The sequence below is a fragment of the Hyperolius riggenbachi genome, chromosome 2, assembly GCF_040937935.1.
Source record: "Hyperolius riggenbachi isolate aHypRig1 chromosome 2, aHypRig1.pri, whole genome shotgun sequence".
Lineage (NCBI taxonomy): Eukaryota > Metazoa > Chordata > Amphibia > Anura > Hyperoliidae > Hyperolius > Hyperolius riggenbachi.
This window is the reverse complement of record NC_090647.1, coordinates 261074661-262228093: the sequence shown is the minus strand read 5'-3', so window position 1 is coordinate 262228093 and position 1153433 is coordinate 261074661. Positions and strand designations below refer to the sequence as shown.

General features: G+C 43.3%; 1 protein-coding gene and 1 pseudogene across 1 annotated transcript; one reads left to right on the top strand and one right to left on the bottom strand.

Moving 5' to 3' along the window:
• The first annotated feature begins 344435 nt into the window (after positions 1 to 344435).
• On the top strand, positions 344436 to 994011 carry TMEM132E (transmembrane protein 132E). The gene is made up of 9 exons (XM_068268597.1): positions 344436 to 345782; positions 822899 to 823790; positions 887267 to 887407; positions 943283 to 943475; positions 943675 to 943818; positions 957397 to 957602; positions 970471 to 970750; positions 987713 to 987904; positions 991366 to 994011. Exons 1-9 carry the CDS (start codon positions 345671 to 345673, stop codon positions 992434 to 992436), a joined length of 3231 nt encoding a protein of 1076 aa, XP_068124698.1. The 5' UTR covers positions 344436 to 345670; the 3' UTR covers positions 992437 to 994011.
• LOC137546304 (uncharacterized) lies at positions 826864 to 827448 on the bottom strand (annotated as a pseudogene).
• Positions 994012 to 1153433: the final 159422 nt, after the last annotated feature.

The following is a 1153433-nucleotide window of genomic DNA, read 5'->3' as shown; positions in this document are numbered from 1 at the left end:
AGTAAACAATGGTATATAGTCTGGCTGAGCGGTGTACACAGAGTTTCAGTAAACAATGGTATATAGTCTGGCTGAGCGGTGTACACAGAGTGTCAGTAAACAATGGTATATAGTCTGGCTGAGCGGTGTACACAGAGTGGCAGTAAACACAATGCTATATAGTCTGGCTGAGCGAGCGGTGTACTACTGTTCCCAGCAGAATCAGAGTGGCAGTAAACAATGGTATATAGTCTGGCTGAGCGGTGTACACAGAGTGTCAGTAAACAATGGTATATAGTCTGGCTGAGCGGTGTACACAGAGTGTCAGTAAACAATGGTATATAGTCTGGCTGAGCGGTGTACACAGAGTGGCAGTAAACACAATGCTATATACTCTGGCTGAGCGAGCGGTGTACTACTGTTCCCAGCAGACACAGAACAGTGAACAGAATGCTATATAGTGTGGCTGAGCGAGCGGTGTACCACTATTCCCAGCAGACACAGAACAGTGAACAGAATGCTATATAGTGTGGCTGAGCGGGCGGTGTACCACTATTCCCAGCAGACACAGAACAGTGAACAGAATGCTATATAGTGTGGATGAGCGAGCGGTGTACCACTATTCCCAGCAGACACAGAACAGTAAACAGAATGCTATATAGTGTGGCTGAGCGAGCGGTGTACCACTATTCCCAGCAGACACAGAACAGTGAACAGAATGCTATATAGTGTGGCTGAGCGAGCGGTGTACCACTATTCCCAGCAGACACAGAACAGTGCACAGAATGCTATATAGTGTGGCTGAGCGAGCGGTGTACCACTATTCCCAGCAGACACAGAACAGTAAACAGAATGCTATATAGTGTGGCTGAGCGAGCGGTGTACCACTATTCCCAGCAGACACAGAACAGTAAACAGAATGCTATATAGTGTGGCTGAGCGAGCGGTGTACCACTATTCCAAGCAGACACAGAACAGTGAACAGAATGCTATATAGTGTGGCTGAGCGAGCGGTGTACCACTATTCCCAGCAGACACAGAGTGGCAGTAAACAGAATGCTATATAGTGTGGCTGAGCGAGGTACACAGAGTGGCAGTAAACAGAATGCTATATAGTGTGGCTGAGCAAGCGGTGTACTACTATTCCCAGCAGACACAGAGTGGCAGTAAACAGAATGCTATATAGTGTGGCTGAGCGAGGTACACAGAGTGGCAGTAAACAGAATGCTATATAGTGTGGCTGAGCAAGCGGTGTACTACTGTTCCCAGCAGTGACACAATGACAGGGGGGACCCTGGCTAGCGTGGCTGGAGCGCGAACTACCCTGCCTGCCTACCCAAAGCTAAACCCACAGACAAATGGCGGAGATATGACGTGGTTCGGGTATTTATTTACCCGAACCACGTGACCGTTCGGCCAATCAGAGCGCGTTCGGGTCCGAACCACGTGACCCGTTCGGCCAATCACAGCGCTAGCCGAACGTTCGGGGAACGTTCGGCCATGCGCTCTTAGTTCGGCCATATGGCCGAACGGTTTGGCCGAGCACCGTCAGGTGTTCGGCCGAACTCGAACATCACCCGAACAGGGTGATGTTCTGCAGAACCCGAACAGTGGCGAACACTGTTCGCCCAACACTACTATTAATATGCATTTTCATTATAGTTTTCCTTACATTTATATTAATGATGAAAGTAAATAGACTGCATTGTAATATGTAAGCAAACTGGACTCATTAAATAGCAATATCTACATGATTTTGTGCATTCTCTGAAATGTATTTGCCCTTTCAGCCCACGTTGCTTTCTGGCCTTAAAGCAAAAAAGTTCATTTAATTATAGGCATAAATTACATTTCTCTTCTGAAAGCTCCCCCAGCACTGTCAAATGTAAACCTATGTTACCATTATTCACTTCCCTTATCAACAGAGGGTGGTATTCCAGCTGTTGTGGTGGCAACCTTATCAAGTGCACTAAATGAGTAAACTGTTTATTGAATAACTTCCAGATGGGGGTTGAAATATTTTAATAATTCATTGAAATGCCTACGTGCAAGGGTAATATTAATTTAAAATGAAAATTAATTTGCCTATATAAAAATTACAGAATTTCATGATTCATATGGGATGCATAGAATAATTTTGCAGTGCATTTACAGTTTTGCTGAAATCCCAGGAAACAAGAAAACGCTTATGTTTCTCTGTGTTCCAACAACACACGTATTTATAATTTCTTCTATAAAACATGCACAATCTGCTCTTTAGAAACTGGCAAGACATTGTTCATATTCTTTTTGAAGTAAATAAACTAGTTGTCTACTAATAGTTAATAATAAAAACAGTGGACAGACTTCTGTTACTAGCACCCACCTACCCAGAGGCAGCACAGTAGTGAAGTTCTACTGACTCATCCACGCATGGGCAACAGATACTATTTCAGCATGAAACCAATATTAGTGGGTGTGTTCATTTAAAGGGTGGCTCCTGTTAAAATGGGGGCAAGAGGTTGCTGATGTTACCAATGCCTAACACTAAGCTCACCCCTATCCACACCTAATCCTAGCTGGTAGCCCCCACGGTGCTTGGCTATATATTAGCCAAGTATCCACTGCTATAAAATAAGCTTCTCTGGCATCCAAACTACCCCCCTCCCCTTGCACTATATCCAAGTGCTCATTCTTGATAATGAAACAAAGGTGCCAACAATTTAACTGCTGGGTCCAAACAACTCTAGGCTATACTATAGTTGATTGCCTATTACAGATGCACCACCACTAGAGCTAAACAGCACTCAGCTGTGCTATAGCCAGGCACACATTACAGAAAAAAATGCGTTTCCAAGCTGTACTGTCCCTAGCTGGGATTCCTGTGCTACTAGTCTAGAGATTGTCTATACTATAACCAAACTCCAGTACTTCTATTGCCCAATTTACACATTTGGCACTGCCATAGCCGCAAATTGCATTGTGGCCTATAGCAACACCCAAGTAATCCGGCGCACCTTGCATCCATTTTACCAATTTTGTCAGTGTTCCCTCTCTCACACAGCACTAATGCCCAGCAATTCATGCAGCTATATTTTACTAGGTTGGGGAACAAAAGGCAGATACACAGAGTGTATTCTGCAGCCAAGATAGCATAAAGTATAATGTGGGCTGAAGCTTAGCAGAAGGAAGAGAGTGATTGAGTCATTAAGCATAACGACAGCAATACGTTGAGCCTGTAACTAAGCTATCCCACATTCCTATAAACCAGGGGTAGGGAACCTATGGCTCGGGAGCCAGATGTGGCTCTTTTGATGACTACATCTGGCTCACTGACAAATTAGTTAGGGGTTGGTTCACTAAGCTACACTGCTCAAGCAGCGCAGATTAGTGTGGCAGTGCAAATAAAATTTTCAAAGTAGGCACGCTACTGCTGTAGCATGCACTACTAACTTACTTGAGCTCCCCCAAAACTAATGGCCGCTCCATTTGTCCCACCCTGGACCCGGTCAGGTTCAGTGACTTTGTAGGACGAGATCCCTGCACTTTGATTGGCCCAATAGGCTGTCTGTCGCTTAACAGGCAGCCTATTGGGCCAAAGTGCGAGGATCTTATCCTACAAAGTGAATCAATCCCCAAGTCAGCTAGCTAATTGTACAATCTGTTAGTCCGTATTTCTCCTGTCTTGCTCTCGGGGGAAATTGCTGATGTTGCTGAAACCCAAGAGAAGCTGAAGACGTGTCTGACACTTCCATTGCCTGGAGGATCAACTGTATACACATCACCATGGCAACAATGTGAGCCCTTTGCTGCGCATGCGCACTGTCCCAGTTTGAAACATATTGTATGGCTCTCATAGAATTACATTTTAAAATATGTGGCGTTTATGGCTCTCTCAGCCCAAAAGGTCCCTGACCCCTGCTATAAACTATAAAGTAATGGTAAAAGGGGTGAATACCCTGATCCTTGTTCTCAAACCCTCAATACAAATATCAATGATCAAGGCCTTAGCAGCCATTAAAGTGAACGTCCAGACTAAAAATTGACTCAGCAGCACTGGAAAGGCCTGGTGTTTCTTTAACTGTTTCACAGCATCAGAACTTTTTTCTCTTATACAAGTCTTCTTTTTTAGCTGCATAGAAAAAAACTGCCAGGGCATTTTCCCCTAATGCTGTGCAAAGCATGATGGGATTTCTGATGTTGTTGTTCTCGTTCTGCTGTTTTGGTGCAATTTTTTTACATTTTGAATTTGACATTTGAAGCCTAGCACGTACAGCTGGGAGGGGTATTCAGGACACAGGATAGTTGGAACTGTGTTAGTGTTGGGCGAACACCTAGATGTTCGGGTTCGCGAACGTTCGCCGAACATCGCCGCGATGTTCGGGTGTTCGCGCCGAACTCCAAACATAATGGAAGTCAATGGGGACCCGAACTTTCGTGCTTTGTAAAGCTTCCTTACATGCTACACACCCCAAATTTGCAGGGTATGTGCACCTTGGGAGTGGGTACAAGAGGAAAAAAATATTTGAAAAAGAGCTTATAGTTTTTGAGAAAATTGATTGTAAAGTTTCAAAGGAAAAACTGTCTTTTAAATGCGGAAAATGTCATGTTTCTTTGCACAGGTAACATGCTTTTTGTCGCCATGCAGTCATAAATGTAATACAGAGAATAGGTTCCAGGAAAAGGGAACGGTAACGCTAACCCAGCAGCAGCACACGTGATGGAACAGGAGGAGGGCGGCGCAGGAGGAGAAGGCCACGCTTTGAGACACAACCCAGGCCTTGCATGAGGACAAGAAGCGTGCGGATAGCAATGCTTTTTGCCGCCATGCAGTCATAAATGTAATAAAGATGAGAGGTTCAATAAACAGGGACCGGAAACGCTAACCCAGCAGCAGCAGCAGCAGCACACGTGAGGGAACAGGAGGAGCCGCAGGAGGAGAAGGCCACGCTTTTTGAGACACAACATCCCAGGCCTTGCATGAGGACAAATAGCGTGCGGATATAGCAATGCTTTTTGCCGCCATGCAGTCATAAATATAATAAAGATGAGAGGTTCAATAAACAGGGACCGGAAACGCTAACCCAGCAGCAGCAGCAGCAGCACACGTGATGGAACAGGAGGAGGCGCAGGAGGAGAATGCCACGCTTTTTGAGACACAGCGTCCCAGGCCTTGCATGAGGACAAATAGCGTGCGGATATAGCAATGCTTTTTGCCGCCATGCAGTCATAAATGTAATAAAGATGAAAAGATGAGAGGTTCAATAAACAGGGACCGGAAACGCTAACCCAGCAGCAGCAGCAGCACACGTGAGGGAACAGGAGGAGCCGCAGGAGGAGAAGGTCACGCTTTTTGAGACACAACATCCCAGGCCTTGCATGAGGACAGATAGCGTGCGGATATAGCAATGCTTTTTGCCGCCATGCAGTCATAAATGTAATAAAGATGAGAGGTTCAATAAACAGGGACCGGAAACGCTAACCCATCACAGATGGTCATTGTTCATGTTACTTGGTTGGGGTCCAGGAGTGTTGCGTAGTCGTTTCCAATCCAGGATTGATTCATTTTAATTTGAGTCAGACGGTCTGCATTTTCTGTGGAGAGGCGGATACGCCGATCTGTGACGATGCCTCCGGCAGCACTGAAACAGCGTTCCGACATAACGCTGGCTGCCGGGCAAGCCAGCACCTCTATTGTGTACATTGCCAGTTCGTGCCAGGTGTCTAGCTTCGATACCCAATAGTTGAAGGGTGCAGATGGATTGTTCAACACAGCTACGCCATCTGACATGTAGTCCTTGACCATCTTCTCCAGGCGATCGGTGTTGGAGGTGGATCTGCACGCTTGCTGTTCTGTGGGCTGCTGCTGCATGGGTGTCATAAAATTTTCCCACTCCAAGGACACTGCCGATACCATTCCCTTTTGGGCACTAGCTGCGGCTTGTGTTGTTTGCTGCCCTCCTGGTCGTCCTGGGTTTGCGGAAGTCAGTCTGTCGGCGTACAACTGGCTAGAGGAGGGGGAGGATGTCAATCTCCTCTCTAAAGTCTCCACAAGGGCCTGCTGGTATTCTTCCATTTTGACCTGTCTGACTCTTTCTTCAAGCAGTTTTGGAACATTGTGTTTGTACCGTGGATCCAGAAGGGTATAAACCCAGTAATTGGTGTTGTCCAGAATGCGCACAATGCGTGGGTCACGTTCAATGCAGTCTAGCATGAATTGAGCCATGTGTGCCAGAGTCCTGCCAGAATCCTCATCATCCTCTTGTGAGCGTTGTGATAGTTGTTGTGATGCATCATAGTCGTCACCTTCTTCCTGGTCTGCTTCTGCTGACCATTCGCGCTGAATTGTGGAAGTCCAACGTGCACCCCTCTGGCCCTCGTCAGTGGTGGCAGGAAATTCCTGCTCCAACTCCAGCTGTTCCTCCTCCACTTCTTCATCATAGCTGCTGGGGCCAGCGTTTCCTGATGCGGATGGCCTGATGTTGGTACCATCACGCTGATCGTTTTCTCCTTCAGATTCCCCCAGTTGCATCATGACAGCTGTTTCCTTGATTTTCAACATTGACCTCTTCAGTAAACACAGCAGTGGTATGGTAATGCTGACTGAAGAGTTGTCACTGCTCACAAGCAACGTGGATTGCTCAAAATTTTGGAGGACTTGGCAGAGGTCCAACATGTTGGCCCAATCGGATCCACAGAAGCTTGGCAGCTGTCCGGATGCGCCTCGGTACTGCGCCGTCATGTACTGGACCACTGCACTCTTCTGCTCGCAAAAGCGGGCTAGCATGTGCAGCGTAGAATTCCAGCGCGTAGGGACATCACACAGCAAGCGATGGTGGGGGAGATTGAAGCGCTCCTGCATCTTGGCGAGTGCCCCCGAAGCAGTACTGGAATTTTTGCAATGTTTGGCCACTCGTCGCACCTTCAACAGAAGATCGGCCACGCCTGGGCATGTCCTCAGGAACCGCTGAACTACTAGGTTCATCACGTGCGCCAGGCAAGGGATGTGTGTCAGCTTAGCCAACCTTAAAGCGCGAATGAGATTACTCCCATTATCACACACAACCATGCCCGGTTTCAGGTCCAGCGGTGCCAGCCACAAATCCGTCTGTTCCTTTATTCCCCTCCAAATTTCCTCCCCTGTGTGCTGCTTATCCCCAAGGCAGATCAGCTTCAGCAACGCTTGCTGACGCATGCCAACAGCTGTGCTGCACTGCTTCCACGATCCTACTGCTGCTGGGTTAGCGTTTCCGGATGAGGTACAGCTTTGAGATGCGTTGGAGGAGAAGGAGTCAGAGAGGTAGGTGCTGCTGTTGTTATCCAGTGGGAGGGACGGCGGTGCAGCTGTTTGCGGCGTGGGCAACACCCGCGCCGTAGCAGGTGAGGAATCGCTGCCAGGCTCCACAAGGTTCACCCAGTGCGCGGTAAGGGAGATGTATCGACCCTGGCCGAACGCACTCGTCCAGGTGTCAGTGGTGAGGTGAACCTTGCAGGCAACGGCATTCTTCAAGCTTCGGGTTATTTTGCTGACCACGTGCTCATGCAACTCAGGCACTGCAGAGCGCGCAAAGTGGTAGCGCCTGGGAACCACGTAACGTGGGATGGCCACTGACATCATGCCCTTGAAGCTGTTTGTCTCCACCACTCGATATGGCAGCATTTCGCAGGCCAGAAGCTTGGCTATGCTGGCTGTTACTGCCACGGCCCGGGGGTCATTTGCTGGCAATTTCCTCTTGCGATCAAACATCTCTGAGACAGACAACTGAATCGTAGGGCTGCACACTGAAGGGCTGTTGGTTGTTGTGTTTGATGAACACTGGGAGACCTCAAGAGCACTACTCCAGAAAGTGACAGTGTCAGCGTCTGATGTTTGTGAATGTTGTGAACCACGCAATGGCTGGGCTACTGCTGCTGCTGAGGCGGGTCTGGTGGTGAGTCTGGTGACCCCAAGGGAGGCAGTGTTGCTGGTACCCTGTCCTGCCGCGTTTGCCCACAGAGTGGGATGTTTGGATAGCATGTGGAGGCTCATGCTGGTGGTGGAGAGGTTGTTAATACTTTTCCCCCTGCTCAGGCGGGTCTTGCACACCTTGCAAATCGCCATAGTACCAGTCTTCAAAGAAAGCCCAGACTTTGGAGCACCTGCCTTGCTGGCGATTTCTGTTTGCGCCTCTTTTGCCTCTCACTTGAACTTCCACGCTTGTGGTGCCTGAAATTGCGCGCCGCCTACCTGGTGGCACAAGGCGAACTCATGCAGCAGTGGGTTCTTCAACAGACTCATCTGTGCTGCTGCTACGACGGCGATGTTCTCGTTCACAAACAAAATCTGGGTCTCTGTCCACATTGTCCATACCCTCCTCTTCCATCTCCTGAAACTCGTCATATGTCATTGTGGGGGGCCGCCGCCGTGGAGTAGAGCTCCCCAGAACAACCTCTGCGCAGCTCACTCCAACGTCGTCTTCCAGATCTTGTCGGCCGACCTCCTGCAATTGCAACCCCTCCTGCCCAACTTGCTCTGGGATTTGGGTTTCCGAGTCCTCCTCGGACTCGCCTTGTATTTCAGTGCGCGGTGCATTTCCCACAGTTAATGGTTGTGAATCCGGGCACAACATTTCTGGCTGTTCCTCCATTGACCTTTGAAAGGTGGAAGTTTGTTGGGCTGGGAATAGCTCCTGCCAATACCCCATTGTGTCCTGAGGTAATTCATCGGACTGGTTATCTGGCAGTTGTGTGCGTGGTGTCGCTGCCGGTTGTGTCAGCTTTGTGCCCACTGGCTCCTTGTAACTGGCTGAGGACTCGGACCTCGTGCGTGATGTGCTGGTGCTGCTTAACCCACTGCTGGACGCTTGAGAGGTCATCCAAGTAATTATCTGGTCCTGTTCTTTTGGATTTGTGAGGGTTGTTGTCCTGGACAACATGGGCGGTATTGAGTGGGTTTTCTTGGGTGCTCCCCTGTGGCCTGTACGTGAACTGTCAGGGGAAACACCTCTTCCCTTGCCCCTCCCTCTTTCACCGGATTTCTTCCTCATTTTACTTATCCTTAAAGTACACGCTGACTGGCAGCAGTACAGTGGCAGTACAGAAATGCTATACAGTGGTGGGTGAGCGGTGTACCACTATTGCCAGCAGCGACACAGAGCACAATGCTATACAGTGGCGGGTGAGCGGTGTACCACTATTCCCAGCAGCGACACAGAGCACAATGCTATACAGTGGCGGGTGAGCGGTGTACTACTGTTCCCAGCAGACGCAGAGTGGCAGTAAACACAATGCTATATAGTTTGGCTGAGCAAGGTACACAGAGTGGCAGTAAACACAATGCTATATAGTGTGGCTGAGCGAGCGGTGTACTACTATTCCCAGCAGACACAGAGTGGCAGTAAACACAATGCTATATACTGTGGCTGAGCGAGGTACACAGAGTGGCAGTAAACAGAATGCTATATAGTGTGGCTGAGCGAGCGGTGTACTACTGTTCCCAGCAGACACAGAGTGGCAGTAAACAGAATGCTATATAGTGTGGCTGAGCGAGGTACACAGAGTGGCAGTAAACAGAATGCTATATAGTGTGGCTGAGCGAGGTACACAGAGTGGCAGTAAACACAATGCTATATAGTGTGGCTGAGCGAGGTACACAGAGTGGCAGTAAACAGAATGCTATATAGTGTGGCTGAGCGAGCGGTGTACTACTATTCCCAGCAGACACAGAGTGGCAGTAAACACAATGCTATATACTGTGGCTGAGCGAGGTACACAGAGTGGCAGTAAACAGAATGCTATATAGTGTGGCTGAGCGAGCGGTGTACTACTATTCCCAGCAGCAACACAATGACTGGGGGGACCCTGGCTAGCGTGGCTGGAGCGCGAACTACCCTGCCTGCCTACCCAAAGCTAAACCCACAGACAAATGGCGGAGATATGACGTGGTTCGGGTATTTATTTACCCGAACCACGTGACAGTTCGGCCAATCAGAGCGCGTTCGGGTCCAAACCACGTGACCCGTTCGGCCAATCACATCGCTAGCCGAACGTTCGGGGAACGTTTGGCCATGCGCTCTTAGTTCGGCCATGCGGCCGAACGGTTTGGCCGAACACCATCAGGTGTTCGGCCGAACTCGAACATCACCCGAACAGGGTGATGTTCTGCAGAACGTGACAGTTCGGCCAATCAGAGCGCGTTCGGGTCCAAACCACGTGACCCGTTCGGCCAATCACATCGCTAGCCGAACGTTCGGGGAACGTTTGGCCATGCGCTCTTAGTTCGGCCATGCGGCCGAACGGTTTGGCCGAACACCATCAGGTGTTCGGCCGAACTCGAACATCACCCGAACAGGGTGATGTTCTGCAGAACCCGAACAGTGGCGAACACTGTTCGCCCAACACTAAACTGTGTCTCCTGCTCCTTGTCACCTCCTTTCAACCAAAAAGATGGCTGCCCCCATGACAAAGATGGCAGCCCCCATGAATCACAAACATTTGCCTGTTCTTTTAAAACGGGGTGGGTAAGAGATTATATTACCTATCTATTCTAATTAACATAACTAATGTAACTTAATGACAGTATGTTTGTTTAGGCTCAAGTTCCCCTTTAAACATGACATGCAGTAGAACAGGGAGTGCTTGGATAAAGCTTAGAAGAAGTGTATAGTGGAGGAAGAATTAACATGGTCCACAGCACAAACTGAGCTACTGGAAAAACAAAACCAAAGGAATTACAGTAACTTGAAAACAAAGCTCTAAAAGAGCTAGCTATGATGAAGTCAGAGTCTTGCAAGCCTGCTCATTTAAGAGATACATGAAGTGATATGTGGCATAATGAGATCAACATCATATAATCCAGTACCAATTCTACTTAGAACTTGACTGTGTTCCCTTTTAAAAAAATGTTTTCTAATTACAAGAGTCAATAAACCAATGTTTTACTCATGCAGTCGGAGTAGCTCTTCTGAGGACCATTCAGAAGGCTTAAAACTTTTATTGTGACTGTGTAAACACTCCTGATAGCAGCATCGTGATTAAATAGTCAGTAGGTCATCATTTCTCTGTGTGGGAGCTGAAAGAACAGTACGAATGTGCGGTAAGTATAATGTTAAACACAGCTAGAATTAAAACTGAGGTTTTCAACTCTTAACCACAGAAGCCATGTTCCTATTACATTTTTGCTGTTAATTTCCACTACTACTTCCCCCATCTTTTGAGTTTTACTAAAATTGACATGAGGCATATATCTCAATGTGAGGACATTACAGCCAAAAGTCAGTGAAAAAAATGCATCTAATTGTAATTTGTGTTTTATTAAAGAGACACTGAAGTGAGATTTTTTACCTTTTTTCTTATATGGGCATGTTCTTAATTAAATTCCATTTGCCGCATTCCCGCCGCAAAGCGAGTTATTTTTACCCCTAAATCACCCTTGTAAAATCCACGACTTTGCAGGTCGTAGATTGTGCTGCCATGAAGAGGCAGGAAGAGGCAGAGATGTGCACAGTAGTTCTGCCTCTTACTTAAAGAGAAACTCTGACCAAGAATTGAACTTTATCCCAATTAGTAGCTGATACACCCTTTTACATGAGAAATCTATTCCTTTTCACAAACAGACCATCAGGGTGTGCTGTATGGATGATATTGTGGTGAAACCCCAACGACAAAGAAATTCTGAATATTTACTCTTGGCAGTTTCCTGTCTGTGAACCCTGTTGCATTATGGGAAATAGCTGTTTACAGCTGTTTCCAACTGCAGTGCCAAAACAGCAAGCAGCAGCTACATCACTTGCCAGCAGTATAAATGTCCCCATGTGATAAATGTCAGAATTAAAATCAGGGTTTTAAAATATTTTACAATGGGCAAACACTGACTAAATAATTTATAAATAATTATTGTAAAAATGAAGCACGTTTTTATTCCACTATTTTCACTGAAGTTCCTCTTTAAGTAAGTCTCTCCGATCTCCGCCTCTCCCTGCCCCTCTCAGCCCTCTGACCACATTCATTCCACCCCCTCAGCATGTGGCAGGTGGGGGCAGGGACACTTGCGCAATTGGATGCGCGCGCAGCCAGACCACCCTGCTCCGTGCCCAGTACAATAAAGGAGCAGGATGGAGCGCTCAAGTGGGCAGCGTGCGCAGCCATGCACATAAAATTAGCATGTGTAACGAATGTGGAACTTTCTCCGTGATCAGCGCACAACGCGTGCGATGACACGGCGGAAATCCTCCACAAGCGTATATTTGCAGGCACCCAGCAAAAGGTGCTACGCACCTGTAGAGGGAAATTCCTGTCGGCAGATGGCACTGAGGAGTGCAGAGGAACCAATCCTCTGTACCTCCACAAATGCCAGACAGGAATTGTACGAAGCGCAGAACACAATCGCAAGAGAGGCGATTGCGAATGAGATTGAGCAAAGGGACAGGTTGTATGTGTGTGCGCCAATCCAGTCGCCACCCCGCCACCGCGCACACACAACAGCAGATATGAAATAGGAACGCGATCGCGAGAGATGCGATCGCCAGACGTGACACAAGGCAGATCAGAATAGAATACGAGGGTAGCAAAGGCACAGCAAATAATACAATAAGGAGATACGGAAAATAACAAACGCTAGCTAACCGCGAACACCGCACTCATTCGCAACAGTGCACGCGGTTATGCGCGATCTCCACGTGATAAGCACAATAGAGACAAGCACACCTAACTAACCATTAACAGACAAACATGAAACAGAGGACGCGAGCGCTTGCTTAAGGGTTACCTTACCGAGCCTCCAGCAAGCGTAGCGGACAAGACAGACACACGAAAACAGGGACAAGCGAGAGATAGGATCCACAGCACTAGCGAAAAGTAGCTAGCGCGATCCCAGAAGACAGAACAGAAGGATCCCCAGCGCTAGCGAAAAGTAGCTAGCGCGATCCCAGGAGACAGAACAGAAGGATCCCCAGCGCTAGCGAAAAGTAGCTAGCGCGATCCCAGGAGACAGAACAGAAGAGATAGCTGGTAGCAACCGCTGCACCAGCTATACTCCAAGAACAGAGATCAGAACCATTTCCTGTCGACCACCTTTGGGACAGGACAATGGCAACAGGCAAGACAAGACAGAACAGGCAATACAGATAATACAACCTGACTGGGCTAGAAGGGGAGCCTAAAGCAACCCCCAGGAATTAACTATACTAGATAGCAATGGCTGACACTCCAGCAGTGTCCATCAGGAACAGACCATGAAAGGGAAATGACCAGCAAAGCCTTCTGGGAAACATAAAGCTCTTATAGTGCCAGTCATCAAAGAAGGCAGGTAGGGGATTTGCATAACGAATGTATGCAAATTCCCCAGCAAGAGAACAGACCAGAAACTTGCAATAGAAAGACAGGTCTCTGTTCCAGAGACCTGCAGCCCACAGACTAGAGGAATGGACAAACAGCTGTCTGCCTGTGCAGCCAACTGAGCGGATCATCACAGTACCCCCCCCCCCCCTCTAGGGATGGATTCCAGACATCCCTCAAAACTGGTATCATCACAAAACTCTAACTGAAGACTCATGAAGATCGGGACAGCCCGACAAGGCCCAATTCCAGAGTCAGTCCATCCGAAACCGACCTCATCGGAAGCAGAAGCCACCGAAACATGCCCATCAGCACTACAAGTCTCAGCGTAACACCCATCAGGACTGTGGACACCAGAGAAGAAGCCATCGACACCCTCCAGACAATACCCACCACCTTCCAAGGAGCGTCCAAGAATACCAAACCTGCCGCAATACCTGTTCGAAGTGTCCCTTACAACACCAAAGCCATTGCTGATCGTATTCAGGGCACCAAGCAAAACCTTTCCCGGAATCTCCCAGAACGCCTTGAAGCTCCACAGAGATCCCAAGAAGCCAGAACGCTCACCAGGCTCACATGGAGAACCACCAAGAACCCCTATGGAACCTATGATCATTCCAGACTCAAAATTAGCAGGACACCCATCAAGATCAGGACTTTCAGGGACCACTTCTGGGCATGCAAGCAGGCAGGCTATATCAGAACATGTCTCCACTGAGGAAGCATCTGAGTACGCTGGTAACCGAGGCACACTTGGGCTTTCTGGGTCACAGAGCACATCGGGGTACACTAGTACAGGAGAAACCTCAGGACATGTCGGGGAACTGCCAACCTCAGAGTCCGACACGACAAGACCAAAACCAGTACCGGGCAGAAAATCATCACGAGTAAAGGTCACAGGTACTGGTCTTTCAAAAGAAGACTCGGACTCAAATTCAGAATTTTCTGTAACTGTAATATCATCATTGACTACACATGAATGAAGCTCCACAAGAGCTGCAAAAGTAGTCAGCAAGGCAGCAATGCCTACTGAAGTGGGCAACACCTCAGAAGGACCTGGGGGCAGGAGACATCTCCTACAAGTCTCCTACAAGTTCTGCACCCTTTGGGAGGAACTCGGAGACCTTCAGATCATCAAACAAGACCTCAGGAACATCATTTTTCAAGTTGTCTAAGAAGGATTCTGTACTATCCATGTTACAGGGCAAAACTGGAACTTTATTTTGAGAACAGGGCAGATGTCCCAGGGAAGGTTCCACCATAAACTGAGACTGAATTTCATCATCATGAGTGAAACGTACAGGAATATTCACTGGACCACACACTGACTCCCTAACTTTAATCTCGCTGCACCCAGAATTCTGCGTAGTAGTCAAACTAGCTTGCAACTCCAAAACTGCAGAAAGACAGGTAAAAATAGCAGCAATACCTAGACGAGCCTCTAGGGGCAGGGCAGGAGATATTGTACAAGGCAATATTGACTCATCCAGAGTACAGGGTGGAGAGTCAGAACTTTCTTCAAAGCAAGAAAGGGACTCCCAAATGTCAGTGTGATTGGACATCGTTTTGTTATTCATGGTACAGGGCAGGCTCAGAGAAAGCGTCTCTGAATAAGGCAAAGAAGGCCCAGCATCAGATTCGCAAAACCGAAGCGCTGTCTCACTCTTAGATTCGGCTAACAATGTTGAATCCGAGGAATCAGAACGCAAAACCTGCGAATCAAAATTCACTTTAGGTTGTGAAACTGATGCTTCCATAGCGCAAACCTCCACGATCTGCGGAGCAGACTGCAAGGCATCTAGGACCGAAACACTGGAGCAACTGTCTCCAGGCAACGGGCCCTTACAGGTGAGAACAGGGTGAGACAGGGAATCATTTGCAGAAGAAATAGCGACATCAACAGGATAAACTTTATTAGGCATATTAATTTTACTTTTGACGCTGCACAGTCGAGAAACTTTCCCCATAGCAGGGTCACAGATGGAAGATCTCAAAGATCTGTTTCTAAATGACAAAGGATCCCACACATCCTTGAGGAAACCGGCAGACTCATGCCGATCACAATCTGCAGGAACATCCGAGAAACAGGCATCAGATCGCACAGATTCAAACTGCACACTGTCAGGAGAGAATCCTTCAGGATTCGCACAGGAATCAACCACAGCGGCATACTCATTCATTTCAGATTGCACAAAGTCAAGACTCTCATGCTTTACCCCAGAAAGGCAGGAACAATCATCCGACAACGATGTCTCTTTATTGGAATCAATTGGTTGGTGTGTGTGCAACTCATTCAAAATCGTTTGCCATACATAGATCACCAGATCCACATCATCCTTGTCACATTCATCGGAATCAATCAGAAGGTACATAGAATCAAGACAAGCATTCAAGACATCTTCGCTTTTTGCGATGTAAAAATCGCAAAAGGCTTTCCAATCAAAATCGAATTCCTCCAGCAAGGCCCTAACATCCCAGGAAGCAAATGGGGGTTCAAACAGGCCAGTATCCAGATAATCTCCATAGGGGTGGAGTTCAGGAACAAGAACAGATTTTTTAACTGCTTTAATGTAGTGTGCGATCCTACCTATAGCAGGATCCACATAAGCTTTGGATTGGGGCAAAAAACCTGGAAACTGATCAGCAGATGCATTATAAACATCATTATCATACTGCATGGTTTTGCCCATTTCAGACTTGACAGAAATAACCTCTCTATCTGTGTTTGCCCTGGGCAACGGATCTTTCCGCTGGGAAGCCTTCCTAGATCTTTTACGTTTAGACTTAGAGGCTTTGGATGGCTGCTTTATGGATGAAAGAGTAGATGGAACAGCTGATTGAGCTGCTGACAACAATTCATTAAGGGGGTATGGTAATTGAGGTAATCTCAGCCAATTGTGAATTAAAAAGGCCAAGAATTCCAGGGGTCTTTGACTCAGGGTGGTATGATCTAACACATCATAACCCCACATTGACATTTCGCCCCCCAACAGAATGTAGACCATTTGGGGGGCCCAGGTAGACACTGGGGTGCATTGGAATTCACGGTTCGCTAACAGTTTCGTACACTCAGACAAAAATTCGTCTGCTGATTCAGGTTCAAGTTTTTTAAATCTCTTAAAGGTACAAGAGCCATATTCGACAAAATCGTACAAATCGGAAATTCCGTCTACACTGGGGTTTTGGGTTTGGCTGGTCATTCTGTAACGAATGTGGAACTTTCTCCGTGATCAGCGCACAACACGTGCGCTGACACGGTGGAAATCCTCCACAAGCGTATATTTGCAGGCACCCAGCAAAAGGTGCTACGCACCTGTACAGGGAAATTCCTGTCGGCAGATGGCGCTGAGGAGTGCAGAGGAACCAATCCTCTGTACCTCCACAAATGCCAGACAGGAATTGTACGAAGCGCAGAACGCAATCGCAAGAGAGGCGATTGCGAATGAGATTGAGCAAAGGGACAGGTTGTATGTGTGTGCGCCAATCCAGTCGCCACCCTGCGACCGCGCACACACAACAGCAGATATGAAATAGGAACGCGATCGCGAGAGATGCGATCGCCAGACGTGACACAAGGCAGATCAGAATAGAATACGAGGGTAGCAAAGGCACAGCAAATAATACAATAAGGAGATACGAAAAATAACAAACGCTAGCTAACCGCGAACACCGCACTCATTCGCAACAGTGCACGCGGTTATGCGCGATCTCCACGTGATAAGCACAATAGAGACAAGCACGCCTAACTAACCATTAACAGACAAACATGAAACAGAGGACGCGAGCGCTTGCTTAACGGTTACCTCACCGAGCCTCCAGCAAGCGTAGCGGACAAGACAGACACACGAAAACAGGGACAAGCGAGAGATAGGATCCACAGCACTAGCGAAAAGTAGCTAGCGCGATCCCAGAAGACAGAACAGAAGGATCCCCAGCGCTAGCGAAAAGTAGCTAGCGCGATCCCAGGAGACAGAACAGAAGGATCCCCAGCGCTAGCGAAAAGTAGCTAGCGCGATCCCAGGAGACAGAACAGAAGAGATAGCTGGTAGCAACCACTGCACCAGCTATACTCCAAGAACAGAGATCAGAACCATTTCTTGTCGACCACCTTTGGGACAGGACAATGGCAACAGGCAAGACAAGACAGAACAGGCAATACAGATAATACAACCTGACTGGGCTAGAAGGGGAGCCTAAAGCAACCCCCAGGAATTAACTATACTAGATAGCAATGGCTGACACTCCAGCAGTGTCCATCAGGAACAGACCATGGAAGGGAAATGACCAGCAAAGCCTTCTGGGAAACATAAAGCTCTTATAGTGCCAGTCATCAAAGAAGGCAGGTAGGGGATTTGCATAACGAATGTATGCAAATTCCCCAGCAAGAGAACAGACCAGAAACTTGCAATAGAAAGACAGGTCTCTGTTCCAGAGACCTGCAGCCCACAGACTAGAGGAATGGACAAACAGCTGTCTGCCTGTGCAGCCAACTGAGCGGATCATCACAGCATGTTATTAGCTAAGCTGGAGCCACGACCCGGAAACAGGAACAGAGGTTGAGGCCATTTTATTCAGGAAGTAGTGGATTTTTAAAACTTCATAAAACGAAAAATACAGGGCTCTGAGTGGTGGTAATAGGGGAAACAGCATCCCTACAGTAAGTGCCTCACAGAAATTTCATTTGTTTTTTAAAAAAAAAATTCACTTCAGATTCTCTTTAACTAGGCTACACTTAATCCCTCTCTTACTAAGATAATTTAACTCTTTGTTAGCAGCACTGCAGCTACAGTCATGCAAAGTTACACTAAAATACAATATTTAACCCAGCCAACATATACACCATCCAGCACCTTCTCTGTCAAACACAGTGACATCCTGTCACAATATGAATATACAAATACAAAACTGATTGAGAATGCCCTAGCTTTTTATGAGATTTGATGTGTTCATGGAATATTATTATTATTATTATTATTATTATTATTATTAAATTCTGATGCACTAAAGGCTGGTAAAATTGCCATGATCAGACAGACAGCACACAGCAATTTTACCACTATCTACACAAGTACTGACACTTTCTTTCCATGAATAGAAGGGATCAGTCATTTCCTGGTAATGCTTAGGTTATGCATGTAATTACTCCTCAGTAGCAACAGAGAGTGATGCTAGGTAGGTTTTTCAGTAGAACAGCACATAGAGCCTGATGCACTACACTTATTCTACACATACACAATGTAACCGTTACTAAAGCAAAAGCAGGAGGCACCGCAAATTACCCCTTTAGTGCCATGGGTGTTGCTGATTTAGCGCACATGATGCTATGGTAACACGTGGGAAAATGTGTGTTACCATATCATTGCATGCCTTATCGCGGTAACGGCCACTGCACTAAGGGGTTAGTGTGTGGTGCTGTGTGCTCCCTGCACATGGTAACTTTATCGCAGTGTAGTGTATCAAAAGGGCAATCATCGGTGCATCACTCTAATTTTCCCTCTTAAAGTGTACCAGAGATCTCAATATCTAAAGAAGCGATACTTACTTGGGACTTCCTCCAGCTCCATAAACACATGTTAGTCCCACACTGTCATCCCGCAGTCTGCTGTTTATCGGCAATCAGCCCTGGCAACTGGCTCAGTCGAGTCTGGGTTTACTGTGCATGCGCGGACCTTCCACGCATGCACGGTAAACCCAGACTGACGCAACTGAGCAAGTTACCGGTCGCTGATTGCAGTTGAAAGGCAGGCCGCGGGAGGACGGCGTGGGACTCACACGTGTTAATGGGGCTGGAGGAAGCCCCGGGTATGTATCGCTTCTTTAGATATTGGGATCTCTGGTTTACTTTAAAACTTTACAGAGTACCTAACAAGCTCATGGTGAACCTGAACTCCTCCGGAGTGTGTAAGGGGCTACAATGGGCTAAAAGGCCCTGGAAAACAAAAGATTGCTTTTCTAAAACAGAAAGAATTTGTGATATTTCAGGTTGGAGTGAGTCCGAGATGTCTCCCAGTGCATTACTGCTGAAATATGCAAATTATCCATTGTTATCCCTGTCAGCTAGCCACACCTCCAGATCCGCTGGAATGCAATGATGTGTCAGCATTTTAATATTACAGGGCCACAATAATCCAGCATGCATACAGACTGTTTTGGATTGATTCATCCTCCTCAGTGTTGTATGGCATGGATTCATGTAGCTCTATGGTGTAGGACTTGAAACACCTAGAGTACCTAGCAAGCTCATGGGGAACCAGAACTCGTTGGAGTGTGTAAGGGGCTTCAATGGACTAAAAACTCCTCTTACTAAAATGCTATGGAAATTCCATAGTGATCATCATGAGCTGTCTGGGTATTCTTTCTGTAGGTATTTCATTGTAATAGTTTGTTACAGTAATTGAAAACTATTACAAGATTGTATAAAAATGTTTTTTTTTTTTTTTAAACTTAGGAAATTTCAGAGATACATCTTAAAAAGATGAGATGCAAACAGACTTTGAATCCGAGAGCTGTCTTCCTCTTTCCAAGTAAAAGAGCAACTTTCTGTGCCAAATGGATGTTGTACGGGACAATCTGCTCAATGCTATGCTAGCCCTGGATATATCTATGTATCTGTAATGACTACTTATCAGTTTATTAAATCTGCTTTTCTTTTTGCAAGATTATGTTGTTATTTTCAAGTACCGTATGCATTCAGGATAGTAAGCAAGGCCGTGCCTGTAAAGAGGCCAAGTGTTATTTCATTAATGTGTAAATTAATTCACTGACAAATTTCTCATTGTTTCACAAACCTGTTGTCCCTGAGAACATTCCAGCAAAGGAACATAAAAGAAAGAATTACATTCAAGAAGCTGTCAGAAGAGCTGAACCAAATGAGAACATGCGCTGTGCTTCTGGTTTTATTTTGAAGTTTTATTTAGAATCTTCACCACTGAGATTCACCTTCTGACACATATACATACAGAGACAAAATGAGAGCTATAACCCACGCATAAAATTACTGTCAAACCCCCACACGAGTAAAAGCCTGTGGTTCAATTTACCAATTCTGTGATCTGTGACAACATCATCTGCAGAAAGCAAAAGTAAGATAATACAAAAACCTCCTGTGAGCAATATAAATATAAAGATTCAGTTTAGACTTTCAGTCTTGGAGCGTTTTATTAAAGGCGACAACTCACAAACAGGGGTTAGTGGGAGGATTGTGAGAAGGTGATTCTGCAATGGTACCTGTTTTACTGAAAATGTTTCTATTTCCGCCATGTTTAGGATTCCTCAGTGGAACTGCAGGCGAATGTACTGTCACTTTAATTTGTGTGAGTTCTGTCAGCCAATGGCGTGTTCATAATCTCGCAAATCACTGCTAACTCTACAGAAAGCCACATCAGCAAATCATGAAGTGGGGACCTTTTCCACTAGCTGTGATCCGCTTCAAAAATCAGATCGCAGATATTGCCAGTGCCAATAGCACCGCTATTTACATGCAAATCGCAGTACTCATTTTCCACTAGTGCAATTTTTTTTCCCCATAAAATTCCAATCGCCAGCCTGCGCAAATCTCACAATGCAGCATGATTGCGGGTTTGCTTCCCTGTGGAAAAGGGCCATAAGCTATTATCCTCCCTATATAAAAGGAGTTGCGAGGTGAAATAAGCATATACTTTTTACTTACCCAAGGCTTCTTGCAGCTGCATGAAACATGTCGAGGCTGTAAGTGGCATCACCGCTTGTTTACTTGGCTGCCCGGCCACCCCATTACACTGGACTCGGTGCTACCCAGCATGTCTCCGCCTCCATCTATGGAAGGAACCACCGGGATTACACGGCAGTTCGCCTGAGGACATTAAGCAGCAATTTGTGGTGAGCAGTTTTCATCAATACATGCCAGCAAATACTGGAACTGGTTATACTGAGCTCATGTTGTTGAGCTGCTCTACTTGCTTGTGCCTTAGACCAACGGACAGTGCTTTGACTCCTGAACTTACTGCGTGCTAACTACAGGCTTGCATGCGGCAGTATTGCTTTGCTGACTGCTACTTTGCTTTACATCACTCGTGGCTGTGTTATCTGATGTGATAAGGAGCCTGCTATTTGCCTTACGGAGCTTTAATGAACAGACTGCTTGCACAGCAACTATCACGCTATACTGCTCGGCGGTGTTATTTGATGAGAAAAGGAGACTGTTACTTGTCATATGGAGTGTTAATGAACAGACTGTTTGCACAGCAATTATTATGCTACACCGCTTTTGCTGCTTTTTGGTTCTAGCCACCATTCTGCTACAATGCTATGGACCAGTGTCCGGACTTACATATTGAGATCAATAGGTTGCAACCTGTATAGGCACATTTGGTGCCTTTTTGTTATTTGGAGCTCCATTAACATTCTATCCAAAATCATTACGCTCTGTGTTGCCCGGTATATCTGGTTTGGGTATGTGTGGTTGAATGTTGAGTCTGCTGTATGGGCTGTGGGGGTCAGTGGGGGTGGCATTTGGGATATGTGGCCAAGCTTTTTTAGATATGTTTTTGATACAATAAAGAATTATACAATTTTTACAAATATGTGTATGATTTTGTTCATTGGTATGTACCATTCACCGTTTATTGTCCTTCCTATTTGTTTTTTTTCTTGCAGCTGCTAGAAGCGTCTGTGTCCCTCGCTGCAACTGCGCTTTTCTCCACCTTCCTTGTAAGCTTGTAATGGATCGCCCCCTGAAATCTTGCTTACATCACCAGGAGTGTTGTGCACATGTGCAGTAGTACTGCACATGCACACAACACTCCCGACGATGTGAGTGCGATCATGGGCCACGTGTGTACGCTGGAGAAAACTGCAGGATACAGACACTTCTAGGGGCTGGGAGAGACCCCAGGTAAGTAAAAAAGCATATGTTTATTTCTGCTTGCAACTCCTTTAAGTTGTAAGTAAGAAGATAGTTTAGAGATGAGACCTACAACTGCCTGTGTTGTGCTAAGAATGCTCGAGACATACAAAGAAGACTGTAGTTAGTGATATTATTTTGGGTTGCAGTGGAACAGTGACACATAGGGCAATGCATTCATTTTCTTATTTACTTACTTTATGTGAGCCTTTTTTCTTTTTCATCTTCATTTTTATAATTGTAATCAACATTGTGCGTTGTCAAGGCGGACTTGATTTAAACTTGTCTGGATTCAATCCAGAAATAACATTGTTTAAATGTTTATTCACTTTATTTATTAGTGCAGCAGTACCTAAACCCTCTGTGGTCTCCCAGTGTAAAGCACGCAACATGCAAATAAATGATAGACCTACGGTCATCATTAAATCCCAATTACAAACGTAAACAGTCAGAAATTGATTTTTGGATGCTTTGCGAGATTAACTGATAATCTGCATTGAGAGATCAATAATATAGTGAGTAAAGGATTACCAGGCTGTTTACATCCGAAATGCTCCTTGTCTAGGTAGACTGAACAGCACATGAGGTCATCCTTCCAGCACTGCATTTTCTGGGAGATTATGAAAACTGCCAGCCTTATGCTGGGCATACACGGCATTCTGGCAAGGCTTATCAATTGAGCCTGATGGCTCGATTGATAATATCCGACAGGTCCTATGACCTGCCGGATAGATTCCCCACTCGATCGAGCACGCGTGGACGAGCGGGGACGCGGCGTGGGTCGATCCAGCGGCTAATCGGCCGCCCGGATCGACCCATGTATGCCCAGCATTAGTCTAAACAGATGTCTAGTTACCTGGTTGTTATGGTGATCAGAGATGTTGTGAACATAGAATTTTCCGTTCGCTAACGCAAACTTCCGCAAATGTTTGCGGATCTGGCGAATCTGGTGAATCTCTATAGACTTCAATGGGCAGGCAAATTTTAAAGCATGCAAATACAGTTTCTGGCCACAAAAGTGATGGAAAAGTTGTTTCAAGGGGTCTAACACCTTTGAGGGGGATTCATGCCAAAAGTCCCACCAAAAATTACAAAGTTAACGCAAAGTCGGGTTTTAATCCCTAAAGGGCAGAAATTACATTATGCAAAGCTCTATGCAAATTGGGCTGTGCAGTGTCACACCCAGAGGAATGCAATAGTACTATCAGAATACAGGAAAATAATAATGCACTGGAGTGGTACTGTGCCCTAAAAAGGGCTGTTTGAGGTGCTTAATGGAACTGCAGTTTCGAAAGTGGATCTAATGACCAATAATGCTGTGGCATTGCTGGGACTTGCCTTATAAAATACAAGCGAAATAGGAGTTGGACTGTGTCTGCCAATGGGTAAGGATTTGCTGTGAGGACGGGGAAACTGACTAAGAGAGTGCAGGAAATGTGTCGATGGGCGGAGACTACGCGTCACTGTTACACTGACCGCACACCACTTGCTGATTGCACGCACCTGATATGTAGCAATGGTAGTGTTTGCCGGCGTCCCTGTGTGCTGATGAGGTGGTGAGACGACGCGGCTTTTGAGGGCTGGAAGTGAGTGAGCTGTGGCCACACCAACAATTTCTAAGTAACACATGTGCAACATGAATGCATAATTCATGGGGCTTGATTCACAATGCCGTGATAACTCTCATCACGGTCGCGCTAGCGTTATAGCGCGCATAATGTTTTTCACGCACAAACACGAATTTGCACGTAAATTGCGGCCGTTTTTGCACAAAAAACAGTACGCACGTTATAGTGTGTGCAAAAGGCTAGCGCATTGATAAGAGTTAGCACAGCTTTGTGAATCAAGGTCTTGGTTTTCCTTTATTTAGAAAAAGAAGTCCTGTTTACCAAATCCCACTGCCCTTTATTCTCCACAGTCTTCAGAGTTTGTTATTTCACTTTCAGATGCATGTAAACTTTCTGTCTAACCTCTAAATTGCAGGCACACAATATTTTTAAAGCCCAACTAACCAACTATGGCACCTTTGCCACCCCTAAATCTAGATATAGTGAAGGAAGTGTACTAAAGTGCATATGCTGTTTTAGCATTTTAAGGTAAGCACTGGAAAATGTGTATTCAATAGACAATGGCCACAATTCACTAAGCTCATCTTCTGTCTTTCCTTAAGGACCAGCTAACGCCCATAGGCGTCAGCAGGTCTTAAGTGGGTTACCATGGAAACGGCCGCTCGATCGAGCGGCCTTTCCATGTCAGTTCATGGAGGGTGTCTCCGTGAACAGCCGGAGAGCTGCCGATCGCGGCTTCCCGGCAAAATGTAAACATGCTGGGAAGAAATGCCCGCTGTTTACATCATACGGCGCTGTGTGGATGCAAGTGTGAAGTGTGTGAGAATTTATCACCTGGCATGAGCTGTCATTAAAGGAAGTGTTACTACAGACTGCAATGTAAAGTGAAACATTCTGAGCTGTCCACTTTATTTTATATATATATATATGTATACACACACACACACACACACACGCACGCACGCACACACACAGAAATTCACACACAGAGTGACAGAAACACACACAGACCCAGCCACACACACAGCCACAGCCTCTCTCTCTCCTTTCCTGGCTGTCCTGAACAGGCTAGCTGTAATCATCCTGGCAGCAGGAGGGGTGGAGCTACATCCTGCCTGTGTGTGCTCCTCCCCTCCCTATCTACTACATTGAGAATACCTAGAGAGGTGATAATTTAAGAACTGAAGTGATAAGACAACACTCTCACTGTGCAAACTGATCACTACATGTTAATAAAGCAGGCTTCTTTAGTGAATTAACACTTAAAGTGGATCCGAGATGAACTTTTACACATTGCATACTTGTGTTCCTTACATATAGTTTATAGGGCATTCTTTAAGCCAAATACTTTTTTCTTTTTGTTTTAATACTCTAATACCCTATAAACTAAACAAGCCTCACCCACAGCTTCTCCAAAACGCCAAGGCACTCAGACCCATGTAGCAAGGGCTTATGGGAGCTCAGTCTGGGCAGGAGGAGAAGGAGGCTACTAGCCAGAGATTTCAGAGGCAGAGGGGAGGAGGAGGAGGGAGGGAGTGAGCTGAGGGCTGGAGATGCAGTTGCAGATTACCTGTGTAATGATGACAAACACAACATGGCCGCTCTCATTGTATCACAGGATTAATTAATCATATTCTATTGAAGCTATGTGCAGCTAGATTTGCTGTGTAAACTATCTCAACTTTAGATAAGATATATAGACAAGTTACTTGTTATAGTTAGTTTTTCATCTCGGATCCGCTTTAACTACTTCAGGACTGCCGTAATTGAAATCTACGCCCTGTTTTAATGGCTATCTGGCTGCCAAGGTGTAGATTTCTACTCACTGCTGCTGCGCACATCTGCCGTTTTCATCGCTCTCATCCAATCTCACCACTGAATCCCCATTGTCTCCCGCCACAGCTCACTCCCTCTGTCTGTCTCTATGATGGCAGAGCCCTGTGAGAGGGTCAGGAGCCGATTGCATTGGCTCCTGGCCCTGTCTTTCAATGTAAGCAACTCCCATTGAAAGACAGGGTCAGGAGCCAATGAAAGCGGCTCCTGACCGGCTCACAGATCCAGGCCCAGATTCCCGACGTGTGTCGGTGATGGCGGTTGAGGCGGGTATGTGCAGCGAATCGACGGGATTCCACCGTTTCTGTACCAGCGGTCTCTGGTCCTTAAAGAGGAACTGAACTCAGAATTTAAAAAAAGAGCATTGAAATCCATGTTAAAAATTGTAGGCAAAAACAACACAATATCTGTACAAAAATATGTGAATACACACTATAATATACAATAAATTAATAAGCCACACCCCTGTTACGTTTGCTGCCGCGGCAAGTCACGTGGGAACTGCTGACAGGCTCGCAGAGATCAGTGGGGACTTTCTCCTGCTTATACAAAATCCGCCTCCCTCCCTGCTATTGACATTGTACGTCATCAGGAGGCGCCGGCTGAATCCTGACAGCGTGCAGACAGCTGAAGGAGGTAGAGTTGCCGCTGAGAGTGCTTTGACTGGCTGGCCCTGCCCCCTCCCTTGTGTACACAGGCTTTTATCGTGGGCTGAGGAGAAGGAAGTAGTTTACCAGGCTTCTCTGTGAATGTCTCTGCCTATGTAACCTCCTGGCGGTGGAAGCCCTGCAGAGCGTCACACGGAGTAGGTTCTGCATCAAGTTACACAAGCTATGCCATCCTCTCCTCAGTGAGCGTCTAGTTCTTATTAGCTGTGCTGTGCACTGTTCACCATCCATGTGTTGTCACAGGAGTGCTACTGTCTTTCTCTGATCATTCCAGCAACACGGAGGCGTACGTACAAAAAGGGCGCCTGGACAAAAAGGGCGCGGGGTGTAAACTCTAAATAATAATTAATCATTAATAGGGTTTATAAATATAGTGTGCTATATTTCGTTTACAAATAATGTTTAACAAAATTATAAATCATTAAATAATGTTTATGAAATCGGAAATTGTGAAAACGTTAATCTTCCCTGTTTCAAAAGTTAAACTTATAATTACGTTTATAAAAAAACCAATAATATATGTTTAATTGTTATAATTGTATATTATTGTGAATAACCGTCATTTATGGTTTGTTCTTATAATAAAATCTGAAAATATTGTTTATAAAGATGATATAAATATAACTACGTTCGTAATAAGTGTTGTAATACATTAGTAATTATTACTAAAATTTTACTAAAACTATACCTAAGCCTACTCTTACATAGAACCCTACCTGTACCTATCCCTAACCCCTAGACTCCCCTGTTGGTGCCTAAACCTAAGACCCCCCTATTGGTGCCTAAACCTAAGACCCCCCTGTTGGTGCCTAAACCTAAGACCCCCCTGTTGGTGCCTAAACCTAAGACCCCCCTGTTGGTGCCTAAACCTAAGACCCCCCCCTGTTGGTGCCTAAGTAACCCTCCCTGTACCTACCCCTAACCCCTAGACCCCCCTCTTGGTGCCTAAACCTAAGACCCCCCTGTTGGTGCCTAAACCTAAGACCCCCCTGTTAATGCCTAAACCTAAGACCCCCCTGTTGGTGCCTAAACCTAAGACCCCCCTGTTGGTGCCTAAGTAACCCTCCCTGTACCTACCCCTAACCCCTAGACCCCCCTCTTGGTGCCTAAACCTAAGACCCCCCTGTTGGTGCCTAAACCTAAGACCCCCCCCCTGTTGGTGCCTAAGTAACCCTCCCTGTACCTACCCCTAACCCCTAGACCCCCCTCTTGGTGCCTAAACCTAAGACCCCCCTGTTGGTGCCTAAACCTAAGACCCCCCTGTTAATGCCTAAACCTAAGACCCCCCTGTTGGTGCCTAAACCTAAGACCCCCCTGTTGGTGCCTAAACCTAAGACCCCCCCTGTTGTTGCCTAAGTACCCCTCCCTGTACCTACCCCTAACCCCTAGACCCCCCTATTGGTGCCTAAACCTAAGACCCCCCTGTTGGTGCCTAAACCTAAGACCCCCCTTTATTATGTGGATAATAATGTTTTACTAATTGTGGATTCAAAAAATATTTTGCAATTTATGTTACGTACTGATCGCTTTATTTTGTGAATAATAATGTTTTACAAACAGTAAGGGATAAAACTTTAAATAATGTTTTAATTATTTAAATAAGATAAATATGTTTAGTATTTTCATAAACGTTATTCGGCACGGGTGCATTTTATAAACGTAAATCACCACAAGTTCAGTTATAAATCATTAAACATCGCCGGGCGCCGTTTGTAAACTTTATTTAGCTCCTGGCGCCGTTTATAAACTTTATTTAGCTCCGGCGCCCTTTTTTCCTACTCGGCGCCCATTAAACTCTATTTATTATGGGAGTGAATGGCGGCGCCCTTTTTGTCCACTAGCGGCATGCGCCCTTTTTTCCCAGCTCCACACGGAGAGTGTTCTGTGTTGTATCAGGACAATGGATAGTTGTAAAAATTCCTGACAGACTCTGAGGTGATCTAATGGTAGCTGTCACAGCATCAATAATGATGTGCAAATTAACACTGTACTGTACATTCAAACAGGGTTTGGAGCTTGTGGTGTATGAGGCTCTTCTGCCCCTGGAGCTAGCTCCTAAAATGCTCCATTTTTTTCTTACTGAATGGCAGCAACAGATGCTCATCCAGACATTCACATTATTATTATTATTTATATAGCGTCGACATCTTCCGCAGCGCTGTACAGAGTATATATAGTCTTGTAACTAACTGTCCCTTAAAGGAGCTCACAATCTAGTCCCTACCATAGTCATATGTCTATGTATGTATTATGTAGTGCATGTATATTAATCTAGGGCCAATTTGGGGGGGGGGGGGGAGGAAGCCAATTAACTTATCTGTATGTTTTGGGATGTGGGAGGAAACCGAAATGTCCGAGGGAAACCCACGCAAGGACATGGAGAACATACAAACTCCGTGCAGATGTTAACCTGGCTGGGAATCAAAATAGGAACCCAGCGATACAAGGCGAAAGCGCTACACACTACGCCAATCAGAGATGAAAAAACACAAACAATTGATACTCACCCGCAGCTTCCTCCAGCCCCATAAACACATGTGAGTTCCATGCCATTATCCCGCAGTCTGCCGATCAGCCCTGGTAACAGGCACAGTCGCGTCAGTCCGGGTCTACTGTGCATGCACGGACCTCCCATGCAGTAGACCCAGACTGGACGCGACTAAGCAAGTTATCAGGGCTGATCGCGGCTGAATGGCAGACTGCGGGATAATGGCGTGGGACTCGCACGTGTTTATGGGGCTCGAGGAATAATTAATTAAGTAATAATTCTTTGTGTTTTTTCATCTCTTCATTCCTATCCTAATAGATTAGGTGAAAAATTTAGATACTTACTTCAGGAAAGGATCTTTTAGAAGCTTTCCCCGTCACTTTCTGTCCTTTTCTAGCACAGTGTCCCCCTCAAATTCCACGGAGCTCGCCTGGGGTGTGCAGGCGGCTCAAGCCTGGGTAGGCTCGGGCTAATGGAGAAAGCAGGGCCCACTCTGCTCCATACTAGTACGCAGGTGCAAGCTGTCTTCACCTGCGCAGTCCAGGCAAGTGCCTCCAAGCTCTTGTCAGTGGGCTTGCAGGGGTCTCAGCTACAATGGGGAAAGTCTGGAGGATCCAGAGGCTGGTAATGGGTGCAGCAGGGGTGCAGAGCTGGGAACTCAGGTGCACAGAGATCTCACCCCCAGATCCCCTGAGAGATAGAAGAATCCAGCAGGGGGAGGAGCCTCTGGTAATGGGTGCAGCAGGTGTGCAGAGCTGGGAACTCAAGTGCACAGAGATCTCACCACCAGAGCCCTGAGAGATAGAAGAATCCAGCAGGAAGAGGGGAGCCACTGGTAATGGGTGCAGAGCTGGGAACTCAGGTGGACAGAGATCTCACCACCAGAGCCCCTGAGAGATAGAAGAATCCAGCAGGGGGAGGAGCCTCTGGTAATGGGTGCAGCAGGTGTGCAGAGCTGGGAACTCAGGTGCACAGAGATCTCACCACCAGATCCCCTGAGAGATAGGATAATCCAGCAGGGGGAGGAGCCTCTGGTAATGGGTGCAGCAGGTGTGCAGAGCTGGGAACTCAGGTGCACAGAGATCCCACCACGAGAGCCCTGAGAGATAGAGGAATCCAGCAGGAGGAGGGGAGCCACTGGTAATGGGTGCAGCAGGTTTGCAGAGCCGGGAACCCGGGCACACAGAGGTCCCACCACTAGAGACCCTGAGAGATAAAATAATCGGGGGGGGGGGGGGGTGTGCCTCTGATAATGGGTGCCTCTGGTAATGGGTGCAGCAGATGGGCAGAGCTGGGATGATCCTCATACACACTAAGGCCTGGTGCACACCAAAAACCGCTAGCAGATCTGCAAAATGCTAGCAGATTTTGAAACGCTTTTTCTTCTTTTTCTGCAGCGTTTCAGCTAGCGTTTTGCAGTTTTGTGTAGCGGTTTTGGTGTAGTAGATTTCATGTATTGTTACAGTAAAGCTGTTACTGAACGGCTACTGTAACAAAAACGCCTGGCAAACCGCTCTGAAGTGCTGTTTTTCAGAGCTGTTTGCGGTTTTCCTATACTTAACATTGAGGCAGAAACGCCTCCGCAATCCAAAATCTGCAGCAACCCGGGAGTATGCGTTTATGCAAAACGCCTCCCGCTCTGGTGTGCACCAGCCCATTGAAATACATTACACTAGCAGATCGCAAACCGCAGCCGAAACGCTCTGGTGTGCACTAGGCCTCAGAGAGGTTTGGCACTTCACAGTGTAAAAAAGACTGAACAGGTTTTTTCTAAAAAAAAAAAAAAATCATAAATATATGTTTCACTGGTAATCCTTCACTCTTTATAAAACTGACCAAATGTCCACTAAAAAAATATGACAAGCACGCATATGCTTCACTGATATTACTTCACTCTTGCTAATTTCAGGAAAAACATTTTTTTGCCAAAAAGCAACCATTTTAGATACACAATCGCCCCCTCTCGTTATCAGTTCACATACACACTAAGGCTCCCTGCACACTGCAAATCCGCTTTCCGATTCCATTTCAGATTCCGATTTTCAATTCCGATTTTCCCTGAATACATTCAACAGAATAAACGGATCAAAAACGCAGCATGCAGTACAGATTAAAATTCGGAATCGGATGTAAAAACTGATTAAAAATCGGAATCGCATGCAGTGTGCAGGGAGCCTAAGAGAGGTTTGGCGCTTCACAGTGTAAAAAGGACTGAACAAGTTTCCCCCCCCCAAAAAAAAATGAATATATATATGCTTCACTGTTAATGCTTCACTCTATATAAAACTAAACAAATGTCCACTAAAAACATATAATAGTCCTTTTTACACTGTGAAGCGCCAAACCTCTCTTAGCGTGTATGTGAACTGATAACTAAAGGGGGCATTTGTGTATCTAAAAGGGTTGCTTTTCGGCAAAAAACGATTTTCCTGAAATTAGTAATTGAAGTAATATCAGTGAAGCATATGCATGCCGGTCATATTTTTTTAGTGGACATTTGGTCAGTTTTATAAAGAGTGAAGCATTGACAGTGAAGCATATATATTTATGATTTTTTGGGGGGAAAAACCTGTTCAGTCTTTTTTATACTGTGAAGTGCCAAACCTCTCTAAAGGCTCATACACACATCAGACTATAGTCTTTGGAAAATGAAAGATCACAGACCAATCTAACAACCCTTATGTAGTATGAGAGCCATACTCTACACAGTCTTTTCTATGGAGCTGAACTCCACATCAGAAAAAAATCTTTGCAAGATGCTGCACACACAGATGCTGTACAGACACAAAAGATCAGTATCTGCAAAAGATCTGTTCCTGCCAAAAATCCATTCCTGCAAATTGCAATGATAGTCTATGAGATCTACAGATCATCATACACACATGATTTAACTGACATTCATCTGCAGATCAAGCAATCATCCGCAGATCTGAAAATCCATCCTGGTGGATCTGATCTGCAGATGAATGTCAGTTAAATCATGTGTGTATGATGATCTGCAGATCTCATAAACTATCATTGCAATTTGCAGGAATGGATTTTTAGCAGGAACAGATCTTTTGCAGATACTGATCTTTTGTGTCTGTACAGCATCTGTGTGTGCAGCATCTTGCAAAGATTTTTTTCTGATGTGGAGTTCAGCTCCATAGAAAAGACTGTGTAGAGTATGGCTCCCATACTACATGAAGGGTGGTAAGATTGGTCTGTGATCTTTCATTTTCGAAAGACTATGGTCTGATGTGTGTATGTGGCCTTAGTGTGTATGAGAGCTTGGATGATCCCCAACCTGAATCACGAGTGATTCAAATGAGGCTTAATTAGTCCATGCGCTATGTACTGGTAGGAGAGGGGGGGCTTGCAGGGGGTGGTGAAATAAGAGGGGATTCCATCTGTCAAGCTCCCTACAGGGGACGACAAGGGCGGCTGGATGATGTAAGAGGGGATTCCCCCTGTGTGACACCTATGAGGAGGAGAAGGAGGGTTGGGGGTGTTTGACATAGGAGCGGATTCCCTCTGCAGCGTGACCCCCCTACCTCTGCCGGACAGGATACGAAAGGGGAGAGCTTCATGACTACAGGACATGATATGGGATCTGGCACACAACAAATGGGAAGAGCTGCAGGACTACAGGATGACAACACAAGATCTCACACTGCAGGAGGCATAGTTAGAGAAAAAATAATACTTTATCAAGGCGTGTGCCAGTACAGTACAGTGCAGGGCAGCAGCAGAAGCCACAGCTGTCAGATTCCTGTAACAGGGCGACTGATGATGACCTCATGACACTGGGCTGTAAATCTCATTCTGTGGGCGTGAATGGGCATGTCTAACTCCAACTGTAACACCGCCCACAGAATCAGATACTGCACCTCCCATGGAGTGAGAGCTGCAAAATGGAGGGATAGAGCTCTAAGATGGAGCCTGCCATTCTCTTTTATTCATAGTTGTATTGCACAAATATATCTACTTTTATATTGCCCTTCACAAGTGTTTTGTGCCTAATCATTAATTTCAAAGGGATAAGGAGGCTCAATTTAGTGACTTTTTTTCAGTTCAGTTCCTCTTTAAGGGGGCAGAGATCGCTGGTACTTAAGTGGTTAAAATACAGATCGATGTGTGGTGATGATAAGGTCAGCCCTCAAAAGGGCTTTTGGGGTCCCTAGTTAGTGAACTGCAAGGAGCAGAGCAGCTACACAGTAGCGGATAACACAGAACAGCAATCTATCTGTCCATCAATTAGACGTTCAGATCTCCCTAATCTGACTCCAGGCAGACTGTATTAGGGCTGCAAGGTTTGTTTCTTTTATAAGGGGGATGTGGTCCGTATGGTAAAAATACTTAAATGGCTGTCCTGTCCAACCTGATTTACGGTTGTAATGTCTTATTATGGCTCTATGTTAAAGTATGGGGCAAACGCAAACTGCATGTAAAGTTTGCTATAAATGCGAATGGTGAGTGTTTGCCACAAACTATTTACCACAGTGACTCGTAGGCCATCACTATTAACCACTCACCAGATAGTTGTGTGCAGCAATATACAATGGTACAGACTGCTTTGCAATTGCTGCCCTCCACCGCACTCTGCATGTCTGCAGTAGATTCAATTTTTCTCTTACTATCTAATAAATCATTTTAATTATAAAATTATTAAATCTGTCCTCATCTTATCTATCTGTTCTGCACCAGATGCATTCATTCTATCTGAATGAATGTGAATGGTCAAATGAAAACACAGAAAATTGTTTTTTTCCCCCATATCTGTTATTGCACTACCCTTGGTACACTACATTGAAAAATGCTGTAATGATGTGTACGTCAATGGAAAATGAATGTGATCAGAAGTGCCCTCTAGTGACCAGTGGCTGAACCTACCGTCCCATTGAAATTACTGATGAATTTGTTAATATTAATTTACTCTACAAAGCACCAGATGTCATCCACTATTTCTAAAATGGGTAAACTATGACAAGTAAATCATGTACACAGGCAATAAATAAAAATAATTCCAAGTGTATTTACTCAATGCAACTTATAACACACAAGTGAAAATATAAGAGCAACAGTTCACTAAAAAAAAAATCAAATACCAGAATCAATGAGATCAATAAAGTGACCCCCCCCCCCCTCAATACCATAACAAAAATAAATCAATGAAATTAACATACAAATACTTTTGATATCAGTTAAATGTAACTATGTAAATGATCACCTCCTTGGCATTTTTATCAGTTCAGCATTAAAACTACTCATTGAGCATTCTTTTGCATTTGAAAGCAATCGGTTATGGGAGGCAAATGACTGCCAAAGGTTTTCAGGGATCACATTTTCAACAGTCAAAAGATGGAGGATATGGAAAGAAACACATATGCAAACAACATAGAAATTCTATAATTAGGAAGTAGAAAACTACCATTCCAAGGTTAGGCTGTCCTTTCTAACTGAATGGACAAGCACAGAATTAAGTGGTCTGCGAGACTACAAGAGGTCAATGTAAACTCTGGATCAGTTACAGGAATTTATTGCAAAGCGTGATCATTGTGTGCATGTGACAACAATTTCACAAGTGAGCTACACAAGTGGCTTGTAGCGCCCCTACAAGCAGAATGCCACTTCCCAGCAAAAAGACACTAAAGTCTTCTTACTAAAAAAGCAATGGTTAATATAATTTTGCCTTCTTATTGAAGGTATTTGCAATAATTCAGCTTTAGCTGAGAAAGTGTGGTTTTCCATAATGCACAACTCCCAAATATGCAAATCATCTCTTTATGCTCACCGCAATAGTTTTTCTTACCATGTCCAACCTTCATCTAGGCATGCAGGCTGTGTGGCCAGGAAAAGGATGGTTGGGAGCATACGTCCACCCCCCCCCACACCTTCATCCTCTACCAACCAAAAGCCACATGAAGCAGCATTAGATAACTATATTGCAAGCAGGGGAGCAGAAACTCACTTTTCTAGTTATAATGAACAGGGATGCTCGCACTATATGTATCCAAAATAATATTAATAACAATCTTGAAGCACTGGGGCCCCCAGATATCTTCTCCTTTTGAGAGGTTTGAGAACAGAGGTACATTAGTACCCTTTAACTAGTGCTACTAAAAGTTAAAAATACACAAGTGTGTCTAGAGTGAAGGGGGTGCAGATACTAGATTTACTGATGAGGGAGCTAGTGGATAAGTCAGTGAGTCTTTTGACTAATGGTGTAGCAGGGGATATGTGTTGGACGTGTGTCTGAAGAGGGACTATGACAGACCATTTTAATGCTTCAAGAGGTGCATTTTAAGGGTGTACTAGAAGGTTTCAAGTCTCAGAGCATCCTGTGTAAGAAGAGAGATTGCCAAAGGAGGGGAGTCATTTAGCAGTGGGTGCTTGACATGCACAGACTAGAAGCTGACAGATCATTGTATATGATGCTGGATTACCTATGCAAGAATGAGTAAGAGTAATGTAGGAATCAGGTAAAGTTGTTGAGTTGCCTGGGAGCTACTGTAGCTACTGCAGGTCCTGCCATAGGCTGCAATGTATACTTGTCACTATGGCCTGATAGGTGCTTATCTTGTGTGTTGACTAATGACTATCAGCTAATTTGCAGCTGGATGCTATGGCTTGGCTATTCAATACCCAGTTCTTGGCTGCAATGTAGCTGAATGTTGACCATTAGTACAATATGGTTAGTTCGGGCACCAGAGTTTGGCTGTGATTGGGTGTTGAGTGTATGGCTTCTAATATTGGGTGTCTATTTTATATATATTTTAAACACTGATGATCAACTATTTTATACTAAGAGCTCAGTTATTGTGTAGCCAAATGCTGCCTGTTGGGGATTGCATAGCCAGTACTGTACTTGGCTGTTATATAGCTGAGTGTCAGCTATAATTACCACACAGCACTAGGTGAAGAGGTTCGAGTTAGGCATAGGTGTAAGAGGGTTAGTTTTAGTGGACAGGGTAAAGGGAGGTCAGACTTAATAGTTAGGGTTAGGCATAGCCGTAGGAGGGTTAGAGAAAGAGAGAGGATAGGTTTATTGGTTACTAGTACCTCGTACTATCAGGTACATATTTTGGTAACTATATACTACTGATATTTTCACTATTTAGCATCACATAGTGCCTCAAATAAACAGTGAGCACACAATAAACACTGACAAATGTACCCCTTGGAGGGAATGGATATCGGTGAGCTCTCTTATTTTTAAAGTGCACTACCATATTAACCATATTTTTCGGCATATAAGATGCACTTTTTCTAACCCAAAATGGGGAGAAAAAGTCCCTGCAGCTTATATGTCAAATCGAGGGAGTCCCTGACTTATGATACGTATCACCAACCCACCGCAATTTAGCTGACTCCCTGTATAGTTCTCCCGTGTTTATCTGGTTTCTTCTGTTTCTCCTGCCCTCCCTTCCTCCTCGCCCATATGTAATTCACTTTTTCTCCTGTTTTTTCTCCTAGGATATAACATTTCATCTTCAATTTAAAATAACATTTTAGCACTTTGTCATTGAAAAATTACCAAAAAATAGGTGAAAATCTACTTTGAAAATTATTTTGAGTTTTTGTTTGCTGGTGATTTAACCACTTTACCCCCAGCGGTATGGATTTCTCCGTCCCTTTTTCCACCCTGTTAACACCAAGGGACGGAGAAATCCGTACCTGACGCCGCTCCCGCCGTTCCCGCCGCTGTCCGCGCTCCCGCTTGTTTGTCCGCGCGTCCCCGCGCTTGTGCACGCCACCGCCCGCTCGCCCAGAGATCAATGAACGGGAAAAACCTTTCCCGTTTGTTGATCTCTGCCCCTCGCAATGATCAGCTACTTCTATGAGAAGCACCGATCATTGTGAGAAAAAAAACAGTTTCCCAGCCTCCTAACCCTTCCTGCAAGCGTACTTCCTGCACGCTTGCAGGTCACATAAACAAAAAGTTACTGTGGCCATCTTGTGGCCAAATAGTAAAACTACACCCTAAAGCATTTTTCATATACAAATACATTACTTTTACACTAAAAATTAACTCATTACCTCCTACACTCCCCCCAAAAAAATTACAATTAAAAAAAATACATAAATAGCTACCTTAGGGACAGAACTTTTAAAATATTTATGTCAAGAGGGTATAACACTGTTACTTTATAAACTATGGGCTTGTAATTAGGGATGGATGCAAAACTGAAAAAAATGCACCTTTATTTCCAAATAAAATATTGGTGCCAAACATTGTGATAGGGACATAATTTAAACGGTTTTATAACCGGGACAAAAGGGCAAGTAAATTTCATGGGTTTTAATTACAGTAGCATGCATTATTTAAAAACTATAAAGGCCAAAAACTGAAAAATAATACATTTTTTCCCACATTTTTTCCTATTTTCCCATTAAAACACATTTAGAATAAAATAATTCTTGGCATAATATCCCACCTAAAGAAAGCCTAATTGGTGGCAAAAAGAACAAGATATAGTTCATTTCATTGTGATAAGTAATGATAAAGTTATAGACGTATGAATGGAAGGAGCGCTGAAAGGTAAAAATTGCTCTGGTGCTCAAGGGGTAAAACCCCTCAGTTGGGAAGTGGTTAAAGGGCATTTTATTTAGAAGTTGTGAAAATATCACCTGGGAGAAAACTCAGGTGAAAAAGTCAATTGCATATGGCCCCCTGTGTCTCCGCTCCTCCCGGTGTGTCTCCGCCCCCTCCATGTGTCTCCGCTCCCCCGCATGTGTCTCCCACTTCCCTATGCGTAATTAGCAGTGTCGGCAGGAGGGGGGACAGCAGGGGAGACACAGGGGACAGAAGAGGACACACTAGGGAAAGAAGGGGGCACATGGGGACAGAAGGGGATACATGGGGACAGAAGGGGACACATAAGGGACAGAGGAGGACACATAGGGAACACAGGAGGACACAATAATTGGGGGAGAGCATCTACAAGACATTCCCAGAACATGGAAGCACTAGATTTAGTAAATATTTTTCTCCTGGATTTTGCCCTCTAAACCTAGGTAGATCTTATATGCCAGAGCGTCTTATATGCCGAATAATACCATACATTTTTGGCAATTACCTTTTTCCAAAACATAGGAACAAAAGTAGTTTTCTTGAGGGAGATGAGTATTTTCAACATTTCACCACCATAGTGGTAATATCATTTTTTTAATGTGTAGCCCTACTTTATATTTTTTACAGTTTCACTACGTAGCTTGAAAAGAAGAAATATTATAAACTGGAGCATGAGTTTTAATCTACTTTTTTTCTGGCAAAATTTTGTTTATTTAAGTTAGAATTCAATCTCAACAGGAATTTTCTGGACTACGTCCAACCAAACGCAGTCAGACTTGGAAAGGAAAAATCTGAGTTTAATTTTGCTCTCTTGAATTCTGCCACTCATTTCTAGTGACAACTTACAATTGCTAGCTGTTTTCAGAAAGCAGCACTTTACCCTGCATTTAGAAAGTTCTTCACTATACAGAAAGACATCCTGCAGCATTCAGGTGAAGAAAGGCCATGATTTACTGAATAAATACTCTGACCTATTGGGATTAAAAGGAAATTCAGCCAAATGTCTTAAAGCGGGATTGACACCATAAAAATCTAATTTCAACAGCAACTGGTCTGAGTGTATTAAGTTATAAATATGCTAATCCTGCATTCAAGACTTTCAAACCTTTTTTCTGCTGTTATGGTTTGGAGTTATCACATACTCTAGGAGCACTGGCCCTTAACCACTTGAGGACCTAGGGCTTTCTACCCCTTAAGGACCGGCCACTTTTTTTCTATTCAGACCACTGCAGCTTTCACGGTTTATTGCTCGCTCATACAACCTACCACCTAAATGAATTTTGGCTCCTTTTCTTGTCACTAATAAAGCTTTCTTGTGGTGCTATTTGATTGCTCCTGCGATTTTTACTTTTTATTATATTCATTAAAAAAGACATGAATTTTGGCAAAAAAATGATTTTTTTTACTTTCTGTGCTGACATTTTTCAAATAAAGTAAAATTTCTGTATACATGCAGCGCGAAAAATGTGGACAAACATGTTTTTGATAAAAAAAACCCATTCAGTGTACATTTATTGGTTTGGGTAAAAGTTATAGCGTTTACAAACTATGGTGCAAAAAGTGAATTTTCTCATTTTCAAGCATCTATGACTTTTCTGACCCCCTGTCATGTTTCATGAGGGGCTAGAATTCCAGGATAGTATAAATACCCCCCAAATGACCCCATTTTGGAAAGAAGACATCCCAAAGTATTCACTGAGAGGCATAGTGAGTTCATAGAAGATATTATTTTTTGTCACAAGTAAGCGGAAAATGACACTTTGTGAGAAAAAAAAAAAAAAAAAGTTTCCATTTCTTCTAACTTGCGACAAAAAAAAAATGAAATCTGCCACGGACTCACCATGCCCCTCTCTGAATACCTTGAAGGGTCTACTTTCCAAAATGGGGTCATTTGTGGGGTGTGTTTACTGTCCTGACATTTTGGGGGGTGCTAAATTGTAAGCACCCCTGTAAAGCCTAAAGGTGCTCATTGGACTTTGGACCCCTTAGCGCAGTTAGGCTGCAAAAAAGTGCCACACATGTGGTATTGCCGTACTCAGAAGAAGTAGTATAATGTGTTTTGGGGTGTATTTTTACACATACCCATGCTGGGTGGGAGAAATATCTCTGTAAATGACAATTTGTTAATTTTTTTTACACACAATTGTCCATTTACAGAGATCTTTCGCCCACTCAGCATGGGTATGTGTAAAAATACACCACAAAACGCATTATACTACTTCTCCTGAGTACGGCGATACCACATGTGTGGCACTTTTTTGCACCCTAACTGCGCTAAAGGGCCCAAAGTCCAATGAGTACCTTTAGGATTTCACAGGTCATTTTGAGAAATTTCGTTTCAAGACTACTCCTCACGGTTTAGGGCCCCTAAAATGCCAGGGCAGTATAGGAACCCCACAAATGACCCCATTTTAAAAAGAAGACACCCCAAGGTATTCCGTTAGGAGTATGGTGAGTTCATAGAAGATTTTATTTTTTGTCAAAAGTTAGCGGAAAATGACACTTTGTGAAAAAAACACAATTAAAATCAATTTCCGCTAACTTGTGACAAAAAATAAAATCTTCTATGAACTCGCCATACTACTAACGGAATACCTTGGGGTGTCTTCTTTCTAAAATGGGGTCATTTGTGGGGTTCCTATACTGCCCTGGCATTTTAGGGGCCCTAAACCGTGAGGAGTAGTCTTGAAACGAAATTTCTCAAGATGACCTGTGAAATCCTAAAGGTACTCATTGGACTTTGGGCCCTTTAGCGCAGTTAGGGTGCAAAAAAGTGCCACACATGTGGTATCGCCATACTCAGGAGAAGTAGTACAATGTGTTTTGGGGTGTATTTTTACACATACCCATGCTGGGTGGGAGAAATACCTCTGTAAATGGACAATTGTGTGTAAAAAAAATCAAAAGATTGTCATTTACAGAAGTATTTCTCCCACCCAGCATGGGTATGTGTAAAAATACACCCCAAAACACATTATACTACTTCTCCTGAGTACGGCAATACCACATGTGTGGCACTTTTTTTCACCCTAACTGCACTAAGGGGCCCAAAGTCCAATGAGTACCTTTAAGATTTCACAGGTCATTTTTGTTTCAAGACTACTCCTCACGGTTTAGGGCCCCTAAAATGCCAGGGCAGTATAGGAACCCCACTAATGACCCCATTTTAGAAAGAAGACACCCCAAGGTATTCCGTTAGGAGTATGGTGAGTTCATAGAAGTTTTTATTTTTTTGTCACAAGTTAGCGGAAATTGATTTTAATTGTTTTTTTTCACAAAGTGTCATTTTCCGCTAACTTGTGACAAAAAATAAAATCTTCTATGAACTCACCATACTCCGTACGGAATACCTTTGGGTGTCTTCTTTCTAGAATGGGGTCATTTGTGGGGTTCCTATACTGCCCTGGCATTTTAGGGGCCCTAAACCGTGAGGAGTAGTCTTGAAACCAAATGTCGCAAAATGACCTGCGAAATCCTAAAGGTACTCATTGGACTTTGGGCCCCTTAGCGTACTTAGGGTGTAAAAAAAAGTGCCACACATGTGGTACCGCCGTACTCAGGAGAAGTAGTATAATGCGTTTTGGGGTGTATTTTTACACATACCCATGCTAAGTGGGAGAAATATCTCTGTAAATGACAATTGTTTGATTTTTTTACACACAATTGTCCATTTACATAGAAATTTCTCCCACCCAGCATGGGTATGTGTAAAAATACACCCCAAAACACATTATACTACTTTTCCTGAGTACGGCGGTACCACATGTGTGACACTTTTTTGCAGCCTAGGTGCGCTAAGGGGCCCAACGTCCTATTCACAGGTCATTTTGAGGCATTTGTTTTCTAGACTACTCCTCACGGTTTAGGGCCCCTAAAATGCAAGGGCAGTATAGGAACCCCACAAGTGACCCCATTTTAGAAAGAAGACACCCCAAGGTATTCCGTTAGGTGTATGGTGAGTTCATAGAAGATTTTATTTTTTGTCACAAGTTAGTGAAAAATGACACTTTGTGAAAAAAACCCAATAAAAATAATTTCCGCTAACTTTTGACAAAACATAAAATCTTCTATGAACTCGTCATACACCTAACAGAATACCTTGGGGTGTCTTTTTTTCTAAAATGGGGTCACTTGTGGGGTTCCTATACCGCCCTGGCATTTTACAGGCCCAAAACCGTGAGTAGTCTGGAAACCAAATGTCTCAAAATGACTGTTCAGGGGTATAAGCATCTGCAAATTTTGATGACAGGTGGTCTATGAGGGGGCGAATTTTGTGGAACCGGTCATAAGCAGGGTGGCCTTTTAGATGACAGGTTGTATTGGGCCTGATCTGATGGATAGGAGTGCTAGGGGGGTGACAGGAGGTGATTGATGGGTGTCTCAGGGGGTGGTTAGAGGGGAAAATAGATGCAATCAATGCACTTGGGAGGTGATCGGAAGGGGGTCTGAGGGGGATCTGAGGGTTTGGCCGAGTGATCAGGAGCCCACACGGGGCAAATTGGGGCCTGATCTGATGGGTAGGTGTGCTAGGGGGTGACATGAGGTGATTGATGGGTGTCTCAAGGTGTGATTAGAGGGGGGAATAGATGCAAGCAATGCACTGGCGAGGTGATCAGGGCTGGGGTCTGAGGGCATTCTGAGGGTGTGGGCGGGTGATTGAGTGCCCTAGGGGCAGATAGGGGTCTAATCTGATAGGTAGCAGTGACAGGGGGTGATTGATGGGTAATTAGTGGGTGTTTAGGGTAGAGAACAGATGTAAACACTGCACTTGGGAGGTGATCGGACGTCGGATCTGCGGGCGATCTATTGGTGTGGGTGGGTGATCAGATTGCCCGCAAGGGGCAGGTTAGGGGCTGATTGATGGGTGGCAGTGACAGCGGGTGATTGATGGGCGGCAGTGACAGGGGGTGATTGATGGGTGGCAGTGACAGGGGGTGATTGATGGGTGATTGATAGGTGATTGACAGGTAATCAGTGGGTTATTACAGGGGAGAACAGATGTAAATATTTCACTGGCGAATTGATAAGGGGGGGTCTGAGGGCAATCTGAGCGTGTAGGCGGGCGATTGGGTGCCCGCAAGGGGCAGATTAGGGTCTGATCTGATGGGTAACAGTGACAGGTGGTGATAGGTGGTGATTGATGGGTGATTGATGGGTAATTAGTGGGTGTTTAGAGGAGAGAATAGATGGAAACACTGCACTTGGGTGGTGATCTGATGTCGGATCTGCGGGCGATCTATTGGTGTGGGTGGGTGATCAGTTTGCCCGCAAGGGGCAGGTTAGGGGCTGATTGTTGGGTGGCAGTGACAGGGGGTGATTGATGGGTGATAGGTGATTGGCAGGTGATTGACAGGTGATCAGTGGGTTATTACAGGGAAGGCCAGATGTAATTAATGCACTGGCGAATTTATAAGGGGGGGTCTGAGGGCAATCTGAGCGTGTGGGCGGGTGATTGGGTGCCCGCAAGGGGCAGATTAGGGTCTGATCTGATAGGTAACAGTGACGGTTGGTGATAGGGGGTGATTGATGGGTGATTGATGGGTAATTAGTGGGTGTTTAGAGAAGATAACAGATGTAAACAATACATTTGGGAGGTAATCTGACGGCGGGTTTGCGGGCGATCTAATGGTGTGGGTGGGTGATCAGATTGCCCGCAAGGGGCAGGTTAGGGGCTGATTGATGGGTGGCAGTGACAGGGGGTGACAGGGGGTGATTGATGGGTGATAGGTGATTGGCAGGTGATTGACAGGTGATCAGTGGGTTATTACAGGGAAGAACAGATGTAATTAATGCACTGGTGAATTGATAAGGGGGGGTCAGAGGGCAATCTGAGCGTGTGGGCGGGTGATTGGGTGCCCGCAAGGGGCTGATTAGGGTCTGATCTGATAGGTAAAAGTGACAGGTGGTGATAGGGGGTGATTAATGGGTGATTGATGGGTAATTAGTGGGTGTTTAGAGGAGAGAATAGATGTAAACAATGGATTTGGGAGGTGATCTGCTGTCGGATCTGCGGGCGATCTATTGGTGTGGGGGGGTGATCAGATTGCCCGCAAGGGGCAGGTTAGGGGCTGATTGATGGGTGGCAGTGACAGGGGGTGATTGACGGGTGATTGACGGGTGATTGACAGGTGATGGACAGGTGATTGACAGGTGATCAGGGGGGATAGATGCATACAGTACATGGGGGGGGGTCTGGGGGGGGGGTCTGGGGAGAATCTGAGGGGTGGGGGGGTGATCAGGAGGGAGCGGGGGGCAGGGGGGGGATAAAAAAAAAATAGCGTTGACAGATAGTGACAGGGAGTGATTGATGGGTGATTAGGGGGGTGATTGGGTGCAAACAGGGGTCTGGGGGGTGGGCAGGGGGGGTCTGATGGGTGCTGTGGGCGATCTGGGGCAGGGGGGGGGAAATCAGTGTGCTTGGTGCAGACTAGGGTGGCTGCAGCCTGCCCTGGTGGTCCCTCGGACATTGGGACCACCAGGGCAGGAGGCAGCCTGTATAATACACTTTGTAAACATTACAAAGTGTATTATACACTTTGTATGCGGCGATCGTCGGGTTAACATCCCGCCGGCGCTTCCGTATGGCCGGCGGGATGTTGCGGCGGGTGAGCGGCGCCAGGCGGAGGCGGAGGATCGCGTCACGGATGACGCGATCTTTCCGCCCATGCCCATACAAGGACCGCCGCCAATTGTCAATACGGCGGTCCTTGCGGCATCCACTTCCCGGCCGCCAATTGTATATACGGCGGTCGGGAAGTGGTTAAATTGCCAATTTGGCATATATGGGCTACACCGGGCACCCTGTGTAGCCAAATTTAGAATATGGGCTACACCAGGCGCCCTTTTTGTAGCCAAATTTGGCATACATGGGCTACACCAGGCGCCCTTTTTTCCAGGCGCCATTTTCAAATAGAAGCTCATGACATACATATTAAAAAATTCCCTAAGGTAACTATTTATGTCATTTTTTTCAAGTGTTTTATTTTGGTAACTATGGGGTAAGGGTGGAAGGGGTTAAAAATAATAAATATTTGTTAATTTTTTTTAATGAAAAAGTTTATAATGGTGTATTTGGGTGCATTTTTTCTTTTTGGCCACAAGATGGCACAACACTTAGTTCCGTCTGCTTTTAACAGTAGGCAGGAACTAGTGTGAGTGTGTAACAGGTTGCTTTCGGTTTTGAAAGAGAGTTACATCTCACTGCCACACGCTCTCATTCATCACAGGCACAGTGATCAGGGTTGGGAATAGTTATTTTCCATAACCCCATCATGGAAGGACGGGGATGCGACAAAGGTGAATGGAAACAGCGCTGGTTTCGAGATTGGCGGCGGTAAGTTAACAGTGCGTATATATACGCCCCTGATCTGCAAGTGAAGTACACAGGGGTGTATATATGTATCAAGGATCCTGAACTGTTTAAATGAAGACCTACATCTGCTACAGTTAGACCTACAGTTCAGTAAAAGGGAACCTAAATATTAAGTTCTGTTTAAACAATACCAATTACCTGGCAGTCCTGCTGATTTCGTTGGCTGTAGCAGTTTCTGAATTACACTCCCGAAACTCATACAGCTAATCTAGTGAGACTTCAGCCAAAGCACCGGAACTGCATGTTTGTTTGGGTTTTTTTTTGTCTATGGCTAAAATTATTAGAGTGAAATGATCAACAGGACAGCCATTTAATTTGCTTTATTTAAAAGGAAATAAATTTGTCTGCCTCCATATTCCTCTCACTTAACGTGTGCTTTAACAGATTTGAATCATAACGTACTTCGCTTGTCAAACTTATGTCATAACAATAGTACACGCATTTAGGGAATAATTAATTCAATGATTATTCTATTAAATACTCATTTACCGTATATCCTCGAGTATAAGCCGAGTTTTTGAGGCCAAAAAAGTTGCCCAAAAGTGGGGGTCTCGGCTTATACTCGAGTGCCCACCTCCCCGAGTGCACCTTCCTTCCGCAGAGTGTAAAAAAAAAAAAAGCTGAGCAGCGCTAATGGTTGATTAACTTCCCCCTCCCGCTCGCCGCAATGTGTACAGTAACCCGCATGTCCTCCTCCCCGCTATGTGTAAAGTGCTGTAATCCATGTGACAGTCTCTCCCTGGCAGACTGGAGTGTGTTGCCAACCTTGGAATTGTCCTCCGTGTCCCCCGAGTGTCACCATATGCAGTGCAGCTTTGAGTAACTTTGATCCGCGCTGTGTTCGGATGCCTCTTCCTGCCTGTCGCAGGCTCGTTGCTATGACTCAATCACGTGCACCACGTGCGGCGTCATAGCAACGAGCCTGCGACAGGCAGGAAGAGGCATCCGAACACAGCGCGGATCACTGTGAGTTACTCAAAGCTGCGCTGCATATGGTGACACTTGGGGGACACGGAGGACAATTCCAAGGTTGGCAACACACTCCAGTCTGCCAGGGAGAGACTGTCACATGGATTACAGCACTTTACACATAGCGGGGAGGAGGACATGCGGGTTACTGTATACATTGCGGCGAGCGGGAGGGGGAAGTTAATCAACCATTAGCGCTGCTCAGCTTTTTTTTTTTTTTTTTTTTACACTCTGCGGAAGGAAGGTGCACTCGGGGAGGTGGGCACTCAAGTTACACATAGCGGGGGAGAGGGGCATGTGGGTTACTGTACTCATTGCGGCAAACGGGAAGGGGGCACAGATTACTGTACACATAGCCACGAGCAGGAGGGGAGGGGGGAGTTATGTGATCATTAGTGCTGCTCAGCTTTTTTTCCCTTTTTTTACACATTGCGGTGGGGGAGTGCAGGGGGGCACGCTGCCATTAGTGATAGCTTTTAACGCAGAACTCAGTACTTTCTCTCTGCTCTATAAGATACGCACCTTAAGATAGTAAAGAAAAACAATTCTTTGTTACAGCTGATACAAAATCCTGCAATACATCTGCAGTGCGTCTACTTCCTGCTTTCATGGAAGCAGACATATTAACATCCTGTGCTTTCAAATGAGCTTATTTACCTTGACAGGTGACACAGGAGAGTTCAAATTACAATTTGTGATTAGACAGATGAGGAGGAGGAATTATTTTTATTATTAATGCTGCTGCATTTCCTACCCTCGGCCTATACTCGGATCAATCATTTTTTCCAGGATTTTTTGGTAAAAGTTGGGGGGTCGGCCTATACTCGAGTCGGCTTATACTCGAGTATATACGGTAAGCTTTTTTTTAAAAAAGTATTTGAAGCAAAGGGAAAATATACCTTCCATTTTCTTAACTCAAGTAAACCAATGTTTACACTACGTCTAGTTTCATTGCTACATACAGCTAATACACTTTGGCCCATATGCAATTAACTTTTATCCTGGGTTTTCTCACAGGAGATATTTTCATATCTTAAGAATAAAATATATTTTATGCCTCATGGAGGAAGAAAATGATCTTTGAGGGCAGGGTTCTCTCATACTTTTGTGTCTTGGAATTTGTTATACATTTTAATAATTATGTTACCATTCTTTTATAACTGTAAGTACCAATTCTGTATTTTGTGCCAATTCTGTATTTTGTACCAGTTCTGTATTTTGTATATTGGTGTACACCATTGTCTGTATTGTTTTGTACCATGTTTGTTTCTTACTTTGTAAAGCACCGCAAAATATGTTGGTGCTTTATAAATCAATAATAATAATTCTGGAAGAAAACTCACAACAAAAGTAAATTGACTAAGGGGCCTTGTATCTAAACATCATCAGGCAGTGTCCATATGCTTATAGATGAGTAAATTGACCATTATGTAATTTGTAAACATTTTTAGCCAATCCTGAAGTCCCATCATGAAAATTACTAGCCAATCAGCATCCATTTCCTGAAGTTCCATTGTGTGATGTCTGAAAATGAAGTGTCAATCAGTTTCTGATTTCTGAAGTCCAATGTAGTGGCAGTACTATAGACCATTGTGTGCTGAGTGCAAAGCTTGGTCCTGTGCCCTCCTAAACCCTCATTGTCATTGTGTTATTCAGTAGGGATGGCCAATAATGTGTTAAAGGGACTCCGAGCTCATAAAAAAATGAAAGTTGTACTCACCTGGGGCTTTCTCCAGCCCAGTGCTGGTCGGGAGGTCCCACGACGGCGTCCTGGCTCTTCTCCTTCTCCCCGCTCCGGAATGGCTGACAGGCCGCAGCCCGGGCGACACTCAGCAGAGTGTCGGGCTGCTCCTTCCGCATATGACGCGGATTACGTCACACGCCGGCCGCCTCGCGTCATCACGGCGGCCGGCGTGGCAGTACGGCGCATGCGTGCTTTAATCGCGCATGCGCAGTACTTTCACGCCGGCCGCCGTGATGATGAGGCGAGGCGGCCAGCGTGTGACATCACCAGCGTCATATGCGGAAGGAGCAGCCCGACACTCGGCTGAGTGTCGCCCGGGCTGCGGCCTGTCAGCCATTCCGGAGCGGGGAGAAGGAGAAGAGCCAGGACGCTGTCGTGGGACCTCCCGACCAGCACTGGGCTGGAGAAAGCCCCAGGTGAGTACAACTTTCATTTTTTTTATGAGCTCGGAGTCACTTTAAGAATTGAAATTAATTTGCTGTACATTTATTCAGCTTGGCAATTAACCTCTTATGCAAGAGCTGCTGCATTTCATTGGTCCATTTCCAAACTGCAGAAATGTGCATGAAAGCAGTATCATCTTGTCATTATTAGCATCTTATTGAACATCTCTCTTTCAGTAATTATTTAGCTCTTTTCCCCCTGTGTAAAATGTTACACTTCTCAGATCTATAATATCTAACTTCTGCTTTTTGAGTTGTATTTGGATCTTTGTCTTGAAGTATGTGCATATGTTGTATTGCCATCCTTCAAGTGTCTCAGTGATTCTTCAAGCTACAGAAAGAATAACTGATTTATCTGGCACTGATAAACGGCTGTCGTTGACCTCAGACGGGAATGAATCCTGCTTGCTTCTTGATGTACTACACAGAATAGTGTAGCGTTAATGGCACGTTAAACGAGGCAATAAAAGTTCAAGAATCCGCCAATTCTAGATGTAAAGGGTCAGGAAAGCTTGAAGGAGAGAGAAAGCAATAGCAGATTCTGAGTAACAACTCACACAGTGAATGCAGCACATCTTATTATGCTTCTCCCAGCTTTATACTCTTTTCCTGATTACAGTTCACCCCTCCACTTGGCTTATGTTTTTCTACAGAGTACATAGATTTAGCAAAACCAGTGCAAGGAAAATTGGAGGCAAGACTGGTGTAAATGTAGAGCAGAAGATGTCTATATCAAGGATTTTGATTGGTCTGTACTAGCAACTCCACCACTCCTTGCACTGGACTGCCTCTGCTCTTTCCTAGTGGTTTTGAAAAAGCTATCTCTAATAGTTGCTGGCAGTTCGAACTTTTCTGCAGACAGACCAGTTCTCAGCTAGAGAGATAGGGCATGCCTGTTTAAGAGGAGGACTCTTCTATAGTTCTCTTCAGAGAGGCCGTCATGTTATGCTGGGAATACACGTTTCGTTTTTGCCTTCGTTTTAGCCTTCGTTTCGATTGTGCCTTTTGTCCTTTTCGATCCCGAAATAATCGATCGTACGGTTAATATCACCACCCACTGTTTCGTTTTTTTTTCCGATTCTGATGGTTTCGTTTTTCCAATGATCGAAGGTTGCAAAGAAACGAAACGTAGTACAGGGACGGACGGCATAAACGAATATATAATCGATCTGAACAGCCATCAAGCCTACCAATGGTTCGATTAGATGGATAAAGAGAGATAATATCAAACATGTTCGATCACTAGTCGTTCGTTTTTGGGGTCTATTAATCGAAACTATAATGAGATTATGACTATTTTCACATACGTTTTCAACACTCGATTCGTTTACCAAACGAATCGAAGGCTAAAACGAAGGCAAAAACGAAACGTGTATTCCCAGCATTAGACGGCGAAACATGTCAGAGGTATAGCGTCTGACGCCATCTCCTACACCCTCCGCAAGGTTATCCGGAACCAACTTCCATCTTCAAACCGCATCTCAGCGGTGCGGTAATTATATTATGATACTCATCATGAACTAAGAACTATGCACTAACAATACCAGTGCTATTGGCTACAAATAACCTCCCCTGCATCTGGATACTAACTGGCTACTGTGTATGAATTTCGTACTAATACTACAAAATGCTACAAGTGATTTGTTTCGCATGTGGATATTGATTGACAATTTATCACTACATCTGCATGGCTTCACGTCTCTGCTTTGCAAGCTTGAGTTGCTATCTGGAGATCCGCTTATGTGTCATTGGGGACTGCGACTGAGTCCAACTTTTATACCTGCTAATGTTTATAGGTGCTACATGTGACTGCGATTGAGTCCAATCTGACTGACATCTATGGGCACTTACTTAAAACCACAGGCATTGTATGGATAGCTATTGAGATCGATTGGAACGTGAGAGGCCGGATGCATATACTATTTGGCTAGTGATTTATTTCAACATCAACATCACCTGTAGCCATACAGTGATAAATTCAATTCCATTTGTTCTTTCAGTTGGGGAGTTTACAGAACTGAGTCCTAAATATGAAAGATGGTTTGGTGCATTTCAGAATAGAGGACTGCAGCCTCTAAGAGATCTAGCGGTGGGTGTTAGTGAGATAGCTACCATATAGGGTTTTAGTGTCCCTATTTTTAGTACAGTCCATGTTAATTGTATGTTATATATGTTATGTGTTTTTTGTATAGCAATTTCTACATTAAAAGTATTCTGGCATGCACCCAAGAGTCAGTTGCTCTTTGTATCTTTGGAATTAATTAAATATTTCCTTCAGAGAAGAATCAATCATTTCGCAAGATCGGGTGGAAATCTATAAGTGCATGGTCAGATTTATAATTACTGAAAGAAACAAAACGTTTTTGAATGTGAGTCTCCACCCATGGCACTTTGTGATCCACTCCAGTGTTTCTCATTACACGCATGCACCACATGGGTTTTACTTGCTATATAATTAGGACGCAATTACTTGTTAGGTTGTATCATTTTATTTCCACTAGAAAAGAAACCGTAATCTGAGAAGAAATGCTGCCATGCTCACATGCTGCTATTTTATCTCCTGCTAAAAAGGATTGTTTTGCAAAGATCAGTATGAAGTCCTGTTTTGCGATAATAATAAGATAATTACAAGGGCACTTTAATACCAGTGAAGACTCTTTCATCTATATGTATATATAAGAATATTATCATGCAACACCTTTTGGACAGCTATAAAATGGGCATGGGTCAAGTGGAAATGCAATAAAGAAAACCTGGAGCGACTGCAATAAAAAGGATCTTTTTATTATGTTATTTCTCCGGTTATTGTTCTAATCCTTTCTCTGTATTTGATACATCTGGAGTCACTGACCCACAGCAAGTATGCAGGTAAGATGTTCTGACTTCAAGATTGTTTCATGTATATAATCCAAACATTGCTTAAGGCAAAAGATTGGCATGGTATCCAGGCAATTGTAACTTTGTAAGAAGGGAAGAAAGATTGCAACCACCATATTCCTAACAATTTCCTTTTACTAGTCATAACAGTCAACCAAATTCCAAGTTCCTTTATTCAGATCAGGATCATTATTATTGTGAATGCAGTATAGTGTTGACATCTTCTACAGCAATTTACATTGTATGTAGTCATATCGCTTATTGACCTTAAGAGGGGGTTCTGTAAATACATATATGTACTAAAGGCGCCTTAGTAAAAGGGTGCCGTATATTACCGCTAGCATTCGAATGTCGGCAGAATTAATTAAAATGAATGGTGTTCAAAATTGCCATTGAATGGCTAGCAGAGTTATATTTGACTAGTGGTCACTATATAAATCAATAATAATAAAGTTGCTTGCTGAGATATTTTGAATCAGTGAGTTATGTTGTTTTGGGAAAACTGGAGCTGCACTTTAAAAATGGCACAATTTCTATGCATTTCCTAAATCTAGGGATTGAAATAAACAGATCTGGGAACCTGTCTGTTTAGTCTTAACTCGGCTGTGAAGAAAAATGGTCAAATCGTACTGTACAGTTTGTACCTATCACCCAGGACAGGTCCACACTGGTAAAACTATCAAAGTGACAAGTGGAAGGTGACAAGTGACAACAAACCTCCAACATTAACTTACATTGTGCCATCTATAATGAAACACAATACAAACTGATTTTGACAGTGGCACGACATACCTCATTTTATCCATTTGTTTCAGCGAGAGATCTGTTTGGAAAGCACATTTTGTTATAGGGATAGTAAAGTACATTTCAGGTAAAGAAATACATTTGTACTTTTTTCATTTGTTTGATAAAAATGTTGAGCATTGAAATGTACAAATCAGTGGCATACAATCAGAGAGCAGCCTCTAGCAGTTTGTATTGTTAAAATAAGTAAGCATTGATAGTTGCCCCGCCCAATAAAAAAGAGGCAGTGGAGAGAAGACACATGCCAGCAGATAGGTAAGTGTAAGCACCACTGGCTACACTCTGCACAGCCTAGGAGAAGGGGTAACATAGATGAGGTGTCCCAGGAGGCACTGCACAAATATTTTCAATTTATTTCATACTGAAATGTATTGAAAGTCTGTGCACAGTATGTGGAGGGATTGCATCACATAGATCCCTCTCTAATCAGATAATGATCTAAAAGGAATCTATCTGTTAGCCACATGGACCAGTGTATGGCCAGCTTACATTCATTTCAGGGATGGGAGGCATGCTTCTAGTAAATTCCCTTGATTTTACTATGATTTACAGTATGTTATATGTTTGCAGCTGGGAAATGTTATGGATTATAAAATGAGCAAGAAAAGTGCCACATAACCATTATTCTCTGCCCATTACCCTAATTTGGGGTTGAAAAAAAATGATAAAACTTAAGAAGAAACCTAACTGTTTTTTAAAACAATTTCCTGGCAATTTTGCATCTTCTAAACACAAAATTAGGTCAAGTGGCCTTCAGCAAACACATTTACATTCCCCATCTTTAGCAGAGACTTCATTAATTTTCAGTGATTAGGTCAGGATTGGTGCCAGAATTCTAGAGAATTTCTGCGTATTGTGACACAGAGGTACCTTTATATGTCTCGACTAACCTTTCTTGTTTATTCTCTAATTGTGCAGAGTAAACATAGATGTTCACTTTATATACACTTTACCTAATCCTGACTTTATTTATTCATTGCATAGTTTTTCCCTTTGCATTCTGTTCTAGGTTATCTTCGCAACACATTAATTTTTTTGTATGATGTGACCAGATGGAAAACAGTCAGTGATTAAGCAATAAAGAAAATGTTTTCATCCTCGTGCCTTTTAAATGCATTAAGTATGGCACAGATGTGTTGTCTACATTAGAAAGCAGATGTAAATGTGTATTCTTTAAGGCAATAATTTTAAAGCGCCAGAGAAAAAACAATCTACATGAATTCAAGAAGAAAAAGTTAACCAAGCAGTCATTTGCAGACTGCATTACCTGAGTGGAAAGAATGGGTTTAAAGGAAACCTGTAATTTAAAAAAAAGCAAAAGTCTGATATTTACCTCAGTAGGGGAAAGCTTCTGTATCCTCCAGAGACGTACCACGTCCTCCACAAGGCCTCCAAACCAATGCTGGACCCTATGCAAGTTTGTAGCCACGCATCCGTGAACAAGCGGGGCTACACTGCACAGACACTGGACGCCTCACACCTGCGCATTACTATATAGGCGCAAGGCGGACTTTGTCGAAGAGGTTTGGAGGAGGAAGCGGTTTCCAGTGCTGGATAGGTGGAGGCAAGTGGGATGGGGGAAGCCTCTGGACTAATCTGAGGCTTCCCTATACTAAGGTAAGTGCGATCGCTGCTAGGAGACTGTTAGGTGGCGAAACCGCCATCTATTTACATTGTACAGTGCTGCGATCTACTGCAGCGCTGTATTGGGGACAGCCGTGTCACTCTGCTGTTCCCTAGAGAGGCTCAGGAGCGATCACACTCATAGGCTGATGCCTATGATAGCCGATCGCTGTCATTGGCTGGCAGGGGGAGGAAGGGAGGGCAAAGGGGGGGGGGGAAGGTAATTTTAGTAAAAAACAAACAAATAAATAAAAACATAATAATAAATATCGCAGGAGCGATCAGAGCCCACCAACAGAAAGCTCTGTTGGTGAGAAGAAAAGGGGGAGATTACTTGTGTGCTGAGTTGTACTGCCTTGTAGCGAGCCCTTACAGCTGCAGTGGCCTGAATTGTAAAACAATAGCCTGGTCACTAGGGGGTGTAAGCCTATGGTCCTGAAGTAGTTAATTTCTTTGGCACTTTTAAAAAAAAAAATTGTGCAGCATTGCATTTCATGTGCAAGCAACTCTGCTCTTTCAATTCGCAACTTCCTCTTCCCTCTACAACAGGAACCCTCTCATCCATGTAAAGCCAACATAGGCAGCTGCTCCTCTCTTCCATGTTCCACCTTCCATTTATTGTCTTGTCTTTCTTGTGTGGTAGTCTTCTCTATCGAATGTTCATCCTCCTATGTTGAGCTGATGACGCGAGGTGGCCGGTGTGTGACGTCAGCAAATGACATATACGGAAGAAGGAGCCCGACACTCGGCCCAGTGTCGCGGGGGAGCCGCCGGCCAGCCATATATGGACAGGCATTGGGAGAAGAGCCAGGAGGCCGCCGTGGGACGTCCCGACCTACACTGGGCTACAGAAAGCCCCAGGTGAGTACTATTTTATTATTTAATTTGAGCTCGGAGTCCCTTTAACCACTTGAGGACCCACCCTTTACCAGTGGTGCTCAGCAGAGCTCGAATATTCGAGTAGCTCGAATATTCGAGCTCTTTTTCAGCTATCCGAGCTCGGTATTCGAGCTCCGAATAGCTGTAGCTATTCGAATGGGCTATCCGAGTACACTCGAATAGCCCATTCACTATTCGAGCTATTCGAGCAAACGGCGCTATTCGAGCTCGGTACCGAGCTCGAATAGCGTCATAGCCCAGATTGATGTCCTTAGAGCCAATCAGAGGGCTCCCAGGCCCTCTGACGGCAGCCAATCACAGAGGGGGACCCTGGCCAGCCCCTACCCTATAAATAGCGGCCGCCATGTTCCGTTTCTCCATGCTTGCCTGAGACTTGTACAGAGAGAGAGTTGCTCCTTTGTGCTTTGGCTTAGCAAGTGCTCTATTGTGATCATTTACCTAGCGTTTTTGCTCACCTACACCTGCCATATACACCTATATTGTTGTTAGTTAGATAGACATTGTATTTTAGTTAGTAGCTTGTGTGTTACATTAGAGACAGGCAGCTGCTGCAAGCTTACAGGTTTAGGCCTCAGGGGGGCCTTGCCTCTGTGGGCAGCTGTCCTCTGTTTATTTCTCTCATCTATACCAGTATTTCTGCTGTCCTTTACTAATAGTATTGTAGTTATACTGTACTAGGAGTAGGACACTCACTGACTGTCACTGTTTATAGGCTACTAGCTAGCTCCTGCGTGTGTGCACTCACTCACTGTCTGTGTGTACACACACTCTATTTCCTTCTGATTACTGATAGATTATTGTTAGTTAGTTGTACTTACTGTTACTACTTACTCTTACTGTACTAGGAGTCTAGGACACTCAGTCAGACAGTCACTGTGTTCATAGGCTACTAGCTCCTGCGTGCGGTCACTCACTGTCTGAGTGTACACACACCACCCACACTCCATTTCCTTCTGATCGCTGATTGATTATTGTAATTAGTTAGTTCTACTTACTGTTACTACTTACTCTTACTGTACTAGGAGTCTAGGACACTCAGTCACTGTGTTCATAGGCTACTAGCTCCTGCGTGCGGTCACTCACTGTCTGAGTGTACACACACCACCCACACTCCATTTCCTTCTGATCGCTGATTGATTATTGTAATTAGTTAGTTCTACTTACTGTTACTACTTACTCTTACTGTACTAGGAGTCTAGGACACTCAGTCACTGTGTTCATAGGCTACTAGCTCCTGCGTGCGGTCACTCACTGTCTGAGTGTACACACACCACCCACACTCCATTTCCTTCTGATCGCTGATTGATTATTGTAATTAGTTAGTTCTACTTACTGTTACTACTTACTCTTACTGTACTAGGAGTCTAGGACACTCAGTCACTGTGTGTTCATAGGCTACTAGCTCCTGCGTGCGGTCACTCACTGTCTGAGTGTACACACACCACCCACACTCCATTTCCTTCTGATCGCTGATTGATTATTGTAATTAGTTAGTTCTACTTACTGTTACTACTTACTCTTACTGTACTAGGAGTCTAGGACACTCAGTCACTGTGTTCATAGGCTACTAGCTCCTGCGTGCGTGCACTCACTGTCTGAGTGTACACACACCCACACTCCATTTCCTTCTGATCGCTGATTGATTATCGTAATTAGTTAGTTCTACTTACTGTTACTACTTACTCTTACTGTACTAGGAGTCTAGGACACTCAGTCACTGTGTTCATAGGCTACTAGCTCCTGCGTGCGTGCACTCACTGTCTGAGTGTACACACACCCACACTCCATTTCATTCTGATCGCTGATTGATTATTGTAATTAGTTAGTTCTACTTACTGTTACTACTTACTCTTACTGTACTAGGAGTCTAGGACACTCAGTCACTGTGTTCATAGGCTACTAGCTCCTGCGTGCGTGCACTCACTGTCTGAGTGTACACACACCCACACTCCATTTCCTTCTGATCGCTGATTGATTATTGTAATTAGTTAGTTCTACTTACTGTTACTACTTACTCTTACTGTACTAGGAGTCTAGGACACTCAGTCACTGTGTTCATAGGCTACTAGCTCCTGCGTGCGTGCACTCACTGTCTGAGTGTACACACACCCACACTCCATTTCCTTCTGATCGCTGATTGATTATCGTAATTAGTTAGTTCTACTTACTGTTACTACTTACTCTTACTGTACTAGGAGTCTAGGACACTCAGTCACTGTGTTCATAGGCTACTAGCTCCTGCGTGCGTGCACTCACTGTCTGAGTGTACACACACCCACACTCCATTTCCTTCTGATCGCTGATTGATTATTGTAATTAGTTAGTTCTACTTACTGTTACTACTTACTCTTACTGTACTAGGAGTCTAGGACACTCAGTCACTGTGTTCATAGGCTACTAGCTCCTGCGTGCGTGCACTCACTGTCTGAGTGTACACACACCCACACTCCATTTCCTTCTGATCGCTGATTGATTATTGTAATTAGTTAGTTCTACTTACTGTTACTACTTACTCTTACTGTACTAGGAGTCTAGGACACTCAGTCACTGTGTTCATAGGCTACTAGCTCCTGCGTGCGTGCACTCACTGTCTGAGTGTACACACACCCACACTCCATTTCCTTCTGATCGCTGATTGATTATCGTAATTAGTTAGTTGTACTTACTGTTACTACTTACTCTTACTGTACTAGGAGTCTAGGACACTCAGTCACTGTGTTCATAGGCTACTAGCTCCTGCGTGCGTGCACTCACTGTCTGAGTGTACACACACCCACACTCCATTTCCTTCTGATCGCTGATTGATTATTGTAATTAGTTAGTTCTACTTACTGTTACTACTTACTCTTACTGTACTAGGAGTCTAGGACACTCAGTCACTGTGTTCATAGGCTACTAGCTCCTGCGTGCGTGCACTCACTGTCTGAGTGTACACACACCCACACTCCATTTCCTTCTGATCGCTGATTGATTATTGTAATTAGTTAGTTCTACTTACTGTTACTACTTACTCTTACTGTACTAGGAGTCTAGGACACTCAGTCACTGTGTTCATAGGCTACTAGCTCCTGCGTGCGTGCACTCACTGTCTGAGTGTACACACACCCACACTCCATTTCCTTCTGATCGCTGATTGATTATCGTAATTAGTTAGTTCTACTTACTGTTACTACTTACTCTTACTGTACTAGGAGTCTAGGACACTCAGTCACTGTGTTCATAGGCTACTAGCTCCTGCGTGCGTGCACTCACTGTCTGAGTGTACACACACCCACACTCCATTTCCTTCTGATCGCTGATTGATTATTGTAATTAGTTAGTTCTACTTACTGTTACTACTTACTCTTACTGTACTAGGAGTCTAGGACACTCAGTCACTGTGTTCATAGGCTACTAGCTCCTGCGTGCGTGCACTCACTGTCTGAGTGTACACACACCCACACTCCATTTCCTTCTGATCGCTGATTGATTATCGTAATTAGTTAGTTGTACTTACTGTTACTACTTACTCTTACTGTACTAGGAGTCTAGGACACTCAGTCACTGTGTTCATAGGCTACTAGCTCCTGCGTGCGTGCACTCACTGTCTGAGTGTACACACACCCACACTCCATTTCCTTCTGATCGCTGATTGATTATCGTAATTAGTTAGTTGTACTTACTGTTACTACTTACTCTTACTGTACTAGGAGTCTAGGACACTCAGTCACTGTGTTCATAGGCTACTAGCTCCTGCGTGCGTGCACTCACTGTCTGAGTGTACACACACCCACACTCCATTTCCTTCTGATCGCTGATTGATTATTGTAATTAGTTAGTTCTACTTACTGTTACTACTTACTCTTACTGTACTAGGAGTCTAGGACACTCAGTCACTGTGTTCATAGGCTACTAGCTCCTGCGTGCGTGCACTCACTGTCTGAGTGTACACACACCCACACTCCATTTCCTTCTGATCGCTGATTGATTATTGTAATTAGTTAGTTCTACTTACTGTTACTACTTACTCTTACTGTACTAGGAGTCTAGGACACTCAGTCACTGTGTTCATAGGCTACTAGCTCCTGCGTGTGTGCACTCACTGTCTGAGTGTACACACACTAAATTTACTTGTGATTACTACTGATTATTGTAACTGCTAGTTGTACTTCCTGACTGTTACTACTTACTTACTGTACTAGGGGACACTCACTCAGTCACCTCACCAACCAACCCACTCCATTAAAGTACCCCACTTTTCACCCGCCCTTTTACAAAACTTTTGTCTATACGCCCAAAACATTTAAGATGTCTGGAAGTGGCAGCCAGCGCGGTTTGGGCAAGGGGAAGGGCAGCAAGGGAATCAGGAGGAGAGGGAGCAGCATTGTGGCAAGCCGCGGCCGCGGGCGCGCCACCATGCACAGTTCCGCAGCAGCAGCAGCAGCGTCAGTGGCTAACATTCCTCCCATAGCCACTGGCCGTGGACGCCTTGGGCGCCGCCCAGCAGGAGCATCTGCAACTCACGCTGCAGAGACACAGCAGCAGCAGCGTGTAGCACCTGCTCCCATTTTCCTCCAGCCGGGTCGGAAACGTCCCATTGAGGAAAAGGATGCAGACACTGTGGTGCAACTCATGACGGAGGATGAGCAGCCCGCCATCAGCTCTGCATCCGAGGCCTCCACCCTCACCACCACCACCACCCCTGTTCGCAGCAGCCGCCCAGCAGGGTCTGGGGAGGAGGCCAGTTCACCGTCACTCGCCGACCTGTCATTCAGCAGTCTTTTGACCCCAGGCATCATGAGTAAATTGTCTGCTGTTGTTGGCGATCTTGAGGAGGAGATGCTGATGGGCACTTTGGGGGATGAGGGATTGGACAGCAAGACTGTGGCGACAGTCAAGCAGCCCATCCATGCATCAGGAGAGGAGTTTGGGGGGTCCTCATCCCAGCAGGACATGTTTCAGGAGGGGGAGGATGATGATGACCCGGTGACAGACAGAGACTGGGTGCCACCACCTCCAGGGGATGTCGTCCTCAGCAGCTCTGAGGAGGAGGAGGAGGATGCTCTTGTGGGCCTTGCAAGGAGGCGCATCATTGCAAGCATTGGCAGCAGCAGTAGGCAGGTCCCACAGCCTGCTGGTGTCTCAGGCTCAGCAGCAGCAGCAGCAGCATCTGCCAGTACCACCACCAGCCGCACCCAAGCCCCCCAAGCCCCCCCCCCCCAACCACCACAGGGAGACAGGCAGCAGCGCTTCCATGCCGTAGGGGGATGTTTAAGTCACCAATCTGGCGATATTTCACCATGCCCACTGTGTACAGCAAGTACGCCACTTGCAACCACTGTCAGCGGAAGTTGAGCAGAGGTGCAGACCCCTTAAAGTTCTGCACCAGCTCGCTCATCAACCACCTTGCAGCTAAACATTTCCACCAGCATGAGGAGTTCCAGAGGCTGAAGGCATCTGGTGCTGGCAGTGGCACCACACCCATCACTGCACAGCCTTCAGCAGCAGCAGCAGCAACAGCAGCCACCCGCCCTCCTGCTCCTCCAGCAGCACCAGCAGGAGTGCGGAAACGCACTGCTCCTCCCCCCTCTGCAACTCCTGCCGCCGACACTGAGGCCTGTTCTGGCAGCCAGTCCTCAGTGGCCTCCTCTGCTGTGTCTGCTGATTCCCGTGTCAGCAAAAGGCCACGCCAGAGCCTTTTGAGCGAGTCCTTCCAGGGGGTGGTTAGGGCTCTGCCTCCCAGCAGCCGTCGCGTGCGGCAGCTGAACGGCTTGCTGGCACGGGCCATGTGCTCCCAACTCCTGCCGTACACGCTCGTGCAGGAGGGGAGCGACATTCGTGCGCTGCTTGCTTGCGCAGCCCCAGACTGGCAGCTCCCCAGCAGACACTTCTTTGCCCGCAAGGCCATTCCTGCACTGCACCGCTTTGTGATGGCCAATGTGGAGCGAGGGCTGGAGCACGCGGTTGGTGAAAGGGTCCACGTCACCATGGACTCCTGGAGCAGCCGCTTCGGGACAGGCCGCTACCTGTCCTTCACTGTCCACTGGGTCAGCTTGGTGGAAGGGGGTGAGGATGGGAGAGCAGCAGCGGGCACAGCAGCAGCAGCAACACAGTGGGTGGTGCCACCCCGCAGGGTCAGGGGAACTGCAGCAGGTTCCTCCGATCCTCTGCCATCCTCCGGCACACCTGGCCAAACCCCCCGCCTCAGCAGCAGCGTGAAGGCCCGCCACTGCCAAGCGCTGCTGCACTTGGTCAGCCTTGGGAAGACCAAGCTGACGGCAACCCATGTGTTGGCCAAACTCCAGGAGCAGGAGAGGATTTGGCTGACCCCCAGAGGCCTCAGAGTCGGAGAGGTGGTGGCCGACAATGGGGCCAATCTGGTTGCCGCAATAGACAGGGGAAACCTGACCCACATCCCCTGTCTTGCCCACGTGCTGAACCTGGTGGTGCAGAAGTTCCTGCGCACCTACCAGGGGATGGGCGAACTGCTGGAAACGGCAAGGAATGTTGTGCGTCACTTCCGGCGCTCGGCTGCAGCCTGTGCGAGCCTGGAAGACGTGCAAAAGGAGCTGGATCTGCCACGCCATCGGCTGATCCTTGACGTTCCGACTCGCTGGAACTCCACCCTGGCGATGTTGGAGCGTCTGGTTGAACAGAGGCGCGCTGTCAAACAGTACCTTGCCCTGGCCACTGTTTCCGCAGCTCAGAGAAGGGACAAGACCAGCAACTTCCCGTCCATCGTCCCCGATGATGACTGGAGGCACATGCAGCAGGTGTGCTTAGTGCTGGCTCCCTTCCTGCAGGCCACAAACATGGTGAGCAGGGACCATGCTATGGTCTGCGAGTGGGTGCCCCTGGTTTCTCTGCTGAACAGGGCCCTCGATGCTTTGCTGGAACAGGGAGCGGCAGCCTTGGACCAGCAGGAGCGGCAACCAGCTGCGCAGTCCACCTCTGAGGGGGAGGAGGAGGAGGACTTGGTGGAGGTCCCTGACCTGGCTGCTGATGAGGGGGATCAGCACAGCGCAGCTGAGTTGGTGCGGGGGTGGAGAGAGGATGAGGCGGCAGAGGAGGAGGATGAGGACAGCACTGACGTCGATGTGCCAGCAGACGTGGCCCGCCTCTTCCCAATGGCAGCGCACATGCTGACGTGCCTGCGCAGGGACCCCAGGGTGATCCAGATGAAGCAGAGGGAGGACATCTGGATCAGCATGATGTTGGACCCACGCCTCAAGGGGAAGTTGAGCCAGTTCCTGCCGCCTGCAGGAGGAGACCCAGCGCAACAAATAAGGAGCTTGCAGCAGGCCCTTGTTGAGCGCTTGGAGGAAGCCTTCCCCCAGCCTTCCACCCCCACTGTCCAGCAGCCAGCACAGAGGCAGCAGCAGGTGCCTGCATCCAGCAGCAGCAAGCGCCCCACAGACCTGCTGTCTCTCAGCCACGAGCTCTACAGGACTGTAGAGGCTCCGGCAGCAGTGACTAGAGAGGAGATGCATGCAGCAGCATCCTCCTCCGGTCACAGCCAGCGCCTGACCCGCATGGTGGCTGACTACATGGGGTCGTACAGCGGGCTTGACAGCGATGCCCCTGTTGATCCCGTGGAGTATTGGGTCAAGCGCATGGAGATCTGGAGCGAGCTGGCGCAGTACGCCCTGGAAGTGCTGTCCTGCCCCCCTTCCAGCGTGCTGTCCGAGCGCTGCTTCAGTGCAGTTGGTGGCGTGGTCACCGAGAAACGCTCACGTCTGTCTCACAAGTCTGTGGACAGACTGACGTTTCTCAAGATGAACCAGGCGTGGGTGGAAGGCGAGTTCCTGGCCCCTGTTGTCGGCGAGAGGGGGACATGAACTGGCTGCCGGAACCATCGTTAATGTGCCTTACCACCCTTTACCACCTCCTGGCTCCTGCTCACTAAGCCAGCCTGGTTCACTTTGACTATTACGTCGCCTGCAGCCACACATTTTACACCTACAGTGGGCTGCTGTGTACTGCCCTTCTGCTGTCTGTCTGTGTTTCCCACTGCCAGGGTACACAGATGATTTACCTTCTGCTGCCACTCTGCCACCAGCTATTACGTCAAACAATAGCTGCTCGCCTACTCCTCCATTCCTCCTCCTGCTGCTGCTGTCTGTCTGTGTTTCCCACTGCCAGGGTACACAGATGATTTACCTTCTGCTGCCACTCTGCCACCAGCTATTACGTCAAACAATAGCTATATTGGTTGCAAAACCAAAAAACAAAAAACCATAAAAAAAAAAAAAAGGTTTAATTTTTCTGAGGTGCCCGGGTTGAAAACTGTGTTGTCCCAGTTGTGTATTGGACACAATGTGGGCTGCACGACCGCTGTCTGGGACCTCCTGTTGTGTTTATTTACAGCCCTGGTATCACCGCTAGGTACCAGGGCTATTATGTCACGCTGCCTACCTGCTGCCACACTCACACTGCTCCTCCATACCTCCTCCTGCTGCTGCTGCTGCTGTCTGTCTGTGTTTCCCACTGCCAGGGTACACAGATGATTTACCTTCTGCTGCCACTCTGCCACCAGCTATTACGTCAAACAATAGCTGCTCGCCTACTCCTCCATTCCTCCTCCTGCTGCTGCTGTCTGTCTGTGTTTCCCACTGCCAGGGTACACAGATGATTTACCTTCTGCTGCCACTCTGCCACCAGCTATTACGTCAAACAATAGCTATATTGGTTGCAAAACCAAAAACCAAAAAACCATAAAAAAAAAAAAAAAGGTTTAATTTTTCTGAGGTGCCCGGGTTGAAAACTGTGTTGTCCCAGTTGTGTATTGGACACAATGTGGGCTGCACGACCGCTGTCTGGGACCTCCTGTTGTGTTTATTTACAGCCCTGGTATCACCGCTAGGTACCAGGGCTATTATGTCACGCTGCCTACCTGCTGCCACACTCACACTGCTCCTCCATACCTCCTCCTGCTGCTGCTGCTGCTGCTGTCTGTCTGTGTTTCCCACTGCCAGGGTACACAGATGATTTACCTTCTGCTGCCACTCTGCCACCAGCTATTACGTCAAACAATAGCTGCTCGCCTACTCCTCCATTCCTCCTCCTGCTGCTGCTGTCTGTCTGTGTTTCCCACTGCCAGGGTACACAGATGATTTACCTTCTGCTGCCACTCTGCCACCAGCTATTACGTCAAACAATAGCTATATTGGTTGCAAAACCAAAAACCAAAAAACCATAAAAAAAAAAAAAAAGGTTTAATTTTTCTGAGGTGCCCGGGTTGAAAACTGTGTTGTCCCAGTTGTGTATTGGACACAATGTGGGCTGCACGACCGCTGTCTGGGACCTCCTGTTGTGTTTATTTACAGCCCTGGTATCACCGCTAGGTACCAGGGCTATTATGTCACGCTGCCTACCTGCTGCCACACTCACACTGCTCCTCCATACCTCCTCCTGCTGCTGCTGCTGTCTGTCTGTGTTTCCCACTGCCAGGGTACACAGATGATTTACCTTCTGCTGCCACTCTGCCACCAGCTATTACGTCAAACAATAGCTGCTCGCCTACTCCTCCATTCCTCCTCCTGCTGCTGCTGTCTGTCTGTGTTTCCCACTGCCAGGGTACACAGATGATTTACCTTCTGCTGCCACTCTGCCACCAGCTATTACGTCAAACAATAGCTATATTGGTTGCAAAACCAAAAACCAAAAAACCATAAAAAAAAAAAAAAGGTTTAATTTTTCTGAGGTGCCCGGGTTGAAAACTGTGTTGTCCCAGTTGTGTATTGGACACAATGTGGGCTGCACGACCGCTGTCTGGGACCTCCTGTTGTGTTTATTTACAGCCCTGGTATCACCGCTAGGTACCAGGGCTATTATGTCACGCTGCCTACCTGCTGCCACACTCACACTGCTCCTCCATACCTCCTCCTGCTGCTGCTGCTGCTGTCTGTCTGTGTTTCCCACTGCCAGGGTACACAGATGATTTACCTTCTGCTGCCACTCTGCCACCAGCTATTACGTCAAACAATAGCTGCTTGCCTACTCCTCCATTCCTCCTCCTGCTGCTGCTGTCTGTCTGTGTTTCCCACTGCCAGGGTACACAGATGATTTACCTTCTGCTGCCACTCTGCCACCAGCTATTACGTCAAACAATAGCTATATTGGTTGCAAAACCAAAAACCAAAAAACCATAAAAAAAAAAAAAAGGTTTAATTTTTCTGAGGTGCCCGGGTTGAAAACTGTGTTGTCCCAGTTGTGTATTGGACACAATGTGGGCTGCACGACCGCTGTCTGGGACCTCCTGTTGTGTTTATTTACAGCCCTGGTATCACCGCTAGGTACCAGGGCTATTATGTCACGGCGAGTTGCCTGCCTCATTGACTGCCTGCTGCCACACACTCATCCTCCTCCTCCTGCTGCTGAATTTACCTCCTGCTGTCTTTGTGTTTCCACTGCCAGGGAGCACATACAATGGCGCTTCCAACATGCGTGCGCCCACCAGCTATTTGTTACGCTCAAAAATAGCTGCATTTCTTTAAAAAAAAATTGAAAAGAGAAATACGTGAAGAAGAATAAGACTATATTGAAAAGGAAGGAGAAGATGAAGAAGAAGAAGAAGAAGAAGAAGAAGAAGAAGAAGAAGAAGAAGAAGAAGAAGAAGAAGAAGAAGAAGAAGAAGAAGAAGAAGAAGAAGAAGAAGAAGAAGATATAGAAGAAGACGATATAGAAGAAGACGATATAGAAGAAGACGATATAGAAGAAGACGATATAGAAGAAGACGAACAAGTATATACAGTAACACTACTGAACAAAATTAAGGACACAACTTAAACAAAAAAAGAGGTTTCTTGCATCATTCACCCTCAAAACAAGTGTTGGAAGCTATTTAAGGCCAATTCGAATAGTCAGCTCGAATAGTCAGCTCGAATACCGACTCGAATAGTGAGCTCGAAGTCCGAGGTCGAATCGAATAGTAAAAATTATTCGACTCGAATATTCGAATGACCTCGAATAATTTACTATTCGAATTCGACCAAACTCGAATTTTAAAAAGTGGTATTTGAGCACCACTACCCTTTACCCCCCCTTAAGGACCAGCGCTGTTTGTTTGGATCTGTGCTGGGTGGGCTCTGCAGCCCCCAGCACAGATCCGCGGCCACACAGAGCGATCAGATCGCCCCCCTTTTTTTCCCCCTATGGGGATGATGTGCAGGGGGGGTCTGATCGCTCCTACCTGCAGGCATGTTGCGGGGGGGGCACCTCAAAGCCCCCCTCCGCGGCGACATTCTCCCCCCTCCCTCTCCTACCTGCTCCCCCGGGAGATCTGGGCTGCACAGGACGCTATCCGTCCTGTGCAGCCAGTGACAGGACGTCCCCTGTCACATGGCGGCGATCCCCGGCCGCTGATTGGCCGGGGATCGCCGATCTGCCTTACGGCGCTGCTGCGTAGCAGCGCCGTACAAATGTAAACAAAGCGGATTATTTCCGCTTGTGTTAACATTTAGCCTGCGAGCCGCCATCGGCAGCCCGCAGGCTATTCACGGAGCCCCCCGCCGTGAATTGACAGGAAGCAGCCGCTCGCACGAGCGGCTGCTTCCTGATTAATCAGCCTGCAGCTGGCGACGCAGTACTGCGTCGCTGGTCCTGCAGCTGCCACTTTGCCGACGCACGGTATAAGCGTGCGGTCGGCAAGTGGTTAAAGCATAACAGAGGACTAGTATAATCTTGCCATTTGTGCCAGCAGCACAATAAGAAGTAAACTCCCAAACCGGCATAAAAGACTTAATTTCAAAATTAGCAGTTGCATGCTAGACTGTTTTCTTTCCTAGTTACTGGAGATAATTTATTTTCACTAATGACTGGTTTTCTTCTGAAGACAATTAACAAAATGTGGAAAGCTTCACAATTCAAACAAAAGAAATGATTGCATTGCTGATTCTGTTCAGGCAAGGAAATCTAAAAGAAAAATGATTATTTTTCACCTTTCCACAAGTTTTGTGTAGCAAGTGTCAGCCTTCTCAAATGATTATTTTTTATCTTTCCATGAGTTTTGTGTAGCAAGTGTCAGCCTACTCAATTCATAAACATCATCATTTCCAATCTTTTTGTATAAAAAGATCCCAATATCTCACTACCGAAATGATTGTACAGGTAACTGCTATTTCTCACACGTTGCCAGACCAGGCTTGACCTTAACGTACATAATAAAGTTAATTAAAACCTCTCCCTGTGTAGCAGTTTTATTTAATTCAGGTAATCTGCTTTCAGGGATTTCCTGGAAGGATAAATTGTATCATAGACACTATTCTGATTTGTCTTGCTGTAGCATATTTTCCCAATTGGTCAGATAGGTAAGTATTACTGCAGGGGTCTTTGCTGATCCAACCCAAGAACAATATACACATGTATCATGGGGTGTAGCTATCCCACAGGACTCTCACTATCATTAGTGCTGAGCCAATTGCATATGCCAGGTATACAGCAATATACTAGTGTCTAATCGACAACCTGTCAGTGTAACAGGATGGCCTATTCATATACAGCCAAACTGATATGTAACATGCATCACTTACATGATCCCCATAGGGGACATAAATGCCTTCATAGAAGGTAGCTGGGTAAGAATATTATCACCATTAGGGTGTATGAGCAGTGCAATACAGATGCCTGGCACCTAGGTGAAAACTAGTTAAAGAGAAAAAGTGAATTGCATATGGCCCGTTTAGCGATGCCTTAGTTAATCAGGCCAATAGTACTAGCTGCCTTGATTTGCTCCATAATCCTGTATAGATTACTCTGATTGCATTTCTTGCATATTTCCACTATTATTTACAAACAGCAAAAGTCATAACAATGGAAATGTTGTTATTATTATTATTATTATTATTATTATTATTATTATTATTATTATTATTATTATTATTATTATTACTAGTATTAATAGTGTAGTTGTTAAATCTTTAAATTCTTGGTTCTGATCCTGTTCTGTATAATGCCTGAAGAAGAAACTTAATGTTTTGAAAGCTTGCAATAAACTATGGACAGTTTGGTATCACCGGAATCGACATATGTTGGTTTGCTTTCTGCATTCATTCTTGGATTAATTAAAATGTGTCAGAATTGTTTTAAATATTGTAATATTTTATGCATGAAAAAAATATCCTATTTCAATGAAAAACAACAACATGCAGGGTTTGTGTAGTGTGGCTGTGGATGTTGGTAGAACCCAGATGAATCATTGACTCCTTGACCTTCTCTCATTATGTTTCATTAAGTAATAATGTAATGTTTATTTAAACAAATAATGTTTCAGTATTTATTTTAATATTGTGTTCCTTAAACTCGAGGCAGTTTTTTTTTTAATCTAAAAAAGGGACACAGAGGCATGTTCCCATCTGCAGGACATGCCTCTGTGTGCCCTGCTTGCTGCTCTCCGTGCCCCCTGCTAGCCCCCCCAGAATTTGCCGACATACAGATGTCCGCAAACTAACAGGAAAGGGGCTTCCCACCGCAGGATAGGAACCCCTTCTCCATCTATCAGGGCCCTCTAACAGGCCCTCCGCTGCCTGCTCCCTGCCCCTCCACGTCAATCAGCACTGTGCTCTCAGAGGACAGCACAGATGCTGCTTCTCCAGCGTCGTGATCTCAAAGGTCACAAAACTGAAAGTGATGTATTGCTGCAGATAGGAGCGCGGGTAGAGTATGTAATAAATGCTACCCTCCCCTGGATCAGGCAGCATTTTTTTTGTTTTTTTTTTTACTCTTGCACTCAGCTCAGGTTAGCTTTAACAGGCAAGCCGCAAACTACTCCATTAGCTCTTGGAGGTGTCCTTAAAACAACTTGTTATAGAAGTAGAGCTCAAGGTCCTTTGCAGGTGCTTAGCAATAGCCATAGCAGCCATAGCAGGTGCTATGGGGCCCTGGAGCATAGGGGGTCCAGGTGGTACTTAATGTATTCACCATTAACTCACTGGAGTTTCTCTACCCTCTGACTTTGAACTATGTGCAGTGTCGATTGCATGAGAATGTAAATTGCCCAATTAACCCATATCAATGGGGTGGGGCAGGTGGCATTGCTCTAGAGTGCCTACATCCGAGGGCCCCATAAAATGTTTGCTATGGAGCCCCATGATGTCTAGCTGCGCCACTGGTCCTTTATTAAGTTTTTCCTTTTTTTTGAGAGGGGGTACTTAAATATCTGTATAGGCTCAGATTAAAAGAGAAAAAAACAGTTTTTTCCCCTTGCTGGTTCTGCTGATGTTGAGTATAACTGAAAGAAAATTCACTTCTAATTACAGAATCGCTGTTGGGGTTCTCAACAATGAATAATAGAACGTCTACAACTGCGTGTGCAACGTTAAGGAGACCCCCATAGAGCTGTACATTGGAGGATTTGCTTGTTTCCCAGGTAGTCCTCCAACATGTAGACAATGACTCATCCACACCACTCTATGTACCTCTTCCTTTTTTAATTAAAGTAACACAATGTTTCTCAGGCATTAGGTCATATTTCCATGCAATGTTTATGCATTTGGTTGCACTTGTTGCTCCCCAGGTACAGAAACTAACTAATGGAATTTTTCCTCAGGAACTTTTATGGGGTTGGGATTCAGAATCAATCAAAACAAGAATTTCTGTTCATTCACGTGGCCCTTAAACTAAACAAATGGATAATTCAAGTAATACTTGACACACCACTAAATGAACTGCAACTGAAATGGTACTACCTATAAGCATATTTTTACAGAAATCATCTAAATATCTGACCTCCATTCTTATTAAAAATTGTTTCATTGATACAGTATCTCAGCAATACAATATGCCATCACGTAAAGCATGGCATATAAAATAAAAACAAATTAATCACTTCAGATCCTGCTTAGCCATATCTGAGCAAGCTATATTAAAAAATGTGCATAAATATTAGTGGGTGTACAGATCAAAAGAGTTACAAGAAATGGTAATTGCAAACTGAGAGAAATCAGAAAGTGGTTTATGTCAGTAACCCAGACCGACTTGCTTGCAAATGCACCATTTTTTTCCAATTGTGTGTGTATTTTTTTTTCTTTTGAAGATAATGAGATCTGTTTGCTGAATTGCAATGTGAGGTTTTCAAAAGCGATATGTCAGCTAATGGAATGTTTGTGTCTTGGAAAATAAAACCAAACTTGCAAAGAAGAACATAGTAAATTACACATCCCTTGTGCTGCATTTACTTATTTTTTGTAATTATGGCTTCACAGTTAGAGAAGACTTCGGCCACAGTAAAATTACATATGCAATTAATAAATGAGTAGAAGAATGTATCAAAGTTTAAGCATTTGCACAAATCAAGCTTTCTTATTTATTAGCACATTTGGGATTTATTTATTTTTTTCATCTCTTTTGCAACTCCTATGCCTGCAGTCTTTTACACCTGACAGCCACATTTATACAAACACAAGGAAAGCAATTGCAAAAAAAGTTAGTACTTTGATTCCTTTTGAATGAAGAACTGGGAGAAGTAGTATGCTAAACATCTGTTATTTTAAAAGGTTTACCACAGCTGTCATGAGCTGGAAAATCCTTATGACTCCACAAAAATGACAGGTTTCCGTTGTGTATAATTAATTGAGCTTCTGTATGTAAAATTGTTACATATTCCTGTATCATTATCATGCCATAGCCCTGTGCAGTTATGTGTCGGCTAAGGCCCGGTTCACATTAGCGTTCGCTATCCGGATTTTCCGGATCTGATCCCGACCGCATACTGTACAAACGGAACGTACGTTCCGCATAGCAATGTAAAGTCTATGCGGACGTTCACACGCGTCCGTTCCGTACGTATCGGAGCCGGATCGGATCCGGACTCCGGACTCTTTTCCAACATGCGCTATTTTTTGGGTCCGGATCTCCGGCCCACGCACCCAGACCGGAGCCGGACCTGAGCCTGACAGCACCATCCAGAACACAGAAACCAATGGGAAACGGAAGGCACAGAACACACTGCCTACAAAAACCTGACGTTCTACCCCACTTCCTATGCGTATCCAAGCGGCCATTTCGGATGGGGACACATGGGCCAAGCATGTCTGGAGTGGAGCAGCAGTGACAGACGTGCTGGAGCTGTTTGGCAGAATGTTGGAGGTGGAGGTGAGGCCTACAGCGGAGGAACCTGATTCTACAGCACCTTCTGCTGATCCCAACATTTTTTTATTTAAATTTAACTATTTTTTGCCCACGGATCCGGATGGCAGCCTGATGCATGCCTGATACAAACGGACCGGATCCGGATTGGAACCGTACGGTTCTGATCAGGATCAGGTCCTGATCAGGTCAGGATCCGATCAGGATCCGGTCCGTTTACTTGCCAAAACGCAAGTGTGAACAGGGCCTAAATGTATCTAGTAGACACAAATAGAGAAAGCACCCACTCTTAAAAAAATAAATAAAACTAAAATACATCTTTATGTTGGTGACAGGAGCCAAAGTGAGGACTAGCCATGTCTCTATTACATAAAGAATTGATCGGAGAGTTTTTGCTAAATCATTATAATGAAACTCCATGTATGTGTAATACTTGTTCACATGATCCTTATTCATGCATTACATGCATCATCAATATTTACTACAGGATATTTCCACCTTCAGAATAAAAGCAGTATTGACATCTTAGCTATTTTTGTACTGATAATATATATATATATATATATATATATATATATATATATATATATATATATATATATATAAAATGTTTTTTTCAGACAATCTAGACTTATTCTCTATGCATTTTAAAGGGAGAATAATAGAAAAAAAAACACTATTTTTCTGTTTATGCCCATTATAGTTTTTTAAAAAATGGTGCTATTGCAGACAAAATACAGAAATTAAGTCTGGCTATCTAGCCCAAATTATCACAAAACGTAGTATATATTGTTAACAATATATTGCGGTGTGATTTTTGCTCAATGAACTATAGCAATAACAAAATCATGTTTTGATGGCAAAAAGGGAGGAGAATTGATTATTTTTTTTTAAATGGGGAGGTTGTTGCAAAAGTAGTGGTGGTTATAGGTGGCTAAACAGTAATTGGCCAACTCCCACTATATTCCATCCCGTATACTACACTTGTATACAATGCCACCCTGTATAATGTCCCGCTATATTTCCCCCTTATACCGCACTGCCTTGAAAAGTGGCCCCCGGCCCTTACAATGTTTCCAGTTCATTGTGCCTCTGCATGGAATAAACTGTGCCCCTTCCATACTAGCCTCTAATAGTGGTCCCTACGTACCCTCTTATATTGCCACCTATGTTGTGCCGCCTTATAGTGCTACTCATATATCATAAATGCCCATTTCATATTCCCTTATACTTTCCTAGGTGGTCTAGTCACACTTACCTCCTCTTAGTTAATCAAACTTGTTTTGTATTACAACTTGTCTGGAGTGGTGTAGCTAAGAAGCTATGGGCCCCCTGTGCAAGTTTTACATTGGGGCCCCCCAAGCACTCTACACATAGCAATTGATACGGCGCACCAAAACCTGCCAAGGGCAATCAGAGTTTCAGAGATGCAAAACAGGGATGGAAAAAGTTTGTTAGTGATTACTACTATTCCAAGCATCTATAGAAGTGATTATTCACAGCACAGGACCAATAGAGAGCTAATACTGCGTTTGAGGGAGGGCCTCTCGCGGCCCCGATGCGGTTGCAACCTCTGCACCCCCCATTGCTATGCCACTGTTTGTCTGTTAAATTATTTTTTACTGGTTTTATTTTTCACTGGTTACCACTTTTGAACCATTGCTAGATTTTACAGGAAAAGGGTGGCTAAGTGTTATATCTTCTCATCTGTGTCACGTTTCCACACCCAATTGGAAATATTCACATTTCTCTAGAGTGGTGTATTACATAATTAGGGCATGGAAAAAATAGCATTGCTAGAGCTGTTTTATTTAATCAAGTAAAATACAATTTTTCAGTAATGTTCTGCCGCAATCGCCCAGCTCCCTTGATGCACACCTGTTATGGAACAATCACATTTACCTTAATAATAGCAATGGATTCTGCTCGAGCAAGCAGAATGCTGCACTGTGGAAAAGCATGGAGTGTTTGTTTCATATAATGTTCACAAGACATGCTAATCTAAAGCCCACAGTCAAATCAACATTGCTGATTTAGGCTAATATTGTAAAATAATATTGTATCTATCAATAAGTAATAAAAAAAGCTCAGCATTAAAAATGGCTTTCTGCTCAAGCACTGAAGCTAGACAATTATTGATTGTATCTGTTTAAAGCCATATAAACTCATTAATAATCCTATGTGTTTGTAGCCTCTGTGTTGCTGCACTATATACATTTTTACTATGGCTCAGCTATGCTGATACAAGTTACTCATAAACACAGTTCTTAGAGTGGATGAAAAATTGTAAGTTCTTGACTCAGCAGCCATGGGGTTTATGGCACATGCAGTGTTGACAGATAAAATGATTGGGTGCACTAATGAATTTACAAGGTGTAAAACAATAGAATTATCAGCAGTTAACACTTTAAGACTTATAAATGGAAATGCCAATTTAACAGTAGGACACCTCTGCTCAATCTGGGAATTCCAGTGTTCACACTGGCAGATCTCACTCCCCTGTGATGATTCCCCAAGTAGCTATACAAGTGTACAAATGAGTTATTATTTATGCAGGGAGGAGGGGGGAACAGTTAAGTGACAAGACTATATACTCTACAGCGATGCAGAAGATGTCAGCTCTATATATGTACTAAATAATAATAATTATGATCCCAAGCTCTGCACAAAGAGGTTAGAGGGAGGTGCCGACGGTGGTTACCAGGGGTAACCACCATCCGCACCAGCAGCCAGAATGACTGCACTTAGATATCTCGAGGTGGACCACAGACACCTCAAGCAGTTCAGGAAATGTATCTGACTTCAATCAGGAATACAAGTGCATATATAGTCAGCGATCTTTGTTACATAAGCAAAGCAAGAATATGAATATATCATCTTGGCGTTACATTGGAATCACAAGTCAGTCCTATTACCTCCCCTAGGTTTGGCCTTTAGGAAAAATCTCTAGACTTTGTGAATCAAAGAAAGCTAAGATGGAGAGAAAGTCAGCTAGACGGAGGAGACAATAATGCAGTGAAAAAAGGTCTCACCCTGTGACACTAATGACAGCAGTGGGTAAGACATCTACCGCAGTGCTGCACTATAGAGCATTTGCCCATAGGCATGTTTATAATGAAAAGGTATCAGAATCAGAAAATATAACCACATGCATTCTTCAAGCCATACTGTATAACATGATTCCATCTTGTTGTCAACAAACATGGAACAATTTGTTGCTGTGAATGGTCACTACAACCAGGTCTGAATGATAAGTCATTTATAGTGTTCATATCAAAGTAATTTTTTCCTGGCAACTAGAGATACGTAGTGTTCATCTTTCCCAGGCAGTCAGTGATTCCCATGGCACAAATAAAATAGCATATTGTACAAGTACATTCCCTGATTGCCATCACTTTAAAAATACTCCATTAGTACTACGGTTGGTAATACAGTTGATAGAGGTCACTTATTTTTTACCTGATAGCCTGATAGCCATTAGCCACTAAAATGCAAAGGCCACACTATGATTTGTAGCAGTATTTGCCTTTTTTCCATCTCTGCTTTAGTGCCTCGCCTTTCTGGCCCCAAATCCAGTAATGGGGGGAGTGTGTAACAAAGCTGTAAAGTTGTATGCTAGCTCTCAAAACTCAGAGTAAACTGGCAGTATTTAATGCTATTCTGCACTAATTTGTTGTCACTGAAATATACAACTCTCAATTTTCTGAGAATAGAGAAAGGGGTAACTTTTAATGAATGTTTACTAGCAAAAGATAAGCCCCTGCAACTCCTTCACACTTTAAACTCTTGAGCCTCAGAGGTTTATACCCTTCTAGTGAACAGGCCAATTTTTTATAATTCGGCACTTCACCTTTAAGGCCTTGTTCACTTCTAAAATCGCAATCGCTAACGCCAGCGTTTTGTGATTTTGTATGTGATTTTTTAGCTTACCTGCGCCTTGCAATCTTTTCTAAAATGCTTTTCTAAGTGTTTTTGCAGAGCAATTCTGTTGTTTCACTTCCTAATGTCAGCGTTTTGCGATTTTGTGTGTGTTTTTTTTTTTAGCGCCTTCCGGTGCTTACCTGGATGCGCGTTGCAATTTTTTATAAAGCACATTTCTAAGCGCTTTTGTAGAGCAATTCTTTTGTTTCACTTCCTGATGTCAGTCAGGAAGTGAACTCTTTCACCCGGAAAGGAATAAATACAATGTATTTATTCTTAAAAGGGAAAAGGAAATCGCTATACCAAGCGCTTTTTCAAGCGTTTTGCGATTTCTCTATACCTGCCATTATAGGCAAATCACCCCAAAAATGGTACAGGCAGCGTTTTGATGAGCGGATTAAAATCGAACCACTCAGATGTGAACAATCTCATAAGGAATCATTGCACAAGCGCTTTTAGGGCGATTTTCAAAATCGCCAGCACTTAAAAAATCCTGAGAACATCCATAGTGTGAACAAGCCCTAAGGGCTGGAACCCACTAGATAGATTTTTTGAGCATTTAGGGAGCATGATAAATTGCTAGCAATTTCCCTAAACGCTCTGCCAATGTAAATGGATGGTGCAAATTCCAGAGAAGCGATTGCAATTAGCAAAATCACAAACGCAGGACAAGCAGCATTTTGTTAGCATTTGTGCTTCAATGTAAAGTATATAATCGCTGGCGTAATCGCTCATCAAAACCTGCACGGAGCGATCTTGCAAGCGTTTTGAAGTTACTGCACACTGTAATAAAATTACAATTAATTGATAGGACCAATCAGACTTTAAAACGCTAATCGCTACACAGCCACTGGCAAATTGATACACTTTTTAAAAATCACTCCCTAAAACGCTAATGAAATCGGTTACAAACTGCTCATACAAAACGCTAACGATTGCGAAAGAGTTTTTTTTATATGGGGGTCCCTCAACAGGCTGGAAAGCATGAAAGATGCCATCTGCACAAAGTTGGATGCAGACGTACTATCCATCTCCTCTTGCTCTTCCTCAGTGACGTCAGGTAAGTCCTCCTCCTCTCCCCAGCCACGAACAATACCACGGGAACGTTGAGCAGTACAAGCCCCCTGCGACGCCTGCTGCGGTTGTTCTTCTGCTGCCGCCTCCTCCTCCTCCAAAGAAACACCATCCTCATCATCTGAGTCTGACTCCTCTTCCCCACACGACTCTTCCTACTCCTCACCCCTCTCGCAGCCACAGGTGTTGAGGAAACATCTGGTTTTGATGAAAATTGTTCCCACAACTGTTCCTCCCATAACTGTTCCTCTTCACGCTCCTCTACAGCTTGATCCACCACTCCACGCACGGCACGCTACAGGAAGTAAGCGCACGGGATCAAGTCGCTGATGGTGCCTTCACTGCGACTCACCAGGCAGTGATGAGCGGAAAAATTCATTTTGCTGCGCATTATTGTGTACATTTTTCCGCATAAGGGCATAAGCGCCGCTTACAGAGAATTTCCATGCGGATTATTGCAGACATTTTTCCGCATAAAGTCATAAGCGTCCGCATACAATGAATTCCCATGCGGATTATTGCGGACATTTTTCCGCATAAGGGCATAAGCGTCCGCATACAATTAATTTCCATGCGGATTATTGAGGACATTTTTCTGCATAAGCGTCCGCATACAATTTTCGATGCTGGTCGAAAATGCAAATATTTCTGAAGATTTTCGCGAAAATTCACCGAATTTGAAAACAGGACTTTCGATGCAAAAATGACTTAGGCGAAAATTCGCAAGCAACACTGTCACCAGGTTGATCACCTCCTCAAACGGCTGCATGAGCCTGCATGCATTTCGCATGAGTGTCTAGTTGTTGGGCCAGAACATCCCCATCTCCCCAGATTGCGTCCTTCTACTGAAATTGTAGAGGTACTGGGTGACAGCTTTCTCCTGTTCTAGCAGGGGAGAGAACATAAGGAGGGTCGAATTCCAGCGAGTCAGGCTATCGCAAACGAGGCGTCTCACCAGCAACTTGTTTCTACGCTGAATCTCGGCAAAGTGTGCCATGGCCATGTAATACCGCCTGAAATGCCCACACAACTTCCTGACCTGCTTCAGGACGTCCTCTAAGCCTGGGTACTTTGACACAAATCAAATGACTAGATTCAGCACATGTTCCATAAAGGGTACATGTGTCAGCTTTCCCAAATTCAAAGCGGAAATGAGATTGCTGCCATTGTCACACAACACGTTGCCAATCTCCAGCTGGTGCAGGGTCAGCCACTGATCCACCTGTTTGTTAAGAGCAGCCAGGAGAGCTGGTCCAGTGTGACTCTCCACTTTGAGGCAAGACATGTCTAAGATGGCGTGACACCGTCGTACCTGGCATGCAGCATAGGCCCTGCGGATCTGGGGCTGTGCAGCTGGAGAGGAGATCGCAGCACCAGTAGAGTTGTACTGCCACTCAGCCAAGGAGGAGGAGGATGACGACAGCGAAGAGGATGTAGCAGGAGGAGAGGAGGTAGCAGGAGGCTTGCCTGCAAGACGTGGAGGTGTCACAAGTTGGTCCGCTGCACAGCCATGTACTCCCTGCTTGCCATCGGTCACCAGGTTGACCCAATGGGCTGTGTAAGTTATGTACCTGCCCTGACCGTGCTTGGCAGACCAGGCATCTGTGGTCAGGTGGACCCTTGACCCAACGCTGTGTGCCAGAGATGACACCACTTGCCTCTCAACTTTACGGTACAGTTTGGGTATCACCTTTTTAGAGAAATAATTGCGGCCTGGCATCTTCCACTGTGGTGTCCCAATGGCCACAAATTTATGGAAGGCCTCAGAGTCTACCAGCTGGTATGGTAACAGCTGGCGAGCTAACAGTTCCGCCAAGCCAGCTGTCAGATGCTGTGCAAGAGGGTGACTGGCAGGAATTGGCTTCTTCCGCTCAAAGATTTCCTTCACAGACTCCTGGCTGCTGTGGGCAGAGGAGCAGGAACCGCTCAAAGTCAGAGGTGGAGTGAAGGAGCGTGGCTGTGAAGGTGCAAGGGAAAAAGCGGCTGAAGATGATGCACCTGAAGGAGGAAGAGTAGAAGGAGGGTGGCTTTTCTTTTGTGTGCTTCTTTTGCTCAGGTGCTCTTCCCATTGCAGTTTGTGCCTTTTCTCCATGTGCCTTCGTAAGGCACTTGTCCCTACATGGGTGTTATCTGTATCCAAACTGCTTCTGATCTATCCCGTCGATCGGGAGCAGATCGGACATTTAGGAAATAATTGTCAGATCCTGTCAGTCGGATGGGAAATTGCACTATGTTTACCCAGCATGATGTCCTACCATATTATTATACTGTATTGTGCGTGGCTGAGGGAGACCTTTCAGGAATCCCCCCTTTAAAATCCTGGGTTTGTCCCTGGGGGGGGTGGGGCTCCAGGAGGGAATGTAGCCTGAAGTGTAGCCTGATTGGCTACAATGTGCCTGCTGACTGTGATGCAGAAGGTCAAAGTTGACCCTCGTGATGCACTATGAGAGCGAACCGAACTTCCGGAAAAGTTTGCGGTTCTCCGCGATTGCGAACTCCGGACGTTCGCCGGGAACCATTCGCTGGCGAACAATTCAGCCGTCTCTGGTAGACAAGTATGTTTAACGATGACTTATTATAGACAATGTCAAGTACTCTTTTGCAAAATAAAGCTTCTAAAAAAATTATTTAAAAAAAAAAAAGATTTGTTTCCAAAGAATGTTCTGGAAGTAGCTAAGGTAATTATTATTGGACTGAATTGCTCATTTTTTTCTTGGTATTTCATCAGAGTACATTAGGCTCTGATAAGAATTTGGGGTAACTATTATGAATCCCACCTCTACGGGCATAACCTAGAAAAGAAGATAACAGTTACTTTTGTTAATAACATTTCTTTTCATGAAGGCATGATTTCCACAATTATCTTTTCAGGGCTATGCTCTCCTAGCATTAGGTGCAGGGGCGGACTGGCCTGGGGGGATGGGAGGCATTTTCCCCCCGGGCCGCCTCCTGCCTCTGTATTTTGGGCCGCTGCATGCTCCGCAAAAGAGGAAGGGGGCCGACTTCTTTCTTTCCTCCTGTGTCTCCCCTAAGCACAGTGAGGCTGCGCTGGTCGGTCTCACTAGTACCCGGCGGCAGATGATCAGCCTGAGAAGCTTCCTTGACCAATACTGTATGTGCAGGCAATGCTCTGCTTCCTGCACGGAGGTTGGGCTCCGCCCCCTGTGAGTAGACCGTGGCAATTTCAAAGTCTGTCAAGAGACAGTCTGCGCTGCACCAGCATGACTGAGTGTGGACTCTCATGTCATCCAGCCAGCGTGAGCAGAGAAAGAACTGCTGCACAGCCTGTGAGCTTACCCTGGGACACAGACAAGGGTGAGGAAGGACATGCACACTGCTTTCACTGTGATATAATGAGTGTGAGATACGGAGATTAGCCTGATTGCTCTCATCCAGCCAGCGTGTGCATTTCTTCCCAGGCCCCCCTCCTCCCCCACTCTCTCCTCTCCCAAATGCAATGGCTTCTTTCATCCCTGCTAAATGGGACAGACTAGCCAGCAGTCCTGGTGGGATCTCTCTGCTGTTTCTCCTCTCCCCCATGTCTTGTGCTTCTACCTTAATCCCCTCTCCCCCCCCCCCCCCCCATTTTTTTTATGTTCTCAGTTTCTCCTTCTCACATCCCTCATCTCCTTTTTATGCATCTGTCTCTCCCACAAAGTTCCTACTATTTGGTCATGCTCTCTCTGACGTCTGGCATCTTCTGCAGCATGTATGTTGCAGAGATTAGTACACAGTCGTGTCACTGATTGTCATCAGATGAGCTCACAATCAAATCCTACCATAGCCATACTCTAATGTCCTACAATATTATTATTACTAGTCTACCTAAGCCCGTTTAAAAACAGGCTCTAGGTAGTCAAATTACCGCTGCCAGTCAGTGACCGCACGCACCGCCCTGCTCCCTGGCCCAACCTACCGTCCCAACAGCTGTCTGTACTGCGCACATGCGCAGTACAAAAAAGCCACTAACGGACAGGCAGGGAAAGTGGATGACGCAGGGACAGTTAGCTTTTATTGTATAGGATTATTATGTATTTATATAACACTGGCATCTTCTACAACACTTTACACAGTACATAATCATGTCAATGACTGTCCTCAGATGAGCTCACAGTCTAATCCTGCCATAGTCTAATGTCCTACCATATTATCATGTATTTATATAGCACTGGCATCTCCTGCAGCACATTACAGAGTACATAGTCGTGTCACTGATTGTCCTCAGAGGAGCTCACACTCTAATCCTACCATAGTCATAGTGTAATGTCCTACCATATTATTATTATGTATTTATATAGCACTGACCTCTCCTGCAGCACATTACAGAGTACAGAGTCATGTCACTGACTGTCCTCAGAGGAGCTCACACTCTAATCCTACCATAGTCATAGTCTAATGCCCTCCCATATTATTATGTATTTGTATAGCACTGACATCTCCTGCAGCACATTACAGAGCACGTAGTCATACACTGACTGTCCTCAGAGGAGCTCACAATCTAATCCTACCATAGTCATAGTGTAATGTCCTACCATATTATTATTATGTATTTATATAGCACTGACATCTCCTGCAGCACATTACAGAGTACATAGTCATGTCACTGACTGTCCTCAGAGGAGCTCACACTCTAATCCTACTATAGTCATAGTGTAATGTCCTACCATATTATTATTATGTATTTATATAGCACTGACATCTCCTGCAGCACATTACAGAGTACATAGTCATGTCACTGACTGTCCTCAGAGGAGCTCACACTCTAATCCTACCATAGTAATAGTCTAATGTCCTACCATATTATTATTATGTATTTATATAGCACTGACCTCTTCTGCAGCACATTACAGAGTACATAGTCATGTCACTGACTGTCCTCAGAGGAGCTCACACTCTAATCCTACCATAGTCATAGTCTAATGCCCTACCATATTATTATGTATTTATATAGCACTGACATCTTCTGCAGCACATTACAGAGTACATAGTCATGTCACTGACTGTCCTCAGAGGAGCTCACACTCTAATCCTACCATAGTCATATGTCTAATGTCCTACCACATTATTATTATGTATTTATATAGAAGTGACATCTTCTGCAGCACTGTACAGAGTACATAGTCATGTCACTGACTGTCCTCAGAGGAGCTCACAATCTAATCCTACCATAGTCATAGTCTAATGTCCTACCATATTATTATTATGTATTTATATAGCACTGACATCTCCTGCAGCACTTTACAGCAATTTTTTTTTTTTTTTTACCCCAAGCTTTGGTTGCTAGTAGGGGTAATCTATGTAATTGCATGTATTGCTGCGTTACACTATATACATTTGTTAACAAAAAAGATATGGATTTGGGCTGGGGCTGCCGTGAAAGGGCCTCTAGGTTGTGTTTTCCCCCCAGGCCAAAAGGTCCCAGTCCTCCCCTGATTAGGTGATATAGGTAAATGAAGTAAATGTTTACAGTATGATACCAAAGTGGAGATTGCTCAATATACTGCAAGCCACAATGCAGCTGCCAACTCAGCATGAAGACAAACAGAGTCACAAGGAACATCTGTTTTTGTTATAATCTGAGTTTTTCGCAACAGGTAATGTCATAAATATTTTTTCTTTTATTTCTTGAATAGTCGGAAAGTTTTACTCCTGTTGTGTGTATTATCTGTCCCAAGTTAATCCTTTTCCACTGTAACATTTATCAAAAATCTGTTTTTTCTTAGTGGAACAGTATAAGAAAATAGTTGCGGTCAACTTGTGACATTTCCATAAAGAGGCTTAATCTGGCAGCTGTGTATGTAATCTATTAGCGTTCATTTAAATAAAATAGCAATTAAATCACTGAGGACCAAGAAGTTAATATACCACATAAGTGCTGCACACTTTAATTTATACCATTTTTTTTTCAATTGACATATGTATAGTGTAATCATGAGGTCAGCGCTCACAGCAAGAGTTAAAACAAGTCAGCCAGTTCGCCCTCTCTTCACAATAAACATAAATAAAAGACAAGAGAGATGGTGCTCTGGCAAAATCACAATGCATAAAAACGTCCGTGTACTGAGGACCTAAAATTATAAAATGTCCATAAACATCTGAAATTTTTAAGATATCTTCTTCTGTATGTGAGACACGATCTGCTGCATATCCTATTTCAATTGCATGTGAGTGGACCACCACCAACACCCTTTGTGTGCCACTCACCGCTGTAGTAGACCAACCAATGGTCTATATGCACCTTGGGACCGTTCCCGGGTCGTCCCCCACCTCTCGATCAATGCTCTTTACAATCCAGATGCAGTTTGTCATATACCTCAATAAAAAATGCTCAACATAGCGTAATACTGCTAAAAAACTTTTTAATGATAAAAAACTATTGCACTTACAATCTCCATGTACGTTTAAAAGTATGGGTAATTTTGGCACGGGCTCTCCCCGGCATAGGTGGCCGGGCTGGCTGGCTTTGGCTGACCCTGTCGTTTCTCCGCTGCGCATACGGTAGACGCCGGGGTGCCTGTTCGCCTCCTCACCACGCTGCTCCGTGCACAGTCCACTTCCGCATTAGACTCCGCCCTATCGATTTCGTCACTTCGTGACTCATCAGGGGCTCTGAGTCCAATGCGTAGAGCGGATCAAAATGTAGCTGCCTCCTCCTCCCTCAGCCCGCCCCCTCCATGCGTGACCTGTCAGTGTACAATACGTCACTCGCTTGTGAGATTAGCAAAACCTCCTACCCTCCTTATTTTTGCCATAGCCTTCCAGCTGAACCATCCAGCAGGCGTGCCCACACAGTTACAATCCCACAAAATACATTTAAATCCCTCTTAATGCCTCAACCCCTATCCAGCGCTATATGCATTAACAAGACACACCACCTTTCACCACTCTCTCCATATTATGCACCATCATTAACTCTATCCCTATACTATGCCAGTGCTTAATATACTATGCACACTGTGTTCCTGCATTATGTATACATAATGCAGGAACACAGTGTGCATAGTAGTTATGGTAGATCACAAGGGGGGAGACCCTGAAAGTAGTGTCTTGGGGGGAGGGGACAGGGGATAGAAATAAAGGGGGTGCCCTTTAAGCACTGGCATAGTATAGGGATAGAGTTAATGATGGTGCATAATATGGAGAGAGTGGTGAAAGGTGGTGTGTCTTGTTAATGCATATAGCGCTGGATAGGGGTTGAGGCATTAAGAGGGATTTAAATGTGTTTTGTGGGAGTGTAACTGTGTGGGCACGCCTGCTGGATGGTTCAGCTGGAAGGCTATGGCAAAAATACTGAGGGTAGGAGGTTTTGCTAATCTCACAAGCGAGTAACGTATTGTACACTGACAGGTCACGCATGGAGGGGGCGGGCTGAGGGAGGAGGAGGCAGCTACATTTTGATCCGCTCTACGCATTGGACTCCGAGCCCCTGATGAGTCACGAAGTGACGAAATCGATAGGGCGGAGTCTAATGCGGAAGTGGACTGTGCACGGAACAGCGTGGTGAGGAGGCGAACAGGCACCCCGGCGTCTACCGTATGTGCAGCGGAGAAACGACAGGGTCAGCCAAAGCCAGCCAGCCCGGCCACCTATGCGGGGGAGAGCCCGTGCCAAAATTACTCATACTTTTAAACGTACATGGAGAGTGTAAGTGCAATAGTTTTTTATCATTAAAAAGTTTTTTAGCAGTATTACGCTATGTTGAGCATTTTTTATTGAGGTATATGACAAACTGCATCTGGATTGTAAAGAGCATTGATCGAGAGGTGGGGGACGACCCGGGAACGGTCCCAAGGTGCATATAGACCATTGGTTGGTCTACTACAGCGGTGAATGGCACACAAAGGGTGTTGGTGGTGGTCCACTGACATGCAATTGAAATAGGATATGCAGCAGATCGTGTCTCACATACAGAAGAAGATATCTTAAAAATTTCAGATGTTTATGGACATTTTATAATTTTAGGTCCTCAGTACACGGACGTTTTTATGCATTGTGATTTTTCCAGAGCGCCATCTCTCTTGTCTTTTATTTATGACATATGTTTAGGATTGCCTGTCCGCAACCGACTCAGGTTTGTAATAGCAAAATAATCTCTAATGATGGATTTAAAGGACAAATGAAGTGAGCAGACTATGAAGGCTGCCATATTTATTTCCTTTTAAACAATACCAGTTACCTGGCATCCCTGCAGATTTGTTTGGCTGCAGTAGTGTCTGAATAACTACCAGTTCTGTGGAGGAGGTAATTGAACTCTACTACTTTTTTAAATATTTTTGGTAGTTTACTGTTCTGTTTTGTTTTTGTTTTTGTTTTTTTTAACGTGGGTTTTTGGATTAGCAACTCCAGGCTCTGTCTAGGATTGCCATCAGCACTGAACCACAGTCATAGGAGCAGGTGGTGGGTACACCCATTGCTTCATCAAACAGCATAGAGGTGAAATATAGCATTGTATACTGTACTGAAGGGACACCCTAACAAGCTTTACAAGTACTGCAGTACTGCAGTATGACTGTTGGTCCCTTAACAAGCTTTACAAGTACTGCAGGGCAGGGGCGGACTGACCATTAGGGCACTCGGGCACGGACCGAGGGCCCGTGGTCAGGGGGGGCCCGTCACCCGCCAGAGAACCCTGAGCAGGAGTGGAGACAGCCAGTGAAGGAGGATGATGGGCATAGCAGCGGAGAAGGGGGGAAGTTTCCCCCCCCCCTCTCTCACCTTGGGGCCCCCCTTCCTGGCTCTCCCCTCCGTAATCTGCAAAGTGTCGCACAGCTGGAAGCGGCTGACAGCGGGCGGAGACTTACCGCTGTTCAGCCACCGGAGGGAGCGCTGATCTGTGTGACGCTAGTGTGGGCTTGAGAAGCCCAGACTAGCAGCACACAGATCAGCGCTCCCTCCGGTGGCTGAACAGCGGTAAGTCTCCGCCCGCTGTCAGCCGTTTCCAGCTGTGTGACACTTTGCAGTAGTGTTGTCCGGATCATGAACGATTCGGATCTTTGATCCGAATCTATTTTGTGAGTCGAATCATGTGAATCATCAAAATGAGTGAAAGGGGGTGCAAAGGGGGCGGGGCCAGGAGCGACAAGCCCCCCTCTCAGCGGGCAGCGGGGTCCTGGAAGCAGAGCAGAGATGGATCGCTCTGTTGGAGGGGAGGCAGCCTTGCACAGCCACAGGTAGATGAGAGAGAGGGGACATCGGTGCCACTGCCAGATATGTGTAGAGCACACATACTGGCTGAAATGTGCTGCTCATTATAGGCTGTCTGTTCCAGTTGTGCATAGTGAACACATTGAAAACTTTTGGCACAGCTCAGTAACGTTACAGGCAGCATGCTGGGCTAGGACAGGGGCACTGTGATTGCTGTGCAATATGATCCTCCGACACTGCTCTAAACAGCTGCACTTTACTTCTGGGAATGCTTTGGGGAATGGGAGTTGGGAGTACACAGATGAACATATAGGTGAAATATATGTAAAGCATAATGATTGCAGCATGTGGGTATTGTGTGCAAACAAACATTTCTGCTCTCTGCTCGCCCCTCCTCCCTTCTCTGTCCACTCCCTGCCCTCTGTCCATCTTCTCCTCTTCTCTGTGTGTCCACCACCCCCCCCCCCCCCCCCAATCCCCTTCGCCTGTCCTGCTAGTCATTTCACCCCCGAATGCTTCCCTTGTAAAATGATCCGAGATTCGGATTAAAGATCCGGATCTTTTCAATGATCCGATTCGAATCATCCAGATCATTGAAAAGATCCGAACTTCGCATCTCTACTTTGCAGATTACGGAGGGGAGAGCCAGGAAGGGGGGCCCCAAGGTGAGAGAAGGGGGGGGGAAACTTCCCCCCTTCTCCGCTGTTATGCCCATTGCCCTCCTTCACTGGCTGTCTCCCCTCCTGGAGACACCTACAAGCTTGGCTGCATATACTGGGGGCACTTACAGACCTGGCTATACTGGGGAGACCTATACACCTGGCTGCATATACTGGGGAGACCTATACACCTGGCTGCATATACTGGGGGCACCTATACACCTGGCTGCATATACTGGGGGCACATATACACCTGGATGTATATACTGGGGGCACCTATACACCTGGCTGCATATACTGGGGGCACCTATACACCTGGCTACATATACTGGAGAGACCTATACACCTGGCTGCATATACTGGGGGCACCTATACACCTGGCTGCATATAGGGAGACCTATACATCTGGCTGCATATACTGGGGGCACCTATACACCTGGCTGCATATACTGGGGAGACCTATACACCTGGCTACATATACTGGGGAGACCTATACACCTGGCTGCATATACTGGGGAGACCTATACACCTGGCTGCATATACTGGGGGCACCTATACACCTGGCTGCATATAGGGAGACCTATACATCTGGCTGCATAGACCTGGCTGTATATACTGGGGACACCTATAGACCTGGCTATACTGGGGACACCTATACCCTGGCTACATATACTGGGGACACCTAAATACCTGGCTATCTATACAGGAGACACCTATAGACCTGGCTATCTGTACTGGGGACACCTATAGGCCTGGCTACCTATTCTGGAGACACCTGTAGACCTGGCTACCTATACTGGGGACACCTATTGTTACGATTCATACTGTATCATCTCCTGCCTGCTGGTGGTGGTATTGAGTTGGACTGCCCTGGACTTCCACTATCCACCAGCAGGTGGCTTATCATTACATTTAAGGACTTGCAGTTCTTTGTATGGCCTGCAGAGGCCTCTAATGTGTCTCTGAGCAATTACCACCAGATGCTTCCTATTACATGGACTATATAAGTCTGCCTCTTCCTGCAAGTCATTGCCAGAACTTCCTTGTTACAGGTCTGAGTCTCTGGTCACCCCTGTTCCTGATACCTGGTTTCTTGTACCCTGCCCTGTGATCTGTTTATCTGCTACTGAACCTCTGCTTGTCCTGACTCTGCTTATGCTTACCCCTCTGTACCTTGTATGTATCTGATTACCTGTTGCTGACTTTATTCCGTTTTGACCTGTCTTTGCCTGCTCCTTTTGATACCGCGTTGTTGTATATAATTGCTTGTACATATATATCTCGTGCACACCGTTTGTAAATAGATAGTTAGATAGTTAGGGGTTATATATTTTGTCACTGCTTCCCGGGTTATTTGTGTATATATTGTGTGCTGTGCATATATGGTATGGTATTTACATTCACGCTTGTATGTATGCTTGCATTATTGCATTTGCAATAAAACATTATTTTTGCACCTTAATTCCTGGTTCCAGTGTCTGTATACTGCAAACTGTGGTCAAACCCTGTTTCTCCGTTCAGGCCCCTGACACCTATAGACCTGGCTATCTTAAATGGGGACATCTATAGACCTGGTTATCTATTCTGGGGACACCTGTAGATTAGGCTACTTATACTGGGGACACCTATAGACCTGGATACCTGCACTGGGAAAACCTATAGACCTGGATACTTCCACTGGGGATACCTTTTGACCTGGTTACCTATACTGGGGCACCTATTTTGGGGGAACTGCTGCCAGATTAACTATTTTTGGGGAACTGCTGCTGCCAGATTAAGTGTATTTTGAGAAACAGCTGCCAGATTATGTGTATTTTTGGGGAACCGCTGCCAGATTGTGTATAATGGGGGAACTGCTGCTTCCAGATTCTGTGTATTTTGGGGTAACCACTGCTGCTACATGTATTTTTGGTGATCGGCTGCCAAATTATGTGTATTTGGGGGAACCGCTGCTGCCAGATAACGTCTATTTTGGGGGAACGATTGCCATATTCTCTGTATTTTGGAGGAACCTCTGCCAAATTGCATGGATTTTTGGTGAAATGCTGTCAGATTACATGTATTTTGGGGGGAAACACTATGGCAGAGTTCAAACTTCCCTTTTACACCACTGCTAAGGTCATGTATATTTTGCCCCACCCGTGACCACGCCCACATTCTGTTGCGTGACCACACCCATTTTTGGCTGGGTTTTTTGTCAGTGTACAATATCACAATATAACATATGTACTGTTGTCAATAAATTATTATATCTTAGTCTGTAAAAACATAACGTGAAAGGTGGGAAACACTGGTATGGGGGCCCCATAATCTCCTATATATATATATATACAATACAAAGTGGTGTACAAGTGAGAAGTGGAACGAAAATCATACATGATTCCAAACATTTTTAAAAATAAAAAACTTCAAAGTGGGGTGTGCGTAATTATTCAGCCCCCTGAGTCAATACTTTGTAGAACCACCTTTTGCTGCATTTACAGCTGCCAGTCTTTTAGGGTATGTCTCTACCAGCTTTGTACATCTAGAGACTGAAATCCTTGCCCATTCTTCTTTGCAAAACAGCTCCAACTCAGTCAGATTAGATAGACAGCGTTTGTGAACTGCAGTTTTCAGATCTTGCCACAGATTCTCGATTGGATTTAGATCTGGACTTTGACTGGGCCATTCTAACACATGGATATGTTTTGTTTTAAACCATTCCATTGTTGCCCTGGCTTTATGTTTAGGGTCATTGTCCTGCTGGAAGGTGAACCTCCGCCCCAGTCTCAAGTCTTTTGCAGTCTCCAAGAGGTTTTCTTCCAAGTTTGCCCTGTATTTGGCTCCATCCATCTTCCCATCAACTCTGACCAGCTTCCCTGTCCCTGCTGAAGAGATTCACCCCCCCCCCCCCCCCCCCGAGCATGATGCAGGGATGGTGTGTTCAGAGTGATGTGCAGTGTTAGTTTTCCGCCACACATAGCGTTTTGCATTTTGGCCAAAAAGTTCTATTTTGGTCTCATCTGACCATAGCACCTTCTTCCACATGTTTGCTGTGTCCCCCACATGGCTTCTGGCAAACTGCAACCGGGACTTCTTATGCTTTTCTGTTAACAAAGGCTTTCTTCTTTCTTGCCTCTCTTCCATAAAGGCCAACTTTGTGCAGTGCATGACTAATAGTTGTCCTATGGATAGATTCCCCCACCTGAGCTGTAGATGTCTGCAGCTCGTCCAGAGTCACCATGGGCCTCTTGACTGCATTTCTAATCAGCGCTCTCCTTGTTCGGCCTGTAAGTTTAGGTGGACGGCCTTGTCTTGGTAGGTTTACAGTTGTGCCATACTCCTTCCATTTCTGAATGGTCGCTTGAACAGTGCTCTGTGGGATGTTCAAGGCTTTGGAAATCTTTTTGTAGTCCAAGCTTGCTTTAAATTTCTCAATAACTTATCCCTGACATGTCTGGTGTGTTCTTTGGACTTCATGGTGTTGTTGCTCCCAATATTCTCTTAGACAACCTTTGAGGCCGTCACAGAGCAGCTGTATTTGTACTGACAATAGATTACACACAGGTGCACTCTATTTAGTCATTAGCACTTATCAAGCAATGTCTATGGGCAACTGACTGCACTCAGACCAAAGGGGGTTGAATAATTACGCACATCCCACTTTGCAGTTATTTATTTTTAAAACATGTTTGGAATCATGTATGATTTTCATTCCACTTCTCACATGTACACCACTTTGTATTGGTCTTTCACGTGGAATTCCAATAAAATTGATTCATGTTTGTGGCAGTAATGTGACAAAATGTGGAAAACTTCAAGGGGGCCGAATACTTTTGCAAGCCACTGTATATATATATATATTGGAGGGGGTGATACTTTTCCTTAACCTCTTGACGACCAGCTAACGCCGATTGGCGTAAACTGGTTGTCTGCAAGTTTCCATGGAAACGGCCGCTCGTTCGAGCGGCCTTTCCATGTCCGTTCACAGAGGCTGTCTCCGTGAACAGCCGGAGAGCCGCCGATCGCGGCTCGCCGGCAAAATGTAACCACGTGGGGAAGAAATCCCCGCTGTTTACATCAGGCAGATCGTCGATCCCCGGCCTCTGATTGGCCGGGGATCGCCGTCATTTGATAGGCTGAAGCCTATCCTACAATGCGCAGGACGGATATCCGTCCTGCGCAGCTCAGAGGGGAAGGGAGAGGGAGGGAGAGGGACGGAGCGCTGAAACCGCTGCGGATGGGGGCTGTGAAGAGCCCCCCCGCAAAGCGCAGAGAGCCGGCGGCGATCAGACCCCCCAGCAGGACATCCCCTAGTGGGGAAAAAAGGGGGTAAGTCTGATCGGCCTGGCTAAAACCTGATCTGTGCTGCGGGCTGGAGAGCCTACGCAGCACAGATCATTCAGAAAAGCCCTGGTCGGCAAGTGGTTAATATTCAGTAGAGGTGTAGCGAACGGTTCGCCGGCGAACGGTTCCAGGCGAACTTCGGGGGTTCGCGTTCGCCTGCACCAGGCGAACTTTTGCGGAAGTTCGATTCGCCCCATAATGCACTATGAGGGTCAACTTTGACCCTCTGCATCACAGCCAGCAGGCACATTGTAGCCATTCAGGCTACACTAAGCCCTGGAGCCCCACCCCCCTTTTATAAGGCAGCCTCCGGCGGCCATTACAGTCACTCGTCTGCCTGCTATTAGACAGACTAGGGAGAGCTGCTGCAGACTTGTTCTTCTAGGGACAGATTAGTTAAGGTTCTTGGCTGCTTAGCTTGCTCCTGGCTGATTGTTATTGCTTTTATAGCACCCAGCAACAGCTCTTGTCAGAGCTCATCCTGTACTTTTTTTTTTTTCTGTGTGTCAAACTGACACTTTTGTTGCATGCACAGCATTGCTAATTGATAGTGTTTGTGCCACTGCCAGCAGCCCAGTACATTCAGTGACTACCTGTGTGTGTGACAGGGAGCTGCACATTGTACTACCCAGTACTGCATATACCCCAGTACCTGTTGTGTATACTTAACCCACCTCATCACTGCATATACCTAGCTTTGTGTTGAGTGAACCCAGCTCACTGCATCTAAATACCTGTTGTGTTGAGTGAGAACCCACCTGGCCTCCTCACTGCATCTAACTACCGGTTGTGTTGAGTGAGAACCCACCTCACTGCATCTTAAGTACCTTCACTGTTCAGTGAACCCAGCTCACTGCATTTAACTACCCAGTACCTGTTGTGTATACTTAACCCACCTCATCACTGCATATACCTAGCGTTGTGTTGAGTGAACCCAGCTCACTGCATCTAAATACCTGTTGTGTTGGGTGAGAACCCACCTGGCCACCTCACTGCATCTAACTACCGGTTGTGTTGAGTGAGAACCCACCTCACTGCATCTTAAGTACCTTCACTGTTCAGTGAACCCAGCTCACTGCATCTAACTACCCAGTACCTGTTGTGTATACTTAACCCACCTCATCACTGCATATACCTAGCGTTGTGTTGAGTGAACCCAGCTCACTGCATCTAAATACCTGTTGTGTTGAGTGAGAACCCACCTGGCCACCTCACTGCATCTAACTACCGGTTGTGTTGAGTGAGAACCCACCTCACTGCATCTTAAGTACCTTCACTGTTCAGTGAACCCAGCTCACTGCATCTAACTACCCAGTACCTGTTGTGTATACTTAACCCACCTCATCACTGCATATACCTAGCGTTGTGTTGAGTGAACCCAGCTCACTGCATCTAAATACCTGTTGTGTTGGGTGAGAACCCACCTGGCCACCTCACTGCATCTAACTACCGGTTGTGTTGAGTGAGAACCCACCTCACTGCATCTTAAGTACCTTCACTGTTCAGTGAACCCAGCTCACTGCATCTAACTACCCAGTACCTGTTGTGTATACTTAACCCACCTCATCACTGCATATACCTAGCGTTGTGTTGAGTGAACCCAGCTCACTGCATCTAAATACCTGTTGTGTTGAGTGAGAACCCACCTGGCCACCTCACTGCATCTAACTACCGGTTGTGTTGAGTGAGAACCCACCTCACTGCATATAGCTAGCATCCCCCCGAGATGGACAAAATGGACAAACCAGGTAGAGGAAGAGGTAGAGGCAGGCCCAGATGAAGGCCACCAGGCACCGGCAGGTCTGTGCGAGGTGGTGTTTCTCTGATTTCGTGCGGACCTGCCCCAAAATACAGTGCTCAGAAGAAGGCACGTGCCATCACTTCCCAAAATCGTGAGGAGGTGATTGAGTTTTTAACACAGAACACCTCATCTCCCGCAGCCACCAGCACTACAACAAGCACCACATCCGCTGCATTTGACACTTCGCAGGAGTTATTTGGTGGTGGTGGTGAAATCACTGATTCCCAGCCACTACTGCCACAACAACAAGAAGGCGCAGGTACACCACCTCATACGTCTGAGTTAGGTGGCGATAATATGGACGTAACGTGTGTGGATGGGGATGATGGTGGACCACCTGAAGTTGGTGCACTTGAGGAGGTGTCTGAAGAAAGCACAGCTGGCCAGGAGGATTATGATGACGATTATACGGATACCACATATGTTCCTGGTAGAGGAGATGACCAGGGGGACAGTTCAGAGGAGGAGTCAGAGAGGAGTAGGAGGAGACGACTCCATGATAGAAGCAGAGGGAGCTCGTCCTCAGAAACAGCTGGGGGCAGTGTCCGGCGCCATGTATCGCCAGCTATGGCCAGCCAGCACACATGCCCTTCAACGTCAGCTGCTGATGCCACCGTAGCGCCATCAGCCCAGGGGGGCTCAGCGGTTTGGAAATTTTTTCACGTGTGTGTCTCAGATCGGAGCAAAGCCATCTGTTGTCTCTGCCAGCAAAAATTGAACCGTGGAAAGGCCAACTCTCACGTAGGGACAAGTGCCTTACGAAGGCACCTGGAGAGAAGGCACAAACAGCTATGGCAAGAACACCTGAGGAAAAGCAGCACCCCTCAAAAGACAAGCCACCCTCCTTCTCCTCTTCCTCCTTCAGGTGCATCGTCTTCATCCACTTTCTCCCTTGCACCTTCACAGCCACCCTCCTCCACACCGCCTCTTCCCTTGAGCGGTTCCTTCTCCTCTGCCCACAGCAGTACCCAGCTGTCCGTGAAGGAAGTATTTGAGCGGAAGAAGCAAATGTCTGCCAGTCACCCTCTTGCCCGGCGTCTGACAGCTGGCGTGGCGGAACTATTAGCTCGCCAGCTATTACCATACAAGCTGGTGGAGTCGGAGGCTTTCCGTAAGTTTGTGGCCATTGGTACACCGCAGTGGAAGATACCAGGCCGCAATTATTTTTCACAAAAGGCCATACCCAAACTCTACCGTGCATTTGAGAGGCAAGTGGTGTCATCTCTGGCACATAGCGTTGGGTCAAGGGTCCACCTGACCACGGATGCCTGGTCTGCCAAGCACGGGCAGGGCCACTACATTACATACACAGCCCATTGGGTCAACCTGGTGACCGATGGCAGCAAGCAGGGAGTACGTGGCTGCGCAGCAGACCGACTTGTCACACCTCCACAGCTTGCAGGCAGGCCTCTAGCCACCTGCTCTCCACCTGCTACCACCGCTTCGCTGTCGTCATCCTCCTCCTCCTCCTTGGCTGGTGCCACGATCTCCTCTCCAGCTACACAGCCCCAGCACCCCTGGACCTATGCTGCATGCCAGGTACGACGGTGTCACGCAGTGTTAGACATGTCTTGCCTGAAAGCAAAGAGTCACACTGGAGCAGCTCTCCTGGCTGCTCTTAACAAACAGGTGGAGCAATGGCTGACCCCGCACAAGCTTGAGATCGGCAACGTGGTGTGTGACAACGGCAGCAATCTGATTGCTGCGTTGAATTTGGGAAAGCTGACACACATACCCTGCATGGCACATGTGCTGAATCTGGTCGTGCAAAGATTTGTGTCAAAGTACCCAGGCTTAGAAGACATCCTGAAGCAGGCCAGGAAGTTGTGTGGGCATTTCAGGCGCTCTTACAAGGCCATGGCACGCTTTGCGGAGATTCAGCGTAGAAACAACTTGCCGGTGAGACGCCTGATTTGCGATAGCCCGACTCGCTGGAATTCCACCCTGCTGATGTTCTCTCGCCTGCTAGACCAGGAGAAAGCCGTCACCCACTACCTGTATCATTACAGTACAAGGACACAATCTGGGAGGATGGGGATGTTGTGGCCCAACAACTGGACACTGATGCGAAATGCATGCAGGGTCGTAGAGCCCTTTGAGGAGGTGACCAAACTGGTGAGTCGCGATAAGGGCACCATCAGCGACTTGAACCCCTACGCCTACTTCCTGGAGCGTGCTGTGCGTAGAGTGGTGGATACAGCTGTGGAGGAGCGTGAACGAGAAGAGTTACAGCAGCAGGAGTCGTGGGAGCCATTTACACACGAACCCGATGTTCCCACAACACCTGCGGCAGCACAGAGGGGGGAGGAGGAGGAGGAGGAGGAAGAAGAGGAGTCGTGTGGGGAAGGAGAGGAGTCAGACTCTGATGATGGTGATGATGAGGAAGGTGTTTCTGTGGAGGAGGAAGAGGCGGCGGAAGAAGAACAACCGCGGCAGCCATCACAGGGGGCTTCTGCTGCTCCACGTTCCCGTGGTATTGTTCGTGGCTGGGGGGAGGAAGAGGAGTTGCGTCCCGTCACTGAGGAAGAGCAAGAGGAGATGGAGAGTACGTCTGCATCCAGCTTTGTGCAGATGTCCTCTTTCATGTTGTCCAGCCTGTTGAGGGACCCCTGTATCAAAAAACTCAAGATGAATGACCTGTACTGGGTGGCCACGCTACTAGACCCTCGGTACAGGCACAAAGTGGCGGACCTCTTAGCAACTCAACAAAAGGCGGAAAGGATGTAGCACTTGCAGAACAAGCTGTCGATGATGCTTTACAATGCATTTAAGGGTGATGTGGCTGCAAAACGCAATCAAGGTACCACTGGCAGTAACCCTCCTCCTCCCAAGTCCACGCAGGCAAGGACAGGACGCTCCAGCGATCTCAGGGTGATGTCGGACATGCGGACGTTCTTTAGTCCAACTCCTCGCCATAATCCTTCCGGATCCACCCTCCAACAACGCCTGGAGCGGCAGGTAGCCGACTACCTGGCCTTGAGTGTGGATGTAGACTCTGCGAAAAGCAACGATGAACCCTTGGACTACTGGTTGCGCAGGCTTGACCTGTGGCCAGAGCTGTCCCAATTTGCCATACAACTTCTCTCTTGCCCTGCCGCAAGCGTCCTGTCAGAAAGGACCTTCAGTGCAGCTGGAGGCATAGTTACTGAGAAGAGAAGTCGCCTAAGTCACGACAGTGTTCAGTACCTGACCTTTATCAAGATGAATGAGGAATGGATCCCAGAGGGCTACTGCACGACCGAAGACTAAGTCAGTCCCCACACACATCAGCTCTGCCTGCAGGCGGCTTGACTGCCTTCTCCGCCACCACCAACAGGGTCCAGGACTCTAGGCGGATTCCTGAATTTTTAAGGCCGCTGCTAGCAGCGGCCGCTACACTAATTTTTCTGGTGCGTGTACATGCCTGCCTAATTTTTCTGGCTGCACTGCGGGCGGCTGCAACAACAAAACAAAAGGCATGTACATGTGCCCATCCCCCTTCATGATCATTACCTTGCCGCGGTGAAGGGGCTTGCGCATCACAATGAAGCATTGACCGCTGGCTATTTGAGTGTCTCGGGTGGGGGTGGCACACAAAAGATAATAAGGTCGTTGCTTCATTGTGGTCAGACCAAATTTGATCAGCTGGACAGTCACTGTTGTTCTATCATTGAGCTACCACAGCCCGGCGACCATATGGGCTTGAAAAACGCCACGGCCTACACTCTGGCCACGGTGCACACCAGTCCAGTACGGCCGTCACTACGCAAACAGCTGTTTGCGCTGCGTTACACAGTGAGTTTGGTGTGTCAGTGTGTAGCAGAACTCTAATTACACTCCCTGATTGATGTATACCCATGCAAGACGTTTTAAAGCACTTTAGGCCTGCAATTTAGCAATCAATGTGATTTCTGCTCTTAAAATGCTGCTTTGCGTCAAATCCAGATTTTTCCCCGGGACTTTGGGCATGTATCCCACTCCGCCATGCCCCCCTCCAGGTGTTAGACCCCTTGAAACATCTTTTCCATCACTTTTGTGGCCAACATAATTTTTTCTATTTTTCAATGTTCGCATCCCCATTGAAGTCTATTGCGGTTTGCGAACTTTTCCGCAAACCGAACCTTCCGCGGACGTTTGCGAACCCGGTTCGCGAACCGAAAATCGGAGGTTCGCGACATCTCTAATATTCAGGTTGTGGAGCCTTTAAGACAGGTGAGTGCTGGGGAAAGAGCTCAGGGTAGTATAACAACAGAGCCCTGAGCTGTGGAATACTGTATGTAGAAAGGTTGGGCAGGCCTCTTATTCCGACTCGAGAAAATATCTGTGGAAAAGGGCTGTCAGAAAGAGTATGGCAGGGGTGGGGTTAATCTGCTGCAGAAAGACTTATTAGAGCAATGCCTGCTGAGAGTCAGGAAGGAAAAGCCAGCCAGAGCACTCATGAATTAAAGGGGAACTGAAGAGAGAGGTATATGAAGGCTGCCATGTTTATTTCCTTTTAAGCAATACCAGTTGCCTGGCAGCCCTGCTGATCCTCTGCCTCTAATACTATTAGCCATAGACCCTGAACAAGCAAGCAGCAGATCAGGTGTTTCAGACCTTTAAAGTCAGATCTTACAAGACTAGCTGCATGCTGGTTTCTGGTGTTATTCAGATACTACTGCAGAGAAATAGACCAGCAGGGCTGCCAGGCAACTGGTATTGATTAAAAGGAAATAAATATGGCAGCCTCCGTATACCTCTTACTTCAGTTCCCCTTTAAGGTGTGCTGCACAGAGCATAGGAGCCTGGAGATTACTTGCTGAATTCCCAGAGTTTGGGGAAGCTGTGAAACCACTACTTCCTTCCACCTTGCACTGGTAATGTTTTGCAGTTTATTACTTAGACTAGGATGGCTTTATTACCCATGGGGAGTTTTTTTTCTGTGTTGCTGTGTTATTTTTTTTAACTTAAGGGGAACCTTAACTGAATGGGGGGTAAAGAGTTTCAATTACCTGGGGCTATTACCAGCCCCCTGCAGCAGTCCTGTGCCCTCGGAGCCACTCTGGAATCCTCCGGTCCCCCGCTGTCACTTAGTTTAGTCTTTGATGACTCACCAGTTGGCCGGCCGCCATGCGTATTATTGGGCGCATTTCCTACTGCAATTAGCGCTGTTGCGGACCGCAACGCGTACAAAAATACACGTTGCCACATATCTACGCGTGCGGAATGCGGCAACGTGCTAATTGCAGTAGGGAATGCGTCCAAAAATACACATGGCGGCCTGCCGACTAGTAAGTCGTCAAAAACGAAACTAAGTGACAGTGGGGGACCGGAGGATTCCAGAGCGGCTCAGAGGGCACAGGACTGCTGCAGGGGGCTGGTAATAGCCCCAGGTAATTGAAACTCTTTACCCCCCATTCAGTTAAGGTTCCCTTCAAAGGGACTCCGAGCTCTAAATAAAAACTGAATTGGTACTCACCTGGGGCTTTCTGCAGCCTACCGTAGGTTGGGAGGTCCCACGGCATCCATCTGGCTCTTCTCCCAGGCCCTGGCCAGAAATGGCTCCCCTGCGGCTCCCGGCGACACTGGGCCCAAGTGTCATGCTCCTTCTTCCTGAAACGTCACGTCTGTCGTCAACACGCCGGTCACCTAGCGTCATCAAGCCGACCGGCGTGACAGTACTGCGCATGCATGGTTTAATTCGTGCAAGCACAGTACTGTCATGCCGGCCGCCGTGATGACGCAAGGCAGCCGACGTGGTGACGACAGACGTGATGTTTCAGGAAGAAGTTGCCCGACACTTCGGCCCAGTGTTGCCAGGAGTCGCCGGGGAGCCATTTCTGGCCAGGCCCTGGGAGAAGAACCAGATGGACGCCATGGGACCTCCCAACCTATGGTGGGCTGCAGAAAGCCCCAGGTGAGTACTAATTTAGTTTTTATTTAGAGCTCGGAATCCCTTTAAGAGACTGCACAGGTTTGAACAAATGGCTGTAGTCTGAGTGTTGACTGCTACCCCAAGATCTCCCTGAATATGATATATACATATATATATATATGTGTGTGTATATATATATATATATATATATCACCAGATTGGGGACACTTTGGCGCAGTTGGTGAGCTTAAGCGCGTTAAAGCGTAACCAAGAGCCTCTGTCACTGTTTTCCTGTTGTGTGCTGCAACCCCTCTGTATTTATATATTTATTGGAGTCTGGGGACCTCCTGTGCTGTGTGCATGCTTTGCATAGAATTGCATAAAATATGGTTTGTGCTGCTCACCCCTTGGTATTTATTTATAATTTTCCCCTGTGAGCCTGCATAACCACGCCCACCTCTAGCACAGTTAAGTATATAAATGAGTGCATTGCACATGTTCAGACTGTTCATTCGGTAGCTAGTGAAAGGTGAGGTGTTTTTAATTTCCTTTTTTCCCATTTAGTTGACTCTTGGGTTTTTGGATTAGTTCCCACTAGACTGCTTATAAAAACTGGCATTTTGCATGGTAGAGTAGGACTCACCAGATTGGGGACACTTTGGCGCAGTTGGTGAGCTTAAGCACGTTAAAGCGTAACCAAGAGCCCCTGTCACTGTTTTCCTGTTGTGTGCTGCAGCCCCTCTGTATTTATATATATATAGTTAATATGGTTGAAAAAAGACATATGTCCATCAAGTTCAACCAGTACAAAGTACAACTCCAGCCTGCTCCCTCACATATCCCTGTTGATCCAGAGGAAGGCGAAAAAACTCTTACAAGGCATGGATTTAAATGCAGGTACAGAGTTTGCCATAATGACTTCCTGTGGCTATGCATTCCACATCTTAATCACTCTTACTGTAAAGAACCCTTTCCTAAATAAATGGCTAAAACGTTTTTCCTCCATGCGCAGATCATGTCCTCTAGTCCTTTGAGAAGGCCTAGGGACAAAAAGCTCATCAGCCAAGCTATTATATTGCCCTCTGATGTATTTATACATGTTAATTAGATCTCCTCTAAGGCATCTTTTCTCTAGACTAAATAAACCCAGTTTATCTAACCTTTCTTGGTAAGTGAGACCTTCCATCCCACGTATCAATTTTGTTGCTCGTCTCTGCACCTGTCTCTGCAATATCTTTTTTGTAATGTGGTGCCCAGAACTGAATTCCATATTCCAGATGTGGCCTTACTAGAGAGTTAAACAGGGGCAATATTATGCTAGCATCTCGAGTTTTTATTTCCCTTTTAATGCATTCAAAATTGTGTTAACCTTAGCTGCAGCGGCTTGGCATTGAGTACGATTATTTAACTTGTTGTCGATGAGTACTCCTAAGTCCTTCTCCAAGTTTGATGTCCCCAACTGTATCCTATATATGTATATATATATATATATATATATATATATATATATATATATATATATATATATATATATATATATATATACAGTGGGGAGCGTAAGTTTGGGCAACCTCGTTCACACACAGTGATATTTGAGAAGTGAAATGAGGTTTATTGGATTCACAGAAAGTGTGCAATCATTGTTTAAACAAAATTAGGCAGGTGCATACATTTGGGCACCACAGAAAATAAATGAAATCAATATTTAGCAGAACCTCCTTTTGCAAAAATTACAGCCTCTAAACGCTTCCTGTAGGTTCTAATGAGAGTCTGGTTGAAGGTATTTTGGACCATTGCTCTTTACAAAACATCTCTAGTTCATTCAGGCTTGATGGCTTCTGAGCATGAACAGCTGTCTTTAACTCACACCACAGATTTTCAATTAAATTCAGGTCTGGGGACTGAGATGACCATTCCAGAACATTATACTTGTTCCTCTGCATGAATGCCTTAGTGAATTTTGAGCAGTGTTTGGGGTCATTTTCTTCTTGAAAGATCCAGCCCTGGTGCAGCTTCAGCTTTGTCACTGATTCCTGAACATTGGTCTCCAGAATATGCTGATACTGACAAGGTTCCTAGTCCCTGCACTGGCCACACAGCCCCACAGCATGATGGAACCCCCACCATATTTTACTGTAGGTAGCAGGTGTTTCTCTTGGAATGCTGTGTTCTTTTTCCTCCCAGCATAACACCCCTTGTTATGCCCAAATAACTCGATTTTAGTTTCATCAGTCAACAGCACCTTATTCCAAAATAAAGCTGGCTTGTCCAAATACTTTAGCATACCTCAAGTGGCTCTGTTTTTGCTGTGGGCAGAGAAAAGGCTTCCTCTGCATCTCTCTTGCATACAGAATCTCCTTGTGTAAAGTGTGCCGAATGGTTGCACAATGCAAAGTGACTCCATCTGCAGCAAAATGATGTTGTAGGTCTTTGGTGCTGGTCTGGGGGTTGACTCTGACTGTTCTCACCATTCGTTGTTTCTGTCTATCTGAGATTTTTCTTGGTCTGCCACTTCGAGCCTTAACTTGAACTGAGCCTGTGGTCTTCCATTTCCTCAATATGTTCCTAACTGTGGAAACAGACAGATGAAATCTCTGAGACAGCTTTCTGTATCCTTCCCCTAAACCATGATGGTGAACAATCTTTGTCTTCAAGTCATTTGAGAGTTGTTTTGAGACCCCTATGTTGTTACTCTTCAGAGAAGAGGAGGGAAACTTACAAATGACCCTCTTAAATACTCTTTCTCATAATTGGATTCACCTGTGTTTGTAGGTCAGGGGTCACTGAGCTTACCAAGCCAATTTGAGTTCCAATAATTAGTTCTAAAGGTTTTGGACTCAATAAAATGACAGAGGCTGTATTTTTTTTGCAAAAGTAGGTTCTGCTAAATATTGATTTCATTTATTTTCTGTGGTGCCCAAATTTATGCACCTGCCTAATTTTGTTTAAACAATTATTGCGCACTTTCTGTAAATCCAATAAACTTCATTTCACTTCTCAAATATCACTGAGTGTGTCTCCTATATGATATGTTTAACTGACATTTTTTTATCATAACAACCAATGATTTATACAGGAAAATCATGATGATTAACAAGGGAGCCCTAAACTTTCGCATCCCACTGTGTGTGTATGTATATATATATATATATATATAGATAGATAGATAGATAGATAGATAGATAGATAGATAGATAGATAGATAGATACATAGAAGGGCTGCAGCACACAACAGGAAAACAGTGGTGGGGCTTCAGCTCGGGGCTTCAGCTCACCAACTGCGCCAAAATGTCCCCAATCTGGTGAGTCCTACCCTAACCATGCAAAAATGCTAGTTTTTATTAGCGTTCTAGTGGGAACAATTCCAAAAGCCCAAGAGTCAAAATTAAAAACACCTCACCTTCTTACTAGCTACTGACTGAACTCTGAGCTCTGCTCATTTATATGCTTAACTGTGCTTGATTGGGGACTCTTTGGCCTATTTGGCGAGCTTAAGCATGGTAAAGTGCAACCAAGAGCCCCTGTCACTGTTTTCCTGTTGTGTGCTGCAGCCCCTCTGTATTTAAATGTTTCTATGCTGCGTGCATGCTTTGCATAGATTTGCATATAATTTGGTTTGTGCTGCTCATCCCTCGGCTTATATTATTTTCCCCTGTGAGCGTGCATAACCATGCCACCTCTAGCACAGTTAAGCATATAAATGAGCGGAGCTCAGAGTTCAGTCAGTAGCTAGTAGAATGTGAGGTGTTTTTAATTTCCCTTTTTTCCATTTAGTTGACTCTTGGGCTTTTGGAATGGTTCCCATTAGAACGCTGATACAAACTAGCATTTTTGCATGCTTAGAGTAGGACTTGCCATATTGGGGACACTTTGGTGCAGTTGGTGAGCTTAAGTGTGTTAAAGCTTAACCAAGAGCCCCTGTCAGTATTTTCCTGTTGTGTGCTGCAGCCGCTCTGTATTTATATACTTCTTATGGAGACTGGGGATCTCCAGTGCATAGAATTATTTACATCTCATTGACCATCGTGATGGGAGGAGATTGCAGACCTGTACCTGAAACACTGCAGCTTTCCCAGAAGTGTGTGTGTGTCATTGATGGCCACCTGGAACTAAAACCAGGGTAAAAATATATACGTAAATATATATATACACTAAACCTAGTGTGTCCATGGTCCAGGGTCATCTTGTAGATGTTCTCCCCCCAATTATTGTGTCCCCCTCACATCATCTGTGTCTCCCATGTGCCCTCCTTGTGTCCTCCTGTGACCCCCATGTGTCCTCCTTTGACCCCCATGTGGCCCCCCTGTGGCCCCCTGTGTCCATCATGTCATCTTGTGTCCCCATGTGTCCTCCAGTGTTCCAGGGTTTCCTCCTGTGCCCCCCTTTTGTCCTCTTGTGCCCCCTTGTGTCCTCCTGGCCCCCCCACCCCCCGTGTCCTCTGCCAACTTGTGTCTTCCGCTCCCCCATGTCCTGCTCTGCTCCCCATGTACAGATAAAAGCAGAGTCTCTCACCTCATCCCTCACTGCTTCCCTTGTGTGAGCTTCTGCTGATTGCATCATTGCATGTGACCAGCGCTAACGGAGCAGTGAGGGAGAGGAGTGGCTTCTGATCGCCACAGGAGCCAATGGATCAGGTGAGATGCACTGCCGAGCTGAGGAGGACATGGGGCAGTGGAGGAGGAGACGGGAACAATACAGAGAGTCCCTGACATTGTGGCAGGTTGGCGGTTCGTATGGGCGGGCCTTGGTAAGTCAGGGAATCCCTGTACTTTGATAATATAAGACACAGTGACTTTTTCTCCCCATTTTGGGGGGAATGAAAATGTGTCTTATATCCCCCAAAATATGGTACACAGTATTCATTTTCTCTTATTATTAGAAGAATAAACTACATTCAGCCTCAGTGCTCTACTCAATAAAAAGGAAAGCTATCATTCAGAAAAGAATAAAACACTGATCAAAACTCTTGACTGTTAAGAACAGCAGCACAATATACCATTTTAATATGATTGAATAAACTTAATATTGAATTGATTGTATTTTAGTTTTTTTTCTTGTGAGCAAACTTCAAGAGAAAGTACATTTTACCTAAAACTGTGTATTTAATAGTAATTTTGACATTTTCAAACTGTGTTAATTATCTGTTATAAGACAAGCTCTCTTTGTAGTTAAGAGCTATATAAAACATTATAATTGCCATTAGAGAAGAGGCTGCAGAGGATGTAGTGACAAGGAAAGTCTAGCTTTTTTTTAATGAAACAGAAGAGCACATCCCATTTAGTCCTTAAAAGCCACCAAGAGTGCCTGTCTGCAGGTAGTCTGACTTATGTATAGCTAGAGTAATTAGCAGTATTCCTTTCCCAAGTAGTAATGAGAAAACTTCTTGTAGTGTGATTTGCCAGCTGAACTCCCAAGTACCAATACAGTGGGTTGCAAAAGTATTCGGCCCCCTTGAAGTTTTCCACATTTTGTCACATTACTGCCACAAACATGCATCAATGTTATTGGAATTCCACGTGAAAGACCAATACAAAGTGCTGTACATGTGAGAAGTGGATCGAAAATCATACATCATTCCAAACATTTTTTACAAATAAATAACTGCAAAGTGGGGTGTGCGTAATTATTCGGCCCCTTGAGTCAATACTTTGTAGAACCACCTTTTGCTGCAATTACAGCTGCCAGTCTTTTAGGGTATGTCTCTACCAGCTTTGCACATCTAGAGACTGAAATCCTTGCCCATTCTTCTTTGCAAAACAGCTCCAGCTCAGTCAGATTAGATGGACAGCGTTTGTGAACAGCAGTTTGCAGATCTTGCCACAGATTCTCGATTGGATTTAGATCTGGACTTTGACTGGGCCATTCTAACACATGGATATGTTTTGTTTTAAACCATTCCATTGTTGCCCTGGCTTTATGTTTAGGGTCATTGTCCTGCTGGAAGGTGAACCTCCGCCCCAGTCTCAAGTCTTTTGCAGTCTCCAAGAGGTTTTCTTCCAAGTTTGCCCTGTATTTGGCTCCATCCATCTTCCCATCAACTCGGACCAGTCTCCCTGTCCCTGCTGAGGAGAGGCACACCCTAAGCATGATGCTGCCACCACCATATTTGACAGTGGGGATGGTGTGTTTAGAGTGATGTGCAGTGTTAGTTTTCTGCCACACATAGCGTTTTGCATTTTGGCCAAAAAGTTCCATTTTGGTCTCATCTGACCAGAGCACCTTCTTACACATGGTTGCTGTGTCCCTCACATGGCTTGTGGCAAACTGCAAACGGGACTTCTTATGCTCTCTGTTAACAATGCCTTTCTTCTTGCCTCTCTTCCATAAAGGTCAACTTTGTACAGTGCATGACTAATAGTTGTCCTATGGACAGAGCCACCTGAGCTGTAGATCTCTGCAGCTTGTCCAGAGTCACCATGGGCCTCTTGACTGCATTTCTGATCAGCGATCTCCTTGTTCGGCCTATGAGTTTAGGTGGATGGCCTTGTCTTGGTAGGTTTACAGTTGTGCCATACTCCTTCCATTTCTGAATGATCGCTTGAACAGTGCTCCTTGGGATGTTCAAGGCTTTGGACATCTTTTTGTAGCCTAAGCCTGCTTTAAATTTCTCAATAACTTGATCCCTGACCTGTCTTGGACCTGTCTTGTGTGTTCTTTGGACTTCACGGTGTTGTTGCTCCCAATATTCTCTTAGACAACCTCTGAGGCCCTCACAGAGCAGCTGTATTTGTACTGACATTAGATTACACACAGGTGCACTCTATTTAGTCATTAGCACTCATCAGGCAATGTCTATAGGCATCTGACTGCACTCAGATCAAAAGGGGCCGAATAATTATGCACACACTACTTTGCAGTTATTTATTTGTAAAAAAAATGTTTGGAATCATGTATGATTTTCGTTCCACTTCTCATGTGTACACCACTTTGTGTTGGTCTTTCATGTGGAATTCCAATAAAATTGATTCATGTTTGTGGCAGTAATATGACAAAATGTGGAAAACTTCAAGGGGGCCGAATACTTTTGCAACCCACTGTATAACCTGGGCTTCTCCATGTGCCTACCGAACTACACTGCAAGTTCATCCATCAAACAGACTCCCAATCCCTGGCTGGCACCTGTTTGCCTCTTCCTCTGCCCATTCACTTACCCACTCAAGTGATGGGTTGATGTCATGGCAGTGCAGAGAGAACATAGGGAGTTGGATAGGTGGGCTGGATGAGTGATATGTAGGAGAATAGCCCTCTGCTTGGCTGTAACTTAGCTTAGGACTTAGGAAATACCTAGAGTTAGAATTTAGCTAAATGTGAAGAAAGGGGAAAGGGATGGGATTAAAAAAAATAAAAAAAAACCGTGCTGGCTAGTGGACCCCCAGTTCATATTTAAACCTTCTGTTTGACTAAATTATTCAAATCCTAGGCAAAGTGTTGAGTATTTCTTGAGTCCTAACAACAAGGAGATCAGCTATTCAGTTACCATACCGTTGCCAGAATAATTTCAGAAGATAGGTTTAGGAATGAGCAGTGTACACTAAACAGACATGCTGCCTGACTATAACTGAGCAGCATGTTTTAGTCCATATAGAGGGGAGGGGAGACAATGAGTCATGGATGAAATATAGATGAGTGGCAGGCACAGGAGAATAGCATTCATTTATCATTTGTTGTTAATTCATCTGTTGGTACTGATCAATAACGGATGTCATGGGATACCTGTAGTCATGCTAAATTTCCTCCTGAGAAAAAAGCCAAGGAAAACTGTAACGATTGGTGTCAGCACACAGAGAGAATATGATTTTTGATGATCTGCAGAATCATCAACAATACAGATGTATACTTGATTATGGATGATCTGCAGAATCACCAGTAATACAAGTATGACTAACCTCTGGACACCTAATGAGTAAAAGTGTTTGATGAACTGTAGACTATCTCCCGAGAAGCGGGAGATATAAGCAGCTCGGCCAAGAGCCGCCTGAGGGGCAGGTGGCCCTGGGCAGTTCAGAAACTATCTCCTTGATAGTGAGGACCTGGTAACCAGGGATAATAATATCAGATGGTAAACTGTACTGCAGCCAGGGGACTCCAGAGGAAGAGACCCCTGGCTGCTAACAGGCCGAATTCTCTGAGGAGCGGGAGTCCTGGTTGCAGCTGACACCTGGTGGAATGGTGTCACTGCTAGTACAGATAGACTGAGCACTCAGGGAGAGTGACAGCTTGGGTGGTCGGGCAGGCCAGGTCGGCAACACACGAGCAGATGAGGTACAGAGACAGAAGACTGATTCGGTAACCGGGTACAGGCAGGGTCTGGCAACAGGTAGGCAGATATACAGAGGTACCGAATCAGAAAGCAAGAGAAAGGTCGACAGAGCAAATAGTCATAACATATAAATATAACAAAGTCCTAGACTGGGGCATGAGCTTCTTGGTCTCGACACCCGGGAACTAGTCTAAAGTATAACACAGCAATGACACAGTATCCCTAAGCTTGAGTGTGAGGTCCTTGGTCACAACACCCTGGAACTGGTCTAACATATAACACAAACGTAATCTGGCTAAGTGTGAATTCCCAGGTTCTCCTGGTTCTAACACACTGTGGGATCTGACTGGTCTGAGTGCTCACACATTAGTATTCGCAACGGCAGACAACCAGCAACTGACAGGCAAGATGTATATATAGTGCAGCGCTCCTCAGCGCCGCCCAGCCCCACTCAGCCAATCACCCACTGCGCTGGGATCAGCTGATCGTCCTGATCAGCTGATCCCTCTCCTATTGGCATAAAGGTCCTGCCTCCTAGCGCGCGCGCGCGTAGCTCTCCATCTGTGTGCACTACTAGGCTCAGACAAATCAGACGCATGCTGCTGTGCGGAAACCGCCGGTCTGAACGTGGAGACAGCCGCCCCGCTGCCAGACCGCGCGGCGGTGTCTCCGCAATCCATTACAAAAACCCAACATCTATACAGAGCTTAAGTGTCAGTATTTCAACAAATGAATTATAGAGTGATGGGCTTTACAGTGTTCATCAGTTAGCCAGGATTGTGTTTTTGGCCTTATTAAAAATGTTTATTTGCGTCTTGAGTCTTTTTATAAGCAAAGGAGTTTTTCAACATGCTTTTTTACAAGATGAAAACCTCGAAGTAGGATGGCATGGTCAACCAGTTTGGTGGGATTAACTAGACTAGAAATGTTAGTTAGGGTGGAGAAGTAATTCAAGATGGGGAGAGGACAGCCAGGCTGGAGGGGTCAGATTGATTGGAGATGTCAACCAGGGAGGAGTGATTAGCGAGGAGTGATTAGCAAGGATTAAGGGGGTACTCAATTTGGAAGGGTCAGGGCATGGCTTTGATGGAGGGTCAACCAGGGTGGATAGGTCCCTAAGGTGAAAAGGACAGTCAGGGTTGAGGGATCAGCTGGAATAAAGGAATCAGTCAGTATAGAGTATAGAGTGGTGAACTATTCTGAAGAGGTTGTTCAGGGTAGAGAGGAAATTAGAGCCCTATCAGAATGGGGGGAAAGCCATGGTGGAGGTGTCAGCCAGCATGAAACGCATTGCAAAGGTGGGGTCAGACAGCATTTAAATCACAGCCAGGGTGGAATGAACAATTAAGCAAATAAAAAAGCAGAAGGTATTAATGACCATACTATCAAAATAAATTCACAAAATACTTCATACAATACATTTCAGATCATTCACAAATGGTTACAAAATTATTTATGCCATGGAGTACAACACACTGTATACATTTGGATTATTATGTTATTTATTAACACCCTTGTGATATATGTCAATCGTAGATGGTAGTGATAAACAAGACCTGTATGCAAAAAGAGAAATAATTTCCTCTTGTTACACTGAAACATGACTTTCCAAATACAAAACGCATGGCTATTAATCAAAATGTATTACAGTGATGATGTATAGTCATCATAAATCCATTAGAAAACTATACTGTACATCAACCAATTCATAGATAATAAAGGAAGGTGGCAAAGAAATGAGATGGGGAAAAATAGAAAAAAAAATAAGTATCAAATATATATAATAGATGCAGCATTTAAAGGGTTACATCACAGGGCTGACTTTTTCTCCTGTAGGGGCTGCCCCATCCGAACTGGTGATTAGCTTATCTTCTGTATACATTCTTTACTTGATACAATTAAGTAAACATTCTCTGGCTGTGCAGAAATGTATGCTAATGAGTCCTAGGCCCATATGCAATTAACTTTTTCTCCTGAGTATTCTCCTAAGTGATATTTTCAAAATTGTCAATAAAATGCCTTTTAAACCACCTGCAAGCAAGAAAATGCTAAAAATAAATTTGATAGTACTTTTTCATCTACGTTTTGGTACTTTTTTAGTAGCAAAGTGCTGAAAGTTACTTTAAATAGAAGGTGAAGAATTATCTCCTAAGAGAAAAATTAGGAGAAAAGATGAATTGAATAAGGGCCCTGGGCTCATATGCAATTCACTTTTTCACCTGAGTTTTCTCCAGGGTGATATTTTCACAACTAGCAAATAAAATGCCCTTTAAACCACCAGCAAGCAAACAAATACTCAAAATAATTTTGATAGTACTATTTCACATACTTTTTGGTACTTTTTCCATTGGAAAGTGCTAAAAAGTTATCTAAAATCGAAGATGAAAAATTATCTCCTGGGAGAAAACGCAGGTGAAAAAGTGAATTGCATATGGGCCCTGGAGTGAAACACAGGTCAGAAATCACTGATGGCTGTATTTAAAACAGAATTACAACAGTTATGAATAAAATGCACCAGCAGCTTTCAAAGTAAATAAACTGAACTTTGGGAAGTTATAATTTATAAATGAATTATAATACTTGAGCACAAAAGCAAATATGATAATTGTATGGGTTATAAAAAGTAGGAAAACACATTTTTGTTGAATATTTTGTCAGAGTTTTAAACCGCTTTAATATTGCATTTATATAATAATAATAATATTAATAATATAATTCTAGCTGTAATCATCCATATCTGAAAAGGAGAGCAAATACATTAGTGGCCTGAAGTGGGAACTAACAGTGTGCAGTTCCTGAGTAAACAAACCAGTGTATCCTTAACCACTTCTCTACCACAGGTTTTTTCCCCTTCAAAAGCTCATCCCATTAATTTGGTAATAACTTTATCGCTACTTATCACACTGAAAGGACCTTTATATTATTTTTTTTGCGGGACAAACTAGGCTTTCTTTGGGCAGTACTTTATGCTAAAAATTATATTATTTTATTCGCATTTGACAGGGAAGAAGAAGAAAAAAGTAAAAAAATTCACCATTTCTCAGCTTTCAGCCATTGTAGTTTAAAAATTACATGTGCTATTGTAGATAAAATAAACACATTTTATGTGCCCATTTGTCCTGTTTATTACAATGTTTAAATTGTGTCCCTAGTACAATGTATGGTGATAATATTTTATTTTAGGTTAGAGGTGAAGAGGTTAAAAAAATAATGAAAATGGATTTAATTTTTCTATGGTAAGTGTATAATGGTGTATTTGGAAGTAGTTTTACTTTTTGGCCACAAGATGGTGCTATACTAACTCTATTAAGTCAAAAAGTTTAGGAAAAAAAGTCAATTATCCAAAAAGCAGTCCAGGACCATACAAATTCCCAGAGGTAATAGCAGAATATGACTTGCAGTCAGGACCACATTCCTTGTTCAGTCCCACCTTTCATACATGTAAAAAGATAGAGAACAGTACATAACGTAATCTAATTTTAACACTATGGCCACCACCGATCCACCGTGACACACGACCACCTCCACAAACACCTCCAAGCGTGGACACCCCCCGTCTGACCACACTCACCCTCAATGGCCTCCACAATTCCAGAGGTCGGGTTTAAAGGTATGCGGGGGTGAAAACAGCTGTACAGATGGATCGCTCTTGGATGACCAATAAGCAGTTTTCAAGAAGGCACTTAAACTAAAAAGCTCCAAATAGTGTAATATTGTTTAATATCAAAAGTTAAAAATTCAAGGGTGCACTCACAATGATAGAAGATCACAGCGCATTGCACAGGCGGTATGGCGTCCCAGGTACCGCTTACAAGCATGTCACTTCAGATCCCAAGCACCCAATGCGTCTTTAGCGTTAGTTCCTGTTTGCCGGTCATGTTGAAGACGCTGAAGACGCTCGGGATCTAATGTGATATTCTTGTGAGCGGTACCTGGGACGCCATATCGCCTGTACAATACACTGTGATCTGCTATCATTGTGAGTCTGGGCAGACTTTTCAGTTGGCTACAGGCTCTACTGTAGGGATGGCCTGTATCTAAATGGGGAAGGTGCTGTTGTGCTGGGAGAAGATGATTAAAAGATTGGAGAATTTTTTAAAATAGGACTTGGTGGGAGGGGGTTGGGAGCAGAGACTACAACTAGTAGTAAATAAAATGTCTTTTAAACCACCAGTAACAGCAAGCAAACAAATACTCAAAATAATTTTTACAGTACTTTTTCACCTACTTTTTGGTACTTTTTTCCATTGCAAAGTGCTAAAAACTTCATTTTAAATTGAAGATGAGGAGAAAAAGTGAATTCCATATGGCCCATTATCTCATAAGTTTATTTTTGCTTCAGATTTGCCTACTGTAGAATGTACATACCTTATGGAAATAAATATCCAGTATGGATAAATAATATTGTTTTGGACCTGATAACTAGTGTTGGGCGAACACCTGGATGTTCGGGTTCGGGCCGAACAGGCCGAACATGGGCCAGATGTTCGGCATGTTCGGCCCGAACCCCGAACTCAATGGAAGTCAATGGGACCCCCGAACATGCCCATTTTGGGGGCCCTATGGGGTCGCAGGCATAAGGGGGGAGCATGCCCCGATCACGGGGGGGGGGGGGTCGGAAATTCCCCACACCCCCTCCGCTAGCGCTCCCCCCTCTGCCCGCTTCCCCATACAAAAAGTTTAATGGAAGTTAAATAGTACCGGTGGCTGGCAGTGGAGTGAGGAGGAGGAGTCCGAGTAGGAGAGTGACGCGTTGAGGCCGGGCAGCGGGCGGTTCAGCGGTAGTACCCTTGTGGTATTTCCGCCCTTTCTCTGACCTCACGTCCTCTGCATACGAGGGTACGCGTCACGCGTACCCTCGTATGCGTCATCACGTAGAGGACGTGAGGTCAGAGAAAGGGCGGAAGTACCACAAGGGTACTACCGCTGAACCGCCCGCTGCCCGGCCTCAACGCGTCACTCTCCTACTCGGACTCCTCCTCCTCACTCCACTGCCAGCCACCGGTACTATTTAACTTGCATTAAACTTTTTTTATGGGGAAGCGGGCAGAGGGGGGAGCGCTAGCGGAGGGGGTGGGGGGAATTTCCGACAACCCCCCCCCCCGCGATCGGGGCATGCTCCACCCTTATGCCTGCGACCCCATAGGGGGGCCGTATTCGGCCAAACAGGGGCCCTGTTCGGCCGGCCATTGAGCAGTTCGGGCGAACCCGAACAGTTTGGCCGAACACCATTAGGTGTTCGCCCGAACTCGAACATCACCCGAACAAGGTGATGTTCTGCAGAACCCGAACAGTGGCGAACACTGTTCGCCCAACACTACTGATAACGTGTAAAGGGAATGTAAAAGGAATGCCTTTAGTGTCCTAAAGAATGAGGGGACTGCATCTGCACTAAAGAATTATAGGAAATGTAACAAAAACTGCAGAAAAGTAGTCAGACTTGCGAGACGAAGTGAGAAAAAGTGGCTAGTGATATAAAATTAAATCCCAAAAAGTTTTAAAACTCAAAAATAAAGAAGGTAGTGAACATATGACTTTTAAAAGATCTTGCAGGAAACTTGATTGCGGAGGACCGAGCTAAATCAGAAATGTTAAATGCTTGCTGGATAAGATGCTGTATCTTATTATCTGTGATTCTCTTTCAAGTGGGTCAGCTCCTTATGACTGGTGTACAGTTGATGTGATGTGTTCTCCTTATGCAAGAAGGGGGGCGGATGATAACAAGAAACTATTGAACTGTAAGCTTAAAGGGACACTGAAAAGACAATAAGAATGGAATTTTAACTTAACTGGGGCTTCCTGCAGCCCCCCATAGCCCAAGAGGTCCCAAGAGGTTTTCGCGCCTAAAGTTTTGCACGCACCGCTTCACATGCAAAATCAGCACTTCGCATGCAAAGTATGCTTATCACTCTACTTAGCACGCGAAGTGGCTGATTTTGCATGCAAAGTGGTGCGCACAAAACTTTGCACGCGAATCGTGAAACTTTACGTTTGCAAACCTTTGCGCACATATTAGCACGTGCAAAGCCACTTTGCATGTGCTAAGTGGCTTTTCACTGGCGTGCTAACACTTGGTACGCTTTAGTGAATCAAGCCCTAAATCTGCATTTAAAAAGGGCTTCAGTGATTTCCCTGCATTGAAGGGCATCCATGGGTATAATTACTAAGTAATTCTAGGTAATTCCTGGAGAGTTGATCTAGGGATTTATCTGGAATTGGAAAGATTTTTTTCCCTTGATATGTATGGGTTCAGGGCAGTGTTTTTCTTTTGTCTTTTTTTTCTTTCTGGTTGAACTTGATGGATGGATGGATGTCTTTTTTTCAGGCAAACTAGTTATGTTACTATATAAGAGAAACATATGATTATGGTAAGGATTAGATTGTTCCCTCTTTCAGACATTATTTGATCTTTAACAACAAGTAATAAACCCACAAAGTAAAACTTACTCTGGCTGAGGGCTCTTAAACATAAACCGCTGACAGCAGGACAACTGTACTCCCCATTTTGCCATCCATCTAGAAGAGTCCTTATATAAGTCCTTAAAGAGACACTGAAGCGAAAAAAAAATGATATGATTTGTATGTGTAGCACAGCTAAGAAATAAAACATTAAGATCAGATACATCAGTGTAATTGTTTCCAGTACAGGAAGAGTTGAGAAACTCCAGTTGTTATCTCTATGCAAACAAGCCATTAAGCTCTCCGACTAACTAAAGCTGGCCATACACTGGCCCGATTTGCGCCCGTTTCGACAGCAGATTCGATCACTGGGATCGAATCTGCTGCCAATCGTTCACGCTACACGCCGAATTTCGATCCATTTCGTCCGATCCCGTCGATCGTGCCGTGCGGAAAATAACCTTCGATCGCCCGCGGGTAAAGAGCGCATCGCTAGCGGCGTTCGAGTGCCCGACGACCGACGCAATAGAGCCGCATACATTACCTGCTCCGCCGGCGCGACTCCAGTCTCCTGGTCACCGCTGCTCTGTCTGCGCTCTGGTCTCCAGGTCCGGCATGCCTCACTTCTTTTAGCCCGGCAGGAAGTTTAAACAGTAGAGCGCCCTCTACTGTTTAAACTTCCTGCCGGGCTAGAAGAAGTGAGTTATGCCGGACCTGGAGACCAGAGCGCAGACAGAGCAGCGGTGACCGGGGGACTGGAGTCGCGCCGGCGGAGCAGGTAATGTATGCGGGCGGGCGGGGGCAGCAGCAGCAGCATCACCACAACAGATTGTGAACGGTTTCAGGCTGAAATCGGTTCACAATCTGTTTGCTGTAAAGGTAGCCATACGATCCCTCTCTGATCAGATTCGATCAGAGAGGGATCTATCTGTTGGTCGAATCTGATGGCAAATCGACCAGTGTATGGCCACCTTTAGTCGTGGAGAGGGCTGTTATCTGACTTTTATTATCTCAACTGTTCCTGGACTATTTACTTTTCCTCTGCTAGAGGAGAGGTCATTACTTCACAGACTGCTCTGAAAGACTCATTTTGAATGCTGAGTGTTGTGTAATGTGCACATATTATAGAATGATGCAATGTTAGGAAAAACACTATATACCTGAAAATAAAAGTATGAGAATATTTTCTTTGCTGCTAATCTTCTAGTAATTATTTATAGTACACAACCTATTCACTATATCATATTTTTTTTTTCGCTTCAGTGTCTCTTTAAGATAATTATTGAACAGTTGCTGGTGTAACTGGCTTATAGAGAAAAGACGCCTTAGGGGGGATCTAATTAACATGTATAAATACATCAGAGGGCAATCTAATAGCTTGGCGGATGAGCTTTTTGTCCCTAGGCCTTCTTAAAGGACTAGAGGACATGATCTGCGCATGGAGGAAAAATGTTTTAGCCATTTATTTAGGAAAGGGTTCTTTACAGTAAGAGTGATTAAGATGTGGAATGCATTGCCACAGGAAGTCGTTATGGCAAACTCTATACCTGCATTTTAAGGAGGCTTAGATGCTTTTCTTGCGTTGAAAGACACCCATGGCTACAATTACTAGGTAATGCCTAATGATGTTGATCCAGGGATTTTATCTGATTGCCATCTGGAGTCGGGAAGGAATTTTTTTTCCCTTTTGCTGCTAATTGGACTATGCCTTGTAAGGGTTTTTTTGCCTTCTTCTGGATCAACAGGGATATGTGAGGGAGCAGGCTGGAGTTGTACTTTGTTCTCTGGTTGAACTCGATGGGCGTATGTCTTTTTTTAACCAAAATAACTATGTATAACTATGTATAATCAGACCTCACAGTAGTATATTAGCAAGCATGTCATTAGAGGGAGCATTAAAGGGTCACTTAAGGCTAAAAGAAAAAAAGTTTTACTCACCTGGGGCTTCTACCAGCCCCCTGCAGCTGTCCCGTGCCCATGCAGTCTCCCTCGGATACTTCTGTTCCCGCCGGCAGCTACTTCACTTTTCCGCGACAGGCCCTGAAAGGCCTGGGAATGCGAGTGATTCTTCGCGTTCCTGGCCTGCAATAGCACCCTTTATACTGCTATTGTGGCGAGGAACGCAAAGAATCACTCGCATTCCCAGGCCTTTTGGGCCTGACGCCGAAAATGGAAGTAGCTGCCGGCGGGGACAGGAGGATCCGAGGGAGACTGCGTGGGCACGGTACAGCTGCAGAGGGCTGGTAGAAGCCCCAGGTGAGTAAAACTACTTTAATGGTTTTGCTGTGTTTTGAGAAGATTCACTCCATTATGTTCACATTGAAGTATAAAACCAACTGAGCCATATGTCTGTGTCTCTCCTGTGTTTTAGATTATTTTTCTAACCTTAGACAAAACATTAGATGTAGAGCCGACATGTTATGATTCTTTATGCTAATATCATGTGATCAGCGTTCATATTACATTCCTCTTAAGGTGGCCACACACCATACAATTTTTTAAATATCTGTTCAATTCAAGAATTGCAATCAATTTCTCTCACTGATTGTAACATTTAAAAAATCTGACCACCTATGTTCAATTTTTTCTCAATTATGATAAAAATTATTGGAAACTCTGAGAAAATTGCTTGGGTCTATATATTAATAAACTGACAATCTACCACACACCATTCAATCTTTAGAAAAATTGATCAGAAGAATCCAGCACTCCCGATCAACTTTTATCGAGTAAAAACAGGAAATCTGGTCGGATTTCTTGCTCGAATGAAAAAAAAAGCTTTCGATTTTTTCGGAAATCCGATCTTATTTATCGAATTGCTGTAAAATCGGATCATTTTATGATATCGTGTATATCTTGTTCTACCATTTGGATTATGTGGCATTAAAGTTGGAAGCCAACTGAGTCACATCTCTGTGTTTGGGGCACTAATCTGCATCTCTACCACCTAACATGTGTAACACAGAGGCAAGCCCTGTGTACTCACATAGCCTGCAAAGTCCCCTGGAATGCATACATTGGTTTAAATTCACAAAAAGAGGGTCAAGGTGAAGTTATAGTATGTTTTTGTGAAAACACTTATCTCTGCAAAGCTGACATTGTGAATTTCACCCACTCCTTCCTATTTTTCCTCTTCAAATGCAAAGCTGAGTTACATTATACATAACAGGCCATTGGCTCATTATTCCTATTAGTGGACTGAGCCCTTCATAAGTCAAAAAGGGTGTTATTGGGCATGCATGAAAAAGGGGCACAAAATTTGGGTAACCAATTCCGGCTAGTAGAATATCAGTAAAATGTACCAATATTCTACATTTTTAACGTGTAAATTGCTGCAATAAAATATCAGAATATAATGCAGATATTTTACTACAATTTAAACTAACATTTTTCTTACACAGAACCTTCTCTTACTGATGCCTGATTTTAACCCCCCCATGCCTAATCTTTTAAAACACCTCCCACGCCTAATCCTAACCACCTCCCTCATGCCTAACCCTTACAATCTGCCCCTTCCACACCTAACCTTAACTGTCCCCCCATGCACCTAGCTGTACGTGCGGCTAGCAAAGTGCTAGCTGCGCGTACAGCACTTTGAATGGGGCGAATCGCCCCACTAGAGGCTGAGATATCCTCCTGCGTGGCATAGCCCGAGCTTAGCTCGGGCTTACCGCCAGGAAGGTTAAAGAGGAGCTCCAGTGAAAATAATGTAGTTAAAAAAGTGCTTAATTTTTTACCATAATTATGTATAAATGATTTACTTAGTGTTTGCTCATTGTAAAATCTTTCCTCTCCCCGATTTACATTCTGACATGTATTACATGGTGACATTTTTACTGTGGGCAGGTTATGTAGCTGCTCCTAGCTGTTTTGGCTGTTAGAGACAGCTGTAAACAGCTATTTCCTGTCTGTGAACCTTATTACATTGTAACAAACTGCCAAAAGTACCGCGGTCCCAGAGCTTCTTGTGGGAGGGGTTTCAGCACAAAATTAGTCATACAGCGCCCCCTGATGGTCTGTTTGTGAAAAGCATTATATTTCTCATGTAAAAGGGGGTATCAGCTACTGATTGGGATAAAGTTCAATTCTAGGTTGGAGTTTCTCTTTAACAAACCCTGCAGCCAATCCACCACAATTATGATAATGTTGTGGCACAGGCATAAGCCACATTATAACTATAGCTGCAATTTTTAATAACGCCTATGGCGGCGCCAAGGTTCTTCCAATAGCGGGCGCCCAAATTTCCTACTTCGTTTATTGGAATTTGGAAAGGCCTATTTTGAGAAAAGTCATGGGAACTAGGAAATAAAAACAATATATAATACAGTATATGAATATGAATAATATAAATTGAATGTACTAATGGAAGCAAGTATATGACTGCTTGTTAGACTTCATTTGAACAGCTCGGATGCATTTTGTGTAAACAGCTTACTATTTCAGCTTTCTCAGAGATCAGTGCTTCTGAGGATCTGTCACTGGCATCACCAGCCCCCTACGGTTTCCTAACACAATCATAGTAAGAGACTCAGCTCAACCTCACAGCACTGTGCTGGGCCCCCCAGTCCATAGTGCAGACACAATGCACCTCCCGTAGCATGCACATCACCGGATAATCAAGAAAAGAAAACAGCAGCTTGGCGTAGAACTTCATATTTAATTAACAATACCCTGATTACACGTAATGCATTTTGAACTATATAAGGCGCTCCTTATATTGTGATTACATTTTTTTCAGATTCAAAATACATTAACATCTGCTTTGGTATTTTATTCCCTTCTCTTTGTTTTGCTGGTTATATATAGCAGTGTTGCCAAACAAGCACCCCTTTAATTACCAACATATACAGTATGAATTAAACAGGTGTAGTAGCTAGTTAGATGCAGTTTAACCAGAATGCATTAAGATGAAATTTGGCCTTAAAGGGATACTGTAGGGGGGTCAGGGGAAAATGAGCTGAACTTACCCGGGGCTTCTAATGGTCCCCCCGCAGACATCCTGTGTTGGCGCAGCCACTCACCGATGCTCCGGCCCCGCCTCCAGTTCACTTCTGGAATTTCTGACTTTAAAGTCAGAAAACCACTGCGCCTGCACGCCTGTGTCCTCGCTCCCGCTGATGTCACCAGGAGTGTACTGTGCAGACACAGACCATACTGGGCCTGTGCTGTGCGCTCTTGATGACATCAGCGGGATCGAGGACACGGCAACGCAGGCGCAGTGGTTTTCAGACTTTAAAGTCTGAAATTCCAGAAGTGAACTGGAGGCGGGGCCGGAGCATTGGGGAGTGGCTGCGCCAACACAGGATGTCTGCGGGGGACCGTTAGAAGCCCCGGGTAAGTTCAACTCATTTTCCCATAACCCCCCTACAGTATCCCTTTAAGCCAGATAGCAGTTTTTGACCATCGCTGATGGTTCCCTGATTTTTTGTTTTTTTTTATAGTAACATTTGCTGGAGACTAGCATCCAACAGGCCCCTATACTCTCTCCAGGCCCTGGGCAACTGCCTAGGTTTGCCTTGTGCTTGCTCGGAGTTTATACTGATTATATGTAAATATCCCCAGAACTGACTTATCAGTGATTAAAGGGATGAGTTGCCAACCCAGATCTTTAGAAGCACAACACCAACCATGAAGCTGCTGATGTCCTTTCCTTTCCTTATGCAGCTTTTGTCAGAAAGTTTCAGTATTAAATCCTTTAGTTTTGTGTTCAGCAACTACATCTCACTTGATTAGATTGTAGAGTATATGGGTACCTAAACGGTTCCTGAGAGAAAATGACTGTATCCTGTTTGTAAATGTAACTGAATAAAAATATGTGACTTCTTTAAATGTCTATAACATACACAGATCATTCATTTAGCCATACCGTATGTGCTATACTGAATGGTCACCTTACTCCACGGAGTTGATGTTAAAGTCATACTACTAACATTTAAAGGATCACTATCAAGAAATGTCTAAAAAATAAAACTGAAAAAGATTTATTCTGGAAATAATACTAGTAGAAGGGATAATGAAGGGTTAATAATTAGTAAAAAAAATAAATCACCCTGCTGTTTACACATTCACAGCAGCATGAATGGGACAGCTCTTCCGACGGACAGCTCCTATCTGCCTGGCTAACATCACAGAAGGAGACAATTTTACTGCTTGAAAAGCCGTTAGCAGTCCGCAGTACAGTCTAATAATCTTAGCCAGCAGATTGGAGCTGTCCGTCAGAAGAGCTGTCACATTCACGCTGCCGTGAATGTGTAAACAGTAGGGTGATGTAAGGCTTGACAGGTTATGTCCTCACTCAGTCACTATGCCCCAATCTATTACCGTGGCCCATGTCTTCACCTATAGACAAGCCCCTGCGTGAACAGGACACATATTTTGTCTCCTGGCTACGGTTACCCCCAGGTCTTAACGTGCAAGGCATATAGACAGAAGTAGAGAGGAATAACCTGTTAGAACCTTAATGAGGCTAGTAACACAGTTCAATAGCTTATCAGTATCACACAGGGTTATTACCTTGGTTCAGAAGGATGAGGCTGTCAGCGTCATTTGTCAGTAATGGCAGAGATGGCAAGTGTTAATGCAAGGTTATTCAACAGGTAATGCATGATCCAGGTTATGAGGTAGTCCATGCAAGTCTATATGCAGTGTTATTCAACAGGTAATAGATGATGCAAGTTATGACACAGTTCCTACTAGTCTGCATGCAAAGTTATTCAACAGGTAATAGATGCTCTGGGCAGTTTGTGATATAGTTCATATAAGACGGCATGCAAATTTGTTCAAATGACAGATAGGGATAGTTGGAGTATACTTATTGTCCAGTTCAGGTAGCATGCAAGAAGTATCCAGTAATAGGCAATGGTTAGTCGAGGCAGCAGACAAGAGTATCCAATAAACTAGCAAAGGTCAGTCCAGGCGGCAGGCAAGAGTATCCAGTAACTAGCAAAGGTCGGCCCAGGCGGCAGGTAAGAGTATCCAGGAATCAAGCAGAGGTTAATCACAACAGACAGGGATAGTCAAATACAAGCCAAGGTCAATATCCAGTGAATCTTAAACAGGTGAGTGCGCACCCAGCAACTAGCCAAAGCTATGCTTATCATGGGCGATGACTGGGAGCACTCTGCAGATTTAAATACAACTCATCATCCAATCAGTGGCCGGCCACACTCCACACATCCAATCACACAGCAAGGCCCTGCCTAGGTGTCAGTTGTAATGTCAGCTGAAACCGCTCTATCAGCTGACCAGAGTCAGCTGACTATTGTTTACCTCTGCGGAGGGCGTACTGGGAACACGCCCTCCACCTATCATAATGTGCGGCCTGTAACCCAGTAACAGCATCATCAACGGTGAACAAGCGCAGAGACCAGGACGCGGTGGTTTCCGTTCGGGTCCCTGCGGAATTCTCAACAGACAAAGGCAGATTCCTTATAGGTGATTTTTTTTAAACTAATTCTTAACCCTTCACTATCCATTCTACTAGCATTCTTTCCAGAATAAATCTTTTTTAGTTTTATTTTTTAGACATTTTGCAATAGAGGTCCTTTAATTTCTTTTCCTCTGCTTAGCAATAAGAAGGGTTCTCCAACAAACCAGCACCTCCCCACTTTGTATTATTATTATTATTATCAATTAGATTTATATAGTGTCGACACATTATGCAGGGCCGCCACATCCCGTGTAGGAAGGCTGCCATGAAACGGCACTCCTACAGTCTCTTTTTAGAGGGCATGCCACAAACCCCTTTTTCCCCTCTTATTCATGTGGATATGGGAAGTGACCAGAGACATCCCCCAAATGTCACCAGATTATTATTTTTTTTACTCAAAAGCTGTAAAATGCTAACACAAAAATTGTCCAATGTTCAGGCTTTAATTTGTACTAACTCCATTTTATAAGATCAGACAAATCCTGTGTGCATTTTTTTAAGAATGTCCAGTGCTCCAGCTCACTTTGTGCTATCTCTGTCCTTGAAACTGAAAACCAGACCAGGGTGAGATAATTCATGAGATAAACAGATAAGAAGAGATGTTATGGGGATGAAAGTAGCTGTACCAGCTATTTACCCACTCCACCAACTGTTTGGTGGGAGCGCTGAAAGCACTACAGTACCTTTCCTAATAGTCCATGTAAGGGCTATTGTATTGTTTTTCTTGCTATTTATATTGCTGTGCTGTGTCCACTGTCCAGACAGATCACTTCAGCTGTTGTAGGAGAGGAGACAGGTGTACAGCACTGCAAGTGTTACATTATCTTCCCAATAGCCATTTTTTTTTTGCGATCTGTCTATCACCTGGGTAAAGTGAAGTATCACTCCTGTTGTGTACCCTCCTCAATATTATTTGGAGACAAAGAGAAAGCGCACCAATAATGTCAGGAACCGGCCCAGCAGCACGCCTGCGGAAACGGTTCCCGACTGAAGTTTTGACCACATCGCGAGGGGAAGCAGCCTTATTCAAGCTAGCACAAGGCTGTCATCCCTCAGAAACACTTCTCGCTGCCACCACTAACTGCTGCTAGACACTCGAACAATTCCCACTCTGCTGTTGAGTGGCCTGCACTCAGTCCAGCGTTTCCATATTTGAGTCAGCTTTGCACTTTAGGTCAACTATGGGAACGCCACACACACAATACAATCACACAGTAGCAGTGGCGTCCCTACCATAGTGCGCAGGGGGCGTGGCGCACCGGGTGACAGACACCCAGGGGGTGTCACCACGACCCCCCATAGTGGAAGCACAGTGGGCGGCGTTGAAGACAGACCTGTGACGACATGACGCTGCGCTCCGGCTCCACGCTTGGAATGCGGAAATAAGGTGAGTAACTCTTAGCACGCCTCCGGCCGCCCCTGCACTGCCCGACATTTAGCTATGGAGGGGGACAGAGGCAGAAGGAGGGGTCCCAGGTGAGGGAGGGGGGGGATATTTCCCCCCTCCCCATTGCTGCCTCCACAGCCCCTCCTTCTAGTGCTGCTTTTACCCTCCTGGGGGCAACTATACTAGCTATACTGGGGGCAACTATACTAGCTATACTGGCGGGGGGGGCAACTATACTAGCTATACTTACGGGGGGCAACTATACTAGCTATACTTACTGGGGGCAACTATACTAGCTATACTGGCTGGGGGCAACTATACTGGCTGGGGGCAACTACTAGCTATACTGGCTGGGGGAAACTATACTTACTGGGGGCAACTATACTAGCTATACTGGCTGGGGGCAACTATACTGGCTGGGGGCAACTACTAGCTATACTGGCTGGGGGAAACTATACTTACTGGGGGCAACTATACTGGCTGGGGGCAACTATACTAGCTATACTGGCTGGGGGCAACTATACTAGCTATACTGGCTGGGGGCAACTATACTAGCTATACTTACTGGGGGCAACTATACTAGCTATACTGGCTGATGGCAACTACTAGCTATACTGGCTGGGGGCAACTATACTTACTGGGGGCAACTATACTGGCTGGGGGCAACTATACTAGCTATACTGGCTGGGGGCAACTATACTAGCTATACTGGCTGGGGGCAACTATACTAGCTATACTTAGTGGGGGCAACTATACTAGCTATACTGGCTGGGGGCAACTATACTGGCTGGGGGCAACTACTAGCTATACTGGCTGGGGGCAACTATACTTACTGGGGGCAACTATACTGGCTGGGGGCAACTATACTAGCTATACTGGCTGGGGGAAACTATACTAGCTATACTGGCTGGGGGAAACTATACTAGCTATACTGGGGGCCACTATGCTAGCTATACTGGGGACCATTATACTACCTATACTGGGGCCCACTATACTGGGGACCACTATACTACCTATACTGGGGGCCACTATACTAGCTGTACTGGGGACTACTATACTACCTACACTGGTTCCTGGCACTACCTAAACTAGGGGGCACCTCTCACAATCCTAAACTATCTAGGCCAGCCAGCCCAACATCACCACCAGCCAACCAGCCCAGAATCACTGGCAAAAAGGCCACAGCATCACCCCCAGCCAGGCCAGCATTTACTTCAACCAGCCAGGCACAGCCACAGCATCACCGCCAGCCAGGCACAGCCACAGCATCACCGCCAGCCAGCCCAGCCACAGCATCACCGCCAGCCAGCCCAGCCACAGCATCACTGCCAGCCAGCCCAGCAACAGCATCACTGCCAGTCAGGCCACAGCATCACCGCCAGCGAGGCCACAGCATCACTGCCAGGCCTTTCAGTCCACACATCATCCCCAATCCAGCCAAAAACAGTATTGCCAGCCAGGCACAGCAGCCAGTAGAGGAGAATTCAGAAGCCAGGTGAGAGGTGTCTACCATATTAAGGGGGCATTCTGCCAATTTTTGTGAAATGCTGTCTATTTATGTGCCTTATGACTGCTGAATTTGTCTTGTTAGTGGCCTCATGATTTCTGAATTTGTCTTGTTGGTGGCCTCATGATTGCTGAATTTGTCTTGTTGGTGGCCTCCTGATTGCTGAATTTGTCTTGTTGGGGGCCTCATGATTTGTTGGGTGCCTCAAGATTTCTGAATTTGACTTGTTGGGGGCCTCATGATTGCTGAATTTGTCTTGTTGGGGGCCTCATGATTGCTAACTGGGATACTATGGGAAAAGCTGAATCATAATCATATGAGACAATAGCCTTAAACCTACTTTTTTATCTTTTTAAAACAGAAAATTAAAACAATACATTTTTCAGGAATAGGATGGATGAAATTGTTTATCTTCACAGTTTATTTTCAACTTGGATTTTCCATAATGTTCACGTATGAGTTAAAATGTTTGTATTTAGTTTAAATTGCTGTTGGCGCTTTGCGATAGATAAGTGACTTTTAGGTTGTAGTTTGTGCACTCAGCCTCCAAAAGGTTCGCCACCACTGTCCTATTCTAATGTCTCACCATTGCTAAGTTCATGTTAATTTGTCTCCACCTGTGACCACACCCACATTTTGGTCCATGACCACACCCATTTTTCAGCGCAGCTGCACAATGTAGCCCCATTTTTCGGCTAAGCGCGCCGCACGTTGTCTTCCTGATTGGGGGGGTGGGGGGTGTCTGTGGATAATGAGCACCGGGTGCCAAATACCCTAGGTATGCCACTGCACAGTAGCAAGGCACAATCAGGCACTGAACTTGTAACGCAAATTACACTGCAGTCTCTTCCCAGACTATGAGTGTTGGCTAGTACAGCAGAAGTCAAACTTATTAAATAAATATATAATATTCCAAAAAGTGTAACAGTGCAGAAAGGAATATATACAAAAGATTTACAAAAACAAAGTAAAAATTAGAAAGACACACAAGACAGTTTGCAAAAATAAAAACAGGAATCAAACGTTACCAGTACGAGGTCTAACTTGGTCATGGGAGGACACGAATTTCTGATTCATTTAGGATCATCTCTAGCTATGCGCTACCTCCTGGAGAAGATGATTTGTGACTGTCCTAGGCCGGCTTATATAGTCCAATTTGTAGCCCGGGGGTACAAGTCCAGATATAATTTAATTTCCCAGATTGTGACAGAACGCTTGTCATATCCTTGCTGGCTGTGATATGCAAACTTCAGGGGTTTCCTGTCCCACTTTTGAACTTTGCAGACTTCAGTCAGTCCGATTGTATATTGGCTGTTTACATGTATGGACTTCAAAGCAATTCAACACTTCCAGCCCAACTGGTCGGGTAATTGTCTAATTAAGCATTACCTTAATATTAACTAGGTCAGTGGTCTGCAAACTTGGCTCTCCAGCTGTTAAGGAACTATAAGTCCCACAATGCATTTGCCTTTATGAATCATGATTGTGGCTGTCAGACTCCTGCTATGCATTGTGGGACTTGTAGTTCCTTAACAGCAGGAGAGCCAAGTTTGCAGATCACTGAGCTAGGTAGATATTTCCTAATGAAATGTCCAGGTTTCTTTGGCTATTCAACGTAACTGGTCTTTTCAATGCAGACAATGGTAGCTTCCTTGCTGGACACTGAATGCAAATGTAATTTACATTGACATACAGAAACTCAAAATAACAGCTTCCTTCAGCCAGGTGCCCAATTATACCCCAAAGTCAGCTGCCAGACTGGCCTCTTAACATACACACACATCTGAAATAGTACACAGCAGAGAGAAAAACATCTGAAATAGTACACAGCAGAGAGAAAATGAACAAAATAGTGGTGTGAGATACTTCCCTGTCCTCTTGGGAAACGATTATATGTGGGTCTTCCTCCTCCACTTCAAACGGTTCTAAGGGAATAACTTTCCAGAGCCCTCTCAGCCTGTTCCCCCAGCTGGTGACCTGCTGATCAGACTCCTGAGCTCTTCCAGGCCGCTGTCAAATCGAGCTGCCCCAGAGAGCTCAGCACTGTCTGTCACACGCGCCAGGGAGGCTGCAAACTGAGAGGCCCCTGGGCCCTCAGTGACACGTTCCAAAGCGGAAGCTGCTGACCCGGCAACATCTGCCACTTCAGTGAACAGACCATCTGCTGTAGACCCACTAGCGCTGCTGGTTACCACTGCAGCTGAGGGAGTGTCTGCATTACACATACCATTGCTGATCACATTATAGTTGATCTCAGAATCATCGGAAGGGGAAGGATCTGGCCTGATGCCATCTGCCCCTTCAGTGGGAAGTTCATCTGCTGCAGACCAGCGGACACTGCTGGTTATTCCTGCAGGTGACAGAGTGTCCACATGACACATAGCATTGTGTATTAAATAACATATGACATCAGTATTATCTGCCTTACACATATTGTCATCTGGTACATCACATAAAACATCAACATTATCTGTATTACACACTTCGCTATTCAGCACTGCACAAGTGACATCAACAGTTCCCACATCGATTGTATCGATAGTCCGTGCGTCATAAATGACATCATCAGAGTCTGCCTTCTCTGTTTCAGCATGTCCCACTCCAGGCCTAGGCACTGGAGACTTACTAGGGCTGGCTCCTAGTACACAGTCCTTATCCCCGGGAGACTCACCAGCACCCCCCATTTGCAAAGAGTTATCACATAGTACCTTACATGTGTCCGGGACTTCTGGTGAGGATGCAGGCTCCACGGGGGTTAGATTAGGCTCATAACGGGCTACTAACCGTCCCAGGTCAGTACCTGGCAAAACGTGGGTGGGGGATTTGATCAGTTACCCCAACTTCTTTCAATCCGCTGCTGGCCCCCCAATCCAGGTGGACCAATGCGGTGGGTATGGCTGGGGTGACACCCCCAACTTCTTTGACAGCAATCATTTTCCCAGGTATGTGCTGCTCTGGTTTCACAAGCTGAAAAGTGGCGATCCGACCGTAGAATGATCTCTCCTCAGTGTAGTGCTGGTTAGCCCGTATGGGTGTAGCAGCTCACAGGCTTTGTCCCTTTGAGCCAGGGACCAGGTTCGTGGCAGTGGGGATTCCTTTGTTCCTCTCCTCTCGCAGCTGTGGATGACACCGCTCGCCTTGCAGTCACCAGCGTTCTGTACTATGCAGGTGCTCAGTGGCCATGGCGGGTGCCAATTGTATGAGTATCTTCCCTTTTGTGGAGGGATCGGTGTGCAAGCTGTCTTCCACCTTCCAGCACAAGCGGTACCTGCACTTTGCGGGCGCTTGTTAGCTGGTGGTGTATAAAGGAGTTGGCAGGGGTGAGGTGGAAGTCTGTGCAAACAATACACAGGGACAGATTGTAATGTAAGGTGAGTCATGCTATCCACAGCTGCGAAAGGAGAGGAACGAATGAATCCCGGCTGCCACGAGCTTGGCCCCTGGCTCAAAGGGACAAAGCCTGCGAGCTGGTACACCTATACGGGCCATGCAGCACTACACTGAGCTGAGATCATTCTACGGTAGGCCGCACTGTCAGGGCCCCCCTATATTGTGTGTTGATTGTGGCATAGAGCAGAAAACTATCTGTCAGCTGAGTGAAGTGTCACTCATTTAGATCATAAGCACCACTACTGTACTGTACTCTCATCTATATTATTCACTTCATTTATTCCACAAATTTAGGAATGTAATGTGAGTTCTGACCTTTAGACATTAAAACACGACTTGCACAAGCTATGCAATTTTTTGTGGAACTTTTGCCATGGATCCCCCTCCGGCATGTCACTGTCCAGGTGTTATAGCGTTTTAAACAACTTTTTCATCCATTTTGTGGTCATAAACCGCCGCTCTAGGTTTTTGAATTTGCCTGGCTATTGAAGTCTATTGCAGTTTGCCCATTCGCAAACGTTTGCAGAAGATTTGCGTTTATGTTCGTGAGCCAAAAATTTTATGTTTGTGGCATCACTTATTATTATAGGACATTTAGCATAACAATATAACTAACATCAGTATTTATTACTATATACCTAGATTTCAAAATAAATAAAATGAAATCTCCATAGATACCAAGATATCAAAATAAAGATATGGATATCTCCATAGATATATGTTATAGGGGACATAAGCAGAGAAAAAGAGGAAACTATATTATTAATTTGTAGACAGTAGAGGCACCTATGACCTATGGCCTCTTAATTACACAATAGAAGAAAAAGTGTGTGCTAATAGGATGCTATTAATTAAATTGCAGTGGTGACAGTCATGGCACTATCACATGGGAAGGTTCATTAGCAGAAGCGGAAGGTTCTGTGTGATAGTACTGTATTCAAAATGCTAGCAGTTTAATTAATACCACTATAATGGTGAGATTAATTTAAGTTCTAATTTACTGGAGAGAAGCTGCATACTACCCTTCAGTGTTAAGTATTTATTTCTAATTGTGCAGTTCTACCAAGCCTTGATAAAAATCTCATTTGCATGAAGCTAATAGAACAATATAATATATAATATGGTTATTTTATATACTGTATATTTCATTTTAAATTTAAAGTTGTACTCCAGACTTACAAAACCTATGCCTAAAATAATATTCTCCTCTACCAGAGCTGTTATAAATAAATAAATAAATAAATCATCAGATAAGTAAACCACAGTGAGGCCCAGTGCACACCAAAACCGCTAGCAGATCTGCAAAACGCTAGAGGTTTTTGAAGCAGATTTTCAGAGAGATTCTAGTCATGTTTAGAGAGGTTTTCTACACATGCCTAGCGTTTTTTTGGAGAGTTTTTGTGTAGCAGATTACAAATATTGTTACAGTGAAGCTGTTACTGAACAGCTAATGTAACAAAAACGCCTGGAAAACTGCTCTGATCTAGCGTTTTTCAGAGCGGTTTGAGCTTTTCCTATACTTTACATTGAGGCAGAAACGCTTCTGCAAACTGCAAAAGTGCTGCAGGACCCATGTTTGCGGTTTGCCAAAAACCTCAAACCACTGGTGTGCACCATCCCATTGAAATACATTAGCCAAGCGTTTTCACAGGCGGAAGCAGTTTGCGGAACGCTTCAAAAAACGCTTGATGTGCACTTGGCCTCAAAATGTATCTCTGGTATACAGATTTGAGGTTGCATAGATTTCAGTAATATTGGGCTGATGTAGAATAGCCTATTATTCCATGTAATTGTTTAAATTAGGGCCTGCAATTGCAGGTCTGCTGACATCTCCTTTGCTGTTCTTTCTAAAGGCCCACTTTGAAAACTAGAAACATTTATGCTGGCCACAAAAGTGATGGAAAAGATGTTTCAAGGGGTCTAACACCTGGAGGGGGGCATGGCAGAGTGGGATAGATGCCAAAAGTGCCGGGAAAAAATCTGGATTTGATGCAAAGCAGCGTTTTAAGGGCAGAAATCACATTGAATGCTAAATTGCAGGCCTAAAGTGCTTTAAAACATCGTGCATGTGTATACATCAATCAGGGTGTAACGATTGTGGAACTTTCTCCGTGATCAGCGCAAACGCGTGCGCTGACACGGCGGAAATCCTCCCCAAGCGTATATTTGCAGGCACCCAGCAAAAGGTGCTACGCACCTGTAGAGGGAAATTCCTGTCGGCAGATGGCGCTGGGGAGTGCAGAGGAACCAATCCTCTGTACCTCCACAAGTGCCAGACAGGAATTGTACGAAGCGCAGAACGCAATCGCAAGAGAGGCGATTGCGAATGAGAACGAGCAAAGGGACAGGTTGTATGTGTGTGCGCCAATCTAGTCGCCACCCCGCGACCACGCACACACAACAGCAGATATGAAATAGGAACGCGATCGCGAGAGATGCGATCGCCAGACGTGACACAAGGCAGATCAGAACAGAATACGAGGTTAGCAAAGGCACAGCAAATAATACAATGAGAATAACAAGGAAAATAACAAACGCTAGCTAACCGCGGACACCGCACTCATTTGCAACAGTGCACGCGGTTATGCGCGGTCCCCACGTGATAAGCACAATAGAGACAAGCACGCCTAACTAACCATTGACAGACAAACATGAAACAGAGGACGCGTACTCTTGCTTAAAGGTCACCGAGCCTCCAGCAAGCGTAGCAGACAAGACAGACACACGAAAACAGGGACAAGCGAGAGATAGGATCCACAGCACTAGCGAAAAGTGGCTAGCGCGATCCAAGTACAGAGTAGCAGAACAGAAGGATCCCCAGCGCTAGCGAAAAGTGGCTAGCGCGATCCCAGAAGACAGAACAGAAGGATCCCCAGCGCTAGCGAAAAGTAGCTAGCGCGATCCCAGGAGACAGAACAGAAGGATCCCCAGCGCTAGCGAAAAGTGGCTAGCGCGATCCCAGGAGACAGAACAGAAGAGATAGCTGGTAGCAACCGCTGCCCTAGCTATACTCCAAGAACAGAGATCAGAACCATTTCCTGTCGACCACCTTTGGGGCAGGACAATGGCAACAGGCAAGACAAGACAGAACAGGCAATACAGATAATACAACCTGACTGGGCTAGAAGGGGAGCCTAAAGCAACCCCCAGGAATTAACTATACTAGATAGCAATGGCTGACACTCCAGCAGTGTCCATCAGGAACAGACCATGGAAAGGAAATGACCAGCCAAGCATTCTGGGAAACATAAAGCTCTTATAGTGCCAGTCATCAAAGAAGGCAGGTAGGGGATTTGCATAACGAATGTATGCAAATTCCCCAGCAAGAGAACAGACCAGAAACTTGCAATGGAAAGACAGGTCTCTGTTCCAGAGACCTGCAGCCCACAGACTAGAGGAATGGACAAACAGCTGTCTGCCTGTGCAGCCAGCTGAGCGGATCATCACACAGGGAGTGTAATTATTGTACTGCTTCACACTGACACACCAAACTCACTGTGTAACGCACCACAAACAGCTGTTTGTGTACTGACGGCCGTGCTGGACTGGTGCGCACCATGGCCAGAGTTCAGGCTGTGGCAGTTTTCAAGCCCATATGGTTGCCGGGCTATGGTAGCTCAATGATAGCACAACAGTGACTGTCGAGCTGATTAAATTTGGTCTGTCCACAATGATGCAACAACCTTATTATCTTGGGTGTGCCCTCCCCCCCCCCCCCCCCGAGACACAGACACTCATATAGCCGTTGGTCATTGCTTCATTGTGATACGCAAGCCCCTTCAGGTAATGATCATGAAAGGAAATTGGCACATGTACATGCCTTTTGTTTTATTGTTGCAGCTGCAGTGCAGCCAGAAAAATTAGGCAGGTGCTGCTAGCAAGCGGCCTGCGGGCAGAGGTGCTGTGTGGGGAGTGACTTAGTTTTCAGGCAGGCAGTCACACAGCGTGCAGGCAGAGATGCTGTGTGTGGGGACTGACTTATTCTTCGGGCGGGCAATAGCCCTCCGGGATCCATGCCTCATTCATTTTGATAAAGGTGAGGTACTGAACACTTTTGTGACTTAGACGACTTCTCTTCTCAGTGACAATCCCTCCAGCTGCGCTGAAGGTCCTTTCTGACAGGACGCTTGAGGCAGGGCAAGACAGAAGTTGGATGGCAAATTGGGAGGGACAGCTCTGGCCACAGGACAAGGCTGCGCACCCAGTAGTCCAAGGGTTCATCGCTGCTCATAGTGTCTACATCCACACTTAAGGCCAGGTAGTCGGCTACCTGCCGGTCGAGATGTTGGTGGAGTGTGGATCCGGAAGGGCTAAGGCAAGGCTTTGGACTAAAGAATGTCCGCATGTCCGACATCACCATGAGATCGCTGGAGCATCCTGTCCTTGCCTGCGTGGACATGGGAGGAGGATTACTGACAGTTGTACCTTTATTCTGTTGTGCTGTGACATCACCCTTAAACACATTGTAAAGCATAGTTGCCAGCTTGTTCTGCATGTGCTGCATCCTTTCTGCCTTCTAGTGAGTTGGTAACACTTTGTGCCTATACCAAGGGTCTAGTAGCGTGGCCACCCAATACAGCTCATTCCCCTTGGGTTTTTTTATACGGGGGTCCCTCAACAGGCTGGACAGCATGAAAGATGCCATCTGCACAAAGTTGGATCCAGACGTACTATCCATCTCCTCTTGCTCTTCCTCAGTGACATCAGGTAAGTTCTCCTCCTCCCCCAAGCCATGAACAATACCACGGGAACGTCAAGCAGCACAAGCCCCCTGCGACACCTGCTGCAGTTGTTCTTCTACCGCCGCCTCCTCCTCCTCCAAAGAAACACCTTCCTCATCATCCGAGTCTGACTCCTCTTCCCCACATGACTCTTCCTCCTCCTCCCCCCTCTGTGCTGCCACAGGTGTTGAGGAAACATCTGGTTCTGATGAAAATTGCTCCCACAACTGTTCATCCCCTATATGTTCCTATTCACGCTCCTCCACAGCTTGATCCACCACTCTATGCACGGCACGCTCCAGGAAGTAAGCGTACGGGATCAAGTTGCTAATGGTGCCTTCACTGCGACTCACCAGGTTGGTCACCTCCTCAAACGGCCGCATGAGCTTGCATGCATTTCGCATCAGTGTCTAGTTGTTGGGCCAGAACATCCCCATCTCCCCAGATTGTGTGCTTTTACTGTAATTGTACAGGTACTGGGTTGACGGCTTTCTCCTGTTATAGCAGGAGAACATGACCAGGGTCGAATTCCAGCGAGTCGGGCTATCACATATCAAGCCTCTCACCAGCAAGTGGTTTCTCCACTGAATGTCCGCAAAGAGCACCATGGCCGTGTAAGACTGCCTGAAATGCCCACACAACTTCCTGGCCTGCTTGAGGACATCGTCTAAGCCTGGGTACTTTGACACAAATCTTTGAATGACTAGATTCAGCACATGTGCCATGCAGGGTACATGTGTCAGCTTTCCCAAATTCAAAGCGAAAATGAGATTGCTGCCGTTGTCACACACCATGTTGCCGAGCTCCAGCTGGTGCAAGGTCAGCCACTGATCCACATGTTAAGAGCAGCCAGAAGAGCTGGTCCATTTTGACTCTCCGCTTTGAGGCAAGACATGTCTAAGATGGCATGACACCGTCGTACCTGGCATGCAGCATAGGCCCTGGGGAGATGGGGCTGTGTAGCGTGAGAGGAGATTGCAGCACCAGTAGAGTTGAACTGCCACTCAGCCAAGGAGGAGGACGATAGCAAAGAGGGTGTAGCAGGAGGAGTAGGAGGAGAAGGAGAGGAGGTGGCAGGAGGCCTGCCTGCAAGCCTTGGAGGTGTCACAAGTTAGTCTGCTGCACAGCCATGTACTCCCTGCTTGCCATCGGTCACCAGGTTGACCCAATGGGCTGTGTAAGTAATGTACCTGCCCTGACCGTGCTTGGCAGACCAGGCATCCGTGGTCAGGTGGACCCTTGACCCAACGCTGTGTGCCAGAGATGACACCACTTGCCTCTCAACTTCATGGTACAGTTTGGGTATCACCTTTTATAGAAATAATTGCGGCCTGGTATCTTCCACTGCGGTGTCCCAATGGCCACAAATTTACGGAAGGCTTCAGAGCCCACCAGCTGGTATGGTAACAGCTGGCGAGCTAACAGTTCCACCAAGCCAGCTGTCAGACGCCGGGGTGACTGGCAGAAATTGGCTTCTTCCGCTCAAAGATTTCCTTCACGGACACCTGGCTGATGTGGGCAGAGGAGCAGGACCGCTCAAGGGCAGAGGCGGAGTGGAGGAGGGTGGCTGTGAAGGTGCAAGAGAGAAAGCGGCTAAAGATGCTGCACCTGAAGGAGGAAGAGGAGAAGGAGGGTGGCTTTGCTTTTGTGTGCTGCTTTTTGCTCAGGTGCTTTTCCCATTGCAGTTTGTGCCTTTTCTGCAGGTGCCTTTGTAATTCAGTTGTCCCTACGTGGGTGTTGGCCTTTCCACGGCTCAATTTTTGGAGGCAGAGAGAACAGATGACATTGCTCTGATCTAGGGATGACACACTAAAAAATTGCCAAACCGCTGAGCCCCCTGGGGTGATGGCACTATAGCGGCATCAGCAGCTGACATTAAAGGGCATGTTGGCTGGCACCAGACACTTCCACCAGCTGTTTCTGATGACTAGCTCCCCCTGCTTCTTTCAGCAACTCGTCTCCTCCTACTCCTCTCTGGCTCCCCCTCTGAACTGTCCCTTTGGTCATCTTGTCTCTTAGGATCCCTTGTGGTATCTGTATCATCTTCATCATCATAATCATCCTGCCCAGCTTCACTTGCCTCAGACACCTCCAAAACTGCACCAACAGCGGGTACTTCATCATCCTCATCCTCACACATTACGTCCATAGTGTCGCCACCTAACTCAGACATATGAGGTGGTGTAACTCGCTTAGCACCTTCATCTGGTTGTAACAATAATGGCTGTGAATCAGTTAATTCCCCACCAATTAACTCCTTCGAAGAGTCAAATGCAGCAGCTGTGGTGCTTGTAGTAGCGCTGGTGGCTGCGGAAGATGAGGGGCTTGATTCACAAAGCGGTGCTAACCTACTTATCACGTCTAAAGTTTTTAGACGTGCTAACCAGGGTGCTAAGTAGGTTAGCACCAGATTTCTCAATCAGATCGCGCACAAAGTTTTGTGCGCAAAGTTTTGCGCGCACAAAGTCCTATGCGCGTGCTAAGTCCCATAGGCTTTAATGGGCACTTTGCGTGAAGCGCCCTGCGCTCTGTGCAGTGCGCGCATAAGGTTTTACGCGCATAAAGTTTTACGCGCAAAAAGCTCGTTTACACGTGCTAAGGGGGTTTTCAGAGGCGTGCTAACAGTTAGCACCGCTTTGTGAATCAAGCCCGAGGTGTTTTGTGTTAAATAGTCAACCATGTCCTGGCAATCTTGGGAGTTAATGGGACGTGCCTTCTTCTGAGCACTGTACTTTGGGCCAGGGCTGCACAAAATGACATCAACACAACCTCGCACAGACCTGCCGGGTGGCCTTCCTCTGGGTCTGCCTCTACCTCTGCCTCTACAGGGTCTGCCTGTAAGCTTGCAAAGGCAGGGCTCTTTCCCCTTTTGTGTTTTGGATTTTGTTACACATTTAGTCATATTCTGTCACTGTTATTACCAATTCTGTACTTTGTACTGATTCCATATTTTGTACCAACTCTGTATTTTGTATATTAGTGTACATCATTGTCTGTATTATTATGTATCCCATTTTTGTTTCTTACTTTTTACAGCACCACGGAATATGTTGGCGCTTTATAAATTAATATTAATAATAATTTCCTACAACCAGATCAAACAAAGAGGACCCCCTATTTTACTCAGTGGAGCTGCAGCATAGGATCAGCCAAGATATGTTGCTATGGACAAATCTTAGCGTTAATCATTCTTGTATGGATATATACTCAGGGCCATATTGGTACAGTTTACCGCCCAAAGCCACTGTCACCACCCACCCCCTTCAGTATAGGTAGTCAGATGACCCTTCCCTCTAGTATAGGTAACCTGATGACCCCCTCCAGTATATGTAGCCAGGTGAACCCTCTCCCTTTACCTCCAGTATAGGTAGCCAGATGACTCCCTTAATCCCTCCTTTTCCCACCCCCCTCCCCCCTTTCAGTATAGGTAGCCAGCTTGCCTTCACACCAAAGCAGCCATCAGTGTAACTCATTTCTCAATTCCTCTCCAGTGCAGAAGCTTCCTCTTCCCCTCTGTCTCCAATGCTGCCCAAGTCCATAGCCGCTGGCCACAATGCAAACATGCACAGAGAGCAAGGTGACCACTGCACAGGTGACTGGTCGCAGAGTACCGTGGTCAGGTGCTCGTCTGATTTCCCTGCATTTCAGCATTTGCAAGCTTGCACATGCTGCACCAGTTTAGCCTGCTGCTTTGGTGCCCTTGCTTATGTGGTGCCCTAGACCATGGCCTAGGTGTCCTTGGCCTAAATCCGGCCTTTTATATACTATATGTGTGAGTTACTAGTGTCATTCTGTAATAGTAAAAGTTGCATATGAAAATCATCAGCCAAGCTGCATGCAAAGCCTTTGGAGGCCCTTATGAAGGTGACAGTCTTCAATTCTACAATTCTACAAAGTGTACATGATGCACTCGTGTGTACTTTTTTTTCAGATGTGCTCACAGAAGGATATCTTACAAGATTATTTTGCCAACTGAATTATTCAGGAACAAAGACCTGGAAGCACATTTAATAGACAAATATATTCCGTTTTCAAACCTGCCCCTTGCTGCAGTCAGACTTTTGAAGAAGTTGGCTCCTGGAGCTGAATTCACTTTGCTGTAGTAGGAATTGTTTTTCTCTTTATGGAAATCTATAGCTAACCAAGTCTTCATAGTATAAAGACAGCTGTTTCCTCCTGCAGAGAAGCTCTGCTGATCCTGCCCAAAGAAACGAGCCAATCTCATATCTAATGCCTGCCTATAGCAGGTGATCAATAACTCACTTCTTCTTCATACTAGTCCATGTAAACAGAAGCACTTGCTGCGGCCCTTGCTAGATCAATAGATTAAATAGGCTCAACATCTCTTAACCCCTTTTTTCCAGCATTAGGTAGCTGTCTGAAAATTTGACATCCATTATAATCAGAAAAAAATATCTGGTAATTAATTATTGTTCTCAGTAAATCTCCAGGGACTGCATTCATTTACAAGAAAACTGTCATTCAATACACAAAGGTAAATATCAGCATGCTGGTGCTGTTTGTTTTGTGCTTGGGGTGGATTGGGGGCCATGTGCGCATTCAATATTACATTACACAAGTATATCAATGATATATGCCATGCCTGCAATATTTAACAGCATGTTTTATATTCTGCCAAGAGACATTTTTACATTCTTGACCGTGTTCATTTACAGTGAATTTTTTTTTCTTCCTGTGAAGCAAAGCTCCATGTGTGGGTGTACTATGCATACTCTTCAGGATGACTGAAAAGCTCTGTCTGTGGATTCTTGGGGCTATAGAAACAGCAGGGTAAATGGGTCTATTTCCAGAGGTATCTGAAAATGAAGGCTAAAAACATTTTCTCATAGATGTGTTTGGGGTATGTTTGGTCAGGCATGAGGTTCTTGAACTTATTGGAATCTCTTGGGCTGATTTGAATTTTCTGGTGTAATCCAGCCACTTGACCCTGTCATGTCATCTCCTCAAGTCTGTAAATATAAGAGGATCAGCAGGATTACATTAGCTGGGCTCTGGAGTTTGAAGTTGATGGATGCTGCTGACAGCATCTCTTCAATAACCATAGAGGCCCATCACCCATAAAAATGATCGCCGAATTGCAGGAGTGGATACATTTTCCACTGCACATAGATTTCCCTGGCAAATGTTTGGTTCAAGATTTCCAGCCTCAAAATTATGATGTTCTGACAGATCTGACATTAACCCAAAGACAGCCATGCCAGCCGAGAAGAAATAAAAAGTGGGTGCTCCCTGGGCATATAAGTAGTTTGAAGCGGAAGTCTAAGCATATAAATTAGCACCTCACCTTGAGCACAGGCTGATAGACATTAGATAATGTTCAGCAAGTGTGCTTGCTTCTAGTTCCAGAACTTCCAGTTCCAATGGGGCTCTTCATTTTGTCTCCATATTTGTCCTCAGTCCTCCTCCTTTTAAATACTGTCTAATGATTCTGTCAGCCTTCTGAACATTGTCTAATGATTCTGTTAGCCTGTGGTCAAGGTGAGGTGCTGCCATTTATGCCTATACTTCCACCCCAACTTCTTAGGGATATTTAATATTTTCCTGATTTAAAGTAAACCTGAAGTTTTTTTTCTTGTATATAAAAGTATCTGTTTTTTAGCATGCCACTTACCGGTTGATCCACGGTATTTCTGCGGCTGTACAAGGCCCCCCTGAACCCTGGCACCCCTCCTTCTCTCTCTGACCCCCTAGGTCGAAGAAGCCTGCCTCAAAGACATCATAGATGTCAATCCCGGCCCTCTCCCCCAACTCCATTACAATATAGCTGCCCACCCTGTGGGTGCTCCCAAGGCTGTAAGATCACAGCACCACAGCAGTCTGGAATACAGCACAGAGAAGCTGCCGACTGGACTAGAGCCATGACCCTGAAGTAGTTAGAGAGGTCACGGCTATTTTAATCAGGAAGTTTTTCAAGTAAAAAAAAAGATGTGAAGGAGAGGTGGCGGAGCGAAGTTAAAGAGACTAATATGTTGGATGCAATTTGCGCTATCCAGTTATGTTTTTTTTTTATTTAAATAAAATTTGTCTTCAAGTTTGCTTTAAGAATTTATTTAATATCTACCTTATATATGTATAAAAAAAACAACATAGAGTACATTATTTTTTAAGTGGATGTACACATTGAGATCATAAAAGTACAGGGTGGGCTATTCATATGGATACACCTTAATAAAATGAGAATGGTTGGTGATATTAACTTCCTGTTTGTGGCACATTAGTATATGTGAGAGGAGACATCTTTCAAGATGGGTGGCCATTTTGAAGTTGGCCATTTTGAATCCAACTTTTGTTTTTTTAATAGGAAGAAGGTCATATGACACATCAAACGTATTGGGAATTTAACAAGAAAAACAATGGTGTGCTTGGTTGTAAATTTATTCTTTCATGAGTTATTTACAAGTTTCTGAACACTTATAAAATGTGTTCAATGTTCTGCCCATTGTGTTGGATTGTCAATGCAACCCTCTTCTCCTACTCGTCACACACTGATAGGAACACTGCAGGATAAATGCTAGCACAGGCTTCCAGTATCCGTAGTTTCAGGTGCTGCACATCTCGTATCTTCACAGCATAGACAATAGCCTTCAGATGACCTCAAAGATAAAAGTCTAAGGGGGTCAGATTGGGAGACTGTGATGAAACGCGGAAAAGCCGCTGCCTCTCAAGGTGAGGCGGCTGTTTCCGCGTCCAGCATGGCGTCACAACGCGGAAAAAACGCCGCATGCCGCATAGGCAGAGTGGCAGAATCCGCATTGGGAACGACGGAATCCGCATTGGAGGCGGCTCCCGCACTCGGTTCACTGGATACATTGCAAAACAGTACTGGTGTGGCTGGGACTGATAGTCCACCTAGATTCAGAGTGACACGCGCGCGCGCACAGAGGCAGAGCTTAAATAACAGCCAGAAGGGAGTCGGCTGACCAGGCGGGTCAGCTGACATTTTCCACTACTCTCATTGGTCCAGCAATTAGGGAGGTCCTGGAGAGGTCCTTGTGTATATATACTACTGGCTGTTCACTTGCTCTTTGTCTGGCATTGCGAACACATACATGGAAGCACTCAGACCCGTAGTCAGATCCTTAAGTGTGCCGGGACCAGCTGGAGCTGTAATCCTACACTTAGCCTGATTCTGTTGATAGCTTAAAGTACTAGTTTGATTGTGATTATCTGTTATGACCTTCTGCCTGCCTGACCATCCTCTTGTATTCTGATCTTGTACCTTGCTATTCTGATACTCTGTTGCCGAACCCCGGCTCGTCCTTAGACTCTGCTTCTGCCTCTTGATCTTGTACCTCGATATTTCTGATACCCTGTTGCCGAACTCTGCCTGTACCTAGACTCCGCCTCTGCCTTCTGAATCTGTACTTTATCTGTCCGTGTGTTACGATCTGGCTTGTCTGACCTCGAGAACCAACCTCACCATTGGAGGCGGTTCCCCGTCCTGTTGGTTACACTTTCTCCTGAGTGTCACTCTCAGACTTACCATCCTACTCGCAGCCTGACTCCTCCCACCTTGGAGAGTTCAGGTCTTCGGAAGGAAGCCGTGCAGTACTCACCACTGCACTGAGGCTCAGTCCTCTTAGTGTTACCGTTACACCAAACACTACACTCTACTCAAGTACAGAGGTTAGCTGGTATATCAGATTATCGGTGATACTGCAGATCACTTATAATCTGGTATATATCTGTATTCCCAGTGATACTGCAGATCACCGGTAATCAGATCCTCTCTGTGCTCCACCGTTCGTTACAGAGACCTTGGGGGCCATTCAACTGGCCCACAACAACCAACCCACTTTCCAGGAAACTGTTCAGCTAGGAATGCTCGGACCTGACACCCATGATGAGGTGGTTCACCATCTTGCTGGAAAAACTCAGGGAACGTGTCAGCTTCAGTGCATAAAGAGGGAAACACATCATCATGTAGCAATTTCGCATATCCATTGGCCTTGAGCTTTCCATTGATGAAGCCTCACTATCTTTGTACCCCATATACCTCACCATACCATAATCTTTTTTGTTCCAACAGTCTTGGAGGGATCTATCTAATGTGGGTTAGTGTCAGGCCTATAGCAGTGGTTTTGTTTGTTAACTTCACCATTCACATAAAAGTTTGCCTCATCACTGAAAAAAATCTTCTGCGTAAACTGAGGGTGTTGTTCCAATTTTTGTTTTGCCTATTCTGCAAATTCAGTGCGCCAATCTGGGTTATCCTCGTTGAGATGCTGCAGTAGCTAGAGTTTGTAAGGGTGCCATTTGTGAGTAGCTAATATCCGCCGAAGGGATGGTCAGCTAATGCCACTCTCTAGTGACATGCGGTGAGTGCTACGCTGTGGGCTCTTGCTGAATGAAGCTAAGCCTAGGATAGCCACTGATGTTTCTTCATTAATTACAGATTTCATTTGTCCACATTTTGGCAAATCCAACACTGAACCAGTTTTACGAAACTTAGCAAGCAGTTTGCTAACTGTAGCATGGGAGATGGGTGGTCTCGTAGGGTGTCTTACATTGTAATCTGCTGCAATGACCCGGTTACTGTGTTCACCAGACATCAACACAATTTCTATCCATTCCTCACATGTTAATCTCGGTGACATGTCAATGGCTGTAAGCAAAGAGAAACTTGTAAATAACTCATGAAAGAATAAAGTTACGTTAAAACCAAGCACACCATTGTTTTTCTTGTGAAAGTCCCAATGGATTTGATGTGTCACATGACCCTCTTCCTATTGAAAAAAGTTAGATTCAAAGGGCTTGATTCACTAACCGGCGCTAAGCCGGTTAGTGAGCCCTATCACTTAGTGGACGCAAACCACAGCACTAAGTAGTTTGCGCCCACACATCACTGTCAGTCCCGCTCGGTGCACGCGCAGTGCGGCTGGCCGGCATTAGTGCATGGTGCGACGATAACGTCGCACCTGCTGCCTCTTAAACGTCGCACCTGGTGCGTCGAAAACTGCGCATCGAGTGCCCGTTGAAGCAGCGCATCAATGCGCTGTTTTAGGGGCACCTGATGTGCCGTTTTTAGGGGCAGCGGGTGCGACGTTATCGTTGCACATACACTAATACCGTCCAGCTGTGCTGCCAGTAGCTCTGCGCGGCCGTTAGTTCGCGCAGAGCTACTTATGGGGCACTAAGAGACTTTTAACAGCGACAGCGGCGCTAACACTTAGCACCACTTTGTGAATTAAGCCCTTAATGGCCGACTTCAAAATGGCACCATGGTCACCACCCATCTTGAAAAGTTCCCCCCCTCACATATACTAATGTGCCACAAACATGAAGTTAATATCACCAACCATTCCCATTTTATTTAGATGTATCCATATAAATGGCCCACCCTGTAGTAATTGTTGACCTCATTTAAAATAGGTACACACAGTATGTGTTTAAAATCATTTAATGGCATTTATTGTTTAAATAAAATGATCCCACTTATGGGACTAAAATTTAATTGACAACGGAAAGGGAACCTGTGCCGCTCTGGCCTCCAATGCTGGCCACATATATATATATATATATATATAGAGAGAGAGAGAGAGAGAGAGAGAGAGAGAGAGAGAGAGAGAGAGAGAGAGAGAGAGAGAGAGAGAGAGAGAGAGAGAGAGAGAGAGAGAGAGAGAGATTTTAATGCAATCTTCTTTAATTATTAATTTGAAAATGATTTAATATTTTAAAACAATATGTTATGCGGTATTCTCAGTATTCTATTCAATTAATTGAAATCAAATTACATTTTCCAGCTTGGAAAATGAATAAAACATTTACTTTTGATAAAAATTATTGCACTTCATTATTTGTACTTAAAGAGAACCGGTGTCCCTCCGTATGTGTGGTAAGACTAAAGCAGCCCATACACTCAGCCGATTTTCTGGCCGACCGATCGATCCCGATCGATCGATTGCAAATCGGTTGGCCAATCGACCGATCGACGGCCGATTTCGATCGATTTCGATGGATTTCCATCGAACTTGCAGGGTGGAAAATTTAGGTCGATCTGATGAGATTGCTTATCAGTTTGCATTGACCTTAATGGAAATCTGATGGCAGAAAAATGCCATCAGATCGAATTTCAATAGATTTCAAACTGAAATCTATTGGAATTCTATCCTGGTAAAAAATGTTCTAAAAACGCATCAGATAGATCATCAGATGCATTTCTTATCTATCTGCTGCCAATCTGACGAGTGTATGGGCACCTTAAGGCCCAATTTGTACATTTTGCTCACTCCTAATTCCATCACTATGCTGCTCCCACTAAGCAACCTTTATCATCGCTAGTCATGTGATACTGCTGGAAAGATTTACTGATCTACTATTTACTGATCTAGTGACATTTGGCCAATGAGAGCAGCATAGTGAAGGAGGAAGGGGTGAGAATAATTTACAACTCAGGCCTGAGTATCACTCCAAAAACAGATGGCCACAGGTCCTTTTTTAGTACAATTAAGTAATTGCAATTTTTTTATCAAAATTAAATGTTTTATTCATTTGCAGAGCTGGAACTTTTAATTTAATTTTAATTAACTGAATAGAATAGATATTGTTTTAAAACATTCAATGATTTTGAAAACTAATAATTAAAGAAGACTGCATTAAAATCTATATATGTGTGGCCAGCGCTGGAGTCCATTCACACAGGAAATTAAAAGAGTGAGCATTTCAACAACTCACAAAGAACCCCTGTCTTTCCAGCATAAAATAATTGATTGATACCAATGTGTCAGCTCACAAAGCAGTGGCAGGCCCATGGTCTTGTAATGTTTGCATCTGCATACCTCTCCAAACAGATGTTTGCATCATGGCTGCCAATCCCTTCTACAGTGGGTCTTCCCTGTCTTCATTAGCAGCATACCAGCTGCCTTCATCTCTTTCTCGAATGTTGTCCACAGGACACTTAAAACAGGGTGGAGGCGTCCAATGCATAAAAGATAGGCTAATAAGCTGTTAACCTTATAAACAGAGAAGTAATCTTACTTCTCTTGAAGAATTCGGACCAGGTTATTGAAAAAGGTCTTTTACTGAAGCACATAAAATTGACAACGTGTTTCGCAGGTGCTTGCCCGATTCCTCGGGTCAGTGAAAAAAACGGTGCCTTAACTGCTATGGCTGTGTAGCAAGTGTGAGTGCCTCTCATGCTTGCTACATAGCACACTGTGGTTAAGCCTTGGAAACTAATGAAGTTGAAAAGTCAGCAAAAGAACTAGGTAGTTGGCATTTTTTACCCAATGAGTTCAGAGATGGTGGGTTTCATTATCCCTCTAAAGGTCTACTTGAAAGTGTTCTATCAATTAAATACATAAATTGTGTCCCCATATTGTCCACTGATTATAGCAAACTCATAGCCAGGTCAAAAAAGCTCTAACAACGTGCAAAACACTGTAAACTATAATATTAGGCAAGCTAGTTAAAATATTCCTGTGTGATTGGTATAGATTGTTGTGTTTTCATGTCATTGGTGTGATTTGCTTTATCTGAATGAATACACCAACATATGCCTTTAGAGGTAAAAGTAGATTATTGACTAAGTTCTTCGTCCATGGGGTGAAATGCAGTGGTTATCTAGGGACACAGACATAATTATTTAGTAATACTTGACTTGTTTCCCAGACAGTAAAATATTTTTTTCATTGCATGCTCTGAAAACGTACATTTTAAATCATCCGTGAGAAGTATTTGATTCTGTATTCTTGATGTGCATCATATACCCAGTGAACAATAACAAAATATTCTCTGCGTGTAACAAACTGATTGCAATGGTTTTGTCACATATGTTTATGCCAATTCTAACAACTGAAATGAATATAAATCTTAAAATATACACAGTAACCAGGGGAGTGCCAGGGGACACCAAACCTTATTCTCATAAAAGTAAATTATATCCTAAAGAAATGTTACCATAACATAAGACACTTTTCTCCAAGATTTGTTGCATTTTTTTCTTTTATATGGATAGGACTGAGGTACAATCTGACTATTATCTTCAGCCTGCTCAGCTATGATTGTACAGACTTGCATTCTCAGCTCAGTTGGGTGGCTTGTGCTGTACAGTACTATGAAGATAGGAAGAGACGCAGGGGGCCTCTAGCTGCAGGAAAATACATAAACAATCAATGAAAAATGCAGTGAGACCAACTACTGTTCTGTGGCACAGGGTCATCTCATCTGCACAAGGCACTTGTACATACATCTAACAGTCACTCAATTCAATCAGAGAAAAGCAGATTAAGCAACAGTGATGCAATGCCTGTGCAAGTGTTCAAATGTTAGTCTATTTATGTTTACATTAGTGTATTTATTGGACATTTCCAGTTTTGTTATAAAATTTGCTGTGAATCTAAATTGGTGCTGGGCAAGTGTTTTTTCTCCAGTTAAATATTTTTAAAATTGTATCTTCCAACAGCTAAAAACTCTCTAAACTGCAGTAACCTCGGATTGCTCTTTTTTGCCTATAGGAGGGACATGACTTGGATTGCCGTGTTCTCAGACTGTATTGCATACTACTCGCCAGTATCCGTTCACTGGGAGGCTGAAAACTGTAGTGACTTGTAGTGGTGCTCAAATACCCCTTTTTAAAATTCGAGTTTGGTCGAATTCGAATAGTAAATTATTCGAGGTCAGTCGAATATTCGAGTCGAATAAATTTTACTATTCGATTCGACCTCGGACTTCGAGCTCACTATTCGAGTCGGTATTCGAGCTCATTATTCGAGCTGACTATTCGAATTGGCCTTAAATAGCTTCCCAACACTTGTTTTGAGGGTTAATGATGCAAGAAACATATTTTTTTCCAAGTGACAACAGCAAGTGATTATGTGGGGATGTTCCTTTAAAAAAAAAAAAGGTGAAAAGAGAAGTTGTGTCCAGAATTTTGTTCAGTACTGTATATACTTCTTCTTCTTCTTCTTCTTCTTTATCTTCTATATCTTCTTCTTCTTCTTCTATATCTTCTTCTTCTTCTTCATCTTCTTCTTCTTCTTCTTCATCTTCTTCATCTTCATCTTCTTCATCTTCTTCTTCATCTTCTTCATCTTCTTCATCTTCATCTTCTTCATCTTCTTCTTCATCTTCTTCATCTTCTTCATCTTCATCTTCTTCATCTTCTTCTTCATCTTCTTCATCTTCATCTTCTTCATCTTCTTCTTCTTCTTCTTCTTCTTCTTCTTCTTCTTCATCTTCTTCTTCATCTTCTTCTTCATCTTCTTCATCTTCATCTTCTTCATCTTCTTCTTCATCTTCTTCATCTTCTTCTTCTTCTTCTTATTCATCTTCTTCATCTTCTTCTTCTTCTTCTTCATCTTCTTCATCTTCATCTTCTTCTATATCGTCTTCTTCTTCACTTATTTCTCTTTTCATTTTTTTTTTTTTAAAGAAATGCAGCTATTTTTGAGCGTAACAACAAATAGCTGGTGGCGCACGCATGTTGGAAGCGCCATTGTATGTGCTCCCTGGCAGTGGAAACACACAGACAGCAGGAGGTAAATTTAGCAGCAGGAGGAGGAGGATGAGTGTGTGGCAGCATGCAGTCAATGAGGCAGGCAGCGTGACATAATAGCCCTGGTACCTAGCGGTGATACCATGGCTGTAAATAAACACAACAGGAGGTCCCAGACAGCGGTCGTGCAGCCCACATTGTGTCCAATACACAACTGGGACAACACAGTTTTCAACCCGGGCACCTCAGAAAAATTAAACCTTTTTTTGTAATGGTTTTGTAGTTTTGGTTTTACAACCAATTACACAGATATATAGCTATTTTTTGACGTAATAGCTGGTGGCAGAGTGGCAGCAGAAGGTAAATCTGTGTACCCTGGCGGTGGGAAACACAGACAGACAGCAGCAGCAGCAGGAGGAGGAATGGAGGAGAGTAATTATGTGAGCAGCTATTGTTTGACGTAATAGCTGGTGGCAGTGTGGCAGCAGAAGGTAATTCTGTGTACCCTGGCAGTGGGAAACACAGACAGACAGCAGCAGCAGGAGGAATGGAGGAGTAGTGTGAGTGTGGCAGCAGGTAGGCAGCGTGACATAATAGCCCTGGTACCTAGCGGTGATACCAGGGCCGTAAATAAACACAACAGGAGGTCCCAGACAGCGGTCGTGCAGCCCACATTGTGTCCAATACACAACTGGGACAACACAGTTTTCAACCCGGGCACCTCAGAAAAATTAAACCTTTTTTTTTTTTTAATGGTTTTTTGGTTTTTGGTTTTACAACCAATTTAGCTATTTTTGGACGTAATAGCTGGTGGCAGAGTGGCAGCAGAAGAAGGTAATTCTGTGTACCCTGGCAGTGGGAAACACAGACAGACAGCAGCAGCAGGAGGAGGAATGGAGGAGTAGGCGAGCAGCTATTGTTTGACGTAATAGCTGGTGGCAGAGTGGCAGCAGAAGGTAAATCATCTGTGTACCCTGGCAGTGGGAAACACAGACAGACAGCAGCAGCAGCAGCAGGAGGAGGTATGGAGGAGCAGTGTGAGTGTGGCAGCAGGTAGGCAGCGTGACATAATAGCCCTGGTACCTAGCGGTGATACCAGGGCCGTAAATAAACACAACAGGAGGTCCCAGACAGCGGTCGTGCAGCCCACATTGTGTCCAATACACAACTGGGACAACACAGTTTTCAACCCGGGCACCTCAGAAAAATTAAACCTTTTTTTGTAATGGTTTTGTAGTTTTGGTTTTACAACCAATTACACAGATATATAGCTATTTTTTGACGTAATAGCTGGTGGCAGAGTGGCAGCAGAAGGTAAATCTGTGTACCCTGGCGGTGGGAAACACAGACAGACAGCAGCAGCAGCAGGAGGAGGAATGGAGGAGAGTAATTATGTGAGCAGCTATTGTTTGACGTAATAGCTGGTGGCAGTGTGGCAGCAGAAGGTAATTCTGTGTACCCTGGCAGTGGGAAACACAGACAGACAGCAGCAGCAGGAGGAATGGAGGAGTAGTGTGAGTGTGGCAGCAGGTAGGCAGCGTGACATAATAGCCCTGGTACCTAGCGGTGATACCAGGGCCGTAAATAAACACAACAGGAGGTCCCAGACAGCGGTCGTGCAGCCCACATTGTGTCCAATACACAACTGGGACAACACAGTTTTCAACCCGGGCACCTCAGAAAAATTAAACCTTTTTTTGTAATGGTTTTGTAGTTTTGGTTTTACAACCAATTACACAGATATATAGCTATTTTTTGACGTAATAGCTGGTGGCAGAGTGGCAGCAGAAGGTAAATCTGTGTACCCTGGCGGTGGGAAACACAGACAGACAGCAGCAGCAGCAGGAGGAGGAATGGAGGAGAGTAATTATGTGAGCAGCTATTGTTTGACGTAATAGCTGGTGGCAGTGTGGCAGCAGAAGGTAATTCTGTGTACCCTGGCAGTGGGAAACACAGACAGACAGCAGCAGCAGGAGGAATGGAGGAGTAGTGTGAGTGTGGCAGCAGGTAGGCAGCGTGACATAATAGCCCTGGTACCTAGCGGTGATACCAGGGCCGTAAATAAACACAACAGGAGGTCCCAGACAGCGGTCGTGCAGCCCACATTGTGTCCAATACACAACTGGGACAACACAGTTTTCAACCCGGGCACCTCAGAAAAATTAAACCTTTTTTTTTTTTAATGTTTTTTTGGTTTTTGGTTTTACAACCAATTTAGCTATTTTTGGACGTAATAGCTGGTGGCAGAGTGGCAGCAGAAGAAGGTAATTCTGTGTACCCTGGCAGTGGGAAACACAGACAGACAGCAGCAGCAGGAGGAGGAATGGAGGAGTAGGCGAGCAGCTATTGTTTGACGTAATAGCTGGTGGCAGAGTGGCAGCAGAAGGTAAATCATCTGTGTACCCTGGCAGTGGGAAACACAGACAGACAGCAGCAGCAGCAGCAGGAGGAGGTATGGAGGAGCAGTGTGAGTGTGGCAGCAGGTAGGCAGCGTGACATAATAGCCCTGGTACCTAGCGGTGATACCAGGGCCGTAAATAAACACAACAGGAGGTCCCAGACAGCGGTCGTGCAGCCCACATTGTGTCCAATACACAACTGGAACAACACAGTTTTCAACCCGGGCACCTCAGAAAAATTAAACCTTTTTTTTTTTTTTAATGGTTTGTTTGGTTTCGGTTTTGCAACCAATATAGCTATTGTTTGACGTAATAGCTGGTGGCAGAGTGGCAGCAGAAGAAGGTCATTCTGTGTACCCTGGTAGTGGGAAACACAGACAGACAGCAGAAGGGCAGTACACAGCAGCCCACTGTAGGTGTAAAATGTGTGGCTGCAGGCGACGTAATAGTCAAAGTGAACCAGGCTGGCTTAGTGAGCAGGAGCCAGGAGGTGGTAAAGGGTGGTAAGGCACATTAACGATGGTTCCGGCAGCCAGTTCATGTCCCCCTCTCGCCGACAACAGGGGCCAGGAACTCGCCTTCCACCCACGCCTGGTTCATCTTGAGAAACGTCAGTCTGTCCACAGACTTGTGAGACAGACGTGAGCGTTTCTCGGTGACCACGCCACCAGCTGCACTGAAGCAGCGCTCGGACAGCACGCTGGAAGGGGGGCAGGACAGCACTTCCAGGGCGTACTGCGCTAGCTCGCTCCAGATCTCCATGCGCTTGACCCAATACTCCATGGGATCAACAGGGGCATCGCTGTCAAGCCCGCTGTACGACCCCATGTAGTCAGCCACCATGCGGGTCAGGCGCTGGCTGTGACCGGAGGAGGATGCTGCTGCATGCATCTCCTCTCTAGTCACTGCTGCCGGAGCCTCTACAGTCCTGTAGAGCTCGTGGCTGAGAGACAGCAGGTCTGTGGGGCGCTTGCTGCTGCTGGATGCAGGCACCTGCTGCTGCCTCTGTGCTGGCTGCTGGACAGTGGGGGTGGAAGGCTGGGGGAAGGCTTCCTCCAAGCGCTCAACAAGGGCCTGCTGCAAGCTCCTTATTTGTTGCGCTGGGTCTCCTCCTGCAGGCGGCAGGAACTGGCTCAACTTCCCCTTGAGGCGTGGGTCCAACATCATGCTGATCCAGATGTCCTCCCTCTGCTTCATCTGGATCACCCTGGGGTCCCTGCGCAGGCACGCCAGCATGTGCGCTGCCATTGGGAAGAGGCGGGCCACGTCTGCTGGCACATCGACGTCAGTGCTGTCCTCATCCTCCTCCTCTGCCGCCTCATCCTCTCTCCACCCCCGCACCAACTCAGCTGCGCTGTGCTGATCCCCCTCATCAGCAGCCAGGTCAGGGACCTCCACCAAGTCCTCCTCCTCCTCCCCCTCAGAGGTGGACTGCGCAGCTGGTTGCCGCTCCTGCTGGTCCAAGGCTGCCGCTCCCTGTTCCAGCAAACCATCGAGGGCCCTGTTCAGCAGAGAAACCAGGGGCACCCACTCGCAGACCATAGCATGGTCCCTGCTCACCATGTTTGTGGCCTGCAGGAAGGGAGCCAGCACAAAGCACACCTGCTGCATGTGCCTCCAGTCATCATCGGGGACGATGGACGGGATGTTGCTGGTCTTGTCCCTTCTCCGAGCTGCGGAAACAGTGGCCAGGGCAAGGTACTGGTTGACAGCGTGCCTCTGTTCAACCAGACGCTCCAACATCGCCAGGGTGGAGTTCCAGCGAGTCGGAACGTCAATGATCAGCCGATGGCGTGGCAGATCCAGCTCCTTTTGCACGTCTTCCAGGCTCGCACAGGCTGCAGCCGAGCGCCGGAAGTGACGCACAACATTCCTTGCCGTTTCCAGCAGTTCGCCCATCCCCTGGTAGGTGCGCAGGAACTTCTGCACCACCAGGTTCAGCACGTGGGCAAGACAGGGGATGTGGGTCAGGTTTCCCCTGTCTATGGCAGCAACCAGATTGGCCCCATTGTCGGACACCACCTCTCCGACTCTGAGGCCTCTGGGGGTCAACCAAATCCTCTCCTGCTCCTGGAGTTTGGCCAACACGTGGGCTGCCGTCAGCTTGGTCTTGCCAAGGCTGACCAAGTGCAGCAGCGCTTGGCAGTGGCGGGCCTTCACGCTGCTGCTGAGGCGGGGGGTTTGGCCAGGTGTGGCGGAGGATGGCAGAGGATCGGAGGAACCCGCTGCAGTTCCCCTGACCCTGCGGGGTGGCACCACCCACTGTGTTGCTGCTGCTGCTGCTGCTGTGCCCGCTGCTGCTCTCCCATCCTCACCCCCTTCCACCAAGCTGACCCAGTGGACAGTGAAGGACAGGTAGCGGCCTGTCCCGAAGCGGCTGCTCCAGGAGTCCATGGTGACGTGGACCCTTTCACCAACCGCGTGCTCCAGCCCTCGCTCCACATTGGCCATCACAAAGCGGTGCAGTGCTGGAATGGCCTTGCGGGAGAAAAAGTGTCTGCTGGGGAGCTGCCAGTCTGGGGCTGCACAAGCAAGCAGCGCCCGCATGTCGCTCCCCTCCTGCACGAGCGTGTACGGCAGGAGTTGGGAGCACATGGCCCGTGCCAGCAAGCCGTTCAGCTGCCGCACGCGACGGCTGCTGGGAGGCAGAGCCCTAACCACCCCCTGGAAGGACTCGCTCAAAAGGCTCTGGCGTGGCCTTTTGCTGACACGGGAATCACCAGACACAGCGGAGGAGGCCACTGAGGACTGGCTGCCAGAACAGGCCTCAGTGTCAGCGGCAGGAGTTGCAGAGGGGGGAGGAGCAGTGCGTTTCCGCACTCCTGCTGGTGCTGCTGGAGGAGCAGGAGGGCGGGTGGCTGCTGTTGCTGCTGCTGAAGGCTGTGCAGTGATGGGTGTGGTGCCACTGCCAGCACCAGATGCCTTCAGCCTCTGGAACTCCTCATGCTGGTGGAAATGTTTAGCCGCAAGGTGGTTGATCAGCGAGCTGGTGCTGAACTTTAAGGGGTCTGCACCTCTGCTCAACTTCCGCTGACAGTGGTTGCAAGTGGCGTACTTGCTGTACACAGTGGGCATGGTGAAAAAGCGCCAGATTGGTGACAGAAACATCCCCCTACGGCATGGAAGCGCTGCTGCCTGTCTCCCTGTGGTGGTTGGGGGGGGGGCTTGGGTGCGGCTGGTGGTGGTACTGGCTGATGCTGCTGCTGCTGAGCCTGAGACACCAGCAGGCTGTGGGTCGCTGCCAATGCTTGCAATGATGCGCCTCCTTGCAAGGCCCACAAGCGCATCCTCCTCCTCCTCCGAGCTGCTGAGGACGACATCCCCTGGAGGTGGTGGCACCCAGTCTCTGTCTGTCACCGGGTCATCAACATCATCCTCCCCCTCCTCAAACATGTCCTGCTGGGATGATGACCCCCCAAACTCCTCTCCTGATGCATGGATGGGCTGCTTGACTGTCGCCACAGTCTTGCTGTCCAATCCCTCATCCCCCAAAGTGCCCATCAGCATCTCCTCCTCAAAATCGCCAACAACAGCAGACAATTGACTCATCATGCCTGGGGTCAAAAGAGTGCTGAATGAGAGGTCGGCGACTGACGGTGAACTGGCCTCCTCCCCAGACCCTGCTGGGCGGCTGCTGCGAACAGGGGTGGTGGTGGTGGTGGTGGTGAGGGTGGAGGCCTCGGATGCAGAGCTGATGGCGGGCTGCTCATCCTCCGTCATGAGTTGCACCACAGTGTCTGCATCCTTTTCCTCAATGGGACGTTTCCGACCCGGCTGGAGGAAAATCGGAGCAGGTGCTACACGCTGCTGCTGCTGTGTCTCTGCAGCGTGAGTTGCAGATGCTCCTGCTGGGCGGCGCCCAAGGCGTCCACGGCCAGTGGCTATGGGAGGAATGTTAGCCACTGACGCTGCTGCTGCTGCTGCGGAACTGTGCATGGTGGCGCGCCCGCGGCCGCGGCTTGCCACAATGCTGCTCCCTCTCCTCCTGATTCCCTTGCTGCCCTTCCCCTTGCCCAAACCGCGCTGGCTGCCACTTCCAGACATCTTCAATGTTTTGGGCGTATAGACAAAAGTTTTTTAAAAGGGCGGGTGAAAAGTGGGGTACTTTAATGGAGTGGGTTGGTTGGTGAGGTGACTGAGTGAGTGTCCCCTAGTACAGTAAGTAAGTAGTAACAGTCAGGAAGTACAACTAGCAGTTACAATAATCAGTAGTAATCACAAGTAAATTTAGTGTGTGTACACTCAGACAGTGAGTGCACGCAGGCAGGAGCTAGTAGCCTATGAACACAGTGACTGAGTGTCCTAGACTCCTAGTACAGTAAGAGTAAGTAGTAGCAGTAAGAAGAACTAACTAATTACAATAATCAATCAGCGATCAGAAGGAAATGGAGTGTGGGTGTGTGTACACTCAGACAGTGAGTGCACGCACGCAGGAGCTAGTAGCCTATGAACACAGTGACTGAGTGTCCTAGACTCCTAGTACAGTAAGAGTAAGTAATAACAGTAAGTAGAACTAAATAATTACAATAATCAATCAGCGATCAGAAGGAAATGGAGTGTGGGTGTGTGTACACTCAGACAGTGAGTGCACGCACGCAGGAGCTAGTAGCCTATGAACACAGTGACTGAGTGTCCTAGACTCCTAGTACAGTAAGAGTAAGTAATAACAGTAAGTAGAACTAACTAATTACAATAATCAATCAGCGATCAGAAGGAAATGGAGTGTGGGTGTGTGTACACTCAGACAGTGAGTGCACGCACGCAGGAGCTAGTAGCCTATGAACACAGTGACTGAGTGTCCTAGACTCCTAGTACAGTAAGAGTAAGTAATAACAGTAAGTAGAACTAAATAATTACAATAATCAATCAGCGATCAGAAGGAAATGGAGTGTGGGTGTGTGTACACTCAGACACTGAGTGCACGCACGCAGGAGCTAGTAGCCTATGAACACAGTGACTGAGTGTCCTAGACTCCTAGTACAGTAAGAGTAAGTAATAACAGTAAGTAGAACTAACTAATTACAATAATCAATCAGCGATCAGAAGGAAATGGAGTGTGGGTGTGTGTACACTCAGACACTGAGTGCACGCACGCAGGAGCTAGTAGCCTATGAACACAGTGACTGAGTGTCCTAGACTCCTAGTACAGTAAGAGTAAGTAATAACAGTAAGTAGAACTAACTAATTACAATAATCAATCAGCGATCAGAAGGAAATGGAGTGTGGGTGTGTGTACACTCAGACAGTGAGTGCACGCACGCAGCAGCTAGTAGCCTATGAACACAGTGACTGAGTGTCCTAGACTCCTAGTACAGTAAGAGTAAGTAGTAACAGTAAGAAGAACTAACTAATTACAATAATCAATCAGCGATCAGAAGGAAATGGAGTGTGGGTGTGTGTACACTCAGACACTGAGTGCACGCACGCAGGAGCTAGTAGCCTATGAACACAGTGACTGAGTGTCCTAGACTCCTAGTACAGTAAGAGTAAGTAGTAACAGTAAGTAGAACTAAATAATTACAATAATCAATCAGCGATCAGAAGGAAATGGAGTGTGGGTGTGTGTACACTCAGACACTGAGTGCACGCACGCAGGAGCTAGTAGCCTATGAACACAGTGACTGAGTGTCCTAGACTCCTAGTACAGTAAGAGTAAGTAATAACAGTAAGTAGAACTAACTAATTACAATAATCAATCAGCGATCAGAAGGAAATGGAGTGTGGGTGTGTGTACACTCAGACACTGAGTGCACGCACGCAGGAGCTAGTAGCCTATGAACACAGTGACTGAGTGTCCTAGACTCCTAGTACAGTAAGAGTAAGTAATAACAGTAAGTAGAACTAACTAATTACAATAATCAATCAGCGATCAGAAGGAAATGGAGTGTGGGTGTGTGTACACTCAGACAGTGAGTGCACGCACGCAGCAGCTAGTAGCCTATGAACACAGTGACTGAGTGTCCTAGACTCCTAGTACAGTAAGAGTAAGTAGTAACAGTAAGAAGAACTAACTAATTACAATAATCAATCAGCGATCAGAAGGAAATGGAGTGTGGGTGTGTGTACACTCAGACACTGAGTGCACGCACGCAGGAGCTAGTAGCCTATGAACACAGTGACTGAGTGTCCTAGACTCCTAGTACAGTAAGAGTAAGTAATAACAGTAAGTAGAACTAACTAATTACAATAATCAATCAGCGATCAGAAGGAAATGGAGTGTGGGTGTGTGTACACTCAGACAGTGAGTGCACGCACGCAGGAGCTAGTAGCCTATGAACACAGTGACTGAGTGTCCTAGACTCCTAGTACAGTAAGAGTAAGTAATAACAGTAAGTAGAACTAAATAATTACAATAATCAATCAGCGATCAGAAGGAAATGGAGTGTGGGTGTGTGTACACTCAGACAGTGAGTGCACGCACGCAGGAGCTAGTAGCCTATGAACACAGTGACTGAGTGTCCTAGACTCCTAGTACAGTAAGAGTAAGTAGTAACAGTAAGAAGAACTAACTAATTACAATAATCAATTAGCGATCAGAAGGAAATGGAGTGTGGGTGTGTGTACACTCAGACAGTGAGTGCACGCACGCAGGAGCTAGTAGCCTATGAACACAGTGACTGAGTGTCCTAGACTCCTAGTACAGTAAGAGTAAGTAATAACAGTAAGAAGAACTAACTAATTACAATAATCAATTAGCGATCAGAAGGAAATGGAGTGTGGGTGTGTGTACACTCAGACAGTGAGTGCACGCACGCAGCAGCTAGTAGCCTATGAACACAGTGACTGAGTGTCCTAGACTCCTAGTACAGTAAGAGTAAGTAATAACAGTAAGTAGAACTAACTAATTACAATAATCAATCAGCAATCAGAAGGAAATGGAGTGTGGGTGTGTGTACACTCAGACAGTGAGTGCACGCACGCAGGAGCTAGTAGCCTATGAACACAGTGACTGAGTGTCCTAGACTCCTAGTACAGTAAGAGTAAGTAGTAACAGTAAGAAGAACTAACTAATTACAATAATCAATCAGCGATCAGAAGGAAATGGAGTGTGGGTGTGTGAACACTCAGACAGTGAGTGCACGCAGGCAGGAGCTAGTAGCCTATGAACACAGTGACTGAGTGTCCTAGGCTCCTAGTACAGTAAGAGTAAGTAGTAACACCAGTAAGTAGAACTAACTAATTACAATAATCAATCAGCGATCAGAAGGAAATGGAGTGTGGGTGTGTGTACACTCAGACAGTGAGTGCACGCAGGCAGGAGCTAGTAGCCTATGAACACAGTGACTCAGTGTCCTAGACTCCTAGTACAGTAAGAGTGAGTAAGTACAAGTAGTAACAGTAAGTAGAACTAACTAATTACAATAATCAATCAGCGATCAGAAGGAAATAGAGTGTGTGTTGTGTGTGTACACTCAGACAGTGAGTGCGCACACGCAGGAGGTAGTAGTAGCCTATATGAACAGTGACAGTGAGTGTCCCTACGGGTACAGTAAGAGTAAGTAGTAAGTAAGTACAACTAACAATAATCAAACAGTAATGAGAAGGAAATAGAGTGTGTGTACACACAGACAGTGAGTGAGTGCACACACGCAGGAGCTAGCTAGTAGCCTATAAACAGTGACAGTCAGTGAGTGTCCTACTCCTAGTACAGTATAACTACAATACTATTAGTAAAGGACAGCAGAAATACTGGTATAGAATATGAGAGAAATAAACAGAGGACAGCTGCCCACAGAGGCAAGGCCCCCCTGAGGCCTAAACCTGTAAGCTTGCAGCAGCTGCCTGCAGTTCTCTAATGTAACACACAAGCTACTAACTAAAATACAATGTCTATCTAACTAACAACAATATAGGTGTATATGGCAGGTGTAGGTGAGCAAAAACGCTAGGTAAATGACCACAATAGAGCACTTGCTAAGCCAAAGCACAAAGGAGCAACTCTCTCTCTGTACAAGTCTCAGGCAAGCATGGAAAAACCTAACATGGCGGCCGCTATTTATAGGGTAGGGGCTGGCCAGGGTCCCCCTCTGTGATTGGCTGCCGTCAGAGGGCCTGGGAGCCCTCTGATTGGCTCTAAGGACATCAATCTGGGCTATGACGCTATTCGAGCTCGGTACCGAGCTCGAATAGCGCCGGGTGGCTCGAATAGCTCGAATAGTGAATGGGCTATTCGAGTGTACTCGGATAGCCCATTCGAATAGCTCCAGCTATTCGGAGCTCGAATACCGAGCTCGAATAGCTGAAAAAGAGCTCGAATATTCGAACTACTCGAATATTCGAGCTCTGCTGAGCACCACTGGTGACTTGATCACTTCTTAAAATACTCAATTTACGTATTCAGACTTGTTTTTCCTTTTATGAAGCAATTTTATGTTTTAGGACAGGGGTCAGGAATCTTTTCGGCTGAGCGAGCCATAAACACCACATATTTTAAAATGTAATTCTGTGAGAGCCATACAATATGTTTCAGTTGTATATACAGTTGATCCTCAGTTGATCCTCTGGGCAGCGGAAGTGTCAGACACGTCTTCAGCTTCTCCTGGGTTTCAGCAGCATCAGCAATTTCCCTAGAGCCAGACAGGAGAAATACTGACTAACAGCTTGTACAATTAGCTAGCTGACTTGGGGTTAATTCACTTTGTAGGGTGAGATCCCCACACTTTGACCCAATCGGCTGTTTGTCAAGTGACAGACAGCCTATTGGGCCAATCAAAGTATGGGGATCTTGTCCTACAAAGTCACTGGACCTGACAGGGTTCAGAGTGGGACAATTGGAGTGGCGTTTTTTTTTTGGGGGGGGGGGGGTGCAAGTAAGTTAGTAGTGTATGCTACAGCAGTAGCGTGCCTACTTTTAAAATTTTACTTGCACTGTCACACTAAGCTATGCTGCTTGAGCAGTGTAGCTTAGTGAATCAACACCTAACTGCGAGCCAGCTGTAGCCATCAAAAGAGCCACAACTGGCTCCCGAGCCATAGGTTCCCTACCACTATTCTAGAAGTTCTGGAAGTGATGGACTTCCAAGTTGAATTCCAATATTTGTGAATGTATACAGACAAAAAAAAACTGTAAATAAGTATACAGGTCACAAGAATTGAATACAAATATAAACTGATACAAATAAATACAGATTAATTTTCAAAAAATTTCATTTTAAAAAAAATTATAAAATACTTTGTTTTCTTCAAAGATATTTTTACTTTGTGGTTGTTTTTTCTTTTTTTTTTATTATCTCTTTATGGTAAATAAGAACAAGGACATCTAGTTATGACATAAAGGGAGGTCTCCGTATAACCCTTAGACTGCCGGGGATGTCTATTGGTGTTTCTGCATCCATGTGCCATGGACGCCTAAAGGTGTTTTAGTACAAAACTAATCCTGCCTGCCGTGGATGTCTAAATGCGTTTTCATTTCCCCATATTCTTGTGCCATGGATGTCTACAAGACATTTAGAACAAAATCTTGGTTCAGTGCCAACTTTCTATTTGACTTGACATATGCAATTAATTCCAAGTTGATGCAGAATTATGCAAACAGTACTGAAATCTATGCACCTTAAGACCTGTACCCACGCTCAACCACATGCTTTACATAACAGGTAAAACATGAACTGAAATGTGACATGTAGAGATAAACATGGGTGCATACAGCACTTATCCTGCTAATACATTTTCTGGGGTTTCTTTCTATTTTCGGACAGCAAGTGCTGAGCTTTTATCTTTGCAAACAACAGTTCAAATTTAGCTGGACTTTCCTGAAAAGTAAACAGAAACAAAACACTTTTATCGAGCTGAGCCAACAATCCTGACAACTAAAGAGTTCTCTCAGGCTCAAAGCTAATTATTTATTTTTGTTAGGAGCCCAATGAACCAGGTTTTACATAATATTGACATAGCTGCTGTGCAAATATCATGCTTGAAAATGTTTTTGCCTATAATAAGAATAATTATATGAGATACCAGGACAATTGTAAATACCTAAGCTACTACACATACAATTAATTAACTCTTGAGTTCATTTTCAGTTAAGGTTTGCTTGAATTTTGTGATTTGCTTTGACAGTATTTCTGCTGAAGTGAGAAAGACCTAACATTCTGGCTTCAAATCCTACCAGGGACACTGCAAGGAGCCTATGTGTACTCCTGCTATTTCCATTCTTTTCCTCTTAAAATCCCGGTGCTGGAAAATGAATTGGCATTGGCCAAATTGGTCCAGATATTTATATGTGCTTGCGGGAGAGAGACAGTGGTGAAAGGTGTCACTGCTGCCTCAGTGCGTGGAATAAACAAGAAGAATGTTGCATGGTGAATCCTACTTTGAAACTGTATAGAGTAAACTGTAGTTTATGGCTACTGAATTCTCTTAAAATGAAAATAAATCTCAGCTGAGATAGAAAAGCTATATAGAGTATGGTCTAAATGAAGCATCACATTTAATACATTAAAACCTTAGGCGGAATAACTTGAAAGCTAAGCTCTAATATCTCTGTTTGTAAATCATGAAAACATCAGAGGTAAATATCAGCAGGTGACAAATCATTGAGCAACACACATTTTTCCATGAAGTTTTCCAGTATGCAGAGCCAGACACTCTAGACTACTCTTACTCAACACTACAGAATTAACTAAGAGTGACTTCAAGAAGCTGACACTAAAATATGAAAAGCCACATCTGTGAATAGAGAACTAAAAAAATAAAATAACAGTTAAGGTACATTAAAGGACACTTTTCACAGACAAAGACAACAGACAAAATACACAGATTTCCAGCTTCTATTCCTCCTTCGCATTCGATCAGCTGACTCCAACTCCTTGTGACCATATGTACTTCTGCACACCAAGGGCTCGATTCACAAAGCGGTGCTAACCCAGTTAGAGACTTTAGGTGTGATAACTATCGCACCACGCTGGTGAAAAGCCAGTTAAGGGCCCGTTTCCACTATAGCGTTGCGGAATCGCCGGTGAATCACCGCAGGCAAATCGCATGCGGGTGCGATTCCGCATGCGTTTTTTGCCGCGATTTCGCATGCGATTTTGTATAGGTTAGGGTGATGCGATTTTAACCATGTCACTGCCTGTGTGAATTAACATGGGTACCTATGCGAAATCGCATGCGAATTCGCGGAAAAAAAACGCATGGGGAAAACGCATGCGATTTCCCTATTAAATACATTGCGTGCGATTCGCCTGCATTCCACACGCAGGCGAATTCTGAGGGCTGTGCCATGCAGAAAAATCCTACACAGAAAAACGCACAGCAAAACTGACAAGTGGAAACAGGTCCATCCACTTGTATTGGCTGTGCGAATCCGCATGCGGGCAACGCATGCGGATTCGCGATAGTGGAAACGGGCCCTTAGGCGTGATAAGTTTAGGCGTGATAAGTTTAGGCATGATAAGTTTAGGCATGCTAAGTTTAGATACGTTTAGATCGCACGCAAAGTCCCGCATGCAAAGCAGTGCCATTAAACTCTATGCGAAGTGCACCAGACTTTGCTAGCGCAAAACTTTTGATTAGCTGTGCACTGTGGTGCTAACCTAGTTGGTGCTTAAACTTATCACGCCTAAACTTATCACACCTAAACTTATCATGCCTAAACTTATCACACCTAAACTTATCACACCTAAACTTATCATGTCTAAACTGAGTTTAGGCATGATAAAGGGCTTTTCACCAGCATGCTAACTGTGTGCACCGCTTTGTGAATCAGGCCCCAGATGTCTCTGTCAATTACGGCTTCTTTCAGTTGTGAATGTGGGATTTGCTATTTAACCACTAAACTCATCGGCCATTGACATCTCTTTAAAAAATGTTTAAAAATTGTTTGCGCCAAATACAGTACATATTTTTGGGCAAATATTTCACCATTGATCCCCCTCTGCCATGCCACTGTCTGAGTTTTTGGACACTTTTTACACTTTTTTTAAATGGTGGCTGTAGAGATGCTCTGAAGGTTTTAAAAGTTCGTCTGCCATTTAAGTAAATAGAGCTTTCCGCGAATGATCGTTTCCCAAATATTCACAGTCAAATTCTTGAACGTGTTCACAAATGTAAAATTGTGATATTCATCCATCCCTACGTATCAATAACATAGTATGCATTCACTGATCATTGGTGTATTTTCCTACATTTCAGAAAATGAAGCGTGAACATGTGGTAGGGATGATGTAATTAAAGTGTTCCCAAGGCGACATGCGACATGATGAGATAAACGTGTATGTACATTGTAAAATATATTAATAGCCAGGCTGTTTTTCCATTTTGCTGCCTGAAATGCAAGTGACTTCTTTGTTGTGGTACTATGTCGGGAAAATAGTACACCTCACTGATAAGCAAATTACAGCCACAAAAGTTTTACTGGCAGAATTCTGCTTCTGAGGGCAGGGAAGTGATAGAAAAAGGACAATCGTTCTTGTATTTTAACTCTGGGACTCTTCATAGGCAGCCATTAAGTAGAGACAATAAAACATTCAATCTGCTTTGTAAATGTTTAAAAAATAATACTATGGGATTTTTTTTTCTAAAAAAAGGTCATTTTTTAGGAGTAGGAGGATAAATACAATTGTTAATCTCATCAGTTTATTTTCACCTCAGGTTCTCTTTAAAGTGCACTGGATGTGATTTCATTTGGGTAAACAAATGAGAAATAACATACAAAATAGATACAAAAATGCATAGGGAATAGGCGTACGAAGTCTAAACCAAATAACCTACAACTAAATTATATTATAAAGTAAAGTAATTTACCCAGAGCAAATAACATTGAATCACTGATGTAATGAATAAGGTATTCAATAAATAAAACAGGAAGGAACTCCTCAGGTGTAATAAAGAAACTGAAGCAACTAAATAGTGAACTTGCAATGTGCTGACAGCAAAGCTCAGTACTGAAGGCAAAAGAAAATTGTTCCTTAACAGTTATTTAGAGCAGTGACACTATAAATTTCACATATTAGCCCAATAAAATGAAACCAGTCTGTAGATGGAACATGTACAGGACTATCTGTTTGTAAATAATGAATACAACAACATAGTAATACTAATGAATGAACAATAAGTGTAAAGAACATACGTGATGTCCTGAGTAATCATTAAAAGAACTAAATGGAATTCCTCCTCTCTGTACCTCCATGGAGCAATGCAATAACGATGCAACATGACTGACAGTATAGTACACACATTTATGCTACAGATACTATATATTGTATTTTTTACCAAGCCAATAGTGGATCATCACATGATTAATAATAGAACGGGTTCACAGCTTTTGCTCAACTGCAAGTGCTGGGCACAGAGACGCACTGCTTTGCCAAAAGCGAAGGAAGAGCAGAACTTGTCAACAGACCTAGCTCTAGGCTATAGCTGTTCCTGCATACCTCTGTTGACAGGTGAGGGTGGTGAGGACACAGCTGTTAACTGATTGCCTCTGCATTGGATCTTGGGCCATGTCATTTTGGGCACCATGCTTCCTGTATCAGTATTCTCCTGTTGTGTTACTTTCTCTTTATTCTCCCCCTCCTAACAATGCCTTCACTTCATGTTGGGTTACACATCTTAACATCTACCTTCCTCCTGAATGTACACTAGGGCCCATATGCAATTAACGTTTTAGTCTTAGTTTTCTCTTAGGTGATCTTTTCAAAATTGTCCATAAAATGCTTTCTAAACCAGCAGCAAGCAATAAAATACTCAAAATAATTTTGATAGTACTTTTTTACCTACTTTGTATTACTTTTTTAGTTGCAAAGTGCTCAAAAGTTGAAAATTATCTGAGTCCTAGGAGAAAACTCAGGAGAAAAAGTTTATTGCATATGGGCCTGGATAACAATATATTGAAAGACAAGGGCCCATATGCAATTCACTTTTGTTCCTGAGTTTTCTCCTATTTGATATTTTCACAACTTGCCAGCAATAACATGCTTTTTAAAGGGAACCAGAGATGAACGTTCCACACAAAATAAACATACCAGTCCATAGCTTGTAAAGAATAAATGCTCTACCTGATAATTTTGCCGCTCTGGTGTGCCTTTTTTAGTGTTTTTTATTCATTATTGCTCCAGGAAAAATCCAATATGGCTGCCGGCTCATATCCCTTCTGCTTCCGGGTTATGAGTTGTTCTGGATGTGCTGTCTAGGCTATATGAGACCAGGCTGCTGTCTAGGCTATACGAGAAAGGCTGCTGCAGCCTTTCATCTGTGTGCTTTCATTTTGGTATAATGTGCAGCTGCCTGTAGGACGTGTCTCTCATAGGAATGAAACTGCAGTCATCATCATTATCTATGCAGAGTGCACACATAGCACACAGATCATATCACAGCCACACTTGTCTGTATCAGAGCTTCTCTCTCAGCAGCAGCAGCCCCTCCCATGTCATCAGAGCTCTCAGTATGCAAAGCAGCAAAGCTGAGCCAGGAGTGGGCAGGCTTTGGCTTGAAAAGACTCCACAGAAGAGTGACTCAGCTATAGTGATTCCAGGTCAAACCTAGACTGAATGCTCAGTCGGGGATTCTTATCACAGCTGATAACAGAAAAATTAAGCAGATAAGAATGAAACTAAAAGCATGTAAGGTGTTTACTGTCATGTTCCCACTGATAAATGTAGTAAAATACATGAGGGTGCTTCGTCTCTGGTTCTCTTTAAGCCACCAGCAAGCAAGAAAATATTCTGAATAATTTTTCCAGTACTTTATCACCTATTGTTTTGGTACTTTTTCAATTGCAAAGTGCTAAAAAGTTGTTTTAAAGAACAACAACAACAAATAACATTTGTAAAGCGCTTTTCTCCCGTAGGACTCAAAGCGCATAAGCATGGCTCCGACCATCGTGGTACAGAGGAAGAATTTTATAAATCTGGAAATGCCAGGCTAAACAGGTGGCTTTTCAGTCTGGATTTGAATAGCTCCAGGGATGGTGCTGTCTTTACTGGGTGTGGCAGGGAGTTCCAAAGAGTAGGGGCAGCATGACAGAAGGCTCTATCTCCAGATTTTTTGAGGTGCACTCTGGGAGTGACCAAGTTTATAGAACTTGCTGATCTGAGGTTGTGATAGGTGTGGTGCAGCTTCAGCAAGTCCTTCATGTATCCAGGGCCCAGATTGTGCAGGGATTTGAATGTCAGCAGTCCAATCTTGAAGAGTATTCTCCATTCTACTGGTAGCCAGTGCAGTGAGCGAAGGATCGGTGTAATGTGACAGTGGCAAGGCTGGTTTGTTAGCAATCTGGCAGCAGCATTCTGCACTAATTGCAGGCGACGCAGGTCCTTTTTGGGGAGGCCAGCATAAAGGGCATTGCAGTAGTCCAGCCGTGATGTGATGAAGGCGTGGACTAGGATTGGAAGATCCTCTGGGGGAATCAGATGTTTAATCTTTGCAATGTTCTTCAGGTGAAAGTAGGAAGATTTAACTACAGATGAAATTTGGTTTCTGAAACTCAATTCCCCATCGATTAGTACGCCAAGGCTGCGCACAAGGTTGGAGCTGTTTATGTCTGAATTCCCAATCCTGATTGGTGTTGCTTTAGGATAGAGCTGTTTTGATGGCGAGTGCTGGCTTTGGACAAACAGGACCTCAGTTTTGTCAGCATTCAGTTTCAACCAGTTATCATTCATCCATGCCTGTAGCTCAGCTAAGCAAGAGTTTATTTTTGGAGTAGGGTCTGTTCCCCCAGGTTTGAAGGACAGGAATAGCTGTGTGTCATCGGCGTAGCAGTGGTACGTCAGGCCATGACGTTGGATAAGTGTACCGAGTGGCAGCATGTAGATTGCAAACAGCACAGGGGATAAGATTGATCCTTGTGGCACTCCGAATTGTAGAGGTGCAGGTTTGGACATTATAGGACCTAGGGATACTCTCTGTGTTCTGTCAGTCAGGAATGATCTGAACCACTGGAGGACTGATCCACTGATGCCACAGTACTCCTGCAGTCTGTTAAGCAGGATTTCGTGGTCAACTGTATCAAAAGCAGCTGAGAGATCCAACAGGATTAGGATGGAGCATTCCCCTCTGTCCCTTGCCATGAGCAGATCATTGCAAACTTGGATGAGGGCTGTTTCACAGCTGTGGTGTTTCTTAAAGAGAGACTGAAGCGAGAATAAATCTCGCTTCAGACCTCAGAGTTAGCAGGGGCATGTGTGCCCCTGCTAAAACGCCGCTATAGTGCGGCTTAACGGGGGTCCCTTCACCCCCAAATCCCCCTCTGTAATGCGGGGGAGCGCTTCCTGGTTGGGGCAGGGCTAACCGCTGCAGCCCTGCCCCACGCGCGTCTGTCAGCGCGTATCTCCGCCTCTCCCCCGTCCCTCTCAGTCTTCCTTCACTGAGAGGGGCGGGGGAGAGGCGGCGATGCGCCGCTGACAGACGCGACTGGAGGCAGGGCTGCAGCCATTAGCCCTGCCTCCAGGAGCGACCAAATGCACGACCAAGTCGTGCTGGGGTGGGTTTGGGGGTGAAGGGACCCCCTTTGTGCTGCGCGATAGTGGCGGTTTAGCAGGGGCACACGTGCCCCTGCTAACTTCGAGCTCTGAAGCGAGATTTATTCTCGCTTCAGAGTCTCTTTAAAGCCAGATTGTAGAGGGTCCAGGATGTTGTTTACTGACAGCCTGGTTTCAAGTTGCAGATAGACAGCCTTTTCAATAACTTTACCTAAGAAGGGGAGGTTGGAGACAGGTCTGTAGCTGCTCATAGCATCTGGATCCATGGAAGTTTTTTAAGAAGGGGCTTGATGATTCCTTCTTTTAGAGAGGTAGGAAACCTCCCTGCTTGCAGAGAGCAATTTACTATTTTGTGAAATGCTGGACCAAGCAGGTCAGGGCATTTCAGCATATGTTTAGTTGGTCCAGGGTCCAGGTCGCAGGTTGTCTGGCGGAGATGACGGAGGATGTCTGAGATCTCTTCCTCACTGATACTTTTGAAGTCAGTCCAGGGTGTTAGGTTGTTTTTGCAACTATTTACAGGAGTTGAATAAGTCTTAGGTGCTGTGGACTGAATGAGAGACCGAATAGAGGATACTTTGTCAGCAAAGTAGCAAGCAAATTTCTCGCATAGCTCCTTTGAGGGTAGGTTTTAGACAGGATGGGTTGCATAGTCTATCAACTGTGCGAAATAGTTGGGCTGGCCTGTTGGTGGCCTTTGCGATCTCCTGTGATAGGTAGGAGGATTTTTTCTTGGTGATCGCATTTTGGTAGCTTTCCAGGTGAGAGACAAGGGTGTGTTTATCTTTTGAATTTTGAGATTTTCGCCACTTCCTTTCTAGTCTGCGCACTTCTTTCTTTAGGTCCTTTAGTGAGCTGTCAAACCACCGTGCATGGTGAAGTGGTGTAGACCGTTTAATGCGAACTGGAGCAAGGGCGTCATAGGCAGATGACACTACATGGTTGTACATCAGAACCATGGAGTCTGGGTCTGCGCAATGATTGGTTAATGCATCGAAGTTGAGGGTATTCTGAACATGCTGGGGTGAGACATCTTTCAGAGAACGGTATTTTATGAGTTCTTTCCCTCTGTGTTTTATCGCTGGTGCTGTCAGAGAGAAGTGGATGGTGTGGTGGTCTGACCATACCACTGGGTTTATATCCATGTGTGATATTAAAAGTCCGGAATGAAATATAAGATCCAGGGTGTGCCCTTTCTTGTGGGTGGGGAGGTTGACAGCCTGAGAGAAACCCAGTTCCCTCATTATGAGAAGTAGTTCACGTCCTAGGCGGGAGTTGTGATCTTCCACCCATGCATTAAAATCTCCCAGGATGATCCATCTGGGGTGTTCCACTGTTAGGCAGGATAAGAGTTCAGATATTTCCTTAAGAAAGGCTGGACCATTTTCTGGGGGGCGGTATATGATCAATATGTTGATGTTTGTCTCTGCTGACAGTTGGGCTGCAAGACATTCAAAGGTTTCAGTGGGGCCTATGGGCAGGGGCCTTATGTTCAACGAGGATCTGAAGCATATGGCAACCCCCCCACCCTTGCGGACTTGTCTCTCACAGTGCAAGACTGAATAATTGGTCGGCACGGTTGCTTCAAGAGTTGGGCCTGCATGTTTGCCAAGCCAGGTCTCTGTCAAAAAGGTCAAATCAGAGAGCTCTATTAGGTCATGTATAGTTGCAGTCTTATTATTTATCGATCTGGCATTGCAGAGTGTGGCTGTGATTGAGCTTTCCTTCGGACAGCTATGTTTTTTAGACTTGGATCCACTACCTCTCCGCCCCCTTCTGCATTTCCTGAGTACCCCAAAGGATTTTAAGAGGAGAGCTAGGGAGGTGTTAATTTGTAATTGTTTCTTGGAAGGGCAGGCAGAGAGAAGATCCTTTGATGAGTATTTGTATGTTGACATTAGAGACAATAGACTTGTTTAGATAGCTTTTACTTCTTGAATCCTGCTGAGATCAAAGGGGATCTGTGCAAAGTGCAAACTCCTTTCATTCCTACACAGAGTTGGATCATAGATTTATTTTAATTAAAGTTCCTTGTTTTAGAGTTAGATGATAAATGATAAAATAAATGTGGAAAATAGTCACTTGGTGCATATGCCTTGGATAATGGATAAAGGATTACTCACAAGGTGGAGTGAGGGCAATCACAGGCAATCAGGTCTTCAGAGAGGTTGAAGGTCTTGTTTCAGGTCAGCTGTTAGAAGGCTTGGTGTGTTCAGCAGTGGTAAGCTTCATGGAGGATTTCAATCCAGTTTAAATCTCTGCCATCCAAAGTAATCCGTTTGTTCTGTTTGGTTGTAGTTGTAGCCTTAGTCGTGGTGGGTGGAATTCCTCTGTAATTTGGGTCCAGTTTCAGCACAAATAGGTTTAAAGGTGTAGAAATCTGAGACAAGGTCTGGAGCAGCTTAAGAGAGCTGCAGCCCAGCTGGGCACGCTCAGTTCAGCCTCAAAGAGAAGATTAAAATGTTATCCTAGGAGATAAATCAGGAAAAAATGAATTACATATGGGCCAGGGTTCTTTTTCTCTTATTAGTTTCCAGTCCTCCATTAACAGGCCCAAAACTCAAAGCTGAAAAAGTTCTCTGTTTCCTTTGAAGAAAAGGAGGCAGCAGATTTAGTTGCCTTTTGCAGGATGATATATTCTTCCATATTTTTAGCCCACTCCAGCTGTAAGGGACAACCAACAGCATGGCAGGCATACTTCACCTTTTTGCAGTCTGTGCAACTCATTTACAGTTTGGTTGAGCTGAACCTGACTAAGATGATAATATTCACAGTGTCACAAACTGTGCCCCAGAGGAGCTCACAGTCGAATCCCTACCATAATCAGTCATTGTCTTATGTGCCTATTGTAGTCTAAGGTCAATTTTTGGGGCACCAATTAACCAACTTGGATGTTGATAATATTTTTTTTAATGTTGGATATACATTTTTTTAAGATTAGTCACTACATTGGTTTCAGACAGTAACATGGAAATAAATGAGGCATATTAAGTCCTTCAATCAAACACTCCCTAGTATAAAAGCATGGGGTAATCTGTAACCTAAAAATAGCAACAATACGTGGAGTACATTTTTTTTAAAGGTTTTTTTCTATAGATATCAGTAAGCCTGAAGTGAGGCACTAGCTGATCATGCACCACCTAGTATAAAGTATGTATGCAATAAACCAGGGGTCCCCAAACATTTTGGTTCGAGGGCCGGGTCAACGTACTTCAGACTGCTGGGGGGCCGGAGTATACATAAAATGATGTAGAAGTCTTTGCGGACCAGACAGTGAAGCATACCCAGGTAACAACCTGCAGTGGACAGCAGTGTCACCTGATGTGGAATCTGATTGGAAACCAGCGACTGACCATATCTATAAGTATTACAATTTGTGTGTGGGGGGGCGGTGAAAATGCCTCAGGGGGCCACATTTGGCCCGCGGGCCTTAGTTTGAGGACCACTGCAATAAACGGTAACATGGAAAAACAGATGCAATTGGGCTCAGTTTTAAGGGCCGTCACTATATTGATCTGAGTCATTTGTAAATGAGATGCTTTAAATTTAACAAACAACCAAGTAAAACAATATGGGTTAAACTGTAACTTGAAATGCAGCAGAAAGTGGGGTAAAATAACTTGCTCACTGAGTTGGAAGTGAGACAATTTAAAGTGTACCTGAGGTGAAATGTGACATGATGAGATAAACATGTGTATGTACAGCGCAAACATATTACTACCCAGGCTGTTTTACTTGTTTTATTTAGCTATCTGAAAGTTAATTTTGTAGCCATGGAAGTGACTGCTTCAATAAACATCACTGATAACAGATTGCAGCCATAAAAGTTTTCCTTGCAGAACACAACTTCTGAGAGCATAGGAAAGATACAAATAGGTCAATAATTCATGTATTTTCATTTAGGGACACTTAATAGGCTGCCACTAAGCAGAGACAATAAAACATCCGATCTGCTTTGATAATGTTTAAATATAAAATAAAACCATGGGATATCTAATCTAAAAAAAAGTCATTTTCAGGAGTAGGAGGATAAATACAATTGTTTATCTCATTAGTTTATTTTTACCCCGGGTTCGCTTTAAAACTTGATCATACACAGCCAAGAATAATGAAGTGGTATGAAATAGACTGTGATTTTAAATATGTATCTTTATAAAGTACACTTGCTATCTTGTCTAGTGAGTTGGGGTTAGTCACTTCAAGAGTAAGGCCTTTTGCACGCTACATGCAATTACAATTTTTTCTATGATTCTATTTTTGACTCCGATTTAAAAAAAAAAAAAAGTACTGCATGCTGCTACGTTTTTTAAGAACCAAAAATCGGATCGTATAAAAAAATCAGAATCGCATGTAGTGTTGCAAGAGGCCTCAGTCACACCAAATCCTGAAATAATAATATGGGATAAATATGGCTATGAATACAGAAACATTTATGACAGGAGAAGATATTAATACTTATGATGATGATTGCTAAGATAGGACTCCATGCCCTACTGGCACTATGGACTCCCTCTGCCTGTTTTTCTGGAAGACACACACCAAGTGATATCCTGTCAATGTTGTATTAAAGACCCACACTACAGCAGAAACCAGCAGAATTACTTCTCTCCTCTCAAACATTTCTTGGCTAATGATGCTCCCCATCCCCACTCTTTTACAAATATTGGAAATATTCTGGTCAGGCCAAATCAAAACAAATTGCAGATACTGACCCAAATGATACTACCTCCCAGAACAGAACCAGACTGTAACAGTAGCATTGGTAGTAAACAGTTGTATGTCTCCCACGTTATGACACTTGCTTTCATCCATCTGCATTGCCTGTTTTTCTGTATGGTTTACTGTCAGCAAACCAATCATTAATACAATTGGAAAAACAACTGCTGAGAGTCAAAACACAACCTTAATCATCTCTTCTTCTTGAAAAGACGACTGTAAAGATGAAAGGCAATTATTATACATCAGTTATCTTTCTTATGTCTCTATAATGGATGGATCAAGCTAATTCAAGCATCACAAATACAACCAAGTATGTTTGAATGAGTTGGATGCGTTGTCTAGTATGTTTGTGTATTCTATCTTTATTGTGCAGTGCGTTGCTTAGAATATCTTTCAAATGTCTATATATAATCTTCAGACGTGTCCCTCCAGTATTATTCTGTCCAATTAATGAGCAGTTTTGCTGAATATGTTATAATGATCAGGTTGGCTGATGGTGTAATGGTCAAGGGCTCTGCCTCTGACACAGGAGACCAGGGTTCGAATCTCGGCTCTGCCTGTTCAGTAAGCCAGCACTAATTCAGTAGGAGACCTTTGGCAAGTCTCCCTTACACTGCTACTGCCAATAGAGCGCGCCCTAGTGGCTGCTGCTCTGCTCTGGCGCTTTGAGTCCGCAAGGAGAAAAGCGCAATATAAATGTTATTTGTCTTGTCTTGTCTTGTTGTGGAAGACACAATCTATAATCTAAAACCCATTGAATTCAATGGGGAATAATTTTTCTGATGTGTCCAGACCTCAGGATGTCATCCTCAGCTGCCACATGCACCAAAATTGCATGTTTAAAAAGGTAGCCATGTGTACTGCATGCAAAGGTACCATTTTATGCAGCTTGGGTAGTGACTTGGGAAAGGTGAAAGCCATTCAGTTTACAGCTTTGTGTGGTGCCTTAATTTTGCACATACTGTTATATAATTCCAAGGGTGATTTTTGGGACCTCCAACTATGCCATTGTATTTTGGTAATGCGTATGTTGATATGTGCTTCAAATATGTGTGGTTGTACAGATCAGCAGCACTTTAATTTAACAAGTAAACGCAGTGGTGAATGCAAATTTGTATCTTGGGAAACTTGTATCTTCCACAATAATAGCCTGGTACAGTAGCTGAAGATGCAAGAGTTAGGGAAATATGTGAGTAGATGGATAAAGAAGGAAAAGAGTGGGTTAGACAGGTAAAACTCCATTTTTTTAGATCGTTTTTTTTACCTGGCACATATTTTGCAAGTAATTCCCCCAGTTGGCTTGTAATGCCCTTTGCTATTTCACTAGATATTCTGAAACTGAAATAGTCCAAAAGAAACATAATTAATAATAGTGTTGTTGGTTTCAGTCCTTGCTACTTCTGGTACTGCAGATGCAGTTGCATATTCTATGCCTTTACATTTTGCAGAGAGTCTTTCCCTGTAGCCATTTATAAACCAGGTGCTGCTTGGTCTCAGCATCTGCCATTTCTGTTACTCTCAAGCCATGGTTAACAGAAAGTGTTATTACTGTACATGGTATGGGTTTCTTGCATTGTTTTCTTGTTTGAATTTGCATATGTGATATGTGCTTAAAGTATACAATGGGTATAGATTGGGGACAGATAAGAATCTGATGGGGATAAGTCTAGGACATTAATTTTTTTTTAATAACGATCAAGAAGGGACAGCAAAGAATTGTAAGAGGGGAATGGGCATTAGGGTAGCATAGGGAAAAATTGTCAGGGATGTGGTGAGGATGGATCTAAAATAAAAGTGGACAGGTAGGTACAGGAACAGGATTATGTTCTAGTGCACAGCTCTAGTGGCCATCTTATTTTATTACCAATAGCATGCCTTTCATGCAGATAATAGGAAGGTGCAGCAGGGTGACCTGTAAGATTGTCTCCTCAATGAGCTGCAGCACAACCAAGCTGTAACAGGACTTCAAAGATTGCCACAAGTCATGCATGCATGACTATCCCTACAAATGATATTGGCCTTTCCCTACAACTTCAGCACATTGAAGATGCAGCAGCGTTAGTGTCCTTCAAACCATCTTTTTCTTTTCCTTCTAGGCACAAACTAGCTATTTGGTGGTGAGCATTGAACAAGCTCAATCTACCTTGTAATATTTGTATATATTTCTATATTGTATTGTATTTTTTATTTTCTTAAATCTACATTTCTACCTTCCTGCGCAAGGCTAGATATCTTGTGAGGATTATGGCTCCCTCCCCATCCACATGTATAGCACCCACAGACATTCCCTCTTTTATGAACACTGCAGAAGCTCCTCTCCCATTCTATATGCAGCCTCCTCCTTAAGTATCAGCTCCTGTTATCTATCAGGGATGGTCGTAGGCAGCCAACTTCGCTACGCTGGAACTACGCGTATTTTTACGCAAATACGCTTCGCAATCTACGGCTCCGAAATCAGCCACTTCGCTACGTTAGCATACCGTAGACTACGCATTAAAATACGCAAGCTTCACATATTGCGTAGCGTAGTTGATGCGACCGCTTATGCCCTTATGCGGAAAAATTTCCGCAATAATCTGCTAACTATGCGCATACACAAACTAATATAAGCATACATTCCAACATCCTATGCGGAATTGTATGCGTATAAAGGGCAATAAAATTTCTGCGCATGCGCAATGACCCATATAAATGCAGTTACCGCACGCGTAGTTGACTTCGCAATACATACGTCAACTACGCGTAGCGGGCGAAGCTACGCATAGCGGAACTACGACTACGCGGAAATGCATAAGTGTAGTTCTTAAACTTCGCCTACGAACTACGATGCGTAGATTCGCGCTGGCGTAGTTTACGAGCAACCCTGTTATATATATTTAGCCTCTCTATTTGCAGAATTAATTTTCATTTGCAACCTATGTGTGTGTAACTTCAACCCTGTACAGCAAATAAACTATGATCACTAAGGTCAGTGTCTCCTTCTTTATTCATTCATTCTTTATTTCTCCTTTAGGTACATTGTTGTGTTTCTGCTCTGTCCACATGGCATTCAATAGAGCATGGCAGGGAGCAGTTGGCTATGTGTGTGTCCCATGTTGATGTACCTAGTCATCTTCCTTCCCGCACCTGATTAAAAGGCTTTGGGAATAAAGAGGCGGAAGGTGCGATCTATTATCCTTCACCAAAATTAATGACTGTATGCCAGCTATATACTTCACAAAATTGCAAGATATACTGTAATTGATTTTAGTCCATGGTTAATTAAAAACCATCTTTAGTCAACATGTTTTAGATTCTTAGTTCTTGCCCTCGAGGCCTGACTTCATTTGGCTTTCTTAGCTCCCACCATGATGCTCCAATTGCATTTGTTATGCATTCTGTCCATCTTGCCATCAATCTACCTTATATCATCTGTTCCTATACTTTCCTAAGTATCCAGGAGTTCTTTTCATCTTTGTTTTCACTTTCTGAAATGAAGCATAACTGACTTCTCAAAACAAGCATGATGTCTTATAATGGGCCCATATGCCCGACGTAAGAGAAAGTGTGGCTTGATCTGGCCCATAATGCACTTATTTACTTTATAGCATGTCCAATGTACCTTTTTCAGCACTGCATTTTCTATGTTTCTTTTCTAACATCCAGCCTTAATGGCTATAGAATGTCACTAAAGAGACCAAAGTCTTCATGAGTCTACTCTCACCCTAGTTTGATCATCATTAGTTTTTAACAACTTCATAAGTTTTTATTGCAATCCTGCCAATGTTTAGCCTCCAATGGATTTTTCTGACTGCTTCCTCCTATATTATTAATGAATGCCTGCGAATGCCTGCGAAGGGCAGAAACTTTCTACTACTTCAATGTCCTCATCTCCAACACTGACAGCTGATGTATCTGTTGTCATGATCTTAATTTTCTTTATATTCAGTTTCAGATAGAGTACTGCAATATGTTCTTTAACTTTAAGGATCACAGCTTTCAAGACCTCTTCCTCTTCAGCTATAAACTCAGTATTTTCTGCAAAGCAAACATTATTATTTTTTCTCCTTTCAAACTAAACCAAATTCATCATCTTCCAGTCTTGTATTACTACATATTCTGCATATGATTTTAACAAATCAACTTATACTTAGATAAATTAGAAAGAGGTTGTTAGCAGAGTTGTCTGCTATAGCTTCTATTGATGAGTTGTTTTAGCTTTGTAAAAATGCTTTAGTGCACTGTGAGAAGCAATGACTCCACCTTCCTCTAGTCATAGTGTAGAGAATGCAGTGAGATATCCCTTGAGACATGCAACATCACCAAAATAATGGGGAAATTGGATACTTAAACCTCTGGCTCAATTATCTAACTCACAGCACCTATTACCCATATGAGCATACATTGATTGGGGTATTAAGACAAGACTGAGTGTCTGATTTGATTATGCATAATAGGATGTTTCTTGACAGCTGTATATTGCATGAATTGTACAACATGGAAGGCTTAGCAGATATAATCAATAAACTCAACTGACATTTTTTGTGTACTTACACTTTGCTTCTCCTGTTCTGAAAAACACAAATCTTTCAGCCACCAAGGGGCATGGGTAACCTTCTGGCGGTACAATAAATTCGCCAGGGGGGCAGTGCAGCACTCTTTTTCAAAAAATTGTATCCCTCCCCCCCCCCTCTGATCGCCACCGGCGCTTTTACCCTACAGGGAATCCCGTTCTGAACGGGATTCTCTGTATGGGCTTCCCCGTCGCCATGGCGACGATCGCGATGACGTCACCGACGTCATGGATGTCGTGACGTCAGCGGGTGTTCTGATCCACCCCTCAGCGCTGCCTGGCACTGATTGGCCAGGCAGTGCAAGGGGTCTGGGGGGGGCGGCATGGCGTGGCGGATAGAGGCGAATCGGCGGGTATCGGCGGCGATCGTTATGCACACACAGCTAGCAAAGTGCTAGCTGCATGTGGCAAAAAAAATTATGTAAATCGGCCCAGCAGGGCCTGAGCGGCACCCTCCGGCAGCTTACCCCGTGTCACACACGGGGTTACCACCAAGGTGTTAAAAAAAAAAACCTTGATAACAATTCATGACATTCTGGCTCTCTGGTGTGTACATAATATTTGGTTGCCTGGTCAGTTAGGTGCAGGGTGACCGAGTGATTGCTCAAAGCTCCTGCTGTTGCTGCTGAAATTCCAGGCGGTGCTAAGCACTTTTCCCCCTCCGAGTTGTATCAACTCAAAGGGAGAAGTAATTTGGGGGGGCAGCAATTGCTGGGCCCTGAATTACACTTTAAAAGCTGCTGTGCTGCTTTAGACATTACGCCTATGATGGTGCCCAGGTCAGGCGCAGTACAGCAGCAAGCATGCACCAAAATGACCTACTTCACCCTCTGGTGGCTCAAATATTTAAACCATTTTTCTAGATTTAGGTTTAAATTGGATTTTTTAATTGGACTTCTGGGTAAAGAAGGCTAAGCGGAATACGGAAAAAATGCCTGAATAGCACAAGCACAAAGCCCTGTTACAAAGGAATTAGTGCATTTTAAATGCATGTATGACTTAATTCTCTCATATATCAAGCCATCACATCATCCTTGTTAATATGCCACAAAACAAATGGCCTAAGGCATACTTGCCTCTGAAACACTGTTAGATAAGGAGTGTACAACAGTCTTTACAAAATTACCCCGATATTACAGAAATGAATTGTACACTTGGTTCTTTAGAGTATAACAGTTATGTAATTCAGTACGTCAGTAATGCTATTTTTGGAATTACAACCCAATTTGTAGTCACAGAAGGTGAGCAGCTGGTCTGAAATTGTGAAGCCATAGTTCAACAAAATAAGCTAATACAACAAAGACTGCAGGAATAGGATGAATCTGGTCCTTTGCAGGTAGGATGAACTGATACACAAGCAGCATAAATTTTAGCATGTATACTAGACTGTAACACAAAACACAATTACAATGCCAGAAAAAAATAAATCTGAATATAGATGTATAACAAGGCATGCCCTGAAGATATCAGGACATGCTAATGTTGACATTAAACAAGCAAGGTTGACAAGAAAGGTACGAAATGTCAAAAGTATGTAGCCTGAACTTATCAGATGTCAGCAATAATCAGCAATTCAGCATAATGTCATGTCATCACCTAAACTACAGAAGACATCCAAGTAGAGATGGGACGACGAATCCGGCGAATCCACGAATCCCTCGAATATTGGGAAATATTCGAGATTCGTGGATTCGAATCCCGACGCCATTTTCCACTTTACGAATCCGCCGAATCCCGACGCTGCATCGCCGCGCATCCGCCGCTCGCACTCGTCCTCCTCCGACCCGCGCCTCCTCCGACCGCCCCGCGCCTCCTCCGCCCGGCCGCCCGCATACTTTGTATCAACTCACCCGTCCAGTGGAGCGCAGACAGAGCGGCAGACCTCTCGCTGACTTCCTGGTTCCCTCTAGTGACGGCTTTTACAATGACGTCATCAGTAAAAGCCGGTCCGGCCACTAGAGGGAACCGAGAAGTAAGGACGAGGTCTGCCGCTCTGTCTGCGCTCCACTGGACATGTGAGTTGACTTGACACTTATGCAGGGGTGAGCGAGGAGGCACGGGGGACGGAGGAGGCCATGGGGGTGAGCGGAGGAGGCACGGGGGGGGAGCGACACCTACCTACCTACCTACCTACCTACCTACCTACCTACCACTATACCTACCTAAAGGCCCCCTATACGTACCTACCTACCTACCGGGCACTATACCTACCTACCTACAGGCCCCTATACCTATCTAAAGGCCCCCTATACTACCTACCTACCACTATACCTACCTACCTACAGTCCCCTATACCTACCTTAAGGCCCCCTATATGTACCTACCTACCTAAAGGCACCTATACCTACCTAAAGGCCTCTATACCTACCTACCTAAAGGCCCCCTATACGTGCCTACCTACCTAAAGGCCCCTATACCTACCTACCTAAAGGCCCCTATACCTACCTACCTACATACCTACCTATACTTAAGGCCTTATACCCTGCTACCTATACTGAAGGTCCCTTTAACTACCTACCTACCTACCGGCCACTATACCTACCTACCTACCGGCCACTATACCTACCTACCTACCTACAGGCCACTATACCTACCTAAAGGCCCCCTATACGTACCTACCTACCTACCTACCTAAAGGCCCCTATACCTACCTACCTACCTACCTACCTAAAGGCCCCTATACCTACCTACAGGCCTCTATACCTACCTACCTACTTAAAAGCCCCCTATACGTGCCTACCTACCTAAAGGCCCCTATACCTACCTACCTAAAGGCCCCTATACCTACCTACCTACATACCTACCTATACTTAAGGCCCTATACCCTGCTACATATACTGAAGGTTCCTTTAACTACCTACCTACCTACAGGACACTATACCTACCTACCGGCCACTATACTTACCTACCTACCTACAGGCCACTATACCTACCTAAAGGCCCCCTATACATACGTACCTACCTACCTACCTAAAGGCCCCTATACCTACCTACCTAAAGGCCCCTATACCTACCTACCTACATACCTACCTATACTTAAGGCCCTATACCCTGCTACCTATACTGAAGGTCCCTTTACCTACCTAAAGGCCCCTATACCTACCTACCTACATACCTACCTATACTTAAGGCCTCTATATACCCTGTTACCTATACTGAAGGCCCTATACCCTGCTACCTATACTGAAGGTCCCTTTACCTACCTAAAGGCCCCTATACCTACCTACATACCTACCTATACTTAAGGCCTCTATATACCCTGCTACCTATACTGAAGGCCCATATACCCTGCTACCTATACTGAAGGCCCCTATACCCTGCTACCTATACTGAAGGCCTATATACCCTGCTACCTATACTGAAGGCCCATATACCCTGCTACCTATACTGAAGGCCAATATACCCTGCTACCTATACTGAAGGCCCATATACCCTGCTACCTATACTGAAGGCACATATACCTTGCTACCTATACTGAAGGCCTATATACCCTGCTACCTATACTGAAGGCACATATACCCTGCTATCTATACTGAAGGCCCCTATACCCTGCTACCTATACTGAAGGCCCATATACCCTGCTACCTATACTGAAGGCCCATATACCCTGCTACCTATACTGAAGGCCCATATACCCTGCTACCTATACTGAAGGCACATATACCCTGCTACCTATACTGAAGGCCTATATACCCTGCTACCTATACTGAAGGCCCATATACCTTTCTACCTATACTGAAGGCACATATACCCTGCTACCTATACTGAAGGCACATATACCCTGCTACCTATACTGAAGGCCTATATACCCTGCTACCTATACTGAAGGCCCATATACCTTTCTACCGATACTGCAGGCCCCTATACCTTGCTACCTATACTGAAAGCTACCAATATTGATGGCACCCATACCTAGCTAGCTATACTGAAGGCACCTTTACCTCGCTACCTATACTGCGGGCAACTATACCACGGATCGCACAATTCTTATGTGCAGGATTCGTTAGATTCGGGATTCGAAAGGTTCGAGATATTCGAGAACCTTTTTAGATTCGGATCCGGATTCGGATTCGAAGAAATTGTGGATTCGTCCCATCCCTACATCCAAGGTACAACCAGTGCATTGACACTAAATAGGTCATTCTAAAGGTGTTTCAAGCAAAGCGGGATTTAAATAGCCAAACAAGAGCACATTAATTACCCTTCATTTGCGACAAATCTGTCATAAATGTGCATAAGTAATAATGTGAATCTCTAGTCTGACTTGAGATAGAGAATAGTCCTCTACTGCATTGGTATACTGGAAACATCAGGTTGTCAACTGTGATAAAGCTCACCCTCCCTGCTCTGATATTATAATTGATGAGCCTCTCCACTCACTCTTCTAAGTGTAAATCCACAGCAATCCTACCTGCTAACAAGTGTCTTCTGGGCAAACAGTCACTGACCCCAAAGTTGGTCATATGAGGGCAGGAGGGGCTTTGCAAATCTTCAAACCTTAAAGTCATTGGGAATCATTTTTTTGAAAGCCAGATACTTACTTATGGACAGGGAAGGCTCTGGGTCCTATAGAGCCTTCCCTCTCCTCTCCTGGTGCCCTCATTGCAGTGGCAGCTCCGCCGTTTGAATTCCCCACCACGGGGGACTATGGAAGTCTTGGGAGCCAAATTCTCCTGAAGACAGGCAGATCCATACTGCACACGTGTGAGTGTGCAAAAGAGGACGTTCGCATGTGCACAGTATGGTGCGGCCTGTCTTTCGGGAGCACTCGGACTCCCAAAGACTTCCAAAGCCTCCCTTCGGTGGTGGAGACAGCAGTATTTGACCAAATTGGTTGAATACTGCTACAGGGGGGGCCAGCGCTGCAACAGGGACCGAAAGAGGAGCGGGAGGGTTCTATGGGACCCAGAGCCTTCCTTCTCCTTAAGTAAGTATCTGGCTTTTTTTTAAACAAATCCCATTCACTTTAAGATTGTAAGATTTGCACATGACAGGAGAGTTAAAAATTGCCAGAATGGGATTCCAGAATTTGAAGAGTATGTATAAGTCATAGAAGCCACCTGATGGTCTGAGCTGTGTACCAGGTGAGTTAGGGCTTTTATAAGGATCCATCTGAAAATGGCGCCTGCGAATAATGGCGCATGGTGTTGCCGCTAATCCGTTTGCCGCTTATCGCCATTTAACGTTATAGCCTTATTGTTATTTAACGTTAAAGCCTTATTGTTATTTAACGTTAAAGCCTTATTGTTATTTAGCGTTAAACACACAGAACCCTCTCTGTACCTATCCCTAACCCCTAAACCCCCCCTGGTGGAGCCTAACCACCCCCCTGGTGGTGCCTAACCCTAAGACCCCCCTGGTGGTGCCTAACCCTAAGACCCCCTTGGTGGTGCCTAACCCTAAGACCCCCCTGGTGGTGACTAACCCTAAGACCCCCCCGGTTGGTGCCTAACCCTAAGACCCCCCTGGTGGTGCCTAACCACCCCCCTGGTGGTGCCTAATCCTAACCACCCCCCTGGTGATGCCTCACCCTAAGACCCCCGCTAATGGTGCCTAACCCTAAGACCCCCCAGTGGTGCCTAACCCTAACCTTGACAGTGTTACATTAAATCCATTCACCGTTTTGCAGTTAAATAACGTCTGCAGTTTGGCTTATGCAGGGCGCTATTGATAAATAACGTTACTGTGCACAATAACGTCTGCTGTTTGGCAAATGAACGGCACTATTGATAAATAACGTTAGTGTGTGCCACTATTGATAAATAACGTTAGTGTGTGCCGTTTTTCTTCTTTTTTCCCTGCGTGCCATTATTATGCAGTACTAACGATAAATAGCGATAAGCGTATCTTTTTAATGCGGCGCCATTTTTATGCATAGGCGCTGTGCGCCATTATTCACTGATCCGTTTTATAAACATACATTTCCAGAACATTAGTGAGCCTATCAGACAGGGCTGTTTACACACTTTCTGAAATATCTGCGTATTGCATGCTGAGATTTGTTCCTAAAATTTGATCAGCATTGCAGTGGTGTGCTCAGGCCCTTCAGCCACATACAATGACTGTTCGATGCAGAAATCTGGATAATTGTAATTTAGTAATTGGTTCAACATCACTATAATCTTTCACAGCTGTCCTTGGTGGAAATATTCCTGAAGAAATTGCACAGACCCTTCTTCTCTGCCACCTTCTCTGTAGCATTTTAAAAATGTACACAATATGCTCAAAAGGCTTTATTTCCCCATAACTGTGATATCCTTTCACAGGTGAGCTAAAATAAGAACAGGTTGAGAGTGGTGATTAGAGATGGCTTGAACCTCCGATTTTCGGTTCGCGAACCTCTGACACGAACTTTCGCAAACTGCAATAGACTTCAATGGGGAGGCAAACTTTGAAAACTAGAAACATTTATGCTGGCCACAAAAGTAATGGAATAGATGTTTCAAGGGGTCTAACACCTGGAGGGGGGCATGGCGGAGCTGATCGAATTTGGTCTGTCCACAATGATCTTATTATCTTGGGTGTGCCCCCCCCCCCCGAGACACTCAAATAGCCGTCGGTCATAGCTTCATTGTGATACGCAAGCCCCTTCAACGCGGCAAGGTAATGATCACAAAGGGGAATTGACACATGCCTTTTGTTTTGTTGTTGCAGCTGCAGTGCAGCCAGAAAAATTAGGCAGGCATGTACACGCACCAGAAAAATTATTATAGCGGCCGCTGCTAGCAGCAGCCTTAAAAATTCAGGAATCCACCTGGAGTCGTGGACCCTGTTGGTGGTGGCGGAGAAGACAGTCAAGTGGCCTGCAGGCAGAGATGCTGTGTGGGGAGCGACTTAGTCTTGGAAAAGGCAGTCACACGGCGTGCAGGCAGAGATGCTCGTGTGGGGACTAGTCTTCCCAACAGGTACAGTGACACTGCATGTGCTCACGTAGGTAGATGGGTGCACTGAACAACAGGTAGGTATATGCAGTGATGGGTATTACAAATGTGCACTTGTCACACACACACAGGTACCGAACAGGTACAGTGACACTGCGTGCGCTTAAGTAGGTTGGTGGATGCACTGTGAACAACAGGTAAGTATATGCAGTGATGGGTATTACAAATGTACAGCTGTCCCACACACACACAGGTAGTCACTGAATGTGCTGGGCCTAGCAGTGGCACAGTACCAAGGGGCCAAGGTCCAGCAGCTAAGACTGACTGACAGGGCTGTATATGCAACACAAGTGTCTGTGGGACAAACAATAAAAAGAAATAGATCACAAGAACCACATTAGCTCTCAAAAGAGCTGTTGAGGATGAGGAGTGCTTTTTAGCAATAAGGATCAGCAAGAAAGAGCAACCTAACAAGCCTAACTAAGCTTTCCCTAATGTCTCTGCAGCACCTCTCCCTTCTCTAATTACTGCAGCCACACGAGTGTGAAATGGGTGACGCTGCCTGCTTTTTAGAAGGCGGGGTGGGGCTCCAGGAGGGAGTGTAGCCTGATTGGCTACCTTGTGCCTACTGACTGTGATGTATAGGGTCAAAGTTAACCCTAATGATGTAGTATAGGAAGCCGGTCGAACCGCCATTAAAAGTTCACGTTCGATCGCGAACCACCAAAGTTTGCGCGAATAAGTTTGCAGTCAAACCATTCGGGCCATCTCTAGTGGTGATAGATAAGAACAGGCTTAGACAGGGCATAAGTAGAACTCACTGGGCCCTCCTGCAAAAATTTCTTTCTGCACAGGTTAATTCAGAACCAATATTATTCAATTGGCTAGCACTCACCTGAATGTGTTTTCCCCATGCAGCTAAAAGCAGACAGCAGTGAAGCACTGAGAGAATTTTCTCTATTAATTACATTAGCTTCTGTGGTAAAACGTGCATGTTTTTACACATACAGACACACAGGGTGTGCAGAAAACACATACCGAAAAACACACACAGACAACCGACAGGCGAATGTGCTCCCAGCCTCAGCTTCACTCACAGCTAGCTCTGCAGACCTCTCCAGCATCACTACAGCACACAGCACTTGGGGAAGGGGTGGAAAGACCCGGGCAGACCCTACTGAACACTGAAGAGGGACTGTCTACAAACAAATCTTTGTTTTCAAAACGTTGTAGGATTCCTTATCAGTGGCTGAGCAGGTGCAGTCATTAGAACAATTGAAACAGAAAGTTTCTTTTCTCTCTGTGCTCTTGGTTGTCAGTCTCTCAGAATAGGGAAAAGAAACTTCTCCCCCCACGGGGCACCCTACGGCTTCTGGGTCCCCTTGTGGCTGCATCCCTTGCAGTGTCTATTGTTACGCCCCGGCTTAGACTTTATTACCACCTTAAAGGAACATTAGTGAATCGACACACATGCTTTATTTTATAAATTTCATCTGTAGTTTATTAATTTTGTCTGTATTTTAAGAATGGTCTTTATTTTAGCGCCACAGATGGTAAAATAAGAACAAACAGCTTAGTGAAATCACCTTGGTGATAAATCATATGCAAATGAGCAAATACCTCCAGAAATGATTATATCATCACTGAAAATGCTTAGTGAAATGAGCCCAGTGTCCTAATGAGCACAGCGATTCGGGCTTGCTCACACTACAAGAGCTTTTTTTAGTGCTTTGTGATTTTAAGGCTACTTTCCCACCAAGACGTTGCGTTTTAGGGGACGTAATGGTCGCATAACATGCCCCTAACGCAACGCATGGTGGTGTTGAAGTTGGACGTCAGATTGAGCTGTGTTATGCAGCTCTCAAAGCAGCCGCTCCAGGTTAGTGATAGGAAGTCCGGATCTTTTTAAGGATTCGGATCATTTTGAATCGGATCATTGAAAAGATCCGGATCTTTGAACCAAATCATTTGAATCATTTTACTAGGGAAGCAGACTGGGTGAAATGACTAGCAGGACAGACAGGCATCCACTGTCTTCCAGACAGACATCCACTGTGAACCGAATCTTTCATTGTGATGATCCAGATGATTCGACTCACAAAAAAGATCCGGATCAAATGAACGATTCGTTCATGATCTGGACAACACTACAGTCCCACCACAAGTCTCCACAATGCAGTGAATATTAATTAGCCATGTGGCTAGCCGCGGAGGAGAAGGGGAGACCTCCTCCTCCAACATTACTGAGCATGTGCAGTCTAACGTGGCTTAGCCCAGTAGAACGTACAGCATGCAGCACTTTGTTTAAACGTGCTGCGTTACAATGTAACGCAACTTGTGCACTATGAACAGCATATTGATTTTACAGTGCTGTGAGTTAGGCTGCGTTACTGGCTGCTGTAACGTGGGACTTTAACGTCCCACTGTGAAACCAGCCTAAAAGCTCTTGCTAATGTTATCATATGTGAGTTCTCACTGGAGTGATGTGCTTTTGTAAAAATCCCCCATAGCATTGCATTTGCAAGAGCTTTTCAAACCTCTAGCATTTCAAAAGCTTAGATATGTAAGTTAATATGTCACAGAGAAGTATTGAACAGAGGCGGGACAAGGTCCTCCAGCACCCAAGGCTGAGACACCAAAGTGCGCCCCCCATCCCTCCCACCCCAGCCGTCACACACTGATTGCTATTAGACTAATAGGTGCCCCAAGGCCCCCAACCTCCCCAACACCTTAATCTCTAGTTATCTGGCTTGCAGTCACTGTCATATATCCCCTCTTCTTATTTCTTTCTGCTTCAAACACAATTGGGAATGACAGCTGAATGAATTGTGCGCCCCCTCCTACACTGCGCCCTGAGGCTGGAGCCTCTCCAGCCTATGCCTCGGCCCAGCCCTGGTATTGAATGCAGGTAATGTCATTTTCAGGATTTGCAGAAAGAAGCATGGCAGCCTGTGAAACAAAGACAACACATTCTACAACTCTAATCAGTAAGGTGAGGTGATACTGACCATACACAAACATGGGATCAAGTGAAAAGAGTTCTGATCCAGGATTGTTTTATGGACCAGTGAAGTGATGAGTAAAAAAATGCCAATATTGTTTTTGCATTAATTTCTGCAAACTAATGTTAAATTCAACTTTTAAGCTAAAATGCCATTGAAAATCATTTTTTAATAAGTTTGTGATTTTTTGCTTTTTTCAAGAATTTGCACTCTAAAAATAAAAATAAAAGATTTGTTTACTTTTTTTTTGCACAGAAACAAACCATTTTTCCATTTTCACTGAAAAATAATGATTTTTTTGGTTTGTTTGCTTGTTTTTGTTTTTTTTTTTTGTTTTTGTTTTTTAGAATTTTCACCATGTTGCAACAATACAATGTATTTTCATGAAAACTTTCTAGAAATCGAAATATGTAATTTTCATTGTTAGAATGACTTTGGAAAACATTTGCAAGCAACACTGGTGAAGTGCTAGATGAGCCAAGAGATTGACTGTATGAACTAAAACCACATTCTGCTTAGTTGAACACTAGATGTCAGGGCTCTTGAAGAGCATGGTAAAAAAAAATATAAGTACAAACATTCCTAGGTATCTTTACTGCATCCAGTAAGATTGTTTTCACTTTTATTTTAACCACTTCACCACTGAGGGGTTTTACCCCCTGAGCACCAGAGCAATTTTCACCTTTCAGCGCTCCTTCCATTCATTCGTCTATAACTTTATCATTACTTATTGCAATGAAATGAACTATATCTTGTTTTTTCCGCCACCAATTAGGCTTTCTTTAGGTGGGACATTATGCCAAGAATTATTTTTTTCTAAATGTGTTTTAATGGGAAAATAGGAAAAATGTGGGGAAAAAAATAATTATTTTTCAGTTTTCGGCCAGTTTTTAAATAATGCATGCTACTGTAATTAAAACCCATGAAACGTATTTGCCCTTTTGTCCCGGTTATAAAACCATTTAAATTATGTCCCTATCACAATGTTTGGCGCCAATATTTTATTTGGAAATAAAGGTGCATTTTTTTCATTTTTGCGTCCATCCCTAATTACAAGCCCATAGTTTATAAAGTAACAGTGTTATACCCTCTTGACATAAATATTTAAAAAGTTCAGTCCCTAAGGTAACTATTTATGTATTTTTTTTTATTGTAAATTTTTTAATTTTTTTTTAATTACAAAAAAAAAAAAAATGGGGAGTGTGGGAGGTAATGAGTTAATTTTATGTGTAAAAGTCATTTATTTGTATGTGAAAAATGTGTAGGGTGTAGTTTACTATTTGGCCACAAGATGGCCACAGTAACTTTTTGTTTTAATGTGACCTCCAAGCTTCCTTCCGGAAGCTTGGAGGAAGTATAAGGAGGCTGGACACGTGAGTTTTTTCTCACAATGATCGCGCTGCCCATAGGAGAGCAGCTGATCATTGCGGGGCTTAGATCAACGAACGGGAATGGATTTTCCCGTTCATTGATCTCTGGGCGAGCGGGCGGCGGCGTGTTTACTAGCGGCGGGCGGCGTGTTTACGAGCGGGAGCGCGGGCAGCGTCGGGAACGCGGAAAGTACGTGTTTCTCCGTCCCTGGTTGTTAAAGGATGGAAAAAGGGGCAGAGAAATACGTAGTGGGGGTAAAGTGGTTAAAGATATATTGAATATAATCTTTGCTATAAACATACTTGAAAAACAAAACTGCACAAATAGCTGCCACAAACAAGGTACTTCACATAATGTTTTGTTACCATTTATAGAAGATATGCCACAACAAATTTACTAAAAAAACAAGTACATGCAGCAGTTTGTGTCATAGCTAGTCCGTCTTCAGCTGCAAGCCATTAAGCTTCATCAGTATGTTTTTTACCAGCAATTAAAGCTGTGCAAAGAATGGCATTAAGTTAAAAAAAAACAAAAAAACAAAAAAAAACTTCCATTCCCACGCCTTTTTTTTTAAAATGAAGAGGATGTCAGCTCTTCATTCAAACATAGCTTCCCAAATTTTAGGAAACAGTTATGTACTTATATGGCAAGAGTGATTGGCTTCACAACTGTAGAATGCATATTTTTTTAACAGCATATTTTTGACTGTAGGGTCACTTTAAAAAGCTGTATGACTTTGACATACTGAACTGATGAATAGGGATGAGAGCATCTCTCCAAAACTTGGGATTTTTTTTTTTTGCCCACGAATCTACTGACTAGTTAAATTCTGCCTGGAAGTTTATTGCACCAGGTTGCAGGGTTAATTGCTAGGGGTGATCAACGAGATGCAAATAGTTCAGAGTTCATGCAGGATTATGTAAATTTTTATGCATATACAGTACATGCAGCTTGAAATGGACCAATCAAGTCCCACAACAATAGTTTAAATTGATTGGTCCCTTTTTCAAGCTGCATATATGAGCATACAAATGTACATAATCCTGCATGAAATTAGAAATATTTGCATCTCATTGATCATCCCTATTAATTGCAAAGCCCCCATACATGCTATGTTCACCAAATGTTGGTATGTACTGTATGTTACATTTTGGCAGGAGCAGTATCCCAACATTTTTTTTTTGACTAAAAAGAAGTGCTTTTTATGCATTGTGCAGCACTGGTTTATGTTAGTTAGGGGCTCATTATCTTTCACATTCTATACTTTCTTTTCTGAGTCACTTTTAGATCTTATTGTGACAGTACATATTTTCTTTAAAGCTGAACTTTAACCAAGACTTGATCTTCATCCCAATAAGTAGCTAATACCCCCTTTGCCACAAGAAATCTTCACTTTTTCATAAATAAATTATCAGGGATGTCTGTGTGGCTAATATTGTGGTAAAACCCCTCCCACAGTATGATGTCAGAGCCATGACCCTGATAGTTTCCTGTCTGTGAACTTTGTTGCATTGTGGGGAATAACGGCTTTTTCCAGCTGCCAAGCAAGAAGTATCTCCCTCTGCCCTCTGTTCATATATATTTAAAAAGAAGTGTCCATGAGCAGGTGAGGGCAAATACCACACTGTATTTGGTGAGAGGACCAGTGGACTATCCTTACTATCAAGAATGCTCTTAGATGTCTGCCACTCCCATGTGAAATGGGTATAAGGGTACATTAACACCAGCAACCAATTCCCACAAACAGTTGAAAGTAGCAAAGCATACCAACATGGATTTAAGAACATTTTTATTATTCTTAATAACAATAACCATAACAATAACATTTCTATAGCGCTTATCTCCAATAGGACTCAAAGAGCTTAGACTCTCTTAGATTCAGTAATTGGTAGAAGGATGAAGTATTAACAAAATATTTCTCTTTAATGATTCCATGTCAGTATCCTCTAGACCAGGGGTCTCAAACTCGCGTCCTGCGGGCCATTTGCGGCCCTTGATACAATATTTTGTGGCCCTCGCCGGCAAAAACTTCCTTATAGTTCGCTTCAGTGCTCCCAAGTAATCCGCTGCATCCCCGCCGCTAAACGAGGGCTGCAGAGCCCCCAAATCGCCCGGGGGGCAATCCGACGGCATTTCCTGGAAGGGGCAGAGCTTTCAGCTTCAGCTCTGCCCGTGCTGATGTCAATCGCCGCACGGATCGCCGCCTCTCCCCGCCCCTCCCTGCGATTGTGAAATTCCTTATGCGGCCCAGCCTCATCCTGACTTTGCCTCCTGCGGCCCCCCAGGTAAATTGAGTTTGAGACCCCTGCTCTAGACCTTGATTGAAGAGCTTCTTGATGACTGTCCCCACATGCCACTAGCCTACCATACTAGGCTGATAAACTCCCAGTATTTCCCGAAGCTTATAAGCTAGTGGATACACTCCCAGAGCAGGGAGTTTCCCAGCCATATCAAGCCCTGCACTAACTATAGCCAAAACACTTCCTGCTTCAGGAGCTCAATGCAAAATGCAACTCATGGCCAATTTTGGCCTCTGATTTGTGATAAAATGTATCTTAAATGAATCAGCCATATTGCCTGGGAACCTGACTTCTTGTATTTCAATTGCTCAGGTGCTCATCCCTACTAAAGTCAAAAATCCATTTTACAATGTTTTGTCCCTTTATTTAAGAATTTTACAAAGTTTTTAGGCTGCAGCTCTGGCGCTTTGAGTCCGCCAGGAGAAAAGCGCGATATAAATGTTCTGTGTTTGTTGTTTGTTTGTTTGTTTGTATACTTAGTGAAAAATAATTGCATACAAACAGTAAACAAAAATAAAACAGATAACTGCCAATAGCAGCAAAATTAAAGAATCTGCCTGTGACAATGCACAAATCAAAACATAGAAACACAAACACACTGCAAAAAATAAATCTTTATGTTTTACATGAGGGGGATACATAATTAATACTATTATTATTTATTGCTTTTATAAAGCACTGACATAGTACGCAGTGCTGGACAATAAACAGGGATACATACAATGTAAACAAAGGGTGACAGACAGAGAGGTAGCAAAACGGCTATAAAACATAGCACAAGGTTATACATGCAAATAGGGTATAAGATGCATGATCATGTGATTTTACAGAGACCAAGACAATCAAGTTTGAGTTTGTACATGAGAAGGGTGACATAGCTGGGACTGCAAGATCAAGAAGGACACACTAAGGTGGGCAAGACCCTGTCAAAGACTTACAATGTAAAGGATAACAACTAACCAATGAGGCTGTTTGTATACGATGTTAGTCTTTACAATGACACCTGGGAGCACTCAACTGGCTTATGGAAACGATAGGAAGTGAAAGTAATGGTTGTGCTGGATGAATTTCCCAGGAAACAGACATGTGGTTGCATTAAAGAAGACTCACATAAATAAAGCATTGTGGATGCAAATATTTGCAAATAAGTGTTAAACAGGGATACCTGATATAAGATTCAAGTGCCCATTACACATCTATAATATTCTCTTTTAATGCAGGTATTATGCCTAGTGTAACTATAAAAGTCAGCTGGACTTCTCCGAAGACATTTCACCACTAACCCACTGTCTTATTCAGATTAAATGAGTTGAAACACATCCACGATTTATTGGACTCCAGGCTCCATTAAGAATAATATATCCAAAAGGCAGCTATAATAGCCCTAAATAAAGTGGCCAGCATAAACAATGCAAAGGTCAAGTACACAAAGTCCAATACAGTAAGAAATAAGCTCTACATGTAAGTGAATGCAGCAATTAGCTCTCTTCTTTATTGGAAACATCAGAAATAAGAGTTGATGCATTCCTGTCTTTACTTAGCCTTACTAGGCCATTCCAGCTGAAATGCATTAACTATTAGATAGAGTGCTGACTTTTACATCCGCATGTTTGCAGATCTTAATTTTCACCATATGTAAACTGAAACTGAAGTCGGCACAATGTTCTTGTTTATAACTGGACATGTAAAAGGTAGTCTTAAGTTCTCCACTGAATTTTCTCTTCTTGGATTGATCATCTTTGCTGGAAAGGTTCTCCCTAAGCATTTATTATTTATTTATTTATTAGATTTATATAGCGCCAACATATTACGCAGCGCTGTACAATAAATAAGGTTACAGACAATGATAACAGGGGTGACAGAACAATACAGGTAATAGACAATAGATACAGGTAATCAGTGGTGCTCAGCAGAGCTCGAATATTCGAGTAGCTCGAATATTCGAGCTCTTTTTCAGCTATTCGAGCTCGGTATTCGAGCTCCGAATAGCTGCAGCTATTCGAATGGGCTATTCGCGTACACTCGAATAGCCCATTCACTATTCGAGCTATTCGAGCAAACGGCGCTATTCGAGCTTGGTACCGAGCTCGAATAGCGTCATAGCCCAGATTGATGTCCTTAGAGCCAATCAGAGGGCTCCCAGGCCCTCTGACGGCAGCCAATCACAGAGGGGGACCCTGGCCAGCCCCTACCCTATAAATAGCGGCCGCCATGTTACGTTTCTCCGTCCTTGCCTGAGACTTGCATAGAGAGAGAGTTGCTCCTTTGTGCTTTGGCTTAGCAAGAGCTTTATTGTGGTCATTTACCTAGCGTTTTTGCTCACATACACCTCCTATACACACCTATATTGTTGTTAGTTAGTTAGACATTGTATTTTAGTTAGTAGCTTTTGTGTTACATAGAGACAGGCCAGCTGCTGCAGGCTTACAGCTTTAGGCCTCAGGGCCTGCCTGTGTGGGCAGCTGTCCTCCTGTCCTCTGTTTATTTCTCTCTATTCTATACCAGTATTTCTGCTGTCCTTTACTACTAATTGCATTAGTATTGTAGTTATATACTGTAACTGTACTAGGACACTCACTGTCACTGTTCATAGGCTACTAGCTGCTCCTGCGTGTGTGCACTCACTGTCTGTGTACACACTACACACACTCTATTTCCAAGTTCTGATAACTGATTGATTATTGTAATTGAATATTGTAATTAGTTAGTTGTACTCACTGTTACTACTTACTGTACTAGGAGTCTCGGACACTCAGTCACTGTTCATAGGCTACTAGCTCCTGCGTGTGTGCACTCACTGTCTGTGTACACACTACACACACTCTATTTCCTTCTGATAACTGATTGATTATTGTAATTAGTTAGTTGTACTTACTGTTACTACTTACTGTACTAGGAGTCTAGGACACTCAGTCACTGTTCATAGGCTACTAGCTCCTGCGTGTGTGTGCACTCACTGTCTGTGTACACACTACACACACTCTATTTCCTTCTGATAACTGATTGATTATTGTAATTAGTTAGTTGTACTTACTGTTACTACTTACTGTACTAGGAGTCTAGGACACTCAGTCACTGTTCATAGGCTACTAGCTCCTGCGTGTGTGCACTCACTGTCTGTGTACACACTACACACACTCTATTTCCTTCTGATAACTGATTGATTATTGTAATTAGTTAGTTGTACTTACTGTTACTACTTACTGTACTAGGAGTCTAGGACATTCAGTCACTGTTCATAGGCTACTAGCTCCTGCGTGTGTGCACTCACTGTCTGTGTACACACTACACACACTCTATTTCCTTCTGATAACTGATTGATTATTGTAATTAGTTAGTTGTACTTACTGTTACTACTTACTGTACTAGGAGTCTAGGACACTCAGTCACTGTTCATAGGCTACTAGCTCCTGCGTGTGTGCACTCACTGTCTGTGTACACACTACACACACTCTATTTCCTTCTGATAACTGATTGATTATTGTAATTAGTTAGTTGTACTTACTGTTACTACTTACTGTACTAGGAGTCTAGGACACTCAGTCACTGTTCATAGGCTACTAGCTCCTGCGTGTGTGCACTCACTGTCTGTGTACACACTACACACACTCTATTTCCTTCTGATAACTGATTGATTATTGTAATTAGTTAGTTGTACTTACTGTTACTACTTACTGTACTAGGAGTCTAGGACACTCAGTCACTGTTCATAGGCTACTAGCTCCTGCGTGTGTGCACTCACTGTCTGTGTACACACTACACACACTCTATTTCCTTCTGATAACTGATTGATTATTGTAATTAGTTAGTTGTACTTACTGACTGTTACTACTTACTTACTTACTGTACTAGGGACACTCACTCAGTCACTGTTCATAGGCTAGCTCCTGCGCGTGTTTGCGCGTGCATGCACTCACTGTCTGTAGTGTACACACACTAAATTTACTTGTGATTACTACTGATTATTGTAAGTTGTAACTGCTAGTTGTACTTCCTGACTGTTACTACTTACTTACTGTACTAGGGACACTCACTTAGTCACCTCACCCACCAACCCACTCCATTAAAGTACCCCACTTTTCACCCGCCCTTTTAAAAAACTTTTGTCTATACGCCCAAAACATCGAAGATGTCTGGAAGTGGCAGCCAGCGCGGTTTGGGCAAGGGGAAGGGCAGCAAGGGAATCAGGAGGAGAGGGAGCAGCATTGTGGCAAGCCGCGGGCGCGGGCGCGCCACCATGCACAGTTCCGCAGCAGCAGCGTCAGTGGCTAACATTCCTCCCATAGCCACTGGCCGTGGACGCCTTGGGCGCCGCCCAGCAGGAGCATCTGCAACTCACGCTGCAGAGACACAGCAGCAGCAACGTGTAGCACCTGCTCCGATTTTCCTCCAGCCGGGTCGGAAACGTCCCATTGAGGAAAAGCATGCAGACACTGTGGTGCAACTCATGACGGAGGATGAGCAGCCCGCCATCAGCTCTGCATCTGAGACCTCCACCCTCACCACCACCACCACCACCCCCCCTGTTTGCAGCAGTCGCCCAGCAGGGTCTGGGGAGGAGGCCAGTTCACCGTCAGTCGCCGACCTGTCATTCAGCAGTCTTTTGACCACAGGCATCATGAGTAAATTGTCTGCTGTTGTTGGCGGTCTTCAGGAGGAGATGCTGATGGGCACTTTGGGGGATGAGGGATTGGACAGCAAGACTGTGGCGACAGTCAAGCAGCCCATCCATGCATCAGGAGAGGAGTTTGGGGGGTCCTCATCCCAGCAGGACATGTTTCAGGAGGGGGAGGATGTTGATGACCCGGTGACAGACAGAGACTGGGTGCCACCACCTCCAGGGGATGTCGTCCTCAGCAGCTCTGAGGAGGAGGAGGAGGATGCTCTTGTGGGCCTTGCAAGGAGGCGCATCATTGCAAGCATTGGCAGCAGCAGTAGGCAGGTCCCACAGCCTGCTGGTGTCTCAGGCTCAGCAGCAGCAGCAGCAGCATCTGCCAGTACCACCACCAGCCGCACCCAAGCCCCCCAAGCCCCCCCCCCAAACCACCACAGGGAGACAGGCAGCAGCGCTTCCATGCTGTAGGGGGATGTTTCTGTCACCAATCTGGCGCTTTTTCACCATGCCCACAGTGTACAGCAAGTACGCCACTTGCAACCACTGTCAGCGGAAGTTGAGCAGAGGTGCAGACCCCTTAAAGTTCTGCACCAGCTCGCTCATCAACCACCTTGCTGCGAAACATTTCCACCAGCATCAGGAGTTCCAGAGGCTGAAGGCATCTGGTGCTGGCAGTGGCACCACACCCATCACTGCACAGCCTTCAGCAGCAGCAGCAACAGCAGCCACCCGCCCTCCTGCTCCTCCAGCAGCACCAGCAGGAGTGCGGAAACGCACTGCTCCTCCCCCCTCTGCAACTCCTGCCGCCGACACTGAGGCCTGTTCTGGCAGCCAGTCCACAGTGGCCTCCTCCGCTGTGTCTGCTGATTCCCGTGCCAGCAAAAGGCCACGCCAGAGCCTTTTGAGCGAGTCCTTCCAGGGGGTGGTTAGGGCTCTGCCTCCCAGCAGCCGTCGCGTGCGGCAGCTGAACGGCTTGCTGGCACGGGCCATGTGCTCCCAACTCCTGCCGTACACGCTCGTGCAGGAGGGGAGCGACATTCGTGCGCTGCTTGCTTGCGCAGCCCCAGACTGGCAGCTCCCCAGCAGACACTTTTTCTCCCGCAAGGCCATTCCTGCACTGCACCGCTTTGTGATGGCCAATGTGGAGCGAGGGCTGGAGCACGCGGTTGGTGAAAGGGTCCACGTCACCATGGACTCCTGGAGCAGCCGCTTCGGGACAGGCCGCTACCTGTCCTTCACTGTCCACTGGGTCAGCTTGGTGGAAGGGGGTGAGGATGGGAGAGCAGCAGCGGGCACAGCAGCAGCAGCAACACAGTGGGTGGTGCCACCCCGCAGGGTCAGGGGAACTGCAGCAGGTTCCTCCGATCCTCTGCCATCCTCCGGCACACCTGGCCAAACCCCCCGCCTCAGCAGCAGCGTGAAGGCCCGCCACTGCCAAGCGCTGCTGCACTTGGTCAGCCTTGGGAAGACCAAGCTGACGGCAACCCATGTGTTGGCCAAACTCCAGGAGCAGGAGAGGATTTGGCTGACCCCCAGAGGCCTCAGAGTCGGAGAGGTGGTGGCCGATAATGGGGCCAATCTGGTTGCCGCAATAGACAGGGGAAACCTGACCCACATCCCCTGTCTTGCCCACGTGCTGAACCTGGTGGTGCAGAAGTTCTTGCGCACCTACCAGGGGATGGGCGAACTGCTGGAAACGGCAAGGAACGTTGTGCGTCACTTCCGGCGCTCGGCTGCAGCCTGTGCGAGCCTGGAAGACGTGCAAAAGGAGCTGGATCTGCCACGCCATCGGCTGATCCTTGACGTTCCGACTCGCTGGAACTCCACCCTGGCGATGTTGGAGCGTCTGGTTGAACAGAAGCGCGCTGTCAAACAGTACCTTGCCCTGGCCACTGTTTCCGCCGCTCAGAGAAGGGACAAGACCAGCAACATCCCGTCCATCGTCCCCGATGATGACTGGAGGCACATGCAGCAGGTGTGCTTAGTGCTGGCTCCCTTTCTGCAGGCCACTAACATGGTGAGCAGGGACCATGCTATGGTCTGCGAGTGGGTGCCCCTGGTTTGTCTGCTGAACAGGGCCCTCGATGCTTTGCTGGAACAGGGAGCGGCAGCCTTGGACCAGCAGGAGCGGCAAGCAGCTGCACAGTCCACCTCTGAGGGGGAGGAGGAGGAGGACTTGGTGGAGGTCCCTGACCTTGCTGCTGATGAGGGGGATCAGCACAGTGCAGCTGAGTTGGTGCGGGGGTGGAGAGAGGATGAGGCTGACGAGGCAGAGGAGGAGGATGAGGACAGCAGCACTGCCGTCGATGTGCCAGCAGAAGTGGCTCGCCTCTTCCCAATGGCAGCGCACATGCTGACGTGCCTGCGCAGAGACCCCAGGGTGATCCAGATGAAGCAGAGGGAGGACATCTGGATCAGCATGATGTTGGACCCACGCCTCAAGGGGAAGTTGAGCCAGTTCCTGCCGCCTGCAGGAGGAGACCCAGTGCAACAAATAAGGAGCTTGCAGCAGGCCCTTGTTGAGCGCTTGGAGGAAGCCTTCCCCCAGCCTTCCACCCCCACTGTCCAGCAGCCAGCACAGAGGCAGCAGCAGGTGCCTGCATCCAGCAGCAAGCGCCCCACAGACCTGCTGTCTCTCAGCCACGAGCTCTACAGGACTGTAGAGGCTCCGGCAGCAGTGACTAGAGAGGAGGTGCATGCAGCAGCATCCTCCACCGGTCACAGCCAGCGCCTGACCCGCATGGTGGCTGACTACATGGGGTCCTACAGCGGGCTTGACAGCGATGCCCCTGTTGATCCCATGGAGTATTGGGTCAAGCGCCTGGAGATCTGGAGCGAGCTGGCGCAGTACGCCCTGGAAGTGCTGTCCTGCCCCCCTTCCAGCGTGCTGTCCGAGCGCTGCTTCAGTGCAGCTGGTGGTGTGGTCACCGAGAAACGCTCACGTCTGTCTCACAAGTCTGTGGACAGACTGACGTTTCTCAAGATGAACCAGGCGTGGGTGGAAGGCCCCTGTTGTCGGCGAGAGGGGGACATGAACTGGCTAAGAACCATCGTTAATGTGCCTTACCACCCTTTACCACCTCCTGGCTCCTGCTCACTAAGCCAGCCTGGTTCACTTTGACTATTACGTCGCCTGCAGCCACACATTTTACACCTACAGTGGGCTGCTGTGTACTGCCCTTCTGCTGTCTGTCTGTGTTTCCCACTGCCAGGGTACACAGATTTACCTTCTGCTGCCACTCTGCCACCAGCTATTACGTCAAACAATAGCTATATATCTGTGTAATTTGTTTTACAAACAAAACCAAAAAACCATTAAAAAAAAAAAAGGTTTAATTTTTCTGAGGTGCCCGGGTTGAAAACTGTGTTGTCCCAGTTGTGTATTGGACACGATGTGGGCTGCACGACCGCTGTCTGGGACCTCCTGTTGTGTTCATTTACGGCCTGGTATCACCGCTAGGTACCAGGGCTATTATGTCACGCTGCCTGCCTGCTGCCACACTCACACTACTCCTCCATTCCTCCTGCTGCTGCTGTCTGTCTGTGTTTCCCACTGCCAGGGTACACACAGAGCCGGGACAAGGTCCTCCAGCACCCAAGGCTGAGACACCAAAGTTCGCCCCCCATCCCCCCCACCCCAGCCGTCACACACTGATTGCTATTAGACTAAGAGGCGCCACAGGGCCCACAACCTCCCCAACACCTTAATCTCTAGTTATCTGGCTTGCAGTCACTGCCATGTATCCCCTTTTCTTATTTCTCTCTGCTTCAAACACAATTAGGAATGACAGCTGAATGAATTCTGCGCCCCCTCCTACACTGCACCCTGAGGCTGGAGCCTCTCCAGCCTATGCCTCGGCCCGGCCCTGGGTACACAGAATTACCTTCTGCTGCCACACTGCCACCAGCTATTACGTCAAACAATAGCTGCTCACATTACTCCTCCATTCCTCCTGCTGCTGCTGCTGTCGGTCTGTGTTTCCCACTGCCAGGGTACACAGAATTACATTCTGCTGCCACTCTGCCACCAGCTATTACGTCAAACAATAGCTATATATCTGTGTAATTTGTTTTACAAACAAAACCAAAAAACCATAAAAAAAAGGTTTAATTTTTCTGAGGTGCCCGGGTTGAAAACTGTGTTGTCCCAGTTGTGTATTGGACACAATGTGGGCTGCACGACCGCTGTCTGGGACCTCCTGCCTGCTGTGTTTATTTACAGCCCTGGTATCACCGCTAGGTACCAGGGCTATTATGTCACGCTGCCTGCCTGCTGCCACACTCACACTACTCCTCCATTCCTCCTGCTGATGCTGCTGTCTGTCTGTGTTTCCCAACGCCAGGGTACACAGATTTACCTTCTGCTGCCACTCTGCCACCAGCTATTACGTCAAACAATAGCTGCTCACATTACTCCTCCATTCCTCCTGCTGCTGCTGCTGCTGTCTGTCTGTCTGTGTTTCCCAACGCCAGGGTACACAGATTTACCTTCTGCTGCCACTCTGCCACCAGCTATTACGTCAAAAAATAGCTATATCTGTGTAATTGGTTGTAAAACCAAAACTACAAAACCATAAAAAAAAAAAAAGGTTTAATTTTTCTGAGGTGCCCGGGTTGAAAACTGTGTTGTCCCAGTTGTGTATTGGACACAATGTGGGCTGCACGACCGCTGTCTGGGACCTCCTGCCTGCTGTGTTTATTTACAGCCCTGGTATCACCGCTAGGTACCAGGGCTATTATGTCACGCTGCCTGCCTGCTGCCACACTCACACTACTCCTCCATTCCTCCTGCTGATGCTGCTGTCTGTCTGTGTTTCCCAACGCCAGGGTACACAGATTTACCTTCTGCTGCCACTCTGCCACCAGCTATTACGTCAAACAATAGCTGCTCACATTACTCCTCCATTCCTCCTGCTGCTGCTGCTGCTGCTGTCTGTCTGTCTGTGTTTCCCAACGCCAGGGTACACAGATTTACCTTCTGCTGCCACTCTGCCACCAGCTATTACGTCAAAAAATAGCTATATCTGTTTAATTGGTTGTAAAACCAAAACTACAAAACCATAAAAAAAAAAAAAAGGTTTAATTTTTCTGAGGTGCCCGGGTTGAAAACTGTGTTGTCCCAGTTGTGTATTGGACACAATGTGGGCTGCACGACCGCTGTCTGGGACCTCCTGCCTGCTGTGTTTATTTACAGCCCTGGTATCACCGCTAGGTACCAGGGCTATTATGTCACGCTGCCTGCCTCATTGACTGCCTGCTGCCACACACTCATCCTCCTCCTCCTGCTGCTGAATTTACCTCCTGCTGTCTGTGTGTTTCCACTGCCAGGGAGCACATACAATGGCGCTTCCAACATGCGTGCGCCACCAGCTATTTGTTACGCTCAAAAATAGCTGCATTTCTTTAAAAAAAAAATTTTTAAAAGAGAAATAAGTGAAGAAGAAGACGATATAGAAGAAGATGAAGAAGATGAAGAAGAAGAAGATGAAGAAGAAGAAGAAGAAGATGATGAAGAAGAAGAAGAAGAAGAAGAAGGAGAAGAAGATGAAGATGAAGAAGAAGAAGATGAAGAAGAAGAAGATGAAGAAGATGAAGAAGATGAAGATGAAGAAGATGAAGAAGAAGAAGATGAAGAAGAAGAAGATGAAGAAGAAGAAGATGAAGATGATGAAGAAGAAGAAGAAGATGAAGAAGAAGATGAAGATGATGAAGAAGAAGAAGATGAAGAAGATGAAGAAGATGAAGATGAAGAAGATGAAGAAGATGAAGAAGAAGAAGATGATGAAGAAGAAGAAGAAGATGAAGAAGAAGATGAAGAAGATGAAGAAGAAGAAGAAGAAGATGAAGAAGATGAAGAAGATGAAGATGAAGATGATGAAGAAGAAGAAGATGAAGAAGAAGATGAAGATGATGAAGAAGAAGAAGATGAAGAAGATGAAGAAGATGAAGATGATGAAGAAGATGAAGAAGAAGAAGAAGATGAAGAAGTTGAAGATGAAGTAGATGTAGAAGAAGAAGAAGATGAAGAAGATGAAGAAGATGAAGAAGAAGATGAAGAAGATGAAGAAGAAGATGAAGAAGAAGATGAAGAAGATGAAGAAAAAGAAGATGAAGAAGAAGAAGATGATGATGAAGAAGATGAAGAAGAAGAAGAAGAAGACAATATAAAAGAAGAAGAAGATATAGAAGAAGATATAGAAGAAGAAGATATAGAAGAAGAAGATATAGAAGAAGAAGAAGAAGATATAGAAGATAAAGAAGAAGAAGAAGAAGTATATACAGTACTGAACAAATTTCTGGACACAACTTCTCTTTTCAACTTTTTTTTTTTAAAGGAACATCCCCACATAATCACTTGCTGTTGTTACTTGGAAAAAAAGAGGTTTCTTGCATCATTCACCCTCAAAACAAGTGTTGGAAGCTATTTAAGGCCATTTCGAATAGTCAGCTCGAATAATGAGCTCGAATACCGACTCGAATAGTGAGCTCGAATTCCGAGGTTGAATCGAATAGTAAAAATTATTCGACTCGAATATTCGACTGATCTCGAATAATTTACTATTCGAATTCGACCTAACTCGAATTTTGAAAAGGGGTATTTGAGCACCACTACAGGTAATAGCAAAAAGATACACAACACAATGCAGACAGTAGTACAACGCCAGATCATAAACTGGAGTGGTAGTGGTAACAAGTTCCAAATTCTGGGTAAAGTGCACACAGTTATGTATGATACACAAGGGGAGAGGGCCCTGCCAAAGGCTTACAATCTAGAGGGAGGCATGTACTTACATGTAAGTTATTATTATAATTTGCACTTAATAGTTATTTATAACACACCTGAACTGTAAAAAAAAGTAGATGTTTACTAGCTCGGGGCTTCGTCAGGTCCCTTGATGTCCTCCGGGACCCCTTTGTTGTGCCACTGTAACTGTTTAGTTGTAACTATTTTAGCAATTTTTGTTCACTAGTCTAGTCTAGTTTTAGGCATAGACACACTGTGCAGGTTCATCTGTATTGCTTAAGGGACAGCCTTCGTACACTTCTAATAACAGTATTTCATTCATTGTACAATATTTGCACGGCATATACACACATAGCATGTATACTCTACACAAGAATAGTAATTGTATCAGTGACTGACTGAGAATTAGTACCTACATAACCTTGTCATTCATCTGTGTGTGACAAAGCTGTCACAAAGTGCTGGGTCCACTCATCACCAGCATAGTACTAGTATGTTGGAATCCTCTATAACAAAACCCTACTGTCTCTGCGTCCCATGTCCCTGTGTGTGCCCCACATGCGCTCTGCACATGTGCAGGGACGCAGAGACATTAGGGAGAGCGACGCGCGGCGAGCGATGCCGAGCAAAGGGGTGGACTAGCCGGCAAGTGGCCATGCTCGGGTGGGCGGTCGCGCCGTGCACGCATGCAGCGGGTGCGTGGCAGGCGCACGTGCGGCGGAAATGTGCGTGCGCGGCGGGCGCATATGAAGTGACAGACCTAGCCCATTTTTAAACGGGTTTAGGTCCACTAGTTTGTTAAATAAAGAGAAAACCATATCTAATATAAATAAAAATTTACCATGTTCTTATTTTTTCAGACACCGAGATATTTGCCCTTGTTGCTGGCTTATCATTCCTCATCACAATACTGGCTAGTGTACCTACCTACACCTACCCACAGTTGCCTGTTATATTGTGAGGGCATGTTTCCAGCTTGTTTAGGCCTGAGGTATATGTCCCATTTATAGTAACCTGAGTTTGGTAGTAATCAGGCTGCAGGAGATCTTATGGTTGTCAGGACAAATCTGATTATCTAGGTTTGTTTATTGTTGGTAGTGATAATGATGAGGATGATAACACATTTCTGGGCAACGGCGACTCCATAGAGTTTTGGGGGAGCTGACTCGACATCTGCCCACAATTGGCACAGCACGTCATTGACATCCTCTCTTACCCAGCATGCAGTGTTCTATCTGAAAGAACCTTCAGTGCTGCTGGTGGTGTGGTCACAGACTATTGGCAAATAATGTCACTCGTTTTACTCTTTGAAAAAAAAAATTAAGGATAAATGGGTTACTAATAAATAGAAGCTAATCTCCGCATATTGACTCCAGCAAACTGCCAATTCATGTTTCTTCTGTTAACCCAGACATTTGCTAACAATAAAACCACCACACCTGTAGTTGCGGCTTAGACCTGATTTTTCCCCTAGCTAGTGACAGAATATTTGGTGGCATTACTGTTATCATGGGGCAAATTAGCAATCATGTTTATGTTTTTGTAACTAGTGTTAATGTGTTATCTAAATCAGAACTTTAATCTTTACTTAACCGGTTCAGCACCACAGTGTCGAAAACTGCTTGCATTCGAGCAACGTTCACCTCCCATTCATTTGCCAATAACTTTATTGCTACTTATCACAATTAATTGATCTATATCTTGTTTTTTCTACCACTAATTAGGCTTTCTTTGGGTAGTACATTTTGCTAAGAATAATTTTTTTCTAAATCCATTTTAACAGGATGATTAAGAAAAATGAAAAAAAATCATTATTTCTCAGTTTTTGGCCATTATAGTTTGAAATTAATATACGCTACCGTAATTAAAACTCATGTTTTTTATTTGCCCATCTGTTATTACACCGTTTAAATGATGTCCCTATCACAATTTATGGCGCTGATATTTTATTTAGAAATAAAGGTGCATTTTTTCAATTTGCATCCATCACTATTTATAAGCTTATAATTTAAAATAATATAATAACATACTCTCTTGACATGCATATTTAAAAAGTTCAGACCCTTGGGTAACTATTTATGTTGTTTTTGTTTGTTTTTTATTGTATTTTTTTATTTATTTTTTAAATAAAAAATGTATTTGGGTAATTTTTGGTGTGGGAGGGAAACAGCTAATTTTACATGTAAAATAATATAATTGTCTAATATAAAATGTATGTGGGTGCAGTTTACTATTTGGCCACAAGATGGCCACAGTCAAAAAAGTCCTGGATGCAAACAATCTCGCATCTAGGAACTACAAAGAGGCTGGGAAACCTTTTTCCGGGCAGAAATACTGCGCTCTCTGAATAGAAAGCGTCGGTATTTATCCGGGGGACTTAGATCAGTGAATAGGAACTATATTCCCATTCACGGATCGGGGGGCTAGCGGCGGGCGGCGAGAGCATGCGCACCATGCAGCGGCAGCAGCAGAGCCTATCTGGATGAGTAATTTCGTCCAGAAAGGCTGAACTGGATAATAAGCACAATTACTTCCCATTTTAGGCAGCAGACTTATATTTCTTACAATTACAGTTAGACCAGGTTTATTTAATACTATTCCCAATTAAACATCACTAAAGAAACACAGCTGAGCTGACCAATGTGAGCAGCTTAGTTAGGGAGGAATGACCAAGATATGGGTCTCCCCCCATGTACAAAAAGGCAATTTCACAGCAAACAAACATTACATTGTTAGATTTGGAAGAATTATTTATGGCAACGTGTATATAAACTAATTAGACATGAAGCTATCATAAGTTAGCAACATGTATAATGGTTGTACAGGTTTGCTTTACTTCACAGGTTTTAGGCACAGCTTCACTTTAACCTCTTGAGGACCATGGTGTTAAACCCCCCTAGTGACCAGGCTATGTTCTGCTTAATTGGCCACTGCAGCTTTAAGGCCAAGCTGCAGGGCCGTACAACTCTGCACACAAGTAATTCCCATCCCCTTTTCTCCCCACCAACAGAGCTCTCTGTTGGTGGGGTCTGATCGCCCCCCCCCCTTTTTTGTAATATTTATTACTATTTTTTTTCCAAATCGCCTCCCTCCCACCAGCCGGCCAATCACAGCGATCGGCTGTCATAGGCTTCTGCCTATGACAGCCGATCGCTCTCTTGTCCTCCAGGGGGACAGCCGTGTCACACGGCTGTCCCCAGTACAACACTGCTGCTGATCGCAGTGCTGTACATGTAAATACATGGCAGTTTCACTGTGTAACAGTCTTCCGAGTGGCGATAGCTCCGCTCCACCCACCAAGCAGGAGATGCGCGCGCAGCCTGCGCGCGATCTCCTGCAAACTGCTGCCCCAGGACTTTACGCCGATTGGCATTAGGCGGTCCTGGGGCTGACGCCGTGGCCACGCCCACCAGTGTGACGCGGTCGGCAAGCAGTTAAAGGCTCGTACCCACCTCGCTATTCTTCCGATGACCGGTGATTTTCTAAGTGGTGAGGGATTGTTTCTGCAATGTGGCAATGGGGGTACACTCATGCAATAAAACACTTTGTGGTGCGCAACGATAATAACTGTTATGGCGGATCGGGTCTTTAAGATCCCCGACTATTGTTTTAACTCTTGTTCATGCCTGTGGTGTGCTGTTGTGTGTTCCTGCGGGAAGGAAGATGGTTTGGGGAACCTCATTCATCGGGACGCATTGCTGTGAGGTTCCACAATCCATTGTTAGGTGAGTATTCAACTTAACATGCCGTACCCCTACTGCTTTCACTAAAGGTTTGTGTTAAGCCCTAATGGCACATCATCTGTTCTAACTACTTTCTTTATGTTAGAAGATCCTGAACATACCAGATGTCCACAATGTCACAATATTTACCAATGTTACTGATGGGGGAACTGCAAGATGTTGTGTGTGTATAGTCACCAGAAAATGAGTGCAGTAAACGAGGCCATTAAGAAGTGCTGAATGTTTCCAGGGAGCAATTATCACATTGTGCAAAATGTGCAAAATGAAGATATATTAAGAGATCAATAATTAGACAATTTAATACACTAGTCAAATGCTAAGCATAGTTAACAAATAAATAACACAAATTAGCATTTTAAGAGTCCTTACAACCAGTTAGTATCAGAAATGCATAATTAGAACTGTACTGCTTAAACAGTCATCATTATAAATTAGTAAAAATAATCACACTGCTTTCAAATATTTCCCAGTAATCATATTAATTTATATTTTAAATATGAAATTCAAGTGCCTTATAAGGCAATTATTATGCTATAGAGAGTTTTTGTATCTTGAGAAAAGAACACAGAATATATAATTTTCATAGTTTTTTTATGGCGAGATAAAAGTAAGCAGATGTTTACTTAACCAATGTAAACTTATTTTGCATACAGAGCGGTTCACATGAAATCCATTTTTCATAAACAGGAGAGGACTGTGTGGACATAGTCGGATTCCTATTATAGCCTTGTTATATGAATTAATTGGTCTGCCCTTAGATACTGAGAGACACCACTGTTATTAACAACAAGCTTTGCATATGCAGTGTTTAAACTGATGACCATGCTAACAGCATGATAATCATTATACTTCTGCATACTAACAAGTTTCAAGGACTCTTCTAAGGCTAATTTACACTGCTTATGCATTGTACTTATCTTTGATACTTGGACATTATTATGGAGAACCCATTCATGTGTGTTAACATGAGTTTATGTTTCCTAATTTTATAAGGATGTTCTCTTAGGAAAATGTATTTGGTTCAGCAACTCAGTTTTAATGTAATAGCTTGAATTCAGTATGCACACGTATTTTGTTGTTGTTGTTGTTTGTCCAGTGCAGACAAAGGCATACATAATAATATAAGATGCTTATGTTGTTCCCAATTACTTTGGCAGAAACCTATAAATGTTAATTAGTTCTGTTTTGCACACACAGGGCTTGATCACTAAACCGTGATATGACAAGGAGCACACCTTTTCAAAGATATCACACCTTATCAAAGATAGCATACCTTATCAAGGTAACATGCCTTATCAAAGTTAACACGCCTTATCAGAGTAGCATTGCAAATGCTACGACCTTTTGCCTGCTAATTGGCAATGGCACTCGCCCTGCCCTGAGCCCCTGCTTATTCATAGCGCTCGCTGTGCTACTCTGATAAGGCATGTTAACTTTGATAAGGTGTGCTATCTTTTCATAAGGTGTGCTATCTTTTTATAAGGTGTGATATCTTTGATAAGGTGTGATATCTTCAATAAGGTGTGCTATTTGTCATAGCACAGTTTTGTGAATCAAGCCCACTGTATACACTGCACAAGTCTTGAGCTTTTCCAGACAGATATTTTGAATCAGAATCAGCTATATTCGCCAAATTCACACCCAGAATTATTTATGGTACTCATGGCATTGGATAACAGTGAAGTTAACAGACATTAAGAACAGGCATTTAGACATTTCAGATATACAGAAAAGGGTGTGGGGGGGGGGGGGGGGGTCAAGTCACAAATGGCTATGCAGAGGACACTTGAGGGCTAGGTATTGCAGACTAGGCGATTTTGCAGGGGAGTGGGCTTGAAATCAGGATAAGGACAGCCTGAGGGAAGAAAGAGTTCCAGTGACTGGTGGTTTTGGTGGGGATAGTTCTGAAGCAGGAGCCAGAGGGGAGACAGTTGAAATAACGCCTGCCGTGCTGGGTCGAGTCGTTCAATATCCTGTTTGCCCTGGACCTCTGGTGATGTGTAGGAGGTGTGCAGGGGTGACCCAATGATCCTCTCCACAGCAATAATGGCTCTTTGAAGTTTGAGCCTTTTACTTGCCGTTGCACCTGCGTACCAGATGACAATGGAGGAGCAATGGATAGACTCAATGGTGGCAGTGTAGAAGCAAGTTAATAGTTTGTGCGGCATTCCAAATTTTCTCAGTTGTCTCAGGAAGAACAACTCTTGCTGAGCTGCTTTCTGGATTTTGCTGGAGTTCTCCCCCACCTCAAATTATTTGTGATGGTGGTGCCTAATAATTTAACCCTTGACACCAGGTTGGGTGTAGGAGGGCGCTTTCTGAAGTCAATGACCAATTCAACTGTTGTTACTGCATTTAGAATGAGCGTGTTCTCCTTGTACCAATCTTATTTTGGCATGCTCTGTCCCAATGAAGCAAAGGATAGTGGTGCCATTTGCAAATGTGATGACCTTACCAGAATTGGAACATGAGGTACAGTGGTTTGTGTACTGGGAGAAAAGGATCATGTAACGATCGGTGTCAGCAACCAGAGAGAGAATCTGATCCTTGGCAATCCGCAGTATCCCCAAGAATACAGATATACCCGATTATTGACGATCTGCGGAATCGTCAATAATCAGATATGTCTAACCTCTAGACACCAGGGAGAGTGTAAGTGTTTGGTGCAACAGTAACAACTCTGAGTAAAGACCACCAGAGGAGCTGGCGGCCTATACTCCCAAGGAATTCACCCCTGAGCGGTGGGTGATATTCCTGTAGCCTGTGGACCCCTGAGCGAGGGACCAAGGCTGAGACGCAGGAAGCCCTGCTGCTAATATGTAAGGCTTTGCCCTGAACTGGGCTAACGTAACACAGTAATAACACAACCTAGTCTGGGTGTGAGGTCCGTATTCACAACACCCTGGAACTAGTCTGGAGTATAACATAAATGATAATACAGTTCCCTAGTCTTGGGTGTGAGGTCCGTATTCACAACACCCTGGAACTAGTCTGGAGCATAACATAAATGATAATACAGTTCCCTAGTCTTGGGTGTGAGGTCCGTATTCACAACACCCTGGAACTAGTCTAGAGAATACACAGAAGATACACAGTATTCCTAGTCTGGGGTGTGAGGGCCTTGATCTCAACACCCTGGAACTGGTCTAACAAATAATACCATACAATTAGTACTTTAAGCTATCAAGAATCTGACTCAGTGTGGATTCCCAGCTCCAGCCGGTTCTGGCACACTGTCGGGTCTAGCTAAGGTCTGAGTGCCTTCACGCAAGTGTTAGCAATGGCAGACAACCAGCAACTGACAAGCAGCAGAATATATAGTTGCTGGACTCTGCTGCCCCGCCCGAACCATTCAGCCAATCATGAGTCCTACAGGAGTCAGCTGACCTTCCTGATCAGCTGACACTTCCCCTGCCGGCACAAAAGTCCTGCATTCAGGCCCGCGCGTGCATAGCTCTCCATCTGTCTAGGTGCACTAACAGACCCAGCCACACCAAGCACACGCCGCCGCATGCAAGCAGCCGCTTTGCTGTCAGGACATGCTGCGGCTTTTCCGCATTCCACCATACTACCAGACGCGTGTCCATGCGTGCAAACCGCCGCTTTGGACGCGGAATCAGCCGCCTCGTTCTTGGCATATGCGGCGGCTTTTCCGCGTTTTCTCACAGTACCCCCCCCCCCTGAGGAGTGGACTCCGGACATCTCCTTCCTAGCTTTCCAGGACATAAGTTAGAGAATTTTCTTTTTATCTCATACTCAGGCCGGCCATCAATCCACCCAGGGAGGGAGGGAGTGGAATCCACCTGCAGCGCTGACCCGGGTGGGGACACAGGAAATGATTTTTTGTCAGCCTGTTTTTTCGGTGGTAGAATGGTTTTGGGCCAAAAACCCCTGTCTAAAGTGTCTGCTTTGGGGCTTTTGCTATCAGATTTATGCATGAGAGGAAACCGTGAGGAACAGGAACCATTAGAAATAACTGTACACTGTCCTGCCTTTCCTGCGACCTGTATCCTGGTTTTATCCACCTCACCCTTCTTTAAACAGTGCTCATGACAATGAGCTGACCAGTTCAGTAACTGTCCTGAAGCCCAGTCAATCAGTGGAGAGTGGAGTTGCAACCAGGGCATACCGAGAACAACAGCAGACCCTTTCATCGGCAGGACCAGGAACTGTAAACTCTCTTCATGCACTGCCCCTAAACAACATGACAGTAGGGGGGTTTGGGAAAGAAACTGGGCACTGCGCAATGGAGAGTCGTCCACTGCAGTGACCGAAATCTGCCGGTCGGGTGCAGATAACGGTATCCCCAGACTTTTGGCAAAATCGTAATCGATGAGGTTCGCTGACGAACCCGAGTCCACCATGGCTTCTGCGGACTTGGTCCGACCTTCCCACTTAACCGAACAAGGAAGGATCAGCCGACCATCGTTCAGGGATGAACCCTGCTCACCTATGATTTTGACTAATCCTAGGCGATAGCTTTTGTCTGGCCTAGTGGAACCATGTAAAGTGTTCTTCTTTGGGCTCCTGTGACTCTTTTCCCCCAGATTCAACCTTGTGTACCCAATTTGCATAGGTTCGCCTGGAGGTGAGGGAGACCGAGAAGAGTCGTGTAAGATAGACCTTCTGGCCACTCTACCACGAATCTGTCTCTGGTGGCGCAAACGGCGATCTATCTGTATGGCCAAAGAGATTGCCTCATCCAATGATTCGGGCTCAGGATAGCCTATCATTACCTCATGAATATTATCTGACAATCCGGCCAAAAAACAGTCTTGGAAGGCGAATGCATCCCATCTAGCCGAGACTGCCCACCTCCTAAACTCCGCAGCATAATTTTCCACCGGACCTTTGCCCTGACGCAGAAGCTTGAGCTTCCGTTCAGAAGTCGAGGCGATGTCTGGGTCATCGTAAATCATAGCCATAGCCTCAAAAAATTCATCGACCGAGGTCAGGGCCTGATGCCCAATAGGAAGACCATATGCCCAGGTCTGGGAATCCCCTGACAACAGAGTTTTAATGAACGTAATTCTCTGTGCCTCGGTTCCAGACGAATTAGGCCTTAACTCAAAGTATGATAATACTCTATTTTTAAAGTTCCGAAAATCAGATCTGTCGCCAGAAAATTTTTCAGGTACAGGCATACGTATGTCTGTGCTAAGAGGAGATCGCACTGATTGAAGTCCTGAAATAGCCCCAAATATCTGACATATCTGGGTCTGTTGGTTCAAAACTGCCGCGGAAAGTTGGTTTACCGCGGTGGTCAGGACTTCAACATGGCTATACAGTGCGTCCATTTGGGTTCGGTCTGCCATTCTGTAACGATCGGTGTCAGCAACCAGAGAGAGAATCTGATCCTTGGCAATCCGCAGTATCCCCAAGAATACAGATATACCCGATTATTGACGATCTGCGGAATCGTCAATAATCAGATATGTCTAACCTCTAGACACCAGGGAGAGTGTAAGTGTTTGGTGCAACAGTAACAACTCTGAGTAAAGACCATTAGAGGAGCTGGCGGCCTATACTCCCAAGGAATTCACCCCTGAGCGGTGGGTGATATTCCTGTAGCCTGTGGACCCCTGAGCGAGGGACCAAGGCTGAAAGCAGGAAGCCCTGCTGCTAATATGTAAGGCTTTGCCCTGAACTGGGCTAACGTAACACAGTAATAACACAACCTAGTCTGGGTGTGAGATCCGTATTCACAACACCCTGGAACTAGTCTGGAGTATAACATAAATGATAATACAGTTCCCTAGTCTTGGGTGTGAGGTCCGTATTCACAACACCCTGAAACTAGTCTGGAGCATAACATAAATGATAATACAGTTCCCTAGTCTTGGGTGTGAGGTCCGTATTCACAACACCCTGGAACTAGTCTAGAGAATACACAGAAGATACACAGTATTCCTAGTCTGGGGTGTGAGGGCCTTGATCTCAACACCCTGGAACTGGTCTAACAAATAATACCATACAATTAGTACTTTAAGCTATCAAGAATCTGACTCAGTGTGGATTCCCAGCTCCAGCCGGTTCTGGCACACTGTCGGGTCTAGCTAAGGTCTGAGTGCCTTCACGCAAGTGTTAGCAATGGCAGACAACCAGCAACTGACAAGCAGCAGAATATATAGTTGCTGGACTCTGCTGCCCCGCCCGAACCATTCAGCCAATCATGAGTCCTACAGGAGTCAGCTGACCTTCCTGATCAGCTGACACTTCCCCTGCCGGCACAAAGGTCCTGCATTCAGGCCCGCGCGTGCATAGCTCTCCATCTGTCTAGGTGCACTAACAGACCCAGCCACACCAAGCACACGTCGCCGCATGCAAGCAGCCGCTTTGCTGTCAGCACATGCTGCGGCTTTTCCGCATTCCACCATACTACCAGACGCGTGTCCATGCGTGCAAACCGCCGCTTTGGACGCGGAATCAGCCGCCTCGTTCTTGGCATATGCGGCGGCTTTTCCGCGTTTTCTCACAGATCAGAGACAGAGCACACCATTGTGGGCTGGATGTTCTGACCCTATACTGTATGTCCCCATGTGTCCTCTGTCCCACTTGTGTCCTCCTCTGTGCCATAGTTGGCCGCCTGTGCCCTTGTCTGTCCTCCTGTGTCTTCATCTGTCCCCCTTTGTGGCTATTTGTCCCCCTCTCTGCCCTCTTGTGTCTTGCTGTGTCCCCCTTTGTGGCCATTTGTCCCCTTCTCTGCCCTCTTGTGTCCCTCTTTATAGCTATTTGTCCCCCTCACTGTCCTCCTGTGCCCCCTTTGTGGCTTTTTGTCCCCCTGTCTGTCCTCCTGTGTCTCCCTTTGTCCTCCTCTCTGCCCTCCTGTTTCTCCCTTTGTACCCAATTTTGCCCCTCTGCCCTCCTGTGTCTTCTCTGCTGCCCGTGTATAGTGTGAAGCAGCAGCACCGGCTCACCTGATCCATCGATTCTGTACGGGAGATGAGAGGTCTGCGATCGCCGCTGGAATTTATGGAATTTAGGTCAACCTGTACTTCCGCATCACACTACACACGCGGAGCGGTGGGGAGGCAAGGGTAAGGGGAGGAGGACACAGAGGGACAAGGCAGGGAGTCCCCGACATTGCGGCAGGTCAGTTGTTTGTATCAGTGGGTGTTCATAAGTCGGGGACTCCCTGTCTTTGGAATATAAGACACAGTGTGAGAGATCGCGGAAAAGCTGCCACAGTTGCTACTGAGCAGGCGGCTGATTCCGCATCCAGTGCGGCGGTTTGCACGCGGAAGCGTGTGTTTGGTAGCAGGGCAGAACGCGGAAAAGCCGCCGCATGCAACAACAGTAAGGCGGCTGGTTCCGCGTCCAGCGCAGCGGTTTGCACAAGGCAGCGTGTGTCTGGTGTGGCTGAGTCTGTTAGTGCACATAGACTTAGGAATACACACGCGCGCGCTGAGAGGCAGAATTCTTATACTAAGCAGGAAGAGTCAGCTGACCACGTCGATCAGCTGACTCCTGAGCGGGATACTATTGGTTGAGCAATTAGGGGTGGTGCTGGAGAGCACTACTCCATATATAGTTCCTGCTGGTCACTTGCAAGTTGTCTGCCGTCACGATCACTACATGGAAGCACTCAGACCTAGTCAGATCCTCAGTGTGTTTGAACCAGGTGGACCTGGGGATACACATTTAGCCAGATTATTTGAATTGTATTCTGTTTATGCTTAAGCTAGTTCCAGGGTGTAGAGACCAAGGACCTCAGACCCAGCTTAGGGAACTGCATTATCATCTGTGTTATACTTCAGACTAGTTCCAGGGTGCTGAGACTACGGACCTCGCACCCAGTCTAGGGAATACTGTATTATCATCTGTGTATTCTTCAGACTAGTTCCGGGGTGCTGAGTCCAAGGACCTCGCACCCAGAATAGGCATTGTTTGATATATGTTATGACTTATGGCTTTTCTGACTACTCCTCTGTCTTCTGATTCAGTACCTTGTATATCTGATATTCCGTTGCCAGACCCTGCTTGACTTGGATACCGAATCAGCTTTCTGTCTTTGTACTTTATCTGTCAGTGTGTTGCCGACCCGGCGTGCTCGACCTCGAGAGCTATCTCTCCCCTTAAAAGAGATAGTCTCCAGATCAGATAGTGACATCCATCTTAGGTGTCATTCACTCCTAGGTCCTTCCCATCTCCAGCCTGACTACTCCCCCCGGAGAGCCTCAGGCTGCTGGAAGGTTCCTGTTCTCCCAGAGCTGTGTCTCTATATTGTATACCACCTGCTCAGCAGGTACATTACTCAAAGTATGACTGTTACACCAAACACTCACTTATCCTTAGGTGTCCAGAGGTTAGCAATATATCTGATTATCGGTGATACTGCAGATCATCAATAATCGGGTATATATCTGCATTCTTGGTGATACTGCAGATCACCAATAATCAGATTCTCTCTGCGTGCTGACACCAATTGTTACACACAGGCACTTTTTCTCCCCATTTTTTGGGGGGAAAAGTTTGTCTTATATTCCAAAAAATATGGTAAATCAAAAATATAGATCAAAAATATAAATGCGATTTACAGTAGTCTCAGTCTGCTCAGCAGTAAGCAAATCATTAAATTAATTTGCCCACCTTGTTGAGGCTTCAGTGCTCTTAGATCAATGCACTTGCATTTATTAGTCTTATTTCAGTAAAAAAAAAATAAAGAAAGAAAATATGAAAAGCTTGTCTATGCCCAGTTTCTAATCTACTGGTAATTCACAGATGCTCCGGTGGTTATCACTTTTCCGAATAAAAAAATAGATCAAACGGGCAGTGGCGTACCTACCGTCAAGCGGCAGGGGCGGCCAGCACCGGGTGTCTTGATGCTTAGGGGGTGACACCCGGAGTCCTGTGTTGCCGCCCCTGCCGCTGCAGTCAGTGCACATGTTGTGCAAATTTGGGATTTTACACCCCCCGTGGCCGTCCCCGCTGACAACCTATGCCCCCCCCCCCCCCCCCCGGGCCTTCCCCGGTGACAGGCAGGACTCAGGAGCAGCCCAGCTTCAGACCTCCGACCAGCCGGCGACCAGTATGCGGGCGCTAGGACCCAGCGGACACCGCACTGATATGCGGAAGTGACATCACTTCCGCATACACAGTGTGGTGTTCACTGAGTTCGGTGCGCCCGCATACTGGTCGCCGGCTGATACTGAGGTCTGAAGCTGGGCTGCTCCTGCCTGTCACCGGGGAAGGCCTGTGAGGTGAGGGGGGGTAGGTTGTCAGCGGGGACGGCCACGGGGGGTGTAAAATCCCAAATTTGCACAACGTGTGAAGGGCACCTGTCACTATCTAACCTGGGGGGGTCCCTATTACTATCTAACCTGGGGGTCCCTGTCACTAACCGGGGGTCGCTGTCACTATCTAACCTGGGGGGTCCCTGTCACTATCTAACCTGGGGGGTCCCTGTCACTATCTAGCCTGGGGGGTCCCTGTCACTATCTAACCGGGGGTCGCAGTCACGAACTAACCTGGGGGGTCCCTGTCACTATCTAACCGGGGGTCGCTGTCACTATCTAACCTGGGGGGTCCCTGTCACTATCTAACCTGGGGGGTCCCTGTCACTATCTAACCGGGGGTCGCTGTCACTAACTAACCTGGGGGTCGCTGTCACTAACTAACCTGGGGGGTCCCTGTCACTATCTAACTGGGGGTCGCTGTCACTTTCTAACCTGGGGGGTCGCTGTCACTATCTAACCTGGGGGGTCGCTGTCACTATCTAACCTGGGGGGTCCCTGTCACTATCTAACCTGGGGGGTTGCTGTCACTATCTAACCTGGGGGGTCCCTGTCACTATTTAAACGGGGGTCGCTGTCACTAACCTGGGGGTCGCTGTCACTATCTAACCTGGGGGTCGCTGTCACTAACTAACCTGGGGGGTCCCTGTCACTGCCTAACCTGGGGGGTCCCTGTCACTATCTAACCGGGGGTTGCTGTCACTAACTAACCTGGGGGTCGCTGTCACTATCTAACCTGGGGGGTCCCTGTCACTATCTAACCTGGGGTCGCTGTCACTAACCTGGGGGTCCCTGTCACTATCTAACCTGGGGGTCACTGTCACTATCTAACCTGGGGGTCACTGTCACTATCTAACCTGGGGGGTCCCTGTCACTATCTAACCTGGGGGGTCCCTGTCACTATCTAACCTGGGGGGTTCCTGTCACTATCTAACCGCACCGGGTGTCTTGATGCTTAGGGGGTGACACCCGGAGTCCTGTGTTGCCGCCCCTGCCGCTGCAGTCAGTGCACATGTTGTGCAAATTTGGGATTTTACACCCCCCGTGGCCGTCCCCGCTGACAACCTATGCCCCCCCCCCCCGGGCCTTCCCCGGTGACAGGCAGGACTCAGGAGCAGCCCAGCTTCAGACCTCCGACCAGCCGGCGACCAGTATGCGGGCGCTAGGACCCAGCGGACACCGCACTGATATGCGGAAGTGACATCACTTCCGCATACACAGTGTGGTGTTCACTGAGTTCGGTGCGCCCGCATACTGGTCGCCGGCTGATACTGAGGTCTGAAGCTGGGCTGCTCCTGCCTGTCACCGGGGAAGGCCTGTGAGGTGAGGGGGGGTAGGTTGTCAGCGGGGACGGCCACGGGGGGTGTAAAATCCCAAATTTGCACAACGTGTGAAGGGCACCTGTCACTATCTAACCTGGGGGGGTCCCTATTACTATCTAACCTGGGGGTCCCTGTCACTAACCGGGGGTCGCTGTCACTATCTAACCTGGGGGGTCCCTGTCACTATCTAACCTGGGGGGTCCCTGTCACTATCTAGCCTGGGGGGTCCCTGTCACTATCTAACCGGGGGTCACAGTCACGAACTAACCTGGGGGGTCCCTGTCACTATCTAACCGGGGGTCGCTGTCACTATCTAACCTGGGGGGTCCCTGTCACTATCTAACCTGGGGGGTCCCTGTCACTATCTAACCGGGGGTCGCTGTCACTAACTAACCTGGGGGTCGCTGTCACTAACTAACCTGGGGGGGTCCCTGTCACTATCTAACTGGGGGTCGCTGTCACTATCTAACCTGGGGGGTCGCTGTCACTATCTAACCTGGGGGGTCGCTGTCACTATCTAACCTGGGGGGTCCCTGTCACTATCTAACCTGGGGGGTTGCTGTCACTATCTAACCTGGGGGGTCCCTGTCACTATTTAAACGGGGGTCGCTGTCACTAACCTGGGGGTCGCTGTCACTATCTAACCTGGGGGTCGCTGTCACTAACTAACCTGGGGGGTCCCTGTCACTGCCTAACCTGGGGGGTCCCTGTCACTATCTAACTGGGGGTTGCTGTCACTAACTAACCTGGGGGTCGCTGTCACTATCTAACCTGGGGGGTCCCTGTCACTATCTAACCTGGGGTCGCTGTCACTAACCTGGGGGTCCCTGTCACTATCTAACCTGGGGGTCACTGTCACTATCTAACCTGGGGGTCACTGTCACTATCTAACCTGGGGGGTCCCTGTCACTATCTAACCTGGGGGGTCCCTGTCACTATCTAACCTGGGGGGTCCCTGTCACTATCTAACCGGGGTTCGCTGTCGCTATCTAACCTGTGGGTCGCTGTCGCTGTCTAACCTGGGGGGTCGCTGTCGCTGTCTAACCTGGGGGGTCGCTGTCTAACCTGGGGGGTCGCTGTCGCTGTCTAACCTGGGGGGTCGCTGTCTAACCTGGGGGGGTCGCTGTCTAACCTGGGGGGTCGCTGTCTAACCTGGGGGGGTCGCTGTCGCTGTCTAACCTGGGGGGTCGCTGTCACTATCTAAACTGGGGGTCCCTGTCACTATCTAAACTGGGGGTCCCTGTCACTATCTAAACTGGGGGTTCATGTCACTACACACACTGGGGGTCGCCAGTCACTACCTGAACTGGGGGGCACCAGTCACTAGCTGAACTGGGGGGCACCTGTCACTACCTAAACTGGGGGCTCCTGTCACTACCTAAACTGGGGGGTACCTGTCACTAACTGAACTGGGGGCTCCAGTCACTAATTGAGCTGGGGGGCTCCTGTAACTACCTAAACTGGGGCGCTCCTGTCACTACCTAAACTGGGGGGCTCCTGGCACTACCTAAACTGTGGGGCACCTCTCACTACCTAAACTATCTAGGCCAGCCAGCCCAACATAACCACCAGCCAACCAGCCCAGAATCACTGGCAAAAAGGCCACAGCATCACCACCAGTCAGGCCAGCATTTACTTCAACCAGCCAGTCCAGCCACAGCATCACCGCCAGCCAGCCCAGCCACAGCATCACCGCCAGTCAGGCCACAGCATCACTACCAGGCCTTTCAGCTCACACATCATCGCCAATCCAGACAAAAATAGTATTGCCAGCCAGGCACAGCAGCCAGTAGAGGAGAATTCAGAAGCCAGGTAAAGAGGTGTATACCATATTAATGGGGCATTCTGCCTATTTATTTGAAATGCTGTCTATTTATGTGCCTCATGACTGCTGAATTTGTCTTGTTGGGGGGGACTCATGGTTCCTGGATTTGTCTTGTTGGTGGCCTCATGATTGCTGAATTTGTCTTGTTGGGGGCCTCATGATTTGTTGTGGGCCTCAAGATTGCTGAATTTGTCTTGCTGGGGGCCTCATGATTGCTGAATTTGTCTTGTTGGGGGACTCATGATTTATTGGGGGCCTCATGATTGCTGAATTTGTCTTGTTGGGGGACTCATGATTTATTGGGGGCCTCAAGATTGCTGAATTTGTCTTGTTGGGGGCCTCAAGATTGCTGAATTTGTCTTGTTGGGGGCCTCATGATTTGTTGGGGGCATCAAGATTGCTGAATTTGTCTTGTTGGGGGCCTCATGATTGCTAACTGCGAGACTATGGGAAAAGCGGAATCAACCTCATATGAGACAATAGCATTAAAGGAGTTATCCGGGTAGTTTTAATAAAATGAACCGGGGGCTTCCTCCAGCCCCAAGCTCCCAGGACCTCCCTCGCCACATCTCTGCTCTCAGCCGTTCGCCGGAGCTCCGACCCGGTCCCCGGCGATGACGTCAGAGCGACCTGGAGGTCGCTTTGTACTGCGCCTGCGCGATCGGCGCTGTCAATCACCGCCACATGGGCCGGAGCGGAGTGCGCAGGCTCAGAACTACTACCACCTGCGCAGTCCACTCCGGCCCACGTGGCGGTGATTGAGAGCGCCAATCGCGCAGGCGCAGTACAGAGCGACCTCCAGGTCGCTCTGATGTCATCGCCGGGGACCGGGTCGGAGCTCCGGCGAACGGCTGAGAGCAGAGATGCGGTGAGGGATGTCCTGGGAGCTTGGGGGCGTTCATTTTATTAAAACTGCCCGGATAACTCCTTTTAAACCTACTTTTTTTTTTTTTTTAGCTTTTTAAAACAGAAAATAAAACTGGGGGGGGGGTTCTAAAAAAAAAAATACATTTTTCAGGAGTAGGATGGATGAAATTGTTTATCTTCACAGTTTATTTTCAACTTGGACTGTGGATAACCAGCACCGGGTGCCAAATACCCTAGGTACACCACTGCAAACGGGTTATCCAGAAGACTGTGTGTTGTCCGCATTGTGTCTGCATTGTGGCAAAGTGAGAGATTACAGTATAATTACTGTATTCCTCACAAACCAGACAAGTATTTTATTATGTCCTCACATCTCTCATATTTCAGACAGTCTTTATAACTTGTTAGGAGACAGTAAAAATCTTTTGTTCTGAAGATCAGTAGTAAAAGCACCAAAGACCTGATTTTTCACTTTTGTGGTAAGCAGTGTTTAGTCTTTTCAGGACAAAATGTCTCTGGCCCCTTAACCACTTCAGGTTCCGGGGTTTTTACCCCTTAAAGAGGAACCGTAACCAAGAATTGAGCTTCATCCCAATCAGTAGCTGATACCCCCTTTTCCCATGAGAAATCTTTTCCTTTTATCAAACGGATCATTAGGGGGCCCTGCATGGCTGATATTGTGGTGAAACCCCTCCCACAGTGTGATATCAGCACCAGGGTGCTGACATCACATTGTGGGAGCATTGTTGCATTGTGGGAAAAATAACAGCTGTTTCCAACTGCCAAAAAATGCATCATCTCTTTCCACAGACATCACCTGCCAGCAAGCAGAAAAGATGTCTCCTGTGATAAATGTCAGAATGTAAATCAGGGAGAGGAAAGATTTTACAATGGGCAAACATTGACTAAATCATTTATAAATAATGATTGTAAAAATTAAGCACAGTTTTTCATTACGTTATTTTCACTGCAGTTCCTCTTTAAAGTTCCTGACAATTTTGGCATATCAGCTGTGTCACTATTGATACAGCAATAAGTTTTTATTACCTATGCCATCAAAGTGATGCACAGATTGTTTTTTTTAGGACAAACTAGGTATTCTTTCGGTAATATTTTTCCCAAGTATTTTTTTTTTATTTCACAGGCACTTAATCAAAGAACATTAGGTGTAAACACAAACATTATGCATTTTTCATGTTTCCCCCTTCCAAAATTTTACATGACAATTGCAACAATTGTAAAACACCTCAAAATACAATACTTGGCTTGCCCCGGTTAAAACGATACCATACATGCCATATTTCATCACTTGTTGAGCATGAAGCATACCATTATCTCTAGCCTGTGTGGCTGTAGTGATTGCATGCGATCGCTAGGGCACACAGTTTTGAGACTCCGACTCCAGTACTGCAGAGATGCATTGCTGGCAACTACTTTTCAATGTATCTATATAGCGTTGGGTCCCAAGCTGTTGCCCTAGTGATCGCACCGATCGCTATGGGCAGCAGCCATTACAGGTGTCCATGAATCTTAATGCCAAGTATAGGTGGCATAAGGGGTTTATTAGTCTATATATATATATATATATTTTACTGTCACTTTCAAAGAAAAAACAACTTTTTTACGAGCATGCACGAGCGGCAGGCTGCGTGCATGCACACGTGGGGTGGGCAAACGGCAGCATTCTGCACTGGATGTACCTTGTACGTTCAGGAACACAGAGAGGCACAGATCTGGACAATAGACAACCAAGGTACATCCAAAAATGGGGAGAGGTTAAGGACCAGAGATGCTTTTTTTCACAGAATACATTCTGTGATCGCTGCAATTGGTGTACAGAGCTCAGCTGTCTGTTAAACAACTGAGTGAGCAGGCTGCAGTGGTGCTGCGTCTGTTAGACAGCATCGTGAACGGCAGGACCAAGCAGTGAGACTTAAAATCTATGGGTTTAGAAAGGGATAGCGGACAGTGATTAACTCAAACTTCTTGGAGAACAATACCCTGAGTTGAACATTCATAATTCATTCATGTTCAGAGAAGCCATTCAGCAGACCAACCATTGCCAGAATATGTTTAAGCCACTAGCACATTTTTAGATGACTTGTGCCAGCATATCGTATGGGAATTGTATACATAGCTACATCATTTGGATACATTAGCAATTGTTGTCCTAGGTAAATACCATCATATTTTTGAAGGTAGTTATTCCATATAATACAAGGGGATAGATTGGAGTTAAGTGTAAACTCTCCCTATGCTAATTTTCTACATGGGATTGTATGAGGAAGTCTTTGCATATACAATTCTATAAAAGGCTGCTTGGTGATGGTACTTCCCCACAAGCAAGGTCACATGCATGGCAGAATGCAGATGCAATGCAATCTCTGTGAGCTTCATTCCCAGGCTGGGCCAATCTACCTAAAAATGCCCGATCCACTCTGTAAATTTGGAAACCCCAACAGAGTGACACTCAAAGCATCACTCGGCGGCCAGACTTCCTAGCTCCTACCCACCGGCTTCTGGCCTTTCACTATGCCTTCGGAGTGACACCCGAGAGCTGGACCTTCACCAGAATTTCCCTGCCAGCCCGCCTGTATACCTGGGCAGCTTTCCATAAAAAGAAGTGGTGCTCCATGTTGACAGCATCACCTCACCTACCTTCTGATGTGTCCGTATCAGTCGTCGGCCAGATTCCCCAGCCCCTCCACACCAGCCTGAGAGCTGCAACCTCCTCCAGAATCTCCCCACTAGGCTGTCTGTATCCCTCAGACACCAGGGGAGCTTTTCATAAAATGGTGCTGTGCTCTAGCTAGTTGGCCTGTCAGAGCACACAAGGCCCCACCTTCAATACCGGAACAAGGCCTGTATACCCTGAACGAGCCCACAAGGCTTCTACAGCTTTTAAAAGCGCCCAATACCGCTTACAGTAAGTAATCTGCTACTATTTAGTCTGTTTAATCTCTGGCTGTCCCTAAACTATTATAGACTGCATCAGTCTAGTTTAACTGCTGGGTCTTTAAGGTGAACACAAGCCACACTGCTGCCTGTCCTTGAAAATCTTCAGCTCATACTGTGGATGTGAATCGCTCCTTGTTGTATTTCTGGTGTGAGGTAAATTCCTTTCTCTCCCTGTTTCCCCATCCTCCTCCTATCTATAACCTTATTTTCTAAAGGCTCCCATTGACTCCAAATGTTTTTAAAGCAAATTGATGAGCTAAATAAAGCTGGCTCTATACAAAACCCAAGGTTAGTGATCAGAGAGGCCTAAGAGGACTCCAGTAGGTGCTGCATTTATAACTCCCAAAGTATACGCAATCAATCATCAATCAGTCATTTTTAATCATGTTTCCCTGTTTTTTTTAAAGGAACACTATTGATTAACATGTTTTTTTCAATTGAGATAGGAAATGTTTGGGAAGTGCTGCTAAGTACTGGTGTATGCATTTGAATGTGTATATCTTTGTTACTGTTATCTAATTCCTTTCACACTTTTCTGACAGCAGTCTGCTGTAATCTGATGGCAAACTGAGCCATGAGGGAAGGGGGAATTCCCTCACATTGCATCTGTTAACCCTGTGTGTGCGGAGAGCTCAGTCAGAGACAGGCAGAGCTTTCTCTCACAGAGAGCAGAGGACATGTATGTTATGTGCAACATAAACATTTGTAATTGTGTGTGTGAAACCTGATACCAACCTGACAGGATTTTGTTTTCATATAACTCTGCTCCTATATTACAATGTTCTTAGCATGTCAGACTGCAGAGATTCATACCTCTGCAAATGGGACATGCCAAATGTAGCTAAAATATACACACAGTGAATTACAGCTTTTGTGTGAAGGTTAGCAGAGTTACCGCCACCGCAAGCGGTAGCAGGGCGGCGGTTTCTGCATCTCAGCCGTCGGCTTCCACCGCACAGTCAGTTTGTGACATCTTGCCTCAGGGCAGCAGGGACACCGCCGCCGCGGCCGTCGGCATGGCAGCGGTTCCCGCTACTCAGCCAGCATCTACTAAGCTTCTTGCCAACACGGATAATGCACACAGCCTCTCTGTCACTCAGAGGCTGAGGCTTACGCGCGCGCGGGCCAAGCGACAGGACCTTTATGCTTGTAGAAGAGCTGTCAGCTGACTAAGCCGGTCAGCTGACTCCTTCCGCTCTTCTGATTGGATGAATGACTGGGGCGGAGCTGAGGAGCTCTTCCAGTACATATACTGTAGGACCTGTATGCCAGTCATTCCCTGTCTGCTGTTGTGAATACTATATGTGCTAGCTCTCAGACCTTAGCTAGATCCAACAGTGTGCCAGAACCGGCACTGAGTCAGTTTCTTGATAGCTTAAAGTACTAATTGCATTGTTTATCTGTTATGACCTCTTGCTTGCCTGACTACGCTCTAGTCTTCTGATTCTGTACCTTGCCTTTCTGATCTCGTTGCCGAACTATTGCCGATTTCACTACACTCTGATCCTGTCTCTCGATTCTGTACTGTCTCTGTCTGTGAGTTGCTGAACCTGCCTGTCTGACTACGCTACCCTCAGTTCTAGGTATCTAGCCTGAAGAGTTCCAGTATTTCCGCTCCTCGGAAATACTGCGCTGCATTAAGGTCTGAATCACCCATTCCCATCTTGGTGTGTTCAGCCTTAAACCGAGGTCTCTTAGCCTTGGGAACTCTCAATAGCAGCATTGTTGATCACCTCATTCCACCTGGTGATCTCACTACTTTGCAGATTAGGATCTTATTGTCTATTGATCCTTGCCTGCAGTAGTGTCTGTGGCTCATTTGTGTTCCTGGGATTCCTGCTCCTCAGGAATTCCGAATTTGTTCTACGTGTATTCATCATTACTGTTGCACCAAGCACTCACACTTTAGGTGTCCAGAGGTTAGTTCATACTCGCATTATTGATGATTCTGCAGATCATCCATAATCGGGTATATCTGCATTCTTGGCGATTCTGCAGATCGCCAACAATCAGATTCTCTCTGTGAGCTGACACCAATCGTTACATTTTCCCTCTGATATTTAACATGAAAAGTAGGAAAATGTTTACACAGCTACTTAGACATTATTTGTACATTGTCATTTTAGAACACTTGGTTTGATAGTATTCCTTTAAGATACAATTTTGGAGATTGGCTTGTACTCGGGACAGCTTATATATTCGAGTGTATACGGTAAGTCATCCCTCCATTCTGTGAGAATTCCCTTTAATTACTCCCCCCTGTAAACTAGTTGATGCTTCTCAGACTTTTCAATATGCTAGGCATCCTTCCAATATGATTGTTTTATTTTTCTTTCTTTCTTTTTTGGCATAACAGTGTACATTTGAAAGGCAGCAGTAGTAAGTTTTCATGCTGATAGATCATTTTCTCCTTCTGTTTCTTTCTTCCCTCAATATATTTGATTTCATAAACTGCATAAGTAGATAAGCGTGTTTATACATCCGCATCCCTTTGTCCTGTTTTCTTGCGTTCATGCTTTGTGCAGTTAATTGCCAAAGTTTCGTTATGAAACTGACATGATGAGCGCAATTACGCTAGAAGCAGAACAATTTTTTCTAGCACAATGGATTCATACTATCATATGTCTTTTCATACCCCTGTTCTACTCACCCATGATTCACACAAGCGACAATAAAAAAGAAGGGACTTTCTTAAGCTTTGTTTATCATATGTTTTTAAACGGTCAGTCAGTTGAGGATAAATGTTTTCATAATTCAACTCCATAAATACACACATTAGGCCAAAGGAAACCAAGAGATGCTATATATATATATATATATATATATATATATATATATATATATATATATATATATATATATATATATATATATATACAGTATATATAATTTACCAACCACATAACCATGTGTCCAGTGTCTCAGCATTATACTGTTCACAGTTTACGCAATACTTACAAATGCTATTGGCATTTAAAAAGGGAAATTATTATAAAGCACACCTGAAGTGAGAGGGATATGGAGGCTGCCATATTTATTTCCTTTTAAACAATACTACTTGCCTAGATCTGCTAGTGATCCTCTGCCTCTAATACATTTAACCATAGACCCCAAACAAGTATGCAGATCAGGTGTTTCTGACTGGTGTCTGACTGGATTTGCTGCATGCTTGTTTCAGGTGTGTGATTCAGACACTACTGCGGCCAAAGAAACCAGCAGGACTGCCAGGCAACTGGTATTGTTAAAAATAAATAAATATGGCATTCTTAATATCCCTCTCACTTCAGGTGTCCTTTAAGTCTAAAGAGTTTTGGTTAACCTTATAGAGGCAGTGAAAATGGAATACTCAAGCAAAGATCAGAACGTACTTTGGCTTGTTTGCTATGTTTGAGTATAAACACAACATAGCAGCATATACTATACATACTGTGGTTAGCATGCCTGTAAAAGTAAAAAGTAAACAATGCAAGTATAATACATTCGTGATCAGAGCCTCATTTACCCCCTCCTGACTGCCTAACACCAATCAGTGGTGGAAGGGTGGCAGCCACAGGACTGCCTAACGCCGGTTGGTGTCAAGTCCTGGGGCAGAGCTTAGCAGGGAATGCTCACGTGCATGTGCGATCGTTCCCTACTAAGACGCGGAGCTGACAGGTTGTAAAAAAGAAAAAAGAGACCTTATTTACATTGTACAGTGATGCGATCTCCTGCAGTGCTGTACGGGGGACAGCTTTGTCACTTAGCTGTCCCCTCCAGTGGCTCAAAAAGTGATCGCTCTCATAGGCTGATGCCTGTGAGAGCTGATCATACTGATTAGGTCTCGGGGGAAGGGAGGGAGGGTGGGAAAAAATGACATTTTTATTAAAAAAATAACATTTATAGTAATTAAAAAAAAAAAAAAAATTGCAGCAGCAATCAGAAAAGGGGGCAAGATTCATGTGTGTGCTAAAATGTATGACCGTGCAGCACACTGTTAAAGCTGAAGCATGCTGAATTGTAAAAAGATTGCCTGGTCCCTAAGGGGGGGGGGGGGGGGGTAGTCAGCTACTGCTACTGGTTAAGCGGTGAAGCACGCTACTAGTTTAATAATTTTATACTGAGCAGTGTACAATAAGAATCTGGATTTTTCTCTATAATTGTCATGATTGAATAAAAAATAAAAAGTTATTTCTGGCTGAACACTCAAATTAAAAGATAATATTAAACATTACACTATTTCAACATTTCAAATACATTTTTAACAAAAATGGAATTGCAAAAAAACTAAACAAAAAACAAATACAAACTTTTTATTTAATATGCGTATACTGAATATATTCATGTTTCTTGTTTCCATCTAATAATTTTCTGCTTTATGAATACTACAATAACAAAGCTGCTCACCTGATTTGTGCATTCTACTTATTGTCCTTTACGCTTAGAAAAAGTCCACAAATCTTTTTACTATTCATAGAACAGTAAACAAATGAGAAAAAAAACTATTACTACCTTGAACTCATCACTTATGCTATTGTTAATGTGATTTCCACCGAGTACATGCAATCCCCAGGACATTCATCATCCTTAGACATTTAAGATCTTAGCTTTGTTCTGTGCTGAGCTTATTTCGGATGTAATAGTCAATTCAGGATAAAGCAGAACAATCATTGTGCATCTATAATATTTCACAGAAAAATGCTGAAAACTTCAATAGAAAGTAAAAGGAATATAAGAACATACTTTTATATACCAGGTCACTGCAACTGTAATGTGTAATCTGAGCTACTGCTAACAGTCCCTATGTATGCATTTTCAGAAGTGCATTTTCCAAGCAATTTCACAGAGCAGTTGAGTAATATTGTACAAATGAAAGTCCCGGGAGCCCTCATGTACAGATTGGTAAATGCCCCTATATTTATCAAGATTACAATTTACAATTCTCTTTACAGACTTTTCAAAAAGGCTAAGATGCTGTATCAAATCTAAATTAAACAAACTGCAATGGTTTGGCAAATCATGTACACTCTATATTTAATTAAAACTAGTGCAAAGACAACACATTAAATGTTGAAACTGAGAAAATGAATTTTTTGTTACATTTGTATGGCAGAACTAAGTTTCCAAAAAGTTTTGACAGGGGCAACAAAAAACTAGAATGTTTGTGTAATGCTTAGAAAAATAAAAAAATAAATAAAAAATTAGTTAACTGGCAGCGTGACTGTATGCAAAAAGAGCATGACTGTATGCAAAAAGAGCACTCCAGAAAAAAAAGGACTCTCAAAACCAAAGTTGCAGGGTACCAACTCATTACAAATAGACATTTTTCTTTTGTGGAAATAACTGCATGGGTTCAGGCACACCAGTGCTGCTCATCCAGATTCCGGATATCTGGGTAATCTGGATATCCTTCCTTTTTTCAGCTATCCGATTCGGATTCAGATTCCGGATTTCTGTGAAATCCGGATATCTATCTGCAGATAGTTGGCTGGAAATGTGGATATCCACGGATATCCACAGAAATCCGACTATTGAGATACTGTAACTAAGTAGATGAAGTCCAGGACGTCATTGAGCCAATCAGAGGGCTCCCAGCCTAAGCCCTGGCACCCAATCACAGAAAGGAACCCTGGCCAGCCCCCCCCCCCCCCTCCCTGTATAATAAGGAGGGCTGCCATGAGAAATATCGTCCTTGCTTATGAATGCGCACTTAGAGACATGCTCCAGTGCTGCTGGCATAGCAAGTGTTGTACACAGTGATAAACCTAAAGCTGTTCAGTGATTAACCCCTTCACTATCACTACACTATTGTTGTATTGTTAATTAGCTTGATTTCATTGTGTGACAGTCATTGTGTGTGCTGCAGGGCTGCTGCAGCTGCTATGTGTCTGTGTGTGTGTGCTGTGCACAGACCACCAGGCCAGCTGCTGCCTGCTGGCCAGCTATAAGCCTTAGCTAGCTACAGTACAGGTAGTCCTTGGTTAACGAACGAGATAGGGACTGTCCACTCCTTCTTAACCTGAATCTGTCCTTAAGTCGGGACAGCCACCTTTGCCCCTGTTTTAAATACAGAGTAAGCGCAGCGGAAGGTAAATAGAGGACATCTCACCTGATCCTCGGCGGTAGAAGGTCCCATCGTGCTGCCCGGAAGCTGCGCGGCCCGTCCTCTCTCTCTGTCCACTGTTCCCCAGCGGCTTCACATGCGTCGCATAATAACGCATAAGCAGGCGCCTCCACTAAGGGGCTTCTCCTGATTATGTCATTATGCGCCGCATAACAAGCCGCCAGGGAACAGTGGACAGAGCGAGAGGACGGATCGCGCAGCTTCCAGGCACCACGATGGGACCTTCTACCGCCGAGGATCAGGTGAGCTGTCCTCTATTTACCTTCCGCTGTGCTTACTCTGCATTTAAAATGGCACAGAAGAGGTAGTCCCCGGCGGCATGACGTCATTGCAACGGGGCGGAGCTATGGTCGTGGCGTTCGTATCGGCAGGTCATTCTTAAGTCGGGCATTCGTAAACCGGGGACTACCTGTATAGGTTAGGTTAGGGATTTGCAAAGTGCCATGTGCAAAGTGCCACGTGCCAAGTGCAAAGTGGCAATTGCCAAGTGCAGTGCAAAGTGCAAAGTGCCACATGCAAAGTGCAAAGTGCCATGTGCCAAGTGCCATGTGCCACGTGCCATGTGCCACTGCCAAGTGCCACATCCGGCATGCTCCTGGCAAACGCTACACCTGCTGCTGCTGCATTGCCCTGCTCCTGCTGTCTTTGCTGCTCCCACCGCCAGGGTGCCACAGGCCACTGCTGCTGTGCTGATACCACCTAAATTTAACCCAAAACACAATTGCTGCGTACATTTTTGGAGGTGTCTGGGCTGAAAACTGCCATGTCCCAGTTGTGCGGTTGGACTTTGGACACAATGTAGGCTGCACGACCGCTGTCTGGAACCTAGTCCTGATGTTAATTGACAGACATTTTTTTGGGGAGGAGAGGATTTTAACTCCCCACATCATCAATTAATGTTTCCCTTTAAAAAATAATGATGTTACATGCCTCATTTACCGTAAAAAAAAGTTTTTAAAGCAATTGAAAGGCCACTTCCATTTTTTCTATCTCGATATATCCGAATTTGCCCGGATACTGGGTTCGGATAGCCAATTCGCATTCGCAACAGAAAATGTTGAACTCGGAAATCCGACCCGAATCGGATATCTGGGTATCCGGATCCGGACCCAATCTGGATTTTGAAAAGGGGTATCCGAGCAGCACTGAGGAACACTTCTGAAAACTATGTTGGTGAACACGAAAGCAGAAACTCTACTAAGAAAAGAAGAAACCACATATAAACATAATCCAAACACACTACACCTTTCTTTGATCCTGAACTCAGTTAAGATTTTCCAAGGCAAATTAAAAAACTGTCATGAGGTCTGATGAATCAAAATGTGAAATTCTTTTGGAATGTTATTCACAATATTCATCTAGAGAAAACACCAGTGTACGTCAAAATCAATGGTGTGCCTGGTCTGGGGTCAAATTAATTTATAATAGGGCCAACATCATCTAAAAAATCCAATGTGTATTATTTTTCTTTAAAATCTTTTCAAGCATTCATCAAAAGTAGCAGCATATCAAATATAGCACATCACAGCTATTTTCAAGAAAAGTGATCATGTTTTCTATGAGCGATGCATGGTGTTTCAGAGTATTCCCCTTTTATTAAGCTACTATGATTACTATAAACTATTCTTCTTCAAATATACATAAATACACAAGCTAAAAAGTTGTATGATAAAGTTCAACCAATCGGAGCCATTGGCTCATGGAGGACTCGAGGACCGGATGGGGAACTTAAACAGAGAAACCAATCAACAAAATAGATCAAGGAGCAGCAATATTATTTCTGAATAGATGTAACAGAGCTACATAATCTTTGGTGGTGCCCTGTATGAAGATGCCAGCCTAGCATCTATTAGAAGTAGAACAAACTTAAGCTTGTAGATTTCATAAAGGAGCTTCCTACTTCTCAGCCCGTAGACATTCTTGTACTTTCCGACAGCCCTTGGTACATGTAGAACTGCATTGGCCTACGCAAATGCCAGCAATGTGTTTTCTACTCACAAAATTGTAATTACAATAAGAATGGTAATGACTAAAATCACATGAAATTTCACAAACCCAAATTTCTCATTACGATCAATACTATTTGGCAGCTATCTGCAACTGTAAATTTTCAGCCAATAGACTATTATATTATTCTCATGACACTAAAGTCTCATATGCTCCATACCCAAAATTATCATTTTAGGCTGCCTTATTCAATAATCTAGAGTGTGTAAAGCTACCCTAAAGTACTATTGTAATCCACTGTGGCAGATCACTAAATGGCAAGTGCATTGTGCTCTTTTGACCACATATCACAGTATCATTTGCTGACTAATGTACCTTCTCCCCTCTACATAGAATAACACATGTTGCTTGGCTAAAGACAAAACTGCATGTTGGTACAGTGCCCATTCTCAGAAATGTCACCCAAATGAGCGAAAAATAATCATTATGGTTCCAAAATCCTCAGCGCTAGTAGTCTTAATGCTCTTCTCTTTAACCATCTTAGCGGTATGGACGAGCTCAGCTCGTCCATCACCGCCGATGGCTGCCGCTCAGGCCCTGCTGGGCCGATTTTGTTCAAATAAAGAGCAGCACACGCAGCCGGCACTTTGCCAGCCGCGTGTGCTGCCCGATCGCCGCCGCTCTGCGGCGATTCGCCGCGAGCAGCGGCAAAAGAGGGTCCCCCCAGCCGCCTGAGCCCAGCGTAGCCGGAACAAAAAGTTCCGGCCAGCGCTAAGGGCTGGATCGGAGGCGGCTGACGTCAGGACGTCGGCTGACGTCCATGACGTCACTCCGCTCGTCGCTATGGCGACGATCTAAACAAAACAAGGAAGGCCGCTCATTGCGGCCTTCCTTGTTTATTCTGGGCACCGGAGGCGATCGGAAGAACGCCTCCGGAGCGCCCTCTAGTGGGCTTTCATGCAGCCAACTTTCAGTTTGCTGCATGAAATAGTTTTTTTTTAATTTAAAAAAAACCCTCCCGCAGCCGCCCTGGCGATCTTAATAGAACGCCAGGGTGGTTAAAGAGGAACTTCAGCCTAAACAAGCATACTGTCATTAAGTTACATTAGCCCTGGTTTTTTTGTTTCTTTAATGGGTGGAGCTTAGATAAAAATGCAGCTAAAAATTCTGATGCTGTGAAACTGTTAAAGAAACACCAAGCCTTTTCAGTTCTACTGAGAAGATTTTTAGTCCGGAGGTTCACTTTAAGGAGAATTATTTGAGTCATAAATCATCCTCCTGAAGACACCTAGATCAACAAGGTGAACATCAGCAAATGCAAATATGAGGCACTGAATAGTTTCCAGGGGTAAACAACAAATGCTAAAAACAAGCACTCACATCATGGGTTCTGTATAACAATCAAAGTAAAATCCATTTAATGCACCATTAGCACCATTTAGTGCTAAAACATCAAATGAGTAAAACCTTGAGGTGTCCACTCTCTAGTTCCAACCGGTTTTGGCTCTCTGTTGTCATCAGGGGTTACTTTACATCTTTGTAATAATCATCAAGGGCAAGTTCACAATGTTCAGTTGTGTTGTAGAATAATTGCGTGTCAGCTCACTCCCCATACAATGCTATGAGCCTGTTCACAGTACTGCATTATAACAAATCATGTTATTCTAACTTGCTACATGCTGAGTTTGTATTATAGTCTATGTTCCCCACTGCAATTCAAACACTCATTATAACATGTGCTTTATGCAACTGACCACTGTGAACCTTGACTAAGGGTTACAGTAAATGACCATTTGTGTATGAGGCTTAAGAAGCAGCAAAAGTGCTTGCCTGTACCTTAAAGAGACTCCGTAACAAAAATTGCATCCTGTTTTTTATCATCCTACAAGTTCCAAAAGCTATTCTAATGTGCTATAGCTTACTGCAACACGTTCTACTATCACCATCTCTGTAATAAATCAACTTATCTCTCTCTTGTCAGACTTGTCAGCCTGTGTCTGGAAGGCTGCCAAGTTCTTCAGTGTTGTGGTTCTGTGATGCATCTCTCCCCTCCAGGCCCCTCTCTGCACACTGCCTGTGTGTTATTTAGATTATGGCAGGTTCTCTCTGCTCTATTATCTTTTACAAGCTGGATAAATCCTCCTCTGAGCTGGCTGGGCTTTCACATACTGAGGAATTACATACAGGAAGAGCTGTCTGCACTCTGCAGGTAAAAAAACCCTGACACTTCAGTGGAAGATAGCTGCAGGGGGAAAGAAACACACAAATAATCTCTTGAGATTAAAAAGGAAGGCTGTATACAGCCTGCTTGTGTATGGATGTATTTTCTATGTGTGGACATACTGTACATCAACCTACTTCCTGTTTTGGTGGCCATTTTGTTTGTTTATAAACAAACTTTTTAAAACTGTTTTTAACCACTTTTAATGCGGCGAGGAGCGGCGAAATTGTGACAGAGGGGAATAGGAGATGTCCCCTAACGCACTGGTATGTTTACTTTTGTGCGATTTTAACAATACAGATTCTCTTTAATTATATTCAAATTGGAGATGTCTAGTGGTCTATGGCTCTATGCAAACAGCATAAACCACATTATGCAAACAATGTATGCATTGATTGTATTATATATGCTACTGGCTGACTAACACTGACCAAGTCAGCAGTAATGCATATTATACAAACAATGTAAATGTTGTGTGCATAAAACACGTGAAGGATTACTGGCCACATGGATCAGCACCCTCAGCTGTTTTCAGCATGGACACTTCTTATTTATTATGACCAATTTTGTTATCATCCATTGTAAAAAGATATTTGGTTTAGCCAAGCATTTATGTATGAGAAATTTACAAATTATACTATAGAAAAAATATCTACCATTGGCTTCTTACCAATGTTTTTGCAGAGTTTGCTGTAATCACAACAATCACAGCAAGCTCTGCCTCCTGGATGTCTTTTGCATAGCACAGATTACGTCATCAATGTTTTTTATGCACAAATTTGGCCATTGAGAGGTGAACAAAGCTACTTATTTGATATTCGATGTAAACAAATGAGCTAATTCTCAGAAGTTTACTTGCCTTGCCAATCAGAGCGTGACTTGAGCATGTTTACTCACCTGGAGCTTCTTCCTGCCCCTAAAAGCTGTTTCAGTCTTTTGCTACACCCTCGGCCCTACTCGGTGTCCCATAATGATCGGCAACATGCCAGGGAGTCACCTCTTCTGTACAACTACTGCGCACGTGCAGTATGCGCCAGATGACGTGGACGCTCGGGGACAGGAGAGGCGACCTGCCGGCGGGTTGACGGTCATTACGGGTAGTCAGCGGGAAACCGAGGAGGATCGGGGATGCGGTGAGGGACTGAAACGGCTGCTAGGGGCAGGAAGAAGCCCTAGGTGAGTAAACCTAGATTGTTGTCCTTGCCTCGGAAGTCCTTTAAGCTAGTTAAGGCTAGGTTCAGGAAAAAGATTGGTGTTAGCATTTCATTCGTGAAATGGTCAAAAAGAAGTGCAATGTTTGCACTAGGGCTATTCTGAAGGAATACAGTAATTGAATGATTATAATGCTTTGCACTGATCTGGGAGAAACTTAATATCAGATTAGGTTAAGGATAAATGTTGTTGCTGATGATCAGAAAAGGTGTATTGGGGTTCATTTTTGATATTATGAATTAAAGATGGTCAGACAGTGAGGAACCAGTAATTCCAGTTTTTGTGCAAATTTAATACAAATTGTATGCAAGTTGGAATTGGTCTGGTAAAAATCACCAGGAATTGCATTTGATTAGACCAACCCAACTTGCATACAATTTGCATTAAATGTACATGTTCTAAGGAGTTCTAAGATGGGGAAGGAGTTCTAAGATGGCGCCGGCTGCGGTCGCCACGGCCACAGGGCTCTGGTCTTTTTTTCTTTTTTTTCTTTTAATTTTTCCCACCTGCTCTCAGTAACATCCGCCGTCCGCCTGAGGGAGATGCAGAGGCTCCAGGCGTGCACCGCAGGCTGGCATCGTCTGCTCTGCCGCCGAGGAGCTGACCCCAGTGCATGCTCTCTGGCACATGGCCCGTTCCTCCGTCCGCCGGGACCTGGGAGTGAGGAGGACGCGCTTTGACTCCACCAGCCCGATTTCCGCATTCCGGCAGGCTGATGAGTCGGGCCAGCCACTGCACTAGTTGCCAGGAGACCAGGACGCCGCATGAGGGGTGCACCGGAGATCGAGAGGACAGCCGGATGTCGGTGCCCTCCATTGACCCATCCGCTCACTGTGAGCACATCTGCTGCTGCAGCCCCGCAGCCATACCATCCGCATCTCACCAGCGCCGCACCTTCGTCGGGGAGCTGCTCCCTCTGGGCACAGTCAGAACACCACAGAGCCGATCGGCTGAGGCGGCCGCCGCCACCCACGTGGAGCTACCAGGGGACCAGGCAGGCACTGAGTCCTTCACCACCGCTGCCTGGAAGCCACCTCGGGCACATTCAGGATGCCTCCCCATCTGACCACAACAATCCAGGAGGCACATAGCTGCTGCCCTGACCAGCCTGGGCCTGATCAGCGGAGCTGAGCAGCTGCCGCAATCCACGTGGAACAACCACCACCACTGGGCCCCCTCTGCCCGCAACCACCAGCATAAGGACTCTGGACCACCTCGGATCAAGCACATGGTGACTGTTTATCGGACTGTACCAGGGGCTTTTAATCTGTTCAACCAAAAGGTCCCTGCCTCTGCCTCTCTCCTCTTGCTTTGGTTCGCTTTGGTTCTCTCTCTTTCCTCATTCTCTCTTTAGCTATCCCTTCTCTCTTTATCTCTGCTTTCCACCTCCATTTTTTCCCCCTCAGTTTCCTCTCTACTTTTCGTGGACAATCGGAGTACCTGTCTCGTTGGAGCGTGTCGCTGTGTAGCGTCCAGTGCCGAAAATGGCAGCGCTCAGATCAGCTCTCAGGCTGCTCCTCCAGTCCCACTCTTTTCTGTTCCTGCTATCAGTGTATGTTTTGCTCTGTTTGTATTACGTTAACTGTACGTTTATGCTGTAATGCTCTCTGTCTTTGCTTTTATTTTGCTTTTACTGTTTATACGTATGTACCATGCTTAACTGTATACGACCTTGCTCTGCTTAATTGTACGCACAAGCTGTAATGCTGTCCTATGTGTGCTTGTCCCATGTCTATGTATGTACCATGCTTAACCGTGCTCTTTTCTGTTTTTCATCAACGACCCTGTATGCGCCAAAACCAATTCCGGGTACAATCCACCGTTGTACTTGGCGAAATAAATTCTGATTCTGATTCTGATTCTGACATGTAAGCCAAGCGTATTACACTGACCATGTCTACTAATATGGTTGCAATAAAATCACACAGCGCTTAAATATAAGTGCTAAACACCATTGTAAGTAGATCATAGCCAGATGTTCTCTGAATATCAACAGCTGTAAATATTTCCAAGTAAAAAAAAAGCATACAAAACTCAAAAAGAATTAACTGTGAATGTTGTTTCTGGCTTATTCTGGTTTTCTTAACTCTTCTTCCAGAAGTTGCACAGTGGTCATTTTTACTCATATCTCATGCTGTCTCATTTTCACCATGGTGTCTGTAATTGGGTCACCAATTTAAGACACATTAATACTATTTCTAGAATAAACATAATGAAAAATGCAAAAGCCTCTGGCGGCACTCTAAAACTATCAAGCTATCGATTGTGTGAGTTAATGGTATAAAAATTCTTTTAACACCATCTGCTAAAAAGGGAGGTGTGGAAGTAAATGGACTTGAAGCTGTTACTCAATCTATTATAATTGTGTTGTTGTTTATTTGAGAAAATAAAAACACTCACAGCTTTAGCACTAGAAAATACTCTAAATATTAAGTAACAATTGCAATGGAATAAACTTACATAATAAAGATAAGAACTGAGAATTCTATTTCCATGTAACAATGTTAAAGATAATCTATTGTTAACAAATTATTTTATTCTATTGTCTGTATGTAAAACTCTTTGGCCTAAAGTGTTATACAAATTTTGAAGAGTATGGAAAGAGGCTAGAAACTCCTTAGGATTTTTATTGATGCCCATTGTATGTACCTCTTGAATTTCTTTCATTTGATGTTCTAAAAAGTGGTGTAAATCTCTTCAACAGAAACATAAACAGTACTGTATAAAGCTTTCTGTTACATTGGCGGGAAGTTAAAACCTTGTCAAGTTTGTAATCACTGTACTATACTTTCTGTGATCTTAAACCTCCAGGTATCCCATTAAAGCTCTGGATTATCCCAGGGACATACAGTTATGATCAGTGGCCACCAGTAGGGACAGGATGAGTGAGGAGAGTCCATCACACGGATCAAAAGGATGAAGCCAAAGGTTGCTCAGTATAAAGACCTCAAAGAGAATGAGAAACTCCTTAGTTCTTAATGCAGCTCGAAGATAGTATTAGTAAGAGGAAGATTAACAAAATGAATAAAGATCGTTTCCAATTCAAGGAAGATGAAGGCTGCAGGCCTCAACATAATGTGAAGACATGCACATATACATAATAACAGAACAATGTGATCATCCTCAACTTAAGATATCATATCTGTTCCCTCTACAAATTGTTATGAATGTCTGTTTTTGGATTCCAGAGGAAAAACAAAATACAACTTGTATAATAAAATAAAGTTATTAAATATCAGGTTTCGAAAGATTTGTTTATCAAACAAGGTCCCTATGAAAAAAATCAGTATTTAATACGTTTGAGATACTTAACCTTTTGAAAAAATATTATGTATAATTTGTGCCTCAAGAATTTTATGAATAATCTACCTGCACAAACTAAGAAGGATGACGTGATTAACATGTCTAAATGCATCCAATATAAATGCCTGGTCAAAGTTTCGCAGTTATGTACGAGGTAAGGTTAACCACTTGAGGACCCACCCTTTACCCCCTCTTAAGGACCAGCGTTGAATTCTGTGATCTGTGCTGGGTGGGCTCTACAGCCCCCAGCACAGATCAAACACCAGGCAGAAAGATCAGATCACCCCCCTTTTTTCCCCACTAGGGGGATGATGTGCTGGGGGGGTCCGATCTCTCCTGCCTGCGTGTGGCAGGCGGGGGGCACCTCAAAGCCCCCCTCCACGGCGAAATTCGGCTTCCGCCTCTCCTACCTGGCCCCATGGTGATCGGGGCTGCACAGGACGCTATCCGTCCTGTGCAGCCTGTGACAGGACGTCCCCTGTCACATGGCGGCGATCCCCGGCCGCTGATTGGCCGGGGATCGCCGATCTGCCTTACGGCGCTGCTGCGTAGCAGCGCCGTACAATGTAAACAAAGCGGATTATTTCCGCTTGTGTTTACATTTAGCCTGCGAGCCGCGATCGGCGGCCCGCATGCTATTCACGGAGCCCCCCGCCGTGAATTGACAGGAAGCAGCCGCTCGCACGAGCGGCTGCTTCCTGATTAATTAGCCTGCAGCCGGCGACGCAGAACTGCGTCGCTGGTCCTGCAGCTGCCACTTTGCCGACGCGCGGTATGAGTGCGCGGTCGGCAAGTGGTTAAAGAAGGTTAAAGAAGACCGCACATGGTGGAAAAAAGATTTTACACCAAATTTAGAAAGGGGTTCTTCACAGTAAGGATTGTTAAAGGAAACCAGAGAAGATGACTAGTGAAAGTTTTATACATACCTGGGGCTTCCTCCAGCCCCATCCACATGGATTGCTCCCACGCTGCCATCCTCAGCCTTCTCTACAGCCAGTACTGGGCCCGTAACTTCGGCTAGTCGCGGCCAGTTTTACGCATGCACAGTGCACTCCCTCTGTCTCTCTGGTAGAGAATAGTACTGCACCTGCTCAGTACTATTCTCCGCTGGAGGGAGTGCAATGCACTTGCTCAGACTGTCTGCAACTGGCCAAAGTTACGGGACCCGGTACCGGTGATAGAGAAAACTGAGGACGGCAGCGTGGGAGCGATCAATGCGGATGGGGCTGGAGGAAGCCCCAGGTATGTATAAGAATTTCACTAGTCTTTGTCTCTGGTACACTTTAAGATATGGAATATATTCTGTATGTAGCATATGAAGCTTCGCTTTAGTTTATATTAACCAATGTACCATTTTTCTGTTCAGGTCCAAACATATTTCTCAGCACTTTACATTCCCAACGGATTAGGCCCCCTTATCTTACCTTGTGAGAACCCAGACTTCCCTTGCATGGGTGACTGAGGGACAGTGGAATAATTCATTTTGTTCTCCATTTTCTTCTTCTTGACAAGACACATAACAATAGAAGATGATGTAGGCTACACTATTTTACATAGCTTCTGTTACCGAAGCTTATACTGTAGCTGATATCTCTATGATAATCTCATTTTGTTTGGTGTTCCATTCAGTAGTTCTCCAAAATAATGTGTCCATCTTCCCCACTTTTACATATTTTTTTTCAGCAAGCTAAGGTACTACTAGATGGGTATCCATTTCATTCCCTCAGTTTTTAAAGTTCATTTTCTCATTTCCTCTTTTTCTTTGCATGTATTCTAGAATTCTATATGCCTCTCATCTAATGTTTTTCCCATGCTGCTTTTTCCTTCTGTATTTTGGTTGTATGTTCTTTTAAAATCTGCAGAATTCTCTCTTATTTCATGTTGTTTTTCTCTGCAGCATGCCCTTTCTCTCATTTTGCTAGAACATATTTACATTTAAGACAATGTTTCCCATCTTCCTAGTTATTTGAAGCCACAAACCCTCTTGGCAGCAACATTCTTTCCTTTTTAACACATTTCCATCCTATTATATTATAGTAATATCCCCTGATATTTCCGATTTTTCAGCTGCTACTCCCTGAGGTAAGATCCTTTCTAATATTTTCATCCTTGATCAGTTTGTTTGAATTGCATTTCCTACGCCTTGCTTTTTATGGTTCACTACTAAAGGGGATTTGATGACTATGTTTGGCCCTAACCAAAAACTGTCCACAGCAGCTTGTGACATCTACGTGTCTTGCGTGTGAGAATTTTCCATAAATATACACTCCATCTGGAGAACACCAGGTATTGTCATGGTCAGTTACCTGTCCAGACTAGGTGGCTGGTTGTACAGAGGTCTGCAGGCAAGCAGTGCATTCTGTAAGGCTCCCAGACATGGGGGTTTGACAGCTTGTGCACACTCGTGTTATGTGTTTGCACCAGTAGGCAACTGTCTGTGTTAGCACCATGCACATGCGTGCGTGAAAGGGTTTCTGTGGGTAGAAGTCTTAGTGATTGTGTGCATGCTTACATACATTGGGCTTGATTCACTAAACCTTGATAACTCAAATATCACACCTTATCAAAGATATCACACCTTATGAAAAGATATCACACCTTATGAAAAGATATTACACCTTATCAAAGTTAACATGCCTTATCAGAGTAGCATAGCAAGCACTATGAACCCGCAGGGGCTCAGGGCAGGACGAGGGTCATTGCCAATTAGCAGGCATACATTTGTAGTGCTAGCTATGTTACTCTGATAAGGCGTGTTAACTTTGATAAGGTGTGATATCTTTGATAAGATGTGATATCTTTTCATAAGTTGTGATCTTTGATAAGGTGTGATGTTTGAGTTATCACGGTTTAGTGAATCAAGCCCATTGAGTGTATGCGGGTGAGCGTGACACTTTATGCATTTTGCGCCCACTAACCTATTTCAGTCTGGAGATTGCCACATTACTATTTAAGTGCAGTTTGTGTGTAAGTGTTACTACCGTGATCTGGCCTAGTGTCTACCTGTTCCTGGTTCTCTGATACTGAAGTTGGCCAAACTGATTACCAACTTTGTTGTTAACTCCTGCTATGTACGACTGCCCACTCGGTTGCCGACAACCACTTGTTTGAGAACCTGCTCCATTGCTGACCCCTGTCTGAAAGCCTCATCCACTATCCATCCAACAACCTGCTTGGCAGTTGGGTCAATGAAGCACCAGATTCAACCTGTGGGAGCGCTTTGGAACTTCTTTGGTCACATGCCTGCTCATCGCACCACTGATCCTGTGAGCACTCCTGACCCTTGTTCACTGGATATCCCTGTTATAACCTCAGGGTTTCCAGTTGATAATCTGCAAGAGTTGCTGTCCTCACCACTACAGTCTCCTTCACCTAAGGTATGTGATAGGTATCTTTGTAAGTGTCCTTGTGCAGAAATCTGTGGCTAAAAATCAGAATACCATCGTAAATTTAAAAAAAAAAAAAAAACACACCTTTTACTAATTTATTGGTTAAAGAGAATAAAGGGCTCCCATTCTGCCCAGTGAACCAATATTAAAGCCAACAAATAATATAGGCACTACTATTAAGAACATAATTAGAATGATTTACAAATGCCAGTAAAGATGGGCACAAAGCCAAAGATAATGTATGGGAATTTATATACAGGGTGGGCCATTTATATGGATACACCTTAATAAAATGGGAATTGTTGGTGATATTAACTTCCTGTTTGTGGCACATTAGTATATGTGAGGGGAAAAACTTTTCAAGATGGGTGGTGACCATGGCTGCCATTTTGAAGTTGGCCATTTTGAATCCAACTTTTGATTTTAAATAGGAAGAGGGTCATGTGACACATTAAATTTATTGGGAATCTCAAAAGAACAACAATGGTGTGTTTGGTTTTAACATAACTTTATTCTTTCATGAGTTATTTACAAGTTTCTGACCACTTATAAAATGTGTTCAATGTGCTGCCCATTGTGTTGGATTGTCAATGCAACCCTCTTCTCCCACTCTTCCCACACTGATAGCAACACCGCAGGAGAAATGCTAGCGCAGGCTTCTAGTATCCATAGTTTCAGGTGCTACTAGTTGTGTTTGTTATTAAATGAGCAGACACAACACCTGTTCTCTCAGAGTCCTTTAAGACAGAATGCTGTGACATCATTGTGACATCATGGTCTAAGCTAATACTTCACTGGGAGGGTGGGGTTACATACAAATATACAGCAATATAGACATAATGGAAATGTCTCTAATGCTGAAACCCGGATATTTAATATAAAATTGGTTATCCAGAATATATTACATTTTACTATGATTTGTTGCGGTGCCTCTTTAAGCTAAATCATGGCCATCTACATGTCTACACTTAGCTGCTCAGTAGAAGATGAATCTACTGCTCTTTTGCATTTACAGTATGTAGGATGTGTTATAAACATGTTTGCCAGTAAAAAGGTTTATTATAAAACATCCTCACAAAGCGTGACTCCCATTTTCTAAAATATTTTAAAACCATTTCTCCTTAGCAGGCTGGTATAATTCATACCTTACAGACAAAGGGTTTAAGAGTGGGTAGGATAGACCACAACCTATTTTTACCTTACAGCATATTCAGAAGAAGAGGTAGTAAGACAAAATTTGGTAGAGAGGTTATGAAAGATTAATGCTCCATTATGGGAAGCAGAGCGGGGATGTGCATACGTGTCGGGCACCCGCTGGTCCGTGATTGGCTGATGCGAACATGTGTTCACAAAGCCAATGACGGTGCTCATTCATGGAGGAATGTGTGTAAACATTGCATCAGTCTCTATGCTGTACAGTTACTGAGATCACTCGTGAGAGGATCTCAGATAACTAACACAGCATTAGTGACTGATCAGCATCAGTGAGGTTTGTTTTAAATAAATTATACCCCCATTAAGCCCGTTAACCCTTGCCTCCCTTAACCTATTTTGGTTCCTGGACGTAGAAACTACGTCCAGGAACCATGCGCGCTACCGCACGCTCCCGCGGGCGATCGTGCGCGTGCACGCGCACTCCTGGCCGCGCATTCGGTAGCCAGGGAATCAATGTATCGGGCTATGGTGCCCGATCACTTATTCCTCTCCCCCGCTAAAAAAGCGACAGCTTCTCTCGGAAGCTGCGCCTTTTCTGGCTGTTCCCTCCCCGATGCGTCACTCTAAGCGTGTGTTACGCTTAGAGTGACGTCATGTAAACAAACTCATGGCCGCCATCTTGTGGCCAAAAAGTAATACTACAACTGAAATTAAAAATAAATTAAAATGAACACACATTTACATTATAAATCTATTGTTTACCTCCCACCCTCCCAAAACAACCCAAATAAAATGTTTACTATAAAAAAAAAATTACAATAAAAAAACAAACAAACATGTAAATATTTACCTAAGGGTCTAAACTTTTTAAATATCAATGTAAAGATGAAATATTTCTATATTTTTTTTATTTTAAACTTGTTAATAGTGATAGATGCAAAATAGAAAAAATGCACCTTTATTTCCAAATAAAATATTGTCGTCATACATTGTGATAGGGACATAATTTTAACGGTGTAATAACCGGGACATATGGGCAAATACAATACGTGAGTTTTAATTATGGAGGCATGTATTATTTTAAAACTATAATGGCTGAAAACTGAGAAATAATGAATTTTTCCATTTTTTTCTTATTCTTCCTGTTAAAATGCGTTTACAGTAAAGTGGCTCTTAGCAAAATGTACCCCCTAAAGAAAGCCTAATTGGTGGCGGAAAAAACAAGATATAGATCAGTTAATTGTGATAAGTAGTGATAAAGTTATAGGCTAATGAATGGGAGGTGAACATTTCTCACGTGAAAACCACGGAACCTGAATGGGTTAAATGTGAAAATTGCTGTGGTTTTTAGGTGAAAAACCCTGTGATAGAGAAGTGGTTAAACAATGATGCATACAAGACCTAGTGACACAGGAGCATAACAATGAAGTCCATGCGATTCCAGACAGGACTTTGAAATTGACTGATGTTTGCAAAAGTAAGTGTGAGCATCTCTGGTAGACATTTACTACGAACTCTGTAAACTGCCGCAGAAGATGTTAGCACTATATAAATACACAATAATATTTAGTAGAGGAAGGAAGTGAGTTGAGGAACATCTGCCTGATTCTAGAAATGACTGATGTGCATGGGATGCAGGAAGAGGAACCTCAACATTTATGGAGACAGGGTTTTGTCTAGAACACAGGAGGATGGAACAGAGGCATTGTAGGTGAGGCTTGTACTTGCCCACAGTTCAACCAAATTGTTACCCAAAAACTCATGTTCCTACGTGTGTCAAAACTTTCTTATTGAACTGAACTGATGCTAAAAAATGTGGTTGACCATATAAGTATTTGCTTTGAGTATTACTACATATGTGGCAGAACAATTGCAATTAATCTTTCTTATCCTGGATTAGTATTGATTATGTGCCATATCTGTTTCCTGTATAGATTTGAGACGGAAGGGATCACAGCAAATCAGATTACAGATTGCTATGATGTTTCAGTTTGTATGATGCATACACATTGAAACTACTCAAAAGCAGCTTTATTCAATATTCCTGGTTACTAATGTATTGCACTGTAGCCCTCCACTGTAACCTTTTTCAACTGTTTTGAAAATGATGAACTCCTTTGCAATCCTCAGGGAATCAGTGGCGTAACAATAGGCTCTGCAGCCCCTGCTCCCGCAGGGGGGGGGGGGGGGGGGGGGGTTGTGGGGGCTGGAGGGGTGGCATCATGAGGGGAAAGCCTTGGCCACAGTCGGCAGGTTAGGGGACGTTCCCCCCCCTCTCCCTCACCTCGGGGCTCTCCCCTCTGCGCTCCCCTCCAGCTAGTTACAGTTTGGGCAGCGGGCAGCGGTGGCAAGATACATACCTTCCGTGCGTTCCACCGCATACTCCTCGCTCTAGCGGCTGACATCACTTCCACGGAAGAAGGTATGTATCTTGCCGCCGCTGCCCGCTGCCCAAACTGTAACTAGCTGGAGGGGAGAGCCCCGAGGTGAGGGAGAGGGGGGGAACTTCCATTCTCCCCGCCGACTGTGGCCAAGGCTTTCCCCTCATGCTGCCACCCCTCCAGCCCCCACAAAACGGCCCCGAGTGGGCCCCAGGGAGGGAGGGGGCTGCAATGAAATTCTGCAGGGGGGCCCGGTGGGGCCTAGTTACGCCCCTGCAGGGAATCCTTCCATATTCTAACCACTTCCTGCAAAATGGACATTTATAAATGTGTAAACCCTTAGAGCCGTGGGAGAGTGTGGGGACATGTGCACACATTTACACCCTTCAGCCTATGGCATGAAGTGGTTCATTGATAAGTTGTAGATATATAATACAACTAGTAAAAATTGTCATAGCTTTGCAAATTGAATTTTTCTCATAAATCGGTTTATCTTGGTCATTACATAAATCTCATTTATTTTTTTGCAATTACCTTTTTACTGCAAGAGTTTTTAAGCAGATTCTGTTTTCAAACTTCAATTTTCATATACATGTCTAAAAATACCTTAGGATAAAAATATTCTTACATTTCTAGTGTGAAATCCATGCTTGCTTTTTTGTTGCACAAATACTCTTGGCTAAACCTGAGTTATGCAGACACATCTTTTTCAGTTGAAATGAATCAATTTCAGCCCTTGCTCTTGATGCTTGTTAGACAAGGAAAAGTTTGCTCACACATGTAAGAAACTGAAAACTCCAGCAAAATGTTCACTGCTTTTCTATGAATTAAAGGAGACTCTTCTTTCAAAGGAATCCACAACTTAACTAGGGGCAGCACGGTGAATCTTATCCTAACGGTAGAATAATAGTGGTGCTCACAAAAATCTCTCAAAGTGAAGTATGAGCAGAGACTTCAAGAAAAGGGTCTCTCATCCAGTAGGGGAAAATTATGTTTCTTTTATGCTGAACTGCTTTTAGGTGTTTTAGCAGAAGTTGAAACTTGCATATATCCTACCTCACTTTCAATCCCAAATGGTGATAGATCGTTTCAAGATTTATTTTTGCAACACCATTTGCACTTGTCAGAATTTTTTCCCCTGCTCCTTACAGAGACTTGGGCTCATGTGCTGAAAAAATGTCTGCTAAGTAGTCATCCTGTATCTTCCAGGCACTCAGAAAAATGGGGCCTACTAATTTGCTGGAAGTACTTTTTCAAGTCACTTTTAGCTCAAATACCCTGCTGAGAACCTCAAATGCAAAAAATCAATGAAATTGCAACACCTGCTAAATGTATACATCTTAAGCTGGCCATACCCTGGCCCGATTTTCCGCCGATCGACAGCAGATTCGATCACTGGGATCGAATCTGCTGTCAAATCGTTCACGCAACATGCTAATTTTCGATCTATTTCGGCCCAAAATAGATCGATCCCGTCGATCGCGCCATGCGGAGAATTACCGTCGATCGCTGCGGGTAAGGAGCGCATCGCTAGTGGCGTACGACCGACGCAAGTATACATTACCTGAAGCTGGCTCCCGGCATCTTCTCTGCATCACCTCCCGGCTCCCGGCTGGCATCTTCTCGCATCAGCTTCCGCATCCCGGCATCAGCATAACTTCCTGTGTCACTGCAGGGACAGCAGAAGTACAAATAGAGGGTGCTCTATTTTAATTTCCGCTGTCACTGGAGTGACAGAAAGTTATGCCGGAAGCCGGGATTCGGAAGCTGATGCGGAGAAGATGTCCGCCGGGAGCCGATGCGGAGAAGATGCCCGTGACCAGGCTTCAGTTAATGTATATGGGGGGGGGGGGGGCGACAGCGGCAGCTCAGCAGATTGTGATCTGTTTCAGGCTGAAATCGATTCACAATCTGTTTGCAGTAAAGTCAGCCATACGATCCCTCTCTGATCAGATCCGATCAGAGAGGGATCTATCTGTTGGTTGAATCTGATGGCAAATCGACCGGTGTATGGCTACCTTTACAGAAAGACAATAAAGCATGCAGTACAATAAAACAAAGAGTAAATGTATAAGGAAAAATAACACACAATTCCAGTTTTAATTTTAAGCACACCTAAGTGAGGGGAATGTGGAAGCGGACAGATTTCATTCCCTTTAAACAATGCAACTTGCTTAGGTGTCCTGCTGATTCTCTGCCTTTTATAGGGAACCAGAAGTAAGAGGAATACGGAGGCTGTCATTCCCTTATGAACAATGCCAGTTGCCTGACCTCTGCACTGTTGCTCTTCCTCTAATACTTGATGTCACTTGCACAGAATGAGTATGCAGATTAGATGCTTTGACTCTGGCCTGATTGCACTGGCTGCCTGCTTGTTGTAGGTGTGTGATTCAAAAAACCTAAAGCCAAATGCTCAGCATGACAGGGATTGAAGATGGCAGCCACCATATTCCTTTCACTTCAGGAAGTTCCCTTTAATACTTTTAGACCCTGAACAAGTATACAGATCAGGGGCTTGATTCACAAAGCGGTGCAAACGGGTGTGCTAAACAGTTAGCACGTGAAGTGCCGTTCGCGGACTTGTCCGCAATCGCGCGAATCGCGGCGTTTTGCGTGCGGCAAAAGTCCGCAAACGGCACTTCACGTGCTAACTGTTTGCACCGCTTTGTGAATCAAGCCCCAGGTGTTTTGACTAAATTCTGACTAGATTAGCTTCATGCTTGTGTCAGGTGTGTGATTCAGACACTAATGCAGGTAAAGCAAGTGAAGTATGGTCCAGTGTTAGTCGTGGAGTTAATATGCAGACATAAAATAAACGTTGATTCAGGTAATACCTTCAATGACCAACTGTGCATCGTTTATTGCAAGCTTTCCAAATGTTAAGCTTTTGAAATGTTAAACCAGCATTTGTTGGTTTTATGTCTGCATATTGCAGGTAAAAAGATCAGGAGGACTACTAGGCAACTGGTGTTGTTTAAAAGGAAATAGAAATGGCGGCCATCATATGCTATTCACTTCAGGTTCCATTTAAAATTGAAAAATATATTGAAAGAGCCAACGAAAAAAAAATCACATTCAAAAAACTGTAAAATGATAAAAAAAATTGTAAAAGTTTACTTGCCAAAAATAGATCAAGAAATTGATGGTAATCACATTCAAAATGAAAGAAAAATGTCTTTGTACCATAACCACAAGAATGTAGACTGTATCAGTGCCACTAAATATATTGAATTCCCCTCAATATTGCAAATTCCATAACACTTTTTTTTCAGATAATATTCAAGCAACTATACTATGGAACTTTTTGCATGCTTTCGGAACGACATTGCCCTTAATTGTGTGAGTTTTTTTGTATTGTGTTTTTGTCCATGAACCTGTGTGTTTATCAGTTGAGAATATTTGCAGACGTTTAGTTATTTTTATATGTTTTGCTCTTTTTGTGTCTCTGCTTCTTCCAATATATTTTATTAATTTTAATTACAATTTTTATTGCGTGTGATTTCTGTATATACTTTTACCCTATGTTATGGTATTTCTGTGATTATGGATAATAAATGTATTACATTATAGCACAGAATTTTAAATTTTTTTGAAAAAAAAAAATCTGGATCTAGCAGGAGATTTACGTATTTTTTTTTCATGCAGTTTTTTTTATTCTTTTTTTTTTTTTTTTTTACATTCTTGAATAACTGGTCTTTGTTAGATAAAACTAATTATTGTTTTAACACTATCTGGGACTCTCTGAATTGTATTTCCTTTTAACCAAAGAAGCAAAACCTCTCATTGAAAAAATCAATGACGGAGCACCGTCAGTACAGGTGCCAATACTTTTTCTTCAAGACAGGCCTTATGTTTTTATATGAAATGCTAGAAAAAATAAATATATCTTGGACTTTGCTTCTTTTGGGCTGCTCAATGCAGCAGGAAAGTTTCCTTGAATGTCTCCACTCAAGAGAACACTTATTAGTAATATCTGGAGACTCCTCAATCATTAAACAAGACCTGTTCAGCATCATGTGACATATCATCAGCATCCTGTGACATATCATCTATCTGAGTTATCAGGCCGTTTTAAAGTACAACCTTTTCATTTTTTGCACTTGTATCTCTCAATGGCTTTTACTAACTATAATTTTACATGCTGGTATTATTAGGTTCTTTCTAACTAAGAGGATTTTTCTGATTCCTTTTGTGAACAATACGTTCCCCTAAAAAGACTAGCCTTCGGGACCTATTCACTCATTGTGGCATTTTTTCCAAAAGGCATTACTTAAATCCCATTATACATTTTAAATACTCAACAGCAGCACCTCTGATTGTCAAATGTCTGTAATGTGTGGTTAAGAGTCTTTTCAATTTTGCTGAACATTTTGTAGCATTTGCAAGTGTTTGTTGCCACAGACTATGCACTATAGAACTGGGGAAATTGGATTAAGAATACAAGTAAATCCTAATGAACAGCAGCGTTCATTATAAAGATGGTTTAGTTTGTACTGTTGCTAGTATTGCAGTGATGTGTCTGAGATTATATTATTTCTTTAAAGGAGGCCATATCAGAGCTGTCTGTACAACTAGGCCTGCAGTCCTCTTCAGTGCAAAGTACCGATAGTCAACTTAATCAAGCTGATAACAAGTGAGAAGCTGAAGAGGCTGGACAGCGACATACAGAACTCAAGTTCACAAGCAGATACACAAAACACTTTGAAATAACAGAGATTGTTGGTACCACATATTCACATATATGAGGGCATGCCTCTGAGCAGCAACAAGACCAATATCATTCGGGTAATTTTATGCTAACTGCAATTGAGTCCTACACATACAATGAATTTATCCATTATTGGACATATGTCTTACTGGATAGAAAAGCTTGTGGGCAGACTTACTGGAGGTTGCCTGCAGGGCTCTAGGTCCCAAACAGTGGTATAACAATAGGGGCTGCAGCACCTGCACCCGCAGGGGGGGGCGCTCTTGGGCCCGCTCAGGGCCGTTTTGGGGGCAGGAGGGGTCGCAGCATGAGGGGAGAGCATCGGTCCCCACATCGGCGGAGGGCCACTCCCCCCTCCCTCACCTTGGGCTCCCCCCTCAGCGCACTCCCCTCCTGCATTAAATAAGTGTCAGCAACGGCGGCAGGAACACAGGCATACCTCTGTGTTCCACCGCTGAGGTCCAATCTCTAAGTGCTACACGCTACCTCTTGTGCCAATGCTCTCCCCTCATGCTGTAACCCCTCCTGCCCCCCAAAACAGCCCTGAATGGGCCCTGCAGGGGGGGGGGGATTCAACATTTTCGCAGTGATTTCTAGTTACACCCCTGGTCCCAAACCTCATGGGGTGCAGTTAAGCATCTGGAGGGACCACCAGAAGAATAAAGAATTACTTTATTTCAATCTTGCCACTGTGATTTTGTTGGGGGGGAGAGGACTTACTGGAGGTTTTTAGCAATGTGAAATAATCTGGAGGTTTTTGTCAATGTAAAATAATTTTTTTCCTTATGTGACAATAGCACCTGTCTTTCATTTGAAGGCCACCCATCATTCTATGTGACAGGTACATTGCTATTACCCCTGTAAAATAACTTCAGTACTCAGCTGCATGCTTGGTGGGCAGTTCAGCATCAAATCAACTGGGCACGGGCACCATTAAAGGATACCACAACTGACATGTGGCATAATGAGATAGACATGGGTATGTACAGTGCCTAGCACACAAATAACTATGCTGTGTTCCTTTTTTTTTTTTTCTCTGCCTGAAAGAGGTAAATATCAGGTATGTAAGTGGCTGACTCAGTCCTGACTCAGACAGGAAGTGACTACAGTGTGACCCTCACTGATAAGAATTTCCCCCTTTTTTTATCTCTTTCTTGCTCTCAGAAGCCATTTTCTTCTAGGAAAGTGTTTTATAGTTGGAATTTCTTATCAGTGAAGCTCACACTGTAGTCACTTCCTGTCTGAGTCAGGACTGAGTCAGCCACTTACATACCTGATATTCACCTCTTTCAGGCAGAGAAAGAAAAAAAGGAACACAGCATAGTTATTTGTGTGCTAGGCACTGTACATACCCATGTCTATCTCATTATGCCACATGTCAGTTGTGGTATCCTTTAAGGTCCAATAAAAATGCAACAATATCCCCACCACTATAAAACAATTAGATCCGCCAGCACATCCCCATTCCAAACATAACATATCACTGTCACAGCCTATTCATCTACCACATACCAAGTGATATCCACCTCCCCAGAATCCCATAAGTACCATTAGCAATGAGCACACTCTATAACAAGTGGAAGCAGGAGTTTCCTCCCCCTCTTTCCTCACAACCACAGACACATCCATATAACACATGGAAACCATTAGCTACTCCTCCCTATAACATTCATATAAAATGGCAGTCATCTCCCAATCCTCAATTTCCAAAGAACCTGTGGCTGTCATAACCCCCCATATTACTGTGGACCCATTATGTCTCCTGCACAACTCATCCTGTTTGTCTCCAAATCATTGGTGATCAGTGTGGATAAAAAAAAAAACAAAGCACCAGCTCATCAAGAAGTTCTCGAACGAGGCAATCCATCTTCGCTCTGCTTCCAGGACCCCATGACGTCGAGGGGCGGAGCCAGGGAACAGCAGACATATACCGCTCCAGGAAGAGGAAAAAAAACTGCGCTGCGAGGACAGTAATTCCCACTGACAACTCTGCAGTAACCACAACTTTGTAATAACAGGGAGAGGTGACAGGGGTGCTGAGCAGCGGTAACTCCCCCTGCCTGCTGAGAGGGGGCGCAGCTCTTCTGGTGTCAGAGCCAGTCCTGAAGAAGGCAGCGGCAGAGAGAGGAGATAAAAAAAAAAAACGTGCAGCTGGGTGCCCTTAGCAAGTCAGCGCCCGGGGGTACTACCCCGCCCACCCCAAGCTACGCCCCTGCACGTCCATCAGGTAGTATAAGGGTTAGGCCGGTTCAAACACACAGATGAAACGAAAAATTTACTGCACCACAAACAACCACAAAGAGCTTTAGTGATAACTACATATGGACCCTCTGGAAACTCCATGGAAGTGGAAGCTTTGGCCAGGGATCGCTATACAACCACAATATAGCTGTTTAAAGATCCCTGGCAATGCTGGAGGTTTTAAAGCACTTTATTCCACAAATTTAGGAATATAATGTGATTTCTGCCCTTTAGAGATTAAAACACGACTTTGGGTCAATTATGTAATTTTTGGTGAGTCTTTTGCCATGGATCCCCCTCCAGCATGCAACGGTCCAGGTGTTAGGCCCCTTTAAAAAACTTGTGCCCGCAAAAGTCCCACGATTCGCGAACATTTGTTGCAAATTTGCATTCGTGAACCGAACATTTCAAGTTCGCAACATCAATAGTACAGACCCCCTGGAAACCCCATCATGAAATTCATTGCTCTTTCTTTTGATATACGTAAATTTACACTACCGTTACGTTGATACATAATCTGTCATTTACCGCATTTAAATGTATACTTTTCCTTTCATATTTTAAAGTCGATTTTCACCAAAACTAAAAGGTAGTTTTGAAAAATCTTTTTTTCCTCTAATACCCACTGTTCACCTTAACATACCCTGCAAATTGGTGATTCTAGCTGTTAAGGGGGCTTTGCCATTAACCACGAAAGTCGGCAGTCATAATGCGAAATGTGAAAATGTAAGCGTATTTTCGTGAAACAAATCTGGAAAACGAAAATGGCAATTTCGATGCAAAAAATGCCTTTGGCCAAAATTTGCAAGCAACACTGATAATGTGTGACATGATGATCTACTGGCCACATCACTAGAGGAAACTGGATTATTTTGCCCCACAAAAATGAGGTTGATGTTTGATGTGTGGATTTGTCAGACACAGGACACAGGATCCCTAAAGCAGGGTCTTCTCTCCTGTGTGTCCTGTGTGATAAACCCTAGTATTATCATCATTGTTCAAATATAGGTCTTCAGCATCCTATACTTCAGAAAATGCTTCCTCCTTGCTGCTGTTTTATACTGACTTAATTGTTGAATTATGATTACTTCATCTTCAACGTCTGATGAAGTGAAGCTATACGGTAGTTAAGCATATTAGTACAGGGAAAAAAAATCACATCTGAGAACAAACAATTAAATGTTGCAGTAATGCCTCTATACCGGTAATTTCTGGAATAGGATAGAACATACACAAACATTTTAGATTATTGCAGCTCAATCAGCTCCATAAAGACTGCCTGTAAAAATAATTACAAGCATACAGATTCCTGAATAATAAGCTCAGTAATTTATCAAAGGCAATATAGTTCTGCATTTTTCATACACTGTGAATTTATATTTCACTGAACTAGCTAAAAGCATAAAGTACTACCTTCATTTACATGCAACCAAATGTCTTAAAATAGGACCCTGTACATTGATGCAATATACAGAACATGCATTTTTATAGCAGATCACTGTCAGCACTTTACTATACTGTACTGAGTATGAAGTAAGGGCTGGTCATGAGAAATTTCCGACCATTCACCATGGGGATGGCTTGCCAGTGTTTTAAACAGGGCTAATATAAGTCATAAAAAAATCACAAAAGAACCCCAGCTCAGCTTGCATAAAGCCAGGAGGTACATATAACAAGTCCAATATAAACAGATATTTTTGGTTTCACATATCCATCATTTTAAGGGTGAGCCTCATACTTGACTTCAAGGTCAATCTTACCATTGAATCTCTACATATTCTTTGCTTTTTGCTGGTAATTTCAGCAAATTGTTGGTAATTTCTTCATGTCGCCTGCCTATCATTTGTGTTACCTACCTATTGTTTGTATTCTATGCTTGTGATTGGCAACATCCAGAGACATAATTACAGGGGAGTAGCTCCTGTGATCGCAAGAGACTGCAGGCCCAGGTGTAGTGTTTAGTGTCAATTGTAGGTTCCTGCAAGCTCCTCTCTTGAGTGGCAAATCTAAGTAATGGTTGGCTCTTCGGTTATGTACTGGGTTTTTTTTTGCAACTACTACTTTACTCCCTCCAAATAAGGGGTCCATCCTTCAGATCTAGTTTTTTTTGTGGTTAAACTTGTTATAGACATGACGATTATTATGTCCAGGCTATGTCATTATGGGTAGGCAACGGAAAGGGTTTGAACATTGGGGGGGCCCTATCAAAGTTTTGCTGAGGGGCCACAAGATTTGTAGTTACGACCCTGCTTGTATTTGTAGGTTATTGATACTTGGTTGTTATTGGCAATATTTGTACATGGATTATGCCTCCCATACTAGCTTAGCAAATCATCGTATATTGTTTTTTTTTTTTCTTTTGAGGTTTTACACATCTCTTTTCCATACGAGCATGTGTTAGGCCCAGTGCACACCGAGCGGATTTGGATGCGATCCGCCGGCCACATCCGCCTGTAAATCCGCTTGGCTAATGTATTTCAATGGGCTGGTGCACACTGGCGGTTTGAGGCTTGTAGCAAACCGCAAACTTGCCTCTGGCTGCACGTTTGCAGTTTGCTAAAAACCTCAAACCGCCGGTGTGCACCAGCCCATTGAAATACAATAGCCAAGCGGATTTACAGGCGGATGCGGCGGGCGGATCGCATGCAAATCCGCTCTGTGTGCACTGGGCCAAATCTCTGAAATCTGCACCAAAAACCACTAGCGTTTTGTGGATCTGCTAGCGGTTTTGGTGTGCACTGGGCCTTAGACTGTGGTATGGGGCAGTGATGCTTGCTTAAGGTGCCCCAATAATATATGAACCTATGATATAGCTAAAAGAGGCGTGCAATATTAATACAGTGCCTATGGGTAACCTAGGCTCAATTACTTTAACATTTGTCTATATCTTATTCATACCATATGTATTGTTCTCCTTTGGTGTCCAGGGCTTCCCTGGGTTTTCTGGGACAATGGCAATAACCCTGATTCATTGAATAAAGCTGACAATCTCAAACTACATGAAGCTAACAGATACACATGTGAAAATAACAGGCTGGATTTGTAGAACCGACAATCTCTTTTTATATTGGAAGTGTTATCCATGTAAGTTGAGACAAAATTTATTAACAGTTTGCTGTATGATTGATTGCCTTGCCCTGAGTTAATCACTTTTTCTTTTACTCTAAATAACAAGCAGGGATGCTCATCTAATATTCGGGCACCCGAACTACCCAGATAATCCAAACTTTTTCCATTATCCGAACTCGGATTCAGATTCCGGATATCTGTGCAAATCCGAATAGCGCTATCCGAGTTAATGCGAATATCTATCTGAAATCTGGAATCCGGTCGTATATCCGAATCCGGATACTGTAACTAAGGAGATGACGTCCATGATGTCATTGAGCCAATCAGAGGGCTCCCAGCCTAAGCCCTAGCAACCAATCACAGAAGGGAACCCTTGCCAGCTCCTTCTGACCTCATTGAGCCAATCAGAGGGCTCCCAGCCTGAGCCCTAGCACCCATTCACTGAAGGGAACCCTGGCCAGCTTCCCCTGTATATTAAGGAGGGGTGCCATGATGAGAAATCTCGTCCTTGCTTGTGACTGCTCACTGAGAGACATGCTCCAGTGCTGCTGGCCTAGCAAGTGCTGCATACAGTGATAAACCTAAAGCTTTTCAGAGATTAACACCTTCACTACACTATTGTTCTATTGTTTATTAGTTAGCTAGCTTGATTTCATTCAGTGACAGTCAGAGTCTATGCTGCAGCAGCTGCTAGTTAGGTCCGGTGTCTGTGTGTGCTGTGCATAGACCAGGCCTGCTGCTGGCCTGCTATTAGCCACAGTATAGATTAGGGAATAGGATTACTGTTTTATTGTGTAGTTAGTACTGCAGTGCTAGTTAGATGTTAGAGTAGTACTACTGTGTTAGCTTACTACAGATTACTGCAGGGCTGCTGTGCTGAGCAGTGTCAGTGTGACAGTTAGACAGTTAGTGTGCACTAGTGTCTTCTACTCTGCTGTCTGTCACTCCGTGCTGATTTGCTTTAAAATCCAACCCCGATTTTAATAAAGTACAAGTACCCCACATCATTTGGCTTAAGCAAGCTGGCGCTGGCAGTGGTCAGACTCAGAGCACCAAAACCCCCTCTGCCACCCCTTCTGACACTGAGACCTGTTCAGGCAGCCAGTCCTCAGTGGCCCCTCTGCTCCCTCCACCGCTTCCTTTGCAAGGAAAAAGCCTTGCCAGACCCTGTTGGGCAAGTCTTTCCCTGTTGTTGGCAAGAGGGGGACATGAAGTGGCTGGGAATCACTGTGCCTGCCTTACCACCCTTTACCACCACCACCACAACCTCCTGGCTCCTGATTGTTAACTATTACTAACTAAGCCACCTGGTTCACAATTCTTTTACAGCCGTGGTACCAATGCTATGTGCCACGTACACATGCCACGTACACGTGCCATGTGAAATGTCCGGCATGCTCCTGGCACACGTTACACCTTCTGCTGCTGCATTGCCCTGCTCCTGCTGCCTGTGCTGCTCCCACCACCAGGGTGCCACAGGCCACTGCTGCTGTGCTGATACCACCTATATTTAACCAAAAACATAATTGCTGCATAATTTTTGGAGGTGTCTGGGCTGTCATGTCCCAGTTGTGCGGTGGGACTTTGTACACAATGTGGGCTGCACGACCGCTGTCTGGAACCTAGTCCTGATGTTAATTTACATCCATTTTTTTTGTACTTTAACTCCCCACATAATCAATTAGTGTCTCTCTTTAAAAAAACATGATGCTACCTACATGCATCATTTACCCTAAAAAACGTTTTGGAAGCAATTTAAAGGCCACTTCCGGTTTTCTATCCAGATATCCGAATCCGATCGGATATCCCGGATACTGGTTTCAGATAACCAATTCTATTCGGGTACCAGAACGTTTGGATTATGATATCCGATTCTGATTCGGATATCTGGGTATCCGGATCTGAATTAAATTTGGATTTTAAAAAGGGGTAACCAAGCAAGCACCCCTAATAACAAGTGTATTGTATTGTAGGTCAGAACACAATTTTAACCACTTCACCCACTAGGGGTTTTACCCTAATGGACAAGAGTAATTTTTACCTGCCGGTGCTCATCCCTTTTATTCGCCAATAACTTTAAGGGCTTGATTCACTAAGACAAATAGCATGCCTTATCCAAGTTAACACTCCTTATCAAAGTTAACGCGCCTTATCAGAGTAACATAGCGAGCGCTACGAAGTTCTGCCTGCTAATTGGTGAGAGCTCCACTCGTCCTGCCTTGAGCCCCTGTGGGTTTGTAGTGCTAGCTATGCTACTCTGACAAGGCATGTTAACTTTGATAAGGTGTATAGCCTCTGATAAGGCATTCTATTTGTCTTAGTGAATCAAGCCCTATTATTGCTTATCACAACAAAATGATCTATACCTTGTTTTTTTTTGCCACCAATTAGGCTTTCTGTTGGTAGAACATTTTGCTAAGAATTTTTTCATTCAAAATGCATTTTAATGTGAAAAATAAAAAAAAGGAAAAAAATCATTATTTCTCAGTTTTGACCATTACAGTTTAAAAATAAAACGTTCTTCTATGGATAAAACCCACAGATCTTATTTGCCCATTCGTCCCGGTCTTAAACCATTCAAATGATGTCCCTTTCACAATCTATGGCAACAATATATTATTTGGAAATTATAGGTGTACTTTTTCTGTTTTTTTGTTTTGTTATTACAAGCCCCTATGTAGTAAAATAATAGTAATATACCATCACAAAATGCAGAATAAAACAGCTGAGTCCCTAAGGCAACTATTGATGTATTTTTAAAGTGTTTTTTTGGGGGGGAGGGGGGTTTGAAAGTGGAAGGGATTAATTTTATACATTTTAAATTATAAGTGTAAGTGTATGTATGTTTGTGTGTGTGTAATTTTACTTTTTGGCCACTAGATGGCACTGTGAACTACCCCTTATCGGGGTCACGTCCATTCATTCCAGGCATTGCAACTGGGTAGAGGAATGCTTATTCTCCTTCCCCAATCACAGATTGTGGTGTCCCGGCGGATAAAAGCGGCAGAGGGGGCGTGTGCTCGTGCACAATGGGAGCGAGCAATGCATTAAAACATCCTGGAGCCATTAACAGGCACCAACAAGACATTTTAATGTGGTGGTTCGCCCGCAAGTGGTTAGGACAGATTTAGTCACACTTAAGTGCATTAACACTTGTAATATTGCTTTCATGCCCAATAAATGGAGCAGGTCAGCTTTACCTAGGATATTATTTAAATGTTTTTACATAATCCTCTTATAAATATGGCTAAGTACCACTGTAGTACTCAAGGCGTTTTGGCATTACAAGACAATACTTGCACTGTGTTATTTCTCTGATACTTATATATATATATATATTGCATGGGTGAGTAAAATAGAGAAACTCCATGAGAAACATTAAATACTGTACACACTAAAGCAGACCTGTCAGCTGTTGTGAGGAAAACATGCTGGCTAAGCTTTGAGGAGAGTCACATCATTAGCTAAACATTCTCTAGAAACATTATTCCCTCAGAAACTACAAAGTAGTTGGTAAATTATTATTTTTTAATTACATAATGGACAGGATACATAATCACTGGCACTGATTTCTAATATTAAAAAAAGGAACTTTATCTCCTGCATGTCATAAAAATACACTAAACCTAATTTACTAATGCCTTGATAAGCAGTAAATAAGAACAAATATAAACACTATGATAAAATATTTTATCAAATGAAACACACATGCACATTTTTTCAATTAATTTTATTAAAATTTGGTATAGTAATTTCACATATATTTTCCCAAAACATACTTTTCTTTTTTCACTTCACCTGTGCCCTACTATTCTTCATTCATATTATTCTTACTTGATCCAAGACTCTATCTACTGTTGATACCTTAGCAAAAACTGGCTGGGAACTCAGGATCCGGCATATATCAATTTCCCACTTAAGTTCCCCGTTAGTCTAGACCAATGAACACATGAGACATTAAGGCCCATACTTTTTAACTGTGCATGCGCAGTGTAAAATAATTGTGTGGCATTACACTGCAGTGCTGCAGCTCTTTCTTGAGTTAAATTCACTTTAAAACATATTAAATATAAAACTTGCAGAACAATTAAAATACTTTTTAATACTATGATGGCATCACTATTCTAGTCCATTCATTCTATTCTAGTAGCAACAGTACTGAGAGGAGTTGATCTTGCCTACTTTATAAACTGCTTGTTGGACCCAAGAATATACTCTTCATGACTAATAACTGCTAGATAACTATTACATGGCTGATCACTTTGATATTGTGTCATTTTAATTTGACTCATGGATGTCTGCTGTGTTTCATAGCCCCATGTAAAAATGTCACATATGCTAAAGGCAGTTCTCGTATCCATTAGGAGAGCAGCCATTCACTGCACCACAAGTCATGTGAGCACTATAATTACTTGATCAAAGCAATCACTGTTGAAGAAGAGACACAGATGCTGTTTCATGCCTTTTTTTCTCTTCCAATTTCTGCAGTATTATGAGAGAATAGGATACAGGCAATATTGTTTGTGTCACGGTGTAGTATGTTAACATTTACTTTGTTTAAGCTAAATCAATAAAAATAAATAACCTATGAATTCATTATAAATCCTAGTAACAATAATAACAATAATAGTGTTTATTTAACAAAAATGTATAAACTAGTCACTTGTTTTATCATCTGTAATTTTTTTCCTGATTTAGAATGTAATCTTTAATTCTTTTTAAATTGTCTTTGTCATGATTTGGCACAACCCCCCCCCCCCCCCAAACAAACAAAAACCAAACAAATGATGCTAAGGTTGTGCATGTTGGATAAAGCATTTAAGAGATGTGATCAGAGAAAGTGTCATACCACTAAAGGCTAAGAAAAAAAAAAAAAAAGAAGGGGTTGTTTAGGCAGTAGTGAAGTGTTTTTAATATATTATTTCTAGCAAATAGTGTTTGGTTTAAATTCATTTTACTAAATGCAGAATTAAATGGAGAAACATAGGCCCTTATCCAATTTACCTTTTCTCCTGAGTTTTCTCCCAGGAGATAATTTTACTTCCTAGCTAAAAATAACTTTTTCGGAGTTTGCAATTGAAAAAGCACCAAAACGTAGATGTTCATTATTGTGAGTATTTTTTTGCATGGTGGTAGCTTTACAGGTATTTTATTAAGGTTTGAAAATATCTCCTTGGAGAAATGTTAGTAGGATAGTCTCAATTCATACATCTTTTTTTTAATGTTTTATTCCACAATGATTACATTCTCTACTACTGAGAGCCCTTGTTCATCAATCATTTCGTTTACATCTAATGTGTTTTTATTGATTGCTTTTTCCCAGACACTATCAGTATTTTTGTATCTAGAATATTTTATCCTGAGGTGTGAATTTTATTCATACAAATGTATATGCTATACCTCAGAAAATGTGTTCATGAACATAGCCTATGGGCCCATTTCCACTAGACACAAATTTGTATTGTGATTCTCCACAATGGATCTGCAACCAATGCATATCAATGGAGTAATTTCTATTGAATGTGGTTGTGCCATTGCAGAGTGATATGGTGCACTGCAGGGGAAAATATCAATTGCATCTTGCAGATTTCTGCATCATGCATCCAATTCCCCCAGCAGTGTAGTGACTGCCACATTCATACTTCCATGTTGTCATGGAAGGCAACTGTGGGGAAATGCGACGCGGAAATCCGGATGCTTTCTGCAGTGAAAATGCGCCCTACATGGTTTGTATGGCCTGAAGGCCATATCATCCCATACTTCTGTATACTACTCATTTATACTCCTAATATTTAATGATCATCAAATACCTTTTTGTGTTCTATCTTAAGACATTGTTTTATCTATTTATTTGTTATGTTTTGTTATGCTTTTTATACTTTTATATTTTGGTTATGTTTTCAAAACAGTTACAAATGCTTTCTGTGTGTTACTGGTTTGTAGGCACTATTTACTTGATAAAATTGGACTTCTGCCAACATATGATGTACATTTTGATGCTTTTTTTCTTGTCTATTTTTTCCACATATCTCGGACCAAAACCACTGGGGTTGTGCATGGTTTTTTAACTCTTACATTTTAATGATTCTCAACACCCCTTTGGATGGCAACCATCAGATAAAAAATAAAAAAATCACATGCAATCTGGCAACACTTGCTTGTTTGGATATATTAAAAAAAAGTTTGCAACTATGAGTATGCAAACACGGACACTTTTTTTTTTTTTATTAAGCACTAAGTGCCCTGGAATTGTATACCATGTGTTAGTGCTGCTGAAGAGCTTTTTATCAGCAATGTAACCTGCCTTCTTCTGCACCTCACTGCCTGCTGTGCTGTTTGGAGCTCAAACACCATTTGGATCATTAACATTATCAGACTGCTGTTGAATTGGCAATAAACTATACAATGTGGCTATACTCAGCAGATTTGACCACAGTTATAAAAGGTGCATGCCTAAACAATCCATTAACCCTCCTGGCGGTTTGCTTAAAATCCGCCAGGGGGCAGCAGATCCGTTTTTTTTTTCTTTTTCATGTAGCGAGACAAGGTCTCTCTAGATGATAGTCGCTGCTCAGCGGCGTCCCCCCAGCCCCTCTTAGAACGGGATCTCCTGGAGGGCTTCCCCCATCGCCATGGCGATGGGTGGGATGATGTCACCGACGTCGTGACGTCATAGGGGACTCCGATCCACCCCACAGCGCTGCCTGGCACTGATTGGCCAGGCAGCGCACGGGGTCTGGGGGGGGGGGGGGCGGCCGCGGCGTGACGAATAGTTGCGGATCGGCGGGTAGCGGCGGCGATCGCATTGCATACGCAGCTAGCAAAGTGCTAGCTGCGTGTAGCAAAAAAAAATTATGCAAATCGGCCCAGCGGGGCCTGAGCGGTACCTTCCGGCGGCATAGCCCGTGCTCAGCACGGGCTTACCGCCAGGGAGGTTAAGTTATATCTAATCTGTTCACCATCATACTGCATAGATGTTGTTAAAATTGGACAAAGATTGAAAGCGCAAGCGTTTTGTGTTTTTGTGAGCTTTTTTCCCCCCTCCCAGTGCTCCACTGCGTGCTGCGTTTCTGGTAAAAGCGCTTTTCTAAGCGCTTTTCCAAAGTGGTTTTGTATTTCACTTCCTGACGCAAGTCTTTGACCCGGAAAAGAATAAATACAATGTGTTTATTTTAAAAAACGCAAATGCAATCGCAGCATAAAGCGGTTTTGTGAACGTTTAGCACTCTTCCTATACCTTTCATTATAGCAAAAAGGCCCCAAAAATGGTACAGGCACCACTTTGCTGAACGCACAGCACACAAGCCATGCTGATATCACCTGTGCTTGAAAAAAGGCAGAAAACACCCCTAGTGTGAACAAGCCCTCAAGGGTTTTTGTAAAATGAGTATAAAGAGGTAAATAAGAGTGCTTTCCTATTGGACATGAGCTAAAAACATACTAAAATATGAAAAAAAAGTCTTAAAAGCACACACCCAGAAGCCTCCTGCTTTTCAACTCAAGCTCTGGCCAGTGACATGGTGCAGATATTGTATAATCACAAGCACCAGTGCACATGGCAGGGGCCTCAAGCTCTGGCACCACCCAGGACCCCAAAATCCCCATGAAGCACCAACAGGGGGAGTGCTGGTGAGCCCCGGTGCTGCCATCGCTCTATATAATGTTGAATGCAACACATAAGAGAAGCAAATGCTCACTCCCAGCCAGCAATCCGCCATTTTAATATAGTCAGCACTCAGCAGACAGCCCATCACCCAAGTCAAGTGTGATGGTATACACCAATGTCTGCAGTACCAAATCCAGCAGGAATTGCATAAATTCAGCAACCCTTCAGGTGAGAGGGTTCGGTCGGACATAATCAAGGTTGATGTCACTAGCAGAGTGCACCACATGCAGGTAGCCTCTCCCTTCGCACCCCTCCCTAACCACTTACCCGATACTGCATACTGGAAGCTGTAAAAAAGAAATTTAAAAACACAAACACTGGTGCACATGACAAGGGCCCCGAGCTCTGCCACTGCTCAGGACCCCCCGACCGAAAAAAACATTGCGTCTGGTTTCCATTATAATGGGATGACATTGTGACTAGCAAAACATATGCACTACAAAAAGCAGATCAGAACGCATGCAGTGTGAACACACCATGAAAGCTTCAGCTAATCTACATGCTTTTATACAATTGTGAAATAAAAAGCAAAAGAAATATGAGGAGGAGGACATATGAACAATCCCCTTGCAATGACGCCCATGTAGTAATAAAGCATGTAACACAATGTCCTCTGAGACACAGTGTCCCAGCGGTTAGCAGATTACACTGATGGACTGTGTGATATGAAGGTAGAGCTGAAACCAGACGCTTTGTCAAATTTAGCTTCCAGTTTGGCAGCATCTTTGACAGTTTCATCAGCCGTTTGGAGGAGAAAGCAGGAGCTGGGTTTATCACACGCTTTTTTCTCATGTCTACATCCATCAGCCAAGTTGGCTAATGGAAGCCATGTTGACTCACTTTATAAAAGCGTATGTAATTTAGTGCTGTTGTATGGTGGCACTGAAAAACTGCCTACTTTATAATCGTACCCTTTCCTTGCAGAAGGCTTTATTTGTAAATGATATGCTGTGTTGCATATTTTTGACATTTAAATCGCTCACTACAAAAAAAGTAAAAACTACAAGCAGTACTCCAGGCAAGAATCGTATTTTGCATTTTAAATGTGAAGCTGCCTGTATTCCAGAACTGCAATCTTACCCACATTATAAGAGTTGTCCCATTAAACAGAGCAGAAAATAGTGCTGGAAATACTTGTCAGCTTCATCAGTCTAGGGATTGCTATTTTTGAATTCCTCATTTGTATCTCAAGTTATCAGTTTCCAGCCCTGAATAGGTTTTCTTATGCTTGCCATACACTATACAATCTTGGCTGTACAAGCTTGTCCAGTTTTACCAAATCTATGTAGCAGGGAGTATACTGACTGAACATATTATGAATAGATACTTCAGGAAGTCCCTCACAGTGCTCCAAAGTGCTCCAAAGATAATTTTACATCAGGGTTGTAACAATAGCCCATGTGACCCCGGTGATTGTGGAGGGCCTGTGGCTATAGGGCCCACTACTCCTCCCTCCAACCTTGTGAAGTATTAATGCAGTAATGCAGTATTAATGCAGCTGAGCTTTGTGACTATATCTACTTGATCCAACTTTCTTATATCTCCTCCACACAGTGAGTGGTTGTCTATGTACTGATCAGATTATTACTCATTTTTGATCCCAAATAAAAGAAAGGAAGTTGGGGAAAATTACTACAAAAAGTTCACAGACAGCTGGAAAAACAGGCATTGACCATTCTCCATCTCCACTTTATGAAAACCTAAAATAAGGTGTAATTCTAGCCACAGAAGCAGGACCATAAAGCTTTTAGGGTGAAATGCTGAAATGCAATACCATTTAATCATTTTAAGGTGTGTCCAAAGGTTGTTGTCTGCAAGTCATGTCTGCCTTAATCTTCAACACCTTTTGAAGGTATAAGTTGAAGGAGCTTCATTCTAGCTACATCACTATACTCACTGATAAAGAAAGGTGAACTTGCTCTCACCTGCCCTTACCTGCCCTTACTGGTAGAGGTATGGCCACATGAGAAGGCCAACTCAATTGCTTAGAAAGGAAGTTATCATACCAAAAAGGAGAAGTCAGGAGGTATAACTTAGTTGTCCCACTGCTTGCTGTCTGCAGAGTCTTAACTTGGCCAGGAAGGGGATCAATTAATTCTGTAATCTTGACCTGAGGAATGTTGGTATTCACTGGTAATGGTGACTGAGTTGCTCTTGAAAGCTTTTGAATGTTTATATGACAAGAAGCTTCATCCTCCAAGAACAGATGTCATTTTTTGCTTAGCTGCCCACATGAGACTATTCTTTAGAAAGACTAAAGACTATTCTTTAGAAAATTTCTTATGCGCTTAGGATCAAAAAGGCGGAGCTAAGGCACATGTGACCATCAAGGGAATCCTGAGAGCACACGGCGGTGTGCGGAGCAGCGTGCGGCGAGATTCCGAGGAGGCGTCAGTTGGGACAGTCACCCGAGGACTGCATCTGTAAACTGACATGCTGGCTTAAAAGTCTCTGCTTGTGAGTGTATTACCCTTTTTTATTCATTAAATCATACGTTTTTACACTATCAGCCCGTATTAGTCCTAGTGTTTGCTGAGGAGGAAAAGTGCTTTGGAGTGGATCATATGATCGTGGAAGGTGTTAACCACCAAAGGCTTTCATTCTAACCTCCGGATATTTTGGAGGGCATTTGGGTAAGTGCGGGCATTTAGGGGGGGGGGGGGGGGTGTCCCAGCACTGTCGGTGTAACGTAAGGTGACGGACCAGACACTGTGGAGAGGTGTTGGGATGTTTTACAGTAAGTCTCGCAGTTACACACTATATGTGTGTTTTCTTTTGCATGTAACGTAAAACTTGGCTTGTACGGATTGGAGCAACTGACACAGCTTAACCTTTGCTTTGGACTCTATGTGGAGGACCTGAATAAGGGACGTGAGAGCTTTCTGTACTAATAGCCTATGTTTGTGAGCGCTGACTTTTTCAATCACATGAGACTATTGGCAGAAGACCCTTATCTAATATGGCTGTGTATTATTCAACATTAGCTCTGCCCACTCATTCCCCCTGCTCTTATTTCTCCGTACCCCCAATGGCATCCCAAAACATCATGGAAATACATTATACTGGACATGGCTGGAGTCAGTACATGCTAAATCCGTGGATGGACTTTCTCCAGATCCAAATGTACCTACTACAGAAAACTTGGAGAAGAATGATTAACTGGAGAAGATGACACAATGCCAAATGCTCAGTGGGGATCCCATTATGTCAGTTGCTTAAATTTTTATTTTTGTAAGAATGGCTGTGGTGAGAAGTAGCTTTCATTTGGTTGTTCTCCCATGATAACCTACCTGTAGAATATACCTGAAAGCTGTGGTATAGGTCCAGTTTCTTTGCTTACATTTAATAAATTCCAAACATGCTGTAATATATGATAATGCAAGATGATGTCTGTCTACATGAGCAGTTGTCAGGCCACCTGCATACCTTCTGCCTAACACAAACAGCAATTGTACTCCCAAGACGTATCTCCTGCACAGCAAAGCAGTAAGTGGCAGTGATTAACACTGCACTCCAACAGAAACTTTTAGAGTCCAATTTTTATAGATAGGAAACTAAAAATGGAAAGTCATTTTCTGTAGCGGTAGGGCATGTGTCAGGAGGTGGGTATCTAACACAGCGAAGTAATTGTATGCTAAGAAAAAAAAAAACACTTTAGTTTTCCTACTAAAGCAGCTGTATAAAAATAACCTGCGTTTTCACAAATAAACAGAGGTTATTATTACTGCATGATTTTTTTATGTATGTATTTATACTGTCATTTCTATTCTTTTTTTTTTAATATGGTAGTTCCAGGTTTAAAATTATGCTTTTGGTACCTGTGTAAAATGTAAATTATTAACTATGTATAAATAATTAACTATCTCTTTGTGAAAAGTTTATTGTCCTACAGATTTCCTCTTGGTTTTCTAATTATGCATGTTTATTTGCCTGTAGTACACGAAAGTGCTGGGGAAACGTACTAGATAAAATAACCAGGTCCAATTACATTACAGTCAATAAATCAGAGTTACTTGGGTGTATTGAGTTCACTGTGTCCCAAGCATAATAATATATATTGAGCTGGAATTTTCTTGGGACCTGGAAGTTTTACCTGGCTGTGTGAAAAATTACACACTTTCTAAAACAGATCGTGTTAACAAGAGCAACCCATTTTGTATTTTATTGTCTCTGCTGTAATTCATAAATTAATAAATAATGAATACATTTTAATATCAAATAATGAATGTATTTATTAATTGTGAAGTGAGAGGTATAATGTGAATGTGTAAGATTGCATCAGAGTTCTAAGTTGCATTACTTTTACAGGTAAGACGGACAATAATTGGAGTTATAAATGTTTAGAACACCCAAGGTTAAATCTGGAGTATTTCACCTCAGCAATAGGCAGTGTCCCCAGAAGAACACTGATCCTACGAAGAAACAAACTTGTGTTGGGTTTCCTGGAATTGAAGGGGATATATGGTATTGGTGCCTGGATAGTGTAATGGTTAAGGGCTCTGCCTCTGCCACGCAAGACCTGGGTTTGAATCTCGGCTCTGCCAGTTTAGTAAGAAAGCACCTTTTCAGTAGGAGACCTTGGGCAAGTCTCCATAACATTGCTTCTGCCTATAGAGCATGTGCTAGTGGCTGCAGCTCTGGTGCTTTGAGTCCGCCAGGAGAAAAGCGCAATATAGAGGAAAGCCTCTAGGAGCTGCAGGAATGCTACAAGTATTTGTAGCTGCTGGAGGCTCTGTAAGTATTTGAATGCCACAGAACCTGCCTCAAACTCCCCACAACAATAGTCCTTGTTATCCTGCAGGCATACCATTTAGCTAGGACATCCGGTTGCCTGAATTCCAGATAACGGGGACTTTGCTTTAATGGACTAGAGCATGGTCACACATTACTGGAGGGCAGAAAAAGAGGGCAGCAGCCATGTCCAAATCAAATCATAGTTTGAGAACTATGGAAAAAAATGATAGTTTTCAAACCTCTTCTACTCAATAAGCATGGGATATGTTTATAATAAGCACCAGCTTTGCCATTAGTATCATACTGCACAACCTCTTCTTCTCAATAAACATGGGATATGTTTATAAAAAGCACCGGCTATGCCAGTAGTATCATACTGCACAACCTCTTCTTCTCAATAAACATGGGATATGTTTATAAAAAGCACCGGCTATGCCAGTAGTATCATACTGCGCAACCTCTTCTTCTCAATAAGCATGGGATATGTATATAAAAAGCACCGGCTATGCCAGTAGTATCATACTGCACAACCTCTTCTTCTCAATAAACATGGGATATGTTTATAAAAAGCACCGGCTATGCCAGTAGTATCATACTGCGCAACCTCTTCTTCTCAATAAACATGGGATATGTTTATAAAAAGCACCGGCTATGCCAGTAGTATCATACTGCGCAACCTCTTCTTCTCAATAAGCATGGGATATGTTTATAAAAAGCACCGGCTATGCCAGTAGTATCATACTGCACAACCTCTTCTTCTCAATAAACATGGGATATGTTTATAAAAAGCACCGGCTATGCCAGTAGTATCATACTGCACAAACCTCTTCTTCTCAATAAGCATGGGATATGTTTATAAAAAGCACCGGCTATGCCAGTAGTATCATACTGCACAACCTCTTCTTCTCAATAAACATGGGATATGTTTATAAAAAGCACCGGCTGTGCCAGTAGTATCATACTGCACAACCTCTTCTTCTCTTTTTTTTTAAAGATTTTTATTTTTGAAAAAAGTTTTTGTTTAACAATAATAACAAAAAGACACAAAGCGCTTCACATCGCGCCCGAAATTCACATGTTTTACAATGACCAGGTGACCAACCAGTGTCACCATGCCAATAATAACAGGGCACAGTGAATATATCTAAAACATTTCAGCTAAAACAGGTATTCTATTTTAAATGACAATGAGAAATTAGCAATAACATCGCTTCTCTATAACACATGGCTGCCCCCATGTGTATGATTTAGTGAACCGGAGAGGGTTCCACTTAGGTTTAAATATTTCTGGTGCACCTGAGGCCCAGAGGGAACATACACTCAGGATACACCCTCCTAAGATATCTCGGTTCAAGCTGTCCAGGTACGTTTATTTCCCTGTTAGAGCTGGTTCAGAACAAAAGACAATACAAGACAGGACAGAAGTCAACACAAACACAGTAAGAAGAAAAGAAGAGAAAGAGAGAGAAGGTCCGGCCGGCCCCAGATGTACAGGGAACCACAGATGCCTGTATAAAATTTTTGGTTTCAAAGAGTCTCCATCATATCTTATATAAAACAAGACGCTCACACTACGCCAGGGTAGTGGGATGGGGGGGGTGTTAATTCCCCATTCTATTTTTATATTCATCAGATTCAGTAAATTCAAACCAAGGTCTCCATGTTTTCAAGAACTGTTCGTTTTTTGAATAGATTGTGTGTGATAGGTCCTCCATGCGTTCAGTTGCTTTAATCTCGAGCAGCCATTCAGCTATTGAAGGGGCCTGGGGTGACTTCCAATGTCTGGCGATAATTATGCGGGCCGCATTAATCAAATGTTTGGAAAGGGATTTCTTATATTTCCCAAGTGTTCTCGGTGTGTTATGCAGCAGATAATAGGCAGGATCTTCGGAGGCCTCGAACCCCAGTTACCTGCGTGATAATGGTCTTTATGGCATCCCAGAATGGGCCAAGGGCTGGGCAGCTCCAAAATATGTGTATCAGGGTTCCCGTATGTGTCCCGCATCTCCAGCATAAGGAACTGGACTCAGGGAAGATTTGATGTAACCTTTCTGGTGTGCGGTACCACTGCGTTAAAATTTTGTAGCCTGATTCCTGGATTCTAGCTGAAGTAGAGCATTTGTGAGCCAGAATAAGAATCTTACGCCATTGAGTGTCTGAAAAAGTTTGATCTAGGGAGGTCTCCCACTTGGATCTTAAAGAAATGGTTAATGAGGGATTTGTGATAAGCATAGCATATATTTGAGAGATCCCCTTAGTGACACAGCCCTCCCCATCGCAAAGTAGCTCAAATGGCGTAAGATTTCGAGTGAAGCATTGTCTATTTCCCAGACTGAGTAAGTAATGTTTAAATTGAATCAGAGACCAGGGATCCAGTGAGGATAATTGTAGTTTGGTCTCTAACTCGGCTATGCCCAGCCAAGAGCTCCCCTCTAGTAAGTGATATGCCCGCAAGGGGCGGGCACCTCTCCATTGTTGATATGCTGAACGGTTCATGCCAGGTGGGAACCCAGGATTATCTAAGAGTGGCATCATTGGGGATGGCCAAGGTGAAAGCTGAGAAGACCTATTAATCCTAATGAACGATCTTATAGTGTCCATAACCAAGGGATACGTTGACCCAGGTGCAGCAGCGCCCCTCCTCACCCAGGGGAGGCCGGGCAGGGAATGGCAAACAAGGTCCCCCTCCATTCCAACCCATTGTTTTACTTGGTCATGGCGATGCCAGTCCACCACTCGCATCATTAGTGCTGCTGAATGATACAGCTGTAGATTTGGCACCGCCATGCCACCTTGTTCTTTAGGGAGAGTGGTTAAGGCGTATTTTATTCTAGGTGGCTTACCTCTCCAGATAAATTTCTGGAAGCATTTGCGGATCTCTCGAAAGAAGGAGATAGGTACAGAGATCGGTAGGGCTTGAAAGATATACAAGAATCGGGGCAAGACATTCATTTTAATTATATTGACCCGTCCGAACCAGGAGAACTTCGCCACGTCCCATCTTTGTAGGTCTGAGCGAATTGTGGCAAGTAATGGGGCATAGTTAAGTTTGAAAATCTCAGGTAAGGAGCACGGGATTTTGGTTCCTAGATAGGTGATTGCTTTGGGTGCCCACTTAAACGCAAAATTGGCTTGCAGATTTGATTTTACACCCGCTTTTAAACCCACATCCAGGGCCTCACATTTATTGTAGTTGATTTTTAAATTAGCTAGATGGCCATAATCAGCGAATTCTTTTAGGAGATTAGGGATAGTAATATGGGGGCTCGTGATATAAAAGAGCATATCATCCGCGTAGGCAGCTATTTTGTGCTCTGCTGACGGGAACCTAATTCCCTTGATATCTGGGTTGGCTCTAATTTTACGGAGCAATGGCTCTAATGACAGGGCGAATATAAATGGTGAAAGGGGGCACCCCTGCCTCGTCCCATTTGAAATATCGAACGGGTCCGAGAGTTCTCCATTAACCTTCACTCTGGCCGAAGGGGCAGAGTAAAGTGCCATGATACGAGAGAGCATATTTTGGGACAACCCCACATGACTTAAAGTATTTTTGATGAATTCCCAGTGGACACGGTCGAAGGCCTTCTCCGCGTCCGTAGACAATAGCATCATTGGGGAGGCCTCCGACCGTGCCCGGTGAATCACTGCCAAGGTTCTAATTGTATTGTCTCGGGCCTCTCTTGAAGGAATGAAGCCCACCTGGTCAAACACAACCATTTGGGACATCATAGGGGACAGTCTGTTAGCTAACATTTTTGCGAACAGTTTCAAGTCTAAATTGAGTAGGGATATAGGGCGGTAGCTAGGACAGAGGTTAGGGTCTTTTCCCTGTTTGTGAAGTACTGTTATGTGGGACATGAGCATGTCTTTCGGGAAGGAAGTGGGGGACTCTAGGTCCGCTAGAGAGTTTAATGCTTTTAGTAAAGACGGGTGGAGGATTCCCAAGAATTTCTTATAGTAATCCAAGCTAAAGCCATCTGGCCCTGGTGCTTTTCCTGAGGGAGACTGAGTGATAGCCAGACTCAGCTCATCCAGAGTGAGCGGCTCCTCAAGATCTTTTATATCTGATTCAGATAATGTGGGCATGCCCGACTCCCTTATATAGTTCTTAATCCTACAGGATAGTGTGTCCCTGGTCCCCCCAGACGCATCCCCAGGCAGTTTGTAGAGGGATTTATAGTAGTCGCGGAATATACGAGCTATTGAAAGAGACCTGTGATGTATTGCTGTATTGGCACCCTGTATGCTAGGTATATAATTTGATGTCTGCTGCGTTTTGAGGGCTCGAGCTAGTAAGCGCCTACATTTGTTGCCATATTCATAGTAATGACGCTTACAGCGCTCAGCTGAGAATCGTGCTTTATAAAATAATAAGGATTTCAGTTTCTCTCGTTCTGCTGTAAGGGGCTCGAGGTCAGCTCTCGCTAAGGTACCTTTATGTATGAGTTCTAGTCTGTGTATTGTTTGAAGTGATTTGTCAATTGCCTCATTTCTCTCCCGTTTAATTCTGCTGCCCTCTTGCATGAGCACTCCTCTGATTACGCACTTGTGTGCTGCCCAAACCGACATTGGGGAGATCCCGTCAGTAGTGTTGGTTTCGAAGTAGGATCTCAGGGCTCTTTCAATTTTAGGAGCCACTGTTTGGTCACTCAAGAGGGAAGTATTTAACCGCCAGGAAGATGGACCCTGTCTACCCTCCAAAATATGTAGTGAAGCTTCTACTGGTGAGTGATCTGAAATGGGACACGTGGTTATACGGACATTTGAGGCAACTGATAATAGGTTATGTGAGACAAAGATATAGTCAATACGGGAGTATACCCCATGTGGGCCAGAGTAGAAGGTGTAGTCTCGATCAGATGGATTACAGATCCTCCACAGATCAACTAATTGCCTAGAACGAAGGGCCATCTTGCATTTATTAGCTATCCTGTAGGGAAGTGCAGCTCTGCCTGAAGATGTATCCAGCGCGGGATCCAGCGCCACGTTAAGATCCCCTCCCACGACCAAGTCCCCCTCAGCGAAGGAGTCTAATTCCTGGAGAAACCGCTCCAAAAAAGTCTGCTGACCAGTGTTTGGAGCGTAAAACGAGCCAAACGTTATCATGCGGTTATTCAGTAAACTCTTCACCAAGATATACCTGCCCTCTAAGTCTGAGCTCTGCTGCACCCGGGCCAAACCCACCCTGCTGGAAAGTAAAATGGACACGCCCTTAGTTTTTGTATCTCTTGATGTACTATGGAAAACCTGGGAGTATCGTCTATCCCCCAATCGCGGATGATCCTCTCCCCTAAAATGCGTCTCCTGTAGGAGAGCGACATGTACCCTGTTTCAGTGCAATTCTGAAAGAAGGGAGGAGCGTTTCTCAGGAATATTAAGTCCCTTGACGTTGAGCGTCTGTACCTTAAGTGTAGCCATATTGATGGATGGAGAAGGTGTGCCATAATGAGTCCGTGGATCCTGACAAAAGGACCGGCCTTAGAGAAAAGACAGACAATTCACTAAACAAAACAAGACACAAGAACAACAGTAAGTGGAGCACCAGCTCCATGGTGTGGCACCTGAGGAAGGAGGCCTCCCCAGGGGCCACCACCCACACCGGGCTAGTCCTCTCCATCAGTAAGAGAGAGAGGGTGTCACGTGTGACAGCCCAAAGAGGGGAAGGGGAAGGAAACGAACCTCCTCGGAGAGCGATTCCTGCCCCTCCCAGCCACATTATTATCAACAATATTAACCTTTAGTGAATGAAACCCCAAATTTGAACTCCCAACATATATGAAAACCAATTAAGAAAGAAGCGAGAGTCCCCCGAGCGGCAAGCCCCAGACACAACCAGCGCCCTAAATAATGTAAGGCGGGAGCACCGGGACAGACACGAGTTCTCGCAAATGTGGATTTTTAGTAAATCTAATGGTAACCTCCGCATCCCTCACCGGCGGTCCCTCAGGGCATAAGATTATGTATCCGGCCCTTGCAACACGGGGGCCTCCCTGGACCCAGAATAAGCACCCCAAGAATATGTTAAACCACAGTAAGTTAGCCCTCAACCCTCCCCCCGCCCGCGCACGCAGGGAACCGCCTCCCCCACATCCCCTAGAAATACACATAAGATTGTAATGGCAGAGTGCGCACTACCCCAGACCCCCCCTCACCTGCCCAGTTAAATGGAAATATTAATTCTCCCCTGTGTGATCCCATAGTGGACCCAAAATAAGGTAGTATTAACCCAGCACTAGAGGATTATCATATTTCGCCCAATATGGGATAAGATTATATGCAATTACACTGTAATCATATTGGAAATATTATAGTGCTTCGCTACGCTCTAAGGCTTTCTAAAATCGGTATCAGGATAGTTAGACATTTGCAATTTAGCAGTAGATAAGGTTCCGAGGTTCCAATTACAGAAAGTAATATCCCATGTTAGGTGAGCTGGCTGTGTGTGCGATCATGTTCAAACCTGGTGCGCATCAATATAGTGCGATATCCATTAAGGTCCAAGCACGAGTGTCTGGAAAAGTTCTCCACGTGTGGCGAGGGGAGAGAGCCCAGAGTTGCACCTGGCTCTGGGGACATGTGAAGTCAGCACCGGGTGGTATAGTGCGTGGGGAGGGCCTGCCAGGTCATTCAACCGAATGTTATACGGGATGGGTGTGGATGTACCGAGAGAGGACGGGGCCATATGCCCGCACGGGACAGCGAGAGGGGGCCAGTAATATAGTACTCACTCAGGTGCATTCTGGTCAGGGTGGGAAGAAATGTTTTGGTCAGCTTGCGTGTTTCGTGGTCGGCGTACCCGCTGGGGGAGAGCAAACTCCCGATCATCAGGCTTCCACTCGGGGGCCGCCACCGATTGAATTCCCAGGGTGTTGAAAAATTCCGGCAGCTCTCTGGGGTGTCTCAATGCTGCTGATTTAGATCCCAGACGAGCATGAAGTTGAAAGGGGAAGCCCCAGTTATAAGTCGCTCCAGCGCGTTGTAGAGCTGACAGGACAGGCTTCAAAGCGCGCCTCTGCGCCAGGGTGAAGGGTGCCAGATCTTGATAGATTGTCAGGGTAGCCCCATCAAAATCCACCGAGCCCGAGGATCACGCCGCAGCCATAATGCGATCCTTCAGGGCGTAATCATGTATTCTGCAGATCACATCCCTCGGAGGCTCTGAGTTCCGTGGAAGCGGGCGCAACGCCCGATGAGCCCGATCCATCTTAATGGCAGAGCCTACCAGCCTGTTGAGAAGGCCATTGAATATGGCCTGTAGAGAGGGCTGGAGATCCTCCGTCCTGGTGGCCTCCGGCAGGCCCCGCACCCGTATGTTGTTACGACGGCTGCGGTTTTGGAGATCTTCAATTTGTGCTCTCATGTCGCTCTGAAGCAGCGCCTGGCGGTCTCTGTCCGCGCTGAGTCTCGAGACCTCCACTTTCAAGGTGTTTAGTTCAGCCTCTAGGCCTGAGACTCTCTGCGTAGTGGAAGCGATGTCCGCGCGCAGCACTGCTATTTCGGCCTTTGTAGAGCAGACTATGCGCTCCGTCTGCTGCTGCATATCGTCTTTGGTCGGCATCCCTTTTAGGCACGATTGCTCACCGAGGAACCCGGCGAGCTAGTTGGAGAAGGGCCCGCCACGGAAGTGTCGGCCATCTTTGAAGAAGAGCTTCTCGTTGCTCGTGGGGTAAGGAAGCGGTCTAGAGTGTCCTTAGACGACTTGGAGGCTGCCGAGGGATCCTTTTTTGCTGTTCTATGCCTTCTCTTGCTTGCCATACCACATCTGGGTATCAAGGGTGATCGAACGGGGCTTGAAATTCAGGCTTTTCTAGCATGTGGCCGGGAGCTCAGGAAAAACACAACCTCACGCGGCCATGTTGCGCTCCGCCCCCCTACAACAACCTCTTCTTCTCAATAAGCATGGGATATGTTTATAAAAAGCACCGGCTGTGCCAGTAGTATCATACTGCGCAACCTCTTCTTCTCAATAAGCATGGGATATGTTTATAAAAAGCACCGGCTATGCCAGTAGTATCATACTGCACAACCTCTTCTTCTCAATACGCATGGGATATGTTTATAAAAAGCACTGGCTATGCCAGTAGTATCATACTGCACAACCTCTTCTTCTCAATAAGCATTGGATATGTTTATAAAAAGCACCGGCTGTGCCAGTAGTATCATACTGCACAACCTCTTCTTCTCAATAAGCATGGGATATGTTTATAAAAAGCACCGGCTATGCCAGTAGTATCATACTGCGCAACCTCTTCTTCTCAATAAGCATGGGATATGTTTATAAAAAGCACCGGCTATGCCAGTAGAATCATACTGCGCAACCTCTTCTTCTCAATAAGCATGGGATATGTTTATAAAAAGCACCGGCTATGCCAGTAGTATCATACTGCGCAACCTCTTCTTCTCAATACGCATGGGATATGTTTATAAAAAGCACCGGCTATGCCAGTAGAATCATACTGCGCAACCTCTTCTCAATACGCATGGGATATGTTTATAAAAAGCACCGGCTATGCCAGTAGAATCATACTGCGCAACCTCTTCTTCTCAATACGCATGGGATATGTTTATAAAAAGCACCGGCTATGCCAGTAGTATCATACTGCACAACCTTTTCTTCTCAATAAGCATGGGATATGTTTATAAAATGCACTGGCTATGCCAGTAGTATTATACTGCACAACCTCTTCTTCTCAATAAGCATGGGATATGTTTATAAAAAGCACCGGCTATGCCAGTAGTATCATACTGCACAACCTCTTCTTCTCAATACGCATTGGATATGTTTATAAAAAGCACCGGCTATGCCAGTAGTATCATACTGCACAACCTCTTCTTCTCAATAAGCATGGGATATGTTTATAAAAAGCACCGGCTATGCCAGTAGTATCATACTGCACAACCTCTTCTTCTCAATACGCATTGGATATGTTTATAAAAAGCACCGGCTATGCCAGTAGTATCATACTGCACAATAAGAATATGAAAAATGCAAAATAAAAAAATGAAATGGTGTAAAGTGCTGATAATTCATACATGAAAACTTTATCAATATAAATAGCCTCACTTAAGTGCATTTAAACAACCAACACAGAGGCATGACTCTTATTAAAACCAAATGTAGTAAAAAATATTTTGGGAACTGCCAATGTTAATGTATTTTACGGGGGGGGGGGGGGGGGGGGGAAGTGTGGCAGGAATTTGTCTAATAGCACAGGGGATGCCAACTTTACCCTCCCATTTTAGAGTTATGTAAACTTTGGAATCCGTTTGTTTTATATCTGTATTAGTTTCCATTATGTTTTAACCCTTGCCAATCCTATGTCAGACTATGTCTAGCCCTGGCCTTTTCCTCCATAGATCCAATGTTGGACATGGTCTGGCATAAGAAAACTACCACTAGATGGTACTATAGCTGGATAAACTCTGGCCCAGCATCAGGCACTTCTGATAAAAGTGTCAGACTAAAGCTGGCCATACATCTATTGAATTTATGGCCGATCGACCATCCGATTTAAAATTGATGTATTGATTAGCATACTGGGAAATCTCTGGGCATGTGCAGTGGTATCGGCGTGCAAAGTCACAACAGCCAAAGAACATGACAGAACCACCACCCCCCCCCCCCCCCCCGGTGCCTGTGCATTCAAATCTCACCTATTGCCACAGCTGCCAAGAGTGTCCAGCTGATCCTGCTTCCCCATTTGCACCCCACTTGGCTGTTGTGTATAGCATGTGGCTGGCAGGAGGTATCATGAGGCCAATTCCCAAGAGATTTCATGCTAAAAATTGATGGGGAATAAGCCTGCAGTGTATGGGCAGACAACAGATCTCTCTCTGATAAGATTCGATCAGAGAGAGATCTGTCCCTTGGTCAATCTGCCCATACATCACTAGATGTTAAGTCCGACACTTTGATCGCCACCAGTCCAGTCCTCTCCGCTACTGTGCCACATAATATAAATATTACATGGGTGCATTTTGGGCTGCCACTAGGGGAGCAATTGCTGGAACTAGTTCAGCATGGCGTCCCTCTATGTGACTACACTGACACTGTAATCATTTTCAGCACCATGCTGCACCGCACAATAACAAATGTATGCTGGTGCATGTGCAAGGGGCAGAGCTACAACACATGAGCTGGCACTGGACCCACCACTGATGCTGGGTCGCCCCCTTGCAACAGGAACGCCATGACTACACACCATGATCACCCCCGCCCAGCAAACCAGAAAAAAAAAATGGACATGAGTGATGGGGAAATAGCATTGGAAAGGGTTAAAACACCAACTGACAATATGTCGATCACTCAATGGATCAAGTTACTGTTTTATGGCATATTTGTATTCTCAATAAGTCCTGCATTTATTAATGATAGTTTGCTACTTTAACAAACACAACGGGGGTTGTCCACAGACCTCAGGAATCACTCTGTTAATCTCGGGGAGTCACAGATCATCGTAGGAGGACCATCAAGCCTCCAATCATAATCCAGTCCATACACAATCAATCGATTCCGGACTCAACCCTTGCACGAATAATCTTCAGAATTTATTGTAATAATGTAAACATTATTACAATAAATTCTGAAGATTATTCGTGCAAGGGTTGAGTCCGGAATCAATTGATTGTGTATAGTTTGCTACTTTAACCACTTCACCACTGAGGGGTTTTACCCCCTGACCACCAGAGCAATTTTCACCTTTCAGCGCTCCTTCCATTCATTCGTCTATAACTTTATTATTACTTATCACAATGAAATGAACTATATCTTGTTTTTTTCGCCACCAATTAGGCTTTCTTTAGGTGGGACATTATGCCAAGAATTATTTTATTCTAAATGTGTTTTAATGGGGAAATAGGAAAAAATGTGGGAAAAAATTATTATTTTTCAGTTTTCGGCCATTATAGTTTTTAAATAAAGCATGCTACTGTAATTAAAACCCATGAAATGTATTAACCCATGTGTCCCGGTTATAAAACCATTTAAATTATGTCCCTATCACAATGTTTGGCGCCAATATTTTATTTGGAAATAAAGGTGCATTTTTTTCAGTTTTGCATCCATCCCTAATTACAAGCCCGCAGTTTATAAAGTAACAGTGTTATACCCTCTTGACATAAATATTTAAAAAGTTCAGTCCCTAAGGTAACTATTTATGTTTTTTTTTTATTGTATTTTTTTTTTTTTAATTACAAAAAAAAAAAAAAAAATTGGGGAGTGTGGGAGGTAATGAGTTAATTTATTGTGTAAATGTAATGTTTGTGTATGTAAAATGCTTTTAGGGTGTAGTTTACTATTTGGCCACAAGATGGCCACAGAGTGTTTGTTTACATGCGACCTGTAAGCGTCCGGAAGGACGCTTACAGGAAGCAGGAGGAGGCTGGGAGATTCACAATGATCTCGCTGTTTCTGAAAGAAGCAGCAGATCATTGCGGGGGCTAGATCAACGAACGGGAATGGATTTTCCCGTTCATTGATCCTCGGGCGAGCGGGCGGCTGCGTGCACGAGCGGCGGGAGCGCGGACAGCGGCGGTAGCGCGGAAGGTACGGATTTCTCCGTCCCTGGTTTTTTAGGGGGGGAAAAAGGGACGGAGAAATTCGTACCGCCGGGGGTAAAGTGGTTAAACATGTGTATGTAACTACAATTGGTATATTGCCAAGCTGCATACATTTGCATAAAATTAAAGTAATATTTCCATTAACTACAATTTATTTGAATCAGACTAACCATTCCCATTTACAACATACCAATAGTGATTTTTAAAAGAGATCTGTGCTGACTTCTAAAACTGAAAAAAAGTAATAATATGTAGGCGTTTTACATGCAGATATTGCTTCCTTACACTTGTAGGCTGAAATAAGGTTTGTCATTAATCCCTGTAATGTATAGAGCTAAACTGAAGGGATTGCTTTTTTCTCAACAAACATACAGTTTTGCTTTAATTTTCTTATTGACTAAAACTAATTTTGCTGCTCTTGGCAGGAAGAGATTGTAATTTACAGGCTAAATATAAGTGTAGTCTACATGAATGTTTATATTTAGTTGTGAGAAACAGGTTCGCCTTGACAGCTAGTCAGCTACAGCATTTTATACTATCTCTGTCTTTGCAAAATCACACTAAGTAGAATAAGAGTCCCTTTGAGTTCTGTAGAAGAGACATCTATCAAATCTCTATCTGCTGGTTTAAGTGGAATAACAACATTTTATATTTTAATTTTTCTCCTGTTGTAAATATTTCCTCTTTATCTATTGGCAAACTATTAAAAAAAACATGCCTCTTTTCCTTCTGATTAGTGCCGTTAGCGAACTTAATAGTGCCCCCAGCTATACAGATGTAGAATATAAAGAACACTGCAGTGAATACAGAATTCTATTATTATTTTTTTTTAAGTAAGGCAAGCAGATGATAGAAGAAGCATCCACTTTTCTAAATGCATACATAGTATGAAGCAGGACAAGAGGCAAATAACAGTAGAACAAAATGTTCATGTAAATGAAATATGAGGCACCAGCAGCATACAGAAAAACTGGCGGCGGAAATTGTATATCCTTGTCTGCCAATGTGTATAATTGGGTCAGATGGCTAACTCTGAAATATCATTCAGCCTCAACCATTTGTTTGTCAGAGTTACATACGTCCCCCATCCCCACACCAGCTAGATGTTGGACTATTTTGAATTATACAGCAGTGTGAGATTTCATGTGATTCCAGAATGTTTACTTTATACAATGTCACAAAGTTAAATAGATATTTCCCTGGTGATACAATAGACTTATGCATGTTGTACCAGTCTGTGAATATGTTTGTTTCTTTTCATGCTCAGTGATACTAGCTGCTTCTGCCTACACAACAATACTTTTAGAGCTGCATGACTGAATCTAAATATAATGCACCTTGTCAAACAAATGCCAGCCCACTCATCATAACAATGTGTGCTATTCATGTTGCATTTGTATCTAACAGGTATTACATTTTAGTTAACTACATTTAAAAGTATCATGTTATTATTGTTGCTCCCCATTGGTGCTTTTATTACCAAACCCAACTGTGACTTCATGAGCAGCAGCTAATGGCAGTATATATTGAAAGTTAAGAGTCAGGAACTTAAAGAGGAACTCCAGTAAAAACAATGTAATAAAAAAGTGCTTCAATTTTACAATAATTATGTATAAATGATTTAGTCGGTGTTTGGCCATTGTAAAAGCTTTCCTCTCCCTGATTTACATTCTGACATTTATCACATGGTGACATTTTTACTGCTGGCAGGTAATGTCACTGGAAGTAGCTGCTGCTTGCTTTTTTTGGCAGTTGGAAACAGCTGTAAACAGCTATTTCCCACAATGCAACGAGGTTCACAGACAGGAAACCGCCAGGACCATGGCCCTCACAGTTTCCTGTGGAAGGAGTTTCACCACAATATCAGCCATACAGAGCTCCCTGATGATCAGTTTGTGAAAAGGAATAGATTTCTCATGTAAAAGGGGGTATCAGCTACTGATTGGGATGAAGTTCAATTCTTGCTCACGGTTTCTCTTTAACAAGGAAATACCACCTTAAAGTGAAATAGAAGATCCAGAAGTCTAGGGCTGTAAAGCTGGCCACTAACGGTCCAATTTCTAGTGAAAAATCATTCGAGCGATCAGAAATTCTGATCGGAAGTGAAATATTGTAATACATCGTTCACTACACCATCATCAAACCAATCTTTGCTTCCTTTCTATCACAACCAACAAGAAAATCCAAATTTTGGTTCGACGAAAATTCATTCGGACAACATTTTTTTCACTCGTTCATAATCGATTGTGTCCACCAATGGAGATTATTTACAACCAATCCAATCAGAATTTCTGATCGCTCGAACGATTTTTAGCTAAAAATTGGACCGTTAGTGGCCACCTTTAGATTGATGATGATGATGATAATGATGATTATCATGTATTTATATAATGCTGATAGGATCCTCAGCAATTTACAGTAGATAGACTAACTGTCCTTTAGTGGAGCTAACACGCTAATACCTACCACAGTCATATGTCCCATTCACAGATCAAATTGTACAAAAAAAAAAACCAGAGCCGTCTATGAAAAAAGTATGAAACCATAAACTTCAATGTTCTTTGTCAGGATTAGCAGATATAGGTGGTGAAAGGCGGCCTGTTATTTTATATCAGCCATATCATGTTCATGTAGGCTATATCATGGAAATGTTTGCGCTTACAATAAAGGACCTGATTTCAATTACGCTTACACCATATGCCCTTAATTTAATAATGGCTATATTTTTACAACTACATTTTGGCCTCATTATTTGTTTCATTTTGTTTGTGGCTACTACAATCCACAAAAAGTCCGGTTATTTTAACCACTTCTCTACCAGAGGCTGTTTCCCCTTCAAAAGCTGTTCCCATTTATACGGTAATAACTTTATCGCTAATTATCACACTGAAATGATCTATATATTATTTTTTGCAGGACAAACTAGGCTTTCTTTGGGCAGTACTTTATGCTAAGAATTATATTATTTTATATGCATTTGACAAGGAAGAAGAAGAAAAAAAATCAACATTTTCTCAGGTTTCAGCCATTGTAGCCCCCGGGGAAGCCTCCTCGTGGTGCTCCTGGATAGTGCTATTGTAGCATGAACTAATTCCCGCAGGGCAACTGCTTTGCAGCATTGGCTTTGGACCCTGCATTAGTTGGCATGCAAAAGCGAATGCATATTTGCATGAGCATTGCCTCATGAATAGCCAATTAGGCCAAGTTTTCTTAGCCAGTTATGTCAGGTGTTCACTTGGTGTTTAATGCACACATTCAACTCTCTCTGTAGTGATTAATGTCTATGCCCCTTTGGAGGCAGGTGCTGGATGGATCATTCCAGGTGGTGTGAGTCCTGGAGTGGGCTGTCTGCGCCTGTCCATCCCCCCCCTTGGAGTGCTATGTGTGAGCCAGCCCTGAGCTCCAAAGCTCAGTGCGACCCATGCTTCATTCCTTTCCTTTTCAAATGTGTTGCACCCAAGCTATGCTCAGTAGCAGAACGCAATGGATGTTAAGGTAAGTGCCTGTTTTTAAATATTGGGAGGTGGGTGCGGACGGGTCTCCCCGGCGCTGGCCATGCTTGGGGGGGTCGCCTGCGCCACCCAGCCTCCCCCTCCAGGGTGCTGCTGTGGTTCCCAGGCAGTGAGAGCGCCTGGGACCCTGCGGCCCCCCGGTTGTATGGGGGCATTGGGAAGCCTCCTCGTGGCGCTCCTGGATAGTGCTATTGTAGCCTGAACTAATTCCCGCAGGGCAACCGCTTTGCGGCATTGGTTTTGGACCCTGCATAAGTTGGCATTCAAAAGCGAATGCATATTTGCATGAGCATTGCCTCATGAATAGCCAATTAGGCCAAATTTGCTTGGTCAGTTCTGTCAGGTGTTCACTTGGTGTTTAATGCACACATTCAATTCTCTCTGTAGTGATTAATGTCTATGCCCCTTTGGAGGCGGGTGCTGGATGGATCATTCCAGGTGGTGTGAGTCCTAGAGTGGGCTGTCTGCACCTGTCCTCCCCCCCCCCCCCCCCTTGGAGTGCTGTGTGTGAGCCTGCCCTGAGCTCCAAAGTTCAGTGCGACCCATGCTTCATTCCTTTCCTTTGCTTTGCGGCATTGGTTTTGGACCCTGCATTAGTTGGCATGCGAAAGCGAATTGCATGAGCATTGCCTCATGAATAGCCAATTAGGCCAAATTTGCTTAGCCAATTTTGTCAGGTGTTCACTTGGTGTTTAATGCACACATTCAATTCTCTCTGTAGTAGTTTAAAGGAATACTGTAGGGGGGATTGGGGAAAATGAGTTGAACTTACCCAGGGCTTCTAATGGACCCCCGCAGACATCTTGTGCCATCGCAGCCACTCACAGATGCTCCAGCCCTGCCTATGGTTCACTTCCTGAATTTCAGACTTTAAAGTCTGAAAACCACTGCGCCTGCGTTGCCGTGTCCTCGCTCCCACTGACGTCACCAGGAGTTTATAGCACAAGCCCAGTATGGCCTGTGCCTGCGCAGTACGCTCCTGACATCACCGGGAGCGAGTACACGGCAATGCAGGTGCAGTGGTTTTCAGACTTTAAAGTCTGAAATTCCAGAAGTGAACTGGAGGTGGGGCCGGAGCATTGGTGAGTGGCTGCGCGGGCACAGGATGTCTGCGGGGGACCATTAGAAGCCCCGGGTAAGTTCAGCTCATTTTCCCCGACCCCTACAGTAGTCCTTTAAAAATAAAATGTGCTATTGTAGATAAAACAGACACATTTTATTTGCCTATTTGTCCCGGTTATTACAATGCTTAAATTGTGTCCCTAGTACAATGTATGGCGATAATATTTTATTTTGGGTTAGGGGTGAAGGAGTTAAAAATAATGAAAATGTATTTAATTTTTCTACGGTAATTGTATAATGGTGTTTTTTGAAGTAGTTTTACTTTTTGGTCACAAGATGGTGCTATACTAACTCAGTTTTCTAAAAATAAAAAACAGAACCAAGTGTTTGTGTGTGTTTGCATGTGTTTATAAACAGGGATGTAGAAAAGCATGGCGGAAGTTGCAAAGTGGTTAAGCAAGCCAAATACCAGTTATATCTTTTTCAATATTGCACCTACAAACATCATTGGGAATACTATTTAAATCTTTCTCATTAAATGCAGCTGCCTACAATAACATCAGTTACTGATTTTACCCTTCAAAAATTGCAGCCCAACAACCTCACTGAATACCAATTGTAATGAAGACTTATTTTCCCCTAAAGGTGATCATGCTGTGCCTAATTTTTAGAGCAGAGAGGAAGTTTTGAGTTAAGATCCACTTTAAGACGCTTTCTCTGTTTTCACTCCTGCCTAATTCAATTTAACCTCTTGACGACCAGCTAACGCCGATCGGCGTAAACTGGTCGTCTGCGGGTTACCATGGAAACGGCCGCTCAATCGAGCGGCCTTTCCATGTCAGTTCACGGAGGGTGTCTCCGTGAACAGCCGGAGAGCCGCCGATCACGGCTCTCCGGCAAAATGTAAACACGCGGGGAAGAAATCCCTGCTGTTTACATCATACGGCGCTGCTGCGCAGCAGCGCCGTAAGGCAGATCGGCGATCCCCGGCCTCTGATTGGCCGGGGATCGCCGGCATCTGATAGGCGGAAGCCTATCCTTCAATGCGCAGGACGGAACTCCGTCCTGCGCATTACGGAGAGAGGGAGGGAGGGAGGTAAGGAGGCAAAGGGCGGAAATGGCTGCGGAGGGGGGCTTTGAGGAGCCCCCCCCCCGCAAAACGCAGATGGCCGGCGGCGATCAGACCCCCCCGGCAGGACATCCCCCTAGTGGGGAAAAAAGGGGGGAAGTCTGATCGCCCTGGCATAATACTGATCTGTGCTGCGGGCTGGAGAGCCCGCACAGCACAGATCAGCCAATACAGCCCTGGTAGGCAAGTGGTTAAAAAAAGGCAATCTGCTTTGAGACCATGTTAACTTTTTTATTAAATGGAACCTAAACTGAGAGGGATATGGATTTTTCCTTTTAAATTAATACCAATTGCCGGACTCTCCTGCTGATCCTGTGTCTCTAATACTTTTAGCCACAGCCCCTTAAAGCAGTAGGATCAACCATACTATGCCAGGGAAAAAACCACATATATAAGTAGATAAATACTTGATCTACTTACATAACACAGTACGCCCACGTTTTGATTTCAGTGAATGTTATATAGTAAATTACGAGAATTCTGTTCCTGGTGGGGGCCATGTCTTTTGCCCACAGTTAAGGCTAACTCGTGATGTCATTTCTGCCCTTTACTTTTTTCTTGTCTCCTCTAATCGCTGAGTCACCTCAGCCTTGCCTGTAAACACAAGTGAGTAGGGGATTAGGTTTCAGATAAGAAGCTGGCAGAGAAATAAAGGGAAGAGGAGGAATAGATTATAGATAAAAAGAACCCCCAGCATGCAATTCTTTGGCACGACTGCTAAAGGGCCAGTGTTCCTTAAGTATGTGATAACTCCAAATCATAACAGCAAAAAAAGTTTTGAAAGTTTTGAATGCAGGATTAGCATCTTTATCACTTAATACACTCAGACCAGTTGATGTTGAAATTTAATTTTTATGGTGACGATACCGCTTTAACAAGCATGCAGATCAGGTGCTCTGACTGAAGTCAGACTGGATTAGTGCATGCTTGTTTCAGGTGTGTGATTAAGCCACTATAGCAGCCATAGAGATCAGCAAGACTGACAAGCAACTGGTATTGTTTAAAAGGAAACATCCAATTCCCCCTCAGTTAAGGTTCCCTTTAAAAGGACTCCTCCAAGGAACTTCTGGCCTATCTAATTTACAAGAGGGCAGTCACATCACAAAGCTGCATTTATTCACTGCTACTTATTCACAGATACTCACCACTTCCACATCTTAGTACAGTTTTGACCATTATGAATGGTCCATGAAATTAATTCAAAAACAGCGACTCAATAGTCATACATTCCCTACTGCAACTGTGTGAGATCCATACTTTTTTACAGGTTCTCAAGAGGAAAGCTGGTCCTTTCTGGCCAGCATAGTCTCGTAGAGGTGGAGTGGTGCCTGGAAGTGATAGAGAAGATGCAATATTATTATTTATTTAAAGCATAAATATTATTATTCATTAAATATTATTATTTATTTAAATATTATTATTATTTAACCACTTTACCCCCGCGCGTACGTATTTCTCCGCCCCTTTTTCCATCCTTTAAAAACCAGGGACGGAGAAACACGTACTTTCCGCGTTCCCGACGCTGCCCGCGCTCCCGCTCGTAAACACGCCGCCCGCCGCTAGTAAACACGCCGCCGCCCGCTCGCCCAGAGATCAATGAACGGGAAAATCCATTCCCGTTCGTTGATCTAAGCCCCGCAATGATCAGCTGCTCTCCTATGGGCAGCGCGATCATTGTGAGAAAAAACTCACGTGTCCAGCCTCCTTATTCTTCCTCCAAGCTTCCGGAAGGAAGCTTGGAGGTCGCATTAAAACAAAAAGTTACTGTGGCCATCTTGTGGCCAAATAGTAAATTACACCCTACACATTTTTCACATACAAATAAATGACTTTTACACATAAAATTAACTCATTACCTCCCACACTCCCCATTTTTTTTTTTTGTAATTAAAAAAAAATTAAAAAATTTACAATTAAAAAAAATACATAAATAGTTACCTTAGGGACTGAACTTTTTAAATATTTATGTCAAGAGGGTATAACACTGTTACTTTATAAACTATGGGCTTGTAATTAGGGATGGACGCAAAACTGAAAAAAATGCACCTTTATTTCCAAATAAAATATTGGCGCCAAACATTGTGATAGGGACATAATTTAAATGGTTTTATAACCGGGACAAAAGGGCAAATACGTTTCATGGGTTTTAATTACAGTAGCATGCATTATTTAAAAACTATAATGGCCGAAAACTGAAAAATAATTATTTTTTTCCCCACATTTTTCCTATTTTCCCATTAAAACACATTTAGAAAAAAATAATTCTTGGCATAATGTCCCACCTAAAGAAAGCCTAATTGGTGGCGAAAAAAACAAGATATAGTTCATTTCATTGCGATAAGTAATAATAAAGTTATAGACGAATGAATGGAAGGAGCGCTGAAAGGTGAAAATTGCTCTGGTGGTCAGGGGGTAAAACCCCTCAGTGGTGAAGTGGTTAAAGCAGAATTGTCAGCCACAAAATCAAATTCCATTTACCCACTGCTCTGTGTTTATTATGTGGTCTATGCCCTGACCCTGCATTGCAAGCTTTCAAATATACTGTAATCATAAATGTTCCTGTTGTCATAAATTTTATCTCAGTCAGACTGGCTCCTTTCTGGTACATTACCGGGGAGAGGTAAGCTTGTTATCTCCCCTCCTACATTAGTGCTCCTCACTTATTGGCTCAGGGCAGTTCAGTGTGACATGAGACTGAGAGTGGAAAGACACCGCTCCACTCTGCAGAAGCTGCTGAAATATGATCTAAGCTGTGCTCACATGTGATTACAAAGCAAGCTAGATATGACGGGGCAGTTTCTAGGAGAGAAAAAAAGAAGGGAGGAAATTACATCAGGATTGGATTTAGTCAGAGGCAGTAACGATGGAAATGTCTCAAACCGTTTTCTCTTTATTTAAAACGTGGACAGTACAATACATAAGTTATGTAAATAGAACAAGTATTTATCTACTTATATATGTGTTTATTTTTCCTGGGTTAGTATAACTGTCCCTGCTGCTTTAAGATAATCTAAGCTGTTTTAGGATATCAGCAAGATAGAAAGCTTAGGCAGTATGACTGAAAAGGCGGAGTAGAGGCTCTTTCTCTCTAATGAGGATACTTTGAAGCAGCTCGTTCAACCCGGTCACATGATTTATCATGTAATACAGAAAGGAGGAGAGAAGGAGAGAAGACACAACTCTTTGAGCTTATAACACCAAAGTATACCGGTGTCACTGTGACTTTCAGCAATCAAAGTATAGCAGGATGGAAAGGAAGCAGCTGCTGTAAAAAAGGCACTGGTATTTTGGCAATGCTTTTATACACAATTTCAAAACTTTGATAAAGTTTCCTCCAAAAGTTGAGCTATACATCTATTTTTTTTTGTTTTTTGCTACTAATCTTTCTACAAAGTATGTTAGTGAATTTTTTGAAGAGCAAGAAAGATGCTTACATTGAACAGGCTTGAGACTAAAGCAGCTTTCCAGAGTTCTCTGCGCGACTCACTTATCTGTATAGATTGCAGTTTCTGCAGCCTCCTAATGAATCACAGTATCCAGTTACACATTAGCTTTAATGTTTTTGTTTCTACTAAACTTAACAGCTGTTGTGCATATCTGGTCATTATTCATTTCCTCCCTTTCCGTCTTAATGTGAGTATGTATTGTAAATATAAGGACACATACTAATGTAGTGTATATACGATGCTGCATCTAGAGGGTAAACCACTTTAATTTATACAAAATGATATGTCCTAGATAAATGCTTCAGAAACCATGTTTTAATGTAACATTATACCATCTACCACATTTTACTGCCACCTGTTTAAAAGTTATTTACTCCCCCTTTTGAAATCTACATACAGTGGTGTGAAAAACTATTTGCCCCCGTCCTGATTTCTTATTCTTTTGCATGTTTGTCACACTTAAATGTTTATTCTCATCAAAACTCGTTAACTATTAGTCAAAGATAACATAATTGAACACAAAATGCAGTGTTAAATGATGGTTTTTATTATTTAGTGAGAAAAAAAACTCCAAATCTACATGGCCCTGTGTGAAAAAGTGATTGCCCCCCTTGTTAAAAAATAACTTAACTGTGGTTTATTACACCTGAGTTCAATTTCTGTAGTCACCCCCAGGCCTGATTACTGCCACACCTGTTTCAATCAAGAAATCACTTAAATAGGAGCTATCTGACACAGAGAAGTAGACCAAAAGCACCTCAAAAGCTAGACATCATGCCAAGATCCAAAGAAATTCAGGAACAAATGAGAACAAAAGTACTGTAATTGAGATCTATCAGTCTGGTAAAGGTTATAAAGCCATTTCTATAGCTTTGGGACTCCAGCGAACCACAGTGAGAGCCATTATCCACCAATGGCAAAAACATGGAACAGTGATGAACCTTCCCAGGAGTGGACGGCTGACCAAAATTACCCCAAGAGCGCAGAGAAAACTCATCCAAGAGGCCACAAAAGACCCCAGGACAACATCTAAAGAACTGCAGGCCCCACTTGCCTCAATTAAGGTCAGTGTTCACGACTCCACTATAAGAAAGAGACTGGGCAAAAACAGCCTGCATGGCAGATATCCAAGGCGCAAACCACTTTTAAGCAAAAAGAACATTAAGGCTTGTCTCAATTTTGCTAAAAAAACATCTCAATGATTGCCAAGACTTTTGAGAAAATACCTTGTGGACCGACGAGACAAAAAGTTGAACTTTTTGGAAGGTGCGTGTCCCGTTACATCTGGGGTAGAAGTAACACAGCATTTCAGCAAAAGAACATCATACCAACAGTAAAATATGGTGGTGGTAGTGTGATGGTCTGGGGTTGTTTTGCTGCTTCAGGACCTGGAAGGCTTGCTGTGATAGATGGAACCATGAATTCTACTGTCTACCAAAAAATGCTGAAGGAGAATGTCCGGCCATCTGTTCGTCAACTCAAGCTGAAGCGATCTTGGGTGCTGCAGCAGGACAATGACCCAAAACACACCAGCAAATCCACCTCTGAATGGCTGAAAAAAAAACAAAATGAAGACTTTGGAGTGGCCTAGTCAAAGTCCTGACCTGAATCCTATTGAGATGTTGTGGCATGACCTTAAAAAGGCAGTTCATGCTGGAAAACCCTCAAATAAAGCTGAATGACAACAATTCTGCAAAGATGAGTGGGCCAAAATTCCTCCAGAGCGCTGTAAAAGACTCGTTGCAAGTTATCGCAAACGCTTGATTGCAGTTATTGCTGCTAAGGGTGGCTCAACCAGTTATTAGGTTCAGGGGGCAATTTCTTTTTCACACAGGGCCATGTAGGTTTTGAGTTTTGTTTCTCACTAAATAATAAAAAACCATCATTTAACACTGCATTTTGTGTTCAATTATGTTATCTTTGACTAATAGTTAACGGTTTTTGATGAGCAGAAACATTTAAGTGTGACAAACATGCAAAAGAATAGGAAATCAGGAAGGGGCAAATAGTTTTTCACACCACTGTATTGCTGGAAAGTGAGAACTTGGCTTTCGTTTGCACTACTACGGCAACACACACGCCTAACCAGCATTATCGTTAGCAACGGTCGCGCTACTCTAGTACTGCAAGTTGCACTACTGGCGCAACTTGCTGTGCTGCATGCGGAAGTGAAGGTAATATTGCCGTACGCTATGTGTGCACTGGAGTATTACCAATGTATGGTGAATCAACACTCATGGGGTTCTACCTTTGGCATGTCAAATCTTCATTACATTACATTTATCTACATTCAATTTTATCTGTCTAACGATATGGCCATGCTATCGAGATCCTGTTGTAAAATGTCACTATCCTGCTTAGTATTGAATTTGATGGACAGATTTATTTTTTATTTATTTATTGTTTTTAAAAAGCGCCAACACATTACGCAGCACTGGACATTAGTTAAAGGAATACTATCGATTCACATATTTTTTTCAATTGACACAGGAATTGTTTGGGAAGTGCTGCTAAGTACTGGTGTGTACATTTTAGTAGCAACTTCTTTGTTTACTGTTAGCAAAATACATTCAAAGTTTACTGACGCCAAAACTGACGGCTGACTGAGCCATGAGGAGAGGGGAAATTCCCCTCACACTTGATCAGTTAACTCTATGTGTAGCTCTGTGTGTGACATAGAGATAGAGTTCCCAACAGCTGCAGATCCTGTGTCCTGTGTGTCTGACTGGCCTGTCTGAAGAGAGCAGAGGAAATGTAATGTAACTAATTGTTACAGCTTCTTCATACTGTTTTTGCTTTCAGAGTTTGATATGTTTGATATTAGCTTTCTGTAGTCTGATATGCAACTCTGGCTGTGCATTGAAGCAGACACCCCTTCTGCAATTAATTTGTCCCAATATAGCTAAATCCTACCCTCAATAAATTACAGCTTTTGCCTCTGATATTTAACATGAAAATTAGGAAAATGTTTACACAGCTACTTAGACATTATTTGTACATTGTCATTTTAGAACACGTGGGTATCGATAGTATTCCTTTAAGGTTACAGACAATTAGAGTTGGGCCGAACCTCCGATTTTAGGTTCGCGAACCGGGTTCGCGAACTTCCGCGGAAGGTTCAGTTCGCGTTAACGTTCGCGAACCGCAATAGACTTCAATGGGGATGCGAACTTTGAAAAAAAAAATTTATGCTGGCCACAAAAGTGATGGAAAAGATGTTTCAAGGGGTCTAACACCTGGAGGGGGGCATGGCGGAGTGGGATACACGCCAAAAGTCCCCGGGAAAAATCTGGATTTGACGCAAAGCAGCGTTTTAAGGGCAGAAATCATATTGAATGCTAAATGACAGGCCTAAAGTGCTTTAAAACATCTTGCATGTGTATACATCAATCAGGTAGTGTAATTAAGGTACTGCTTCACACTGACACACCAAACTGTTCACTGAACAGAACAGGTATGCAGTGGCGGGTTTACTGAACAGAACAGGTATGCAGTGGCGGGTTCACTGAACAGAACAGGTATACAGTGGCGGGTTCACTGAACAGAACAGGTATGCAGTGGCGGGTTCACTGAACAGAACAGGTATACAGTGGCGGGTTCACTGAACAGAACAGGTATGCAGTGGCGGGTTCACTGAACAGAACAGGTATACAGTGGCAGGTTCACTGAACAGTACAGGTATGCAGTGGCGGGTTCACTGAACAGAACAGGTATACAGTGGCGGGTTCACTGAACAGTACAGGTATGCAGTGGCAGGTTCACTGAACAGGTATGCAGTGGTGGGTTCACAGTACAGGTATGCAGTGGTGGGTTCACAGAACAGGTATGCAGTGGTGGGTTCACAGTACAGGTATGCAGTGGTGGGTTCACAGAACAGGTATGCAGTGGTGGGTTCACAGTACAGGTATGCAGTGGTGGGTTCACAGTACAGGTATGCAGTGGTGGGTTCACAGAACAGGTATGCAGTGGTGGGTTCACAGAACAGGTATGCAGTGGTGGGTTCACTGAACAGGTATGCAGTGGTGGGTTCACAGAACAGGTATGCAGCCAGGGACAAGCTAAGCCTAACTAATCTTTCCCTATGAGAGACAGTCTGCTGCAGCTCGCCCTACTCTCACTAATGCAGGCACACGAGTGACCGTAATGGCCGCCGCTGCCTGCCTTTTAGTAGGGGGGAGTGGCTCCAGGGGCTAGTGTAGCCTAATTGGCTACACTGTGCCTGCTGACTGTGATGTAGAGGGTCAAAGTTGACCCTCCATGGTGCATTATGGGGCGAACCGAACTTCCGCAAAGGTTCGCCTGCGGGACGCAAACGCGAACCACGGAAGTTCGCATGGAACCGTTCGCAGGCGAACCGTTCGGCCCAACTCTACAGACAATATTTAGGGGTTACATACAGCAATATGACAATACAAGAATACAAGAAAAACCAGATCACGCAGCACAGTATGAGTACAAGGTAATGCTTAGTCAGTCACTGGATGGGAGCATAGAGATTAGGCAAGTTGAGTTCACTCAAATGCATAGCATGAGTGCACAATTATGGAGGTGCATGATCAGGTAGGACACAAAAGGAGGAGGACCCTGCCCGAAGGCTTACAATCTAGAGGGAGAGGTAGGGACACGAAAGGTAGGGGACCAGAGTTCAGCTGCGGGTTTAAAGCACTTTGAGGGCCTTCTTGAAGATGTTGAAGGATGTTTAGTTGTATTTTTTCAACCAAACTATGTGAAATGAATTATGGAATTACTCTGTATTCTATCTACCAAATCATTAATAAATACATTGAAAAGGACTGGACCTAGCAGTGACCCTTGTTGGACCCCACTGCTAAGTTTCCCATTTTGAATATTACCCGTTTACCACCATTCTTTGCCTTCTGCCCAGAGCAGGGACAAGGTCCTCCAGCACCCAAGGCTGAGACACCAAAGTGCGCCCCTCCATCCCTCCCACCCCAGCCATAACACACTGATTGTTATTAGACTAAGAGGGCCACAGGGCCCCCAACACCTTAATCTCTAGTTATCTGGCTTGCAGTCACTGCCATGTATCCCCTTTTCCTATTTCTTTCTGCTTCATACACAATTAGGAATGACAACTGAATGAATTCTGTGCCCCCTCCTACACTGCGCCCTGAGGCTGGATCCTCTTCAGCCTATGCCTCGGCCCGGCTCTGCTTCTGCCCCTTAACCAGTTCTCTATTCACATGCACACAATTTCTCCTAGTCCAAGTATCCTCGGCTTCTGCACCAAGCTATTATGGGGAACAGTGTCAAAAGCTTTTGCAACGTCAAAGCAAACTACATCTATGGCTTTCCCAAGATCTAAATTTGCATTCACTACCTCATAAAAGCTGAGCATTTACCAATGGTCTGCTGTATCATCTTTGCAACTCTACTATCTTCATTAACTTAAATGATTTCCCCCCAATTGACTGGCTAGCCCAAACCTTTCCCCTTATCTACTTTAAAATCTAACACTAACCTTGCTCTTATCATTAACACCTTCCTACTGCCTAACCCTAATTACTACCTTTGACACTAACCCCTACCTGGTGCCTAATCCTAATTTTCCCAAATTATAGCTCCTTCCTGATGCTACTTAACCCTGGATTTTTTTTAGACATTCTCAATTACCATTTCCATTCAGACACAGAGACAGATGGACAGTGGTACACTTGCTGCAATGATATTTGGTAAACTCTGTAAAATGTATATATAGTTTCCTGGGAAGGCAATAAAATGCAAAAGCATGGAGAAGCTAGTATTAGTAACAGATCAGTCACATTAAATAAGGTGCCATACAACAAACAAGAAGACAACCTTGATATTATTGAAAATGTATGGTTTTTAACAGTCTTTATAATGCCACAGATCTATGGTAGAATGTTGTTGCTAATACACCACAATGCCGCCCTAACGAGAGGTTTTGTCCGCTAAAGGTCCAGTGCTACATGTTCACTAAATGTATGTAATGCACATTGCTTACTTCCTAACAAGGCATTATATGAGCTTAAGGTTTACACACTCATTACTTAATCTTGGTTCAGTCAGTTAAATATGCTCATTATTTTTGTACATGAAACAAGGCATAGCAGATCGGTGTTCTATTTTTACACATGGTTGCAGATCTTGAAAAATCTAAACTGGCTGTACATTTAGCAAGAGTTTTTTCAGGTTCACTGAAATAACTAAATTTTTTAGAAGCAAAGTTCCACCTCATTCTCACATTAAAAGGAGTTATGAAATGCGTAAAAAAAATCAAAACAAAAAAACACATTATGCTATAGTAGAACAGTTGCTTACAGCTGGTAAGTAATTATAGCTAGCTGATTTTGGAAAATGACCCAATTTTACTCCAGTTTTTTTGGACTGGTCATGATAAATCAGACCCACTTAATTAGTTTACTCCTCCTCACACAGGGTTTTAGTTATGACCACTGCCACACAGGCAGGGGCACCATTTCAAGAGAATTACTGCCAGCTACGCGAGGCAGGAATAGTCTTCGACAATACATAAATAGATGCACTCACTATGTTTGCTACATTGGACCATGTACAGATTTAAGACAGTAATTGGTGTTCTGAAGGGAGGAGGAGAGGAGGAAGCCGGAACCATATTCAAGATTTTTTTTTTATTAGTCAAAATCCACTGTTTCAGAAGTATGAAAACAGAGCCGAGGACTGAAAGACTAGCCCAGGTCACTGTTTCACAATCTCACCCTTTCTCATGCCATGGCCTACAAAGTTGAAGTCTGTGCCATGAGCAGGTGTGAGGGTGTGAAACAGCCACATTGGCTAGTTTTTAAGCCACCAGTGCCCACATACTTGCTTTGCTTTCATGATTTGGAACTGGGCCCACGGGTTTTGATTGATCTGCTATTAAATGCATCATGGACATTGTGCCATATTCCTCCTTCTTGTTACATTATACTTTTTGCTGCCGATGTGGCCAAGCAAGGTGACAATATGTTACCAGTCTGGTTAGCAGGGCCGGCCCTAGACTTTTTGCCGCCTGAGGGGGGCCGCCTGAGGGGGGCCGCCGAGCCGGAGGGGTAGTGGGCAGGACGGGGGTATTGGGCCTAGTGGCCTGGGTCCCCCGATCTGCGCTCCCCTCCAGCTGTAATAGGAAGCTGCCGATGCCCAATAGTAAGAGGCACGGGCGGGGGGGACTCACCTTATCCGTGTTCCAGTGTGCTCTCCACTGACGTCACTTCCTGCATCGCCGGCCACTGTATTGTAAGTGGACGGCGATGCAGGAAGTGACGTCAGTGGAGCACACGCTGGAACGCGGATAAGGTGAGTCCTCCCCGCCCGTGCCTCTTACGATTGGGCATTGGCTGCTTCCTATTACAGCTGTAGGGGAGCGCAGATCGGGGGACCCAGGCGAGGGAGGGGGGGTCCGACCCCTCTCCCCACCGCTAGGCCCAATACCCCCGTCCTGCACGCTACCCCTCCGGCTCGGCGGCCGCCCCCCCCCCCCTAGAAGTTTGCCGCCTGAGGCAAACGTTTCACCCCGCCTCATGAGCGGGCCGGCCCTGCTGGTTAGCTAGAAGTTATAGGATAGCCGTTGTCAGGTGTAGCGTAGTGCAGTTATCTGTTCACCCACCAAGGTGCATCAACATTTTTTACTGTGGCCCAGAGTCCCCTTTTGTCACTTGTATATCCACTGAAATTAGAATGTAGATGAGGAGGCACATTTCTGATAGTGGTAGGATGAATGCAGGTTTCTGGTAGTGGTGGAGTTACAACAGTCTGTGCCATTGACTGTCTCATATTTACCATATATTTTTGCTCAGCAGACAGAAAACAATATCACTGTTTTTTTTTTTTTTATATACAGTGGCTTGCAAAAGTATTCAGCCTCCTTGAAGTTTTCCACATTTTGTCATATTACTGCATAAACATGAATCAATTTTATTAGAATTCCATGTGAAAGACCAATACAAAGTGGTGCACACGTGAGAAGTGGTACGAAAATCATACATGATTCCAAACATTTTTTACAAATCAATAACTGCAAAGTGGGGTGTGCACAATTATTCAGCCCCCTTTGGTCTGAGTGCAGTCAGTTGCCCATAGACATTGCCTGATGAGTGCTATTGACTAAATAGAGTGCACCTGTGTGTAATCTAATGTCAGTACAAATACAGCTGCTCTGTGACGGCCTCAGAGGTTGTCTAAGAGAATATTGGGAGCAACAACACCATGAAGTCCAAAGAACACACCAGACAGGTCAGGGATAAATTTGCTGAGAAATTTAAAGCAAGCTTAGGCTACAAAAAGATTTCCAAAGCCTTGAACAGCCCACGGAGCACTGTTCAAGTGATCATTGAGAAATGGAAGGAGTATGGCACAACTGTAAACCTACCAAGACAAGGCCGTCCACCTAAACTCACAGGCCAAACAAGGAGAGCGCTGATCAGAAATGCAGTCAAGAGGCCCATGTTGACTCTGGACGAGCTGCAGAGATCTACAGCTCAGGTGGGGGAATCTGTCCATAGGACAAATATTAGTCATGCACTGCACAAAGTTGGCCTTTATGGAAGAGTGGCAAGAAGAAAGCCATTGCTAACAGAAAAGCATAAGAAGTCCCGTTTGCAGTTTGCCACAAGCCATGTGGGGGACACAGCAAACATGTGGAAGAAGGTGCTCTGGTCAGATGAGACCAAAATGAAACTTTTTGGCCAAAATGCAAAACTCTATGTGTGGCGGAAAACTAAAACTGCACATCACTCAAAATGCACTATCTCCACTGTCAAATATGGTGGTGGCAGCATCATGCTCTGGGGGTGCTTCTCTTCAGCAAAGACAGGGAAGCTGGTCAGAGTTGATGGGAAGATGGATGGAGCCAAATACAGGGCAATCTTGGAAGAAAACCTCTCTGAGTCTGCAAAAGACTAGAGACTGGGGCGGAGGTTCACCTTCTGGCAGGACAATGACCCTAAACCTAAAGCAAGGGCAACAATGGAATGGTTTAAAACAAAACATATCCATGTGTTAGAATGGCCCAGTCAAAGTCCAGATCTAAATCCAATCGAGAATCTGTGGCAAGATCTGAAAACTGCTGTTCACAAACTCTGTCCATCTAATCTGACTGAGCTGGAGCTCTTTTGCAAAGAAGAATGGGCAAAGATTTCAGTCTCTAGATGTGCAAAGCTGGTAGTGACATACCCTAAAATACTGGCAGCTGTAATTGCAGCAAAAGGTGGTTCTACAAAGTATTGACTCAGGGGGCTGAATAATTACGCACACCCCACTTTGCAGTCATTGATTTGTAAAAAAAATGTTTGGAATCATGTATGATTTTCATTCCACTTCTCACGTGTACACCACTTAGTATTGATCTTTCGCATGGAATTCCAATAAAATTGATGCATGTTTGTGGCAGTAATGTGACAAAATGTGGAAAACTTCAAGGGGGCTGAATACTTTTGCAAGCCACTGTATATCTACCAGGATAGAATGGAAGACTAAAGAGCTACAGTGGCCAGAACTCTTTATCCAGATCTCCTAGGTAGGAGATCCAGTTTATGTTTTAATCTACTTTTGCGTCACAAAGATAACTGCACTTAGGTGCAAAATCTAACCTTAATAATAAAAAAAGGTTAATATAAAATAGCAGAGGTTACTGTTAGGTACCTTTTTTCCAATAGCCCTTACGTTCACTACAAAGCAGCAATAAAACACTGGTCTACACTAAGGAGAAAAACTGGATTTTATAAGACCTTAAAATGGACATAAAGGACAATTGCTCCTGCTTTGCCACTTCAGAACCATTCAAGGATCCTGATAAAAAATAAAGTAGCTTCAAACAGGCACCATTTTGTGCTGAGCTACACCCAACCTATTGCACAGTGCCTCTAAAGGGGCCCATACACTGGTCGATTCCAGCCATCTATCGACGGCTGGTTCGACTGCTCTGATCGGATCGGCTAGAAATCGATGCAACAGGAAGCACGATTGAGCGATTTCCGACAGATTTCGATTGATTTTCTCGATCGCACCAGATGGAAAATCTAGGTCGATTGGCTGCTGCAACAGATCAATGGTCCATAGGGTTGCATTGGGTTGAATGGTGCAACATTGCATTTCAATTGATTTTCAATAGATTTCATTCTGAAATCTATTGGAAATCTGTTCCTTGTGTGTTGACACATCAGATAGATTCCTGTCGGATTCGACCTGATAGGCATCTGACAGGAATCTATCTAATGGTTGAATCTGCTGCAAAGTCCGCTGTGTATAGCGATCTACTCACTGCAGGCTGTTGGAGTGAGGCAGAGAGTCCCTACTGCTGCCACCGGTTGTCCATATTTTGTAAAGCTGCATGCTTTCTGTCAACCGTCAGGGGCTGCACTACTCTGCACTGTACAGACACCAGGTGAAAGCAATGACGATGACTCTGGGAAGCTCTGCTCTATAGCTGGACATAGATTTGTATCTCTGAATGGAAAGTGACCAGGAGAGGCTGGAGCTTAGTGTAGGGACTAGGAGGGAGGAGAAACTGGGGTTTTGTGTTGGTAAAGAAGGGATGCTGGAGGCGAGTGTGAAATGAGGGGATGCTGCAGTTAAGTGTGGATTGGAGGGGAGGCTGGAGGTAAGCAGGAAGAGGGGAGGTTGTAGGTGAGGCTGCAGCGGTGGGCGCAGTAAGTAGATGGCCAGAGGAAGAGAAGCTGGACATACTGGAGAGTGCCAGAGATAAGTGTGGGAGAGAGACTGGAAGTGGATAAGTGAGAAAGGCTGGAGGTGAGTGAGGGCCCATTCACACCTGAGCAATTAGTGGGTGATTCCTGCTAATAGCTAAAACGTTAGCTTTACGGCGATTAGCATCCATCGCAAAAGATGTTCCCTGCAGCATTTTGCCGCAATTCTGGAGCGATCACGGTACAGTGCATAATAAAACGCTGACCGCGATCGCTCTGAATCGCAGAAGTGTCCAGTGATTTTACCATTGCTAATCGCGGTAAAACCGCTCTCACAAAACGCTAGCAATAAGCGCTAGAGTTTTGCTCTTTTTAGATGTGAACGGGGCCTTATGCCTACACACCATACAATTTTCTGTTAGATTTTTCTGTTAGATTTTCTAATAGATTATTTTCTGAAAAGTACTGGTAGAGACTGGCCATTATCTCTGGTGCATTGCTTTCTGGTTATCTCCTGCTGAGCAGAACAATGCCTAATTGCTAGGCAGATGGATGGTTAGATAGGTAATTTCTAACATGCTGGAAATTATCTATCTGCCAGATAAATCTAACAGGAAATGTAACAGAAAATTGTATAGTGTGTACCTAGCATTACCTAGAGTACCTAGCAGAGAGAGGGTGAAAGTGACTGAGGGAGAATGAAATGTCTGTACAAATGGTGGAGAACTGAAAAGGAACAGCCCCATTCACTTGTGCTGCTGATTAGGGTGCACTGCTCCATACTGCAGCAACAAACCATGGTGTATTATGGACTAATGTTGCCCCCTCCAGTAAATCAACTACTGGCTAACACAATTCAAGCGAGATCCTGGTGATCCTCCTTTACTAATTCCTCTGAACAATGTTGTGCCTCCATGCTGTAAAACCAAAAAGCGATTCTGTGTCTATGGAAATCATGTGAACGTTAGCCGAATCATTTACGATCAAACAATATTTTCTATCCTGCTCGATCAAGACATTTTGTTGATTTGGCCAGATATCGACAAGCATAATGGAATTCACTCGATTTTGCTCTGCTTAAAAAAAATGATCAAATCGACTGGTCGATTGACTGTAAAAAGTAATATATTGACACCTTTAGTTAAGCACATCCAAACTTACTTTTTGTGTTAAAAGGGAACCTAAACTGAGAAGGATATGGATTTTTCCTTTGAAAATAATACCAGTTGCCTGACTCTCCTGCTGATCCTGTGTCTCTAATACTTTTAGCCACAGCCCCTGAACAAGCATGCAGATCAGGTGCTCTGACTGAAGTCAGACTGGATTAGCTGCATACTTGTTTCAGGTGTGTTATTCAGCCACTACTTCAGCCAAAGAGATCAGCAGGACTGCCAGGCAACTGGCGTTGTTTAAAAGGAAACATCCATATCCCTCTCAGTTTAGGTTCCCATTAATATTAAGCTTCACTGTTACAACAATATATATAATGCCTTGTCCTAAAATCACAAATTAAGCCCACTGAGAGTTAAATAGGAAAAAAAAAATCAGTCATTTTCATGTTTTACCTAAAGTGGGACAAAAATGAACTCTTTTGTTCTTCCGTTTATATATCCTACAATAAAAAAGTTTACATGCTGTCACTATGATGGCCTGCTATTCTAGTCTGCTTTGCACACAAATCACACTGACACAAGCAGTAATAACTAAACACTTTCAGTGTACATCCCACATCAAATAAGTTAAAAACTCATCTCAGAGGAAAAAGTTATAAAGATTCTATAATGTCATCTTTTCAAAGTCATCATCGCTCCAGTGACATTGAAAGCCTCATATTTTTTACAGCACCGGCATAATTATCAAGGAATATGCAGCAATCAATAGAACAGTACTGTTATGATCACAAAAATAGCACTAGCTTGGCTGGCAGTGCTGCAGGTTAGAATAATATTTAGTTGTGGCATCACCAGGCCTGGGCAAGGTGCATGTTCCCTGAGCTCCAAAAGTAACTTTAAACTTAGAAAACAAATTCCACACATCTGACCTTAAAATAGTCCTCTCATTGGTTTTGTTGTTAGGCCTTCCCTATAACAAACCACAGCTCCCTACTATGGAGGCTACGCCTACTACCAGTATTAAATCTTGGAAACAGTTCACCTAACCCCAGCATACACAATCAGATTGCGTACAACCAAAACCCCCGATCCAGCAAATAATTTCCATTTTCTCAGCAAATACACCTGTATTAAGAAGTATAACGCATGTGGTATAACATGCATAGAGATGGCTGGAGCCTCCGATTTTTTTGTTCGTGAACCTCGAATGCGGACTTCCCGAAAAGTTCGGGTTCGCGCGAACTTGCGAACCGCTAATAGACTTCAATGGGGTAACGAACTTTGAAAACTAGAAACATTTATGCTGGCCACAAAAGTGATGGAAAATATGTTTCAAGGGGTCTAACACCTGGAGGGGGGCATGGTGAAGTGGGATACATGCCAAAAGTCCCGGGGAAAAATCCAGATTTGATGCACAGAAGCGTTTTAAGGGCAGAAATCACATTTTATTGCTAAATTGGAGGCCTAAAGTGCTTTAAAGCATCTTACATGTGTATACATCAATCAGATAGTGTAATTAGTGTACTGCTTCACACTGACAGACCAAACTCACTGTGTAATGCACCGCAAACAGCTGTTTGTGTAGTGATGGCCATGCTGGACTGGTGCACACCATGGCGAGAGTGCAGGTGATGTCGGTTTTCAAGCCCATATGGTCGGGTTGAGGTAGCTCAATGACAGAACAACAGTGACTGTCCAGCTGATCAAATTTGGTCTGGTGGAGGGTGGATCCGGAAGGGCTAAGGCGAGGCATTGGACTAAAGAATGTCCGCATGTTCGACATCAACATGAGATTGCTAGAGCATCATGTCCTTGCCTGCGTGGACATGGGAGAAGGATTACTGGCAGAGGTACCTTTATTCCATTGTGCGGGGACATCACCCTTAAATGCTTTGTAAAGCATAGTTGCCAGCTTGTTCTGCAAGTGCTGTATCCTTTCTGCCTTCAGGTGAGTAGAGATGGCCCGAGCGGTTCGACCACGAGCGTATTCGCGCGAACTTTGGTGTTTCACGTTCGTTGGACTTTATAGCGGTTCAACCCGCCTCCTATACTACATCATTAGGGTCAACTTTGACCCTATACATCACAGTCAGCAGGCACAGGGTAGCCAATCAAGCTACACTCCCTCCTGGAGCCCCACCGCTCTTATAAATAGCATGCAGCGTCAGCCATTTCACTCACTCGTGTGGCTGCAGCAATTAGAGAAGGAGGAGGTGCTGCAGAGACATTAGGGAAAGCTTAGTTAGGCTTGTTAGGTTGCTCTTTCTTGCTGATCCTTATTGCTAAAAAGCACTCCTCATCCTCAACAGCTCTTTTGAGAACTAATGTTGTTCTTGTGATCTATTTTTTTTTCATGTGTGTGTGTCCCACAGACACTTGTGTTGCATATACAGCTCTGTCAGTCAGTCATAGCTGATGGACCTTGGCCCCTTGGTAATTCCTACTGTTTCCTACTGTGCCACTGCCAGGCCCAGCACATTCAGTGACTACCTGTGTGTTTGACAGGCAGCTGCACATTTGTAATACCCATCACTGCACTTTCTCCTGTTGTAGCAGGCGGTTAAACATCAGGAGTGTTGAATTCCAGTGCTAGCAGCGGCCGCTATATTAATTTTTGTGGTGCGTGCATGTACATGCCTGCCTAATTTTCCTGGCTGCACTGCAGCTGCAACAACAAAACAAAAGGCATGTACATATGTCAATTCTTTGCCTTGCCACGGTGAAGGGGCTTGCATATCACAATGAAGCAATGACCGCCGGCTATATGAGTGTCTCGGGGGGGGGGGAGGCACACCCAGATAATAAGGTCGTTGCTTCATTGTGGACAGACCAAATTTGATCAGCTGGACAGTCACTGTTGTTCTGTCATTGAGCTACCTCAGCCCAGCGACCATATGGGCTTGAAAACCGCCATCACCTGCACTCTCGCCGTGGTGCACACCAGTCCAGCACGGCTGTCACTACATAAACAGCTGTGTGCGGTGCGTTACACAGTGAGTTTGGTCTGTCAGTGTGAAGCAGTACTCTAATTACACTCCCTGATTGATGTATACACATGCAAGACGTTTTAAAGCACTTTAGGCCTTTCTGCCTTTCTGCCTTTAAAATGCTGATTTCTGCCTTTAAAATGCTGCTTTGCATCAAATCCAGATTTTTGTTAGACCCCTTGAAACATATTTTCCATCACTTTTGTGGCCAGCATAAATTATTCTAGTTTTCCAAGTTCGCATCCCCATTGAAGTCTATTGCGGTTCGCGAAAGTTTGCGCGAACCAAACTTTTGCGGAAATTCGCGTTCGAGGTTCGCGCACCAAAAATCGGAGGTTCGAGACATCTTTACAGGTGTGTTGGTTACATCTCCACCACTTTGTGCTTATACCGAGGGTCTAGTAGCGTGGCCACCCAGTACAGGTTATTCCCCTTGAGTTTTTTTATATGGGGGTCCCTCAACAGGCTGGACAGCATGAAAGCTGCCATCTGCACAAATTTGGATGCAGACGTACTATCCATCTCCTCTTGCTCTTCCTCAGTGATATCAGGTAAGTTCTCCTCCTCCCCCCAGCCACGAAGACTACCACGGGAATGTTGAGCAGCACAAGCCCCCTGCAACACCTGCTGCGGTTGTTCTTCCGCCTCCTCCTCAAAAGAAAACACCATTCTCATCATTTGACTCCTCTTCCCCACATGACTATTCCTCCTCCTCCTCCCCCCCCCCTCCTCTGTGCTGCTGCAGGTGTTGAGGAAACATCTGGTTCTGCTGAGAATTGACCGAACAACTCATCCTCCTGTTCCTGTTCACACTCCTCCACAGCTTGATCCACCACTCTACACACGGCACGCTCCAGGAAGAAAGCATATGGAATCAAGTCACTGATGGCGCCTTCACTGCGACTCACCATGTTTGTTACCTCCTCAAATAGCCGCATGAGCCTGCAAGCATTTTGCATGAGTGTCCAGTACTTCGGCCAGAACATCCCCATCTCCCCAGAGCATGTCCCTTCACTGTAGTTGTAGATATACTGGTGGACGGCTTTCTCCTGTTGTAGCAGGTGGTTAAACATCAGGAGTGTTGAATTCCAGTGAGTCGGGCTATCGCAAATCAAGCGCCTCACCGGCAAGTTCTTTCTCCACTGAATATCGGCCAAGCGTGCCATGGCCATGTAAGACCGCCTGAAATGCCCACACACCTTCCTGGACTGCTTCAGGATGTCCTGTAAGCCTTGGTACTTACACACAAATCTCTGAATTATTAGATTCAGCACATGTGCCATGCAGGGTACATGTTTCAACTTTCCCAAATTCAAAGCCGAAATGAGATTGCTGCCGTTGTCACACACCACATTGCCGATTTCCAGTTGTTGCTGGGTCAGCCAGCCACTGATCCACCTGTTTGTTAAGAGCAGCCAGGAGAGTTGCTCCAGTGTGACTCTCCGCTTTGAGGCAAGACATGTCTAAGATGGCGTGACACCATTGTACCTGGCATGCAGCATAGGCCCTGGAGAGCTGGGGCTGTGTAGCTGGAGAGGAGATCGCAGCACCAGTAGAGTAGCACTGCCACTTAGCCAAGGAGGAGGAGGACGACGACAGTGAAGAAAAAGTAGCAGGAGGAGAAGGAGAGGAGGTGGCAGCAGGCCTGCCTGCAAGCCGTGGAGGTGTCACAACTTGGTCCGCTGCACAGCCACGTACTCCCTGCTTGCCAGCGGTCACCAGGTTGATCCAATGGGCTGTGTAAGTATGTACCTGCCCTGACCATGCTTGGCAGACCAGCCATCCATGGTCAGATGGACCCTTGACCTAACGCTGTGTGCCAGAGATGACACCACTTGTCTTTCAACTTCATGGTACATTTTGGGTATCGCCTTTTTTGAGAAATAATTGCGGCCTGGTATCTTCCACTGCAGTGTCCCAATGGCCACAAATTTTCGGAAGGCCTCAGAGTCCACCAGCTGGTACGGTAACAGCTGGCGAGCTAACAGTTCTGCCAAGCCAGCTGTCAGATGCCGGGCAAGGGGGTGACGGGCAGACATTGTCTTCTTCCGCTCAAAGATTTCCCTCACAGACACCTGGCTGCTGCTGTGGGCAGAGGAGCAGGAACCGCTCAAGGTGAGAGGCGGAGTGGAGGAGGGTGACTGTGAAGGTGCAAGGGAGAAAGCGGCTGAAGATGCTGCACCTTGAAGGAGGAAGAGGAGAAGGAGGGTGGCTTTTTTTGTGTGCTGCTTTTCCTCAGGTGATCTTCCCATTGCCGTTTATGCTTTTTCTCCATGTGGCTTCGTAAGGCAGTTGTCCCTACGCGGGTGTTGGCCTTTCCGCGGCTCAATTTTTGGTGGCAGAGAGTACAGATGGCATTGCTCTCATCTAAAGCAGACACACTAAAAAAAATTTCACACCGCTGAGCCCTGGGGTGATGTCACTATGGTGGCGTCAGCAGCTGACATTAAAGGGCATGTTGGCTGGCTGTCAAGAGGTGGCGATACATGGCGCCGAACACTGCCACCAGCTGTTTCTGATGATGAGCTACCCTACTTCTTTCAGAAACTCGTCTCCTCCTACTCCTCTCTGACTCCCCCGCTGAACTGTCCCCCTGTTCATCTCCTCTATTGGGAACCCACGTGACATCCATATCATCATAATAATCATCATCATAATCATCCTCCCCAGCTTCGCTTGTATCAGACACCTTCAAAACTGCATCAACAGCAGGTACTTCATCATCCTACTCCTCACACCTTATGTCCATAGTGCCGCCTAACTCAGACATTTGAGGTGGTGTAACTTGCGCCTTCATCTTGTTGTAACAATAATGGCTGTAAATCAGTGAATTCCACACCAAATAACTCCTGCAAAGTGTCAAAAGTAGCGGATGTGGTGCTTGGAGTAGTGCTAGTGGCTGCGGAAGATGAGGTGTTCTGTGTTAAATAGTCAACCACGTCCTGACAATCTAAAACAAACAAACACAGAACATTTATATCGTGCTTTTCTCCTGGTGGACTCAAAGCGCCAGAGCTGCAGCCACTAGGACGCGCTCTATAGGCAGTAGCAGTGTTAGGGAGTCTTGCCCAAGGTCTCCTACTGAATAGGTGCTGGCTTACTGAACAGGCAGAGCCGAGATTCAAACCCAGGTCTCCTGTGTCAGAGGCAGAGCCCTTAACCATTACACTATCCAGCTACCGCAATCTAGGGAGTTGATGGCACGTGCCTTCTTCTGAGCACTGTACTTTGATCCAGGGCCACACAAAATCACATCAGCACGACCTCAAACAGACCTGCCAGGTGGCCTGCCTCTGGGTCTGCCTCTACCTCTCTACCTGTTTTGTCCATATTGGGGGGGGGGGGGATGAAATGAAAGGTATGCACTGACTTGACTAATACAATGTGCAGTCACACAGGTGCAGTGAAAGGTATGCAGTGACTGGTATTACAATACAATGTGCAGCTGTCACACAGGTGCAGTGAACAGGTATGCACGGAGTGGTATATAAAACAGCGTGCAGTCACACAGGTGCAGTGAACAGTTATGCAGTGACTGGTATTACAAATATGCAGCCGTTACACACACATATACCCTGAACAGGTATGCAGTGACTAATATTACAAATGTGCAGTTGTCACACACACAGGTATCCTGAACAGGTATGCAATGACTAGTATTACAAATGTGCAGCTGTCACACACACAGGTACTGTGAACAGGTATGCAGTGACTGGTATATAACACAGCATGCTTCTGTCACTCAGGTGCAGTAAACATGAACAGGTATGCAGTGCCTGGTATTACAAATGTGCAGCTGTCACACACACAGGTACTGTGAACAGGTGCAGTGACTGGTATATAACACTGCGTGCTTCTGTCATGCAGGTGCAGTAAACATTAACAGGTATGCAGTAATTGGTATTACAGATGTGCAGCTGTCACACACACAGGTACCGTGAACAGTTGCAGTGACTGGTATATAACACTGCGTGCTTCTGTCTCGCAGATGCAGTAAACATGAACAGGTATGCAGTGATTGGTATTACAAATGTACAGCTGTCACACACACAGGTAACGTGAACAGGAGCAGTGACTGGTATATAACAGTGCGTGCTTCTGTCACGCAGGTGCAGTAAACATGAACAGGTATGCAGTGATTGGTATTACAAATGTGCGGCTGTCACACACACAGGTACCATGAACAGGTGCAGTGACTGGTATATAACACTGCATGCTTCTGTCACGCAGGTGTAGTAAACATGAACAGGTATGCAGAGATTGGCATTACAAATGTGCAGCTGTCACACACACAGGTAATGTGAACAGGAGCAGTGACTGGTATATAACACTGCGTGCTTCTGTCACGCAGGTGCAGTAAACATGAACAGGTATGCAGTGATTGGTATTACAAATGTGTAGCTGCCTGTCACACATGTGCAGTGAAAAGGTAGGCACTGAATGTGCTGGGCCTGGCAGTGGCACAGTAGGAATTAGCAAGGGGCCAAGGGCCAGCTGCGACTGACTGACAGGGCTGTATATGCAAGCAGGGCCGCCATCAGAAATTTGGGGCCCCTCACACAACATCAAGCCTGGGCCCCCCCACAGACTGCTGTGCATGCCCTCTAGCCACCCCAGTAGTATAGCCAGTATAGTGCCCCAGTATAGCCAGTATAGTGCCCCAGTATAGCCAGTATAGTGCCCCAGTATAGTGCCCCAGTATAGCCAGTATAGTGCCCCAGTATAGCCAGTATAGTGCCCCAGTATAGCCAGTACAGTGCCCCAGTATAGCCAGTATAGTGCCCCAGTATAGTGCCCCAGTATAGCCAGTATAGTGCCCCAGTATAGCCAGTATAGTGCCCCAGTATAGCCAGTACAGTGCCCCAGTATAGCCAGTATAGTGCCCCAGTATAGTGCCCCAGTATAGCCAGTATAGTGCCCCAGTATAGCCAGTACAGTGCCCCAGTATAGCCAGTAAAGTGCCCCAGTATAGCCAGTATAGTGCGCCAGTATAGTGCCCCAGTATAGCTAGTATAGTGCCCCAGTATAGCCAGTATAGTGCCCCAGTATAGCCAGTATAGTGCCTCAGTATAGTGCCCCAGTATAGCCAGTATAGTGCCCCAGTATAGCCAGTACAGTGCCCCAGTATAGCTAGTATAGTGCCCCAGTATAGCCAGTATAGTGCCCCAGTATAGCCAGTATAGTGCCCCAGTATAGCCAGTACAATGTCCCAGGATAGCCCGTACAGTGCCCCAGTATAGCCAGTATAGCGCGCCAGTATAGTGCCCCAGTATAGCTAGTATAGTGCCCCAGTATAGCCAGTATAGTGCCCCAGTATAGCCAGTATAGTGCCCCAGTATAGCCAGTATAGTGCCCCAGTATAGTGCCCCAGTATAGCCAGTATAGTGCCCCAGTATAGCCAGTACAGTGCCCCAGTATAGCCAGTACAGTGCCCCAGTATAGCCAGTACAGTGCCCTAGTATAGCCAGTACAGTGCCCCAGTATAGCCAGTATAGCGCGCCAGTATAGTGCCCCAGTATAGCTAGTATAGTGCCCAAGTATAGCCAGTATAGTGCCCCAGTATAGGCAGTACAGTGCCCCAGTATAGCGCGCCAGTATAGTGCCCCAGTATAGCCAGTACAGTGCCCCAGTATAGCCAGTACAGTGCCCAGTATAGCGCGCCAGTATAGTGCCCCAGTATAGCTAGTATAGTGCCCCAGTATGGGTAGGTGGTGCCCCCCGCTCGTCCCTGCCGTTGTTGTTACCAGCGGCCGCTCTTCCCTCTCGGGCGCGTGTACTTATTCCAGCAGCATCTACTGGCTGCTGTGTGTGATGCGGCAGGAAGTAGGGCAGCGGCTTCCTGTAGTGTATCACCGTTACTATGGGAACCAAGCCCTGCTTCCTGCCGCATCACACACAGCAGCCGGGAGATGCTGCTGGAATAAGTACTCGCGCTGGAGAGGGGAGAGTGGCCGCTGCTAAGGTATTAACAGCGGGGGCTGCTGGGGGAGGGGGGACGGGAAGAGGACAGTCCCGCGGGACACAGTCAGGAGGTTAATGCCTGGCGGGGCCCAAGGCTGCGGGCCCGAAGTCACAGTTGTACCCCCCTGATGGCGGGCCTGTATGCAAGTGTCAGAGGGACACACGAAAAACAAAAATAGATCATAAGAACAACATTAGCTCTCAAAAGAGCTGTTGAGGGGTGCTTTTTTAGCAATACGTATCAGCAAGGAGCAAGCTAACAAGCCCAACAAGAGCCTAACTAAGCTTTCCCTAATGTCTCTGCAGAAACCTCTCCCTTCTCTAAATACTGCAGCCACACTAGTGAGGGAAATGGCCAACGCTGCCTGCCTTTTATAAGGGGGGGGGGGGGGGGGGGGGCTCCAGGAGGGAGTGTAGCCTGATTGGCTACCATGTGTCTGCTGACTGTGATGTAGAGGGTCAAAGTTGAGCCTAATGATGTAGTATAGGGGGCGGGTCGAACTCGCATATAGTTCGCGGTTCACTGCGAATGCGAACCACCGAAGTTCGGGGTCGAACCGTTCGGGCCATCTCTAAACATGCATACATTTGTAAATGATAAACTTTATTAGTATCAAAAAAGCGGGATATAAAACCAAGGGTTTTTTATGCAGAGCCCATTGTGCTGCATTGCTGGCAATACCATTCAAGCTATTCAAACAATCCATGCATCCAACCTATCCTGACTCAATACATATATGTAATGTTGGTGGTACCACTTTAACTGTATATAGCTGCTTGATGGAAGTTTGCTACGGCGAAAACTCAAATATTATAGTCACCCTGAAGAAACGCCCACGGCGTGAAACACGAGTGGAGCCTAAGAGCACCTGGATGAGCGCGCCTCTCACCAGTCCAAGTGCACCGCCGGAGCAATTCTATTCCACCTGGCCCACCTGGCCTACTACATATAAATGATCTGCTGCAAAATGATACCATAAAATAATTTCCTCTTCTACAGGCCCAATTTCATCCAATTTCAAAAGGAGAGTTACTTCAGATGCGCTCAACTACATCTCTTCCCTAACAGAACAATAAAAATCCCACATCTACCTAAGTCACAACACGCCTTCCTTAACACCACTATCCCCCTCAGAAAAGGCATTTCCTTGTGGTATGACTTTCTAACACAAGATAACTCCGTGGACCTCCAAAAATACGCTTCAGCTTGGTCTGAAATTGTTGGATCAGAGATCAGTTGCACTCAGATAGCTAAAGCATCACTCAATGGCCCCTATTCAATTCACTTTTTCTCTTGAGGTTCTCCAAGGTGATCATTTCACAGCTTCTAAATAAAATGCCTTTTAAGTCACCAGCAAGCAGTAAAATACACAGAATAATTCTGATAGTAACACCAAAGTAATGTATGTTGAATAAATTGCAACAGACAAGGTACAGTGTCCATATTCTATGGAACTGCCCTCCAATCCAACCCTTTTGGATGGATATTAAAAACCTGCCAGCAGGGCCGGGCCGAGGCAGAGGCTGGAGAGGCTCCAGCCTCAGGGCGCAGTGTAGGATGGGGCGCACAACTCATTCAGCTGTCTTTCCCAATTGTGTTTGAAGCAGAAAGAAATAAGAAAAGGGGATACATGACAGTAACTGCAAGCCAAATTACTAGAGATTAAGGTGTTGGGGGCCCTGGGGTGCTTCTTAGTGTAATAGCAATCAGTGTGACGACTGGGGTGGGAGGGATGGAGGGGCGCACTTTGCTGTCTCAGCCTTGGGTGCTGAAGGACCTTGTCCCGGCTCTGCCTGCCAGTAGTAAAGATGATTACTTGCACACTCACAGAGGATCCAAGAACATGAACAAATTACACTGTATCAATCATTTTCGAATGTGCCTTCTATTTCTTTAGCTTAGGGATGCTCATTCGGATACCGTAGAAATAACATTTTCCCATTCACGAAATGAAATCTCCATTTCCGAACGGAACTCAGAAAATATATATATATATATATATATATATATATACATATATATATATATATATATATACTGTATATATATATATATATATATATATATATATATATATATATATATATATATATATATATATATATATATATAGCATTCTACATTTTTATAATGAAATAAATGCAGATTAAAATACGTTAAAAATGTACAAAGTTTAATGAGGAACTTTACCAAGGATTGAACTTCATTCCAGTCAGTAGCTGATACCCCCTTTCTAACAGTAATACATTACCTTTTCTTGAATAGATCATCGGGGGGGGGGGGGGTGTCTGTGTGGCTGATATTATGGTCTAACCCCTTCCACAGTGTGATATCATGACCATGGTCCTGACGGTTTGCTGTCTGTGACCCTCATTGCATTGTGGGAAATAATGGCTTTTTCCAACTGCCAAGCAAGCAGTATCTCCCTCTGTGCATAGAACACTCAGTAACGAACATTCCACGCAGATCACCTGGCAGAACTAAAGATGTTACCATCAGGGATACATTTCAGAATGTAAATCAGGGAAAGGAAGGATTTTGCAACTGGCAAACACTGATTAAATAATTTACAAGTGAATATTGTAAAAAAAAAAAAAAAAAAAGAATAAGCCATTTTATTCATTATGATATTTTAACTATAATTCCTCATTAAGTCAAACATAAAACCCATAAAAATGCTGAAAATTCACAATTCACAAGTTGTGGTATGCATTATATAGCAGAACAGCTGCAAAACACACTTAGGAGATAAGGCCTTCAACACAATTCCTTCATTGGAATTGGAAATAATGAAGTAAGCAAAGTTCAGAGCTCTAAAAAAAAGTGAAGCAAAAAGCAATAAGAAACAGAGACCACAAGGGGACATGGCTATAAGAGCAGAGAGATGGGGAATGTCATTGTAGCTACAGAGTGATAGATTTGTGCTGGGTTTCTTATTTCTTGAAAAAAAAAATGTCAAAAATCTTTACTTTTTTTTTTTTTTTTTTTTTACATTTGACAAAATATATTTGTGGGTAAAATGGTCAGAAATGTATTTGCTTATCTATCTATCTATATATATAATAGAGTAAGTGCCTCAACCTTCAAGCAAGAAAAAGAAGTAGCGCCTTACCCCCAGGGCCGGTCCAAGCAAGAAGAAGAAGTAGCGCCCTGCCCCCAGGGCCGGTCCAAGCAAAAAGAAGGGGCTGGTCCAAGCAAGAAGAAGAAGTAGTGTCATATCAAACCAAGGGCAAAGAGGGGTAATTTGCATATTCAGTAGCAGTGCATTGTGGGTAACCACAAATGTTCACTCATAGCTGAATTATTGCAGATTTGCTTCTGTTTTAAGAAGGAAAATTACACCAAGCTTTGCTTTTTTTTAGTAGGAGGGCTTTTTGGTCTCTTTTATCCTCCTATACATTCTTAGTAGTTTGGGTCACCCTGAGCTGCTTGGTTACTCTGTTGTACTGGTCCAAGCCCTATCTCATACAGCCTTATCAATCCTTGCTATGTACTGATGAGGACCAAATGTCTGAAATAGGCTGTCACATGTGGGTTTGATATGACTGTGTAAAACTTGAAGCTATAGGCTTACTTGACTTACCAAGGGTGAAAAGGAATAATTTGCATATTTAGTAGTGGTGCATCGTGGGTAATCACAAATGTTCACTTACAGCTGAATTATTGCAGATTTTCTTCTGTTTTAAGAAGCCAAATTATACCGAGCTTTGATCGACCTTTTATCCACCTATACATTCAGAGTGGTTTGGATCACCCTGAGCTGCTTGGTTACTCTGTTGTACTGGTCCAAGCCCTATCTCATACAGGCGTATCAATCCCTGCCATGTACTGATGAGGACCAAAAGTCTGAAACAGGCTGTCTACATGTGGGTTTGATATGACTGTGTAAAATGTAAAGCTATATGCTTGCTATACACCAGTGGCTCTGGATGCTTGCTTGGCTTATCAAGGGGGAAAAGGGGTAAGTTGCATATTTAGTAGCAGTGCATTGTGGGTAACCACAAATGTTCACTTATAGCTGAATTATTGCAGATTTCCTTCTGTTTTAAAAAGGCAAATTACACCAATACAGTGTGCGGCATTGCAGGAAGTGATGACAGTGGAACGCACGATGGAACACGGAAGAGGTGAGTCATCCCCGCCCGCTGCCTCTTACTAATAGTGGTGGCTGCTACTGTGCTTAAGCTGGAGGGGGAGCACACATGGGGGACCCAGGTGAGGGGGTTCCTGCTGAGCTTAAGCTGGAGGGGGAGTGCACATGGGGGACCCAGGTGAGGGGGGGGGGTTCCTGCTGAGCTTAAGCTGGAGGTAGAGCACACATGGGGGACCCAGTTAAGGGGGGGCAAACCCCCCTCCCCGCCGCTGTGCCCAATACCCCCTTCCTGCTCTCTAACCTCTTATGCGGCGTATGCTACGCGGCCGGTCGGCTAGTATTATATATATAATAGAGTGAGTGCCTCAACCTTCAAGCAAGAAGAAGAAGTAGCGCCCTGCCCCCAGGGCCGTTCCAAGCAAGGAGAAGCAACGCTCTGCACCTAGGGGTGGTCCAAGCAAGAAGAAGGGGCTGCTCCAAGCAAGAAGAAGAAGTAGTGTCATATCAAACCAAGGGCAAAGAGGGATAATTTGCATATTCAGTAGCAGTGCATTGTGGGTAACCACAAATGTTCACTCATAGCTGAATTATTGCAGATTTGCTTCTGTTTTAAGAAGGAAAATTACACCAAGCTTTGCTTTTTTTTAGTAGGAGGGCTTTTTTGTCTCTTTTATCCTCCTATACATTCTTAGTAGTTTGGGTCACCCTGAGCTGCTTGGTTACTCTGTTGTACTGGTCCAAGCCCTATCTCATACAGGCGTATCAATCCCTGCCATGTACTGATGAGGACCAAAAGTCTGAAACAGGCTGTCTACATGTGGGTTTGATATGACTGTGTAAAATGTAAAGCTATATGCTTGCTATACACCAGTGGCTCTGGATGCTTGCTTGGCTTATCAAGGGGGAAAAGGGGTAATTTGCATATTTAGTAGCAGTGCATTGTGGCTAACCACAAATGTTCACTTATAGCTGAATTATTGCAGATTTCCTTCTGTTTTAAAAAGGCAAATTACACCAATACAGTGTGCAGCATTGCAGGAAGTGACGACAGTGGAACACGCGAAGAAACACGGAAGAGGTGAGTCATCCCCGTCCACTGCCTCTTACTAATAGTGGCGGCTGCTACTGTGCTTAAGCAGGAGGGGGAGTGCACATGGGGGACCCAGGTGAGGGGGTTCCTGCTGAGCTTCAGCTGGAGGGGGAGTGCACATAGGGGACCCAGGTGAGGGGGGGGGTTCCTGCTGAGCGTAAGCTGGAGGTAGAGCACACAAGGGGGACCCAGTTGAGGGGGGGTCCAACACCCCCCCCCCCCCCGCTGTGCCCAATACCCCCTTCCTGCCCTCTACCCTCTTATGCGGGGCATGCTACGCCGCGGGTCGGCCAGTTTTCTATATTTTCATATGCGTTAGATCATTTTTGATAATTATAGTAAGTTTGTATTAAGCAATGGACAAAGGTATGTATGCTGCACATCTATACTTTTTGTTAACAATATATTACATAATTATATTATATCTCACAAGTGGGGCTTGCACTCTTTTGCAGGTAGGCACTTGCCTGTTTTTAAGTAGCGCTGTTCATTTCCTTGCTATGTACTAATATATTACTTAAACCTGGCTTGTTTGGTCCTGTAGCTCCTTGCAGCCAGGAAAGTAGAAATTTCTTCCCCAGCACACAACATCACCTGACCAAGACCAACTCCTTGCATTGCTAAGAGAGACTTAACCCTCCTGGCGGTATGAAAAATTCCACCAGGAGGCAGCGCGGCAGTTTTTTTTTTCTTTTAAAATCATGTAGCGAGCCCAGGGCTCGCTACATGATAGCCGCTGCTCAGCGGCATCCCTCCGCCCGCTTTGATAGCCTTCGGCGATCTCCGATCAGGAAATCCCGTTCAAAGAACGGGATTTCCTGGAGGGCTTCCCCCGTCGCCATGGCGACAGGGCGGGATGACGTCACCGTCGTCAGCGACCTCATGACGTCATTGGGAGTCCCGATCCACCCCTCGGCGCTGCCTGCCACTGATTGGCCAGGCAGCGCACAGGGTCTGGGGGGGCCCGCGCGCCGCAACGTATAGCGGCGATCGGGCGCGGGGCGGCGGCGATCAGTGTGATGGCGCAGCTAGCAAAGTGCTAGCTGCGTCCAGCAAAAAAAAAATTAAGAAAATCGGCCCAGCAGGGCCGGAGAAAACCTCCTGCGCGGCTTACCCTGAAATACGTTCGGGGTTACCGCCAGGAAGGTTAAAGAGAACCTAAACTGAGAAGGATATGGATTTTTCCTTTTAAAATAATACCAGTTGCCTGACACTCCTGCTGATCCAGTGATGCTTGAAACACAGATAAAGGAAGGCTGTGTACATCACATCAATAAATACCAGTAAGCTTCCAATTTTTATTGTGTGGAACTATTGGAAGTCTTCCTGACAGTGGTGCCACTAGGTTAATTGATTCAGGACCAGTGGTGCTTGAATGTACCCAAATTTGATTTGAGTACATTCGAATTCGGGTCCGGGTCGAATTCGGATTTGGCCGTGATCACGCCCATCAAATTAGATTCGAATTTGACTTGTGATAGGTGTGATGAATAGCGTAAAAGCCGCCGCGTGTTCTGACAGTAAGGCGGCTGATTCCGCGTCTGATGCGGCGGTTTGTCCGCATCAGCATGCGTCTGGGTTATCTGGAACTAATGGTGCACATGGGAAGGATGGCGTGGGGGCCGCCGCATGTTCCGACGGTAAGGCGACGGATTCCGCGTCCAGTGCGGCGGTTTCCCCGCAGCAACATGTGTCTGGGCTGTCTGGACCCAGTAGTGCACACAGATGGAGAGCTACGTGCGCGCGCGCTGCAAGACAAGCTCTTTATACCAGTAGGAGGAAGATCAGCTGATCAGGGCGGTCAGCTGATTTCTGCTCAGTCAGTGATTGGTTGATGGGAGCTGGGCGGCGCTGTGGGGCGCTTTACTATATATATCTCCTGCTGTTCAGTTGCTGGTTGTCTGGCGATGCGAATGCCTATGTGTTAGCACTCAGACCTTAGTCAGAGCCTTCAGTGTGGTGGAACCAGGAGGACCTGGGAATCCACACTTAGCCAGTTACTATATATCATCTGTGTTATTCTCTAGCATAGTTCCAGGGTGTTGAGATCACGGCCCTCACACCCCAGACTAGGAATACTGTATATCATCTGTGTTATTCTCTAGCATAGTTCCAGGGTGTTGAGATCACGGCCCTCACACCCCAGACTAGGAATACTGTATATCATCTGTGTTATTCTCTAGCATAGTTCCAGGGTGTTGAGATCACGGTCCTCACACCCCAGACTAGGAATACTGTATATCATCTGTGTTATTCTCTAACATAGTTCCAGGGTGTTGAGATCACGCACCTCACACCTCAGACTAGGCCTTGTTCTGATATCTGTTATGACCTGTAGCTTTCTTGACTATTCTTCTGATCTCTGATTTGGTACCTTGCTTATCTGATACACGGTTGCCGACCCGGCCTGTCTGACCTTCTGGCTGTCACCCCCCCTCAGGGTGGCCAGCCTTCCCGCAGGGGTTCCCTGCTCTACAGAGGGGACACTGCTCCTTATCAGTCAGGGACTCCCTCTCCAGGTGTCCTTGACTGCAGTAGAGTCTTCTCTACTTGTTGGACCACCTGCTTCCCCGGTGGTCCAAAGGTTACTGTTGCACCAAAACACTTACACACTCAGGTGTCTAGAGGTTAGACATATCTGATTGTTGACGATTCTGCAGATCCCCAATAATCAGGTATATCTGTATTCTTGGGGATACTGCAGATCGCCAAGAATCAGATTCTCTCTCTGGTTGCTGACACCTATCGTTACAATAGGTACTTGAATTCGGGTAATAGTCGTGATTACGAATTCGGATGGCCTTCAAGCCAATTTTTTTTTGTAAGGGAAATCACAATGAAAGAGGTGTAATGTAAAAAAAAAAAATGTGATGGAAAACTTTTTTTCTGCATTTATTCTTCTTCACCGTCTTCACCTTCTTCTTTTTCTTCTCTCCCTCTTTTTCTTCACGGTCTTCTTTTTCTGTTTTACCATCTTCTTTCTCATCACCATCATCTTTATTATCTTCTTCTTCACTGGCACCTGGTTCTTCTTCTTCTTCACCATGCTTGGGATGCCCACTCCTTGCTCGCCAGTGTCGTGACAGGCCCTCGTGCTGCTGCATGTCAGCCAGGTTTGCTGTGGCAGCTGCTGAGCGGCGAAAAGTGCGCACAATTTTCCGAGCCGCTTCCAAAAGATTGTCCATCCCCTGGTAGGTGCGCAGGAACTTCTGCACCACCAGGTTCAAGACGTGGGCCAAGCAGGGGACATGGGTCAAGTGTCCCCTGTTGATGGCAGACAGCAGGTTGGCCGCATTGTCGGACACCACCAATCCGACTCTGAGGCCTCTGGGAGTCAGCCACGTCTTCTCCTGCTCCCTCAGGTAGTGGAGCATGTTGGCTGTTGTCAGTTGGGTCTTCCCAAGGCTGACCATCTCCAGCAGCGCTTGGCAGTGGCGGGTCTTCATGCTGCTGCTAAGGTGGGTCAGCTTGGTGGCGGGAGCTGCTGCTTCTCCCCTGACCCCGCGTGGTGGCACCACTTAGTGGGCGACTGGTGCTGCTGCTGCTGATGCGCCCGAGGATGGACCTGCTGCTTCCTCACTGGCGCATTCCACCAGGCTGACCCAGTGAGCCGTGAAGGACAGGTAGCATTCTGTCCCAAAACAGCTGCTCCATGCATCCATGGTTATGTGGATCTGCTCACTCACGGCGTGATCGAGCACGTGGCCCACATTCGTGATAGCGAAACGATGGAGTGCTGGGATCGCCGTGCAGGAGAAGTAGTGGCGGCTGGGGACTTGCCACTCTGGGATCCCAAACTGCAGCAGCACTCTCATGTCACTCCCCTCCTGCACAAAACAGTACGGCAGGAGCTGGGAGCACATGGCCCGGGCAAGCAACCCATTCAGCACCTGCTCCTGTTGGTGGGAGGCAGCACCTTGGTCACACCAGGAAATGACTCGCTGAGAAGGGTCTGGCGGCGTTTGCCATCACAGGAGGAAGAGGAGGTGACTGTGGAGGGAGCAGATGATGAGGCCACTGAGGACTGGCTGCCCAGGGGGGGGGGGGAGCAGTGTGTTTCTGTGCTCCTGCTGCTGATGCCGGATGAGCAGGAGGGTGGGATGCTGCTGCTGCTGCTGCTGAAGTCTGTGCAGTGGCTGTCTGGCTCTGACCACTGCCTACACCACTGTCCTTCAGCTTCAGAAACTCACTGTAGTCCTGAAAATGTTTGGTCTCCAAGTGGGTCTGAAGGCACGAGGTATCCATCTTGTTGAGATCGTGACCTCACCGCAACTGTGGCAAATGGCACGGGTCTTGTCGTCTTCGCACACAGTGAAGTAATGCCAGACTGCGGATTTCAACTTGCCCTTCAAGCTTGAGGGCTGAGGAGCTTTTTTGCCTTTGGAGGCCTGTTTTTTTTTGGGAGGAGCTTTGGTGCGGGTGGTGGTGGTAGCGGCTGAAGCAGCAGGCTGTGCCTCCTGCCTTCCATGCCCTGGGCTGGCCGCCATGCTGCTCCGATGATGAGCTGCCTTCAACCAACTGTGCTGGTGGTGGCACATAGGGACGATCCAGCGCATCATCATCATCATCCCCAAACATTTCCTCTGACCTGCCTCAACCAACTCCTCTGCCCCAACATCCCCTGCATCACGCCCCTCGTCCTCCTCAGCAAAATCAGGTTGTTGTTCTGCGCCAACAAGAAACTCCTCCACCTCAAACTCCTCCTCCTCCTCCTTGCATGCCCCCGTCATCTCCTCCTCAAACTGGGCAACCACATCCCTGAAAACGCTCGCGGTCCCTGGGGTGAAGAGCGAGCTCAGTGAGGGCAGGCTGGTCGCTGGGGTCGATGTGACCTCAAGCGGTGGTGGAGGCCTGCTGCGGACCGGAGTGCTGGTGGTGGTGGCACTGGTCTCGCTGGCACTGGAGGTCTGGCTGGAAACGGTGGCTTGCTGCTCTGCCATCATTTCCACCACAGCCTCTGTTTGGCTCTCCGCAATGGGCCAGGGCGACAACCCGTCTCAAAGATGGGCGCAGCACGCTGCTGTTGAGCCTCTGCTCCCTCCTCCACAACTCTTCGGTCAGTGGCTGGTGGCGGACAAGTCACAGACCTGCTGCTGCTGGCAGTGGCTGCTGCAATGGCGCTGCCTTTCCTGGTGGTGCCTCGCCCTCTACCTCTGCCAGTCATTGTGAAATATACAAATACAATGAGAAAAACAATATATATATATATATATATATATATATATATATATATATATATATATATATATATATAGGGCGGGAAAGGATGTACACTTTAATAAAGAGTCTGGGTTGGTGGTGACTGGTGGTAAATGGTGAGTGACCAAAAAAAATGAAAGTTTTTTTTTCTTTTTTTAAATAGTTGTAGTACTAACAGACAGTAGTGTAGTCTACACTCAGTACTCGATAACTGACTCGTGCGACCAACGGTGACATTCAAAGTCTGTCACACATGGACGCAATCAATAGGGTCAGGCAGAGATGTAACAGGCAGTCACTCACAGATGACAACAGATGCTGGTATCTGTAAAGTAACTAACACAGTACTGAAGCTAATAAACTCACAGGCCTCGATTCACAAAGCGGTGATAACCCAGTTATCACGCCTAAAAGACTTTAGGCGTGATGACCTTTTCACCACTGAGTTATCACCGATTTTTCCTGCTCTTCGCGCGAAGCGGCGGGTGTTGCGCGCGCACTTACGCGCGTACGCGCGTACGCGCGTACGCGCGGCAACTTCGCGCGAGTTTCTTCTTATCATGCCTAAAGTGACTTTAGGCGTGATAAGGGCCTTTTCACCATGGTGCTAACACTTTGCACCGCTTTGTGAATCGAGCCCACAGACTAACAACAGTACAAATTAGGTAAAGTAGTACGTGGGTAAATAACAACTAACTATAATCCCTAGTAGTAGTAGTGTAGTATGGAATAGTAGTCAATAACTAACTCGTGTGACCGACGGTGACAATCAAAGGACCTGATTCACAAAGCGGTGCTAACAGTTAGCACGCTGGTGAAAAGCCCTTTATCACGCCTAAACTCAGTTTAGGCATGATAAGTTTAGGGGCCTGATTCACAAAGCGGTGCTAACCCAGTTAGCACGCCTAAAAGACTTTAGGCATGATAACCATTGCATCATGCTGGTGAAAAGCCAGTTTAGGCGTGATAAGTTTAGGCGTGATAAGTTTAGGCATGATAAGTTTAGGCATGCTAAGTTTTGATAAGTTTAGATTGCACGCAAAGTCCCGCATGCAAAGCAGCACCATTAAACTCTATGCGAAGTGCACCAGACTTTGCTAGCGCAAAACTTTTGATCAGCTGTGCACTGCGTTGCTAACCCAGTTGGTGCTTAAACTTATCATGCCTAAACTTATCACACCTAAACTTAACATGCCTAAACTTATCACACCTTAACTTATCACACCTAAACTTATCATGCCTAAACTGAGTTTAGGCATGATAAAGGGCTTTTCACCAGCATGCTAACTGTTAGCACCGCTTTGTGAATCAGGCCCTAGGGGCCTGATTCACAAAGCGGTGCTAACAGTTAGCACCCTGGTGAAAAGTCCTTTATCATGCCTAAACTCAGTTTAGGCATGATAAGTTTAGGTGTGATAAGTTTAGGTGTGATAAGTTTAGGCATGATAAGTTTAGGTGTGATAAGTTTAGGCATGATAAGTTTAAGCGCCAACTGCGTTAGCACCGCAGTGCACAGCTGATCAAAAGTTTTGCGCTAGCAAAGACTGGTGCACTTCGTATAAAGTTTAATGGCGCTGCTTTGCATGCGGGACTTTGCAAGCGATCTAAACTTATCTAAACTTAGCATGCCTAAACTTATCACACCTAAACTTATCATGCCTAAACTTATCACACCTAAACTGGCTTTTTACCAGAGTGGTGCAATGGTTATCATGCCTAAAGTCTCTAACTGGGTTATCACCGCTTGGTGAATCGAGCCCTAGGGGCTCGATTCACAAAGCGGTGCTAACCCAGTTAGCATGCCTAAAAGACTTTAGGCATGATAACCATTGCACCATGCTGGTGAAAAGCCAGTTTAGGCGTGATAAGTTTAGGTGTGATAAGTTTAGGCATGCTAAGTTTAGATAAGTTTAGATCGCTTGCAAAGTCCCGCACGCAAAGCAGCGCCATTAAACTTTATACAAAGTGCACCAGTCTTTGCTAGCGTAAAACTTTTGATCAGCTGTGCACTGCGGTGCTAACGCAGTTGGCGCTTAAACTTAGCATGCCTAAACTTATCACACCTAAACTTATCATGCCTAAACTTATCACACCTAAACTTATCACACCTAAACTTATCATGCCTAAACTGAGTTTAGGCATGATAAAGGGCTTTTCACCAGGGTGCTAACTGTTAGCACCGCTTTGTGAATCAAGCCCTTAGCACGCTGGTGAAAAGCCCTTTATCATGCCTAAACTCAGTTTAGGCATGATAAGTTTAGGTGTGATAAGTTTAGGTGTGATAAGTTTAGGCATGATAAGTTTAGGTGTGATAAGTTTAGGCATGATAAGTTTAAGCACCAACTGCGTTAGCACCGCAGTGCACAGCTGATCAAAAGTTTTGCGCTAGCAAAGTTTGGTGCACATCGCATAGAGTTTAATGGCGCTACTTTGCGTGCAGGACTTTGCACGCTATCTACACTTATCTAAACTTAGCATGCCTAAACTTATCACACCTAAACTTATCACACCTAAACTTATCACGCCTAAACTGGCTTTTCACCAGCATGGTGCAATGGTTATCATGCCTAAAGTCTTTTAGGCATGCTAACTGGGTTAGCACCGCTTTGTGAATCGAGCCCTTGGTGCTTAAACTTATCATGCCTAAACTTATCACACCTAAACTTATCATGCCTAAACTTATCACACCTAAACTTATCACACCTAAACTTATCATGCCTAAACTGAGTTTAGGCATGATAAAGGGCTTTTCACCAGGGTGCTAACTGTTAGCACCGCTTTGTGATTCAGGCCCTAGGGGCTCGATTCACAAAGCAGTGCTAACCCAGTTAGCATGCCTAAAAGACTTTAGGCATGATAACCATTGCACCATGCTGGTGAAAAGCCAGTTTAGGCGTGATAAGTTTAGGTGTGATAAGTTTAGGTGTGATAAGTTTAGGCATGCTAAGTTTAGATAAGTTTAGATCGCTTGCAAAGTCCCGCACGCAAAGCAGCGCCATTAAACTTTATACGAAGTGCACCAGTCTTTGCTAGCGTAAAACTTTTGATCAGCTGTGCACTGCGGTGCTAACACAGTTGGCGCTTAAACTTATCGGGCTCGATTCACCAAGCGGTGCAAAGTGTTAGCACCGTGGTGAAAAGGCCCTTATCACGCCTAAAGTCACTTTAGGCATGATAAGAAGAAACTCGCGCGAAGTAAGTGCGCGCGCAACACCCGACGCTTCGCGCGAAGCTCCCATTAAGCCCTATGGGACTTTGCGCGCGCTCTCACGCGCGTACGCGCGGTAACTTCGCGCGAAGAGCAGGAAAAATCGGTGATAACTCAGTGGTGAAAAGGTCATCACGCCTAAAGTCTTTTAGGCGTGATAACTGGGTTATCACCGCTTTGTGAATCGAGGCCATCATGCCTAAACTTATCACACCTAAACTTATCATGCCTAAACTGAGTTTAGGCATGATAAAGGGCTTTTCACCAGCGTGCTAACTGTTAGCACCGCTTTGTGAATCAGGCCCCTAAAGTCTCTAACTGGGTTAGCACCGCTTTGTGAATCGAGCCCCATCTGAGTTAGCACCGCAGTGCACAGCTGATCAAAAGTTTTGCTCTAGCAAAGTCTGGTGCACTTCGCATAGAGTTTAATGGCGCTGCTTTGCGTGCGGGACTTTGCGCGCGATCTAAACCTATCATGCCTAAACTTATCATGCCTAAGCTTATCACGCCTAAACTGGCTTTTCACCAGCGTGGTGCAATGGTTATCATGCCTAAAGTCTCTAACTGGGTTAGCACCGCTTTGTGAATCGAGCCCAATGTGTTAAGAATGTGTATAAGAGGTAAATCACTTGGTTTAACAGGTGAAAAGCTCTTGCTAGACATGCAGCAGCACTGGAGATGCTCTCAGTACGCTCAGTCACAAGCAAGGACAGGCTCCGCAACATGGCCGCCGCCTTATATAGAGGAGAGGAGGGCCAGGCTCCCCTCCTCTGATTGGTTGCTAGGGCCTCGGCTGGGGGCCTTTTGATTGGCCCAATGACGTCATCCCCTGAATACCGTAGCCAAATTCGTTATCACGTGTGATCACGGCCGAATTAGAGAGCGCTATTCGGGTACATTCGAATTTGGCAGCAGCATAGCTCTTCGAATTCGGCTTCGACTTCGGCAACCGTGAAAATCTACCCTTGATCACGGGTAAATTCAAACTCGCAATGCCTGGCGAGCACCACTGTTCAAGACTCGTGACACGAACCAAAGCTTGAGTGCCCTAAACCTCTGTTTCTAGCCTTTTTGTTATTCCAGGCAAGCAAACCTGACACACACACACATTCAGCCTGTTACCCTCACACACATCGGGCTCGATTCACAAAGCGGTGCTAACCCAGTTAGCATGCCTAAAAGACTTTAGGCATGATAACCATTGCACCATGCTGGTGAAAAGCCAGTTTAGGCGTGATAAGTTTAGGCATGATAAGTTTAGGTGTGATAAGTTTAGGCATGCTAAGTTTAGATAAGTTTAGATCGCTTGCAAAGTCCCGCACGCAAAGCAGCGCCATTAAACTTTATACGAAGTGCACCAGTCTTTGCTAGCGTAAAACTTTTGATCAGCTGTGCACTGCGGTGCTAACGCAGTTGGTGCTTAAACTTATCATGCCTAAACTTATCACACCTAAACTTATCATGCCTAAACTTATCACACCTAAACTTATCACACCTAAACTTATCATGCCTAAAGTGAGTTTAGGCATGATAAAGGGCTTTTCACCAGGGTGCTAACTGTTAGCACCGCTTTGTGAATCAGGCCCATCCTGTTACTCTCAGTCCATCACACTCATGCTCAGCCTGTCACTTTTACTGTCACAGCCAAACTGTCAAACTCACTCTCAGCATGTTACCCTCACACGCAGTCTCCCACCCTGTCATCCTCACAGCATGACAATCACACTCATCCTTTCACTCTGTGGGCTCGATTCACAAAGCGGTGATAACCCAGTTAAAGACTTTAGGGCCTCGATTCACCAAGCGGTGATAACTCAGTTATCACGCCTAAAGGACTTTAGGCGTGATGACCTTTTCACCACTGAGTTATCACCGCTTTTTCCTGCTCTTCGCGCGAAGTTACCGCGCGAACGCGCGTTCGCGCGTACGCGCGTGAGAGCGCGCGCAAAGTCCCATAGGGTTTAATGGGAGCTTCGCGCGAAGCGTCGGGTGCTGCGCGCGCACTTACGCGCGTACGCGCGAACGCGCGTTCGCGCGGTAACTTCGCGCGAAGCCCTTCTTATCATGCCTAAACTGAGTTTAGGCGTGATAAGGGCCTTTTCACCACGGTGCTAACACTTTGCACCGCTTGGTGAATCGAGCCCTAGGCGTGATAACCATTTTTATCATGCCTAAACTCAGTTTAGGCATGATAAGTTTAGGCATGATAAGTTTAGGCATGATAAGTTTAGGTGTGATAAGTTTAGGCATGCAAAGTTTAGATAAGTTTATTACGCGCGCAAAGTCCAGCACGCAAAGCAGCGCCATTAAACTCTATGCAAAGTGCACCAGACTTTGCTAGCGCAAAACTTTTGATCAGCTGTGCTGTGCGGTGCTAACCCAGTTGGTGCTTAAACTTATCACGCCTAAAAACTTATCACACCTAAACTTATCATGCCTAAACTTATCACACCTAAACTTATCATGCCTAAACAGAGTTTAGGGCCTCGATTCACAAAGCGGTGATAACCCAGTTATCACGCCTAAAAGACTTTAGGCATGATGACCTTTTCACCACTGAGTTATCACCGATTTTTCCTGCTCTTCGCGCGAAGTTACCGCGCGTAAGCGCGTTTGCGCGTACGCGCGTAAGAGCGCGCGCAAAGTCCCATAGGGCTTAATGGGAGCTTCGCGCGAAGCGGCGGGTGTTGCGCGCGCACTTACGCGCGTACGCGCGTACGCGCGGCAACTTCGCGCGAGTTTCTTCTTATCATGCCTAAAGTGACTTTAGGCGTGATAAGGGCCTTTTCACCATGGTGCTAACACTTTGCACCGCTTTGTGAATCGAGCCCACAGACTAACAACAGTACAAATTAGGTAAAGTAGTACGTGGGTAAATAACAACTAACTATAATCCCTAGTAGTAGTAGTGTAGTATGGAATAGTAGTCAATAACTAACTCGTGTGACCGACGGTGACAATCAAAGGACCTGATTCACAAAGCGGTGCTAACAGTTAGCACGCTGGTGAAAAGCCCTTTATCACGCCTAAACTCAGTTTAGGCATGATAAGTTTAGGGGCCTGATTCACAAAGCGGTGCTAACCCAGTTAGCACGCCTAAAAGACTTTAGGCATGATAACCATTGCATCATGCTGGTGAAAAGCCAGTTTAGGCGTGATAAGTTTAGGCGTGATAAGTTTAGGCATGATAAGTTTAGGCATGCTAAGTTTTGATAAGTTTAGATTGCACGCAAAGTCCCGCATGCAAAGCAGCACCATTAAACTCTATGCGAAGTGCACCAGACTTTGCTAGCGCAAAACTTTTGATCAGCTGTGCACTGCGTTGCTAACCCAGTTGGTGCTTAAACTTATCATGCCTAAACTTATCACACCTAAACTTAACATGCCTAAACTTATCACACCTTAACTTATCACACCTAAACTTATCATGCCTAAACTGAGTTTAGGCATGATAAAGGGCTTTTCACCAGCATGCTAACTGTTAGCACCGCTTTGTGAATCAGGCCCTAGGGGCCTGATTCACAAAGCGGTGCTAACAGTTAGCACCCTGGTGAAAAGTCCTTTATCATGCCTAAACTCAGTTTAGGCATGATAAGTTTAGGTGTGATAAGTTTAGGTGTGATAAGTTTAGGCATGATAAGTTTAGGTGTGATAAGTTTAGGCATGATAAGTTTAAGCGCCAACTGCGTTAGCACCGCAGTGCACAGCTGATCAAAAGTTTTGCGCTAGCAAAGACTGGTGCACTTCGTATAAAGTTTAATGGCGCTGCTTTGCATGCGGGACTTTGCAAGCGATCTAAACTTATCTAAACTTAGCATGCCTAAACTTATCACACCTAAACTTATCATGCCTAAACTTATCACACCTAAACTGGCTTTTTACCAGAGTGGTGCAATGGTTATCATGCCTAAAGTCTCTAACTGGGTTATCACCGCTTGGTGAATCGAGCCCTAGGGGCTCGATTCACAAAGCGGTGCTAACCCAGTTAGCATGCCTAAAAGACTTTAGGCATGATAACCATTGCACCATGCTGGTGAAAAGCCAGTTTAGGCGTGATAAGTTTAGGTGTGATAAGTTTAGGCATGCTAAGTTTAGATAAGTTTAGATCGCTTGCAAAGTCCCGCACGCAAAGCAGCGCCATTAAACTTTATACAAAGTGCACCAGTCTTTGCTAGCGTAAAACTTTTGATCAGCTGTGCACTGCGGTGCTAACGCAGTTGGCGCTTAAACTTAGCATGCCTAAACTTATCACACCTAAACTTATCATGCCTAAACTTATCACACCTAAACTTATCACACCTAAACTTATCATGCCTAAACTGAGTTTAGGCATGATAAAGGGCTTTTCACCAGGGTGCTAACTGTTAGCACCGCTTTGTGAATCAAGCCCTTAGCACGCTGGTGAAAAGCCCTTTATCATGCCTAAACTCAGTTTAGGCATGATAAGTTTAGGTGTGATAAGTTTAGGTGTGATAAGTTTAGGCATGATAAGTTTAGGTGTGATAAGTTTAGGCATGATAAGTTTAAGCACCAACTGCGTTAGCACCGCAGTGCACAGCTGATCAAAAGTTTTGCGCTAGCAAAGTTTGGTGCACATCGCATAGAGTTTAATGGCGCTACTTTGCGTGCAGGACTTTGCACGCTATCTACACTTATCTAAACTTAGCATGCCTAAACTTATCACACCTAAACTTATCACACCTAAACTTATCACGCCTAAACTGGCTTTTCACCAGCATGGTGCAATGGTTATCATGCCTAAAGTCTTTTAGGCATGCTAACTGGGTTAGCACCGCTTTGTGAATCGAGCCCTTGGTGCTTAAACTTATCATGCCTAAACTTATCACACCTAAACTTATCATGCCTAAACTTATCACACCTAAACTTATCACACCTAAACTTATCATGCCTAAACTGAGTTTAGGCATGATAAAGGGCTTTTCACCAGGGTGCTAACTGTTAGCACCGCTTTGTGATTCAGGCCCTAGGGGCTCGATTCACAAAGCAGTGCTAACCCAGTTAGCATGCCTAAAAGACTTTAGGCATGATAACCATTGCACCATGCTGGTGAAAAGCCAGTTTAGGCGTGATAAGTTTAGGTGTGATAAGTTTAGGTGTGATAAGTTTAGGCATGCTAAGTTTAGATAAGTTTAGATCGCTTGCAAAGTCCCGCACGCAAAGCAGCGCCATTAAACTTTATACGAAGTGCACCAGTCTTTGCTAGCGTAAAACTTTTGATCAGCTGTGCACTGCGGTGCTAACACAGTTGGCGCTTAAACTTATCGGGCTCGATTCACCAAGCGGTGCAAAGTGTTAGCACCGTGGTGAAAAGGCCCTTATCACGCCTAAAGTCACTTTAGGCATGATAAGAAGAAACTCGCGCGAAGTAAGTGCGCGCGCAACACCCGACGCTTCGCGCGAAGCTCCCATTAAGCCCTATGGGACTTTGCGCGCGCTCTCACGCGCGTACGCGCGGTAACTTCGCGCGAAGAGCAGGAAAAATCGGTGATAACTCAGTGGTGAAAAGGTCATCACGCCTAAAGTCTTTTAGGCGTGATAACTGGGTTATCACCGCTTTGTGAATCGAGGCCATCATGCCTAAACTTATCACACCTAAACTTATCATGCCTAAACTGAGTTTAGGCATGATAAAGGGCTTTTCACCAGCGTGCTAACTGTTAGCACCGCTTTGTGAATCAGGCCCCTAAAGTCTCTAACTGGGTTAGCACCGCTTTGTGAATCGAGCCCCATCTGAGTTAGCACCGCAGTGCACAGCTGATCAAAAGTTTTGCTCTAGCAAAGTCTGGTGCACTTCGCATAGAGTTTAATGGCGCTGCTTTGCGTGCGGGACTTTGCGCGCGATCTAAACCTATCATGCCTAAACTTATCATGCCTAAGCTTATCACGCCTAAACTGGCTTTTCACCAGCGTGGTGCAATGGTTATCATGCCTAAAGTCTCTAACTGGGTTAGCACCGCTTTGTGAATCGAGCCCAATGTGTTAAGAATGTGTATAAGAGGTAAATCACTTGGTTTAACAGGTGAAAAGCTCTTGCTAGACATGCAGCAGCACTGGAGATGCTCTCAGTACGCTCAGTCACAAGCAAGGACAGGCTCCGCAACATGGCCGCCGCCTTATATAGAGGAGAGGAGGGCCAGGCTCCCCTCCTCTGATTGGTTGCTAGGGCCTCGGCTGGGGGCCTTTTGATTGGCCCAATGACGTCATCCCCTGAATACCGTAGCCAAATTCGTTATCACGTGTGATCACGGCCGAATTAGAGAGCGCTATTCGGGTACATTCGAATTTGGCAGCAGCATAGCTCTTCGAATTCGGCTTCGACTTCGGCAACCGTGAAAATCTACCCTTGATCACGGGTAAATTCAAACTCGCAATGCCTGGCGAGCACCACTGTTCAAGACTCGTGACACGAACCAAAGCTTGAGTGCCCTAAACCTCTGTTTCTAGCCTTTTTGTTATTCCAGGCAAGCAAACCTGACACACACACACATTCAGCCTGTTACCCTCACACACATCGGGCTCGATTCACAAAGCGGTGCTAACCCAGTTAGCATGCCTAAAAGACTTTAGGCATGATAACCATTGCACCATGCTGGTGAAAAGCCAGTTTAGGCGTGATAAGTTTAGGCATGATAAGTTTAGGTGTGATAAGTTTAGGCATGCTAAGTTTAGATAAGTTTAGATCGCTTGCAAAGTCCCGCACGCAAAGCAGCGCCATTAAACTTTATACGAAGTGCACCAGTCTTTGCTAGCGTAAAACTTTTGATCAGCTGTGCACTGCGGTGCTAACGCAGTTGGTGCTTAAACTTATCATGCCTAAACTTATCACACCTAAACTTATCATGCCTAAACTTATCACACCTAAACTTATCACACCTAAACTTATCATGCCTAAAGTGAGTTTAGGCATGATAAAGGGCTTTTCACCAGGGTGCTAACTGTTAGCACCGCTTTGTGAATCAGGCCCATCCTGTTACTCTCAGTCCATCACACTCATGCTCAGCCTGTCACTTTTACTGTCACAGCCAAACTGTCAAACTCACTCTCAGCATGTTACCCTCACACGCAGTCTCCCACCCTGTCATCCTCACAGCATGACAATCACACTCATCCTTTCACTCTGTGGGCTCGATTCACAAAGCGGTGATAACCCAGTTAAAGACTTTAGGGCCTCGATTCACCAAGCGGTGATAACTCAGTTATCACGCCTAAAGGACTTTAGGCGTGATGACCTTTTCACCACTGAGTTATCACCGCTTTTTCCTGCTCTTCGCGCGAAGTTACCGCGCGAACGCGCGTTCGCGCGTACGCGCGTGAGAGCGCGCGCAAAGTCCCATAGGGTTTAATGGGAGCTTCGCGCGAAGCGTCGGGTGCTGCGCGCGCACTTACGCGCGTACGCGCGAACGCGCGTTCGCGCGGTAACTTCGCGCGAAGCCCTTCTTATCATGCCTAAACTGAGTTTAGGCGTGATAAGGGCCTTTTCACCACGGTGCTAACACTTTGCACCGCTTGGTGAATCGAGCCCTAGGCGTGATAACCATTTTTATCATGCCTAAACTCAGTTTAGGCATGATAAGTTTAGGCATGATAAGTTTAGGCATGATAAGTTTAGGTGTGATAAGTTTAGGCATGCAAAGTTTAGATAAGTTTATTACGCGCGCAAAGTCCAGCACGCAAAGCAGCGCCATTAAACTCTATGCAAAGTGCACCAGACTTTGCTAGCGCAAAACTTTTGATCAGCTGTGCTGTGCGGTGCTAACCCAGTTGGTGCTTAAACTTATCACGCCTAAAAACTTATCACACCTAAACTTATCATGCCTAAACTTATCACACCTAAACTTATCATGCCTAAACAGAGTTTAGGGCCTCGATTCACAAAGCGGTGATAACCCAGTTATCACGCCTAAAAGACTTTAGGCATGATGACCTTTTCACCACTGAGTTATCACCGATTTTTCCTGCTCTTCGCGCGAAGTTACCGCGCGTAAGCGCGTTTGCGCGTACGCGCGTAAGAGCGCGCGCAAAGTCCCATAGGGCTTAATGGGAGCTTCGCGCGAAGCGGCGGGTGTTGCGCGCGCACTTACGCGCGTACGCGCGTACGCGCGGCAACTTCGCGCGAGTTTCTTCTTATCATGCCTAAAGTGACTTTAGGCGTGATAAGGGCCTTTTCACCATGGTGCTAACACTTTGCACCGCTTTGTGAATCGAGCCCTAGGTGTGATAAAGGGCTTTTCACCACGGTGCTAACTGTTAGCACCGCTTTGTGAATCAGGCCCTGTCTCTATCACATTCACTCTCAGCCTGTCACACTCACATTTAGCCACCCCCATTCCACAATGACCTGCACTCCACAACACACACCAGTTCAACCCCAGCCCAACTTTCTGCAGGGAGGAGCCCAAAGCATGAAGAATGGAGCTACACTAAACTGATTCCCTGTGGAGGCATAATATAATAATTGTCAGAGATAGGGTGAAACAATTAACCCTCCACTGCTGCCCAGGGGTGCCCCGGTTCTAAGATCCTAGTGTGAGAGAACGCAGAAAAGCCGCAGCGTGTGCTGCTAAGGAGGTGGCTGATTCCGCGTCTAATGCGGCGGTTTGCACGCAGAAGCGTGCGTCTGGTAACAGGGCAGAATGCGGAAAAGACTCCGCATGTAACAACAGTAAGGCGGCTGGTTCCGCGTCCAGCGCGGCGGTTTGCACGCGACAGCGTGTGTCTGGTGTGGCTGAGTCTGTTAGTGCACACAGGTTTAGGAATACACACGCGCGCGCTGAGAGGCAGAACTCTTATACTGGGCAAGGAGAGATCAGCTGATCACGCCGATCAGCTGACTCCAGAGCAGCTTACTATTGGTTGATCAATTAGGGGTGGTGCTGGAGAGCACTACTCCATATATAGTTACTGCTGGCCAGTCTCAAGTTGTCTGCCGTTGCGAACACTACGCGGAAGCACTCAGACCTCAGTCAGATCCTACAGTGTGTTTGAACCAGGTGGACCTGGGAATTCACACTGAGCCAGATTACTTGTACTGTTATTCTGTTTATGCTTAGACTAGTTCCAGGTTGTAGAGACCACGGACCTCACACCCAGACTAGGGAACTTGTGTTATCCATCTGTTATACTTCAGACTAGTTCCAGGGTGTAGAGACCACGGACCTCACACCCAGACTAGGCATTGTTGATAAGTTAACTCATAAGGATTTGGACCAGCACCATGCATAAATTAGTGATAAATATTTATTTGACAATTAGAATGTGCTATAAAGGGGACCAACAAAGTATACAAAGAAAAAAGGAGAAAAGGGGTCCCCCCATATACAAGCAGCACCAGACTAATGATATTCAAAATATTATAAATCTTTATTATTTTCAAATCCTATCCATGATTCATTAAAAGCAATTAAAAAGGGTCACACAATATGACCACCAGAGTCGCTCGTCCATATAATGTAACATATAATACAAAAAATTGAAGGTTTAACAACTGGCGTATGGGAATAAACTATAGAAATTTGTAAACAGCATAAAGAATCACCTTTTGTAAAAAAAGAATTAAATATATATATATATATATATATATTGGTGATGAAATTCATCTCCACATAATTGGTGTAAACCACATAGAAAAATGAAGAATACAAACACATACAAATGTACCCTATATCGTGCAAATAGACACAGCAGGGAGTAAAAACATTTAGGGGTAACAATATAAAGTGCAGGTTGCAAAAAGTTAGAAAAATTAGATAAAGCAATAAGGTGCTATGTGCAAGACCAAGGAAGGTCTGTAGATATGAAGGTGAAACTTACGCAACTGAATAGAGACCGGATAGCCAGAGGTAGGAGGAGAGACCCCGGGAAGCAGCTTCGGCCTACCTCTGGCTATCCGGTCTCTCGGCTCTATATTCAGTTGCGTAAGTTTCACCTTCATATCTACAGACCTTCCTTGGTCTTGCAACCTGCACTTTATATTGTTACCCCTAAATGTTTTTACTTCCTGCTGTGTCTATTTGCACGATATAGGGTACATTTGTATGTGTTTGTATTCATCATTTTTCTATGTGGTTTACACCAATTATGTGGAGATGAATTTCATCACCAATATATATATATATATATTTAATTCTTTTTTACAATAGGTGATTCTTTATGCTGTTTACAAATTTCTATAGTTTATTCCCATACGCCAGTTGTTAAACCTTCAATTTTTTTGTATTATATGTTACATTATATGGACGAGCGACTCTGGTGGTCACATAGTGTGACCCTTTTTAATTGCTTTTAATGAATCATGGATAGGATTCGAAAATAATAAAGATTTATAATATTTTGAATATCATTAGTCTGGTGCTGCTTGTATATGGGGGGACCCCTTTTCTCCTTTTTTCTAGGCATTGTTGATATCTGTTATGACTTACTACTTTCCTGACTATCCCTTTGATCTCTGATTCGGTACCTCGCACATCTGATATTCCGTTGCCAGACCCTGCTTGCCTTGGATACCGAATCAGCCTTCTGTCTTTGTACTTAATCTGTCCGAGTGTTGCCGACCAGGCGTGCCCGACCTCGAGAACTGTCTCTCCTCTTAAGAGATAGTCTCCAGATCAGATAGTGACATCCACCTTCAGGTGTCACTCACTCTCTGGTCCTTCCTATCTCCAGCCTGACTCCACCCCTTGGAGAGTCTCAGGCTGCTGGAAGGTACCTGTGCCCTCAAGAGCAGTATTCCTTTACTGCCTATGATCACATGCTCAGCAGGTGCATTACTCAAAGTACTACTGTTACACCAAACACTCCCATACCTATAGGTGTCCAGAGGTTAGCAATATACCTGTATTATCGGTGATTCTGCAGATCATCAATAATCAGGTATATATCGGCATTCTTGGTGATACTGCAGATCACCAATAATCAGATTCTCTCTGCGTGCTGACACCAATCGTTACACCTAGCACTGCCTCTGCTTCCTGATACAGATATCACAACTGAGGAATGATGATATGGCAAACCCCAGTGGTAAGCTTGAACAATCACATCTTATTCTTTTCTACAGTCATAAGCATGGCTCAAAGCTGCAATTACAACTTTCCTACATTTGACTTAATTAAAAATACTGCCAGTCCCAGATGTATAAAGTGGTTACAGAAGGTTAAAAACTACCTCTGCAATGAATGCTATGTTATTTAATGGGGAAAAAAAGCTCTGTTAAAGTGTTGCCAGGAAAAAATGTTTACAAAATATAGAATTCCTTAGAAGGACCCACTGATACATACAATGATGTGAAAGATACACTTATCAAGTATTCAATCCCCAAAAGATTCAGCAGTATAAAATGTACATATTCAGACAGGGTAAGCAATCACCTACTGTAAATTAAGGTTGTTATTCAGGTTGGAGTGAGCATAATAGGTCTCCCACAGTGCATCACTGCTGAATATGCAAACCATCCCTTTGTTGTCCCTGAAAGCTAAACACACCTCCAGTACCGCTGCAATGAAACAATGTGTCAGCTTGTTGATTCAGGACAGCTCCATCCCTGAACGTGTTTAACCACCTTAGCGGTATGGACGAGCTCAGCTCGTCCATTACCGCCAGAGGGTGCCGCTCAGGCCCTGCTGGGCCGATTTACATGAAATAAAGAGCAGCACACGCAGCCGGCACTTTGCCAGCCGCGTGTGCTGCCCGATCGCCGCCGCTCTGCGGCGATCCGCCGCGAGCAGCGGCGAAAGAGGGTCCCCCCAGCCGCCTGAGCCCTGCGCAGCCGGAACAAATAGTTCCGGCCAGCGCTAAGGGCTGGATCGGAGGCGGCAGACGTCAGGACGTCGGCTGACGTCCATGACGTCACTCCGCTCGTCGCTATGGCGACGATCTAAGCAAAACAAGGAAGGCCGCTCATTGCGGCCTTCCTTGTTTATTCCGGGCGCCGGAGGCGATCAGAAGAACGCCTCCGGAGCGCCATCTAGTGGGCTTTCATGCAGCCAACTTTCAGTTGGCTGCATGAAATATTTTTTTTTTTATTTAAAAAAAACCCTCATGCAGCTGCCCTGGCGATCTTAATAGAACGCCAGGGTGGTTAAATCCAGACTGACAACCCACCTTTTCAATTTGGCATTTGCAGAATTATAATTTTGTTGTGTTAATACTTCATCCTACTACCAGCTACTGAACCTGAGAGAGCCTTAAAGAGACACTGAAGCGAAAAAAAATATATGATATAGTGAATTGGTTGTGTACTATGAATAATTACTAGAAGATTAGCAGCAAAGAAAATATTCTCATACTTTTATTTTCAGGTATATAGTGTTTTTTCTAACATTGCATCATTCTATAATATGTGCAGATTACACTACACTCAGCATTCAAAATGATTCTTTCAGAGCAGTCTGTGAAGTAATGACCTCTCCTCTGGCAGAGAAAAAGTAAACAGTTCACTTACAGTTGAGATAATAAAAGTCAGATAACAGCCCTCTCCACAACTAAGACTTAGTCGGAGAGTTAATGGCTTGTTTGCATAGAGATAACAACTGGAGTTTCTTAACTCTTCCTGTACTGGAAACAATTAGACTGATGTATCTGATCTTAATGTTTTATTTCTTAGCTGTACTACACATACAAATCATAATATCATAATTTTTTTTTCTCTTCAGTGTCTCTTTAAGGCCCTTTACACTTAATCCATTGTTATGCGTTAGTACGCATTTTTTCCATAGCAGTGTATTGTGAAAAAGATTTCAGTTAAAACGCATATAGGGCTTGATTCACAAAGCCGTGCAAACTGTTTAGCACGGGTGTGCTAAACAGTTAGCACGTGAAGTGCCTTTCGCGGACTTTTGCGCACGCAAAGTGCCGCGATTCGCGCGATCGCAGCACTTTGCGCACAAAAGTCCACGAACGGCACTTCACGTGCTAACTGTTTAGCACACCCGTGCTAACAGTTTGCACGGCTTTGTGAATCAAGCCCGTAGTGTGAACTGTGCCATAGGAAAACATGGGGATTACTTTGAAAATCAGTTTTCTTTCAGTTTTAACTGAAAGCAACTGATTAAATATGTAAGGGGCATAAGTGCAGAGGCATATCTGGGTAATACAAAACCTATGAAAAACACCAAGGGCGCGTTTCCACTTGTGGGGTGCGAATCGCCGCGGTAAAAATTCACATGCGGATGCGAATTTTCGTGCGAATTCACATGGATGATGCTGTATGCGAATTTAACCATGGCAGTGCCGGTGTGCTTTTCCATTGATTTCCATGCAAATTCGCATGAAAATTCGCATGTCAAAGCTGCAGGCGATTTCCCTATTAAATACATTAGCGGTGATTCGCATGCATTCCACACGCAGGCGAATTCTAAAGGGCTCTGCCGTGCAGAAAAATCCTGCACAGAAAAACGCTCAGGAAAACTGACAAGTAGAAACAGGCCCATCCACTTGTATTGGCTGTGCGAATCTGCATGCAGGAAACGCATGCAGATTCGCAATAGTGGAAACGGGCCCTAAAATGCCCTCCCCACCCCCCTCCCGTGCACAAAAACAGCTGGTTGAATTGTGGATGCAGGGAGCTAGCTGGTGGCTGAGTGCTGGCTTGGGGCAGGGTGCAAGGTGCAGGGTGGGGCAGATGATGCTGCTTGCTGGGGCAGAGAGGGTGCTGCTTGCTTGCTTGCTGGGGCAGAGGGTGCAGCTGACTGGGGCAGAGGATGCTGCTGGCTGGTGCAGAGGATGCTGCTGGCTGGGACAGAGAGTGTTGGTGGCTGGGGCAGAGGGTGCAGCTGGGTGCGGCAGAGGGTGTTGCTTGCTTGGGCAGAGGATACTACTAGCTGGGGCAGAGGATGGTGCTGGCTGGGGCAGAGGATGCTGCTGTCTAGGGCAGAGGATGCTGCTGTCTGGGGCAGAGGATGCTGCTGTCTGGGGCAGAGGGTGCTGCTGGCTGGGGCAGAGGGTGCAGCTGGCTGCGGTAGAGGATGCTGCTTGCTGAAGCAGAGGATGCTGCTCGCTGGGGAAGAGGATGCTGCTGGCTGGGGCAGAGAGTATTGCTGGCTGGAGCAGAGGATGCTGCTGGCTGGGGCAGAGGATGCTGCTTGCTGGTGAGCTCGTGCAAATTGTAGCCTCTTTTTCCTATTTGTAGTGGAGATGAGTGGTACCCAGGGGGGTCTTCGGCTGTTGTAGCCGGTCCGCCCCAAGGCTGTGCATGTTATGGCTTCACAAATGCTTTGCTGCATACCTCCGTTGTAACGAGTGGTTATTTCAGTCAACGTTGCTCTTCTTTCAGCTTGAATCAGTCGGTCCATTCTCCTCTGACCTCTAGCATCAACAAGGTATTTTCACCCACAGGACTGCCGCATACTGGATGTTTTTCACACCATTCTTTGTAAACACTAGAAATGGTTGTGTGTGAAAATCCCAGTAACTGAGCAGATTGTGAAATACTCAGACCGGCCCGTCTGGCACCAACAACCATGCCACGCTAAAAATTGCTTAAATCACCTTTCTTTCCCATTCTGACATTCAGTTTGGAGTTCAGGAGATTGTCTTGACCAGGACCAAACCCCTAAATGCATTGAAACAACTGCCATGTTATTGGTTGAAATAGATAACTGCATTAATGAGAAATTGAACAGGTGTTCCTAATAATCCTTTAGGTGAGTGTATACATATATTATTTGTAATTTTACCACATTTAAATATGGACTTTTCCCCTCTAAATTTAACATCAGTTTTTTCAAAAACTACAAGGCATTTTTGGGAGAAAAAAAAAACATTTGCTCTTATTCCCACTGTCATCTTTAACATACCCTGGAAATGTAGTGTTTTTTGCACGTACGGGGGCTTTGATATTAACCACTAAAGTCGGAGGCCATCAAACTTTAAAAATAACCATTTAAAAAATAGGTATTTTTGATGACTATTTTGCAGTTAATCCTCCTCTGCCATGCCACTGTCCAGGCTTTGGTACACTTTTTCACATTTTGAAATTGTGGCTGCAGAGATGCACCTGAAAGTTTTAGACGTTCAGCTGCCATTAAAGTCTATGGAGCCCGCCACGAATGGCAAATTTTCTGTTTGTAAATGCACATTCCTGCAAATGTTCACAAAATGAAAATTTGTTCACTACATCATTAGCATTCACTTTGTTCATCTTTAAGCAGAATGACTTGTGTGTTTAGTATCATTATTTTGGTGCTTGACTCACTGTCTATTGAGATTCAGTTCATGGATGGATGTCTTGGCATTTTTATTTAGAGTTCTCCGGTATAATTCAGGATTCATTGCTTCATCACTGATGGAACACCTTCAGGACCAGATACAGACTCAAACCAGACACTGACATTCCTGTTATTGATAAAGATTTCTCTCTGGGGATAGTAAAAACAGACAATGGTCTGCCATTTAATGAGCAATAGTTGAAACACTTTGCTATGCACAGACTTATTACCCCCTGCTGGCCCCGAGTTAATGACCAAGCTAAAAGATTCATGCACTCATTGATTCATGCAATCTGTTATTTACAGTCCATGAAGTTGATCTACAGAAGTGACTTGCTCTGTTTGCTTTATGCAAACAGTCTAATGCTAGGTACACACAATGCAATTTACTGTCAGATCGATTATTTCCAACATGTCCCAGCTGATTACCGATCTATTTTTCAAACAATTTTTCATAGAAAATAACGAAAAATCGTTCGAAAATACAATAGCAAATCAGATCAGACGTTGGAAATAATACATCTGACACTAAATCTGTCAGAAAATTGCATCGTGTTGAATTCTGCTTTTGGAGATTAAAGAAGAACATCTTCCTGGAAGTCGGAGAGCACCTTGTGGTGAAACTGCCATATATTTATCCACTGACCTCCACTGGCAGAAAATAGTTATTGACCTGCACACCGACAACCATAATGATATAAACTTGCATTCCTTTGTGGTGACCCTTGTGGATCTTGTGAATACATTCAATTACCATTGCTTGAATAGTTTGCCATATATAACTTATAATGTCTGTGTCCCAGCATGCAACAGTACCATCAACAGGCATCTAATGGCATCTAATGCATACATGTCTTGTAAGATGTGTTATTGGATGCAGTTTTTTTTACTTTGATAAGGGGCAGAAATGGCTGACTGTGCTAGTTCCTGAGTGTGGTCTTGCATGTGTGCCCATGTGATGGAACATTCTTTGAAAATTCACTCTCACCCTCCTCCTACTTTCTACCCCACATCAAACCTCAAACCAGTGCTGAAAATACAGTCACGTTCCATCTGTGCCCACACTTGTTGTCTCATCTTTCCTTTTGGCTTTTCTTACTGACCCAAGTTGTCTGACCAAGCTCCAGTTTCTTGCATCAGCCAGCAGCAACCAGAGTAATTTGATCTTAGTCCAGTCTTCTGTTCTTTCTACTAGTTTGTATGCTGCTCTCCCTTTCTCTCTCCCCTCATTCATTCAGTGTCTTCATGATCATATGTACTTTTGCACGTCAAATGTCTCTGTAAATCACTGCTTCTTTCAGCTGTTGCATAGGCTTATTCATAGCTTTACATGGGCTGTCTATCCATCTTAGCCTCTATCTCTTCCTCTCCTTCTTTTGTCCTCAATTTTTCCAAGCATCAAGTTTTTCTTCATAGAATTCTGTCTTCTCACTAAGGCCCATATGCAATTAACTTTTTCACCTGAGTTATCTCCTAGGAGATAATTTTCATCTTCTCTTTAAACGAACTTTTTAGCATTTCAATATTGAAAAGGTACCCAAAAGTTGGTGAAAAAGTGCTATCAAATTTATTCTTAGTATTTTCTTGCTGGCTGGGGGCTTAAAATGCATTTTATGACAAGTTCTGAAAATATCACCTAGGAGAAAACTCAGGTGAAAAAGTGAATTGCATATGGGCCTTAAGTGACCAAAGTATTTGATTTTTAGTAGTATCAGCTCTTCTAGTGAACACTCTGGTAGTAGTAGTATTGATTGGTTAGATCTTCTAGCAGTCCAGGGAACTCTTAGTAGCTGTCTCCACACTAGTGTTGGGCGAACATCTAGATGTTCGGGTTCGGGCCGAACAGGCCGAACATGGCCGCGATGATCGGGTATTCGAGCCGAACTCCGAACATAATGGAAGTCAATGGGGACCCGAACGTTCGTGCTTTGTAAAGCCTCCTTACATGCTACATACCCCAAATTTACAGGGTATGTGCACCTTGGGAGTGGGTACAAGAGGAAATTTTTTTTTAGCAAAAAGAGCTTATAGTTTTTGAGAAAATCGATTTTAAAGTTTCAAAGGGAAAACTGTCTTTTAAATGCGGGAAATGTATGTTTTCTTTGCACAGGTAACATGCTTTTTGTCGGCATGCAGTCATAAATGTAATACAGATAAGAGGTTCCAGGAAAAGGGACCAGTAACGCTAACCCAGCAGCAGCACACGTGATGGAACAGGAGGAGGGCGGCGCAGGAGGAGAAGGCCACGCTTTGAGACACAACAACCCAGGCCTTGCATGAGGACAAGACGCGTGCAGATAGCATGCATTTTGCCGCCATGCAGTCATAAATGTAATACAGATAAGAGGTTCCAGGAAAAGGGACCGGTAATGCTAACCCAGCAGCAGCACACGTGATGGAACAGGAGGAGGGCGGCGCAGGAGGAGAAGGCCACGCTTTGAGACACAACAACCGAGGCCTTGCATGAGGACAAGAAGCGTGCGGATAGCATGCATTTTGCCGCCATGCAGTCATAAAGAGTGAAAAAGTGAGCGGTGTACTACTGTTCCCTGCAGCGACACAGAGCACAATGCTATACAGTGGTGGGTGAGCGGTGTATTACTGTTCCCAGCCGTGACACAGAGCACAATTCTATACAGTGGTGGGTGAGCGGTGTACTACTGTTCCCAGCAGCGACACAGAGCACAATGCTATACAGTGGTTGGTGAGCGGTGTACTACTGTTCCCAGCAGTGACACAGAGCACAATGCTATACAGTGGTTGTTGAGCGGTGTACTACTGTTCCCAGCAGCGACACAGAGCACAATGCTATACAGTGGTGGGTGAGCGGTGTACTACTGTTCCCAGCAGCGACACAGAGCACAATGCTATACAGTGGTGGTTGAGCGGTGTACTACTGTTCCCAGCAGCGACACAGAGCACAATGCTATACAGTGATTGGTGAGCGGTGTACTACTGTTCCCAGCAGAGACACAGAGCACAATGCTATACAGTGGTGGTTGAGCGGTGTACTACTGTTCCCAGCAGAGACACAGAGTGGCAGTAAACACAATGCTATACAGTGGTGGGTGCGCGGTGTACACAGAGTGGCAGTAAACACAATGCTATATAGTGTGGGTGAGCGGTGTACTACTGTTCCCAGCAGCGACACAATGACTGGGGGGAACCTGGCTAGCCTGGCTGGAGAGAGAACTACCCTGCCTGCCTACCCAAAGCTAAACCCACAGACAAATGGCGGAGAAATGACGTGGATCGGGTATTTATTTACCCGAACCACGTGACCCGTTCGGCCAATTAGAGCGCATTCGGGTCCGAACCACGTGACCCGTTTGGCCAATCACAGCGCTAGCCGAATGTTCGGGGAACGTTCGGCCATGTGCTCTTAGTTCGGCCATATGGCCGAACGGTTTGGCCGAACACCATCGGGTGTTCGGCCGAACTCGAACATCACCCGAACAGAGTGATGTTCTGCAGAACCGGAACAGTGGCGAACACTGTTCGCCCAACACTACTCCACACCCACAGTTCAAAAGTATCCATTTTTCTAAGTACAACCTAATTTATACTCCATATTTCACAGTCATGTTATTACTGGAAAGACCATGGCTCTAACTGTTCTGATTTTTTGTAATTTTGTCCAAACCTACTATAGTTTACCTTTCAAGCAACAAGTGTCTCTTAATCTCATAGCTGCAGTCACCATCTGCAGAGAGCATGCCGTGAAAAGTGCTTCGCACAAAATTTCGCGTGATAATGGTTATCGCGCACAATTTTTTGCGCGTTAAAGGTCGCGTTCGTGCGATAAATTTGCGTTATCGCACAAATGCGAATGTTAACGCGCAAAAAAATTGCGTTAACGTGCAAACTCGCAATAACCGGGTTTTCATGTGAAACCCATTTTTCACGTGAAAGCGTGCTAAAGCGTGCCAAAAGCCGTGCTAACTGCCGTGCTAACAGTTGGCACCATTTTGTGAATCAAGCCCGATATCTGTTACAACTTCTACTTTTTCTACAGCTATTTGCAGATTGTTCATTGGAACAGATGTCATGACTTTCGTTTTCTTAATATTAAGCGGTAGACCAGCTTTGACACTTTCTTGTTTGACATTCAGGACTAGGCTCTTTAATTCTTCCTTAAGGGGCCCATGCACTGGTCAATTTCAGCCATCAATCGATTCTATAGAATCGATCTTTCAGAAATCGATTCTTTCAAACCTATTGACCGATTTGCGGGCGATTTTGATCGATTTGATGTATCTGACAGGATGGAAAATCTAGGTTGATCTGCTGCTGGCATCAGATCGATGGCCCATAGAGTTGCATTGGATCTAATGGTCCAATAATGCATTTAGAAAGATTTCCAATAGATTTCATTCTGAAATCTATTGGAAATCTGTTCCTAGTGTGTGGCACACATCAGATAGATTGCTGTCAGATTCGACTTGACAGGCATCTGAAAGAAATCTATCTTATGGTTAAATCTGCTGCAAAACTATAAGTGTATAGCCACCTTTAGTTTCAGCCATTAGAGTGGTATCATTGGCATATCATCCAAACCAGCTTTCTACATTACATATTCAGCATACAAGTTAAATAAATGAGACAATATGCAACTTTGTTGTATTCCATTTACCAATTGTGAACCAGAATGTTATTCCATACTCCGTTCTAAAGGTCCGTACACACGCCGGACTGGAGGCAACGACAGGTCTGTCGTCACCTCCCGCTGGGTGGGCGTTCCAGCGACAGTCCGGCGTGTGTACAGTCTGTCGGCGGACTGATACGGCTGTTTCTGAGCGATCCGCCTATGCTGCTTCCAATAGTACTAAAGCCAAAAGACTGGTACACACAATACAATTTTTCCAATTAGATTGACAGGTTGAGCAATAATTTCTGGTATGTCCGATCTGCTCTTGATCAAGAATGGGATTCATTTTCAGATCAGTATGGCACAAGATTGATCCCATTCTTGATTAGAAGCAAATCTTAAATGTTGGAAATTACTGAATGAGGAAAAATTTCAGCCACCCGAACTAGACAGTATTTTGAATAATTATGATTGTACTTTTCACCTACTTTGTGGTACTTTTTCAATTGCACAGTAATGAAAAGTTAAACATAAGAGAAACAATTATTTCCCAGGAGAAAAAAGAAAAAGTAAACTGAATAAGGGCCCTAATGATTTATGACATGCATTATAATCCTCCTCATTGTCAGAAAATAGAACCAAAATACTTGTTTTGAGGTTGCCCAATAAGGAGTTATAGGTTTTATAAAATAATCATTCTGTGGGCTTGATTCACAAAAGAGTGCTAACTGATAGCACGGGCTTTTTCGCGCGAATTTTCATGTTTCGCGCGATCATGAATTTTCGTGGGAAACGATAACCGTTTTGCGCGCAAACGCGAATTTTCACGTGAAAACTATAACGGTTTCATGCGCACAAAAACGTTATCGTTTCACGTGAAAATTTGCAATCGTGCAAAACACGAAAATTTGTGCGTAAACGCACGTGCTATCAGTTAGCACTCTTTTGTGAACTAAGCCCTGTGAGTTTAGAATTTTTCCTATGGCGAGTCTTTGCATTTGTATTGCTTGGACAGCCCAGGAAACCTTCTATGTACTTACTAGTAGAGCAGTTGTCCCTCTGGGGGATAACAACAATTATCTGCTAGTATAGATTGTGCATTGTACTAAATCTAGTAGTGATGAGATTACAACTAAAAGCAGGGATTGAATCTTAAATAACACTTCTTTGCTCTTTCTGACAATGCACTCGACCATCTGCCAAAAGCATGTGTGCTCATCTTAGTCTTATTGAATCTGACACCTCTGGGTGACAGTGATACAGCATTGGCCAAGTAACGTTCTGAAGAGCACTGATCTGACAGACATTTAATGTTTCCAGAAAAATGTTGATTTGCATGCGCCACTAAGAAAACAGCTTCATATAAACAATTTGAAAAGAAGTATATACAAGTTATCCTAGCATGGTATTTGATTTTATGTTCAGGTTCTACTCTCAGTGCAGGTATTATTCTACAGCATTTATACATATACTGTACATACTGATTTGTGGCACTTTACACAGGAAAAGGAATAATATACATTACTAACATCCCCTCAGTCAAGCACTTTTAAAGGGAACCTAAACTGAGAGGGATATGGAGGTTTCCTTTTAAACAATACCAGTTGCCTGACTCTCCTACTGATCTCTTTAGCTGCAGTAGTGGCTCAATCACACACCTGAAACAAGCATGCAGCTAATCCAGTCTGACTTCAGTCAGAGCACCTGATCTGCATGCTTGTTCAGGGGCTGCGGCTAAAAGTATTAGAGGCAGAGGATCAGCAAGACTGCCAGGCAACTGGTATTATTTTAAAATGAAAAATCTATATCCTCCTTGGTTTAGGTTCCCTTTAAGACTCTTTGGGCCCAATCCAATGTACTTTTTCTCCTACGTTTTCTCCTATCTTAAAAAAAAAAATCTATGTATCCCCTTTTGATGTTGCATGTACGGTATATAGCTGTCTATTGCATCAGTTTGTAAGCTAACAGGACTGAAGCCCGACAAAGGCTGTAGAGCCGAAAGCTTGCTTATGCGCGTACGTCAAAAAAGGGCGTCGGGAAAAAAAGGGCGCAGGGTTTAAACGATAAGCATGAATAACGTTTAAAAAAAATATTGTGCTATATTTTGTTAAAAAATAATGTTTTATAAAGTTTTAAATCATTAAATAATGTATATGAAATAGGCAATTGTGAAAATGTTAATCTTCCCTGTTTCAAAAGTTAAACGTATAATAACGTTTTGTAAAAAAATTAGTAAGTATTACTAAAATTTTACTAAAACTATACCTAACCCTACTCTCACACAGAACCCTCCCTGTACCTACCCCTAACCCCTAGACCCTCCTGGTGGTGCCTAAACCTAAGACCCCCCCTGGTGGTGCCTAAACCTAAGACCCCCCTGGTGGTGCCTAAACCTAACACCCCCCTGGTGGTGCCTAATCCTAAGACCCCCTTGCTGGTGCCTAAACCTAAGACCCTCGTGGTGGTGCCTAAACCTAACACCCCCCTGGTGGTGCCTAAACCTAAGACCCCCCTGGTGGTGCCTAAACCTAAGACCCCCCTGGTGGTGCCTAAACCTAAGACCCCCCTGGTGGTGCCTAAACCTAAGACCCCCCTGGTGGTGCCTAAACCTAAGACCCCCCTGGTGGTGCCTAAACCTAAGATCCCCCTAGTGGTGCCTAAACATAAGACCCCCCTGGTGGTGCCTAAACCTAAGACCCCCCTGGTGGTGCCTAAACCTAAGACCCCCCTGGTGGTGCCTAAACCTAAGACCCCCCTGGTGGTGCCTAAACCTAAGATCCCCCTGGTGGTGCCTAAACCTAAGACCCCCCTTGCTGGTGCCTAAACCTAAGACCCCCCTTTGTGATCGCTTTATTGTGTGGAGAATAATGTTTTAAAAACAGTAAAGGATAAAATATATTACAATTTACGTTACATACTGATCGCTTTATTTTGTGAATAATAATGTTTTACAAACAGTAAGGGATAACATTTTAATATGTTAACGACAATGATCATGGGGTAATGTGGAAAACATAAATGAGCAAAAATGTAATGATAAAACGTTATTTTACGCAGGCGCCCTTTTTTCCCGGTGGGCGCCCGTCAAACGATAATTAGTATGGCAGTGTATGGCGGCGCCCTTTTTGTCCACTTGCCTAATGCGCCCGAATTTACTGTTTCCTGCTTATGCTTATTCTTTTAAGTTAGCCAATAAATGGTATCATCCTGATCCAACACTTCTTCCCAGGAGATAATTTTTTCATCTTCTGTATAAAATAATTTTTAAGCACTTTGCAATTGAAAAAATACCAAAAAGAAGGTGAAAAAGTACCATGGAAATTATTCTGAGTATGTTCTTGCTTACTGTTGGTTTAAAATGCATTTTATTGATAAGGTATGAAAATAACACTTAGGAGAAAACTTACGATGACCCTACATCTAGCAATTTGGCTGAAGCATCGACCACTCGATGCAATCATTTTATTGAATCAAGACAGAATGGAGTGTAGTAGCATATTTAGAGGGGTACAGGCAAGGCTTATGCCATAAGTGCCATAGCACCATGCCTGCACTCAATCTGCACCGCTGCCTGCTTCCCCATTTCCGCTGCCTCCCTGTCAGATCCTGAGTTCCCTGTCAGACCTCAGATCAGCGACAACCAAAGAGGAGAGGACGCACGTTACTAGGGGTGGACTGGGCTGGGTGCCCGGCCACCTCCTCATCTTTCTCACAGGCTGCAACTGTCCCACTATGAAAGTACCGATTCTGCAGCCCCATCACAGCCACAACAACTTCAAACAGTGACAGTCTGCAGAATACCGCACTTATCACTGACAGCGGGATGTTACTGGTAGGCAGGATGTCACTGGTAGCCAATAGTATCAGCAGTGGGTTTGACGGGCCAGTAGAAGAATAGTTCTGGGGGAGAGCTAGAGTCGCAGGCAGCAGCTGTTTTCCCTTCCTCCTCTCCCTGTAGTCGCCGGTTGTAAATAGGGGAGGGTGAGGTCTCCGATTACTGGCTGTGACAGAGTTCACACTCGGGTGGTAGCAGCTGGCTCTCTCTGCAGCTTCACCCCCTCCCCCCAATGGAGTTTCCCTTTGCGGTGACATCAGCTCGTGGTGAATACAATGGGCTTGATTCACAAAGCAGTGATAACGGTTATCACGCTGCGAAAAATGCTTTGCACAAAATTTAGCGTGAAAACGGTTATCGCATGCAAAAATTCACGTTACCATTCTGCATTCGCGCAATAAATTCACATTATCGCACGCACACAAATTTTTGAGCGCGATAATAGTTTTTCGCATGAAAACGAGCTAAAACGGGCGCAAAGCACTTTTTCACAGCCATGTTATCACGGCTTTGTGAATCAAGCCCAATGTCTGGGCATGAGAATACCTTCATTCTGCATGTTTTATGAGTGTCTGACCTGGGTATTGTGCTGTACTGATAACCTCCCCCCACTGCAGCTGACACTTTCCCTGAATTTGTCTTGCCACCCTATCTCGACTTCTCCACCCACCCGCTCCCCATTGTGACTGACCCTCTCTGCTTTGGCTAGCCCTTTAATTCTAACTGCCCCCCTACATTCTCATGTCCCTCCCACCAACCCTGACTGTCTTCTCCACCTGACCACTCCTTCAGTTATAAATTGTCCCTCTCCATCCTTACAGTCTCCTATGCAGAAAATGATTAAGGTGAAATGGAGCCCTAGGCAAGATAGCAGTTTATCTCTACCCTGACTACCCCCTCAGACCTAACTGCTCCAATTGGTTCTAACATCCCTATCTACTCCTAGCTGACCCCTCGACTGTGTGAAACCTCTTCTCGTGTACTCCTCCCCCCTGCCCCTTGTAGTGTAACTCACATGCCTCAGTCCAGTGCAAACTCTCATGGGGGGGGGGGGGTCATGACATGATGTGGGTGGAGCCAACTGCATGAAGCTATCATGTCAATATGGACCAAAAACCTCTGAAGAATGCCATGAAGAATTAAGGAGTTTCTGATGGCAAAAACAAAAAAGGTCATACTCAGTATTAGCAAGATGTACCTAATAAAGTGGCTAGCGAAATACAGGTAATCCCCAGTTAACAAATGATTTAGGGACTGTACGTCCATCCTTAACCTGAATCCATTCTCTTTTTTCCCCCACTGTTCCCCCGTGCCTCTTTTGTCCCCCTCTGTGTCACCTCAATTCCCCCATGCCATTGTTGTCCCCCTCTGTGTCACCTCATGTTCCCATGTCATCTCTGTTCACAAGAGGCACAGGGAGCCTCTTTTGTTCCTCTTTGTGTCACCTCTGTTCCTCCATGCCTCTATTGCTCCCTCTGTGTCACCTCTTGCCCCCTCTGTGTCACCTCTTATCTCCCTGTGTCAGTGCTATCGCTGCTCCCCTGCTGTATGTCAACTCTTGTCCCCCTTTGTGTTATCTCTGATCCCCCTTTCCTGTGGTCACCACAGGCCCCCCTGCTCTGCCCCCTGCCCTTTCTGTTGCAGCCGTAACTCACATGCCTCAATCCAGCGCGGACTCTCACTGCTCTCCTGCCTCCAGCTTAACGTCCTACTACCATGGTTACTTTCAGCCGGCGCCTCTGACGTGGGGAGTGGGCATAAATTATGAGTTGCTTGGGGCCACAAAAAACATAGCTGCGCCCCTGATAGAGGAGAACACAGTGCACCCATCCACAAAAAATATAACTAAAATTACAGGATATAATGAAAATGTTTGCATTTTAGTATAATAGATTGCTGCACTTTTTTTATACAGCATTTCTGGGCAGAGTGTATCATGCAAAATAGTCTGGAAATACACCCTATTAAAAACACTTTTTGAAAACATTTTGATAATGTTTCCCATCCAAAGTAATGTTTTAATGCCTGTTGCTTTGCCAACAAAGCTCCTGTCTAGCTCATAATCTGTAAGCAATTTTCTTTAAAGAAAAATCTACAAACATGGTGTGCTGCCAAATGCTCTGGCAAAACAAAAACATCTTTTATAAAAAGATGTTTCCTGTCCAAAGCCATATTTTAGCGTGCACTCCTCAGCCAGATCAGGCACACTGCTGCTTCAAAGGGAACCTGAAGTGAAAGGAATGTGGAGGCTGCTATCTTCATTATCTTATAAACCCAGCTACTGATAAGCTGATCCCCTTTGTTTCTTTTCTATTTTCTTTTATGCTGGGAATACACGGTTCGTTTTTGCCTTCGTTTAAACCTTCGATTCGTTCGGTAAACGAATCGAGTGTTGAAAACGTATGTGAAAATAGTCATAATCTCATTATAGTTTCGATTAATAGACCCCAAAAACGAACGACTAGTGATCGAACATGTTTGATATTATCTCTCTTTATCCATCTAATCGAGCCATTGGTAGGCTTGATGGCTGTTCAGATCGATTATATATTCGTTTATGCTAGTCCGTCCCTGTAAAAAGGGATTTTCGTTTCGTTTCTTTGCAGCCTTCGATCATTGGAAAAACGAAACCATCAGAATCGAAAAAAAAAAACGAAACCGTGGGTGGTGATATTAACCGTATGACCGATTATTTCGGGATCGAAAAGGACAAAAGGCACAATCGAAACGAAGGTTTAAACGAAGGCAAAAACGAACCGTGTATTCCCAGCATTAGGGTCCTTTTGCACTGTGCATGTTGCTTTGTGATACTATTGTAATGCAACGGTGCCATAAAGTCGACGTCCAGTGTGAGTATGCTGTGAGGCAAACAGTACATTGAAAGTATGCTTCACAGCCGATGTAATCAAGTGCATTGCCCGGTAGGGCTCGTTTACATTATGCAGCGCAGAGCCATGCGCTTATCGCAGCTCTGCGTTGCATGTGACTCCCCGGGGGCGGCGCTTGTGATCCCATTCATTATACTGAATGGGATGTTGGGCACAATCACCCTGAAATGCAGGAAACCATGCATTGGGGTTCAACTGTGACCTGCAGCGCATGAATGGAAATGGCAGACAGTGCAGTCTATGCACTCTCTGATGTCCCTGCCTGAAAGCACACTATATGGAAATGAGCCTTTACTCTATCGGAACCCGCTACACCACACTGCAGTGTGAAAGCTCCATAGGAATATCATGGCATGTGTGAAAGGTCACTTAGGCCACATTCATGGTGCACTGCGATGCAACACCTATGTGATGAGGTTGCATTGTAATGCGTTACCGATAAATGCGCACATTAACAGTAACAGAGAAGCATACTTTTCATTGACTGTATGCTTCACTGTACCATAACTTGCGGCACTGCTGTCCTGATCTGTTGTGTTCTTGCTGTCACAGGGAACACAGTGCAATAGCCACTGGGAATGTAGCCTAGTTGGAAAAAAAATGCATCACCAGCTCAGAAATGTCCTTGGGTCTCCCATGACAATCATTCCCTAGGCCTCCTCAGACATTATTCAGTGTGCAATTCAGCAATGTAAAGCCTTGTACACGCGTACGTGGCATATCACTTGGCAGGGATTGGCTACCAATCAGGTGGCATTGCAGGGCCAAGGCTGTACAGATGCATCGCTAGCCTGCAGGCTAGCAATCTGTTATGTTGCTATGCAAGAGGGCTGACGGAGTGGCACAGAAGTGACATCACATGGCGGATGGGGTAAATGGGTAGGACTATGGCCTATGGCCTCTTTCACCCGGGTAGCTGACAGGCAGTGAATTAACTCTGTGCGTTCCAGCACTGGCCAGTTGATTGTTTGCGCTCGGTATACAGTCAGAGACTCAACATGCTGTGGTTCGCGTAGTAACACTTCAGCACTTGACCTACGTGGTGTTAAGGCAGCTGCAATTTGACTGCATTAAAATTGCACCTGAATTGCACTGGTGAAAGACTGAACTGCTCTGCAAGTGCACAGTTCAGTCGTTTGTCTGGAAGAGGTCTAAAGGTGACCACTAACGGTCCAATTTCTAGCGAAAAATCATTTTAGCGATCAGATAATTCTGATCAGATGTGACCGGATTGGCAGTAAATAATCTCCATTGATGGGCACAATCGATTACGAATGATTATAAAAACAGTCGGATTTTTGTTGAACCAAAAATTTGGATTTTCTTGTTGGTTGTGATAGATAGGGAGCAAAGATTGGATTGTTGATAGTGTAGTAAACAATGTATTACAATATTTCACTTCCGATCAGAATTATCTGATCTCTTGATTGGATCGTTAGTGGCCACCTTAAAGCCCCAGACACACGCTCAACAGCAGTATTTTATACAGCACAATTATCAAACAACTTTTGCTGTGAAACAAGTTGAACAACTAAAAAAAACGTTGCTTGTTATTATTCACACAACTGATAAGACTGATATGACGTCAATCCAACAGTTGGATTGACGTCTTATCAGTTGTGTGAATAATAACAAGCAACTTTTTTGGGTTGTTCAACTTGTTTCACAGCAAAAGTTGTTTGATAATTGTGCTGCATAAAAGACAGCAAGACAGCTGTTGAGCGTGTGTATGGGGCTTAACTCTTGTTGTGGGCAGTGGCAAGTTTTTATCAATAGGGTGGGGCAAATGGCATCTGCATACTTTTGTACTACTTCCAGCAATTAAAAAAACTAGGAAGGTAGCACTGCGATCATATTTGTATCAGATTCTTCCTAAAACATATTTTTTATTGAAATTTGCTACATGGCCCAGTGATCGCCACTATCTCCCCCCCCCTCCCCACCCCCACCCGCACCCCCATTTAATTGGAGAGTAATCGATTTCCTGTATAATTTGTCCACTATCTCCCCCCCCCCCTCCCCACCCCCACCCGCACCCCCATTTAATTGGAGAGTAATCGATTTCCTGTATAATTTGTCCACTATCGAACTGTGTATGGCCACCTGCAGATATTTAACAATGCAAACCTACTCAGGGAACATTATTAAAGCCATCCCTGAATAATCAATCTGTAGTACAGAACAGCATTAGAATTATGCTAAAAGTGAAATTCCTAGTTTCTCTGCCCACAGTAACCAATAAGAAATGTATTTTCGAGATGGGCTGAGGAAATTACATTTGCAAGCTGATTAATGTATGTGGGTAATATATATATTTCTCATTACACTTGTTATCCTGAGAGCAGCGGCAAGCAAAGACCATCTGCATCTAGAGGGATGCTAAGGATGCCTTCTTTGCTATATGAGAGGAGCTCCTGTCTCCTCCAAGTCATTGAGCAGCTAGCTGTACTGGAGATAGGAGGAGGTAGCAGGGATCAGCAGTGAAGCTGTGCTCCTCTCCCTCTCCATCACGTCTTGTCCTCTCCCTCACCCTATGCACACTGGCTTCAGGCTTCTCTGATAAAATCACGGGAACTACAAACTATTATCATTCACTAATCAGCTTCTTTAGCAGCTCTTCAGCTGAGTCCCCGTCTATAGCAGCAGATCACAGGGAGATCAGCCTGTCAGCGGGGTATGGACCACTGGCCACTAGGATGATCGCATCCTAATCCAGAGTGGGAAGACAGCGCTACCAGGAGCGTGCCTGGCTGGAGAGATGCTGCCTTTCATTCCAAACGCCAGCAGGTTGCTTCTAGCATTCTGAGCAAAACTTGGGCAGCAGCCTTGCAACTCAAGCAGAGGAAGAGTGTAGAGTCTTTGCGTAAAGAGGAGTGTGGATGCAATCTGGACCTTTTGTGTTGCCTGACATTTGGATTACAGTTATTCCCCTTGAACACTGCAAAGTGCCCAAGCGACCTGCCTTGGGAAATAAGCCCCTGGCTGGGAGGATTTGTCAGCAGCCTACAGGGCTCATGTCGCTTCTAGTCGAACTCTGGCTGCACCGAGGAATGGGACAGGGAGGAATCCATAACCTATGAGTTTTCCTAGCCAAACTTTCTACACCTGCCTTTTACAGTATTAATCTGCATCTGCACTACAGCTTCTCAGCAGGATTTGGGAAATTATAGATACTACATTCTGGTTTTTGTGGTTATGTATTGCATTTAAGGAATATCAGCACGTCACCTATTACCATGCTCTAACCGTGCACATGTATGTTTATGCAAAGCTTACCTGCGTACTGGCCCAGCGTTCACAGGTCTGGCCCCCGCGTAGTGCCCAGTTTGGTCATGTGACTGCGTAAATTGCGCTAGGTGAAGCTCCAAGCCTCTGTTATGGTATTATTACCTCTGCGTTTCTTTTTGAACTAAAGCAAAATGATTTTTGGCAGGATATAAACGATTGCACAAGAAGGAGGCTGAGCAGTCAGATGCAGTACTAAGCCTGATTTGTTATTGTGTATAGGTATTTCACATATTGAGCAATATGAGTAGAGGAGTGTGCGACTCAAACTACTGGCGATTGTATTAAATTGCAAAGGAGTGTACAGCTAGTACTGTTGCAGCTGAACTACCAGGGAGCCTGCCAGGAGAGCTGGACACTGCTTTTGTGGCTCCCGAGACCAAGGTGCCAGATACTCACTCACTATGACTGCCAGGAGAAGATGCCCAGGGCTGTTGTGGAGCTTCAAACACTACCATGTCCTCTATGACAACTGCTACATCTACTGCTGCCTTCTGATCGTCTTCACTGCCAGGGGTGAGTGACAACTAACAGCCAGCAGACACTGCAAGCACTATTCACACTCATGGGACTGTAGCAAAGGGTTGGGAATCACATGTTGACTGATTCTTCTAGAACCCACCGTTTTATTCCTTTGGTTCAGTGTTTTAATTCCCTGCACTCACTGAATGATACAGGGTACCGTGAGAGCTGCGGTTACCTCTCAGTGATGCTTTATGATTCTGGTAAATGGTGCTGATGATGCTGCTGTAGTAAGATCTGCTTACTGGCTAATGGTTATGAACATATTGTATTTATCTACACACATTTTTGGATGTGGCCGCTGTTATCATTGTTCCAACTTGCAACTGGTTGTCCTCAGACGTTTTATTGAAACTGCAACATTCTGGTGTGGCTGAATACAGGATGTTATGGTTGTTGTTTGCTTTAGTAGGAAGCTCAGTTCTGTTTAACTACTTAGATGGCATACAGGGATTCTGTACTGCATGTGTTATATGCTTGGTCCTCAGAAGATGCGGGGCACTCTGCTCTGATACTGAGGGATGTCACATACACGCTGTTCTTTATGTAATCGTTGTCCCCCTGTGGATCTTACTTAACCCTTCTGTACCTTTTGGATCCAAAGGCTGAATAAAAGCATGGCTCCATCAGGGGTCATACTGTGGAGACAGGAATGCTAATTAAATAAAAATGCAGTTGCTGTGCCTCAGCATTGGGATTTGAGCCCTGATGAGCATTGTCTCTTTGCATTCCCAAAAGCTTGCTAATGTTATTTAAAGAAAGGAGGCATGTGTGCAGCTCTGCATACTAATATAAAAAGTGAAGAGTTAATGTGATTACAAGGTCCATTTGTTGCATGATTGAAATTCAAAATGCCATACAGCTAGCAGGGCAAGAGAACACAGTTTGACAGATCCTCAAATCTAAAATGTGTCTATTTCCCTGATACAGATCCACTTGTAACTGAGCCACTCTAGCTTATGTTGCTCGGGGTCTGAGCATTTCATTCTGTGGAAATCAGTTTACAATGTAATATGCTGTATGCTAACATAGACTTCTGTACTACACATAGGCGCTTAGTAACCCCCTGAGTAATTTAAGGAGAAAAGTTCTGAAATATCTGTGCATGGACAAAATTGTGAGAGCTGATTTCTGATTGATTGTCCCATGTGAAGGCCAATTACTGATTATTAAAGGGAACCTAAAGTGAGAGGTATATGGAGGTTGACATTTATTTCCTAAACAGTACCAGATGCCTGGCAATCCTGCTTTGTACAGCACCACAGAATATGTTGGCGCTTTATAAATCAATACTTATAATTATTCTGGCATCAGTGGTATCTGGATCACACACCTGAAACAAGCATGCAGCTAACTGTGTCAGGTTTTGGCCGACAAATACGATCTTCAGGGTGTATGGGTAAAAGTATAAGAGGCAGAGGATCATCAGGATAGCCAGGCAACTAGTATTGTTTGAAATTAAATAAATATGTCAGCCTCCATATCCTTCTGACTTCATTTTCTGCCTAAATGTTCTTAATTTTCTCTTAGGAGAATGCTAAAAAGATGACTGGGCATCAAATAGCTCATTTACCACGATGGAACAGCAAACTGCAGCCGTTTCTCATAGCAACCAGGCAGGTTTCAGATGCTGAATGACAGACTGTTTCTAGTTTTGGTTGCTTTTAGTAAAGCCTCCACCCAGTGATTGGTACTGCATGGAGCAAATTTGGAAGTTGAGGGCTGTCGCTTACACTGACGTGACACAAGAATAGTCACATCCATTCATGTCTAGGCTATTTAAATAACTGCTACTCACCCATATTGTACACTACTATGGAGACTTTCATTAAATAAGTCAAATAAGGTAAAATAGTTTTGGTTTGTATTGCTTTGATTTTATGCTCCCCAGATGAAGCCCTGATCAGGCTGAATTTTTTACTGGAAGATCATTTTATTACAGCATCGCCTTATGCGCCTTTGGTTGTTTGTAGAGCAATCTTTGTGCTGTCTTCTGCGTGTTTATTTCACCGAGAATATGGAAAAGGCTATAACAAAAATGACAAGGCATTTGCCATGTAGTGCTAAATCCTGCGTGACATGTGTGTGTAGGGAGGGCACTGGCTCTCTGGGGAGAACTGTGAGTATTATACACGGCAGGAGGTGATAAAAAGCATAGATAGGAACAGTTGTCACTTTAGCTGATAAAACAAAAAATGCAGTCAGAAGGCCAACATGTAGCAGGCTGGATATGTCCTCTGGCTTTTTAGATACAATATGCATTTCTATGCGGGTGTCTGCTACATACATATGCTTTATTACATTTTTCATCATAGTTGTCCTCTAGCTCACTGCTGTTTTATCAGAGGAGTGTGCTTATTTTATATTCATATTCAGTGTTTCTTTTTTAAAGGGGAACTGAAGAGAGAGGTATATGGAGGCTGTCATGTTTATTTCCTTTTAGACAATACCAGTTGCCTGGCAGCCCTGCTGATCCTATGCCTCTAATACTATTAGCCATAGCCCCTGAACAAGCATGCAGCAGATCAGGTGTTTCAGTGGTTCAGACTTATACGTCTGATCTGACAAGATTAGCTGCATGCTTGTTTCTGGTTTTAATCAGATACTACTGCAGAGAAATAGACCAGCAGGGCTGCCAGGCAACTGGTATTGATTAAAAGGAAATAAACATGACAGCCTCCATATACCTCTCTCTTCAGTTCCCCTTTAAAGTCATGCTTCAATACACCAAAATGTTTTCAATACTTAAAGGAAAACTGTAGCAAGAGGGAGATGGAGGCTGCCATATTTATTTCCTTTTAAGCTATACCAGTTGCCTGCCTATCCTGCTGATCCTCTGCCTCGGATACTTTTACTCATAGCCCCTGAACAAGCATAGGCAGACCAGGTGTTTCTGACATTATTGTCAGATCTGACAAGGTTAGCTGCATGCTTGTTTTTGGTGTTATCAGACACTACCGCAGCCAAATAGACCATCAGGACGGCCAGGCAACTAGTATTGTTTAAAAGAAAATAAATATGGCTGCCTTCATATTCTTCCCAATTAAGTTGTCTTTTAAGCCAGAATACTGAGCCGTTCCTACTGTCCCTGTTTCCACAAGAGCTTGCAATTTGTGATACTGTCTTGACAAGTCCAGGGCATTGAATACTGTCCAGTGTAACCAGTCAAAATCATTGCTTCATTTATCACCTGATATATGATTGGCTGTTCTGAGCACCTGCTTCAGTTGTCATTGATTGGTGTCTTGATAAATCAGCCCTGGATTCCTTACCATAGATTGAGTCTTGTGTGGACTCTAAGGCTTCTTGCACACCAAGACGTTGTGTTAGGTGCCACGTTAAGGTCGCATAACGTGCACCTAACAAAATACGTATGGTGCTGCAAAAGCCGACGGTAGAGTGAGCCGCGTTAGGCGGCTCGATTCCTATAATGTCTCCCAGAGTGGCGCTGATTGGCCAGCGGGACCACGTGATGCGGAGCGAGACACTCCGCATCACGTGGTCCCGCCGGCCAATCAGCTGCCGCCAGTGCAGTGAATATTAAGTAGCCATGTGCGCGGCTACTGTAGCTGGCTCTCCCCGCCTCCTCTCCGCCCCCCACTGCGCATGTGCAAACAGTCTAACGTGGCCATAGCCGCTCCAACGCCGTAGCATGCTGCACTTTGCACCGAACGTGCAGCATTACATGTAACGCAACGTGGGCTGTGTAAACAGCCCACTTGTGTTACATTGCTGTGCGTTGGGGGAGTGTTACAGGCGCACTAACGTGCGCCTGTAACGTCTTGGTGTGTAAGCAGCCTAAATGTATATTTGCATGGGTAGGAATTTTATATACGTTCACCATACAGACAGACAAAGGGCCTGGGGGGACTGAATCTACAACTAGAAATGTCATGTGAATTTGGGCTTCTCAGCTCTTCTTGATCTACACTTAGCAGAACTGCCTTGAGCTGAATTGGAACTTTGTACAGGTCTAATCACATTTGGTTGGCTAATGATTGACTACCTGACATCTTGATTGATTAGGTGTCAGTTAATTTAATCATTAGTTTGATAATTGGATTAGTACTGTTTGCAGAGCAGTTTCAGCCAACAATATCTGGTTCTTGTGATGCTGGGAATACTCGGTACGTTTCTGTACCGTGTATCGAGCCGCTGATGCTCCCAGCTGATAATTTCCGACAGGTCAGATGACCCGCCGGATCGATACCCGCTCGATCCCCGTGGGCGGACAATAGCGGGGAGTCGGGCGGAAGATAAGGAAGCGCCCGCGGGGATTAGCGGGAATTGATCCGGACACGCGCGGGGACGCGGCGGGAGTCGATCCGGTGGCTAAACGAGCCGCCAGGTCAACCCAAGTATGCCCAGCATAAGAGTCCTTTCACACTGTGTATGTTGTATTGTGATGGCATTGAAATGCAATGCTAGTGAAAAGTCATGTGCTGTGACTATGCAGTAAAGCATACAGTACAATGAAGCTATGCTTCACTGCCACTGTAAACATGCACACTGTCCGGTAAAATGCACAGCATACTCTGTGGTACTCCATCAGAAACCCTTTGCAACTGTACTCAATGGGATATCCCCATAGGAATATCATTGTGTTGGGTTGTGATGCAATGATATTGTCTGTTGTGTCAGAACGCAATCGATTCAGTGTGAATGGACCCCAAATCAGGAGGGGGGGAGTGGCTTTAGACACTGAAGGTTGGAATTCACGTTTATCTTTCTTTATCCATGACTGCTGTCCCTGACTGAAAGATCACTATTAGAGTGCAATACTTTTATTCTAGTTTTGGAAAAGTTAAACAGTTTTCTTTTTTTAGTTGCTGCCCTTGTTCCCATGGGAAAGATTTGTACTCACTTTTTATTTGCAGAAACTGAGAAAAATCTTCTCATTGGGCCCACAGAAAGCAAACTAAAAGTCCCAGACTATCTACTTCCTTTCTATACTACTAAACTAAGGGAAAGTTCATGCTATGGGTGTTGCATTATTTCAGGTTATAGCATGGCCTTTAGGCCTCTTTCACAATGAATGCTGAAAAACGGATGCGGTTTAACTGATCAGTTATCAGTTATTCCACAGGAGTTCATTGTGAAAAAGCTTCAGTTATAACATATCTACTGGGAACTGAGCCATAGGGACACATGAGCATTACTTTGCTAATCAGTTGTGTGTTCAGTTATAAATGACAGCAGCTGATTCAGTGTGAATGGACACTGATTGGCAACCCCCGGGGGTCGGCTCTTCTGCACTCGTGCCTGCGTGTCTATGTCATCTGGTGTGTACTGCGCCTGCGCACAACTATTGCACAAGCACAATGCAAGCCAGATGATATGGATGCGCAGGCATGAGTGCAGAAGAGCCAATCATTACAGGCAGCCAGCGTGACACCGAGGAGGATCGGGGCTGTGCCGAGGGACTGAAACAGCTGTTAGGGGCTGGAAGAAAGCCCCAGGTGAGTAAACATAGATTTTTTTTTGTCGGAAGTCCTTTAAGCTGTGCTCAAATCAAGGTCTTTGTGGTTATGAACTTATGAGGTTATGTTAAGCTTACATTTTGATTCCCACTCAGGCCTTGTTCACATCATAAATTGCAATCGCCGACGCCAGCGTTTTGCATTTTTGTGGGGGGGGGGGGGGGGGGTGAACACCTCTCGGCGCTTACCATGCTGGCGTTTTCCTAAGCGCTTTTTGCAGAGCGATTTTTTTTTCACTTCCTCAGGAAGTGAACTCTTTGTCCCGGGAATTAATAAATACAATGTATTTATTCATGAAAGCACTGGGGAAATCACTATACAAAGCGCTTTTTCAAGCACTTTGCGATTTCCCTATACCTTCCATTGAGGCAAATCGCACCGAAAATGGTACAGGCAGCGCTTTGAGAAACAAATCATAATCAAACCGCTCATATGTGAACACTCTCATAGGGAATGATTGCACAAGCGCTGTTAGGGTGATTTTAAAACGGAAATGCTTTAGGTGTGAACATGCCCTTAGGGTAGGATTGGGACCATTGGAATTGTGGGGCAAATACAAGGTGGGAGGTGGGGAAGGAGGAGTGCTACAAATGTCCAAAATAGCATGACAACATTTTTTCTGACATTGCAAGCTACATTATATTAAAAAAAAAAGAATCTTTTGTAATATGACTACTACTGAGTGTGCAATGAAATTAATATATAGTTTATATGGAGCTTATGAAGACCATTATATGTGTACTTCGTAATATTTATAGTTTTGCAAAAATCACATCCCGTACCTCCAACTTTTTAAGATAAGACAGAAGCCACCCTTAAGCCACTCTAATCACACACCTGAAACACCCCTAGTCACGCATACCATAACGATTTCATAAGAAAAATATGGTATTTTGTAATTCAAACCACACTGGTCCTTTCTATCCTTTTTCATTTTCTTTCATATTATTATGAGGAAGAAAGAGGGACAGAGGGATTGGATTCCCAAAGAGGGGCTGTTCCTCCAAAAGAGGGACGGTTGGGAGGGATGACATCCCCATCTTCACGTAAGGTGCATCAGTCCAAAGAAGACATTGTGGGGTCATTGTCAAAGAAGTGAATTACTGAACAGTGCAGGTTTAATATATTTCATCTTATGGATCTGTTGCTATAATTTCAGTACTGTAAAAACATGAGTTCCAGAAGTCTGCATTCCTTCATTTTTGATAGATACTGAATGTATCTGTTCAGTAAGCCAGCACCAGTGAAGAGACAGTGAAGAGACCTTGAGCAAGACTCCCTAACACTGCTACTGCCTATAGAGCGTGTCCTAGTGGCTGCAGTTCTGGCACTTTGAGTCCACCAGGAGAAAAATGCGATATCAATATTCTGTGTCTTGTCTTGACTGTTGGCTCTTTGAGTTTGTGCAAAGTTGACAGAACTTCGTCTGTGCAGTACAGGTAATGTTGGCGGCTACAGCAGCTTGGAAACTTTGCATAGACTACAATACTTATTGCGGTTATAGTGGTGCCCAGTAGAAAAGTTTGGGGTCAGAGGCACCAGATGTAGCTGAAGCCCCCGGTCTGGTGGAGATATTGGAGATGGGTAAGTTACCATAGGTGCATGTGTAGTTGTAGATTAGTGTTAAGAGTAGGTGGATGTAGGATACATTTAGGCTTAGACAGTGATGGGTTAGCGTATTTAGGCTTGGATAGCGTTATGAGTAGGTAAACGTGAGTTAATGTTAGGCTTAGATAATGGTAGGATAGTGTTGGGAGCAGGGCCGGATTTAGGCCAAGGCCAGCTAGGCCATGGCCTAGGACACCACAGGAGCAAGGACACCAAAGCAGCAGGCTAAACTGGTGCAGCATTTGCAAGCATGCAAATACTGCACTGCAGGGAGATCAGGCGAGCGCCTGACTATTGGTACTTTGCCGCTAGCTGCCTGTGCAGCAGCCACCTTGCTCTCTGTGCACATTTGTATTGTGCCCGGCGGCTACGGACATGGGCAGCATTGGACACGGAAAAGGAAGCTTCTCCACTGGAGACGAGTGGAGAAATGAGTGACACTGCTGCGGTGTGAAGGCGAGCTGGTTACTTATACTGAAAAGGGGAGGGATTAAGGGAGCCATCTGGCTACCTATACTGGAGGGTTTGGAGTAATTGCCTTCTTAAAACAGAAGGAAATTTGCAATAATTCAGTTATAAATGAACATTTGTGGTTACCCACAATGCACTACTACTAAATATGCAAACCCTGGTCACCTTGAGCTGCTTGGTTACTCTGTTGTACTCGTCCAAGCCCTATTTCATACAGCCTTATCAATCCCTGCCATGTACTGATGAGGACCAAAAGTCCGAAACAACATGATATGGCTGTGTAAAACTTAAAGCTATAGGCTTGCTATAAACCAGCGGTTCTGGATGCTTGCTTGGCTTAACAAGTGAAAAGGGATAATTTGCATATTTAGTAGTAGTGCATTGTGGGTAACCACAAATGTTCATTTATAACTGAATTATTGCAAATTTCCTTCTGTTTTAGGAAGGCAATTACACCAAGCTTTGCTTTTTTAGTAGGAGGTATACTGGAGGGAAAGGGGGAGGGGTCATCTGGCTACCTATACTAGAGGGAAGGGGGAGGGGTCATCTCCCTACCTAAATTGAAGGGGGGCGGCTGGTGACAGTGGCCTTGGGCGGTACAGAGTACAAATCCAGCCATGGTTGGGAGAAGGTAAGTGGGGTTAGTGTTAGGCATAGATAGCATAGGTTAGTGTTAGGAGTAAATAGAGGAACAGTTAGTGTGAGAGAAAGGTTAGGTAAAGCAATAATAGAATTTTGGTACAATTATTGATATTCTATTATCGTATTTATACGGTGCCCAACAGTAGAATATTGGCAGCACTGCTGATATTATACCAGCGGCTTTTCCCTGCACCCAAACCCAGTGCCCTTTTCTGATGTACGCTCCTGTGTTTGCCTGGTAATGGAACTTATAGACAGGGGCGCCGCGAGGCATAAAGCGAACCAAGCGGTCGCTTGGGGCCTCACAATCTTAGGGGCCTCGGCGGCTCCGTGACGTCGGCGTGACGTCACTTTTTCCCCGCAGCCCCGCCGGGCTGGCAGAGCAGAGCAGGGCTACAGGAAGATGGCCGCCGCCGAAGCCCTGCTCTGGAGACTATGTCTCCAGTACAGAGCTTCGGGTGGCCATCTTCCCGACCCGTAGCCCTGCATGAATCAGCGCGGGAGATTGGAGGAGGAAGCCAGGGAGGGAGCTCCGTGGGAACTGCGCGCCTGAGAAGCCGGCCGGGAGAGGAGACCAGGGAGAGAAGACTTCTGCCAGTGCCAGCCTGCCAGGTGAGTAAATTCTTTTCTTTTTGCAGCCGCAGCCCTAATTGCGAATTTGCGATTGATTTCTGCTGAACTGTGCCCTAAATGCGTTTGATATCTGCTGAAAATGTGGCCCTAATTGCGATTGATTTCTGCTGAACTGTGCCCTAAATGCGTTTGATATCTGCTGAAAATGTGGCCCTAATTGCGATTGATTTCTGCTGAACTGTGCCCTAAATGCGTTTGATATCTGCTGAAAATGTGGCCCTAATTGCGATTGATTTCTGCTGAACTGTGCCCTAAATGCGTTTGATATCTGCTGAAAATGTGGCCCTAATTGCGATTGATTTCTGCTGAACTGTGCCCTAAATGCGTTTGATATCTGCTGAAAATGTGGCCCTAATTGCGATTGATTTCTGCTGAACTGTGCCCTAAATGCGTTTGATATCTGCTGAAAATGTGGCCCTAATTGCGATTGATTTCTGCTGAACTGTGCCCTAAATGCGTTTGATATCTGCTGAAAATGTGGCCCTAATTGCGATTGATTTCTGCTGAACTGTGCCCTAAATGCGTTTGATATCTGCTGAAAATGTGGCCCTAATTGCGATTGATTTCTGCTGAACTGTGCCCTAAATGCGTTTGATATCTGCTGAAAATGTGGCCCTAATTGCGATTGATTTCTGCTGAACTGTGCCCTAATTGCGTTTGATATCTGCTGAAAATGTGGCCCTAATTGCGATTGATTTCTGCTGAACTGTGCCCTAAATGCGTTTGATATCTGCTGAAAATGTGGCCCTAATTGCGATTGATTTCTGCTGAACTGTGCCCTAATTGCGTTTGATATCTGCTGAAAATGTGGCCCTAATTGCGATTGATTTCTGCTGAACTGTGCCCTAAATGCGTTTGATATCTGCTGAAAATGTGCCCTAATTGCGTTTGATTTCGGCTGAAAATGTGCCCTAATTGCGTTTGATTTCTGCTGAAAATGTGCCCTAATTGCGTTTGATTTCTGCTGAAATGTGGCCCAAATTGCGTTTTTATTTTCTGGTGTCTGGGGTAACTGTTGCTGCATTTATTATTTAATGGTCATAGTTGGCTATATTTGCTGTGCTACGGTTAAGCTTCGCCCATACAATGTCATGGCCGCGCCAATCTTTCGGCGCGCTACGCGCGCCTCAATCACCCCAACATCCATTTTTTCCCCGCAAACAGCCCCGCCCCAATCCGCCCTCCTGCTCCACCCACATGTCATGGCCACGCCCACTTATGCGGGATAGCCACACCCATTTTTCGCCGCGGCGCAGGATAGGGCCTCTTGCTACAGTCCGCTTGGGGCCACAAAAACCTTAGCTGCACCCCTGCTTATAGAGGCAGATTTCATCTGTCAGTCAGTAGAAAGAAGCAGGAGGCGGCACTAGTTGCTGAATGGCACCTTTGCGGGGGTCAGTGGTCAAGGCTAGTATGTGCCTCCGGCAAATAGAGCATAAATCCAAGACAGTAGAAAAGTAGATCCGGGCACCAATACAATGCGAATTCCACTTTTATTTCATCCCACACACCGACAGATACAAGAGCATGGGGCTGAGACCAGCCCCATGCTCTTGTATCTGTCGGTGTGTGGGATGAAATAAAAGTGGAATTCGCATTGTATTGGTGCCCGGATCTACTTTTCTACTGTCTTAGAGGCAGATTTCAGCTTAATGTGCCTGCAGGAGTTGTCAGGCGTTGCTCAGACACATCCGCTCTGCAGGTAACAATACAGAGGAGGATGGGCATCCCTCTGAAACACACATAGCGAGAACATGAAAAGACAGAATGCCATTATAAAATCAATAGTTTGACATGTACAACATGTCAGAAACAGGATTAAAGAAACTTTTAGACCAGGCATGCTTTTAAAAAGCGAAGGTATCCTTGCTGTCATTTTTTTTTTTTCTGTCATTTTTTTTTCTTTTAGTGTAGGGAAAGAGTGACAGGCATTCAGCAATACAGCGTATGGATAACGTCTTCAATTTACTCTTCTGGGTAGTGCTACAGCTCTTTCTGTATTGTATATAAAATGATGTAGGCAGAATTGTCATGGCTCAGATATACAAATGCATGGTTACTTAGGACACACATCTGTTTTCTTGTTGTCATTATTTATTCATTTGAAAATGGAACTTTAACTGTGTGAAGTAAAATGACTCTGCTTGCTGCAGTAACACCACTGGCCAATAGGGAGCAGACCTGAGCTGTGAGTGTGCAGGCCAGTGCTGGAGCCCAGATGACAGATGTTACGCTGTCTTATATCACCACAGCTGGGGAAAGATCAGTGCAGCTGGCATTAAAAGGTAGAACTTGTTTCTTAAACTGACTAAAACAATAATGCAGCAAGATATAAGTTGTGTTCATTTACTTGCTCAAATCAGATTATTAAAAAACACAGTAATGCAGTTACTTGGAGGCATGTTCCACAAATATTCTAATATCCCAGCATGAATTTCATTTTTTCAGTAAAGCAACTATCTGGTTAGAGCACTTTGGGTGTGTTAAAGGACAACTGAAGTGAGAGGGATATGGAGGCTGCATATGTATTTCCTTTTAAACAATAGAGTTGGGCCGAACGGTTCGCCGGCGAACGGGGTTCGCGCGAACTTAGGTGGTTCGCGTGCGGGTACCGCACGCGAACCTTTTGCGGAAGAAGTTCGGTTCGCCCCATAATGCACCTGAGGGTCAACTTTGACCCTCTACATCACAGTCAGCAGGCCCAGTGTAGCCAATTAGGCTACACTAGCCCCTGGAGCCCCACCCCCCCTTATATAAGGCAGGCAGCGGCGGCCATTACGGCCACTCGTGTGCCTGCATTAGTCAGAGTAGGGCGAGCTGCTGCAGACTGTCTCTCAGGGAAAGATTAGTTAGGCTTAACTTCTTCCTGGCTGCATACCTGTTCTGTTCAGTGAGCCCTCAGCCCACTGCATACCTGTACTGTGATCCTGCCACTGCATAGCTGATCAGTGATCCTGCCACAGCATACCTGTTCTGTTCAGTGAGCCCTCAGCCCACTGCATACCTGTACTGTGATCCTGCCACTGCATAGCTGTTCAGTGATCCTGCCACAGCATACCTGTTCTGTTCAGTGAGCCCTCAGCCCACTGCATACCTGTACTGTGATCCTGCCACTGCATACCTGTTCAGTGATCCTGCCACAGCATACCTGTTCTGTTCAGTGAGCCCTCAGCCCACTGCATACCTGTACTGTGATCCTGCCACTGCATACCTGTTCAGTGATCCTGCCACTGTATACCTGTTCTGTGAACCCGCCACTGTATACCTGTTCTGTTCAGTGGACCCGCCACTGTATACCTGTTTAGTGAACACGCCACTGCATACCTGTTGTGTTCAGTGAACCTGCCACTGCATACCTGTTCTGTGAACCCGCCACTGTATACCTGTTCTGTTCAGTGGACCCGCCACTGTATACCTGTTCTGTTCAGTGGACCTGCCACTGTATACCTGTTCTGTTCAGTGGACCTGCCACTGTATACCTGTTTAGTGAACACGCCACTGCATACCTGTTGTGTTCAGTGAACCCGCCACTGTATACCTGTACTGTTCAGTGAACCCACCGCATCAGTGCGCATACCTGTGCAGTTAAGTGAACCCACCTACCTACGTGAGTGCACGCAGTGTGATATACCACTCCGTGCATACCCGATATGGACAAAACAGGTAGAGGAAGAGGAAGAGGTAGTGGCAGAGGCAGAGGAAGGCCACCCGGCAGGTCTGCGCGAGGTCGTGTAAATGTAATTTCGTGTGGACCTGGCCCACAGTACAGTGCTCGGAAGAAGGCACGTCCCATCACCTCCCAAGATTGTCAGGACGTGGTTGAGTATTTAGCGACACAGAACACCTCATCTTGCTCAGCCACCAGCGCTACTACTAGCACCACTTCCGCTGCATTTGACACTTCGCAAGAATTATTTAGTGGTGGTGAAATCACTGATGCACAGCCATTGTTACAGCCAGATGAATTTTCACCAGCTCATATGTCTGCGTTACGCGACAACACTATGGATGTAACGTGTAAGGAGGATGAAGGACCTACACATTTGGATTTTTCTGAGGCAAGCGAAGCTGGGCAGGATGATTACGATGATGACGATGATAGGGATCCTCTGTATGTTCCCAATAGAGGAGATGAAGAGGGGGACAGTTCAGAGGGGGAGTCAGAGAGTAGTAGGAGGATAGAAGTTGCTGAAAGAAGCTGGGGCAGCTCTTCGTCAGAAACAGCTGGTGGCAGAGTCCGGCACCATGTATCGCCAGATTCGCCACCTATGTACAGCCAGCCAACTTGCCCTTCAGCATCAGCTGCTGAGGTGCCCACATCCCAGGGTGGCTCAGCGGTGTGGAAATTTTGTAATGTGTGTGCCTCAGATCGGACCAAAGCCATCTGTTCGCTCTGCCAACAAAAATTGAGCCGTGGAAAGGCCAACACTCACGTAGGGACAAGTGCCTTACGAAGGCACCTGCAGAAAAGGCACAAACAGCAATGGGATGGCCACCTGAGCAAAAGCAGCAGCAGCACACAAAAGCAAAGTCACCCTCCTTCTCCTCTTCCTCCTTCAGGTGCATCATCTGCTTATGCCGCTCTCTCCCTTGCACCTTCACAGGCACCCTCCTCCACTCCGCCTCTGCCCTTGAGCGGTTCCTGCTCCTCTGCCCACAGCAGCAGTCAGGTGTCCGTGAAGGAAATGTTTGAGCGGAAGAAGCCACTTTTGGCCAGTCACCCCCTTGCCCGGCGTCTGACAGCTGGCGTGGCGGAACTGTTAGCTCGCCAGCTGTTACCATACCGGCTGGTGGACTCTGAGGCCTTCCGTAAATTTGTGGCCATCGGAACACCGCAGTGGAAGATGCCAGGCCGCACTTATTTTTCCAGAAAGGCCATACCCCAACTGCACCGTGAAGTTGAGAGGCAAGTGGTGTCATCTCTTGCGAAGAGCGTTGGGTCAAGGGTACACCTGACCACGGATGCCTGGTCTGCCAAGCACGGGCAGGGCCGCTACATTACCTACACAGCCCATTGGGTGAACCTGGTGGTGAACGATGGCAAGCAGAAAGCGGCGGACCAAATTGTGACACCTCCACGGCTTGCAGGCAGGCCTCCTGCCACCTCCTCTCCTCCTGCTACATGCTCTTCGCTGTCCTCCTCCTCCTCCTTGGCTGAGTGGCAGTTCTCCTCTCCAGCTACACAGCCCCAGCTCCGCAGGGCCTATGCTGCATGCCAGGTACGACGGTGTCACGCCATCTTAGACATGGCTTGTCTCAAAGCGGAGAGTCACACTGGAGCAGCTCTCCTGGCTGCTCTTAAGAAACAGGTGGATGAGTGGCTGACCCCGCACCACCTGGAGATAGGCAACGTGGTGTGCGACAACGGCAGCAATCTGCTTGCCGCTTTGCATATGGGGAAGCTGACACACATACCCTGCATGGCACATGTCATGAATCTGGTGGTTCAAAGATTTGTGGCAAAGTACCCTGGCTTAGCGGATGTCCTGAAGCAGGCCAGGAAGTTCTGTGGGCATTTGAGGCGCTCTTACACAGCCATGGCACGATTTGCAGAAATTCAGCGTAAAAACAACATGCCGGTGAGACGCCTCATTTGCGATAGCCCCACTCGCTGGAACTCGACCCTCCTCATGTTCTCCCGCCTGCTAGAACAGAAGAAAGCCGTCACCCAGTACCTCTACAACTGGAGTAGAACGAAACAGTCTGGGAAGATGGGGATGTTCTGGCCCGACAACTGGACAATGATGAAAAATGCATGCAGGCTCATGCGGCCGTTTGAGGAGGTGACCAACCTGGTGAGCGCAGTGAGGGCACCATCAGCGACTTAATTCCCTACGCGTACTTCTTGGAGCGTGCTGTGCGTAGAGTGGCGGATGAAGCTGCGAATGAGCGTGACCAGGAACCGTTACGGCAGGAACAGGCATGGGACCAATTTTCATCAGACCCAGCTGTTTCCTCAACACCTGCGGCAGCACAGAGGGGGGAGGAGGAGGAAGAAGAGAGGTCATGTGCAGAAGATGAGTCAGACTCAGAGGATGATGAGCAAGGTGTTTCTTTGGGGGAGGAGGAGGAGGAGGAGGGGACAGCGGCAGGAGAACAACCGCAGCAGGCGTCGCAGGGGGCTTGTGCTGCGCAACCTTCCCGTGGTATTGTTCGCGGCTGGGGGGAGGAGGTTGACTTACCTGACGTCACTGAGGAAGAGCAAGAGGAGATGGAGGGTACTGGATCCGACTTTGTGCAGATGTCGTCTTTTATGCTGTCCTGCCTGTTGAGGGACCCCCGTATAAAAAACCTCAAGGGGAATGAGCTGTACTGGGTGGCCACACTACTAGACCCTCGGTACAGGCACAAAGTGGCGGACCTGTTACCAACTCACCGGAAGGTGGAAAGGATGCAGCACATGCAGAACCAGCTGTCAACTATGCTTTACAATGCCTTTAAGGGTGATGTGACGGCACAACGCCAGCAAGGTACCACTGCCACTAATCCTCCTCCCGTGTCCACGCAGTCAAAGACAGGACGCTCCAGCGATCTCATGGTGATGTCGGACATGCGGACGTTCTTTATTCCAACGCCTCGCCGTAGCCCTTCCGGATCCACCCTCCACCAACGCCTGGAACGGCAGGTAGCCGACTACCTGGCCTTAAGTGTGGATGTAGACACTGCTGTGAACAGCGATGAGGAACCCTTGAACTACTGGGTGCGCAGGCTTGACCTGTGGCCAGAGCTGTCCCAATTTGCCATCCAACTTCTCTCCTGCCCTGCCGCAAGCGTCCTCTCAGAAAGGACCTTCAGCGCAGCTGGAGGCATTGTCACAGAGAAGAGAAGTCGCCTAAGTCACAAAAGTGTTAAGTACCTCACCTTTATAAAAATGAATGAGGCATGGATCCCGGAGGGCTGCTGCCCGCCCCAAGACTAAGTCAGTCCCCGCACATACAGCATCTCTGCCTGCACGCCGTGTGACTGGCTGCCTGGCCTGCCCCAAGAAGACTAAGTCGCTCCCAGTCCCTCCACACAGCATGTCTGCCTGCAGGCCGCTTCACTACCTTCTCCGCCACCACCAACAGGGTCCGGGACTCCAGACGGATTGCTGAATTTTTTAGGCCGCTGCTAGCAGCGGCCGCTGTAATAATTTTTCGGGTGCGTGTACATGACTGCCTAATTTTTCTGGCTGCACTGCGGGCAGCTGCAACAACAAAAGAAAAGGCATGAACATGCGCCCATTCCCCTTCGTGATCATTACCTTGCCGTGGTGAAGGGGCTTGCGTATCACAATGGAGCAATGACCGGCGCCTAGATGAGTGTCTCGGGGGGCACACCCACGATAATAAGGTCGTTGCCTCATTGTGGTCAGACCAAATTTGATCAGCTGGACAGTCACTGTTCTGTCATTCAGCTACATCAGCCAGGTGACTGACCATATGGGCTGTAAAGCCACCAAAACCTGCACTCTCGCCATGGTGCGCACCAGTCCAGCACGGCCGTCACTACACAAACAGCTGTTTGCGGTGCGTTACACGATGAGTTTGGTGCGTCAGTGTGAAGCAGTACCTTAATTACACTACCTGATTGATGTATACACATGCAAGATGTTTGAAAGCACTTTAGGCCTGTCATTTAACATTCAATGTGATTTCTGCCCTTAAAACGCTGCTTTGCGTCAAATCCAGATTTTTCCCGGGGACTTTTGGCATGTATCCCACTCCGCCATCCCCCCCTCCAGGTGTTAGACCCCTTGAAACATCTTTTCCATCACTTTTGTGGCCAGCATAATTAATTTTTTTTTTCAAAGTTCGCATCCCCATTGAAGTCTATTGCGGTTCGCGAACTTTAACGCGAACCGAACCTTTCGCGAAAGTTCGCGAACCCGGTTCGCGAACCGAAAATCGGAGGTTCGGCCCAACTCTATTAAACAATACCAGTTGTCTGGCTGCCCTGCTGATCCTCTGCCTCTAATACTATTAGCCATAGACCCTGACAAGCATGCAGCAGATCAGGTGTTCCTGACATTATTGTCAGATCTGACAAGATTAGCTGCATGCTTGTTACTGGTGTTATTCAGTCACTACTGCAGTCAAGTAGATCAACAGGAGTGCCGTGCAGCTGGCATTGTTTAAAAGGAAATTAATATGTCAGCCTCCGTATTCTTCTCACTTCAGTTGTCCTGAAAGTCAGAATTATATCTTGTATCAGCTTCCATGCATCTATATACCACTTAATGTAATGAATAGTATATGTGCAGTACAGACTGCTCTGGTAAAATAAGAATCCACGTTATCTTTCTAATAGAGGCCATACACCATAAAATCAATTTCATTGATTCATTGCATTGTTTAAAAATAAAACCAATCCATTTTTCAATTAATTTCTAACCATCGATTAGAATTGACAAAAAGTTATATTCCATTTCTATACAATTGATCATTTTTAGAATAAAAAAATAGAGAGAGATAGAGAAAATGGAATAATGTCTAGCTCGATTAATCGGAATGTGCCGTGTCTTTCAGCTGTGCGTTCAGTCGGTGAATATCTGTTCTAATGTCATGTCTAGGAGTGTCTGTATGTGTCTGTTGCACTTATTCAAATCACTTTTTCTGCTAAGTTTTCTACCAGAGGTTAATTTTTCATCTTCTGTTTAAAGGACACTTGAAATGAGAGGTATGTGGATACTGCCATATTTATTTCCTTTTAGGCTGCTTTCACAGTGGGACGTTACAGGCGTTAGAGCAGCCTGTAACACAGCCAACCGCACAGTAATGAAAAATCAATGGGTTGTTCACAGTGCCCACATTGCGTTACAGTGTAACGCTGCACGTTCTGGGAAAGTGCAGCATGCTGTGCGTTATACTGGGCTTTAGCTGCGTTAGACTGCTTGCACATGCTCAGTGACTAGCCACATGGCTAATTAATATTCACTGCACTGTGGTGACGTAATCTGGACTCATAGGGCTTGATTTACTAAGCGGTGCTAACCTACTTAGCACGTCTAAAGTCTTTAGGCGTGCTAACCAGGGTGCTAAGTAGGTTAGCACTGGTTTTCTCAATCAGATCTCACATTTCAACTGAGTTTAGACGTGCTAAGGGCCAGTGCTAAAGTTAGCACCGCTTAGTAAATCAAGCCCATAGTGTTGTCCGGATCATGAATGAATCATTCATTTGATCCAGATCTTTTTTGTGAGTCGAATCATCCGGATCATCACAATGAGTGATTTGGTTCACAGTGGATGTCTGTCTGGAAGAAACAGGAACATACAGAATGTACAGTGCAGGGAAAGTCCTGTCCTGCTAGTCATTTCACCCCCAGTCTGCTTCCCTAGTAAAATGATTCAAATGATTCGGTTCAAAGATCCGGATCTTTTCAATGATCCAATTCGAATCATCCGAATCCTTGAAAAGATCCGGACTTCCCATCACTATCCTGGAGCGGCTGTTCTATCAGTATAGATAGAAGGAAAACAGCGCACCAAAAGCAGCATAACGCAGCTCAATCTGACGTCCAACTTCAACACCACCATGCGTTGCGTTAGGGGCACGTTATGCGATCTTAACGTCTAAAACGCAACGTCTTGGTGTGAAAGAGGCCTTAAGCAATACCAGTTGCCTGGCTATCCTGCTGTAACTAAATGGATGAGCAGGGCTGCCAGGCAACTGGTGTTGTTTAAAAGGAAATACATATGGCAGCCTCCATATACCTCTTACTTCGGGTTCCCTTTAAAATAACTCAATAACTCTCTGCAGTTGAATAACTACCAAAAAGTATGTAAAAAGCGCTGTTAAAATAATTAATAGTATTTTCTTGCTGGTGACTTAAAATAAATTTTATTGATAAGGTAAGAACATCACCTAGAAGAAAGCCGGAGAAAAAGTGATTTGAATAAAGGCCAGTATGTGCTGTTGTCAGTTTCATAAGTATATGAAAACATTTTTTTTTTTTAACTTCAGCATTTTATTTAATGCATCAGCTATAGAATCAACTTTATTTGCCAAGTACATAAGGAGTCATATGTGGAATTGCATTTGTTACATTTGACAGGGATTGGTAGGGGGTCCTGAAAATGTGGGTCTTAAAGGACTGTTTAGATGTTTACATATTGCAACTTCGGGACAAGGTCCTCCAGCACCCAAGGCTGAGACGACAAAGAGCGCCCCTCCAGCCCTCCCACTTCAGCTGTCACACACTGATTGCTATTAGACTAAGATGCGCCCCAGGGCCCCCAACCCCCCTAACACCTTAATTTCTAGTTATCTGGCTTGCAGTCACTGCCATGTAGCCCCTTTTCTTATTTCTCTCTGCTTCAAACACAATAGGGGAATGATAGCTGAGGGAGTTGTGCGCCCCCTCCTACACTGCACCCTGAGGCTGGAGCCTCTCTCGCCTCTGCCTCGGCCCGGCCCCTGTTGCAAGGAACAACGTTCCAGACAGGGACGGATCGGGGGGGGGGGGGGGGGGCAGGCGGGTATCTTGCCCCAGGCGCAGTTTGTTGAATTCTTAAAAAGCCGGCAAAATTAATGGCAGTTTAGGCGCCAAAACCTGACCTTTAGGCGCCAAAACCTGACCTTGCCCCAGGCGCAACTTGGTCTTGATCCGTCCCTGGTTCCAGAAAATTGGAGCTGCCCTGGAAAGAGGGTTGTTTGCTGTGTGTTTATGTATGAGATAAGAAACTTTGAGGCTGGGTTCACATATGAGATAGCGTGAAAGGCTGCGTTTTATGTCATGTGTTATGTTAATGTTGTGTGCAATTTTTTTGTGCGTTTTTACAGTGTTTTTGGTGCATTTTTGCAAATGTGTTTTTCATGCATTTTGTTTGCGTTTTAATGCGTTTGTGGTTCGCATATAGAAAACGTATATGCGTTTGGTATGCGTTTTCATATTTCCATTTATGCAAATCACTTGGAAGACAACAGGAAGCGGAAATACAGCAAAAATTATTTGTGGGGAAAACCGCATAGAAAAAATGCATAGAAAACGCATGAAAAACGCATACCATTGAGTTCCCATTGACTTTGCAGGTTCGAAAGGTTTGGCAGGTTTTAAAATGCATAGAAAACGCATATGCATTTTTATATGCATTTTTTCCTGTGGCCCATAGACTTACATTAGTAGCAAAAAAGCTAGCGTTTCTGCTCTGTGTGCACCCAGCCACACAGGCACACAAATTGGGAGGAAACATAGGTGAGCTATACGTTGTGATTACACTGAGCTATTGTAGAGTTTCCCTAGACTGAAACCTTTATCTCCTAAACCATGGGCATTTGTTATATTGGTAAAGTTAGTATTTTGGAAAAATAGGGCTTAAGGCTGCAACGCAACAATACAACGCAAAGCAACACAATATAAAAGTGGTAATGCACATTAACGCTGCCTTACCATTCAACCACTTGAGGACCACAGTGGTAAACCCCCCTTAAGACCAGGCACATTTTTAATAAAATGGCCACTGCAGCTTTAAGGCCAAGCTGCAGGGCCACATAACACAGCACACGAGTTATCCCCCCCCCCTTTTCCACCCACCAACAGAGCTCTTTGTTGGTGGGGTCTGACCCCCCCCCCCTTGTGTATATTTATTTTAAATAAATATTTATGTTATTATTTTTGTATTAAATATATATATATATATATATATATATATATATATATATATATATATATATATATATATATATATATATATATATTTTTTTTTTTAAATCCCTCCCTCCCCCCAGCCAGCCAATCCTGGTGATCGGCTGTCATAGGCTTCTGCCTGTGAAAGCCGATCGCTCTCTTGTCCCCCAGGGGGACATCGTGTCACACGGCTGTTTCCAGTACAGCGCTGCTGCTGATCGCAGCGCTGTACATGTAAATAGACGGCGATTACGCCATCTAACAGTCTCGCCACTCGGAGACTGAAGGCAGGGCAGAGCTCCTTCCCCGAGCAGGAGATGCGCGCACAGCCTGCGCGCGATCTCCGGTACACTGCAGCCCCAGGACTTGACGCCGCGTTAGGCGGTCCTGGAGCTGCCGCCATGGCCACACCCATCAGCGTTAGGCAGTCCCCAGGAGGTTAATAAAGTAGGTATAGTAAAGCATACAGTCAATAAAAAGTATGCTTTCCTGTACCTGGTAACATGTGCATTTAGAGGTAATGCACTGTAGAACATTACCATAATACTAAACGTTACAATGGGATGCTAACATAACACTGTGACCGCCCCATAGGCTTATAATAGTGGCTGTCCCATAGTGGCTGGATAGTGTAATGGTTAAGGGCTCTGTCTCTGACACAGGAGACCTAGGTTCGAATCTTGGCTCTGCCTGTTCAGTAAGCCAGCACCTATTCAGTAGGAGGCCTTGGGCAAGTCTCCCTAACACTGCTACTGCCTATAGAGCGTGGCCTAGTGGCTGCAGCTCTGGTGCTTTGAGTCCGCCAGGAGAAAAGCGCAATATAATTTTTTTTTCTCTTTTTTTATCATTGCATTGTGGTAAGCTGTGTTATAAGAGTTTATAACGCAGCACTTCAACATCCTACTGTGAACCCAGCCTGATTGACTAAGTGCATGGCAAAGACTTGCACCTAAACCTCTGATCACTGGTCTGCCAGGACATTTTAGCACACAAAGCTTTTTGTGATTTGTGAGGAATCGGATTGAAATAGTCACGCATGGTTACAGTACTCTGAAAACATCTCCGCATATTATAGGTTTCTATGATCTTTGTTGCAAGGTAGAGTTGAAGCTCTTTTTTTTTTTTCAAAGGACATGGCCAGTCACAAGAGAGTAGAGGTGACTTCCAATCAGAAAGTATTGGAATTGGAGAAGTGACAGACGTAAGATGGGAGAATAGGCAGGCATCCAAGCATTACATTATCCCAAACGAGAACCAGTCCAGCAAATTGATTCTTGCCGAGTTGCCGTAAGATATGTTGCCTATGGTGTGCCTGGAGAGTAAGCTATGTACACGTACTAGATTTTCCTCACCTCATTCATGATCATTTCAGGTGAACGTTTTGTTTGAATTTGGTGCGCACTGAGGTAGTCAGTGTCCTCGCCAATTACCAGCCAAGTTTAAAAATCCTTAGCTGAAAGCAATATTGCATTTTCCTCTGCAAACTAATGCAGGACATCTGTTTGCTCTCCTCCATCCCTCTCCATAAAACAGAATGTTCTATTGGTCAAAAAGATGAACCGACCACCTGTACATGGATTAGGTAAAAAGTCACCTGACGCAATCAGGAAAGATTGTTCTGTAGATATGGATCATTGCTCGATCTAACAGCAAGCGGTCAGAGTAGCAATCCTGCATCTATCCAGTCCTAAAATATACAAGTACACTATATAATATTGTTAATAGATTAGATATTAGATTAAAAAAAAGTATTAAATGATTGATGATGTTGATCATTTTATCAGTCAAACAATGATTGTGAAAGGTCTATTTTTTCTTTTAGTGCTCATCAGCTTTATAGTTCTGCAGGCTTCATAGCTGTGCTCTTGTATCCAGTGCAGAATTTACATGCTAATGCTATACGTACGTGCTATATTTATTAATCTGCTAATACCACACAGTAGAGGAACAGAAGCAAAACGTTTAAAGGAAATCTTAAGTCAAATATATAAAAAAAATGAGTTTTACTTTCCTAGGGCTTCTTGTAGCCCCCTGGAGCCATCCTGTGCCCACAACATCGAGCCATGTCATTATGGCAAGCAGCGCGGACACCCCACAGTTGGCCATCCATGCACCTCCTCACCGCGCTGCTACAGCCTGGAATGCTCTAATCGGTATTGTGCACGCGCAGAACGCTCCTGGCCGCAGGAGCGCAAACGGGGTGCGTGCAGCTTGGGACTGCGCCTGCACGATAACCACGGCGACCATCCAGCTTTGCTAGGGCTGCCGCTGCTTGCCGGAGGGACTTGGACCAAAGTCGTGCACACAGAATAACTCCTGGGGGCTGCAAGAAGCCTCAGGTAAGTTAAACTCATTTTTTTATTTGACTTAAATAACCCTTTTAAAGAGGTAGCAGGAAAATGCACTGATAATAGGCTACATTCTCTTGTGTTATTCAGCAAGAATTTTAAAACAGAAGTGAGAAACGTTTTGTATAGAAATTGTGTTATTATTTTTGTCTTTCTGTGTCATCATGTCCTAAATAATTTTGACTTATTGTTTTTTTCATGTCTTAATCCAACTTTTAACAAAGCTACGGTTCTTGTTTCTCATTTATCCATAATTTGTTTCCCAACTGTTAGGGATAGGCTATACTAAAGTTTACTATTATCTTTTGATATGTTTTTTTATATTGACCGAAAACTGCAGTATGTGGTTCTAATCCTATTTCGATATCTATATATAGTAGATCTTTATATAGTTTTCAGTTGCTTTCCAAAACCCTTACACTGTTATTAATCCTGACAGATTTTTTGGGGGATGAAGTACCATCGCAATACAATCTTATTTGGGTTTATTTGATATCTTGTATTCTCTTTGAGATCAAGTGGGTGGGACTGTTGTGGTCTGTGGGTGGGAGTGGTTTTGGATTGACAGCTTCATGTTGTGGGCTGTGGGTGGGAGTGGTTTTGGATTGACAGCTGCATAGCTTTGTACTGTATCAAACAGGACAGAACTAGTGGCGGCAGCAGTGTGATTGGTAATTATTTGTTTTGTTTCTGGAATGTCATCTAATATTGAGTTGAGTGGCACAAGGTGGTAAGGGAGAAAATTGTCAGTGTCAGGGAGATATTGATAGTTTTCCTCATCTACTTATACATAGAGATGGCCCGAACTGTTCGCTGGCGAACGGTTCCCAGCAAACTTCCGTGGTTCGCGATTGCAGAGAACCACAAACTTTTCCGGAAGTTTGGATCGCCCCCATAGTGCATCATTAGGGTCAACTTTGACCCTCTACATCACAGTCAGCAGGCACATTGTAGCCAATCAGGCTACACTCCCTCCTGGAGCCCCCCCCCCCCATTATAAAAGGCAGGCAGCATCAGGCATTGGACTCACTCGTGTGCCTGCAGTAATTAGAGAAGGGAGAGCTGCTGCAGACTCACATAGGGAAAGCTTAGTTAGGCTCTTGTAGGCTTGTTAGCTTGCTCCTTGCTGATTCTTATTGCTAAAAAAAAATGCCCCTCAACAGCTCTTTTGAGAGCTAATGTTGTTCTTGTGATCTATTTTTTTTTTTGTGTGGCCCACTTGCATTATATACAGCCCTGTCAGTTAGTCGCAGCTGGCCTTTGGCACCTTAATTCCTACTGTGCCACTGCCTTCCCCAGCACATTCAGTGACTACCTGTGTGTGTGACAGGCAGCTGCACATTTGTAATCCCAATCACTGCACCTGTTCACTGTTCAGTGCACCTACCTACCTATACCTACGTGAGCACACGCATTGTTAATACCGCCAGTCATTCCACCTGTTCAGGGTACCTGTGTGTGTGTGTGACAGGCAGCTGCACATTTGTAATACCTGTCACTGCAACCTGATCACTGCACCTGGGTAACCGTACATTGTATTAGTCAAGTCAGTGCATACCTTTCACTTCATACCCCCAATATGGACAAAACAAAAGGCAGAGCCAGAGGCAGGCCACCTGGCAGGTCTGTTTGAGGTCGCGCTGTCGGGATTTTGTGCAGCCCTCGACCAAAGTACAGTGTTCAGAAGATGGCACGTGCCATCAACCCCCAATATTGTCAGGACCTAGTTGACTATTTAACACAGAACACCTCATCTTTCTCAGCTTCTGCACGGAAGCGTGACATATCTTCCTCCTCCTGCTCTGATTCTGGCACCCCACTTAATACTCAGTCGGCCGCCACCACCAAAGTGCCATCACCCCAGGGCTCAGCGGTGTGGAATTTTTTGTGTGTGTCTGCCTCAGATGAAAGCAATGCCATCTGTACTCTCTGCCACCGAAAATTGAGCCGTGGAAAGACCAAGACCCACGTAGGGACAATTACCTTACAAAGGCACATGATTATGAAGCACAAACTGCAATCGGATGACAACCTGAGAAAAAGCAGCACATAAAAAGCAAAGCCACACACCACAGTGGAAGATACCAGGCCACAATTTTTTCTCAAAAAAAGGCGATACCTAAACTGTACCGTGATGTTGAAAGGCAAGTGGTGACATCTCTGGCACACAGCATTCAGTCAAAGGTCCATCTGACCATGGATGCCTCGTCTGCAAAGCACGCTCAGTCAGGCCTGCCCGAAGACAGTCGCACTGTCCACACACACAGCATCTCTGCCTGCACGCCGTGTGACTGCCTGCCCCAAGACTAAGTCGGTCCCCACACAGCATCTCTGCCTGCAGGCCGCTTGACTGCCTTCTCTGCCACCACAAACAGGGTTCACCAGGACTCCAGGCAGATTCCTGAATTTTTAAGGCCGCTGCTAGCAGTGTCTGCTATACAAATTTTTCTGGTGCGTGTACATGCCTGCCTAATTTTTCTGCGGGCGGCTGCAACAACAAAACAAAAGGCATGTACATGTGTCAATCCCCCTTCGTGATCGTTACCTTGCCGCGGTGAAGGGGCTTGTGTATCACAATGAAGCAATGACTGCCGGCTATATGAGTGTCTCGGGGGGTGGCACACAAAAGATAATAAGGTCGTTGCTTCATTGTGGACAGAACAAAATCGATCAGCTGGACAATCACTTTTGTTCTGTCATTGAGCTACCTCAGCCTGGCAACCATATGGGCTTGAAAACCGATATCGCCTGCACTCTCGCCATGGTGCGCACCAGTCCAGCACGGCTTCACTACACAAAAAGCTGTTTGCGGTGGGTCGCACAGTGAGTTTGGTCTGTCAGTGTGAAGCAGTACTCTAATTACACTCCCTGATTGATATATATGTTACGGCCAGAACCCGAAGTTTGGCCACTTCTAGTTCTGGCCGGCCACTTCGGGTTCTGGCCGGCCAATGTGCAAAGTGGCCGCTGCGCTGCAGCCAATGTTAGAAATGAATTTATTCCTGTGACATTAATGTATCTTCTGGCCGCAGCGCAGTGGCCAAACGTATAACCACTTAGTTAATTTATTGCAATTAAGCCGGCGGCAATGTAACAATTCAAGCCGCCGACTTTTTATCTGCCTCTCTCTCTCTCTCTCCTCTTATGGGCAGCCGGCGGGGGACACGCCGAGAGTCGTTTGTCGCACCAGGAAAGCAGAGCGGGGAGGCTGCAGACATTGCTTCTGCCAGCACCCGCTCTGCAAGAACGGCAGGATTCCCTGCCGCGACAAACGACTCCGGGGGGGGGACACTCGTGTCCCCGCCGGCTGCCCATAGGAGAGCGAGAGAGGCGGGGGGAAGGAGGAGAGAGAGGCGGGGGGAGAAGGAGAGAGAGGCGGGGGGAGAAGGAGAGAGAGGCAGAGAAAAAGCCGGCGGCTTGAATTGTTACATTGCCGCCGGCTTAATTGCATTAAATTAACTAAGTGGTTATACGTTTGGCCGCTGCGCTGCGGCCAGAAGATACATTAATGTCACAGGAATAAATCCATTTCTAACATTGGCCGCAGCGCAGCGGCCACTTTGCACATTGGCCGGCCAGAACCCGAAGTGGCCGGCCAGAACTAGAAGTGGCCAAACTTCGGGTTCTGGCCGTAACATATACACATGCAAGATATTGTTTTAAAGCACTTTAGGCCTCCAATTTAGCATGCAATGTGATTTCTGCCCTTAAAACGCTGCTTTGCATCAAATCCAGATTTTTCCCTGGGACTTTTGGCATACATCCCACTCATCCATGCAAAAACTCAGATGTTAGACCCCTTGAAACATATTTTCCAACACTTTTGTGGCCAGCATAAATGTTTCTAGTTTTCAAAATTCGCCTCCCCATCGCAGTCTATTGTGGTTCGCAAAAGTTCGCAAGTTTGCGAACGTTTGCGGAGGTTTGCGAACCTAAAATCGGTGGTTCGGGCCATCTCTACTTATATACAGCCAGCTTTAGTCTGATTTCTGAAGGAGCAATATGACTATGGATTTGACTTTGTTGTCTACATATTGTACTTTGATTAAGCTTTGCATTTATTTAGACTGCAATTTCTGACTTGTTTAGATTATGGAGTATATAGTGTAGCTCATATAAAAAATGGAAATCTGGTTTATGTTGAAGGCTTGAAGTGCAAGAGTTAATTTTCTGAAAACAAACAAGCCACCCCTTTTATATTGATTGATATACAGATAGGAATAAAAACATGAGCCATAAATCAGAAGCTACAAAATGCCCTCCTACCACGTCGCCCTAGTAGACTGCTTAATAATTATTTACAGTTTGCAGATGTCAGAGGGAAACCAATGTTCTTATTTTGGTCTCATTTGTTAGCTCGCCTTGCATAGCGTATCTCATTGGAAAATGAGATTATGCTGTGTAAGGCTCTGCTTCGTTTATAAACAATTTTTCAATGTCGAAGCTCAATTTCATGCCCCAATCCCCTATTTTTATTTTGTGCCCATAAACAGAAATGTGCAGTGGGTACGTAAGAATCTGTTCATCATAACAGTGATCCAAAAGTGTTACTCTTCAATCCCTCCCCCCCCCCCCCCCTTTGTTTGCTACACTACATTGTGCTTTATAAACATGGCTAAGTAATTATCTTCCAGAAATATAAAATATATAGTACCATAGAGCAGTTAAATATTAATCTTTGTTTGTAATCACATTGAAGAGCCATTATAAATAATGCAGACTTTGATTGAAGTTTAACCATTCTTGCTATATTGTTATTCTTTGCTTTTGTACATATTGTTTACTGCATTTGTTATTTACTGTTAATTGTTATGAGAGTCTAATAGCAATCCTAACTGAAATATGAAGATTCCTTTTTTTTATTTTCTGTCTTTTGATTATACATTTTTCTATTATGATCTAATTGGAAGCTATCAATGCATGGTAACTTTAATTTCAGCTAAAATAACAATGATTACATAGACACACAAATTCTATAACACGTACTACATTTAAAGTGAACCTGAACTAAAAATAAACTTGAGCTAATGAATTGTATGTGCAGTACAGATGATAAATAGAACATTAGTAGCATAGAAAAGGGGTCTTCTATTTTTATTTTCAGTTTCATAGCTTTATTTTTAAGATTGCATCAGACTGCCTCAGCTACTGTTTAGAATCCACACACTGCTGTTTATGCTGAAAAAGAAGCAGAAGTATAATGACCCTTTGAATTTTCTTGCACTCAAACCTTATTATTTTATCTTCTCCATGACAGACATCAGGCTTTTAGCTTCTATTTACTTTTCAGGAAGCGGAATAAATTCAACAGGCTGTTGACAATCTCATTTCCATAGAAAACTATTTTTAACTCTTGCTTTACTGGAAAACAGAAAGTGGTTTTAGATAATTTCATAGTAGGGCTATATGTGTATATGTTTCTCATTATTTCACATCACTTTAGGTATAAGTTTAACAGGACAGGATGGGCATTTTGTTTATTGAGTTCATTAAAAATTGGACATACTGTTGTATTGCTGTTTGTGTCTCTGGGAGAATGTTTCTCATTTCCTGTCTCTGTGATACCAAGGGCTCTCTTATTCAGAAGGAAGTGATTGAGGGCAAAAAAACCCTTAAGTTTTACCTCTTTCTCACTCTGTTCTTCTTTGTTGTTGTTGTTTCTGTGCCCATTGAGGAGATTTAATCACTTCTTACCTGACAGCAAATAAGGAAATGAAGGATCAGAGCAATAAAAAAAACATGGTTTTGTTTAATGACTGCTTATACAAAAATGCCAGCTATTTTTATCAAGGTCCTTTTCCAGCTAGTGCTCACAATGATAAGGATCAAACGGCTGATATGCTACATGGCAGGGAGAGAAAAGACTAGATCTTCTATCTGATTCAGTTAAGTTATTCAGTTTATGGTACTGCTTGTAGGGAAGATCCGGATTGCATGCACAGATGTACAAGCGACGGCGTTTTAGCAGTCATTGAGCGCATTTCACTTGTGTCATGTTTTACCATCACCTTTGACAGCTTACTGCTTACTTAGTAAATATGCTGAAAATAAAGTCAAACACGACCGTGAGCTGGGTATAATCTTGTTTGTTCTTCTTTACCGCCACACTTTTCCCGTTTGGTTTAAAGTTGATCTTTTATTATTTGATGTCACCTCGGGGGTATTAGATGTCACAGGCAACGCTGTGACACAAACATATCGGGAAGGTTATTTATGACCATTTTAGAATTTATTTAGCAACAATGCTGACACTGTGTACGGGACGGTTTACAATTTACATAGTAAAGGCAATAAATTGCTGGCATGGATGAATAACTCAGGTCAGGTGGGCAGACTGGCTGTGTAAGAGAAAGCCTGCAGTGTGGGGAATAGTTTACAGCTCCTGTTAAAAGCGCGCACTTGGTGCTATTTAGGGTAAATCCATCCCTAGTGATGGAACAGAACAGCATCTCAGTGTACTTTTAACTCCAGCGGCAGTACCATAACTCACAGCAGCCTCAGCCTGGACAACTCAGTTAATGAAATGTCTTGTGTATTTTGTATTTATTTATTTACTTGTATATTTTCTGCAGCACCCTGTGGGCCATTTTGGCTAATAACAATGTCTTCTAGCTGAGAGTTCCCAAATGCTGAAGGTGTGCAATTCTCAGACACACTATAAGCACTTTTCTAAGAGCTTTTTGGCCATCAGAGTTTTCTGAGAGCTTTTGTAAAAACGTTCCCATTTACTTACATTAAAAACGCGGTAAAATCATGGTAAAATTGTGATCTCGATTTTACAGCAATCGCGATTTTACCACGATTTTTTAATGTAAGTCAGTGAGTCAGTAAGTCAAGCTCTCAGAAGCCTCTGATGGCCAAAAATGCTTATAGTGTGTCTTAGCCCTTTAGTGGTCTGAAATTCAGCATTTCTTCTTTGTTCTAAAAACTTTCTTATAGCCTTAAACCTACTAGCACAATTCTCTCTCTATTTTTTAAGCAGAACAGCATTCAAACAGTTGAACACAGCACTTTGCTCTGCATTGGAAAACCCCTTCAGCTTATGATTTGCGTCCCAACAGGAGATAACATTATCTTTTGTTTACATTCCTATGTTGTTACATTCTTAGCTGCTCTCAGAAGGAGCTCTCTGTGCTTCTGTGTTCAGAAGAGCTCAATTGAAGATTTTTAATATATAATAAAAAGCAGCTTGAATAAAATGCTACGGCAGCTTTCAGAGTAGATAAACTGTGCTTCGGGAACTTGTAATTTGTAAAATGAACAATATTGCTTGTGCACAAAAGCAAATAACTGTATGGGTAATAAAAAGTAGGAAAACACATTTTTATTGAATGTTATGTCAGAGTTTCAGACTACTTTAAGGAGAAAAAACAAAATGTGAGGATTTATGCAAACAGAATACAATCTCCTGGTATGTATAGAACATGTAGGAGTCTTTGTCTCGCAAATCAAAGCAGAAAATTGCTCCATGTGTCTAAACAAGCATTTTGAGCTTGTTTATGTTGATGCATTACCCTCACATGGTTACAGCAGCACCAGATCAACAAAAGCATTGTTTACATCTCATGCCATGACTGACAAGGGAAGGAAAGTTAGGTATCTGGTAGTAGAAGCCTATTTCGCAGCGTGTTGTAAAGGATCAGCGCAAGCTTTTGCTTTTCCTATTTTACATGTTAAGGTGGTGAAAGTGACATGGAGGCAGCCATTTCTCCTTTTAGTGAAAAATCTACTTCACTGGCTATCTGAATTCTTGTTACTTCGAGCCAGGATAAGTGCACAGACCAGGTGTTCTCACTCATGTCAGTGGCTGCTTGCTTGTCACCAGCGATGATGTCAAAACATTAGCTGCACAGCCAGGCTTTGTCGAAACGTTAATAAAGATTTATTCTTCACGCTACAAGTTTCCTTTAAAGCAAGCCAGTCATTAGAATTCACACTTCACTTTAAAGAGAACCCGAGGAGGGGTTCTGAGAATAAAATCCCCATACAGAGGCTGGGTCTGTCTATGGAGCCCAGCCTCTGTTGCTATATAGATCGCTCCTAATCGCCCCCCTGCACTCTACAATACCCCATAAATCACAGCTGCGCTATGCGCGCTGTGTTTACCTCACTCCTGTCACTGTCGCCGCTCGCCGCTCCCCCCGCCTCCTGCATCTCTCCGGTCCCGTCCGCGTCCCTTCCCTCCAATCAGCGGCGGGACCGGAGCGATGCAGGAGGCGGGGGAGCGGCAAGACTGACAGGAGTGAGGAAAACACAGCGCGCTGCGACACGCTGCGTGTCGCCAGCGCGGCTGTGTTTAGGGGGGTATTGCAGAGCGCAGGGTGGACTTAGGGGCGAACTATATAGCAACAGAGGCTGGGCTCTATAGACAGACCCAGCCTCTGTATGAGGATTTTATTCTCAGAACCCCTCCTCGGATTCTCTTTAAATCTTTACAACCACAAGAGATCACAGTGAGACAACTATGCTGGACCCCTTAAACGTTCATCTGGCTAGCAAGTCAATCCATTCATGTTGCTGTGAGCAATCGCTGTCAGCATTATTGTCACCTGGGATGTCAAGTTTCATTTCTAAAAGTGAATCAGCTGATATTCTATGTTATAAAATTGCAAGGCTCAACTGATGATACTGAAATATCTGTCTGTCTGAGACACACCCCCTTTTATTATTATAAAAACATTACTTTTGGTATTAACTTTGTTTTTTAGACTTATAATGTGTTGTTTATAGTTTTTAGATTCATTATCTTACTAATATATAGCTTTTAATATTACCGTTATTTTAAGATTTTTAATGCGTACGTGATTGTAAGACTATTTATTCTAATATATATATATATATATATATATATACCTTTTTCTATTTATAATATTATTAATATGTACATGAGGCTATTTATTCTATTACACATATATAAATTATTCTATTCATGTTACTTATAGTGAAGTATTTTAAGGATTAAATATATTATTGTTTATATGTGTGTAAGGGTGTTTGTGCAGTGGGAATGTTTAGGGTTAGGCACCACCAGGGGGATGGCTAGGGTTAGGCACCACCAGGGGGATGGTTAGGGTTAGGCACCACCAGGGAGGTCTTAGGGTTAGGCACCACCAGGGGGAGGTTATAGCTAGGCACCACCAGGGAGGTCTTAGAGTTAGGCACTACCAGGGGGGTCTTAGGGTTAGGTACCACCAGAGGGGTGGTTAGGGTTAGGCACCACCAGGGGGGTCTAGGGGTTAGGGATAGGTACAGGGAGAGTTCTGTATGAGAGTAGGGTTAGGTATAGTAACAGTACTATATTTGTACTATATAAAATGTATAAAATTATGTATATTTACACAAAGGGGGGACTAGGGGTTAGGGATAGGGAGAGATCTGTGTGAGCCTATAGTTAGGTATAATTGAAGTAAAATACCTGTAAAATCTACCATTGTTTTACTATGCGTAATACAAGTGTAAATATCGTTTTTTGTTATAGACGCTATTTGATGTTTCATTTCCGATTTCATTTTTGTTATAGACGGTATGTTGCCGTTTCATTTCCGTTTATTGAACCTTTTTAGCACTAGATTTTCGTTTATAAGCTATAAACGAAAAATATTGTTTTACATTAGAACTTATAATTTCCGTTATATCCCGCACCCTTTTTTCCAGGCGCCCTTTTTGATGCATGCAGTGGTGTATAGTTACTTGTCATATCTGCTCTGGTGGGGTCTAAAAAGTAGTCTTCTATTAGTGCTACAGGTTGAGCACTGCTGTGACCAATTATCCATAACTTTTCAACAATATACAATGGCAAAAGTACCAAATAGTAGTTGAAAAAGTACTGTTGAAATTATCCTGAGTATGTTCTTGCTTGCTGGCAGCTTTAAAGGTATTTAATTAATAAGATGTTAAAATATAACCTAGGAAAAAACTTAGGAGAAAAAACTAATTGAATATGGGTCCTGCTTTCTCTTTCTGATGATGATTATTTTTTTTGTTTAATATGCCTGCTTGAGCATGAACTGATACTCTGAAAGGAAAGCAAGATGAATACAATCTCCCATCTGGGCTATCTATGAGGAGCCCTATTTTATTCCTTGTAACCTGTGTCAGATGATTTACTTGATACACTAACGATTAATTTCTACTTGATGTCTATTATAATTTTACTGCAGACTGTGTTATTACTATTCAGCATGTGTTTATAATAAAGGACATTGTTTTTAAGGTTAATTTTAAGTTACGTGAGCTGACTTCTTTGTATTTATTGCTGGTATTACATGCACAGGTATAATATTGGTTGCAGAAACAAAGTGCATGCCCTTTATGTGTTCCTGTGTTCCTTTATTCAGGGAACAACCTATTATCTCAACTGATACCTCTACCCTTTATGCATTGTATATAACACCCATTATAACGTGCAGATAATGCAATGCACACTGCACGCATAAAACATATGCGTTAGCTCATAGCCTGGTTAACTGCTGGGAAACACGTTTTCACACACGTTATTCAAAAATGCACTGTACATAGTGCGTTAGGATAATGTGATCCGTTACAACACGGAGATGGGATCATGTCTTTACCGTTGTATTGGCAGCGTGTTCATATCATTTGTAGTAAAGCTGTGCGCTATTGCAGAGCACAACTTGTACCATGTGACAGCACCCAAACATTCAAATGTGTGCAGAAACAGGAGTTCCTGGAGGAAACCCACTCAATCCCAGGAAAAACATACAAACCTACTGCTGCGCATAGTGTATATATATATATATATATATATATATATATATATATATATATATATATATATATATATATATATATATATATATATATATATATGTGTGTGTGTGTTTGTGTGTGTGTGTGTGTGTGTGTATGTATTTATTTATTAAACATGTTTGTGGCAGTAATATGACAAAATGTGGAAAACTTCAAGGGGGCAGAATACTTTTGCAAACCACTGTGTGTGTAAACTGTGCATATATATATATATATATATATTTATATAAACTATATCGAGCATTACATACCCCCATATTTTATGGGTGAAGGAGGCCAGGCTCAAATTGGGATGTAGCACCAATCGGAGGAAGAGGATATTTTATGGGCTATATCAGTTATTGTATCTGACATAACAGCTAAGAGATAGTAACACTAGACTTTATCAATTTATTTTACAGGACTTCCTGGAGAAGCCTGACATTGATTTGTAACATAGCTGATTTGTATGCCTCTGGCTGGTTACAACCATGTGATCATATCTTACATCTGTTTCCTGTGTAGGATAAAAGGATAACAGGAAGCAGACATTGTATATGCTTACATGGCTGTGATCAGTCAGTCAGATACTTATAAACTATTCACAATTGTCTTCATTAGAGTTGTGTTGAATAAATTGGTATTTTCTAGTTAGCAGCCATGGCCAGTCTCTGCTTAACCACTTCAGGACCACAGGCTTGCACCCCCTAGTGACCAGGCCATTTTTCACAAACCAGTGCTGTGCCGCTATGACAGCTTGCTGCACAGCCATACAACTTAGCACACAAATGAGTCTTACCTCCTTTTCTTGTCCTTAACAGGACATTCTTTTGGAGAATCTCTGATCACAGCTGCAATCGTTTTTTGAATTAAAAAAAAAACATTTTCCCTCCCTCCTCCATCTTCCTCCCTCCCCCTTTCCCGTCCTAAATTGACATAAGAGGCTCGATTCACAAAAGGGTGCTAACTCAGTTAGCATGCCTAAAAGCTTTGGGTGTGCTAACTATGGTGCTAAGCACAGTGCGCAGATTCGGGCGCGCCCGGTGCAACATTTTTGGCGCACCCAGTGCAACATTGTGTGCGCTATGGGCAACGCTTAAACTTTGCGCACGCTAAATAAGCGTGTGAAACTTTGCGTGCCCTAAAGGCCTTTAGGCGTGCTAAGGGGCTTTTAGGCGTGCTAACTAAGTTAGCACCCTTTTGGGAATCAAGCCCCAGATGGTGATCCGTCCTCTTCCCCGCCTCTTATAGGCAACAGCCTATGACAGGGCTTTCAGTGGGAGCCGCTCTGAGGGACAGCTGAGTGTCCCCTGTACAGTACTGCACTAAGTTGCCACGCTGTACAAATGTAGACAAAGGTTTTTTTCCCCTTTTGTTTAATAACAGCCTGCTAGACACAATCATGGCTAGCGGGCTGATCACTAAGCTCCGCTCCGTGATTCGGCAGGGAACGATTGCGCATTCAGGCGTGCACTCCCTGCTAATCTCCACCCCCAGGACTTGATGCCAAACAGTCCTTTGGCTTCCACCCTCCCACCACAGATCGCGTTAGGCGGTCCGTAGGGGGTTAAAGTGGTCTAAAATTTAGCATCTAAAAGATTATTTACAGTTTTAAACCTATTTTCACAAAAAAAAAAAAAAAAATTGTAGCAGAACAGCATTCAAACAGTTAAACACAACACTTGCACTGGAAAACTCCTTCTGCTTGTAATCTGCATCATCAAAAGAGGTTATAGCATTATCTTTTGTTTACATTTCTCTGTTGCTACAATTAGTTACAGCCAGCCATGGAACTAAAACGGAACTGTATTGAGCTGACAAGCAGAGAAAGGTGAGAAATTTTCACTAGATAGCTGCTGTATTTATATATTTTAATCTATGAATAAAATGCAATAGCAGCTTTCAGAGCAGATGAACTGTACTTTGGGATCTTATTTGTAAACAGGCAATATTACTTGTGCAAAAAAGCAAATATGGTAACTGAATGGGTAATAAAAAGTAGGAAAACACATTTTTATTGAATGTTATGTCAGAGTTTTATTCCACTTCAACAATTCATATGTCAGAAATAATAATGAAAAAAACTGCTGTGCTTTGGAGAATAGCAATAGAGATTGCTATTCTCCAAAGCACAGCAGTATTTTTATTTTATTTCTGACATATGAATGCATTGCTGCACCAACCCTCCAGTTCAGCAGCCACCACTTAGGTTGCGGCTGCCTAGCTGGGGGCGGGCCGCAGCAATGCAGATGGGGTGACAGAGCCTTGGCAAGATGTTGGAGAAAAGAAAACTGCCACTGCTGCATTTCTGGGGGAGGAAGGGGGGCACTTTTAAACATAACCATTTGGTGGTTAAGTGTTGGATATTATTGTTTTCCAGGACGCAGCAACAATTTGTTTTTGGCTATGCTACACAAGGAAGAAGGTGAGTTTTCCATTTGCGTTGACAGCATACTAGCAGAGATTTTTAACTATATAATTAAAGTTGATTATATTGGTTGAGTTTGGCTTTAGGCAGGAAACACACTTGTCTTTCAGTTTTCTGCATGCATTTTTTTTCTGCGCACGAACAACATATTAAGTGTGAACTATCCCATTGATTAACATGAGTTCTCAGTTTTTCTGTGCAGAAAACGCGCACAAAAACAGTCAAGTGTGTTCCCTGCCTCAATGATTCTTAATCCTAAAAGTGGTGAAAGCTAGCAATAGTCTATATGCTTCATGGAATCTTTAAAATCTTGAAGAGGGGCACAATTCTGCAGCTGCACAGTCCATAAAATATCTTTATCCATCCATATAATGACAACTTTCACTGACAATTTCCACACATTTGCGGCACTCTGTGTGCTCATCCATTCCTGTGAGGTGTTTATTATGCTCACTCAGGAAAACCAGAAATGTTAAAAATGATATGCCACTTATTTCTGTAGTTAATTTGTTATGTTGTTCATTATTTATTTCACCGTATCAGGATGTAAGAGACCCATCTTTGCCAAGCCAAGAGAATATCAGATTAATAAATAATGGCTGAGAAAGTCATTCTGTTACTGAAAAAGCAATATGAATGTGCCATGGGGCCTGAACTGGAGAATGCAGCTGATTAGAAATTCCTCAGCATGAGTCTCTCAATAGCAGTGTTTTCCTGTCCTTGACCCTTCAGGAAACTTTATGGACATCATAGACATAAAGATCTACTCTATAGCAAAATAATGTCACTGTGCCAGATTAATGTTTAAGGCAAGGAAATTCATAACAGTGGAAACTGTGATATCTGCATTTCCTTGGCTTTGCTAATAACCAGTGGGCTCAAAACTGCTCATTCAACTTCCTGTCCACCTTAGCAAATGCAGGAAGAGAAGCTGTGTGAGAAGTCTCCAGGACATTAACAGACTAGACACGTGGGAACTGTCATTTAAAAAACTGCTTCTTCTATAAAATGCCTGTACATGTGAGCTGGGCTAATGGAATCTTGGAGAGCTTGGAATCTTGGAGAAACACAGTATTCGCTTTCTATTTGTCCAGTGCTGGTAATAATTACTTCTATAGATGCTCTAAATAGTTATAATAATTAACAAATTGTTCCCCATTGAAAAGTGAAACGGAGGGTGACGTGAAATGTTTTCCTATTGGAAGGGAAAAGTAGGATGAAAGTGGATTTTTCTGGGTATTAAAACGATTACTTGCTTTAAACTAGGGAAGAAGTGATAACTCACTCCTTAAATGAATGAGAACCAAACAATAAATCCTCCAGGAGACCGACAGCACTCGGGATATTCTGATTGGCCAAAGACCTCTCATTTATATTTATTCATACTTTCTTTTAATAATAAATACAAGTTTTACAGTCATGTTTGACTTAAAAATGGACCTATAATGAGCCACATGCACATGACTCATATTAAAAGTCTATGTCAGTATGATTGTTAGTTTTATGGTGATATGTACATTTGGTGAGGCTCAGGTACAGGCACTGGTGATGGGTGAACGCAAGACTGTCATTCCAGCACATCTTCACTTCTTAAGTGTTCATTATATTTTAAGTGTATTTGTTTAAATTATCCCAGAGTGACTTCACATTCCCAAAATGTACTTTGTTAATGGCAGGGTCTCTTTGTAGACCTATCAGCCTGTGTTTGCAGAGGTCAGGAAATGTAAGGGATTGTTTAGCTAGATTAATGGCGAATCACATACATGCCTTGATTCGGTTAACTTCTCTTCTGAGTTTTCTAACATGATACACAATATGCCGTTTCAGTGCTTAGCAAATGAAAAGCACTAACGTATTGGTAGCACTAAAAAGAATGGTAACATCAGACTTATGTTAATTTGGGACAACTTTTAACCTTTTAGCAGAAGTGCGCAAGTTATCATATGTGAGATAAAACAAAGCAGCGGTGCCACTGACTAGTATACTCGAGTATACTTGAAATGCCTTGCGGTCACGTGATCATGCAGTCACATGACTTTGTGCTATACAGTGATTGATATAGCAGTCTTTTGCTATTTCTACTGCCTTACTACACCTCCCTCTAGTGGTAAATACACACTCCTACACTGCCTACTTCTCTTATTGCTGCAGTAAATGTTGTAATTGTGGCAAAACACAATAGATTAAGCAATGTGGTGTGTAAGGGAAAAAAAAAAGTAAAAAATCATCAGTTTTGGATTTTTTTTTAATGTGGAGGACTTGCAAAAATGGAAACACAAATCAATGGAAGCAAAATCTGTATTGGGACCCATTTCCTTTCATTTTTTCCTGGGGCAGTGTGTGTTTCATACTATGTGGCAAAACACACACAATTTTGACAAGTGTGCACCCTGCCTAAGTGTGCTACTTAGTAGCTTGGAAATATAGATTCACAAAGAAGAAATACAATTTTCTCAAATAAATCAGCCTGAAGCACTAATTTAGTTGGTAGTTTAAAAGGTTAAAGTGTACCAGAGCTGTGCAAGAAGATGTGCGCTTTTTACGTATCTCTCCAGCAGCCGCCGGAGAGATACTGTACATAGAGGGTGCACTTCTCTTGCGCAGACTGGAGGAAGTATCAGGACCCGGTACAGAAGACGGAGAAGACTGAGGACGGCGGCGTAGGAGCAATCCGTGCGCATGGGGCTGGAGGAAACCCCAGGTATGTATAAAACAGTTACAGTAATTCATCTCTAGATTTGCTGTACTCTTTTGCTTGCTGGGGCTTAATAGGTATTTTATCAATAAGGTGAGAAAACCTCTCTGGTGAGATAACTCAGGAGATAAGTATAGTATAATGTATTAGGCATAGAAACACAAAATGGCAGTATGAGTGTTTCTTTAAAATAACCTTACCTAAAACAGACATTGGTCATAATAATCTGACTGTCCAGTCCGAAACATTTACAGTGTGATCTCAGCTTGTAATGGAAATGTCATATATTGTTTCATTCACATTGCAATTAAAATCTGCCTGCTGTAAGGCTGGGTGAGGCTGTTGTGTCTCCTTCATTTAGTTCTTGTCTTCTGTCCCCCTCATCCTTATATTGTCACTTTAAAAGCTTTGAACGATCTTTCATGTATTCTGGACAGCACTTTTTACATCTAATATTTTAACCATGTGTCTAATAATTAATGAGTTCCGAGATTATAAGAGGCACTCTTCATTTATCATAGAGCCTTACAAAGGATGACACAAATGAAAACACAAACCATCCTCAATGGTGGGTAGAACTTCACTGTCGTACTAGTTTGTAGAGGGGGACAGTGTATGACGAATATCTTTGTAGGCTTGGGCCACACTTGTTGAAAAGTGCGTGCAACTTCATGCAGTGCAAAATCCCACGTAATACTTTTCAGTGGCGACGCACCTGTTTGTAGCTTCACAGTTTTTGGGCTGTGATTCGCGTGTGTAAAAAAAACAAAAAAACCCTTATTCCCGCCATTTAATATAGCAATGTGCATACAATTCACATAGACTGCTAGCAGATGTCGGCAGCCTATGATGGACGGTGGGTGCACGAAAACGCACATAGGATGCTGAAAAATTGCCTGTGGAAGAACACCAACATTTACCAAAGGGTAAGACACAAGTATGGCCCCTCTCAAAATGTTTATTCACGACAGGTGCATTTCATCACAGGTGAATCATAAACATGTCTCTTTTCTAAGCATTTGTAAGCAGTTATGTGGAGAAGGATGAAGAAACAAATAGGGATGTTAGGAAATCCTACACAAGAATTCAATCTATTGGCTACAAAAAAAAAACGCTGTATGTTGAGCACAGAAATTGTTTAGCGTTATTTTATACCCATAAATATAGAAATGAAGAAACGGCAGCAAAATATATGAAGTCTTACTGTGTTTTTTTATTTACAGACTGATATAAAGAAAGATGAAAAAATGAAAGTATTGTGTAAAATCTATTTTCTGTTCTATAGTACAAGCCATAAATCCTTGTGATGAAGATAATTGCACAGCAGCAGAAAATGCGCTCAACAGAGCTGAGAACTAAAACGAGTAACCGTGTCAGAAGCAGAAGAGATCAAGCTTAGTTAGCAAAGCCTTGTTTACACCCTAGATGGAAGTTGTTGGAAAAACAACTCACAACCGGTCGTTCATTCAAAACCACCCCAATAACATGAACATTAGCAAGCAATTACTGTTTTGAAACCTAATAAATGAATTATCCTCATAGCAGTGGTGTCAAAACAGTTCTTACAACCCCTGCCATCAAGGAGGGCTTGGGAGCAGGAGATGGGCGGGTGGTCCTACAGAAAGACAGTGGAGCATTATATATTACCTGCTCCCACGACGAGACAGCTCCCTTTTACTTACTGTTTGGTTTACAAGTCTTGTGCAGCTAGAGAATTACTATGTGGCTTCCATATACCTGACATGACATGGAACTGAAGCCCCATAGTGATTGGCTGGCTGCACAGCACTTGCAAACTGAGCAGGAAGTGAAGCGGTTGCTGTGTTGTCACCGGGAGCAGATCAGTTTTATAATGCTCCTCTCTGCATTATGTACAGGACTGGGCCCCAGCTCCCAGCCCGCTCTCTCCTCGTAATGTAGGGTATGGGGGGGGGGGGGGGGTCCAGCTGACAGAACTCTGCATGGGGCCTGGCCCGTTGTAGTATTGCCTCTTCCTCATAGATCTGTTTGGACAATTAATATTAATATGAGACTATGGGCTTGATTCACTAAACCATGATAAGTCCTATCACGGCCATTTTTGCACGATATTTGCGTTTGTGCGCACAAAAATTCGCGATTGCATGTGCAAATTAGCGATCGTGCACAATGCGAAAATCGTGCAAAAACAGCCGTGATAGGACTTATCACAGTTTAGTGAATCAAGCCCCATATGTACACATATTATCAGATACCGAATGGCTGTTTGGGCAAGTAAGTATGAACAGTTTCTCTGCATCACTTTGATGCATTGACCCTTCTTTGCAAAAAAGAGGAAGTGGTGGTCTTACCTCCCTCAAGCAGACACGACAACGACTGCGATTCAGACAGTCAAACACATTTATTAGGAACTCCAAAAAGAAATGCAACGCGTTTCGCAGGTTCAACCCCGCTTCATCAGGCAATATAGGGAGGAGTATCAAACAATCTGCACAAGGATTCAAATTAAGCGCCTCTGTCAGAGGTGCTTAATTTGAATCCTTGTGCAGATTGTTTGATACTCCTCCCTATATTGCCTGATGAAGCGGGGTTGAACCTGCGAAACGCGTTGCATTTCTTTTTGGAGTTCCTAATAAATGTGTTTGACTGTCTGAATCGCAGTCGTTGTCGTGTCTGCTTGAGGGAGGTAAGACCACCACTTCTTCCTTCAATTTTGCCATTTAAGTTGGTATTTAAGCTCATTTAATCTAATCTTATACTTTTGGCGCCTCTGTTCATTGTATACAATTTTGAGTCCACCCTTGGTGGAGGGTTGCTAACCTTTCTTTTTGTCTACAGAAAGCGACTTCTTAATCCTGAGTGGGGTCAGGACAATCTCCCCACCTGCCTTTACAGTGGTTGCCTGCTGGTGACCCTGACTTGTGAGTATTTAGCAATACAAACTTATTGCCACCTTGTCCAGTACGAATTACACTATTGGGGCTCTTGGTGTTCCCTGTTTTTATTTCTTTGCAAAAAAACTCCGGCTCAGTCAGATTAGATGGACAGAGTTTGTGAACAGCAGTTTTCAGATCTTGCCACAGATTCTCGATTGGATTTAGATCTGGACTTTGACTGGGCCATTCTAACACATGGATATGTTTTGTTTTAAACCATTCCATTGTTGCTCTGGCTTTATGTTTAGGGTCGGCTGCCGATCGCGTGCAAGAGGTCGCGTTATTGCGCGCAAATGTCCGCGATCGCTGCACTTTGCACGCGCAAAAGTCCGCAAGCGGCACTTCACGTGCTAATTGTTTATTACACCTTCCATTTCTGAATGATTGCTTGAACAGTGCTCCGTGGGATGTTCAAGGCTTTGGAAATCTTTTTGTAGCCCAAGCCTGCTTTAAATTTCTCAATAACTTTATCTCTGGCATGTCTGGTGTGTCCTTTGGACTTCATGGTGTTGTTGCTTCCAATATTCTCTTAGACAACCTCTGAGGCCGTCACAGAGCAGCCGTATTTGTACTGACATTAAATTACACACAGGTGCACTCTATTTATTCATTAGCACTCATCAGGCAATGTCTATAGGCAACTGACTGCACTCAGACCAAAGGGGGCTGAATAATTACGCACACCCCACTTTGCAGTTATTTTTTTTTTTAAATCTTTGGAATCATGTATGATTTTCCTTCCATTTCTCACATGTACACCACTTTGTATTGGTCTTTCACATGGAATTCCAATAAAATTGATTCATGTTTGTGGCAGTAATATGACAAAATGTGGAAAACTTCAAGGGGGGGTGAATACTTTTGCAAACCACTGTATATGTAAATGTAATAAGACACTTGATAAAATGATGAATAGGAGCTGCAAATGCATTATGACTGACAGATGTAGAGCAATAGTAATGTAAAAAAAAACGACAGTATTTGACGGATGTATGAAACTCCAGGGGAGAGTGCTGGTTTAACTAATGATGCTCTGTTCTCAAAAACCATTTGGCAATATATTACTAAATTGTTTTATTTCTGGTCGGATAAATATTGCTATCTCATTTCCAACCAGCAAACAAAGTACGATTACACTAGGGCAAATCCCAACAACAAAATACCTCAGGGAAAGTCAGGTTTCCTCTTTTGGACACCTAATACAGATATTGATTGATCTGCCATATAGTAATCTGTACACTAGAGGCTTGTGGTCTTCCACCATGATATGTAAACCAAAGCAAGGCTGGTACTTCCATAGGGTCAAACTGGGGCAGTCACCCAGGGCTCCAAGCTACTTAGGGGCACCATATGTCAGGGACTGTAGAGGTCATACGTTTAGAAAATGTTAGTGGGCCCACATTTCTTTTTGTCCAGGCCCCATTTTACGTAAAACCATCCCTGAACCAAAGTGTCTGCCTAAATTAATGTTCCCAGGTGTACATAAAGAAAAAGCTTCTCCATAATCCATTTTTAGCCATTTCATGCCATATCCTCCTTTCACTACATATTTACCGTATTCAGATGTGAAGCTTAAAGCAGTAGGATTAGCCATACTATGCCAGGGAAAAAAACACATATACTTGATCTACTTACATAACAGATGTATTGTACTGTCCACATTTTGATTTCGGTGAGTGTTATATAGTAAATGAAGATAATTCTGTTCCTGGTGGGGGTCATGTCTTTTGTCCACAGTTTAGGCTAAATCCTGATGTCATTTCTGCCCTTTACTTTTTTTCTGTTCTCCTCCAATCGCCGAGTCACCTCAGCCTTGCTTGTAAACACAAGTGAGCAGGGGATCAGGTTTCAGAGAAGCAGCTGGCAGGGATATAAAGGGAAGAGGAGGAATATATTCTAGATAAAAAGAACCCCCAGCATGCAATTGTTTGGCACTGACTACTAAAGGGCCAGTGCTCCTTAAGTATGTGATAACTTCAAACCATAACAGCAGAAAACGTTTTGAAAGTTTTGAATGCAGGATTAGCATCTTTATCACTTAATACACTCAGTCCAGTTGCTGTTGAAACTTGATTTTTATGGTGACAATCCCGCTTTAAAGGACAACCAAGGTGACGTGACATTATGAGATAGACAGGTGTATGTACAGTGCCAAGCACACAAATAACGAGGCTGTGTTCCTTTTTTTCTTTCTTTGCCTGAAAAAGTTAAACATCAGGTATGCAAGTGACAGTTTCTGTACGGGTCGGGACCGGGTCGGACTGGGTCAGATTATAACAAAACCCTCACTGATAAGTAATTACAGCCATAAAAAACTTTCCTGTCAGTAAATGGCTTCTGAGAGCAGTAAAGAGATAAAAAGGGTTAATAATTAATAGATCTGAGATACTTCAATGAAAGTGTCATTGAGCAGAGACAATGAAACAGTAAAAACTTGAAAACTAGATTTATATATACAATAAAACAGTGGGATAGCTAAAAAAAAAAGTCTTTTTTAGGAGACTGAGCTTAGATGCAATTGTTTTTCTCATCAGTTTATTTTCACCTCGAATGTCCTTTAATGGTCAGGTTTATGCCCTGTAACTACTTAGTAGTCAGAGATGGGGACTACAGTCTGTAACTTTATTGACAGTAAGCAGGTAGGCAGTGCAGTGGGGGAAGAGAATAAAACATATGATATGATTGCCACAATATAAAAGTGCTGTGAAAGCTGTGAGGTACACATGGATGGGCTGTTACAGTAGGCAAAGTGCAGCAAGCTGCTCACAGAGAAGCATCAAACACAAAACATATTGTAGTTTCAGCTGCTATCAGACTCATGGAGCTGTGATGAAGAGATAAAAGTCTTTGGAACTGGTAAGCTTTGCTACCTGAAGTGGGGTGGGGATGTATCCTTCTAGAGTTCAAGCAGGGAGGATGTAATCTGCCTGAGAACCACATGTGAGCTAGCTTTATATGGGCTTTCAGCAGCCTAGCGGGAGATTACATGCTAATGAAACTGACCTCTAGAAGAGGCAAAAACAAACAAATGTGCAGAACAAACAAATACATAAAACAAATATACTGGAGATATGACAGTTCATATTGATTACACATCCCTGCAGGTCAGCTGGCAGCTCATCTAGGGACTGTGCACAAATGAAACTATCCCAGGAAAAGCATTTGTTATATATAATTCTATATGCAGAGAGCTCCAAGTTTGCAGTCAGCATTATGAAGCAATGTAGTGACATTTGCAGTAGCAGGATCACTGATGGTGCCAGCTTGGCTCAAAAAGGACAAATAGTACAAATAATATTCTAAAAAGTGACACTTGTAAAATAGGGAATATATGGCTCATTTAATGTAAATTTAGAGACATACTTTACATGGACAATCAGTGGTTTGAGCACTGACTCTCGTCTATCCCTCCTGCTTCTGCTACCTAGTATTAGGGTTACAGATTGATTGATTAGTTAGCAAGACATTAGATCTACCAAAGTAATTTAAGAAAGGTGGGATTAGGAAATAGGAAGGAGGTTTACAGTAAGGGGGCAGGGGGCGATTGTTATGTTTCCTCACCTGGGGCTTCTTCTAGCCCCTCGTAGTCTGAGGTTCCTTTGTGTCCTCTGGATCCCCTCCATTGTGCTGCAGCCCCCCTTCAGATTGATCGCTGAATATTCTAGCATGTTACAAGTCTTTAGGAACTGCACATGGATGGGACAGTGCATGCACAGTAGACCATGAGTAGGCAGTAGTAGTAGTAGTAGTAGTAGGTAGTGGGCAATCTTTCTAAGAGGACAGAAGCACAACAGAGGGAACCCAAAGGACACATTGAAACCACATAGACTATGGGAAATAGAAGAAGCCTCAGATAAGTAAAAGTGAACTTTTACCTCTACCTCAATTATCCATTAAAGCAAACCTGAAGTAGCAATAAACTTATGAGATGCCTTGATAAGCTGAAAAACAAACAGTTTTTCCAAAAATAATGACTCTTTGAACTATTAAAACTTTATCACAAGCTTTCTCTTATTCAAAGAACACTTTTTGGCTTCTATTTACTTTTCAGGAAACAGGCCGAATTTGAGAAGCTGTTTGACAAGTTCATTTTCATTGCTAGCCCTTGCTAAAGAACCAATTTTTACATGTACCTATGTTTACTAATTAGCAGTACTCAAGTATCCTGGGCATTGCTTCGGTTGCTGCGGGTCATAATTACTAATAACATAACTCGCTGTACACTGCTTCGGTATTACCGGTAATGTTTCCGTGTGCTGTCCCTGCATGGCTATATTACAGCTTGTTATTGCATCAGGACCCATTTTGCATTTCGCTGCAGGTACAAGTTTGAATAGTGGTGTCTCTGACACTTAGGAAGATACCCAACCACAGGGTGTTAAGGCTAAGCTTCTGGAAGGAGGATAATGTTAATGTTATGCATCAGGATGGCAGGTTAAGGTCATCAGGTGCATCAAGGAGTATTCATCAAAAGTGAGTATCAAGAAGATTTGTCATCTTGAACAAGGTGGTTTGCCAAGGGAAAGGCTAGAGCTAGGTTGATGACAGGGGGAAAAATACAGAAATCACAAATAAAATAGTATTTCAGAGCCAAAAGAAGAAATTAACCGAAGCCTGCATAGCTGAAAGCTGGCACTGGCACCAAAATCACTGCTGCCGAAAACAAACCATATGTGCCTGAATAAGAGGTGCAGTCAGGGTTCACTGGTGGAGAACAATGTTTCAGGGGGAAGGGGACATCACACATGCACCTTTTCACAGCTCTCTAAAAGGCCCATCTACATGACTAAAGTGTTGTTCAATGAGAGCAACTCTCTCCTATTCAAGCTGCATGAAACAGAGCTGTGTTCAGAAACTGCACAATCCTTGACCCCATGTGTACCAGCAGTCTCTGGCCCTTCAAGGTCCAGAGACTACTGGTACCACAAAACGGTACTTACCGACTAATTGCCGCACATATCCGTTGCTCTCGCTGGTAGCGCGGCTCTCCCATTGCTGCATGCCCCTCTCTCTGCTGTCGCTATGACGGCAAAGCTCTGTGTGCTGGTCAGGAGTCACTTTCATTGGCTCCTGACCCTGTCCATCAATGTAAGCCATTATTATTGGCTTACAGTGATCATGCGGACAGGAGAAAGCTCTGTCAACATAAAGACAGCAGTACGAGTGACCTGCGGCAGGGAGAGAGCGATCAGCGGTAACGGTGGTAGTGCATGGCATGGCAAGTTGAAATCTATGTCCTGTGAGAGCAGCCACCTATAGGACATAGATTTCAATCAACGTGCTCTGGAAGGAATTAAACATGTTTTGTGGGTTTTTTGTGTTTTGTTTTGTTTGTTTGTTCTGTTTTTCAAGCCTTGCAGAGTAAATTGCATTTATAGCTCTACATGGGCTTTCAATCATGTAATTTCCAGAAATAAAAATATGTCCTCCTTATATGAGCATCTTAAGTTCTGAAACATGTGAAAAACATTACATGCACATTCTCTCTTATTACTATTATTATTGTGTATTACATACACCAATGTCCGTGCCCATAGGAGTTGCTGTAGGTGCAGGAAAGCTCATGTTATGTGCTATTATATGCAGGGCTTGTCAAAAACACACATCACCAAAGTATCCAAGTGAAAATGCTTACCATTAGAAATTACAGGTGTGATATCTCCATGAGCCATGGGTGGGGTTTAGCAATTAGCATCCAGGAATGGTTCTCCTGATGGGACATCTAAAAGCAGATGACTGGTGTGACTTGGTAATTCCATCAATCAGATGTTTACAGATCTATGTACAGTATGTGTTAGTATATTTGTTTTCAGCACAAGGAAGGGTCAGACTTTCAGGTATAAACTATAGGGAAGGACTAGCTGAAAATGTAGTTATGTATAAATCTACCTGAATTTTTTCATCTGAGTGAGATTCGGGTCTTGTATTTCATGCAGTCTTTATTTTCTTTATACATCATCTGGCTATTTTGATGACTCAATATACGGTAATACTTTGCAGTGTTGTTAATTTTTATTCATTGTCTTTTCGTTTAAAATTTATATTGTTTTATGTTATTTTTTACAGGGTATATAGTTTATAAATTTTAATTCTTTGAATGCAGGTTTCTTGTTAACTTTTCCAATTTTCTCTGCTTTAATGGAATATTGAAATACAGTTATACTGTTTATGATAATTCACTGAAAGTTGCGTCCCTCTGCATTAGGAAAATTATTTATCTTAAAAAATACATCATGGTATGGTATATAATTAGACGGTAATCAGGTATGGCATTTGGCTTATTTGTTTAATTTGAATCTTGTTGATTTGCATTTTACATGGATCCCTGCAGACAATGACGAATTGAAATAGGTTGAGAAATACAACAAATCTGCCTAGTCTTCCCACTCTGTATAACAAAATCCTTTTGCATTCAGATACACTTATAGCTAAGCTAGTGAAAAAAAAAGTCAAGCTATGAGATCTATAACACGAAGCAGGTAATTTCGGTGCTCAGTTCTGGGTGACAAAGCCAGATGCCTCATAGCAGCAATGTTATGCTGCGCAGGGCACATAACAGTAATTTGGGTCTCCGGCGATCGATGGACCCTGAAATACAACTCCCTCCCAGTTGCAACAAATCAGAGGGGGAATAATATTTAACGCTGCTGGGGAGTTTAGCGGCAGAGGGAGAGCCGTCATTCGGCTCGCCCTGCACCCAACTCACCGATGGCATACTAACACGTACGCCTATAAATACAACAATAGATTTCTATAGCGATCTGTCCTGCTTCTTGGAACCAGGTTGGGATGCCGCCTATGTTATATCCACTGCGTCACTTATTCATAAAGATTGTGCTGTTCCAACCCCCTTCTCCTTTCATCTCTCACCTTCAGCCTTCTTATTTTCCTCCCTATCCTCATTTTCTATTCTCACTTTCCTGATTCTCTTTTCTCCTCCCATATTCCCATTATTGGGAGCTGCAGTGTGGCTGACAGCTAAGTGACAAAAGGTGGCTGAGTTCCTCTTCTTACCCTACCCGCAGAAACCACTGTTTAATTCCTGGCGCCATTGTCCCTCCTCCACATCATAGACACATAACGCATCATTCAGCTGTCGTCTATCTACGCATCTGTACAGCATTGTGCCTCTGCAGAGTCACCTGCTGCAAGACTGAGTTTGATCATGGCAAGCAACACAAATTGTGGATAAATTGTGCATGTATGCACCTTAAGTCTAGCAGAGCAGATGAGCAATGACCATGAAGTGAAACTGAGCTAACTTTTTGTTGCTGGATTGCTAAGATTAACATATGTATATTTTACATAGTAGACATTTTTTGCCTGAAAATCCTATTTTTGACCCACATGATACATTAAGAAAAGTGTCCAGTCCACTAAATTATGTGAATTATTGCAGATACATTATAAATCCTTTCTCCACAGCTTATAATTTTCTTTCTCTGCTTTATAAGGTAACTGTTTGCTACTAGGTTTGAGACAGATTCAGAGTTTACAGCAATAGGCATATTTTCATTTAGGAAAATCTGTATTAATAGATTTTTTTTTCAGGTAGGGCTATTGTTTTTACAGCCTTTAGTCGGGCATATGAACAGGCCAGTCTCACAGCCCTAGACAAAGACTTGACCTCAACAGTTTACAGACGACTATTACTTTTTTAAGGGAAAAAATTATGTAAAAAAAGGTATAAATTACAAATGGTTTGTCACTCAATGTCAAAACTAGTTAATCTTCTTGGAATTCTTCTTTAAAGAATGGTAGCAAGTAGTTTCTCTAAACTGATGTCAAACTTCAGTCCTCGAGGGACATATCCATGCTAGTGCTTGAGATGGACTGAGAAATTGAGCAATGTGTTCTACTCAATGGACCACACCTTTCCTGATTCTATCACATCAATTAATTTGAGCTGTGCCAAAACTGTGTGTGGACTTCGGCCCTTGAGGACTGGAGTTTGACATTCATGATTTAAACTAACCACAAAGGGGTGTATTCACAAAGCCTATTTAAAAGTACCCCTGCAGAGAGCACATGTAACATTTGCCTTATGCTATCCATGGGCCATAATTCATGTTATACATGCAACACTTATATTTCCCATTAGACAAGATATTTGCGTTACATGCTCACATAGATTGCTCTCTGCACATGTACATTTTTCTTGAATATGACCCAGTGTACTCTCAGTGCAATTTAGGGGAAAGAACAAGCATTTAATAATTGATGTACCAAACTGTAAACAATTGTGGAGTGACGTGGGATTCTGTTAGCAGAGGGCTCCGTGGACTGTCCTAGAGGATGTCATAGCAACGGAGATATGCATAGTGCTGGTCAGCAGCAGTCGGTTTATACTGCCTTGTTTGAATATGTGTTTACTTTAAAGCTCGATAATAGAATGCAGTGTTTTGTCTGAGGAGCTTCAAACTATGGCTAAGAAATTGGTTTATTAAATTAAGTCAGAAATGGTAGTTTTCGGTTTAACGATGAAGGGGGGTGAATAATTAAATGATTTCTCGAATCTGCTAATTTTTCTGTCTTCTCATATATTTACCCCTTGGCCTGAAATCTAAAGTATCTGTTTCAGTGGTTTACTGATTTATACTTAATGGTCAACTTTAAAACCTTGACTTCTTAACGTTTTTGCTCTTTTCAACTAATGTTGAACACAATTAGCTCTAATAACATAGCCGAGTGCATTTAATGGAGTCTTGTGTTAATGGCTTTTTGTTTCAGCTTATCATGTGGAAAGCTGTATAAATTCTTTATACTTTTTATTATTTATGATACTTTATTACCAAATTAAAACAGCAATTACTTATGCCGACTGCCACACTCTCAAATTGCAGCAGACAGTGGAATCAAAACTAGCCAGGCAAGGAGAATGCTATTGACTAAAGCTGCAATATGAACATCATTTTTGAAGTAATTTAATTATTTTATTATTTCCTTTCTAAGTTTGTTCTAGCAGTGTTACAACCAAAAAACGAACTTCTCTAGTTAAGTGCAATTCCAAATATTTGATGTTAGTTTTGGATAGAGAGAGGTAGGGGCAAAGCATTTGCCAAGTTTTTACTGACACCTTAATCATTCTTTGACCCCACTGAGGAGATTTCACCTCACGTCTTGTTTTCAGTGATCTTGCAATAGGGACAAAAACTAGGATGGAGAAATCACTCTAAAAGTAATCCAGACAAAGGTAAAAAATCTAATAAAGCTCTAACTCTGTGTAATGATCTGCTCAGCTGGATGCACTGGCAGACAGCTGTTTGACCATTCCTCTAGTCTGTGGGCTGCAGGTCTCTGCAAGAGAGACCTGTTTTTCCATTACAAGTTTCTGGTCTGTTCTGTTGCTGAGAAATTTGCATACACTCGTTATGTAAATCCCCTACCTGCCTCCTTTGATGACTGGCAGTATAATGAGCTATGTTTCCAAGAGTCCTTGGCTGGTCATAAGGGTTAGTCCTGTGAAACACTCGCTGGAGTGTCAGCCTTGTTCTTTGTTTAAAGATTAGCTTAGAGTAACTGCACTAGGCAGTTTCCCTAGTGCAGTTAGGATTGCATATCTGTTTTGTTTGTTTGTTGCGATTGTCCTGTCCCAGCGGTGGTCGACAGGAAGTCGTTCTGATCTTTGTTCTTGGAGTATAGTTGGAGCAGCGGTTGCTACCAGCTATCTCATCTGATCTGTCGTGTCTGGATCGCACTCGCCGTGCACTAGTGCTGTGGATCCGTCTGATCTCCATCTCTCTTTCTATACTTGGATCGCACTCGCCTTGCGCTAGTGCTGTGAATCCTTCTGTTCTGTCTTCCTGGATCGCACTAGCCTCTTGCGCTAGTGCTGTGGATCCTATCTCTCACTTATTCCTGTTTTCGTGTATTTGTCTTGTCTGCTACGAACACTTGCTGGAGGCTCGGTGAGGTAACCGTTAAGCAAGCGCTCGCGTCCTCTGTTTCATGTTTGTCTGTCGGTGGTTAGTTAGGCGTGCTTGTCTCTGTTGTGCTTATCACGCGGAGACCGCGCATAAACGCGTGCACTGTTGCAAATGAGTGCGGTGTTCACGTTTAGCTAGCGTTTGTTATTTTCCTTGTCTCCTCATTGTATGATTTGCTGAGCCTTTGCTACTCTTGTGCTCTGCCTTGCTGTAGCCTTGTGTCACCTCTGGCAATCACTTTTCTCGCGGTTGCGTTCCTACTTCATATCTGCTGTTGTGTATGCACCGTCGCGGGTTGGCGACTAGTTTGGTGCACACACATACAATCTGTCTCTTTGCTCAATCTCATTCGCAATCGCTTCTCAGGCAATTGCATTCTCACTCGGTTTCCTTTGTTGTGTGTCCGCCGTCGCAGGTGGCGGCTGGATTGGTGGACATACATACATTCCTCATCTGTGCTTATTCGGTCTTGTGTCGCGGTTAGCAATCGCCATCTCTGGCGATTGCCTTCTCACTTTATCTTCATGGTTGTGTGTTCATCGTCGCGGGGTGGCGACTAGTTTGGTGGACACACATAACCTCTGTCGCTTTGATCTCTCCCTTTCAGGGCTATCTTGCCCTGTGTTTCTTCCCTTCGTGCAATTCCTGTCTGGCGTGTGTGGTAGGGCAGAGGAGCTGTTCCTCTGCACTCCACAGCTCCACCTGCCGACAGGAATTTCCCTCTACAGGTGCATTGCACCTTTTGCTGGGTTCCCTCAAATTACACGCTTGTGGAGGATTTCCGTAGTGTCAGCGCACGTCTTGTGCGCTGATCACGGAGAGAATCCCACAATCGTTACACTCTGTCAAGTAAAAACTTGAAAAAAAGTTTTCTTTGAAACTTTTCAAGTTAAAGAAACACTGCAGTAAACTTGAAAAAAATACAAACAAAGATATGATGATAATCTACATAATCAGAGGTTACCTAGAGTAAAACCTATCTTATCTTTAAATTGCAAGCAGTTCTCAAGCAGATGTAAGTTTAAATGATTTAAACTCCTGAGCTTCCCTTGTGGCCAGAGAAGCCATCTATCACATTAAAAGACCAAAAAGTAGTCTTCAAAAGTCAAAAGGGTGAGACTTCCTCTCACACTGGCCTACTTCCTCTAATCTGACACTACTTGCTACAGTAGTGGTGCTTTAGATATATCTCTGCAACAAAAAATAGGTTTGCCATGCATTGGACTGATTGGGCAATACATCACCATGCATACCAAGTTTACTTCAGAGCCAGTTTAATGTATAGTATATTCAAAGGTTTTCTTTTCCATATTCTCCAGGCAGCACTAGGGTGAACATTTATTTTATCCTCATTTTTTTTAGCTTATTTTTTAGAAGAATTAATCATGGATTTCCAGTGATTATCATTTAATGTAAACATTGAGAGATATAGTGCAACACTAAAAAAGTCATATCATCCACAAAACAACTTAGGCAGGTGCCTAGGGCCTTATTGCTAGTTCAGGGGCCTGGCTGTCACCTCTTCTGAACCTATGGTAGGGATTCAATTGTAAGTTCTTCTGAGGGACAATTAGTAGTAAGCCAGTATATACTTTGTAAAGTGCTGCACTATATTATACATACTAAATAATAATAAGAACTCATAACATCACCATCAGTACCAACTCTATGTGATTAAATCTAGAGCACATGACCCAAATCATTACAAGGGTCCTCTAAATCACCATTGCTCTGCTGTAGAGCACACATTCTAATAGAGTGTGTTGGTGGTTAATTAGTTAACTTACTATGTGTCAAAGCAGGCGACTGTCCTTCTGAGTCCTACTTTAATGTCTCATCTGTCCCCTGACAATAATGCAATAATGGACTTGTGATGCAATAGGAAGTGACACGCTCAAGGCTCAGAAGGATTGCAGTTGCTGACATGAATGAGAAATGGAGAGGTAGCTATACCTGCTTCATCTGTTACTTCTGCACGGTAACATTTGGAATTATAGGGGAGAGCAGTAATACTAGAGACATTGTAAAACAACCATTAATTAGGAGCATGTAAAGTGTGCACTAAAAGTGTAGGCACTTTAAGAAGGGCATTATGACTGAAGGCATTATAGCAAATGGGCATTACCAGGGCAGGTACAGTAATAGAGGTAGAGAATGCACAACTTGTGGTCATGTTTTTTTCAGTCATTCCTTTTATTTGACCCCACGTTCACATACACATACACATACACACTGTTGTGACAATACCTACACCTGTGACTATACCTATTCTTTGTTTTCGCTTGCCACATCATTTACTCTTCTTTAGTGCTCAGGGTAATTCTCCAGGTCTAATAGGATCCTAGCAACAGCACTGATCATCTTAGAATGTCCCACTCCATGCACTGTGTACATCTAATGTGGCTACTCACCATGCAGAGGCTCCATTATGTTTCTTCTCATGGACTTTTGGATATACTGCTCCTTGTATTGTGCTCCATTACAGTTGTGCTTGAAAAGGGCAGAGTTTACGTACAGCATAGACTGGAACTAAAAACAGTGTTGTTATCCAGCTGGAATGTATTCACAAACAAATGGTGCTATGGTAACTGGAATAAGTGGTTAGCCACAATAAATTAAGTTTTGTGTTTTTATGTCAGAATACTTTCAGTAGTCACTATTTTTAATATTACAATACATTACTGTCAGTCACTGCACAACAGGCGCTACAGTGGGCAAGAGCATAGCAGTCTTTCTATTGTAAAGTACTGTTTGTTTTTCCCTGTGTGAGATGGAAAACACGGGAGGACCATACAAATCATTATTTTTGCCATTTCAGGTTGTTTTTCTCAATTTAAAAGCAAGTAAAGGGTTTTGGGCATGATTCACAAAGCCGTGATAACTCTTATCACGGTCGCGCTATCGTTATAGTATCCGTAATGATTTTGTGCGCAAATTTGCGTTTGCACACGAAAACCGCTAGGCGCATCATAGCGCGCGCACGACCGTGATAAGAGTTATCACGGCTTTGTGGATCAAGCCCCATAAATATATGGTGACTCAGAACCCCAAGGATTTTACAGAGCCAAAATAATTCTACAAAAAACACCTCAAAGTACAATTTAACCTGCTGTAGGGCATATTCACAGCGGGAGGGTGCGTTTTTTTGCGACGTTAAAGTCGTAACATGTCTGCGTTTAGAGGTAACGCACTGTAAGCGGTGAGTTACCACAACACAACATTTTCAACGCAACGATAACGTTGCACTGAGAACGGCCCATAGGATTATCATTGCAGTGCGGTAAGCTGCGTTATAAGACTTTATAACACAGCAATGTAGCACAGTGATTGCGACTTAAAACTGGGGGGAACTTACACAGAATCACTTGGCTATTTTTTAAAATGTAACTCCCATTAAGCATCACTGCAGGATGACTGGAAGAGCAGGGTAAATCATTATTTTTTGCTTTTGTGCGCCAGGAAATGAATTTAAAGCCACACCTACATCCATTAACTACATATAATCACAATTCCACCTTGCATATAGCTGTTTGAGAGTTTTGACCTCTTATGTATGTATGAATTTCCATGGTTTGGAACATGGGGAGGCCCAAAGAGTGACACAGAGTATCCAATTGTCTTGGGACATAATGACAATTTGAAAACCATTATTGCAAAAGCACACCACCTCCTTCCAGGTCGGTGACAAGCTTGTCTATAGGGCTTGTCTATAGGTCCATCAGACACTGAAGAATTGTAATCTCCAGTGCCAGTATCCAAACAGGTAAGCTTTTCATACAGCAACCAATTAATCTATTTGCTCCGTTTGAATAATTAAATTCAATTGGTTATTTCAGGTCTCTGCTCTACTTTTTCTTCAGTTTTATTTATTATCCTTGGTGTGACAGGAGAGAAGATGTGAGAAGAGAATGGATTTATAAAAGGAAAACGGAGAGAAACTGTGAAGAATTAGTAAATATGTTTTGAGAACAGTGTAAAAAAAACACATCTTCCTGGATATTGGCTAAGGAATATAAACTTTTGCTCATTAATCAGCCAGTTTGTGGTTTACTGTTAATTTTGTATTTTTCTGCTTTGGAAGTAATTTTTCAATTATCACACTTTCAATAACTCATTTCATACATCTTCTAAGCCTTTCTAAAACAAATATTTCATAACAGCATTTTGATAGAACTACCATGCTCTGCTCATGCGCTTTGTCAATTAGGTTTCAATTAATGCTTAAGTAACAAATTATTGCTTAAGTCTTTTCAGGCTTCAGTTAGCGCATGAGAGTGTGCTGAAAGACGGATAGAGTCAGTGAGCAAATGAGAGGATGTTTGTAAATGTGCAGGGTTTTTTTATTATGTGCTCTTTCTTTTTCTAAATTTTGAATACAAGATAACAAGAAGTGCTTACATATATTAGGGTAGTTAAAGCGGAACTGTAAAGTGTTTTTAAACACATTGTTTCACTTACCTGGGGCTTCCCCAAGCCCCCAGAAGCCATCCTGTCCGAGCCTCCGTTCTCCCGCTGCCGTGCCGTTGACTTCTAAGTTGACGTCAGCGCAGCCCTGCCAAGCGTATATTTTCATTGCGTTCCCCTCTGCAATAGCAGGGGACGCAAAGAAAGGATACGTGTGGCCAGAGCCATGCAGGCGCAGTGGCCCGGCGGCGAAACCGAAAGTAGCTGCGGCGGGAGAACAGCGGCTTGGCCAGGACCGGCGTGGGACAGGACGGCTGCTGGAGGCTTGGGGAAGCCACAGGTAAGTGAAGCAATGTGTTTAAAAACACTTTACAGTTCCGCTTTAAGATTGCTATGCACTAAAAATGCATGACAATTCTACCGATGTTTTTGCCATCAGGGTAATGGGCATTGCGCACAAAACACAATTTGCATGATGTTCTCAAAGCACATGCTGGTCCTAGACAAGGCATTATGCTACATGTGTAAGGATCAGTATAATAATAATTTCAATATTTGTACAACGCTTTTCTCCTGTCAGACTCAAAACGCTTGAGACTAGGACACGCTCTATAGGCAGTAGCAGTGTTAAGAATTCCCTATTGAATAGGTAGTGTTTTACTGTAATAAGGAGAGCTGAGATTTGAACCCGTGTCTCCAATGCCAGAGGCAGCAGCTTGTGTGTTGTGTAGGTAATGTGAGTTGCACTATACATGCAATGTAAATGCCAGTAAAATTGCTGTGCGCAATCAATCTTTTACACCGTTATAATATGGAGATCTATGGAGATGCCTTATTAAATCAGGTACATGATATCCTAGACTTGAAATATTCTCTTTCACCTTTTCCCTTTTCTTCGCACTTTTATCTTCACGTGACTCTCTCTTTCTTGCTCTAGTGGGACTCAAATCCAAATCTAAGGCTTTTACTCAAATCCAAGTCGGTAATGGTTGAGAGTTCAATGCTCCAGACAGCAATTGTTATTGTTTACACATTGTGATGTTCAGTCCTTTCCACTAAACCTCTTCCAATAGAAGATCGGGGAGACTTGTCTTCTGGTTCTGTGCTACAACACCTGTGGGCAGAATTGTATTCAGCCCCTTGTGTAACCAATTGGCTGTCTAGGAAACAACTTGACATGTTAAACTTAGCTTCACTTAATATAATGAAATGTGGCATTCTGTAAATAACACGGTGTTCATAATTATTATAGCTGTTGTTATTAGAGCTCCCATCGTCCTTGCTACTATATAATTAAATAATAAATGCCTAGAATATAATTTATTTTAATATAATTTATGGATGGAGTTGGATGAGAAGGTAGCAACAACAATAAATGGGCTCCCTGTATACATTTAATCTTCTCTTCATACATATATATTGACTGTAATAAAGTGAAAAAAAAAAAATATATATATATATATATATATATACACACACACACATACACACACACAAACAATTAAAGTTACAACATTGCAAAGAAAATAGTATTAAATATAATTCTGCAGAAGCACCGAAAATAGATTGGCTTTTCTTGCAAAGAATGGAGTCTGTCATTTTATGTATCCATGAAATGAAAATTTTGCTATTTCCTAAACAAGCAATGCCCTAGTTGTAGTGGAAGTCCAAATAATAGAGCTCCATTAATAATATGGAAGCATTTGTCATTAATGTTATGGACTGGAGATAAAACTGGAATAAGAGGCTGTTAGGAGACCCATACATCAGTCTCCCAGGCAAGAGAAAGGCTGTTAAGAGGCGAGCTTGATTTCACCAGCTTATATGCATCATGCTGCTTGACACCTTGGCTATTTACCCTTGTGCCCATTCTTAGCTTTTCCCTCTTTAGATTATGCCTATTTATATTTTATGTTCTATTCTTTATATTCAGAGATGTCATGCAGAAAAATAAGGATAACCATATGGTCTCATTTGAGAGTGATTGATTCTGATAGGGAGCACAGTGGGTTGTGCTTTGTACAGTATTATGAAACACCTTTTTATCTTTGCCTCCTCAAACAAAAAAAATTGTAAAAAGGCTGAAATAAGCTGTACTAATTTTAATAGGCTAAGCCTGACTTTAGCCCTCTGTTGCAAATTTAAGGTGGCTGGCCATACACTCGTTAGATTAGCAGCAGATAGACCATCAGATAGATCTCTGATCTATCTGATGTGTTTAGGAACATTTTTTACTAGGAACAGATGAAAATCGATCTGATGGCATATTTTTGCCATCAGATTTCCATTAAGTCCAATGCAAAATGATAAGCAATCTCAACAGATCTTCCTAAATTTTCCAACATGTCAGATCGATTGCAATCGATCGAAATCTATTGAAATCGGCCACAAATCGATCGACTGGTCAATCGATTTGTGATCGATCGATCGACCGATAATCGGCTGAGTGTATGGGCCCCTTTACATATAAAAAGAAGAACCCCCCAATACTATAAACACTAGGAGGGATCTGTGCCCAAATAACAGTATATATCTGGAGGCTTTCATTAAACAAATCCATTCTGCGATTTAACCATTTCAGCCGCTCGGATGCTGCTCTGATGCAGAGGCACGCTTCGGTGCACTCCCGTGTGCGATCGTGTGCGCACCCCGTGTCCCCGTGCTGTCCCCCGTTAGCCCTGGGATCAGTGAACAGGAACATGGTCAGAAGTTGCAGGCAGAAAAAACGACGGTTTCTTATGAGAGACCGCAGTTTTTCTAAAAAAAAAATCCCCCGTCCTCCTTGTGCTTCCGGTTATCTAGAAGCACAAGGAAAAAAAAAACCCCAAGGTGGCCATCTTGTGGCCAAATAGTAAAACTACATCTACATAAATTTTTCATGCCAATTTACACATATTATAACATTAACTATTTATTTCCCAACACAAAAAAAAAAATACCCAAATAAAATGTTTAATGAAACAAAAAATTACAATAAAAAAACTAAAAAATCTAACATAAATAGTTACCTAAGGGTCTGAACTTTTTAAATATGCATGTGAAGGGGGTATACTACAAACAATTTTTAAATTATAAGCTTGTAAATAGTGATAGACGCAAAACTGAAAAAATGCACCTTTATTTCCAAATAAAATATTGGCACCATACATTGTGATAGGGACAAAATTGAAATGGTGTAATAACCGAGACAAACGGGCAAATAAAATACATAGGTTTTAATTATGGTAGCATATATTATTTTAAAACTATAATGGCCGAAAACTGAGACATAAATTCTTAGCAAAAAAACAAGATATAGATCAATAAATTGTGATAAGTAGTGATAAAGTTATTAGCGAATGAATGGGAGGTGAAAATTGCTCTGATGCATAAGGTGAAAAATCCCAGCGGGCTGAAATGGTTTATGCTATTAAAAATCCTTTCCATTTCACTTAGTCAATCACCATAGTGTACTGGTGAAGGGCACCGCCTTCGACAATGGGAGACTAGGGTTCGAATCCTGGCTAGGGTCAGTACCTATTCAGTAAGGAGTTCAAGGCAAGACTCCCTTACACTGCAGCGTGGCCTCTTGAATGCGTCCCAGTGGCTGCAGCTCTTGAGCGCTTTGAGTCCGACAGGAGAAAAGCGCTATACAAATGTTCGTATTATTATTATTTAGCTTCCTTAAAAGCCACGATGACTTTATACTTTGTGTTGAGTAGAGAATGTAAAAATCTTCTTTCACAACTTTGAAGTGCACCTGAACTGAGAGGGATATTGTGGCTGCCATATTTATTTATTTTTTTAAACAATTCTAGTAGCCTGTTCTGCTAGGTACACACAGTACAATTTTCGGACATATTTATTATCAGATCCACTATTTCCAGCAGGTCCAATCTGATTTCTGATCGATTTTACAATCAATTTTTCATAGCAGTAAATGAAAAATCGATCGGAACTCAGATTGGACCTGTTGGAAATAGTCGATCTGACTGTAAGAACATTGTATTGTGTGTACCTAGCATTACTCCTGCTGATCTATTTGGCTGCAGTAGTGAACTAGAAAAAAATTATGTGATTATAAATGCCAGACTAAACAGGTGGCTTCCTCAGTTATGATGTAAACGTCCCTAGGGTTGGAGTTGTTGTTAGTGTATTTAGGTTCTTTTGTGTTTGTTCTTCAACTTTTTGTATATATTGCATATATTTGTACATAGCTTCTTTGACTAGTTGGGGTTTTGGCTGCACTACTATTGGTTCTTTTGGTTTTCTTTTGCTTCTATATACCCTGTGTGGTTGGACCTTAATAAACACCATGCATTCTCTGCTTTGCCATGCATTCTCTGCTTTGCCATGCATTCTCTGCTTTGCCATGCATTCTGGTTCCCTTTTTTTTTGTTTCTTTCCCGGAGTACAAAGGTGCCAAAGTATTGCGAGACTTCCTCCATCATCCTTAATTTATCTTCTGCAGTTTCCTTCATCTCAGGCTGCACTTTAACTCACAGCTGTATGTGGCTAAAGTACACAGCTGTGAGTCAGAGTGCAGCCAGAGATGGAGAGAACTGCGAAAGATAAATGAACACTGACAGAGGAAGTCTCGTGTGACTTCAGCACCTCTCCGGACTTTAGGAAAGAAAAAAAGGAATCCAGAACGCACAGTGAGGAAGAGAATTCCTCCTTATCAGTTTCAGGACATAATCAGCTGGAGGATCGACCAGGTCAATATTAATACTAACCAGATGCTTTATTTGCAAACAAAAAAAAAGCATATTTTTAAGTGCGCTACTATTATTAATACTACTATTATTTGTATGGCAGGTTTAACCATTTCAGCCCGCGGGTATTTTTCACCTTATGGACGAGAGGAATTTTCCCATTTCAGCGCTCCTTCCTTTCATTTCCCAATAACTTTCTCACTGCTTATCACAAAGAAATGATCTATACCTTGTTTTTTCTGCCACCAAATAGGCTTTCTTTAGGTGGTACATTAGGTTAAGAATTATTTTATTCTAAATGCATTTTAATGGGAACAATTAAGATCATTATTTCTCAGTTTTTGGCCATTATAGTTTTAAAAAACCACATGCTACCATTTGTCCTGGTTATTGAACCGTTAAAATTATATCCCTAGTATAATGTATGGTGACAATATTTTATTTGGAAATAAAGGTGCATTTTTTTTTTGTTTTACATCCATCACTAATTTTAGCCCATTAATTTATAATAATATGCCCTCTTGACATACATACATATTTTTTTTTAATTCCCTTAAGTCAGTAGCTGTAATTTTAATATTTGGCCACAAGATGTCCCCGCTGAACAAATCTCCTATTAGCGTACAATGTACATAGGAAACAATGTGCTGCTACATTGTAACTAGGGAAGTGACGCAGGCTTCAATGGAAGCCTGCAATCACAGCGCCTGCGGGGAGTTTAATGAATGGGAACTTTGTTTCTATTCATAAATCTAACCATCGGTGGAGGAAAGTGGAGAAAATTGGCCGTGGAAGGAAGCGCGTCTGCTCCATTTAAGAATAAAGACTGTTTTTGAACAAAAAACGTGTTTATTCTCGGCGGACATGTATGGATTGGCACAGGGGACTTTTGTCCCCTGCAGCAAATCCCCCCTGCTACCAGCAACATCCCGATTACGGACATCTGCCTGCACGATTGCCTGCACAGCCCCCCAAGCTGCAGGGACATGACTAGCGCGTCCCTGCGGCTGTAGCAGTTGCCGCTCTGGACGTGAAGCTCACGTCCCCGCAGCATAAATGGTTAAAGAGACGCTTGTCTACTTTACAAGTCATGCTGAAAGGATAATAAAATGCTTCTGTTTCTTATCGTGTTTTTAGCATTCTTATAAATCACATCATGTTAAAAAAGGCACTTGTGAGCTGGAAATGGGAATTGTAAAAATAAGTGAATCTTGTCTTTTTAAAAACATAAATGGATTTGGCTCAAAGGATTAAATTACATCCGGGTGTGATGATGAAAATATCTGAAAAATCACATAAAGAACACCGACCCTGCACTTACGCCATATCCAGCCTCATCACATAACGCCAGTAATGTTTAATCAGCAAGCCCAGCTGTAAATATATATATTTTTTTTCTCCTTTTCAAATGAATAATGCTATTTCTATACACTGATAATTCTTATGAGATGAGCAATGGAAAAAGTTGCAGTATGTCAGTAGACCAGTGAAGCATGCTAAGCTGAGCTTGCTAAGGTAATTAACCTCAAGAATAGCCCTTTGGAGTCCATTTGATTGGTAATGCTAAAATCAGCTCACACTTCTGCTGATTTAAAGTTTCAAACATCAGTTGTGTGTTGGGTGTTACGGTCCTTCAAATGAAGCAGTTCATAGCTGAGTACTTCAGAATTCTTTCAACCACAAAAATGTATAATTTATTCAAGTTGGATTGGGTAGTGCTGATGCATTGTGTGATTTTTTATACAAATCTGAAGAAGCTGTTTAAGAACTGCAAGAGTATTACTATCCAGCATGGTCAGGTAGGGTCTGTTCAGATATTGTTCCACTGTAGGAGCATCATAAAATTAGAAGACTAGCTGTAATCCTTATGCAGGGCATACACGGCTGCGATTATGCACCGGATTGATCCCCGCTCGTCCCCGCGGGCGGCTGCTAATCAGCCGCTCGTTCCTTCTATTGTTCTCCCCGCCAGTATTGATCTGGCGCGGTATCGGACACGTCGGATATTATCAATCGAGCCATCAGGCTCGATTGATAATCCTCCCAGCAGCCGTATATGGCCAGCATTAAGCAGATATTAAAGCAAGCCTGTGAGGAAATAAAAGATGAAAGATAAAAACAGACACTTACGGTTACTTTAAGTTGTGAGAAGCCACTGGATGCTCTAGAGTCTTTTCAGATCCTCCTTGAACCCGCCACTGCTGCCTTCTACTGGGCATGTACGTACCATATCTGCACATGCCCAGTATGAAGACACTTGTAGTTGAGCATAGCCAGGAAGACGTATAGCAGCCTTTCTCAACCTTTTTACCTCGGAGGAACCCTGTACATAACTTTTGGATCTCAAGGAACCCCTGCAAACAATTTTTTGGTCACGAGGAACCCCTACATTTGATTTTCAGGAGGCATGGTCTTTAAATAGGTTAGGCTGCTAATTTCACTATCTCCTATTACACTGCCACTCATTATACTGTCTCCTGACCCCCCAATTTAGTGCTTCTTGTTACAGTACCACCTATTATAGTGTGCTCTATTATACTTCCCCCACGATGGGGTAAAATGCCAAGGAACCCCTGCAGAGTGCTCAAGGAACCCTGGGGTTCCAGGGAACCCTGGTTGAGAAAGCCTGACGTATAGAGTCTTGGCCAGCAGCGGTGTGCTCATTGAATATCTAGGATGCCTCTATACCATCCAGAAAGTTTCCACTACTAATTTACTGCTGTTTACTATGTAAATATGTATTTTTTACTTTTTGTTTCCTCCCGTTTGCATTAATATCTGCTGCAGGATTACAACTAGTCTGCTCGGACATTGTGTACAACCATATTTATGTGTGTTCTCTCAGCATTTCAATCTATAACAATAGTTTGGCAGCTGAATCATGCGATTGTGTTGCAGAAATGCAGTCGATTGTCCTCTTTGACAAATCTCAAGGCAAGTGCTAGTCCAACTACAAAATATAGTTTTCTCTCTCTCCTTCCTAAATCCAGAATCAGTCAAGTGGTTCCATTTTCTGTTCTGTTGTTTTTATTTCAATACAAATTACTTTGGGGTCAAATGAGGCGAGACATCATTTCTATTTCTCTAAAAACTTTCCACAACTTGGTGTGGCTCATGCACTCAAGTTTACTTGGTGCACAGATAGCCTTAAGAGCCACACAGATGCTCTTGCTCTTTTCTACAATGTTAAACCTTTGGGTTTATAGTTGGTTTTACTTTTGGAGCTAGTTGTCATTTTACTTGTTCACACATTCACGTTTATCTGGTTCTACTCTCTCATAGCCCAATCATTTTTTTTATCTAAAGTCAAGCCAAACCAAATCATTGCCTGACCTACAGGCAATTTTATTCCCCTCTGTTAATGAAAGTATTACCATGCACCACTCTTCCTCCATGAGCTATTGAGCTGCACTTCTGACATACCCAGGACACTCCCAGCTATACAGGGGGCACAGGAAGTGTTCCTTCAGCTTATGTCTCACTGGCTTCAATCAAAGATGTAAGTGGGAGTGGGGGCAGAGTGATGCAACAGAGGGGATGTAGTTGAAACCAGGGCACCTAAAAGTATCAGAACTCTGTAACAGACACATTTTAAATTACATTGTGGATTTTTGTAATAAAAAGAACCCTGTAACAGGCACATTTTTAAATTATATTGTAGAGTTTTGTGATCAGTTCAGGTGTCCCTTAAGTTCAAGTTCCATTCCAGGCATAAATGTTTTGCTCTCAGAGCTCCTATATTAGATATTTACATAACAAAAAAACCTTTAACCACTTGAGGACCTAGGGCTTTCTACCCCTTAAGGACCGGCCACTTTTTTTCCATTCAGACCACTGCAGCTTTCACGGTTTATTGCTCGCTCATACAACCTACCACGTAAATGAATTTTGGCTCCTTTTCTTGTCACTAATAAAGCTTTCTTTTGGTGCTATTTGATTGCTCCTGCGATTTTTACTTTTTATTATATTCATCAAAAAAGACATGAATTTTGGCAAAAAAATGATTTTTTTAACTTTCTGTGCTGACATTTTTCAAATAAAGTAAAATTTCTGTATACATGCAGCGCGAAAAATGTGGACAAACATGTTTTTGATAAAAAAAAACCCATTCAGTGTATATTTATTGGTTTGGGTAAAAGTTATAGCGTTTACAAACTATGGTGCAAAAAGTGAATTTTCCCATTTTCAAGCATCTCTGACTTTTCTGACCCCCTGTCATGTTTCATGAGGGGCTAGAATTCCAGGATAGTATAAATACCCCCCAAATGACCCCATTTTGGAAAGAAGACATCCCAAAGTATTCACTGAGAGGCATAGTGAGTTCATAGAAGATATTATTTTTTGTCACAAGTAAGCGGAAAATGACACTTTGTGAGAAAAAAAAAAAAAAGTTTCCATTTCTTCTAACTTGCGACATAAAAAAATGAAATCTGCCACGGACTCACCATGCCCCTCTCTGAATACCTTGAAGGGTCTACTTTCCAAAATGGGGTCATTTGTGGGGTGTGTTTACTGTCCTGACATTTTGGGGGGTGCTAAATTGTAAGCACCCCTGTAAAGCCTAAAGGTGCTCATTGGACTTTGGACCCCTTAGCGCAGTTAGGCTGCAAAAAAGTGCCACACATGTGGTATTGCCGTACTCAGGAGAAGTAGTATAATGTGTTTTGGGGTGTATTTTTACACATACCCATGCTGGGTGGGAGAAATATCTCTGTAAATGACAATTTGTTAATTTTTTTTACACACAATTGTCCATTTACAGAGATCTTTCTCCCACTCAGCATGGGTATGTGTAAAAATACACCACAAAACACATTATACTACTTCTCCTGAGTACGGCGATACCACATGTGTGGCACTTTTTTGCACCCTAACTGCGCTAAAGGGTCCAAAGTCCAATGAGTACCTTTAGGATTTCACAGGTCATTTTGAGAAATTTCGTTTCAAGACTACTCCTCACGGTTTAGGGCCCCTAAAATGCCAGGGCAGTATAGGAACCCCACAAATGACCCTATTTTAGAAAGAAGACACCCCAAGGTATTCCGTTAGGAGTATGGTGAGTTCATAGAAGATTTTATTTTTTTTCAAAAGGTGATCGGAAGGGGGTCTGAGGGGGATCTGAGGGTTTGGCCGAGTGATCAGGAGCCCACACGGGGCAAATTAGGGCCTGATCTGATGGGTAGGTGTGCTAGGGGGTGACAGGAGGTGATTGATGGGTGTCTCAAGGTGTGATTAGAGGGGGGAATAGATGCAAGCAATGCACTGGCGAGGTGATCAGGGCTGGGGTCTGAGGGCATTCTGAGGGTGTGGGCGGGTGATTGAGTGCCCTAGGGGCAGATAGGGGTCTAATCTGATAGGTAGCAGTGACAGGGGGTGATTGATGGGTAATTAGTGGGTGTTTAGGGTAGAGAACAGATGTAAACACTGCACTTGGGAGGTTATCGGACGTCAGATCTGCGAGCGATCTATTGGTGTGGGTGGGTGATCAGATTGCCTGCAAGGGGCAGGTTAGGGGCTGATTGATGGGTGGCAGTGACAGCGGGTGATTGATGGGTGGCAGTGACAGGGGGTGATTGATGGGTGGCAGTGACAGGGGGTGATTGATGGGTGATTGATAGGTGATTGACAGGTGATTGACAGGTAATCAGTGGGTTATTACAGGGGAGAACAGATGTAAATATTGCACTGGCGAATTGATAAGGGGGGGTCTGAGGGTAATCTGAGCGTGTAGGCGGGTGATTGGGTGCCCGCAAGGGGCAGATTAGGGTCTGATCTGATGGGTAACAGTGACAGGTGGTGATAGGGGGTGATTGATGGGTAATTAGTGGGTGTTTAGAGGAGAGTAAACGCTGCGCTTGGGTGGTGATCTGATGTCGGATCTGCGGGCGATCTATTGGTGTGGGTGGGTAATCAGATTGCCCGCAAGGGGCAGGTTAGGGGCTGATTGTTGGGTGGCAGTGACAGGGGGTGACAGGGGGTGATTGATGGGTGATAGGTGATTGGCAGGTGATTGACAGGTGATCAGTGGGTTATTACAGGGAAGGATAGATGTAAATAATGCCCTGGTGAATTGATAAGGGGGGGTCTGAGGGCAATCTGAGCGTGTGGGCGGGTGATTGGGTGCCCGCAAGGGGCAGATTAGGGTCTGATCTGATAGGTAAAAGTGACAGGTGGTGATAGGGGGTGATTGATGGGTGATTGATGGGTAATTAGTGTGTGTTTAGAGGAGAGAATAGATGTAAACAATGGATTTGGGAGGTGATCTGATGTCGGATCTGCGGGCGATCTATTGGTGTGGGGGGGTGATCAGATTGCCCGCAAGGGGCAGGTTAGGGGCTGATTGATGGGTGGCAGTGACAGGGGGTGATTGATGGGTGATTGACGGGTGATTGACAGGTGATTGACAGGTGATTGACAGGTGATCAGGGGGATAGATGCATACAGTGCATGGGGGGGGGGGGGTCTGGGGGGTTCTGGGGAGAATCTGGGGGGTGGGGGGGTGATCAGGAGGGAGCAGGGGGCAGGGGGGGTATAAAAAAAAAAATAACGTTGACAGATAGTGACAGGGAGTGATTGATGGGTGATTAGGGGGGTGATTGGGTGCAAACAGGGGTCTGGGGGGTGGGCAGGGGGGGGGGTCTGATGGGTGCTGTGGGCGATCTGGGGCGGGGGGGGGAGAAAATCAGTGTGCTTGGTGCAGACTAGGGTGGCTGCAGCCTGCCCTGGTGGTCCCTCGGACACTGGGACCACCAGGGCAGGAGGCAGCCTGTATAATACACTTTGTAAACATTACAAAGTGTATTATACACTTTGTATGCGGCGATCGTCGGGTTAACATCCCGCCGGCGCTTCCGTATGGCCGGCGGGATGTTGCGGCGAGTGAGCGGCGACAGGCGGAGGCGGAGGATCACGTCACGGATGACGCGATCGCTCCGCCCATGCCCCAACAAGGACCGCCGCCATTTGTCAATACGGCGGTCCTTGCGGCGTCTGCTTCCCGGCCGCCATTTGTCTATACGGCGGTCGGGAAGTAGTTAAGGGGGGGGGGCTGAGGCAGATATGTTAGCATCTCATATTCCCAATTTACACAGTCCAACCCACTTTTCTGTATTTATGTGATTGGGGAATCGCAATCTATTTCTCATAGAAATGTTCTCACTAATGTAATGTAGTGTGGTGCAATTTGTAAATGCACTTGTCCTATATGCTTTGCATTTTGCAGAAGTAAGATGGCCTTGGTCTGCATACTATGCAATCTTTACCACCGTGTCTGCAATATTACTTTCCCAAAACAGGGCTCTTCTCAGCAGTGGCGTAGCAATAGGGGTTGCAGAGGTAGCAGCTGCATCGGGGCCCTTGGGTCATAGGGGCCCGGAGGTACCCTTACCCTCCCTGAAGCACAATATTAGCTCTTTATTGGTCCTGTGCTGGTAATAATCACTTCTATAGATGCTTAAAATAGTAGTAATCATTAACAAACTGTTCCCCATCCCCTACTTGCATCTCTGACAGTGTGGAAATCCAAATCCTTTGCAGGTTTTGGTGCACCATATAAATTGCTATGTATGGAGTGCTTGGGGGGCACCATGTAAAAGTTGCACCGGGAGCCCATAGCTCCTTAGCTACGCCACTGCTTCTCAGCTTTAGTGTAGTTCCTAAAGATCATTAGACTACCTAATATGAAATTCCAGCCATGCCCCTGATGCCTCCTGGTTGCATCGCATATTAGCTTATGCACTATTACAGAGGCCAGGCAACAGATATTCAGGTTGAGGTGAGCTTGCAGTTGGGCTTGAATTTTGATCTTAATCAGAGCGGGGTAAGATGACAGTGTAGACATTCCGGTAAGGCTGGCATTATATTAATAGCCCACTATGGATCTCTCTGAAGTATTCAGAAAGTGGTGTCTTTATCAGCCAATTCCTGTCGCATAGACTTCCAAAGCTTCAAACAGTATTTGGCTTCAGAAGCTGCTTTTGAAAGAAAAATATAATCTTTGAGCCATAACTCATAAGCTATAACACAGTTTACAGTATGCAAACCTGTGCTCAGAGTTAATTATAACAAATTGAATTTGCCAGTGTTTGATTTCTTTATTTTTTTCTATAAATGTGTGTTACATTGACCGCACTACAACCTGCTGAAAGTGTAGATGGAGATCCACTGCTGATAGAAATTTACAGTAGATGGTCTCCTTGAATTTTGGCTGACTGTTGGGAAGTGTAAATTAAAGTGTACCTGTCCTGAAAAAAGTGCACCTAGACTAGGGGATACTTACCTTAGTAGGCGGAAGCCTCTGGATTCTAAAAAGGCTTCCCTCATCCTCCTCAGCAGGGCCCGCTCCTGCACTGGGACCCCGCAAAAATAGAATATCGACATGCACACAAGCACCGTCTCACACACCATGTAGTGATCAATAAATTGCTACCAGGCAGGTTGGTAGTAATAGTTAAATTCTATAGGGGAGGAGGTAGTGATGAGCTGACTGTTAGGGCAGATTGGTAGTGACAGTTATATTCTAGCAGCAGCAAGGTAGATTCTAGAGGTCAAAATGCAATGCAACTATTGAACAATGTGGAAGCACCACTGAAGGATTCCAAATACTTTTCTGCTCTCTAGCAAAGCATTTGAGCAAGACGTCGTGCTACTGGTTCTGAACCAACCCTTAGTTCCCTTTCATGCCACCACCTTCTACCACATCACTGAACACCTGGATAAACCAAAGACCTACGCAAGGATCCTCCTCTTGGACTTCAGTTCCGCGTTCAACACCATCTGCCCAAACATTCTGCACGACGACCTGGAACAGCTTGGTGTCGACCCAACCCTTTGCACCTGGATCAAGGACTTCCTTACGAACAGGACACAGCTAGTGAGACTCGGAGGCTGCTCCTCCAGTGTAAGAACCACAAACACAGGCGCCCCGCAAGGATGTGTACTGTCTCCGATGCTCTTCTCCCTGTATACAAACAGCTGCACCTCCTCCACGGATACCGTCAAGGTCATTAAGTTTGCAGATGACACCACCATCGTAGGACTCATGGGTGATAAAGCGGAACTGGAATATCACAGCGAGATCGAACGGATTCTCAGATGGTGCTCAGACAACAAACTTGTACTAAACACTGCAAAAACGGTGGAACTGATAGTGAACTTCAGAAGGAACGCTCCACAACCCAGCCCGGTCATCATTGATGGCACCGAAGTCATCAGGGTACATAGCGCGCGGTTCCTAGGCACCACCATCACGGAGAACTTGAGATGGGACGAAAATACCTCTACTACCCAAAAGAAGGCCCAGCAGAGACTGTTCTTCCTGAGGCAACTAAGGAAGTTTGGCATGCCCAGGGAGCTACTGACCAGTTTTTATACGGCGACCATCGAATCTGTCCTTTGCTCCTCCATCATTGTCTGGTACTCGGGGGCAAATGCGAAGGATAGGCTCAAACTCCAGAGAGTCATCAATGTGGCTGAGAAGATCATTGGGTCGCCCCTGCCACCCTTAGACCTTCTCCATACATCCAGAATGAGGTCCAGGGCAAATAGAATCACACTCGATCCCTCCCACCCTGGCAATCACTTCTTCAGTCCTCTTCGCTCGGGACGTCGCTATAGGTCCATCTACACCAAAACCACCAGGCGTAGGAACACTTTCTTCCCTCAAGCGATCACTCTCCTCAACTCAGAATCTCTCTCCAATGCCATCTCCTAATCCCCTTCTGCTCCTCGGGGCACTAGAGGACGAATGCACACCCATAGGCTGTCACTCATGTTCATCTCTGCATAACTAAGCGACAACCGCTCTATGTGTCTTTTGCTATGTCGAAATGTTTTCCTTATAAATTGTACTATGTGTAATGTTACTTGTACTGTTTGCACTTGCCAATATGCCTTGTGTTCACAAATAATTCCGGGTGCGGCGCCTGTCGCACTTGGCGAATAAAGTGATTCTGATTCTGATTCTGATCAATGCTAGTGATTAGCACCTACTGGGTTTACATTAGTAGTTTAAACATGACAGCTGAAAAAGGATATCCAATGTTTAGGTAGGGAATTTGACCTGTGTAGCAGCACAAGAGAACAGTTGTACAGTGGAATAAGCACATTCATGTACAGATATGTGGTTACCTTCCCTTTCTGAATGAACTTCTGGCCTATACTATTCCTCTGTCAGAGTACATTCTTCAGAAGAAGGGCAAGGCTGCTGCCACTGAAGTTTGGTTGCAAAGAGAAAAGAGATAATGCATGGGTGAGTGCTTGCACTTCATGGATGCCGTAAAGATGATCGATGTGTTCAAAACTGAATGTAAGGTTAAACTCTTCTACTCCACAAATTTCCGTTTGTGCCTGCTGGAAACAAGAGGGAAAGGTAGACGTTCCCATGTGATTTTTCTTCTTAATACACACATTTGATGAGGTAATTCCTATTCAGAATTATCTCATCAAATCTCAAGACATAAAAATAAACTTCCTTCTCATAAAAGTCACAGAAAATGTAAAAACGACTACCAGTATTTTTTAAGAAAAAATTAATTGATGTATTATTTTGTGTGAGATGAAATGATGTGTATTGCATGTTTTGGAACCCTCAAGGTACATATGCACATTCAATTTTGATTAGCCAATCGCTGGCCAATTTTACCACCTCTATGTAAATGAGGGTCAACAGACTTTGAATACTATAAACAGATTGCATAGGTAAGTTATCATACTAAATGAAAGTTGTAACCCAAGCATTGGCCGATCAAAATTGCATGAGTGTATCAGGCTTTAGGGTTGATTCACAGTATAGATCGTTTTCTGCATTGGAGAGCAATAGTAAGAAGGACATGTTGATGGATCCCATGTTATCTATAGGATCCGTTCACACATGCTGTAGGGGAACACAAAGTTCAGACGCTTCACAACTTTTCAGACATTGGATAGTACATGGACATGTCATGCTATCCATGACATGTCTCTTACAACAGACTAGGCATAGTGTTGGGCGAACACCTGGATGTTCGGGTTCGGGCCGAACAGGCCGAACATGGGCCAGATGTTCGGCATGTTCGGCCCGAACGCCGAACTCAATGGGAGTCAATGGGACCCCCGAACATGCCCATTTTGGGGGCCCTATGGGGTCGCAGGCATAAGGGGGGAGCATGCCCCGGTCGCGGGGGGGGTCGGAAATTCCCCCCACCCCCTCCGCTAGCGCTCCCCCCTCTGCCCGCTTCCCCATACAAAAAGTTTAAATCAAGTTCAATAGTACCTGGGCTGGTGGCATTGGCTGGCAGTGGAGTGAGGAGGAGGAGGAGTCCGAATAGCAGAGTGACGTTGAGGCCGGGCAGCGGGCGGTTCAGCGCTAGTACCCTTGTGGTACTTCCGCCCTTTCTCTGACCTCACGTCCTCTGCGTGATGACGCATACGAGGGTACGCGTGATGCGTACCCTCGTATGCAGAGGACGTGAGGTCAGAGAAAGGGCGGAAGTACCACAAGGGTACTAGCGCTGAACCGCCCGCTGCCCGGCCTCAACGTCACTCTGCTACTCGGACTCCTCCTCCTCCTCACTCCACTGCCAGCCAATGCCACCAGCCCAGGTACACTACTATTGAACTTGATTTAAACTTTTTTTATGGGGAAGCGGGCAGAGGGGGGAGCGCTAGCGGAGGGGGTGGGGGGAATTTCCGACCCCCCCCGCGATCGGGGCATGCTCCCCCCTTATGCCTGCGACCCCATAGGGGGGCCGTATTGCGGCCTGTTCGGCCGAACAGGGCCCTGTTCGCCCGAACAGGGGCCCTGTTCGGCCCTGTTCGGGGGCATACAGAAGTTCGGGGCGAACCCGAACTTAAAAGGCCGAACACCATCAGGTGTTCGGCCGAACTCGAACATCACCCGAACAGGGTGATGTTCTGCAGAACCCGAACAGTGGCGAACACTGTTCGCCCAACACTAGGCATGATCAATGAGATGCAAATCATTTCGAGATGATGCAGGATTATGCAAAGTTTGTAAGCAAATTTATGCAGCTTGAAGATGGACCAATCAAATTTTACCTCAGCAGTGTTTGATTGGTTCATTTTAAAGCTGCATCAATTTGCATACAACATTTGCATAATGCTGTATCAACTCAAAATGATTTGCATCTTAATGACCATCCCTACAACTGACACCACGACCACCTGGATGGACGCATTGGATCCTCTGAGACCCTCAGCATTAAGACTGTGGGCCTAAGTGTAATTTTTGTATACACATTCATACAAGATAGACACATAGGACCTTGATATGTATTCCATATAATCAGGAGAACTCTCCTGTGTGATTGAAATCTCAGTGTAAGCTTCCAACATGTTTCTGTATAACCTGTTTCAGCTATGCGTGCTCTAAAATGTGACATTTTCAGGGAAAGCTACATATAACTTTACTGGAAGGGCAGCAGCAGAATGCTGTTTTAATAGAAGTTATCGCTGTACGTGTCGCCCTTTGTGACTGAATTATATGTATATAGATTGTATGCCACAGAATGATATGGTTGGAGTTCTTTGTTAGTATCCTCAGGCATAGAATGAAGCTCAGTTTTCTACTAGCTAGGTGGTTATTGCAATGGCAAGGCCATGCGTTCATGCAGCTTTTCTTTGAGACTAATCTTTGGTAATAACAGGTTACAGCTCTAGCTCTTTTATTGTACATACAGTAGGTAATACCAGATAGAAAATCTAGACTTCTCTCAAATAAAATGGTCACCTCTGTAGCTCTCCTAAGATCAAAGCTAAAATGGTTTAAACAATAATATATGTGCACATGTAGGTGTGTATAGAAATATAACTATAATGAAAAGCAGTCTTCAGCAAATTGTTCTTATTCGGAAAGAGCAAACTTACTGTTATATTCTTTTGGACCTCTTTGACGTACTCATGCTAAAGTTAAATGATCTACTACTTGTTCTCTCAATTGTGAGAATATAAAAGACTAACAAAGGAGTATTAGACTATGACTGTGGTGGGAACACTAAACTGTGCGCTCTTCCAAGGAACAGTTGGTGACATCAGTTATTCAGAGTATTCTGTAAATTTCAGCACTATATAAATACATAATAATAACAACAACAATAATAATAATAATCTTCCTTCTAAGAAATTGTTTGTTTTTTCCCAATTTTCTTTTTTAATTACTGAGCTTATCTTTTCACCTTTTTTCCTACATAGACTATCCCAAGCATAGGCACTTACTGTATGCCAAGCGTGGAATATCATGTTAATAATGTGTGGGAACATTAGTAGTTTTCCTTAATTTTGTATAAAACTCATTATCTAAAACATATACTTTTTTTTTAATAATACACATTTGGATTGCTTATTCATGTTATTACAGTGATAAAAATTCAGAGGGACTGAATGGAGGGAGACTGTTGTCCTAGCTGTCCAGTGAATTCAATAAAAGTTAAACTCCCTCTGTAGTTAATATCAGAGGATAGACCAAATAGTAAGGATAAATTATAAGTTCAGACAGATGAAGTGCATTGTTGGTGTCTTAAATAAAAAATAGAAGTACTAATAGAGTGTTAGAAAGAAAAAACAATCTGATTTTCCTTTTGTCCTCATATCTAATCTAGTAATAGGATAGCTAAGATCATTGGTAAAAATGGGCAGATTAATTCATATGAATAACAGAGAACATCTAATAAGAGAGTGACTTGTAAGGGTTGACATTGGTGGAAGGAGAAGAAGTCATATGGATATCTCATCTAACAGAAATGGCTCTTTATTGTGCTTGTATTGTGAGCTGTATGACATTAAGTGACATCTTTTATCATCTGATCAAAAGACTATCATACGGAATTAGCTGCATTACATATGCGGTCTGTTTCAAAAGAGCAAATAAAGAGGTGTAGATTCCAGTAAACCAAGATTTGTAGAATTAGAACATATTCTGATACCCTGCTGATTCCTGCTTAAAAAAAATGTGATTGAAATTCACCTTATACGTTTATTAATAACAAACGCATGTTCTGATTAATATAAGATTTTCAATTGGACCCTGCCACAGTTTTTTTTGCAAACATCAAAAAAAATAGGACATGATTGCTATGATAGGTGATATTATAGCTACACCCTGGTTATAGGAGGACATTATTACTGCATGTGTTACAAGGGTAATTTAATAATGGCATTTGCTATAGTGTACACGTATTTGTTATGGGAGGGCATAATGGCTGTTTTTGTTATAGCTATGATATGATGGCAGTAGATGTACATTGCAAGGAGTCTGAGGAAGGACCTTCACTACACTGAAGATGTTATTGAGTGGCCATATTATTTGGGGGAGGGTGGGTGGATTGGGGTTGCAATACCTAAACCAGGGAAAAACTGCAGAATCTGGAAATTAAGTTAAATCATTGTAAAAAGCAAAATCCTGCAGTGTGGCGTCCCATAAAAAAAAGTTATATTTACCTGAGCAGCCTCGTCCCGTAAAGGCGTTCCGAAGACCCGCATCACTCGACTTCTGGCCCCTGGTCCAGCCTCCACTTTTTCCTCTGAGAAAAATGCCAAGCTATTTACTGCAGTGAGTTCTACCTTGGAGAAAAAAGCCAAGCTATTTAAACAGCTCGTCCCTTTTCTCTGAGGAGAGAGGGGGGCGGTGCCAGGCACCAGAAGTCGAGTGATGCGGGGTCTTTGGGACGGTGTTGTGGGACAAGACTGCTCAGGTGAATATATCTTTTTTTACAGGAACACTGCATGAGTTTGATTTTTACTATGGAGGTCCACTTTAAGCCTTGATTAGTGCCCCAAAATGCGCTGAAACCTCCCTGAATACAAGCAATATAGCCCTGCCTGCCATGTTTCAGCTGCGTCACAGCGCTGATATCAATCAACCCGAAGCTTGACCTGAATTCAGCTTAACCTCTTGAGGACCATAGGCTTAGACCCCCCCTAGTGACCAGGCTATGTTTTACAATTCAGGGCTCTGCAGATTTAAAAGCTCGCTGCAGAGCCATAACACTTAGCACAAACATGAATTTTGTCCCCTTTTCTTGCCACCAACAGAGCTTTCTGTTGGTGGCATCTGATTGCTGCTGCCTTTTTTTTCATTAATTTTTTTTTATTATATTTAAATAAAAATGCCTATTTTACTTTAAATGTCACTACCCATCATCCCTCCCTTCCCCCTGAGAGCCAATCAGTGTGATCGACTCTCCTAGGCATCAGCCTAAGAGAGCCGATCACTTTTTGGCCAATGGAGGGGACAGGTCAGTGTTAGAGTTGTCCCTGTACAGCACTGCTACAGATCACAGCACTGTACACGAAAAGAAACATTTTTTTTTACTGTTTAAAGTCTGCTAGCGGTGACCGCAGCTGGCAGAGCTCCGTCATTCAAACGGGGATGCACGTGCAGTAGCACGCGATCCTCTGCAATCTCCGCCCCCAGGACTTAAAGCGAATTGGTGTTAGGCGGTCCTTGGGGAGCCAACACGTTCAAGCCAATTGGCGTGAGGCAGTCAGCAACAGGTTAATTTCTGACAATTGGACATATTAGAATCATTTTATAAAGTTTTCTGTGTGGATGCATGTGCATATCTGCAGTGACACGACTACTGATTTCTAAAGCTTCTAGTAGCCATTGCTGCAGTCTAATACAACTAAGTAGGGACTACCTGCTATTGTCACCTAATAGCTGATGATGTTTAATAAATGCATTTTTGCAGGGTTGCTTATGAGCTTATGATCTCCAGTGATCTTTAGCGTTTGTAAATTATGCCCATTTAATTGCTACATGAGACAAGCACTGCACAGAAGGAACTGAGCATAATGTGTTATGACTTGCTGGACATTCCAGGAAACATCTCTGGGAAAGCTACAGCCAGACGTGTATAGCATATGATATTAGGATTGCATCTCCCCACCACTATAAAAATCTGCCATGTGGCAATACAACATGGGGAGCAGATTTTCAAAAGAAGACCTCTTTCTGGAGCATTTTTTTAAATATAAATCTGCAGAATTCATTCCTTCGCTTGTATTGTTCAATACCCCTGGGTTCCACTATAATGGCCTGTATTATAATATCTTCATTCGTTAGCTTGGAATATACATAATTATATTGTACAATGTATATTTATACAGCTTCGGTTTAAATATTTAACTCTCATTCTTCTGTGTCATATGCAGCCAATTAAGTATATATAGGGAGATAGGCAGAGCCATGATAGCTATACCATCCTTGCCTGATCTGTCATCTGTCATCCTCTTCAAAGGCTGTTTTCCACTTGTAACCTTTTCATGCTGAGAAGAATTCCGCAATACACAAAACATACATTTTTAAAGTCTCCAGGCTTCCGTCTTTGCTAAAATATTAATGCAACCTTGTTAGGTGGATGTGTGTATTTATCTGATATATGGTCCGTATTTTGCGCAGCCATTCTCTACATCGTTAACACGTGTTTAACTGCTAAGCCTGCGTTCGGATATATTGCGCAACGAGAGAGGCTTTTTGGAGTAAGGGACTGAGCATGTATTCGGCTATCACAATAAGTACACAATCTGCATTTAGTGGTATAGATCATAGTAACCGTGTATGGTATGGATTCCAGTGGTATTTTCTCGACTGGTATTTCCTTTACTGGTATTAGCCATCAGTTCAAGTAGGACGTTTTGAATCAGGATGATACTATTTATTGGCTAACTTAAAAGAATAAGCCTTTTTCAGACTCTATTCCTGTATACTGACAAGATGTTAGAATACACATCAGAAGGAGGTACAAAGACTTTTTTGCTAATATAAATAAATATCATTCAGATGCCATAATTACAACAGATCATCAGAGATATCTTGCAAGGATGTTTTCTAATTCATGACAAATAGATAAGACCTCATGTTTACTTAACCACTTCAGCCCTCAGTCGTGTTTAACTTTATGCATCCAAGCAATTTTCACCTCCCATTCATTCGCCTAAAACTTTATCACTAGTTATCACAATGAACTGATCTATATCTTGTTTTTTCCGCCACCAATTAGGCTTTTATTTGGGTGGTACATTTTGCTAAGAGCTACTTTACTGTAAATGCATTTTAACAGGAAGAATAAGAAAAAACAGAAAAAAAATCATTATTTCTCAGTTTTCGGCCATTATAGTTTTAAAATAATACATGCCTCCATAATTAAAACCCATGTATTGTATTTGCCTAATAGCCCCGGGTATTACACCATTTAAATTATGTCCCTATCACAATGTATGGTGACAATATTTTATTTAGAAATAAAAGTGGATTTTTTCTGTTTTGCATCTATCACTATTTACAAGCTTATAATTAAAAAAAAATATAGAAATATTTCATCTTTACATGAATATTTAAAAAGTTTAGACCCTTAGTTATATATTTAAGTTAGTATTTTATTGTAATTTTTTTTCTTAATTAAACATTTTATTTGGGTATTTTTGGGAGGGTGGGATATAAATAGTAATATTTTATTGTAAATATGTGTTTGTTTTTTTTATATAGTTGTAGTTTTATTATTTGGCCATAAGATGGCAGCCATGAGTTTGTTTACATTACGTCACTTTAAGCATAACATGTACGCTTAGAGGGACGTAGCAGGGACGTGACAGGCAGAAAGAGAGAGGCTTCCGAGAGAAGCCATCGCTTTTTCTGACGGGGAAAGGGATCAGTGATCGGGGACCATGTCCCGATTCATTGATTCCCTAGGTAATGAACCGCGGGTCTGGAGCGTGCGTGCACGCACATGCGGCCTTTTAGACGTATGCTATACGTCCAAAAGGCCAAAGTAGTTAAAGGATAAGTAAGGCAAGAAATTAAATATAGCTTTACCTACCCGAGGCACCTTCCAGCCGCTAGAAGTCATTTGTGTCCCTCACAGAGCTCCAGTCTTCTAGCTGTACCTACCTGAGGCATCTTCCAGCCGCTAGAAGTCATTTGTGTCCCTCACAGAGCTCCAGTGTTCTAGCTTTACCTACCCAAGGCGTCTTCCAGCCACTAGAAGTCATTTGTGTCCCTCACCGTGCTCCAGTTTTCTCTGGGGTCCTGCTAACAGCCTCTAAGTATCACTGACCCGGGAAGGGTAGGCATCCTCTGTGCATGCGCGGGTGCATGTGAGCATCAGCGGAAGAGTGTACAGATGACACAGTGACTTAGATTACTACAAGGAGCTGGAAGAAGCCCAGGTAAGTAAAGCTAGATTTAATTGCTTGCGTTGATTGTCCTTTAAACATCACATAGATCTAATTGCCTTCCTGCCCAGCCCCATGTTTTTAGTATGTTTGTGTATTGGTCCAGACCCCATACAAGGTGAGACAGGTAGGGAAGCATTTATGGAAGTCAATATCATTACAGAGAGCCCTGTTTTAAACAACAGGGAGCAATGACATTGTGCTAAGGCCTGCATTGATGCTGTCCCGCCAGTTTCTGTTTTGTGAAATGAGTATTCGGTTTTCTTTAAATACATTTTTTCTGTAACTGTAGGACCTTAGCATAAGTGATCAGTAATCTAAGATGGACATTGAGAAATTTACTTCACCAGCTGTTCGTGTTATTAGGTGGATATGTTGTAACCAGTGGATAAAAAAACGTTGTTTTACTAGACCGAATCTCTTGGTGAGAAATGGTAACAAAAGAGGGATACCGGATCCCATGCTGAACACTGGCGATAGCAGATCAACAAGTGGGCAGGTCACCAGGATTAAACTGCTCTGATCTGCAACATATGTCTGTAGCTGAAATTGTTCCAGGCCTAATATTTGTTGGCATGTAACGCTAGCAGAGAAGAATGTATTTTTAATACATGGACAAAAGACAAATTTCATCTTGCAGTAACTGCTTGAAATGAACAAAAGCTAAGCTGATGTGAACTAGCATAAGATCCTTCTTCTTAGCAGCTGAAAAATGTAGTCCTTTACATGGATGGTCGTAGTCATCCAACTTCGCTACGTTGGAACTATGTGTAGTTTTACGCAATTACGCTTCGCCAAACTATGGCTTCGAAATCAAATATCTCGCTTCGTATGCATTTCATAGACTATGCATCAAAATACGCAATTAAGCGTATTAAGCGTATCAAAATACGCAATTAATCATATGTATGCAGATGCCTATTCCCGTATGCAGAACATTTTACGCATTAATTCCTATTTAAATGCTTATACCGAGAACTCTTCTATGCGTACATTCCCCTTTCCAATGCATAAATTTGTAAGCATACAATCGCACGTGGAAAATTAGACGCGAGTAACAAATTCGTAGTTCACTACGCAATACACATGTTAAGTATGCATAGTGGGCGTAAGCTACGCGTAGCGGTACTTCGCTATGCGTAAATTCGTAAGCGTAGTTTTGAAATGTCACCTACTACTACAATGCGTAGATGCGAACTACGATGCGTAAATACGCACTGGCGTAGTTTCTGCTTATTCCTGGTCCTTTATCAAAACAGGTGCATTTGGCTCTTGATTATTGGTCAGCCGATGAATTTGGCACACACTTTTTTTCATATTGGAAGTCTTGTGCTGACAGTTAAGTATGAATAGTTTTCAGCTACAAGGAGCACAGCTGAGGTAAGGATGTATAGTGTTAGCATCTGGAAGAATAGAGGTGTCTTATTACTAAGACCATAGTGTTGAGCATCATTTAAAGGGCGTAGGTTAGAGTAAGACTGAAAGGTCAGGGTCAGTCTTAAAGGAACACTGTAAAAAAAACAATTTTACTTACCTGGGGCTTCTACCAGCCCTCTGCAGTGGTCCCGTGCTATCGCCGTCACTAAATTTCACTCGGCGTGAAATCGCGTCCTGCTTATGCGCAATAGCATCCTGCAAAGGCGCAGGACCCTATTGCGCACTGGAATGCAAAGAAGGATACGTGTGGCCAGGCCTGTTGGGCCTGTCGCCGAAAATGAAATGGGACAAGACTGCTGCAGGAGGGGGCTGGTAGAAGCTCCAGGTAAATGAAACTGATTTTTTTTTACAGTGGCTTAAGTGTCCCTTTAATCACTTATCAGGTAAAGGAGGTGAGTTCAGACCCTAGGTTAAAGAAAGCATGGTTGTCAGTTAGTTAAGATTTAGGTCAGGATTATGGTTAGACTAGATTATGGTATTAAAGGGAACCTAAACTGAGAGGGATATGGATGTTTCCTTTTAAACAATACCAGTTGCCTGGCAGTCCTGCTGACCTCTTTGGTTGCAGAAGTGACTGAATCACATATTCAATCATGCAGCTAATCCAGTCTGACTTCAGTCAGAGCACCTGGAGACACAGGACAGCAGGAGAGTCAGGCAACTTGTATTATTTTAAAAGTTCCCTTTAACAATCGTAGCAATGGAATCCAAAAGTAATGGCTGTTCAGACGGACGTCTGCGTGGCGTCGCGTCTGGGGGCGTTGCGGCGGCTGCGCGGTCAGGCTTTCAGTAGCCTTCGGTCGCGTCGTGATGCGGTCACGGTTTTTTCTTCCCCTAGGGGAACATTAGCCGTCGCGGTTGGCCGCTCCCTGGAAGCAACATGTCGCTTCCAGGGGCAGCCCGAACGCTCGCGAAAATCGGGACCCGAACGCCGCGTTCGGGTAAAAGCGCACAAAAGCTCGGTGTAAACGCTCCCATTCTCTTGAATGGGAGCGTTTACCGCGACGTTCCGAACGCTTGCGGTAAACGCTCCGCAAGCGTCCGTCTGAAGAAGCCCTAACTCTTCTTAACACCAAGCTCAAAAATGAATTGTTGCTGAAGTTGCCCTTGCAAAGGTTTTGTCCTTCTGCACATTTCAATAGAGTAAATCCTTTTCAAAAACTGATAGAGCATTTTGTAGGACTTTTTCACACAAAAGTGTCTATGCGCTTCTTCGCCCTGCAGATTTCCCACTGTGGCTTTAGCACTAGAAAAATTTGTACCATAGTACTCAATGGGGTCATCAAGGACAATCCACTCAGGCATATAGTAGTGGAATTCATTCAGTAAAATATAAAAATAATAATAATATTAATTCATGGTTGGTAAATACTTCCTTTATGCTTACTGCATCCCGCTAACATTTGTTTGTCAATGCTCTTTATTGTACCTCTACTTGCAGCTTTTTCTCATTTCCAAATGTCACAAAAATTCTTTGTGCATGCTGTAACCTAATGGCTGCAACAGTTGCAGTATGGTAAATAATGATGTGGTACAAGGTGATAGTTGACCATCTTTGCAATTGGGTACGTGAGTCTGTGAAGTGGCAGAACCTGGAGAGCCTATAGGGTGAGCTCCTGCTGTAGGAGTCCAGTTTTAGGAGCAGTGTGGATCTTTACAGGTCATTTCACTCAGTACTAAAACATACAAATTTGCCAAAAACTAATTTCCTGCAATGAGATTGTTCTTCTGCAATTATGATGTGTAGCATAGTTAGGCAAGTGTTTTTAGCGAAAACCTCAGTAACAGCGCCACCTGGAGGATGGAGGGAGAACTGCAGTGCTGCATCCAGGGATGTGCGTAAGTTCAGGGGCTGATCCAGGCTCTCTCATGGTATGATTATTTCTGGCTTAAAGGGTGTAAAAGCACATGAAAATATCATACCGCTTGTAGACCCTACAATCAGGAAGGAATCATACCACCAGGCAGGTAAAGCAATATAAAACCCTGACATAATATTCAATAAAAACATGTTTTCCTACTCTTTATATGAAATACGGTTATCATATTTGCCTTTGTGCATAAGTATTATTATTCATTTAGAAATTACAAGTTCCCAAAAGTACAGCTTTTTGCTTTGAGAGCTGACTTTGCATTTTATTCAAAACTGGTTTTATTCATATTTATTCATGTTGTATTGAAGGAAGACATGCTTTCAGTGTCTCTATGTGTCCAGGAGCTTCTCCACAGTCAGAGAATGTGTCACATTCCTCACTTGATACAATTAAGTAAACACAAGATAACATTATCTCCACTTTGGATGCGTCCAGATTTCTCTGCACTAAACTTTCAAGCTCTGTATTTAACTAATTGAATGCTGTTCTAGTAAAAAAAAATGGTGGTAATATATAATATGCTGTAAATAATTTTTTAGAGCAAAGAAGGAATGCTGGGTTTCATTCCGCTTTAACCACCCTGGCGTTCTGTTAAAATCGCCAGGGTGGATGCGCAGCAGTATTTTTTTTTTTTTAATCCCCATCATGTAGCTAGCCTAGCACTAGCTACATGATGCCCACCTCCCTGCGCTATCCCTCCCACCCCTCCGATCACCGCCGGCGCACTCGCCCATAAGGAAATCCCGTTCTGAACGGGATTTCCTTGAGGGCTACCCCCGTCACCATGGTGACAATCGCGATGACGTCATCGACGTCATGACGTCATCCGGAGTTCCGATCCACCCCGCAGCGCTGCCTGGCACTGATTGGCCAGGCTGCGCACGGGGTCTGGCGGGGGGGACCTCTATCGCGGCACATAGCGGTGCATCGGCGGCGGGCGGCGGCGATCAGAGTAGACACGCAGCAAGTGCTTGTTGCGAGTTTGAAAAAAAAGAATGAAGCAAATCGACCCAGCGGGGCCTGAGCGGCGTCCTGAGCTCGTCCATAACGCTAAGGAGGTTAAAGGAAATCTTAAACTTTTATTCCACTGACTCCATCTCTAATCAGTATACATGCCAAAATAGAATTATTTCACTAGTGCAAAGTATCATCTCACCTTGCTCACTAGAACTGCAGAATGCGTCATCAAGGCTGCCATCTTGTTTTTTTTTTTTTTTTTTAGTGCAGATGGGAATTACTGAGGGGTAGATGACAGCAGCTGCAGGTACGAAGGGGTTACCACTGTCTCTTCAGCCCTTTGGACAGAAGTTTGTTTATTTTAATGGTAAGACAATGCAATACATTTTTAGGAAAAAAATGTTCGTTCGGCCTTACTAACGTTTTGTCCACTCACCATACAATTTTATATATTTCTTTTTAATTCAAGAATTGCAAACAATTTTTCTGATTGATTGTAACATTTGAAAAATCCTACCAATGTATCACACATGTGTGGTAAACCTTTCCTCAATTATCAATAAAAAGGTCTTTCATAACTGATTGTTTTAATCAAATTGCCATAAAATTGGATCATTTTATTGTATTGTGAGAACATAATAAAAGGCTTTTGAATACTGGCCTGGATTGAAAGCTGTATCTCTCCTTTTTGTGTCAAGGATTCCCCTTTAAAATGCTATTCCTGACAGCTCCTGTGTAAATACAGTTTTACTCTGTAAGATTTACCTAAGATTAGGGGAGTTGGCGTTTACGCTGTGGAAGGTTTCATGATGATAACATGTGAAGTGTCTTCTCAAATGAATGGTATTAAGGTGAGCAGTAAACATACTAATAAAAAGCTTATTGTGTACCTGTGAGAGGACCATTTCTTTCACCAGTCTTCCCAAGCACACTTCTTATTACATTCTTACTTCAATGGCGTAATGGTGCGCTGACCTCAGACGGCAGAGCTTTATCACCGTCAGATGGAAGGTTTCAACTTTTTTTGAAAATAAGAGTGCCCTTTACCTCCGCCAGTTTGTATTGCTGTTTTCCTTGCTTCCTGCTTTTAAATTATAGACATGGCTTTTGTGTTGATTCTATCCTATACTTGTAAATGTGTTTATAAGAGCAGGAATGGCCTACATCACTATCTAATAACTATACCTCCGCTGCATAATAGTTAAATCCTCACGTAGCCATTGTTGCTACCGGCTGCTCTCCCCTCCTTTTAAATACTCAAACAACTGTAGTGGGAAGATAAAAGCTTCTTCAGTTAAAGTTCCCATTCAGTGCCACTGAATGAGGAGAGCTGAAGCTCTGAGGAAAGATTGCACTTTACTTAGACCTGGCAGTGAAGCTCAAGTTGGCTCTTGTCCACCGTACATCCATTAGTTTTCTCAGTGCTGAGGCATAACACAAAGGTGACTACACAGGAGAGACTTGGCAAGATTCTCTTAGGAAGTAATATGACTTGTATATGAATTCACAATGGCATTCCTGCAGCAAAATGAAAATATTATACTTCTGCATAATTCCACAGTAGGGACCAGAGGACAACATCCACAAAATAAATTCTGTTGTTTGTCAAACTGAATAAAAAAATGTATTTGCAAGGTTGCACTTGTAGTGTCTGATTGGCCTAATTCCTCTTAATATGACACAATTGGTGCAAGTCAGTTGTGGAGTTGTGGCTGGATAGTGTAATGCAATGGTTAAAGGCTCTGCTTCTGACATAGGAGACCTGAGTTTGAATCTCAGCTCTACTTGTTTAGTAACCCAGCACCTACTCAGTAAGTAGTCCTTGGGCAAGTCTCCCTAAAGCTCAACACACACCATGCAATCTTGGTTGTACAGATTTACCAAATCTATGTAGTATAAGGGCCAACAGATTGAAAATACCTTAAATGATTGATTGGATAAGCTCTTATACTACATGAAAGTGGTAGGATTGAACAACCAAGATTGTATGGTGTGTGTTGAGCCTTATGGTCAACACACACCATACAATCTTGGTTGTTTAATCTTACCACTTTCATGTATTATAAGAGCTTATCCAGTCAATCACTCAAGGTATTTTCAATCTGTTGGCCCTTATACTATATAGATTTGGTAAATCTGTACAACCAAGATTGTATGGTGTGTGTTGAGCTTTACACTGATACTGCCTACTGAGCACGCCCTTGTGTCTGTAGCTCAAGCGCTTTGTGTCTGCCAGGAGAAAAGCGCAATATATATGTTCTTTGTCTTGTCTAGTGGGGTGACTCTGCAAGCAAAGGTGTACTTACAAATGATTGGGCTCATCATCTAATATACCGCGGATGTTTGAGTGTGTGTCTTGCCACAAAGCAGATGACCTCGCCACTTTCTATATCATCTGTCCAGATGTAATTTGTTTAGTGGCAACACAGACTTGGGCATCCATAGCCTCTGATTTACCCCTATGCGATTTCACTATTCAGGGTATACAACTGCTGGGTGCCCCAGTTTTAGCTTCTAAATGTCTGAAGTTTGTACTTGCATTTTCTTTCTTCTAAGGACCCCTGATTAATGGTGGGTCTTGGCAGTGTGTGTATAGCAGCTGCAGAGGGAGAGGGGCTTGTAAAGTGATAAATGGAGTTTAGATATGTACCAAATTTCTCTCCTGTGCACTGCCATTTTAAAATCCACTCTGGGATGTTTTGTTTTACCTGAGACAGGTGCTCAGGCTAGAAAATAGATCCACACCAGGGGTTGCTGCTCTCCCTGAGAAAACAGATCCACACCCGGATTTGCTGTTTTTGCTGAGAGAGGTTCTCAAGTGAAAATAAAAGGGATAGCTGTTCAGCTGAAATAGCACATCATAGCTGTGCTGCACTGACAAACAAGAGGCAACATTCACTGGAATGAGCTGTAAGTTTCAAAATGTACATCAGGCATAACCACAAGTTCTTCATCGTACATTTTAGAAGAGTTTGATTCGTGTTGACTGTGATGCAATCTCACTGCTATGTATGATAACAAAGGGCAATGCAGTTCCAACATCTGGATATCTGGATAGCAGTGTCCACAGTGTGATCTTCTAAATTAGCAGTTACATTTGTCATATTATACATTATTGATTTTTTTTTTATGGAACTAATTACCTAATAAAAATACTTATGATGGCACAACATCTGTCTAGCATCATGCCCCATTTAAACCCTATTTGGTAGTGAGGTTGATCCTAGGAAAACTATATATAATGTTACAAGGAGGTTCCCTAATTGTAAGAGGCAATTGCAAGCGCAGTGCTCCCCACAAATCACAGTGCTCCGTTGTATTGCAGAATAATTGTGCATGTCAACTCAGTGCCCATACAATTCTCTGGGTCTATCCACAGTTTTTCAGTGAAACAGATTGCATTGTTCTAACTCGCTGCAGGCAGGCATTGTATTTAAGTCTATGTCCAGTCTCCATTACAGTTCACGCTTATTATAACGTGTATGTTATGCAACTAACCACTGTGAACCTAGCCTTAAAATCACCCTATCGTGGCATTTTCCCATTGACTACAATGCATTTTGCCTTACTTTAATGTTTTTTGGAAAATAAATACTGTCATAATTGCCATACAGTCAGGGGCATAACTAGACATCACTGGGCCCCCCTGCGAAACTTTGGAAGGGGCCCCCCACCCCCTCGCTTTCTGCACAGGAAAAGGACCAATGTGTTTTCCCCATGCAGAGAAAAACACTTAGACTTAAAAGATATGTCAGGCAATCTATGCTACCCCCATATCTACTTACCCAGGGCTTCCTCCAGCCCCTTGCAGCCGACAAGGACTTGTTCCCAGTACATAAATACACACACAGCCGTATTATTTTACTATATGAGAGCACATGCTATATGGAGGAACAACAATGACATGCTGAACAGAAGATATAGTATTCACTGTAACTTTGGCAAAATGTTCAGAATGTCACTGATTGATACTGTTATTAGGGGATCTCGACTCAGTATGAGACAACAAGCTCTTAATGAGGCAGCCAGTCAGACATCAATCTTTCCCATTCCACTGTGTCCAGTAATCAGACACCATAAGGTCAGCTCACTAGCCTGTGTGTGATAAGAATCTAGGAATCTCTTCTGAGGGAAGGTCTACAACTTTTTTCCATCTGTGACTCCTTTGGTTGTAATGTTGTACATGAAGTCATCAGAACTGCTGCAGTGTGAGACAGATATTTTTTTTACGAACCCTAGGGAGCAGGGACAGTGTACAAATTCCAAAGTGTGTATGATTCCTTGGGCTTGATTCAGTAAACGGTGCTAACCCAGTTAGCACGCCTAAACACTTTGGGTGTGTTAACTAGGATGCTAACTAGGTTAGCAGCGTTTTCCAAAGCAGTCCGCGCGCAAAAGTCCAGCGCGCAAAACTTTGCGCGCGGGACTTTGCGCGTGATGCGTTTCGCACACGTTTTAATGCGCGAACAGCTGGTTTAGGTGTGAAGAGGCGTGCTAAGTAGGTGTGCTAACACTTAGCACCGTTTACTGAATAGAGCCCCTTATCTGTGTGGTGGACACATGCAGTCAACATAACAATGGTACAAGAGTAGAATACATTTTCTCTCCATGTCCTTAGTTGCTTGTCAGTCTCTCAAACTTTTTCCCCCACGGGGCCCCTTGTGGCTTCTGGGCCCCCCTGCGGAGGCATCCCTTGCAGGGTCTATTGTTACGCCCCTGCATACAGTGAAATATGTAACTTGGGGAAATTCCAGTTCTAGTAATTCTAGTGCTGAAACTCAATTTCAGGGTATTGGCAAGCTTCTTATAGCCTAGGCCTTTTATATGTAGAGCAATTCTTTTTTTTTTTTTTTTTTAAGATTGTCACAAGGTTATTACACAGGGCCTATCTAACACCTGGTTACCCACCTCTGCGTCCGAAGTGTGCTTCTTCCCAAGGTATTTTTTATCACATGCTGTAGTGCTGTCCTGAGGTAAACATCTACTGGCAACAGATCACAAAATTTCTATATGACAAGATGGGATGCTCTGTTGCTCTTGACCCCAAGCTTTGCCTTTTGAATATTATACCTTCAGGTACTTCTAGTAAATATACCAAGCAGCTGATCTTATATGTTATTCAGATTGCTCGTAGAGTTTTGACTAGACACTGGATGCTCCCACTGGTACCTGCTAAATCCAAATGGGTAAAATCGGTTATTAACCTCCTTCCCTTCCATGAAGCCCATTTACCAGCATTGTGGTACAGTTGCCAAGTATTATCTTATATGAGACCCCTGGAGACAGTTTATGCGCTCCTAAGTCTATTCTCCTGTGACCTATTGCTTATTACTACCTGACTTAGTTCCTGCTAGTCTGTTATATATGCCATCTGTTTTTTTTCTCTATCGCCTCACTATTATTATTGTGTTTGTTTTTTAGAATTTTAATTTTTTTGTGACCTGGCGGGATCAGGGGTCTTAGCATCCCATTAATGTTGGGTCTGTTATGCTGTTCATTTTAAGTGCCTTCATTTATTCAGCTCCTCATTTTTGATATCTTCTCTGTACGCATCACATGTATACTGTAAGACTGGACATTTATGCTACTCTTATTATCCTGCCTGCATGCAGAGTAACTTGTCAAATGTAACTCCACTTTACTCTTTCAATAAATTGACCTGCTAAGATAAAAAAAAAAATTGTCACAAGGTTTTCTGCCATGAGGTGCCATGTTCCAGCGACAAGTATGAGAGAGTTTAAGAGCAATAATAACACCAAATGTAGCACATCTGCTTCCTGTTCATACCTGAGACCTTATAACACTAATGTGTAACAAGACCCCGGAGAGGGAACATGTCTAATCAGGCAGAACTTTGATATTCTTCACTTAGAGTTGTACTCACTTTAGTTGCCAGTAGTTTAGACATTAATGGCTGTGTTTGATGGGACAGCATATTTACGCTGTTACACAAGCTGTACGCTGACTACTTTGTACCAAAGTGTCATATCTACAGTGTTGTCCCATGAAAAGATATAATAAAATATTTACAAAATTGTGTAAATGGTGTGCTAACATTTGTGAGATACTGTACATTATACTCAAAGTAATATCAATGTCTAGTGCTTTTCTCCTGTTAGACTCAAAGCACCTGAGAGCTGAAGCCACTAAGGGTATGCTCTACAATGTTTGTTCGCATTGCCATTGACAGCTTCTGCATCAGCCAGGCCAGTCGCGTTGCATGCACTGCAGGAACTGTGACAGTAATGGCTTCTGCGCCCAGCTGAATTGGGGGAGCTGCAGGGGAGAGTGCCGCGACATAGTAATTAAGAAACGGGCCTTATAGAGAACCTGAACTGAAAATAAAAAGTCAAAATAACCATACCCAGGTCATACTTACCTCCTGTGTAGTCTACTACTTAGTATCCTTCTCCTCTCCTGCATCCCATTTGTCCATTGTGATCAATTGATTTCTCTGTCCTCCATTTTGAAAATAGCCATTACCTCCTAACAGCTTCCTGGTCAGCACACTGTTAGACTGTAATATCACCCACTTGAGCCATAGGGAAACATGGGCATTACCTTGCAGATTCAGTTGTAGCTGACACCAGCTGATATATAACTGACAGTAACTGGTATATTTCAGTTCTGACAAAATATTGTCAGAACTGGAAGGGATCACTGTAAGAGAAAATTGTGAGCTTCTGAGAGGAATTGACAGTGAGGTCAGTATGTATTCATTTGCAGCTGTGTCATGTGTTTATTTTAAATAATTTTCCTCACTTCAGGTTCCCTTTAAGGAGAGCTGCAAGCAGGGCAGATCTGCAAATGCACCCCACACAAAACGTGCAAGGCAACTTTTCCCCTCTGTTGCATTGCACAAATTAGGGAACACAATACACCACCCTAACTTGTTCTATATGCATGCATACTTGCATGGAAACCAACTGAAATCAAGTTTGCCATGTATTTCTGTAACATAGACTTCACAGAAGGGATTGACTCAACTATAATGGAGTTTTTCTGTCATCGCAGGCAATATTCCAATATTCAATTAATGTAGATAATGTTTGGTGGATTTCTTGTGATATTCTCCCTGCAGACACTTGAAGATCTCTGGAGACGGTTTAGTGAATTAGGCCAATTGAACATTGGCTAATACTAACATATGTCTGAATGCTAATGGCAGTGACAAATAACCTTGATTTCACAGTCATGTATTTGCAAATAACACCATCATGTATTGGGTAAAGAAACCCTTTTGGGATGAAGAGAATTTAAGCTGCCTTGCACATCTTGCATTCTGAGGATGAATTTACCACACTGAAGATAAATATGTTTTTATTTGCAAATTGACAAGCAGGCAACGAGCCATGCATATAGTATATTACGTCTGCTGATCTTTGTTATGTATTTGTAACTATCAATGAATTTAATCAGGACAAATTTAAAACTTATTTATCATCTACAAAGTCTACTTCATTTGGAGCAAATGGAAGTGACCTTTTGCTTTTAAGAATAAAAGCCTTCAAAGGAAGCATTTTTCTCTCTTGACTTTTATTTCAGTAAAACAATGCATATTGCCAACATATAAATGAAACACAAAAGGGTAAAAGCTGTCTTATTTCATCCAGTGAATGTTTGGAGCCCAGTGTAGGAGGGAGATAGAGGAGAGCCCTATGGCAAAGAGTCATCAATAGTCTGAAGATTCCTTGATGAAAGTGCTACAACGTTTCAGGATGCCATGTATAAAACATCACTTCTGTTTTCAATTACACGGTTTGGCCTTTTCCTCCTTATGTGTACAGTGAATGACTAGACCAGGTTAAGGAAAGGTTTAAGTCAAGTTTACCTTTTCATGTCTGTCAAACATCCCTCGTTTCTGATCAGTAGACAATGGTATTTTGACCTAGGCACTTGTGGACTTGAAATATAAATACTTAATTGTCTGCATAAGGCAATAAATGTAGCCAGAGGTGTAACAAGCATAGCTCACAGATGTTTCTTTTTTAGAGGGCCTGCCAGTGAAAACCATTTACCTACCCATCTACTCTAATCACCTGAATTTTCATTATATAGATGAATCAGTATAAATATTTGTTTTTGTCTATTAAAAATGGATGCTATATTTTACAATGGCCTCAATTCACTAAGCTTTATCAAATACTTTATCGAACATTTGATAATTTACCTCATGAGTAAAATCTATTTTTGAATTCACTAAGGATATAGATGTATTGAACATTTTATCGATAAAACATTCGATAAATCTAGAACACCCTAGTGAATTCAAAATTAGATTTTACTCATGAGGTAAATTATGAAACATTTGATAAAGTGTTTGATAAAGCTTAGTGAATTGAGGCCTATAGTCTCTAAATTACTATCTTTCTTATTTTTGATTAATTATATAAAGGAAGATTAGTGATGGAAGAAAAGGCCAAAGGGATGTGAAAAATGAAAATATGTTTTTTGCTTATATAAATGCTTTATAGCGTGCCTGATTAGAGGTGTGATGAAGGACAGTGGCTAGAGGTGGGGTGGGTTTGTGTCTGGTGGTGTGATGAAAGCTTGGCAGAATGTGTGATGGAATTACTGCAGGTGAAGTGGAGGTGTAACTGGAGGTGTGATGAAAGCTTGGCTGAATATCTACAGGTGTAATGAAAGCTTGGCGGAATGTGTAATGGAATTACTGGAGGTGAAGTAGAGGTGTAACTGGAGGTGTGATGAAAGCTTGGCTGAATGTCTGCAGGTGTGATGAAACCTTGGCGGAATGTGTGATGGAATTACTGGAGGTGAAGTTGTGCCTGGAGGAGTAAGGATGGCTTGGCTGAATGTGTCATGGAATTACTGGAGGTGTAGTGTGTCTGCAAGTGTGATGAAGGAGTGACTAGATGTGTAATGAAGGCTTGGCTAGAGGTGTGATGAAGCTTGGCTGAATGTGTGGTAGAATTACTGGAGGTGTAGTGGAGGTGTGTCTGGAGGTCTAAAGATGGCCTGGCTGAATGGGTGATGGAATTACTGGAGGTGTAGTGGGGCATGTCTGAAAGTGTGATGAAGGTGTGACTGAAGGTGGTGTGAAAGCTTGGCTGGAACTGAGATGAAGGCTTGGCTGTATGTGTGATGGAATTACTGGAGGTGTAGTAATGGTGTGTCTGGTGGTGTGATGCAGGCTTGGCTGGAGGTGTGTTGGAATGGCTAGAGGTATAGTGAAGACATGTCTGAATGTGAAGATTTGTGACCAGGAAAACGATAGGAGCGAGGCCATAAATACAATTCATGGGGTACACCCCTACCCCATGATGCCAGTGTGCCAGTTTAAATCTCCCCCCATTAAGGCCCACCATGATGCCTCTTAGCCCCTGACATATATACCCACCATAACAATGAAGGCAGTGGCACCCTAAGGTCCCCCTCCCTCATAGCAGTGACCATTCAGCCCTGCCCCCCCCCCCCTTTCCAGTGTGGCCATGTCTTCTAAATAGAGTCACATGTCCCAAGAGATTTCCATGCCCCCCCTCCTGCACCCCCAATTAGTTGCGTAAGGTGTTTACTTTCATGGTGGGCTCTTGGCAAAACAGGGTGTCATTCCTAAATGACAGTAAGGTGATTTAAGAGATGTTTGTATAAGCTGTCCAAATTTCATTTTAATTTCAAGTTTCCTCTAAGGGCACATTTCCACTACTGCGGAATCCTCAGCATTTCCCCTTTGGGGATTGGATTGGGGAAACGCTGCCTATTCCGTCAATAGGCTTGCCATCTGAATCGCATGCTGGTGTAGTCACCATTGTAAGGTTGTGTCAAGGATATTACTATTTTTTTTTCTGGAAATACTATTTAACACAAAGCTAGGACACATGGAACCAATTTATGAAAATAAGGGACAATTTGATCCCAGGAAAAAAAATATATTAAATAGGAAAAGAAATGCAAATTTAAGTTAGAAAATGTTACATCAAACTACTCTTCTACCTCATTTCTAAAAAATGTGACATGACATATCACTTGTGGAGCACCTTTGACCACTTTAAGTCTTCAAAGCCTGCTTAATTCAGTGTTGCTAACTGTCACTCGGTTGCTGTATAAAGCAACTACATAGGTGGTGTCCATTAATACTGTTTTACCTGTGGCTGACAAGTGGTAAAAGCTTTGTGGTTGAAACCCACTGCATGTAAAGGTGCATACACATGCATGATTTGGAGCAAAATGCTGCATAGACACATTATAATCCTATAGTGATCTGTTGCTATAGAGAGGGAGGAGGGACTGTGCTTGGCCGGGATTACCCAGCATTCCAGATCACCCAGTTACACTGCACACATGTTAGATTCTCCATTGACAACTCTTTAGCATGTGTACATTTGTACAAGGCTTAACCCCCTGAGGACCGCAGTGTTAAACCCCCCTAAAGACCAGGCCATTTTTCACAAAAAGGGCCACTGCAGCATTAAGACCTCGCTGCAGGGCCGCACAACAGAGCACACAAGAGCTCTCTGTTGGTGGGCTCTGATCACTCCCGCAATGTTTTTTTGTTTGTTTTTTTTTAACAAATATTTAGTTGTTTTATTTTCAAATAAAATGGTGTATTCTTTGTTTTTATTTTCACTGTGTCCCCTCCCTCTGCCAGCCTATCACTGTGATAGGCTTTCATAGGCTTCAGCCTATGACAGCGGATCACCTTTGAGCCAATGGAGGGGACAGGCGTGTCACACGGCTGTCCCCAGTACAGCGCTGCCTTAGATCGCAGAACTGTACAGGTCTATTAGACAAGACAAGACAAGACAAATAACATTTATATTGCGCTTTTCTCCTTGCGGACTCAAAGCGCCAGAGCAGAGCAGCAGCCACTAGGGCGCGCTCTATTGGCAGTAGCAGTGTAAGGGAGACTTGCCAAAGGTCTCCTACTGAATTAGTGCTGGCTTACTGAACAGGCAGAGCCGAGATTCGAACCCAGGTCTCCTGTGTCAGAGGCAGAGCCCTTAACCATTACACCATCAGCCAACGGTTTCGCCATCTAACAGTCTCCCAGCAGAGTTTGCCGCTGGGAGACTGATGGCAAAGCTCCGCTCCGTCATCCATGCGGAGATGCGTGCGCGATCGCCTGCAATCCCCACCCCAAGGACCTTACGCCAATCGGCGTTAGGCGGTCCTGGGGCTGCTGCCCCGTTCATGTCCATCAGCGTGACGCGGTTAAAATCTGGTGTGCGGTTGCTTATTGCATAGATGTACAAAAATGTATGGCATTGTGCAAGTGCCTTATCATTGCCAGCCCACTTTCCACTCAGCAGCGAATGTTCAGTGGCTCCTCTGCCAGACAGCAAACCCACCACTGTCAGTCATCACCGGAAACAGCCCTTCAGTGTCCTTCACTGCATATCTCCTGCAGTAAACATTCCAATATCTGAATCACCAGCTATATATAGGTATGTACACTGCGGAGATTAAAACTGCTCACACAGTTGGATTGCTTATTATTTTTGCTTTTTGTGATTCGCTTTATTTTTTCCTATCTTTTATTTTTGTTTAATCTTAGCATGAATGCTGTTAATCAAACTGCTCTTTTTAAAAGTGTGCAGCAATACATTTGTAATAGCTTTAGCAGGTTTGCATAATTATAGTGCAGTGAAAGGGACCCCAATAATTTTTATTTGACATTCTAAAGCTTTAGTAGGGTTATTAGTAGAAGCATTATTGCTTTAATAGCTTAGTATATTTTTACATAAAATTAATTACTGAAAGAATAAAAGGAAATCAATTATAACCAAAAATTAATGAATCAATCAGTCACTCATAACAAAAAGCCTAATCTGTATATAGGTGTAGAGCAAACACTCTGCTGGGTACAGAACAAAGCAACTGTTGCTACTGCTTCCTCCCTTGCAACCCTGTTGCCTTTTTTTGTTTGTCAAGAAAGACAATACAGATTTAGGAGATATGACTTACTAAGGTTGGAGCACAGTTGAGCACATTAAAGAATATTGCTGTAATATGTACGAACAGAGGCGCCAAGCAGAGTAAAACAATGTTCTAAAAACGATAAAAAGAGGGAAGTCGAGGTGGACTTACCTCCCTCTGGTAGTGGACATATACTCAAATGCAGAGTAAAAATATATATACAATTTATTCACCACTCCATAAAATCGCAACGCGTTTCGCGGTCAACAGTCCCGCTTCATCAGGCAGTATAGGAGCATAAAAAACTGGTTCAGGTCCATAAAGCGTGTGAGCGCCTCTGCATTACATTAAAGAATAATAAGTGCTCCATCAAGCCTAGATTGGATCTTTTAAAACTTTGTCTGCTGTTAAGTGGCATAAGTTTGCAATTTCCATTGCAGGTCGGAGGGAGGTGCAAGGACAGTTGCAGTATTGCGCTGCGTTCCCTCCCTTCCCATCTCCTTTGCTCTCCAGCCGACTCTCCTCTTATCATGCCTTCATCCCCAGAGTTCTGGTTCAATGACATTTAGTGCTGTCCATCAATATGTGCTGCCATGCATGCACAGTAAGATTTCTCACGATCTGTGCATGCGCAGTATCAGGATTAGGCAACTGGAGAATATCATAGCTAGATAACAACATTTTATTGGGTACATTTTGCAAGAATTGTTATGCATCACAATCTGCAAACAACTTTAGTGCTACAAACTGTTGATGATAAACACTGACCTAAAGTGGAGGATAGTGCAGCAGGATAACCACATTTTATAGTGTACTTTTTGCAAGACTTGTTATGCGTCACACTCTGCAAACAACTTTTATGCTATGAACTGTGATGATGATGAACATTGACAAAAAGTAGCGGGTAACATACAGCAAAGAATTTGCTTTCAGGGGTTTTTGAGGCTCCAGCGACGTGTAGCAGCCTTCCTGCAGCAGCTAGCGGGCTCCTAGAGGATTCCGGCGTCCGTGCACGCAAGTTGGCCTGTCACATGACCTGATGTGGGCCAGGTGACATGCCAGCTTGCGTGCACAGGGGAAGAGGGAAAGTCGCTAGGAACACGCTAGGCGTTGCAGGAAGACTGCTACACGTCGCTGGAGGCTTGTCAAGTATTTACAGGGGAGGTTTGTACTTTTTAGGCCAGTTGCTCAAGCAACTGGCAAATACATGTATCCGGCATCAAGCAATCCCCACCGGATACTCTAGACTCTGCTGTAGTAGGATAACACACTGTAAACACACTGGCTTTTGCGTTCAACTCAGTAGATTACAGGAGCATTTGTACAACAGCACACCAGTATATCTATCTATCTATCTACAATAAAACAATGTACTGCAAGATCTCAAAACCCACAAAAGCTTAGCCCCATTATCCCACTTAAGCATGACGGTAAGTTGAGACTTCGGGTTGCCTGAATTCTGGATAACAGGGACTTTGCTGTAGCTATCTATCATCAACAAGGAAACAAGAAGTTCTAAATGACCCAATCCTAGATAGATCATTATAATTCATGCATGAATTGGGATCAACATTTGCAAAGATAAGGTTGTGTCTTTTTTGCAATGGTAACAAATTCTGCTCACAGTCAGACGTAAAGCGGGATAGTCAGCCACAAAACCAAATTCTAAGTAAACACTGCAGTGTTGCCAGAAAGCTCTCTCTGTAAGTACAAGCTCTCCAATCTATTCAGGAATCTCTCTGCTGTTATTATGTTTTCTCAGTCCCCCAGGCTCTTTATGTGCCATTGCCAATGACCCTCCCACCTGCCTGCTTCTCACTGATTCGCTGACCAGACTGCTGGCTAGCTGAAACATTATCCTCTGCTCACTCCTGTTTACAAGCAAGGCTGAGGTGACTCAGTGATTGGAGGAGAAAAGAAAAAAAAAACGTAAGGGAAGAAATGAAATCAGGATTTAGCCTCAAACTGTGGGCAAAAGACATGGTTCCCACCAAGAACAGAATTATCTTCATTTACTATATACAATTCACTAAAATCTAAATGGGCCAGTACAATCCATGTGTTATGTAAGTAGATCAAGTATTTATCTACTTATACAGTATATGTGTTTTTCCCTGTCATAATATGAGCTAATCCTCCTGCTTTAAAGCATTATTTTGTTGGGTAAAGTGGCCTCATCTTGTTTATCTCCTAACCTTCCCTGCACTTACAAGACTGAATATGGAGCTGGGAAAAAAGGGCGCATGCCGCTAGTGGACAAAAAGGGCGCCGCCATTCACTCCCATAATAAATAGCGTTTAATGGGCGCCGGGTAGGAAAAAAGGGCGCCGGAGCTAAATAAAGTTTATAAACGGCGCCAGGAGCTAAATAAAGTTTACAAACGGCGCCCGGAGCTGTTTAATGATTTATAACTGAACTTGTGGTGATTTACGTTTATAAAATGCACCCGTGCCGAATAACGTTTATGAAAATACTAAACATATTTATCTTATTTAAATAATTAAAACATTATTTAAAGTTTTATCCCTTACTGTTTGTAAAACATTATTATTCACAAAATAAAGCGATCAGTACGTAACGTAAATTGCAAAATATTTTTTTAATCCACAATTAGTAAAACATAATTATCCACATAATAAAGGGGGGTCTTAGGTTTAGGCACCAACAGGGGGGTCTTAGGTTTAGGCACCAACAGGGGGGTCTTAGGTTTAGGCATTAACAGGGGGGTCTTAGGTTTAGGCATTAACAGGGGGGTCTTAGGTTTAGGCACTAACAGGGGGGTCTTAGGTTTAGGCACCAACAGGGGGGTCTTAGGTTTAGGCACCAACAGGGGGGTCTAGGGGTTAGGGGTAGGTACAGGGAGGGTTACTTAGGCACCAACAGGGGGGTCTTAGGTTTAGGCACCAACAGGGGGGTCTTAGGTTTAGGCACCAACAGGGGGGTCTTAGGTTTAGGCACCAACAGGGGGGTCTTAGGTTTAGGCACCAACAGGGGGGTCTTAGGTTTAGGCACCAACAGGGGGGTCTTAGGTTTAGGCACCAACAGGGGGGGTCTTAGGTTTAGGCACCAACAGGGGGGTCTAGGGGTTAGGGGTAGGTACAGGGAGGGTTACTTAGGCACCAACAGGGGGGGTCTTAGGTTTAGGCACCAACAGGGGGGTCTTAGGTTTAGGCACCAACAGGGGAGTCTAGGGGTTAGGGATAGGTACAGGTAGGGTTCTGTGTAAGAGTAGGCTTAGGTATAGTTTTAGTAAAATTTTAGTAATAATTACTAATGTATTACAACACTTATTACGAACGTAGTTATATTTATATCATCTTTATAAACAATATTTTCAGATTTTATTATAAGAACAAACCATAAATGACGGTTATTCACAATAATATACAATTATAACAATTAAACATATATTATTGGTTTTTTTATAAACGTAATTATAAGTTTAACTTTTGAAACAGGGAAGATTAACGTTTTCACAATTTCCGATTTCATAGACATTATTTAATGATTTATAATTTTGTTAAACATTATTTGTAAACGAAATATAGCACACTATATTTATAAACCCTATTAATGATTAATTATTATTTAGAGTTTACACCCCGCGCCCTTTTTGTCCAGGCGCCCTTTTTGTACGTACGCACTGAATATATACATTCTGTATATGCTAACAGAAGTTCTTTCAGTGATTACTCACAGAGTAAATGCATTTGGAAATGCCATTTGTTACTATCAATGCAGAGGTCATAGGATGCACAATGCAGATGAAGTGTGGTTGAACCAGGCTGGTACTGATTGCTCAGTGCTGGCTGTTTGTAAGAAGAAGAGTCCATTTGTTTTACAGACTTTCTATTACCACCTTCTGCTTTTCCTGCAGTGTGTGCTGCTTGTCTGCTGTATATTAATATGGCTGTTTGCAAATCTCATCTCTGTGTGATGAGTTAATGCATTATGCATCAGGGTGCTTAAAACGTAGGAGGGATCAAGGTTACCTTACTAACATAAGCTCAGTAGGAAGAAAGGAGGTGGGAAGAGTTATGGAAATGCATTATTACAATCACTATACATCTTTAAGTTTGCATTATATGTAATCATATTGGATGTGTGAATGTGATGTAAGCTCTGACTCAACGCTGAAGACAGGCTGATATGCTTTTAAAATGAAACTCTGTTTTCAGTAAGAGGGGGACATTCTCCAAAGATTAGTTGTACACATTATAAGGATTCTTCAGATTCTTAACTGCTTGGGTCTTTCTATTCCATTGCTATCAGGAATCTATAAGTAAGAGTACCTGCCTGCTATGTATATTCCCGACTGATACCAGTGTTACAAGATCAAAACTTTATATCCCCAACATACCTATAGAGTACTTGATGCACTGACAGTAAGGGACATTTCACTGCAGTATGGTATCTGGGGGTGCTAAAATGCTATTTTACTGCAGTATGGTATCTGGGGGTGCTAAAATGCTATTTCACTGCAGTATGGTATCTGGCGGTGCTAAAATGCTATTTCACTGCAGTATGGTATCTGGGGGTGATAAAATGCTATTTCATGCAGTATCATATCTGAGGATGCTAAAATGCTATTACATTTGTTTAAAGTGAAACTGACGTGAAAATAAACATATGAGATAATTAATTGTATGTAGTACCGATGGTAAATAAAATATTTCTAACAGAAATTTGTCTCATATTTTTATTTTCAGTTTAATGCATGTTTTTTTAAGATTGCATCAGAATGTCACAGCTGCTGTTTACAATCCATACTCTACTTTGTTTAGTTGAGATGTTACAGAAATGATGACCCTTTGGACTTTTACTGTATTAAAACCTTATTATCTGCCTTCTCCCTGGCAGGTAACAGGCTTTTAGCTTCATTTTACCTTTTAAGAAATTGGATTGAATTCCACAATCAAAAAGCAATGCAGCTCCATCACTAGTTAAAACACTGATTAAAGTGATTCACTAGCAAAGGAACTTACAGCACCACTCTGTTAATGGTGATGTTATCGCTGGAAAGGATATGGCATTTAGGCGACTTATCTGTCTGTTTGAGATAGCCTGCTAGTGGCAAAGCTGATTGATAACATGGACTTTGGTCAAATCCATATATTTAAAAAAAATTGCAAAACAAATAACCCAGTTCTGATGTACATGCACTAATTCAAGCTCTTGCAGAGATCTGCTTGCAATAAAAGCTAAATGTGTCAGCCTGATCCAATCACGTGCAGATTTGTAAAAAAAAAGTATTGGTGCAAACATAACATAACTTTTTTACTCTGTACAAATGCAATGTGGTCCAATGTTACTTCTACATTCCACTATATGGTCCATTGTAGTTTGCCTTCTTAAAACAGAAGGTTTTTGTGATAATTCAGCTTTAAAAGAGTGACTGTGGTCTCCCACATTGCATCACCACTGAATCTCTTTATGCCAATGAAGCCATGCTTTCCCCCGAGAGCCGCTGGTGTATAACAATCCTACAGGTACACATCCACATCAACCCAACATGCAATGCAAACAGCTTGTTTCAGACTGTTGGTCCTCCTCAGTGCATGGCAGGGATTGATAAAAAGGCAAACTATACTATGCATTGTTTTTTTTTTTTTTTTTTTTTTTTTTAGTAGGAGGGCTTTTTGGTCTCTTTTAGTCCCATATACTTTCTTAGTGGTTTTGGGTCACCCCGAGCTGCTTGGGTATATTCTGTTGTCATATAGTCCATTGTTACTTCTAAATTCAGTTCTGTATCATGACTGAAGAAGAAACTTGGGTTTTGAAAACTTGCAAGAAAGCCATGTATAATTATTCAATGCAATTTTTATTTTGACAAAAAATATGTTTCTGAATCTGCTCTATGCAAAAAATTACACAGAAGGAAGATGATGATTTGGCTATTCTGTGCAGCAAAAGCAATAGTCTGTACCCTCAACTGCAAAAAAAGAAACAAAAAGCAGTGTTACCTCGCTGACATTTCTGGAAAGTCATAACTGGTTGTAAATTGCAATGGAAAGGTCATTTTTCATAATGTTAAATCACAAAATGGCTTGTGAAGAAATGATATGTATTATATCATTTTAAGCACAGTGGAGGTAAACTTTAATAGTAAATTACAACTGATTTGTGTGCTGATTATAGCTATTATTCTGGTTTTCCAAAAGTGGACTTACAAGTGTTTTATAAAGACACATGTCCACAAGAGCCGTGTATTACCTAAAGGGTAGCATGCAGCTCTGTTTTCATGCAGAGCCAGTTAGGGTCATATCACACTATGGGCTTGATTCACAAAAGCTATGCTTCGCGCGCAGTTTACCGCCTGTAAAGGTTTATGACAAAGGTTTGTGCGCATTAACGGTCGAGTGCGCGTGCAAATGCGTAGTTTAGCGCACGCGAACGTTAGAGCGCGCAAACCATTTTTATTGGGCGTGTAAACCTTTATGCATAGTAAACTGCGCTCGAAGCATAGCGCGGGAGTCATAAGCATTATCCCGCTTTTGGGAATCAAGCCCCATGTATGATGTTGGTATCTCCCAATGTTAATTATGGCCTAATGACAACATACCAATCTTTCTTCATGAAGGAAATTTTGATCCTCTTAAATCTAATTTGTGTTGCCTAAGGGGCTCCTGGACATGAAAGAGGGTTGCTACGTATGAAACAGGAAGCTGAAAATGGCGAGGAACACATGGAAAAGGGAAACAGATGCACAGGAAGCTGTTCATTAAATAAGGGGCTGCTGTACAAGGATGATACACATGGAAGAGGGGGGCTGCACATGGAATGGGAGAAGGCTGCTGCACAAGAAATAGTAACCACAAGATTCTTGGCCTAGGGGCTCAAAAAGTATAAATCCGGCCTTGGTGATGCCATAAAATGCTGCCGACCATCGATGATATACAGTAGTAGCAAGAGAAAACAATGAGGGAGCCATCAAATATTATACACTATGTTCATTCTAAAATGTATCTTTGAGAAACTGGTTTATTGTATAGTAGGGTCAGGAGTCCCTGACCCAGCAATGGCTCAGGCAGATACGGCCACTCTCCACTCAGCCCTTTCACTCAACACCCCAAACATAGGGAATGCCAATTGCAGGCCATGTGACTCTGAATGAACAAAAATAAATTGTGCTGTAAAAACAATGAATGGGGATTCCAATTCTGTCTAGTCTCAATTCTCTTCCCATCTACACAATATGATTCTTTGTGCGATTCGATTACGATTCTATTTACGATCCGATTAAATCCAACATGTCCATTCAGGATTCGATTCGATTCAATTTGATTTGCCATTGTTTTGCAATGGCAAATCAAATTGAATCGAATCGAATCCTGATCGGACATGTCAGATTTAATCGGATCGTAAATAGAATCGTAATCAAATCGCACAAAGAATCGTATCATGTAGTTTGGACTTTAATGTCTCTCCCTTCTAATCATCTTTTAATTTCATTACGTATGACGTCCGCAGTAGCTGAAATAGTCTCTGAAAAAAACGATCTGTTTTCTCTTCCTTCTGTTGGCTTTTATTATGCGTCCGCTCTATTGTCACTGTAGGTATTGGGAGTTGTTTAATTTTGTATTGGCTGTTGCCATGAGCATTTACACACAGCTTAAGCCAGCTTAATGTTCTTTGCTAATTCATGTGAGGCTGGAGCCTAATTGATTCAGCACAAACAAAGATGTAGCAACAATTTCTCATCAAGGTAGTGGCAAACATTTACCAATTTACCATTTATCAAGATGTCATTTCAATGCTAAATAAAAAGCTTTATGTAGGCTATGGGGGTATGTTGGACCAAATGTTACAATAGCATCTGCTAGTGTTGGGCGAACATCTAGATGTTCGGGTTCGGGCCGAACATGGCCGCGATGTTCGGGTGTTCGAGCCGAACTCCGAACATAATGGAAGTCATGGGGGCCCCAACTTTCGTGCTTTGTAAAGCCTCCATACATGCTACATACCCCAAATTTACAGGGTATGTGCACCTTGGGAGTGGGTACAAGAGGAAAAAAAAATTAGCAAAAAGAGCGTATAGTTTTTGAGAAAATCGATTTTAAAGTTTCAAAGGGAAAACTGTCTTTTAAAGGGGAACTGAAGAGAGAGGTATATGGAGGCTGTCATGTTTGTTTCCTTTTAGACAATACCAGTTGCCTGGCAGCCCTGCTGATCCTCTGCCTCTAATACTATTAGCCATAGCCCCTGAACAAGCATGCAGCAGATCAGGTGTTTCAGTGGTTCAGACTTATAAGTCTGATCTGACAAGACTAGCTGCATGCTTGTTTCTGGTTTTAATCAGATACTACTGCAGAGAAATAGACCAGCAGGGCTGCCAGGCAACTGGTATTGATTAAAAGGAAATAAACATGACAGCCTCCATATACCTCTCTCTTCAGTTCCCCTTTAAATGCGGGAAATGTCTGTTTTCTTTGCACAGGTAACATGCTTTTTGTCGGCATGCAGTCATAAATGTGATACAGATAAGAGGTTCCAGGAAAAGGGACCGGTAACGCTAACCCAGCAGCAGCACACGTGATGGAACAGGAGGAGGGCGGCGCAGGAGGAGAAGGCCACGCTTTGAGACACAACAACCCAGGCCTTGCATGAGGACAAGAAGCGTGCGGATAGCAATTTGCATTTTGTCGCCATGCAGTCATAAATGTAATACAGATGAGAGGTTCAATAAACAATAAACAGTAATTGGTGTTGTCCAGAATGCGCACAATGCGTGGGTCGCGTTCAATGCAGTCCTAGGCCGAAGAGGTCATAGCCTAGGGTCACAAAAACCTGTTTATTTGGGCAATTTCAATGGTGGCGAGTCTGACGTACATAAATCGCAGCAATGGCCGTTAGCAACGTCTGACTCTCACGAAATGTCTCATGCAGGTAGAAGACATATTGTTAGACTTGGGCTCCAAAGATGGGTTCCCTACATCTCTGCAAACCAGAGTTACAGGGCTCCAAATTTGGTAAAATCCCCCATAGGCTTTCATTGGGCCTCCTATTTACAGTTCCAACATCTCACATCTTTTCAAAGGGCAATTGCTCAGCAGTGGCAAATTTTCTAGCATTGTAGGGACCCTTAGGGGGAACATGACTGGTGAGTTTCAGGCCTCTAGGCCAAAGAGGTCATAGCCTAGAGTCACAAAAACCTGTTTATTTGGGCAATTTCAATGGTAGTTATGCTGACGTACATAAATCTCAGCCATGGCCGTTAGCAACGTCTGAATTTCACGAAATGTCTCATGCAGGTAGAAGACATATTGTTAGACTTGGATTCCAAAGATGGGGTCCCTACATCTCTGCAAACCAGAGTTACAGGGGTCCAAAATTGGTAAAATCCCCCATAGGCTTTCATTGCCTCCCTATTTCACTTTCCAAAATCTCACATCTTTTCAAAGGGCAATGGCTCAGCAGTGGCAAATTTTCTAGCATTGTAGGGACCCTTAGGGGGAACATGACTGGTGAGTTTCGGGCCCCTAGGCCAAAGAGGTCATAGCCTAGGGTCACAAAAACCTGTTTATTTGGGCAATTTCAATGGTAGTGATGCTGACGTACATAAATCTCAGCCATGGCCGTTAACAACGTCTGAATTTCACGAAATGTCTCATGCAGGTAGAAGACATATTGTTAGACTTGGATTCCAAAGATGGGGTCCCTACATCTCTGCAAACCAGAGTTACAGGGGTCCAAAATTGGTAAAATCCCCCATCCCCCACCCGAACAGTGGCGAACACTGTTCGCCCAACACTAGCATCTGCCTCTTCCATGGCATTGGTTTCTTAAAGAGTAACTGTCAGGCTGCAGAAGCTAATTTAAACCTCTATTCTCCTGTGTTAAACAGTTTAGAAGGAAGCCCAAAAGCAATTAGTGAAGATAAAAATCTCAGTTACCTTTGATGTGTGCTTATCAGCAAGTCTGTTATTCTTAAGAAGACGCAAGCCGCATACCATACTGCAAAGCATTCTGGGGCTCTCCCCTCGGCTGCTAATGAGACGTTACAGCAGCTTGTAATCGCGTAGCACTGATAAATCTCGGGCAGAGTACTCTGCAGGAGTCAGCTATTGTTCCTAGCCACATGGCTCATTAATATTCACTGCACACTGTGTTGTTCAAGTAGGAGCTTATCTGTGATCAGGAAGCAGGCAGGACTTGACGACACATTTGACAGAAAAACATGGAGCCTGCCATGAGCTGTCAGGAGCATCTATCTCTGCATATACTATATACAAATTCTGTGAAATCCAAACGCGGACAGTGAAATGCATATGTAATGTAAGTACAGCCAATCTTTAGCTACTGATATATGTGTTTATTTTCTCTGAGACCCTATACCTAACAGCTCCTCTTTAAAGACAGGGGCATAATGTTTATGAAAAGGGAAGATTTATTTAAACTTTTTACGTAATTATAATCCTGGTACAAGGTTCTATACACACACCGTAGCAATACACATGAGCTGGCTGCTCTTTGTAGCTATTGCCAACCTGGAAGGCTTACCAAACATATTTCTGACTTTAGGGTTCATAACTAGGAATATATAAAAAATAGTTATAAGCTGTCATATTGTTTCAGCGATGCCAATAATTCACTTCCAAGCTTACATTTCCAACATATGTTAAACTACCCGGTGCTTTGATTCTATGAAATAATAGTTTTAGGAGTTAAGCTGGTGGTTACTTTTCTCTCTCATTTATTGATTTCTTTCCCTTTGTAGGCAAAAAGGTTGTTAGGCATTTGTGAAGCTGCAGGTACTGCTATCCCAAGTGTCCATATGGTGCTTTGAGGAAAATTGCCTCATTTTGCCAGAAACAGCTGTCACAGTGAAGCAAAATTTGAGTTGGCTTGTGTAATAAGGAAGTTGTGAAATGAAAGCGCATATTGCTTGTGTTTTTTCATGTTGCTGGCGATTTGGATTAGAGGCACAACAGCCTGCTGAAATCTACAAAGGAACGTTCAAGGACAACACATTAACAGTCATTTGTTTTTTTTGTTGTTGTTGTGTTTTTCCCCTTTTTTTTAAATCTTTTTTTTAGTTTGTAACTCTCACTTGTGACTAATGCCCAGATTTTGTGTATGCATCATTAATGTGAATTTAGCTTTTAAAATAATTTGGAGTACAAAGCATGGCAGTTGTATAAGCAGTAACTATTGTTAAATAGTTATTGTGTTAAGCGTACAACTAATCTCTAATTATGTTTTAACTAGTTTTTGCTATTTGGCTTTTGCTGTTGCCAGGGCAACAGTGTTTCCTAATTCATTGCAGAGTTTTTTCATCTGTATTGAAAGGGAATCTGCAGTGAAAATAAACTTATGAGATAATGATTTGTATGTGTAGTACAGGTAAGAAATAGAACATTAGTAGCAAAGAAACAAGTCTCATATTGTTTCCAGTACAGGAAGAGTTAACAAACTTTAGTTGTTATCTATGCAAAAGAGCTTCTCTGAGCTCTCTGACCCAACTTGGTCAGAGACAGTCCTATTTTCTGAAACACTTATACATCAAAGAAACAGTGAGAGGCAGCTTCAGGTAAGGTTTTTCTGCATTGAAGTTCATAGGGTCATTAGCTCTGCTCTGTTTGATAGTTTAAAAATACAGAGTGTAGCTTGTTTTTGAAAATATGAGAGAATTATGCAATGTTATAAAAAAACTATATAACTGAAAATAAAAGACTGAAACTCTTTTCTTTGCTACTAATGTTCTATTTCTTAGCTGTACTACACGTACAATTAATTATATAATGTTTTTTTTTTTTTTTTGCTTCAATGTCACTTTAATATTCTTGATTATCTGATAAAAAATGAACAAATACATACATTCATAAATAAATGAATAATTCATGAAGTGCATCATTTGGAAGCCATTTTACCAGCCCACCACATATGCAGTGCTTTGCAAAAGCATTCACTCCTTGGCTTTCTACCGGTTTTGTTATATTCCAACCGGTAATTTCAGTGTTTCTTAATCTTATTTTATGTAATGGATCTGCACTACATAGTCTAAGTTGGTGAAGTGAAATGAGAATATAGAAAAAAGGTTTATTTAAAAAATATCAAAGTGAAAATTGGCATGTGCATATGTATTCACCTCTTCCGCAATGCCCCTAAAAAGTTCTGGTGCAACCAATTACCCACAAAAGTCCCATTCCTCTCATTTCAGGTTCCTTTAAAGTTAAGCAGAAACTTTGCCCACAGAACCTGCTGTTAACTCATTCAGCAGGGTTATTTCAAATCAAGTAACCATATTTTTAAAATAACTTTTAACTGCAAAAACGTAACTTTTGGGCACTTTGTTTTCTAAGCTATCAGATGAAATCATTAGAACAATGCCTGGAGCTGGGCTGCAAATGATGAATGAGAACAAAACATTGTTTATATATTCATAACACTTGCCTAATGGAAACAAATGTGTCATTGCCTACATATCTGTTAAGCTTCAAGCTTATCAGGTGTTTGCGATGCTTCTTGATGCTTTTGTGATAAAAGTAAGATTTTCATTCCTCACAACTAACTTCTTTCAATAGCTTTTGTAAAAAGACAGGGCACATTTTAAGAATCAAGCTAGATGAGTTCTAAAACATACCAAAACAGTTGTAGTCATTAACTCATGCGCCTTCTTTTGCCTGAAGGAAAACATACAGAACAAGATTTGTAAAGTTATGAATCAGAGATGTAACGCTATATTAGATATACCAGATATACAGATACATATACACAGATACCCTGTGGTGGATATGATTGAACAAGTCATACATATAAAACGTGTAATATATACGAGATGAGATCTGCACACTCCAGGGTTAGAAAAGTCCAAAAATGTTTTATTTAGGAATCACAGAGACAGCAAAAAATGGATGACATGTTTCGGACCAAGTGTCCTTACTCATGGCCTTGACTAAGGCTATGAGTAAGGGCACTTGGTCTGAAACATGTCAGCCATTTTTTGCTGTATCTGTGATTTCTGAATAAAACCTTTTTGGACTTTTCTAACCCTGGAGTGTGCGGATCTCATCTCGTATATACTATTGTTGCAACTTGGCCTCCAGCACCTCCTTTTTGGTTGAGAGGTAGAGTGGTGCTTCTCTAATATAAAACATGTAAATATGACCCTAAACCTGGTATTCTCATGGCCACTTCCATAGTAGGTCTCCAGTCCCATGTCCCACACTTCAGCCCAAAACCAGAGACAAAGTTCTCCAAGGTGAAGATTCCAGATATTGCTGGATTCTGGATATTGCAGCAGCCTGCCTGTGGCATGAGTGATACTACGGTGTCTTCTTTTCTTGTCAAATTGTCAATAGTTTTAAATCTGCGATGCCCAAGTCCTGACTGAGTCCCACTTTGTTCACCTTCTTCTCTCCATCTGTCTAGATAATGTACCAGGTGTTGAAAACAGGCATCACTTAAGTGGGTACACCAAGTAGGAGGACAACTATTATCGAGATGAACAGAAATTTGCCAAATCTCTCCATTTTTTTTGCCCAAGGTGAACTTTCCCCAGGAGGGTCCCTCACTCTGGGTTCTTAGGATGATTAGAAAACTAGCTTGCTGATAAGCACATAAATACTTTTTTATCCCAGTCCCCTTAGCTCTGTAGGTGCCAGCTATCATACGCCTATCAGATAGTTACTGTGCCCGAGACTTATGTTGAGCGAAAAAGTCTCTGAATGCGTATTATGTTCCTCGTATTATGTTCCTCGCACATAAGGCGATCTTCTATTGGACTTGCAAATCAAAGCTTCTAGCCCCAGCCACAGCTTCAAGGGTGATGAACATGTGTGGACAATTTCTTGATCATTGCTATCAAAGACAGCTTCACAGTGTGGCTGACTCCAGTACTGCAACGTTAACAATGTCCGCAGCCAAAACACTGCTGTTCAACATACTGCATACGCACTCTAACTTCCTTGGTAGGCGTATTCATTAGTGCAAGTCTTCATTTACACCTCATATGCATGTTTTGGTAGAAGCCATCTCTCAATCTGCAACACCGCTCCTCCCCAATGCGTTGCTGAGAGATCCGCAGAGGAGAACCATCTCGGCCAAGCTCATTGTTCTCCTCTTTACTCCCCCTGCTGTGTCAGGTGCTGCATGCAATCCCTCCACCCCATTCCATAGCAACAGATCGCATTGGCTAGTGACACATCTGTACAGTACTCAGTTGTGTCTCAATCCATTCAAGCAGCAGTAAGTGTGTGTGTGTGTGTGTGTGTGTGTGTGTGTGTGTGTGTGTGTGTGTGTGTGTGTGTGTGTGTGTATGTGTTTGTGTCTGATAATGGCTCCACAGGTCATCATGTTACTTGGCCAACCTGATAAAGCATTCTACATGGAATACAGCACCCATTCTGTAGATTATAGAAGCGTTTGAGCACAGAAGATAGTCAGAATCCACTACCCTTGAAATAAGGCATTAGGCAACCTCTATCAATAAATACAGTATTTCTTTCACACATTGCCAGTTTCTGAATATGTATGGGTATCTGGATTTTTTTCTCCCTCCTTTTTAGTACATTGTACATAGATGAGGTCTTTTTCAATAGTTATTATGCGGAGATGCACTGTTAGAAAGTGTTCTGGAATGATTGTGGATGAATAAAGCATATGTGAAGGGCTGCATTTCTGAAACGTTTTTCAGCAATACGGTGCTTGTGGTCTCTTGAGCTAGTCTTCACGCACCTCTCAGCACTTTCTCAGCTGTATAAAACCAACCTGATGTCACCATGAATTGAATTTCCCCTTTTCATACTCAATCACCGTGAGCCTGTGCTTGTCCGCATGTCTTGATGATGAATTGGAGCCGTATTCCAGCATGATGTGATTGCCAATCAGAATATGATTATCCCTTTTATTTTGGACTCCCCACTTATCTGGTACTTAAAGCCACATGTGGCACATTCAGAGTCCCGGGGCTGGATTGTGTATTGTTTATGTTTAGTAATGATCACAGTAGTGCAACACCAGGAGCTGTACCAATGTAAACACAGAGCGGGAGAGGGGAAATGTTTACAAATACACTGCTCACGCTTTATATTAGGCTAATCACATTTACAGGAAAAGGAACTTGGCTTTGTATTGATCCCGAGTTCCAGAAATCAGGTGTGTAATGATAAAAGCTCATTCACATCACTGCTGCCTTATTTCATTATTGATGCGTTTGAGATTCATGAAAAGCATTCCGTTTGTACAAAAATAGTCCATTCCGTGCATGAAGATAAGCCGGTGCAGCACAAAAGCCTTTGGAATGCATATTCTTTCTTACCATTTTCAAGATTCTATGCAGTCACATGCAGGATGCTAGAAGCCTCCATTCTGTACATTTGAATAGGGTGAAAGATGATTATGGTTGTATATATGTACATGATTAAAAGGATCGCTGTACTTACAAGATGTCAGGATAGTGATCTGTGTGCTCCCAATTACCCCTCCCCCAACACACACAAAGCATTCATTATTACAGGGTAATGTAGCCTAGTGTCCTGTGGCATGTCCATCTTTTCATAGTAATGATGTCAACACATTTCTATAGAAGTCACTGGGTTCTAGGGAGGAGTTTTGGGGTTGCAGCATAAAGCCTCATACACACATACTAGGCAAAGATCGGCACCTGATTCCTTGAATGAAATAGCAGGGCTGAGGCTGTACAAACCCATTGCTAGCCTGCAGGCCAGGGATGTGTTCTGATTCTATGCTGGAGCAGAGCAGGAGTGATGTCAAGAAGCAAGGCGCATGGGGAAAACAATGCTGTCCAGCTGGTCAAGAGGGACTAAGGCTGCTTTACACACACTGGATTCGGTAGAGGTGGTCGTTATTTGCCGCCTCTGCAAAGTTTCATCTAGTGTGTGTACGGAGCTTTACAGCTGCATATGTTTACCACTTCGCCACTGAGGGGTTTTACCCCCTGAGGACCAGAGCAATTTTCACCTTTCAGCGCTCCTTCCATTCATTCGTCTATAACTTTATCATTACTTATCGCAATGAAATGAACTATATCTTGTTTTTTCCGCCACCAATTAGGCTTTCTTTAGGTGGGACATTATGTCAAGAATTATTTTTTTCTAAATGTGTTTTAATGGGAAAATAGGAAAAATGTGGGGAAAAAAATAATTATTTTTCAGTTTTCGGCCATTATAGTTTTTAAATAATGCATGCTACTGTAATTAAAACCCATGAAATGTATTTGCTTTTTTGTCCCGGTTATAAAACCATTTAAATTATGTCCCTATCACAATGTTTGGCGTCAATATTTTATTTGGAAATAAAGGTGCATTTTTTTCAGTTTTGCGTCCATCCCTAATTACAAGCCCGTAGTTTATAAAGTAACAGTGTTATACCCTCTTGACATAAATATTTAAAAAGTTCAGTCCCTAAGGTAACTATTTATGTATTTTTTTAATTGTAAATTTTTGAATTTTTTTTTAATTACAAAAAAAAAAAAAAATGGGGAGTGTGGGAGGTAATGAGTTAATTTTTTTGTGTAAAAATCATTTATTTGTATGTGAAAAATTGTGTAGGGTGTAGTTTACTATTTGGCCACAAGATGGCCACAGTAACTTTTTGTTTTAATGCGAGGAAGTATAAGGAGGCTGGACACGTGAGTTTTTTCTCACAATGATCGCGCTGCCCATAGGAGAGCAGCGGATCATTGTGGGGCTTAGATCAACGAACGGGAATGGATTTTCCCATTCTTTGATCTCCGGGTGAGCGGGCGGCGGCGTGTTTACTAGCGGCGGGCGGCGTGTTTACAAGCGGGAGCGCGGACAGCGTCGGGAACGCGGAAAGTACGGATTTCTCCGTCCCTGGGGGTTAAAGGATAGAATAAGGGACGGAGAAATTCGTACGGGCTCGGTACTAATGAGCCTTCCCTCTCCTCTCCCGGTGCCCTCGGTGCTGCGCTGGCTCCCCCGTTCGCGTCCGCCGCCGCCCGCAGGGACTTCGGAGGTCTTCGGGAGCACTCGGGCTTCCGAAGACGGGCCGCTCCATACTACGTACGCGCAAGCGCGTCATAGAGGGTGCTCGCGCATGCGTAGTATGGAGCGGCCGCATCCTCTGGAGCCCGAGTGCTCCCGAAGGTTTCCGAAAGCTCCCTTCGGCATGCGGAAGTGGCAGTATTTGACTGAACTGGTCGAATACTGCCACTGGGGATCCTGCGCGGGACCGGGCACCGGGAGAGGAGAGGGAAGGCTCATTAGGACCGAGCCTTCCCTCTCCTTAGGTGAGTATCTGACTTTTTCTTTTTTGAAACGGTAAACATTCACTTTAAAGTCATATCATCAATAATATAATGCCAAGTCTTTAAGCATTTAGTACAATGACTAATGTCACTGCCTCACATACACATCACAACAATTCTTTTCTTGGGAAATGTAGGTGACCAAATGCCATGCTACCTTCTGAAGACTGTATTAACGATAGTAAGTCACTAGTAGTAAACTAGATATACAATCTAAAAATAGTGTGTTGCAAGTAAATGGAACTGAACATTACATTATTGTGCAAGATGGCAGATTTCAGTATATTAAGCACAGGGGGTGTCATTAAGAATTTTTACACAGATGACATTCCGTTATTTCATATCTGACTCATAAAAATAAAAATCAAACTGATAAGATTCATCTGAGATTGTATTGTGTATGGGAGTGACGGCCTTAGACACAATTCTGCACTACGCTGAAAGTATTTATCCTAATGTATTCCTGTGTGAAATGACAACTTGAGTGTAATTTTGGAGAAAAAAATTAGAAAGCTGCAACGTTTTGTCATTTTCTGTTGTGCCACTCAGGGGAGATGTGTGTAGATTGCACTAAAGGGGGAAAAAATACTTTGTAATATTTGCCTTGCTAATAAACATTTTTTTCTACAATTGCTGTGGAAAGCTATTACTTTTAAAGTTTTTAGTGTAATAAAATGATTACAGTGGTCTGTGCAGTCAAACATTAGAGTTGGGCCGAACCTCCGATTTTCGGTTCGCGAACCGGGTTCGCGAACTTTCGCGAAAGGTTCGGTTCGCGTTAAAGTTCGCGAACCGCAATAGACTTCAATGGGGATGCGAACTTTGAAAAAAAAAATAATTATGCTGGCCACAAAAGTGATGGAAAAGATGTTTCAAGGGGTCTAACACCTGGAGGGGGGGATGGCGGAGTGGGATACATGCCAAAAGTCCCCGGGAAAAATCTGGATTTGACGCAAAGCAGCGTTTTAAGGGCAGAAATCACATTGAATGCTAAATGACAGGCCTAAAGTGCTTTCAAACATCTTGCATGTGTATACATCAATCAGGTAGTGTAATTAAGGTACTGCTTCACACTGACACACCAAACTCATCGTGTAACGCACCGCAAACAGCTGTTTGTGTAGTGACGGCCGTGCTTTACTGGTGCGCACCATGGCGAGAGTGCAGGTTTTGGTGGCTTTACAGCCCATATGGTCACCTGGCTGATGTAGCTGAATGACAGAACAGTGACTGTCCAGCTGATCAAATTTGGTCTGACCACAATGAGGCAACGACCTTATTATCGTGGGTGTGCCCCCCGAGACACTCATCTAGGCGCCGGTCATTGCTCCATTGTGATACGCAAGCCCCTTCACCACGGCAAGGTAATGATCACGAAGGGGAATGGGCGCATGTACATGCCTTTTCTTTTGTTGTTGCAGCTGCCCGCAGTGCAGCCAGAAAATTAGGCAGTCATGTACACGCACCCGAAAAATTATTACAGCGGCCGCTGCTAGCAGCGGCCTAAAAAATTCAGCAATCCGCCTGGAGTCCCGGACCCTGTTGGTGGTGGCGGAGAAGGTAGTCAAGCGGCCTGCAGGCAGACATGCTGTGTGGAGGGACTGGGAGCGACTTAGTCTTCTTGGGGCAGGCCAGGCAGCCAGTCACACGGCGTGCAGGCAGAGATGCTGTATGTGCGGGGACTGACTTAGTCTTGGGGCGGGCAGCAGCCCTCCGGGATCCATGCCTCATTCATTTTGATAAAGGTGAGGTACTTAACACTTTTGTGACTTAGGCGACTTCTCTTCTCTGTGACAATGCCTCCAGCTGCGCTGAAGGTCCTTTCTGAGAGGACGCTTGCGGCAGGGCAGGAGAGAAGTTGGATGGCAAATTGGGACAGCTCTGGCCACAGGTCAAGCCTGCGCACCCAGTAGTTCAAGGGTTCCTCATCGCTGTTCACAGCAGTGTCTACATCCACACTTAAGGCCAGGTAGTCGGCTACCTGCCGTTCCAGGCGTTGGTGGAGGGTGGATCCGGAAGGGCTACGGTGAGGCGTTGGACTAAAGAACGTCCGCATGTCCGACATCACCATGAGATCGCTGGAGCGTCCTGTCTTTGACTGCGTGGACACGGGAGGAGGATTAGTGGCAGTGGTACCTTGCTGGCGTTGTGCCGTCACATCACCCTTAAAGGCATTGTAAAGCATAGTTGACAGCTGGTTCTGCATGTGCTGCATCCTTTCCACCTTCCGGTGAGTTGGTAACAGGTCCGCCACTTTGTGCCTGTACCGAGGGTCTAGTAGTGTGGCCACCCAGTACAGCTCATTCCCCTTGAGGTTTTTTATACGGGGGTCCCTCAACAGGCAGGACAGCATAAAAGACGACATCTGCACAAAGTCGGATCCAGTACCCTCCATCTCCTCTTGCTCTTCCTCAGTGACGTCAGGTAAGTCAACCTCCTCCCCCCAGCCGCGAACAATACCACGGGAAGGTTGAGCAGCACAAGCCCCTTGCGATGCCTGCTGAGGTTGTTCTCCTGCCGCTGTCCCCTCCTCCTCCTCCTCCCCCAAAGAAACACCTTGCTCATCATCCTCTGAGTCTGATTCGTCTTCTGCACACGACTTCTCTTCTTCCTCCTCCTCCCCCCTCTGTGCTGCCGCAGATGTTGAGGAAACAGCTGGGTCTGATGAAAATTGGTCCCATGCCTGTTCCTGCCGTAACGGTTCCTGGTCACGCTCATTCACAGCTTCATCCGCCACTCTACGCACAGCACGCTCCAAGAAGTAAGCGTAGGGAATTAAGTCGCTGATGGTGCCCTCACTGCGGCTCACCAGGTTGGTCACCTCCTCAAACGGCCGCATGAGCCTGCATGCATTCTCCATCAGTGTCCAGTTGTCGGGCCAGAACATCCCTATCTTCCCAGACTGTTTCATTCTACTGTAGTTGTAGAGGTAGTGGGTCACGGCTTTCTTCTGTTCTAGCAGGCGGGAGAACATGAGCAGGGTCGAGTTCCAGCGAGTCGGGCTATCGCAAATGAGGCGTCTCACCGGCATGTTGTTTTTGCGCTGAATTTCCGCAAAGCGTGCCATGGCTGTGTAAGACCGCCTCAAATGCCCACAGAACTTCCTGGCCTGCTTCAGGACATTCGCTAAGCCAGGGTACTTTGCCACAAATCTTTGAACCACTAGATTCATGACATGTGCCATGCAGGGTATGTGTGTCAGCTTCCCCATATGCAAAGCGGCAAGCAGATTGCTGCCGTTGTCGCACAACACGTTGCCTATCTCCAGGTGGTGCGGGGTCAGCCACTCATCCACCTGTTTCTTAAGAGCAGCCAGGAGAGCTGCTCCAGTGTGACTCTCCGCTTTGAGACAAGCCATGTCTAAGATGGCGTGACACCGTCGTACCTGGCATGCAGCATAGGCCCTGCGGAGCTGGGGCTGTGTAGCTGGAGAGGAGAACTGCCACTCAGCCAAGGAGGAGGAGGACAGCGAAGAGCATGTAGCAGGAGGAGAGGAGGTGGCAGGAGGCCTGCCTTCAAGCCGTGGAGGTGTCACAATTTGGTCCGCTGCGCCCTGCTTGCCATCGTTCACCACCAGGTTCACCCAATGGGCTGTGTAGGTAATGTAGCGGCCCTGCCCGTGCTTGGCAGACCAGGCATCCGTGGTCAGGTGTACCCTTGACCCAACGCTCTTCGCAAGAGATGACACCACTTGCCTCTCAACTTCACGGTGCAGTTGGGGTATGGCCTTTCTCGAAAAATAAGTGCGGCCTGGCATCTTCCACTGCGGTGTTCCGATGGCCACAAATTTACGGAAGGCCTCAGAGTCCACCAGCCGGTATGGTAACAGCTGCCGAGCTAACAGTTCCGCCACGCCAGCTGTCAGACGCCGGGCAAGGGGGTGACTGGCCGAAATTGGCTTCTTCCGCTCAAACATTTCCTTCACGGACACCTGACTGCTGCTGTGGGCAGAGGAGCAGGAACCGCTCAAGGGCAGAGGCGGAGTGGAGGAGGGTGCCTGTGAAGGTGGAAGGGAGAAAGCGGCAGAAGCAGATAATGCACCTGATGGAGGAGGAAGAGGAGAAGGAGGGTGGCTTTGCTTTTGTGTGCTGCTGCTGCTTTTGCTCAGGTGGCCATCCCATTGCTGTTTGTGCCTTTTCTCCAGGTGCCTTCGTAAGGCACTTGTCCCTACGTGAGTGTTGGCCTTTCCACGGCTCAATTTTTGTTGGCAGAGCGAACAGATGGCTTTGGTCCGATCTGAGGCACACACATTAAAAAATTTCCACACCGCTGAGCCACCCTGGGATGTGGGCACTATGGGGACCTCAGCAGCTGATGCTGAAGGGCAAGTTGGCTGGCTGTACATAGGTGGCAATACATGGTGCCGGACACTGCCACCAGCTGTTTCTGACGAAGAGCTGCCCCAGCTTCTTTCAGCAACTTCTCTCCTCCTCCTACTCTCTGACTCCCCCTCTGAACTGTCCCCCTCTTCATCTCCTCTATTGGGTACATACAGAGGATCCCTATCATCGTCATCATCGTAATCATCCTGCCCAGCTTCGCTTGCCTCAGACAAATCCAAACATGCACCAACATCAGTAGGTCCTTCATCCTCCTTACACGTTACATCCATAATGTTGCCGTGTAACTCAGACATATGAGCTGGTGAAAATTCATCTGGCTGTAACAACAATGGCTGTGCATCAGTGATTTCACCACTAAATAATTCTTGCGAAGTGTCAAATGCAGCGGAAGTGGTGCTAGTAGTAGCACTGGTGGCTGAGCAAGATGAGGTGTTCTGTGTCGCTAAATACTCAACCACGTCCTGACAATCTTGGGAGGTGATGGGACGTGCCTTCTTCCGAGCACTGTACTGTGGGCCAGGTCCACACGAAATTACATTTACACGACCTCGCGCAGACCTGCCGGGTGGCCTTCCACTGGCTCTGCCACTACCTCTTCCTCTACCTGTTTTGTCCATATCGGGTATGCACGGAGTGGTATATCACACTGCGTGCACTCACGTAGGTAGGTGGGTTCACTTAACTGCACAGGTATGCGCACTGATGCGGTGGGTTCACTGAACAGAACAGGTATACAGTGGCGGGTTCACAGAACAGGTATGCAGTGGCGGGTCCACTGAACAGAACAGGTATGCAGTGGCGGGTTCACTAAACAGAACAGGTATACAGTGGCGGTTCACTAAACAGAACAGGTATGCAGTGGCGGGTCCACTGAACAGAACAGGTATGCAGTGGCGGGTTCACTTAACTGCACAGGTATGCGCACTGATGCGGTGGGTTCACTGAACAGAACAGGTATGCAGTGGCGGGTTCACTAAACAGAACAGGTATACAGTGGCGGTTCACTAAACAGAACAGGTATGCAGTGGCGGGTCCACTGAACAGAACAGGTATGCAGTGGCGGGTTCACTTAACTGCACAGGTATGCGCACTGATGCGGTGGGTTCACTGAACAGAACAGGTATGCAGTGGCGGGTTCACTAAACAGAACAGGTATACAGTGGCGGTTCACTGAACAGAACAGGTATGCAGTGGCGGGTTCACTTAACTGCACAGGTATGCGCACTGATGCGGTGGGTTCACTGAACAGAACAGGTATGCAGTGGCGGGTTCACTAAACAGAACAGGTATGCAGTGGCGGGTCCACTGAACAGAACAGGTATGCAGTGGCGGGTTCACTAAACAGAACAGGTATACAGTGGCGGTTCACTAAACAGAACAGGTATGCAGTGGCGGGTCCACTGAACAGAACGGGTATGCAGTGGCGGGTTCACTTAACTGCACAGGTATGCGCACTGATGCGGTGGGTCCACTGAACAGAACAGGTATGCAGTGGCGGGTTCACTAAACAGAACAGGTATACAGTGGCAGTTCACTAAACAGAACAGGTATGCAGTGGCGGGTCCACTGAACAGAACAGGTATGCAGTGGCGGGTTCACTAAACAGAACAGGTATACAGTGGCGGTTCACTAAACAGAACAGGTATGCAGTGGCGGGTCCACTGAACAGAACAGGTATGCAGTGGCGGGTTCACTTAACTGCACAGGTATGCGCACTGATGCGGTGGGTTCACTGAACAGAACAGGTATGCAGTGGCGGGTTCACTAAACAGAACAGGTATGCAGTGGCGGGTCCACTGAACAGAACAGGTATGCAGTGGCGGGTTCACTTAACTGCACAGGTATGCGCACTGATGCGGTGGGTCCACTGAACAGAACAGGTATGCAGTGGCGGGTTGACTAAACAGAACAGGTATACAGTGGCGGTTCACTAAACAGAACAGGTATGCAGTGGCGGGTCCACTGAACAGAAAAGGTATGCAGTGGTGGGTTCACAGCACAGGTATGCAGTGGTGGGTTCACAGCACAGGTATGCAGTGGTGGGTTCACAGCACAGGTATGCAGTGGTGGGTTCAATGAACAGGTATACAGTGGCGGGTCCACTGAACAGAACAGGTATGCAGTGGTGGGTTCACTAAACAGAACAGGTATGCAGTGGCGGGTCCACTGAACAGAACAGGTATGCAGTGGCGGGTTCACTAAACAGAACAGGTATGCAGTGGCGGGTCCACTGAACAGAACAGGTATGCAGTGGCGGGTTCACTAAACAGAACAGGTATACAGTGGCGGTTCACTAAACAGAACAGGTATGCAGTGGCGGGTCCACTGAACAGAACAGGTATGCAGTGGCGGGTTCACTAAACAGAACAGGTATACAGTGGCGGTTCACTAAACAGAACAGGTATGCAGTGGCGGGTCCACTGAACAGAACGGGTATGCAGTGGCGGGTTCACTTAACTGCACAGGTATGCGCACTGATGCGGTGGGTCCACTGAACAGAACAGGTATGCAGTGGCGGGTTCACTAAACAGAACAGGTATACAGTGGCAGTTCACTAAACAGAACAGGTATGCAGTGGCGGGTCCACTGAACAGAACAGGTATGCAGTGGCGGGTTCACTAAACAGAACAGGTATACAGTGGCGGTTCACTAAACAGAACAGGTATGCAGTGACGGGTCCACTGAACAGAACAGGTATGCAGTGGCGGGTTCACTTAACTGCACAGGTATGCGCACTGATGCGGTGGGTTCACTGAACAGAACAGGTATGCAGTGGCGGGTTCACTAAACAGAACAGGTATGCAGTGGCGGGTCCACTGAACAGAACAGGTATGCAGTGGCGGGTTCACTTAACTGCACAGGTATGCGCACTGATGCGGTGGGTCCACTGAACAGAACAGGTATGCAGTGGCGGGTTGACTAAACAGAACAGGTATACAGTGGCGGTTCACTAAACAGAACAGGTATGCAGTGGCGGGTCCACTGAACAGAACAGGTATGCAGTGGTGGGTTCACAGCACAGGTATGCAGTGGTGGGTTCACAGCACAGGTATGCAGTGGTGGGTTCACAGCACAGGTATGCAGTGGTGGGTTCAATGAACAGGTATACAGTGGCGGGTCCACTGAACAGAACAGGTATGCAGTGGTGGGTTCACTAAACAGAACAGGTATGCAGTGGCGGGTCCACTGAACAGAACAGGTATGCAGTGGCGGGTTCACTAAACAGAACAGGTATGCAGTGGCGGGTCCACTGAACAGAACAGGTATGCAGTGGCGGGTTCACTAAACAGAACAGGTATACAGTGGCGGTTCACTAAACAGAACAGGTATGCAGTGGCGGGTCCACTGAACAGAACAGGTATGCAGTGGCGGGTTCACTTAACTGCACAGGTATGCGCACTGATGCGGTGGGTTCACTGAACAGAACAGGTATGCAGTGGCGGGTTCACTAAACAGAACAGGTATACAGTGGCGGTTCACTAAACAGAACAGGTATGCAGTGGCGGGTCCACTGAACAGAACAGGTATGCAGTGGCGGGTTCACTTAACTGCACAGGTATGCGCACTGATGCGGTGGGTTCACTGAACAGAACAGGTATGCAGTGGCGGGTCCACTGAACAGAACAGGTATGCAGTGGCGGGTTCACTAAACAGAACAGGTATACAGTGGGGGTTCACTGAACAGAACAGGTATGCAGTGGCGGGTTCACTTAACTGCACAGGTATGCGCACTGATGCGGTGGGTTCACTGAACAGAACAGGTATGCAGTGGCGGGTTCACTAAACAGAACAGGTATGCAGTGGCGGGTCCACTGAACAGAACAGGTATGCAGTGGCGGGTTCACTTAACTGCACAGGTATGCGCACTGATGCGGTGGGTCCACTGAACAGCACAGGTATGCAGTGGCGGGTTCACTAAACAGAACAGGTATACAGTGGCGGTTCACTAAACAGAACAGGTATGCAGTGGCGGGTCCACTGAACAGAACAGGTATGCAGTGGTGGGTTCACAGCACAGGTATGCAGTGGTGGGTTCACAGCACAGGTATGCAGTGGTGGGTTCACAGCACAGGTATGCAGTGGTGGGTTCAATGAACAGGTATACAGTGGCGGGTCCACTGAACAGAACAGGTATGCAGTGGTGGGTTCACAGCACAGGTATGCAGTGGTGGGTTCACAGCACAGGTATGCAGTGGTGGGTTCACAGAACAGGTATGCAGCCAGACAGGAACAAGCTAAGCCTAACTAATCTTTCCCTGAGAGACAGTCTGCAGCAGCTCGCCCTACTCTGACTAATGCAGGCACACGAGTGGCCGTAATGGCCGCCGCTGCCTGCCTTATATAAGGGGGGGGTGGGGCTCCAGGGGCTAGTGTAGCCTAATTGGCTACACTGGGCCTGCTGACTGTGATGTAGAGGGTCAAAGTTGACCCTCCATGTGCATTATGGGGCGAACCGAACTTCCGCAAAGGTTCGCCTGCGGGACGCGAACGCGAACCACTGAAGTTCGCATGGAACCGTTCGCAGGCGAACCGTTCGGCCCAACTCTATCAAACATAACATTTCTCTTTTAGATAGGCTTATGTGAAATAAATCACCTGATATCTCATGTAGTACTTTCAAACCTCTTTAGGGGCGTCTACAGTTGAAGTTCAGGTCATGAAGTACCCAAAGAATGATGGGTAATTCGAACTGTGAACACCTATCTAAAGCAGGAATATTACTTTGGAGTGGTGTAAATGTTTGAAATATTGATGCAGTATATGAAGTAAGCTGATATACTATTGTACCTGTAGTCAATTTTATTATTTGTATGACTGGATTTTTTACTCACAATCACTAGGAATCTCTGGACATGCCTTATCATGTCCCCTATAGTGAGGGTAAAAGGGAAGGGGGGGGGGGGGAGGGGTTATGCTGTACTTGTCTGAGTTGCCCCCAGCATGCTTGGAATCTTTACTTATCAGTTTTCAAAATATGTGACCAGGCAAAATAATGGCTATTTATTTATATTGAACTGGTGTTTCTTGTAAAGTTTCATTCATCTCTCTGATGTCTGGGGCTAGCTTCATCCACCTTATGTGTTGGCGGCAGCCAATCTGAGGAGTTTGGCATGAAAGCAATAGTATGGAGGCTGGACTTTATATTTATGTGGCACTTGGTTACTTTAGTATATGGGTTAGGGATTGCCACTAACCAGAGCAGGATTCTATGCAGGTGCCTGGGGCCAAGTAGGTGCCAAGGGGCCCACCTTCAACTTTCTTTGACCTGTTTCCACGTTAGCTTACCAAAAGAATCACAACGGGCCTTGCTGTAATGTGTGATCGCATCTGAATCCTGCTAGTTGTGCCATGCAAGACTATAGAGAATCACATACGTGACCCTTTTTTTTGCAGCATGGCATATAATGTTTTTTCTGTGAATGTGAGAATGTGAATCAGAGGGTAGCTTTGATTTCATTGGTTGGTTTGGAGTGCTGGTCAAAGTGGTATGAGTTGAGCCAGCTAATGTCAACATATTTATTGGTTTGGTCTGACTTCAGCTGAAGATATTTATCACAGAGCTCCACCTTTCAGCAGAGGAACAACTTGATTGAAGAGGTCTATCATGTGCATGACAGCAGGGCCGGGCCGAGGCATAGGCTGGAGAGGCTCCAGCCTCAGGGCGCAGTGTAGGAGGGGGCGCAGAATTCATTCAGCTGTCATTCCTAATTGTGTTTGAAGCAGAAAGAAATAAGAAATGTGCATACATGGCAGTGACTGCAAGCCAGATAACTAGAGATTTAGGTGTTGGGGAGGTTGTGGGTCCTGTGGCCCTCTTAGTCTAATAGCAGTCAGTGTGTGATGGCTGGGGTGGTAGGGATGGAGGGGCGCACTTTGGTGTCTCAGCCTTGGGTGCTGGAGGACTTTGTCCCGGCTCTGCATGACATGTAGTGGCTTTTCTATAAATGACTGTCAAACTGCTTCCTGAATTTTTCCTTCTACTTTTTTAAATCGGTCCAGCTGATAAGATCAAATGGTTAATAAATAAAGATTCTGATTTTATGTAGAGATGATCACTACATTGGTCACTTAACATAATTACACAGGGCCGGATTTACCATAAGACACTGTAGGCATGTGATGGAGAGGCGGCTCTCTCCTTCATTCCCTATTCAGAGCCCAGAATGTAAATGAGACATTATTAACCCAGCTCTCAGCATTGTACTGATGAGATCTCCCTTCAGTCAGGGGCACCTCTAGCTACCTAATACCAGTGCTGGTCGTAATGGAAAAATCTACGCTTACGGATCATTACGCATACTTTTACGCTATTACGCATTATGCAATTACGGTTACGGCGTAGGAAATTATCTACGGTTCATCACTATAATTACGCGTTAACTTACGCAGTTACGCGTAAGGATACCGTAATATAGGCGCTTACACTACGATGTTACGCGTAGTGCCATAATACCCATTAATGCGTATTTTTTGACGCATACGGATGATGTGTACGCAATACCCATCAATGTGACAGCTATTGCGTACACATCATTCGTGTGCGTCAAAACGTTCGCTTATATACTGAAGGGCGGGAGAAGATACTATTGGTTGCTTAGGATGTTGACTGATTGGCTACTCTTAGAAAAGGGGAGTTTTTACGTTAGTAATTAATTACGCGTAAGTCTTCATAAAATTACGCATATCCAGCAATTACGGTAGACAGCGTAATTACGATACCACTTAACTGCTTACGCGTAAATAATTACGCGTAAGACCGTAAGTTACGCGTAGCTCTTACGCGTAAATTTACATTGAATTACGCTCATGCGGAATTTCGGCCCAGCACTGCCTAATACTAATGTTCCTCTGGGTACCTAATACTAAAAGGGAGCACCTGTAGCTACTTATGATGGGCATGGTAAGCAAGGGAGAAGTGACAGCTGGGACAGCCAGCAAACTTGTGGTGCGGTTTCGTCAGGGGTTTGTAGGTTAATGGAGGGTGAAGTCTAGTGTGCCAGAACATCTGTGCCTATAGGCTCCTGTGATGTAAATCCAGGCCTGTAATTACCCTTAAATTCTATGAGGAACTCCATTAAGGCACCAGATGAGCATCGGAGGTGACACACCGGGGGCCGCATTGGGGTTTTACAGGTCTTTTGAGAATCGGGGATTTCCTGGTAACTAAGAATTTGCACTAATATGAAAAGCAGTGACCCCTAAAGTGCAGATCATTTCAAATGCTTCAAACTTTTACAAATATGGAGATGAGAAAATTGCTGTTGTTTGTACTGACATAATGGCATGTTTCTGTCAAAGAGCTCTGCAGCAGCTTTATACTGTATATATAAATGTAATTTGCAAAATGATATTTAGTAGCACCAGTGTTTGTTTGCCTTGCAATGGAACAAAACCCTGGAACTGGCTACGCAAAGTTTAGCAGACTTGTCTCATGGGACAATCAGGAGATTTATGTGAACCACTCTTAACCTTCCTGGCGGTTAACCCGAACGTAGCTGGGCCGATTTGCTTAATTTTTTTTTTGCTGAACTTTGCTAGCTGCGTCAGCACACCGATCGCCGCCGGCCCGCGCTCAATCGCCGCTATCCACTCCGCCGCGCCAGCCCCCCCCCCCAGACCCCGTGTGCTGCCTGGCCAATCAGTGCCAGGCAGCGCTGAGGGGTGGATCGGGACTCCCAAAGACGTCACAACGTCGCTGACGTCGGTGATGTCATCCCGCCCCGTCGCCATTATTTGAACGGGATTTCCTGATCGAAGCGGGCGGGGGATGCCGCTGAGCAGCGGCTATCATGTATTTAAAAAAAAACCGAAAAAAAAAAAAAAACTGCTGCGCTGCCTTCTGACGGAAAACATTAGACCGCCAGGAGGGTTAAAGGAGGACTCCAAGGTGCGTTAAGTAAAGAGATTTCTCTAGTTATTTACATTTTTACAATTACCAGTAATCTTTGAATTCTGTTTTACTTTCCTTGTGGTATTTATATGTTTTTGAAGATTACTAAAAACAGTATTTCTGCGGTTAACAACACTGTGCACCATGGAGTGAGATAAATAGATTTTTTTTCACATGTTCTGTTAATATCAAAAACATATTCAACTCGCCCTATAGTTCACAATGTTTTCATTCACTATTTTTGTAATATTTCACAGCTCATTATGAGCAAGTAAAGAAACCGTGTTCAAAGATTTGCTGTGTGACTAGGGGTGTCCTTTTATGTAGCACATTCCAGAGTTCCCCTTTAAGAAATTGTAGCACAGATGTACCCAGAGGAAATACCCCACACATACATATTAGAAGCTAATTGATAAACTGCAAGTGTAATGGGATGTGAAGGTTAAGATCAATTCTTACTCAGCGGCCAGGTAAAAAAAAACTAGAGCACAAGTTGTCAAAAACCTGGATTTCACCTTTAATCTTAGTGCTATAGAACTCATCAGTCAAAGAACTGGGATTGCTTAAGGTGACTGAAATGCCCCAGGAAGAAGCTTCTAGCAAACTCACTGCAGAAGGATAGTGCCACATTTGTCAAATTTTCAGTGCTCTCTATTGTACAGAACCCCTTAATAAACACATTGCTTGCCTTTGTAGAGCTCTCTTCTGGGAAGGATAAGAAATAATGGCAAAGGTTAAACCAGCATTTTCTGTACAGAGCACAAATAGGGCTGCAATGTGTACCGTGTGCTGAGCTTAAAGGGAGAAGTGTCAAGCAAAATATTTCATCTCAACTCAATTTTACTCCAGATCTGCCCAATCTAGTTAAAAAAAAAAATCATCAAATGAGTCACAAGTCACAAATGACTTAAAAATGGTGGCCAAACACTTGTAGATGGCCCCAGACCAGAATCGGACTGGGACACTAAGGGCCCACCTAGAAAGTTTCAGCCTGCCCCCCCCCCCCTTCCCCCTCCGATTCCCTTTCCTCCTCCCTCCCCCCATTTTGGGCTCACATACACATGTACTCTAGAAATGTTGCATGATTATGGTAGGGAATAGGTTGTGAGCACTTCTGAGGACAGTCTCCAATAAGGATATGTCCACATGCGGTGCGCGGAGTGCGCCAGAGAAAAAATAATTGGGGGTCACCACACACTGGAACATGGGCGTGGTCATGATGGGTCATGGGAAGACTTAGAAAAAAAACACACACACAAATAATTAGTGGTGTTATTCACAGAGATTAGGTCCGACCAGATACATTTTAGATAAAATAATCAAGTAGTTTCATGTCTCATGATAATTCATCACGCAGTCAAATGGCAGCAGATTTCTCCACAAAATGCAATCAGATTGGCAGCAGATATCCCCACAAAATGCAATCAGATTGGTGGCAGATATCCCCACAAAATGCAATCAGATTGGTAATCTTCTAATCTGATCGACCGAATTAATCAATTTAGCACGGAAATCATCAGGAAATCATTGGGCAACATTTGCATTACCAATTTCACAGCAGATTTGATCACAGTGATCAAATCTGCTGTGTATCCACAGTCAAATCGACCAGTGCATAGCCTTCTTAAAGCTACATACACACTTAAGCTTTTCCAATCCCTAGGCAAAAACAGTTATTCCTGATCATTTCAGCTTGGTGTCTAAAGTGTGAACAGGTGGCCCATGCAATCTCTGGTTTCTTTTTCAGGGTTCTGCTAAAATGGATCATGTTACCTGTGACTGTTATGGTAAGAGACAGCGGATTTCCTACATCTTGTTTTGGGAAATCAGTTACTGAAAATGACAATGAGCCTGAAACAGGCTGTCTATATGTAGGGTTGATGTGGCTGTGTAATATTTAAAGCTATAGGATTGCTATACTTCAACAGTTCAGGATGCTAGCATGGCTTACAGGGGCAAAAAGAGATAATTTGCATATTCCGTAGTGGTGCATTGTGGGTAACCATCATTGTTCACTTATAGCTGAATTATTGCAAGTTTCCTTCTGGTTTAAAGAAAATCTGTACTCTAAAATTCTTACAATAAAAAGCATAGTATTCTATTCATTATGTTCTCCTGGGCCCCTCTGTGCTGTTTCTGCCTCTCCCTGCTGCAATCCTGGCTTGTAATTTCCAGTTTTAGGCAGTGATTACAAACAAAATACATGGCTGCTAACCAGAGTGTGATAGGCTAGGGAGGAGAGCTTGGAGAGGGTGTGTAAAGCTTCTGCCTATCACAAGCAGTGCTGCACATTCCACACATTCCAGCCTGAGCCCGACAGAGGAAAGAAGATAATATTTATTACAGAGACAGTGCAACTAGAAAAGGCTGCAGTATGCCAGAGCACATTAGAACAGGTATAGGAACTTATAGGATAGAAGAAATAAGGCTCAAAATGTTGTTACAGTGTCTCTTTAAGAAGGCAAATTTCGCCAAGCATTGCTTTTCAGTAGGAGGGCTTTTCTGTCTCTTTTATCCCCTTATACATTCCTTGTGGTTTGGGCTACCCCGAGCTGCTTGTTACTCTGTTGAAAATGACAATAAAACAAATGCTAAGTTGCCACTTGCACAGGATGATTAATATTCTGGGGCTGGGTAGGAAAGTTCAGCAGAATGAATCTGGGAGGAAGGGGAGCAAAGGAAGTAAGCACTAAGGTGTATGGAGCAGCCCCCAATATCACAAAAGTGTGCTTTCTTATTGCCTGCAGGAAATCATAAATAGAAATGTGAACATCTACAGGGATGCCAGGGATGCTGATTTTCTAGTTTACGTCCTATGTTTGCCGCTGTCAGGTAGAACTCTGGATACATTTCGTGCTCTAGCAAATGTGCTTATTTTTTGTCATTCAAAACCAAATAAACTGTGGTATTGCTGCCTATGCACACCCACCAACCAATTGCATTCTTCATTTCCTGTTCTTTATTGAGGAAATGACATTTGCTATCTGTTTAGCTTATGGAGAGCTTATTTACTGTATCTTCTCTGCAGTTCATGCATCCAGCTGCAGTGATGATCCCCTAGGAACTCTCAGGTTTTCAATGAATCCAGCATACATTTAAATACATATACACTGTTGAACCACACTCTGAAGAAGTGTTAAGGTATGTATTATATGTGTAAGCATGTTTAAAATGGTCTATTTGGGATCCTGATTAATAACACAATGTACTTATGTTAAACATTTAGTTTTATTCTATAATACTGACATGTCACCACCATTGTGTACAGTATAAGTTGTTACTCTGTGCCTATATTGATATCTATCTACAATGTCTATTGATTAGTGATGGTCATGTCTAGAACTCATGGAGAAGCATGGGATTTGTTTGATCAGCTGATAGATTTACAATGCTCTGATTGGCTGTGATCGCATCCTTTTTTAGCACATGATCACGACTAGCAAATCAGAGACTTGCTTATGCAGGCAGACTTGCTTATCTATCACCTTTCCAAACTAATCACATGCTTCTCCATGAGTTGTCCTAGACATGACTATCACTATTGATCTTTGTTTGAAAAATGTGCATCAATAACATGCTGCTGCTTCAGCATGAAGTAGTCTGTCCCTTTTCTCTTGTTGTGAAATATATTTAAACATCTTCCCTGTATAACTCTTATTAGCACTTGAGATCACTAAGTTAAGAGTAGGGGCTAGTGACGAGTCATTGTAAATGTTAAAGTGTACCAAAGATGGTAATATAGAAAGATTTGATACTTACCTGGAGCTTCCTCCAGCCCCATAAGCACGTCTGAGTTTCTCACCATCCTCCCGTGGTCTGCCATTCAGCCGCAATCAGCCCCGGTAACTGGTTCAGTCGCATCAGTTGGGGTCTTCTGCGCATGCGGGGACCTCCGGCACTGATTTACAATCTCTGGTTTAACTGTTACAGTGACAACTCAATGTCTAAAATTAAAGCTAAAATCAGTAATGCAAACACATTGGGTCATTGATTATAGCATAGTTTTAAGATATTTCAAACATACTTAGGCCTCTTGCACACTGCAAGCAAATCAGATTCAGATTCAGATTTTTAATCTGTTTTTACATCCGATTCCGATTCAGATTTTTAATCTTAACTGCATGCTGCGTTTTTTGATCCGTTTTTCTGTTGAATGTATTCAAGGAAAATCGGAAACGGAATCGGAATCGGAATCGGAAACGGAATCGGAATCGGAATCGGAAAACGGATTTGCAGTGTGCAGGGAGCCTTACTGTATGTTACTGTAAAAAGGCATTGTAATGATGTGTAGTAAAGTACAATACATTATTCTGTTTTCCCATTTTCACCTTACTTATCCTGGTCTCTATGTCAGAAACACTTCTTTTATCTACTGTATATATTGCTATATTTCGGTATGTGATACTTTCTTCCCAGTGACACTAAGCCTAGGCTATGATGTCATGCAGCCTCCTGCTCTAGATCACTCTTGGTGATCAAGTGATGTTCTTGCTCACTTCACAGAGGGGGGAGGGACACCGATTCCACAGTGATTCACCTTGCCAGCATTAAAGATGCCAGCATTTCTGATAAATTGAAGAATATAAATCAGGGTGAGGTAGGATTTTACATTGGGCAAACACTGATTAAATAATGTCTAAATGAATGTTGTAAAAATAAGCATTTTCAGTTGTATTCATTAACCAGCTGAGCGGTCTGGACGAGCTCAGCTCGTCCAACACCGCCAGCGGCTGCCGCTCAGGCCCTGCTGGGCCGATTTGAATGAAATAAAAAGCAGCACACGCAGCCGGCACTTTGCCAGCCGCGTGTGCTGCCTGATCGCCGCCGCTCTGCGGCGATTCGCCGCGAGCAGCGGCGAAAGAGGGTCCCCCCAGCCGCCTGAGCCCAGCGTAGCCGGAACAAAAAGTTCCGGCCAGCGCTAAGGGCTGGATCGGAGGCGGCTGACGTCAGGACGTCGGCTGACGTCGATGACGTCACTCCGCTCGTCGCTATGGCGACGATATAAGCAAAACAAGGAAGGCCGCTCATTGCGGCCTTCCTTGTTTATTCTGGGCGCCGGAGGCGATCGGAAGATCGCCTCCGGAGCGCCCTCTAGTGGGCTTTCATGCAGCCAACTTTCAGTTGGCTGCATGAAATAGTTTTTTTTTTATTTAAAAAAAACCCTCCCGCAGCCACCCTGGCGATTTAATCAGAACGCCAGGGTGGTTAAGCTATATAAAGTAAAAATCTTCTGCAAGTGTATTAATTAACACTATTGCCATAAAATATATAAGACAATTGAGGACAAAAATTGGTATCCATTTTTAGCCCAGACTGTATCCATTATATGATTGTGTACAAGGTGAGCTTGGCTAGACATTTTTCCCATGCCCTTTTATCAGTCACATTTTAGTGTTAACTTGTATTAGATTTGCATAGTGGCCTTAGCTCAGTGTTCAGAAATGTAATATGAGAAGGTTATTTGAAATTTCCTCTGCCGTTTACATCTTTTTATTCACATTCATGCCTCCAGTTTTTAATATGGTCCTAATAAAACCTGCATCTTCTATATCTTACTGTCACAATGTTCAGGTTTGTGGGAGCCTAAAACCTTCTGTAATCCCGGCAAAGTATCTATATAGCCAGCCTCTGAGTTATGTTACTGCACAGAATTTGATGTACAGTTTCAAATGTCTTTTTTTTCACCTCTCTCAGTACCTGTGTGAATTCACCCTGAGAATGGCTTTGTGGCAGATTTATTGGATATGATGGCTGATGGTAGCTACTGTGTCAGTTGTCTTCTGATGCAGGGAAGACTGATGAGGGCTACAACATAGGCATTTAGAACCAATTCACCTGGACAGTTGAACTACCTTACTATTCAATTGTTTTAAAACATTAAAGATGAACTTTAAATAACTTAAAGTAGCTTGAAAATGAGCAGCATCTCTTCTCTGCTATAAAATAATAATTACAGCCTAAAACCTACTAGGAGAAAAAAAAATCGGGAGTAGAACAGCATTCATACAGTTTAAACACAGCACTTTCGTCTTCAGTGTGAATCTTAGCAACCTATGCCGTTTAAGTGCTTTTATTTACCTTTCTTTATCAGCCACAATTAGTGAACATTCCTGGCAGTGCTTTATCTTAGCTTCATGATTCACAGAAGCTAAAAAAGGAGAGAAATGCTCTGTAGATATTAATATATAAATATAGCAGCTATGCAATGCAATGGCAGCCATCAGAACAGGTATACTGTATTTTGGGAACTTGTAATGTGTAAACAGACAATATTACTTGAGTGCAAACGCAAATATGGTAACAGTAGGAGTACTAAAAAGTAGAATAACGTTTCTAATGAATGTTATGTCAGAGTTATGTCCCACTTTAATGAATACAATTGCTTATTTTTTGCAATTTTACTTTTTGATCAAAATGATTTTGTTATGAAACAGACGCTAAGTGATGGCCCAGTGATTGTAGCTTTTGGATGGCTCTATCAGGTGATACCATTAGGGCTAAGCAGAATTTGTGGCATGCAATATTGTCAATGCAAGGCAGAATTAATTACTTTTACACAGGTAGACTGGATATTTAAAAAGTATAAATACCATTTGTTATGTTAACCAGTTCGGCCTATCTGGACGAGCTTCCTCGTCCAGATAGGCACTGCTGCTGCCGCCGGCTGGTGCGCGCGATCAGGCGCGCCCCCGCGTGTGCTCCCGCTGCCCACCGCTAGCCCCCCGATCAGTGAATGGGAATATGATTCCCATTCACCGATCTAACTTCCCCGCAGAAATACCGACGCTTTCTCTCCAGAGAGCGCAGTATTTCTGCCCCCAGGAAACATCTCCCCAGCATTTTAGACTGTGAACTGCTTACTAGATAGCATTCATAATCTCAGCCAGGGAACGTTCTAGCTACAATAGGGCCCACTGAAAAAAGGAACTGGGGGGGGGGCTGACCCCTCCCTTCCTATTGAATCACTCCCAGGGCCTCTGAGCCGGCTGCCAGGCCCAATTCAATCCCCCCCCCCTCCCTCACCATATGATATCATTAGGTGTCCATCATATGTCCCCTAAAAAGCATTCTTGAGGTTCCCATTATTCACCTCCTCCTTTTTCTATACAGAGTAGACTCCCAGCATCCCCAATGTCATGGGTCACCATAGCTGGAGGGGAGGAGGGGCCTGTGGGGGGCCCCCACATGCTCTGGGGCAGTTGCCCCCTTTACCTCTATGGAAGCACCGGCCCTGATTTCCGCATGCACAGCTCTCTGCCAGTTAGCTCCACTTGCTGAAGAACTGTAGTGCAGCCTTCCTGTGTGTTATAAAGGCAGGATGATGGCTAATTGACTGATAAAATTGTCTGCATATGATGTCTGTCATAAAAAAACGAAGATAAAAAAAAAAAAAAAACACAGAACATCCCAGGGTTCGAATCCTGGCTGGGGTCAGTATCTATTCAGTAAGGAGTTCGAGGCAAGACTCCCTAACACTGCAGGGTGGCCTCTTGAGCGCATCCCAGTGGCTGTAGCTCTTGAGTGCTTTGAGTCTGACAGGAGAAAAGCGCTATATAAATGTTCGGATTATTATTATTGTTCAATACCTGCTCCTGGAACTAACTGGAACTACTAGTTTTAAAGCTGTGAAGCTTCATAGAGGTCCTGGGGACTCCTGTGAGGAAAATGTATGCAGATAGCAGCAATAGCCATATCAGGATTCTAATTCTTCTTTATTCTACTGTAAACTCAAGTTTAAAAACAAACAAAAAAACCTTGGAGTTGGGCCTTAGCGTACACCTGAATTGGGAAAAAGTGGATTTTTACTTACCTGGGGCTTTTTACAGCTCCTTGTACTCTTACGTGTACTCTTTCAGGTTCTTCTGTATCCTTCGGGTCCCCTCTGTTGTGCCCCTGCCATCTCACAATCTGTGATCTGTGACTGGGGCTCCAGTCGTGGGCTACTGCACATGACCCCGTCCACGATGCATCCTCAACCATGCTCCTTCTACGCATGCGCAAAACCACACAAGCGCAAAATACTCCTGACCATTTTTTTCTTTGCAGATTAGGTGTCCTGACTTAATTTGCCTGGGGCTGTTTGCGTGTGTGTGTTATTACATCTGTATCCAAAACATCAGCTTGGCATCCAGGCAAGTGGCAGAACTAAAGAACTAGAAATGTCAGTCTGTGTATACCACTCAGTTCAGATTTCCTTCGACAATGTCGTTATACCGCTTTAAAAAAAGAGAGACATTAACAAGCATTATTGCGTAACACATTTACAGTTATGCTTCCAACAACAAAATTTCCACTGATGGTTTAAAAAATGAATATGACAGACACATTTAGTTGTTTGTGGTTTATTAATATACAGTATAACCTTTCTTACAGATTATGTGATGCCTCTTCAGAAATCATGATAATATTTAGTATGATTATATAGTAATATGTCTGTCACAGTAGCTTTCCTTTAATATACCACTCCTCTCACATCTATATAGATACATGTGGCTTTTCTACAGCATAGTGCACTTATAGCTGATAATGATTACATGTAACAACATGATCTCATTCAATGTCATACACGTCAATATTACAGCTCTAGTTAGGCTATTTTATCATATTACAGCATCCTGTTTCTGTCAATTTGTTGTTCCACATTTAGCTTCTGCTGGGTGGGTTGTACCTGTTCTAAAAATGTTTAAGTTGGCAAACGGGTATTGATCTGTGTTTAGCTCACTAATCATCTAAGCAAGCAACTGGCAATTAAAGGACAACTGAAGCTACAGGGATATGGAGGCTGCCATGTTTATTTCCTGTTAAAGAGACTCTGAAGCCATTTTAAAAAAAATGGCTTTTTACCTTTTATTTATGTTAGACATGTTTGCCCCTGTTAAAACGCCGCTTTCCCGCGGCAGAACGGGGATTTTTTACCCCTTAAATCCCCTGGGGCACATTGCGGGGAACGCTTCCGTGAGAGGCAGAGCTTTGGGATGTAGCTCTGCTCTACTCACGTCCATCTCCGCGGATCGCCGCCTCTCCCCGCCCCTCTCAGTCTTCCTTCACTGAGAGTGGCAAGGGAGAGGCGGCGATCAGCACTGATTGACGCGCATGGAGGCAGAGCTACAGCCGAAAGCTCTGCCTCCCTGGGCAGCAAAATCCACTACCAAGAAAGTCATGGATTTTGCACAGGGGATTTGGGGGGTAAAAACTCCTCGTTCTGCCGCAGTATAGAGGCATTTTAACATGGGGCAAACATGCCTAACATAAATAAAAGGTAAAAAAAAAATGTTTTTTAAGTGCCTTCAGTATCTCTTTAAGCAATACCAGTTACCTGGCTATTCTGCTGATCCTCTGCACCTAATATGTGTAGCCATAGGGCTTGATTCACTAAAGCGTGCAAAAGCTAATATGCGTGCAAAAGTTTGCGCGCGCAAAGTTTAAGCGTTGTGCGATGCGCGCAAAAAAGGGCTTGATTCACTAAAGCGTGCTAACATAGTTAGCACGCCTAAAAGCTTTGCATGTGTTAACTAGGGTGCTAAGTAGTTTGCATAGGCAAAGCTGTTACTGATTGCGCGCTATTTTGTGCGCACAAAATGTCATACCGGTGCGCGAAAAACCTTTGTCCCGTCCACGTGCAAAGTACGCATATCAGGCTAAACTTTGCATGCGCCAACTAGCACGCTTTAGTGAATCAAGCCCCAATCAGGTGTTTCTGACATCATTGGGCTTGATTCGCAAAAGGGCGCTAACACCGTTAGCACGCCTAAAAGCTTTGGACTTGCAAACTAGGGTGCTAAGTAGTTTTCATGTACAAAGCTGTTACTGATCGCGCGTTAAGTTGGTGCACCCGAAACATTGCACCGGTGCACGCAAAACGGCACACCGTTCAGGCGCAAAATAGCTTTTCAGGCTATTTTGCACGTGAATGGTGCAACGTTGCGCACGCAATGGTGCGAAGTTTCATGCGCACCGCGCAGCGCAAACCTTTGCGCGTGCAAACGCTTGCACGCATATTAGCACTTGAAGCGGCCATTTTCATGTCCTAAGTGCCTTTTCACTGGCATGCTAACACTTAGCACCCTTTAGTGAATTGAGGCCATTGTCAGTTCTGAAAAGACTAGCTGCATGCTTGATTCTGGTGTTATTCAGACACTACTGCAGCCAAATAGACCAGCAGGGCAGCCAGGCATTTATTTAATTTAATTGTCTAAAATTAAATAAATATGGTAGTCTCTGTATTCTTCTCACTTCAGTTGTCCTTTAAGTGTACCAAACTACTTCTATAAATTGGACTCTCCAGCACCTCTTTGTAGATTTTGTTATTAACAGTAGCTTATGGGGTCAGTTTTTTCCCTTATGTATTGTTTTATGTGGTGCATGTTCATTATGATTATTCTCTTGGTTCTTTTAAATTCAATTGCTATTTCCAGTATAAACTAAATAAAATAGTATATTTCACACAAAGAAATGTGAAGAAATTCCTGTAAAACATCATGAACAAAACCTTTAAAGTAAACCTGGAGTGGTTTTAAATATAAAAAATAAACAGGCTACAAGTAGCTGTAGTAATAGACTTCCACAACATTTTTATTTTTCGCTGTACCTTTTTTCAGTATAGCTGCTAGGGATGATCAATGGTATTCAAATTCTTCCAAGTTGATGCAATTTTTATGAAAATATATGCAGCTTGAAAATGAACCAATCAATTTAAACCCGGGTATAAATTGATTGATTCATTTTCAAGCTGCATATATTTGCATAAAAATGTCCATCAACTCAGAAGAATTTGCATATCATTTGATCATCCCTAATAGCTGCTGGCACAAGACCAGAGGAAGTAGAGATTCTTCCTGCAAAATACATTTTCTAAAGTGCATCAAACTATCTCTTCCTCATCTGTTGCCTGTGGCTATATGTGGGAGGTAAGTGGTTCTTGCCAGTCCATTTTAAATTGATTTAAAACCTTTTATTCCGTGTTTGGGACTTCCTCATCAGTCTGTTTTCACTATATACCACTTAGAGGTCCGTATTTTACATTGTATATAATCACCATTTTTTATCTTTGAAGTGTGACATGCACGATACTAAAGAATCCCATAAATCTGAGTGGGGACAGAGTCATCTGTCCCTGCCAGCATAGTGGATGTGTGCGTGACAGCCCAGGATTACGAGTAACCAATCATCTGTCCTGTTCTTCACTTTCCATTGTGTAAACATACTATACCTTTGGCTCTTTGCTATCTCTTCTGGTTTGAGGTCCTTGTTTTTTTTCTTCATATTTCTTGGTTAACTTTTTTCTTGCCAATATTACTTGCTTTCTGTAGTGCAGTGGTAGACCTTGGCCATCTTGAAAGAATTATGTTTGGCTTACCCCTGCTTAGCTAGTTAGGTTGGCTCCCCACTCCACTACCCATTCCCTATTGTCACTAGTTGGGTGGGGGTAAAAGTAGTAGCCAAACTGACATCTTTTAAGACTGGTCAAGGAACCAACTTTTCTTGGCAAAATAGATATTAATAATACAGTTCGAACTACATGTGCCAGTGTGTAAACTAAGGAGCCTTCTATCCATTCTGCAATTAATATACACTCACCTAAAGAATTATTAGGAACACCTGTTCAATTTCTCATTAATGCAATTATCTAATCAAGCAATCACATGGCAGTTGCTTCAATGCATTTAGGGGTGTGGTCCTGGTCAAGACAATCTCCTGAACTCCAAACTGAATGTAAGAATGGGAAAGAAAGGTGATTTAAACAATTTTGAGCATGGCGTGGTTGTTGGTGCCAGATGGGCCTGTTTGAGTATTTCACAATCTACTCAGTTACTGGGATTTTCACGCACAACCATTTCTAAGGTTTACAAAGAATGGTGTGAAAAGGGAAAAACATCCAGTATGCGGCAGTCCTGTGGGCAAAAAATGCCTTGTTGATGCTAGAGGTCAGAGGAGAATGGGCCGATTCAAGCTGATAGAAGAGCAACTTTGAAATAACCACTTGTTACAACCGAGGTAGGCAGCAAAGAATTTGTGAAGCCACAACATGCACAACCTTGAGGTGGATGGGCTACAACAGCAGAAGACCCCACCGGGTACCACTCATCTCCACTACAAATAGGAAAAAGAGGCTGCAATTTGCACAAGCTCACCAAAATTAGACAGTTGAAGACTGGAAAAATGTTGCCTGGTCTGATGAGTCTCGATAGAGTCAGAATTTTACATAAACAGAAAGAGAACAAGGGTCCATCATGCCTTGTTACCACTGTGCAGGCTGGTGGTGGTGGTGGTGTAAGGCCTCGTTCAGACTATACGCGCTGCCGTGCGCATTTTGGCAGCGCGTATAGTGTGCGACACGCAAGAACGGTAGAAGGGCATAGACAGCCCTTCTACCGTTCCCATCATATGCGCTGCGTGGCAGCGCGATTGCGCTATCGTGTACTGCACGCATTTTAGGGAAACGCAGCGCAGATCCCATTCATTGTAATGAATGGGATCTGCAGGGCAGCGCATAGGAGCGCAGATGGCGTGCGATTGGACGCGTTGCGTTCCGATCGCACAGCCATCTGCGCTAAATGATGTGAACGAGGCCTAATGGTGTGGGGGATGTTTTCTTTTCACACTTTAGGCCCCTTAGTGCCAATTGGGCATCGTTTAAATGCCACGGGCTACCTGAGCATTGTTTCTGACCATGTCCATCCCTTCATGACCACCATGTACCCATCCTCTGATGACTATTTCCAGCAGGATAATGCACCATGTCACAAAGCTAGAATCATTTCAAATTGGTTTCTTGAACATGACAATGGGCTTGATTCACAAAGCAGTGATAACTGTTATCACGCTGTATAAAGTGGTTTGCGGGAAATTTGAAAACGGTTATCGCGGAAAAATTCACGTTTGCACGTTAACATGAATTTATGCACGTTAAATTCACGTTATCTCGCGAATGTTAACGCATGAAAATTCATGTTATCGCGCGAAGGTGAACACTTTCCACAGCCATGTTAACAGTTATCACTGCTTTGTGAATCAAGCCCAATGAGTTCACTGTACTAAAATGGCCCCCACAGTCACCAGAACTCAACCCAATAGAGCATCTTTGGGATGTGATGGAATGGGAGCTTCGTGCCCTGGATGTGCATCCCACAAATCTCCAACAACTGCAAGATGCTATCCTATCAATATGGGCCAACATTTCTAAAGAATGCTTTCAGAACCTTGTTGAATCAATGCCATGTAGAATTAAGGCAGTTCTGAAGGCGAAAGGGTGTCAAACATGTATTGATATGGTGTCCCTAATAATCCTTTAGGTGAGTGTATCATGCTGCTGGTTAAAGTTGTGTGGCATATATAGTGCAATTGTTTTTTTCTTCATGTCAAAACCCATCTACAGGAAAAAAATAGTTTTGTGTGGTGTTTTAAAGGGGTTAGAACCTCTTTTGGATTTTATTGTAGACATGTGCCTCATCCGTGAGAATTCACTTCACTTCCTGTCCATACAGGAAGTGGATAAGTCTCTCCAAAAGAGAGAGAAAGCAAAAAGTAAAACTTGTCTTGCAGACTGGAGAAAAGTTAGTGCTCATAAGTAGTTTTTAATGCTGGCTCTTATTTCCTGTCCCAAGGTCTCTAAATTTTAATTTTAAAGTCACAGAGCTCCCATAAATTCCCAGAGACAGGAGGTGAATGAAAGTATTTCCCATGGAGACATTGATGCCAGTGTGGGAAAAAGGTCTTGCCACTTTCCATACTGTTCAAAACTAAATGAAGAAAAAAAGTTCTGGAATTATGCTTTAAGATCTTAGAAGTGTTTGGCAGCACCCTTTTATTTTCTCGACATCCTTTGTCAGCGTGCAGCACACTTGTCATCTTTCATCTAAGCAGTTTGTCCAGTTGGCAGTGGAATAGGCTTTCTAACACAGAGCATTCTTCTCTCAGAACACTTGAGGATTTCTTCAGTCTTGTCATCTTTTCATGTTGCTCCCTTTCATGTTCCTGCCTCTAATCAGGACATCATCTGGCTTTCTAGTGTCTTTCATACAAGCCTTTAGATAATGTGTGCTGGGCTATAGTCATTTTTCACACTACATCATCTAAATCAATACACTATACAGGGCCTGATCTAGTGAGGTTCTTCAGGGCTGGAGATCACTGGAGGACAGGACATAAGTGATCCAGCAAGAGGAGCAAGATGACATTATGTGACAATACTGTTATCGTTAAGACTTGTAATGTAGGGGTTTGTAATGATGTTGTGCGTGCATTGCTGAGCTCTATGCATGGATCTTAAAGAAAACATTATGGGAAAAAGGGTCAAAGACTCCTGTTCGTAAATGAGTGAGGCCGCATTGCACAGGCGCAGTGGCATGGAGCTGCTTGGACACCGCTTTTTCCACTGAGTAGCTCTTTTCTACTGTGCAGCTGCAAACCATCCTGTGCAGTGTGGCCTTGCTTGTTCATGGATGGGAGCAAACTTCCAGGGGTCCTGGTGTCCAGCGGTGGTCTGAAGGAGGACATGGGAAGCCTCTAGAGGACTCAGAGACTTTCCTCTACCGAGGTAAGTATCTGATATTTTCATTCTTTTATACTTACAGGTTTGCTCTAAAAGTGTTTACGATACTTGTCACGCTCTGCTTTTCAACCCATCTTAAGGTTGCAACCATGGACTTTTTTCCCGTTGCCTTTAGTTCTACTTTCCAGGACAACTGAGGAATAAGGAGACTGACATATTTATTTCCTTTTAATCAATGCCATTTGCCTGGCTAACCTGCTGATGCTCTGCCTCTAATACTTTTAGCCATAGACCCTGAACAAGAATGAAGCAGAGGAGGTGTTTCTGACATTTTTGTCAGATCTGACAAGATTAGCTGCATGCATGTTCCTGGTGTTATTCAGACACGTCTGCAGCCAAATAGACCAGCAGGGCTGCCAAGCATCTGATACTGCTTAACACTAGATTTACCAGGGCTGCGCAGATTTGCGTAAATTCCCTGGAGCTCACACCTAGTAGCACCCCTGCTGAGTTTTTTACATGCCATCAGCTCCATTGTTCTCTTTCTTTTGTTCTGAAAACACAACCATTACCTGTGAGGCCTTGCGCATTTGTTTACTCTACCTCACATCCCCCACAACCAGAGAGTTCTGTTCTTTGTGTGCCAGACTGATACTGTAATCAAGGGGCTTTTATTGGTGCTTCAATGTGCACTGTGTGGGTAGAGGTCATTGGGGTGCCCAGTGCAGTAGCAAGTCACTCGTGCTTCACTGCGCAAGCTGGACCCACAAAGTCTGCTAAGGTTTGTCATTGCCATAATACGTATGATATTTATATAAACTCACGACTGACAATTTTTTTTACTTCACTGTCACTGTCGCACAGACTGCTGCAGTACAAAACAATGCTATTGGGCACGGTGAATAAAGTCCGGTGTGAACTTCCTCAGCTTGCAAAAGACACTGCACAGCGAGAGGTATTATTATAATTTATTGTATTTATAAAGCGCCAACTTATTACGCAGCACTGAATATTAATTTAGGTTACAGACAATATTTAGGGGTGACATACAGCAATATGATAATACAGGAATACAAGAAAACCAGATCACACAGCACAGTATGAGTACAAGGTAATGCTTAGTCAGTCACTGGATGGGAGCATAGAGATTAGGCAAGTTAGGTTCACTCAAATGCATAGCATGGGTTCACAGTAATGAAGGTGCATGATCAGGTAGGACACAAAAGGAGGAGGACCCTGCCCAAAGGTTTACAATCTAGAGGGAGAGGTAGGGACACGAGAGGTAGGGGACCAGAGTTCAGCTGTGGGTTTAGAGCAATTGTGAGGGGTGGTAGGCCAGAGTGAAAAGGTGAGTTTTGAGGGCCTTCTTGAAGGTGTTGAAGGAGGGGGCTGCCCTAATGGGTGGAGGTAGGGAGTCCCATAGTGTTGGAGCGGCTCTTGAGAAGTCCTGGAGGCGTGCATGGGACTGGGTGATGTGGGGGACGGTCAGGCAAAGTTCATTGGAGGAGCGAAGTGAGCAGCTTGGTGTGTATTGAAAACGTTTATAGATATTGGTTTCGCGCAAAAAAATCTCGTTTGCGCGCGAAAACGTTATCGTTTCACGTGAAAATTCACGATCGCGCAAAACCAAAAATTCTGTTTTCTTTTTTAGTGTTTCAAACTTTAAAAAAAGGAAATAAATATGGCAGCCTCTTTACTACTCTCACCTCGGGTTCACTTTAAGGTTTTTCTTACAGGGACGATATTAACTCCGTTTCTAAAACAAGGACTGAATGGAAAGCACAACATTCTGCAGCTGAAATTATTGTAAATAAACACTTAGGAAAACTAAATATGAATTTAGGCACAATGGTATAAAGTACTTTGAATATTGCAAAGAAAATGTTATTTTCACGCAGAAATAAGTAGCTAATAGTGTTTGCCCATGCATGCGGAAAACTAGCATCTCATTAATGTGTTTTTCTACTTGATGTAATTTAAATTACATATTCTTTTGTCAGGAAATCAGTGGGTTTTGCATTTAGCTGATGATTTGATATGCTATATATACAGAACTATAGAGCTGCTTGTTCTTTATTGTTAGAAAATGACGTGATACAGTGAAATACGCTGTAGGCACTTAATAAGTGTGTGCATGAAAAAGGGCGCCGTGAAAAAAGGGCCCGACTTGATAATGAAATGGTGCCGGTTATTAACAAAATCTGGTAATGATATACCAGATGGTCAAGCTTTGTTAACGATAAATACCATTGTAAAAACAGACAAGAAATAATAACGAAAATATATTAACGTTAAATATCATTACGTCATTCAACAATCTTTTTAAAGAGAACCTGAACTGAAAATAAAAAGTCAAAATAGCCATACACAGGTCATATTTACCTCCTGTGGTGTCTACTCCTCAATCTCTTTCTCCTCTCCTGCATCCCATTTATCCACTGTGATCAATGGAATTCTCCATCCTCCATTTTAAAAATGCCCATTACCCCATAACAGCTTCCTGGTCAGCATACTGTTAAACTATTGCCCACTTGAACCATAGGAAAACATGGACATTACCTTGCACATTCAGTTGTAACTGAAAGCGGCTGATATATAACTGACAGCAACTGGTATATTTCAGTTCTGACAAAATATTGTCAGAACTGGAAGGGATCACAGTAAGAAGAAAATGGTGAGCTTCTGAGAGGAACTGACAGTGAGGTTAGTATGTAATATTCATTTGCAGCTACGTCATGTGCTTATTTTAAATAATTTTACTCGCTTCAGGTTCCCTTTAAGTACTTTGTAGCAAAGAACAAGTATTATTATTATTGTTATTATTATTATTATTATTATTCATCTCAACTAGTGATTGTAGAAGCCTTTGTTGGGACACACATCGAGAATCTTTTGCTAGGAACCATATGAAATGGATGTATTTTCATATGTACATGAACATTAGATGAGAAATGCAAAATAATGTTTGCTTAGAACATTTTGCACTTAATAGAAATGATTTGGCAACTGGCAAGTAGTTTTTTTTCCTTCTACAAACAAAATGTAACATTATATTGGAACTAGCTGTCATCTTGCATAATAATTGAATGTCCAGTTTAATCAGACTGTTTTGCAGTCAGGATAATAAAGTTACAGTCACTTTAACTTGTGTATAGATGCTCCCTGCCCTAAATCAACCTTATCGTATGCAATATTTGGTGCGATTCGCACTGTGCACATTGCATAAGGCACACTTTATATTGTATATGAACTGCAATGGACACTGTGTGCATTATAACACACATTAATTCAAAGCCTACATTCAGCATGTTAAAAAATTGGTTGCAATGCAGAAATGTGAACATGCCAATACAATTCTATGAGCAGTGAGTTCACATGCAGACTTTTTCCATCAAAGCAATGGATATAGTGTGAATGCAACCTAAGATGAAAGAAATCACTACAGCTCAATGCGGTACATGCCCAGGCAACCAGCGGTGTGCTCAAGATGGATCAGAGAAGCCTCTGAATTATCCCAAGGCTTCCCACTACAGAAAGTCACAGGTTTGCTTTAAAAGTTAAAGATTAGCGCTGTGTCAGCCAGTGAAAGAAATGCTATAAGAGTTGTAAGACAGGAGGTATGATGGGATGATTGTATGATGGGATACTTAAAGGGAACCTGAAGCGAGTAAAATTATTTAAAATAAACGCATGATGTAGCTGCAAATGAATATTACATATTAACCTTACCGTCAGCTCCTCTCAGAAGCTCACCGGTTTCCCTCTTACAGTGATCCCTTTCAGTTCTGAAAATATTTTGTCAGAACTGAAATATTCCAGTTGCTGTCAGTTATATATCAGCAGCTGTCAGTTACAACTGAATGTGCAAGGTAATGTCCATGTTTCCCTATGGCTCAAGTGGGTGATATTATAGTTTAACAGTGTGCTGACCATTAAGCTGTTATGGGGTGATGGCCATTTTTAAAATGGAGGACGGAGAATTCCATTGATCACAGTGGATAAATGGGAAGCAGGAGAGGAGAAAGAGATTGAGCAGTAGACTATATGAGAGGTAAGTATGACCTGTGTGTGGTTATTTTGACTTTTTATTTTCAGTGCAGGTTCTCTTTAAAGCGGTACTTAAACTGTACCAGAGCTGAGTAAAAATACATTTTTTTATACATTCCTGGGGCTTCTTCCAGCCACATCTGCACTGATCGCTTCCACGCCACCGTCCTCAGCCTTCTGCAGCTCCGGTACCGTGCCCCGTAATTTCAGCCAATTGCGGACAGTCTGACGCAAGAGAAGTGTGCTCTTTATGTATCTCTCCAGCAGCCACCGGAGAGATACGTAGAGGGTGCACTTCTCTTGCGCAGACTGCCTGCGAGCGGCTGAAGTTACGGGACCCGGTACCAGAGCTGCAGAAGGACAGCGGCGTGGGAGCGATTTGTGCAGATGTGGCTGGAGGAAGCCCCATGTATGTATAAAACTTTTATTGTAACTCAGCTCTGGTTTCCTCTAAGGAGGACCACCACTTAAGCTTTAAGTGAGTCCACACGTTTGAGTGGACTCCATGAGGAGACTTTTCTTGGCTGAGAACCTAGCATGTGTTCCAATGACCTACAATGGTGCTTGGAACCTGATGAATCAGTGACAAATGGGCACATTTTTTTTGCACAAATACCATCTCCTGGAAGCCACTCTATCTTTGTCCTTTTTTCTCTTGCCCTCTTCATTATACAGTACACACCTCATGGCTGCATATTTATTTAAGTGTTGCCCTAGCAAGGAAGTCACGATCATTAAGATTAACACTGAAAGAAACACTATAAGGGCCCTTTTCCACTAGCGCGTTTGCGCTAGCTGAATCGCAAAACCGCAAACCGCTAGCGATTTTACAATCGCTACGGTTTGCTTTTTAACATAGGAATCGCGGTAGGTCATTTCCACTACCGCGATTCGTTTTTTACTTGATCGCGATCGCGCCGCGGAGCGACTTTTGCCGCGATTTTGCTATGCAGTGCATAGCATAGCAAAATCGCGGCCGCAAACGTCGGGAAAACGGTGGAATTGCGATTCAGCAATCGCTAGCGTTCAGCGCGAACGCTAGCGACTGCTAGTGGAAAAGGGCCCTAAGAGAAGACAGGAGGTATGATTGTGTGATGGGATCCCCAAATTAACCTATCTGTTAATCCTTCTCTGCTGAATGCAAAGTGCTTTTGACCTACCTTTATCATCTATAAACTCTGAAACAATGCTTGACGTGTTCATGTAAATATTTGATACTATGAGGACTCCAAAGATAATAAAAAAGATAGGGCCTTCAGGCCGAAGACAGCCACATCCAATTTTCCTGCGCTCATCACTTTTCCTGTAGTGATTATTGATGAGTGGCTTAGTTGTCTGGAGATGGTCAGGGTTATGCATCCGCTGTCAGTCAGAGGACTTTGAGAAGTTTTGATGTTTAGAGAATAGCTGCAGTTTGTGGATCTGGAGCAGTGGAGTAAAGGTGGAGCATTGAGGGATAAAATACACTCATGGAATACAAATTATTAAGGTGGCCTCATGACACTAATGTCAGAAAAAAAGGTAGGGGAAAAAATCTTTTCTGTGTTGTTTATACCACATTTGGTATATCAAGAGTGGTTCAGCAAACCTCATTTATAAAAAAAAAAAAAATAGAATGGGTGATTTGCTGTGTGCATATTTGGTATATGTGTGTACAGGGCTGGTTCTAGACTTTTTTCTGCCCGAGGCAAAAAAAAAGAAGATACGTCCCTTCCTGATTTGAAATAATCGCACAGCATCTGACAATTTACTCTGATTCATTTAATTCAAATGAAACACTTCTCCTCTCCTGCCTCCCCCCTTCTCACTCACTGTCAGACTCCTCACACAGCACAACAAGCTGCTTTTCCCCAATGATGACCTCTTCACCTCACTCACAGTACACAAATGCTGCCTCTGTAATCTCTGTGCCTGATGCAAGTGTTTCACCTTGCTTAATGACAGACCCCCCCGTGTGTGTATAGTGAGCATGTTTGTGTATGTTTTGATAGTATTTTGAATCTAAAAAAAATTTCTTTGAAGGCAATCACATGTGGTTTCAAGCAAGAATATACAGTATTTTAGCTTTAGATAGGTTGGACAAGAGTTAATATTGGATTTTTTTATGCCTTCTTCCAATCTTAGCATGGATACAAAACAAAAACCAATATGTCTCTAAAACCTTTTCACACCACCCAAAACTAAAATAAATATTTTTTTTCTGAAAAGACCATTTGACATCCTCTGAAAACCCTTGCAAGATTATGCATTAAGCTAGGAAGTTATTTTTGTGTTTACCACACTATGTGCTCCATATTCTATTACATAGTTACAGGGAGAATATTTACACTGTATGTTTAATAAGATAACAGAAAAATAATTGGTGGCAAAACATAGACACATATAAGCAGTTTTTCCCACATGAGCTATACTTGCGTCTTTCACACGCCTCCCTTCGCTGCCTTTCACCTCCCCATGTTGAAATTTTACATTGCTAATTTATGTCTATTTTGCATTCCTGCAGTTACATTTACATGATAATAATGGATGTCTTAATAACGTATTCAGAAACGGTCCTAAGGTGAGCATAAATCACAGTGATTGATGATGAGTGATGAAGAATGTTTAGAATCCCTTAGCAAATCTCTGATGTCTTCAGGTATCTACAAACGTGGAGTGGATGTCTGTTAATGCGATCTGATTATATATTAGTAGAGATGGGCGGACTTTGATTTTTTTTCAGGTGATCTGTATACTGTTTGGCTGCAGCAGAAGGTCTCTTTGTATTCTGAAATTCATTGAGAATAGCAAGTAGGGCTGAACTGCACATGGACTTTTGCCATTAGAAACTGTGGGTATTAAGACTGTGCTTAGCATATCTGACTTCAAGCTTTACACTATAGAAAAGCTTATTCAGAATGACCTTCATATGCCTTTCATGCATGAAAATGTATCTGAGGCACAAGAACTGTTGATTACTGATACATTAACCTGACGTAGAACTAGTACTGGGGTAGAGACACCTGGTATATCAACAGTCTTTACTAAGATAATAATTAAGTAATAAAGATTTTTTATTTTAGTTAAGGGTTATGGAAATAAATTTCATTTTATTATTCCATTAGATCAAATATAAATATTTTTACAACATGTCCAATCAGATTCTTGTTGAAAAAAACGGGATAATTCTTTTTTCTTGATCAAAAAGAAAAGATTCTTTTCGACTTTCATTTGATTGTTTGGGTCGAATAAACGGGAAAGTTGAACGTTTTATTGTTCCATAATGGTGCCCATACACGGTACAATAAAAACATTTGATTTTCCTGTTTATTCAACCAAAATGATTGAATTAAATGGAATTAAAAAATAATCTTTTTTATTCAATCAAGAAAAAAAAACGATCATCCTGTTTTTTCTATAAAAATCTGATTGGACATGTTGGAAAAATATATTTGATCTAACAGAATAATTGAACAAAATTAACTTATCAAAAAAAAAAAATTGTACCATGTATGGGTACCACAGTCTAACTTTGTGCTCCAATAAATATTATTTTTCCAGTTAGTCTGGTGTGAAAAGTTCTAGAGAGGTAAGGCTATATTTCTCTATGACCTTGTTGATTCTTTAATAGTTTATTTTAGATTATCCTAATTAGGACTGTTGATATACTGGGCGCCTCCACCCTAGTACTAGTTATCTTAAAACTCCATAGGAGGAATAGCTTTATAGTTTCTAAACTTGAAAGACACCCCGGAGAAGGACCATCCAGGATCCGGTTGGCCTGAATAACCAAGCGGGGATGGTTAATTTCCCACAGGCTTTTACAGTGGTTGCAGGGATCTGCAACCCACCTTTGTGAGTATAAACTTCTACAATACTTATTTATTTCCTCCACACCTAATGATTGATACTGCAACATCGGGCTCCTGGTCTCTCACTTACTGCAGGATTCACCAACATCCACCCTGATTTAGTTAGCATCTCCTGAACTGCACAACCACAACTTAAAGGACAACGTAAGTGACTTATGAAAGGTTGGAAGGTTTCTAGATGGTCCAGAGGGTTCGCAGATCATCCTACTGCCCACTGTTCCAGTGCAGGATCCCTATTTACCTTTTTCACAGACTTTGTTGAAATAGATTTCTTCTGGCTGTGAGCACAGGACTAGGCATGTCCGAGTATTGTCCATTTGTGCATGGTGGAAACAAGCTGTGCACAAGCAGCTTCATTCTATTGGGCATGTGCGGACCTTACTTGCACAAGCTCAGTCTGGATGCACTCATTCACAGCGGGGAGACTAGCCAGTAGATGATGAGGGACCCTGCACTGAAACAGTGATTTCTATGAGGATCCAGAGAGTTCCAATTTCCAACTACTGAGGTAAGTGCAAACCTCACCAAGATGTATTACCGGGTCTGCAAAACTGCTTATATTCTTTATCTCTCAGGTACTAGAGATAATAAAGTATAGGACAGGTTTGCAATTTCACTTACATTCTCTGTTGTTTTTTTTTGTGTTTTTTGTTTTTAGGTCATGGGGGCCTTATTGAATCAGGAATATAGTCTGTTTTGTTGAACAAGGTGTTTGCCAGTTGTATATGGTTTAACACAACAAGTCAACCCTCCCGTCTATCTCAGAAAATTAAGGAATATGCTCCCAACTAATGCTACACATTTATTTGCTTTTAAAAGTTGTAGTGCATGGGCTTAGGAGTACAAATCATTACTTTACTTTAGAGAACCACAGTCCACTTCTTTGTCAAGGATGAATTTCCTTCGAAGAAAGTTATTAGAAGATATTCATCTTAATTCATTACATTACCTTTCTTTGAGATTTAAGGATCAGGGACTTTTATATACAGGTTTCATTTATAAAACATTTACTATATTTGATCCTGGGAAATTAGTGTAGTAAATCTCATTAAGACAATTTAGATGTCATTAATGTCCAAAAGTTAAAATGTATTGTCCAATTACCAGCACTGCGCCATAATCTTTCTCTAACTTCTTCTAGAGTGTCTCTACTAAGCTTATGCTTAAAGAGACTCTGAAGCGAGAATAAATCTTGCTTCAGAGCTCATAGTTAGCAGGGGCATGCGTGCCCCTGCTAAAACGCCGCTATCCTGCGGCTAAAGGGGGGTCCCTTCACCCCCAAACCCACTCCCGCAAACCTTGGTCGTAGACTTGGTCGTAAATCTTCTTTTCCTGGAGGCAGGGCTAACGGCTGCAGCCCTGCCTCTAGTTGCGTCTATCAGACACGCATCGTCGCCTCATCCCCCGCCCCTCTCAGTGAAGGAAGACTGAGAGAGGCGGGGAAGAGGCGGAGATACGCATCTGACAGACGCGCGTGGGGCAGGGCTGCGGCGGTTAGCCCTGCCCCAATGCGAAAGCGCTCCCCCGCTGTACAGAGGGGATTTGGGGGTGAAGGGACCCCCGTTAAGCCGCGGGATAGTGGCATTTTAGCAGGGGCACACATGCTATCTATGAGGTCTAAAGCGAGATTTATTCTCGCTTCAGACTCTCTTTAACCAAAATGTAGGCTAGCCTTGACCCAAAGCTAAACTCTAACCTAACACTCTCTCAATTATCCTGTGCCATGTAATGATTCCTGTGGCAAGATGTGACAAAAGAGACACAAAGTGATATTATTTGATTATTAATTAAAAAACAGAGCCCTGTTATGAGCATTTGTTTAAATATCTAATCCCTTTGACAGATGTAGTTATGCTAGCAAACTTGTGTATCCTGGTAGCCACTAGCCAAATCTCCATGTAATCAGACTAGGGTTTATACAGTTAAAATACTGATTTCACCGAAATTAGCTTAGAAAAAGCTATTTCATATTTGGCACTAGTGAGACAACACTAATGCTAGGTACACACGATACAATTTTCTGTTAGATTTACCCGCCCGATCGTTTTTTTTCCAACATGTCCTATCTTAATTCCGATCACTTTTCATTCACTTCTATGGAAATCAATCGTAAAATCGATTGAAATTAAGATCGGACATGTTGGAAAAAAAATCAATCTGGCAGGTAATTCTAACAGAAAATGGTATCATGTGTATCTAGCATAAGGTGTTCATGGCATGCATTGTTATTTAAATTATTGTATTCTGGACATAAAGTATGTCCTCATAGGAAAGATAAACAACGCAGTAGAGATACTGAGTTTCAGTGTGCAGTATGTGTGTGTACCATAGAAGTGCTTATTTGACTTTCATATTTTTAAGAAATGCTTTTTAGGCTGTATCCTATGAATCACAGATTTATTTCCAGTCCGCTCTCTCAAACATGATATACTGTGTGCTTTGCAGGCCACGTGGTCAGATGGACCCTTGACTTAACGCTGTGTGCCAGAGATGACACAACTTGCCTTTCAACATCACGGTACAGTTTGGGTATCACCTTTTTTGAGAAATAATTGCGGCCTGGTATCTGCCACTGCGTTGTCCCTACGTGGATCTTGGTCTTTCCACGGCTCAATTTTTGGTGGCAGAAAGTACAGATGGCATTGCTCTCATCTGAGGCAGACACTCAAAAAAATGTCCCCACCGCTGAGCCCTGGGGTAATGGCACTTTGGTGGTGGTGGCGGCCGACTGAGTGTTAAGTGGGGTGCCAGAATCAGAGCAGGAGGAGGAAGATATGTCACGGTTCCATGCGGAAGCTGAGGAAGATGAGGTGTTCTGTGTTAAATAGTCAACTACATCCTGACAATCTTGGGGGTTGATGGCACGCGCCTTCTGAACATTGTACTTTGGTCCAGGGCCACACAAAATCACGACAGCATGACCTCAAACAGACCTGCCGGGTGGCCTGCCTCTGCCTGTTTTGCCCATATTGGGGGGATGAAGTAAAAGGTATGCACTGACTTGACTAATACAATGTGAAGTCACACAGGTGCAGTGAACAGGTATGCAGTGACTGGTATTAATACAATGTGCAGCTGTCACACACACAGGTACCTGAACAGGTGCAGCGACTGACTGGTATGTAACACTGTGTGTGCTCACGTAGGTAGGTAGGTGCACTGAACAGGTGGGTATGCAAGTGATTGGTATTACAAATGTGCAGCTGTCACACACACAGGTACCAGGAACAGGTGCAGTGACTGGTGGTATATAACACTGCGTGCGCTCACTTAGGTACTTAGCTACACTGAACAGGTGGGTATGCAGTGATTGGTATTACAAATGTGCAGCTGTCACACACAGGTAGTCACTGAATGTGCTGAGCCTGGCAGTGACACAGTAGGAATTACCAAGGGGCCAAGGTCCAGCAGCTGTGACTGACTGACATGGCTGTATATGCAACACAAGTGTCTGTGGGACACACACACACAAAAAAATAGATCACAAGAACAACATTAGCTCTTAAAAGAGCTGTTGAGGATGAGGAGTGCTTTTTAGCAATAAGTAGCAGCAAAAAGGAGTCAGACCAAACTCACTGTGTAATGCACTGCACACAGCTGTTTGTGTAGTGACGGCCGTGCTGGACTAGTGCGCACCATGGCGAGAGTGCAGGCCATGGCCAGCTGATCGAACAAGCCTAACACAAGAGCCTAACCAAGCTTTCCCTATGTCAGCAGGTTCTCTCCCTTCTTTAATTACTGCAGCCACACGAGTGAGTGAAAAGGCTGACGCTGCCTGCGTTTTATAAGGGGGGGGGGGGCTCCAGGAGGGAGTGTAGCCTGATTGGCTACCCTGTGTCTGCTGACTGTGATGTAGAGGGTCAAAGTTGACCCTAATGATGTAGTATAGGGGGCGGGTCGAACTCGCATATAGTTCACGGTTCACCACGAACGCGAACCACCGAAGTTCACGCGAATAAGTTCGCGTGCGGGCCATCTCTAGTGACAGCAAGCTCCAGGCTAAGGGACAGAAGAGTAGACTATGTAAATACAGACCAGGCTAGAGCCAGATGTACCGTACTTCTCCTTCCTGCTCTTCTCCCTTCTGGCTGCTCCGTGTTGAGCTCATAACAGAGTTCAGAGGCCACCAGGGCCACATGGTGATCAAGCAACGTTACTAGCTGGTGAGGTTGGAGGTTCATGGGGTAAGAGGGGATGACACCAGGAGTTTCTGCACTGGGTGACACCAACCGGGGTGACGCCTCTGTCAGTGAGTGATCCATATTCAATTTTGTTTTTCACTTTAGGAGCTCACAAAACCCCAATATGTATTTTTTTTAAATTGTAAATGATGTCTCAAAAATGTGCTTAATAAGTTATTATTAAATTCAGGTAAATAATATTTACCTTCTCTTCTCTTGATAATCTTTGTTTCTGTCTTTTGGGTTTGGCTAATAATGAGCTTATTAAAGCATATTAGATTTTTAATGACTTTTATCAATGCTGTGCTATTTTTTTTTTATTGAATTCAATGTTAACAGTCCCTAAAATTAGTCTTTATTATTTTAAACCAAAAATCTATTATCAATGTTTTAAACTGAGGTGTGGATATTCTCTTTTTCTAATGAAGCTTTTTGCTTAGCTAGTTTAATAAGATAAGAGCACTTTCCTTCGGTTTGTAAGTCGGGGCGAGGCGAGCTCAGCTGCGCACTCTGTATTAGAGTCATATAAATTGGTCACTCCTTGCTGCCAGCAAATGAAGTAGATTAATAGAGCAGTCTCTGCAAGGGCAGGCAGTTCCTGCAGAGATGCTGTGATTACTTTGTTTTGTTGGCAGCACAATACAGATTGATTTGGATACCCAGTGTAATGTTAATAAGCAGTGCAATTGTTTTCTTAAATAGGATGGACAAAGGCAGTGGATTCTGTGCAAGTGGCCAAGCTTCTGTCTCTTGATGCCCAGTAATGGGTCATACACACACACACACACACACACACACACACACACACACACACACACACACACACACACATATACATACACACACATATACATACACACACGTCGGTCATCGGCATTCTCTCCCTGTGACCACAGCACACGCACAAACACAGCATTCTCCAGAATGGTTAGGGAAGGGATATCAAATATGCATTAAGGAAGATTCATATAGAGGAGGTGTTTCTTCTTTTTTTGTTTGGCTTTGAGCTTACGGAGATGTCAGCTTCAGTCCTACTGAGATATCACAATCTATGATACAGTGACTGGGGGGGGGGGGAGGGGGGAGGCAAAAATGCTGACTGCGAGTCTGTGATGATTCTTTGCCAGTGAGACGCATGGAGGTGAATGAGAAATCACAGTGTGTCTATCTAAAGATCAGACTTGTGGCTCAACCCCTCTAGCTGAGAAACAAGAACGCATACCACTAGACAAACAGCCCTATACTGCTGAGCATTCAACAGCAGGGACTGGAAGCTAACTGACTCGCATCTAGATGGGAGGAGAGGCAGTTGCGATGAAAACTAATCAGTTTTCTTAAATGTGCCTTTTTTCAGTAAGGCAAAGCAAACAGTAGTTCCGATCTAGTAATCACATATCAATTTGTTGCCAGATCAGTGAAAAGAGATTTCTGATTGGCTGTGTGTGTGTGTGTGTGTGTGTGCGTGTGTGTGTGTGGTGGGGGGGGGGGATGTTATAAAATAAATAATAATTAGAGTATATATATATATATATATATATATATATATATATATATATATATAGACAATGCCAGACAAAGGATTGATAATGCAAATACTGAACTGGAATTAGCATACCTTAAAATGACTTTGTCACTATGCGTATGTGAGTTTTCATATAGATGAACTGGTTAAAACATGCCTTTTGATTTCAGTGCACTTTCCTGTTGTCAGCATGTCATATTAAAAAAAAAAAATTAAAAAAATTCTGAGACACTTCCTGACTGAGAATGAAGCATTTTGCTGTTAATGGTTTACTGCATGTTATCCACCCACATGCTATCTCCCGTGAAGTTTAAGTAAAACATAAAAGCCTTGTTCTGTCATGGAAATATCATGATGTCTGCCAGTGGGTAGTCAGAGTTTGCAATTCTGCCCTGCTTGTTCTAAGCATTTTAAACATGTATTTAAGTATTCTTATTGTGTTCCTCCTTTATTGCTGATATTTTTGTATAAACATTTGGAAATCATATCTGTGACATTTCATATTTCATGCTCACTACATAAAATGTGTGATTTTTTTATTTTAAGGTGAGAAATCTATGCAGTTAAAATAGGCACTAAAGAGCTCCACCCATCTTATATGTGATTGGCTGATGCACTAAACATTCCACTCTATTAGCTGTTTGGCTTAATAAGATGTACTAAGCACCTGGCTATTAGATGTTTATGTGTACTATTGTAAAGCCTGGGAAATGTTTTCCAGTTTGTAGCAAGAGACCTCCAGGCTAGGGATGATCAATGATATCCAAATGAGTTTATGCAAATTTTTATGTAAATATATGATAAAATGGACCAAATAATTTAAACCTGGGTTTAAAATTTATTGGTCTATTTTCAAACAGGATATATTTGCATAAATGTTTGCATACATTTACATCAACTTGGAAAACATTTGCATATCATTGATTATTCATCCCTACTCCAGGCCCTAACAGGCTTTCCCAAGTCAGAATTCTTCCTTCTTCCTCTTAATGTCTTTCAGAAGCTCCCTGGCCTCTTGGCAAATCCAAACTGAAAGTGAACTTCCACATTTGCTACTAATCCGTCTTAACCTCCTTAGCAATATGGACGCATTGTTACGTCCATTACCGCCGGAGGTCGCCGCTCAGGCCCCGCTGGGCCGATTTGAATAATTTTTTTTTTAAACACGCAGCAAGCACTTTGCTTGCTGCATGTCTCACCCGATTGCCGCCGCCGATCCGCCACTACCCGCCGCGATGCAGGGCCCCCCCAGGTGAGACCCTGTGCGCTGCCTGGCCAATCAGTGCCAGGCAGCACTGTGGGGTGGATCGGATTCCCCTTTGACGTCACGACGTCGATGACATCGGTGACGTCATCCCGCCCCGTCGCCATGGCGACGGGGAAGCCCTCCAAGAGATCCCGTTCTTTGAACGGGATCTCTTGATCTCCGATCGCCGTCGGCGATCGGAGGGGCTGGGGGGAAGCCGCTGTGCAGCGGCTATCATGTAGCGAGACATTGTCTCGCTACATGAAAAAAAAACAAAAACATTTTAAACGTATTTGCTGCCCCCTGGCGGATTTTAATAAACCGCCAGGGAGGTTAAATATGTAACAGGGCCCCATAAACTTTTTGGGGAGATTAATGTTAACTGAAATTAGCTCGCCATTTTATAGCACGTGTGTTTCAGTACAAAAAGTGCATTTCCTCTTCCTTTAATGCGTAATCTGTTGCAAAAAATTGAAGATCTTGTTGGTTATTTTCCACACCTGCAGTAACTGAATGACTTGCAACCAAATGCATTCTCCAAAGATGAAAGACTATGTGTCAGGAGCAATGGACAGGCTTGGGTGATTGTGTGCTCTGTATACCCCAAATGGCAATGGCTTCTCTGCAGTTGGTTGATTTTCAGTTATTAGTGGTGAGTGAAATGGTAATAATGCTGACTTGCACGGAAATGTAATGCAAATTGTATGCAGCCTAGTACTGGACCAATCAGAATCAGCAGGACATGCATTTGATTGGCTCAGTTCCAATTTGCATATAATTTTCATTAAATGTGCATACAATCTGGAATTAACATCTCATTGACCATCTCGAAGAAAAACAAAAGTTTTGAGTTGAACACATATTTGAAATAAACTATACAGCTTCTTCTTTATACAAAATCTAGTCCCTCATTTGTTCAGATCATTCTTGGATTATCTTTATTAACAACTTGAATTGATCAAAACAAGAGGATACAGACCTTTATAGCACAGTAAAGAGATACATGGATTCATGGACATTCAAATATTGCTAAATGATGTCTTTACAAATATTACATCATTACAGGGACTTGCAGGTCATACATACTGCAGCCCACATATGACAACAGATTAAAATATGTCATGGAAAGTGCACATCCGTTCAGTAGTGATATTTTGTATAAAATGTGACTAAGCATTAATTATAACTCACATTAACACTTTGAAGGAGGTGGGAAATGTTCCCAGATGTCCTTAATATACCAGACTCTGTTTCACCACTGAAGCAATTTGACAGTGATGTAAAAGAACTTTAGAGAGATTTAGTATAACATGTGTAATTCAGGACAGTATTGTAACTTTAGAACTAACATTTTCTTTTCATCATCTATTATTGTACAGTAATGCATAAAAATAAATAAACATGTAGTGTTTTAAAATATTTTTATTTATTGTGTTTAATACTAAAAAATACGTAATAGGTTAACTAATTTTTAACTTAATTTTTTCCTGCTCTGTTGGGTGTCAGGTTTGTAAGGAGAGCCGTCTTGCATTAGACTACATTATGTGGCAAAAACTACATAAATTCACAGTCTACTCAGGACATTTTTATAGCAAGGCCCTCACAATAAGGAAATTTAGCAATCCGTTTTGGTTATACGCTTGAAAAAAAAAATAAGCATACGTGTTCCAGATCTCATATAGTGCAGCCCTTGCTGTTTCTCACATACAGCAAGACAAAGCTACCAAGAATAGATTAAAGTGACTGCAAGAAGTAAACTTACAAACCCCACATGTAGGAACCTCGCAGTAGCTATATCACAAAGAATTCTGATACGCTGAATAGATGGTCTAGTTGAAGGTGTATCTCCAGTTGCAGAAATAGAATAAGGGTGTATCTCCAGTTGCAGAAACAGAAGAGTGTTCTCCACATGACCAGACTCCAAACAAGTACTGTATATACCTGCATATAAGATTCCCCACACATACACCCTCCCCACCTGCCAAATGGCAGAGCCCCCAACATGCCACTATTGCCCCCATACAGAGCGCATATGCAATTCACTTTTTCACCTGCGTTTTCTCCTAGGTGATAATTTTAAACTTGTCAATAAAATGCCTTTTAAGTCACAAGAAAGCAAGAAAATACTTACAATAATTTTGAAAGCCCTTTATCACCAACTTTTTGGTGCTTATTCAGTTAAAAAGTGCTGGAAAGTTATTTTAAATCAAAGATAAAAAATTATCTCCTAGGAGAAAACTCAGGTGAAAAAATGAATTGCATATGGGCCACAGAGCGCATATTGGAAGTTGCAGAGTTTACTGTGGAACATGCGTCAGGGTCTATAGCTTCCTGTCCTGGCTTTGGCTTGCATCTTTTAATGTCCCAATGCAGCTTCTGAACTGGCCACTAGAGCTCTAAGCTCACTGCCATGTGACCACAGTGAGCCTGGAATCCTATTGGCCCGTTCAGAAAGCTGCCAGGAAAACTAGAGGATGCACGCCAGAGCGAGGACAGGTAGCTAGCTATACATGCTGCAGCACCCTCTGCATACAGGGGCTCCCGCACACATCACCTGTGGTACCTATCTTTACAAGTCAGCTTATCCGAGTGATATATGGAAGCCTGTCACTATTTCTTACATCCTTATATTTACATGCACACACATTACATGCCTCACCCAATTTCATCTTTCTCTAGCCTCTTTTTAGATAATTTCACAGTTATTTCATACATTCTATATTTACTGTCATCTATCTGTGATGCTTTGAACTCCTCCTCTCCTGAGAGTGATACATCCTCAGAGTCTGCTTACTTTTCATCAAACTGTGAATATGATTGGCAAACAAACATTCAGTGGGAATGAGGAGGGGAACATGTAGAATGTAATAACGCTCAGAGGGCTCTCACATTGAATGAAATGGTGTTTGGCTGTGCTTTTCTGAGCTCTTTCCAACAGAAATTTTGAATAATAGCAAATGATATTTACATCAGATTTTTGCTCTGTTTTCCTTATGCAGAGAGGAGAACAGGTGTAGAAAACCCTGGGAAACGGTCCATGCACTCTATTCACAGCTGCAATGTTTCCAAGTGACATTACAGACTCGCTAATGTACTTCCGTCATTACCGGAGGTGTGCGTTCCTTTTCTATACAGTAACCGGGTGAGATGTAAACACTTCTGCAATGAGAACAGTACACAAAATAGCTGTCGGCATGGATTGTAGCATGATTTCGAAGCCGGACAGGAAATATATCATGCACTTTTTTCTTTTTGAAATCCGCTATATCTAAATGGAATATTCCCCAGCACAGATGTTTACCACAAGTGGCTTCCTGACGACCTTCATTTTCCTTGAAGTTGTCTGTCTCAGGCGGCTCCTGGTAGATTCCTCTTCTGGTATTTTAGTATTTCAGTGTATCATCCGTCCGCTCTCATCAGTATCTTTTCAGATGAGTCATCTTTTTTTCACTCTCTCTTCTCTTTCATATGCTTTTAGATTTCTCCAAATGATATCACTTTTGCTGCTGTGCGGCCATTTGAGTTTTTAAAGTGTAGTGCACATGCTTCTATTGATATCTTCCACCTGGAAGGCATTTGTTTCCCTCCCAGGTGCAGACTTGGCTATTTATATTCGACATCTCCTCATGTTCTTTCCATTTTCTCAAATGACCAATATGAAAAGATAAAATATGCTGTAAACCAAGGCTTTTACTCTAATCATGTATTTAAACCTGTGGACATCATTTATCCAGATGTATATCTGATGTAAATGTACTGTAAAGTATTGCATATTATACAAAGCCCTAGATACAGCTACTCTATACTCCAAAGGGAAACATCACTCGGGTTGAGAATTTGTTTTTGTTTTCGGTCTGGCTCTCTATGTTAGATATAGATTTAATCTAACAGATTTCTAGACAACATAGAATTTACCAACAGTTATGGTGAAACAGCCAATCAAGTGCTGAGTAAAAAACAGGAGGCTTGCTGTACTAATAGCATGTCAAAAGTCCCCCCAAAAAAACAATGTTAAAAACCACCTACATGGTATTTTGCTGGGAAAATGGGTCCGTGTTTACTTACCTGAACCTCCTATTCCCAGGTGGCACTGCAGCATTCCTTGGCCAATAGTATTATTTTTTTATTTTTCTGCTGCCTGCTATTTACTGGTCTCTGGACCTATTGCCCCTCTATGTCTGGCATACACATACATGTTTTCACTTGTGCACACATATGATGATATCATCAAGCACAGAATGCATGGGATGGCTCAGGGCTTCTTTCTGGACCTCTGAACCAATGCAGACATCTAGAGCATGATCACATATAGGAATTAAACAAAGGAAAAGCAACCAATCCAAGCAGCAGAAGAGTGAACAATGCCAGAGACTGAGCAGTGTGAGATGGGAGGGTGGAACCAAGAATAAGAAAGATTTATAGCAAGTAATAATGCAGAATACAGTGTAACCACTGTCTGCATCCAGCAGTGATCTGTTTGGTAACTGAATGTACTTTGTAAACAGTGCATGTATAATTCCATTTTAAGTAGGATTAATGGGTGTTGGAAACCTATTCCCAGCAAAAGATTAATATAAAGGTTTAGAATGTCTATCATATTGTTACTGTTCTCTGTATCCCAAATCACACACCAAGGCCAAGAGGTTAAAGTGAACAACCAGCACAGTAAGAGAAGGATAGCAAAAACTAAAAGAAAGAAAAATGACCACTGGCCAGTCAGAATATTCTGCACTTTGGCTGAGCAGTGATCAAGGCTGTAGAATTTCTGATCCGTTCGTTTCGGTACCCGCTCAAATGCTATGCTGCGCGCCCCGCTTAACATTAATAAGGGGCTCTGGCGGCTGCCAGACACCGAATTACACCCCTCCCAGGGTAAATAGTATTTAACGCTTCCGGGGAGTTTAGTGGCAGCAGGGAGAGCCGTCATTCGTCTCTCTTCCTGCACCGAACTGCCCGGCGCCGTAATAATATGCCCCCGTAGAATATGTGATACTTGAGGGAGAGGGAAATATGCGCATCACCTTTTAGAATAGACACTAGTCTTTAGAATCTAGATCATTAAGATTATAAATCAATAATAATGATAATCATAATAATAATAATAATTAAGACATCAAAGAGAAAATCTCTTGCTTGTTCCTGCTGATAAAACAAAATATCAATATGGCCTTATTTCATTTGCTTGGATAACTTTGATAATATTCCTTCCAATATTAGCCTCTTGTATTTTATATTATTAGTGGAGTATACGCAGTTAACAGGAATTATGGGAAGTGTAGTTCTGTGTCTGTCCAACAGGTCGTTGGTGTAGGAGGTCACATCAGTCCCTCCCAATAGCCCTTCTGCTAGGAGAGTACAGTATGCCTGCAATGATGATGTAATCATGATATTTAAAACCACTTTAACATACTGGCAAGCCTTATTAGTTTTAAAGTGAATATTCTAAAGGTGGCCATACACTGGTCGAATTGCCATCAGATTGACCAACAGATAGATCCCTCTTTGATCGAATCTGATCAGAGAGGGATCGTATGGCTGCCTTTAATGCAAACAGATTGTGAATCGATTTCAGAATGAAACCGATCACAATCTGTGGAGCTGACGCTGACGCCGCCCCCCCCCCCCCCCCCCCCTGCCAGCTATACATTACCTGCTCCGGCCGGCACGAGTCCCCCTCTGTCCCCGTTGCTCCTTCTCCTGCTGGGCTCCGGGTTCTGGCTGGCTTCACTTCTTTCCGTTCGGGGAAGTTTAAACAGTAGAGGGCGCTCTACTGTTTAAACTTCCTGTCGGGACAGGAAGTAAGTGAAGCCAGCCGGAACCCAGAACCCAGCGGAGAAGGAGCTGCAGGGACAGAGGGGATATGCGCCGGCGGAGCAGGTAATGTATTGCCACTATCGACGCATTCCCGACCCGCCGGCGATCGAGCGAAATCTTCCGCACGGACCGATCGACGGGAACGATTGATTTTGGACGGAAATCGATCGTTCTGTTGGCGTTTGCGCAATGATTTCACAGCAGATTTGATCACATGGATCTAATCTGCTGTATTATTGGCAGGAAAATCGTTAGGTGTATGGGCCCCTTAAGAGGCACGGTCAAGAATGTGCGCAGAAGATATTCTCGTGGACTGGAGTTCCTTTTTAACTATAAATATTTTGAGGTTTCCTGTAAAAGTTTAGACAGTTGGGCTCACTTTAACTAAAACTATTAAGTGAGGTTTAGTCACAATATGTCTTTTAGCAATTTGCATTGTGATTATGGTAATTTTGTCATGTATTGTCCTTTTCACCTTTATAGTTTTACAATCAAAATGTTTCATCATCTCGGCTTTGCATAACAATGATAATATAGCAATAATGAGAAGTCAATGCTGACATTGTTGATTAGCTCAGTGCTGCTATCATTTGAAGCTACTGATTTTTTTCTTCTGCACTCTTGATCTTGTTTAAGCTGTATAGAGAGACTGAAACTAATCAAGAGTCTGGTTAGAGCTGTAGAAAAACCTACTTTTACATGTGCTTGGCCTTCACAGTTCAGCACCATTAAAGCTGTCATACATTATGTTAGATTGTCTTGTCTGAAGCCAAGGCTGGTTTAATAATACCCCAGGTAGGAAGCCTTGTTCACAATTATAAAGAACAGTAAATACTTAGGTTGAAAAAAAGCTAAGTATATTTTAGCTATCTGGATGATAAATGAAGATTAACAACGTGTCAAAGCAAAGTAATAGACAGATTACCTGTTTCATTGGGCAGATGTGCTTGGATTAGCAGTGTTTCCTGTCCTCTCTGGATTCAGCTGCTGGGTGGGTCATTTAGGTGTGATATCCAAAGTGAGAAGAAAGAAAACAGTTCTTGCATTATAGTTGAACCATATCTTACTCTTTACTTGAGGAGGAAGGAGTGTGTAGTTAACAGGAAGTAGGTGGTGAACAATGGTAAGACCTCAGCTATGCTAAAAGTAAACAAAATGGGTGCAGAAGTCTCGTACGTTAAAAAAGGGCGCCGGGAAAAAAGGGCGCAGGGTTTTAAACGATAAGCATGAATAACGTTTAAAAAAAAATTGTACGGTTTTTCGTTTAAAAATAATGCTTTAAAAAAATATTGTACTGTTTTTCGTTTAAAAATAATGTTTAAAAAATTATAAATCATTAAATAATGTGTAATCATGAGAAGCAGTTATAAAACATTAAAAGTCTCCGGGCGTCGCTTTGAAAACGTTATTTTTCTCCGGCGCCCTTTTTTTCCTGTTGGGCACCCATTAAATGATATTTATTATGGGAGTGAATGGCGGCGCCCTTTTTGTCCACCTGCCTCATGCCTGCTTCCGCAGAAGTCTTACAGCCAGTATAGATAGGTGCGCTGCTACAGGCAAGCACAACTTTACAAAGAATTTTTGAACTTTAAGTTCAATTTCAGTAATAAAGGTAACTCAGAATTTACAGAGATCAGCATTGTTCTTTCAGTTTTGGGTTTAACTAGTCTTTAAATTAAAGCAGAGCTGTCAGTATAGTAGGAATCAATACTTACCCAGGGCTTCCTCTAGCCCCATAAGCACATGTGAGTCCCTCACTATCCTTCCGCCCCGCGGTCTGCCGTTCAGCCACAATCAGCCCCGGTAACTAGTTCAGTCGCGTCAGTCGGGGTCTTATGCACATGCGCAGTAGGTCCCGCAGGTCCGGGTCAGCAGGTGCAGTGCGACCACGTCTGCTTCCCTGTCTCGCTCCTACGGCTGGGATTGTGCACAGGCGCAGAACTCACCCAGGAGCGTGTGCGGCCGTGCCACACATGCACATTGAGCCCCTAACTCCTGCAGTTACCGAGCCAGATTGCGGAAGCTGCAGCCAGGCAGCAGTTGAGGATGGTGAGGGAGTAATAAGCGCAAAGGGGCTGTAGGAAGCCCCATGTAAGTTTAAAACTTTTTTTATACGATCGTCTCGGGTTTCCTTTATGTTAAGCCAACCTCAGGAGCCCATCAATGCTTTATAAAGCCCTGTTTACTGCAGGCAAGGAGGTAAGGCTGCTTATTCTGCCATTTATGCACCAATTTAAGTTCTATTATGCCACTGCCAGATTTATTAAATAAGGTAGCTCCGAGAGCAGTGATGCAGTGATTACATATAGAGAACAGTCAGTATATGGACCCTAAATCACTGAAAGAGAAATACTGATTGGTTGCAATGTGTTTCACAGTGGGAAGCTGCACTTTGTTTCCTATGCCCTAGTTTAACAGCTCACTCTATTTATTTCACTGCTACCATGCCTCTCATCTCTAGATCTGGCTTACGTTAGCATTTACAGGGTTAATTAATAAATGAGCACCTAAAGAAGGTCATTTCTGTAGCTGTAACAACATTCTTGATTACTCTGGGTGCATTTGTAAAGGTGAGACAAGAACAAGTGTACACAATGGATACATGCAGAGAGGCAATTTGATAGAAGAGCTGGTAAAAAATCAATAGCTTCAAATGACAGCAACACTGAAATAATAAACAATGTCAGAATTGACTTCTCATTATTGCTATATCATCATTATTTTGCACAGTTGGAATTTACAGCCTGTTTAAGTAGCTCAGCCAGTTTATTTTACTTGAAGAACATACAGAATGTTTTGTGTTGCAATTTAATTGCTACCGTTAAAGCAGCTTCTCTGCAGGTACACAGGTCAGCTAGCAATTTACTTGCTACATTTTCAGCATTTTTACATTATGTTCATTCATAGTTAAACCTGAGCTTTTAATAAAAAATGAGAAAACAGTCAAGTTGCATTATATGCAGCATTACTTCTCTCTCTCTATGTCAGCTGCTTACTAAAATCTCCTATGGGTTCCCATTAGTGGATCATTGGAGAACTATAGTCATTCTGCAATTCTAGCCTGAAAATAAACTTATGATAAGATAAACAATCCGCAAACACTACGCTTTGCACTACACGTAATTGCATATTTTAACACGTAGTCTACAAAATGCATACAAAACGAATATTTGATTTGGAAGTCGTAATTTGGTGAAGCGTAATTGCGTAAAACTACGCGTAGTTCCAGCGTAGCGAAGTTGGCTGACTACGACATCCCTGAAACAATTGTATCCACAGAGCTACTTCTCCAAAATAGGACTTTCTTGGCATCTAACAGTCGTCTTGTGTTTAAAAGCTAAAGAATATAAGGTTCATATTTTTTCATGTTTTACAACTCCCATCTTGAATGATTGCACTTGTTTTATGTGTTGTCTACCCTTTATGGGAACCTACAGTGAGAAGGATATGGATGTTTCCTTTTAAACAATACCAGTTGCTTATCAGTCCTGCTGATCTCTTTGGCTGCAGTAGTGGATGAATCACACACCTGAAATAAGCATGCAGCTAATCCAGTCTGACTTCAGTCAGAGCACCTGATCTGCATGCTTGTTCAGGGGCTGTGGCTAAAAGTATTAGAGACATAGGATCAGCAGGAGAGTCAGGCCACTGGTATTATTTGAAAAGGAAACATCCATATTCTTCTCAGTTTAGGTTCCCTTTAAGGCCCATACCCATAAGCAATTATCCTGAATGATTTTGCGTGAAAAAGTATTTTTTGCAAGATATGGCGCAACATCGTTTTATGAAAATTTGTTAAATGATTTTTGACAACGCACACCACCCATGGTGATTGTTTGTTTTTGAACAACCGACATGTTCAATTAAGTCGTGAAGGATCGTTCCGATCCTCGACTATAGCTGGTTTTGAAGTGGTCATGTGAACATTGTGTGTACATTTGTGGTCTCACCTCCTCCTTTTACTATTAAGAACATTAACTAAGGATATATTTTATCTTTTTTTTTTCCTCAATATAAAAATATTTTATTGTTGATGTTTTTTGTGTGTCGGGTGTGTGTTTGTTACAGACACGCTGGACCTGACGTCCTGCTTCCATGCGGCTCCATTCTTAGACCTGCTATTGGTGGTCTATCCTGGCTTAGTGTTTGTCCAGATGAAACTGAGTTGTGTATCCTGTATGTGCAGATATTCATTATATGTATAAGAAGGGTCACCCAAACCAAATCAATGTTGTTGCCTTGTCTACCATTTATGCACTTTACCACATGATTGAAGATTTCGTATACAAATTTCTGCACTTTTTTGGACTATTAAAGGAAAGTATATTTTGCAATATTTGGTTTCCTATTTTTCCTTTTTGCTATGTCCCTGATTACATAATACTACTTTTTAGTGGTGATTGTGGTTCACCTACAGGGATTTTTGACATTATTGGTTCTCCCATATACAATATTATTGTTACAGACACGCTGTCATAATAATATTTATGTGCTACAGTAAAAAGATTTTGTTGCTGCAACTATTTTTTTTTCTTTTGCTGTTTTATATGTTTGATTGAACAAGATCCCCTAATGCAAGGGGGGCTCTATGTAAGAGCTAGTTATTAAGCAGTGAGGTCAAGAGAACAGCCCAAATTGTCAAAAACTACATTCAGTAGAAATTGAAACTAAAACAGTCAGCTAAGGCACAGCCTTCAGGGAGGTCTTGTTCAGTTAGAGGGAGCAGCAGCTAGTAGTGTTAGTAGGAATAGTCAATATTTATTGATCAGAAAGTAAAAAGAGATGTTCAACGGTGGAGTGTTTATCTTGCTGTGAATGCTAATTATTCATGTACTATCTTTTATGTTTGTGTTTTTTGTTTTGTTTTTAGAAATAAAACATTTATTTTTAGCTACAAAAATACCCTCCTGAATTGCTGTGCTCTGTCTTTGCAAACCAGAAGTAATCCTACAGTACTGTGCAGAGAATGTAGGCGTAAATATATAACATGTGGAGAAATGGGCTTTAAGCAAGAAATTATTGTAAGATATGTAATTATTTTTAAAATTGGTAAGATGAAGCTAGAAGAGACTTCCATAGATCCTTCAGACTTATTACTGTGCCGTAGTCAAGCAATCCATTGATTCTGTGAAGAGAAACTGTCTGCATTGATTCAGCTCAAACCAATCAGTGAAACATGACAGGCTTTCTTATACAGAAGTCTCCTTCCCTATTACATAAGATATCTACTGTGCCGGTAAATGGCCGTGAGTGCTATCACACATGAAATAACGTACAAATAATGGAGTGGATGTCTCGGGGTAAAAGGGTTCCAGCTAGGCTGCAGAAAAATAGCCTGTGTCTTTAATAAGTGTCTTCTAGTATATAAATTCTAGCCGGGGTCTATAAATCCAAACATCTTTCACACACGGATATAAATAGAGATATATCTCACCAGAGCTCTGTGCATCTCATTTTGAAGCCACTGGATTTCTATTCGACCTAAATCACCAACAAGAACATATTTCCATGAGGCACACTAGCTTCTCTATAATATATGAGGTGACATTCCGTAGTGTTATGAAGGGTTTGCTAAGCCACGGGGATTCATATTTTACTCCTGAGGTTGAGCGGTCAAAGGGCTCAGGAAATATGTAAATGCAGACTGGGATTACTTAATACACTTTTCCATATTAATTATTGCTTGCCAATATGTTTTTTTTTTCTCTTTCACTTCCATGTGTGAATATTATATTCCTGTATTTAGTGTCCTGTCTGGATTCAGCCTGCTTTTCAATGTGTCTGTGACAGGGGAGTATGTAAAGGCGGGAATACATAGTTTTGTCAGATAAAACAGTATTATACATATGTTATGTCTCTTCACCGTTCCAGTAAAAAATGTGATTATTGAAATGTCACTATATTTCTGTATGTCACCTGACTAGAGAGCGAATGGTGCATATTTCATTGTAATGCGAGTCTTCTTAGGCGGATAGCATAGATAGCAAGTATGCAGATTGCTGGTCAGGTTATAAATTGTGTGCCTAGTGGGCCAAAGAGGATGAAACCTCAGCTATAGTTTCAGAATGTCATTTTAAAAAGTTTAATGCAAATGCTTTTTATTTATAAGGGTCCATTTGCACTTGTCCTAGTGTTTTCTGCATGCACGATTCTGCGTTTGCAATATTTTGATTTATTTTGTATGAACGTTCATTCATTTACTGTATTTGCAATTTTTATCTGCATTTATATGAGAAATTTGCATTGTGATTTTTTTCGTGAGCACCAAGGAAATTAATTTGCATTAACGATTTCAAAATTGCATTAAAATTTTCATGCAAAAGTCAATTATGCAGTTTTTCTGCATTACCATTAACTTGCGTTGACACACAAGTTGCTTGTCAACTCCCCCCCCCCCCCCAAATAAAAATACCAAAACATGGAGGGGCAATTTGCGGGCACTGGGTCAAGCACCCAATGTTTATTAGGCGCCCAAATAAGCCCTTAATGCTGCTATTTCAACGAGTGCCTATGGTGGTGCCTTAAAAATGTCTGGTTTTGATTTTGTGCTTAGCCAAGCACATACCAGAAGGGGAATAGGGGTACTGAGGAAGCATCTGGACCATCCAGATACTTCCCTCTACTAAGGTGAGTAACTTATCCAAAAAGTTACAGGTACCCTTTAATCCTCTCTCATCATAAATGCAAGTTATACTGGATACATGCATATCAAGAATGATTGTCAAACTGTGTTTTTCATGGCTGATATCCCCTTAAACTCTCTATGGAATTTACTATAGGAACTGAGGTTATTTATGGATGAGATTATTATTATATATGATTCATTTAATTTCCAATACTATGGTGGTATTATTTCTCACTTTTTACATAGATTGTATCTAATATGCATATTTATATTTCCTATTCTATTCGTTGGTAATTGTTGTGGTAATTATTTCAAATTAAATCGGGCTATTGTCCTGCCTAGCAGGAGGTTATTTCATGCAATCAGGTAGTGTAGCTATTGCAGCAGGGGATGTCCATCCCTTTTTTTTTTCATTTTATGATATAATAAAAGAAAATGGTTTGTTTTTATTATTTGTGTATAAGCTAATGTTGATGTCCTCTTCAGTACATATTTTAGCCATATATTGTGTCTGTAGAGTTTACTTATTTGCTAGGTTAACTTTTTTTTAATGATACATCTTTTTTACTCCCTCCCTAGTCCTAATGTTGTTGCAGTTGTGACAGAGGTTTGGTTTCTGAGTTTTGTTGCCAGTTATAGGGCTCAATTCACAAAAGCGTGCTAAGTGTTAGCACGCCTGTGAAAAGGCCCTTAGCATGCCTAAAGGGTTTTAGGTCACGTTAAGCATCACCCGCTAATTTAGCACGCCTGTGAAAAGGCCCTTAGCATGCCTAAAGGGATTTAGGTCACGTTAAGCATCACCCGCTAATTTAGCACGCGCAAAGTTTAGCGCCACGCAGTGCGCCCGAAGCGTCGCACGGTGCGACAATTCGGGCGCACCCAGTGCGACGTTATAGGCGCACCCAGTGCGCCCTTTTTGGCGCACCGTGCGGCGCTAAACTTTGCACGTGATAAGTAAAAGCTGTGGGAGTGCTAACTACTTAGCACTGTAGTTAGCACACCCAAAGCTTTTAGGCATGCTAAAATAAAATAAAATAAAATATTTAGTTAGTATTTGCCCATTGTAAAATATTTCTTCACCCTGATTTACATTCTTAAGTTCATCACAGGTGGCGACATCTTTATTGCTGGCAAGGTGCATCGCTGAGCAATGGTTGGGTTTTGTGTGTTCTCAGCTGAATAGAAGAAACACCTGGCCTCCCAGAGTGCACTGGGAGAAGAAGGGTGCATAGCTAACCAGCCTAGGCTTGACATCATTGAGAGGGCTACATACCAATATACGGCAATTTAAAGATATAGCAAGTGTAAACCATAAAAGTGGATATCCTGAATAGTTTACTGTATTCTACTATTTGTGGTCGCTGTCCCTCTTTAAAGGAGTTCTCTGGAGTAAAAAAAACAAAAAACACAAACAGACACTTACCTGGGGCCTCTATCGGCCCCCTGTAGCTGTCTTGTCCCGCCCCGTCCTCCTCCGATCACTCATTCCCTGCTGCTGGTCCCAGTCTAATCCTCCCTTCAGCGAGATTGTGGCTGTACCCACTATTTGTCTTGTTAGACGAATAATTGACCGGTGCCGGGCACGAGTGATCCTAGAAGGAGGGCGCGGGACATGACAGCTACAGGGGGCCAATAGAAGCTCCAGGTAAGTGTCTATGCTTTTTTTTTTAAACTCCACAGAACCCCTTTAATGCAGTATGCACTGTTTGGCCACATGAGTGCTGTTTCAAGCAAATGGTGGGAACATAACACCAAGCAAAATCTCTGTACAGCATGATAATTCCATACAGGGCTGGTGCTTCCATAGGGTCAAACTGGGAAATTGCCCAGCGCCCAGTAGTCCATAGCAGTGCCACGAGTGAAGGACTGTTGAGGTCACAAGTTTATTGTAAGAATTTATGGGGCCCCATTTTACCTAAAACTGTCCATTTCCATATATTACATCATTGTTATCATGGAATCTCTGTTTTCACAGATCCATCAAAATAACTACAAAATATCCCTGGAAAAGGGACATTGCACATTAAGTCTTAATCAGAAGATTGTTTGTGCAGCTACGAATGATACATGGTTTTCATATTACTAACACTTTAATAAATGAGGCAAAAAAAAACAACTGTGTAAAAGCTTCTAGGCAATTTACCTGCTTCCAGTTGCTGGTATAAGCCGTTTCACCTGTTGAAGGCAATAGAAGATTACCCGTTGTTTAAATCTGACATTCAACTCACAGCGTCACAATTTACTTGTGTTTTTTGTTTACTTTTTTTGTGGCATACTATAACATTCTTACTGTTGCCTATGCAGTCTACCTTGTTTTTCTTTCCCATCTTGTCTTGCTAGCACCTACTGTTATGCCTTTGTGTGTGCACAGAATAGCTTGATAACCCGCATTACTTTGTCTGCTCAGTAAGCTACAGACTACTGCTTATAGGAGGTAGAATAGTTTGCTGTGTCACTTCTAATCATGCTGCAGTTCAGCTATGATTCCTCCAAAGGTGTTACTGTGACAGAAGATCTAGGCTAATCCAAGAGCAATTTATTTTCCACTAGGAGGGAAATAGACTGCAGCAACCTGCCAGCCTCCTTTCTTTAAAGCGAGGGTAGGTAAGGAGAAGGAGGGGAGGAGGGAACTGATACCTAGCAACAATTACAAAGATGCTTGAAATGATTAAAGTGGTTCCAATCTGACCACTTCTGACACCATGGAGTGTACTGCACCAACAGCCATTGCAGCAGTCTAGTGCAGCCTTGTCAGGACGCTCAGAACTGTGTATTCTGGGAATGCAGTACAGAAGAAACACTGAGGCTGTGGTTTGAGAAAAACTTCGGTTTTATTCTGAATGTGTTATAATACCAGTACTGCCAAAGAACATGTAAGATTAAAAGTACATAGGATGCAGTACGAGTGGCACTGTCAGAACTTTAGCTGCACAGTAAAGTAGTAGATCCCTACTAAAATCTAAATTGCAAAATGTACTGTGTGTTCTATGTGTAGCTAAAAAAAAGTATTTAATAACATTAGTTAAAGCGGATCCGAGATGAAAAACTAACTATAACAAGTAACTTGTGTATACATCTTATCTAAAGTTTAGATAGTTTACACAGCAAATCTAGCTGCAAACAACTTCAAAAGAATATGACTATTTCTTCCTGTGATACAATGATGGCAGCCATGTTGTTTGTAAACATTACACAGAGGCAGGCTTATCTGCATCTTCAGCACTCAGCCTGTGAAAAAACCTAATCCCTCCTCCTCCCTCCTCCCCTCTGCCTCTGAAATCTCTGGCTAGTAATACCTCCCCCTCCTCCTGCCCAGACTGAGCTCCCATGAGCCCTTGCTACTGCCAAGGCTCTCTGAAAACCTGTGGGCGAGGATTGTTTAGTTTATAGGGAATTGGAGTATTAAAACAAAAACAAAAAAGGATTTGGCTTGAGGAATGCCCTATAAACTATATGAAAGGAACACAACTATGCAATGAGTAAAAGTTCATCTCAGATCCACTTTAAGTAAATAACACAAAAATTGATGTGCATATTATGCCTTTTTAAAACACACATGCACGATGCGTGAGATGATTATTCCCCTACTAACTGACACAAGAAACAGGGAGTGTGTGGATTCACAGGTAGGACTGCATTGATAGATTTTGTTCTCCTTGGCCAACTGTCTCTAGGAAAATCAACAGCCCCATTCTCTTTATACAGCACACTCTGTTATCTTTGTGCAATATCCCCACCATAGTAATAGTATAGAGGTGCTCAATACTATTGGCTACAGCTGTCCTGGCACTTGTATTGGCCTGAGGAAACAGGCTTGCACCTGCAAAATGCATTGCCTGTGCATAATAAACCTGGTTTGTCGCAAATGACTGTTGTTACTGAGGTAAGCCACCTCACTTATTTATATTTTATTGTTCTTTAACCTAATTGTATCCATACCTGGGCGCCTCTTTACCTCTGTTGTGTATTTCCCCATCATTTTCATCACCCATGTGCTCCACAAACAATAGTCTACCAGTTCCACATTTTTCAGCCACTCCCTTCTCCCCTTTCCCATGAGCAGCATTTTCTCAAGTACAGTAGCTTGCACTTCTTTTTCTGAATAGGACTGTCAAATTAGCTTCTTGCTTTCTGATTTAACAGCTTCACCACTTATTCCTGCAATGTTTTCTGTCACAGTAAAGCCTGTCATGTGTCCTTCTTCAGAGCTAATGGAAGTTTTCTTTACAGCAATGTATACTGTTAGGTATAACAGTTGAATGGCATGCACAGCAACTTGGAGAAGCCATATGAACTGGTCTGACTTGGATGAAACGTTTAACCTAACAAAAGCAGTCACTTTTGTTATACTGAATGATTATATTTTTTCTGGTGCATTGGCTTGCAATTTCAAAAATATGTATTTTGAGGTTCTTTGCAATGCAATTATTAAAGTATTTTTACTCTGACTCATTCCTGATTAGAGATAACTAAGCTGCAAATATCACCTGCTCCCTCCTTGTAAGTAAGGCTATTTCAGGTTTGCATTCACTGTGGCAGTGGTACTACTTATCTCTTCAGTTTGATAGGTGCTGATTCTAAAGAGCCCATTATCTTCCTGCTCTACAGTCCCCCATCCCATGTTACAGACGGCTCTAGTGCTTGACATTTTAGGCACTAGGAACAATAAATGTAGTCTTTTTATTTTTATCTTTGTAGGATTACAACAACTTTGTAGGTTAGTTTATTTTCATAGTTATTATAAGAAAGTTTTTACATCTTTCTCTTATCACCGTTAAAATTTATTTCTGCTCAAATCTTGGTGTGGAATCTAGCTTTTACAGTCAACAATAAAACACAGATACCGGAATAGAGCATCATAATTCTGAAAAGTGAGTGGCTGATCTTAGCTCAGTCACAGGCAAATTTGGCATTGTTCAGCATGGCATCTGGTCAGCTGACAGTATTGGTAACACCACAAGGATGACTTTGAAGGCAATGAAATACAGTAGATGCTCCCAACAAGGGTTACAATGTGTACAGCAAGAAGAAATAAAATAACATTTTTAGTATCTTACAAAGTACTTTTTATATTCCTAAGTTATACATTTAAACAAGATATAAGAGGGTACAGGATATCAAACCACAACAAATAGGCTCGTCTCACCCATAATCATATACATATGCAAACAGGTATATGGAGCACAGAGCTAGTGTAAAACTAATGCACTTAACTCAAACATTATTGCTACTAAAAAAATTTGATTAAAGTGCATTAGTTTTACATTAGCATTGTGCTCTCTTTACCTGTTGTTTAAATATATTTAAAACTTTCCTAAAAAGAAAAAAAACAACGTATATACGGTAAGTAGATAAATACTTGCTCTACTTGCATAACGTATGTTTTGCACTGTCCACATTTTTATTTTAGGGATTTTTCTATAGTAAAAAAAAGAGAAAATCCTTCTTAGGCTTTTCCATTTTGTCTGTGTCTATCTTGAAGCAAATTCTGGAATAATTTCCTCCCTTACTCTGTCTGTGTATCATTGCCCACCCAAATCCCAGTTTTCAGACACTCCCACCCAGGTCAGCAGTAGAAAATGCATTGAGAAATATTAGCCAATCAGGGAAGAACAGAGGTGTGGGAGGGGAAAACAGGAGGAAAAGAGGCTTCAGCCAATCAGACTGCATTAGTTAAGTCTGAAGGGAAAGTAAAGAAGAAGAAAAAGCCCAGCATGCCCTGCAAATTTTAACATTTGAATTGCCTGATTAGCATCCGTATTACTTGTTTACCAGATAAAAATACAGAATTGATTTTTTATTTTATGCCCGACAGTTACTCTTTAACAACATTGTCAGAGTGCTATACAGACATAAAGTTTTTGCAAATGATCATCTCTAGTAGCAGTGAGGAAAACCTAGTGTCTGTATGCTGCTCTAGGAGGAGCCCTCCAGAACAATTTGGCCCTGAACTTTTAGGCCAGCTCTGCACTACTTTGGGTTGACAACATGGATGGTAGATCTGATATACAATCTTTTTTTTTTTCTTTTTTTTCTCCTCAATAGATTTTTATAAAGAGAATGTGCTCGTCCATGTAATCATGGTTTCCAATGTAACAGACATGCCATAGATACCATTGTTTAATAAAAATATTTTGTTTTGTCTCACATTGCCCTCTAGTGACAAGTGGTCATAAATACACATTGCAGCAGTACTAATTAGTAGCAAATGTAACAAATAACACATAAACAAATTGCTAACATAAATTGGCCTGGAACACTTGCAAGCCTCTGAATAAATTGGCTTATTTGTTTGGTTGCCCAAAACAGCAACCCGATTTTGTGAGTACCTTTCATTTCAATCACTCCATACATAACTACACATTACCTACTGCCCAATTTGGGCTTCCTTTTTCTACGTGTTTTTTTTTTCTAAGGTACACCTTCATCTCATTCCCCAGATACCCTTCGTTTGTGTCTCTATACTATCAAATACACACACAGCTGAGTGTGAGGTGACTTATTACTACCTGAGGAGAGCCAGTATTGTATGTGCTGCCTCGGTTGGCATTGTTCATGGGAATGCTACTGAATAGAGCAGTTCAATGACCATTGTCAAAGCCACAATTTAACAGAATGAAGTGTAATGTGCAGCCGCCAGCTTCATGTTTATGAGATTATGCAGCAGATGTTCATAGAAATATTGAGAAACTGTATCAAGATGCTGTCTGTACCAGCATAAGGAAATGAGAGGCACACATTGCTCACATTGAAGAAATCGAGCATTGCAATGCCGAAACTAGGAATCGAGTAAACAAAGCCAAATCAATAGCACCTCCTATCTATAGTAATACTTTGTAACTCATGTAAGCACCAAAATTACCCGCCATGACATTAAACATCTGCAACTGCAAGCATCATAGTGATGTTATTGTTCAAGTAAAAGTGCATTCTTCACCTGACCAGCATTCTACTGAGAATGTTTCTGTTACTACATTCTTTCTTTATATATTCCACCCTAGACACTGAGGGTATAAGCAGAAGCACGAGTCATACCCAGTAATTGTGCTGTGTTTAGTAAAATAGATCATGTGATGAAGAGCCATGACATTAAACTTCTGCAGTCATCATAGTCATGCTATTTTTCCAGTAAGTGTGCATTCTTTACCTGACTGGCATTGTGGTGAGAATTTTTCTTTTACTATCATTCTTTCTTTATACATTCCACACATAACACTAAACACTAAGGGAATAAAAAGGAGGACAAGTCATACATGGTAACTGTGCTGAGTTTAGTAACATATAACATATAACATGATGGAGACAATACTCTGTATATAAGCTAAACAGACAGTCATGCCACATAAAAATATATAGCAACAAATTCCAAGGAAACATGTCAACAAAGACAGCAGCTATGTCTCTGCAGAAGTGTTTCCTTATTGCACAAGTATAGTATACACTGACAAGCAGCCCATTGGACAACCCATACAGAACATCTGAAAGAAAGGTCTCATTCATTTTTAAAAACAAAGATAAGGCCTAACACCTAAGCTTGATTCCAGTTGCAATATTTCGACGCAAAGCTGACACCTTTTCTAGAAAAAAATTTAAACTAAGCAAAATTCAGCCACCATGTCAGTTATTACAGAGGAATGAGTTATTAGATAATATATCTGAATTCATATTGGTATGAGCCAAATTCTCAGAAAAAGGCTTATTTACAAAAATAAAGTGCTTAGATCACCTAATGGAGTACAAAATTGGGTCTAAAAAGAAGGGCTAGTCCACTTCCAGGATCTAAAAACCATCCTTGCACTGGTGAGGTAAGTGAGGTAAGTTTTTCTTCCAGCAATGCTACCAGTGTTTTTTCTATGTTCAGAAAAGGCCTCATTTTACTGTTGGATAGCAACATTGAACTTATGTAGGCCTTTCTGGATCTTACTCCTAAAAAAAAAACTTTTCCAGGTACATGACTGCAAACACTTATTTGAGGTTTAAAGGACACCTGAACTGAGAGGGATATGGAGGCTGCCATATTTATTTCCTTTTATTACCAGTTGCCTGGCTGTCCTGCTGATCCTCGGCCTCTAATACTTTTAGCCATAGACCTTGCACAAACATGCAGGTCAGGTGTTTCTGACTGAAGTCCGACTTAATCTAGTCTGACTTCATTTGCAAGCTGCATGGTTGTTTCAGGTGTGTGATTCAGATACTACTGCAGCCAAGGAGATCAGTAGGACTATCTGGCAAGTGGTATGATTTAAAAAAAAAAAAATATGGCTCCCTATCCCTCTCAGTTCAGGTGTCCTTTAAGTCTTGATTGTGGTTCTAGCGATTATAGTGGTTCATAAACTGCAATTCTTTTCATAGCTAGTTCCTCTTTACCAGTGTGCATTGCTCTTTCACTTTATACAATGAGATACAATTTTAAATCCTGGTAGTTTTTAATTTCTGAAGTCCATTAGCAGAGTAAGAGAAAGGTCCCTGGACAGATGATAGATTAGTATTGAGATTAGATTAAATATTGGATAGCTGACCTAAGATACCACTCCAATGTAGTATGAGAGCTTACCTACACTATGTAGGCCATACCACCTCACCTGAGAGAGCCTGATTGTCCATAGCAATGACTGCAGCCACGGTCTTTGATTAGTATTGTCATTTCTTGCTGCAGCAGTGCATCCTGTGTAGCAATAGTCATTGCAGGAGTTTGCCCAGAATATATGTAATCTTGGCATGGAGCGTAAAATGCCTGAGCTAACTCATCCAGAAGACAATTTCATTAACGGGAAACTGCCTGTAAAATGTTTGACTCACATTCTGCATTGTTTGGGATTCTTGTTTTCTTAAACAAATACAGAATTTTAATAAGAGATTAATGATCCCAGTGGAAAATTTAATTTACTCTTGGCTTATTTATTTATTTGAGGGGAGATTTTTTTTTTCTCTCTCAGAGTCAGAAAGCAAATGAGAAAAACATCAACGCAGCTTGTGTCTAAGTGATTGTAGAGAACGCTCCCTGCGTGTGGAATCGTTGAAATAACCGCAAATGAAATGTGATTCCCTGGACTGGAAAGACACATTAAGGACGGAGGTGTGGGGGCAGATAGCATTGACTGTGTCATCCTATTAACCTGTTCTCAGCTGGATAAGACAAGCTCTCTCCACAGATTACGCATCTTATCCTGCTGAGAGATGGGGATAGAAACCTTGCCCAATCTGATAAGGCTTTTTGAACATTCACCACGCAGTTTGCAACTGTGAATGTTAATGGGCAAGAGGTCTTCCTAGATTGTTAATGATTTCCTGTTGCATTGAGAATGTTGGGATTAGCATTGCAACAAAGCCTGTTTCAAACTGAAAACTTTAACACGGCAATAGGAGATGTGCTATAAATAGTGCCTGTTGGTGTTCATTCTCCGAAATCACACATTCTAAAAAGGTTGAACCGCAGTGTCCCTTAAATAACCATCTTACCGTCTGCGGTATTGATATTTTTGTAGGGTTGAAGTACACAACTAAAGGGAAGATTAACTGACATGTGACAGGATGAGATAGACATGTGTATGTACTGTGCCAGGCACACAAATAAATATGCTGTGCTGCTTTTCTTCTTTCTCTGTCTGACAGAGTTAATATTCAGGTATGCAACTGACAGTTTTTCACCTTGATATAGTCAGACAATAGCATCTCTCACTTATGAGGAATACCAGCCATAAAATACTTTGCTCTCAGAATCCAGTTCTCTGCCAAGAGAGAATAGATAAAAAAGGCCAATAGTTCATATATTTGAGCACTCTGAGACTCAGGGGCAGACTGTTTCATTGACCTGAGATAAAACAATAAACCTGCTTTTTTTTAAGTTTTTAAACATAAAACGGTGAGATATCTAAACAAAAATTATAAGAATTAGGAGGAAAGATAAAATTGTTTATCTCATCACTTGGTTTTCACGTAAGTTTCACTTCAAGAGAACCCATAGCTGAGTAAGTTTTTTTAAAAAACATTAAATACTTACCTGAGAAGAGAAAAACCTGTGGAGCCACGTCCTTCTCCAGACCACTGCCGCTGCCTAGGACCCTCTACACATTTGAATTCACAATTCTCTTCATGCATAAGCCAAGCTGCTCCCATGAGTACAGCCGTGCCTGCACAATAGAACGTCCATAAGCAGCTCTGGATTGCCGCACAGGAGTTTCTGTACTCATGCAGGTGAAGAATGACTTTGTTCGTGCATCAAAAGAGTGCGGCCTTGATAACATCTGACAAGCTCTTGTCTGATATGTTCCAGGGGTCAGCGCATTTCAACGGTTGGGGTCAGGACGTGGGAGATAACTACCCAAAAAAAAGGCTTTCCTCTTCTTGGATAGTTATCTCATTTTTTTTATTTCACTCTACCTTGTGTACACTTTACGGTTTTTGTCACCTGAAATTACCTGTACAATGTTGTATGTATCTTTGTACAGCTCCCAGCTGAACAGCAGCGTGTAATGCTGTATATATGGTGGAGGGGCATCAGATGCGCGATCTGCCCCATTCTGCAGGAGCTTACTCTTAAGCACCCTTAGAATGAATTAAACATCTGGCCAGGGGATTTGTGGTTGGTGGAAGAGTAGGCCAGAGACATCAGGTAAAACCTGAATACACTTTAACCAAAATGATTATAAAAAACAATTTTGGTTGTGGAAAACCTAAAGTGTGTATTTAGCTGTAAGGGATTCTTTATTTTGACTGAGCATCAAAGAGAAGCTAAAGGCATATCGACTTTACAGGTGCATTCATTTTTTTTTTTTTAAGCTGGCTATACACAAGTCAAAAACATCCCAATTCGGAAATTGATTGTCCTCTCCTTGATTGGAAATCAATTAGCTAGTAGTAGTTTATTGATCACAGTAAGTATTTATTAAGTGGGTGGGAAAAGGAGAGGTAGGGAATAGATGACTGTATAGTGGCAAACTGTACTACTGTATATCAAGTGGTACAACAATAGCAGGAGAAGTGGACCTGGTACAGTTGATTCAGTTGAATAGATTTTGGCAGATCGAGAACATATGGAATGCAGGGCTGCCTACACAATCCTTATACATTTTGTGAGCCCATGGCTTATATGCAATTAACTTTTTCTCCTGCGGTTTCTGATAGATCATTTTTTTTTATCTTCCATTTCAAGTAACTTCCCATGATTTTGCAATTGAAAAAGTACTAAAAAAAAGATAAACAAGTAATATCATAATTATTTTGAGTATTTTCTTGTTCGTTTGTGGTTTTAAGGGCATTTGATTGACAAGTTTAAAATATCACCTAGGAGATAACACAGGAGAAAAAGTTAATTGCATATGGGCCCATGTGAGATACAATTTAGGGTTTTGCTTGATCTTACTATGCAAAATAAAATTATGGGCCCTCTACCTTTTTGCCCCATACTGGAGTACTGCTTCTACCCTATTGATGGCAGCCATGTTGGTCTGTATTGATTAAATCAGCCCTTTGCATTAGTCAATTAGCTAAGCACTTAAGGTGGTAATTGAGATGCAAAAACGTGTGACATGCTTGAAAATACAATGCAAATTGCATGCAACTTGAAGCTGGACCAATCAAATTCACTTTTGATTGGCCTGATAAGTTTTTCTATGCAAGTCAGACTTATTTGCATCTCATGGACCTTTTGTACTATAATATTTGTATAATATTTGTACTATAATATTTGCATAGTGGTATCTCAGTAATCTGACATTGTTCAGTCTGGTATATTGGTAGCTGAATTTATTAATGTCAGCATATATTTGTATTCTTTATGCAAACTGTTATCAAAGGATGGCTGGATAACCTTAAAAAATGCATATGCAATACTGAACAGGAGTTGAGACAAAAGAGGTCAGTTCAAATTCCCTATGTGTTGGTCATTGTATTTTTAATGCACATATTCTATAATTCATTTTATATGTAGAAGTATTTTCACCTTAGCAATAATGTACAGATTATGTTTTATACCAATAATAACTTCTCTAGTACAGTGAGTGAACCCCCTTAGTGTAGCTCTCACCATTCTTCAATATAAATAGCCCCTAAGGTGTGATTATTGCCTTGCAATGTTGACAAATGTATATATTACATATTGAAACTGCACATTCTGCACTGAAACATGCCCTAAAGATTCCCATGCTGTATAGTAGTTTATCAGAAAGGATTGTGAATCAGTACATTATTATGATGAAGTCTGGTAGATACTCAATGCCTCCCACAGTTACCTAATGCTTTAATCAACCCCTCCTCCCCCTTTGAAGTTCACACACAGAGTAATTGATGTGTTTTAACCCTCCTGGCGGTCTATTAAAATCATTCTTCTATTTAAAATAATTTTACTACACCTGGCGATTGAAAAGTACCAAAAAGCAGGTGAAAAAGTAGTGTCAGAATTATTCTGAGTATTTTCTTGCTTGCAGGTGGCTTAAAAGCTATTTCATTTAAAACGTGTGAAGATATCACCTAGGAGGAAAAAGTGAATTGAATAGGGGCCCTTGTATTTTGTCACCTAAGCTTTTCTCATATGCTTTCATTTTACAAACCATGAGGTAACTGCAAAGCAGGCATAAAAAACACTAAAAAATGTTCATGGCCTCATATCTTGACTACTTTTTATGAATTTTTTCAATACCTCAAGTCACGGAAAAAGGAGCACATCATTATAAAAGTGGCTGTGGCTTGATAAAATTGTGTTGTGCCCTGAGATGCTCTGATGCCGTAATGTCTTCTTATGCACCTGTAGCACAGCTTTTGGTTGGTTGTGTACCATTTTCTCTCAGCAATATTGGTGAAATATGTAAGATATGTTGCTGATGTAGTTTAATTTTTAAAGCATATGGGCACTTTACAAGATGATTTCACTTCAACTTTGCTACTTCTTGCAAACCTTGCATATGGCAAATAGTGCATTTTGCCAGCTTCACCAAATTCATGTTTATCAAAAATAGGACCTAAACCCAATATTATTGATCCACTGAATTAGGAGTGTCGGGATCCCCAGTCGTTCCTTCATATTTCTTTTGTGTGGTGTAATTCCTTTCCCCAGCTTACTAATTCAGTCCACCCCTGAGGGTGCTGCTCTGTGATCATGTAGAATACATACAATCAGACACAACTACATAACATGAGAAATAGTGCATTTCCCTGGCAAAAAAAGAGCAAAGGCAAATACATTACACAGATCATAAACGGAAATTTTCAGAGTATAATTGCAGGATCTCACAAAGACAGTTACTCAGAATAAGCCATTTGAGTTCAACCTGGCCACACTAAAAGCTGTAGTTCCTGGGACTGGACTTCCACTTTAATAATTATTTTTGCCTGATTAGTTTACAGATAAAGACATGCATTGAATAAAAACAGGCACCCAAGTTATATTCACTGTTTGTTTGAACAGAGTGAAACAAATATGGTGTGACCCAGCTAGAATGTTATTTATTGTATGCACACTGCAGCATCATACTTTCCTTTTCCAAAGTAATCTCTTCCATTATCCAAATTGCCTGTATTTTTTATACATTTCCAACTATAAAAAAGATCCACAAAATCTGTTGGCAGCACAGCTCTGAGACATCTGCCTGATAAATGAAATGTGTTTTCATTTGTATTGTGTACAATACTCTGGACAATCATAAATGTGAAAAGGACAGCTTTTACTCTGAAGGTGACATAACCTATAAAAAAGGCAAGATTGCTTCCTTTGTACATGTGCATATAGTCTTACAAAGTTATTGGCTTTATTCTTCAGTTAGCTGTGATTTGCTTAGACTGTAACTGGGAAACTGTTAAGGGCCATGGCACACAACATGCTCTCACTAGGGAGGAATCACTAGTATCCACATCCAGAAATCATTATCTACAGCCCACCACAGCATTGCCCCTGACATTGACTTGTTAATGTAGAGCAATAAGCCCCTTCTTTTGCTTATCATGTCATAGACTGCAGTTGAATAGTCAATGAGCAAGCAGTTTCTCACTTGCAACAACTCTTTCTGGCTGCCATAGTCCAGCTTATGGTCATTCAGTGATGTCATGTGTTACATACATAGAGAGAGAGAAGGTGAAACAAGTACTTGTCTTCTCTCAAAGGACGTATCAGGAGCCACCATGGTGTCTTTTGCAACCCAACCAATTGAGAATGCTCTGCATGTGCAGCTCTTTGTACTGGTTGAACTCGATGGACGTATGTCTTTTTTCAACCAAAATAACTATGTAACTATGTAACTCTTTCTGTAAAATCAGCACACGGTATTAAAGAGGAACTTTAAAGGTGACGTTTCATCCCAATCAGTAGCTGATACCCCTTTCCCATGGGAAATCTTTACCTTTTCTCGAATAGATCATCAGGGTGTCTGTGTGGCTGATATTGTGGTAAAACCCTTCCCACAGTATGATGTCATGACCAATGTCATGACAGTTTCCTGTCTGTTTACCTTGTTGAATTGTGGGAAATAATGGCTGTTTCCAGTAGTTGTCTGCCAGTAGTATAGATGATGATTTACAGGCTAATTAGGGATCAAACGACATGAATGAATTACATGGTAAATATCAATAATTTCTTGCTCTCTCTTCTATTGTTTTACTTCTCACATTGCAATATATTTATTCCCCCCCCCCACACACACACACACACACACTACTATTTTTCAGTAAAGTTCGTCTTTGAGTCTTTTGGTGGCGGAAGCCGTCCCACCGTTCAAAATCTCAGTTTAGTTCCACCCCGTGAAGTCCTAACCAAGTAGCGGCCTGATTGTCACAGATGTTGGTTAAATTAAAATGTGTTGCTAAGTTACATCAGAAAATATGCAACATTTCCTAACATACTGCTTAGATGCTAGCTTTAGTACCGCTGCTACCTGAAGAGAATAGCACTTTTTTTTTAACTTTATCATTTTATGTATTATTTACTGTAATAAGATATAGTTATTTTATTTTTTGTTAGATTAAATATTAAAATCTGCTTAGTTCAATGAGGAAAAGAGTATATATAAATGTAAATTTGATACTTGTTTGTTGCTTCCCCTCCTGGTTCTACCAGTACATTTTGTAAGCGCAAAAGGCCTTTGATTTATTGCTGAGTAATAAAGAAATGGCTGGATAGTGTACAGTGGAATACCCCGCTTCTCCCATCTGTGTAAAAGAGGCCATTGAGCCAAAAGACTTTAGTGTGACAGTTTTTGTCTGTGTACCGTATGTGTATCTCTGATGCTTTCACTGTAACTAATTTTTACAACTCAATGCAACCAGTATTTAGGACACATGTTATATATATGTGTACTAGACCTTAGGCCCATTACAGTAACGGGCTCTAGGCCTCTGCCGCTACACCCCATACAACCCCCTTCCCCTCACAACCTCCTTCCCCTCCACCCCTGTGTTGTCACGCCTGCATCAGCCCCAGGTCAGTGTGCATGCATGGCCGCAACGCATGCATACGCCCACCCACCCTGCCCTCCTGTACTGCCCAACACCCGCTGCGTTCCGCACATGCGTGCTGGCCAAAATGCACGGACACCGGGACAGAGGAGGCGCAGGGACACAGGGGTTTTATTATAGAGGATAAGGAAACATTCATTAGCTTGAACTTCACACCTGCCTTCTACAATACTACTGCAACATATACCCCTTTATTAACCACTTCCAGTCCATCAGTCTCTGACCCCTTAGGAACAGAGACTTAAAAAAAATACATTAAAAAAATGGAGCTGTAATCACTGTGTTTGGCTCACAGTGATCAGAGTCGGGAGCCAATGAAATTGGGTCAAGACTGGTGTACAGAATTCTGCTGTCATAATGACAGCAGAGCGAGCGGGTTTCAGCAACATCACAGTGGTGAGAACAGCGAGAGCGATGGGTTTATGTAGTGAGGGTAGCTACTATCTATGCACTGGCAGTGATAACAGCTCCCAATCAGAATGTAGATTTCAATTACTGACATCCCCAAGAGGTTAATGATTGTGTTGGCCAAGTACCCACTGTTATGAGTGATATCATCTCAAATTGAAGTAGCTAATTTGGGCGCTTCCGTATGCCTGGTAATTTGGTCTCTGCATAGACCACAATGTTAATTGTAGCTACAACAGCACCCAGTGTACAATGTGTGCGCCTGAGGCACAGCCTATAAATGAAATTTGCCGGTGTCAAATAGTGGTGGAGGACCATGTGGATATTGGCAGTGAGATACTTTAATGGCCGAGATTGTGGCACAGATATCAGGGAGAGTTATTGTTAGGAGTTGGTAAAGTGAGGATTAAGAAGAAGGTTAGGTTAAGTGATAGTAGAATTACCGACATTGTACTATCGGTATTAGCCAGTGCCTAATAGAATATATGTAGCTTTATTTGTGGATGCCTTTTTTCAGTGTCCTCAAGAACCCCTTGATGCTTACATATTGCTTAGGAGTACATCACAACGGTGTATAAGTGCTTTTAAAACACTCCTTAAAGGAAACATAACGCAAAATGTGCTGCCCCATGATATACATACCTGGGGCTTCCTCCAGCCCCCGGCAGCCGACATTTCACTCGCAGCATCTCCACTCACAGCCGCCAGCCTGAGGTCCCTGCAAGTGCAAAGGCTGACCTCGAGGTTGTCTTTATTGCGCCTGCGTTAACCGCCATTTCCAATCAAGTCCACGTTGTCCGCAGTGTACTGCGCAGGCGCAATAGTTCTGCTTCTGCACAGTACACTGCGGATAACGTGGACTTAATTGAGAGCGGCACTTGTAAAGGTGCAGTAGAGTAGATGGGGACCCCGGGCCGGTGGCTGCGAGCGGAGATGCTGCGTGGGACATGTCGGCTGCAGAGGAAGCCCTAAGTAAGTATATCGTGGGGCAGCACATTTTGCTTTGTTTCCTTTAATGCTTTTAATTAACTACTTATTCAGGCAAATGTATACATGGTTTTTCCCTTTATTATCTCAAATCTTAAAGCAGCAGGGTCAGCCATACTATGCCAGGGAAAAAAAACACATATGCTGTATAAGTAGATAACTACTTGTTCTACTTACATGACAGATGCATTGTACTGTCCAAGTTTTGATTTCAGTCAATTTTATATAGTAAATAAAGAGAATTCTGTTGTAGGCATTTTCCATTTTGATTCCCTCTGACTGGAGCTAATTCTGTTGTCATTCCCTCCCTTACTCTTTATTTTTTCTTCTAGGATCTGCTCTGTCATAGCTGCTTGCTTTTTTAACATGTGAGCACAGCAAGATCAGATTTCACACAGCTTCACACTGAACTGCCCTCAGCCAATCAGTGAGGAGCTGGAATGTGGGAGGGGTGATGACAAGCTTCCTCCTTGTTGGCAATGTACCAAATAGCGCCAGGCTGACGGATGAGATTTATTACAGCAGAAACTTTTCTGATTAGATTGGAATGCTTGCAATGCTGAGTGAGGTTCTAGGCTGCATAATGAACACAGAGCAGTAGGTAAGTGGAAACAATCCCTCTTTAATAAAATAGATTAACTGTGCACCTCCAAGGTGAAGTAGCCCCTGAACTTAACTAAAGTACTGTGTAGGGTACACATACCATTTGAGGAGAACCTAGGTTCTAAAAGACATTTAACCACTCTTGTTAAACAGCCTTACTACCTCCAGTGTCCTTCACCTCATCATAACTAACAAACTTTCTCATTGAGGGTGCTGAAAAGTTTTCTACAGAAAGGTGTGATGCTGCAGATACTTCAAGGATGCAGATACTTTATTATTTATTTGGACATATGATAACCTGGGTAAATAAGAACCTTCATAGAAAAGTTATTGATGTTTAATGCTACATCTGATCATTCAGCACCTACCCACTAGTGTACGGATTTACAGATTTAATAATTAAACACTGTAAATGTATGTAGAGCTGTAAAATATGTACTTAAAAGATGAAGGCTGCTTTTAAGCCCCTGTGGAGCCAAGAAGCATTCACTGGGAAGAATTCCTCTGCTTTCCTTGGGTGTAGAATACATTCTTCATATGAAAGGTAGATGGTATATGCGATTCTGTCTCCCCTGGCAGTTGCTAACATGAACTATTAATTGCACTAGCTGTGATAAAATAATTATTAAGGCAATTAGATAATAGATCAAACACATTTCCTCTCTTTTTCTTGTCTATGCCCAGAGCTTTGGATAAAAATAGGGAAAGCTAGTTCACTTGTATTTCCTTTAAATGTTTCCTGGATTATTTGAAAAGATCATAGCTAAAAACTGATTTACCATCAAGAACTATTTAATTCCAGAATGATTACACTTTTTCAGTTCAGTGGCATGTGGAAATATCAACTCTTTGGGCTTTCTGATTCTTACTTGTTTGAGCATAGTGAAAACATAATTTATTACTGAGGAGGAAGTAGACAGCTCTGCCAGTGCCACATTTTCTTTTATAACCCAGTGATCTGGTTCTGTATTTGTAATATTAAACAATATTGTAAGTAACCTAACACATTTCACTAAATTTACACAGTGATTGCCATATGTTCCCGAACTGCCATTTGCCATGTGAACCACAAGCAATTCCGGGCACACCAATTGGTGTACTTGGTGACAATAAAGATGATTCTGATTCTGATTCTGATTGCAGTAAGTAATACTTATAATTTGAGGCACTAGAGAGCTGAGTACAGGGAGTGGCACTGAAGGTTTTTTTTTTTTTTTTTACTTCTGGTGGCCCTAGATAGCACAGTGCATGGAGTGGCACTGAGCTTTCTGCCTCAGGCAGCACTAGAGAGCTGAGTGCAGGAAGTGGAACTGTGCTTTCTGCTTCAGGCGGCCCTAGAGAGCAGAGTTCAGGGAGTGGTAGTGTGCATTGTGCCTCAGGTGGCCCTAGATAGCAGAGCACAGGGAGTGGCACTGAGATTTTGCCTCAGGCAGCACTAGAGAGAAGAGTGCAGTGGCACTAAGCTTTCTGCTTCAGGTGACCCTAGAAATTAAAGTGCAGAGAAAAGCAGAGTGAAGGGAGTTTCACTGAGCTTTCTTCCTCAGACAGCTCTAGAGATAAGAGTGGAGGGGTTTGACAATGAGCTTTCTGCCTTACATAGCCCTATGGAGCTCAGTCTAGGAGTGGCAGTGAGCTTTCTTCCTCAGGTGGCACTAGAGAGCATAGTGCAGGGAGTGGCTCAATTGAGCTTTCTGCCTCAGGTGGTACTACAGAGCAGAGTGCAGAGGGTTGACACCGAGCTTCCTGTTTCAGGCAGCACTAGATATCAGAGTGCAGGGAGTGGCACTTGAGCTTTCTGCCTCAGATAGCACTAGAGAGCAGAGTGCAGGGGTGGTACTAAGCTTTCTGCCTCAAGTAGCAATATATAGCACAGTATAGAGAGTGATACTGAACTTTTTGCCTCAGGTGGCACTAGAGAGCAGAGTTCAGGGAGTGGTATAGAGTTTTTTTTTGCCTCAGGTGGCACTAGAAGGCAGAGTGCAGGGGAGTGAAACTAAACTTGCTGCCTCAGGCAGCACTAGAGAGCAGAATGCAGGGAGCAGCACATAGCTTGGTGCCTTAGGAGGAACTAAGTTGTGCAGAATGACCACAGTCCTTTCAATGTAGTATAATGGAGTGTAGTAGCCCCACTAATACAGGATCCTGTGCAGTAGAGCTGATTTACTGGCTGCCAGAAGTGTCACAACTACATCTGTCTGGAAAGGCAAAGCACTTTGTAAGTAGCTGAATACTTCAAGTCAACTGTGTGAAAGAGGTCTCCCGGATGCAGCAGCAAGCATGCATCATTTCACCTCAGTCGTGGTTTTCTCCTTTTTGTTTACAATCCATTCTTGTCTATAATGATTGGTTCTCGGCTTTAAAAATTGCAACAGTATGTGGCTCACATTGAAGAAGTTCTGTTTCTTTTTTTATCTAATACATACAGTTTACATTACCTTATATTGCTCCATGCCTTTTTATTAAACACAATTGATGATGCAGTAGTGTTAAGAGCAGATTTTACTCTTCTCATATGTGCTCTATAGTCTTCATATGCTGTAATGCTTTTTGAACTGGGATGAAATGACTTACACATCAAAGTTAGACATTTTGGTCAAAATGATTGTTTGAGATTGTTTCAGCCTCCAGTTTGATGGCATTTCAGGCATTTTCTTCCATCTGTACCTGTCAAAACATGATTTCTGATTGTTTTGACCCCAAGTCAAAGAGCTTCCTGCTACTTCTCCCTTATTCCTTTACATAGGATAGTACACTACATGTCAGCAGACTGTTGTCCAAACCGATCATGAATGATTGTTTCAGCTGGCAAAAGCTGGATGTTTGTACAAGGATTTGGTTCAAAACTGTGCTAATTGGTTTACTAAGTAATCAGCAGCAAGCAGCTTTGGTTGTTCAGTCACAGCTTTGGTTTCCAGGGTGGCAGAGATCTAAAAGTCAAGGGAATTCTCCATTCATCCCTGCTCATGAATAGGCTGGGCATGGACACTGTGGAGGCCTTCTGGAATATGACATTGGCCTGCTACAGATTAGATGACATTGAAGTACTTTATGGGTGCAGGTCAGAAGCCACTGCGAGTGTAATGCGCATCAAGGTGAGATAAAATGCCACTCAAGAGTTCCTGCAACAGGCAAAGCTTTCAGGGGACTTCAAATTCTCCTTCTTGAACTTGATGAAGGAACTAGAAATGTTCCCTTCAGAGGTGTCTTCCCTCTCATTTTCACATTGTGCATGTCTGTTCTGATATGTTCAGGTTTGGGAGCAGAGTGCTGAAAATCTTTACCTCTTGATTTATTGCCAAACCCAGTCTCAATTTAAAAAAAAAAGTGGGACTTGGGTGTTAAATTGAACTGACACTTGCTAATTATCATCCCCAATCTATCTATGCCCCTCTCCTGGGGTATATAACAAGTGTAACTACCATAACCCACCTCTCCCCTCCCCCCCCCCACACACACAATCACACACACACACACACACACACACACACACACACACACACACACACACACACACACACACACACACACACACTCACTCACTCACTCACTCACTCACTCACTCACTTATAGACTCTGTTATAATTCATGCCCCATAACAATGATGGCCTTACCTCCCCCATTCCCCCGTACAGCCACCATAACCCTCATTTACTCCTTGTATCAGGTACAGCTAGCATTCTCATCCTCAAAACAAGTTATGCCTAATGAGAAACCTTGATGCAGTGGTGAAGTAAGCATTTTACCTGCTCCAGTGCCAGGTGTTCTTCCTCTGCAGTGCCACTCTTGGCTTGTCACCTTCATTCTGCTCCCAAGTTTTCTGCATGTTCTGTGATCAGTATGGAGGTGACTAAAAGTGGGTGGATACACTGAAGAGGAGGAGTGGAGGATCGCACAGAAATGCCATAGAGGACCATTTGCTTATGTTATTATTATACTTTATAAAGTGCGCACATATTACGCAGCACTGTAAAATAGCTAGGGGAGGCATTATAACAACAGACAATGTTATACAGGTGCATTACAGCGATAAGCAATGGTACAAAAAATAGTGATGTAACCATAAACAATGATATGTAGATTACAATGTAGGGATAAATATCACAGATGAATCACTGAGTCCATATGTTGGTGGAGAAGATCGCACGGGGAGAAGAGCCTTGCCAAATAGAGGAATGGAGGTCCACAGAGCTCTTAGCTACCAGAAATCAGCAGAAAATATCTTCAATTGGGACATAGAACAGCAAAAACTATAATATATATATATATATATATATATATATATATATATATATATATATATATATATATATATATATATATATATATATATATATATATATATCGCTATATAACATTTTATTTTTTCAGTTTCTAAACTCTTAAAATAAAATTTTAAAAAAATCTTAGAATTAGGCTTGAACAGTATGCCTTCATGACTTCTTATGGGCTTTGTTCGGTCTGCAAGAAGCCATAACTCACAGTTTGAAAGAACGCTGAGCAATGGTTTTCTGCTCTTTAAAGCTGTCATTAGATGGCTGTAAATGTCTTCTATTTTACTATACTGTTCTGTAAAGGGAATGTGCTTGGAAAAGACAATCAAATGGAGAATTCCTTTATAGACTGTTCATCTCTGAAATTATTCCTTAACTTTCACATTGAGAGGATAACATTAATAGAGGAATATATATATAAATACTTACCACTGGCTAGTCCACACCATTCCGTTCCAGTGCTGGGTCCCTCAGATTATTCAGTGTGCGAGTACGACCATGGACAAGCGTGTCTGAACTGTGCATGTGCGAGTATAGTTGATATAGGCCTAGTAGAATGAAGCACTGGGCATTCAGAGACTTCCCACTACCAAATAAATAGACGTTTGCAAATAAAATGTTATCATTCTAGAGAAATGGCCCCAATTCACTGGTTCTCACTGTGAATATGGATTCATACCACCTTGTACTATGCATTAGTTAGTAAATCACTAGGTAGCTTGTGATTAAAGGATACCAGAGCTGAAAATGTTTGTAGAAATGGGGGGAGCAGGCATATACTACCAACGGTCCTGATGCCCATCGCTTCCCCATTCTCCTCTCGGCCCCCCGTAGCTCACCTAAAAGCCCCCAGGGACCCCCTTTCAGTTGCCAGGGTCAGGCTTACTGCACAGGCACTGGCCAGGCTGTGCGCATCCTACAGCGCACGCCCGTGACCCCTGGCCGCGCACTGTGCATGCGTATGATGTCACTGTGCATGACGTATTAATGTCATACACATGTGCTGTGTACTCCCAGCCATGGGCGTGCACTGTAGGATGCAAGCAGCCAGGCTGGCTCCTGCACAGTAAGCACACTGTTGGCGACTGGAAGTGGATCCCTGGGGGCTTTTAGGTGAGCTACGGGGGGCAGAGAGGAGAATGGTGGGAGTAGTGGGCATAAGGACAGGTGATAGTATATGCCTTCTCCCCGTGTTTCTTCAAAATATTTTCAGCTCTTGTATCCTTTAATTCCCTACACACATATGCAGTTCATGGAACTCAATGCTACCATGCAGCTTAAAGGACAACTGGAATGAGAAGGACATGGAGACTGCCATATTTATTTCCTTTTAAACAATACCAGTTGTCTGGCTGTCCTGCTGATCCTCTGTCTCTAATACTTTTAGCCATAGACCCTGAACAAGCATACAGATCAGATGCTAGTTTCAGGTGGGTTTTTCAGACACTTTTGATACATAAAAGGTCATCAGAACTCTAGGCAACTGGTATTGTTTAAAAGAAAATAAATATGGCAGCCTCTCTATCCCTCTCACTCCAGTTGTCCTTTAGAAATCTACTGTGCAGTTTAAGCAGTCATTTCAGGATTACATTTATCTGCGTAATTTAAATTTAGCTCAAAAGAAAAGAAACTGAATGCCTATTTTAAACAGGTGTATTTACTCAGTTTCCAACGATATAATCGCTCCTTGATTACAATTAACTACCATGTTGAAGCAGGACCTGTGACTTGACAAGCTGGTTTGTTGGCAATACTAAATCTTACACTCTCTGGGAAATAAATAGAACAGCGGGGCAGTGCTACTCATTCTCCCTGCCCATTGTTTTCCATTTGTTATGTAGAAACATAAAAAATGCCACTTAACCTTCCTTTTGACAGAGTCAAATAAATAACCTCTCCTGGATTTTTTGTTTTAAAGCTTAGCTCATAACTTCAATTCAAGACAAAAGAGTAGCGAACAAATCAAAGGCGATATGGAAAATAACATAGCTTGTGCTTCATCTCGAAGGCTATTAAAAACAAAACACAGCCAATAGATTTCAGCACCCGTGAATAAAATAGAGGAAATCAGACGCATATAGCCCTGGCTACAGTTTTTCCTTATTTTATTCTTATAGTATGTGAAAAGTTTACATTCCATAACAAGAACAAATGCACTGAAAATATGTTGGTTTTCATTCATAAAAAGTTGGTATGTTTTTATTTTTTTATTTTTTTTTTTACATTGTTACCCTACATGCAGTACTTGTTCTTTTTAGGGGAACTGGGATAAGGCGGACAATGTCATAAAGGATTAACATCCGGCTCTTTAATGGATTAGGACCAATGCATCTATAGTTGTAAAGCTATCAGAATATACTATCAGCAAGGCTGTAGGTAGGATTTAAGTCATTTTTCAAAATCATGATCAAAGTATAAAATGCTTTTTCGCTCTCACAACACTTTTGCCGACTTTTCTTTTTTCATTTTCACGACTGACAAAATAGGCGTTCATGAAGAGGTTTTACTGACTACTTAACAGAGCATGATGAATATCTGTTTCATAGGCCAAACATCTCCCCTCAAGATGCCTGCTTACTCACAGTTTTCTTTGATATACAGCGTCTAATGGCAGCCATTGCCTTCATCGAACATCAGACCTATAATAAGGCATGACTAAAATAATGTAAAACCAAATGTTTAATAGGGGAACCCCCGCTTAAAAATAACGTACACAGTATAATAAATCACATCAGCATGTAAAAGTATCTCTTATGGCCTGGCGGTACTACATCCCCGCTGGAAATTTGTGGCTTATATTTTTACCCCATATCATGACTTAGACTAAACTAGCGATATTAGATAAGGTCATATGGAGCTCATGGGTACAATGTTTACACATGTGTACTTTATGTGTGAATATAAAAGTGGGGGGAAATGTTTTGGGGTTGTTTAGTTCATTATATAAACTAAGTGACTTCATTCATGTGTCTAAGGTCAGTTTCAGCCGAGAGGTACAGTGATGCCCATTATTGTACATTAAGCCAAATGGACTCATTAACAGGGCTTTCTGAATATAATTTACTGAGCAAAATGTTTAGGGTTCTCTTTTCTTTAGACTTTTTTTTTAAATACTCATTAACTCAAACCACTTAATGATTGGCACAAGAAAGAAAGGTGCTACTGAATGTGGTGCCTTACAATATCGAGCCCATTGAGAGCTGTTAGCTAATCAAACAAAAGCAGTCATTGACCCATGATTCATTTTTAGATAATGTGCAGAGGTACAATAATATAGCACACAATAAGGAGAGGTGAAGAGATGTGCTGTTTCTCTTGGTGGTTATGAATGTTATTTTCTCCATGACATTTTATCACTGTGTTCAAATTCCATTTATTTTTTCTCTTTCTAATGAAATTAACAAGATATCAGTTCACTAATGCACAATTGCAGGCACAATGGCAGAGAATGGTTGAGACGAGCTCTTTGAAGTTCCTCCCTCCATTTTTCTTCACATTCATTCGTGTTTTTCGAGTGCTGGGATAAAGAACATTTGTTATACAAGGCATATTTACCTGTTATGTGTTGGCTTTCAGTCACTAGTAGACTACAAAGATATCTACAGGAGTTCAAACACGTTTAATTTGTGTTAAAGCACTGTATGAGTATGTTTATTTAACTAGTCTGTTATCCTGATTTAAAAAAAAGAAAACTGACTCAGCATGAGTTGCGCAAATAGCACAACTTACAAGTTAGGTACAGTAATATGCGCATTGCCAGTATGCCACACATTACTCAAGTAGCTGTGGGTGCAGGATCATTTTACTGGTGTTTCCCAAATATGCCTTACTCAATTCATTTTTTTCTCAGAAATTTTCTCCCAGGAGATAATTTTTCATCTTCAGTTTAAAATATTTTTTCAGCACTCTGCAATTAAAAAAAACACCAAAAGTAAGTGAAAAAGTACTTGCAAATTATTCTGAGCATTTTCTTTTTTTTTTTTTTTGCTTGCTGGTGGGTTAGAAGAAAAAAACATTTTATTGATTAGGACCATATGCTATTCATTTTTACTCCAACATTTTCTCTTAGATGATATTTTCACACCTTGGCCCATATGCAATTAACTTTTTCACCCCGAGTTTTCTCCTATGAGATAATTTTTCATTTTCTTTTAAATTAACTTTCCAGCATTGAGCAGTTAAAAAGGTACCATAGATTAGGTAGAAGAGTACTATCAAAACTATTTAAAATATTTTCTTGCTTGCTGGGGGTTTTAAAAGCATTTTATGTACAATGTTAAAAATGTCACCTAGGAAAAAACTCAGGAGAATAAAATGAATTTCATATGGGCCCCTGGCCCATATGCAAGTCCACTTTTCTCCTGCGTTTTCTCCTAGGAGATAATTGTTCATCTTCCATTTAAAATAACTTTCCAGCACTTTTCAACTAAAAAAGTACTGAGAAGTAAGTACAAAAGTATTATCAAAACTATTTTGAGTATTTTCTTGCTTGCTGGTGGATTAACAGGCGTATTATTGACAAATTTAAAATTATCACCTAGGAAAAAAACATGTTTTCTCCTAGGAGATAATTTTTCAACCTCTTTTTAAACTAACTTTTAAGCATTTTACAATTAAAAACATACTATCAAATGTATTTTGAGTATTTTCTCGCTTGCTGGTGGCTTAAAAGGCATTTTATGATGCTAAGTTGTGAAAATTATACCTAGGAGAAAACTCAGGTGGAAAAAAGAATTGCATATGGACCTTTATCAATAACATGCATTTTAAGCCACCAGCAAGCAAGAACATATTTAGATTACTTTTTGCAGTAACTTTTTTTCTCTATGCATGCATGTGCACAGCCCTGTGAATGATTGCTGCTACCGTGTTTCCCCTAAAGTAAGACATCCCCTGAGAATAAAACCTAGCAGGAATTTCAAGAATGTTTGAAATGTAAGACATCCCCTGCATTTAAGCCCTAGCTAGGCAGCAGCCCACATGACACCAGCAAGTCACACTCAATACAAAGCCTGGATACAGGAGAGCAGCAGTATAATGTGAGTTCTACACAGTCCTGTATATGTGTCAGGCAATTTGTGTTTTTGTTGGAGCCAGCCCTCCTGATCTGTTGTGATAAGCATCACCAGCACTTCACCTCTTCACCTCTTCCCAGGATACACACACAGCTTATCCTATCATAGCTCTGGGGAGACTGACAGAGTGCTTTGCCTGCAAGAAATATACTCTTAATTACATGATCAGCAGAACTAATTTCTTGTAATTGAGAGTCAATATCTGCAAACCACAAGCTCTGTGTATGTTGCACATGGCATACACATTTTGTATAGGAAAACTACCAGTGTTTGCCCAAAAATAAGACATCCTCTGAAAATAAGCCCTAGCACATCTTTTAGAGCAAAAATTAATAAAAGACAGTGTCTTATTTTCGGGGAAACACGGTACCTAATAGCTACAATCATTCAATAAAGTTAGAAAAAAAAGTTTGAAAAAAAAAGTGACATAGTTCCAATAAAATAAAAAGGGCCATATGCAATGCTCCTTTTCACCTGAGTTTTCACCTAGGTGATAATTTTTAATCTCAATTTTAAATAACTTTCCAGCACTTTGCTGGGGATAACAGTCCGCCACATGCTCAAGCAGTAATAAAGTATGGCATATGGGGTATTATTTTAACTGTGAAAGGCCAAAAAAATCATTGTTATGTGTTTTATAACTATGGGACATGTCATGTGAAAATTAGGAAGGGTGAAGAATGAAAAAATTGGGGTTTTCTGCATTTATGCCTAATTTTTCCCCATAAAATGACTATAAAATGAAATAGTTTTGGGAGGAAAATTATTACCCAAAGAAAGCCTGGATTGTACTGAAAAAAACCCAATATATATATATTACTAAGATAGCATAAATTGTTAAAAAGTTACGGATGTATAAATACGACATCAGTAAAACTCTCTTTTATTGCAAAAGTGAGTGACTTGCATGTGAAGGATTTTTGGCAAAGTGTATTGCACAGCTGTACTTTGCTCTGTAGGTATTCAGGCAGACACAGCAGAGTGTTTGCTGAAAGAGAATGTTAGGTGGTATTGACTACTGAGTTTCATTAGGCCTTGTGTTCTCAAGAATATCTATAGCCAGATCATACTTTTCAGCCAAGGATATATATTTGAAATTACTTTACCAAAGTAAAAAATGCGTGTAGCCTGAGATCAAGTGCTTTGCAGACTTTTCTGGGAAAGAGAAATGTGATTGGCTTGGCAATTATAGGAATCATGGCTGGCTGATGACTGAAGTGGAATGGATATTTTTAATACTGCTACATTACAAAATAGCCCAAGAAGCAGATTCATTATGTAACATAATTTCTTTAAATTAAAGTGGAAATAGGATTCCAAACTGAAATTGTATGTCCTCAGTTACACTAGGAAAAACCATCATGTTTTGTGGCAAAAAAAGCATGCATTATGTTTTTAAAACCTGTTCTGTAAAGAGCAAGAAGGACTAATCTGCCTCACTTCAGTAAAAGTCAGGTCAGCCTATCAGAGAGAGGCAAAGAGACCCACAGGCACTCAGTGACTGCAATAGTGACTGCTATCTAAAAAGCTAAATTATCTTAAACGTTAAGCTTTTAAACACTGTTATTGCTTAACCTTTGCTGAATGTCAAAACGCGCCTGAAATGAAAACAGACCAATGAGATAAGTCATTTTTTCTGTATTCCATATCCTAATTAGGACTTTCCTGGAGTCCAATAATCTTATTTTTATTTTAAAGGATACAATTTTAAGTTTTAACTCTTGATTGTCTTAGATGAATGGCCACAGTTTTTATAATTATGCAATCTCCATACAGAGAAACTTTTGAGTTACTTAACTTTGTATCTGTTTCCTGCACTCAGATGTATTCCATGCAGGGGTTTTATGACCTATAATTAGTTATCAGTGAAAGTTATGCTACAATCTGACTGGGGGAAGCTGTCATTTGCAACTCTAAATTCTTAACCCATGCATTAAGAAAAAATAAAAAAAAAATAAAAAGGGAACACAGACTAGTTTTGAGAAGCATTGGGACTGTGCATATGCATTTCACTATGTCACCTGTCACTTCAGGGACCCTTTAAGATGCTTTCCTTATTTGAATCTATTTCAAATTAAAGCAGTTTCATGTCAAAATCAAAACAAAATAATTACATTTATGTTGCAAAACAGCGGAGAACTCTGTAGAAGGTCATTGATCCTGCAGTACTGATGGCCTGGAGTTAAAGAGAAAAAAAAGTCTCTGCTATTAGTTCTTAAACATTTTCTACGCTTATCTGATCCATTATGAGGATTGCTGAAAAGTTCAGAAATTAGCAGTTATGCAATTGCGGTCAGATGCAAATAATACAAATTTACATATACTTTTGGATTGAAATAGGGGGATCTTAAGGCTCGTACACACGCCGTACTAAAGGCAAACGACGGGTCCGTCGTCACCTCCCGCCGGGCAGGTTTTCAGCAGACAGTACTGCGTGTGTACAGTCTGTCAGCGGACTGCTAAGGCTGTTTCTGAACGATCCGCCGGGCGGATCGTTCAGACACAGCCTTATCAGTCCACCGACAGACTGTACACACACTGTACTGTCTGCTGAAAACCCGCTCAGCGGGAGGTGACGACGGACCCGTCGTTGCCTTTAGTACGGCGTGTGTACGAGGCTTTAGAGTCCTGACAGTGTAAGTTGAAGTATCAGTCTTGGATCAGTGTTAAACTGTTACAACAATGTAGCTAAAGACATTAAACAAATAACTGCAACAAGCACAAGATAGCACTTTGCTTTCCAGAAGCTTTTCTCTTCTACTATAATTAATAGTGGTAATATAATAACTTCTGTAGAGTTGTGATAAGGTTGCTAGTCACTTAGGGATGTAAGGCATGAATCCATAAATACAAAAACATGTATTAATAAATTTTTTGTAAAAAAATTCTAAGAAGACTTTTTAGCCAGTAAAAAAAATTAATGACCACTTGTCCAGTGGAGACAATGGGAATTATGCTGAATTAATAGAGATTATGGAAAGAGAAAACAATAGTTGGCACAAATAAGATGGAGATATGTCAAAGATCTAAGGAAATGGGCTTTAGCAATTAGAACGTGGTGCTGCAATAGTTGTTTTTAATGTTCTATTCACATTTTTTTTTTTACTTTAAAGCAGGGGTCAGGAACCTTTTTGGCTGAGAGAGCCATAAACACCACATATTTTAAAATGTAATTCCGTGAGAGCCATACAGTATGTTTCAAACTGGGACAGTAGGGCTCACGCCCCTGTTGCCATGGTGCAGTTGATCCGCCGGGCAGAGGAAGTGTCAGACACGTCTTCAGCTTCTCTTGGGTTTCAGCAACATCAGCAATTTATCCCGAGAGCCAGACAGGAGAAATACTGACTAACAGCTTATACAATTAGCTAGCTGACTTGGGGGTTGATTCACTTTGTAGGATTTTGTTAGATCACTGCACTTTGACCCGATAGGCTGCCGGTCAAGTGACTATTGGGCCAAGCAAAGTGCGGGGATCTCGTCCTTCTAAGTCACTGGACCTGAAAGGGTCCAGAGTGGGACAATTGGAGCAGCCGTTCATTTTGGGGTAGTGCAAGTAAGTTAGTAGTGCATGCTACAGCAGTAGTGTGCTTACTTTGAAAATTTTACTTGAGCTGCCACACTAAGCTGAGCTGCTTGAGCAGTATAGCTTAGTGAATCAACCCCTACTGATTTGTATGTGAGCCAGATGTAGCCATCAAAAGAGCCACATCTGGCTCCCGAGCCATAGGTTCCCTACTCCTGCTTTAATGGATGTGGTTGATTCACAAAACTTACCTCATTAATTTTCTTCTCTTACTTATTAACTCATTTATCTTTTCATATGTCTGAACCCATGAGTCATCTCTTCTTGGGCCTGATGCACAAAAGGCCATTAAAATCGCCATACTCAGGTAGCGCATGGCAATTTTACGACCCTAGATAAGTTTTCTCCTAGATGGTATTTTCACACCTAGTCATAAAATTCCTTTGAAACTGCCAGCAAGCAAGAAAATGCTCAAAATAAGTTTGCTAGTGCTTTTCCCCCAACTTTTGGGTACCTTTTCAATTGTAAAATGCTAAAATGTTCTTTTAAAGAGCATATGAAAATTATCTCCTGGGAGAAAACTCGGGAGAAAAATTCAATTGCATATGGGCCCCTATCTTAATTCATAATTCATCTCATCTCATCTCATCTGTCTAACTGAGTAGTTATTTCTTCTTATCTGTTTATCTCATGAATTGGCTCTCCATGGGATGTATTTATTAAACTGAGCTTTGCAGTATTACCCGTGTAAAGTTTTATCACACGATGAGTAGCGTATAATGTATCATATGTAATGTATTGCATTCTGCTGTAGTCATCAGGCTTAGACAAATAGCAAGCCTTATCAAAGTTAATACGCCTTATAAAAGTTAACACACCTTATCAGAGTAGCATAGCGAGCACTACAAACTTAAGCCGGCTAATTGGCAATCCACTTGTCCTGCCCTGAGCCCCTGCAGGTTCGTAGTGCTCGCTATGCTACTCTGATAAGGCATGTTAACGTGGATCTGAGATAAACTGTTACTCATTGCATAATTGTGTTCCTTTCATATAGTTTATAGGGCATTCCTCAAGCCAAATACTTTTTTTGTTTTGTTTTAATACTCTAATTCCCTATAAACTAAACAATCCTTGCCCACAGCTCCTTTTGTGCCTTGGCACTGTAGCAAGGGCTTACGGGAGCTCAGTCTGGGCAGGAGGAGGAGTGGGTTGCTAGCCATTGATTTCAGAGGCAGAGGGGAGGAGGGAGGAGGAGAGGGAAGTGAATTTACACACAGGCAAGCTGATAGCATCTCCAGCCCTCAGCCTGTGGCAATCTGACAAACAGAACATGGCTGCACTAATTGGGCTTGATTCACTTAACCGTGATAACTCATATTACAGCTGTTTTTCCATGCATTTTTGCGTTTGTGTGCGATCGCGAACTTGCGTGTGCATTTTCACATGCAACCGCAATTCTTCACCTGAAAGCGATTTCATTTCCACGAGAAAATTTGTGTTTGCTCGCAAAAATGGGCATCGAAAATCGTGTTTGCGTGCGCAAATTTCCGATTGCGTGCAAATGTGAAAATGCGCGCAAAAACGCCCATGATATGAGTTATGACGTTTTTTTTAATCAAGCCCATTGTATCACAGGAATAAATAATCATAAACGTTTGAAGCTGTTTGCAGCTAGATATGCTATGATGTCTAAACTTTAGATAAGGCATGCAATTTGTCGTAAGGCGCGTACACACGCCATACTTCATCGTTAGTGGAAGTATGGCATGTGTATGCGCCTTTAGTGAATCAAGCCCATCGTGTGGTAGCATTTTATGCATATAATTCTGCTTAACCTCCCGGCGTTCTATTGAGATCGCCAGGGAGGCTGCGGGAGGGTTTTTTTTTAATTAAAAAAAAACTATTTCATGCAGCCAACTGAAAGTTGGCTGCATGAAAGCCCACTAGAGGGCGCTCCGGAGGCGTTCTTCCGATCGCCTCCGGCGCCCAGAATAAACAAGGAAGGCCGCAATGAGCAGCCTTCCTTGTTTGGCTTTCCTCGTCGCCATGGCGACGAGCGGAGTGACGTCATGGACGTCAGCCGACGTCCTGACGTCAGCCGCCTCCGATCCAGCTCTTAGCGCTGGCCGGAACTGATTGGTCCGGCTGCGCAGGGCTCGGGCGGCTGGGGGGACCCTCTTTCGCCGCTGCTCGCGGCGGATCGCCGCAGAGCAGCGGCGATCAGGCAGCACACGCGGCTGGCAAAGTGCCGGCTGCGTGTGCTGCTTTTTATTTGAAGAAAATCGGCCCAGCAGGGCCTGAGCGGCAGCCTCCGGCTGAGCTCGTCCATACCGCTCAGGAGGTTAATACAGTTTATTAAATATACCCTCTTATCTGTTAAGTCTCATGAATTAACTCTCCTAATAGTTGATAATGAAAAATAGGCAAGGTGAGGTATTGCAAGAAAAAAGCTTTGTGAATGAACAATGTGTCTGAAGGTGACCACACACAGTAGAATAAAAATTGATGGCAATTTGATAAAACAGTCAGTTATACAAAAAAACCTAGTGTTTTTTTTTTTATTTTTTTTTTTGGTGCTTGAGCAGAAAAGTGATTGAATTTCTCTTTTATTTTCAGTATAAGTTGACCTGGAATAATTGATTTTTCTGAACAATTTTTTTTGAAAAGTGAATGTTGCAGGATAGATTGTGAAATACTTAATTTATAGACCCAAGCAACTTTTCAAGAGTTTTTAATCTTTTTTTTTTTTTTTTTTTTTTTTTTTTACATAACTGGGGAAATATATAACACGTGTGCTACATTGGTCAGCTTTTCCAAATGTTACAATCAGAAAAAACGTTTCTAATAAATTGTTAGGTGTGTGGCCTCTACTGCAGGAGTGTACCCGAAGCTAATTTTGGTGACTTTACAAACTGAACATAAGTTTGGACCTTGAGCATTGCATTTCATTGCTAAAAGCACACACTGATCTGGACTTGTCACTTTATAATGGACAAAAAAAAATGATAGAGCATTTTCAATGGCAAAAGATTTCAGAGTTTCTGAAAAAGTGCTTTGTCAAATGAAAATGCACACATGTAGATTGCAGGTGATAACGGCTATCATTAGTCCAATTCTTCTAAGGTTTCACATTTGTATGCATATTAATGTACAAATCATAGCAAAAGCTGTCATATACAAGAGGTATAATTTGCAAAGCCCATAAGTTGTGGATGTCAGCTCAGCACGAACTCTAGAGAATTGTCGGTTTCTGAGCTAGAAGGCAAATTAAAGTCACTGGGATCTATTCATCATAGTTGTATATCAGAAATGTGCCGGCTTCCACCTAAACTTTGGGTGCAATTCAGCTGCAAATGTATCCAGGCCATAACACCACTAATTTCCCACAGATGAAAATTTGCAATGCAAATGTTGTATTCATCCGGCATAAAAGAGTCCCTTTAAAGCATTTATAACTCCTTTCTGATTTCTGACAGTGATATTTTGAAAAATATATGAAATGTAATGAACATTTTCTTACCTACTATTGTTCTTGCTTGACATCAGTGTGAGAGTTTAACAAAGCTACCTTCAAATATGTAAAGGGGAACATCGAGTTTTGAGAAGGTTGTTTATTATTTATTAGCACAGTGAACTGGGTGCTGCAATTTGGGTGATGTACATTTTGACAAGACAATAGATGAGATGCCATTTACTTTAGATGCAATTCACTATATTCTAGGGTACCATTTTTTTTCAAAGTTGCAATGGAGCCATCTCTGTGAACAGGGTCACTGATTTGACAACCCATTAACTATAAAAATATATGCCTACATGTACAATTCATAGTACATTAGTATTTGAGGTTGAGTATTGTGATAGCATCAGGTTAGGAAAATGTTAGAGATTTTCTTTTAAGTGTAAAAATATTTACTAAAATCATCTGAGGCTGTTTGGGGCCATCTCGATCTACAATCAGACACCCCCAAACTAATTTAAAGAACTGGTGTGCTGGGTCTTAAAATCACAGCAACCGCTAGCCTCATTGTCCCCCTTCTTTCCCCCTCCCCACTGAAAACCATTCCATTGTTCCCCCTCCTACCTTCTCAATAGAAAATATACATAACTCTCCTATAGCACACTAATACGTCTGTCTGTACACCACCCATTCCATGAAGTCCCACCCACATATCCAAATACAACGGTCGCTTTAAAGGTACCCAAACACTAACTGATTTTGTTCAACAGAAAATAGATTAGATTCTATAAAAACTTTGAATCTAATGATAATCTATTGAAACTATTGTATCTTCTGTATACAGGAATGGAGTCTGAGGACGGCATCATACTTGAAAGCTTACACATTTTTTCTAAGGTAGCCAACAAATGGTATCATCCTGATTGAAAAACTTAAAATATCAACTGTATATACAGGGTCTTCTCAAAAAAATAGCATATTGTGATAAAGTTCATTATTTTCTGTAATGTACTGATAAACATTAGACTTTCATATATTTTAGATTCAAATACACACAACTGAAGTAGTTCAAGACTTTTATTGTTTTAATATTGATGATTTTGGCATACAGCTCATGAAAACCCAAATTTCCTATCTCAAAAAATTAGCATATTTGATCCATCCAATAAAAGAAAAGTGTTTTTCAAACAAAAAAAGTCAACCTTCAAATAATTATGTTCAATTATGCACTCAATACTTGGTCGGGAATCCTTTTGCAGAAATTACTGCTTCAATGCGTCGTGGCATGGAGGCAATCAGCCTGTGGCACTGCTCAGGTGTTATGGAGGCCCAGGATGCTTCGATAGCGGCCTTAAGCTCATCCAGAGTGTTGGGTCTTGCGTCTCTCAACTTTCTCTTTCCAATATCCCACATATTCTCTATGGGGTTCAGGTCAGGAGAGTTGGCAGGCCAATTGAGTACAGTAATACCATGGTCAGTAAACCATTTACCAGTGGTTTTGGCACTGTGAGCAGGTGCCAGGTCGTGCTGAAAAATGAAATCTTCATCTCCATAAAGCTTTTCAGCAGATGGAAGCATGAAGTGCTCCAAAATCTCCTGATAGCTAGCTGCATTGACCCTGCCCTTGATAAAACACAGTGGATCAACACCAGCAGCTGGCATGGCACCCCAGACCATCACTGACTGTGGGTACTTGACACTGGACTTCAGGCATTTTGGCATTTCCCTCTCCCCAGTCTTCCTCCAGACTCTGGCACCTTGATTTCTGAATTACATGTAAAAGTTGCTTTCATCTGAAAAAAGTACTTTGGACCACTGAGCAACAGTCCAGTGCTGCTTCTCTGTAGCCCAGGTCACTCGCTTCTGCCGCTGTTTCTGGTTCAAAAGTGGGTTCATGCTTCCATCTGCTGAAAAGCTGTATGGAGATGAAGATTTCATTTTTCAGCACGACTGTGAACCTGCTCACAGTGCCAAAACCACTGGTAAATGGTTTACTAACCATGGTATTACTGTGCTCAATTGGCCTGCCAACTCTCCTGACCTGAACCCCATAGAGAATCTGTGGGATATTGTGAAGAGAAAGTTGAGAGACACAAGACCCAACACTCTGGATGAGCTTAAGGCCACTATCGAAGCATCCTGGGCCTCCATAACACCTGAGCAGTGCCACAGGCTGATTACCTCCATGCCACGCCGCATTGAAGCAGTCATTTCTGCAAAAGGATTCCCGACTAAGTATTGAGTGCATAACTGAACATAATTATTTGAAGGTTGACTTTTTTTTGTTTGAAAAACACTTTTCTTTTATTGGTCGGATCAAATATGCTAATTTTTTGAGATAGGAAATTTGGGTTTTCGTGAGCTGTATGCCAAAATCATCAATATTAAAACAATAAAAGGCTTGAACTACTTCAGTTGTGTGTATTTGAATCTAAAATATATGAAAGTCTAATGTTTATGAGTACATTACAGAAAATAATGAACTTTATCACAATATGCTAATTTTTTGAAAAGACCCTGTAGATCAGAAATGCCAGTTGTAATATGTAATTATGTAATGGTTCAAAAGAAAGAACAGATTAAAGATCTATATATGGACGCCATTAGATCCACCACTAATCTAGAAAATGTATGGACATCTTTAGGCTTAAGGTGGCCACTAATGGTCCAATTTATAGCGAAAAATCGTTCGAGCGATCAGAAATTCTGATCGGATTGGTTGAAAATAATCTCAGTTGATGGGCACAATCGATTATGAACGATTATAAAAAATAGTCGTCCGATCGGATTTTTGTCAAACTAAAATTTGGATTTTCTTGATTGGTTGTGATAGAGAGGAAACAAAGATTGGTTTGTTGATGGTGTAGTGAACGATTTTTCTTCCGATAAGAATTTCTGATCGCTTAAAAGATTTTTCACTAGAAATTGGACCATTAGTGGCCCCCTTAAATTTACTCAAACTTTTTTTTTTTACATGCTTGGAAATGTTTAATTCAGGTGTTTTAGAAGAACTTATTAGGTGGCACAAGGAAGACACTACGGCCCCTATTCAATACACTTTATCTCCTAAGTTTGTTTTTCCAGGAAATCATTTTTAATCTTCTGTTTCAAAATAACTCTTCAGCACTCTGCAATTGGAAAAGTCCCAAGAAATAGGGGAAAAAATACCGCCAAAATAATTCTGAGTATGTTAATGGTTGCTGGTGGCTTAAAAAACATTTTATTGACAGGTTGTGAAAATATCCTCAAGGGGAAAACTTTAACTGGCAATCATTAAATGTAGCACCACGTAACCACTCTTGTGTTCCCTGGGTGCAATTGTGGTATTAAACACTGCAAATTGTTAGCATAAAGTAGGACTTAGACAGCAGAACTGCCGGATAATGCTTCATAGATATGAATGCTCATCATTAAAATAGCAGGTGGTGTAGAAACTCTTTTTCACATTTTATATAAACGTACAACATTAGTAACATTAGCTACAGAAGCTCAAAACATATTTTTAGAAAGATTTCAAAGCAAAGTATAAGCAATGGAAAGGAATTAATTTTTAATTGCAATAACATAATGTTAAAGCATATATTTTTAAAGCCCTGTTCTTAGAGTTCTCTTTTAAAGCGGCAACTGGTCTGAGTGTATTAAGTGATAAAGATGCTAATCCTACAATCAAAACTTTCAAAACTTTTTATGCTGTTCTGGATTGGAGTTATCACATACCTTAGGAGCACAGGCCCTTTAATTGCCATTGCCATCGTCTCACAAAACAGTTGCATGCTGGGGGGCTTTTTATCTATAATATATTCCTCCTCGTCCCTTTATTCCCCTCTCCTTCTAATGACATAAGACGGTGCACTTCCTAGTATAGACCTCAGTGAGAGTGTCTGAGGACTCTGGGAGGAGGGCGGGTAACGAATACACAATTAACAAAAGGGGGAAAAAAGAGTTAGGGAGGAAATGTCAGGATTAGCTTCATTCAAGGGTAACCACGATGGAAACTGTGTAGAATATTCTGCTTTTCCTTTATAAAATTCACAGGAATAATAAAGTGGACAGAGCAATACATCTGTTATGTAAGTAGAACTAGTATTTATCTACTTATAAATGTGTTTTTTTTTTTATTTCTAGGTTAGCATGGGTGTCACTTTAAAGGTTTTTCTCATCAAAAACTAAAATAATTTGTTTCAGTGGAATATTTATATCATGTTTATATGTTCTGCAGCTTCATTCGTCACTTGTAAGGCTCAGTGATTATGATTTCTGTGGCATGCTGTGCTTTTCTTTGGGAACATTTCATTTTGGCTGCCTGTGTTGTGATAGCCTAAAATCAAATAGCATAAAATAATAAAAGATTTCTAATGAGTTTTCTCACCAAATCTTAATCTTACCTTGTCTGCGCTTTAGCTCAGCACCACCTGGCAGTCAGCAGAGCTGCTAACATAGATTGCTGATGTTTGATATTGCTAGTGCGGCCATCATATTTTAAATACTTTTTTTCTTTGCCATAGAAAATTATTAACAATAAGGTGAGTAAAGAAAATAAGAATAACATAGTGAAACAAGGTTTTAAGTGTAAATATATGGTATGTATAGGGTGTATTCACAAAAGGCAGTGAATTTTACACTGGGTTGATAGCACATGTGAAATGTATGTAAACTGAGTACCACGATCTATGCAAATGGCATAAATATTGTATGAACTTAATGCATATGTTGTCCCATTCATGCGCATTATCTACTTATGTAAAAGGAGCAACATATGCGTTGGGTGCATACCACACTTAGGTTATTTGCATAAGGGTACAACATACGCTATTTGTGTACATTGAGGTAAGTAGTTTCATGAAATGCTACATGCACTATCACTGCAATGTAAAATTGAATGCCCTGTTGGGAATATACCCCTGTATGTCTTTAAAAGACACAAACAATCTTTGCTAAAACTTAATCAATGAAGCAGGGATGCTCGGATGTGCCTCATCCACGAATTCGGCAATCCGCGTGGTTGCAAAAAAAAATCCGCATTCGGCCCCGCCGCATGCGGATTTTCGTCCGCATCCACGCAACCACGCGGATTTTCTGCCGTGAATGGCGTAATCACGCGTGGATTCCCGCCCGGAGGCGAATTTTCTTTTAACGTTAATAACAAAGCCCCCATACATGCTACAATCCCCCAAATTGCATGGATTATCGAGGTGATAAGGGGCAACATAACTTCAACATAAAAAATTCCAAAACATTTTTTTTTTCTAGAGAAAATGGATTTTAAAGTGAAATCAACACTTCAAATGGGGCTATTAATTGGTAATAAGTGGTTTTAAAAAGGGATATACGCGTTAAGCAGTCAAAGAGGTGAAGGCGAGTTCCAATGGCACTTGGCGGCGAAGGTACCGCTGGAGGAGGATGAGTGGCTGACGCCAAAAAGGCCCCAGAGAGGTTTTTGTAAATTTTTTTTGTTTTTTTGCAGCAATTAGCAATGACATTGCAGCAGAGTTGTCAGTGGACACGGGCAGTGTGAACGCAGAGTGCAGTGGTGGTAGCGACTGAGTCAGGAGAAGGACTATGCGGGCGGTCAGTTCAGCAGCACAGAAGGACCACGGCAACATACTGGTAGTAGTAGTAGCAGCACAGCGTCATAGTGCTGGCCAAAAAATTTAATGCACCCGGTGACCCGGGCAGTGTGAACGCAGACAGAGTACATTGGTGGAAGCGAGTGAGTCAGGAGGAGGAGGACAATGCCGGCGGTCAATTCAGCAGCACAGAAGGACCATGGCAACATACTGGTGGTAGTAGTAGCAGCACAGTGTCATAGTGCTGGCCAAAAAATTAAATGCACCCGGTGACCCGGGCAGTGTGAACGCAGACAGAGTACATTGGTGGAAGCGACTGAGTCAGGAGGAGGAGGACAATGCGGGCGGTCAGTTCAGCAGCAGCAGCACAGAAGGACCATTGCAACATACTGGTGGTAGTAGTAGTAGCACAGTGTCATAGTGCTGGCCAAAAAATTAAATGCACCCGGTGACCCGGGCCGTGATAACGCAGACAGAGTGCATTGGTGGTACCGTGGTAGCGACTGAGTCAGGAGGAGGAGGACAAAGCGGGCGTTCAGTTCAGCAGCAGCAGCAGCACAGAAGGACCATGGCAACATACTGGTGGTAGTAGTAGCAGCACAGCGTCATAGTGCTGGCCAAAAAATTAAATGCACCCGGTGACCCGGGCAGTGTGAACACAGAGTGCAGCAGCGGGAAGGGACTGAGTCAGGAGGAGGAGGACAAAGCGGGCGTTCAGTTCAGCAGCAGCAGCAGCAGCAGCACAGAAGGACCATGCCAACATACTGGTGGTAGTAGTAGCAGCACAGCGTCAAGGTGCTGGCCAAAAAATTAAATGCACCCGGTGACCCAGGCAGTGATAACGCAGACAGAGTACATTGGTGGTACCGTGGTAGCAACTGAGTCAGTAGGAGGAGGAGGACAAAGCGGGCGTTCAGTTCAGCAGCAGCAGCACAGAAGGACCATGGCAACATACTGGTGGTAGTAGTAGCAGCACAGCGTCATAGTGCTGGCCAAAAAATTAAATGCACCCGGTGACCCGGGCAGTGATATCGCAGACAGAGTGCATTGGTGGTACCGTGGTAGCGACTGAGTCAGGAGGAGGAGGAGGACAAAGCGGGCGTTCAGTTCAGCAGCAGCAGCAGCACAGAAGAACCATGGCAACATACTGGTGGTAGTAGTAGTAGCACAGTGTCATAGTGCTGGCCAAAAAATTAAATGCACCCGGTGACCTGGGCCGTGATAACGCAGACAGAGTGCATTGGTGGTACCGTGGTAGCGACTGAGTCAGGAGGAGGACAAAGCAGGCGTTCAGTTCAGCAGCAGCAGCAGCAGCAGCACAGAAGGACCATGGCAACATACTGGTGGTAGTAGTAGCAGCACAGCGTCATAGTGCTGGCCAAAAAATTAAATGCACCCGGTGACCCGGGCAGTGTGAACGCAGAGTGCAGCAGCGGGAAGCGACTGAGTCAGGAGGAGGAGGACAATGCGGGCGGTCAGTTCAGCAGCAGCAGCACAGAAGGACCATGCCAACATACTGGTAGTAGTAGTAGCAGCACAGCGTCATAGTACTGGCCAAAAAATTAAATGCACCCGGTGACCCGGGCAGTGTGAACACAGAGTGCAGCAGCGGGAAGGGACTGAGTCAGGAGGAGGAGGACAAAGCGGGCGTTCAGTTCAGCAGCAGCAGCAGCAGCAGCACAGAAGGACCATGCCAACATACTGGTGGTAGTAGTAGCAGCACAGCGTCAAGGTGCTGGCCAAAAAATTAAATGCACCCGGTGACCCGGGCAGTGATAACGCAGACAGAGTACATTGGTGGTACCGTGGTAGCGACTGAGTCAGGAGGAGGAGGAGGACAAAGCGGGCGTTCAGTTCAGCAGCAGCAGCACAGAAGGACCATGGCAACATACTGGTGGTAGTAGTAGTAGCACAGTGTCATAGTGCTGGCCAAAAAATTAAATGCACCCGGTGACCCGGGCCGTGATAACGCAGACAGAGTGCATTGGTGGTACCGTGGTAGCGACTGAGTCAGGAGGAGGACAAAGCGGGCGTTCAGTTCAGCAGCAGCAGCAGCAGCACAGAAGGACCATGGCAACATACTGGTGGTAGTAGTAGCAGCACAGCGTCATAGTGCTGGCCAAAAAATTAAATGCACCCGGTGACCCGGGCAGTGTGAACGCAGAGTGCAGCAGCGGGAAGCGACTGAGTCAGGAGGAGGAGGACAAAGCGGGCGTTCAGTTCAGCAGCAGCAGCACAGAAGGACCATGCCAACATACTGGTGGTAGTAGTAGCAGCACAGCGTCATAGTACTGGCCAAAAAATTAAATGCACCCGGTGACCCAGGCAGTGATAACGCAGACAGAGTGCATTGGTGGTACTGTGGTAGCGACTGAGTCAGGAGGAGGAGGAGGACAAAACGGGCGTTCAGTTCAGCAGCAGCAGCAGCAGCAGCACAGAAGGACCATGGCAACATACTGGTGGTAGTAGTAGTAGTACAGCGTCATAGTGCTGGCCAAAAAATTAAATGCACCCAGTGACCCGGGCAGTGTGAACGCAGAGTGTAGTAGCGACTGAGTCAGGAGGACAAAGCGGGTGGTCAGTTCAGCAGCTCAGAAGGAGGACCATGGCAACTTACTGGTAGTAGTACCATAACACCAAAAAATTAACCAAGGTAGGCACTAGGCAGGTAGTGACTGTCTTTATAAAGGCAGGCATAGTTAACAACAGCACATGCAGCAGCCACTTCATGTCCCCCTGTGTCCGACAATAGGGGCCAGGAACTCACCTTCCACCCAAGCCTGGTTGATTTTCAGGAAGGTGAGTTTGTCCACAGAGGCGTGGGAGAGCCAAGAGCGCTTCTCTGTGACCACGCCACCGGCCGCACTAAAGCATCTCTCTGAGAGGACACTGGAAGGAGGGCAGGATAGGAGTTCCAGGGCGTACTGGGAAAGCTCGCTCCAGATGTCCAGTCTCTTGACCCAGTACTCCAAGGGGTCCACGGGGCTGTCGGTGTCATTGAGCCCGCTGGATGACCCCATATAGTCAGACACCATGGTGGTCAGTCATTGCTTGTGCTGGTTGGTGGTGGATGCTGTGGCGGGCACCTCTGTTCTGGGCTGCTGCACTGCATACAGGCTCTTGCTTAGGCTCTTCAGGTCTCCGGGGCGCTAGTTGCTGCTGCTGGTGCTGGTGGTTGTTGTTGTGCTGCTAGTGGCAATGGCAGGCACCTCTTGCTGGCTTGGCAGAGCAGTTACAGTGGGGGTGGAAGGCTGGGGGAATGCTTCCAGTAGTCTGCGCACAATGGCCTCCTTCAACTCCCTTGTGCGTTGCTCGGTGGTGGATGGCGTCATTAAGTCTCCCAGCTTCCCCTTCAGACGGGGATCAAGCATCAAGGTAATCCAGATGTCCTCCCTTGAACGCATCTGGATCACCCGGGGGTCCCTGCGAAGGCAGCGCAACATGTGCACAGCCATGGGAAACAAGTGGGCCCTGCCAGCAAGATCTTCCTCGTCCTCGCCATTGTCCCATAACGCATGCCTGTCCTCTTCCTGTGCCATGTCGTTGTCCTCCTCAAACCGCCATCCACGTACAACGCCTGCTGCACTCTGCTCCTCCTCCTCATTCAGGTTAGGGACCTCCAACTCTTCCACTACCTGCTGTGAGCCCTACTCTGAGCTGGACTGTGCTGCCATCTGCTCCTGTTCTTCCAACTGCCTCAGGGCTTCATCCCCACGCTCAATTAAATTGTCCATTGCCTGCTCCAGTAGACAAACCAAGGACACCCACTGGCACACAGAGGCCCGCTCCTCACTGACCATCTTGGTTGCCTCCAGGAAGGGACTCAGCACCAGGCATACTTGCTGCATCAGTGTCCACTGAGTGGCAGTAATCATGGGGACTTGCTGGTTGCTGGGGACACTTGGGTCTAGCATGTAGGCCCTAAGAGCCAGCCTGTGCTGACACAGCTGCTCCAACATGGCCAGAGTCGAATTCCAGCGAACTGGCATGTCGATGATCATCCGGTGTTGTGGCCTTCCATACTGCTGCTGTAAGGTGGACAAGAGTGCAGAGGCAGTGGCTGACAGGTGGAAAAAGCGTACCACCACCCGGGCATCCTGCAGCAGCTCGCTCATCCCCTGGTAGGTGCGCAAGAAGCGCTGCACCACAAGATTGAGCACGTGGGCCAAGCAGGGGATGTGCTGGAGGTTTCCCTGCTGCACTGCTGCCACCAGGTTGGCCCCGTTATCGGCTGCCACATACCCCACTTCCAGGCCTCTGGGGGTCAGCCACCTCCGCTCCTGCTTCCTGAGGGCGGCCAGGACGTTGGTGGCCGTAAGCCTCTCCTTCCCCAGGGTCACCAATTTTAAAAGGGCTTGGCAGTGCCGAGGCTTGGCGCTGCTGCTGCCGAGGCGGGCTTGCTTTCCGGGTGCACAGGGAGTGTCGTGACAGGACCCTTCTGCATCCCCCCTGATCCCGCGTGGTGGCACCACTAGCTGGGCTGATGCGCTCTTGTCCTCCCTCCCTTCCATCAGTGTCACCCAGTGGGCCGTAAAGGACAGGTAGCGACCTGTCCCAAATCTGCTACTCCACGAGTCCATGGTCACGTGGACCCGCTTGCCCACAGAGTAGTCCAGGGAACGGGCCACGTTTTCCACCGCAAACTTGTGGAGTGCTGGGATCGCGCTCCTGCTGAAATAGTGGCGACTGGGGACTTGCCACTCGGGGATGCCAAATTGGAGCAGCGTCCGCATGGCGCTCCCCTCCTGCACCAGGGAGTAGGGAAGCAGCTGTGATGCCATGGCCCGGGCCAGCAAGCCATTTAGTTTGCGGATCCGCCTGTGGCTTGGAGGCAGAGGCTTGGTCAGACCCTGAAAGATGTCGCTCAGCAGGGTCTGACGACGCTGGGATGCAGGGGAGACAGAGGAGAGAGACGAACACTGGCTGCCAGCCTCAATGTCTGTGTCCTGAGTAGCCGAGGTGGAAGAGCGCTTGCGTGCTACTACTGCTGCTGCTGTGGGGGATTCACGACCCTGAGGGAGGGATGATGCTGCTGCGCTGGTGGGCCTTCTGCTCTCAGGAACCCCTGCCAGCAGTGCCTGCTTCCTCTTAAAGTCCGCATACTCGCGGCAGTGGCGGCTTCTCAGGTGGCCCTGGAGGGATGAGGTACCCATCTTGCTCAGACTTTTACCACGGCTCAATCTTTTGCTGCATAACCTGCACACCGCATACCTTTTGTCATCAGTACATTCCTCAAAGCAATCCCACACTGGTGACTTTAATTTACTGCGGCCCCCACTAGCAGAGGGTGCAGCGGAACAATGTGTGGTAGTAGTTGCCGGGGATTGCATGGTGGTGGTGCCGGCTGAAGCAGTGTCCTGTCTACTTCCTCCACGCCCACTGCTGCCGATGCCCCTGCCCCTGCCTGACATATGGCGATATCCTTGCCTAGGCCGAGGTGACTCGTCATCCTGCTCTGCCTCTGACCATTCTTCCACGGACTCAGCAGGCTGCACATAGTTAGGGTCCACAACGTCGTCATCATCAGCAGCATCATCATAATCCAGCTCTTCCTCTGACTCCCCCGCCTCCTCTTCTGTCCCTACATCCCCAGACACAGACCCCTCTTCTTCATCACCAGAACTTAACAACGCTTGTGATTGTGGCCCGATCTCAATCTCTGCCACATCAGTCCCCAGTAAGTCCTGAGCTTCTTGCATCAGCAGGTTCCCAGAAGCCGGACTGAGGGACAGAACGCTGTCATCCTGGAAGGGCTGCTGACCAGTGGGTGCTGGGGTGGATGTCACAACAAGCGTGGGACGTTGGCTGCTGCTGCTGCTGCTGCTTGGAGTGGTGCTCACAGTAGAGGTCTGGGAGGAAGTCATGATGTCCATGAGTACGTGAGGTTCCATTTGCTCAACCACCACACGGGGACCAGAAACTTTAAAATATTTGGACAATGGCGTCCGCTGACTCGGCCCAGGCTTTGCTGCCCCCCTTTCTGCTGCATCACGACCACGTACAGCTGGACATCCTCTCCCTGGACGTGGAGCAGTCCCAGAAGTGGCTGAGGCAATTGAACTCCCTTTCCTCTCACCCCGCGAAACCCTGCCAGACATGTTGCTAGTAATGAATCACTGGATGCAGTGGGCACAGTACAAGGTCACTGAAGGATGCACCAGGCACAGTACAACGGCACTGAAGGATGCAGTGGGCACAGTACAAGGTCACTGAAGGATGCAGTGGGCACAGCAGTGGGCACTGGATATACAACTAGGTCACTGAAGGATGCAGTGGGCACAGTACAAGGTCACTGAAGGATGCAGTGGGCATAGCAGTGGGCACTGGATATACAACTAGGTCACTGAAGGATGCAGTGGGCACAGTACAAGGTCACTGAAGGATGCAGTGGGCACAGCAGTGGGCACTGGATATACAACTAGGTCACTGAAGGATGCAGTGGGCACAGTACAAGGTCACTAAAGGATGCAGTGGGCACAGTACAAGGTCACTGAAGGATGCAGTGGGCAGAGCAGTGGGCACTGGATATACAACTAGGTCACTGAAGGATGCAGTGGGTACAGTACAAGATCACCGAAGGATGCAGTGGGCACAGTACAAGGTCACTGAAGGATGCAGTGGGCACAGCAGTGGGCACTGGATATACAACTAGGTCACTGAAGGATGCAGTGGGCACAGTACAAGGTCACTGAAGGATGCAGTGGGCACAGTACAAGGTCACTAAAGGATGCAGTGGGCACAGCAGTGGGCACTGGATATACAACTAGGTCACTGAAGGATGCAGTGGGCACAGTACAAGGTCACTGAAGGATGCAGTGGGCACAGCAGTGGGCACTGGATATACAACTAGGTCACTGAAGGATGCAGTGGGCACAGTACAAGGTCACTGAAGGATGCAGTGGGCACAGTACAAGGTCACTGAAGGATGCAGTGGGCACAGCAGTGGGCACTGGATATACAACTAGGTCACTGAAGGATGCAGTGGGCACAGTACAAGGTCACTGAAGGATGCAGTGGGCACAGCAGTGGGCACTGGATATACAACTAGGTCACTGAAGGATGCAGTGGGCACACAAGGATGTCACACTGTGTAATGAGATGCTCATATGCCAGTGAGCGAGCAGTGGGCACTGGGCACGGCAAAAGGTCACTGACAGAATGAATGAACAGCGCTGGCAGAGAGTGGCGGCGCCGGCGGTGTGACTGGCTGCCTGCAAATAGTACAAGTGTATAACTGTCACTGGAATATGCAAGTGAACACTGCAGCTGCACTAACCTGCCTGCCTGCACTACACACAGATAATCCCCACTCCCACTACACTGACTACACTGCAGCTCTGAACCTGCCTGCACTACACACAGTTAAATAATCACTAGACTCCCACACTCCCACTACACTACACTGACTACAACTAACTACAGCAATCACTCACTGACTAGCTAACTGTGTACAGTATAAGAGCAGTGTTAGCAAAAAAAAAGCTTTGTTTTTAACACAATAAATGCACTTGCTCAAACAACAATGGCCTGGAGATAATCCTCTCAGCACCACAGTCTAGCAAGGACAGAGCTTTTCCATCATGGCCGCCGCTTTATATTCAGGAGGGGAGGGCATAGCTCCCCTCCTGTGATTGGTTGCTAGGGCCTGGCTGGGGCACTCTGATTGGCCTGCAATGTGTCACTTCCGTATAGTTTGACGCATTTCCGCAAACCACGACTTCAGCACCAGGTTTCACGAGCGTGAATGCGGATTTCTGTCCGCATTCACTGAAGCCGAAGTAGATTTTCGTGGTTGAAAATCTATTCACGGCTTAGCATGTCCGAGGCAGAATGCGTCAAAATGGTCGTGAATCCATGCGTAAGCGTGATCACGACCTGGCGGTGAGCACCACTGTAATGAAGTTGTTGACATTGAGTTCAAATACCAAGGAGGCCTTCATAGAAGTGAGACTTGAGCAAAATGGCTGTTAGGCTTCAGTGCCCTGCACCCTCCGCCACACCACTGCTTCCCAGCACTGGCATGTGATCTTTAAAGGGAACCTAAACTGAGAGGGATACGGATATGGATGTTTCCTTTTAAACAATACCAGTCGCTTGTCAGTCCTGCTGCAATAGTGGCTGAATCACACACCAGAAACAAGCATGCAGGTAATCCAGTCTGACTTCAGTCAGAGCATCTAATCTGCATGCTTGTTGAGGGGCTGTGGTTTAAAGTATTAGAGACACAGGATCAGCAGGAGTGTCAGGCAACTGGTATTATTTTAAAAGGAAAATCCATATCCTTCTCAGTTCTCTTTAAGATGCATGTATATGCCATGTCTTTGTGCCTCACTCTGCAATAAACACAGCATCAGCAGTGCTGGCTTTCCCTCTCTCGTTGCTTATACATATATCTATTTTAAAAGCCATCCGAGACAGGACCCTGATTCTGACTTCTGCTGAAGTAGCCTCTATACCTGTTGTTTACAAAGACTTTACCATCAGTATGTAAGCTGTACACAGCACAGTGTTGTGGCACGTCCCTGCTGGCTTCATATTTGACAGCTTTCCAAGCCTGTTCCTGTCTTTCAAACTTTCGGACTACTATATACCTCTTAATTATTCAGATGTCTGTGATAAGACTCCTTTGTTTGAGATTTGCTACCGGAACATCAGGTGTAACCTATGTTGTAACGGGGAAGAAATGGATTTCAGAGAGTACTGGTCAGGCTAATACAACAACGATAGCAGATCACAGCTATGTGAAGAATGCTGTGTAGCACACTGGTGAGGAATACTGATGGCAAGTGGGGAGAAACATTGCTATATATGATATGCATACTGACTGCTGGCTAACAGCCAACAGTCTTTCCACCTCTTCAGAGGGGCATTATTTATCAGTAAAATACATCATAACTGATCATCATTATTTACCCGGGGTAGTTAGGGGTGGATGTTCCCGTAATTGTACTATAATCTCACTATTCCTTTAACCACTTTGAAACCCTTGCTACGCTTATCTACTCCCCACAGAACTTTACCTGGGGCTCAGGGGAGTAGATAGGCGTACTTGTGGTAAACAGTGTGCTGTATGCCCAATAAGCTATCTGATTATGTATATAGGGTATCATTTTAACCGTGACAAGTAAGAGAATAGATTTTGTGGTGTTTGACAACTGAGGGATAAGTCATGTGATTTTTTTTACCGGAAAACTGAATGAAAAGCAATAAAACTGTTATTTTTATGTACTCTATACCCCCAAATAAATACTTGTAAAAACAACAAAAGTGACAGCATTGAAAAGAGAATACATAGTTACCCTAGGGACTTAGCTTTTAAAATATGTATGCCATGAGAGTGTATTACTGTTAATCATGAAGAAAAGGGCTTTTAATTACTGATAGAGTACAATGAGAAAACAAAAAACACAAACCAGAAACTAATATATTTTTGCCATACATTGTACTAGGAACATTATTTAAATGTTGAGATAACCAGGACAAATTAGCAAATACAATGTGTGTGTTTTACCTATGGTAACATTGTTTATTTGAAAACTATAGTGGATGGAAATGGAGAAATAGTGTATTTTTTCTTTTTTTTCCTCATTTTTCCCTTTAAAATGCACAGATAATAACATAATTACTAAAAGCAAATATCACCCTCACAAAGCATAATTTGTGGCAAAAAAAACAAGATATAGATCATTTACATCTGATGAGTAGCAATAAAGTTATTGGTGAATGAATGGGAGGAGCGCTGAAATGTGAAAATTGCTCTGGTTTTTAAGCAAAAAACCCTGTGGTGCTGAAGTGGTTAATAGTTAGCATCTTATTGTCAAAACATACAATCTTTCTCGTTCATGTTTATATACTGTATTTCTATAATGACATAATTGTATTAGCTGACTGCAGAAATGATACAGACATTGGGATTGATTTATCAAGCTGCGCTGCTAAAGCAGTGCAGTTTAATGACAGGAGTGCGAGCTCAGCACACGCTATGCTGTGGTAGTGCAGCTAGTGTGCACTGGTAGCTTACACTCCATCCTCCTAACTAATGGCTGCTCCACTGAACCCGTCCTGAGCCACGGTGGGTCCAGGGGCTTTAATGGACCTGATCCCAGTGCATTGATTGGCCCAGTAGACTGCCTGTCACTTGAGCGACATTGAGCCTGTTAATGAACGAGTGTAAGTAACCAGCGCACGCTAGCTGCACTACCGCAGCCTAGCGTGCGCTGAGCTCGCACTCCTGTCATTAAAGAGACTCTGTAACAAAAATGTCAGCCTTATTTCTTCTATCCTATAAGTTCCTATACCTGTTCTAATGTGGTCTGGATTACTGCAGCCTTTTCTAGTTGCACTGTCTCTGTAATATATCTAATCTTCTTTTCTTTGTCAAGCTTTGTCGACCCAGGGAGAGGTTATGCATGCCCACTCCACGCCCCCTGCATGCTCTGTGTGTGTGCTTTGTTTATTGCTCTCAGTTCCATCTGTATACTGGAGTGCAAATAATTCACTATGTAATAAAAACCTGCAGTACAGTATACTGTAACATGATTATATATATATTTTACACATACATCATTTCCTGGGTAGCATCCATGTTTTTTGTTTGTAAACACTGCCTAAAATTGGCGATTAAAAGCCAGGATTGCTGCGGGGAGCGGCAGAAACAACCAAGAGGGACCCAGGAGATCACAGTGGCTTGATTGGTATGTTTTTTATTGTAAAAATCGGGCAGTACAGATTCTCTTTAAGCTTCAGCAGCTTAGCTTGATGAATCTACCCCTTTGTCTGTGGGCCTCGGGGTCCCTGCTGGGTGGGGATGGTCACAAAAATACGTAAAAACAATTGATTGAGCCTGTTTATGAATTTTTGCCACCCACTATTCACCAGTTAAGAAATTTATCACTGCCTACGTTCCTCACATAATTAATCATTTTGCACTTCTCACTTGTAGCGGTATTGTATGTATCATTGTTATGTCTTGTGAACCTTCAGTATAAAGCACATCCAAGTAGCTTTTGGAACACATTAAAATACAGGATTAGACCAGGCACATTCATTTCATAACCGAAATTTGTATCTGGTTGCTTATTTGCATGTTTATTGGATTCCACCACTCTAAAACTACCACTAGCATACTGGCTGTAATAAAATAAGCAGCTTTATCACTGGCAAAAGATCGATAAAGAAAATTGGCATTAAACACTGATAACTCCATTTTTAATTTAGAGAATCGATAAAGCTTGCAACTTTCTGAGCAGAACAATAAATACTCTTAACATCTCGTCACACTAACTGTGCTGCTCTTACTTGTTTCCACTTAAAAGTTGCATCTGAAAAATGAATAGATTTACAGTTTGCGTGCAGCATATTGCCAAAACTAATGGTGAGGACCTGTTTCCACTTGCCTGCTAAATGTGCTTTGCTGCATTAAAATGCATTTAAAGAAGAAAGTCCTCTACTTTCATGTGGCAATGGCATATACTGTATATGCCTACCCTTAATTAACAGCAAAAACCTCTATTTTGAATGGATTGATATACAGATGCATCTTCGCAAAAGTGTTTTAATTGGATTCATGATTAATAATGCAATATATTTGCTGTTAACTTTTTGTACAAGTCACATACATTTTACAGTAATCCTGTTATTCATTGGGTAATGTGAAATTGGTGCATAATAGCAAGCATTATCACATTTTGTGCAAAGGTTAGGCCCCTCTTCCAGTGAAATTGCTGCCAGTTAACTGCTCCTGTCCACCGACTGGGCACTTGCTAGTGCTCGGCATAGGTGGCGGACAGGGCAAGCACTCCCCCATGTAGTTGCATCTGAGCATGGTAACAAGACTTTTTTTTTTTCTGTTGTGGTATGCCACCGCGTGTCAAATGTGATATGCTTTGTTTCTAAACAGTGCCATTTGGCAGCATGTAATTGCATCTGAATGATGTTTGTGGCCAGTAGCTGGGCAGCTGAACTGCTCTTCAAATGAACAGTTTAGTGTTCCATGAAAAAGAGGCCTCAGTATTACAAAAAAGTTCTCTTAAGCCCAAGAAGAGTTTCTAAAATTGATTACAGTTTGTGCTATGGAAGTTCAACCATCCTGATTTCAGATATCCGGGACTACAATATAAGTACCACCAACAAGCTGGGGGGAGATATAACTGGGCAGAGCTAACCAATCTATTAACTCTTAAAACAAACATGAGTACTTGCTACTATGTGTTTTAAGCGGAAATGCATGCCTCTTGCAACAACTGAAGGTTGGAAGTCTGTTTTAAAGTTTAAAAGCACCCCTAAACTGGGATAAAATCTTTAGAAGAAAGGCCATGGTGGGCTATATTACCTTTGCAGATGTGGCCTGGTAATGCTCTTTGCCATTGGGGTTACCAGGTTCTTGTTTTCTGCTTGTTTTTATATTTGATGGAATCCTCCAGTTGAAAAAGGAAACCAGGAAACTCCCCCAATGATGGTGGGTGCATTGGGAACTGCACAGGTGTGGATTCACATGAGCACATGGAATGCAAGTCCTCGTTCACAAGCGCTTTCTTTCACTGTGCATGTGCAGCTCCAAACTCATGCCTGCGCACTTCAGAATTATTTATTATTATCATTATTGAATTATACCAACCGTGGTGCTGAATGGCTCTGCACCGCTCTGAGGAACTTGCAGGTGACACAGGAGCAATGGGGACCAAGAAATGCAGTGTCAGGCCAAGGTTATCTAGCCTACCGTTGTCTTTATTTTAAAGGTTTTACCCTGGTTCAGGAGTACTTTAACCAATGTCTGATATATATATATATATATATATATATATATAGAACACCTAGGGAAAGACTCAGGAGAAAAAGTTAATTGCGTATGGGCCCAGGACCCTTATTCAGTTTGCTTTTTCTCCTAAGTTTTCTTCTAGGAGATAATTTTTCACCCTTTGTTTAACTACCTGGAGACCGCTCCACGCCCATGGGTGTGGCGGCAGCCCCAGGACCGCCTAACGCCTATTGGCTTCAAGTCCTGGGGCTGCATTTTGCAGGAGATCGCGCGCAGGCTGCGCGCGCATCTCCTGCTTGGGGGGTGGAACTCTACTCCGCCTTCAGTCTCCGAGTGGCTATTGCAGCTCGGGAGTCTGTTAGACGGTGAAACCGCCATGTTTACTGTTAGTACAGCGCTGCGATCAGCAGCAGCGCTGTACTGGGGACAGCTGTGTGACACGGCTGTCTCCCTGGGGGACAAGAGAGTGATCATCTCTCATAGGCAGAAGCCTATGACAGCCGATCGCCATGATTGGTCGGCTTGGGGGGAGGGAGGGGATTGAAAAATAAATAAATTAAAAAAACCAGTCAAAAACAGTAAAAAAAAAAACAAACATAAATATTTATAAAAAATAAAAATAAACAACTTGGGGGCGATCAGACCCCACAAACAGAGAGCTCTGTTGGTGGGGGGGAAAGGGGGGGGAATCACTCGTGTGCTGTGTTGTGCGGCCCTGCAGCTTGGCCTTAAAGCTGCAGAGGCCATTTTAGAGAAAATGTGCCTGATCTTTAAGGGGGGTTTACCACTGTGGTCCTCAAGTGGTTAAAATAACTTTTCAGCACTCTGCAAATTGAAAAGCACCAACAAAGTAAGTGAGAAGTACTGCCAATATTATCCTGTTGAATTAAAAGGCATTTATTGACAAGGTGAGAAAATATCACCTTAGAAAAAATGAGGAGAAAAAGTGAATTGAACATGGTCCCAGGTTCAAGAGGAACTCTTTTTGGTATTGTCTGTGCTTTAAAGGAGCACGTTGCTCCTGTCTGAGTAGTCCATGCCACTATTTTCACAGCACATATACAATAAGAGCATGGTAACCAGCAGTGTATGGGTACAGTCCATTTATAATTTACCCACTGAAGCTGATTTATGATAAAAAAAATATAAATAAAAATGAAGCAAACATGGAGAAAATGTCAAGATCACCCAATAGATTTTAGCTGCTAATAAAACAAGGATTCTGAATGACTGTTTCAGTGTTTATCTTGGTGGTCTTTGCAGCAGTCTTGATACATCGTCTTAACAGTGTTCCAACTATGCTGAGATGCTAGAATGGGGACAAGGTCATTAATTCAAATATATTGCAGTATTGATCAGGAACCAATTTAAGTCTTTTTATTAAACTTAAGATTTGCCTGCAGTTACACTTTAAATTCAAATGTGTTTTCAAAGACTACCCTTTTCTCTTTGTTTTCTTTCCAGAAAATGCATTCAGGTGCTTCCAGCTGGACAATATTATTCTACATGCATTAGAGTTCATGAGTGCACAAAAGCATGTGGGGAAGTCTTTGATGCATTTCACATCACACAGAAAATGCATTAGTTACAGCAGAGCTTGCTTCACCTTTCCTCCGAACTCACGTACACATTTCAGTCAATATATTTTTTACTGGATCATTCCACAGGAGTATAGACTGGCAAAATTAATTAAATGACCGATCTATGATAAAATAATGAGGTCCTGAAACCTTTCACACTAGTATTTTCCAAAGGCATTAAACCTGCGTTGCAATCTGAGAACATGGCCATTTACAACAGCAAAAAAAAAACATATTTGAAGACATTTTCTGAAACTGAACTTTAATATGCTTGTCATCTCAATGCTCTGAAATAAAGAAATAGTGGTCATGCTTTTAATAGATGTTTTAGGAGATGGGAAAGCCAAACTATTTAGATGAAGGACAAGGCTGTAGGAAATGTGTTAGATAAAATCGTACAATATACAGTAACCTGAAGCATTTCATAACAGTCAACACTTTTGGGTCTCCTCAAAGGATCTTGTTCAGATAATGAGATGTAGACCCACACATGCTGCAATCAGCGAGTCTCATAGGGATGATTGCATCTATGAGTCCACCTTGATGTGATGATGCGGTTTTATGTAACCAAGAGAAAGTGCTTAAGCAAATGTTAAATCAGCCACTGTGATGATTAATGCAATCAGTATGTACAGTAAAGTGGATGGAATAGGATATGTGAAGGAAACACAAAGAAATAGAAAGAAGGGGGAAGAATGGAATGGAAAAGTATGTATTAATAAAAATTCAGGCGTTGTTACTAATTGCAGAGAGCTAAAATAATGACGTGGCAAGGGTCAAGAAATGAGAGGAGGGGTTGACAAAATTTAGGGGGTGGGGAGGGAGACAAAATGTGTATTTCCCGTGGAGGTGTATTTGAATTTTATTATATATATATATATATATATATATACTGTATATATATATATATATATATATATATATATATATATATATATATATATATATATATATATATATATATATATATATATTTATATTAATTTTGTAGGGAGAACAATTTCAGTGGCACTTCAGATGAATGGAGCAATCAGAAGCCATGACATTTGTATAGTTACAAATAACAGTAGTCGTGACTGCTGAAATATCTGGCTTTGTCTGTATAATTAACCTTATCCATAGAAAACCTTTGAAGCCAAAGTAGGGCTTTTTGGCGCCTGCCACGCGCCACATAGCGCCGAAGCTTGGCACTGGTATAGCAGTGATGCTAAAGTCCGCACCCAGCACACGGGTAATTCGGGCATGCGATGATTGCAGGGCACTGAAATTACTTCTCTTTTTGAGTTGCTGTGACTTGGAGGGGACTAGTAATTAACAGCACCCAGAATTTGTGCGGCAGCAGGGTGTGCTGTCATTCGGCTCACCCTGCGCCAACATGTCATATACGCCTTTTAAGCACCCAACAAGCAAACAAGTAGTAAAAATGTGGTCCGCATTAACAGCACACCCTCCTGTCTATTTATACTTGTATGGATGGCCATTACCAAACATTACCCTCTGGAAATTTCTAGCAGCAAGGAAAGCAGACATATTGTTGTTTTTATTTCTGTTTAAAAATGGTGTTTGCCTGTTGATTGAACGAGTCCCTGATGCATTCCCATCCACTGATTTGCAATCAAGGCTGGATTTATATTCTTGTTTTGTGTTAACAGTCCATTCTATGCGTACCCCTCCTTCCATGGACTGCAGCCGCCCTTGTGCAGCAGCTTTCCACTTCCATGTCCAGTCCCATATACAACTTTCCTAATCCATTTGCTTTCTCTATCTTTTGTGCACAGGAGTCCACAGTATGAAGCATTCTCTGCAGGTCACAGCATTTGTTACCTTGGCAAAAATCTAGCCCTGCTCACAAGTATTCAGGTCAGCTGATGGGACGGCACTTGGCTGTTTGCTTGTTCCAGCTGCGGCTGAGACAAAACTAATGATAAAAGAATTGCTATGAATGCCAGGCAGCTGGCATATTGAAAAACAAAAAGGTTATAAGCAATGCAGCATCTACCTTTGTTTCCCAGCAGGTTTTCTTTATAAATGACAATAATATAACCTTACATAGTAGTTATTTAGCTGTTAACAAGCTGAACTCATGGCTTCAAGGTCATTGCAAATTTGAAAACAGTATCTCACAAGCACAGTAGCATGAATCAGCCTTTCTCCAGCTGTGCAAGACATACCTACATAAGTGTTTACTAAGACCATAAAATCCATGTAGTCACTTAGAGACCAACATGGAGAGTTCAGTGTCACTTGTGTCAAGTTAACAGTTATTCTGTAATTGAAGCAGTGTCTGATGATGTCGCGCTATAACCATCCACTGTTAAATGGGAAATGCATCGCTAGAATTCTTTACTAGAATCTTTAATAGGTTTTTCTGTTTTGGTATCCAATAATTTATTTTATTGCCATTTGAAACGCTAACTTATTCAGTAGGGTTTTGAAGAAAAAATGAATGGATTTGCGTTACTCGTACTTGCCAAAAAGGGAGCTCACATTCTGGTGTACCGAAATCTCTTGCTGTGAAACCCTGGAGACACAAATGCCCCTCTTTAGGTCTGTTGTAAACATTCAAATTATTTTAGCAAACTTTATGTCAGATTCTTACTTGCATTATTCTGTAGATACTGAAACAAGCCATCGCACTGCTATTCTGATGACAACACAGAGAAAAGGGTCTACCAAATATATTCAAATAGTCAACCCTAGCGCTATAAGAGAAGACAATGGCCCTGATTCCCTAAAGTCTGTTAAAATTGACATGCGCAGATGGCACACAGCCAGGGACGTAACTAGGGGGGAGTAGCCCCTGTGACTGTAGGGAGGTCCCAGAGGTGTGTGGGGGCGGGGTAACTACTAACCCTCCCTTTCTCTGATATTCCAGCTCAGGTGTTTTTGTGGCTACACGTTATGGGTGTGAAGATCCTGATTGCCACACTTGTTTTATGACCCTTGTATGAAGTACCCCCATTTTGTGAGGGTCACCAAGGGGAGGCAAGGAAAGGCTTGTGAACATTAAGGGGGCCCCATTAAAGTTTTGCTGCGTGGCCCCATGATTTGTAGTTATGCCCCTGCACACAGCAATTGTATCAGTGCTTACACACATGGGGCTTGATTCACAAAGCCGTGATAAATCTTATCACGGCCGCAATAAGGTTATAGTGCGTGTAACGTTTTTTGCATGCAAACGTGAATTTGAGCGTGAAATTGCGGCCGTTTTAGCACGAAATGCTAATTTTCTTGCAAAAATGGCCACGATTAGTATTTGTGCGCGAAAAAGGTTATATGCATTATAGCGCACGCAAAATGCTAGCGCGACCGTGATAAGAGTTATCACGGCTTTGTGAATCAAGCCCATAATGTGTGTTGTGCACATAGCTTAATTCCTGTTATGTGTATAATAAATGTGTTTCTATTTACTTAAAGAGGATCTGTAACATTAAAAAATTCCCCTGGGGAGTACTCACCTCAGGAGGGGGAAGCCTCTGGACCCTATCGAGGCTTCCCCTGTCCTCCTCCGGCCCACGATGGTCTTGCTGTGCCGCTCCGAATGGTGGGGATCTAAATATTTACCTTCCCGGCTCCAGTGCAGGCGCTGTAGTGGCTCTCGGCTCGGAAATAGGCGGAAATATTCGATCCCAGTCAGGTCCACTCTACTGTGCAGGCACAAGTCTCCTGTGCCTGCACAGTAGAGCGGACCCGACTGAGATTGACTATTTTTGAGCTGAGAGCTATAACAGCACCCCGCTGGAACAGGGACAGGTAAATATTGCACAGCCTGGCAGATTGTCGGCTGTGCATTCAGAGGGGCACAGCGAGACCACCGTAGACACAGGGGGATAGGGGAAGCCTCGATAGGATCCAGAGGCTTCCCCTTACCGAGGTGAGTACCCCCCAGGGGAACTTTTTTTTACAGAGTCTCTTTAACATGTGCTATGGAAGCAATGCGCACAAGATACTTTCACAACACACACTGTGTTGCTAGCGTAAAATTGCCATGTGCATTTGTGCAGGCTGATATGTGCATTCAATGGTGGGTAAGTTAATATTAAAGGGGACTATTGCACAACATACAATGAAAAGCCTGTATTCAACTCATGATTGCTGAAGAAATTCAGTTCTCTGTATACTGTGTTTGTTTAGGCAGAGCAACCTGTCTAATTAGTTCTTATTAAAAAAGAGTGAATAGTCTGCAGGAGAGCTCTGCCGAGGCAGCTCTCCATATAGTGAACACATAGGCTTAACCCTTTCAGTGCCTTCTGCAAAAGTGAAACCGGGTAAAACTTCACTTTTTTTCATAAAGGCAATTATTCTGTATATTGCATAGCTAATCTTTTAGAAAACAGAGGAAATTCTGAGTTAGTTGTGTTGTTTTTACTGACAACTGAGCTGAAATTTGCATACTGCCTGCGATACCTGTGGAATTTAAGTTGATTGAGTGTTGAGATTTTAGACAGGTTTGAGATCCAACAGCAAAATATTTTTGTGATATGGTGATGTACAGATTGTTTAATTATTTTACTTTATGAAGCCTGAAAAATTGCTTAGGGTTGAAGTGAAATCTGAAAATGAACTCATTATTTATCTTAACTTATGATTTCTGAGAAAGACACCATCTGTGTAATAAACCAATGGTAAAAATTATTTTGCTAAAGGGAAAAAGGGCTTTCTGTACATATTGGCCTGTAACAAGGTGATAATAGCATGCTGCGACATGGATGTTGCTATTTTATGAAAATTACAGTATAAAACAGATGGGCTATTTACAGTGTACTGTAGTAGAATACAAGATTTAATTAATTTAGTACCATTAGTGTTATTGTAAAAACAAACTTTAATTGGATAATCATAAAATAGCCTTGTGGAGGACTAAATATAAATGTATATAATATTATCCGTAAAAAACACACACTAGTTTCCAGGCAAAGTCATAAATATGAATCTTACTGTCCATTTACTGGAACAAACAAATGCTTTCTTAGAGGCAAAACAAAACACCCATGATTATACAAGACTTTAAGGCCTCTTTCACAGTGGGACGTTAAAGTTAAAAAAATTATAATGCAGACTAACGCACAGCAATACAAAGACTGTGCGACATTCACAGTGCACACGTTGCATTGTGTGTAGCGTGTAGCAATATTTAGAGCGTGCTGCATGCTGTGCGTTTAGCAATACATTTGCTGCGTTATGTGTGTTGCTCATGCTCAGTAATGTTTTTATTTTTTTAAATGTAACACTTGCGCCGTTTTGTTCCATGAGTATGCATCACATAACACAGTGCAAAATAACGTCCAATTTCATAACCTACATGCACTGCATTAGGGGCACGTTGTGCGACTTTAACGTCGCATCAAACGCAATGTCCCACTGTGAAAGAGGCCTAAATGAATAATGAAACCACTTAAAGAGACACTGAAGCGAAAAAAAAATGATGATATTATGATTTGTATGTGTAGCACAGCTAAGAAATAAAACATTAAGATCAGATACATCAGTGTAATTGTTTCCAGTACAGGAAGAGTTGAGAAACTCCAGTTGTTATCTCTATGCAAACAAGCCATTAAGCTCTCCGGCTAAGTTAGTCGTGGAGAGGGCTGTTATCTGACTTTTATTATCTCAACTGTTCCTGGACTAATTACTTTTCCTCTGCTAGAGGAGAGGTCATTACTTCACAGATTGCTCTGAAAGACTCATTTTGAATGCTGAGTGTTGTGTAATCTGCACATATTATAGAATGATGCAATGTTAGAAAAGACACTATATACCTGAAAATAAAAGTATGAGAATATTTTCTTTGCTGCTAATCTTCTAGTAATTATTCATAGTACACAACCAATTCACTATATCATATTTTTTTCGCTTCAGTGTCTCTTTAAATAGAGAAGACAAATATAATAATTTATAGAAGACCGCACTGCATTGTGTGGTCATACGTAAGTGTCCCCCAGGATAGTCACCCACGGCTTCTCATCTCCACCTCCAAAACAGGAGGTTTTTTTCAGATGTACAGTATATATGATAATAAATCTTCCTTGCAAAACTGCTTAAGCCTGAGAGTCCTTCTGGGAAGCCCTACACTTCCAGTTTCAATTTATGTCACCAGTTAAAGAGAAACTGTAACCAAGGATAGAACTCCATCCCGATCAGTAGCCGATATCGCCTTTCCCACGAGAAATCTTTCCCTTTTCTCAAATGGCTCATCAGGAGGTCTGTATGGCTGATATTATGGTAAAACCCATTCCACAGTGGGATGTCAGCACTTAGGTACTGAGTGACATCACACTGTGGGAGCCTTGTTGCATTGTGGGAAATAACAGCTGTTTTCAACTGCCAAAAAAGCAGCATCTCCTTCCACAGACATCACCTGCCAGCAGTAAAGATGTCGCCATGTGCTACATTTCAGAAGGTAAATCAGGGAGAGGAAAGATTTTACAATGGGCAAACGCTGATTAAGGCCCCGTTCACACTGCATGCATTTCCATCTGCGTTTCGGGAACGCGTGCAGGAGGCCGACACGCAGTACATCAGAAAGTGCATAGACTGCACTGTCAGATGTTCACACTGCATGCGTTCCAGACCAGAGAGGTCTGAATATGCATGCTGAATGCATTTTTTCACAAAACGCGTGGCTGACCCATTTACTTCAGTGAATGGGATCAGCCACGCAACGCATAGAAACGCAGATGGCATGCGTTTGTACGCATTGCGTTCCGAACGCATGGCCATCAGCGTTTCATGATGTGAATTTAGCCTTAATCATTTATAAATAATGATTGGAAAAATTAAGCACTTTTTTTATAACTTTATTTTCACTGCAATTCCTTTTTAAGATGATGCATGCAGTGTATTGTGCAAATAAAGGTTTTTTTTTTAAAGGTTGAGGTTAGGTCACATAATTTTTACTGTGCATACTCATACAGTCAATGCTAAGCAGTGGTAGGAAAACTCCAGTGGCAAAATTGTATGTATCCCTTCTAACAATCTTTTGAAATCTTCAAGAATGTTAGTTTGATTATTGGTTAAAAGAAAATGAAACTGGACTGCTCATTAATCAGTATTATTATTATAGTAGATTAATGTACTATGTTAACCCTCGGGATTTATTATCCTTTCATCTCAGGTCAGACTTTCCAAGGCAAGTGAGAAGTTCTCAAGAGATTTTATAAGATTGCCATAAATAACTTATTTTAATGAGATTTCTTTTGTAACAGCAGAACATTCTCTGTGTTCCTTTTAGATGTTTAGCTGTCTTTAATACATCATGGCGTTGATTCACTAACCGGCGTTAAGTGAGTTTGGACGTTTTAAGGGTTAAGACGCCCAAACTACGGCACTAAGTACTTATCGCGCATAAAACGTTGCACTATATTAACTATGTGTTAACTCGGTGCACACGAAACGTTGCATGCGGTGCACCGAAAACGTTGCATATGGTGCCCCTGAAACGTCACACCAGTGCGCCCGGTGGTGCGACCATTCGGGCGCACTGGTGCGATGTTTCGGCACACAGCATGCAAAGTTTTGCGCATACCGAGTTAACGCGTGAAGTGCGACGTTTTATGTGCGATATATTTTTGCGCGACTATTAGCGCCCTTTTGTAAATCAAGCCCCTTAATGGCATTGGTATATGGCATTGGTATATGTTATCAAATAATCACTGGGCCCTTTCTAATGTCCAAATTGACATTGATCATTGAAGAAATGACTATATCGTAAAAGCTTGCTCTTTAGAGCTTTTAACATTAGGTAGAAAATTTTGTATTAGGATGATACTACTTAATTTTGTTAGTGGGAGGTTGTGGGAAAAGCAATCTGCGAATGAGCTATTCCTGGCTGACAATAGATAGCGAGATAGATAATGGCAACATATCCAAAGTTATATATCTTTAGATATGCAAATCAAATACATTTATAAGCATTACCTCTTGAATGAACCAAACGATTGCACTGACATTTGTAGCAATCCTGCTAGGCAGAGTAAGAGCGAGAGAAAAAAAATATTCAGTAAGGCAACTGTAAGGTGGGGGCAACCATGTTTGTTCACATTAAAGGTTTTGAGTAACAGTTATGTATTTGTACTTATTTTACCTGAGTTAAATATTCTTTGAACTTATCTAACTGAAAGCAATACAGGTTTGGGCTTGATTCACTCCAGAGATCTCCAAGCATCTTCAGGGGGATTTAATAAGTCATAAAGCAAAGCTGGAGAGTATTTTTAAAACTGGTGTTCTATCACATGGTAAAAGGTTGTTATCTTTTACCATGTTATAGAAGAACCGTTTTAAAAATACTCTGGATCATATTTCTCACTATTACTATCATACTACCATACTATCATACTGTCTTCTACTTCTGTATTTTGTACCAATGGCGGTATTGTCATATATACTAATGTCGGTACATTATGACCCTTGTCAGGGTGATGATGGTGCTATATAAATCACACAAATAATAACAATAATAGTAGTAAGCTGAGATGACCAAGATGATAGTGACAATTCCAAGCCTCTTAATTTCAGGCAGCTCTTGAAGCTTGGAGATGCCTCCGAAAATTAAGTTTGTATGTTCTCTCCGAGTCTCCATGTTTAACTGAGTTTTCTCAAAGCACTCCAGTTTTCCAAAAACAACACAGGGAAGTTACTTGGCAGCCACAGAAACTGGCCTTAGACTATGATAGAGACATTAAACTAAGAGGACAGTAGGACTGTGAGCTTCTCTGAGCGACAGGTAGTAAAAAGACTATGTACCAGGGGCATAGCAATAGGGGTTGCAGAGGTTGCGACCGCATCGGGGACCCTTGGGCCAGAGGGGCCCCATAGGGCCCTCCCTCAACTACAGTATTAGCTCTCTATTGGTCCTGTGCTCATAATAATCACTTCTATAGATGCTTTGAATAGTGGTAATCATTAACAAAGTGTTCCCCATCCCCTTCTTGTATCACTGACACTGTAGTTGCCAATGGCAGGTTTTGGTGCCCCGCATCAATTGTTATGTATAGAGTGCTTGGGGGGCCCCATTGTAAAACTTGCATCGGGGGCCCACAGCTCCTTAGCTAAGCCACTGCTATGTACTCGTATTGCTCTCTAGAAATCTAAAATAATAATAACCATCTTCCTTTTGTCTAAAAAAACAAATAAATTAAGCTTTTATCCTCTCTATCACTTCTATTGCCAGGACCTGGTGCTTGACAATGGTAAAGTTGGAGGAAGGAAAATGTGGAAGACCGCTCTTTATTCTTAACAAGAAGGAAGGATATATTACCTCAAAATAGTAATGATATTTGATAATGGTAACATGTGCCCTTGACCTCAGGCCAGCTTTAGATAGCAGATAATTTAACAATATCACATATTTCTTGTACCAATGAAGTGCTTATTGCATTATGTATACCTCTGCTTAGGTTGTGAGCTTATATTGGCAGAGCAAAGGTCTTGACTACTGTATTCTAGTTTCACTGTATCTACCTTGCTGACTCTACAGTATTTGTATGTTTTACAAAGTGTGATGTAAAACTGTTTTATTTGTAGTAAAAAGGTGACATGATAGTTAACTCAATCAATTTAATAACTAGCATATGAGACCCTCAAGAGTAAGGCACACAAACAGAGCAAAACCTAATGGGACCTTAGATAAAATTCATATGCAGGGCCTGCATTCCCATAAGGGCAACTAGGTAGTTTACTCCTTTAAAGGACATTATGATTAGGGTGCAGGATTGTGAAGTGCACCCAGTTGTCACCATCAGAGGGCTATTGCAGAGTGCACAGTGGAGCTTACCTGACTGGCACCCTCTCATCTCCATGGCTCCCTGCAGTGGTGTCTCTATTTCAGACATTAAAATTCAAAAGTTGCAGTGTTGCGCCTAATTGGACAGCAGCAATGACTGTGAGGGGGTCCCACTTCCTTGAAATATGATACTGTATAAACAAACAGATTGCGCTTGTCAGAATGGAAATGTAAAAACTTTAATATGGTTGTAATTAATACAACCCAAATAAGCATACAAAGGGAATATTCTTCCCATAAAATTGTATATAAAATCACTGGTATGGTGTTTCCTGTAGTAACGAGTACTGGTCAGTAAGCAGAGGTAGCAATCTTCCGATATGGTGGCTGATAGAATCATTTCCTGGGATAACATGTGTTGTGCTATAAAGTCCCAGTAACTTTGTTGTATGCAGGAGTATTGTCCCAAGTGGTGCACTCTATAGATCTATAGATCTGGTTTCATATCTGAAGAGGAAATCTCCAAGGATATATTATCCAGTTAAGCAAATTTAAGATATTAATGGAGCGATCTCACCCTGCGTGATCTTCAATGCTTTAGCAGATGATGTCTTCAGAGGAGCCGCTCGATCTCACCAGTGTGTGTGTGCATGCCTGCGGAAACATAGAACATACACCAGCAGGGAAATAATAAGCTGAAGCCTGCTGAGGAAGAAACGAGGAGTAGGGAGCCCAGGACAGGTGAGACATCACGCATGGCTGAGGGGACAAAGGCTTCCCTAATGCCACTATCTCTGGAAGTTGAGGCACAAAGACCACCTAACACTATTATATGGAGATATATGCGTGTCCAAAGGCGTATACCGCTATAGGGTGGTTGGTTGAGTTTATTGAGCCCTTCTCATATGCAGCCAGCAGGTGCACATAACCAGGGCCGGCCTTAGGTTTCACAGCGCCCTGAGTGAAACCTGATTTTTGTGCCCCCCCCCCCCCCTTTCATCCTCTTTCCACGTGCATATACACACACGTACGCACGTATACACACACACAGGCCCATATGCAATTTCCCTTTTCTCCTGAGATATCTCCTAGAACAGTGGTTCCCAACCTTTTTGACGTTTTGACACATCACGCCAAATGCTCAGATCTCTGTGTCACGTAGAAAAAATACTATTAATAACCACGAATGGATGGAAAGAGTGCATTATCCTGAATACACTTAAAAATGAAGGCTAGAACCTTTCAGGAATATTAATTAAAAGAATCAGTGGGACAGTTAGCCGCCTTCCCCCCATTTAGAATGATAGCACAGCACTGTCAATTTGCACCATGCGTTACAGCCGCAGTGCGCCCCCCCCCCAAATGCCCTCAGACTCAGTATAGGTAGGTAGACAGGTATAGGTGCTCCCAGTATAGGATCTCATGTGTAGGTGCCCTCAATATAGGTTGCCAAGCATAGGTGCCCCTAGTATAGGAAGTAAGTTGAAGGTCTCCATCCCCCCTCATAGGTAGCCAGGTGTAGGTGCCTCCAGTAAAGGTAGCCAGGTGTTGAAGCCCTCAGTAAAGGTAGCCAGGTGTTGGAGCCCTCAGTAAAGCTATAGGTGCCCTCAGTATAGGAAATCAGGTGTAGGAGCCCTCAGTATAGGTAACCAGCTATATGCGCCCCCTTGGAAGCTGGCGCCCTGAACGACCTCTCCAGTCGCTCATATCAAAGGCCGGCTATGCACATAACACCTCCAATGCAACAAAGGTAGTTGGTTTAACATTATTATTTTTTGTCCATGTAAACTGTAGCGTATGTGTGTGTGTGTGTCTGTGTGATGTAAATAGATCAATAAGAAGATATGAGTTAATAAAGCTATGTAAGAGAACCAGCTTCCATGCCTCTTTATTGCATACGAAAATTGCATGATGATTACAACATTTCTCTGCTACTGGGCACTTATTTATACAGAAAAGAAAATGAGATTTCTCTGCATTTGCAATTCTGCTTTTTAGCTGAGCTGAGCTGAGCTGAGCCTGGCAGTAATATGAAAGAAAGGCAGTTGCCTTACCAGCCATTGCTGTCAGTAAGACATCTGCATGTTTTGGCCATCCTCAGCACCAGATGGTTAGTTGGATTATTGTTTAGCAATATATGTGTGAAGGCAAACAGGACATAAATGCAATGGCTAGCGTAAGCCTTAGTGTAGACATGTACATTATTTTCCAATGCACTATAAAATAGTTTATTTGAATGGTCAACATGATCTGGGAAATTATCATGGAACTCCAGGCCATCCCAGGCTACAATACTAAAACATAGATATGAATGCAAATGAATATATAAAATAATATTATATATAAAAAAGTATTCTTTTTGCACTTTAGAATTTTAAGCAAATACCTGTTGGGAAGTGTATGTATAATTTGAGTGCTGATTCCCACTGATTTAAATATTGATATATTTTGAATATCAATATTCTACTTTTGGTTTTGTGATATTAATTTTGTTGATGTTTCTGGTTCTTCCTCCACCCCTCATCCCCCTCTGCTCCCCACTATCACCGCCACCTTTGATCAGCTATAGATACCTAAGCCATGTATCTTCTCCTTCCTGATTCCTAGCTTGTCCTCCCCTGCTACCGTAACCTTTTCACTATTACCTAACCCAAACTTCCAACCTACATTAACTCTTTCTGGCACTTTGCCCTGACCTCCTAAAGCAAATCCGTAGTGGAAAAAAAAGCCAGATATGGAGAGGGAATGCTCTGAATCCTATTGAGCCTTACCTGTCCCAACTTGGTTCCCTCGTTCCAGTGCCGTCCCAGAGTGACAGTTATGCTGACTCCGTAAGTCTTCGGAAGGCTTCGGGAGGTGTTCCCAAAGACGTGTGGCTTCGTATTGCGTAAAATACATGTTGCAATAGTCTTTATTCACAAAGCCGTGCTAACGCATCGCACGACTGTGCTATGCGTTTAGTACGCAATGTGACACGTGTGAAGGTTTGCACGTGTAAAGATTTATGTGCGTGCGCTAACGCGGCAAAGTGTGCGCATTCACGCGCACACACCTTCGTTAGCACGCACGTAAATCTTTACGCCTGCAAACCATCATGCGCATTACATTGCATGCTAAATGCATAGCACGGTTGTGCTATGCGTTAGCACGGCTTTGTTAATCAAGCCCATGGTGTCCAAATGAAATGTTTTGTTCTAGAAGACAACATCTGCTTCAATGCACTGTATGATGTAATGTGCTCATACTATATATATTGATACACAAAGAAACTGCCATCTGTATCATGGCACCAATCCCAGGCTTGGTCAGACTCTACTCCACAGAATAACATAGACCCCAGGATCATCATGTATCAAGATATAAATGCCATGTTAAAACTCTTGAGCACAGAAAGGATCATAGGTGCGAAGAGATAATACAAAATATGCCACTTTAGTACTTATGTCTTTCTGGATCTGAACTGTGATCTGGTATTTACAGAAAAACATTGCATTTTCTATACTGCCTTTTTAAAATGATTAGTTTTGTCCACAGCAGGAAACCTGATCTGAAGGGGATATGAAAGGAGTCATTCTTGACAGTCTATGAGAATGCTTGCTTGGCTATTGTTCTTGCCCTCTGTCTGCTTGATATACAAAATCACCAACCCAGAATGAGTTCACACTTTCCCCTTCTAGTTTTCTTTATTTCTTTGATAAAAGAGAACCACCTAATTTCTTTACACAAATCACAACCTTTAAAGCTTACAAAGATTTTAATCTTCATCACCAGGTAACAAAACGTGTAGTGTCAGCATTGTCTGTGTGTGGATGCAGGTGCTTGGTTAAGGCACCTGCATCAGCTCTGTGGCAGTGGATTGGGTGCTTGGCACTGAGGCCTAAATCATTATGGCTGTGTGTTTGGGTGCTTAAGAAGATGTTTGCCAAGGCTGGTAGATTTGGCACAAACAATGGAGATGAAAGGTTAGGATCAGGGATTGGTGACAACCCGGGGGAATAGGGACATACATTTGGGTTTACCATGGTGGATGGTAGTTAAGGTTAGGTGTGAAGAAGACGAGCGCTGTTTTCATTAAAGGTTAACAATAAAAAACTGTTTATATTGAAAAATGTTTGTAGAAAAGGAAGAACAGCTTTACAACATAACTTCACAATTATAGTAAATACAATTACAACAACATTGCGAAGTAATTAACTTGTTTCAAGTCAAAATACTCATGTAATAGAACATACAACATAGTAACATACATCACCAACCATTATTTTCAAGCCATTTTGAAGAAGAAGAGAAAAGTCCCAGTATCTTTGGTATTAGCTCCAATTTTAGTTTCTTTAAAATGGAATGTTTTACCACACACAAAATCAATTACTTTTCCCGAATCATAAAATTTCTAAACTGTACACAAAATTGTATGTAATCATAATTAGCAGATCACGATTATTACTATATGTGAGTTGTATGAGGAGTAAAGGATGATTTGAAAGTGGAGAGGAAAGAAATACATTTTCCCAGTACTAGTGGTAATGTGTACCAGTATTAAAAAAGGTTGTTTTATTGATAGTAGGAGGGCAAGTTAGACTTGAAGAAGAGGGTTTGAGGGATGAGGTTAGGAATAGGCATTGGTAAAGAGATTTATATCAATATATGCGTGAATCTTCAAGACAGAAAAAAACAAATCGTAATTTAGACACCAACCCTGCAGTTTCAAGAGAAATGTAATAATAATAATAGTAATAATAATAATTAATAATAATAATAATTCCTTCACACCTTTGAAAGCAAAAATGTTGTGGCCACTCATTCCCTATCCTATGGGCTTGATTCACTAAACCGTGATAACTCATATAACGGCCGTTTTTCACATGCACAATCGCGAATTTGCACGCGCAATTGCACATTTTCGTGTGAAAATTTGCATTTGCTCACAAAAACGATATAGTTTGAGTGCAAAAAATTGCGTTTGCGCATGAAAATGCAAAAAAGGGCGTGAAAACAGCCGTGATTTGAGCTATCACGGTTTAGTGCATCAAGCCCTATGCCATTAGTGGTTGATTCTTCCAGTCAGTCTTGATAGGCTCTGTGGTTTCGGCGATGAGTTTCTTTTGGGTCTGTACAACAATGCTTGTGCGTATGGGATTGGTAGGAGAAACTAAAGGGTGGTTATTTTGCTTCTATTTTATTCATGCCCAGATTCGCTTTAAGGTGTTTGGAGCATTTCTGTGATCTGACACTATGCAATTAGACCCAGGCAACCTCACATCTGAAGATCCCCACTGTCTGCATTCTTCAGTAATTTCAAATGTGATGCTAAACTACAGAATGGAACAAGCTGTATTGCCTTGTCCCGCTTGGATTGATTCATGTATACAAATGAAATCAGTGAAAGAATTGTTTCTGCTGAATACAGAGTACAAAAAAAAACAAAAACACAAATAGGTTTAGTTAAAGGAGTTTTCTGCTTTTATTAAACTATTTGAAAATCCTTTCAGTAGAGGAGTGATATCCAGAAGCCTAAGTATCCCATTGAAACAAGAGCGAATATCTTGCTAGAACCTGCTTCAGGGCTGTCATTAAAATTGGAGTTTGGCCACTCCAAGAATAGAAATCCAGTTCCTGCCTTGGGAGCACATCAAAAATGAAATTCTTTGCACGCCAAGAGAAATAGTGAATTCCTAATTATAACTGAACAGGTAATCTCATCATGTTCCATTCGTTTCAGAGAGGTGATTACTGTTGCCAATTATTGTAATGTTTAAAAATAAATTGTAATGAGAAAAATATGAATGCTGCCATTCTCCATTTAAAAATGTGCTTAGCTGTCATGCTGATCCCCTGCCTTAAATGAGCAAGTAGGCAAGTGTGGCTTCCCATGAAGCATCACTCCAGGATATGCAAATCCTCCCTGTGTAGGCTGAATACACAGACTGAATTCATAACATACTTGGTGAGCTTTGTGCCAAAATAAGTGGCTGATTACAGGCACTTCCTTTTCATGGCGAACATTTAAAAAAAGCTGCAGGTAAAAATGGGCACAAATTTAACGTTTAGTAGAATATCAGTAAATTTACAGATATTCTATTATGATTTAACCCCAACTCTCACATGAGCCCTCCCCTACCTATGCCTAACACTAACCTCATCTATGCCTAACACTCATCTATGCCTAACACTATGCCGAATACTAACCCCCCACCTATGCGTAACACTAACCCCACCTATGTGTAACACTAACTCCCCATCTATGCCTAACATTAACTCCCCACCTATGCCTAACACTAAACCCACATCTATGCCTAACCTCTCATATATGCCTAACCCCTCATCAATGCCTAACACTAACTCCTCATCTATGCCTAACACTAACTCCTGACTACCATTTATCTATGCCTAACATTAACCCCCACCTATGCGTAATGCTAACTCCCCACCTATGCCTAACATTAACTCCCCACCTGTGCCTAACACTAACCCCTCACCTATGCCTAAAACTCACCCCACATCTATGCCTAACACTAAACCCACATCTATGCCTAACAATACCCCTCATCTATGCCTGACACTAACTCCTGACTACCATTCATCTATGCCTAACATTACCCCCCCACCTATGCGTAACACTAACTCCCCATCTATGTCTAACATTAACTCCCCACCTATGCGTAACACTAACCTCTCACCTATGCCTAAAACTAATCCCACATCTATGCCTAACACTAACCCCTCATCTATGCCTAACACTACCCCTCCATCTATGCCTAATACTACCCCCCCACCTATGCCTAACACTAACTCCTGACATATGCCTAACACTAACTTCTGACATATGCCTAACACTAACCTCCCACCTATGCCTAACACTAGCCCCCACCTATGCTTAACACTTCCATCTGACATATGCCTAACACTAACTTCCCACCTATGCCTAACATTAACTCCCCACCTATGCCTAACACTAACCCCACATCTATGCCTAACACTAACCCCACATCTATGCCTAACGCTAACCCCACATCTATGCCTAACACTAACCATCCACCTGTGCCTAACACTAACCCCCCACCTATGCCTAATATAAACCCCCATCTATGCCTAACACTAACCCTATATGTATGCCTAACACTAACTCCCCATCTATGCCTAAAACGAACCCCTCACCTATGCCTAACTCTAACCCCCCCCTAACACTAAGCCTAACACTAACCACTCATCTATGTCTACCATGAACCCCCCACCTATGCCTAACACTAACTCCTGAGCTATGCCTAACACTAATGCCCACCTATGCCTAACACTAACTCCCCATCTATGCTTAACTCTAACCCCTCACCTATGCCTAACACTAAACCCCACCTATGCTTAACACTAACCCCATCTATGCCTAACACTAACCCATCCCCTTTGCCTAACATTAACTCCCCGCCTATGCCTAACACTAACCCCTGACCCATACCTTGCCCCAACCCCTACCTATCACTAACACTAACCCCCCACCTATGCTTAACACTAACTCCCACCTATGCCTAACATTAACTCCCCATCTATGCCTAACAATAACCCCTCACATATGCCTAACACTAACCCCTATCTATGCGTAACACTAACCCCTCACATATGCCTAACACTAACTCCCCACCTATGCTTAACACTAACCCCCCACCTATGCCTAACACTAACCCCCACCTATGCTTAACACTAACTCCCACCTATGCCTAACACTAACTCCCCACCTATGCCTAACACTAACCCCTCACCTATGCCTAACACTAACCTCCATCTATGCCTAACACTAACCTCATCTATGCCTAACACTAACCCCTCACCTATGCCTAACACTAACCCCCACATATGCTTAACACTAATGCCCACCATTGCCTTACACTAACTCCCACATATACCTTACACTAACTCCCCATCTATGCCTAACACTAACTCCCCACTTACCACAGCTGCAATTAACCCAGTGCCCAAGTTACATTCCTGACATCAGCTACTGGTGCTAAATTTTATTAGTCGAAATCTGGCGCCCACTAGAGCTGCTATTTGTCTTGTGCCCAAATTACCACTGCAACACTGACATATCTGCAAATTTTGCAGTGGCCTATGGCGGCACCCAAATTATCATAATTGTTTCGATGTTTATGGTAGTTTTTACCTTTTCTCAAAGGATGGGGTTTTTTCTTCCTTTTTTGCTTTTCAACATTTTTAAAAGATGTGTAACTTTAACATTATTATTCTTAATTTATATCAGTTAAGTAAGGGCCTGTATGCATAGTGCAATATTCATTCTCAATTGATAAAGGATCAAATTGTTAAACACCTGTTAATTCATTTTCATTCATTTTTCTGTCGGGTTACCAGCATGCACAAAAGCATGCAGACTTAGAAGGTCTGTTCAGTAAGGACATTCTCAAAGCATTTACAGCTAATGTAAGTAAGGCTGTCCTTGTTTTTACCATACCGTATATTGTTTTTTCATGAACGCCTTGAAAACATTCTTCTGTATGGTTGTGAGCTGAGTGAAAGCTTTTAGAAATACTGTAAGGCTATCTACGATCTAGATATTTCATTACCAACTGAGAAGAAACCAGGGTGATAAGTTCTTTTTTTAATAACATGCATTTCACCTGTTAAGAATTCTTGAAAACGGTATTGATGTGCCGCAGCAAGGATGCTTTGAAAATATTTCCACAGTTTTCCAATACTCTTTTTTGAGGCAAAATGAGCTTTAATTACCCTTTGGGAGCTATTAATACCTCCTGATTAAATCTATGATTTCACAAAACACTCAGTAAGCCATGCCACATACTGGTGTGATTGTTAGCACTCCTGTGAGAGAGGATTTGATTTCTATCATTTTGTAGAAACTTGATTTAGGGCATTGTAATATGCATCCCTGGTAAAATGTTTAGCTTTAATTCAGTCGTGTCATAAAGACGTGCAGTCTATTGTGATACAGCGCTGTCTGTAGTTAGTTTCTATTACCTCATCTGTGCATGGCTTCATCTCACAGCCTTCTCGGAGATCTTCATCGGTTTCATCCCCGGAATGTTTCGTTTATGCCTTTCCAAGAAGCCACCGTGAGCTCTAAAAGTGAATGGGGTATAATAAAAGTATTCCCACTGAAAGATCAACATTGCTGCATATAATCAGATGAAAAACAGCATCCATCTACTCCGTCTCTTGCCAAAAATCTGGGAGCTCATTTGTCCGTAATAATAATAATAATACTAGTAATAAAAGGAAAGAAAATCAGCTGCATTGCATTACAACGACTGGGGATTGGATACAATACGTGAAAAAAGAAAACCGGCATTTTGGCAGCGATAAATGCCAGTAGGATAAGCAGATATTAATTGCTAACCCTGTGAGTAGAATAGACCTGGGCCTCTGCTGCGATTGCCTTTTACAGCTCTGCAGCACCAGTAAGCATTGGCATTAGTCATTGATGCACAATGGGAAAGGATACACACCAAAATGCATATTCCTTCTTGGCAGTTCTTCTATAGTACAACATTTCCCAGTGTTTGCTTGTTATTTTTTTATATATGAAAGAATTCTTGGGTTCAGAGGAAATAAACATAACGTACCTACAGTCTCTCACAGGAGGCATGCCAACATAACAAATACTTCAGGTTTGCTAGAGAAGCCATTAGAGTTGTGAGAGGGAGAAATTAGTAAATCCTTAAGATGTCCCTGCACTTATGCTGCAAGTGCCGCTAGCCAGCTCTCTGGCTGCAAGAAAACCTCTTCTGTATAAATCCGGCTTTTTTCTGAACTCGTAAGTTCTCTCACTAAAGGTCCTGTGGAATAAAGACAAGGCTGCCACTCAATTCACTATAATGCAGTGACTGTATTTCTATATTCCACAACATTCCCTTTTGGTTGGAAAATGACTTATGGTTTTCAGACAGTGGCTGATGGAGGCCTGAATACAAGGCAAACAAATATCACCTATGCAAGAAGTAGACCAATAGCCTCAAAGACCTTTTACAGATAAATATAATAATAATTGCAGTATTTGTATAGCGCCTTTCTCCTGTCGGACTCAAAGCGCTTGCGAGGCAGCCACTAGAGCGCACTCAGTAGGCAGTAGCAGTGTTAAGGAGACTTGCCCAAGAAACTCCTTACTGAAATAGGTGCTGGCTTACTGAACAGGCAGAACCAAGATTTGAACCCAGGTCTCCTGTGTCAGAGGCAGAGCCCTTAACCATTACACTATCCAGCCACTGCACTTATCAGTAATGTTAAACTTTGAAGGACACCTGAACTGAGAAAGAAATGGAGGCTGTCATATTTATTTCCTTTTAAACAATGCAGACTGCTGTAATTTTAATGTCTGTCTGTATAAGCTCTCATCTCCTCCTCTGCCTGCATAGAGAAAATGCAAGACAGCTACCCCAGTGCCATAAAACAGAAGATTCAGCAGCTAAATTGAGGAAAAGTTTGCTTCACATTAACTTTACGTTGGAACTGGATATTTTTATACTTTATTGCAGGTGTCTTTTGTCATTTTAAAAGAATCTTTCAATAAAAATTCTGTTTAAGTACAATATGGCTATGAAAAGAAACATTTAACCTCAGAGAAGAATGCTAAAACTCATAAGATGATAAAGAGTTATACAAAAAGGCATCTAGAAATGTGACCTCCATCAGTGGCGGCGTTGGGAAAGAATTTTCCCAGGAGAAGAAATTCAGCACTTTATTACTGAATGCTATATATGATTAATGATATGCACATTTTTCAGCCTTGTGTGTAGATTGTTTGCATTTCCTGCCAATCTGGCTTGGCCACATCTCAAGTGATGTACTAGTTGTATTCAATTTGCAAGCACCTCTTTGACAATCTCTATGGAGTGCTATGTTTTAGCAGATGATATTTCTCTGTCATGTGTTCCCCAATACCAATAGCTGAAGACGTACATTCAAAAAGGGTATATCGGTAAATTGGGCATTGGAGAAAGCCGCTAGTGAGATATCTGTAAAATTTCCAATGTTCTACTACTTGAAAGTTTATCTGTAATTTTTACTGATATTTTACTGACACCTCACCCTAAGCCTAACCGATCCCCTCGCTTCACAATTCACTATTATTTACACCCAATTCCAACCTCTTTTTACCCTCTCTCTACTGATACCCAATCAATCTTCCTTATGCAAAATGCCTAACCTACCCTGCTAAGTGATGCCTAAGTGTCTCCCCACCTCTCACCGGTGCATTCCTTGCCAATATCCATGCCGATTCACTGTTAAATAGCCACTGGGGAAGTTTGGGTGCCGCCTTATGCACCAATCTTAATGGCCAAAATTTGCAGCTGTAAGTGAAAATTTGGGTGCCGAAGTTGCCTTATAAAGTAGTGGGCACCCACTATAGACACTGTGGCTACAAATATGGCGGCTCCCAAACTTCCCCAACACTTTCAGCGCCTATGTTATTTATGGAGATACTGTGCACAGAACTCATGTACATTAACTACAGACCTGCACAGATTCTGCAAATTCTGTCTGCTTGTCTTGTAATAGTACACTCACCTAAAACTCTTCCCTCACATAAAAAACCTTTTTGCTGTCGATTTCCTTCTAGTATTGTCACAGTTGAACAGATGCCTCATTGAAAATGACAGCTGACAAGACTCCTACTCGTCCTTGAACTCTTTGCATGTCCTTTGGGAACCCCTTACATTGGTTGCAGAGATTAGATTTTGTGTTACCATAAACTTGAACTTAAAATTCTTAAATCTTGAAGACTTAATTCAATTTCACTTACATATATGTTCATTCAGTGAACAAACTAAGTATCACTTGTGAGTTTTTGACCAGTTTGGGCAGTGTGAGTCTTGATTAAGCAATGTTATCCTGCACGCATCATTGCTACACCTGGTTCTATATCTCGATTCTCAGTGCCTCTAGCTTACATAGCTTCAAGGGCAGGACTACATACACAGATGGCAACATGTCATTATTAGCATGTAGCATTGTGAGATAGCTATGAAAGGTGCAAAGATATAATTGGAACGTAATTAACTTGGAAGGAAAAATCATACCTCTTAACTACAAATCATTATTGATCTCAGTTTACGCTTTGTCTACTCTTACATTAAGGCTGTCCTGAAAGATAAAATACAGGCAAGAAACTTACAGCATTAGCGGTAGATGAGTCAACTAAATAGGATCAGAACCTGCAGAAATACTAAAAATGTGCAAAAATCGGAGTCACCAAAGAATACATCAAACAACACTGATACACAGTTAAAGAAGCAGCCGCTATGATGAATCTTACGATTATGGAGGTTTATTTATGTTTGATAGGAAGCATTTTGCTTGTAATATTTCCTTCCTTAAAAGCGCTGTATTCTTCTGCATACAGGAAAAGCAAGGAAAGCAGCCAGATTTAGTCATTTTATTGTTGGTGCACAGTCAAGAATGCTGATTAGGTAAAACAATTATTGCAACAGTAGGTTAAATACCTCTCGATACCGCAGTAAAACTGTTCAGGCTAAACAAACTGAACAGTAGCAGACACTTGTTTCTTTAAAAACGTTATAAAAAAGGATGTCACGTAAAGGTGTTTTAAGATGGATTGTTTGTTTAAGTGTCAAAAGGATGCTTTTCTAGCAAATAGATTATTTACTATTTTTTTAATGAATTACATTATAAGAAAAATGAATGAACTAAAATGGTTTAGAACTAGTCGCCAAAAAATATATTCACAAAACCATTTTCAATATGTCTAAAGGTATTAATGTGAGGGGGAGGGTGGTTTTTCTGTAATACGCTATAATCGTTTGGACTTAACACTGATTTAAACCTGTATTAGAAAGCAAGAGGATACCTACATATACTAAAAAACACCCTAGAGGATGGAAATGGCAGGTGGGGCTCGAGAAAGTAAATTCCTTTATGTGTTCAGTACAATTTTTATGATATTGAGCAGGCATAGGTTTATTATTATTATTATTATTTAGTATTTATATAGTTACATAGTTACATCGTTATTTTGGTTGAAAAAAGACATACGTCCATCGAGTTCAACCAGTAATATAGCGCCGACATATTACGCAGCGCTGTACAGTGTATATATATATATATATATATCTTGTCACTAACTGTCCCTCAAAGGAGCTCACAATCTAATCCCTACCATTGCCATATGTCTATATAATGTAGTGTAAGTACTGTAGTCTAGGGCCAATTTTTGAGGGAGCCGATTAACTTATCTGTATGTTTTTGGAATGTGGGAGGAAACCGGAGTGCCCGGAGGAAACCCACGCAGACAACATACAAACTCCTTGCAGATAGTGCCCTGGCTGGGATTCAAACCAGGGACCCAGCGCTGCAAGGCGAGAGAGCTAACCACTACGCCACCATGCTGCTTGTTTATTAAACAATACAAAGATTACCCTGTAGTGTTATTCTTCAATGTGTGTACTTAGTGTTCAGCAGGGGCTCTACATATTATGGGGATCCCCTCCCTTCTTTTCACCCATAACCCCAATGACCCTCTAGGATAGAAAACAAATGAAGCATCAGGCGGTCCTCCACCATCATACCTTTAAAAATTGTGATCAGCATCCATGTCTTAAACAAGAGTGACCCCCTTAAGCTTCCTTTACATGGCAAGTGTTACCCCTCTCCCCCAAACACACACACACACTCAAAAAAGAATTGATGTAGCTGACATTCCCTTCCTCATGAGTGCTGCCCCATCTCTTCTTTGCCATGCCCAGAGGGGCCATCATTGTACTTCTGCCACATTACAAATGTAGCCACCACAATGCCTGTCCCCAATCACAAGGGTGGCCACTGGCCAAGATAACTCTTTACATGAAATGTGGCCCTTCCCCCACCAACTCAAAAAAATAAAATTAAAATAAAACAGGTTACTTTTGATCATTTTTGTCAAATGTGCCAGTGATCTGCTAACCACAACATGTCAAATCAATAAACTTCTAGTAGTCAGCAGACAGTTTAGTAATTGAAAGGGTCATTGGACAAAATGGTACATTTTTGCTGAGCAGGCAAGATAAGCAGCAGCATGCTGTTTAATTATGTTATCAGAGACACACATGCTGTGTACTTATGATACTTATAGTGCCTGGATAGTGTACTGGTTAAGGGCACTGCCTTTGACATAGGAGACCAAAGTTCAAATACTGGCTATTGTCAGTCCTTATAGTGGCTCAATTATGGTACTTGTCATTAACTGGTTCCAGACTGATGCAGTACGAATCTATGTCCAGCAGGTGGTGCTGCAGCCCTGACTGGACGTAGATTTAACGTCACACTGAATCGCGCGTCCCGCCATTACCACCGATCTCGCCGCTCTGCACCTATAAGATGGCAGAGCTCTGTATCACAGAGAGCCAATCACATTGGTTCCCATTAATAGACAGCATCAGGAGCCAATGGAAGCAGCTCCTGACGGCTGTTAGCACTCTGCCATCATAGAAAAGGCAGAGAAAGGAGCCTGTGGAGATGGTGCAGCGTCGTGACCATCAAGAGCAGCGTGTATGTGCTGCGATTCGTCGGGAGGTGTCGTTTCACGATGCCAGCAGTCTCTGGTCCTTATTGGGGCAGAACAAATATCCAGTGGGTACGCACACTCTTAGATACTAAATCCAGTTTATTTAATTACGTGACACACCACTCCAAAAATCAACTAATCGTTTCGGGGCCCCTCGGGGTCCCCTTTGTCAAGGTAACAGTACAGAATGATATTGGGGCAGAGACTGCTGGTACCGAATTGGTTAATATTTGCCTATTGTTGTTAATATCTGCATATCATTTATATTTGCCTGTCATTGGTAATATCTAGTAAATTATATCCCCAATGAATTTTCCACAGGTCCCAGTTCCATAGTAACAGACACTGCTAGCTTCTAGGCTAGTGACACATCTTTACAGACATTGGGTTTGATTCACTAAGACAAATAGCATGCCTTATCAAAGTTAACCTGCCTTTTCAGAGTAGCATAGCGAGTGCTATGAATCTGCAGGGGCTCAGGGCAGGACGAGTGGAGCTCTTGTTGTCACAGAAGAGCCGTGAGAAAACGCAATTGTTTCCTGCACCGATTGCCGTTACCAACCCAGATCAAAATTTTATGTTTAGGTATAGCAGACAGCCGAGCATCAGGTCTCTGCCCTTTCATAGCTGCTGGCAGAGCTTCTTTTCATGAGATACGTTTGCTCTCTGATAAGCAAGGGTTTGCACTCAGTTACCTGGTTCAAAGAAACTTATCTCTCAGCTAAGTGTGATTTAGTACAATTTGATCTAAACTACTTTAGAATGCAGGAACCCCACAGCAGGAGGCCTATTTAGAATTTGGTCGCTGGTAGACACTACGGAGCCATGCAAACCAACATTGAGAATACATGGAGTATATGATTTTAGCTTGTTGAAGGAATACCGTTTATATGAGAGGTATGAAAATTATATCATTCCGCTGGTCCGGATCTAGTGAATATTTTGATATTAAATTAGTGGCACAGACATCCCCAGAACCCTAGGTATTCAGCTGCTTTGTGCCAGAACATGTGACCCTAATCAAGTTTGATGTAATAAGAATTGTCATATTCTGAGGAATATGAATCTGTGGTTGTTATGTGTGTGCGGGAAGCGTGAGCTGAAATATGAAAATGTTATCATTTTGGGGACACAAACGACCCACCCAGAAGGTTAACCGCACCCTGTCCAGCCCCTGGGCTGAACCTGAGACCCCACCTAAAAATGTGGGTCATTCGAAAGAACTAGACAGGTACTCCTTCCAGTCCTCCCTGTGTAACATCACCTGCTCAGGCCAGCCAGGGGACCATGTGGTTGACGGCCATTTAACTTAACTGAAACAAAGGACTTTTCCATGTGCTCAGAGTTCACAAAAGGACATTTTCACCTGAACTTAAGTATTTGTTTACCTCTTCCCTTTTTATTTTTATATGGTTCTACTATTGTCTCTATAATTGTTGATTTTTAATGATTTTACCCGCAGGTCAGTCAGTGGGCTTCTCTGTCCCACTTAAACAGAGATGGTGGCAGCCTAGTATTTTGTGTTTTGCAGTTCACACGCCTCCTTCTGGTCTGTCTACTGCCAAAATTCCAATGGTTTCTGCTCATCGGTTGCACCCACGAGATTGGATGGTCTGTGCGCTGAAGCCGATTGGAAGGCATTGTGTGGTCTGGCCACCAGGGGGCGTATGACACTCATCATTGCCAATTAGCAGGTATAAGTTTGTAGCACTCGCTATGCTATTCTGATAAGGCGTTTTAACTTTGATAAGGTGTGTTATCTCTGATAAGGCCTGCTATTTGTCGTAGTGAACAACAAACTGTCACCCCTGGGATTGGGTCCTAACCCCTGTTGGCTACAGTGACTGAAAATGTGTATGTAGCTTTAGTTAAATGAATAACAGGTGCATGGAAGGATCTTTAATAGTGTTATCCCATATTTTTATTGTGAGAACAGGACAAGAAGTTGTTATTTATTGGAACATGGCTTATCTTTATGATAAGTAACTATCTGATTTCCTAAGAGCTGAAAATGCTTTCAAATTGCATATCCAAAAGGTTAGCATTTCAATGATACTTTTTTGATCCATAAATAAACAAAAACAGGTTTGTACAACATGCTTAATGCAGCTTCAAAGGTTTGTTACCACTGCAGCCTCCTACCCTTCATGTGCCATTAGAGGATTTTAATGGAGCAGACGTCGATAGAGCTACAGGTAGGACAAGGAACATTAGCTCAGCTTCCATACCAAGTCACTGTTTGTATTCCACAGAGGCAGCAACATCAATGGAGGTCTACTAAAGTAAAGTTTGCATGAATAAAAATGAAGATGTTGCCAAAGAAAGGGCATGAGGTCAAGTAGCCCAATATAAATCTCAGATTATTGCTAGGTCTGGAAAAGAAGAGCATTATTTGCTTATGACTCAGGTTAAAGATACAGGATCAAGTGTCAGCAAATAAAGATTGTTCATACTGGATGTCAATATCACTTTATTGTTTGCTCACAGTTATTGGTTTATAGAATTGTTTTGCTCCGGTGTGTGTATCCCAGATGGACATATGAATTGCTGACGTTTGGTGAAGGAGTTATTAGAGCCAGTGTCAGGTTTCTAGTGCACTTTCCTGACAAATTAATTGAAACATGTAGGACAGGAGGATACTGTCAGACAGAGATATGGTATGTAATTCTGAGACTGAAGGGCTGGCAGCAGGAATCTGTGGGAGTATAACTAAGACAACAATAGATTGGCATGCTGTTTCATTTATTTTTCAGCTGATTGACGTTGGTGGGCACAGGGAGTATGACCCGTGCATTTGACTTCTTCATTCTATGGCAACAATGTAAATTCCCAGAAATGTTCATGTTGATTATATCGGTCATTAATATAGTTCTGATTTTTGGATGAAGCAAACTATGACTGGTTGCTATGGGCAACAAGCACACATGCTTTCTCACACTGGTTTAAAGCTCTGTCTCCCGTCAAGAGTAGCTAGGTGGTTTTAAAACATATGTCACCATTACCACATGACTGCAGATGGTTAAAGTCAGAAAGGAGGTGTGGGGGGAGCTATCATTTATAACTAAAGATGGACACACACCATACATTTTTGGTATATGCAGTTCAGTTCAAGAATTACAATCATTTTTTCTAATTGCTTTTAACATCTGAAAAATCTGTTTCACACATGTTCAATTTTTTTCCCCAATAATAAAAAAGATATTGAAAACTCTGGAAAAATTGCTCTGTCTGTAAATCTGTCTGTTAATCAAGAAATTGTCAATCTCCCCTACACCATTCATCTTTCATGAAAGGGAATCAGAAAAAAGAAATAGTTGCTCCTGGAAAACATGGAACATTTTATTTACCGGATGAATAAAAAAGTATCATTTTTTTTTGTACAAACAATCTTTTTTAGTATTATTATTATTTATTGTATTTATAAACCACCAGCAAATTACACAGTGCTGGATTTGTTAATTTGCAATAACTTTGGATCATTTTATTGTATTGTGTGTAGCCACCTTACTCAGCACACATATGTAAAAATGCAATTTCCCAGCAAAGAAAAACTACATTCACTGCAGCCAAATGAGGAGCAAGCAATGCAAATTAGGACTCACTGATTTTTATTTATTTTTATTTTTTTTGTCACACCATGGCTACAATGCAGTGGGAGAGAGTTCGTCCCTGTGGTGCAGCACAATCGTTCAAAATCGCACCACACCAAGTGTAAAAGCAGCTTCAGAGTAATTACAAAAAAAAATGTACAGTTATAAGAAATAAGCAATCCTTGCACCTCCTACTCCATGCCGCTAATTAGTCATGCAGGATAGGGAAAATACCTGGGATATCTGTACTTAAAAATAGTGCCATGTATAGTTCAGATTGCAGACTAGAAAGTAATGCAACTTGGGCATACATTCAATTTTTGAACATTATAACCAGCTACAGTTTAAAACAGAAATGTAATTTTAAATAACATAAAATTATGAAAATAAAAATATGCGGCACTTACGCCTCCTTATAGCGCATTTTTTTTTTAAGTGGAGTTTTAGTTTAAGCGATGAGGACAGGGTGTTTTTTAATATTGGGCTTGGTTAGGAGACATTTGAAGAACTTTTTCGATGTCTTACGCATGAAAGCAATCCTGTTCAGACACTTCATGTTTAGGCTGTCAGAGTTGAAGCGGTTAAGCACTTAATGATGTAAGACATGTCCAGGGAATCTTTGGGCAGATACTACATGCAACAGAAAGCTCTTACTGAAATGCAAATGCCGGCTTGCTACGTGGGAGAAATCAAAAGCATTCTCAGATAAAAGCCATTGCTTGTTAGCTGTGTCCTTGCACTTGTCCTGGAAGCAGGCTTGCAACGTTCTCCGTGACGTGTAGAGGCGCTATGTGGTGCAGTTTCATACCGCTATAAGTCTCTTTTCCTCCTTGAATAAAAATGAGAACTAGTTAAATATGTTTGAAGTAGAGAGCGATAAAGGATGTTATCATTGTTTGTGCTGGCTTTTGCGCAAAGAACTAATGTCTGTACGGTTTCATACACGATTGATCACACACACGCACACACACACACACACACACACACACACACACACACACACACACACACACACACACACACACACACACACACACGCTAACCAAGATTAGGATATGCCATATGTACAGCTGCTTACTTTGAAGTTTGGTATCAACCTATTAAAAGCTTTAATTGTAGATTGAAATGGTCTGAACATATGTCAAATCACAAGAAGTTAAAGGGAACCTGAACTGGCTTAAAGCATGATGAGAAAGACGTCTATGTACAGTCCCAGTTCTACTTAAAAATGGTCTGTATTCCTTTTTTCTCACTAAGGGTTAATCCTCTGGGCGATATAATTACATCGCCCAGGAGGGGGCGCAGCACTTTTTTTTAAATTTTTTAAATCATGTAGCGAGCCCTGGGCTCGCTACATGATAGCCGCTGTGCACCGGCATCCCCCCACCCACTCCGATCGCCTTCGGCGATCAGAGTAAGCAGGAAATCCCGTTCAAAACGGGATTTCCTGCTGGGCTTCCCCGGTCGCCATGGCGACGGGGCGGGATGACGTCACGGACGTCATGGACGTCGTGACGTCAGAGGGAGTCCCGATCCACCCCTCAGCGCTGCCTGGCATTGATTGGCCAGGCTGCGCAAGGGGTTGGGGGGGGGGCTGCGCGGCACGGTGGGTAGCGGCGGATCGGCGGCGAGCGGATCGGAAGTTACACGCAGCTAGCAAAGTGCTAGCTGCGTGTAACAAAAAAAATATATGCAAATCGAGAACTCCTCCTGCGCGACATACCCCGAGCTCAGCTCGGGATTATCGCCCAGGAGGTTAAGAACCCATGGTAGCAACAATTTACTGCTAGCAGAGTGCAGAAATAGTACTTGGATTCCACATAGCTAAATAGTCTAGGCTGTGAGTTCCCTGGGAGGGTTAAACACCAATATATAGTGATATATAGATCTAGGAAGTGCTTCTGAGGCTGAAACCAGGGTAATTAACATAAGAGTGGGTATCCTCAGAGCCGGTTCTGTCATGAAGCAAGGTAAGACACTTGCATCAGACTCAGAGACTACAGGGGCAGCATTTTTGCACTGTGAGCGAGATGAAAAGGTCATCATTGGGAAAATTGGCAGCTTGTTGTGCTGTGTGAGGAGTCTGAGTGAGTGAGGAAGGGGAGGCAGGAGAGCAGCAGTGTTTTATTTAAATTAAATTAATCAGAGTAAATTGTCAACTGCTGTGTGATCATTCCAAATCGGAAAGAGGGGGGTGGGGGAGCGCATCCTCACAAGTTTGCCTCAGGCAGCAAAAGGTACAGTACCAGCCCTGGGTATCTTGATCAATTTACTACATTCTACTTAATGTCATTATGGTGCCTCTTTCAAGTGAACCTGTGGTGGATGAGGATTAAAAAGTTACCTACTTACCAATGAAGAGGGAAGCCTTTGGCTCATCTACAAACAGTTCACTTAATATTTTGTGCACATTTTTATCTAAATGCTCTTAATTGAATCAACTGTTTTTGTTGTGATTTGCATGTATGAGTATGATTAATGCCAGTGGCGTAGCTGTGGGTCCCGATGCAAGTTTGACAATGGGGCCCCCCAAGCACTCTATAAATAACAATTGATATGGCACACCAAAAGCTGCCAAATGGCAACTACAGAGGTGCAAGAGAGGGATAGGAAACAGCTTGTTAATGGTTTCTACTATTCAAAGTATCTATAGAAGTGAGTATTATGAGCACAGGACCAATAGAGAGCTAATACTGCAGATGAGGGAGGGCCCTTCAGGGCCCCTCTGGCCCAAGGACCCTAATGCAGTCGCTACCTCTGCACCCCCTATTGCTAAGCCCATGGTTAATGCAAATACTCAGCAGCATGTTCAGCCAGATCCCTGAGGTGATGTAAGAACTGGCTTCCTGTCTTCCTGTCTTCACCACGAGACTACCAACACTGCCAGGGGCCATCTTTTACATGGTGACCACACTTCCCTTCATGCACGAGTGTGCGGCCATACAGCGTCTGCACGAGTACAGCCACACCTGTACAGTAACTCAGAGCCTCTGGTGTATGAGCGGCTTCGGCTTACTACGCAGGTGTGGCAGTGCTTGCACAGGCACACTACAGCCGCGCTTATGCATGGCCACTCAAACATATCCAACTAGCTCTTGTCGGATATGTTGTGGGGGGTCTGCATGGGGCATCGGTGGTCTCCAGAAGGATGTTAGATCCAGAGGCTTTTCTTTTCTTAGGTAAGTAGCCAACCTTTTTTGTCTCAGGTCCACTTCAAATCAATAATGCAAGTGCACTGTATTTTCAGTCATAGCGTCTTCCGTAAACATCTTAAAGAACACCGAATGTGAAAATAAACTAATGAAATAAACAATTGTAACTATCCACCTTCTCTTAAAAATGACTTTTTAAGATATTTCACAGTTTTATTTTATATTTAAATCTACTTTTTAAGTTTTCACTGTTTTCTTTTTGCTCAATGACACATTCATTGAAGTATGCCAGGGCTGAAATCTATGACTATTGACCCTTTTTATCTCATTCCTGCTCTCGGAAGCAATCTTCTGCTAGGAAAGTGTTTTATGGTTTAAATTTCTTATCAGTGAGCTGACCCAGTCCTGACTCAGACAGGAACTGCCACTTACATACCTGATATTTAACTATTTCAGGCAGAGAAAGAAAACAGGGAACACAGCATAGCTATTTGTGTGCTAGGCACTGTACATACACATGACTATCTCATAATGTCACATGTCACCTCAGGTATCCTTTAACGATTTCAGCCGTCCGGACGTGATCCTTACGTCCAGGCGGCTGCTCTGGTGCAGTGGCGCGCTCCCGTACTCTCCCGCGCGCGACCATGGGCGCACCCCCATGTCCTCGTGCTGTCCCCCGTTAGCCGAGAGATCAGTGAATGGGAACATGGTTCCCGTTCACCGATCCGCGTTCCCTGCAGAAAAACCAACGTTCTCTTATCAGAGGCCGCAGTTTTTCTAAAAAAAAAAGTCCCCGTCCTCCTTGTGCTTCCGGTTAGCAAGAAGCACAAGGAAAAAAATCAAAAACTCAAGGTGGCCATCTTATGGCCAAATGGTAAAACTACATCTAAATACATTTTCAATGCAATTTACATAACATTAAACATTAAAAATTAACTGTTTATTTCTCAACACCAAAAAATTACCCAAATAACATTTTTAATGGAAAAAAATGACAATAAAAAAAAACATAAATAGTTTCCTAAGGGTCTGAACTTTTTAAATATGTATGGGAAGGAGGTGTACTACAAACAGGTTTCAAATTATAAGCTTGTAAATAGTGATGGGTGCAAAACTGAAAAAATGGACCTTTATTTCCAAATAAAATATTGGCGCCATACATTGTGATAGGGACAAAATTTAAATGGTGTAATAACCGAGACAAACGGGCAAATAAAATACATAGGTCTTAATTACAGTAGCATGCATTATTTTAAAGCTATAATGGCCGAAAACTGAGAAATAATGAATTTTTTCCATTTTTTATTAATATTCCTGTTAAAATGCATTTATAAAAAAATAATTCTTAGCAAAATGTACCACCCAAAAAAAGCCTAATTAGTGGTGGAAAAAACAAGATATAGATCAATAAATTGTGATAAGTAGTGATAAAGTTATTAGCGAATGAATGGGAGGTGAAAATTGCTCAGATGCATCTAGACCCATTGAGGTAAGTCACTCTTGCTGAGGTGTTGAAATTTTTTTTTTCTTATATCAATATAGACTGTTAGCAATTTTTCTTGCAAGTTAGCTCTAGGGCCATAAAATAGTACTATATGTTATACTCACTAAACTGACTATCCTTTAATCTAGAAGCTGATGAACTTTAACATATCAATGGACAATTATGGAGATTTACTAACTTTTGTTTACATTTTGGATTCTTGTGGATATTTTATGATTAATTAGATGCGATTTTTAGACATAGAGCGAGTTTTACTACACTGCGAACAAAAATGTTACAATTTTACCATGTCTTCTCATGTTTTTATACTGCGCCTTTACTTTAAGCTATTTCTATGGGTCATTATGTTTGTATATATTTCTGTTTGTTTTATAGTTATACTCCTGTTTGCCTGAGATAAATAAAACGTTTTTTGTATTGATATATTGTGACTCAATTGAGTTCTATATTTTTGAGGGAGGTAAGTCCACCTGAACATCCCCCTCTTTTAGACGGTTTTTAAACATTTTTATTCTACTCTGGCGCCTCTGTACACCAAGCCTTGCTGAAATAAGGTAAAAAATCCAAGCGAGCTGAAATGGTTAAACATGCTTAGATATATCACCTTAAAAGACACTTCTAGTGAGAGCAAAAAAGACTCAGAGTGGTGTAAGGACACAACTCATTTTGGGTCAGTGACTCTGAATGTGATCAAGACAGAGAATCTGTACAAAGCCGCACTTGTCATAGTCCCTTGATGTATAGCAGCATGTTCTATATTTTAGCACTAGCAATTCTTTCATCTGTTTCTTCAAAAAATATTTTCTTAATCCAGTCATTAGAGATTAACTTCCTTCTTGGAATCATCTCAGTAAATTATTTAAACAGTTCACTTAATAATTTGTGCACATTTTTATCTAACTGTTCTTGATTTAATCAACTGCTCTTGTTCTGACCTGCGTGTGACCAGTTAATGCAAAATACTCAACAGCATGTTCAGCCAGATCCCTGAGGTGATGTAAGAACGTGGACTGCTGGAGTGAGCCAGGCCAAAGGAAAAGGAGAATGAGCAATTCTTGTTACCTTCAGCTCACTGGCTTATGTCTTTTGTTTGCTCTGCATGGTGGGGGAGAAATGGAGGAAGCAATCAAAGAGGTAACCTCTGGCCAACAGAATGAATGAAATAAGGTTGGACGTAGGCCAGAAATCCAAGTTGCTGTATAATTACCTGAAGTGAACAGGCCGTCCAACAATATCTCACAGGACTTCAGCAGAATGCGATAGTTCTGCAGCCAGGCGACAGAGCATGGCCACGTTTGACACTTGTCTGTTGCTCATGTACAGGAAATGGCATATCCTCAGTCCCATCATCCTTTGTTGCTACAGAAAAGCCAAGTAACATCCCAGAGTAAGTAAGGGTTTATCTATCTTATGTTACTTGTATTGCTATAGTTGAAGCAATACTCCTGTAGCAGGCAATTATTTGTCTGAGCGGGCGCTGCAAACAGATTTTACTGCATATAAAATAATGCACTTGGCATGTGCCACATAAGAGGGGTGGTGCCAGAGTAGACTTTCCTTTGTTGGTATTTGACACTCTTTTGGTATGGAGCAGAGTGAGGAAGCAGCATCGAAGGCAGTGGCATCTAGGCCACTTAACACCCACCAGGTGCTAGGCATCTGCCTCGGTTGCCTTGGGGATAACCCTGCTCTGGGTGGTTTGGGTATTAAAGATAAATTATAGTGAGAATGGGTATCCCCCAAGCAGAACCCTAACACTTGTAACCTGTGTCAAATATGTCATCCCAGCTTTTTAAGTGTTAATGTACTTCTACTTTTACAAAGGTAAGCTTAAAAAAACCATGTGGCCCTCCCACTTACTTACTGGAGCATCCTGTTCCTCCTCCTATTTTTTCCTGGTTATAGCACCAAATGAATTAGCCATGCCCCGCCCCCAATCCTTTGACTCGCCTGCTCAGTGCACCAAAAATGTTAGGAAAGTGTTATCAAGGGCACATATTAATGGCAGCTGTGGCTTTCACTCATCATACCCACATCAATCAACTGACCAATGAGACTGGATATTGGCTGGTAGAATACAGGCCTTACTATGCACACTTGGAAATGTTCTACTTGCCTGTCACTAAAGGGAAGGGAGAGTGGTCAAATACCTTGTGTGGCACCAGAAGTCATTTGCAGTACAGTGTATTTCACCAGACACCTATAGCAGATTCAATTAAAAAGTAAGAATGCAGATAACACCCACTGCGGAAAGAGGCAATATACCTTTAATATGGACTGATGAAAACATGCGCCTGAAGCTGTTCTGTATACACCTTCTCCTTGGGATCCAGTGGAGAACTGCAAGACTGCCCCAGCACATACAGTAGCCGCACTGTGACGTGTTGCACCCTGATGGTGGCGTTATGGCTGCTAATTACATGCTGGGCTATGGTGGCACCAAATCACCTCCTTTGCTTGGGAGGAGGTGTGTCTTGGACCGCAGACATTTAGAGTAAGCAAAGAAGAGTCTATCTGTCATTGGCAACCAAGAAGTTGCAGAGGTAACTATCCGTATGACAACCTTTTTTATATATAATAAAATAAGGATATTTAGGGGCTTTGTTAATCACATATACTTGTATTAATAAAGGTAGTGCGAAGGAAGAAGTAATTTAATTTGAGACTAAAGGGGACTTGAAATACATGATTTTTACAGTTAAGTTCAGTTTTCTTTAGGCGTGCTTAAAATAACTTAAAGTAAGATTCTTGTGCTGCAGTATCTATGCTGACTTTTAGAAGTCAGACGAAAGGCCAGGCACTGTACCTCGCTTTAAATCTTCATAGATCTTCCTTTCACAAGCAGTGAACCCCTTCTGATGTTGCTGAAATAAAGAACATTTAAAGCAAGTTACAGTGCCAGGCCCTTTTTACCATTACTTAAACGTATGTATATGCATGTCACAACTATTGCTGAAGAGCACCTCCCTGCATCCTCACAACTATGTTTTGCAGAAGTGGCAAAATACTCTATTTAAGTGGTTTTACCTTTAAAGTACCCCTGAATGGGGTTTTGAACAATACTTTTTTATATCAGTAAATTTCTGCTGCTGTGGTCAGGGCCGGATTTACCATAAGGCACTGTAGGCACGTGCCTACAGGCTCATAATGATGAAAAGGCTGATCATCCCCCTCCAAAAGTGCCTCCCTCCCTCATTTCCTATGCAGAAGTTTTCAGCATTCCACTGACCAGATCTCCCTTCAGTTGGGGGTACCCCTAGCTACCTAATACTTGGGGCACCTCTATCTACATAATACTGAGGATAGCTCTGGCTACATAATACTAAGGGGCACCTGTAGCTACCTCTGACAGGCAAGGGAAGTGAGGGAGAGGTGACAGCTGGGACAGCCAGCACACTTGTGGTGCAGTTTGGTGGGGGTTTGAAGGTTCATGGAGGGCGAAGTCTAGGGTGCCAGGACATCTGCGCCTATAGGCTCCTATGATGTAAATCCAGACCTGGCTGTGGTATACATCACAGCACCATTTTCCTCCCCCTCCAGTTCCCCCTCTGTTCCCTGCTCTACTAAGTCTTTGATGATGGGCGGGGAGGAAGTGTCAGTACTTCCTATCCTTAGCTCCGCCCCTGAACTCATAGCTATTTGTTCCTGATTTGTGTACCGCACATAGTGTGCAGGGGAGCTGCGCTAATTGTGGGCTAGTGGGAATTGTGGTCAGAACGATATTCAGGTGCCCAGCAGTAACAGGGTTAGAGATCTCGATGACTGACGTACACAATGGACCCACAGACACTGTCTAGAGATGTCGCGAACCTCCGATTTTCGGTTCGCGAACCTCCGCGAAAGGTTCGGTTCGCGAAAAAGTTCACGAACCTCAATAGACTTCAATGGGGAGGCGAACTTTGAATATTTTAAAAAATTCTCCTGGCTAGAAAAATTATAGAAAACATGTTTCAAGAGCTATAATACCTGGAGGCACACCTGATTGAGTGAAATACACATCACTGCTGGAGGACCCACCCTCCCTCCCTGCTCCAAGCAAGGTCCTTATATCATTTGACTCAGTTGTCTGCCTACACTAATTAGTTATGGGACAGCTGCTACACACTCTGCTAGGGAGATTTTAATTAGCCTCTTGTGGGTCTCCCACCTCCCTCCTCCCTTTTACCCTTCTACCTATTCCCTCCTCCCTCCTACTGGAGGGAGGAGCGTCTCTTCTGCCAGGGAATTATACTATTATAAAAACCAGTATACATCATACCATGGCTGGGAATCAAACCCAGCTCTCACTGTGTGGTGGGCAAGTCACCCTAACCCAGGGGTAGGCAACCCGCGGCTCCAGAGCCGCATGCGGCTCTTTTTCACCTTTGCCGCGGCTCCTAGGGAGCGGCTCAGCCGCGGCTCCGGTAGTGTGTGTCAGTGGCTGCTGCGCGCGCGTGTGACGTGGCCGGCAGCCTATCAGAGAGGCCGCCAGACCATCAGAGAGGCCGCCAGACCGGTGCAGTGCAGGGCTTCAGGCAGCCATTTTCCCGTAGCCCTGCAGTGTAATGCAGGCAGGACGTGACGTCGGGAAGGAAGAGGATCGTGGGAATTGCGCGCCACAAGGAGGTCAGGACCGGAGATCGTGACAGGAGGTCTTCTGACTAGGTGAGTAAATGGGTTTTTCTTTTCATATCTGCTGAAGGATTGTGCATATTGGGGTCAGATCTGCTGAAGGATTGTGCAGATTGGGGTCATATCTGCTAACGATTTGTGCACATTGGGGTCATATCTGCTAACAATTTGTGCATATTGGGGTCATATCTGTATATAGCATTAAGCTAAGAAACAATATATGCAGTGTTAGATTTGTTTTATAATGGTTTTGCGGCTCCCAGTTTTTTTCTCTTTTCGGAAACGGGTCCAAGTGGCTCTTTATGTCTTAAAGGTTGCAGACCCCTGCCCTAACCACTGTACCACTACAGTAGTAAGTGAAGCTGGCCTAAAAATTACCATTTATGCTCAATGCAATAGAAACAGGTTGCTTACAGGGAACCTTAACTGAGAGTGATATGGATGTTTCCTGTAAACAATACCAGTTGCCTGGCAGTCCAGCTGATCTTTGTGACTGCAATAGTGGCTGAATCACACCCTGAAACACGCATGCAGCTAATCCAGTCTGACTTCAGTCAGAGCACCTGATCTGCATGCTTGTTTAGGGGCTGTGGCTAAAAGTATTAGAGACACAGGATCAGCAGGCGATTGAGGCAACTGGTATTATTTTAAAAGGAAAAATCCATATCCTTCTCCGTTTAGGTTCCCTTTAAGGATTTGTAGCATAAAAGCCAACTCACTTTGGCTGGGATTTGAACCTGGGTCTCACTGTGTGGTGGGCATGCACCCTAACCACTGTACAAACTGAAGCTGGCCTAAAAAGTACCATTTATGCTCAATGCAATAGAAACAGGTTGCTTAAAGGGAACCTTAACTGAGAGCGATATGGATGTTTCCTGTAAACAATACCAGTTGCCTGGCAGTCCAGCTGATCTTTGTGACTGCAATAGTGGCTGAATCACACCCTGAAACAAGCATGCAGCTAATCCAGTCTGACTTCAGTCAGAGCACCTGATCTGCATGCTTGTTCAGGGGCTGTGGCTAAAAGTATTAGAGACACAGGATCAGCAGGCGATTCAGGCAACTGGTATTATTTTAAAAAGGAAAAATCTATATCCTTCTCCGGGAGGAGGTAGGTGGGAGACCCACAAGAGGCTAATTAAAATCTCCCTAGCAGAGTGTGTAGCAGCTGTCCCATAACTAATTAGTGTAGGCAGACAACTGAGTCAAATGGTATAAGGACCTTGCTTGGAGGAGGGAGGATGGGTGGGTCTCTAGCAGTGAGAAAAGTGTGTTTGGCAATAATATGTCTGCTGACAGTGATATGGAGGGTCAAAGTTTTGCTCAATAGAGCATTATGGGGCGAATCGAACTTCCACAAAAGTTCGCCTGATGCAGGCGAACGCGAACCCCCATAGTTCGCCTGGAACCGTTCGCAGGCGAACCGTTCGCGACATCTCTACCACTGTCCCCCCAAATGTAAAATGTCTCCCCGAGTACAAGTGTGCAGGGTGAATTCTCAACCGTCCCGCAGAGATATGAAGGAAAACTGTTGAAGCAGATAACGGACACAGATCAGCAAAGTGACTTTCCATATTTGAGGCCAGAAACCCACTAGGAGCAATTTCTAATCGCTAGCGATTTGAAAAAGCTCATGCTAATGCAATGCTATGAGGGATTTTTTATAAAATCACATGGCTCAAGTGGGATCACACCCATAGCATTACATTAGCAAGAGTTTTCAAATCGCAAAGCTCTCAGAAAATCGCTCCTAGCGGGTTTCTGGCCTGAAGTGACATGCCAGTATCTTAAAAAGGGAAAAACTGATAACGTAGATGTATAGCATAATTGATTAGAGTTCTGCTTAACCCATATGAAGAACATTGAAAGTGAACCCAAGGTGAAAATAAACTGATGAGATAAACAATTGTATTTATCTTCCTACTCCTACAAATTACGTTTTTTAAAAAGATATTCCATAATTTTATTTTATGTTTAACCATTTACAAAGTAGATTGACTATTTTATTGTCTCTGCTCAATAGCAATTGTCTTAAGAGTTCTGGGGCCATATGCAATTCACTTTTTCTCCTGAGTTTTCTCTTAGGTGATATTTTGAAACTTGTCATCAATAAAATGACTTTTAAACCATCAGCAAGAAAAAAAATGCTCAAAATAATTTTGATAGTACCTTTTACCTACTTTTTGGTTGCTTTTCCATTGCAAGGTGCTAAAATTGTATTTTAAATCAAAGTTGAAATTTTTTCTCGTAGGAGAAAACTCAGCTGAAAAAGTGAATTGCATGTGGCCCCCAGAGTTAAAATACATTGAACTATTAAACTTTTTCTATCTTCCTCCTGCCTTCAGAAGCTGTATTCTGCCAGGAAAACTTTTATGGCTGTAATTTGCTTATCAGTAAGGTTTACTATATTACCGACAAGCTGTCACTTGCATGTCTGAAAATAAACTATTTTAGGCAGAAAATTAAACAGAAAAACAGCTTTATTATTAATATGCTTTGCACTATAAATACATATTGTATGTCATCATGTCCAATTTTGCCTCGGATACACTTTACGTATAAGTGTGGTAACACTTTTTAAAAAAAATAACGTGACCATAGGTATGGGCACTTCCTCCTGACAGTTCAGAGACAAATACTGGCCAGTTACCTGGCACAGAAACCCATGTTCCTGGACAACGGTCATCTTGCTGCTTCTTCAGAATGCAACATAAGGAGTTCATAGCTTTTTAATATTTCAAAATATTAGACACTGCCTGTAGGTTGCCTGATGCTGTGAGTAAAGTAAATGTTGGTCAGAGTTCTCCTTTAAGATTTATGCAGTTATCCACCTGCAGCCCCAAATATTCAAGAAACAGAATCAGAGTCACAGAGGTCATTAACTTAAAGGACAACTCTAACCTCCTAAAACAAAATAGTTAGATACTCACCTAAGAGAAGGGAAGACTCTGGAACCCTTGGGAACTTCCTGTCCCTCTCTGCATCCCCTAGTTGCACTGATGGGCCCCCTTTCAAATTTCCTGCCAACTGTATTTTTGAGTCTCCTCAGAAAAACTCGGGTCTTTGAGTACTTCTGAGTCTGCGCTAGTGTGCATACGAGCAAGCAATTCCAAGTACAGGTAGTCCCCGGTTAATAAACGAGATTGGGACTGTAGGTTCATTCTTAACCTGAATCTGTTCTTAAGTCGAAACACTGTGCCATCTCTGTCCCCTGTACCGCCTCTGTGCCCCCCTGTCCAATTTGAAAACATTTTTTTTTACTTGTTCCCATGGAAGCACAGAATTCATGCCATTCGTATTGGTCGGGCGTTCGTAAGTCCGGGACCAGGCGCGTAGCAATAGGGGTTGCAGAGGTTGCGACCGCATCGGGGGCCCTTGGGCCAGAGGGGCCCTCAAGGGCCCTTCCTCAAGTGCAGTATTAGCTTTCTATTGGTCCTACGCTCATAATATTCACTTCTATAGATACTTTGAATAGTGGTAATCATTACCAATCTTCTCCCCATTCCCTTCTTGCACCTCTGACACTGTGGTTGTCATTGCCAGGTTTTGGTGTGCCGTATCAATTGCTATGCATAGAGTGCTTGAGGGCCCCATTGTAAAACTTGCATCGGGGGCCCTCAGCTCCTTAGCTACGCCACTGTCCGGGACTACCTGTACTGCACTTGTGCATGCCCACTACAAAACCACTCATCTTTAGAAGTACTTGGAGACCCAAGTACATCTGTGGCCTTCCAAGAAGACACAAAGGCATCTTCGACATGAAAGTCAGAGGCTGGAATGGGGGGGGGGGGAGGGTAGATGGTGGAACAAGAGGATCCAGAGCCTTTGCTCTTAGGTGAGTATCTTACCTTTTTATGGTTACAGTTGTCCTTTAAGTAAACATTCTGTGAAAAGCAGTGATGCTTCACTGTGTTATTTTCAAACATCCCATTAGGTGCAGATGCATTTAAAAACAGGAATGTCTGTGCACATAATTAGCTCTTTACTACTTTTCACTTGGAGGTGAGAATCCGTTCATCAGCTGTAAAACTGTGACTGATACAGATCAGGTCCTGCAAGATAAATATGTCTGGTCCTGGCTAGAGATATTATCGTGAAGCTGCAGCACTGCATCCCATTTATTTTTGCATGGAGCTATGCCAAGCGCTTCAGCTCTCACTCACAATTAGCTATACGGCTGTGGTAAGACATTACATTGCAGACACCCATGGGAACAGGAGCATATGTGACACAATCTATGTATTCTGCAGAGCACTGCACAGAATTCTGGCAACACCTAAAGACTGGAGATAAATATATTATAAATATTTACCTGCCATCATGATAGTGTTTATACATGTCTTACCCTCTCTTTTGTCTCTTCCCTTCTTTAAAAAAAAGAAGAGACAAAGTGACTCATTCTGATTGGTCACCATCATCACATGTGGTCACAAAGCAGCCTGCATCTTTAATGCCTTATAGTAAAAATAAAAAATCTGATCAGCGAAACCCAGTGGCACAAAAAATGAAATGGTTTTAAATGCATTTAAGTATGCTGTGCACTCCACTGCTCTGCTTAACATTCTGTCTATGCTTCACTTATCTCCAATAGATTTATATAAATAAGTCTGCAGTGCTCAGCGTACGATCCTCCAGATAGGCTTTGTGGATTCACTCGGATTTGCAAATACATTTAAACTAAATAGCAGTACTATGGCGCTATAAATAAAAAGAGTTTAATAATAAAGTCAGTAGTCTATTAAATACAGATAAAGCAATAAAATGTCATTCACTTTCTTTTATTTGTTAATAAACCAAACCAATCTGCTCATCTTAACTGTGCTGTACAATCTACATGTATGCATGTACAAAATATGTATTCTGGAAACTGGGAAAACATGGAATATATGAAAAAATTGTTATTAGGTAGAGGTTTGCTATACACCAGCAGTTCTGGACGCAAGCCTGGCTTCAGGAGCATAAAGAGATCATTTGCATATGCAATAGTGATGCATTATGGGAGACCATAGTCACTCACTTTAAGCTGAATAATCGCAAATGCCTTCTGTTTTAATAAGGTAAACTTCACTAAGTATTACTTTTTAGTGATGAGCAAAAATTACTCCTATGCATAATTACCCATCATAATTCACAATTATGCATCGTAATGGTAATGTGAAATTTTGGGGAAAAGCGTAATTAATTTGGTATGTAATTGTAAGCATTCGTAATTACGCATGAATTTATGTGTCATGTATGCGTAATTTTGTGCCGACTTCGGTGGTAAATTGCAAAGCCCCCATACATTTTATTGCTACCAAAATTGATACTTATGTTAAGGAGAATAGTGAGTACAAGTTAAAAAAAGGAATTGTTCAAAAAGACCTTGTAGTTTTTGAGAAAATCCCCAAATCCACTATTTGCATATTCAGTAGAGGTGCATTGTGGGTAACCATAAATGTTCACTTAAAGCAGAATTATTGCAAATTTTCTTCTGATTGAAGAAGGCAAATCACACCAAGCATTGATTTTTAGTAGGAGGGCTTTTTGGTTTCTTTTAGCCCCTTATACTGCATATTCCTAGTGGTTTGGTTCACCCCGAACTGCTTGGTTACTCTGTTTTTCTGAGTTCAAAAAACGCTTTTCTTTGCATTTTTAAAATCGATTTTCTCAAAAACTACAAGGTCTTTATTTACAATTCTTTTTTTTTGACTTGTACTATTCTCCATAACATATGTAGCAATTGTTGTAGCAATAGTGTATGCATGGGGGCTTTTCCATTCACTGCCAAAGTCGGCATGAAATTATGTGTAAATTACCCATAAATTCATGCATAATTACTAATGACTATACAAAATCAATTGAATTAACAATTCGTAATTACGTATAGGCGTAATTGCAAAAGTGTACGTGAAATTTCGCATAATCGTAATTGGCTGATTGTGATCATCACTGTTGCTTTTAGTAGGAGGGCTTTTCGGTCTCTTTTAGTCCCCTATACTTACCTAATAGTTTTGGGTCACCCCGAGCTGCTTAGGTATTCTATAAAAAAATAGCAATACTCTACTGCTGGATTCTGATAGTAAAATGTTGGTAATCTTTACCGATATTTTACTGTGGGTAAGACTAACTCTACTCTAACACAGAACCATCCACTACCAATGCCTAACCCTAACCCCCCCAGCATAGCGCACGTCATCAAGTACTTAATTACAAAACGCCTGCTACTCTAACGGTGTAAGTACTGGTAAACTTGCTATGCACTGTGTGCGCACAAGAAATCTATCAGCGCTCTGATAGAGTAACTACCATTAGTTTATTAGACAAACCCTGCTAAAACCGCACATGCACAGGAATCTTCTCCAGCAAAACAGTCCGACTTTGACCAGCGGTGGGACCGGCAGTTGATTCAGAAAGGAAGTAACAGATCCTAGTAGTCCTCATCAGGTTAAACATTGTAAGTTCTATTTTAGCAGGGATTATCTAATACACTAAGGGTAATTACTCTAGGAGAGCGCTAAAACATCAAAATGTTTACTTCACAGAGGGCTTCAAATCCAAACTCCACTGAAGTCAACTGGGATAACATTGTGGTTTATTCTAGCCTTTGAAGGGCAATTACAACAGACACATTCTGCAAAATGATATTGGAAACCCCTCACATTTTAGAGGTACATCTTTCCATTCCATAAAAGCTGGAAAATGACAGGCCATTATGTGCAGCTTTAAAGAGAATCTGTATTGTTAAAATCGCTCAAAAGTAAACACACCAGTGCATTAGGGGACATCTCCTATTACCCTCTGTCACAATTTCGCCGCTCCTCGCCGCATTAAAAGTGGTTAAAAACGGTTTTAAAAAGTTTGTTTGTAAACAAACAAAATGGCCACCAAAACAGGAAGTAGGTTGATGTACAGTATGTCTACACATAGAAAATACATCCATACACAAGCAGGCTGTATACAGCCTTCCTTTTGAATCTCAAGAGATCATTTGTGTGTTTCTTTCCCCCATGCACTGAAGTTTCAGGCTGCTCTTTTCTTCCTGCAAACAGCTTTGCCCTTGTTTGTAATTCCTCAGTATGTGAAAGCCAGCCAGCTCAGAGGACGATTTATCCAGCTGATTAGAGCAGCTTCTCTCTTCTCTCTTATCTAAATAACACACAGGCAGTATGCATAGAGGGGCCAGGAAGGGTGAGTTCATAGCAGAACCACAACACTGAAGAACTTGGCAGCCTTCCAGACACAGGCCGACAAGTCTGACAGGGGAAAGATACATTGATTTATTACAGAGACTGTCATAGTAGAAAGTGCTGCAGTTAGCCAGAACACATTAGGATAGCTTTTGGAACATGTAGGATGATTAAAAACAGGATGCAATTTTTGTTACGGAGTCTCTTTAAGGGCAACCTGGGAAAGAAGCAAATCCATTAGTTTATTAGCTTCCAGGATTCCTTGATACTGTACCCATTATTACTGAATCACTAAAGGTGATTACTGGGTCTTTCATTACAAACACCATATACTAGCAGTTCATACAATATTTTTAGTCTGCATGTGTGTATGTTTACTTTACTTTACTTCTACTCTGAGAGGTTATTGGCACTAGAAGGGTTGTAATGCGTATTTTGTGCACTTCCTCACAATTTTTTTTTGGGGGGAGGGGGGTAGCTGTCACTAACATCCCTCTTCATTTTTGTGATCTGAAGGGGTTGTGGCTTCTGCACTGGGTCTTATGAGAGACACAGAAGAATTGCACAATGTGGGGCAGTGCAAGTTGTGAGGGACAATGATCCAGCCTATCCATTTGGCCTGTTTTGCTACTGTTTCCTCAGGGTGGAATGCTTTGCGGGGGATAAGGGTGGCCTTTTGGCATTAATTGCTAACAATGGTGCAGGAAAAAGCCATGTAGTTGACTTAAATGGGTTTAATATCATCAATGCTTAGCTCTGTAGGTTAGTATGAGGGGAATTTGAGGGGTGGACCAGTCTTGTGGGCTAGAGTAACCTATAGCTATTACTTGTACTTTAAACAAAGAGCAGTGTTAGGTTAAATTCACATGGGCTTTTGAACCTTATGGTTTTTGAGTGTTTGAGCTGCTCAGTACCCAAGTACCAACCACAATGTGATTTCTATATGGGCAACTCAAACGTGTAGTCCACAGTCGAAAGAGACTAGTGGTTGACAGACTATGATGATTATTGTACAAACACCACCTACCGTTTATCCCTGTAGCAACCCATCAACATTAGGCTATCACACTGCCTACAGTCAACCACATTATCTTAGCTATACCGAAATATGTTTTCCCTAATAATCCTACCAGTCATTCAACCCATTTCCAAGCAACTGTATCATTATCTTATCTGTTATAATACTTCCACTAGACCGGAAGACGTATACTATAAATATGTACTCAATTTCCGATATTGCAAATATCACAGTATGACATGAGCTGATTTTATATATTAAGCGATACAAGACCTGATGATCTGATACTATAGAAATTATACTGTGCTTGGTCTACTTTTATTCATTTTAATAAAACCTGCATTAATATGTAATTTACTGGTCCTTGCTACATATAATGGAGATTTATATTGCTGCTTTATTGCATTAGAGTTGACATCTGTTATTGGATGAGTATGTGTATCCTATTTAATGAAAGTGTAATGCTGTGTTCTTCTGCTAAAATAGTGATGCACGGCTTGTTTATATTTCTGTTAATTTAATTAAAAAGAACTGCAGACTGAATAAAATATATTTGATCTGGGCAAATAGTGTATTACTTAATCCTATCAGATTTAACCTAGCCTCACTAAAACATTTAAAATACAACTCTAGTTACATTTTTATTGTACTTCAACAGTGTTGAAAAGGGTTAGAAACTCTTTTGGTGTTTTATTAATGTCTTCCCCTTAATCTGAGATATTTTCCCTCTCTTCCTGCAATAATTAAAGCATATTTGAAGTGTGTTTAAGTTACAAATGGCCCACGTCTGCATACAACTATGGAAGTGTTTACTGAAAATCTTAAAGATAACCTGAGCTGGCAAAGTATTGCAAAAAAAAAACAAAAAACACGCTACCTGAACTGGGGGCTAGCCGGAGCAGGTAGCATCCTTTTACCACGACTACCCCTCATTACCCACCTGCTCCTAGTAATGCCACAGTTATGTTTTTGTTTTTTTAGAAAAAAAAGGCAGCGACAATGGGGTCATGATGCTGCAGCTCTGTGCTACTCATCACAGAGCACAGAGAGGAGGGAGAGAGGTGGTGAAGGGGTGGGGGAGAGGCAGAGCTGGGGCATTGAAACGCGGAGAAGGGGTGTTCCTAATGCTGGATGGGGAATTTTGTAGGAGTGCCTCTTCTGCAAGGGATGCCCCTTCCCCTGTTAGTTTTCCGACCGCTGATAGCTTCAAGGGGCCCAAGCAAAGAACAGGGAAACAGTGAGCAGTGCAGAGAGGACACAGAGACATGCCCCTCCCCCTGAATACGCCTCAGGTGCACTTCAAGAAAAAAAATATTTATTACCAGGCCTCATTACACTAACAAGGAAAAAAGCTGGCACATCCAAAATTAATCTTTATTGGTACCATGTAAAAAATATGGCCAACGTTTCGGAGCCACGTAGGACCCCTTTATCAAGGCAATGTTTGCTTGGAGCCTCCAAAGATCTGGCTCCTCTAACACTTTCTGACAGCGATGTGTATTGTCTGCTGATCCCAGATAATACACATTGCTGTCAGCGAGTGTAAAGCCAAATCTACATGATACGATTCTTTGTACGATTCGATTACGATTCTATTTACGATTCGATTAAATCTGACATGTCTGTTCGATTCAATTCAGTTCGATTTGCAATTGCAAAACAATGGCAAATCGAATTGCATCGAATCGAATCCCGATCGGACATGTTGGATTTAATTAAATCGTAAATAGAATCGTAAATAGAATCGTACAGAGAACCGTATCGTGTACAGTAGTTCGGGCTTAAAGAGAACCCGAGGTGTGTTTAAAGAATGTTATCTGCATACAGAGGCTGGATCTGCCTATACAGCCCAGCCTCTGTTGCTATCCCAAACCCCACTGAGGTCCCCCTGCACTCTGCAATCCCTCATAAATCACAGCCGTGCTGTGAGGCTGTGTTTACATCTGTAGTGTCAGTCTCAGCTGCTCCCCCGCCTCCTGCATAGCTCCGGTCCCTGCCCCCGTCCCTTCCCTCCAATAAGCAGGGAGGGAAGGGATGCAGGCGGGGACTGGAGTTCTGCAGGAGGCAGGGAGAGCAGCAGACTGAAACTATAGAGATACACACAGCCAGCTCTGACAAGCTGTTTGTCAGCAGCGTGGCTGTGATTTATGAGCGATTGCAGAGTGCAGGGGGACCTTAGGGGGGTTTGGGATAGCAACAGAGGCTGGGCTGTATAGGCAGATCCAGCCTCTGTATGCAGATAATATTCTTCAAACCCACCTCGGGTTCTCTTTAAGCAGAGAGAGACTCCTTCTTCCTATGCAGGAACCTTTGCACAGCAGCAGACAGATCTTTGCCTCCGAGCAAATATTGCCTTGATAAAGAGGTCCTACGTGGCTCCGAAACGTTGACCATATTTTTTTTATGGAACCAATAAAGATTAATTTTGAATGCGCCAGCTTTTTTCCTTGTTGAATACTGCATATAGGGCGTCATTCCTCTTTTCAGCTGTCGCACTCCCCTTAAAGACAATGGGTTTGATCCTTTAGTGAGTGTGAGACAATACTACCAATGTGACTCATTACACTAACATATATTTGATAACTCAAATCTCTATTATGAACCTCTCCATAAGCTAAACATTACTGGGAAAGCTGCTTTGCATTGTATTGCTGTTACTGAAATAGGAGTAATGTAACATAACCTATGCATACGAGAATCCCCACAGAAGTGTAGGATCCATCCATCTTAAGGAATGAATGTGTCATTACAGGAAACCACAAAAGCTGTAGGGACATGAATAGAGCAATAATATATCTTATTTCCTGCTTTATTCAGACTTATCAACCTATGCAACTGAGAGAGGAGAATTCCCAGTACCTTTAACACCAAGCTGTGTACCGTTGCCATGGTTACCAAATAGTTTCCTTTAAAGAGAACCAGAGAGGAAGCCCCCTCATGTATTTTATTACATTTATCAGTGGGAACTTGACAGTAAACACCTACCCTGCTTTTAGTTTCATTGTTATCTGCTTAATTAGTCTATTAGCAGCTGTGATAAGAATCCCCGACTGGCTCAGTCTAGGTTTGACCTGGAATCATTATAGCTGAGTCACTCCTCTGTGGAGTCTTTTCAAGCCCAAGCCTGCCACCTCCTGGCTTAGATTTCCTGCTTTGCATACTGAGAGCTGTGATGACATGGGAGGGGCTGCTCCTGCTGAGAGAGAAGCTCTGTGGCTGCAATATGATCCCTGTGTGCTCTGTGTGCACTAGATACTGATGATGACTGCAGTTTCATTCCTATGAGAGACACTTCCTACATCATACCAAAATTAAAGCACACAGATGAAAGGCTGCATTTAGCCTAGATAGCAGCATAGTCTCATATAGCCTAGACAGCACATCCAGAACAACTCATAACCCGGAAGGAGAAGGGATATGGCCATATTTGATTTTTCCTGGAGCAATAATGGATAAAAAAACACAAAAAAGGCACACCAGAGCGGCGAAATGATCAGGTAGAGCATTTATTCTTTACAAGCTATCAACTGATATGTTTATTTTGTGTGAAACATTCATCTCTGGTTCCCTTTAAAAAGTTATAGAAGCTGCTGGCAGAAGTTGAAAGATATTCGGTTACAAACATAGAAGATGGGCTATTGCTTCATGTCAGCATGAGCACAGCATAAATGAACTAGTATAGAAAAACAAACCATTGCAGCAGTTCAAAATCACAACAGAAAAGATCTCCCACAAAACGTCATATTTTTGTAATAATTTAACCAGGTACAGTATATAATAATAATAATAATAATCAACATCTCCCATAAAAAAATGGGCGCTAGGCCATGGGTGCTATCTTCCCCCCTCCCCCCCCCCCCCCAGCAATGCGAGCACAGATGCGTCCCGCTTGCCCATCCTCCACCGCTGTCTGCAGTATATGCACACAGGGAGATGTTGCTTTCCTGGCAGTTGGAAAAAGCTTTTATTTCCTACAATGCAATGAGGTTCACAGACAGCAAACTGTCAAGTCTGGAAGCAGGGACACACATGCACACGATGCAGAGACACAGGGGTTTTATTATATAGGATATGTTGCGCCAACCGATGGCAAAGAGAACATACTGTAAAAAAACATTATTGCTGTCATCAACTGGTTAAAGCATCAATCCAACTTCCACAGAGCCTGGAATTTTGAAAATGATTTATATTTTTTGACCTTTCCCTGAAACTAAATACATTTTTCAAGGGCATGGAGAAATAATGTGCTAGTGCATCCCTTGAGGCCACCCTGGATTACTTAGTGCTAAATAATTAGTACTTACAATTTGTACCTGGGAGCAGCCAATCAGATTTGAACAACGTTTTGGGCCATGCACTAATTGGATAGTAGCTCTGGCCAATCACTGCCTATTGAAATGAGCAGTATTTGGTCAGAGGTTTTGCTCACCCTATATTTATTAATTCTAAGCAGCGATGGACTTCATTATTACATATCAACATGTTAACTTAGATCTGAACTTTTTTTCTTTCATGTATCTTTAAGCTGTTGACAGCTTCATTTATAGTGACGCTAGGCCCAGAAATGTTTTCATTCTCATTGGACAATTAGCCTGTAGTTAGCTTAGTCAGAGATATAAAGGATGAGCAGTACAATGTACCATTAGTTTTGGGATATCTTATTTAAAAGTTAATTAAGGATGCATAATTTATATCCAGCAAGAAGAGTACAGACACATTCCTCAGCGGAGACACTTTACTTTAAACATTTGAAGGGGTTGTTTTACTCTTCTGAAAAATAATGTGCAAAGAACTATTCCCATTGCTTGAATCATTCACTAACCATTACTGAATAAAACATTTAAATAAAACTGTTATAAAATATGGCATGATCACATACTTTGATAATAAGGTAATAACAGTAATCTCTGCATAACTTCTAGAGGCAATATATGGCTATGTATTGTTATTATTCATTTTAACTGTCCCTCAGATGGGCACATAATCTAATCCCTGCCAAAGTCATATGTCCATCAAAGTCAAGGGCCAATTTTTAGGGGGAAGCCAATTAACTTATCTGTATGTTTTTGGAATGCAGGATGAAACAGAGTGCTTGAAGGAAGCCCACACAGACGTGGGAAAAAACATATAAACTCAATGCAGAAAATTCCCCCTCAATGGGATTCAAACTAGCATTACTATTCACATTACTTAAAAAATACCTGCACAATAAATAAAGACAAGCACTAATCTTTTTCACACGATGCACAAAGCATTTCTCATGAGAGAAAACCGTCAATGAGAAAATGACTCTCCTTACAGCGTCAGTCCCTTTCTGACATACAGTAACTTACAAGAAACATTTAGTGCATCAGGACAGAAACATATCAGTGTGTTTTACTGGTTTGTGAATGTCTAGTTCTTGCTATTAGGGGCCACGCTGTATTCATTCTTTCATGTAACAGAGATGTGCTTCTTTGTGGTAGCACATTGGTTTTCAGAATGAAACAGTTGGCACCTTGGTCTGGGATGCATTCACTTTATCACAGCTAATTTATATAAATGGCATGATTGGGGTGGAATGGCATCATTTTGTGGAGCGTGGCACCATTTTAAGCTAATGGCATTTCTCTGGCTCTGGTAGAATGGCATTACTACCGCTTTAGTAAGCTGACTCTAATACTGGCTTAGTCCATTTGCTTAGCCTATTTAAAGATGCCCCAGAGAAACTTAATCTGACTCTTCTTAACATCCTGTTTTGTAAGACAGTTATTTTAACAAACAGGAAAAAAATGTTCCACCTCACCCCTTCATCTTCCTTCCTGTGCACTGCGAGATTTTGTGAACAATGTCATTTTATCTAATGTTTTGCTGGCAACCAATGTTCTGTCATTAGTATAGCAATAAGTCACAGTTACACCAACAACAGAGGTTCTGGTTTAGAAATATCAGACATTCTTTTAAACTGAAACTGTATACTGGTACTACCAGTATTGGCGGATGTAGAAACCATGCTTTTCTAGTATTTACTGATTTACTGTTTTTGCATTTATACTACTTTTTTTTTAAGGAACATTAAGCTGCTTCATTAAAATGATTCATGTGTACAACTGTAGTTGACATAAATGTAGGAACATCCATTTAGGGCAGAAGTTCCCATCATGCCCATAACAAAAAAAAGTGAAGAGGGGGGAGTCATAGGTCTCCCCCCAAAAAACATACCCACTGAGGCTCCCTTTGCTGAATCTGTCATTTAGTTTGGCACTGTTATTGGCCTGAGGAAGCGGGCTCTGACCCGCGAAACGCGTTGCCTGTGCTACTAATAAAAACCTTTGTAAAATACAAAGATTTTTTGTCACTGAGGTAAGCCACCTCAAATTTATTTCCCGTTTTTAAACTGTTTTCAGATGCTTTTATTACACCAGGGCGCCTCTTATACCCACTGTATAAACACCTTGACGTTTCAGTGGATTCCCTCCAGCAGGCTCTTAAGGGACTATAAAGTATAATGCTTGTTCCACACATTGGGGTGTATGCACTAGACAAATAAAATTTATATTGCACTTTTCTCCTGTCGGACTCAAAGCCCCAGAGCTGCAGCCACTGGGCCACACTCTATAGGCAGTAGCAGTGTTAGGGAGTCTTGCCCAAAGTCTCCTGCTGAATAGATGCTGGCTTACTGAACAGGAGGAGTCTCTGGTCTCCTGTGTCAGAGCCCTTAACCAGTACACTATTCTGCCACTAAACCACGTTAAGCAGAATTAAGCAGAATAATGTGCGTTAAGTCTTACCCCACAATGAGTGGAGCAGAATGCAATATATTACATGCAATGCATTACACTCTACTGATCGTGCGATAAAACTCTATGCACTTTAATCTGCCTAACACAGTTTAGTGCCTACACCCCAATGTCACCTTTACAAGTAAGGCCCGGTTCACATTAGCGGTGGCCATCCGGAATCGCCGTGCCGGAGCCGGACCGCTTGCAGAACGGACGGAACGGACGCACGGCAATAGCAATGAAAGCCTATGCGTCCGTTCACATGCGTCCGTTCTGCCGGACCGGAGCCGGACCGGATCCGGACCGGATCCGGACTCCGGCGTCCGTTCCAACATGCGCTATTTTTTGGTCCGGCTCCTCCGGCAGCCGTATCCGGGGCGGAGCCGGACTGCACCATCCGGCCAATACAAAGTAATGAGAACCGGAGAGCGCACAACACACTGGCTACAAAAACCGGACGTTCTACCCCACTTCCTATGCATTTTGGATGGGGACCACATGGAGTTCACAGAGTGGGGCAGCAGCAATTTCATGCTGGAGCTCTAGGCAGCAACATGTCTGATATAAAGTCTGATAACGAGGAGGCGAACAACAGAGAATTCCCAGGTATACGAAAAATGCCTGGATCCATGGTCCCAACTGCAGTCTCTGTATCCACGGATGGTCTCCACACGTCCACCTGTCTCCAACAATGACCCCAGACCCTTCTGCTGACCTCCCAGACCCCAGGTATTTACAGGTTGTTATCTCCTTAAGAAACCGGATCCGGACCGCAACCGTGTTCACACCGCACGGAAACCGGATGCAAACGGACCGGATCCGGACCGGATCCGGATAGGAACCGTACGGATCAGGTCCGGTCCGGATACGGTGCGGTCCGGACATCCGGTGCGGTTTTGACAAAACCGCAAGTGTGAACGGGGCCTTAGTAATGATAATTAAGGACATTAAAAGTGTGAGTATATGGTCCTTGAAGTGAATTTTACTACATAATACTTTGTCAGACTTTGTGACCCAACCAATAAGGCCAAATCAAAGCATTGATTTTCCACTCTGTCTCAATCTGTCATATTTGTGTTTACAGTGCCAACATATTTATGTTTTTCAAAAAGCACAGAACCATTTCTATCAGTCCCTACTGCCCTATAACAGACTACAGTCTGTTGTTTATCATTGTCATGTGCACTGATTCCATTGTCTCCAGACTGTAGAAAAACACTGACTCACTTACGAAAACCCATGGTGGCACAGGCAGATATTCCATGTGAGTATTGTCTCTGTGGGGCAATGGACCCAGGATCTCAGTAAGTTTCTACTAATCCTTCATGATTACATATCTCATCTCATCTCTGTATGGTTAATAATCTGAGTGAATATGTACAGCCTTATATGCTGAAGGGAAAATGAATGAAGAATTTAGGATTTTCTTTCATGGAAGTAAGCTCTACTGCCTAATTTCCAAAAAGCCGTTACACCCCCAGAGACTGAACAATTCTGAGAACTTTGATGTTCTGTTACTGAATTATAATGTGCCTGTGTGTGGTGCAAATGTAGTTCACTTCTAAATGGAGCTTTACTTAAAGATTATGAAAGCTGCCATTGCTGGCCTAGTTCTCAAAGCTACTAATTGCCTAGATGATCTTGTAGCTTCAGCAATTTCAGCCACGCACCTGCAGCAAGCATGTAGCTATTGTGGGTATAGGTCAGTACTGTGAAGTCACAACAACTGATCTTCATATTCATTGTGGGTTCAGGACTCGATAACTAATAAACACAAAGGATCGGTGTGCCGTTAGGCCTTGTCACTGTGCATCTATACCTTTCTTCCTGAACTATAAACAGAATGGGATCATATATAGGGGAAATATGGTTTTAAAGTGTTCAATTATAAAAAGAAAAAAAAGACATATAAACAATTAAACACACTCAAGGAAAAAATACACATAAAGCTGCATTCACAATAGTACATTGGGGTCTGACATAATGGCTGCATTATAATGCAGAATGTCGCACTGCAGTGCAACACCTATGCAATGTTCACAGTGCAGCCAGTGCAGTGTAGCTTTAACAGTGTGCAGCATCCAATCGCACTGCATGCCAAACGCATGCTAGAGATGTCGCGATCCTCCGATTTTTGGTTCGCGAACCGGGTTCGCGAACTTCCGCAGAAGGTTCGGTTCGCGGAAAAATTCGCGAACCGCAATAGACTTCAATGGGGAGGCGAACTTTGAAAAATAGAAAAAATTATGCTGGCCACAAAAGTGATGGAAAAGATGTTTCAAGGGGTCTAACACCTGGAGGGGGGCATGGCGGAGTGGGATACATGACAAAAGTCCCGGTGAAAAATCTGGATGTGACGCAAAGCAGCGTTTTAAGGGCAGAAATCACATTGAATGCTAAATTGCAGGCCTAACGTGCTTTCAAACATCTTGCATGTGTATACATCAAACAGGGAGTGTAATTAGAGTACTGCTTCACACTGACACACCAAACTCACTGTGTAACGCACCGCAAACAGCTGTTTGTGTAGTGACGGCCATGCTGGACTACTGCGCAACATGGCGTGATTGCTCTTCCTCACTCAGTGATGTCAGGTAATGTGTGACTTCCTTCTCAACTTTCCATGGCATTGTTAAAAAGCTTACGTTTTGTTTTTAATTTACATTTTCTACTTGCTGTGTACTTGTTCAGTACCGCTACAATGAGAATCCTGTGGAGGCGGGCAAGTCTGCCATTGTGACCCCGGGTAATGGCCGGGGAATGAGAGGTTTGAATCCGGTGTGGAGCCTGAGCAACGGCTACCACTACACATCCAAGGAGGGCAGCGGGCAGGCATGCACGCCCGCCCGCCCCGAGGTAGTGACCAAAAATAACAATACAGGAGGAGGACTTTCGAGGCCCTGCTGTGTATTTGGAATGAATGTACTTTAAATCCTTTAACGAGAACCAGTTATGGCGGGCAAAGATGACACCACATTCCTTTCACGAGAATCATATGGAGGCGGGCAAGTCTGTCATTTGTGACCCCGGGTAATGGCCGGGGAATGAGGGATGGAATCCGGTGTGGAGCCTGAGAAACGGCTACCACCACACATGCAAGGAGGGCAGCAGGTAGGCATGCACGCCTGCCCCGAGGTAGTGACCAAAAATAACAATACAGGAGGCGGACTTTCGAGGCCCTGCTGTGTATTTGAAATGAATGTGCTTTAAATCCTTTAACGAGAACCAGTTATGGCGGGCAAAGATGACACCACATTCCTTTCACGAGAATCATATGGAGGCGGGCAAGTCTGTCATTTGTGACCCCGGGTAATGGCCGGGAAATGAGGGATGGAATCCGGTGTGGAGCCTGAGAAACGGCTACCACTACACATCCAAGGAGGGCAGCAGGTAGGCATGCACGCCCGCCCCGAGGTAGTGATCAAAAATAACAATACAGGAGGCGGACTTTCGAGGCCCTGCTGTGTATTTGAAATGAATTAACTTTAAATCCTTTAACGGGAATCCGTTATGGAGGGCAAGTCTGCCATTGTCACCGCGGGGAATGAAGGTTGGATTGCGGCTCGAAGTGGGAGCCTGCTGAGACCCATGCTGTAGCTGCCCTGACCGTGCTTTGCAGACCAGGCATCTGTGGTCAGATGGACCCTTGAGCCAGCGGAAGACAAACCAAGTCGAAAGCATTTGCCAAGAATGTTTTACGGAGGGCAAGTTTTTTTGCCCTTTTTTTAAATTTTTTGAAAATGATAGATGGTTGTATTTTTAAATTGTTTGAAAGTTTAGATGGTTGTATTTTTAAATTGTTTGAAAGTTTAGATGGTTGTATTTTTAAATTGTTTAAAAGTGTATCCATTCTTCCTCCCCCCCAGCCACGAACAATACCATGGGAACGTGGAGCAGCAGAAGCCCCCTGTGACGGCTGCCACGGTTGTTCTCCGCTGCTTGTCTTTTGAGGGGTGCTTCTTTTCCTCAGGTGTTCTTGCCATAGCTGTTTGTGCCTTCTCTCCAGGTGCCTTCGTAAAGCACTTGTCCCTACGTGACAGTTGGCCTTTCCACGGCTCAATTTTTGCTGGCAGAGACAACAGATGGCTTTGCTCCGATCTGAGACACACACTTGAAAAAATTTCCAAACCGCTGAGCCCCCCAGGGCTGATGGCGCTACGGTGGCATCAGCAGCTGACGTTGAAGGGCATGTTGGCTGTCTGGCCATAGCTGGCGATACATGGCGCCAGACACTGCCCCCAGCTGATTCTGAGGACGAGCTCCCTCTTGTATTGCGTTCCGGAGTTGGAGCCTGATCAACGTCTACCACCACACATCCAGGCAAGGAGGGAAGCAGGCAGGCATGCACGCCCGCCCCGAGGTAGTGACCAAAAATAACAATACAGGACTCAGGAGGACCTTTTGCGGCCCTAATTGAAATGAACTAACTTTAAATCCTTTAACGGGAATCCGTTATGGAGGGCAAGTCTGCCATTGTCACTGCGGGGAATGAAGGTTGGATTCCGGCCAGAAGTGGGAGCCTGCTGAGACCCATGCTGTAGCTGCCCTGACCGTGCTTTGCCGACCAGGCATCTGTGGTCAGATGGACCCTTGAGCCAGCGGAAGACAAACCAAGTCGAAAGCATTTGCCAGGAATGTTTTACGGAGGGCAAGTTTTTTTGCCCTTTTTTTAAATTTTTTGAAAATGATAGATGGTTGTATTTTTAAATTGTTTGAAAGTTTAGATGGTTGTATTTTTAAATTGTTTGAAAGTTTAGATGGTTGTATTTTTAAATTGTTTGAAAGTGTATCCATTCAAGTGCAAGTTATGCACTGACTGCCAGGTATAATGTGCAGTCACAGATGCAGTGAAAGGTATGCAGTGACTGCAAACAGCCGTTTGTGTAGTGACGGCCGTGCTGGACTGGTGCGCACCGTGACGAGAGTGCAGGTTATGGTGGCTTTTCAGCCCATATGCTTGCCCGGCTGATGTAGCTGAATGACAGAACAGTGACTTTCCAGCTGATCAAATTTGGTCTGACCACAATGAAGCAACGACCTTAATATCTTTTGTGTGCCACCCCCACCCGAGACACTCAAATAGCCGGCGGTCATTGCTTCATTGTGATGCGCAAGCCCCTTCACCGCGGCAAGGTAATGATCACGAAGGGGGATGGGCACACGTACACGCACCAGAAAAATTAGTGTAGCGGCCGCTGCTAGCAGCGGCCTTAAAAATTCAGGAATCCGCCTAGAGTCCTGGACCCTGTTGGTAGTGGCGGAGAAGGCAGTCAAGCGGCCTGCAGGCAGAGATGCTGTGTGTGGGGAGTGGACTGACTTAGTCTTCGGTCGTGCAGTAGCCCTCCGTGATCCATTCCTCATTCATTTTGATAAAGGTCAGGTACTGAACACTGTCGTGACTTAGGCGACTTCTCTTCTCAGTAACTATGCCTCCAGCTGCACTGAAGGTCCTTTCTGACAGGACGCTTGCGGCAGGGCAAGAGAGGAGTTGTATGGCAAATTGGGACAGCTCTGGCCACAGGTCAAGCCTGCGCAACCAGTAGTCCAAGGGTTCATCGTCGCTTTTCGCAGAGTCTACATCCACACTCAAGGCCAGGTAGTCGGCTACCTGCCGGTCCAGGCGTTGGTGGAGGGTAGATCCGGAAGGACTATGGCGAGGAGTTGGACTAAAGAACGTCCGCATGTCCGACATCACCCTGAGATCGCTGGAGCGTCCTGTTCTTGCCTGCGTGGACTTGGGAGGAGGAGGGTTACTGCCAGTGGTACCTTGATTGCGTTGTGCAGCCACATCACCCTTAAACGCATTGTAAAGCATCATCGACAGCTTGTTCTGCAAGTGCTGCATCCTTTCCACCTTTTGTTGAGTTGGTAAGAGGTCCGCCACTTTGTGCCTGTACCGAGGGTCTAGTAGCGTGGCCACCCAGTACAGGTCATTCGTCTTGAGTTTTTTGATACGGGGGTCCCTCAACAGGCTGGACAACATGAAAGAGGACATCTGCACAAAGCTGGATGCAGAGGTACTCTCCATCTCCTCATGCTCTTCCTCAGTGACGGGACGCAACTCCTCTTCCTCCCCCCAGCCACGAACAATACCACGGGAACGTGGAGCAGCAGAAGCCCCCTGTGATGGCTGCCGCGGTTGTTCTCCTTCCGCCGCCTCTTCCTCCTCCACAGAAACACCTTCCTCATCATCACCATCATTAGAGTCTGACTCCTCTCCTTCCCCACACGACTCCTCTTCTTCCTCCTCCTCCTCCCCCCTCTGTGCTGCCGCCGGTGTTGTGGAAACATCGGGTTCGTGTGTAAATGACTCCAATGAATCCTGCTGCCCTAACTCTTCTTGTTCACGCTCCTCCACAGCTGTATCCACCACTCTACGCACGGCACGCTCCAGGAAGTAGGCGTAGGGGATCAAGTCGCTGATGGTGCCCTCATCGCGACTCACCAGTTTGGTCACCTCCTCAAAGGGCTCCATGACCCTGCATGCATTTCGCATCAGTGTCCAGTTGTTGGGCCACAACATCCCCATCCTCCCAGATTGTGTCCTTGTACTGTAATGATACAGGTAGTGGGTGACGGCTTTCTCCTGGTCTAGCAGGCGAGAGAACATCAGCAGGGTGGAATTCCAGCGAGTCGGGCTATCGCAAATCAGGCGTCTCACCGGCAAGTTGTTTCTACGCTGAATCTCTGCAAAGCGTGCCATGGCCTTGTAAGAGCGCCTGAAATGCCCACACAACTTCCTGGCCTGCTTCAGGACGTCCTCTAAGCCTGGGTACTTGGACACAAATCTTTGCACGACCAGATTAAGCACATGTGCCATGCAGGGTATGTGTGTCAGCTTTCCCAAATTCAACGCAGCAATGAGATTGCTGCCGTTGTCACACACCACGTTGCCGATCTCAAGCTTGTGCGGGGTCAGCCATTGCTCCCCCTGTTTGTTAAGAGCAGCCAGGAGAGCTGCTCCAGTGTGACTCTCCGCTTTCAGGCAAGACATGTCTAACACTGCATGACACCGTCGCACCTGGCATGCAGCATAGGCCCTGGGGTGCTGGGGCTGTGTAGCTGGGGAGGAGATGGCGGCACCAGCCAAGGAGGAGGAGTATGACGACAGCGAAGCGGTGATAGCAGGTGGAGAGGAGGTGGCTGGAGGCCTGCCTGCAAGCCGTGGAGGTGTGACAAGTCGGTCCTCTGCGCAGCCACGTACTCCCTGCTTGCTGCCATCGGTCACCAGGTTGACCCAATGGGCTGTATATGTAATGTAGTGGCCCTGCCCGTGCTTGGCAGACCAGGCATCCGTGGTCAGGTGGACCCTTGACCCAACGCTGTGTGCCAGAGATGACACCACTTGCCTCTCAACTGCACGGTACAGTTTGGGTATGGCCTTTTGAGAAAAATAATTGCGGCCTGGTATCTTCCACTGCGGTGTACCAATGGCCACAAACTTACGGAAAGCCTCCGACTCCACCAGCTTGTATGGTAATAGCTGCCGAGCCAGCTGTCAGACGCCGGGCAAGAGGGTGACTGGCAGACATTTGCTTCTTCCGCTCAAATACTTCCTTCACGGACAGCTGGGTACTGCTGTGGGCAGAGGAGAAGGAACCGCTCAAGGGAAGAGGCGGTGTGGAGGAGGGTGGCTGTGAAGGTGCAAGGGAGAAAGTGGATGAAGACGATGCACCTGAAGGAGGAAGAGGAGAAGGAGTTTGGCTTGTCTTTTGAGGAGTGCTGCTTTTACTCAGGTGTTCTTGCCATAGCTGTTTGTGCCTTCTCTCCAGGTGCCTTCGTAAGGCACTTGTCCCTACGTGAGAGTTGGCCTTTCCACGGCTCAATTTTTGCTGGCAGAGACAACAGATGGCTTTGCTCCGATCTGAGACACACACGTGAAAAAATTTCCAAACCGCTGAGGCCCCCTGGGGTGATGGCGCTACGGTGGCATCAGCAGCAGCTGACGTTGAAGGGCATGTGTGCTCCCTGGCCATAGCTGGCGAGACATGGCACCGGACACTGCCCCCAGCTGTTTCTGAGGACGAGCTCCCTCTGCTTCTATCATGGAGCCGTCTCCTCCTACTCCTCTCTGACTCCTCCTCTGAACTGTCCCCCTGGTCATCTCCTCTACCGGGAACATATGTGGTATCTGTATAATCGTCATCATAATCCTCCTGGCCAGCTGCGCTTTCCTCAGACACCTCCTCAAGTGCACCAACTTCAGGTGGTCCACCATCATCCCCATCCACACACGTTACGTCCATACTATCGCCACCTAACTCAGACGTATGAGGTGGTGTACCTGCGCCTTCTTGTTGTTGTTGCAGTAGTGGCTGGGAATCAGTGTTTTCACCACCACCACCAAATAACTCCTGCGAAGTGTCAAATGCAGCGGATGTGGTGCTTGTTGTAGCGCTGGTGGCTGCGGGAGATGAGGTGTTCTGTGTTAAATACTCAATCACCTCCTCACGATTTTGGGAAGTGATGGCACGTGCCTTCTTCTGAGCACTGTATTTTGGGGCAGGTCCGCATGAAATCACAGCAACACCACCTCGCACAGCCACAGACCTGCCGGTGCCTGGTGGCCTTCCTCTGGGTCTGCCTCTACCTCTTCCTCTACCTGGTTTGTCCATTTTGTCCATCTCGGGGGTATGCTAGCTATATGCAGTGAGGTGGGTTCTCACTCAACACAACAGGTAGTTAGATGCAGTGAGCTGGGTTCACTCAACAGTAAAGGTACTTAAGATGCAGTGAGGTGGGTTCTCACTCAACACAACAGGTAGTTAGATACAGTGAGGTGGCCAGGTGGGTTCACACTCAACACAACAGGTAGTTAGATGCAGTGAGCTGGGTTCACTCAACAGTAAAGGTACTTAAGATGCAGTGAGGTGGGTTCTCACTCAACACAACAGGTAGTTAGATGCAGTGAGGTGGCCAGGTGGGTTCACACTCAACACAACAGGTAATTAGATGCAGTGAGCTGGGTTCACTCAACACAGCGCTAGGTATATGCAGTGATGATGTGGGTTAAGTAAACACAACAGGTACTGGGTAGTTAGATGCAGTGAGCTGGGTTCACTCAACAGTAAAGGTACTTAAGATGCAGTGAGGTGGGTTCTCACTCAACACAACAGGTAGTTAGATGCAGTGAGGTGGCCAGGTGGGTTCTCACTTAACACAACAGGTAGTTAGATGCAGTGAGCTGGGTTCACTCAACAGTAAAGGTACTTAAGATGCAGTGAGGTGGGTTCTCACTCAACACAACAGGTAGTTAGATGCAGTGAGGTGGCCAGGTGGGTTCACACTCAACACAACAGGTAATTAGATGCAGTGAGCTGGGTTCACTCAACACAAGGCTAGGCATATGCAGTGATGAGGTGGGTTAAGTAAACACAACAGGTACTGGGTAGTTAGATGCAGTGAGCTGGGTTCACTCAACAGTAAAGGTACTTAAGATGCAGTGAGGTGGGTTCTCACTCAACACAACAGGTAGTTAGATGCAGTGAGGTGGCCAGGTGGGTTCACACTCAACACAACAGGTAGTTAGATGCAGTGAGCTGGGTTCACTCAACAGTAAAGGTACTTAAGATGCAGTGAGGTGGGTTCTCACTCAACACAACAGGTAGTTAGATGCAGTGAGGTGGCCAGGTGGGTTCACACTCAACACAACAGGTAATTAGATGCAGTGAGGTGGGTTCACTCAACACAAGGCTAGGTATATGCAGTGATGAGGTGGGTTAAGTAAACACAACAGGTACTGGGTAGTTAGATGCAGTGAGCTGGGTTCACTCAACAGTAAAGGTACTTAAGATGCAGTGAGGTGGGTTCTCACTCAACACAACAGGTAGTTAGATGCAGTGAGGTGGCCAGGTGGGTTCACACTCAACACAACAGGTAGTTAGATGCAGTGAGCTGGGTTCACTCAACAGTAAAGGTACTTAAGATGCAGTGAGGTGGGGGTTCTCACTCAACACAACAGGTAGTTAGATGCAGTGAGGTGGCCAGGTGGGTTCACACTCAACACAACAGGTAGTTAGATGCAGTGAGCTGGGTTCACTCAACACCACGCTAGGTATATGCAGTGATGATGTGGGTTAAGTAAACACAACAGGTACTGGGTAGTTAGATGCAGTGAGCTGGGTTCACTGAACAGTATACAGTAAAGGTACTTAAGATGCAGTGAGGTGGGTTCTCACTCAACACAACAGGTAGTTAGACTTAGATGCAGTGAGCTGGGTTCACTCAACAGTAAAGGTACTTAAGATGCAGTGAGGTGGGTTCACTCAACACAAGGCTAGGTATATGCAGTGATGAGGTGGGTTAAGTAAACACAACAGGTACTGGGTAGTTAGATGCAGTGAGCTGGGTTCACTCAACAGTAAAGGTACTTAAGATGCAGTGAGGTGGGTTCTCACTCAACACAACAGGTAGTTAGATGCAGTGAGGTGGCCAGGTGGGTTCACACTCAACACAACAGGTAGTTAGATGCAGTGAGCTGGGTTCACTCAACAGTAAAGGTACTTAAGATGCAGTGAGGTGGGTTCTCACTCAACACAACAGGTAGTTAGATGCAGTGAGGTGGCCAGGTGGGTTCACACTCAACACAACAGGTAGTTAGATGTAGTGAGCTGGGTTCACTCAACACCACGCTAGGTATATGCAGTGATGATGTAGGTTAAGTAAACACAACAGGTACTGGGTAGTTAGATGCAGTGAGCTGGGTTCACTGAACAGTATACAGTAAAGGTACTTAAGATGCTTTCTCACTCAACACAACAGGTAGTTAAACTTAGATGCAGTGAGCTGGGTTCACTCAACACAACGCTAGGTATATGCAGTGATGAGGTGGGTTAAGTAAACACAACAGGTACTGGGTAGTTAGATGCAGTGAGCTGGGTTCACTCAACACAAAGCTAGGTATATGCAGTGATGAAGTGGGTTAAGTAAACACAACAGGTACTGGGGAATATGCAGTACTGGGTAGTACAATGTGCAGCTCCCTGTCACACACACAGGCAGTCAGTCACTGAATGTGCTGGGCTGCTGGCAGTGGCACACACACTATCAATTAGCAAGGCTGTGCATGCAACAAAAGTGTCAGAAAAAAAAATGTACAGGTTGAGTTCTGAAAAGAGCTGTTGCTGGGTGCTTTAAAAGCAATATTAATCAGTCAGGAACAAGCAAAGCAGCCTAGAACCTAACTAATCTGTCCCTAAGAGAAAAAGTCTGCAGCAGCTGTCCCTTTCCTCTCTCTAGCAGGCACACGAGTGACTGTAATGGCCGCCGGAGGCTGCCTTATATAAGGGGGGGTGGGGCTCCAGGGCTTACTGTAGCCTGAATGGCTACAATGTGCCTGCTGACTGTGATGCAGAGGGTCAAAATTGACCCTCATAGTGCATTATGGGGCGAATCGAACTTCAGGAAAAGTTCGCCTGGCGCAGGCGAACGCGAACCCCCAATGTTCGCCTGGAACCGTTCGCCGGCGAACCGTTCGGTACACCTCTAACGCATGCATTGACAGTGACAGTGAAGCATACTTTTCATTGACTATATGCTTCACTGTATGCGATGCAATAAGTAGATAATGTGCGTTTCTGCTTTTACAACGGAATGCAACACCTACTCTGAGCCTACCCTAAAGAAAGAAAAAAAAACCCTAAATCAATAAAGCTGCATTGCAAAAAAGTAAACAAATTAAAACTTAGTAGAGATGTCGCGAACATAGAATTTTCTGTTCACTAATGGCAAAAGTAAAGTTCCACAAATATTTGCGAACAGTCAAATCTGGCAAACCGCCATAGTCTTCAATGGGCAGGCGAATTTTAAAACCTATAAAGACTGTTTCTAGGCAAAAAAAAGTGATGGAAAAGTTGTTTCAAGGGGTCTAACACTTGGACAGGGGCATGCCAGAAGGGGATCCATGCCAAAAAGTCTCACCAAAAATTACAGAGTTGACGCAGAGTCGGGTTCTAATCCCTAAAGGGCAGGAATCACATTATGCACAGCTTTGGGTGTCAGCGGGCTGTGGAGTGTCACTAACAGAGAAATGCAATAGTACTATCTGAATACAGTGACATAACAATGCATTGGAGTGTTTCTGTGCATGTAACTTAATGAGGCAAAAGCAGTAGGTTGCACACAGCTCTGGGTGTCAATGGGCTATGGAGTGTCACACACAAAAAAAACCACAGGAGACCGATGTGGTAGCCCTCAATAGGGCTGTTTGGGGTGCTTTCACAGCAAGAGAGGAACAAGAACACAGGCCTAGCTAATGCTTTCCCTATCTATCTGCAGCAAGTCTGACCCTGCTTTTACTAACAGTAGGGATGCTCATTCGAGGTTCGCAGATTTAAAATTTCAGAATTTCCGATCAGAAATCTGAATTTCCGATCGGAAATCAGAAAATGGAACTCGGAAAACAGATTTCTGCAGAAATACTATATTACCGCAATTTGGTAATATTGGCCCAATCACAGAACTCGAAATCAATGGACCAATCAAAGAAGGCAGAAGCAACTCAGAAGTATTTGGCCAATCAGAGAATGCAAAAAATAAAAAAACAAAAAAGACTCCAAAATCAGAAATCTGAACTCGGAAATCGGATTTCTGTGGAAATACTGCATTACCACAGCTCAGTAATTTTAGCCCAATAATAGAACTCGGAAGCATTGGTCCAATCAGAGAATGCAGAAACAACTCGGAAATATTTGGGCAATCAGAGAATGCAAAAAATTACAAAAAAAAAAACGACTTGGAAATCCGAACTCGGAAAATCAGAAACCAATCGGAAATCCATGGAATCGGTAATCAGCATTGGTGGAAATCTGAATTTCTACGGAACCAGAAATCAACATTTCCGACCATCCCTAACTAACAGTCAGCAACCACCAGACAATTAATCCAAAATGACCACCGCAACTGCTTTTTGATGGGGGGTCCAGGAAGGGGTGCTAGCTGATTGGCTGCCGTGTCTCTGCTGTCTGTGAGGTAAGGAGTGAAAGTTTAGCTTAATGATGATGTATAGGAGGCAAATTGAACATGCCAAATGATTGCTATTCGCCGCGAATGCAAACAGCCGATGTTTGCAGAATACTGCTCACCGGCAAACTGTTCGGGCCATCTCTAAAACTTAGCACATTATGTGGTATTTCTAGAGATTTTTTGTTATTGCTGTTAAGGGTGGCTACAAAATGCTATAAAAACAGATCTACACATGCTTGTTTGGGAACCGTATAAATAAACTATATTATGCAGAACGCCCCCATATTTAGTATCCCAGTATCCTTCCTGAATACACTAAATGGCATATGATGGTCACTAAGGCAAGAGATGCCCCAGCAATGGTAGGGTTATACTCAATTCAGTGAACCCCAAAATCCTCTTATTTCAGTTACAAGGTTTGGGGGCTGGAAAAGGGGTGAAACTTCACCTGTTCCTCTTTCAGGAAGGTAGCCATGTGGATGCTATGCTGTTATTTATGAATGGCATATATCATAGTGTCAGAATCTGCAGCTGGACCACCATTCTTCAGCATTCTGTCACAATTTGTGGAAGCTTCTTATAAGTGTGTGTCAACATGGTAGATAGAAATGTTCATGTGAGAGATGTGTGAATGAGTTTTTGCTTGGAGAAAGTGGTAATGAGCCTCTTGCAATGGCAAGCATACAGTGTGAGATGTGTTTGGGGAGGCAATCCTCTTCTACACTTTAGGTAGTGTTCTTGTATGCACTGCAGTATAATGGTGTGTCCAAAGTGCTTCCACTTACTGTGACTGAATGATGAAGAATGCATGTTGTTCAAAACACCAGTACAGCTTTCCCATGTCTGCCTACCTGAAAGGGAAATGGTGAGAGTAGCTCTTGTACCTTGTTATTCACATAGTATGAACCCTAAAGTCACAAAGAATCAAGAGGATCTAGACGGGTTCCAATACAAATCTAAATCTGAACATATGAATAAAACAATGACCCCAGCATTCCAAATTTCTATCAAATTATGAATTTAAAGATTCAAAGGACTTTTAGGGGTCAACTACAGTTTTAACTAGTAACACAAAGATAATAAAATCAATTATTTTTTATTACAGTTCATAAGCATCACAGGTTACCAGGTCAAGCAGACAAAGTTGCTTCCACAAATCTATGTTATCTTTATAATCTTTGAAACCTTCATAATAGTTGAGGCCCAGAAGTATGACTGTTAACTTTTTTTTTCATGAACAGAGTTCACTTCTGTAGGAATTCAAACAGACAGAAGGGCAAACGTTATGTACTCTATGGGTAAAAAAAGAGTGACTTGAGAAGTAACAGCCCACACTAATGAAAAGGAAGGTAAAAGGAGAGAAGAGAAATCTTTGGCGCAATGTTTGCGGGTTTCTCCTTCCTGATTCCAAGCTCCTATACCTGAGGAGTAGAGCTGATATAGCACTCGTAAGGAGGCACACTGTTTTTCGCTGCAGGAATGTTTACATTATGTAAGAAAAGCAAAGACCTGCTGCTGTGCAGTGTCAGTGAACACCTGCTGTGTGCAGGTCTTAAGTTAGTCCTTGTGTCAGGCTGGAGAGTCAGCAGAAAAGCTGTTATGAATACTTTGCTAATAATTTGATCATTTATGCACAGTTTGCAGATATGGATTAATTTTTTTGTGCATAGTTAGGCACCAAGTTAGTAAAAACATTTTCTCAAAGCTGTTAATTGTCTGTGAATCATTGTGAGGTAAATTGAAGTCAGCAGAATCATAACCTACATAAGTTTAATGAATGTCATCTATTTGAAATCTATGTCTAGTAATAATCAGTTTTAAATGTAATGCATATCATTTAAGAGGAAATACAAAAAACACAGTTTACCTATTTATGTTAATGGGGGATTAACTAACATCATTTCACCATTGTTGCAGCTTTTCTTTCTATGTATAATGCATTCAATTTTATTATTAAAACATGCAAAGTGTGAGTCTGTAGCACTTGTCTGCTCAGTGGGAAAATATTCCTCAATAAAAACTGCTACGACAGGAAATCTGCCCCCTGCTAGGCTGCTGCCAGCATCTTCTGCTAATATTTATAAGGTGAAACTTCATCACTTCACTCTGAGATAACCAGGGAAAGCAGCTTATGCAAGACTAAAATATTTCAATTTTAATGGTTGTAACTCCAGGGACAATTATTCATTATGCTTATCTTTTAATTATGAAGTGAATATAATGCCATATAAAGCTAAATAAGACATTACATGGGTTATTTAAATGTCCGGCAAAACAAACGCTTTCTGTGTAATAAAGTTAAAATGGCAGGCAAAAGTACTTTGCATTAAAATGCGACTGTTCACTGACAAGAACAACAGTTTTTAAAACTATTATTTGCAAAGTGTGTCATTGCTTGTCAACAGTGTTCCTTTCGGCCCAGATACCACATTTTTTGCAGGGCTATGATATGCTTACTTCAAGTCAAACTGCAAATAAATATTAAGCTCTTTGGAAACCTCTGCCTATTTTGCCATGGCATGCTCCCCATATCGGCAGCCACCAATCATGCTGTGGCTGCCAAAGCTAGGGGAGGGCCTGGGCAATGCAGGAAGGGGTGGCCTGAGCCTCAGAAGTGGTTTGGAAAAACAAACCCTGGCCACAATTCCAAAGGAGGGGCGCCTGCTTGAAGGAATTAAGCCTGATAAGGTAAGTATTTCATCTCGAGATCTCCAACCACCACCTTGTATCATTAACCACTTAATGACATGCTGACTTATAAAAACGTCCTGCTAGAGCCTCTTAATGGCTCCAGGATGTTTTTATAAGTCAAACAGTGCTGCTGCCACTGTGCCAGTGCACGTTCCTGCGGGTGCACGTGTGCGCTCCCGCACGTGCATTCCCATGCAAATAATGAAAATAAAAACACACCAAAAAAAATACACCTTTATTTCTAAATGATATATTGTCACCATACTTTGTACTAGGGACATCATTAAAATCTTGTGATAATCAGGACAAATAGGCAGATAAAATGTGTGGGTTTTATTTACAGTAGCAGTGTTTACATTAAAACTATAGGGGATGAAATTGGAGAAATAGTGTATTTTTTTCATTTTTTTCCTTTTATTTCGCTTTAAAATGCATTGAAAATAAATCAACCCAAAAAGCCCAATTGGTGGTGAAAAAAAACAAGATATAGATAATTTCATTGTGATTAGTAGTGATTAAGCTATTGGCAAATTAAAGGGATGAGCATGGAAAGGTGAAAATCGCTCTTGTCCGTTAGGGTAAAAACCGCCGTGGGGAGAAGTGGTTGAGACAGGACTTGGCATGAAAGGCTTAAGATTCTCTTTATGTGATGTGGGGAAATGGCTGGTATTTCCTGTTGACGTGGGGTAACTACTCTTGACTCTCTTAGCAACAATTGGAGATAGCATAATTTTCACCTAGTATGGTTTTGGAGAAAAATAGTTTTCTTGTGCATTTTTAAATGAAGGTTAGCTTGTTAGTTTTACCATCAATACCAAATGTTTTTCTTTGTAATCTGCTGTGTTGAATAGATCCCATAACCTCCACATACATGTACACATATACATATATGTATACTTTTTCACTAGAAAAAATAGCTGCTACAAAAATAATAGCTACAAATAGTGAGTGCCTGCGGCATCCCCCAAAAATAATGGGTGCAATGGGCTTAGTGTTAGGAGTAAGTGGGGGTGGTTAGTGGTATGTGTAGGTAAGGGCAGATTAGTGTTAGGAATACGTAGAGGGTAGTGTTAGGCATAGATAGTGGGTAGGTTAGTGTTAGGAGCAGGTGGGGATGGTAAGTGTTAGGCATAGGGGAGGGTTAGTGTGAGAATTGGGGTACAGAGGGCTAGTAGAATATAGTTACCATTATTCTAGAATTGGGGATAGTAGAATATTTGTATAATTATTCATATTTTGCTATTTGGGATAATAGAATATCTGTAAATTACTGATATTCTACCATCAGTATTGGTGCCTATTTTCTTTGCGCTTTTTTCCATGTATGCATATAATAAACATCACTGTTTGTGATATATAGGCCTGACTGATGCAGGAGTTTTTCAGCTAAACCCATTTGTGATTAACACAACTTTTAAGCACACAGTTTTAACTTAACCACTTGCCGACCGCCTACTTCATATTGGCGGCGGCAAAGTGGCAGCCCCAGGACCACGTAACGCAGAATGGCGTCAGGTCCTGGGGCACTGTTTTGCCGGGGATCGCGCGCTGGGATGCGCGCGCATCCGCCGGCAATAGGCTCCGCCCACCCGCGACGTCAACCCGCCGGCCAATCGGAAGCGCCGGTGGGTTGTTAACCCGAAGATCGCCGGATAGGAAGCGTATAATACGCTTTGTAATGTTTACAAAGTGTATTATACAGGCTGCCTCCTGCCCTGGTGGTCCCAGTGTCCGAGGGACCACCAGGGCAGGCTGCAGCCACCCTAGTCTGCACCCAAACACACTGATCTGCCCCCCCGCCCCCTGATTGCCCACAGCACCCCTCAGACCCCCCCCTGCCCAGCTCCCAGACCACTGTTTGCACCCAGTCACCCCCCTAATAACCCATCAATCACTCCCTGTCACTATCTGTCAACGCTATTTTTTTTTATCCCCCCCCCTGCCCCCTGCCACCCCCTGATCACCCCCCCCACCCCTCAGATTCTCCCCAGACCCCCCCCAGACCCCCCCCCCCGTGTACTGTATGCATCTATCCCCCCTGATCACCTGTCAATCACCCGTCAATCACCCATCAATCACCCATCAATCACCCATCAATCACCCCCTGTCACTGCCACCCAACAATCAGCCCCTAACCTGCCCCTTGCGGGCAATCTGATCACCCACCCACACCAATAGATCGCCCGCAGATCCGACATCAGATCACATCCCAAATCCATTGTTTACATCTATTCTCTCCTCTAAACACCCACTAATTACCCATCAATCACCCATCAATCACCCCCTATCACCACCTGTCACTTTTACCTATCAGATCGGACCCTAATCTGCCCCTTGCGGGCACCCAATCACCCGCCCACACGCTCAGATTGCCCTCTGACCCCCCCTTATCAATTCACCGATGCATTAATTACATCTGTTCTTCCCTGTAATAACCCACTGATCACCTGTCAATCATTTGCCAATCACCTATCACCCATCAATCACCCCCTGTCACCCCCTGTCACTGCCACCCAACAATCGGCCCCTAACCTGCCCCTTGCGGGCAATCTGATCACCCACCCACACCAATAGATCGCCCGCAGATCCGACATCAGATCACCTCCCAAGTGCAGTGTTTACATCTATTCTCTCCTCTAAACACCCACTAATTACCCATCAATCACCCCCTATCACCACCTGTCACTTTTACCTATCAGATCAGACCCTAATCTGCCCCTTGCGGGCACCCAATCACCCGCCCACACGCTCAGATTGCCCTCTGACACCCCCCCCCCCTTATCAATTCACCAGTGCATTAATTACATCTGTTCTTCCCTGTAATAACCCACTGATCACCTGTCAATCACCTGCCAATCACCTATCACCCATCAATCACCCCCTGTCACTGCCACCCATCAATCAGCCCCTAACCTGCTCCTTGCGGGCAATCTGATCACCTACCCACACCATTAGATCGCCCGCAAACCCGCCGTCAGATTACCTCCCAAATGTATTGTTTACATATGTTATCTTCTCTAAACACCCACTAATTACCCATCAATCACCCCCTATCACCACCTGTCACTGTTACCTATCAGATCAGACCCTAATCTGCCTCTTGCGGGCACCCAATCACCCGCCCACATGCTCAGATTGCCCTCTGACCCCCCTTATCAATTCGCCAGTGCATTAATTACATCTGTTCTTCCCTGTAATAACCCACTGATCACCTGCCAATCACCTATCACCCATCAATCACCCCCTGTCACTGCCACCCATCAATCAGCCCCTGTCACTGCCACCCATCAATCACCCCCTGTCACTGCCACCCATCAATCAGTCCCTAACCTGCCCCTTGCGGGCAATCTGATCACCCACCCACACCATCCGATCGCCTGCAGACCCGCAGTCAGATCACCTCCCAAGTGCATTGCATCTGTTCTCTCCTCTAAACACCAACTAATTACTCATCAATCACCCCCTGTCACTGCTACCCATCAGATTAGACCCCTATCTGCCCCTAGGGCACCCAATCACCCACCCACACCCTCAGACCCCAGCCCTGATCACCTCGCCAGTGCATTACTTGCATCTATTCCCCCCACTAATCACACCTTGAGACACCCATCTCCTGTCACCACCTGTCACCCCCTAGCACACCTACCCATCAGATCAGGCCCTAATTTGCCCCGTGTGGGCTCCTGATCACTCGGCCAAACCCTCAGATCCCCCTCAGACCCCCTTCCGATCACCTCCCCAGTGCATTGAGTGCATCTATTTTCCCCTCTAATCACCCCCTGAGACACCCATCAATCACCTCCTGTCACCCCCCTAGCACTCCTATCCATCAGATCAGGCCCAATACAACCTGTCATCTAAAAGGCCACCCTGCTTATGACCGGTTCCACAAAATTCGGCCCCTCATAGACCACCTGTCATCAAAATTTGCAGATGCTTATACCCCTGAACAGTCATTTTGAGACATTTGGTTTCCAGACTACTCACGGTTTTGGGCCCGTAAAATGCCAGGGCGGTATAGGAACCCCACAAGTGACCCCATTTTAGAAAAAAGACACCCCAAGGTATTCTGTTAGGTGTATGACGAGTTCATAGAAGATTTTATTTTTTGTCAAAAGTTAGCGGAAATTGATTTTTATTGTTTTTTTCACAAAGTGTCATTTTTCACTAACTTGTGACAAAAATAAAATCTTCTATGAACTCGCCATGCACCTAACGGAATACCTTGGGGTGTCTTCTTTCTAAAATGGGGTCACTTGTGGGGTTCCTATACTGCCCTGGCATTTTAGGGGCCCTAAAGCGTGAGGAGTAGTCTAGAAAACAAATGCCTCAAAATGACCTGTGAATAGGACGTTGGGCCCCTTAGCGCACCTAGGCTGCAAAAAAAGTGCCACACATGTGGTATCGCCGTACTCAGGAGAAGTAGTATAATGTGTTTTGGGGTGTATTTTTACACATACCCATGCTGAGTGGGAGAAATCTCCCTGTAAATGGACAATTGTGTGTAAAACAAAACAAACAATTGTCATTTACAGAGATATTTCTCCCACCCAGCATGGGTATATGTAAAAATACACCCCAAAACACATTATACTACTTTTCCTGAGTACGGTGGTACCACATGTGTGGCACTTTTTTGCACCCTAAGTGCGCTAAGGGGCCCAAAGTCCAATGAGTACCTTTAGGATTTCAAGGGTCATTTTGAGACATTTGTTTTTAAGACTACTCCTCACTGTTTAGGGCCCCTAAAATGCCAGGACAGTATAGGAACCCCACAAATGACCCCATTTTAGAAAGAAGACACCCCAAGGTATTCCGTTAGGAGTATGGTAAGTTCATAGAAGATTTTATTTTTTGTCACAAGTTAGCGGAAAATGACACTTTGTGAAAAAAATCACTTAAAATCAATTTCCGCTAACTTGTGACAAAAAATAAAATCTTCTATGAACTCACCATACTCCTAACAGAATACCTTGGGGTGTCTTCTTTCTAAAATGGGGTCATTTGTGGGGTTCCTATACTGCCCTGGCATTTTAGGGGCCCTAAACTGTGAGGAGTAGTCTTAAAAACAAATGTCTCAAAATGACCTGTGAAATCCTAAAGGTACTCATTGGACTTTGGGCCCCTTAGCGCAGTTAGGGTGCAAAAAAGTGCCACACATGTGGTATCGCCGTACTCAGGAGAAGTAGTACAATGTGGTTTGGGGTGTATTTTTACACATACCCATGCTGAGTGGGAGAAATATCTCTGTAAATGGACAATTGTGTGTAAAAAAAATAAAAAAATTGTCATTTACAGAGATATTTCTCCCACCCAGCATGGGTATGTGTAAAAATACACCCCAAAACACATTACACTACTTCTCCTGAGTACGGCAATACCACATGTGTGGCACTTTTTTGCAGCCTAACTGCGCTAAGGGGCCCAAAGTCCAATGAGCACCTTTAGGCTTTACAGGGGTGCTTACAATTTAGCAGCCCCCAAAATGCCAGGACAGTAAACACACCCCACAAATGACCCCATTTTGGAAAGTAGACTCTTCAAGGTATTCAGAGAGGAGCATAGTGAGTCCGTGGCAGATTTCATTTTTTTTTTGTCGCAAGTTAGAAGAAATGGAAACTTTTTTTTTTCTTTTGTCACAAAGTGTCATTTTCCGCTAACTTGTGACAAAAAATAAAATCTTCTATGAACTCACCATGCCTCTCAGTTAATACTTTGGGATGTCTTCTTTCCAAAATGGGGTCATTTGGGGGGTATTTATACTATCCTGGAATTTTAGCACCTCATGAAACATGACAGGTGGGCAGAAAAGTCAGAGATGCTTGAAAATGGGAAAATTCACTTTTGGCACCATAGTTTGTAAACGCTATAACTTTTACCCAATCCAATAAATATACACTGAATGTTTTTTTTTTTATCAAAGACATGTAGCAGAATAACTTTCGCGCTCAAATGTATAGGAAATTTTACTTTATTTGAAAAATGTCAGCACAGAAAGTTAAAAAAGTCATTTTTTTGACAAAATTCATATCTTTTTTGATGAATCTAATAAAAAGTAAAACTTGCAGCAGCAATCAAATAGCACCAAAAGAAAGCTGTATTAGTGACAAGAAAAGGAGGTAAAATTCATTTAGGTGGTAGGTTGTATGACCGAGCAATAAACCGTTAAAGCTGCAGTGGTCTGAATGGAAAAAAAGGATCAGGTCCTTAAAGGACTTACGAGGCGAATTGCTTAAAAAATGTTATGTACCTCATTGCTAAAGCAGACCTCAGGGCAGACGAACAGCACCTTCCTTTTCACGATCAGGTGCTTTATCAGGCTAATCCAGGTTACATTGCAGCTCCCGACCCTCCACAGGGTCGCCCTAGCAGAATCGCCGCTTTAAAAATCCAACTCCTGCGCAGCTCGCATAGCCGTGGCCGCGCAGGATTACAGCCCCGCTCGTGTCCGCCCTCACTCCGTGCGCTCTACTATACGTCATGTGGGCGGCTCCACATGACCACCCACATGACGAACTACACTGCCAGCCAGCCGCGCCCCCTCAGCAGAGAATACAAGCGCTGAACGAGTGAGTACCTGCTCGTTCAGAGCTTGTATTCTCTGCTGAGGGGGCGCGGCTGGCTGGCAGTGTAGTTCGTCATGTGGGTGGTCATGTGGAGCCGCCCACATGACGTATAGTAGAGCGCACGGAGTGAGGGCGGACACGAGCGGGGCTGTAATCCTGCGCGGCCACGGCTATGCGAGCTGCGCAGGAGTTGGATTTTTAAAGCGGCGATTCTGCTAGGGCGACCCTGTGGAGGGTCGGGAGCTGCAATGTAACCTGGATTAGCCTGATAAAGCACCTGATCGTGAAAAGGAAGGTGCTGTTCGTCTGCCCTGAGGTCTGCTTTAGCAATGAGGTACATAACATTTTTTAAGCAATTCGCCTCGTAAGTCCTTTAAGGGGTTTTATGCCTGCAGTCCTTAAGTGGTTAATGATACCGGCTGTAATAATACATTTTAAGACATACTTTTCAACGAATCTACCATTAGAGCATGCACTTTATACAAAAAAGTGGAAAATTGCTTTGTCAAATAGCTCCTCTTTTTCCCGGAGGAAATCACGGTGTATTTGTTTATAAATTCAGAGTACACAGCATTCTCAGAATTGGCCTGAGGAAATATTGTACAATATAAGGACTCTTTTTTTTGAAGCATGTTTCTTTCTTCACCAATACAGCCTCTACAGACCTGATAGAGCTTCTCCGTTCCCCCTCTAACTAGCTGCAATACTATGTCAGCCTTGCAGCTTCTAATTAGAGATAATCCATGAGATGCTCATTTTTCCAGCTTGCTGCAACTTTTGTTACAATTTATACACAGTTTAAAGTTTTCTCAATAGACTACTACTGCTGCTGATTTGGACTAGTCCAGTTCCATACAAATTGCTTCAAAATGTGCATCATGTCAGGAAAATGTTCAATCCATTGATCATGCCTAGCTGGGTTTAGCATTGTTAGAGCTCAGTGGAGGCTGTCATTTTGGCATCACACAAAAAAATGCCTTTTCTCTGTAAAGCTGATCGTCTAACCATAATGCTCTTTAAATTACACACCTGAATCAAATATGGTGAACTTGTGTTCTGACTTTCTGAACTTTCTGGACCTCTTTATTTGTTTTCGCAAAGTATCTAAGAAAGTATTTCAATGAAAGGATCAACTTTACAGCAAGAAATCAGGCCAAAATGGCATTTCTCTATAGTGTAATAACTTTTATACATGCAGTAAATATCTATATTTCAGCCTCTATTTGGCAGAATAGTATTGGTAATGTCCTAGTTCATCCTAACAGAGTAGTTATTGCTTGCACCAGATAGATTTTGCAAAATATATTCACTTTTCACTTTCAAAGACACTGATGTGTTGTGCAGCACTGACTGCACCAGATAGTTGTAACAAAAAACATTGGACGCTGATGCGTTGGATAGCATTGAAACAGTGATTGCACCAGACAAAAGCTGAAAAAAATTGCACATTCATTTATTTCAGTCTCTGTCTTGGGTCCTCCATCATTTGGCCTAATGTTGCCGTCTTCACAGTTTAAGACACTGATGTGTTGCATAGCATTGCACCAGCACTAATCACACCAGATAGGTGTGGCAATAATGCCATTTTTTTACTATTTCACTTTTTCACAAAAGATAATTAGATGTTTATCATTCCTACTGTTCCAGTAATGCACATCCTGGCTTATATTATTCAGAAAAGTTATATTGTTTTTATCTAGCTAATAAGGTTTGGTCTCATAAATTGCTAAAAATATCCATTAACCACTTGAGGACCCACGCTTTACCATCCCTTAAGGACCAGCGCTGTATTCTGTGATCTGTGCTGGGTGGGCTCTGCAGCCCCATGCACAGATCAGGTAGCAGGCAGAGCGACCAGATCGCCCCCCTTTTTTCCCCCCTATGGGGATGATGTGTAGGGGGGGTCTGATCGCTCCTGCTGGCTGAGGTTTGCGGGGGGGGGCACCTCAAAACCCCCCTCCGTGGCGACATTCACCCCCTCCCTCTCCTACCTCCCTTCCCCTCGGGGATCAAAGGCTGCACAGGAACGGATCTGTCCTGTGCAGCCTCTAACAGGCTCCTGCCTGTCATGTGACAGCGATCCCCGGCTGCTGATTGGCCGGGGATCGCTGATCTGGTACAACGCTGCTACTGTTAGCAGCGTTGTACGAATGTAAACAAAGCGGATTATTTCTGCTTGTGTTTACATTTAGCCTGCGAGCCGCGATCGGCGGCCCGCAGGCTATTCACGGAGCCCCCCGCCGTGAATTGACAGGAAGCAGCCGCTCGCGTGAGCGGCTGCTTCCTGATTAATTAGCCTGCAGCCGGCGACCCAGAACTGCGTCGCTGGTCCTGCAGCTGCCACTTTGCCGACGCGCGTTATGAGTGCGTGGTCGGCAAGTGGTTCATTTTAAAAATATGTGTTTAAAAAGTCAGGTTCTAAGTTAACTGCACATTTGTTAAGCAAATCTAGTGCATGATTATGAATTTGGAGGAAATTGCATATCTGAACATGATATTAATGTAGATAAAACATTTATGGGCTTAGTTGAAAAGAGTTTTACACATTCTTAATTGGAAACAAAAATCTGTCAGATGCATGTCTTACTGAAAGAGATGTGTGAATGGCTTCTGGAAGTGACTGACATTAGGAAAGCAGAAAGTAGTAATTAAAGCTTTTACTTAGAGATAAATGTAGAGCAGCAGTATTGGTGGTATTTTATTATTCAAAGAAATGGAATGAAAAAAGATGTAAGCAGTAAATGAAGTCATCATTAGCACCATATAAATAGAACTGCATAAGGAATATATGAAGGTTGACATTGACCAAGAATATCAAGGTGATGTTGAAGTGAGACCGCTCTTTTCAACTCAACAGCTGCCATAGTCTTGTTTCTCATTAGAGGAAATTAGATTATCCCAATGAGCAAGCCTACAAAATCCACATAGAGCCTCAAATTTAGGGCTCTTTTCCACTATGAAACGGAATCACAATCGTGTTTCACTTTCCACTATGCGATTGCGATTGAGCTACTATACTCAGTATAGTAGAGCTCAATCGCATCCAAAATGTGACAGGACAACGATTGTGTGTGGACCAAAATTGCAACACATTCGGATCACACTAATGGAAATTACTGCTGTTGTTTCCATTAGTTTAACCACTTAAGCTCTCAGTCGTTTTCACTTTATGCATCCGAGCAATGTGCACCTCCCATTCATTAGCCTATAACTTTATCACTACTTATCACAATGAACTGATCTATATCTTGTTTTTTCCTCCACCAATTAGGCTTTCTTTGGGGGGTACATTTTGCTAAGAGCTACCTTACTGTAAATGCATTTTAACTGTAAGAATAAGAAAAAAAATGAAATAAATCATTATTTGTCAGTTTTCGGCCATTATAGTTTTAAAATAATACATGCCTCCATATAAAACCCACGTATTGTATTTGCCCATTTGTCACGGTTATTTCACCGTTTAAATTATGTCCCTATCACAATGTATCACGACAATATTTTATTTGGAAATAAAAAAGCATTTTTTCAGTTTTGCATCCATCACTATTTACAAGCGTATAAAAAAAAAATAGAGAGAAATATTTCATCTTTACATAGATATTTAAAAAGTTTAGACCCTTAGGTAAATATTAATGTGTTGTTTTTTTTTATAGTAATGTTTTTTTTTTTTTTATTAAACATTTTATGTGGGCATTTTTGGGAGGGTGGGATATAAATAGTGTTTTATTTGGGGAAATATTTGTGTATTGTATTGTTTTTTTACTTTTAGATGTAGTTTTACTTTTTGGCCACAAGATGGCAATCTTGAGTTTGTTTACATGATGTCACTCTAAGCGTACAATGTACGCTTAGAGGGACATAGCTTCAGAAAAAGCGTAGCTTCCGAGAGAAGCTGTCGCTTTTTCAGTGGGGGAGAGGAATCAGTGATCGGGCACCATAGCCCGATACATTGATTCCTGGGCTAACGAATCCGCGGCCAGGAGTGCGCGTGCATGCGCGCGATTGGCCGCGGGAGCACGCATGTCCTCCTTGACGTTTTTATACGTCAAGGAGGACAAAGTGGTTAATGTACCTTGCGTTTTGCGATCCTTTAGCAATCGGAATCAAATCGCAAGGTAGTGGAAAAAGGCCCTAAGAGCCAGTTGGTTAGATCAAGCAAGAGATTTGGGCTTTTATTCAATTAACTTTCTCCTGAGTTTTCTCTCAGGAAATAAATCATGTCTACAAAATATTTTTTCCGCACCTGGGAATAAAAAGGTACTAAAAAAAGGAAAAAAATAATATCAAACTTATTTTGAGTATTGTCTTGCTTGCTGGATGCTTAAAAAATGTTTTATTGATATGATAATGGATAAGATGTTCTCCTGGATGAAAACTCAATAAAATCTTTGCTGACTAGACAGGGTAAAAGCCAAAAGACCTATACCCCTTACTGAAAAAAAAACCTGCATCATGGGCAATATTTAAAGTGGACCTAAACCAAGGGTTTCCTCCCTGCTCTAAAAGATAAGCAACAGCATAATAACCTTTACAGAAAAACATTTATTTGTAACAGCCCACACAACTCCTACTGAGATTCTACAGTGTAGTTACTACCTGGCTTCATGAGAGCTCAGAAATGGTTAACCCACTGTCTTCATATATAGCCTGTCTGAATGGCACAAACATCAGCACAGATAAGGCAGAGCTGACAGCTCAAATTACAGTGGCTCATTACTGGCAGGTAAGGAAAATAAGACAGGCTTTTATCTCTAAATACAAACAGGGTGGGTTTCTCTGTGCTTTCCTTCTCAGTGTGGAAGAGTTTAGGTTCTTTTTAACTGTCAGTCTAGGGCTTAGTTATTGAAAAGCCACCATAAGTTTGATGTGCTGAATAGATGAGAAAAATCATGAATCTTAACTTCATGAAATCAAAATGTTATCATTCAAAAATGAATTTTAACTTTTGGCAAAATCATTTGGGGGAAAGAAAACATCTGGCTAAATGGAATCCGCAGATACCTTGGTCTTTTTTGTACTGAGAAGTGACCTTTCAAACATACAGGAAGCCTCTGACCAGCCACGGAAGATGTAATCAAAGATGCTGATTGACTCTGCAGGCATCTGAATGGAAAGGGGCTGCTGTGGCTGTATAAATTGCATCTAACCTTCTTTATATATTGGGAACACCTTGATCAAAGCTCAATCCCAATCTATAAATAACATTATGCAAAACAGCCTTTGCAAAACATTGCAAAAATGATATGGCACTTTTTTCTGCTAGACTGATTTCAAATCTTATTTGGCCTTGTCTCAATTGGAACATTGTTCTTTTCAATGGAAAAGTGTACTGTTTCCAGGAGTGTATGCACTAGGATATACATTTATAAGTGGAAAAAACATATTTTATAACACTGAAAATACATAACTTTCATCAAGCCAAAACTAATGTGTATGATTTTTTTAAATTCTTTTTTTTTTGGGGGATTTTGGATAATTTACCAAAGCAAACCAGCATTTACAACCTCCAACTCAATACATTAATAATACTTTAATCCCTTCCCCTATCTCACAGTCAGTTTAGCAAAATAAACAGTAGGAAAGTGCTTTTTGTGAATAATCTAGCTTTTACTGCAGTGGTTTGATAATGTGGTATGAGGCAAACAATTCTGACAAAGAGGATTTTTTTTTTCTCTCGAATCAAGTTGTTTAGCTATCCAGATGTAGAAACGATGCTCTGCAGTAATATAAAGGACTTGTTGTAACTTTACTTACATCATTGTTCTGTAACCTAGGATACAAGACTTTGAAATGTAATTCGTTTCACAAATGTTCCATTCAAAGAAACTGATTACGATGGCCAGAAAGGTGATTGAATGTCTTCCACAGCTTGACAATGATGGAAAACTTAATTGTTCTTATTCTTATGCATTCATATTTTCATACAGTTTCACAACACTAAATAAATAAAAAATGTACCTGAACAATGGTGTTACATGGTTCAGTCCATGCAATTCATTATCACAATTTCAGAATTCTGTTGAATAATAAAGCAATAAAGGCTTAGCAGTACTACTACAAGGTGGTAATGAGCATGTGTTATCACACACACGTGTTAACAAGTTAGAAGGTCATAGTATGAGTGGGTGCCACTTGTTTGCTTATATAAAGCTGCCACAAAGTATGCTGTGCCAAGCAAAGCCTTCGAGGGTTTTGTAACTTTTTTGTACCTGGTTCTGGGGCATAATCATGAAGTGGTAACTGGATAGTGTACTGGTTAAGGGTGCCACCTTTAACATAGGAGACCAGAGTTCGAATCCTGAATAGGATGAGTACCTATTGAGTAAGGAGTCCTTAGACAAGATTTGAGCATGCCCCAGTGGCTGCAGCTTTTGAGCACTTTGAGTCTGACAGCAGGAAAGCGCTATACAAATGTTCAGATTATTATTATATTATTAAGTTAAAGAGGACCTCCAGTGAAAAGAATGTAATAAAAAAGTGCTTCATTTTTACAATAATTATGAATAAATGATTTAGTCAGTGTTTGGCCATTGTAAAATCTTTTAAATCCCTGATTTACATTCTGACATTTATTACATGGTGACATTTTTACTGTTGGCAGGTGATGTAGCTACTGCATGCTTTTTTGGCAGTTGGAAACTGCTGTAAAAGGCTATTTCCCACAATGCAAAAAGATTTACAGACAGGAAACTGCCAGGAGTACCACAGTCCTCAGAGTTTCTTGTGGGAGGGGTTTCACCACAATATAAGTCATACAGCGCCCCCGATGGTCTGTTTGTGAAAAGGAATAGATTTCTCATATAAAAGGGGGTATCAGCTACTGATTGGGATAAAGTTCAGTTCTTGGTCGGAGTTTCTCTTTAAATAAGGTGAGGTGTCTCACCATCCATCATTTTTTTCTTCAATAAATACCAGTCAACGGCTACTATTATCAAAATGTGTAAATGTGTGGATCACATAAATATTCCCTCATGCTTTCAAAGAACAAAGTATGTAAAGGAGATTACATTTAAAATGTGTCCAACTATTTAAATATTACCTGCAAAATATTTACAGTTGCTCTAAGAAAATTACATTTGCATTGCTATACAGACTCCCTAAATCAAGTTATGCCATGATGTGGAGTATTTAATCCTTTCTCCAAGGTTTGCACATACTTTAGAAGATTGATGATGAGGTTGATGATGATAATTATTATTATTATTACTACTATTATTGTTCAGTGGGCACCTCATGTTCACCCTTTTGTAGGCAAATAATTAACATAGAGTATAAACAAGTTCTGTGTAATATTGAGATTTTAATTATCCTGTTTTCATGTTGTCTATATATCTCGAAGAGGTTTCATAAGTAAGCAAGGAGTAAAGCTGCAGTTTCTGCCATTATTCATTTTGGGAGCCAATTAGGTTTAGTTACGGAAGGCTCTAATATTTGGCTCTTGCTCAGTTTAAGGGTTAAATTACAGTTGGGTTGGGGTTATTGGTTAGGATTAGGATGTAAGCTTTCAATTTAGGTTACCGTTAAGAGCAGACCAAAGCATGGGATAGGCTAGAATAGGATTAGGCAGCATTTTAAGGGTGCAGGTAGGCGTTAATCCAAACTCAAAAATTAGGCGAGAGAGATATGTGGTTAAGGCAGAAGACAAGTTTAAATTTAAGGCTGCTGATGGGTGGCAGGAAGGTGTTAGACCCCTTGAAACACCTTTTCCATCACTTTTGTGGGCAGAAACAGTCTAGGTTTTAAAATTCGCCTGGCCATCAAAGTCTATGGCGGTTCGCATGTTCACGAACATTTTTTGGAAATTTGCGTTCGCTGTTCACGAGCAGAAAATTCTATGGCCTCACATCTAGGGCCTCAAAGCAAAATATCTCTACATGGAAAGGGCTGAGTGCTACACAATTTTCGTTAACATAATCACAAAATAAAGTCTATAAAAGATGAAAATAAATATTTGAACCACTGCAGGGACAAAAAAACTGGAGTCTGTTCTTAGAAGTTATAAAGCTGGGGCAAATCCACTGGAGCAGAGTGAAACATTTGTTTTTAATTCTACTTTAAAAATTAAAACATTTGTTTTTAATTCTACTTTGTTAGTTTATGGTAGCACTAATTACTTTTCTCATAGGCCTCGATTCATAAAAGTGCTGTGGGGAAGGTAACGTCGAGCGGGGAAACACCGCTGTCGGTATTTCCGCCTTCAGGGTGGTAATTCATAAAAATTTTGCTACTTGTGACAGGCGTGCGGAGATATTCCGCTGTAGGCAGGCGTTAGGCTTTCGGGAGACATGCGGAAACAGGAGAAGCAGGCGGAATCCCTCCGTGCGGTGTTCTCTCTGCAGCTGCTTGGGAGGTCTGTCCCATTCACTGCATTGTATTCCACACGCTTCTCGCCACATCAGAGGTAGCGGTAATACCCGTCCGCATACCGCTACCTCTAATCTTTATGAATTGACATTTGTTACTTTTGCTATGATAATCACCGCGCAAGGCGGTGATTGATCACTCTGCTCGCGAATGTCGGCTTTTCATGCGGAAAAAGCCTTTATGAATACATATTTTGCTGTGTGGTCGGTAAAGTGAGCGGTTTTCTGCATTTCCGAATGCGGGAATGCTTTATGAATCGAGGCCAATGTCTTTAACCATTTACTGACATCCTAACGTATTAAAACGTCATGCTTACCGCTATTAACAGCAACATGACGTTTTAATACGTCGCGCGTTCCCGCCGCTGCTACCGCCGCGTGTGCGCCGCTACCGCCACTGTTTCCCGTCAGGCTTCCGTGCTGGGTGATTGGGGAAGAAGACCAAACGGTCCTCTTCCCAATCACAGTGCCTGGAGTGAATGGACGTGACCGCGAACAGCGGCTACGTCCATTCACAATAACAGGAAATGTAACAATTAAATAAAGTGAAGAAAAAAAAGTGAACACTTCCTATAACGAGTGTTCACTCGCGCCATCTTGTGGCCAAAAAGTATATTACACCTACAAAATACATTCATTTTCAAGTACATACAGATCTTAATAAAATTACACTTCCAACCCTCTCCCCCCCCAAAAAAAAAAAAAAAAAAACACTTGTAAAAAAAAAATCAGCTTAAAAAAAATAAATAGTTGCCTTAGGGACTCAGCTTTGTTAATTTATATTTTATGGGGGGAAATTAATTTTAATTTATTACATAGGGGCTTGTAATTATGGCCAGAATAAAAAAAAACACAACAGAAAAATAACACTTATATTTCAAAATAATATACGGTCACCATACATTGTGATAGGGACATAATTTAAACGGTTTAATAATCGGGACAACTGGGCAAATAAAACGTGTTTGTTTTATCCACAGGAGAATGTTTAATTTTAAAACTATAATGGTTGAAAACTGAGAAATAATGATTTTTTTATTTTTTTTCTGTTTTTCTCATTAAAACGCATTTAGAATAAAAAAAATTCTTAGCAAAATGTACTATCCACAGAAAGCCTAATTGGTGGCGAAAAAAAACGAGGTATAGATCATTTTCTTGTGATAAGTAGTAATAAAGTTATTAGGGAATAAAAGGGAGGAGCACTGACAACTGAAAATTGCTCTGGTCCGTTAGGATAAAAACGCTTGGGGGTGAACTGGTTAATAATTATTGTCATTTAACTTATTTATTTATTACGTATTTATTATTAAGGTATGCATATTTTTTTAGTGATAGTTGGGGCAGTTACTTCTGAAAACGTTAGGTAATTGTTTAGTCCTTTTCAGAAGTGACATATCAGATAACTTATTTATGAATATCTGGACACTGGCTTCGGTTATTAGAATAAGAAGAATACCAGTAGTTTGTAGTCATTATAACATATAGTGCAGATCTTTATTTATTTTAGGGAAGGAACTGGAAGGTGTAAACCAAAGATCATAACCTACAGAGATGGTAAAATGATTTTTTAAAAGTAGCAATCAGAAGTAATCAGACGGAGTCTAGAAATAGTCGTGTTCCACAGTCTAATTACAGTACTTTGTAAATTCAAGGCTACTAATCTGTGTGTACAAAAGATTTTGCAAGGTGGTAATGACTTTAGCATTGCCCTTTGTGTAAGCATCTGAAGTTTTAGTTCTTCTTGTCACATTTAGTTTGCTAAAGATTTATCTAACCAGTTAATCCAGAAACAGTCATAAAAAATCTTAACGCTATGGAAAATGGTTATTCAATTAGATATTTAACAATTTACAAAGCTATAACAAATCAACCTTCCGCTCTCTTCCATTCTCTACCACCTCCACTTCCTCCCCCCATATTTATGAGTTATAATAGTTGTTCTTTCAATAGAAATACTTAAATACCATTTTCATGCTGGATCTCTCGCTGATGTATCAGGGCTGCCATACATACAAATTTTATGTCCCCCCCCCCCCCCCCCCCCTTATAGGCTTATAGGATACTATACTGAATATTTATATTCAGTCCCACCTTACAATTTTCAATGCCAGGATTCTGGAAAGCTGTGTGTAGGGAGGCCAGGAGCAAGACTTTGATCCCTCACATTGCCCATAGTATAAAGGCTTTGATGTAAAGAGATTTATTACACCTTCTCCAAAACCAAGGATATAATCTGTAATGGAGAACAATTACACCAGTGTCCACAGCGTACAGCAGCGACACAGCAATAAAAGCAACATGGTGGTCCAGCACTTTTAGACCTTTATACTGTTGGTCATGATCATTTAAAGCTATTATGGGTTTGATTCACTAAACCCTGGTAAAGCACAAGTTACACAGCATGTGTTCCACACATATTTCCACACATAGTGCAACTTGTGTTATGTACAATGCACATTGCTAATATACTGTTTGTTACTCAAATGGGCATTGTGTACATAATGTGAGTTGTGCTAAGTGCATAGCATGCATTATATTACTTGCATAAGTACTTGTGGAATTCTAGAGAGCTGTATGTGCATGATAATTTTACTGAGGTTTAGTAAATGATCCCCTATATCCATTATTATATCTTAGGCCAGTTTACCATCAGAAACCAGCATTATAGGTGCAGTGCAATCAGACGATTGCAGCGCACCGCAACGCTAAAAATAGACTTTGGAGATTACTGGGGCAATGCGTGGTAGCCAAGCTATAAGTGAAACTCTCTAGTGCTCACTTTCTGTGGTGGAAAAAATAAATTGCATGGAAGTGTATTGAAAAAACGCACCACAATGCCCTTGCAAAAAAATGTAAAATATGTGCGGCGCCATTGACTTACATGACTTCCGGCCACTGCACATCACCGCAAATGTTGTCCAGTAACACTCTGTTGCTTTAGAGTCAGATGTAATGCTTCCGGCAACACACCGCGGCAGGAATGGAATGTCCCATAGACTTTCATTGCTTTAGCGCAGGGGTGCCCATTAGGTAGATCACGAACTACCGGTAGATCGCAAAGGACTTCATGGTAGATCCCGGCCCCACTACATTTTCCATTCTGTAGATACAATTGTGCTCTTAAAATTGTACATAGGTAGATCATTTTGACTTGCTAATTTTTTAAAGAAGCTGACAAGCCGAAAAAGTGTGGGCCCCTCGGGTTTTGCGTTACCCTGCAGTAAAATATGGTAATGCCCTAGTGTGAAAGGGGCCTTAATGCTCGCATATCTAGGAAGGTTGCGTAAAGTGCGCTTTAAGGATTCAGCTATTTATACCAACGTGTTATATTGTTTTATATATTTTATAAATGGAGGTATTTCATTGCAATGCATTTAATGAATATAATTAAATCTTAAATGAATATTTTGCTCCCCCATTAGACTGTGTCACATACCAGCCTGTTAAATAGGGAATACTTTTTGCTTGCTTTTCATTTTTGTACCATCGGTATTTTTATTTGTATTAATGTCATAAAAAGTCTCCGGTAATGGCTGCACAATGTATATCAAGCCTTTTTAGCGCGTTCTGCTCTAACCAATTATGCCCGATTTTATAGATTCATTAAAGTATACTGTTTGTAAACACATAAACAAAAATACCTTTTCAGAGGAAAAAATGAAGGGAGGCACCATGACAAAATGCCACATAATGATAACAAAAAACTGTAAAGATGTGTACAACAATAAATACAGTGATAATAACGACAATGCTAAACATAACATGCAAATCAGGGTGGAAATGGTGTTTTGCATCAGATCTATCTGTCCTCTGTATCTGCACTGTAATTACATTATTGTCTGTGTTCCCTTGGTACAAAAAATATCAGGATTCTTCTGTGACAAGTGTCAAATAATATATACCCTCCTCTAGCTATGCAGAGGCCTATTCCATTACACTGTATACATGTACAATGAATTGTGTATGTGCATTTCCTCTCTCCCAAGATGCTGCTGCCTTGACCAAGTTAATTACACTGAGAGTTACTGAGTGATTTATATTTCTTGATTAAATTTGAAATTAAAGAATTGCTTTCTTCCATGACTGCAGGCGGTAAAGCTGTCTTTGGTCAGGAGGGAAGTGACAAACGATAGCATGTTCCTGACTGTTCAGCCCTCGTCTAGATCTTGTCACACGATCACACCAGAGATATGTGTGCGTCTGCATTGTGTGGTTGCTTGGATAGGTTTAAAGTCCTACTCTAGCTACATATTTTATTGTACTGAGTATAGACATCAGTGGCAGAGATTGATTGTTTATTTTTAGTTGTGACTCACATTTTAACTACTTGGTCAGAATTCCCTTCCCTAGCTACTTTCTTCATCATACACTTCAAGAGCTTCTGTCTCTAATATACTCAGATTGCAGATTGGTCTTTCTCCCATGCCCTAGGAACATGCCAAACCAAGCAGTGGTACAGGCCCCATCCAGTCTGCTGATATCCCCTTATACTGTAAAAGGAGAAGGTCCACTCACAGATGTTCCATAAAAAGCAACATCTTTATTATGCAAATAAGCAATAAGCATAAAAAAGCTCACACGTATCAAAGTTAATATGTCTGCTTGGTCATAATTAGGAGTAAGAAGACATATTCACTCCGATACATGTACGCTTTGTCTTATGTTGTTTGTCCGTATTTGTATAAAAAAAGATTTTGCTTTTTATTGAATATTGAGAAGCAGATCTTCTCCTTTTACAGTCTATGGATGGAGAATATGGATTGTATCCTGCACCTGGTTGTCAGGAAGTAGTGGAAGTGGATATATATCCTCTATGTTAACCTCTTACGTTCGATTAGCCACATGACCACATTTTAAAAACAGAATTTCCAGCTGTAGAAGTCTTGTTTGGTCACTAAGATGTCTAGTAGTATATTTAGATTTTTCGCTGCACAGAGAATTTAAATGTGTGCATTAAACACCAAGTGAACACCTGACACAACTGGCTGAGCAAATTTGGCCTGATTGGCTATTCATGAGGCAATGCTCATGCAAATATGCATTTGCTTTCGCATGCCAACTAATGCAGGGTCCATTGAACCAATGCCGCAAAGCGGTTTGCCCTGCGGGAATTAGTTCATGCTATACAGCACTATCCAGGAGCGCCTCGGGGAGGCTTCCCAATGCCCCCATACAACCGGGGGACCGCGGGGTCCCAGGCGCTCTCACTGCCTGGGAACCACAGCAGCACCCCGGAGGGGGGAGGCTGGGTGGCGCAGGCGGCCCCCCCAAGCGTGGCCAGCGCCGGGGGGAGCCATCCGCACCTTTCACCTCCCAATATTTAAAAACAGGCACTTACCTTGACGTCCATTGCGTTCTGCTGCTGAGCATAGCTTGGGTGCAACACATTTGAAAAGGAAAGGAATGAAGCATGGGTCGCACTGAGCTTTGGAGCTCAGGGCTGGCTCACACACTGCACTCCAAGGGGGGTGGAGGACAGGCACTGACAGCCCACTCCAGGACTCCCACTACCTGGAATGAGCCATCCGCCACCCGCCTCCAAGGGAAAGAAATTCACAAATCGCTGCACAGAGAATTTAAATGTGTGCATTAAACACCAAGTGAACACCTGACACAACTGGCTGAGCAAATTTGGCCTGATTGGCTATTCATGAGGCAATGCTCATGCAAATATGCATTTGCTTTCGCATGCCAACTATTTAGATTTTTCCATGGCATTAGTTATGCTTTTAGCCATCTGTGTACTTAATTGTGCTCAAAATGGCTTTAAATGGGGCCCTTATCAATAATTCAGAATATTTGCTGTGTTACTTTTAACCTAATTTTAGCATGTCACTTCCTGTTAATCAATGCCTATGCTAACAGAAAACTAGCCAAAGTCTGCATTGATACCTACATTGAAAATATGCCGCTGACAAGCTGTTAACAAACATATACGCACAACCAACATTGTTTCCTCTGGCCACTGGTGTGTAAAGTCTCTCAGAACAATTCTAGCTTTTTAAGATACCAATATAATTTACATTGTGGTAGTCCTGAATTTCTTACTGCTCATGTAGATAAGTAGTTTCACCACAAATGAGCTACAGTTGAACCCCAGTTGTGTTTTACCAAAAAACTTCCCCTGGACAGCAAATTGCATACAGTGTACACTGTATGACAGCTGTAATATCTTTTCAAGCTGCAAGCTTTCCACTGCCTCTACTTGTTCGCTATAAACATTTCTTCTCAGCTAGCCATGCCTGAATGAAAGCTTAGTCCACATTTCTGTAAAGTTTAGATCTGGTTTCAAAGTGGATCTGCATAAATATCCCCTTCCTGTCTAAAGGAAGGGAGGATGCCTGAACCATCAAGATGTCTTAGGGCTTGTTTCTATTAGCGCAAATTCATGGTGTTTCCCCGCATGCAAATTCATACAGGAATACACAACCTATTGAAATCAATAGGCTACCATCTGATGTGCATGCGAGAAAGAAAAACAGCAACATATGGGCCATTTGCTTATGTCTAAGACAAAGGGAAATGCCTGCAGTCGTGTGTTGGCTTGCCACACATTCAAATTTAAGTTCATCACAATATAATAGCCCCATGTGTACAAAGCCACTGTTGTTACTCCCACAAAGCAGCAATATAGGCGGTACTGACTGCACATACATGCAGGCATAGAAAGGTAAACAAACATTGGCAGCACATGAAGCAGTGCACCTCCGGGCAACAGCTACCAAAACTTTTACCAGTGGCAGCAATCCAGAATGTGTACAGGTTCTATGGATGTTACTGGCCTCCCCTCTAGTGGCCCAAGAGGACCGATCACTCTTGCTTAAAGAGGAACTCCAGTGAAAATAATGTAATAAAAAAGTGCTTCATTTTTACTATAATTATGTATAAATGATTTAGTCAGTGTTTGCTCATTGTAAAATCTTTTCTCTCCCCGATTTACATTCTGACATTTATTACATGGTGACATTTTTGCTGTGGGCAGGTTATGTCAGTTCTCCTTTAAAGGGAACTGAGCACATTCTCTTTCAATGGAATCTATCCTGGCATAGAAGCTGCCATGTTCCCCCCTCCCCTTCTCACATTCCTTATTTACAGAAGTCAGAGATGCTATCTTGACACATTGACACAAACTCGGTCTTTGAAGAAACAGTCCTAATTACTAACCCCCTTTGTTCTCTAATAGCATTGTTTACCTCTTGGGAATTAGCCCAATAAAACAATTAGGGATCTGAAAGCTCTGCGGCCGGGGACGGCCGGGCAGCCCTGCTGAAACAGGGTAATTCATCTACTTTGAATGTAAAATACAAGGTAAAATGAAAGTTTATTTTAGTAATGAAACAGATTGTCGGCATGCATTTTTCATGTGCTATAAAAATGTCCTGAATGATAAAAAAGGTGCTCGGTTCACTTTAAGGTGCTGCGCTCACATGTACTTGCAATCTTCTTATAGTTGTTTCACTCAAAAACAAACAGAAATGAAACCATAGCGTAATACTGTATTGTAACAGTGCCGCATCCCTCAACACCCAGTGTAAGAAATAGAAATGATGATAGCTGCTTGTGTGTCCACCGCAAACCACCAGGTTATACAGGTCCTCACCATGTGTTATCGCCGCCAACCACAGACAGCAATAATAGCACTTCCACACCTTTAGCCCTTATGTTTTTCTCCCAAGTGCATCACAGATGGCCCCACCACAAGCATACGTGGCCTCTCACCTTCTGCTTAGCTGCCCAAATTATAAGACAGCAACTGCGCTCAGTGTCCCAGCGGGTTTTCCACAGCCAGCCTCTAGCAGATACACTCCACAGGAACAGAAGCTTCACATCAGCCTAATAACTGAAATGCTCCACATAGCGTAAAACCATCCACTTTAATAAAAATGTATATAAAATAGTGCACTCACATATTCCCAATAAAATCAAGCATATCATAAACAGTCCTCCACACCAGCTCTGTCTGCCTGTAGCTCCGCCCTACGCGTTTAGTGCATGCGCACTCATCAGGGGCTTGAGGCGTTTGACTGGCCAGCGTCTTAAAATACAATTTTCCCCGTACTGATAGCCAATCTCCATCTTACCCTCATCCAAGATGGCCGCCTTAGTACTTCTGCCCTCCTCCAGCCGGCTCATCTTCCCATAGAACAACGCCACGTCAGCAGGGGCGGAAAAGCCTATACCCAGTCTTTCAGACCCGCCCGCTGCGCTTCCCATTGGAAGGCCAGCCGCAAGTGCTCAGACCAAGGGTGCCGCCCCCAACATCATCTTATGGCTAGTAATATCATAGCGGCCGATAGGTAGGTTATGTAGCTGCTGCTAGCTGTTTTGGCTGTTACAGACAGCTGTAAACAGCTAATTCCTGTCTGTGAACCTTGTTACATTGTAACAAACTGCCAAAAGTACCACGGTCCTAGAGCTTCTTGTGGGAGGGGTTTCAGCACAAAATCAGTCATACAGCGCCCCCCTGATGGTCTGTTTGTAAAAAGCAATATATTTCTCATGTAAAGGGGGTATCAGCTACTGATTGGGATCAAGTTCAATTCTTGGTTGGAGTTTTTCTTTAACTACCAAGCAGTGTGTGTGTGTGCTGTGCATGTTTCAAAAAAATATAAGGCATGATTATTTTGAGCAACAGTTCCCTAAAGAGTGAACATCGCTTTAGATCTTTGCAAGTGACTTTCAGACTGACCACTCTATAACTAATGTTGCTGAAACAGATTGCATCATTTTGGAGCGGCCAGCTTTTGTCTGCTGTGTTCTAACAATGTTGCTCCATCATTGATTCAGCTTAATCAACCGGTGTTCATGAAATGAAGCTAAGAGCAATGTTCTGTACTGTGCAGTCAAAAAAATGGAAAGAAAGATGATTAAATAACAGCAGCAAAGTCTTTTTACGCACTGCATAACCTTGAACAGTATTATTGTCACTTTGGTGAATAATCTAAATTGAGTATGTTTAATTGCATTAAATTACAAAACATTAATGCAGCTCAATTCAGATTGTCCTCCTTTGATAACTTCTGCACATTTACATATGTGATTCAATGACAGCCTTTCTTGAAGGGTCAGATATCATCTCATTTCTGTTCCCTGTTTCTGACTTCGCAAATTAAAATTGCAGTTCTGAGTTCTGATGATCGAACGTTGAACCTGGGTCAAGAAGCATATAAATTTCACATGTGACGTGACACAAGTCTTTTTTAGGGTCAGGACAAAGAATTACTTAATTAGACTTGAATTTTGGATGAGATTAGACATGTCTCTTGTGTTTTCAAGCCTTGCCTAATAAGGGACGGTTTCATTTATATGTTATTCATTGCCAAATTACAGCTTCTGAAGTAGTACTACCAGGCTAGACCACATTAATGGAATAGAGTGTGTTGCTTGCATGTTCTTACCCAGTCACTCAGCTTCTCTGCAGTTGACATCTGAGCCTTTAGTGCTCATTCAGTAATCTGCTTGCTGATTATCAGTATGCTAATATGCAGCCAGAACTGTATCTAAGGTTCTCAGGAGATGGCCATGTTTACCAAGCTTACTGCCTGCTCTCTGAAAAATGAGTGGGGAGGCCTACCACTGCGACAAAGAGAAGTGCTGTAAAAATAGACATTTATTTTAAAGATGACCTGAATCAAGAGAGATAGGGAGGGAGGGATGTATTTCCTTTTAAACAATTCCAGTTGCCTGGCAGTCCTGCTAATCTCTTTGGCTGTAGTAGTATCTGCATCGCACACCTGAGAGGGGATATGGGGGCTGCCAAATTTATTTCATTTTAAGCAATACCAGTTTCCTGTCAGTCCTGTCTATTTCTTTGGCTGCAGTAGTATCTGAATCGCACACCTGAAAGAAACATGCAGATAATCCAGACTCAGGGTCTATGGCTAAAAGTGTTATAAGCAGATAATCAGCAAGGTAAGCCAGGAAACTGGTATTGTTTAAAGGAAATAAATATGGCAGCCTCCACAGCCCTCTCAGGTCAGGGATCACTGTAAACAAAGGAAGTATGCCACCTGGAACTTATAGTGACCCACCCCATAGTTTTCAAGCAGCGTAGACCTCAGGCAATGACCCTCCGGCTAAAGATGAGGTACCTAAACTGCAGTATAGTAAATAAACTACAAGATGTCACGGTAAAATGTAAAGTGCTGCAATGATCTCTATGGTGTTATGTTTTTGGTGCTGTGTTCATTCTGTGTGTTCCTCTCTGTTCTAAGTAAGCTGCATTCCCCAATGGTGGTGTATGATATACAGTATCTCTGCATATTTTTCTTCAGTAAAGACTTCTTTACTTGTTATACTGGGTGCCTATCTGCGCATAAAGATCACCATGCTCCAACCAAACAATCCATTTGTAAGTTGCCAAAAAATGGTCTATTTGTAAGTTGCCAAAAATAACAAAAAGGTGAAAAATAAACTGCCATGCTCCTACCTCCTACTTCTACCTGCCTCACTTGTAGCACACAGCCGCTGCAAAACAAGGCTACCTACAGATTTTTTTTTTAATGCCACCAATGTAGAGTTCTTCCCCTCTCAGTCTTGAAACACAAACACATTCTGTTGAAAGCAGGGATATCAAACTAGTCCTTTGAGGGTCGTGGTCCTTACACATATTTGGCACAGCTCAAATGAATTGATGGGTCTAAATCGGGAAAGGTGTGGTCCATCAGATAGAGCACAAGCCACTGGGGCGCGCTCAAGAGGCCACCCTGCAGTGTTAGGGAGGCAAATGAATTGATGGGTCTGAATCAGGAAAGGTGTGGTCCATCAGGTAGAACACTAGCCACTGGGACATGCTCAAGAGGCCACCCTGCAGTGTTTGGTTGGCTTGCCTTAAATTCCTTTCCTAGCCAGGATTCGAATCCTGGTCTCCCATGTCACAGGCGGGGCCCTTAACCAGTACACTATCCAGCCACTAGAACATGATTTAAAGCATTAGTTTACCTGTGCTCTAGTATAGTTTAAATATCATAAAATAATGCTGTACACATATTTTAGTTCTCTTCTAATATACTGGCATGTCACATATATTGTGTACTTTACAAACTGGCTTATAGTCCGTAATCTAGTTAATAATCTAATTGACTGAAGTACTACTGACCTGACAATAACCATACAGGGATGATGATGAGTGCAGAGGAACAGCTGATACCAGAGAGGAGAGAGGGAATACTTATAAATAGTGGGCATTTTAAGAGAAACCATTTTTAAACAGGTATCTGCAGACTATTCCGCTAGATTATCTGTGCAAGTAGTGAGTCATACTGGGGGTGGCATGCTAGTATCTTAAAAATAGGAATAACATCAATAATGCACATATTTTAGATTGTAAGACTATTTGGCAGGGCCCTTCTCCCCGTGTGCTTTTCTCCATCACCATAGTGACTCATATGCTATATTTATCCCTACATTGGTACATCACTATTCTGTGTACCATTGTTGAAAGCTATAATGCCCCTCTGGAAGATTGCTAAATGTTAATCTTTTGTTTACAATACTCTGTTGCTACAATTAGTTACAGCCAGCCAGGAACTAAAACAGAACTGCACTGAGCAGACAAGCAGAGCCAGGTGAGAAAGTTTCACTAGATAGCTGCTGTATTGATATATTCAAATCTATGAATAAAATGCAATGGCAACTTTTCAAAACAGATAAATTGTGCTTTTGGACTTTGACATTTCTAAATACGGTAGGCAATATTACTTGTGCACGAAAGCAAATATGATGACTGTATGGGTAATAAAAAGTAGGAAAACACATTTTTATTGATTGTTATATCAGAGTTTTATTCTACTTTAATAATCTTATATAATAAATCATCAATCAGAACCATCTTTTAAACCCACTTATTACTGTTATTACCTTTTATTTACAAAGCAGCAACACTTATGAACAAGAACATTAACTTTGGGGAAAAAAAAAAAGAATTTAATGTAAGCATTGCGACTGGATAAATAAAGATTCATCATTCCGCAACAAGGATAAATTGATTTAATGTCTGCCTTGCAAATTTGTTTCAGAAATGTTTCTGAGTGACTTTGCTTGAATGTCCTCTTGGCAGTGCTCTTAGGTCCCGTCCTCCCCTAGTCTATGAAGTTCCAGCTTTAGAATATCAGTCATGCAGCAATGAGTCTATATTATGCTTCTCTCAGTGCAGGAATTTCTGAGCCAAATTATCCTCTTTTGTAAGCATGCTTCCTGGACGTATGCTGAACAATTTGCCTCTCTGCAAGGCTTCCCGCCAGTCTAGTGTCTACTCCCAAGTCTCCTCTGTTGAGCTGTGATAAAGAGCTTGCCGGCTGCAGATTATCTGTAATTATCTCAGTGTGCTTAATGTGTTTATCAAACAAGTGCCTCTGTGAAATATTCCCTCAGCGAATAGCCATTGTGAGCAAACACAGAATGACCTGCAACACCTACCACAAATTTACTCTGCTTACAGCATTTTCTGGAAGCCATTTTATGGACTTGTTTTAGAACTCAATATTTTCTTAAAAGGCTAAGAACTTGGCCTTTTGACATGAACAGACACGGAGATATGGCTCAAACTCAGTTCTAAATGCCATAATCTTTACTCTGTGCCATCTCTGTTTAACAGAAAGGTTTTATAATGGCATGGAATATCCGGTTTTCTTTTACGCTGATTCAGTATCTTATAATTCATAATGACAAGTAAAATTTCACAAATCGCTATACCAATAAACTCATAAATTCAAGTTGAATACTAAGAGACTAATTTATGCATATATACATAAACTCCCACATACTCTTCCCCATTAAGGGAGTCATTTGTAAACAGCTGGCAAATACAAGTAGATAAGGAAGCCTGGATCAATTAGCATGCCTTACACGTATTTACAGGGAGAGATTCAGCAGCATAAATACAAAAAAAATCCTAGGCTGAAAATGGAGCAGTTGACGAAAGCAGCAAATCAGAATTCTCTTTTTTAATTTCAGAGCTGACTTCTGATTGGATGGTCAGTGCAACTGTTGCACTTTTGCTCCAGGTTTCTTTGCACCTGTCTTGATAAATCATTGATACAGTGTCTATAAAGGGCACTGGTGGTGAATGTTGTTGGGAGCTAATGCTACCATATGCAAACAGAAATGACTGAGCAAATGTGCAGTAGTAGCATTGAATTGATATTCAATATTGACTTTAGAGGCAAGCAGTTATCATCCACCTAAGCTGACTTAAGTCAGGAGTATGTAGGAGGCTTTAGTTCTCCATGCATTCACCAATGAAAGAATGCCATGTTCACAAATCCCACTGTGGTCAACATAATTTTTTAATCAAGTTCAGTCTTGCTTATTTGCCTTTTATTAGCATTTATAAAGCTGAGAAAGCTACATTTGTGGAAAACAAAATTTTGTTTAGGATCTGAAGATCCTGCTTGCCTCTAAAGTCAATCAGATTAAATCAGGGGAGTGTACAGCAGCTGGCGATCTCAAGCAATCTGCTGGGTGGAGTAACTAAACCCCAGAGATGCCAATCCCATTGTTCACGCCGCTTCTTCGCCCACTGGGTGACATCACACATGTGCCAGCATAGCAATATAGTGACAGTGCATCATCAGCTACACAGAGGACATGCGTGTGTGCAGCCCAGCGATGTCCCCCAAGGGGATCAGGTCCTTATTTGCGATGGGCGACATCCATCAAAGGTGTGTGCGCACCTTATGAGTGAATGCTGTGAGTATTCAGCTTTACTTTCTATGCAACTTCAGTTTGAAACGTTGCTTTTTGTCCACTTCCTACTTTTGCTGCCCCATTTCATTTGAGCAGAATAAGGCCTGTATCCAGAGCTGCATGATATGGGGTCGAGTAGCATCTCGGGTTTCTCAGGTGAGATGTTGACGCTGTAATGTAAGAGCCATCTATATCATTCACAAGTACCATGCAAATAGAAGGAAGCAGAGGATGAAGTCAGCCTAGTAAAAGTGTATGATTTAAATGAACACAAAAATGAGGCACGCAAAAGCTTTCTGCCTGATCATTGCATATATCATTCATAAAGTATCTTTGAAGCAGCAATACAATGAAGAATGAATACAAGTAATATCCAGCATGAATATATTTATAAAGGAGGATATTGATTTTTGGCCCGTCTGCTATGTTGTACCAACACATATGTCTTATCTTGCTCCTTCCATGCAATTATGATTGAATGACGTTGATTAGTAGCTATGAGTGGCTTATCAGAGTCAATCATTTACCGTGTGAAAGCATGTGATGGATTGAAAAAAAGCAATATGGCTATAAAAACCCTTGTTTTCTTTATTTCAAGTCTGTTTCTGTTTATATTGGCAGCTATATGCATGCCTGCTGCCATTAATAGGAAGGTATGTTTATCCTGGAATACAACTGTCTACAGAATACATTCTTGATATCATCTGTAATCGATTTCCATCAGTATGGCAAATGATTTGCTATCTGTTCTTGAACCCAGTCACACAGCAGTCATTGTGGTTCATTTACCTTAAGGAATATGCAATTCATTTGCTTTTCACACGTATTCTTACCAGAATGATGCAATATATTTAAATACTGTCAGTGAAAAATAATTCAACCTTCTTCTTGCGCTTCTTATTCAAACATGACACACCACTATGTTCACAGGTTTCGAATAAACCAGATACAATTTCTTTGTGAAGCTGTGAATGAATGATGCTTTGTACTGTGTGATTAAAGATTTCTGTACATGGGCACTAATTATGGGCCTGTGACTCACTGCTTTGCTCAGCTCATGTTGCCCAGTTACCCTCTATGAGCAGTGCGCTGGATGTGTACTGTATTTGACCAAGACTGCATTTTATGTCATGGGGTGTAGAGGGGAAAAATGAGAGCCTGGGGATCTCTTCATGTAAAAGAATAACTAAGATAAATACAACTAGACCAATTATTGATTTCCTGAGCAAGGTTCATCCCAATAATAAGTCAGTGAGAACTACCAATGAGCAGCTGAGCTGAATCTAGTACACCCCCTGCTTAACCTGTGCTCAGGACAGAGCTGCATTGAATTACATTTAGGACACGTGCATAGTGGCCAATGGCCATTGCATTTCCTGTGACAGCAGGAACACAACGGATCAGGACAGCAGTGCCGCACATTATGCTCATCACATCACATCGCGTCGGGTACAGCAAAGAATACAGTCAATGACAAGTATGCACAAAGATTCAAGCGCTCATCACACAACTTCAGTTTAGGGATCCACCACCGGGCACCCATTAGGGAGAGAACTCACCCGATGGTATTTACTTGCCTCCACCTCTGGCATCAATCAGAAGGTTCAGAGCAGTGTAATGCTGTTGTAGGATCGATTTTTCAATAGAATATATTTCAAATCTATGTGCTGAGTGTGGCAGGAATCAATTCTTCTCTGAATCAATTCTGGTTAGAGACAAATTGATCATTTTGCCACTTCGGGTGGCAATCTATTAGTGTATGGGCACCTTTTAGATGTATTACATTATATGTACAGCACGTAGAAAGATGACCAGCACATCAGCACAGAAAATGACCAGGATGCAAGCACAATCTCATGGCTTCACATACAACGTGCCTCCGCCGAAACAAAACTTCCAGACGACTTGAAGAAAAGAGAGATGGCGGGCACCGATGCTAGTATACCATAAAACTTTTATTGGCATCAGATGGTAAACCAGAGGAGGCCCTCGATGGAGAGCGCTCCCCCCTACCTTACAGCTGTTTCACAACGGATGTTGTTTCCTCAGAGGCTAAGCAGGGGTGCAGAGAGGCCGGTGACTGCGCCATATTCACGCTCCATCTTGTATCTGAGCAGTGCATCTGACGTCACCTGCCACTCCTCCCACCGTGCGCGGCAGACCTCCCCCTTCCAAACACGCACATAAAATAATACATGTGCCGCCGAAGCTTACGTCTAACCTAGAGGTGGGCGGGACACAGGCTGGCCTATCACATCCCACCATTCACGAGCGATGCTAATGCCAGCCTGTGTGTATCCCCAATTCACTCCTCCCCCCGTGACCATAGCAACCTACAGCAACATGTTATGTTATGCAGTTTCCGCCCACACTCCGGCCTCCTATGTCTGGTTTTGATGCACGGCAGATTTCCTCCTCCTAGTGTTTAACATGTTGCTGTAGGTTGCTATGGTCACGGGGGGAGGAGTGAATTGGGGATACACACAGGCTTGCATTAGCATTGCTCGTGAATGGTGGGATGTGATAGGCCAGCCTGTGTCCCGCCCACCTCTAGGTTAGACGTAAGCTTCGGCGGCACGTGTATTTTATGTGCGTGTTTGGAAGGGGGAGGTCTGCCGCGCACGGTGGGAGGAGCGGAAGGTGACGTCAGACGCACTGCTCAGATACAAGACGGAGCGTGAATATGGCGCAGTCACCGGCCTCTCTGCACCCCCGCTTAGCCTCTGAGGAAACAACATCCGTTGTGAAACAGCTGTAAGGTAGGGGGGAGCGCTCTCCATCGGGGGCCTCCTCTGGTTTACCATCTGATGCCAATAAAAGTTTTATGGTATACTAGCATCGATGCCCGCCATCTCTCTTTTCTTCAAGTCGTCTGGAAGTATTACATTATATGCCACTAATATGTGAGATAATACAAACTTCTTTCATACAAGAAATGCATAGTGTTCTGTAAGTAAGGTCTTCTTATTCGAAACCAGTAATAATGGTTATGTTGTGCCTCCATATTTCACACGTAAGCTGAACTCTCTTCAGTAAATACTGTAGGCCTTGGTTGAGCAGAAACGTATGAAAACGGATTTACATCTTCAGAAGTTGCTGAAGTGTGGCTTACTTAGCACTACATTGGTTGCTGTAGAGTTCAGCTGTCAATCAAGACAAGGACTTTGTTTTATCTCATTAAAGCAGAGGATAGAAAATAGTGCGCTGCATACTGAAAGCCTGGGCTGCACTCTCACTGACAGGAAGTGAGGAACCACAATAAAAATATGATACAGATTCTTCCTCATTGCACAAAAACAATGTAATGCATTTCTGTCTATTGTTCTGTTGCTGAGATTGAGTTACCAGAACCTTGTAGTTCAGGAAGTGATTCTCAAGTGGAGATGACTGCAGCCCTAAAAAAAGTCTAAAATGTTTCCAATATTGTTCCATGCCACAAAAATTCTATTTGATTTATCTATTTTAAGTATTTAATTTTAGTGGAGTTAAACCTGGTACACGCATCAAATGTTAAATGGCCAATCATTTGTCAATTTTACCACCTACATTTAGTATGAAGGCCACAGATTTGAAATACTATGGACAGATTGTGCAGGTAAGAATTCATACTACATGGAGGTGATGAAATTGGCCAATGATGGGCCAATCAAAATTGGATGTGTGTACCAGGCTTTGGCTTAAGCTTTTGAGGACTGGCCCTACACCAGAAAGTGCAATGCCTCTTTTACATGTGCAGGCTCAGATGTTCTATTTGTTTATTAAAAGACCTTGATGCAAATGTAGCCATGTAAATAGTACTGCACTTTAACCAGTAAATAACCATAGTCTATTTGTTGACTCTTTGCATGATAGAAAATTAAATTCTTAACACAACTTCACATGAGATGTATTCTTTAACTTGTCATTTCTCACAGAGCCCTATAGAGACCATTGAGATATTTGCACCAGACAGTTTCTGTCCCCAAAGAGATTACACTCTAATGCACTCATCACACTCAAGGTGCCCATACATGGTACAATTTTTCACTTCTTTTCGATTAGATATTTTAGTTTGATTATTCTGTTAGATCGAATATAAAGATTTTTCCAACATGTCTGATCAGATTTTTATAGTAAAAATAGGATAATCGTTTGTATTTCTTGATTGAAAAAAAAAAAGATTCTTTTCAACTTTCATTTGATTCGACCATTTTGGTAGAAAAAAATGGAAAGTCAAACGTTTTTATTGCACTGTGTATGGGTACCATAAGACACTCCGGGACCCCTTTCATCAGATGTTGCTTTAACTAATTAAAATGTTTTAGATAGTGAGAGGAAGCCCACATAAACACGGAGAGAACATAAAAACTCTGTGCAGTTCATGTCCTTGTTATTTCTTCATCCAGTTATTGATTTATATTAATTATTATTGATTTATATAGCACCAGCATTTTCTGTGGTGCTGTACAACAGAATACAAGGTATAACAATACAAGATAAACAATACAATAGTTAACAATACAAGGGAATGGTGGATTACAGCTGATGCAATGAACAAATCAGCTACAGTTCTTTACATGGGGGGGGGGGGGGGGAGATATGTACACTGCTACGCACATCACACAGCATTAGGAGGCAAAAGGGAAAGAGAGCCCTGGCCAATTGGCCCTAAAGGGTTAAAGGGAAGGTCTGAGCACTTTAAAAATAAAAATCCACCTACCTGTCACTTCTTCCAGCTCCCTGCATCTGTCCTGAGCCCTCACCACAGCTCCTGTGCCTCCCGGTTCCCTCCGGTGGAGAAGCCGACCTTGCCAGGTTGGCTTCCGGGTCGGCTTCTCCTGCACTCCAGTATGCAGCTTATTGGTCGCGCTAAAGTCATCTGGACTGTACAGCTCAGGCGCAGAACTACTGCGCCTGCGCAGTACAGTCTGGAAAATGATGTCAGCGCAACTCTGAGAGCACTGACATGGTGGACACCCTAGGTCACCAGCTGTGAGCGGAGCTGCGGCGAGGGCATAGAAGTGCTGGCAGGGGCTGGAGGAAGCCCCACTTAAGTGGATTTTTTTTTAATTTTCACACAGCTCGGATGTGTCCTTTAAGGGATAGGTTAAGGACAATAGGTGAAGGGGAAGCTGTGTATGAGTGGGTATGGCTGGGTCACTGAGAAGGTGTGCCCAGCTGAGATGAAGCAGAGATGCACAGACTAATGGAGGGGTGTGCTGGCTGGGATAGGTGAGGTGCTACACTTCCAAATACTCTGCAGGAGTCCCACGGATCAAAATAAAGTTTTTTTTTGGAGGGGAAGCCTGGGGGCCAGCAGCAATCGGGGGCCCTGGGGGAATAGCAATGGAAATACCATATATAAATGTTCGGATTATCGGATCGGATTATATGGAGGCCCTGGCCCTGAGTAAATCTAAGCAATATAAACTGAGGTTAGCATCAATGGAAACTGCAAGCTTAAATATTCAGCCATTACAAAATATGAAGCAGATGTAAAAAGGAAGCAGCTGATCTCTTGATCTTGCTTGCTGTTGGTCAGTTAAGCCAACTACGGCATTGAATTGGCACCATCTTCCTCTAAAATTATATCTTTATTGAAACTGTAGCTTAAAGCAAACAGATGTGCATGCACTGAAATCCACTGCTTAGGAGCTGCAGGAGGTGCAGGAGGTGCAAGGCCTTAGCTGTTTTAGTGCATGCACTAAATTATATTATTATTATTATTGTTATTGTTATTATTATTATTATTATTATTATTATTATTAGGTAAGATCATTGGAGAAGAAGGTATCAGTCTGAGACCTATTAGATAAAGACTGGTGACTAAAATGGATGGTTGTGCATCCATGATTGAGATATTTATGGGCCAATACACAGGCTTGGGAGGTCAGAGAGGGAGAGCATCATTTATTTTGCATACGCTTACTTTAGGATCAATGTGCTTGCATTATTAATTGTTGGATATAAGGTACCAAGTCCTGTTGTTTGCAATAAAACTGGCTTTTCATTATTCCTTACTGACTTACATGCTTTTAATAATGTTCACAGAGATGATAAGGAGTACAGGACAAAAGTAAGGGAACACCTTAGCATTTTAGAAGCACATTTTTCAGACAATAACTACCAGCATAGGCACAGCCTATATAATGTTCATATTGAAGGCAACACAGGTTGATAAATTAATAGTAAAAGCATACTGCATTATTAATCACAGCACCATTTTATACACATTTAAGGATAAGGACACTAACAGTAGTAAAACATAAAAATGATATCTAGCTACAGAGAAAAAGTCATTATAAATATATTTGAAATGGCAGAGATGTAATATATAACCACATTGATCGGAGGACCTTTTGTCCTAGTTACAGCAATAACCATATATATTAGAGGCAGTCTTTGGTGGCATGTTTTTCCTGTGCTTCATTGTCTGTCTTGTTGGCCGAGCTGGCATGGTAATTCAGCATTTGTAGCAATTATTCACTTAGCTGATTTCCAATTAAATGGGAGGAATTGTTGAGGTCCTCGAACGTTCACGGATGACAAATTACGCTTGCTGCCATATTTCTCTGTTCATTTCTCCTTTCTGCACAAGGGTGTTCTTTTTTCCATCACCCTCATGTTGTATTGCTCCTAAGGAGGTTGCAGGTGTAACACACAGGGCCTACAACATTAACTTATGCACTCCGCAGTCAGAATTTTGCAGCGTTATGTCTGCACTATAAAAACATCAGCTGATACAACCATAAAATGTGCTGATGAAAACAAAAGGAAAAAATAAATGCCCCATGTTTATGCATTCTGTATCAAAGCTGAAATGTTGAAATTGCAGACTGAATATTACATAGCAATGTTTTATACACAAGATGCATCACTGTACACGTTTTTCATTATTTCTACTTGGCTCCGGTACATTACCTTTTTGAGAGAGGTTCTAAGCTGTGGAGAGGAAAGGTAATGAAAACGGTCTTGTTCATACAACAGGACACGCTGTTTATAAGCAATGACTCCAACGTTTTCATAATATGTTTAGGCTTTCCAAAACTGGGAAATTTGATGTTTTTTAAAGATTTATGGATAGAAGTTTTGCTCTGATGCACATGCACAGGATAAAGAGAGGCTTGAATTGGGCATGTGATGTCACAGGAAACTGAGGTCTTACCAACAAAACGTTGATGAACAGTTAGCATAGGTCATGTGACTGCTAATGTCTGAGCTTGCCATTCAGCTAGTTAAAGATCTCCTTTTAGAAGGTGACCTCAAGAATAAATCTGTGCACTATGCAGCCATGCCTATACTGTTTATCGTGGAGTACTGCTTTAAAGAGGAATGAGATTGTAAATATCGTTATAGTAAACTCTGATATAGTAAAACTCTGGATATAGTAAACTCTGTCCTCATGTCCCAGCAAATGTGTCCATATAAATATGCAATGTATGACCAATTTTTATATAGTAAACTTCTGATCTAGTAAACTGCTTTTCCTGGTCCCTTGGAGCTTACTATAAAGAGGGTTTACTGTATATAAGGGTGAAAGAGCCCTTGTTGTAAAGCTCTGTGTTAGAGCTACAAGAATTGGTAGGTATCAGCTTATTCAGCTCAACTCACCCACTTGCCTATAAGTCATTAGAAAGGCCATCAGCAAGGTCGCCACAGCCATTTTCACCCAAAGTCTACTGAAGCTCTGTGTCCACCCCACCAGAATTTCTGTGGCTCACCCCCAGCTCAGCAGACATCTAATAGGCGGTTTTACAGATGGAGGGGGCGACGTTTCAGACCTGTGATTTTTTGATTCTTTAGACTCTTCCCACTTGAACCTGGCTGCTCAAGTTGCTTTGGAACAATACATGTATAGATGATACATCTACAGCTATAGAAAGTCATGTCACCTCCTGATAGTGATGGCCTGAACAACTTGAAAACGCTGTGCTTAGTTTAGATTCCATAGCTGTATAGTTTTATGTTAAGGGATCTATCTGTGTTATCCACAAGTAGTCTGAAGGGTGTAAAAGAGTGGCAGCCATGGATTGGCTTATTGTCCCAAACAGGATGTATTTCCGTGTTTTGCTATTTCTAATGCATAACAGACAATTAATTATTTATTGCTGTACGTTTAGCCCAATTCTCTAAAATTACTAAGCTGCCTAGAGATTTTGCAAGTCTTAAAAAAAAAGAAAACAATAGCAAAGATTCTCTTCTGGGGATATAAGAAGAGCTAAAACAGAGAGATATCCGTGAGCCCCGGAGAGTCTCCAGTCTGAATGTAAGTGTGATGATAAGCAGGAGAAATCTTCAGTGTGGCAGATATTTGAATGTTGTAAGATTGTGCAATGATGGAATCTCATTTAGAATTGCTTGTCCTTCAGCCACTTTTTTTTTCATCAGACTTGAGTTATGATACATCACATCTTAAGCATTAGTTTTAGGTCAAAGTCTTATGGGATTTTTAATTTATTTGCTTGATTAATAGCAAGACTTATCCCAGTATTCTAAAATGTCATGCATCGTGCAGGCAGCATGGATCTATTTTATCTGAGTTCCTTTTATATGCCTGGAAAATGCCCTGCAGTAGCATCCGGCCTGTTGGCAGAAGGCACACAAACAGCAGATGATAGCTATTGTATGTTGTCATAAAATACTGGTATCGTTTATTGCTGTGTTGGCTGTATGGTAGGTAGGACATTGCACTTTCACTTTGTTGCTCTGTTTTCTGTGGTTTTTCCAATTTCTGAACAATGAACAACATTTTTTCTATAATTAACAGTATTTAGGTCTTTTCATAACTACAGTAATGTGTTCTCTACGTTCTGCCTAATGCATTTAAGTTTCATTACAAGCATAACCTCATTATTTTAATTAACTCTCCTTTTTGCCAGTGTTATGAGACTTAAGAATTGGATGCTACAGTTTAGTCTCATTCTGTTTTGCTACGCTAAGTATCGGAGTGAGTTAGGAAAAGTCTTGGCCTGATTTTTTTTTTCTTAACAAAGCACTATAACAGAATCTCAGTAAAGGTGGCTGAAATATTTTGGATCAGATCAATTGGACACTGTGATCGGCAGGCATCTAGTAGATGTCTGTGGTACTTTTTCATAAACAGGCATCCAGGCGGTTATTTGGGTGCCCAATGAAGCTAGTAGATGATCAGTTACCACATAAAATGTAATGGTTGTAACCAAACATAGACTATCGGCTACAACTATCAGGCATTTGGGTGCCAGCTTTCAATTATTTTCAGGCACTTACTGGGGGTGGGGGTTAAGGTTAGGCAATAGGGGGAGGGGCTTAAGGTTAGGCGCTTACAGGGGCAGTTAGGAATTAGATGGAGGGGTTCTTTTTAGGCAATTACAGGGGATTAAAGTGAGACAATAGGTGGGTGGATTTGGGTTAGGTGGTCGGGGGGGGGGGGGGTTAGGCACTCATAGCAGTGGGTTAGGGTAAGAAGGGGTGCCTGGTAGTGCATAGTAAAATATTGATAATTTAAACTACCACTATTTTACTATTAACTGCACCACCCAGAGCCCAACTGATGCAGCAGCACATAATATGTACTCTATATACGTTCTCAGATCCTCTCGTATGTAATACCTGTGTATGTCAATTTAGATGAATATTATTGTGCATTTATTTAACACTGCATTCTTTTGCAGTACGCAATCATATCGCCGTCTTTCAGAGGGATTTACAAACAAATTCTTGCCATAGCCATAATCTAATGTCCCTGCCATAGTCTAAGGCCATTTTTTGTGGTAATGGAGAACCATTTACCGTATCCATATGTACTTTTTATCTAATATGCCACTGTAATGTTCCACTTTCAGAAAGGTTCAGCTGCATACAAAAGGAAATATCAAACACAGTATAAGTTTGATCAGTCATGGCTACTTAACTAGTGTAGCTTTTGAAACACATCTAAAAGGAATGTCTATAAAAGAGACATGGAATGTGCTCTAAATAGAGTCACATGCATTGTGCCAATGCCATTAGAGCTGTTTAGGAATGTTTTAATTAGTGTGTGTTGTGTTTGTTGCTGTTCTTCATTGCTCATGCTTGACATATATACCTGCCCAGCAGCATATGCACTCTGTTTCTGTAATTAGTCCTCAACATGCTTCTTGTTCACTCCAGCTGTGTACAAGAAATTGCATTCTCTATGCTTTAAATGGAATATTAATTCCATTGAATTAAAATATCTGCAGTTTTGGAGTAAACATTGCAGCCTGACAGTCACAACACATATACAGCTATTGATCACCACCTTGCATGGATTTCAAAGACACAAATGTATCAAATTGCAAGGAAGAAAGACAAAATATATGAGCATCTGACTTTTCAGTCACTCATTGTTTTCTTGCCTCCATCTCCTTATGTTTAGTGAATTGTTGTCAAGCCCTAGCATGATTTTTCAGGATTTTGGGGATGCTCGAAATATAATCTCTACTCCAAAAATAAGCTCTAGGTACAGTTCATAAGAAGTCAACTTAAATATTGCCCAGAATGCTACAGTATACATGTAAAAAAGGAAAAATCAATTGGCAATAGAATGCAGAAGGACAGATAGACCCTTCACCAAGGAAAGCAAACACCAAAAGAATCATGTTCAAAAGACCCCATAAGACCTAAAAGAATAACCTAAGGGTTGGCTGGTGTCAGACTCTTGAATAAACCTAGATTGTTGTACATAGAAGAAGGAAATTGAGTAAATTAGGAGAAACTCATGATGGAATTCAGGATCTAGAGAGTTGTGATGATGATCCAGAATGTGATGGCATGACTATGAATAAATATTTACATTTTCTCTTTTGTTTAAGAATAAATAATTGTGCATGGAAAATACAATAACCATTAACACATCTTTTGGAGTAAGAATATATATATATATATATATATATATATATATATATATATATATATATATATATATATATATATATATATATATATATATATATATACTTACATATGATTCTTAGGTTAGCTTACATAATTTATGTCTCTGATGCTGTCTGTAAATGTGTCTTTTCTCAATTTGTCTAAAAAAGAAAAGGCTTCTTCTACATCACAAACATTTATATCAAAAACCTCAGTAGTCTAAATTGTTCTGTACCTAGATCCAATATCTGGTTTCTTCATTAAACTAAAGCTATGGATATAATATTGGATGTTTGTTTGACATATTCTTGATTTAAAGTTGATTGGAAAATATTTTCTGCTATATGGACCTCTCTAGACACTGATCAGATTTCAAAAAAGTCGTAATGCTTAAGTCCGTACAAACTGAGGAAAGATTTTGGAATGGGCAAATGTTGACTAAATAGTATGTAAATAAATATTGTACATATAAGCAATTTATTTAGCAATATTCAGTTACCTTCCTCTTTAACTTAAAATCCTAAGGTCCTAAATCAGATTCAAGGTAAGCCAACTTTTCCAGTGTTTCACCTTTTCCTGGATGTAAATATGAAAACAAATCTGACCCAAGTATTTGTTGGAGTAGCCAGAAGACAAGCTAGCCTATGAGGAGTCAGTCTGCGGCTGTTTCCATGCTATAGCATGGAGTAGCTGCTGTAATTGGTGAGGGGCTCAGTTAGGCAGGCTCGGTACTGATGTAATAATGTTTGAGTAACATTTTTTCTTTTACTGTACCACCCTATAGTTACACTTATTATTTCTGAGCAAGATAAGATGTATAGATGTTTTATTGAAGTAAGAAAACCTCCTGCTAAGTGCAATCATATCGGCATTGTTAAGCACACCATCCCCTGTAAGGTTTGCATTGCTAGAGTTAAGTAAACTTGATTAAATGTAAAATGTCTGTGGCATATTCAGAGTTCCGTTCCAGTGAAATTCTAAAAATATTTCTATGATTCCCACTCATAACAGTTTAACGTGAAAAATGGAATCTCATCTGCACAAAAACAAATGCATGCAATCTGATAGAAGCGAAAGAACAAAAAACAAATTCAGCTCATACAAGAGCATCATTATTTCTTTATAAGGCGTTGTTATGCTATGTGCCTCAGCATGGTGCTATACAGGATAGACAGCAATAGCATGCAGCAAATGTACCATAAATGTATGATGACATATTGTCACATAGAAATGCTTTATTTAGCTGAGATCCATGATGGGAGGAGTAAAGGGCAGCTATCACTATATAGTTCCCCAAAGAGCACAGCCAATCAGTATCAGGGCATCTATCATTTTCCGCTGAAACAGGAGTGCATTTGTGTGGAATATTACTAAGCCATTTAACAAACATACACATTACATAAATGAAAAGATGAGAAGCCATCCTCTAATACAGTAGCCATGGTGATGAAGCTCGTATCTTGATGAGCAAAAGGAATAATTGGAATTATTTATGTTAGACAGTAAAAGAATTAATGGAAGTGGTTATGCACTTCACAGAATAGCTACATTTTTACTATATATATTCCTAGTTAAGCAGCTCCATGCTTGCTTGTGCAATATTGTTGTCACCAGAATGACAGTTTATAAGGTAGCCTGGATAGATTGGGAAGAGCTTTACGGTTGTTATTAGCTGTCCATCTTTGCAATGGCAGATCTAAAAATAACATTGAAAACGAAGTGGATGTGGACAGACTTTAAGCAGACCTAAATAAGGCAGTTACCAAACTGTAAACAGTATTTCCACGCTATACATTCATGAATTGTGGTGACCTCTGTTAACGTGGACTAATAATGCGATATTGGACAGAAAATACAACCATGGCTTATGGTCTTTTTCTTCATTAGATACAGTAGTATTATTATTATTGTGATTTTATTCTTCTTATTACAATTGTTTATAATAGGCATTTATGTAATGTTTCTACAGCACTTTACAGGATACACTGCGCATGAGCAACATACAGTATGTCACTAACTGTTCCTCAGAGGGGCTTTGAGTCCACTTCTCCTACCACAGGGGAAGCTAAACAATGTACCAGTGTGATATACATATATCAGATAAGAGTTTTAAATGATACAATAAAGGGGAAGGAAGGGTCAGAATATGCTAGCTATACTTGTGGCATTCTTACTTCACCAAGTACCTGACTAAATTAGAACTTTTTACAGTCTACATCACTGTTTGTTTGCCTAAAAGTGTATTTCAAATATCCTCCTTTAACTTTGCTGTAGCTACCAAAAACTAAATACAATCAAGTAACATTATTTATAAGTTTATCTTTCCACCACTAGACATGACTGATAAGACATGGGTCACCATAAGGCTTCTGCCACACTACATCCTAGGTTTTTTTTTCTTTTTACTAAAGTGTGGAAATGGACTTGAACTTAATTCATATGTGCCTGAATGTGATACAATCTGACTTTTCTCAGGTAACACATGCATTTTTTTTTCCCGTATCACATGTACTTTATGCAGCCATGGATGTGGAATTTTCTTGTTCTGTATTACAAATAGAAACCACAGGCACATTAATGTGGGGACAGATTAGATCTCACACAGTGCTGTCACTGAGCTGGCCTTACCATCCTGTCTGAATAGCTACTGAAATAGAGGCACCAAGCTTTTGTATCTTGGATGGACAGATGCTCCACAATATTGCCTGATGAAGTAGGTTGTCCCACGAAATGCGTCACAGTGGAGTATCTACCTGTAAATGTTTTTGATTATGAACAATAACGAGATTTTTTTAAAATCTAAACAACCATGTTCCTACTACCTGGAGGTAAGTCCACCTTTAAATCCTTTTTAAATAGTCTTTAATGAATATTATCCTGCACTGGAGCCTTCATTTACTACCCACGTGACATTGCTACTGGACCATATTTAGCTTTTTTAACATGAATGTATCATTTCAGGAAGAAATTTAATGGACCCAAAGATACATTTAGATGTGTTTCACACAAGTAATGATAGCTGTAAGACAGTTTGGTGTCTGTGGCCCTAATTTAATTAACTTTTTCTCTTACATTTTCTCATACGTGATATTTTCACACCTTGGGCTTGATTCACTAAACCGTGATAACTCAAATATCACACCTTATCAAAGATCACAGCTTATGAAAATATATCACACCTTATGAAAATATATCACACCTTATGAAAAGATATGACACCTTATGAAACAAAATCACCCCTTATGAAACAAAATCACCCCTTATGAAAAGATATCGCACCTTATCAAAGATATCACACCTTATCAAAGTTAACACACCTTATCAGAGTAGCATAGAGAGCGCTGCAAACTTATGCCTGCTAATTGGCAATGGCACTCATTCTGCCCTGAACCCCTGCGGGTTCGTAGCGCTCTCTATCCTACTCTGATAAGGCGTGTTAACTTTGATAAGGTGTGATATCTTTGATAAGGTGTGATATCTTTTCATAAGGTGTGATCTTTGATAAGGTCTGATATTTAAGTTATCACGGTGCAGTGAATCAAGCCCCTTATCAATAAAGTGGACCATATCCTCTTCCAAGGAAAACATTTTCAAAAAAATAATAACCTTCTAGCACTAAGCAACGGATAAAGTACTAAAAGTATATTATTTTGAGTAATTTCTTCCTTGGTGAAGCTTTAAAAGTATTTTATCGATAAGGTTTTAAAATATCTCCTTGGGAAAATGCAAGAGAGACGTTAAAAGGATATGGCCCAGTGCCTTTTAAGCCACCAACAGGCAAGAAGATACTGAGAATAATTTTTGTAGCACTTTTCCACTTATTTTTTGGGTACTTTTTAAAAAGTAAAAGCGTGCTGAAAAGTTATTTAACCAGAAGATGAAAAATTATCTCCTAGCAGAAAATAAGGAGAAAAAGTGAATTGGATATGAACCTGTGAGTATGAGCATATGGTAGCATGGGTTTAGTTCAGGATCTACAGAATATTGCTAGATGCTGCAAGTAGTTGTATTGCTGGTCGTACAAAAGGTACAGTGATGTTTACTAGTAAACTCCTCTCTTTCATATCTGAAACTGTCTGTGCATCTCTGTGAAGTTGTCAATACAGCATGAAAGTTTTACCCTGCTGTGGGGCAGAATAAAAGAAAAAAATAACCCTGTCTACGTCTACAGCAAATACAGTATCACTTTTGTACTCAGAAATGTCACGTGTGTAAGAAAGCAGATTTGCAGAAAATGAAAAAAAATAAAAAAAATAAAAAAAAGATAGTAGCCCCATAAAAGAAAGACAGCAGGTCTTAAGGAAGTCCGGCCAGGGAGATAAGATGACACTGTGCATTAGTAACACTATGCTATTACGGTACGTGGCAGTAGAACATAGTAAAAGAAAAAGTAAAATAAAAATGTCCTGTAAAAAGGTGTAATTTGAACTGTGCTTCCTAGACTTGAATGCAAACCTCTAGGATATCATCTGAAACCTACACCAAAATGACTCTATTATTATGCAGAAGTAGCTGCAGTTTATGCTATATAATGTTAAGTAACTTAAACCACTTTGCTAATAGCTCCGAGCGTCTTCTCTACTTCCCAGCACCTTTGAATTTTAATTGAGAAATTATAGAGCTCTGGAAGTTGTAACACGTGCTTTATATCCCATTTGCTATCTGCCGAGCATCACACTTCCTTCTGTATCGCTCCTTCCGCTCTTTCTTAATGCTTTATTTTTTCTCCCCTAGCTTTCTATCTTCTTCCTTGCCTGTGCGTCTTCTCAGGCAGAATAACTCTGCTTTCTTGTATCCATCTGCTTCTTCCTAATCTTACACAGTCCATTTCTTGAATTTAATGAATCCCTCTGAAAATCCTCTTTCTGCATCTTCAAAGAGAGCAATTAAAAATTACAAGCTCTTGCTCAAATAGGGTAGAAAGCACAGCAGAGGCTGCTCTTCGATCTCTTGTTAGTTTGCCAGAACGGCTCATCTCAGGGGCCCAGATACTTCTGGAGTTCACTGGGCTCCTAGTGATTTCGAACATTTGTCAGACACAACATTGTCCGGTCCATTGGTTGCATTTGTAGCAGCGCCACTCCCCAGCAGACAGGATTGTAACAGAATATTAATAGTTCACCGTAACCTTGAAAAATCAACTTGAATGTTAATTTGTCAAAAGTTCAAACATTCTGTTTACTTTAGATGTTCGCAGTTAGTAAAACTGTGACGCTGATTGCCACCAATACACCGCAGTGTGATCAGTTGCATAAAATGTGTGTGTTTGCGTGTCTCTGTCTAATACCATTAGCTAAAACACCGTCCCAGAGTACCATAGGCATTAGCCAATCGTTGCTGTTTATTTTTATGAGCCAGATGCTTTATTATTGGCACTCATGCAATATTTTCAATGGTTTTGATTATCTGTCTTCTGATTAATTATAGCAGGAAATGAAATGACTCATGGCATTTTGGGTAACAGACTGCATCCAATTCCATTATATGATGCTGTATGCTACAAATGTAATAGGCCGAAATAACGTATTTGGCTAGATCTGCTATGTACAGCAAGTGATAAGCATTAAAGGTGGCTTCAGGCACTAGTAATAAGAAGGTCATTTATAGATGTAGAGACACAAGCCTACAGCATATTTGATTTTGGTCCAAATTGTTTATTTTCCTACTCTGAGCATATCCATGGGCAAGCTAACTTTCTGGTTTGATGATTAGTTGATCATAGGATTACATGTACTTCCAAATAATGTGCTTCTAATAGCTAATGCTAGTTCAACAAAAACTTTCAAAAGACCTTTCTCTACTTGGTTGTAGCTATGAGTGGTGGATGATCCTCAGTCCTCCTCTAGCCTCTATGTGCTCTGCACATGCAACTCAATTACTACCACATCTCTCCATTATTTTATCGGCAAGGTTTACTATAATTTTTTTGGGGTGTCTGATACTGGTAACGTTTATGCAAAGCATCTATGCTCCCCACTGTTGAGGTGTTCTGGTATATGTGAATGAAGCAAGGAAAGGAGAATCTATACACTCTGTACCCACTGGTGCAGTATCATCAGTTTTGTGTGTGTGTGTGTTTATTTAAATAGTAAAAGTGAAGCATACAGTTTATTGACTGTATGCTTCACTGTGCCTGACGCAATGCGATCATAACATGTGGTGCCACTGTCTCGATCCATTGCGTTACATTCGTGCTTTCACAAGAAACGCAATACAACAGCCACTGTGAGCGTGGCCTCATTCTGCTACACATACACATGTTTACAGAACATCAAACAGTTTTTGCTGAATATTGTCCAGAGCTGTTGAGTTAACCAGCAAAAAGTATATTTAAAACAATTATGTGCTTGAATAGTACATTAATGGCACAAGTCTTCATGAATAAAGATAAACGTATATATTTTACTTGATTAGATGTCTGTACAGCGCTCTATCCCCTAAAGAATTACACACAGTTCCACCATTAAATGCCCACAGTCTTTGATATCAAACAACACTCTGCATACAGTTCCACTGCTGCAAAGGGAAAAACCCGTCTCCAAGTCTCTGGTAGTAATATATACTCTCACCAATGTTGCAAGGCTGATTTGCCACAGATCAGCTAAACTCGTGTATGGGTGAAGATTCTTTCCTTGTATTTCTTCTTCCACCACTTCACTCCTGGGTCATTATCACCTCAGAGAAATATATAGCATATCATAGCGTGAACCTGTATATAAATTTTCCACATATATATATACAAGATTTGGGTGCACCCCAACACTGGTACGCGCTCCCCACTGTGTGTTCCACTTTACACCAATCCCACTCCAATGAGAGAAATTCCTGCTCACCAGATATATATGCTGACCTTTACGGACCAGCAACAGATCATATGGATGCCTTGAGTCTAGATATCCCTCCAGTACACCTCCAAAGTATTCCAGTATTTGCAGCACCTCTTTCCGCAGTTCCTCAGATAAGGAAAATTGAAAAGCACATAGTGTAAGCCTGTTCACAAAAAACCTACACCCGTGCTTGTTCACATGCAAGTGTTCCCCACTGTGGCCGCTACACACCCTGTGTCTCTATGAACTTCCACACCACTGTGCACAATAACCAGTAGTCGCTCACCAGATTTCCATGCTGACCTCACAGAGCCCAGCCAACAGCGCTTTCTGATCGCACAGGGTAGTTGCACAGGATGGGAGACTCTTTACCAACAGCGTTTTAAATTTCTCCCTGTAGAACAACATGGGCTGCATTAATTCAAATGCAGCCCATGTTGTTCTACAGGGAGAAATTTAAAACGCTGTTGGTAAAGAGTCTCCCATCCTGTGCAACTACCCTGTGCGATCAGAAAGCGCTGTTGGCTGGGCTCTGTGAGGTCAGCATGGAAATCTGGTGAGCGACTACTGGTTATTGTGCACAGTGGTGTGGAAGTTCATAGAGACACAGGGTGTGTAGCGGCCACAGTGGGGAACACTTGCATGTGAACAAGCACGGGTGTAGGTTTTTTGTGAACAGGCTTACACTATGTGCTTTTCAATTTTCCTTATCTGAGGAACTGCGGAAAGAGGTGCTGCAAATACTGGAATACTTTGGAGGTGTACTGGAGGGATATCTAGACTCAAGGCATCCATATGATCTGTTGCTGGTCCGTAAAGGTCAGCATATATATCTGGTGAGCAGGAATTTCTCTCATTGGAGTGGGATTGGTGTAAAGTGGAACACACAGTGGGGAGCGCGTACCAGTGTTGGGGTGCACCCAAATCTTGTATATATATATGTGGAAAATTTATATACAGGTTCACGCTATGATATGCTATATATTTCTCTGAGGTGATAATGACCCAGGAGTGAAGTGGTGGAAGAAGAAATACAAGGAAAGAATCTTCACCCATACACGAGTTTAGCTGATCTGTGGCAAATCAGCCTTGCAACATTGGTGAGAGTATATATTACTACCAGAGACTTGGAGACGGGTTTTTCCCTTTGCAGCAGTGGAACTGTATGCAGAGTGTTGTTTGATATCAGAGACTGTGGGCATTTAATGGTGGAACTGTGTGTAATTCTTTAGGGGATAGAGCGCTGTACAGACATCTAATCAAATACAAGTATTGGGGAATTGCTATCCCCATCTGTGTAGCGATCATCCCCTTGTGGCATTTGGGACATTTGAATTTTGGGACTGCTTACAAACATTTGAAGGTTGTCTAGTTAAGGAGCGCCAACGCCACTTCTGATAAGTATATATTTTACTGGTAAATACATATATGTTTGTATAGTGAGTGTCTTAAAAGACAACTGTAATGAGAGGGATATGGAGGTTGCCATATTTATTTCCTTTTAAACAATGCAAATTGCCTGGCTGTCCTGCTCAGGTGTCCTTTTAGCATTTACTATCACCCTCTGGAGATGATCACCTAAGTGTCGCAGCAAGAACTTTGGAGTAAAGAGGATTCTACTTATTGAATTTTTAGGCTTACTGTATTTCATTTTTAAGCTTTGCCCCAGAGCTTGTGCTTCAGCTATTAGTTAATGCTGCACAATACAATGGTGCTGCTAAGCGTCACAAACATGTCATTTGGCCTGGAATTGTGTTTTGTATGGCTTCTCTTCTCAAAATAATACTTTTTTTTTAATCATTGTGTTGAGTATGTGATAAGAGTGGTTTCTAGGCTTATAATATACAGTATATGTCATATGATCTACTGTTATACCCCTGTTATGATTGAACTTCGTATTCCTGTATTTTCCCCATATATTTTTAGAAGAGGGATTAATAGTGGTGTATTAGGGTGATGAGCTCATTTAGCAAAATGTATTTTCCAGTATGGACAGTGACCTGTTTATCATTAGTCAGGACTTGTGTAAGAAAGAGTCACTTAGGTCACTCCCAAGGGCTCTCAAATCATATCGCCACTGACTGCTTAATAGCTTCAGAGATGATGTGAGGGAGAAAGGCGCAGATGCTGGGATGGGGAAAACAGTCATGACATCTGGTGGGGTGAATCTCAGATAGCAGCCTGATGGCATACTACATAATTCATTGATTCAGGTGGATTACCTTCTGTGGTCATATTAATGTCTCATATGCACTCAGATGCCTTCCTGCAGTAGTGTGTATGGATCGTTCACTTTAAAAGCTGAACATTGTCACCCGACTATCCTGTACCACATTACTATGTGATGGAAATAACAGAGTCATTGTAAAGAACATATCACCAACAAGCTTAAGATTAAACCTGCCACATCAATGAAGGGAAGGGTTAATATATATTATCAACTATATTGCTATTCTTAACTCACATTTCCCTTAGTAGCACTGGAGTATTGGCTGCTTACCCAGTGGAAGTGGATCAACTAGCCGTGGATGTCCTTCAATGCATCCAAGCCTCCTTTAAATGCAATACTTCACTAATGCAAATTACCAAAGCTGCAGGATTAATTGTATCTGTGTTATTGAAGCCAACAAAGTGTTGCCTTCAAATTTTAACAAAGAATGTTACCAGCACCTGACACTTCTCCTTAGGCCCAGCCCCATTTCCACTTGTGCTGTTATCCATCTCCAAGATGGACATCAGCACTTGTGCCCATGTAAGTAGGCATCTGAATCCTGGCTATGGATTCATCATCTCCCCAAAAATGCAGGCACTACATTTTTTCCCCGCACACCATTTTGAAAGCAGCCTATTGATTTCAATAGGCTGCAATTTCCCATTAGAATTTAGTGTGTGGGGAAACGCTTTAAATCACCCGAGTTTAAATGAGCCTGAACTCTTAACAGTCTCTATATACAGGATTCTCTGAGATAATACTGTTTACACAGGAGGTGGGGGGCAGTGAATGGAACCAGCATTTATAGCAAACTACCACTAGAATCAACAATTGAGTGAAGATGTCTCAAGAGTCAGACCTCACAGATACAAAAACTAGCTATATCACCTTGGGTCAGAGGGGGCAATGAAATAGTTGTTATCTTAAATAGATATTGAGAATTCAGGCCCATATTAACCGAATCCGGACCGGCATACAAATATACGTCCAGCAGGTGGTGCTGTGCCCCTGACTGGACGTAAACTCTACATCGCATTGACCGTGCGTACCCGCCGTTTACCGCCGATGTCATTGGCTCCTGGCTCTGTCATCACTGTAAGCCAATCCCACCACTGTAAGCTAATAGAGACGGCAGAGAGTGGAGCCTGCAGCGGGGACAGAGCGGCAAGATCGGCAGGAGCAGTAGATTTTTGTGGTGATTTGTCGGGAAGCGCCATTTTACTGTACCAGCAGCCTCTGGTCCTTAAGGGGGCAGAGGCTGCTGGTACCAAAGTGGTGAAATAGAACATTGTGTGTGTGTGTGTGTGTGTGTGTGTGTGTGTGTGTGTGTGTGTGTGTGTGTGTGTGTGTGTGTGTGTGTGTGTGTGTGTGTGTGTGTGCATGTGCGTGTGTGTGCGTGTGTGTGCGCGCACACACACGGGCCTATAGCTTTAGAGCTGGGGTGGTAAAAGATAATGGGCTTGATTCACTAAACCGTGATAACTCAAATATCACACCTTATCAAAGATATCACACCTTATCAAAGTTAACACGTCTTATTAGAGTACCATAGCAAGCGCTACGAACCCACAGGGGCTCAGGGCAGGACGAGTGCCATTGCCAATTAGTAGGCATACGTTTGTAGCGCTCGCTATGCTACTCTGATAAGGCGTGTTAACTTTGATAAGGTGTGATATCTTTGATAAGGTGTGAAATGTTTGATAAGGTGTGATATTTGAGTTATCACGGTTTAGTGAATCAAGCCCAATGTGTGAGAAAGTAATTTCATTGGTTTATCAGAGGAGTGGAGAGGGCAGGGGGACAGAGTGTATTTCTGTGAAAGATCACAAATGTATGTGGGGCAGAAACAGTGGAGAGATTTAACCCTTTAGTAGCACATTTTTTTAGAGGCTTGCAAGTGCTCCAGACCAATTTATTTTAGCACATTTTATTTCTTATTTGTTACATTTCCCTGCTTCTAATTAGTACTGCTGTAATGTGTATTTATGGCCACTTGTCACTAGTGAGCAATGTGAGACAATAATAGGGAACTTCTGCTTTCAGTTTCTATATTTTCTGCTAGTAGAGAAAAAAAGATCAAAGCATTCCAAGAATTTACAGCTGTATGAATACTGCTGTTGACTGAAGTCAAAAGCAGTGCACCTATCTCAAATGAGATAACTCTATTGAAGTTGCTAATGGGTTAAAGCAAAGCACAGTAACTTGAATAAGAAGTGGGAACCATTGTAGAGGTTTGCAGGGTGGTGCAACAGATGTGGAGCGGTAAGAAGCCATAAAGGCCAGAGAACAGCATACAATAGGTTTGTACAACACGTTCTGTATATCAGCTGTAGTATCTACTAAAGACAGCTTCAGGAAATAATAGGTTTATGGATTTAATTCTGATTTTATTCAAAACACACTTTGCGTTTCTGTATCTAAAATGACACTTAAAGATATTGGATAAATTAGAAGCCTTATTACTGCACACATTAAAATCCAACATTTAGATTGGTGTTTTTTTTTTATAAACTCTAAACTAGCATACGTATGAAATGATCAGTGCTCCATGGAAACGACAGTTATCAGCTTAGGATGTTCTAAAAATACATAGTAATATTGAAAAGGCTGATGGGCACTCCCTCTTCCTCCTCTTTTCTTGTAACCATCAGCCTTTGAGTTGTTTATCTGGTCATTTGTATTAGCAGTAAGCCATTTATCATCAAGGTTTTGAAACACAGCTATGCAGTCAAGTCCTTGGACATGTCAGTTTCATCCATAATAAATAGGACACCCCCACTGCTAGACATATCAATAGCTGTCAGTCCAAAGTGCCTGACTCTTATAGATTGACCACATCAAATTAGACAGCAAAGAATGTCTGACTCAAAGTGTTCTGCTAAGAGTCCAAGCAAAATTTTTAAATGAAACTAGTCAATCAGGTCTTAATGGATGTTTAATGTTTACTCTGAGATTTCATTTAAATGGACTCGCCATAATTGAATCATAAAGAGGTAATGTATGAAAGCATTATGGTCTACACATTATATATATTTCATTTTGTCAGTATGCATGACAGACCATTGTAAGAAATCACTATGACATGAATGATATTTCTGTTAGATAATTCGGTTTGGTTCCCTTGAAAAGTGAGGTTGAATCTTTTCTGCTTTTTTTCTTCTTTGCGTCTCCTAGTGTGATGATATCCCAAATTAGTATTAATCTCATTGGACCCTACAAAAATCAACTCAAATTATAAGTTCAGCCATTGGCCCATATCCTATTAACTTTTTTCCAAGGATATATTTTTTTGCAAAGCTTATCAATAAAATACCTATAAAGTGGATATTAATCCATCCAATAATTCAAATTTACAGGCTCCTCTTCTCCTGTAAATTACCAGCCCGGTCTTCTTCTTGTAAATCAGACCGGGGGCTCCATTTCATGGCAACTTCTGGCGTAATGCCCTGCCCTCAACCAAAAATGCCATTTGTTTTCTATACTCAAGACTGACTGTCCACTCTGGATGGCCATTGCAGATCTGGTGTTGATGTGAACCAAGCCTTAAAGGGGTTCTGTGGAGGGTTGAACAAAACAAAAAACTGACACTTACCTGGGACTTCTATCGGCCCCCTGTAGCTGTCATGTCCCGCACCATCCTCCTATGATCATCCATTCCCTGCCACCAGTCCCGGTCTAATGATTCCTCTAAGAGAGACTGCGGCTGCGCGCCGTGGACACACCCCTGCTCGCGTCTCTGGGAGCTTACTGCACAGGCGCAGTACAAGAAAACCTTGTACTGCGCCTGCACAGTAAGCTCCCAGAGACGCGAGTGGGGAACAGGTGATCATAGGAGGACGGCGCGGGACATGACAGCTACAGGGGGCTAATAGTAGCCCCAGGTAAGTGTCAGTTTTTGTTTTTTTCAACACTCCACAAAACCTCTTTAAGAGTGGTGGTCACCTTAATGACCTAAGAATAGTCAGGAAATATAGGCCAAAAAGATTGGGATCATCTTTAAAATAGGTCAATGGGACAACATATTTTGTTAATAGATCTGTGTTGGATGATACTATCAGTTGCATACTAGATTCTCTATATCTGTTGGCCTAATAGAGTCCTCTGAAGAATCTTCACTATTTTGTATAGCCATATTAACTCCTGCAAAGATTAGATACAGAAGTCCATATCCCTAATTTAAAAAACAAACAAACTTCAGTATGTAGGCTAGATTGTGTTAAAAAAGGGTAGTCCAGATTGCATTAAAATTGTCTTTTTGAAATACAGGCCTTTGCTTATGGTCTTTAACTATTTGGATGTTGATATTTATTATAAATACACACACAAAAATAGGTATTTATGCCAATCATTTGCTTTGTGTTAGCATTCATCAGATCGCACACTTGGACATAATCTTGTCTAAATTGACAGACAAAATGCAGACTGATAAGTTACTGATACCATCTTGAGTGATTAATAAAATACATACGCTTTTATAATGATGACATTTTATGTATACATGTTAAAACTTATATCCTTTCCAAAAAGAGAATTGCAAGAGACAGAGGATCAGCATAATAGCCAGGCAGGAAACATTTTTAACGGAAGTCAGCAATGCCACCTTCAATATTCCTCTTACTTCTATGAGCTACTAGAAATTCTTAACATTTGTAAAGATGTTTTACTAAAGCCTAAGTTGATTCAGGTAATACCTTTAATCAGGAATAACTACATAGTTGTTTTTTTTGCAAGCTTTAGGATCTCTAAGTTTTTTCTTCAGCTGTGATACAAAACTGGATCAGAACCTTACAGGTATGATCCAGTTTTGCATCATGCCTGAAAAAGAAACTTAAAATTTCAAATGCTTGCAAGAAAACTATGTAGTTATTTTTAACGTAGTACCTAAATCAACTATCATTGGTTTGATGTTGACAGGTCTAGTCCCTATTCACTACTCCGTTACCTAAACCAGACCAAACCTCACTTGCACAACCCAAACTGTAAGTTATGCTTCTTTATCATTCAATATATCTGAAAGCACACCTCAGTTTACTTGCTGGTGGCCATTTGTGTCAATCTTCCACTGCCCACAACCTGCTGGGCTACTGAAGTATACACAGTATAAGTATACACTGCATAACTGTCAAAAAAGGATACTTCGATAGGTGACACAAGTTATAAATGGAGGTGATACTATTTTTTTAATTTTCAGGAAACACTAATTTAAGTGAAAGATACTTTAAAGAGTTAAATGATGGTACCTTGCTGACAGGCAGACCTGTGGTACTAGGTGTGCACACTTTAAACACAGTAGAAAATAAAAGGGTCCTGGTCTCTTGATTCTGATAACACAAAACAATATAACAGCTACAGAAAATTCATACAGAGAGTAGTAATAATGGCTAGTAGTGTTAGTAGTAGAAGTAATAATATTAATGATAGTTGCAGTGGCCTGTATAAAATGCAGCCTCCCTTTTAGGTCTTAAATTTCACTATTGCCCAGCATTATTTGTTCTGTTAATGCAAGACATGGGAGCATGAAAAATCAAATTGTGCACTATTAAAAATTCAATCTGTGACCAGCACAGCTGGTCCTTCTTGCTGTGAGTCAGTTACCAACCTTTGGCCTTGCTTATTGCCCTATTAGCTGAATGCAAGCCCATCTCAGTCTACAGTGCTCTAATGGATTCTTCAATTAATGCTTGCTTTCTTGTGCACAGAGGTCTCTATATATCTCATCAGTTCTTCTGCTGTCAGCTGCCCCTTGTCCCCAAAGACCTAGAGCATTAGATCACCAATGACTCTAAGTATGCTTCCTGCCTAGCCATGTTGTAATAATTATTATTAGTGATATTTTATACCTTGATTTTGTGACATGGTCTACTATAGTACAGTTTTGGGATATTCAGTAAGCAAGGCATTAAGGTGTTCTGAGTGTGCGTAAGATGAGGTACAGATTATTACTAATGAAAACATTATTGGGGGCTTGTTATTACAATATATTGTATTTAGATTATTGTTGTTACTGAGCTTATTAAACCTGTCTTGGGCTGTAACCAAGATGTTTACTGTTTGTGAAGGAGAATGCCTTTTTCTGGCTAAAATTTGATTTACCCTATAATTAGTTTGGGGAAGGGTGGTACCATGATAGATGGATAGATTAATATCACTTCTACAAGATAGATGGAGAAAATTAAATTCAATAAAGATTTTATTCTAATACAAGCTGGGATGCATGCTAACAAGCTAATGGCATGGTAACATTTTTAGACTCCTATTTAAAAAAAAAGCCTCAAACGTAAAAGCTTGCACAAAATAAGTAGGATAAATAACTGAAATATTCTGGCATTATTATTTCCAGTCTACCCGTGCTTACCACAACTAACAATGTTCATTTTTAGAGCGTTATTTCTCAACATCGCATTTTACTCGAAAAAGTAAGTTAACATACTTGCTTCACAAAAATACTTACTTCACAAACATACTTGCTTCACAAATACTTAAAGATGGTATGTTTTCTAATTTTCTAATTTTCTTATTCATGGCTATGCATTTGTAACAACTTCTGATATAATGTCCCAGTGTGTAAGACTATCAATCCTTATATCATTGCTCTTGATATAAATGAAAGCATGGGAGTGGACTGTACAACCGATGTGACAGGCCTCTTGTAGGATGAAGTGACATCATCCAGGGTGGTTGATCTGCAAAAACATTCCATTGAAGTTATTTATAATTGTGATTCTTCAATCTGTTCATCACAGATATTCAGTTTGGGAGATGCACAGATTCCCTTACATCCTGTACATTGAAAAAAAAAGGGGGAGTGGACAGTCTTTTCACCCCAAAATGATCAACTATGTTGAACATATTAGTGAATTTGGGCAATAAATAACCTGAATGGAATAACTATGTGAAGTGCACAAGGGATAGACTAAGACCTTTAATCAAGCAGTCCTACAAGAAAACAAGACTTTCTAGGCAGACGGAAATACAGCTGACTAGTCTGTTTTGTTTTGGTTTTTTGTTTGTTTGGTTTTGTTTTTTTTGTTTGTTTGTTTTGTGTTTTTTTTTTTTTTTTCTGGTTAGACCTGCATGTCTTCTTTCAACCAAATAACTATGTTACTATGTAGTCAACATTCAACATCAATAATCAACATTCTGCACTTATTTTTACAAAACTACATTGGTAGGATTGCTGTTTCTAGTAAAAAAAAATAATTATGAATTTTGTTCCTTTACGTATTTTTTGACACCGCTATGAATGGCATACAAGCAAAAATGGTGCTGAGAAATTTGGGCATAGGGTGAAGCTGGAAAATGGCTCACCCTGCTCCTGCAAAAGTCCTGGTGTAAAAAAATTACTATTAACCCTCCAGGCTGCCAAGGATTTAGGGGAAAAAATATAATTTGGCTACCAGCTATTGCTGGCGGGCGAATTAAAGTGTTTTTACAGTAATTTGGCCGCTGTCTTTTGATCTATAGTGTCTGAGTGCCGCTATAGCCATAATTCACATTACGACCTATGGCAGCACATGGTGTGCCCAAATTTCCCTGCACCCTTTTGCTCTGTTTCACTATTAATGATCAATTAAGATAATTGAGAAAAGATTACTGAAATAATGAACATGAACATTGGATATCCTATGCTTTTACACTGATCAGTTGGCTGTACTTTCAATGCAGTGTGAACTGAGATCAAACTGATACTATATGTGGTGTTATAATAAAAGACTGCTGTAAGTGATATTTAAATCACTAGAAATATATGTTTATAGCTTTTTAGTTCATCTATCATTATAAAATATACTACCGGTATGAGAGTTAAAGTATTTTTTATGATGGCCTCTACTCTACTGTAGTTATTTGAAAGTACCTCATGCTCACATTCAACATTTTCAATTAGGTTTTGAATTATATCAGTTGTTAAAACAGCACATGGGGGGATTGACAAAGCTTCATAAGACCACCTTCTGGTAGTGTTGGGCGAACACCTAGATGTTCGGGTTCGCGAACGTTCGCCGAACATCGCTGCGATGTTCGGGTGTTCGCGCCGAACTCCGAACATAATGGAAGTCAATGGGGACCCGAACTTTCATGCTTTGTAAAGCTTCCTTACATGCTACATACCCCAAATTAGCAGGGTATGTGCACCTTGGGAGTGGGTACAAGAGGAAAAAAAAATATTTGAAAAAGAGCTTATAGTTTTTGAGAAAATTGATTGTAAAGTTTCAAAGGAAAAACTGTCTTTTAAATGTGGAAAATGTCATGTTTCTTTGCACAGGTAACATGCTTTTTTTCGCCATGCAGTCATAAATGTAATACAGAGAAGAGGTTCCAGGAAAAGGGACCGGTAACGCTAACCCAGCACCAGCAGCAGCACACGTGATGGAACAGGAGGAGGCGCAGGAGGAGAAGGCCACGCTTTGTGAGACACAACAACCCAGGCCTTGCATGAGGACAAGAAGCGTGCGGATAGCATGCTTTGTACCGCCATGCAGTCATAAATGTAATAAAGATAAGTGGTTCAATAAACAGGGACCACGCGGCAACGCTAACCCAGCAGCAGCAGACGTGATGGTGCAGGAGGAGAAGGCCACGCTTTGTGAGACACAACAACCCAGGCCTTGCATGAGGACAAGAAGCGTGCGGATAGCATGCTTTGTACCGCCATGCAGTCATAAATGTAATAAAGATAAGTGGTTCAATAAACAGGGACCACGCGGCAACGCTAACCCAGCAGCAGCAGATGTGATGGCGCAGGAGGAGAAGGCCACGCTTTGTGAGACACAACAACCCAGGCCTTGCATGAGGACAAGAAGCGTGCGGATAGCATGCTTTGTACCGCCATGCAGTCATAAATGTAATAAAGATAAGTGGTTCAATAAACAGGGACCACGCGGCAACGCTAAACCAGCAGCAGCAGACGTGATGGAACAGGAGGAGGCGCAGGAGGAGAAGGCCACGCTTTGTGAGACACAACAACCCAGGCCTTGCATGAGGACAAGAAGCGTGCGGATAGCATGCTTTGTACCGCCATGCAGTCATAAATGTAATAAAGATAAGTGGTTCAATAAACAGGGACCACGCGGCAACGCTAACCCAGCAGCAGCAGACGTGATGGAACAGGAGGAGGCACAGGAGGAGAAGGCCACGCTTTGTGAGACACAACAACCCAGGCCTTGCATGAGGACAAAAAGCGTGCGGATATAGCAGCAATGCTTTTTGCCGCCATGTAGTCATAAATGTAATACAGATGAGAGGTTCAATAAACAGGGACCGGAAACGCTACACCATCCAAGATGTTCATTGGTCATGTTACTTGGTTGGGGTCCTGGAGTGTTGCGTAGTCATTTCCAATCCAGGATTGATTCATTTTAATTTGAGTCAGACGGTCTGCATTTTCTGTGGAGAGGCGGATACGCCGATCTGTGACGATGCCTCCGGCAGCACTGAAACAGCATTCCGACATAACGCTGGCTGCCGGGCAAGCCAGCACCTCTATTGCGTACATTGCCAGTTTGTGCCAGGTGTCTAGCTTCGACAATGCTATACAGTGGCAGGTGAGCGGTGTACCACTATTCCCAGCAGCGACACAGAGCACAATGCTATACAGTGGTGGGTGAGCGGTGTACCACTATTCCCAGCAGCGACACAGAGCACAATGCTATACAGTGGCGGGTGAGCGGTGTACTAGTATTCCCAGCAGACACAGAGTGGCAGTAAACAGAATGCTATATAGTGTGGCTGAGCGAGCGGTGTACTACTATTCCCAGCAGACACAGAACAGTAAACAGAATGCTATATAGTGTGGCTGAGCGAGGTACACAGAGTGGCAGTAAACAGAATGCTATATAGTGTGGCTGAGCGAGCGGTGTACTACTATTCCCAGCAGACACAGAACAGTAAACAGAATGCTATATAGTGTGGCTGAGCGAGCGGTGTACTACTATTCCCAGCAGACACAGAACAGTAAACAGAATGCTATATAGTGTGGCTGAGCGAGGTACACAGAGTGGCAGTAAACAGAATGCTATATAGTGTGGCTGAGCGAGCGGTGTACTACTATTCCCAGCAGACACAGAACAGTAAACAGAATGCTATATAGTGTGGCTGAGCGAGGTACACAGAGTGGCAGTAAACAGAATGCTATATAGTGTGGCTGAGCGAGCGGTGTACTACTATTCCCAGCAGCGACACAGAACAGTAAACAGAATGCTATATAGTGTGGCTGAGCGGTGTACCACTATTCCCAGCAGCGACACAGAGCACAATGCTATACAGTGGCGGGTGAGCGGTGTACCACTATTCCCAGCAGCTACACAGAGCACAATGCTATACAGTGGCGGGTTAGCGGTGTACCACTATTCCCAGCAGCGACACAGAGCACAATGCTATACAGTGGCGGGTGAGCGGTGTACTAGTATTCCCAGCAGACACAGAGTGGCAGTAAACAGAATGCTATATAGTGTGGCTGAGCGAGCGGTGTACTACTATTCCCAGCAGACACAGAACAGTAAACAGAATGCTATATAGTGTGGCTGAGCGAGGTACACAGAGTGGCAGTAAACAGAATGCTATATAGTGTGGCTGAGCGAGCGGTGTACTACTATTCCCAGCAGACACAGAACAGTAAACAGAATGCTATATAGTGTGGCTGAGCGAGCGGTGTACTACTATTCCCAGCAGACACAGAACAGTAAACAGAATGCTATATAGTGTGGCTGAGCGAGGTACACAGAGTGGCAGTAAACAGAATGCTATATAGTGTGGCTGAGCGAGCGGTGTACTACTATTCCCAGCAGACACAGAACAGTAAACAGAATGCTATATAGTGTGGCTAAGCGAGGTACACAGAGTGGCAGTAAACAGAATGCTATATATAGTGTGGCTGAGCGAGCGGTGTACTACTATTCCCAGCAGCGACACAATGACTGGGGGGACCCTGGCTAGCGTGGCTGGAGCGCGAACTACCCTGCCTGCCTACCCAAAGCTAAACCCACAGACAAATGGCAGAAATATGACGTGGTTCGGGTATTTATTTACCCGAACCACGTGACAGTTCGGCCAATCAGAGCGCGTTCGGGTCCAAACCACGTGACCCGTTCGGCCAATCACAGCGCTAGCCGAACGTTCGGGGAACGTTCGGCCATGCGCTCTTAGTTCGGCCATGCGGCCGAACGGTTTGGCCGAACACCATCAGGTGTTCGGCCGAACTCGAACATCACCCGAACAGGGTGATGTTCTGCAGAACCCGAACAGTGGCGAACACTGTTCGCCCAACACTACCTTCTGGTGACATAGCTCTACAAATATCTTGTATTTCCTGTAGTTATTGCACCATGGATTTCATGTAACATAGGTAACAGCTGAGTTTCTACTGTACATCTCAGTATTATTGTATAAGTAGTATTACGCACCACTATCAAATGTGTTATACACAAATGATTTCTTAGGGGAAAATACCAAATGATGGGGTAAAGCAGGCAGAATAAAAGTAGTATAATTGCTCTTAGTGCGTATAGTATTAATGGTGCTCACATACAGATTCATTTGAATTGGACATATCAATCAGAATTCACATGAACATGAACAGTAGGATAAATGTAAGGTTTACCAAGTCCAGTGGCGTGGCTAAGGAGCTGTGGGTCCCGATGCAAGTTTTACATGGGGCCCCCCAAGCATTCTATAAATAATTGATACGGCACACCAAAACATGCCAATGGCTACTACAGTGTCAGAGGTGCAAGAAGGGGATGGGGAACAGCTAGTTAATGATAACCACTATTGAAATTATCTATAGAAGTGATTATTATGAGCACAGGACCAATAGAGAGCTAATACTGCAGTTGAGGGAGGGCCCTTCGGGGCCCCTCTGGCCCAAGGGCCCCGATGCAGTTGCAACCTCTTCAACCCCTATTGCTACACCCCTGACCAAGTCCAATTGTTATTTTGAATAAATAACCACCTTACTTGCTAGCAAAATCATTTCTGTAAATATTCTGCTTCCAAAACCTATCAGATCTGTCAGACTTTTACTGCCCACTGTAACCAATGAAAACATGGTAGAAAAGTAATTTATAGTGCATTTTAATCTTGGAGAAATGTACATCCTTTATGTATGTGCACAATGTATTTTAACTGTTTATATTGTTCTTAATAGTGGTCCTTTAAGAAAGAAACAAACAAATCCTTTAGCGTATATCTTTGTGAGGTCCCGTAATGCTATGCACCCTGTGGTTAAAGGAAACCAGAGACGAACGCTTTGGCACAAAATAAACATATCCCACTATAGATTTTACTAAATAAATACTATACCTGGTATTTTCGCCACTCTGGTGTGCCGTTTTTTTTTACTGAAACTTTGTGCAAAAAAACAGTTCATCAGAAAAGCATATTATTTAGTGGTCTGTGTGCAAAATGAAATCACCATTTCTAAAATCCTCTTATGACTAACAAATATAGATAAAAAAAAAAGTTTTTCAATATACCCTTACATTAGCAGCTCCTCCCATCTCATCACTGCTCTCTGTGATGCTAAGAATATATAGAACAGGAAAGCAGAGCCAGAAGGTGGCAGGTTTGGGCTTGAAAATACATCAGAGAAGACGGACTCAGCTATAATGTTTCCTGAGCAAAGTCAGCCTGAATGCTCAGTCAGGGATTTTATAAAGGCTGAGCAGTGAAGGATGAAACAGAGAGCAGGGTAGGTGTTTTCTCTAATGTTCCCACTGATATATATGGTAAAATACATGAGGGTGCTTTGTCTCTGGTTCACTTTAAGGGCTCTGCCTCTGACACAGGCGACCTGGGTTAAAATCTCAGCTCTGCCTGTTCAGTAAGCCAGCACCTATTCAGTAGGAGACCTTGGGCAAGTCTTCCTAACTCTGCTACTTCCTATTGCGCGCGTCCTAGAGGCTACAGCTCTGGCACTTTGAGTCTGCCAGGAGAAAAGCATGATATAAATGTTATGTGTCTTGTCTTATCTTGTTACAGAGTCAATAATGGTCATTTCTTGGGCTTTCAGCAGGAACACTGTATATTGGCAGCACCTACTCTGCTTTATATATCAGCATATTTAATACCTTTGTCTGTTTATATCTGTTTCCTTAGTATAGCACTAATCTAACTACTCACCTCCAGGCTCAGAATAGTACGGATTGTAAAATGCCTGGTATGTAAATATCCTGGGAGAGGGCCAGGGAATGACAGGCACTCAATAGGATTCCAGCTATCACAAACATAATTTGCACAGTTCATGCAGGGAGACATGTTTCTTGCCACATGGGATAGTTTTTCAGATGAGGCTTTTCTGAACTAAATATGCAATATTTTGCTTATATTTGAATGTGGATGGCAACACTACTAATATATTGTCTAGGAAGCAGAAACAGAACATGGGGTGGAAAAAGGCTTTTGTTTATGTGTCACCATTAGATGCTCTAGACTAACCGTTACAGTTTACTGTCTTTTTTATTAGACTCTGCTTGAGCAAAATAAGAGAATCAATAAGGAAGATAATCAGTAACACATAGCTATGGAGCAAGCCTGCTTTTGCAATCAGTAATATTCTCCTTTTCAGATATATTTTAGAAATACAATATCTGGAACTCAGGCATCCAGCAGTCTCAACCAAATGGCATGCCTGAGGGAGAATGGGGGAGGAACTTTACTGTTTTGCAGAGCAGTGCGCAGCAGAAATGAGTTATAAAACCTCCTGGCGCCATCTCCTACATTTCCATCAGCTCTCAGCTGCTGTGCTGCATCAATATACAGCTCCCAGTTTTAATGGTCACCTGACCTGCATCGAGTCACATGCACACTTCAGGAGTCGTACACAGAGAACACAGCAAAGCAGCTGGGAGCTACAAGAAGTGTAGAAGACAGTGTCTGGAGGTTTTGTAAGTTACTTCTGCTGTGCATTGCTCTGCACAGGGGGGGGGGGGGGAGGCTGGTGTTATTTTAGGGCCATCTTCTTGACTTCTCAAGCAACCGGCACACACACATATCCGGCATCAGACAATCCCCACCTGCGCTAGTTATATCAGTTTTGCTGTACTTTTTTTGTGTGGAAACTACATTTTGAGTACCTGATTGTTATCTATGAAGGTATTTTTTATTTGATAGAGAACCTACCCACAAGATGATCTTAGCTATTATATTATTATTATTGTTGTTGTGATGATATGGGCTTACAGTCTTAAAACAAAGGGTGAATATATGGGGTACAATAACCAAGTCAGTAAGCTGAATATAAAGTAACTGACTTAAAGAGGATCTCCAGTGAAAATAATGTAATATAAAAAGTGCTTCATTTTTACAATAATTATGTAACAATGATTTAGTCAGTGTTTGCTCATTGTAAAATCTTTCCTCTTCCTGATTTACATTCTGACATTTATCACATGGTGACATTTTTACTGCTGGTAGGTGATTCAGTGGAAGAAGATGCTGCTTGCTTTGTTTGGCAGTTGGAAACAGCTGTAAACAGCTGTTATTTCCCACAATGCAACAAGGCTCACACAGTGTGATGGTTCTGACATCACACTGTTGGAAGGGGGTTCACCACAATATCAGCCATACAGAGCCCCCTGGTGATCCATTTGTGAAAAGGAAAATATTTCTCATGGCATACGGGTATCAGCTACTGATTAGGATGAAGTTCAGTTCTTGGTTACGGTTTCTCTTTACATGTCATTTTGTCCCACTGTAGTACCTTCCCTCAATCAGCAAAAGAGAATGGGCCACATGCACCACGTGGCAACAAGTGACAGCAGCATACCAGACAGAACCTGCACACCTTTGCACTCATTATATGATGTGAATGAGCCCTTAACGCCATTGTTGTATTTATGTGTTGCCCCGAGTACATCCCATTCGTTAAACAATTTACTCCTTTACCCTTCTTTGGTTCTCTCACTTAACATTCAAAATTATATTTTCATTCACATCTAATATTCAATGTCTTTCTGTACCTCTGTGAAGCATTTTATGAGTGGAAGAGACCTATGAGTCATGATCTTCCTTCCACACACACAACTGCCATATAAAATGTCACATAGAAACAAAGGTGACATAGAAATACCAAATCTATGTACTCATGACAAAACTGATTATTCTGATGCACTTAAAAAAAATCTGCTTTTACAATTTCCCTTACATATTGAAAAGAGAAAAGTCTTCTAAGGACAGTATTGAAGCAACAGGATAAATTTAGCTCCATCTGTGATTTGGGTAAATGTTGCATAAAATATATTTAATACAAAAAAATATAAGTATTATACAAAAAAAAAAAAAAAAAAAAAAAGAATTCTTGGGATTATTCAGTGCGGAAAAATTCTCAGCAAAATGTAACATTTATTTAATAATATGTTAAGAGTACAATACACACACCCGAAAGGTGTTAAAATATGCCACAAATGAAATAATATAATGCTTACAATCAAGTTAAAACTATCTTCGTATATAAGGTAAAGATGTAGACTTTATCTGTGCGGGACAGGAAAAGCCACAAAAATTGTGGTGTGGGTTGTCGTGCCTTTACAGTGGTACAGGAATAATCTATAAAGTTTTATATATAAATAATGAGCATTACATTGCTCACTGAATCATCACAACATCCCAAGAGTCCCTTTTAGTAGTTGCAATACATATTTAATGTAAGCCTAGTTACATTTTGGATTTTTCTGGAGTATGTTTATTATACAATCTGCATCATGTTTTGTGGTCCAGATCAAAATATAGAAAAGAAAAGTATGTATTGAAATGAGGGGAATATGAATCTTGTTTTACTTTAGGCAATGCCACATCTGGGGAATGTTAATAGGGAGTCAGCCATGCATCGGAGACAGGTTTTATTTATTTACTTTATTTATATTATTTAACATTGGAGCATCTAGTTAAAGGGAACCTGAGGTGGGAGTGATATGGAGGCTGCCATATTTATTTCCTTTTAAACAACATCATTGCCTGGCAGTCCTCCTGATCCTGTGTCTCTAATACTTTTAGCCATAGACCCTGAACAAAGCTTGCAGCAGATCAGGTACTCTGACTCAGCTGACTCAGGTTCTACTAGATTAGCCATATGCTTGTTCCAGGGTTTTGTCTCAGACACAACTTATGCCAAAAGGTGAACAGGGCTGCCAGGCAATTGGCATTGTTTACAAGGAAATAAATATGACTCCATATCCCTCTCCATATCCCTCTCCATATCCCTCTCACCTCGGGTCCCCTTTAAAAGCAAAAGTAGAATGCTTTCACTATGTACCAGCAATACTTCATTAAAATGATATGATGATTTGGTTGCTAGAATTACACTCCTATGTATTTAAACACGTGTTATTATAGTGTGGGGATGGAGAATGTATATAATTGACACCGTTCCTTACAACACTCTGTTGCAGAGGCTAAGAATCCAGTGAGTCAGGCAATGAGTAGTAGTACATGGATTATACTCAAAATAGGAAACTGTTAGCAGTGGGGTTCCACAAGGGTCAGCACTGAGTCCAATTATCTTTAATATATTCATTAATGAGCTAGTATATGGAACATAAAGAAATGTTGCCATCTCTGTATATGATATACAATTATGTAGGAATATCAACACTCAGGAGGATATTGGCATGTTGGAGATATACAGTATGTTGACAGCATGGCTATATGGTCAGGAAAATTGGAATTAAATTTTATGTTGATGATTGTACGTTAATGCATTTTGCTCAAGCCAACCATATTAACTAAATGGGATACAGCTAGGAATAGAAATGAGCCAATTGACTTTCATTTGCTAAATGCTATATGGAAACTAGGCCTTGAACATAATGATAAAATACTACTGCTTATGTGTAAATCATTTATGAAGCCACATCTGGAGTATATACAGTATATATGTATACACTATACACTATAGGAAGGGAACTTGTGTAGCTTGGAGAAAAGATGACTTCAAGGTCTGCAAGAAAGTAGCTATGGAAAATCACTTGTTTGCTGAGGTGGAGCTTTTAGAGCAGTTTCTCTCCAACTGTAAGCATTTAGACAAGAACATTGACCAGTAGTACCTATAGGCAAATACTCTGTGTCTAAATCCAGCCCTGACATCAACAGTGTTTAAATCACCACAAGCAATAACGTTGTTCTATCAATTTTATTATTTATGTTATTATTTATGTGTGAATTTATGCTAATGCCTTTATTTGAATCATAAAGATGGGATAAACAATGAGCATTGTCTGTCCTACTTTTTCTTTACGGATACTTTTTGTTGCATTTGTATTGGCTAAATAACTGTTACATAGAAGTTTGAGGCAAAGTAAAACCAGTATGCTAAAAAAGATCAAAACTGTTATAATTATCTGCCAAATTCAACTTGGCGGGAGCTCTAGTCTGGCAGAGACATAATGTGTTAAGCATCAGTAAAATTATAAATTATCAGTGCTGCAATTCCTCTGCATGTCTTCACAGCAGGATGTTCAATTTCCTTGTATTATTCTAGTTACACACTACAGGTTCAAACTAGGGATGGTTTTGAAGACTAAAATTAGGACTACGTTTAAAAACGTATGTGAACTGACATGTGACTTGGGCATCGATTCATTATGTTTTGTTAAAAACTGTTGTGTGTAGACGGTACATGGCAGTTTTACTGTTACTTTCACCACTGGTGTAGCATGTGTTGTGCTATCAGCACAACCTGTGGTACATGGGTACATGGGTAACACTCACATTACTACCATAACTCATGCCACCATACTTGCGTAACACATGTTACTATAGCATTGCAAGCATCACCTATGTAATGCAGGTTGTGCCGATTGCACAACACACGCTACTCTAGTGGTGTAAGTACTGGTAAGATTGCTGTGTGCTGTCTGGGGCATATGATTCAGAGAGTGCTTACCATTACACTCTCACCTCACATGATTCACTATTCTTCTTTTCTGGTTGCTTGACTGCAGCCACCTCTCAAATAATATATAATATTTGTTACCACACTTGGGGACCTCTCAAGACAGGTTAGGTCAGAGACACAAGAGACAGGCTGTTTTGCGTTATATATACTTGCACAGTATATGCCTTTAGCAGGGCAGTTTCTTGGCTAAATTGCACCCAGGGCGAGGGTGTAAAATCGTGCCCAACTGTCTCTCTCTGCCCCCCCTTGGACTCACGATCCTATACTATGCCCCAGTATAGGTGGTCAGGTATGGTTTCCACCAATCTAGGTAGCTAGGCATAGGTGTCCCCAGTATAGGTAGCTAGCTGTAAGTGTCCCCCAGTATAGGTAGTTAGCTATAGGCTATCATTTTGTGCTCACACTTGGCTAAACCATACTGTAAAATTATGCCCTTTGCCTCTAATGTAACAATTCCCAAACCTGATTATTATAGGTGACACATGCACCAAACATTAAAATAATTAAAGAGACTCTGAAGCAACACACATTTTTTGTAACTAAGCTGTGCAGAACGGTTTGAATAAGGACAACAACTTCTTATATTGGTATTGGTATGAGGCTGATGATATTTGAACTTTCTCAGCCATTCTAGCTGAACTTGTGAACTAAGAATTTACGATACCTCTGGGTCAATCCTAATACCAGGTCTGTGAGCATGGAGTAAACAAGGATCCTTATCTTAGCTAACAACCTTTAACCCCATTTAGATGGTCTGTTCGAATTAATGACATGTATTTATGTTTGAAAAAAATATCTGTTTTCCCTTTTGATGTTGCATGTATAAAGCTGTCTGTACCACCAGCCTGCAAACTAACAGGATATAAGCCCGACGAAGGCTGCAAGGCCGAAAGCTTGCTTATTTTTATTCATTTTTAGTTAGCCAATAAATGGTATCATCCTGATTTAAAACTTCTTGCTTTTACTGATGGTTAACACGGTACAATACCCTACTGCTACTTTTTTAACTTGTAGCCATGTTAAGCACTATACGCCCTGCTAAACCGCCGCTATCCCACGGCAAAACGAGGGGTTTATACCCGCCAAATCCCCTCTGCAAAATCCACGACTTTCTTGGCATGGATTTTGCTGCTCATGGAGGCAGAGCTTTCAGCTGCAGCTCTGCCTTTATGCGCGTCAATCGCTGCGCGGATCTCTGCCTCTCCCTCGCCCTTCTCTGTGAAGGAAGATTGAGAGGGGCGGGGAGAGGCGGCGATCAGCAGGGATTGACGTGCCAAGAGGCAGAGCTACAGCCATAAGCTCAGCCTCTATGAGGAAGCACTCCCTGGACACAGCAGAGGGGATTTGGGGGGTATAAACCCCTCGTTTTGATGCAGGATAGCGGTGGTTTAGCAGGGCTTATACAGTAGTGCTTAACATGGCTACAAGTTAAAGTGATTTTAGACTCGCTTCAGTCTAAATCACTTTGGTCAGTGTTTGCCCATGGTAAAAAAAATTCCAAACCCTGATTTACATTCTGAAATTTATCACAGATGGCGACATCTTTAGTCCTTTAAAGTGGTCTGAAACTCTGACATAACATTCAATAAAAATGTGTTTTCCTACTTTTTATTACTCATACAGTTATCATGTTTGCTTTTGTGTACACCTAATATTGTCTGTTTACAAATTACAAGTTTCCAAAGTGTAGTTTATCTTGCCCTGAAAGCTGGCATTGCACTTTATTCTTTTTCTATTATAACTGCTTTTTATTATATATTAAAATCTTCTAATGAGCTATTCTGAACACTGTGTGTCTGAAGCAGAGACAGTTTCTCAGAGAGCCTTTGTTTACATTCCTGTGTTGATACATTTGTGTTTAACAAATAAAAAAGATACCGTTATCTCCAGTTTGGATGCGGATTTGAAGCTGAATAGCAGGAGAAAATACTTTGTTTAACCATTTCAGTGATATTCTGCTAGAGCAAAGTAGAAATGCTGACTTTCAGACCACTTTAAGAAATGTTTGGTTACTGGGAGTTCTGAAACCAGTACACAATATGCCTCATCTCCCAGAATGCTCTCGTGGGGGGAATTCCACATAGCTAATCAGCCTAGGCTAAATATAACAGGGAGAGCAGGGTTGTGTTCAATATACAGCAAGATATAGGAAGAGTTCCTGATGCTGAAATCAGGAAAATTACCATAAAAGTTGGTCTCTAGAATAAATTACTGCATTCTACTATATGTCGTTACAGTGCCTCTTTAAATTGTGATGACAGGTTTCTCCTACCAGAAATCCTTGCATATCAATAGTCCTTTCATACATTTTTGATAAAAATAATGTGTTCATATATTACTGTAGTTAAAGTGATAGATATGACCTTCTATAGCCATTACCCGCATCGCTGTAAGAGTTATAAATGCTAAAGACAGAGCTGTTACCTACCGCACCTATTAAGAAGCAGCGGTATATTAATCCCGCTCACTGCTCCTACCACCGCAGCAGCAGCAGCGCCCTGGGATTGCTTGTCCATACTACGACGGATAGATTGCATGTCCCTCTCATTGAATCGCTAATTAGGTCTAATTATAAAAGCTGCACTTATTAATCTTTACAGTGTTTCCCCCCTCTGGAAGTTAATTAATGCAAAAGCCCTATTTACTTCACCTTGCTCATTTCCATGAGAATAATAAGGCAATGAGGGACATTTTTCTGACAAGACTGCAGACTGAAATCTAAATAAGAACTTATAACATATTACCTCTGCACCAAACTCCCTCTACTAGAAGCAACTGCAGCAGATTAATGTTTCTAAATAATAGGCAGGCACATGAGCAGAGATGTGTGCACAATTAAACATGCAGTTACATAGATGGGGTCTTATTATCAGCAATGCAAGCAGTAATCATACTTTCCCCCCACATTTCACAGCTTGGCGCTGTGACAGGAAAACTGGCAATTTTAAAATAACGGTAAGAGGTTGCCACTGCCAGCCACAATACATTATCTAGCCCAGCATTTTAATTATTCTAAGTGACCCTCACAACAAATACATTATTCATACTCCAGTGCGTTTCTCAGGCCTAGCCTGTTGTCTAAAATGTACAGCTTTAATCGCATGCTTCAGTTCACAGTAGTCGGCAGGTGAATTACATCTGTACCTCTGATTTAAAGGAGAAAGCAGCTCAGCAAATAGCAAAGTCCCAACAGTAAACAATATTTAAAGTCCCACTGTTTAAAATAACATAATGTTTAGGTGTTGTTTGCGAAGAAGAACAGTACAATGTCCATTGCAAAAATGTCCGCCTTTATTTCATTCAGGCAACTTGTTTGTTTGGTTTTTACCTGAATTGCCTGAATTAAGTAAAGGCAAACATTTTTGCAAAGGACACTGTGCTGAACCCTCATAGACAACTTTATATTTCACACAATTGATGTGTACCTATGCAGGGAGCACTACTTTTGTCCCCGTGGAGTACATTTTCTGTATTTTTGTTTTTATTTTATTTTTTTGCACTATTTTTCCTCTGTATTTTTTTTACATGTATATTTGATGCAGCAACATGCGTATAGCACTTTAGATAGCACAACCTTTTGAAACTATGGAGTAAATAATAGAATACTAAAATCACCAATTACATGAGGTACTTTAGTTACTGATTGGATGAGCATAATTTTATCTTTATGTGCTTATTACTGATTTATTGGACTTTATTTTACTCGGCAACTATTGTTATATAGATACATCTGTTAAGTATTCATTTCTTGCATGCAGCTAGTCAGGGCCCACCCGTATTCAACTCCATTTGCACCTAGACTAGACCGTATGGTTTTGAATGTTTTAAAGTTCGCATGTGTACCGCAATTGACATGATTTGGCAATAAAGTGTTTTCTTTCTATTATCTTCTTGACCATCTGTGCCATTGACCTTATAGAACAACTGAAGTGAGAGGGATATGGAGGCTGCCATATTTATTTCCTTTGAAGCAATACCGGTTGCCTGGCTGTCCCCCTGATCCTCTGCCTCTAATACTTTCCTCCATAGCCCCTAAACAAGCATGCAGCAGATCAGGTGTTTCTGACATTATTGTCAGATCTGACAAGATTAGCTGCATGCCTGTTTCTGGTGTTATTCAGACACTACTGCAGCAAAGCAGATCAGCAGGGCTGCCAGGCAACTGGTATTGTTTAAAAGTAAATAGATATGGCAGCTTCCTTATCCCTCTCATTACAGTTGTTCTTTAAACTTCACTATATGGATATACCTTTTTTCTTATTTGGTTTCAAATGACATTAAAACAGTGTTATATTTTTTTTCTTCTTCTTTTGCTGTGTTTAATGTTTTAGGGCAAAAAATTTATTATGATTTTTGTAAGACTTAAATTATCCATCCTAAAAAAATCCTGATGCCTAACACTAGCCTCGTAACCCTATTAAATAAAACTAACCTCCTAAAATATTGTCAAACCCTAAAACTCCTAACTTTCCTTTTATATGCTTCATCCTAACTGACACTCATGGTTGGTTGTCTGCGTATGCTTCATCATTTCACAATTAACTTACCTGCCTTCCACTGAAGTGTTCTTAGCAGAAAGCCTCACAACTGCCTCCCAAATGCTGGCGTGCTGGCACTGAAACCATCATGCTAAAGCCAAAGATGGCAGTGTAGACTTCTGCTGGTGCTCAGTTTTTCAAAGCCTGGTCCTCTTTTTTTTGTTCCTCTTATTTTGGACCGCTGCCTCTATCTCCATCTCATGGGTAGCTAATAAGGCTGTTAAATCACTGATATTTCTGGCCTATTGGTATTCCCAGCTGATGTCTTTAGGCAGCTGTGGTACAAGTTTACTTAGAGATGGTGTAGTTGAATGGATGGGGGCCCCTCAGCTTGACTTCATAGGTGAGCAAGAAAGCAAGACTTTGGAGGGTGGTGGGGGGCACACTTTAGCATCTCTGCCTTGGGTACTGGAAGATTTTGTTCCAGCCTTGGAAACATAGTCCTTTTGTGCAGAGGAGGGCAGCTTCCATTTGTTTTTTGGCAAGATGCCCATGTTTCTGCTATTATTATTCCTATTTGAAATGAATCGCGAATGTCATCCCAGTACACCTTTAATGCAAAGCGGCAATTTCTTTGCGAGACCACAGGTTCTGGAAACAAAATGTTATGGAAATTAAGAAGATCAAGTGGTATACAATGATAAGATAATTAATGATTTAATTGCCTGATCTAGTATTACATCACTCTGTGAACTGTAGAGATTGACTGCAATTGATGGATGGAAACTGTTATCACAGAGAATTGAATAAAACAATTGAATTTTAAACAGGCCGATGTTTTCTTTCATGAAGAGCTATGATAAGTAGCAATGAGGAGCAGGCTGTGATCACCCCTTTATAATTAAACTCCCTGAAGTGGACTTGTGAGACAGCAAACCTAGCTTGGATTTTTTCTTTAAAAGTCCGCCATTAGGTAGCTGAAGTTTGTAAAGATCATGGGCTCGATTCACAAAAGGGTGCTAACTCAGTTAGCACACCTAAAAGCTTTGGGCGTGCTAACTACGGTGCTAAGCAGTTAGCCCGGCCAAAGCTTTTATTGATCGCGAGAAAAGTTTAGCACCGGATGCGCCTAAAACATTGCACATGGTGCGCGCCAAAACGTTACACGGTACGACGATTCGGGGCGCACCCGGTGCAACGTTTTAGGCACACCTGGTGCAAAGTTTTGCGCGCACTGCACAGTGCTTAAACTTTGCGCACGCTAGCTTAGCATGCAAAACTTTGTGCGTCCTAAAGGGCTTTAGGCGTGCTAAGGGGCTTTTAGGCATGCTAACGAAGTTAGCACCCTTTTGTAAATCAAGCTCCATGTGGGTAATGTTAGAACATAGAGAAGATTGCTAAAATCAAACTGTGAAGTTTGTGATGGCATAAATTTAGATTCCTACCTCAGGAGGGGGAATCCTCTGGGTCCAGCATTTAGACCCACAAGGCATGGCCACACTGCACCTACTCAATAGCATGGATCTGCTTGGGTTTTAGATAAAAATGTTGAGCTTGATTGACTGGGTCTGTGCTACTGTGCAGGCGGTGGGTCCATGCTACTACGTAGTACCAGTGACCCGATCAAGCTCTGCTTTTTTAACCAAAACCCAAGCAGATCTGTTCTACTACGCATGCACGACCCGCCGACAAGCAGTGTTGGGAATGGGACATTGCTGAAAAGGCTAGTGGAGGAGGATGGGTAAGTACCCATTTGAGGCACTTTTATCTTACAGGTTTCCTTTAAAGTTTAGTAAATCAGTGGCAAGACAGCCTGAAATTATATGTATAAAAAAAGCTAGAAGCAGATGTGTGCAATTCTGCAGTGACACGATCTCTAATTTATTAACCATTTAACAACTCTGCTCTATGCACAAGTGAGGGTGGTACGTGTTTACCACCCAATGCCGGCAATTGTAGTGAACTCAGTCTAGGTTGCCTTCACTAGTGCTACTCAAAACAACCCATAGAGTCCTGGCTTCAGCCTTTCTCAAGGACACTGTTTTCCTGCAGGCTGTATGTTATGCCTGGTGGGTTCTTTTTGGGCACCCTGGTTTCCTCTGGCAAACAAAGTTGAACAAATTTGCATCTGCTTGGGCCTAAAGTCTGAGTTAATGCGAAAACCAAATTCCATTCCAGTGGTTTCTGTTTCCATTGGTTTTATTTTTCATTCTTCAACTAAAGTGGAAAAACATACTGAAACTAACAGATGGATAAAAAGCCACCCGCATGTAAAAACCTCAGTGTTGAACATTACTAAAACTACTGGCAAGTTGACAGTCTTGTTTCCAAAACTTTGACTTTGGTGATAAGGAGGACATTAGACTGTATGAGACCCACACAGACTCAGTGGTTGATCCGAATTGGCTGCATGTACTTTGTGAAGTGCTGCATACATGTCAGTCTCACATATTATGCCAGCAAGCTATAATAAACAGAAGGCTTGAGAGAGCACTGTCACATTCATGGTTCAGTTGTCAATCTTAAGGTTTTCTAGGAATGTCGGAAATGGTAAATGAGAATAATAATACTCACAGCGGTCTTTGTTAATCTATTTGTTTTTCAGGTCAACAATGACAGCATATATCGGTATGGAAATTGTTACGCTGACTGTTAACGACTAAATTCAGTAAATTCATGCAACCAAAATGAAATATTTTCTCACACAATAAATTATTCTAGACTGGTAATGTGTCATGGCAAGTCATAAAATAACTCCTTTTCACTGTTATCCAACATCTCGGGCTTTCTTGATGAATTTATAGAGGATTTTTATCATAATGTCAGCTCTAGTAATAGCTTTAGAGCGATTTTCACAGCTCATTCAGAACGGAACTGGCCTGGCTTTTTAACTGAAGTAGGAGGAGGCATAGAAGCAAATTCAAGGAAAGTATTTAGTAACAAAATACAAAATTCAAGATGTTATGAGGTGTGTATATATATATATATGTATGTATCTATACATATATATATATATATATATATACAGTTATACACACATACGCTTGAAAGTGTACGGTATTAATGCATTCTCCAGTCCTGTTGTGTGGAACAGATTCCATTTTTTGTCTTCTCATGTCTTTGCATGTCTTGAACACGCTTTATTAATACCATTGTTTCAGATGGCACATTCAATACATTGTTGATAATAGCGCCATAACAGAATGGCATGTGTGTGTGTATAATGTATCACTTTCCTTCAGTTCATGGTTGTTGTGTACAGAATCATATGCTGGTAGTACGATCCTGTTCAGAAGTTGCAAGATATATGGATGTCTGAACTAACAGTTGTGCAGTCTGTTTTATATAAGTATTCAGAAGAGAGTGAATAAAATGGAAGATGGTCAGACCAAGCAGCACCTGGCTTATAAATGGCTAAAGGGAATGCCAACTGGCAAATTTAACCACTTGAGGACCGCAGGTTTATAACCCCCTAGTGACTAGGCCATTCTTTATAATTCAGTACTTCACAAACTTAATGGCTTATTGCTCGGTCATACAACTTAGCACTCAAATATCAGCAAAGCTAACTGAGTATTAAACCTCATACCCAGGTATGAGGCATGTCATGCTTGTGCCCCTGAACTCTCAGGGCCCTTTTACACTTAATGCGTTGGTATGCGTTAGTGTCCGTTAGTATGTGTTAGTACGCGTTTTTTCCATACCAGTGCATTGGATTTCAGTTAAAACAGGTTAAGTGTGAACTATGCCATAGGAAAACATGGACATTACTTTGAATCCATTTTCTTTCAGTTATAACTGAGAGCAACTGGTTAAGCGTAAAAGGGGCCTTAGGCAACACTGTATGGCTGATGCTGTAAGGACACATTTCTAGGCTGCAGGCTAGGAATGTGTCCTGTTGCTGAGTTGGGGGAAGGACTGACGGAGTTGAGGTGATTGTATGCGGTGGGTGGGGTAAGTGGGGAGAACAATGCTCTCTAGTGTTGTGGTTGTCAAGAGGCTGAGGGGGATCAGGGACTGCTGTAGACACACTGGATTCTTGTCAGAGGCGGCCATTATCGACTGCTCTAGCATGTGTACAGGGCTGAAGTCACTGAGAAATGTGGACAATATTGCGGAGGCGGTATTGCTGTATCTCCTGATCATCTTTGCAGTTTTTTCAAATGGTCTTTAGCTATGGTAAACTGGACATTTCTGTATTCACTCCTTTTTAAAAGGGGTCTTTAGCAGTGGTAAAGCAGATATCTCTGTATTTACTCTGCAGTCTTATTTAGAAAATTTTGCTCTAGTGAACGCTGTTAAATGAATAGGTTACTTTAATAACATTTAACCATAAAGAGACTTGTGTAGAATGTGGCTTTTATATATACATCAATTTTCAAATGAAAAATATATATATATATTTTTGAAGGCCAGGCTGTTTCTTTATTTACTAATATCCAATAGCCTGAGATGAGGTCACAGAGCAATGCTGACTGATGGCTTTCAGTCCTAGTTAATATAAGCAGCATGTCACTATTGTTATTCTGGCTGTAGTGGTATTTTGCTGATTGCTCTTCTTAATCAGTTCTGTGCACTCCCACCTTACAGCACAGTATTAATGAAGCAGAGGGAGACAGAGAGCCTAACTTTGCACATTGTCACTGTGTTTTTAGGAATGTATGTATGTGAATTATAATATAGCATTTCCAGCAATGCTAAGAGTTTTGAAAGGAAGCAATAACTATGTATGAGGATTGGGAATGCTTGTTATCAATCGTGTTAACAAAATACAAAAACAAAGGAAAAGAAATACAAAAAAACTCTTCTATTTGATGTGACGTTACACCAATTAGGATGAGTATAGGAAGATTTTTTTTTCATCTCTTCCTGGCCATATTGTTACAAAAGTAATTCCATCCTTAAATGAAAACTGCAAATCTTATGATAATATCTGCAAATAGCAATGCTGAGCGTTTCATCACTTTTTAGATTACAGAAATCAGATAAGAAGCAAGCGAATCATTCTGATTGGCTGCTGAGGTCTATGGCAGACAACGTTGCCTGAATACACAGCATTGTTCCTTATGGCTTGCCCACCCCCGCTGGAGTCTGTCCTTATTCATGCTAACGAGAAAGCGTTCCTTTTTTGAGGCATGTATTTTGCCATGCAATGCTGACTTGCTCAGGAAGCGTGTATAACAAGATTAGTCTAGTCATGCCTCTGTCTTAAATCAGCACATTTGCTTCTGAGTGATTGCTGCAGTTTTGATGGGGAAATGATGTTTGCTATTATACTCCTTCCTGCCAGCCTCTGATGCGCACTCAAAGGCACACTTCATTCTTCCTCTCCTTGAATCATGTATGCCCTGCTGCTTCTGTTACATCTGCCACAGCACAGCATGGATGTGACAGCATAGAAATCCCCATGGTATTCCCTTGGCACTGCAGAGCAATGTGTGTGATATTTATGAAACCAGTCTGAATGAAAAGGTACAGCGCTTGCGCTGTATGTGAGGCTCTAGACAGGGAGCGGTGTGACGAAGGAAAATATGATCTCTCAATATGCAATGTGCATGCAGCAATATGCAAGGAGGCTATTTAGGTGCACTTCCCTAAGAAGCAGATCCGACAAAGACACTGAAATGCAATTAGTGGCTTCAATAGCCATAGTCTACTTCCTGTTGAGAGCTGCATGGCTTTGATTTGTCATACACAGCAGGTAGATTACTGAATTTACAGCTTGCTCTTCTGTATGTTTGTCTAAACACTAGTTCCTCCACTTCACCTAACAACAGATCTGTCAGCTAATTATTTTCTGTTCAGTGCTCAGACTAAAAAATACCTTTTCTGTGTTTTAATGAGCTTGTTTTGGTTCATTTTCATTGTCTAATAATCCAGCAATTTTGCCACAATTAAAGGATTCTAAAATTCTTTACATCGTTGAATGTTAAACAAAATCATGTATAAAACTGTATAAAAATCATGTATAAGCTACAACTTTCTCATGGCCAGTGATCTTGGGGTTGATTTATCATAAAATAATGAATATATAAAGTCAGCGCAGGTCTATAGTAATACAGCTTTCATCATTTTTTGGTATACAGGATCTTCGAACAAAAGGGTAAAGAAGCAAGGCTTACCAGATTCCAACAACCCACATTATAAGGTTGTAAACGAGTTTGATAGGTGGTCCGCAGAACTTTCAAATGGTGTCGTTTCACCAGCGATGTTGCACACTACAGATTCCTCCGGAATATAGTAGATATCCTGAGATCGCAGAGACTCACCAAAGGGGAGTCCAGTAGGATAGTGACATGAAAGAGATGTATGGCACAGTGTCGCCTTAGGGAAGGCGACAGGCGGCACCATTTTATTTGAGGTCTTCTATTGACCATTTTATGCGCGCTACTTTTTCGGGGTTCCCAGTGCACGGGCCCTGTATGTGAGTTTTCCTTTATCCTTGTTTTTAATTGTTTTACTTATGTAATAAAGACGGTTTACACTTAGATGTGCCATACATCTCTTTCATGTCACTATCCTACTGGACTCCCCTTTGGTGAGTCTCTGCGATCTCAGGATATCTACTATATTCCGGAGGAATCTGTAGTGTGCAACATCGCTGGTGAAACGACACCATTTGAAAGTTCTGCGGACCACCTATCAAACTCGTTTACAACCTTATAATGTGGGTTGTTGGAATCTGGTAAGCCTTGCTTCTTTACCCTTTTGTTCGAAGATCCTGTATACCAAAAAATGATGAAAGCTGTATTACTATAGACCTGCGCTGACTTTATATATTCATTGCTTGTGTGGACTTTTGGACATTGTCCTTCTCGGCTGCGGTCGCCTTCTGCCTTGGCGCTGACACTTGTTTTTTATTTTTATCATAAAATAATAATAGTATTATAATACCATGTACACACAGCACACGACAATGATACCGTTACTTCTGTGCGTAAGTACTGTATATTCTGGCGTATAAGACGTATATTCTGGCGTATATTTAACCCCTGCGCTGCAGGCGCACATGTGCAAGATCTGAGAGGCAGAGAATGAGGTATGGTAATAGGATACAAGGGTGGGCCTGAAGGGTGAAAGAGATGTGTTTTATGGGCACAGCACAATCTATTCTTCCATACTGCTCTGATAAACAGGTAGACAAGGAGAGCTGACCAATCCACTTAGGGAGAGGGAGAGTTGACCAATCCAACCAGTCATTCGCCTGTATACTGTTATATACTGGATGCCACATACAGTACAGCACCAGTATCTGTTCATACATAGCACAAGTATATAATTTTTTTAATTTTTATTTGGTGTGCGCTAGAAAAGGGGTAGTCTTATACGGCGAGTATATCTCAAACTCTATATTTTAACTGTAAAAGTTGCGGGGTCAACTTATACGCCGGAATATACGGTAGATGCAAAATACGTTAGTAGCATGACCCGTGGTACTCCAGCAGCGTATTAGCAATCCTACTACTAGAGTACTACTGCTCACACTACTAGCATATCTCATGGTATTTACACGCGGAAGTAACAGTAATAGTGCTATGCACTGTGCGTACACAGTAATATTACTGCTGTTTGATGAATCAACCCTGTTGGCTAATAGTCCAAATTCAAAAATGTTTTAAAAAATGGCCAACTATAATCAGATATTCTACAAACAATGACAGTGAGACCGCTGCCTGTCCTCAGACTCAGTAAGACCTACCAAGATCTGATTCCCAACGGAAATTAAAATTGCACAAGGCATGCATCACCAATCATGCATTTATTAAATTTTTAGTTTACTTGGTTTTACTGTTGTAAAGATGTAATAGATTATGCATTTTTACAGACAGAAAGTCACTGTCTGAGTATAATATAATGTTGCCTTCTTAAAACAGAAGGTATTTACAATAATCCAGCTTTAAGTGAGCAACTGTAGTTTCCCATGATGCATCAATCCTGAATATGTCCCTATTCAATGAGAGCGTGCACCTGTGCTGCGGTGCATCTACTTGCTGCTGGAAGGATTCTGTGATGGACGCAACCATTCTCCACACTGAAACTCTTGCACTAACTTCTGGCTCCTCCTGCAAAATCTCTGAACTGCCTGGGTCTGGTTCCTGGCCAAGAGTGGTACAAATGATGTTCACAGTTATTATAAGCCCACAACCCACCCATTCAGGTGAGACCTGTCCTGGAAGGCAGCACCTCCTCCTTCATACGCATACTGTAAGTGCTTTTTTTCGTCATTCATCTTCACAGCGGCTCATCAAGCTGCCCAGTATTTCCTTTCGTCTGATCTCACTACACACCAGGGTTATCCAGCTCTAACCCTACTCCATTTATTTGTTTGGTAAACTCTGGCCTGGATTATTTACAAGTCACCAGAGGGTATGTCTCTGCAATATGAACAAGAATAGGAGGAGGGAGCTCATGAAATATAAATACTCCCCCTTTACTACCTGGAGGCTCCTATAGATTACACTTTGGTCACTGGACATTGAGCTTATTCTAGTGTTCTGCAAGGCTTATTGTAATTTAATGGTGGAAAAAAAGTTCCCATTTTAATTTGTGGCCTTCTATGAATTTACAAAGATTACCAAAGCTGATGAGGCTTTTTACAATTTGTGTTGAGGTTGAGGACTTCCAACTTAGCAGCGTTCCTTTCTATTTCGCCCTGGAAGAACCGTTTCTGTGCATTTGGTGAGCTCAGATGCCTGTTCTATTTATATATCTGGCCTTTGTGCCTCTTGATTGAGCCATACAGAAATTTTGTGTTGCGGCCTGATGAAGGGCACATATAATGTATAAGGAGCCCGAAACGAACATGTGTCGTTGCCTTTAAAAACACAACACCTTTATAGGTTACAGTCAAGCTAAGCCAGATTACAGTTCCATTAGTCCCAATTTTTCTGATGTTTTTTGATATACTATTGATTACATGGAGACCAATTATGTGGAATTGAAGAAACCATTTTAATATTTTTTGCTATATGTGTTAATAAAAGTTTTCTACAAAGTTTTGATACTATAAGACTGCACTCCTAGTTCCTTGTTTTTGAACCCGAGTCCTTTCTATAACACAAATTGATATATACAGGCAAGGTGGATTGCCTTCAAAAGAACTGCGTTTTAGATCCTTCACTTTATAAAGGATTGTAACCAACTATACGTACATAGCTGAGGCTTTTTACAAGACACAAATCTGTACTATACTTGTAGAACCCAAAAACTTCCTGGAGTTGAAGCTTGTTACACATTTTCCATACCTGGACTAATCCATTGAACGGTGGGAAAGCTGAACATTCCCATATCACAGTCTCATGATCAAAACATAACTGTGTTTCATACACACACAAGTGGGCTTTCTATTGAGCAGTGAAAGTGATACACTTCTATATGGAAGATCAGCTGTACAATCAAAATATCTGTATTTGCATTTGGAGTGAGAGCTTTAGGGGGGCAAGCCTTTTCATGCCAAAAGTCAGTTCATTGCACATGAAAAATATGTAGGATGCAGCACTTTGCTATTTTCAGCAAGCACTGGCCCATACCACATGAGAATGATCAAATCCTCTCCTGTTTACAGATGACCTATAATGAGCCAATGCTTTGGCAGGAAAGAGACAATTATCTGATTAAGCGATATAGAATGTATACAGCTCAGTGGCGGTGCATCTCTTTAGATCATCACCGCTACCTGTCACTCAGTATGTTAAATCTATTGCTCTTCCGTAGCAACATTTGATATGATTCTTCAGATGAAAATATGTTCAGCATCCCACGTCTCTGCTTAGGTAAACAGACAGAAAGCAGTGCAATATCACCTTTGAGCTGTTCATAAAATATTCCAGACTTATTAAAATGACCCTGTAAAGGACAGTCTGCAACACTTTCAGTATGATAACAGCTAAGAAATGATATTTCACTGAGCCTTTTTTTAATTTAAAGTGCATACTGTGCAACTCAATCTTATTTTCAAACTTTTATTAGTAGTTTCTTTAAATAAAAGTGTTTTCAATGTAGCCTCACCAAGGCCGGATTTTTGGTAAGGTCATAAAGGCCAGGGCCTTGGGCGGCTGCAGCCCAAGGGGATGGCTGGACATTGAAGAGGGTCTGCAAAAGGGGACTAACACATAGAAGATGGGTGCTGCTGTCTAAGAGAGCTGCACATGAAAGAGAGGGGTTGCTGTTCATGGATGTTACATATTAATGAGTGGGCTGCACATAGAATGGGGTTGTCACTGCTGCACATGGATAGGGAGCAACAAGAATGTTTGTCTAGGGCAGGGATGTCAAACCGGTCCTACGAGGGCCAAGGTCCTCACACATTTTTGACACCGCTCAAATTAATTGATGGGCCAGAAACAGGAAAGGTGTGGTCCATCAGGTAGAACACATTCCTCTTTCTCTGTCCATCCTAAACACTGGTATGGATCTGGCCCTCCATGCCTGGAGTTTGACACCTGTGGTCTAGGGGCACTAAAAGTAGACATTCAGCCTTGAGCTTTACCACATTGTCCACTGCATCCTTAAAGAGAATCTGTACTGTCCGATTTGTACAATAAAAAAACATACCAATTGAGTCACTGTGATCTCCTGGATCCCTCTTTGCCGTTTCTGCCGCTCACTGCCGCAATCCTGGCTTTAAATCACCAGTTTTAGGCAGTGTTTACAAACAAAAAACAGGGCTGCTAACCAGGAAGTGATGTATGTATATATGTATGTATATATATATATATCATGTTACAGTATACTACAAGTTTTTATTACAAAGTGAATTATCTGCACTCCTGTCAGGGATTCACACAGTTTCTCAGCATGACAAGCTGCAACTGAGAGCAGAGACTCTGTCTGTGACTAATAAACAAAGCACACACACAGAGCCTGCAGGGGGCGTGCAGAGGGCATGCATAACTTCTCCCTATCACAGCAGAGCAGTGCATTCCTCTCTATGTCGACAAAGCCTGACAAAGGAAAGAAGATAAGCTATATTACAGAGACAGTGCAACTAGAAAAGGCTGCAGTAATCCAGACCACATTAGAACAGGTATAGGAACTTATAGGATAGAAGAAATAAGGCTGAAAATGTTGTACTTAAACTTGTTTCGATTTCCTTCAGAAACAAAAAACAAAAGACCGAGAGCCCAAATGGTGTGGTATATCAAAGAATTAGAGACAAAGTTAATAAAAGAAGTTTATACTCACAAACGTGGGTTGCCCCTAGGCAACCACTCCATATGCCGGTGGGGAGAATTAGAACCTGACCCCACTCAGGTATAAGATGTCGCTCTCTATAGACAGAAATCAGGAAGAATCCTTGCCACCATAGGTGGATCGCAATGTTTCGATTTCCGAGTACACAAATACAGGCATGATGCAAACAATAAGGGCAATGAGGCTGCCTAGTGGGTTGCCTAACTATTGACTCATCTTTTGAAACACTTTACAATAGTCCTAAATGCAGTCTCAAGGGGCTTTTAAATGTGTCTCAGTGCCAATAGATAAGTCTGATGTGGGTTTATGTTTGTTTTATCTGTTTGTATCCAATCAATATTAATGCTTGCAAATTCCCTGGCTCACACTTGCTGTGTTCACTAATCATTACAGTGAACATTTCTGCGTTGATTGATGATCCTATTATAGATTATTGCTGAGCTAGAATTCTCTCAGATCATTAAACTCCAGATTAGCTATATGCTATTTTATGGACCATCAGGGAATCTCAGCATGTAGATCAATGTAACTAAGATGGTATGTTTCCAATGGTTCATACTGCAGACGATTAGGATGGAAATAGGGTGGAATACTGAGACTAAAGCTGAGCATATAAGAGATGATGGAGGTCTGTTGATTGGGCAAGTGTGATCTGGCAGCCCTCAGAAACATCTACTAGCAACCATTTTGAGAACATGAACAGCCAACCAGACTGGATCTTTATAATTGGCTATGGACAGAGGAAAATAGAAGACCAGAGAATGGGTAGCAGGTCGTCTAGTCACTTACAAATGTATCTGGATAAACAGGTTGTTTAGCCATTCTGATTGATCATTCTCCTAAAGACAATTAGCCCATGCCCATCTACGTAGTGGTTCCTGCATGTTACTGTTAGTCTATACATGTATCAGCACTCTAGTGGCTGCTTACTAGCCTGATACCAGGACAGTAAATGTGAGGACACAATCACTTCACGTGTAAGATTGTGTCGGGTAAGGTCAGGATTGGCAGAGCGCGCATGGATGAGACAGATTAGGTTTAAGACACAAGACACAGACCATTTATATCACACTTTTCTCCTGGCGGACTCAAAGCGCCAGAGCTGCTGCCACTAGGGCATGCTCTAGGGGCTGTAGCAGGGTTAGGGAATCTTGCCCAAGGTCTCCTTACTGAATAGGTGCTGGCGTACTGAACAGGAAGAGCCGAGATTCAAACCCAGGTCTCCCGTGTGAGAAGAAGAGCCCTTAACCAGTACACTATCCAGCCAATTAAAGAGAACCTGAGCTGAGCTGAGCTGAGATGAGCTGAGATGAGCTGTTTAAGGTTTAAGCTTTACTAGGTAGTATTAGAGCCTCTAGGGTACACAAGAGAGTGCCAAGAGAATTAGGACTGACAAGGTACACAATACAGGAATAAATTAGAGACAAAGTGAAACATGGTAGCACTTCTTTCACCAGTGAAAGCAATCAGGAAGATCACTGGCCACTGGGAGGAACGTCAGACTGAGATTCAGCAAGCAGTAAGTAAGGTGCAGCCATTCTACCCAGGATGTGCAGGAGTCTACAACCAACACAGTTGATTGAATAGTGCATAGAATCAAGTCTGCTCTTATGCTTAATCATATTATCTTGATTTATTTTTATGATAATATTTTTTTTAACTTTCTGACAGCTTTGATTTCAAATCTCCAATATTATAGCGTAAATCAACAGATGCTATAACAAGTGGTGACACATGGTACACTGACACAGTTGAAATAGAACTAAGTGAGCATGTGACCACAGAATTATTAGTGAATGCTGAGGAGGAGAATTTAATTGTAACCTCAGTGTCCTCACACTTTGTAGTTCCATCACTGTTAAGATCTACCCCCCGATCAGTCTAATCACATGCTTCTCCACAATGAGCTCTCTGATACATAAACTACCCTATTTGGCATATTATATTGTAAAGTCGTATTTGGTTTGGTTTGTGAAGCTTAATACAGTTGTTTACAGTTAATTTGATTTAGCTTCTGGGTGTTGTCAGGTTGTTGTGTACTGAAGAGTGTGAATATGAAGTTTTAGAGCACAACTGAAATGAAAGCCAAGGTGACCTGAATGTTGGTATGTTACACTGTCTACAACTCCAAACCAAGACTGTTATTCCTCCCATATTACCAAAGTATGTTGTGCATTATAGGTATGTACCACATAATGGCTTCCGGCACTACCCTACCATAATTGTTCAGAAAGTAAAAAAAATAGTAAAAAGGAAGCAACAGAGTTAAACTTAGCAGTAACAGCATACAGTTAAACATAATATTTTTTTTTTACAATGCCCATGTTTACCTTAATTATCCTGGTTTCAGTTTCAGAAATGCTTCCTATATCTATGCATTGTTTTCTATTGGAATGGAACCCCGCCCTCCCAGTGAAACTTAGTCTAGGCTATGATATTTCACAGTCTTCTGCCCCAGAGCACTCTGGGAGATTAGGTGAGGGGACATTTCTATGAAAAAAGCAAAGGGTACAAAAAAAAGAAAAGACAAACCTCACAGTGATTCACCTTGCTAGCAGTAAAAATGCCAGCATTGCTGATAATTTTAAGAATGCAAATTGGATTAGGTATGATTTTTCAGTGGGCAAGCATTGAATAAGTAATTTGGATATTAAAGCGGAATATAACCCAGAATTTCTTCTTTGTAAAGAAATTCTAAAACAGCATTCAAAGGGTTACATCACAGGGCTGACTCTTTCTTCTGCAGGGAGAACCCGCATCTGAACTGCTGTTAAGCTTATCTTGTGTACACATTCTTTACTTGATACATTTATGTAAACATTCTCTGGCTGTGCTGGACTTCAGCTGATGAGTCCTGGGGTGAAACACAGGTCAGAAATCACTGGTGGCTGCATTCACAACAGAATTACAACAGTTATAAATAAAATGCACCAGCAGCTTTAACAATACATTAAATGAACTTTGGGAAGTTATAATGTCTAAATGAATAATAATACTTGTGTACAAAAGCAAATATGATAATTGTATGGGTTATAAAAAGTAGGAAAACACATTTTTGTTTTAAAATTTTGTCAGAGTTTTAAACAGCTTTAATATTGTAAAAATAGGTAATTCTATTAATTAAGCTATATACAGTACTTTCTCTTTAACCTCCCTGGTGGTTTGATTATTTCCAGATTTTAGGCTCTAAAAGCGGTGCATTATTTTTGCATGCTTTTAGAAACAATCATGCCAACAGAAAGCCTGTGGCAGTCCCTGCGCTTACTCACCTCCCTGGGATCCAGCACTGTAGTTCTCCCTCCGTATTCCGGGTGGCACTGTAACTTTCTAGTGAGATTGCAGTCTGTCATCATGACAACTAGCGATCTCACCAGGGGGGTGCAGAGCTTTTGAGGTCAGTAAGAAGGATGGCTGCCGGCGTCTAGATCCCTTGGGAGGTGAGTGAAAACACCAGCTGCACCCTATATTCTGCATAGACCTTGTGGCGGTCACCACGGGGCTAGCTCGGAGTGCCCCCTCTGAGCTACAGATTTTAAACCTCGAGCCTGACTCGGGAATAACATATTTTCACTGGGCAGTGATTGAGCGGTAAGATATAAGATAATACCACATAAGGTAGGTAGCTTTAAATGAAGAACAAGTGTGGTGTCAGTCACAGTAAATATGACTTGAGTATTGATTTTCAAAGCAAGGATGTGTCGCTAACAAGTTCTTTGTCACTTGTTTAACAGCTAAGGAGATGTGTGACAAGAATGGGGCCTGCTCCAACCACATCAGGTGGCTACCTTATAATCATAATCATCTAAAGACTACAAACTTTTCCCTTTCTGTCAAGAAACCTACCTCCTGCACTGAAATTTATTATCTACTAAATCATATAAAAAGTTGGTCACGCTTCATCTTATCAATACAGCTCAAGCGTTGGTCCCTCTCCACTGAAAGCCTAGCAGTTCCCTCCACTATCCAACAATAGTGGCCCGAATTAACAGAATTGCTGAGATTCAAGAAGTACTTTAAGCCTCTCAAGATAGTATAGATGTAACAATTGTGGAATTCTCTCCGTGATCAGCGCACAGGGCGTGCGCTGACACTGCGGAAATCCTCCACAAGCGTATAATTTGAGGGAACCCAGCAAAAGGTGCAATGCACCTATAGAGGAAAATTCCTGTCGACAGGTGGAGCTGTGGAGTGCAGAGGAACAGCTCCTCTGCCCTACCACAGACGCCAGACAGGGCAAGATAGCCCTGAAAGAGAGAGATCAAAGCGACAGAGGGTATGTGTGTCCACCAATCTAGTCGCCACCCTGCGACGATGAACACACAACCATGAAGATAAAGTGAGAAGGCAATCGCCATCAGCGACACAAGACCGAATAAGCACAGATAAGGAATGTATGTATGTCCACCAATCTAGCCGCCAACCTGCGACGGTGGACACACAACAGAAGAAACCAAGTGAGAACGCAATCGCAAGAGAAGCGATTGCGGAAGAGAATGAGCACAGGGACAGAATGTATGTATGTGCCCCAATCTAGTCGCCAACCCGCGACGGTGCACATACAACAGCAGATATGAAGTAAGAACGCAATCGCAAGAGAGGCGATTGCCAGAGGTGACACAAGGCTACAGCAAGGCAGAGCACGAGAGTAGCAAAGGCGCAGCAAATCATACAATGAGAAGACAAGGAAAATAACAAACGCTAACTAAACGCGAACACCGCACTCATTCGCAACAGTGCACGCGTTTATGTGTGGTCTCCGCGTGTTAAGCACAACAGAGACAAGCACGCCTAACTAACCACAGACAGACAAACTTGAAACAGAGGACGCGAGCGCTTGCTTAACGGTTACCTCACCGAGCCTCCAGCAAGCGTTCGTAGCAGACAAGACAGATACACGAAAACAGGAAAAAGTGAGAGATAGGATCCACAGCACTAGCGCAAGGCGAGTGCGATCCAGACAAGACAGATCAGATGAGATAGCTGGTAGCAACCGCTGCTCCAGCTATACTCCAAGAACAAACATCAGAACGACTTCCTGTCGACCACCGCTGGGACAGGACAATCGCAACAGACAAACAAAACAGATATGCAATCCTAACTGCACTAGGGAACCTGCCTAGTGCAGTCCCAGGAGTTACTCTAGACTAATCTTCAAACAATGAGCAAGGCTGACACTCCAGGAGTGTTTCACAGGACAAACCCTTATGACCAGCCCAGGTCTGTGATATCACATGGTATATATAGAGCAAGCCTACAAAGGATGTGGCTAGGCAATCTCCATGACAAACGTATGCAAATTCCTCAGCAGCAAGCTGCAAAACTGACAAAAGGTCTCTCTTCCAGAGACCTGCAGAATGCAGACCTGAACAGTGGTCAAAAAGCTGCCTGCCTGCGCAGGCAGCCGAGCGGATCCTCACAATAGAGTAGTGCATTGTCATATGGTCACAATGGAGAGAGTTTAAGGACTCAGATACATATAAAAGACTTATGGGCCCATTACAATAGTTTAAACGTCTATGTATATCCAACAGATAAGGGAGGAAGATGGTTTTCTTTATCTCTCTCTCTCTCTCTCTCTCTCTCTCTCTCTCTCTCTCTCTCTCTCTTTCTCTCTCTCTCTCTGCTTTCCCTGTTCTTTTCCTTCTACTACAGGTCTTTCTCAATACTCTGGTCAGTTTTTTAACCAGTTATGCCAAGAATGTTATAGAACGCACTATCACAGCATTGCATACATCTATATCCCTTTGAAACTTGATTTATGCACATTAATCCATGATACCTTAATCAGTTATTCTTCATGTGTATCGCTCTATTCCTGAGGTAATGCTCTGTTGCCGAATGTTTGTTATTCTGTTTTACATACAGTATGTGATTAGCTATATCTGAGCAATCACCTATTTCCTCAGTATATCAATAGATTATTACTAATCTGTATTATTTTGTTCTATTAAAGATGGCAATTAGTCAGCATTAATTCTTGATCTTGATTCCTTTGTTTATTTTTGCTCTTTTTCTTCAATAAAGCTTTTAAGCTTCATCGAGTGTTGTCTACATGATTTACCTTTGATGTACAGTTTTTTTGTTTTAGAGGGTTCTCAGTTTTTTTAATACAGACAAAACATGAAGTATTTGCCAGTGTACATATTATTCTTGCAATCTCTTCATTGATCTACAAACATGTTGTGTCAGACTATATTACTCTTGCTTCAGTCAAAAATCAGCTTCCAGCTCAAGGGGTTCCTCATTACATATCTAAAAAAAAGCCCATTTATAAGCAACTGAGTGTAATCCAGGATTTATGACTCCCAAATAGATTCTCTTAGGGGTTGGTATATATAGTTTGTGTAAACGTATTGACTCCAGTGGTAGCTTTCAGCTTACCGTAGTTTTTTTAAGAGTAAGAGTTAAGCCTTCTACCCCCTACTCATTGCCATGTGCAAATCAGCATGTAGTGTACAATATGCAAGAACATAAGGGGCCATATGCAATTCACTTTTTCACCTGTGTTTTCTCCTAGGTGATATTTTTAAACTTGTCAATAAAATGCCTTTTAAGCCCCCAGAAGGCAAGAAAATGATAAAATTATTTTGATAGTACTTTTTCACCAACTTTTTGGTACATTTTTAGTTGAAAAGTGCTGGAAAGTTATTTAAAATCAAAGATGAAAAATTATCTCCTAGGTGAACACTCAGGTGAAAAAGAGAATTGCATATGGCCCAAGGAGTGCATAGACTGCACTGTCTGATGCTCTCACCGTTGCGTTGCACAGCTAAACATTGAGATAATGCAATGCTGCATGCATTGTTGGGAAAACACAGTAGTAAATAGGATCAGCAGCGCAACAGATGGCAACACAGCATTTTTTGCATTCCAAACACAAGGTCATCTGCATTTGATAGTGTGGACAAGGCTTTATGGCTAATGTATGGTTGAGACGAGCTCAGGTAAGGCCTTTTTCACATTAGGCAACGCGTATCAGGTAGAATTGTTGGCAACGCGTATCAGGTAGCATTGTTGGCATGCATTATTAATGTGCTATTGAGATTCTCTGGGTGATAAGACCATGCTTGGTTCACTTTCATATGCAGGAACTAAGTCCAAAGAAGGCTTATTAGCCAAAATCTTACTGTATATTTACTTCTAAGTTAGCCAATAAGTGGTATCATCCTGATTCAAAACGTCTTCTTTATTTTTTGTAATGAAAACAGGATTTTTATTTCATTCTGTCCTAATTAGTTCTCAGGGGATGGAATGTTATGCACAATCATTTACAAGAACTACAGACACCCACTTGATGAAGGCCGTTTCAGTTATAACTGTTCAGTTTGAAATGTATAGTGGAGCTCTCCTTCTTGGCTCAGAATATGGTGTGCCCAGGTCCTGTCTGTCAGCACAACAGACCATGCAATCTTGGATCAGGGAGAGACCGGCACCATCCGCTTGTATTATGCTCTTTTATTTAGAAGTCATATAGCCATTACAGCAATCATATAGCCATTACAGCTGTCATGGCTATATGATTGCTGTAATGGCTACATGACTTCTAAATAAAAGAGCATAATACAAGCGGATGGTGCTGGTCTCTCCCTGATCCAAGTTATAACTGTTCAGTGCATATGCGGACTGGCCCGGGGGGATGGGGGGGGCGATTGCCTCCTGGGCCGCCCTCTTCCTAAGTAATTTTGCCCGCGCGGTTAGGTGCAGGACCGCACTGCAGTGTCAGAGCCTGTGCACAGCCTTGCACAGCCTAGCACAGCTGCTCTCTTCAAAGCCGTCCTCCAGACAGACTCCTGACTTGTTTTCGGGCCGGGGATGAATGGAGATGCGCGCGCGCCCTCTTCAGATCCAATCACGCTGCCTGGCTGGTGCATGCATGGTGCACTGCAGGCAGTGCAGCGTGTGAGCGGTCGAGACCTGACTCCGCCCCCCGTGTGGAGCTATTGCCGCTCACACTTGTCATCTGTGGAGTGCGGACTGCTGAGGGCTGACCCGGCTGAGGCAACCTGTGTGCGGTGTGTGCCTGACTACCTGTCAGTGAGCCTACTGAGCTGCCTTGGGCTGGCTCGCTGGCTGGAGGAGAGATCCTAAAATTTCTACTGTGAGACGCCACCTGTGGAATCCCAGGCCAGGAAGTGAAGTCACCAGAGGAGGTTTTTATAGATTTTTTTTTGCCACTTCACTTTGCTCTTGCCTGCTGTCAATTCTCTGCCCTCTGAGGAGTTTAGGGAGGGGGGAGCCAGGTAGTTAGGTGTCAGGCAGGTAGTTGTGTGTGTGTGTGTGTGTGTGTGTGTGTGTGTGGGGGGGGTGTTGTTGTGTTAGCGTCAGACTGGTAGTTTGTATGGTTGGGCAGGAGGGGTGCTAGGCATCAGGTGCATAGTTTCAGAGATGGCCCGAACCTCCGATTTTCGGTTCATGAACCGGGTTTGCGAACCTTCGCCAAACGTTCGATTCACGCAAACTTTCGCAAACCGCAATAGACTTCAATAGGGAGGCAAACTTTGAAAACTAGAAACATTTATGCTGGCCACAAAAGTGATGGAAAAGATGTTTCAAGGGGTCTCACACCTGGAGGGGGGCATGGCAGAGTGGGATATATGCCAAAAGTCCAGCGGAAAAATCTGGATTTGATGCAAAGCAGCGTTTTAAGGGCAGAAATCACATTAAATGCTAAATTGCAGGCCTAAAGTGCTTTAAAACATCAATCAGGGAGTGTAATTAGACTACTGCTTCGCACTGACACACCAAACTCACTGTGTAACACACCACAAACAGCTGTTTGCATAGTGACAGCCGTGCTGGACTGGTGCGCACCATGACGAGAGTGCAGGCGATGGTGGCTTTCCAGCCCATATGGTGCCGGGCTGAGGTAGCTGAATGACAGAACAGTGACTGTCCACTGTGTGCACTGTGAAAAACAGGTAGGTAGGTATGTGAGTGATGGGTATTACAATGTGCACCTGTCACACACAGACAGGTAGCGGACAGGCACAGTGACACTGCGTGCACTCAACTCACGTAGGTAGGTGGGTGCACTGTGAACAACAGGTAGGTAGGTATATGCAGTAATGGGTATTACAATGTGCACCTGTCATACACAGACAGGTAGCGGACAGGCACACTGACGATGCATGCGCTCAACTCACGTAGGTAGGTGGGTGCACTGTGAAAAACAGGTAGGTAGGTAGGTAGGTATATGCAGTAATGGGTATTACAATGTGCACCTGTCAAACACAGACAGGTAGCAGACAGGCACAGTGACACTGCGTGCGCTCAGCTCACGTAGATGGGTGGGTGCACAGTGAACAACAGGTAGGTATATGCAGTGATGGGTAATGTTCACTTGTCACACACAGGTAGTCACTGAATGTGCTGGGCTTGGCAGTGGGACACACAGTATGAATTATCAAGGCTGTCTATGCAACACAAGTGTCAGTGGGATACACAGAAAAAAAAATAGATCACAAGAACAATAGCTCTCAAACAATTATAAACAAAATAAACAATTAGCTCTCAAAAGAGCAGTTGTGGGGTGCTATTTTAGCAATAAGAATCAGCAAGGAGCAAGCTAAGAAGCCTACAAGAGCCTAACAAATATTTCCCTATGAGAGAGTCTGCAGCAGCTGTCCCTTCTCCATTTACTGCAGGCACACGAGTGAGTAAAATGGCCGGCGATGTCTGCCTTTTAGAAGGGGGGGAGTGGCTCCAGGAGGGAGTGTAGCCTGATTGGCTACAATGTGCCTGCTGACTGTGATGTAGAGGGTCAAAGTTGACCCCAATGGTGCGCTATGGGGGCGAATCGAACTTCCGGTAAAGTTTGCGGTTCTCCACAATCGCGAACCCCTGGAAGTTCGCCTGGAGCCGTTCGCGGGCGGACCGTTCATGTCATCTCTACATAGTTTGTGTGTGTTGGGAAATGGGGGGGTGGGGGTGGCTTTTAGTCTTCAGGATGGAAGTTTGTGAGGAGGGGTTTAAGGTTAGGCGGCAGGTAGTCTGTGTGTCTGTGGGGAGGGGTTAGACATGGTAGGTAGTTTGCAGGGATGGGGGCGTTTAGACATCAGGTAGGTAGTTTTTGCTAGGGGGTTAGGGTTAGGCATCATGTAGGTAGTTTGTGCGGGAGGGGGTGGGCATCAGGTAGGAATCTTGTCTTAGGGTTTGGCGTTATGTTGGTAGTTTGTAGGGGCGGGGTTATGGGGGAGGGTTCTGTGTGAAATTAGACTTATGGTGCCCATATGTGGTACAATTTTTTAAGTTTTGTTTGAATAGATAATTTTGTTTGCCTTATCTGTTAGATTGGATATACAGATTTTTCCCATTTTTTTTATTGTACCGTGTATGGGCACATTTAGCCATAGTATAATATCGGTATTTAACTCTAATATTTTACACTTTAAAAGCAAAATGATGCTAATAAATACCAATATTTTACTATTGGCATTACTGGGCACCCAAATTTCCGTGCTCCTTTTTTTGATAGATGCCTTGGGAAGCCAGGTAGGTAGTAGCAGTGAGTGGGCGACATGCTAATTACCTGGGGCTTCCTCCAACTCTATGAAGTGCAAGTTTATGGTCTCCACGGCTGCTACATTCTTTCGTTATCCCTGCCGGTAATCTGGGCAGTCACTGCCAGCCATGCTTTTCTGTGCAGTGATGTACACCTGCACAGACACGGAATGCTTTCTGTAACAACAGGAGTGTGCTCGCCGCTGTGCATGCACAGAAGACTTTGCCTGAAAGTGATTGGTCACATTACTGGCAAGAATAACAAGAGAACGGATCGGCTGGAGAGATGGCGAGGGAGCCCATGCACCTCATGGGGCTGGGGGAAGCACCAAGTTAAGTATAAATACACCACTAATTAACATCTTACAAAAATCATCTGACTCCTCAGTTTATGAAACCACTGACTCCTGGTACCAGTGGCATAGCAAAAGGGGGTGCAGAGGTTGTGACTGCTCCAGGGCTCTTGCGACAGAGGAACCCTGCCTCAACTGCAGTAGTAGCTCTTTATTGGTCCTGTGCTGGTAATAATCACTTCTATAGATGTTTTGAATAATAGTCATTAACAAACTGTTCCCCATCCCCTTCTTGCACCTCTGACACTGGTTGTCTTTGGCAAGTTTTAGTGTGACATATCAAACATGCGCAAATCTCATTAGCGTGACTTAATTTTAGCGCAGGCACTGCTTAATGAATTGTCTTAGTGCTACCACTAATAGATTTGTTTAAACAAGCCTATGGAGAGCCATCATTTTCATTTTAGGTGCAACCACCTATTCAGTGGGAGCCAAATTGTGGTAACCTATTGGAAAGTAGCAAAAAACAAAACTCTCACAACTGTCTCCTTTGCACATACAAAAATGACCACTTTAATATTGCTATAGCAGGGTATTACATCACTACATTAAAAACAATTAAAATCGCTTTTCAGCATAGCGCACTCAATGAAACACCACAAGCTTTGCAGTTACTGTGTGTTGCGATCGCCAGGGCCGGATTTGTACTTTTTACCGCCCAAGGCCAACTATATCGTCTGTATGGTTATCTCTGTGTGCCCCAATGAGAATTCTACTTACTTTGCATCATTGGATGTCACAGACAATAACTATTTTAGTAATTCGTGTATAAATTATTAGTTATGTTTTCCTTAAGAACTTTTATGTGATGTTTGCCATCTCATTAATGATGGACCCATTGTGTCACCATGAGAGTTAGGGTGATATGTACCTGCAGGATAGAGCTTTCAGGTCTTGCAGGGATGATACAAGTACAGGACAGAGAGTTCAAAGGATAAAGCGGTCTTTGTAGATAGGGATGGCTGCATAAAACAGCTTTACTGCCCCTCACTGAGCCGCCCCTACATTTCTGGTGCCCTAGGCCATGGCCTATGTGGCCTTGCCAGAAATCCGGCCCTGGCGATCGCCCGACATTAGCCTATGCTAAACGCCCACACCACTGCAGCGATAGCTTGTGGACTGCCCACCACCTTATACATACACACCACACTGTGGCATGCACCTGTCCCTCCTCTATCTATAGCTTGAACCCAGATTATCTCTGCTTGAACCCAGATTAAAGTAAGGACTACTTTAAATTAACCTAAAGTGGTCCTTACTCTAATCTGGGTTAAAGCTGAGGAAATCGTTTGAGTATATTAACCTCCCTGGCGGTAAGCCCGAGCTGAGGTCGGGCTATGCCGCCGGGAGGCACCGCTCAGGCCCCGCTGGGCCGATTTGCATAATTTTTTTTTTACACACAGCTAGCACTTTGCTAGCTGCGTGTAACCTCCGATTGCCACCGCTACCCGCCGATCCGCCGCTATCCGTCGCGCCGCAGCCGCCCCCCCCCGACCCCGTGCGCTGCCTGGCTAATCAGTGCCAGGCAGCGCTGTGGGGTGGATCGGATTCCCCTTTGACGTCACGACGGGATCTGAACGGGATCTCTTGATCTCCGATCGCCGAAGGCGATCGGAGGGGCTGGGGGGATGCCGCTGAGCAGCGGCACAGCCAGGGAGGTTAAGACTGCACAGAAATATGGAAGCTTTTTGAAGGGACATTGCCCCTACTGATAGAGGAGGGACAGGTGCATGCCACAGTGTGGGGTGTATGTATAAGGTGGTGGGCAGTCCACAAGCTATCGCTGCAGTGGTGTGGGCGTTTAGCATAGGCTAATGCCGGGCGATCGCAACACACAGTAACTGCAAAGCTTGTAGTGTTTCATTGAGCGCGCTATGCGGAAAAGCGATTTTAATTGCTTTTAATGTAGTGATGTAATACCCTGCTATGGCAATATTAAAGTGGTCATTTTTGTATGTGCAAAGGAGACAGTTGTGAGATTTTCGTTTTTTGCTACATTAATAGATTTGCAAACAAGAAAGATATGGATTTGGGCTGCGGATTCTGTGAAATGGGCCTCTAGTTTGTGTTTTCCCCCCAGGCCAAAAGGTCCCAGTCCTCCCCTGGTTCAGTATAACAGGTGTCAAACTTGTTTTTGAGTTAACTGACTGGATTAGATATGTACACCTATTTTAGAACTTTTCGCAAAAAGTAATGGGTACTGATTATACATTTCTTATGTGTTTTCCATTGTTCTGCTTCAAAAAATGAAAAGCCTTGAGAATGTCATTATAGCATACTGAAATACAATGAAGTGGCAGGCTGTGGATAATAATTCTCATTTCAACAACCCAGTTCTCTCATTACAGCTATCCGATCAGTAATAGAGGACACCTAATAACGGCTTCCCTGACTTACCAGGGATTCTAACTAGCAAAATCAATGCTTATATTGTAAGGCTATATGCCAGTCTATTTCATATACATAACAGTGGAATTTATGTTATAATATCTTTTCAGATTCTCCTGAGGCTCCTAAGTACTGTTTAATATGCCTGCTCCATGAAATCAAAGCCCTAATACAATGAGGAGTATCTGTCTGCCTCTGCCTAAAGCACCCCCTCCATTTCCCTCTCATTATCAGACTATCTGTCTATCTATCTGTCTGTCTGTCAGTCAGTCTATCTATCTATGGAGCAAATTTACTTAATGAGCCCCTGGGGGGTACTTACCTCAAGGAGGGGATGCCTTCCAATATCCTCCTCCATCATTTTGACCCTGCGGACCATAACAATCCTGTGAGAGCCTTAAACAGACGCCCTTGCGGCTTTCATTCAGTCTCAGGCGGAAATAGTCGAGGCCGATTGGATCCGCTCTACTGCACAGGCACAGACATCTTGTACCTGCAAAGTAGAGTGAATCTGATTGGGCTCGGCTATTTCCGCCTGGGCCTGAACGGAAGCCATGAGTGGGCCAGCGAGGCTCTCACAGGAGTGTTATGGTCTGGGAGCCCGCAAATTTCCGGGGGCTGTGAGTCCTGGATCGGGGCTGCAGGAGGGGACAGGGGAAGTCTCATTAGGATCCAGAGGCTTCCCCCTCCTGAGGTAAGTATCCCCAGGGGCTCTTTTTTTTTCTTTACATGTTTACTTTAACTAAGATAGCGACACCCGTTACCCCACTTGTATAACGCACGTTACTGTAACAACGCTTGCATTATTAAGTGAGTCATGCTAATTGAACAACTATCTATCTAATTAACTAGTTTAACATAATTTGCTTACATATAGTGACTTCCCATAGCTGGACTTCTAATACCCCAGTAACAGTAATAACGGTCAGTAGTTTCATACTACAAATGAATTTATGAACTACAGTGATAAAGAGGAGCAATGTGAACCTGTATTCACCTCAAAAATCTGATTCTGAAAGAAAATTAATATAGTGAAAAAGACAAAATCTTGTTGTTCTATTAAAAGCATTCATGTTGGATAGGTTACCGGAGATTACTGCTTCTTATACCCAAAACACGTCTTGCTACTAGACAGCAGTTGTATAGTCAGTATAAAGGTTACTGACTAATATATGGGGAATGCATCTATTTTTGTCAGTCCATCTGCTCAAGTAGCTTATTAAAATCTGTGCTTTGACATTGAAAGCCATTGTGCAGTTGAGGTTTGCTTTAGGCAATGCTAGATGAAAGACTGACATGGGCTCGAAAGTCCAATACTTAAGATAGAAGAACAAGATGGTCACCCACTGATTTGGCTATTCACAGCTGAAGTATTAAAGTTGTATTCGTTTCCATTTGGAATATTTCCTACTATTGACACAACACTCTTTGAACAAGAAAAAGGTTATTCACCAATATATGGTAGCCATTCTATTATTTCCTCTACCAACTAATTAGGTTCTGTTTTTTGGCTTTTAGAGTCGTCATAAATGTATTACTTAACCTTAGGCAGTGCTTGTGTTCCAGCATCAAGGGACATGCAGCAGGCTATCTAACAATGAACCCTTTGAAACTTAGGAATAAAAGTGTAAAAAGACCTGGGGGCTGAATGTGTCCTGAATTGATTTATGGTTTAGCTGCTTGTATGTAAGTTCTCCTTAAATATTTATTTTGGAAACTCAAAAACTGAAAAATGTCAGTGCTATTAGGAAAACTCGACTTGTAAAGTCTCAGGCCTTTGCAGCAGCAGCAGCCAGTCAAAAGTCTGCAATGGGCAGGGAAATGGAATTCTATGCGGAGAGAAACCTATCTTGTCAAAAGACTCTAGACATATTTTTGTTGTGTTCTCTCATTATCTTTAAAAGGAATAAGAACCAGAAGGTATATGGAATCTGCCATATGTATTTCCTTTTTCAACAATGCCATATGCCTGGCAGCCCTGCTGATCACTCTGGCATCAGTATGGTCTGAATCTCACACTTAAAACAAGCATGCAGCTAATCTTGTCAGATTTTTGTCAGAAACATCTGATCTGCATGCTTGGTCAGGGTCTATGGCTAAAAGTATTAGAGTCAGAGGATTAGCAAGACAGCCAGGATCAGTAGGACAGCCAGGCAATTGGAATTATTCAAATTTAAGTAAATATGTCAGTCTCCATATCCATCTCACTTCGGGATCCCTTTAAAGGACACCTGAAGTGAGAGGAATATGGAGGCTGACATATTTATTTCCTTTTAAACAATACTAGTTGCCTGGCATCCTACTGATCTTTCATGCATCACCAGTGTCTGAATCACCCACCTGAAACAAGCATGTGGCTGGCTAATCTAGTCAAACGCCTGTAAAACATCTGATCGGTGTGCTTGTTCAGGGTCTATGGCTAAATGTATTAGAGGCAGAGGATCGCCTGGACAGCCAGGAAATTTACATTGTTTAAAAGAAAACAAATATGGCAGTTTCCATATCCCTCTCACTTCGCGATTTGTGCCCCGAGGATTAGCTGACCCTTACTTCCATAAGCCTAAGTAAAGACATTCACTAATCATTAAGGGAGCAGTCATTATTCATGTAAACCAAATAATGGAGATAAGATATACTGTACATCTTACAAGGGCTCATTCACACTATGCAGTGAGTTTTGACTCATTGCACATAGAGTGCATTTTGCATGGGAACATGAAAGTCCATAGACTTTCATTGTATCATTCACACTACAACAGTGAGTTGCTGTGCAGTGCATTCAACTTGTCAGGAGTTAGAACTTATGGAAATGCACAGAAACTCACAACCCCATTCATATGTTTTTTATTCATGCATTTCAACTCACTTGCTAGTGTGAATGAGCCCTAAGTGATTGAATACAAACTTTTAGCTCAAGACAGGCATTATTATCACAGGACATATCCCTTTAAAATGATTTAACTGTGGTGGTGGTGGGGGATGCTATTAAAGTGGACCCAAACTAAAAATACAAGATTTCAGAAATAAAATCTATTTTCTAAATTATAATAATAAATAGCAGCCTTTTTTCAGCTGCATGATGACAAATATAAAATATTTTACATTTATTGGAGAAACCCCTCCCCTTCCTTTCATATTACCGGCAAAAAATCCGGCAAACTGGTGGAGTAGATGGTGTCCGGAAAAGGAATTGCTAATGGTTGCCACCTGTATAACCCTAGCTATGCAAAGAGGAGGGTGAAAAGCATGCACTGAAATGCTCATAGGCTTGAAGGAGTGTTAATTATATTTGTATGTGTCAGAGTGGTGCAACTAAATATTTTGAATTAAAAAAATGTTTGGTTTGGGTCCGCTTTAAGTACTAGAGATATACTGTAGAGTTATCTTTATATAGAATAGAGATTCTGAGATACAATTTCCTCTTCAGCAGAAACATGTTGACAATACCATACAAATTAGTAACTTACTTTATCAATGATGTACAACAAATCTGATTACATCATCCATTTGTTTACAGTTTGCCAAGGCTGTGTCAGGTATATTTTGTCTTGTCTGAACAGGAAAATGTTTTCTGATTTTAGCAACTGATTGTGATCTGTTATTCCCTTGCTATTGTATTCATTGATGTCTGAAAACCCCAGCTGTACAGACCCAAGGGTAGCAGAAGCCCAGGAAACCTCTCCTCTTTCAACGACCTATTCATTTCCTGCTTCATGGCTAAGCAACAGGCAGCCAGATATGCTGTGAGGGAATCCTCTCAACACAGAGCAATGACAAATGCTTCATGTCTGCAGCACAATGACCTAGAAATAAGGTGACGCCTCTGTGGAGTTATTGGGATGCTCATTTTTGGTTCTACTCGATGAGGTGTTTGCTCTTGAATTAATTGCACTGCCATCACAGGCTTCCTTCCTAACCCTAAATGAAAGCCAAACGAGAATTAAGAAGAATTAAGGTTGCTGGAAAATTAAACATATTGCAGTGTTTTCTTCTGGGTTCTGCTTAGCACAATAATCTTTTTTTTTGCCTTGGGGCTAGCAAAGGCTTGCATTACATTTATTAATGCAACTTACATTTCTTCATTATTGGAGATATGAAATTTGTAAACATTAATATTAGTAGCATGCTGCTTTAATGAATTGATCTAATTTCACATCCCCTAAAGCCAGAAAAAAATGCCATCATGTCCTCTCAAAGGCTAGCTCCATTAGTTTTAAATTTCTCAGTGGCGTTCCCCACAACACAGCATCCTTTCCTGTAGATGTCAGAAAATACGTATAACGGTCCAAGCTGCCTCTAGGCTCCCTATCTGTTGCCTTGGAATAGCATTACTCACTTAGGTTTGCTAATCATTATTCTGAAATTCATATTCAGTGTCTGATATACTGCGAATCCAAAAATGTAAATCAAAAATAAATAAAAAAAGGTATAAAATCTTTTAACGTCACACAAGACCATTGACCTTTTCCAATCCTATCTGTGTCAGGCTATTTCTAACATGGACACTTCCCAGTTCAGCACCAATGTCTGACATACAGTAGTCCAACAGAGGAAAAGATGGTTGCTTCTAGGGGTGCTGTTGCTGGATCAAATCTGGCACAAAATGTTAGTCTCCTTTGATCACTAAGTTTGACACTTTGATCACCGCTAGCCACATCCTCAGCGACTTTGCCTTGGAATTAAAATATTGCATAGGCGCATTTGGGCTAGCCAATGGGGGCGCCATTGCCAGATCTAGTCTGGCATGGTGAATAGGCTATGTGGATCAAAGACTGCACTTTGGTGTCCTTCAGTATCATGCTACACCGTGTAATATCATTATTATATTGTATATACATCGTTGGAGCATGTGCACTGAGGCAGAGCTACAGCATGCAAGGAGGTAGAGAATCTCCTACAGCAGTACTTCAACGATCACTTATGACACCCACACACACACCCACACACACACACACACACTGGAAAAAGTAAGTGCTAGGCAAAGAAAATATGTGCATGTGTGTGTGTGTGTACATATATATGCATATATATATATATATATATATATATATATATATATATATATATATATATATATATGCCCAAACACACCTAGGGGATTATTAGGAACACCATACTAATACGGTGCTTGACCCTTTCACCTTCATAACTGCCTTAATTCTACATGGCATTGATTCAACAAGGTGCTGAAAGCATTCTTTAGAAATGTGGGCCCATATTGATAGGATAGCATCTTGCAGTTGATGGAGATCTGTGGGATGCACATCCAGGCACAAAGCTCCCATTCCATCACATCCTAAAGATGCTCTATTGGGTTGAGATCTGGTGACTGTGGGGACTGAACTCATTGTCATGTTCAAAAAAGCAATTTTAAATGATTCAAGCTTTGTGACATGGTGCATTATCCTGCTAGAAGTAGCCATCAGAGGATGGGTACATGGTGGTCATGAAAGGATGGACATGGTTAGAAACAATGCTAAGGTAGCCCTTGGCATTTAAACGATGCCTAATTGGCACTAAGGGGCCTAAAGTGTGCCAAGAAAACATCCCCCACACCATTGCACCACCAGCCTGCACAGTGCTAACAAGGCATGATGGACCCATGTTCTCATTCTGTTTATGCCAAATTCTGACTCTTTCGAGAATCATCAGACCAGGCAACATTTTTCCAGTCTTCAACTGTCCAATTTTGGTGAGCTCGTGCAAATTGTAGCCTCTTTTTCCTATTTGTAGTGGGGATGAGTGGTACCCGGTGGGGTCTTCTGCTGTTGTAGCCCATCCGCCTCAAGGTTGTGTGTGTTGTGGCTTCACAAATGCTTTGCTGCATACCTCGGTTGTAACAAGTGGTTATTTCAGTCAATGTTGCTCTTCTATCAGCTTGAGTCAGCCCATTCTCCTCTAACCTCTAGCATCAACAAGGCATTTTCGCCCACAGGACTGCCACATACTGGATGTTTTTCCCTTTTCACACCATTCTTTGTAATCCCTAGAAATGGTTGTGCATGAAAATCCCAGTAACTGAGCAGATTGTGAAATACTCAGACCGGCGCGTCTGGCACCAACAACCACGCCACGCTCAAAATTGCTTAAATCACTTTTCTTTCCCATTCTGACATTCAGTTTGGATTTCAGGAGATTGTCTTGGCCAGGACCATACCCCTAAATGCATTGAAGCAACTGCCATATGGTGAATTAGATAACTGCATTAATGAGACATTGAACAGGTCTTCCTAATTATCCTTTAGGTGAGTGTATATATATATATATATACAGTATATATATGTGCACTAATATACCAATACATCTCTATGCTCTATGGCACTGTACAGAGTAAGAGGCAAACAAAAGTACATGAAAATGAAAAACAGACAATGGTATAAACTGGTGTATACAATGGTATACACAAAATACAGACATTGGTGCATAGTACATAATTGGTAGACATCATAGTAATTACAGCCTTTGCTCATAATAGATATGTATGTATATGGAGGAAGTATGAGGTGAATCAATATATATTATGTATACATTGAGGCAGTGTATTTTAAGGATATTTAGTAAGGAGCACAACTTGGCTAGAAGTTGAAAAGGGAATGCCTGATGTCTGAAAAATGAGTTTTAAGGGAGTCCTTAAAGATTTCCTATGTATTCTGTACATATTTAAGTAATACGCTTTAGATGTTTAGCAAAGGGTAATGTTTGATGATTCCTATTGGTTTCAAAGGATATAAAACCACAGATAAGCTTTGACTAGTAATTCTAATTTATAAAGATTTTCTTACTCTTTCTTAAGCTTCAAAGCTTCAAATTAAAATTCTGGAGTGTATTTGAAGCTCATGTATATTTAGATTTTGAGAGTCATTAATAGGATAACGTTTACTGTCTTGAGTCTTGATGTATGATTACAGTAATGTGTGGTTGGAAGCAGGGTTGCTCGCCAGAGATCGCGAATTCGAATTTACCCGTGATCATGGGTAGATTTTCATGATTGCCGAACTCGAATTCGAAGAGCGATACTGCTCCTGAATTCGAAGTCGAATGTACCCGAATAGTCAATCTTGAATTCGGCCGTGATCACGGGTGTTAACACGTGATCACGAATTCGGCTTCGGTATCCAGGGGATGACATCATTGGGCCATTCAGAAAGCCCCCAGCCGAGGCCCTAGCAACCAATCAGAGGAGGGGAGCCTGACCCTCCCCTCCTCTATATAAGGCGGCGTCAGGGGCGTAGCAATCGCTATAGGAACCATAGCGTTGCTATGGGGCCCCTACCTCACAGGGGGCCCGCAGCAGGATGCCCCGCTAGGTGCTCAAGGGGTGGCAGCATGAGGGGAGAGCTTGGTGGCATGTCGGTGGGGCTCTCCCCTCTGCGCTCTCCTCCAGCTTTGAATAAACATTGTATGCAGGCGGCGGGGCAGCGGCAGGTACTTACCTTCCGTGTGCCCCAGCGCAGATGGTTCTCCCTCTAGTGTCTGACACGACTTCCTGTTTATACCGGAAGTCGCGTCAGAAGCTAGAGAGCGGAGCATCCGTGGAGCGCACGGAAGGTATGTATCTGCCGCCGCTGCCCGGTCGCCTGCATACAATGTTTATTCAAAGCTGGAGGGGAGTGCAGAGGGGAGAGCCCGAGGTGAGGGAGGGGGGGCCCCTCCCCCCTCCCCACCGACGTGCCACCAAGTTCTCCCCTCATGCTGCCACCCCTCCAGCCCTCAAAAACGGCCCTGAGCGGGCCCAGGGGGAGGGGTGGCCTAACCTGGGGGGTGCCGTCTGTCACTCACAACCTAACCTGGGGGTCCCTGTCACTCACAACCTAACCTGGAGGTCCCTGTCAGTCACTACCTAACTGGGGGTCCCTGTCACTTACAACCTACCCTGGGGGTCCCTGTCACTCACAACCTAACCTGGGGGTCCCTGTCACTCACTACCTAACTGGCGGCACCTGTCACTCACAACCTAACCTGGGGGTCCCTGTTGCTCACAACCTAACCTGGGGGTCCCTGTCACTCACTACCTAACTGGGGGTCCCTGTCACTCACTACCTAACTGGGGGTCCCTGTTGCTCACAACCTAACCTGGGGATCCCTGTCACTCACTACCTAACTGGGGGTCCCTGTCACTCACTACCTAATCTGGGGGGCTCCTGTCACTTCCTAACCTGGAGGGTGCCTGTCACTCACTACCTAACCTGGGGGGTGCCTGTCACTCACTACCTAACCTTGGGGTCACTGTCACTCACTACCTAACCTGGGGGTCCCTGTCACTTACTACCTAACCTGGGGGTCCATCACTACCTAAATGGGGGTCCCTGTCACTCACTACCTAAACTGGGGGCTCCTGCCACTACATACACTGGGGGTCCCTGTCACTACCTGAGCTGGGGGGTCCCTGTCACTACTTGAACTGGGGGTCACCTGTCACTACTTACACTGGGGGTCACCTGTCACCTCTTACACTGGGGGGCTCCTGTCACTGTCTGAACTGGGGGGCTCCTGTCACTGCCTGAACTGGGGGGCTCCTGTCACTACCTGAACTTGGGGGGGCTCCTGTCACTACCTAAACTATCCAGGCCAGCCAGCCCAGCATCACCACCAGCCAACCAGCCCAGAATCACTGTCAAAAAGGCCACAGCATCATCACCAGTCAGGCCAGCATTTACTTCAACCAGCCAAGCACAGCCCAGCATCACCGCCAGCCAACCCAGCCACAGCATCACCGTCAACCCAGCCACAGCATCGGCCACAGCATCACCGCCAGCCAACCCGGCCACAGCATCACCGCCAGCCAACCCGGCCACAGCATCACCGCCAGCCAACCCAGCCATGGCATCACCGCCAGCCAGGCCACAGCATCACTGCCAGGCCTTTCAGCCCACACATCATCCCCAATCCAGCCAAAAACAGTATTGCCAGGCACAGCAGCCAGTACAGGAGAATTCAGAAGCCAGGTGAGAGGTGTCTACCATATTAAGGGGGCATTCTGCCTATTTATGTGAAATGCTGTCTATTTATGTGCCTCATGACTGCTGAATTTGTCTTGTTGGGGGCCTCATGATTGCTGAATTTGTCTTGTTGGGGGCCTCACGATTGCTGAATTTGTCGTGTTGGGGGCCTCATTTTTGCTGAATTTGTTTTGATAGGGGCATCATAATTGCTGTATTTGTCTAGTTGGGGGTCACATGATTGCTGAATTTGTCTTGTTGGGGGCCTCATGATTTGTTGGGGGCCTCATGATTGCTGAATTTGTCTTGTTGGGGGCCTCACGATTGCTGAATTTGTCATGTTGGGGGCCTCATTTTTGCTGAATTTGTCTTGATAGGGGCCTCATGATTGCTGAATTTGTCTTGTTGGGGGTCACATGATTGCTAGCTGCGAGACTATGTGAAAAGCTGAATTATCATCATATGAGACAATAGCATTAAACTTACTTTTTTAGCTTTTTAAAACAGAAAATAAAACTGGGAGGTTGTAAAAAAATGAATTTATTTTTCAGGAGTAGGATGGATGAAATTGTTTATCTTCACAGTTTATTTCCAACTTGGATTTTCCATAATATTCATGTGTGAGTTAAAACGTTTGTACAGTATTTAGTTTAGATTGCTGTTGTCACAAGGGGGCCCAGTGATTTCTAGTTATGCCCCTGACTACTACCGAAACTGGGGACACCTATAGACCTGGCTACTTATACTGTACTTAGAGGGGTGTGGGAATGTTGGGGTGGAGGGTCCTGGAGGAATGTTTGGGTGGGAGGTCCGAGGTCCGCGGGGTTGGAAGATCGTGGGGGGGCATACATTTTTTTTGCTATGAGGCCCAGTCATTTCTAGCTACGCCCCTGGGCGGCGGCCATCTTAGGGAGCGCGTCCTTGCTGTGTGACTCTGCGGTACTGCGATAGCTAGAAGAGGCTTTGGCCTGAATCAAAGTACTGACCAAGTGAGGCTTAATAAAGACCTGTAACGTGACTGCTTTCTTTGCAAATAGAAATTGGGATTGACTTATCATGATTGGAAAACAGTGGACAATACTAAAAACCTTAAAGTGTACCTGAGACAGGGAGGGGGGGAAATGTATACATACCTGGGGCTTCCTCCAGCCCCCTCCAGGCTTGTCGCTCTTTCGCAGCTCTCTTCTGACTCCTGGATCTTCTGACATTGTCCCTGAAAAGTTCTACAATCAGGGCCAGTCGGCACAGGCACAATTCGGGCATGTGCTTGCCCATCACGCTCCCATGGCCGCAGGCTTGGAAAGCTCCCAGCTGTGGGAGCGTGACGGGGCGGAGGCACAGCTGGGACACACATGCACAGTGTGCCACAGATGGAGCACTTTCCATGGCCAGTTTGAGAAGATCCAGGAGGCGGAGGATGGCGGCAAGGGAGTGATCAGCATGGAGGGGGATGGAGGATGCCCCAGGTATGTATAAAACTTTTCTTTCCATCCATCTCAGGTTCTGTTTAAGTAAGGAAACTTGTGTCACATGGGTCATATTACAATATAATGAGTAGGGATGCTCATTTGGAATTGATATTTCCACATTTCCAATCGGAAATCTGCATTTCCAATTGGAAAATGGAACAGATTTGTATTGACTACAGAACAGCCTAGCTATATTGGAAAAGTTCCACCTGTGGCACACAGCCACTAATTTAGTAACCTTCCAGCCTCCTTATATTCTGGCATGACCCAAGTGAGGGTTGTTACAATCTAGGTATAATAAGTCACTTATGATTTCCAGTGTTCACTGAGTATGCTTCATTAATCAGCTGGTGGTATTACACAGTCCCATCTGTGGGAGTTATTTATGGAATAATTTGTAGGCCAGTTGACAACTTTCCTGTTAGCTATAATTGCCACTAATATATCAAATGAGAGATAAATACGTGAATGAGCATGCTCATTTCTATGGAGGCAGGGAGAGAGGAAGGAAACGGAACTCTCATCATTTATAATTAGTTACAACTGGCCACAAACAAATCCAGTCAGATGGACAATTATTCCCAGGAGCAACCCAGTAAGCTACCTCAAAAACACTGTAAGGACAGTAGACTTCACTGAATTGATAATTCCTATTCATCTGATTTGCACTACACTCAAAAATGCCAGTGTACACTACATCCATTTCACCCCATTCCATCCAGCTTACTCTACAAATAAGTGTGCACATGCCCGCCCGCGCACACATGCATGCACACTCCCAAACAAAACTGTATTTTTGGCAAAATTACCACAGTGATGTTGTGACTTCTGGTATGAGATCTAGGGTCTTCTGAAGTTGGGACACTGCATTGTTGCAGGCAGCCTCCTATGACGTACTACTGTAGGAAGGAGGCATGTCACATATTACTACTGACCATGTCTTTTGTTGTTGCCTGTGGCAGGAGGATTCAGCTACAAATGCCTCTTCCTCTGACTCAGTAACCAGCATGCATTACAAGGGATTTGGGACATAGGCACAGCTAGCCTTTCACTTATATTTTCTCCAGGGGTAAACTATAGTGACTGGATGTTCAGGAGATTTGGGTGGCATCGGGAGAACCAAAATAAAACAAATTCATGGAATTGGGTACTGCCAATTTAGCAAACCCATCTGGTACTGCTCCTTCTGCACAGTTCATGATGTTACAGCCCCGCTTGGGAGCTTTATAAGTAAAACATATTTCATTGAAAGGGGACTGTGATATGGTACCATAAGCACCCTCGGACATCCCCTTGCATGTTTTCTGGAGAGGAGCAAAGAGTTGACCTGAACTACATATCAACCTCTGCAAAAAATCCTCAGTCTCTAAGCTGGCAGGGACTCTTCTAAAAAGTACTATATTCTGCACTCAGTTTTACAAGAACACAGCACTCCTGGGAATAACACTGTTAGTTTACATGATACTGAAGACATCCACACTTAAAAGGTAAAATAGCATTCCTGCCTGCAGCTCTATAGTTTAATGAAACCATGCAATGTGTAGTTACCTTATACGGCATGTGGAATAAGATAAAAAATTATTTGATGTCTGTAGATTACTTTATTATACACACACTTATTGCTCTTTCATTGCCTTATTAAATGTCTGCTAGCATCTTATGTATTCATATAAATTCCAATATTGTTGTACCTCCTACTTGCCTAAATAATAATAACAATAATAATAACTTCTGCATGAAAAAAGTCACCAGTAGAGATCTGAGTGGATGAGCGGTAGTGTTATCACACTGATTAAGTTTGGGTTTTCCTGTGGCCAAAAGTCATGTTTAACTAACAATATCCTCTGCCTGATTTGCCGCTTTTAAGCGGACCTGAACTCAGAACTTCCTCTCTGCTCTAAAAGATACACAACAGCATAATAACCTCTAACCTGCCTGGCGTTTTGACTCCCGCGACCCTTTTTAAAAAAAAATTATCATGTAGCTACCTCCTCCCTCCCTGCGGCGTCCCTCCCTGTTCTCCGATCGCCGCCGGCGCAATCACCTGTCCGGAAATCCCGTTCTGAATGGGATTTCCAGAAGGGCTTCCCCCGTCGCCATGGCGACGAACGTCGTGAGGTCATCGACGTCATGACGTCACAGGGAGTCCCGATCCACCCCTCAGCGCTGCCTGGCACTGATTGGCCAGGCAGCGCACAGGGTCTCGGGGGGGGGGGGGAGGGGGGCTGTATCGCGGCGGGTAGCGGCGGATCGGCGGCAATCAGGTACAACAATTTTCAATTGTCAAAATTATAACAAAGTCTTGAAATATCTTGCTTTGCATGTAATGAGTCTGTGTCATATATTAGTTTCACCATTTAAGTTGAATTACTGCAATAAATGGAATTTTGCCTGATATTCACATTTTTTTTTTAGTCCTAGTCCTAAATAGGACTTTTCTAGAATCGCACAGTATACTTTTCAGTTTTTATTGTCTGAGTTGAATTACAAAATCTTTTAATATTTCACAGTTCCCACCTTTTGCCATGCAAGATTTTTGTGGCTTGTAATTGGTGAGTGGCCACACTTGAAACTGTACATACACATGCTTATCTCAGCATGACACACATGCTTTCATTTCTTTATGTAAATTACCTGCCCTGCTTAAAACTTAACACGATTTTTATAGCAGACTAGGAAAAGTGGATCTTAAACAACAAATGTGGCATTATACTAAAGCAGTATGCAGAAGAGACTTTCACATTCTGATTTACTTTTCACCTTTTTTAGACAAAAAATGGGACACACTATTATGTAGAAGCCTAAAGTGTTTTTTCTTTTTCCTTACAAATTTACTGATTAATTACAGTTCCGTGTTACTCATGTAGAGCATGCCTTTTTGGAATTTTGTCATACTTCAAAACAAACCCTGTGCTACAGAAATGCAATAAATGTATAACAGATAAATCAACAGCTGCCAATTATCTTGGTGGTGTTGTCGAGTCAACCCCTCACTTTCCTCTGTTCTTCTCTGCTTTCCTGAACTCCCCTGACTCGTTTTCCTTGAAAACCCACAAAGCTGTATTTTTGCTCTCCCAAGGCTCTTCCTCTTGTTCGTTTACTTTGAAGCTTGCGCAGATCTTCTCCCTTGTCATCTACTTAACATTCACTTTCCTTCTTTGTGCCCCACATGTTTCCATTCCTTTGTGACATCTCTTATTTTGATCTTGTAATTCCATGAGCTTTTGAAAAGTACTGATTTATCTTGTCAGTCTTTCTTACCTACCTGTCTTCCTTTTGTTTTCTTTTGATTTGTGTCTTCTAACCAACTTTAAGACCAACTAGCGAATGTAAGTTACTGTGAGCTAGTTTTAAAGCAGATTTTAGGCCACCTGTTGCTCCAAAAAGTAAAAAATCGTAAGTTCCAACATAGCAAGAACCTTCTTTTTGTGGATTAAAAATAACCTTAAAGAGACTCTGTAACAAATTGTTTATCTTTATTTCTTCTATGCTATAAGTTCCTATGCCTTTTCTAATGTGGTCTGGCTTACTGCAGCTTTTCCTAATTGCACAGTAGCTGTGTTATCTCTGTTATATGATCTAATCTTCTCTCTATAGTCGGCACAGTCAGGCTGAGGCAGTCAGACTGGAATGTGCAGGGCTGCTTGTGATTAGCTAGAAGCTGTACACACCCCCTGCAGGCTCTGTGTGACTAACACACTCTGCTTAGCTGAGCCTATTAGAAGCTGGTTAGTTTGTTTGTAAACACTGCCTAAAACTGGCAATTACAAGCCAGGTTTGCAGCAGAGAATGGCAGAAACAGCACAGAGGGGACCAGGAGCACATAATGAATAGAATGGTATGCTTTTTATTGTAAGAATTTCAGAGTACAGATTCTCTTTAAGCTTTCCTTAAATTTGTTCCTTATTACAGGGAAGGAGCTGCTGCTCAAAGCCAGTTGAAAATATATTGGTACTATCTTACTAAACTTATGGAACAGTTAAAACATAAGTGATACATAAAGTCTGGACTAGATTTTATTTTCAAACTAGTCTGTTATTAGGTGGTAGATGCTGCATCAGTATTCAGATTGTTGTTAACAGTATGATTTTATGTAAAAGAAATATATATATATTTTATAAAAATCCAATATATCAAATATATCCTAGAGCAATGGAAGAGAACAATAAGTGATATGTTTCATTTTCCCCTTCACAAAAAGGCAAAACAATTGCATTTTTGACTGGTCAATAGTATATTCTAGGAAATCTGCTTTTATTAGCATACTAACATTAGAACTGTGGCATCATGGTGAAAATGGTCCCTCAGGTGCTAAAAGCATTGGCATCCATTACCTTGTATTGAAGTTACATCATTACATCAGAGCACTTTCTCTTTGATATTTAGGATTAACATCATCTGTGCCTTTTTATATCCTACTTATCTCAGCTGCCAGTTTTTTTTTCCTGTTGCTTCTGAATAACTGCTTAATGGTAACTTATAAAAGCTACAGCCATTTTTTTCCCATCTCCTGCAATCATAAATGTTGCTGCATTCGTTTTTTATGCCACCTAAAATGAGAAAGAAAAAGCAAGGAACTGTAAATGACACAAGTGACTCCATTGACAAAGGGGGTCAATTGCAGTTGTATTTCATGAGTCATGACCTTACCTTGACAAATGCATGTGGTGTCATAGTAAAGCTTGTTGAATAAATCTTCCAACTGTTATTAAAGCACAGCATTGTGCAACTATTATACCACTTTTTAGGCTTGCTTCTAATTTTAAGCTTTTAGACACCGCAAATCCTTCTGTGGCGTTTTCATTTCTGGCACATAGAATTGCAGCTGCACATATAACAGAGGGACACAAGCCATTGCGAAACAATCCAAAGATATATATCATCTTAATTTGGAAAAGATTAGTGCCAGACTGTAGTCCAGCATTGTTTGATACGATTCCCCTGAAAGCTGTCCTAGCATGGCCAAGAAACAGAAGCAGATTTGCAAATGTAACCTTTTCTCCGTGTTTAACTTCAAGGTCTGAGCCAGTAGATACCTCATTCTGTGATTACATTGTCAGCTCAAAGATAATCATCATACAGCCTCTGCAAAACTACATACCCACCTTAGATTTTCCTGAAGCCCAACAATCATTCTTGGCCAAGTGTCTCTGATGTTGTTGGTCAGCTCTTTAGTGATGGAGTTTGTGGAAGAAGATATAACCGCAAAGGGGTAAGAATTGGGTTCCAAGTGCTAGTGCTGAATCAGCTTGTGGAATTGTGGAGTATGTGGATTGAGGTAATGTGACTATGAAAGTGGGAATGTGGCTTTTGCCTAGGATTACTACACTATTGGCGCTCCTGGTGGTCTCTCTTTGGTTTCCTTTTCTCCAGTCCCTAGAGTTGTTAGCATGAAACTCATCTACTGGACATCCCAGAATGTAAGACCCAGAAAATAATAGCAGACTCATCAAAGGCATGCATCAATAGAAATGATCCCCTAACTGACCACCTGGCAATATCCCAGGCATGTAACCAAGTCATGGTCAACTGGGTGAAACAGGGAAATTGCTAAGTAACACTCAATGAAGCCAAAGGTTTTGTAATGTGCATTTACGCTAAAAATGATCATAATAATAACATAAGTACTACCACCACTAATTAAACTCTGTTCTTGGCTGCTTGATTGGAATTTCATTGTGTAGATAGGCTATTGTGCCAAATGAGTCTTTTGCTGGTATATTTTTACTACACAGGAGAGACGTAGAAATCCATTTCACTTTGTAAGACAACAAGGGAGGATTATAACTATCCTGTATAATAGCCATTTTAGCTGAGTTGTAGGAACGTCCGATCACCCTGAGAGTCTGCAGCCAGAAGCTTTTGTCTCCGTATTTATTTCTCATTTTTAAGAGCCACTGAGGCCAAATAAAATGTGAAATGGTTGACTAACATGAACAAAATGCGCACCTGACTGGTCTACCACAATTTCACATTGGAGAACGCTGCAACTGTGTGTGTTTGTAGATGAACACAGCTAAGAAAGGTCATTATTATTTGAGTGCATTCAAATGTTATGCTGACTAATTTACAACAATTACAGTATGTCTGTATCATTTAGTAATTAGATTATTAGTGTTTACCAACTGTGTTAGATGACACCGAGTTACAGTTTACTGCTCAACATACAGAACAATAGTCTGTTCTTAGGAAGCACGTAAATATATGTTTTCAAGCCTGCATCAGTGGACTGGATACAAAAAAGCCTGTCAGTGAAGCTAAAGACACAGAACATTCATATTGCGCTTTTCTCCTGGCAGACTTGAAGTGCCAGACCTGTGGCTGCTGGGGGCGTGCTCGGTAGGCAGTAGCAGTGTTAGAAAGTCTTGCCCAAGGTCTCCTACTGAATGGGTGCAGGCTTACTGAACAGGAAGAGCCGAGATTGGAACCCAGGTCTCCTGTATCGGAGGCGGAGCCATTAACCAGTTCACTATCCAGCCAAACAAGTTCATTACGCCCAGACTTCCCTATTTTAAGCTAAACACTCCGTGCAGACATTAAAAATCAAGGCTGTTTTGGGCCATTTTGGTGCCCCAGGCATGGTGTTCTGAGTCTGACTCCCCCTAATCTTTTACATAGGAAGATTGTATACAACTAGAATTAGATTTGCAGGTACTAATAACAAATTGGCACATTATACAGAAATTACATTTTCTAAAAAGAACCCTATAAAAGATATCGAAATTACATTTTCTAAAAATAACCCTATAAAAGATATTGAAATTACATTTTCTAAAAATAACCCTATATAAGATATTGAAATTACATTTTCTAAAAATAACCCTATAAAAGATATTGAAATTACATCTTCTAAAAATAACCCTGTAAAAGATATCGAAATTACATTTTCTAAAAATAAGCCTATAAAAGATAATATCATCCATTTTTCTAGCTATGTCAATCTAAATATTGGCTAGTGTTCTTTGTGTATGTCCTTTCGATCGCTAGCCAATAAGAAAAAAAACAATCAGAAATCTGATTGGACTTTACAAAAATCACATGCATATGTATTCCAGCTTTCATTTATAGCTGATTGATGTCAGATCTGAATATCGGTCTGGTCAATGGACGTTAAGCAAAGTTATATAGCTTTAGAGTATGGTAGTGATATTACATACTGACTATGGTAAAGATTAGATTGTGAGCTCCTCTAGGGGACAGTAATTACGTGACTTTTTGTGATTTAAAGTGATGTGGAAGATGTCACTACTATGAAAATGCATAACAATAAAAAGGAAATGCCAAAGTATGCCTTCAGCTGGGAACCCCATTAAAATGTTGCTCTGGAGCACTATGATTGGTAGTTATTCTGCTGGACGCATAGTTTTGCATGAAATAGTACATAACTAACAGCATGGCAATGAGTCAGTTTCCAAACACATCTCTGTAGAAATGTGTATTGGATGTACTGTGCGTTGGGTACTTGATAATCTGTTACAAAGCCAGTTAATCAAGGGTTACAATTCATACTGCAACTCCATGTTAACAGCAGATGGGAGCTTGGTCTTAAATCCATCTAAGCATCCCCCTTTATTTCAATGGGAGCAGTTAAGTAATGGCAGAGCAGCTGTTGCTCAGGGAGAACAGTAGGGGGTACCCAAGAAATGGCTGAAAAGCAAACTGCTTCTCAGCTCCTGGTGGGTCTACTGCTCCATTAATTCTCAAGACAAACTAGTGCACAAGTGGCCGGCTCGTTCAGTCTGGAGGTATTTTCCAATTGGTGCAACAACGTAGAGCCTTATTTCATATCGGTGACAGTAATAGAAATAGATGTGAAATGTAGTTAAATGTAAAGTGGACTAAGAAACACTAAACAAAGGTTTTCTAATTAGCCCCCGCATTTTCTATCATATTAATGCCAGACAAATAAGCTAAGTCAGTAAACAGTTATTTATTAAATTGGTTTAAGTCAATTCATGCAGTTGTACATTTCCTATGTTTTTAAGATGCGCGTATTGACTGAAGTTGCCTATGTAGTGATTGTAATCATGAGTTATTGTCATTTCAGCAGGATATTTCGCTGAAAATAAAAGAATCACATTTTCTCTATTTTTCTTCTACCCCAGGTTGAGATTTGATCTCAAGATAACATCAGTATACTATAAAATGTGTGGATTGAATTCTCAATGCAACACCAATGAGTTCAGGACAGGAGTACAGCAGCACGACACAGTGGGCCTGATGCACAGACCACTGGTGGCAATATTACTGGTACTAATGCCAGAAGAGCACCCCTGCTGGCATTCCTACAGAGTGCCCGGAGGAAACCCACAGAGACATGGGGAGAATACACAAACAGTGCAGGTTGAGATTCTTGCCTAGGCAAGAGTGCTATACACTACACCACTGTGCTACCCATGTGTCCCTGATGTCTGTCCCTGATCAACAGTTTAGGGTATATAGACCTGCCAGAACACTGGAAGACTTTTTTTTAGGAGACTTTCTCTGATTCTGATAATAAGACTGAAATAATTTACTAATCCTTTCTATAATTTAATTGAAAGGCTGCTTCCATCACATCACAGTGTTTGTCACAGAAGCCTTATTGTGGCATTCTGGATGTGCTATATTACCACAGTGTTTTTCTTATACATATTGTGAGGGATCAGCTGCAAATGGTGAGTACTCAGCGGGAGATAGCAGCACAGACAGGTGTAGTTTCCAAAACAAACAAGTTTATTTGACAGCAGGCTTCTTAAACAGCAGTCTTTTGGCAGTTTGTAAAGTACAGTTCAAATGAAAAACAGAAGGCCAGTCCAGGCCAGTAGCTTACATTCAGCTTTCAGTATCAGGAACACACCAAACTCCACGTGCAGCCTGCACTTTCTCTCCAGAGCAAAAACCAGCTTCCTGAAAGCAAAGGTGAAGTCTTTCCCAGCAGACTGTCAGACCTTGCTGGTCACACCCACTCTCTCTCCTCCTACTCCAGCCTTTCAAAGCTGCTCTGTTAAACCTGTGTGAGCCTGACTCCAGCAGAAGCCCACATCCACAGAGCAATTGATCCACCCAGGATCTGGCGACCAGATGCGCCCGCCCACTCTGCATCTGGTCAGCTCCGGACCCAAGTAAGGTTTTTAACCTCTGTCCATGTGACAGACAGCCAAAACCTTTTCTTCCGGAGCTGCTACTGGATGTAGCGTCTGATCCCATGTGGAATGTACCTCCCATCCAACACAACCTGGGACAAATCGATTACCTCCTGGGTATCGACTTTGTCACATACCCCCCCCCCCCTCTGTTCGATCCCGTGGGATCGGACACAGTCTGCGGCAAGACAGAATGCCCTTGATAGAGCATCTGCATTGCCATGCAGTCTTCCAGCTCTGTGCTCCACAGAAAAATTAAAGGGCTGTAATGCCAGAAACCAGCGCGTTACCATTGCATTTTTCTCCTTGTTTTGAGACATCCATGTGAGAGGAGCATGGTCGGTAATGAGGCGAAAGCGACGGCCCAAGAGATAGTACCGCAGAGCCTCGAGTGCCCACTTGATAGCCAGACACTCCCGCTCCACGATACTATATCTTTCTTCGGCTGCGGTCAGCCTTCGACTCAGATACACAACTGGGTGCTCCTCTCCATTGACGATTTGGGATAGGACTGCTCCTAACCCCACAGCTGAAGCATCTGTCTGTACCAGAAACTCTTTTTTAAAATCAGGCGTGATCAAGACTGGACCCCTGCACAATGCCTCCTTAAGACCTTGAAAGGCTTCTTCAGCCTCCTGCCCCCATGCACCCATGGAGGACCTTTTCCCTTTTGTGAGGTTTGTAATGGGAGTGGCCAAAGTGGCAAAATTTGGAATGAACCTCCTATAATAGCCCACCAAACCTAAGAAGGTCCTGACCTGCTTTTTCGTGGTAGGCCTAGGCCAGTCCCTTATGGCCTCCACTTTCTGCACTTGGGGCTTAATCAAACCTCTCCCAATTGTGTACCCCAGGTAACGAGCCTCCTCCAACCCTACTGCACACTTCTTAGTGTTCGCTGTCAGCCCCACCTTTCTAATGGCATCCAGGACCGCCTGGACTTTCGGAAGGTGGCTTTCCCAATCTGTACTGAAGACGACCACGTCGTCCAAATAAGCCGCAGCATACCGCTGATGCGGCCTGAGGATCTTGTCCATCATCCTTTGAAAGGTGGCTGGGGCCCCTTGCAACCCAAACGGCATCCTGACATACTGAAACAGCCCTTGGGGAGTCGAGAAGGCTGTCTTCTCCTTGGCTGATTCAGATAAGGGCACCTGCCAATATCCCCGGGTCAAATTTAAGGTGGTGACATATCTTGCGGGGCCCAGCCTTTCGACTAACTCATCTACCCTTGGCATAGGGTAGGCATCAAATTTTGACACCTCATTCAATTTTCTAAAGTCATTCCAGAAACGAATGGATCCGTCAGGCTTCGGAACTAGAACTAGTGTTGGGCGAACAGTGTTCGCCACTGTTCGGGTTCTGCAGAACATCACCCTGTTCGGGTGATGTTCGGGTTCGGCCGAACACCTGATGGTGTTCGGCCACACTGTTCGGCCATATGGCCGAACTAAGAGCGCATGGCCGAACGTTACCCGAACGTTCGGCTAGCGCTGTGATTGGCCGAACGGGTCACGTGTAGTGTTGGGCGAACATCTAGATGTTCGGGTTCGGGCCGAACATGGCCGAACTCCGAACATAATGGAAGTCAATGGGGACCCGAACTTTCGTGCTTTGTAAAGCCTCCTTACATGCTACATACCCCAAATTTACAGGGTATGTGCACCTTGGGAGTGGGTACAAGAGGGAAAAATTTTTTAGCAAAAAGAGCTTATAGTTTTTGAGAAAATCGATTTTAAAGTTTCAAAGGGAAAACTGTCTTTTAAATGCGGGAAATGTCTGTTTTCTTTGCACAGGTAACATGCTTTTTGTCGGCATGCAGTCATAAATGTAATACATATAAGAGGTTCCAGGAAAAGGGACCGGTAACGCTAACCCAGCAGCAGCACACGTGATGGAACAAGAGGAGGGTGGCGCAGGAGGAGAAGGCCACGCTTTGAGACACAACAACCCAGGCCTTGCATGAGGACAAGAAGCGTGCGGATAGCAATTTGCATTTTGTCGCCATGCAGTCATAAATGTAATACAGATGAGAGGTTCAATAAACAGGGACCGGAAACGCTAACCCATCACAGATGTTCATTGTTCATGTTACTTGGTTGGGGTCCGGGAGTGTTGCGTAGTCGTTTCCAATCCAGGATTGATTCATTTTAATTTGAGTCAGACGGTCTGCATTTTCTGTGGAGAGGCGGATACGCCGCCGATCTGTGACGATGCCTCCGGCAGCACTGAAACAGCGTTCCGACATAACGCTGGCTGCCGGGCAAACCAGCACCTCTATTGCGTACATTGCCAGTTTGTGCCAGGTGTCTAGCTTCGATACCCAATAGTTGAAGGGTGCAGATGGATTGTTCAACACAGCTACGCCATCTGACATGTAGTCCTTGACCATCTTCTCCAGGCGATCGGTGTTGGAGGTGGATCTGCACGCTTGCTGTTCTGTGTGCTGCTGCATGGGTGTCAGAAAATTTTCCCACTCCAAGGACACTGCCGATACCATTCCCTTTTGGGCACTAGCTGCGGCTTGTGTTGTTTGCTGCCCTCCTGGTCGTCCTGGGTTTGCGGAAGTCAGTCTGTCGGCGTACAACTGGCTAGAGGAGGGGGAGGATGTCAATCTCCTCTCTAAAGTCTCCACAAGGGCCTGCTGGTATTCTTCCATTTTGACCTGTCTGGCTCTTTCTTCAAGCAGTTTTGGAACATTGTGTTTGTACCGTGGATCCAGAAGGGTATAAACCCAGTAATTGGTGTTGTCCAGAATGCGCACAATGCGTGGGTCGCGTTCAATGCAGTCCTAGGCCGAAGAGGTCATAGCCTAGGGTCACAAAACCTGTTTATTGGGCAATTTCAATGGTGGCGAGTCTGACGTACATAAATCGCAGCAATGGCCGTTAGCAACGTCTGAATCTCACGAAATGTCTCATGCAGGTAGAAGACATATTGTTAGACTTGGGCTCCAAAGATGGGTTCCCTACATCTCTGCAAACCAGAGTTACAGGGCTCCAAATTTGGTAAAATCCCCCATAGGCTTTCATTGGGCCTCCTATTTACAGTTCCAAAATCTCACATCTTTTCAAAGGGCAATTACTCAGCAGTGGCAAATTTTCTAGCATTGTAGGGACCCTTAGGGGGAACATGACTGGTGAGTTTCGGGCCCCTAGGCCGAAGAGGTCATAGCCTAGGGTCACAAAAACCTGTTTATTGGGGCTATTTCAATGGTAGTGATGGTGACGTACATAAATCGCAGCAATGGCCGTTAGCAAAGTCTGAATCTCACGAAATGTCTCATGCAGGTAGAAGACATATTGTTAGACTTGGATTCCAAAGATAGGGTCCCTACATCTCTGCAAACCAGAGTTACAGGGGTCCAAAATTGGTAAAATCCCCCATAGGATTTCATTGGCTCCCTATTTCACTTTCCAAAATCTCACATCTTTTCAAAGGGCAATGGCTCAGCAGTACCAAATTTTCTAGCATTGTAGGGACCCTTAGGGGGATCATGACTGGTGAGTTTTGCCACTGCTGAGCCATTGCCCTTTGAAATGGTGTGAGATTTTGGAACGGTAAATAGGAGGCCCAATGAAAGCCTATGGGGGATTTTACCAATTTTGGACCCCTGTAACTCTGGTTTGCAGAGATGTAGGGACCCCATCTTTGGAATCTAAGTCTAACAATATGTCTTCTACCTGCATGAGACATTTCGTGAGATTCAGACGTTGCTAACGGCCATGGCTGAGATTTATGTACGCCACCATCACTACCATTGAAATAGCCCAAATAAACAGGTTTTTGTGACCCTAGGCTATGACCTCTTCGGCCTAGGGGCCCGAAACTCACCAGTCATGTTCCCCCTAAGGGTCCCTACAATGCTTGAAAATTTGGTACTGCTGAGCCATTGCCCTTTGAAAAGATGTGAGATTTTGGAAAGTGAAATAGGGAGCCAATGAAATCCTATGGGGGATTTTACCAATTTTGGACCCCTGTAACTCTGGTTTGCAGAGATGTAGGGACCCCATCTTTGGAATCCAAGTCTAACAATATGTCTTCTACCTGCATGAGACATTTCGTGAGATTCAGACTTTGCTAACGGCCATTGCTGCGATTTATGTACGTCACCATCACTACCATTGAAATAGCCCCAATAAACAGGTTTTTGTGACCCTAGGCTATGACCTCTTCGGCCTAGGGGCCCGAAACTCACCAGTCATGTTCCCCCTAAGGGTCCCTACAATGCTAGAAAATTTGGTACTGCTGAGCCATTGCCCTTTGAAAAGATGTGAGATTTTGGAAAGTGAAATAGGGAGCCAATGAAATCCTATGGGGGATTTTACCAATTTTGGACCCCTGTAACTCTGGTTTGCAGAGATGTAGGGACCCCATCTTTGGAATCCAAGTCTAACAATATGTCTTCTACCTGCATGACACATTTCGTGAGATTCAGACTTTGCTAACGGCCATTGCTGCAATTTATGTACGTCACCATCACTACCATTGAAATAGCCCCAATAAACAGGTTTTTGTGACCCTAGGCTATGACCTCTTCGGCCTAGGGGCCCGAAACTCACCAGTCATGTTCCTCCTAAGGGTCCCTACAATGCTAGAAAATTTGGTACTGCTGAGCCATTGCCCTTTGAAAAGATGTGAGATTTTAGAAAGTGAAATAGGGAGCCAATGAAATCCTATGGGGGATTTTACCAATTTTGGACCCCTGTAACTCTGGTTTGCAGAGATGTAGGGACCCCATCTTTGGAATACAAGTCTAACAATATGTCTTCTACCTGCATGAGACATTTCGTGAGATTCAGACTTTGCTAACGGCCATTGCTGTGATTTATGTACGTCACCATCACTACCATTGAAATAGCCCTAATAAACAGGTTTTTGTGACCCTAGGCTATGACCTCTTCGGCCTAGGGGCCCGAAACTCACCAGTCATGTTCCCCCTAAGGGTCCCTACAATGCTAGAAAATTTGGTACTGCTGAGCCATTGCCCTTTGAAAAGATGTGAGATTTTGGAAAGTGAAATAGGGAGCCAATGAAATCCTATGGGGGATTTTACCAATTTTGGACCCCTGTAACTCTGGTTTGCAGAGATGTAGGGACCCCATCTTTGGAATCCAAGTCTAACAATATGTCTTCTACCTGCATGAGACATTTCGTGAGATTCAGACTTTGCTAACGGCCATTGCTGCGATTTATGTACGTCACCATCACTACCATTGAAATAGCCCCAATAAACAGGTTTTTGTGACCCTAGGCTATGACCTCTTTGGCCTAGGGGCCCGAAACTCACCAGTCATGTTCCCCCTAAGGGTCCCTACAATGCTAGAAAATTTGCCACTGCTGAGTAATTGCCCTTTGAAAAGATGTGAGATTTTGGAACTGTAAATAGGAGGCCCAATGAAAGCCTATGGGGGATTTTACCAAATTTGGAGCCCTGTAACTCTGGTTTGCAGAGATGTAGGGAACCCATCTTTGGAGCCCAAGTCTAACAATATGTCTTCTACCTGCATGAGACATTTCGTGAGATTCAGACGTTGCTAACGGCCATTGCTGCGATTTATGTACGTCAGACTCGCCACCATTGAAATTGCCCAATAAACAGGTTTTGTGACCCTAGGCTATGACCTCTTCGGCCTAGGACTGCATTGAACGCGACCCACGCATTGTGCGCATTCTGGACAACACCAATTACTGGGTTTATACCCTTCTGGATCCACGGTACAAACACAATGTTCCAAAACTGCTTGAAGAAAGAGCCAGACAGGTCAAAATGGAAGAATACCAGCAGGCCCTTGTGGAGACTTTAGAGAGGAGATTGACATCCTCCCCCTCCTCTAGCCAGTTGTACGCCGACAGACTGACTTCCGCAAACCCAGGACGACCAGGAGGGCAGCAAACAACACAAGCCGCAGCTAGTGCCCAAAAGGGAATGGTATCGGCAGTGTCCTTGGAGTGGGAAAATTTTCTGACACCCATGCAGCAGCACACAGAACAGCAAGCGTGCAGATCCACCTCCAACACCGATCGCCTGGAGAAGATGGTCAAGGACTACATGTCAGATGGCGTAGCTGTGTTGAACAATCCATCTGCACCCTTCAACTATTGGGTATCGAAGCTAGACACCTGGCACAAACTGGCAATGTACGCAATAGAGGTGCTGGCTTGCCCGGCAGCCAGCGTTATGTCGGAACGCTGTTTCAGTGCTGCCGGAGGCATCGTCACAGATCGGCGGCGTATCCGCCTCTCCACAGAAAATGCAGACCGTCTGACTCAAATTAAAATGAATCAATCCTGGATTGGAAACGACTACGCAACACTCCCGGACCCCAACCAAGTAACATGAACAATGAACATCTGTGATGGGTTAGCGTTTCCGGTCCCTGTTTATTGAACCTCTCATCTGTATTACATTTATGACTGCATGGCGACAAAATGCAAATTGCTATCCGCACGCTTCTTGTCCTCATGCAAGGCCTGGGTTGTTGTGTCTCAAAGCGTGGCCTTCTCCTCCTGCGCCACCCTCCTCTTGTTCCATCACGTGTGCTGCTGCTGGGTTAGCGTTACCGGTCCCTTTTCCTGGAACCTCTTATATGTATTACATTTATGACTGCATGCCGACAAAAAGCATGTTACCTGTGCAAAGAAAACAGACATTTCCCGCATTTAAAAGACAGTTTTCCCTTTGAAACTTTAAAATCGATTTTCTCAAAAACTATAAGCTCTTTTTGCTAAAAAAAATTTCCCTCTTGTACCCACTCCCAAGGTGCACATACCCTGTAAATTTGGGGTATGTAGCATGTAAGGAGGCTTTACAAAGCACAAAAGTTCGGGTCCCCATTGACTTCCATTATGTTCGGAGTTCGGGTCGAACACCCGAACATCGCGGCCATGTTCGGCCTGTTCGGCCCGAACCCGAACATCTAGATGTTCGCCCAACACTAACTAGAACTATGGGGCTATTCCATTCGCTGTTGGACTCCTCAATAACCCCCAGTTCCAGCATTCTTTCTACTTCCCCTGCTATGGCCTGTCTGCGAGCTTCAGGTATTCTATAAGGTTTAAGGCGGACCTGTACATGGGGCTCAGTCACAATATCATGCCTGATGACTTGGGTACAACCCGGAAGCTCCGAGAACACCTCTCGATTCCGTAAGAGGAACTCTCGGACCTCCCGTTTCTGTGAAACAGACAGCGCCTCAGCCACCTGTATCAGCTCTATTCCACCCTTGGTGGATTCTTGAGTAAAGTGGGACGCTGCAAGGGCCACCCTCTCTTTCCAGGGTTTCAGTAAATTCACATGGTATATCTGTTCTGGCTTCCTCCGGCCAGGCTGGTAAACCCGGTAATTCACCTCCCTGACCTTTTCAAAAATCTCATATGGTCCTTGCCACTTAGCCAAAAACTTGCTTTCAACCGTGGGAACCAACACCAGGACCCAGTCCCCAGGACTGAAAGCTCGCACCTTAGCTGACTTATTATAAACATGAGACTGCGCCTCCTGGGCATGTTGCAAATGCTCTCTGACTAAAGGCATCACTGCTGCAATCCTATCTTGCATACCAGACACATGTTCAACAATACTTCTGTAGGGGGTGGCCTCTTGCTCCCAGGTTTCTTTGGCTATATCCAGGATTCCCCGTGGGCATCGCCCATACAACAACTCAAAAGGCGAAAAACCTGTGGAAGACTGAGGGACCTCCCGAATTGCAAACATTAAGTAGGGCAAAAGGCAATCCCAATCTTTGCCATCCTTGTCCACTACTTTCTTTAAAGGGAAGGTTCAGGGAGGGTGGGTAAAAAATAAAAATCAATTTCCACTTACCTGGGGCTTCCTCCAGCCCGTGGCAGGCAGGAGGTGCCCTCGCCGCCGCTCCGCAGGCTCCCGGTGGTCTCCGGTGGCCGACCCGACCTGGCCAGGCCGGCTGCCAGGTCGGGCTTTTCTGCGCTCCAAGGCCTGGAACTTCTGCGTCCCACGCCGGCGCTCTGACGTCATCGGACGTCCTCCAGGCTCTACTGCGCAGGCGCAGAACTACTGCACATGCGCAGTAGAGCCCGGAGGACGTCCGATGACGTCAGCGCGCCGGCGTGGGACGCCGAAGTTCCAGGCCTTGGAGCGCAGAAAAGCCCGACCTGGCAGCCGGCCTGGCCAGGTCGGGTCGGCCACCGGAGACCACCGGGAGCCTGCGGAGCGGCGGCGAGGGCACCTCCTGCCTGCCACCGGCTGGAGGAAGCCCCAGGTAAGTGGAAATTGATTTTTATTTTTTACCCACCCTCCCTGAACCTTTCCTTTAACATATTTTTTAAGGTTTTGTTGAATCTTTCCACAAGCCCGTCCGTTTGAGGGTGGTACACTGAAGTACGAATCTTATCGATCTTCATCAGTTTACACACTTCTTTCATCAATTTAGACATAAATGGGGTACCCTGGTCTGTCAAAATTTCCTTTGGCAAACCTACTCTGGTGAACATGTGGAACAACTCACGTGCAATCACTTTAGACGACGTATTTCTCAGGGGAACCGCTTCTGGGTAGCGAGTGGCATAGTCCACTACCACCAGAATGTATTGGTGACCGCGCGCTGATCGAACCAATGGCCCCACTAGGTCCATGGCTATCCTTTCGAAGGGAACTTCGATAATGGGCAAGGGGACGAGCGGACTTCGAAAATGGGGAGCCGGAGCACATCTTTGGCATTCGGGACAGGACTCACAGTAAGCTTTTACATCTCCATGTACCCCAGGCCAAAAGAATCGCTGCAGGACTCGGTCCCTAGTTTTTTCGGTACCCAAATGTCCACCCAGGGCATGTTTGTGCGCTAGGTCTAGGACCATTGTGCGATACGACTTGGGGATCACGAGTTGTTCCACAACCTCACCCTGAATTTTACAAACCTGGTACACACTTGGGGTTCACCGTTCAACACCTTGACATTTTCCCACGCTTTTGCCAGCGTAGGATCCCTTAGCTGGGCCGTCCCAAAGTTATCCCGAGAAACCTCCAGCTCTGGTAGGACTGAGCCCTCAGAGGTCTCCGGGGATAACTCAAAGTCCCCAGCAAACACCTCCAAGGGAGAAAACATTTCATTACCATCAATGTCTGTATCATTTGTAGATTCCAGCTCTCTTGAGCCTCCACAGTTATCCCCTTCCCACAAGTTCCAGAACAGTGGAAAGTCCCTCCCCAGAATGACACTATGTGCCAAGTTTGGGCTTACCACTATTTCCTGAGTGGCAGGTCCACAGTTTGTTTCAATGGTGAGAAGAGCGGTGGGGTATTGTTTAGAGTCCCCATGAATACATTGTACTGTGACCCGACGATTCCCCAGCCAGGCCGGGTCCACTAAACTGGAATGCACCAGGGTCACCAAGCTACCAGAGTCTAAGAGAGCCTGGACAGTTTTTCCAGCAATTTTTACCACCGCCAAATGAGAGTCACAGCTTGCGATATACACAGGTCGCGCAAACAAGGACCTGCGACGAGTGTAATCGCACTCCATGGGTTCAACTGCCTGAGGACAGTTAGCAGAAATATGTCCCCACTCTTTATATTGCCAACATTGTACCAGGGATCGACTTCTTACCATTGTGCCTGGTCGACCTCGGCCTGCAGAGCTTGGCTCACTGACCACACCCCCCACAAAGTCAGCTTTTGTCTTACCAGTTCCCTGGGGTGCTGCCAGTCTCCGGGTAGCTGAGCGCTGTCCTGTGGCCCAAGTCAAAGAGTCCTCTGCAGCCAGATAACGTTCCAGCAGCGCAATGAGTTCATCAGCTGACTGTGTCACAATATAAACACATGTAGTTGATATATATTGTATAGTAAATAAATCCAAAGGTTGCAGCCCAGAAAAGAATGTCTTTACTGAGCAGAGTGTAAATTAATCAGTTTGAACATGTCAAGTGGACCCCACCCTTTGCCAAACTCAATCCCTGGATTTATTTACTATACAATGGGCTTGATTCACAAAGCGGTGCTAACTGTTAGCACGCCTGTGAAAACCCCCTTAGCACGTCTAAACAAGTTTTTCACGCATAAAACTTTATGCGCGCAAAACTTTATGCGCATAAAACTTTACGCGCGTACTGCACAGAGCGCAGGGCGCTCCGCGCGAAGTGCCCATTAAAGCCTATGGGACTTAGCGCGCATAAAGCTTTGCGCGCGTAAAACTTTGCGCGCGCAAAGTTAGCGCGCGATCTGATTGAGAAGTCCGGTGCTAACCTACTTAGCACCCTGGTTAGCGCGTCTAAAGACTTTAGACGTGCTAAGTAGGTTAGCACCGCTTTGTGAATCAAGCCCAATGTGTTAAGAGGAGTGGAAGTTTTCTGTTGCATGTATTCTATTACCTGGAAAGGAGTCTATTCTGCAGTGTGGTGCTGTCACTCCATGCCTCTGCATGCACGTGTGCGCATGTACACTCACACAAACGCACACACATGCACATATATATACATACAGAGTGTATGCAAAACAAGATCCACACTGAGGAACTTGGCAAACAGCCTAATCATTTGTTCTTCTATTATTTTACTATACAGTATGTTATGCACATACTGACTTTAGGTGCCACCCACAGTCCTGATCCCAGTATAGTAAAGGTATTTAGTCCTACTGAATCTTCTTTTTTTTGTGTTATGTTTTTATCTGTCGTATGCAGGGCCGGACCGAGGCAGAGGGGAGAGAGGCTCCATCTTCAGGGCGCAGTGTAGGAGGGGACGCACAACTCACTCAGCTATCCTTCCCCTATTGTGTTTGAAACAGAGAAAATAAGAAAGGGGGATACATGGCAGTGACTGCAAGTCAGATAACTAGAGGTTACGGTGTTTGGGGCCTTGGGGTGCCTCTTAGTCTAATAGCAATCAGTGTGTGACGGCTGGGGTGGAAGGGATGGAGGGGTGCACTTGGGCGTCTCAGCCTTGGGTGCTGGAGGGCCTTGTCCCGGCTCTGGTCATATGACTACTTTGGATGAGAGTGTTCTGTTTGACTGGCAATGCCATGGATTGGCTGAATTCAATACCATACATTTACATATTGATTGTTTGGTCATTTTTAATGTAAATGAATCTGTTCCTGCAGTATGCTGTTTGCGATAGTTTTTGCCCAGAGGAAGTGATCTATGCCCCATGAACTGCATTGACCAGAGTTTATATATTAGTGGTGGTATCAGCACATGTTCGGTATATCAGTGTGGTTCATATAAGCAAGAGACAGATTCATGCATAATTATTATTCTAAAGGCAGAAGCTGATGAGCCCTTCAGCGTTAGGCCAATTAATTTACTGTATGGCCTTGTGGTCCTTTATTGATGCCTTGACAATTCAGCACTAATGTGCTTATCTTCCTCATTTGAGCCTTTGAATCCTTGACTTATGTCTAATCAATTCATAAGATATTTATGTAGATGCTGTATTTTCTTTTCTTTCCCAGTTTGTGAGTGTGGATCTGTTTTTCTGTATTTACATTATCACAGTCTCTGTAAACTTTTTTTTTTATATTAAAGAAAACATTGTTGATTTGTTTTCTCTATCTATCATGAATAATTTAGTGTGCAGTATTTAGTAATTTCTGTTTCTGATTTGTATATTGCCGTATTCCTGAGTTTGTAAGTATTCAAATGAGAATTCCCACATTCTATATTACTGTAACGATTGCGGAACTTCCTCCGTGATCAGCGCACAACGCGTGCACTGATACGGCGGAAATCCTCCACAAGCGTATAATTGCAGGAACCCAGCAAAAGGTGCTACGCACCCATAGAGGGAAATTCCTGTCGGCAGATGGCGTTGTGGAGTGCAGAGGAACCAATCCTCTGTACCTCCACAAATGCCAGACAGGAATTGTACGAAGCGCAGGACGCAATCGCAAGAGAAGCGATTGCGAATGAAAACGAGCAAAGGGACAGGTTGTATGTGTGTGCACCAAACTAGTCATCAACCCGCGACGGTGCACACACCACAGCAGATAAGAAGTAGGAACGTGATCGCGAGAGGTGCGATCGCCAGACGTGACACAAGGCTACAGCAAGGCGGAGCATGAGAGTAGCAAAGGCACAGCAAATCATACAATGAGGAGACACAGAAAATAACAAACGCTAACTGAACGCGAACACCGCACTCATTCGCAACAGTGCACGCGTTCATGCGCGGTCTCCACGTGATAAGCACAATAGAGACAAGCATACCTAACTAACCATCGACAGATAAACATGTAACAGAGGACGCGAGCGCTTGCTTAACGGTTACCTCACCGAGCCTCCAGCAAGCGTTCGTAGCAGACAAGACAGACACACGAAAACAGGGACAAGCGAGAGATAGGATCCACAGCACTAGCGAAAGTGGCTAGCGCGATCCAGGAAGACAGAACAGAAGGATCCACAGTACTAGCGCAGGATGCTAGTGCGATCCAGGTACAGAGTAGCAGAACAGAAGGATCCACAGCACTAGCGCTAGGCGAGTGCGATCCAGGCAGACAGAGTAGCAGAACAGAAGGATCCACAGCACTAGCGCAGGATGCTAGTGCGATCCAGGAAGGCAGAACAGAAGGATCCACAGCACTAGCGGAAAGTGGCTAGCGCGATCCAAGGAGACAGAACAGAAGGATCCACAGCGCTAGCGCAAGATGCTAGTGCGATCCAAGTGAGACAGATCAGAAGAGATAGCTGGTAGCAACCGCTGCACCAGCTATACTCCAAGAACAGAGATCAGAACGATTTCCTGTCTACCACCGCTGGGACAGGACAATAGCAACAGAACAAACAAAACAGATAAGCAATCCTAACTGCACTAGAGAAACCTGCCTAGCGCAGTTTCAGAAATTACTCTAAGCTGATCTTCAAACAAAGAGTAAGGCTGACACTCCTCCAGGAGTGTTTCACAGGAAGGATTCCTTGTGACCAACCAAGCATTGTGGGAAACACATAGTACTTATAGTACACGCTTCCAATGAATGTGGCCAGGCAATTTGCATGACAACGTATGCACATTCCTCAGCAAGCACAAGCTGCAAAACTGACAGAAGCTCTTCTTTCCAGAGTCCTGCAGCATGCAAACCTAAACAATGGTCAAGAAGCTGCCTGCCTGCACAGGCAGCTGAGCAAATCATTACAATTACGTTAATGGTATTTCAGGCAATAATGGACCAATATCAGTACACTGTTTGATGTGGGACTTTTTCATCTCTATCAGGATAACATGGTAATGTCATTTGTGCAATGTTATGAAGAGATCTGAATGTTTCTACCAATTTTGCGTTGACATGAATTATTATTTATTATCAGACCAAAAGAAAGTTATAAATGCAGCATACTACTAACAGGTATTTGGTCAATGTTTGTTTATTTAATTTACACAGTTACATTGCCCAGTTCTGTATCCATTGGCCAGCAGGTTTACCAGTTTTGGGTGCCTTATTTGCACGTTTGCAATTACATGTAGACACAAGACACGGACACAGAACATTTATATTGCACTTTTCTCCTGGAGGACGCAAAGTGCAAGAGCTGCAGTCACTAGGGCACGCTCAGTAGGCAGTAGCAGTAATGCTACCTTTGGATTGAAGTCTTAAGCATCTAACTAAACTTGTAGGAAACCATATGAAGAGTACATGGTTTTGTGCTTAAGGCTTCCCAGAATTCCCATCACTCTTTTTGAGACATTGAGTTAGGACTTACTAAGCAATCTTCAGAAACCAGAAAGTATATTTTCCAGCATCCCAATGCTGCATTTTTCATGTCTTACACAATGACTTCATAAAAGGACAACAAAAAGTAAGGCAAGCAATGGTATAACACACCTACACACCTACTGCAGTATTTGTCCAAACATATCTGTTTATTGTACATTAAATGGACTTAAAAGCTCCTGACATGGAGCCAATCAATGCAAAACATTAAAAAAAATTCTGCACAGAAAACATACATTCAAAACCCGGGACCATCCGATCACCTTTACTCTTGATTATTGATGTTTGCTTTTGGTCATTGTGTTGACTTTTTATCTGCCTGGACAACCAAATCCACACTGCTAATTCATCCATATACATACAATTGCAATAATCAGTCAACCAGCAGCTGTCTCGCTGTAATGGCGATAAGTCTGAATTATGCTTCTAATAAACATTGTCCCACTAGATAGTAAACTTTCCATTCTTGGTCTGTCCAGAGTTAGTGTGCGCTTTTTCTCCTTTATGTCTCCTTATCCAGCACTGTTCTATACAGGCAGCAGCACCTGTGATACAAGGGGACCCGTAGATCGCTCTCTGATGGTAAATTTTACTATCAGAATCCACAGATCTACAGAGTTAGTGCTAGGCAGTAGACATAGTAGGAGTAGGAGGGTTAGTATGAGAGAGGGGATTAGGAAACAAGTATGACCCAAACATTACATTATCATAGTATAATATCAGTAATATAAAATTACCAATATCATTACTATCGAGTCGACAGCTTGCACCTAACTCATTGCCATTACTATAGAAAAGGTACCCTTACCTGGTAGTAAGGTTGCACACTACACAAGCTTACTATCTCAGCAGCAGTGGCTGCTTTCAGAAATGGGGATTTGTTGATTTGTTGATTAAGCAGCCGCCACTTTTATAATAGTATTATTTACTGTTGTGGGTCTTCAGTAACTACAGAATGTGTTGTTGTTCCTGGGCTCATCACTGATGCCTCCTTTTACAGGATACCCGAACTGACACGTGACATGATGAGATAGACGTGTGTATTTACAGTGCCTAGCACACAAATAACTATGCTGTGCTCCTTTTTTTTCTCTGCCTGAAAGAGTTAAATATCAGGTATGTAAGTGGCTGACTCAGCCTTGACTCAGACAGGAAGTGACTACAGTGTGACTCTCACTGATAAGAAATTCCCCTTTTTACCTCTTTCTTGCTCTCAGAAGCCATTTTCTGCTAGGAAAGTGTTTTATAGTTGGAATTTCTTATCAGTAAGGGTCACACTGTAGTCACTTCCTGTATGAGTCAGGACTGAGTCAGCCACTTACATACCTGGTATTTAACTCTTTCAGGCAGAGAAAGAAAAAAAGGAACACAGCATAGGTATTTGTGTGCTAGGCACTGTACATACACATGTCTATCTCATCATGTCACATGTCAGTTCAGGTATCCTTTAAGTACCAGCTTCATGTTTATATCTCACTTATTTTCTATTACTTATTTTAGGTTCTCGAATGTGAACCAAACTGCTGCTTGATTGAAACTTGGTCATGGTGAATAGAGTTACAGATCATAGTAAAAAGCTGTTTGATAGGTACAAGAATGACTTTAGGATACAGGCAAAACAATTGGCGTCATTTGAGTAATCAATTGTTACCATTCATTTGAAAATATGACCCCACAGTCAATATAACATGAGAATCAAAGTCCATGATTTGATTGAGCAGCTGATTCTCCAACTAAATAAAGGTTATGTTGCTGTCAACCTGACAGGAGATCCTGGTAACAACATCATGTCTGTAGTTGGTTTTTGTTTTTAATTTATTTTCATAAATAGCACAATTGTTAACTTCAAGGAACCTGGTCAAGTAGTACTGTACTAGCTATTGCAATATGTGATACCCTAATCATCTTTATTGCTTTAATCACTCATGAAAAATATGACCATAATTATCATTTATTATTTAATATTTGTATAGCACTGACATCTTCCGCAGTGTTGTACATAAAGGCTTTTCACCGGCACCATAATGCTTTTTATTAGTTTTTCGGCAACCAATACAGAAAACAACATGAACTGAAGAATATTAGAATCATTTTATGCCAGAGAACTTTGACTTTTCACTTATCTTTGAGTTATTTTATTTCATGTTGAGTGCTTGTTACAAAAGCCTGTGTGACTGTTATTATAATTGCAGCTATTTTTACAAATTAAATACGTGGTTTATATGATAACTACATAAAATTAATTACTTATTTGTATTGTTACTTTGATGGTGCTATTTATTGACCATTTCCATTATTGTTGTGAATATTAATCTTGTGTTGTGCTGCAGTTGTGCATACTTATTGCCGTGTGCACATACAGAACATAATGTTTTTTCACTGCTGGGGGTATAATAACTTGCATCTCTGTAGATATTGACTAGCTGTGTTTTCAGATAGTTCATGCTTTCTCACCAAAGCTAGTTCATTAACACATTTGTGAGATGGTAAATAAGTATGCTATGCATGCTTATATTTCTCTAGTGTGAAAACTTATACATGAGGCAGATCAATTATTACCTCCCAGGGGGCTTTGCTGTTTTTTGAGTTTTTAATTGTGTGTACTGATTAAGACTCTTGTCGTTTAACTCAATTGAGATGGCGGGCTCTGGCCCCTTTAACCTCTTCCCGACCGCCTAATGCTGATAGGCGTCGGGAAGGTGGCTTCCCCAGGACCGCCTAACACCGATCAGCATCAAGTCCTTGGGGCAGAGATTAGCTGGTATCGTGCATGCCCGCTGAGCGACGGAACGGAGATCCAACATCAACCTGCTAGCCTGGGGAGGGACAGCTCGTCACTGAGCTGTCCCCAGGAGAGGCTTACAATGTGATCGCTCTCATAAGCTGATGCCTATGAGAGACAATCACACTGATTAGCTCTCGGGGAGGGGGGGGGAGAGAGGGGGAGGGGGGGGGAGGTGAAGGGAAGTAAAAAAAAAAGATTTTTTATTTAAAAACAAAAAGAACATTTAAATTATTAATAATAATATTTAATAATAAAAAAAAATCACAGCAGCAATCAGATCCCACCAACAGGAAGCTCTGTTGGTGGCTAGAAAAGCGGGAAATATTCATTTGTGTGCTAAGTTGTATGGCCGTGCAGCACACTGTTAAAGTTGCAGTGTGCTGATTTGTAAAAAAATGCCCTGGTCACTGGAGGGGTGTAAGCCTGTGAGCCTTTTTTTTTTAAATTCACTTCCTGATCACTGTGATGCTCACAGTTATCAGGGGGTCAGAGTCAGTTCCTGGCCGAGGTATGGAACTCAGCTGTCTAGCAGGGACGTGACTGTGATAGCAGGGACGTGACTTGTGCACGCGGTTGTGCGGCATTAAGACTATGATGCATCAGGCTTAGGCAACAACAAGTATGGCATAGTTTTAAAGTGGACCTGAACTCTTGCACAGGACAGAAGGAAAATGTTGAGAAATGCACCCTGTATGTATTTAGAGTGCTTAGTCTGTCTAATTCCTCCTCATCTGTGTCTAATCAATAAACAAGTTGTAAATTGAACTCTCCCTTGTGTTAGCCGACTACCATGGCAGATAAGCTCATTTAATGTTTACAGTATGTCTGCTTCCATGAAAGCAGGAAGTAGAAACAGTGAAGATTTATTGTAGGATTCATATCAGCTGTAACACAGAAATGTTTTTCTTTAAAGGTTATTATGCTGTTGTGTATGTTTTAGAGAGGAAGTTCTGAGTTCAGGACCAGGTCCGCTTTAACCAGCTACGCTCTCAAATTAGTTAATAAAATTAGATCATTTAATTAATATTGGTGGTGCAGCCAGTTTTTCCAGAACTTGTTATTTTTTCCCCTAATTGTAGCATGAATAGAGTGGGGTAGTGCTGGTGGTTGTCTCTACACACACCTGACCTTGGACATAGATTAGGAGGCAAGCTAGTGTTAGGTATAGCTCAGGCTTATTGGGGTTGTTACTGTGATTGGCTAATTAGGGGATATGATAGATAAGGGTAAGCTTGGGGGTGGGTATATTTTTCATGTTATTGTGGCTTACGCGGTACCATCAAAGTGTACATATTAGTATGTCGCAGGTGAGCTGAGCACAGGGTGAGCTGAATGACTGCTCACCCTGCTGTCGGTCAAGTCCCCGGTGGCATTAAGCACTATTTCCCCTCCAAGTCGCCCCAACTCGTAGAGAGAAGTAATTTGGGGTACGACGATCGCTAACCCTGAATTACCCTTATGCTCCTGCACACTACAGCATTACTGCTTTAACGTCGTCTTGTTTTGCCAAAAGCCAAAAACCCCCCTGCTTTGCCCTCAGATTCCTGCCCCAAGTTGCCTCAGTGTAGTTGCCAAATAAAAATCAGAAAAGTCCTTTCAAATAATCATAAATACCCTGGTGTTACTTTTCATTGTGAGTTTCTCTCCATTATTAAAAGTATTTTGAATGTGTTATTTTGATCATTTCATATTTTTATTATTGTAAATATAAATTTGGCCACAATATCTGAATGAGTTAATTACCATTACCCATATTGATGTAGTGAAAAGTGAAAGGGTGCAGTAGAAAGACACTGTTTTAAGCATACTACCCCAAAACGTTTGGTACAGACATGTATTGTCTTTGAGACACGGTGTAAGGAAATAAAAGCTATGCCTGTATAGTAAGCATTTACTGGGTCACTGAGGTTGATAGGGTATTTGCCCAATAGATGTAACAGTTTGTCTCCTAGTCATAACTCACTGAGATAATACTTCCTTTTCCAAGTGCTGGATGCTGTGCACAAGTAATAGGCACTCAGTGACCTAATGAGAATGGATGAGTTTGCTGCCATGATTAAAGGCAACTGTTATAACTGCAGGCAGCCTGTTGCCCTAGGGAGCAACTTGGTTAGGTGCTGTGATTTACTTGACCTAATCTTCTAATGATGATCTATCATCTTTTAAGCTTTTCTTACCACAGCTCTTTGCTCTGTCGCCCTAGCATCTAGTGCATAGAGTTGTAAAACTCCATTTACAGAGGAAAAATCCAGCTGTAAACATTTTTTTAATTCATTTGATTAAACGTACTATCATGTCTTTAATTAATACAAATGTAATACCTGATCTGATCATTCAAGCAGCATGTTTTTTTTTATACACACATAGGTGGTATGTTATAGACATCAACTACTGTATATGGAATAATGAAACATGCAAAAGCAGTGCAGCTTCTGCACTGCATACAGGTAAAAACACCCACGCAAAAAGACGTCTCACCCTACACCTGGTGAAACTCCTGCCTGGCGTAAAAAACTATTTGCCCACCAAGTTGTAGCAACTCGCTGAGAGACACATAATCTGGGCTCTGGCTATAACCAGCAGCCAAATTACCGAATTTTTAGCCAAGTTGTGCTCTGGCTATGGCCAGTGTCCAAATTAGTAATTGAACTCCGCTATAGCCGTAATTCACATTACGGCCTATGGTGGTGCCCAAATCATCGGCGCAGTGCTCTGCCGAATTTAGCTGTCTCATCTGCCACTAATTTATATTTTTGTGCACACTGGCCTTGATTCACTAAACCGTGATAACTCATATCACACGCATTTTCGCAAGCATTTTTGCATTTGCGTGCAATCACGAATTTGCATGCGGAATTGCGAATTTGCACGCGAAAACGATATTGTTTTTCACATGCAAATTCGTGATCACGCTCCAAACGCGAAAATGCACATGAAAACTGCCATGATATGAGTTATCACAGTTTAGTGAATCAAGCCCACTGTCTTCCTTACTCTCTTGATCATGTGAATTTCTTTTGTGTAGATAGCAGCAACTATTAGGATGCCTTGTCTAATGGTAGTTGAGAGTTGTGCACGTTGAAATATGCTTTGTTCATTGGCTCAAAGGTTCCAGGTGAGCAGGGCCGGATTTGTACTCTTACTGCCCAAGGCACTGTCAGCAGCACGGCTATCCAGTGGCAGTAAAACAATTAGCAGATAAAAAACACAAGTGTAACCCATTCATTATTTCATTATACGCTATTTGGGTTGAAGTAAAGGTAGCCATACATCTAGTGATTTTGATTCAATCAGCCAAGCAATCGACTTTATTGGGCAATCAACTTCAGTGTGGTTGATCGAAAATCAATCGACTAGTGGCCCTCACAGTACAAGTGATATCCTTTGCAATTTCCCATTATTAATCGATTTAAATGATGTTGCGCCTCCATGCTCTGAATGTAAAAATTAATTCAGTGTTAATGGAATAATCTGTGAACAGTAGTCAATTCCTGTGCAATTGCCTGATCTCTTCCATCCTGCTCAATCGAGTTGGTTGATTCAACATGATATCGACCACTTTTCATCGATTGTGCATACTGGAACACACTCGATTCTCTCTCAATTCCTTAAAATTATCAAATTGAATGAACTATGATAAAGCCAAATCACTAAATGTAGATAGATTCTTTCCTGGTCTGTACATTATTAATCAGTTAATTCAGTCAATCTGTCTTTTTTGTACCTATAAAGATGGTCTGTTCCATTGCCATCTGGTTGCCAAAACCACTACTGCTGAGTTAGTAAGAGTTGAACTCAGCTAAGGCTACTGGGTTTAAAAAACAAACAAACAAACAAACAAAACAAACAAACAAAAAACAAACAAAAAAACTCAGCACCCATGAAAGTGGTACTTGAGGCCTCGTTCACATTGTCACACGCAGATGGCCATGCAGTCGGAACGCAACGCATATGATCGCACGCAATCTGCGTTTCCATGCCTTGCGTGGCTGATCCCATTCACTGTAGTGAATGAGTTAGCCGCACATTTTGCTAAAAAAAATGCGTGCAGTATACATTCGCGCATCGCACTGGAATGGAGCGCATGCAGTGTGAACATCAGACAGTGCAGTCTTTGCACTTCTAATGTTCGTGCGTGTCTGCCTCCTGCACGCGTTGCCAAAATACGGATGGCAACACATGTAATGTGAATGAGGACTTAGTGTTTGTCTGCTGTTTTCCATCTCATAGCTTTATGCAGGGGCGTAACTAGAAATCACTGGGCCCCCCTGCAAAACTTTGGATGGGGCCCCCCTCCCACCAAGGGAGCTGGGCGTTGTACAGAAGATCCTGCTGCCCACTGAATAGGGACTGTCTACAAATCTTTGTCTGCAAAAAATCTTTGTATGATTTCTTATCAGTGGCTGAGCAAATACAGTAATCAGAACAATTCTGCAGAGAGCAGAAAGTTTTTTCTTCATGCCCTTATGCTGGATACACATGGTGCGTTCCCGCACTTGATTTCCCGCTTTCCCGGCCGCTCGATTATTTACGACATGTCCGATTCGCATTTCAATGGATTGTTAGGTCAATTCGGCATACTTTACATGAGAATCGACCTAACAATCATCGATACGTGATCAGAAATGCTCGGAAATAATCGAGCGGCCGGGAATCGAGCGGGAACTCAAGTGCGGGAAAGCAACGTGTGTATCCAGCATAGTTGTCTGTCTCTCAGGATGGAGTCCCCTATGGCTTCTTGGCCCCCCTGTGGCTGCATCCCTTGCAGGGCCTATAGTTACGCCCCTGGTTATGTTGTGTGCCATTTCTGAGTATTTCTTTTTTCCTAAAATTGAAACCAGCATGGCTGGTCTTGCATTTGCTTATGTACACCAATGCTATTGCTCATCTGTTGCCTGTCCAAACTGTTCTAAGCAAAACTGTATTTTCCAAGTTTCCATAACAACAAAGCACTACAGCTCTTAAATTTGCTTTAGGCTGCCACTGAGGTCACAAAAAGTTTGGTTGCTCTCTTCACGGCAGGTGTGTTGCCCTGGAGATGGCCTTCAGCAAAAGAGCTCTCCACATTTCAGTTTTAGCATTAAACATAAACTTTCAGTATTAGTGACACCAAAGTGTGATCATGTAACAAAATATTATTTTAAGCACTCTCTGCATTAGAACACATCACTGATTGTTTTTCACGCTTTCCACCATTAAATATATATTGTTATTATATATTTATTTTGTTCTGCAGTGTTTTAAAGAATACATAGTCATTTCACTACTTATGCTTAATAGGAGCTCATAGCCTAATTTTATATATCATAATATCAGTCTAATGTCATGTCCGTATTGTAGTCTTAGGACACTTTTGGGAGGAAACTATTTAAACGTAGTATTCTTTTGGGAGGTGGTAGGAAACTGGAATGCCCAGAGGTAGCACTAGCAAACACAAACATAGAGAGAATGTACAATTTCCATACAGACAGTGTCATGGCTGATATTTAAATCTGGGACCCTTGCAAGATGGACCTACAAACTGTGAGGGTCACCTGGGGTAGGCAAGGAAAGGGTGTGGAGAGCATTAGCATGCCCCTTTAAAGTGTTGCTGGGGGCCCTGTGATTTGTAGTTATGCCCCTTCACTATACCATCGCATGTATGTTCTTATGCAAAGAGCCATCATGTTGGGTTCTCTTCCATTTGTATCCATTACGTCATTTGACTAACAACTATTGCTATATGGTTATTATTGTAAATATTGCACCATGCATATAGTATTTTTCCTTATCTGACCAATTTGTCAGTGCTTTTTCTACAGTACATTTTTTACTTGCATTTGATCTATGGTGTGTGTGTATCTTTGCTTATCATAGCTGTACAGCTGTACAGTGTTGTAACTTTCCCTGGGGTTTCCTGTTGGTCAGCAGGAAATTCACTACTGTTTCTGGGGATAGATATGAATTTGCAATAGCAAAGGTGAGATACATTATCTATCATTTAACTGCATGTATAAAACAATTTTTTCCTATCGTAATTTTAAAATCGATTTTCTCTAAAACAACAAGGTCAGAAGATCCCCCCTTGTTTCCATTATTCTCCTTAACATACCTAGCAAATTTGGTGAGTAAAGCATGTATAAGGGCTTTGCTATTAACTGCTAAAGTCAATCTCATTGACTTCAATGCAATTTTCCTCTAAAATCTTCTGGCAAATTCGCAAACATGTAAAAGGTTAAATTTAAAGCAAAATAAGTCAATCCAACTACATCTGTTTGACCAGCCTGAGCTCTTGCTTGGAAACCAAGTTAGCCACAAGCTCTGATCTCCCCCTTGCAATCTTGATTATGATGGTGTTCTGTCAGCCTTGACCTGCTACCTGTTCACTGACCATGCTTGACTTTTTGCTATACAATCTCCTATCTAAAGCTCCACCATAGCTCTCAAGCAGAGTATTTGTTGCCTTTGCTGCGTATAATTGCCAGGTTGCAATCCCTGGGATTTCTCAGACCAGTGACTGCATAGATTTTGCAACTGGGTTTTCCCACAACTACCACTGGTGCTGGGGTCAAGTGATATCTGTCCTCATAACCTAATAAGGGTTTATATTAAACAGAATACAGTTGATTTTTCCAACACTGTTACCTCATATTATGCACTTGTGCTAAAGAAATGTGTTTAACATCGACTTTCATTTTACTTCATTTAAACTTTACCTGAGAAATAAATCACTAACTGATCTTGGATGAATGTCTTAGAATTCAAATAATTAACGTAATCTCACAGCGTACATCAAGGGAGGATTTTATCGCACTGACTGTGGACAGATCTGTTTTCTGCCCTTGAAAAGTACCTTGAAATGTTTTATACAATGTTACAATATTCACTCACAATGGCCACAACGGGGGGTGTCGTCCCCTTCAATTCCCTTCTTTGTGTTACGTTTTGTGTGTACTGAATTGCTGTACGCTACCTATTCTAAAATTTAAACTTGGATTTATTTTTGCTCTTCAGACAAATGAGTTCTAAGCTGTGTTATATTTGCCAGAGGGAATGAGGAGAAGTCTTTTCATTAGTGTTATTTTTTTTCTAGACATGTACCCCCATGCTGGCTCTGACTCTTTATTCCTTGTTAGAAAAAGCTAATTAGCAGTGAACAGCTCAGACATGCGCAGCTAGAGGGCGAGAGGTTAGCAAGGCCAAGGAGCTCATTTTGAGAACTCTATGCTGGATAAACCTTTTCATCCCTACCCTGATATGTGTTTTAACACATGGGACTGCGTTTCGATTTTCATATGCTTTTGAGAAGTGGGAGGCAGCACGGTGACTGCGAAACTGAATGACCAACAAGATACTTCGGTGAAAAAAGTACCTTCAATTTCATTTTGTCTTCAAAAAATTCCTCTTATTTATTCATACAGAAGAATTTTTAAGACGCTGGTCTCGGAATGAAATCACGCCAAATATTTTGTAGCTTTTCTGCTCTGACAGCTTGTTGTTGACTGCTAATATTGGTGCAGAGCTGTCAGCCCTCACCTCCGTGTTCATTGCCAGCAGAAGCCAGCAGTGAGCTTTCCTAAACTCTCCGGAGAGTTTTTCACATCTCTTATCTATAAAATACCTTTTCAGAGGAAGGGAAAAAACAATACTTAAGTGTAAGTGAGAAAAGTATTATCAGGTAAATTTAGAACATCAACTATTCTATGTGGTGTTCTCTGTCTCCTCAAGCTAATCCTGGTTGGGTGCAGGTCTCAGGGATGTGATGCGAAGCATGTCCATACATAAATATAGCTGATTATATGCTTTGGTGCTGACACCTCCAGTAACCAAAAAAAAGAGATTGGTCAAATCGGTCTGGATCTCTTGGTCGTGCATTGGAGCCATCATAAACACGATAGAGTTTCAGCAGACATAACCCCCCTTAGCTGAGAACCCTCTAACACATACAAAGCTTTACAGTTTCTTCTGTCCAGCAAGGTGGATGTACACTAGGTGCTGTATCAGTGGTACGTTGTATATATACGTTGTATATAGCTGTTATGTTGGGGACCGCTCCTATACTTAAGATGCAGAGCAGCAGTAGAACGTTGTACATTACCAACTTCTGGCCCTGGGACAGGTTCACCGCAGTCCGTCCTCTTCAGTGTACAAGTGCTATGAAGCCTATCACTATGCAACTTCCAATGTATGGCAATTGTACACTGAGGAGGCGTGCAGCCAGAAACCGTTAATGTACACAGTGCTGCTCTGATGTTACACAGGAGTGGACCGCCTAGGCCATTATGGACTATTATTACATTTTGTGGCTTTGGTTGGGGGGTTGGGGGACAGATCTCTGCTGGGGGAGGGGGGGGGAGACATAGCATGATGCAGTCATGGACTCAGTTCTGGATGGTATAAGTTCTGACTAAATAGACTTGAAAAGGTTTTTCACAAATGCAGAGGTATTAAAAATTTGGCTGTTCAGCTATAAGCAGATGTTATGTTCATTGTAGATTTCCAACCTACCATCCCAACAAAACAGTCCGCTGTAGGAAGTTTTATTCATGTCATGTTGTGTAAAAAAAAAAAAAAAACTAGTGATGAGGTGAGAAGACTTTCTCTCTGGTCATTATATACAGGGCGCTCTGACCAGACACACTGCATTTATATATCTTGGACAATATAGAATACAATGTAAAGCCACACGGACACACAGTCAAGGTCATCTCCAAGATGCATCACAGGATCATTCAGCCTGATGGCACTATGCCACTCTTGAGGAAGAATTTTTATTCTACAGGGAAGAGAGCTGCTAATGAGCAGTCAATTACATTATCTCATCCCTTAGCATTATTTTAAGTGTCTACTAATAAATGCAAGTTAGAAGAAAATGCCTGCCTTTGTGCAGAGCTGCATATGGAATGATCTTTATGGTTCATCTCCTGGCTTGATACTGAGGACAGAGGTGCTTCTTTCTATGCTCTTATTATGTGACCTGTAATGTCACATTTGGGCTACGGAAAATGCTAAGGCAGGTTTGCTCTTATTCTTCCAACAGAGCAGTTACTAATATATAGCTTTCCTCAGACCATTTCTGTCAACTCCTATGTTCTTACATTTAGGGGTTTTGGTCAACTCCTATGTTTGTACATTCCCTCCAATTGCAATGGCCATGTGGTGGTGTACAATTATTGCTTAAATCATTGCAGATCATTTGATATTGAAGTAGCAGGTTGATTTGCACTCAATACGTGGATGATCCTGCCATACTTATTGACTGTGTCTGCCAGTGAGGGACTAAGGGCCTGTACACACTGAAAAACGCAGGCAAAAACGCAAGCGCATGCGTTTTTAAAGTGCCTGTAGTTTTAAAAACGCATGCGCTTTTGCCTGCGTTTTTTGTGCGTTTGCGTTTTTCTTGTAATTGCTGATTGGCTAAAGAATCCTTTGTTTTTTTTCTAGTTTACATTTCAACAGGAATCAGGACATTGCAGAGTCTTCTGGGATACTGACTTCTGAAAAACGCAGGCAAAAACGCAAGCGCATGCGTTTTTAATGCGTTTTTCATGCGCTGCGCTTAAAAAAGCGCAGCAGGCACTGCGTTTGTGTTTTTTTAAAAACGCATCGCACCAGTGTGTACAAGTCATCACGATTTTCATTCTTTTTCAAAAGACCTTGCGTTTTTAAAAACGCATGCGTTTTTAAAAACGCAACGCAAGCGCAGCAGTGTGTACAGGCCCTAAGATGTACCGAAGGGTGATGGAAATAGTGCCTTGACAAGACTGGTAAGCTGAGATGAGTCTAGGGGTGGCTGATGGTTCTGGGAACAGATGGCCCTTCTGTAGTACCACCTCCATGGTCTTTACTCACTGTAAGCCAAGTCCTGGCTTTCTCTCTAGTGTTTGAGAACCAACAAGCTCAGTAGCTCACACATCACAATCATTGCTAATCAGACATTTACTAATACATTCTAAGATGCACAATGTTTATACTAGGCATAATGGTGAGGATCAAACAGTACTAGATGGATCATTGTTTCATTTCATCAATTCTTTTCAGAATGACAAAAAACAAGACATGTAAATGTGTTTTTGATTTTGTTGAACCCCTATACCTTTACAGAGAAGAAATGCTGAGACTACACAGAATAAGGAGGATATACTTTTGTGCTTAGGTCTGTTTATTTATTCATTGCCATTGCAGTAGACAGCAACAGGCATAATGCTGGAGGGCACTGCTTTTCCACATTTATTCAGGTATCTCTCATGTCATGTCTTCATGTTTGATAGTCTCATCTGTATAATTTACACTATTTGTTTAATCCACAATGTTACAGCATATTACAAATAGAGTTAATAACATATATTGCTAGTATTTGATTTTTTTTTAAGTGCCAACATCTTCTGTGGTAATAGACTGTGAGGCTCAGTTCACACTATGTCAGACCTAGCAGGACAAGTACCATACAGACCACTAGTACAAATACGTAGTAACAATGCGTGGCCACTGCAATAATAAGTGAATGTGGGCCATCCTATTGGAAGAACTGCAGTAAATCCACTGTCAAAAATGTTTGCAGGTCAGGTTTGTTTTATTGGTCCACTGCCATCCACTCAGATAAACAGTCCGTCGGCTTACCCAGTGTGCACCAAGCTTAAATATCTTACAATCAAGTTAAATGTGCAAGAAAAGGTGCAATTTATATTAATACATACCATAGGCAGATGCAGGGGTGTTACAGCTGCCCAGAATACCCCCTCAGACCAGGGCCATTGCCGTGTCTGGGGACATGCACAAGTTGAGACACTAGAATATCTGCAGGTATCCTGCAGCACTCAGCACCATGCTGCTGCCCTCACGATGTTCCGCCCCATTTCTTTCCCTGCTACAGTTGACTTTGGATGGAGCAGCAGCGTGTGTACAGAGCATGGAGCAGCTCTGGGGAACTTAACAGAGCACAGTGCCAGGTATGAGCACAGCCCTGTGCCCCTGCTGTAGGAATACTTCACTTTCCCCTTTATTATCAATGTTGGCAGTTATTAATATTTGTATCCAAACTGCTCCTGATCGGTCCCGTTGTCAATCGGGAGCAGATCGGACATTTAGGAAATAATTGTCAGATCTTGTCAATCAGACGAGATATTGCATTATGTGTACCCAGCATGATGTCCTACCTTATTATTGTAATATATTGTGCAAGGCTTAGGGAGACCTTTTAAGGAATCCCCCCTTGAAAACCCTGGTTTTGCCCCTGCACGCAGATAACAAACACATACACAAACACATATCTGCATTTATGGGAAATTTTGTAATCACCCACTCATGCTTCTGTTCTATGCTACAATAACAGGAGCTTGTTTGGTCTTGGCCTGTACATGCTTGATGACCTACACAACTTCCTGAAAGAGCAATCTTCTGCTTTCCATGTGCATTTATTTTTTATGTTGGTGAATATGAGAGCTTGTTTGATTGATTAAAACCATTTATCCCACAGTAGGTTTGTAACTGACTGATTGAACAACAGGAAGGTCTCTTGTAACTCTAGTGAACTTCTAGTTGTGTACGGTTTACACTTTTGAAGATAAGTTTTCAGTAGGACACCAAAATTAGAATACATCCATCTATGAATATCAGCATAATATGCATTTAGTAATATTTTCTAAGCTATGTAATGGTTCCTTGGTCAGATCTATTGCCCTATATTTTTACTCAAAGATCTTTGTTTACAGTGCCTTCATTCAATAATCCTTCTTTCTCAACATTTTTACTGAATGTAACATTTAATGTCAGAATTTTGTATAATAATTGCATTTTGCTGTTTACAACAGGTGATACCTTTGTGAACATACCCTACTCAATCTTTGTCTAACATCTGCAATATGATTGTCTTTGTTTATGCGTGTACAGTGAGACTCAATGATATGGGAAGGTGCCTCCATAGTTTTGTAAAACAAAAAAGAAGGTATTCCATTACCATCACTCCCCCCCCCCCCCAAGAATCTGCTGCATTGCTGACTTACAGCCAGCTGAGAGCAACGGACTGGCAGCAGTATGGAAATGCAGTGCCACTAAACCTCACATGCATTTTTTTTGTTCAAATGTGTTCGCGAGGAGGAATATTAGCTATAATTTGGACACAGAGGCATGTTAGTCATATCATCACATGCCTCTATGTCCTTTCACTACTTTTGTTTGTCCCCCCTGGATGCTGGATCCCCCCCCCCCCCCCAAAAGAAAAAGAAGGCTGACAAGGAGATTTTTGTCATTAAAATAACAATGGGGTGTCCTTTTCCGGAGAGGGACGACTACAGGATGCCTCCTGCTAATGTACTATTCACCTGTTATGTTTTCCAGTGTTCTCTTCTGTTTTCCAAGCTCAAAGAAAAAATGTTTCAGGTGTGATCCCTTTTTAAGTGCCCCTACTTTGGTTGCTCACTCCTCCAAAATGTCATTTTCATATATACTATATATTCATATTATTTTTGAGGCATAACTAGATGTTTTAAATGTATCACCAATATATTATTTTCATCTTTGGCAAAAGGTCCTTCAAAGGGGATGGCCATTTGTAGTTGGACTAGTCAACTGTTAAAGCCTTGTGGCCCCTGCAGAGTAGTGTCTGTCAGACCATCAGCCTAAGTCTCAGGTAAAGCCCCCATCACTGTGCTGTATTCTCCCACTCAGCAGGTTTTCTATATCTCCACTGAGTGAAAACTTATTTCATTTTTAGTCTCGGTATCTGGTACACTGAAAAGCTGTTTCTTTTACTAACATTGCACATACTGCTTTACAAAAACTACTAAAAAGAAAATGATGCCAGTATGAGATATTCCATTTATAGCGGCATAACCAAGACATACATTCTCTCAGCTCATGAGTTCTGCCAATAGTGGCTTGACCAAACTTTTATTATTATTGTTATTATTATTATTATTATTATTTACATTGCTACCTGCCCCTCAAAGTAGATTAACTTTGCTTTGAAATTCACAATTATGATGTGAAATCATAATGCAAAATATCAAACTATTGCAAAATGCATATTGCATGTAATCATAATTAGAATACCTAATTTTACATTGACTTGAAATATTCATCTTCCTTATGAAAATGTTTTTCTCATTGACTTCATTGCACTTGGTGAAAATATTTTTTGGATGCATGCCCATACATTTTTGCCCATCTACTCATCTATGCCAAAATATGGTTATGAATTTCATGAACAAAATTTGGCCGTAACTCGCAAACATTATGTGAAATCAAGGTTTTATGCAAAATTGTACTTATGATCATGATAGGTATTGGGAAAGCAAGGCAAAACTTCAGGAAAGTAAAATGATATGATCAACACTGGCATAATGTCCCTGTCATAACCTATGGCCAGTTGTGATCATAAGTCCATTAAATTACCAGTATGTAACTAATACATTTACTAGTATTGATGTTACTTTAGCCCACTTTTAACATAAAGAAAGAAAAGCCAAGGGAGTAAAGTTGTATGTGACACGTACGGCTCTAGTTAATAATAAGCTATTGGTTACGCTTTCTGGGCTATTTGTCAGACTGTATCACACCTTGGAGACTCATGTTCCTTAGCATCAAGCTTCTTTTTAATTTTTAATCACTTTATCTGTGGCTGAAGAAATCACCCGAGCATCTACTTCATGGTTAGTTGAACAAATGCTCTTAAAATTCTTCATCTTGCCGATGCAGAAAAAAATAGGTAGGGTGCATCCGGCAAGCTGCTGTCACTTTGAACAATTAGGAGCAATACTTTCTCTGCACTAAATGTCCTCTGTCTGGACAGCTTGCTTACTGGTGTGCAGAGGGGAGCCCCTAATTGTACTGATTACATAAACATATTGTTCATTCTTGTGTATTTTGGCACAGCTCCTTCTCACCAGGGCTTTTCAGAGAGTCTAGCTTGAGACATCTGTGCTTTCCCCAGCAGAACAGCAACAGCAAACCGTGCTGATAACTAATCTAGAATTTATGTCCACCATGGAGCTATGGCCTTCGTAGCATGCTGGGTAGGTGGAGCTGACGTCTCATGGCACAGATACCCTGGCACTAAATGATGCACCTAATATAGGTTTTATGTTGTTATAAATCACCTAGACACAATTACAATTTGGCAACTTTTTTGTTGCTGTCTCTACAGTCAAAAAATGATGCCTCCTGCAGTTTCTTTGCAAACTTTGAAAACAAAATTAATTTACTTCACTAAAACTTGTTGTTAATTTGCAGGCTCCAAGTTGAGATCTGGCCCATTAAGTTATTGCAATTGCTTTCTTTGCATAAATTTTTATTGCACAATTAAAAATGAAGCACAAAATGCACTTTTTATTAGATATAGTTGACACAGACAGACGATAAATGATCACTGACAATTACCTGATGTTGCTTGGGTAAGGGGTTACCTCTAGATCTAATAAACAAAAGGCATGCTCAACAAGAGCAAGCAAAGCAGGTTTTAAAGGGCAGCTAAGGCTAAACCGATGAAACAGAGTAGTAAAATATAGTATTAATTTCTGATCCTTTTCTGGTTTTTATATTACATTTTTTACTAAACTACTCATTTTCACTCCCCCCGAATTTCTGAGACGGGAAAGAAGGCATCTTTCAGCACTATAAATAGAATGACAGCAGCGTGTGACTACTGAAAGCTTATCCTGTAACAAATTTTGTTATTGCTTATTAAAAGCGTATCACATTTAGTATTTAACCTTTCTTGATACAGTTTAGGGTGTTAAGATTTGAGCATGACATTCACTATTTGTCACTGAGATTGATACATTTTTTGTCATATTGAGTAGTAATCTTATGTCTATTAAGACTGACCCTGCTTATCAGCCTTGCTTTACATGTATTGATTTTCCCACAGATTCAATCACACTGTGATCTTATGTCTCCAGCCTGCCTGATCAATCCACTATCAATTGATCTTGGACAGTTGAGCTCAGCTGAAGTCTGTTAGCATGGTATTCTGTTGAGAAGTTTGCTGGATTGTAATTTCTGTTGGGTATTGTGAGATTCTAAAACTATAAAAAGTGAGGTAACATGAGTCTTGGGTAATCTCTCAGAATGAGATATGGAAGCTTTGCGTGGTAAAGCAACCAGCTAATTCTTTATCCTCCAATCTTCAGTGGATGCTGTGCAATAAAGTGCTATAATGTCAACTCACAGAATGTCTGTGAAGAAGCAACAGTTTTCTTCTTAATGGCAAACCAAGGAGTCTTCCTACTTCCTGAGACAGCTGGTTTCAGCTATTCAAAAGGCTTCATGTTGGTAATTTGGGGTGTGATTTGTGTGGTTAGTGGGCTGGTGTTAATTATACAAACACCACTGGACACCAATGAAGGAAGTGCCACATCATCTGGAGCTTTAGCATCACTCTCCAATGAGGTAATTGTAGTAGATATCAGCCACTGGGTGACATTTATCAAGAGTGTCTGAGACAAAATATTGGTAGGTTTTTAGAAATCAGTGCAGAACTGTCTCAGACATCTTAAGACATCATTAGATAGTGCAGATTGATTCTAAAAGTGTTGTAAAATAGGAGGAGCTAGGAAGGTCTCTCAGACAGTGCAGTGTGTGAGGGGAATTGCTGTTGCTGAGGTAACCAACACACCTGCTATATTGATAGCAGCAGGCTCTGATTAGCAATTCAGCAGGGGGAGGAGCACCACACAAATTATGTCTAGCCTGCACTCTGCAATCATGTCTAGCCTACAGTTCTATATCTGTAGAACTGCTATCAAATACTTCTTAATCTGCGCCAGTTTAGGGATGGATTTGCACTTTTCTTAACTGTAGTGCAGCTCTCAAAATTCATGCTTAATTGCCACTGTTACCTAGGATTTAAGTAGGTTCTTATTATCATGCAGAACTGTTCTCCCTCCTGGTTAGAACAGATTAAAAAGAAAAAACTGTCGGTAATGCATTGATAAATCTCCCCACTGACTCCAGCCTTCAGTACACTGCTGACAACCATCTAAAGTCTACACCAGTCTTATGTATACATCCTTTTTCATGGCTCATATTTTGCGGTTGATTCACCAACTGCCCTTAAAAATTCAGAGAGCTTTTGAGCAGTATGGAAACCACCTAACTGACCACTACGCAGCAAACCCTGACCCCACCTGCTGTTTTGATACAGATAAATGTTTGAAAAATAGCAATAAATTATTGAAAAAAAATCAAGTACACTTTTTATTCATTGGTTTGTATGGTAAATTTATCCTAGCCCTTTTTTCTGAAAGAGGAGCTATCAGTTATTCTATCTCAGAAAAAAAACACTTATATAAGTAGATAAATGCTTGCTCTACTCACATAACATATGTATTGCACTGTCCACATTTTGATTTTAGTAATTTTTCTATAGTAAAAAAAGAGAAAATCTTAGGATTTTCCATTTTTGTCTGTGTTTATCTTGAAGTAAATCCTGACATAATTTCCTCCCTTAAGCCCCATACACACACTCCGCAGCAGTCTTTTAAGCCACATGCACACACTCAACAGCGGTCTTTTAGGCTCTCACAACTTTTCTTGTGGAACACCTAAAAAAAAAATCTCTTGCCTGCCCCCCTCCCAGTCTCCAGACACTCCCACCCAGGTCTGCAGTAGAAAGTGCATTGAGAAATATTGACCAATCAGAGAGGAACAGAGGTGTGGGAGGGGAAAACAGGAGGAAAAGAGGCTTCAGATAATCAGGCTGCATTAGTTAAGTCTGAGGGGAAAGTAAAGTGGAAAAAAGAAAACCCAGCATGCCAACTTCCTTTGTGTGGCAAATGTACCAAATAAGAGCCAGGGAAACTGAGGAATTAAGTTTTATGGAGAAGAAAAATAAGAGTGATTTTTAACTTTTGGATTGCCTGATTAGCATCCATAGCTGCAGCAGCCGGAAGGAGCATACTGGCATATACCCTCTGACGTAGGGTGTTACCAAAACAGCGCACTGTCAGGGTATATCTTTACAATGGAGTCTCTGTCTTGATATGCATATTGCCTTTTCCCTTGCCCCATTGCTTATGTCATTACAGGCTGATTGCTATGCATAGATGCACTATTGCCTCTGCCTTGTTTCTAATGTATTTGCTTATTGCACGATATACATAGCCCTGTTTATGCTGCACAGTAACTCCATAGGAGTTTTATTGCAATTGTCACTTTCTGTGATGTTTTGCCAAATATGACTAGTTGTTGTCAATTACTGTGATGCTTTTGTATTTAATACACAATTTTCTGCATTTACTTTCTGCATGGTGTGCGAGTTTTTTTGTATAATCATTGATGGTGTAGGGCTACTCTGGTAGTCTGGTTTATTGACTCAGCACCCGACAATTGTTCTAGTTGCCCTAGCTCTAATAGTATATACTAGGTGTGCATACCTCTCTTGTAAACAAGTGAAGAGTTTGAACATTAGGGGGCCCCATTAAAGTTTTGCTGGCGGGGGGGGGGGGGGGGGGGTATGATTTGGGGTTATGCTGCTGCTTTAAGCAACTGTTGGAACTGAGTTGGGTCCCTTATTTTGTTACATTTACAATGTTGTGCATGCAGTGTATTACAAGTTACACACATAAAACAAGGTCATGAAACATTAATAAACATTAATGAAGTTATTTATACTTGGTCTCATTCACATACATAATGGAATGCATGGGTAAAATGACAGTTGCTGTAACTGTTGTACCTTGAAGTGTCATACTAATGTGAACAAACAGGACATCATTGTTTACAACATATATAACAGCTGAATAAAGAACTTTATTTATATTTTATTCCTTGGATTTACAAGACGGCAGAGATGCCATTGTTTCTCAGCAGTAAATGAAAGCACTTAGTTACGCATATGTAGTATATTTTATGTTCTATAAGAAAAAAAATCAAAGGCAAGATGAAATGATTATTATCAACCTTATAGACTTATTATTTAAATCTAGATTGTATGGATGATTGTCAAAGAGAAAGTATTTAAAAAAATACACCATTGTTGATGTCTTCTATACATGCCTAAGGGGAAATGAGCACTATCTGGCAGCAAAGACCTCTTAAATCTCTTAAATCTATAAATTGTTTCCTGACTAATTTACAAGTCTGTAGTGTGACTAGGAGATATGCCCGCAGGCAAGCCCGCATTAGTGGTAACAACAGACACGACTCTGATGCTGATTGAGAAGGCCCCACGTTTCACATGTCACTGCATAACTGTATTGCGAGGCTGCTAATTAAAGAGGAACTACTTGGCATTTCACTAATCATGTATTTGGATTTATTATTGTAATGCTGATCTTGAACACATTTCTGACTAAACTTGATTATGTACAGTATATCACCAAAGCTTTGCACAAGGCTCATCTCCAAGCCAGCGAGAGCTGCTTTAATGGGAGCTAGGAACTCAGCTTCTGGTTTCCTAGATTCCTGGTAGAGAAACATGTCTAAAGCCAAAATGTGTCTTCCGCAGCATTATGTAAGGACTAGTCCATTGGATGTGGCTTGTGCTTGTATGTTTACGTCATACTGCCAAGTATAAACGTGACCATTCAATCTGCATGAGGAATCAAGGATTTAATAAGGCTAAGGATGGGGCGACTTTTCACACATTATTCATTGCACAGTGCCTCAAAAGTGTTGACTGTGCACTATGCAGTCTCATAAAATGTGAATGTAGCTGGCCAACCAAATAGTGCAGTAACGGACAATGAATAGGTGCATGTGTATGTATGACTCCCTATTTGACCTTTTTATTAATAGCTATGACAGCACTAACCATTGGTACTTCATTGGGATTCATTGCTACATTATGGTCTGAAAACAGAGTAATCAGCAGAATATCTTACATTAGCTGGAATTCTTGCTTCACAGCTTTAGAGACCTATGGTTTGGGGTGGTAGATTATGACTGGGATACACAACCAGAATGATTGACTAAGCATGCTATAGGTACCATGCAGCCTCCCTAATGCCTGGTACACACCATGCAATATCCCGTCAGATAGATTTTCTAATCATTGCTATACAAAATTGATCAGAAAAACAATTGGAAATCAAATTGGGCCTGTTGGAAATAAGCGACTCGATCCGTCTCTCTGACGGGAAATTGCATGGTGTGTACCAGGCATTAGCTCCACATGTGCTTTCAGTCCTATAGGAGAAAAACACTTTACAAATGTTATGCAAAGCAGAACCCTGTAAAACGTTTGCCAGATCAGGAAAACAATTGGGCTTTTTTTAAAATAATGATCATTTATTTGTTGTAAGACTTTCTGCCAGAAGATATTAGACAAGGTGCCAGCAGAAGTCTTATCTAAAGGTGCGCACACATGCACAATAACGGTGGCCAGCAGGGATCAGGGCTCAATCCGCAAGCCAACAGTTCAAGGCTGAGTGCTGTACAGATGCATAGATAGCTTATAGGCATTTGACATGTTCTGACTATGGCACAGTGCATAACGAAGCAAATTCGAACAGGTGGGGTAAGGAGAACAATGTGCTTAGCCTGTGCTTGGCTGAGACAGTCTGGCACTTAGGCTCTCTCAGTGACACATTGGGGCTCCCATGCACATGCTAGATTCTAGATTTATTTATATAATATCTAACATCTAATCTATTAATAATTATCTATTGATAATTACATACTGAAGATGCCAAAGTGAGCCCGTTAGGTGTGATTTTGTAATTTGGACAAGACAACTATAGATGTTCATTTGTATTCCGCGGAATGTTGAAATACTAGTGTGGTAAGCAGATTTCGTTGGAAACTGTGGAAATTTTCATGTAAAATCTGCTTACCGATATGCGGTAATTTTAAGCCAATCAGAAGACTCAGAATGATTAAACCATTCAGGGAACGCAGATTTAGGTAGACATTTTGGTGGAGATTCTGCATTACCAATATTCAGTAGTTTTAAGTCAATCAGAAGACTCAGAAAGTCCGAATGAATAAGCCAACCAGAGAATGCAGTTTTTCATGGAAATCTGCTTACTGATTTTCAGTAATTATAAGCCAACTAGAAGATTCAGAATGATGAAGCCAAGCAGAGAATGTTGACATTTTTGGTAGAAAATCTCCATCGGAATGCAGAAATTGGTGGAAATCGCTAATAAAAGCGGTAATCAGCATTGTCAGAAAGCGGAATTTCCGTGGAATCGGAAACCAGCATTTCCGACCATCCCTAAAGACAACATTACATTTAAAATGCGTATCTCTACAGGGTGCCTGTGTGCACTGCAGTATTGACAAACACAGTGAGATCACCTGCATGAGTTTTGAAGGCTGACTATCTGCCCTCACCTCTGTCACTCTATGGTATATATTTTCTTTGGTACCATTGCTATTGGCACGTCAGTTGATAAAGAGTCACAGCGAGCAGCACGTTGAAAGGTTACATGCCTAATAAATTTGACAGATAGCTGTATGCACTGCTGGAAGGACAAGTGCAGTGCTTAGGGAGCATAGGAATAGTGACAGATAACTCTTCCACTGCTGTTTCCAGCACGATACTAAAGCTTCACTGCCTATCACTGATGCTGGACTATTCACTCGATGCTGTTCTAACACATCCCTTTGAAAACTTGCCTTTTCAAGCGAAACTATAAACATAGTTATTATGAGTAAAGCAGGAATAAATTATTTGAAGTGAACATGTTTATTGTTCTCATAAGATAACTCAGAAAATAGAATCAGCGTTTTCATGCATAAAGCTTGTTGTGCTGTTCTATTCCATTTTCTTTTTTTCATTTGTTATTCTGTGCAAAGTTGTTTTGCAGACAATTTATGCATTTCACACTTGTATGTACCGGTAGTTTAACTTGCAATTTGTTTGCTGCTTATAGTTAAAAGTAGGTTTTATGGAACTCAATTTTATGCATGGAAATTAGTTTAACCTATATCTAGTGACTTGTTTCAGCTGCATAACATATACGTTTGAAAATAAAAGATTTAGAAGCTGGTTTACCAAGCCGAGGGATTGCAATTTGCAGTTGCATCCTACCCACCAAGCAATCAGCTGTGTTGTGCAGGAACTGGGATCCTGTGTGGTATAAATAAACAGAAAAGCAGTGCAGGGGTACATATTTCACCCCTGGGCATCCCGAACCTACTGATGGCCATCAAATAAATTAATCATTGGCCATTCAGTACAGTGCCCAGTGATGTATATATGTTTTATATATTATTCATTTTGTGTTTAAAACACTGTTCAATTGTATACACCTGGAATTACCCAGGAAGGAAACAAGCATAAAGACACACCGCCCCAAGCAGTGTCAATCCTCCTGTTTCTAAACCTTGAACAGGGTACCTTGCAAAAGAGGAGTCAGCTAAGCTTCCTCCCAAATTGGCAAAGCACCCTTGTTTCACTACTAAGGACAAGGGGCTCATCCTCACCTTGAGTGACCAGGAAGAGATGAGGGGGTCAGGGGCATGACTAGAATGTATTGCCCCCCCCCCCCCTGCAAAAAGATAGCATGGAGTCCACTGGGTCCATAGGCCCCTCAACCCAAGTGCAGCCTGGTAGAAAAGAAAATATATAAACAATACCCCACTCCCATCATGCAGAGTAGTGCAGGGAGTTATGTAATATTTAACTGTGCTGCGTGTCTCCTCTATGCTTCACAACTGTACTCTCTGCTGCCATTTACCAGCTCTTGACCATGTAACCCATATCAGCCATGTGAACAGGCAAATCGCAGCAAAGAGTGTTCAACTGTGAATCATGGAGGAGACCTGCAGCATTGGTGCAGGTAAATATTACACTGCTCTCTGCTACTGTCCATACTGTTACTCCCTGCTGATGTTTCTACATACAGGTCACCATCACCAACTAAATAAACACCGTTTTCCAACTTTTCATGGTAAGAGTGCGACAATTCATCCTTCTAATTACAGTAACTTAGTTGCCAGTCTTTGATGTTCTAGAACTGGTACCATGTCATTTCAAGCATTTTTTTCTTAATTATTTACTTGCAGGAATGACAAAAAAAGGACAGGGTAAATGTTTTTAAAACATCCCTGCATGGATTTATACACCACCACAGCAGTTAATTGACTGGTGAGTGCTACAACAATACCCAGCAGTGTTCAGCCTTGTGCATGTGTTTCGTGATCACACATGGATGGTAATTTTTAAACTTGTAGACCTAAGCCCATTACAATAACAGGCTCTAGGCCTCCCTTACAACCTACTCATGCCCCTGTCATTGCCGCCATCTGCTGCCACCGCAGGTCAGCGCGCACATTTGCACACGCCCACACACCGCGTGTGTACACAAGCTCGCCCCCCTGGCCCCATCCTCCTCCTGCTCTAACTTTCATCCGCGTGCCTCACATGTGCGGTATGCAAAAGCACAGACACAGGGACACACAGGAGCACGCAGCCAGGGACATGGGTTCTATTGTATAGCATATGGCTTATTTCCTAAATATGCAATCATTATATTTCAGTAATTGCACGTTTTACGCAATTTTTTTTAATTTGAACCCACATTGTTCTATTTTTAACTCTGTACATTTTTTAATGATTTTACAGGTATCTAGTCATGTATGACTTTATATGAATGTCAGTATAAATTATTTGGATGCATGTCAGTTCAGTTCAGTGACCTGGACGTAATCTTATTCATGCATGTCACAATGATATTAAGCTATCAAGTAATGTGAACTGCTTCCCTTTTGACTGATAATTATTATTGGCATGCTCCAAAGGTTCATCTTTCATGGCCCGCAGGGCAGAACTGCATAATATTTATGCCCATGACTGTAAATAAGCTGAATCACAGCAGAATAATACATGTTATCAATAACAAAGTCACAGTTACGTCTGTTACACGGTGACCTTTACTGAAGCTGCTTACTCTTCCCTAGATTTTCAGTAAATAGTTATTTAAATCTGCATTGAAATCAAATGTGGGAGGTTTTAAAAAATGTATGTCTACCTTTTTGCTTATTATTATTATTATTAATTTATAAAATGTGTGGAGCTATACAATAAATGTTTAACAAACACGTAACATGGACAAACAAGGGCAAATCCGATTTGGATTAAGATTTGAGCAATTATAAGGCCAGAGAAAACATTATATTGTAGACCAGGCCACTTTCTTTCACTTCTCCATGGTCCAGTTCTGATGCAGGGCCGGGCCGAGGCATAGGCTGGAGAGGCTCCAGCCTCGGGGCGCAGTGTAGGAGGGGGCGCACAATTCATTCAGCTGTCATTCCTAATTGTGTATGAAGCAGAAAGAAATAAGAAAAGGGCATACATAGCAGTGACTGCAAGCCAGATAACTAGATATTAAGGTGTTGGGGAGGTTGTGGGCCCTGTGGCCCTCTTAGTCTAATAGCAATCAGTGTGTGACAGCTGGGGTGGGAGGGATGGAGGGGCGCACTTTGGTGTCTCAGCCTTGGGTGCTGGAGGACCTTGTCCCTGCTCTGTTCTGATGTCACAGTTATCTAGGTTGAAAGAAAGAAGTGTGTCCACCAAAATCAACCTCACAAATCATCTCCTTGTCTGGATCAATGTATCTTCTTTGTGCATAAACTGTGAATTCCCTTTATACTTAAAAAAAAAGACACACATGCTAACCTAGAAATAAAAAACACATATATTAGTAGATAAATACTAGTTCTACTTACATAACAGATGTATTGTGCTATCTACATCATGATTCCTGTGAATTTTATAAAGGAAAAGCAGAAAATCCTATTCTAGGCAGTGGCCACTAGCCATCTTGCTAAGCTAACACTGACATCATATCCTCCCTGACTCTTGTTTCCCCCTCTCCCTTTTCTTGCTGAATGTGTATTCATTAGCTGCCCTCCTCCCAGAGTCTTCAGACACTCCCACACTGAGGTGTATACTAGGAAATGCACTGTCTTTTTTTTTCTTTTCTCCTCCAATCGCTGAGTCACCTCAGCCTTGCTTGTAAACACAAGTGAGTAGGGGATCATGTTTCAGATAGACTAGGCAGGGAAATACATGGAATAGAAGGAATATATTATAGATAAAAAGAACCCACAGCATGCAACTGTTTGGCACTGAGTACTAAAGGGCCAGTGCTCCTAATGTATGCGATAACTCCAAATCATAACAGCAGAAATTTTTTTGTCAAGTTTTGAATGCAGGATTAGCATATTTTTCACTTAATACACTCAGACCAGTTGCTGTTGAAATTTGATTTTTATGGTGACAATCCTGCTTTAAAACCAAGTATTGCATTTGTTTTCCTGTGGTTAAGAAGTTCACACTTTTGCCACTCTTACTGTGAAGATGTGGCCACTAAAGTTGTATTATGCAGTGCACAGGGGTTGGCAAGAACCATTATATGACTACACAGCCCCATATGCAGTAACCTGTTATGCCTGGGCATTCTGACACCTTTCTTTCATAGTAATCATCATGGGGAGGGCCATTTACTAATTCAAATTTGTGATCTTCAAAATTGCGTGATTGTGCATTTATAGTTACAAACTCAAGCTTGCATCTGCAGTTACATCACCAGTACACAAGCACAATGCTTGTCAACCAAAGTCATTGGGACTGAATCCCCCAGGCAACAGTTTAGGAGGTAGGTGCTGTAGCAAAGTAATGGTTCTGTTGCTATGGGAAAGGTATGAAGAAAGAGGTATAGTGTGTGGTGCACTATGGTGTGGCTTCCAGCAGGAGGTGTACAAAGGGGAACAATGACCCAGCCACTAATTTTCACCTAAAGCATACCTTAAGCAAAGAAAATGTTAAAATTTAGATGTTTACCTTAGTAGTGCAGAGCCTCTGGATAGTCTAGAGGCTTCAGGGGTCCTCCTGGCACCCAATATTCCAGCGTTCGGTCCCTCTGGATGTATTCAACAAGGCCTTGTCAAGTATACTCTTGTGGCCGTCCTCTTATCCGAGTATGAAAGTCTCTGTACTGGGAATGCGTGAGTAAGGTCCATGCATGCCGGAAAATTGAAGCCACTTATGCATGGCTTATCTACTCCATACACACGCACCTTAATCCTACTGTGCAAAACTTACTTGCACTTGCCAAGCATGGAGAAACTTGTACTCGGATGGGAGCACAGCCATGATGGAGAAGAGGGTTCCCAGGCAGCAGCAATGGACTTAAGTAGGATATAGAGAGCTTCTGGTCCATCCAGAGGCTTCCGACTACTGAGGTAAGTATCTATATTTTAACAATTTTTCCCCTCACAGGTTTAGTTTAAAGATCAGGCATGTGAGCTCATTACGTGACCTTGGAAGACCTTGGGGGATACCTGATAATTTCATTTGTGGGCATTTGTGGGCACAGTAGCATTTAATTTCAATTTAACTTTCTATTATCATAATCCAACAACTCATGAAAATAATTGTTTTAAAGATTGCGTTGTGCATAGCCATGACTGCTGCTTTATACCAGATCTATGTCTGACCATGATACTACATGCTGTACTATTACCTTAATATATATAGTAATAAGTGTGTAACACAAACCAAATCAAATCAAAAATAGCTTTATTAGCATGACCAAGCTTCAAATCAGGCATTGTCAAAGCAGGGGAAATGAGGGACATGGGATGGGGTGGGGGTGCAGTGAGTTAGCAGTTCGTTGTCAGGAAAGTGATGCATGTAATAACATACAGTTCTCCTTCCCTAATAGCACTCTAAAAGTAAAAAACGTTGAAAAGACATAAACCTTTTCTTTAGCACAGTTATCATCTCTCTGCTTGTCTCTGGAGTCCTAGCTGTAGGGCTGTTACTATCAGTGGCCCTTGTGCTTTCACTTCTCTGTAACAGTGAGCCAGTTAATAGGGCAGCCCTTGCCAAGATATCTGTATTGATCTTCTTCATATTAGCCCTGTGCAGCAAACAGTGACATGGTTAGAGGTTAATTAGGCAGATACAAGCAAAATGGCCCAGATAAGGAGATACAGGATGCCTGAATTTTGTTTAGACTATGTTACAGCACTTTGCAGCCAAACTGCTGTTTACAACTATTCAAGTGTTCTTCAATCTTTTTTTTTAAATAAAAGATGGTGTTTGCCAATTGCCCTTTATGTTTGGAAATATCAACTGAAGTACCCCTTGATGCATTTGTATTTGTTAGGAGTACTAACTTCACAATTGTGCTCCAAAGTTTTTCCACCATTTCTTTCTGCTTATAATTAACTAAAAAGTTATTCCAGTTTGTCTTTATATGAGCAATCATCTCATCTCAAAACTTTTAATGAACTGACTGTGACAAGTTCAAGTACCCTCTGAGCCTTACATAAGTACCCCCCTCGGGCACACATAACACATGTCAAGAACCTACGCTCTAAGCTAATCTGTAATTATCTTTGTATATTTAAACTCAGTTTATCAGATGGTGTAACATTATTCACAAACCAGACAGTACTATATATAGTTCATTTTTTTGTTGTTGTATTAGATATGTGTCTGTCTGTTAGAACTATTTTGTGTAGGTGCTCTGTTGTGTAAGAGATAATTAATACAGCATTATCTAATTGGTTACTTGATATTCATTTGACATTCTGAATGCTTATGGAGAACAATTTTTAAATCCAATATAGTATGTTTACTGTTTGTTGTTGTCTGTCTCATGTGAACATCTTGACTCATATCTCATCAGTCAAAAGGAATAGAGTCTGAAGATAGAAGGCTTATTAGCTGAAAGCTTACTTTTTTCTTTTAAATAATGCCAGAGGTGACGTCTTTTGATCAATGCAGGCTCCAGGAACGTATGGGCGGGAGTGCTAATGCCCACTGCTTCCCCTGTTCACCTCAGTCCCTCAGTGATTGTGCTCCAGTAGCCTGGAGTGCTCAGTACATGTGCAGTACATACAGTACTCAGTACATACAGTACATACTCGTATTGTGTGCATGTGCAGAACCATCACAGCCATGGGAGTGTGATCAAGAATGAGCAGCCGGGCCAGTGCTTGCGCAGGAGTCCACGACCTGACCAACTTGGTAAACTTATGGGGATTTTACAAGGGAACAGAGTGGAACAGGGGGAAGGCTGGGTATGAGGACTTCTGCTCATATATACCTGGTGCCTGCACCTAGGGTATCCTTTAATTTAGCCAATAAATGGTATCATCCCAATTCAAAACTTCAGCAAGCATTGCCACTGTGACAGTGCAGCCACCATGAATTACACACACACACACACACACACACACACACACGCACGCACGCACGCACGCACGCACGCACGCACGCACGCACGCACACACACACACATTAAAAACAAGGGTGACAACAACAACACCTGCTGTTGATGAAAGGGGGGAAGCCATGGCTACGACTTTGTCTACATGGATACTATTTTTTTTTTTAATTGTTCTTTTCCTTTAGTACAGGTTTGCTTTGCTTTAAAAGAAACAAAATCTCATCTTGCTCATCTGTGTACCGTATATACAATACATTCCTATCTCATACAGCATATAGCATGCTAACTCTCATAGACAGACACTGACCATAATTCCCCAATGTTGTTAGCTGAAATAAACAAGCATTACTGTATATTTTATTTCATTTTCCAACTAGTTTATTAACGGAGTATGTTTGCTTTTCACTGATATTTAGCACAAATATTTGCAAATCTTCGTATTCTGGGATATGCTAATTTTTAGTGTGTTCCAGCTTACTGAATCGCATCAGAAGATTTTGTCTCATTTCCCTAGTCAGAAATCCTCCTGCTGCTACCTGTGGGTAAAGTGTTATTTATTGTTTCCACTAATGAATATACTTGCTGCCTTGAAAGAGAAGAAAATGTGAGTGTATTATACAAGCTTTATTGGAATGACAAGTTCATGGCTGCTATTTGTATTCCCACTGCATTAAGGAGTGGAAATAAATAACAAGGGAGGATTTTAAAGTGTACAATTTATACATTGACACAATCTATATACTTTTTGGTATCAGGGGAAAACTATTGTAGTGTTCTCACCTCAGCTCTTGGAGCTCTCTCATATGAATGGCTGACAGCACTCTACTTGACTCAAAGCAGGTCATTTGGGGACAAGCGGCCTCCTTGTAAAATGGGCACCTGGTCAAAATGAGCACCGCGGCATAGGATGCAATGTTAGTTCAAGGTATGCCGACGCGTACAATAAAAAAAAGGCGCTGGGAAATAAGGGTGCATAGGATTGCCGCTAGAAGAGTATCATTAAAAATAGTGATATTCTACTACTAAATTCTGATATTTTACTGACTAAACCTAACCCTACTCTCACATAGAACCCTCACTCTACTGATGCCTAACACTGAACCGTCCCTCTACCTATGCCCAACCCCCACTCCCCTCCGGTGTCACTTAACCCTCAACAATCTCCCCCGCCCCCCACCCCCGGTGGTGCCTAATTAACCTCATGCCTAGACTATGATACATGCACTACAGGATCCATACATAGACATATGACTATGGTAGGGATAGATTATGAGACCCTCTGACGGACAGTTAGTGACAAGACAATATACTCTGTACAGCAATGCGTAATATGCTGGCATCATAAATAAATAAATGGTATCATCCTGATTCAAAACTTCTTGCTCGTAATATGCTGGTGCTATATAAATACTAAAATAAATAAATTAAATATAAATAGGTTGAATTCAAAAGATCAACCATGCCAGCGGGATGTATAATCTGCTTAATGTAACTGGAAAAGAAAAGAATTAATTGAATTTTGAATCTTACAGTTCTTGTATTGTTGTCAGGATTGTTTCCTCATCCAAAGAGAAATGTTTTTGCATCTGTGTATACTTTCCAAGCAAGCTACAGCTGCCTTACACTACTGTTTGGTACCCATGTCACAAATCCATTCAGGTACACTTTAAAGACTCACAGGAGAGTGTCATGTTCTAGTCTCTGCCAATATAACAGTTGCCTGCCATAAAAGTTACAAATAATCAATTTTGTCTTTAATGTACCCCTGAATCGGGGAAAACACTTGGTGGGCTATAGTGCCTCTCCAGTGTCTACATGCTGTTACTTGTCCTTGAGGTCCCTCCCAGTCCTGATCCTTTAAGTCTTCGACTGGATACCTCAGTTGAATACTTTAGCGGAAATATTACCCAAGTGGCATTGGGCAAATCAGAACTGCGCAGGTGCAAGTTTCGAACCTGCGCATGCACAACAAAACTAAGCACACGTTCTTTCTCTGCACATGCATTGTTCAGAATCGCTATGTGTCTCCTGGAGGAGCTTCCAGTAGGCTAGGGAGATAAGAATGAGAGGGACCCAGAGGAAAATAAGCAGCATCTGAACACTCAGGAGGAGATAATATGAAGTATACTCCACCATGGGCTTCATTCAGTATTTTTTCTATGTTTCAGGAGCACTTTATATGCACAGTACAAAGCCCCTCCCCTCAGGCACACAGGGAAACAGGTCTGTCATTATTACACACACTGGCCAGTTAGCACTACCCAGTGAAGCAGGTCATCTGGGTGCTGCTATAGCTGCAATACTATAGTACGTGTCCTGCAAAAGGGTAATTAGGGGTTCTGGTGACCCTAAATAACTTCTCCCTTCAAGTTGCTATGACTTGGAGAAGGAATAGTATTTAGTGATTCAGTGACAGCAGGGTGAGCCGTCATTTGGCTCACCCTGCACCCACTGACTGGGCAGCATACTAATACATATGCCAACCCAGAACCAAAAAGTGAGATACAATCAATGGGGGTGGATTGGTTGCCAAAGCTAAGGTGAAGACATGAATGAAGTATTGCTTATGCTTGGTTGACTACTGGAAATGTTAGGGATATGTGTTTATATAAAGAAGATTAGGGTTAGTGTATATTGATGCAGAAGGGGTACTTTTACTAGTTAGGGCTGGAAGGCCCTGGGGGTTACATGAAGGTTGTAGGTTAGGGTTAGGCAAACAATGGGGGGCCATATGATGATTGTTGGCAGCATCTCATTCTAAAACTGATTCCCAACCATGTAGTGAAAATGCAAAGCCAACACCCAAACCAACTTTGCTAAACTAGAGATCATAAATGGCACTGCAAACCTGGCCAAGATAAACAAAATCTGCTATTAACCGGCATTGACTTGCAACTCTCACATGGGCTACACTGGACCATAGTTTAAGTACTGTGTGTTTCCTGCGCACTGAAATTTTACTGGTCCTTTCATTATAATTTGTGACCATGTGGTGGCAGGCTGATTGATTTTGGCAAAAGGATCAGAAAGCTGGGTGACTGACTGGTTGTGAAGTGGCAGTGAGTGGCGTGAATGTTCACCAAGTGTCGATAAGTGGCACAAGTGCTTGGTAAGCACTGCACAATGATTGGTAAGCTGCACTGAGAGGTATTTGAGCAAGCAGGGCAAGGGTAAGTGGCGCAAATGTTCTGCTAGAGCCGCACAGTATATTGTATGTATCGGTAAGTGATTGGCAAGCTATGCGAAGGAACAGAAAGTGGCCATGACTAATCAGTGTGCGGGGCTGAAGTGTTTTGAGGAGAGTTCATGTTAGGCATATCGGCAGGAGGGTTAGTGTTAGGTATATTGGTAAGAAAGCTAGTATTTCACATATAGATAGGAGGGTTAGTGCGAGAGGATAGGTGGGGGAGGTTGCAAGTTGAGCTATAGGTGCAGCATTGCCACTATAATTTCTATTGAGATCAGCTTGTGCCAAACTTACTTGCATCTAGAATTAATGTTTGCAACCTTCAGGATCTTTGTTACTGCATCTTTGACAAAACGACTTCCTAAATTGAAAGGCTTATCTGGTGTGTAAATGCTACTTACTTTCAACATTTCTGAACAGCAGTTTGTCCTGTAAATCTTCTTCCCACTTATAACAGTGAGAGTTAAATCACTGATTCTTAAAATTCTTTCTTTTTTTTTTTTTTTTTTTTTTGTCAGTAAAATGCATGACTAACCCAGAAAGTCTCTTGAAAAAAAAGTCTTTGAATGAGATCCAAAAAATATTACTTTCAGAAGCGCCACAGATGCCTTTCTTATCCTGCAGCTACTAAAGCTCACTTTATAAGAGTTAGGCAATGGGCAAATTATTATCCATTGCGCTGGCAAGAAGAGCTTCAGAGCTCCGTTTCATTAATCTTTTAACCCATTGAGTTAGAAAGAGATCATAGAATTGATAGAGTTATGATACATGTTCACTTGAGATAAAAACGCATGGCATGTAGGGTGCTAGTCTGTAAAATAAGTGGTTATTAGCTCAAGGGTCTGTTCTAGCTGCAGAATAACCCGAGGTGTATTATAGCAGAGTTGTCCAACCTTTCTGGCTCCAAGTCATAGTGAACTGATCCCTGGGACCTCAGACTCTCACATTGATGGCCCTAAGGCACAAGGACTCATCTGTACACTCATGTAATTTCTTAGAGTTGACAATAAGTTCAAGCTACTTTTCTCTGGAAGCGCATGCCAAAGTTTCAAATAAGTCAAACATTCTTGAAGTATTACTAAAAGATGTGTATCTGTTCTATTAGTGTTTATGCGAGTGTTAAAAAATATACTGTAAATATATAAAAAAGATATAAACTCTTATATGATGGTTTTCTCTTACCATTCTGGCTGGGGTTTTTCAAAGCCATTCAGACTTGTGATTCTTGCTGAAGAATAGAGCCAACCATACCATTTATTAAAGCAAACCATGAAGTGTGATATAAGTTTAAATTAAATTAATGGTGGGCCAAAGTACTTTGTTACGACTAATGAACAACCTGTTGACTGCCAGCATCCCCCCCCCCCCCCCCAGAGGCAAGAGCAACCAAGAGTGTTGGGTGTAGGTGACCACAGGTCTTCATCAAAGCACCCTTGCTGTCTATAGTGAAATGCTTAACAGAGGTGTAAAGAACAGAACAACACCACAATGAAGAGAGTAATCAAAGTTGAGGACAGGTCTGAGTCATTAGGCGGGTAGTAGAGATTCATAGACGTAATACAGGCCAGATCAGTTCCACAAGCAAACAATTTTGAGTGAGAGACAATCCGAGTCTGGGTGGTGTGGCAGACAGGTAAGTGTGAACAGGCAAAGGTCAATAATGAGGGATGCAGAGCAGGGGAAGTCAAACAAGCCAAGGCAGGGTCAGAAGTCAATCAAGGCAAGAGCTGTTCCAGCTACACTAAGATCACACACCAGCATCAAAGCTTACTAAAGTATTAGCACGGAGGCTCAGGGCAGGATGTCTTTTATGGGCAAGGGTTAGCTAATTTGAACAAGTTATGATTCATGCTTGCCCATTGAAAAAAAGAGATTATGCATATATTTTTATTTCCAACACAAGTGCTTCCTTTTACTGGGCATCCTCAGTTCTCAACACATGCCTAGTTCAAATGTACGCATGCATGCTGCAATTACAATAGCAATGTTAACTTATTGAAAAGTGGCCTTACAAGAAGATCTCACCTCAAATCTCCCACTGCTGCTTGTGACATTTCCTACATAATTTGCTGTATAGTGGATTCTTTAAAGAGACACTGAAGCGAAAACAAAATTATGATACTATGATTTGTATGTGTAGTACAGCTAAGAAATAAAACATTAAGATCAGATACATCAGTCTAATTGTTTCCAGTACAGGAAGAGTTAAGAAACTCCAGTTGTTATCTCTATGCAAAAAAGGCATTAAGCTCTACGACTTTCAAAAGTCGTGGAGAGGGCTGTCTTCTGACTTCTATTATCTCAACTGTTTTCTTTTTCTCTGCCAGAGGAGAGGTCATTAGTTCAAAGACTGCTCTGAAAGATTAATTTTGAATGCTGAGTGTTGTGTAATCTGCACATATTAGAGAATGATGCAATGTTAGAAAAAACACCATATACCTGAAAATAAAAATATGAGAATATTTTCTTTGCTGCTAACCTTCTAGTAATTATTCATAGTACACAACCAATTCATTATATCATATTTTTTTTTTCGCTTCAGTGTCTCTTTAAGAGCAATGATATGGCACACTTATAATGAGACATGAATTGGCCTTTTGGGAATAGAGATACTGGACACAAAATTAATTCATAACAAAAGAACAGTTAAACTGGACCATCTCCAGATCCCCACATTGTTAGTATAGCATGTATATTGAAACAGCAATCAATCTTAAACAAGGCTTTGTTCATTCACATAAAAGATGATTAATAGCTCTGCCTGTCATTGCTCTCATCATATCCAGTGTACCCATTCCAAGAAATTTCTGGCTGCATTTAGCATGTTTTTTTTTTCTCTACAACAACACCCGATCACTTTATGTAATGTATATCAAACAAGGCATTTTATCAGAGTTTAAGCTTGCTAAAATGCAAACATTGATGGCCTTCTCCCCCATGTTCGCATGGTCTTCAGTCCTGGTGATCCCAACAAACAAGAGGCCTATTGGCCAAGCATCATATAAAAAGTGGGACCACCATAATTGCCCCTGCTTGTAACAAGTAAGGCCACAACACTTGATTTGGAGGATGGACCCCTGAATCAGAGGATGGGGCACCCACCAGCTCTGGACCAGCTATGATCGTAATCAGCTAATTATTTTTGCAATAACGCCAATACCTTATTAGAAATTGTTAATTCAATTGATTTTGTATAATCATTCGTAATTACTCAATACTATAAGAGAAAAAGATACCCCTATAAACAGCACCACTGCAGACCATATGTGTCAATCAAAAAAAAATTATTTATTACAATCTTTGCAAACACATATCAATGATACACAACATTTTTTTAAAAACATCTAAAAACAGCATAATATTGTATTTCCAGCCATATTAAACATAATGGGCCTGCTAGATATAATAATCTATTATGTTCAACCTCAGTGGATGTACAACCTGTAACCACTGGGGGCTCAGAGAATGAGCCCCCTCGTGGCTGAACCCAGGTTCAGTAAGAATTATAAAGTGCAAAAACCTGTGTATAACAGTGCATATCAGCCCTACCTGGGACCATGAAAGTGCATATAGTGCTATATTTACACAAACAAACAACCATTCATCATATACAATAAACCTGAACTGTGCAATCTATCAAACTAAAAGTGCAGTTTAAATACTGTCAAAATCACTAATAACCAAGTGGGAGCAGCCTATAAGTCTGCAAGGTAGTGAATAAGTAGAAAATATACTTAGCCAGGTATAAAGAGAGGCAGGCGCAGACTGGCTTGGAAAGACGGAAATATCCCCTCAGGACATAGCCCTAATGCTCCGCGGTCGTCACTCCGCTTTGAAAGGTGAGGTGGATAGCCGTTCGTAATTACACATGAATTTATGTGTAATTTATGCGTAATTTCGTGCCTACTTTGGCGATGAATAGCAAAGCCCCTATACATGCTATTGCTACCAACATTGCGAAATATGTTTATCTCCATGCATAATTATGAATGCTTACAATTACATACAAAATTAATTACACTTTTCCCTGAAATTTCGCATAAGGATTATGATGCGAATTACGATGTGTAATTACGCATAATAATTTCTGTTTATCACTACTCTGGCAGCCCTGTAGCTGTAGGAGCTACTTTCCTGAATTACCTTTGCCCATACTGTTGTTTGTGTGTCAAACGCTCAGTTCTACAGTCACTTCTCCATAACCTTTTATTTGCCTCCGACATCTTCCATATTTAAGGCTATACCCACAGACCTAATGGCACTCAGCCACTCATGCCAGGGCCAGGACAAGGTTCTCCAGCACTAGAGGCGTAGATCTTGAGTTGTGCCCCACCATGAATTGTGCCTGCCCCAGAATTGGTAGCAAAAGTGCACCTACTATTAGGAAGACCCCCTGCCCGGTTTAGATAGCCAGATGTACACCCAGTAATAGGTAGGTTTCCATCCCAGGCCCTCCTCCTGGTGCCCTTGTAGCCCTGCGCCCAGAGGCTGGAGCCTATCCAGCCTCTGCCTTGCCCCGGCCCTGACTCATGCATCTGGTTTCTAACTCTCCCCAGACCATCAGCAGCCACTCTTGTGCACAGCACACTGCCATCTGGGAAACACAGCTCTTCATGGGACTCAACCTAGTGAAATGATTACACCTGTCATGGCCAAAGACTGGACGCAAAGTAATGGTGCTAAAAGGCTCACCCATTTGCCAATACATGCTGACCCTGGATCCCAGAGTCCTGTAAAAAACAGCTATTGCTAAACTACACCAGCTACCTTTTTATACCAAACTGAATCCTGACCTGAGCAGGACCATAATAAAATCCTCTAAATCCTTCAGAATCTTCTTGTCTGCACTTTGCCTAACAATAGACGATGCGTGTTCACCAACGTGCATATTTCCATATTTTTTTTTTGTTTTCTCTCCAATTCTCTCATTTAACTGCTCAGCAGTAAGTGGCCCTTCTACAAGCTGTCTGGGAACTAATCAGGTATAAATCTGCAGCTCTTGATTCCCCTCTCCCCCCCTCCCCCTCCTCACACACACACACCGTACTGTGTAGATTATACACTAACACACATCACACACTCACAATTACAATGTAGGTACACAAACTCACATCTCACAGCCGGTCCTGTTTCCTTTCAACAAAGCACTCCACATTCAAGCCATGCCCCAAGATCTTGCCTATGGGCCTGCAGGAGTCGTCTTGTCTGATCAATCCATGCAGATGGCCAGGCAATTTAACCCATGCAGCTACAATGTTGCAAATGAGCAGACACTTTGCTTAACAACTCAGATACTGATGCAGGACTCAACATCCTCCCCCAGATTTGATGGGATCCCACCCAGTGGTGCTCAGCAAGATTTTGGATATCCTCCGAACTACCCAGATAATCCAAACTTTTTCCACTATCCAAACTTTGAATAGCAAGTCGGATATTTTCTAAAATCCGAATAGACTATCCGAGCAAACTCGGATTTCCCATCTGAAATTCGAAATCCAGGCGGATAGTTTTTTCAGATATCCAAGCAGAAGCCAAAATCACCTTGAATGGCAAAAATCCCTTTCGAAGGGAGGGAGGGAGGGAGGGAGGGAGAGAGAGATAGAGAGAGATAGAGATAGAGAGAGAGATAGAGAGAGACAGAGATAGAGAGAGAGAGAGAGAGAAAGAGACAGAGAGAGAGAGAGAGACCCCTCCAAAAGGAGTTTTTGCCATTTGAAGAGACTTTTGGAAGCATTTTAAGCAATTTTCAGGTCACTTCCGGTTTTCTATCCGGATATCCGAATTCAGACGGATATCCAGGATATTGGGTTCGGATATCCGAGTTTACTCAGATACCAAAAAGTTTGGATTCGGATATCCGATTCGGATCCGGATATCTGGGTATCCGGCTCCGAATTCAATTCGGATTTTGAAAAGGGGTATCCGAGCAGCACTGATCCCACCTACTGAGTTGTCTCTGTCTTTGTCTGACCCCCGCTCCAATCTCCCTAGAACTTTTCCAGAACTTCAACTCAGTTTACTTCTGTCCTGTGATCCTGACCTGTACAATAGCATGTGTGTTTTTCTTGTTTAATTCAGTAGATAGACAGGTTTTGTTCTGCGGTGTGCCTATTTATCACTTATAGTCGCACCTTCTTCTGTAAAGGCTTATTGCACTCACACATTAGTTTATGCTGTCTGTAATGATCACTAGTTCCACTGCCAGTGCAGCTATAACAAATTCAAAGGCAGCCATCCAAGTAGTGTTGCTGTTGTTTTCCTTCATTTGAGTAATTAGGATAACTGAAGCTTCAAAAGTCATTGTGTAGAAATGTCTACAGAAGCCAATTCTCAAGATTTGGTTTGTACGCCAGAATACACCATCATGACAAATGCTAAGCTGTTATTGGATTTAAAGTTTGTTCAGGTGAGCGGCATACTGCAAATACAGTGCGTTCTTGAGTTTTTCAGCTTACAATAGATGGGCATTGATTAGATCTTTGGCATGTCTTTCAACTTTCTCTGTCCCTATTGCGAAGTATTCTACTCACTCCTTGTCCCTAGCAGACCAAGGACTCTAATGTGGGTCTGAAATGACCTAAAGGTCTACCTCATTTCCTCATTCTCTTCACTGATGTGTGTGTCCCTTTCAAGAGGGTTTGTTCATTTCCAGTCCAGACAGGAAATAAAGAAAGATCTCACTAACAGCGATACAAGGCATCAAAAAGATATAAAATAAACTTTTTGCTCAAGTTGATCTTAATTAAGCTACCAACCGCAAAAGACAAAACAAATAACATTTATATTGTGCTTTTCTTCTGACTGACTCAAAGCACTTGGGCTGCAGGCAGCCACTAGGGTGCACTCAATAGGCAGTAGCAGTGTTAAGGAGTCTAGTCCAAGGGCTCCTTGCTTAATAGGTACTGGCTTACTGAACAGGAAAAGACAAGATTTGAACGCAGTTCTCCTGTGTCAGAGGCAGAGTCCTTAAAGGAAATGGATCACCACTTTTTTTTGTTGTTGTTTCTAAAAGCTATAAGAGCTGCCATGTTCCCACCTCCCCTTCTAGCTGCCCATTATTTATCCAGGAGAAGGTGTGAAGCTAGCATCTGTGATTTCTGTAAACCCTTTGAAGCACAGTGTTCAATCTACCCACACCCCTGCTGGTGAAAGTTTTTTTGTTTGCCCTGTGCTAATGTGTGTAATACAATAATTACATCAATCCTTATCTGCCTGAAACTTCTATGGTCGGGGCAGGCCATGGAAGTAGGAGGAAATAGGATAATGAAGGCCTCTGCTAAACTTTTAAATGTAAAAAGAAGAGACAATTTTTTTTATGAGCCACATTGTTGGCATGCATATTAAGTGTGCTATTGAGATGCACTGGATGCTTAAAATGGTGCTTGGTTACACTTTAACCATTATACTATCCAGCCAAGGTCTGCATAAGCAGACCTTGACTTGTTCAGGTACAAATTCCTCCACGTTTGCGAGCCTTAGGGCCTGTTTACACTACATGCAGATTCTGGATGTAGAAAACTGACTCCAATGAATTCCTATGGGCCTATTTCCATTAAACGCAATTTTTCTGATCCAGATTTCCCATAGGCATTCATTGGTGTCAGTTTTCTGAATCCAGAATCTGTGTGTAGTGGAAATAGGCCCTTATTGTTATATATACAATTGATTTGCAAATCTTTACCTTGGCTGAGGTTACAGTAACATTTCCTGCCCAGACAGGAAATAGAGAAAAACCTCACTAACAGGGATCCAAGGCAGCCATTGAGATAAAATAAAGTTTTTACTCAAGTTAGTTTTAATGAAGCTACCAACCGCATAAGCAGACCTTGACTTGTTGAACAAATTCCTTCACATTTACAAACCTGATTGTTAGGTATATAATTGACTTACAAATCTTTACCTTGACTGAGGGTACAGTAGGGAAATATTAAGAAAAGTAAGAAAAAGAACATTGCTACAGTAGTATGAATATCAATGTCCCTGTACATTGTGCAACTACCGGTGTCTGGAATTACACTTATTTGTGTTGCTTGAAGATAACATCAGTCCTCTCCGTAAGTCAGTTCTCATTCTTTCCACTATAGTACAGGAAGCCACCAAACTACAACACACTCATTTAAAAAAACAGTTATGAAGTAAAGTGCAAAAAGCTGTAGGAATAACAAACTGCAATCAGAATCACAATGTGTTTGTGTATGAAACCTTCCAGCCTGTTTTTTGAAGGTTAGGGATCCCCTGGCAGCACTTTCTGGGAAGTCTAGGAACATTTTCTAGTCTTCAGTCATGGAAGTCCCATGATTTCAGACGCGAATCCCAGAGCAATCGCGATTTGGCTCTACAGCCATTAATGCAATTGCTCCCAAAATGCTGCAGGCAACAATTTGATGTTGCAATGCTGAAAGTGGAACCACCCCCATAGGTTCCACTGTTGCATCGCTGTACCAATTGCCAAGTACTGCGAAATCATTGCCAGTGGGTCCCAGGCCTTCCTCTTGTTTCCTAAGGGACTATTGCGTGTGCATGCACTTCTGCAGATAACTTTTCTTTTCATATAGCTATACAAAAGCTTGATGACTGAGTGATTGCTAGATTTTCCAGATAACATGGCAAGCCTCAGCCTGTACCTGTCACTTCATTGCTTCTAATGGGACACTTGATTCAAGAATTGCACAAAGCAAATAGATTATTGATCTGCAGGGCCCTCACACAGCCTTAATAAGAAAACAAAGCTACTTTTATATTCTCTGCTAGACAATGTAAAAGGTGAATAAAGCTGCACAGCTTGAGCTAATACATTAAACAATACTGTTAGGTATCATCTTATTCATAACAGATTAAAAGGATTCCAAAGTAAATGATTGTTTTTATTTGTTTTCTAGCTTTAGGATATATAAAGTTCAAAGAAATGAGCCCCACCAAAGCCCAAATAAACCCTGCTATTTCCCATGCATAAGCTAAATGTGGTAGTGCAGGTTTTTACTGCAATCAGAGCTCATTTGGGCACAGGGATAAGCGGCCATGTAATAGATGCAATGCAAATTATCGGTAAGAGTGCACCCAGGCGGTAAGTTAAACACTTGTTGTGGATAGTAGCTCATAAAGAATAGTGATTGCATTTGGTCATCTATTTTTAGATGTTCAGTAGATGATTGGCTACAAATAGTGGTTGTTTGGGTGGCAGGATTAGTGCTAGGTATAAAGAGTGGGGGGTAAGTGTTCAGTAATAGGAGGGGGGTTACTGTTTTAGGTGGGGAGTTAGTATTAGGCACTAAGAGGCGAGGGTTCATGTGAGAATGGAGACTAGGTCAGTCTGTAGTAAAATATTGATAGTCATACAACGGCTAATTTACCAAACTTTCAGCGACCTCACCAAGTTCTGATATGACCAGGGCGAGGGCTAGAATATTATTGTACCTAGCACAGGGGTGTCCAAACTTCTTAGGCCAAGGATCATGCTGCCATTCTTGAGAGTGCTATCTAGGGGGCCGAACTAGCAAAATTAAACACAGTTTTTGCTGATTGTCATTAGGTACAGCTGCTAATCAGTGGCTGTTACTACTGCTGGCATAGTAATGGCTGCTAATCAGTGGCTGTTACTGCTGCTGGCATAGTAATGGCTGCTAATCAGTGGCTGTTACTGCTGCTGGCATAGTAATGGCTGCTAATCAGTGGCTGTTACTGCTGCTGGCATAGTAATGGCTGCTAATCAGTGGCTGCTACTGTTACAGCAGTGGCTGATAACCTACAGGCGAGTAAAGGAGGAGGCAGAAGGGCGACATATATATGGTGGCCCATCCATGTAGCACTGTAGCTACGGCCTGCAGGCCACATGGAACTAACAACTGTTGAGAGCTTCAGGGGCCAACAGAAATGGCTCGGTGGGCCACATTTGGCCCCCAAGCCGGACTCTGGACATGCCTGACCTAGCACAAGTAATAAGCCAAGTTTGGTGGTTTTCTTAGATTCTCCCGAGATCTCCACTAGTTCCCAACCTAAATGAATAAACCCCATGGGTGTGAAAAATAAGGGGAGCTAAACTAAGAAAAATCTTCTGCAGTACAAAATTGTATTCCTTTCACTATATGGGAAAACATGACAGGGTCCCTTTTACCACTTTTGATATAACTTTATGGAGGTGATGTAGTAAAAGAGACCTACTATATATAAAGTAATGGAATGATACTATTTTTGTTTTTCAGAAAAAAATCATTTTGAATAGCATGGACAGGGCTAAGGAACATTTCCTGTCTCTGGGATTTCCATACCGGAGTAGGCTGACGATGCATATGTTATGTTAATTTTATGTTAAACATATGCAGCTTGGAATTGGACAAATACAGTAGCTGATGATTTTCATTGGTCCAATTTCTAGCTGTGCCTATTTGCATAAAATTAACATAATATTAAATCAAAATTATTACACCCTCATTGGTCATGACTCTATTGGTCACTGCATTTGACCTTCAGTAAGTCATTTTTATAGTTGTTGAACATATAATTATGTTGTCTTTGAACATATAATTATCATGGCTGGTAGTAGGTACTTTAAAGTGGACCTGAACTCTTGCATAACATGGAGAAATGCACCCTGTATGTATTTAGAGAGTTTAGCCAGTCTAATTTCCCCCCCCCACCCTATCTGTGAATAATCACGAGTGTAATTTGACCTCTCAGCTGTGTCAGCTGGCTGCCTTGGCAGACAGCAGCAAATTTGTAAACACAGGATGTTAACCCTATGTCTGCTTCCATGAAAGCAGGAAGTAGACACACTGCAGATTTATTGTAGGATTTGTATCAGCTGTAATAAAGACATGTTTTTCTTTAAAGGTTATGATGCTGTTGCTTATACTTTAGAGCAGAGAGGAAGTTCTGAGTTCAGGTTCGACTTGATGCCTCCTGCCTAGGGTTATTCCAATGTATGGTTGTAGCTTCTGGTTTTAACCTGAGATTATGGTACATAGTGGCACCTAGACAGACAGGCAGTGTTGTTATATGAAAATCTGCATTTAACTTAAAATGTGATTCATAGCTGTGGGAAAATGAAGGATGTGCTATAAATAATGCTACTTTTCAGGATATAACCTTTGATGCTTTAAAAGAAATTAAATCAAGACCGACTAAAATCATAGGTGATTATAATTTGTAATGCTGCAGTGTTATGGTATTTCAAATGAGAAGTTAATTATTTCAACATTTTCCCATGAATGCATGCAATGTTCAAAAGACCAGGTTAACTGTACCTGCGGATTAGCAGTAGCAGTAGAAAGATGAGTGAGATTTCCAGTCTGTACAAGTCATGCAAAAATGTATTGTCCTACATAGTTGGGTTTCACCTATGTGGTCATTATACCAATTGAAAAATGTTCAAACTGACAGCGCTGCACAGTAAAACACATTTGCAGGATAATTGTACTTTTGCCAGATCATTCACTTATAAAGATGAATTTCACAAAGTGTTATTGGAATAGGACTTAAAGGATACGTCCAGGCAACTAAACAAACAAAGATCCACTTACCTGTGTCTTCCTTCAGCCCCTGGCAGCCGTCCTGTGCCCTCGCCGCAGCTCCGGTGGCTCCCGGTCTCCTTCGCTGCAGAAGCCGACCTCGCCAGGTCAGGTTCCGGGTCGGCTTCTTCTGTGCTCCACTGCGCGGGTCACGTGGTCTCGCTGATGTCATCAGGACAGATTCCTTCTCACAATGCCAGGAATACGCCTCACTCTCTCATGCTCTGTACCCCTTCCCACTGTTTAATTCAATAAGAGAGAGTTGAGTGGCAGCTCAACCACACCATTTTGTAATTCCTAATTGGAGGGAGTTGACGAAGTTAAGCTATACCTCCACTCAGAATGTAACTTTTGTCCACCAGAAAGGAAGAGGAGGTTGCACAGCAGTCACATTCAATGGTGTAGCTACTAGACATTCTGACCACAAGAGGGGGACAAGGAAATATGCTGTCCACACTTCATGAGGCGGACAAAGAGAATAAATGCTGACTATAGTTGTTATTGGAGGGAGGGCAGATATGCTGGCCACAAGCGGGGGACAAAGAAATATGTCCACACTTATTATGAGGAAAGTGAAGAGAATATATGCTGGCCACATTTCTTATGAAGAAGGGGAAGAGGAGAAATGCTGGCCACACTTGTTATCGGAGGGAGGAGAGATATACTAGCCACACTTGTTATGGGGGTAGGAGAAATTTGCCTGACTGCATTAGAAGGGGTGTGTGTGTGTGTGTGGCAGGGGGACTTGGCTATACTCATTATGGAATGGGGTAAGGGCGGGGGGTTAACATGGCCACATTTTTTATGACAGGGAGAAAGATGCACAAACTTGTTAGGGCCTGTACACACTGAAAAACGCAAGCAAAATCGCAAGCGCATGCGTTTTTAAAGTGCATGTAGTTTTAAAAACGCATGCGCTTTTGCCTGCGTTTTTTGTGTGTTTGCGTTTTTCTTGTAATTGCTGATTGGCTAAAGAATCCTTTGTTTTTTTTCTAGTTTACATTTCAACAGGAATCAGGAGATTGCAGAGTCTTCTGGGATACTGACTTCTGAAAAACAAAGGCAAAAACGCAAGCGCATGCGTTTTTAATGCGTTTTTCATGCGCTGCGCTTAAAACAGCGCAGCAGGCACTGCGATTGCGTTTTTCTAAAAACGCATCGCACCAGTGTGTACAAGTCATCACGATTTTCATTATTTTTCAAAAGACCTTGCGATTTTAAAAACACATGCGTTTTTAAAAACGCAGCGCAAGCGCAGCAGTGTGTACAGGCCCTTATAGTGGGAATGAGGAAACCATTGTTAATGGCTGCAGTTGATATTTGACTCTTGGTGGTCAGCACAAGGAGAGCAGGGAGTGATCTGGACCATAGAAAGGGGGAGCCGGATAAACATTTTTTTTTTTTTTTTTTGCAGGGAGGTCCTGTGACATTAATTTACATGTGGGATGGAAAGCAAGTAAGAAGGAGGAAAATAACCAAAGGTAGCAAGGGGATTTAAGTTCTTATGTCAATGTGTATGAAATAGCAGTAAATCAAGGCTAAAATGTTCTATCTACAGAGCTTTTGTTTCCTTATAAATGGCACCTCATAAGGGAATCACATTAAAGAACTGGTCTTTGAAAATGTTCCTGTTGCCTTGCATAGCTTCAGTTTCTATTAATAAAACACTCATCCATGTGTTGTTCATTGCTATATTAATGCCCTAGGGGCACAACTGTCTAATATCTTAAGCTTAATAATTGCTTATGAAATAGTAATCACATTGGAAATAGTTTAAATTGAGAAAGGATAGTTTTAGTGTTACAGGGTCATTATCCCGAGAAACAGATTGGAGTAAAATTAATTGCATGGAACTCATTGCATAGCTACTAAATATACAACAGAATGTGCCACTATATTAGGAAATATACCATAACTGCTGCAGTGATGGGAAAACAATGCCCATCAAATATTAAACACTCATTTTAGTAGCCAGTAAGGATTCAGATAGACAATGGCCATTGCAATGATCTGCATTTGTGGCACTGTAAAAGGTAAAATCTGGACAAAGAAAAAAACATTTATATAGGGGTGCTTTTTTTTACTGTTCTGTATGGAGAGAATGAGTTGCAACCTTTCTGTCTGTGTGCTTATGCTGTAGGATTTGAAAAGTATCTCTCCAATGGGTATAATAAGAGCATAAAAGATGGTCTAACCACTCTGTAGAAAACTAAAGAAACTGGATAGTGATCCACCTCAGGGAGTCTGTTTAAACATGTTGTCCTACATCCTACATCACAGCTCTTTGCAAGCATAGACTTCAGTTCTCTTATAAAAGGCTGATTTCAGCAATGGTATTTCTCCTGTGGTATGAGTCACATGACATCTTGTTGACCAGTGAGAGAGCAGGAGACTAACCTAAAAGCAATGGCTAGAAATGATGGCTGCGGATTTATTCCTGAGTGGGAGGGGTTTGTGCTTGCTGTTGAGTGTAGTTAAAGCAAAACCAAGGCAAACCTAATGGAAAAAGTTACTTACCTATGAAGTGCTAAGTTTTCAGAGGCAGCCCTTGTCCTCCCTCAAAACCACCACTGCTGCATGGGACATGTCTGCGCACCTGCACCACTCAAGTGCAGCCACGCCTGCACAGTAGCATGCAGCCACTTGTGGACAAGAGGCTCTGGCTTACTGCACAGGCGGGGCCATACTCGCACAGTCACAGTATGACCACACTCATACATAGCAGGGAGCTTGGCCAAGATAACACATTCAACAAGCTCTTGTGGCGTATTTTCTGAGCATCCAGAGACTTCTCTCTTCATAGGTAAGTATCTCATTTTTTTCCATTAGGTTTGCCTTGGTAAACGTTAAGATTTGCTTATATATACAATATATGATCCTTTAGTTTTTACCTCTCCTCTTTCTCAAATGTAGTATAATGGAGGTTGAGTATCCCACCCTGGGAAATGCATATCATCTGCATACCATCTGCAGAGAACCTAGGGTGTAAGGCACAGGTTCTAAACCAATGGTATGTTTTCCACAAGGGGCACCTCTGAGCTCTGACACATTCACATTATATTTATGTCTGATAAAATAAATTAATTATACCAATGCAGTAAAGTAAAATTCAAAGCAAAACGGTGTCAGGCTTTAAATGTCAAAAAATAAAATATCCTGGCTAAAAAGACGTCGGCAGCAGTCAAATACTTTGTTTTTATTATTAGTTTGCAGCTTTACCCAAACCCACAGAAATAAAATATGAAAACACCATCCCTACAAATGATCATGCCTGCAGGCATTGTTTGTGACTTGTGTCTCCATTGTGGTGATTTCGCTTTACTTCCCATCTCAGAGGAAGTTCTAAGAAATCGCCCCCAAAAGAAAGGAAATTCCAATTCTAACACAACAGGTGTACCAGTGGAAGATTTACTCCCAACCCTTGTTACAGTGGTAACTGTCAAATTGTAGACATCATCTCTGATTCTATCATAGAGACGAGAATCAATAGGGGATGCTGAAGTTGCATACACACCTGAGTGAGTCATAGGTAAGTTGCTGAATTAGGTCTTTGTTGATGTAATAATAGTAATAATCACTTATCCATATGGCTTGAATAGTGGTAATCATTAGCAAACATACACATCTTAAGTGTATGTTGATTGAGAATCCATGTACACCATGTATGCACATTTAATGGGAGTGGCAGTAAATGTACACATTTCAAAATATGCTTTAAAAAGAGTCTAAAGCCTTAAAAAAATCTCTTTTTACTTGCCAGTTCTCTTCAGCCAACAGGAACATAGCTGAAACGCTGCATTCCCAGGGAAGAACAATGTATTTATACCCCTCAAATCTCAGGGCAAAATTCCACTACTTTCCAGGTCGTGGATTTTGCTGCCCGGGGGAGGCAATGCTTTGTGCTGTAGCTCTGCCTCTACTGAAGTCAATCTCCGCCGGTCTCCGCCTCTCCACGCCCCTTTCAGTGAAAGAAGACTGAAAGGCGGAGATTAACTCCAGCAGAGGCAGAGCTAATGCACAAAGCTCTGCCTCTTTCAGGAAGGGATCCCTGAATTTTGCCCATGGGATTTGGAGGGTATAAAGACATTGTTTTGCCATGGGAATGCAGAGTTTCAGCCATGATCTTATTACTGAAGATTAGGGTGGCTGGATAGTGTAATGGTTAAGGGCTCTGCCTCTGACACAGGCGACCTGGGTTCGAATCTCGGCTCTGCCTGTTCAGTAAGCCAGTACCTATTCAGTAGGAGACCTTGGGCAAGACTCCCTAACACTGCTACTGCCTATAGAGCGCGTCCTAGTGGCTGCAGCTCTGGCGCTTTGAGTCCGCCAGGAGAAAAGCGCGATATAAATGTTCTGTGTTTGTTTGTTTGAAGAGGACTGGCAAGTAAAAAGAGATATTTTTTAAGGCTTCGGACTCTCTTTAAAGTGAACCTCCAGACTAAAAATCTACTCAGTAGAACTGAAAAGGCTTGGTGTTTCTTTAACAGTTTCACAGCATCAGAACTTTGTTTTTCTTACCAAAGCATCATTTTTAGCTGAATTTTTAGCTAAGCTCCACCCATCAAAGAAAACTGCCCTGGCTTTTTTCCCTGATGCTGTGCAAAGTATGATGGGATTTCCTAAGTTGTTGTTCACATTGCCTAGCAACTGGGAGGGGTGATCAGCACACAGGACAGTTGGTAATGTGTCTCATGCTCCCTGTCACCTCCTTTCAACCAAAAAGATAGCTGCCCTCATGAAATCAAACATTTGCCTGTTCTTTTAAAACAGGGTGGGTAGAAGAATATATTACCTATCAATTTTAATTAACATAGCTAATGTAACTTAATGACAGTATGTTTGTTTAGGCTAAAGTTCCTCTTTAAAGAAAACCTGAACTGAAAATTAAAAGTCAAAATAAACATACTCAAGTCATACTTACCTCCCATGTAGTCTACTCCTCAATCTCTTTTTCCTCTCCTGCGTACTGTTTATCCACTGTGATCAATGGAATTCTCCGTCCTCCATCTTGTAAATGGCCATAACCCCATAACAGCTTCCTGGTCAGCACATTGTTAAACTGTAACATCGGCCACTTGAGGAATAGGGAAACATGGACACATCAGTTCTCCTCTCAGCTGTAACTGACAGCAACTGATATATAACTGACAGCAACTGCTATATTTCAGTTCTGACAAAATGTTGTCAGAACTGGAAGGGGTCATTGTCAGAAGAAAATGGTGAGCTTCTGAGAGGAACTGATGGCAAGGTAACTATGTAATGTTCATTTGAAGTTACCTCATGTGTTTATTTTAAATATTTTTACTCAGTACAGGTTCTCTTTAAGTGAAACTGTGCCCAAGGTGTATGTCAAATGAAAGGAACTTGCACCGTAATAGTATGTATTTTTGATACAATGACAGTATAAAGAAAAACAAATACAAGTGATATAAAGTCACATTTAAAAATTGTTAGGAGATACATATTATAATAATACCTCAAAATGAGTCCCAATTATCATATAGTTTCTCTTTAATCTCCAGATGAAATCCATAAAGATTATCCATGTGGGACACCCAAAAAACAGTTTTTGAGAGTTGATCATTCCTTTATCTGCTGCATGATTACAGCATATGTGTGTTCTAATAATATCCAGGGTGGGAGCTACTTTCAGAATGACATTGAGGTGCCAGCATCTATTCATTCTGGAGAATGTGTTTCATTGTATAACACCAGATGCAGCCATGATTATATATGAAAAGTTTTATATTGCTGTGTGCAATTGAAAAGTTTAACTAGTTTATGAATATTATAGTTAATTACTTGGCTCTACATGTTGTATCTTACTAAAAACAAAAAACAAAAACAAAAAAAAACTTTAGTTAGTAATATTAAACAATTAAATATTAATATTAAACATTTTAAGGGACTGGGTAGCAATATTTTTATATCAAAATCAGACCATGGGCTCGATTCACAAAGCTGTTATAAATTATATCACGGAGCGTGATATGCTTAACGGTGGGTTTGCACGCGTGCAGGTTTATGCCCATAATAGTAAAGGTTTGACCTTAACTGCCCTGTTCACACACTAAAATATGGGTTAGCGCGTGAATGGGGAAAGTTAATGCGCGCAAACCTTAACTTTTATGTGCGCAAACCTGTATGTGCGCTAACCCGCCACTAAGCATATCACGGCCATGATAGCATTTATCACAGCTTTGTGAATCGAGCCCCATGTGTGATAATTACTTTTTCCATATTTCATTCTCTTTTAATTAAGGGAAAACAAACAAATTGGTACCTATCGCTTAGGCATTAATTATTGTGCAAGATTTAAAATACATGCATGTACTACTTGCCACCTCCTGGTAAGAAACTCTGTTGGAATCCTCACTGCTGCAAATCCAATAGGTAGTGACCATTTGCTGTGATCCCCATAGCTCCCACTGTACAGTGTGTTGGCGTCCGAGCCACAGCTGAATCCTCCTCACTCTCGTCCTACATGTAAGGGCCCGTTCACACTGCACGCGTTTCCAGCCGCGTTTTGGAAACGCGTGCAGGTGGCCAAAACGCACGACATCAGACATTGCATAGAGTGCAATGTCTGATGTTCACACTGCATGCGTTCCGGACCTGTGCGGTCCGGGAACGCATGCTGCACGCAGATTTTGCAAAAACGCGTGGCTGTCCCATTCACTTTTCAGTGATGGGATCAGCCACGCAACGCACACAAACGCGGATGGCCATGCGTTCGTACGCGTTGCGGTCCGCACGCGTTCCGCACGCATAGCCATCCGCATTTCTGATCTGAACGGGCCCTGAGGGAAATGAATGGGCGGAGAAGAGTGCACACTGCACTGACTTTAACAACACTGCAACACAGTTAACCTTACTGAATAAAACCTTGATTTATTGCAGATTAATTAATTAATTAAGACTCACTGCAGTGCTGGGGGATACTTTTTTGTTTTCATCTAACACGCCTTATGAATCATTACTATTAGGTATTGGATAATACAACAGTAGAATATCAGTATTTGTTAGTGATATTTTACAATCATTAAACCTACCTAACCCTATTTCCACATGATCACTCCCTCTATCATTGCCTAACCCCCCCCCCCCCCCCCCCCGCAATATCCTGTGATATCTGCCCTGCCTTTGCTGATAAAACTTCATCCTGCCGACATACATGCTACCAAAAACAAAAATTATAAAGCACCACCGGTGCCCAAATAACCCCCTTGGCACCACTATTGCTGCAATTAGCCTTGCAATCTATGTGGCACCCATTTCATTAAAATGTTGCCAGTGCTCAAATTACCTGCTCCAGTATTAAATAGCCTCTGTTTAATTCTTGAGTTCCTGTTGCTTTTGAGCCAGTACCCTTCAGAGAACTCTGGAGAACATAAGTCTTTGAAATTTGAAAATGTGTACATTTGCATAAAACTAGACACATTTGCATCTCATTGACTGTCCCTGCTGGGTTATGTAGTTTCCTTCCCCCTACACTGCTGCAGGAGACAAGTGCAAACTAAAAATGCTCAACATTTTTATGGGTAAGACCTCAAAACCTGTACCATGTAAAAAGGTAGACCATTGTTATTGAGGCAACCTTGCTGTACACTGAGCTCATGTCTGTGTTTAGCTTTACTGTTAGTATCTTACGCTTTAGACTCAAAACTGGCAATTGTAGCTGTGTTCATTACGCCACTTTTTTCTGCATGTTGATATGTAAGCAAATCATCTCTTCGGTACATCTGCCATAGAAGGTTGCTTTTTTATTTTGTTTGCCTATCGATCCTACACTTCCCAAGACATGAATTCCTTTCTTTTGATCTGCTCCCTTCCCCCTTTGCTTGTATCCTGTCAGTGTTGATATTGTGTCACAATGAAGTCTTGCCTAATGCTTCAGATATTGTACTGCTGGCCTGTAAGATGCATTGGATTTCATATCCTTGCTGTATTCCCACCTCTCTGTTTAGAAATAGGCTTGTAATGATCTGTGTTTGGCATATAAAAAAAACAGTAAAAACGAATACAGGATGTAATAGAGAACAGAAGTATAACTACCAGAATAGTAAACAACCTGCTGCACCTGCTTACAATCCAACGTGCCTTGGGCGCCCTTGAAGCTTCTTCACCCTGTCATTACTTGGCCATTAGGGATCAATCTTTCCGTTTTCACAGGTCATTACCACATTGCCAACATCCTTCTGCAGCATGGTACTTTTGTACTAGTGTCAATATTTCAAGTTAGCACTAGAGGTAAACACAATGCTAGTAGAGAGGACTGCATAATATTGTCCTCCAGAGACTGTGTGGCCCCAGGTTATGAACACTATAAAGAGATCTATGACTGCAGGATGAGTAAAACTTCCAGTACAGCAAAAGTTAGTTGCACAAAATTCTGCTAAGTCAGTCACAATAATTGCCATACCATTATAAGGCGATTTGCTTGGTCCATTATTTCCACACATTGTGAACTATTATGTTTATTATTGATTTATATAGTTCTACTGTACAACATAATAAACACTTAGAGAAGTGGTAAACTACAAGACAATGACAGTGTGACAATAGCCATTTTAAAACAGACCACGTTTAACAGGACATACAGCAATTGCAAGAAACTATCAGGGGAGAACCTTGCCCTCGTAAGCGCAAAGTCTAAAAGAATAAGGAGGAAGCAAGAGGTAAGACAATGAGTAAGCAACCTTTATATTTGCAGCCTGCAGGTAACAAATTCTGGAACAAGCAGAGTTTGGTCAGTAGGTGAAGGGGATGACTAGGGTCAGATTGTTGCCTGAAAATGGTGAATTTTTAGGCTAAGTTCACGCTTTGCATAATGCTTATGCTATTGCCTAAGCATAAGGAAATGCAAGCTAATCGTATTATAATATGCAAGTTATTTTTCATAGCACGAAGCTAGTTATGTAACATGTTCATTTTCACACACATTATCTAGAAACGCACTGTAGCAATTACATTTGGATTGTATTGTCAGTTGTAAACTCTGCTCTCTGTCCTTTCCTTTCATCATACAGTCCGTGTTTGTTAAAGAGAAGGTCCGAGGTAATTAAAAAACAAAACTCTACTTGCCCGGGGCTTCCTCCAGACCCTGACAGTCGTCCTGTGCCCTCGCCACAGCTCCACTTCCAGCCGGTGGCCCAGAGTCTACTCCGGTGCAGATGCTGACCTGCGCGAGAGCCACTCTGGGTCACGCTGACGTGGTCTGGAGTGTACTGCGCAGATGCAGTAGTTCTGTGCCTGCACAGAACACTCCAGATAACATCAGCACAACAGCGAGCGGCTCTCGCTCAGGTGCAGTAGATGCCCATCGGCATCTGCACTAGAGGGGACCCCCGGACCACCGGCTCAGAGCGGAGCAGTGGCGAGGGCACGGGACGGCTGCCAGGGGCTGGAGGGAGCCCGAGTAAATAGATTTTTGTTTTTTAATTACCCTGCATCTTTCCTTTAAGCAGGTGCCAAGGCACATTCCTTCTAGTGCAAGCTTGTTTGGCCAGTGCATTCACATGCAGAAATTATACATAAATTATATACTCTGTAAAAGCGCTGCTGAAGATGTCAGATGTCATAAATAATAATAATACAGTAGAATGGCAGCAACAGGCTTGGGTTACAAAGGTGGTAAAGTCTGGAAATGACAGAGCTATGAATTACCTACAGTGGGATGCGAAAGTTTGGGCAACCTTGTTAACCGTCATGATTTTCCTGTATAAATCGTTGGTTGTTATGATAAAAAATGTCAGTTAAATATATCATATAGGAGACACACACAGTGATATTTGAGAAGTGAAATGAAGTTTATTGGATTTACAGAAAGTGTGCAATAATTGTTTAAATAAATATAGGCAGGTGCATAAATTTGGGCACCGCAAAAAAGAAATGAAATCAATATTTAGTAGATCCTTCTTTTGCAGAAATTACAGCCTTTAAACGCTTACTGTAGGTTCCAATGGGAGTCTAGATTCTGCTTGAAGGTATTTTGGACCATTCCTCTTTACAAAACATCTCTAGTTCATTCAGGTTTGATGGCTTCCGAGCATGGACAGCTCACTTTAACTTACACCACAGATTTTCAATTATATTCAGGTCTGGGGACTGAGATGGCCATTCCAGAATGTTGTACTTGGTCCTCTGCATGAATGGTTTTGAGCAGTGTTTATGGTTGTTGTCTTGTTGAAAGATCCTGCCCCGGCGCAGCTTCAGCTTTGCCACTGATTCCTGGACATTGGTCTCCAGAATCTGCTGATACTGAGTGGAATCCATGCGTCCCTCAACTTTGACAAGATTCCCGGTCCCTGCACTGGCCACACAGCCCCACAGCATGACAGAACCGCCACTATATTTTACAGTAGGTAGCAGGTGTTTTTCTTGGAATGCTGTTTTGTTTTTCCTCCATGCATAAAGACCCTTGTTATGCCCAAATAACTCAATTTTAGTTTCATCAGTCGACAGGACCTTCTTCCAAAATGAAGCTGGCTTGTCCAAATGTGCTTTAGCAAACCCCAAGCCGCTCTATTTGTGCTGTGGGCGGAGAAAAGGCTTCCTCTGCATCACTCTCGCATACAGCATCTCCTTTTGTGCAAAGTGTGCCGATTGGTTGAACGATGCACATTGACTCCATCTGCAGCAAGATGATGTTGTAGGTTTTTGGTGCTGGTTTGTGGGTTGACTCTGACTGTTCTCACCATTCGTTGCGTCTGTTTATCCGAGATTTTTCTTGGTCTGCCACTACAAGCCTTAACTTGAACTGAGCCTGTGGTCTTCCTTTTCCTCATTATGTTCCTAACTGTGGAAACAGACAGCTGAAATCTCTGAGACAGCGTTCTGTATCCTTCCCCTAAACCATGATTGTGGACAATCTTTGTCTTCAGGTTATTTGAGAGTTGTTTTGAGACCCCATCTTGCTACTCTTCAGAGAAAATTAAAAGAAGAGGGAACCTTACAATTGACACCCGTAAATACACTTTCTCATAATTGGATTCACCTGTGTATGTAGGTCAGGGGTCACTGAGCTTACCAAGCCAATTTGAGTTCCAATAATTAGTTCTAAAGGTTTTGGAATCAATAAAATGACAACAGTGCCCAAATTTATGCACCTGCCTAATTTTATTCAAACACTTATTGTGCACTTTCTGTAAATCCAATAAACTTCATTTTACTTCTCAAATATCAATGTGTGTATCTCCTATATGATATATTTAACTGACATTTTTTTTCGTAACAACCAACGATTTATACAGGAAAATCATGACGATTAACAAGGTTGCCCAAACTTTTGCATCCCACTGTACATATTAGTGGTATTGAAATCTGGATGAATGTATACATTTCCTAAGACTAGGCATATAGGTAGAGAGTAGTGGACCAAAGACACAGCCCTGAGGTAATGTTTCTGTAACACTGCTTGGCAATGATGATTTTCATGATGTTAGAATGCGTAAACTGTAAACTAAATGCACTAGTTATGCATTTTTCATTGTTTTCAAATTTTAAGGCCCTGTGTCGCCATCTAAGAAACATCTGGCATTTGTGGGTGCTAACCAAACACATGGCAAACATCCCTGCTATTTGTGTTGCTTCAGTCTGTGGATTCTCTGTGCAGTAGTAAGAACTGCTTAGTTATTATAGTGCTTTTACAGAAGTTTAATATGTCTATTAAACACTGTGGCCCTATGACTGCCTACTGATTAATAGCGTCCTCCTGTTGATGCAAACAAGCAAATCATCAGTTGCCCCTCCCCATCTCCATGGGCCATATAAGGACCACAATATCTGCCATGGTTATGACTATCTGTAGAAAAGGAAGAGCAAGAAGGAACATATATGTCAATGAGGAAGATGTTGGCGCCTGTGAATCTGTGCTGTGGAGATTTTCTATATTTAAAATTGCAGAAACAAGTATGTAAATCAAAGTGGCTTTTAAGCCTTTAATGGTAAAAAAGACTTTAATATTCTCAACATGCTCAGAAAGTGGCCTTAAAGTGATACTGAAGTGAAAAAAATATATATGATATAATTATATGTGTAACACTGATAATTAATTCATAGAACATTGGTAGCAAAGAAAAGAGTCTCCTGTTGTTCTTTTCAAGTATATAGGTTTTTTTCATAGCATTGCTTCATTCAATCATATTTTCACTGTATTTTAAATTATGAAACAGAGCAGGGCTAATAACCCTTTAAACTTCCCTGCAGTAACAATCTTATCTGAAGCTGCCTGTCACTGTTTATTTAAAGTATAAAGTGCCTCAGAAAACAGCACTGTAGCTGACTAAACTGGTCGGAGAGCTCAGAGTAGCTATTTTACATAGATAACAAGTGAAGTGTCTTAACTCTTCCTGTACTGGAAACAATATGAGACTGGTTTCTGTGCTACTAATGTTCTATTTCTGAGCTGTACTACACATGCAATTCATTGTATCATACCGTAAGTTTAATTTCACTTAGGATTCTGTTTAAATAAGAACTTAACCTGCATGCTTCCCAACTACTGGTTTGCATTGCTGTTTACATTGTTCTATGCTCATACACGATCATACTTTTATGTGCTCTTATATGCTGAAAGGGTGTGTTCTTGGACTGGCTTAGATTTGCTAACTGTAACTGGACAACAGGCAGAGAATGAGCAGACAACAGTGAAGTAGGTAAAATGCTTCAGACCCGTGTGTGCCTGTTCTGCACTGTGACTTTGCAGATCTCTAGATAGAGAGAGTTCATTGCCTGTGGAGGAATGTATCTCTTCAGTTATGTTAAGGAGAATGATATGTGCTATTAATGCTTGCAGTGTAACCGCAATCCTATCGGGGCTCCATTCATGTCTTTACAGACAGGGATTAGATTGGTCTGTTTGTTTCATAAATGGGTTAAGAAATCAACTCTGTCCTCCATACGCCTGGCAAACACCCATCTCCCTGATGAGCGCTGGCCAAGTTCTAGATGTGTAGTGAGTCTGCAGTCAGCGGAGAGCCTGGGTGTGAATACTAAGCAGCCAAATATGCTTTCCTAACCCCCATTAGGAGCGGTGGCACAAGCTCTCAGCTTTACCTCCCTCTGCACATTGTGAAAATCTTCCCATGCTAGAATTCAGAACCTGACTGTTAAAGAAACTATCAGAGCTCTGAGTACCAAGTGATCACAGTTCTGAACATTACCAGCAGTTTGTAGAGATGCTTTTAGCGATTTTCTCAGCGTGCCCTTATTTCATCCTTATTTCTCCATCCTTGCAGTTCAGTGCAATCACACCAAATAGCTTTGTTCAGCATGTGATATATGTGATATGTATTGTAATATATATATATATATATATATATATATATATATATATATATATATATATATATATATATATACGCTTGTACATCTTTCTTTATATAGTTTCTTGATAATCAGCCTCACGTAGAGCACTTTTTAGCATTAACAATCAGCAATAAATGGTTTCAGCATTTAAAGGGTATTTAAGATTCCATGAAAAATGGCGTTCTTGACATGGAAGTCACCTTGTACTTTAATAAGCAGATAAAATGAGGTAGGAGGCGTCCAAGATGGCTGTGGTACTTTACTGTTCATTTCTGTTGAAGTCTGCAGCCAGCTATGATCTCCCAAACTTGCCCATGATTCAAAACATGCTTGCTTGCAGTTAGGGAAACAGGTCACCATTTGCTGTGTGGCATCCCCAACATTTGTATTTCGTAAATCAGACAGACACACCCATTTGTTTATAAAGAAAGGAGAACCGAGAGCCCAATATGGTGTAGTATGTCAAGGTAATTGGTATGTTTGAGAAAGGAGTAAATTGTATACTCACAAGCACGGGTTACCTCCAGGCAACCACTGTATAAGCAGGTGAGGAGATTGACCTGTCCCCACTCAGGATTAAGAAGTCGCTCTCTGTAGACATGAAATAAAGGGGTATCCCCCTCCACCAAAGGTGGATATATAATGCGTTATAGACTGAACAGAGGCGCCAAAAGGATGAAAACAATGTTTAAAACGTTTAAAAATTGCTTAGGAGGCAGTGGTGGACTTATTTCCCTCAAGCAGACACAGGGAAGCTGTGCAATTCAACATAGAAATTTTTTTAATGGTATACTCCAAAGGGTTTAGTACAACGCGTTTCGCAGGTCTACACCCGCTTCATCAGGCAGTATAAAGTAGGAGCACACAGTAACGTAATGTCAGAGTAACAAAGGCGCCAGGTGTTACTCTGACATTACGTTGCTGTGTGCTCCTACTTTATACTGCCTGATGAAGCGGGTGTAGACCTGCGAAACGCGTTGTACTAAACCCTTTGGAGTATACCATTAAAAAAAATTCTATGTTGAATTGCACAGCTTCCCTGTGTCTGCTTGAGGGAGGTAAGTCCACCACTGCCTCCTAAGCAATGTTTAAACATTGTTTTTATCCTTTTGGCGCCTCTGTTCAGTCTATAACACCCATTTGTTGGTGTTCACTCAGATCACCTGTATAACACAAGAGTTGTGTAACATGTGCAGGGGCGTAACTAGAAATCACTGGGCCCCCCTGTGAAACTTTGAATGGACCCCCCCCCCCCTCGCTTTCTGCACAGGGAAACGGTGAACCAATATTTTTCAGTTGGCTAGTGCACACTTGAATTTGTTTTTCCCCATGCAGATAAAAACAGACAGCAGTGAAGCACTGTACACATTTTCTCTATCAATTACATTAGCTTTTGTGATAAAACATGCATGTTTTCACACATACAGACACACATGGGGTCATAGCCGGCCTTTGATATGAGCGACCGGAGCGGTCACACAGGGCGTCAGCTTCCAAGGGGGCGCCTATAGCTGGTTGCCTATACTGAGGGCTCCAACACCTGTCTTTCTATACTGGGGACACCTATAGCTGGCTACCTATACTGAGGGCTCCAACACCTGACTTCTTATACTGGAGACCCCTATAGCTGGCTACCTATACTGAGGGCTTCAACACCTGACTTCCTATACTAGGACACCTATAGCTGGCTACCTATACTGAGGGAGGGCATCTACTCCTGGCTACCTATACTGGAGGCACCTACACTTGGCTACCTATGGGGAGGATGGAGACCTTCAACTGACTTCCTATACTGGGGGCACCTATTCTTGGCAACCTATATTGAGGGCACCTATACATGAGATCCTATACCGAGGGCACCTATACCTGGCTACCTATCTATACTGAGTCTGAGGGCATTTTGGAGGGGGGGGGGGGAGCGCACTGCAGCTATAATGCGTGGTGCAAATTGTCAGTGCTGTGCTATAATTCTAAATGAGGGAGGAGGTGGCTAACTGTCCCACTGATTGTTTTTATTAATATTCCTGAAAGGTTCTAGCCTTCATTTTTAAGTGTATTCATGATAATGCACTCTTTCCATCCATTCATGGTTATTAATAGTATTTTTATATTATACATACGTCACGTGTCACGGAGATCTGAGCATTTGGCATGATGTGTCACGACATCAAAAAGGTTGGGAACCACTGTTCTAGGAGATATCTCAGGAGAAAAGGTGAATTGCATATGGGCCTGTGTGTGTGTGTATACGTGCGTGCGTGTATATGCACGCGGGAAAAAGATGAAGAGGGGGGGGGCACAAAAATCAGGTTTCGCTCAGGGCGCTGTGAGACCTAAGGCCAGCCCTGCATGGGGTTTGATTCACAACACCGTGCTAACTCATAGCACGGCTGCGCTAGCGTTTTGCGCGCGTTATAAAGCGCGTAATGGTTTTCAGGCCCAAACGCGAATTTTCATGTGCAAACGCGAATGCTGCTTTTGTGTGTGAAAATTCGAGTTTGCATGTGAAAATTAGCGTTTGTGCGCAAAAAACGTTACACGCGTTATAAAACGCGCATTAGGATAGCGCGGCCGTGCTATGAGTTAGCACGATTTAGTGAATCAACCCCATGGTGTGCAAAAAACAGTTACAGAAAACCGACAGATGAGTGTGCTCCCAGCCTCAGCTTATTATGCTTACACTGTCCATGTCTGATGGAGCAGAACTGGCTCTGCAGACTCCTCCAGCATCACTACAGTACAGAGCACTTGGGGAGAGGTAGAGAGGTTGGAGACAGGGCGCTGTACATAAGACAGTGACAGCTTCTGTCTTCTCGGTACCTTGTCAGGAATATAGTAATCACTGATAAGCACATTACAGCCGTAAAGGTTTTTCTGGCAGAATACAACTTCTGAGGGCAGGGAGAGATTAAAATGCTCTTTCTAACCTTTTTCTAACTCTGAGACACTCAGGCTGCCACTGATTAGAGACAGTAAAACATTCAACCTACCGTACTTGGTATATGTTTAAATATAAAAGAAAACCATGGAATACCTAAAAAAAAATCATTTTTAGGAGTAAGAGGATAAATATAATTTCTCATCACTTTATTTCCAGCTTCGGGTTCATTTTAAGCTTTACTTTTTCCTTTTTTATACTTCTCTTTTAACTACCTGCATCCTGACATTTAGTTTTTCTTTTTCAGCATCCTGTAAAGTGCTGCCTACAATCCATCCGACAGCCCTTCCACCTCCTCCATCTGCCATATTACCAGTCAGTTATCGCCTGTCCAACACCCGCTTGGCCTTCTTTTTAAGAGAAGATGGACCTCTTCCAACATGGAATTCAAGCATGCCCCTTTTACAACGATCTGAGCCTTTTGTAGTGTTTCAAACAAAGGATTTACCAATTCTGAATGTTACACTAGGACCTTTTGCTTCTGGACAGGTTTTGCCAAAGGAACTTCTTCAGCCATCTAGTATCTTAGAGGTACCTGACAGATTAACTGTAAACTGGAAAATGAGAGCCTACATTATTCGTACAAGGGTACCTGCCACTCAACCTGTTGTACAGGTGCTCTTTTATGTAGCTGGTCGGGACTGGGATGATTTTGGTGTCACTGAACGTCTACCCTGTGTTCGATTGCACATTTTCCGGGAAATGCGGGAGCTCAAGAGTTCTTGTCGGTTACGGGGAAGTCTTGCTACATGTCTTGCTCAGGCTGAACTCCCTCAAAGCTGGTTTGGGTTACCGGCTGCACCCTTGGGGAGGCGGAAACCCTCACCTGATGGAGCAGACCTTAATGGAGAGAATCAACAAATAGAATTGTTTTACACTTTACATGCACCAGACTTAAGTGGGAATTGCCAAAGTGAAATGGGCTCAAGGAGAGGAGGGGAAGCGCCCACTCAACATCCACTTTTGCGTATTGGAAGTGTGAGCCTATATCAGCCAGTACAGGTGGATCAGGTGCATGAACAGCATTTGGATACAAATTTCTTCATAAGGATACCGGACCGACCTTTGAGACCTGGAGAGATTCTTAGCATCTTGCTGTATGTGCAACCAAACGCCAGTGTGGAACGCTTCATTCTCAGGTAATACTTCAATTTCTAAGATATATATATGAGATTGGCCGTTAATTATGAAATTTGGGAAGGTTTTTGTCATAATCTAGTAAAGTATCACATTGATTATGTTATCCTGGCTCATTTTCTATATAATAAAAATATTTTCCAACTTATTGAACCAAGGGCCAAACTGACCATTGGGATGCTTTTTGGTAAGAGTATAATCTATATGATGAAAATTATCATCTGCTGTGAACGTTTGTGGCTAAATGTAACTTTTCCCTGAATGCCTTAAATTTACTAAAGATAAAATTTTACTTTCCACCCCCAACTTACTAAAGGTAGATCTTACAGGGAACCTGAAGTGAGAGGGACATAATTATGGAGGCTGACATATTTATTTAGTTTTAAACAATATGCTTCTCCTGGCTGTCCTGCTGATCCTCTGCCTCTAATACTTGTTGCCATAGACCCTGAACAAGCATGCAGATCAGGTGATCTGACTGAAGTCAGTCTGGATTAGCTGCATGCTTGTTACAGGTATGCGATTCAGACAGTACTGCAGCCAAAGAGTTCAGCAGGACTGCAAGGCAACTGGTATTGTGTAAAAGGAAACAAAATGTCAGCCTCCATATCCATCTCACTTCAGGTTCCCCTTAAGTATTCCTGGTTGCCTCTATGATACACTCTACTGTAAAGGGAAAATTGTACCTGGCTGGCCAATTCTCCTTACTGCTGAGGTTATCTCGCTAGTTGGTCATCAGTTGTCTTGCTGGAGCCAAGAATTTAAATTACAAATGTGTGTGTGTGGAAATAAAACGTAACTATAGATTTTTAATTGACACTTGAAGTGACTTATAAAATGCCCGTATTCAATTAATGTTTTCTCCTACGTTTTCTCCTAGGAGATAATTTTTCATCTTGTTCTGTTTAAAATAACTTTTTTTAGCATTTGAAAAACAAGCATAGAGTAGGTAAAAAGGTACTGTAAACATTGTTCTGAGTGTTTTCTTGCTTACTGGTGGCTTATAAAGCATTTTATTGATCCAGGGCCATATGCAATTAACTTTTTCTCCAGAGTTTTCTCCTAGGTGATATTTTTAAACTTTTCAATAAAATGCATTTAAAGCCACCAGCAAGCTAGAAAATACTCAAAATAATTTTGATAGTACTTTTTCACCTACCCTTTGGTACTTTTTCGATTACAAAATGCTGAAAATCTATTTTAAAAAGACATTGAAAAATGATCTTCTAGGAGAAAACTCAGGTGAAAAAGGGAATTGCATATGGGCCAAAGTGTGAAAAGATCACCTAGGAGAAAACTTAGGAGAAACCGTGGGCCATATGCAATTCACTTTTTCACCTGAGTTTTCTCCAAAGTGATATTTTTATAACTTGTCAATAAACTGTCTTTTAAACCACTGGCAAGGGTACAAATACTCAAACTAATTTTTGCAGTACTTTTTCCCCTTCTTTTTGGTACCCATTCCATAGCAAAGTGCTGAAAAGTTATTATAAATCGAAGATGAAAAATTATCCCCTAGGAGAAAACTCAGGAGAAAAGGTGAATTGCATTTGGCCCCGTGAGTTGAATAAAGGCCTCAGTGGGGTGACTCCAGAAGGCGCAGAGGGTCCTCCAACAGCCCACCAATCCAGTGCAGGTTCCCTCTATACCTGCTTGACTCAGCACGAGTAGGATAGGCTTCTTCTGGTCACAAGCGGCTGTGGATGAGCACATCTGCGGTAGTAAAAAGAATCCTAACATGCCAAGGAAAAGTGTATTATTTTAACGAGCCAAATATAGTCTTACATTTCTGTAGTTCTAAGATTCTTAAAATATCACTGTCTCTTTTCAACTGTAATAAGCAGCAGAGCCTGGGCTGGGAAATGCACTAAGCTCCAAACTTAAAGCTGCACATCTGCATGGTTATCTCTTAAACAGCTTTGCTTTGACATAAATAAGATTCAGTGGACCCCAAAACAATTTATTAAAATCTCATGTATTTGCAGAATAGGTAACAGACTTAACTTGTCATCAGGGATAACTGACTGTGACAGGTTTTCAGCACTAACACACTCAACTTTTATACGGATAAACAGATTTTTTTTTCCTGTTACAGCACTATAAACTGTTACAGCACTATAAACAGAACGACCATTAAACACATTTAACAAAGGATTCTGGGTATCCTAATAAGAAAATTTAGTAATGCCTATCAGCCTTTTGTAAGGCTAAAGTAAATGAGACAGGAGCCCATCTTGTGACTTTGTTGATAGACAGGAGACAGGGCTGTTTCCTGTTTATCTTCAAGTATATCTTCCAGCAGCAAAAAGTATAAACCGCCTTTCAGGGTTTTCTGTTAGATCTGCAAACTGCTATCTGCAAGTCATAATAAATAATTTATAAGGAAACGTTCATGTTTACATACTGTAATGTAAAAATGAAAGACATGTCGGACACTATGGCAAAAAAATTGTAAACGTTAAAATATGTGCAAACATATACAAATAAGATGTACGTTTTTTCCCAGAGTAAAATGAGTCATATATTACTTTTCTCCTATGTTGCTGTCACTTACAGTAGGTAGTAGAAATGTGACAGAAGTGACAGGTTTTGGACTAGTCCATCTCTTCATAGGGGATTCTCAGCAAGGCTTTTATTCTTTATAAAGATATTCCCTAAAAACGATTTAAACAATGATGTCAGCCAGCGTCCCTGCTCCCTACACAGTTTTTTGGCAGTTGGACACAGGGATGCTCGGATACCCCTTTTTATTATTCGAGTTAGGTCGAATTCGAATAGTAAATTATTCGAGGTCGGTCGAATATTCGAGTCGAATATTTTTTACTATTCGATTCGACCTCGGAATTCGAGCTCACTATTCGAGTCGGTATTCGAGCTCATTATTCGAGCTGACTATTCGAATTGGCCTTAAATAGCTTCCAACACTTGTTTTGGGGGTGAATGATGCAAGAAACATCTTTTTTTCCAAGTAAAAACAGCAAGTGATTATGTGGGGATGTTCCTTTAAAAAAATAAAAAAGGTGGAAAGAGAAGTTGTGTCCAAAATTCTGTTCAGTACTGTATATACTTCTTCTTCTTCTTCTTCTTCTTCTTCTTCTTTATCTTCTATATCTTCTTCTTCTATATCTTCTTCTTCTTCTTCTTCTTCATCATCTTCTTCTTCTTCTATATCTTCTTCTTCTTCTTCTTCTTCTTCTTCTTCATCATCTTCTTCTTCATCTTCATCTTCTTCTTCTTCATCATCTTCTTCTTCTTCATCATCTTCTTCTTCTTCATCTTCTTCTTCTTCTTCTTCTTCATCTTCATCTTCTTCATCTTCATCTTCTTCTTCATCTTCTTCTTCATCTTCTTCTTCTTCTTCTTCTTCTTCTTCTTCATCTTCTTCTTCTTCATCTTCTTCTTCATCTTCTTCTTCTATATCTTCTTCTTCTTCATCTTCTTCTTCTATATCTTCTTTTTCTATATCTTCTTTTTCTATATCTTTTTCGTCTTCTTCTTCTTCCTTTTCTATATCTTCTTCTTATTATTATTTTTCTATTTCTTCTTCTTCTCCTTCTTTTTCTATATCTTCTTCTTCTTCTCCTTCTTCTTCTTCTTCTTTTTCTATATCTTCTTCTTCTTCTATATCGTCTTCTCTTCTTCACTTCTTTCTCTTCTATATTTTTTTTTAAAGAAATGCAGCTATTTGTGAGCGTAATAAATAGCTGGTGGCGCATGGTGGAAGCGCCATTGTATGTGCTCCCTGGCAGTGGAAACACACAGACAGCAAGAGGTAAATTCAGCAGCAGCAGCAGGAGGAGGATGATTGTGTGGCAGCAGGCAGTCAATAAGCCAGGCAGCGAGACATAATAGGCTGTGGTACCTAGCGGTGGTGCCAGCCCATAAATACACAACAGGAGGTTCCAGACAGCGGTCGTGAAGCCCACATCATGTCCAATACACAACTGGGACAACACAGTTTTCAACCCGGACACCTCTAAAAATAATATCACGATGATAATGGGGAGACTCACACTTTCAAAACGGCACGTGAAGCGGAGGATTATTTTACAACACTTGCAAATCCTGAAGGGACATCGCAGGCGGGAGAGGCGGCAACACACGAAGATACTTAAAAGATGCACTATAAACCTTGTTCTACCCATCTCTTTTTATATATCTAAGGCGCTGCTAATCATTTGCAATACTACTATACTGTTAAAGTTATAGAAATATATAACCTGATAGGCTACGAAAAACCCTTTTCATGCAACGAAACTGATGCAACGAACGGGATTTGGAACTCTAACTGATTTTTTTTTCTTTCTAGCTCTATCCCTCCCTATAGGGGAAGAAGTGAAGACATGTTGATTTTTGTTTTTCTGTTCCTAATGTTGATAATTTTAGGATACTTATCGCTAAGATTATACCTTAAAAAGTACAACCATGATAATTTAAGGTCCAGAAAAAGGGGGAGCTTCATCTGCACTGTTTGCAGATGTAAGGGGAAGTCACCGTCCTACGGGAAATGCCTGATGTATTTAAACATGTGTTTACCAATTAAATTGCGGAATCTTATCTCAACTGACCTGGGTACTCTAGCACACTCTAGATGGGGCTAAATTTTTGTAGCTGGAATGTGAAGGGACTTCGTTCTCCTCACAAAAGAAATATGGTGCTCCGCCACCTTAAAAAACTGAATACCGAAATAGCATTACTACAAGAAACACATTTAACAGAGACTCAATTTGCATATATGAAAAAGCACTGGGTAGGACAAGTACTGGGCTCATCCTCGTGTGACAGGAAAGCTGGAGTCTTGGTGCTCATACATAAAAATTTTAAAGGTACACTGATAGACTATAAACCTGATACTAGGGGCAGATGGATAAGAGTCCGCATACAAGTAGGGAATGAGATTATCAATGTCCTAAATGTCTATGGTCCTAATGAGGACAATGACACATTTTTCACAGAAATCACTGCTCTCATTGCAAGTGATATATCATCAAACTGGTTGATGGGGGGAGATTTCAATACTGTTGCGAACATCAAGGAAGACAGGTCAAAAATAAACAAACTAACCACGGCCTACCAAAAAAAATCAGACAGACTAAATTCCTTTCTACAAGACACTCAGTTAGTAGATGCCTGGCGATTGACACATCCCTTTGATAGGTCTTACACTTTTTTTTCCACTCCACATGATGTCTGGACCAGATTGGACATGTTTCTAACTTCTACCAAAATCTCGCAGAGACTAGTAAACACTGATATAAAGGATATGGTCATATCGGATCATAGCCCAATAACGTTGGTTTTGAAAGAGGCGGTACCAGGGGGTTCAGACATCATCTGGAGATTCCCGTCCCAACTATATCAAGATGAGCATTTTACAGGCCTCCTACAGCAATGGTGGTTAGACTTTCATGAAAATAATAAAGAACATACAATACAATCGGCACTATACTGGGAAACAGCCAAAGTAGTGTTAAGGGGGAGAATTATCGCTTATATGGCAGGCCAACGAAGAGAAGCTAACGAAAAATACCTAAAGGCAATAAAGGGGGCCAGAGATGCATTGACAAAATTTCAAAGTCGGCCTAATCCAGAGAACAAAACTCAGTGGATCAAAAAGAAATTGGAAGCTGATCAATGGCTCAAAAATAAGGAAAGACTTAATGGAACCTACAAGGAAATTAGATTTCGTAGATATGGGAACAAAATGAGCAAAATGCTGAGCAATATCATTAAGGGCTCCAAACCACCCACTAACATTCTCTCAATCTTAGATGAAACAGGTACTCAACAAACAGACCCACAAAAGATAAATGAAAGGTTCCAAAGATACTACGCTCAATTATACAGTGAAGATAATAATGATACATTGGCCACAAATTATAAGATATTGATTAGAGAGGCAAAGCTACCAACAATACCCGAACCTGATCTACTAACCCTTAACGCAGAAGTAACTCAAATGGAAATCATTAACACCATTAAAAACCTAAAGAATTACAAAGCACCAGGACCTGACGGGTTTTCAGCTGAATTTTTTAAAATGCTAAAGACAGAAGTAGCTCCCCCCTTACAGAACATGTTCAATGACCTGCTTAAACAAGGTAAAATGCCGGCCTCAGCCAAGATGGCTCATATCAAGCTAATTCCAAAGCAAGGTAAAGATCAAACAGACCCGGCAGCCTATAGGCCAATATCTCTTATAAATCAAGACATCAAAATTTTAACCAAGATTATGGCAGATAGGCTGGCGGGTCTTATGCATAAACTAGTTAGTAAGTCCCAAGCCGGTTTTATCAAGAACCGTTCTGCGGTTATGAACATACGTAAAGTCATTACAGTCCTGGACTATGTTAAAGCTTTCCCGAGCACAGCAAAGAGATTTGCTATTCTACTACTGGATGCCGAAAAAGCGTTCGATAATGTTCGCTGGCCATGGCTGAGGCAGGTATTAAACCAGATGCAAATCACTGGCCCTTTTCAAAATCTAATAAGCGCGCTTCACGATGACCCATCTGCTCAAGTATACACTCCTGGCTTTCTATCAAAAAGGATATCACTACAGAAGGGCACCCGACAGGGATGCCCCTTATCCCCCTTGCTCTTTAACCTAGCCCTCGAACCCATGCTACGCATCTTACAAAATCAGATCACTGGTATCCCAATAGGCAACTCAGTAGTCTCCCAAGCCATCTTTGCAGACGACATGCTCCTATTCATGTCTAAGCCACACGAAGAACTAAACATAGCGCTCAATATCATAAGTGAGATAGGTAAAGGGAGTGGCTTCAAGGTAAATTTAGACAAAAGTGAACTATTATATCTATCCACTCACACGGACCTTCCCACACTATTGACCTCGACTCCAATCCCTGTTAAACAGCAAGTAAAATACTTAGGTATCAAAATATCAAGAGACCCACACTCCCTTTATGATCTCAACTACAAACCACTATTTAAAGAAATCACCCAACTCCTACAGCGATGGGAAAACCTTCCTTTAAACTTAATGGGTAGAGGGATAATAATTAAATCAGTCTGCTTTGGTAAGCTGCTATTTCCCTTACAAACGATCCCACTACTTCTTAAACACAGAGACATCAAACTAATAGAAAAAGCCTTTAATAAATTTCTCTGGAGAGGCCGCAAAGTCAGAATAGCGTATACTAAACTACAACTACCCAAAGATCAAGGGGGCCTAAATCTTCCCAACATACGTACATATAACCTGGCATGTCTATCTAGACACATCAGAGATTGGGAGTGTAAAACAAGCTTCTATTCCAACTTTGAACTCGAAAAATCATTCATGGAACCCTGGGCCCCAATGGCAGTACTGCACACGGCATACAAACACCTCCCGCTGAGGCTCAAACATAGCAGAATGGTTAGGGATACGTGGGCAACCTGGAAGGCCATACGCATAGGATTTAAACAACCAACCAAAATTTCAAAATATATGCCCCTTTGGGGACATCCGGGATTCCCACCCAGTATATTACACAAAGGCTTTCTTGAGTGGGAAAATAAGGGCATCTCCAAGCTAGGCAATCTTTGGTACTTTAAAAGAAACAGATGGTATACCTTTCTGGAGTTAAGAGCAATGTATGGGATCCCTAAGACACATTTTTTATATTATGCACAACTAAAGTCCTATCTAGCAAAGCTTGTGGATGATATGGCTGGAGTAATGAACCTAAACGATTTTGATCATTTTTTAAATCCTCAAAGACCAAAAATATCTCTATCAGAAATACAGCAAAAAATAGCCGCCAAAAATATAGAGGGGAAAGTACATGCCAATTTCTCTTCATGGCTCAAAGATTTACCAATAGAAAATCTGAGCACAAACATCCTAGAAGGCAACAAACTCTTTCGTTCTTTAATTATAGACGAAGCTTGGCGAGAGTCTCATTTCAAAATGATACACAGAGCCAAGTACGCTTTTAATATTAAGTATAAGAAGAAACCTCCTCATTACCAGCCACATTGTCCCAAGTGCGCTCTACCAAATGCCTCTATGTATCACTGTCTTTGGGAATGCCCACCCATTAAAGTCTTCTGGAATAAGGTCCAAAAGTACATCTTCTCCATCTGTAGGTATGATGTTAACCTGAGCCCACAAATATGCTTATTTAATAATGCCACACAACCTGACCCCTCACAGAGGAGGCAAATACAAGATTCTAGCCAAATTCCACATTGGGCCCATATGGTCTTAATAGCATCCCGCAAAGTAATATATAATAAATGGATTTATCCAAGTTTACCCTCGGTGTGGGACGTGAAACAAGAGCTTTTACACATATTCCATCTAGACCACACTGAAACTTTAATGCACAAAGAGAAGTTTATCTCACGCTTCTTCAGGACATGGAAGAGCTTTATCGCACACTCTTTTAAGAGACCAGAGATTATAGAAATTATGAAACCATACCAGTACACAACATGGTACGCTAATAAAGACCTACTCGGAGAACTGGGTCAATTAAAAATATAGCTATAACGCTAAAGCCCCATGCTATTAAGTCGGTTAACCAAAATCTATATAAACACTTGATAATACTACCTTCTAAGTTGTAGGACGGTGACGGGGGGAGGGGGAGGGGGGGGGGGGGGGTTTTTGTTGGTGGGGAGGAGTTAGTTCTCCTTACAAGAGTTCATAGACTACCGGATTATTAGTGGCTCTCAGAGCGAAGTAAATGCCTGTCAAAATAATGCTTTTGGACTCCAAAGGAGGATTGTTAAACTGAAAAACCAATAAAAAATTTGTTTAAAAAAAAAAAAAAAAAAATAATATCACAAAGTATTAAAAAGTATATATATTTTTTTTTTTAAAAAGAAATGCAGCTATTTGTGAGCGTAATAAATAGCTGGTGGCGCATGGTCGAAGCGCCATTGTATGTGCTCCCTGGCAGTGGAAACACACAGACAGCAGGAGGTAAATTCAGCAGCAGCAGCAGGAGGAGGATGATTGTGTGGCAGCAGGCAGTCAATGAGGCAGGCAGCGAGACATAATAGGCTGTGGTACCTAGCGGTGGTTCCAGGCCGTAAATACACAGCATGAGGTTCTGGACAGCGGTCGTGAAGCCCACATCATGTCCAATACACAACTGGGACAACACAGTTTTCAACCCGGACACCTCTAAAAATAATATCACAAAGTATTAAAAAGTATATATATATTTTTTTTTTACAGAAATGCAGCTATTTTTGAGCGTAATAAATAGCTGGTGGCACATGGTGGAAGCGCCATTGTATGTGCTCCCTGGCAGTGGAAACACACAGACAGCAGGAGGTAAATTCAGCAGCAGCAGCAGGAGGAGGATGATTGTGTGGCAGCAGGCAGTCAATGAGGCAGGCAGCGAGACATAATAGGCTGTGGTACCTAGCGGTGGCACCAGCCCATAAATACACAACAGGAGGTCCCAGACAGCGGTCGTGCAGCCCACATCGTGTCCAATACACAACTGGGACAACACAGTTTTCAACCCGGGCACCTCAGAAAAATTAAACCTTTTTTTTTTTATTGTTTTTTTTTTAAAGGCAAATTAAACAGATAGCTATTGTTGGACGTAATAGCTGGTGGCAGAGTGGCAGCAGAAGGTAAATCTGTGTACCCTGGCAGAGGGAAACACAGACCGACAGCAGCAGCAGCAGCAGCAGCAGGAGGAATAGAGGAGTAGTCAGGGCCGGATTTAGGGAAAGGCCCCCCGAGGCCTGTTCCTAGGGCGCCAGAATCCAGGAGAATCTAAAGGGCGGCAGGTGGTGACAGGCCGACTGCACTTGTCACCAGAAGAACGCTCCGCAAATCAGCAGCCGCCCCCGCCAGCCCCTTTACAATGGCTTGGAGACAGTAAGCCTCTCTTCCAGGATGCGTGTAGGAGAAGCTTCCTGAGGTGCGTGCAGTAGGGTCACGCAGCTCAGCCGCGCTTCGCACTCCAGACCCCCTTCCCCCCATCCTTTGGGAGATCGGCTGCCGCCAGATGCTGCCAACTTTCGACAATCCCCCCGCCCCCAGCAGGAGCCTGTGCGGAAGTCTTCTTTCCCCCCAAATCCCTAGAGAGAGCGGGAGCAGCTGAGTAACGTACGTACCTCTCCAGACTTCCAGCGCTGCCGCCGAAGTTTCCTCTGTCAGCCGCCGCCGTGCATCTCTCCCTCTCCTGCTGGCGTTTCTCACATGTGTGGCTCGCTGGCAAGTTATCGGTGAGTCACATGACCGGAGTCGCCAGCAGGAGAGGGAGAGATGCACGGCGGCTGACAGCGGAAACTTCGGCGGCTGCGCTAGGAGGCTGGAGAGGTACTCTGCTCTCGCTCTCTCTCGGGGTTTGGGGGGAGGAAGGGGTGAGAAGACATCCACACTGGTTTCTGGTGGCGGGGGGAGTGGGGTGGCAGTTGACAGGGGACAACATCGGACAGCCGCTCTCCAGGGAAATATACCTGGGGGGGGGGAGGGGGAGATAATCTGACTACCTATACTAACGGGACATGCCTGCTGGCTAGCTATACTGGGGGGGGGGGGAAATCTCACTACCTATACTAAGGGGGGGGGACGACATGCCTGCTGGTTAGCTATACTGGGGGAGGGGAGAGAATCTGACTACCTATACTAAGGGGGGGGGGGGAGGGGGACATGCCTGCTGGCTAGCTATACAGGGGGGGGGGGAGAGAATCTGACTACCTATGCTAAAAGGGGGTGAGAGCATGGCATCTGGCTACCTATTCTGTGGGGGGAGGGGGGAAGCATCTGGCTACCTATACTAAAAAAGGGGACACACACCTGTTTAACTATACTAAGGGGGTGGACAGAATCTGGCTACCTATACTGGGGTTCAAGAACATATTCAGCCCCCTCATTGCTGCCCAGGACCCTATTTTTTTCATGGCTGCAAGTGCAACTGTACAGGGCACGCATGAATATGGTCCTCACTTTCCCATTAGCGCAAAGTCAGGCCCAGTGCACACCAAAACCGCTAGCAGATCTGCAAAACGCTTGCGGTTTTGGGAGCAGAGAGCCGATATTTGGGCGGGTGCACACCGAGCGGATTTTGTATGCGATCCGCCGGCCGCATCAGGCAGTGAAAACGCTTGGCTATTGTATTTCAATGTGTGGTGCACACCGGTGGTTTGAGGTTTTTAGCAAATGTGCAGCAGGAGGCACGTTTGCGGTTTGCTAAAAACCTCAAACCGCCGGTGTGCACTAGCCCATTGAAATACATTAGCCAAGCGGATTTGCAAGCGGATGCGGCCGGCGGATCGCATCTAAATCCGCTCAGTGTGCCCCAGGCCTCACCTGAGCACAGAGGAAACAGAGATGCGCGAAAGGCTTTGAGCTACTGGGCATGTGTGGACCATGCTTGTGCAGATCCAGTATGGTTGCACACAGATGGGAGTGTTGCAGCCACAGGGTAGATGAGGGTCCCAGGCAGCAGTGAGGGGCCTGAATATGTTCAGAGGATACCAGGGCAGGAACAGTGGGCGCCGAGAGGATCTGTTAAGGTATTTTTTGTATTTTGTGTCAGGTTCATGTTAAGACCTTTTCCTTGGCGGAAAGGTTAAGTTTGGGGCTGCTGAGATGTTGTGTGTGTGTGGGGGGGGGGGGCGGGGGGGGAGGCTGGTGACAGTGGGCCTTGGGCGGTAAAAGGTACAAATCCGGCCCTGGGAGTAGTGTGAGTGTGGCAGCAGGTAGGCAGCGTGACATAATAGCCCTGGTACCTAGCGGTGATACCAGGGCTGTAAATAAACACAACAGGAGGTTCCAGACAGCGGTCGTGCAGCCCACATCGTGTCCAATACACAACTGGGACAACACAGTTTTCAACCCCGGCACCTCAGAAAAATTAAACCTTTTTTTTTTTTTTATTGGTTTATTTTTTTTTTTTTTAAAGGCAAATTAAACAGATAGCTATTGTTGGACGTAATAGCTGGTGGCAGAGTGGCAGCAGAAGGTAAATCTGTGTACCCTGGCAGTGGGAAACACAGACAGACAGCAGAAGGGCAGTACACAGCAGCCCACTGTAGGTGTAAAATGTGTGGCTACAGGCGACGTAATAGTCAAACTGAACCAGGCTGGCTTAGTGAGCAGGAGCCAGGAGCCAGGAGGTGGTAAAGGGTCGTAAGGCATATTAACGATGGTTCCGGCAGCCAGTTCATGTCCCCTTCTCGCCAACAACAGGGGCCAGGAACTCGCCTTCCACCCACGCCTGGTTCATCTTGAGAAACGTCAGTCTGTCCACAGACTTGTGAGACAGACGTGAGCGTTTCTCGGTGACCACGCCACCAGCTGCACTGAAGCAGCGCTCGGACAGCACGCTGGAAGGGGGGCAGGACAGCACTTCCAAGGCGTACTGCGCCAGCTCGCCCCAGATCTCCAGGCGCTTGACCCAATACTCCATGGGATCAACAGGGGCATCGCTGTCAAGCCCGCTGTAGGACCCCATGTAGTCAGCCACCATGCGGGTCAGGCGCTGGCTGTGACCGGAGGAGGATGCTGCTGCATGCACCTCCTCTCTAGTCACTGCTGGAGCCTCTACAGTCCTGTAGAGCTCGTTGCTGAGAGACAGCAGGTCTGTGGGGCGCTTGCTGCTGGATGCAGGCACCTGCTGCTGCCTCTGTGCTGGCTGGACAGTGGGGGTGGAAGGCTGGGGGAAGGCTTCCTCCAAGCGCTCAACAAGGGCCTGCTGCAAGCTCCTTATTTGTTGCGCTGGGTCTCCCCCTGCAGGAGGCAGGAACTGGCTCAATTTCCCCTTGAGGCGCGGGTCCAACATCATGCTGATCCAGATGTCCTCCCTCTGCTTAATCTGGATCACCCTGGGGTCCCTGTGCAGGCACGTCAGCATGTGCGCTGCCATTGGGAAGAGGCGGGCCACGTGTGCTGGCACATCGACGGCAGTGCTGTCCTCATCCTCCTCCTCTGCCGCCTCATCCTCTCTCCACCCTCGCACCAACTCAGCTGCACTGTGCTGATCCCCCTCATCAGCAGCAAGGTCAGGGACCTCCACCAAGTCCTCCTCCTCCTCCCCCTCAGAGGTGGACTGTGCAGCTGCATGCCGCTCCTGCTGGGCCAAGGCTGCCGCTCCTTGTTCCAGCAAAGCATCGAGGGCCCTGTTCAGCAGACAAACCAGGGGCACCCACTCGCACACCATAGCATGGTCCCTGCTCACCATGTTGGTGGCCTGCAGAAAGGGAGCCAGCACTAAGCACACCTGCTGCATGTGCCCCCAGTCGTCATCGGGGACGATGGACGGGATGTTGCTGGTCTTGTCCCTTTTCTGAGCGGCGGACACAGTGGCCTGGGCAAGGTACTGGTTGACAGCGTGCTTCTGTTCAACCAGACGCTCCAACATCGCCAGGGTGGAGTTCCAGCGAGTTGGAACGTCAAGGATCAGCCGATGGCATGGCAGCTCCAGCTCCTTTTGCACGTCTTCCAGGCTCGCAGGGGCTGCAGGCGAGCGCCGGAAGTGACGCACAACATTTCTTGCCGTTTCCAGCAGTTCGCCCATCCCCTGGTAGGTGCGCAAGAACTTCTGCACCACCAGGTTCAGCACGTGGGCAAGACAGGGGATGTGGGTCAGGTTTCCCCATGTCGATTGCGGCAACCAGATTGGCCCCATTGTCGGCCACCACCTCTCCGACTCTGAGGCCTCTGGGGGTCAGCCAAATCCTCTCCTGCTCCTGGAGTTTGGCCAACACATGGGTTGCCGTCAGTTTGGTCTTCCCAAGGCTGACCAACTACAGCAGAGCTTGGCAGTGGCGTGGCTTCACGCTGCTGCTGAGGCGGGGGGGTTGGCCAGGTGTGCCGGAGGATGGCAGAGGATCGGAGGAACCTGCTGCAGTTCCCCTGACCCTGCGGGGTGGCACCACCCACTGTGTTGCTGCTGCTGCTGTGCCCGCTGCTGCTCTCCCATCCTCACCCCCTTTCACCAAGCTGACCCAGTGGACAGTGAAGGACAGGTAGTGGCCTGTCCCGAAGTGGCTGCTCCAGGAGTCCATGGTGACGTGGACCCTTTCACCAACCGCGTGCTCCAGCCCTTGCTCCACATTGGCCATCACAAAGCGGTGCAGTGCAGGCATGACCTGGCGGGCGAAGAAGTGTCTGCTGGGGAGCTGCCAGTCTGGGGCTGCACAAGCAAGCAGCGCACGCATGTCGCTCCCCTCCTGCACGAGCGTGTACGGCAGGAGTTGGGAGCACATGGCCCGTGCCAGCAAGCCGTTCAGCTGCCGCACGCGACGGCTGCTGGGAGGCAGAGCCCTAACCACCCCCTGGAAGGACTCGCTCAAAAGGCTCTGGCGTCGCCTTTTGCTAGCACGGGAATCAGCGGAGAAAGCAAAGGAGGCTACTGAGGACTGGTTGCCAGAACAGGCCTCAGTGTCGGCGGCAGGAGTTGCAGAGGGGGGAGGAGCAGTGCATTTGCGCACTCCTGCTGGTGGTGCTGGAGGAGCAGAAGGGCGGGTGGCTGCTGTTGCTGCTGCTGCTGCTGAAGGCTGTGCAGTGCTGGGTGTGGTGCCACTGCCAGCACCAGATGCCTTCAGCCTCTTGAACTCCTCATGCTGGTGGTAATGTTTAGCAGCAAGATGGTTGATAAGAAAGCTGGTGCTGAACTTTAAGGGGTCTGCACCTGTGCTCAACTTCCGCTGACAGTGGTTGCAAGTGGCGTACTTGCTGTGAACTGTGGGCATGGTGAAAAATTGCCAGATTGGTGACGTGAAAAACCCCCCTACGGACTGGAGCCGCTGCTGCCTTTCTCCCTGTGGTGGTTGGGGGGTGCTTGGGTGCGGCTGGTGGTGTTACTGGCAGATGCTGCTGCTGCTGCTGAGCCTGAGACACCAGCAGGCTGTGGGACCTGCCTACTGCTGCCAATGCTTGCAATGATGCGCCTCCTTGCAAGGCCCACAAGCGCATCCTCCTCCTCCTCCTCAGAGCTGCTGGTGATGACATCCCCAGGTGCTGGTGGTGGCACCCAGTCTTTGTCCGTCACTCTGTCATCATCATCATCATCATCCTCCCCCTCCTGAAACATGTCCTGCTGGGATGACCCCCCAAACTCCTCTCCTGATGCATGGATGGGCTGCTTGACTGTCGCCACAGTCTTGCTGTCCAATCCCTCCTCCCCCAAAGTGCCCATCAGCATCTCCTCCTCAAAATCGCCAACAACAGCAGACAATTCACTCATGATGCCTGGGGTCAAAAGACTGCTGAATGACAGGTCGCCAACTGACGGTGAACTGGCCTCCTCCCCAGGCCCTGCTGGGCGGCGGCTGCGAACAGGGGTGGTGGTGGTGGTGAGGGTGGAGGCCTCGGATGCAGAGCTGATGGTGGGCTGCTCATCCTCCGTCATCAGTTGCACCACAGTGGCTGCATCCTTTTCCTCAATGGGACGTTTCTGACCCGGCTGGAGGAAAATAGGAGCAGGTACTACATGCTGCTGCTGCTGTGTCTCTGCAGCGTGAGTTGCAAGGCGTCCACGGCCAGTGGCTATAGGCGGAATGTTAGCCACTGACGCAGCTGCTGCTGCTGCGGAACTGTGCATGGTGGCGCGGCTTGCCACAATGCTGCTCCCTCTCCTCCTGATTCCCTTGCTGCCCTTCCCCTTGCCCAAACCGCGCTGGCTGCCACTTCCAGACATCTTAGATGTTTTTGGCGTAAACAAAAAAGTTTTTTAAAAGGGCGGGTGAAAAAGTGGGGTACTTTAATGGAGTGGGTTGGTGGGTGAGGTGACACTAATCACTAAGTGATTAGATCGCTAAGTGATTACTAGTACAGTACAAATACAAAATACAATAATCAGTAATCAGTAAGTGTGAACAGTGAATGTGTCCCCTAGTACACTAGTACAACTAGAAAATACAATAATCAGTAGTAATCAGATTCAGTAGAAGGAAATAGAGTGTGTGTACACTACAGACAGTGCACACACACACACACGCAGGAGCTAGCCTATGAACAGTGACTGAGTGTCCCTAGTACAGTAAGTACAACTAGAAAATACAATAATCAGATTCAGTAGTAATCAGATGATTCAGTAGAAGGGAATAGAGTGTACTGGTTACACTACAGACAGTGCACGCACACACACACGCAGGAGCTATGAACAGTGACAGTGAGTGTCCCTAGTACAGTATAACTACAAAATACAATAATCACTCAGTAGTAAAGGACAAGACAGGGTAGAATACACAGCACAAACACTGGTATAGATGAGAAATAAACTAACAGAGGACAGGAAGACAGCTGCCCACACAGGCAAGGCCCTGAGGCCTAAAGCTGTGTAAGCTTGCCTGCAGCAGCAGCTGTCTCTATGTAACACACAAGCTACTAACTAAAATACAATCTCTATCTAGCTAACAACAATATAGGTGTGTATAGCAGGTGTATGTGAGCAAAAACGCTAGGTGATTGACCACAATAGAGCACTTGCTAAGCCAAAGCACAAAGAAGCAGATCTCTCTCTGTACAAGTCAAGCAAGGACGAAAAAACCTAACATTGCGGCCGCTATTTATAGGGTAGGGGCTGGCCAGGGTCCCCCTCTGTGATTGGCTGCCGTCAGAGGGCCTGGGAGCCCTCTGATTGGCTCTAAGGACATCAATCTGGGCTATGACGCTATTCGAGCTCGGTATTCGAGCTCGAATAGCGCTGTTTGCTCGAATAGCGCGAATAGTGAGTGGGCTTTTCGAGTTCACTCGAATAGCCCATTCGAATAGCTGCAGCTATTTGAGCTCGAATACCGAGCTCGAATAGCTGAAAAAGAGCTCGAATATTCGAGCTACTCGAATATGCGAGCTCTGCTGAGCATCCCTGGTTGGACAGAGCAACTGCCATTCACTAAGTGCTTTTGAAAAAAAATAAATCCCTGAGAATCCCCTGTGAAAAGATGGACTAGTCCAAAACCTGTCGCTTCTGTCAGATTTCTACCACCTACTGTAAGCAACAGCAACATAGGAAAAAAGTAATGTATGGCTCATTTTACTGAAGAAAAAAATGTACTTGTATTACTATTACAAATAACTATTTGTATATGTTTGCACACATTTTAAATTTTACATTTTTTTTTGCCATAGTGCCTCTTTAATCAGAATTAAGCAAAAAAAAAAAAAAAAAAAAAATATATATATATATATATATATATATATATATATATATATATATATATATATATATATATATATGAACAGATACAGAAAAGCTAACACGAATGTCACTTATTTATGGATGTCTCTATTTAACCACCTATGTGGTTTCAGATGGACTGTCTACATCCTGCAGGACTTCAGTTCCTGCCCAGGGATGTACATAATTGTCTATTGAATCCAATAGCCAATCGTTAGAGGGGAAATGAATGAATGCTGTTCCCATTCATTAATCTGAGTCCCCGTGTCAATGATCGCCAGCATCAATAAGACAATAAGATGCCTGCGGTCATTGCAACTAAGGAAGTAACACGTTCATGCATTGCCTCCTGTTCGCTTGCTTATTGTACGCTAGGGATGGGACGAATCCACAATTTCTTCGAATCCAAATCCGGATCCGAATCTAAAAAGGTTCTCGAATATCTCGAACCTTTCGAATCCCGAATCTAACGAATCCTGCACATAAGAAGTGTGTGATCCGTGTATAGTTGCCCGCAGTATAGGTACCCAGGCATAGGTAGCGAGGTAAAGGTGCCTTCAGTATAGCTAGCTTGGTATGGGTGCCTTCAATATTGGTAGCTTTCAGTATAGGTAGCAAGGTATAGGGGCCTGCAGTATAGGTAGCAAGGTATATGGGCCTTCAGTATAGGTAGCAAGGTATATGGGCCTTCAGTATAGGTAGCAGGGTATATGGGCCTTCAGTATAGGTAGCAGGGTATATGGGCCTTCAGTATAGGTAGCAGGGTATATGGGCCTTCAGTATAGGTAGCAGGGTATATGGGCCTTCAGTATAAGAAGCAGGGTATATGTGCCTTCAGTATAGGTAGGTAGCAGGGTATAGAGGCCTTCAGTATCGGTAGCAAGGTACATGTGCCTTCAGTATCGGTAGCAAGGTATTGGGGCCTTCAGTATAGGTAGCACAGTACATGTGCTTTCAGTATTGGTAGGTAACTAGGTATAGGGGCCTTCAGTATAGGTAGTAAGGTACATGTGCCTTCAGTATAGGTAGGTAGGTAGGTAAAGGGACCTTCAGTATAGGTAGCAGGGTATAGGGCCTTAAGTATAGGTAGGTATGTAGGTAGGTATAGGGTCCTTTAGGTAGGTAGGTAAAGGGACCTTCAGTATAGGTAGCAGGGTATAGGGCCTTAAGTATAGGTAGGTATGTAGGTAGGTAGGTATAGGGGCCTTTAGGTAGGTAGGTAGGTAGGTAAAGGGACCTTCAGTATAGGTAGCAGGGTATAGGGCCTTAGGTATAGGTAGGTATGTAGGTAGGTGGGTATAGGGGCCTTTAGGTAGGTACGTAGGTAAAGGGACCTTCAGTATAGGTAGCAGGGTATAGGGCCTAAAGTATAGGTAGGTATGTAGGTACGCAGGTATAGGTGCCTTTAGGTAGGTAGGTAAGTATAGGGGGCCTGTAGGTAGGTGGGTAGGTAGGTAGGTATTGAGGCCTGTAGGTAGGTATAGTGGCCTTTAGGTAGGTAGGTAGGTATAGGGGCCTTTAGGTAGGTAGGCATAGGGGCCGGTAGATAGGTACGTATAGGGGGCCTTTAGGTAGGTATAGGGGCCTTTAGGTAGGTAGGTATAGGGGCCTGTAGGTAGGTAGGTAGGTATAGCGGCCTGTAGGTAGGTAGGTAGGCATAGCGGCCTGTAGGTAGGTAGGTAAGGATAGTGGCCGGTAGGTAGGTAGGTATACTGGCCTGTAGGTAGGTATAGTGGCCTGAAGGGAAGGTAGGTAGGTATCCGATCAGTAGGTAGAACCACCCCCCCCCGTGCCTCCTCTGCTCACCCCCAACCCCCCACGGCCTCCTCCGTCCCCCGTGCCTCCTCCGCTCACCCCTGCATATGTATCTACTCACCTTTCCCATGGAGCGCAGAGCGGCAGACCTCTTCGTTACTTCCCTGTTCCCTCTAGTGGCCGGACCGGCTTTTACTGATGACGTCATTGTAAAAGCCGTCACTAGAGGGAACCAGGAAGTCAGCGAGAGGTCTGCCGCTCTGCGCTAGGATAGGTGAGTTGATACAGTATGCGGGCGGGCGGAGGAGGCGCGGGGGGTCGGAGGAGGACGAGTGCGAGCAGCGGATGCGCGACGATGCAGCGTCGGGATTCGGCGGATTCGTATAGTGGAAAATGGCGTTGGGTTTCGAATCCACGAGTTTCGAATATTTCCCAATATTCGAAGGATTTATGGATTTGCCGGATTCATCGTTTCATCCCTATTGTACGCTAATAGGAAATAATGTGTGAGGTCATCTTGTGGCCAAATAGTAAAAATTACACCTACATACATTTATTTTAATAAAAAGACCCACACATACATTTAAAATGAACACCTTATTCCCCACACTATCTCATAATTACCCAAATAACATTTTTGCCTAAAAAAACAAAACAAATTTACATTTAAAAAATTACAAAAAAAAAAAAAACATAGTTACCTTAGGGACTGAACTTTTTTAATATGTATGTCAAGAGGGTATATTATTGTTAATTTTAAAAATATGGGCTTGTAAATAGGGACGGACGCAAAACTGAAAAAATGCACTTTTATTTCCAAATAAAATATTGGCGCCATACGTTATACCAGGAAAATATTTTAAACGATGCAATAACAGGGACACATGGGCAAATAAAATGTGTGGGTTTTAATTATGCATTAGCATGTATTATTTTAAAACTTTAATGTCCGAAAAATGAGAAATAATGATTTGTTTCCATTGTTTTCTTATTTCCCCTGTTAAAATAAAATAATTCTTAGCAGAATGTACCACCCAAAGAAAGCCTATTTGGTGGCATAAAAACAATATAGATTGTTTTGTTGTGATAAGTAGTAATAAAGTTATAGGCCAATGAATGGAAGAAGCGCTGAAAGGCAAAAATTGCTCTGGTACAGAAGGGGAAAAACCCCTCAGTAGTGACGTGGTTAAAGCTAGTCATTAGGCCTCTTATTAATGGTGCTAGGTTTGACACAGTGCCTCCCACCACCCACTCCCTTTTTGCTGGAACACACGTCCCCAGGCCTGCAGCCCTGTGTGGTACAGCGGCACACACGTACACACTGGTTGCAGAAACCTGGGGATTTATTAGTATCGATTGTTTCCTACTGCCAATGGCATAGGGGCCATGGTCATAGCAGGGGCTGCTGATACTCCAAAATGATGTAAAGTAGACCTGAACTCTTGCACAGGACAGAAGGAAAACATAGAGAAATGCACCCTTTATGTATTGAGAGTGTCATTTACACTCTTCTGTAACTAAGCACAAGTTGTAATTCACTCTCTCTGCTATGTCAGCTCAGCTAGCTGCCACGGCAGAGCAGTTAATTTGTAAACACAGACTGTTAACCCTATAGCTGCTTCCATAAAAGCAGGAAGTAGACACTCTGCAAATGTATTGCAGGATTTATCAGCTGTAACAAATAAATGTTTTTCTTTAAAGTTGAAAATGCTTTTGCTTATCTTTTAGAGCAGAGAGGAAGTTCTGAGTTCAGGTCCGCTTTAACTGTAGCTTATTTTACATACAGTAATAAGAAATTGAAAAGATTAAGCAGATAGAAAACTGGGTTGTACAGTCAGTTTAACATTATAGATGCAGAGAGGAACATTTGAGTTGGATTACTTAAAGGGAAGGTCCAAGCAAAATAAAAAAAATGAGTTTCACTTACCTGGGGCTTCTACCAGCCCCATGCAGCCATCCTGAGCCCTCGTAGTCACTCACTGCTGCTCCAGTCCCCCGCTGGCAGCTTGCCGACCTCGGAGGTCGGCGGGCCGCATTGCGTACATTTTTACTCATTCCCGCTAGTGCAGGAACATTAACATATACATTTTTACGCGTTACTGGTTCAATGCGTACATTTTTACACGTTGCACCACTTATGCGTAAAAATGTATGTGTTTATGTTCCTGCACTAGCGGGAATGCGTAAAAATGTACGCAATGTAGCCCGCCGACCTCCGAGGTCGGCAAGCTGCCAGCGGGGGACTGGAGCAGCAGTGAGTGACTACGAGGGCACAGGATGGCTGCATGGGGCTGGTAGAACCCCCAGGTAAGTTAAACTCATTTTTTTTATTTTGCTTGGACCTTCCCTTTAAGCAGATACAAGCACAGGCTGTACCTTCTTTACTGTCAATATACAGGTCCTTCTAAAAAAAATTGCCACGCCGCATTGAAGCAGTCATTTCTGCAAAAGGATTCCCGACCAAGTATTGAGTGCATAACTGAACATAATTATTTGAAGGTTGACTTTTTTTGTTTTAAAAACACTTTTCTTTTATTGGTCGGATGAAATATGCTAATTTTTTGAGATAGGAATTTTGGGTTTTCATGAGCTGTATGCCAAAATCATCAATATTAAAACAATAAAAGGCTTGAAGCACTTCAGTTGTGTGCAATGAATCTAAAATATATGAAAGTCTAATGTGTATCAGTACATTACAGAAAATAATGAACTTTATCACAATATGCTATTTTTTTGTGAAGGACCTGCAAGCCCAGCACTTATACTAATGCTTACAGTGATTGACATGTCTGTGATTGACTTAACTGTATCTAAAAAGAAAGTGTAAAGTATACACTTCAAGCATTTACACTCCATAATGGGCAGTCCCAGGGTGATTTTCAGTTTCCTAGGTCAGTGTTTCTCAACATTTTATTGGTATGTACCCCTTATAAAACCCTGTACTCACCAAGTACCCCCTGGCATAGTAAATATTATCACAAGTACCCCTTAACAAATACATATTTAATCGTAGTACATGATAATTGGTTCTAAACAATTTCCAAGCATTTACTGTTGCTTTTAATTAGAAAAAAATACTAATTTGGTGTTTATATAGGATTTATAATTTTCTAAAACTCTAAATTTGTTACTCTTGATAAAAGTATCTCAAGCCTGAGTACCCCCTGGAACCATCAGAAGTACCCCCTGGGGTACGCGTACCGCATGTTGAGAAACTAGGTCCTAGGTCACAGTATTAAAAATAGCCGGTGACTGACTGATCAGGCTTTTAATAGTGAGTTACTGCAATTGGCTTTCGGTTGACATTTACCGTGACAGGTACATTTTTACATGTTGCTTGCTACAAATATTCTACCATTATCCTTAAAGGGATACTATAGGGGGGTCAGGGGAAAATGAGTTGAACTTACCCGGGGCTTCTAACGGTCCCCCGCAGACATCCTGTGTTGGCGCAGCCACTCACCGATGCTCCGGCCCCGCCTCTGGTTCACTTCTGGAATTTTAGACTTTAAAGTCTGAAAACCACTGCGCCTGCGTTGCTGTGTCCTCGATCCCGCTGATGTCATCAAGAGCGCACAGCGCAGGCCCAGTATGGTCTGTGTCTGCGCAGTACACTCCTGGTGACAACAGCGGGAGCGAGGACACGGGCATGCAGGCGCAGTGGTTAATTCCAGAAGTGAACTGGAGGCGGGGCCGGAGCATCGGTGAGTGGCTGCGCCAACACAGGATGTCTGCGGGGGACCATTAGAAGCCCCGGGTAAGTTCAGCTCATTTTCCCCCGACCCCCCTACAGTATCCCTTTAAAGTGTTTCTGTACTCATACTTAAGTGTGCTTAAAATGGACCTGAACTCTTGCAAAGAACAGAAGGAAAACAGAGAAATGCACCCTGTATGTATTTAGAGGGTTTAGCCTGTCTAATTCCCCATCATTTGTAATCACAAGTTATAATTTGATCTCTCCCCTGTGGCACTTGAGTGCCATGGCAGATAAGGCAGATAAGCTCATTTGAAAGCACAGGATGTTAACAATATGTCTGCCTCTATGAAAGCGGGATGTAGAAATAGTGCAGATTTATTTCAGGATTTGTAGCAGCTGTAACAAAGAAATGTTTTTCTTTAAAGGTTATTATGCTGTTGTGTATCTTTTAGAGCAAAGAGGAAGTTCTGAGTTCAGGTCCTCTTTAAAATGTGTTAAAATTATCAATAATACAATAGATGAACATTATTGGTGTTAGCCAAATGTTATAATACTGGTGTGTTACCTCCAGTTTGTAAATTATAAATTGTTAATCCATGCTTATATTCATTGCAAACTAGCTGCAGTCTGTGCGGACCCCTTTATGAAAAATCTGTTTCTAGAAATGCACTTCCTTCCTCTCATTGGCCTCAATTCACTAAGCTTTATCAAACACTTACTGAACGTTTGATAATTTACCTCATGGGTAAAATCTAATGTTGAATTCACTAAGGTGTTATATATTTATCGAATGTTTTATCGATAAAACATTCAATAAATCTGTAACACCTTAGTGAATTCAAAATTAGATTTTACCTATGAAGTAAATTATCTAACGTTTGGTAAAGTGTTTGATAAAGCTTAGTGAATTGAGGCCATTGTAAATGTATCTTCTGATTCTGCTTATATCATCTCTGAGGGTGCTTAATCACTTACCGATAGTGAGTTTGCTTGAATATTTAATTTAATTTCATTTATTTTTTTTCCTCCTGAGTTTTATCATAGGTTAATACAACTTAAATATATGCCCTTTAAGCCCACATTAAGCAAGAAAATATTTTACATTAGTTTACTAATCCTTTTTTTTAACATCATTTTTTAGTATTTTTTTTTCATTTACTAGGTGTTGAATAGTTATATTGTAGATACAATGAACAATTAGGGAAAGTCAAGAGAAAAAAATAAATAATTGAATAAAGGCCACTAAAAATAGTACAGAGTATATAACTAGTGAGAATTCATGTCTTTGTGTAGATGATGAATTTATGAAGACAGTATTTAACACCAGAGCTAAAATGAGTATGGCATATATATTGAATTATGGAACAGAGCATGGTTTTAAAGCATGTCTGAAGTGAGAATAAAAATAAAAAACAGATACTCACCTAAGGAGAGGGAAGGCTCTGGGTCCTATAGAGCCTTCCCGTTCTCATCATGGTCCCCTCGTTCACCCGCAGACTCCTCCATTGGAATCGCCTGTCATAGTGGGAGACTTCAGAAGTCTTCAGAAGCTCTCGGGCTCCTGAAGACCAGAGGCTCTATACTGCGCTTGCTCGAGTTCGCTAGAGAGGCCACTCGCATGTGCACAGTGTGGAGCGGTCGGTCTTTGGAAGCCCGAGTGCTTCCGAAGACTGCCGTAGCCGAGAGAGAGCAGTCTACAACTGAACAGTCTTAGACTGTTAACGGGGGAGCCTGTGGGGGAACGAGGAAACTGGCAGGAGAACGGGAAGGCTCTGTAGGACCCACCGCCTTCCCTCTCCTTAGGTTAGTAGTAGTATCTGTTTTTTTATTTTTATTCTCACTTCAGACTCCCTTTAAAGCATTTTGAAATGAAATAGTAGAAGAAACGGCAGGACCAGGAAGGCAAACATTACTATTTTTCCTCAGACTGGAAACAGGGAATATTACAAAATCCTCTCTGGAAATCTTTATGCAACCTGTAGGCAGTAAGAAGCATTTATTCCTTGTTTTGCTATTACTATTCTAGGACACATGTAGGCAAGGTCTTGCAGAAGAAGTAAAAAAGTCAAGATTAAGTTTCCATTCAGCACAGCTGACAAAACAATTACAGTGGAGGACACAGGGACGTGCTGACCAATTAAGCCCATCATTGTCATGGCTATTCTTAGAGTCACTTAAGCAATAAACTGAGCGTCGTGTGCCATTAAGCTGTCTACCGTACAGCTTATTGCTGAGGAGGAAAAAGTCAAAAGTCAGAACTAGAATACCAGCAGCAACACGGCCTCTGAGGAACTGTCTCCAGATATCACTGCTGAGAACTTCAATACAAAGTATGTTTTTACTGCTGACTGTTTCCTGACTGCAAATGTGTGCATCAAGATATGATATACACGCTGGTGACCACATGCATTCTCCTGTTTACCCTTTCAAATATGTAAATAAGAATTAACTAGCTAAATTGTACCCTCTCCAGATACAGATCTGTGGCCACTATAGCCCAGTGCTCAACCAATCCACACAAATAGCCACAGTACTCTGTACAGTACAGTTGCCCTGGATGGGGTCCAATTTGATCTTTACTTGGAAAAGGGTGAATTTAGAAAAAAAAACACAATACAGTATATCCTGGTTCAACTTGATGGATCGATGTCTTTTTTTTTTTTTTTTCCAACCAAACTAATTATGTAACAATCACTCAGACGGTAATTTAAATAAGTACTATTGTATAATATAAATTCAACTAATTAACCAAAGCCATTTTATTTAAAAGTAAGGAAAAACATTGCAAAAAAATCCATTGTACAGCAAAAGAACAATTCGTGATATATTTGATTGTAACTAAGTAGGAAATGGTCAATAAGGTGCAGATAATTCTGAGCCGATGTAAACTGTATGTGAGCATATGCAGCTTCAAAATGGACCAGTCAAATGCCTCTGCTGCTGCACAAATAAGCATACATTGTTTGCATCAACTCTAAATTATTTGCATCTCATGCAAGTGTGCTTAAAAATATAGGCATATTATCCTCCATAAACCTTTAATGTTTTAAAACATTAAAATTCTTGCTCATTGTTTACATTTTCCATATTGATCCCCTTAACACCCCATCCCACAAACCAAACTATTTTAATGTTTTTTCCCCCCCTACTTGTGCTCAACACCTACACAGCACTTGCTTGTTTTCCGTTTTTATTTTGAGGTTTGGGGAAGGTTAGAATTAGGTTCTGGGGGAAAGGATAGTTAGGACATGGAAATGTAATAGTAGAGAGCCAGTGGTAATGATTGCCATTATTAATGCTTTCTGATGTGGTGGTAATTGTTGACAGACAAACCCTTCCTGTCTCTCTGAAGGGTGTGAATAATTTTGGACTGGACACTTTTTGCTCAAATATAAATAAAATATGAGAAATGTTTTTTCCCCACAATAATGGCTCTTGTACATCGTCTTACTATCTTTTGGTAGACACCTACGGTATGTCATTTGCCATCAAAAAATTACTTGCTGGTTGAATAAAAGTAACTTTACAGTTGATCCGAGGAGAACTTTTACACATTGCATAATTGTGTTCTTTTCCTATTGTTTATAGGGCATTCCTCAAGCCAAATACTTTTTTGTTTTTGTTTTAATACTCTAATTCCCTATAAACTAAAAAAGCCATGCCCACAGGTTTTCAGAGAGCCTTGGCAGTAGCAAGGGCTCATGGGAGCTCAGTCTGGGCAGGAGGAGGGGAAGGTGTTACTAGCCATTGATTTCAGAGGCAGAGGGGAGGAGGGAGGAGGAGAGGGGATTAGGCTGATGGCTCAAGATACAGATAAGCCTGCCTCTGTGTAATGCTGGGCATACACGGCATTTTCAGCCCTTATCAATCGAGCCGCTGATGTCTCGATTGATAATATCCGACAGGTCCAATGACCTGCCGGATAGATTTCCTGCTCGATCCCCGCTGGCGGACAATAGCAGGGAATCGAGCGGGTGATAAGCAGCAACGGCGGGACGAGTGGGGATCGATCCGCGAGCACGCGCGGACGAGCGAGGATGCGCCGGCATCGAGCCAGCTCCGGTGCATAATTGGCTAGGTGTATGCCTAGCATAATGTTTACAAACAACATGGCTGCTGTGATTGTATCACAGGAATAAATAATCATATTCTATTAAAACTGTTTGCAGCTAGATTTGCTGTGTAAAACATCTAAACTTTAGATAAGATATATAGACCAGTTACTTGTTATAGTTAGTTTTCATCTCAGATCCGCTTTAAGTTACTTTAGGTCCTCACTGGTCAGGAAAGGGCTACAAGGCCATTTCTAAATGTTTTCAAGTTCCAGGGGCTACAGTGCAAAGTATTATTAAAAAATACAAGATGTTTCACATCTCAGAGGACTTGGTAGGAAGCCAAAAGTAACAGATAGTGAGCGAGGTGAAAAAGAATCCAAGGATCACCAACAAGACCATCCTGGTGAATCTGGGCTCTGCTGGTGGCAATACCTCAAGGCAGACAATCCAATGAATACAGCACACTGCTGGGTTCCATGGATGCAGACCAAGGAGGATGCCACTTTTCCAGATAAGGTACACAAAAGCTTGCTTGGCCTATGCAAATGCTCATCTGGACAAAGAAGAAGACTTCTGGTCTTCTGTGTTAGGGTCAGATGAAACACAAATGGAATTGTTTGGTCACAATGATGTTTCCTTCATTTGGTGTAAAAAAGGAGAAGCCTTTACCCCAAAGAACACCATCCCCACTTTCAAACATGGTGGTGGGAACCTAATGCGTTGGGGGTGTTTTTCAGCTAATGGACCAGGGAACCTAATCACAGTAAATGGCACCAAGAAAAAAGAGCAATACATGAGAATTATCAGCGAAAACATCAGGCAGTCTGCAGAGAAACTTAGCCTTGGGCACCAGTGGACATTTCAGCATGACAATGACCCAAACCACACAGCAAAAGTGGTGAAGAAATGGTTTGCAGAAAACAACATTAAAGTTTTGGAGTGGTCCTGCCAGAGTCCTGACTTGAATCCAATTGAGAATCTGTGGAGGGAGCTAAAGATCAGGGTGATGGCAAGAAGACCCTCCAACCTGAAAGATTTGGTGCTCATTGCTAAAGATAAATGGGCAAAAATAAATATGGAGGCATGTAAAAAGTTGGTCTGCAATTATAGGAATCATTTGATTGCTGTAATAGCCAATAAAGGCTTTTCTATTGACTATCGAGAAGGGTATGAATAATTTTGGACTGGACACTTTTTGCTCAAATGTAAAAAAAAAGGATTCCTTCACACTGCATCTGTTAAACCTGTGTGTGAGAGAAAGTTCTAGCTGCCTGTCTCTCTGAAGGAGCTGTCTGCAGAGAGCTGAGGAAATGTAAATTGTTTGTAATTATATGCGAAACCTGGCACCCCTTTTCATATGCAGACTGGGAGGTAAACTAAAATATACACACAATGGGCCTGATTCACAAAGCGGTGCTAACAGTTAGCACGCTAGTGAAAAGCCCTTTATCACGCCTAAACTCTGTTTAGGCATGATAAGTTTAGGTGTGATAAGTTTAGGTGTGATAAGTTTAGGCATGATAAGTTTAGGTGTAATAAGTTTTTAGGCGTGATAAGTTTAAGCACCAACTGGGTTGGCACCGCAGTGCACAGCTGATCAAAAGTTTTGCGCTAGCAAAGTCTGGTGCACTTTGCATAGAGTTTAATGGCGCTGCTTGGGTGCGGGACTTTGCGCGCGATCTAAACTTATCTAAACTTATCATGCCTAAACTTATCATGCCTAAACTTATCATGCCTAAACTGAGTTTAGGCATGATAAAAATGGTTATCACACCTAAAGTCTTTAACTGGGTTATCACCGCTTTGTGAATCGAGCCCAATGAATTAATGCTTTTGCCTCTGATATTTAACATGAAAAATAGGAAACTGTTTACACAGCTACTTAGACATTATTTGTACATTTTCATTTTAGAACACTTGGGGCTTGATTCACAAAGCAGTGCTAAGTGTTAGCACACTTGTGAAAAGCCCCTTAGCACGCCTAAACATACTTTGTGTGTGCTAATTATCATTTGCGTGCTAAGTTTTGCAACATGCGCTAAGTTTAGCGTTGCCCGGTGTGCGCGCAATGTCGCATTGGATGTGCCCTAAATGTCGCACCCATGCGACGTTTAGGGTGCATCCAATGCGCCGTTTTGGGCGCATCATGTGCGCCGTTGTCGTTTTGCGTGCACTGGGCAGCACTAAAAGTAGCGCGCGAACGCAAAACTTAGCGCACTAACTGATTTCGCTTGGTGCGTGCTAACTACTTAGCACCCTAGTTAGCACACCCAAAGTCTTTAGGCGTGCTAACTAGGTTAGCACCGCTTTGTGAATCAGGCCCTTGGTTTGATAGTGTTCCTTTAAGGGATCTGCATCTGACACAGGAGACCTGGGCTCGAATCTCAGCTCTTCCTGTTCAGTAAGCCAGCACCTATTCAGTGAGGAGACCCTGGGCAAGATTCCCTAACACTGCTACTGCCTATAGAGTGCACCCTGCAGCTCTGGCAATTTGAGTCCGCCAGGAGAAAAGCGCGTATAAATGTTATTTGTCTTGTCTAGGTAAGTATCTGTTTTTAGGTCACAATCTGCCTTGGGTTTTCTTTAAGTAAAGCCTGGCATATATTACTACACCTCATCATTTTCTTTCCAGAACACTGTTTATTTTCTTCAGTTTTTGTTTGGTTAGTTAGTACAGTATTGTGAACATATCTGTAACAGTTGCAATGTGTTTCTGAGTACAGCTCCAATTACTGAGGCATTTTCTGCCTAAGTTCCATTAAGAGAGAAATGGTTTTTCTGTTTTTACGGGCGTGTGTCACATAGTGTGCAGTCACTTACTTAACCCATGTAATGGGCCCCTTATTACCAGGCTGGGTGTCCTCTTCTCGCAGCTTCATCATTTCATGTACAAACAAGAATGGGATCACAAAATGTATAATTACACAGGCTGTCTAAGCAAAATTCATGATGCCTTCCCAGCAAGGAGAATTTGTTTGGCAGCCTACTGCAAAGGAACTGAAGAGTGAGAGGGACAAAACTATTAGAAAGTGAGAGAGAGAAATGAGTCCCCAAGGAGATACATTTACAATTGTACCATTTGTTCTGCTGTAATTGCTCAGGTTATTAACATAACCGAGACAAACCATATGCTGAGCCGTGTATCGTTTTATTAGGCCCAACGTGTTCACTGCCCCTAATCAGAGTAGTGCCTGTGCCTGCGTGCACATTTCCCCCAGGGACAGGAAGCTGCATGCGTGAAAACTCAGCAGCACATCAGAATGCTGAGCGCTAGAATTCTCAGACAGGCTCACTACACCAGCCGTCTTCTACAATGCTGGCCTCTTATAGCTTCTTCTTTCTTTATTGTGTCTTACGATGTCCCCAATTAACTCCCTCTGTGCCAGTGCAGATCATGGAAGACGTCTGTGACTTATGAGTCATTGTATAGTTGTATATATAATGCAGACCGGTAATGCTGATTAGGTGGAAGATATTACAATATAAAAATGTCAGCGTTGCGCAGTGGGATTACTAGAATTGACCTACCATCATTCATGCCAGCTGTGACACTGAAAGACACAGCGGCTCTGGCTGAACATGCTGCCGCGCTGCCCTCAGGGGAAAACTCCCTTCCTAATCCATTCTGAAAGAGATATATTTGGAGACATGTTTAAAATTATGTCTGGAAGCACGCTTGTCTGTACAGGAAACCAGGAGTTTTCTGCCATGTGTGTTGCTGCAGTCTTTCCTGCGTTTACGTTTTACCTGCATTTTTCTTGCATTTCCGTTTTGCACTTTTAAGAAATATTCACATTCAATAAGTGAAAAAAAATATATTATCAGATAATTATTTTCAAAATGCATGCAAATTGCATCTGATTCGTGTGCATTTGTGATTTCCCATGGGATAGCACTGCATCCGATTTGTGTGCAGTTTTATTTCCCAGAGGATAGCACTGCATGCGATTTGTGTGCATTTGTGATTTCCCATTGGATAGCACTGCATGCGATTTGTGTGCATTTGTGATTTCCCATAGGATATCATTGGATGCGATTTGTGTGCATTTGTGATTTCCCATAGGACAGCATTGGATGTGATTTGTGTGCATTTGTGATTTCCCATAGGATATCATTGGATACGATTTGTGTGCATTTGTGACTTCCCATAGGATAGCATTGGATGCAATTTGTATGCATTTCTGATTTCCCATAGGATAGCACTGCATCTGATCCATGTACATTTTATATTTTCCATAGGATAGTATGCAGGAAGAAGCAACTTGCTGAGGGATTATCACATTGGGAACAATACACCAAGGCGAATTCTGTGCAGCCCATAGATTTACATGATGTGCGATTTTGCATGTTTTTTTCTGTATAGTGGAAATTGCATGCAAATCTAATTTGCTCTAAAGCCTAATTCCAAGCGCATAGTAAAAATGCAATGTGACCTGGATTAAAAATGACTATAAAAAGGATTTTTTTACACATCACATGACCGTTGCCCATTTGTGTAAAATTCAAAACTCACCATAAGGCTTTTGGAAGTATCAACAGGATTATTACCTAAACTGCAGTATAGTAAATCAACCAGAAGATGTCACTGTGTAAAATGTGATGAGGATCTTTATGGGTTGATATTTCCTGTATTCTCTCTGTGTTCCTCTCTGTTCTATGTAAGCTGCATTTCCTGATGGTGTGTGTATGATTTAATCCCTGTATGTTTTTCTTCAGTAAAGAGTTCTAAGTTGTTATACTGGGTGCCTATCTACGTGTTCCATCAAAGTCAGAAGATGGCGTACTCTGACTTTTGCTTCATATGACATAAGCATTGTGTGGGGACACATTACTTCACAGCTAATAAATAGTTTGTCAATCGGTGGGTTTCCCAGTAGGGTGATCCATTGTCTTGTCTCATGTGCCAGTCCAGATTAGCACATTTCTATTCTTATATCAACTCACAAAGCGTCTGGCTGACTTCCTCAGGATTTTTGTCCTTTGAAGTTCATGGTGTCAGGCTTTAGAAATTAGGTGAGGTGACCTGCAATTTGCACTTCCATGTTTAGCACACAGTCACTTCCATGTTTAGCACACAGTCAGGTGTGTTGCTACCAACTTGTATTTCTGCTACCTACTGACTTCATTCAGCCACATTCTTTGGTGAGCATTTCTGATTTCTAAATGTACTGCCCATTGATTAACTTTTATGCTTGGATGCATTCCTATGATAAAATGTACGTCCGGTGACAACAGACTACATTGCACATTACATACCATTTGTGGAACTCACATTGTACACACACAATGCGTACGCAGCATATGTAACATGCATGACACAAATTGCATGACGTGCCTTATTCAACTAATGTACGCTTTATGTGTAAAATGCAAGTTACACAAACTATGTAGTGCAAGTTGCGAAATTTAAATACCACCATAGTAACATTTATGTGTGCTGTCTGCACATGTACATATTACTGATGTAAGTGAGTAGACCACTTTGAGAGTGAAGCCCCAAAGGGCTACACCTGCACTTTTCTTTGTCTCAGTAAGGTTTCCTACTCATCCCACTTTGTACACCCTTGATGGAGTATTTAAAGTTACATTTTCATACTGTACTGACAGTAAACTTATCACCCCTTCAGTCCTTGACTTGTACTTGTGGGACCCCTAGGCAGCTTGGGGCCCTGGGCAATTGCCCAGTGTGACTCTATGAAAGCACCAGCCCTGGCACCCTTGGTTGTGCGTAATACCAATCAGCTAAATTGGTGGGAGATGCAAATACAAATGAACGAAACTAGTAAAAAAATAGTCCAACAATAGTTCACCTCTTTTGTGAAGGTTTTCTATTTTTCAATTTAAAGGGAACCTAAACTGAACTGAAAAAAGAGTTTTACCTGGGGGTTCTACCAGCCCCTGGCAGCCGACCTGTGCCCACACCGCCCTGGAGCGATCCTCCCGTCCCCGCCCGCCGCCAGCCACGATCCGCAACCATGCGCAGTATGAGAAGATCTCATAAACTTCGTATGAGTGTCCTGCACTTGCGCAGTATGAGAAAATCCGGCATGATGCTCCCAGGGGCAGGAGCATGATCGAGGACATGGGCAGCCAGGGCTGCGCATGCGCTGTGGCCATCGACTGGCCCAGTCCCCGGAAATGAACTCAGCCACTGGGGGGGGGGGGGGAGGGTGACCGGAGCATTGTTCCAGGATGGCGCAGGCACAGGGTGGCTGCAGGGGATGGTAGAAGCAATAATGTCAGAAACATCTGATCTGCATATGCTCGTTCAGGGTGTATAGCTAAAAGTTAGAGGGGTTAGCAGGATAGCCAGGCAACCGTTGCTGAAAAGGAAATAAAATGGCAGCCTCCATATACCTCTCACTTTAGGTGCCCTTTAAATCTCTGTTCATTACTTAGATCTTTTCTTTCTCTTTTTTCAGTAGTTGCTTGCAATTGGGATTAACAACGGTCTTGTTTCCATTTACCTTTAGCATAAGGATTAGTATATTATGCCAGCGGTCATTGTTACAAAGTTCAGCACAAATCTCTATTTGTTGCTGTTTTGCTAAGCACAGTATAGAATTATGAAAACAATGCATTTTTAATGAAGCCTTTCTCTCGCCATGTGCAAGTCATTTGTTTTTCTTACATTGCAGTGATGAGCCAACATTTTGCATAAAATCAATATTGCAGCGAAAACAGCCTGTGCTGCTATCCTAAAAGTTTTGTGTTTTCTTTCAGCAAAATATGTATTACTGTGAGGAGTTTTCAGCATTGATTGGGCAGAGCTATTGTTTAGCCAGCATTAATCATTAAACTCATGTTAAGTTGCAGTAGACAGTGATGATTGACAAATAATAATGCTGAATCAACTCTAGAGAACTTCATGAAGAAGAGCTCTTTTCTACTGGCTGTGTTCTGATTTCATTATCAGTATGCTTGTGTTTTTCCAATCGCAAGGGCACTGCAATTAACATGGGAGTCACAGTGCCCGATTTTCCCCTGTGTGCTTCGATTTGTGACCAAGCGCAAACACACGACAGGCTGCAGGCCGCCTCTTGCCTACAAAATTGCCTACATGCAATTCTGATTTTTTTATACGATCTGATTTTTCATTCTGATTAAAAAAAAGTACTGCAGGCTGCTACATTTTTAATCGGAATAAAAATCGGATCATATAAAAAATCGGAATCCCATGTAGCGTGCAAGAGACCTCAAGGCGCTTGTCAAACAAATTCAGTCCGGTTTGCAGAAAAGTAAATAAAGGCTAAAACAGCTGAGAAACAGTGAGAGACAGCTTGAGATAAGGTTTTAGTGCTGGAAGGTTCAAACTGTCATTATTTCTGCTTCTTTATCATTGTAAAAGAAGGAGTGTGAATTCTAAACATTTGCCGTGACAGTCTGATGCAATCTTGAAAATAAAGCTATAAAACTTAAAATACAAATATGAGATTATTTTCTATGCTACTAATGTTCTATTTATCATCCGTACTACACATACAGTTCATTATCTCATAAGTTTATTTTCACTTAAAGGTCCAATTTAGCATTGCAAGAGCTCCCTAACAACAATTTCTAATGATAAGGTAGAAAATGGATGGAGAGAGTTGCTGTAATCAGAGACAGACACATTTTAAAACCTTCAGGCTGGGAGGAGTGTGTCCCCTGACCAATCAGCCTGTCTGGATGAGGAATACATGCATGATGGAATGTTTGCAATGCAATCATCAGCATCCTGTTACTTCAATCATCAGCATCCTGCTGCTACTTAAACAAGCCTGTTTTCCTATTTGTCCCTTAATAGGAACCTTAACTGAACGGGGGTAAAGAGTTTCACTTACCTGGGGCTATTACCAGCCCCCTGTAGCAGTCCTGTGCCCTCGTAGCCGCTCTGGAATCATCCGGTCCCCCGCTGTCACTTAGTTTCGTTTTTGACGTCTCACCAGTCGGCCGGCCACAGTGCGTATTATTGGACGCATTCCCTACTGCAATTAGCGCTGTTGCGGACCGCAACGCGTACAAAAATACGCGTTGCCGCATTCCACACACGTAGATATACAGCAACGCGTATTTTTGTACGTGCTGCGGTCCGCAACAGCGCTAATTGCAGTAGGGAATGCATCCAATAATACGCATTGCGGCCGGCCGACTGGTGAGACGTCAAAAACTAAACTAAGTGACAGCGGGGGACCGGAGGATTCCAGAGCGTCTCCGAGGGCACAGGACTGCTGCAGGGGGCTGGTAATAGCCCCAGGTGAGTGAAACTCTTTACCCCCATTCAGTTAAGGTTCCCTTTAAGTTCATAATGTTTCAAGATACGTGTGATGTGTAAATTGTCCTTCTCGCATGTGAATGTTGTAACCCACATATGTTGGTACCACAAGAATACTGATTTGGTCTGGGCAACAGATGGTGAATGTCACATTACTATTTCAGGATGTTATGAAGATCTGGGTAGATAATACTGAGACCATCCAGTGCCTAGAAAGGTTAGCCTGACCAAACAACTTGACATTAAGTGCAATTTATGACACTGTTTTGTTGTAGACAATTTAGGTTTGCAACAGCTACACGTTTATCCTGTGGTCTTATTGAGGGATATTTTTTTTTATTAACCCTTTTGATGGAAATGTGTGTGACATATCTGAATGATGTCTGTATGTGACATACTGATTGTACAGTTGTTAGTTACTGGCTTTTGAGATTTTTGGACAAAAAGGTTTTTAAAGCAGCCCTGAACTGAAAATACAGTACATTTTGGAAATAATATAGAACATTAGTAACTTAGAACATAGTTTATTTTTTTATTTTCATTGTAAAGACTGCATTTTTATGACTCCAAACAACAGCCACGCCAGTCTGATGTAAAATCTGCTTCATTTAGTTGCAAAAGAAACACAAATAATGACCTTTTTAACTTTTCATCACTAAAAAAACCCAAAAACCTTATCAGCAGTGTTCACTCAGCCAGATAGAAGTGTTTTGTAATATATTTACTTGTCAGGGCATCAGGCTAAACTTTTTTTTCAGTTTGACTACCTTATTTTCATAGATAACGACTCTAGTTTATTAACACTTGCTGTATAGGAAATCTGAAAGGGTTTTCAAACAAGTTATTAGTAGGACTAGCAGTATATGTACTTATGTTTATCTCATCATGTCGCATGTCTCTTCAGGTACCCTTTGAATCTTGCTATGTATGCAGTCACTTCTTCAGAGAGGGTGGGGCGTATATTGTGTTCTCATTCCCATTTCCCTGCACAACAAAGTATTGCTGAGGATACACTTAACGGGACACTATGGCGAAAAATTGTAAAATTTAAAATATGTGTAAACATAGACAAATAAGAAGTAGTTTTTCCCAGAGTAAAAGGAGCCATAAATTACTTTTCTCCTATGTTGCTGTCACTTACAGTAGATAGTAGAAATCTGACAGAAGCGACTAGTCCATCTCTTCATAGGGGATTCTCAGCAAGGCTTGTATTCTTTATAAAGATATTCCCTAAAGGATTTAAACAATGATGCTGGCCAGCTTCCCTGCTTGTTACACAGTTTTTTTGGCTGGTGGACAGAGCAACTGCCATTCACTAAGTACTTTTCAAAAGAAATAAATCCCTGAGAATCCCCTGTGAAGAGATGGACTGAATGCATGCTATCGCAGTAACCTGCATGTTGTATACATAATGTGAGTTGCACTATGTGTGCAATGCAAGTTACGTTGGTTGCATAAACACCAAATAAATGTCACCTACAAACTGTCTATACCTAATTAAATATATACTACTAGGTTGACCTAAGCCCGTTTAAAAAACGGGCTCTAGATTTCTTCACGCGCCACTGCCGCCAGTGTAAAATCTTTCCTTTCCCTGATTTATATTCTGACAATAATCACATGGTGACATGTTTACTGCTGGCAGGTGAAGTCACTGGAAGTAGCTGCTGCTTACGGTTGGAAACAGCTGTAAACTGTTATTTCCCACAATGCAATGAGGTTCACAGACAGGAAACTGCCAGGACCATGGTCCTCACAGTTTCCTGTGGGAGGGGTTTCACCACAATATCATCCATACAGAGCCCCCTGATGGTCTGTTTGTGAAAAGGTATAGATTTCTCGTGTAAAAGGGGGTATCAGCTACTGATTGGGATGAAGTTCAATTCTTGGTCACGGAATGGTTACGGCTGCGCTGGATCAGGATGGCTCAGTCCGTGGCCCTGTTCACATAGTGAAAACAGATCTGATCAATGATCGGATCCGTTTTCACTCAGCAATACATACCTAATTTTCCATAGCAGCCAGCGGTAGAGGCTTCCTCTTCTTCCGCTGTGACTACACAGCGCGCCATGTGACTACTCACATGACGCAGAAGAAGACGGAAGCCTCTACCGCCGACTGCTACGGAAAATTAGGTATGTATAAACCCTCCCTCACCCACCCGCCTGGCTGCTGCACCCTCCCCTCACCCTCCCGTCGCTAGGTTCGCGTCTGCCCATGCCGCCCTGCGCGCGGCATTGCACGTGCGTGCCCATGCGCAAAATGTTGCGCATGCGCAGGGCGTTAATTTCGGCACCAAAAATCCTGTATAAAAGCAGCACTGGCCATTACTCCAGTGCTGCTCGTTCTGACAGCTTGGCGTAAGCCCCGTGGAAACTCTGTTGCCTATCTCTCTGATTGATTCCTGGATTTGACCCTTGGCTTGTGACCCCGACTCCTGCTGATTGCCGCCTGCCCCGACTCTTGGATTGCGACCTCGTTCTGCTTGTTATCCGCCTGCCCCGACCTCTGGCCTGTGACCCGACTACGCTGCTATCTCCTGCCCTGGACCTCTGGCTACTATCTGACTATGTCTGTCTCATCTCACACATTAGCGTCGCTGTTCTCCTGACCACTTGCTGAGGTTATCCTAGTAGTGACTTGGCTGGGCACTAGGCAGCTAAATCCTCCACTCCCCTCCAGCGGGTGTGGGCGAAGATCTGTGGTCGCTTAGATCCACTACTGGGTAACGCCTCTTCCATCAGTGGGAAGGTCAACAGCGCCTAAGATCAACGTTAACAGATCCATAGGTTAACATTGGATCCTTTCACATCCGTTCCATTTGTACAGTATACGTTCCGGTTACATTCCGGAACAAAACGCTAATGTGAACCGGGCCTTATACATAATTATTGTAAAAATGAAACACTTTTTTTCATTACATTATTTTCACTGGAGTTCCTCTTTAAACATGCCCCAGTTGCATTGCTTGAGTAATGTGCAACGTAAGCGATGCATGTATATAGGCTTCCAATAAACATCTGAATTGTAGTTATGCATTTCTATGGCTATCTTCTATTTTCTGTTAGCCAGCTTGTGTTTTGTCTCGCTCTTCCTGTAGAACAAATCCAGCTCTGACTGCAGGCGCTGAGGTTTGTGCATCGTGCAAGGCTGTAGTGTCCTCTATAAACCCTAGATTGCTATAGATGTAGACTACACCTATGCACCACTAGACAATTTATTGTCTGTAGTTTTTTCCCTCAGTCTGCAGAGGTTTAGGCATTAGTGAATGATAACAGAGCCCTCTGCAGGGCAGAGAGAATCCTGACTGCACATGTTGGGGAGGCTGCAGTGATTAGCAACACAGGTAGCTGCTGTCAGCTGCTCCCCCGGCTGTCACTATCTTTAGATTCTAATTGTGTAATCAGGGCGCACGGCAGAGGGAGGGACGGCTCTCTAATCTGTTATTCCAGCTACCGAGTAATCACAGTACCCACTCTGAATATCTACCGTACCTTCCTTCCTGTCACGCTCTCTGATTGGGGGTAAGGAGACAGGGGCTGTACATTGTACCTTTCAATTAGCCCCTTCATCTGGAAAGGGATACATGATTATTCAGACATGAACAATGAGGATGTGCTGGATTAATTTGTGTGTAAAGGAACACACAGCCTTTTCCGCTAGCAAGTTAGGACATCATTCATTTCTTCTTGTGGGGCTTTTTCCTGCAGCCTTTATGCCTTTCTGCAGCAGTCCATGCACAGGCTCATCAGTTACATCAACATATGATGAGAAACCTACCTAGTGTCATACTAAGATAAGTGCTGATCAATATCTAAATTCTAGTAATCTTGTAAAATTTCCAAGCAAACTGTGATTAGTATTAAAGCCTAAAGTGGCTCATACACTGGTCGATTTCAGTCATCGATCGATTTGAAATCAATTCTATCAAATCTATTGATCGATTCGATCTATCTGACAGGATGGAAAATCATACAGTTGAATTGGATCTAATGGTTCAATAATACATTTAGATCGATTTCCAATAGATTTGCAATAGATTTCATTCTGAAATCTATTGGAAATCTGTGCCTAGTGTGTGGCACACATCAGATAGATTCCTGTCAGAATTGGCTTGACAGGCATCTGACAGAAATCTATCTGATGGTCGAATCTGCTGCAAATCTATAAGTGTTTGGCCACCTTAAAGCCAATAAACTGTTTTCTAGTTGTAGATTGTGTGGAACAGGGCTAGGAGTCAGGTCTTTTATTGTCTTTGTCTCCATCTGAAAGAATCTATCTAACGTCTTAAGGTGCCCATACACTTTGTCGAATTTACGCCGTTACACAGCAGATTCGATCACTGTGATCGAATCTGCTGTTAAATCGTTAACGCAAATGCTGACCAATCGATTTCCATCCGAAATCGATCGATCCTGGCAGAAAATACCTTTCGATCGTCGGAGGGTCAGGAGTGCATCGGTAGCGGCGTTTGATTGGCCAACGAACCGACAAAGCAATACATTACCTCTCAACCAGTGCGAATCCCTGCTGTCCCTTCTCCGGCTGGCCATGTTCTCTTCACTTCCTGTCACATCCTGTTGGGAAGTTTAAACAGTAGAGCGCCCTCACAGGACGTGAAAGGAAATAAAGAGAAGATGCCCAGTGCGGACAGAAGGAACAGCGGGGACTCGCAGCGGCAGAGAGGTAGTGCATTGCTGGGAGCGGCGGGCAGCGGCAGCTCCACAGATTGTGAATCGATTTCATGCTGAAATCGATTCAAAATCTGTGTGCAGTGTATCCCTCTGTTATCAGATTAGATCAGAGAGGGATATATCTGTTGGTCGATCTGGTGGCAATCGACCAGTGTATGGCTGCCTTTAGCAGGAAGCAATACAATAAACATTTTGTATTTTTCACTCTCATTTCCTGTTCCTGTATCCATCAGTCCAGTGTTTATATTAAAGCCATCAAGTTCCATAGGAATAACACCCCAGTAGAGAAATGTATAGCATTATAGACAGATATGGGGTTTTTCACACACACCTCTAACACCCCCCCCCCCCCCAAGCCACTGTACCCAAAACATGGCCATGTCATCTGATTATTTAGCTACATACTCAATATTCTCAACCTTTGCAGTCGTTGAGTGTTCGTTTGACAGTTATGGGGACAAGCTCTGCAGCTGAGCAGCGTGTTCAATTCTATGGAAAGGGGAGGAAAGATGATAGGGAGTAGATGAGCAAGCTGCGTCCTGCGTTGAGGGGGGGGGAGGGGCATAAAAAGTTTTTGCGATTGTTTATCATTGGTCAATTTAAAAACCTCACCAAAGCAGATCACTACATGATGTCCCAAGGCAGCAATGCTGTGTGTGCACAAGAGTTTAATAATCCTTATTGTGTTTAAACAAAATATTCTATGTTCACATATATAAACAGTGCGACTTACACAGATGATCAATATTTCCCAACATGTTCACCCAGCAATCAATAAAAAAAAACTCAGGTATTTGTTGTTTATGAGCAATCACCAGGACAATTCATAAACAATTCTCAGACAATCTAATCATCTGATTGGATAATTTCTCAGGCCAGAAATAAATATCAGTCATTGTGTATTGAGTGCATGTAATCTATCTTTTCCTGACCACACAGTAGCAGGCTTACCTTGCAGATGTCTGTGCAGGTGATCCCAGAAGTTATTATTATTGTATTTATAAAGTGCCAACATATTACGCAGCTCTGCACAACAGATAAATGGGTTAACATACAAGGTAGGACATACAAGAAGCTCACTATAAAATAAGATCATGTAAATGATTTGATAACAGTAGTTCAGCGGGCCAGTAAAAAAGGGAGCACATGGCTAGTGGACAAAAAGGACGCTGCCATAGACTGCAATGCAAAATATCGGCTATTGGGCGCCCGACAGGAAAAAAGGGCGCCCGAGAAATAGCGGTTGCAGGGATTGTGTTAACAAAAGTTTTCGTTTACAGAATGAGGTTTATAACAAATATCGTTTACAAGTTCGTTTTGACTTTGTGTTATACTTATTTTTCGTTTTAAAATTTTGCTTATAGGAGCTGTTACTTATTTTCCCGGTTTTAAATTTTGCTTACAGGACTGTAACACGGACATTTTCATTGACACTTATTTTGTCATTTAAAATTCATTTTCATAATATCGGTTGCAGGGATCGTGTTAACAAAAGTTTTCGTTTACAGAATAAGGTTTATAACAAACATCGTTTACAAGTTCGTTTTGACTTTGTGTTATACTTAATTTTCGTTTTTTAAATTTCACTTATAGGCGCTTTTACTTATTTTCCCGTTTTTAAAATTTCGCTTAAAGGACTGTAACAAGTACATTTTCGTTTACACTTATGTTGTCATTTAAAATTCGTTTTCATACGTATAATGCTTAAATATCGTTTTCAACCTTATTCTATTAGAAACATATCGCTTTTGGTATTAACTTTGTTTTTCACACTTATAATGCGTCGATTATAGTTTTATTAACTTACTAATATATCGCTTTTAATATTACCGTTATTTTAAGAATTCTAATGTGTACGTGATTGTAAGGCTACTTATTCTATTATATATACTGTATATATATATATATATATATATATATATATATATATATATATATATATTACACCTTTTTGTATTTATAATAGTATTAATGTGTACGTTATTTTAAGGCTATTTATTCTATTACAAACATATAAATTATTCGATTCATGTTATTTATAGTGAAGTATTTTAAGGATTAAATATATTATTGTTTATATGTGTGTAAGGGTGTTTGTGCAGTGGGGATGGTTAGTGTTAGGCACCACCAGAGGGATGGTTAGGGTTAGACACCACCAGGGGGGTGTTTAGAGTTAGGCACCACCAGGAAGGTCTTAGGGTTAGGCACCACCAGGGGGGTGTTTGGGTTAGGCACCAACAGGGGAGTCTTAGGGTTAGGCACCACCAGGGGAGTCTTAGGGTTAGGCACCACCAGGGGAGTTTTAGGGTTAGGCACCAACAGGGGGGTCTTAGGGTTAGGCAATACCAGGGGGGTCTTAGGGTTAGGAACCACCAGGGGAGTGTTTAGGGTTAGGCACCACCAGGGGGGTGGTTAGGGTTAGGCACCACTAGTGTTGGGCGAACATCTAGATGTTCGGGTTCGGGCCGAACAGGCCGAACATGGCCGCGATGTTCGGGTGTTCGACCCGAACTCCGAACATAATGGAAGTCAATGGGGACCCGAACTTTTGTGGTTTGTAAAGCCTCCTTACATGCTACATACCCCAAATTTACAGGGTATGTGCACCTTGGGAGTGGGTACAAGAGGAAAAAAAATTAGCAAAAAGAGCTTATAGTTTTTGAGAAAATCGATTTTAAAGTTTCAAAGGGAAAACTGTCTTTTAAATGCGGGAAATGTCTGTTTTCTTTGCACAGGTAACCTGTTTTTTGTCGGCATGCAGTCATAAATGTAATACATATAAGAGGTTCCAGGAAAAGGGACCGGTAACGCTAACCCAGCAGCAGCACACGTGATGGAACAGGAGGAGGCGCAGGAGGAGAAGGCCACGCTTTGTGAGACACAACAACCCAGGCCTTGCATGAGGGCAAGAAGCGTGCGGATAGCATGCTTTGTACCGCCATGCAGTCATAAATGTAATAAAGATAAGTGGTTCAATAAACAGGGACCACGCGGCAACGCTAACCCAGCATCAGCAGACTCAGTGTGACTGAGCGAGCGGTGTACCACTATTCCCAGCAGACACAGAACAGTGAACAGAATGCTATATAATGTGGCTGAGCGAGGTACACAGAGTGGCAGTAAACAGAATGCTATATAGTGTGGCTGAGCGAGTGGTGTACCACTATTCCCAGCAGACACAGAACAGTAAACAGAATGCTATATAGTGTGGCTGAGCGAGCGGTGTACCACTATTCCCAGCAGACACAGAACAGTAAACAGAATGCTATATAGTGTGGCTGAGCGAGCGGTGTACCACTATTCCCAGCAGACACAGAACAGTAAACAGAATGCTATATAGTGTGGCTGAGCGAGCGGTGTACCACTATTCCCAGCAGACACAGAACAGTAAACAGAATGCTATATAGTGTGGCTGAGCGAGCGGTGTACTACTGTTCCCAGCAGCGACACAATGACAGGGGGGACCCTGGCTAGCGTGGCTGGAGCGCGAACTACCCTGCCTGCCTACCCAAAGCTAAACCCACAGACAAATGGCGGAGATATGACGTGGTTCGGGTATTTATTTACCCGAACCACGTGACAGTTCGGCCAATCAGAGCGCGTTCGGGTCCGAACCACGTGACCCGTTCGGCCAATCACAGCGCTAGCCGAACGTTCGGGGAACGTTCGGCCATGCGCTCTTAGTTCGGCCATGTGGCCGAACGGTTTGGCCGAGCACCGTCAGGTGTTCGGCCGAACTCGAACATCACCCGAATAGGGTGATGTTCTGCAGAACCCGAACAGTGGCGATTACTGTTCGCCCAACACTAGGCACCACCAGGGGGGTCTAGGGGTTAGGGATAGGTACAGGGAGGGTTCTGTGTGAGAGTAGGGTTAGGTATAGTTACAGTACAATATACAACACCAGGGGGGTGGTTAGGGTTAAGCGCCACCAGGGGGGTCTAGGGGTTAGGGATAGATACAAGGAGGATTCTGTGTGAGAGTAGGGTTACATATAGTAACAGTAAATATACACCACCAGGGGGGTGGTTAGGGTTAGGCACCACCAGGGGTCTAGGGGTTAGGGATAGGTACAGGGAGAGTTCTGTGTGAGAGTAGGGTAAGGTATAGTTACAGCATAATATATGTAATATATACAATTTATTAAATTATGTATATTTAAACAAAGAGGAAGTCTAGGGGTTAGGGATAGGGAGAGATCTGTGTGAGCCTACAGTTAGGTATAATTGCAGTAAAATATCTGTAAAATTTACCATTGTATTACTATGCTTAATACAAGTGTAAATATAATTTTTTGTTATAGACGCTATTTGATGTTTCATTTCAGAATTCGTTTGTTGTTATAGACGGTATTTTGCTGTTTAATTTTCTTTTATTTAACCTATTTAGCACTACATTTTCATTTACAAGCTATAAACGAAAATTATTCTTTTAGATTACAACCTATCATTTCGGCTATATCCCGCGCCATTTTTTCCAGGCACCCTTTTTTGATACATGCGTAGTTCAGTGTCTTTGGTCAAAATAGAGACTGTTCTGGGTCCACGAGAGGGGGGATGGACAGTAAGATTGCCTAATCAAGCTGGAACCATCAGGGGGAGGGGGCTGCCAGAGGCTTACAATCTAAAGGATTGTAAGGACACATACACACTAAAAGCACTACCAAGTGATGCACACCATTAATCACCACCTCTGACCATGATAGCATATGTAGTCAGTATACATCAATGGTTGTTGGGTACTACCATGCATGAAACATTTCGGCCACTAAAAAATTATTGTAGTAAAATATTGAAAAAAAACTGGCTAATATTTTACTACAACTTAACCTAACACTACTTTCACACGGAACCCTCCCTTACTGATGCCTTACCTTATCCCCCCCCCCCCCCATGCCTAAGGCCCCGTTCACATTGCACGCGTTCCTGTCCGCGTTTCGGGAATGCGTGCGGGAGGCCGACACGCACGACATCAGACAGTGCATAGAGTGCACTGTCTGATGTTCACACTGCATGCGTTCCGGACCTGTGCGGTCCGGGAACGCATGCTGCACGCGTTTCCTAGCAAAGCGCGCGGCTGTCACATTCACTTTCAGTGAATGGGATCAGCCACGCAACGCACAGAGACGCACATGACGTGCGTTCCTGTGCGTTGTGTTCTGAACGGAAAGCGCCTGCGTTCTGTGATGTGAACGGGGCCTAACACTTAAAAACACACTCCTTATGCCTAACCTTAAAGTGGATCCGAGATAAACTTTTACTCATAAATTTACGCATAATTGTGTTCCTTTCATATAATTTATAGGGCATTCCTCAAGCCAAATACTTTTTTGTTTTAATACTCTAATTCCCTATAAACTAAACAAGCCTCGCCAACAGCTTTTCAGAGTGCTTTGGCATTTTTAGACAGTAGCAAGGGCTTACAGGAGCTCAGTCAGGGGAGGAGGAGGTCACTAGCCATTGATTTCAGAGGCAGAGGGGAGGGGGGAGGAGGAGAGGGGACTTGATTTACACGCAAGCTGATAGCATCCAGCCTTTAGCCTGTGACAATGTGACAAACAGAACATGGCTGCCCTCATTGTGTCACAGGAATAAATAATCATAAACTTTTGAAACTTTTGCAGCTAGATATGCTGTGTAAACTATCAAACTATCTAAGCTTTAGATAAGATATATAGACAAGTTACTTGTTATAGTTAGTTTTTCATCTCGGATCCGCTTTAATCATCCCCCCATGCCTGAATCTTAATTTAAAAAAAACACATCGAAGCATAACCACCCCTCCCCATGCCTAACTCTTAAAAACATCCCTCTCCATGCCTAACCTTAGCCTTCCCCCCATACCTACCCTTAAAGAGGAACTGCAGCCTAAACAAACATACTGTCATTAAGTTACATTAGTTATGTTAATAAAAATAGATAGGTAATATAATCTTTTACCCACACTGTTTTAAAAGAACAGGCAAATGTTTGATTTCATTATGGCAGCCATCTTTTTGGTTGAAAGGAGGTGACAGGGAGCATGCGACACAGTTCCAACTGTCCTGTGTCCTGAGCACCGCTCCCAGTTGCTAGGCAATGTGAATAACAACATAGGAAATCCCATCATGCTGTGCACAGCATCAGGGAAAAAAAGCCCGGGCTTTTTTTCTTTGATGGGTGGAGCTTAGCTAAAAATGCCGCTAAAAATGATGCTTTGGTAAGAAAAACAAAGTTCTGATGCTGTGAAACTGTTAAAGAAACACCAAGCCTTTTCAGTTCTGCTGAGAAGATTTTTAGTCCGGAGGTTCACTTTAACCGCCCTGCTGCCAGTCTACTGCTAATATGACAATGTTGGGGTGCCATCATAGGCACCATTATAAATAGTGTCTGTAGTGTGATATTTGCTGTATGAAATTTCACACGGGTGGCCTTAGTGTGAAATTTGCTATTTATCGGGCACTCAAATTTCACATTATAGCCGCCTGTAGTGACACCAACATTTCTTACAATAGCAGGCACCTAGATTTCCCGCTTTGGTGTTCTCAGTGTGTTAACATAGGATAACTGATGGGTAGCAGGCCCAATAAGAATAAAACACTTTACATTTTTTAAAATGAGAGATACAATAGTAGTTAGCTTACCTCTCCCGATGAAAGAGCCAAACATATAACTATGTTGGACAATTTTATACACAATAACAGACGTTTGGCAGTTTTTTTCTGCTTTCTCAGGTCAATATAATAAATTGTGCCTGGTGGCTGTAGTGAATGGGAAAGAGTGCCTCTTTTGTTCGTTCCTGTTCTCTACAGCCACAATTGTCTGTTATTGTGCAGGGCGTGTGGTCCTGCACTTTGGCAGAATGGACATTTTATTAAATATCCTATTTGCGTTAATTAGTGAACAAATAAAACGTTTATTATTACTATTATTTATATAGTGCCAACAGCTTTCACAGTGTTGTACAGAGTATGGTATATAGCCTTGTTACTGTCTCTCAGAGGGGCTCACAATCTTATCCCTACCATGGTCATATCATGCCCATCGTAGTCTAGGGCAGGGCTTTTCAACCTTGTCCTCAAGTACCACCAATAGTGCATGTTTTGTGGAAATCCACAGAGGCAGTTAATCAGCTCTGCTGAGACACTAATTACCTCACCTGTGAATGTTTGTGGTTTTCTGCAAAACATGCACTGTTGGCGGTACTTGAGGACAGGGTTGAAAAGCCCTGGTCTAGGGCTAATGGCAGCCAATTAACTTATCTGTATGCTTTTGAGAGGTGGGAGGAAACTGAAGTGCCCTGAAGGAAACCCACACAAACATGGAAATAACATACAAACAAAATATAAAATATATGTATTCAAGTAAGTCCAGGCTGCTAGATGGTAGAATCGCTTCACCTCAGAACTCTGGCTTCCTTTGTCAGCTGTCAGCACTTGCAGCCAATTGCCCTGCTCTGATGACATCAGAAGACAATCTCGCCTACACATCCACTGCATGAGAGAGAGGACGATAGCCAGAAGCGTAGCTAGGATCCTAAAAGTTCCAGTGCACTTTTGGGCACTCCAGCCAAAAAATGGGTGGGGTGATGCACCAGAATGTAGGAGTGGTCATGGGTGGAGCCACATTTACATGAACTTAAAAGCGGTCTAAGTAGGCCTGCCCCGCAAAATGTTAGATGAAACCCCCTCTCCCTTAAAACAAAAAAATAAATAAATAAATCCAGCAAATCACAGAAATAGGCAGTGCCCCTTCAACATAACTAGGGATGGGACGACGAATCCGGCGAATCCACGAATCCCTCGAATATTGGGAAATATTCGAGATTCGTGGATTCGAATCCCGACGCCATTTTCCACTTTGCGAATCCGCCGAATCCCGACGCTGCATCGCCGCGCATCCGCCGCTCGCACTCGTCCTCCTCCGACCCCCCCCCCCCGCGTCTCCTCCGCCCGCCCCGCGCCTCCTCCGCCCGCCCGCATACATTGTGTCAACTCACCTGTCCAGTGGAGCGCAGAGCGGCAGACCTCTCGCTCACTTCCTGGTTCCCTCTAGTGATGGCTTTTACAATGACGTCATCAGTAAAAGCCGGTCCGGCCACTAGAGGAAACCGAGAAGTAATGACGAGGTCTGCCGCTCTGCGCTCCACTGGACAGGTGAGTTGATACTTATGCAGGGGTGAGCGAGGAGGCACGGGGATGGAGGAGGCCATGGGGGTGAGCGGAGGAGGCACGGGGGGGAGGAGGCACGGGAGGGGAGCGACACCTACCTACCTACCTACCTACCCCTATACCTACCTAAAGGCCCCCTATACGTACCTACCGGCCACTATACCTACCTACCTACAGGCCCCTATACCTACCTAAAGGATACGTACCTACCTACCTACCACTATACCTACCTACCTACAGGCCCCTATACCTACCTAAAGGCCCCCTATATGTACCTACCTACCTACCTAAAGGCCCCTATACCTACCTAAAGGCCCCTATACGTGCCTGCCTACCTAAAGGCCCCTATACCTACCTACCTACCTACCTAAAGGCCCCTATACCTACCTAAAGGCCCTCTATACGTGCCTACCTACCTAAAGGCCCCTATACCTACCTACCTACCTACCTAAAGGCCCCTATACCTACCTACCTACCTAAAGGCCCCTATACCTACCTAAATACATACCTACCTATACTTAAGGCCCTATACCCTGCTACCCATACTGAAGGTCCCTTTAACTACCTACCTACCTACAGGACACTTTACCTACCTACCAGCCACTATACCTACCTACCTACAGGCCACTATACCTACCTAAAGGCCCCCTATACGTACCTACCTACCTACCTACCTAAAGGCCCCTATACCTACCTACCTAAAGGCCCCTATACGTACCTACCTACCTACCTAAAGGCCCCTATACCTACCTACAGGCCTCTATACCTACCTACCTACTTAAAGGCCCCCTATACGTGCCTACCTACCTAAAGGCCCCTATACCTACCTACCTACCTACATACCTACCTATACTTAAGGCCCTATACTCTGCTACCTATACTGAAGGTCCCTTTAACTACCTACCTACCTACAGGACACTATACCTACCTACCTACTGGCCATTATACCTACCTACCTACAGGCCACTATACCTACCTAAAGGCCCCCTATACGTACCTACCTACCTACCTACCTAAAGGCCCCTATACCTACCTACCTAAAGGCCCCTATACCTACCTACATACCTACCTATACTTAAGGCCCTATACCCTGCTACCTATACTGAAGGTCCCTTTACCTACCTAAAGGCCACTATACCTACCTACATACCTACCTATAATCAAGGCCTCTATATACCCTGTTACCTATACTGAAGGCCCATATACCCTGCTACCTATACTGAAGGCCCATATACCCTGCTACCTATACTGAAGGCCCATATACCTTTCTACCTATACTGCAGGCCCCTATACCTTTCTACCTATACTGAAAGCTACCAATATTGAAGGCACCCATACCTAGCTAGCTATACTGAAGGCACCTTTACCTCGCTACCTATACTGCGGGCAACTATACCACGGATCGCACAATTCTTATGTGCAGGATTCGTTAGATTCGGGATTCGAAAGGTTCGAGATATTCGAGAACCTTTTCAGATTCGGATTCGGATTCGGATTCGAAAAAATTGTGGATTCGTCCCATCCCTAAACATAACTAAGCAGAGTTACCTGGCTTCTGTGCTGGCTGGTCTGGCTTTATGCTGGGTGGGCTGGCCTGGTGCCAGGTTATCTGACAGTTCCCCCATAGCATTCCCTGACCTTCTAGTGGACCCCCTCCCATGTTCCCGCAGGCCTTCCATTGAGGCACCACAACTCCCAGCATGCCCCCAAAGAAGAACCACAGCTCCTTGCATGCCCCCATAAAGGCACCACAGCACCTAGCATGGCACCACAACACCCAGCATGCCCCCTTAGAGGCACAACAGCACCCAGCATACCCCCATTGATGCACCACAGCTCCTAGCATGCCCGGCACTGAGGCACCACAGCAAACACCATGCCCCCATAGAGGATCCACAGCTCTGACTCTGCCTGGGGGACATCCAGGGCACCCCAGAACAGATCCGTGGCACATGCCTCTGATCTTTGGGGCTAGCAACATCGATAGCAAGCCCATTAAGACTCAAAGAAAGCTAATTCACAATCTAGCAACAGACACTGGGAAGTACGGCTGCAGGAAAGACAGCCTGTTTACAGGTTTCTTCCAGATGTTTTAGGTTAATTTGAACTATGTACAGACATGCAGTCATCATGCCTAATATGCTTGTTTATATTTTTACAAGATTCTGGACTGCACTGGATACAGGAAGCTGGATAATCTAATTGGCAGGGAATGCCTTCTGCTATTTTGTGACCTGGGCCTGCATGCTTGTTGTGAGTACCTGCTCCTGACACTCCCACCCCACAGCATTAGTTAGCCTGTTTTTCCCCTCCCTCTCTGTAGAGGCACCACAGCTCCCAGCAAGCCCTCTCTCCCTCACTCTATAGAGGCACTACAGCTCCCAGCATGCCCCCTTTAGAGGCATTACCGCTGCCATCATGCCCCTTCCCCCTATAGAGGCACTGCAATTCCCCCTCATGCGTCTCCCCTCGATAGAGGCACCATTGCTCCCAGCATGTTCCTCCCCATCCACACAGGCACCACGGCTCCTATCATTCTCCCCTCCCCTTCCATAGAGGCAGTAAAGCTCCCCGCGTGCCCCTCCACCTCCATATAGTATTGAGTTTCCCCCAGGGCCCCAGAGCTGGCTGGCGGACCCCCCTGGCTTCTCCCAAAGTGAATAGTGGTCCTCAGAGCTTGTGAGTATTTGCAGCAGCACACACACACACACATCTGGCTGGTGCGTTCCTCTGTGTGCTTCAGTCTTCATTTTTGCATGCACCTCATCTCTCTGACCTCATGAGTATGTATGTGCTGTCAGGTCAAAGAGTTGAGGTTGTGGTTGAGGTTTTGGTACGCGTATTGATGTGTGTGTGTGTAGGGCGGGGGGGGGGGGGCAGAGGAGGGTTTGGTGAGGGTGCTTTTAGTTGGAAGAGGAGCAGCTGGTGACAGCAGCCAGCCTTGCATACATCAATACAACAGGTTCTAGGTGATAATTTGGCTAAATAAATAAATAATTGAATTAAATTCAATTTCTTAAGACATGATCTAACTGTAGTGATAAAAAATACATATATATTTAAAGTGGACCCAAATTAAAAATACAAGATTTCAGAAATAAAATCTATTTTCTAAATTATAATAATAAATAGCAGCCTTTTTTCAGCTGCATGATGAAAAATATAAAATATTTAACATTTATTGGAGAAACCCCTCCCTTCCTTTCATATTCAAATCAATCCGGCAAACTGGTGGAGTAGATGGTGTCCGGCAAAGGAGGAATTGCTAATGGCTGCCACCTGTATAACCCTAGTTATGCAAAGAGTAGGGTGAAAAAAAGCATGCACTGAAATGCTCATAGGCTTGAAGGAGTATTTATTTATCTTTGTATGTGTCAGAGTGGTGCAACTAAATATTTTGATTTCAAAAAAAGGTTTGGTTTGGGTCCGCTTTAAGGCTTCATCATGTGCAGTTTTACTGCAATGCACAAACGTGTTATTTTCAAGTACATATGGAAGGAGTTTGTCTTCCCATATGTACTAGTACTTATAACACCACAAGTCTCCTCCATACGATCTGCCATTAAATTCACAGCCCCAGAAACCCATGCAGAGCCATATAACAGGTGCAAAAATAGCCTACCACCATGGTCTGATTTTAAGGTGATCACTGAAAAAGACATCTTGGATATCCTCTCAAACCTTCGCCAGACTACCTGCGATCTGGACCCTGGCCCCACTGAGTTCATGTTGAAATGCCCTGAACTACATTCCACAAAATAGTCAACGGTTCCTTACAAGAAGGGTGGTTTCCCTCTACTCTGAAAGAAGAAATCATCAGGCCACTACTCAAGAAACCATCCTTAGACCCAGATGCTCTAAACAGCTACAGACCTGTCTCAAACCTCCCCTTTCTGGGAAAAGTTATTGAAAATGCTGTCTACCTCCAACTTGAAGCCAGGCTCTCCAGAAACAACATCATTCACCCTCTTCAATCTGGCTTCAGGAAATATCACAGCTGTAAAACAGCCCTCACCCAGATTTGCAATGATCTGCTCATTGCAAGAGACAAGGGTCAATGTTCCATCCTGATTTTGCTCGACCTCTCAGTGGCTTTTGACACAGTCGATCATGAAATCTTGCTCAACAGGCTACAAGAGTACTGTGGCATAGATGGCATTGTTCTCCGGTGGTTCAACTCCTTCCTGGCTGACAGAACACAAAGGGTAGCCTTAGGGCCCTTCCTCTCCAACCCTGTACCACTAAAATACGGTGTACCTCAGGGCGCAATATTATCCCCTTTACTGTTCACCATATACATGCTGCCACTTGGAGAAATCATACAAAAACATGGCCTGACATATCATTGCTATGCTGATGACACCCAGCTATATTTGTCATTCCAACCTGGCGTCACAGACCCTACTCCACAAATAAACGCATGCTTAGCTGAGCTTCAGGAGTGGATGAATAATAATTGGCTAAAAGTTTTGTTATCGAGGGCCAGGGCTCAACAGCAAAGCAGCCCCAGTCTCAACCAACACCGCTAAGGATAGGGAGCTCAGACCTAAACAACTCACACTGGGTGCGCAGCCTGGGAGTACTGATTGATGGGAAATTAAGCTTCAGGAATCAAATCTCAGCTTCTTTCATCTAAGGAATATTGCAAGGATTAATAATTCCTAATTACTTCAGAGGATCTTCCAACCCTAGTTCATGCCTTTGTCACATCAGGATTAGACTACTGCAACGTCCTCTACATAGGACTGCATAAAAAAACGTACGCCACCTGCAATTAGTACAGAATGCCGCCGCAAGGCTGTTAACGAGCCAACCCCGCCATTGCCACATAACACCAACCCTGTGCTCACTCCACTGGCTACCGATAAAATGGAGAATTCTGTTTAAGATCAGCTTACTGACATTCAAATCCTTGTACGATCTGGGCCCTGGATACCTGAAGGACTTGTTGCAACTACATCACCCCCCCCCCCCCCCCCCACACACACACAATCTTAGGTCAAAGGGACGTAACACCTTGGTCACCCCCAGAGTCCACCTCAAAACCTTTGGAGACAGAGCCTTTTGTTATGCTGCCCCTACACTTTGGAACTCCCTGCCACACCCAATCAGGACAGCTCCATCCCTGGAAGCATTTAAGTCTAAACTGAAAACCTACCTCTTCAGTCTGGCATTCATGAACATCTGACTATCTCCTCTGTAACACAACCCAGCCTGCAACCCTGTATTAATCTGAGACACAACTATGCGCTTTGAGTCCTATGGGAGAAAAGCGCTTTACAAATGTTATTGTATTGTATTGTATTGTATTGTATGATTGTACATTGCAGGCCAGCATCAGAAGGAAGAGAGGGACCTTCTTCCAACTATTTTTATTTCAGTTAACTTAAAGAGAACCAGAGACGAAACATCCTCATGTATTTTATTACATTTATCAGTGGGAACATGACAGTAAACACCTACCCTGCTTTTAGTTTCATTCTTATCTGCTTAATTAGTCTGTTATCAGCTGTGATAAGAATCCCTGACTGGCTCAGTCTAGGTTTGACCTGGAATCATTAGAGCTGAGTCACTCTTCTGTGGAGTCTTTTCAAGCCCAAGCCTGCCACCTCCTGGCTCAGATTTCCTGCTTTGCATACTGAGAGCTGTGATAACATGGGAGGGGCTGCTGCTGAGAGAGAATCTCTGAAACAGACACGTGTGGCAATATGATCTGTGTGCTCTGTGTGCACTCTGTCTGCATAGATACTGATGATGACTGCAGTTTCATTCCTATGAGAGACACTTCCTACAGGCAGCTGCACATCATACCAAAATGAAAGCACACAGATGAAAGGCTGCAGCAGCCTTTCTCATATAGCCTAGATAGCAGCCTAAGTTGCAAAGATCATCAGCACACCAGTCTCAAAAGCACTTAAAATGTATTGTGCCAGTTTCCACAAGATAGACCAACAATTGTTTCGAGGGCCACGCAGGGTCCCCCTTTATCAAAGCATGTGGTTACATCATGTAACCACATGCCTTGATAAAGGGGGACCCTGCGTGGCCCTCGAAACAATTGTTGGTCTATCTTGTGGAAACTGGCACAATAAATTTTAAGTGCTTTTGAGACTGGTGTGCTGACGATCTTTGCAACTTGGATTATCTGTGACACTGCCTATGTCACTTCGCCAAGCACCCATGGACAAGGTGATGGTGTGCCGACTTCGTCTTAGGACTTTGCTAGATAGCAGCCTAGTCTCATATAGCATACAGCACATCCAGAACAACTCATAACCCGGAAGCAGAAGGGATTTGAGCCGGCGGCCATATTTGATTTTTCCTGGAGCAATAATGGATAAAAAACACTAAAAAAAGGAACATCAGAGTGGAGAAATTATCAGGTAGAGCATTTATTCTTTACAAGCTATCGACTGATATGTTTATTTTGTGTGAAACGTTCATCTCTGGTTCCCTTTAACCCTCTCTGCCCACAAAGGGCTTGATTCTCTAAAACGTGATAACTGCTATCACAGCAGTTATCACGCGATCTGCTGCGCACAGTACTTATCACGCAAACAGCATGAAAAGCGCACGTGATCGCGTGATGCCCTTCACTTATCACGTGAACTAACGTTGTTCGCGTGATAAGTACTGCGCGCAAAGGATTGCGTGATAACTGCTGTGATAGCAGTTATCACACTTTAGAGAATCAAGCCCGACATGGCTTATTTCTGGAGTATTTGTGATTGGCTGAAAGAATCTGTAGGCATTAATTTCCATTCTGCAAGCTTAATCTCTTCACTTCCTGCTAAAATCCTGTTAACAGAATGTGGAACCTGAATTGAGACTATTGCCTCTGTGGCCGGTATGCAATTCACTCTTTCTCCTGAGTTTTCTCCTAGGTGAAATTTTCACAACTTGTCATAAAATATCCTTTAACCACTTTAGGACCATAGGCTTACGCCCCCTAGTGACCAGGCTATTTTTTACAATTTTGGGCTCTGCAGCTTTAAAGGCCTGCTGCAGGGCCTTACCACGCAGCACACAAAATGAATCTCCCCCCCCCTTTTCTGCCACCAACAGAGCTTTCTGTTGGTGGGCTCTGATCGCTCCCCCAATGTTTATTTATTTATTTGTGTATTTATTTGTATATTATTTAAAATAAATGTATCTATTTTTTCCCCCTCCCTCTGCCAACCAATGACAGCGATCGGCTATCATAGGCATCAGCCTATGAGAGGCGATCACTCCTGAGCCTCCCAGAGAGACAGCCAAGTGACACAGCTGTCCCCAGTACAGCGCTGCTGTAAACCGTAGTGCTGTACAGTGTAAATAGACAAATGTTTCATCGTCTAACAGTCTTCTAGTGGCGATCCCCGCTGGAACACTGGTGACGGAGCAGAGCTCTGTCATTCAAGCGGGATCTCCTGCAAAACACACCCCCAGGGCATGACGGCAGTTGCCATTAATTACGTGGTTCTTGGGGAGTCGCCGCATTCACGCCAATTGGCGTGATGGGGTCGGATAGTGTTTAAGCCACCAGCAAACAAGAAAATACACAAAATAAATTGGACGGTACTTTTTCACCAACTTTTGGGCACTTTTTCAATTGTAAAATGCTGAAAATGTAAACAGAAGTTGAAAATTATCTCCTAAGAGAAAACTCAGGAGAAAAAGTTAATTGCATATATTATTGTATATATATATATATATATATATATATATATATATATATATATATATATATATATATATATATATATATATTGTATTGTATATATATATATATTGTATTGTATTTCTTAAACATAGTTTTAGAACTAGCTAAAGCAAAATGTGCAATTACCACTTTTGCGAAAACTTGTAAAGTTTAAAATACATATGTACACATTCATGCCATTCAGAAGTACATTTCTCCCAGTGTAAAATACATTATAAATAATTATTCTCCTATGTTTCTGCCGTATACAGTAATGTTTTAGACTAGTCTATCTTCTCAAGATTATTCTTTCTCGGTACAGTGTATACGTTATTCTTTAAACTAGAAAGGATCTGAACAAAGATACCGGGCCAGCCTTTTTACTCTTTTTCACACTGTTTGGGCAATTGGACTACGCAACTGCTGTTTAGTATGGTATGTGCTTTAGAAAATAAAGAAAACACTGTGAATCCCCTATTAAGAGATAGGCTAGTCCACAACCTGACAGGTAAGTTAAATTTTTACTACCTACTGTAAGTGACAGGGAAAAAAAGAAATTAGTTGTGCATTTCTCTCTGAGAGAAATGATCATTCAACACATGGGCATGCACATTTTTGCATTTAAAATTTTACAGTTTTTAGCATTAGTGGCCCTTTAAACTAGAGCATACCATAAACTCCTTGAGATAAGAAAAAGACACTTCTAAGACATGCCCTTGCCATGTAGTCATCCACAGCCTGTCACACCTTTAGCATGCATACCACAAAACGTTTAAGAGCAAAATATATTTTCATGATTTGGGATGGTCAAAAATTATGATTTCCGATTGCATGGAAATTTCAATTTCTTCAAATGCCTTTTACCGAGTCCATGGGTTTCAGCACTATAGTGTGTGACACCATTGTTGGTGTATACGTTGAGGGAGTACGCTGTTACTTTTGGCACTACCCTTTTTACACTACTATACACTAGAGGTGTACCGAACGGTTCGCCGGCGAACGGTTCCAGGCGAACATTGGTGGTTCGCATTCGCCTGCGCCAGGCGAACTTTTCCGGAAGTTCGATTCGCCCCATAATGCACTATGAGGGTCAACTTTGACCCTCTGCATCACAGTCAGCAGGCACATTGTAGCCATTCAGGCTACAGTAAGCCCTGGAGCCCCATCCCCCCTTATATAAGGCAGCCTCCGGCGGCCATTACAGTCACTCGTGTGCCTGCTAGAGAGAGGAAAGGGACAGCTGCTGCAGACTTTTTCTCTTAGGGACAGATTAGTTAGGTTCTAGGCTGCTTTGCTTGTTCCTGACTGATTAATATTGCTTTTAAAGCACCCAGCAACAGCTCTTTTCAGAGCTCAACCTGTACATTTTTTTTTCTGACACTTTTGTTGCATGCACAGCCTTGCTAATTGATAGTGTGTGTGCCACTGCCAGCAGCCCAGCACATTCAGTGACTGACTGCCTGTGTGTGTGACAGGGAGCTGCACATTGTACTACCCAGTACTGCATATACCCCAGTACCTGTTGTGTTTACTTAACCCACCTCATCACTGCATATACCTAGCTTTGTGTTGAGTGAACCCAGCTCACTGCATCTAACTACCCAGTACCTGTTGTGTTTACTTAACCCACCTCATCACTGCATATACCTAGCGTTGTGTTGAGTGAACCCAGCTCACTGCATCTAAGTCTAACTACCTGTTGTGTTGAGTGAGAACCCACCTCACTGCATCTTAAGTACCTTTACTGTATACTGTTCAGTGAACCCAGCTCACTGCATCTAACTACCCAGTACCTGTTGTGTTTACTTAACCCACATCATCACTGCATATACCTAGTGTTGTGTTGAGTGAACCCAGCTCACTGCATCTAACTACCTGTTGTGTTGAGTGTGAACCCACCTGGCCACCTCACTGCATCTAACTACCTGTTGTGTTGAGTGAGAACCCACCTCACTGCATCTTAAGTACCTTTACTGTTGAGTGAACCCAGCTCACTGCATCTAACTACCTGTTGTGTTGAGTGTGAACCCACCTGGCCACCTCACTGCATCTAACTACCTGTTGTGTTGAGTGAGAACCCACCTCACTGCATCTTAAGTACCTTTACTGTTGAGTGAACCCAGCTCACTGCATCTAACTACCTGTTGTGTTGAGTGTGAACCCACCTGGCCACCTCACTGCATCTAACTACCTGTTGTGTTGAGTGAGAACCCACCTCACTGCATATAGCTAGCATACCCCCGAGATGGACAAAATGGACAAACCAGGTAGAGGAAGAGGTAGAGGCAGACCCAGAGGAAGGCCACCAGGCACCGGCAGGTCTGTGGCTGTGCGAGGTGGTGTTGCTGTGATTTCATGCGGACCTGCCCCAAAATACAGTGCTCAGAAGAAGGCACGTGCCATCACTTCCCAAAATCGTGAGGAGGTGATTGAGTATTTAACACAGAACACCTCATCTCCCGCAGCCACCAGCGCTACAACAAGCACCACATCCGCTGCATTTGACACTTCGCAGGAGTTATTTGGTGGTGGTGGTGAAATCACTGATTCCCAGCCACTACTGCAACAACAACAAGAAGGCGCAGGTACACCACCTCATACGTCTGAGTTAGGTGGCGATAGTATGGACGTAACGTGTGTGGATGGGGATGATGGTGGACCACCTGAAGTTGGTGCACTTGAGGAGGTGTCTGAGGAAAGCGCAGCTGGCCAGGAGGATTATGATGACGATTATACGGATACCACATATGTTCCCGGTAGAGGAGATGACCAGGGGGACAGTTCAGAGGAGGAGTCAGAGAGGAGTAGGAGGAGACAACTCCATGATAGAAGCAGAGGGAGCTCGTCCTTAGAAACAGCTGGGGGCAGTGTCCGGTGCCATGTATCGCCAGCTATGGCCAGGGAGCACACATGCCCTTCAACGTCAGCTGCTGCTGATGCCACCGTAGCGCCATCACCCCAGGGGGGCTCAGCGGTTTGGAATTTTTTTCACGTGTGTGTCTCAGATCGGAGCAAAGCCATCTGTTGTCTCTGCCAGCAAAAATTGAGCCGTGGAAAGGCCAACTCTCACGTAGGGACAAGTGCTTTACGAAGGCACCTGGAGAGAAGGCACAAACAGCTATGGCAAGAACACCTGAGGAAAAGAAGCACCCAGGGCCGGGCCGAGGCATAGGCTGGAGAGGCTCCAGCCTCAGGGCGCAGTGTAGGAGGGGGCGCAGAATTCATTCAGCTGTCATTCCTAATTGTGTTTGAAGCAGAAAGAAATAAGAAAAGGGGATACATGGCAGTGATTGCAAGCCAGATAACTAGATGTTAAGGTGTTGGGGAGGTTGCGGGCCCTGTGGTGCCTCTTAGTCTAATAGCAACCAGTGTTTGATGGCTCGGGTGGCAGGGATGGAGGGGCGCACTTTGGTGTCTCAGCCTTGGGTGCTGGAGGACCTTGTCCCGGCTCTGGAAGCACCCCTCAAAAGACAAGCAGCGGAGAACAACCGTGGCAGCCATCACAGGGGGCTTCTGCTGCTCCACGTTCCCATGGTATTGTTCGTGGCTGGGGGGAGGAAGAATGGATACACTTTTAAACAATTTAAAAATACAACCATCTAAACTTTCAAACAATTTAAAAATACAACCATCTAAACTTTCAAACAATTTAAAAATACAACCATCTAAACTTTCAAACAATTTAAAAATACAACCATCCATCATTTTCAAAAAATTTAAAAAAAAGGGCAAAAAAACTTGCCCTCCGTAAAACATTCTTGGCAAATGCTTTCGACTTGGTTTGTCTTCCGCTGGCTCAAGGGTCCATCTGGCCACAGATGCCTGGTCTGCAAAGCACGGTTAGGGCAGCTACAGCATGGGTCTCAGCAGGCTCCCACTTCGGGCCGCAATCCAACCTTCATTCCCCGCGGTGACAATGGCAGACTTGCCCTCCATAACGGATTCCCGTTAAAGGATTTAAAGTTAATTCATTTCAAATACACAGCAGGGCCTCGAAAGTCCGCCTCCTGTATTGTTATTTTTGGTCACTACCTCGGGGCGGGCGTGCATGCCTACCTGCTGCCCTCCTTGGATGTGTAGTGGTAGCCGTTTCTCAGGCTCCACACCAGATTCCATCCCTCATTCCCCGGCCATTACCCGGGGTCACAATGGCAGACTTGCCCGCCTCCACAGGATTCTCATTGTAGCGGTACTGAACAAGTACACAGCAAGTAGAAAATGTAAATTAAAAACAAAACGTAAGCTTTTTAACAATGCCATGGAAAGTTGAGAAGGAAGTCACACATTACCTGACATCACTGAGTGAGGAAGAGCAATCACGCCATGTTGCGCAGTAGTCCAGCATGGCCGTCACTACACAAACAGCTGTTTGCGGTGCGTTACACAGTGAGTTTGGTGTGTCAGTGTGAAGCAGTACTCTAATTACACTCCCTGTTTGATGTATACACATGCAAGATGTTTGAAAGCACGTTAGGCCTGCAATTTAGCATTCAATGTGATTTCTGCCCTTAAAACGCTGCTTTGCGTCACATCCAGATTTTTCACCGGGACTTTTGGCATGTATCCCACTCCGCCATGCCCCCCTCCAGGTGTTAGACCCCTTGAAACATCTTTTCCATCACTTTTGTGGCCAGCATAATTTTTTCTATTTTTCAAAGTTCGCCTCCCCATTGAAGTCTATTGCGGTTCGCGAATTTTTCCGCGAACCGAACCTTCTGCGGAAGTTCGCGAACCCTGTTCGCGAACCGAAAATCGGAGGTTCGCGACATCTCTACTATACACCAGTACCTGTGGATCATTGGGGATTAGGGAATAGCAACACACCATCCCTGTTTGAAATACACAAGGGTGGTGGTGGGAGATCGACCATGACCTCCCTGTTTTACCCCCCTACTTGTACTAGTGACACAGAGCTGAACTCTTTTAGGGCCACACCCTTATGTTAACTATTGCTCTTTGTAACCACGCAGTTCATTTTAATGATATGCAAATAAAGTTATAACTTATATACATTGTACTATAGGGCCTGTCTGTTCGGACATGCTATTACATATACTTTTTCACTGTGGACTTCTGCTAGATAATGCAGGCCCTTACTGTGAATGTTGGGCCTTGCCACCACATTTTCTGTAAATGTATACTTTAACCAATTCAGCCTTCACTCGTTTTCACTTTATGCATCCGAGCAATGTTCAGCTCCCATTCATTAGCCTATAACTTTATCACTACTCATCGCAATGAACTGATTTATAGCTTGTTTTTTCTGTCACCAATTAGGCTTTCTTTGGGTGGTACATTTTGCTAAGAGCTACTTTACTGCAAGTGCATTTTAACAGGAAGAATAAGAAAAAAAATGAAAAAATTCATTATTTCTCAGTTTTCGGTCATTATAGTTTTAAAATAATACATGCCTCCATAATTAAAACCCACGTATTGTATTTGCCCATTTGTCCCGGTTATTACACCATTTAAATTATGTCCCTATCACAATGTATGGCGACAATATTTTATTTGGAAATAAAAGTGCATTTTTTCCGTTTGGCATCCATTACTATTTACAAGCTTATAATAAAAAAAAAATTGAAATATTTAATCTTTACATGGATATTTAAAAAGTTTAGCCCCTTAGGTAAATATGTACATGTTTTTTTTATTGTAATGGTTTTTTTTTATTATTAAACATTTTATTTGGGTATTTTTGGGAGGGTGGGATGTAAATAGTAATTTTTTTAATGTAAATATATGTTTATTCATTTTTAATGTAGATGTAGTTTTACCTTTTGGCCACACGATGGCAACCTTAGGTTTGTATACATGACGTCACTCTAAGCGTAACATGTACACTTAGAGGGGCGTAGGGGGACGTAGGAGGCAGAAAAAGTGAGGCTTCCGAGAGAAGCGGTCTCTTTTTCTGCCAGGGAGAGGAATCAGTCATCGGGCACCATGGCCCGATTAATTGATTCCTGGGCTAACAATCCACGGCCGGGAGCACGCTTAAATGGTTAATATAAAAAAGTTGATATATTTACTGTACTATTTAATGTGGGGCCTATACCAACACTAATTTTGATAATTTCCCCCCATACTACATGTAGTGTTTTTTGCTGTGTTCTAGTAGTCCCACAACCATGACATCTATCCTTGTCCATCTTGCTGTGAGCATGTGGCTTCTTGCATGCGTGCATATTGCTGGCAGTGGAGTTACAGTCATAGTTAGGAGTGTGTGCACATACTTGTCTGTCGCCAAAGTGTATTCACGTGTGTGTGTATTGTTGTAGGTGTATGCACATGGGCATACAGCTCCCAAGCTTAAGGTGAGTGTGCCATTGATAACCTCATAAAAATAAACCTCAAATGGATTGTACAAGGCCTGGCTTCTGACAAAAAAATTATTTTGTAGCAAGTTTTAAGTATGTTGTTTAAAGTTATGATTTATAGCAAGGCTATAAATATTGTGCCCTTCCCAGTTTTATTACACTCATTTCTCCATAGTTATATGCAGTACTTTTAACTGTGTGAAACCTTGACATATGTCCATACCCATCCTTTTGGTTTCTTGCATATGAATGTTGCTAGCCATAGACTTGCACACACGTATGTGCCATGTTGCAGTTGCGTATGCATGCAATTCCCATGCTTAGGGCTGTGCACACATCTGTATGCTGATGGTTATCTTGTAACAGGGCTTCATCTGGAATGTACAATATGGGAATCACCAACATGGATGCTCAATGAAATGCTAATAATTTGAAGTTGATACAGGGTTATGCATATTTTGTACGCAAATTTATGTAGTTTGAAAATGAACTTTGTCTGACTAATTTGCTCCCCCCCCTCCCCAAAAAAATCAGACTCCACCCCTTTCTAAGGAGAGTTAAACTGTTAAGTTTGAAATGTTAAGCGTTAAGTTAGGCATTTACTTATTTAAAACTTAAGCCATGAAGTGAAACTTGTATTGATCTACTCCTTGAGTATATATGCGGCATTTACTCTACCAGAGAAATACCACATGTAGGGTGTCTTAAAACGAATGTTACATGAATATTGAGTAAAAAAAAGCACCTATTCTATTTCTACATAGACTGAATTCATTGAAAATGCAATTTCTAATCCAATTTGCTCATTTTTTGAACATTATTAATTAACACTTTTCTGGTTAACTAACATATGTAAATTCAGTAAAGGTTAAGTTTTAATACTGGCTATGATACACACCACTGCAAGCAATCCTGTTTATCTAATCCCTTTCCTAACTATACTAGGTTATTGATTTTGTGCATGTTTTTAAGCAATATCATTAGGTCTAAATGGCCACGTTTGTGAAGGACAAGATATCTTCATGTATCTTGTTTCATAACTCCGCCAACATGTTCAGTTTTGAGTATATATATATATATATATATATATATATATATATATATTCTTCTCTTCTCAAGATAAGAGGTCTATATACTGTATATAACAAATAAAACTTGTCACTTCATAATACTCTTCTCTTGTGCAGCACCTATGATGGTATCAGCTTTCCCAGCCTCCTTCACACAGTGAGATGGTGTCACGCTGCCTGGCTCAGATCCAGTTCATCCACTCTTTCCTTTCTTTTATCTTTGTCCCTCCCTGTCCTTGTTTTGTCTGCACTGATGTCGATGACTAACAACCACATTAACACGAGGGAGAAAAGCCTCGGATGCACACAGTCACATCAAACGCATCCATCTCTAGTGAGGCAATTTTTTTATGTCTGGCAAAACTACTTCCCCGAGGCTCCGAGTTTTTATGGTGCTTTTTAGGTACAACTGTCGCTGCCTTAGGGGAGCAGATACATTAAGGGAGCCAACTGTGCACCATCTTTGAACAAAGTCAAATAAGATCTTAAAGCATTTCAAAGAATTTAGATCTTTTAGTCTCCAGGGCATGCTATGCAGAGCAGCTGTGTAGCATGACCAATTTACAGAAGATTGGTTACTTCAATCAATGATATCAAGAGCCAACAGACCAGAGAATGAAGCTGCTATAGAATCAATAGGTAGTCAGCGGAAACTGAAACCATGCTTCATTAATATTCTCTTTCCTCTTTGTCCTATATAGGGTGAAGGCTAAGAAAGGAATAAATCTGCAGAGCACCAGGTCCCTCGATCCTCAGTGGTCTGTCAATTCGGAGCTTCAGACAGGTGGGAAACACTCAACAGCAACAGTAGATGTGACCAAGATTCAAGGGATGCCACACAGGTATTGCTTTATCTCGGCTATCATCCACATTCTTCCCAAATTTGCTGCACTTTGTGGTTTTGAAGATGTTTTTTTCACAATAAATGCATTTAGGTGCTGAATCAAAGTAAGACTGAAAAAATAAGAAAGAAACCATCAAAGCAAGCCTATCTGCTTGTACAATGAACCAGAGCAGGCAAGCACTCAAGGCCTTCCAAACACAAAGAATAGAAAGCAAAGCACTTTTGCTGCCCTTAGCTTTAATGCTGTTTATCAGCTCCTTTAATCAGGCTGTATAATTGAACACGCTCATCAAGAGCATAAAGAGCTTCCAGTTACATAAGTTATCCTAACTCTTACTCAAGATTCATTATTCCCACCTCCCACGTATCACTCAAGTCAGCAAGAAATTGAGGGGTGAGGGCATCATATGTTGGGCTCATGAAAGCAGCTTCAGCATTCAGCAGAATGTTTGTCAGTCAAAGACAAAGCAAATAAGACCTATATCTCAGTAATTGTTAGCACAACATAAAAGGCAATATGCAAAACAATAAACAGCCAGCCATTCAAAGCACAGACTTACTCATAGGCACAATTCAGCGTGATATGTTGTGATTTTCTTCTGGTTAGTTTATTTGTAAAGTTTAGTAGCCATACATTAGTACCAGTACTTATCCTCAGCTCCACCCCCTGGTAATTAGTGTAGCCGATATCCTCCACCCCAAACCTCCCTCCCTTGTTGACCAGTACCAGCCAGTATCTGTCCCCCTCTGCACACACGCACACACACACACACACACACACACACACACACGCACGCACACACACACACACGCACGCACACACACGCGCACACACACACACACTCCATATGTAGATCTAAGGCTAAACAGCTACATTCATGCTAGTTTTGGTACATCAGCATCCCTACATATTCTCCTGCTATCACACAAAATGCATCAGGAGCCAATGGAGGGACGCAGATGCAAACTCACTGGGATGAATGAAGAGGAGAAAAGAGGACCTGCCACCCAGCACTGGATTAGGTATGCAAGTTTCCGCTGTGGCCGCTCAGCTTAAATCCACATAGGAGAGAGGCAGATGCCCTTAGGGGGAGAAAACACTGGTGCACAGATACTGGAACTCTCCCCCTACACCCTCCCCGGATATAATTTGAGAAACGTAGGTCTGAATCACACACTAGTCGACCCCTATACTTTACTTGAGTCACAGTACTATGGTAATACAGTAATATATAAAATATTATCATATATTAATTGTGTGTACAAAATATAAGTTGCGCTATTTGCACAGTGCAAAGCTACATTACTGTAAAACTGGCATGTGTTCTGTACTTACTTCAGTTTTACTGGCCATTCATAAATCAGGGACAATATTGCTGTAGCGGTCACAATGTAGTTTTTGCTGTGAACCTCAGCAGTTCCATTATTTCCTAGTATGAGGTTCAGCCATGCCCCTCCCATTTCAGCAACATACAGTGCTGGGCAAGGTCCACCCAATCCTGGTATTGGCATTGCTGGGCGTGAGTAGATCCCCCAGGCAGATCGATTGTGGATTGGGGATCGGGGGCTGCCATACACATACCTGATTATCGGCTGAAGTGGTTGTTATTGGCCGCCTCAGCCGACTTAAGTCAGGCATGTGTTTGGGCCTAGTAAGCACAAATGAGAGACAGGCTCCCAGTTCAACACCCCAATCGCTCATATGCAGGATTACATGTCCACACACTCAGCAGCAGTATGGTGGTGTATGGGATGTTGTTGTATGGGGTGTTGGTGTGTGGGGTTGTATGTCTCTGCTGTGCAATTTTTTCATGCAGTCTCTAATCACTGATTTAAAAAAATTCCATGAAAGGGGTTCATGAACTTTTTTTTTTTTAAACAGTTTCACTTACCTGGGGCTTCTACTGGCCTCCTGCAGACGTCCTGTCCTGCGCTGATCCTCAAGGATCCACATGTCCCCCATAACAGGTCACTTTCCCTTTTTTCATCTAACTAGACAAATGCCATGGCACCTGCGTGGCCCAGCGCGTCTGCGCTCCCACTCGTGTCTCTGGGAGCTTCCTGCGCAGGTGCAGTACGAGAAAACTTCGTACTGCGCCTGCTCAGGAAGCTTTATGGAAATGTGGGAGCAAGGCCGTGCGACCTGTTCTGGGGAGATGAGGATCCCTGAGGACCGGCGTCGGACAGGATGTCTGCAGGGGGCCGTTGGAAGCCCCAGGTAAGTGAAACAGTTTTTGTAAAGGTTAATGAACCCCTTTAATCTCTCCTCGCCACTACACCCACGGTTGTTGCCTCTCTCCCATCTGCCTTGACCTAGCCCTGCCCAAATATTTCCTGTCTGGCAGGCACTTCACTAATAATTTCAGTATTTGTATAGCGCTTTTCTCTTGTCAGAGTCAAAGCACTTGCAAGGCAGCCACTAGAGACTGAGCACTCAGTAGGCAATAGCAGTGTTAGGGAGTCTCACCGAAGAAATTCTTACCGAATAGCTGCTGGCTTACTGAAATGGGAAGAGCTGAGACTTAAACCCAGATCTCCTATGTCAAAGGCAGAGGCCTTAACCATTACACCATCCAACCACTAACATTGATGCTGAGACTGTAGAATAGACACATGGACTGGGGGAGAAAGTGAAGAACTAGATTTGGTGTTTCAAGCTGGATTAAGTTTATTCAACTTTTGGTGTTTGCTGGGGTTTCAAAGAACCTCAACCCCATTAGGGCAATTGGGAGCATAGATGAGATAGTAAGCATGCATAAACTAACCAACTTGAGCAGAGAATTACTCTAAACATTTTCACTGTTCCAAAATAGAAGTGGAAACTGCTCTAGTGACCCTCATACTGAAGATATTGATACGATTTTGAAGTAAATATATAAATAAATATACATGAATTTTGCTTAGTCATAGTTTTTCATGACTGTCCAGCCTTAGTTGAATTCACTTCCTGTTTAATGCAGAAATTAGTTTTTGATAAAGTACACAGGTTTGTACAAACACTGATTGATTTTATTCTGGTGTGCTCATCGAATGTGCTTGAAATCAATTCACAGCAGCCTTGCAAGTGAATAACGTCCAATTAGCATGAGACAGTTGAACAATTTTTCAGCATGATCAGGGATGGTGGTAAAGAACTTTTCCGTGCATGGCTTCTTTATGGAATCATTACATACGGTTGATGGGGGAGATGAAATGGAGCTGTGGTCTAAGTGTGGGAAGCAAACCTCATAGTGTTACATTCAGCTAGTAGATTGACTTGTGTACACCTAAAGAGGCACCTCTATTAGACAAGCGATAACCTAATTAGTATAAAGATGTAGTGGTAAGCGCTAGTAATGTGATTATGCAATCAAGTACGCATTACATCAACAAAAAAGAGGAACTGTAGTCAAAATAACATAAAGGGCTTGATTCACTAAACCGTGATAAGTCATATCACGGCCGTTTTCGCGCTCATTTTGCGTGTGATCGTGAATTTTTGCAACGCAATTGCAAAATTTCAAACATTCATCATGATTGTGCGTGCTAATTTGCGATTGCACACGCACATTCGCATTCGCACGCAAACCTGAAAATGCAAAAACGGCCGTGATATGACTTATCACGGTTTAGTGAATCAAGCCCAATGAATACATTTTTTTTTTTTTTTACAAAATTCATTCAGTAATGATTTAGTTAGTGTTTGCTAATTGTAAAATATTTCCTCTCTTTGGTTTACTTTCTGAAATGTGTCACAGGCAGCAACATCTTTAATACTGTCTGGCATGTGAATTCTGCGGAATGTTCATTTAGCACACCTAAAAGAGCTAATGCTCAGTGCTTTTAGAAGTGCTTTTTCAAGGCAATTCTAGGCATGTGTCTAGTGATTTTCTATTTATACGTAGTGGTTTTTGACTTTGATGAACAGAGGCGCCAGCAGAATAAAAACAATAATTAAAAGTTTTAACCACTTCAGCCTACAGGTTTGAGAATTTTTTACATCTGAGCAACTTTCACCTCCCATTCATTTGCCAATAACTTTATCACTACTCATCACAATGAATTGATCTATATCTTGTTTTTTCCGCCACCAATTAGGCTTTCTGTAGGTGGTACATTTTGCTAAGAGCCATTTTACTGTAAATGCATTTTAACAGGAAGAATAAGAAAAAAACGGAAAAAATTCATTATTTCTCAGTTTTCAGCCATTATAGTTTTAAAATAATACATGCCTCCATAATTAAAACTCACGTATTGTATTTGTCCATATGTCCTGGGTATTGCACCATTAAAATTATGTCCCTATCACAATGTATGGCGACAATATTTTATTTGGAAATAAAGGTGCATTTTTTCAATTTGTGTCCATCACTATTTAGGAGCCCATAATTTAATAAATCATATTGATATACTCCTTTGACATGAATATTTAAAAAGTTTAGACCCTTAGGTAACTATTTATGTTTTTGTTTTTTTTTTAATTGTAATTTTTTATTTTATTTTTTATTAAAACTTGTATGTGGGTATTTTTTGGTGTGGGAGGTAAACAGGGGATTTTACATGTGTAAAAATTTATTTTATTCAATATAAGGTGATTTTTGGTTTAGTTTGCTATTTGGCCACAAGATGGCCACAGTCAAAAAGTCCTGGGCGCGATCGAGCTCACTCCCAGGAAGAAGATAGAAGCAGGGGAACTTTTTGATCTCAGAAAAGCCGCAGCGTCTGAAGAGACGCTGTCGGCTGTTCTCCAGAGGGGGTCCGATCAGTGAAAAGGATTTATAATCCCTTTCATTGATCGCTGGGACAACGGCCCCCAGTGGTAGCGCGCACGGGGGGGCCCGCGGGAGCGCGCGCGACCCGCGGGAGTGCGCGCAGCATAACTGGACGAAAATGTTCGTCCAGTCAGGCTGAAGTGGTTAAAATATGCTGGGGAGGCAGTGGTGGACTTACCTCCGAAAGTAGACTAGACTACTTGTCTGACATAAATAAACACTTTATTAGTACCCCAATAGATGCAATGCGTTTCGCAGGACCAAGCACGCTTCATCAGGCAATATAACAAGGGACAAACAGTAGCTCTCAGGTAGCACATATATCGCCTACCTTTCTTCTGTCTACAGAGAGCGATTTCTTAACTCTGAGTGAGGACAGGTCAAATCTCCTCACCTGCATTCACAGTGATTGCCTCAGCGGTAACCCTTCTTTGTGAGTATAACCTTCTCACATTACATTATTCACTATTGTTCCGAGCATACTACACCATATTGGGCTCTCTGTGTCTTTTTCTTAGTGGTTTTTGGAGCGTTTTGTTGTTTTTAAGTACAGTACAACTGCTACTTGTTTTGTAATAAAAAAAGACTTGGAAAATCGCTCTGATCTAGAACTTTTCAGAGTGATTTTCCACTCTCCTATACTTAACATTGAGGCTGAATAACGTCAGAAATGCTGCAGGACCCGCAGTGTGATCCATACCATGGAGAAACATTAGCCAAGTGCTTTTGAAAGCGCTGACATTTAAAAAAGTGCTCAGAAGCACTCTAGGTATGCACCAGCCCTTACTGAGAGTTCTAAAACCAGAAGAAAATCTTATACCTAGTCTCCCAGTATGCTCAGGGGTGGGGGGAAATAGAATTCCACATAGTAGACAGCATAGGATAAGCATCACTGGGAAGACGGGGTTGCATACCAATATACAGCAATATATAATTATAGGAAGTGTTTCTAAAGCTGAAACCAGGATATTTAACACAAAAGCAGGCATTCTAAATAGTTTACTGCATTCTTCTATATGTTGTTATGGTTCCTCTTTAACCTCCCTGCCGTTCTAATTGTCTGCTGCGCACGGCAGCGGGAGTTTTTTTTTTTTTTTTATGTAACTAGCCTAGCGCTAGCTACATGCTTCTCCCCTACCTTCGATATCCCTCCCACCCCTCCGGCGCTATTACCCAACAGGAAATCCCGTTCTGAACGGGATTTCCTGTATGGGCTTCCCCCGTCGCCATGGTGATGATCGGACTGACATCATCGACGTCATTGACGTCATGACGTCAGACGGAGTCCCGATCCACCCCTCAGCACTGCCTGGCACTGATTGGCCAGGCTGCGCAAGGAGTCTGGTGGGGGGGTTGCATTCTTGCTCCAATTCCACTGGATTGGAACAGTTACGGGCTGCCCGAGTAAACTCCCCAGTAGGAATGGCATTTATAGTGTGTTTGGGATGACAAGAGCTCGCAAGGAGTATGGAGTTTCCTGCTGTGGGTTTACGGTAGGACCTAGTTGAAACTCGGTGAAGTGAGGTGTCACCAGTCAGAGTCAAGTCCAGATAGTTGATATGTGTATTATGATGGCTCATAGTAAAGTTCAAATTAAGTTCGTTGCAATTGACATAGGTCAGAAAGTCACTAAGAAGGCCGGGAGTCTGGTGGGGGGGCGGCACGGCACGGCGGGTAGCGGCGGCGAGCGGCAGCGATCGGATGTTACAAGCAACTAGCAAAGTGCTAGCTGCATGTAACAAAAAAAAATTATGCAAATCGGCCCAGCAGGGCCAGAGCAATCCTCTGCGGCGGGTTACCAGCAAGGAGGTTGAGGAGGGCTGTGGTTTCCTAATGTGTGCTTAGTAAGTTACCCTGGTCTTGTGTGTAATGCACTTATATGCACTAAACATCAATATAAGTTATATGTGCCAAACCAATGCATGTACATTTTACTTGATGTTACGCAAACTTTAAAATAAACGTTATAAAGTTTGCATAAAGTCCAGTTAATTTATGTGCAATTCTTTTGCCCTAAAATTTCACCAAAATTTAGCGAATAAATCCTTATGTGTGCATACATAGCCCAGTCATAATCTTCTACATAGTCTTCAGTCAATTTCTTAGGGGAAGGCAATTAACTAATCAGAATGTTATGATATATGGGAGGAACCCAGAGCGTGAGGACACCCACTTAAACACAGAAAGCAGGATCAATCACATTCTTGCATTTAAAGTCATTGGGAATCGCCTTAAAGAAAAGCCAGATACTTACCTAAGGAGAGTGATGGCTCTGGGTTCTAATGAGCCTTCCCTCTCTTCTCCCTGTGCCCGTTACAGCGCTGGCTCCCCTGTAGCAGCATTCAACCAATTTGGTCAAATGCTGTTGTCTCCGCTACTGAAGGGAGGCTTCGGAAGTCTTCAGGAGCCAGAATGCTCCCAAAGACAGGCAGCTCCATACTGCTCCCTCTCTCGCGTGTGCGCAGCATGGAGCCGCCTGTCTTTGGGAGGACTCGGCTCGAGGAGACTTCCGAAGTCCCCCGCGGCGGGGGATTTGAATGGAGGAGCTGCCTCTGCAACAAGGGCACCAGGAGAGGAGAGGGAAGCCTCATTAAGACCCAGAGCCTTGCCTCTCCTTAGGTAAGTATCTGGTTTCTTTTTTTAATATAGACTCCCAATGACTTTAAGTTGACTCAGACTAGGCTCACAATGGTCAGTTGCATAACTCCCGTGTTATAATGAGTGTGAACCGCAATGGAGATGGGCCATACACTTTAATACAAAGGGCTTGATTCACAAGACGGTGCTAACTGTTAGCACGCAGTGAAAAAGTGCTTTTTTTGCGCGAAAAACGGTTATTGTGTGCAAAAAATCACATTCTCGCGTTAACGCGTAACGTTAACGGTCAAAATTTTGCGTTAATGCGAATTTTTGCGTGCGATAACCATTTTCACACGAGATTTCGTGCAAAGCACTTTTCACAGCGTGATAACAGTGATCACAGCTTTGTGAATCAAGCCCAAAGCCTGCATGCAGAGAGTTAGAATAGCGCAATCAGTTACAATACAGTATTGTAAACAGGACCATTGGATTGTATGGGCAGTGAGCTGACATGCAGAATTATTCTGTAATGCAACTGACAACTGTGAACAGGGCCTAACACAAATAAATACATATAGGAAGCTATAGGAAATGGGATCTTAATTATACGCAGGAAGAAGTGAAGGCAAGACTAAATAAATTGAAAATAGACAAGGCACCTGGCCCGGATGGCATGCATCCTCGGGTCCTAAGGGAATTAAGTTCAGTTATAGCTAAACCCCTTTATCTTATCTTTTGTGACTCTCTTGCAACTGGCAGAGTCCCAGTGGATTGGCGTACAGCCCACGTTTTCCCATTATTTAAGAAGGGCAAAAAATCAGATCCAGGAAATTATAGACCTGTAAGCTTAACATCAGTTGTATGCAAACTATTTGAGGGGATACTAAGAGATACTATACATGACTTCATAGTAGAAAATAATCGTATTTCTCAGCATCAACATGGGTTTACTAAAGACAGGTCCTGTTTGACTAACATGCTCAGCTTTTATGAGGTCGTGAATGCTAATATGGATATTGGGAATGCTGTAGATGTGATATACTTGGACTTTGCAAAGGCCTTTGACACTGTTCCCCACAAAAGTCTGGTGCAAAAGTTGAGGATGCAAGGACTGGGGAAGAGTCTGTGTGCATGGATAGGAAACTGGCTAATGGACAGAAAACAAAGAGTTGTGGTCAATGGATCGTACTCAAAATGGGAGACTGTTAGCAGTGGGGTACCACGGGGGTCTGTTCTGGGTCCAGTGCTCTTTAATTTATTTATTAATGACCTAGTAGATGCAGTAGTGAGCAATGTTGCTATTTTTGCAGATGATACAAAATTGTGCAGAATCATCAACTCTGAGGAAGATAGTGTCATATTGCAACAGGATCTGGATAGGATGGCTATGAGGGCACATACATGGCAGATGAAATGCAATGTTGAAAAATGTAAAGTCATGCATTTTGGATGTACTAATGGTCTAGCACCATACAAAATAAATGGGATACAGTTGGGGACATCAAACTTGAAGAAGGACTTAGGAGTACTCATCGACAACAAGTTAAATAATCGTACTCAATGCCAAGCAGCTGCAGCTAAAGCTAACACAATTTTGGGATGCATTGAAAGGGAAATAAAAACTTGAGATGCTAGCATAATATTGCCCCTGTTTAACTCTCTAGTGAGGCCACATCTGGAATATGGAATCCAGTTCTGGGCACCACATTACAAAAAAGATATTGCAGCTTTAGAGCAGGTGCAGAGACGAGCAACAAAATTGATACGTGGGATGGAAGGTCTCACTTACCAAGAAAGGTTAGATAAACTGGGTTTATTTAGTCTAGAGAAAAGACGCCTTAGAGGGGATCTAATTAACATGTATAAATACATCAGAGGGCAATATAATAGCTTGGCGGATGAGCTTTTTGTCCCTAGGCCTTCTCAAAGGACTAGAGGACATGATCTGCGCATGGAGGAAAAACGTTTTAGCCATTTATTTAGGAAAGGGTTCTTTACCATAAGAGTGATTAAGATGTGGAATGCATTGCCACAGGAAGTCGTTATGGCAAACTCTATACCTGCATTTAAAGGGGGCTTAGATGCTTTCCTTGCGTTGAAAGACATCCATGGATACAATTACTAGGTAATGCCTAATGATGTTGATCCAGGGATTTTATCTGATTGCCATCTGGAGTCGGGAAGGAATTTTTCCCTTTTGGGGCTAATATGACCATGCCTTGTAAGGGTTTTTTCACCTTCCTCTGGATCAACAGGGATATGTGAGGGTGCAGGCTTGTGTTGTACTTTATACTGGTTGAACTTGATGGACGTATGTCTTTTTTCAACCAAAATAACTATGTAACTATGTAACGTGTTTAAACTGAGTCTGTGGCAAAGTTAGAAAAGAAGAACAAATACTCTCCTAAGAAGAGGGAAGGTTCCGGGTACTACAGAGACCTGTTCCCCCTACAGTTCCCGCATTCCAGCGCTGGATTCCCCCACTAGCAGTCTCCACTAGCAGTCTCCAACTGACTGTTCCCGATTACGCGCCGAAGCCTCCAGCAGGTGCTGAAGTGAGCAGTCTCCAATCCATTGGTCGGAGACTGCTAACGGGGAAGCCAGTGGTGGAACACGGGGAATGTAGGAGGCATGGAAGGCTCTTTAGGACTCAGATTCTTCACTCTTCTTAGGTGAGTATCTGTTTGTTTGTTTTTGTTTGTTTTTAACTTTGCTTCAAACTCCCTTTAAAGCCACTTGTAAAGAAGCATTCTTTACAGGTAGATGGCAAAAATATTTCCCCCAAAAATATTAATATATTATATTAAAAATATTACAAAAATTATACATATAGTACAATATCTATCTATCTATCTATCTATCTATCTATCTATATATATATATATATATATATATATATATATATATAAATATATATATATATATATATATATATATATATATATATATATATATATATATATATATATAGATGGGCAGCACGGTGGCATTCAGATCCAAACCAGGTCAACACCTGCAAGGAGTTTGTATGTTCTCCCCGTGTCTGTGTGGGTGTCCTCTGGGCACTCCGGTTTCCTCCCACATCCCAAAAACACAGATAAGTTAATTGGTTTCCCCCTAAAAATTGGCCCTAGACTATGATACATGCACTACATGATACATACATAGACATATGACTGTGGTAGGGACTAGATTGTGACAGAGGTGTAGCGGGTTTTCAGCGCCCGGGGACAAAGACAATTTTTGCGCCTCCCTCTGGACAAATTGGGCATGGCCATGCATCAGAATATGGGTGTGGTCCTGGGTGGAACCAGATGTACAAATGCTGTTTAGATAGCCAGATGTGCCCCCCTTTCCCCATGTTAAGATAGCCAGATGTACCCCCTATAGTTAGCCAGGTGTGCCCCCCTTGTTCTGCTGCTGTGAACACTAATACACTCCTCTGCAGAGGGAGGGAGAGAAGCAGGGGCACCATTCAGCGAACCACCTCTCACTCACTTGGGGGGTGTGGTGGCCATGTTTTGTGCCCCCTTACAGTACTCCCCATGGGGACATGAGTTCCCCCTTGCCCATCCATAGCTACACCTCTGGATTGTGAGCCCTTCTGAGGGACAGTTAGTGACAAGACAATATACTCAGTACAGCACTGCTTAACATGTCGGCACTATATAAATACTTAAATAAATAAAATATAACAGTAAAATGCGTCAGGCTGGATTCACAGAGGAGCACAGAATAATGCACTCGTTAAAATGTGTGTGAACAGCAATGAAGACTGGACATATATTTTAATTCAAAAGCCTGTACATAATGCAATCCAATATAATGTAGTACTATGAAGAGCCCCAAAGAATTGTACAGGCTGTGAGGTGACATGCAGAATTATTCTGCAATGCAACTGAGCAGCACTATGAGCTAGTCTCAATACCATGTAATCCATGTAAATCACAGACTCATCCTGCAGAAATCTGGGATCAGCAGTTAAATAAGTCCAAGCACAGGAGCTCTCTGTCCTTTAACGCTAGTGTTTGTAATGAATGGTTTCTTGCTCATCACAGTGTAAAACAGAATATTGCCTTCTTAAAGTGGACCCAAATTAAAAGTACAAGATTTCAGAACTAAAATCTATATTCTAAAGTACAATAATAAATAGCAGCCTTTTTTCAGCTGCATGATGACAAATATAAAATATTTTACATTTATTGGAGGAACCCCTCCCTTCCTTTCAAATTGCTGGGACAAAATCCGGCAAACTGGTGGAGTAGGCGGTGTCCGGCAATGGAGGAATTGCTAATGGCTGCCCCCAGTATAACTCTAGGAATGAAAAGAGAAGGGTGAAAAGCATGCACTGAAATGCTCATAGGCTTGAAGGAGTGTTTATTTATCTTTGTATGTGTCAGAGGGGTGCAACTAAATATTTTTAATTAAAAAAAATGTTTGGTTTGGGTCTGCTTTAAGCAGCAGGTATTTATGATTATTCAGGTTGGATTGAGCATATGAGGGCTCTCAAAATGCATCACTGCTGAATAGGCAACCAATAAATAATTTGGAATTTTCACTGTCCCAGACTGAGCCTACAATTTCAGAGGCTGGTCGGGAAATAGAACACCCTGTGGCAGACTGGCAAAGAAAAGGAGGAACACAGGAAAAAAACATTCTGAACCTCTCCTGCTTGCAGCTTCTTCCCACAGTTCTGCATCTATACTAACAAACAGTAGGGCCAAAAACTAAAGTATCTTAAAGTGGAACTGAATACTGAAAAAAACTAAGTGTTTCACTTACCTGGGGCTTCTGCCAGCCCCTTGCAGCCTTCCTGTCCTGCGCCGGTCCTCCACGATCCTCTGTTCTCCAGCCGCCAGCTAGTTTAGTTACCATCGATGCAGCAACTATGCCTGTGCACCCCGGGCCACACGTATCTTTCTTTGCGTTGTAGCCCGTAATAGCGCAGGATGCTATTGCAGGCTGGAACGCAAAGAAAAATCAATGAGGCTGGGGGAGCGCAGGTGCAGATGCCATCGACTTACAAGTTAACGGTATGCTGGTAACGAAACTAGCTGGCGGCTGGAGAACGGAGGATGGTGGAAGACCGGCACGGGACAGGAAGGCTGCAAGGGTCTGGCAGAAGCCAGAGGCGTAGCTAGGGTTTTCAGCGCCCGGGGACAAAGACTATTAATGCGCCCCCTAAGGTGAAGGGTCATGACCAAATGTGGGCGTGGTTATGGGTGCTCCACATTTGGTCACGCCCCTTCAAATGTACATGGAGGTTATCAGGCTCACGCTCACCCACCCTCCCTCAGTATGTACCTTCCAGCATGTTTCAAGACAAATTCAGCAATCATGAGGCCCCCCCCCCCCCCCATCAAGACAAATTCTGCAATCATGAGCAAACATGAGGCCCCCAACATGACCAACTCAGCAATCATGAGGCCCTCAACAAGACAAATTTAGCAATCCTGAGGCCCCCAACAAGACAAATTCAGCAATCATGAGGCCCCTAACAATACAAATTCAGCAATCATGAGGCCCCTAACAAGACAAATTCAGCGATCTTGAGGCCCCCAACAAATCATGAGGCCCCCAAAAAGACAAATTCAGTAACCATGAGGCCCCCAACAAGACAAATTCAGCAGTCATGAGGCACATAAATAGACAGCATTTCACATAAATTGGCAGAATGCCCCCTTAATATGGTAGACACCTCTCACCTGGCAGCAGTTCCCCAAAATACACTCAATCTGACAGCAGTGCTTCCCCAAAAATAGGTAGCCCCAGGTTTATAGGTGTCCCCAGAATAGGTGGCCAGCAGTATAGATGTCCCCAGAACAGGTATCCAGGGGTAGAGATGTCCACAGAACAGGTAGCCAGGGGTATATGTGCCCAGTATATGTAGGCAGGGGTATGTGTCCGCAGTATATGTAGCCAGAGGTATATGTGCCCAGTATATGTAGCCAGGGGTATATGTGCCAAGTATATATAGTCAGGGGTATATGTGCCCAGTATATATAGCCAGGGGTATATGTGCCCAGTATATGTAGCCAGGGGTATATGTGCCCAGTATATGTAGTCAGTGTTATATGTGCCTAGTATATGTAGCCAGGGGTATAATATGTGCCCAGTATATATAGTCAGGGGTATATGTGCCCAGTATATGTAGCCAGGGGTATATATGCCCAGTATATGTAGCCAGGGGTATATGTGCCCAGTATATGTAGCCAGGGGTATATGTGCCCAGTATATGTAGCCAGGGGTATATGTACCCAGTATATGTAGTTAGGGGTATATGTGCCCAGTATATGTAGGCAGGGGTATATGTGCCCAGAGTAGGTAGCCAGGGGTATATGTGCCCAGAGTAGGTAGCCAGGAGTATATGCCCAGTATATGTAGTTAGGGGTATATGTGCCCAATATATGTAGTCAGGGGTATATGTGCCCAGAGTAGGTAGCCAGGGGTATATGCCCAGTATATGTAGTTAGGGGTATATGTGCCCAATATATGTAGGCAGGGGTATATGTGCCCAGAGTAGGTAGCCAGGTGTATATGTGCCCAAAGTAGGTAGCCAGGGGTATATGCCCAGTATATGTAGTTAGGGGTATATGTGCCCAATATATGTAGGCAGGGGTATATGTGCCCAGAGTAGGTAGCCAGGGGTATATGTGCCCAGAGTAGGTAGCCAGGGGTATATGCCCAGTATATGTAGTTAGAGGTATATGTGCCCAATATATGTAGGCAGGGGTATATGTGCCCAGAGTTGGTAGCCAGGGGTATATGCCCAGTATATGTAGTTAGGGGTATATGTGCTCAATATATATAGTCAGGGGTATATGTGCCCAGAGTAGGTAGCCAGGGGTATATGTGCCCAGAGTAGGTAGCCAGGGGTATATGCCCAGTATATGTAGTTAGGGGTATATGTGCCCAATATATGTAGGCAGGGGTATATGTGCCCAGAGTAGGTAGCCAGGGGTATATGTGCCCAGAGTAGGTAGTCAGGGGTATATGTGCCCAGAGTAGGTAGCCAGGGGTATATGCCCAGTATATGTAGTTAGGGGTATATGTGCCCAATATATGTAGGCAGGGGTATATGTGCCCAGAGTAGGTAGCCAGGGGTATATGTGCCCAGAGTAGGTAGCCAGGGGTATATGTGCCCAGAGTAGGTAGCCAGGGGTATATGCCCAGTATATGTAGTTAGGGGTATATGTGCCCAATATATGTAGGCAGGGGTATATGTGCCCAGAGTAGGTAGCCAGGTCAGGTGTCCCCCTTCCCAGCAGGAGGGGAGCAGCGCAGAGAAGAGTAAGAGCTGCTCTCTCTCCCTCCCTCGCTCTCCCCTCCAATGTCCGGGTGGCTGGCAGCGGCGGGCGGAACTTACCTCCGTCTCGTGGCAGCGCCGGATGGATCTGCCACTACTCTGCTCTGGTCCAGACCAGAGCAGCAGCTGCGCACCCGAACTTCCGGCCGGCGCTGGAGCGAGACGGAGGTGAGTTCCGCCCGCCGCTGCCAGCCACCCGGACAGTAATGGAGGGGACAGCGAGGGAGGGAGAGCACCTAAGGTGAGGGAAGGAGGGGGGAGATGGCCCCTTTCCCCACCGTCCGCACAGCTCTTCCTCTTCTCTGCGCTGCTCCCCTCACCCCCCGCAAAAAAAAAAAAAAAAATTAAAAAAAAAAACCCCGAAGCTCAGCTGGGCGCCCTTGGGGACCAGGCGCCCCGGGGCACTTGTCCTACCCCGACCCCCCCTAGCTCCGCGCCTGGCAGAAGCCCCAGGTAAGTGAAACACTTTGTTTTTGTTTTTCAGTATTCAGTTCTGCTTTAAGTATTATCTCCTTCATTTATACTATGGACTATTTGTCCTTTTCTTTTAATGTTAATGCACCACCTTTTGTTTGCTCTAAATACATGATTTATAATCATTCAGACATATCTCCCTGCTCTGAAGCATAAATAAAAATTAAACTGTGCCTTTGAATTGCCTCATAAAATCTTTTGTTCTTGCAAGTAACAAAAGTGTTAAAGCAGCAGGGACAGCCATATTATCCCAGAGAAAACACATATATAAGTAGGTAACTACTTGTTGTACTTACATAACAGATTTATTGTACTGTCCACATTTTGATTTCACTGAATGTTATATAGTAAATACAAGATAATTCTATTCCTGGAATTTTCCATCTTGCTTCCCTCTGACTGAAGCCAATCCAGGTGTCAATTCCTCCCTTAGTTTTTTTTCTCCTAGAAACTGCACTGTCATAGCTAGCTTGCTTTGTAAACACATGTGAGCACAGCATAGGTCAGATTTCAGCACCTCACTGAAGTGCCCTCAGCCAATAAGTGAGGAGCAGGAAGGTGGGAGGGTTGATGACAAGCTTTGTTCTCATTGGCAATGACAAAAATAGAGCCAGGCTGACTGAGATAAGATGTATTACAGCAGACACATTTCTGAATGGATTGGAGTGCTTTCCACGCAGGGTAAGGCTGTAGGGTGCATATTAAACACAGAGCAGTGGGTAAATGGAATTTCATTTTGTGGCTGATAATCCTTCTTTAAACGCACAACTGCATTACAAGGTTTGCAGTTCATGTTTCAAGTATAAAAAAAGATTGGTAAATATGTGTACATGGAAGGAGGGGGGGGGGGGAGCCGAGAGTTTTAATGTCACAGGGAGAACATACGTCCTTTACACAGTCTGTCTGTGTCCAGTCCAGGAATTGACCTGGGGCTGAAGTACTGTGAGGAGAGTACTAGCATGTATGCCTTCATGTTTGCCCTGTTTTCAGAACTGTACAGAGTGAAGGGGAAGAAGAAGCTGATATATTTATTTTGACTCCCAGAATTCCCCTTTATGAAATAGGAGCTATAGTTTGAATGCAGGTCTGAGGTAGAAGAAAAGTGTAATTGTACTGGAGTGTAAACCCACCCTCAGGGTAGAGGTCTAAAGCCGCTTACTGCTTTCATTCCATTAATATTTTATCAGCTTGTTCTCCAAAAAGGTGATTGTGATCACTTTAAATTCCTTGCCTGTGTCTAACCTTTTGAAAGCCGATTTCAATTTCGCATTGGAAACACCAGATACAAGAGCCTCGCATTCCGGCTAACTGCCTGTTTAACAAAACAGTGATATAGAAGAAGATACAGTATGCACACCTACATTGCTCTGTATATACAATGAGCATTTCACTTCTGCATTTATTAGTCTTATTAGTGATGAGCAGAAATTACATTGTAATCGTACTGGAAAATTTTGGGCAAAACTTAATTTCGTGTGTAATTGTAAGCATTCATAATTATGCATCAATTTACGCGTAAATTACTCCTTAACATATGTAGCAATTTTGGTAGCAATAGCATGCAAGGGGGCTTTGCTATTCACCACCAAAATTGCCACACAATTACTTGTAATTTACATGTTAATTCATGCGTAATTAAAAATGGTTATACAAAATCAATTGAATTAACAATGTGTAATTGCGTATAGACATAATTGCGAAAATGTATGCAAAATTTTGCACAATTGTAATTGGCTGCGATCATCACTGCTCTTATTAGAAATCGGTTTGGCTGGGACAACCCTTGTCAAAATCGTGTGCGTTTTCCTGCATGCAAGATCCCATTACAACTGAAAAGCAACGATAGTCAATGGGATGGTTCACACTTGAATGCAATTTTGACATGTAGGAAAAAAATAGCAATGTCGGCACACATTGGCATAACTAGAATTCGTGGGGCCCCCAGCGAAACAATTATGGGGCCCCCAACGTTTATACCCCTTTATTTGCATCCACTTGATGCCCTTCATGGCCTTGAGGCCCATCTCTCTATAGCAGGGTCCTCCTCCTTATGTCTCCTTCCTGATCATGCACCTTCATCACTGTACACCCATCCTATGGATCTGAGAGAACTCGACTTGCCTAATCTCCATGCTCCCATCCAGGGACTGACTAAGCATTACCTTGTACTTATACTGTGCTGCGTGATCTGGTTTGCATGTATTCCTGTATTGTCTTATTGCTGTATGTCACCCCTAAGTATTGTCTGTAACCTTAACTAATGTACAGCGCTGCATAATATGTTGGTGCTTTATAAATACAATAAATAGATCTCAAAAGTGTAGCCATCATGATCTTCATACCCATAACAAGCGTAGCCACAAAATACCTGATCTGAGGAATAGTGCCCTGTATCAGAGGAAGGGAATTTTGGTAGTTGGGGCACCATGTAGCTCTGGGCCCCCTATGATTGCAGATCGCAGGGTCTGTTCCCCAGTCCCCTCTAGTTACGCCCCTGTTGGCACAGGCATGTCCCATAACAGGGTTAGTTACAGTGAGACATATTTCAGCCAAATTTTACAACTGAATGGCACCGTGGGAAGTCTTCTGCTTCTTGTTCCATCCCCTTCTCTGTAGGACAGGCACATTTCCTGAATTCAGTGTGTAAGGCTTGTAAGGGGCTGTCTGCAGACTGCCAACTGGAAGGGAGTTTTGGTCAGATAAAATCTAGGGTCTGTACAAGGTGTCAGTTATGAGATCTGTGTCTTTCACAACACTTTCTTTGAATGATTTTTTTAATTAGATGCAATCATTTATATAACAATCATAATGAGATGACTAAACTGTACTTTTTTCATTTTATGCAAATTGGCAAATGGGCTCAATTCACAAAGCCGTGCTAATGCATAATGCGGCCATTTAATATGCAATGTGACGCTCGTGAAGGTTTGCACGCGCAATGGTTTACGCGCGCGTGCTAACAAAGTTATGCGTGCGTTACCGCAGCACAATACGCGCAAAGTGTAGCGTTAACGTGCGCAAAAGTTTGTTAGCACGTGTGCGTAAACCATTGCATGCGCAAACCTTCACGCATCACATTGCGTGCTGAATGCATAGCACGGCTTTGTGAATTAAGCCCAATAGGTAGAGGCATATAATGATATCTAGTGATACAAAACATCTAACTATATCAAATTCGGACAAGGAAAGTTTATTGCAAATCTACTCCAATGGCAGTTACTTGGTCTATTCTATACCCTGTTTAAGGGAACCAGGGATGGTCGTAGTCAGCTAACTTCGCTACGCTGGAACTAGGCGTAGTTTTACTCAATTACGTTTCACCAAACTACAGCTTCGAAATCAAATATTCGTTTTTCGCATTTCGTAGACTACACGTTAAAATACGCAATTATGCGTAGTGCGGAGCGTAGTGTATGCGGATTCTTTTGCCCGTGTGCAGAAAATTTTATGCGTTAATTCCTCTTTAATTGCTTATACCGGGAACTCTTCTATGCGTACATTCCCCTTTCCAATGCCTAAATTAGTAAGCATACAATCGCACACATAAAATTAGACGCGAGTAACGCATTCGGAGTTCACTACGCAATACACTTGTTAACTACGCATAGTGGGCGTAAGCTACGCGTAGCAGTACTTCACTACGTGTAAATTCGTAAGCGTAGTTTTGAAACTTCACCTACGAACTATGATGCGTAGATGCGAACTATGATGCGTAAATTCGCACTGACATAGTTTCTGCTCATCCCTGAAGGGAACCTGAAGTGAAAGGGATGGGTACTTATCCGTTAGCCGGGCGCATCCGGCAGGTGGCGCTAATTACTATTCCCCCTCCAGGCCGACATGGATAGTAGGGAAAGATGTAACTCTGGTGGAGTTTTGTCGCCACCTGCCGGATGCGCCCGGCTAACGGATAAGTACCAAGGGATGTGTAGGCTGACATATTTATTTCATTTTAAACATTATCAGTTGTGTTGCCATCTTGCTGATCCTCTGCCTCTAACACTTTTATCCGTAGACCCTGAACAAGAATGCAGATCAGATGTTTCTGACAAAAATCTGACAAGATTAGCCGCATGCTTATTTCAGGTGTGTGATTCAGACACTACTGCTAGACTAGAGGTATCAGGTAAATAAACATGGCAGCCTCTATACACCTCTTGCTTCAGGTTGCTTTTAACAGCACAATCCCCTCCCACTCTCCCCCCCCCCCCCTAAAAAAAATCAGAGCACCACTACCAGCACTAAATTAACAGTTCTACATACACAGCCACAATTAGATGCTCAAATTGCACGGCTCATACCAAGAGATAAGGAGCCCTAATGTACAGCATTTTGTGTCTGCTGTGTTTGTGTGTGTGCAACTGTACTGTGTGTCCGTGTAATGTGTGTATTTTTATTGTTGTCTCTACAGTGTGAACAGTTTATGTACGTTTAGGGGTATGTGTCTCTTGTATGTATTTACAGTATGTGTGTCTCTGTCCTATGTGTACAGTTTGTGTAAATTTGTACGTCACTCTAAGGCCCGGTGCACACCAAAAACCGCTAGCAGATCCGCAAAATGCTAGCAGATTTTGAAATGCTTTTTCTTATTTTTCTATGGCGTTTTGCTAGCGTTTTGCGGATTGCTGCAGCGGATTTCAGTATAGTAGATTTCATATATTGTTACAGTAAAGCTGTTACTGAACAGCTTCTGTAACAAAAACGCCTGTAAAACCGCTCTGAAGTGCCGTTTTTCAGAGCGGTTTGCGTTTTTCCTATACTTAACATTGAGGCAGAAACGCACCCGCAATCCAAAAAATGCCTCACCCCGGCATTTTTCGTTTCTGCAAAACGCCTCCTGCTCTGGTGTGCACCACCCCATTGAGATACATTGACCAAGCGGATCCGCAGCCGCAAGCGGCTGCAGAAACGCTGAAAAAGCTGCTCGGTGTGCACCAGCCCTAAGTGTGTGTGTGTGTGTGTGTGTGTGTGTGTGTGTGTGTGTCTAATGTGTGTACAGTGCATGTAGTAAACTGCCTATTTGAAAGGAAGGGGGAGGAGGTGAGCACACTTTGGCATCACTGCATCAGGTGCTAAATGCTAATAGGCCTTGCTTGTTTCTCAGAGTCTCTCAGAGTCAAGCAGTCTTGATAGTGGTCTTGCTTCTCATTCAGGTGTATGTACGTGCATAGAATCTATTCTGTGTTCGCCGTTTTTTGTTGAGGGACACCCACCCTCTGGTATTTAAACATCACTCATAAATTGTTCTGTTACGACTTTATAAATGAAGTTACTCCTTTATGCTGCAGGGTCAGCTAGATATTAATTGCACAAGTACTTGCTCTCTAAGGTTAATTATAAACCCCAGGATGGCAAGCAGTAGTTAGAGCTCCTGTGCTGATCATACAGGCTGTGGATTCTCAGCAGTCTGTGACTCTTATCCTTTCAATGTTAATGTTTCAGGGAGAATGCTCCAGCTGGTTTGGGACAGCGAGGAGCTGGCTGTTTAACCCTTTCCACTCGGAGGTTTTGCCTAAAGAGAGTCGTTTCTGCTCTGAGTTTTTTTTACAGAAATGCACTCTCCCTCTTACTCTCTCTCCAATTTTAACATGGAACATAACATATTAACAAGCCCCACAACCGTCCTGGATCCTGCGGGACTGTCCCGGGTTGGGGGGGCTCTCCCGCTATTCCGGTATCACCCCCTGGATCCTGGCCAGCTGGGCAGAGAGGGGAAAAAATGATCGAGGCTCCAGCCGCACAATGTTGGATGCGGGGGCCAGCGCACCGGCATCATACCTCCCTCCCTCTGAATGCCTGCCCCCCCACTGTGTGTCTGCCCCCCCCCCTGCATGCAGAGTTTGCGAGCGGAGCGGTGGTCATCTTACCCGACCCGTCCATGCACGCATACCGGGAGCCAGCTCTTCTCTGCTAGTCCTGTTTCCTACCCATCCATGCGCGCATACCGGGAGCCGGCTCTTCTCTGCTAGTTCCTGTCAGAGTCAGCTCCTGGTATGCGCGCATGGACGGGTAGAATGACCACCGCTCCGCTGCGCAAACTCTGCATGCAGGGGGGGGGGGGCACACACACAGTAGGGGGTCCATTCAGAGGGAGGGAGGGAGGTATGTTGGCGGTGCGCTGGCCCTCACATCCAACATTGCATGGCTGGAGCCTCGATCATTTTATTTGCCGCCTCTATGCCCAGGCATCTTCCTCCCCACCCAAAGTAGCACTCTCCTCCCCACCCACTGGCACCTTGGTCCCCACCCAGTGGCACCCTCCACCCCATCCATGGGCACCCTCCTCCCCACCCACTGGCACCTTGGTCCCCATCCATGGGCACCCTCCTTCCCATCCATGGGCACCCTCCTCCCCACCCATGGGCACCTTCCTCCCCACCCACTGGCACCTTGGTCCCCACCCAGTGGCACCCTCCTCCCCATCCATGGGCACCCTCCTCGGCACCCTCCTCCCCAAACCAAAGGCACTCACCTTCCAACCCACTGGCAACCCACTTCTACCCACTGGCACCCACCTCCCCACCCAGTGGCACCCTCCTTCCACCCATGGGCACCTTCCTCCCCACCCAGTGGCCCCCTCCTTTCCACCCAGTGTCACCCTCTCCCACCAACTGGCACCCTCCTCCGGTGCGGAAGGCTGCACAGGGGGGATGGCTTAAGTGTCCCTCTTTGGCATCTTCAAAAGTTGGGAGGTATGCATAGTAACATGGTATATCTTATTTTAAAGAACACAATATAACGTTTAATTTAATACCTTATTTGGACAGGAAGTAATGTGAAGCCCTTGCAGATCGGAGACCTCTGGTGGTGAATGGAGGTAATTATAGCTGCTGCCGCTGCTGCCACTTAGATAGATGCAGGAGGGGGGGGGCGCAGAGGGGAGAGGCCAAGGTGAGGGAGGGGGGGACTGCCCCCCCCCGCTGATGTGCAAAGCTCTCCCCTCATGCTGCGACCCCTCCTGCCCCCCCCCCCCCCAAAATGGCCCCAGGGTGGGGTGGGGGTGGGGGCCCGCTCAAATTCTTGCAAGGGGACCCAGGGACTTCTAGTTACGCCCCTGAAACCGACGCTGAAATTATGTCCCACATAGCGGGACATACGAGTGCAACAGGAAATTTGTAATGTTCCGCTATGCGGGACATACGAGTGGAAAGGGTTAAGATGAAATAAACAAACAAAAAAACACAACTTATGTAAGTGGTCTGAAACTCAGCATTTCTTCTTTGCTCTAAAAGATTCCTTACAGCTTTTAACCTATTAGCACAAACAAAAACTGTAGTAGAACAGCACTCAAACAGTTAAACACAGCACTTTGTCCTGCTATGGAAAGCCCCTTCAGCTTAGGATCCGATCCAAAGTGGATATTACAGTATCTTTTGTTTACATTCCTCGGTTGATACATTTGGCCTGATTCACTAACCAGCGCTAAGTATTAGCGCCACAGCATTAAGCGAGTTTTCCCACATTAAGTGGCCATGTGCGCGCTAATATGCGCAATCATGCGAAGCGCAGTGTGCCGAAAACATTGCACGGTGCGGCATTAACGTCACACCGTTCACCCGGTAATTCTCTTTTGAGCGCTAAATGTCGCATCGTTCGTTAGCGCAAAGGCGAATTACCACGCAAAGTTTTCGTCGCACCGCTCTGCGTGTGATCGGTACTAACTTTGTGCGTGCAAATTACTTAGCGCCCTAGTTTGCACGCCCAAAGTCTTTAGCCGTGCTAACTAGAAAAGGAGCTCTCTGTGCTTCAAGTACACACACAGTTCAGATTAGCTCACTAGAAGATTTTAATATATAATAAAAAGCAGTTTCAATAAAATGCAATGGCAGCTTTCAGAGCAGATAAACTGTACTTTGGGAACTTGTAATTTGTAAACAGACAATATCACTTGTACACAAAAAAATATAACTGTATGGGTAATAAAAAGTAGGAAAACAAATTTTTATTGAATATTTGTGTTTTAGACCACTTTAAGAAAGTTTGCATCTTGCCTAATTAAACTGTAATGCACATTTTCAGACTGATATCATACCTGGTTTCAATAATGTATGTGAAGCGAAAATGTAAAGTGAAAAGTATTGCAAGTGAGCGAAATTGGTCTTATTTCATTTTTTTCTTTAAAGGGAATCTGAAGTGAAAATCAACTTATGATATAATCAATTGCATGTGTAGTACAGGTAAGAAATAGAACATTAGTAGCAAAGATATGAGTCTTACAGTATATTGTTTCCAGTACAGAGAGAGTTAAGAAACTTCACTTGTCTATGCAGAAGAGCTTCTCTGAGCTCTCCGACTAATTTAGTCAGAGAGCAGTGCTATTTCCTGAAGCACTTATATAGCAAAGAAACAATGAAAGACAGCTTCAGATAAGATTTTACTGTAATAATAATATGAGACTCTTTTCTTTGCTACTAATTTTCTATCAATTATCTGTACTACAAATAGAATTCATTATATAATACGTTTTTTTTTTTTTCACTTTAACATGGAAGGTGAGCGGTATGTGGGATTTAATTAAACACACTGCTGTTCTTTAATGTATTAAAAAACATAAAGCTGATGTAGTGACCATACAAGAAACCCATTTGGATGGAAGTCTTCTGCTTACCCATGGAGGCCATAGCTGGGGTGCTTCTACCATTCAACAGAAACAGACACCATTTGATTGAATTGAATTACACTGAAATAATGAAGAAAGGTATTTGTTCATTTTTCTTGCCAGGTATTCTAGTCCCCTTTATTGATCTTAGTCCTTTACATTCATTCCATTTCCTTTCTCTTTTGAGATAATTAAAAAAGGCCTTGACTTTATGCCTAAATATTCCCTTGTCCCATCCCTTTGGCTAGGAAACATTAATTATATTTTGTACTCCAGCTCACGGAATTCTATTTCTTACTCATGCACTGAAAAATCCCCCACCAAATTGCTACTGCCGCTCAAGGAGTTTTCAATATATGATACATGAAGTAAATTTGCTGTGCAATTATTCACAACCTTCATCCGTATCATAGCCATGTGCAGTATCTGCCTGGGCTACTTTCCAACCATTCCCCCGCCTTGCTCAGTTAACATGGTCCTTTCCTACTTGGGTCAATGTGCCTCCTTCCTGGCTACAAAAGATTTCTAAAACGTAAACATAGGTAATAATTGAAAAGTGTACTTTGATAGAAAAGAGTGCATGGCTTCCTTTGCACCTGTTTGAACAGAGTTAAAAATATCTATCATAGATAAATTGAAGACTGAAATAAAGAAAATAAAAAGGAACGGCAACAGTGAAAAACATGGCAACGACATGTCACCCGCTGAGCGAAGCAGATGAACAGCACATATGCTATTGTGGGCACCTTTATTCACTTGATACAAATTAGTGACTGTATGCAGCATTGAGATAGTGCCCAAATTAAACACCTGGAAATGAAGATGATGGAAGGCGAGTATCCATTGTGGTTAAAGAGAACCCAAGATGGACTATAAACCAAAAAACAGATACTTACCTAAGAAGAGACTTCCCGTGTCCTTTTCAGACCACCACCACTGCCCAAGATCCTCTGGAAGTGTACTGTTCCTGTGAGAATACAATTACACCTGCACAGTAGAATGGAGCTGCTCATGAATGAGTGGCTTCGGCTTACTGTGCAGGTGTGGGCGGATCAGTGAATAATCCGCCCAGCGCCTATGCATAAAAATGGCGCCACATTAACTACTTCCCGACCGCAGTATAGACAAATGGCGGCCGGGAAGTGGAGGCCGCAAGGACCGCCGTATTGACAAAATGCGGCGGTCCTTGTATGGGCATGGGCGGAGCGATCGCGTCATCCGTGACGCGATCCTCCGCCTCCGCCTGGCGCCGCTCATCCGCCGCAACATCCCGCCGGCCATACGGAAGCGCCGGCGGGATGTTAACCCGACGATCGCCGCATACAAAGTGTATAATACACTTTGTAATGTTTACAAAGTGTATTATACAGGCTGCCTCCTGCCCTGGTGGTCCCAGTGTCCGAGGGACCACCAGGGCAGGCTGCAGCCACCCTAGTCTGCACCAAGCACACTGATTTCCCCCCCCCCCTGCCCCAGATCGCCCACAGCACCCATCAGACCCCCCCCCTGCCCACCCCCCAGATCCCTGTTTGCACCCAATCACCCCCCTAATCACCCATCAATCACTCCCTGTCACTATCTGTCAACGCTATTTTTTTTACCCCCCCCCTGCCCCCTGCTCCCTCCTGATCACCCCCCCACCCCTCAGATTCTCCCCAGACCCCCCCCCCCCCAGACCCCCCCCCCATGTACTGTATGCATCTATCCCCCCTGATCACCTGTCAATCACCTGTCAATCACCCGTCAATCACCCGTCAATCACCCGTCAATCACCCCCTGTCACTGCCATCCATCAATCAGCCCCTAACCTGCCCCTTGCGGGCAATCTGATCACCCCCCAAGCCCCACACCAATAGATCGCCCGCAGATCCGACGTCAGATCACCTCCCAAATCCATTGTTTACATCAATTTTCTCCTCTAAACACCCACTAATTACCCATCAATCACCCATCAATCACCCCCTATCACCACCTGTCACTTTTACCTATCAGATCAGACCCTAATCTGCCCCTTGCGGGCACCCAATCACCCGCCCACATGCTCAGATTTCCCTCTGACCCCCCCTTATCAATTCACCAGTGCATTAATTACATCTGTTCTTCCCTGTAATAACCCACTGATCACCTGTCAATCACCTGCCAATCACCTATCACCCATCAATCACCCCCTGTCACCCCCTGTCACTGCCACCCATCAATCAGCCCCTAACCTGCCCCTTGCGGGCAATCTGATCACCCACCCACACCATTAGATCGCCCGCAAACCCGCCGTCAGATTACCTCCCAAATGTATTGTTTACATCTGTTATCTTCTCTAAACACCCACTAATTACCCATCAATCACCCATCAATCACCCCCTATCACCACCTGTCACTGTTACCTATCAGATCAGACCCTAATCTGCCCCTTGCGGGCATCCAATCACCCGCCCACACGCTCAGATTGCCCTCAGACCCCCCCCCCCCCTTATCAATTCGCCAGTGCATTAATTACATCTGTCCTTCCCTGTAATAACCCACTGATCACCTGTCAATCGCCTGCCAATCACCTATCACCCATCAATCACCCCCTGTCACTGCTACCCAACAATCAGCCCCTAACCTGCCCCTTGCGGGCAATCTGATCACCCACCCACACCAATAGATCGCCCGCAGATCCGACATCAGATCACCACCCAAGCGCAGCGTTTACATCTATTCTCTCCTCTAAACACCCACTAATTACCCATCAATCACCCATCAATCACCCCCTATCACCACCTGTCACTGTTACCCATCAGATCAGACCCTAATCTGCCCCTTTGCGGGCACCCAATCACCCGCCTACACGCTCAGATTGCCCTCAGACCCCCCCTTATCAATTCGCCAGGGCATTATTTACATCTGTCCTTCCCTGTAATAACCCACTGATCACCTGTCAATCACCCATCAATCACCCCCTGTCACTGCCACCCATCAATCACCCCCTGTCACTGCCACCCATCAATCAGCCCCTAACCTGCCCCTTGCGGGCAAACTGATCACCCACCCACACCAATAGATCGCCCGCAGATCCGACATCAGATCACCACCCAAGCGTAGTGTTTCCATCTATTCTCTCCTCTAAACACCCACTAATTACCCATCAATCACCCATCAATCACCCCCTATCACCACCTGTCACTGTTACCCATCAGATCAGACCCTAATCTGCCCCTTGCGGGCACCCAATCACCCGCCTACACGCTCAGATTGCCCTCAGACCCCCCCCTTATCAATTCGCCAGTGCAATATTTACATCTGTTCTCCCCTGTAATAACCCACTGATTACCTGTCAATCACCTATCAATCACCCATCAATCACCCCCTGTCACTGCCACCCATCAATCACCCCCTGTCACTGCCACCCATCAATCACCCGCTGTCACTGCCACCCATCAATCAGCCCCTAACCTGCCCCTTGCAGGCAATCTGATCACCCACCCACACCAATAGATCGCCCGCAGATCCGACGTCCGATCACCTCCCAAGTGCAGTGTTTACATCTGTTCTCTACCCTAAACACCCACTAATTACCCATCAACCACCCCCTGTCACTGCTACCTATCAGATTAGACCCCTATCTGCCCCTAGGGCACTCAATCACTCGCCCACACCCTCAGAATGCCCTCAGACCCCACCCCTGATCACCTCGCCAGTGCATTGCTTGCATCTATTCCCCCCTCTAATCACACCTTGAGACACCCATCAATCACCTCCTGTCACCCCTTAGCACACCTACCCATCAGATCAGGCCCTAATTTGCCCCGTGTGGGCTCCTGATCACTCGGCCAAACCCTCAGATCCCCCTCAGACCCCCTTCCGATCACCTCCCCAGTGCATTGATTGCATCTATTTTCCCCTCTAACCACCCCCTGAGACACCCATCAATAACCTCCTGTCACCCCCCTAGCACTCCTATCCATCAGATCAGGCCCAATACAACCTGTCATCTAAAAGGCCACCCTGCTTATGACCGGTTCCACAAAATTCGCCCCCTCATAGACCACCTGTCATCAAAATTTGCAGATGCTTATACCCCTGAACAGTCATTTTGAGACATTTGGTTTCCAGACTACTCACGGTTTTGGGCCCGTAAAATGCCAGGGCGGTATAGGAACCCCACAAGTGACCCCATTTTAGAAAAAAAGACACCCCAAGGTATTCTGTTAGGTGTATGAAGAGTTCATAGAAGATTTTATTTTTTGTCAAAAGTTAGCGGAAATTGATTTTTATTGGTTTTTTTCACAAAGTGTCATTTTTCACTAACTTGTGACAAAAAATAAAATCTTCTATGAACTCGCCATACACCTAACGGAATACCTTGGGGTGTCTTCTTTCTAAAATGGGGTCACTTGTGGGGTTCCTATACTGCCCTGGCATTTTAGGGGCCCTAAACCGCGAGGAGTAGTCTAGAAAACAAATGCCTCAAAATGACCTGTGAATAGGACGTTGGGCCCCTTAGCGCACCTAGGCTGCAAAAAAGTGTCACACATGTGGTACCGCCGTACTCAGGAAAAGTAGTATAATGTGTTTTGGGGTGTATTTTTACACATACCCATGCTGGGTGGGAGAAATTTCTATGTAAATGGACAATTGTGTGTAAAAAAAATCAAACAATTGTCATTTACAGAGATATTTCTCCCACTTAGCATGGGTATGTGTAAAAATACACCCCAAAACACATTATACTACTTCTCCTGAGTACGGCGGTACCACATGTGTGGCACTTTTTTAAACCCTAAGTACGCTAAGGGGCCCAAAGTCCAATGAGTACCTTTAGGATTTCACAGGTCATTTTGCGACATTTGGTTTCAAGACTACTCCTCACGGTTTAGGGCCCCTAAAATGCCAGGGCAGTATAGGAACCCCACAAATGACCCCATTCTAGAAAGAAGACACCCAAAGGTATTCCGTTAGGAGTATGGTGAGTTCATAGAAGATTTTATTTTTTGTCACAAGTTAGCGGAAAATGACACTTTGTGAAAAAAACAATTAAAATCAATTTCCGCTAACTTGTGACAAAAAAATAAAAACTTCTATGAACTCACCATACTCCTAACGGAATACCTTGGGGTGTCTTCTTTCTAAAATGGGGTCATTAGTGGGGTTCCTATACTGCCCTGGCATTTTAGGGGCCCTAAACCGTGAGGAGTAGTCTTGAAACAAAAATGACCTGTGAAATCCTAAAGGTACTCATTGGACTTTGGGCCTTTTAGCGCAATTAGGGTGCAAAAAAGTGCCACACATGTGGTATTGCCGTACTCGGGAGAAGTAGTACAATGTGTTTTGGGGTGTATTTTTACACATACCCATGCTGGGTGGGAGAAATACCTCTGTAAATGACAATCTTTTGATTTTTTTACACACAATTGTCCATTTACAGAGTTATTTCTCCCACCCAGCATGGGTATGTGTAAAAATACACCCCAAAAAACATTGTACTACTTCTCCCGAGTACGGCGATAGCACATGTGTGGCACTTTTTTGCACCCTAACTGCGCTAAAGGGCCCAAAGTCCAATGAGTACCTTTAGGATTTCACAGGTCATTTTGAGAAATTTCGTTTCAAGACTACTCCTCACGGTTTAGGGCCCCTAAAATGCCAGGGCAGTATAGGAACCCCACAAATGACCCCATTTTAGAAAGAAGACACCCCAAGGTATTTCGTTAGGAGTATAGCGAGTTCATAGAAGATTTTATTTTTTGTCACAAGTTAGCGGAAATTGATTTTAATAGGTTTTTTTCACAAAGTGTCATTTTCCGCTAACTTGTGACAAAAAATAAAATCTTCTATGAACTCACCATACTCCTAACGGAATACCTTGGGGTGTCTTCTTTCTAAAATGGGGTCATTTGTGGGGTTCCTATACTGCCCTGGCATTTTAGGGGCCCTAAACCGTGAGGAGTAGTCTTGAAACGAAATTTCTCAAAATGACCTGTGAAATCCTAAAGGTACTCATTGGACTTTGGGCCCTTTAGCGCAGTTAGGGTGCAAAAAAGTGCCACACATGTGGTATCGCCGTACTCAGGAGAAGTAGTATAATGTGTTTTGGGGTGTATTTTTACACATACCCATGCTGAGTGGGAGAAAGATCTCTGTAAATGGACAATTGTGTGTAAAAAAAATTAACAAATTGTCATTTACAGAGATATTTCTCCCACCCAGCATGGGTATGTGTAAAAATACACCCCAAAACACATTATAATACTTCTCCTGAGTACGGCAATACCACATGTGTGGCACTTTTTTGCAGCCTAACTGCGCTAAGGGGTCCAAAGTCCAATGAGCACCTTTAGGCTTTACAGGGGTGCTTACAATTTAGCACCCCCCAAAATGTCAGGACAGTAAACACACCCCACAAATGATCCCATTTTGGAAAGTAGACCCTTCAAGGTATTCAGAGAGGGGCATGGTGAGTCCGTGGCAGATTTCATTTTTTTTTTTTGTCGCAAGTTAGAAAAAATGGAAACTTTTTTTTTTTTTTTTTTTTTTGTCACAAAGTGACATTTTCCGCTTACTTGTGACAAAAAATAATATCTTCTATGAACTCACTATGCCTCTCAGTGAATACTTTGGGATGTCTTCTTTCCAAAATGGGGTCATTTGGGGGGTATTTATACTATCCTGGAATTCTAGCCCCACATGAAACATGACAGGGGGTCAGAAAAGTCATAGATGCTTGAAAATGGGAAAATTCACTTTTTGCACCATAGTTTGTAAACGCTATAACTTTTACCCAAACCAATAAATATACACTGAATGGTTTTTTTTTATCCAAAACATGTTTGTCCACATTTTTCGCGCTGCATGTATACAGAAATTTTACTTTATTTGAAAAATGTCAGCACAGAAAGTTAAAAAAATCATTTTTTTACTAAAATTCATGTCTTTTTTGATGAATATAATAAAAAGTAAAAATCGCAGGAGCAATCAAATAGCACCAAAAGAAAGCTTTATTAGTGACAAGAAAAGGAGCCAAAATTCATTTAGGTGGTAGGTTGTAAGAGCGAGCAATAAACCGTGAAAGCTGCAGTGGTCTGAATGGAAAAAAAGTGGCCGGTCCTTAAGGGGTAGAAAGCCCTAGGTCCTCAAGTGGTTAAAAAGATACGCTTATCGCTATTTATCGTTAGTACTGCATAATAATGGCGCACAGGAAAAAAAGAAGAAAAACGGCACATACTAACGTTATTTATCAATAGTGGCACACACTAACGTTATTTATCAATAGTGCCGTTCATTTGCGAAACAGCAGACGTTATTGCGCACAGTAACGTTATTTATCAATAGCGCCCTACAAAAGCCAAACTGCAGACGTTATTTAACTGCAAAACGGTGAATGGATTTAATGTAACACTGTCAAGGTTAGGGTTAGACACCACTGGGGGGTCTTAGGGTTAGGCACCATAGGGGTCTTAGGGTTAGGCACCACCAGGGGGTCTTAGGTTTAGGCACCACCAGGGGGGCCTTAGGTTTAGGCACCACCAGGGGGGTCTTAGGGTTAGGCACCACCAGGGGGGTGGTTAGGGTTAGGCACCACCAGGGGGGTCTTAGGGTTAGGCACCACCAGGGGGGTCTTAGGGTTAGGCACCACCAGGGCGGTCTTAGGGTTAGGTACCACCAGGGGGGTCTTAAGGTTAGGCACCACCAGGGGGGTCTTAGGGTTAGGCACCACTAGGGGGGTCTTAGGGTTAAGCACCACCAGGGGGGTCTTAGGGTTAGGCACCACCAGGGGGGTCTTAGGGTTAGGCACCACTAGGGGGGTCTTAGGGTTAGGCACCACCAGAGGGGGTTTAGGGGTTAGGGATAGGTACAGAGAGGGTTTTGTGTGTTAACGCTAAATAACAATAAGGCTTTAACGTTAAATAACAATAAGGCTTTAACGTTAAATAGCGATAAGCGGCAAACGGATTAGCGGCAACACCATGCGCCATTATTCGCAGGCACCATTTTCAGATGGATCCGTGGGCATACCTGTACACGCGGGGAGAGCAGCCATGAAAACATATCTGAGCTCTTGTTGGATATGTTTCAGGGGTCCAGTCGGACTATTCAGAGGCTTCCCTCTACCTAGGTGAATATCTATTCTTTGTTTTATATTTTTGTTTCAGGCCACGGGTACACTAATACATGGGTTTGCTGATTATAAGGATTTATAGTAATGGGGTGTCCAGTATGACGGAGTCAGCATGGGACTCCAGTTACTGCGAAAAAAGACAGAGAAACAGACCAGGAGCACCAATAGTGTAGTATTTTCAAAAAAGGGAAAATAAATCCACAATACTACTACTTACAAACACGGGTTGCTTTTAGGCAACCATTGTTTAGAGCATGTGGAGAAAACCGTCTCCACTTGGATGGAAAGTCCTCCTCCAGACTTGGGTCGCATTCCAATAAAAAAAAAGGTCCACTGGATATCGGTTGCAGGGATAACCCCTAAGAGTGCAAACGACCAATTTCGGAGTTAATAAGGAACAGACTTACCTTAAGACAGAGGCCAAAGAACAACCGACTGGACACCAAAAACAAACAAAGCATTTCTTGGGTTCCACCCACCTCTCCAGGTCAATAATGCAGCATCCCTGTAGTACAGGTAAGGAGTGCCTTCTTGTCTAGGTAAGAATGTTCCTTATTAACTCCCAAATTGGTGGTTTGCACTCACACTGGGGCTCCTCGACCCACCCTGTATGAATATAAGTATGCTGAAGGATGGTATATGCAAATTGTGATAAGCTGTTTCTTCTAGGTGGTCAAATTCTTGTCATACCACCAATACAGTGCCTGCTACAATATTTGTGTGAATTGTTTCTGCCCCATGCAGTTAAACTGACTGTAACATTGGAAACAGAATAAAAGGACTTGTGGCAATCATGACTGAGTGTCAGAGTGGTTAGAAACATATGTCACAATTCCCATCCATGTACTGTAATGACAGCGTGAAATATTGCTGTCATCAACCTTTTCTCCTGTATCTGTTTTGGACAAATGTGATGGAAAATCACCACAAACAATGTTGTATGATACTGGCTTCCACAGTCTAATATTTATAAAAGCCTAACAACAGCTTGAATTCTGTTGTCTTGGAAACAACATTGCTTGGCAGTATTGTATTAGAAATCCACTGCTTCACAGTACATTCTCATATATTTTTATGTTGCTAAACAGTATGACAGAGCGCCCAAAAAGAGGAGACGAGTAGATATCCCGAGTATTTGCTTTAGTTTGTGTTGTCTTTTTCTATCATTTTTTTAAGTATGTAACTGGGTCTTCAATGCAATCATGAATCCAGTTTAGCAACATTACCTCTAGTCTACCAGTATGTTTAGGTACACAACTTTTTTTCAAGGATGCAGTTTAGACACATTGCTGCAGTCCTAGAAGACTGAATTTACTTAAAGTACCCCTGACTTCATTTTTACATAAAATGTTTTTAATGCTTCCTAATATGCTGTGCTGTGACATATTAGTCACAGCACCATCCTTCCTCTTTAGCGCTCCCACTGTCCCCCGCTCTGCTTAGCCGAAATGCAGAGCTTGCTCATGGGTGGGGAGGAAGTGTCAGTACTTCCTCCTCTCTGCATGTGTGCCGCCGGGGTCACGCAGTGAGAGGAAGCCAGTAATCAGAAAGTAACAAGACGGGCAAAGTGCGTGCACTGCTGATGAGGAGACAGATGTCCTATATGGAAGTCTGTTGAACACTGAAGAAGGAAATGAAGGACTCGCGCTGGCCGGAAAGGTAATTAATAGCTTCTGCTGCGCTCTGCACATAGTGGCTCTGATGGGGACTGTGCGGGGGGGCACGTAGACACACTGCACTCTGTTCATGTCGCCTCTACCCACATACAGCCTTTCAGCGGGGACTGTGCAGGGGACATGCACTTAGATGTATTTTGCACATGGCGGCTCTGCCGCAGTGACTGTAGGGAAGGGGGGTCATTTGAGGCACATTCGGACGATAAGAAGCATGGACTTTTTCTCCTCACTTTTGCGGGAGAAAAAGTGTGTCTTATGGTCTGAAAAATATGGTATTTATTGTAGAAAGGCACACGTTTATTGTATAATATAAGAGAACTGTTTGGAAGGTATAGCAGTACAGCCATAACTGGTAAACAAGTTCCATACTCTGTTTTAACAATCTGATTGATGCAATGTGATGGCTGTGTACAGTGCTAGAAGTATACGATATTGAAATTGTTATATGCTAAAGGCTCCTTTTCCACTAAAAAGTGAGATTGCGTACAAAATCGCACTGCGATACAATCACGCAACCCACATTTTCCACTTGCTGTGATTGTGCCGTGAACCATCAGGAACCGAGCGTAATGGCTTCAATAATTTTGCAGCCTGACGTTTGCCATGCACAAAAAATAAGAACGCACTGATGGAAAAGGGGCACCATGATTTACTTGTAATTGGAAAAACTGCCCCGAACTGCTTCTTGGCATGGATCACAGCAAGTGGAAAAGGAGCCTAACACATTTTTCTTCTAAGCCAAATACATTTGTTACACTGTTATAGGTGATGGACACATTGTAAAAGCAGCACTAAAAGCTAAATGAAATTGAACTGAAGCTGAAAGGAAAAAGCTTGCACAACATAACACAATGGTAAACACGTTGATAAATCCTGAAAGCTATATGGTTGGATAGCAGACAGTGTATCAGTAGTAACAGCATGAACTCTACCACCTGTGGCAACTAATGTTGAGCAGAAAATTTTGTGCATCTTCCACGGAAGACAAAGAAATGTATCTGCAAGCTAACTGATAGGCGACTAGTGGCTCTTGTTTAACTTCTCGCCTTTCTTGAATCAGTGGAGATTTAGTTGTTTGGAGAATTGTCTGCTCAGAACTTCTAGCAATCATTACTGAGCATCAGAGTGGTTAGAAACACATGTCAAAATTCCCATCCATGAACTGCTATGACAGTGTGAAATATTGCTGTCATCAACCTTCGCTCCTGTATCTGTTTTGGACAAATGTGCTTGAAATTCACCACAAATATGTTGTATGATACTGGCTTCCACACTTACAATTTTTTATAAATACCTAACAGCTTGAATTCTGCTGTCTTGAAGACATAGCTTGGCGGTATTGTATAATAAATCCACTGCTTCACAGTACACTCATACAGTGGTGTAACTGAGGAGCCCTGGGCCCCACTGCGAGTTTTACATGGGGCCCTAAGCACTCCATCGAAATGGAGCCAGCTAATGATAGCTGCAGTATCAGAGAGGTGTATTTAGAGTATGGAAACAGTTTGTTAAGGATGACCACTATGCAATGTACATATAGAGGTGTTCATTACCAGGAGCACCAATAAAAAGCTAATAAGATGGATGAAAGATGACCCCTAGTGGGCACCTTGGGTCCAGGGGCCCCAGTGCGATTGCAACCTCTGCATAACTTTTGCTATGCAACTGCACTCATATATTTCTTTGTGGCTTAACAGTATGACAGAGACCAAAGACACACACATATATACACACACACACACACACACACACACACACACACACACACGTAAATAGTGGTCCCCATGACCGCTGCAGAGTATTTGCAGTAGAGGGAGCTTACCTGCCCAGTCAGCACACTCCTCAATCAGTCCATGTGCTTCCATCCTCATGCCTGCTGGCTGCATGTTCTCCGTGACCGAGTGGCATGTTACGTGAGAAAAGGCACCCATGAGGATGAAGACAAAAGCACACAAACTGATGTAGAAGAACGTTGGCCTGACAAGTGAGTTTGGTCTGCTGCAAACACTCAGCCCTAGGGGACCACAATTCACTTGGGGGGAGGGAGACCTGGAGGTCCACTAGCCAGCTCTTGGGCCCTGAGCAAAATTGTAACGATTGGTGTGAGCACACAGAGAGAATCTGATTATTGATGATCTGCAGAATCATCAACAATACAGATGTATACCTGATTATGGATGATCTGCAGAATCACCAATAATACAAGTATGACTAACCTCTGGACACCTAATAAAGTGTAAGTGTTTGGTGCAACTGTAGGCTATCTCCTGTGGGGCGGGAGACACAGAAAACTACGGCCAGCGACCACCTGAGGAGCAGGTGGCCCTCGGCTGTGTAGGGACTATCTCTTAAAGAGAAGGGGATAGAGATAATCTTGCAGCCAGTGATTCCCTGGTAAACTGGGAATCAGACTGTACTGCAGCCAGGGGACTCCTATGAGATAGAGGCCACTGGCTGCACTGCAGGAAGGACTCTCTGAGGAGCAGGAGGTCCTTGCAGCTAACTGACACTTGGTGGAATAGTGTCACGGGTAGTACAGACAGACTGAACACTCGAGGGATGAGTGACAGCCAGAATGGTCAGGCAGGACAGGTCGGCAACACACGAGCAGATAAGGTACAAACACAGAAGGCTGATTCGGTAACCGGGTACAGGCAAGGTTGGCAACTAGTAGACAGATAGGCAGAGGTACCGAATCAGAAAGCAAGAGAGAGGTCGACAGAGCAAAAGGTCATAACAGATATCAAGCACAATCCTAGTCTGAGATGTGAGGACCTTGGTCTCGACACCCGGGAACTAGTCTGAAGAATAACACAGTATCCTATGCTTGGGTGTGAGGTCCTTGGTCTCAACACCCTGGAACTGGTCTAAAGTATAACACAGCAATGGCACAGTAATCCTAAGCTTGGGTGTGAGGTCCTTGGTCTCAACACCCTGGAACTGGTCTAAAGTATAACCCCGCAATGACACAGTAATCCTAAGCTTGGGTGTGAGGTTCTTGGTCTCAAGACCCTGAAACTGGTCTAAAGTATAACACAGCAATGACACAGTAATCCTAAGCTTGGGTGTGAGGTCCTTGGTCTCAACACCCTGGAACTGGTCTAAAGTATAACACAGCAATGACACAGTAATCCTAAACTTGGGTGTGAGGTCCTTGGTCTCAACACCCTGGAACTGGTCTAAAGTATAACACAGCAATGACACAGTAATCCTAAGCGTGGGTGTGAGGTCCTTGGTCTCAACACCCTGGAACTGGTCTAGAGGATAACACAGCAATGACACAGTAATCTTAAGCTTGGGTGTGAGGTCCTTGGTCTCAACACCCTGGAACTGGTCTAAAGTATAACACAGTAAATAACAAGAGCGGAATCTGGCTAAGTGTGAATTCCCAGGTCCACCTGGTTCTAACACACTGTAGGATGTGACTGAGGTCTGAGTGCTCACACGTAAGTATTCGCAACGGCAGACAACCAGCAACTGACAAGCAAGATCTATATATACTACAGCCCTCCGCAGCCACTCAGCCAATCAGGAGTTCTGCTAGGATCAGCTGATCGTCCTGATCAGCTGATACCTCTCCTGCTGGCATAAAGGTCCTGTCTTCTGGCGTGTGCGCAAAGCTCTCCATGTGTGTGCACCAGAAGGACCAGGCAAACCAGACACATGTTGCTGTGCGGAAACCGCCGGTGTGAACGCGGAGACAGCCGCCCCGCCGCCAGACCGCGCGGCGGCATCTCCGCTATTCATTACAAACATCAATAATTTCTGGTGCCATCTAATGCCAATTTCGGGGACAAGGGGAGTTGAGGGTCAGGGAGACCTCTTGTAATTTTTGCAGAGGGCCCATTCTGACTAGAACCAGTCCTGGGAAGTGGCAAGTACCTTTATCCCATTGTTAAGGGTCTCTTTCCACTGGTATCCGATAGGAGGTGGGGAATACTGCCATGCCTGGTTTTCAAGTCTTTTATTAAAATCCATTTTGTAACTGAATGACACTCACTGTTATCTTTAAAATTAAAGAGGAACTCCAGTGAAAATAATGTAATAAAAAAGTGCTTCATTTTTACAATAATTATGTATAAATGATTTAGTCAGTGATTGCTCAACGTAAAAGCTTTCCTCTCCCTGATTTACATTCTGACATTTGCCACATGGTTACATTTTACTGCTGGCAGATGATGTCTGTGGAAGGAGATGCTGCATGCTTTTTTGGCATACTGTTTTGCTGGAGGTGCTGAAGTATTTGAAGTAATTATTTGACTTTGGTAGAGTATGTAAAGGTGCATCAAGCACAGGACCTCCACGCTCACAGGGTAACTAGACATCACTGTTATTGATCTTCCTGTTCTACACCCTCTCATCATTTCCCCTAGCAACTAGCTCCTCCCCAACCCAATCAGAAAAATAAAACTATTAAACTTCCCAAAATCCACAAAATGCTTATCTACTGGTAATGTCCAGTGATGTAAACCAAAGTGCCGAGGTGGACTTCGCCAGTGCTGACACCATCCATTTCTGTGAAGTGGGGCTGTTTAATCTCGGACCCTAATGCCTCTATAGTTAGGTGGCCACTAACTATCCAATTTCTGGCGAAAAATCATTTGAGCGATCAGATAATTCAGATCGGAAGAAAAATCGTTCACTACACCATCAACAAACCAATCATTGCTTTCTATCTATCACAACTAACAACAAAATCAACATTTTGGTTTGACGAAAATCCAATCAGACGACTATTTTTATAATCGTTCGTAATCGATTGTGCTCTTCAACAGAGATTATTTATAACCAATTTGATCAGAATTTCTGATCGCTCAAACGATTTTTCACTAGAAATTGGACCTTTAGTGGTCACATTTATGCAAGAAAATGGTCTGCAGATTATAGCACCGGGTTTATTAGGCAGAGCAACTTTCATCACTCCACTCAGATGAAAACAGTGCCCAGCATCAGAGATGCCACTGAAAGCAGCGTGGTGCTCCATAAACCTACTTCCCATTATATAGTCATCAGTCTTCTCTGTCCTTTATAATGACAGGATTGGGTATCCCCCATTCTGTCATTAGTGGGTGTGCAATATGTGATTTTGTCAATTACAATGAACGATGCATAAAACATCAACTCTGTCATTAGCTGGTACTGACAATAGAACCACTTAGTTTAAAGCTACAGTATATGCAGCCTGTAAAGGAAACGTCAGTCTTTTACATTGTGATGAGATTCCCTTCTGAGGTGCTGTAGTGTGCATCAATAAGTAGAGGGACATATTTATATGATTTTTATATTTAAGCCCCAGGAGGTTCCAGCATGTGAGTGTTATAGCCGTGTGAATGGTCTTTATTGACAAGATTATGTTACTTTGTGTTCATATGTGACCTGAGTTCTTAATGTAAGTTGATTGAAAAAAGACTATCGGGAACACGGCAGGCTGATTGTGTTCTGCTATGATACAGCAACTTTAACTCCCCGTGTAATTCCATCTCAGCTGGCGCTCTGCCTGGAATTCTCACCCGTTAGTTGAAACAAATCAAAATTTTCTGTATAGACCAATACTCTTACTTTTACTTCTAATGTTATCTAGACGGTAGCAGGAAAAGAGGGCGCCGGCGGCTAGTGGACGAAAAGGGCGCTGCCATAGACTCTAATGCAATTATCTTTAATACACTGAAAAAAGGGCGCCCGACAAATATCGTTAACCACATTAGAATATTAAAATTTGTATGTAAGTATGTTATCATTTTAGAAGCTTGCAACGTTATAGTTTTTGTCATAATATTTAGTTTGTATGTACAATTAAGTTATAAACATATTATCGTTTCTATGTGTAAAAGGGTTTTTCTCCAGGGGGAGAGGTTAGGGTTAGGCACCACCAGAGGGAGTGGTTAGGGTTAGGCACCATCAAGGGGGTGGTTAGAGTTAGGCCCCACAAGGTGGGTGGTTAGGGTTAGGCACCACCAGGGGAGTGGTTAATTTTAGGCACCAGCAGGGGAGGGTTCTGTGTGAGAGTAGGGTTGGGTTAAGCTTTATTGTTGAATGACATTAAAATTTTTTAACATTAATATATAATAATATATTATATAGTGTTATAGTATAGTATAGTATAGTATAGTAGTTGTATGAATGGTCTTTATTGACAAAATTATGTTACTTTGTGTTCATATGTGACCGGCTGTGACCCGATATTATTTTGTTTGTATGTACAGTTAAGTTATAAACTTATTATCGTTTCTATGTGTAAAAGGGTGTTTCTCCAGGGGGAGTGGTTAGGGTTAGGCACAAACTAGGGGGCAGTTAGGGTTAGGAAAAACCAGGGGGGAGTGGTTAGGGTTAGACATCACTAAGTGGTTTGTTAGGGTTAGGCACTTCCGGGGGTTAGGCACCACCAGGGGGGGGAGTTAGGGTTAGGCACCACCAGGGGAGTGGTTAGTTTTAGGCACCACCAGGGGAGGGTTCTGTGTGAGAGTAGGGTTAAGCTGTATTGTTGAATTAGATAAGGATTTTTAACGTTAATATATTTTTGTTATCAACTCCCATCTGTTTTAAAACTGTATTTATCGTTAAACAATTTCATTAATGATGTTCATCGTTACTGAGATTTTTTTTATCCACCGGCGCCATTTCGGTATCCAGCCGGGCCCTTTTTTTCTGGCGCCCTTTTTTCATGCACACATCTAGACACATCAACTTTCATTTTCATCTTAATTCTAATTTATGACTTAATGTGTATTGGAGTCAATTTATATATGGACACGCATCCAATGACCTCGACTATAAAATAAACACAAGAAAAAATAATAAACAGGTTTGATGCAGCTTGAACCACTTCCACTATAATATATTCACTTATGTATGCCACTAGTTTTGGCACTTCAATGATAAAATAAATCTATAGCTGTAATTATCAAAGTACAGAAGATAGCATGCATATTTGGTCATTATCACTGAGGGTGTTAAAGAGGAACTCCAGTGAACATTTTACTGTTGGCAGGTGATGTAGCTGCTGCATGGTTTTTGGCAGTTGGAAACAGCTGTAAACAGCTACTTCCCACAAAAGTTGCAATGCAATGCACATTGTATAAAAGAAAATAAATAGGGCAGCCTCCATGCACAATGCGTCTGGCAGGCCTGCTGATCCTCTGCCTCTAATACATTTAGCCATAGACCCTGACCAAACATGCAGCAGATCAGCTGTTTCTGACATCATTGTCAGATCTGACAAGATTAGCTGCATGCTTGTTTCTAGTGTGATTTAGACACCACTGCAGCCAAAGAGATCAGCAGGGCTGCCAGGCAGCTGTATTGTACAAAAAGTAATAAATATGGCAGCCTCCATATGCTTCTAACTTCACTTGTCCTTTAAGCTATCTCTAACCACCCCTACTATGAGACTCCACCCCCTTGGAAGATAAAGTAATAATCATCATCATAAATATTATTATTGTTATTTAGTATTTATTTACTGCTGACATCCTCTGCAGCACTTCTCAAAGTATATAGTCACAAGGTAAAAACCCATTAATAAACGGGTGCTAGGCCATGACCCTGAACGGGGAAAGCCAATTAACGTATCTTAATGATTTGAGATGTAAATAACCTTCATCAGTAGCATAGGGCCCACTATCACACCTGTCTCTGGATAGCCTGCACATGTCCCAGTACAGATACTGGCAGCCATGTGCTGTTAGTAGCACTACCAGATTACAGGAGGGGAGGAGTAGACAGCACAACAGAGTACATTGGAGAGCTCCCTGCCAGCATTGTGATGGCATCATGATAGATGCCTTAAAGGACACCAGAAGCGAAAATAAACTAATGAAATAAACGATTGTATCCATCTTCCTTCTCCTAAAAATGGCTTTTTAAGATATTCCACAGTTTTATATTATGTGCAAATCTACTTTTCAATTTTAAACTGTTTTATTGTTTTTGCTCAATGGCACATTCATTGAAGTGTGCCAGAGCTAAAAATCTATGAAATATTGACCATTCTTATCTCTTTCCTGCTCTCAGAAGCCATTTTCTGCTAGGAAAGTGTTTTATAGTTGGAATTTCTTATCAGTGGGGGTCACACTGTAGTCACTTCCTGTCTGAGTCAGGACTGGGTCAACCACTTACATACCTGCTATTTAACTCTTTCAGGCAGAGAAAGAAAAAAAGGAACACAGCATAGTTATTAGTGTGCTTGGCACTCTACATACCCGTGCCTATCTCATCATGTCACTTCTGGTATCCTTTAAGAAGGAGGATAGAAAGTAGTTGTACTTGAGCATGCATTGGCTGCCTGATGAGCACGAGCCTGGTTGTGACTTCAGGCCCTATGCCACTGCTCCTTCCAACGTTCCAAATTTGGGGTCTGTATGAGGTGGTTGGGAAGATCCTGGGTCTGAGATGAGGTGAGTCAGGGTGCATTTATAAATCGCTACCAAAATCCCCCAACTGGCCACATCAAAGCAGTAAATATTGGCGCACAGTCCAATTGATAAATGAGGTGCCGCCATAAATCACAACACCAGCAGAGCAAATTGGGCACTGCAGTTCCGCTATTATACAGCCAAACTCTGCATACCAGTGCGGCGGGAGTGGCTAATTGGTGCTCGAGGTTTGGCTATTATATAGAATATAAGCGGTCACATGATTAAATGGAGTTTGAGAGGTTGGATTGTCAGGAGTGAGTTTTTTTTTTTCCAAATTATGTAATAAGTTAATTGGCAAAAGAAAAAAAGGTGGGGGTAGTGGCTGCTCTGGATACATTTAGATCTCTCCTTGGGTCTATAGAGATTTGCGCGTTACATTTTTTTTTTGTTCATCACTATAATGAAAGTACTGTTATTTCCTTCCTAACTAATTTTAATTAGGCTAAGATTAATAAAATGTAACTATGCATGTGATCTGGATAGTGTGCCAGCACCTATTTCAGTAAGGAGTTTCTTGGGCAAGTCTCCTTAACACTGCTACTGCCTACTGAGTGCGCTCTAGTGGCTGCCTCGCAAGCGCTTTGAGTCCGACAGGAGAAAGGCGCTATACAAATACTGAAATTATTATCTGTATCAGCACAGGGTCATTATATTGTGGTAATGTTGTGAAAGTAAAGTGGAAATTTGCATATTACAGCAATTGACCACTGATTATATATTTTTTATTTGCATGCTCAATTGGAATTGCCTAGGTTTTGAATACTTCAAAGCCTACCCCAGAAAAACAAACAAACAAACAAACAAAAGTTTGTGAAATAGTGTAGAATTGAGTTTTTACCTCTTCTCATGTTTTGTTCTGTCTGTGTTCCTATTGGGGACATTATTGGCTTTATTATGAATTTTGGTGGTCCTAGGGATCCAAAAGTGAGAGACAACAGTAGAAATGTGACAGAGATTCTTATTCACTCTGTAAAAAGTATTTGTCTGTGTTTCTGTTAGAAAGACTAGCCCACTTTTTGTAAGAACTACAAGCACAGTTCCTCAGTTCTGGGTATAAAGAAAACATAAAAAACAAAAACAAAAGTGTTTTTAGCCCCTTTTCCCTACTTTCCAAAATGAAAGCAACATTTATTTGTGTTTGCTTGGAATGTAAAGTACACTGTGATTATTTAGCCCTATCGGGACTGAGAGAGACAACAGACAAACATAGGTGACCCCAATAGACATGAGGCTTGATTCACAAAGCGGTGCTAACTGTTAGCATGCTTGTGAAAAGCCACTTATCACGCCTAAAAATCCTTTGCATGCGCTAATTAGCACTTGTGCGCAACGTTTTGCACGCGCAAAGGACGGTGCGCGCGAAACAACGGCGCACCCGATGCGCCTGTGAGGGCGCATTGGATGCGTCCTAAACATCGCACAGGTGCGACATTTAGGGTGCATCCAATGCGCCTTTATAGGCGCATCGGGTGCACATTTATAGGCGCATCTGGTGCACCGTTTTCGTCGCACCCGGTGCAACATTTGGCGCGTGCTGGCCTTTGCACGTGCAAAGTTTTGCGCACAGTACTTTGCGCGTGATCTGATTTACTTTGGTGCGTGCTAAGTACTTAGCACCCTAGTTAGCACGCCCAAAGTCTTTAGGCATGCTAACTAGGTTAGCACCGCTTTGTGAATCAGGCCCATGGTATTTTTTGGGCACAGATTCCACAGAAAGCTGGCCAGAAAATGGTTACAATACACACTAGTCACTTCACATTCCAATAACAGATGAACTACAAATACTAGTGGAGTTAGATTCCTTAGCAGGATGCCAAATAAACAAGTCCCCGTAGTACCATTAAGTGTCCACAATCCATGTTTTCTTCAGCACAGTCAAAGCACTACACATCTCAGTAGAATTATAGTCATCCAACAGGATCCTGGATACATAACAAGTGCCAGTTGTCATAGTAGCATCCAGCAGGGTACTTGTTCTTAACCACTTGAGGACCTAGGGCTTTCTACCCCTTAAGGACCGGCCACTTTTTTTCCATTCAGACCACTGCAGCTTTCCCGGTTTATTGCTCACTCATACAACCTACCACCTAAATGAATTTTGGCTCCTTTTCTTGTCACTAATAAAGCTTTCTTTTGGTGCTATTTGATTGCTCCTGCGATTTTTACTTTTTATTATATTCATCAAAAAAGACATGAATTTTGGCAAAAAAATGATTTTTTTAACTTTCTGTGCTGACTTTTTTCAAATAAAGTAAAATTTCTGTATACATGCAGCGCGAAAAATGTGGACAAACATGTTTTTGATAAAAAAAACCCATTCAGTGTATATTTATTGGTTTAGGTAAAAGTTATAGCGTTTACAAACTATGGTGCAAAAAGTGAATTTTCTCATTTTCAAGCATCTATGACTTTTCTGACCCCCTGTCATGTTTCATGAGGGGCTAGAATTCCAGGATAGTATAAATACCCCCCAAATGACCCCATTTTGGAAAGAAGACATCCCAAAGTATTCACTGAGAGGCATAGTGAGTTCATAGAAGATATTATTTTTTGTCACAAGTAAGCGGAAAATGACACTTTGTGAGAAAAAAAAAAAAAAGTTTCCATTTCTTCTAACTTGCGACAAAAAAAAAAATGAAATCTGCCACGGACTCACCATGCCCCTCTCTGAATACCTTGAAGGGTCTACTTTCCAAAATGGGGTCATTTGTGGGGTGTGTTTACTGTCCTGACATTTTGGGGGGTGCTAAATTGTAAGCACCCCTGTAAAGCCTAAAGGTGCTCATTGGACTTTGGAACCCTTAGCGCAGTTAGGCTGCAAAAAAGTGCCACACATGTGGTATTGCCGTACTCAGGAGAAGTATTATAATGTGTTTTGGGGTGTATTTTTACACATACCCATGCTGGGTGGGAGAAATATCTCTGTAAATGACAATTTGTTAATTTTTTTTACACACAATTGTCCATTTACAGAGATCTTTCTCCCACTCAGCATGGGTATGTGTAAAAATACACCCCAAAACACATTATACTACTTCTCCTGAGTACGGCGATACCACATGTGTGGCACTTTTTTGCACCCTAACTGCGCTAAAGGGCCCAAAGTCCAATGAGTACCTTTAGGATTTCACAGGTCATTTTGAGAAATTTCGTTTCAAGACTACTCCTCACGGTTTAGGGCCCCTAAAATGCCAGGGCAGTATAGGAACCCCACAAATGACCCCGTTTTAGAAAGAAGACACCCCAAGGTATTCCGTTAGGAGTATGGTGAGTTCATAGAAGATTTTATTTTTTGTCAAAAGTTAGCGGAAAATGACACTTTGTGAAAAAACACAATTAAAATCAATTTCCGCTAACTTGTGACAAAAAATAAAATCTTCTATGAACTCGCCATACTCCTAACGGAATACCTTGGGGTGTCTTCTTTCTAAAACGGGGTCATTTGTGGGGTTCCTATACTGCCCTGGCATTTTAGGGGCCCTAAACCGTGAGGAGTAGTCTTGAAACGAAATTTCTCAAAATGACCTGTGAAATCCTAAAGGTACTCATTGGACTTTGGGCCCTTTAGCGCAGTTAGGGTGCAAAAAAGTGCCACACATGTGGTATCGCCATACTTGGGAGAAGTAGTACAACGTGTTTTGGGGTGTATTTTTACACATACCCATGCTGGGTGGGAGAAATACCTCTGTAAATGACAATCTTTTGATTTTTTTACACACAATTGTCCATTTACAGCGGTATTTCTCCCACCCAGCATGGGTATGTGTAAAAATACACCCCAAAACACATTGTACTACTTCTCCCGAGTACGGCGATACCACATGTGTGGCACTTTTTTGCACCCTAACTGCGCTAAGGGGCCCAAAGTCCAATGAGTACCTTTAGGATTTCACAGGTCATTTTTGTTTCAAGACTACTCCTCACGGTTTAGGGCCCCTAAAATGCCAGGGCAGTATAGGAACCCCACAAATGACCCCATTTTAGAAAGAAGACACCCCAAGGTATTCCGTTAGGAGAATGGTGAGTTCATAGAAGTTTTTATTTTTTTGTCACAAGTTAGCGGAAATTGATATTATAAACTGTGAGTTGCAGCTTGCGCCAATTGGTTTAATTCAGCAGCTGATTGGACCAGGCGATCCCCAAAAACCTCAATGTTAAATAGTTATGAAAATGTCCACAGCGCTTAAAAGATAAATATCTTTAATGATCCAAATTCATAAAACAATGATAATTGATCCTAGGCCACAAGAAAACTTATAGCACCTTCCCCACTCTATACAAACATTCAACTCTCACACCACTCGCTCTGTCTCACTGCAGTGAGTGCGTGAAAAAATGCCGTAAAAAAATAGGGATCCCAGTAAAGAATCAAAAAAACCAAAGTTCCACAGGCACATGAATAAAAGGTTCACGTTGTAGGCGTCGCACTGATTCCAATGCAAGTCCCAGTCAGCCTGCCTGCCCAGCAGTAGCTGACCCAAAGTTCAATCTTCAGTCAAATTGGCAATAATGTTGCTCATACGTTACCCTCCTGAGTTGGGGCAAGATCACGGCTCCACGTTCTGCCTCAATCCGTCACCCGTTTGGCCAGTTACGTGGTTACGGAGAGGCTAGTTGTATAGCACTGTCGGGGCTAGATTCCGGATAGATGCGGAAGTGAAACGCTCCACAGCGGTGGATTAGTTTTCAGTGACGTCACTCTAACGTGCGGCGCAGGGTTGCTGACGTTTCAAGGGGTACGCCCCTCTTCCTCAGAGCTGTCCATTCGCCGCCAGTCCACCGCTTATGAGCGTCCACTCCTCCTCAGAACTCCGCCCCTTCACCATGGAGATTAGTCAGCGTATTATGACTTCCTCATTCCTCCATTAGCACGCAGTATAACCCCTCTGCATTACACATGGGTAGTCACTGATCTTTGTTTGATACTTGACATTTACTCAGCATTTCTCCGGCATTTTCAACGTTCCTTAGCATTTTCTAAGCATTTATATAGCCTTTTTATGGCGTTTTTCGTCAGTTAGTGGAATCGCATACTTTGTTTAGTGTCATGTTAATGACATAATGTATAGGTGAAAAACCAGCCTATATATTCATTTATTCCAGTCTAATTCTCACAGGGAGACTGTTCTAGTCCTCTTACTTTATCATAAAAATTTGATTGTAACAATAATTGTAAAAAATATTTGTAAAAATATGTATACATATGATCATACTAAAATCCACATGTCCACAATTCTCACATCAATCTTCAAACACTCCTCCTCCATTTTCAACAGATGGCCTAAAAAACACACATTTGATTGACATCAGCCTAAGAAAGCATACATTTCAAAATCACAATTTAACCCTTTTGGAGTCATAGTATCCATTTTAAAAATCCATGCAGATTCTGTACGGGATAATTTTTTAATATAATCCCCTCCTCTCCATTCCCTTTCTACCTTCTCCACACCACAGAAAGAGGAGCCCCGTATTTGGCAGTTATGTACCCTCTTGTAATGCATAGATAACGGATGTTTTTCATAACCTCTTGATACATTATAAAGGTGCTCCCCCATTCTTTTCTTTAATGTACGTTTTGTGCGCCCTATATACTGCTTATTGCACGGGCAGCTAATCATATAAATCAACCCCTTAGTGGAGCAAGAAAAATTGCCCTTAATCGGAAATGTTTCTCCAGTATGGAATGAAGTGACCTCCTGTGTCACTCTCAAACCTCCCGCTGCCTCACACATCCCACAATCTCCACATCTTCTAAATTTACCTCCCCTACGGTTGGACGGACAAGGGGGGTTGGGCACTGTAGGTGCTATTATTTGCCCCACATTGGTACTCCTCCTGTAAATAATTCTAGGAAACTCCTCCAAATGTTCATTTAATAACTCATCCTCTTTTAGTATTCCCCAATATTTATTAAATATTTTCTTGACCTTCCCGGCCTGTTCACAGTAATCCATAAGGAGGGCTGGGCAATGATCTAGTCCTGTAACTGGGCCCTTCTTTCCTGTCAAGAGTACCTCTCTGTTCAACGTATCAGTTTCTTTTAAAGCTGTTTCTAACAGATTGTCATCATACCCCTTTTCCCTGAAACGTTCACTTAGGACATATTAATTAGGTCAATTTTTCCGTCTTAAACGCAACTGTTCCAGGCCAGAAGATTTCATGCAGGAAACAGGTGTCCTAAGTGAACGTTTCAGGGAAAAGGGGTATGATGACAATCTGTTAGAAACAGCTTTAAAAGAAACTGATACGTTGAACAGAGAGGTACTCTTGACAGGAAAGAAGGGCCCAGTTACAGGACTAGATCATTGCCCAGCCCTCCTTATGGATTACTGTGAACAGGCCGGGAAGGTCAAGAAAATTATTAATAAATATTGGGGAATACTAAAAGAGGATGAGTTATTAAATGAACATTTGGAGGAGTTTCCTAGAATTATTTACAGGAGGAGTACCAATGTGGGGCAAATAATAGCACCTACAGTGCCCAACCCCCCTTGTCCGTCCAACCGTAGGGGAGGTAAATTTAGAAGATGTGGAGATTGTGGGATGTGTGAGGCAGCGGGAGGTTTGAGAGTGACACAGGAGGTCACTTCATTCCATACTGGAGAAACATTTCCGATTAAGGGCAATTTTTCTTGCTCCACTAAGGGGTTGATTTATATGATTAGCTGCCCGTGCAATAAGCAGTATATAGGGCGCACAAAACGTACATTAAAGAAAAGAATGGGGGAGCACCTTTATAATGTATCAAGAGGTTATGAAAAACATCCGTTATCTATGCATTACAAGAGGGTACATAACTGCCAAATACGGGGCTCCTCTTTCTGTGGTGTGGAGAAGGTAGAAAGGGAATGGAGAGGAGGGGATTATATTAAAAAATTATCCCGTACAGAATCTGCATGGATTTTTAAAATGGATACTATGACTCCAAAAGGGTTAAATTGTGATTTTGAAATGTATGCTTTCTTAGGCTGATGTCAATCAAATGTGTGTTTTTTAGGCCATCTGTTGAAAATGGAGGAGGAGTGTTTGAAGATTGATGTGAGAATTGTGGACATGTGGATTTTAGTATGATCATATGTATACATATTTTTACAAATATTTTTACAATTATTGTTACAATCAAATTTTTATGATAAAGTAAGAGGACTAGAACAGTCTCCCTGTGAGAATTAGACTGGAATAAATGAATATATAGGCTGGTTTTTCACCTATACATTATGTCATTAACATGACACTAAACAAAGTATGCGATTCCACTAACTGACGAAAAACGCCATAAAAAGGCTATATAAATGCTTAGAAAATGCTAAGGAACGTTGAAAATGCCGGAGAAATGCTGAGTAAATGTCAAGTATCAAACAAACATCAGTGACTACCCATGTGTAATGCAGAGGGGTTATACTGCGTGCTAATGGAGGAATGAGGAAGTCATAATACGCTGACTAATCTCCATGGTGAAGGGGCGGAGTTCTGAGGAGGAGTGGACGCTCATAAGCGGTGGACTGGCGGCGAATGGACAGCTCTGAGGAAGAGGGGCGTACCCCTTGAAACGTCAGCAACCCTGCGCCGCACGTTAGAGTGACGTCACTGAAAACTAATCCACCGCTGTGGAGCGTTTCACTTCCGCATCTATCTGGAATCTAGCCCCGATAGTGCTATACAACTAGCCTCTCCGTAACCACGTAACTGGCCAAACGGGTGACGGATTGAGGCAGAACGTGGAGCCGTGATCTTGCCCCAACTCAGGAGGGTAACGTATGAGCAACATTATTGCCAATTTGACTGAAGATTGAACTTTGGGTCAGCTACTGCTGGGCAGGCAGGCTGACTGGGACTTGCATTGGAATCAGTGCGACGCCTACAACTTGAACCTTTTATTCATGTGCCTGTGGAACTTTGGTTTTTTTGATTCTTTACTGGGATCCCTATTTTTTTACGGCATTTTTTCACGCACTCACTGCAGTGAGACAGAGCGAGTGGTGTGAGAGTTGAATGTTTGTATAGAGTGGGGAAGGTGCTATAAGTTTTCTTGTGGCCTAGGATCAATTATCATTGTTTTATGAATTTGGATCATTAAAGATATTTATCTTTTAAGCGCTGTGGAAATTGATATTAATTGTTTTTTTTCACAAAGTGTCATTTTCCGCTAACTTGGGACAAAAAATAAAATCTTCTATGAACTCACCATACTCCTAACGGAATACCTTTGGGTGTCTTCTTTCTAGAATGGGGTCATTTGTGGGGTTCCTATACTGCCCTGGCATTTTAGGGGCCCTAAACCGTGAGGAGTAGTCTTGAAACCAAATGTTGCAAAATGACCTGTGAAATCCTAAAGGTACTCATTGGACTTTGGGCCCCATAGCGTACTTAGGGTGTAAAAAAGTGCCACACATGTGGTACCGCCGTACTCAGGAGAAGTAGTATAATGTGTTTTGGGGTGTATTTTTACACATACCCATGCTAAGTGGGAGAAATATCTCTGTAAATGACAATTGTTTGATGTTTTTTACACACAATTGTCCATTTACATAGAAATTTCTCCCACCCAGCATGGGTATGTGTAAAAATACACCCCAAAACACATTATACTACTTTTCCTGAGTACGGCGGTACCACATGTGTGACACTTTTTTGCAGCCTAGGTGCGCTAAGGGGCCCAACGTCCTATTCACAGGTCATTTTGAGGCATTTGCTTTCTAGACTACTCCTCGCGGTTTAAGGCCCCTAAAATGCCAGGGCAGTATAGGAACCCCACAAGTGACCCCATTTTAGAAAGAAGACACCCAAAGGTATTCCGTTAGGTGTATGGCGAGTTCATAGAAGATTTTATTTTTTGTCACAAGTTAGTGAAAAATGACACTTTGTGAAAAAAAACCAATAAAAATCAATTTCCGCTAACTTTTGACAAAAAATAAAATCTTCTATGAACTCGTCATACACCTAACAGAATACCTTGGGGCGTCTTTTTTTCTAAAATGGGGTCACTTGTGGGGTTCCTATACCGCCCTGGCATTTTACGGGCCCAAAACCGTGAGTAGTCTGGAAACCAAATGTCTCAAAATGACTGTTCAGGGGTATAAGCATCTGCAAATTTTGATGACAGGTGGTCTATGAGGGGGCGAATTTTGTGGAACCGGTCATAAGCAGGGTGGCCTTTTAGATGACAGGTTGTATTGGGCCTGATCTGGGTGACAGGAGGTGATTGATGGGTGTCTCAGGGGGTGGTTAGAGGGGAAAACAGATGCAATCAATGCACTGGGGAGGTGATCGGAAGGGGGTCTGAGGGGGATCTGAGGGTTTGACCGAGTGATCAGGAGCCCACACGGGGCAAATTAGGGCCTGATCTGATGGGTAGGTGTGTTAGGGGGTGACAGGAGGTGATTGATGGGTGTCTCAAGGTGTGATTAGAGGGGGGAATAGATGCAAGCAATGCACTGGCGAGGTGATCAGGGCTGGGGTCTGAGAGCATTCTGAGGGTGTGTGCCCTAGGGGCAGATAGGGGTCTAATCTGATAGGTAGCAGTGACAGGGGGTGATTGATGGGTAATTAGTGGGTGTTTAGGGTAGAGAACAGATGTAAACACTGCACTTGGGAGGTGATCGGACGTCGGATCTGCGGGCGATCTATTGGTGTGGGTGGGTGATCAGATTGCCCGCAAGGGGCAGGTTAGGGGCTGATTGATGGGTGGCAGTGACAGCGGGTGATTGATGGGTGGCAGTGACAGGGGGTGATTGATGGGTGGCAGTGACAGGGTGTGATTGATGGGTGGCAGTGACAGGGGGTGATTGATGGGTGATTGATGGGTGATTGATAGGTGATTGACAGGTGATTGACAGGTAATCAGTGGGTTATTACAGGGGAGAACAGATGTAAATATTGCACTGGCGAATTGATAAGGGGGGGTCTGAGGGCAATCTGAGCGTGTAGGCGGGTGATTGGGTGCCCGCAAGGGGCAGATTAGGGTCTGATCTGATGGGTAACAGTGACAGGTGGTGATAGGGGGTGATTGATGGGTAATTAGTGGGTGTTTAGAGGAGAGAATAGATGTAAACGCTGCGCTTGGGTGGTGATCTGATGTCGGATCTGCGGGCGATCTATTGGTGTGGGTGGGTGATCAGATTGCCCGTAAGGGGCAGGTTAGGGGCTGATTGATGGGTGGCAGTGACAGGGGGTGATTGATGGGTGGCAGTGACAGGGGGTGATTGATGGGTGATTGACAGGTGATCAGTGGGTTATTACAGGGAAGGACAGATGTAAATAATGCCCTGGCGAATTGATAAGGGGGGGTCTGAGGGCAATCTGAGCGTGTAGGCGGGTGATTGGGTGCCCGCAAGGGGCAGATTAGGGTCTGATCTGATGGGTAACAGTGACAGGTGGTGATAGGGGGTGATTGATGGGTGATTGATGGGTAATTAGTGGGTGTTTAGAGGAGAGAATAGATGTAAACGCTGCGCTTGGGTGGTGATCTGATGTCGGATCTGCGGGCGATCTATTGGTGTGGGTGGGTGATCAGATTGCCCGCAAGGGGCAGGTTAGGGGCTGATTGATGGGTGGCAGTGACAGGGGGTGATTGATGGGTGATTGACAGGTGATTGACAGGTGATTGACAGGTGATCAGGGGGGATAGATGCATACAGTACATGGGGTGGGGGGGTCTGGGGGGGGGGGGGTCTGGGGAGAATCTGAGGGGTGGGGGGGTGATCAGGAGGGAGCAGGGGGCAGGGGGGGGATAAAAAAAAAATAGCGTTGACAGATAGTGACAGGGAGTGATTGATGGGTGATTAGGGGGGTGATTGGGTGCAAACAGGGGTCTGGGGGGTGGGCAGGGGGGGTCTGATGGGTGCTGTGGGCGATCTGGGGCAGGGGGGGGGGGGGAATCAGTGTGCTTGGTGCAGACTAGGGTGGCTGCAGCCTGCCCTGGTGGTCCCTCGGACACTGGGACCACCAGGGCAGGAGGCAGCCTGTATAATACACTTTGTAAACATTACAAAGTGTATTATACACTTTGTATGCGGCGATCGTCGGGTTAACATACGGAAGCGCCGGCGGGATGTTGCGGCGAGTGAGCGGCGCCAGGCGGAGGCGGAGGATCGTGTCACTGATGATGCGATCGCTCCGCCCATGCCCCTACAAGGACCGCCGCCATTTGTCAATACGGCGGTCCTTGCGGGGTCCACTTCCCGGCCGCCAATTGTATATACGGCGGTCGGGAAGTGATTAAAGGGACTCTGAGCAGTGCAGTAACTATGGAAAGATGCATATCATTTTGAAGCTCTCTTTCTCCTCTTTTCAATGATATATAAACCGATGCCTTTTAGTTTTCGCTATTTGCACGATTGAAATTGTGACCGCGGCAACTAAAAGGCGTAGGGCGCCAGTTTATATATCATTTAAAAGAGGAGAAAGAGAGCTTCAAAATGATATGCATCTTTCCATAGTTTCTGCTCTTTTTGGAGTCCAGCATTGTATTACACAGGAGGACACTTTCCCCAGTGACGGCAGCTCCATTCAGCACAATGCAATGAAATACAATGAACCCAGGGGGATATAATTACAAACATCATGCTGGTAGGTGTGAGGATATAATTAATTAGTTGTGGGTATGCTTAGAGGCATACCCAGAGGCACTGCTCGGAGTCCCTTTAACGGTGGATCCCATTACTCTCAGGCCCCTGCTGTCTGCACCTCTCCAGACAGAATATAACTGACCGTTATTTAACACTCTCCCCTCCTCTTGGTGAGCAGGTGAAAACTTTAGGCAATCCTCTCTCTCCTCTGGAGAGAGAGGGAGAGAGAGAGAGAGATAGAGAGAGAGAAAGAGAGAAAGGGAAACACTTAGCTGGATATACTGTATCACTCCCTACTCCTTTTGATAAACAGTCTGTTCCATATACTGCAAGCAAAGCACAGATGTACTGATTTTACATTACTTGTCAAACCTGTTTTAAAAAAAGGGGGCTTTCTGAATTCAGATTACCACTATCTTATTCTCCATTTTGAAAAAGATGATGGCCATAGTTTAACACCATATTTACAAAGACATGGTTGGCAGTACTGTGATTAATGTAGAGTGGATATTTGCAACTCATTTAACTTGACTGGACTAATGGATCACCAGCAGTGAATGTTGCCTCTCCCTATAAGCAAAATTAGCAATATTCAGCGCATTGAGATGTGTTGCAGTCAGGTATCACTACTTGTTAAATTGACGATCAGCACCAAAAGTCACGGAGAGGGGTCTGTAAAAAAAAAAAAAAACAACAACTTTTCCACTGACAACAAGCAAAGCAGCACAAGCGATCTGATGTATTACAACTTTATTTATAACTGTTTGCAGCATTTTTTGTCTTAAATTTTGCACCTTTACTGACTTGTCTTTCTATTCCCTAAAGCACAACCAAAAAGACTTGCATATGTAATGAGAAATATTTTTACTATAAAACCGGTTATGGGCCAGATAGAGGCTCATAGAGGATATACTGTATGTTGTTAGAACTCATGCTTACAGCACTGGAGTTCCATTCATACATGGATACTAACATTTTTATGTGCTCCTTATGAATGTATAGGTTTTTCATGGATGCTTCTGTTTCCTCACATATCGCAAAAAAATGCCGGGAGATTAACTTACTTACTCAAAAATTGGTTCCAGAGTGTGACTGTGAAATCAATATTGATGCAATTGGTTCAACATATAGTGCAGAAAATGTGTCCGCAGTTTATAAACGACTATTACTCCAGCAGGGCTAGAGATTGATGCTCCTTTTTAGACAATAGGGGCCCTCTGCTGACTCCACTAGCTGTACTAAAAACTGCAATAAGTCTGGCACATTTATGGAGTGCCCTTCCCCAACGTCTCACCTGACTTTCTCATGTGAACGTCCCGGATGCTGTGAGGAATGAGCCTAGAACCTAACTTTCTCCACAGCATAAACACCAACACCAAGTGTGGGGGGCATCGTCCACAGAGCTAAACCACCTTAAAGAGTAATGTTGCAAAGGACCATTTATTTCAAGAGTATCTTAAACTGCTTTTGTCATTTAATACAAGTTCTAAATTGAGTCCTTTCAAAGAGAAGAAAAGACATCTGCATCCCAGACTCAACTCTTGGCAGGGATTCATATGAGATTTGTCAAACATTGTGAAAAGGCTTCCACTATGTAGGCACAATGTTTAAGAAATTGCTGCAAAGGGCCTTCTGTAGTGTGAGGAGGAAGTGTTTTCTCAACGTGCATTATTAAGCTTAACAAATTATGCCTGCAGACTCTTGGCCTGTTCCTGGCTGCAGCTTTGAGCAGTGCTCGCGTATCAGTGCCCAAATAATCTCTTCACATTTGTGAAGACTAAAGGACACCTGAAATATAAAGGCTGCCATATTTATTTCCTTTTAAACCATACTAGTTGCCTGGTAGTCCTGCTGATCTCTTTGTCTGCACTGTCTGAATCACACACCTGAAATAAGCATGTAACTAATCCAGTCAGAAGTCAGTCAGAAACACCTGACCTGCATGCTGATGATATTTGGCTAAAAGTATTAGAGGCAGAGGATCAGCAGGATAGCCAGGCAGTCTGCATTGTTTAACAGGTAGTAAATGTGGCAGTCTACACATCCTTCTCAGTTCAGGTGTGCTTTAGCTAAAAAAAGGAGACAATTTTTCATTTTTTCTCTTTTGTCTTTGTCACAGCTAAGGATATTTTTTTATAAGTAGAACAACAGAGCACAGTCACTGATGATTCTAACTGATCACATTCCAAGCTGTACAGCAGTAATAGAGCAATGCAGGGCGACAACCCTCAGTTTAAGCCTAAAAAAAGTTTCACTTTACTTTTCTTCCAGTAATATTATGATACTTGATCAGAAGGACTCAACCATGACATACCAAATTATGCTAAGCAAGAAGGATCTACAAAATGTTGATTAAAATTCTAAAGTTCCTTTGACTTAGGATGTGTTTTATCTTCAATTAACTTTAGGGATGAAGAAACCCCTTATGTGGTAATGCAGCTGGACTTTGAGATGGAGAATTTCACCAGTCAGTCTGTCATAAGGCGGATAATGTGGCATTTAGAGTATGAAGGTCAAAAACCGCCTCCTGATATGGACAAAGCGGTGACACAGCTAGCAGTTATACAGAAGGATATCCGAGCTATTGTGCCTCTGGCTATGGTGAGATTTCCTCTTTCATCCCACACTTCCAAGTTATTTAACTTTGCTCTATTACATTTTTTCTTCATTTTCGCTTCTGTCACAATTTTTTTTCTTACCTCAGTCCCCATTTTATGTGCTTCATCTTATGCTGTGATAGGTGGCTTATAAGAAATTAACTTTGATTTTTTTTAATGTGTTTTATTTAAATAAATTTCAGGACACAGAGATAATCAATACAGCTATTCTAACAGGCCGGACAGTTGCAATCCCTGTAAAGGTTCTGGCCATTGAGACCTCTGGCGTCATCACAGATATTTCAGCTAGTGTCAAGTGCAAATCCACCAATGAAGACATTATCAAGGTGAGAAAAAGAAAGCCTTGCTGTTGCTGCTGTTCTGCTAATAGCATTCATAAAAAAATGTAATTTATTTAGTTCATGTTATACCTAGACGGAGGGAGAATAATTCATCTGGAACCTGCAGATATCATCTTGCTTAAAGACAAATTTCAGGAACTAATAAAACTATATTATGGACACCTTTACCTTTCTGTCATGTAAGCTTCCAGTAGGTGCTTCCAGTAAAAATAGCTATTCATTTTTTTTAAAGAACCACTATCGTGAAAATCATAAAATGTTAAATAAATATAAATGCATACAAATACGAAGTACATTTCTTCCCAAGTAAAATGAGATGTAAATTACTTTTCTCCTATGTTGCTGTCACTTACCGTAGGTAATAGAAATCTGACAGAACCAACAGGTTTTGGACTACCCCATCTCCTCATGGGGGAGTGTCTGGGTTTTTTGTTATTTTCAAAAGCACTCAGGCCTGGTGCACACCAAAATCTGCTAGCAGATCCGCAAAATGCTAGCAGATTTTGAAACGCTTTTTCTTCTTTTTCTGTAGCGTTTCAGCTAGCATTTTGCGGTTTTGTGAAGCGGTTTTGGTGTAGTAGATTTCATGTATTGTTACAGTAAAGCTGTTACTGAACAGCTACTGTAACAAAAAACGCTTTGCAAACCGATCTGAAGTGCCGTTTTTCAGAGCGGTTTGCGTTTTTCCTATACTTAACATTGAGGCAGAAACGCATCCGCAATCCAAAATCTGCAGCAACCCGGGAGTATGCGTTTCTGCAAAACGCCTCCCACTCTGGTGTGCACCAGCCCATTGAAATACACTACCCTAGCGGATCCGCACCCGCAAGCGGATCGCAAACCGCAGCAGAACCGCTCTGGTGTGCACTAGGCCTTAGTGATTGGCAGTTGCTCAGTCCAACTGGCAAAAAATTGTGCAGCGAGCAGGGAGGCTGGTCAGCATCTTTGTATAAATTATTTTCAGGGAGTGTCTTTATAAAAAAAAAAGGCCATGCTGAGAATCCCCCATGAAGTGATGGAATAGCCCAAAACCTGTCGGTAATGTCAGATTTCTATTACCTACTGTAAATGGCAGCAACATAGGAGAAAAGTAATTTACATCTTATTTTACTCGAGAAGAAATGTACTTTGTGTTTGTATGTAATCACATGTATTTAAAATGTTACTTTTTTTTGCAATAACGGTCCCTTAAAGAGACACTGAAGTGAAAAAAAATTATGATATAATGAATTGGTTGTGCAGTGTGGATAATTACTAGAACATTAGTAGCAAAGAAAATATTATCATATTTTTATTTTCAGGTATATAGTGTTTTTTATAACACTGCATCATTCTTTAACCTGTAGCCGACCACGTCACGCCGATGGGCGTGTCCGCGGCGGCAGCCCCAGGACTGCCTAACACCGATCAGCGTAAAGTCCTTGGGCTCTGTTTTGCAGGAGATTGCGTGCAGGCTGTGCGCGCATCTCCTGCTTGGTGGGCGGAGTGGAGCTCCGCCTTCAGTACCTGAGCGGCGATCGGCTGAAGCCTATGACAGCTGATCACAGGGATTGGCTGGCGGGGGGAGGAAGGGAGAAGGGTATACAATAGTATTAAAAAACACACTATTTTTATATAAAAAAAACACAAATTAACAAAAATAAACAAACAAACAAACATCTGGGGGGGCAATCAGACCCCACCAACAGAGAGCTCTGTTGGTGGGAAGAAAAGGGGGGGGGGGATCACATGTGTGCTGTGTCATGTGGCCCTGCAACTTGGCCTTAAAGCTGCAGTGGCCAATTTAATGAAAAATGGCCTGGTCTTTAGGGGGGTTTAACACTGCGGTCCTGAAGAGGTTAATATTTTCACTTTACACACTACTCTACATTCTAAATGATTATACAGAGCAGCCCAATAAACTATTGAACTGTCCTCTGGGGAGAAAAAGAAAATAATGTGACTGACAGTTGAGATAACAAGCTTCAGTAGACAGAGCTCTCTGCAACTTTGAAAGTCGTGGAGCTCAGTGGCTCTTTTGCATAGATAACATTTGGAGTTTCTTAACTCTTCCTGTACTGGAAACAATATGGTACACCATGTGTTGAAGGGTGTATCATCAATAGCCTTCGCGAGCCGTGAAAACCACCTTTGCAGTGGTAAGGGCCTGGGGACTAAGGGGACCGAATCCTGTGAGCAAATGCAGAGATGAATGCAGTGGGATACAGTGCAATACATTACCTGCTGCCGGTGGCAGGACAGGTCTTTATTCCTGTCTTCAGTGTAGCCATGCCTTGGGCAGCCAATCATCATGCAGTTCCTAATGCATGTCACATGACATTCAGAGACAGGAGCCACACAGCTGATAGGCTGTATGGTGTGGAACTGCAACGAAGAAGAGTGAGGAGTGGAAATGTCTTTAACATGAACAGAGCAGGGAAAGGGATATAGGAAAAACCTCCCATCAAGTTTTTGTTGCTGTCTGACATTTCCTGCTCACTCCAGTGACCACCCCCAAGAAGTGAAGTTTTCTTTAGTAGGGATATAGACAGCAGCAAAATTAACCTCGCCAACATTATCCAGAACTAAAATAAAAATGTTCATTCGCCTCTTGTACAAGCTTGATATTTTGTTTTCTGTCAATTTTAATGGAATGACTATTGGCAATGCAAATATATTGATGACCTATTGTTTGTTCAAGTAGAGAATGAAAAAAAGGTAATTTTGTACTTTTTTCTAAACTTTGAATCAGTTCGATTGCTTGTTTGACTAGTGTGAGCTGTTTGTTAGTGTGAGAGGCTTACATGTATGACAAACCACTAGAAATCAATTTTATAGGATAGTAAAATCATTTTTTTCTCTTCCAATTTTTATTTTACTGTTCCACATAGACAAGGTTTACTAACAAATTCATTATTATAGTGATTGAAATGCACCACTATAATGGGCATGTTAATTTAAAAACCATTGACCAGCTTATCCAGGATTGCTTTATAAGTAGCTGAAAGGTACGCTAAATAAAAAACACACAAAAAACTTTTTAAAATGTATTGCTGCTGGGCATTATAATTCACCTCTTGTACAAGCTTGAGTTTTTTTTCCGCCAATTTTAGTGGAATGACTATTAGCAATGGAAATATGCTGATGACCTATTATTGTTTGTTCAAGTGGAGAATGCAAATGTACATTTTGTTCTTTTTAGAAACTTTGAATCTGTTTGATTGCTGGTTTGACTCCTATAGGGCTTTACAAGTATGAGAAACCGAAGGAAATCATTTTTTAGAGAATAGCAAAATCATTTTTTTTACTGTTCAGCAAGGTTATCTAACAAATTAATTTTTTATAGTAATTAAAATGTACCACTTTATTGGGTATGATAATCTACAAACCATTGCGTACGTTAAAAAAGGGCGCCGGGAAAAAAGGGCGCAGGGTTTTAAAAGATAATCATGAATAACGTTTAAAAAAAATTTGTGTTATATTTCGTTTAAAAATAATGTTTTATAAAGTTATAAATCATTAAATAATGTGTATAAAATCGGCAATTTTAAAAACGTTAATCTTCCCTGTTTAAAAATTGAAATTTATAATAACGTTTTATAAAACATTAATAAGAATTTTACTAAAGCTATACCTAACCCTACTCTCACACAGAACCCTCCCTGTACCTATCCCTAACCCCTAGACCCCCCTGTAGGTGCCTAACCCTAAGACCCCCCTGTTGGTGCCTAAACCTAAGACCCCCCTGTTGGTGCCTAAACCTAAGACCCCCTGGTGGTGCCTAACCCTAAGACCCCCCTGTTGGTGCCTAAACCTAAGATCCCCCTGTTGGTGCCTAAACCTAAGACCCCCCCTGTTGGTGCCTAAACCTAAGACCCTCCTGGTGGTGCCTAAACCTAAGACCCCCCCTGTGATAAGCATTAATAACGTTTTAAAAATATATGGTTCCGTTTTTTCGTTTAAAAATGTAAAAAAAAAAAAAATTGTACGGTTTTTCGTTTAAAAATAATGTTTTAAAAAAAATATTGTACTGTTTTTCGTTTAAAAATAATGTTTAAAAAATTATAAATCATTAAATAATGTGAACAGTTATAAAACATTAAAAGTCTCCGGGCGCCGCTTTTAAAACGTTATTTTTCTCCGGCGCTCCCTTTTTTCATGTTGGGCGCCGGTTAAACGATATTTATTATGGGAGTGAATGGCGGCGCCCTTTTTGTCCACCTGCCTCATGCGCCCAAATTTCCTGCTTCCCAAACCATTGACCAGCTAATCCAATGGTGTTTTACAAGTAACTGAAAGGCACCCTAAAAAAAAGAAAAAAAGAAAAGAAAAAAGTTTGCTTTTTAAAATGTATTGCTAATGGGCATTATAGTACACTATAGTGATGTGATTATAACCCATGCGACTGGTATTTTCAAAGTAGAAGAGTGCAAAAATAGGTTGGCACTAGATGCATAAACAGGCAGATCCAGGGGGTAGCAGGTGGACAATCCGTGCCTCCGGATCAGCAGACAACAATGTAACCAGTAAAAAGATAAGTTAGGTATCCGGGCACCAGCCAGCAGTAATGCTTAAATCACACCTTTTATTACATCCACCTGGAATTCCAGATAACGATATATACAGTCGGCCTGACAGCCGTTTCGCAGGAACACCTGCTTCTTCAGAGTTGCCTCTGAAGAAGCAGGTGTTCCTGCGAAACGGCTGTCAGGCCGACTGTATATATCGTTATCTGGAATTCCAGGTGGATGTAATAAAAGGTGTGATTTAACCATGCGACTGGTATGGTTGCTGGTTGTAGCAATCCCTTAGATAGAACTGAATTTTGACTTAATAATTAACATCTTTTTCATTCATCTTTGCTGAACAGTGACTGACCACAGCTATTAGTCAGTTGCAATATGACCCCAGACATAGTCTATGCCTAATATTTGCAGCTGCCTGCAAATCCATGGGAGCTATTCAAAGGCAGTGGATGCACCATTGTCAGCTGTCTTTGTGAAGGAAGGCTTGAAGGGTAGGTCCGAGGAAATTAAAAAAAAAAAGAAATCCACTTACCTTGGGCTTTCTCCAGCCCCTGGCAACCGACCTGTGCCCTCACTGCAGCTCCGTTAGCTCCCGGTCCCCCCCGGCGCAGAGGCCAACCTCGCCAGGTCGGCATCTTCCTGAATCTTTGTGCGTTTCACTGTGCGGCTCACTGAGTCGCACTGACGTCATCTGGGCAGTTCTGCGAAGGTACAGTACTACTGCGTCTGCGCAGTACAGTCCAGATGACATCAGGGCAACTCTGAGAGGTGCAGTTGGCCTCTTGCGCCACAGGGTACCCTGGACCACCAGTGTGGAGTGGAGCTACAGCGTGGGCACAGAACGACTGGCAGGGGCTGGAGGAAGCCACAGTTAAGTAGATTTTTTAATTTTGCTTTCATCGGATGTGTCCTTTAAAGGGATCCAAGCAGCATTTTTTCCCTGCAGTTTCTACTGATTCCTAATATCTATGGAAGCTGCCATGTCCCCCCTTCCCTTTCTCTCTGCCCTTATTTATCCAGGGTAAGGTGTGAAGTTAGCATCTGTGACTTCTCTAAACTTTTTGAAACGCAGTGTCCTGTTTCCGCAATCCCCTTCTGATGAAAGATTTTGTTTGCTCCGTGCTAATGTGTGCAATATCAACATTTCTGCTAAAGGCCATTTCCAGAAGTGGAGTAATAAAAGCCTCTGCTATACTTTTAAATGTAAAAGGAAGAGGTAAATGTGAAGTTTTCTTTTATTAATGAGCTACATTGTTAGCATGCATTTTTGCTACTATGCAATGTGCTATTGAGATGTCCCGGGGGCTAAAATGCTGCTTGGTTCCCTGTAAGTTGCTAGTCTGTGCTATCTAAGCAATAGTCATTAGAGAAGGACTGCTGCAATCCTGATCTCAATTGCACCTAAAATCTTCAGGAAAACAACCCTCACAGCCTCTACACTGATGTACATTGTTCACTTTTCAAAATGCTAGCATTACAATAAAAATAATATCAAAATATTTATTAAAAATAATAGAATAAAAATCAATAATTTAAAACACTTTTTTCGGTTTGACTTTGCACATAACTGTCACCCATGTTAGTAGAAGTTCTAGTATAGCAAACTAGAAAACTACCAATTAAATGCATATTTTTAGAGGCAAATATGCAAATAAAAAAATATTCAGCATCAGCAGATCAAGTTTTAAGTGAATTCTAGGGTAATGGTTTTCATACAATAAACTTCCTTAGTGCCTTTAATGTAGAGACAAAAAAGGAAAAATTGAGAGACACAATAGTGTATTATTGATAACAATGGAAGATAAGTAACTGGAAACAGTGATATACTCACAAGTGTGGGTTGTCGCCACAGCCAACCACTACATGTGCATGGGGAAAATAAACCTGTCCCCACTCAGGCTAAAAGTTGCTCTCCGTAGACAAGAAAAGGGTGATCAAACTCATCCACCAGGTGGATATATGGGTACTTTGGAAAAACAAAGGCGCCAGTGCAGGATAAAATATGCTAACAACAATATAAAATGGGGGGTAATGATGGTCTTACCTCCCCAGAGAAGAAACAGCAGTGGTGTATCATTAAAAACATTTATTCTTACTCCAATAATTCTGCAATGCGTTTCACGGGATTATCGCCCGCTTCCTCAGGCAAGATATAATAAGAAGCAATTGTAAAAAAAATGTATAGACGTATTCCTTAAAAAATTAAAAATGATTATCAAATAATATTTTTATTATTTTTAGGGCTTGAATTGAATCACCGTGACTTATATGCCAGTACTTCTATTTCATACGTAATCTATGTAATATAATGTTGTATGCAAATACATGACATGCGGAAGATGTCGGCGCTATATAAATACTAAATAATAATAATTATATATATATATGTGTGTGTGTGTGTGTGTGTGTGTTTTGTGTGTGTGTGTGTGTGTGTGTGTTTGTATTAGTGCCTTTAGGCCTCTTTCACACCAAAACGTTGCATTTTAGGGGACGTTAAGGTCGCATAACGTGCCCCTAACGCAATGCATGGTGGTGTTAAGTGGGACGTCAGATTGAGCCGCGTTATGAGGCTCTTGGTGCTATCCTGAGAAGTCCGGATCTTTTCAATGATTCGAATTGGATCATTGAAAAGATCCAGATCTTTGAACCGAATCTTTGAATCATTTTACTAGGGAAGCAGGAAGCAGGGGTGCAGCAGAGTGAGCGGTGCAGGAGAATGAGGGCACATTGAGGATGCTAATGGTGAAGGGAGAGATGCAGCAGGAAGATTGTGCTTGTGCACAGAAGCTGCAGTTCCTGTTTCTTCCAGACATCCACTGTGAACTAAATCCTTCATTGTGATGATCCGGATGATTCAACTCACAAAAAAGATCTGGATCAAAGATCCGAATTATTCATGATGTGGACAACACTACAGCGCAGTGAATATTAATTAGCCATGTGGATAGGAACAATAGCGGACTCTCCCCTTACTGAGCATGTGCAAACAGTCTAACGCAGCTAAAACCACATATAACGCACAGCATGCTGCACTTTCATTGAACGTCCAGCATTACACTGTAACGCAACGTGGGCACTGTGAACAGCCCATTGATTTTTCATTACTGTGAGTTGGGCTGCGTTACAGGCTGCTCTAACGTGCGCCTGTAACGTCCCACTGTGAAAGCAGCATTAATGTCTGTTATTTCTGATATATTAATCCTACTCCTTTCAGTACAATTGCCTGTGCCACTATCTGATCTGAGTATCTTGATGCTGTTTGGACTAGATCCAAGTGTCGGAAAAAGTCCAACACTTGATCCCATTCCGAATCAGCACCACACTGTGCCGCATAATTATGTAATCATTGACGGGTTGTAATCATGACGGGTTGATTGATGGGTCTTCTCCTCTCACTACTGGCTCCCCCTGCTGCATACAGCTCCTCCTCCAGTGGAAAAAGAAAGAGCTGGGGGGACATGGGTGATGAAACAGTTGAATTGGAAAGGGTTGAAGTTTTGACTGACTTCACTCTATGATTGAAAAAAATCAAGCACCCAAGGGAAAAGTTGTGAGTTAGTTAGCACTTAATTATTACTGAATTTACATTTATGCATGATATTGTGCTGAAATAATCTAACTCGACTTTATAAAATGATTTATAACAGTTTATTGAAGCCTAGCTGAAGATTTGCAAGAAACAGGTCAACATTGATAATACAAAAAAAAGCTGTGCTTTTGTGATTTAGAATAATTATTTGCTTTACTTGGAATTGTTTGTTTACAGTGATTACATTTAAATAGGAAAAATTAGCTAGGAAATTGACAAACTATAATATTATGATTAAAAATAAATACTTTTAACATTATTTTTAAATTAACATTGAAAAACACTGCATACTCTCCAAAGCCACATAAACCCTTTTGTTAACTGTTTATTACCCATACAAGCTGGTATTGGCCAGGAATGCAGAGCCCATGAACGTGGAGCTTTGCCCCTTGAGCAGTAGCAGCCCCATTGATACCCAATATCTGAGGGTAAACTGCAAGGTGGATGGTAAATCCCTCCATTCCACCCCTCATCAGAGGCATTGCCAGCAATAGTTTGTGTGTGTGTGTGTGTGTGTGTGTAGCCTTCACCTCTTTAAAAAAAAGTAGAAAAGGGCCTCTTGCTCTTAACATTGAGGCTAGGTCTCCCCACACCCCCATCCCAAGTGTTAGTGCTGGTTCAGATGGGTGTCTGAACCAGCAGTCTGCAGCCATCATTCAATTGCTTTTTGGGCAAGTGTGCAGAAAAGCAGTCTATTACCTTTGGTGGTGCTTCCCGTCATTTGCTCTGTACATGGTCTTAGTGGGACTATACTGTTTAGATTTATTTTTTTTGCACAGCTCCATGCATTTTTTAGTTTTGCTTTCCTTAAAGCATGTCCAACACCAGGAAAAAGGAAAAAAACATATCTGTAGTAACAGAGCAAAAAGGCTCAGGAAACTGTGCCAGATTTCCAGCAAAACTGACTTGCATTCCACTCACTTCCATGTAAGATAAATCACAGATAGTATGAATGAATCATGGCATCTGGTACATGCACTTGCCCCACATGCATAAAAGGGGGGTCTTTATCAGGATTAAATCTATCATATCTTCAGCATTTTCAGTCTAAAATATGATGCTTATTTACAATGTCTTTGCTGAATATTGTGCACACTACTTTTGTTAGCCTATTTTACGGTAAGCTTTATATTAATACAGGTCTTTGCCCTAATGCATCCACCAATTAGTATTACAATGCATAAACTTCATTATAATGTATCAATTCAAAAGACCAGCCGTAGTTCCTACTGTATGTCTTTTTTAAAAGATATGAGGTCATGCAGTAGATTAACTACAAGTGATCAGTAATTGGCACAATATCAGCTAAGTGTCTCAGGTTCCAGCAGCAGTTTATGCCTGCTTTTAGCTGTACAAGGATCACTTCCATTTGGGCAGTATTCGAACATGTTCTTAATGATAATGGGTATCCATGGATACATGCAACCTTCTCGATTAAGGGCCTTGATTGCCTATATGCAGGTTTAACCACATGACACTGAACTTCAAATTCTTTCCTCCCACTTATATAACCAAGCTGTCAATTCATTACAGAGATTAGGTCTTCTTTAAGGTCAAACATATGCATAAGACTTTACATGGTGCATTTAAAAGGAATGTGAGCACCAGCAGAACTGGTTTCTCACCAAAACATTATCTACTAATGGATTTTAAGTGTACTATGGTATGGCAGCCATACTGAACATGTTTGTGCTTTGCAGATTACTCTGCATACCAGATAGCAGGAACGCTAGTCATTCTCAGGCTACAGTGAAACAAAATAAACATGTCAGCTGGATAGTGTACTGGTAAGGCTGCTGCCTTTGATTTATAATTTTGGGCAAGGCTCCCTAATTATACTGGTCACTCATGGAGTATGCCCTAAGTAGCTGCAGCCCTGAAGCACTTTGATTCTGCCAGGAGAAACGTGCAATATAAATATTCTGTGTCTTGTCAATACAGATATAATTGCTGATAACATAGACTTGTCTGAATTCTTTTTGTGATCTGATATTTCATGTTTAAAAATGTTTGACCTTTATATGTGCTTATGAGGAAATGTCTCAATCCACAGTGTAGGTGCAATTGTTCATTATATTTTCTCTACGGTAAATGTTTTTCTTTTTATGAAAGTTTATTTTACTTTATTTAGCAGCTGCAGTTTTATGCTTACAGAATATTCGGCAGTAGAGTTAATATTATTGCATGATGCATTATGTTAGATGTTACAACACCTGTTGGTCTAACCTGTTATAGTTCTCCTTGACAGAGAGAAATAAAACTATTTTTTGTAACATGGAAGTGGAACCTCACATAGGAAAAGTTTTCTAAAAGTACACCTAGTTGCCCACAGGTCTAATCATGCTTTAATGAAAACAATTTAAAGTGGATAGGATTGTATGGGCATGATGAACAGTTTTCTTTAAATCAACTTCAAACAAGTTTTATCCCAACCACTCCACTGAATCCACCTTTACAAAAAAAAAGACAATGTCTTACTAACTACGAAAGCCAAAATGTTTTATTCTATACCCATGATTCTTGATCAGACTCTAGATTTCAGCACTGTCTACCCTATTTTTACTATTCCATATGCTCTTCTTTCAAAGCATATAGCATCATGATTTGTCTTGGTTTACCTCTTAGATCAGTGGACATAAGATGAAAGTCCCCTCTATGTTGGAGTAATATGGAGCTCAGTCATTGGACCTTTTCTCTTCTCCGCTTATGGCTTTGGACAGATGATTAGCTCTGTTGGCTTCCAAAATCATTTATGTTTGGATGACACTTGCTGTACATTGGTCTTCCTGCTTTGAGTTGTCATATCTCTGATCATCTAAATGCTATCTTCTGTTTCATGTCCACTTGCTTTTTTAAAATCAATATGAACTAAACAGAAGATTTAAGCCTTTCTTTCCACCACATGCATCAGATTCCCTATCTAATATTATTATTAACAATGATAGAACAACGCTGACTCAACCTTGTTGTATAGGTTTCCCAACCTTGTTGTATAGGTGTCAGCACTCTCTGTTCCAATGTTATGTTCTGTTATGTTTGTTTACTGAAAACTGATCACGAAATCAGAAATATAGTAAAAAGCGGTCTAACAAAAGCCAATGCTGCTGTGCAGCTCACTTTCTCACTAAATGCATGCATACACTAAACAGACAATCTAACCATAACAAAACCTAGAAATATATTAAATAAAAAAGCAAGTGATTCAAACATGCATTGTGATAATATCCCAAAACCTACAAAGACTATAGTTGTTTAAATAATAAACACAGGAACTTATAAATTGTGATTGAAAAAAGACTGCCTTCAGGTTACATATCTACACCTCAACTAATAAAACATTATAATCAAACAAACACAGAACATTTATATCGCGCTTTTCTCCTGGCGGACTCAAAGCACCAGAGCTGCAGCCACTAGGACACGCTCTATAGGCAGTAGCAGTGTTAGGGAGACTTGCCCAAGGTCTCCTACTGAATAAGTGCTGGCTTACTAAACAGCCAGAGCCGAGAATCGAACCTAGGTCTCCTGTGTCAGAGGCAGAACCCTTAACCATTACACTATCCAGCCATGACAGCATATAAAATTGGGATCTTAGTTAAAAAAAAATGCAAGTGTGTGTTCCTCAGTTGTTTTAAAATTATAACATTTTGTGCCCTTGAATAGCATATTTATTTTGCATGGGTGTGCAGAGGTTCGACTTGTAATAAACTTGTAAAAACTTAAAGTTTTGAACAATAGAGAGAAAGCACTACGTTCTACTAGAAGAGAAATCCACAGTGACAATCGCTGCACACTAAGGGCCATATGCAATTCTCTTTTTCACCTGAGTTTTCTCCTAGGAGATAATTTTTCATCTTCAATTTTAAATAACTTTCCAGCACTTTTCAACTAAAAAAGTACCAAAAAGTAGGTGAAAAGATACTATCAAAATTATTTTGAGTATTGTCTTGCTTTCTGGTGGCTTAAAAGGCATTTTATTGACAAGTTTAAAAATATCACCTAGGAGAAAACTATGGAGAAAATGTGAATTGCATATGGGCCTCAGTCTCACAGCATGCCACAGACTGAGAGGAGCATAAGTGAACTGTACCCCCCTCCCCCCCCCAAAAAATGTCCATGAACTGCTAACCCACTGTTCCCCTACCCCATCCCATCCCAAGTCCCCCATTCCCCTTGCTTTGGCAATGCCATTATTGAAGCTTGGTCATGCCAATAAAGCTATCTTTGATTTGATTTGAGTCTAGCTGCAACTAAAATATGGCCAACAACCTACCTGGTATTTGAAGGACGCCTGTTGAAGGGAGCCGAGCACCATTTTTGGCACCCAGGGCATCTAAATAGCACATTAGGTAGAAGGGGAGGGTGGACATGGTAGCTCCTATAGCAATTAGAAACCTGGAGAAACTGCAAGAAACATATGCTTAGTTCTCTTTAAGTAGAGCTAGCTGAGGGGAGGATGTTGCCATGACACCTTAAAATGTGTGCAGTTTAATTAGAAATGGAATTCCAAAAACAATATCTGAGTAAATGTTTTTAAGACCTAACTTGTTTGCATAGCCTCCCACAGTCGAAAGAACAATCAGTTAAAATGAATTTTCCCATTGATCTATTGGGCATTGTGAAACAATGTAATTCATCGAAGTCTGAATAAGAGATAACTTTTTTTAAATACTGCAACAACACCATGAAAACATATCAGTAATGCTTAACTTGTTTAACCTTCTGCCGCCCGCGTCACGCCAGTAGGCGTGGCCACGGCGCCAGCCCCAGGACCGCCTAACGCCAATTGGCGTAAAGTCCTGGTGCTCTATTTTGCATGAGATCGCGCGCATGGTGCGCGCGCATCTCATGCTCGGAGGGCGGAGCTCCGCCCCGCCTTCAGTCTCCGAGCGGCTATTGCCGCTCGGGAGACTGTTAGACGGCGATCACGCCGTCTATTTACTTGGTGCAGCGCTGCGATGAGCAGCAGCGCTGCACTGGGGACAGCCGTGTGACACGGCTGTCCCCATGGGGGACAAGAGAGCGATCGGCTCTCATAGGCAGAAGCCTATGACAGCCGATCGCCATAATTGGCCGGCTGTGGGGAGGGAGGGAGGGAATACATTTAAAGAAACAGGGGTTTTTAGAAAAAAAAAAAACAATTATATTTATTTAAAGAAAAATAAACATGGGGGGAGCGATCAGATCCCACCAACAGAGAGCTCTGTTGGTGGGGAGAAAAGGGGGGGGGGAATCACTTGTGTGCTGAGTTGTGCGGCCCTGCAGCTTGGCCTTAAAGCTGCAGTGGCCAATTTTGCTAAAAATGGCCTGGTCACTAGGGGGGTTTAGCCCTGCAGTCCTCAAGTGGTTAAGCTACATAGGGTTCATGTCCACAATAATATATTGCTAATAGCTCCAACAACTAACTCATTTGGCCAGTGTTCATGATTGATAAATTAAATTATGTTCTTTGTTTTTCTCTCCTAATAGGTATCCAGTAGTTGTGATTATGTATTTGTGAGTGGGAAGGAGAGCAGAGGATCAATGAATGCCCAAGCCATTTTTACCTTTGAGCATCTCAATGGAACCCTGGAAATGACTGTATGGGTCCCCAAACTGCCTTTACTGATTGAACTATCTGATTCAAAGCTAAGCCAGATAAAAGGCTGGAGAATTCCAATCCTACCAGACAGAAGGTAGGTCCATCTTTAAAGCCCAACTCTGGATGTTTGTATTTTAGTGAAACAAGTTTAAAAAGCATGTACTGATTTATTTTATTTATTTATCTGGTTATTTATTTTTGTAGGGGGGGAGTATTGTACCCTCTCTCACTTTCTGTCTCTGGGATCTCCATGGAAATAAGTGGCTTCCATAGGAGCCGTGGGTTTTCTAGGGACAGACAGGAAGTGAGTGACAGCAAGGAAAAGTAGTCCAAAATAATGGGTTCTTACTAACTTTTCCCCTTTTACTCTAGTTTAAAAGGTTTTTTTTCTGTCTCTGACACTGGGGAGATTTTCTGAGGTCCTGTGCGTACAAACAGAATTGTAAAACATCACAGATAATGGCAATGGACAGCAATAAAAACAGAAGATGTTCTAACTCATTGCCATGGCATCCAAAACGGCAATATATATTTTTATCCTTTTGCTTGTGGTTGGCATTCACTGTTAAATGTAAACCAAATAGCTGACCTTTTCTTAACCATTCAGTGAGAATTTTTCCTTAGTTTGCATTACTTATAAATAATTACCGAGTTGAACTAGTAAGATCTCCTTGAATGAAAGTCCTTCATTTTAATGAAATGGAGAAGACTGATATTTAATTGGTTGCAATGATTTTCAAGAGGTACTTTTGTTGCTTCTGCAAGGTAATTGTTTCTTATTCATTAACATTGTAAACCTTACTGTTTGATTATCTTTGGAGATGCCCAGCAATTATTTCACTATCCAAATGCAGACTGAGTTCATCTGAACATCCAAGAAACCAAAGTCCAGATTTATGAAGACATTTTTGTATCCCTAACAACATCTCACGATGACCTAAAAATGCCAGATAGTTGCCTGACTGTAATGCTGTCAATAGGAATATAATATTTTATGATTTTTTTTCAGTAAACTGGTGGTTTTTGCTTTTCCATAGATTTGATATAAAATAGATAAAACATTGTTTGGATTTTAAAATGTATCATGGTTAATGGCTGCCCTTCTAAATAACCATTGAGAGGTAGGCATGGACTCATTAGTTATGAGTCCCTAAGGACTCGAATTTGTGATTTAAATGAGGCTTAATTGCCTCAGGTGTGCGGCTGGATCTGAAGGGGTTAGTTACCCATAAGTCTGTGGTCCTCCCTGCACTCCAAACAGCTTGCACGCTTCCTATTGGATGCGTTGCAAGCCTCCCTACACGCACGTACTCCTTCAAGCTGGAATTTTATTTTGTTAATACTTCATCCTACTACCAATTACTGAATGTAATGGTGCCCATACATGGTACAATAAAAACTTTCAATTTTCCCATTTATTCTACCAAAATGATCAAATTGAATGAAAGTTTAAAAGAATATTTTTTTTCGATCAAGAAAAAGGAATCGATTATCCCGTTTTTTCAATTCAAATCTGATCGAACATGTTGTAAAAAATCTTTATATTTGATCTAATGGAATAATCTAACAAAATTATCTAATCGAAAAAAATGGAACAACTTGTACCATATATGGGCACCATAAGAGAGCCTAACTACTTTGAGTCCTATGGGAGAAAAGCTCTATAGAAATGTTATTGTTGTTGTAAAATAGGTGCCAATTAGCCACTATTTCTGGACAATCAGTACCTTAGCTTTATTAGTTTGGGCTGTTTTTGTGTCTTGTATGCTTTTGGTGGGCCAGTTAAAGACTGCTGATTAATCACTTAAGGTGTGTACACACGCACTACAAAAGGCAATGACGGGTCCGCCTGCCCCAATGCATATACCACTTTTTGCAATTACTTGTGGTAATATTATTGGGCAGTGACTATTGACTTGCGGTGCTATATGGGAGGGGGTCATATAGCCTGGACTGCTGTAATTTCATGCCTTAAAGAGGAACTTCAGTGAAAATAATATAATAAAAAAGTGCTTAATTTTTACAATAATTATGTATAAATAATTTAGTCAGTGTTTGCTCGTTGTAAAATCTTTCCTCTCCCTAATTTACATTTGGACATTTATCACATGGTGAAATTTTTACTGCTGGCAGGTGATGTCAGTGGAAGGAGATGATGCTTGCATTTTTGGCAGTTGGAAACAGCTATTTCCCACAATGCAATGAGGTTCGCCGACAGGAAACTGTCAGGACCACACTGTGGGGGGTTTCACCACACCATTAGCCATACAGACCCCATTGATGATCCATTTGAGAAATGGAAAATACTTCTCATGGGAAAGGAGGTATCAGCTACTGATTGGGATAAAGTTCAGTTCTTGGTTACGGTTTATCTTTAAAGGGCACCTGTACTGAGTAAAATTATTTAAAATAAACATATGAGGTAACTTCAAATGAACATTACATAGTTACCTTGCCATCAATTCCTCTCAGAAGCTCACCATTTTCTTCTGACATTGATCCCTTCCAGTTCTGACAACATTTTGTCAGAATTGAAATATATCAGTTACTGTCAGTTATTTATCAGTTGCTGTCAGCTATAGCTGAGAGGACAACTGATGTGCCAAGTAATGTCTGTTTCCCTATGGCTCAAGTGGGCGATGTTACAGTTTAACAGTGTGCTGACCAGAAAGCTGTTATGGGGTAATGGCCATTTTCAAAATGGAGGACAGAGAATTCCCTTGATCACAGTGGACAAACAGGACGTGGGAAAGGAGAAAAAAATTGAGGAGTAGACTACACGGGAGGTAAGTATGACTTGTGTATGTTTATTTTGACTTTTAATTTTCAGTTCAGGTTTTCTTTAACTGGCATTCCTCAGTGAAAGGAGAAGAGAGGATGAGATCATGTGATCCTTATTTTATAAAACCTCGAATATGGCTTTAATATACTGTGCAAGTTTATTTTATGCGTGATTTGGAATCACAATGTGAAATTAGCATACGATCTGTAGTATTTTGAAGTTTGAACTGCCTTTTTTCCCATTCTCAGGTCAAGTGCAGTAAAAAAATAGCTAAAATTATAAAACTAAATTAAATTACAATTAAAAAAAAAAAAACGAATATGTGAATAGGTAAATAGGTAAGACACAATGCATTATTTGGATGAATAGTTTTATTTGACTGGAAATTGTCCTTGAATGCTATGACAGACTCATAGCTACACTGTTATGACTTAGCTTTAGGCTAAAACATAGACACACTAAAGGCATACACAAGGTCACATAAATGACAGGGCCCAGAACACCGTAACATTAGCTTGATGTACACCTCAATCAATGAGTAACATTTATACTTCAAGCACTTCATTCTTTCTCTCAGCAGAATTTTATATCTTCAGTTTTATTGATATTGAACAAAACATAATAGTATGGTGCTGTATTGACTTTTGTGATGTATTGGCTAGTTCATAAATAAGTTAAAGTAATATTCCAGAATAATCAATAGAGATAGAATTTAGAACTTTTTAATGTGTTTGAGCTGCAAAAGTTAAGACCTAGATGTGATTTTGTAGTGAAATGCAAAAATTACCTTTTTTTTATTACTGCCCTATTGAGCACTTACACATTAATGGCTTGGTTAGATATTGCCATTACGGATCTTTTTCTTCCAGCCTTTATGAATGGAATCCTAGTCATGTAAGCTTGCAGAGGCTAAAGATATATGTGCTGATTGGACCCTTGTAGAAGATCATATTCTATTCTGAACAAACAGTGGTGTAGCTGCAGAGCCATGGGCCAGGTGTATAACTATAGGGGTTGCGGGATGGCCCGGGACCTGGGGGCATGGTACTGATCATAATAATGCAGGGCAGGCAGCGCAGCAGAGGATATACATACCTGCTCCCGGTGCTATAGGTCACCTCCATTTACTGTTCAGTTTGCAAGTGCTGTGCAGCCGGCCAACCATTATGTGGCTTCAGTCCCTCCCTGACTGACAGATCTCGGCGGGGGCCCGGCCCATTGTAGCTACCCCTGCCATGGGCCCCTGTACAAATCTTATACTAAGCCCTTCTTCCCCATGGCTCTGTGTGTATTAATCATATGATAAAGATGATGGAAATCATCTCTACAAATACAACCATTTTGTGAAAGGTGTAAGCAGAGGAAAAGGAATGTTTTTTTTTATGGTTGCCACTATTCAAAGCACAGGTAGAGTTGATATTTTCCGCTAAAGCAACAAAAAAGAGCTTAGGCTCGATTCACAAAGTCGTACAAACTAGGGTGCAAAGTAGTTTGCACGTCTAAAGCTGTTACAGATCGCGTGCAAAGTTTAGCTCTGCAAAATATTGCACCGGTGTGCGTGAAACATCGCACCGTTCGCGTGCTAAGTAAGTTTAGCACGCGAACAGTGCGACGTTTCGCGCACACACCGCATCGCTTAAACTTTGCTCACGCAAACTTTTGCGCGTGTATTAGCGCATGCAGCGGCCGTTTTTGCGTCCTAAGTGCCTTTTCACTGGCCTGCTAACACTTAGCACCCTTTAGTGAATCAAGGCCCTAGTCTACATATCTCATGGGCCCATGTGCAATGGTTTTTTTCTCCTGAGTTTTTTCCTAGGGGATATTTTCACACTTTTCAATAACATGCCTTTAAAACCACCAGCAAGTGACAAAATACTCAAAATAAATTTGATAGCACTTTTTCACGTACTTTGTGGTACTTCTTCAAATTGACAGTGTTGAAAAGTTGTTTAAAAAAAGACATTAAAAAATGATCTCCTAGGAGAAAACTCAGGAGAAAAAGAGAATTGCATACGGGCCAATGTTATGTCCTCTCCCTCTCACATGTCTGTCACAAAGGACGGTTTCTACAGAGTTTTACAAACTCTTACATAAAAAAAAACAGGATAGTTGAGACTTACAGTACATTTTCCACCCTGTCCCTGTATAAAGGTTGTCATTTTGAGTATGCTCCCTTTAGGTCAAGCAAAGGCTTTCACTTAGGCATGGAGAGCAAAGTTGTTTTAACTGGTATAACGGGGCAGCTAGTATGAAACCTTTGGCTGTAGGACAGGTTGACATATTTAAAGACATAAGAGCAGGGTATAATCTTTCCTAAAGAGACCCCACCTCAATCCCTTGTGATCGTGTGATCTTTCCACCTCTTCTTAAAGAGCCACCCGTGCAAAATACTACACTGCATTTGAACTTTCTCTGTCATTGTAAAGACTGTTAGGTAGATGTACTATCTTTCTCTCCTCATTTGGTATCGTAAATAATTGTTTTAGTGAGATTGGCAGCACAGCCATTTCATGGCCAATTTTGCTGCAGCAAGCTGAAAGATGAATATCCTACACGTAATTAGGTTGGCAAGTTCCCCTTCAGTGATTGTAAAATGCCAGCTTCGCTCTCTCATTATGCACTATAGACACAGGTACACAGGGCCTTCCAAACGCACCCTAGTGTTCCCCATTTCGCCACACAGCTACGCACTGGTAGTTTAAACATAAGAAAATTCCAATTTCTCCTCTTCAATTTTCTGCACCGCTGAGTTCTAGTGATTTCAGCCAGGGGGGAAGATCAGTAACTTTGTTTTTCAAGAAAGAGAATAGAAAGGGCTTAATTTTTTCCCTTTAACTCATTCTAAACCGTGAACTTGCTATGAACAATTTGTGTATAATAGGGCAACAGTGCTTTTTCCATTTACAAGCAATGCATGACATTCCTCTCTGCATTGGCTTGTTTCCAGTTTGAGAGTGCAGTCCTCTTAACCCAAAATAAAATCAGGAATGTGGGTTGAAGACATCTACTAAACGCATAAGTGACATCACCCACCTTCATGGGCTGGAGACAGCTAAACGCAATAATAAAAAGGAGAATCAAACTTCTAGCTGCATTTATACCTGTGAATAAATCACATCAAAGAGAATAACAGGTTTGCAGCTCTTTCATTTAATTTTCCAGTTCTAAGCACAATTTTTCCATTCCCTTCTACAGATGGCGAGACACAAAAAAAAATATGAATGAAACTTGGCTATACATATACATATTTGTTTAAGATCGCTAGCAGACGTAGCCAATAGCCATCAAGGGTGGTATATGCCACAGTAATGCATTGTTCTGCCATTGTTTTACATAGGCTTACACTTGCATATGCTAGAAAATAAAAATGACTATTTACCTATTAATGTTCAGGAAAAATTCTACCAACAGTCACCTCCTCTACATAAATGAAATCAAGCTGGATGGCAAAAACTAACACATTGGGCTTGATTCAATAAACCGTGATAACTCATATCACGGCCATTTTCGCATGCATTTTCGCGTTTGTGCGTAATCGCAAATTTACGTGTGCAATTGCGCATTTTCTGTGAATTTTAGCGTGAAATAGATATAGTTTTTGTGCATAAAAAACCCTAATTGCGTCCGCACAACCAAACGCAAACTTGAAAATGCACGCGAAAACAGCTGTGATATGAGTTATCACGGTTTAGGGAATCAATCCCATTGACTTGAACAATTAGGTAAATGGAGGTCCCAACAAGTAAAAACAAAGTTAAAAACAGAGGTAAAGGTGGACTAACCTCCCAGCAATAACACTATATGTGTACTTGAAAAATCTTGTTATTGACAAACTACAAATGCAACGCGTTTCAAGGGAAAATCCCACTTCCTCGGGCAAAATAAGCAATATCTGTAACATGGTGTCAGAACACTGTGAAGCGTTTTCTAACATCACAGTAAAAAAACCACAGGCAGCAGTTCTTGGAGCTGAAGATTCCAGTGCAAGAAATAGCTAAGATGGTACATAGAACTGCCAAACTCCAAGGCCTCTGGTAGAAATTTGACGTTTGAGGAAAACAAATACCATCCTTGGTGTGGGGTGGGAATTTTATGTAGATGGTTTATCTCCAGACCCTATGCATTTCAAAGAATTTCTTATAAGAATATAGATTGCAACAAACACAATTGCTAACTTCCAGTCAGAGCAATATCCTGCCTCTATCTGGCCAGCAGACGCTAGTCAGCCAATCAGGTGCACTGTCATACACCCTTTGCCTGCTGTACCATACCTAGCAGGAATTACATAGATTAGCATTCAGGTGGGAGGCTTCTGTTGGACGCAATCGTGAATTGCGTCGTTTACAGGGACGCCCCGTGTAGGTACATCTCCGACACGGTCCCCTCCCTAACCACTCACCTGTTAACCGCATCCTAGAAGCTGCAAAAAATAAATTTAAAATCACAAACACTGGTCCACATGACAGCCCAGGGGCCCCAGGTCTCTCTCACTCACTGGGGCCCCCAAACCACCATGCGACACCTAGAGGAAAGTGCGGGCAAGCCCTGGACCTCTCACCTCCCGGGAACTCACCCCACCACCTCTAAACTGAATGCCAACTGCAACAAACACAATTGCTAACTTCCAGTCAGAGCAATATCCTGCCTCTACCTGGCCAGCAGACGCTAGTCAGCCAATCAGTAGAGTTGGGCCGAACCTCCGATTTTAGGTTCGCGAACCGGGTTCGCGAACTTTCGCGGAAGGTTCGGTTCGCGTTAAAGTTCGCGAACCGCAATAGACTTCAATGGGGATGCGAACTTTGAAAAAAAAAAAAATTATGCTGGCCACAAAAGTGATGGAAAAGATGTTTCAAGGGGTCTAACACCTGGAGGGGGGCATGGCGGAGTGGGATAGATGCCAAAAGTCCTTGGGAAAAATCTGGATTTGACGCAAAGCAGCGTTTTAAGGGCAGAAATCACATTGAATGCTAAATGACAGGCCTAAAGTGCTTTAAAACATCTTGCATGTGTATACATCAATCAGGTAGTGTAATTAAGGTACTGCTTTACACTGACACACCAAACTGTTCACTGAACAGAACAGGTATGCAGTGGCGGGTTCACTGAACAGGTATGCAGTGGCAGGATCAATGAACAGGTATGCAGTGGCAGGATCACTGAACAGGTACGCAGTGGCAGGATCACTGAACAGGTATGCAGTGGCAGGATCACTGAACAGGTATGCAGTGGCAGGATCACTGAACAGGTATGCAGTGGCAGGATCACTGAACAGGTATGCAGTGGCAGGATCACTGAACAGGTATGCAGTGGCAGGATCAATGAACAGGTATGCAGTGGCAGGATCACTGAACAGGTATGCAGTGGCAGGATCACTGAACAGGTATGCAGTGGCAGGATCAATGAACAGGTATGCAGTGGCAGGATCACTGAACAGGTATGCAGTGGCAGGATCACTGAACAGGTATGCAGTGGCAGGATCACTGAACAGGTATGCAGTGGCAGGATCAATGAACAGGTATGCAGTGGCAGGATCAATGAACAGGTATGCAGTGGCAGGATCACTGAACAGGTATGCAGTGGCAGGATCACTGAACAGGTATGCAGTGGCAGGATCACTGAACAGGTATGCAGTGGGCTGAGGGCTCACTGAACAGAACAGGTATGCAGCCAGGAAGAAGTTAAGCCTAACTAATCTTTCCCTATGAGAGACTGCAGCAGCTCGCCCTACTCTCACTAATGCAGGCACACGAGTGGCCATAACGGCCGCCGCTGCCTGCCTTATATAAGGGGGGGTGGGGCTCCAGGGGCTAGTGTAGCCTAATTGGCTACACTGGGCCTGCTGACTGTGATGTAGAGGGTCAAAGTTGACCCTCAGGTGCATTATGGGGCGAACCGATTTTATGCGAACTTTTGCCGCAAAACGTTCGCGTGCGACACCCGCACGCGAACCACCTAAGTTCGCGCGAACCACGTTCGCCGGCGAACCGTTCGGCCCAACTCTACCAATCAGGTGCACTGTCATACACCCTTTGCCTGCTGTACCATACCTAGCAGGAATTACATAGATTAGCATTCAGGTGGGAGGCTTCGGTTGGACGCAATCGTGAATTCACGCGATCGTGGACTTTTGCGCGCGCAATTTGCTGCGATCGCGCGAATCGTGCCACTTTCCGCGCGCAAAAGTCCGCGAAAAGCACTTCACATGCTAACTGTTTAGCACACCCGTGCTAAACAGTTTGCACCGCTTTGTGAATCAAGCCCATGATGTCTCCCACAATGAATCACTGCTCAATATGCAAGTGTCCCTTTGTTGTCCCAGAAAGCTAGACACACCTACAGAACTGCAGAATTGCAATGATGTGTTAGTATTATACAGAGCCACAATAATCCAAAATGCATACAGACTGATTCAGACAGGTTGTTTTTCATCAGTGCATGGCATGGATTAATGTGGCTCTATGTGGTAAGAATATAATGATGGAAAGTTGTATGACACACATAAGACCTACAAGATGGGAGCTGCACACAAAAATGGCTGCTTGCTCTTGCTTGGATTAAGGTTTTAATGAAAGATAAATATCTATAATGTACCTGGATCTTTAATGCCTTATTTATGCCCCATAGATAAGTAGAGACCAAAGTTGACTTACAGTAAGTGATAATGTACACCGGATGCAGGTTGGTCTGGTGCTTGTTTTTCATCCCAGCACCAGATAGCATGCCCTATTGTCCTTGATGTTCTCCAAAGATTTTATCAAAATTGAAAGGTTTTATTATTTATGATAAGATTGAAATTACTAAAAAATCAAACAGTGCTATAGAAGGAAAATAAATAACAATCCATCTCTGCCCTCCAAGATGATATGGCTCTTGCGTTTTGCAGCTGACATATTTCATATTACATTTTCTAGACAGATAAAAAAAACATTGAGGGCTGGTGCACACCGAGCGGCTTTTTCAGCGTTTCTGCAGCCGCTTGCGGCTGCGGATCCGCTTGGTCAATGTATCTCAATGGGGTGGTTCACACCAGAGCAGGAGGCGTTTTGCAGAAACGAAAAATGCCGGGGTGAGGCATTTTTTGGATTGCGGGTGCGTTTCTGCCTCAATGTTAAGTATAGGAAAAACGCAAACCGCTCTGAAAAACGGCACTTCAGAGCGGTTTTGCAGGCGTTTTTGTTACAGAAGCTGTTCAGTAACAGCTTTACTGTAACAATATATGAAATCTACTATACTGAAATCCGCTGCAGCAATCCGCAAAACGCTAGCAAAACGCCATAGAAAAATTAAAAAAAAGCGTTTCAAAATCTGCTAGCATTTTGCGGATCTGCTAGCGGTTTTTGGTGTGCACCGGGCCATAGAATAGATAGGTGGGAATGTGGATGGTTGGGTGGATAGGCCACAATTTGGACAGATGGACAAATGAACTTTTTAACTACATCCCAATTTTACCTTAATATGCAATGAAGAATAGACATATTTTGTACAATAATTCTTCTACAGTCTTGAGAAAAATGGAAAAACAGAGAACGCAGAAATCAATTTCCCCTATAAATGCAGCTGCATTCCAACAGGAATTGTATCAAAATTAAATTCTACATGGCATTTGGTTAATTTGTTTCAAGGGAAATCAAATCAGTTTAATGTGTTTTTGTTTAATTGGTCCAGCAACACTAATGCACTACACATAATTTGTAAATAAGACTAAAATCCAGTATCAACAAATGGTCCCATTTTGGTTAGCAGATGTGAATTGCCAACTTTGCACACAAAATGGAAATGCATAAAACAGTATAAGTAAATATATAGCAACTCACTCTTACTATCGTGCCTGTTTTATGTTTATCTCCATCTTCTGTTTTCTTTGCAATATAGGCTTTTTTTAAATCTTTTCCTTGTAAAACACATTCTGGGATTTCTCCTGCATATGCAAGTCATTGGTCCTGATTTTATAATGTCATAGCTTGGCACTGGCACATTCATTCATAGTCAGGTAAAACAACACTCATGTACACCTGCCAAATTCACAATGGCACAACAGCAATTTCTCTGTGGGACAAGAGACCGCTGCTATGCTCCAGGTGACGGCTGCAGTGAATAGCAGCTGTAAGTTGGGAATGTTGATTTGAATTTTATTTTTGTCAAAGTTCACAAAACATCTCTGCAACTTTAAGTGAAATATTAGTATCTATTTTTTGTTATTTATTTTATTGTTGATAAAAAAATATCCCTAGTCTTATTAACCCATATGGCTAGGGACTAGACGCAGGGACTAGATTGTGAGCCCCTCTGAGGGACAGTTAGTGACAAGACAATAAACTCTGTACAGCGATGCGTAATATGTTGGTGCTATATAAATACTTGAATAAATAAATAAATAAAATAAATATGGCTGTTAACACGAGGAAGGGAGTGTCTTGCAGAGTGGGTTAGGCAATATTCACAGTGTGGCGTTGCCTTGAATTGTGTCAGACAATATAATTTAAAATTGAATTGCTAACACGATACAATTACTATATATTGAAATGGTACGTTCACATCGTTGGGTTAGCAGTGCTGTGTGGTGGAATCCACCAGCAAAAAATGCAATACATGCAGTGCAGTACTGTATAATCTGTCTGTTAACAGTTGCAGGGAAGCAAATTTTGTATGTACCGTATGCTTCACCTTATGCATCAAACCACATACATAATGCAAAATGTGGCTTTTCCCCTCCGACGAGACCCTGTTTTCACAGGCCGCACACCACCACATTTCACTGTGAATGTAGCCTTACAAAACTCCTTCCACACTGTCCTGTTAAGGATGAGAATTCTATAGTTCTTTCTTTACTGCTGGGTTAATAGCCTGAGCAGTAAATTCAGATATGACAGTGCTGGGGCTCCATGTCAGTGCTCAGTTGTGTGGACAAGCGACAGGAAAGGAATGATGGACCAGATTCCGTAATCAAAGAAGTACAGAAGAAGGAAACAATACTGGAAAATTGTCATAAATAGTGATACAGGATTTTAATAAAGTTGTTCTAATACCAGGAGTGTTTTACTTATAGGTGAGCACTGGTTGGGGGGGTACAGGGAATGAATTGGGTGCTGACATCTGGCTATGATGAAGCCCAGTGCCAATGCCCAATTTATATCCTGTAACTGATAACTGGCTCTTGCCTATTCAATAGCTGAGTGCTGAGGCCTTAATTGAACACTTTGGCACATTTTCATTAAGCTAAAGCTAAAGCAGCACAGCTTAATGTGAGGAGCGTGAGTTGTGTGCACGCCATGCACAGTAGTGCAGTGTAACATGCGCTGGTAACTTACACATGCTCCATTCACATAACGGCCGCTCTACTCATCCCACCCCCTGAGCCCCGTTGGGTCCAGTGGCTTTATAAGATGTGATCCTTTGAATGGCCCAATAGGCTGCCTATCAAGTGACAGAAGTGCTGGGATCACGCAGCTTAATGAATCAACCCCATTATTTCTACTAAACTCAATGAACAGGGCAGTTCTGATTTCGTATAGTGCATCCCCACTTAAAGAAACAGGAAATTATTGGTTTCTGTGTGGTCAGCCAAACCTATTATTAATAGATTATTTTTTAATCTATCCTGAAATATTGAAGCATGGATTTTGTATGACAAAGATGTGCTAAGCAGGCTAACAGTAAAAGGGTGCAGTAACCAGTCCAGATCCCAAGAGATATCAATACAAAATAGTCAATAGTGCTTCCTGTGCTATATGGATACACTAAAATTATTCTCTTGTCCTCTCTCTTCTTGGGTTGGTACATTTCTGATCTAAAGGTCAAGATGTCTCAGATGTTACTAACTAGTCTCCTCCCTAATTAAAGTGGTTGGACGCACTCCACTGCTCATTTGCCCTTCAACAGTCTCCTCCAAGATTTGGACACTACATGGAACTGAAGCCTCTCCACATTGCTTCATTACAGACTGGTACTGTACATTTCAATACCATGGAACATTTCAATAGATAAAAACTGATTTCAGAGTTCAGGTTAATGGAGGCAGAGCATTTGCTTCTGATGTTGTGTGTTGTAAGGGAATGTACTGCTTGATAAAGGAGCATGGTGCTCTTAAGTGTTCCAATTTAACCTCGGTCTCTACTTTTGTAAAAACAAAAAAAAAACAAAGAAAAAAATTATAATGCAGTATATTGCTTTTCTCTGGCAGGTCAGTACGTGACAGCGATGATGATGATGATGAAGAAGACAGAAGGTTAAATCGAGGTTGTACTCTGCAGTATCAACATGCCACTCTGCAAGTATTTACCCAGTTTCACACTACATCCTCTGAAGGCACTGACCAAGTAATAACAATGCTCGGTCCAAACTGGCTGGTGGAAGTTACTGACTTAGTTAATGATTTCATGCAAGTGGAAGACTCAAGAATAGCTGAAATGGTTGACAGTAATACTCTGGCTGGAAGAGAGCCTGGTAGCACATTATTCAAGGTGAGTTTCTTCTCAGGCACTAGGTAGCAGCTTTTCCAATTATTATAGTCAACAGTCTTGGTAACTTAGTGACACTATGGGCTTGATTCACTAAACCGTGATAAGTCCTATCACGGCCGTTTTCGTGCAATTTTCGCGTTTGTGCGATATCGAAAGCGATATCGTTTTTGCGTGAAAATTTATGATTGCGTGCAATAATTTGCAATTGCGTGAGCAAATTCGCGATAGCGCACAAACGCAAAAAACAAGCTCAAACACGAAAATCGCGAGAAAACGGCCGTGGTAAGACTTATCACGGTTTAGTGAATCAAGCCCCATGTGTATTTTCATTGTTTAAGTATCTGGATGAACACTGGTGATGCTGTGTGTACTCTCTGCAAACCCTCTACACAAATATGATACAACAACATTGTATGGTCATGGCTGTGACACCTTCTATATATTTCATATAAAATGCATCATAACCTCATGCAGTCTAAAGGCCTATAACCACCTCACAATATTTCTGATAATTTTTCAGATGACCAGCGATTTTTAGAGGGGCGATTGGTCGTTTCTGCAATCTGCTGGCTAGGGTTCAAAGGAGACATGCTGATTTTACCTCTGCTTCTATTCACACTGCTGCTTTACATCGGACAGATAAACTCCCTGCAACTCCCAAAGTTAATACGTATTCATACGTCATGCATATCTAGCCACTAGAAATATGCTAGCAGAGCAATTTTTACAGAAGTTATTAAAGTCAATCTGACACACACACAGTAACCGATTTTCACGCAAATCACATTCATAGCTGCTGAGTAAGAAAGGTTCCCCGTAACACTTTACAGTTTGATACTCATGTCTGATATGTGCGAAATTCGTAACGCCTTACTGAATGCAAATATGCAATCCATTTCTTGATGTGACTTACAGGCATCATGGCAGATTTTTCCTTGTCTGAATGGGGGCTGGAGTATGCCCCTCTTGCAAGGAGTGCATCAGCTCTAAGGTCGGCCCCTCCCATCAGGATGAGGTCTTTAAGAGTCTGGTACAACCAGATTTCTGTGTCCTTCGTCTATTATCTGTTGTCAAAATTCCATCTCCGACACGCCAGCAGGACACTGGCAAACTGCAAATTACTTGGACTTTACAGCACAAAGACTTTATCACCTATCGGACTCCTAACACAGTATTTTGAACTTTCAGAAATTCCTCATCTTCCTCTCTTCTCTGTATTTTCTATGGGCCCAATCTGTAAGATATATTTATTTGCCAACTTCAATGTACAGTGGGGTGCGAACGTTTGGCCAACCTTGTTAATCGTCATGATTTTCCTGTATAAATTGTTGGTTGTTACGATAAAAAATGTCAGTTAAATATATCATATAGGAGACACACACTGATATTTGAGAAGTTAAATTAAGTTTATTGGATTTACAGAAAGTGTGCAATAAATGTTTAAATAAAATTTGGCAGGTGCATACATTTGGGCACTGTTGTCATTTTATTGATTCCAAAACCTTTAGAACTAATTACTGGAACTCATATTGGCTTGGTAAGTGCAGTGACCCCTGACCTACATAGACAGGTGATTCCAATTTTGAGAAAGAATATTTAAGGGGGTCAATTGTAAGTTTCCATCCTCTTTTAATTTTTTCTGAAGAGTAGCAACAGGGGGGTCTCAACACAACTCTCAAATGACCTGAAGACAAAGATTGTACACCATCATGGTTTAGAAGAAGGATACAGAAAGCTGTCTCAGAGATTTCAGCTCTCTGTTTCCACGGTTAAAAACGTATTGTGGAAATGGAAGACCACAGGCTCAGTTCAAGTTAAGGTTTGAAGTGGCAAACCAAGAAAAAGAATACAGCACTCCAAGAAAAACACCTGCTACTTAGAGTAAAATATGGTGGTGGTTCCATCATGCTGTGGGGCTGTGTGGTCAGGGCCGGCGCTACCATAGAGGCAAAGGGGGCAATTGCCCTAGGGCCCCAGAGCCTGTAGGGGCCCCCAAGGTGTCTCCCCCCAACTTAAATGTTGTTCCCCGGTGCACCTGCAGAGTCTTCAGCCTAGCCAGATGATGTCAGCCCCTGCCTCAGGGTCCTTGGGTGGAAATGTGGCTGCAACAAAGGGACCCTACTGCTGATTTTTGATTGGGGGGTGTCTATTGGCAGGCCCCGTGGTTAATCTTGCCCGGGGGCCCCATTGTTATTAGAACCGGCCCTGTGTGTGGTCAGTGCAGGGACTGGAAATCTTGTCAAAGTTGAGGGACGCATGGATTCCACTCAGTATCAGCAGATTCTGGAGACTAATGTCCAGGAGTCAGTGACAAAGCTGAAGCTGTGCCAGGGCTGGATCTTCAACAAGACAATGATCCTAAACACTGCTCAAAATCCACTAAGGCATTCATGCAGAGGAACAAGTACAACGTTCTGGAATGGCCATCTCATGATCCCAGTCCCCAGACCTGAATATAATTGAAAATCTGTGGTGTGAAGAAAGACAGCTGTCCATGCTCAGAAGCCATCAAACCTGAATGAACTAGAGATGTTTTGTAAAGAGGAATGGTCCAAAATACCTTCAACTAGAATCCAGACTCTCATTGGAATCTACAGGAAGTGTTTAGAGGCTGTAATTTCTGCAAAAGGAGGATCTACTAAATATTGATTTCATTTATTTTTGTGGTGCCCAAATGTATGCACTTGCCTAATTTTGTTTAAACAATTATTGCACACTTTCTTTAAATCCAATAAACTTCATTTCACTTCTCAAATACCACTGTGTGTGTCTCCTATATGATATATTTAACTGACATTTTTTATCTTAACATCCAACGATTTACACAGGAAAATCATGACTAATAACAAGGTTGCCCAAACTTTCGCATCCCACTGTATATTTCGTGTGTATAGTTTTATAATAAAACAAACAATTAAATTGTTCCAGTTTTTGCCCTTGCTACCTGATTACTCTGATCCATGCTAGAACTCTCTGTCCTCAAGAAGAGACACACAGCTGCTTTGTCTTATCTCTATAAATTGTTCATTTGTTAGCTAGGTTGCAAATAACCATTTTCTTTCTTTTAAGAATAGTCTAAGTTCTCTCCACCTCGTTTCAATCTGAAGAGTAATAGCAGCAAATTACCGTGATTTCCAGTGCAAAGCGATAGCATTTTTGTAAAGTTGATTGTACGTACATAGATTTTATCATGTATGGACACACTAACCAATCTTAAACATTAACTTTTCTCACAGTGGCATGATTCACTAAACTGTGATAACTCATACCACGGCCGTTTTCATGCGCATTTTCGTGTTTGCGCGCGACTGCGCAATTGCGTGTTTTAGCGCGCAAATGCACATTTTTGTGCGAAAACGATACCGTTTTTGCACGAAAATTCACGCTTGCGCGCGCAAACGCTCAACCTGCACTTGAAAACCACCGTAATATGAGTTATCACGGTTTAGCCCAGTGTTTTCTCCTTCATCATTAGCCTCTAGTGGAAGAGACCTGAATGGCAACTGTAACATAGTCTTTTAGTGGGTCAAGTGGATGACTCCAGAAAAGGATTAAAAGGTTTTTTCCTTTCCTATCCAAAAGGAACGAATCCCAATTACATTATACTGGCAACTGTAACATAGTAAGACAAGATTGGCAGGTTTTCGGCACATCATGGCAGATGGTTGTAAGTCCACGTTTCCTATTTAAAGATAGTTTTCCCGGTTTGACACAGATGGCATTTTTCGCTGACTCTTGTGAACCAGTTTTCTTCTCTGCTCAAAAATGTGCACCTCCCCATTGTCAAGAGCGTAGTTAGGTTTTTTTTTGGGGGTTGTAGGGATATCGTAGCGTCTTAACTTGCTGAGTTAGCATTTCTATATATTGGGCTGTATACTTGCTGAGGGAGGGTTGCTTAATTTCTCCAATAAACAAATCTTTGCACGCATCTCAGTACATCCAACTTTATACACTAAGCAGGTTTGCTTGTATTAGGATGTTTGAAGGATACATGAGCCCACACAAATGACAGCAGGTTTACTTACCTGGTGTTTCCCACATCCCCTAGAAACCTCTGTGTCCCTCGCCACAGCTCCGCTGTCAGCCACTCTTCTGGGGTCCTTTCCGAAGTGGCCCCGCCAGCGGCTTCTGAACATGAGTGTGGCCAGGAGTGTTCTGCACAGGCGCAGTAGCACTGCGGTGGCACTTTGCCTGCACAGAACGCTCCCGGATATGGGAACTTGACCTCGAGCAGCACATGCACGCACTCACATGTGTAGATGCCGGCTGCTATGGAGAAAAAGAGTGTCTGACAGCAGACTTGCAGTGAGGGACATGGAGGCTTTTTGAGGGGCTGGAGGAAGCTGTCATTTGAGTTCATGTATCCTTTCAGATGCACAGATCTCTATCTTAGTGTGTTGCTGGGTTTGGAGAAAACAGTTTTATAATCTTTGTTAAAGATCATTCTTTCTCTGTTCCTTCCTAGAAAAGGAACACCTGTTTTTCAATCCAGAATCTCACTGTCTATTTATCTGTTTGCTTCAAAAATCCACTAGGGAGTAAGCAACATTGGTACCGGCCCCCAACAAAATCTCCACTGGAATATACTGTATGAAAAATGTGTTTCAGAAAAGCAACACAGGATGTTTGGCTGACAGCAAAGCCCTGAGTGTTACAAGGACAAGGTGAAAGAACATATCTCCTGAATAGGGAGGGAAAAGGAACAAAACACTGACAAAGTCCCAAACCGTTTTCTTTCTTATCACTTGTCTTTTGTTTATTAAGCTCTGTCAGTGAGTCATGTTTGTTATGATTTTCCATGTCAAGTTTGGAAGCTTTTCAAGTTTAAAGGAATATCATGTTATGGACAAACATTGCGATTTTCCAATGCTACCATTCATCCGTAAATATCTGAATCATAATAATGGCTTTGTATATTAAGGGGTATTTGTGGGGGTTTGTCTCTGTCATTCTTGTGGTTGCATAGTTTACATTTTAAATCCAAAAATTACATTTATGCTAAGAAAAAAAAAATCTTTATAAAAAGGTTATTTCTTTAGGCTTAACAACCAACCAAACACCTTTATGTACACATTTTTTACGTGTTTTTTTTTAGTTATACGATTTATTTTGCTTGTATGTGGTTCAGCAATACCATACTGGCTTGTCACATGACAGTGTGGTAGTGGGCATGTTATGTGCTGTGCCCATCACAGCCGGCTGTGTGACCGTTTACCTGCCACTTTATGCTGAGAGCTGCTGTTTTTATAGTGCATATTTTTAAAGTAATGGATTGATGGTTGCATTTTGTGAAGAGAATAATTTGGACTATTCATTTGTTTATTTGATGTAGACCTAGCATCTCTTTTTTGAGTTTCATTGGTCACCTGACATCCCCGTCACATGACCACCAACTCCATTTAGGCTGTTTCAACTGCCATCTTACTGAAGCTTGAAACTTGAGCAGGGGCGTATCTGGGCAATATAGTGCCTATGGCAAACATTGAAATTGCAGCCCCTCCCCGGTCAGAGCCCCCTTCCCCTCTAAAAATAGCATCCTTTATCACGTACATGTGTTACTGTTGCCTGTGTTTTTTGGGCTCGGGATATTGCTAAAATTACGTTTTTGGGAAATATCTCTTCTTATTCCCTCTCTTTCCTCTTTTCTAGCTCTAACCCAAGTGTGCCCTACATACATAAATGTAGTAGCCATGTTCCCCAGATAACAGAATTCATCTGATCTGAGGTCTAAGTGACGGGAATGCACAGGGACAGGCATGGCGGCGCAGCACAAGGGCAGGCATAGCAGCGCAGCAGAAGGGCAGGCACAAGATATGCCTGCACCCCTCTAGATACGCCTCTGAACTTGAGATGTGTGATTACCAGGCCCAAGGGGTTTTTACCCTTCTGGACCAGAGCAATATTCACACGTCAGTGCTCCTTCCTTTTATTCACCTATAACTATACCTCTACTTTTTACACCAGTATGATCCATACCTTCTTTTTTGCCACAAGTTAAGCTTTTTGGGGGATGATATTTACTTTCAGGAATTACTTTACTTTCTATTCATTTTAAAGGGAAAACAATGGAAAAAAAAATACACTATTTCTCCAATTCCATCCCATAAAGTTTTAAAATAAACAATGCTACTGTAAATAAAACCCACACATATTATATGCCCATTTGTCCTGGTTATTACAATGTTTAAATGTTGTCCCTAGTACAAAGTATGGCAACAATATTTTTTGTAATATATATAATATAATATATATAATATAATATACCCTCATTAAATACATAGTAAAAAAGCTGAGTCCCTAATGTAACTATGTATGTTTTTTTAATGCTGTCATGTTTTTTTTTTTTTTTTTTACAAGCATTTTATGGGGGCAGGGTGTAGGTAAGAAGTGTTTAATTTATTTTATTTTAATTTATTTTATTTAATCTGTATAGTATAAAATGTGTATTTTTTTCACCACTAGGGGCTTGATTCACAAAGCGGTGCTAACCCAGTTAGCACGCCTAAAATACTTTGGGTGTGATAACTAGGGTGTTAACTGGGTTAGCACCGTTTTGCAACTCTGATCGCTCACAAAGTCCCGCATGCAAACCTTTGCGCGCGCACAGCGTGGTGCGTGCGAAACGTCGCATCGCAGTGCGCCGAATACGGTGCACCCGATGCACCTATAAGGTTGCATGGGGTGTGAATTTAACATTTTCAGCGCACCGCGATGCGACGCTTCGTGCACACCACGCTGTGCGCGCGCAAAGTTTTGCATGCGGGACTGTGCGCGATCAGATTTTCGCTTGGGACATTGCGCGCGATCTTTACTTATCACGCCCAAACTGACTTTAGGAGTGATAAGGGGCTTTTCACAAGCGTGCTAACAGTTAGCACCGCTTTGTGAATCAAGCCCTAGATGTCTTCACACACACTATTCGGTTCCAAGCACACAGACAATGGCTAGATAGTGTACTGGTTAAGGGCTCTGGCTTGCCTGCGTTCCAATACCAGTTCTTCCTTTTCAGTAAGCTAGCACCTATACAGTAGCAGATCTTGGGCAAGACTCTCTAACACTGCTATTGCTTATAGAGCACATCCTAGGGCCTGCATTTCTGGCGCTTTGAGTCGGCTAGGAGAAAAGTGTGCTATAAATTTTATTTGTCTTGTCTTGTTACAGGAAAGATCATTGGCTTCTTGTTGAAGCCATGATCTTTCCCTTACAGGCACTTTGATTGGCTCAGGGAACACATGTTTCTGTTCACAAATCAAAGATGTGTCACTGTCAGTCTTGGCCAGTATGCTCACCTGGAGCGCGCATGCATGGCAGCAGTATCGTGAGCGACATAATAAATCATCCATTGGCCGTTAACTAGGGCAAACCGGGCATTTTAATACTAACAGTTGTCCAGTAGTGGTTAAGAACCTGCTTGTCTGACATAGAGGTGTCCTCTAGTATGCCTAACAGAAATATGTCAAGAGTCATAAGTATTTTTTATTTTGAAAATCTACTACTCTGCTATTAATAATTTATAATTCAGTGATTCAGATTGAGTGTGAGTATGCAGGAGGATCAGGTGTTCAGACTCCAGTCTGACTGCACTGGCTGCATCCTGATTGTGCTACTGAAGCCAAAACACCAACTTGAAAGCGAGGCAATTTGCTTTTTTTAAAAAAGGAAATCAACATGGCAGCCCCCACGTTCCTCTCAGCACAGATTTCTTTTGACAAATATCTTCAAATTATGACTTTAATATAAATAGTGAAATTAGTTCAGGAGACAAACCAGAATTTGTGTCTCTTTGATCTTCAAGTACTGCTTTTTCAATTGGCGATTTGTATGATCTCCCCTGAAGGATTGTAAGCACTCTTTATAGTGTGCTATAGCTACATTTAGTATGTATATTCCTCAGAATATAAACTAGAATATGTTCAAAGAATTTGTAAGCGCCTATGCAACTTTTATCATCTTCTTTGATAACATTTCTTTTAATAGAGTATACAGAGTACGCATTTCATTTTTCCACTGCTTATTGCATCCAAAAAGCTTGGCCAGCTATACAGTAGATGAGTCTTGGATTTAGTCCTCAAATATAACCCCATTTCAAAAGAACTTGGGATGTGGTGTTGTAAATATAAATAAAATCATATATACTCTATATTTCACCCCAAAAATAGTGGAAGACAATATAGTAAATGTTGAAACTGAGATTTTTTGTTTTGTTCCTAGCAACACTTTTCAAAAAAGCTAGGACGTGCTTACCACTGGTTTATCTAACAGGTATGTGTCCCTCAAATTCAACCTTATGAGTCTCACTACATCCTAATCCAGAGGAAAGAAAAGCCAAAAGGCAGAAACAATCTCCCTGGGTGGATCACCTCCCTATACCTGGCAATCATAGTTTTGGATACTTTTTACAGAGACACTGAAGTGAAAAACAATTATGATATAATGAATTGGTTGTGTAGTACGGAAAATTACTAGAAGATTAGTAGCAAAAAATATATTCTCATATTTTTATTTTCAGTTACCGTATTTGTCGCCGTATAAGACGCACTTTTTCTCCCCCAAAAATGGGGAGAAAAAGTCCCTGCGTCTTATACGGCAAAGGCAGGGAATCCCCAACTTAATAACGCCCGCCGATACGGACCGCGACCCGCCGCCATGTTGGGGATTCCCTGCCTTTCTGTTCCTGCCTTTCTCTGCCCGCCTGCGTCTCCTGGCCCCCCGGATGCAGTGTTAATAGCGGCGGCAACTTACCTTTGGCAGGCTCCCGCGCTGATCCTAGATCATTGCGCTGCCCCCCGCTAGCCTCCTCTGCCTCCCCCCTGTGTATTTGGCCCCCCGGGTGAAGGAATAAAGTATCGGCAGCTTACCTCAGCAGTGCGCCCGTGATGACTGCAGACGTCCGTCTTCCAGGCACTTCTCGCTCTAGTGGCCGGCTTGAACTGATGACGCGCAGTTCAAGCCGGCCACTAGAGCGAGAAGTGCCTGGAAGACGGACCTCTGCAGTCATCGCGGGTCACTGTGGAGGTAAGCTGCCGATACTTTATTCCTTCACCCGGGGGGCCAAATACACAGGGGGGAGGCAGAAGAGGCTAGCGGGGGGAAGCACAATGATCTAGGATCAGCGCAGGAGCCTGCCAAAGGTAAGTTGCTGCTGCTATTAACACTCCAATCCGGAGGGCAGGAGACTCGGGCAGGTGGGAGGGAGGAAGGCAGGGGGGCAAATGAGGGCACATGGGGGCACAGAAAAACACATGAGGGGGCACAGGAGCACACATGGGGGCACATCAGGACACATGGGGGGGCACAGGAGCACACATGGGGGGCACATGAGGACACATGGGGGGCACATGAGGACACATGGGGGGCACATGAGGACACAGGAGGACACATGGGGGGCACAGAAGGACACATGGGGGCACATGAGGACACACAGGAGAACCCGTGGGGGGCACAGAAGGGCACATGAGGACACATGGGGGGCACAGAAGGACACATGGGGGCACATGAGGACACACAGGAGAACCCATGGGGGCACAGAAGGGCACATGAGGACACAGGAGGACACATGGGGGGCACAGGAGGACACATGGGGGGCACAGGAGGACACATGGGGGGCACATGAGGACACATGGGGCACATGAGGACACACAGGAGAACACATGGGAGGCACAGAAGGGCACATGGGGGGCACAGGAGGACACATGGGGGGCACAGGAGGACACATGGGAGGCACAGAAGGACACATGGGGCACATGAGGACACACAGAAGGACATGTACAAGACGCTCCTGGAATATGGACGCACCAGGTTTAGTATTTTCTTTTTCCCTGATTTTTGCCCTCTAAACCTGGGTGCGTCTTATATTCCGGAGCGTCTTATACGGCGCGAAATACGGTATATAGTGTTTTTATAACATTGCATCATTCTCTAATATTTGCAGTTTATATACTACTCAGCATTCTAAATGTGTTTACAGAGCAGTCTTGTGATCTATTGACCTGTCCTCTGGAGAGAAAAAGAAAATACAGTATCTGACAGTTAAAGGGAACCTAATCTGAGAAGGATATGGATTTTTCCTTTTAAAATAATACCAGTTGCCTGACTCTCCTGCTGATCCTGTGTCTCTAATACTTTCAGCCACAGCCCCTCAACAAGCATGCAGATCAGGTGCTCTGACTGAAGTCAGACTGGATTAGCTGCATGCTTGTTTCAGGTGTGTGATTCAGCCACTACTGCAGCTAAAGAGATCAGCAGGGCTTCCAGGCAACTGGTATTGATTAACAGGAAACATCCATATCCCTCTCAGTTTGGGTTCCCTTTAAGATAACAAGCTTCAGCAGACAGAGCTTTCTGCGACTTTGAAAGTCGTGGAGCTCAATTGCTTTTTTGCATAGATAACAACTGGAGTTTCTTAACTCTTCCTGTACTGGAAACAATATTAGACTTATGTCTCTGCTCCTAATGTTTTATTTCTTAGCTGTACTACACATACAAATCATTATATCATATTTTTTTTCACTTCAGTGTCTCTTTAAAGTAAAGGGAGCATCCAAGCTCTTTTATATGCAAAAATAGTGATTGTCATAACAAATCTGAATCAAGCCCATTATGCGCAATGTGGATTGGTGTTGCTCATGGGGTGTTGCCCTATGTTGAATGTTAACCCACCACAGGGGACAAGGGGAAGGGATAAATGAGTATTGTTTTATAAAAATGTCAGGGAAATAGTTAAAAATATATCCATATACACTACATGTGTTGTTGTAACAGCGCTTCCTGCTGTTGAGCATTGCTAACCAGTTGCCATTGCTGCACCCCAGGATTCAGCTTGGTAGACTGCCATACAGCAGTTGGCAGCCATGGCATCTGCTTAGTAAATGTTCATGTGCCAGATTTTGCGTACACACCTTTGAGGTGTGTTAGTGGATCATGTTCAAAGGTCCTCAGAATTCCCTCTAATCTTCACTCAGCAGCAGCTAAGCAAGAACAGACGTTTTATATGGACCGTATACACATACAGGTAAAGAAAGGGAGATGAAGAGGGAAGGGAGTCTAATGCCATTCCTCCAGATTAGCCAAATCATTTATCCACATATTTTACTGAGATGAAAAAAAAAACACCAGATCTGTCCAGAGAATACTGGGGAGGAAAGGCTCATCTACATTTCTAGTTTAATAACTGCACTGTGAAATGCTCATTAGCCTAGAATGAAGTACATCAAAGTAATATGCATGATGCTCCCTCTGAACTGGGTCACCGTGACACTACATATGAAGACTGGATTGCATTAAATCATACAGCAGGAACCGAGTCCGTCTATGGAATCAGTGATTTTATTGCATAGAGACAAAGGCTGCATTTATATTAGACAAACCAATTTTCTTGTAAATTGCAGAGTGACCATTCAGATTCCAAATTACTTACAGAGAGTATTGTTCTACTGAACTGCACTTAGTTATCCAGCTGAATTTTATAAGTCATTTTTACGGAGATATTCTGTGTTACTGCGTGGAGTACCCCTCTCCATCTACTACATGATGTTGTTATAAAGCTATATAAAAGTGTAGCTGCAATTATCACAAAAATGCAAAGGTTTTCAAAACAATTTCCTCATCAACAATGCAGTTTTGTTTCATTATAGATTTTACCCCTGAAACTAGGTATAGTATAGCACATTCCATTGCCTACATATAGAAGATTTTCCAAGGCTCTATTTCTGCATGCACGTCATTTGCCTGCAGTGCTTTACTACCACTGCAATAGTCTGCATATTTTAAATCTCCAAAAGCCTAGTGAAATCTTAGGGCCCGTTTCCACTAGCAGATGGGATGCGATGCGACAACCCATCGCTTCCACTCCCATTAGCTTCAATTCCATATCGGGAGATGCGGCCGCCCATGGGAGGAGACAGAATGTGAATGCTGCAGTGCGAGAATCTGCAGCATGTTGCAGATTCTCGGATCGTTCCGCACCACTCTGCATAACCAGCATGCAATGGAAACTGTTCCATTGCCATGCATTGGATTTAGTTCTGCCGCGGACCGGTGCAATGCAGAGTGGAAATGGGCCATTAAGCTTACTTTATTGGACTTGATTTACATATATTGGCAGAGGTGTAACTAAAGGAGAGCAGCCCCTGTGACCACAGGGGGCCAGAGCTGTAAGCGGGCCCCAATTACTACTTCACACCCTCCATTAAAAAGGTCCATCCTTCAGATCAGAGTGTGAATATTATTGTGTCTACACTTTTTTTATGACCCCCACAAGATGGGCCCCCAGGCTGTGAGGGTCGCCAGGGGAAGGCAAGGGAAAGGATGTGTGCATTGGGGGCAGAGGCGTATCTAGAGGGGGGCAGGCATGGCTTGTGCCATGGGCACCACAGCAGCATGGGCTCCATCTCTGCTCCTGTGCTGCACTGCCATGCCTGCCACTGTGCTGTCCGCTGCCATGCCTGCCCCTGTGCTGCGCCTCCATGGCTGCCCCGTGCTTCCCCATCACTCAGACCTCAGATCAGATGAATTCTGTCATCTAGGGAACATTGTTAAACCAAAAAACAAGAACCTGTAATGTGCGCTCCTCAAATTCTCTTTTGACAAAATGTTACGGCTAACACTGGATCGCACCTGACAAAAAGTGTGTATATCACTCTCCAAACAATATAAAATGTTATATTGTAGGGAACATGTTTACTTAACTTATGTAAGTGGGATGCACTTGGAGCAAACAGGACATAGAGGGAATAAGAAGAGATTCCCAAGCCAGTGACTTCAGCAATATCCCGAGCCAAAAAACACAGGCAACAGTAACACATGTAAGCAAGAATGAATGCTGTTATTAGATGGGAAGGGGGCTGTAAGGGGGGGGGCCCGCAATTTCAGTATTTGCCATAGGCTCTATATCATCCAGATACACTCCTGATTTGGGGGGCCCCATCAAAGTTGTGCTGGGAAGCCACATGATTTGTAGTTATGCCACTGAATATTAAGTTAAGTGTTATTGTCCCAAGTTAAAAACAAAAAAATAAAATATTGTATATGTAAGAGAAAGTGACAGAATTCAGGATTTCCTGTTGGTGCTTCTATACATTTACCAATTAGGAATTGTCAGCTGGAAATTCAAATATGTGCATGTACGATTTCCAGTACGGTGGCAGAGGGGATGCAGAGAGAATACATGACAGGTTAGTCGTTGTTTAATCAAACAAGAATCTTACAGATGAAGCACCAGAGAAAACAGATGAAGAACAAAGGTCTCAAGCTGTCACCTCCATATATTTCCTCTTTAACCTCAGGATCCCTCCCCACCCGAATCCTCCATTCATTACAGGAGACTGTTTTGTCCTTTAGCTTGGTCACCTCCTCTCACTCTCGCATCCAGGACTTCTCACGGGCTGTCCCTCTCCTTTGGAACTCTCCCACGGCCTGTTTGTCATGTTTCGAACCTGGTAACCTTCAAATTGACTCTGAAAACACACCTATTCAGACAAGCCTATAATTTTTCTATAGGTAGCATTAAAGGTTCACTTCCTCAACCATTAACCACTGTGTCTCCTTAACTATTGTTTCCTCCCCACTGCCAGGGCCGGCCCGCTCATGAGGCGGGGTGAAACTTTTGCCTCAGGCGGCAAATTTCTAGGGGCGGCATCCGCCCATCGGTGGGTGCGGGGAGCCGGCCGCCCAGCTGGAGGGGTAGCGGGCAGGACGGGGGTATTGGGCCTAGCGGCAGGGAGGGGGTCGGACCCCCCTCCCTCGCCTGGGTCCCCCGTCCTCCGCTCCCCTCCAGCCTTAAATAGATAAGAAGCACAACTAGTAAGAGGCAGTGGGCGGGGAGGACTCACCTCTTCCTCGCTCGATCCAGCGTGCGCTCCAGTGACGTCACTTCCTGCAACGCCGCCCACTGTATTGTAAGTGGACGGCGCTGCAGGAAGGGACGTCAGTGGAGCGCACGCTGGATCGAGCGAGGAAGAGGTGAGTCCTCCCCTCCCACTGCCTCTTACGAGTTGCGCTTCTTATCTATTTAAGGCTGGAGGGGAGCGGAGGACGGGGGACCCAGGCGAGGGAGGGGGGGTCCGACCCCCCTCCCTCCCACTAGGCCCAATACCCCCGCCCTGCCCGCTACCCCTCCAGCTTGGCGGCGGTGGTGGTGGGGGGGTGGCTTTTGCAATCATTTTTTCCTCAGGCGGCAAAAAGTCTAGGGCCGGCCCTGCCCACTGCACTCAAGATTGTAAACTTGCAAGGGCAGGGACCTCCTCCTAGTTTTTCTCATACTGCTGTAATTTAACATATAAACAAGTACCAACTTTAGAGATATCTCAAACTACACATTAACTACTGTGTGTACAGTATTTGTATTTCTACGATTGATGTCATTACTGTACTGTACTGTACTCTTGAATTTCTCATGTTTGTTCCCCAATATTTGTTTTGTACTATGTACAGCACTACGGAAGCTGTTGGCAATATATAAATAAATAATAATAATAATAAAGGTGAAAGAATTTGTAGAACACATTCTGATTATTGTGCATAGTTTTATCATAATTCTTAATTTCGGAATGCGATATTAGCCAATATAAAGGCTCTGATTTGCATAAGTGCTGCATATCTAAAAACATAAATAAATAAAATAAAGATGTTGGCAGATTACTTGAACAAAAATGATGACTTGCAGGCACACACATTTAGGAGTGTGGCCACCAATGGCAGATCAGAAATATCAGGGAAAAGGTTTTCAAAAATGTCCATCGTTGCCAAATTTCCATCGTTGTACAGCACTGGATGTTCAGGTACACAAGGGGAAAATGCAGAAAAAAATGCAGCATGCAGGACATTTGCAATATAGCAAAATCACATTGCATCGCACTAGTGTAAAAGAGTTCCTGTAAGTTTCACTATTTTGCTCATGTCCTTGCAGTTTGCAATTTGCATGCAATTGAAAATCACAGCACAAACGTATGTAGTGGAAATCAGCCCTCCTAGTTTTTGTGATAAATGCAGCATGTTTTATTTTCCAAGCTAAATAGGCAAAGTTAAAGAGTGATATTGTTGACCCACAGCACCCTTTTCTTCTTTTTCCACTCTTGATAATCTCGTCAGTGCTGATATGTGTGTCCTGACTGTAGATGATACAAACATGTCTGAGGAATAGTGGAGGCAATGCAGAGAACATGATGAGTCGGAATTCTAATGGATTTTTTATCATGTTGTGTTGGAGAGCCTGTTAGCTTTTATACGTTGCTACAGGCTATGTGCAGCGAGAAAAGCAAAGCACTTCATGTTCATAGTCCTGTAACAAATGTTAATTCATGGTTTCTATTTTGAGGATTGGATGGATATTATGTACAGAATTAACCTGGTTGCAAAGAGTTTTACATATTTTGAAAGACACTTTAATAGGTTGCTAATAATCAAATGCTTCTCTTTGTTCATATTCTTGCTAATGGGTAAAAAGGGGGAAAAAAAACTATTCAACATCCCACAGGTTGCATAATTAATGTATATAATGTAGCGCTTTTAAAATCAGTACGTTTGAAAGTCACATTCCGCTTCATGTGTTTCTTTGCATGGCCATTGCCTGAGGTATCCTCCAGCACATCTCCTGGCTCAGGGTGCAGGTTGTACATGTTGCACTGCACAAGTGAATGCTTGTGTTACTCAGCCTTCATCTAGGGATGAGGGGAAAATTCAATTGTCCTATAAATCTCCACTGACTTTACTGATACTGAACAGAGTAAGCAAATAAAAACCATTGGCTGCTGACCAGTAAGCCAGCAGATGTGTTCGTTAATCAGCTGTCAGCTTACTGGTCAGCAGGTAGTGGCTTGCATTTTCTAACATAGCTGAATGGATGGAGAATTGCACTAGGGCCCATTCACACTGGGACAGTTTGTGGGAGTTTTCTGCAGATTTCGGAATCAAAAAACGTTGAAAAACGCTAGGGGAATGTAACGTATATGGCAGTGATCTCACTGCAGCGATCACCGGTGATTCCTGATTCATGGAAAATGCAAACACGGTGCATACAGTGGTTTTCCACAATTTTAGAGTGATCACGGTTCAACTGTTAAAAAAGCAGGCATCGTGATCGCTCAAAAATCATGAAAATGTATAGTTAAAAAAAGTGGAAAATCGCAAAAGTTCACCCTCTGCAAAAGGCTGGCAATTTTGCTAGCGTTTTGCAATCCCCAGTGTGAACTACTAGAATTATCCATTCACCCTTACAAATTGACCTGTTGATATTTTCACTAAATCAGATACTCAAGCTCAACTCAACACAAATTCAAACTAAAGCTAGGGATGAGCAGGCACATTTTCTCCAAATTTGTTTTTTGCTTATAGTGATCACAGATTCAGAAGCCAATAAAACTGGCTCTTGAGTGGCATACAGAGCTAAGCTATCATTAGACAGCTTCACAAGTGAATTGCAGGGACACCGGAGTGATGAACCACGCAGCGAGAGTAATAGAAATCTATGCCCTGGCAGAGATAAGAGGCAGTAAACAGGCGTACATTTAAAAATACCGCATGCTTATTTGGGCACAGTGTAAACCGAAAAAAATATTAGGTTAAGAACGCATAAAATAGCGGTAGTAGAATATTGGTAAATTTACCACTATTCTACTACTTAATTCATATAGTGAAATTTCACTATGGTGAAAATATTTCACTATGACCTAAATAGTGAATATTTCATTACGCCCTAACCTCTCCCTACTCTCACACAGTCCCCTCTCCTGATGGGCAACTAATAAGCCCCTGGCCGGCAACTAAAAACCCTCCCTTGGACAACTAATAGCTCCCATGGACAACTACTAACTACCCCCTTGGTAGCCATATTTCACATAGCGGGCATTTCTGTTGCTCTGGTAAACAGGGCATAGTTTTCAATTACCCAGGTCCAGAAAAGGTTAATGAATATGTGTAGATGTGTTTATAACTATAACATTTAAATTATTTTCTTAAATTCTACAGGTGGTTTCCCCTCTTATGGAGGCCGTTCTTGGTGAGACAACAATTACGGTGACTGAGGAGAAAGTCAGCATCATAGAGCTCCAGGCACAGGTGATATCTGGCATCTCCCTCTCTCTCCATGCCAGCCCAGAGAATAGCCATACCATAATAGCAAAAACAACTGCCCAGCATGTGCTAAAGTATCCAAAACAGGCAAGTACACTGATAATACAGAGACGCCTGCATAATATACCAAAATATATAACATTAAAAAAATCATGAATGTTAAAGTTCACTGAAGCAAAAAAAAAAAACAAAAAAACTTATGCTAAAATGAATTGTAGGTGTAGTACAAATAATTAATAGAACATTAGTAGCAAAGAAAAAAGTCTCATATTTTTATTTTCAGTTACATAGCTTTATTTTCATAACTTTGCTTCACTCTTTAATATTTGCCGTTTACAAACTACGCTCTGTATTTTAAACTATGAAACAGAGCAGAGCTAATGACCCTTTGAACATTCCTGCAGTAAAACCCTAAACAAACAAGAAACAGTGAGAGACAGTTTGGGATTAATGCTTCGGAAAATAGCACTGTAGCTGACCAAGGATCTGAGAGCTCAGAGAAGTTGTTTTGCACAGATAGCAACTGATGTTTCTTAAACATCCACAACTGAGAGTTCACATGCTTCCCCAAACTACTTGTATGTGATATCCTGTTACCTTAGAGTATCCTCAGGCCCGGAATTACATCACAGGAGCCTATAGGCACAGATGTCTTGGCACACTAGACATCGCCTTCCATGAACCTACAAACTCCGGCCAAACCATACACCAACTGTGTTGGCTGGCCTAGCTCTCACTCTTCCCTTACTTCCCTTACCTGTCATAGGTAGCTACATTTGCCCCTTAGTACTAGGCAGCCAAAGGTACCCACAGTATTAAGTTGTCCCCTACTGACGGAAGATCACGTCAGCAGAATGCTGAAAGCCGGGTGAGTAATCTCCCATTTACACTCCACTCAGGACTCTGCAAAGGCCAGGAGGGAGGGAGGCACTCAAGGAGCAGAGTGAGCCACCTTATTATCATTAGGTGCCTGTAGACATGTGCCTACAGTGCCTTCAGGTAAACCCAGCCCTGATTATCCTCATACCTTCACCTTCTTCTTCTTGCTCTTGCTAAATTGGAAAACACTTGTAATGTATACCTTTATGAATCTCTTTGTCATAAAAAGTTATCAGCTGTATACCTCTATAGCCTCAAGTCTCCTTTCTGACTTATGGTATTTGCATGAGTCTGACAAATAAGTACAGAGATAGATTTCTTGATTAACAGCTCTGAGACTCTTGTTCTGTTCTGTTCTAAATGTTTTGGCATCATGCTAAAAGCAATCCATAATTTTTGAACATAAGGTACAGCACGCCACTGTTATTTTTGGATAACATATTTTGGATAACATATGTTGGTGCAACATGTGTTATATCCCTACAAGAGACATGAGGCAGAGTTAGAGCAATACTGTATTTCAAATGAACCTGACATGAGCAAAGAAAAAAATGGTGGCCTTATGTGAAAAGAGATATTCAAAATGTTTTTTGCTCTGATCCAAAATGCCTTGCAGAAGAAAAGTGCCTGAGAAATGTCAGCCACCGGAAAAAACATTTATATTGCGCTTTTCTCCTGACGGACTCAAAGCGTGAGCTGCAGCCACTAGGATGCAATCTGTAGGCAGTAGCCGTGTTAGGGAGTGTAGCCCAAGGACACCTTGCTGAATAGGTGCAGGCTTACTGAACAGGCAGAGCCAAGATTTGAGGCAGAGCCCTTTACCATTAACCAGACAGAGCCCTTAAACATACACCCATAAAGCAGGCTACTAAAATAGTATCCTTCTGCACATTGTAACTCACTAAAAATATTACTAGCTACAGGTCTTTATCATGCTACATTATAAAAATAAGTACATGATGATGCCATAGGCATGACAAAGCTGCAGAAGAAATGTAGATAGATTACGCCATAGGCATGATAAAGCTGCAGCACAAAAGAAAAGAATGATTCAGCTTTTAATATGAATTGGTATTGGAATAAATGTGATCCTTTACCAATAGTTTTTGTACCCATGAACGAGCACAATATGTCTCAAAGAAGCAGTTTATTTATCTGAAGACACTATAATATGACTCTCAGCTTCCTGTGAGTGAGTGGCGCCAGTATTTATAACAATAAAGCTAAGGTGTTTTCATTCTTATCCCCCAGGACTATTAGTCCATGCTATTCTACTCTGATTACATATAACTGTTAAAGATCCCTACTCTATGTTATAGTGAATATCCTTATAACTTTTTTTATTACAATTTATACAAGAATGTTTAAGTTTTAACATATTTGGGGTCATTTTTTTTGTACAGGAGAGTCAGAACTGTCCGCATGTCAGGCAGTTCGATCATCTGATGGCTTTCAGTGCCTTTTTGCTGCAATTACATTACAATTCCACTATGATGTGGTAGTATTACGGTGTGGTCAAAAAGAAAGTGACATGTCACTTCTGAGCATGACCAAACTGAGATGTGACACAGATGGGGGAGGGGGGCGGGGGATAAGTGTCACCTCTCCAACATCAAGACCAGTGCATGGCAACAGCTAAAAGGTGGTGAATTCAATACATTCAGCCTCCCATGTCAAAGAGGACTTTAAAGGATACTTGCAGCCACAAAAAATAAATAAAAATAAATTGCATACTCACTATGTAGAGGGTCCTATAGAGCCTTCCCAATCCTTTTTTTGGTCTCTTGGTTCCATCACTGTTCCCCGTTCAAATTTCCTGCTGGCTTCATCTTCGGGTCTCCTTTGAAGACTTCGGAAGTACTCAGAAGACAAGCAGCTCCATACTGCACACATGAGAGTACATACTGGTGCATGTGTGGTACGGAGCTGCTCGTCTTTGGAACTACTTGGAGACCGAGTACATCCTAAGCCTTTAGAGGAGACTCAAAGGATTTTTCAACATTAAAGTCAGATTGCTGCAATGGAGTCCCAGTGTTGGAATGAGGAAATTTAGAGTAGACCGGTAAGGCTCTAAGGGATCCCTCATCTTAGGTGAGGTTTTTTTTTTAGGTGGCTACAGGTATTCTTTACCTGAAGCATAAAAAATAGCTCTTTTTACCTTGCAGTCCTCTTCAGCAATAAGACCATAGCTGAAACGCTGCATTCCTGCGGCACAACAAGGTCTTTAATCACCCCGATATCCCTGGGGCAAGATTTTGGGCTCCTTTCAGGTAGAGGCAGAGCTTTGGGCAGTAGCTCTGTCTCTACTCACGTCAATCTCAGTGAATCTCCACCTCCTCCCGCCCCTCTCAGTCTTCTTTAACTGAAGGGGCGGTGAGAGGCAGAGATCCACAGAGATTTGCGCGATTGGAGGCAGAGCTACAGCACAAATCTCTGCCTCCCCCGGGCAGCAAAATCCATGACCTGGAAAGTTCTGGGATTTTGGGTGGTTAAAACCTCATTGTGCCACGGGGATGCAGCGTTTCAGCTCTGGCATTAATGCTGAAGAGGACTTCATTGTAAAAAGAGCAATTTTTTTAACGCTTCAGGCTCTCTTTATTAGGCATTTAAATGCCATTAGCAGCTTTTTTCATGTATAACTAATGCATATATCTCCTCCTCTTTTGTAGGATGGTCTAGTGAATCTTTGGCTCACTTTCAGTGATGGTACATCAGCCCCATTGTCTCTCTATGATCCTAAGGATTACACATTAGCTCTGACGACCTTGGATGAAAGTGTTGTATCTGTGAGCCCAGACCGTACCTTTCCTCTTATTCTGGCTGGGGAAGAACAAAGAACAGGACCTATGCTAAAAGTAGAAATGATAATTAATGAAAGTTGCCAGAAAACTAAGCGAAAGAGCATACTGGCGACAGCAACAGCAGTGGTTCATGTTGTTTTTGGCTCTAGTGATCCTGGAGGTGAAAGTGATCTGGGAAAAATAGCAACAGAGGTTCCACCATACTCTCCAGTGCAAGGAAACACTGAAATATTAGGAACAATGTCTGCAACAGCTGTTTCCACATCGTCTGAAGAGCACAGCTCACATGTGCCTGAAGAATATCCACTACCACTTCCTACAGTTTTCCCTCAACTACCCCGTGGATTAACAGACCTTGAGATTGGAATGTATGCTCTTCTTGGTGTATTCTGCCTTGCCATTTTGGTCTTTCTCATAAATTGCATTGTATTTGTCCTTAAGTATAGACACAAAAGAGTGCCACCAGAGGGCCAGGCCAATCCAGATCATTCCCATCACTGGGTATTCTTGGGAAATGGACAGCCACTAAGGGCTCGAGGAGAGTTATCACCACAGCCTGAAAGCCCAGGTAATCTTTTGGAGACGGGATCTCTACCTCCTCATCACTCTTCATGCTGTAAAGGGGAGGCAAGAGGAAGCAGCAGTAACAGCAGTTCTCAGGCTAGTGTGCAAAGCCAATCTCATGGACGTGGTGATGGCTCCTCTGGTGGGGGTGGCTCAAGTAGAGAAGCCAGTGAGGACCCACTAAGCTCATCTCCAACATCTAAGCGCAAGCGTGTAAAGTTTACTACTTTTACTAGTTTGCCTAGTGAAGGTAGTGTTTACGATGCAGTACCAGGGGCAGAGGAATGTGATCTTGAATGGGTCTGCCGAGACATGGGACTGAGGGACCCACACGAACTCAGAAACTACATCAGGAGGGTAACAGAAATGGCATAGCCTTGGAATTTACTTGAACTGCTGTTATGAACAACACAAACAAACTTGCACCCACTGGGTCTGTTTTCTCTAAAACACAGGAAATGGGACAGAGTCTCTCTTTTATGTCTCTACGTATTTAAACCCATACACTGCCACTCACCTATTTTCCTTCCTTCAGTCAATAATTTAAAACATTGGCTATTCTATCTTTCTCTTCTTCGCTTCTGCCCCAAACACATGCACATGTAGCAAAGAAAGAAGAGCATGTTGTCTACTTATGTCTCTGTAACCTGTGAGATTGAAAAACAAGCATTGCCTCCAACTTTTAAAACAGATTCATGTATTACACTATTTAAATATATACCATCTTTGTATTATGGGGGTTCTGATTCTGAAGGAAAAGGTACAACCAAACAAAGGTTCCTTGTGTTCCAAGTACAGTACAATAATAGGATCCAGACAGCATCAGCTAAAACAAAAGTTCAATGACGGTTTATCACAAAAATATGAAAGTTCATTCTCTTTAAAACTGAGCACAGAATTGGTACATGTTCATCAAGTGAAAAACTTGTAATGAGTATAATTGGAGACCCGCAGGACCCCAATTATACAGTATTATGCCAAACAATTTAAAATAACACCAAAAGTGGTTTTTATTAAAAAAAATACAGACGGCTAAAGTACATCTGTATGTAAATTATTACCAAGCCTGGATTTGCTCAAAAACAACAGACTTGTATTACAACCTCAAATGTGACAATATTTATCTCAGGGGTATTGAACAATTAATGCAGTTTATAAGTTGCTCATCTGGGTGACACTGTGCTTTGGCGCAAGTAAGGAGATGAAGCCATGTTTGGAAGGGTCATTGTAGTAAATGATTAGCATTCAAGGACTGGAAAATGGAAATAAATGATGACGCATCTTTGACGATTTCACCAGTGACACATGCTTGCAGTCCCAGTAAAGCTTTGCTTTATTTGGCCAACTCGTTAAGTGCCACAGCATTATGTCTGTCATGTCACTACAAACAAATGACTATATTTAACTGTAAGAAGACAAAACTTTTCCATTAAAGGTTACTTAGAGATAGTTTATCCATTTGAAAATGAATCCTTGATTCTATGAGTCAGTGTTTCACTCACATGACATTCAGTCTGAAGAGTTCTTGTAGTAGGATTTCTTCAAACAAAACCCTATATCTTGTTTAAGCATCTATATTTTGTTATAAACAAACATGCATTTATTTCTTCATTTGAGTTCACCGGGATTTAACCCAAGGTTGTAGAATATTAATATTCTGCCAAACTGTTAATACTATACAATTACTGCCTTTTTTATTTGATTCCTGCTACTTTGGACAATTTATTGAGTGTTGTGGCAGAAGAACACTCAGCTGTGTTAATGGAATCTGGTATAGAGGACCGTAGCTGTTTAAAACAGTGTGAGAACATAGGAGAACATAATTCCCAGTCAAGGCAAATAACAGATTTTCCTTATATAAGACATGTATGTCTTGAATTTAACCACCAACTTTGTCAAATTTTTTCCTAAGCCAATATATGGGGAAATAAAATTTGGCAGTGCACCAAAGTTACATCTGTGTCTTTGTTGTTATTATTCGTAGTAGCAGCATTTCTCCTCCTCTCATTGTAACCTGTAATGCCTCTAACAAGAACAAATGGATGGGTCATTGTGATGAGGAGAATTGGTCTTGTGATATCTCTATAAATGCCACTGCAACTATTACACGGACCTTAAAGTAGGGATGGTCGGAAATGCCCATTTCAGATTCTGCGGGAATTCCAATTTCTAGCCAATTCCAATTTCACCCCAATTTTCTGATTTCTGTTTTTCCGATTTAACTTTTTCTGATTTCCGATTTTCAAGGAGTAATTTATTAGTTACAGAATGCAAAAAATTAAAGAAAAATCGGATAAACCGAAATCAGAAAATGGAAAATGAGTCTTGTGGTTGATTTAAACTTACTGTGGTGATCCAATTTTTGCTGAAAAATTCAGCATTCTCTGATTGGTCCTGTGATTGTGCTAAAATTACAGATTTGGGGTAAATGGGACTTCCATGGTATTCTTATTTCAGTTATCTGATTTCTGATTTTCATTTTCCAATTCCGATTGGAAATGCCGATTTCTGATCAGAAATGCAGAAATTTAAATTCCACAGAATACGAATGAGCATCCCTACCTTAAAGAGGAACTCCAGTGAAAATAATATAATAAAAAACTGCTTCATTTTTACAATAATTATGTATAAATTATTTAGTCAGCGTTTGCCCATTGTCAAAGCTTTCCTCTCCCTGATTTACATTCTGACATTCACCACATGGTGACATTTTTACTGATGGCAGATGATGTCAGTGGAAGGAGATGCTGCTTGCTTTTTCGCCGGTTGGACCCAGCTGTAAACAGCTTTTACTTCCCACAATGCAATGAGGATCACAGACAGGAAACTGTCAGGACCATGGTCCTGACATCACACTGTGGGAGGGGTTTCACCACAATATAAGCCATACAGAGCCCCCTGATGATCCATTTGCAAAAATGAATAGATTTCTTGTGGGAAAGGGGGTATCAGTTACTGATTGGGATAAAGTTCAATTCTTGGTCACGGTTTCTCTTTAAAGGACCACTGTAATGAAAAAATGTAAAATTTTAAATATATACATAAAAGATGTAGATTTGTCTCAGATTAAAATGCACCATAAATGCCTTTTTCCTATGTAGCTATTACTTACAGTAAGTATTTTAATCTGATGGCTCTAAACATCTTACTGACAGGATTTAGACAAAACTATCTCCTCATGGAGAATTCACAAGGTTTCATCTATTGTTTTCAAGACATTCCCTGAATAAGAGCACAATCCAACTGTCATAATTACATGCATAAAAGTAGACAGGCCAGCCAGCATCTTTGTATAGGCCCTTGCCAGGGAGTGCTTTTTAAAAAAGTAATGCAAATATTGAGAATCACCCATGAAGAGATGGATTACTCCAAAACCTGCTGGTATGAGGTTCAGAGCTGTCAGAATAAAATACCTACTGTAATTAATCTACAAAGAAAAAAGATATGTATTTGAAATTTGCCAGTTCTCTTAATAGTGCAAGTTTTAGATTACCATCACCCAGAAATGTAATATTAGTTCTAGAAAGGCACAATTGGGTTAAATCAGTTTTGCATACATTTTGGTAACTCAACATTAGTGCTTCTGCACACACAGTTTTACAGTATCTTACAAAAGTGAGTACACCTCTGCCATATTTGTAAATATGTTATCATATATTTTCATGGCACAACACCAAAGAGATGACACTTTGATACAATGGCTGTCATTCATAAAGGAGTTGTCAGTAAGGGGAATCAATGCGGGAAAACACTGCTGCCGGTATGTTAGACTTCTGGGTGGGCATTCATAAAAATGTATCCATGTGCGGTAGCAGTGCGGAGATTCCCCGAACTAGGCTGGCGGTAGGCAGGCGGTAGGCTTGCGGAGACACGGAAGCTGCCGAGTTGATACATTTCTCCGTGTTCCGCTCTGCTGCAGCTGCCTGGGAGGTCTGTGTGTCTCCATTCACTTACATTGTTATCGCCACATCAGAGTGAGCGGTACTTCCCGACCTCACACTGCTTGCGGTGATCTTCATGAATTAACATTTTGCTACATTAGTTCCGATAATCACCGCACAAGGCGGTGATTTATCACTCTGCTCGGTAGTGTCATTTTTTCATGCGGAAAGAGCCTTTATGAATGCTGACTTTGCCGAGTGTTCGGTAAAGTCAGCTGTTTTAAGCATTTCCGCATGCGGAAATGCTTTATGAATGATAGCCATTGTAAAGTAGTTAGTGTACTGCTTCTACAACAGTGTACATTTACTGTCCCATCAAAATAACACAACACACTATTTTCATATTTAATTAATGTTTGAATTGCTGGCAACAAATGTGAGTACACCCCTACGTGAAGAATATCAAAATGATGCCTAAAGAGCCTATATTTTGTATGTCCAGCATTATTTTCCAGCACTGCCTTAAAGGATACTCGAGGTGACATGATGAGATAGACATATGTATGTACAGTGCCTAGCACACAAATAACTATGCTGTGTTCCTTATTTTCTTTCTCTGCCTGAAAGAGTTAAATATCAGGTATGTAAGTGGCTGACTCAGTCCTGACTCAGACAGGAAGTGACTACAGTGTGACCCTCACTGATAAGATTTTCCCCTTTTTATCTCTTTCTTGCTCTCAGAAGCCATTTTCTGCTAGGAAATAGTTGTATTGTTGGAATTTCTTATCAGTGAGGGTCACACTGTGGTCACTTCCTGTCTGAGTCAGGACCAAGTCAGCCACTTACATGCCTGATATTTAACTCTTTCAGGCAGAGAAAGAAAAAAAGGAACACAGCATAGTTATTTGTGTGCTAGGCACTGTACATACACATGTCTATCTCTTCATGTCACATGTCAGTTCGAGTATCCTTTAAATTGGGAGACATGCTGGGCAAGTCCAGCACCTTTTCCCTCAGTTTCTTTAGCAAAGTGGTGATCCTTTTGGAGGTGTGTTGGGATTGTTATGTTGGAGTATTGCCCTACAGCCCAGTTTCCGATGGGAGGAGATCATGCTCTACTTCAGTTTGTCACAGTACATGTTGGCAAAACAACTAAAAGAAGTCAAAACCACATTATCAGCGCAACCAAACAATCATGAATTGTGGAACAATATATGTGTGTCGCAGCCAAAGTCCAACACTTCAGTACAGCGTTTGAGTCAGTATAGAATAAAACACTTCAGCGCAGGCTCACTTATGTCCACCACCGAGAACACCATAAAAACAGATGCGCTTACCAGATCCTTACAGACCTTAACTACAGGGTCTGTAATAAAGCTTTATGAGGTCAGCAGCAGGTGTCTTCACAGCCGGCCTCCTCTCCAGTTTGGACAGAATAACTCAAATCCTCATATGCAGTGTTTCACCAAAATTAGAGGCATGCAAAAAAACAATGCACATCTAAGCGTATCTGTAGCAATTTTAATGTAGCGCAGTAAAAAACAGCATAAAAAGTTTTAAAAGGGGTCACTCACATCAGGGTCCTTGTTACAGGGACCCACAGAGAAGACAGCACATAAATCATAGGACGCCGTCCAGCCACACGTCCACCTCACTCGACCGGTTTCACTATTAAAGTCCTGAGGAAACTTTAATAGTGAAACCGGTCGAGTGAGGTGGACGTGTGGCTGGACGGCGTCCTATGATTTATGTGCTGTCTTCTCTGTGGGTCCCTGTAACAAGGACCCTGATGTGAGTGACCCCTTTTAAAACTTTTTATGCTGTTTTTTACTGCGCTACATTAAAATTGCTACATATACGCTTAGATGTGCATTGTTTTTTTGCATGCCTCTAATTTTGGTGAAACACTGCATATGAGGATTTGAGTTATTCTGTCCAAACTGGAGAGGAGGCCGGCTGTGAAGACACCTGCTGCTGACCTCATAAAGCTTTATTACAGACCCTGTAGTTAAGGTCTGTAAGGATCTGGTAAGCGCATCTGTTTTTATGGTGTTCTCGGTGGTGGACATAAGTGAGCCTGCGCTGAAGTGTTTTATTCTAAACTAAAAGAAGTGCAAGCTAATTTGGGTGCTCCACTATGTGAACTGAGACTGCTGATAGCGGGCACAAAGCAACTTTCCATAGTTTAGTGCATCTGGCCCCTAGTTGCTGAAAAAATCCACTGTTGTGTTTCTATGTCTAATTAATTCTTATCAGTTGTGAATATCAGAATGAGAATCAGGTTTATTCACCAATTACAGGGGTTTGTACCTCCAATTATTTTTGGCACAGACAAACTCAATAGTACACAATGCAAGATATACAGTACTATAATAGAACAAGGTATACAATAGTAGTACAGAAGGACAGTGGTATAATCGTACTCAATGCCAAGCCGCTGCAGCTAAAGCTAACAAAATTTTGGGATGCATTAAAAGGGAAATAAAAACTCGAGATGCTAGCATAATATTGCCCCTGTTTAACTCTCTAGTAAGGCCACATCTGGAATATGGGCACCACATTACAAAAAAGATATTGCAGTTTTAGAGCAGGTGCAGAGACGAGCAACAAAATTGATACGTGGAATGGAAGGTCTCACTTACCAAGAAAGGTTAGATAAACTGGGTTTATTTAGTCTAGAGAAAAGACGCCTTAGAGGGGATCTAATTAACATGTATAAATACATCAGAGGGCAATATAATAGCTTGGCGGATGAGCTTTTTGTCCCTAGGCCTTCTCAAAGGACTAGAGGACATGATCTGTGCATGCAGGAAACATGTTTTAGCCATTTATTTAGGAAAAGGTTCTTTACAGTAAGAGTGATTAAGATGTGGAATGCATTGCCACAGGAAGTCGTTATGGCAAACTCTATACCTGCATTTAAAGGGGGCTTAGATGCTTTCCTTGCGTTGAAAGACATCTATGGCTACAATTACTAGGTAATGCCTAATGATGTTGATCCAGGGATTTTATCTGATTGCCATCTGGAGTCGGGAAGGAATTTTTCCCTTTTGGGGCTAATTGGACCATGCCTTGTAAGGGTTTTTTCACCTTCCTCTGGATCAACAGGGATATGTGAGGGAGCAGGCTGGTTGAACTCGATGGACGCATGTCTTTTTTCAACCAAAATAACTATGTAACTATGTAACTTAACAAGTCAAGACAAGTTAACGTAATGTGATTTGGACGGGCATCTACATGGATGGGAAAATTGGAACAAGGTGATGTTATTAGGTTAAGGAGTTTAACAGCTTGGGGAATGAAGGAGTTTCAGTATCTAGTGGTCTTGATGGATAAGGATCTCTAGCAGAAGCCAGAGGGGAGAATATTGAGATAAGATAGAAACGACTCCTCTCACCCCGGCAACTGTTAACGGCTCTTGAACACAGTCTGGAGGAGTAGAGAAGGTTGAGTGGTGGGTGGGGAGTACCGATGATCTTTTCTGCAGCCTTTATGACTCTGGAAAAGATCATCAGTACCTCCCTCCCACCACTCAACCTTCTCTACTCCTCTAGCCTGCAGGAGCACTGCTGTGCCACTCTCCCCATACAGTAAACACTGACTAACCCCTTCAGTGCTCCCTGCAAAGTAAAACTAAATTCTAAACTCCATTTTTTTAGGATTTTTATAAATTGTAATGAAAAAAAAAATGTTTGTCCATAAATGTTATCATGCTATGGCTAATCTTTTACAGGAGAAAGGAAATCCTAAATTCAGTTCCAATTCAGGAGGAGTCTTCCTTCTGGGAAGGCATATTGTGTGATATATGGTCTGAGCAGTGATAAGCTGACCACCATCCCTTCAACCTCTGGAGCAATGCTTCTAACACTCGTATGTTGATTTGCAAAACACAACCTCTGGATATGACATTGAGGATGTGCACTTAAAGAGGAACTGTAAGAAGGAATACATATTCCTTAAAAAGCAGTATAAGACAGTGATTTAAGTGTATAGATAAGAAGGATTGACTAATAAATCTCGTAACCCTTTCAGCAAGCAAGGTGCTGTAAAAATGCCATAGGCAGTGTGGGAGGATCCCTGTTTACTACTGGCAGGAGTAGCAAGTTTTTTTTTCTTCATCCCAGCAGTTGAAAACACGCCCACAGTGAAGGTTGTTACACCTCTCCTTCCCCAACCTTTATTTTTTTCCTAACTGACATAATTTGCAGAAGCCCAGGAAGTGTAAAGCCCCATCTACACTATGGGACATTGCAGCAATCCGGCGGCTCGATTAGCCACCGATCGCCTCTTCCGCGTGCCCGCCGCGTCCCTGCTCGCCGCGCGTGCCCCACATTCGATTCCCCGCTCGTCCCCGCCGGCGCCGCTAATCTTCCGCTCAATTCCCTGCCATTGTACCCTCGCGGGGAGCGAGCAGGGAATCGGCGGTGCGGAGATCCGTCCTGTCGGATCTTATCAATCGAGCCGCATCAGCGGCTCGATTGATAAGGAGCATCGCGGCCGCATCTACTCGTGTAGATGCGGCTTAATATACACATGTGTAAACAGAAGCAGACAGGGAATGAGCTGGAGATGCTGATTAGTGTATTGTAATATAGCTGAATAGCAGAGGCGTTTCAAACCACTGGCATTACAGCATAAGGGCCTTTTTCCACTAGCTGCGTTTTTGCCAGAAACGCAAAGCACATGCGTTTGCTGATTCTGAAGTGTAGTCTGTTTAAAATAAGAATCTTGGGTGGCCTTTCTCACTGCTGCATTCCAGTTTTTAAAAAACGCAAACCCATGTCTGTGCGATTGTGATGTGTTTTGTGTTTGAGGCAGGGAACACACTTGACTGTTTTCGTACGCGTTTTCTGCACAGTAAAATAAGGAGAGCTCATGTTAATCAATGGGCTAGTTCACACTTACTGTGTTGTTTGCACGCAGAAAAAAAACTGACATTCTGCATGATGACTCTGCACATTTTGGCAGTTTTCTCTATCAATTACATCAGCTGCTGTGAAAAAATGTGCGCGTTTTCCTGCATGGAAACACACTTGGTGTGCAGAAAAAGTATGCAGAAAAACGCGGGCAGAAAACTGAAAGTCAAGTGTGTTCCCTGCCTCAATGTAAAGTATAGGAACGCATTAAAAACGCATAGAAATGCGTTTTGCGTTATGTATTGATTTAACCACTAGTATCTATTTTCAAGACAACACTTGCCATTTGCCAATCAGAAAAACGGAGAACGTAAACGCATAAAAAACGCACATCAAAATTGGGAAAAACACAAATGCATTTGCAGTTGCGTTTTGCAGTGGAAAAGGGCCCTGTAGCACAGAGCTGTCTACAAAGGCATTGTATATTTTCTGGCAGTCCAGGGAAAAAAAGTTTCTTTTCCATGTCTTGAGAGACTCAAGAGACAAATCTCTCTTTAATCGATTAGAAAGAGTTCTGTTGCCTGCCCATACACCACAGTCCAATTCCCAATCAATTTCACAATGGAAATCAGCCGAGCCCGCCGCTGTTCCTCTAGAGCTTTGTACTGTAGTAATGCTGGAGCAGTCTGCAGAGCCAGCCATCAGAGTAGGACAGATTAGGTCCATTCACACTGGCGATCACAAAATGCTGGCAATTAGCGCTAGCGTTTTGTGGCTGTGATTTTTTTTTTTTTTGCAGCATACGCATATTTTTGACTACATTTTCATGATTTTTGAGTGATTGGGATTACACACGCACTTTAATCCGCGGAAACCGCCTGCGAATCGCCCCAGTGTGAATGGGCCCTGAAGAGCACACTCATCTGACATCATCTGCAGCACTGTACAGAGTACATAGTCATGTCACTGACTGTTCTCAGAGGAGCTCACAATCTAATCCTTACTATTGTCATGAGTCTAATGTCCTAACATATTATTATTATGTATTTATATAGCACTGACATCTTCTGCAGCACATTACAGAGTACATAGTCATGTCACTGTCTTCAGAGGAGCTCACAATCTAATATCCTACCATATTATTATGTATTTATACAGGAATTACACCTTCTGCAGCACTGTACAGAGTACATAGTCATGTCACTGACTGTCCTCTGAGGAGCTCACAGTCTAATCCTGTGTCGAAATAAACACATGACGTAGCTGCAAATTAATATTACATACTAACCTCACCGTCAGTTCCTTTCAGAAGCTCACCATTTTCTTCTTACAGTGATCCCTTCCAGTTCTGACAATATTTTGTCAGAACTGAAATATACCAGTTGCTGTCAGTTATATATCAGCAGTTGTCAGTTACAACTGAATGTGCAAGGTAATGTCCATGTTTCCCTATGGCTCAAGTGATATGATATTACAGTTTAACAGTGTGGTGACCAGGAAGCTGTTACGGGGTACTGGCTGTTTTTAAAATGAAGGACAGAGAATTTAATTGATCACAGTGGACAAATGGGACGCAGGAGAGGAGAAAGAAATTGAGGAGTAGACTACACAGGAGGTAAGTATGACCTGTGTATGGTTATTTTTACTTTTTATTTTCAGTTCAGGTTCACTTTAAAGGAGTCATCAAGGGATATGAGGAAAATAAGTGCCACTTACCCGGGGCTTCGTCCAGCCCCAAGCTCCCAGCATGTCCCTCGCTGTAGCTCTGCGGTGAGCCGTTCTCCTGTGAAGCTTCCCGGTCCCCAGCAATGACGTCAGCCTGTACTGCGCCTGCGTGAGTGGCGCTATCACTGCCACGTGGACCGGAGTGTACTGCGCAGGCATAGTAGTTCTGCGCCTGCGCAGTATGCTCCGGTCCACGTAGCAGTGATTGACAGCACCCCTCACGCAGGTGCAGTACCTCCTGGTCGGCCTGATGTCATCACCAGGGACCGGAAAGTTTCACAGGCGAACGGCTCACCGCAGAGCTGCAGCGAGGGACATGCTGGAAGCTTGGGGCTGGACGAAGCCCCGGGTAAGTGGCACTTATTTTCCTCATATCCCTTGATGACTCCTTTAAGGCGTATATAAGGGACAGCAGGAGAGGTCTGACTTCTAACTCTGCACTTTTTGAAGCAAATCACAGGAGACACAGCAGTGTAAAGCATGCTGGCAGCCTGTCACTAAGCCTGCACAGCTCTCTGCTTTGTTTCTGAACTCAAAGTAAACAAAGGTCAGGCTAAGAAGTCAGACCTCTCTCCCCCTCCCCCAGATGCATCAGACAGGCAGCGTTTTCACACTGTATACATTTTATCAGATGCTGGAGATTACCTGTCATGCCTGTGGGAGAGAAACAGTGAGGAGGACAGTGGATGAGTGAGCAGACTGCTAGATACACTCTGCTCACTCTCCTGAAGCTGCTGGCACTGCACGAGATTTGGGGGCGTGGCCGGCTCACTCTGCTGCCTGTCTCTTGTTGAAGGAGACTTTTTTTTTTCTTCAAACTCCAGGAGAGAGCTTGTGATGTTTCTAAACGTCACTACCCAGAAGTCACTGCCAGTAGGCTAATTCATATACACCCGCGGATGCAGCTAGTGTGGTGGGCGTGGCTAACATGTTAAAGCTACAGAAACTAAGTAAATTTATTTTCTTTTACTAGGAGATACTTGTTTTTCCCCCTATAAAGTGTGCATGATGTACACACTGGTGCTGAGTACATAAGGAGGTTACAGTTCCTCTTTAACTTCTTTGGTTGACCATGGCAAGGTCTGTTCTGAGTGGAATCTGGACTGTTAAACTGATGTGGTGTTGGTCAATGTGCTGAAGTTCAGTTTTGGGATGTTGGCAATCTTTTAAAGCCTAGGCCATCTTTTTGTCAAGCAATAACTATTTTTTTAATACCCTTGGAGAGTTTTGTGCTATAAGGTAACATGTTGAACTTCCAGTGACCAGTACAAGAGAGTGTGAGAGTGATAACACCAAATATAACACACCTGCTCCACATTCACACCTAAGATCTTGTAACACTAATGAGTCACATGATCCCAGGGAGGGGAAATGTTTAAATGGGCAGAATTTTGACATTTCTCACTTAGGGATGTACTTAATTTTGTTGCCAGTAGTTTAGACATTAATAGCTATGTGTTGAGTTATTTTGATGGGACAGCAAATGGAAAGGGTTACACAAGCCGTACACTGATTTCTTTACATTGCATTCAAAAGACTTCTCATAAATTAGTTATGTATCACCTAATTGATAAAAAATAAGCTTTCAGCGCATTTACAAGCAAAATAATTACTCAAAGTAAGTTGTTCCTATTTAACTTCATTTCAATATTACTTTTCTTACCTTAATTATATGTTTGCTCTTTGGGAGGTTAAAAATGTAACATAGATAAGGTGAAAACAGAGGAAAACAGGTGAAAAAGCTTTGTGAATCATGCCCAAAGTGTCATATTATTATTATTTTTTTATTTATATAGCACCAACATCTTCCGTAGCGCTGTACATAGTACAAACAAATAATGGGGAACAAATATACATACAAAATACAAGACACTGTACAGTCATGACATTGAATAGAATAAGTACAAATACATACATAGTTGATGTGTAGTTGGTACATGTGCATATGTTAAAGTTACAGCAGTATGAGAAACACTAGGAGGAGGTCCCTGCCCTTGCGAGCTTACAATCTAGTGTTGGGGCATGAAAAAATATAATAAAATATTTACAACAATGTGAGAGGCGTGTAATCACTTGTGTGAGATGCTTTAAGTTTAGGAAGCTTTCTGTTACTTAAATCTGTTCTCAAACTGAAGAAAACCATTCATGTACACCTGGGAATAAGGAAATTAAGAAATGACTTCAAACTGTTTTTTTTTACCTTCTAGAAATAGCAAATTACGGTACCTGCTCAATGATTTATGTGGCTGGTTGTGCTCATTCTGCTTAATGGTCATCATTTACACCTTAGAAAAGAGGTAATTTTTCTAACTTTATTACTAGTTACTTCATCCCTTCAGCCACCCCCCTCCCCATCCCTCTGCAGAGGTACTGCATTTTTTCAAAACTATTGAGATGAAAGTATATTCAGTCTGGTTATTCATTTACCAACAGTTTAGTTTCAGGCAAGCTGTTATTCCACATAGACCAAGTGTCTTTGCATTCTCCTAGTTTGCTGAAATGGACATTCAATCCATTTCCTAGTAATTCTCCACCGGTCCAAGCCATTTATAACGAGGTTGTTCCTGAAGTGCCCCTATACTTGGGCATCAGTGGACTAGCTGCATTTAGGATATAGCCAAGGAACAGACTATCTTTTTCTGCTTTAAAAAATAAATAAAAATCATACAAGCTATCCTCAGCACCAGTGCTGAAGGAGTGAAGGGGACTGCCGATCCAATCCACCTTTGAATTGTTTATACTCTTGGTGCTAGTTTAGGGGACAGGATACCTCATTAGGAACAGATCTCCAATCACAGCAACCTCTACAGCACGAAGCATTGTGATTGGCCAAATAGTGTGGAATTTCCCTATGAAATTGCCTGCTTGTTCCCTAAACTAGACTAGCGCTATACTTTCTTACAAAATACTTCAATTCCAGTCGTAAAATCTTTCACCTTTCTTTACTTGAGGTTGTGTTGTCACTCTGTAGTCTGTATTACTGTATTTCTGGTTTCTACGCGACCTCCATTCTGTATACAGCCACTACAGCTTGGAGACTGGGGGGGGGGGGGGGGGGGGCACTACATGCACAATAAGAAGTTTATTAAAGATATTTTGACAGGGCTGGATTTACCATACTGCACTGTAGGCACGCGCCTACAGGCGCCGGATGATAGAAAGGCGGCTCACTTCCTTACCCAAGCGCCTCCCTCCCTCCTTTTTTATGCAAAGTCCTGATGAGAATGTAAAAAGGAGAGGTTACTCACCCTGCTCTCCGCATTCCACTCACCAGATCTCCCTTCAATCAGGGGCACCTCTAGCTAATACTTGGGGGTACCTCTAACTACTCAATACCAAGGATAGCTCTAGCTACAATACTGAGGATAGCTCTGGTTGCGTAATACTAAGAGGCACCTGTAGGTACCTATGACGGGTAAGGGAAGTAATGGAGAAGTGACAGCTGGGCCAGCCAGCACACTTGTGGTGCGGTTCGGCGGGGGTTTGTAGGTTCATGGAGGGTGAAGTCTAAGGTGCCAGGACATCTGTGCCTATAGGCTCCTGTGAGGTAAATCTGGGCCTGTATTTTGACCTTGTTTAGTAAGGTTCTCCATAACTGAGGCCAGACACTCTCATATACAGGAAATATGACCCTGACATCACTAGGCCATGCTCTCAGGTGCTGGATGGGTGCTCAACAGCTATGTGCATAAATATGGTGGCCAGGAAGGGTGTATACATTTATATCCAAGTAATGTGCATAAAGGCTGGGCACCATGCATGGCTAGCAGACAGGAAAGCTATTGTGAACTATATTTTTATTTTTTGGAGTGCTCCGTGGGCAGCTGGAGCCTAGTGATATTGCACCAAATGGTAGAATATCACTTTGAATGTAACTATACTAACATGTTTATTACCATTGTGTATGAATGACACATTTAGTGCCCTTCCTGCATTTTATTAGCCACGGAAATGGTGCAATATTTGTCTAGAATTAAAAGAGTAAGCTGGCAGTAATTATGTTACCTTCTTGATAGTTTTCATAAGAAAAACGATTTCTAGATAGGCAATAACAAGTTGGAAAATAGATTTCACCATCTGATGCTCTGCAGCAGCTATAGAGGCTATGCCTGCAGGCAACCAACAAATGACTCTTGTATTGGTAGTGCAAAAGCCATATAAGAACACACAGCTTGTCATACCTTTTCATGCTAAAGCTGTGTGTACCGAATACTAATACTACAGTTTCATCCTGCAACTAAAGACATGTCGTAGTGGGCTGGGGGAGTGCAGTGTGTGTGACTAGAAAACATTGCACAGTTCTTGTTGTTTCACACTAGGGGACTGAGTTAACAAGTTGCTTCAAAGAAGAAGGATGTGCAGACCCCTCAGAACCATTCCAGTTTTCATGTTTTAACAGTTTAGAGTAGCCATAACACTGACTGCTGATAATTGCTTCACTGTGCATGTCAGCCTTTGCCCTACTAAAGTATACCCCCAATGACTGAAAATGAGAATTAAAAACAGTGAGGGCTAGAGAGAGCAGTGCACAAAAAAGAATAGGGACAAAGGGAGCATGGTCAATGAGCCTGCAGGGACATAGGCAGAACAAAATAAAATAGTCATACACAGTATAATCTGCTGTAGTTAGAAGAACAAAAATATCTGTGCACATGGTAATTTTACCAGTGTTTTGTGGGTATGCCTATTTATCTTTTGTGTGTGCATCGGAATTCGGTAGTCCCAAGTAAAACCGTGAAAATTGAGTTGTCCCGAGTACAGTGATTTATTCTGCCATTGAAGTCAACAGAGTCGGCTTCCAAGATTAATAACAAAGCACCTGTACATGCTATCATCATCAAACTTGTCACGTATGTTAGGGTGCTTAGTCGGTTCATGCTAAAAAATAATGTTATAAAAAGACGTTGAAGTGCTTGAAAAAAAATGATTTTAAGCTTTCATTGGAAAAATTTCACTTTGCTGCAGTACACTGTACAGCATTCCAAGTTCTGTATACACATTGTATACATTTCATGAAGACGGACAGTGTGGGGTCCTGTCCCCCCAGCCTCTTTAACGTGTGGGGTCCCCCCCAGCCTCTTTAACCCCTTGTCACCCATGCATGCAGGCTTTAACCCCTTGTCACCCATGCTAGCCAGAATGCAGAGCCACGTTCGTGTGAGGTTTCACACCCTAAGCTATACCAGTCCACATAGTTCATGGTCAGTGGCGTAACAATAGGGGCTGCAGCCCCTGCACCCAGGGCCCTTTTGGGGGCAGGAGGGGTCGAAGAATGAGGGGAGAGCATGGCCACCTACATCGGCGGAGAGGGGGCTACTCCCCCCCCCCTTCACCCTCTCCTAAGTGCTCCCTCTCCAACATTAAATAGGTGGCAGGAGCGGTGGGCAGGAGCACAGGCATACCTCTATGCATGCCTCTGCCAGAGGTTCCACTCTCTAAGTATCACCCGCCCATCCTGATATTAGCATGAGGGGGTACTGCGGGAGGGGGTACCAATGCTGTCAGGGTGCTAATGAAGATTTTGGGGGTGTTACAGCCCCGGCAAGCTCCCCCCTGCGCCACCTCTGCTTGGCCAGTAATTTAAAGCTGGGCTTCTCAACCCTGTCCTCATGTACTACCAACAGTACATGTTTTGCCAAATACCAGAAACATTCACAGGTGAGGTAATCAGTGTCCCAGCAGAGCTGATTATGATTAACTACCTCCATGGATTTCCACAAAATATGCACTGTTGGCGGTACTTGAGGACAGGGTTGGGGATCCCTGATCGAATGTGTATATAAGACTTAGTGAGCTGAGCAGTCATTAGTGATGCCTACATCCACCTTCTTAACAAATCTCTATTTTTTAATTCCTTACCTAGAGCTTTCAAAATGGATCATAAACCCTTATGATGTTCACAGAAAGAAATGATTTTAATAATAAGTGAAAAATTGCTTTTTAAATGTTTTTCATGAGTAAAATATACATCTTTACTGGAGTCTCATGTTAAAACTTATAACACACTCCAAGATATCCAGCATCAGCAGTAACTGTCAAACATATTATCCAATCAGCACTTACTAAAACCTGGTGGGGTTACAATAACCACCACTTACTGGCCATCCTCATTATATCATTGACAAATTAAAGCGGATCCGAGATGAAAAACTAAATATAACAAGTGACTTGTCTATATATCTTATCTAAAGTTTAGATAGTTTACACAGCAAATCTATCTTCAAACAGCTTCAACAGTATATTAATATTTTTTCCTGTGATACAATGGGAGCATGCAAACAAGGAGAGGGAGGCTGGCACGTCTAAAAGTAAAAAGCTCTTTTATTGAAGGATCATATTAAAATCAGTGTCAATACAGCGACAGCCCGCTGTTTCAGGTATCAGCCCTTCTTCAAGCTGTTTCAACCACAAGTGAGGAAAGTGACAACCATCATATTTATAGTGCCCACCCTCCAGTTCAACCAATCATTTTAAAATTACTCGCAGCCAATCACCTCACCTGCTTCCACGAGCAGACCTGAGAGGAGACAGCATCACTGACGTAAGAATAGACACACACTAACGTAGATGCCGGTGGTTCATCGGTAGCTTCCGCACTCAAAAACCTCCCCCGGCTTACTATTTGCTGAGGCGGCATCAGGTGACCTCCATCTAGGTGACGTCACCACGCAGACGCCCCACGCAGCCCGCTCGTCAGACCTGCGCAAAACTAAGTGCACAATGGACAATACAACACAGGCAGAGTGCCGCCCCCTGGGCGGACACCTACTACCGTCATAAGTAAACAAACGCTGTAATACAGCTATTAAAACGGACTCGCCTGCTGCGTCTCCATGGCAACCCCACCATACATTATATAAAATCTCACCCGCTCCTCCACAGCAAAGATAAATGTCAGAAGGCTTCTCCACTTCAAAGTCGCTCATGCAGGAGAGGTGAAAGTTCTGCAAAAAGAGCAAGATAATATACATTAAGAACACTCAGCTTATGATGACAATAATAACATTAAATACAAAATCCCAACTCATATTCACGGTTAAGTCCTCCATTCCCCATTACTCCTAATCTCCTAATCCAACTTGCTTCTCTCCTGAGTAACTCATTAGTCCTGCTATGCCTCCCCCTCCAAGTACTAGGGACCCCATCTATTATTTGGACCTTTAATTGGGATACACTATGCTGCATTTCAGTAAAATGTGTTGAAACTGCTTGTTTCTTATCATGATTACGGATTGCGCTCTTATGTGAACAAATTCTATCCCTAAGTTTTTGTGTAGTCATTCCCACGTAGCTTAGGCCACACGGGCATTTCAAAAGATAAACTACAAAGCTGGATTCACAAGTATACAAATCCCTAATCCTAAATTTCATGCCTTTAGTTGGATGATAAAATTCTGATCCCTTAATTATATGGCCACAAAGATGACATCCCATACATGGGTAGGTCCCCACCCTCCCACCTGGCACGGAACCCGTGTCACGGTGGTGGAACACCTTGTCTCTGACTGTTGGAGCCCTTTTAAATGACTGTAAAGGGAGGTATCTAAATTCTGGAATTGCAGGAAAGGCATCACTCAGGAGATGCCAATGGCGTTTAATAATTCTCCCAATCTCAGAACTGCACGTATTGAAGGTAGAAACGAAAGGGAGGCGGAATTGCTTATTAGATCTCTTTTTGGGGCCTGTATCAACCTTAAGTGTTTGTGAAGGATATCCCCTCTGTTTAAATTTAAGAGTCATATCCACCTGGCGCTGAACCAAACTGTCAGGGTTAGTGACTAATCTATTCAACCTATTAAATTGGCCTTTTGGAATAGCATCCTTCACATGGGTTGGATGGAAACTGTTGTAATGCAATAAGGAGTTACAGTCGGTGCTCTTTACATACAAATCAGATATAAGTGAATTCTCCTTCTTAATAACCATAGTGTCCAAAAAGGACACCTGTTCAGTACTACTATGACATGATAGTTTAATTTCTCTGCAGCATTGGGACAGTTCAACCAAAAATTGGTCTAGGGTCGAATGTGGCCCCGCCCACACACAGAAAGTATCGTCAATGTATCTGTACCAGCATTTAGCATGCCGGCGGAACAGACAATTGGAATATATGAAGGCCTCCTCAAACAGGCCCATATAAAGATTAGCATAGGACGGGGCCACATTCGACCCCATCGCCATGCCCCGCAGCTGCAGAAAAAACTCACCCTGAAAAGAGAAGTAGTTAGAGCGCAATACCACATTCAGCAGTTCCAATGCAAACATCCGCTGATCATATGTCAAGTCAGACTGAGTCATCAAGTACCAGTCTATAGCCTCTACACCTCCATCATGTGGGATGGAGGTGTAGAGGCTCTCCACATCCAATGTCACAAGGATGAGATCCTGACCTCCCACATCAATGTCCCTAATTTTCTGTAAGAACATGTCAGTGTCCTTTATGTATGAATCCAACCGTAATATCAGAGGTTGTAACAACTTGTCCAAAAATTGTGCAATTGGAACAAAAACAGAACCCGTGCCGGCCACAATGGGTCTCCCCGGTGGACGGCACGGATTCTTGTGGATCTTAGGCAGAGTATAAAACTTTGGCGTCATAGGATTCTCCTGCTGAAGGAATTTATGCAAAGCCTCATCAATAACTCCTCTAGCACTTGCTTTTTCAATAATGCCTTTAATTTTCTTTTGTATAGAAGCTATTGGATCCTGTTCAATCCTACAATAAACCTCAGCCTGTGCTAACTGTCCCCTAATCTCCTCCACATAATAATCAGTGTCCATCACCACCACGGCACCGCCCTTATCGGCGGGCCGGATGGTAAGTTCAGTGCGATCTCTAAGATTCTCTAATGCAAGTCGCTCATCTCTGGTAAGATTGAATTGTGTTCTCTTTCTCTGCTGTTCTGTCTCCAATGACTTGACATCATCCATGACCAACGTACAAAAATTGTCTATGACCATATTTCCAGATGGAGTAAAAGTACTTTTGTTCCTCAACCCCCAATTCCTCAAAAAAAGCATAGACTCATCTACCTCCCTATGTGTATCACCAAAGCTGGAAAAAGTTCCAAAAAAGTATTTTAACTTAATAGTTCTGAAAAACCTATAAAGTTCTTGATCAATCTCAAAGAAATTGGGTAGATTAGTGGGACTAAAGTTCAATCCGTAATTAAGTACTCTTTCTTCTGTTGGTGTTAAAATGTATTTAGAGATGTTAACCACCAAATGAGATGGTTCTATTGGTTCCTCTTCCGTAGTTCCATCTGGTTCCTTATTGGCTCTTTTTGTGCGTTTGGCTCTGGCCCTTTTGCCACCCCTCCTACTGCCCCTCTTCCTACAGGAGAATTCTCCCGGGAGGATAAAAAATCAGCTGCAGAGGACCCTGGGTTACCACCTCGTGGACGAGGAACCTTTCCCCTGGGCCTGTTGGGTTTAGGGAACCTCCTCAGGGTATTGGCCGGTACCATTTTTTGCCAGGCATAGACATAGCCTCCCATGTAGTCCTGAGTATCACGGTGGAACTTGGAACGTTTGGTTTCCTCAATAGTTTTTGTATGAGTAGCAATCTTCTTGGACAGCTGATCTACAAATGACTGCATTTCTTTTGCTGTTAGAATGGCAGTGAGTTGAGTAAGAATACCCAGGCTTCTCTTTTCTAAAACAGGAAGCTCCTGATGAATCCTCTCTATCGTGAGGATCATGGTGTCAAAGGCAGCCTTATTCCATATTCTTTCAAATGTAGAGCAGAATTCTGTATCATTGTTGAAAAGCATAGGTGACACCTGGGAGCGTACTGCCATTGGAATTCTCCTGGTGCGACAATATTCGGCCAGAGTCCTGGCATGCATGTCCAATTCCACCCATTTTTTCTTTATATTTTCCAAATCTCGTTTAAGTGGTTTAACATCTAGCGTCTGTAGGAAGATCACATTTTCCCCAGCCTTGGCCAGCACTCGAGCTGCATGTTCCTCAGTATAAGAGAAAGTATCTGGCAATCCTCTAGATCCATAATCTCCAGTGGTGCTCATCCTCTGTAGTGCGATCAAGTAGATGAACCAGGGATAAAAAGAGTAGCACTCTTCCAGCTGGAGCAAGGGTGCCTAAGCCTCAATGGATCCTCGCACTCTGGGATCCCAGTAGAATGCAAACAAGGAGAGGGAGGCTGGCACGTCCAAAAGTAAAAAGCTCTTTTATTGAAGGATCATATTAAAATCAGTGGCAATACAGCGACAGCCCGCTGTTTCAGGTATCAGCCCTTCTTCAAGCTGTTTCAACCACAAGTGAGGAAAGTGACAACCATCATATTTATAGTGCCCACCCTCCAGTTCAACCAATCATTTTAAAATTACAATTACAATGGGAGCAGACATGTTTTCTGCTTGTCACTATTACACAATTACACACACAGGCAAGCTTATCTGTATCTAGGCATGCTAATCTGCATATTCTGTGAAAACTCCACTCTTATCTCCTCCATTACACAGGCAACTGATCTGTATCTGCACTGCAGCTCTCAGATTGTGAAAACTCTGCCTCTGAAATCTATAGCTAGTAACACCTTTTTCACCTGCCCAGACTGAAATCCCACAATCCCTTGCAAGCGCCAAGGCACTCTGGAGAAGCTGTGGGTGTGGCTTGTTTAATTTATAGGGAATTAGAGTATTAAAACAAAACAAAACAAGTATTTGGCTTGAGGAATGCCCTATAAACTATATGTAAGGAACACAATTATGCAAGGAGTAAAAGATCATCTTGGATCCACTTTAATGGTAAAAACTAGAAGCTTAGGTCACAAGAGACTAGTATTGCGATCATGCTGCTCTGTAGTACAGTAATGCTTATCTAAAGGGTCTGTTAGCCTTCTATAGTTATGAAAAAAAATCATTTTTTTTTGATGATTTTTGCAATTTTAAAAATGATGTTCCACTAAATCAACCTCAATATTTGCAATGGGCTTATCTATAATAATGTAAAGACATAGGCCTCAATTCACTAAGATTATGTTGGAGATAATAAGGCAAGAAAAAACTTGCCACCACACAGTGAGAGAGTTATCTTATCTCTTCATTCCTTAAAGAGGAACTCCAGTGAAAATAAAGGTAGTAAAAAAAAAGTGCTTCATTTTTTACCATAATTATGTATAAATAATTTAGTCAGTGTTTGCTCATTGTAAAATCTTTCCTCTCCCCGATTTACATTCTGACATTTATTACATGGTGACATTTTTACTGTGGGCAGGTTATGTAGCTGCTCCTAGCTGTTTTGGCTGTTAGAGACAGCTGTAAACAGCTAATTCCTGTCTGTGAACATTGTTACATTGTGGCAGTTTGCCCAGAGTACCGCGGAACTCAGAGCTTCTTGTGGGAGGGGTTTCAGCACAAAATCAGTCATACAGCGCCCCCTGATGGTCTGTTTGTGAAAAGCATTATTTTTCTCATGTAAAAGTGGGTATCAGCTACTGATTGGGATAAAGTTCAATTCTAGGTTGGAGTTTCTCTTTAAGTTACCTCCTCTGTAGTTAAGTTACCTCCTCTGTAGTTGTTTTCACATGCAATTAATTAACAGCCTGTCTTTAACATTAGAATTCTGGAGTTATTTTAAGGATTGAAGAGTTAACTTAAATACAGAAGAGTTAACGTTAGGTTTGCCTGGGGTAAAATGTTTCCTGAATACAACATGCCTCATCACCATGGTGATAACTCTAGAAATGTTATTAAAGGAATACTGTAGGGGGGGTCGAAGGAAAATGAGTTGAACTTACCCGGGGCTTCTAATGGTCCCCCGCAGACATCCTGTGCCCGCGCAGCCACTCACCGATGCTCCGGCCCCACCTCCGGTTCACTTTTGGAATTTCAGACTTTACAGTCTGAAAACCACTGCGCCTGCGTAGCCGTGTCCTCGATCCCGCTGATGTGACCAGGAGCATACTGCGCAGGCCCCTGTGTCTGCGCAGTATGCTCCTGGTGACATCAGCGGGAGCGAGGACACGGCAATGCAGGCGCAGTGGTTTTCAGACTTTAAAGTCTGAAATTCCAGAAGTGAACTGGAGGCGGAGCCGGAGCATCAGTGAGTGGCTGCGCGGGCACAGGATGTCTGTGGGGGACCATTAGAAGCCCTGGGTAAGTTCAACTCATTTTCCCCCGACCCTCCTACAGTATTCCTTTAACAACAGGAGATAAGCTTAGTGAATTGAGGCCATAGTCTATTTAAATACATATAGGACATAAATCTTTATAAATAATTCTGAAACAGCTGTACAAATGAAATAGCCGCCAGTAGAGATGGGTGCAGGATACAGCCGATATACCGCTCTCTCTTCTCCTGTACAAGTTCCAGCGGCACTAATTACTATTCCCCCTCCAGGTCCATGTGGATGATGGGGAATGATGTAATTTGGCTGCCAGCTTCCTGCTGGCGGCCGAATTACAGTGTTTTAAAAGTAACTTCAGCTCAGTCTATTGACGGCGCCAAAGTTCTTCATTGTGCGCTGCTATAGGCGTAATTCCTATTACGGTCTATGGTGATACCAGCTGCACCCAAATCTCCTGCACTTTATTCCACATGTTCGGTCTGTTTACCGTATTATGTAATGACTGCAGAGAATCAAAGCTACAAGCTCCCTCTTCACGTCTTCATGTTCCTGATTAGAGAGATCTTAGAATAAACTCAGGAATTTCTGCAATCTGCTAGTCTGCTAGGTTTGCTTACATTTTGAAGGGAAAGTTTCCCCACCTGACTTTTTCCCGTCGCTCCCAGGTAATTAAAGGATACCCAAGGTGACATAATGAGATAAACATGGCTATGTACAGTGCCAAGCACACAAATAACTATGCTGTGTTCCTTTTTTTTTCTTTCTCTGTCTGATAGAGTTAAATATCAGGTATGTAAGTGCCTGACTCAGTCCTGACTCAGACAGAAAGTGCCTTAAAAAGTCATTTTTAGGAGAAGGAAGATAGATACAATAATTTATTTCATTTGTTTATTTTCACCTCGGGTGTCCTTTAACTGTCCCTGTTTTGTTAGTGGATGACGCATAGCACTCCCACCCACAGCGGGTTAGGAGGAGCAGACCCTGGTTATGATTTATTCATCCCCAATAATGACAGCAGCTACACAAAATAGCTGGTACATTAAAATGAACACCCTTGATAATAAAAATATGTTACAGTATTTCTAAAACAATTATACCATCTGCTTATAATGAAAATTGTAGTTTTACAATTAAAGGTTAATGGCTCCTTTCAGGACTGTATAATAGATTCTCTGCAGAAACTGTGATTTTTTTTTATTATTTTCTATTGTATAATGTGTTAGTGAAATGTAATGCTTTTCAGGATTTCAGCTCTAATTAAAATAGGTGCTTAGGGTTTTGGCTTTAAATGACTGGATTCAGACATAAGGTCAAGCACAGACTGGCAAGACATCTACACTGAGATTAATTGCTTAGTTCATGAAGGTAGTATGCTCTCCTTCGCACTTACATCATTTCTGCTAATTGTGGGAAATGGGTTATAGAGGCTATAGGGAGGGAGACTTTACATGGATTTCTAAAAGGGATGGTAAAGCTCCAATATGAAGATTGGTCTCTAAATTCAAAGTGATTTCTTTTCTCTGTGTTTAGTAAAAAGGTAAAGAGCCTTAACTGTATTCAGGGAATATTCAGCATGGAAACACTAAACAAATTAGGTATTGATTCAAATATATTTGCTCTTTCTAGACCACAAGTTCAGTAACACTATCAGGACAGGAGATTATTAAACCTAACTAAGCTAAGTTGGTTTTTCCTCATGGTGTGTTATTGGCTGTCACTGAAGAGAACTAGAATGAAACAAGCTTTTAGGATTGCGCAAAATGTGGATCAGCGCAACACCAGGCCGCCTCCGAATGGCCTCCAATCAGAGGTGCGCTGAGCCCCCCCAGAAACTACAAACGCACCTTGAACCCAAACAGAAGCTCTGCATATACACCAAAAGCATGGCTGTTAAGTGGGAGCAGTTGACCAAAAACGAAATAAATTAGCACATAGCAAGGAAATGAACAGCGCTACTTAAAAACAGGCAAGTGCCTACCTGCAAAAGAGTGCAAGCCCCACTTGTGGGATATAATACACACCAAGCATACACATGACCTGTCTACCACTGGAGGAGGATGTTAGTTTCCTGTAACAGCTTGCATGAAACCTATTAAGTACTCGTCCCTCCCACTGCGAAGAAGTCAATCCTCCATGGGAGGCGCCTAACACTAACTAAATCCTAACCTATGTATATGTATAGCCTGGGTGCGGCTAATCAGATAAAATCGAAAATTGAAAATTGCGCAAAAGGGGGATCAGCGCAACACCAGGCCGCCTCCGAATGGCCTCCAATCAGAGGTGCACTGAGCCCCCCCAGAAACTACAAACGCACCTTGAACCCAAACAGAAGCTCTGCATATACACCAAAAGCATGGCTGTTAAGTGGGAGCAGCTGACCAAAAACGAAATAAATTAGTACATAGCAAGGAAATGAACAGCGCTACTTAAGTTTCTGGGGGGGCTCAGCGCACCTCTGATTGGAGGCCATTCGGATCCACCTTTTGCGCAATTTTCAATTTTCGATTTTATTTGATTAGCCGCACCCAGGCTATGCATATACATAGGTTAGGATTTAGTTAGTGTTAGGCCCCTCCCATGGAGGATCGACTTCTTCGCAGTGGGAGGGACGAGTACTTAATAGGTTGCATGCAAGCTGTTACAGGAAACTAACATCCTCCTCCAGTGGTAGACAGGTCATGTGTATGCTCGGTGTGTATTATATCCCACAAGTGGGGCTTGCACTCTTTTGCAGGTAGGCACTTGCCTGGTTTTAAGTAGCGCTGTTCATTTCCTTGCTATGTACTAATTTATTTCGTTTTTGGTCAGCTGCTCCCACTTAACAGCCATGCTTTTGGTGTATATGCAGAGCTTCTGTTTGGGTTCAAGGTGCGTTTGTAGTTTCTGGGGGGGCTCAGCGCATCTCTGATTGGAGGCCATTCGGAGGCGGCCTGGTGTTGCGCTGATCCACCTTTTGCGCAATTTTCTATTTTCGATTTTATTTGATTAGCCGCACCCAGGCTATGCGTATACATAGGTTAGGATTGAGTTAGTGTTAGGCCCCTCCCATGGAGGATTGACTTCTTTGCAGTGGGAGGGACGAGTACTTAATAGGTTGCATGCAAGCTGTTACAGGAAACTAACATCCTCCTCCAGTGGTAGACAGGTCATGTGTATGCTCGGTGTGTATAATATCCCACAAGTGGGGCTTGCACTCTTTTGCAGGTAGGCACTTGCCTGTTTTTAAGTAGCGCTGTTCATTTCCTTGCTATGTACTAAGCTTTTAGGATTGTTAGACATTGCAAACGTGGACCTGAGCTCTTGCACAGGACAGAAGGAAAACAGAGAGAACTGCACCCTGTATATATTTAGAGAGTTTAGCCTGTCTAATTCCCCCTCATTTGTGTATAATCACAAGTTGTAATCTGATCTTTCCCTTTGTCACATGACTGCCTATGGCAGAGATGGCAGATAAGCCCATTTGAAAGCACAGGCTGTTAACAATATGTCTGCTTCCATGAACCAGGAAGTAGAAACAGTGCAGATTTATTTGAAGATTTGTATCAGCTGTAACAAAGAAATGTTTTGTGTTTAAATGAAATTATGCTGCTGTGCATGTTTTAGAGCAGAGAGGACTTCTGAGTTCAGGTCCGCTTTAAAGTTTATGTGCAAGTTTTGGTGGCTTTCCAGGCACTTGATGATCATTTTCAACTACAACAAACCATTCCACACCCAAGAAAGCTGCTACTGCTGCTGGTTGCATTCCTTTGCTTTTCCTCTAGCTGCCTTATTACCTCCAGTATGTCCAGATAGGATGTAAGGTTCTCTCCCTCTGTGCTCCTTAACTCACTGACCAAAGAGCAATCTGCTGTGAAGTCCTTTCTTGAAGGTTTTGACATTCCGGCACACCCAAGAGGCGCGAGGGACTGGGATCCCTGATAAATGGTGGAATCCTGTTATAGAGCGTTTTTGACTAATCTAACAGTGGTCATATATATCCATTGATTCTGTTCCCTAAAGGGTGCCCTGGTGCCCTTGATTTCTCCAATAGCAACTGGATTTTAAAGTGGAACACGCTGCATTATAATTGTGATGTGAATTCACTGTATATAGATGATCATCGGTGGATAACTTTTTTAGGTTGTAATTTCCGCTTAAACAAATAGAAAAATGTTAATATGCGGCAAGCAAGCCTGGAGTATCAGGGATTGTTCTTATGTTTTTATGTATTTTATGTATGTAGGATAACTGGAGCGCTTTTATTAGTGTATGTGTAACGATCGGTGTAGCAACACAGATGTCTGATTATGTGTGATCTGCAGAATCACCAATAATACAGACACTATACCTGATTATATGGTGATCTGCAGAATCACCAATAATGCCAGTATAGCTAACAGGATAATGCAATAGTGTATAGTGCTTGGTGCAACAGTAACAGAGTAGAATAACTAGGCCTCACCAGAGGAGCTGGTGGGCACTATTAGAACACAGTATCGGATAGATAGGACCTCACCAGAGGAGCTGGTGGGAACTATTAGAACACAGTTACTGACTAGTTTGGCAGAACCTCACCAGAGGAGCTGGTGGGTACTATTAGAACACAGTTACTGACTAGTTTGGCAGAACCTCACCAGAGGAGCTGGTGGGTACTATTAGAACACAGTTACTGACTAGTTTGGCAGAACCTCACCAGAGGAGCTGGTGGGTACTGTTAGAACACAGTAACTGACTAGTGTGGCAGAACCTCACCAGAGGAGCTGGTGGGAACTGTTAGTACACCTTACCAGTGGCAAGGGCCCACTGGTGAGTAGAGAGGTCAGACAGGCTAGGTTCGGCAACTGAGAGACATATACAGTGCAGAATCAGTAAGCAAGAGAGTAGTAAGTATTCAGGCAGTGTTTCAGCAACTAGATGAGATGGGCAGAGGTACAGAATCAATAAGCAAGAGCAGAGTCAGAGATAGCCAGAGTCATACACAGAGTATCAAATATACAGTAATAATAATAATCCTAGTCTTGTGTGAAATCCCTGGTTTCCTCCTAGACCAAAGCACACCGGATACTAGTCTAAGGTCTGAGCGCTAACACGTATGTATTCGCAACCGCAGACAGGTTGCGAGTGAGCAGAGAAGGCTTAAGAAGCAGAGGAGACCTCACAGCCGTGCCCACCAATAATCAACCAATCCAGAGCGGTGTGAGTCCCCTCTGACGTCAGCCGACCAGCGGGTCAGCTGACACGCCTCCTCCCAGCATAAAGGTCCTGTCTACACGCGCGGCCGCGCGATACAGCAACCCTCTGTGTAAATGACAATTCCATTCTCGGCGTGCTAGACGCCGACGGAACGGAACAGGGACCCGAGGCGGCTGCGGAGACACCCGGCCTGCCCGCAGCCGCAGATGTTACAGTATGTAAGGATAGTTGGAGATGAGTGATCATACGCTTTGATGCTTGCTCACCTCTGATTAGCAGCTATGTAGCCCAGAAGTTCTCTCCTGACCATTATAAGCAGTTTAAGGAAGACCCAAAGTTCCCTAGCTGCCCCGTGTGACCAGAGGCGTAGCTAGGGTTTTCAGCGCCCGGGGACAAAGACTATTAATGCGCCCCCCAAAGTCAAGGTTGCGCGCCGCGCCAAAAGGGGGCGTGGTCACATAATAAATGTGGGCGTGGTTATGGGTGGAGCCAAATGTATATGGAGGTTAGCAGGCTCACGCTCACCCACCCTCCCTCAGTATGTACCTTCCAGCATGTTCCAAGACAAATTCAGCAATCATGAGCCCCCCCCATCAAGACAAATTCAGCAATCATGAGACCCCCAACATAACCAACTCAGCAATCATGAGGCCCCCAACAAGACAAATTTAGCAATCATGAGGCCCCCAACAAGACAAATTCAGCAATCATGAGGCCCCCAACAAGACAAATTCAGCGATCTTGAGGCCCCCAACAAATCATGAGGCCCCCAACAAGACAAATTCAGTAACCATGAGGCCCCCAACAAGACAAATTCAGCAGTCATGAGTCACATAAATAGACAGCATTTCACATAAATAGGTAGAATGCCCCCTTAATATGGTAGACACCTCTCACCTGGCAGCAGTTCTCCAAAATACACTCAATCTGACGTGGTTCCCCAAAAATAGGTAGCCCCAGGTCTATAGTTGTCCCCAGAATAGGTGGCCAGCAGTATAGATGTCCCCAGAATAGGTGGCCAGCGGTATAGATGTCCCCAGAATAGGTGGCCAGCGGTATAGATGTCCCCAGAACAGGTAGCCAGGGGTAGAGATGTCCACAGAACAGGTAGCCAGGGGTATATGTGCCCAGTATATGTAGGCAGGGATATGTGTGCCCAGTATATGTAGCCAGAGGTATATGTGCCCAGTATATGTAGCCAGGGGTATATATGCCCAGTATATGTAGCCAGGAGAATAATATGTGCCCAGTATATATAGTCAGGCGTATATGTGCCCAGTATATGTAGCCAGGGGTATATATGCCCAGTCCATGTAGCCAGGGGGTATATATGCCCAGTATATGTAGCCAGGGGGTATATATGCCCAGTATATGTAGCCAGGGGGTATATATGCCCAGTATATGTAGCCAGGGGGTATATATGCCCAGTATATGTAGCCAGGGGTATATATGCCCAGAGTAGGTAGCCAGGGGTATATATGCCCAGTATATGTAGCCAGGGGGTATATATGCCCAGTCCATGTAGCCAGGGGGTATATATGCCCAGTATATGTAGCCAGGGGTATATATGCCCAGTATATGTAGCCAGGGGTATATATGCCCAGTATATGTAGCCAGGGGTATATATGCCCAGTATATGTAGCCAGGGGGTATATATGCCCAGTCCATGTAGCCAGGGGGTATATATGCCCAGTATATGTAGCCAGGGGTATATATGCCCAGTATATGTAGCCAGGGGGTATATATGCCCAGTATATGTAGCCAGGGGTATATATGCCCAGAGTAGGTAGCCAGGGGTATACATGCCCAGTATATGTAGCCAGGGGGTATATATGCCCAGTCCATGTAGCCAGGGGGTATATATGCCCAGTATATGTAGCCAGGGGTATATATGCCCAGTATATGTAGCCAGGGGTATATATGCCCAGTATATGTAGCCAGGGGTATATATGCCCAGTATATGTAGCCAGGGGGTATATATGCCCAGTCCATGTAGCCAGGGGGTATATATGCCCAGTCCATGTAGCCAGGGGTATATATGCCCAGTATATGTAGCCAGGGGGTATATATGCCCAGTCCATGTAGCCAGGGGGTATATATGCCCAGTATATGTAGCCAGGGGTATATATGCCCAGTATATGTAGCCAGGGGGTATATATGCCCAGTCCATGTAGCCAGGGGGTATATATGCCCAGTATATGTAGCCAGGGGTATATATGCCCAGTATATGTAGTCAGGGGTATATATGCCCAGAGTAGGTAGCCAGGGGTATATATGCCCAGTATATGTAGCCAGGGGGTATATATGCCCAGTCCATGTAGCCAGGGGGTATATATGCCCAGTCCATGTAGCCAGGGGGTATATATGCCCAGTATATGTAGCCAGGGGTATATATGCCCAGTATATGTAGCCAGGGGGTATATATGCCCAGTCCATGTAGCCAGGGGGTATATATGCCCAGTCCATGTAGCCAGGGGGTATATATGCCCAGTATATGTAGCCAGGGGGTATATATGCCCAGTATATGTAGCCAGGGGGTATATATGCCCAGTATATGTAGCCAGGGGGTATATATGCCCAGTATATGTAGCCAGGGGGTATATATGCCCAGTAGATGTAGCCAGGGGGTATATATGCCCAGTAGATGTAGCCAGGGGTATATATGCCCAGTAGATGTAGCCAGGGGTATATATGCCCAGTAGATGTAGCCAGGGGTATATATGCCCAGTAGATGTAGCCAGGGGTATATATGCCCAGTAGATGTAGCCAGGGGTATATATGCCCAGTAGATGTAGCCAGGGGGTATATATGCCCAGTAGATGTAGCCAGGGGGTATATATGCCCAGTATATGTAGCCAGGGGTATATATGCCCAGTAGATGTAGCCAGGGGTATATATGCCCAGTAGATGTAGCCAGGGGTATATGTGCCCAGTAGATGTAGCCAGGGGTATATGTGCCCAGTAGATGTAGCCAGGGGTATATATGCCCAGTATATGTAGCCAGGGGTATATATGCCCAGTAGATGTAGCCAGGGGGTATATATGCCCAGTAGATGTAGCCAGGGGTATATATGCCCAGAGTAGGTAGCCAGGTGTCCCCCTCCCTGCCTCCCCAGCAGGAGGGGAGCAGCGCAGAGAAGAGGGAGAGCTGCTCTCTCTCCCTCGCTGTCCCCTCCATTAATGTCCGGGTGCTGGCAGCGGCGGGCGGAACTTACCTCCGTCTCGTCGCAGCGCGGATGGATCTGCCGCTACTCTGGTCTAGTCCAGACCAGAGCAGCGGCTGCGGGTCCGAACTTCCGGCCGGCGCTGGAGCGAGACGGAGGTGAGTCCCGCCCGCTGCGCCAGCACCCGGACAATAACGGAGGGGACAGCGATGGAGGGAGGGAGAGCCCTAAGGTGAGAGAAGGGGGGGAGATGGCCCCCTTCTCCACCGTCCGCATAGCTCTCCCTCTTCTCTTCTCTGCGCTGCTCCCCTCCGCAGAAAAAAAAAAAAATCAGCTCAGCTGGGCGCCCTTAGGGACCCGGCGCCCGGGGGCACTTGACCTACCCCGACCCCCCCTAGCTCCACGCCTGCGTGTGACCTCGTCTCACTTCCTATCCTTCCATGTATTTACAACACATGCACATGCATGCATGCTCTTCCCTTATGGAAGTGCTATTTGTACATACAAACTACACAAAATACATATTTTAAACTAACTTCAGGAAAATGATTAGGTTTATTATTAAAATAATCTTAGACTGAAAAGAAATTGGAAGCTTCATTGAGGCTTCATCATAATGTACCAATTGATGGTTGTGCCTAATATTTTGACAGTGTGTATATATGTATATTGATTGAGTTGTTTGTATCGTCATCGGTATTGAATTTTAAAGTGAACCTGAAGAGAGTTTATTTCATTTCCTATGATACCACAGTTAATGGCTTAAACAAAAATCATTAATGTTTACATGTAAGAAAGTATTTTTACCTTTATTTCTCGTTGGCCATGGAAATGTACCATTTACAATGCTTTCAGAACCCACTGTGAAAGAAACAGAAAGACAAACAGTAAAACTTGTGAACAACCAGCGCCACCTTGTGGTAAGCTAAAAAAAATAACATGTGCTAACACAGTTGTGACTGAAGAATTAATTTATTACAATAATAAATGTGGGTTCAAATGTTTAATGAAAATATTGCTTTCATAAACATTTACACAACTGTAACGTAACATATAATACTGACAATACTTTTTAATTTTTCAGGCTCTACAGTTAAAGAGAATATATACGGTTTTTAACTTTCAGTCAATATCTTGGTGGAGGGCTGTTTGAATCTTGGTGGAGGGCTGTTTCACTTCACTGCTGGGAATTGTGAGCTCTGATTATATTATATTGCTGTTGTTTGTAAATTTGTGTTTTGCTGCTTTGATATCTGGTAGGCTTGTGCATTGCAGTTCATCAGATATCTAGCCGCAAGTGTTAGTTTTAAAAGTTTTTAAAAGTACATTTTTTTCCTCTAGTGTGCTTGCAACAGGCAGGTAATTAGCTAGGGGGAGGGATTAGCTGTAACACAGGTGATATATTAAACAGGAAGTGTAGGCCAAAGCCTTAATCTTGGTGGAGGGCTGTTTCACTTCACTGCTGGGAATTGTGAGCTCTGATTATATTATATTGCTGTTGTTTGTAAATTTGTGTTTTGCTGCTTTGATATCTGGTAGGCTTGTGCATTGCAGTTCATCTAGCCGCAAGTGTTAGTTTTAAAAGTTTTTAAAAGTACATTTTTTCCCTCTAGTGTGCTTGCAACAGGCAGGTAATTAGCTAGGGGGAGGGATTAGCTGTAACAGGAGGTATTTGGTCAGCTTCAGGACTCAGTACTGAGCTTGCTCAGTCTGTGGCTTGCTCACTAAGTGGCTTTGACACAAGTGGCATAGGCGTTAAAAACAGGCGTTACAACACAGGCACAAACAGAGAGGTGAGAGGAAGCAGGTAAAAAAAAATAAAAATGTAAACAATATTGTGGTTCTTTGCATTGGTTAGGATGTGCTAACACGTTGTGGTGTAGTCTTTAAGTTTTGAGGACTCCACCCCAGCTTCACTCACTCCCCCTCCTCCACCCCAACCTTACTCACTCCCCCTCCTCCACTCCAACTTCACTCACTCCCCCTCCTCCACTCCCCCTCCTCCACCCCAACTTTACTTACTCCCCCTCCTCCACCCCAACCTTACTCACTTCCCCTCCTCCACTCCAACTTCACTCACTCCCCCTCCACCCCTCCCCCTCTTCCACCCCAGCTGCACTCACTCCCGAACTTCACTCCCTCTCCCGTTTCTACTTTTACTTCCACAGTTTACTTTAAATAAAATTTCCCCACACAATAGTCATCATGTTGGACAATGCTGTACAGTGTACATCCTGTGACATGTATGCATGCCTTGATCAGCGGATTGAGGGTGTTTACTGTTGCCCTGGGTGTGTGCGTGTTGCTCAGTTAGAGGCGGGAGTCGCAGAGCTAAATAAGCATCTCGCAACACTGAGACGCATACACAACATGGAGATGAGCTTGGATCTCACGATCCAGACACTGGGTGGAATCGGTGAAGATGAGGTGGGTGGAGTAAAGCCGGAGCAAGAAGCAGAGGTAGCCGCTAGTTGGGTCACAGTTAGAAGGGGTAGGGGAAAAAGTGGCAGGGAGGCTAGTCCCGAGTTGTCCCTCACTAATAAGTATGCTTGTTTGCGTAATATTGGGGAGGATGATTCAGGAGTAGCAATGCTGCAGCAGGATGTGCTCCTTAGCAACCAAGGGGCAGACTGCTGTAACGAGAAAGGGAATAGGAGTGCAGCTAAGGCTAGACAGGTACTGGTGGTAGGGGATTCAATTATTAGGCGCACAGATAGGGTAATCTGTCGAAGAAACCGTGAATGCCGTACAGTCTGTTGCCTCCCGGGTGCTTGGGTTCGGCATGTAGCGGAAAGAATTGACAGATTATTGGGTGGGGCTGGGGAAGACACAGCTGTCATGGTACACATTGGCACCAATGACAAAGTTAGTGGGAGATGGAAGGTCCTCAAAAATGATTTTCAGGTACTTGGAGATAAACTTAAAGCAAGGACCTCCAAGGTGGTGTTCTCTGAAATACTGCCAGTGCCACGCGCTACATCTGAGAGACAGAGGGAGCTTAGGGAGTTAAATAAGTGGCTGAGAAATTGGTGTAGGAAGGAAGGGTTTGGGTTCCTGGAGAACTGGGCAGACTGTGCAGTCGGCTACAGGTTCTACAGCAGGGATGGGCTGCACCTTAATGGGGAGGGTGCAGCTGCATTGGGGGAGAAGATGGCTAAACAGTTGGAGGAGATTTTAAACTAGGATCTGGGGGGAGGCGGGAGGATAAAGTCTCAATATGTAGACAAGATAAGGTAAAAAGACAGTGGGAGCCTAACATTATGGGGGGTGGAGAGGGGGGTGGGGACAGTGTAAAGATTAAGGAGGTTGGTAAAACTTCATGTAGCCCATTTCGTGTAAACAAAATTGGTAAATGTGTTGGTAAAAATATAAAGTGCATGGTAACCAATGCTCGGAGCCTTGCAAATAAAATAGACGAACTAGAGTTCATTCTGAATGACAAAGGCTATGACATTGTGGGAATAACCGAGACATGGATGGATGAAAGCCATGACTGGATAGCTAATTTAAAAGGATACAATGTGTTTAGGAGGGATAGAACAGGGAAAAAAGGTGGAGGGGTTTGTCTCTTTGTTAAGAATTCTTTTACAGCTGTCCTCAACGATGAGATGGAGGAAGATTGCGAAGATGTGGAGTCCGTTTGGGTAAATATTCATGGTGGAAATAAAAGTTGTCAATTGCTTATTGGGGTATGCTACAGACCACCTCTTATTAATGAAGCTGCAGAACTGCGATTACTACAGCAGATTGAAAAAGCTGCAAGTAAAAATGAGGTCATAATTATGGGCGACTTCAACTTTCCAGACATTGACTGGGGTATTGAGGCTACCCATTCTGGTAAAAGCAGCAGATTTCTGGCAGCACTACAGGACAATTACTTGACTCAAATGGTAACGGAACCAACTAGGGGGAATGCGTTACTGGATCTGATCATTTCTAATAGACCAGATAATGTATCAAATGTGCAGGTTCAAGAACATTTGGGAAATAGTGATCACAACATGATAACGTTTGATCTGGTGACTGATAGGCCACGGGGCAGCGGGACCACTAAAACTATGAATTTTAGAAAAGCAAAGTTCAATCAAATTAGGCAGGCACTAAGTTTGGTGAACTGGGATAATGTACTACAAGGGAAGGACACTGAAGGGAAATGGCAAGCTTTTAAACGTATTCTCAATCAATATTGTAGTATGTATATCCAGTGGTGCTCAAATACCCCTTTTTAAAATTCGAGTTTGGTCGAATTCGAATAGTAAATTATTCGAGGTCAGTCGAATATTCGAGTCGAATAATTTTTACTATTCGATTCGACCTCGGACTTCGAGCTGACTATTCGAGTCGGTATTCGAGCTCATTATTCGAGCTGACTATTCGAATTGGCCTTAAATAGCTTCCAACACTTGTTTTGAGGGTGAATGATGCAAGAAACGTCTTTTTTTCCAAGTAACAACAGCAAGTGATTATGTGGGGATGTTCCTTTAAAAAAAAAAAGTGGAAAGAGAAGTTGTGTCCAGAATTTTGTTCAGTGCTGTATATACTTCTTCTTCTTCTTCTTCTTCTTCTTCTTCATCTTCTATATCTTCTTCTTCTATATCTTCTTCTATATCTTCTTCTTCTATATTGTCTTCTTCTTTTTCGTCTTCTTCTTCATCTTCTAATCTTCATCTTCTTCTTCTTCTTCATCTTCTTCTTCATCTTCTTCTTCTTCTTCTTCTTCTTCTTCATCTTCTTCATCTTCTTCTTCTTCTTCTTCATCTTCTTCTTCATCTTCTTCTTCTTCTTCTTCTTCATCTTCTTCTTCTTCATCTTCTTCTTCTTCATCTTCTTCATCTTCTTCATCTTCTTCATCTTTTTCTTCTTCATCTTCTTCATCTTCTTCTTCTTCTTCATCTTCTTCATCTTCTTCTTCTTCATCATCTTCTTCTTCTTCTTCTTCTTCTTCATCTTCTTCATCTTCTTCTTCTTCTTCTTCTTCTTCTTCTTCTTCTTCTTCTCCTTCTCCTTTTTCTATATCGTCTTCTTCTTCTTCACTTATTTCTCTTTCCATTTTTTTTTAAAGAAATGCAGCTATTTTTGAGCGTAACAAATAGCTGGTGGGCGCACGCATGTTGGAAGCGCCATTGTATGTGCTCCCTGGCAGTGGAAACACACAGACAGCAGGAGGTAAATTCAGCAGCAGGAGAAGGAGGATGAGTGTGTGGCAGCAGGCAGTCAATGAGGCAGGCAGCGTGACATAATAGCCCTGGTACCTAGCGGTGATACCAGGGCTGTAAATAAACACAACAGGAGGTCCCAGACAGCGGTCGTGCAGCCCACATCGTGTCCAATACACAACTGGGACAACACAGTTTTCAACCCGGGCACCTCAGAAAAATTAAACCTTTTTTTTTTTAATGGTTTTTTGGTTTTGGTTTTACAACCAATTACACAGATATAGCTATTATTTGACGTAATAGCTGGTGGCAGAGTGGCAGCAGAAGGTAATTCTGTGTACCCTGGCAGTGGGAAACACAGACAGACAGCAGCAGCAGCAGGAGGAATGGAGGAGTAATTATGTGAGCAGCTATTGTTTGACGTAATAGCTGGTGGCATAGTGGCAGCAGAAGGTAATTTTGTGTACCCTGGCAGTGGGAAACACAGAGAGACAGCAGCAGCAGCAGGAGGAGGAATGGAGGAGGAGCAGTGTGAGTGTGGCAGCAGGTAGGCAGCGTGACATAATAGCCCTGGTACCTAGCGGTGATACCAGGGCTGTAAATAAACACAACAGGAGGTCCCAGACAGCGGTCGTGCAGCCCACATCGTGTCCAATACACAACTGGGACAACACAGTTTTCAACCCGGGCACCTCAGAAAAATTAAACCTTTTTTTTTTAATGGTTTTTTGGTTTTGGTTTTACAACCAATTACACAGATATAGCTATTATTTGACGTAATAGCTGGTGGCAGAGTGGCAGCAGAAGGTAAATCTGTGTACCCTGGCAGTGGGAAACACAGACAGACAGCAGCAGCAGCAGGAGGAATGGAGGAGTAATTATGTGAGCAGCTATTGTTTGACGTAATAGTTGGTGGCATAGTGGCAGCAGAAGGTAATTCTGTGTACCCTGGCAGTGGGAAACACAGACAGACAGCAGCAGCAGCAGGAGGAGGAATGGAGGAGGAGCAGTGTGAGTGTGGCAGCAGGTAGGCAGCGTGACATAATAGCCCTGGTACCTAGCGGTGATACCAGGGCTGTAAATAAACACAACAGGAGGTCCCAGACAGCGGTCGTGCAGCCCACATTGTGTCCAATACACAACTGGGACAACACAGTTTTCAACCCGGGCACCTCAGAAAAATTAAACCTTTTTTTTTTTAATGGTTTTTTGGTTTTGGTTTTACAACCAATTACACAGATATAGCTAATATTTGACGTAATAGCTGGTGGCAGAGTGGCAGCAGAAGGTAAATCTGTGTACCCTGGCAGTGGGAAACACAGACAGACAGCAGCAGCAGCAGGAGGAATGGAGGAGTAATTATGTGAGCAGCTATTGTTTGACGTAATAGCTGGTGGCATAGTGGCAGCAGAAGGTAATTCTGTGTACCCTGGCAGTGGGAAACACAGACAGACAGCAGCAGCAGCAGGAGTAGGAATGGAGGAGGAGCAGTGTGAGTGTGGCAGCAGGTAGGCAGCGTGACATAATAGCCCTGGTACCTAGCGGTGATACCAGGGCTGTAAATAAACACAACAGGAGGTCCCAGACAGCGGTCGTGCAGCCCACATCGTGTCCAATACACAACTGGGACAACACAGTTTTCAACCCGGGCACCTCAGAAAAATTAAACCTTTTTTTTTTTAATGGTGTTTTGGTTTTGGTTTTACAACCAATTACACAGATATAGCTATTATTTGACGTAATAGCTGGTGGCAGAGTGGCAGCAGAAGGTAATTCTGTGTACCCTGGCAGTGGGAAACACAGACAGACAGCAGCAGCAGCAGGAGGAATGGAGGAGTAATTATGTGAGCAGCTATTGTTTGACGTAATAGCTGGTGGCATAGTGGCAGCAGAAGGTAATTCTGTGTACCCTGGCAGTGGGAAACACAGACAGACAGCAGCAGCAGCAGGAGGAGGAATGGAGGAGGAGCAGTGTGAGTGTGGCAGCAGGTAGGCAGCGTGACATAATAGCCCTGGTACCTAGCGGTAATACCAGGGCTGTAAATAAACACAACAGGAGGTCCCAGACAGCGGTCGTGCAGCCCACATCGTGTCCAATACACAACTGGGACAACACAGTTTTCAACCCGGGCACCTCAGAAAAATTAAACCTTTTTTTTTTTAATGGTTTTTTTAGTTTTGGTTTTACAACCAATATAGCTATTGTTTGACGTAATAGCTGGTGGCAGAGTGGCAGCAGAAGGTAATTCTGTGTACCCTGGCAGTGGGAAACACAGACAGACAGCAGAAGGGCAGTACACAGCAGCCCACTGTAGGTGTAAAATGTGTGGCTGCAGGCGACGTAATAGTCAAAGTGAACCAGGCTGGCTTAGTGAGCAGGAGCCAGGAGGTGGTAAAGGGTGGTAAGGCACATTAACGATGGTTCTAAGTTCCGGCAGCCAGTTCATGTCCCCCTCTCGCCGACAACAGGGGCCAGGAACTCGCCTTCCACCCACGCCTGGTTCATCTTGAGAAACGTCAGTCTGTCCACAGACTTGTGAGACAGACGTGAGCGTTTCTCGGTGACCACGCCACCAGCTGCACTGAAGCAGCGCTCGGACAGCACGCTGGAAGGGGGGCAGGACAGCACTTCCAGGGCGTACTGCGCCAGCTCGCTCCAGATCTCCAGGCGCTTGACCCAATACTCCATGGGATCAACAGGGGCATCGCTGTCAAGCCCGCTGTAGGACCCCATGTAGTCAGCCACCATGCGGGTCAGGCGCTGGCTGTGACCGGAGGAGGATGCTGCTGCATGCACCTCCTCTCTAGTCACTGCTGCCGGAGCCTCTACAGTCCTGTAGAGCTCGTGGCTGAGAGACAGCAGGTCTGTGGGGCGCTTGCTGCTGGATGCAGGCACCTGCTGCTGCCTCTGTGCTGGCTGCTGGACAGTGGGGGTGGAAGGCTGGGGGAAGGCTTCCTCCAAGCGCTCAACAAGGGCCTGCTGCAAGCTCCTTATTTGTTGCGCTGGGTCTCCTCCTGCAGGCGGCAGGAACTGGCTCAACTTCCCCTTGAGGCGTGGGTCCAACATCATGCTGATCCAGATGTCCTCCCTCTGCTTCATCTGGATCACCCTGGGGTCCCTGCGCAGGCACCTCAGCATGTGCGCTGCCATTGGGAAGAGGCGGGCCACGTCTGCTGGCACATCGACGGCAGTGCTGCTGTCCTCATCCTCCTCCTCCTCCTCTGCCTCATCAGCCTCATCCTCTCTCCACCCCCGCACCAACTCAGCTGCACTGTGCTGCTCCCCCTCATCAGCAGCAAGGTCAGGGACCTCCACCAAGTCCTCCTCCTCCTCCCCCTCAGAGGTGGACTGTGCAGCTGCTTGCCGCTCCTGCTGGTCCAAGGCTGCCGCTCCCTGTTCCAGCAAAGCATCGAGGGCCCTGTTCAGCAGACAAACCAGGGGCACCCACTCGCAGACCATAGCATGGTCCCTGCTCACCATGTTAGTGGCCTGCAGAAAGGGAGCCAGCACTAAGCACACCTGCTGCATGTGCCTCCAGTCATCATCGGGGACGATGGACGGGATGTTGCTGGTCTTGTCCCTTCTCTGAGCGGCGGAAACAGTGGCCAGGGCAAGGTACTGGTTGACAGCGTGCTTCTGTTCAACCAGACGCTCCAAGATCGCCAGGGTGGAGTTCCAGCGAGTCGGAACGTCAAGGATCAGCCGATGGCGTGGCAGCTCCAGCTCCTTTTGCACGTCTTCCAGGCTCGCACAGGCTGCAGCCGAGCGCCGGAAGTGACGCACAACGTTCCTTGCCGTTTCCAGCAGTTCGCCCATCCCCTGGTAGGTGCGCAAGAACTTTTGCACCACCAGGTTCAGCACGTGGGCAAGACAGGGGATGTGGGTCAGGTTTCCCCTGTCTATTGCGGCAACCAGATTGGCCCCATTGTCGGCCACCACCTCTCCGACTCTGAGGCCTCTGGGGGTCAGCCAAATCCTCTCCTGCTCCTGGAGTTTGGCCAGCACATGGGTTGCCGTCAGCTTGGTCTTCCCAAGGCTGACCAAGTGCAGCAGCGCTTGGCAGTGGCGGGCCTTCACGCTGCTGCTGAGGCGGGGGGTTTGGCCAGGTGTGCCGGAGGATGGCAGAGGATCGGAGGAACCTGCTGCAGTTCCCCTGACCCTGCGGGGTGGCACCACCCACTGTGTTGCTGCTGCTGCTGTGCCCGCTGCTGCTCTCCCATCCTCACCCCCTTCCACCAAGCTGACCCAGTGGACAGTGAAGGACAGGTAGCGGCCTGTCCCGAAGCGGCTGCTCCAGGAGTCCATGGTGACGTGGACCCTTTCACCAACCGCGTGCTCCAGCCCTCGCTCCACATTGGCCATCACAAAGCGGTGCAGTGCAGGAATGGCCTTGCGGGAGAAAAAGTGTCTGCTGGGGAGCTGCCAGTCTGGGGCTGCGCAAGCAAGCAGCGCACGAATGTCGCTCCCCTCCTGCACGAGCGTGTACGGCAGGAGTTGGGAACACATGGCCTGTGCCAGCAAGCCGTTCAGCTGCCGCACGCGACGGCTGCTGGGAGGCAGAGCCCTAACCACCCCCTGGAAGGACTCGCTCAAAAGGCTCTGGCGTGGCCTTTTGCTGGCACGGGAATCAGCAGACACAGCGGAGGAGGCCACTGAGGACTGGCTGCCAGAACAGGCCTCAGTGTCGGCGGGAGGAGTTGCAGAGGGGGGAGGAGCAGTGCGTTTCCGCACTCCTGCTGGTGCTGCTGGAGGAGCAGGAGGGCGGGTGGCTGCTGTTGCTGCTGCTGCTGCTGCTGAAGGCTGTGCAGTGATGGGTGTGGTGCCACTGCCAGCACCAGATGCCTTCAGCCTCTGGAACTCCTCATGCTGGTGGAAATGTTTCGCAGCAAGGTGGTTGATGAGCGAGCTGGTGCTGAACTTTAAGGGGTCTGCACCTCTGCTCAACTTCCGCTGACAGTGGTTGCAAGTGGCGTACTTGCTGTACACAGTGGGCATGGTGAAATATCGCCAGATTGGTGACAGAAACATCCCCCTACGGCATGGAAGCGCTGCTGCCTGTCTCCCTGTGGTGGTTGGGGGGGGGGGGGCTTGGGTGCGGCTGGTGGTGGTACTGGCAGATGCTGCTGCTGCTGCTGCTGCTGAGCCTGAGACACCAGCAGGCTGTGGGACCTGCCTACTGCTGCCAATGCTTGCAATGATGCGCCTCCTTGCAAGGCCCACAAGAGCATCCTCCTCCTCCTCCTCAGAGCTGCTGAGGACGACATCCCCTGGAGGTGGTGGCACCCAGTCTCTGTCTGTCACCGGGTCATCATCATCCTCCCCCTCCTGAAACATGTCCTGCTGGGATGATGACCCCCCAAACTCCTCTCCTGATGCATGGATGGGCTGCTTGACTGTCGCCACAGTCTTGCTGTCCAATCCCTCATCCCCCAAAGTGCCCATCAGCATCTCCTCCTCAAAATCGCCAACAACAGCAGACAATACCCTGATGGTGCCTGGGGTAAAAAGACTGCTGAGTGACAGGTCGGCGACTGACGATGAACTGGCCTCCTCCCCAGGCCCTGCTGGGCGGCTGCTGCGAACAGAGGTGGTGGTGGTGGTGGTGGTGAGGGTGGAGGCCTCGGATGCAGAGCTGATGGCGGGCTGCTCATCCTCCGTCATCAGTTGCACCACAGTGTCTGCATGCTTTTCCTCAATGGGACGTTTCCGACCCGGCTGGAGGAAAATCGGAGCAGGTGCTACACGCTGCTGCTGCTGTGTCTCTGCAGCGTGAGTTGCAGATGCTCCTGCTGGGCGGCGCCAAAGGCGTCCACGGCCAGTGGCTATGGGAGGAATGTTAGCCACTGACGCTGCTGCTGCGGAACTGTGCATGGTGGCGCGGCCGCGGCCTGCCACAATGCTGCTCCCTCTCCTCCTGATTCCCCTGCTGCCCTTCCCCTTGCCCAAACGGCGCTGGCTGCCACTTCCAGACATCTTCGATGACAAAAGTTTTTTAAAAGGGCGGGTGAAAAGTGGGGTACTTTAATGGAGTGGGTTGGTGGGTGAGGTGACTGAGTGAGTGTCCCTAGTACAGTAAGTAGGTAGTAACAGTCAGTAAGTACAACTAGCAGTTACAATAATCAGTAGTAATCACAAGTAAATTTAGTGTGTGTACACTACAGACAGTGAGTGCACGCACGCGCAAACACGCGCAGGAGCTAGCCTATGAACAGTGACTGAGTGAGTGTCCCTAGTACAGTACGTAAGTAGTAACAGTCAGTAAGTACAACTAACTAATTACAATAATCAATCAGTTATCAGAAGGAAATAGAGTGTGTGTAGTGTGTGTACACAGACAGTGAGTGCACACACACAGGAGCTAGTAGCCTATGAACAGTGACTGAGTGTCCTAGACTCCTAGTACAGTAAGAGTAAGTAGTAACAGTAAGTACAACTAACTAATTACAATAATCAATCAGTTATCAGAAGGAAATAGAGTGTGTGTAGTGTGTGTACACAGACAGTGAGTGCACACACGCAGGAGCTAGTAGCCTATGAACAGTGACTGAGTGTCCTAGACTCCTAGTACAGTAAGAGTAAGTAGTAACAGTAAGTACAACTAACTAATTACAATAATCAATCAGTTATCAGAAGGAAATAGAGTGTGTGTAGTGTGTGTACACAGACAGTGAGTGCACACACGCAGGAGCTAGTAGCCTATGAACAGTGACTGAGTGTCCTAGACTCCTAGTACAGTAAGAGTAAGTAGTAACAGTAAGTACAACTAACTAATTACAATAATCAATCAGTTATCAGAAGGAAATAGAGTGTGTGTAGTGTGTGTACACAGACAGTGAGTGCACACACGCAGGAGCTAGTAGCCTATGAACAGTGACTGAATGTCCTAGACTCCTAGTACAGTAAGAGTAAGTAGTAACAGTAAGTACAACTAACTAATTACAATAAGCAATCAGTTATCAGAAGGAAATAGAGTGTGTGTAGTGTGTACACACTACACAGACAGTGAGTGCACACACGCAGGAGCAGCTAGTAGCCTATGAACAGTGACAGTGAGTGTCCTAGTACAGTTACAGTATATAACTACAATACTAATACAATCAGTAGTAAAGGACAGCAGAAATACTGGTATAGATGAGAGAAATAAACAGAGGACAGGAGAGAACAGCTGCCCACACAGGCAGGCCCTGAGGCCTAAAGCTGTAAGCGTGCAGCAGCTGTCTGAGTCTCTCTCTATGTAACACAAAAGCTACTAACTAAAATACAATGTCTAACTAACTAACAACAATATAGGTGTGTATAGGAGGTGTATGTAAGCAAAAACGCTAGGTAAATGACCACAATAGAGCTCTTGCTAAGCCAAAGCACAAAGGAGCAACTCTCTCTCTGTACAAGTCTCAGGCAAGCACGGAGAAACCTAACATGGCGGCCGCTATTTATAGGGTAGGGGCTGGCCAGGGTCCCCCTCTGTGATTGGCTGCCGTCAGAGGGCCTGGGAGCCCTCTGATTGGCTCTAAGGACATCAATCTGGGCTATGACGCTATTCGAGCTCGGTACCGAGCTCGAATAGCGCCGGTTTGCTCGATTAGCTCGAATAGTGAATGGGCTATTCGAGTGTACTCGAATAGCCCATTCGAATAGCTACAGCTATTCGGAGCTCGAATACCGAGCTCGAATAGCTGAAAAAGAGCTCGAATATTCGAGCTACTCGAATATTCGAGCTCTGCTGAGCACCACTGTGTATATCCCATATGGAAACAAAATGTCTAGGAATAAAAAAAGGCCTCTATGGATGAATAGAAAGGTTAGGGATAAAATGAAGAGGAAAAAGAATGCCTATAAGGTCCTAAAACAGGAGGGGACTAAGGCTGCACTAAGCAATTATAAGGAGTGCAATAAAAATTGTAAAAAAGAAATTAGGCTGGTAAAGATCGAAGCTGAAAATCAAATCGCTAGGGATATCAAATCTAACCCAAAAAAGTTTTACAAGTACATCAACTCTAAAAAAAGAAAGGTTGACTGTATAGGAATCCTAAAGGATGAGGGTGGGAACTCAATGGTGGATGACCAAGGTAAGGCAGAGTTATTAAATGCTTTCTTTGCTTCTGTCTTCACAAAGGAAACAGCACTGTTGCAAATTACAGAGGCAGAAGAGTCTCAATCTTCTAACTGTAATATTAAATACTTAACGCAGGAAGAAGTAAAGGCAAGACTAAATAAATTAAAAATAGACAAGGCACCTGGCCCGGATGGCATGCATCCTCGGGTCCTAAGAGAATTAAGTTCAGTTATAGCTAAGCCCCTTTATCTTATCTTTTGTGACTCTCTTGCAACTAGCAGAGTCCCAGTGGATTGGCGTACAGCCCACGTTTTCCCATTATTTAAGAAGGGCAAAAAATCTGATCCAGGAAATTATAGACCTGTAAGCTTAACATCAGTTGTATGCAAACTATTTGAGGGGTTACTAAGAGATACTATACACTGACTTCATAGTAGAAAATAATCTTATTTCTCAGTATCAACATGGGTTTACTAAAGACAAGTCCTGTTTGACTAACATGCTCAGCTTTTATGAGGTAGTGAATGCTAATATGGATATTGGGAATGCTGTAGATGTGATATACTTGGACTTTGCAAAGGCCTTCGACACTGTTCCCCACAGAAGTCTGGTGCAAAAGTTGAGGATGCAAGGACTTGGGAAGAGTTTGTGTGCATGGATAGGGAACTGGCTAATGGACAGAAAACAAAGAGTTGTGGTCAATGGATCGTACTCAAAATGGGAGACTGTTAGCAGTGGGGTCCCACAGGGGTCTGTACTGGGTCCAGTGCTCTTCAATTTATTTATTAATGACCTAGTAGATGCAGTAGTGAGTAATGTTGCTATTTTTGCAGATGATACAAAATTGTGCAGAATCATCAACTCTCAGGAAGATAGTGTCATATTGCAACAGGATCTGGATAGGATGGCTATATGGGCACATACATGGCAGATGAAATTCAATGTTGACAAATGTAAAGTCATGCATTTTGGTCGTACCAATGGTCTAGCACCATACAAAATAAATGGGATACAGTTGGGAACATCAAACTTGGAGAAGGACTTAGGAGTACTCATCGACAACAAGTTAAATAATCGTACTCAATGCCAAGCCGCTGCAGCTAAAGCGAACAAAATTTTGGGAGGCATTAAAAGGGAAATAAAAACTCGAGATGCTAGCATGATATTGCCCCTGTTTAACTCTCTAGTAAGGCCACATCTGGAATATGGAATTCAGTTCTGGGCACCACATTACAAAAAAGATATTGCAGTTTTAGAGCAGGTGCAGAGACGAGCTACAAAATTGATACGTGGGATGGAAGGTCTCGCTTACCAAGAAAGGTTAGATAAACTGGGTTTATTTAGTCTAGAGAAAAGACGCCTTAGAGGAGATCTAATTAACATGTATAAATACATCAGAGGGCAATATAATAGCTTGGCGGATGAGCTTTTTGTCCCTAGGCCTTCTCAAAGGACTAGAGGACATGATCTGCGCATGGAGGAAAAACGTTTTAGCCATTTATTTAGGAAAGGGTTCTTTACAGTAAGAGTGATTAAGATGTGGAATGCATTGCCACAGGAAGTCGTTATGGCAAACTCTATACCTGCATTTAAAGGGGGCTTAGATGCTTTCCTTGCGTTCAAAGACATCCATGGCTACAATTACTAGGTTATGCCTAATGATGTTGATCCAGGGATTTTATCTGATTGCCATCTGGAGTCAGGAAGGACTTTTTCCCTTTTGGGGCTAATTGGACCATGCCTTGTGAGGGTTTTTTCGCCTTCCTCTGGATCAACAGGGATATGTGGGGGACGGGCTGGAGTTGTACTTTTTACTGGTTGAACTCGATGGACGTATGTCTTTTTTCAACCAAAATAACTATGTAACTATGTAACTATGTAATATCATATGTTTTCTTGGTAATGCAAAACAAAAGTTTGCCTTCTTTAAACAGAAGGTATTTGTGATTATTCAGATTGGAGCGAACTTCTGATGTCTCCCATGATGCATCACTGACGAATATGCAAAACATCCCTTGTTGTCCATGTAAGCTAGCCACACCTCCAGAACCGCTGGAAGGCAATGATGTGCCAGCTTGTTAATTGTACAGAGCGACAATAATCCAACATGCCTACAGACTGTTTTGGATTGGTTAAACCTCATCATTGCGTGGATTAATGTGGCTCTACTGTATAATAAAAGCTTTAAATCAGTTGAGATGGTGATAGCACTGGTTTAGCATAGTTGGCAATAGAAAATCAAAAACACACATTTAAAATATTCTACAGCTGTCTCTAAAAGTGTGCTTCCATCTGGATTTTCAGCTTTTCTTCCTGTCTTGGGTCTGGTGCATACCTTACATTTTAGCAACATGCTGCTTGGCTCTCTGCTGAGCAGCCTTATCTGCATTATGTAGACTGGAGGAAGGATGATTAGGATTGGACTGCAGCAGGGAGCAACAGCGGATAAGCACAGATTTCCACCATGTCAAACTGACTGTTTCACAGATGCTGAGCGGCACCTGTACACACACTGGATAGTAAAAAACAAACAAAAATGAACAGTCTTTTTAGAAAAGGAAATTCTAAAGGTTGCTACACACGTGTTACAAGCAAAACATTCTATTTTACCGCAATTTGAGGAAAACGATCGGTTGTATGAAAAAAAAAATTTTTTTGTTAGTTCAAGAAAGTTGATTGGAATTGCTGTTTTTCTTGAAAATTGTCAATCGGGAAGGTTGGAAAAATCAGATTAATTTGTTCAATCGAGTGGTGTGTGGTAGGTTGTAAAAAATTTACCAAATAAATATTATGGCTAAATTCAAGACGAAAGAAAGTATTTGTAGTAGAAGAGTAAAGACAACAGTAATAAAGAAAATGTGCTACTTGTAATATATCTAATGCTTTTGAGAAAAGTTGATGGGGAATAGATTTGTAAATGCAAGAGCAAGCTATAGAGGCCATGAGCAGTCAGAAACAGGTAAGTCTCCTGACTTTTAAAATCCGAATATAAAGAAAACACTATCCTGAGTTACATCTTGGAATTACTCCCAATGATGCATGCAAAAAAGACCGCTCTTCTTATAAACGTAATTTCTGATCGACTCTACAGATTTTTTCTTCCAACCCAATGCTTATGTTTTATGTGATCCTTTTTCTTGCAGTTGTTTGAAATCAAATACACATGTGTGTTGCATATCAGTTCGATTGCTCAAATGTTTTGTGGTTAAAAAAAAATTCCATATGTGACCACTTTTATTATTATTATTTATTGTATTTATAAAGCACCAACATATTACGCAGTGCTGCACAATAAATAAATGGGTTAACATACAAGGTAGGATATACAGGATACTCACAACAAAACAAGATCATGCAAATGATTTGATAACAGTACAGTGTCATAGGTCAAATAGAGACTGTTCTAGTCCACAAGAGGAATGTTTGTCAGATTGCATAATCAAGCTGGAAACACTAGGGAGGAGGGCCCTGCCAGAGGCTTACAATCTAAAGGGTGGGGGTGGAGACAATAGGTGCATCTGTTGAGAGGGTGTCTAACAGAACATATAAACAGAACTTATACACACCTTGAAGAGGAACTCCAGTGAAAATAATGTAGTAAAAAAAGTGCTTCATTTTTTACCATAATTATGTATAAATGATTTAATCAGTGTTTGCTCATTGTAAAATCTTTCCTCTCCCCGATTTACATTCTGACATTTATTACATGGTGACATTTTTACTGTGGGCAGGTTATGTAGCTGCTCCTAGCTGTTTTGCCTGTTAGAGACAGCTGTAAACAGCTAATTCCTGTCTGTGAACATTGTTACATTGTGGCAGTTTGCCCAGAGTACCGCAGTACTCAGAGCTTCTTGTGGGAGGGGTTTCAGCACAAAATAAAGTCATACAGCGCCCCCTGATGGTCTGTTTGTGAAAATCATTATATTTCTCATGTAAAAGTGGGTATCAGCTACTGATTGGGATAAAGTTCAATTCTAGGTTGGAGTTTCTCTTTAAGGTGTGTATACACCAATAAAGCCCACAGTTCCTCTGTGATCATTTATCTACTGATGTATTCAAAAACTTAGCTTGACTTCCTTATATCCCAAACCCTCGATTAAAACAAGCCTCTGCCGCACCATGCAGGTGATCCTAATGTAATGCTTTAATGGTACATTTTGGAGAATGTAAAGAACAGAATATCTGCCGCTTTAAAATAGACTGCTTTATTGCTAGACTGTGACACTTTTAGCATGTGTCACATTGAGACACTATTGAGACACTTTTAGCATGTTCCCAGTGTTTTACAGCTTATTTTAATGTGATCTAAGATGTTATTAGCTGTAGATCTAATTTTACCACCACTACCCAGGGGATAAAGTTCAGAGCTTTGAAAAGAAAGCTTTTTTCTTCTGAAGTTCTTATTTGCTGTCAGTTAAGCCCTGTGGCCTTCTTGTTTCCCTATCCCAGGAGCTTTTGACAGCTGTCACCTTCTGTGTAGGAAAAAGAGAGCTCACAGATTTATTCAGATCACAGGGGCAAACAAAAAACCTGACGAGATTCCAAAAAGGAATAGTAAAGGAATAAATACTGATAGGGTGATAAAAGCAGAGAGCGGGCAAGCGATTAGAGGAAAATTTATACAAGTCTGGGTAATACAGGAAAAAAAAAACAAGTACATTAAATGTCAAATATGTCCTAAAGTGAACTAAGTTATAGGAAAATAAACAGTAAATCTTGTGTTCATTGTAAAGGAGTACGTAAACCAAAATTAGGTTTTAAGGTGTTCTGTAGAGTCAAGTAAAACAAAAAAACTATGTTCTTTGTGTATATTCCTTAGTTAATTTGCAAAGTTCTAAAGTGACATTCATAATAATGACTTTGCAGTAGATATTTCTAATGGATTTCTACTGAGCTCCCTCATTCGGTTTATGTAAAATCTGGCAGATAGTAGAAATGTTCATGCACCAATGTATCAATGTGACGTGCAAGGATCCACTCTGGAGTAAGAGTAATCAGCCGTAATTCTTCAAGATCCGCACCATGAGTTAAATCACTTTATTGGAAGTTAAAATTTAAAACATGATAAAAAGCATGGGTCAAGCCAGATGACGCACAGGCGTTTCGGACTAGCACAGTCCTTTGTCAAATCTTCATAGACCCACATGTGAGTCTATGAAGATTTGACAAAGGACTGTGCTACATGTGGGTCTATGAAGATTTGACAAAGGACTGTGCTAGTCCGAAACGCCTGTGCGTCATCTGGCTTGACCCATGCTTTTTTATCATGTTTTACATTTTAACTTCCAATAAAGTGATTTAACTGATGGTGCGGATCTTGAAGAATTACATATGTAAAATCTGGCAGAAGATCTAACATTCCTTTGGGTTCACAGGAGGAAAACTCTATTAAGCACTATTCACATTTTAACCAACCATCATCATCAAGTGCCATCTAGTCCACGTTGACATCCATTTGACTGCATAGATAGAATTTAGTTTTTTCTTGTAGTCATTTCCTCCAAATTGTTCTTATTGTACTATTTTTCTGCCAGTCTTCATTGTTGTTTCTTTTACCTCCACCTTCGCCATCATAACTGGCTGCTCCACAGAGGTGAGTGTCTCTTAATGTAATTTCCAAAGTATAAGAACCTCATCTGAGTCGTTCACGCTTATAAAGGAAAGCCTAGGGTAACCTGTTCAGCAATCTACCTGTTTATTTTCTTGGCGGCTGAGACGTCCTAATCAGCCCCACTTTTTAAAGGCATAAATATGGTTTTTTTTTCCTTACATCTTTTTGTTCCATCCAGGGTTTTGCCCCTATACACTGTCACTTCAAACACCTCCACAAATCTACATTTGCTTACTTGGAGACACTAGATATATTCACTAAAGTGCGGAAAGCATAATAATATGGAGCATAATGCATTGAATGTAATGTATTGCACTATGCTCTACTGATCGTGCAGTAAAGCTTTATGTGCATTATTCTACTTACTGTACTTTAGTGAATATACCCCATCATTAGATGTCCACATCTAGTCTAAAGCCTTCACTGGAGTCCTGCCAATATTTAGCCTCCACTGGATTACTTGTTTCTTTTGTTACTGACGATTTCACACAAAAGGTTAGTAATGTCCTTATCTGTAATGCACTTTAAAAATGTGTGCCTTTGGTAATCTAGTTTCTTATAATACTAACTGCCGACAGTCGGATTACATTTAAAATCCTGCTGCGCCAAGGTAGACATAACATTGCGTCTATCGTCGTGTGCAAGTCAGGTGTAACTCGGCTGGCCCTCCACCCCGTGTGCCCTTCTCCACCACTATGTGGAGTCAGTGACTCACCTGTTATATTTATTCCTACATAGCAGTCTGCGCACCATTTTGCTATTTTCTGTGCCATTGTTTAATGCTGCGATATCCCTGTGTAACATTTTTTTAAGTTGTAAAGCTTCTATCCATTTTACAGTGCTGTGTAATATGTTAGCACTTTATCTATAAAGTTTAATAATAATAATCATCTATAGCTTACAGCCAAAATCACAATGTCCGAGTGCTGCCATCCACATATTCCAGTTTGTGCAGATGAAATGCCTATCGCCCATAATATGCATTGAGACTATGGTGGTGCCCATCTGTTGCTGCACTACTACCGATTGCTTCCCCATATTCTTTGGGAATCGGATTACCATTTGAACTTTACATAATTTGGTATGATGTGCACAGTCAAAGAGCTTTTTGTACTAAAAAACAATTATGGAATTATGTTACCTTCTTAGTTATATATTCAAAAAAGTCATTTTAATTGTCCATATAAGATAGAAATGAAAAAAAAGTATTTTCAGAAAACCTATAACTAAATGTAAATCCCCTTAAATTTTCCACCAAACTTCAACCATACAATCCCTCTGCAAGCCCTTACCAGGTCTATGTATTGAGTTGGTACCCTCAGTTCTTCAAGGCAGCTGAAGGCTGCAAGCAACTAGAAAGGTGGCAGACAGTAATACATTTTAGAGAAGAGATCAGGGGCCTTGCTAGCCCGAAAGATCAGTGGCACATTCTCCGGATCTATTCTGGGGTGCCCTGGATGCCCCCAGGCAGAGTCAGCTGTGGTGCCTCAATGGTGGGCATGCTGGAAGCTGTGGTGCATCAATCTGGGTTATGCTGGGTACTGTGGTGCTTCTATGTGAGCATACTGGGTGTTGTGGTGTCATGCTGGGTGCTGTGATGCCTTTATGGGAGCATGCAGGGAGCTTTGATTCTTCTGTGGGGGCATGCTGGGAGTTGTGGTGCATGAATGCAAGGCCCGTGGGAGCATGGGAAGGAGGTCCACTAAAAGGTCAGGGAATGCTATGGGGGAACTGCCAGATAACCTGGCGGCAGACCAGCCCGCCCAGCAGAAAGCCAGATACCTCTGAATATTTATGTGATATGCTGCATTTTTTTTTGTATTAATGGAGATGGCTTCATCCAATATTTTGCTAGGCAAACCTACTTAGACCGCTGGTAAGTTCATGTAAATTTGGCTCTGCCCATGACCAAACCCATGTTTTGGTGCATGGCCACACCCATTTTCTGTATGGAGTGCCCAAAAGTGCCCTGGATCTTTTAGGATCTGAGCAACGCCCCTGAAAGAGATTGCAATCAACGAGAAAGAATCCAGACTGTGATCAAAGTGCTTGATCAAGATGGGGTCCTGAAGAAGAATCCCAAAGACTTTTATCAAGTTATAAAATATTACCACATGCAGGCCCATATGCAATTCACTTTTTCTCTTCAGTTAGTCACTTCTCTCCTGGGTTAATTTTTCATCTTCAGTTTAAAATAACTTTTCAGCACTTTGCATTTGAAAAAAGTATTAAAAAGTAGTTAAAAAAGTACTACCAAAGTTATATTGAGTGTTTTCTTGCTTTTTGGAGGTTTAAAGGACATCCGAGTTGAACATAAACTGATGAGAAAAACAATTGTCAGTCTCAGTCTCCTAAAAAATGTTTAGCTATCCCACAGTTTTATTTTATATTTAAAATCTAGTTTTTAAATGTTTACTGTTTCATTGTCTCTGCTCAATGACACCTTCATTGAAGTATGTCAGAGCTCAAATCTATGAATTAGTGACCCTTTTTATCTCTTCCCTGCTCTCGGAAGCCATTTACTGGCAGGAAAGTGTTGTATGGCTGTAATTACTTATCAGTGAGGGTTATGCTATAGTCTGACCCAGTCCGACCTGGTCCCGACCCAGACAGAAACTGTCACTTGCATACCTGATGTTTAACTTTTTCAGGCAGAGAAAGAAAAAAAGGAACACAGCCTAGTTATTTGTGTGCTTGGCACTGTACATACACATGTCTATCTCATCATGTCACATGTCACCTTGGCCCATATGCAATTCACTTTTTCACCTGGGTTTTCTCCTAGGAGATAATTTTTTTATCTTCGATTTAAAATAACTTTCCATCACTTTTCAACTAAAAAAAGTACCAAAAAGTAGGTGAAAAGATACTATCAAAATTATTTTGAGTATTTTCTTGCTTTCTGGTGGCTTAAAAGGCATTTTATTGACAAGTTTAAAAATATCACCTAGGAGAAAACTCAGGTGAAAAAGTGAATTGCATATGGGCCCTTGTTTGTCCTTTTAAAGGCATTTTAAAAAGACAATGGCCCGTATGCAATTAACTTCTTCACCTGAGTTATCTCCTAGGAGATACTTTTCATATTCTCTTTTAAATGACTTTTCAGAATTTTATAATTGAAAAAGTACCCAAAAGTAGGTGAAAAAGTGTTATCAAATTATTTAGAGTATTTTCTTGCTTGCTGGTGGCTTAAAAGGTATTTCATGACAAGATGTAAAAATATCACCTAGGAGAAAACTCAGGAGAAAAAGTGAATTGCATATGGGCCAATGCCTTTAAAATATTACCCAGGAGAAATCTCAGGAGAAAAAGTGAATTGCATATGGGCCACAGGCCCTTATTCAATTCTATTTATCTCCTACATTTTCTCCTAGGAGATAAAGTAGCTTCTGTAATTGAAAAAGTACCAAAGAATAGATGGATAAGTACTGTCAAAATTATTCTGAGAATTTGGTGGCTTTGGTGGCTTAAAAATCATTTTATTGATTGGGAGTGAAAACATCACCTAGGAGAAAACTTAGGAGAAAAAATGGAAGCTACAGTGATTTATACATACAGTAAGTAAGGGGTTTTAATAGAGGGTGGGGATGCTCTGATTGCTGAAATTATAGAACCGTTAGACAGTATCATTAAAGAGAATCTGAAGTTAAAATGAACTTAAAATATAATGAATTGTTTGTGTAGTACAGCTAAGAACTACTAGTAGCAACGAACAATCCCCTATTGTTTTCAGTACAGGAAGAGTTAAGACACATCAGTTGTTATCTATGCAAAAGAGTTTCTCTGAGCTCTCTGATCCAACTTGGGTCGGAGACAGTCCTATTTTCTGAAGCACTTATATATCAAAAAAACAGTGAGAGGGAGCTTAAGATAAGGTTTTACTGCAGGAAAGTTTAAAGGGCCATTAGCTCTGCTCTGTTTCATAGTTTACAATACAGTGTGGTTTGTAAACTGCAAATATTAGAGAATGATGGAATGTTATAAAAAAAAAAAAAGCTATATAACTGAAAATAATAATATGAGACTGTTTTCTTTGCTACTCATTTTCTATTAATTATCTGTACTACACATACAATTCATTATATCATTAGTTTTTTTTTTTTTGGTTCATTGTCACGTTAACCCTTGCCTCTGTTATACTGGTGGGAATAGTGCTTTACGAGGAAAGAGGGGCTCAGTAGTCCATTTCAAGGAACCATCACCCACTGCTGATGATAGGTATATGATTTAGGTAAAACCACCATGCTTGCAGTGTTCCTCTTTGGCCATCAGAAGCTCCTGTAGCCATGGGTAAATGCCTTGTATTACTCCAGGATGGTTGTGAGGTGAGGGAGTCATGCGAATTTTCTTTCCCACCTTTCCACAGAGCCAAAGATATTCAGCATCATAGAAAGCTTTAGTTGCTAAGTATGTATGGCTTGTGGTTGGAAAGTAGCCCAACACACATTGCTAGCATGCTAACAACACATGCATTCCCTACATAACACGAGCTGCATTATGTGTGCAACACATGCTACATCATTTTCATAAATCACACTTAAATAGCCATCAAGTATAGCTCTTAATATATTGACTTACATGTGAGGTAAGTCTCACATACATTTCCTGAAATAGACAAGCAGTAAGCTATTGTACCTATCGGTAATGTTCGTGCATTGTATGCAGTTTACTGAAATGTTGTTGTAACAACCCTATTAAGCTAAGGACATGATGGACAGCTTAGAGCATGGGGTCTATAACATTTAACTTTATAATGAACAAACAGAGTATGTTCTTTTTACTTTCTTCAACCTACTAATGTACTGTACAATTTTTTTTGACCTGTTTTAACCTCAATTAGTTTTTCAGCGACCTACTATGTTGCCCTTTTATGTGTCATTTTGCATATTTGCTTTTGACTTAACTGAAGATGTCAGCACTATAATATAGCTCAGTGACTATGTTGCAGTTTTGACACCATGCTTACATTTAACCCTTTTGTCAAGTAAATGTCTATTTTAGTTCTTTTGGCTTTATCATGCAAAAAAAAGAATGTCCGTTTTATACTTGAAAAATAATATTTGTAAAAATATTTCTATAAATGTTCTCATTTATACAGGACATAATATACGTTAAAAAAGATAGCTTTAGCTTGATACTTTTAATGTTCTAGAAGATGTTTCATCAGTTCAGTGTGTAACTGTGGTTACCCACAATGCACCTCTGCTGAATATGCAAATGATCTGTTTATGCCACTGAAGCCAGGCTTACATACAGAACCGCTGGTGTAAAGCAAGCCTATAGATAACACATTTTACAGAACCACATCAACCCAACTTGCAGACAGCCTCTTTCAGACTTTTGGTCTTCATCATCAGTGCATGGCAGGAATTGATATGGCATTGGCTCTATAGGGCTTGGACCAGTAGGTACTCCATTACTCTTGTTGACCAATTTCTTCAGTTCTATGTAGGTGAAAGAAATGCTCAGAATCAGATACATCCATTTCCAGACAATGAACTTTATCCAGCCAATAAATAGTTCCATAACAATGCACCGTATGTTAATGATGAATAATATCTCAGGTCTACACCCTGTTTAGACACGGTTGTCCCAGTTTCATATAGATGGCTTCTTTCATGCCTCTTGTGACTAATTGTGCACCTCAAATCTCAGATAAATATTCTGTCTCCTTGAGGTGAGGGTAGACTACAGTCTTGACCTGCAGAGTTAGTCCTCCTATACTGGGCCATGCACTTTTTGAGGGGTTTGGTCTCCAAAATGTACAATTTGTGCTCTTCAGTACACTGGACTGTAAAAAGGGGCTATTTATTTCTCCTGCCCACTGCTGATGTGCATTAATACCTCCCTTGGGGGCACACAATTAGTTCCTGCCAAGGATGGAGAGGAGTGGCCTGAGAGACATGGTAGTGTCCGGTGCTATGGCTTTTCACCTGTCTGCCTCCAGCACAGGACAGGACATGACACTACCACCTCCTGCTCAGGCTACTCTTCCCCCTCCCCAACCAGAACAAAATATTAAATCATTAGAATGGGAGGAAGGTATTAATGCATAGTAGTTGCTGACAGATGAAAATATAATTTCTTTTAACCTGCTTTTCTAACCAGCACAGGAAAGGAAAGGACAAAATGGCAATTAAATACCCCCCCAAAACAAAGAGGGTTGCCAGGACCAGGCTCCCAACTCCATTGCAGTGATCCTTATGCCTTATTTTTGTTTTAAGTGTCACATGGTCACACCTGATTGCCCAACGCATTGGTGGGCTTACTTTGTAGGTCAAGACTACACATCTACCTACATCTCAAACAGGAGAGATGCTCTTTAGAGGATGGACAGGTGCAAATTTTTTGGGCAGGGAAGAAAATTGGATCATAAAAGGTGTTTAAGAAGCCATCTATGTCAAACTGGACCGATTATTCCCAAACAGGAAAGGGAACATTTGCCATAGTTTGCCATAAACATGTTATGGTGCTTTCTCATCCATACTTAGATGGTTTAAATACAGACAATAAACAGATGGGTCTTTAAGGCCTGTTTGAATGAGTTGAAGGTGAGGGCAATCCTGATGTAGTATGTAAGGACATTGCATAGAGTATGGGCTGCTCTGGAGATGTCCTGGAGCCACGTGAATGAGCCAGTGATGCGAGGGGTGGACATCTGCAGAGTGTAGGAGAAGTGGAGAGAGCAGGATGGGGAGTATCTCTAGACTAGATATGAGATGTACGAATGGGAAATATGGTAGACAGATATGTATGCTATGCAGAGCAGTTTAAATTGAATTCTGGAGGGAACAGGGAGCCAGTAAAATAACTTGTAAAGTGGTGCAGCTGAGGATGAGCAGCAGGAGAAGTGAATGAATCTGACAGCCCTGTTCACAATGGATTGCAGGGATTGGTGTCTGGTCTCAGGAAGTTCAGAAAGGACATCATTGCAGTAGTACAGTACATATACAGATATGCATACATAGTAACATATATGCAACATGCTTCTACACTGGCCAACCACCTCTGTTCTACATACAAGCTTCTCTACTCCACTTATGTTATGTTCTATTTTCAGGCATTGTATAAGCTGAATGCACTTTCAATTACTTATCCAGCATTCCTACTCCATCATTTCACAAGACAACAGAACATAATGTAGTGTGGAACTTTTATGATCCATTGTTTCTCTGCATTGTTAGATCATGGATCATGGATGGTGTGAATTTGCTAATAATGGTTCTTGCTGCAAATGGCAATAGGTCTGCAAAAAATAGCTTGGAGGGAATGGAGTGTAGCCATGCATTGCCATGTCTTCTGGATATTTCTACCACCTAGGCCAACATTCTAAATAGTCTCTGCTACAGTATAAAACTGTATAGAATGTGTTATAGTGTTTTATGACATCTACAGTGCTAGATCTAGCTAAAATAAAGACTGGGTTGCAAGATATATCATTCTTTTATGTAAAAATCAACCTTTAACTGGTATCACCTAGGATTATGTGAAATATAATGAAATGCGGTTCACCGTGTTCCTTGAGTCTAGCATCCTTCTGGGTCAGCTTGCTACATATAACTTCTAAAATAGCACTGTCCCTTTGAAACTGTCTTAATAAGAACTTCTTGGAAAGCCTGTATGTAATGATACAGAGAGCATTACTAGTTAGGTTATTGTGACTGGTCCAAAAGAACCAAAATTCTCAATTTTTAATTCCTGTAAAGCACAGAATAGCCTTGTTATAACAGAAAGCTTATAGATGGTGACCTCTTTTAATGGCCTTTCAGAACTAATCATGATGCCCAAATTTCTGACCTTTTAGGAAAAAAAACACAATTTAAAGGGAACTTGAAGATAAAGGAATAATGAGGCTGCTATCTTCATACCCTTACAAACAGTGCCAGTTGCCCGGCTGTCATGCTGAGCTGTAGGCTTTAGTTGTTTTTGAGTCACACTCATGCAGCAACCATGAAGCCAGTAGAGTCAGTCAAACCAGAGTCAAAGCATCTAATCTGCAGGTTCATTCTGGGCCGATGATTTAGAATATTGGACACAGGCTTTTGACACTACTTATGCCAGAAGATCAACAGGGCTGCCAGGCAACTTGGATTGTTTACAAGGAAGTAAATATGGCAGCCTCCATATCCCTCTCACCTCAGGTTCCCTTTAAATGTAAAAATGGACCATAAAGGAACTCTTTTATTTTTGTAACAACCCTGTAAACTGATAAATTTAGACTTGTAGTGTTGGCTTTTGGCACCTCATTGTGCAAGTTAATTCCTTAATAGAGTGTGCCCCACTGCAGTACAAAGTCTACAACTGTAACATAATGAAGAGTAATGTCAGCTACCTGGATGAGTTGAGAAAGCTCTGACAATTTCCTCTTATTAATCAAATGAATATACTGTATTCAAACAATTTTGCAGTTGTATGTTGAAGTGACTTTGAGCAATACTGTCTGCAGAAACAACATCATTGGCTCAGCAGAAGCTGTGGAGACACCATGCTGCATAATGCACAGAGATGGAGATGGGTGGCATACTGAGTGTTTAACATCTTTATAAAAGAGTTTCAGACCAGTAAGTGCAGTTTAAAGCTCAACAGATAAAAGATCTTTTAGTTTTTAATCATGTGAAATGGGCAAAGCGTCTTTTTTTCTAATATTTCTTCAGTGGGGACATTTTTTTAACTCTTAAATATACAGTCCCTGTCCATGCTGGAGATAGTAGTAAGTGGTGCAAATACATGCTATACTTCTGAAGACAGTCAGTATTCTTTCACAACCATATTACAGATAAACCTATGCACAAATATGGAGACAGTTATTTAATGGTTTACTTTAAAGTCCTGGTTGAGGCTTGCATTTTTAATTGATATTGCGTGGAATATATCACATTCTGTGCACTGCACATAAACCATTTATGTATAATTAATTTATTAACTGGCTTGCTGTGTGAAATTCAGGCGCATTGCACATTGGTTAGACTGAATAGCAGTATGTAAAATGTGCAAACTCCTCCCTCCTCCTACCATCATCCTTATGAGATATTAAGGGAAGAGATGGGAGGGGAACCAGCTAGTCTTACCCACTTCCTCTGTGCTACTGAGTGAGTCTTGCATTACAACTCTCAACTCCCACCTAGTCCCTCCCTGCACACTGTATAATAAACCCACCGCAATACCTCCACTGTGTTTATTAGAGCAAAATTAAAGAAAAAAAGCAGTGAAAAACCACTTCTAATCCTATCACATGCATCTAATTTTGATTGGTCAATGACTGGCCAATTTTACCACCCTAAAGCGGAATATAACCCTGCATTTCAACTTTGCTCTAAAACATTATTTACAGTATATTATATGCAACCAGCATTTTTTTTTTACTAGACCAGCATTGGAAGGGTTACACAGGGCTTTAAAGTTCCTGGAGATTTCTGCAGACGCATCCGAAGCTGAAATAGATACATTTTGTTTACATAAATGTATCTAAGTGTTGAATGTGACTCACTCTCTCTGACTGAGAAGGAGCTTGGAGGACAGCCAAAGAGTGTGTAACATTTATCAATAGATACATATGTTACGGCCAGAACCCGAAGTTTGGCCAGAACTAGAAGTGGCCGGCCACTTCGGGTTCTGGCCGGCCAATGCGCGAACTGGCCGCTGCGCTGCGGCCAATGTGAGAAATGAAACAATTCCTGTAAGGTTAATGTGATGTTGTGGCCGCAGCGCAGCAGGGCAAAATGTATCACACATCTTTACTTTATTCAATGGCATTAAGCCGCCCGGCTTTTTCCTCTGCCTCTCTCTCCTCCCCCCGCCTCTCTCTCTCCTTCTCTTTATGGGCACAGCCGGGCGGGGACACGCGTGTCCCTCCGGAGTCGTTCGTCGCGGCAGGGGAATCCTGCCGTTCTTGCAGAGCGGGTGCTGGCAGAAGCAATGTCTGCAGCCTCCCCGCTCTGCTCTCCTGCCGTGAGGAACGACTCTCCTGGACACGCGTGTCCCCGCCCGGCTGTGCCCATAAGAGAAGGGGAGAGAGAGGCGGGGGGGAGGAGAGAGAGGCAGAGGAAAAAGCCGGGCGGCTTAATGCCATTGAATAAAGTAAAGATGTGATACATTTGCCCGCTGCGCTGCGGTCACAACATCACATTAAACCTTACAGGAATTGTTTCATTTCTCACATTGGCCGCAGCGCAGCGGCCAGTTCGCGCATTGGCCGGCCAGAACCCGAAGTGGCCGGCCACTTCTAGTTCTGGCCAAACTTCGGGTTCTGGCCGTAACACATATAACTAAATAGAATGTAACAATCTGAACTTCTGCATATCTCTCCACGGAACTTTAAACCTCTGTGTTTAACCCTTCCAATGCTGGTCTAGTAAAAAAAAAATGCTTTTTGCATATAATATGCTGTAAATAATATTTGAGAGCAAAGTTAAAATGCAGGGTTATATTCCGCTTTAAAGTAACACTAGCGATCAACATGTTTGGTTTTTTTTTAAACTGGTATGGGAATAGTTTGTGAAGTGTTCCTAACTACTGCTGTATACATTTCAATGCTTATCTCTTTCTTTACTGTTATCAAATTCCTTTCACCAGTGCTGGGTGTAATGGAAAAAGCTACGCTTACGGATCATTACGCGTAATTTTACGCTATTACGCATTACGGAATTACGCTTACGGCATAGACATTCAATTTCGGTACATGTCTGTAATTACGCATAGCCCTTACGCAATTACGCGTAAGAATACCGTAATTCAGGTTGTTACGTTATAGGCTTACGCGTAAAATCCTATTAGCAATTAATGCGTAGGGTCATGCTGCCAAGCGGAAAAGTTGACGCATGGATCAATGTTAGGTAGCCGCCGACTTTAAGGGTTAATAGCAAAGCCCCCTTAAGTGCTAAGAGCCTCAAATTTGGAGAAAATATTAAGGAGATCAGAAGAAATAAGAGGAAAAAAATATTTTTCAAAAAGACCTTATAGTTTTTGAGAAAATCGATGTTAAAGTTTCAAAGGAAAAATATATACATTTAAAAACCCGCCGACTTTAACGGTTAATAGCAAAGCCTGCTTAAAATTTAGGAACACCAAATTCACAGGGTATATTAAGGGGATTAGTGGGAATAAGAGGAAAAAATGTTTTTTCAAAAAGACCTTATAGTTTTTGAGGAAATCGATTTTTAAGTTTCAAGGGCAAAAATGTCTTTTAAATGCGGAAAATGTCAGTTTTTTTGCACAGGTAACAATAGTGTTTTATTTTCATAGATTCCCCCAAGTGGGAAGAGTTTTACTTACTTCGTTCTGAGTGTGGGAAATATTAAAAAAAACGACGTGGGGTCCCCCCTCCCAGACCTCTTTAACCCCTTGTCCCCCATGCAGACTGGGATAGCCAGAATGCGGAGCACCGGCCGCGTGGGGCTCCGCACTCTGACTATACCAGCCCGCATGGTCCATGGATTGGGGGGTCTCGGAAGGGGAGAGGCAGCCAAGCTTTCCCCTCCCCCTCCAAGCCCTTGTCCAATCCAAGGACAAGGGGCTCTTCCCCACCTCCGATGGGCGGTGGAGGTGGAGGCCGCGATTTCCTGGGGGGGGGGTTCATGGTGGCATCTGGGAGTCCCCTTTAAAAAGGGGTCCCCCAGATGCCCACCCCCCCTCCCAGGAGAAATGAGTATAGAGGTACTTGTACCCCTTACCCATTTCCTTTAAGAGTTAAAAGTAAATAAACACACAAACACATAGAAAAAGTATTTTAATTGAACAAAAAACATAACCACGAAAAAAGTCCTTTAATATTCTTAATTAACCATTAATTCTTACCTGTCCCTTTAAAAGCCAGTTCCCACGCAATATCCTCGGAAATATACTAATCAGTTACAATGTAACAAAGTTGTTACAATGTAACAACTTTGTTACTTTGTAACACCACCGCACCCGACGTCACTCGCCGCTCACCCGCCGGCCGCCGCATACACGCTAAGTCCCCGCCGGCTCCCGCCGTCCACTCCGCCCACACCTGTCACCCATATACATGCTGGCACCCATGGGTGCCAGCATGTATATAGGTGACATGTGGGAGAGGCGGGGAGCGCAGCGGAGCCGGCGGGGACTTAGCGTCCTTCACCCGACAAATCAGAAGGAACCCCATTGGTCTGCTAAGGACCAATGGGGCTCCTTGGAGCCCAAATACAAAGATGCTTTCGAGAGCTCTGAGCTATATAGCTCAGAGCTCTGTCGGGTCCGTGCAGCGCAGACGGGTATGCAGCGGCGGCGGCGAGTGACGTCGGGTGCGGTGGTGTTACAAAGTAACAAAGTTGTTACATTGTAACAACTTTGTTACATTGTAACTGATTAGTATATTTCCGAGGATATTGCGTGGGAACTGGCTTTTAAAGGGACAGGTAAGTATTAATGGTTAATTAAGAATATTAAAGGACTTTTTTCGTGGTTATGTTTTTTGTTCAATTAAAATACTTTTTCTATGTGTTTGTGTGTTTATTTACTTTTAACTCTTAAAGGAAATGGGTAAGGGGTACAAGTACCTCTATACTCATTTCTCCTGGGAGGGGGGGTGGGCATCTGGGGGACCCCTTTTTAAAGGGGACTCCCAGATGCCACCATGAACCCCCCCCCCCAGGAAATCGCGGCCTCCACCTCCACCGCCCATCGGAGGTGGAGAAGAGCCCCTTGTCCTTGGATTGGACAAGGGCTCGGAGGGGGAGGGAAAAGCTTGGCTGCCCCTCCCCTTCTGAGACCCCCCAATCCATGAACCATGCGGGCTGGTATAGTCAGGGTGCGGAGCCCCACGCGGCCGGTGCTCCGCATTCTGGCTATCCCAGTCTGCATGGGGGACAAGGGGTTAAAGAGGTCTGGGAGGGGGGACCCCACGTCGTTTTTTTTTAATATTTCCCACACTCAGAACGAAGTAAGTAAAACTCTTCCCACTTGGGGCAATCTATGAAAATAAAACACTATTGTTACCTGTGCAAAAAAAACTGACATTTTCCGCATTTAAAAGACATTTTTGCCCTTGAAACTTAAAAATCGATTTTCTCAAAAACTATAAGGTCTTTTTGAAAAAAAAAATTTCCTCTTATTCCCACTGATCCCCTTAATATACACTGTGAATTTGGTGTTCCTAAATTTTAAGCAGGCTTTGCTATTAACCGTTAAAGTCGGCGGGTTTTTAAATGTATATATTTTTCCTTTGAAACTTTAACATCGATTTTCTCAAAAACTATAAGGTCTTTTTGAAAAAAAATTTTTCCTCTTATTTCTTCTGATCTCCTTAATATATTCTCCAAATTTGAGGCTCTTAGCACTTAAGGGAGCTTTGCTATTAACCCTTAAAGTCGGCGACTTTTTTATATTATACGGGAGCGTAATATTACGCGATTACGGCAGACTGTGTAATTTCAATGGGAGTTTACTGTCTTACGCGAAATTTGTTACGCGTAACAACGTAACCTACAGTCTACGCGTAATTAATTACGCGTAATACCGTAACCTTACACGTAACGCTTACGGTGAATTTGTAGTGAATTACGATGCGTAATTACGCTAATGCGTAATTTCGGCCCAGCACTGCCTTTCACAATTCGCTGACAGGCCATGGTGACGGACCAGTGAATCATGAGGGGAGAGGGAATCCCTCTCCCTACATCTGTTAACCCTGTGTGTACATTATATCTTTAGCAGATGACAGGTCTAACTAACTTAACTGCAGTTACTTGTCTCTCTGAATGAGCTGTCTGCGCTGAGAGCAGAAGAAATATATATTGTGTTATGTGCAGCATAAACATTTGTAATTGTGTGTGAAATCTGATACCCAGGCTTTTCATACTAAACGTTTTTTGCTTTCAAGGAAAAATACTCTGTAGTCTTATATGCATGTGGCTGTGTATGTAACATTGAAGCACAGATTTCCCTTTGCTAATGATTTGTTTCAATGCAGCTACAACCTTCACACAACCAATTACAGCTTTTGCCTCTGATATTTAACATGAAAAGTAGGAAAAGGCTTACACAGCTACCTAAACACTATTTGTGCATTGTCATCGTAGAACACTTGGTTATTAATAGTGTTATATGAGTAATATGACAGCCAACAGATATGACAGCCAACAGATTATGAATACAGTTTGTGTAGGTAAGCTCTCTTGGTACATGGAAGTGGCAGAATTGGACAATCAAGGACAAATCAAAATTTTATGTGTGTACCAGGCTTTACTGCAGGTAGGATGGGAGCGATGAAAAATAAAAATTGCTTTTATAAAACTGCACTACTGGCCACAAGCACTTAATCTCAATTAGCAGTGGAAAGAGGTGAGCTATGTGATGTAACCTGCCTTATGCCTGAGAAGAATCATCCACTCACCTTGCAATAAGGAGCCACTATACAAACATACAATATGGATATGCAATGCACAGAACTTTGCACATTGCTAATTTATACACATTTACTATGGGAGGCTGAAGTAGAACTTTGATGACTGCGCGAGATTCAATAACCTGGATATATCACAGCCTGTGTTCCTAATTCTATGTTTGAGTGGGTTTTTAAAAATTTTCTTACCTCTTAACCACTTCAGGATCTCTGCTACGCTTATCTACGTCCCTGCAGGGGAGTAGATAAGCGTACTGTTTGTTTACCAATGCCGCTCACGATCGCCACATTTCTCCCGTCCGCAATCGCCGCAATCCTGTCCCTCCATCATCGGGAAATGGATAACAGCTGTTTACATCCCCGATCACTGAGTCTCCTATGACTTACAGCTTCCTGCAGCATTGATCAGAAAATAATCCGACAGAAACAGTATGTAAACATTGGTTCCGTGTTAGATTTACTCAACACGGAACACAGTCTAGCACCATCTTGTGGCCAAAAAGTAAAAATACAACCAAATGCACTCTAAACACTAATCCATAGGATAATTAATAGTTTTTTTTTGTTATTTTTAACCCTTTCCTTTCCTCCCCTACACCATAGATACCAAACAAAACACTTAAAAAAAACAAATAGTTACCTTAGGGAAATTTTTAATATGTATGTCATTACTGTGGATTTTGTAATTAAAGTCTTGAAATTATTATTATAATACAAAAAACACTAAACGGAAAAATAGACACCTTTATTGCCATACATTGTACTAGGGACACATTTTAAACGTTGTAATAACCGGGACAAATGAGCAAATAAAATGTGTCTGTTTCATTATCAACAGCACATTTTAATTTTAAACTACAATGGCTGAAAGCTGAGAATGGTGATTTTTTTTCTTTTTTTTCTACTTCTTTCTTGCAAAATACATATAAATAAAATAATGGTTAGCAAAAAGTACTGCCCAGAGAAAGCCTAGTTTTTTTTCCCGCAAAAAAATAATATATAGATCATTTCAGTGTGATAAGTAGCAATAAAGCTATTGGCAAATTAAATTGCTCTGGTCCTGAAGGCGAAAATCCTGTGATCCTGAAGTGGTTAAATTCAGTTTAATTTGTACGAGTATTTGCAGGTCTTCTTTTTATAAGCATTTACAAGTCCTTTTCTCTGAGTGGACTGCAGCTGCAAAACACAAAAAATAAAACATATTATTTAACATAATGAAAACATCTTGAAGCAGCTGATTAAGGCTTCAAAATGTTTCCCAAACCAGAAGGATTTTTTTTAAAGTAGAAAACTAGAAAGTGATTTTGTAAAGGAGCTTAGAGCATGATTGTACCTTTAGCAATATTTCCAACATCTGTCACCATTTTTCTAGTGGGCAACTGTCACAGCTAAGCATGCTGTCTGGGGTGCTGATGCAAGCCATTAACACCAGACTGTTTGCATAGTTAATCAATAGTGAGCACCTCACAGTGAATATTAAGGCCAAGCCACACGTGAGGAAGCCCATTACCTTTAGAATATAACACAGCAAGCAGCATACCCATTACTGTGTAAATAGTCTTTTTTACCGCAAATTACTACTTTGCATGTTGTAGCATTGGCAAAGTTTTCTTAACTGTCAAAAGTAAGTGATTTCTTTTTGAAACTAAATATTGAAGAGAAAATAATGTACTTGTACCTCGCTAGTTATATGTAGCAGAATAAGTGACACATTAAGAAAAGTCATTTATGTAAAGAGTATGTGACGTTTGATTGCTAATGGAATCCAAAATGAGACATTTTGTGAAAAGGAAAGGGATGTTTATTAATGTAAGCCCAGATCTGCAGAGCTGATCACTAAAGTACAGTAGGTGTTATACTCCATAGCTGGCTTATAAAATCCAGATAATAAACAATTGTATCCTACCTAATAAAACCCCTGTGTTGCTCCGTCCTCCTCCTGCATGTCCGTGTCCATGCTTTTGCGTACCATTTATAGTGACGGGCAAGAGGGGGTTGTGAGGGTGGCTTAGAGCCCGTTATTGTAACGGGCTAAGGTCCACTAGTTTTATAGTAAATCTTTATTCTGAAGCAGAACACGACAACAGGTGGATTTTTACACACACACAGACACGGATTTGACACACACATGGATTTGACACACACATGGATTTGACACACACATGGATTTGACACACACACACACACACACACACACACGCACGCACGCACGCACGCACACACACACGCACGCACGCACACACACACACACACACACACACACACACACACACACTTAGGCTGCATACACACATCCAATTTTGATTATTCAGTGATTGGCCTTGCACAATAATTAACATAAAATTTTAATTTGAAATACTGATTTTTTTAAGTATAACCATTCATTTAACTAAGTGCAAGCTAAAGCCTCTATCCCCAGGGCAAATGGAAACAACAATGCAGAAGGAAAGCATGCATTTGTGCTTTTCAAGATGGTGGTAGCCTAAATTTAATGCAACAACATACTACTCAAAAATGTCAAACAATGGTGGAGGAGTAGCTAGGTAGTTTTGTTGTATTTTCTATTTATAATGTTGTGGGTGCGACATGGCCAAAGCTTCTTCTTAGTTTTGTTTCTCTTTAAGGAAGCTGCTCTCTCACTTCTGGAGTAACTTACACTCTTACAGTGGGATGCGAAAGTTTGGGCAACCTTGTTAATCATCATGATTTTCCTGTATGAATTAAGTTTATTGGATTTACAGAAAGTGCACAATAATTGTTTAAATGAAATTAGGCAGGTGCATAAATATGGGCACTGTTGTCATTTTATTGAATTCCAAAACCTTTAGAACTAATTATTGGAACTCAAATTGGCTTGGTAAGCTCAGTGACCCCTGATCTACATATACAGGTGAATCCAGTTATGAGAAAGAGTATATAAGGGGGTCAATTGTAAGTGTCCCTCCTCTTTTAATTTTCTCTGAAGAGTAGCAAAATAGGGGTCTCAAAACAACTCTCAAATGGCCTGAAGACAAAGATTGCTCACCATCATGGTTTAGGGAAAGGATACAGAAAGCTGTCTCCGAGATTTCAGCTGTCTGTTACCACAGTTAGCAACATATTGAGGAAATGGGAGACCGCAGGCTCAGTTCAAGTTAAGGCTTGAAGTGGCAGACCAAGAAACATCTCGGCTAGACAGAAGCGATGAATGGTGAGAACAGTTAGAGTCAACCCACAGACCAACACCAAAGACCTACAACATCATCTTGCTGCAGATGGAGTCAATGTGCATCGTTCAACCATTCGGCACACTTTACACAAGGAGATGCTGTATGCAAGAGTGATGCAGAGGATGCCCACAGCACAAACAGAGCTGCTTGAGGTATGCTAAAGCACATTTTCACAAGACTGCTTCATTTTTGAATAAGGTGCTGTGGACTGATGAGTTATTTGGACATAACAAGGGACGTTATGCATGGAGGAAAAACAACACAGCATGGAAGAAAAACACCTGCTACCTACAGTAAAATATGGTGGTGGTTCCATCAGGCTGTGGGGCTGTGTGGCCAGTGCAGGGACTGGAAATCTTGTCAAAGTTGAGAGACGCATAGATTCCACTCAGTGTCAGCAGATTCTAGAGACCAATGTCCAGGAATCAGTGACAAAGTTGAAGCTGCACCGAGGCTGGATCTTTCAACAAGACAACTACCCTAAACACTGCTCATAATCCACTAAGGCATTCTTGCAGAGGAACAAGTACAACGTTCTGGAATGGCCATCTCAGTCCCCAGACCTGAATATAATTGAAAATCTGTGGTGTAAGTTAAAGACAGCTGTCCATGCTCGGAAGCCATCAAACCTGAATGAACTACCGATGTTTTGTAAAGAGGAATGGTCCAAAATACCTTCAACCAGAATCCAGGCTCTCATTGGAACCTACAGGAAGTGTTTAGAGGCTGTAATTTCTGCAAAAGAAGGATCTACTAAATATTGTTTTCATTTTCTTTTTTGAGGTGCCCAAATTAATGCACCTGCCTAATTTTATTTAAACAATGATTGCACACTTTGTGTAAATCCAATAAACTTCACTTCACTTTCAGTTCACAAATATCACTGTGTGTGTCTCCTATATGATATATTTAACTGCCATTTTTTATCGTAACAACCAACGATTTATACAGGAAAATCATGACGATTAACAAGGTTGCACAAACTTTCGCATCCCACTGTACCAGCCTCTATAGCCTTGTACACACGCCGAATGGGCACTTCAGGCGAGGATCTAGTGTGTGTATAGGTGTTCCTCAAGATTGCTTAAAGAGGGCTTAACCACCCTGGCATTTTATCAACATCGCCAGGGTGGCAGCGCAGCACTATTTTTTTTTTTTAAATCATGTAGCTAGCCTAGCGCTAGCTACATGATTCCCCCCTCCCTGCGGCGTCCCTGCCAACCCTTCGATCGCCGCCGACGCATTAGCCCGTCCGGAAATCCCATTCTGAACGGGATTTCCTTTAGGGCTTCCCCCGTCGCCATGGCAATGATCGTGATGACGTCATCGATGTCATTAAAGTCGTGACGTCATCCGGAGTCCCGATCCACCCCACAGCGCTGCCTGGCACTGATTGGCCAGGCTGTGCACGGGGTATGCAGGGGGGGCTCCTTTCGCATCGGGTAGCAGCGGATCGGCGGCGAGCGGCGGCGATCGAATCCCCCACGCAGCTATCAAAGTGCTAGCTGCGTGATTTAAAATTTTTTTTATAAAATCGGCCCAGCAGGGCCTGAGCAGCGCCCTCCGGCGGTAATGGACGAGCTGAGCTCGTCCATACCGCTAAGGAGGTTAAATTCTGACATAACATTCAGTAAAAACATGTTTCCTACTTTTTATTACCCATACAGTTATCATATTTGCTTTTGTGCACAAGTATTATTGTCTGTTTACAAATTACAAGTTCCCAAAGTACAGTTTATCTGCACTAAAAGCAGCAGCGATCGGCTGGCAGGTTGTTTACGGAGCGGAGTTATGTAATTCAGAGGGGATGTGAACCCCGCTAATCTCCGCCCCCAGGACTTGATGCCGAATGGCGTTAGGCAGTCCTGAGGGAGCCACCTTCCCGACGACCATCGGCGTTAGGCGGTCAGGAAGGGGTTAATAGCCACATATTCTGCACAAATATAGTGCAGGGCTTGAGTTTTCTAATGTCAACAGGTAGCAACCAAAGAAGAAAAAGTCTGCAGCTCACTTAAAGTGACTTTAATTAAGAGAGTCAAGCATAAATTACTTCTGGCGACATTCAGAGCCTTAATCATAGCCAACAGTAAACCCTGCACAGGATGCATCCATGTAAAATCTGATAAACCTAGTTAAAATTAGTGAGAAAGGGAATAGGAATTTGGATACAAAGACAAAGTGATGTACACAGAATGTTCATAGATGCATAATAACATAGCACATTTGACAAGAAAAAAAAAGCTGGAAAAGTAGAAAGCAGAATCACTTGGATATGGATAAAAACAAAATACAGTATCTATTTACATACATGCAAAAGGATTTTCATCATATTGATCATTTGAACCCTATAGTATCCTGTTGCCCAACTTAAATGTATCCACTACAACAAGGAGTTTAATCAAACTGTGAACATTGTCAAGACTAATGTTCCTGTAATATTTGATGATGGGGTGCTTAGGGAGATTCTGAGAGGAGGTTGTAGCTACGACAGCAGATGTGTTTCTAAACTGGATGGTAAACTGTCTCATTGTATTATCCAAGGCAGTATAAAACTGCTGTCCTCACTTGGCTCAAGTATTCAGGATCCTTTAGGTATGGTATCAGAACATATAGATACTGTCCTTAGCACAAAGCGTATTTGGGGATAGTTTACTGTAGTATCAGTTTTACTTTTCTCGTTCAACAATAAATTAGTTTTTGTGCCAATTATGTTGTTTATGTTACTGAGTGCACCATTTGTTCCATACAGTATGTTGGGTATACATCTGATCTTTGCAAGACACAATAGCTAAACATTATTGTAATCATCCAGGATTAATGGTATAAATGTATGTAACATTTCCTATAATTTCCTGCTGATATATGGTGGAGGCACTTCCCGTTTTGCTTTTTAATTGAGTGGAGAGCATTTATTTGGGTAATTCAAATAAATAGTTAGGATACCAGCCTACCACGCGGTAGGCCTGGGTTCAAATCCTGGGCCTGGCCAATATATGGGAGTTGGCTTTTAAAATCCTACAAATCCATAAGCAAGATCATTTTTCTCTTGGAAATATCATAATGGTACATGCTAGGCTGGCTTCAGCATGTAGCATTGTAGTGTGTTGTGTTGGTAGTATAATGGTTAGGATAGCAGCCCACCACGCGGTAGGCCTGGGTTCAAATCCTGGGCCTAGCCAATATATGTGAGTTGGCTTTTAAAATCCTACAAATCCATAAGCAAGCTCATTTTTCTCTTGGATATATCATAATAGTACATGCTAGGCTGGCTTCAGAATGTAGTGTTGGTGGTGGTATAGTGGTGAAGAGAGCTACCTACCGAGCACTAGACCTGGGTTCAATTCCCGACCAAGGTATGTAAGCTGGCTTTTGAAATTCTACAATTCCCTGGAAGATAAGGAGGAGGGAGAAAAGGACAAAGGGAACAGTGTATAGGGTCTATGGGTTACCACCATATAGCATAAACAAGGTTCCATTTGCGATTATTTTAATTTTTCCGTCGGAATCCGGAATTCCGCGGCATTTCGTAAAAATCCGGCGGAATTTTCATAGCGAGGGAATTTAGACCTGGTGGAATCCGCATATTCCGGCGAAACGGAATTTGTTTGTTCCGATCATCCCTAGCTGTTAGTACTGGTAATATTGTCTGCACTGCCTGTGCAAGCCAACCTTACTGGCAGTACATGGATCAGGATATACATTTCTGATATTATGTAAATTTACCTTATTCAATATTAATTTTTTATAATGGTTCTCTATGTCTTTTCTCAAGCCTCCCTATTGTAGTTTCATGTTTGTTGTTGGGCGTATACCTAGAAGGGCTATGTTTTTATGTCTTTACTTCCCAATCCTTGTGTCAGTGATTCTCTAACCCGGTATTCCTGTTTTCTTGGTAGTTTACCCTTTTTGTGGGATGTGGTGGGATGACTTCCTATAAAGATTGCCTTATTAGATTTTACTGTTGGTTAAGGGTCTAACTATGCTGTCAGCGAAGTTACTCTGACTATGCTGTCTATGCAGTCAGTGCTGGACTTTTTCACTAAAGTCCTATTAAGTGAGTTGCAAACTTCTCTTGGGCAATTTTACAGACGTTTAGAGAAGTCTAGTGTTGACGGGATCTCCTCACAAACACAGGGCAGGGCAAAATATTGCAAGCAGTATTTAATTTGATTGAGATGAGGAATGTAGGAAGTGGATTTGCAAGCAGTCATTGGATGTTGGTATAGATGGATGTGTATGTGGCATGTCTATTTCCTGTGTGTCCGTATGGAGAAATCTGGAAGATACTAAAGTACAGCAATTCATAGCTGCTCCCATTGTTTTTCCCATAGCCTTTGTTGCAAGAAGAGGAGGAATATGCTGGCCATCTAGTAAAAGGTGTCTTCAGATCTGAAGAGGCTCATCAGGAACCAGTGGTACTCAAAAAGGTCTGATGAGAGTAATATGTTCTTTTAAAGGTACTTTTTTTAGCTTCAATTGGAATTCTGCTCAAAGAACTTATAGACATAAAAAGACATTAGTGGTCTAATACAATTTGCTTTCTAAGTAGTTTAAGACTCCAGATAATTTATTGTGTGGGCAGTATAGCATCATCATCAAAATAAGTTATAGTGATTCCTGTATGTACATTGTACAATGTACAATAGAGTCTATTGTACATTGTACAATACATTATCTAGGATTTGACTGGCATACTACCAAGCCTACCAAGTAAAAGATTACTTAATTTCCCAAACGGGGTGGAATTTCCCATCAGTGAGAGAACAGATATTTGATCTGATCATTTTTGTCTACATCGGAGACATGTCTGTTGACCAAGTTCTTTTGTGGTTCTTCAGAAAGGTTCTAAAATTCCTCATAGGCCTATGGTGTCCATATGTAACGATTGCGGAATTATTTCCGTAGTCAGCGTGCAAGATGCGTGCTGACACTGCGGAAATCCTGCACAAGCGTGTAATTTAACAGAACCCAGCTATGGTGCTATGCACCTGTAGAGGGAAATTCCCACCGGCAGATGGAGCTGTGAAGTGCAGAGGAACACAGCCTCTGCACTGCCACAGATGCCAGTTGGGAATTGTACGAGTTGAAGCAATGCAGGGCAAGATAGCCCTTAAAGAGAGAGAGCACAGAGACAGAATGTATGTGTGTCCACCAATCTAGTCGCCACCCAGCGACGGTGAACACACAACCACGGAAACAAAGTGGGAATGCAATCGCAAGAGTGGTGATTGCCAATGTATGTGTGTCCACTAATCCAGTCGCCACCCAGCGACGGTGAACACAAAACAGCGGAAACGAAGTGGGAACGCAATCGCAAGAGTGGCGATTGCCAATAGTGACACAAGACCGAATTAGACAGAGCACAAGTGTAGCAAAAAAGACATAGCAAATAACAATGATCAGAACGTCAAAGAAAATAACAAACGCTAGCTAAACGCGAACTCCGCACTCATTCGCAACAGCGAACGTGTTAAAGACACGATCACCGTGCGTTAGGCGCCCAGTGATAAGCGTGCCGCACTAACTAACCAATGTAACACAAACACGAAATGGAGAATGCGAACGCTTGCTAAACGGTTACCTCACCGAGCCTACAGCAAGCGTTCGTACCAGACAAGACAGAGAGAAGGAGTAGCCAGCAGCAACCGCAGCTCTGGCCTACACTCCCAGACAGAGCACAGAAGGAACCACCGCCACTACCGCTAGAGCGGATGCAATCCAGACAGACAAACAGATGAATCAACCAGTAGCAACCGCTGCTCTGGCTTGCACCCCTAAGACAGAGTACAGACAGAACGATTTCCTGTCGACCGCCGCTGGCGACAAGACAATCACAACAGATAGACAGTACAAGGCAAAACAGATAATACAACCTGACTATGCTAGAAGGGATGCCTAGTGCATTTCCAAGGAACTACCCAAGGAAGATAATCTTAGCAAACAATAGCAAAGGCTGATACTCCAGGTGAGTTAGCAGGAACAAACCATCATGACCAGCAAGGTATTCCGGGAGAAAATGGTATTTATACTGCAAGCCATCAAAGGAAGCAGCTAACCAATTTGCATGCCAAGTGGATGCAAATTCCTCACCAGAACAGTAGCTCAGCAAGTTGCAGAGTGAAGACAGGTCTCCTTTCCAGAGACCTGCAATTCTCAGAGCTACAAAATGGTCAAAAAGCTGTCTGAGCAGATCATTACAGTACACCCCCCCCCCCCCCCTCTAGGGACGGCTTCCAGACGTCTCTCAAAACTGATATTTTCCTGATATTTCCCCCAAAAAAATATCTGACTGAACACTCATGAAGGTCGGGACAGCCCGACAAGGCTCAATTCCAGAGTCAATCTTCCTGAAACCGACCTCGCCGGAAGCAGAAACCACCGAAACATGCCCATCAGTACTACAAGTTTTAGCATAACACCCATCAGAACTGTGAATGCCAGAGAAGAACCCATCGATACCCTCCAAGCAATACCCACCACCTTCCAGGGACCATCCAAAAATACCAAATCTGCCACAATAGCCATTTGAAGTGTCCCTTTCAACAGAGAAGCCACTGTTTATCCTATCCAGGGTACCAAGAAAAATTTCTCCCAGAATCCCCCAGAACACTTTGAAGCTCCGCAGAGATCCCAAGAGGCCAGAATGCTCACCAGGCTCACGTGGAGAACTACCAAGAACCCCTGTGGAACCTATGACAATTCCGTATTCAGGATTACCAGGACAACCATCAAGATCAGGGACCACTTCTAAGCATGCAGGCAGGCAGGCAATATCAGAACATGTCTCCACCGAGGAAGCATCTGAGCATGCTGGTAACCGAGACACACTTGGGCTTTCTGGGTCACAGAGCACATCGGGGTACACCGGTCCAGCACAAGAGAAACCTCAGGACATATCGAGGAACTGCCAACTAGAGTTGGGCCGAACCTCCGATTTTCGGTTCGCGCACTTTCGCGAAAGGTTCGGTTCGCGTTAAAGTTCGCGAACCGCAATAGACTTCAATGGGGATGCGAACTTTGAAAAAAAAAATAATTATGCTGGCCACAAAAGTGATGGAAAAGATGTTTCAAGGGGTCTAACACCTGGAGGGGGGGATGGCGGAGTGGGATGCATGCCAAAAGTCCCCGGGAAAAATCTGGATTTGACGCAAAGCAGCGTTTTAAGGGCAGAAATCACATTGAATGCTAAATGACAGGCCTAAAGTGCTTTCAAACATCTTGCATGTGTATACATCAATCAGGTAGTGTAATTAAGGTACTGCTTCACACTAACACACAAAACTCATCGTGTAACGCACCGCAAACAGCTGTTTGTGTAGTGACAGCCGTGCTTTACTGGTGCGCACCATGGCGAGAGTGCAGGTTTTGGTGGCTTTACAGCCCATATGGTCACCTGGCTGATGTAGCTGAATGACAGAACAGTGACTGTCCAGCTGATCAAATTTGGTCTGACCACAATGAGGCAACGACCTTATTATCGTGGGTGTGCCCCCCGAGACACTCATCTAGGCGCCGGTCATTGCTCCATTGTGATACGCAAGCCCCTTCACCACGGCAAGGTAATGATCACAAAGGGGAATGGGCGCATGTACATGCCTTTTCTTTTGTTGTTGCAGCTGCCCGCAGTGCAGCCAGAAAAATTAGGCAGTCATGTACACGCACCCGAAAAATTATTACAGCGGCCGCTGCTAGCAGCGGCCTAAAAAATTCAGCAATCCGCCTGGAGTCCCGGACCCTGTTGGTGGTGGCGGAGAAGGTAGTCAAGCGGCCTGCAGGCAGACATGCTGTGTGGAGGGACTGGGAGCGACTTAGTCTTCTTGGGGCAGGCCAGGCAGCCAGTCACACGGCGTGCAGGCAGAGATGCTGTATGTGCGGGGACTGACTTAGTCTTGGGGCGGGCAGCAGCCCTCCGGGATCCATGCCTCATTCATTTTGATAAAGGTGAGGTACTTAACACTTTTGTGACTTAGGCGACTTCTCTTCTCTGTGACAATGCCTCCTGCTGCGCTGAAGGTCCTTTCTGAGAGGACGCTTGCGGCAGGGCAGGAGAGAAGTTGGATGGCAAATTGGGAAAGCTCTGGCCACAGGTCAAGCCTGCGCACCCAGTAGTTCAAGGGTTCCTCATCGCTGTTCACAGCAGTGTCTACATCCACACTTAAGGCCAGGTAGTCGGCTACCTGCCGTTCCAGGCGTTGGTGGAGGGTGGATCCGGAAGGGCTACGGCGAGGCGTTGGACTAAAGAACGTCCGCATGTCCGACATCACCATGAGATCGCTGGAGCGTCCTGTCTTTGACTGCGTGGACACGGGAGGAGGATTAGTGGCAGTGGTACCTTGCTGGCGTTGTGCCGTCACATCACCCTTAAAGGCATTGTAAAGCATAGTTGACAGCTGGTTCTGCATGTGCTGCATCCTTTCCACCTTCCGGTGAGTTGGTAACAGGTCCGCCACTTTGTGCCTGTACCGAGGGTCTAGTAGTGTGGCCACCCAGTACAGCTCATTCCCCTTGAGGTTTTTGAGGTTGAGCACAGGTATGCAGTGGTGGGTTCAATGAACAGGTATACAGTGGCGGGTCCACTGAACAGAACAGGTATGCAGTGGTGGGTTCACTAAACAGAACAGGTATGCAGTGGCGGGTCCACTGAACAGAACAGGTATGCAGTGGCGGGTTCACTAAACAGAACAGGTATGCAGTGGCGGGTCCACTGAACAGAACAGGTATGCAGTGGCGGGTTCACTTAACTGCACAGGTATGCGCACTGATGCGGTGGGTTCACTGAACAGAACAGGTATGCAGTGGCGGGTTCACTAAACAGAACAGGTATACAGTGGCGGTTCACTGAACAGAACAGGTATGCAGTGGCGGGTTCACTTAACTGCACAGGTATGCGCACTGATGCGGTGGGTCCACTGAACAGAACAGGTATGCAGTGGCGGGTTCACTAAACAGAACAGGTATACAGTGGCGGTTCACTAAACAGAACAGGTATGCAGTGGCGGGTCCACTGAACAGAACAGGTATGCAGTGGTGGGTTCACAGCACAGGTATGCAGTGGTGGGTTCACAGCACAGGTATGCAGTGGTGGGTTCACAGCACAGGTATGCAGTGGTGGGTTCAATGAACAGGTATACAGTGGCGGGTCCACTGAACAGAACAGGTATGCAGTGGTGGGTTCACTAAACAGAACAGGTATGCAGTGGCGGGTCCACTGAACAGAACAGGTATGCAGTGGCGGGTTCACTAAACAGAACAGGTATGCAGTGGCGGGTCCACTGAACAGAACAGGTATGCAGTGGCGGGTTCACTAAACAGAACAGGTATACAGTGGCGGTTCACTAAACAGAACAGGTATGCAGTGGCGGGTCCACTGAACAGAACAGGTATGCAGTGGCGGGTTCACTTAACTGCACAGGTATGCGCACTGATGCGGTAGGTTCACTGAACAGAACAGGTATGCAGTGGCGGGTTCACTAAACAGAACAGGTATACAGTGGCGGTTCACTAAACAGAACAGGTATGCAGTGGCGGGTCCACTGAACAGAACAGGTATGCAGTGGCGGGTTCACTTAACTGCACAGGTATGCGCACTGATGCGGTGGGTTCACTGAACAGAACAGGTATGCAGTGGCGGGTCCACTGAACAGAACAGGTATGCAGTGGCGGGTTCACTAAACAGAACAGGTATACAGTGGCGGTTCACTGAACAGAACAGGTATGCAGTGGCGGGTTCACTTAACTGCACAGGTATGCGCACTGATGCGGTGGGTTCACTGAACAGAACAGGTATGCAGTGGCGGGTTCACTAAACAGAACAGGTATGCAGTGGCGGGTCCACTGAACAGAACAGGTATGCAGTGGCGGGTTCACTTAACTGCACAGGTATGCGCACTGATGCGGTGGGTCCACTGAACAGAACAGGTATGCAGTGGCGGGTTCACTAAACAGAACAGGTATACAGTGGCGGTTCACTAAACAGAACAGGTATGCAGTGGCGGGTCCACTGAACAGAACAGGTATGCAGTGGTGGGTTCACAGCACAGGTATGCAGTGGTGGGTTCACAGCACAGGTATGCAGTGGTGGGTTCACAGCACAGGTATGCAGTGGTGGGTTCAATGAACAGGTATACAGTGGCGGGTCCACTGAACAGAACAGGTATGCAGTGGTGGGTTCACAGCACAGGTATGCAGTGGTGGGTTCACAGAACAGGTATGCAGTGGTGGGTTCACAGAACAGGTATGCAGCCAGACAGGAACAAGCTAAGCCTAACTAATCTTTCCCTGAGAGACAGTCTGCAGCAGCTCGCCCTACTCTGACTAATGCAGGCACACGAGTGGCCGTAATGGCCGCCGCTGCCTGCCTTATATAAGGGGGGGTGGGGCTCCAGGGGCTAGTGTAGCCTAATTGGCTACACTGGGCCTGCTGACTTTGATGTAGAGGGTCAAAGTTGACCCTCCATGTGCATTATGGGGCGAACCGAACTTCGCAAAGGTTCGCCTGCGGGACGCGAACGCGAACCACTGAAGTTCGCATGGAACCGTTCGCAGGCGAACCGTTCGGCCCAACTCTACTGCCAACCTCAGAGTTCGTCACGACAAGACCAAAACCAGGACCGGGCAAAAAATCATCACGAGTAGTGGTCACAAGCACTGGTCTTTCAAAAGCAGACTTGGACTCAGACTTAGAAGTCTCTATGACTGTAATTGTATCCAACCAGAACTCATCATGGACTACACATGACTGGAGCTCCACAAGAGCTGCACAGGTAGTCAGTATAGCAGCAATGCCTACTGAAGTAGGCAAAACCTCCAATGGCCCTGCGGGGCAGGAGGCCCCTCCTAAAAGTTCTGCACCCTTTGGGAGGAACTCGGAGACCTCCAGAACATTGAACAAAACTTCAGGAACATAATTTCCTAAGTTTTCTGACAAAGATTCTGAACTATTCATGTTACAGGGCCGCACATCAAATACCTTCTGCGGACAGGGCAGATGTCCCAGGGATGGTTTTACCATACACTGGGACTGAATTTCATCTTCCAGAATAAGATGCATAGGAATATCCAGTGAAACCAACACTGACTCACTGAGTCTTGTTTCCCTGCAGGCAGAATGCTTCATAGCAGTCAAACCAGACTGCAATTCTGAAATGGCAGAACAACAGATGCAATTAGCTGCAATACCTAGAGGAGCCTGTCAGAATTCTAGCGGTTTTATTTATGCAGGAAAAGATGTCATATGTATATGTGTTAAATTTTAATGTTCTATGCAAAATTTCATGGTAAAGTGAAAAGTTAGAGTACTTTATATTGCTCTGTGACATAGCATATTCCAGGCTGTGAGGCCTATAAGATTATTCTAGTTACAAAAAGTTAGAGCATTCTTGTTTATGCTAGTGTGTTGCCTTGACATTTAAAGAGGATTCTGTGTGAAGACAGAAAAGCAAGTTAAACTCACATTACTGCAGTAATTGTAAATACACATAATTATTACACACAGATATTATTAATCTAAATATTAATGATCAATACAGACCCTTTAAAGAAAGAAATAGTTATTGTTAAATCAGATATAATAGAATCTATTACTTTAAAATATATTTTAAAGCTAGTGATGATTTGGGTCTGTGAAACCTTCCTGTGAGATTGTTTTAGTTTTAGAAGATGTTGACATGTTTCTTAGCTTGAAGGCCAAGGCCAGCAAAACATTTCCCAGACAGAGAAAGTCAAAATATGAGAGATATAAAATATAAAACAAGGGGTTTTCCCAATTAGTTAAAGATGACTCCATGATGCCATCTGGCGTCAACATTATTAATACTGTTTGTTATTTGTTATGAAATGCTGACCTCCGCCGGTTGAATTTAGATATTTATTTCTTCATCAGAAAGACAAATATATGGAAAAGGATTTTATATTATCAAGATTTAATGTGCAATTATTTCTTGTATGATTAATTGTTTCAAGAAGAATTATATAATAAGCTTTATATTTAAATAAGTATATTAGAAGCCCTGTATGTTTTAATAAGCCTTAAATTGCTGAAGGCTCTTACAGGTCTGTGTATAGGGTCAACCTGACCTGGGAAAGTACAGACGCATTCCAAAAACTAATTAGCAGCAATTACTTTATCAGAAATGTGTCATGAATGACATTGTTTAGTCTCCATGTCTGGGTCAGCCAACAGACAAGATGGCTGTTGACGTCCATTTTTAATTAAGTATGTCAGAAATGACCCTATATCAAATGTCAAGCACTCCAAATGACGTAAATTCCCACAAGATAAGGTAATTAAGAATTTATAAACAATAATATTGTGACTTAGGAAATCAAAACATGATAAAGCATTGACGCACGGAAGCTTTAGCCAATCAGAACCTGGGATCCAGGGAAGTTCCAGTTCCAGCCATATTGCCTCCAGCCCCTATAAAGGTAGCAGCTGTAAGCTCATAGTTTGCAGAAGCCCAACAATCTCCAGAGAAGACACATGAGGCAAAAGCTACCTTCCCACACGTGGTTCTTGATGCTGAAGAGATGACAGAGAAGGGGTAATATGCTTAATATTCTGGTGATTTACTTTATTAATTTTTCAGCATTAAGTTTTATTAAGATGTTAGCAAGAAGTTTTTAGAAGCTATTTTTTTATGCTATTTCTTTAAGAGGATTACTACAAGTTTTACACAGCTACTAGATACACAGCTATTGATTAGTGTTGGGCGAACAGTGTTCGCCACTGTTCGGGTTCTGCTGAACATCACCCTGTTCGGGTGATGTTCGAGTTTGGCCGAACCCCTGATGGTGTTCGGCCAAACTGTTCGGCCATATGGCCAAACTAAGAGCGCATGGCCGAACGTTCCCCGAACGTTCGGCTAGCGCTGTGATTGGCCGAACGGGTCACGTGGTTCGGACCCGAACGCGCTCTGATTGGCCGAACGGGTTACGTGGTTCGGGTAAATAAATACCCGATCCACGTCATTTCTCCGCCATTTGTCTGTGGGTTTAGCTTTGGGTAGGCTGGCAGGGTAGTTCTCTCTCCAGCCAGGCTAGCCAGGGTCCCCCCAGTCATGTCGGTGCTGGGAACAGTAGTACACCGCTCACCCACACTATATAGCATTGTGTTTACTGCCACTCTGTGTATCTGCTGGGAACAGTAGTACACCGCTCACCCTGTATAGCATTGTGCTCTGTGTCGCTGCTGGGAATAGTAGTACACCGCTCACCCACCACTGTATAGCAGTGGGTTTACTGCCACTCTGTGTCTCTGCTGGGAAAAGTAGTACACCGCTCACCCACCACTGTATAGCATTGTGCTCTGTGTCGCTGCTGGGAACAGTAGTACACCGCTCAGCCTCCACTGTATAGCATTGTGTTTACTGTCACTCTGTGTCTCTGCTGGGAACAGTAGTACACTGCTCACCCACCACTGTATAGCATTGTGCTCTGTGTCGCTGCTGGGAACAGTAGTACACCGCTCACCCACCACTGTATAGCATTGTGCTCTGTGTCACTGCTGGGAACAGTAGTACACCTCTCAGCCACCACTGTATAGCATTGTGTTTACTGCCACTCTGTGTCTCCGCTGGGAACAGTAGTACACCGCTCACCCACCACTGTATAGCATTGTGCTCTGTGTCGCTGCTGGGAACAGTAGTACACCGCTCACCCACCCACCACTGTATAGCATTGTGCTCTGTGTCGCTGCTGGGAACAGTAGTACACCTCTCACCCACCACTGTATAGCATTGTGTTTACTGCCACTCTGTGTCTCTGCTGGGAACAGTAGTACACCGCTCACCCACCACTGTATAGCATTGTGCTCTGTGTCGCTGCTGGGAACAGTAGTACACCGCTCAGCCACCACTGTATAGCATTGTGTTTACTGCCACTCTGTGTCTCTGCTGGGAACAGTAGTACACCGCTCACCCACCACTGTATAGCATTGTGCTCTGTGTCACTGCTGGGAACAGTAGTACACCGCTCACATACCCACCACTGTATAGCATTGTGCTCTGTGTCGCTGCTGGGAACAGTAGTACACCGCTCAGCCACCACTGTATAGCATTGTGTTTACTACCACTCTGTGTCTCTGCTGGGAACAGTAGTACACCGCTCACCCACCACTGTATAGCATTGTGCTCTGTGTTGCTGGGAACAGTAGTACACCGCTCAGCCACCACTGTATAGCATTGTGTTTACTGCCACTCTGTGTCTCTGTTGGGAACAGTAGTACACCGCTCACCCACCACTGTATAGCATTGTGCTCTGTGTCGCTGCTGGGAACAGTAGTACACCGCTCAGCCACCACTGCATAGCATTGTGTTTACTGCCACTCTGTGTCTCTGCTGGGAACAGTAGTACACCGCTCACCCACCACTGTATAGCATTGTGCTCTGTGTCGCTGGTGGGAACAGTAGTACACCGCTCAGCCACCACTGTATAGCATTGTGTTTACTGCCATTCTGTGTCTCTGCTGGGAACAGTAGTACACCGCTCACCCACCACTGTAGAGCATTGTGCTCTGTGTTGCTGGGAACAGTAGTACACCGCTCACCCACCCACCACTGTATAGCATTGTGCTCTGTGTCGCTGCTGGGAACAGTAGTACACCGCTCACCCACCACTGTATAGCATTGTGCTCTGTGTCGCTGCTGGGAACAGTAGTACACCGCTCACCCACCACTGTATAGCATTGTGCTCTGTGTCGCTTCTGGGAACAGTAGTACACCGCTCACCCGCCACTGTATAGCATTTCTGTACTGCCACTGTACTGCTGCCAGTCAGCGTGTACTTTAAGGATAAGTGAAATGAAGAAGAAATCCTGTGAAAGAGGGAGGGGCAAGGGAAGAGGTGTTTCCCCTGACGGTTCACGTACAGGCCACAGTGGAGCACCGAAGAAAACCCACTCAATACCACCCATGTTGTCCAGGAAATCAACCCTCACAAATCCAAAAGAACAGGACCAGATAATTAATTGGATGACCTCTCAAGCATCCAGCAGTGGGTTAAGCAGCACCAGCACATCACGTACGAGGTCCAAGTCCTCAGCCAGTTACAAGGAGCCAGTGGGCACAAAGCTGACACAACCGGCAGCGACACCACGCACACAACTGCCAAACAACCAGTCCGAAGAATTTCCTCAGGACACAATGGGGTATTCGCAGGAGCTATTCCCAGCCCAACAAACTTCCACCTTTCAAAGGTCAATGGAACAGCCAGAAATTTTGTGCCCGGATTCACAACCATTTACTGTGGGAAATGCACCGCGCACTGAAATGCAAGGCGAGTCCGAGGACTTTGAAACCCAAATCCCAGAACAAGTTGGGCAGGAGGGGTTTCAATTGCAGGAGGTCGGCCGAGAAGATCTGGAAGACGACGTTGGAGTGAGCTGCGCAGAGGTTGTTCTGGGGAGCTCTACTCCACGGCGGCGGCCCACAATCACATATGACGAGTTTGAGGAGATGGAAGAGGAGGAGGGTATGGACAATGTTGAAAGAGACCCAGATTTTGTATGTGAAGGAGAATAGAGTTGGGCCGAACGGTTCGCCTGCGAACGGTTCCATGCGAACTTCAGTGGTTCGCGTTCGCGTCCCGCAGGCGAACCTTTGCGGAAGTTCGGTTCGCCCCATAATGCACATGGAGGGTCAACTTTGACCCTCTACATCACAGTCAGCAGGCCCAGTGTAGCCAATTAGGCTACACTAGCCCCTGGAGCCCCACCCCCCCTTATATAAGGCAGGCAGCGGCGGCCATTACGGTCACTCGTGTGCTGCCTGCGTTAGTGAGAGTAGGGCGAGCTGCTGCAGACTGTCTCTCAGGGAAAGATTAGTTAGGCTTAACTTGTTCCTGTCTGGCTGCATACCTGTTCTGTGAACCCACCACTGCATACCTGTGCTGTGAACCCACCACTGCATACCTGTGCTGTGAACCCACCACTGCATACCTGTGCTGTGAACCCACCACTGCATACCTGTTCAGTGAACCTGCCACTGCATACCTGTTCTGTTCAGTGGACCCGCCACTGTATACCTGTTCATTGAACCCACTACTGCATACCTGTGCTGTGAACCCGCCACTGCATACCTGTTCTGTGAACCCACCACTGCATACCTGTTCAGTGAACCCGCCACTGCATACCTGTTCTGTTCAGTGGACCCGCCACTGTATACCTGTTCAGTGAACCCGCCACTGCATACCTGTTCTGTTCAGTGGACCCGCCACTGTATACCTGTTCAGTGAACCCACCACTGCATACCTGTGCTGTGAACCCACCACTGCATACCTGTTCTGTGAACCCACCACTGCATACCTGTTCAGTGAACCCGCCACTGCATACCTGTTCTGTTCAGTGGACCCGCCACTGTATACCTGTTCAGTGAACCCGCCACTGCATACCTGTTCTGTTCAGTGGACCCGCCACTGTATACCTGTTCAGTGAACCTGCCACTGCATACCTGTTGTGTTCAGTGAACCTGCCACTGCATACCTGTTCTGTGAACCCGCCACTGTATACCTGTTCTGTTTAGTGAACCCGCCACTGTATACCTGTTCTGTTTAGTGAACCCGCCACTGCATACCTGTTCTGTTTAGTGAACCCGCCACTGCATACCTGTTCTGTTCAGTGGACCCGCCACTGTATACCTGTTCTGTGAACCCGCCACTGCATACCTGTTGTGTTCAGTGAACCTGCCACTGCATACCTGTTCTGTGAACCCGCCACTGTATACCTGTTCTGTTTAGTGAACCCGCCACTGTATACCTGTTCTGTTTAGTGAACCCGCCACTGCATACCTGTTCTGTTCAGTGGACCCGCCACTGTATACCTGTTCAGTGAACTCGCCACTGCATACCTGTTGTGTTCAGTGAACCTGCCACTGCATGCCTGTTCTGTGAACCCGCCACTGTATACCTGTTCTGTTTAGTGAACCCGCCACTGTATACCTGTTCTTTTTAGTGAACCCGCCACTGTATACCTGTTCTGTTTAGTGAACCCGCCACTGCATACCTGTTCTGTTCAGTGGACCCGCCACTGTATACCTGTTCTGTGAACCCGCCACTGCATACCTGTTGTGTTCAGTGAACCTGCCACTGCATACCTGTTCTGTGAACCCGCCACTGTATACCTGTTCTGTTTAGTGAACCCGCCACTGTATACCTGTTCTGTTTAGTGAACCCGCCACTGCATACCTGTTCTGTGAACCCGCCACTGTATACCTGTTCTGTTTAGTGAACCCGCCACTGCATACCTGTTCTGTTCAGTGGACCCGCCACTGTATATCTGTTCAGTGGACCCGCCACTGTATACCTGTTCAGTGAACCCGCCACTGCATACCTGTTGTGTTCAGTGAACCTGCCACTGCATACCTGTTCTGTGAACCCGCCACTGTATACCTGTTCTGTTTAGTGAACCCGCCACTGTATACCTGTTCTGTTTAGTGAACCCACCACTGCATACCTGTTCTGTGAACCCGCCACTGTATACCTGTTCTGTTTAGTGAACCCGCCACTGTATACCTGTTCTGTTTAGTGAACCCGCCACTGCATACCTGTTCTGTTCAGTGGACCCGCCACTGTATACCTGTTCAGTGAACCCGCCACTGCATACCTGTTGTGTTCAGTGAACCTGCCACTGCATACCTGTTCTGTGAACCCGCCACTGTATACCTGTTCTCTTATTAGTGAACCCGCCACTGTATACCTGTTCTGTTTAGTGAACCCGCCACTGCATACCTGTTCTGTTCCGTGGACCCGCCACTGTATACCTGTTCAGTGAACCCGCCACTGCATACCTGTTGTGTTCAGTGAACCTGCCACTGCATACCTGTTCTGTGAACCCGCCACTGTATACCTGTTCTGTTTAGTGAACCCACCGCATCAGTGCGCATACCTGTGCAGTTAAGTGAACCCACCTACCTACGTGAGTGCACGCAGTGTGATATACCACTCCGTGCATACCCGATATGGACAAAACAGGTAGAGGAAGAGGTAGTGCCAGAGCCAGAGGAAGGCCACCCGGCAGGTCTGCGCGAGGTCGTGTAAATGTAATTTCGTGTGGACCTGGCCCACAGTACAGTGCTCGGAAGAAGGCACGTCCCATCACCTCCCAAGATTGTCAAGACGTGGTTGAGTATTTAGCGACACAGAACACCTCATCTTGCTCAGCCACCAGCGCTACTACTAGCACCACTTCCGCTGCATTTGACACTTCGCAAGAATTATTTAGTGTTGAAATCACTGATGCACAGCCATTGTTGTTACAGCCAGATGAATTTTCACCAGCTAATATGTCTGAGTCACGCGGCAACACTATGGATGTAACGTGTCAGGAGGATGAAGGACCTACTGATGGTGCAAGTTTGGATTTGTCTGAGGCAAGCGAAGCTAGGCAGGATGACTACGATGATGACGGTAATAGGGATCCTCTGTATGTTCCCAATAGAGGAGATGAAGAGGGGGACAGTTCAGAGGGGGAGTCAGAGAGTAGTAGGAGGAGAGAAGTTGCTGAAAGAAGCTGGGGCAGCTCTTCGTCAGAAACAGCTGGTGACAGAGTCCGGCACCATGTATCGCCACCTATGTACAGCCAGCCAACTTGCCCTTCAGCATCAGCTGCTGAGGTCCCCATAGTGCCCACATCCCAGGGTGGCTCAGCGGTGTGGAAATTTTTTAATGTGTGTGCCTCAGATCGGACCAAAGCCATCTGTTCACTCTGCCAACAAAAATTGAGCCGTGGAAAGGCCAACACTCACGTAGGGACAAGTGCCTTACGAAGGCACCTGGAGAAAAGGCACAAACAGCAATGGGATGGCCACCTGAGCAAAAGCAGCAGCAGCACACAAAAGCAAAGCCACCCTCCTTCTCCTCTTCCTCCTCCATCAGGTGCATTATCTGCTTCTGCCGCTTTCTCCCTTCCACCTTCACAGGCACCCTCCTCCACTCCGCCTCTGCCCTTGAGCGGTTCCTGCTCCTCTGCCCACAGCAGCAGTCAGGTGTCCGTGAAGGAAATGTTTGAGCGGAAGAAGCCAATTTCGGCCAGTCACCCCCTTGCCCGGCGTCTGACAGCTGGCGTGGCGGAACTGTTGGCTCGGCAGCTGTTACCATACCGGCTGGTGGACTCTGAGGCCTTCCGTAAATTTGTGGCCATCGGAACACCGCAGTGGAAGATGCCAGGCCGCACTTATTTTTTGAGAAAGGCCATACCCCAACTGCACCGTGAAGTTGAGAGGCAAGTGGTGTCATCTCTTGCGAAGAGCGTTGGGTCAAGGGTACACCTGACCACGGATGCCTGGTCTGCCAAGCACGGGCAGGGCCGCTACATTACCTACACAGTCCATTGGGTGAACCTGGTGGTGAACGATGGCAAGCAGGGCGCAGCGGACCAAATTGTGACACCTCCACGGCTTGCAGGCAGGCCTCCTGCCACCTCCTCTCCTCCTGCTACATGCTCTTCGCTGTCCTCCTCCTCCTTGGCTGAGTGGCAGTTCTCCTCTCCAGCTACACAGCCCCAGCTCCGCAGGGCCTATGCTGCATGCCAGGTACGACGCTGTCACGCCATCTTAGACATGTCTTGTCTCAAAGCGGAGAGTCACACTGGAGCAGCTCTCCTGGCTGCTCTTAAGAAACAGGTGGATGAGTGGCTGACCCCGCACCACCTGGAGATAGGCAACGTGGTGTGCGACAACGGCAGCAATCTGCTTGCCGCTTTGCATATGGGGAAGCTGACACACATACCCTGCATGGCACATGTCATGAATCTAGTGGTTCAAAGATTTGTGGCAAAGTACCCTGGCTTAGCGAATGTCCTGAAGCAGGCCAGGAAGTTCTGTGGGCATTTGAGGCGGTCTTACACAGCCATGGCACGCTTTGCGGAAATTCAGCGCAAAAACAACATGCCGGTGAGACGCCTCATTTGCGATAGCCCGACTCGCTGGAACTCGACCCTGCTCATGTTCTCCCGCCTGCTAGAACAGAAGAAAGCCGTGACCCACTACCTCTACAACTACAGTAGAATGAAACAGTCTGGGAAGATGGGGATGTTCTGGCCCGACAACTGGACACTGATGGAAAATGCATGCAGGCTCATGCGGCCGTTTGAGGAGGTGACCAACCTGGTGAGCCGCAGTGAGGGCACCATCAGCGACTTAATTCCCTACGCTTACTTCTTGGAGCGTGCTGTGCGTAGAGTGGCGGATGAAGCTGTGAATGAGCGTGACCAGGAACCGTTGTGGCAGGAACAGGCATAGGACCAATTTTCATCAGACCCAGCTGTTTCCTCAACACCTGCGGCAGCACAGAGGGGGGAGGAGGAGGAAGAAGAGAAGTCGTGTGCAGAAGACAAGTCAGACTCAGAGGATGATGAGCAAGGTGTTTCTTTGGGGGAGGAGGAGGAGGAGGGGACAGCGGCAGGAGAACAACCTCAGCAGGCATCGCAAGGGGCTTGTGCTGCTCAACCTTCCCGTGGTATTGTTCGCGGCTGGGGGGAGGAGGTTGACTTACCTGACGTCACTGAGGAAGAGCAAGAGGAGATGGAGGGTACTGGATCCGACTTTGTGCAGATGTCGTCTTTTATGCTGTCCTGCCTGTTGAGGGACCCCCGTATAAAAAACCTCAAGGGGAATGAGCTGTACTGGGTGGCCACACTACTAGACCCTCGGTACAGGCACAAAGTGGCGGACCTGTTACCAACTCACCGGAAGGTGGAAAGGATGCAGCACATGCAGAACCAGCTGTCAACTATGCTTTACAATGCCTTTAAGGGTGATGTGACGGCACAACGCCAGCAAGGTACCACTGCCACTAATCCTCCTCCCGTGTCCACGCAGTCAAAGACAGGACGCTCCAGCGATCTCATGGTGATGTCGGACATGCGGACGTTCTTTAGTCCAACGCCTCGCCGTAGCCCTTCCGGATCCACCCTCCACCAACGCCTGGAACGGCAGGTAGCCGACTACCTGGCCTTAAGTGTGGATGTAGACACTGCTGTGAACAGCGATGAGGAACCCTTGAACTACTGGGTGCGCAGGCTTGACCTGTGGCCAGAACTGTCCCAATTTGCCATCCAACTTCTCTCCTGCCCTGCCGCAAGCGTCCTGTCAGAAAGGACCTTCAGCGCAGCTGGAGGCATTGTCACAGAGAAGAGAAGTCGCCTAAGTCACAAAAGTGTTAAGTACCTCACCTTTATCAAAATGAATGAGGCATGGATCCCGGAGGGCTGCTGCCCGCCCCAAGACTAAGTCAGTCCCCGCACACACAGCATCTCTGCCTGCACGCCGTGTGACTGGCTGCCTGGCCTGCCCCAAGAAGACTAAGTCGCTCCCAGTCCCTCCACACAGCATGTCTGCCTGCAGGCCGCTTGACTACCTTTTCCGCCACCACCAACAGGGTCCGGGACTCCAGGCGGATTGCTGAATTTTTTAGGCCGCTGCTAGCAGCGGCCGCTGTAATAATTTTTCTGGTGCGTGTACATGACTGCCTAATTTTTCTGGCTGCACTGCGGGCAGCTGCAACAACAAAAGAAAAGGCATGTACATGCGCCCATTCCCCTTCGTGATCATTACCTTGCCGTGGTGAAGGGGCTTGCGTATCACAATGAAGCAATGACCGGCGCCTAGATGAGTGTCTCGGGGGGCACACCCACGATAATAAGGTCGTTGCCTCATTGTGGTCAGACCAAATTTGATCAGCTGGACAGTCACTGTTCTGTCATTCAGCTACATCAGCCAGGCGACCATATGGGCTGTAAAGCCACCAAAACCTGCACTCTCGCCATGGTGCGCACCAGTCCAGCACGGCCGTCACTACACAAACAGCTGTTTGCGCTGCGTTACACGGTGAGTTTGGTGTGTCAGTGTGAAGCAGTACCTTAATTACACTACCTGATTGATGTATACACATGCAAGATGTTTGAAAGCACTTTAGGCCTGTCATTTAGCATTCAATGTGATTTCTGCCCTTAAAACGCTGCTTTGCGTCAAATCCAGATTTTTCCCGGGGACTTTTGGCATGTATCCCACTCCGCCATGCCCCCCTCCAGGTGTTAGACCCCTTGAAACATCTTTTCCATCACTTTTGTGGCCAGCATAATTATTTTTTTTTTCAAAGTTCGCATCCCCATTGAAGTCTATTGCGGTTCGCGAACTTTAACGCGAACCGAACCTTCCGCGGAAGTTCGCGAACCAGGTTCGCGAACCTAAAATCGGAGGATCGGCCCAACTCTAAAGGAGAACATCACCGTCGTAGCAGCAGCACAGATGAGTCTGTTGAAGAACCCACTGCTGCACGAGTTCGCCTTGTGCCACAAGGTAGGCGGCGCGAAATTTCAGGCACCACAAGCGTGGAAGTTCAAGTGAGACGCAAAAGAGGTGCAAACAGAAATCGCCAGCAAGGCAGGTGCTCCAAAGTCTGGCCTTTCTTTGAAGACTGCAGTGAGGATGATACCATGGTGATTTGCAAGGTGTGCAAGACCCGCCTGAGCAGGGGGAAAAATATTAACAACCTCTCCACCACCAGCATGACCCGCCACATGGTATCCAAACATCCCACTCTGTGGGCGCCAGGACAGGGTACCAGCAACACTGCCTCCCTTGGGGTCACCAGACTCACCACCAGACCCTCCTCAGCAGCAGCAGTAGCCCAGCCATTGCGTGGTTCACAACAACATTCTCAAACATCAGACGACGCTGACACTGTCACTTTCCGGAATAGTGCTCTTGAGGTCTCCCAGTCTTCATCAAACACAACAACCAACAGCCCTTCAGTGTGCAGCCCTACGGTTCAGTTGTCTGTCTCGGAGATGTTTGAGCGCAAGAGGAAATTGCCAGCAAATGACCCCCGGGCCATGGCACTAACAGCCAGCATAGCCAAGCTTCTGGCCTGCGAAATGCTGCCATATCGAGTGGTGGAGACAAACAGCTTCAAGGGCATGATGTCAGTGGCCATCCCACGTTACGTGGTTCCCAGCCGCTACCACTTTGCGCGCTCTGCAGTGCCTGAGTTGCATGAGCACGTGGTCAGCAAAATAACCCGAAGCTTGAAGAATGCCGTTGCCTGCAAGGTACACCTCACCACTGACACCTGGACGAGTGCGTTCGGCCAGGGTCGATACATCTCCCTTACCGCGCACTGGGTGAACCTTGTGGAGCCTGGCAGAGATTCCTCATCTGCTACGGTGCGGGTGTTGCCCACGCCGCAAACAGCTGCACCGCCGTCCCTCCCACTGGGTAACAACAGCAGCACCTACCTCTCTGACTCCTTCTCCTCCAACGCATCTCAAAGCTGTACCTCATCCGGAAACGCTAACCCAGCAGCAGTAGGATCGTGGAAGCAGTGCAGCACAGCTGTTGGCATGCGTCAGCAAGCGTTGCTGAAGCTGATCTGCCTTGGGGATAAGCAGCACACAGGGGAGGAAATTTGGAGGGGAATAAAGGAACAGACGGATTTGTGGCTGGCACCGCTGGACCTGAAACCGGGCATAGTTGTGTGTGATAATCGGAGTAATCTCATTCGCTCTTTAAGGTTGGCTAAGCTGACACACATCCCTTGCCTGGCGCACATGATGAACCTAGTAGTTCAGCGGTTCCTGAGGACATACCCAGGCGTGGCCGATCTTCTGTTGAAGGTGCGACGAGTGGCCAAACATTGTAGAAATTCCAGTACTGCTTCGGGGGCACTCGCCAAGATGCAGGAGCGCTTCAATCTCCCCCACCATCGCTTGCTGTGTGATGTCCCTACGCGCTGGAATTCTACGCTGCACATGCTAGCCCGCTTTTGCGAGCAGAAGAGTGCAGTGGTCCAGTACATGACGGCGCAGTACCGAGGCGCATCCGGACAGCTGCCAAGTTTCTGTGGATCCGATTGGGCCAACATGTTGGACCTCTGCCAAGTCCTCCAAAATTTTGAGCAATCCACGTTGCTTGTGAGCAGTGACAACTCTTCAGTCAGCATTACCATACCACTGCTGTGTTTACTGAAGAAGTCAATGTTGAAAATCAAGGAAAAAGCTGTCATGATGCAACTGGGGGAATCTGAAGGAGAAAACGATCAGCGTGATGATACCAACATCAGGCCATCTGCTTTAGGAAACGCTGGCCCCAGCAGCTATGATGAAGAAGAGGAGGAGGAACAGCTGGAGTTGGAGCAGGAATTTCATGCCACCACTGACGAGGGCCAGAGCGGTGCACGTTGGACTTCCACAATTCAGCGTGAATGGTCAGCAGAAGCAGACCAGCAAGAAGGTGACGACTATGATGCATCACAACAACTATCACAACGCTCACAAGAGGATGATGAGGATTCTGGCAGGACTCTGGCACACATGGCTCAATTCATGCTAGACTGTATTGAACGTGACCCACGCATTGTGCGCATTCTGGACAACACCAATTACTGGGTTTATACCCTTCTGGATCCACGGTACAAACACAATGTTCCAAAACTGCTTGAAGAAAGAGTCAGACAGGTCAAAATGGAAGAATACCAGCAGGCCCTTGTGGAGATTTTAGAGAGGAGATTGACATCCTCCCCCTCCTCTAGCCAATTGTACGCCGACAGACTGACTTCCGCAAACCCAGGACGACCAGGAGGGCAGCAAACAACACAAGCCGCAGCTAGTGCCCAAAAGGAAATGGTGTCGGCAGTGTCCTTGGAGTGGGAAAATTTTCTGACACCCATGCAGCAGCCCACAGAACAGCAAGCGTGCAGATCCACCTCCAACACCGATCGCCTGGAGAAGATGGTCAAGGACTACATGTCAGATGGCATAGCTGTGTTGAACAATCCATCTGCACCCTTCAACTATTGGGTATCGAAGCTAGACACCTGGCACGAACTGGCAATGTACGCAATAGAGGTGCTGGCTTGCCCGGCAGCCAGCGTTATGTCGGAACGCTGTTTCAGTGCTGCCGGTGGCATTGTCACAGATCGGCGTATCCGCCTCTCCACAGAAAATGCAGACCGTCTGACTCAAATTAAAATGAATCAATCCTGGATTGGAAATGACTACGCAACACTCCCGGACCCCAACCAAGTAACATGAACAATGAACATCTGTGATGGGTTAGCGTTTCCGGTCCCTGTTTATTGAACCTCTCATCTGTATTACATTTATGACTGCATGGCGAGAAAATGCATTGCTATCCGCACGCTTCTTGTCCTCATGCAAGGCCTGGGTTGCGCCTGAAAGCGTGGCCTTCGCCTCCTGCGCCTCCTCCTGTTCCATCACGTGTGCTGCTGCTGGGTTAGCGTTGCCGGTCCCTTTTTACGGAACCTCTTATCTGTATTACATTTATGACTGCATGCCGACAAAAAGCAAATTGCTATCCGCACGCTTCTTGTCCTCATGCAAGGCCTGGGTTGTTGTGTCTCAAAGCGTGGCCTTCTCCTCCTGCGCTGCCCTCCTCCTGTTCCATCACGTGTGCTGCTGCTGGGTTAGCGTTACCGGTCCCTTTTCCTGGAACCTCTCATCTGTATTACATTTATCACTGCATGCCGACAAAAAGCAAATTGCTATCCGCACGCTTCTTGTCCGCATGCAAGGCCTGGGTTGTTGTGTCTCAAAGCGTGGCATTCTCCTCCTGCGCCTCCTCCTGTTCCATCACGTGTGCTGCTGCTGGGTTAGCGCGTTGCCGGTCCCTTTTTACGGAACCCCTTATCTGTATTACATTTATGACTGCATGCTGACAAAAAGCAAATTGCTATCCACACGCTTCTTGTCCTCATGCAAGGCCTGGGTTGTTGTGTCTCAAAGCGTGGTCTTTTCCTCCTGCGCCGCCCTCCTCCTGTTCCATCACGTGTGCTGCTGCTGGGTTAGCGTTACCGGTCCCTTTTCCTGGAACCTCTCATCTGTATTACATTTATGACTGCATGCCGACAAAAAGCAAATTGCTATCCGCACGCTTCTTGTCCACATGCAAGGCCTGGGTTGTTGTGTCTCAAAGCGTGGCCTTCTCCTCCTGCGCCGCCCTCCTCCTGTTCCATCATGTGTGCTGCTGCTGGGTTAGCATTACCAGTTCCTTTTCCTGGAACCTCTCATCTGTATTACATTTATGACTGCATGCCGACAAAAAGCATGTTACCTGTGCAAAGAAAACAGACATTTCCCGCATTTAAAAGACAGTTTTCCCTTTGAAACTTTAAAATCGATTTTCTCAAAAACTATAAGCTCTTTTTGCTAATTTTTTTATTCCTCTTGTACCCACTCCCAAGGTGCACATACCCGGTACATTTGGGGTATGTAGCATGTAAGGAGGCTTTAAAAAACACGAAAGTTCGGGTCCCCATTGACTTCCATTATGTTCGGAGTTCGGCTCGAACATCCGAACACCGCGGCCATGTTCGACCTTTTCGGCCCGAACCCGAACATCTAGATGTTCGCCCAACACTACTATTGATACAGATGAGACTACTTTTGATCTTATTCTACATAACACAACCGTTATATCACTTTTTGAATGTACTAAGAAGATTGATAATTGCTTGGCTCTAAAGCCTTGATAAGATGGAATACTGTTAATAAGGAAACACTACTTGGAACTGTTCATATTTTGTATATATGCTGTATGATTAAGCAAATACAATTTTTTTATATAAAAATCACATACTGAGTGCTCTGATTCATTTCAAGGTATACCGTCAATCTATAATTACTGTTATAGAGGGTTCAGACCCCACTATGCCGGATTTATATGATAGCAACGCTTTAAGGGCTGGTCCTTTACTGAGTTAGCAATCATGAAAAAGGCAAAAACCGCTCAGGTTTTTGACAAGCCTCTGGGCTCCCTGCAGGAGGTTCATTGCAAGATAATATTGACTCATCCAGAGTACAGGGTGGAAAGTCATTACTTTCCTCATTATCATATTCGCAAAACCAAAGCGCTGTCTCATCCCTAGACTCGGCTAACAATGTCGAATCTGAGGAGACAGAACACAAAATTTGCGAACCCAAGATCTCTTTAGGTTGTGAAACTGGGGCTTCCCAAGCACAAGCCTCCGCAATCTGTGGAGCAGACTGCAAAGTGTTCAGGACAGAAACACTGGAACAACGGTCATCTAGCAAGATGCCTTTACAGGTGTGAACAGAGCGAGACATAGATTTATTTGCAGAAGAGGTTGTGACAACAACATGAGAAACTTTATCAGTCATATTAACATTACTCTTGAGGCCGCATAGTTTAGGAATTTTTCCCATAGCAGGATCATAGATGGGAGATCTTACAGAATCACTGGGAGAAAAAAATCTGTTTTTAAATGACAAGGGATCCCACACATTTTTTACAAAACTGACACAATCATGTTGATCATAATCTGCCGGAACATCTTAAAAACAGGCAATCGACCCCGCAGATTCAAACTCCACACAAGCAGGAGAGACTCTTTCAGAATTCACACAGGTGTCAACAACAGTAGTACACCCAGTCATTTCAGATCACACAGTGTCTAAACTCACTTGCTTTACCCCAGAAAGGCAAGAACAATCATCAATCAACGGGGCGCTTTATTGGAGTCAATTGGTTGGTGTGTGTGCAATTCGTCCAAAATCGTCTGCCACACAAAAATCAGCAGATCCACAAAACATTCGTCACACTCATCAGATCCAATCAAAGAGTACACAGACTCAATACAAGCATTAAGAATCACTTCGATTTTTGCGATGTAAAAATCGCAAAACGCCTTTCAATCAAACTCAAACTCCTCAATCAAAGCCCTAATCTCCCACGAAGCGAATGGCGGCTCAAACAACCCTGTATCAAAGAAACACTCATACGGGTTGGGATCAGAAACAAGCATAGACTTTCTTACAGCTTTAATATAATGTATAATTCTGCCCATAATAGGAGCCACATATGCTTTTGCCTTGGGCAATGAAACCTGAGACGAATCGAACATTCCCTCTACACTGGGAATTTCGGTTTGGCTGGTCATATTGTAACGATTGCGGAATTATTTCCGTGGTCAGCGTGCAAGATGCGCGCTGACACTGCGGAAATCCTCCACAAGCGTGTCATTTAACAGAACCCAGCTATGGTGCTATGCACCTGTAGAGGGAAATTCCCACCGGCCGATGGAGCTGTGGAGTGCAGAGGAGAGAGAGAGCACAGACACAGAATGTATGTGTGTCCACCAATCTAGTCGCCACCCAGCGACGGTGAACACAACAGCGGAAACGAAGTGGGAATGCAATCGCAAGAGTGACAAATGCCAATAGTGACACAACACTGAATTAGACAGAGCACAAGTGTAGCAAGAAAGACATAGCAAATAACAATGATCAGAACGTCAAAGAAAATAACAAACGCTAGCTAAACGCGAACTCTGCACTCATTCGCAACAGCAAACGCATTAAAGACACGATCACCGCGCGTTAGGCGCCCAGTGATAAGCGTGCCGCCCTAACTAACCAATGTAACACAAACATGAAATGGAGAACGCGAACGCTTGCTAAATGGTTACCTCACCGAGCCTACAGCAAGCATTCGTACCAGACAAGACAGAGAGAAGGAGTAGCCAGCAGCAACCGCAGCTCTGGCCTACACTCCCAGACAGAGCACAGAAGGAACCACCGCCACTACCGCTAGAGCGGATGTGATACAGACAGACAAACAGATGAATCAACCAGTAGCAACCGCTGCTCTGGCTTGCACCCCTAAGACGGAGTACAGACAGAACGATTTCCTGTCGACCGTCGCTGGCGACAAGACAATCGCAACAGATAGACAGTACAAGGCAAAACAGATAATACAAGCTGACTACGATAGAAGGGATGCCTAGTGCAGTCCCAAGGAATTACTCTAAGATAATCTTAGCAAACAATAGCAAAGGCTGATACTCCAGGTGAGTTAGCAGGAACAAATCATCATGACCAGCAAGGGATTCTGGGAGAAAATGGTATTTATACTGCAAGCCATCAACGGAAGCAGCTAAGCAATTTGCATGCCAAGTGGATGCAAATTCCTCACCAGAACAGCAACTCAGCAAGTTGCAGAGTGAAGACAGGTCTCTTTTCCAGAGACCTGCAACGCTCAGAGCTACAAAATGGTCAAAAAGCTGTCTGCCTGTGCAGACAGCAGAGCAGATCATTACACCGTATAAAGGTTTCCCCACTGCATTGGATAAATAGCGTAATATAATGTATTTCTTTATATAGCACTGCTATCTTCCACTGTGCTATACATATAGCTCTGTCACTAACAACCGCTCAGCAGAGCTTACAATCTAAGCCCGGCCATAGTAATAGTCTTATGTACATAAATAACCATCTAAGGCTTTTTTTTTTTGGTTAAGTAGTTAACTTAGCAGTACGTTATTAGTTCTGACTGCTGCCAGTTGATGGGACATACAGAGTTAGGAAGATTGCATTATGTCTGCATTTTCTCTGCCCTCTGCTGTGAGCAGCCAGCTGTACACTATCCCCCTATAGTAAGATATATTGGAATGTAATTTTGGTAAGACTGTGATTGGTATGACAGGTTACTATTTTAGCAACAATAGACAGGTCAGTGATTACATGTGTGACAAGAGTTGCAAATAAAAGAAATGTGATAGCATGTTTTGGGATAGCACTCATTGCCTCGGGGGACATACAATAACATCACATTCGGGGAACACTGATTGGTCTGACACCTTGTCATTGATTAACATCACAACACATTAGCATTCAGTTCAGTCCAAGCTACAACATTGCTCGCTAATATGATTTTCGATTAGACTGGCATAAAAAGGCAGCTAATGAGTTGAGATTGAAGAAGTCTTTGATGTAAGCAGACTAGGCTGATCCGCTATCATTTGCTTGCATATATTTTTTGTAATTCTTCTTGCATCGTCTTCTATTCAGTCAAATATTAATATTATGTTACAGTCTCTTGAAACAGAATTGCATTTACAATTCGTGGATCTCTCTGATCTGAATTTTGCCCGAAGTGTCTCTGTGGCTAGGATATTTGATGTTGTTTCTCATTTAACCCTAATACCTCTGGTCATGTCTGTGTATGGATGTAACAGTGCATGTCTGATACCTTGGGAGTGTGCAACTAATCAAAAGTAAACCACAGAGTTAAAAGATGAAATTCATTATTTGATTATTCGGGTAGCTCTTTCAGAACGCCAATAACAGATCCTTTTGATTGTAGGCAGTTGTCCTGATCTGAAAATATTATGGACTCCTCAGTCAGTTAATGATAGGAATAATATACATCGGTCATGTTATCTATTATTTAATGTCATCAGAAATTCGCACTTTGGGCTTTATTCAGTGTCAGAGGACAAATATGTACAATATAGTTCCGAAATGTAGGAATACAGAGCAAAACTTTTAAAATGTACTCATACAGCTCTTCATCTAATCACAAAGATAAATAGGATCAGAATGCACTCTTGCAACATTTTATTTTATTAATTTTGGATTCTCTGGACCAATCAAAGAATCAGTATTGTGTCACAGAAATCAGATTTCTGAGGATATCTTAGATCAATCAGAAGACTTGGAAGTCTAAGGCCAATTAGAGACATGTGGATTCCACATTATAGCGTACATCAGTAAAAAGATTGCTGTTTTCACACAAAAAAAATCAGTTAACTAACTTTATTGACAAAAAATTCAGTTGGAGACAGAAATTGGCATTTGCGACCATCCCTAGTCACCAGTTAAATAAAATGTTCTAGAGCAAATCCCCTTATTTATCAATCTTCTTCCATAATGTTACCTCTAAAATCAGGCAAAGCACGCTTGGAATTTCCTGTCCTGTTGCATTCATGATATCTATGTCATGTGATACAAATGCGCCATATACTCTGTTGACCAAAGAGCAATATCATGACGTGATTTTGAAACAAATTTCTGTAAGAGGATGCAAGCAGGCCAGCAAACTAGAGATCCACTTAGAGCCGATACCTGGATTGTCCCCATCCATTACAAAAATCCTGTTAAAAAAAACTAAGCTGCTTAATGCTACTGAGAAGCTTAATAGAGTAGGAAACAAAGAGAGGATTTAAATGTATAGCATCTGCATATAAAAACTGGCATAATGGAGACCAGAACTCACTATGTCCAAACAAACATTAAAACTAAAACATAAAAGCCTAAAACATGTGAAGCATGCTTTTAAATTAAACTAAGTTTTGTTGCCTGAATCATTCCATTAATTGTTGTGTCACATTACCTACTTGATTAACATAACTGCATTTACAAATGCTTTGTCTGTCCTTTACCCATAACAACATGTATTTTACTTTATTAAATGCAGGCTTAGTTAAACAGAACATAATGGGTTTGTATGGAATATTATTATTATTATTATTATTATTTAGTATTTATATAGCGCCGACATATTACGCAGCGCTGTACAGTGTGTGTATATATATATATATATATATATATATATATATATATATATATATATATCTTGTCACTAACTGTCCCTCAAAGGAGCTCACAATCTAAGCCCTACCATTGCCATATGTCTATATTATATAGTGTAAGTACTGTAGTCTAGGGCCAATTTTTTTTTTTTTAGGGGGAGCCAATTAACTTATCCGTATGTTTTTGGAATGTGGGAGGAAACCGGAGTGCCCGGAGGAAACCCATGCAGACACGGAGAGAACATACAAACTCTTTGCAGATAGTGCCCTGGCTGGGATTCGAACCAGGGATCCAGCGCTGCAAGGCGAGAGAGCTAACCACTACGCCACCGTGCTGCCCAATACAGAATGTTCCCACCAAGACACAAATACTGCTGTGGAATGCAGAATAATAAATATCTGAATGACACCTAAAGAATCTCTAAGAACCTTTTCCTTTGTGTTAAGTGGCATATTCAAACTCTGTGCACATTTTTTAAAAAAATGCGCTATTTAATCTCCCCATTCATTCAAAAATAAGAAGTCTATGGGCCTTCATTCATTTACATATACATTTGGTAGGTGGATGTTGCAAGTGATCAGCCGTATTGTCCGTATGTAGGCCAACTTTTAGGATAACAGTTAATCTAACAGTAGATTTTTGGGTTGATAGAGGAAATCAGAACACCCAGCTAAACCCACAAAAACATGGGGAGAGCACATAAGTTCATACAGATAAATTCCTTGGAACCTTACAGCTGTTTTATAATTTCTATAGAAGAGGTTAAAACTTAGCTTTTAATAACATAACCTATTTGAATGGGTGTAGTGTAATGACCTTGAACATATAGTACAACATGGCTAATTATTTTAACCACTTCACCACTGAGGGGTTTTACCCCTTGACCACCAGAGCAATTTTCACCTTTCAGCGCTCCTTCCATTCATTCATCTATAACTTTATCATTACTTATCACAATTAAATGAACTATATCTTGTTTTTTCCGCCACCAATTAGGCTTTCTTTTGGTGTGACATTATGCCAAGAATTATTTTATTCTAAATATGTTTTAATGGGAAAATAGGAAAAATGTGGGAAACAATTCATTATTTTTCAGTTTTCGGCCATTATAGTTTTTAAATAATGCATGCTACTGTAATTAAAACCCATGAAATGTATTTGCCCATTTGTCCTGGTTATAAAATCGTTTAAATTATGTCCCTATCACAATGCTTGGCGCCAATATTTTAATTACAAGCCCATAGTTTATAAAGTAACAGTGTTATACCATCTTGACATAAATATTTAAAAAGTTCAGTCCCTAAGGTAACTATTTATGTATTTTTTTTAATTGTAAATTTTTTAATTTTTTTTTAATTACAAAAAAAAAAAAAATGGGGAGTGTGGGAGGTAATGAGTTAATTTTTTGTGTGTAAGTAATGTATTTGGATGTGAAAAATGCTTTAGGGTGTAGTTTTACTATTTGGCCACAAGATGGCAACAGTAACATTTTGTTTAATGCGACCTCCAAGCGTCCTTCTGGATGCTTGGAGGAAGTACTAGGAGGCTGGGAACGTTTTTTTTTTCACAATGATCGCGCTGCTTAGCGGAGAAGCAGCGGATCATTGCGGGGCTTAGATCAACGAACGAGGATGGATTTTCCCATTCATTGATCTCTGGGTGAGTGGCCGGCGGCGTGTTTACCCGCGGGAGTGCGTGCTAGAGCGAGCGGGAGCGCGGAAAGTACGGATTTCTCCGTCCCTAGGGGTTAAAGGATGGAAAAAGGGACAGAGAAATTCATACGGGTGGGGTAAAGTGGTTAAAGAAGTTCATCCCCATGTCATTTTCTTGAAAGAGAACAATTTCATATCATACATGTATCTCCCTGACAGAATAGATTGCTCTTCACAGCCACTACCTGGGTGGGCAGAAGCATTTACTGCAACCTATACACTTAGATGTTGTAGGATGTATGTAAATATGCACCTTCCATCATTTATACATGCAGGCATGTCATTGTCAGGGCTGATTTTTTTTTGCAGCGGGAAATATCTTGACACCCTTTTTACTAAACGATAAGTTGCATATTGTTTATATCTGGTGCCCTTTTTAACAGGAACCATTATTATATGCACACATGGCAATGCCCTGCCCTTACAATGCTTACAATGTAAAAGAATAGACAGGAAGCAAAAGGTGGGGGTAGTATACAATATATATAGCTAGAAACAGTCTGTTTTTAGGTTACATTCAGTAAGGAGCTCAACGTGGCCAGAGGCTTAAAGTAAATGGCTGAAGTTAGAGATTATGTTTGTTGGAAAAAGTGTGTTTTGAGGGAGTGCTTAAAGAGAACCTGTACTGAGTAAAATTATTTAAAATAAACACATGAGGTAACTTCAAATGAACATTAAATAGTTACCTTGCCATCAGTTCCTCTCAGAAGCTCACCATTTTCTTCTGACAATAATCTCTTCCAGTTCTGACAATATTTTGTCAGAACTGAAATATATCAGTTGCTGTCAGTTATATATCAGTTGCTGTCAGTTATAGCTGAGTGGACAACTGATATGCCATGTTTCCCTATGGCTCAAGTGGATGATGTTACAGTTTAACAGTGTGCTGACCAGGAAGCTGTTATGGGGTAATGGCCATTTTCAAAATGGAGGACGGAGAATTCCCTTGATCACAGTGGACAAATGGGATGCGGGAGAGGAGAAAGAGATTGAGGAGTAGACTACTCGGGAGGTAAGTATGACTTGTGTATAATTATTTTGACTTTTAATTTTCAGTTCAGGTTTTCTTTAAATATTTCTAAGGTTGGACAGTGACATATGTGTTGGATTTGAGAGAAACGAGGAGGATCATGAGAAACTTTGTATACGTGAATGCAAAGAGGCGACTCTAGAGGAGGACAGATGGTGGTTGTGTGTAGAGCGCAGTTTGAGATGGTATTTGAAAACTAAAAATGAGGTGCACAAAGGATATCTTTAGCTTAGAAATTAAATGTTAAATATTAATTCTGTAACAAAAGTTATAGGAAAAGAGCAAATTTGTATAAATAATGGTTTGTGGCTTTTCTACATCAATTTAAGAATGGAACAAGCAAGCATACTGCCTCAGTCAGCCCAACAAAGGGCAAAGCAATAAAATAAACAAGCCTTTGTAAATACCCTCTACATTGAACTTTTCCTACAGGGAAAATTCCCCCAAGAAGAAGAATGAAAACACAACAATAGTATGTATTTTAAGTGTGCCTGACGTCACCTAATAAGCTTAAAAATAGCTTTACTGATACACTGTGCCAAATCCACTGCGCCTAAATGGCAGAAGGGTGCTGACACCTTTGTGTCATGTAGATAACCTTTTATAGCAAGCAATGGATGGCTCTCTTAGATTATGATCTGTGTCATAATAGTTTGTTCTTCTTAATTATGCACGTTTTTCTTCTGCACACCCCACTATCTATGGTTCTGTGCTCCTTAACATGTTAATGCATTATAAATAAAATGTAATAATAATTACCCATCCTAGAAAAGGTCAAAAGACACAGATCTAGTGATGGATGTGGGGATGCAAGATGTTTCTTATAGGAAGTCTATGAATTTCAATACGTTTTCACAAAATGACAGTAATAGTGACATTCTTTCTATATGACCAGGAAAGATTAGAGTAAGTAAAGGTTACGATTCAACTGATAAATTTAAACCACAGAAAGAAATGACCTCCTAGCATGCAGGCATTTTCAGCCAAGAGAAATACATAAAGGTCTAATTCTCTAATTTATCTGCCAACATGTTCAGCTCCGTGACCTCCCTTCCCAGTACAATGCTAGATATAACATTTTAAAGGTAAGTCACTATCTAGCCTTGGCATTTGTGGGTGAAGAGGAAATAATTATGATGAACTTTTCTTTTTCCATTAAATTATTTTCGGAAGTTGAAAGTGAATGTATACCATACTAATGAAATTCTATACATATGCTAGTATCCATTTACATGGCATGTAGACTCTCCGTGTCATCATGCCTCAGTTACTGAATCTCTGAAATTTGTGCTGCAAAAAAAAACAACAACAACAAAAAACAACAAATACTATTTTCAGAAAGGGCCACATTTAAAATAGAGTTATTAGGTCTAAAGGGTCAATTTTGCAGAACTGAGGAGAAAATACATCTGGGGAAAGAAAGACTGCAAAAGAAGTGAAATCTTCCTAGAGGCTTTGAAGGTTTCCTTACTTCTGCAGTATGTTTAGCAAACAGTGGTAAAATTCCTGTGTGCAATGAAGTGCACAGCAAATTTACCAGTACAAGAAGTGCGTGGCAAATTTATCAGTACAAGAAGTGCATGGCAAATTTACCAGTACAAGAAGTGCACAGCAAATTTTCCAGGACATGCACAGATTGTTAACGAGATTGCACAGGAACAGAAGATCACTTGGTAGGAAATTCTGAGGTCCAAACAGTAGGTTTTAAAGCGGACATCCAGAGTAATTAACAAAATCTTGCAGTCTCCTAGTCAAAAAAGTTATAGTTATCCGAGCAGCCTTGTCCCGGGAGGCCATCCCGAAGACCCCGCATCACTCGACTTCCGGCGCCTGGCCCCGCCTCCCCTCTCTCACTGGAGAAAAACACCAAGCTATTTACTACAGGGTCATCTGCTGGTGGACAGTGGAAGTCCATACAAAAGTTCACAAGTTCTGCAACCTGCAGGAAACTTGAAGGCTTGGTTCGTGACAGTAAGTTAAGGTGAAGACTGAGCAGTGTTTCTTTTTTTTCTTCCCTGGATGAAAGTACAGCTCTGTACTTACATTTCCCAGACTCCATATCTGAGCATGCATTGCACCGCACACATATGACCTTGTCTGGAATTACAAATGCCAGCAGAAGCTGACAGTTGGGTGAAGAAGATGCTGCATGTCGTATGGGCTAGGGCCAGACAAAATGTTAAAAAAAAGACATGCTGTACCCATACATAAAGTTACAGGGACAGGTTGATGCAACTTTTCTTATCCTTCATATTTTGCTCCAGAATTTGTTTAAAAACGTAAAATAGCCACACTGACTGTGATGGGATAGAGGAAGTTAGATACTTTGATTCCATTGTTATTTTCACTTCTTGCCCAAATGAAATTGGCCCCTTGAAATTAGCATTATCGCACCGAGGGCCATATTCTATTGCTGAACTTGCCAGCGCTAAAGGATACCCTTAGATGCAGTGATGGATGTTCGGTGGGTGTGTGCACCTCTCTGGGATTGAGATGTCACGAACCTTTGATTTTCGGATCGCAAACTGCGTTCACTAACTTCCGCAAAATGTTTGCGAATCAGCGAACCGCTATAGACTTCAATGGGCAGGCGAACTTTCAAAACTACAAACACTGTTTCTGGACATAAAAGTGATGGAAAAGATGTTTCAAGGGGTCTAACACCTGAGTGGGATACACGCCAAAAGTCCCCGGGAAAAATACATATTTGACGCACAGCAGGGTTATAATCCCTAAAAGGCAGAAATCACATTGCATTCCTAATTTGGAGGCCTAAAGTGCTTGAAAACATCTTGCGTGTGTAGACATGAATCAGCAGGTAGTGTAGGTAGTGTATTGCTTCACACTGACAGCCCAAACTCACTGTGTTACGCACCGCAAACAGCTGTTTGTGTAGTGATGGCTGTGCTGGACCGGTGCGCACGATGGCGAGATTGCTCTTCCTCAGTGATGTCAGGTAATGTCTGATTGTCTTATCAACTTTCGATGGTTCTTTCTCTACCATTGTTAAAGCTTACATCTATTTCTTTAAATTACTTTTTTTGCTGTCTATTCAGTACCTTCAACGAGAATCTGTTATGGAGGGCAAGTCTGCCATTCATTCAACTGTGTGATAAACTTTCCATATTACTTTCTCAGTACCATGGTGACCACGGGGAATCAGGGTTCGATTCCGGTCCGGAGTGGGAGCCTGAGAAACCACTACCACCACACATCCAAGGAAGGACCCAAATGTGCTGCACAAGTAATGTACCTACCCTGACCATGCTTTGCAGACCAGGCATCTGTGGTCAGAATGGACCCTTGACCCAACGCTGTGTGCCAGAGAATGACACTACTTGCCTTTCCACATTGCGGTACAGTTTGGGTATCGCCTTTTTACAAAAATAATTGTTGCCTTGTATCTTCCACTGTGGTGTCCCAATCGCCACAAATTTTCAGGAAGACCTCAGAGCCCACCAGCTGGTATGGTAACAGCTGGAAAGCTAACAGTTCCGCCAAGCCAGCTGTCAGACGCTGGGCAAGGGGGTGACAGGCAGACGTTGGCTTTGTCTGCTCAAAGGGCAAAGGAGCAGGAACGGCTACCACCACACATCCAAAGAAGGCAGCAGGCACGGCACGCAAGTCCCAACTCAGGGAGGTATTGACAAAAAATAACAATACAGGAAGACTCTTTCGAGGCCCTGCTGTATATAAGATGAATAAACTTTAAATCATTTAACGACAATCTGTTATGGAGGGCAAGTCTGCCATCCATTCAAGTGAAAGGTATGCACTGACTGGTATAATACAATGTGCAGTCACACAGATGCAGTGAAAGGTATGCAGTGACTGGTTTGATACAATGTGCAGTCACAGATGCAGTGAAAGGTATGCAGTGACTGATAAAATACAATGTGCAGTTACAGATGCAGAGAAATGTATGCACTTACTGGTATATAAAGGCGTGTCCAGTCACACAGATGCAGTGAAAGGTATGGACTGACTAGTATAAAACAGTGTGCAGTCACAGAGATGCAGTGAAAGGATGGGAATCACGGTTCGATTCCGGTCCAGAGTGGGAGCCTGAGAAATGGCTAACACCACACATCCAATGAAGGCAACAGGCACGCAAGTCCCGACTCATTGGGGTAGTGATGAAAAATAACAATACAGGAGGACTCTTTGGAGGCCCTGCTGTATATGAGACAAATAAACCTTAAATCCTTTAACGACAATCTGTTATGAAGGGCAAGTCTGCCATCCATTCAAGTGAAAGGTATGCGCTGATTGGTATATAAAACAGCATGCGGTCACATACAGGTGCAGTGAAAGGTATACAGTGACTGGTATTACAATACAATGTGCAGCTGTCACACAGGTGCAGTTAACAAGTATGCACGGACTGGTATATAAAACAGCATGCGGTCACACACAGGTGCAGTAAACAGGTATGCAGTGACTGGTACGGCTCCCTGGGATCTCTGTAGGGTGGTCCTATTCCCCCATTTCCCAGGTCGAGCTGAACCCATCGTGGTATAAGTATATACTTAACATATCGGTGTTCTGGACTACATACAAACATGGTTATAGGATTATAAACCAACACAGACATATGTATGTATATTGACTTTGTTATCTTGAAGACAAGAAATACTGTTTGTACCTTGTATGTACCGAAAGTATGTAATTGTATCATTCTTTCAAAGTTATCGGACTTAATGTTATAAGTCTGCTGTTGTAAAATTCAAAAACTGTTCAATAAAAATTATTGAAACATAAAACAGCATGCGGTCACACACAGGTGCAGTGAAAGGTATACAGTGGCTGGTATTACAAAACAATGTGCAGCTGTCACACAGGTGCAGTTAAAGTGGACCCAAACTAAAAATACAAGATTTCAGAAATAAAATCTATTTTCTAAATTGTAATAATAAATAGCAGCCTTTTTTCAGCTGCATATGGACAAATATAAAATATTTTACATTTATTGGAGGAACCCCTCCCTTCCTTTCATATTGCCGGCAAATAATCCGGCAAACTGGTGGAGTAGATGGTGTCCGGCAAAGGAGGAATTGCTAATGGCTGCCACCTGTATAACCCTAGTTATGCAAAGAGGAGGGTGAAAAGCATGCACTGAAATGCTCATAGGCTTGAAGGAGTGTTGATTTATATTTGTATGTGTCAGAGTGGTGCAACTGAATATTTTGAATTAAAAAATGTTTGGTTTGGGTCCCCTTTAACAGGTATGCATGGACTGGTATATAAAACAGCGTGCGGTCACACAGAGGTGCAGTGAACAGGTATGCAGCGACTGGTATATATAGCAAACTTGGAGGAAAGTGGGCCGGCACTCAGTATAAAGCTGCGGATATGATGATTCCGGCTGTATAGATGGGTAAACTCCAGCAGAAACTACGTGCCCAAGACAAACAGTGGAAACATGGCATCAATCACATAGGAGAAAGAAGCAAAAAATGTCTGGCACTGTAGTTTAATGCAAAAGCAGCAGGTGTACAAAACAAGTTGAATAGAGGGTACACAAAAAACATGTGCATGAAAGATGGTACTTATCGTGTTCTGTGCTGGATAGGGAGGCACTGTGGGCGCCAGTGGGTGCACGGCCTTACGACCGTTTCACATTGGGGTGAGCCATGCTTCTTCGGAGCCCAAACGTGCACAAGTGCTGGACGGAGGAGGCCATTGAAATAGCCTACTTCCGTGTAGACTCCCACCCATCTGTCCTATGACGTGGGGCTAAGCCATTGGACAAAGCATAAAGCGCGTCACTCGGACAGCGCTACACGTAACTGCATACAAAAGAGACGCACACACTGCTAGAGCGGAGGAGTGTTGCTATGGCAGCGCATGCCGCTCCCAAGCCACGTGAGAGGCGGCAACAAAGTTGTCAGCCAGTCAATGGGGAGGGGGCGGGTGCGAACAAGTGCAATACGGTTGCCATGCAACCTCCGCAACAACAGCTGTAAACGAAAGCGCATCAGATCGCCCCGTGCTGTAACACGGGTCACAGGGTAGGAACTAACCACACAGCCCGAGACGCACCCGGGCGGTCAAAATACGCATGTGGGACGTAAATGCTTAGTCCCACGCCGCAGGTTGGGTGTATTACCCAAACACATAGCTTATTAGCTGGCGACGTGGTAAAAGATTAACCCCTTTTAAAGTGCTGAGATCAGCACATAGGGGTGGCCCCAGATGAGGGATAGAGAGAGGGATGGGTGAAAAAGTGAGGAAAAGGGGAAGGGGAAGTGGTAAGATGTAAAAGTGATGAAAGTGAGGGAGGCAAAGAAGGGCTGTGAGCGAGACACGGGTCCTAGAAATAGAGGCCCATGGAGAACAGAGGTGGGAGAACAAATGGAACAGTAGAACCACTCCAAGGATCAAGAAAGAGGGGACCCTGGGGGGTGCACCCACCCATGCATAGGTCACATGACCGTAATGATAAAGGATGAAAAACAGACTATTAAAAATAGTAGAAACACGGAAAATTCATCAGTTACATAAAAAATATTCATAAAGAAAAAGTAGATCAGAACGGTCATATGTGCATTGGGGGAAGGGTGAAGGCAAGAGTGGCAGAGGAAAAGCCCCTAGAGGGAAAACCCTCAAGGATTGAGATAGCAAGCCATATCAACATGATCATTAAGGCCCAAAGGGCCCATAGCGTCTGTCCTGAAGATCCTCTTAGATTCAAGCTCAAGGAGCAATTTTTTTCCTATTGCCTCCGCTGTGTGGAAGATTGCAATGATCCACGCAGGCAAATGATAAAAGGATCAAAACCATGAGCGGTGGCCATATGTTCTACCACCCTGGGGCAGCCCTTGCCTTTTGGCAGCAAACGGACATGCTCTAAGATCCTGTCTTTCACCATTCTGGTTGTCATTCCAACGTAAAAACGTTGGCAAGCAGTGATGCTCATCCGAGCTAGGATATCCGAGATACTCGGATATCCTAGCTCTTTTTTCACTATTCGAGCTCGATTACCGAGCTCAAATAGTATTAGCTATCCGGGCTGTGCTATCCGAGCGCACTCGGATAGCAATCAGCTATCCGGAGATATCCTAGCTATCCGAGCTCGGATAGCGTCATCAGCTCGGATAGCGTCACGTCAGACGTCACCTCGAGTCCTCACAAGCGAATCAGAGGGCTCCAGCCCTCTGACTGCAGCCAATCACAGAGGGGGAGCCTGGCCAAGCCCCCCTCTATAAATAGCGGGCGCCATGTTGCCTCACTCGTCCTGCTTGAGACTTACTGACTGACTGTACTGAGAAACTGTTCCAGTGCTATTTTGTCTGTGCAAGTGCATTTATTGCTCAAAACACCTAGTGTTTTTACACTCCAACACTTGATATTCACCTGTATTGCTTTGTATTGTAGATAGATTGTATTTTAGGCAGTTTAGTTTGTGTGATTAGGGTCTAGGGAGGGAGACTGTCACTGGTGCTGCCGCAGCAGTTAGGCCCTGTGCCTAGGCAAGGCAGCCTGCCCTGCTCTGTACTCTAGTCTCTAGTTACCTGTGCTCTATCCTGTCCTACTCTACTCCTGTATTACTTCTGTGTTAGATAGATTATTGTACTATTTTGTAGTTAGCAAGGCCCAGCTTTACTGCTATACCTGTCCTGTATCTGCTCTCTGTAATCTAGTCACACTTGTTCTATTGTTTAGCTAGATTCTTCTATTGTTTAGTTAGTACTGTAGTGTACTCTAGTCTGTGTATAGGGACCGTCCGTCACCGCGTTACCTAGGGTCTTTGTGTGCGCAGTGCACGTCTGCGTTGTCCGCACCCTCTCGTCAGTGCTACACCCGTCCTATTGTTTATATTACTTGTATTGTGTATTCGCTGAATTGTACTGTACTGTAATCTGTGTATCGGGACACTGTCAGTCAGCATCAGCTAGGGTCTTTGTGTGCGCACTGCGCACTCTCTCGTTAGCGCTACACCGATCTCTGCTGTAGAGTACACCTGTCCGTCACCTTACACACACACCACCACCACCAGTCCCACCCCATTAAAGTACCCCACTTGTCCCACCCGCCTTTACGTACATAACATTTTTTTTCATTTGTATAATATTAAAAATATACGATGTCTGGCACTGGCAGCCGCGGTTTGGGCAGGGGCAGCAAGGGCATCGGCAAGAGAGGAGGTCATGGCAGCCGCGCCACCACCACCACCATGCGTAGTTCTGCGTCTGCACCAGTGGCTATTCAGCCATTAGCCACTGGCCGTGGACGCCTTGGCCGCCCAACAGCTGGGAGTCACGCTGCAGAGACACAGCAGCAGCAGCAGCGTGTGGCGCAGATGTTCCTCCCACCGCCAGGTCGTAGCTGTCCTATTGAGGAGAAGGACGCAGACTCTGTGGTGGAACTGATGGTGGATGAGCAGGCCACCATTAGCTCTGGAACCGAGTCCTCCACCCCCGCCACCACTCCTGTTCGCAAGAGCAGCAGCAGCCGCCCAGCACTGCCTGGGGAGGAGGAGGAGGAGTGCAGTTCTCCAGCTCCAGCGGGCAACACCAGCACCCTGTCACTCAGCACCTTCTCATTGCCAAGCACAGCGGGGCTATGGAGTGCTGTTGCGGCAGAATTGGCAATGGAGGAGGAAGAAATGCTGATGGGCACTTTGGGGGATGATGCTTTGGACAGTCAGACAGTGGTGAGTGTCCATCAGCCCATGCATGCAGAAGGGGAGTTTGTGGGGTCATCCCAGCAGGACATGTTTGCAGAGGGGGAGGATGATGATGACAGGGTGAAGGACAGAGACTGGGTGGCAGATCCTGGGGATGTCATCAGCTCTGAGGAGGAGGAAGAGGATGCATCTGCGGGCCTTGCTAGAAGGATCAGTATCGCAGACATAGGCAGGATCAGAAGTGGGTGTGGTATGCAGGCAACACAGCGTGCTGATCCAGAGGCGGAGAGTTCTGCCAGTGCCACCAGCCGCACCAAGAACCCCGCTCCCCCCCCCCCCCCGCAACCACCACAGGGAGACCAGCAGCAGCAGCACCTACCAGCCGAAGGGGCAACTTCACCTCCCCAATTTGAAATTTTTTCACCCTGCCATATGTGGAGTGCAAGTATGCCACCTGCAACCAGTGCCACCAGCAGCTCAGCAGAGGGAAGGAGCCCTCTGCGTACGGCACCACCTCTCTGGTGAACCATCTGGCAGGGAAACACTTTCATGAGCATGAGGAGTTGATGAAGTTGAAGGAAGCTGGCAGTGGCAGTGGCAGACCCGCCACCACTGCGAAGCCGTCGGCAGCAGCCACCCGCCCTCCTTCAACCTCCTCCAGCAGCACCAGCAGGAGTGCGTCAGAAACGCACTGCTCCTCCTCCCTCTGCAACTCCTGCCGCCAACACTGAGGCCTGTTCTGGCAGCCAGTCCTCAGTGGCCTCCTCTGCTCCCTCCAGTGATTCCCATGTCAGCAAAAGACGTCGCCAGACCCTGCTCAGTGACACCTTCCAAGGGGTGGTCAGGGTTCTGCCTCCCAGCAGCCGTCGCGTGCGTCAGCTGAACGGCTTGCTGGCATGGGCCATGTGCTCCCAACTCCTGCCTTATTCCCTTGTGCAGGAGGGGAGCGACATGCATGCGCTCCTGATGTGTGCAGCCCCTGATTGGCCAATCCCCAGCCGACATTTTTTTGCACGCACGGCCATTCCTGCACTTCACCGCTCTGTGATGGCCAATGTCGGGAGAGGGCTGGATCATGCGGTGGGTCAACGGGTCCACGTCACCATGGACTCATGGAGCAGCCGGTTTGGGACAGGTCGCTATCTGTCCTTCACCGCGCATTGGGTCAGCTTGGTGGAAGGGGGTGAGGAGGGGGGAGCAGCATCAGGCACTGTCAGAGCAGCAGCAACAACGCAGTGGGTGGTGCCACCATGCAGGGTCAGCGTAATTGCAGCAGGTTCCTCTGATCCGCTTCCATCCTCCGGCACACCAGCTCAAACCCCCCGCCTCAGCAGCAGCGTGAAGCCTCGCCACTGCCAAGCGGTGCTGGAATTGGTCAGCCTGGGGAAGACCAAACTGACAGCGAACCATGTCCTGGCCAAACTCCGGGAGCTGGAAAGGAATTGGCTGACCCCCAGAGGCCTCAGAGTCGGAGAGGTGGTGTCCGACAATGGGGCAAACCTGGTTGCTGCAATCAGCAGGGGAGACCTGACCCACATCCCCTGCCTGGCGCACGTCCTGAACCTGGTAGTCCAAAAGTTCCTGCGGACCTACCAGGGGATGGACCGACTCCTTGAGGCGGCAAGGTAGGTTGTGCATCATTTCCGGCACTCGCCTGCAGCCGTAGCGAGCCTGGAAGAGGTGCAGAAGGAGCTGCACCTGCCACAGCACCGGCTCATGATCCATGTTCCAACTCGCTGGAACTCCACCCTGGCGATGTTGGAGCGTCTGGTTGAACAGAGGCAGGCTGTCAGCCAGTACATTGCACGAGCAACAGTTGCCGCCATCACTGCAACTGGGCGTGCCGCCACCAACCTCCCGTCCATCATCTCCATGGAGGACTGGGGGCACATGCAGCAGGTGTGCTCAGTGCTGGCACCCTTCCTGCAGGCCACCAACATGGTAAGCAGGGACCATGCAATGGTGTGTGAGTGGGTCCCCTTGGTGTGTGTGCTGGACAGGGCCCTGTATGCACTGCTGGAAGACGGAGCGGCAGCTTTGGACCAGCAGGAGCTGCTGGCAGCTTCACAGGCCACCTCTGAGGAGGAGGGCTTGGAGTTGGTGGAGGTCCCTGACCTTGCTGCTGATGAGGGGGAGCAGCAGAGCGCAGCTGGACTGGTGTGGGGGTGGAGAGAGGATGAGGTGGAGGAGGCAGAGGATGAGGAGGACAGCACTGTCAGCTCTGGGGCTGCCGATGATGTGCCAGCAGACGTGGCCAGACTCTTCCCAATGGCAGCGCACATGCTGAGGTGCCTGCGCAAGGACCCAAGGGTCATCCAGATGAAGCAGAGGGAGGACATCTGGATCTGCATGATGCTGGACCCACGTCTGAAGGGGAAGCTCAGCCAGTTCCTGCCTGCAGGAGGAGACCGTGCGCAACAAATGAGGGATTTGCAGCTCTCCCTTGTTGAGCGCTTGGAGGAAGCCTTCCCTCAGCCATCCACCCCCACTGTCCAGCCAGCACAGAGGCAGCAGCAGACGCCTGCATCCACCAGCAGCAAGCGCACGTGCACCACAGACCTGCTGTCTCTGACCAACGAGCTCTACATGAGTGTAGAGCTGCCAGGGACTAGAGAGGAGGTGCCTGCAGCAGCATCCTTCTCCAGTCACAGACAGCGCTTGACCCGCATGGTGGCTGACTACATGGGGTCCTTCAGCGGGCTTGACAGCATTGCCCCTGTTGATCCCATGGAGTATTGGGTCAAGCACCTGCCGATCTGGAGCGAGCTTGCGCAGTACGCCCTGGAAGTACTCTCCTGCCCCCCTTCCAGCGTACTGTCAGAGCGTTGCTTCAGTGCAGCCGGTGGAGTCGTCACTGAGAAGCGATCTCGTCTGTCTCACAAGTCTGTGGACAGACTGACGTTTCTCAAAATGAACCAGGCTTGGGTGGAAGGCGAATTCCTGGCCCCTGTTGTCGGCGAGAGGGGGACATGAAGTGGCACACACACATTACACCTGCTGCTGCTGTATTTCTTCCTGCTGTCTGTGTCTCCACTGCCAGGGAACACATTAAAAGGTGCTGCTGCCCATGCGCCACCAGCTATTTATGCTCAAAAATAGCTGCATTTCTGAAAAAAAAATGTAATAATTTTGTGTTATTATTTTAGAGGTGTCCGGGTTGAAAACTGTGCTGTCCCAATTGTGTATTGGACACAATGTGGGCTTCACGACCGCTGTCTGGAACCTCATGGTGTTCATTTACGGCCCTGGTACCACCACTAGGAACCAGGGCCTATTATGTCTTGCTGCCTGCCCTCCTGCTGCCTGCTGCCAGTCTGCCACACACTCATCCTCCTCACGCTGCCTGCTGTTGTATTTCCTCCTGCTGTCTGTGTCTCCTCTGCCAGGGAACACATTACAAGGTGCTGCTGCCCATGCACCACCAGCTATGTCTCGCTGCCCGCCTGCCTGCTGCCACTGCCACACACTCATCCTCCTCACACTGCCTGCTGTTGTATTTCCTCCTGCTGTCTGTGTCTCCACTGCCAGGGAACACATTACAAGGTGCTGCTGCCCATGCGCCACCAGCTATTTACGCTCAAAAATAGCTGCATTATTTTGAAAAAAAAAATTACATTATTTTAGAGGTGTCCGGGTTGAAAACTGTGCTGTCCTAATTGTGTATTGGACACAATGTGGGCTTCACGACCGCTGTCTGGAACCTCATGATGTTCATTTACGGCCCTGGTACCACCGCTAGGAACCAAGGCCTATTATGTCAGCAGTCACATCACACTGCCTGACACACACTACTCCTCCTCCTGTAGCTGCATTGAGCTTCTGCTGTCTGTGTGCTGCCTGCTACCACTGCCAGGGAGAACAGAAGAAGAACTACTTTCTGCTGCCACCCACTCTCCTACCACCTATTACCACACTACAATAGCTGCAACTACTTCCTCCTCCTGCTGATGTCTGTGTTTTACCACCGCCAGGGTACACAGAAAAAGGCGCTGCGGCTTGCAATGTGCCACTACCTATTATGCCATCAACACAAATATAACTATGGTGTTATTAAAATAAAATATTTCCACAAATGAAGTAAATAAAAATATTACAAAAGAAAGGAAAACCAAGACACATAATATAATGATAGAGAAGAAGAGGAAGAAGAAGAAGAAGAAAGAAGGAGAAGATATAGAAGAAGAAGATATAGAAGAAGAAGAAGATATAGAAGAAGAAGAAGAAGATATAGAAGAAGAAGATATAGAAGAAGAAGATATAGAAGAAGAAGATGAAGAAGATATAGAAGAAGAAGATGAAGAAGATATAGAAGAAGAAGAAGAAGAAGAAGAAGAAGAAGAAGAAGAAGAAGAAGAAGAGACGAAGAAGAAGAAGAAGAAGAAGAAGATATAGAAGAAGAAGACGGAGAGGAAGAAGATATAGAAGAAGAAGAAGATACAGAAGAAGAAGAAGATATAGAAGAAGAAGAAGAAGATATAGCAGAAGAAAAAGATAATTGAAGAAGATACAAGAAGTAGAAGATGAAGAAGATTCGAGTAGAAGAAGATATAGAAGAAGAAAAAGAAGAAGATATAGAAGAAGAAGAAGAAGATATAGAAGAAGAAGATGAAGACGACGTAAATGAAGACTTCCAACTTACAACCATTTTGGACACACCTTCTCATGCAAACACTTTTCATGAAGTTAATTTACTATTTTTGATACCTTTTTTATAACTACTACATCACCACATAATCACTTGATGTTTTTCTTCATAAAAAAGGTGGTTTCATGCATCATTGACCTCCAATACAAGTTTTAAAAGCTATTTAAGGCCACCTCGAATATTTTACTCGAATACAGACTCGGATAGTGACGTCGGATATCCGAGGTCGAATCGGATATTCGATTAACTCGAATATCGAACTTCGAGTGAATTCGGATAGTTTACTATCCGAATTCGACCAAACTCGAATAGGATAATGAGGTATCCGATCAACACTGTTGGCAAGGAAGGACACCATAAGGTATAGACGTCTATGCCTTATGGTGTCCTTGCCAACGTTTTTACGTTGGAATGACAACCAGAATGGTGAAAGACAGGATCTTAGAGCATGTCCGTTTGCTGTCAAAAGGCAAGGGCTGCCCCAGGGTGGTAGAACATATGGCCACCGCTCATGGTTCTGATCCAAGCCTTTTATCATTTGCCTGCGTGGATCATTGCAATCTTCCACGCAGAGGAGGCAATAGGAAAAAATTGCTCCTTAAGCTTGAATCTAAGTGGATCTTCAGGACAAACACTATGGGCCCTTTGGACCTTAATGATCATGTTGATATGGCTTGCTATCTCGATCCTTGAGGGTTTTCCCTCTAGGGCTTTTCCTCTGCCACTCTTGCCTTCACCCTTCCCCCAATGCACATATGACCGTTCTGATCTACTTTTTCTTTATTAATATTTTTTATGTAACTGATGAATTTTCTGTGTTTCTACTATTTTTAATAGTCTGTTTTTCATCCTTTATCATTACGGTCATGTGACCTATGCATGGGTGGGTGCACCCCCCAGGGTCCCCTCTTTCTTAATCCTTGGAGTGGTTCTACTGTTCCATTTGTTCTCCCACCTCTGTTCTCCATGGGCCTCTATTCCTAGGACCCGTGTCCCGCTCACAGCCCTTCTTTGCCTCCCTCACTTTCATCACTTTTACACCTTACCACTTCCCCTTCCCCTTTTCCTCACTTTTTCACCCATCCCTCTCTCTATCCCTTATCTGGGGCCACCCCTATGTGCTGATCTCAGCACTTTAAAAGGGGTTAATCTTTTACCACGTCACCAGCTAATAAGCTATGTGTTTGGGTAATACACCCAACCTGCGGCGTGGGACTAAGCATTTACGTCCCACATGCGTATTTTGACCGCCCGGGTGCGTCTCGGGCTGCGGGGTTAGTTCCTACCCTGTGACCCGTGTTACAGCACGGGGCGATCTGATGTGCTTTTGTTTACAGCTGTTGTTGCGGAGGTTGCCTGGCAACAGTATTGCGCTTGTTCGCAACCGCCCCCTCCCCATTGACTGGCTGACAACTTTGTTGCCGCCTCTCGCGTGGCTTGGGAGCGGCATGCGCTGCCATAGCAACACTCCTCCGCTCTAGCAGTGTGTGCGTCTCTTTTGTACGCAGTTACGTGTAGCGCTGTCCAAGTGACGCGCTTTATGCTTTGTCCAATGGCTTGGCCCCACGTCATAGGACAGATGGGCGGGATTCTACACGGAAGTAGGCTATTTCAATGGCCTCCTCCGTCCAGCACTTGTGCACGTTTGGCCTCTGAAGAAGCAAGGCTCACCCCAATGTGAAACGGTCGTAAGGCCGTGCACCCACTGGCGCCCACAGTGCCTCCCTATTCCAGCACAGAACACGATAAGTACCATCTTTCATGCACATGTTTGTTGTGTACCCTCTATTCAACTTGTTTTGTACACCTACTGCTTTTGCATTAAACTACAGTGCCAGACATTTTTTGCTTCTTTCTCCTATGTGACTGGTATATATAACTGCGTGCTGTCACACACAGGTGCAGTGAAAGGTATACAGTGACTGGTATTACAATACAATGTGCAGCTGTCACACAAGTGCAGTTAACAGGTATGCACGAACTGGTATATAAAACAGCGTGCGGTCATACAGAGGTGCAGTGAACAGGTATGCAGTGACTGGTATATAAAACTACATGCTGTCACACACAGGTGCAGTGAAAGGTATACAGTGACTGGTATTACAATACAATGTGCAGCTGTCACACACACAAGTGCAGTGAAAGGTATGCACGGACTGGTATATAAAATAACATGCAGCAGTCACACTAGGCACTTAATGTGCTGGGCCTGGCACAGTACAGCAATTAGCAAGGGCCAGCTGCGACAGACAGGGCTGTATATGCAGTGTCAGTGGGCCACATGAAAAAAAAAACACATCACAAGAACACTAGCTCTCAAAAGAGCTGTTTTGGTGGTGCTTTTCCAGCAACAAATATCAGCAAGGAGCAAGCTAACAGACCTCCTAACTATTGCTTTCCCTATCTCTCCAATGTCTCTCCCTTCTCTCACTAATACTGCAGCACACAGAGTGAGAACATGGCCGACGCTGCTGCCTTATATAAAGGGGGGCTCCAGGAGAGAGTGCAGCCTGATTGGCTGCCATGTGTCTGCTGACTGTGATGTAGAGGGTCAGAGTTCAGTATAGGGGGCGAGTCAAACCAGCATAAAGTTCGCGATCCGATGCGAACGCGAACCCGCGCAAATACGTTTGCATGCGAACCGTTCGGGACATCTCTACTCTGAGAAGAGAGGCCATGGTGCTGAAAGACAGCACCAATGCTCTAAACCTCGCTCCCCATCGCTGGGTAAAGGGAACATCACCCAGGCTTTCGCCTCAGTAATGCTCACTAATAATCGGCCATCACACGAAGGAAAGCAGCAATAGGATTTGCCGTTAATCCTTGCACGATGGCATGATAAGTAGCTCGCACCTGCAAGTTGCTTATTACCTTGAATAGAATATTGTCCTGAGTCTCAGCCTACAATATCTGCATAGTACTCAACCAAACCTTGTCTGCCAACTGAAACGCCGCCTGGAGAGCAGGGTATTAGCAGCTACCAGTCAGCACCAAGGATCATGAGACATGTAGTCCTCTGCCCAACAAGCAGTTGGCACAGGACAACATCAATTCCTCCTAATTTGCAATGGGGCTAAAATGATGGTGTTACAAGGATATTTGAAACCATTTGAATTTATCCATAAGCTTATTTCTCAAAGGGTTTTAAAGTAAAAATAATCAGAGGCTGATCTTTACATCCACTTTCTCTGAACATTGATGACAGATACATTTTGACTGTGCCACTAAAGGAGATACAGTGAAAGAGACAGTCACAGTCCCCAGGCAAGTGCAAAGGGACTGTAAGGAGAATGTGACTGAAACGATTCTCACCCCACTGCTAATAAATATTTACCATCTTTTCAAGCCTGCACGTTTGATGCTTATACATTTTTAATCAAGTATGAATTTTATCTGTATACCATGTCTTTGATCAGAACCTGAATATATATTTGTATTATGCCACTTCAGCCTTACTCTCATTATTCCATTAGGACTTAGAAATCTGAAACCTAAAAACATAAACTTCTATAAACTGATAATGTATTTAACATTCACATTTTAGTTACCAAAATCACTTTTACAATATATTTATTTTTCTGTCTATGCATCAGCCTCTAGACAAAACAATATCTACATTTGGATGAAAGCTTTTGAGATGATATAGATACACAAATAAACTGTATTTCATATGTGGAAAGTAGATCATTTTAGACTCTGAAAACATAACTTAAAAACGAGGGTCAGGATATCCATGAGTGATGTACATTGTGTTGGTCCTAATTTTTCCCTCTACTCCTTCCTCTATGAGGTACAATGGATCACCTGGCAGGTAAGAATGCCGCAGCATCATGCAGACTTCTTACAGGCATTAGTACATCTCCAGTCATCTACAGGTTCCTTGCAGAAGCTCCAGGGCAATCACTCTGGTCATATTACATGACTGATTACATGACTTGCCGGAAATTTCAGTGCGGCGTAAGAAGATGGATGGGCTCACACCAATGCCTGAAGAAAGTATATATAATTCTGAACCATTTTGTGCTATAGTAAATGAAAGGAAGAGGTACTTTATTGGCTTATCCACTGGGATAGATAGATGGATAGATAGATAGATAGATAGATAGATAGATAGATAGATAGATAGATAGATAGATAGATAGATAGATAGATAGATAGATAGATAGATAGATTACAGTGCTCAACCTCTTTACTGCCACTTTGATTAAAAAAAATGTAAGGTAGGCTTCAAATAGCTGAAAGGGCTGCAATGTTTCAGAAGCTCAACTCCCTGCTACTTTTCCACTGACATTATCCAGGCTAGGTGTAACAAACTTACCGGGTGTTGTCTCTGGAGGCTGCTCTGAGCAGCTGGAGGAAGCTTCCTCTTCCTCTTTGGTTGGTCACATCCCTGGCTCCCCTGTAGACGTAAGTCAGCATGTTCGCATCCCGGCTCCCCTGTAGATGTGGGTCAACGTGTTGTTTCTGGCAGTCTCTCTAGGAGGACGCGCACAGCTCAGAACTGCCTTTATAGGTTAAGGAGGCGTGTCTGAAGTGTGTCAGCTGATTCCTGCGGTCAGCTGACACTTGCTGCAGGGATGTTGCTGATTGGTCTGTTTTTCCTGGGGGCTTGGTCTGTGCTCCATTCCTGCAATATAAACCCTGGGCATTCAGTTACTCGCTGTCCGTTATAGCTTTCAGTTCTCTAAGCGCTGGACCTTGCTTTACTACATAGTCTAGTTAATGTCCCGGAGAGCTACATTTCATATATTGCGCATCAGCACGATATACATGCACTCTAGTCAGTCAGTATTGTATTATTGTAATATTGTATATTGTTCTGTGTATCGATTTTTGCCTGCCTCTTGACCTCAAATCTGCCTAGCCCATCTGTATTACTGCCATCTGATATCTGTGTATGACTCGGCCTGTCCCTGACTTCGCTCCTGTTTGATCCTTCCAATATGACTGACATCTGACCTATATGTATGACTTTGGTCTGTATAACGTTTTCGCACCTGTCTTAGCCTACTGTACTTCAGCCATCTGATTACCAGTGTATGATCCTAGACTGTTATTGACCTTGCTCTGCCTTAGTCCCTGTGTACCGCATATCTCTGACTTTGTGTATGACTTCAGTTGACGATCTGACCTCGATTATCATATATTCAGTGTACACTTCATAGCCTGCATCACAGCCAGCGTTACACTAGGTGTGAAATTCTTCTAGTGTGACCAATGTTTTCTGTTTGAACTACAATGGGGGTTTAAGGTCAATTAAGTCTAATGAGGTGATTTCTTTTCTGCCTTCCATCATCTGTTGCTTCTGTGTCTGCAAGTTCTTTCACGGACGAAAGAGGTGCCTATTTTAACTCTTAAATGTAAAAAGATAAGGAAAATGAAAGGGTTTTTTTTTAATAATAAACCACATTTTTAGAATGCATTTTTAATTTGCTATAGAGCTGCCGTAGGTGTTAAAAATGATGCTCGGTTCACTTTAGCAGAAAGACCTTGTAGTTTTTGAGAAAATCAACTTTGAAATTGTGAAGAAAAAAATGGTTTTTAAACTCACAAAAAAATGATGATTTTAAAACCATTTTTCCTTTGGTTTTTAAAATTGATTTTCTCAAAATCTTTTTAAAATGTTGGTGAGGATAGCATGTATTGGAGGCTTTTCTATTAACTGCTAAAATCGACACAAAATGAAGCGAATTATGCACATTTAAACCACTACAGTCGACATGAAAGTACGCCAAAAAGCAACATTATGGCTCCTTACGGTTAATAAAATTAATGACTATTTTTCCTACAGTTTTTCATTACAATTTGCATTTTTTTTCCCCTCAGATTAGTCACAAGCTCAACCAATAAATACATAACTTCATTGCCATGCTCCTGAGTTGAGCTGAACTATCATCATCGGTTGTCTTTGAAGAACTATTTTAATACTTTATTAATGCTACTCATTTGAAATCCTATTTAAACCAATACAGAGACAACCATCTTTCTTGCATGTACAACCCTGCACAAAACATGTTTCCACCTTTTTGACTTCCATCCAGTCAGTCATTCACCATTCATCCATTCTCCATTCTAATGCAAAATTAAAATTATGCAAAATTTGTGCTCATCACTATTCAGTTCATCCAAAGTTACATATTGTGGTTAATTTCTTAAATGGAAGGCCAGATGTACATCTTGGAAGCCTAAAGACACAAAACATATGGTGCTATAAACTCCTCCCTTCACTGAACTCTCAAATTCTCAAGGGTACACCTTTCAACCACCAAAGGAGCATGGCTGTCTAGATGTGCAGTCCTATCCCGCGCTCTATGCTCTGGGGCACAGTGATGTCAGCATGTTTGTAGGATGGTTAGCTTGGGTTCTTAACACACTGGCACTTCTAAGGCTCCCTGCACACTGCAAATCCGTTTTGCGATTCCGATTCCGTTTCCGATTCCAATTTGGAATTTCTGATTTTTCCTGAATGCAATCAACAGAAAAACGGAGGAAAAAACACAGCATGCAGTAACGATTAAAAATTGGAATCGGAATCGGATGTAAAAACCAATTAAAAATCGGAATCGCATGCAGTGTGCAGGCAGCCTAAAACAAACACAGAACATTTATATTGCGCTTTTCTCCTAGCGGACTCAAAGCGCCGCAGCTGCAGCCACTAGGACACACTCTATAGGCAGTAGCAGTGTTAGGGAGACTTGCCCAAGGTCTCCTACTGAATAGGTGCTGGCTTACTGAACAGGCAGAGCCAAGATTTGAACCCAGGTCTCCTGTGTCAGAGGCCCTTACACTATCAGCCATTACACTATCCAGCCACTTCTAGAATCATACCTAGTGTCAAGTCCAGCCCTGACTACATGATGCTAAAATTAACATGCACAGAGAGTGCATGGCAATATTACCAGTGTTAATGCAACCAACATAAAGTCCACTATGCACGTAGCATAACTCGCATTGCATATAAATATATAAATAAAGTTAACCCCTTCCTCAGGCCAAACTTGACCTTCCCTCCTTAAAGGATACTTAAAATGACATGTGACATGATGAGCAGTGCCTAGCACACAAATAAGTGACACAAATAAGTGACATGTGACATGATGAGTAGTGCCTCGCACACAAATAACTATGCTGTGTTCCTTTTTTTCTTTCTCTGCCTGAAAGAGTTAAACATCAGGTATGTAAGTGGCAGTTCCTGTCTGAGTCAGGACTTGGTCAGACTACAGTGTGACCTCACTGATAAGAAATTACAACTATAAAACACTTTCCTAGCAGACAATAGCTTCTGAGAGCAGGAAAGAGATAAAATGGGTCAAAAGTTCATAGATTTTAGCTCTGGCATACTTCACTGAATGTGTCATTGAGCAAAAACAATAAAAAAGTAAAAACTTAAAAGGTAGATTTAAATATAAAATAAAACTAGAATATCTTCCAGACCTTCCTATCTGGCAGGACACAGCAAGTATGTCTGGGCACACACTACTCTAGTCCAGTGCCACTTGCCTATGGAGTTCCACAGGGTTCTGTACTATCACCATTACTCTTTGCAGTCTACATGCTCCAACTGGACAAAATAATCCAGAACTATGGCCTAGGATACCATTGTTATGCAGATGACACACAACTGTATCTGTCCTTCAAGCCTGGCACCCAAGACCCATCAGCATCCATAAATGCATGTCTAGTGGATTTACAAAATTGGATGAACACCAGCTGGCTGAGGCTGAATTCTGACAAAACAGAGGTGTTGGTGGTAGGTGGTCCACACATGATGGACAAAGTTCAAAACGCTCACTACCTCAAACTAGCAATTGGGGGAGATACCATACAGTATAAAGACTCTGTGCGAAACCTTGGGGTGATCTTGGATGGAAATCTAAAACTCAGACAGCAAGTATCAGCTGTTGTCAAGTCTTCCTTCTTCCATCTAAGAAATATAGCGAAAATCAAACACCTTATCCCAGCTGAAGACCTACCTACCCTGGTTCATACATTTGTATCCTCCCGCCTAGACTACTGCAACGCCCCGTTCATCGAATCTACAGATAAGGTTCTGCGCCCCTTACAGCTAGTACAGAATGCTGCAGCCAGACTCCTAGCCAATGCCCTGAACCAAACAAAACATGTGGAGCACCATTCATAAGCAAACAATTAGTATTAGCTAAATATACAGTGCATTGAAATGTGCAGAAAGGCCAATTAGATACAATATCAATCCAAGAAAACAGCTATGACCTCAAAGAACCGCACCAAATCCGTACACAAAAAATGTTGCAAAAAGTCCATCCTTTATTTATACATCAATAAACAATTAAAAACACAATTAAAACCAGGTGGGGAATAGCATATGAACCCAAATTGTCGGAGAACCAGGAGGATATTAAAGTGCAATGAGTGCTAATGACACACCACTAGGGGTGTGAAAAATGAGGGCTTGATTGTGGTAGTGGTCAATGGATGTGCATATTACCCAGAGGGGTGGGGGGGGGGAGGAGGGAAAAAGGGGGAAACAAGGTGCAATGTGCAATGTGCAAAATCGAATAACCATCAAATTGCAAACAATGAGGATGACAAATACATGACCTCAATATATAAACAGTAAATGTCTGATAATAAACAATAGTGGAAAAAAGTCCAGACACAAGGAGTGAATGAGGGAATGAGAGGGGAAAGAAAAGTGAGAAACCACAGTGCTGTGGATTAGCTAGTAAATTGCAGATTGCAATGAATTGGTCAAAGACAGAAACCACCAATGTGGTAAAGATCCTACCAGTAAGGAAGTAGCTCCACGGGTCCCCCACCGCTGCCAATGCCCCCCGCAGCTCACACATCACCCCAGTACTGCAAACTCTTCACTGGTTGCCAGTAAAATGGAGAATCCATTTTAAGATCTGCCTGCTGACATTCAAGGCTCTACACCACATGGGACCCAAATACATAGCGGATCTATTGGAACTTTATGCCCCTCCACGCACCCTCTGCTCTGCCAACAAGATGAAGCTGGTTATACCCAGGATACACTTAAAATTTGATGCTCGGGCCTTTTCCTATGCAGCCCCTACTCTATGGAACTCACTTCCACAATCAGTACGAGAGGCTCCTTCTCTGGACAGCTTTAAAAAAAGGCTAAAAACTCACCTCTTTTCCCAAGCCTTTGAGACTGCATAATGCAGGGTCACAGCACTCTGAGTCTGCATGGAGAAAAGCGCTATAAAAATATTATTGTTATTGTTGTTAAAAAGTCATTTTTAGGAGAAGGAGGATAGATACAATTGTTTATTTCATTAGTTTATTTTCACCTCGGGTGTCTTTTAACATTAACACTTCCTGATATCTAGCCCTTGTCTCATCCCATTAAATCCTTTCCTGATAAAACCCCTTGGCTAAGGGGATAGCCACACCCAACTTTATCCCAACTGTGTGTCTCTTAATGGACCACTTTCGCGAAAATTGGTATAGCTTAACCACTTGCCAACCGCACGCTTATACCGTGCGTCGGCAAAGTGGCAGCTGCAGGACCAGCGACGCAGTACTGCGTCGCCAGCTGCAGGCTGATTAATCAGGAAGCAGCCGCTCGCGCGAGCAGCTGCTTCCTGTCAATTCACGGCGGGGGGCTCCGTGAATAGCCTGCGGGCTGCCGATGGCGGCTCGCAGGCTAAATGTAAACACAAGCGGAAATAATCCGCTTTGTTTACATTGTACGGCGCTGCTGCGCAGCAGCGCCGTAAGGCAGATCGGCGATCCCCGGCCAATCAGCGGCCGGGGATCGCCGCCATGTGACAGGGGACGTCCTGTCACTGGCTGCACAGGGCGGATAGCGTCCTGTGCAGCCCCGATCACCGGGGATGAGCAGGTAGGAGAGGGAGGGGGGAATTTCGCCGTGGAGGGGGGCTTTGAGGTGCTCCCCCCCCGCAACTAGCCTGCCCACCAGAGCGATCAGACCCCCCCTGCACACCATCCCCATAGGGGGGAAAAAAGGGGGGCGATCTGATCGCTCTGCATGAAACCTGATCTGTGCTGGGGGCTGCAGAGCCCATCCAGCACAGATCACAAAAAATAACGCTGGTCCTTAAGGGGGGGTAAAGGGTGGGTCCTCAAGTGGTTAAAATACATGTGTATAAGAAGTACATTTCTCCCAAATTAAAATCCATTATGAATTACTTTTCTCCCATGTTATTTATTTTTTGCGATAATGGTCCTTTAAACCAATGCCTGACCCTAACCAAAAACCCTTTCTGATACTCACCTGTTATCGCTTTAATACCCTCAATCACTAAATCCATGCACTCAGGACTGTTATTTTGTCAGGCAGAACTTTGAATCAATAATAGAGCACCTGTGCCCAAATTAAACTTCTCATATCCAAAACATTCTTGCTGGTAATTTGACTTTATTACAGTCGAATGCTGCAACCTAGATTAATCTCTCTTTTGGCAAAAAGGTGCTTTGTGGAAGATAATCCCATGAGAGCTAGGACCAAAGTTAATGCATTAGAATGCTTGTACATAACAATGTTTGTCTATGGCATCTAGGACCACAGCGAGAGGCACTGGCAATATTTTATTATTTATTTGTTGTATTTATAAAGCGCCAACATATCACGCAGTGCTGGAAATTAGTTAAGGTTACAGACAATATTTAGGGGTGACATACAGCAATAAGACAATACAGGAATACATGCAAACCAGAGCAGTAAGCACAGTATGAGTACAAGGTAATGCTTAGTCAGTCACTGCCTCTCTAGTTGGGAGCATGGAGATTAAGTCGAGTTCACCAAAGAGTTCACTCAGAGCCATAGGACGGGTGTACAGTAATGGAGGTGCATGAACAGGCAGGAGACAAAAGGAGGAGGACCCTGTCTGAAGGCTTTCAATCCAGAGGGAGAGGTAAGGACACAAAAGGTAGGGGACCAGAGTTCAGCTGCAGGTTTAGAGCTCCAGTGGGGGAAGGGGGTAGGCCAGAGTGAAAAGGTGAGTTTTGAGGGCCTTCTTGAAGATGTTGAAGGTGGGGGAAACCCTAATGGGGGAAGGTAGGGAGTTCCATAGTGTTGGACCAGCTCTCGAGAAGTCCTGGAGGCATGCATGGGATTGGGTGATGCAGGGGGCAGTCAGGTGAAGTTCATTGGAGGAGTGGAGTGAGCAGCCAGGTGTGTACCTCTGAGTAAGATCAGAAATGTAGGTTGGGCAGGTTTTGTGGACAGATTTGTAGGCCAGACACAGTATCTTGAATCTGATTCTGGACTGGATAGGAAGCCAGTGGAGGGATTCACAGAGGGAAGCCACTGGGGTGGAGCGATGGGAGTAGTGAATAATTCTGGCTGCCGCATTCATGACAGACTGCAGCGGGGCAAATCGGGTCATAGGGAGACCAGACAGAAGGGCATTGCAGTAGTCAAGGCAGGGAATAATGAGGGCATGGATGAGAAGTTTGGTGGTGGCAGAGGTCAGGAAAGGGCGGATCTTGCAGATGTTATGGAGGTGGAAGTTGCAGGACTATGTGAGGTTTTGGATGTGGGGGGTGAAGGAGAGTGTGGAGTCCGAGGTGACACCAAGAAAGCGGGCTTGATAGGTAAGGTGAATGGTAGTGTGGTTAACAGTGACATTCACATCTGGGCGGGTCAGGGATGGCCGGGGTGGGAAGATCATAAATTCCATTTAGTCCAGGTTTAGTTTCAGGAACCTAGCGGACATCCAGGAGGAAATGGCTGATAGGCAGGAGGAGGCCTTGTCCATGGTAGTGGTGGGTAGGTCAGGGGTGTAGAGGTAGATCTGGGTGTCATCTGCATACAGATGATAGTTAAAACCCATGGAGGAGATAACCTTGCCAATGAAGGATGTGTATAGGGAGAACAGTAGGGGGCCAAGGACCGAGCCTTGGGGGACTCCCACCGAGAGGTGGTTGGAGGTGGATGAGGACTCATTGAAGGAGGTTGTGAAGGAGCAGTTGGAGAGGTAGACAAGCAGTTGGAGAGGTAGGCAATAGACAAGATGCAATGTTCATAGCCATAAGGCTGATAGTGGCTGGTGCACTGAAGAAAGAGACTCATTCGCCCTATCTATGCAAAAATAAGGGAGGGGTAATTCTGTACAAGCAGTACTGAACTAATAAGCACTAGCTCAGTGTTGTGTTAATGCTGTCAATGCCCATGTATTATTATTATTATTATTATTATTATTATTATAATCTATTCTTATTTCTGAGATAAAGGTTCTGTCCCTTTCCCAATCAATGCTCATCTGATCAGGTGACTCTCCTAAGAATTACAACAGCCAGTAAGTTTCCTTACAGCAAAGCTTGCTGTCAGATTTTCTTTAAATCTGAAAGCTATGCAGTCCGAGCTGCTTTATTTCGCCTAGTAAGAGGATTACAACTGTAAAAGCATAGCCATCCTCACGCATTCACAACACAGGCAGCCTAACTAGCATATCAGGATTAGCTTGGCATTATTTTGCTTTTGCATATAGTCTATTTATGATTGTCACCCCCTACCTGGCTGTGATAACTCACAGCTTCCCTTTTATCCCCTGTAGACGTTGCATTCATGTCCCTCCTCACTCCATTCTAACTCAGCATGTATTCTCTAGGGCAACATTCATACTTGAACATCAGAAGAGATGAATCCAAAAAGCTGCAGCTTCCAGGCACAGCTACAGGAGTTATACTTCATGCATGTCATTTACATTGGTAATGCAGCTCCATTGCTTCAAGAAATTAATGTAACTCCTATTGCAATTAAACACTACAGTTATCATCAAGAAATACAGCCTGGGGAATACAGAACACACATTTGATGTCTCCAATAAAATCTTACAGAACTACTAAGTGCTGTCTATTTCCATTTCCAATTCGCAAAACGTCAACATCAATATATTCAAAGAAATAAAACTGTATACAGATATCATTAAAGTCAAATACGTTGTGTGTGCTTGCTGCTGCATGAACTTACTTCTGCAGTATTCCTGCTTCCGGGTGATAAAAGCAGATGGAATTTTGTGCTGGGAGCTTGCAAACAACTATTCATCATTTCATTACGTTCACTGCTTATATAAATTTACTGGCTGATGAGACTAACAGGCACAGTGGAGCTGAGGGGGAAGCTAGGAAGACACCAGCCTCTGAGCAGAGATCCCAGAGGGATCGCCTGTGCCTCCCAGAGTGCTCCCCCTTGCCCAGCCATATACAGTGTGGTGCAAGTGGAAGTAAAGCTACAACTCGCCTGTCAGCCCCGCGGGGAACTTCAGCATGTCTCCTACACATCACACAGTTAGCGTCTCCTGTCTGACATCCTCTAGTGGTGTCTCTCATCCAGGGGTCTATTCCTGGGAAAAGAGGTGAGTGGACTCACCCTTAAAACAAAAAAATGGGCGTGGTTACGCATAGTGTGGGCGTGGTCGTGGGTGGGGCCAAATATACTGTACATGGCCTTAGCAGTTATATAAAAGGTCTGCCAGGGGAAGTTTGAGCTCTGTCGTAGTGTATTCCCAAAAAGTAGATGTAATCTGACAGCATGTCACCAAAAATACACATAATCTGGCAGAGGTTCCTCCAAAATACAGATAATATGGCAGTTGTTCCCCCAAAATAGACAATCTGGCAGCAGCAGTTCCCCCAACATACACATAATCTGGAAGCAATTCCCCAAAATATGTGAAACCTGGCAGTGGATCACCCAAAATACACGTAACACCCACAATACATGTAATCTGGCAGCAGTGGTCCCCCAACATACACAATCTGGCAGCGGTTCCCCAAAATACATGTAATCTGGCATCAGCGGTTCACCAAAAATACAGATCTGACAGCAGTTCCCCCAAATTAGGTACCCCCAGTATAGCTAGCCAGATCTATAGGTGTCCCCAGTATAAGTAGCCATTTTATAGTTGTCCCCACAATAGGTGGCCAGGTGTAGAGATGTCACCAGAATAGGTAGCCAGGTGTATAGATGTCCTCAGAATAGGTAGCCAGGTGTATAGATGTCCCCAGTATAGCCAGGTGTCCCCAGTATATGTAACCAGGTGTTCAGGTGTCCCCAGTATAGCCAGGTGTATAGGTGTCCCCAGTATATGTAGCAAGGTGTATAGGTTTCCCCAGTATATGTAGACAGGTATATAGGTGTCCCCAGTATAGCCAGGTGTATAGGTGCCGCCAGTATAGCCAGGTGTATAGGTGTCCACAGTATATGTAGCCAGGTGTATAGGTGTCCCCAGTATAGCCAGTCTATAGGCGTCCCCAGAATAGGTAGCCAGGTGCCCCCCCAGTGGGAGGGGAGCAGCGCAGCGGAGAGGAGAGGAGAATTGGGCAGAGCAGTGGGGAAGGGCGGACCTCTCCCCCCCCCTTCTTTCACCTTGGGGCTCCTCTTCCTGGCTCTTCCCTCCAGAACATTTGTGGCGGTAGCTGGCAGCAGGCATCAGTGGGCGTCACTTACCTCCTCCTGTTCCGGCGAGTTGAAGCTGTGCGTGCCCCTGCTCTGGTCTTCACTAGCTGCACGCAAATGTTCTGGAGGGGAGAGCCAGGAAGAGGAGCCCCAAGGTGAGGGAAGGGGGGGAGACGTCCGCCCTTCCCCACTGCTCTGCCCAACGTTCCTCTCCACTGCGCTGCTCCCCTCCATCTATGTTAGGGTGGATGACGTCCACTTTCCAAAAAAACTAGGTGGACGTCGTCCACCCGTGTTCATGCAGGACTCGACCCCTGCTCTCATCACTGCGTTGCTAGAAGTGTCAGGAGACACTGAACTGTGCGACCGGGCAAAGACATGATGAAGTTCCCGGCAGTGCTGACAGGTGAGTTATACACTTGCTTTCTGCTCCACACTGTTCTGCGTATTGCTGGAGGGTAGGCTCCCTAGTCCTGGGAGACACATCTGCCTATATAAACTGGGGAGAGCCTACCTTCTCCATGGGGGCACATTTGTCTATCTATATGGTGGTTGGGGGAGACTATCTAACACTAGGGGGCAGTCTAGCTATCAATACTGGGTTGTAGACTACCTAATCCTTGGGGCACATTTGACTATCTATACTGGGGGGTTACTTAACACTGGGGGGCACATCTGGCTACCTATACTGCGGGGGCAACCTAGTCCTGAGGGGAAAGATGAATAAAGTGTGTTAACACATAACCTGCGTGTTAACCTTGATAGTGAAGCATACTTTTAATTTATTGTATGCTTCACTGGATGCGGGGCAACAGTTTTTACAGGAAACACAATGCAACTCCTACTCTGAACGCAGTCTCAGACAAAGGGAAGAATGTGAAATGAAGTAACCCATAGCAACCAATCCCAATCACTAATTTGGATACACTGGCTGTGCTATGGTTTAATGAGTGTAAAGATAAACCCTGACCACTAGAATTTGCAGTGTAAACTGAGCAAAATGGTGAGTCTGCCCGTTTTGCATTAGTCATCTGCAAACATTTTTTTCCACTCCCAATCCCTTTTATTGTAGTTTAGTCTTCAAAATGACCAGAGCTGGAGAAAGGAGTTAAGGCTTAATTTTCAAGCAATCTAATGAATATCAGAGGATATCATTGTCTAGTTTACATGGGTGTGCCAAGCTTTAGAATGTGTGAACATTTTTCTTTTAAAACAAAATTTCCTTTGAAAAATGTGAAGGAATCTTTAATTCCAGGCAGGGCCTAACCCTTCGCCAGTATTAAAGAGAAGACCTCAAAGAGCTCCATGCAGTTAAAGAGAGGTCGACCTTAAATAAGATGAAAAGTTGAACATAAAAGATTGCAAAGAAGTATACATTTCACAATGGTTGGGTTCTAAACCATTAAAAGCAATGCAAAATCCTCTGATTCCACGTCCCCAGGATTAATATCAATGATTTATAGGTGTGTGATTTCCCCAACCCCTTTATCTAAACTACAATATATCTTAAAGTGGGAACAGGAATTGGGCACGACCATTGAAGTTAATGACCTGAACGACATTTGGAAGCTCTCTCCTAGATGCTCCATTAGTGCATCTTTGGTGGAAACGCAATACAAGGTTCTTCTTAGATGGTATCTGACTGACGCCAGATCGCTTAGCGAAATTTACGCCAAATGTCTCGGGCCTTTGCTTCCAGGGTTGTGGTCAACCGGGAACTTACTTACACATTTGGTGGCGGTGCCCTAAAGTATGCAAATTTGGGATTAGGATCTACCAAGTGATTTATACCATATTCAAAACACAAGTCCCTAAATGACTGCAGATAGTCTTACTGGGTATGAAGCCCCAGGAGTTATCCACCTCCCAGTATAAGTTGCTACAACATATCCTCCTACACTAAATTGAATTATTCCTTAGGCTACAAGATGCACTGACTTTTTGTGGATTTTTATGTCTGTCAACCTTGTTTTAATTGTGCAACCTTATACCCAGTGTTTATATTGTGAAAATGTTGCATACAATTTGCATGATACTACATACTTAGTTAATTTTATGTGGCTCGCTACAGCAACATCTTTTGTCTTTGTCCACAGTTTGTCCCCTATCTTATTGCCTGATGAAGCGGGCTGTGCCTGCGAAACGTGTTGCATCTTTTTGGGTACCAATAATACATTTATTTGTTTAATTCAGACAGTATTTTGAGTCTGCTTTCCGGAGGTAAGTCCACCACTGCCTCCCAGCAAATTTTAAAAATTTTATTACCTTTTATCCTGCTGGCGCCTCTGTTCTCTTACGATAATACTGTGTCCACCCCTGGTGGAGGGGTGACCTACCCCTACTTTCCTGATCTACAGAGAGCGACATCTTAATCCTGAGTGAGGACAGGTCTAATCTTCTCACCTGCATCTACAGTGGTTGCCTAAGAGGTAACCCATGTTTGTGAGTATATTGTGTATATTCATCTCACACTTACATTTATCCACGGTTTCCAATACATACTACACTATATTGGGCTCTTGGTGTTTCTTATTTATATCCTGTTAGCGGCTAAGAGGGTAATAGCTCACTCTTGGAAATCCCCCACGCTGTCATTTGACATTTTCAAGTCCAACTTGAGCTCCGCCTTGTGCTTTGACAGGATGAAGGCTATTTTGGATGACACTCTTCCTAAATTCGATAAGGTCTGGAAGCCCTATTTTCTAAACTACTCCCATTGGATTCCACAAAGCATCACTGAGGTTTAATCAACGGCAGGCCTTATATGGCTCCCTCGACACCTTAGAGCCCCCTGTGGGCTCTCTTCTTTTGCTCCGCTAGCAGGCTGGCTGTACCTCTCTCTTCTCCCTCTCTTTTTCTTCTTCCTTCTCTGTTTTCTTCTATCTGTCATCTCATCTTCACATGTCTTGTCTCTCCCAATCCTCCGCTTCCCTTTATCTGTCCTATTACCTCTCCTTTCCCTTCTCCCTAACCCTTCCCCACCCTCAGGGTTTAGTAGTCCTCAATTACTGGTCCACAATTTCTGTAGTCGGACCTTTGCAAAATGTTTTACAGCTATCTGTTCGGACTATGTAGGCTGTTGGTACCTGATGCCTCAATGCTGCCAACATCCGTTTGACTTTTATGAGTACTTAAGTCGCCTTTGCGACCATTGTTCAGCCTGACATAACTTCCCCCTGTTGTCAATTCTTGGAGATATGTTTGTTGTATAATGTACACCCTAGAATGTATTGTGTGATATGTATTTTACTTCGCATTTCTCCTGTCCCCTGCTTTGATAAAATTTGAAAATAATAATAAAAGAGTTTTGAAAAGAAAAAAGCAATGCAAAAACACGCAGACATGGGGTGAAGTGGGTGAAGGACTGGTAATGCCAGCCTTGATCCTTTCCAACCTTGGATCCTGGTAATGTTAAAATTTAGTGATCATGAGAATGAATGGTTATTGGCTAATCCTACCCCTGTGGTTGGAGAGATACATGATGGAATCACCCTGGCTTCAGCTGACTACAGACCCTGCAAAGCCCCATCATACTGGGTGTTGCACATTGGTGAATGGCGGCAGGGTTTGACAAAGATGTCACGACATACCATACAGTCATATGTTGTGAGACAAGCCAAGGAGAGCTTCCCCGAAGAGCTTGTGATGATGGATCACAGAGACTTAAGCCTTATTTTCTAAATATGAGGAATGAATGGTGAGCAGCCCCATGCTGCTTCTTTACTTCTTTACACCATATATCAGTGGACATAATACAGTATACCCGATAGATATGTATGCATGTTTTGCTTGTTTCTTCACACTACCTCACATCAGAGCCGGATTAAGACCGAATGGGGCCCTAAGCGAAGTAGAAATTTGGGCCCCCTCTCTAAATATTATATGCATTTGCACAGTAAATAAATATATATATATATATATATATATATATATATATATATATATATATATATATATCCTATTAATATAACAAATGGGAAAGTTCGGATGTTTGGATGTTTGGATGTTTGTTACTCGATCACGCAAAAATGGCTGAACGGATTTGAATGAAATTTGGCACACACATAGTACATTACTTTGAATAAGGTATAGGATACTTTTTATTCCCATAACCAAAAAGGGGGCGGAGACAAATACAAATGTCACTGGAAAATGTAAACTGCAGCCATTCTTACACTGTTCTCAAACTTTGCACAGTTGGTCGTTGGGTGACTGGGATTAATATTCAGAAAGGTGGGAGGAGCCTACAAAACCCAATCATAATTCACCTATTGATTTTCAAGGGAAATATTTAAATTGCTGCCATTCTTGCACTGTTAATGGCACAAGCCTCAAACCTGGTACAGTTGATCATTGGGTGACTGGGGTTCAATTTGAGAAAGGGGGGGAGGAGCCACAAACAGCCAATTAGATTTGTTTCATTCCAATGCAAATTATTGATGCCAAACACCGCAAAGCTCACAAACTTGGTAATTAAGTAATTGATTAATTGTGTGTGAGGGTTAGAAAAGTGGGCACAGCCAACACCAGCCAAATACATAAGCGGGCAACGTGGAGTCATAAGTGGGCGGAGACAAATACAAATTTTACTGGGAAAATGTAAACTGCAGCCATTCTTACACTATTAATTGTAGGGTTCTCAAACTTTGCACAGTTGGTTACTGGGTGACTGGGATTAATATTCAGAAAAGTGGGTGGAGCCTACAAAAGCCAATAAAAAATGACCTATTGATTTTTCAGGGGAATATTTCATTGCTGCCATTCTTGCACTGTTAATGGCACAAGCCTTAAACATGGTACAGTTGATCATTGGGTGACTGGGGTTTAAATTGATAAAAGGGGGTGGAGCCACAAACAGACAATCTTATTTGTTTCATTTTAATGCAGGTTATGGATGCTAAAAACCGCAAAGCTCACAAACTTGGTAATTAAGTAATTGAGTAATTGTGTGTTAGGGTTAGGAAAAGTGGGTGCAGCCAACACCAGCCAAATACATAATCGGGCAATACCGGGTCATCAGTGGGCAGAGACAAATACACATTTCACTGAGAAAATGTAAGCTGCAGCCATTCTTACACTGTTAACCACTTGAGGACCACAGTCTTTTCGCCCCTTAAGGACCAGAGCCTTTTTCTCCATTCAGACCACTGCAGCTTTCACGGTTTATTGCTCGGTCATACAACCTACCACCTAAAGGAATTTTACCTCCTTTTCTTGTCACTAATACAGCTTTCTTTTGCTGCTATTTGATTGCTGCTGCGAGTTTTAGTTTTCATTATATTCATCAAAAAAGACATGAATTTTGGCAAAAAAATGATTTTTTTAACTTTCTGTGCTGACATTTTTCAAATAAAGTAAAATTTCTGTATGCATGCAGCACGAAAAATGTGGACAAACATGTTTTTGATAAAAAAAAACCCCATTCAGTGTATATTTATTGGATTGGGTAAAAGTTATAGCGTTTAAAAACTATGGTGGCAAAAGTGAATTTTCCCATTTTCCAGCATCTCTGACTTTTCCGCCCACCTGTCATGTTTCATGAGGTGCTAAAATTCCAGGATAGTATAAATACCCCCCAAATTACCCCATTTTAGAAAGAAGACATCCCAAAGTATTCACTGAGAGGCATGGTGAGTTCATAGAAGATTGTATTTTTTGTCACAAGTTAGCGGAAAATGACACTTTGAGACAAAAAAAAATAAAAAATAAAAAATTCAATTTCTGCTAACTTGTGACAAAAAAAAATGAAATCTGCCACGGACTCACCATAGCCCTCTCTGAATACCTTGAAGTGTCTACTTTCCAAAATGGGGTCATTTGTGGGGTGTATTTACTGTCCTGGCATTTTGGGGGGTGCTAAATTGTAAGCACCCCTGTAAAGCCTAAAGGTGCTCATTGGACATTGGGCCCCTTAGTGCACCTAGGCTGCAAAAAGGGGTCACACATGTGGTATTGACGTACTCAGGAGAAGTAGTATAATGTGTTTTGGGGTGTATTTTTACACATACCCATGCTGGGTGGGAGAAATATCTCTGTAAATGACAATCTTTTGATTTTTTTTACACACAATTGTCCATTTACAGAGAGCTTTCTCCCACTCAGCATGGGTATGTGTAAAAATACACCCCAAAACACATTATACTACTTCTCCTGAGTACGGCGATACCACATGTGTGGCACTTTTTTGCACCCTAACTGCGCTAAGGGGCCCAACGTCCAATGAGTACCTTTAGGATTTCACAGGTCATTTTGAGAAATTTCATTTCAAGACTACTCCTCACGGTTTAGGGCCCCTAAAATGCCAGGACAGTATAGGAACCCCACAAATGACCCCATTTTAGAAAGAAGACACCCCAAGGTATTCCGTTAGGAGTACGGTGAGTTCATAGAAGATTTTATTTTTTGTCACAAGTTAGCGTAAAATGACACTTTGTGAAAAAATCTAATAAAAAGCAATTTCCGCTAACTTGTGACAAAAAATAAAATCTTCTATGAACTCACCGTACTCCTAACGGAATACCTTGGGGTGTCTTCTTTCTAAAATGGGGTCATTTGTGGGGTTCCTATACTGTCCTGGCATTTTAGGGGCCCTAAACCGTGAGGAGTAGTCTTGAAATGAAATTTCTCAAAATGACCTGTGAAATCCTAAACGTTCTCATTGGACGTTGGGCCCCTTAGCGCAGTTAGGGTGCAAAAAAGTGCCACACATGTGGTATCGCCGTACTCAGGAGAAGTAGTATAATGTGTTTTGGGGTGTATTTTTACACATACCCATGCTGGGTGGGAGAAATATCTCTGTAAATGACAATCTTTTGATTTTTTTACACACAATTGTCCATTTACAGAGATATTTCTCCCACCCAGCATGGGTATGTGTAAAAATACACCCCAAAACACATTATACTTCTTCTCCTGAGTACGGCGATACCACATGTGTGGCACTTTTTTGCACCCTAACTGCGCTAAGAGGCCCAAAGTCCAATGAGTACCTTTAGGATTTCACAGGTCATTTTGAGAAATTTCATTTCAAGACTACTCCTCACGGTTTAGGGCCCCTAAAATGCCAGGACAGTATAGGAACCCCACAAATGACCCCATTTTAGAAAGAAGACACCCCAAGGTATTCCGTTAGGAGTACGGTGAGTTCATAGAAGATTTTATTTTTTGTCACAAGTTAGCGGAAATTGCTTTTTATTAGATTTTTTCACAAAGTGTCATTTTCCGCTAACTTGTGACAAAAAATAAAATCTTCTATGAACTCACCGTACTCCTAACGGAATACCTTGGGGTGTCTTCTTTCTAAAATGGGGTCATTTGTGGGGTTCCTATACTGTCCTGGCATTTTAGGGGCCCTAAACCGTGAGGAGTAGTCTTGAAATGAAATTTCTCAAAATGACCTGTGAAATCCTAAAGGTACTCATTGGACGTTGGGCCCCTTAGCGCAGTTAGGGTGCAAAAAAGTGCCACACATGTGGTATCACCGTACTCAGGAGAAGTAGTATAATGTGTTTTGGGGTGTATTTTTACACATATCCATGCTGGGTGGGAGAAATATCTCTGTAAATGACAATCTTTTGATTTTTTTTACACACAATTGTCCATTTACAGAGATATTTCTCCAACCCAGCATGGGTATGTGTAAAAATACACCCCAAAACACATTAAACTACTTCTCCTGAGTACGGTGGTACCACATGTGTGGCACTTTTGTGCACCCTAACTGCGCTAAGGGGCCCAAAGTCCAATGAGCACCTTCAGGCTTTACAGGGATGCTTACAATTTAGCACCCCCCTCCCCCCCACTTGCCAGAACAGTTAACAAACCCCACAAATGACCCAATTTTGGAAAGAATACACGCTAAGGTATTCCATGAGGGCCATGGTGAGTTCATAGAAAATTTTATTTTTTGTCACAAGTTAGCGGAAAATTACATTTTGTGGAAAAAAAAAAACACAATTTCTGCTAACTTGTGACAAAAAATAAAATATTTTATGAACTCACCATGCACCTAACGGAATACTTTGGGGTGTCCTCTTTCAAAAATGGCATCATTCGTGGGGTCTGTCCTGGCATTTTAGGGTCTCTGCAATCATTACATGTATGGCTAGTATTAGGAGTTTCTGCTATACGCCTTATATTGGGCATAAGGGTAATGCACTCTGGGCTGAAAGGAAAAATGAACGTCAAACAATCAATCAATCAATGTGGATGAAAAAATATCCGTCAAAAAAATTTGAAAAAAATAAAGAGGGGAAGGCGTCTGCCAGGACATAGGAGCTGCCGCCCCAAAAATCCAAACCCACCAGCTCGTATGCCCTGGCAAACCTGATTTATCCATTCACACCGATCGATGTGGATGAACAAATCATTGCCAGAGTTCTTTTTTGATACAAAGTGTTTGCCAAAGCATATGAAACCCCAACACCACTCCTCGGCCCATATGGCTCGGCAAACGTATCTTTTTGACTGCGGAGGAGAAATCTCGTCCTGCAGCGCTACATGCACCGACTTGTGTGTAAGCTGACAGACGTGCAATGTTCTGTCAGGATGCACCATCAGTGCTGCAGCTGATTGGTCGGTCTGGATAGAAAAAAGAGAGAAGAAAAAAGACAAAACAATACAAAAAGGAGGGGAAGGCGTCTGCCAGGACATAGGAGCTGCCACCCCAAAAATCCAAACCCACCAGCTCGTATGCCCTGGCAAACCTGATTTATCCATTCACACCGATCGATGTGAATGAACAAATCATTGCCAGAGTTCTTTTTTGATACAAAGTGTTTGCCAAAGCATATGAAACCCCAACACCACTCCTCGGCCCATATGCCTCGGCAAACGTATCTTTTTGACTGCGGAGGAGAAATCTCGTCCTGCAGCACTGCATGCACCGACTTGTGTGTAAGCTGACAGACGCGCAATGTTCTGTCAGGATGCACCATCAGTGCTGCAGCTGGTTAGTCGTTCGCTCGGTCCACCTGGAAGGTTATTGGATGGAAAAAGAGAAAAAAAAATACAAAAAAACCCAAAAAACAAGCAAGCAGCAAAGCAATTACTTCATTAACATTAATAAACTTTGAACTTTTTTAATAAAAAACTTAACATTGCAAACCAAACATTAACTTCTTTGCTTACCTGTTTTTTTTTTTTTTTGTTTGTTTTTTAACTTACCTCCCGAGGACAAACCTCTCCTCCCCCATGGAACAATGTGCGAAGTGCAAATCGCACAGAGTTGTGGCGAAGTACATTACGCAATTTGTCCCAAGTGAAAGGAGAGGTTTCTGGCAGCCCTGTGTATTAGGGTCTCTGGAAACCCGATGTTTGGTTTCACACTGCATATTGACATATCCGGTGGGTCGAGCCCGCCGCACCGTATCGTCCAAAACAGACCTTCAGGCAATACCACAAGAGTAGCATTCGGCCTAGTAATGAACTGCGTCGCCATAGACCAACATGACTTCCGGGCCGATCGATATTGCCACAGAAGCCACGCAGTAACGTAGGCATGCACTAGCGTTAAGTCAAGCACTTCCGGCGTAGGGGGGGACCGCAAAGTGTGACTTTTGCTAGGCATTTTGCCCTAACGCATCGCAGCAGTGTGAAATAGCACTGAGAGACCCTTGTGTGCCTACCGCTGTGTGTGGAGTTCCCTACTCTCTAATAGTGTACCTGCTCGTGGTGCCTCTCAAAACACTCCCCTAGGCATAGGCCAGGCTGGTCAGGACAGGTGGGACAATAAACAGTGGTGTCACGCCTTATTCCAGCCCTGCTGCAGACACGACAGCGTTTTCTTCGGATTCGTTGACCTGGGGTACTCGGAATTGGATAGGCGTAATGCCTTCCATGCAGCCGGCTAGTTGCATCTTGGGGTTGGGCCACGGCACCTCCTGGATACAGGAGTTCCATCACGATCTGTTTATTAAATTGAATAAACGATCCAGTTCTCCCAGCCTTACTGTAGAGAACAAAGCTGTTGTAAATTGCCAATTGAATGAGGTAAAAAGACACTTTTTTATACCAGCGTCTTGTTTTTCGGGCAACTAAATAGGGCGCTAACCTCTGGTCATTGAAATCCACCCCTCCCATGTTAGTATTATACTCATGGACGACAAGGGGTTTTTCAATGACCTGAGTTTGTCGTTGAATTTCAACTGTCGTGTCTGCGTGAATGGTGGACAGGAAGTAAACCTCCCTCTTGTCCTTCCATTTCACCGCGAGCAGGTCGTCAGCACACAAGGCGGCCCTCTGCCCCCGTTCAAGTCTGGTGGTAAGGAGCCGTTGGGGGAAGCCCCGGCGACTAGGCCGCACGGTGCCACAGCATCGGATATTTTCGATTTTTAAGTGCTGAAAGAGGGCCACACTTGTGTAATAATTGTCCACAAAAAGATGGTACCCTTTCTGGAACAAGGGTGACACCAAGTCCCACACAACCTTTCCACTGCTCCCCAGGTAGTCAGGGCATCCGACCGGCTCCAATTTTGAGTCTTTTCCCTCATAGACCCTAAAATAAGATGTATAGCCTGTGGCCCTTTCACAGAGCTTATAAAGTTTCACCCCATACCGGGCGCGCTTGCTTGGGATGTACTGTTTGATGCGAAAGGCGCCCGGTAAAGCGTATGAGGGACTCGTCTACGCATATGTCCTGGTCAGGGGTATAAGCATCTGCAAATCTGGATGACAGGTGGTCTATGAGGGGTCGAATTTTGTGGAGCCGGTCAAAAGCAGAGTGGTCACTTCGATGACAGGTTTCGTTGTTATTGAAGTGCAGGAAGCGCAGGATGTTCTCAAATCGTGTCCTAGACATGGCAGCAGAGTACAGGGAAACATGATATGCTGGGTCCGTAGACCAATAAGACCGCAACACATTCTGCTTTACTAGTCCCGTGTGAAGGAGAAGGCCCAAAAAAATTTTCATTTCGGAAACTTGGACTGGTTTCCACCGAAAAGGCTGGTCAAGGAACTTTTCTGGATATGCGGTTATATATTGTGTGGCCTTACGGTTGGTCTCTGCCACAATTAAGTCTAAGAGATCCTGGGTGAAGAACAGATAGAAAAAGTCTAGGGCCGATCCTAGATTATCTGTCTCCACCTGGACTCCAGACTGGGCGGTGAAAGGGGGAAGTACGGGTGCGGCGGAATCAGGGGATTGCCAATTTGGGTTTGCCAGCACCTCTGGTAAACTAGGGGTAGTATGGGCCCGTCTTCTTGGTGGCTGCGACTGGGATCTTACTGCACATGCCACCGAACCAGTTTCAACTTCCATGCTGGTGCTCGCCACTTCACCAGGGTCTACGGAAGTACTGGTGCTAGGTCCAGGAGATGTTGTGCTGCTGGTGCCTGCCCCACCATGAAATCTCAGACCAGCACGAACACCACTCTGCTGCCCTTGAGGCCGATCCTGCGCCACCTGCGGTCCAACAACATGGGGTGTGGTACGCCTGGCTTTAGCCGGGACCTCAACCTCGTCATCACTATCGGTCAGTGAGCCACTGCTCAATTCAGGTTCAAACTCTGACCCGGAAGATTCGTCGAATGAGGCGTCCCAATCGTCCTCATCCGACTGGGCCATGTACCTGAGAACCTCATCATCGGAATACCCCTTTCTTGCCATGGTGGTCTGCTAAATTTAGGGGGTATTCCTCTGAGACTACCCAGAAAAAAAGAGCACCTACCTAGCAAAAGGGAGTATTTGAGAGGTAGAAAGCTGTGGTCACTGAGTTTTGATAAAAAAATAAATCAAAACTGAGGTTTACAGTGCCACAGCTATTGTACAGTGTTTTTTGCAGTGATCAGAAAAAAAATTCTGTCACTGCGGTGGGGCGGGCTGAACGCTAGTGCAGGCGAACGATCAGGCCTGATCGGGCAAACACTGCGTTTTTTGTGTGGATCCTAGTGACCCTAATAGATCTGACTGCGATCAGTAATGATCACTTACAGATACTATATAGTACCAATGTTGATTAGCGACAGTGATGACGCTAATTAGTGACTGTGGTGCAGTGGGCTGAGCACTAACTGACACAAAGGGGCCTAGCTAACTGGCCTAACTGCTAACACTAGTGATACTAAAAAAGTGACAGTTTTCACTGATCACTGTTTTTAGATCACTAGGATAGTGACAGGGGGGTGGTGGCGAGTGGGGAATCAGAGGCAATCAGAAACAATCACAGGACAATTAAAGGCAATCACAGGGCAATCGCAGGCCAATCACAGGGCACTCAATTCACGGGACAATCGAAGCCAATCACGGGACAATCAAAGCCAATCACAGGGCAATCAAACCAATCACGGCACAATCAAAGCCAATCACAGGCCAATCAAAGCCAATTACAGGGCAATCAAACCAATCACTGCACAATCAAAGCCGATCACAGGCCAATCACAGCCAATCACAGGCCAATCAAACCAATAACGGCACAATCAAAGCCGATCACGAGACAATCAAAGCCAATCACAGGCCAATCACAGGGCAATCACGGGACAATCAAAGCCAATCACGGGACAATCAAATACAATTACAGCACAATCAAACTGAATGTCAGCACAATGAAATACAATTACAGCACAATCAACTACAATGCACTGGGAAGGTGATGGGGGGGGGGGGGTCTGAGGGCGATCTGAGGGTTATGGGGGGTTGATTAGGTGCCCGCACTGGGCAGATTGGGTCCTGATCTGATGGGTGGCAGACACAGGGGGTGACCGATGGGAGATCAGTGAGTGATTACAGGGGAGAATAGATGTAAACAATGCACTGGGGAGGTTATCAGGAGGGGGGGTCTGAGGGCAATCTGAGGGTCTGGGTGGGTGATCAGGTGCCCCCAAGGGACAGTTTAGGGTCTGCGCTGATGGGTGGTGGTGACAAGGGGTGATAGACAGGTGATAGATGGGTGATAGACAGGTGATCAGTGGGTAAGGCAGCTATATAGCTGTATACAGCATACAGGGGGGTGGTCTGGGAGGGGGGTCTGGGGGGGATCTGAGGGTAGGGGGGGTGATCAGGGGACCCTAGGGGGCAGTTAGGGACCTAACCTAGGGGATAGCGTCTCCCTAGATAGTGACAGGGAGTGATTGATGGGTTTTATGGGGGTGCTTGGGTGCAAAATGTGGTGTGCTGGGGTGAGCAGGGGGGGTTCTGAGGGCTGGGGTGGGCGATCGGGGGGTCTGTGTGGGTAAAAACGGGTGTTGATATGCTCACGGTAAGGGCTGCCGTCCTCTCTGATAGTCGCACGACGAGTGACCATCAGCGGAGGAGGCAGCCAGTATAATACACTTTGTTACAATAACAAAGTGTATTATACTCTCCTGATTGGCCGGATCGCCGCATTTGAAACCCGCCGGCGCTGCTAATTGGCCGGCGGGTTTCCGTGCAGGGTGGGCGGAGCCTATTGCCGGCGGCGATCGTGTCATTGATGACGCGATCGCCGCACAGCCACCGCTGATGCCGCCCCCGCCGATGGGCGTATTGCGGTCGTTTGGGCCCAGTCTTTGCCGCCGCCCATCGCCTGGGGGCGGTCGGCAAGTGGGTAATGGTAGGGTTCTCAAACTTTGCACAATTGGTCACTAGGTGACTGGGATTAATATTCAGAAAAGCGGGTGGAGCCTACAAAAGACAATCAAAATTCACCTATTGATTTTCAAAGGGAATATGTAATTGCTGCCATTCTTGCACTGTTAATGGCACAAGCCTTAAACCTGGTACAGTTGGTCATGGGGTGACTGGGGTTCAAATTTAGATAAAGGGGTGGAGCCACAAACAGCCAATCAGATTTGTTTAATATCAATGCAAATTATTGATGCCAAAGACCGCAAAGCGCACAAACTTGGTCATTGAGTAATTGTGTGTTAGGGTTAGAAAAAGTAGACAGAGCCAACACCAGCCAAATATATACCCGAACAATGTCAGGAAATCACGGGTGGAGAAAAATACAAATTTCATTGGGAAAATGTAAACTGCAGCCATTCTTACACTGTTAATGGTAGGGTTCTCAAACTGTGCACAGTTGGTCACTGGGTGACTGGGATTAATATTCAGAAAGGTGGGTGGAGCGTATCAAAATCAAATCCACCTATTGATTTTTAAGGGGAATTTTATTGATTCCAAAACCTTTAGAACTAATTATTGGAACTCAAATTGGCTTGGTAAGCTCAGTGACCCCTGACCTACATACACAGGTGAATCCAGTTATGAGAGAGTATTTTAGGGGTCAATTGCAAGTTTACCTCCTCTTTTACGTTTCTCTGAAGAGTAGCAACATGGGGGTCTCAAAACAACTCTCAAATGACCTGAAAATAAAGATTGTTCACCATCAGGGGAAGGATACAAAAAGCTGTCTGTTTCCACAGTTAGGAACATACTGGGGGAATGGAAGACCACAGGCTCAATTCAAGTTAAGGCTTTAAGTGGCAGATCAAGAAAAATCTTGTATAAACAGAAGTGACGAATGGTGAGAACAGTCAGTCAACCCACAGACCAGCACCAAAGACCTACAACATCATCTTGCTGCAGATGGAGTCACTGTGCATCGTTCAACCATTCGGTACAGTTTACACAAGGAGATGCTGTATAAGAGAGTGATGCAGAGGAAGCCTTTTCTCTGCCCACAGCACAAACAGAGCCACTTAAGGTATGCTTAAGCACATTTGGACAAGCCAGCTTCATTTTGGAATAAGGTGCTGTTCACTGATGAAACTAAAATTGAGTTATTTGGGCATAACAAGAGGCATTATGCATGGAGCAAAAACAACACAGCATTCCAAGAAATACCTGCTACCTACAGTAAAATATGGTGGTGGTTACATCATGCTTTGAGTCTGTGTGGTCAGTGGACTGGGAATCTTGTCAAAGTTGAGGGACGCATGGATTCCACTCATTATCAGCAGATTCTAGAGACCAATGTCCAGGAATCAGTTACAAAGCTGATGCTGCCCCAGGGCTGGATCTTGCAACAAGACAATGACCCTAACACAATGCTCAAAATCCACTAAGGCATTCATGCAGAGGAACAAGTACAATGTTCTGGAATGGTCATCTCAGTCCCCAGACCTGAATATAATTGAATATCTGTGGTGTGAGTTAAAGAGAACTGTCCATGCTTGGAAGTCATCAAACCTGAATGAACTAGAGATGATTTGTAAAGGGAAATGATACAAAATATCTTCAACCAGAATCCAGACTCTCACTGGAACCTACAGGGAGCGTTTAGAGGCTGTAATTTCTTCAAAAGGAGGATCTACTAAATATTGATTTCATTTCATGTATATATACAGTACAGACCAAAAGTTTGGACACACCATCTCATTCAAAGAGTTTTCTTTATTTTCATTACTATGAACATTGTAGATTCACACTGAAGGCATCCAAACTATGAATTAACACATGTGGAAGTATAGTACATAATCAAAAAGTGTGAAACAATTGAAAATATATCATATTCTAGGTTCTTCAAAGTAGCCACCTTTTGCTTTGATTACTGCTTTGCACACTCTTGGCATTCTCTTGATGAGCTTCAAGAGGTAGTCACCTGAAATGGTTTTCACTTAACAGGTGTGCCCCTGTCAGGTTGAATAAGTGGATTTCTTGCCTTATAAATGGGGTTGGGACCATCAGTTGCGTTGTGGAGAAGTCAGGTAGATACACATCTGATAGTCCTACTGAACAGACGGTTAGAATTTGTATTATGGCAAGAAAAAAGCAGCTAAGTAAAGAAAAACGAGTGGCCATCATTACTTTAAGAAATGAAGGTCAGTCAGTCCGAAAAATTGGGAAAACTTTGAAAGTGTCCCCAAGTGCAGTCTCAAAAACCATCAAACGCTACAAAGAAACTGGCTCACATGCGGACCGCCCCAGGAAAGGAAGACCAAGAGTCACCTCTGCTGCGGAGGATAAGTTCATCCGAGTCACCAGCCTCAGATATCACAGGTTAACAGCAGCTCAGATTAGAGACCAGGTCAATGCCACACAGAGTTCTAGCAGCAAACACATCTCTAGAACAACTAGAGACTGTGTGAATCAGGCCTTCATGGTAGAATATCTGCTAGGAAACCACTGCTAAGGACAGGCAACAAGCAGAAGAGACTTGTTTGGGCTAAAGAACACAATGAATAGACATTACACCAGTGGAAATCTGTGCTTTGGTCTTATGAGTCCAAATTTGAGATCTTTGGTTCCAAACACTGTGTCTTTGTGCGATGCAGAAAAGGTGAACGGATGGACTCTACATGCCTGGTTCCCACCGTGAAGCATGGAGGAGGAAGTGTGATGGTGTGGGGGTGCTTTGCTGGTGACACTGTTGGGGATTTATTCAAAAGTGAAGGCATACCGAACCAGTATGGCTACCACAGCATCTTGCAGCAGCATGCTATTCCATCCGGTTTGCGTTTATTTGGACCATCATTTATTTTTCAACAGGACAATGACCCCAAACACACCTGCAGGTTGTGTAAGGGCTATTTGACGAGGAAGGAGAGTGATGGGGTGCTGGGTCACCAGAGCTGAACCCAATCGAGATGGTTTGGAGTGAGCTGGACCGCAGAGTGAAGGCAAAAGGGCCAACAAGTGCTAAGCATCTCTGGGAACTCCTTCAAGACTGTTGAAAGACCATTTCAGGTGACTACCTCTTGAAGCTCATCAAGAGAATGCCAAGAGTGTGCAAAGCAGTAATCAAAGCAAAAGGTGACTACTTTGAAGAACCTAGAATATGACATACAGTATTTTCAGTTGTTTCACACTGTTTGGTTATGTACTATACTTCCACGTGTGTTAATTCATAGTTTGGATGCCTTCAGTGTGAATCTACAATGCACATAGTCATGAAAATAAAGAAAACTCTTTGAATGAGAAGGTGTGTCCAAACTTTTGGTCTGTGCTGTATATATATATGTAACCCTCACTTTCTTACACCATCTGCGACACTTCCAGCTTTCACACTCACTCGGCCACCAGCTCCTCCAGCATAAACTCCAAGTGGACTGAAAGGGATGACACTCAGGCCTTCTGTGTTTTAAAGCTTTATTGAGGTGGAGTGCACTTGGCTGGAGCCTGTAAGACAATAGGGAAACACTGCCACTATCTGGGATACTGCCAGGCCACCAGCCCACCTCTTCCACAGTCAATCTTTGCACTCACAAAATATCATAAAACAGTGATCGTATAGTGGATTTTACATAGAACAATAATATATGAACATAACAGCAACATACCTGTAAGACAATAGGGAAACACTGCCACTATCTGGGATACTGTCAGGCCACCAGCCCACCTATATCATAACAGGCAGTCATTATATTACATTCCCACATACATGTCACAGGATATATATATACAAAGTATACATGAAAATGAACAAGAGAAAACATTTTACAGAGATTCTGCAGCAGGGTGATGGGAAACACTGCATGTCTCATACAGCAGCCATCTCAGAAAGAGCACATGGCTCTATAACTTACATCATCTAATCAGCCTAGCATGTGCTGCAGGGCCTACAGGCTGCTAAAAAGCACACATGTAACTCTTTACATTCTACAGAACTAGTATATTATGGCTATAGATCATAACTTTTTACAGCAGATAGATTAACTTTAGTTTCATAGAACACAGACAGAGATCCTACCTCTTCCACAGTCAATCTTTGCACTGAGGAGACCAAACCAACAGGTGGAATACACAGGGGGCTTTCTGGAAGAGTCCATTGCTAAGATTCAGCCTGTTAACACTTTCCTCAGTTTTAGCTAATGACACAATTAAAGAGGTTTATTTTGCCTGTCCTGACACTCTGTTAACAGCTTTTGAACAAATTAAACTATATTCAACAAGTGTACATTTCTGCAGCTCCTGTATGTTGGTATGACCCTCTTGCAAACCTGCAGACTGGATATTTGGTGAAACTTCATATGCCTAAAAATCACTGTGCTACATTTCACCCCTCCTGAATTTCACCAAATTTATGACACTAAAACAGTACAATATAACATTATAGAAAACTCCAATGGGAACAGAATTGTATACTTCAGCTTGGACACTTTAAGGTATATGAGCATATGTCTGTATGGGATAGCTGTTTCTTGGACTCTCTTTTGAAGGACCATTTAAGGACTACTTGGAGGGTGTGCACTCCCCTCACGTAGCAAGTATTGCAAAGTGCCTATCTACACAATGCTTAATGCAAGAAATATAGCAGAAACCCCTTGTTAAGATATACAACTTTGTGCTTCTCAACTCAGCACCTACATACTGCAAAAAGATGTTTTCTACTAACATCTACCTTAGGCGTCTACATGTATCTATTTCCGTATAAGAAACTACAGTACTACTACTTCTAGTAACTCTCCATCTTCTGGGCAACTAGATATCTTGGTATTCATTGAGCAGATCAGTCTGTTTACTGGTCTAACAGTTCTTCCAACCCTTGTTTGAGTTACCCTGTTTGAATCAGATTGGCTTGGATCTGTCTGCTTCTTCTCTGATGATGGTTGAGAATGTCCAATTTGACCCTCTGACAAAGATGTCTTGGATAAGTCACCTTCATGCCTGGTTTGTAAGTCTTGCATACCATGGCAAGGATCAAAGTCTGGTAGATTGTCTGTTAGGATGTCCTCCGGTAGAGATACCTCAGTGTCTTTGGCATTTTGCAAAAGCTCAGAACCAAATAGTACCGAACTGCATTCTTCAGTTCCTAATGTCTGGTCAAGAATTCTCTCTGTATTTCCATGGTGACTATAACTGAAGGAATCTACCTGTTGTTCATCAGTCTGATCCTCCACTTCATAATCAGACAAAGTAGAAGCCACTTCCGACAGTTCTTCGTCTCCCAAATCTATGGGTAAAAAGTTAACTGGTAAAATCAGGTTGCGATGAACTACTCGGACTTCTCCAGTTTTTAAGTCATGTATCTGGAAAATGTGCGTCTTTGGGTTGGTGTTAACAACTCTGTAAACAGTTGACTCCCAAATATCAGCAAGTTTGCGTTTTCCTCTTTCTTTCTTACTCACAAGTAGAACATGGTCTCCAATGTCAATGGGTAAACCCTTGATCCTTTGGTTATATCCTCTTCTTTGTTTGTTTTGCTCTTTGCTAGAATGTTTCTGTGCTATTGCAATTGCTTCCTTCAAGTCTTCTTCTAAAGAGGTAACAAATTCATCATAGTCCTTGACCGTTTCATCTCTTAACACATTCCTGAACATTATATCAACAGGCAATCTGGGAGTTCTTCCAAACATAAGGAAAAAAGGTGGATAACCTGTGGTTTCATGTACAGTACAGTTATATGCAAAGGTTAGTGTCTGAATCATCTGTGGCCACTTGTTCTTTGATCTTGGTGGTAGGGTTCGCAGCATGCTTCCTAGTGTACGGTTGAAACGTTCTGCTTGACCATTTCCCATAGGGTGGTATGGTGTCGTGTGAGATTTCTCAATACCAGCAATTTGTAAAAGTTCACTAATTAGTTCACTTTCAAAATTAGCGCCTCTATCAGAATGCAATCTTTCTGGAAATCCATAGATACAGAAGAAATTGTCCCACAGTTTGCGTGCCACTTGCTTTGCGGTTTGGTTGTGACATTGGAATGCATGAGATAGTTTTGTAAAGTGGTCCGTAACCACTAACACATCAACACTTTCATTTCTGCTGTTCTCTGCGGACCAAAAATCAATGCATACAAGTTCTAATGGATGACTTGTAACTATGGATTCAAGAGGTGCTCTTCCCTCTGGTTCTGGAGTCTTGCTCACTACACATCTCTTGCACTGTCTCACATAGTTCTTGATGTCTGCTCCCATGTGAATCCAAAAAAATCGTTCACGGGCCAAAGAGATTGTTCTGTCCTGTCCTTGATGTCCAGCATCATCATGGATACCCTTTAGAACGTCATTCCTAAGTGAATAAGGGACAACAAATTGATAAATCTTGCTTCCTGATCTATGTTTTGAAATTCTATAGAGAATTCCATTATTTATCCTGAGTTTATCCCAGTGCTTCAACAACCGCATAGTGTTTTGAGATTCAGAAGGGCGTTCTCTTCTGGATGGTCTCCTTTTCCTTTCAACAAAGTATATAGCCCTTGCCAGGTCATCATCTTCATTCTGTTTCCTCTGAAGGTCTTCCAATGAAAATTTGGGGAGTGGCACAAATCCCTTCTGTAGCACAGCATGCACATGTTGTCCTAGCAGAACTGTATATGGCATGGTAGCATCTCCTGGTCGCAAATGATTTTCAAATATAGCCTTAACTTCATTGTTCGTAATTGAAACTCTTTGAGGGTTCACCGACAGCTTAAATGATTTCTGAACAGTGTCCTTCTCAACAGTTGTACACAACTTCAGTAAATCTTGATAGGGTTCACTTCCCATCTTGCTGTTGATACTTTGTCTGACAAATGGCTCTCGACTCAGAAGATCAGCTGGAATATTCTGTGTTCCTGGCACATATTTTAAATCAAAGTTGTAAGGTGCAAGCTTGGCAACCCATCTTTGTTCACAAGCATCCAACTTTGGCTTGGTCATAATGTACGTCAGTGGATTGTTGTCTGTCCATGCTGTGAATCTGTGTCCTTTCAACCAATGGCTAAATTTGTCACAAACTGCCCATTTTAAAGCTATAAAATTCCAAGCGATGAGCTGGATATCTTGACTGAGATTTTGTTAAAGTTTTACTAGCAAAAGAGATCGGCTGGACTTTCTTCCCACATTCGGATAGTTGACTGAGTACTGCTCCAAGTCCATCCATAGAGGCATCAGTAGCCAAAATGAAGGGTTTGCTAAAGTCTGGATGCTTCAATGACACGGTCTTCTGAAAAGCATCTTTCAAATTTTTAAACACATTCTGGCATTCTTCATTCCAGCACTCTGGGGTCAGCTTTCCTGTCATTGATGGCTTTCGCTTAAAACGTTTTGACTTCTCTTTTGCTTGTTTTGGCTCTGCTGTTAGTTTGTACAGCGGTTTTGCTATTCTTGAAAATTCTGGAATGAAATGAGAATAATAATTTGCCAATCCCAGAAATGATCTGATCTTCTTCACCGATGGTGTTTTGCCATCTTCCTCCATCAGGTCATTTGTAGCAACGCTTGTTATCGCTGATATCTTATCTGGATCCGTGGTAATTCCTTCTGGTCTTATGATATGGCCCAAAAACTTCACAGTGCTTCTTAGAAATTTGCATTTCTTCGGTGCTAACTTTAAATTGTGTTCATGTAATCGGCTGAAGACCATCTGAATTCTCTCAAGAGCTTCTTGTTCATTCTTGCCGAACACCAGTAAATCATCTAGATAGCATAACAAACTCAGATAATTTTGGTCACCAAAAATAGACATCATCATTCGAGCAAAAGTTGCTGGACTGTTGCATAACCCTTGTGCCATACGGTTGTACTCAAATAGTCCAACAGGTGTGATACAAGCTGTGTACTTCTTATCATCCTCATGGATAGGAATGTTGTAAAACCCTGATGTTAAGTCCATTGTACTGAACCAACAGTTTCCACTAAGGGATGCCAGAGCATCAGCCTGATTTGGTAAAGGATAGGCGTCCTTAATTGTTCTCGCGTTCAGCCATCGGAAATCTGTACAGATTCTGGGTTCTCCTGATAGTTTCCATGCTAACACCAGTGGTGATGCCCATTCGCTGCTAGACTTACGAATAATTTGCTTTTCTTCCATTTCATTCAGGACTTCATGCAATTTTTGAAAGTGAGCTGGAGGTACTCTTCTATAAGGGAGACGAAAGGGTCTGTCGTCAGTTAGACGTATTCGATGACAAAATCCCTTGGCTTCTCCACAATCCAATCTTCCTCTAGAAAAGATCTGTTCATAAGATACAATCAGCTCACCTAACTTTTGCTTCCAGCACTCTGACACCTCACATGAGTCTATATTCACTTCCTCTAATCCAAGATTTGTCAGCATTGTTCTGATACACTCACTTTTCCCTTTAGTGCTATAGAAAGTATCTTCTTGTGCTGAGCATTGCTGGGATAGCAGTACTTCTTCTTTGCCACCAAGATCAAGATCTTCTAAAGCTATACAAGGGTGGACATCAGCTATTTTTGCATTTCTTCTAATGGTGATTTGCTTGTTGGTTGTATTAATCAATTTTACAGGGATCCATCTGTCGCCCCATAGTGGTATGACTGTACGCCCTATCAGAACATTTCTTGGACATGTCTTGGATGTAGTAGGCTCCACTATAACTGTACTACCAACTGATACATGTGCCTTCTTTTCAAGCTTTCCCCACACTAAATGTTCTTGAAATGGTTGCATAGTAATACAGGAGACAAGCTTTACAGTGCCCACTTTCTCTGGGATTCTATCACCTCTCCATCGGGTCACATTGGCTAGTAAATTCATAAAGGGACCAGGCCTGGCTTCACTGTCTTTTTCAGGAATAGCTAACATTTCCCAAAAACTCTCATCTTTCTTTAACTGGTGAGTAATGTGCCTAATCACATTTGTTCCAATAATTAGATCATCTACTTGTCCTGGCACTACTAGCACTGGAACAATCATTTTACAGTCAAACATTTCTAGGTGTATGTCATAGACAGACTTTGGTTTTACCTTAATACCACCACAACCCACAAGTACAATAGCATTTGGTATGGCAGAGCATGGTTTCAACAATTTAGACTGTATAAGTTGTTGCTCAGTTTGTTCACTAATGCTACACACCATTGAGCCACTGTCAATCATAGCAGTTAACTGACACTTTTCTTGTACAGTAACAGTAGTATGGAACAAATTGTCATAGGGAGCAATTTTCTGCAAGTGTTGAAATATCACCTGTGTACCTTTTGGCATTTCCTGAACACACTGATTATATAACACTTCCATATTTTCAGATTCATCAATAGATGGGGTTTGAGAGTTCGGGCCCGCACCATACCCCTCTAAGTGCAGGCTTTCTAGTTTAACTGTTGTGACTTTTTCATTGGACATGCCTGCCTCTGGTGGCCGGGTTGCCAGCAGAGGAAGCACAGGTTGTTCATCATGCAATGTGCCTTGGTAGAGTGGTTGCTGTTTTTGCAGATGTGACAAGCAGCATGCCTTTTTCCAGGAACTGAAAAGACAGCTGTTTGTGCCCCGGGATGTTGGCAAGTATATTGAACTGGTACAACCTTTTCAAGCAATGCAATTAGTTTGTTTATATTGGAATCATCTTCCCCCTTACTGCATAAGGGAACAATGTTCTTTACCTCAGATTCTGTAGGAGTCGAGTCTTCAGAAATTTCACATTTTTTAGTCACAAGACTCTGGACCATTTTATTCTCAGCCCTAAACCTTTTGTCTCTGTGGTAACTATCCATCATTTCCTGCACTTCACTTACTGTCCATTTCTCTGCAGGTTTACACCTAAGCATGCTTTGCAATTCTGACTCTGGGCAGTGTCGGATAAACATCATTGCTACCTTATGACCCGGGTCCTCCACACACCTTCCCTGCCGCTTTAGACATTTATTAGCAAGATCAATGACCCGGTTTAAATGAATCCAGTAGTCAAGGCTACTCTCACCAGGTTTAGGCAGAGTGGAGTAAAAGTCTGCCAAGGGAGTCACCGTGGAGATTACTTCCCCAAAATGTTGCTTCAGTATATTGTAAATAGCACTAGGGTCCTTCTTTATATCAATAGATGGATTATTTCTCACCCCAATTTTCACTAGTTCTTTTGCACGACCCATCAATTTATCCATTATCTCTTTACCTCGTTCAACAGTTTGGTAACCGTTCTTATCAAGAAAAGACTGCATCATCTCCTCCCATTCATACACACTGCACTTGTCACTCTCATCTCCTCTGAATATTGGGGGTTCTTTCACATTTGCTTTTAGTACAAGATTTAATTTAGCCCAATCCTGAGTTTGCTGGTTACTTTCTGGTGTGAAGGAATCCTGCCTGCTATTGTGAGCTGACAGACCTTCTATAATAGAGTGGCTAATCTGCTGACCAACCTCCCTTATTACATCTGACAGAACCTGTGAATTCTGGAATGTGTTTTGCATATTGCTAGGTGTACGTCTATCATGGGAGTCAGTAACATGGCTCATGGTTTCTGAATATGACCTGTCCTGGTCTGACACTTCTGGTACACCTGAATCATTAGATACAAATAACTTAGACCTTGTAAATAAGTTTCCAGACTGATCTACCGTTGTGGAAAAACCTGCATTAACATCATGGCTATAAGATGCATTCATATTCTGTAACTGTTTATACAATGGAGCTCCCCTTCCCAGTACCAAAGGAGTGGAGTTGTAATGTCCTGGGGGAGGTCTGCGGGGTTCTGACATATTTTTTTTTTTTTAGAAAGTTCCAGAACACAGTCTCTTAGGCAAACCTTTCAGATACAGTCCGCTTATTACACGTGTCCACTTGTCTGGATTGCTGCTGATGACTTTAGGTATCTTCACTGGTCACTTTGTGCAGAATGATGAGATCCGAGTCACGGCACCAAATGTAACCCTCACTTTCTTACACCATCTGCGACACTTCCAGCTTTCACACTCACTCGGCCACCAGCTCCTCCAGCATAAACTCCAAGTGGACTGAAAGGGATGACACTCAGGCCTTCTGTGTTTTAAAGCTTTATTGAGGTGGAGTGCACTTGGCTGGAGCCTGTAAGACAATAGGGAAACACTGCCACTATCTGGGATACTGCCAGGCCACCAGCCCACCTCTTCCACAGTCAATCTTTGCACTCACAAAATATCATAAAACAGTGATCGTATAGTGGATTTTACATAGAACAATAATATATGAACATAACAGCAACATACCTGTAAGACAATAGGGAAACACTGCCACTATCTGGGATACTGTCAGGCCACCAGCCCACCTATATCATAACAGGCAGTCATTATATTACATTCCCACATACATGTCACAGGATATATATATACAAAGTATACATGAAAATGAACAAGAGAAAACATTTTACAGAGATTCTGCAGCAGGGTGATGGGAAACACCGCATGTCTCATACAGCAGCCATCTCAGAAAGAGCACATGGCTCTATAACTTACATCATCTAATCAGCCTAGCATGTGCTGCAGGGCCTACAGGCTGCTAAAAAGCACACATGTAACTCTTTACATTCTACAGAACTAGTATATTATGGATATAGATCATAACTTTTACAGCAGATAGATTAACTTTAGTTTCATAGAACACAGACAGAGATCCTACCTCTTCCACAGTCAATATTTGCACTGAGGAGACCAAACCAACAGGTGGAATACACAGGGGGCTTTCTGGAAGAGTCCATTGCTAAGATTCAGCCTGTTAACACTTTCCTCAGTTTTAGCTAATGTCACAATTAAAGAGGTTTATTTTGCCTGTCCTGACACTCTGTTAACAGCTTTTGAACAAATTAAACTATATTCAACAAGTGTACATTTCTGCAGCTCCTGTATGTTGGTATGACCCTCTTGCAAACCTGCAGACTGGATATTTGGTGAAACTTCATATGCCTAAAAATCACTGTGCTATATATATATATATATATATATATATATATATATATATATATATACTGTAGAGAGAGAGAGAGAGAGAGATCAGAACTCAGTAAAAAACAGCTGGGGGAGGTGTATAAATTGAGAGAGGTAGTTAAAACTGAGCAACCAGCCAAAGTTGGGAGAGATCACTCAGGTTGGGGTGAGGAAAGAACTACAAGTGCCTAAAAGTACATAGCTACTCATAATCGAAATGTAAATTTTTGTAGCCCTACCTGCAGTACAGGGGGGTTAACATACCAATGTCTTAGCTAATGCACTCCTTTTCGCTCCCATGCTTTTTTCTTCCGGTTTAAAAAAAATGCACTGGCTAAGGCAGCGGCATGAGTAAGTTAAACCTCCCCTCTACCACGGGCAGTGCTAATTTAAATTTGGATTACAAGTAGCTACCTACAGTACGTGCAGGCTTGTAGCTAGCTGCTCACAGTGCACAACACTAGTCAAATGTGAGGTTGTGAATTAAATTAGGGTAAGAGAAGGCAAAAACTGAGGTGCTAGCCATAGGGGCAGGAAGTCAACAGGGAGGGAGGGGAGGGAGACAAATCAATTTGAAAAGTCAGCTGTACATAGTGAGGAAATAAAAGCACAACTTCCAGCTCAGGACATTGGACAAAGTACTCACAGATATGCACATTGACAGCACAGGCATCATATTCTCCTGCTGCCAGTAGCTTGGAGCCTCTCTACTCCCCATCCCCATGCAGTGAACTGATGTTAGGAGCAGGGGAAGGGGCGGGAACTGCACTGTGAGCCTTGTAACGATTGACCATGCAGATCGTAGTCGTGACAAGACCCAGACTGACAGATCCATAACTTCTGCATAGTCAACCTTTAGGTTTAAACAAAACCAGAAGATCACACTGAAATACAAACGTCTGTACAACGGAGTAGAAATGATAAAATGTGTTTATTTACAATTATGCAAAGTGTACAAACACAGATCACCAAACACATACAATCTATATACAACCTACACGTGGTGCACCACAACTAACTGAACCTATCAGTCTATCTATACAGAATATATACAAAACATACAAGGATGCATATCACATAGTATATACAGAAGCATATAACCAAATCAGCATACCAGAGAATAGTCAGACAGGCAGTAATCAAACCAGGCAATCAGAGGGAATGAGAAGAACCAAGACAGAAGGCAAGAGAGTAGTCGGACAAGCAAGGGTCAATATACCAGGAGTGCAAAATACAGGAGTGTTGGCCAGAGTCACAACACTGCAGGGAACCAAACAAAATGATCTAGCAATGTGCTGCTAGAAAGTCCGGCCTTAAGTAGCAGCACATTGATCAGGTGATCTTTCAGGAAGTTCCTATAGTTCCATCTGCTGGCGATCCGGGGAACTGCAAAGTTCTCAGCAACATGGGAGACACCTGCTGGCTGATCGTGGAAGTCCACAGCACAGTTCATCAGAAAAGCCACCAGCAGGATAACAGAGACACCGATCATAACAAGCCTTCTGTCTGTCTGGCCAATTGACCACTCGTATCTCCGTTATTTTGCCATTGGAAGGGACTGAGGGAAGTATAAAATTAGCTGCTGCTGCTACATTCCTCATTTTCCCTCAGTACATTGTGCACGGAGGTCTTGCCCTGCTTTCATACACCCTGGGGATTCTGACTTGCTGTCCCTCAGCCCCAGCAGCTCGGTGAGACCTCCCTGCGTCTGTTGCCTGCAGCTAGACAGCTGATCTGATCAGCTGATTACACTACTCGGCCCCCTCAGACTTTATTTTAGCCACCCGCTCTCAATTTATCTAGTGACAGGCTATGTCTGGCTCTGTGCATAGGAAAGCAGGTGGCTGCAGGAGTGCAGGGAAACTTTTCAGCAGCTGCTGAATGTGAGATTTCTTGCCTGCCAATAGGTAGAAGGAGGAATGTGAAGGGCCAGATTACGTGCTGAAGGGGCCCCAAGCAGCTGCTTGAGGTGCTTAGTGGGTTAATCCAGTCCAGCCTCACATGGAGATCTACTTTATCTGAATCGAGTCTCCGATTTATTGCAACTCTAACCATATACCTCATGCTTTGCTTAGCCTGTGCCTGTTGGGATTTATGATTTTGTGTGTGTCCTGTGTCCATACATACACTAAAAAGTATTGGTATGCCTCCCAGATCATTAAATTCAAGAGTTTCAATCGATTCCATGGCCACGAGTATATGCAATCAAGCACCTATACTTGCTTGCAGTGAATCCACTGTGATAGGATGCCACCTGTGCAATAAGTCCATTTGAGGAAATTCCACACTACTAAATATTTCGCAGTCAACTGTTTGTGGTATTCATGGGTTTCTATGACCAATGAGCTGCATCCAAGCCTCAAATTACCAAGTACAATGCAAAGCTTCTAATGTGTAAAGCATGCCACCTCTGGATTTTAGGGCAGTGAAGTGTTCTCTGGAGTAATCTCATGGATAAGTCTGGGCTTGGCAGATGCCAGGAGACTACTACACTGTTCCAGAGTCAGGACAAGGTCCTCCAGCATCCAATGCTGAGACACCAAAGTGCGTCCCTCCATCCCTCCCACCCCAGCCAACACACACTGTTTGCTATTAGATTATGAGGCACCGCAGGGCCACCAACCTCCCCAACCCCTTAACCTGCCTGGCGTTCTGATTCCCGCCGCCGTTTTTTGCACATTTTTTAAGCCCCTTAGCATGTGCAAAGTGCCTTTGCACGCGCTAATATGCACGCAAAAGTTTGCGCATGCAAAGTTTAGCACTGCACAGTGCGCGCTAAAAGTCGAACCGGTATGCTCGAAACGTTGTACCGTCCGCGTGCAAAATAGCCTGATAAGTGTAATTTGCACGCGGATAGTGCGACGTTTCACGTGCACCAAATAGTGTGCAATCAGTAACAGCTTTGCCCGTGCAAACTACATAGCACCCTAGTTTGCACGTGCAAAGCTTTTAGCACAGTTAGCACTCTTTAGTGAATCGAGCCCAATATGGGTATGATAGTTGAGTGAGTTGTGTGCCCCCTCCTACGCAGCACCCTGAGGCTGGAGTGTCTCTCGCCTCTGCCTCTGCCCTGTACTGTTCTAAGGGTAAAGTGTGAAGTAGGGGTAATTATGGTATGGGGTTTTTTTTAGTGGTTGGACATTGTCCCTTAATTCCAGTGAAAGGAACACGAAATGCTTCAGGATACGAAGACATTTTGAGAAATTTCCAGCCCCCAACATTGTAGGAACCGTTTGGGTATGATTGCCCACTATTCCAACATGACTGCACACCAGTGCACAAAGCAAGATCCATAAAAACACAGATACACGAGTTTGGTGTGGAGGAATTTGACTGGCCTGTACAGAGCCCTAGACTCAGAATACCATATTTATTAAAAGAGGGACCATGAACCGAGTCTTTTTGTCCAACATCAGAGCCTGACCTCACAAATATTCTTCTGGAAGAATGGAAAAACATCTCCATGAACACATTCCCAAACCTTATGGAAAGCCTTTCTAGAAAAGTTGACGAAGTTATAGCTTCTTAGGATGGGCCAACTCCATATTAAAGCTACAGATTAAGAATGGGATGTCATTAAAGTTCATGTATGTGTAAAAGTACCAGTAGGTATCCCAATACGTTTGGCAGTATATTGTAACCTACATTTTATAGACAGTGTTCTTATTTGTGCTTGCGCAACTGCTTTATGCTGGAGTATGTTTATCTCTTCATGCTGGATAACTGGTTATAGCACCTGCTATAATAGGCTTATATAGGGGGTTTCTATATACAGATAAGTAAACTTTGATGTAGAAATGGATTAATATGAAATGGGGCCCTAGACAAGATAGTAGTTTTTGCCCATCGCTTATGGCCATCTAGCTTTTTTTTAGTAGGATTTGGTGGGGGCTAGCATCCACCAGCCCCTAGACTCTCTCCAGTTCCTAGGCAACTGCCTAGAATTGCCTTGTGCATGGTCTGGCTCTGCTGTGATGTATTGTAGTGTGAGAGCTATAATTACTATGCAATTACTGGGACAGTTCATCCAGTTTATCTGACTGCCATCTAGAGTCAGGAAGGAATTTTACCTTTGAAGGCTAATTGGCCCAGACCTTTTAAGGTATTGTGTCTTCCCTTGGACCAATGGGGATATGTGCGGGTTCAGGACAGTGTTTTGTTGTTTGTTGCTGGTTGAACTTAATGGATAGATGTCTTTTTTCAATCAAAACAATTTAACTATGTTACTATTCATGCTAATAAAGAAGCTGTTCAATCTAAGTCACAGTGCCCAAGTGATTTGTTAGAGAAGAAATTGAAAGAGTAATTACAAAGGGAAGGTCTTTACCAATTCCTTGGTCATAGTCTTCAACTTCCTGGATAAAAGCAAGAACAATAATTTTGCCTATCCTAGGAGTCATGTTGCTCTGGTATTAGGAAGTGAAACCACAATGCCTTGTATACTTGGAAAAGTGTGATAAATCCATAAGGAAAAATGCTTATTTTGTTTTTTGCATCAGTGCTGTCTGGATCCACTCAATGAATTCTCAATGAAGGTGCTGTAAAGCTTTTTTTTTATTATTTATTTTTCATGTATTTATTTTCTTCAACTTCCTGTCCTCAAATGCTACAATACAAGTTTCTTTGGGTTGAATCACTAATCTACGGTAAAGCTGTCATGCGCAAATAGCGCAATTAAGTTTTACTGGTACTTACGCCACTACTGTAGCGCATGTTTTGCAATTAGCCCTTTCCATCTTTTCTTTTTTTATTCAATGCAGCTGACATGTATCTTGCCACATGAAATAACATTGTGTCCATAAGAACAATTTAGATATTTTAGAAATGGGGGAAAAAAGCCTGAGTCACCTTTGCACAAGGTTTGAGATATAGCAAGCAAGGCCTGGTTTCCATGTAGGCATTGTGGTCAATGCAAAGTATGGCACTGCAATGCTCTGCGATGTTACCCAATGTGGTTTCAGACCATTGTGAATCCCAACCCATAAATGGAAACAATCACAAAGTACAGTCTTTCAGTACACTTTTTGATGTCCCTGCAGATCACATCACCGCGCCTTGCCAAACACGAAGCCATAATTGTGCAAGTGAAAATGAGGTCCAAGGCATACGTTTTTCTGTAGTGAAAGGCATACTTTTAAATATCGTTTAAAGAAGATGCAGAGATGAAAACTGTAGTGAAAGACTGCATTAACCTTCAGTCTTGATTTCAACTATTATTTTTTTTTCTTATTTTTATTAATATATGAATAAAAATGTTCATGTGCTCATATTTTTAGAGCCTTATTTCATACAGCAATGCAAAGAACAATTGTAATACACAGACTTCAATAACCAAAGCACCCAGTCACATTTTAGCCTACTGAGGTGAGTTGAATATGCAACGGCCTGAATTTTATTACTGGACTGTTGCATATTCATGTTTTTAATACACTTTTAAAAATAGCATCTGCGTGCTTGCCAGAATTATTACAGGCTCACACTGGCTATCTCTAAGCTATTAGAAAATGACTGAATCCTGCAGAGCTCCGTGTGCCCATATACTGTATTAAATGTTCGAACGAAAGGGCTACTTATTATTAGTACATGCTGTAGAAAGTTAGATCATAATGTTCATTCCTTCCAAATCTTTATAGAATGACACAGTGTGGTCAGAGGACAGACCACTTGGACCAGAGCTATTGGATCACTTCATTATTTCACATATAAACTAAACTTTCTATTTTTAAAACAATCTTTTAGTAACAACAAGAGGTTTTTTTGCAAGGGAGAAGAAAAGGAAACTGGCATCTACTGATGGGAAAAAATTCTCCTAACACACTAATTTCTACTAATATAGGATGGGGAAGAAGATGAAATAAATGAAGTCAGAATCAGCAAATCAATTAACTGCCACTGGTTAATTAATTTCCAGCTATAAGCTATGGTAGGTTAAATTTCTGCCTTTCCCTGGGTCAATGAAGACATACATGTTAGGAAAAGGTTTTCCTCATCATTACTGGCTTCTTAATATGGGTTGTTTGTACTGCTAAAGGCCCAATAAAAGAAACCATTGGGTGTTAATGTCAGGTATCCGCTTCATGCATGCTGCTGTAATTAACTAAACTGTTCTTAAATAAATCTCTTCATGCTTTTCATCTATTTTTAGACTAATTTTCTTTAGATGTGGACATCCATTACCTGAGGACAGCTTGTACTGTGGTTTCATAAAATTCCCTCACACTACAGCCAGGTTAATTAACACTATAGTTTAATTTTCAGCAGCAAGTGTACAGCAGTAGTATACAAACATCCATACAGGGTATGTGACACAAGATGTGGTACTTATCGTGCTGGTTGCTGGAGGTGGGAGGCACTGTGGGCGCCAGTGGGTGCACGGCCTTACGACCGTTTCGCTTGGGGTGAGCCTTTCTTCCTCTGAGGCCTAACGTGCACACAAAGGCTTGAACTTTTCTTTGTCCACACAGTTTGATTACCCGAGCTTCAAAGTGGACTTATATAAGGGTGTTAGAAAATTGAACATAAAGTACCATTTTGAAAAGCAGAGATCAGAGGATATAGGAAATAATGGCCAACCGGCAGGAAAACCTTCAATAGGAACTCTTGGCTTTAGCGCTACAAAAAGCTGGAATGACAAAGATCTTGAAATTATCTCAGCTCTGAACGAACTATTAATTGGGTCAGTTCCGACTGATGTGTCGCTACATGACCACAAGAGGTTTCAACCTTGTAAATCTACAATGCCTTTCCCTACTCCGGCTGGGTCTGCCATTGACATTTTTGAACAACAGGTCGACAGAGAAATGAAAGCCTTAAAATACCCCCAGTCACAATCCAACCTTACCCCTGCCGAATTAAAAGCTTTAAAATGGCTGAAAAATCGCCCAGATCTCAC

Bases quoted from the DNA above. Each gene is read 5' to 3' on its own strand.
- TMEM132E (XM_068268597.1), top strand. From the start codon at position 345,671: ATGACTGCCAGGAGAAGATGCCCAGGGCTGTTGTGGAGCTTCAAACAC. The intron at 957,603-970,470 runs GTAGGTCCATCT...TTTCTCTGGCAG, and splicing joins CCAATCCTACCAGACAGAAG to GTCAGTACGTGACAGCGATG. The intron at 970,751-987,712 runs GTGAGTTTCTTC...TAAATTCTACAG, and splicing joins CTGGTAGCACATTATTCAAG to GTGGTTTCCCCTCTTATGGA.